This window comes from Dama dama, chromosome 1 (genome assembly GCF_033118175.1).
Source record: "Dama dama isolate Ldn47 chromosome 1, ASM3311817v1, whole genome shotgun sequence".
NCBI classification, from domain to species: domain Eukaryota; kingdom Metazoa; phylum Chordata; class Mammalia; order Artiodactyla; family Cervidae; genus Dama; species Dama dama.
In genome coordinates this window covers 55,801,634-56,955,066 of record NC_083681.1, presented here as the reverse complement: position 1 = coordinate 56,955,066, position 1,153,433 = coordinate 55,801,634, and the positions used below count along the sequence as shown (strand labels likewise).

General features: G+C 38.0%; 7 protein-coding genes and 3 pseudogenes across 8 annotated transcripts; 5 read left to right on the top strand and 5 right to left on the bottom strand.

Annotated features, from left to right (window-relative positions):
* Window positions 1-3,038: 3,038 nt before the first annotated feature.
* On the bottom strand, window positions 3,039-3,664 carry LOC133054773 (ribonuclease kappa). The gene has a single exon (XM_061140084.1). The coding sequence runs from the start codon at window positions 3,582-3,584 to the stop codon at window positions 3,288-3,290; it is 297 nt and encodes a 98-aa protein (XP_060996067.1). The 5' UTR covers window positions 3,585-3,664; the 3' UTR covers window positions 3,039-3,287.
* Window positions 3,665-65,835: 62,171 nt separating this feature from the next.
* BBOX1 (gamma-butyrobetaine hydroxylase 1) lies at window positions 65,836-125,267 on the bottom strand. The gene is made up of 7 exons (XM_061151014.1): window positions 124,930-125,267; window positions 123,372-123,486; window positions 101,923-102,121; window positions 84,277-84,382; window positions 78,181-78,377; window positions 67,958-68,124; window positions 65,836-66,229 (listed from the first exon to the last, which is right to left on the bottom strand). Exons 1-7 carry the CDS (start codon window positions 125,146-125,148, stop codon window positions 66,069-66,071), a joined length of 1,164 nt encoding a protein of 387 aa, XP_061006997.1. The 5' UTR covers window positions 125,149-125,267; the 3' UTR covers window positions 65,836-66,068.
* A 46,886-nt stretch (window positions 125,268-172,153) lies between these two features.
* On the bottom strand, window positions 172,154-174,368 carry FIBIN (fin bud initiation factor homolog). Its single transcript, XM_061150998.1, has one exon. The coding sequence runs from the start codon at window positions 173,778-173,780 to the stop codon at window positions 173,145-173,147; it is 636 nt and encodes a 211-aa protein (XP_061006981.1). The 5' UTR covers window positions 173,781-174,368; the 3' UTR covers window positions 172,154-173,144.
* A 60,684-nt stretch (window positions 174,369-235,052) lies between these two features.
* Window positions 235,053-235,193, top strand: LOC133065009 (U2 spliceosomal RNA; annotated as a pseudogene).
* A 200,608-nt stretch (window positions 235,194-435,801) lies between these two features.
* SLC5A12 (solute carrier family 5 member 12) lies at window positions 435,802-480,136 on the top strand. The gene is made up of 15 exons (XM_061140074.1): window positions 435,802-436,145; window positions 443,664-443,729; window positions 444,969-445,020; window positions 446,631-446,698; window positions 451,557-451,711; window positions 451,832-451,972; window positions 457,603-457,732; window positions 458,613-458,701; window positions 463,611-463,723; window positions 468,959-469,026; window positions 474,154-474,240; window positions 476,110-476,276; window positions 477,339-477,442; window positions 477,639-477,766; window positions 479,984-480,136. Exons 1-15 carry the CDS (start codon window positions 435,807-435,809, stop codon window positions 480,134-480,136), a joined length of 1,860 nt encoding a protein of 619 aa, XP_060996057.1. The 5' UTR covers window positions 435,802-435,806.
* Window positions 480,137-493,228: 13,092 nt separating this feature from the next.
* ANO3 (anoctamin 3) lies at window positions 493,229-929,012 on the bottom strand. Its single transcript, XM_061140060.1, is given in 30 exon segments — window positions 493,229-493,411; window positions 498,441-498,546; window positions 498,721-498,801; window positions 503,867-504,014; window positions 505,114-505,266; window positions 506,129-506,262; window positions 509,429-509,526; window positions 522,836-522,893; window positions 523,757-523,868; window positions 528,253-528,289; window positions 542,759-542,923; window positions 543,456-543,596; window positions 544,014-544,096; window positions 570,785-570,845; window positions 578,716-578,812; window positions 587,017-587,151; window positions 591,260-591,381; window positions 594,978-595,033; window positions 597,194-597,300; window positions 597,860-597,991; window positions 606,451-606,495; window positions 615,313-615,413; window positions 621,171-621,329; window positions 682,774-682,892; window positions 703,759-703,830; window positions 704,777-704,971; window positions 798,503-798,529; window positions 798,532-798,565; window positions 825,425-825,435; window positions 928,859-929,012. Coding segments are annotated over 30 exon segments (3,126 nt in total).
* Window positions 564,345-569,533, top strand: MUC15 (mucin 15, cell surface associated). 2 transcript variants are annotated; one of them, XM_061140043.1, is made up of 3 exons: window positions 564,345-565,038; window positions 566,955-567,104; window positions 569,373-569,533. In XM_061140043.1, the coding sequence occupies exons 1-3, from the start codon at window positions 564,357-564,359 to the stop codon at window positions 569,531-569,533; spliced, it is 993 nt and encodes a 330-aa protein (XP_060996026.1). In that variant the 5' UTR covers window positions 564,345-564,356. The 2 variants fall into 2 exon arrangements, with proteins under 2 accessions (XP_060996026.1, XP_060996035.1); XM_061140052.1 differs by lacking the exon at window positions 566,955-567,104.
* A 67,009-nt stretch (window positions 929,013-996,021) lies between the features above and the next one.
* Window positions 996,022-1,152,479, top strand: GDPD4 (glycerophosphodiester phosphodiesterase domain containing 4). Its single transcript, XM_061149099.1, has 16 exons — window positions 996,022-996,100; window positions 1,021,899-1,022,036; window positions 1,052,323-1,052,494; window positions 1,059,648-1,059,745; window positions 1,062,567-1,062,622; window positions 1,066,844-1,066,942; window positions 1,067,013-1,067,106; window positions 1,067,873-1,067,947; window positions 1,068,742-1,068,887; window positions 1,069,284-1,069,366; window positions 1,089,463-1,089,619; window positions 1,127,385-1,127,606; window positions 1,130,327-1,130,481; window positions 1,146,703-1,146,850; window positions 1,151,488-1,151,570; window positions 1,152,332-1,152,479. Exons 1-16 carry the CDS (start codon window positions 996,022-996,024, stop codon window positions 1,152,477-1,152,479), a joined length of 1,953 nt encoding a protein of 650 aa, XP_061005082.1.
* Window positions 1,097,050-1,097,496, top strand: LOC133054747 (large ribosomal subunit protein uL15-like; annotated as a pseudogene).
* On the bottom strand, window positions 1,113,177-1,114,136 carry LOC133054744 (PC4 and SFRS1-interacting protein-like; annotated as a pseudogene).
* Window positions 1,152,480-1,153,433: the final 954 nt, after the last annotated feature.

Here is a 1,153,433-nt window from a genome sequence, read left to right as displayed (position 1 = left end):
TGTTTAGTATACATCTGTAAACTTATATCCTGTTACTGAACCAAATGTCTAAAGTAGAGTATAAATTAATATATGACATAAATCCTACTATTAACCTTTGAATAGCATAATTATGGGCTTCCCTGATGGCTCAGATGGTAAAGAACCTGCCTGCAATGCAGGAAACCTGGGTTTGATCCCTGAAAAGATCCCCTGGAGAAGGAAATGGCAACTCACTTCAGTATTCTTGCCATGGAGAGAGGAGCCCACTGGGCTACAGTCCATTGGGTTGCAGAGTCTTAAACGACTGAATGTCTAACACACACACAAAACATAGTTATAGTGCACTGTATTTTTGTATGTTAGAAGTGTAACTTTGTTACTATAAACATAATTTTAAAAACTATTTCAACATTATTTTTTAATTTCTATAAGCATCAAGAAATGGAAATGGCTTGGATAAACTGAATCATCTAGATTGGAGTTTGAATGTACCCCAAAGCATCATTACATATTTGCTGCAGTTTCTTGGATGATTCTTCTCACTTAGGGCTAGTTTGCTTGCAATGAATTTTACTAGTTTACTACTCAGAAGAAGTCCTTATATCTGTGGTTATGCAAAATCCTCTTTGTTGGAGAGAGCTGAACATCTGAACAATATTACCAGCCTACTGGAAAGAGAACATTGGGTGTCCTCGGTATTCTCTTGAAACACTTTCTACTTGGTAAGAATAGTTCTAGGTAATAAAGACATGGAATTAATTAAAACTGTTTTAAAGTGTATGAAATGAGAAGACTAGGGTAAAGGGTGTAAAACTATTGCATGCCAAGAGAAGCCCTGACCTTTTTCTAAAACTCAACGCCAGGTTTATTCTGATGCCTTCTGTAAAGACTTCCAAATGGACTTTTGCTGGCTTCCCCATCCTTACTGCCAGTCAGTTAAAATCCTACCCATTTGTCAAGGTCCATCTAAATGCTCCATTTTCTCTGAAGCTCTGTTGAAGGCCCAGATGGAGTAATCACTCCTTTCTCGATGTTCTCATGATGCCTGTAATTCATTCTTTCAATATCTCTCTCAACTCTGGTGGGCACTAGTATTTGTACCATGCTTTGTAATTCACAAAGTGCTTTCCTGTGCATTTTTTCTCATTTAATCCTCAGCAACTCTGTGACACTAAGCGTAGGGAGAGAGAGGCCCAGAGAGTTGAGATTGCTAGATTGGCTTTGTAAACTATGATTACAAGTCAGGCAAAATCATCTGATATATCTAAATTCAGTAGCCAAAGAATACAGGCTTCTGTAAAGAGTTAAATAGACAGGACATTTACATTGCTTTAGATTCTATTACGTTAAAGTGTCTATAACATTAGATGGAAGAGGCCTGCAGAGATCTTAAGAGCCAGAGAAACTTGTAATCTAATCAAGAGATCAGGTTGAATTGGGGTTTCAGACATTTGTTGAGTAGCCATTTGTGAGGCAGGATCAGGGGCTGTGTATAACTTGAGTCCTACAGTGTGACTGTGTCCCTTTTGAAGTTATAGATTCATTGACATAACCTCTAAGAATTGAGTTCAGGATGTCACATCAAGGTTACCAAAATCTCTGATCACAAGCAATCCCAAGAATGCTGAGATGGCAACTCCCATACTTCCTTGGGATGATTTAATACTTTTAATAGTTTTCTTAGTTTTTACAAAAAGCACCACCCAAAGAGCCCAATCTCTTGTCCAGCCAAATAGCTCTGTGCAAGACAATTTCAGTTAACAGGAGTATGGTTGTGTTTCTTATTGGGCAAGCATCTTTCATTCCTTGGAAGTTTTAGATTAAATATATACATGTTTAAAGTAATTAGGACTCAAGTATAAATACTTTTATATTAAGAAAGAGGCAATTTCTGGTATCCTTATATACTTGGAATGTTTAAGAAAATTTGACCTATTAAAATCATATTTTTGTAATTCTAATTTAAAATGTATAATCGACAAATTATTGAGATATATCTTTAAGTGGAAATTCATGTCAATCACATTTATAAGCATAGTTTATCAGGTTAACTATTTGGGAGTATTTGTTGGGCAGACAGTTGATCTTAAAATGAAAAATTGAATTATAAATGAAGTTTGAACTATCTGGAGGAATCCCATTACCTAAGTTTTTAAATGTAACCAAGTATTGGTGAAAGGCTCTTTAAAAGTAACTAAGGAAAGTGATACTTAAAATTTGCTCCACTTACAAACTGGAAAACAATGTTTGTTGCTTTTTTATGTGGAACATAAAATCTAAGGAGAAAACATATGTTTAAATGTGTAACTTTAGTAAATTGATCATTAACTTAAAAATCCAAGGAAGATGTCTCAATGGTCTTTTTGGTACACAGAATGCAATCTTAGGGCTTCAGGATAACTTAAATTCATAGAATTGACCTGTCCAGGATCACGTGGCATAGTCACCACTTAAAGTCAGGGTCTACATCCTGTATCTTTTGGTTGAGCTCTGCTATCCTTTTTTGGTTGCCTTTTCAATACCTCTTTTATAGCCCTTGCAACATTTTGCCTTGGTTTGGAATTATTTATCCATGTCTTATTTTGATTATTTGCCTCTCCTCAGCTTTACGAGGAGAGGCTTGGAGTAGAAGTAGGGGAGAAGTCAATAAATGTATTGGATTCAAATTATTGTTGATTATAGATAACCTCTGAGAAAGGGTGGCTGGGAAGGGGGAGCTGTATAGACTATTACCTTTCTGTGACACTGTTTAGCATTAAGGAGGCTGAATCTTTAGGCCTGGACTCCAGCTGCCCAAGCTCTGATGAAGTGGCTATAAACTAACTCCATTCTGTCTGCCTTCTTTTAAGATTAATTCTATGGATGTCCTTCAGTGTCTTCCCACTGCTCAGGAAAAAGACAAAAGCCTTTCTAAACTTAATGAGATCAGGATGGTCCAGCCCAAGCCCACTTCTCTAGACTTTTGCTCCACTTGCTCTAAGGACACAACCTTCCTTTAGTTCTCTGGACAAATCAAGGTCTTCCCCAGATGAAGTCAGGTTTCTTTTTTTTTTTTTTTTTGAGAGAGCAGTTTCTCTTTATTGTGGAACGGGACGAGGCGAGGGGGCCGGAGGGACAGGGAACGGCCAACCCCAACCTCCCTCCGCAGGAGCCGGGCGCCAGAGGTTGGAGAACAAGGGATTGGGTCTCTCGCCAAGAAAACCTAGTCCGCAGAGGGCACGAGAATGGGGGTCGGGGGGCTGTGACCTGGTGGGGAGAGTCTTTAAATAGAGGAGGGGGCTGGAGAGGGGGAGCGCGACCGTGCTCTAGCGCACCATGTATTCCTTGCGCTTATTGAGCCGAACTTGACAGAAAGAGAAGCCTCCGAGGAGGAGGTAAAGGCCCGCCGCGATGAAACAGTTGTAGCTGACTTGCTCGTAAAGGTTGTATATGTTCTGGGGGCCATTCTCAAAATCTTTCTCCGTGAAGGGAACGTCCTCAATTAGCACAGCAGAATGGACATTGAAAAAGATTCCGAGCATTATCAACATGATCACTCCCCAGGCGCTGAGGACGATGCCGCAGGCGGCCAGCTTGGGCCCACAGCACAGAAGCGACGCCATGGAGAAAGGAGTCGGGGATCGCCTAGATATGGGCCAGGTAGGAAATCGGTGAGAGGAAGCCCCTAGGAGCTGGGAAGAGAGCTGAAGTCAGGTTTCTAATTGAACACTTACAGCTTTCTGAACTCCTTCATAGCACTGCTTAGAGGCTGTAATGCTATATTTTTGTTTGTAGCTATTTATTTAATATCTAGAAAAGACCTTTAGCTCTGGGCACCTTGGCTCTTTTCCCCACCATTATACTTGGTGCTTATGGGTGCGTGCTCAGTCACTTCAGTTGTGTTCGACTCTTTGTGACCCTATGAACTGTAACCCACCAGACTCTTCTATCCATGAGATTCTCCAGGCAAGAATACTGGAGTGGGTTGCCATGTCCTCCTCTAGGGGATCTTCCCAACCCAAGGGTCAGACTCACATCTCCTGCATCTCCAGCATTGCAGGCAGATTCTCTACTGCTGATCCACCTTGGCAGTGCATACTTAGTGCATAGTAGGGGCTTAGCAAATGTAGGCTTTTATTATTGTTATTAGCATTTAATAGATGTTTGTTGTTGGGATGAATGAATGAAGTGGTAAAAAAGGAAGGATCGACTTTGTGGCAGTCATTTAGACTGGCCTGATCTCCATTCAGCTGGGAAGGATTTTAGATGAAATCGTATCAGACAGATAGGGGACACAATGTCTGAGATTTCTTCCAGGCCAGTGAGCCTTTTGCTCCAGAAACGCCGTTTGTCACTTCGCTTTAGCCATTGCTTTCATCATCCTCCTGGGGAACTCTGTGTGTGTGTGTCTCTAACAGAGAGAGACATAAGATAGAGACAGAGAGACAAAGAGACTCACACAGAAAGAGACACAGAGACAGAGAGGGAAAACCAGATTGCACTGGCATGTAAGGTGATGGGAAATGACCCAGTAAGGCCCCTGGAAACGACAGTGGTCTCTTTTCTAGCCTCATTCAAGCAAGTGGGATCTCATTTGGCAGGCAGTAGGCTGGCTGAAAAATGCCAGGTCCCTGAACATCAATGAATTTTGCATTTCCAAATAATGGGTTTATGATTAAACTCCAATAACTCAAGTGAACCTTCCATGAAGAATGCCAGACTCAGCTGGTAACTCTTATTCTCTCAAATCCCTTCCCCCCTTTATTTTTTAGATCTGTGCCTCCAGTCCATCAGTCACAACCATGAGTGAGGAGTGGATGAAATTCTCTGATGACGAGATGCTTCCTCACGATGGTGAATTCATCCTGAATATTGTAGGAAAAGACACTGAAGGGCAGGCATGAGGCTGGAAAGGCAGAAGGAGTCTCTAGAAATAGGATCCCTACTTTCTTCCTCTGGGAGACTGGTGTAACATTGACCTCTAGCTGGATGGAGAGAGTGAATTCAGCTGGTGCCTCTACTCTGGCTGGATGTTGTCGGACGTTGGCTGGTGTGAAATGAAAAGAGAACGTTTGGAAATCTCTTCCTTAAGGGTGTTTCCGGTATCCCACTTGGCTTCTCTTTTCCTCCTCAAATAACAGTGTCACCATTTGTTTAGTATTTATGATGCGCTAGGCCTTATGAGTTCCCATTTTAGCTCTAATTATTCCCAACGACCCTGTGAGGTAGATGTAATTGCATCCATTTTCCTGGCAGGAAGACTGAGATTCAGAGAGTTTTGCAATTTGCCTGGCACATACTCTTAGGAGCTGGCTGGACCAGTATTCTAAATCAGGTTTGTCCACTCCAAAGCCTGTCCTCCTTCTCCACACTCTTGAGTCTGGTTGAAACCCCAGGGAGGGTTTGGGTGTGTGTTCCACTCCCCGGGTCCCGCTCTTTGGGAAAGATCTCTCAATCAGCGTGCTTATTTGTTCTGCTTCTACCTGACTAATTCCTGTTTACATTCAGAAGCCGGGCTGAATCTCCTTCCAGATATGTCAGTTTCTGTAAAAGAAGCCAGCTGTCTCCCAGGCCCCTGACTTTGGTGATAACATCTCCATTAAAACTGCAAGCTCTGTTTTAAGCCATCGGGTGACTGGTTAGTGGTGAATCAATGAAGCTACCCAATCATGACCTAGCATGGAATTTGAAAAATCTACTGGGGGATGAAATGTCCAAGAAAGTGCAATTCAGCTTTCGGTTTACCTTTTCTGTGTGTTTTTAAGATGTGTTAGTTGAAATTTTTCTGGTTGATGGATGGATTTCAAACTGTTAAAATGGGATTGGAGGTAAAATGTAGGAAATGAGTTTCATTCTCACCTTGATGAAGTGATTCAGCTGAGCATGTGGGTGGTGAGATGGGTGCAATAAGAGGAGTTCTGAAAAAAACAAAAACTAATAAAAGTTCTGTTTTTTAAAAACACGTATTAGCTGATGTAAAGACGACTGTGGCTTATGTAATGGGGTGTTTCAGCTTTCCATGGTGGGGGGGGGGGGCCTAGCACATCCTTGGGTTAACCCACAGACATAGATTAGACTTTTCCAAGGCTTGCAACCTAATGGGTTTTGTCTGGGTTGGTTTGTTCCTGGAAAGCCTTGCCTTTGGCCATCCAATATGTTCCTTTTGGAGTACAGTGTTTACCTGACTTCACAGTATCTTATTTAAACATTTTAAACAGTTACCCAACTAATGAAAAATAACCACGTACTCTTTTAGACATTTTCTATAAATAAAATACATTACTTCTGTTTAAAAAGTGATTATAGTATGCAGACTACATTTTTAAAAAATTTATTGACATCCTGCCTTCTTTCTTCTGCAAGGCTGCAAATACTTTTATTTCATTTAGCTTTCATTGTCCCACATGGATTGAGTATACATGCTTCCTAGTGCAGTGCTAGATCCCATTCCATTCCATGGTATGAATGAGCCATCATTTAGTTCATGAATCTCTCACTGTTGGGAATTTTTATTTTTTAAAATAACATTTTGATAGTAGAAGCATTGCGATGATAAACTTGCTTGTGTCTATACAGGATTATTCACTAGAATAAATTTTCAGAAGTGGAGTTGCTGGGCCAGGGTGACAACTCCACTTCTGAAAATACCTGGTCAAATTTTTATTCTGTGTCAGACAAATATCATATGATATCACTTATGTGTGGAAGCTGAAAGAATGATACAAATGAATTTTTTTTAAAGGTATGAAGAAAGAGAGATACACACTCTGCAGGAAGAATGTGGGTCATTGTGGAAAGTGAGAGGCCCAAATGAACTTATCTACAAAACAGAGACAGACTCACAGCACACGAACTTATGGTTACCAAAAGGGAAAATGGAGGGCAGGGGGGATAAATTAGGAGGTTGGGATTAACATGGCACATTATTGTATATAAAACAGATAATCAACAAGGGCCTACTCTATAGCAAAGAGAGCGCTGCTCAATATTCTGTAATAACCTATATGGGAAAAGAATCTCTAAAGAAATAGATATATGTATAACTGAATCACTTTACTGTATGCCTGAAACTAATACAATATTGTAGATCTACTGTATGCCAATATAAATTTAAATGTAAAACTTCCTCCTTTGAAAAGTTACACTATTTACATTTTATCCATGCACATGACTTCCTAGCCTACAAATAAGCAGTGTAAGAACACTGACAAAGTTGGAGACTTTAAATACTGTTCAATAATCTCAACTTGAGGACTTCCTAGGTGGTGCTAGTGGCAAATACTTGCCAATGCAGGAGATTCAAGAGACACAGGTTTGATCCCTGGGTCGGGAAGATCCCCTGGAGGAGGAAATGGCAACCCACTCCAGTAGTCTTGCCTGGAAAATTCCATGGACAGAGGAGCCTGGCAGGCTACAGTTCATGGGGCCTCAAAGATTTGAACATGACTGAGTTCCTGAGCTGGAGAAGGCAATGGCAACCCACTCCAGTTCTCTTGCTTGGAAAACCCAATGGATGGAGGACCCAGGTAGGCTGCAGTCCATGGGGTGGCAAAGAGTCGGACACGACTGAGCGACTTTACTTTCACTTTTCGCTTTCATGCATTGGAGAAGGAAATGGCAACCCACTCCAGTGTTCTTGCCTGGAGAATCCCAGGGATGGTGGAGCCTCGCGGGCTGCCGTCTATGGGGTCGCACAGAGTCGGACACGACTGAAGCGACTTAGCAGCAGCAGCAGCAGCAGAGTGCCTGAGCATACACACGTAAACTCAACTTAGAAAACACATGAAAACAATAAGTAGGAGTGAGCATTCTTCCAGCTGGCGAGAAGACAAATGCGATGAAGACCAGTCATGGTTTGTAAAACACCTGTGATGAGTCGGGGAGCTGGACAGGAAAGAACAGAATGTGTCTGGAGAAGCACCAGCAGACGGTGTAGCTGGAGCAAATTGGATGACAAGAGGAGAGATAGAGAAAGGCTGGGTGTACAGCGCCTGATTGTACGGAGATTGATTTTGGAAAAAAAATTACTAGTTTAGCTTTTAAGAAAAGACAGTTTTCAGTCAGTTTGAATTTCTCTCTCTGGGGTTGTGCTGGTCCTTTGGTTGTGAGTCGACATGAAGGCTTTTGAGAAGGGGGATGTTAGTAGATTTGACTTTTTGAAAATCATCCTGGTTCCATCTCATCTTTGTCCTTCTTGATTTTATCATCCTCCTGCTTTCTTTGGGAAGTAAGAAGAGAGGGTTGAGAAAGTTCATGGTTGTTTGTGTCTGCCTAAGTATTTACTCCTTAAAATTCAAAGTGTGGGGTAGGCACACACTTTGTTGTGTTGGCATTTGTGTGGAAACCTAGGAGAGCTTAAGAATAAATCAGAGGACCAGCCAGAAGTGCTGATGACATTGTAATGCAAAATTAACTGTTATTACCTTTTTGGGGGGCCTGGGATTAAAAATATGAAGATTGATTTTTGAAAAAAAATTACTAATTTAGCTTTAAAAGAAGACAGTTTCAATTTGTATTTCAAATCATCAGTCTGAAAAATGTTGAATGAATAATAATAGTCTGACCTTATGTTTCAGGAGAATAAATATTATGCATTGCCTTCTGATTAAAAATAAATGAATACTACACTTTGGTTCTGCAAAAGATGTTGCGTTTGAAAATCTAAAAAGTTAGAAATATATTAACAAAGAAAAGGCAAATCAAAGAAAGGAGAGATGGGTAAGAAGTGAAAAAAGAAAGAAGAAAAATCGAAAGCTTGAGTGTGATTTTTCAAGTCCTTTTTTTGTGTGATTTTTCAAGTCCTTTTTTTCTGAAGCAAATTCTCTTTTGAACAGTTTTTTTCATCTCTCTGTAAATCTGTTAGAGACAAAATGATAACTCATAATTACATGAAATTCTTATGTCTGTTTCTTTGTGTTCCCTTCTTTAGGATCATGTAGAAGGAAATTCAAGAGCCATAATATTCTGGCTTCCAGCGTGACACGTGACCAGAGTAGGTGTCCATCCCAAACCAGGAGCCTTCCTCTTCATCTCTCAGTTCATAGGCAGGCCTCCTTCTGGACCCAGGAGAGGAAATGACAGAAGATAACAGGTATGGAAGTGAGCTGGAAGGTTAAAATATAATTCCTCACAGACACAAAACTTTAGAAAAATTCCTGTTCTCTTTTAGATTAATTTAACATAACAAATCGAGACACATTTGAGACTCTGTCATCAGGACAGAAATCTCCTGGTGATGTTAATGTATCACATCTCTTTCACATTGTCACCAATACAGAAAGAACCCCAAAGTTGTACGTGTTGTACCAATATTGCCGGGCAGTCAACAACTGGTTTCCCTTAAACATCGCTGTTTCCAATTCTTCTAAAATTACAGATCGTACTTGTGTTGTTTCACATGTATGTGTTTTCCCCTTTTGGTAACTGAAACCAGGTTTATCTGTGACTCTTTTGGCGTAGATAATTTTTGCTAATTGGTCTTTTAATGTCTTACACATTGACTAGGAGTTTACTGACTCTTGTTTATAAATGAATACTAATATAGACAGGTGACATAATCATTGTATTTAAGGATTTCTGGTATGGTTAGCATTTGAACGATGACCTATAATTTGCTAGCATCAATGTTTCATTTGTAGAAATGGAAGAGTCATTCTCACATTCTGTTTCATAACATTTGTTTATGCAGACTTGCAGCATAAGTTAATTATGGAAACCTAAAGGAATAGTCACATGATTGTCTTCTCTAGATAGGCTTTTGCTTTCGACATCTGAATCCCTGTACTATCACTCCTTAAAATGATTCAATAAATTTTCCTAAAGAGACCAACCTCTCCCCTTCACTTTTATCTCCCATACGGTAAAGACGTTGTTTTCTGTATACAGCTGGTCTCTAACTTCCTTTAAATCTTGCTGGCTTTAGATGGGCCCATGATGTTCTATTTGAGGATAACCTAGTAAAGGGAAGAATGTTAAATTATCTGAGGCCATTGGCTTAGCTTCTAACAGAGTGATCCCAGGTCTTGCTCAAGATGAAGGGAATTGATGATCCTGTCCAGGCTGGAATTATTGATGGAGGACTCGAGTTGCCCAAGCTGACCCTTTGGCCTTCAAATCTGGTGTAACATGGAAAATCTCTCCCAGAGTCATCTTTCTTCATGGCAATGTCAGGAACCTTCTGTTTGAATATCTGACTTGTTTGGAGCCCTACAAGAGAGACAGGGTGCATTTTGAGAGAGATGATGTTTACTATGAGCAAGAAGACTGATGGAAAGTCCCAGCTTATCTAAAACCCAGGGGCCAGACCTTGAGATAACAGCACTCTGTTTTAAAAGTATTTACGTTCAGAAAAAGGAATTTCACAAGGCCCCAAAGCACAGCATTGTAGCATGAATCGTGTCTCCTTAACCACTGTCCAATCCTAGAATGTCTATTTTGGAGAGGACAAAGATGTCATTGGGAAAAGGAAATTATATAGTACCTTTATAGAATTTTAACAGTTAGTAATAGTAAAATGAAGTGATCTTGGTTTGGGAGAAAGTAAGACAAAATATTAAGGGAGATTTATTTATGAATCTTCCCTCCCCACTTGCTAACAATAACTATTAACTTCAGGGCTTACTGTTCTAAATGCTTCATATAGACTCGGGACAACCTTGATTTTTATCATCCCTTTTTGTGTATGAGAAAACTGAGGGTCAGAAAATTTAAATAACTTTCCCATGACACAGAGCCGCATACACAAATACACATACATCCACAGATGAAAGCTGTCTAGGCTAAGCGGGATTAATGAGCCATGTGTGTGAACTATTAAGAATCTCTCCCCATATTCCTCTGTTAAGAGCAATGAGGCCAATTAGCAGACAGCTAAAAAAAAAAAATAGCTTAGTTTCCTCAAAAATACAAATACAATCATAGAAAAGCCAGCCCAGTGAATTTTGTGAAAACAGTAAAATTCATTCCTATGCCTTTTCCCCCTTTACCCACTGCCCTGATCAGTAACTCATGCACTTATTACTGGTGAAAAATGGTGCCAAAGCCCTGTCATATTTTCAGTTTATGATGAACATTACTGTTATTTTTTGCTGACTTTGACATTCAGAGTAGCACAGAGGGTTCCCACTTTCGGGAAAGACGTTCAACCCCAAAGAGTGGAAACACAAAACTTGCTTTGCTTATTCCTCAGTGACCCGGAGCATTCCAGCTCATTAAGGTTTCTGTATATTGATTTGGTGCATGGTGGCTGAGCAGAGTGGGTGCCAGGAGAGCGGTAGATGAGGCTGGAGAGGTGGATGACAAGATCAGAGCATGCTGTGTGGGCCCTGGAAAGGATCTGTGGTGTCATAACAGGGCAGAGAAGCCATTTAAGTGATTGGTGCCAGAGGGTGATATGATCTGATGTATAATTTTAAAGGATCATCCAGGCTGCTTTGTGTATTTAATGTTTGTGTACTTACGCATTAGAAGAAGACAGAAGAGGTCATGGCATCTTAGACTTGGGGAATAGCAATGATGGGAAAGAGGGGATGGATTTGAGATATATATGGAAGTAGGAATTAGAGGATTTGGTGATGGACTGAATATGAGAAGATGGGTGTGGGGGAGAAGGAAGAATTAAGGATGACTCGAGTTTGCCTGAGCAAATGGGTAGATAAAGGTGACATCTGTTGAGATGGAGAAGGCTACCAGAATAAAAGGCTTAACAGAGGTAATCAAGAGCTTGGTTATAGAAATGTGAAGCAGATATCCCAGCACAAGCATGCAATAAGCAGTTGCAAGTTTTGGCTGGGAGGTCAAAGAGTTATCTGGAATAGAAAGATAAATATGGCAGTCCTCTGCATATGGATGGTCTTTGATGTCTGGTGAATGGGTAAGAACCCTTGTGGTAAAAATGTCAAGTGAAAAGGAAAAGGAGTCAGCACTGTGCTTTGAGGACTTTAAATTTTAGCAGAGGAGATGGAGCCAATAAAGGAAACTGAGAGAATGGAAACCAAAGGAAGAATATTTCAAAAAGGAGGGGATTTTATCAGTGGGGATCAAGTAAAATAAGATTGCACAGCAAAGTTAAATAAACATGTACCAGGGAAAATTAGATGCCATGAGTGTTCTCAAAATTGGAGATTTGGGAAGATCTCAGGACATATGTTAGGCAAATAATAGAAGTTTACTGTTAGCTTGTAGAGCATAAAAGTTATGTTAAATCACTTTTCAACCTAGCTGGGTAATTACTGTCATGGGGGTAGGACTTGGGGCAAAGTCAGGACTCTTTATCTATTTAAAATCTTCTAATGGAAAACTCACACAGAACAAGTTCTTAGCAATGTACATCGTAATTAGGGAAGGGAGAGAATTCAGGGAGCATTCTTTGCAAAACCAAGAACTGTGTAGGCAGGGTAGGGTACACTATCTTTATGAACACAGCAGAGCTATTAGGCATTTATTTTCATCTTCATTTAATAGACTTAAAAAAAACCCTCTTAATTTTTATTTTGGAGTATAGTTGATTAACAATGTTGTTTCAGGTGGACAGCAAAGTGAGTCAGTTATACACATACATGTATCTATTCTTTTTCAAATTCTTTTCCCATTTAGGTTGTTACACAGTGTTGAGCAGAGTTCTCTGTGCTATATGGTAGGTTTTTGTTGATTGTCCATTTTTATTTTTTAAATTAATTTTATGGAAGTATAGTTTCTTTACAGTTTGTATTATACAGACTCTTTGGAGAGCAGATCCAACGGGGCGGCGGGGGCTGGGGGGTGTTCTTGAAAAAGCTAAAGATTGTATTAGGCTTTAAAAAGGCTAGATCTTGCTTTTGGGGGGGTGGTCTAGATCAGGCCCTGAGGTTCTCTTTAATAGAAAGAGAAGAAAGGTGTCCTCTTCTTAATGTGATTACTTTCAGGATTTCCCTTCAGGTGAATTTGAAAATAAACTGACCAAATCACCTTTGCCCAATTTAGGCTTCTTTTGAGATTGAAAAAAAGAAAGTGTGAAGACTAAAATAGAACAGGAGATTATATCCAAAGGAGATTAAGAGATTTCTGGCAACCACTGCAGAGAACGAGAGACACGCATGCACCGCTGGAGACAGGGAGAGAGTGGGACGCAGATCACACAGAGAGAAGCTCACGGCCCTGGAGTGGGAGGCTACACTATTGTTGGGAAGAGACGAAGTGTCGAAACTTTCCTTGTAGAGGGACTGTGTCATGGAGGAACTGTTTATCTGATTAGGTCCCAGACCTTCCCCCGGTATCTTTCAAATCAGAAAAATATGCACAAGGGAAGGAAAAGAATTAAGGACATAGGTGGTTTTATTGTACTGCAGAGCCTTTGAGTCTCTTTGGACTTCTGAAGTCAATTCAGGGTGAACTGAACATCCCCTTTAGAGGATGCAAGTAAAAAGAACCGAGCAGAACCCTCCTGCTGGAGGATGAGAAGGACAAGAAATCCACACTTTAACTTTGGGGACTGTAAGTCCTGGGATGAATCTTCAGTTTCTTGTCTTTTGGGAATCATTTTCCTGTATCAGGTTGCTTTGTAGCTTTATATCAGGCAAGTTTACTCACTTGACTAGTTTGTTTCTCTTTCTAAGAATTTATTGATTCATGAAATCATCAAGTATTGCTACTGGATGCATCTCTTTCAAAGCTGGCAGCAACTGTTGTCTGGCCCTAACAGAAGCCTACTAACTCTATTGTTATTAGAGTTATATTGTGTTATTTTATCAATTTAATTTAATTTAATCAATTTAATTAATTTTAATTTAATCTTTGTTCTGCCCCCCATTATTGGAGATGATTTCACGGAGAGCCACTCACTTTTACCTCTGCTCTTAGAGCCCCTGGGGTGTAAATCTTGAGGTTAATCTGACCTTCAGCCCAGACCTCATAGTAAGCCTACTCCTTGGTTTGAAATAGCTTCTATTTGTTAAATAAAGGGATGGATTACAGGGTGGGTATTTATTACATTTTATGCTTTGTTATTTAAATGTGTGACATGCATTCTTTAATAAGTAGTGACAATTGCATAAGAAAAAAAATGAAAAAGAAAGAAGAAATCATGGAATATTTTCAAAAGAAGGAACAAATCAGTCCAAGTGTGCCAGGAAAACTAGGTGAGGTGGAAGAACCAGTCAGGGCTTTCAGAATAGAAAAAATACCCTCCTCTAACTCTAGACTGATTTGCCTAAGGTTATAATGCTTTGAAAACTTATTCTTTGACGCTTAATTGAATGACCTTGACTAGATTCCTTTCCTCTTTTAGGCCTCAGTTTCCCCAACTGAAAAAAAAGAAAAAAGTGGGGCCTGGAATGGAAAATCAGGGTTGGTAAATGCATGCGTATCAGCTCCAGTCCATGCCCATGGCAGACATGAGTAATTGATCACAGCACTCATTCTAAGTTGGGAAAAGACCTCCCAATTGTTTTCAACATAGAACTTCAGTTGTTCACATATAAAAAGAAGTCTAAAGTTCCTTCAAGATTTATCATTCTGTATCCCATCCCTGCCATTCTCTGTTTAGTCCTCCTAATTAGTCTAGGAGCTCCTTAAAGGGTGGGACCCATTCCTTGTACCCAGTGGACACTAGAGTTTCAATAAAAACCAGCTTCCTGGAAAGTGCCATTTCTTCCACCTTTTGCACTATTCGTATCCTAGATCAAGAATGGAGCAAATCTTCTAGAGACCAGTAAGTGGAGTCTGGTTGTTGGTGAACTAAATCCATTCCACCTGCTAGGTGGAATGGCCATATTCAAGAGGACCAGGATCTAGTCTCTGCTGGAGACTTGTGAAAAATGCAAGGGGACTTGGAAAAGCCACATGAAGGAGAGAGCAGCAGAAATGCACTCAGAACTGAGGGAAGAGGGGACGTGGTGTGAAGGTCTGCATGGGGCTACTATTAAGGGGAGATGAGGGTAGTTGAAATGGCACCAGGCAGATTAAGGAGATTTTTCTCTGTTGGATAGCTCACACACTCTGCGAGGCCTACCCCTCATCTGTTAACTCTGCCAAATGAGGGAGGTGGTTTCTCTGATGCTCTATTCCAACGCAGTGGACTGAAAATGAAGTTGTGAGCAAGAGAGCGAAGCCCAGAGGGACAGTTTACAACCAAGCACCGCACGCCCTCCAGTGGCAGAAAACCAGTAACTCGGGTGAAAATAAGCCCTCAATTATTACCTAGACTAGACTTTGGAAGTACTATAATTTTTTTTCTTTTGCTGTCACCTGGATACTTGGAATAACTATACAGATTTTTTTTTAATGCTTGAATGAAACCCATGAGTGTTATGTAATGTTATCAATATATAGACTGTCAGAACTGAAATTAATCATAAAAATAACTTATCCCATTTTTTTATTAATCCTAATAAATGAAAGTTCAGAGAGGTAGAGGGACAGAACTGATGCTTCACCACCATCTTTGGCTCTAAATTCAATGCTTGCTTTACTCTTCATTTTGGCTTCTCTATAGCAGTATTTTTTCTTCTTTTGTAATTGTTCTTAGCCCTTATTTATGTTGTTACACATGTTATATGTTGTCACACATATACTATTGTGCCTTTTAAAGCTGAAAATACATTAAATAATAGTCATGAATTTTTTGACATTACATACATAAAGAAGGCTTCCCAGGTGGTGTATTGGTATAAAGAATCTGCCTACCAAAACGCAGGAGATGCAAGAGACGAGGATTTGATCTCTGGGTAGGGAAGATCCTCTGTAGAAGGAAATGGCAACTGACTCCAGTATTCTTACCTGGAAAATTCCATGAACAGAAAAAAAAAATTCCATGGACAGAGGAGCCTGGCAGGGTATGGTCCATGGGGTCGCAAAGAATTGGACTCGACTGAATGAGTGCACACACGTAAAACCAGGAAAATGTGTAACAGAAGCTATCATGACAGACCAGAGAAGGGCATTCAGTAGATGGCATATAATCTCAAATATTGAGTTTTTACATATTCTATTTCTCTATCTCCAAAAAACTAATTCTTAAGATTTTGTCTCAAACCAATGCCATAAATTAGTATATTGTATATTGAATTTTAATTTTTCCTTTTAGAAAAACCTCACATTAAAAAATATATCATCAACTAGCCTCTTGTAATACACAGGAAATGCATAACAAAATAGGTCCATGGTCTTGGAAAATTCACAGTATTTTGTGGTTTGGAAAATTAGCAAAGAAATTTCCAACTGATGAAGTTGATGAAAAGTTAAATGATAAAAGTTTAACTGCTGAAAAGATAATTTACTAAGCCTACAAATGACTATTCATTGGAAGGACTGATGCTGAAACTGAAGCTCCAATACTTGGACCACCTGAGAGGACTCATTGGAAAAGACTCTGATGCTGGGAGAGATTGAAGGCAGGAGGAGAAGGGGGTGATAGAGGATGAGATGGTTGGATGGTATCACCGACTCAATGGACATGAGTTTGAGCAAACTCAGGGAGATGGTGAAGGAAAGGGAAGCCTGGTGTGCTGCAATCCATGGGGTTGCAAAGAGTTGGACTGAATAACAACAATGAGAATGACCAAGTTCTGGATCTTAGCAGATCCAGAGCTCATTCAATAAATCTAATTTACACAATGATCAACAGGAAGAAGAAATAGTATTTTTCTTTAACATTTGCCATGGACATGGCACTGTGCTAGGCTTCCTTGAGGAATTATGATAACAGTTACCCATTACTGAGTCTTACTCTGGGCAGAGAGCTGTTCTAAGCAAGCAAGTCACATTAATTTCTTGTTAATTCTCACAACAACCTTAGAGATAGCAGTATAATTCTTATTTTGTAGATGAAGAAACTGAGGCACAATGTGATATTAAGGGAGTTAATAAAAGAAGTAGATGATATATCCCCACTTTTGTTGGAAAGATAGGTTTTCTTACCTCTGCTGAAAGAAAAGATACATCTGTAATTAACTGTGGCTAATTTGTCTAGGACACAGAGTTTTGGAACCAGAAATTTAAGGCCTGAAGAAAGAAAGGAGGTATTCCAAGTGGATTCTTTGCACTGTTGATGGATGGGACTTATATCAGTACTGCAGGACAAGGTGACCAGCAGTAGGTTTCAACTCACATAATCTTCCTTATTGAGCATCACCTGCCCTCAACTGCATTCTACCTGGTGATCCTATCTAGGCTCAGGAGGAAAGTGTGTTTGACTGACTAGTGATCTCTATTACAAGTAAAGGGATGTGGGCAGTTGGCACGAGAGCACATATTTGCCACAGTTGCTCCACAGGAACTAAATTCTACAAAACCTACACTTTCTGAAGTGTTATATGCAGGTGCAGAGGCATTGACAACACTTGGGAACGTTATAGAAATGCAAAAACTCAGATGTCATTCCAGACCCATTTTATGAGCATCTTCATTGTAAATAAAGCCTGAAGTGACTTCTGTGCCCACTGATGTTGAAAAGTGCTGGGGTAAAGCTTGTTTACAAACACAGCCATGACATTTCAGAAATCAAGGACTGTGTTCTCCTGCATATGATTCAGTGATGTGACTATTTTTTCTCTTTCCTCCTTTCATTAATTTTATTATTAAACAGTCATACAATAAAATTGACTCATTTTCGGTCTATAGTTCTATGAGTTTTAATACAGATACAGATTTGTAGAGCTTCCCAGTCAGCGCTGATAGTAAAGAATCCACCTGTCAATGCAGGAGACAGATGCAGGTTCGATCCCTGGGTTGGGAAGATTCCCCTGGAGAAGAGCATACAACCCATTCCAGTATTCTTGCCTGGAGAATCCATGGACAGATGAGCCTGGCGGGCTGCAGTCCATAGGGTTGCAGAGTTAGATAAGACTGAAGTGACTTAGCACATAGGCTTGTAAGCCACCATCTGAATCAGGCCATATAGTTCATTCATCCCCCAAAATTCTCTTGCTATCCCTCTCTAGGCTCACCTGCCACCATCCTGAACCCCCGGTGACCACTCATTGAGTTTCTGCCACTATAGTTTTGTCTTTTTGAGAATGTCACATGAATGGAACCATAACGTGTAACTTTTTGATTTTGCTTCTTTCACTCAGCATAGTGCCTTTCATAACTGGATTTTGATAACACCTTTCTTTGTCTCGCAGCTGTAAAGAAAATACTGTATTGTAGAATTCTGTGACTCCATAGAAAAATGGTGATTTCTCACATCAATGTTGACAGTCTAAATTGTTCTAGGAATATATCAATGTATTTGACTCCATGTTCTTTCAAGTGTGAAACCATACACCAAGTTTACTTCCCAGATACATCCATCTGATGTCTTGAGTTAAACTGTCACTCAGTGTTTGCTCTATTTTATAAATGCTTCTTCATACTCACTTTATTAGGCTAACATTTCATTTTTTCCCCTTTTCCAAATAATATTTTTAAAAGGCAGTATTCCTTAACCATCTTTGTAGATTATCTTTTGAATGGAACCCATAAGTACATCCCCGCCCCATGCCACCAAACATTCCCAAATGGAACAGACTTTTAAAAATGTTTTGAAACGCAGAGTTCTAAAGGTTCCTTGGTAGGAGGACTACAGCAACAGAAAACAGGAAAGACGTCTACTCTAGAATATAATTGTCATCATCCTATTCCTCCTTCATGTTTGCAAATCCATTTCCCATCCCTTCCCTGTTAGAGATCAACTGTCCTGGAAAATGCAGGAACCGAGCCAGCTGCTGTTACTACCACTCTGCAGACGAGGAAAGTGAAGACTAGATGGGGAGGCGAGAAGTCAAAGGTCACACAGCTGGCTGTGATAGAGCCAGAAATAGGATGGAAAATTCTGAGTTCTACTAGGCACCTGGTATTAATATTAGAGGGTTTTTTTTTCCTATTAGATAATCACAAAAACTATTCGATCCATTGCATTCTAAAAGACAGGGATAATTTCTTTACACATGAAAACCCAAGTTTTTCTAATCACGGTAATCTTCTAAAACTTCATGAATATTTTGATAGCAAGTCTGTTCTGTCATGCTATTTTTGTTTGACTCTAGTCACACAGAGCAACCTTGTTTGAGGATATAATTCACTTGTCATTGCAATCCCACATATAGACATTTTTCTTTCTAGAGAGTAAAATTCTGAAGACTGAGGCCATTTTCTAGTTCAATTTCCCCTGCTTCCATTTTAAAGCTTTCCAAGGTTGGAGTCTATGATGAGGTAGGTCCTTTTAGGACATGAGACAGACCCCTTTCCTCCCTTGGAATTATCTGGTAGCTGCTTCTTTACAACCTCTGCTAAGATTTATTGATACATCTTATGATCCAGGGAATAACTGATCATTTCAGTGAAAGTGGTCATAATTTTTAGTTCACATCTTTGGGGACACTTTTTAAGGCATGTAATCTGAAATGTGCAGTGCATTTGTAAAGCAGGAGTCAGAGTCTTCAAAGTTGTGGAAACTAAATCTGAAAGCATCTGTGAATTGTATTAGGTTGGTTAACCTTCATGCACAAGGCTTGTGTTCTATTGTCTCAGCCACTTTTTACTCACCCCCATGCATGGCCTGCAACGCCCCTGATTAACACCAGTGCCCAGGTGTTGTGTGGCTCTCCTGCAAGGATGACTTGCCACCATCCCATGCTGCAGACGTCTATTCAGGGTGAGCACCAGGCCCAGAATTCATTAATTAACAAGGGTGATGGGAAGTTGTAAACACAGCTGTCAGCTGCAGGCTCCAGGACTTGCCTGCATTCAACAAGTGAAAAAAGTCGGTGGTAACATAGTCTCATTGTCTGGGGCCTCCTCAACCAAACTTGAAAGCAGGTCTCTAGCAGAGGAACCAACAGCATGCCCTAGTCTCTCCAGAGCTTCCCAGAGACAGGGCTCCTTTTTGTCTGGAGTGTCTATCCTTAGAGCCAACCCATCATCAGATGTCAGAGTCTTAACAAAAGCAGAAGCAGGGAGAAAGTAGCAACCTTGTTACAAAAGGGCACATTTTCAGAAATTCAGCACTTTTGTTTTTGGTGAGTTCTTGGAGGAGACTTTGGCTTCCCAGGTGGCGCTAGTGGTAAAGGATCTGCCTGCTAATGTAGGAGACACAGGAGACACCAGTTTGATCCCTGGGTTGGGAGTATCCCCTGGAGAAGGGAATGGCAGAATTCCATGGACAGAGGAGCCTGGTGGACTGTAGTCCATGGGGTCACAAAGAATAGGACATGACTGAGCATGCATGCAAGCAAGCAATAAGTGTAAATATAAAATATAAGTATCTTTTAGTATTTTTCTATTTATAATGGGGCTTCCTTCATGGCTCAGCTGGTAAAGAGTCCTCCTGCAATGCAGGAAACCCCAGTTCGATTCCTGGGTGGGACGATCTGCTGGAGAAGGGCAAGGCTACCGACTCCAGTATTCTTGGGCTTCCTTGTGCCTCAGCTGGTAAAGAATCTGCCTTCAATGTGGGGGACCTGGCTTCTATCCCTGGGTTGGGAACATCCCCTGGAGAAGGGAAAGGCTACCCATTCCAGTATTCTGGCCTGGAGAATTCCATGGACTCTATAGTCCATGGAGTCACAAAGAGTCGGACATGACTGAACAACTTTCACGTTCTTTCACTTTATTTATAATTGTTCTTTGCAAGCTACAAAGGTATTCTATATATTATTATGTTAATTATATACTATTGTATATATAATTCTTCTGATCAGTTTTATTGGGGCATTATTTGGCTCCAAGTCACAATATACTATTGTGCATCTGTAGTTTGTAAAGCCCAATAGTAGAAGTTGAGGGGGTATCAGAAATGATTAACCAGCCTCCCTGCTTTTGTGTTGCTTCCAATCTCAAGGGAAAGACTGACCTGTTATAAGTAACTTTTAGAACAAGTGCTATAACTGAATGAAAAGCTAAGTGCTATGTAAGCAGAGGAGGGAGACCTCGTTCTGATTGAGCTAATGGAAGACTTCAGGGAGAGGATGGATTTGTGGTGGGAAAGACACTCCGGACTCAGGGCCTGAGGAGCACAAACTGGGGTGTCTGCAATGTTCTATTTCACCAGGGGAATGACTGTAGGGTGAGGAACCTGTGAAGAGTTGGGAGCAGAGAAAGGGGGCCAGGCTTAAGGAAGAAAGGTCGCACAGGTGCTCAGATTTGAGGTGGGATTATTAAAGGTTTTTTGTCCAAGGGCATGGGAAGGCTTAGATCTTCCCCACCAGTCACTTTTTCTCCCAGTTGATTTCCCAGTAGGAAATACAGTCAGGAGTAGCAGTTAACTGGGATTCCAATTGACCTGCATGCAGGCGTATCCAATAACCCTCACTGTTACACTCTGGGCTGAATGCTGACTTTAGCTTAAAGACTAAGTTGGGCTTCATGTCTCAAAAACTTGAATCTGGATCCTTCTAACCTGCTGAATTATGTAGAGGCAAAGGCCAGCGAGCCTAGGCATGCAAATGGAGACAGTGGCCTGCCTGGATGTCTACTTGCGGTCACCTGGAGAAGGTAAAGGGTTAGATGGGTCTGTACCTTCAGCACACAGGAATCTGACCCCAAAGAAAACGTGATGTGAAAAATGATCTAGAATTTTGATCAATCAGATGAATAACTCTTCCTCTTTTGAAAAGTTAGGGAGCGAACTAGGAAGAGATGGCAAAAGCTTGCATGATGGAAAGAGAGGGGTGGAAGTGTTCCCTCTCCTACAGGCAGTGACAGGTGGGTGGTGGATACAAAGTGGATGAGAGTCCATGAACCAGGAGAGCAGATTTTAGTTGACAGCACAAAACAGGAAGGCTCAAGTCCTTGCTAACACTGAGGAAGTGGTCAAGTTGACAGAGCCCATGAATCAGAAAAGGACCAAGAGGTTGACAGCAAATGAGGAGCAAAGCAAGATAAGTAGGAGAAGAAGCAAATGGCCCTGACAAGGAAAATGGAAGCACTGCTGTCTACCTGCCCATTTAGCCCATTGAGACCAAGTCCCTGGTGACGCTCAGGCCATGGTGACCGCAGGTAGCTGACCTGGTGGTTAATGCAGCGTCACGTGTGAAGAGAAATCTGTCTGTGTGGTGGGAAGTAGGGGTGGGCAGGAGCCCCTTCAGCTTCCCTCCTCCAACTCTAACAACCTCTGCTGTGTTATATACACATGAGCGATATACGATACTGTTTTCTTAAAGAGGTAATGTTTGACGTGTTTGGAAGTAATCGGTATGGCAGAAAAGACCGGAATGGAATTTAGCAAGCAAGAGTTTTAGTCCTAATTCTGCTAGTTTGGCTCCTTGAGCAATAATAACAACTATAATAAAGACCACGATGATACCGATAGTGTGCTAAGCTATATGTTACACAGTGGTGCGTGTAATTATACCGTCTATGTACTATTTTATCTGGTCCCCACAATAACTCTACAAAATAGGCATATTATTCCCATTTCACAGATAAGGGGCAGAAAGGGAACTTGCTCAGAGGGATACAGAACTGGTATCAGAGCCAATTCTCAAACTGAGGATTATCTGATATTAAAGACTATGATCTTCTAGCACTCACTAGACTGCTATAACTTCACTCTTACCTCTAATAGGTGAGTAAGTGTCTTTACCTTTGAAAAATGCTATGGGTGTTTTGATGGGGATTGCATTGAATGGTAGATTGCCTTGGGTAGTGTTTAACAATATTAATTCTTCTAATCTAAAAATATGGTGTATCTTTCCACATAAGTCAGACAGAGAGAGATAAATATGGTATGATTTCATTTATATGTGAAACCTATAAAATACAACAAATAGTGAATATAACAAAAAATAGCCACAGATATAGAGAATAAACTAATGGTTACCAGTGGGGAGAGGAAAGGAGGAGGGGCCATATGTAGAGGTAGGGGATTAAAAGGGACAAACCATTATGTATAAAATAAGCTACAAAGATATATCATACTACATAGAGAAGATAGCCAATATTTTATAATAATTATAGATGGAATATAAACTTTAACAATTGTGAATCATATAACCATTAATAATTGTGAATCACTATATTGTATACCTGTAATTTATATAATACTGTACATCAACTATACTCAATAAAAAAAATCCTGTCTATTCTCACATAGTATGATGGAATTTCAAATGAATAAATGCTTGTGACAAATCATTGTAAGCTAAAAGTTCTTTAAAAAGGAAGCAATTATTATCCTACTCCAAATCTGGTGCTTTTAAATGTTTGTTGAATGAATACAAATTGGAAATGCAATTTATCTATCTCTCTATACATTTATCTCAACTTTTTCTTTTTCAGTTCTAGTTATGTGAAGAAGAATTGTTGTAAGCTACCAGAAAAGATCTTATAGAAAATCTCTAAGTGGAAGGGCTGCTTTCTCAAGTTTGCTTGCTTTTAGAGGATTTAAAAAATGACTGATGACTTCCCTGGTGGTCCAATAGTTAGGAATCCCCCTGCCAGTGCAGGGGACGTGGGTTTGCTCTCTGGATCGGGAAGGTTCCACAGGCTGCGGGGCAACTAAGCCCATGTGCTGCAACTACTGAAGCCTGTGCACCTTGGAACCTGTGCTCCACAACCAGGAAAACCACTGCAGTGAGAAGCCTGTGCCCCGCAACGAAGTGTAGCCCCCACTGGCTGCAACTAGAGAAAGTCTGTCCATACACGGCATCAGACCCAGTGCAGACAATAAATGAAAAAAAAATTTTTTTTCTTGGGATTATTTTTTTTGATCTTGGGATACCCTTTATGAAGGGTTTCCAAGGTGGCTCAGTGATAAAGAATCTACCTGCCAATTCAGGAGACACAGGAGACACGGGTTCAGTGCTTGAGTTGGGAAGATCCCCTGGAGGAGGAAATGGGAACCCACTCCAGTATTCTCGCTGGGATAATCCCATGGGCAGGGGAGCCTGGGGGGCTACAGTCCAGGCGGTGGCAAAGAGTCAGACATGACTGAGTGAGCACATGCACACCCTTCTTGAAAGGAATCACAGAAGAGCTCCTTCTATTAAGCACACTGTATGTTAGGGATACTTTCTAATCCCATTTAATCTTCAAGTTGTGGGCATTATTATTTTCATTTTCTAGGTAAGGAAACTAAACTTCTGAGAAGTTGAGAAATCCACCCATATTTATCTTGCTCAAAGTACAATCATGAAGCCTGAAAATACTGGATGCTTTGACATAAGAATCTAGCTTTGAAGGCAAAGCTTGTGAATAACTTATTATGACCTTTAACTTCTTACCAAGTCAAGAAAAGAAAAAGGATTCCAGGGCCTATTGGAAAAGCTTTTCCCAAAGGTTTGGATAAACAAATAGCTTCAGCAGTCCTGTGACACTGAAGAGTGAGGGTCTGTTTCTCCCTGGAGCCCTGGGAAGTATCTCCAGCTCTTCACAGTAGCCTTGGCTCCCACACTCATCTGGCTAGAATCTTGTTTTCCTCTGCAGCAGAGCTGGGCTGCAGTTTTTGATAGTGTTTGACTTCAACAAGTTTCCACATGAACCTCTGATCTAGTGCTGGAACAAAGCAATGGCAGAGAGAGGCCCAGCTTGGAATGAGTCAGGTGGAGACTGATGCCTTGTTTCTTGTTAAACACTGTTCTCCCTCCAGGTATGTACTTTTCCCCAACAGTTGAACTCTGTCAACACAAGTCTGGGCTTCCCTCTCCCCACTAATGCAAACATTGTTAATAGCAGGAAAGGAAAAGAAATCCATGGCTGAAATGTGAAAACCTATGCTTTCAGGTAGAGGATCAAGAGCCCTTCACCTTGCCAAACATTATTTGAATTTTGTAGAACAAACACTGGAGTTTAAGTTACATCCTCGAATTCAATATTTGGCATAGGATGATAACCACTGCTGATCTCTCCCACTTGATGTACCTGTTAATTGTTTTGAGATAAAGTGACGAACCCCATCAGAGGATAGTGGGTTCAGTTGCCTTACCCCACCTTTTTTTTTTAACTAGAGAAGAAACTGAGTTTCAGAGAAGTTAAGTGATTCACCCAGGATTATATAGCCACTTGAAGAGTTGGCTGTGTAGAAAGAATTGAGGGCTCCTAACTTGTATTAAAGTGACTTTTTAACCTTATTAAAATTAATTCTGTTTTTGTTAGTATCAATATCCACTGAGATAAAGCAATTTGTGCCGGATCAGCTTGAAACCATGTTCTTAAGAAGTCGTCTGCTAGTAACTAATAGTATTTACTATTGCTAAATATTTTGATGCAGTTTACCTGGCTTTCTAATGCTGTGATAGAGAGTAGAACTTCTGGGAGTCTGCCTTAGTTTGTATGTCAACTGCAGCAGTTATTAGCTCTCTTGTGTGTGTTAGCTACCACGTCATGTCTGACTCACTTGTGAGTCCATGGACTGTAGCCTGCCAGGCTCCACTGTCCATAGGATTCTCCAGGCAAGAATACTTGAGTGGGTTGCCATTTCCTTCTCCAGGGAATCTTCCCAACCCAGGGATTGAACCTGGGTCTCCCACATTGTAAGCAGATTCTTTACCATCTGAGCTACCAGGGAAGCCACCATTATCTTAGGAAATGTTTACCTCTTTGCACTCCCATTTCCCTTTTCATAATGTGGGAATACTAACAACATCCACCTAACCCCGAGTGACTATGAGAATTAAGTGAAATTATACATACACAGAGGTCAGAACTGTGCCAGGCACACCGTAAATACCCAATAAATGTCAGAGATCCCTGTTACTGTGTGGAACCTTAAGACATTTTAACTTTGCTTCTCTCATTAACTAGCCTCATACTCCCTGTGCCTCAGTTTCCTCATCTGTGAGATAAAATTCTTATTGCTTCACCATTCAAAATAGATTGAGCTTATTTATATGCTTGCAGTGGAGACACTTATTCATCTGATAATTTATTCTTTGTTGAATGAATTTTTACTGAGTGCTAGCTGTGCTGGGCACCCTGTGAGCAAGACAGAGGAGTCCCCTGTTTGCAAGGAGTTTAGAGCCTGTGAGGGAGATAGAAACCCATACAAGCAGTTAAAGGATGAGAAAGTTATGCGAGTGGGGTATGGGAGACACATAGCAAGGGTACTCACATAGACTTCTTGGAAGTGATAACTAAGCCAAAACTCAGAGGATGGGTAAGACTAATTAGGCAAAGAAACAAAAAAGTGTTCTAGGAAGAAAAATCCAGCGACTGGAGAAAGCAAGAGAATCAAGTGGTTCTACCATATTTCATCTACTTTGAGACATCATTCATTTTTAAGATGTGCTCTTATTTTACATCTGAAAAATTAATTGTGTCTCAAACAGTAGACCTTAAGAAGGGAAAAACACTGCCAGTCGAACTTCGACATAACGTTTTAGCACTTATGGTTTTAATGCTGTTTGAAAGAACATATAAAAATATTATTATGCAGTGCTCTATCAAATATAACCAAATAAAAATATATGTGAAATAATTTGCTTTCAGTATTCTTGAAACTTACTGTTAGAGTTAGATTTTTCTGAAAGGTGTTTTGATTCAGAGGCATGGATGTCAAACTTTTCCAGTATGATCAAGAGCCATGGGCTTCCCTTGTGGCTCAGCTGGTAAAGAATCCACCTGCAAAACAGGAGACATGGGTTTGATCCCTGGGTTGGGAAGATCCCCTGGAGAAGGGAAAGGCTACCCACTCCGGTATTCTGGCCTGGAGAATTCCATGGACTGTATAGTCCATGGGGTCGCAAAGAGTCAGACATGACTGAGCAACTTTCACTTCACTTTCACTTTCAAGAGCCTTGGTGATACAGTGTTTCATAAAAGAATTCATGGCTGAGCTGAAAGCCATCTGAACTGGGCTCTTTAGCAGGATTTGTGTCTGTGGGCTTAGCCGTCTTTTGCTTCCCACTTGGGAAATGCTGCTGAGCGCCTCTGATTCACCCCCTCCCACAGCATTTGGTGACTAGAGGTTAGAAGGGTGGCCTACAGTTGTTTCTGGGATTTTCTTCCAAACTAACACCCATTCTGACAGTGTTGAAACTGCGGCTTTTCATGTTTGTGCATGCAAGGCCAAAGCAATTAGTTAACAACTGTTGCCTGTTCTAGAATGATTTTCAGATGCAATCCAATCTCAGAGGGCGGGTGTTATGATGTGGAAAAAAAAAAATGCATCTGTGAGCTGCGGAGGATCTCCTTAGAGAAATCCTGTGACAAGCAGAAATGGCCTGGCTCTAGTTCACTGCCACACTCATTCACTGGCTAAAAGCTGCCTGGGGAGGGTGTGGCCTTGGCATGGATGCTATCACAAATGCCCAAAGTGCAGCTGCTGGAAGCTATTGGCTAACTGTACTACTCCGTGAAGTTTTTCTTTTTTAAGGATGATCTTAACAATCCTCCATGGCTACCACACCCTGTAAAGTATACGGAGCAGTTACTACTAGCCCTATTTTAAACAGGTTTCATATAATTAAAGATGTTCAGTGTGACAGTGAAAAATTCCCAGCTTTCATGTGTCTTGTTAAGCGGATTTTTAAAATGTTTTTCAAAATCCTGTTGTGATAGATGGTCTTCAAAGACAGCCACCATCTATTTCTTTCATGGCTGTGGGTCAGTTGGCGCCTCGTGTCCAGACCCTCCCCTTGCATCTGGGTGGGACTTATGCCTCGCTTTGACCAATATAATGCAGTGATGTAATGCTTGGCAGGATTTAAGAGGACAGGTAATTTCTCTCTTTCCTTTTAGAAGCCAGGTATCAGGTGAGCAGTTTGACCCTAATCTCTTTCCAATTATGAGAAAACTGGTCTACAAAATAGCTAACTAGTACTTGTCAGAAGTGTGCCAAGACCATGAAAGACAAAGCTGATAAACTGTCACACACCGGAAGAGACTAAGGAAAAATTACAGCTAAATATAGTGTGGGATCTTGGCTAGGATCTTTGGGTAGAAAAAAATTATTAGTAGATCACCTGGTGAAGTTTAATAGTGTCTGCAGTTTAGTCGATAAGCATTATACCAAATTAGTTAACTGTGATTATGTATTAAGGTTGTGTAGGAAGTTAACATTAGGGAACCTTGGGTGATGGTGTGTAGGAACTCTCTCTACTATTTTTGTAACACTAAGTGTCAGGATGATCTGTAATGTATCAGTAGATAACCTGGAACACCAGAAGAGAGGCAGCAGCTCAGATCACACAGCAGGGTTCCTCTTGAGTTGGGGCTCTTGGAAAAAAATGTACTGATCTCAAGATTGGGAAGTTGGTGGCTTTTCTGTAATGTTATCTTAGGGGGTCAAATGATGTTTGGTTTCCAAACAACCTCTTCACTCATCTATTTTGAAGTTGAAATTCCTATTCTTCTGGTGATCCACTAATTTAAGGCAAGTATTATGAAAGTCATCTCGTGTGACAGAAATTCTTGGAGATTCATCACAAAAGAAAAATGTTTCACCAAACATTGGGAAAATAATTGCATAGCTTACTACTTCTTGAAGATTACTTATGAATATTGGTATATGAAAAGTTCTGAGAAATTCTGTAATAAGCTATGTAACTGTTTAGCTTAGCATTTATTCTCCAAATGTATCTAACCACATAATCCTAAATGTGTACATACAAATGCTTTCCTACAGAAGACATTTTAGGGCATGCCAGATGAGAGCATTATGGACTGCAAAGGATTTCAAGCAGCCAAAGTGAATCCCCCTTTCCTAGAAGGGATAAAAAGAAGGCTGAATGTCAAGATTATTCTAAAAAGTTCTCTTACAGTAGGAGATAGTTCAAATTCATTAACCTCTAAATATCCTTTCCCATTTCAAAAGTCTATCAGTCAGTGGAGTGTTGCATATTAATGAAGATTCTCAGTAATAAATAAATAACAGAATTCACTTCAGGAATGGATTTTGTTACAGGACATTAACAAGTTTATTTCATGTAAATAAAGGCCAGGAAATTTGTTTTGATGTTACACAACTGGAAGAACACAGCAAGCAGAAACTTCCAGCTGCAATATGAAGTCATCTAGAAGAAATTCCATTGCTAATAAAGACTGGTTCCAAATAGGAAAAGGAGTACGTCAGGCGGTATATTGTCGCCCTTCTTATTTAACTTATATGCAGAGTACATCATGAGAAACGCTGGGCTGGAGGAAGCACAAACTGGAATCAAGATTGCCACGAGAAATATCAATAACCTCAGATATGCAGATGACATCACCTTATGGCAGAAAGTGAAGACGAACTAAAGAGCCTCTTGATGAAAGTGAAAGAGGAGAGTGAAAAAGTTGGCTTAAAGCTCAACATTCAGAAAACTAAGATCATGGCATCAGGTTCCATCACTTCATGGCAGATAGATGGGGAAACAGTGGAAACAGTGGCTGATTTTATATTTCTGGGCTCCAAAATCACTGCAGATGGTGATTGCAGCAATGAATGTAAAAAACGCTTGCTCCTTGGAAGGAAAGTTATGACCAACCTAGACAGCATATTAAAAATCAGACATGACTTCGCCAACAAAGGTCCGTCTAGTCAAGGCTATGGTTTTTCCAGTGGTCATGTATGGATGTGAGAGTTGGACTATAAGAAAGCTGAGCGCTGAAGAATTGATGCTTTAGAACTGTGGTGTTGGAGAAGACTCTTGAAAGTCCCTTGGACTGCAAGGAGATCCAACCAGTCTATCGTAAAGGAGATCAGTCCTGGGTGTTCATTGGAAGGACTGATGTTGAAGCTGAAACTCCAATACTTTGGCCACCTGATGTGAAGAGCTGACTCATTTGAAAAGACTCTGATGCTGGGAAAGATTGAGGGCAGGAGGAGAAGGGGATGACAGAGGATGAGATGGTTAGATGGCATCATCGACTTGATGGACATAGGTTTGGGTGGACTCCGGGAATTGGTGATGGATCGGGAGGCCTGGTGTGCTGCGGTTCATGGGGTTTCAAAGAGTCGGACATGACTGAGTGGCTGAACTGAACTGAATGATGTCTGGTTCTTATCACTGGAGGCGCCAGAACTTTAGTTATAGCTACCCATAAGGATCGAGTGCTTTAGATCTGATCTCATGGAGTGTGACCACTATATCATATTCGTTTATCTTGTGTCACTTTTGCTTTCCAAGGATTGAGTGGATGTTTTGGGTTGGCAAAAAAGTTCTGGTTTTCCCATAAGATCTTAGGAAAAAACCTGAATGAAGTTTTTGGCCAACCCAATATTTCTTCATTGACTCTAAGTCATATGAGTACCCGAGCTGCAAAGAGTTCTGGGAAATGTAGTATTTTCCACTTTTGCAATTATTGTTTAGGAAGACACTTGGGAAAGGCTTTTGAACAAATGTTGGGTAAACCAAATTGGAGCATTGATGCTGGTGTGAGATTTATTCATTCTCCATTTGATACAAACAAACGTGAGATGGATTTCATACCATTATTGTCATTATTTTCCATTTCTATGCAGGGCATAAAACTGTTATTAAATTCACAGATATAGAGAACACTCGTGGCTGTCAAGGAAGAAGCAGGCAGGAGAGGGAAGGAGTAGGAGTTTGGGCTTAGCAGATTCAAACTATTATGTACAGGATGGGTAAACAACAAGGCCCTACTGTATAGCATAGGGAACTGTACAGGATATTATTCAATATCCTGTGATAAACCATAATGGAAAACAATATGAAAAAGAGTATATAAATATATATGTATAACTGAATCACTTTGCTATACAGCAGAAATTAACACACTATTTTAAATCAATAAAATTTAAAAAAACTATTGCTAAAACACTAAACATGGAAACAATAATAAAATCTAGAGCTGCAAAGAAGATAATTATTGCCATCAAACTAAAATAACCGTACTGAAATAATACATATAATACAGTATTAATAACAAGCCAAGCATTATAGTTGTACTAAAATTCAAACTATGGTAATAAAACTCAATACTAATACAATTTATTACTAGAGTAAAATAAAATTCAGTATTGTAATGGCAATAAAACAACATTTTTAATAGACTAAATAGTATGGGTTAAATCTCAGTATTTGAACTTTGTTTTTTCCTCCTGGTGATTAAGAACTTGGATTCTGGAAACAGGGTATCTGGGGCGACCCTGACTCTCTGACATTAGGTTAGTTAGGTGAGCAATTTAGGTCTCAGTTTCTTATGAATTGGACATAACGAGAATGCAATGAGAAAAAGGAGGAAAGTATCCTGCCCATAGTAAGCACTCACTGTTAGGTTATAGTCAGGGGACATGCAAATAAACTTCATTCTCTTCTCCAGGTTCAGGAAAACTACCTCTCTAATCTGGCTTTCTATGACAGATTCCCTGGGGTCTCCCAGTTAGCTATTTCGTGCTCATACCCACCACAACCTAGGCATGTAATAGGGAAAAACCTTTTGTATTCTTTTACAAGTTAATCACTAAAAGGATGTTGCCTACAAGCTTAATTTATGCATAATGGCCCATCTCTGGGAACCTTGCTTCCCAGGTAATGAGTATTAATTAAGCTAAAGTACATTTGTTTAGCTCACAGCAAACATCCTGACCAGCCCCACCTGTGAATGACTACCAGGAGGAAGAAATTAACACATCCCCTCTAGGGGGCTGATGGGAACTAGGAGATGTCTGACTACTCCCTCCTCTTTTAGTATAAAAGAAACTTAAATTCTAACTAAGGCAAGCTGGTTCTTTGTGGGGATGAGCCCATCATCTTGACTTGAGACTTTGCCAAATAAAGTCGCTATTCCTTGCCCCAAACTTGTCTCTTGATTACTGGCCTGTCCTCTGGTGACCCAGTAAGAGGAGGATGTATCATCCACTGCCCAGTTGTGGATTGACCTCTTCTTACAAACATGGAGTTTGGGGTCTGCATTTTGCTATAGAAGCACAAGGTCCTTTCTGGGCTCTATCTTTAGAACTAGCTTTCCCTCAAGCTCAGGGGTCTGCTGATATCTTTCACTACCCTTTCTTGGTTGTGGTTTTACAAAGAGAAAGTCTTTGGAGCTAGTCTTGGTTGGATTCAAATAGTATCCTCATCTCTTATTAGCTGTGTGATCTTCAGCCAGTTCAGTTCAGTTGCTCAGTCGTGTCCGACTCTTTGCGACAGGAGGCAGCACGCCAGGCCTCCCTGTCCATCACCAACTCCTGGAGATTACTTAAACTCATGTCCATTGAGTCGGTGATGCCATCCAGTCATCTCATCCTCTGTCGTCCCCTTCTCCTCCTGCCCCCAATCCCTCCCGGCATCAGGGTCTTTTCCAATGAGTGTGATCTTAGGCAAGTTATTTTACCTCTCTGAACTTGGATTCACACATGAAATGGTGTTAATAAAACTTTTCTAAAAAGAAAAGTTTTTCTATTGTTATGAGAAACAATCAAGGATGCTGGATGATATCTGGCTCAGTTCTAAGCACAAAACAGGTACTTTGTAGCCAGTATTCCACCCCTTTCCACTGCCTGCTCTCTGCTCTGCCCCAGAGCCAGTATTCTTTGTTCTAATACAGTAACATGCTGTGATGGTAGGGGCTGGAGGCTGGACCTTGACTTTGCTCTGACCCAGAAGACCTCGGATGCTGTGGTTGTTGTTTTAGCTCAAGAGAAATGAAAATTCAGCTTGTTCCCTTGCATTTCCCCTCTTAAAAGCAGAACTCAGCTAAAATTCCGGGAATGGAGCGTTCAGGTTAACCAGGTTCTGCTTGAGAAGTTTTCCTACGTCTCTCCATTGAGTGAGTTTTCCGGTTATCTTGCTTCGGCAGATATTTTACTGTCTCTTTACTTAATAGGTTAATAACAACATTTTCCTCAGAGACTTAAGAGACTTCATACAACTTCTGAGTCTCTACTTTGCATTTTAGTAAAACTGTATCATTTTCATGTAATATCAGTATGATTATTATCAGAGTGTTGGTATTTTGGTCGTATGGCAGAGATCTTGAGAGATTGAATTCTGGTGTTAGGTTTAAGTCATAGGCTGACGTTGAGAAAATTATTATCAGAGCCTTTTAGTGAGACTTGAAAGGGTACCCTAACGCCCCTGGCTCTTCAGTGGCTGGGCAGGCCTAAGGTGTCAGCGCCCCACTGGGATCTTAGGGCTGCCAGTACCTACAATCTGCTGTAATCATTGTATCCTTTTTGGTTTGTGCATTGATGTGGCAAACCTTGGGTTCCTCATCTGTTAAATGGTAACAATAATATCTATCCCAATAGGGTGCTCTAAGGATTAAGGTGATCAATATTTGCACAGTATTTAAGGACAGGACCTGCCACATAGTAATATATGTAAGCAATTACTGTTATTAACATTTTTTATGTAACTGTAATCTATATGATTACATACAGTTAGACATAAAGATGTATACACATAGATACACAGAGCGGTGGCTTCCCAAGTGGCACAGTTATTAAAGAATCTGCCTGCTCAATTCAGGAAACACAAGAGACACCAGTTTGTTCCCTGTGCTAGTTAAGATCCCCTGAAGGAGGAAATGGCAACCCATTCTAGTTTTCTTGCCAAGAAAATCCCAAGGACAGAGGAGCCTAGCTGGCTACAGTCCATGGGGTCACAGAGTCAGACATGACTGAATATGCATGCATGAGAAACACGAATTTATGTGAGGGGGATTCATGAATATGTTTTGTACTTTGGGTCATAATCTAATACTATGTTATTCTGATGAAATTGTTCTAGCTTTGGCCATTAGAAGCTCTTTCAGTTTGACTCCTATTTTTTAAAAAAGATTTTAAATTGAAGTATTTTAATTTATAATATTGTGTTAGTTTCAGGTGTAGAGTAGAGTGATTCAGTTACAGACACACACACATATACACACACTCTTTTTCAGATTCTTTTCCCTTATAGGTTATTATAGTATATTGAGTATAGTTTCCTGTGCTATACAGTAGATCTTTGCTGAATATATCTGATAGTAGCATGTATGGTAGTGTGTATCTGATAATCCCAAACTTCTAAATTTTGACATGCCTCCTCCCCCCACCACACTTTTTGTTTCTGTTTTATTTTTATTTTGAGCACTTGTTTACTATCTGGCTCTGCAAGTCCCTCCAGACTCACTTTATATTTCCCCTGCCCCAGCTCTGGAATTGGCTATTCCACCAGGAAGCCCTGCTTTTTTAATTGAATAGTGGTATTAGAAACCAAGGCGGGGCTAGGAGAGCCACTAGATGTTGATCTAAATACTTCTGCTGTTGATGTTAATGACTGTTAAAAGAAACACTAATTTAGTTGGTCAGGGAGGCCCTGTAGGGAAGGGTATAGGATAATAATATGAAGCCAGTGTCCAAGAAAGAGTCTTCACTGGAGCTTGAGCATCTCCAAAAGGGAATGTGCTGAGGGGAGTCTGTGGAATACACTGAGCATGTTTCTGTAGCCAGCGTGAGCCAGGTTGGCTGTGTAGTAGGGACTGCACTCTAGTGCTTCCTGATTTGTTCAGTACTAAGTCTTCCCTTCTGTTCCAAGTCCTGCTTCTGTGTGGTAAATTACTACAGAGCTTAGTGGCTTAGCATGGTGATCTCTTTATTACGTCTCGGTTTCTGTAGGCGAATGACTCGGTAGAAAGGCTGCGCTGGATATTTCTGGATGGTTCTGAAGTCTTTTCTTTGGTTTCAGTCACGTGGCAACTGTAGCTGAAATTCTAGGGGTCTGAAGAGGCTGGGGTCTGAAAGCTGGGGTCTGAACCTCTCAGGTGGCTCCCTGCCTTATATCTCTCCTTCTCTGTAAGTCCCGGGGCTTTTCCAGTGCTCTCTTCACAAGAACTAGTTTGACTTCCTCATGAAATGGTGGCCTCAGAATAGTTGGGCTGCTTACACAATGATGAAGGCCCCTGTCGCAGGCATTTCAGTGGATGAGGCAGAGGGATGCTCACCTTTTCTGAACTAGCTTTGGATTTACCATCATGGCATCCAATTAGCTCTGAGTCACATGCCATTCAAATTCAAGGGCAGGGAATGCAGAACCACCTTTCTTTGGGTGGAGTGCCAAAATCACATTTTAAGGGTCTGTGGAGTAACATTGTTTTGGTCATACTTTTGAAAAAAAAAAATTATGTCACATATTCACCTCAGTTAAGCTGCCAAAATTTCTAACATTTAAAAATGTGCAATAAACTCACAAAAGTTAAAAGTCACTGCCCTAAAGCTGATGGGTTTTTAAAATCTTGTATCTTCCCATCTCTCTCTCTGTCTATTTTTACACTTTCATGGCTTCTTCCTACCCACTATCATTCATCTACTTTCCCATGTTGTGTTTCCTGATTCTCCCTTGATGAGCATGCTGCTGCTAAGTCACTGCAGTCCTGTCTGACTCTGTGCGACCCCACAGACGGCAGCCCACCAGCTTCCCCCGTCCCTGGGATTCTCCAGGCAAGAACACTGGAGTGGGTGCCATTTCCTTCTCCAATGCATGAAAGTGAAAAGTGAAAGGGAAGTTGCTCAGTCGTGTCACACTCTTAGCATGCAGATTTCCTTTAAGAACACTGTTTGCTCTTAGTGTGGCTGAAAGGAGGAATGTCAGATAAAGGAAGCACATATATAGAGAGAAAAAACACAAATGAATAATGGAAAACACAGGTAGATTCAATGATGGAGAAAACAGAATCAGTGGTCTTGAGTGTTATGTGAGGATACATGAAGAAGATGCTGAAAAACATTGAAGGGTGAAAGAAAGTAAGGAAATACTGAAGAACAGGGAAAACTACCCCAGTGCTAAGAACTGTCACAGGCCTATTATTTACAGAATAGTGAACCTAGAGATCTGGGGTGTTTTTTGGGGGGCATCCTTAAACCATCAAATTGTGTACAAATTATATACACATGGGAGAAGAAGATCCATAGCACTTAGAACTGCAAGAGGTAAGTGGCCAAAAAATCTTCAAAACATACTGATAGAGAATGTCAGCAGCTCAGCTGAGGACATGATCACAGACACACACAGGTAGGAGCAGGTGTGTAAGGACCATTGTACAGTGTGTATAGTGTGTTAGTCGTTTAGGCGTGTCCAACTCTTTGTGACCCATGGATTGTAGCTCACCAGGCTCCTCTCCATGGAATTCTACTGGAGTGGGTTGCCATACCCTTCTCCAGGGGATCTTCCCAACCCAGGGATCAAACCCAGGTCTCCCACATTGCAGGTAGATTCTTTATCGTCTGAGCCACCAGAGGGAAATCCCAAAAAGATAACAGTGTTGGTGGTTTAGTTGCTATGTCGTGTCCAACTCTTGCGACCCCATGGACTGTAGCCTGCCAGGCTCCTCTGTCCATAGGATTCTCCAGGCAAGAATACTGGTAGGAGCAGGGAGTTCTGGCAATTCGAGGTCACTTGCTCAGGACTATGAGCCACCTATGTCTCAGCTGATTTTGGTCTCATTTCGGCCACACTCTGCTTCCCCATCCTGTGAGGCACCATGCTGTCCCACCTCTGCACATTTGTGCATCTGCTTGTATTTCATTATCCATTCATTCATTCTTTAGTTGTTCTTACTGATCTGTATCCTACATCTCCACCTTTATCAATTACCATGGGCCACTCTGTTCCATAACCAAGCTCTTCCTCAGAACACCCCAACCCAATGCAAACACATACAGTACAGACTACAAACACAATACACACTCACACAGCTTTGTTCCTCTTGGTCATTAAAAATCAGTTCTCTTGTGTGTGCCCAGAGGTAAACTGGATGAAATTGCCACAAACGGATAGTGTATGACAAAATCCAGAGGTTAAGAAAAGTTCAGTCCTTGGAGACTGAGGGACAGTGTTTGGTGGGTTCATGGGGAACCCTGCCAGGCAATAAGAGGAAAATCTATTTTTCTATTTTCAAAGTTTGTACAAGGGAATTATATGAGTGTGTGTGTGTGTGTGTGTGTGTGTGTGTGATTAAGGCTGAGGGATAATTTTCAGGTCAAACCACTAGATGGAGGTCCTGCCTAAAGAACACACTCTAAGGCCCAGGCACTGCATTCTGCAAGCTTCCTTTAGATGAAAACGTGAGTTGAGGGCATCTGGTGAAGCCCCAGTCTACCCAAAGGGCCCTGTGATCTTGTTTTGTTGTGGAACACATTTCCTCTCAATCTGTTTCAGTACATCTCTCTTTTCTTACTCAGAAATTGCTCCCAATATGGGTAGCTTGGTGCCACATGGTTCACTACTCTCAGACAACCATAGAAATGTTTCCTTTTTTTGGTGTTTCTTTCCTTTGAATGTCAAAATGTCCAGTTTTGTCTTTTATTCTCCATTTTATTAGCTCTAAGTGCTGCCTGTGAAGCGTTTTTGTTCTTTGAAAGGAAACCTCGCAAACACAGGTAATTCTCTCAGTATGGGATTTTTGAGTACAAGCAAGGCAGTAAATAAACTCAGATAAATCTGAAGGTAGCTAGTTGAGTTTTTCTGACTGATACCAATTACGCCATAGCTAAGGAACTCAGGAAGGACTTAATTTTTACTGCAAGGTTACTAGAAGCAAGTGTGCATTTACTCTGCAAATAAAACTCCATGAATTTAAACATACTACAGATCGATTTAATGAACTATAAATTCACAAATATTTGACTTTTTTTTGCCATCAAAAAGCTTCACACTTGAGATTTATGAGTGAACTGACAGTTCACAGGGTCTGTCTGTTTCCCTTTTGTGTGTTAGAAAGTGACAACTTTGCACTTGACAAAGAATGATTTGTTTTCTCGATTAGCCTGATGGAGAATTTGGTTACACTAATGTTAGTCTTAGGAAATATACTGAGAGGCTTCTGAATCCCTCCTTGCTGGGCTGCCCACTGTCACAATGGCTGAAAGACTCTTGAGGGCTGAAGATATTTCTTTACACTGTCCTCAATACTCAGGTAAGGTCCATGCCACTGTTTAGTCTCCCCCATCTTTTTTTTTTTTTTTTTTTTAATTATTTATTTGCCTATTTGGCTGGGTCTTAGTTTCAGCATGTGCGATCTAGTTCCCTGACCAGGGATCCAGCTCAGGCCTGCTACATTGGGAGTATGGAGCCTTAGCCACTGCACCACTAGGGAGGACCCAAGTTTCCCTTTATCTCATCACTTCCTGCAAGTCAGCAGCAGGGGACAAGGTTGTCAGGTGTATGCTTGCCTCACCCACTGTCCAAGACCAGAAAGAGGGTAACAGTGTCCTACCATCCCAGCCAACTAGATGAGAGATAATTCCAGCAGGATCTACCAGAATAACTTTAGCCACTCTGAGTATTTAAAACATAGGGAACTCAACACAGGTAACTGGTTATATGGGCTTTCCTTGTGGCTCAGAGGTGTAAGAATCTGCCTGCAATGCAGGAGACACAGGTGTGATCTCTGGGTCTGGAAGATCCTCTGGAGAAGGAAATAGCAACCCACTCCAGTATTCTTGCCTGGAGAATCCCATGGAGAGAGGATCCTGGAGGGTTATAGTTCATGGGATCACAAAAGAGCCAGATAGGACTCATTGGTTACACAAGAGATAAAAGAGCTATGAAGCCTAAGAGGACAGTAAGGCAACCCAGAGATGAGCAATAGCATGAAGTCATTACTGTCCCCAGGCTAGAAGGGACAAAGAGAGAAGGTGATACCTGAGCCCAGGGGCTAGAATCACCAGTCAGAATCTGGAACCAGAGAAGGCTGACAAGAGGAATTGGAGCCATGGGGAAGATGCATACCCTACACAAGCTGCCACCCAAGGCTTTTGTAAAGATCTGATAGTAAACATTTTTGGCTCTGTAGGTCCTATATCTCTGTACAGAGGTCTATCTCTGTAAACTCTTAGGGTTAATTTGCTATTTTTTTTTCTTCTTTAGATACTTTCCCTCCTCCCCTACCCCCACCGTATGATAAGGAAATAAATGATTGCTCTGCTATGTAGTTGCGAACTCCTGGAGGACAAAGAACCTGTGACAGGCTTCGTTTTCTGGCTTTTCCATCTGTCTGCTGAGTCTGCCTCTGAATTTAGTCCCACTGAGGACTTGATGTTCTAGAAATGCTTGTGGCTCCCTGCATGCCCCGACATGTTGGAGTTTCCTGGAGTTCTGTACCAGATCACCTTCTTTTTCTCTTCCCCAACCCCTGACCCATGGTTGGTATTCAGTAACACTTGTAGGATAAAGAGGGCACAGTCAGACCTTCTTGTTTTTAGAACATGAGATTCTTGTTGCCTTCCTAAAGATGAGCAGTTATGAGGTCATGGAGAGAGTGTTAGACCTCACTCCCATTATACTGCTTCCTAGCTGTGTGATCTAGGCAAGTGTTTTTATCATTTTGGATTTCAAGTTTCTCATTGTGTGGGAGAATGATAACAGGAGTGGCTGTGAGAACTAGTTGAGGGACTGCTCCTAGCAAAGTGTTGGCTGACATTGAAGAGATTCTTCTCTTTTTCAAGAGTCCTGCTTTTCTGTTTAAAAAAGTCTCACTGTTTCTTGGACAAGCCTTGTGCTGTCCTGGGGCTCTAGATGTCTTAGTGCTCAGACCCATATACCTAAGCAGGAGTAGAACCTCCTTTCCTCTAGCCATAAGACTGAGTACCATGTACTTTCCTGTCTCCACATCTGTGTTTCAGCACTTCCCTTATCTTCAATCTCTGTTGATCAAAAATGCATGCTTTGGGAACTTCCCTGGTGGTCCAATGGTTAAGATTCCAATGCAGGGAGTGCAGGTTTGATCCCTGGTCAGGGAACTGAGGTGCCTATATGGCGTGGCCATAAATAAATACATAAAATTGTCTTTAAAAAGCTAGAAACCATCAAAATAAAAATTCCAATTTGAAAAAAAAATGCACTATAAAAAAATGCATGTGTTCATCCCAGGTCTAGGTACGTTTCTCCTAGACTATGTTGGGTTCACTTACAACAGACCAAACTTCCTACAAAAAAAATATTAGAAAGCGTGGAAAATGTTTTAAACTCTGTTGTAAGGGATCAGATTGTTACTAAGGCAGTCAGGACTCAAGAGTCAAGATGACAGAGAGCAGGGAATCCCATGTTAAGGATTCCCCTAATTTAGCATTCTAAATTGTCTTGCTCCTGGAGGTCTTCCCTGAGTTCTAAGTGGCCAGATAGAGAGGTAGAGAAGGTGAGAGAAATGTGCACCTAAGGGGGTGGGTGTGAGGGAAGAGGGTCTTCCCAGGTGGCGCTAGTGGTAAAGAACCCACTTGCCAACACAGGAGACATTAAGAGACGTGGGTTCAATCCCTGGGTGGGGAAGATCTCTTGGAGGAGGGCATGGCAACCCACTCCAATATTCTTGTCTGGAGAATCCCATGGATAGAGCAGCCTGACAGGCTACAGTCCACAGGGTTGCAAAGAGTTGGACATGACTGAAGAGACTTAGCGTGCATGGACATGAGGGAAGAAGCACAGATCCTGGCAATCTTACTGTGCTGGTGCTGGGAAGACAGAAATGAGAAATCAGTCTGTCAAGGACTAACTGTCTAAATAAAAGCCCAAATCACAGGAGAAACTGCATGGTGCTTGGGGATAGCTTGACTTGGGATGAATCTTTGAAGGAGCTTCTGAATTTTAGTTGGGTATGTTTATATTCTGTTCCAGAATGGACTAAAAACAAGAAGACCTATAATTCTGTAGAATCTAAGTTTGACGATACATTGAAAGAATCAGAGACAAGTGTTTTGATAACTGTTGCCAAATGGCAACCCACTCCAGTGTTCTTGCCTGGAGAATCCCAGGGATGGGGGAGTCTGGTGGGCTGCCGTCTATGGGGTCTCACAGAGTCAGACACGACTGAAGCAACTTAGCAGCAGCAGAAGCAGCCTTATAATAAAATATTTATCAAATACAGAAGCAAAAATAAAGTGTCCTTGGGCACACTTGGGATGAATTTTTATAAATTTAATAAAAAACAAAATGCTAATGTCCTCTATTTGGCAGATTTTGCTCTGAGTTTTCAAGGAACCTCAGAACTTGTAGAAAAATATTTTAAAATTAAATATATAATGACCAACTGGAAGAGTCAGTTAAAGCCATTATCAATTTATTAACCTTAAAATGCTACTTTGAAGTTTTCAGACAATTTTCTGAAAAAATTCAAAGTAAAATCATGCAAAACAAAGTGTTCAGTAGCATATTTCATGTCACAGGATTAGGCCCCTGTGCATATTCCAAGAACATCTTGTTCATTTTATTAAGGTTCATATTATCAGTTTAAAGAAGCAAACAATTGTTTAATGTACACAGGTGAATGTTGTTTTTAAAATGAACTTAAATATAGTTTAAAAATTAATCTGTTTTATAGATCCAGTAATGTGATGAGACCAATTTGTTGAACAATCAATAGGTATTAAAAAATAATCAGACTCATCTTCCTCAAGAAGTCCTCTGTGGTCATCAGGCTCAGAAGTGCCCTTTGCTGACTCTGAGCTCCATAACAGCATCCACAGGGGAAGGCCGTAGCCTCTCATCTCATAGTCCCCTTAATTCTAACCATTTGTGGACATTGAATCTCCATGGGAAGGGGATTTAAGTTCCTAGTTCTTAGAGAGACTCTGTATTGTACTTTATTAATTTTTCACCTTGAGAGCAGGAAGCTAGTAATTCTTACTGATATCTCAGAAATCACCCACCAAACAGATTGGTTGGTCCCTGGAGGAGAAAAGATATTCCACTTTTCTTGCCTGGACTCTGGGCTATTACTGCAGATGTGCTAATAGCCTTACGCTTTCCAAGTATATCACTTTTGCGTGTACCCTTCGTCGCTAAGTTGTGTTCGACTCTTTGAGACCCCATAGGCTATAGCAAGCCAGGCTCCTCTGTCTGTGGGATTTTCCAGGCATGAATACTGGAGTGGGTTCCTTACCACCTGAGCCACCAGGGAAGTCTCAGTTATATCACTTAAATAACCAGAAAGGGCAAAACACAAAATAAATTGATTAGAAAATAAAAAAGAATGAAAAATTTACAATGAAAACAGATAGGATAAAACAAAACTGAATCATGATAAGAACCTAAAAAGCTAAGATAAAGCAGTAATAAGTAATGATTTAAAAAAATAGATTAAGGACAATGAAAATACAGTAAAGAGTTAAAATGAAAGGAATAAAAGATTCAAAGAATAAATCAAGCTAAGCAGAGATGGAAGCAAGGACAAGTTTAGGTGAAACCGATTTAAGATTGGATGTGGGCTTGGCAGCACAGAGTTCTTTGTCTAACCCTGCCATGTGAAAACAATCTTAGCCTTACTGGCTAAGTCAGACCAGTAAATTCTAGAGGCCTCGAGAGCTAAGTGGAAAGAACTCTTGGGCAGAGGGTCCCCAGGGCTGCAAGCTGAATGCTGGAATGCAGCTTAAATCTATGAAGCGAACCCTTTCCTTAGACCTAATTAACCATATAGGTCACAGATTAGGGTGTGGATGGTAGATGTTTCCTACAGTTCATGGGGTTGCAGAGTCGGACTTGATTGAGTGACTGAGCACACAGGCATGCAGATAGTTCCTAAGAAAAACCATCTAGTCCAATCACCTTTCTACAAATGTGTGAACTAAGGCCTACGGCGAAGAAAGAGGCGTAATTCCAATGATGAGGGTGGAGAGATGGAGGCATAGGGAACCTTTCCCAGACACATCATTTGGTTACAAGGCCTATCCGATTAAAGATCCTACTCTCAGCACCTTCCTAAATGACCTTCTTTCTTGTACATGAAAAATAGAAATTGACGCAAGCAGGCTCGCTGAGCTGCACAGCTGAGGGGGGTCCCAGAACAGGGGTTTCCCATTAAGGACACAGAAAGCCCTGCTGGCTTGGGATGCGTCAAGGCTGATGCAGAGGCGAGGTCAGTCCTGCAGAGGGCTGGGCCAGGTTTGTTGGAGCAGATGGAGACGCTTCCAGCGGGGTAAGAAAGATGTAGAGCCAAGCAAGACCGAGGGCAGGCCCCAGCTCCACTCAGCCTCTCTGCGGTGCCTGGGTGGCTGCACGGCTGCCTGTGTAGCAGAGGCCACAAGCATGGAGCTGGAGGGCTGGGTCTGGCATCTACGGTAAGACCCAAAGGGCCTGCAGGCTTCTTCAGAGTTGCACCAGCTCTGGAGTAAGGGACCGAATTCCTCCCTATTACTGCTGTAACACATTACCATAAGCTTAGTGACTTAAAGCAAAACAAATCTGTTACTTTATGGGGCTTCCCTGGTAGCTCAGCTGGTAAAGAATCTGCCTGCAATGCAGGAGATCCCAGTTTGATTCCTGGGTAGGGAAGATCCACTGGAGAAGGGATAGGCTACCCACCCCAGTATCCTAGCCTGGAGAATTCTGTGGACTTTTGTAGGTCTAGAGGTCAGAAGTCTGAAATGATTCCTTATGGGCTAAAAAGTCAAGGTATTGGGGGAGTGGGGGTGGTGAGTTTCTTCTGGAGGTTCTGGGGGAGAATAACTTCCTTGCTTTTTATAGCTTCTAGGGACTTCCTGTATTTCTCGGTGCCTGGCTCCATTCTCCATCTTCAAGGCCAACAACAAAGCATCTTCAAACCTCTCTCCTGACCTTTCGCCCCCTCCCCTTTCTCTCCTATCTCTACTCTCTACTTTAACCCTCTGGCCTTCCTCTTACAAGGACCTTTAATGATTAGATTGGACCCACTTGGATCATCCAGGATAATCTTCCCATCTCAAAATCTTTCATTTAATCACATCTGCAAAGTCCTCTTTGCCAAGTAAGGTAACACATTCACAGACTCAGGGGATTAGCACATGGCACCTTTGAGGGGCTGTTATTTACCTTTCCATCAGAGCGTTCATCCCATGTCATTTCAGCAGGTGGCACAGTGTCCTGGAGAACCACCCATACTGAAGATGTGTGTTTTCCAGCTTCTGGTCCTCACCACTATTTTGGTGGGAGCTGAAGGCAGACACTGCCTGATATCTTCATTAAATGATGAGTGATGGAGCGAGCTGCTTTAGAGCCAGCTTGTGGCTCCACTTCCTGTGAATTCTCAGAAGCCTCTGAGGATTAGCCTCTACGGCGAAAAAAGAGGCGTAATTCCAATGAGGGTGAAGAGGTGGAGGCATAGGGAACCTTTCCCAGCCACATCATTTGGTTACAAGGCCTATCTAATTAAAGATCCTACTCTCAGCACCTTCCTAAATGACCCTCTTCCTTGTACCTGAAATTTAGAAATTAACACAAGCAGGTTCACTGAGCTGCACAGCTGAGATGGGTCCAAGAACAGGGGTTTCCCATTAAGGACACAGAAAGCCCTGATTGCTTGGGATGCGTCAAGACTGATGTAGAGGTGAGGTCAGTCCTGCAGGGCTAGGGCTGGGCCGGGTTTGCTGGAGCAGAAGCCTCTGAGAATTCTCAGAGCCTCCTAGGCCTCTGGCTGTTTAGTAAGAAGGGCACTGAGGGGTGGATGTAAACTTCTTAGTATCAAACGAATTTATTGAAAATAAAAGCATCCTCAGTCCTTAGGGGTACTTGATGCTAGGCTGGGCAGCTGAACTTCATTGGTCAAACCTCCTGCCTTCAATCTTTCCCAGCATCAGGGGCTTTTCCAATGAGTCAGTTCTTCACATCACGTGGCCAAAGTATTGGAGTTTCAGCTTCAGCATCAGTCCTTCCAATGACTATTCAGGACTGATTTCCTTTAGGATGGACTGGTTGGATCTCCTTGCACTCCATGGGTACATAACTGTTGACTACATCCCTTTTTGCTAGCCTGCCAGCACTTCTCACTTTTTTGGTAGATTTTATTAAATTTGGAGCCCTCTAATCTCTTTCTCCTCTGTATTAAGTCCAGATAGTTCTTGGGTAGCATTTAAGATCACATAAAAAAGAAAAAAACACCTTTCCGTTCTGATTCTGTTAAGAGTTATGTTTTCTTTATTTTTTTCCTTCAAAATAAGTTTTATAAGCCCTATTAAATATAACACATGCCGGTTTCATTTGCTGTGATTCTACAGAGATTTCCTGACAAGACAACACAGATAAGGCACTGGAAAAATTGAGATTTGGCCTATATTTTTTCTAAACCCCAATATCACGAAAAAGTCCTCTCCCATAAAGTCAGGATGTGACAATAGTAAAATGATTATTTTTAGGCTATCTAATTATAACCAGTCATAGAAGCAGGAGGTAAACTTACAAAAAGAATACTTAAAACTACCTTTTCCTCCTTTTTCTCCTGCCCTTCCTTCCCCATTCTGTTCTTCTCTTCATCTCCGTCTTCATTCTTCCCTGATGAGCACTGATGACCATACAGTAGCCTACACACCCTTCTCTGCTTAGAATTTCCAAAACAGAAAATCAGGGAGTACTTAAGGGATGCATTTATAAAGAATCTAATGATGGAAACTGTTCGAAACTTTTCCAAATAAAATTTAGTTTCTGATTCAGTCCAGATTCTTTTTCATTTAAGTGGTTGGATCAAACTTAGGACCTCTTTAAATGAAATATTAAAAAGCAAAATCCTGAGAATTTAACAATACTAGAACCTGCTGTTTTTTGTCTTTCCATTAGTTCCACAGCCAAAAGAAGACAGCTGTATTGAACATGTAAATGTGCTTTGACAGAGAGAGTTTATGCCTATTTATTGTTTTTTAAATTAGTAGACATTTTAAAGAGCTCTAAGCTCACAGCATAAGGGAGTGGAAAAGACAGTTCATTCCTGTACACTCCATGTGTTTACACATGAACAGCCAAAGTGTGCATTTGTGATCACTGATGAACCGACATAGACTCATCATCGTCACTTTGGGTTGTATCTGCACATTATGGATTCACACGTCAGGACTCAGCACACCATTTTAGTCCTCCAAAGAGTGTTGATAATTTTTGTTCTAGTATGCAACTGATTTAGTTAAACTCAGACTGGAAAGTCTGTGTAACTGGTGGAAGTTAAAATCTCCAATCAATTCTGTTAGTTTCAGATGAGTTGTTTGAGTGTATCCAGCATATATGATTTGGAGTTCTTACCCATAATTTATGGGTAAAGAATCAACCTGCAATGCAGGAGACACAGGAGACACATGACATGTGGGTTTGATCCCTGGGTCAGGAAGATCCCCTGAAGGAGGAAAATGGCAACCTACTTCAATATTCCTGTCTGAAAAATTCCACGGACAGAGGAACCTGGCAGGCTACAGTCCAAAGGGTCACAAAGAGTTGGGTAATATGAAGCTCACACTCTCTTCTTTAGATTTCTCCCATGCTCCTCACTTTCTGATGACCGTGACTTGTCTAGGAAGATTCCCTGGAGGAGGAAAATGGTAATCTACTCGAATATTCTTGCCTGAAAAATCCCATGGATAGAGGAACCTGGAAGGCTACAGTTCAAAGGGTCACAAAGAGTTGGGCAGGACGAAACTCACATACTCTTCAGATTTCTCCCATCTGAAGTTGCTCCTTACTTTCTCAGGTCCTCACATGAGCAGGAGGGAGGGCTTCCTATCAGGGGGTTACATTCTGCATCATGTCATGGCTGTAACTTGTGACAGCCCAAAGGAGTAAAAATGGAAAAACTCATCCTACTCCAATCCCTTATCCCAAATTTTGATATCCCTTCCCAATTTTTCTGTTTTGTTTATGCTGCAGACACCTCAGGTAGCTTTTCTCTTTTCCTCCTATCTTTTCCCCAGTGGTTATGGTCATCTGTTGGAGAATTATTTTGTTAGGGACTTATTCCATCACATAGAAATGGCTCTTCCCTCCATTTTGACTACATTAAATTTTTTTTTCCCCTCAAGTATTTACTAAATCACATAGCAGGTTCTGGGAACACCAAGAGGTACAAAGTTTAGGCATTGAAATATGGACTTTAGAGTAGAAAGACTGAGTTTCTATAGTGGTTCTCCACCTTAGTCATCCAGCTTGGGCAAGATATTTAGCATTTATTTCTTTGCCTGTCAAGGAATAATCAAAAAACATAATATGGAATGCTAAGTGGTGCCTTTCACATTAGAGGGACACGGGTTATGTTAGTTTCTCTCACTTTGTGAAGCCCCACCAAGTAAGGAAGATTACATATATGAGATAAATACAATGCAAAGAAACAGATTTCAACACAAGGTTATACAAAAGAGCAATGGAGAAGGACTATCCCCCACAATAGGAAAAGAATTGGGAGAATTTACTGGAGAAGATATGTCCAAGCTGAGCCTCAGAGGGTAAGTAGGAAGGACAGACTCAAAAGCATATATTTGGGAGATGAAATTGTTACAGGGAGAGTATAGGAGTCATAAGTGGTAGGCTAAGAAGTAGAAAATGTGGCTTGGTTGTTCATTCAAGATTTGGGACTTCATTTAGATGTAATAAAGAATCATCAGAGAATTTAAACATAGGGAGTTGGGACTTAACTGTTATTTTGAGAAGGTGATTTTGTCACAATGGAACTAGTAGGTGATAAGGTTAGAGAAAAGGATATTAGTTAGGAATTTCATACAGTATCAATAGCTATCATATACTGAGCATTAAGTATGTATATTACTATAAGTATTTTGTATTTGTACTATCATAAGTAATCAGTTTTTTAAATAGTTGTATCAATCATGAAGATTGAAATGCTGGGCTAGTTTTCAAACATAATTTCACTTGTTTTTTGCATAATATCTAATCTTCACAATAATCTCTAGAGTTAAATGTTACAATCTTAACCTTGTTTCATAAGTGAGGAAATTTAGGTTCAGAAAACCTGAGTAACTTGCCCAAGATCACACAGCCAATAATAAACCAGGGTAGAGAACTGAGTCAAGTTCTGACTGAAACCAGTAGTTCAGGTGAGAAATGACAAGGGCATGAATTAGGACTGACTGGAGAGAATCTTTTTTGTTTTCTGAATAAGGTTTGGTTTTGTTAGTCTCAGAATCATTCTTCCATCCTTCCTTCAATTCATAATGCCACAGAATTAAGCTACTGCTATTTAGGAATAATTGCCTAAGAACCACCATTGAAACAGATGTGCCATTTATGAGAATTCTCACCTTTCCACTTCCTTCTCCAGAGGAAACCTCTGGCAACAATTTAGATCTTTTAAGTCTGTGTTTATAGTCACACACATATACATATGTAATACATATATTGTTTATATATATGCACACAATTGTTGCTAAGCAGAGCTCATAGATATGATCATAGAAAAATGTTATTTTATTCCCAGTGGCTCCTCTGAGCCTTATCTGAGGAGTTAGTTCTTCCCCTGCCCTGGAGGAGAACACATTTAGGTCTTGTCCCTTCTCTAGTCACTTCAAATCACAAAATATAATACTGCACTAATTACCATGCTAAATTGCAAGTGAAGTGAAGTGAAGTCGCTCAGTCGTGTCTGACTCTTTGAGTCCCTGTGGACTGTAGCCCACCAGGCTCCTTGGTCCGTGGGATTTTGTAGGCGTGAATACTGGGGTGGGTTGCCATTTCCTTCTCCAGGGGATCTTCCCAACCCAGGGAACGAACCCAGGTCTCCCGCATTGTTGGCAGATGCTTTACCTTCTGAGCTACCAATAATATACAAATCTGGCTTTGATTTAGAGTTGAGGCTTCCTCCCTATTTCATTTTGGCCTTGCTTCAGGAAAGGAGGCGTGGTGGTTTTTATCCATCTTGCCTCATCTAGAACTTCTGCTTGTCCTCTCCCATCTCAATAGCCTTGTTTTTCTGACACCTCTGGGTAAGAGTATCCATTTCCTCACTTCTGACTCATAATTTGATGTCATTGTTCACAAAAGAATTCTGCCAGTCTGACAGACACAATATCTCATTGTTGTTCTAATTTCCAGTTTCCCAACTACTAGTGAGATAGAGTATCTTTATATGCATATATTTATGTATATATATATACCAATCATTTTTTCTTCTCTGAGCTGCTTGTTTGTGTCTTTTTTTTACCATTTATTTATTAATTGTTTTTAAAAAATGATTGGTACTTTGTTACACTTTCCCTATATCATTTGTTAAATATTTTGCAAATATTTTCTCTCAGTCTGCCATGTCTTTGTGTATGACAATGTTCTTATATAGCATTTTTAAATTTTGGGGAGGTCCAATAACTATATAAAAAAGATCTTCATGACTCAGATAATCATGATGGTGTGATCACTCACCTAGAGTTAGACATCCTGGAATGTGAAGTCAAGTGGGCCTTAGGAAGCATCACTATGAACAAAGCTAGTGGAGGTGATGGAATTCCAGTTGAGCCATTTCAAATTCTAAAAGATGATGCTGTGAAAGTGCTGTACTCAATATGCCAGCAAATCTGAAAAACTCAGCAGTGGCCACAGGACTGGAAAAGGTCAGTTTTCATTCCAGTCCCAAAGAAAGGCAATGCCAAAGAATGTTCAAACTACTGCACAATTGCACTCATCTCACATGCTAGCAAAATAATGCTCAAAATTCTCCAACCAGGCTTCAACAGTACAATGAACCATGAAGTTCCAGGTGTTCAAGTGGAGTTAGAAAAGGCAGAGGAACCAGAGATCAAATTGCCAACATCTGTTGGATCATCGAAAAAGCAAGAGAATTCCAGAAAAGCATTACTTCTGTTCTTTTGACTATGCCAAAGCCTCTGACTGTGTGGATCACAACCAACTGTGGAAAATTCTGAAAGAGATGAGAATACCAGACCACCTGACCTGCCTCCTGAGAAATCTGTATGCAGGTCAAGAAAGAACAGTTAGAACAGGACATGGAACAACAGACTGGTTCCAAATCGGGAAAGGAGTACGTCAAGGCTGAATATTGTCACCCTGGTTATTTAACTAATATGCAAAGTACATTATGTGAGATGCCAGGCTGGATGAAGCACAAACTGAAATTCAGATTGCCTGCAGAAATATCAATAACCTCAGATACACAGATGATATCACCCTTATGGCAGAAAGTGAAGAGGAACTAAAGAGCCTCTTGATGAAAGTGAAAGAAGAGAGTGAAAAAGTTGGCTTAAAATTCAACATTCAGAAAACTAAGATCATGACATTTGGTCCCATCACTTCATGGCAGATAGATGGGGAAACAGTGGAAACAGTGAGAGGCTTTATTTTGGGGGCTCCAAAATCACTGCAGATGGTGACTGCAGCCATGAAATTAAAAGATGCTTGCTCTTTGGAAGAAAACCTATGACCAACCTAGACATCATATTAAAAAGCAGAGACATTACTTTGCCAACAAAATTCATCTAGTCAAAGCTATTGTTTTTCCACTAGTCATGTGTGGATGTGAGAGTTGAACTATAAAGAAAGCTGAGCACCAAAGATTTGATGCTTTTGAACTGTGGTGTTGGAGAAGACTCTTGAGAGTCCCTTGGACTGCAATGAGATCCAACCAGTCCATCCTAAAGGAAGTCAGTCCTGAATATTTGCTGGAAGGACTGATGCTAAAGCTGAAACTCCAATACTTTGGCCACCTGATGTGAAGAATTGACTCATTGGAAAAGACTCTGAAGCTGGGAAAGATTGAAGGTGGGAGGAGAAGGGGCTGACAGAGGATGAAATGGATGGCATCATCGACTCGAAGGACATGAGTTTGATTAAGCTCCGGGAGTTGGTGATAGACAGGGAAGCTGGGCATGCTGAGGTCCGTGGGGTCACAAGAGTTGGACACGACTGAGTGGCTGAACTGAATCTTCCTTTATCTTTCAAGTTTTTATGTCTTGTCCAGGAAGGTCTTTACCCCTCCATGGTTATGAAATGTTCTCCTGTAGTTCTTATTATATGTTCATATTTTGTACATTTATCTTAACTCTATAATCTATCTGGAATTGATTTTGTATACAAAATGAGATTGAGAGGGTGAGGGTATCTAAATTTAATTCTTTCACAATGGATAGCCTGTAGTTTTTAAATGCTGTTTACTGGAAGTCCATCTTTTCCCCATTGGTATGAAATGCCACTTTTATCAAAAGTAAAATTATGGATATGTTTCTGGACTCTATCTTATACCATGAAATTGCCTTCTATTCTTGTGCCAGTACTGTGGTTTTTGTTACTGTGACACAGTTTACTTTGACATCTGGCATGGAAGAAGCCCCCTTTCCTTCCCTTACTCTGTTTTCAGAGTTCTTGGCAATTCTTTAACATTTTATCTGTACATGAACTTTAGAATTAACTTGTCACAGTGTATCTATGATCCAGGTGGAATTATGGCTCTGATTTCATTTTATTATGAATTTATTGATTGGAACAGAACTGACATTTTTATATTAAACTTTTATATCTAGCACCATGGTGTGTCTACAGTGTTCAGGTCTTTTAAAGCTATCTAAATCTTTCATGTTTATTTCTAGATTTATTTACACCTATATATTCTAGTTTCCTTTTAAACAGTCTTCTCTAGTTAGTACTGCCAGTCTTGTTTTGGCAGTATTTTACTCATCTGAGAGGAACTAATTTGTTTGAGTTACATAAGATTCTGTCATTCTGAGCAATGTGCTAACGTTGATTCTAAGTATTGGGTTGGCCAGTGAATTCGTTCAGGTTTTTCCTTAAGATGTTATGGAAAAACACAAACAAATGCTTTGGCCAACATGATAGAAGAAAACTTGCTAAAGTCATGAAACACAGGATTGCTCCCACAATTTATTATATATAATCACTTAAGGTTTTTTTGGTTCCTATTGGTAGATCCTATATGTAAAATGGGAGCATTAATTTTGGCTACACATCTTTTCATTAAAACACTCGGGGGAAAGGTGAGTACACATTTTTATGGTCTTAAGAAACTCTGGAACTCAAATATACTTGCATGTTACAATCTCCTTGTAAGTTAAAGAGAAGTGAAAATATGTCAGAAACTTTTTCAAAAGTTCATTAGAACCACTGCATAGGTACATTATGACAGCTTCAGGCTGTATAACAGCAATGAGCATCTTCTAGATTCTAGTCAAACCTCTAAGCACTTTACATGAAAGTGAAAGTCGCTTAGTCGTGTCTGACTTTTTGAGAGCCCATGGGCTATATATACAGTCCATGAAATTCTCCAGGCCAGAATACTGGAGTGGGTAGCCTTTCCCTTCTCCATGGGATCTTCCTGAACCAGGGATTGAACCCAGGTCTTCCACATTGCTGGTGGATTCTTTACTCCCAGAGCCACAAGGGAATCCCAAGGATACTGGAGTGGGCAGCCTATTCCTTCTCTAGCTGATCTTTCTGTCCCAGGAATTGAACCGGGGTCTCCTGCATTGCAGGTGGATTCTTTACCAACCGAGCTCTCAGGAAAGCCCAGCATTATACATATGTTGTTTAAATCTGCAAGGCAGGTATTATTTACATTTCAAAGATTCCTTCCTTCTTTCCTTTAGCTACATGTAGAGTTCCAGAGTATCCAGTGAGATACTATTTGGGAATATGAATTATATGAATGTAAAGGATTATCAGTAGATAGTCTTCATTTCAAAAGATTCCTTCCTTCTTTCTTTCAAACTTACCGAATAGTTGCGAGAGTATCTATGTCATATTAATTCAGATACTCCAAAAGTTAACATTATACTATATTTACCTCTTCATTTTCCTGTATGTATTTAATTTTTAATATTGTACTATTATTTCTCAAACAATGGAGGATAATTTGAAGATAAAATGCCTTCTTACTCTTAAATGCTTCAAGGACCCTCTCCCGCAGAACTATGAGGCATTTATTAGAATCAAATAACATTGATCTAATATTACTATTGAAACCCAGGCCCCATTTAACTTTTGCCTGTGGCTCTGTTATTGTTGCAGATTTTGGTGCTGAAGGGACAGGCCATGATTTTCTCAAAGTAACAAGCCTGAGAACAAGAAGAGAACTTGAAAGATTTTCCCCAGTTTTTCTTCTCACTGCTTTTCAGACCATCTTTGGCCTCAGGCTTCACTGATCTCCATCTTCTACAACCCAGCCAAGACAGACATCATGCTCTCCAGGGCTTCTTACATTTTCTTGATGAGTCTGGGAATCCATATTTCCTTTTTATGTCTATGGTTTTATCCGGTTTAACACTTGGCAGGGAGCCACCACCAACCCTTGCTGGTTTTCTATTCAGACAAAAAACTTTCAAAAACTTTTCAACATAGTCAAATGGCTATCATTTTTGCTTTATATCATCTGGGTTTTTAATGCAGATTGTACATGCCATTTCCTAGGTTTATTTTCAATATTTTATTCTTTTTAAAAAATGAAGGTTGTGTATCCATCTGTCCACCTGTAATTTATGATTGTGGATGGTGCAAGATTAGCATATGGAGGTCTCTATTCTTATTTTTCCAGAAAAATAGTCAGTTGTTTTAATCATCACTTAAGATATTCATCCTTTTATTTCAGAATTGAGCTGTCATTTTATCATACAATAAATTCTTTCACATAGTAGGTTTTATTTTTGGATTTTCTACTCCATTACACAGGTCTGTTTGACTATTTCAGTACCAATGACATAATAAATAAAGTGGCTTTATTATTAAGCTCTTGACTCATTTGTGACTTAGCTGAATTTATTCTCTGGACAGTCTTATCATCAAAGATGAGTCTCATATGTCTCATGAGTCACTAATGTTGACTGTGGTTTCCTATTTTAATTTAGAAATATTTGCTGAATCATACTTTTATATGCCAAAATATTGAAAATAAAATTCACCAATAATAATTAGCTTTTGATGATCCGGGTCATCTGGTTTGGTTGACTCATTGATAGGCAAATTGTACCTTTTTCTGTCTTTCTTTTTAAATACTGCATTGTTTTTCAAAGTTAATCTAAAAGGCTACATTATTAATGGTTGCTGCTAAGGAAAAGCAGGTGATATCTTAGATTGTCTTATTTAAGAGGTCTGCTAGTTGGATTCTGGTTCCGTTTCTTCAACAGATAATCCCAGTGGGGAACATAGGAAGGCTTCTTCAAACTTGAGATCAGTTATTCCTTTGATTTCTGTTAAAGAGGATACATTATTTATCATCACCAATGCTTCAGTTGTATCCAAGAAAGAGTGCAGAACTTTCCAGGAATCATTAAATGCCAACTTTCACAAGGGTTTCATTTTAATGCTGATTGAACTCCACATTTCAAAGACACTGACTAAAATTTGAAAGCAAATTGTATGGGGGATAAACAGAAACCACTAAATAAGGTTTCTTTGCATGTGCATTTTTATATTCATTGCATCCTGTTTCCCATCTGGCCTTGACCCATCGCTGGTCCAAGAATTAAGTCTCTATGTATGTCTTAACTCTATAAACAACTAGGACTGCAATTTTGCCCAAGCGTATTATAAAGGAAATGCTTGATTTCTGTCTTAAAATAAAACCACATATCTATATGAATTGCATCTTCTGTACCCTACTTCCTCACACCTCATTCCTTATCAAGAAATACGTTTCTCTGTATTGACTTAACCTAGAAAAACTCAGGTGGTAAGATCTGTAATTTTGCATAAATGTATTAAAAGAGAAATCTTGTGATTTATATTTTTAAAATATACAATGAACACTAAGCAGCTGGGTCAGCACATTAATATTTCTTGGAGAAAAACCATAGCAATATTTGAGCTCATCAAGCATCATTGACATATTTTCTGTATGCTTTCCAGGAAATGCAAAGCTTAGCTCAGTGCCACTACTTACATCATATATAAATAAGCCAAAAACACCCCCTTTGCACTCATTGTAAATGTCTTCTCATTATATTGATTTCAGCAGTTTGACATTTATAGCCAGTATCCTTCCGCCACATCACAGGATGACTTTTGGAAATGCCACTTTCTCCAAAAAATAAAAGGAAAGGAAAATTTTCCTCTCTTCTACCTACTGAGTGTGAAATTTGGATCATTTTCAAAAGAAAAAAGTTTGTATCCCAAAGTGATACTTACCTTGTGTCACCTGAGTCCCCTGTATACTGTGTTTTAGGAGTGTAACAGTGTCCAGGGAAAAAACCTGAATAATTAGTTATGCCGAAACCCTTGTATTACAGCTGTGGTAAATGTTTCCAAGGAAATGTTCAGCTTATAAGGACAATGTATGGTAGACAAGAGGCTGAGGAAGAAAGACGGCTTCTTGGGACTGACAGACAGGAGGAGTTGCTGACCTCTGCTAATGTAGACGAGGCTAAGGAGACCCTCTCTGTGATACTCTTTTGCTACCGGTGTTCCAGAGGAAAATAAAGGAAATCATTGAGCGAGGAGAGTGAAACAAGTACAGATGCTGTCTGACTATCAAAAGTCCCAGAGGCCTCTTCAGTAAGGGCTGCAATTCTTCTTCTGGACCATGTGATCCAACACTGTTGCTTCAAGTAGGATCCATGGACCACCTACCACCAGTTCCCTGGGATGCTTGTCAAATATCCATACTCCAAGACCTGGGCCTACTGAATCCAAATGGGTGTGTGTTGGGAGTCAGCATTCTAAACAAGCTTCGCAGTGATTTTTACATGCTCCATGATTTGAGAACTTTAGCACTCCTGTCTATTAGGCCCTCAAATGACCTTTGCATCCTTTTTGGTCTCTGAATCAATTCTGGGATAACTTCACAGAAAAAGGAGAGTAAAGCCATTGGTAGGATATTTGGAAGCAGCAAGGAGCCAACCTAATTCTATATGAAATTAAAATCTTCACAGTATGTAAAAATAGAAAGAGACCTGAATGGGAAACCAAAATTCATGTTTGAACTCTGGCTCTGTCACTCACTTTGTATGATCATGGAAAGTAATTTCTCCTCTTGCACTCTGTTTCCTTGTTAATAAGATGATCAGAATTTTCCCGACTTCAGTCAATGAAGTATCACCTTGTAAAGAGTGTCACTTATGCTATTAGGAATAGCTTTCTTCTAATGGTTATTAAGCTTAATTAGAAAAAGGAACTTTACATCATTATCATAAACAGAAGCCCAATTATACTATACTTAGAAAGTAATAAGTATAAAATATATAACAATTAAAAAGTCTATCCCAGAAGCTCTAAAATAATCAAATCTACTTTTAATATTATTATTACCATACTTGGGGAAGCAGTTAATTAAATGTTATTTAAGAGCATTTTCTGTTTTATAAATCTAAGTACTTATTGGAGTACCAGGCAAATGGTTATTTCATTATTTCTGAGGCAAAAAAAATGTTTACACTTGAGAAGACAGTTCTGAAAAATCATCCTTGAGTGATTATAAGACAAAATATGACATTTAATGCTACTCAACTACTTAATTAAATGTTTATATTAAGTATACAGCATGTAAGCAAGAAATATTTTCCTTAATAGCATTTGCTAGCTCCATCTGTTTCTTTTTTCAAATCATTAAAACTAGACTGGAATTAAAAAATATAGTAGTTCTAGCAGGTATAAAATTCCAAATATATTCACAGAATGCTTTGTGCATCATTTTTTCAACTTTATTAAGATATAAGTGACATATAACATTGTGTAAGTTTAAGTTGTACAACCTAACAGAAGCAGAAGATATTAAGAAGAGGTGGCAAGAATACACAGAAGAACTATACAAAAAAGATCTTCATGACCCAGATAATCATGATGGTGTGATCACTCACCTAGAGTTAGACATCCTGGAATGTGATATCAAGTGGGCCTTAGGAAGCATCACTATGAACAAAGCTAGTGGAGGTGATGGAATTCCAGTTGAGCTATTTCAAATCCTGAAAGATGATGCTGTGAAAGTGCTGTACTCAATATGCCAGCAAATCTAGAAAACTCGGCAGTGGCCACAGGACTGGAAAAGGTCAGTTTTCATTCCAGTCCCAAAGAAAGGCAACGCCAAAGAATGCTCTAACTACTGCACAATTGCACTCATCTCACACGCTAGCAAAATAATGCTCAAAATTCTCCAAGCCCAGCTTCAACAGTACGTGAACCATGAAGTTCCAGATGTTCAAGCTGGAGTTAGAAAAGGCAGAGGATCCAGAGATCAAATTGCCAACATCTGTTGGATCATCAAAAAAAAAAGAGAGTTCCAGAAAAACATCTGCTTTATTGACTGTGTCAAAGCCTTTGACTGTGTGGATCACAACCAACTGTGGAAAATTCTTCAAGAGATGGGAATACCAGATCACCTGACCTGCCTCTTGAGAATTCTGTATGTAGGTCAAGAAGGAACAGTTAGAACAGGACATGGAACAACAGACTGGTTCCAAATTGGGAAAGGAGTACATCAAGGCTGAATATTGTCACCCTAGTTATTTAACTAATATGCAGAGTACATCATGAGAGCTGCCAGGATGGATGAAGCACAAACTGGAATCAAGATTGCCGGGAGAAATATCAATAACCTCAGAGATGCAGATGATACCACCTTTATGGCAGAAAGTGAAGAGGAACTAAAGAGCTTCTTGATGAAAGTGAAAGAGGAGAGTAAAAAAGTTGGTTTAAAGCTTAACATTCAGAAAATGAAGATCATGACATTTGGTCCCATCACTTCATGGCAGATAGATGGGGAAACAATGGAAACAGTGAGAGACTTTATTTGGGGGCTCCAAAATCACTGCAGATGGTGACTGCAGCCATGGAATTGAAAGACACTTGCTCTTTGGAAGAAAACCTAAACCAATCTAGACAGCTTATTAGAAAGCAGAGACGTTACTTTGCCAACAAAGGTCCATCTAGTCAAAGCTATGGTTTTTCCAGTAGTCATGTATGGATGTGAGAGTTGGACTATAAAGAAAGCTGAGCACCAAAGAATTGATGCTTTTGAACTGTGGTGTTGGAGAAGACTCTTGAGAGTCCCTTGGACTGCAATGAGATCCAACCAGTCCATCCTAAAGGAAATCAGTCCTGAATATTCATTGGAAGGACTGATGCTGAAGCTGAAACTCCAATACTTTGGCCACCTGATGTGAAGAACTGACTCATTGGAAAAGCCCCTGATGCTGAGAAAGATTGAAGATGGGAGAAGGGGACAACAGAAGATGAGATGGTTGGATAGCATCACCGACTTGATGGACATCATTTTGAGTAAGCTCTGGGAGTTGGTGATGGATAGGGAAGTCTGGTGTGCTGCAGTCCATGGTTTGCAAAGAGTCGGACATGCCTGAACTCAACTGAACTGAAGGTGTACAACATGTGGACTTGATACACTTCTATGTTGCCATATGATTACCACCATAGTGTTACCTAACACATCCATCACATCGCATAATTACCATTTATTTTTGTAGTGAGAACATTTATGATCTAATCTAACAACTTGCAAGTATATCATAATAATACGGTACTGTTATCTATACTCAGGCTTCCCTGGTAGATCAGTGGGTAAAGAATCTGCCTGCAATGCAGGAGACCCCAATTTGATTCCTGGGTTGGGAAGATCCCCTGAAGAAGGGATAGGCTACCCACTCCAGTATTCTTGGGCTTCCCTGGTGGTTCAAATTGTAAAGAATTGGTTGCAATGTGGGAGACCTGGGTTCGATCCCAGGGTTGGGAAGATCCCCTGGAGGACTGCATGGCAACCCACTCCAGTATTCTTGCCTGGAGAATCCCCATGGACAGAGGAGCCTGGTGGACTACAGTCCATGAGGTCACAAAGAGTCGGGCATAACTGGACGACTAAGCACACGCATCTATACTCACAACACTGTGCATTAGATCTTCAAAATTTATTCATCTTCTAATTGGAAGCTTATACTCTTTGATCCACATTTCCTCATTTCTTCATCCTCCCAGTCCTTGGTAATGCCCTACTCTCTCAGCATTATTTACTACAGCCAAAATATGGAAATAATGAGTGTTCATCAAAAGATGCATGCATAAAGACATACACACAAAGGACTGTTATTCAGTAATGAGAAAGAAGAAATCCTGCCATTGACAACAGTGTGAATGGCTCTTGAGTGTATTATGTTAAGTGAAATAAGTCAGATAGAGAAAGCCAAATACTGTATGATATAATTTATATGTAGAATCTAAAATAGCCAAATGTTTAGAAATGTAGAGTAGAAGGAGAGAGTACCATATTATCATTATATATAGAGAGTAATTTCTCCTGAGGGCAGACCTTGTTAAGAGAAACAGAAATTTTTGGCATATTTTAAATGGTTCCTTTTCCCTCCCACTGCAGGAAGAGCAGGGGATATTTCTCTGATATTCACTAATGAGAATGTGTATAGTTCCTGAAGGTAAAACTCATAAAAATGTGAAGGCCCCCCTGTGATTGGAGCTCCCTAGAGCTTTGCCCTTTTAGACTTGTCCAAATTGAGTCTCCAGCAATTTGTCAATTCAGTTCAGTTCAGTCCCTCAATCAGGTCCAACTCTTTGCGACCCTGTGGACTAGAGCACGCCAGGCTTCCCTGTCCATCATCAGCTTTCAAAGCTTGCTCAAACTCATGCCCATCAAGTTGGTGATGCCATCAAACCATCTCATCCTCTCTTGTCCCTTTCTCCTCCCGCCTTCAATCTTTCCCAGCATCAGGGTCTTTTCCAATGAGTCAGTTCTTCGCATCAAGTGGCCAAAGTATTGGAGTTTCAGCTTCAGCATCAGTCCTTCCAATGAATATTCAGGACTGATTTCCTGGTTGGATCTCCTTGCAGTCCAAGGGACTCTCAAGAGTCTTCTCCAACACCACAGTTCAAAAGCATCAAATCTTTGGTGCTCAGCTTTCTTTATAGTCCAACTCTCACATCCATACATAACTACTGGAAAAACCATAGCTTTGACTAGATGGACCTTTGTTGGCAAAGTAATGTCTCTGCTTTCTAATAAGCTGTCTATGTTGGTCATAGCTTTTATTCCAAGGAGCAAGCATCTTTCAATTCCATGGCTGCAGTCACCATCTGCAGTGATTTTGGAGCCCCCAAATAAAGTCTCTCACTGTTTCCATTGTTTCCCCATCTATTTGCCATGAAGTGATGGGACTGGATGCCATGATCTTAATTTTCTGAATGTCTAAAAACCAGTGTACTTGTCAATTATAAATTAGGTTTTCCTACCCAGGCACTGTGGAAGTTTCTGCCCTGATAAGTTGTGATTCTCTGTATTTGCTTGTTTGTCTCTAGAGTTTTGGGGCAGTAATTTGCCCTGTGGCCTCACTTGTTTGACAGATCTAGGAAGTGCTATTGGTTTTTCAGTTTGTTCAGCTTTTACTTGTTAGGATGGAGCAAGGACTTTGAAGTTCCTTGCATGCTGATCTGGAAACTGGAAGTTCTCTGCTGGGATGTTTTAAATTGGTGAATGGACTGATCCTGGAAGGAAATGAAAAAGCTTTTGAAGCTAAAATTGGATATATGCATAGATAACATGTGTTATACAAGTCCAAGACAGAAAGTACATGAGGTCTCGCCTGGCATGAAAAACTGAGGTTTTTCTAGATGACTGAAATTCTGGGGAAGTGACATAGGTTCACCAAAGATGTGAAGTGGAGAGTACTCGTATGCCCTAACTTCACTCATTTATTCCACAGATACTGATATACTGGGGATACACAGATGAAAATATCTCTGTCTATAGAATTTGTAATTTATTGGACACTGTTGGTTGGTTACTCAGCTTCTAGACTCATGGCCTTCATCTCTTTTTTCAAAGGTACCACCTTACTTTCCATGTCAGAGCCCTTACTCTTTTTGCTCTGCCTCTATGCTATCCTTGCCTGCTTTTCCCCTTCACCTAGGTAAGTCTCTCTAGAGAGAGACCAGAGATGACGCTGATGGTTGCCAACATGTCAACTAATATTCATCTTCATTGTGACGTTTTAGTTATTTGCTCTTCTCCACACAACGTGTGCACTAGTGATGGAGACTACTTCCCAGCCAGAGGGCAGATCCTGACTCATTGAAGTTAAACATGGAAATTCCATTTTCTTTTGTCAAAAATTAGTTTAAGAGAGTTTATGTGACAGAGTTGTGATTGAGAAGACATGAGAGAAAGCTTGGAGGACAGGTTCTAGGAATGGTTTCTTTCTCTCCAAGAAACAGATATGGGAAATGTCAGAATTTTTGCTCCCTTCCACATAGTCATGTCTGAATATGATGCCTGGAACTCTTGCAGCCATTTTAGCAGCTTGAGGCCGATGCACACACATGAAGTAAGGCAGAAGCAAGAGACCTACAGAGGAGTGGGACTGAGGAAATGTTATGTGGGGAGACTGCCTCATTCTGGGACTTCAAGTTTTGTGAGATAAAAAATGTCTTTATTGTTAGATTAGGAGTTTCTGTTGATTGAAGTCAAAACTATTATTGTATATCATTCTTCATCAAACCGCTCAAAAGTCGATTCCTCAGGGAAGGCTGAACAGCACTCCCTTCATATTAGTTCTGTTCTCTCATTTCATGCTTTTGTAGTTTCCTAGACTTTTCATATAGAACATTTATCACAATTTGTAATCATTTACTTCTGTGATTACTTGATCAATGCCTGGTATTACCATTAGAGAATTAGCTCTACAAGGACCCTTGTGTCTGTCTTGTTCACCACTGTATTACCAGTGCCCTGAATAGTGTCTGGCATGCAGTAGGTACTCGTGAATATTACTAGAATAAATAGATGAATATGCAAACATCTATACTGTTCATGGGGTTCTCAAGGCAAGAATACTGAAATGGTTTGCCATTCCCTTCTCCAGTGGACATGTTTTGTCTTTTTGCCTTTTTGAGAGTGGCAAAACTGGTTTATAGCTCAACATTCAAAAAACTAATTTCATGGCATCCAATCCCATCATTTCATGGCAAATAGATGGGGAAACAATAGAAACAGTGACAAACTTTATTTTCTTGGGCTCCAAAATCACTGTGGACAATGACTACAGCCATGAAATTAAAAGACGCTTGCTCCTTGGAAGATAAGCTATGACCAACCTAGATAGCTTAATTAAAAAGCAGAGACATCACTTTGCTGACAAGGTCTGTATAGTCAGAGCTGTGGTTTTTCCAGTAGTCATGTATGGATGTGAGAGTTGAACTATAAAGAAGGCTGAGTGCCAAAGAATTGATGCTTTTCAACTGTGATGTTGAAGAAGACTCTTGAGAATCTCTTGGACTGCAAGGAGATCAAACCAGTCCATTCTAAAGGAAATCAGTCCTGAATATTCATTGTAAGGACTGATGTTGAAGCTCCAATACTTTGGTCATCTGATGGGAAGAGCTGACTCATTGGAAAGATTGAAGGCAGGAGGAGAAGGGGATGACAGAGGATGAGATGGTTGGATGGCATCACCAACTCAATGGACACGAGTTTGAGCAAACTCTGGGAAACAGTGAAGGACAGGGAAGCCTGGCATGCTGCAGTCTATGGAGTTGCAAAGAGTTGGACATGACTTAGTGACTGAGGAACAATAAAACAAACATTTACGTAAAGCTCAGTGGGAGCCAGGGGAAAGTTTTTAAGCCTGACTGGGAGAATCAGGGAAGGAGTCACAAGAGAGGTAAAAATACTAAATTTTGAAGGAGGAAGGTGAATTTTACAAGCCTAGAAGTTGGTAGGGAAGAGTGGTCCAGATAGTGGGGAAGTATGTGCAGAGACACAGAGGTATGTTATAAGCCACTACATCCAAATGAATCAAACTTTCATCGCAAGAACTTTTGGTTCAGATCTATTCTCAAAATGATATTTAACAACACAAAAGTATATTGTTATTCATAAAGTCTTTCCTCCTTCTTAATTTAAATTCCTGGACAGAGAAATTACCCCCAGTGTCCATCAGCTTTTCCACAGATTTCCTCTTTTTGCATAAATTCTCACTAACAAAACTCATTTATTCACCTTTTAATGGTCTGTTGGGGGAGAAATAAAGACCAACGAAGATATCTTGTGACATGTCATTCTGGTGACCTGTGGAGTTATTCCAATTAACCAGCCAAGACACTAATATTCTACAAGTCAAATCAGAGAAATAGAACAGACCGTAAGAGTCCACACTGCCAAATGGGGGTAAATTCTAATCCAAGTTACATCAGATCTATTATGAGTTTGGAGGAAAGTCAAATCTTTAGACTATTATATCCAGGAAACCTAGTCATCTTCCGTCGGCACCAGCTGCTGTAGCCCATAATATGTCATGTCCTATATAACACTTAGGAAATTGTTGCAACAGCATCCAATCCTCTGCCCCTTCTTTCCAGGGCAGAAATAATTTTTCAACAGAGAAGGAAACAGCCAGTCTGTAGGATGCTGGTTTGGAATGCTGTCTTCTAGTGACAAAATACAACATGTAATTGGTCTAGCTGATTTTGAATATAAGCCACCACTGATTCCTTATGTTCAGGGTGTAACTAATTCCACAAACTAGGCCAATATCATTTGTTTATCATCATACCATGAAGCTTGTAATTTTGGTCACAATCACTAAAAGTCTCCAGGAAAGCAAGTAATGATTTCATCCACTTTCAGATACTTTCCAAATGCAGATCTCCAATCCAGGTCTTTGTCCTGAGCTGTATGTATATATAGAGCCAATGGCCAAGTAGATCAGCTCAAGGGCAATCCAAGTTCAGTCTGTTCAAAACTGTATTCATTGTCATGCCTACAAACTTGCTTCTGGTCTTGTGGCTTCTCTCCTTAAGCATGGAATCACAATTAACTCATTTTTCTTAACTAGAAACCCGGCAGGCATTTTGAACATTTCCTTCATTCTTTACATGCAAAGAGGCATCAAGTTCTCTAGATTTAGCCTCCTAAGTATCTCTTCATCCCCTCTCCCAGCATTCTAATTCAGTTCTTCTTAATCTCTCATCCAGCTTCCTACAGTAAGCAGATTTATAACCTCATAAGTAGATTTATAGCTTCTAGCCTTGCTCATTTACAATTTCCTCTACACTGTTGCCAGATGGATCTTTAAAAAATGAATATCTGACCAAGGCACTCTATCGTAAAAAAAAAAAAAAAAAAAAAAAACAAAAAAACCCTCTAAGTGGCTCCTCATTGCTTTCAAGATAAAATGTCAACTCTTTAGTGCAACATTCATTTTGATGTTTCATGACCTGGTCCTTATCTCTGTCTCTGGCATCATATATCTTGTCTCATCCTTGTCTATTCCCTCCCTCTACAACCTCTGTTATTATAACTAACAATAGTTACCATTTACTGAGTACTTACCCTCACTTAGGAACCATGTAAATGCTTTACATTTATATATTTTCTAAACTTCTCTGATGATGTCTATCACCTGGGATCTTTGCTAAAGATACAGTTCTTGGTTCTTAGCCCAGACCCATCGAATCGTAGCCTTCACAGAATGAGACTGGGAAGTAGTATTAAAGGCACACACACAAACATGACTCTAACCATCTGAGAATTTTGAGAAAATTCTGCTCTCTGTGAACTTTTACTTAATCCACATATAATTTAATAAGATAACTATTCTTAGTCTCATTTATATATAGAAATCTGAGGTTTAAGGGAAGAAGTTGTTTTTTCAAAGACACCTAGTTAACTGATTATTATTATTACTCTTTGAACCTAGGCATCCAAGCCCAGGATTTACTCCATTCCTACGCTCTGCTCTTTTTTGACTTGTAAATCAGCATATGCACTGTGATCACTCTCAATTCTCTGTGCCTCTTCTATCTTTTGAGCTGGCAAGTAATTTTCCTGTCTTTGCCAGGAAAAACTACTGCTAACCCTCATTCAACTTGGATGCCTTCCTATGAACCATTCTGTTAATGTAACACGTCATCATCTACATCCTTATCTGTTTCCCTACCAGACCACAAGTAGGCACCTCGCAAGTCCTCCTATGTCTTTAGGCTAGCAGTGTGCCTGCCATATACCTGCTATGTGATTAAATGTCTGTCAAATGAATAAAAGCATGACCACTCACCTTAGTGTTGCAAGTGCCTGGAGTTTAGGTTTTGTAAGTGGATGGACCTAGGGTTACTCAAGAAATGTATTTGTTTTTAGGTACTGATTAGCTATTTGTTTTTAGGTATTATTAGCTACCCCTTCAGTTTGAGCCATGCCCCTACTGAACTTACCTATTTTTGTTCTAGGAGCCTCTTAGAAAAGATGGCGTTGAGAACCCGACCCACTCCATTTGGAGTTTGGAAAAATCAAACATATGTGGGGTACCATAGTAGCCCCATCAAGACCAGATGATTGGGAAAGGGCAATGAACACCCCAGAAAGGGCCAGCATTACAAGGTGAAAGAGGAGACTGGGCTGGTGATGTGGACTTAATACCAGAGTTCGGAAAACAGAGGGGTGTGCTGACATGGGCCTCGGGCACTTCTCATCCAGATTCTCAGTGCCGTTGGCACAGTGTGAGTGTGAAACTCACGGGTGGAAGTAATATTTTCATTTAGTTATAAACCAACAGGTAGAGCTCCACAGCAGTGGCAGTGATGAAGACTTTCAGAATAGGAGGCTTGATTAGGGCCCCAAGTGTGTAGACTAAAAATCTATATACTACCAGGATTTCAGCAAATGGAAATGCCAAGACTCCTTTTTTCAGGAGACACAGATAAGGACTGGGCACAGTAGGCATACTCAACAGGTACAACAGACTTCATGGCTGGTGGTGACTCCTGTGTTCCACCACTGGGGACAAGGCAGTGGCCATAGAGAAAGCCAAGACCAGTAGGTGAAGCTGTCCACAGGTGAGCAGACATCATGTTCATTTATGGGTTTTGTGTGCATCTTGGTTCTACCTTGACTAGTTCTTAGTTGAAGGCAAGAAGTGAAGGGAACAGATCAACAGACAGGAGTATGCTATCCTGGCAGTCCTTAGGAGTATTTATTTGGGGCAAGAGGAACTTTGTAAGGGCAGGGGACTATATTTTCTTTTAATTTGACATATTCTTGGGTCTGATGTCATAATTTAGGTATTACAAGAAAAGCTTAGCTCACCAGGTTGATGAGGGCTGGAAATTTGGGTCACAGAATTTGGTAATAAAAGTAAACGAAGAGGTCTTTGAAAATATGATCCCAATATGCTATGCTTGGGAAAATAGCATTCCCAAGCATGCTAAAGACAGTTATATGAAGTTATGAAAAACGAGACCCTACAGGTAACAGAGCAGAAACATGTCTTATTTGAGAAAAGTTTTATTTGAAACACAAACTTTATTTGAAACAAAGCTTTATTCAAAAGAAGCCTTATTTGAAGAGAGAATTTGGTTTAGTACAAAAAGATTTGAAGGCATTCTGGAGACTCTCACAGATGGGCAAAAGAAGTTAGATCATACATGCATCTGAACAGAAGAGATGTTTTATTTGGAAAAGAGGGAACATGACTACAACATCTAAAAAATCGGCGTTGTATATGATTACAAAGAAAAGAGAACTCTTGTGAGAAAGATGACATGTTCAGTGTTAAAGAGATTAATACGTAACTGACACGGCTCATGGTCTGTGTAGACAAATAACCTTGTCATATCTTATAAAATACACTCATTGGAATCTTACCAAAGTTAGAAACAGGAGAGTCAGTTTCTATTCTGGACACTCTGCCTTAAGATACGTAGCCTTGACATGACCACATCCCAGTCAGCATAAGCCCCTTCTAGATGGCGGGATATCTCAGTTCCGGCTTCGTAGCTTCGTCGGCCATGAAGTAAGCGCCAATTATCAAAGGTAATCACATCACCTAGACAAAAGATTTTTTACAGTGTGAATATAATCTTCCGTGTAAATGATTCGCTGAGCTAGAAAATGTGAAATGCAAAAACAGCGCTGCCACGTGGTTCACACCCAGAGACAATATGTTTACTTCTTTACATGAAATTACATATTTGCTTTTTCATACAAATAAGACTAGATGCTGATTGCTTTAGGCCTTTTGACTTCTGAACTACATAGACTGTCAGGCCCCTGTAGACACTTTTATAATCTTACTTAAACTATTATCTCTATGCAAAACTTCTGAATTGTTCTTCCTGTTACTTATCTCCTGCTCAGAAGTATTTTCTTTAAATTGAAATATAGTTGATTTACAATGTTATGTTAATTTCTGTTCTACAACAAAGTGATTCAGTTATACATATACATACATTCATTTTTATATTTTTTCCATTATGGTTTATCACAGGATATAGAAAAATTTCCTGTGCTATAGAGTGGGACCTTTTTGTTTATATATTCTATATATAATAGTTTGCATCTGCTAACCCCCAAATCCCACCCCATCTTGCCACCACCTTGGCAACCACAAGTCTATTCTCTATGTAAGAGAGTCTCTTTCTGTTTCATAGACAGGTTCATTTGTGCCATATTTTGGATTCTGCATACAAGTGATATCATATGACATTTGTCTTTCTCTTTCTGACTTAAGAAATGCTTATTTCTAGTTTAACAGCTTCAGATAATTATAAGGATAGTGACATTCTTGGTTTGTCTTTTATGTTCTTAGTATTTATGTATATTATTTCTAAGCCTCATAAAAATCTTGAAATAAGAGTATTATCTCATCTTTTCATACATAGAAAACTGAAGCTCTGAGAAGTTGAAGCACTTTCAGAAGGTTTCTGCCATTAAATGGTGAGGCTTAAATTCTAACTCCTGTTTTTTGGGTATTTTTCTCCCATTGCATTTCCATTTTACATGTTACTGCTCTTAAAAATCAACGTGGTGTTGACTGCATAACAGTGAATTTATGAAGATTCTAGTAGTACTTTACTAGATCCAAAGATCAATTAAAAAAAAAAGGCACAAGAGAAAAGTATCTTCTACTTGGCCCAGTCAACAGGAGGGAGAAATTAGGCCTTTTATTTTAGATATCAAAAACCTTGAGTTTCATGTCACTTTATTAAGTAGAGATGGTGCAGAGAACCCACAATGCTTTCTGCTCCTTTATCCAAGTGGCTGGAATACTTCAGTATGACTTTGTTTCAGGTAGCAATATGCCTGCCAGATCAGATAAGTGCAGTGAGTAAACATGACTCATGAACTTTAGAATGAGAGTCATGGGGATAATTTTATCTGTTTACCAAGTTAGAAGAATTAAGTATAAGCTTCAGTTTGTATTGATTGGCTATCAGAATAGAAAATATGTCATCAGTCTTCATATCAGATATGAGATTTTATTTGGCTTGTAGCTTGTCTTTCAATATTTATTCTTTAGGTTAGAGGTTATTAAATTTTGATGTGTTTAAAGATTACCTAGGAGCTTATTTAATGATGAGTATTTTAAAGTCAATTTAGAGCCAGGGTAGGAGCCAGAAGTCTGCTATTCAAGCAAGCTGGCTATACACCAAGACTCTGTTGTAAGTTGTTCCACTTGCCATGTCTGAGAAAAACTGCTCTAGATACTGTGCTCAATGCTTAAGATTGAAGAAAACCCATTCTTTCAGTTGTTTGAGGAAGTGTGTTCACTGACCTGGATTCATCTTGAAAGTAAACTTGAAATCTTTACAGTTCATGAGGTCAACAAACTCCTTCAGAGCAGCATAGAAAGGCTGAACTCTCTCGATAGGTACATCAAATATCGTGTCTCTAGTTGCATTATTGAAGTTGATACGAACCACTTGATCTTTATCGTCTAATCTATTTTTCAAAGAGAAGAAGTTAAAATATAGAAGTCATGAAGTATTTATTTGCATTTGTAAGGGTCATTTCATCTTGGAAGATGTTTCTGAAATACAGTGTTAAAGAATCCAAACATATGTACAGAAAATATTAAGGTTATCTGTGATACAAAGTATTCATTGGTTTTTCATTTATTCATTTGGCAAGTGTTTTTGGAAATCTTACCACCAAAGTGCCAGAATGATTCAAATTACTTCAAAATAAATATTTCTGAGAAATTTAAGTTAAAATTTTTATTTGTTAGGAAAATGAATTCACTCTTCATTCTTTGAAAAAGAGTAGCTTTTACATATTAAAATATGTCTATGTTATAACTCATAGATTAATCAGCTTATATGTTTTATCTATTGGGGTTTTAAGTATGATTTTATTGGATCATTATTGGGAAGAAAGACTTGTGGGTTTTTTTTGCTTTTTAAATTTTTTTTTGAATTTTATTATTATTTTTTTATATTGTAGTGGTTTTTGCCATACATTGACATGAATCAGCCATGGATTTACATGTGTTCCCCTTCCCAATCCCCCCTCCTGCCTCCCTCTCCATCCCATCCCTGTGGGTCTTCCCAGTGTACCAGCCCTGAGCACTTGTCTCATGCATCCAACCTGGGCTGGTGATCTGTTTCTCCCTTGATAGTATACTTGTTTCAATGCTATTCTCTCAGAACATCCCACCCTTGCCTTCTCCCACAGAGTCCAAAAGTCTGTTCTGTACATCTGTGTCTCTTTTTCTGTTTTGCATATAGGGTTATTGTTACCATCTTTTTAAATTCCATATATATGCGTTAGTATACTGTATTGGTCTTTATCTTTCTGGCTTACTTCACTCTGTATAATGGGCTCCAGTTTCATCCACCTCATTAGAACTGATTCAAATGAATTCTTTTTAATGGCTGAGTAATATTCCATAGTGTATATGTACCACAGCTTCCTTATCCTACCCCAGTGTTCATCGCAGCACTGTTTATAATAGCCAGGACATGGAAGCAACCTAGATGCCCATGAGCAGACTTTATTTTTTAAAAGCTTGAAATAATCTGTTCTAATTCAATCCCTAATTTATAGATGGAGAAACAAAGTCACAGAGAAAGTAGAGTCTAGCTGGAAGTACATTCTTTGGATCCTTTCATCTATATTAACTATCTTAGTGTATAGGCTTCAAGAAGACTGACACTGTATTTCATTTAATGTTGTATTCTCAGCACTTACATAGAGCCTGGGCATAATAGGCAGTTAAAAAATATTTGTTACATATGTAACTTTGTATATTTTTTAGTGCATTTGGAGAGTACCAAGGTCTTTTGATTATCTTGAGAGATTCTAATATTGTGATCTCTATAGTATTTCTTAGAATGTAAATCATGATCATGATAATATAACATAATACTATTTTAATGTAAGAAATAATAGTCCTAAGTTTAAGTTTGTTGGTTATAATCAGCAAGGTATGAGCATTGTTTAGTCACAGAGACAAAAGGAAGAAAAACTTTTTTAGCTTATTAGAAAGATGGACTTTTAGCCAGTTCTAAAATAGCAACCAACTTTATCTTTTCTTTAGGTAGAAAGAGGACAGATAGAGAAAACCTGAAGGTGGGCAAGGATGGTGATGAAGTGCCAAGAATTACTCCTGGGTCAGCTTAGGAGGTGGTAATGTGAGCTAATAGCTGACTGATGGGTCAAATAGAACAGACTCTGGTACATGTTCCAGGGCGTGGTGACACTGATTTGGGGTCTAGATTACACTTGGCTGGCTCCTCACACAGAGAGAACCAGTGGTATACGAAGTATGGCTACCTGGTCCCCACACTTTGTATCTCAGATTAACAGTCAATCCTGTGAGCCAATGGCAAGTGTAATGATAAAAGCTCTGTCTAGTCAAATCTATGTAGTCTTTTTCCAGTAGTCATGTATGGATGTGAGAGTTGGACTATAAAGGAAGCTGAGTGCCGAAGAATTGATGCTTTTGAACTGTGGTGTTGGAGAAGACTCTGGAGAGTCCCTTGGACTGCAAGGAGATCCAAACAGTCAATCCTAAAGGAAATCAGTCCTGAATATTCATTGGAAGGATTGATGCTGAAGCTGAAGCTCCAATTCTTTGGCCACCTGATGCAAAGAGCTGACTCATTGGAAAAGCCCCTCATGCTGGGAAAGATTGAAGGTGGGAGGAGAAGGGGACGACAGAGGATGAGATGGTTGGATGGCATCACTGACTTAATGAACATGAGTATGCACAAGCTCCAGGAGTTGGTGATGGACAGGGAGGCCTGGTGTGCTGCAGTCCATCGGGTCACAAAGAATCAAACATGACTGAGCAACTGAACTGAACTGAACTGAATGATAAACTCTTAGAAATAGTCATTAACAGCAACTCTTTGCTAATTGAGTAGTGACTGAAAATACCTATTGAACCCATATAAGGAAAGAAAGTGTAAGAAAGAAACAGGTTTTCAAAAAAGGCTCTTAGAACTTGAATTTATATATACTGATAAAAATACAAATATGACTGAATAGGCAATGAAGTGCTCTCCCCTGCTGCCCCATCTTTTCCACATAGATAAAGGATGCTCTATAGCCTGCAGTTTGCAGCTTCATGAACAAAGAATGAAGGAAGAGGTCAGTCAGCAGAAGAGACTGTGGATCTTCAGGTTTGAGTAATACAAAGCATAGAGCTTGAGACCTTTTGATTGATGTGTTCATACTGCTGGTTTCAGACCACTTTCACAATTTCTGAGGACATTTTGCCTTTTCACCTTATCTTTAAAATTCTAGCCTAACTCCTCCTGACACACATCCTTTCCTCTTCCCTTGCGTTATTTTCTGTGCATATAACAATGACGGACTTCCTGGTGGCTCGGATGGCAAAGAATCTGCCTGCAATATGGGAGACCCAGGTTCGATCCCTGGGTTGGGAAGATCCCCTGGAGGAGGGCATGGCAACCCACTCCAGTATTCTTGCCTGGAGAATCCCCATGAACAGAGGAGCCTGGCAGGCTACAGTCCATGGGGTCGCAAAGAATCGGACACAACTGAGCGACTAAGCACACAGATCAATGACAGCCTTTGTGTCATCCTTCATGTCACTGACAAGGAGGTGACACCTTTGAAACTTCCCTTGGGACTCTTGCATCCCAGCCACTCTGCTGATTTGTTTCTTTTTCCTCTAACACAATGTACCATGGGATACTCCATGAAATCAGAATTTCATATTTCATGGTACACTGTATTAAGCTTTCATTTCTAAGAGTTCATCTTTTGCTCAGATGCTCAGTTGTGTCTGACTCTTTGCGACCCCATGCATTAGAGCCTGCCAGGCTCCTCTGTCCTTGGGATTCTTCCACCAAGAATCCTGGAGTGAGTCACCATTTCCTCCTTCAGGGGATCTTGGAGACACAGGGATCGAACTCAAATCTCCTGTGTTGCCTGCATTGGCAGGTGGATTCTTTACCACTAGCACCACCTGAGAAGCCCCTAAGAGTTCATACATGTGGGCAAAAATAATCAATGCCTCTCTCTCTCTCAGTCTCTGTTTCTTTTAACCTGGTGTTTACTTTCTGTGTGAGAAAATAAGACACAAATTTGTTTTTTAGCATTCTAAAAAATGACCTAAGGGGAAGTAGTAAGTAAATTTAGTTGTGAGGTGCAGAGAAGATGTTATTCTGAGGATGGAAGAATGTTAGAGGAGATGTGTGCTTGGCATCATGAGGATCAACTTAAAATGCAAAATTGGACCTTAGTAAGCAGGATATGCTATATGTAAAAAGAGGATGAAAGGAAAGTTTTGATGCAGGATTATATGCTGTTCAGTTCAGTTCAGTCACTCATTCGTGTTCAATTCTTTGTGACCCCATGAACTGCAGCACACCAGGCTTCCCTGTCCATCACCAGCTCCTGGAGTCTACCCAAACTCATGTCCATTGCATCAGTGATGTCATCCAACCATCTCATCCTCTGTTGTCCCCTTCACCTCCTGCCTTCAGTCTTTCCCAGCCCTTTCCCAGGGCTTTTCCAATGAGTTGGTTCTTTGCATCAAGTGGCCAAAAATTGGAGTTTCAGCTTCAGCATCAGTCCTTCCAATGAATATTCAGGACTGATTTCCTTTAGGATGGACTGGTTTGATCTCCTTTCTGTCCAAAGGGACTCTCAAGAGTCTTCTCCAACACCACAGTTCAAAAGCATCAATTCTTTGGTGCTCAGCTTTCTTTATAGTCCAATTCTCACATCCATACGTGACTACTGGAAAAGCCAGAGCTTTGACTAGATGGACCGTTGCTGGTAAAGTAATGTCTCTGCTTTTTAATATGCTGTCTATGTTGGTCATAGCTTTTCTTCCAAGGAGCAAGCATCTTTTAATTTCATGGCTGCAGTCACCATCTGCAGTGATTTTGGAGGCCAAAAAATAAAGTTTCTCAGTGTTTCCATTGTTTCCCCACCTATTTGCCATGAAGTGATGAGACTGGATGCCATGATCTTAGTTTTCTGAATGTTGAGTTTTAAGCCAACTTTTTCACTCTCCTCTATCACTTTCATCGAGAGGCCCTTTAGTTCTTCTTTGCATTCTTCAATAAGTGTGATGTCATCTGCATACCTGAGGTTATTGATACTTCTTCTGGCAATCTTGATTCCAGTTTGTGCTTCATTCAGCCTGGTATTTCACGTGATGTACCTTGCATATTATAAACAAATAATATGGGTGACAATATACAGCCTTGATACACTTCTTTCCCGATTGGAACCAGTCTGCTGTTCCATGTCCAGTTCTAATTGTTGCTTCTTGACCTGCATACAGATTTCTCAGGAGGCAGGTCAGATGATCTGGTATTCCCATCTCCTGAAGAATTTTCCACAGTTGGTTGTGATCCACACAGTCAAAGGCTTTGGCATAGTCAATAAAGCAAAAGTAGATGTGTTTTTGAACTCTTGATTTTTTGATGATCCAGTGGATGTTGGCAATTTGATCTCTGGTTCCTCTGCCTTTTCTAAATCCAGCTTGAACATCTGGAAGTTCGTGGCTCACATACTGTTGAAGCCTGACTTGGAGAATTTTGAGCATTACTTTGCAAGTGTGTGAGATGAGTGCAATTGTGCAGTAGTTTGAACATTCTTTGGCATTGCCTTTCTTTGGGACTGGAATGAAAACTGACCTTTTCCAGTCCTGTGGCCACAGCTGAGTTTTCCAAATTTGCAGGCATATTGAGTGTAGCACTTGCACAGCATCATCTTTTAGGATTTGATATAGCTCAGCTGGAATTCTATCACCTCTACTAGCTTTGTTCATAGTGATGCTTCCTAAGGCCCACTTGCCTTTTGTTCCAGGATGTCTGGCTCTAGGTGAGTGATCACACCTTTGTGGTTATCTGGGTCATGAAGATCTTTTTTGTATGGTTATTCTGTGTATTCTTGCCACCTCTTCTTAATATTTTCTGCTTCTGTTAGGTCCATACCATTTTTGTCCTTTATTGTGCCCTTCTTTGCATGAAATGTTTCCTTGGTATCTCTAATTTTCTTGAAGAGATCTCAGTCTTTCCCATTCTATTTTTTCCCTCTATTTCTTTGCACAGATCATGGAGGAAGGCTTTCTTTTCTCTCCTTGCTATTCTTTGGAACTCTGCATTCAAATGGGTATATCTTTCCTTTCCTCCTTTGCCTTTAGCTTCTCTTCTTATCTCAGCTATTTGTAAGGCCTCCTCAGACAGCCATTTTGCCTTTTTGCATTTCTTTTTCCTGGGAACGTCTTGATCCCTGCCTCCTGTACAATTTCTCCATCCATAGTTCTTCAGGCACTCTGTCTTTCAGATCTAATTCCTTGAATCTATTTGTCACTTCCACTGTATAATTGTAAGGGATTTGATTTAGGTCATACCTGAATGGCCTAGTGGTTTTCCCTACTTTCTTCAATTTAAGTGTGAATTTGACAATAAGGAGTTCATGATCTGAGCCACAGTCAGCTCCTGGTCTTGTTTTTGCTGACTGTATAGAGGTTCTCCATCTTTGACTGCAAAGAATATAATCAATCTGATTTCAATATTTACCATCTGGTGATGTCCATGTGTAGAGTCTTCTCTTGTGTTGTTGGAAGAGGGTGTTTGCTATGACCAGAGCGTTCTCTTGGCAAAACTCTGTTAACCTTTGACCTAGTTCATTTTGTACTCCAAGACCAAATTTGCCCGTTAGTCCAGGTAGCTCTTGACTTTCTACTTTTGCATTCCAGTCCCTTTTAATGAACAGGACATCTTTTTATATGCTGAGGAAGGGTGAAAAGCCCAAAGTTGGGGAATAACCAGCTATATACTAGCTATGTATGCAGGACAAGCATTTAAACATAAATCAGCAACATCATGACTGCAAACTAGTAAATGCAAAACCTCTTCAGTGATGTCCATAAAAGAGCCCAGTGAAGACTGGGGAATCATCTATAATTCAAGTGGGGTGCTGTAGATTCTCTTCACTAGTTAAAATATAAATTCTCTTCACTAAAAATAAAATTCTCTTCACTAGTTTCTCTTTGAGAGCAATATGATGTGAATGTGTTGTGAGAATATTACTATGGTCTTGCCTACCATATCATGTTTTATGCAAGAAAATTTTATATCTTAAGGGCATCTTGCAAATTCATTATGTTCCTGTCTTGCTTTGGTCATTAGAAACTCAGAGCTGAAATTAAAATCTATCACCAGTAAATAGGTTGGATTATGAAAATGATAGCTAGCTAAAATTTATTCTGCTCTTTCTGAGTCAGGCATTGTGACAAGTCTGTCTGTATATTTTCTCTATAATTCCCACTGCAGTTGTTATGTGGTAGGTATTAACACTGGCTTCCTAGGTAGCTTAGCTGGAAAAGAATCTGCCTGCAGTGCAGGAGACCCCAGTTCAATTCCTGGGTCAGGAAGTTTCCCTGGAGAAGGGATAGACTAGCCACTCCAGTATTCTTGGGCTTCCCTGGTGGCTCAGATGGTAAAGAATCCACCAGCAGTGTGGGACACCTGGGTTCGATCCCTGGGTTTGGAAGATCCCCTGGAGGAGGGCATGGCAACCCACTCCAGTATTCTTGCCTGGAGAATCCCCATGAACAGAGGAGCCTGGCGGGCTACAGTTCATGGGGTCACAAAGAGTCAGACACAACTGAGTGGCCAAGCACAGTACAGCACAGGTATTCATATTACTCCTTTTTTTTCTTTTTACTGACAATTATTCCTTTCTGTGGCTTAGCAAGCATAAGTCAATTGACCAACAGCATACAGATAACAAAAGAAGGACTTGTGTTCATGTGACTGGATTTGTAACCACTAGGTTGCACTGCTATAGCTTAATCGACCAATATTATTTTTTTTAATCACCATTATTATTTTTATCCTGGTTTATTTATTTATTATTGATTGTACTGCATGATACTTAATTTTCTCAGCAGCCTCCAAGATCTTTTTGTATTAAATAGGAAATAAGCATCTCAAAAGAGTGAAAAGATTTAACCACTAGGAAAATTAACCCGAACAATCAGAATACTGAAACCCTTGATTAACCGAAAACTCTGTTTCATCTTCTGTTGCTAAAAACACATTTTAAGTGAATTAATTTGTTAAACACTTGACATTCTCTCGGGATATCTCTGAGACCTTGATAATGACCAAATTCTGGAATTTCATTACCAAAAAAAATAACAAAGCCAAATTATGATTCAGATGATGGCTATTTGGTTAACCTCACTCAATAGCTAAGTGTTTTTTTTTTTGCCTCTGTTCACTAGCCTTGTGGAATCTGTAATCATATTGTGTCATAAAATAAATGATAATTTGTAATGGTCTTTTAAATATTTAAAACTATCATGTTAAACCTAAGAATCCTGAGAGTTTATTCCTTCTCTTTTCCATTCTCGATGACTGACCTCTTGGATGATGTTACTTTGGACCAGGATTTATTTTTTTAAGTCTGTCTTCCTCTCAGACCTTTCATCCAATATTTCATGGAAATATGCTGATTAAATATGCAAAAATATTTCCCAAAGAGGACTCTTCTCCACCCTGCTGCTGTCACCACCAGGACCACTTCTGTCCGAGGTACACTCGGCTCTGACCTGCAGTCCCATAGGAGCTCCTTCGCTGGACTTCTTATTCCTGCCCTTGTTCTCCTACACTGTATTGAGCACGGCAGCCAGGGGTGATCCACTAAAAATGTAAATAACTTTATATGAATATAGATGTCTCTCTTTTGGTCAAAATCTTTCACTAAGAGTGAAAACCAGTGTTCTTATGATGGTTAACACAGCTTTATATGAACTGACAACCGTCTGTCCTCCTCTCTTAACACTCTGCCCCACAGAGTGGCTTCTTGTGGTTCCTTGACCACACCAAGCATCTTCTTAGGATCATCCTAGGATCTTTGCTCTAGCTGTTTCTGGAAACTGCTCATTTTTTGGACAAATTCCTTAACTCTTAAGTTTTGCTCAAATATCACCTACTCAGTAAAGCTTGTCCTTGAAACGCTATTTCAGTTCAGTTCAGTTCAGTTCAGTTGCTCAGTCGTGTCTGACTCTTTGCCCCATGAATCGCAGCTTGCCAGGCCTCCCTGTCCATCACCAACTCCTGGAGTTTACCTAAACTCATGTCCATTGAGTCGGTGATGCCATCCAACCATCTCATCCTCTGTCATCCCCTTCTCCACCTGCCCTCAATCTTTCTCAATCTTTCAGGGTCTTTTCCAATGAGTCAGCCCTTCGCATCAGGTGGTCAAAGTATTGAAGTTCAACTGAAACACTATTTAATGATATAAATTTTATCCTCCCTAAGTCTTTGTCTCTACAGGCTCCCCTAAACTGCCTTACTTTTCCTTGTTTCTTAAACACTTAAAATATCTTAACATTCATTTCAATTTCCTCTTTATTTTAAAAATTTCTAATTCTCCCCTCCCCCATTAGTAAGTAAGCTTCATGAGGACAGGAAACTGTTTTGTATACCAATGTATCCTGTGCACCAACAAGAGTGAATGGCCTCAGTAAATATTTGTTGAATGAATAAATGGCAATCACGTGTATATTTAAGAAAGATGAGTTAGTATATTGGGGATTTGATTATTTATTAGATGAGTTTATTTCATATTATTTGGTTATTTCTCCTAAAAGAAGAATACAAATTCAATTGTAAAATTGAAACACCTCAAAATTCATTAAGGTCACATTAAATCAAATATGTCCTAGAAAAAACAATGTAGGTTAATTCTCAAATAAAAGGATACTTGGGTGGCCTTTGTAGACACTCTCTTATGAAATAATGCTAAACAAAAAAAGAACACAAAAAGTTCTGTGTAGGGAACATATGATTTTTTGTCATCAATCTGGGGAGATGTTATTGTTTCTTTCTCTGCCCTTGTGGTACAGGTGAGGCTGACCTTTCTTTGGAGATGAACATGTGATCCAGGGACAGCCAATCAGAATTCTCTGACTTCCTAGTCATGGCAATTCTTCCAGGATAGGCTTAAACACATTCTGGGCAGCGAGTCTACATCTTTGCTGTAGCTATTGGAAAATAAGTATTTTTTGTGTCCTGTCATTACCAGCTCTAAGGACAATGAAAACTTGGAGCTTCTACTGATTATCTTTAAAAGTGAAGCCAACACAGAGGATGTGTTGGCTGAGACGTGAAGGAAAAAATAAAATTTCTATATCAGATGATACTTTTCAACTCATAGACTATCCAGCTTGAGTTATATTCTTTCACTTCTGAAAGGGTCCTGATTAGTACAATCACACTGAGTATAACTATGCAGAATTTATAGTTTAAAAATGGAGAATACATGAAGTCTTAGTTACTTATATTGATTAAGAACAGAGATTTCATGGAGTTTGATTTTTTTAAATTTTTATGGTGAAAAGGTTCTTTCTTTTCTCCTTCATTAGAGAACTGGGCTAAACAGTTAATATAAAGTAAAGTTCAGAAATGAGTTGGATTTTTATGTTTAAGCTTTAGGTTAATGAAGCTTTTGCTGTCACTGTTTTATTGAGATGAGAAACTTAGAAACAGTACTTACTCTATAATTTTGTGTTTGGATTGTACAGAGAAATCACAGTAATCCACTCCAATGTCTGTAAAGTCCACGAAGGTGGAGGACAGAATCTGGAATGCTCGAGGATTTTTTTCCTTGAGCTTTTGGCATACGTTGAATCCATCTACAATTTCTGACTCACCCCCAGTGACGGTTTGCTTTATGCAGTGCAGAAGCTGAACCTAGAAATAGAAACAGAGAACCATGTTTTAAAATGGTGTGCACCTACATTTTTGACAGCTTTAAAGAAAGATTCATAAAGGTAATATACTTTTATATCTATCACTTGTGTCAACAGAGAAAGAGGTTAGGGGAAAAAGTTGCTTCAAATCAAAAGTTTGTTGTTCAAATAGTGTTATAGTTTAAGACAAGGATGCAATCAAACAATGTTTGTTTGTAAACAAAAGGCACAGATCATAAGAGCAGTAGGGAGTGAGCACTTCCTGTTGGCTTTACAGAAGAAGTGGAATTTAATTTGGGCAAAGTAGAAGGGATAAGATTTTGTATACATAGACTAGAACAGCGAGAGCAAATCACTTGGCAGTGTTGATGGGTGTGCAAAAACACACACTTCACGGGGTCTCAAAATATCTGGCTTCAGTAGAGGGTTACAACTGGAAATAGTAATCCACTTGGAAAGGTAATTTGGGATCTAGTCAGGGAAAGTGTTGAATGTCAAATGAAAGATTGGACTTTCTTGTGCACAGAGAGGAATTGGTAAAGGCTTTTGAATATGGAAATAGTGTAGTCAAGACTGAGTTGAAAATTATTAGTCCAGTGGTGTTAACAAGGGGTACAATTTTTTTAAGGGAATAACTTGTAAGAGAGTAACTACTTGAGAATCTAATGCAATGAAAGTGAAAGTCACTTAGTCGTGTCTGACTCTGCGACTCCATGGACTATGCAGTCCATGGAATTCTCCAGGCCAGAATACTGGAGTGGGTAGCCTTTCCCTTCTCCAGGGGATCTTCCCAACCCAGGGATCAAACCCATGTCTCCTGTTTTGCAGGTGGATTCTTTACCAGCTGAGCCACAAGGGAAGCCCAAGTCACAGGAGAGGTAGTTCAAGTATAATGATAAAGGAATGAGGTACGATGAGGCTATGAGGATGAATAAGCCCAAGAAGTAATGAGAATGAGAAACCAAAAGGATGGTAAGTGTTAATTACTTTTACTAAGATTTAGAGAAAAATGCGTAATATGATTTCATTTTGGAAAGCTAAATGTGGTAATATTTTAAATAATAATATTTTGAATGGAGTTATTCTCCTTGGTTATGTGATTCCTTTTAGTAAGTCAGCATGGGTAGGTGATTTTGAATATCTAAATTTAGACTGTGATTTTCTGCATAAAGAAACTAACACTCTTCAGCTGTGAAAACTTCCTTCTTCATGAAATAAAAATAAAAACCAATGTCTGACAATTTTTAAAAAAAGGAAGAGGCAAATACGATCAAACACACAGACTAGGGGGATACCAGCATAAGTGGGAAAAATATCCATTTAGCTTGGCTAACTCTTAACTTGGCTAACTCTGAGGATTGCTAGGGCAAGTGTTGCCCATTACAACTTTCTATGATGATGGAAATGTTCTTCCATGGGCCCAATGTAGTCATCCCTAGTCCTGTATGTGTATTGTGCACATGAAATGTGGTTAGTTTGTCTGAGAAACTTAACTTTAAACTTTATTTAATCTTAATTAGTTTAAATTACAGCTTAATCCTGGATGACTAGTGTCTACTGTATTAGATAGTGCAGATCTAAAATATAAATCCTTTTTAAAAATTTAATTTTTTAAATTTAATTTTTATTTTATATTGGAGTATATTTGATTTTACAATGTTGTGTTAGTTTCAGGTGTACAGCTAAGTGACTCAATTACACATATACATATATCCATTCTTTTTCAGATTCTTTTCCCATGTAGATTATTATAGAACATGATGAATGTTTACAGGTTTTTTCCCCCCCAAAAGAATATTCTATCTTTTTTACTCTCCCTCTGCCAGCAAGCCACTCCCTCTGTCTGGAATGCCTGCCTCTAATCTGTGCCTGACTGATCTCAGAACTTCAGAAACTAGTTCACTTCTTCCCTGAACAGCCCCCATTCTGCATGACCCAGGCAGCATTTGGTATCTGTGTTTATTCAGGAAGCTCTTGCCCTGGTGCTGATTCTGCTTTTTTGGGACAGAATCTCCTCTGGTCCATTCCTTTGGAAACTGTGAGCTCCTGGAGGGCAGAAACAATATTCCCTACTCCCTTTGACTCTTACAGAGTGCCTCATCCGTAACAGATATACAATGAATGTGTGTTAAAAACCAAATGTGTCAGTCCGAAGAGGCCACATGTGACTTCTCCCAACGTGTGGCTGTGGGAAATCCTGCCTCCTTCCCAAACCAAACAGAAGTTCTATTTAAAATCTAATATATACTTAGTCTTAAACTATGGTGTTGGGCTGGGGGAGAAGGAGGAGACAGAGGATGAGATGGTTGGATGGCAACATCGACTCGATGGATATGAGTTTGAGCAAACTCCAGAAGATGGTGAAGGCCAGGGAAGCCTGGTGTGGGGCAGTCCCAGGGGTCCCAAAGAGTCGAACAGGATGGAGTGATTGAACAACAAATGCATATTTATTCGTTCCCTACAACAGTCCTTAGAATTTGATAATTTCATCACCATTCTGTAGAGGAAGAAACTGGGACTCAGGTGTAAAAACTGGCCAGCTGGTAAGAACTCTGCTAATATATGGCAAAACTAGTGTTTAAACCTTGGCCTTTGTGCTTCAAATCCTCAGACAGCAAGTTCCTTTCCTGTGAAGGCAGAAGTCCCTTTATAGTACAGTTAGTAATTCAGTATTGTGTGGTGTGTGCGTTGTGTTTTGTAAACTGAAACTTATATTTTTAGATTGATGACACCTCATTTTCTGCTATTATGAGAGAACTGACCTAAATGAATAATCGATCATCCTTAAATTGATGTCTTCTTTTTGAGCTTGAAAATATGTGCATAAACTGACCAAGTCATTATAGAAAATCATCTCATTGCCAAAGCAATGAGGGGTGAAGCAGCATGATTAAAAAGAAGATGAAATGGAAATATCAACCTCAAGTCTCTCAAACTCCAAGAAGGCAAAGCAATAGCATAACTTGGTCTGTGGTAGAATCTGTTTTCTTCAAATCCTTTTTAGACTCTGCCATAAAGAAGTCACAGAATATTTCAAATATAAATCTTTAAAACAAAGGTCAACTGATGTCTTTCACATATGGCAAGGCCAACTAATAATCTTCTTTTGTTAATGTACATTTTAATGCAATCCTATGAAAGAAAAAAGATGATGGACCCAGACAACACTTTCATTGCACATTCAAAAGGTAAATATATGCCTGGTGTGTAGAAAGCCCAATTTGATGTCATGTAAGTCATTCAGAACCAAAAATATTTTCTTTTTAAATGTTACTTTATGGCAGCATGTGACTTTTGGCCCAGAGACAGTGAATGAAACAACATCTGTGTTTCATTAAAGATATGTCTCCTTATCCTGCCCCATACGATTGAAATTGATCAAACTGAACTCTCAACAGGTAACTCATTATCCAGATCATTTCATCTGTACTGAAAAGAATATTGATTTATTTATTCTATTTGTTATAAAAGAACTCAAACTTTGGTTCAAAAACCTTTGACTAATTCCAAGTGGAAACTTAATAGCACAAGCAGGTACCTGAATTTCAATCATTATTTTACTAGAATCTAGACATTTCAGGAATCATTTTTTATTTAAAAAATCTATCAGTTTATTTATATTTGGACCTTTCACTTGCTGGTAAGGATTGGTACAAGTTTGTGGCATTTTAAACTTCTTTTTAGCATATTTATTAAGTCTTTATTACATCTAAGGTACAGGGCCAAGTTTTGAAATAACATGGAAGTAAAAGATTCAATTCCTGTATTTTGTGTATTTGTAATGTATGACAGTGTCTATAAATAGTCAGCATGTTACAGGAATTATGTTAATTAGAAAGCCCAACTCATGATCCCTATGATGTGGTAAACAATTTTGATGGAGGCCTTGTTTCAAGTTCTAGTTCCCTATTACTCACCCTTGAAAGAATTTAACCATGCTGGGTACCTTCGTTTAACATAAAAAGACATGATTGCTTCTGTTTACCTTGAAGGAATGCTAAAGGCATCAAATAAAGCAATATAAGTAAAAATGCTTTGAAAGAATATAAAATACAGAAAGTGTAATATAAAGTACTATGAAAATGTCAAACTTTATACTTCAGGAATGTTTATGAAGTCATTTGATCACTTTTCTGTAGGCTTTCAATTTTAACCCTGAAATAAAACATAAATTCATAAAAAATCAGGTAATTTAAAAATTCAAATAGAATCTAGTTTTCTAGTCTAATTTTAAGAACTTTATTCCCTTTGACTTCTCCAACTTGTCTTTGGCAAATGAACTGAGATGATTAGTTTGGCTTTCAACCCCCAGGGTTTTAGAAAATTTCTGGGCCACATTTAAAACAAATTATATTGTGTGTCTTCCCCTCAACCCGTTTCTGAAAAGGTGACTATTGAGGGTCATTTCACTGTCGCATTTAGTTCCAAGAAATCATGTGGTATTTTACAATCAACAAAGTAATTTAAAACAGGTGAAGTAAAATACTAGACTAGCTTAGTTAATACTGATGACGACAATGGGTAACAAAGGCATGAAGACAATGTGTCCAGTTAATATGATGAAAAACACAGATGAATTTTGATTTTCCCCCATTTCACCTTCGTTAGCTAGAGAATTATCCCAAATTTCCACTTTCCTTATCTTTGAAGATACAAATTTCTGTGGGGCTATTTCCTTTAGTTGCATTTAGCTCTAAAAATAGGAACAAAATCTCTTTTCAAAGATAGGTTTCTGACCATTAATTTCTTGGTTTAGCAAAATGATGCTTTTGTAAAAATGCAGCTGTTTAGTAAAATGGTAATGTTGTAACAAGGTAATAGACGGGGAGGCTTCCAGAAAATCTGGAGGATCTGTGCTCCATGGTGAACATCTCCCTCCTTGATGAAGAATCGGACAGATGGGAGAGTAGATGGTTTCCCAAAACAACCAAAGTTATTCTGCTTCTTGCATTCACACCCCTTTGTGGTATGTATTTGCAGCTTCTCCCACCAAAGGCGGCCTCTACTTCCTCACCCCTTGCTGCTGCTGCTAAGTCACATCAGTCGTGTCTGACTCTGTGCGACCCCATTCCTGGGATTCTCCACCCTTTGAGTCTGGGCTAAAACCTTCGACCAAAAAAGCATGAAAACGTGGCAGAGATGGACACTCTGCTGATTGCTAGCCTAGGTCTCAAGAGGCCTTGTATGTTCCAGCATGCTCTCTGAAGACCCTGCTACCTGCTATGTGCATAAACGTGGGCCAGCTGGGGCGGGGGCGGGGGTGGGAGGGGTTGGTGTGTGGGGAGATGATAGATCAGATGGGGCAGGGACAAGTCATCTCAGCCACCTAGGTCAACCAGTCCCTTGCAGACTCAACAGCAGCAGAATTACTCAGCTGAATATAGCGGAAATTATAAGTCAATGGCTGCACTTTTAAGCTGGTAAGTTATGGAGTGGTTTTGTTTGTTCATTTGTTGTTGTTATTGTTTTTTACTGCAATAGTTAACTGATAGGAATGGTGGCCATGTGACTTTGTGGGAAAAACTCTACATTGTGTCCCCTGGTTTTATTTTCTCTTTCAACTCTCCAGGGAATGTTAAATGTTCAAAAAGACCTCAAGATATACTGCTGTGGTAAAATGTCTTGGCAAAGCAGTAAGTGCCAGTAGTTATTTCCAGGGAGAAATGAAGAAATGTAAAAAAAAAAAAAAGAAAAAAAAAATGCACGGAAATCTCCTATCCCTTGTGAATGTGAGGCTGTTCAAGATTTAGGTACAGAGATTCTGTAAGCTTGGATTGTGTTTGGAGAAAGATCTACATTAAGACAAATTAGCTAGTGAAACACAATTTTCTAGGCTCAAAATACAGGAGAGTATTGGTCCTTGGCCTGCCTTGTGGAAAACATGTTGAGGCTCACCTTACCCCAGGTGGGTGATGGAGGGCTGGATAATCAGTATGAAAGCTTAGCTTCCCAGTTGTGTAAGCTACATTGTTTGCATCGATTTTGTCTTGCACTTGCCAAGTATGTCTGTAAAATACAAGAAACATATGTTTAAACAGTCTGTCACTAAGCCAGAGGAAACGTGTTAGAATGAACTTGAGACACGGGAGAAATGGAAACTTCATCTTATGAAATAATTACCATAATGACTATGAGCCAGGAAAAGAGTCTGACCTTTCTTTGTCCAAAGTAGCCTTCTCAGAATCAGCTTCTCCTCATTTCACTTCTCCTCTCCAAACAAAGGGTGCAGAGTTTATAAAGAGGTGTATATGAGATGGTGGGCTTCCCAGGTGGCCCAGTGGTAAAGAATCCTCCTGCCAAATGCAGGAGGCATAGGAGACAAGGGTTTGATCCTTGGGTCAGGAAGAGCCTCTGGAGGAGGAAATGACAAACCTCTCCAGTATTCTTGCCTGGAAAATTCCAAGGACAGAGGGGCCTGGCGGGCTACAGTCCATGGGGTCACAAAGAGTTGGACATGACTGAATGACTGAGCATGCATGCATGCATATCGGATTGTAGGTTATGTTTTTAACAACAATGCATTTTAAAAATGAATTATTGAGGCAAAATTTACAGAATATGAAATGGCCATTTTAAAATGAAAACTTCATTGGCATTCAGTGGCATTCAGAACATTTACAATGCTGGTAACAAATGCCTCTGTTTATATAGTTTCGAAACGTTTCCATCACTCCAAACTAAAACCTGCTACCCATTATGCAGTTTCTTTCCACTTTGTCCTCTTCTCAGTCTCTGGCAAATGCCCATCTGCTTTCTATCTCTATGGATTTAAGTACTTTTGTATATTTAATATAAATAGAATCATACATGTGACTCATGTGCCTGGATTCTTTCACTTAACATAATACTTTTGATATTCATCTGTGTTGTAGCAGGTATCAGCACTTCATTCTTTTTTATGCTTGAATAATGCTCTATTGTATGGATATATTCATTATTTGATGGACATTTGTGCTGCTGCTACTTTTTGGTTATTGTGAATAGTCCTGGTATGAATATGTGGATTTTCATGTACATGCATTTATTTGAATAACTATTCTCAATTTGTGGAGGGGTGATATGAAGGAGTAGAATTATGGGGTTATATCATAATTCTATCTTTAAGTTTTTGAGTAACCACCAAATTGTTTTCCACAGCAGCTGAACCATTTTACATTGTTACCGGCAACGTGTGAGGGTTCCAGTTTCTCCACATCCTCACTGTACTTGTTTTCTGTTTTTTTTTTTAAATTATTATAACTATCTTAGGGTGTGAAGTGGTAGTGCATTGTTTTGCTTTGTAATATCCTTATGGCTAACGATGTTGAGCAACTTTTCCTTGGAAGATGGTAACACTGGGTAAATGGAAGGAAGCTGTGTCTCAAAATAAACCAAAGTTGGTCACTATATACACATGCCATTTTATTGTTGTTACAATGTCCACTTATTGTATTATGTTCATGAGTGAGTGAGTGAAAGTTGATCAGTCATGTTTGACTCTTTGAGACCCCATGGACTATAGTGTCCATGGAATTCTCCAGACCAGATTACTGGAGTGGGTAATTGTTCCCTTTTCCAGGGGATCTTCCCAACCCAGGGATTGAACCCAGGTCTCCTGCATTGCAGGTGGATTCTTTACCAGCTGAGCCACCAGGGAAGCCCTTATGTTTATAGTCACCAAATCATTTTCAATAACTATATATTGAGCAAATCTATTCGATTCCAGGTATTGTTTTAGCATTAGAAATATAGTTGGGAACAAAAAGGACAAATAAGTAAGTACCAAATCTGATATCAGATAGAGATAAGTGCTATAAAGAAAATAAAGCAAGCTAAGGAGACAAAGATTGGGGCCAGAAGAATGTCATGGTAGAAATGATGCTTTGGGAAGTACTCTAGAAAGAGCTGAAATTTTTCATTGAGGCCTGAATTAAATAAGGGAAGGAGAATGTGAATTTCTGAGAGAGGTATTTGAGGCAAGGAAATGTGAAATGAAAAGGTTGGGCTTCTTCCCCATTCTCTGAGATTGAGGATGAAATTAGCTATTTTGGTCTGTTTTTTTTTTTTTTTTTTTTTTCTCTCATTTAAATCTAGGGTGGAAAGCCTGGTGTATCTTTCATTAAAGATTAAAGAGCCATCTACATGTGGCCATGAACTGGAAAGAGACCTAGTGAAAGGAGAAGAGGGTATATATAGCCTGCTGTAGCTCATTTCAAGTATGAGTCAGGCAATCCATTATATCGTCATGACTATAGCCAAGAAATACATGTTCTCTATGAAGTTCATGTCATTCCATGGCCCATATATAATACAGATTCAGACTATTGTCAACATCAGCATTCCAAGAATAACCAACATGTAGGAAGGGATTTAAGGATACAAAAAAAATATTGTATCAAGTTGTAAAAGACATAAGGTCGTCTTAGAAGATGATGTTATTGACCCAGTCAGGAGGAAATGACTTTATTTAGATTTTCTCCCCTAGAGTGATGATGGTTTTGCATTGATCCATCTACATTCTCTTTCCTGATTGCTCCTATGATCAAGGGTAGAGGAACCGAGTTTTTCTGTGGCCAGAGCTGGCTGAGATTCAAGGTGTGAACTTCAGCCAGGGAACAGATCTTTTCTTTGACACTAACTGGCTTCCACAGAGATGAGGCTTGTGACTTGGCCTCTTCAGAGCACTTCTCCAGCCCTCTGAGCTAACTGGCAGGGGATAATAAACATTTTTTAGCCCTTAAGTGTCTTAAGCACGGTATGGGATGTATAGTCTAAAAGTCTACACTCACACATAATGATAAATCCCAGGAAAGGAGTTTGCCAGTCCCAAGCATAAAATATTCTCTTAATAGTTATAGCATAAGTCTGGAAAAATCTTAGAAATGTCATTTGATCTACCTTTCCACCTCCTTATAGAAATGAATCATGCCAGGAAGGCTGCTGCTGACTGTCTATGACTCTAAGCTTTCACTTATCCTTTTCAAATCCAAATCTCCAATAAAACACAGTAGAAATAAATGCAAACATGATCCATTGGCCTATGTAGAAAGCATTTTTTAAAAGCCCACTTGTGGGCCTTAATGAGATTAGGGTGTACCTACAAAAGCACCTCTCATTAGTGACATATTCTTCGAATTCTAAGTAAGGAAACAACTAAAGCAGATTATCAGGAGTTATGATGCAATAGAAGTGGAGGACCAGATTGTTCTAAAGCTGGGGAAGCAGGCTCAGTGTAGCATCTACATCCAGTGGTATAGACTTGGTTGGCATTGCCCTGGGGCAGGTAATTGTCACTGAACAAATAATACTGTTTTTGCCAAAGGCTGCATTAAATAAACCTGTGTATTTTCACTGAGCTGTTCATGTCATTCTAAACATTTATTAATACTTAGAACTTTCCCTTATATTTTTTCATCTATTCAAGAGTTTGTTAAAAGCTTCTGTACATTAAAGTCATGATTTTAAGACAGTATTTCATGAAATTGGTTTGAGTGCTAATTTACTAGATTTACCCTAATTTAAATGACCATTCATAGATACCATGGTATTTCATAATATTAATAGTGTTTTGTGATGAATTTGAATCCTTCAATATGTATGGAATACTGAAATTTTGCTTTTGGTAGATTTTTTTTCTTTATACCCTTGGTGATGAATTTATACTCTTTTGGTTAGTGGCTCATACTTGGAAAATCAAGCTGAATTCATTTGTAATCTTTTTCTTTTTTGAAGTAGTACTTATATGAAGGGATGTTCTAAACCTGCCACCTAAATTTCTTGTCCCTAGCAGCTATAGCCTCTAATACAGCAAGTTCTTCTGGTTGGATTAAGAAAGAATGTCCTCTTTGGAACATCATTATATATCCCACTGGGTCAAAAATACAATGGTCATGTATTTTTTTTTGTTTTTAAATTTTAACATGGAAAATGCTCTTCTAGTTAAAATAAACTAAAAAGTTGTATAGTTAACCATCCAAAGAATATTCTATTGCTTATTGTTTCTAACTATATTTGTGACATTTCCACATGTGACTTCCTGGATGTAGTCACTCATTAGATCTCCAGTTACTTATATTTCCAGTACTATTTATTAGGCACTTACTAGTGGCCAGGAACTGAGGATACAGAATTGAATAGACTTGGTATTTGCACCTCATGAAATTGATAGTCTGTGGGGAAGACAAATTAGTGTGATTTATCTTCCAAAGTTAACTTACAGGATGTTATGAGAGTAAAGAAATGACCATCAAGTAGAGACATGAAGATTGGGTAGGATTTACCTAGAAGCATAAGGGTCATCTATGAACAAAGCTAGTGGAGGTGATGGAATTCCAGTTGAGCTATTTAAAATCCTAAAAGATGATGCTGTGCAAGTGCTGCACTCAATATGCCAGCAAATTTGGAAAACTCAGCAGTGGCCACAGGACTGGAAAAGCTCAGTTTTCATTCCAATCCCAAAGAAAGGCAATCCCAAAGAATGCTCAAACTACTGCATAATTGCATTCATCTCACACACTAGCAAAGTAATGCTCAAAATTCTCCAAGCCAGGCTTCAACAATATGTTAACCATGAACTTCCAGATATCCAAGCTGGGTTTTAGAAAAGGCAGAGGAACCAGAGATCAAATTGCCAACATTCGCTGGATCATCAGGAAAGCAAGAGAGTTCCATAAAAACATCTATTTCTGCTTTATTGACTATGCCAAAGCCTTTGACTGTGTGGATCACAATAAAATGTGGAGAATTCTGAAAGAGATGGGAATACCAGACCACCTGACCTGCCTCTTGAGAAATCTGTATGCAGGTCAGGAAGCAACAGAACTGGTCATGGAACAACAGACTGGTTCCAAATAGGAAAAGGAGTACATCAAAGCTGTATATTGTCACTGTGCTTATTTAATTTATATGCAGAGTACATCATGAGAAATGCTGGATTGGATGAAGCACAAATTGGAATCAAGATTGCTAGGAGAAATATCAATAACCTCAGATATGCAGATGACACCACCCTTATGGCAGAAAGTGAAGAAGAACTAAAGGGCCTCTTGATGAAAGTGAAGGAGAAGAGACAAAATGTTGGCTTAAAGCTCAACATTCAGAAAACTAAGATCATGGCATCTGGTCCCATCACTTCATGGCAAATAGATGGAGAAACAGTGGCTGACTTTATATTTTTGGGCTCCAAAATCACTGCAGATGGTGGCTGCAGCCATGAAATAAAAAGATGCTTACTCCTTGGAAGGAAAGTTATGACCAACCTAGACAGCATATTAAAAAGCAGAGACATTACTTTGCCAACAAAGGCCCATCTTGTCAAGGCTATGGTTTTTCCAGTGGTCATGTATGGATGTGAGAGTTGGACTCTAAAGAAAGCTGAGCACCGAAGAATTTATACTTTTGAACTGTGGTGTTGGCGAAGACTCTTGAGAGTCCCTTGGACTGCAAGGAGATCCAACCAGTCCATCCTAAAGGAAATCAGTCTTGAATGTTCATTGGAAGGACTGATGTTGAAGCTGAAACTCCAATACTTTGGCCACCTGATGCGAAGAGTGGACTCATTTGAAAAGCCCCTGATGCTGGGAAAGATTGAAGATAAGAGGAGAAGGGGATGAGAGAGGATGAGATGGTTAGATGGCATCACCGACTTAATGGAGATGAGTTTGGGTAGGCTCTGGGAGTTGATGATGGACAGGGAGGCGTGGAGTGCTGCAGTCTATGGGGTTGCAAAGAGTCGAACATGACTGAGTGACTGAACTGAACTGAACTGATAAGGGTCATCACAGCTAGAAAAAATAGCTTATGAGAAGGCCCAGTGGAGGGAGAGAATATGGTCTATCAGAGGATGAGAAAGAGGATGTCAACTGGGCTAGACCAAGAGGATTTGCTCCTTGGCTTCCCTTCACATTTCTGATTCCCTTATAGCCCTGCAAAGTCTTACAAAAAAATCTCATTCTATTAGGGTATAGAGATGGACCCTCCAAAGCCATAATACACGGTATCACCAATTATGTAGGAGGAAGCAGAGAGAAGGAACTAGATATCTGATGGCTCTGGAAAATTTCCAAATCACAAACAAAGTCAGTGGAAAGTGCAGTAGGGCAATTTGAGAACGACAATTAAGTCTGAGAGAGAATTTTCACATTCCAGCATGGCTGAATACAAGAAGTCTATGGTAAGGAGTTGGAATAGTCTGGGCCCCATAAACTCTAAAAACTTACCAAACTCCCTTCTATGATAAAGCTCCCTTCTGAGAAAAAGACCCTAAATGAATATTACAGGGACAAAGGAAAAAGATCTGGATGAAAGGAAAGGAGAAGGACTGGGAGAAGGAGAAGAAGAATATTATCAGCCATCATTGTGAAATCTACATAAAACAATAAATTACAAAAGTTTTCTGAATCATATCCCCTTTTAACCATTAAGAAAACAAATTTTTTATAAAAATGAGCAACATAGAGATGATTAAGGTTTAGTTTCATATTTGTTTTTTAAAGGGAAAGAATAAATCAAAATAGCATACCCGCAGACAATATGTACCAGAAGGATATGACCCCAAAAGATGAGCATAAAATATAATTATCCCTATTTCTAGTTTGTTTTCTACATATAGTTACTTCTAATGAATCCAGAAAACTTTGGTACACTACATGGAAGAATAGCTTACATAAGAATTAGAAACTAAAAATGGGGTGATATACTCAGAAAAGGAAAAAATTAAAAAATTTTTTTAAAATGAAGGCTAAATTAGAAGAAATGCAAGATCAAATAAGCACAACAAATAATGCCTTTAGATAGCTAAAGGATGAAAAGGAGAAGAATTTAAATGTCAAAAAAGGGAAGAGATAAGAAGTATTGGAGAGAAAGTAACAAATTAAGAGGATAGGCAAAGAAGATTAATATGTACATAATAGATGTCCTCAAAAGAAGAAACCCAAATTAAAAGACAGCAAGTTCTAAAAACAACAATTTAAAAAATTCTTAAAATTAAAAAAATTATATTTGACACTTTACGTTGAAAGATCAGTCCAAACACTCTTTGAAAAAGTTGTCTCAGAGTAACCAACACCAAGACATAGTCTGTAAAATCAATACTCTTGAAAGAAAAAATCTGAGGGGATCTAGGTAGAAATACCAAATTACTTATAAGGAAAAGAAATTACTAATAAAATCATATGGACATGTTAGAGATGCTATAAGCCAAGAATTTGATATTTAGCCAAGCTGATTTTCAAGTATAAAGTTCTTAAGCTGCTTTCAACATGCAAGAATTCAGAGAATATTGTTCCCATGAGTTCTTCCAGAGAAATTTACAAGAGAATGGGCTTCAGGCAACTAAAGTGAATAGAAATACATTGACATAGCACTGGTGCTGATCAACAAATTTATATTTACAAATAGAATCAATTGTTAGGTAAGGAAAAAAGACATCAAAACTGAAAAGTTGGGAAACCAAACTTTAGTGATAAGGGAGTCACACTGGGGTGATCATACTTTAAACCAGAAAAATATGTAAGTGAATATGGTAGTGAATACCTTAAAATTCAAGGGAGCTATTACATGGGGGAGAAAAGGAAGGTTTGTGATTGGTTAGGACTTGTGGGTGGGTTGTAGAGTGGCTGCCAGTGTTCTATTTCTTGACCTGGATGGTATTTAAGAGTGTTTGCCTTAGTAATTCCTTAAAATATACATTTGTTTTATGTGATTTTTCTCTATCCATATTATATTCTACCATGAGAAGTATTTTTTTTTATAATCTATTTTTAAAGGTTAATAATACTCTCAGCAATCAAGTTGAAGATGGGCTTCCTAGGTGGCTTAGCGGTAAAGAATCTGCCTGCCAATGAATGAGGTGAGGGTTTGATCTCTGGGTCGGGAAGATCTGTGAGGGAGGAAATGGCAACCCACTCCCATATTCTTGCTTGAAAAAAAGCCCATGGACAGAGGAGCCTGGCAGGCTGCAGTCAATGGGGTCATGAAGAATCGGACATGACTGAGGACTGAACACACATAAATGATAGGAAGATGACAACTACCTTTAAAAACATAAACAGTTATAGCAATTTGCTCCAAAGTTCAAAAGGCCTTCATTATGAAAAACTTAATTGCAGTCCATTGCAAAAAAATCTATCAGAATTCCATATTAAGCATATTTAATGGTTTTTTGGGGGCTTGGGGGGAGGAAAACTGCTTAATTTATTTCACCAGAGCAAGAACTGGATGATAGTTTAATAAATAATGTGAAAGATTAAAATATAAACTTAATCTTTTCTTGTAACAAGTTATCTGATTCTTTGTCAATTGTCATTTTCCCTTTGCATAAACAGTTGGCTATAATTTGAGCTTAATAGAGGAGAAGGGAATGAATATTGATGCTGTCATTATGGTTTAGTTTGAGGACTTTCCACATAAGCCTGTCAAATTACTTCCCTGCCTCTGGGCTTGCAATATGAGTAGAAGCCACATTTGATAGTCAACGATTATTATGGCACTAGAAACTATGAGAAAATGTTAATAACAACAAACCACCATAGTAGCATGGTGTACAGGCAAGACTGCAGACTGCTGAGTCAAGCAAACCTGAGTTAGCAACTGATCTGCTTCAGTTTCCTGACCTTTAAAATGGGGATAACGATTCTTATCAGAAGTGTCAAGATTCAAGATCATGACGTAAAGCATGGAGTTCAATACTTAGCACATAAAAGGTGCTTAATGGAAAATTATTTTCTCGCATCCCAGTAACAGCAGCTGCCGGTCTTGACATCATAGAGTATTAGCAAGGAGGTAACGGGGATCGGAGGGCTTGTGGAGAAGCAACCGCTTTATTAGGGTAGCTTATAAATTTCCTCAAGTGATTTCTAGAGGAGCATGAGACACAGAAATTATTTTTCCTTTCATTCATGAGATGACCTCACACTCAAGTGGTTTTGTTGGCATTAACTGCAAAACCTAATATTACAGAAGGAACTCCAGGGACTCAGGCTTGGCTGATAACACAAACCGGGATTCACAATGGCTGGAAGAACATAGCCTGCTCTCCTGCTTAGGAAACCCTAATACTCAGAAGAGAACACATTTTAAATACCCTCCCTCCCATCCTTAAATACTGTGCTAAATTTAAAACAACTCACTAAGAAATCTCAGTGCAAATTTTTCACAAACTAGGATGAAATCACAACTCAATTCAGAACTCAGACAAGTTTTCTTTGTTTTCTTCTCACGTCTGAATTGCTTCTAGATTGGTCTTTTCTAACTCAGAAGCCATTTTTATTCAAGAAGGGTTGTGTGGTTTCCTGAAGCAACTGCTTGGCTAGAAACTTCAGCAAAATGGGTAAACTTGTTTTTCCTTTCCCTGTTCAGTCCCCACACTTTAGAAATGTTTTCTAGTAACATGTACATCAAGCAAGTAGTTGTTTCAAAGTCAGATTTGGAGGGAGTACTAATGGTAGGAGTTATTTCTAAGGGGCCAGATGCCAAAGAATATCATATTTTCACTCATACATCCTCAATCTCTAAAACAAATTAATGTGTGAAATGCTGCTGGGCTGGCTTACAGAAATGCTAGCAGAAATCCAGTGAATGCTGGATGGGAGATATACTTGTTTTCCCCAGAGGCCATTTCAATATTGCTAATTCTTAACTGGCCTGGCTGGTGTATTTGACAAACAGCCCAATAGAAACATTTGCTGTTTGATATTTTTTGATTCATCTGATGAAGACTGCATGCAAGGCACTCATGCAGATGCAGATGTCAGCAGTAAGAGTAGCGTTTTACATTTTTTCCGGCAACTTTTCATCCAAAGGCCTCGAAGAGCCTAATAGGTATTAAAACACTCCCTTAGAAAAGAGAAACAAGTTCTTGCTAGAAGAGAATGATAGAACTGTGGGAAATTACATAAGTTTAGACCAGCTTCTCACCTGCAAATAGGCGGTGGTGAAGCCATGATTAAGCTCTGTTTCCTTATTGGTCCTGTGGGCAGCTCTCTGGGCACTTAGGCAATACAGATGGTCTGGGGTATTCAGTCCTTAATTCTTTCCTAAACTTTTTGAAATGAAGTGTTTCAAAATATTTATATTTTTCCACTACAATTTGTAATCTTATAAGTTTTATTCAATATTTATATCACTTTCATGCTTGTCTCCACAAGATAAAATTTGGCTACCACCAAAATCCAGAAATTTCTTTTCTCTTATCTCTTTCTTACCATCTTTATCTTACTCCTGATGTTACTGTTCCAGAAAAATGTATTATTATTCTTATTAGTCTAATCCTTGTTGCATGTGTTACTGCATCTTGCTTGTGCTAGAAAATAAGATTAGGAAGAAGAAAGAACTGAACTTCTGGGCTCTGATCTGGAAAGAAATCTTGCTAGCTAAGGTTGAAATTTGTGTTCTCTTCTGCCTGACCTTCTGGTGAGTTGTTCATGAGGTTAATTTCCTAACAGAGGACTGATAAATGTTGATAATGCTAAAAAAGAATTTTTGATGTCTTGATCCAATGGAATTCCTTAACATCATAGTTTACATTCCCTTTCATTAACATTTCCTGAGAGATAAATGTGTGTGAGGCACCAAGCTAGTTCTAGAGAAAAATGGTGGTCTGATCAGGCCACCATTCCTACCTGCAAGAAGTTCAAAGCGACAGTAGCAATGGCAATGAGATAAACTTATTGTCAAAGGTTGTCCTGGCTAGTAGTAACAACAAGATAACTAGTTAACACACGATGCTCACGGTAAACACTTTAAAAGATACGATGTTTAATCCTCCTCCCCTATCCCATCTCTGTCACACACACACACACATTAGTTGTCCAACTAATTAGAGAAGGAACTCTCAGGTTATGGTTTTGCCTTTTTAGGGAAGACCATCTGAATTTCTCAGTGTTGTCATATATTTTACAGTTTCAAAGACAATGACCAGCAAACATTACTACAGTCCAACAAGCAGTAGTGATATCTTACAACAGAATAATTCACTTTTTTCTACACTATATGCATTATCCATAAAAATGGAATCTCTTACAGGAAACAGAAAAGTGCCTAACTAGATGCTATGAACATATGGGAGAGAGGAGACTTTTCAACTCTCTTTTCTGGATAAGCCATTCAGAATGCAAAACTGGCTCCTAGGAAGTGTAATAAAATACTTATTAATATTTTGTTTTCTTATAATGCCCAGGATTGAGCATGAGGTGCTGGTAGAGCTGAGGCTGGGAAAAGGGTTCTCTTCCCTAGAGTCGTAGAGGCTGCTAGGGCAAGGGGAGATGTAGTGTGAGTGGTGGTTAGAAGAGAGGAAGAGAAAGATGAGTAGGCCAAGCAAGAAGGGCATGAAAGACCAAAAAGGAGCCAAAGACAGAGGAGGACTTGGAACAGGTTGTTTGTAGACAGGATTAAGGCAGGGAGATGGAAAAGTGAGAGAGGTGCACGCCAGAAAGAAGGTGAAGTAGGAAGGGGGGAAAGTAATCCTAGCAAAGTGAGGAAAGAACTATGCTGTGGTTGTTCCCTTGCATGGTTTGCATATATGTTGAGTTGGCTTGTGGTGGGGAGAAGGAGCTGTACGGAATTATACAGTTGTAATTAAATATGTATGTATCAATATCACACCTATTTATACACTGGTAGCCTGTGTAAGTTTGAGGAGCCCTGGCTTCCTTCTCTCCAGTTGCCATATTAATAGCTGAATATCACCCCATCATCACCGTGCTTTCAGCAGACCAGGAGAGCACCACCCTTTAGCTCTGTGCTACCTTTTAACTACTGTTGGCATATATTGCCTGTCTTGTTCCCTCATTTGTAATGCCAAAAGTCAAGGACTCCTTGATAGTTTATTCCTTGGTCTTATGAGATATGTATTGCTCTATGTGCTTCCCTTGTGGCTCAGCTAATAAAGAATTCACCTGCAATGTGGGAGACCTGGGTTCAATCCCTGGGTTGGGAAGATCCCCTGGAGAAGGGAAAGGCTACTCACTCCAGTACTCAGGCCTGGAGAATTCCATGGACTTGTATAGTCCATGGGATCACAAAGAGTTGGACACAACTGAGCGACTTTCGCTTACTGTTCTACATTATCTAGATGAAGTCAACTCAACTATTTACATTAATCCACATACAAGAATTGGAGAAGGAAATGGTAACCCACTCCAGTATTCTTGCCTGGAGGATCCCATGGACAGAGGAGGCTGGCAAGGATTTAGTCAGTCCATGGGGTCACAAGAGTTGGGCACAACTGAGAGACTAAACCACCACCACCACACACAAGAATCGCCAAAGATAATTTTGCATAAGTAGTAACCCAAATCTGGCTCAGAACAAAATGCTGGTGTGATGTTTTGCACATGGCAAAGTATTCAATTGTTGCATGGATGTGTAGGACAATACCACCAACCAAGACATTCTCTTTGATTGATTATACTTATTTTCAGATTTACTCTGTGGGATGCTTCCTTGAATGCTTTATTCTAACTTGACAGTGGCAGTGGAGTGTAATTTACAATGACTATTTCCCATTGGGTTAAATTATGTCATAAATTCAGATAATTTCTTCAATAAAGAAAAGATCCAGACAGCTATTTTTGTTCCTTTGGGGTGGGCGTCAGGGACATGGAATGAGGTTTTTGGCCTTACTTGTAAAAACTATGTTGCTCCAAGTCAAATGTTTAAATCCTCCTGAAAATGTTATCTTTTTACATACTGCTCCACATATATATATATATTTGACAAAACTGATAATGGGAGTTTCTTTACCAAATCTTATTCTTTTCTCCCAGGAAAGATTTCATCATTAAGGCAATAAGGTTACTGAGCATTTCACATGGCTACCTGAAAAAATATCACCTAGATGATGCACAGTTAAAAAAATGACAAGTATCTGAGAAATACACATCTGGAACATGATGTAAACTTTACCCTCAAAGCTATTGCCATTTTGATTTAGGTGTATATAATTTTATAATTATGAAATCCTCTAATAATTATTGCATTCATCTACTGCTTTACAGTCCTTTTAAACCTAGGTGAGAATTTATTCAATAAATATTTATTCCTTGCCTACTACATACTAAGACTACACAAAGTTCTGGAATCTATTATTTTTATTTATCCAGCCAATCATATAAGAATGGAGATGACAGTCAGAACCCAAAATCAGATACTATAATTCTCAGTTTAGACCCATGCAATTCAAATTTTCTGAACTAGTAACCCTATTTGAAAGGAAAAGTACTAGGTGGGTATTACTTTCCCAAGGCAAGCAAGTGTGAAGTAGCAAGCTATTATTGTTTTTGGCATGTTAGTAAGAGTAGAAACCAGGCTCCTTGAAAAATCTACCCGGAAAGCAAAGTTTACCTTTAACATTCCCCATTTTCCTTTCTCTGTCCCAATCGTACTTTTGGCAGTCCCTCGTCTCCATTATTTATTGCCTTCATTTATTCTTTCTGTTCACTCACTAACCAGTTATTTTTCAAACAAGAGTAAGGCCAGTAGAGAAATAAAGATATGAAAGGGAGAGACTCTGTATAAGGCAGCTACTGATTATGTTATAAAGTTAAGTCATGTCCAGGCATTACCACAGTACCAAGAAGAACATGACAACTGCTGTTTAGTTACGTAATTGTGAGAATGCAGAGGTTGTAAAGAACCCAAGCTCTAACCGAGACCTGCCTTCTCTTGAACTACCCTTCCTCTTAACCAGAGGCTTTAGACCTTTGATGCAAATGAGTATCACCTGCTGAGTTTTAAAATTCCTGCTACCCAGGCCAAATCCAAGTCTTGTTTAAAAAAAAAAAATCTCTGGAGATGGGACTCAGATTTTTTTTTTTAATTGGCTATTTCACTGTGCAGCCTAGGTTGAGAAACATTGTCCTAAATATCTCTCCTTTTGAAAAATCTCATGTTACCCTAACTTCAATATAGAAGAGGCAAATAACTTTAGGGAAAACATTCAGTTTTCTCATTCTGTTGACAACCCCCTTCCCAAAGCAAATAAGCAAACAAAATCTAAGCTAAAACAACAAGAGCAGCAACAGCAAAACTGTTTTCTGTAAGTTCTTGAAGTTGAGGATTAGAAATTACCAAAAATAAAAAACAAATAAAAGAGATTTTGGTTATTATTAGTGGAAGAAGAAGTAAAATAGAAAGAAAGTCATGTCCTGGAGTGTGGTATAGTTGGAGAGATATAGGGAAGAAAGCTGCTGTAGGGGAGATTTAGTAGGCAACCTATTTGGTCAGCGGCTTCCCAGGTGGCGGTAGTGATAAAAAAAAACCTGCCTGACAATGCAGGGGATATAATAGATGCAGGTTCGATCCCTAGGTTGGGAAAATGCCCTGGAGGAGGGCACAGCAACCCACTCCACTATTCCTGCCTGGAGAATTCCATGGACAGAGAAGCCTGGAGGGCTACAGTCCATAGGGGACTTGCATGGAGTCGGAGATGACTTTGCACACACACAATTTGGTCAGATGCAACGATCTTGGACAAAGGAGGTGGAATAGTAGTAGGAAGTCTATTTGTTGACAACAAACCTTTAGCATTTATTCCAGTAAATTGCTTAATATGAGATCAGTGGCTGAGTTATTAAGACTTTGACAAACAAAACAAAACACAAGTCATAAATCAGGACTAAGAATCTGACCCTTAGTGTGATGGATGGGGGTGGAAGTTAGGCAAGCATAACAGAGCCCCCAAATTTGGCCACTGTAATGAAATTATGAAATGTGTTGGCCTCAATGCAAAAGTCTGGTGTCAGCAAGTAAAAATGAAGTAAAACAACATTGGTTTTGAAGTGGTCCGTTTACCTCCAGTGCCTGAAAGCATCTTTTCCATGTTCTTCCTTCATATTTTATTGCTAGTGAGGTAGATTAGGAAGCCCAGGGCTTGAACAGACCCAGATTCTAGCTTTGGTTCCTTATTTACTATCTGTAGGACCTTGGGGGTATAGTTTAATTTTCTGGGCCCCAGCTTCCTCTTCAGTGAACTCAGAGATAACATCTATTTCAAAAAGCTGTGAAAAATAAAGAACAAATAATACAGTTGAAGCTCTTTATAAATTCAAGACTCTTTCTCCTTTGTCTCTTTTAACTGCTGTTATCTCTAAAGTGAAGTCACTCTGTTGTGTCTGACTCGTTGCGACCCAATGGACTGTAGCCTGCCAGGCTCTGCCATCCACGGGATTTTCCAGGCAAGAATATTGGAGTGCAATTCCAGGAAAGAATATTTCCTTCTCTAGGGTATCTTCCCAACCCAGGGATAGAACCTTCCACACTGAAGGCAAACTCTTTATCATCTGAATGCGCCCGATCTCATCTGATCTCGGAAGCAAAGCAGGGTCAGACCTGGTTAGTTATCTCTAAAGGCACCTTCAATTCTTGCAGATGTAGAACAGATAAAAATTTTGTACAACAAACTTGCTGATAGTAAAAGTAACTTCCTGGGGTAGGAATGGAGACTAGGAAATTCAAGCTTAAACATGATAGTCTTCTGCCATGAATAAATTTGTTCAAATCACTGGGAACTGAATATTTTAAAAACTTTTTAGTTTGTTTTATTTTTGGCTGCTCTGGGTTTTCACTGCTGTTCATGGGTTTTTCTTTAGTTACAGTGAATGGGGGCCACTCTTTGTTGTGATGCATGAGTTTCTCACAGCAGTTTCTTCTCTTGTTGTGGAGAACAGGCACTAGGGCACTCGGGCTTCAGTAGATGAAGCATGTGGCTCCATGGTTTCAGTTCTAGAGTGCAGGCTCAGTAGTTGTGGCACACAGGCTTTGTTACTCCATGGCATGTGGGATCTTCCCGGGCCAGGGATCAAACCCGCGTCCCCTGCATTGGCAGGCAGATTCTCATCCCCGTACCACCAGAGAAGTCTGATTGAAGATTTTTGACCTTCTGATTACCTGCAGATGAGGTCTTGCCCTCGATTAGCTGACCTAGGGGCAAAGTCAAAGACTGGCAGGGACTTGCAGGTCTGAGGCAGGAGTGGGGACAGAATGTGTGAAATTGGAGTGTGAGAATGTGTTCACTTCAGGATTCAGCCTTTTTTTTTTTTTTTAATATCCTGCAGGTTATTGGCAAGCAGGGGGTTAAGCTCAGTTGTTGCTATATTTGATTTTTCAAGAAAAGTCAGACCCATATTTAATGTAAACTCTCCCAGTTTTTGATGGGAGATGACTAATTTCATTTTCTTTCAACATTATGTGGGCCAAACAAAACACATCTGAATACTGCCTGTGTGCTACCGGCCTGCGACCTTTGCCTTTTGAAAGTCCTTTTTGCTTTTAGTGCCCTCTACTCTGAGCCCAGGAATAAGTATATTCATCTCAAATGACAGGCTTACCCTAATGAATACCCCCACTTCCAGATAAGTGTTTCCCGTTGTTAGTGTTTTATTATCCATAATTAATGTTACCTTCCAGGCAATTCTTTTGCAAATGGCCTCTTGTTCCAAAGTTAAAATCGATTATAATATTTCCTGTTACTTGCTAAAGTGTGTAGACTTAATTTTCTGCTCGTTAGTTTTACCTAACACATCTACTGGCTGGTTTCACTTCCTCAGGGCCCAACTTCATTTTGCACCAACCCTTGGGAGGTAAAACTTAATAAACTTTCACTTTTGTAAAGCTGAATATTTTTAAAACATATTGCAGAAATAGTCTTCTACTTCACCTGTTATGGACTGAATAGTGTCCTCCCCAGATTCATATGATGAAGTGCTGACCTTCAATGTGACTATATTTGGAGTAAGAGCCTTTAAGAAGGGATTAAGTTTAAATGAAATATTATTTTTTTGGACCAGGGATTGAATCCCGGCCCTCTAAAGTAAGAGTGTGGAGTCCTAATCACTGGACTGACAGGGAACTCCAGGTTAAATGAAATCTCAAGGATGGAGCCCTAATCCAAAAGGACTGATGTCTTTATAAAAGGAAGAGATACCAAGAGTGCAGATACCCAGAGGAAAGGCCATATGAAGATACAGTGAGAAAGTGGCCAACTGCAAGTCAGGAGGAGAGCGTTCGCCAAGAACCACACCTGCCAATGTACATGTGTGCTCAGTCACTCAGTTGTGTCTGACTCTTTGTGACCCTGTGGAGTGTTAGCCCACCAGGCTCCTCTGTCCATGGGATTTCCCAGGCAAGAATACTAGAGTAGGTTGCCATTTCCTCCTCCAGGGGATCTTCCCAACCCAGAGATCAAACCCAAATCTGCTGCATCTCCTACACTGGAGGTAGATTTTTTACCATTGCATCACCTGGGAAGCCCATAGCTGCGAAGACCTTGATCTTGGACTTTGGCCTTCAGAACTGGGAGGAAATAAACTTCAGCTGTTTAAGCCACCCAGTCTGTGACATTCTGTTTTGGTGCCCTCAGTAAATGAATCTTCCACCTTTAACTACCGTATCTTTGGTGTCTGATGTCATTCCAGTCATGCTTAGAGAAATCCCACTTTTTAGACTCTCATCTTGCTTCCCGTTCAAAACAGTGTAGACATTTTTATATCATCAATCAAAAGAGTCCCCTGCCTGAAAAATATATCCAACTCTCTCTGTCATGGCAGAATACCAACTATTTGGTGACTCACCCATAAAATGTGAGATAAAGGAAACCAATCCTTTTCCCGAGTTTTAAAACTTCTCCTCGTTTGTCAGCTGCTCCTGTGAGTCGCACGATGCCAACCTTCTTGAGGCTGGAGAGCCACCTGTATGCGTGCTCATCATCTTTTAAAACATCTTCGAAATCCAGAGTAGGCAGCTGGAACTCTGAGCCCCAGTACTGACACTCTGTGAGTTATGAAAAAGGAGAAACCAGTGTTAAAAACACGGTTTTAACATACAATGAGAACTTCAGAGAAGGAACTAGTTCATTGAAGCTGACCTTTGATCTATCACGGAACAGACTAAAGTTCAATCATATTAGAAATGCCCAAATTACCAGCTCTTCTTCCCTGGATCCAGGCCAGTGTACTCAGGCTTTCTGCCTGCCAGTGTGCAAGACCCATGACTGGTGTTCACTATAGCACTTTGTCAAGAGAATGTTTATCTTGTGGATGGTTCTTGATACTTATGTCCTTAGGGCTTCTCTGCCTGGACATTGCTTAGAAATAACCTTGAAATACTGTGCATTTTTAACAGCCAAGTTAAATTACTCAATTCCAAATAGAGAGAAAATGAGAATGATGTGTTAGAATAGCCTATGCCTATCCCTGGGGGTTGGGCGGGTGGGCGGTGTTTGCCATGGTAGGAACTGCCCCTCCTTTCTCTTATTTCAACTGATAAGAAGCTTTCTCTGGGGTCAACTTGTTCATGGGAGTCAGCAAAAGCTGTCCATTGAGAGGAAAAGATGGGCCATGTTGTTTTGCCAGAGCAGGCTGATTAAAGTGGTAACAATGAGATTAGAACAATTTGGAATATACTCATAATTTTTTTGGGAGGGTGGAGGGTGTAAAACACATTATTGGTCTTTCTTGATTCTATTAGCTACCCAATAATTTTTTGTTGGTTTATTTTTTCAATAAGCCTGATGGTGGTGTTTGGTGGTAGTGGTTTAGTTGCTAAGTTGTATCTGACTCTGCGACCCCATGGACTGTAGCCCACCAAGCTCTTCTGTCCATGGGATTTTTCAGGCAAGAATACTAGAGTAGGTTGCCATTTCCTTCTCAAGGGGATCTTCCCAACCCAGGGATCGAACCTGGGTCTCCTGCATTGCGGGCGGATTCTTTACCGACTTAGCCACCAGGCAGTAAATCTTCAGGAACTCGTTATCTATGGAAGACTTGGACATGGAAGGTGACCATTAAAACACAATCTGTCGTAAAGTAACTATAATAAAAATTGATAAAAATAAATAAATAAAAGCAGTAAGATAGTGAAGATAAGCCACCTACAACAGTATGGATTAGACAGACTCAAAGGTGACAAACCAAACAAAAGTACACAATTTGTTGGATGCTATGGTTGAAGTACATTGAAGATACTGTGGAAATATCAGATCTTCTGATCCCTCATTAATGCTCCTTCTATGATGCCAGTTATTCTTTTAAACACATGAAGTTCCCCATGTCTGTCCCTCATGCCTCAGCTATTTCTTCTAAAATCAAACAGAGCTGGTTTTTATGGGCCCAGCATGCTTGTGCTGTACCACTCTGCTCTCTAACAAGAGTTGGATTTATATGAAAGAACTTCTGTTCAAGAGGAGATCTGCTTGACTTTTGAATATTGGATTTTATGGTTTTTTGCTTTGCCACTCCTATTTGCCCTTCGCATTTACAGTCTCCAGATTGTAATATTTGATACCCATCATAAAGGCCTGTGAAAAGAAGGTGATAAATGTCATAAATACTGCTTATTGGCTACATGGATAGAAAAGTCATTTGGCTTCCCATAAAGAGAAAAGTTTCCTGGGCAAAGTATCAGTGTTAAAGAGAAAAATGATAAATCACTATCTCCTCTTTCCAAACCTTACACCTAAGTGGAATATACCTAGAATCTTAAAAAATACTGAAAACAACTTTATTTAGCCCCAAATGAAAACTGTAAGTCCATAGAGCATTAGAGGTAGATGAGATTTTCACATTGACTTTAGGATATCCCATCACTATAGGTTCTTATTATTGGATAGAAAGATCATCTAAACTATGGCTGAGAAGTTCTCATATCTTGGGCACTGTAATAATCTGGCTAAGGGCAAATTTTTCTTTCCTGTATAGACTGCTAGATGGATTAGCTGTGGTCTACATGGTCATGTACTACAATGTGTGATGTCTTTATTACAAAGGGTTAAGTAATTTATTGATGAGCCTTGTTATAATACTTAAAAGAAAAATTTCATGTCTTATTGAGAGAAAATCAGCCTGGAGAGATAGTATGGTCCAGACTGCAGTGTTGTCAAGTAGAACTTTCTGAGATGCTGGAACTATTTTCTTTCTGTACCATCCAGTACTGTAGCTGCTAACAATATGTGGGTATTGAGACCTGGCATATCGATAGTGGAACTGAGGGACTGAGTTTTTTCCTTCATTTAATTTAAACTGACTTAAACTTTGATTTGGGCTTCCTAGGTGGCACAGTGGTAAAGTATCCGCCTGCCAATGCAGGAGACACAAGAGACACGCGTTTGATGCCTGGGTTGGGAAGATCTCCTAGAGTAGGAAATCTCAACCCACTCCAGTATTCTTGCCTGGAAGATTCTATGGACAGAGGATACTGGTGGGCTACAGTCCATGGACTAGCAAAGAGATGCAACTGAGCAAACACACACAAATTTTAATTTAAATAGCCACATGTAATTGATACTATATGAACTAGGACATGAATAGAATAAAAAACTTGGAGCTAAAGAGACTTGGACTTGAGTCATCATATTGCCCCTTACCAGCTTGTTTCTTTGTCTTTTATCTGATCTTCCATCCCTAATAAAATAACCATACTAATATTTGCCTTGAAGGTCATATGTTAACCATGCAATGAGTTTATGCAAGGAGTCTAGTATAGTGCATAGCACATAGTAGACTAAGAAAATACATAATATAACAATTGGTATTTGCTGAATACTTTCTAGAGTCAGCTTCAATCCAAGGTGCTCTCCATACATTATTTTTGAAAATCCATAATAAATATACATAGGAATACTGTGATTGTTTCAGTATTCCCACGCTACAGAGAAGGGAACAGAGAGCTGAGTCTAGCAGCTAATGATTTGCAGAGCTAGTTAAGCAATTTCAGGTGACTAATTCCAAAGTCTGTAATTTTAGCAACTACGCAGAAAATAAACATTTGATGCCTTGAAATACTGTTGTCACATGTATTTTTAAATCCTGTGTCTGAATGTTCACAGCTTACTCTATCCCTTACACAGAAAATCTCCTTTCTGGATGAAAAGTAAAGCAGGGCAAGTTACAATTAGGAACACTTCGTCTGGACATGTTCAAGCATGAGTGTTTAAAGATAAACCTTGGCTCCCAGTCAGGACTTTCAATGCAGAAAAAACTTTACAGCTAGGTTTCACGGCACAACTCTACAACAACATTGCTATTCACTGCTTTTGTGAAATGAACCAAGGCTTAAAAATCAGCTAGCTTCTTTTCAAAAAATTTATGCCAATACAAGTCAGTGATCCATGCCAGTAGTTTTACTTAAGGCCATTATCACTTTCCAGAGAGTTTTGGTGACTGCATAGCAGGGAAATGTAATAAATAGAGATGGAAAAAAACACTTTCACAAGATGTAAATGTTTTAAAAACTTTTGTATTCTGAACACTTTGTGGATTCAAGAAGGACTGCTTAGGGTACACACTATATACATCGAAATATATTTATAGCATATTTTAATGAATTTTTGTTTCTACATGAGTCGTTTTCCTGTTATAGAGTAACACACACATGCTGTCAAACACATACAAACACAATATCCAATATTCTCATCTAACTCATAGAGAATGAATTATATTCTTTCAATAAATATGTTATTCTTTACATGTGGAATGTTAACCATATTCACATAAAGACTAAAGATAAAGCAAGGCTGTTAATATAAACATCAATCTGTACTATAAATAATTTCACATTCATAGGATTTTACTATCAGGGATTGGTCACAGTACCTTTCAAGTTCTACAAAGTTTATAGTGTTCCAACTATAGCTCATATTTTGGTGGGCCTAGACAGCCGCTTTGCAAAAATCAGTGACCGAGGGCCACAGTCCATCATAGAATCTGTGTCCTAATATGAGCCACTGATAGACTCAGTAATGCCAAGTGTAATTTTCAAGGAAAACATTGTGACTAACCAGTTTCCAAATTCATCATAACATCCTCAATATAAAATATTCTAGTTTTCCAAGAGAAATAAACTTCATCTTAATAAATCCAACCAGTAGGATCATTCTATGATCTATGTGTAGATCCTATGATATCTGAACAGAAACTCTGATGCTGAAAAGGTAATTTGGAAGCATTTTCCCAATCTCCCCCAACCACGAAACCTCACCACCAAAGACCATATGAAAACACACTGGCCTAGAAGAAATCATTTGTCAGGTGAATACATTGAAAGTAAACTTAAATTTCACACTTGGGTCTGGATACATAAACAGTATGGAAAATGACGGAATATTTAAGGCATGAACCACCCTTTCTAATTTAACTTATGGCCTTACTAATAAATACTTCCTTGAACATGTGCTTCACACATCATAAAATTTATGCACAGGCTACATGCTGGCTTTCAAGGAACCATTTGTACAAGGCTTGCTTTTCAGGGTTAAACCTCACATTCCTGAATCCTGACTTGTATTTCAAAAAAGGAAAAGACACAAAGAAGCTCTTCAGTTGAAGATTCATGAATGCGGTATGCAGGGTTACAGTGTGTTATTTCATGAATCTAGGACCTTCTGTTCACCTGTACGGAACTGTGCCTGAAACAACTGTCTGAAACAGCTCATCTCATGTGCTGAGGATCAACTGATGGCTTACTATCTTTTCCTGTAGATATCTTGCAGGGGCCCAGCCATAAACCAAATCTGACCCCCAGGAGAGGAAAGGCACCTGAGTGGAAATAGGGCTTTGATTCTCTTTTCTGTACTAAGGACTTGCTGCCCTCTTTGGAAAGGGCATCCTTGTCTCTTGTCTAGTGAACTCAATCTGCCTTTCAAGATCTTGGTCATTTGTCCTCTTTTAGATTGAAATCTTCCAGAAGCTGACCCTAAGATGAGGATTTGAATGCAAGCAACTTACTAAGGTGAGAGTTGGACCATGAAGTGCCAAAGAACTGATGCTTTTGAACTGTGGTGCTGGAGAAGATTCTTGAAAGTCCCTTGGACAGCAAGGAGATCAAACCAGTCAATCCTAAAGGAAATCAGTCCTGAATATTCATTGGAAGGACTGATGCTGAAGCTCTAATACTTTGGCCACCTGATGCAAAGAGCTGACTCATTAGAAAAGACCCTGATGCTGGGAAAAATTGAGGGCTAGAGGAAAAGGGGGCAACAGAGGATGAGATGGTTGGATGGCATCATGAACTCAATGGACATGAGTTTGAGCAACCTCTGGGAGATGGTGAAGGATAGAGAAGCCTGGCGTTCTTCAGTCCATGGGGTTGCAAACAGTCAGACACGACTGAGCAAATAAACAACAATTTACTAAGGAGGTCTCCCTGGAGGCACCAATAGGAGATGGGGAAGTAAAACAGGGAAGCAGGCCTCTGGATGGGTTTTTTGTTTTTTTTTTTACTTTTTATTTTATATTGGAGTATAGCCAAATAACAGTGTTGTGACAGTTTCAGGTGAACAGGTGAGGGTTTTGCAGCCGGGACTCAGCACTGCTGGACCTCATGGCAATGCTGTAGACTATACTTCAGATTCAGAGTTATCCTACCCAGAGGCAAGGAAGCGGAGATGCACAGGCTACCCATACCCACCGCTTATTGGTTGAGAGCTGTTTCTGGGGATTCATTCCTGGGTCTCTTGGCCTTCCCTGTGTGTTGGTCAAGCAGGCTCCCTTAGGCAGAGAGGACCCTCCAGGAGCATGGCAGGCTTGTGATAGGAAGCTGTTGGCATGTACGAGAAGAGCGCTGAGGAGCACTGATGCGGCCGTGACAGCTTCTGCAAGGCCCTCCTTTGGGGTCTGCAAGACTGGGCTAGGATGGCTGTTTTCTGTGGTGCCCAGCACCATACACAGCTCAGTCCCAGTGCTCACCACAGTGTGCTGAAAGGATCTTTCACTTACTCTGTACGTGTTTGTTGAAAGCCTTGGCTATGTGAAAGAGAATGTGTTAGTGCATAAAAATAGATGTGATCGCTGCCCTTGGGAGGGAAAAGGTGAATAAATAAGGAAGCAAAGACATAAATACATAAAACTAAACACTGTAGCGAGTGCTATGAGCATAACAAATGGGGTATATTGACAAAAAAATCACTGGAAGTGGGATGGAGACCCTACTTAGACATGGCAGATAAGAAAGGTCTAACTGAAAAGATGCTGTTTAAGCTGCATCCTGAGGGGTGAGAGAAGTCAGTCATGCAAAGGGCAGAGAAAGTGTCCAAATAGGAAAGACAATAGGAAGAGGGGTGATCTCTTAGCTTATCAGAGGAACTCAAAGTCACCGAGGCTAGGACACCCTAGACAGACGTGGGTGTCGCAGATGAAGTATAAAAGTAAGCAAGGGTGGGCTAGGTGGGTCCTCATCTCTCTCTCTCTCTCTCACTAGACTGCAAGCTCCTTGCAAACTACAGGGATCCTGTCATTTATCTTTATTTCCTCCTGGCTGTTGCCCCTAACTCTTTCTCCTGCTGGTGTAAAGCGCAGGGCTGACACTCAATAGATTTTCAAAAGACTACTATGTTCTGTATCCTAAATAAAATATTTGCTTATTTCCTAATGATGAAGCAACCCAAAAGAAGACAGTATCTGAGCACCCTTTAGCGTTTTAAAAGATAGATAAATCCATAAAACCTTTCCTGTAGGTGATGATCTCGCCAAACTTGAAAAGTCTCCTTGAGAATGTATAAACAAGTTTATAAGTTGCTTGAAAGAAGAGAAACACATTTTTGTTCTGGACTATTAGGTACCTGGTATATTATATATGTTCAGCCCTATGAAAAGAGTGACCACACAGTTGGAAAAAAAGAAAACACAGGAAATTATGAAAGAGCACTAAAGGACAGTGTGATAAACATTTACAAAAACAGAAGCTAACACACTAGGCACTTTCTAAGCACTTTACATGGAGTGACGCATGTAATCCTCACAACAACCCCATAATAGAGGTTCTAGTACTGTTCCCATTTTATAGATGAGACAGGCATCAGTATCTTAGGTAAGTGATGCAATATTACACAGCTGATGTTAAGTTAGAGCTGGGTTACTACACGAAGAACTGGACTCCGGATATTCAGAAAAAAATTTGTTGAAGGATAACAAGCACTGAAGGATGTCAGGAAGGAAGATTAATATCTCAGACTTCCTTCGAGTTGGCAGTGCAAACTGAAAATTCAATTTTACCCTCTGTCATTATTTTAGCTAACCCCTTTGACATCCTTGAAAAAGTTGTAGAACACCCTCTTGATGGCTTTTAATTGCACAGCACATGTCTCCCGATGGAGCAATCCACTCTGGTTCTAGTCAGCTCCAAATGACACAATCTTTTTCTTTATACAGCGTCACATCTATCTCTGTCACCTTCTTTGAGGTGCTAATTCAGTGCTCCAGAATCACACAGAATATGGCAGTCTTGGAGAAGGTATAAAGACAGTTACTGAACTGAGTTTTTCTTTCTAAGGCTAAATAAATATCCCCTTCCTCACCCATATTTTTTATGTTTTATGGCTCCCAAGCCCCATACCATCCTCTCTGCTCTCCTCTGGTTGATGCTTTCAGGTTTGCTGATGCCCTATAACAGCCTGGGTGTCTCAAATCAGGCATAATACTATAGGTGTGCTCTGGCCATACCTACACAGTGGGCTCGCTACTACATTTTTATTCATGCAGCCTAAATCTGATTAACCTTGTTTGGGCAGTCTCAAGTCTGTTGACTCAGTTTAACTTTTCAGTTAGCCAAAACATGTAAGAATTGCCCCTCAGCCAAGTCCTCATTTCCAAAGCTAGTTCACTGAGAATGTACTAAGTACTTATGTAGAAATGAGATGCAGGTCCAATTGGATAGGGACTTAGTGTCAAAAGTTTGAGGGTGACAGATCTGGATTCAAGTCAGAATTTTGACACTTTCTGTCTGCATAACCTTCAGAAAGTGATATCTTCTCTCAGTTCAATTTCTTTACCTGGAAAATACAGGGTGGAAATAACCTGCAGGATTGCAGGGAAATTTAAATGAGATGGTATCTTGAAAGAACTTGACATAGCACACCTAACTGCACTTGAACCAGAGCAGCTGAATGTGGCTGGATGAAAACATACCATGATGACCAATTTTATTGCATACTCCTTAATCTATAGTTAACTCTATCCCATACTCCCTTAGCTGACTGTTTATCATGTTCTCTATCCTCAGTCTTCCCACACTTCCTCCTTCTACTCATGCTTTGCTTACAGCTTTGCTTCCTGTTTCAGTAAAAATTAGAAGGACTCAGAAGAGACTTCCATTCACCCCCATCACCACATCGAACAACCTGCCTGTATCTGTGTTCTTATCGTCTCTTGATGTGGTATAAATAAGTTCATAAATTTTGTGATCTCATTCTCTACCAAAAGCAAATTCCTTAAGGACAGAATCTTTTTCTGTTTTGTTCATCACTGTATCCCCAGCACGGAGAACAGCGCGTGGTACAATTCTATAATGCATGGAAGATATTCGAAAAATGATACCTGTTATTAATATTAGTTTTTTCTCTTGATTCCAATTTTCTAGTGGGGCAGACAGTCAAATACACAGACATTGGCCTTTGAGTGCAATAATGGCAATGGCACAGAGAAAGCATGTGTGCGAGCTTAGTTGCTTTAGTCGTGTCTGACTCTTTGTGACCTTATGGACTGTAGCCCATCAGGCTCCTCTGTCCGCGGGATTCTCCAGCCAAGAATACTGGAGTGGGTTGCCATGCTCTCCTCCAGGGGATCTTTCTCACCTAGGGATTGAACTCGCGTCTCCTGCATTGTGGGTGGACTCTTTACCACTGAGCCACCAGGGAAGCCCAGCGTGGAAAGAGAAGCTGGCACAAATTGCTACAAGCACACAGAAGAGGAGAAGGATGACAAAGGAATCTAATAAAGCAGATGCTTTTCAGTAAGATCTTGGCTCCATTACTTCTTCATCTCTTTTGTTTTGGACTAATTAATTTTATCAACGTCATTTTCCTCATGTGTAGAAGGTTGTAAAAATGTTGCCTTTGTAAAGTTGTTGGTAGGATTAAATACAGCAATACATATTAAGCACTGAGCTCAGTGCCTAGCAATGCTTAAATATATGAAGAAGGAAGATTAGCAAAGGAGTAGGGCAAAAGAAGGGAGAAAGAGGGTATATGTTGCTAATTCAGACAGAGGGTTGGTGTAGGAGATAGTGAGATGCTAATAGATTCTGTATTGTTTTAGCAATAGGGCTAGAAGATTTTCTTGGCATGTTGGGTGTGTGGTATAAGAGATAATGAAGAGTTTAGATTTGTATTAATTTAATTGGAGGCTAATTACTTTACAATATTGTGGTGTTTTTGTCATACATCAACATGAATCAGCCATGGGTGTACATGTGTCCTCCCATCCTGAGCCCTGCTCCCACTTCCCTCCCCACCCCATCCCTTTGGGCTGCCCCAGAGAAGAGCACCGACTTTGAGTGCCTTGCTTTGTGCATTGAACTTGCACTGGGCATCTGTTTTACATATGGTAATATACATATTTCAATGCTATTCTCTCAAGTCATCCCACCCTCACCTTCTCCCATATAGTCCAAAAGTCTGTTCTTTATATCTGTGTCTCTTTTGCTCTCTTGCATATAGGGTCGTCATTACCATCTTTCTAAATTCCGTATATATGCATTAATATACTGTATTGGTGTTTCTCTTTCTGACTTACTTCACTCTGCATAATAGGCTCCAGTTTTATCCACCTCATTAGAACTGACTCAAATGCGTTCTTTTTTACAGCTGAGTAATACTGCATTGTATATATGTATCACAACGTTCTTATCCATTCATCAGCCGATGAACGATGGTTGCTTCCATGTCCTAGCTATTGTAAACAGTGCTGCAATGAACACTGGGGTACGTGTGACTCTTTTAATTCTGGTTTCCTCAGTGTATATGCCCAGCAGTGGGATTGCTAGGTCATACAGCAGTTCTATTTACAGTTTTTAAGGAATCTCCACATTTATCCACAGAGCAGTGTACTAGTTTACATTCCCACCAACAGCATAAGAGGGCTTCCTTTTCTCTACACCCTCTCCAGCATTTATTGCTTGTAGACTTTTTGATGGCTGCCATCCTGACTGGTGTAAGATGGTACCTCATTGTGGTTTTGATTTGCATTTCTCTGATAATGAGTGATGTTGAGCATCTTTTCATGTGTTTGTTAGCCATTTGTATCTCTTCTTTGGAGAAATGTCTGTTTAGTTCTTTGACCCACTTTTTCACTGGGTCATTTATTTTTCTGGTATTAAGCTGCATGAGCTGCTTGTATATTTTGGAGATTAATTATTTGTCAGTTGTTTCATTTGCTATTATTTTCTCACATTCTGAAGGCTGCCTTTTCATCTGGCTTATAGTTTTCTTCCTTGTGCAAAAGCTTTTAAGTTTAATTAGGTCCCATTTGTTTCTTTTTGTTTTTATTTCCATTACCCTGGGAGGTGGGTCATAGAGGATCTTGCTGTGATTTATGTCAGAGAGTGTTCTGCCTATGTTTTCCTCTAAGAGTTTTATAGTTTCTGGTCTTACATTTAGACCTTTAATCCATTTTGCATTTGTTTTTGTGTATGGTGTTATAAAGTGTTTTTGTTTCATTCTTTTACAGGTGGCCGACCAGTTTTCCCAGCACCACTTGTTAAAGAGACTGTGTTTTCTCCATTGTATATTTTTGCATCATTTGTCAAAGATAAGATGTCCATAGGTGTGTGGATTTATCTCTGGGCTTCCTATTTTGTTTCATTGATCTATATTTCTGTCTTTGTGCCTGTACCATACTGTCTTGATGATTGCAGCTTTGTAGTATATTCTGAAGTCAGGCAGGTTGATTCCTCTAGTTCCATTCTTCTTTCTGAAGATTGCTTTGGCTATTTATTTGAGCTTCCTTTTTTTGTGCTTCCATACAAATTATGAAATTATTTGTTCTAGTTCTGTGAAAAATACCATTGGTAGCTTGATAGGAATTACGTTGAATTATAGATTGCTTTGGGTAGTATACTCATTTTCACTGTATTGATTCTTCCAATACACAAACATGGTATATTTCTCCATCTATTTGTGTCATCTTTGATTTCTTTCATAGGCATTTTATAGTTTTATATATATATAGGTCTTTTGTTTCTTTAGGTAAATTTATTCCTGAGTATTTTATTCTTTTCATTGCAATGGTGAATGGGATTTTTCCTTAATTCATCTTTCTGTTTTCTGTTAGCACATAGGAATGCAAGAGCTTTCTGTGTATTAATTTTATATTCTACAACTTTACTATATTCATTGATTAGCTCTAGTAAATTTCTGGTGGTGTCTTTAGGGTTTTCTATGTAAAGGATCATGTCATCTGCAAACAGAATTTTACTTCTTCTTTTCCAATCTGTATTTCTTTTCTTTCTTTTTCTTCTCTGATACTGTGGCTAGGACTTACAACACTATGTTGAATAGTAGTGGTTGACCCTGCTGCCTGACAGATGGAGTTGCCATCAACCAAGACAGGAAAGACTGTCTGTGAAGCAGGATTAGCTAAGACCATTTACTCCCATCAGAGGATTCATCTTCCCTCTGATCTTCCTCCTTTTTTCTTATCGCTCCAAGTAAATCACTTTATAACCTCCCCTGTTTTGTCCATAATGATTATGATTAATCAATCTATTTTGGGCTAGACACTTCTGTTCCTGTGTGCATGCATGCTTAATCATGTCCAACTCTTTGCGACCCCATGGACTGTAACCCACCAGGCTTCTCTGTCCATGGAATTTTCCAGGCATGAATTCTGGAGTAGGTTCCCATTTTCTGTTCCAGGACATCTTCCTGACCCAGGGATTGAACCCACATCTTCTGTGTCTCCTGCATTGGCAGGCAGGTTCTTTACTACTGGTACCACTGGGGAAGCCCAGACTCTTCCATCATGCCTGTTTGAAGTCAGAGCTTAGACACTCTGCTTCCTCATTTATGAGCACATGGTTCTCTTCAGATACCTTCCCCCATGTTCCTTATTAATATTATCTGTTTTCATATGGTCATGAGACTGTATCTAATTTGGGTCTGGAATTTTTTTTTTTTCATCCAAGTATTGAGGTTTATACATGAAAAATATCTGCTGAGTGTTGGTGTCTTCATTGGTAATGATCCTTAACTAACCAGTAGATAACCCATCACTTTTCCCCAAGTTTGCTGATCATCCTAGCTTCAGCAAACATTTTTACAGGCCTGATTGAAATTAGGGTCAAAGTTGACCAGTCTTTACATGCCTTCCTTAGTTTTATTTAAAGAAAACTATCTGTTAGGTAGAAAAAATTTAGCCCAGACTTCAAATCAATGTCTGAGTGAGTAAAATCCTTTTCATGGCAATAATTCCTTCTGAGTCACTCTCAAGTGTTTAATTGGGATTATAATATGATTATTCTTCAAGTAAGGGGAACTCATGAATAAGATGTGATCATGACACTGTTTCTCTCTCTCCTTTGTCCTTACTCAGATGTTCTTTATTATGCCTCTGCTATGTCCTTGGCTCTTTATGTAGGAGAAGAAGGGGAGGGAAAGGACCTAACAGGATTTGAGTAGCCACAGTATGCTAGGCACTGAGCTAAGCACAGCACTTAGTTTTTTCCACTTATTCTTCACATCCCACAGCTGAGAGGCATCGCCTCTTTTACATATGGAAAAAGTGAGAGTCAGATCACTTATGACACAAGTCAGGTTCACAGAGCAGAAAGTCAAAGCCCCTCTGCTGATTCCAAAGCTGTTCTCCTTTTGTAACACTGTGCTGTTTTACAGGGGAAGCATGTTCTTGGCATATCACCCTCTTTCACTTCCTCTCCTAACAAATTCTAACAAAATTCTTTTGGAAAAATGTATATGCTTCCATTGTTATATCACAGCCTTGCATTTTAGTGTTACCAGTGAAATTATGTCCATTTTCTGGACTTGCTTGCTTTCTGATCTGTATTTTGTAGTTTGTCTTTGTTGTTGTTGTTTAGTGGCTAAGTCTTATCTGACTCTTCTGTGACCCCATGGATGGTAGCCCATCAGGCTCCTCTGTCCATTGGATTCTCCAGGCAAGAATACTGGAGTAGGTTGCCATTTCCATCTTCAGGGGATCTTCCAGACCCAAGGACTGAACCCATATCTCCTGCATTGGCAGGTGGGTTCTTTACCACTGAGCCAGTTTGTCTCAGGGATAAATATAAATGAGTAAATGATTGGGGAAACAAGCAGAATTTGGACAAAAGTAAGAATCCACATGCTTGTGGAGGGGGCTCTAGACTGCGGGATGATTAGAAAGTCCCAGGGAAGACTTTGGACTGTATTGTGCTGCAGAGAATCACCAGGGCTGGGGGAGGGAAGATAATGATGGGCATCCAGAGGATAACCCAGCAGGGTTGTGCAAGCTGGGGGTGAACACAGAGGCCATGTTATTTCAGTAACTCAAGTATGAGATAACAAAAGACTTTGACTAAGTGGTTAGCAAGAAGGACAACTTATACAATATTTTCCACCTATAGCTTTTTGAATGTCAGTCTTCTCTGGGCAAACAGGCAATGAACATGGAAGCTTGATAGCTGATGGGAAAAAAAAATAGGATTGTACTCTTTTTTTTCTTTTTCTGTAAACTGATATACTATTTAAGAAGGTCAAGAAGCCTCTCAAGGCTGTTCTCTATAGTTATCAATATTTACAGCTGCTTTCAAGGGAACCTTCTGAAGATGAAGTGAGGTCGTAAGTAAAGTGAGGCGTCATTTTTCACTTAGTGTGGTGCTATTCAAGGCTGTAAGCAGGTCCCATCTCCATTGTGCAGATAAAGATTTGGGAACAAGAAAGGTTAAGAAAATTGCTCAGGGTCACAGATCTAGCAAGACTTAGGTTCTAGAGTACTTTTAATTCAGTGCTATACTGTTCTTTTGATTCAAAGCAAAGTTACAGATTGGGAAAAATACAGAATTTTGAGCAAAAGGTTAAAATTAGAGAAATTGTTGAATGGAATGGAGACTAAAAATTATTTAACTAATTTGCTCAGCTAGAAAGTAAGGAAATCAATAGAATGGGTGAACAGCAACATCAAAATTCTTTTCAAAATCTTTTTTTTTTTCTTATGGGGATAGAAAAATTTAAGAAGAAATTAAAACTAATTTTTTTCCATGGACATATTGAACATTTGGAACTGGAATCTTAAAGGAATTTAAGTACGATGAAGATATCTACTACTCCAAACTATGTTTGTTCCACTGTGTTCTGCCATCTTGAAGAACAAAGTAGAACCAGAAGTGAGAAGTAATAGTTTTTTAATCAGAATCAGTTGTCCCCCGCCTCCTTTTTTCTCCTGGTTGGTGAATCTCCTAATGTGTAGGCACCAGCAGAAATGACATTAAATTTATAACTTATGTGCCTATATGTAGGTTTGGTAAAAGTGAAGTCAGCATACAAAGCAATTCAACTTTACTTCTTGAAATTGCCACACTTTGGAATTTTCTTAATTTATAAATTCTAAATTTGCAGTCCAATTGCCAATGTTACAAAACTTATTCCCATGCTGCAAGAAAAAGTAAGTCTTGTTTGTGAGAAATGGAAGTTTTTCACTCATTGGAGAAAGCCCACTCTACTTTTTCCCTGTTTGAAAAAAAAAAGGAAATGAAAGAAATAAATTTACTTTAGTGTAACTCTAGATAATTACTTTTCTAAGAATAAAGAAGTTAATATATTTTCCTTAACTTTCAATGTGGTAGGTATACTGAAAAATTATGAAAAGGGAATAGACTATAATAATTCTTCCTTAAAATAGATTTACTTTAGGTTCTCAAAAATAGCCTCAAACTTTTTTAAGGCTTTTAAAGATATCAACTTTTTGAAGACACGAGCTTTTCGAAGTCCTATTTTGCACTAACATTGGATGATGATATGATAGTTTTATCTCATAAAGTTGTTAAATAATAAAAATGATTTTAAAAATATAATTAATGTTTCTTACCTAAAAATTTTTTAAAAAGTAATAGATGTAGTACATAGGACTTTTCCCCCTGTATTTCTGTAATGTGTCCAGCTACAAAACAGACTTTATCTTTAATACTTTAATACATATCTCTGAGTATATGATTATGAGTTTTCTAGCTGGAAGTGTGGTTGGAGATGAGAAAATGCAAAAGAAAAAGGATCTGACCTAGAGTTTACAAGTAGAACCACAAACTAGGCAGATGGCTGTGGGAACAACCTCCGGCCTGGGGGCTTCTGTTGGGTACACAACACTGCAGGATGCTTCTCAGGCTATCAGTCTCCCATCTTGGACTCACTGACTTATAGTCCACAAGGGATGTTAGACCCTTCAGATATTATGCCCTCCTTTATCAAGTGCAATGCAGATACTGAGTTTGATAACAGATGATACGTGATTCAGAAAAGAACAGGACATATTGAAAGTCATCACTATGGCACAGAGAAAAAGGCAGCAAAGTATGCGTTTGTAAACTTACAAGCATTTAAGATACCTGTATTCATTTCATCAAAGCCCCAAACATATTTCTCTGAAACTTGATAGGTTCATTTCATATATGGCAGGCAAAATAGAGACTTTCTTCTTAAACATACAAAGACTTTGGACCATTCTCCCACCTGTGCATCACTGTGGGCCTGAGTGATCTCAGGAAGGGACTTTTACTAGGTCTTTCTTGGGAAGGCGATATAAATGGCAATGTGACATGGTGGCTTGATTGCTCTGATGCAGCTGTTTTAACAGAGCTCTTCTGAAGCCATTCTGACTGGTAGCTCCTATACAGTTGGAACATTCTAAGATAGCTTGGAAAAAAAACCTCCCAGTCCTTTTTATAATTACCAAGTAATAAGTGAAGCAGATATCTTCACTCCATCCCTGACTTGCACTGCTAATTCCCACCTCTGGGGGTTTAAGAATGGATGAAGGATGGGGCAACACTTAGGGACATGGGTAAACTATTATGTGGGAATAGGGCATATTTATTGTGTACATTACTTGTTCATTTTTTAAAAAGATAATAATTTTTGCTTTGGGGGCAAATTTCTATAAAAATAAGCTGTGTACCAAACCAACTCTATTCTTTGCACTATAATAAAAATCTTCATCTTCAAGAACACATATGGCCCTCTATTAGAAAGAGGGAGTTCTGTTTTTTGGTTTTTTTTTTCACCACATGCAAGATCACCACAGAGATCTTAGAGAGCCCTTAGAGCTACTTGAGAGTTTTCAGTTCCTCTTGTGGCATATTCCTTTTGAAACAAAGAAGGGAGTCATAGCTATGGACCAAAGGGTTGTAATCTGATAAAGTACATAGGTGAAGGCTTGCTCTGATAGAAGAGGGACATATGGAAATGAAGGGAAATATTCTTTTCTGACTGTACAATGTACTTAGTTTCTGGATTGCTGACAAAACTGAGCAGATTGCTTCTATGGAACAAAGATTTTCTTCAAATTAGCACCTTTTAAATCTCAATTTGTGGTAACAAATAATACTGATGTTAGAGACTAATACACAAACATTTCAGTACTAATTCAAGGAGATAGCTAGGAAAACAAGCATTCATTCTGCCACCACGTGTTAATAAAAAGAACAGATATTTAGGTTTGTATACAAAAGATCACATTATGCATTGATTCTTTTCTATTTTATTCCTATCAGTTTTATTATGGGAATTTTGCATCTTAAAGTTAGTCACCAAAAATGAGTGTGTAATTATGCCAATTTCTCATGAAAGCTAAAAAGCAATTTCATAAAAATTGTTCGTATTTCCAATGTTTTATTAAAATCTTCAATTCTGTCCATCTATTTGGAAGCATTCACATGCTAGGCTTGGTTTTAAATGGGTAAAGATTAGAGGGCAAGAACCTCCTGTCCTCCAGGTTAATATCTGTTTCTCTTGAGTACAAATACTATCCCTGTGCTCTCTGCTACTTCCCTAATTTAAGTTCTTAATGTTTCTTACAGGATGATTTCTAGATCATGCTATGGTTACCCTGCTCCTGAGCATTCCCCACACCAATCCATCCAGTCCAGATGACCATGACCAAGAGTTTTCTACATCACAGATCTGATCTCTTCACCCTCTTTAATAAGATAAATACAAACCAAGAACCAAAGGGGTACACTGGAGGAGGGAAGGGTAGAATGCATTAAGAACAAAAGGAAGCTAAGGAGACATTCACAACCTCATAGGCACTTGAGAAATTATATTCATTTCGTAAAAATCATCCTAAATGTAAATGCATCCTAAAAAATGAAAATGTAAAATGCATCCTAAAAAAATAGATAAAACAATCTTCTTCTTAAATTTATAAATAATCATTTCTCTGGCCTTATAAGAAGAGAATCAGCCTGAAAAACTAACAGAAGGAAAAATACTTGACCTTGGTGCTAAGCAAACTTCCTTGCCTTCGGGTTTAGGACTGAGCCTCTTAGTAGGGCACTTAAGCCACTTCTTTGTTGCCTAGCAATTGTAACTTCATCTATATTAAACTAATTGCAGTTTCCTAAACCTACCCTGCTGTATTATACTTCTTTGCTCTTTTCTCTGTTGAGAACTTCCTTACTTTCTATCTTTGTCTAACAAATGGGTTCTTCAAAACCCAGTTCAAATATTAGGTCTTATTTGAGTCGCATTTTCTTGTCTCTTCAGAGTCCTTGTGCATTCTAATAAACCTTCTATGCATGTCTTCATGAACTTAAAATAATGTACTATACTTGTTTGTCTCCATGGCTGGTGTCCCCTCCTAGGTGGGATAAATCCTCTAGGGCAGAATCCATGTTTTTCTAAAAAAAATTTTAATTGGAATATAATTGCTTTATAATATTGTACTAGTTTCTCCTGTAAAACAATGTGAATCAGCTCTAAGTATGTATGTATGTATGTATGTATATATATATATATATATATATATATATATGTATATGTATATATATCTTCTCTCCCTCTTGGGCCTCCCTCCCAACCCTCTAAGTCATCACAGGGCATCTAGTTGAGCTCTCTTTGCTATACAACAGCTTCCCACTAGCTATCTATTTTACACATGGTAGTGTATATATGTCAATGCTACTCTTGCAATTCATCCCACTCTCCACTTCCCCACTGAGTCCACAAGTCCATTCTCTATGTCTGTGTCTCTATTGTTGCTCAGTTGTGTTTGACTCTTTTGTGACCCCATGGACTGCAGCACCCCAGGCTTCCCTGTCCTTCACCATCTCCTGGAGATTACTCAAACTCATGTCCATTGAGTTGGTGGCGCCTTCCAAAATCTCACCCTCTGTCATCACCTTGTCTTCCTGCCTTCAATGTTTCCCGGCATCAGGGTCTTTTCTAATCAGTCAGCTCTTCACATCAGGTGGCCAAAGTCTCTATTGCTGTCCTGCAATATGTCTTTCTAAAACTTGGTATTTCCTTACAGTTTTCAGCACAAGATAGGTGCAATTGAATAGAAATGTATGAGAGAATGATTGTTATCCATGTTTTCCAGCTGTGACTGTCCCATGACAAGAGCTTTTTCTGGCGGATGGTCTTTGCATTTCTAAGTGCAACATCTAATGCCAAGGGAAGATTAAGGAAAAGTAATCTGCATCTTGATACCAGATTTTAAAAGTCTTTTTTCACTCTAAGGAAAGAGCAGCAGAGAAAACACTGCCACTGAGGACTAAAAACAAACCTCTTTCACAAGTGTAACTGAGTTTGTTTACTTGTTCTGAGTATGAATGTTTGAAAATACACAATGGCAGGGAAATAAGGTGTCAAATTCTACAGGCAAAAAGCCACAGAAGCAATACTTCAAAAATGGTCCATTAATTTCTTCTTTTACCTACCAACCACACAGCTTGAGAATATATTTTAAAAATCTGATCTTGTTTTAAACTATTAAAATAGTTTCCATTGTCTAAATAACAGCCAATTCTCCTTATATTATTCCTGTTTGCAGCCTGTCCATGTGACCTGTTTTTTCCACTGTTGAACTGAAAGTAGTATCATTTTCATCCTGCTACTGCCTGATAGTACTGAGAAATGCAAGCTATAAAACTGCGCTTGTCAAGAAATATTAATGGAGGGGGTGGCCGTATACTTTTACAATGCTTAAGCTCTAATAATAAAAAGTTGGCTTTTATTCCCTGAGATCATCAAAAGAACTTGAAGGAAATGAAAGTAAAATCCAACGGGATTACAAAATTAAGGCAGAGTTAAGGAAAAATATTTTCAGTACCAGAAGAAATCTAAAATAAATAAAAAAAATAATATACTTGTGATATTGCTATTTGACCCAGACAGTTTCCATTCAGTTATGTAATTGGAGACTCTTTGAAGAATCTAGCCATGAACTCACTGGGGGAAGGCAGGAAAAACATCTTTCCTTGGATATCCATCTGGATTCCACCAGCTAGCTTGACTAGATAAAGAGGAAAATGGGTTTCTGATGGTTTAGACAGAAAGCACTAGAGCAAAACTTTGTCAAATGTCAGAATGGTAAGATCAAGGGATGGAGGCCTATCCTTGAACAGGAAGGGAACCACATCATACCCTATCGATAACCATGGGACAAGGTGAAGCTGTAGGGTTCAAGTGGGCAGATTAGTAATCTCTCCATACCTAGGACACTGTTGTAAGTCTAGCACTGAAAACCATGCAGAGTCACTATAACATGTTTGAGAACTTCAGATTTGAAAGCAATAAGGTAAAAATATGTATCTTGGTATATGACCCAGAATCCCCAGAAGAGATGTGTTACAAAATCCAATAAGGCTGATCAGTTGCCCAAAGGGACAGTGGTCCAATATATCTGGCTAACAGTGGAAAAGGATGTTCAATGAAACTTACCTTGTTAGTGTATTTGTGCAAGTCAAGATTCTAGTAAATACATAAGAATCAGCATGTTCTCAAAAGTTGCCTTTGACCACATCATCTTATGACACAAATCTTCAAAATACATAGAGAATAAAGTTGTAATGGCTTCCCAGGTGACTCAGTGGTAAAGAACCCACCCGCCAGGGCAGGAGCCTCAGGAGATGCGGGTTCAATCCCTGGCTCAAGAGGATCCCCTGGAGCAAGAAATGGTAACCCACTCCAGTATTCTTGCTGGGATAATCTCAGGGACAGAGGAGACTGGTGGGCTACAGCCCGTGGGATTGCAAAGAGATGGGCATGACTGAGCATGCACAAAGTGTTACTACTTCCCACTTCTCCCCAGCCCTTCTGATTGAGCTGTATTATTATATATCTCTGAAAAGTCATATTTAAAAAATAACTTTCTATCTTATCCAGTACTTATTTTGTATCTCAGATCAAGATTAAAATCTTCTTTATAGAGAACAGATTCATAGTTGCTAAAAGGGAGAGGGGATCGGAGGAAGGATAGAGTAGGAGTTTGTGGTTAGCAAATACAAACTATTATATGTAGAAGAGATAAACAAAAAGGCCTACTGTATAGCACAGGGAACTATATCAACATCCTGTGATAAACCATAATTGGAAAGAATATAATAAAATGTATTTATATGTATAACTGAATCACTTTGCTGTAGAGCAGAAATTAACACATGTTGTAAATCAACTATACTTCAATAAAAAAGAAAAAAGGCTGAAAGGAAGGTTTTTTTTTTTGAAGGAATGAAGCCTTCCTTTTTGACTGTATCTGTCTAGTGGAGATTTTCTGAATATTTCTGTGGTCACAGATTCCCTTGAGACTCATATGAACTCTCCCCAAGCAATTTGCTCTGCACAAGCCTGACACACACACTCACATGCACATTCAATGCTGTGTATACTATTTCATGAGGTTCATGGATCACATAATTTTATCTGTGAATGCCAGTTTAGAAATTTCTGCCTTGTTGATCCTGTGTTTTTCTGGCCTCAGATAAAACTTTTAAGGACAAGTGTGCCGTTGATTCATCCTGCTTCTTTGCAGGAACACTTATGGAGTGTCTGTGGAGTGAAAGTTTTTGTGTTAGATAGTAAGGATACAAATTTGCTAAATTTCTTTTCTTTTGAGGTGGAAAATTCCAAGTTCTAGAATGTCTAGAACTGCTCTATGTTTCTTTCCATTTCTACTTTAATGATCTGTGTGGTAAATCATTAAACATTCCACATAAATTACAATAATATTTTAACCAGGGTACAAGGGTTTTAATTTGTTTCTGAGCAATTTTTTTTTTTACCATATGAGGTTTAAAGGTTAAAATCTGAAAACCATAGCAAGGTTACCTGGCAAAAACAATTCTTTCTGGAGTCTTTCTCTGGCCTGCTGTGAAAAGCATCTTTTCTTCAGCCAATCAGCTTTATATTCACTGTAGTGGTCATTTGGCCACATGATATGAACCTTATAACACAGAAAGCAAATATCACATAAACATATATTATGCTTCTATGTACTTTGGTTCTCTACTATTGCTGTTTCTGAAAGTTATTTAAGGTTATCAGAGAATCAAATTAGCTCTTGCTTTTTTACCTTCTGTTTTTTAACTTATAGACTCAAAAGCATAGAATAAACTTTTGACAAAAAAAAGAAACTGAAAGCCAAGGAGATACAACTGAGGTCTGAAGCCCCTTAAATATCACCCAAGAAACAAAACCTGGCTAGATCTGAAGTTCTTGTTTTATATTCTTAAAACTTGTGGTCCCTGAACTTCCTGTGATGATTTGAGGTCAGAGATCAATTAAGATTCCTGCCAAGAATATCAGAAATAGTAACGATGATGATGAGGTAGATAACAATAGTAGGAATAACACAATTTTGAGTGCATACTACACAATGAGCACTATAAATATAACTCACTTAGTCCTCATACAACTTGTGGGAGAAGCTATAACTAATATTCACATTTTCAGGTGAGGCAAGTAAGAGGAAATAACATGGTTAAAATCCCACAGCTAGCAAGCAGTGAACCCTGGCAGTAAAGTCCTTGATTTGAGACAAAGACAGAAGTGGGGGTGGATGACCTTGCTGGTCATACTTCCTCTTCTGATAGCCATCCTAGCAAATTTGGAAAGGAGAAACAGGCTGGGGCCATGTCTGCTTTGTGGTTTTGAGAGCTGAGCTGTCAGGAATCCTATATGAAGTCTTATACGTCTACTCACGAATTTGACTAAAAATATTAATCAATACAAGCTTTTGAGTGTTCACTGTATGCCAGCCACATGCTAAGTAACATTTTACCCATATTATCTCACTCAATCTTCACATCATCTCTAGGAACAAATCTTGTTAGTATCCTTCATTTCTAGATGACAGTAAACTGAGGTAGGGAGCATTCCTTGTATTAGAGAAATAGTTTGATTGTACCTTCAAGGCTGCCACTCACTGAAGGAATAATGAGCAACTTTGTATATTTTATTAAAGATAATAGCAGTAGGAATAAAAATAGTAATAATAATAGCAGAAGCTTTCATTTGGTGAGCATGCTGACTTGGCACCAGGCATTATGCAATCACGTTTTCTATACATGACTCAGTGTTAAAGAATCTGCCTGCCAATGCAGGAGACACAAGAGATGTGGATTTGATCCCTTGGTCGGAAAGATACCCTGGAGTAGGAAATGGCAACCTACTCCAGTATTCTTGCCTAGAAAATTCCATGGACAGAGGAGCCTTGTGGGCTATAGTTCATGGGATTGCCAAGACATGACTAATTGAACACATTCCTGACTCTGATATATAATATATACATACATTAAATAAAATATAATTCATTATTTGAATTATTTGAGTCTAGACCTTTTATTTAAGTTGAGAAGTCAGGGAGAGATAATTTGGAGATAGTTACCTTTTTCCTGTCAAACATCAAGTCTTTGATCCCAATGTACACATCAAGAGCTTCAATAAGAAGTTTCCGAGCTTTTGCTGAATCAAGATAGCAGTCAGGACACTGACAGTTGTCCCGGAGCCACACAGCTGGGTAGATAGAGTCTGTACCATCCTGCCAGATGATTCGCATCAAGTGAGCTCCATCCAGCACTTCTGCCTTTTGGATGACGCAGTCCATGTTTCTGGTCCTTGGGGGTAAACCTTGTCAGCTACCTGCTATGACAAATCAGTGTTAAAAGGACTCTCAGGAGGATTGGGGCCGAACTTGACTTCTAACAATTCAAATGGACTCTGGCTTCTGCTATTTGCTTGGGTTTGCGGTTTCACTTATCAGTGCTGGGACCTTTGTTCTGATGAGAGTATTTCATGAGCTGTAAACAGAAACACAGTGACTAAAAGTAAACAAGATAAATGCTCTGTCATGATCCAGACAGAAAGAATTCCTTGTTTTCTCATAGCACTTTTAAATAATAATTTCAGAACCAATGACACAGGCACTTTTAAGCTTGCATAAAAGCTCTGGATTTTTTTAAGGGAGGAAAATACCCCACAAATTGAAAGTGTAACTGTCACACCTGTGCTATTTTAACTGATGCCCAAATTCACTGGATCCAGCCAAACCAGGAACCTTCAAATCTCAGTTCCTAGACTCATTCTGCCCCCATTGCTAGGGATGACCTTTCACAAACTTATCTTTTCATGAGCCAGGCTATCTGTATCCTGGTGATCTGGCAAATAGAAGCTTAAATAAGTAAAGAGTTTGTTTTTCTTGTATAAAAAGAAGTCCCAACGTGACTGTCCATTACTGGTAATGTGATTTCACAGAACCATGGGGAGCCCAGGCTACTCAGAGATTTTATCCTTCTGCTTGTTGCCCCATGTTTGCAAAATGATTGCTCCATCACCAATACCACCTCTACATTCCAGGGAGGAAAAAGGAAAAACATCATGTGGCACTTAAGTCTACCTTATTTTCAACTCTTCCCCATCTAGCAACTTCCAGTTATATTTCGTTGGCCAGAATTATATCACAATCTAACTTTAGCTATAAGGGAAGCTGGGAAACATAACTGTTTACTAGTTACATGCTTGCTCTTCAGAAATCAATGTTTAATTAGTGAAGATGGAAAATAAGATGGGCTCAACATGTATTCAGCAGCGTTGATCACATCCTTTAAGACTTGCTCATATAGATATCTTCTTTAAACAGGCCATCCTGTGGCTTCTCAGACAACTACCAATGTCACTTATGCCCAGCCTTCCTTATCATTATTATTTTTTACTTTCATAATTATTTCCTTTATTTTCAAGTCTGGAACTTCCAAGTGATCTTTGTATCCTCTAGTGCAGCAGGCACATAGAAAACATTTAATATTGGAATGAAAGCTTTAGCTTGACACATGAGGAGGAAAAAGAAGACTCTTTTCTGTATTTAAGTAAGATTGTACCTACTGTAGTAAAAGCATAACTTACATAACTTGATCAAGGACAGGAAACTGCCTGTGGGTCAGATGTTTTTATACAGTCCATGAGGAAAGAATAGTTTTTATATTCTCAAAAAGTATGAAAAAATAAAACAAGAACATGCAACAGGGAAAGTATATAGCCTGTAAAGCTGAAAATATACTATCTTTCCTTTAAAAAAAAAAGAAAGTTTGCCAACCTCTGAGATAGAGAAAAATTGACTACATTTACTCTTTTTCTCCTTACACGTCTAGTATGATTTAAGGATCTGGTTATATTATCCCGGATTAACTGGAATCATCACTGTCCAGTGAAATATCTACGGCAATTACCCAGGTAAGCAGCAGGGGAAAGAGGCTGGGAAATACCAGAATACAGGTGATACCATCTTAAGATCTCCTAAGAAGTAAGACAATTAAGTGGAAAAATCCATCTTATTTCTTTTTTCAAACTTTCATGTGTAGTGGTATATATTTGAAGTTTAACTCATTGTCAATGAAGTGCTGATTAATAAGCTTGAAGGGCTTCCCTGTAGTTCAGTTGGTAAAGAATCTGCCGGTAATGCAGGAGACCTGGGTTCGATTCCTGAGTTGGGAAGATCCCCTGGGGGAGGAAATGGCAACCCACTCCAGTATTCTTGCCTGGAGAATCCCATGGACAGAAGAGCCTGGCAGGCTGTAATCCATGGGGCTGTGAAGAGTTGGACACAACTGAGCAAGTAAACCACCACCAATGTTGAAAATGTTTTGTTTGAAAGGATTTTCATAAAACTTGAAATTTCACACATTAATTCTTAATAGATACATTGTTTGAAGGGTGCATCTTCTACCATAGTAAACACTGTTCTGTACTCACCCATGGCTCTGTGCCAAGTCCCACTAACTGTTGAAGTGATCACACCTACAGATATAGCAACACCAACAAACACTTATTCCATTCTAACCTGACATTTTTGCTTTCGCTCCCTCTTTTTTCCTTTATCTGTTTTTTTTTTTTTTTCTTTATCTGTTTTTTTCCTTTTTCTACCTAGCAAGTTTGAATTGGAGAGGGAAAGTGCATTTCCAAGTATTAGGGGCACAGGGCTTGCCAGGTGGCAGTAGTGGTAAATAATCTGCCTGCCAATGCAGGAGACACAAGAGACGGGTTTGACCCCTGGGTTGGAAAGATCTCCTGGAGGAGAAAACGACAACCCACTCCAGTATTCTTGCCTGTAAAATTCCATGGACAGAGGAGCCTGGCGGCCTACAGTCCAGTGCGTTGCAGAGAGTAGGACACGACTGAGCGACTGAACACACATGTGTACACAGACTCTTCCCCACCCCACTCCTCTTGGTCAAAGGAATGTTCTGGGAAGGGTATCCTGAGAGAGGCCACTCAGGAGGGTGGCTGATGGAGGCTGCCTGAGGCAACTGCAAGAGAGTGGCAGAACTGGAAAGACCTGGGTGTTGCTAAAGTTAAATTGTTTGGGTATCTATGAAGGAACTTGGCAGGTTATTTCTGTGCTTCACGATCCCTTTCCGAACTTTATGACAAATGTGAATGGTAATCCAAACAAAAGGAGGGAAAGGATGGGAAAAGAGTTTCCCTCTTTAACTTTTCTTGATTTATTTAAAGCTTTGTTGGGATAAGTGGGATGAAAATGGAAAACGGAAAAAAAAAAAATCAACGGACATTGTACTTGAAAACAAATTCTCTCCTGTAATGTACAGGCTTGTACGTGTGTGTGGCTTGTTAAAATCTATTTTTCAATTTGACTTGTTAAAATTGAGCTGTGTTCCTGTGGCTGATTCATGTTAATGTTTGGCAGAAACCAACACAATTCTGTAAAGCAATTATCCTTCAATAAATAAATAAGTAAATATTAAAAAAAAAAACTGAGCTGTATTGAAGCATAATGACCATTTAGTTATTTAATAAGTTGTTGTGTTTCTCTGAAGCAAAAAGAAAAACCAAAACATTTGATGCTCATAGCTATATATATATATTATAGACAGAGAGAGAGAGAGGCTTCTCTGGAGGCTCAGATGGTAAAGAATCTGCCTACAATGAGGGAGACCCAGGTTGAACCCCTGGGTCAGGAAGATAACCTAGAGAAGGAAATGGCAACCCATTTTAGTATTCTTGCCTGGAAAATTCCATGGACAGAGGAGACTGGCAGACTACAGTCCCTGAGGTCGCAAAGAGTCAGACACAACTGAAAGACTAAGAACTCACGCTCTCCTCCTGGGGACCTCAGAGCTGAGTGCTGTGGCAAGCTGTCCTCTCTCTCTCTCTCTACATATATATATATATATTTCTCAGTGAGACATTTTTGCTGAGTTAAAATGGTCCTATAAAATGAAAATATTTATTTTATACCTATTTTCCCTCTTATTATTCACAATTATAATTTAGTTCATGAAATATCACTTGAGTTTGGTGGGAGGAAGTCGTGTTAACGTCCTGAGAAAGACTTTGGATTGATGTCAGGGGGCTTACTATCTAATGGGATAGATTTCTTTTCATTTCATCCCATCACTTGATGTGTGTGTATGTGTTGTCATCTTCCTTGCTAATTCACCATATTTTCCGCCTTCAGAGTTATAGACCTTTGTTTGGGATTCCTGTTTTGCTCAATAAATTGTTTTAGAGATTATCTTACTTCAGTCATGGGTGTGGTTGTTGTCTTCTTTAAAGTTTAAAAACTCAAAATTTCCCAGCTGGCTTGGAAAATCAAGAAAGTAGCACTGAAAGTTATTTTATGTGTTGGTCTTGGGAATAACATAAACTTAGAACTGGAGTCCGAAAGAAAAATCTATGCTATCATTGGGTTGAGTGATTTCATCTGATAGCAAGGAAAATGGAAGCTCAGAAATGCCAGGTATGATTTGTCCAAGCACATAGTGCTGCCTGGTGGGAGAGGTTGCCCCAAACCTGGATTGGCCAATCTACAGTACACATATAAAAGTGAACACCTGCTAGTTCTAATCCAAGGGAGTGCAAAAATTCCTCAAATGCTAATTGCAACTAATTTGAATTATAGGTTTTGGGTAGGATTCTCAAGAAATTGACACAGAAACTGCATAGTTACTATATATATAATTAAAATTGATGGAGGTTAATAATATACACCAGAGAAGGCTGATTCATCTACTAGATTACTCACCGTTCAAAATAAAAACTGTCATTTTCCAACTGTTTTTCTGTAATGGAAAACTAGATAGAGAAGACTCATGTTATCAAATATCAGAATCTGTTAATGTCTTTTTCCTCTTCCTCAGGTTAAGTCATCAGCCCTGCTGTGTTAGAACAGGATTTTCTGTGTTTGACCTTCTGTCTTTAGGTTTTAGGATTAAAAAAAAAAATGATCAAAATGCAAGAAACAGGCAAATTGCATGGGTAAGTATATGAGATGTATGTACTAAATCATGTATTCAGCACTTTTTATGTGGTAGCTGCTCTACTGATGCTTTCAGTTGAATAAACCTTATGTAATCCTCTGGAAAACATTGTGAGATCCCTGCCATCATTCCCTTTTACAGATGATTGGAGATTTAAGAGGTAAAGAAACTGACTTGAAGGCAGAGGAAACAGAAATCATGGCCACTACACTTGACTACCTCATGGAGAATCTATGGTCAAATAATTTTCCAGGCAATAACTTCAATTTAGCAAAAACGTACTTTGAAAATAGCAGCTAACTCTCAAGATTGTTGGTTGTTGGTTGACCTCACCATCCGACATTTCATCACTGAAAGGAGAGGACAGGAAGAAGTTTTCCAGACATTACACCATAAAGGCTTAAAATATTATTATTCTTTTATATATCAACCCTTAAGTCATAAAACTCAATTCATTTCCACTTGGTGAGGTAGAGGTTGACCAGACCACATTTGTAGTATGTGAACCTTAATATGGTTTGAGTATATACATACTCTACTCATTACTTTTGCTACCTAAGTCATTTGAAATTTTAGAAGTTGTTGCCTTTTTTTGCTAACTTGATTTAATAAGTGACTGAGTTACTTAATAATTCATGAGTGTACTCCCAGGGGAATAATTAATTCTATGAAACCCTTCGTAAAACCGGTCCATTCTCTTGAGTAGGTTTACCCTTCTGCCTGCTCACTTGTTTAAAGTATCACATTTTATGCAAATATTTCCTTCCTAAACTATAAAAAGGAAAAATTTAGCTTCAATCTGGTGACATTATTACATTCAGATTGAAACAAATTATCAATGCATTTGTTTATCAAGGTAAAGCAGAGTACTGGTCTATACAGTACTGGGCCTAGATTTTAAGAAGGTCTCTAAATCTTTGAATCAGAATATATATTCATTATGAGAAATCCCATGTTTTCAAAGAAAAGCAATTCAAAATTTCTGTCATACTTCCTCTTGAGCTATATTCAGGAAGCAAAATAATTGAAGAGGGATACAATAGCCTTAATTGACCAGTATTCTAAAAAAGCACATTATATTCAGTTTGGGAGCTTAGCAAAGGGCCACCATATAATATGCAGTCATTTCTTCTGGGCTGGACTGTGGATTGGTCAGTGAACATTTTCAGATTCCAGCCAGAACCCTTCCTCCCCCCATCACCCAGTCTACTTTTTTAGACAGTATCCCCTCTGTCCTCTCTGAATGCTTTCTGGATCTGCTTAGGGACTGCAAAGCAATTTGACTACTAGACTAAGCCAAACATAATTGGGAAGGGAAGCTGCCAAGAAGCAATCAGATCCACTGCATTCCAAAATCAAGCCTATTGCAAATGCCTGATGGACCATCCTCATCTCAGCCCACAGGGCTGAGAGACTCATGTGACTGGATTTCCAATTGGATGCCCCCCCCCCCACCCCTAATCCATAGACCTGGATCCACAAACTCCTCCAAATGAGAAAAAGTTGAACTCAACCATACCTGTTCTCAGATGTGCGTTAGGCCCCAAACCATGCAAAACTTACCAAGGCAGGAAAACATAGGCTTTACTGTTCAATGTCCCTTGGACAGGGAGCCTTCGGTGCCTGTCACCACCCAGCTGAATCTGCCTCCAGTGTCCCTGTAGTGCTCTGACTTGTAAGCTTTTCTTTCTGCTCCTGGCAGCTCCACTGCAGCCCTGCCCCCAGACACAGCTGAGGCTTGCAAATGAGGAAGGATGTCTCAATCTGAAGGTGTAGCAACTCCTGAGGGGAGCTTGAAGGTGAAAAAAAAAAAAAAAAGCAAAGAGGTTTTATGGCCTAGGGGAGAAGCAGTTAGAAAGAGAAAATCCTTTAACTCCTACTAGTTCCTGAAGGTGCAAAACCCCAGGACTCAGTGCAACTTACATTGCCTTTGTTAGACTCTTTCTGATACACAGAGGACAGTTCTCAGGTTCTCACCCATCTTATCTCCGGCCCCTGAGCTGGCAGCAGCAAGTGCAGGAGCTCCCTCACTCCTCCCACCTGTTCATGCAACAGCTTTATTGTTGCAACACTCTCTTGGAGAAAAAAATTATTGAGATGTATGTTTAACAGGGAGGGGCTACCAGCTCCCCACCTGAGCAGAGAGGAGATGGTATCTCCGTGTCCATAGAATCTTCCTTTTGAGTCTCTTTGGAGGGAGCCTGACTAGTTTTCGGGAGCTGGTAGGAAGGTTGGGATGGGTCTCCCTGAGCCTGATGCCCTTCTTTCTCTGCAGCTTTGGCTGAACTGACCCGCAGTGGCCAGAGAGCATGGGGCTTTTCTGAAGGCACCTGGCTGTCCAGTGACTTGACTCTCAACACACAGCACTTAGGGCAACAAAAGGGAACGGCCAGGATGGGCAGCCTGCTAGGGACTCAGAGCCCAGCTGCCAGGTATTCAGATGGGTCTGAACAGTGCAATGGGAGGGCCATTGGGTGAGTCTTAGTCATTAACAGGGCCCAGATTCCATTAAAAGCAAGTCTGCAGGTGGCAAGTAAAGTCCAGGAAAGAGACACATGCCCTCTGCCCTCCTCCCAGCAAACACCACCCTTCCCAGGAAGGCACCCAAACAGCCTCAGCCCACAACTTGTTGATTCTTGCCTGAAGGACATCCAACCTGAGAGACTCAGAGAGGCAGGAACTACAGAGCTAACTAGACAGAGAGAGAGAGAGAGAGAGAGAGAGAGAGAGAATGCAGATCCACTCTCTGTGGTCTCCTCTTTGGTTTCTTGCTCAGGCAACTCTTCCTTCTGTTGTAGCCACGCGTTCTGGGAAACAAATTCACTCAGAAGGACAATGCAGATAGTGGAGTGCAGTTTATTACATCAGCGGGCCCAAGGCAGAGTCTCCTCTTAGCCAAGGACCCTGGCCAGTTTTTCTGAAAACCCTATATACCCTAAGTGTACGTGCCCAAACCCACCTCCCCAAATTCACTGAAACTAGTCTGAACAAAGGAAAAGAAAGATACAATCAAAGTTAAGCCTAGGAAGTTAACAGTGGCCAATTATCAATAGGCCTGTGGTCATACCCCAATAAGCATAATAGAATTTATGATTCTATTTGGTTACACAGATAATTAGGGTATTCTTTTAGGCAATGGATAGATACTGGGCATATAGCTCAAAGTCCACAGTCCGGCCCAAGATGGAGTCCTGCTTTCAAGATGGAGCCTGTTCTGTCTGTTTCCTCCTTCACTCCAGAACTACAGTGTCCCTTCCATTAATGATGCCCTGTGGACTCTTTCACAGTAAAATTTAAACCATGTCATTTGTGGTCCCTTCCTTCCCTCTCCCAGGTCTCCAGATCAAATGACTGACACCCAGCGTCCAGTGAAAATAAGGCAGGTTTTGTTTCCCACGTTTGGGAGGAGGGTGTGTGGACGTGAGGGGCACTCATCAATGTTGCCAGCATTTTAAACCCATGGTGACTGAGGTGATGGGGATGCCAGAAGCAATTAGTTAATTATACTTTAAACATTTAGAGGACATAATAGAAATACACTCCACTAACTTTTAGTTCACACTTTGTGCTTTAGTTAACAATTGTCGGAATAAATTACGTGAATTCCATTTTAGCTCTCAGAACATAGTTTAAAAAAATACGTTGCATGAACATGGGTTCTATTAGAAGAGTAAAAGAAAACAATAATAAACAAACATGTTAATGCTTAAAGTTTGAAAACCTACACATAAAGAATTAATTTCCACATTGAAAACAAAGAACACAGTAACAAATTCTACTCCTGACTGTGAGAAGCCTCTTTAAGAGTGAAATAAATACCAGTGGTTTCCTGAGGGCTCTCTCCTGTCAGTCTTAAACCTTCATAGCCTTAATTGGCTTTTGTATTTGGTCTCTCAGTGTACTATCCAGGAAGTAGCAAACAATACTAATATTCTGGGTTTCAGATGGAAAAAATGAGGCTGAAAAGGTTCATGAACTACAGAAGGTCACAAAATTTGCAAGAGGTGACGTCAGTATCAGAGCCAGAAATGCTGACATTTTGCCCATGTGTTTCTTAAGCTTTAGACTAAAGAAAAGTTTATTTTAAAAGTTAATTCCCTGTTAAGTACAGATAATTGAACTTAAGTCAAACCGAGTTAGACATTAAAAACACATTGAAACTCAGTTTTTATTCTAAACAGAAATATAATGAATGATGCTTTCCTTTCAGTTAACATGCACGAATGGAAGATGATCTGGGTTACATGAAAGACTTCTATGATGTTGTAGGATTTGATGAGATTGAGCAAGATGTAACTCAAAGATTTGAAGATGGGTGGTATTTCCAAAGGAGGAAGCCTTTGGAGCCTGGAGACTTTACTGGCAACATGCTCGTCTCATTTTTAGCATCTGGTGATGCTGGAGGTGGGGGCGTGACTTGGGTTTAAGAAAATAGTGTAAGTGGCAGGACCGTTTAGCTTCAGTGAAATCTAGTACCTGTGGGAAGATTCCCCTGCTTATATCATTTCCAATTTTAAGGAAAAAAATAGCAGGATTTGTATGGATACTTCCCACACAGTTGATTCTTTCTATTTAAATTTTAGTCATTTCATAAAGGTTAAAAAAAAAAACCAAAATATAATGATATTAAAAAGGCTATATATGTACTTCCCTATAAAGAAGAAAACCAAAGTGGCTCATAATTCCATTGCCCTCATATTACTCAGAAAAATATGGAAATATAATAAAAAGCCTTCCTTCTCCTTCTTTTGAATTCCTTTCCCCAAAAGTAATTGCTGTTAATAACATTTTATTTTTAGTCCACACTGATTTACTACACATATATGTAACCCAGTGGTATGCTGGTAAACATTGAACAAGCAGCTCTATGTGCCCACAAGTTTCTAATTCTCAGGTAAATAACAAAAGTGCTTTCATTATCTAGGGTCAAAGGACCCATGACCAAGGAGCAAGCCCAGCCAGAATCTGCAAGAGGACTCAGCTGGGTAAGTAGAAGGAGCACTCTTATTGAGTAGGAAGCTGTCCTGAGTCCATCCTCAGCCGTCATAACAAATACTGTGATGAAAAATAAATATTGGTAATCATTTTGCAAACTGAAATCAGTAACTCAACTCTGAATTTTTAGTCATTTATTCTCCAAGAACTAAGTAATTTTCAAATAAATAAGTTGTCCATGAACAGTCATTCTTAATCTTATGATGATTAATAGTCACTATTAATCTTAGAGAGTGGTGATAATATAACCAATTTGATCTTGAACATAATTTGTTTTAAATATTTGATATTTAAATTATTATATGTTCTCTTGTGAAACATGAGTTCCACCAGGGCTTTGGGAATTCTGTATTTAGTATCATTCTTAGAGAGTAAAGGCTTCTATACTGTGCCCTTTCCCATGTAAGCAAGGTAATGCCCCAAATCCTCTAAGCTAGGCTTCAACAGTACATGAACAAAGAACTTCCAGATAGATGTCCAAGCTGGATTTAGAAAAGGCAGAGGAACCAGAGCTTAAATTGCCAACATCCACTGGATCATAGAAAAAGCAAGAGAATTCCAGAAAAGCATCTACTTCTGCTTCATTGACTATGCTAAAGCCTTTGACTATGTGGCTCACAACAAACTGTGGAAAATTCTTCAAGAGATGGGAATACCAGACCACCTTACCTGCCTCCTGAGAAATCTGTATTCAAGTCAAGAAACAACAGTTAGAACTGGACGTGGAACAAAGGACTGGTTCCAAATTGGGAAAGGAGTACATCAAGGCCATATATTGTCACCCTGTTTATTTAACTTATATGCAGAATGCATCATGAGAAATGCCAGGCTGAATGAAGCACAAGCTTGAATTGAGATTGCCAGGAGAAATACCAATAACCTCAGATATGCAGATGACACCACCCTTATGGCAGAAAGTGAAGAGGAACTAAAAAGCCTCTTGATAAAAGTGAAAGAGCAGAGTGAAAAAGTTGGCTTAAAACTCAACATTCAAAAAAAAAAAAAAGATCATGGTGTCCAGTTTCATCACTTCATGGCAAATAGATGGGGAAAAATGGAAGCAGTAACGGACTTTATTTTCTTGGGCTCCAAAATCACTGTGGACAGTGACTATAGCCATGAAATTAAAAGATGCTTGCTCCTTGGAATAGAAGCTATGACAAACCTAGGTAGCATATTAAAAAGCAGAGGCATTACTTTGCCAACAAAGGTTTGTCTAGTCAAAGCTATGGTTTGTCCAGTAGTCATGTATGAATGTGAGAGTTAGACCATGAGGAAGGCTGAGCACCAAAGAATTGACGCTTTTAAACTATGATGTTGGAGAAGACTCTTGAGAGTCCCTTGCACAGCAAGGAAATCAAATAAGTCAATCCTGAGGGAAATCACCCCTGAATATTCATTGGAAGGACTGATGCTGAAGTTGAAGTTTTAATATTTTGGCCACCTGATGCAAAGAACCAACTCATTGGAAAAGATCCTGTTGCTGAGAAAGATAGAAGGCAGGAGGAGACAGGGACGGCAGAGCATGAAATAGCTAGATGGCATCACCAACTCAATGGACATGAATTTGAGCAAGCTCCGGGAGATGGCGAAGGACGGGGAAGTCTGGCACACTGCAGTCCATGCTGTCGCAGGGTCAGACATGACTGATTGACTGAGCAACAATTCTGGCCCCATTCCATTTGTACCACTCCCCATGGGTGATTTAGTATGGGACTAGGAGATCCACCCAGAGCCCGCACCATCCCTCCATTCTAAATGATCCCATGTGATCCCAGAACCTGACATTTCAGATCTGCAAAGACTTGTGTCTGTTTCTAGGATCTATAAACTGTTCTCTTCTCTACTCCAGGGCCACTGAGGTTGTACAGTTCCTTGGTATGAAACCCTAGGCCTGAGTGTTGGTCCTAGGCAGCTATACGTGTGTGTGTGGTGTATAGAGAAGCCTACATATGTTTTCTGGAGTGTGTCTGCATGATCTTTCTCCTAGAGAAGGATTAAACTTGAGATGATTGAGAAGTGGATGGAGCCATGGGCTCAGGCTACAGACTGGAGGCTAAAGTACAAGACTGGCTCTCCCTTCCCAGCCAACCTATGGTGCAGAAGAACAGGAATCTGGGAATTTTAAATTCAAACTTGGCCTCCTAGCTTATTTTAAAGGTTATTTTTCAAGGTTGGGGATTAGAACATACTTTATTCAACTGTTAGGTTGTCATAAGCAGTGGTGAGCTGGAGAATATTTGACAAGAGGCTCTCTGAAAACAACAACAATGACAATGACCCCATCTGTAGTGTTTTCTATTTGCCATGGTATAGATGCTCCCACCATGGCCAAATTCAAACTGCCAATGCAACATTACTGAATATGAATTTGGGAAGAGTTGCATACAGTTGGCTCTCCTGAACTGTTAATAGCTGAATCTAACACAACATTATTTATGTAATAGGGAGGAAGAAATCTGATTTCATATTAGATGTGTTCCTTTGACTTTAACCCTTGTGTTTTGTGGCCTGTGCTTAGTCATGCTGGTTCTGCGCCTTTTGTAAACGAATGTTGCTTATAGCCTGAAATATATAGAAAAGCCTACTCTTGGGGTTATGATAATCAAGAGTGCATTCATATAGAGAAAAAAGTTGCAGAACAGAAAACAGCATTTTTTTCTGTTGGAGTTTTATAGGAACATCAGACCTGACCTACATGAATAGCTCCAAGAACAAAGGATTCTGACACCAACAAGTTTGCAACAACAAATTGTGCCTCCATTCTCACCTTCCCTTTAAAAGCACTTTGCTGGAACCCTTTGAGGAGTTCAGGATTTTTTAAGGCACGAACCACCTGGTCTTCTTGCATGGTCCTACAACAAAACTCTCTGCTCCAGACTCTGACTTTGGGCTTTTTTTTTTTTTTTTTGCCTCATTATGCGTCAGGCATACAAACTTGTGTTAGGTAACATTTATATTTTAAATATTTAGCCATGTGGTGTAGGACCCTCAGTTTGTACTCCCATTCTTGGACCCTCCCTCCCAAACGTTAATGATGCACCCTAGTGTGTAAAATAGTGCTGACATGCAGAAAACCTTAATAAACCTCTCCTGGATAAGAGGCTTTATAGTTACATGACTTTAGATAAGCCATTTATCTATAAATTCATCTGTACTTTATAGAATTCTTGACCAAATGATACAATTCATGTGAAAACATCCCACATGGTTCTTGGCACCTTAGATACAATCAATAAATTGTGTTGAAAGAATGAGTAATAGACTTTCAATAAATTTTCATATTTTTTTATTACCATATTTGGAAAAATTCAAGTTTTTTAGTTTAAGCTGTTCTTAGGTGTTTGTAATTTTCTGCAGTTGTCTCTAGGTCAAGACAATTGCCTGTTTCTTTGAGGATTTTTCTTGGAGAATCCTTTGTGATAAGACATCTCATTTTCATACAGTTCCCAAGGGAACAGTGCTCACACAATGTTACTCATTTTAGAAAGTTTGGTAAAATTCCATTTGGCTACAAGTCTGTTATCTGAGCCTCTGGGAGGAAAGGCTGTATTTTATGCTCTTACTTTGCTCTCAGCTGTATTTTGTAACCTGGGGTTACAAAAGGACTTTGAAATAATAGCTAAGATCTAGTCATTGCATATGTTATCCTCAGTGAGGAATTCAAGATGAACACAAAAAATAAGAAAGTGTAAAAGATTCAGCAGTGGCATTCTCCCTCTCATTTGCTTGGCTAATTGAATAAAGCTTAATGATGAGTAATCATTTCTGCTGAGAAAGTTGTTACCTGTGAACATAGTCCATTGACTGGTTATTGATACATTTAGAACATTTCTTTTTCTCAATCATTCCAATTGACAGATATTTTACTTTTCATGAGGGTGTTTTCTTCCTCCCAAAGTATTTCAGTATTGCTCTCATGTGCTCAATGAGCTATTTGTTCTCCCTTCAATATTTTTTTCATCATTAACTGTGTTTTCTTTTTTTTTTTAGGTGTAATTTTTCTTTATTTTCTTTTTTTTAGCCATGTTTTCTTTTCACAGGGCCACAAATAACTCATTGTTTTACTTCCCAATTTCTCTGAAAAAGTTGAAACCGCTCTGTTTCTATAAATTCAAAACTCTGAGAAAGAAATCACTTGTAAACAGCAAAATTCTTGTCCAAGAATCTTCCTTTATACTATCAAAAACCCACAGTTCTTTCTCCAAAAGATCTCCAAAAAGGGATAACCTAGCATCAGATCACAAAGTATTGAAAACTTATCTGAACAGATGGCTGAACGGAAACCCAGATTGACCCATATGCCCATGAACCTAAAGGCAGGGCTCAGGAAAATCATCAGTAAATGTACAAATATAATTGCAATTGAGGAGAACCTTAGACATCTTCTGATTTAAAATCTTATTTTATAGATGGTGAATCTGGAATATTTTTAAAGGAAGGAAAAACCAGATATCATTAAGGTGATATCATCTACATGTCCACTTTAGAGATTTTCATTTCAATGTTAGTGAGGATGGGTTGAATTATGGTGCATAAATAAATAACTGCAAAAGCTTAGTGGCTTAAAGCAACTGAGAGGCATTTCTTACACATATAACATGTTCATTTTATTTGGGCAGTGGGATCTGCTCAATGAACTTGAGAATCAAAACTAAACTTGGGGATTTAGACTGATGAAGTCTCTATTACCTGGCACATCACCAGATGCTGTGACAGAGTAAGCATTGATAATGATGCCTGGAAGTTAAAGACTCCCATCTGTAAGTGTCGCAAATCACCCCCACTCATTTCATTAATTAAGCAAGTCAATCATCACACATCCTTTCAAGGAGGCAGAGAACTGCAGTCCAATCATATTACTGGGAAGATGAAACTAGAGGTATTTTTGAACTGTCCAAATGTCTGGAAGTCCTTATTCCTCCTACAGTCACTGAAAATTTTCAAAAGAGTGAACTCATAGACACAGACAGTAAACATAAAGGCATAATAAGTCCTTAACAATAAAATGTTTTGAGAATGTAATTATAGGAAATGCATTCTAGGAAACTGGCATGGAACTGAGTGGCTGAAACAGTTCTTCCAACTCTCACCTGTCTGAATTAGTAAGACCCGAGGAGTTGTAGGATGTGTGTGTGTGTGTGTGTGTTAGTCACTCAGTCGTGTCTGACTCTTTGCAGCCACCGTAGACGGTAACCCGCCAGGCTCCTCTATCCATGGAATTCTCCAGGCAAGAATATTGGAGTGGGTTGCCATTCCCTTCTCCAGGAGTTGTTTCTGACCCAGGGATCAAACCTGGGTCTCCTACACTGTAGGCAGATTCTTTACCATCTGAGCTACCAGGGAAGCCCCTAGTTGCGGAATAAATGATATCAAGATATCTAAGGAAAGGGTCAGGTGGAAGGTGAGGAAATATTGAAACATAGGAATTAGAAGAAGAATGCTGCCAACACCCCTCTGGCACCACACAAGGATTTGGCAGTGAAGATGGATGCCTTAATGTCTGACAGCATATATCCCAAAACATTTGAGACCCACAAGTAGTTCTCCTTGCCCACCAAGCCATTTTTATATCAAAATCTGTCTTTCACAAATTTCTTTTCATAGAAAGAGAAAATGGACAGCTTAGGCTAATAGGAATAGCTGCCATTTCATAGTTAAGAGTTCTTGTTCTAATTCAACAAACTGGCCTCTAGTTTACATGCATCAGTGTGGACATTGCAAGGCAGTATCTCTTGGTGTTATCAACTCTGAGAGACTGACATTTTCTGGGTCTCCAGGGCCAATACCTAAGATAAAGCCACCCAGGAGATGCTGCTGAGTAAGGCTTTCTCCTCACCAATATCTAAGCTCCTTTCTGTCTCATCCTTTAAAAGAGTTCTTGCCTTCTCCACTGGAAATGTTGTCTTCAAACTATGATGTGCAAGGTGCTAGTTAACTTTATTTTTTAATATGATCTCTTTTTGGCCAAAAGAAACTACACCAGTAACAGGCGTCCCATTGATTGCTAGGCAAGCATCTCCTCATTAAGATTTAGCCTCTTCCTGAGACCTTTTCAAATGCAAATATCCTTTGAGAGAAGCACTGCTTTGTCATTAATGTTTACTGAGAGTTTCTTATGGAACAGACACTTTAATCATTGTTTTCTGTTCTATTTTGTTCTATGTTCACTAAACCCAATGAGGTAGATACTATTATTCTTATTTATAGGTGAGGAAATTGGAGCTCAGAGAAGGTTGGTAACTTGCCCAAGTTTATTCAGCAGGTAATTAGCAAGGCTGGAATTGAAATGCAGTTCTGATTTCGAAACCAGAGCTCCCTTCCCATCACTTTGTAGCAATGAAGAGACTAAAAGCAACTGCAATAATCATTTACTCCCTTATTCAACAAGCATGTTTATGAGCCTGCTATAAACACTTTGAGATGCTCCTCAGGGAGCTATTATTGAGGAACACAGACAAGAAGGAAATAAATTAATGAGATAATTTCAGTTAGTGGTAAGTGCTGCAAACAATTTACTAAAAAGGGAAGTAGGGTGTAGAGAAATTTGTGTGAAAACTTATTAGTTGTGCTGGTCAGGGAAAGCTTTAAAAAAAAAAAATTATGCAGAAAATGCTCAAGCTGAAACAAGAATGATGAGACAGCCAGCCTTTGCGGGAGGATGAAAACATCACAGGCAGAGAGAACAGAAGAATGGGAGAGAGTATAAAAAATATTTCAGGCAGGGAGAAGGGCAAAGCAAAATGGTTTGAGAGAGGGGTCAGTATGGTGCCCTTGAGGAAAAGACAGGCCACTGCAGATGCACTTGATCAGGCAGAGAATGCAAGGAGCGAGGTTAAGCAGATGGGCAGGAATCATTTAGGGCAGAAGATGAGAGGCAAGGAGCAGCATCTGCTCTCGGATGAGAGTAAAAGAAACAAGAGGGAAAAACTGAGGAGTCTTGGGAGACAGAGTTTTACAGAAATATTTCTTTCCAAGGACAACCCTACTTCCTGGGATTCTTAATTTGTATCCCGCCCCCAAGATACAGTGACATGTATTACAGATTTGGTTTTAGCTATACAAACCATTGCATTCCCACAAGCACCTGTTGAATATAAACTTGGGTGCAATTAGGTCAAACAGGCATATTACAAATGGCTGTTTGTAGTTAAATTTTTTGCATTTAGAAAGATGTGTAACACACTGATGGTGGTTCAGGTGAACACACAGCTGAAAATGGGACTAAGTAAATGGTACCTGTGGATCTGAGGACATAAACTGATAAATATACCTTTCTAAGATTTTCCAATGGTTCCTAGATTAACTCTGGAATGTGGATCTGAATCCTACATGTCTACCTTGAAACTAGGGGGTTTCTTTAAATCTCCAGGCAAAGGGTCAAGTGATCTCAAAGATGCAACATGTTTCTTATCCTTTGCCTAAATTCTAGGAGACCCAGGGGGATCCAAGGGAACTTGCCTTGCTGTTTTCTTGTGAGTGCATGCTGCATAAACCTTTTCCTGCAAGCCAGGATACTCCGACAAAGTAACAGATAGTTCTGTTTTCTGATTTGTTGTTTAACAAATGAAGTACTCTCCAGACTGTTTGGATACCTTAACAAAAGACTTAAACATATGTGTGGGAAAACAGATTTAGAATTTGAAAATATACTGTGGAAGATGAATTTAGAGTGTGACTGGAAGAAAATATATACTACACTGAGCTATCTTAAAGACCCTGGTCCAATGTGTCCAATTTGCACTTGAGAAGTATATTAAGTGTCTTTTGCTCCCTTGAAACTAAATCCTAAAATCTCACATTCCTTTCTTATCCAGATGTATTTACAATACTTTTTATTTGTTCTCAGCTTTATAGGGTTCTATAACATTCTTTGTTTTTCTTTCGTGATCATTTTTCCAATTAGCTCACAAGACTCTGATGGCATTTTTGGCAGAAAGAGGGTGGCTTCTCACTCACTGCATGATTTGAGCAGTGGGAAAAGAGAGTTAACACACCATGTATATAAAACATTGGGGAAATAATGATTTGTGGGTTCATTATTTGTCTAGCCAAATTTCAATTTCTCAAAATGCTCTATTTTTTCCTACTTCTGAGAAAGTCATTTTGAGTATCAAAAGCCACTAAAAATGCTTCATCCAGACATGTGTACTTGATTTGCAAATGTAGGAGTGAATTTTAGTTTTGAGATACATTTAGACAGATAAACTAGCGATATAAAAACATCTCAATGGAAATGTTTTACTCTTTAACAGATTACTTAAAAGGGTTGGGTTGGCCCATTAATGGCTTTAAAAAAATTGATAAACACAGAGCTCTGAGACAGAAATACAAATGGAAAGCTGGAATTCATTTGTTTTATAGTGTATTAGTGTTACTTGGTTATTTCATGAGACCAGTCATGAATATATATAGAATGAGATTTTAAAAATATTTCATACTTTCTTACTTAATATAAGGATTATTGTTATTAATTCCTATACAGTCCATGGAATTCTCCAGGCCAGAATACTGAAGTGGGTTGTCTTTCCCTTCTCCAGGGGATCTTCCCAACCCAGGGATTGAACCCAGGTCTCCCACATTGATCCAGGTCTCCCACATTGCAGGTGGATTCTTTACCAGCTGAGCCATTAGGGAAGCCTGCCTTATCAATAAATGATGTTTAAATATTTTTTATTATAACTTACCATATTTTATATACCACTAAATTAAATAACATTAATGATAAATACCAGGCACAGAATAATTGTGACATATCACATGAATATACCAATTTATGGATTTCTCAGTGAGTTTGGAAATAAAAGAAATCATTAATTGAGATTATGGCTATATAATTCTGATAATGAAGATCTTTGTTTCATATTTAAGGAAATGCTTTTATTTGTATCACTTTCTTTTTTTATAAAATGTTACATGATCATAAAATTTTAAATAATATGAAACTACATAACTAAAGCACATGACTAAAGGTCTCTCTTTACTCTCTTGTCCCCAAAGAAATGTGCCAGAGAGAATCATGGTAACAGTTTGGAGAATATATTTCCAGGTTTTTAATGTTTATATAGACTTACATAAAGGTATGCCTACACACACAGTTAATATACATGTACACATTTGTACATGAGGCATGTATAAGTTCATATGTGTACACAAGAAATGAGATTATATTACCTTCACAATTCTACAACTTGCTTTTTCACTTGGATTGTAGTAAACATTCCCTATGAGAACATGTAGTAATGCTTTACTATTTTCAACCACTGATACTGAAATATGAGATTCTGTTTTTTACTTCTGAACTTGGTAAAACTGGACAAGATTAAGTCCTGTTTTTAGGAAGAAATGGAGAAACAGGTCTAGTGGGTGGGAATGTAAATAGTGATGATATGAACAGTTCTAACAGTTTTTCTGGGAATTTAGGCAGTATATAACAAAGTTTTAATGTGCCATGCCTTTGGTTCAGAAATTTTCCTTTCATTTTCTAGCATGCAGAAATAATTTTCTTATTCACAATGATATACACAAAGAGATATTGACTGCAGCATTCTCTGAATTTAAAATTTTAAGGAGGTAAACAATGCAATAGCTATCAACATGGTGGAATGGCTACATTAACTCATATCTATCCTTTTATTTCTCACATTTTGCCAGTTGGTTGGGCTCCAGCTGTTCTAGACAGGGCTTGGCTGTAGTTCATAAGTTGGGTTCATGTTTTCTTCATGGGTCTCCTATTCTGTTTGGACCAGTGACTTGTTCTTCATCCTCTTTGGACCTGACACTTGTTCTTCTCATGGTAAAAAGCAGACGTGCAAGAGAGCCAGGCAATCCACCTAAATGCTATTTGTGTTCTTGCCAACATTCCATATGCCAAAGCAAGTTCCATAGCTGAGCCCAACATGAATGCAGGGTTCATGCCATTTTCTTCCAGTCTATGGAGGCAGACAAGGGGAAGGGAGTGACCATTTGCAAATAATTTAATGAAATATAAAAATCTAATCTATTTTAAATGAATTGTACAGGCTTCCAGTAAATTTTAGGTACAAAGAAGTCCAGTCTAGTCTAGTTGAATTTAAAGCTTCAATGTCATATTCAACTTACTGCTTCTGTCCTAGTCTTCTGCATCTGACTTCAGCTTGATTTAGAGCAGGAGCACATGTTGTATCTCTTCATTCTCTATTTTCCCTTTCTTATTCTCTCTATTATGGAAAAAGATGGAATAGTACAAGCATCTGTACCTTAGCAGGTCACAGCAATTCTCCGTATCTCTGGGCAGTCAATGAGTCACTGGCTCAGATTGACTGGCTGCTGATACCCCTGTAAGGCAAGCATGCATATGCTGACTCTTTTGTGGGATGCAAGAGGGCCCTTTGAGGTTTCCTTGTTGCCAACTTTTATTATGAGATTCTTTCTAGCTTAACTGTTTGGAACCCGTTCAGCCTGTGCTCCTGATAGTTTATCTCATAGTTTCTTGATGCTCTTGATATCTCACTGCATGCCCAACCCTTTTGGGTGTGTTACCAGCAAGATATTTCCTGTTCAATTACCATTTGACATGTTCACGTAACCTTGAAAATTTCACACACCTTTACCAAATCTCACCACTGATGCCTCTTTCTCCTGGTTGCCATCTCTCCTCAGTCCTTTTGCCTTGCTTAAATGGGCAGTTTAGTATGTGCATTGCGTAAGCAAAGGTCCAACCAGGGAATGAGACGATAATTTCCTATTGCTGTGGAGCCCTCAGGCTCTCAGATTGTTCTCTATATGCCCTCCTCATTTGCTGTGGGGTAAAGTTAGGAGGCATCATTCCCTTCTTTACAAGAAGCTGAAGTTGGGGAGTCAGTGACTCCCTAATCCCATATGTCTGTAGCTCTTTGTCTATTCAGGATGGAGGTGGCAGGGAATAGAGGAAGATGACTCAGGTAGCCAAGACATGGTGTGGATCTGGCAGAGCCAGATCTACTGCTTCTAAATAAGCCTTGGAGAGAATTTGGCTCACCTTTGTTTTTTGTTCTTTTTAAAGAAGATGTGGTACACATATACAATTTTATACATATATACAATTCAGCCATAAAAAAGAATGAATACCAGTCAGTTCTAGTGAGGTGGATGAATCTAAAGCCTGTTATACAGAGATGAAGTAAGTCAGTTGTGGTCGAGTGGTTAAGGCGATGGACTAGAAAGAGAAAAATAAATACCATATATTAACGCGTAACAGAGGAGCTTGGCAGGCTACAGTTCAGGGGGCCTCAAAGCATCGGACATGACTGAGCGACTAAGCACAGCACAGCATATAGAATCCAGAAAAGTGGAACTGATGAACCTATTTGCAGGGAAGAAGTAGAGACACAGATGTAGAGAACAGACCTGTAGACAGTGGGGGATCGTGAGAGCGGGAAGAATGGAGAGAGAAGCATTGGCATATATGCACTATCATGTGTAAAATAGATAGCTGGTGAGAAGTTGTTCATATGACATGATAAAGCAATTTTCCTATAATTAAAAAATAAATTAAAAAAATAAAATGTGGGGTGCTTGTCATGTTGCCATCTGCATAGGCTCTTAAGAGTCAGTTCTAAGGAAATGGTGGAAAAGTCCATTCCATTTCGTATTATTTAGTATGTGTGAAACTGACATTTCCAGTCAAGAGCAGAAATGCTACTAGGGAAACTGTTCCACCTGCAGGGTATAATTTGAGTGCCCTGGAAAGATCATGTCTTGGATAAAAATGCACAGGCTTAAAATTCTAAGTTGGTGATATCCTAGGGATAAGCATTGTTTACAAAAGGACTAAACCAAGAGAATATTTTAATCCCTTCTATTCTCAGTTCAGTTGTCTGGCACCCTGTCCAGGTGGTTCAGAATTGGGTGGCTAGTTGGAACCTTTCTGAGAGGCAAGATAAAAGGATATCATTTAAACTTACCAAGTATAGAACCAGCTATAGCCTTCCCAGAAGACATGCTCTAATCAAAACAAGGGAATCATGATTCTTTTTGACATCTTGTAAATAACATTATTGACTCTGAGCTGGACTTCTACCTGCTTATCATGACGCGGAAGAAGAAGGGTATTGGAAATCAGAGAGATCTACATTCTAAGCCAAGTTCAGAGTCTTCATCTGAAAATTGGGAATCATAGTAATGTCAGGTGAGTGTATGCTCATCGGTTCTTTGTCTCATCACAACAAAAATTTGGAGTGACGGACATTAAAGCCCCCCTCAGCGGGTCACAGCTCTCGGGTCTTGGACAGACCGTGTTATAGCTCTCAGGTCTTGAACGGCCCATGTTATAGCTCTTAAATAAATCTGTGTTACAGCTCAGTGTTACACCTCATTTTTATTTAGATAATAACAGGAAAATCCATCTTCGAGGCGTGAGGGCACGTCGATCTGAAGACGCGAAGAGAAGATCGCCCCATCGCGCGGGGGAGAGAGAGAAAGAGAGAGAGGAGGGCTTTGGCGCCTCTTTTTATATGTTTCTCTGTCCCTGGGCCGGTCTTATGTAAATTGGGCCAGCCAGGAGTGTTGTTTGTTTTACCTGAGGTTCTCACTCCAGTCCTCGGACCTTCCTTTGTTCTATTTTCGCGGGCTTTTCCCTTCCAGGTCTTTTGGCCACCGCCATTCTGGACTCCTTTCCCTATTCTAACTACCTAACAGTAACGACCTGATAGCATCATTGTAGTTAAATGATAGAACATATATAAAGGTCTTAGTACACAGTATGTGCTTACTAAATGGCTACTATTATTTATAAAAGCATGACAGCAGATAACTAATTGAGTTGGTACTACATATAGATGCAGCTTAGAGAATATCCTCTACGGTCTTCTAATATCTGCTATTAGTCATACCCTGCAGAAACTTTTAATTTTGTTTGAAAAACTCTTTCTTTTTACAAGTCCCAATTTTGAAGGACCTATAAATAATATTGATTATTCTTTAATATATTAGACTCTAATGCTCTAGCTAGCCAAAATTAAAAATAATATGTTATATTTTATGAAGCAAAGCCCAGGAAAGATGGTCTTGGATGACAACCAACATATACTGGTCTACAACATGATGATTGTTTTCATATTTCATTATTTCCTTCTGTTCATGCCAATGCACACATACCCAGTGCCATACAATAGTCAGCGCCATTTCTTCCCCGTAGTTACCAACTGAAGAATGGCCAGATCTATGTGTAATGCAGTTGTTTAATATGCATTCACAGATTCAAGCATGAAGAGGAAGAACCTCACAGAGCTTTGCTTGGGACATGTTTCTTTTATACTCCAGGAAAATGAAGAGCCGATTTGTTGGAAAAGATCTTGCTGCTGGGAAGGATTAAAGGAAAAAGGAGAAGGAAGCAGCAGAGATAGTTATATAGCATCACTGACTCAGTGGACATGAATTTGATCAAACTCTAAGAGGTAGTGGAGGAGAGAGGAGCCTGGTGTGCTGCAGCCCATGGAGCTGCAAAGAGTAGGAAACAACTTAGTGACTGAACAACAAGAATGAATACACTAGTTCAGGGAGCACATGCGCGCCAGCGTCACAGAACTTCTGGCTCATGGCCTCCTATCATGTGATTTTCCAAAATAATTTTTGACCTTTGGCATTCGTCTTCAAGGGAAGCGACACACTACTTTGGAAAGATTGGAAAGAGCATGAGATATGGAGCCTGTGGTGGAAGTCACCAGCTGTCAACCCAAATTAACTCTTCGCATATTTTCTAGCATCCCCTCACAGTTGAGTGTGCCCATGTGACTTCATTTTTGCTAATGCAGTTTGATTAGGAATAATGACTATCCTCCTAAAGCTGGCTTACATGACTTCTCCAGTGTGTTCTTCAGTGTTCTTTCTGGTACATGATGATGAAGATTTAAAAGGCTATAATAGATCCACAAAACAGAAGAAATTTAGACCACTGATGACCACATAAAGGAGAGTTGCCCCACTGACTCAAATGATGCTCCTGGGACACCTATGTGAATGGGAGGCTTCTATTGTGTTAAGCCACTGAAAGTTCAGGGGTTAGTATCATTGCAGCTTAATCAAACTAATATATAATCAGGTAGACTTAAGCCCTAAATCTGATACTTACCTTTTATTAGATATTTAGTGTTGGACTCTTCACTTATCCTATCTTATCCTTTTACTTTGTGTGAAATATAGATACAAATAGGTCTACTACAAATTCTTACTAGGATTTCAGAAAAGGTAGGTAAATGTATAAAACCACATTTCCTATCTATTTTGGAACTGGGAGCACAGGATGAGATTAATCACAGTCTTTAGCTATGAAGCACTCTCATCACTGGCTCATGAATGGTTTCATTTGTTTTGCTGTTTATTTGTTTATAATTATTCATTTATTTCCAATAATACAAGAAACACTTGAAGACTCACTATTTAATATAAGAACTAGAATATAGCTTAAAACTACCTTTTGCTCACCCATTATGGATAGATTACAGTTATTTGGCATAACCAAATATCAGACCAGAGGAGAAGACCCTGGTTCTTAGGTTGTGGGGCTTTTAATCTGTATGTTTAAGGATGTTCCAGCTCCTCTGTCAATGTGATCAGATTCTAGAATAAAATGGCAAAGTAATTTAGCAAAACTTTTAGTCCAGCCCTATCTTGCTAGTTAGTAGAGGATACCATTAGCCTTTCCCTTGTAGGGTTCAGGAGGTAAGGGTCCCAATCTATCAGTTGCAGCTGTATGATGGGTGGTAGAATTTGCCTCTTGGAATGAGTATTCATGTTTATAGAAGCACCAGTCTATCACAGGGCATTTCAGGGTGCTGGGCTCTAAGCCTTTAGATTAAATGTATTGACTAAGTATTTGACTGGGCTTCCCTTGTGGCTCAGCTGGTAAAGAATCTGCCTGAAATGTGGGAGACCTGGGTTCGATCCTTGGGTTGGGAGGATCCCCTGGAGAAAGGAAAGGTTACCCACTCCAGTATTCCAGCCTGGAGAATTCCATGGACTGTATAGTCCACACGGTTGCAAAGAGTCAGACATGACTGAGTGACTTTCACTTCCACTTTCACTTTAAGTATTTGACGAATGCTTGTTTCTGTGAAGCTTTGCAGGAAGCCAGCTCTTTTTTGGGGAGATAAGCCTACAGTGAATTGGTCTTGAATAGTTAATATGTACTTCTCAAACCTATTATCTAAAATAGTCTCAACATTTGGCACTAGTCAAAAATCATTACTCTTATTATTATTTTGTCAATTAAATGGATCTAAATGGCATCTTTATATTATAATTTGTATTTTCCAGGTATCTGATGATACTGAATCTTTCTCTGTATGTATACGTCAACATGCATCTCCTTAGCCTCAAAACACACGCTCATGCCTTTAACTACTTATTAGTGTCATTTGCCCTTTCCTTATGATTTCCCACGGTTCTTTATATGTTTTTATTACCTTTTTATTGGTTATACATGTTGAAAATATCTTCTTCCAGTTCATAACATATATTTTCACTTTCTTTGATGTCTTCTGATTAACAAGTGGTCATAATTTTAATATAGTAAAATTCATTCATTTTTTTTTTCAGTTACAACAATACATTTTATGTTTTAAGAAATTCTCTCTACCTTGAGGTCAGAAAGAAATTCACTTGCATTTCCCACTAAAATCTTTACTTTTGACATTTAGTTCTCTAATCCATCTGGAATTGATTTTTGTGGGGCAGGCAGAAATCCAATTTTGTTTTTGGCCATATGGATAACCAATTTGCGATGGTCTTTCTATTACATCATTTGTGCTTTAGGGATTTGAGTTTGACATTCTACCTGGGTTAACATCTTACATGATATAGAAGGGACCTCATTATTTCTTCCCTTAGACAAAGTCTCCCCATCACAACTAAGCAGAAAAAGGTTCTGTCTTCACCATGGCTAATTTTTATTTTATTTTTAGTGAGACTGATTAAACTTTTTGTTTCTTAAATTTTTCTGAGTGTCGATATTATTTTATTTGCTTTGCTTTAAATCATAGCTCTTTAAGTTCTTTTAGGTTGATTTTTCAGAACTGGGCCATATATTATTGCCACCAAATCCTTTCTTCTGGATCCCAATCAGTGAAGAAAGATGAATCATGTGTTTGTTGAGGGTCTCATCTCCCTCCATTGAGATTTCATCCAGGATATTCAAGGGTCACTTTGAAGAAAGAATATGTTTGAGTGTTCTGCAAAGTTGGGGAAGAACACACTGGTTTGAGAGTAAAAAGCTGCTGAGATGGTATGGTCTGCATGGTGTATGTGTATCCAGTACATGTGTGAGGTGGTGTTTAGTGAGTTCTGTGGACTCACTGATGAAATTCAGATCTCTGTGGTCAGCAAGATCTGGTGGTTTCCGATGATAGTTCTCTCTCTCTCTCTCTCTCTCTCTTTCTCTCTCAGTTCATTCTCAGGAAAAAGTAAAAATACTACTTGACTAAGTTAGCATATAGTCTCATTTTGGTAAACTTTTGAGCCACATAAATATGGACTGCCTTTAAAAAAAAAATCAAAGCTTATCCTTATTATTTGAAAAAGTATCTTATTGAATAAGTGGCTTACAAAGAAGTGTTTTCCACAAGCATAACTTCAATCTCTCATTTTTATTTAACAGACTTTTGCACAACTGCTGAGTAGCATTGAACTAATGCTAGGATAAGGGAGGTACTATAGAAACTCAGTAACAGAGAGAAAAAAATCTTTTTTTTTTTTTTTTCCTCCTGAGCTTCAGGACAACAAAAACCAATTTGTGCTATTATCTGCAATTCAGCATACGTTTAGCATACTGACATACTTTCCTCCATCTTATTCTGCAAATCAGTGTTGCCATTGAGTCAGAGTCTGTGGTGAAACCAGAGCCCTGAACTGCACTGCCGGCTGTTACAGCCACTTCATGATGACACACGACCTACAAACACAGGCCGTTTCTTTGGCATAACATTTCACTTGGAAATCCTCGCCAGAAACCCTAGTAATGTAGCGCAGCACGTCATTTATCTAAGAAGCGTTTAAATAAAGAGTTGCTGAAATCTTATCTGTCAAGATTCCAGAATATAATCTTGTGAGCACAGTTTTCTGAATGGTGGTCAAATAGTCCAGTTTTATAGTTGCTGTGGGTCAGGGAAAAAGCCTATTCAATTCATTTCAACTTGATTTGACTCGATTCAATTCAATGTAGTTCAATTCAACTGTAGTTGAACATACAATAGTTCCATTATGTGAACTTTATGAAGAACCTAATATGTACAACTCACTGTGCTGGGGAATATGAAGAGAAACTGTTTTGCTGTATTCATTTTACACGAGGAGACTGAAAGCTCCGTGGTAGCAGCAATAAAAATCCTTCTGTTTACTTTAAGCAAAAGGATTTAGAGGAAGGGTTCAGAGGGTCATAGAACATAGAGTATTATCTTGCCATTTACAACACCCATATAAGCAAATATAGAGAAGGAAATGGCAACCCACTCCAGTATTCTTGCCTAGGAAATCCCATGGACAGAAGAGCCTGGCAGGCGACGGTCCATGGGGTTGCAAAGAGTCAGACATGATTTAGCGACTAAACAACAACATAAGCAAATAGCCATATAAACAAAATTCATACAACCATGAGTAACTTAAAAGTACACTTATCACTGAACATTTGCCCTTATTTCCAGATATTCATTTTTGTATTATATACAGCAAAATAAACAAGAAAAAGTTCATAAAAGCAGCTCTGACTATATGGATCCTTGTTTATGCTTTTTAGAATCTAGATTAAAATTTTTGAGAAAATGTAGGTAAAGGGTTAGTCTTTTATTATTTTCTTCTGTGAAGAATCTGTTGATTTGTTCTATGTATTAAGCATTAAATTGGTTTATCTCATAGCTAAAGAAAGAAAGTGGAATCGCTCAGTCATGTCTGACTCTTTGTGACCCCATGGACTGTCACCTCCCAGTCTGTTCCGTCCATGGGATTTTCCAGGCAAGACTACTGGAGTGGGCTGCCATTTCCTTCTCCAGGGGATCTTCCTAACCCAGGGATCGAACCCAGGTCTCCTGCATTGCAGACAGGCACTTTACCATCTGAGCCACCAGGGAAGTCTCGTAGCTAATGAGGTAGTTAAATATGAACAATTGAGTGCAATGTTGAAATAATTGATGTGCTTGAGTTCGTGGTTTTGATAAATCTCATAGCTGGCCATGGAGTCATGTCAGAGAAACTTGACTACTAGTGCTAAAGATTACCTAGCCAAGATCTCAAACTCAAGAATTTTATTGAAAATATCCTCAAATGCAATAAAAAGGTAGCAAGGAGACCAGGCTCAGGAATGATGTAATGTAATATGTAATATAATATAGTATAATATAATACAATGTTAAACATTATATACTGTGTATATATATAGTATAAAATGCATATATAATATATGTATCAATCCAGAGGTCTAAAAACGCAGGAGGGTTGAACCATTTAGCAAATTGCCCCAGCCGGAAATAGCATGCTGTATGCTGGTGATATAGTAGTTACTGTCACTCTATCTTCCCCTTTGATAAGAATGATTGCTCCTTAAAGTCCCCAAAGCATCTGATTTGTTGAGATTTGGTCACAGAGCAATACTAGCTGAGCCAGAGTCTGGGCTAGAATTAGAGGTGGGCACTTGCAAGCGAGGAATTACCCTTCCACCAACTTCAAAAACAATGGAGGAAGGTGATTTCCCTGAAAGAAATTGTGTGCTAATTAAAAAAGGGATGACTAGGAACTTCCTAGTGCAAGCAAGGTGGGCATCGTCATGTTGCGTAGAGAATGAGGAGCAGGAAGGGACCATCGAATTTGGAGATGAATTAGATCATTATTGTTGCTGATAGATGGGGCAACAAGGAAGTGCCCTCAGAAAGCACACAGAAGATGAGATAATATGGCCACATGAGGATTACTCTATAACATGAACACTTGAGGTTCGATCCGTCAGGGATAGACAAAGCTACGTAAAGGAGAAAGAGTGCCTTTCAGGCTGGTAAGACAGAACTGAAACCTGATTGAAGGCATTACCTTATCTAAGAAAAGAGTGTGTCATTCAGAAGAGATGTTGCCAAGCAGAGAGACACAAGCCAGAGGAGGGAGTGCTCTGATTAGAAGGTATAAACATCCATTTCTCACAGGCAGATGCGTTCTTATCCTGGAAGCAGACACACTGGTGTCATTATTCATTCTAATCACCAAAGCTGACCATAACACATCCAATTCTTTGCTGATCAATGATACTTCCTGATAAATTCTGCAGGGAAAGAATGTGCAGTAGGAAGAGATTGTCCAAAAGTTCTATTCCTTTTTTTTTCTTTCTTTTTAAAGAAAGAAAAAAGAAAGAAATAGAGTATTTGGTTGCATTGGGTCTTAGTTGCAGCTTGGGCTTCTCTCTAGTTGTGGCACGTGAGCTACAGAGCATGTGCGGGCTCAGCAGTCACGGTGCATGGGCTTTAGTTGCCCTGTGGTTTGTGGGAACCTAATTTTCCAACCAGGGATGGAACCTGCATCTCCTGCGTTGCAAGGTGGATTCTTAATCACTGGGTTACCAGGGGATATCCTCCCAAACCACGCTTTAAACAAAGATCAGAACAGTGATTTAAATAAAAATTTAAAACTAGAAACTCAAGATGCATACATATAAATGTAGATATAGGTAGAGATATGTATGTGGGCTTCCCTGGTAAATCAGCTGCAATGCCGGAGACCCTGGTTCGATTCCAGGGTTGGGAAGATCCCCTGGCAAAGGGATAGGCTACCCACTCCAGTATTCATGGGCTTCCCAGTAGACCAGATGGTAAAGAATCTGCTTGCAAAGAGGAAGACCTGGGTTTGATCCCTGGGTTGGGAAGATCCCCTGGAGGAGGACATGGCACCCTCTATCCAGTATTATTGCCTGGAGAATCCCCATGGATAGAGGAGCTTGGCGGGCTAGAGTCCATGGGTTCGCAAAGAGTCGGACACAACTGAGTGACTAAGCACATATATGCGTGTGTATAAAATTAACATTTATAAAATGTGCATAAGGAAGAAAGTAGAATTATTTAATTCTGTCACACATTCTATATATATTTTACAAGCATAGTAAAATCGACACCAACTCCATTATTTCCTGCTTTTATTTTCTCTTTTTCTCTTTCTGATTTTCCTTATCTTCATGTTTTGGCTTTGAAGGAAAGTTCAGCTGTTTACGTTCACCACCTCACTCACAGCCCTGAAACTATGTCTACTGCACTCTCACTTTTGGTTCATGCAGCTCCAGAGCTCTTCTGATTTCTTCTTTCCCAGCAAGGGAACATTTTTTTCAAGAAGAAGGAGAAAAAGGATCTTTTCATGTTTATCCCCTACTGAATCTATTCCTTAAGAACTCTTATCTCTTTATTTTTTCCCATAAAGATTCCCAAATGGACTGTGATTAGGAAACAAAAAATACTCCTCAAAGTCTCCTCACTTTTAGAAAGAACTATTTCCTCAAATTGAGTAAGCAGAATTTTTCTTTTAATTTAGATTTCTAGCATAGTAGTAGAGCAAATTCCACATCTCTTTTTGAAGCAGTTTTGTAAAATTATTTTTTTTTTATAATTCAGGAGATTACTTATTTATTTAATAGCTGGATCCTCAGAAGGTTGCTCTACAAATATTTTGAAAAATTTTTATGCCCTGCCACCATGGGAAGTTTAAAGTGATAATGTCACTTATAAGATAATGATTAATTGAACAGTAACTAGAAAGAAAATAGCCCCTCCCTCTACCCTCCTCTGGACAAACCATGTTAAGATTTTATCAAAACAAGTCTTCTCATTCCTGACGTCCCTCTCCAGGTCTTATTACAAACTGTTATAGCAACTTCTCTGTTATCTATCATAGTTGCAACTGTCTATTTATTGACTTAATCTACAGTGTTTACTGAACATTCTGCTCTGTCAGGCATTGTTTTAGGCACAGAGTCTACCACAGGAAACAGCGTAGACAATGTCCCTGCTTTCACAGTTTTCTCCTGTTGGGGGAGACAGACAACAAAAAAGATAAATGGAATAATTTTAGTGATAAGAGCTATGAAGAAAATAAAAAGAAAATACAACAGGGAAACATGATAGAAAAAAAATGTGGCAGAGTCTTATTTTAGATATAATGTGTTTAAGTTAGCTATTGCTGTGTAACGAGTGACCTCCATGCTTACTGGCTTAAAAATAATGACAGTTTAAATTTTTCACAATTCTTCGGGTTGACTGGGTTAAGCTGAATGATTTTTCTGTTCCACACTCTGTGATGAGGCCATTCACACAACTGCATTCAGTTGGGAGCTTAGTTGGCCCTGTCATGTTTGCTATGGCTTCTCACCTTCCCTGGTCTCTCTCCATGTGGGCTCCTTCATGCAACTGTCTAACCCAACCTTAGTTGCTGGCTTCCAGGGTGCAAGGATGGAAGCTGCTCTTGGCCTTTTAAACTGTGGGCCCCAAACTAGCACATTGTCACTTGCACCACATTCTATTGATCAAAGCAAGTCCCCCAGCCATCCAGATTCAAAGGGAGGAATGTAAAATGCCGCCTTCTGATGAAGGAAGCAGTCAAGTGTGCATGATCAGTTGCCCTTCATGTCTAACTCTTTGTGATCCCATGGACTGTAGCCCACCAGGCTATTCTGTACATGGGATTCTCCAGGCAAGAACACTGAAGTGGATTGCCGTGAGTGGATGCATTCACTTGAGTTTGTGAGCAGACAGTACTTGTGTATGAAGAAAAAGGAGCCCCATTCTCCAGACAGATATCTAATGTTTAATCTAGTGATTTGATGAATTATACAAATTTCCCAGTGGTATAAGGTAACTTTGAGAGGATATTTGAATATGAGCAATCACAGGCAACATAAATGAAGATTCTGCATCAGTTCTTCATTTTCAACTCTAGAGTTCCTCTTTCTTATAAGCAAAGGTCTTTCAGGTTGAAGATTCATACGTATAATTCTTTATTTTAGGACCAGTTGATTCTACCCTGCCATCAGTTAGGTTTACAATGATGACTAGTAAACATCCAACAGTGATAATGTTTCCTCCATGTCAAAACCACCAAGTGAAAAATGAAAGTGTCAATCAACCAGATGTTTGGTCTACACCATACCAAACTATTACTTAGAAAAATCAACATCCCTCATTCCCTTTAATTGTCTTGCCAGAGTATAGGGGAAGCCCTCATCAATGTAAAGGCCTTAAGCCCAGCCTTTTTGTCTTTTGAAGCCAAGGAGATAAAATTAGCCTGTTGATAGAAGCTTTCAGTCTTCAGCCAGATGCTGGGGCATTGTAACCATGATACTATTTAAAATATGTGAATTCACATCAGGCATCCTGAAACTCTCTAAGTATCACTGTACTCTAATACATTAGACAAACCTTCCTAATACATATCTTCCAAAATTTGTATTTTCTTCTTGCTTTGAATTCTATAATACAGCAATTAATTCTGGGAAGAATTTTAATCTGATATTCAAGATCCTCAGTCTAACTACTATATCTCTCTTGTCCTCCTGCCTCCTTATGTCTTATATATAGAGACCAGGGTTTCTCAACCTTGGCACTACTGACACTGCAGGCGGAAGACTCTTTGTAGCGGAAGACTCTTTGCACTATAGGATGCTGATCAGCATCCCTGGCCTCTATGCTTTTCCTTTCATGTCAGGCTCTATCCCCCAATGCATGCGGTTCTTTCTCCTTCATAACCTTTTTGTTGGGAAGTGGAGTGGATCATGTGTCAGTGCAGTTTTTTCCTTTTTACCAGGAGTCAGGAGGGAGAGAGGAGGAAAGAAGAAGCTAAACAGGAAGGGGATAGGAGAATGAGTATGGACTGTGGGTGTTAATCATTCTGATTCCATTGTATTAACGGGGCAAAGACTGCTTGCTCTTCGTTCTTTTGTGCATACATGCTAAGTCACTTCACTTGTGTCTGACTCTTTGAGACCCTATGGACTGCAGACTGCCATGTTCCTCTGTCCGTGGAATTCTCCAGGCAAGGATACTGGAGTGGGTTGCCACTTCCTACTCCAAGGGATCTTTCTAACCCAGGGATCAAATCCGTGTCTCCTGCATTAGCAGGCGGATTCTCCAGGCAAGAATACTGGTGTGGGTTACCATGCTCTCCTCCAGGGATCTTTCCAACACAGGAATGGAACCTGCGTCTCCTACACTGGCAGGTGGATTCTTTACCAGTAGCACCACCTAGGAAGCCCGTTTGTGCTTTTACACCTCATGCAATAGTGTAACATACATGCCACACCATATACCAACCCTGAGGTGCATTCATACTCAGTCGTGTCTGACTCTTTGTGACCCCATGGACAGTAACCTGCCAGTCTCCTCTGTCCATGGAATTTTCCAGGCAGGAATACTGGAGTGGGTTGCCACTTCATACTCCAAGGGAATTTTCCTGACCCAGAGATCCAACCCGTGTCTCCTGCATTAGCAGGCAGATTCTTTACCACTAAGCCACTTGGAAATCCCATATACCAAACTGGAGTCTCTTATTTGATCCTCATCAATATCCTAGGAGATAAGGACCATAGTATCCATTTATAGAGAAGAAAACAGGCCCAGGAGTTTAGTCATTTGCCACAGACAGCCCTGGTGATAAAAGAAGAGCCATGACTTAACACCGCAAAGCAGTCTGCGCCTAAAGAGCCTCTCCTTAACACTCTGCTGAAATTCGTGTGATTTAAAAGGTATTATCTTTGAGAAGGTTGGCTTTGGTTTCATCTTCCTGTTATTAAGAGATGGATCACATGGGAGAAAAAGCCAATTGAATTCCCATCTTCCCTGTGTATTTCAATTCCAGGGCTTTCATTTGCCTTTAATGGCTTTCTCAGGTCCTTCTTTTGAGAGTGAGACCTTCCAGGGCTGAGCTCAGCCCAAACATAAAACTTTGGGAAAAGAGTTAGGAAAGTCTGGTCAGCTGTTTTTGTAGGTGGAGAGGGGCTGGGAAGGGATAAGATAGAAAGTACCCTTTCTTCCATCTCCCAAATATCTTAGTGTTAGAATTTTCAAATTAGCATGTGGTCACGTTTTTATGGGAAAGTCCAAAATTAGTTAAAAGAGACGAACTCTCGTTCCCTTCTTGAGCAAAGCCAAAAGCATGAGCCATGAGTACCCTGCTCATCACATAGTTGGTGAACTAGTGACAGATAAGCTGAAGATGCTTTGTACGGAAAGCTCATTAGCCATGGTCACTTTGGGGTAATCACTGGGCTTCTCCTCTTCATTCTTCCTTTGACCTTCTCCCCAACAGGGTCTTCTCCAAATTTGCAATTCTTTTCTATACAGCTCCCTTATTCATGCTGAATTTATGCAAAGATCCAACCCAGGGTTTGTTCATTCATTCATTCAGATATATTTGTTGAATTGCTATGAAGTGCTAGATTTAGTACTTGTAATTTTATGTGTGTTATTTTATTTTGTGTTATTTTATGCTTGTTATTCATGAATAAATGAAATATCATCATCACTGATGCATGTAAAAGGAACCCAACCTACGGTCAGGGTAAGCAATCTGTCCTTAGACATTTGTGTTGTGAGTGCAGAACTGAGATTCAAGCCAGAGGTTTGTCGGTTTGCAAAGCCCATGATTTTAACCACTGTGAATAGCTGCTTCCTGGTAATAAGGTAGAATGAGAAGACCCTGGTTCTCATGTTACAGAAGGAGGGGTTGGAGGAATTGGGTCTATGGAGCCTGACCAAAGAAGCTGCCAGGTCTTTGATTAACTTGAAGTAGAGAAGGGATAAATGGGGCTGTGAGTCTCTGAGTGGTAGAAACCCCACGGGGAGAGATTTCAGTTCAAAATATGGTAGGAATTTCTAAGAGTTGGAACTCTCTGACAATTGAATGCATTCCTCCAGAGACAAGGGAGCACCCTATAATTCAAGCAGTGCAAGCATGTGGGCTGTATAATCACTTGGCAGGGCTATCAGATTAAGGCACCTGATGACTGACCAGGTGAACGTGATGAACTCGGCCTCCCTGGGCCATGATTCTGTGATGTCCTGGCCTTAATACCTTGAGCTTATATGACCCAGAATAAATTTCTTCACTTGTTTATACTTCAGATTCTCCATTTGTGAAGATTATTTCTATCTCTGATATTCTCAGATTATGTAGCTCTCAGACCAAAACTATGTATAGGGATGCAATTACAAGTACAGTTTTATTACTATTTTAGCCTGACAGAGGTTAACATAATGTTGAAATCTTGGGTTTCATTATCAGGTTGGCTGGCTCAGTCCTGAAAGCTTGAGCCTGAAGTCAAGGTCTTCTCCTGCCAATCTTCTCTAACATTTCTTTTTCACTTAAATCTAAAGTTTGTTTTATGTAGCTCCCTGTGTCACTGAGGAACTGTCTCCAAATACTCCTGAACTCTTGATTTAAAGACTACCTGATCCCTTCAAAATTAGCACTCCTTTAGAGGGTAGGATGGGCCAGATCAGGAGAGGCTGGTAGCCAGAGAGAGAACTCTGGCAAGAGTGGGGATCAGGGAAGAGGAAAGAAGAAGGGTTTGCATAGGCATCTGGTGATACTCTAGAAAGTCATTGAACAGTTTACAGGCAAGACTTGTGAAGGACTGTTGCAAAGTTTACCTGTGTTAAATAAATGTGATACACTCAAAATAGTGTGCTAGGTATATAATAAGTATAAAAATATTGTCTATTGTTTTATTTCTATTATTATCATTATTATTACAACTATTATGCTCTAAATCTAGTAAATTGTACATAGTAGGTATTCAACAAATGTTTGTTGAATGAACACAAAAATGAGTGAATAACCCCTTTGAAAAATAGTGAATGGTAAGCAAAGTGGTGGCTTCATGTTTTGGTAATGGTCATATTTTTACAGAGGAAATGGGAGAACCCTGCAAAGCCAAACATCCTGTTAATATTATGTCATTATTGTGAACTGTCAGTCCAGATTTTTCACTGTGATTCTTTTTAAAGCAAAACTCTTGGAAATTAGAGAGGCTATGGAAAATGTGATTGTGGAATAAGTATTTATCATTAATGTGGCCTTTGCCAATTTCTAAGCCTGAATGAGTTTTTGTTTGAGCCAAACAGTTAAAAATTGTTCTATTTCCGAAGTTTCCCAAGTGAACACAATGCCTCTAATTAGAAACGAAGTGCTGCTTATTTATTTCTTGTATTTATTGCTAAGTATATGCACAGATTAGTGTTCACTGGGCCAAACTATCTGCTTTTTTGCTGAACAGGGTGAAGATCCAAGTCTTCTCTGAGCGTGTGCTGCAAGGATCACCATGCCCTCTCCTGAGTTCTTGTGCATCTGCGCCAGCGTCTCTTCCTTTGCAGTCCAGGTAGAGACTGCATAGGGGAGAAGCAGGTAAGCTAGAGAATTACTCACTGCAGAAATTTACACTTCAGGAGGTCTGTCAAACTACAAGCAAATGTCCCCAAGTTCTCTTAGTGAAGCCCGCATACGTCTGAGCTGACACAAGGCTTGGATCCAATCTTCCAGCCCTGGCAAACTCATGACTTGGAGACTATAGCGTACTGCCAGGCAGTCAAGTTCCGGAAATCACAATCAGAGCATGGGGTTACATAAAGAAGAGCATGCTGTCACCCTAATCCTTTCCATAGTGAGATCACCACAAATGAGTTCTGGCCTTAGTCTTATATGTCTGAAAACTGGACTTTTCAGGGTACCCAGGACCAAATATGTAGGTAGTGCTCAATAAATGGGCTTCTCAGGTAGTTCAGTGGTAAAGAATCTACCTGCCGCTGCAGGAGACAAAAGAGATGTGGGTTCAACTCTTCCGTTGGGAAGATCCCCTGGAGGAGAAAATGGCAAACTGCTCCAGTATTTTTGCCTGGAAATTGCCACAGACATAGGAATCTGGTGGGCTACAGTCCATGGGGTTGCAAAGAGCTGGACACAACAGAATGACTGAGCATGCACACTCGATAGATATTAGGAATTAATATTCTTATTCTCTCTCACCTCGTAGCCCTGTTGCCAAGCTTTGAGAGTTCTCTTACTGTAGCTGCCCATGTATTGCAATCCCTGGGTTTCTTTCATGTGCATCACCCCCACTCTCAAGTCACAAAGCAAAAGCACTGTTAACATTTGGAAAGGAAGGGTAAGCAAGTTTACTGTTATCTCCTGCTGTAGCTTTCATTCTCTTGGCCCAAATAGGAGTGTTTGTGAAATAAACACATATGTGCATAGGAGTTTCTCTTACATGAATGGAAACAAACATGGCTATGGCTTCTGAGATGGCTAGAATGGGGAAGTCAGTATATATGACACATACATACAACATCTAAGGCTTATTTGAAATACATCTTTTTCATTTTAACCTAAGAATACACAAGGTGTCTCTTTTTTTATTGGAGTATAGTTGCTCTACAATGTTGTTAGTTTCTGTTGTATAGCAAAGTAAATCAGCTATCCGTTCAGTTCAATAGCTCAGTCATGTCCAGCTCTCTGTGACCAATGGACTGCAGCACGCCAGGCTTCCCTCTCCATCACCAAATCCCGGAGCTTACTCAAACTCCTGTCCATCGCATAGATGATGCCATCCAATATCTCATCCTCTGTCATCCCCTTCTCCTCCCACCTTCAATCTTTCCCAGCATCAGGGTCTTTTCCAATGAGTCGGTTCTTCAAATCAGATGGCCGAAGTATTGGAGTTTCAGCTTTAGCATCAGTCCTTCCAATGAATATTCAGGACTGATTTCCTTTAGGATGGACTGGTTGGATCTCCTTTAAGTCCAAAGGACTCTCAAGAGTCTTCTCCAACATCACAGTTCAAAAGCATCAATTCCTAGGCACTCAGCTTTCTTTATAGTCCAACTCTCACATCCATACATGACTACTAGAAAAACCATAGCTTTGACTAGATGGACCTTTGCTGGCAAAGTAATGTCTCTGCTTTTTAATATGCTGTCTAGGTTGGTCATAGTATTTCTTCCAAGGAGCAAGTGTCTTTTAATTTGATGGCTGCAGTCACCATCTGCAGTGGTTTTGGAGCCCCCCAAAATAAAGCCTCTCACTGTTTCCATTGTTTCCCCATCTATTTGCCATGACGTGATGGGACCAGATGCCATGATCTTAGTTTTCTGAATGTTGAGTTTTAAGCCAACTTTTTCACTCTCTTCTTTCACTTTCATCAAGAGGCTTTTTAGCTCATCTTCACTTTCCGCCATAAGGGTGGTGTCATCTGCGTATCTGAGGTTATTGATATTTCTCCTAGCAATCTTGATCCCAGCTGTGCTTCAGCTAACCCAGCATTTCTCATGATGTACTCTGCATATAAGTTTCATAAGCAGGGTGACAATATACAGCCTTGCCATACTCCTTTCCTGATTTAGATCCAGTCTGTATTTCCATGTCCAGTTCTAGCTGCTGCTTCTTGACCTGCATACAGATTTCTCAGGAGACTGGTCAGGTGGTCTGGTATTCCCATCTCTTATAGAATTTTCCACAGTTTGTTGCGATCCACACAGTCAAAGGCTTTGGCATAGTCAATGAAACAGATGATTTTCTGGAACTCTCTTGCTTTTTCAATGATCCAGCAGATGTTGGCAATTTGATCTCTGGTTCCTCTGCCTTTTCTAAATCCAGCTTGAACATCCTAAAATAAGATGCTGTGAAAGTGCTGCACTCAATATGCCAGCAAATCTGGAAAACTCAGCAGTGGCCACAGGACTGGAAAAGGTCAGTTTTCATTCCAGTCTCAAAGAAAGGCAATGCCAAAGAATGTTCAAACTACTGCACCACTGCACTCATCTCACACACTAGCAAAGTAACGCTCAAAATTCTCCAAGCCAGGTTTCAACAGTACTTTAATCAGCCGTATGTATACAGATATTCCCTCTCTTTTGTATTGCCTTCCCATTTAGGTCGCCACAGAGCATTGAGTTCCGCCACACCACAGAGTAGAGTTCACTGTACTATAGCCAGTTCTCATTAGTTATCTATTTTACATGTAATAGTGTATATATGCCAATCCCTATATCTCAATTCATTCATCAACAGAGGAATGGATAAAGGAAATGTGGGATTTCCTGATAGCTCTGTTGGTAAAGAAACCACCTGCAATGCAGGAGACCCTCGTTCAAAAGATCCACTGGACAAGGGATAGGCTACCCACTCCAATATTCTTGGGCTTCCCTGGTGGCTCAGCTGATAAAGAATCCTCCTGAAATATGGGAGACCTGGGTTCAATCCCTGGATTGGAAAGATCCCCTGGAGAAGGGAACAGCTACCCACTCCAGTATTCAGGCTTGGAGAATTCCATGGACTATACAGCCGAGGGGATTGCAAAAAGTCATACACGACTGAGTGACTTTCACTCAGACTCAGACTCAGGGCATATATACAATGGAATATTACTCAGCCATAAAAAGGAATGAAATTGTACCATTTGCAGGGATGTGGATGGACCTAGAGACTGTCATACAGAGTGAAGTCAGAAAGAGAAAAGTAAATATTGCATATTAATGCATATATGTGGAATCTAGAAAAATGCTATACATGAACTTATTTGTAAAGGTATCCCTTCTTAAAGGGGGATCTTTCATGAGCTTCTCATGGCCAGACTGAAAGGGAATAGTAGTACTTACTTTTGCTCAGTATTACAGTAAGTCTGCTCCATACATTGGTTTATCAAATCCAAGAACCCTGCAAACTACGTGCCACAATTCCCACTGTACAGCAGAGGAAATTGAGGCTCCTAGAAGTTAAATGTTTTGCTTATGCTCTACAGCTACTAAATTGCAGAGTCATGATGTTAATCAGAATTCTGCCTCTGCTTTCCATGTTCCTAATAACAAAAGGAGAGAGAGAGATGGAGAGCAAAGGAAGCAATAGGAACGAGCTTGGCTAAGCCAGGGGGAGGGGAAACCAGGGTAGCAGATAACTGACACTTGAAGGGTAAGCAAAAATATACCTCAGAGCAGAGCGAACCCACTAGGTTTTCTGCCCTTTATAATTTTATCTGCAGCAGAATCATGTGAAAAATGTCAGTGGTTGACTCAGTGGGACTGCCAGCAAAGCATAGGCTTTGAAGGTTGTGCAGAGCACCCTCATTTAGAGCTGGGCAAAGATCAAAGCAAAAAAAAAAAAAAAAAAAGATGTTCAGGAAACACATTTCCTTAACTTCTGCAGGAGGAAACTTTTCACAACTGGAAAATGCAAGCCATCACTGCCAGCCCCAAAGCATGGAGGCTTCACCTCATTAATCATAGCTGTCAGGTTCCACTCTGTAAACAGCAAGCTATTGATATGTCAATAAAACAAATGTCTTGTTTTTTGTGGAAAAGAAAACAAAGGAGATGGTGTAATGTACAAGCCATTCAAGTAAATGCTGTTAAAATCAAAATAGGATGCTCTGTGTCCTTATCAAATACAAAGCAATGCAAAATTCTGAAGTCATCCAAAAGCCTCAAGAGAAAAGAATCAGAGGAAGGCAGTGCTAAAATCAAGTCCAAAGTGGGAGGGAGAGAAGAAATGGAGCCAAGAGCCGGGAAATAGGATCAATGCAGAAGAAGTTCACGAATAATGACACACACTTTTGTGGGACAAAAACAATAACGAGACATATTGGGAGAATCAAGGTCGGTTCCTGCCATTTTTACCAAAACCACCTTGGACCAAGCTTTCGTCATCTCCCATCAGCATGACCTCGTGGCAACCAAGCGGCTTTCCTGCTTCCTTTCTTACTGCCCTGTATATAATCTCCTCCCAACGTGGTCTTTTTTGTGTAAATCAGATCATATCATTCTTCACCTTAGACTTCCAAGTTCCAACTCTTTGCAATCCCATGGACTATACAGGCCAGGATTCTCTAGGGGATCTTCCCAACCCAGGGTTCAAACCCAGTTCTCAGGCATTGCAGGCAGATTCTTTACCAGCTGAGCCACAAGAGAAGCACAATTGAAATTTGAATACTATCCAAATGGAAATTTGATAATTGAATTATACTCAAATATTATTAATATTTGAATAGTATATATCCTATATTAATTAATACCTAAATATACCCTCTCCTTAGACTTCCAGTGGATTAAAATTATAATAGTACTCAAATTTCCTATGATAACCATCTTATATTACCTAGCCTCCGTTCTCATCTCTGACCCAAAGTTTTTTAATTTCCTCTGATTTACTCTGCTATAATCCCACTGGCTTCCTCCCTCCCCCTCCATCTTCTCAAACTTATAAAATTATCTCTGCTTGAATGCTTTTGTAGGAATACTTTCCTGTAATATTTACATTCTTGGCCTTCTACTCAAAATCTAAGACTCAGTTCAAATAACCTCTACTTACTCAGGTCTTCCTTAGTTATCTTAACTAAAATACTACAGTTCACTGCTTAATATTTATATGTACATATTGTATATACAGGTATTTACTTTATTTATATACATATATATGCATTTAGTTTATTTACCTCTTCCCTCAACAAAGAGGTCCTAATGAATTCATTTTATTTGCATATTTAAATATAAGATCAAGAAGGGCACAGATTTTATCTGATCGCTGTATCCTCAATAGCACCAAATACATTGTAGGCATCCAATAAATGTATTTTGAGTGAATGAATAGATGAGTGAAAGGCAGTCCTGTAGGCTAAGTGGTTCCTGGATCAGAAATTTTTATATTTGGATTCATCCTGACTGAATAACATTTCTGGCTATGAATACTGGGCTACCATTTCCAAATGGTGGACCACCATAACTTGCCTGGGGCAATTCAGCCTCTATAACTTGGGTTAAGAGAGAATGTGATAATACTTGTGAAAGTGCTTGGAAAACATCCTATTTAGCAAGAAGCTAGTTGTTCTTAGGTAGAGAACCACAGAGTGACACAAGTGTAAGGAGATACTTTGTTGTTGTTTAGTCACTAAATCGTGTCTGACTCTTTTGTGACCCCCATGGGCTACAGCCTGCCAGGCTCCTCTGTCCAAGGGACTTCCCAGGCAAGAATAATGGAGAGGGTTGCCATTTCCTTCTCCAGGCGTTCTTCCCCTTCTCTGATCTCTTCCCTGGGATTGAACCCACATCTCCTGCAATAGCAGGCAGATTCTTTACCAATGAGCCACCTGGGAAGCCCTAGGGAGATACTTGGTCCAATGTAAAATCAAGCAGAGAAAAAAGGTCTTTGAGAAAATTGGGTCTGCCTTTTTCAATTAAGGGAATCATATAGGGAAAATGTTCATTTCACAGACCACATGTCATAGATCCTGGAAGAGGCTGAGAGTTAAGAAGTTATGTGTCCAGTCTCCTGCCTCCAGAAAGGAAAAGCCTCATTAGCGGTTATGACGGCAGCAGAGGAGTCAGATTGCCTGCGTTTGAATCTTGACTCCACTCCTGTCTAGCTGTAAGACCTTAACCTCTTGGTGCCTCAGTGTCGTTATCCAGAAAGTTCAGAAACTATAACATCCACCAGAAATGTTATATAAAATAACGTATGGAAAACACTTTGAGCTGTGTCTGTTCAATTATCTTCATTTTGCAAACAAAGTGACTGAATTTCAGAACATTTAAGGGACTTCTCCAAAGGTGCACAACTAACAAATGATGGGGCTAGATGTGAGTCCAAAACGTCTACCTCCCAAGTACTGTGGACAGATTGAAACATTTTAAAAACATTTATTCAATTGAGCATATTTAACACCTGAACTAAAGGAGATCAGTCCTGGGTGTTCATTGGAAGGGCTGATGCTGAAGCTGACACTCCAGTACTTCGGCCACCTCATGCGAAGAGCTGACCTATTGGAAAAGACCCTGATGCTGGGAGGGATGGGGGCAGGAGGAGAAGGGGACGACAGAGGATGAGATGGCTGGATGACATCACCAACTCGGTGGGCATGAGTTTGAGTAAACTCCGGGAGCTGGTGATGGACAGGGAGGCCTGGCGTGCTGCGATTCATGGGGTCGCAAAGAGTCGGACACAACTGAGTGACTGAACTGAACTGAACTGAACTGAACACCTGAACTAGACATTGGCCACAAAGTATTGTATTATTATGATATTTTTTCTAGTAATATACATAGATATATGTGAAAAATACTAAAAGAATGCAAACAAAAATGCAACTATTGGGTGTATGGAAGGGGGAGTTTGAGAATTATAAACAATTCTGTTTTCTTTGTGTTTGCTGTTTGCCCTGCTATTAAAATGCAGCAGGTATGGTCCATATAACTAGAAAAAAAGTTATTTAAAAAGCAAAACAACAATAAAAACATCAGTTATTAAATAAAATTAACAAATTAAATTAAATAAAATTAAATAAAAGTAACATATCTCTTGAATGTGTGATTATACAAAATTCTTATCTTATTTGCACTGTTTTACATTTTCCAGACGATTCTAGTTTAGACTCTCATTGAGCTTTCATAGAACCTTGTACATATGCCAATGCCCTGTCTGCCACACTCAAATTCTCTTTTAGGTGTTAGTTTCCTTACATGTCTGTACACAAGTTGTCCGTCTCTATCTGCAGTTGATTGGTTTTCAGGGCCCTTGTGGTTCCCCAAATCCAGGGATATTCAAGTCCAATATATATAATGTCTTAGTATTTGCATATAGCCTATGCATATTTTCCCATATACTTTAAATCATCTCTAAATTATTTATAATGTCTATATGTGTGCTCAGTCATGTCTGACTCTTTGGGGCCCTGTGGACTGTAGCCTACCAGGCTCCTCTGTCCATGGAATTTTCCTGGCAAGAATGCTGGAGTGGCCTGGGGATCTTCCTGACCCAGGAATTGAACTCACGTCTCTGGCATCTCCTGCATGGGCAGGTGGATTCTTTACCAGTAGTGTCACCAGCAGGAGATGTAAAACTTGTGTGTTCCATCCCTGGGTCAGGAAGATCCCCTGGAGTAGGAAGTGGCAACCCGTTTCAGTATTCTTTCCTGGAAAACTCCATGGACAGAGGAGCCTGGCGGGCTACAGTCTATGGGGTTGCAAAGAGTCGGGCATGACTGAGCATACACTCACCTGCTAGATTACTTATAATCTCTAATACAATATAAATGCTATGGAAATAGTTGCCAGTGTATTACTTTTGCTTTTTCCTTCTTGGAACTTTTTGGAATTTATTTTTTCCTTTTAAATATTTTCAATCTGAGGTTGGTTGAATCCATGGATGTAGAACCCACAGACTCAGAAGGCTGAGTATACTATTTCTATCCTAGTTACCTCATATGGTTGCATTTTGACAATGTCTGATGAATAACATATCCTTGAGGATTCTGACTCTGGAAATAGCACTCCTAAGGACCACCCTGATTCCAAAATTACTAAGATGATTTGCAAAATCTCCGTCTCTGTACTGATGAATGATTGTTCCATATTTCTGTATTCTATTTCTAACCAAGACATTTTATGTCTTCAGTTATTTTTCCTTTTATATTAAAACATTTATGAAGCACATTCAGCATTCATATTTCACACTCAAATATTCTTCTTTATCAAGAAAATTTTAATAACCATGCCCTGAAAAACATCCCAAGGAAATTCTACTATACCTTCCGGGGACATTTCATATCTTTAGTAGTTTTCATGGACACTTTTATTACTTGTTAAAATAGTTTATAACTGAAGTTTCAAGGCTTCTCTCAGAAACTTTTGAGTCTGTTTCCTTAGCAAAATTGTAAATGGAGAGTTTAAAAGGTAATGAAATTACATAAACTATAGGACAGCCTCTTCCTCTGCCATGCATAGCACACCCACACCTGCCAACTTCTCTGAGTGTGGTTTTGGTTATTGCAGAGGCTAACACGACCTAGAGTCCTTTATCACAGACTCTATCTATGGAGTACCTCAAAGTAGGATATGCTAGTGTCCACAAGATCAAATTGGAAGTGTGAAGTTGAGTGGTATTGAACAACGCCTCAGAGAAGATATCAGTGAGAAATTCTGTTACCAGAGTCAGCTTCTGACTGAGAACTCGGCATCTGAACTGCCTTAGGCTCTAGGCTGACTGGCTTAGAGAGGACACCAAATGGAATAGACAAATGGTGGCCCCGGTGGACTCTTACCTTCCATAGTCTTCTTTTATTTGATCATATATTCCGCTAGATAATCATCAGCTTAAAAAGTGAGAACATAGTGAAGTAAATAAGACATCACAGTTTTAATTTTGGGAAAATTACCTAGGCTTTCTGGGCCTCAGTTATAATAATAATAAACAGCGTAATAGCAGCAACTAACATTTACTGAGGATTCACTCTGTGTCAGGTAGTATTCTAAGCTCTTGGCATATATTAATTCCTTTCATATAATATTTTCCTCACACAGTTTGTTGTCAGAATTAAGGGAGTACCCAAGCAAAGTTCTTAGCATAGGCCCTAACCAATAATGCTAAAATGAGTTCTCCAAAAAAGCTGGCTATTTTGTTTAATAATAATAATAACTTTTTCCTACTCCAAATAAAACTCTAAGAGGCTTTTTAAACTTTCAGTTAGATGGTGTCTCAACTCTTTGTAATATCTCAGCATTACCTACAATCTAACTAGTGCCTGACACATATTGAGTGATCAACAAATATTTATTAAAGAAAGACTATCCTACATTGTATGAATGTTCTTATAAGTACATTCCTCAGGAGAGAAAGTACATAGTTTTCTTCAGATTCTTAAGATATTTCATGATCTAAATAATAAGGCACCACTACTTTAAAAAAAAAGAAAAAGAATTTTGTCACTGTGTAATAAAGTCTTAATAAGAATAACAAGGAAGCAGAGAGGGAAGATTTGTGCGGGGCTGGCTCCCTATCCTCATTTGGAAATTCTCTGTAATGCCAGCCTCTGTGTTGGTAGCCCAGGATGGTTCACTCTCCCCACCTGCAAATTCCTATTTGACCTCTGCGGTCATTTACAAAAGACTGTGAGATTAGTGGCTATATGTTTAGCCTTGAATGGATGATTCAATGTTAAACAATTTCATTCTGGTTTTGTAGGAATCACAGAATGTCAGCACTGGAAAGAACTTCAGACATCATCTATTTTGAGGTTTTCAAATTTGTAGCAGATGGGTTACTACTCGCCTACTTGCATGCATGCAAGACATCTCTAATTGGGGACAGCAATCTTTGCATCTGTGTTATTTAAATCCTTTTTAATATACTATTATTCTATGTAGCCATTAACAATTGACTGAAATTAGCACCACGAGAAAACCAGTTTTCCATCCATATCATGAGTCTAACATCTTCCTATCACAGCTGGGAAAATTGAGAAGATAACATTTAATACATCTGTGGGTTAGAGATGATCACCTTGAAGTGAGTGATATGAGGTTTTGAGATAGCAAGGGTTGTGACCGCAAACTACAATCATTTGAGTACCAAATATCATCTTTGCCTCTGCTGTTATCTCCTTTCCTCATCTTTCATAGAATAAAGACTGAAACTCTCTTAAAAGATCATTTACCTATTTCCCACATATTCTTGGTGGTTAAAAGCAGAGTCTTGGATGATGAAAAGAAATAAAAAATGATTGTATGAAGTATTGTTCCATATTTTGTTCATTTTTATTTTAAACAATGAAATAGTTATGCAAAGCCACAGGCCTCAAGTTACTCTATCTCAGCATCCTTGAAAAAGGCCCTGTGGGAAAATCCCATATTTAAATCTAGGAGACTTGGAGCTGTTGGCACTAACGGAGGATTGGTCACTTTCTGAACCTCAGTTTCCCCTATTGTCATAGGAGGATATTAGACACTTCAGAGGAATAGAAAACTGGATTCCTCATGCATGGGAGAGAAAGAATGACTCCCTGTTGAAAAGGAGATTATGAATACTTATTTCTAGTGTGTGTGTGTGTCCACATGTGTGTGTTTGTGTGTGTACATGTGTGCAGATATGCACATATTTAAGGTGAGGATGAAGACTTGGCTGGGGAACTATATGAAATAAAGTGCATTTCCACCTTTAAAATTATTAATGAAATAATGTAGAACTGTCTTCAAAATTATCAAACATTACTGTAGTTCCTACAACTTAGAATGGAGCTCTCCCTCTGCATTCCAAGGGTGGATAAGCTCTGAGCCTCACCATAAACTTTTTTTCAGTTAATTCTATGCAAAAGCGCTAGTGAAAATTGGAGTTTCAGGCAGACCAGCAGAGATCAAGTTTTGACACAGTCTAGATTTTTTGTTTCCTTTCGAGGATGGTAAAGGTGGCCAGGGAAGGGAGGATTGCTAAATATGCAGCGATCCTCTGCCTTCTTTATCATATACTCTAAGTAAACTGGCTTAAATCCCAGCCTTTCTTTCCTTTTGCATTGGCTCCTTTTTGCAGTATGAAAGTTATGAATATAAATTAGGAAATAAGCAAGTATTATATAAGAACATATTTATTGGCTGAATAATAAAACTTAGTTAGGGATTATGAGAATTAGAATTCCCTCTACTCAAAGTACAAGTTTTCAATAAGCAAACAGGAGCTAAACCCCCAAATGAGAAAGAATACACTGGTAACCTAAATCACAGGCTTTTGGAGGTGTGTCAAGACAATCTACCTACTTCTTTGTAATGGACTGCAGCGCTGATAACACACTCACACAACCAGAGACATGGCAAATCGGCATATCACAGGAGTTCATGACCACCACAAAGGTTAGGCTTCTTAAATGTGGCTCCTTTAACTTAAACACATCCCCACAGAGGCACCGCAGACATCTTCCTGCAAAAGATGATTTGCATATAGTTTCTAGCCAATACTCTTTAAAAAAACACCCCCAAAATCCAAAAGAAAAAAGAAGACAAAGAAAAACAAAACCTTGAAGACCATGGTTAATAAATAAGAAGTAAAAGGAGAAGAAACAAGCAACTTCCATCCTCTGGCAGGCATGCTGAGTAGCACCTCTGACCTCATCTGAAAAACAGGCGATGTTGACAGCTTTCAGAGCCCAGGAGAGAAGGCTGAAAGGAGCTGTGCAGAAGAAGCTCCCTGGGCATCTTCACTTAATCTCCAGGATGGGGGGAATTTTAATCAGTCCTCACTGCATAAACTGTGTCCTTTTAGATGTGGCTGAAACAGGTGTCTCTGCAGAGTTTATAAAGCCCTTCTAGGAAAGGCAGGAGGCATGGCTTTAAATTGTCCTTTCCAGGTGACAAATCAGTAACAATCACATAAATAGTGTACAAAACTAAAACCACTCAACTCTTACTTTTTTTTCTTTTTCAGGATCACTTCTGATCATTCTCCAAGTGCAAATCAGGTTATAAAAACTAATAATTATAAGGGGAAAGTTAGCCCTGTGTCTGTCCCCCATCCTCCACCAGGAGGGCTGACTTGATGCCCTCTCCCGGGCAGTTGGCCCCTTTACCTACACTTTAAGATAATCGTTCTTCAGCCGACCTAGTCGGGTCCCATGGCTCCTGATGGTGAGGGCCAGCAGCTCATATTTGTCCCTGAGCCCCACGGAGATGTCCAGCGTTTCCTTCAGCAGGGACCTGGTGTGGACCAGCATCCCCAAGAAGTCCTCGTTGAGCCTGCTCTCTTGCCGGCTGTCCTGCTCCTGGCCCTGCTTGAACTTGCTTTCCAGCTCAGTGAGGGACTTGTCCGAATTGGAGTAGGCATCCCCGATCTGGTGGGACTCCCGCCGCAGATACTTGCCATAGCTCTCCTCCCCGTCAAGGTCGTAGGAGATGCTCTTACTGATGCCCTCCAGCACGCGCCCCGCGTCCTCCACCTGGCGGCCCAGCACGGTGAATTCCTCCCGCAGGGTGAGGCTTAGCAGAGTGCTGGCCGGGCTCCCCTCCCCCTGGGAGCAACGCCGGTGGTCACTCACCCTGAAGAGAAGCTGGCATTTCTCGGGGTCGTCGTTCTCCTCGTAGTCCCCGTCCGGCACAAAGTAGTGATGCAGGGTCCCATTGGACATCTCTGGGTAGAGAGGACCGTCGAAATAGCCCTGACACAGGTGGCACAGAAAACCCATCCAGAGAAGCTTCAGGAACACCATCCTGGATATTCAGGATGACCGGGGACCCCTGGAGAAGACTTTTCGCCCAGGCGCAAGGAAGAGGAGGGGGGTCCCCTTAGGAGTCACTGCCTCCCTGCGACGGCGTCAGCCTCAGTCCCAGTCGCCTTGCTGCACCCTGACCCCCCCTCCCCAGCTGGCTTCATGTGGCTGCGGCGCAGAGCCTGGGTAGCGAACCCCGCAGCCAGCAGCCCAGGATGCGCCCTCGCTCTGAGCTCCTGCGCTCGCTCGGTGGCTGGAACTCAGCCGGCTGTTTCCTGGCGGGATGCCGGCACGATGGGGAACCCCTCCTCCAGGGTTCTGGCTGGATGCTGGCTGGCTCCGTTGCCCCAGTCTGGCTCTCCGAGGTCCCTCTTGCTCCTTGGGAAATGAAGCCTGTAGCTGGAGAGAAAGGCTCTTGCCCTCTGATACGATTTCGACTCCTGGACTGGGTGGGAATGCGGAGATTTTCCTTTGGCTAATGATATCCTGAGGATCTTTCTGCTCTCAAATTACAGCTGGTTTCGTCACTTGGAAGCCAGGGAACAAGTTTGGAAAGAAACCTCTCACCAGGTCTCTGCTATTAAAGGTACAGGGTCTCTTTTTGAGGATTGGTAGGGAGACCCTGGAAAACAGAATTTAAACTGAAGGAACAAATGGGAAGAGGATAAATTGAATTCCCATAACAGAAAGGCTGTTTAACTATTAACTATTGGGAGGAAGGGTAATTACCCTGGAGAAATGCCACTTCACAATTTTAAGTAAGTGTCTGTTAGATTGGATTCTGTGAGTATATCTATTTTTATCACCAACAAGTTTATGACTTTGAAGACAGATTTGCAGTGTATGAAATGGCAGTTTTGTTTAGAAATGGTTAGTTAATTAAAATGTGCAATAACAATTCTTTGGAAGAAACAAGAATACAGAAAACTGACTAATGTATGGTTGCTAGTATGTATAGGAACAAAAGCTGAGAAATGGACTTTTGCCAGTTTAGCAAGTCAGTGGACAACTGAGATAATTATTTAATTTCATGAAAGCCCATCCTTGCTAAGTTCCTTCATTGCATCTTTAACCTAACACCTTTACAGCTATTGCCTCTTTTGGGACACTTAAAAAGTTTTTGAAGACTAGGGGACTGGTACTGTTATCCTCATTTTCTGTATGGAGAACCCAAGGGATAGAAGGTTAAACAAATTATTTATTGTCACAAAGATTACTGTTGAACCAGGAAGCACTCAGTATGTCACTGGGTCTTTTAATTTAATTTAATTTAAGGGGGAAAAAAGTGTTTGTTTCACCCAGCCATTTTAGTTTTTGATGTATGAATTGCCTAGCAAATTGCCATCCTTAAGGACATCTCATTTGTTCATCACACATTTATTGAACATTTATCATATGCCAGAATCTATTTTAGGTACTATAGAAAGAGCAGTGAGCAAAAATAAAGAGAAATCCTTGCCTTCCTGGTGCCCTAGATTCTGGAACACAGAAAGAAGATTAACATAAATAGAGAGATTATATGTTGAACAGGGTTGTGAAGGAAAAGACAGGGAAAGAGTAGGAAGACAGGCAGCATTCTGTTTCTATGGTTATGTCCTCTTTCTGCCTTGAAATGTAACTGAAACACTCATGTGATTTGCCTGTGTTTATACTTATCTTCCTCTCAAAGTCATAACGCACGGGTATCACTACCACAAAGCCCTTCTTCTGCCATCACGTTCAGTGACCTAAACCACCCTGGCTACACAATGAGAAGTCTGGTTAAGTAACTGGATATTTATCCATGTGATGTCATATGCATAGATTATGAGGAGCATGTTGACCACACATTTTAATTTTTATCCAGATATCTGGCATCATGAAAACAGAGACCAAATGAGTTTCCTCAGTGTTTATGCTAACTAAAGACTATGACTTATTTTCAGTATGTTTCAGCAGAGAACGCCAACCATCTCCAGTTGAGAGACTGGACTCTTGGACTCAAGAGCCATATTGCTTAATTCCGTTTCCCTTGGCACATGGACAAATGACAGCAGATGGATTCAAATGGATTCTTGGCTTGGCCAAGAAAAGGAAGAGGAATTTACTCTGATTCACTCCACTTCTTGCACAATCTCTTCCCTGACTTACTAACCTGTTCAACTAAACAAACCTATTTTAAGCACTTACTATACTTGTCCCCTACTATGTGCACAGACACACAGGGTCTGCAATAAAAAGTTCACATGTATACACACAGTGTTTGCTTTTTCCTGCAGTTTCCTCATTTAAAAGACAAACCCCATGTCACAAAGTTGGAAGGAATCTTTTCGGTGCAAGTAGCTGAAAGTCCAATTTAATCAGACTAAAGGCAAAAAGAATTCCTTGACTTGAAACTCTAAGCTTCGGTTCAGTTCAGTTCAGTCGCTCAGTCGTGTCTGACTCTTGCGACCCTATGGACCGCAGCACACCAGGCCTTCTGTGCATCACCAATTCCCTGACTTTACGCAAACTCATGTCCATTCAGTTGGTGATGCCATCCAACCATCTCGTCCTCTGTCATCCCCTTCCCCTCCTGCCTTCAGTATTTCCCAGAATCAGGGTGTTTTCAAATGAGTCAGCTCTTCACATCAGGTGGCCAAAGTATTGGAGTTTCAGCTTCAGCATCAGTCCTTCCAATGAACACCCAGGACTGATCTCCTTTAGGACGGACTGGTTGGATCTCCTTGCAGTCCAAGGGACTCTCAAGAGTCTTCTCCAACACCACAGTTCAAAAGCATCATTTCTTCAGCACTCAGCTCTCTTTATAGCCCAACTCTTGTATCCATATATGACTGCTGGAAAAACCATAGCCTTGACTAGACAGACCTTTGCTGGCAAGGTAATGTCTCTGCTTTTTAATATGCTGTCTAGGTTGGTCATAACTTTCCTTCCAAGGAGTAAGCATCTTTTAATTTGATGGCTGTGGTCACCAACTGCAGTGATTGTGGAGCCCCCCCAAAATAAAGTCAGCCACTGTTTCTACTGTTTCCCCATCTATTTGCCATGAAGTGATGGGACCAGATGCCATGATCTTAGTTTTCTGAATGTTGAGTTTTAAGCCAACTTTTTCACTCTCCTCTTTCATTTTCCTCAAGAGGCACTTTAGTTCTTCACTTTCTGCCATCAGGGTGGTGTCATCTGCATATCTGAGATTGTTGATTTTTCTCCCAGCAATCTTGATTCCAGCTGTGCTTCAGCTAACCCAGCGTTTCTCATGATGTACTCTGCATATAAGTTAAATAAGCAGGGTGACAATATACAGCCTTGACGTGCTCCTTTTCCTATTTGGAACCAGTCTGTTGTTCCATGTCCAGTTCTAACTGTTGCTTCCTGACCTGCACACAGGTTTCTCAAAAGGCAGGTGAGGCAATCTGCTATTCCCATCTCTTTCAGAATTTTCCACAGTTTATTGCGATCCACACAGTCAAAGGCTTTGGCATAGTCAATAAAGCAGAAATAGATGCTTTTCTGGAACTCTCTTGCTTTTTTGATGATCCAGCGGATGTTGACAATTTGATCTCTGGTTCCTCTGCCTTTTCTAAATCCAGCTTGAACATCTGGAATTTAATGGTTCATGTATTGCTGAAGCCTGGCTTGGAGAATTTTGAGCATTACTTTACTAGTGTATGAGATAAGCACAATTGTGCAGTAGTTTGAGCATTCTTTGCCATTGCCTTTCTTTGGGACTGGAATGAAAACTGACCTTTTTCAGTCCTGTGGCCACTGATGAGTTTTCCAAATTTGCTGATATATTGAGTGTGGCACTTTTACAGCATCAGCTTTTAGGATTTGAAATAGATCATCTGGAATTCTATTGCCTCCACTAGTTTTGTTCACAGTGATGCTTCCTAAGGCCCACTTGACTTCACATTCCAGGATGTCTGGCTCTAGGTGAGTGATCACACCACCATGATTGTCTGGGTTGTAAAGATCTTTTTTGTACAGTTCTTCTGTGTATTCTTGCCACCTCTTCTTAATATTTTCTGTTTCTGTTACATACATACCATTTCTGTCCTTTATTGAGCCTATCTTTGCATGAAATGTTCCCTTGGTATCTCTAATTTTCTTGAAGATATCTCTAGTCTTTCCCCTTCTATTGTTTTCCTCTATTTCTTGGCATTGATCACTGAGAAAGGCTTTCTTATCTCTCCTGACTATTCTTTGAAACTCTGCATTCAAATGGAAATATCTTTCCTTTTCTCCTTTGCTTTTCACTTCTCTTCTTTTCACAGCTATTTGTAAGGCCTCCTCAGACAGCCATTTTGCTTTTTTGCATTTCTTTTCCATGGGGATGGTCTTGATCCCTGTCTCTTGTACAGTGTCATGAATCTCCGTCCATAGTTCTTCAGGCACTCTGTCTATCAGATCTAGCCCCTTAAATCTATTTCTCACTTCCACTGTATAGTCATAAGGGATTTGATTTAGGTCATACCTGAATGGCCTAGTGGTTTTCCCTACTTTCTTCAGTTTAAGTCTGAATTTGGCAATAAGGAGTCCATGATCTGAACCACAGTCAGCTCCCGGTCTTGTTTTTTGCTGACTGTATAGAGCTTCTCCATCTTTGGTTGCAAAGAATACAATCAATCTGATTTCAGTGTTGGCCATTTGGTGATGTCCATGTGTAGAGTCTTCTCTTGTGTTGTTGGAAGAGGGTGCTTGTTATGACCAGTGCCTTCTCTTGGTAAAACTCTATTAGCCTTTGCCCTGCTTCATTCCATACTCCAAGGCCAAATTTGCCTGTTACTCCAGGTGTTTCTTGACTTCCTACTTTTGCATTCCAGTCCCCTATAATGAAAAGGACATCTTTTTTGGGTGTTAGTTCTAAAAGGTCTTGTAGGTCTTCATAGAACCGTTCAACTTCAGCTTCTTTAGCATTACTGGTTGGGGCATAGACTTGGATTACTGTGATATTGAATGGTTTGCCTTGGAAATGAACTGAGATCATTCTGTCATTTTTGAGATTGCATCCAAGTACTGCATTTTGGACTCTTTTGTTGACTATGATGGCTACTCCATTTCTTCTAAGGGATTCTTGCCCACAGTAGTAGATATAATGGTCATCTGAATTAAATTCACCCATTCCAGTCCATTTTAGTTCACTGATTCCTAAAACGTCGACGTTCCCTCTTGCCATCTCCTGTTTGACCACTTCCAATTTGCCTTGATTCACGGACCTAACATTCCAGGTTCCTCTGCAACATTGTTCTTTATAGCATCAGACCTTGCTTCTATCACCGGTGACATTCTTTTTAACGTAGGTCTGTCCAGAATCTAGTTTTTCTCTCACCGTGTTTTAGTTCTACTTCCTTGGTTTATATTCATTCTTGGGCAGTCTCTTTAATTTGTGGTTCCAACATGGCTACCAGCGTCTTCTGGGGTTACAGACTTCTTTGTTCATATCTAGTAGGAATGGCAGATTAGATTTCCTGGTAGCTCAAATGCAGGTCCTTCAGATCAACCTCAGATTCTATTGTTGACCTGATATAGATCTTTAATCCATTCTTGAATGAGGCTGATCATAGTCAGAGGTTTGGGATAAGCCACTGGGCTTAAGACAATAAGGAGCCAATTCTATGGCTGAAGGTAAGGTAGCAGGCAAAGGATATGGCTGGGAAATAGGCACTTGCTTAGGAAGGGGGCAGCAAGAGAATAGATTCTGGTCAAGTATCTGCAAATATTCCCCCTTCCTCTGCTTTTGTCTTCAGTACCCACTTCTGAAAGACACTGGCACCCCATTGCAGTGATGTGCTGGTAAGTGCTTAACAACTGGCTTGAGGGGAGAAAGGAGACCCCTTTCTACCATTTGCTGATTTCAGTGGGGCAAATACTCTCACCATATCCAGTGCCACCGAATGCAGATTTAGGAAGATCTACAATGAAACATCATTGTATAGTATTCTTATCGTCCACATACATTAGACACAGATAACCACAAAGGCACAGAATGTAGTCAAATAATCAAGAAATGATGAGTCCTACTTATGCATTCCCTTTATTTTAGTAGAATTCATTTAGTTGTAAGTTTAAATAATAAATTTTAATAAAGACAATCGATGTTTAACAACTGACTTGCAAAATTCCTGAAAACCTAACAATTAGCTCTCATGAGCCAGTGCTAGCCAGCGACAGCCCACTGCAACTTTTTGCATTAAACTCTTTTTTTTTTTTAAGCATTTGTTCACACAATTTTTGTTTATGCACAGTTCCATCCTGGACTGCTCTTCTAGGTTCAGAGCTAAGGTGGGCTTCTGAGAATAGGTCTAAAATAAATGGAGCCAGAGGAAACATCTAAACACAGACATGCCATGCAGAGGATTTTGGAGAGTAAAATCAGGAAGCACTATCTGCTGAAAGGGACAGTGATTGAGTTTAAGACTGAAAATTAGAGACAAAGTTGAAGGACAGGAACTGTGTAAATTCAAGAATAAAGGAGGACCTCTGTGACCCAGAGGATATGATAACTCAGACGGTAAAGAATCTGCCTGCAATGCGGGAGACCTGGGTCCTATCCCTGGGTCAATTTTTGGGGGAAAATTCCCCCAAAGAAGGAAATGGCTACCCACTCTAGTATTCTTGTCTGGAGAAGGCCATGGACAGAGGAGCCTGGCAGGCTACAGTCCATAGGGTCACAGCAACTAACACTTTCACTTTCTGGGACAGGGACCAGAGTCATGTAGATGTCATGTAGACAAGCACTGCTTTCCAATACCAGCTACTTATAAGCAATTCTTGTTATGCAGTGCCAGCTAAGTAGGCTAACTTAAAATTTGCTTATCCTTTATTCTTTTCAGTGCATTTTAAAATCTTGTTCCTTTGGTATAGTCCCCACTCCAGAGAGAGTTACTGAGACCAGGAATTCAGGTTGTCACCATAAGCCTAAACATTTGTAAGATTTCCTAAGCTCGTGATTTCCCTTTGACAGTTTTTTTTTTTTTTTTTTTTTTGGTGTGATCCTCTGACTGTTTCTAATTATGATAGAGGTAGAACTTTTATAGAAAACAGGCTTCTGTGCACTAAATATAAGAAAGGTTTGGGAGATTAGGTTCCACTATATAGTCTTTTAGACTATATTTGGATTGCAACCCACAAGGAGCCTCTGGGGAGTGGAGGCTCCAACGCCCTCCCAAAACTGTCAAGAAAAGAAAGAGAAAGTGAGTCACTCAGTCTTGTCCAACTCTTTGCAACTCCATGGACTGTAACCCACCAGGCTATTCTGTCCATGGAGTCCTCCAGGCAAGAATACTGGAGTGGATTGTCATTCCCTTCTTCAGGGGATCCAAAACTGTCAGGCTAAAGACAAATGAATAAATAAAGACAAAGGAAAGACAAATGAATAAAGGGAATTAGTCTGGACCAGAATGGGGGTCTTGGAGTGGTAGAAGAGGAAAAAATGTTGGGGAAGATGAGTAGGACACAGTATTTAACACTTTGGGGATTATGTGATCAATTAACATGTCAGTAGCATTTATTGAGCAGCTATTGTTTACAAAGGGTGGGAAGGAGACAGGAATAGAAATGGATGGGGAAAAAAGAAGAGAGAGAAGAAGGGAAAGAAGGTAGCCAGGAAGGAAGGAAGAAAAGACCCAAAGAGGAAAAGAGGGAAGATAGTGGAATATATTTTGATTTTCTAGTTTACTTTTGTCACATTAACTCAATAGAGTGGTTATTATTATTTACTATAAGAACATTGGTTAGGGGAAGAGGAGAGTTAATTAGCAATCACAAAAACACAAAGTTCCCACCAAATATATGCAATAAACTAACCTATGCAAACATAAATAGAATGGCTATAAGGAATTGAGTATAGTGTGTAAAGAGAGCGATCAGCTCTCCAATTCTTCTCTACTAGTCAGAATAGTCATGATATGCTGTGGTAACAAACATCACTAAATGCTAATACAGAATTCAAGTCTGCTGCAGGTCAAAGTAACTCAGTAATTCTCCTTTATGTGGCAACTCTGCCTCACTATTTACAACATAAGACCTCCTTGGTTAATGTGGCAGGAAAAGAGGGCTCCAGAGAGACTCATGCTGCACTTAAATGCAGTCTTAGAAGTGACACGTGTCACTCTGTACCTGGCCTATGGCCAGTGGCATGGCCCTGCCTTGGTGCAAAGAGAAGGGGAGTCTAATTCTTTCATGTGCCCAGAGGGAAAGGAAAAGCAGATGAAGATGAACACTAGGTATCTCTACCACACTTTCCAGAAAAAAAGGCTGTTAGAAACATTCTAGAATTGCTAAACAGGAAATGAGGATGTAGGTTGTGAAACAGGTTCCACAATATTACAACTGTTTCTTCTTTTCAGCTAGGATAGAAAATACACAAGAAAAGGCTATAAGCACTTATTTCATTGTCACTACCAGATACAAGGAGTCGGTATTGTTTTCCACTCATTTCATCCACAAACACAGTCCACACCAATTATAGAGGAAAGAGCTAGGGAGAGTCATAGAGGTGGAGGTAGGAGGGTCTGAAGGGAGGGAGGAAGGTCAAGAGTATGAGGAAGGTTTCCAGGAAGGTATGTGGGGGAAGCATGCTATCAGGTATGTGTGTGTGTGTGTGTGTGTGTGTGTGTGTGTGTGTATGTGTGTGTTAATCACTCAGTCATGTCCAACTTTTTGTGGCCACATGGACTGTAGCCTTCCAGGCTCTACTGTCCACAGAATTCTCCAGGCCAGAATACTGGAGTGGTTTGCTATTCCCTTCGCCAGGGGATCTTCCCAACCCGGGGATTGAACCCGAGTCTACTGCGTTGCAAGTGGATTCTTTACCACTGAGCCACCAGGAAAGCCCATAATATCAAGTAGGAGACCACAGATCAGCTTAGCTGAAGGGGATTCTGGGGAGATAGGCACTCAAAACAATGTACATGTGGAGGGCGGGGGGAGAGGTGTGGGAGGAGGACAGTTAAATCATCAAGGAGGAGATGCAGCATTGAAAATGAGAGCTAGGGGTTCCAGAGGAGAGCAGAATGCTACGAAAGGCTGCGTCTTGAGCCAGAGGATCAAATAGTGTGATCAATCACCACGCCATGTCAGCTAAGCATGTTATAAGGACTCAGAGTCATTTGGGAGGGATTGTATCCTCCATTGCAGATACCTCGATGGCTTCTCATTGCACTTTGACTAAAATTTGGTTCCCTTAGTTGCATTATCTGATTCTAGCTTCTCAATGTCCATCTCCTGCAACTCCCCACTTTGTTCACTGTGTCCAAGCCATAGGGGCTTCTTACTCAAATTTGCTCTCATCTCAAAGTCTTCACTCATTCTGGTCTCCCCGCCCAGCATCCTCTTACCTAACTGTTTTCCTGGCTCATACCTACTCATCTCTCATGTCTTGACTGTAATGTCATTTCCTCTTAAGTCCCTCCTTGGTTTCCAGATTTTAATTAGTTCCCTTAGCATTCCCTTTGATACCACCCTGTTCTTTTTCCCTCATGGCACTTTCCATTATTTAAAATTGTACTTTATATATTTATTTATTATAGGTTTGTCACTCCAGCTCAACTTACAGCATATAAAGATAGGAGCTATGTTCACTTCTATCTTCCCCGACCCTGGCACGGTGCCTGAATCATAGGAGGTGCTTAGTGAATATTTTTCAGCAAATTCTAGGCTAAGTTGGTCACTTCCTATTTAGTGTTTGACATATGTTTCTGTATGTTTCAGAGGTACTTTTTCTTTGTTCTTTTATAATATGTATTGCATTGTGTTGGGTTATCTGTTAAACTGGTCTGTCTCCCCTAATTAACTGTGAGTTCTCAAGGGTAAAGATATGTTTTATTTACCTTTATTGTCTCTGTGATTAGCACAGAGCCAAGTATATAGCAAGGGCCAATATTTGTTAGTTTTATGATAGCTAAACTGTAGAATTTAAGGAATTCTATTATTTAATGATACTCAGATAATAGTCTTATTTGTGCACATGTTTTATCCATCCAACAGTCAGCCAGTGATGTCTCACACTTAATCTGGATGATCCTGGCAGGAGAGAAGAGAAAGAACCTCATGAATTCCGATGTTCAGAACATTCAGAAGGGAGTATCACTCAGAAGGGTAACTTTTGACCTACTTTTAAGTAAACTATGCAGCAGTCTGTACATGTGATTCTAGAGTGTTCTGGTCTGTAAGCTTCAGAAGCATCAGACCACCCTGCAGGGTAGCTTGTTATTTGCCTAGTAAAGATTTCCACTTTTCTGCTGTTGAAAGCACACGCCTGGATTGTGATCAAGCCAGATTGGGGAAGAATCTGGCCTTGTTTATTTCTCTTCTTAAAGCAGTGCTTTATTTTTTCTTACTTTAATTCCGATGTCTGATAGAATTGCAGATGAGAAAAGGTGAATATGAAAGAGTGACTATATTGGTCTCACTTCAATTCTGCAAGCAATTTATTTAGCAGCCACATGGAAAACAGGGAGGATTAGATGCAGTTCCACACTCTGTGGAGATGGTGGGGAACATGGGGTATAAGAGTCCACAAATTGTAGTGTACAATGAGGATCGTAAGAGGAGGTTCCACAAAGACGGTGATGATTTGAGGGAGGTGAAGCTCACATCTGATTGGGAACAGAACAAGTGTCATGGAATTTTTAAGCCAAGAGCTGAGGTTACCGAGGAACAAAGGGGCTGAGTCAGGCCCCTTATTTAAGGCATTCTGCTGTTTCTGGTCTTAATAAAATTTACAAAGGAGCCCACAAAATGGCCAAACAGATGCCCATCAGAAATAAGACTGAGCAGGAAATGGAGGATTGTGGCAGGGTTAATATTTGCATTTTTCTGTCTTTTCTGTGTTAGACAAGAGGAATATCTTCCACATTTGGGTTTCTTGATTCTTGGCTGCCTTTTCTTTTTCAAGATCTTGGAGACTTTTAAATTGTCCTGCAGTGAACAAGTCCTTGATTACGCTTTGTCACCAAGTCCAAGTCCAATTTTTAATTCTAAAAAAATGCAGTTGGAAGAGGATAATAGAGGCTATTTTGAAGATGAGTCAAAAATGGGCTTGTCACTATTGCTTTGGGGAGAAGTCTGAAGAGACTTCACAAAGCTGATTTCCAGACCTTAGTTCCAAGCTGGACTTGATTCACTCCACTTCTTATTTTGCAGCTTTGTTTATGCCACCTAGTGAATACCCACCAGAGAAGGCAATGGCACCCCACTCCAGTACTCTTGCCTGGAAGATCCCGTGGGCGGAGAAGCCTGGTAGGCTGAGGTCCATGGGGTCGCTAAGAGTCGGGCACAACTGAGCGACTTCACTTTCACTTTTCACTTTCATGCATTGGAGAAGGAAATGGCAACCCACTCCAGTGTTCTTGCCTAGAGAATCCCAGGGACAGGGGAACCTGGTGGGCTGCCGTCTATGGGGTCGCACAGAGTCGGACACGACTGAAGTGACTTCACTTTCAGCATCACATTACCTCTCGCTTTTCCACCTACTCCTCATTGCGTCCTTATCACTGATAAACCCCCGTGATCCCAAGTGTCAAACAGATGGAGGGAGAAGAGTTGACTCATCCAGACATTGGTCATATAACAATTCACTTCAATATGCTTATTAGGTATTGAATTAAAAATTTGTATTTCATTTTTTAGGATTTTTTTAAAGTGGGCCATCTTTAAAGTCTTTATTGAATTTGTTGCAAAATTATTTCTGCTTTAGTTTTAGTTTTTTGGCCCCGAGGCATGTGGAACCTTAGCTTCCTGACTAGGAATAGAATCCACACCCCTTGCATTGGAAGGTCAAGTATTAACCACTGGGCCATTAGAGAAGTCCCAGTATTAAATCTTAATTTAAGCATGTGTTTGTTTGAAACTGGGATGCTCTTCAATCTGATCATGTTCAGAGTAGGTCTTACCAATTTAATACCGACCATACGTTTTGACTTAGTGGTAAGAGGACTTAGTGGTATAGATTTGACATGATTCATTAGTGTGATTAAGACTCTTCAACAGAGTTTGCATATCATGTAGCTAACAACTGTTTAGACTGGGCAAACATTCTCATTTACTGATAAACATGTTCTGCAATTTTTTTTTTTTTTTTTTTTTTTACAAATAACTCTTGATTTGTTGGAAATGAGTCTGAGTCACAGTCTATCTTATCTTTAGAATGCTATTGCAGCTCTGAAATGATCAGCAAATAAGAGTAGAAGGGGCTATAAAGGGAAAGTATGATATATTTGGTTACATTAAAAAGTGTATGTAAAAATCATTATAGTAATAAGGGGCTAATATCTAAAACATACAAAGAACTCATACAACTCAATAGCAAAAAAAGTAAACAATCTGATTAATAAATGGGGAGATCTGAATATACACTTGCTAAAGACATACAGATGGTCAACAGGTACACAAAAAGGTACTCTGTATCCTTAGTCATCATAGAAATGCAAATCAAAACAACAATGAGGTGTCTCACACCTTTTCAAGTGGCTATTATCAAAAAGACTAGAAATAACAAATGTTGGGTGAGGGTGCGGAGAAAGGAGAAACTTTTGTGCTGCTGGTGGGAATGTAAATTAATGTAGCCACTGAAGAAAACAGTATAGAGATTCCGCAAAAAGTTAAAAATAGGAATTCCATATAATCCATGCTGGGTATTTATTCAAAGAAAACAAAAACATTAATTTGAAAAGCTGTATGCACCCATGTGTTCAGTTCAGCATTATTTACAGTAGCCAAGATATGGAGACAAACTAAGAGTCCGTCAATGGATAAATGAATAAACAAATTGTAATATACAATGGAATATTATTCAGCTGCAAAAAGGATGAAATTTTGCCACTTACAACAAGGATGGAGTTCAAGGGCATTATACTAATTGAAATAAGCCAGCAGAGAAAAATATGATCTCTCTTATATATGGAATCTAAAAAAAATTTTTAAAATAAAAAACCCTAAGTTCATAGACACAGAAAATAGATTGGAGGTTGCCAGAGACAGAGGGTGATGGGTGAGAAAAATGAATGAACTGTTGTTGTTGCTTTTGTTTTACATAAAGTGAGTTAAAAATTATTATAGTCATAAATAAATTGGGAAACATTTATTTATGACTATAACAATTTTGAAAGTGGGATATTAATGGGTCTGACCTTTCTGCAAAGCAATATGCAGAGATTTAAATTTTTTCATATCCTTAGACCTAGCAATTTTGTTCTTAGAATATATATCAGAAACATAAACAGAAATGCATAGAAAGATTTATTAGCAAAAATGTTCATTGCTACATTGTCCAAGAACAGACACCTAGAAACAAGAAAGATGTCTCAAATAGGAAAAGAATGATATACACGGTACACCTGTATGTTGGAGGTTTTTTGCATCTTTCTTTTTAAAGTCTTTATTGAATCTATTTCAATGTCGCTTCTGTTTTATGCTTTGTTTTTTTCTAAGAGGCATGTGGGGTCTTAGCAGGGAAGTCCCAGTTTGTATCTTTTGAAAATTAAATTTAAAGATTTTTTAATAAAATGGGAAATAATCATAATACAATACTATTAATGTATATATGTATTTACATATAATATTGTATCATGATTGCTTCCCATTTTATTAAAATGGTTAATATAGAAAACAGCCACGAAAGTAACAACATAAAGCCAAGCTGGTGATATGACAAAAGGTTTAGTTCTATGGATAGATTGTAGGTAATGCTATGTTCTTCTTTAATTTGATGTGCTTTCTTCACATTTTCCACAATAGGAGACAGTATGAATTTGGGGAAGAGAAAGAGAAACAAAGAAAGGTCTGTAGTATACAGAGATATGAAAGTGTGAAGAGTGTTAGTTGCTCAGTCGTGTCTGACTCTTTGCAACCCCCTGAATCATAGCCCACAAGGCTCCTCTGTCTATGGAATTCTCCAGGCAAGAATACTGGAGTGGGTTGCCATTCCCTTCTCCAGGGGATTTTCCCGACTCAAGGATCTAACCCATGTCTTCTGCTTTGCAGGTAGATTCTTTACTGTCTGAGGCATCAGGGAAGCCCCAGTATAGAGGTATACAGAGGTAGAAAAACATTCTGAAAGCTCTCGCCTCCTGGAGTGCCTCCTGAATTCACATTTTTTAGGCAGAAGTCTTCCCTGATATCCTGATTCTGGGTCTGCAGGCTCTCCCGTGCATTGTCTCCTGAACTGTCTGCAGTCTGGAGCCAGATAGCCAAGTCCTGGGGATTCAGGAGACTCTGGCAGATTCATTCTACTGCCAAAATACAACACAGCATGTTCCATTACAGTGTAGGTTTGAAGTTAAATTCCTACATTCTCATGGATCGGAATTTCTGTCTCCAGTATTAGTGGTTGGACTGGAAAGCAATGTGAGAGGAAATGCAATTCCTATGTGTTGCAGAGTAATGTTTTGTGATGAAAATTCCTCTACACTAGGCTAGATGAAGAGTTTCTAACCAGAAATCTTAAAGTCCAGGAATTAGAGGCAAGCTAAATAATCCAAGACAATTGGATTTTAATTTTTTTCTTTCTCACTTTCAGGTCCCTTAATATTTATTAAGACTGCTACTTTCCAGATTTTGCTTCACACCATCACCTAAATGGAAAAGGTTTCTACTAATACCACGAAGGCAACTTCATAGTCTAATTTGTGTCCTATTATACACAGAAGAAAAATTTAAAGTCCATAACATATATTTTTTCTCTTTCATTTCTTTTAACATAAACAAAGGTTTCCTTCATCAATGTTTAAACCAAGTTTCAAGATGTGTAGAAAATGTGGTTTTTGTAGAGAAAATGATGGAAAAGTTATAATTTCCTATTTTTAAAGATGAAAAAATAAAAAGCAAGTTTTAATGAAATTTAACAGCAAAATATGTCTTGGTCTTAACACTGATCATGGAAAATACCCTGTAAGTATTTTTTCAATGCTGTGAAGTGAAAATACAAAGTTTGGATTTTAAGAAAGTTTAAAAATAGAGTGTGTACTACTAGGGAGGTCTGTCAAGTAACCAAGTAACTGATGATGTTCAGAAAGACTATTAACAGTATAAAAATATAGAGAATCCTTTCTCTTTTTTCCTTTCCTGTAAGTAGACTAGTGTCTAATACAAATGGACAGCAAATTATAATTTATGAATAGTGGCAAGACTTGTGACTTATAATAACCCTGTTGTGACAACACAGTATTATAATAGTGTTGACACCGTTTAATATAGAGGGAACACAAAATAAAAATGTTCTCAGTCTTAGAGATTTTAGTTAGTATTAAGGATACTGAGCCACTTTACTGTGGGATGTGTCACTGGGGTCCATGTATGTTTGGATAAGATGAGAAAGAGGCTTTCTGCTTAGGATAAGCCATCTTCCTCTTTTCTCCTCCCAAGCTGTTTATTGATAATGGCTTTATCTCAGAAGCAGGGGCCAAGTGGAAAAAGGACAAAATGATCCCAAGAGAAGAAAAATGTTCTGTCAGGAATTACATAAACAAGTTTTAAAAATAACTAAAAGTGATTTGTCATTAAAGGTTTGCTTTCCACTTGTAGAATGATTTTTATAATCTTCAGTTAGAGGAAAACATTTCTTATTTTTAAACCTCTCTGGTCCTCCTTGGCTCAGGTATGGCTGAATTCCAAAGCTGCTTGAAGAGAAGGAAAGGATTAGCTTTGGAATGGTGAATTCACTGTAGTTTATATTTGTGAATGTGGAGATCCAACAGCTGACAGGAAAGAGAAAAAGCAAGCATTCAAATGTTAGGCCTATATGAAACCAAACATCAAGCTATTTGGATACATTTAGACTTTGGATGCTTGGCAATGTATAGGCAAAATGTTCCTATGTTTTCTTCTTACTCTAGATATTTTAATATACCAGGAACCTGGGCTTAAAATCCTAAACATTAAGAGGTTTGTGGGTATTTTAATTTGAAGAAGAAAAACTTTTGATTGAAAAATGCCATCCCAAATAACAAAAACTAGAATATTATCACAGTATGTAAACTCAAATATTACAGGGAAAAATAAGACATTAAGAAATCATCACATTGATTTGTGCTTCTGCCTAAAATGGCATAACACAATTTGAATGTATCTTTCGACCCGAAAGTAACTACAACACCAGACATAATGCATTAAAAAACAGTTTCAAGACATCACAGCCTTGGGCAGTGGAGGACTGTGTCCCCTGAGAGAGAGGAAACCAAACATGAGTAGGGAGGGGGACCCAGGTGGGGCTTGAAGTCCAGGGACGTTAGGTTGGCTAGAGTTCATAGAGCTGAGTCATGGAGAGGATAGAATTGTACAGAGTAAGAGCACAAGAAATATGCAGAGGATCTCCTTGAAGTCTTCAGCTGAGTATTAGTAAGCACAGGCATGTGAGGAAACTACCAGAAGTGGAGAAAGAACTGCCCAAAGGAATTAGAGGAAACAATCTCCAGAGTTCACACTGGGATGGAAAGAAGTCTAATTTCATCCAGGCAGAGTAGAAAGCTTCATGTTGAATAGATTACTCAAGAGAATTTTGCCTCAGTAGTGAGGAAATGTTAATCATGTTCTAAATGCCACTCTGTAGGCTAAAGAGCTCACAAACAAAACCTGTAAAAATAAAAATTATTTCCAGGTAACACACCCAATCCCATAACTAAACTCCAGAGTGTTTATAAGACCATAAAAATATACAACACCCAACAATGTAAAACTCCTCATTAGTTAAAAATGAGCAGGTATACACATTTACCAGGCACTTTTCATCTAGAGAAACAGACCCCATGACGAGGAGGAAAGTCAATCAATCATAACTGACCCAGAAATGACACTAATAATTGAACTAGTAGACAAGGACATGAAAACAGTTATATAACTGCTTTCCATTTATTCAGAAAGCTGGAGGAAAGACTGATGATGTTAAGGAGAGACATGGAAAATATAAATAAGAACCAAACCACCCACAGATATGAAAACTAAAACATTTAAGGTGTAAAATAAATCAGAGTGGATTAAAGGTAGCTAACACATGCAGGGGGAAAAAAAAAAAGATTAGCAAGCTTGAAGACATAAAAAATGTAAATCTATTTATATATAAATATATAAATATTCAACAGAAATATAAAAGATAAAAAATATATGAAGACAGCATCTCTGAGCTGCAGGATGTCTTGAAGCAGACTGATGAAGATAAAACTACTGTTCCTAGAGGAGAAGAGGTGGGATCAATGAAAACATATTTGAAGATATAATGGTCAATATTTTTCCAAATTTGATTAAAACTACAAACCTATACATCCCCAAACTCAAGAAACCCAATCATGAATCAAAGTACTTAAAGCTAGTGAGAAAAACGAAATCTGAAAATCAGCTAGAGGAAAAATGACAAATTGTGAACAGAGGAACAAAGATGTGGGTAGCAACAGATTTCTCCTGGGGTAGATAATGTAAACTAGAAGACAGTAGAGCAACATCTTTAAAGTATGCAAAACAAAACAACAAAGCAAAAAACAAGCAAAACCAAACCTGTCAACCAACAATTCATACCAGCACAAATATCTTTCAAAATAAAGCCATGGAAGAGGCAGCCTGGACAAGGGATCACTCTTACTAGGATGGTATAAGGCTGTGCCTTACAAATGTACCTCATGGTAAATCCTGCTAGATATGCTAGATGTTGCTAGAATGAGAGACCAGACATGGTAAGGACACTAAAAGTTGTAGTTAACATAAAATTGACCATTTACCTAGGCATCCTTACTCTCCTTTCATGTGAAAAGTTCTGAGGTTCTTTCTGTCTTCCCGTCTCCAGATGCAACTAGCATACCTACCACCATATCTACTACAGTTCTTTGCAAGTGTGGAATATTTCTTTAAGATGCTCATCATTTTTCTGGCTCCACCCAAGAAAAATACTCAGAAATTTTCTACTTTTGGGTTTAAGTTCATATTAGTGTTTCTATTATTTTCCCCTTTCCCACCCAGGGCTCTATTCTTAGAGTGGAAAAGGTACAGGTTTAGCACGTTCTGCCTAACTCTTTTATTTTCTTTGAGAATTTCCTGCTTGTCTCCTCTAGTCCATAGAAGTTCTATATATTGTCTCTGTAGTAGGAAATTATGGCTAGCTAAGTATTCCAGCAAATCCTTTTTTTTTTTTTTTAAATGCAGGAACTGAATTGCCAGGAGCCAAATGAAGTTAGCTTGTTTTTATTAGCATCTCTCCCATTGCATCCCTTCACAGATAGCATGTAGGGAACATATACTGCACGTACTCAAATTATCATCCCATTAGTATTGCAAATATTTCTTCTGTCACATTGCTTACGTTTAACTTTCTGTTATTAGCCAGCTGAGAGTCTGAATAGTAGTGTGTGTGTTGTGCATGTGTGCACAGCCACAATGAGTAACTGAAGGGAAGAAGGGTAACACTCAAGACAAATTTAGATGATTTGTCATTTAAACATTTCTCAAGGGCTGTCTCTGATTATGACATTCAGAACCCTCTCTACTGCTTCCCGTGGTCTAGAGACTATTATTCATGTTGGGTGATTATAGTCCTGGCAGGAAGTTCGCTGGGGAAAAATCTACTGAATCACTTTTTGGACTAAACAGACAAATCAGTCAAAAAAGTTAACCTAAGTGTTAACAGCATGCATTTGAGCCTTACAGAAGTGTTACCAAAAGCGCCCCAGGAGAAAAGTCACAGGGGTTTACCAAACTGTATTTAAGATGAAAAAAATAAGTAAATCACTGAATTTTTAATTTCATCTAATTGCTTCATCATCATACATATTGTAAATTGGGTCCTAATAGTTATAGTACAATTTTGAAAGTGGCTCTTTTTCTATCAATAAGTATTTTGAGAGAAATCTTGCTAATATTATAGAGATACAGCCGTATTCTATTAATAGCAGCTAACCCTTTCCGTATTTCATCCATTTCAAGGTGTTATCACCTTTAAGATGGACTATTAGTTTGTGTACTAAAAGAAAAAATGCTGTCAATTGAACTATAACATAATGCTATCATAGAAGTTTTAAAAAGTTTGATTGAAAGAACCCTTTTAGACTTATATAAACATAGACTTTTATAATTTATCACTTTAGGGAATACATTAAAATGAAAATGTAAGAGAAATTAACTATGTCCTTCCTTTCTCCCTCCCAACCTCCTCCTTTTCTCCATTCTTCCTTTTTGTCTTCATTGATGATATAGCTCTGGAATTTAAATTCAAAAGTAGAAGGAAAATTTTCACAAATTCTTGTTCAATACTGTGTAAAATAAGAATTGGTCTTGTTAGTGTCTCATTTCTTTAAGATTCCTTTACCTCTTCCAGGTATCAATTTCTCCTCTCTTTGATTCTGTTGCTTGGTGTGTGATAGATGATCTCTTTGTAGATATGCAGGCAAGAAAATGTTAACGGCTTCATTTACTTGTGGGTATCTTACTTTCTTAGGTCCTGTTAAACACATGATTGTTGCTTTGCAAGAAAATACGGAATTTTAGTAATTTCACAACAGTGATATTTGTGTCTGTAATATCAAATGTCTCAATACTCTTTTCCTGTGATCTCAGGCATACATAGTAATTTTTGTTTCAATATGAAATCATATAATCTTTTAAAAAACATCTAAAATACCAATCACACTGAGCACATATGGAAACAGCTGTGCAAATACATCAGTTGAAGTGACAAGGATGTGTGCATCTACTGTTGAAATCATGCAAGCACAGAGAATGACACTCACCTCAAAACGCTGCCTGCTCAATGGCGATTATCAGCTCTCTTGTTTGGGGTTGGTCTCCATCTATCCATAGTCATACTATTGTTACTGGAACGGGGCCCCTTTCAGACCCTGAGAATCTGCTCTTGTCTACCCCTCAGACAGGAATTGTCTGAGGAGACACATATGCTGACAAAGCAAAAGATTTTATTGGGAAGGAGAGCCCAGGCGGAGAGCAGTAGGGTCGGGGAACCCAGGAGAACGGCTCTGCCATGTGGCTTGCAGTAACAAGTTTTAAGTTTATGGTGTCCCAGCCAGTCATCGTGCTTGTGCTGGTATTTGGTCTGACTCAGGTCCTTCATGGTGGTGCTCACAAGTCTCAACCCACATTCTAGCGCAAGAGGTTCTGAGAAGTTGGCCGTTACTATGGGCTGATATCTCTTTCTTCCTTTTGACCCGACCTGAATCCTCCCAGTTAGTTTGCTGGTGGCAACACCATGTCTCTTATTGGAATCTCCTGTTGTGAGATAATTCATGCAAGTGATTGTTATGTTCCTGGCCAAAGTGGTCAGTTTCAGTCAACGGTTCCCTAACACTATCAGCTAGCAATGCCTGGAGGCACTCACCTAACTTACCAGACTATTGTACTTGTGGTGAGGCCCTACAGACATTTCACCAACCAGACCCCATGTATGACAGAGAAAGAAAGAGAAAAATAGATTGAACCTGGGGCTCTGCCTTTATTGGGATCGAGGGTGGTGTGCCTAGGTTTTTGAGGTTTTATTCTTTATTGGTTGAATTTAAAACATAAGAGTGGGACTTAAAGCACAAGAAGGGAAAGCTAGATCAGTCCATCAATTATCTAGGTCGACCAGTTCAGTTCAATTCAGTCGCTCAGTCGTGTCTGACTCTTTGCAACCCAATGAATCGCAGCACACCAGGCCTCCCTGTCCATCACCAACTCCCGGAGTTTACTCAAACTCATGCCCATTGAGTCGGTGATGCCATCCAGCCATCTCATCCTCTGTCGTCCCCTTCTCCTCCTGCCCCCAATCCCTCCCAGCATCAGGGTCTTTTCCAATGAGTCAACTCTTCACATGAGGTGGCCAAAGTATTGGAGTTTCAGCTTCAGCATCAGTCCGTTCAACAAACATCCAGGACTTTAGGATGGACTGGTTGGGTCTCCTTGCAGTCCAAGGGACTCTCAAGAGTCTTCTCCAACACCACAGTTCAAAACCATCAATTTTTCAGCGCTCAGCTTTCTTCACAGTCCAACTCTCACATCCATACATGAAATGAAAAACCATAGCCTTAACCAGACGGACCTTTGTTGGTCTGTCTCTGCTTTTTAATGTCTCTGCTTTTTAATATGCCAGAAAACTAGGTCAACCAGGACTTTCTAAAAGGGAAACTTCACGGGTGGAGCTGCCTTGGCTGTTTATATAGTTGTGTAGCTGGCAGTGTGTTTATTCCAGGTGGATGTCTTTGAAATGATTATCTTGGTGATCAGAAGCTTAATGTCAGGCACTCATGTTATAATACACAAAAGCTAACTGTCAGACACATTGACATTTATTATAAAACATTTCCTAATTTCAAAGATGTTAAAGTGCTACAAAAAAAGTGCATCTTAGAACGAAAATAGTGCAGCATCAATAGCATTTATCATTGGCTAAGTGTTTTATATACTTTATTTAATCCTTATAGCAGTCATAGAAAATAAATATGATTATTTTTCATCTCTACCTTGCAGATGAGGAAATTGAGTCTCATAAAGGTAAACATGAGGGCTTCCCCGATGACTCAGCAGGTAAAGAATCCGCCTGCAACACAGGCGACGCAGGAGACATGGGTTCGATTCCTGGGTCAGGAAGATCCCCTGGAGGAGGAAATGGCATCCCACTCCAGTATTCTTCCCTGAAAAAAAAATCCCTGGCAGGCTACAATCCAAAGAGTCGCAAAGAGTCGGACCCAACTGAGCATGCACACAAAAACAAAAAAATTGCTGAAGGTCATATGGGTAGTAAATTGAGGAGCTGAGATTTTAACACAAATCTCTGTTACAAGTACCCTTCTTACCATGTGCTCACTTTCCTTTGGGGGCTGAAATGAGTGAGTCCCAGGCAGCCTGAAAAATAGTGTGGCTCTCCAAAACCACTTTGACGTGATGTTTTAAATTATCTGTTTGCTCTCAGAGTAAGCTTGCTTGTATAGTTTAGAATAGGTGTTCACTGTATGTTTAGAGAAAGAATGAGAACTCTTTAAATATGTTCTGAGTATAAAATGCCCATGATATGCCAACATTATGCTATAGGAAAATATAACTTTTCGAGAAAAGTCTAGTAATAGAAGTTTACTTTTGTAAGGATGCACACAAAAATCCAGGTAGCTCTGACACCCCAGATGTCCAACAGTGTTATCCATTATCAGTATATTAAAATACAGCAAATATCACTCAAAAGCTACTACTTTCAACAAATATAATTGTTTTTGTAATCAAGCTTGTCTTGAATGTACTTGTTTCTGTTTGTCTGTTAGATTAAAGGCAAGGAACATCGATTCCCTTGCTCGGAACAGAATGAATCAAGCAAAGGAGAAGGGCTGAGTGAAAAGAAAAGACATATTTGGACCTCTGGTTCCTTATTGTGAAGATACTAATACAATATTAGGTACTTAAGTACCTATGAGAGGATGTAAAGCAGTTAGCATTGCAATTAGCACAGGCTACCCCGATGGCTCGGTGGTAAAGAATCTGCCTGCAGTGCAGGAGATGCGAAGATGAGGGTTTGATCCCTGGATTGGGAAGATCCCCTGGAGGAGAGAGCTTGGCAACCCACTCCAGTATTCTTGCCTGGAGAATCCCGTGGACAGAGAAGACTGGCAGGCTACAGCCCATAGAGTCGCAGAGCTAGATGCGACTGAAGTGACTTAGCACACACACAAGCTCTCAACAGCATTGACTGTTATTATTATGTAAAAATCTAATAATAGCATTTTTTGGTGAAATTCAGTAAATCTACTAGAATTTTGAAGGAAAAAAGTGACCTATCAACATTTTAATTTTAAAAAAATTATCCCTTGTGCAAAACTTTTGCTCATTAATGATCAAGCATTGGCATCACCTAGTGACTGATATGGAATTTCAGGACCCTTCCTAGACTTACTGAATTAGAATCTGCATTTGATCAAGGTCCTTGGTAACTGGGATGTACATCAATCAGCCTTGGAGAAGCTTGAAATTGGTGAGGGGGGCATGATAGGTGCTCGTGGCTCAACAGATTTATTTTTATTCCTATTCACGCTTCAGGTTCTGACATATTATTGAATTGCTATCCTATTCAGCTTCTCAGTTTTCCATAATTAATTTTCGGAAAAAAAGAGAACAAACCAAAATAGCAGAATCTAGAATGAAGTAAATTGTCATCCATTTCATTCAGTGTCAAGTTCCAACCATGTATCACACAGATGTGTGCTTTGTCTCATTAAATCTATCAAGTCCATGTAACAAGTATCCAAGGTGGGCATTAGTTTGTTCGTATTATAGGAATTGAAACTGAGTCTCAGTGAGATTACAACTGTTTTAAAAGGCTACGGAGCCAATAGGTAGAAGAGGTAGATTCAAACCCAGGCTTTCTGTTTTTTCTCCAAATTATATGATTTTCCCCCGATGCATCAGTGCGTCATTACCTCAGTTGCATTACATTTCTGTTCTGTAGGTATCATAATTAACGAAAGAGGTGGCTTTTCCTCCTTTCCAGTAGATTGGAAACGCAGTATTTCTATCTGTCCAAGAGTATCTATCCTGATACATTAGTCCCCTCCCCCTCTTCTTTTTATTGGGTCTTAAAATGGTGCACATTTTGCAATTGAGAATTACTGAGCCAACATATGGTTTCAATTGGACAATTCCAATATATCATTGTGAAAAAAAAGAAGGAAAAAGAAAACACAGACTAACCTTTGTACTTTTGCAAATGTGTTTTAATAAAAATCTATGAAGTGAAAGTTCTTGAGTTAAGTAGAGTTTCATTTATATTTGTTTATTTTTGCCTTCGGTGTTGATCACACCTAAAGGCCAGTGAGCTTTAGGACACAGCTCTCATTCAGCTGCTTTTATGATTTCCCTGAAGTTTGGGGCACTATTTACCAGAATTTCAGACTATAGCTTACTGTGTCTGCCTATGGCCAGTGGTGGCTCAGGAGCTGCCCACTTGAGTTGGAGCTTTGTTCCAGAAAGATCTTAAGGATTTCACACACTAGTCTCATTTTACTGAAAGAAAGAGTCACGTCCCTGGGTAATTCTTGCCTCTGAAATGCTTCTAGTTGGGAATCACTGAATTTCAATTAGACTGTGGTTATCCGCACCCAAACCAGTTTGGTAAAATCTGCTGTGATAATTTGGAGGCAGTGGTTGGGGTGGGTTGTGGGAGAATTCTAACTCTTCAGAAAAATTTGGCACGAAGTAGAGGAGTTACTGCATGTGACTACAATGAAAACAATTACTGTCGTAATTTGTATAGGGATTGCAGTGCTTTTGTGTACACTATTGCATTTCCTCTTCATAATGAATCTTTTGAGGTTGTTGTTCAGTCACTAAGTTATGTCCAACTCTTTGTGACCCCATGGACTACAGCACACCACCAGGCTTCCCTGCCCTTCACTGTCTCCCAGATTTTGGTCAAACTCATGTCCATTGAGTTAGTGATGCCATCCAACCATCTCATCCTCAGTTGCCCCCTTCTCCTCCTGCCTTCAATCTTTCCCAGTATCAGGGTCTTTTTCAATGAGTCAGCTCTTCACATCAGGAAGCAAAAGTATTGGAGCTTCAGCTTCAGCATCAGTCCTTCTGATGAATATTCAGGGTAAATATTTATTGTAATTATTCTCAATATACTAATATACAGGTGTGGGCAGCTCAGTTCAGAGCATTTGTGACTTGCCTGAGTCACAATTGGAAACATGTTATAGACCATACATAACAGTCTTTTCGAGGCTTTGCTTAGCTTTTGTGACATTAAATTTTCCTATTATTTCTTCTTTTTTAGCTGTCACTCTCACTGACCTTCTCATGTTCATTTTCCTCTTGCTGACTGGGCCTCCATAAATTGAAGTGCTTTGGGGTATGTTCCTTGAGTGATTTTTCTCTATTTCCTTTGTAGAAGAGCTCATTTATTTGCATGTCATTAAATATCCATATGCCAATGACTCTCAAATTTGAGCAGAAGGAATTTGTCACTTCCATTCCATGGTAGATGAAACTATTGTGAATTCTTAATATTCTTTCTCATACACAGGTTTGAAAATAAAGAAATCCAAAGTGATAGTGTTGCATGACAGAAGAAGCCTGGATTCCTGAATCACCATGGAGGAGATCACAAGAAACCTGTGGGACCCATGTTAGACTGAGCCATGAAAAGTAAAGCCTAGTGTGAGCCTATTGTGTTAAGTCCTTGATATTTCAGGGTTCATTGCTACTACCACATAGTTTGTCTTGAGTAGGGATTGGCAAGCTTTTTCTGTAAGGGGTCAGATAGCAAATACTTTAGACTTTGTTAGCAAGAGATTAAAGATATTATAGGCCCTTAAATCAAGAGGAGACAAATTTCCCTAAATTTCTATTGAGAAATTAAAAAATGCAATAATAATATTATTATATCATATTAGAACCAATATGTTACCTTTTGTAATATAGATCCACTAATGAGAGCGATGGAATTCAAGTTTGAGGGAGGACAATATTTTGCCTAAATTGTCAAAGGTAGCCTTTCCTATTAACAAAATCAATTGCAAATTTTCTTCTGTTAATATTGAGCTGTAGTATTATATATAAAAGTATATCTCATCTTTGAAAATGTCTTTTCACAAAAATAGATACTACCAAATACTGATATCAATCTATTTATATATAAATTTCAGTTAAGTTCAGTCACTCAGTCATGTCTGACTCTTTGTGACCCCATGGACTGCAGCATGTCAGGCTTACCTGTCCATCACCAACTCCCAGACTTACTCAAACTCATGTCCATCGAGTTGGTGATGCCATCCAACCATCTCATCCTCTGTTGTCCCCATCTCCTCCTGCCTTCAATCTTTCCCAGCATCAGGGGAAGATATTTATAGAATTCCATTAAATTCTTCTCTTTGTTAGTTGCTTTTCAGCATGTCAATACACTCTAGGTCAGGGCCTTCCCAGAAGGCTCAGTGGTTAAGAATCCCCCTGCCAGTGCTGAAGACTTGGGTTCGACCCCTGGGTTCAGAAGATCCCCTGGAAAAGGAAATGGCAACTCACTCCAGTATTCTTGTTTGGGAAATCCCATGGACAGAGGAGCCTGGAGGGCTACAGTCCATGGGATCACAAAAAGAGCTGGATACGACTTAGCAACTAAACAGCAGTGTTGCAGATTAATCTCTTTAAATTGAAGCTTAGGTGGACTTTCTTTGATAGCACAGTTAAATGGATTTTGAAATTTGAACATCTCTTTTGCACTTGCATTGAAAGGCTGATAAAACTCTGTTGTGAACTCTGAAAACGTAGCTACTTTTATTTTAACTTTCAACAGCACAGAAGTATGTAAAGTAGATTGACATTACTATAATTCAAACATTATTTGTAATTTAAATAACTACTTGTATATTGAATAAACCTTGTTTTGTCTTATAATTTTGGGTTGAATTCATAAATATTCTCAAGTCCACAGCAAAAAGTAATTTTCAAAGTTGTTCACCATTTGATAATAGTGATTGGGGTTCATTTTGTTGAGAAAAATTCAAATCTTGTTTGTGAGATTCAAAAAACAGCAATAAAATTTTAATAGTGCTAAATCACTGAACTGCTGTGTGATAGAGTAAGTCATAACATTCGGCTGCAATTCACAACTTCAGTTCATAAGTTTTCAGCATCGGTGATGATTAAGTCCATGAGAGCAAGCAAAGCTCACCACTGACTACTGGTATAATATCACAGGATAACTAAAAAATTTCCAGAAATGTCCATTGATGAATAATACAGCAAATAATACAGCAAAGGCTATAAAAACTACACTTCTTACAAACTTTATGTTTGTTCAACTATGAATTTTTCTGTTCCATCCACATTTTCATCACTATTAGTTGTTATGCATCTTAGAAGTTTCCATGACATGTTATATTGAAACATGTTTTCTCAATTTTGAAAGTATTCTTGCCTATAGTTATTTCACACAGATCACTCAGGATTATTCTTCAGTCACTTCAAACTCAGTATTAACTCCTTGAATAAACAGCTGAGCAGTATTGGTAACATCTGTTGACTCATTAAGTGCTATGGAAAGACTCATATCATTTGTTTTAAAGTGATTATTGATGTTGATCCCAATGTTCTCAACTTTTTGAGCAACTGTTTTAGCTGAAAGGCTAATAGTCTTAAGCAAGTTTAGTCTAAACATATTTTTTTGGCTGCTAAAATCATGCATTTTTTCATTAACTCACCAACTACTGTTTGACTGGCTAACAAATGAGCCACTTAGAAATTTACTTTGGTTGTAACCTTATTTTTATTTGTATGGAGAAATCTTGCTGTGATGAGATACTCAGTTTTAAACTTTCTAGTAATTTTTCAGACTGTTGCTTTCCTGTGTATTGGGAATATTGTGATAAAAGTTTAATCTGGTAATGTCATCACATATTGTGTTCTATAGCTATAGTCTCATTGCATGAAGAACACAATACTTTGCTATCTAATTCAGTAAGTACATTTCATCATGCCTTAAAAACATACTATTCAAATCCACTTTTTTCTTTACTTTTATTGACACAATGGGATGCATTAGCAATAAAAATCACATAAAATATAATTGTAAGACAATGGTTGTGACAATGACATGCTGTTGAGTAGTAACTATGCACTATGATTTATAATGCACCAAGCATCAGTGTGAAGAGATTAGTGCCACATATGGTTCCTTTCACAATTGCTCAACCTCATCATTGTAGTGCAAAAGCAACCACAATGTGTAAGTGAATGAATGCAGCTGTGCTCCAAGGCGATTTATCTATGCACCCTGAAATTTAAATTTTATGTTTGCATTTCACAAAATATTCCCTCTATTATTGTCAGCCATTTATAAGTATAGAAACTATTTTTAGCTCACAGGCCATACAAAAATAGGAAGCCAGCTAGTATCATAGATTAATAACTTCTGACTTTGACTAACACAGTATCTATAACTAAATTATTGTTTGTACTTCCCAAACCTATTATTTGTCTAACCTCTCCACCTTTATGTATAACATCACTACTCAACTTTCTCAAGGCAAAACTTTATTTCAATTCTTAATTTCTCCCTTTTTTCAAATCTTGACTGTATTTTGTCTTTTACTTTTAATCTGTTTATATTTTTATATTTAAAGTTGATTTCTTGGAAATAGCAGTTATTTTTTTCTTTTTAATCTTATAAACTCTGTCTTCTATTAATAACTGAAGTGATTAGACCATTTATTTTATGAAATTAGTCATGTGGTTGATCATAAATCTATTATATTTGCTTTTTATTTCCTTTCTTTTTTCCCCTTCTGATAAAATTGAGTATTTTATGATTTAATTTTATTTCCGTATTTTTTCATTATGTCTCTTTTTAAGTGTTTGCTGTAAGGTTCTCTCTCTCTCTCTCTATATATATATATATCTTTATAATGATCTACCTTAAAGTAAGGGCTTCCCTGGTGGCTCAGAAGTTAAAGCATCTGCCTCCAATGCAGGAGACCCAGGTTTGATCCCTGGGTCGGGAAGATCCTCTGGAGAAGGAAATGGCAACCCACTCCAGTATTCTTGCCTGGAGAATCCCATGGATGGAGGAGCCTGGTAGGCTACAATCCACGGGGTCACAAAGAGTCGGACACAACTGAACGACTTTACTTCACTTCTTTTTAACTTTAAGTAATGTTATACCACTACATATTTAGAATAGGAACTTTAGCATATGCCATCTAATTCTTTCTTTTTATCCTTTGTCTTATTATTAGCCTACATTTTACTTCTATATATTTCATCTAACCCCAAATATGTTACTACTATTTTTCATTTGGCCATCAATTATTTTTTAAAGTAATTACAAGTTAAAAAATAATATTTTAATATTTTCTCTCTTTTTGACATTTCTGGCACTCATTTGTTTGTAAATCCAAATATTCATCTGGTATCTTAATTCTGCTATTTGATGAACCTTCTTTAATATTTCTTGCAGTGCAGGTATGTTGGCAGCAAATGCTCTCAACTTTTGTTCGTCTGAAAGACATTTTTTTTTAATATAAAATCCTGGCTTGTTATTTCAGTACTGGAAAGATAGTATTCATTTTCTTCTGGCATGCATGTCTGCTATAATTTTTTTTTTCCTATAGGCAAGTAATATTTCTTTTTTTATAACCACCCACAAAATTTCCTCTCTCTCTTTTTTATCTCTTTAATTCCGATGTAAACAGATGTGTTTGCAAGTATGTGGTATGTGTGTGTGTAATTATCCTGTTATCTGAGTTTCTTGGATCTGCACATTGCTGACTTCCATTAATTTTTGGAAATTTTCAGCAATGTCTCTATGGAGAGACATGTTTTTAACATTCATTTTTTTCTGGGACTCCAATTACACTTATACTAATCGATATAATCCTACAGTTTGGGTGCTCTGTTGTCATTCTTTGTTCACCTGTTCTTTTCTTTTCCCTTCTCTTCCTTACTTCTCTACCATCTCCCTTATTCTTCCTCTTCTGCTCCTTCCTCTCTCTCCTCTTTGTTTCAACTTCAGTAATTTATAATAAAGTTCAAATCTACTGATTCTTTTCTCAACTCTGCCCTATCTTTAGATAAACCTGTCAAAATAATTTTGATGTCTATTATTATGATTTTTATTTCTCTCATTTTATTTTACTCTCTTTTAAAATTTCTTCTGAAATTCCTCATCTATTTGTACATTTTGTATACTTTCTTCACTGTATCTTAAAAATTGCTCATCGTTATTTCGATATTTCTGTTTGATGGTTTCCACACAATAGATGTAATAGTTTGCTAGGGTTGCCATAACAAAATCCCACAGACTTGGTGACTTGGCTTAAACAACATATATATATATTTTCACAGTTCTGAAGGCTGGAAATTCAAGACCAAGTCTTCGGTAAGTTTGGTTTCTCTGAGGCCTCTCTTTTCGACTTACAAATAACCGCCTTCTCCTTGAATCCTCACATGGTATTTTCTCTGTGCATGCACTTCCCTGGTGCCTTTTCATATTCGTACAAGGATATCAGTCCTACTGGAATAGAGAGCCATGCTTATGACTGCATTTCACCCCAATTCCCTCTTTAATGGTCCTATATCCAAATATAGTCACATTAGTGTTTAAGACTTCAACATATGAATGTAGTGACACACAATTCAGCCCATAAGCATGATCAACTCTGAGTCTGGTTCTGTCGATTGCTTTATCTTTGACAATGAATTCTCTTTCTTAAAAACCTGTTTTGTGTGTCATTATTTCTGCATATAATGTCCAACATTTGATTAAATGTTAGGAAACACTACAGCCTGATGAAAATAATATTTACAGCTGAAAATGGACTTACCTCTTCTTCTGTTAGGCTATTAAGGTGGAGAATTGAGTCAATTTGGTCACAGGTTGAGCTCAGTTTAGATTTTGTTGTTGCTAGAGTCACTTTCAGTGAAGAAGATACTTCAATTTACTTCAAAGGTAGAATATTGTTATTTGTGCTTATTGTGTGTGTGTCTTACAAGTCTGTTGTAGAAAAAACAATGGAATAACAAACACAAGATTTAGGATGGTGATTACCTTATTTAGGGTTTCCCAGGTGGCGCTAGTAAAGAACCTGCGTGGGTTTGACCCCTGGGTCGGGAAGACATCCTTGAGGAAGAAATAGAAACGCACTCCAGTATTCTTCTTGCCTGGAGAATTCCAAGGACAGAGGAGCCTGGTGGGCTACAGTCCATAGGGTTGCAAAGAGTTGGACATAACTGAAGCAAGTTAGCACACATGTACACATAAACTGTTGATGAGGATTTCAAATTCAGGGATTGCTTGAGATATCATATGATAATGTATGTAACTAATTAAACATGATACTTTGTGAAATCACAGAATAAGTGCACATTATTATTTCTCCACTCTGTGTTTATAAATGTTGTTCATTTTCACTTGACAGTCTGTTCATCCCATCCTCGTTAGCAACCTGCCCCAAATCCGGGTGGCTTTTTTTTTCTGTGCCAGATACAGAAATAAAGATACAGATAAAAGATACAGATCTTTTATCTCTAATGAAAATAAAGTTTCAGGTCATCAAAATTAACCAAAGGGTTTCCTACACTTTTAATTTCCTTATTAAATACAATATTCAAACCTTATTAGATATAGCCCTTATTGATTTTAGCCTTTGTTAGGTGTGAGATTGCATACTTTCCCAGCAGAGTAAGTATTCACTAACAGTGAATGAACACAGAGTAGTTTCTGGACTTTATACTAGAGACTCTGTAGGCTTCTGGCCTTCTCTCCATGACCTGTCTCTTCCTAACCCTTTGGAAAGGGTGAAATTTGTGGCCTCTCAAGGCTAACTCACAATGCACATCCTATAGGCAGTTACCTTACCCCTTAACAAAGAAACAAGCCTGTTCCCAAATACATTTGATAAAATGAGCAAACAAATCTAGCATGTAGAGTTATGCACTTTGTAAATGTTAGGGTTTTTTTTTTTTTTTTTTTTTTTTTTGGTGAAAATATGACGACATTCTACACGAAACTCTATAGCTCACTTTGGAGCAACTAGTTTAATAAATATGGTCAATGGCATTAGTTTTTTATATCACACACAACAAATCATACACATGATTTATGCCAGAAGAATTTCATGGGGCTGTTTGTCCTGTGACTACACACATAGTTTTCTACTGTTTTCTTATACAACTGATAGGTCAAAATTCATCGTTACCTCTTGTGTTATATAATTTTAATATATTTTGGAAGATTGAATCACTCTTCTATTTGTTCCTTAAATGTTCTAGATGTTTGTAGTATAGATACGTGTTTCATCTTTGTGATTCTAGCACACAGAATAGACAATGGCACATTGTTGACAAATCCCCATCTGTCCAGAGAATGAAACAATGCTGGAAATCTGAGGCTTGCAAGTATTTCACTTTAGAAATTGCTCTGTCCCCTATGTGTACAGTTGATTTTAGATCTTGGGCCTTGATCTGGTGTTTTGGGGTCTGCATGTATTTGAACTGAATCCCCAGGGTTACCTCATCCATGTAGTCTCACTAGCCATTGAAACATTCCCAGGAAGAACAGGAAATCTGGCACTGCTTTTGATGACACATTAATGATGTGATGTCTGGTTTCTATTAAAAATCTAAAAGCAAAAGTTTTGAGGCTAGAAACAAAAGTATGGACAATGTCATACATAAGCTTTTATATATTGCTTAATATACTAGATGACCAGACTGGTGGACTCCATTGGACAATGACATAAGAGGCCTAGTCAAGGATGGAATATATGAATACCACAGGAAAACACAGCCTTCTTTCATTATTGTCTTTTTGGATTTTCTGTGATATAGTCCCAGTGGAGTTAGCTAGAATGGTGGTAACTATCCATTTCAACACAAAGTAGTTTCCTAGTAGAGTGCCACATATCTCGAGTTAAGAGTTTTAGAGTAAAATAGACCCATTTACTTAAATTGTGCTCACATGTGTGATGCATCCAAATTTGCCACATGTAAGAGGTGTGGCTTGGCCCCCAAATAGACTCAGGACTTAGTTGTATTTGTGCTAGGTCCCAAGTATTCCTATATTTTAAAAATGTAAATAAGTATATTACCTAACAAACAGTAAGTACCTACTCTGTGCCAGATTCTGTATAAGGTTTTGGAAAAAGAAATAAAGAAGATTAGTGTTTTGCTCTCAAGGAGAGACAAACAAATAACTTGCAAAAGCAATTCAGTGTAAGAAGAGCTGTGATGGGGGAGGTAGAGTAACATGCAAGTGTGCATGCTCAGTCACTCATTTGCCTCTGACTCTTTGTGACCCCATGGACTGTCCACAGGATTTTTCAGGCAAGAATACTGGAATGGGCTGTCAAGCCCTCCTCTAGGGGATCTTCTTGATAAGGAGGTTGAAACTGTATCTCCTGCACTGACAAGCAGATCCTTTACCACTGAGCCACCTGGGAAGCCCATGCAATAATAGGACAGCTAACCAACTGGGGAAAGAGTAGCAGGTGCCTTCAGGGAGAGGGGATGGTGGTCAGAATCCAGGTGTTCACCACTGGTTTATTCATTATTTCATGGCTCAAGAAGTAGAGATGTTTAACATGAAATATACCGCAAGGACAATTGTTATTAACTGAAGGTTTGTGTCCTCCCTCAAAAGTACATATGTTGAAATCATATCACCAAAGTGATGTACAAGAGTGGGCTCTTTGGGAGGTAATTAAGTGATGGGGGTGGAGTCCTCATGAGCGGGATTCAGTTCAGTTCAGTTCAGTAGCTCAGTCGTGTCCGACTCTTTGCAACCCCATGAACCGCAGTACTCCAGGCCTCCCTGTTCATCACCAACTCCCGGAGTCTACCCAAACTCATGTCCATTGAGTCAGTGATGCCATCCAACCATCTCATCCTCTGTCGTCCCCTTCTCCTCCTGCTCTCAATCTTTTGCAGCATCAGGGTCTTTTCAAATGAGTCAGCTCTTCGCATCAGGTGGCCAAAGTATTGGAGTTTCAGCTTCAACATCAGTCCTTCAAATGAACACCCACGACTGATCTCCTTTAAGATGGACTGGTTGGATCTCCTCGCAGTCCAAGGGACTCTCAAGAGTCTTCTCCAACACCATAGTTCAAAAGCATCCGTTCTTTGGCACTCAGTTTTCTTTATAGTCCAACTCTCACATCCATACGTGACCACTGGAAAAACCATAGCCTTGACTAGACAGACCTTTGTTGACAAAGTGATGTCTCTGCTTTTTAATATGCTGTCTAGATTGGTCATAACTTTCCTTCCAAGGAGTAAGCGTCTTTTAGTTTCATGGCTGCAATCACCATCTGCAGTGATTTTGGAGCCCAGAAAAATAAAGTCAGCCACTGTTTCCACTGTTTCCCCATCTATTTGCCATGAAGTGAGTGGGATAGTGCCTTTATAAAAAAGACCCCACAGCACTCTGTAGCCCTCTTTCAGCCATGTAAGGACACAGTGAGGAGATGGCCATCTATGAACCAGGAAGAGTGCCCTCATCAGACACTGAAGCTTCCAGTGCTTGATCTTAGACTTCTCCACCTCCAGAACTGTGAAAAATAAATGCTTTTAGTTTAAGCCACCAAGTCTGTAGTATTAGTTTATAGCAACCCAAACTAAGACAGCAGGGTGACCTACTGATGTCACAAGAGAGAGAACAGAGGTGTCATGAGGTCACACATGTAGGAGTATTATTTTTGTCAAGAGGAAAGGAGAAATATTAATATCTATACAATAATATTTAACACTTAGTCCTACCACGTCCCAGGAAGAGTTCTAAGAACTTTACATGAACCATCTCATTTAATCCTATAATAAACCTAAAGAAAAAGTCACTCAGTTGTGTCCGACTCTTTGTGACCTCGTGGGCTATACAGTCCATGGAATTCTCCAGGCCAGAGTACTGAAGTGGTGGGTAGCCTTTCTCTTCTCCAGGGGATCTTCCCAACCCAGGGGTCGAACCCAGTTCTCCCGCATTACAGGTGGACTTTTTACCAGCTGAGCCACAAGGGAAGCCAATTAACCCAGAAGATAAGTATTATCTTGAGAATGAAAAACTTCTGGAGAAATAGAGGAAAAAGTTGCAGACCAAGTGCTCTATTGTGGAAGACAGAGCAAGGGGTAAAAATTGGAAGAGCTCCAGAGGAATCATCTAAGAAAGTGTCACACCCAGAGCACGTATTTCTTGGACTAGAACCCAAGGTGGCATAAAGATATAAAGATGCTGATGTCTTAGAAGAACTAGTTGGAAGGGATGATGCACACAGAAGGGCCAGGTGTGTAGTTAACTTTTTATGAAAGTCTGTTTCAAAATCTGGCACTCAACAGTCTAAGCGGTTTATTCTCAGATTTTTACTTCCTAAGGAAAACAACTTTTTCTTTCTTATGGATAGAAATAGATAAAAAATAATCATAACTGCTAATTTTTTAGAGCATTTACTGGGTGCCGGGAACTGTTTCAAGCACTTATCACATGTGATTTCACTTAAGTCAAGTAAAAACTATATGAAGGATGAGCTATAGTTGATCCCATTTTACAGATGAGAAAACAGATTTAGGGAGGTTAAGGAACTTATCCAAGGTTCACATCTCTTAGTAAGTGATTGAGCTGACAGTACAACTCCAGCAGGCTGATTCCAGAGCCTACACTCTTCATTCCAAACCTAGGAAAGTGTTAGATTATTACTCAAGACAAAACATTTCAGCTATGGTGGAAAAATCACAAAAGTAAATTGTAGCAAGATGTGTCCTTTCAAAATTAAAATATGGTTTAAGTATCTAGAGTTTTTTCTGCTATGAGGCATCACAGACGTCTGATAAATGTGCACCCTTTCAGGCAGAGATTGGAATCTATACAACAGAAGCTTTGAATCCTCCACTGCGGTTTCCTGCAGCTGTGATTTTTCCATGGATGCAGTTTTGGGTTATCTTGTCACTAGATTCTTGGTGCTAGAGCCTTCAGAATGCTAATATTCCTCTCCATTTTTCTTCATTTCCTGAAGACTTGATGACCTCTGAATCTTCTAAAGTTTTGACCAGTGGTGTGCCCTTTGTTGTGCTAAAATCTTGCTCCTGAGGCTATGTTTCCCTTGTTTCAATTGCCTCCTTCATTTTTCAAAGTCATTTTCAGCCTGAGAGGAAAAAAAAGAACATCTAGTTTTCGGTAATTTTGTTAATTTTTTCATTGGAAGAAATCTGCAAAAATGCTTTTCAAAACTTTTGCAGTGGCAGCAAACAGGCTGGGAGGTGTTTAAATCCAATGGAAAAATAAGACATTCATGAGGAAGGGGTTTTCAGGGAATTTGCACAAAAAAAAAAAAGGTTCAAACTGTTGAAAAGGTAGCTTTGTCTGCCAAAGTGACCATTTGGGTCTATTTACACTGACTCTTCTTTTCCGGGAGCTCAGGCTCCAAAGGTTTTGAGGTGCTGACAGCAGGTAAATGCAGAATAATTAAGGCAGCAGTGTAGAACAAGCAGGGACCAGGGACGTGGGCAAGCCGACCTGGGGTAAGTTTTTGATCTTTACCTCTGCCAGTCCCAGTTTTCTCATCTGTAAATTGACGTTAATGATGGTAATTACCTCGTAGTTGCAGAGAAGATTAAATGAAATGTGTAAAGTTGTTTGGGCTTTCCTGGTAGCTCAGCTGGTAAAGAATTTGCCTGCAATGCCGAAGACCCCAGTTTGATTCCTGGGTCAGGAAGATCCCCTGGAGAAGGGATAGACTACCCACTCCAGTATTCTTGGGTTCCCTGGTGGCCTAGCTGGTAAAGAATCTGCCTGCAATGTGGGAGACCTGGGTTCGATCCCTGGTTTGGGAAGAGCCCGTGGAGGAGACCATGACAATCCACTCCAGTATTCTTGCCTGGAGAAATCCCCATGGACAGAGGAGCCTGGTGGGCTTCAGTCCATGGGGTCACAAAGAGCTGGACACAACTGAGCGCACAAACATAAAGCTCTTTGCAAAGTGCTTGCTGCCGATTAAGAGCTGAATACCAGTAGATATTATACTATTATTATTTATTTTTTAAAGATTTTAAAATAAAATATTATTTTAATATTTAATTATTATTATTAATTTTAGCTTTTTGGCTGTGCTGCATGGAAGGTGGGATGTTAGTTCCCCAACCAGGAACCAAACCCATGCCCCCTGAAGTTGAAGTGTGGAGTCTTAACCACTGGACCACCAAGGAAGTCCTATATTATTATTATTGTTATATCTTTTTTTATACTGCGTTGACATTAAAATGACAACAGTTAAAATTTCTGTGTGTTGGGATTGACTCTTTCATCATTCAAATGAACTCTCAAAGACTTCAACCTTCATCTTCAGCCCCTACAGGACCTAAGGACCCTGTCTCCTTCTCCCAGAAGCTGCCACAACATGATCATTCCTGCATTATCCATCACTGATGGACACCTCAGTTCTTTGCATGGTAGCTCGCTGTATTGTTGGAAAACACTCTCAGAAAGTCACTGTTCTAAGTACTACTTTCCAGTGATTTCTACCTGTTCACTTGTGTGGCTCCCTAGGGCCACCTTGGGATGGGTCTAGTCCCCTTTCCACATGCGTTCATGTGTGCTAAGTAACTTCAGTCGTGTCCAACTCTTGGCAACCCCATGGACTATAGCCTACCAGGCTCCTCTGTCCATGGGTTTCTCCAGGCAAGAATATTGGAGTGGGTTGCCATGTTCCTCTCCAGGTGATCTTCCTGACTCAGGAAAGATCGAAACTGAGTCTCTTACATTTCCTGCATTGGCAGGCGGGTTCTTTACTGGTCACGCCACCTGGGAAGCCCCCCTTTCCATATGACAGCTCCCCAAATACACAAGGATATGTGGGCAAGATACTTAACTCCTCTGGATCTCGGTTTATGCCTATGTAAAATGGAAATCATTGTTTCACCCTCAAGGGAATTTCCTGAGGATTAAACATATATGTGTTTGAAAAGAGCTCAGCATACGGTAGGTGCTTAATAAGCCATGGTGCGCCAAACCCAAGCAAAATGCCTCCTCGATGCCATGCATTTCTGGGCCACGTGACTAATGACTTGCGGAAGATTGCCTGCCATCAGCGGCTTTCCTTCAGGTTGTAGAGGAGGAGGTTTGGTCTTCACTGAGCTACACGGCGGCCCTCCGTGGTGGGTACCACGTCTTCCCGGCTCTCCCTCCCGTGGTCAGCCGGGCCTGCCGTGATGACTTTTCCTGGCCCCTCGTGTCACTGGTAGTCATGCCGCAGCCGTGCCCCGCCTCACCTCTTCCCTCTGTTCCAGGGCCTCCCTGTTGCCCTGGGCTCAGCAGAGCTCGAGGCTCCTGCGTGTGCTTCGGTCCACTCAGCCAGGCTGGCGAGGCTGCTGGTTCCAGACTGCAGAGATGAGCACACAGCCTCTGACAGGCCGGCCCCTCATGCCATGGCTTATGCTGCCAATGTCACTTCTGCCGTTTGGGGTTCTGGCTGCCTCAAGCCAGAGGGACAGTCCTGAAGTGTGGTGGAATCAATATCCCACAGGGCCACTTGAATAGGAACCGGGAGCCATCCCTCCTTCTCACTCTCTGACAGCCCGTCTTGGAAAGCAATGTTTTCAAGAAGCTCTCTGGAGAGGCCCCGGGAGACTGAGCTCTTGATGTGCTTGTTACTAACACACTATTAAAATTATTCTCCTTCCGTCCCTGCCCCAGTCCTCTCTCGCTTTCACTCCCATTTTCTGGAATTATGATCTCAGTACTCTTTTGGGACTTAGCATGTAAACGTTTGCCTCTGCCTCTGTATTCTTGGGAACCCTGGCAAAGACAGACAAAGTTATTATTATTACTACTTCTACCCCTCCTCTTGTTCACTCAGTTTGATGATAGCTGATTACCAGCTCTCCTACTCACAAAAAGAAGCTTCCTTCTCTGCTTTATGAGTCAGCACCTTCAGGCCAGATTCTCCTCTCTCTCTTTCTTTTTTTATCCCTGCTAGAGAGTTATTCCCTCAGTTCTCATTTCCTGCTTTCAAACCTCATGGATTGGATCTAAGACAATGTTGTAACAGTGCAAATGGCCTGGTATGTCACCTATTGAAGGTTATGTTGGAATTTTCACAGGGGGTTTTCTGAAGAAAAAGAGCTGAGCCTTAACCTGAAATTAGGAATTAATGACTTTTTCTGTAAAGAATCAGAGGGTCAGTATGTTAGACTTTCCTGGTATGACTGTATAGTCTCTATAGCAACTATTAAACCCTACAGGTGTAATGAGAAAGAAGTTTTAGCACATATGTAAATGAACTTATGATAAAACTTTATAAAAAATGTGCTCCAATAAACTTTATTTATAAAAAACAGTTTGGGGGTCAGATTTGGCCCAAGGGCTATAGTGCAGACCCTTTCTAAGAATGATGAAATTACAAGAAAACAAGTAAAGCGGAACTGGGGGGAAATAAGGGCTGTTTTAACATCTCTAAATTTCTATTTCTTTAATTTTGATTTAATTCTGAAAAAGCATATTGAGAGGAGGAAAGATGACAAATTCTTATTGAACGCCTCCAGTGAACCAGAGTCTTGGCTGGGGGTTTCCATATGATATAACTCTTATTGTTTTTAGCAATTATTATTATTATTTCAATTTTTGGATAAGATGGGTAAGCTGAGACTTAGAGATAAATGAATCATCTCTTCATAAAAAGCAGTGTCAAAGTTCAATATATATACTCTGTTATACTTAAAAATGATAACCAGCAAGGACCTATTGTACAGCATAAGGAATTCTGTTCAATGTTATGTGGCAGCCTGGATGGGAGAGAGTTTGAGGGAGAATGGATACATGCATATGTATGGCTGAGTCCCTTTGCTATCCACCCGAGACTATCACAACAGTGTTAATTGACTATACTCCAATATAAAATAAAAAGTTAAAAAAATAAAAGACTGAGGGAGAAAAGGAAAAGTGCAGTGTCAAGGTTCAAAAACAGGCTCCCTCTAACCCAAGGCCCTGTGTAAAAGTGTTCTAATTAAGTGCCTACTTTGTGCAAAGTTCTGCACTTCTAGTGCATAAAATATAGAGGGGAATAAGATGGTTCCGTTTGAGTCAGAAGCACAGTAAAACAACAGCAAAATAAAATAAGATAGTCTACTGTCCCAAGAGAAGCAGAGAGCACTAAAGAAGTTAAAGGAGCATACCAGGCAAGTGGGAAGCAGGGAAGCCCCCCCAAGAGGGTGGCAATGAAGTTGAGATTTGAAGAACAAATACGATTTTGAAAGGTAGAGAGAAGAAAGAGAAAGAGGGCTGGTCCAAGCACAGGAAGAATGTGAATAAGACCAGGGTGTCTAGAACAGGAAAAATTAGTGAATGTGGAGGAGATGTAGACCATCAAAGACAAGTCTTGTCTACTTTTTAATTTGGCCGAATGATTTGCTCAGCCCTAGGCTTAAAGGTCCCCTCTGAGTATAGCTAGCTCTGGGCTGGGTCTGGCAATTACTGAAATGAAGTCAGTTTTGTCTGATCTTTTCTTGGATAGATGTCTCATTGAGTACTCAGGATGGAGAAATAAAATTTTGATCAATAGGAATAAAGGGGCATAGAGTGAGAACCGATGAATCAGAGGCTGAGTAGATACAGCAAGAGAGGAATACAGAAAATAAGAGCAACACTGGAGAGTTGCTGATAAAACATCTGATAAAAGAACAGGAAGTCCAAGGCTCACTATTTTCATATCATTTACCCTCTCTATGTGATGAGTTCTGTAAAGGCAGGGACCTACCTGTCACTTTCAACATGTTATCCTCCTCATTTAGCACATTGCCTTGCACACAGTATGTGCTCAGTTATACTTGGCAGTAGATGGAATAAATGATTGAACTCAGCCAGGCTCTTTTCCCAGTTAGAGAGCTAGAGCCCAAATCTTGTAGTAACTTGCCCCAGGCTTTCTCAGTGGGAACCACCTCTTCCATAGGATTCCTATAATCCTCTGGTGTTTCCCATGTGCTCCTCCCAGTCTGTGAAGGCAGAGCCAGGCGGAAGTGCTCAGACCACCTCCTGCAACCAAGAGTCTTGCATCATTCACACAGAGGGAGATTTTCCAAGTTCTTGTTGCTGTAGAGAGATGAGGTCAAACTGTTAAGAGGCCAGTGGTACTCTTAACACTGACTTTGTGTTGTTTTCATATAAATATTTTTACTGGGACATTTTTTTGGCAACCAAGTCTAGCTCCCAGGACTGTGCAGAGAAGGAAAGGTTTGCTCACCACATGCCAACGGTATGCACTTGAGTCAACTGAGGGCCAGGGTGATTTGATATCAAATCCTCCGCTTTTGTCTTGATGCTTTCCCACTGACTCAGTGTCTATCCTTTATCCTCTCTTCAAATGGGAAACAGCTGGGCTAAAGTCAAGTCTATTTCCAAATTCTCTACCCACTTCCCTTTCAACATTCCTACCCCCTCCTCTGGCCAAGAAAGCAGAAGCTATTTCTGAGACACTAATCCTGTTACAGATGTTTTGCTAATTACCAAAAAAGCTCAATTTGGCAGCTTGTTGGTGGAATAGCTAAATCAGATTCCTACATTTCAACATTTTCTGCTACCCACCTAGTGAAGTCCTATTCAAGGGTTGTTCTATAATTTGGAGTAGCTCTGAGAGTGCCTTTCTACCAATATAGGTGAGTTTCTCTAGGAAAATTCAAACAATGACCTCTTGATCCATGTACCAAAAGTGTGATTGATTCCTCTCTGTGTCCCTCCTGCTCTGATCCATATGGATAAATGCTTGATCCATAATGGTGTTCATGATGGTTGGAGTAAATGAATGAGTTTAGAATTAGATGTTGCATCCTTCTCTTTGTCATGGTTCTACTTTGTCCACAAGGAATTGGACCCATTTCCTTGAGCTAAGATGTAAATTGAAATAGTATTTGGCAATAAGATCTTGTGATAATAAAAACATCTTGCATTTTTAAGGTATTTTTTAATCCATAAACTTAGTTCACTTTTACTACACTATAGAGTTAAAAAAAAAAAGTGCATTATTTTTATTTCTTAGTTGTTTCTCTCCCTATTCTCTATATCCAATACAATCCAGGTTACTGACTTTACATATGCAGTGATTCCTTATACTATACTATAGTGTTACCAGCTTAACCTAGACTGCCATTTTTCTCCATATAGCTTCTTGTGGTTGTGTCCTAGCTGGTCTTCTTAACTCCTGAACTTTTGATTTAACTCTCCCAATATTGTCAGGATCTATGTATATTTAATATGCTTTATTATTTTAAAACAAAGATTAAAATGAAATAAAAGCCACAGCAATAGAAAAGGAATTATTGATCCTAGTATTGGTCCTGTTACATCAGCTGTGTGACCTTGGATGAAGACTGGCTCCTCTGGTCCCAGTTGTCCATTAGCATAATGAGGACATTGACCTAGACTGCAAATATGTGGCACTCCTTATACCACTTACTACTGCTGTGCTTAAGGCAAACATTGCTAATCGATTTCTAAACTCATTTTCATTGAATCTACATGCAAGATCAAAATTCATTTTCTATATAACACTACAAGAAGTCACTTCTATTCTATTGGGGTTTTAAATGTTTATTTATTTATTTATTTTTAGCCTCACTGGATCTTCGTGGCTCTGCACGGGCTTTATCTAGTTGTGAAGCACAGGATCTAGGTGCTCTGGCTTCAGTCGTGGCAACTCAAGAGCTCAATATTTGCAGCTCTCAAGCTCTAGAACACAGGCTCAGTAGTTGTGGTACATGGGCTTAGCTGCTGCATGGAATGTGGGTTCTTCCTGGTGCAGATATCAAACCTCTGTCCCCTGCATTGCAGGCAGATTCTTATCCATTGCATTACCAGGGAAGTCCCTACTGGAGTTTTTTTAAATGACAAGATTGTACATGAGATTCAGAACTAAAGAAATCCTTCACTGTTCTTGGCAGTAGATATTTTCTGAAATCCCCCTCAGTTCTGTTATTTTCCAGTAGATCTATGTGGGCCTTTGGATATGTTTAGATTTAGATTTCTGAGAATTGCATCAAAGAGAAGATCATGCCCAGATCCCAGGGATGCCTGGGCTTTCTGATAATGAATCCAAACATAATCGCCATCCTGTGGGTAATCAGCAGTCTGTTACTCCAAGCCTAAAGCCATTGACTTGGTGTCATAAGCCAATAAGGGTTCCACACTGAAAGCATCTGAGCAGAGAGAAATACTGACATAATGAGGACAGATGCAGCTATACAGTTCTCGTGTATCTTTTGTATTCTTAGTGCACTAGTGCAAGGGAAGTGTTAATTGGTTTTGGCATTCTCATCCACTATCCAGAGGCCTGTTTAACATAGAAGTTGAGCACTCTCAGAATCCTTGATGTTTTTGGAAAGTGGGTTACATCAAAACATTCTCTGAGTCCTGATTAAATTAATTTCCCTTTTTGTTCCTGGCACAAACAAAGTGTAAAAATAAATATTTGTAGAATGAATGAATTCTTAGACTTTTCACTAGCTAGCAATTCCACTGCCAAGTGCCATGTTCTCTCTAAAATGATCACCAACTCACTCCAGGATCATCTAGCGTCTTCCTCCTGTGAGCTGTCTTAGCATCCTCGACTTTGGAAACAACTGACTGTGGGTTGTAATGTGATACATTTAAACACACGTGTCTCCAACTAGCCTCTAAGTCCTTCAGGCAGGACAACATCTTATTTCTTTTTGTTTCTATTACAAGGACTATTGCATAGTCAATATTTAGTAACTGCTTAGCAATAAACTATAATTCATAGCCATAGCAAGATAGTCTCTAAAATAAGAGTACCAAGGCAAATGAGGTGGGTTTATTATAGTAGAGGGTAATGTGATCTTAAGCCATGTAAACAGAACCATAATCTCAAGACTACAGGGTGAGGCAGCCACCTAGATTGGTGAGATAATGTGTTACATTTAGTTCTAGCCACTACAATCTTCAAAGAAATAGGAAAAACTCGGAGCACTTTCAGAAGAAAGGGACAAGGTTGGGGATTGGCTGGAAAGCATATGATGCGAAGATTGGTTCCATGCTCTGAAACCATTTACTCAGGAAAGAAATGAATAAGAGCTGGCATGAGAGTTTTCCAAAAATATCTGAAAAGCTGCTGTGTAGCAGCAAGAGTAAGCTTATCGTATGCATCCTCACGGGGCAGAACTGAGACTGATGGGTAGAAAACATAGGCAGATGTGGAAATGGGAAGCCCTTCAATATCCTTCATGGAGTAGCTCACACTCTTAGGGTGTGCATGCATGCTCAGTCATGTCTGACTCTGCGACCCTATGGACTGTAGCTCACCAGGCTCCTCTGTCCTTGCCATTTTCCAGGCAAGAATACTATAATCCACAGGACTGGCTTGCCATTTCCTCCTCCAGGGGATCTTCTCGACCCAGGGATCAAATCCATGTCTCATGTGTCTCCTGCATTGCAGGTGGATTCATTACCTGCCGAGCAATGGGGAGGTCATACTCTTAGGGGTTATGTCTCAAGTCAGGAAGTTCCCAAACTGGTATGTTTTCAGGTTCAAGGGTGTATATTTATCACACAGGACTCAGCATTCCTTCTTGGATGAAATTCAGAATGAAGTATCACTGAATGGAGACAAATCCTGGCGCTTATCTCCCACTTGGAAATCTTCTGCTAGAAAATGAATCTGAGAGAAGAAGCATGTCCCTTAGCAAACAAGCCTAAATAATTCAACAAACTCTGAACAACAGGACATAGGTCCTCAAATCCAGCAGATCCATGGTACCACTCATGAAGCCTCTGAAGTATTTTAGCAATCAGATAAATATATTCAAAGTTTGAAAGTTACTTGATTTCTATCATCTTCACTTACTTCTAACAGAGGTAGTGGCAGTGAGCTCTTGAGGTCAGGGAGTCTGAGCCTCCCTGATGTGCCATGGAATTGGTCTTGTTATAATCTCCTCTTGGGAGGTAGACTTCTGTTTAGTAAAAGAAATGTCCTTCTGGATGCTGGAGTTGCCAGGTAAAATCTACTCCCTTGGTACATGATAAGCTTTCCAGAGGACAATAAGCATGGACTAAAGAAACAGCCTTCTGGCATACTGCAGATAGTATAATAGTTAAGTGTATGGAATTTCCAGGGTTTCTTTTCTGCCTATGCCACTTGTGAGCCCCAAACACCACTGTAGGTGTACTCCTGCCATCTTCTATTTTTGCTCTCATCTGCTCTTCTTAAACCATTCCTTGTGCTTGCTTTCATCTGACTTCTGTCTTTACAGCAACTAATGTTATTGTAATCCTCCTAAAGTCATCCCTTTCTCACCCCTAAGACTGGATGTTTTGTTCCATGACCCTGATCCTCACTTTGCCTCTCTCTCACCCAGCTACGCTGCCTCTGGTTGCCTAGGGTAAGCGCAGCTCTTGGTTTCCTCGACCTGGGATCTGTCTATCCTGAGATCTCTTTCTATCCTGAGATCTCTTCCCCTGATTTCCCTTCATCTCCCATGAACTCAAAGAGCAGCAACCTGAAGATTCCTCAATTCTCTGAATCCTTTCTTGATGCAGAGTCAACTTATTCTCTAGGTTGTAGGTACATACACCCATGAAGGAAGGAGTCATCTTCTCTTTTTTACCCAGCCACTTGGAAGTCTGAGTTCTTTCAGTTGGCCTAATTCTATGGTTTTCAAGTGCAGAACAGAGCTGTTGCTAAAGAAGCAATAAAACAGGGGTGTGTCTCTCCCTCAACATCTGTGTTTCCCTCACTAAACCATGCTTTGTACCACACAGTCTAATTAAAACACAGCAACATTCTAGATTTACTGTCTTCTCAAGGAAGAAGAAAAGCTGAGCAATAAAGGAAAATGAGCTGTGGCAACAAAAGCATCTGAGTTATTTTGCTTTTTTTGTTTTTTTAATTTGGGTTCACTTGCTGGTAAAGCAGTGTAGTCTTAAATTTTCTTCACTAATTTGCCTGACAAGTCCATGCTAATGATGACTGTCTGGATATAATTTTTTTTTTCTTTTAGCTTTCCATCTGCCCCTTTCACATGACATTTTGAATTTTTCATGCCCATCCTCCTCTCCAGAAAGCTGGTCTTAGATGTGTCAATGCAATTAACAGTGATGTTCCCATTCGGAAATGCTTTTGAGTATATTTCTTCATAATTTAATTTGAACTAGCAGAGCATTTAGAATGTATTTCTCTTTGGACAATAACCAGAGCAACCACAAACGAATCATCTGGAGCCTGGAGCATGACAGTGAAGCTGACTTATAAATATGAAGTGGAGAACAGTGCCATGAACCCACAATGAGGCCAAAGGGTATGTCTCTACATACTCACCTGAGCCAGCCCTTTGGGAAAGAAGAGAATGAGCAGTTCACACAACCCTCTGATTTCTTTCATTCAACTGACACTGCTTAGACCAGTGGCTTTTAACCTTTTTGGGGTCACAGACTTCTTTGGGAATTTGATGAAAGCTTAGGAAAAGTCCTTAGACATTTTTCTTTAGAAGAAGTCTCATTCTTACATGGGTAATTTTAGTCATACGGGGATCAAACAAGAGCTTCAGGCAAAGAGGTTAAGAGGTTAGAGACTCAAAATAAATTTCAGGTCTAGTTTGCAGCTCAAGTAGCACTATTTTTCACATAAATGAATCTGGTTCCAGAATTTTAAACCCACATTTTACCAATCTGCTAAACATCTGACTGAAAATTCATCCATACATGCCATTTGCAACTCAAGTTCAATCTACTTCAAATTTAATACCTAGGCTAAAAATCTAAGTCATTTTGATTTCTTCTTCTGTATTCCTCTTGACAGTCAGTCAATGTGTTCATCCATTGTCTGGTAGCTGCCTCCCAGGATCTTTTACATTTGTTCCCTCTTTGTGGCTTCCTCTGCTAGTCAGGTTCTTATTAACTCTAAGGTGTTTCGGAAGTAGATTTCTAACTGGTCTTCATGTCTGCATTAACAAAGCACAGCTTCAATTTTCTTTTTTTTTTTAACCTTTAGCATAAAAGCATTTAATTTTTTTTCACTATCTCATAGATTATGTTCAAAATCTGTAGCATGATATTCAGTCTCATTACTCCAAACTTTGATTCCTGCTTTGATTAAAATGCTTCCATTCACCTGATGACTTCATATTACTCTGACCCTTTCTTAAGAATATCTTGACACCTCTCACACCTGCCTTTACTTGCCCTGAACTTCTCCCTTTTGCAGAATATATTTTTTAAAAAAATTTATTTATTTGGCTGTGTCGGGTCTTAGTTGCGGCACACAGGATCTTCATTGCATCATATGGATCTTTCATTGCAGTGCATGGCCTCTCTAGTTGTGGTGAACAGGCTTAGTTACTCCTAGACATGTGGAATCTTAGTTCCCCAACCAGGGATTGAACGCAGGTCCGCTGCATTTCAAGGCAGATTCTTGACCACTGGAACACAAGGGAAGTCCCTGAAAATATATTTTTAATTCTGAACTTCATGTCAGTATATCTACAGTTCTTTTCAAGTCTGAATATATATATTCAAGCCCATATATAAATATATGGCTTTAAGTTCAGTTCAGTCACTCAGTCATGTCTGACTCTCTGCAATCCCATGGACGGCAGAACACCAGGCTTCCCTGTCCATCACCAAATCCTGGAGCTTACTCAAACTCATGTCCATCAAGTCGGTGATGCCATCCAACCATCTCATCCTCTGTCATCCCTTTCTCCTCTTGCCTTCAATCTTTCTCAGTATCAGGGTCTTTTCCAATGAGTCAGTTCTTCACATCAGGTGGCCAAAGTATTGGAGTTTCAGTTTCAGCATCAGTCCTTCCAATGAATATTCAGGGATGATTTCCTTTAGGATTGACTGGTTGGATCTGGTTGCACTCCAAGGGACTCTCAAGAGTCTTCTCTGACACCACAGTTCAAAAGCATCAGTTCTTCGGTGCTCAGTTTTCTTTATAGTCCAACTCTCACATCCATACATGACTACTGGAAAAACCATCACTTTGACTAGATGGACCCTTGCTGGCAAAGTAATGTCTCTGCTTTTTAATAAGTTGTCTAGTTTGGTCATAGCTTTTCTTCCAAGGAGCAAGTGTCTTTTAATTTCATGTCTGCAGTCACTATCTGCAGTGATTTTGGAGCCTCCAAAATAAAGTCACTATTTCCATTGTTTCCCCATCTATTTGCCATGAAGTGATGGGACTGTATGCCAGGATCTTAGTTTTCTGAATGTTGAGTTTTAAACCAACTTTTTCACTCTCCACTTTCACTTTCATCCAAAGGCTCTTTAGTTCTTCTTTGCTTTCTGTCATAAGGGTGGTGTCATCTGCTTATCTGAGGTTATTGGTATTTCTCCCAGTAATCTTGATTCCAGCTTGTGCTTCCTCCAGTCCAGCATTTTGCATGATGTACTCTTCATATAAGTTAAATAAGCAGGGTGACAATATACAGCCTTGACTTACTCATTTCGCAGTTTTGAACCAGTCCATTGTTCCATGTCCAGGTCTAACTGTTGCTTCTTGACCTGCATACAGATTTCTCAGGAGGCAGATCAGGTGGTCTGGTATTCCCATCTCTTGAAGAATTTTCCACAGTTTGTTGTGATCCACACAGTCAAAGGCTTTGGCATAGTCAATAAAGCAGAAATAGATGTTTTTATGGAACTCTCTCACTTTATCAATGATCCAACAGATGTTGGCAATTTGATCTCTGGTTCCTCTGCCTTTTCTAAATCCAGCTTGAACATCTAGAAGTTCATGGTTCACGTACTGTTGAAGCCTTGCTTGGAGAATTTTAAGCATTACTTTACCAGTGTGTGAGATTATTGCAATTGTGTGGTAGTTTGAGCATTCTTTGGCATTGCCTTTCTTTGGCATTGGAATGAAAACTGCCCTTTTCCAGTCCTGTGGCCACTCCTGAGTTTTCTAAATTTGCTGGAATATTGAGTGCAGGACTTTCACAGCATCATCTTTTAAGATTTGAAATAGCTCAACTGGGATTCCATCACCTCCACTAACTTTGTTAGTAGTGATGTTTCCTAAGGCCCACTTGACCACATTCCAGGATGTCTGGCTCTAGGTTAGTCATCACACCATCGTGGCTATCTGGGTCATGAAGGTCTTTTTTGTACTGTTCTTCTGTGTATTCTTGCCACCTCTTCTTAATATTTTCTGCTTCTGTTAGGTCCATACCATTTCCATCCTTTATTGTGCCCATCTTTGCATGAAATGTTCCCTTGGCATCTCCAATTTTCTTGAAGAGATCTGTAGTCTTTCCCAGTCTATTGTTTTCCTCTATTTCTTTGCATTGATCACTCAGGAAGGCTTTCTTATCTCTCCTTGCTATTCTTTGGAACTCTGCATTCAAATGGGTATATCTTTCCTTTTCTCCTTTGCCTTTAGCTTCTCTTCTTTTCTCAGCTATTTGTAAAGCCTCCTCAGGCAACCATTTTGCCTTTTTGCATTTCTTTTTTTTTGCATTTCTTTTTCCTGGGTATATATGGCTTTATTGAGGTATAATTTACATGCTAGAAAATTCACCCATTTTAAAGGTGCAATTCAATGATTTTTAGTAACTCTACAGGGTTGTGCAACCATCCAAACATTGTAATTCTGTATTTTAATTTAATTATAATATCTACAGGGCAGGCATCATGATCAGCATATTAACTTTCATAATGACAACTATTCTGAAGGTAGTAATTATCTCTAGTTTATAAATTATTTTTTGAAGCTTAGAGATAACTAATTGTCTGAAGTCACACAACCGTTAGGAGATGACATCAGGATTGGAGTCCAGACCTGCCTGACTGCAAATACCCTATTTTTAGGCAATATGACATAATGTGTCTCAAATAGGAAAAACAAGTCCTACTTTAAGACTGTAATTTACTAAATAAAAAGTGAATTGGTTTTAATTCATGGTTGTATCCAGATGCTAGCACATGTTTAAGTGAGCAGTAAACATCTGTTAAATGACTCAAGAATCCAAACCTGTGTTATATGATGGGGTTATTTTAGAACTACTCCACTGTTATTTTTGTTAAAATGATAGGCCATTGGTGGCCTTAGCCTTTGGTATAATTTGTGTAACTATAACTAGGAGTGGGTGAAGGGAGGGCTTGTTAATCCTGCTGCCATGTGAGGAGGGGTGAGTGGGGTCACTAATTATGCCATCTTTGACTTAAATAATCAATCAGGGTTTTTGTTTTCTTTTTTTAGAATTACTATTTTGTTATTATTTTATTTAAAATTTTTAGTCATTTTTATTGTGCATATTTTATTATTTTTTACATTTTTATTGGAGTATAGTTGATTTAAAATGTGTTTCTGCTATACAGCAAAGTGAATCAGTTATACATCAATAACAATATTCTATATATTGACTGTAGTATGTACTCATCTTTAAGAATGATTACAGTGACAAAAATGTGAGAATAAAGGTGGGAAAAAATAAATAGCTAACTACATTTAGGGGAAGGTGCACAACTTTTTTCTCTGTTGCTCATATCTCAGTGACATACAACCTCTCTTTTCTTCCTTGGAAAAAGTAAAGAATAAATACTCTCATAATTCTCTTTTGATTGTCCTGAAATTCTGTATTTTTTCTGGTTAATATGGATCTAGAATCGTCACAGTCAAATAAAACATTGTCTGCAGCTGACTTTCCCTTCACTTTACAAACAAACTTTGGCAAATATGAGGAAAGGAAAGAAGAAAAAAAGTAAATAAACAAAAGGAAAATAAATTAAGAGAAGCAACTGATGACAAGGAGAAAAGAAAGGAATGAAGGGTCCAGAAGAGAAAATTAACTGAAGGAGGAAAGGAAAAGGGGGATTAAAGGGCAAGAAGGCAGAGAGACAAAGAGGAGAGAGACGAGAGAAGAAAATACAAAAGAGAGTGGGACAAGACCCAGGTAGAAAAGTTAGAAAGGCAGAGAAGAAAGCAGCTCAGTGATTTCAGGTCTATGCATTTTGAAACAATGCTTTCTGAATCCATGCTTTAACCACAGTCTCGAGATGCAGTTTGAACTGAAAACAGTCTCCACCGTGACATTTCTCCAAATATTTTTCTGCTGAAAAGACTGCCTAATGCATGGATCCTTTTGCGTCCCAGTCCCTGTTTGAAAGCAGACCTGGACGCCTCAGCGTTCTGTTTCCACAAGGCGTGAAGGGCTCTGGCCTTGAGTTAGCCAGACATGGAAGGGCTCAATTCACAAAGGTAAGCTGGCCAAGGGAATGGAGCGTGAGTTGTTCACTGCCGCAGGAGGGCTGGCTGGCTTGAGTCGTTCTTGGTTCTGCTCCAGTGTGATCTCACACATCATGACAGGGCTTGTATCTCACTCTGGTGAAAGTGGTCCTCATTAAATAAAACCTAGAAGGCTTGAAGAGGCAGAGTAAAGACAGTCTTGGCCTGTCCTAGGGACTCAGCAAAAAGATAGGATGCTAAACTTTACGTTGGAATGTTTAGGTTCAGTTCTCAAGACAGTCCACAAGCCATGCCAACCTCTGAGTCCTCTCCTCAAATGGACTGTGCATTCTGTTTATCTGGAAAAATGAACACAGCCGCTTTGCCCATCTGCTTTGCTTTTCAAGAGAATGATTTGCTGTCTGTTTTATATGGAGGCAAAATGATAGAATGCATCTGTAGTTCCCAGAGAAGGGTGTTTATAGTGTCGGCATTTCTGCCATATCCTTCATCAGTGTACTGGAGACATTGATTGAGTCATTCACATTTATTAAAGCTTAACGTTTTGCTAAATGAAGTTCATCGCTCAGTAGTGTCCGACTCTTTGAGATCACATGGTCTATAGCCCACCAGGCTTCTCTGTCTGTGGAATTCTCCAGGCAAGAATACTGGAGTGAGTAACTATTCCCCCTTCCAGTGGCTCTTCTGGAAGAGAAGGGAAGACCCAGGGAAGCCCCAGTGATGCTAAAGCAGACCACAGAAAATGTTTTATTTAATTGTGATTATACTAGGTTCATACTAGAAATTTCTAGTACTTCAGAGCACTCTATAGGGAATTATAGCAGTTGCATATATGTTATGGACTGAACGTTTTGGGTCCCCATAAACCTTATATCTTTAAGCCTTAACCCTCAATGTGATGATATTTGGAGATGAGGCCCCCTAAAAAAGTGATTAAATGAGGTCATAAGCATTGGGCCCTGATCTGAGAGAATCAGTGTCCTTATAAAAAGAGATACCAGACAGCAAGCTTGTTCCTCTCTCCCTCCCTCCCTTCCTCTCTCTATCCCTCCACACATATTGAGGACATCACATGCATTACATGCACGGATGTATTTAATAGCAAGAAGGTGGCCCATCTGCAAACTAGGAAGAAACCCTTCATTAGCAACTGAATCCACCGGCACCTTGATTTTGGACTTCCCAAACTTCATAACTACGAGAAAGAAATTTATGTTGTTTTAGCCATCCAGCCAGTGTCATTTTGTTAAGACAGCCTGAGCAGACAATACAGTATGCTCTCCTTTTTGCAAGGAGGAGGGGGAGGGATGTGCAATCAAGAGATGATCAAGAAAAAGGTTGATCATGTACCCTTAACTGGAGTCTGTGATTTTTCCTTCTTTTTGAACCTGACACTTTTATTCTCTTAAACTATCTTGTGTTGAGTAAACATTCCCAGGACATTTTGACACTGATTTACTGATTCCATAGTCATATATAAATGTGTAAAATCAACTAGTCGATATATCATGTTTTTTCCCTCAGAGACAACAGTAGCCTTTCACTGAATGACTGTCTCTTTTAAAAGAATTATTTGTTTGTCTGTGTTGAATCTTTGCTGTGGCACATGGAGTCTTTGCTGTGTCTAGCGGACCCTTCATTGCAGAGCACAACTATAGGTGTGGCACAAAGGCTTAGCTGCCCCACGCTTGGGATCTTAGTCCCCCCACCAGGGATTGAAGTCACGTCCCCTACATTGCAAGGCGGATTCTTAACCACTGGACTACCAGGGAAGTCCCTGAATGACTGCCTTTAGAATAGAAAATTCTATGGGAAGGGAAGGTTCTCATTCTTTTTAGCCTATAGATTCAATTTACCCATTCACAGAAATTCCAATAGTCAGACTACCATGCTATTTACTAAGTAGTCCAGACACAGTTCCAATTTGTTAGTCCAGGCAGTTCAATTTGTTAATATTTTCAGAAGAACTTTTAGACATTAAACCCTAGGACCTTTAAATAGACTCTCTCTTTAAAGGAATTTATGATCTAAACCTGGTAGGCCTGCATCTGGTTCCAGGTTGTGGCTTTCATCAAGGGCCTTCCTCCTAATCAACTGCCTCTCCTCTGGCCCCTCTTCCATTTGCACTCTTCTCTGCATTGTTAGGAAAATAATGAGTACTGAAGGCTTCAGACTCCCTTCTACCTCTAGTTTTTTACTTACTGTCTGGAGAGTACGCTCTACCAGGATAATCTTATTTATTCATTGTATCTACTTATTTATCCATTGCCAGATACTGTCCCAGGAACTAGGGATATATGGCATCTATGAACAAAACAAATATTCCTGTTCTCAAGAACTTTATATTCTTGTTGCAAGCCACAGGTTAAATTGTCTGGGAAGCACACTCTGATAAGGAGTTTAGGAGCCATGATGTTTATTATGAGGTACTCCTGATGTCAAGATCTGTTAAAGGAAATAAAAAGAAGCAGGATTAGATACAGGGAAAGCTGAGCTGCAATACAGGCTCAATAGAGAGAGGGACAAGAAGGCCTGGCGTGCTACAGTCCATGGGATTGCAGAGTCGGACACGACTTGATGACTGAACAACAAAACAGTCTTAGCTACCCCATGGGGCGATTTAAAGCAAAACTGGCCATTTGAGTGGTCCCCACTGAAATGACTGGGATTTTATTCCCTGCCCTGACTAACAATATTAATAGTATCTGAGCTCTCCCAGGAAGGAAATGACTTTGGGCAAAGTGGCTTTCCGCGACTGAGATAATATCTGAAGGGGCAGGTAGCTGAAGACTCTCTGATGACCAGGAAGGATGTCGTCATGTCTACAGCATCATACATTATATGCTACACATCAGGTAGTTCTAGCATAGGCTTACTAAAACTGTGTGAGCCTAAATCCCAAAGCCATATTTTTTTTGGCTTGTTTTTAGCAACAGACTATTTTTTAAAAAATTGAAGCAGTTTTGGGAAATAAGAGAACATTATAATATTTATTATATAGTGAAAGTCCCTCAGTCATGTCCAACTATGACCCAATGGACTAACAGGCTTCTCTGTCCATGGAATTCTCCAAGCAAGAATACTGGAGTGGGCTGCTATGCCCTTCTCCAGAGGATCTTCCCAACCCAGGGATTGAACCCAGGTCTTTCTCATTGCAGGCAAATTCTTTACTGTCTTAGCCACCAGGGAAGCCCTTTATTATATAAGAGACTGCAAATAGTATGGAAATGTCATGATTCTAATTCCACATAATTTTCTTATTTTCAGTAAATGCAATTTTAAAAAATAAATAGTTGTTAAGTCAGTTCAGTTTAGCCGCTCAGTTATGTCCGACTCTTTGTGACCCCATGGACTGTAGCATGCCAGGCCTCCCTGTCCATCACCAACTCCCGGAGTTTACCCAAACTCATGTCCATTGAGTTGGTGATGCCATCCAACCATCTCATCCTCTGTCGTCCCCTTCTGCTCCTGCCCTCAATCTTTCCCATCATCAGGTCTTTTCAAATGAGTCAGTTCTTCACATCAGGTGGCCAAAGTATTGGAGTTTCAGCTTCAACATCAGTCCTTCCAATGAACACCCAGGACTGATCTCTTCTAGGAGGGACTGGTTGGATCTCCTTGCAGTTGTTGAAGCATCTCTTAAAAAGAATTTAAAGATTCCTTTTATACAAGTGGCATGGAAAAAAGATATACATACTTATATACATACATAAAGGAGAATGTTTAATGTGATTCAATGTTTAGAACCTTACAGACTTCAAAAAATTAATACACCAAAAAGAGCAAAAATTGTCAAAATTCCTATACCAAACATAAGTTTAGAAAATACCGTCACTGTACCATTTGGGTTCACTCCAGTGTTTGGGGATGAACAAGCTGATGACGATGGTATGATCCATCAAAGAAAGACCTGTTCTTACTGGATCTCCAATCTCTGATTGTGCATATCTTGTCCCTGATGTGCTGACAAGCAGTGGTTTTCTACCCTGGTCTATGGCAAATAGATCTTCTCACAACTAGACTGGGATGGCCATCCCATTGAATGAAATGGCCCTCTCAGCACAAAGAAAGGTCAGGGAGACAAAGCTCCTTATGCTTAGAACTCAAGGTTGAGTAATAAGTACACAGGCTACAGCAGGACCTAAGGTACCTCGAGCCCCATCCTGGACAATGCTCTCCAGAAACAGCAAGGTACTCAGTCAAGTTAGCACACTTCATGCAGTAAGTGAAGAAATAAAAATACAGAAACACATGCATGTGCACACACACACACAGATTCTGTCTGTGTTTTCCAGTTAACTCCAGAATTTCCTGGACAGATAATGGTCTCTTACTCTAGAACCAATGATTTCTTCTCCCTATCTGGTAGAAGTTAGTCTCTTATGAATGAGATTAGCAAATCTAGATTGAGAACTCAGTTGTCCCTCAGTGAGTTGTTAAAAATCTAGTTTCTGAACCTGCAAAATGAAGTCCATAAGCTGTATCCATGAGTGAATGGGATAGAACAGAAATGTAGTGCCCTTGATATTAGAAGACCAGGGTTTAGGTCTTAGTTTTACTATTGAGTGACTATCTTTGGCAAGTCCTTTGTTAAACCCTCTGCTTTTCATTTCCCCCCCTTTTAACTAATGGGATAATAATGAAAATTTCACACCCTGTAGTTGAAGACTGTTGTGTAGATACAGGGTATCGTCATGATATAGAAACCCTGAAATCAAGATTCCCATAGCTGGGAGGCATTTGAGAGATTGTTTCTTTGAGATCCTACCTTTAGAAAAATGAATGTCTGAATCACCACTGAGAGATCCCCTGGTTGACTTAATTCTCAACTCAAAGTAAAAAGAACTTTGCATGTGGGGAAAATATGGCTTTTCAGTTGTCACAGCAAGCTTTCCACTAACACTTGTCCAGTTGAATTAAGCTGGAAACATTTGATGCATAGCTGATGCTAAAACTTCAAGTGTACAAAATCCATCTTTATTTTTATTATAATTGATCTTTCTCTCATTGCCCTCTGTTCTACTTGCTGCAGATTGTTTGAGCTAGTCACTTCTGGGTGACTTCAGTCAATTCAGATGGAAAGCTCAGGCCCATTTAGAGTTTTCTTCTTGTTCTCTAGTGGTCTCCAGTTCCTGCCAGTAGGTTTTATACAAGGTCATCTGTACTATATTTTCTGGGAGGTCCAGTTGTTCAGTCCAATCTTTAATAATCTGCTGAAGAGACAAAACCTTCCCCATATTTACATCTTTTGAGAGGTGCATGCCCTACTTGGCTGCCATGGTCCATGGTCTACTCTGCCTTCTTCATCCCTTTGCTTCTTTCCTCCTCCACTTTCTCATTTCCCTCTTACCTTCTCCTTTTTCTCTTTTCCTTCATGAGTTTCTTTGTTTTTCTTTCTCATGCACTGACTACCCAAACCCCTGACACACACTCACCATTTATTGAGCACATAGTGTTAGCCCTACAAAAGTTACTAAGATGTGATCCTTGGTTGTAAGGGGCCTTCAGATAAAGGAACCTGCATCATCTAGGTGAGGTCAAAAATTTCAGCCTTAAAGAGCCTAAAATCTCTCAAAAGAACTTTTTCATTAAGGAAGCCCAATCCTCAAGCATCACAAAGACACTGTATCCTAAAACTGATTGTCTTTGAATTATTTAGGAGCAACTCCTACCCAATGCCTGGCTCAGTGCCAGAAATAAGAGTGTTGCAGGGAGACCACAGGCTTCCTTTGTTTGAGGATAAGAAGCAAGAAGCTCATCTCCATCATCTCTTACTAATCACCAGTACTTTGACTGTGGTTTCTGATGAGGCAAATTCCCTCAGCAGGCTGAGGCAACATTTTCCAAAGGAAAGCAAGTTTTGTTTTGCATTTACTCCTCCTGCTCATCACAAGCCATGCCGAGGTTCCCAGCCTGGATCTGCCCACAAGCGGCCATCTGGCTAGCAGCTGCTCTGTCCAAGTGGAAACACTCTGGCCTGAGTAGTCCAAGGGTTTCGTTTACTTCTTGTAAATGACAATGTCTGTATTGTAGGTTACCCCTATCCTTTCCACTGGAAAGGCAACAACTGTCATTTTCTTTCCTTCTTCTTTTCATATGTGATTGTTTACCATGAGAGCACATATGTCTGGCATATGGCAGGGGACTAGTTGGCTTAAACTGGTAAGCATAGCCAGTTGCCTTTCATCAAGTCTGTGAGTGCAGCTCTCAGGGAGAAGCTTAGAGAACCCGAAGTTGTCAGGTTCGAATTATGGAATCCAGCCAGATGCATGTTCATTTGGTCAGGAGAGCCTGATGGTTGAGTGGTAACAATGGTCTCAGCACCAGAAAATAACCTACCCTTCTCCTCTGCTTGCCCTGATCAAGCTCAGTGACGTGGTTAGGAACGCCAATAGTTAGTATTTATAACGTGCTTATTATGTGCCTGTCACAGTGCTGAGTGTTTTACATGCATTATTCTATCAAATACTCTCAACTACCTCATGAAGTGGTTCTAAATATTAATCCACGTCAACATTTTGAAATCCACGGGTGAGTCATTTGTCCAAGGTCACATAGCTCATCTGCCTACTTCCCTTGCTTTCTCAATGGCAGGATTCTTATCAGCTCCTTACAGGCAGGAATCCTGAATTGCTCAGCACTGAGTCCTCAATACTTAGCAAAGGGCCTCACTCACAGAAGATGCTAAAAACTAAAACAAATAAATAACCTCAAGTTCCCCCGCCACCACTCACCCAAACCCAACACTTGTGGAATGAATAGATGTTCAATGAATGGAGAACAAGTTTGTGCCTTTACAATAGAAGGCTGCTTGTTTTTTCCTCCAAAAACCATGACCCTCTTAAAAAAAGCCAAAAAAAAAAAAAAAAAAAAAGGACTAAAAACCAAAGGAATGATGTCTCTAACCAACTTAATCAGAAGTCATCTATACTCACATGGTAGATGTAAAAATCTAAAAAAAAATTTTCTCATGATAGAGAAAAAATGCCACTGGTACTCTGACTTCTCCAGAGACTGGTCTCACCCACATAGACTGGCAGCTAGCTGCTCTTACCTGAAAATAGATTATAATTAATGTCTCATTTATTTCGGCCTGCAGCTTTCCCTTTAGTCATGCTGTTTGCTTTCTTAACATCCTTTTTGTTTGACTTGTTCAATCCTGTCCATCTTGGAGTTTTAGCTCAGACTCTCTCTCCTGTTGAATGACTCCCCCTCTGTTTGCTCCTACAGTGATTACATCACTTAAACACCAGTTAGAGAGTATGTTTGCCAGGAACCCCAGGAGATTGTCTTTAGAGGCTGAGGGTTTAATTCCCTTGGGTAAAGAGGGCTTCAGGCAGATATAGTCCGGTGTTCTGCACCGTTGCTGAGATGGCGGTTAATAATGGCTTCGTGATCCAGCTTTTGTGGCCAAACTTTGGGTCTCATACCTTTACGGCTCACACGTCCTTCTTTCCTCAGCTTCTTTACATTGCCAGGGTCCAAATTGTACCTAGAGATAGATACAACTTTATAATGCGAGTATTTCTTCATATTGAGATTTTAGACAATATTTGAATTGATATTGAAGCATCTACTCAGTGTAGGCAGTTGACCTACATCAGCATGAATCAGCAGTCAAAGAGCAGGGCTGATGTAAATGGAAACAAAAGGCAGGCTTCCAGGACTGGGATGTCAGGAGGGTCACGGAGGTCTTGTATATTCCTTCTTCCTGAATCTTCTTTCTCACTCTTCTTACTTCCCCAAGTTCCAGTTTTGGAATTTTATTTTCTTGGTTGGTCTTTTCAAGAGGCGACCATTTGGGTTTTGCTGACCACAATGTTATGCCTTGTAGAGCTTTTCTTGGGAAGACTGACCATCCAGAGCTTCCAGCTGTTCTCAGGCTTTGTGAGGTTTGTCTTGTTTTCTCACATGATACTTCTGTGTGTTAGAACTAGGGTCAGAAGAACCTCATAACTGATATTGAATCTGAGTATCATCGTTTGCAAAGTGCTTTCAGAAGACCTCTCCTGAGCCTTAAATTTTCTGATAAAGGTTAAGAAGATTCCTATCTTTCATTTTGCAAATGAAGAAACCAAAACTTAAAGACGCTGAGATTCTGATCCAAAGTCACACAGCCAGTAAATGAAGGATTGATGTGTTCCATGTCCAAGCTTTTTTCACCATATCACACTTCTCATTCTTAACATCCCCTCAGATAGTGCTAAGCACATTAGAACAACCTGACATTCTTATTGAAAAATGCTAATGCCAAAGCCCTATTCCAATGATTGGCATAATTGGATCCCAGATATCAGTATTTTTTTCATGTCCCCTGTTTATTTGTTTTTAATAATTTTGTTTATTTATTTTTGGCTTCTTCATTGGTTCTTCATTGGTTCTTCACTGCTTCTCAGACTTTTCTCTCTAGTTGCAGAAAGTGGGGGCTATTTTCTAGCTGTGATGTGTGGGCTCCTCACTGCAGTGGCCCCTCTTGCTGTGGCGCTCAGGCTCTAGTGCACGTGGGCTTGGTAGTTGCAGCATCCGAGCTCGGGGCACAGGGTCCATAGTTGTGGCACACAGGCGTAGTTGCTCCACAGCATGGGGGATCTTCCTGGATCAGGGATTGAACCCGTGCCTCTTGCACTGGCAGGCGGATTCTTCCACACTGAGTCACCAGCCAAGTCCTCACGTCCCCTATTCCTAATGTGAGTGCCATTGATCCATAGTCTTTACTTCTATGGCCCTTGGTGAATTGCAAAGAATTGTACAAACTGAGAACAGTGTACTTTTTTTAGTGTCTTCATCTTTGCATTGGTTATCAAAAGCCAGGCTCTGTTAAACTATTGAATCCCCAGACAAGTATGTTTTTTGTTGATACATGAGCTTCAAAATCCAACCCTTCTGTTATTCTAGAAGACAATTTCCAGCTCCGGACTGTGTGCTGCTCCAAACAAAAGGAAAAAAAAAAAAAAAAAAAGGCGGAGGTTATCTCCTTCAACTGGCCAGCTGTTGGTATTTATAAAGCTGTTCGTGCTCCTAGAATTGCTCTACCACGGAAATCATATTTGCTTATAAAAGCTATCACCAGCTGACTTTTATATCTGACCAGCTGTCCAGAAGAAAAATGTTAACTAGTTTACAGCTTATATTTTCTCAGAAGTTTTATGGTAAAAACACATTTTTCCAATAAGTACATTCCTCTCTCTCTGGGTTTCAAGCATAACACTTCAGACGTGATCAGTGGCTTGGACCTGGAATCACACTTGGTTGCTCCTGGCCAATGAGGCCAGTTTGCTAAGCAGCAGCAGTCCTTGAAGCTCAGACGGAACAGACACCAACTGCATTCTCAGATGTCCTCATTTTGAGTAAAAGGGCGGAGTCAGTTTTTCTGTGTGTTTCCCGTAGAAGGTGGGTCTGCTGTGCTGAGAAGGGACAGAGAGGCACTTCCCAGGGTTCCAGTGATTAAGATTTCATCCTTCCACTGCAGGGGGCAAGAAGGGTTCGATCCCTTGTCGGGGAACTAAGATTCCACATGCAATGTGGTATGGCCAAAAAACCTAAAACCAAAAACAAACCCCCACCCAAAACAAAACAAAGCAAAAAGTTACAGGGAAAAGGGAAGACAGGCAAAGTGAAGAGAGACTTCTGTCTTTGAGTCATTAAAACTCAGCTAACCAGAATCTTCAATTAATCAGAACTCCTTTCCATTTCAGTAGGCAAAGATAAACCCTAACCAGACACATTTATTGTAAAAGCAATGAAAAGGAAAAAAAGAAAAAACAACTTTGTGACTATGCTGTAGGTTCTGTTTAGAGTACAGGAATTTGAAATCAGACATGGTCTTTATTCATCTTTGTATGCTTCTCACCTAGTACAGTGCCTAAAGTATATGTGTACTTATATTTGTTTTCAAATTAGTTTATTTTCATTAAATAAGCATACATTCATAGTTTTTTTTAAAGAAAAGCTAAAATGCCTTCAAGTCTTATAATGTAAAACAGAAGACACTTAATTTTTCCCCTTATACCCTAGTTCCAGCCTCTAGAAACTTTGAAATATTTGACTATTGTTTGATATTTTCCTTCTTGTTTCTAAATAATACATCAATGCTGACTTCTTGATTTAAACATTTTAAAAATTATTTATTAACCTGCTCTCAACTTTAGAAATTATCTGTTGACCCACTATGGTAGATGAAGATTTAGTAGTGTGTACCCTCCATATTCTTTAATTGTTTCTTCCTACCCTCCCTTTGAGCATAGTTATGTCACAATTTTGATGAGTCCTCATTTACATTACTTTGTCCATGTAAATATTATTTGCTGCTGAACCAAGGTGGCTCAGTTGGAAAAGAACCCGCCGTCAATGCAGGATACCCAGGTTCAATCCCTCGCTTGAGCAGATCCCCTAGAAGAGTAAATGGTAACCCACTCCAGTATTCTTGCCTTTAGATATCAATGGACAGAGGAGCCTGGTGGGCTACAGTCCATGGGGTCACAAACAGTTGGACACTACTGAGCAACTAACACTTTCACATACTTTACCAAGAAGTATGCTATGACTCTATTTTTTTCTTAAATGTTTTGTTTTCTTTTATAAGTTAATTGCCTGATTGTATGTTATTTATTTTCCTTTGTGCAATTATCTGTACATTTTCAGCAATTTCTTCTTAGTGTAACACAATTCCAATATGCCTCTCATCGCTTCTCGGCCTTTTGGCTAAGATCAAGTGTAGTATCCAATATGCCTCTCAATACTATTTTTCACCTCTATTAATATATTGTGACATGTATCAAATAATCTCTAGTTCCATTTTGATATTTTCCCTTGGAGATCTCTTTCCCTTTTGTTGCTCAATTTTGATGGGCTTTTCTATAGAACTGCCAAATAGCTTTCATCCTTTCTGTAGTTAGAAGCCTCTGAGATGGCCTCTGGAGGGCCTGTCTCCTGGTCTTCATGTTCTTATGTAATATTCTCCCCTTGAGTAGGGGTGGAACTTACTTATTCATGTCTAACAAACAGAGTATGACAGATGATAGGATGTCACATTTTGAAAAAAAAAATGGCCATGCCTTCCACGTTGGAAACTCTTTCTTAGGCACAAGGACTCTCTCTCTTCTTCTTGACACCTTGCTTCTATTTCACGGCTACAATATCCTCTCTTTCCCTCCGAGTTTACTCCAGTTGGTCATTCCAGGTATGGCTGAAGAGCAGAAGTTGTAAGTAAACACTAAGCTCAGACCGTGAACACATTATAAAGCTAAGGGGGAGTTCTGCAGACAGTAGGGAGATAAAATAACTTGAGTCATGTGTTGTCCTTAGCAATCTAAGAGTCATGTATACATAACATGTATAATATGTGCAGTTCTTATGTGCTAAGTTTAGCACGTAAGAGCAGACTTAGCACATAAGTGTTCAAAAGATATTGGAAGAAGAGTAGGAGGAGAGGGAGGAAATCTTTTTAACAGTTCTAATGAGATAATCTTGACTTGAACTAAAGAGTGACATTGGATATAATAGTACAAAGTATCAGAGACCTCTTAGAATCGAGGGAAAACCGTGCTGCTTGATTAGTCTGGCTACTGTTCTCTGATTATCTGTTAACAGAGCCTACTTAATTAGATTGTTAGTTTGTTAAAGGCAGAGTGAAAGTGATGTTGCTCAGTTGTGTCCGACTCTTTGTGACCCTATGGACTATAGCTTACCAGGCTTCTCTGTCCATGGGATTTTCCAGGCAAGAATAGTGTATCGGGCTGCCATTTCCTCTCCCAGGGCATCTTCCTCACCCAGGGATGAAACCTGCATCTCTTGCATCTCCTGCATTGACAGGCAGATTCTTTACCACTGTACCACCTGGGAAGCTCTAATACCATGTATGGTACTATATGTAAAAGCAATCCCTCTCACATTCTAAAGTAGGGTTCTGCCTGGGGTCCTGCAAGCAGGTGACCTCCACATTCGGACAGTTGGGGTCTTTATTCCTGCCCCTGTGTTGTTATATCTTGTTTGTTTTATAGCATTCCACCTCCTTCAACTCTAATTGACTGTGAACTCTTCATAGGGCAGGAGACTGATATTCATTTTAATCTTTCTTCCATGAATTCTGTTCCTCAAGTCCTCATTCCTGTCTCTGATAACCAGAAATGTTATTCTTCACATTGCAGGGGCTCTGTAAAGGTTGTTAAAGTAGATATTCTGAACAAGCAAAACATCCCACCAGAGAGGGCCAGAGAAATTGCTACAGGGGTTTGAAGAGGAAATGTCAAAAGCAATGTAACAGAACAAAGTCAAGAGGTGAATAGGGAGAACCCTAGAATGGATGAGCTGGGAACGTGATTGTAAAGTTTGTCTCTTTGGGGATTCTGAGGCCATTACCTAGCCTCTTTGAGCACAGCACCCTGCTCTTTGTAAAATAAGCATAATAATATCTCTCTTTTTCTAGCTCCTCAGACTACAAGAGTCCGGAATAACATATGTAAAAGCAATCTGAACTCCGTGGAAGTCAGGAGTGACAGATCCAATGCATGGTATTATGATTTTCTTCCTAAAATTTGGCATTTAAAACAATGACTTAAATAACATTATTTGAAGTTAAAAGAAGTAATAGATTTCATTTATGATGGTCTTTTAATTGCCATAACCTAAAGACATATAAAACGTTGGTTCAGATGGTTTTTTATTTCAAGTCGTTGCCTTACTTTATTAGTCAGGAGAGGTTAGGCTTATGCTGTGGTAACAAACAAACCTGAAATCTCAGTGGTTAACACCTCAGTTTATTTCTCACTAAGGCAAGATCTGCAGGAATCCAGGCAACTGTCCAAGGCAGCTGCCAGGGCAGGGATGCAGCATTCCATGCTGATTTGGTCTGGGGCTCCCCAATATCAATGTGAGAACTTCTCTGTGATTACTAGGGCAGGGGGAAGGAGACTAGATCATCACGTGGAGATTTTCACTGACTTGGCCTGGAAATGCCACATCCCACTCTCACCCCTATTTTATTACTAAGAACTAGAATGAAACAGAAACGAAAACCACAATCACAGAAAACTAATTAAATTGATCATATGGACCACAGCCTTGTCTAACCCAGTGAAACTATGAGCCATGCCTTGTAGGGCCACTCAAGATGGATGGGTCATGGTGGAGAGTTCTGACAAAACGTGGTCCACCACAGCCTTGTCTAACTTTACGAAACTATGAGCCATGCCATGTAGGACCATCCAAGATGGACATGTCATGGTGGAGAGGTCTGACAGATTGGGGTCCACTGGAGAAGGAAATGGAGGACTACTTCAGTATTCTTGTCTTAAGAACCCCATGAACAGTACGAAAAGGCAAAAAGATACGACACTGAAAGATGAACTCCCTGGTCGGTAGGTGCCCAATATGCTACTGGAGATCAGTGGAGAAATAACTCCAGAAAGAATGAAGGGATGGAGCCAAAGAAATATCAATACCTAGTTGTGGATGTGATTGATAATGGAAGTAAAGTCTGATACTGTAAAGAACAATATTGCAGAGGAACCTGGAATGTTAGGTCCATGAATCAAGGCAAACTGGAAGTGGTCAAACAGGAGATGGCAAGAGTGAACATCGACGTTTTAGGAATCAGTAAACTAAAATGGACTGGAATGGGTGAATTCAATTCAGATTACCATTATATCTACTACTGTGGGCAAGAATCCCTTAGAAGAAATGGAGTAGCCCTCTTAGTCAACAAAAGAGTCCAAAATGCAGTACTTGGATGCAATCTCAAAAATGACAGAATGATCTTTATTCATTTCCAAGGCAAACCATTCAATAATATCACATTAATCCAAGTCTATGCCTCAACCAGTAATGCTGAAGAAGCTGAAGTTGAATGGTTCTATGAAGATATACAAGACCTTCTAGAACTAACACTCAAAAAAGATGTCCTTTTCATTACAGGGGACTGGAATGCAAAAGTAGGAAGTCAAGAAACACCTAGAGTAACAGGCAAATTTGGCCTTGGAGTACAAAATTAAGCAGGTCAAAGGCTAACAGTTTTGCCAAGAGAACTCACTGGTCATGGCAAACACCCCTTTCCGACAACACAAGAGAAGACCCTACACGTGGACATCACCAGATGGTCAATACTGAAATCAGATTGATTATATTCTTTGCAGCCAAAGATGGAGAAGCTATATATAGTCAGCAAAAACAAGACCAGGAGCTGACCGTGGCTCAGATCATGAACTCCTTATTGCCAAATTCACACTTAAATTGAAGAAAGTAGGGAAAACCACTAGACCATTCAGGTATGACCTAAATCAAATCCCTTATGATTATACAGTGGAAGTGACAAATAGATTCAAGGGATTAGATCTGATAGACAGAGAGCCTGATGAACTGTGGATGGAGGTTCAAAACATTGCACAGGAGGCAGGGATCAAGACCATCCCCAAAGAAGAGAAATGCAAAAAGGCAAAATGGTTGTCTGATGAAGGCTTACAAATAGCTGAGGAAAGAAGAGAAGCTAAAGGCAAAGGAGAAAAGGAAAGATATACCCATTTGAATGCAGAGTTCCAAAGAATAGCAAGGAGAGACAAAAAAGCCTTCTTCAGTGATCTGTGCAAAGAAATAGAGGTAAACAATGGAATGGGAAAGACTAGAGATCTCTTCAAGAAAATCTGAGATACCAAGGGAACATTTCATGCAAAGATGGGCACAATAAAGGATGGAAATGGTATGGACTTGACAGAAGCAGACGATATTAAGAAGAGGTGGCAAGAATATATAGAAGAACTGCACAAAAAAGATTTTAATGTCTCAGATAACCATGATGGTGTGATTGCTCACCTAGACCCAGACATCCTGGTATGTGAAGTCAGGTGGGCCTTAGGAAGCATCACTACGAAAGAAGCTAGTGGATGTGATGGAATTCCAGTTGAGCTATTTCAAATCCAAAAAGATGATGCTGTGAAAGTGCTGCACTCAATATGCCGGCAAATTTAGAAACTCAGCAGTGACCACAGGACTGGAAAAGGTCAGTTTTCATTCCAATCCCAAAGAAAGGCAACGGCAAAGAATGTTCAAACTACTGCACAATAGCACTCATATCACACACTTGCAAAGTAATGCTCAAAATTCTCCAAGCCAACCTTCAACAGTACTTGAACGGTGAACTTCCAGATATTCAAGTTGGATTTAGAAAAGGCAGAGGAACCAGAAAACAAATCACCAACATCCCCTGGATCATCAAAAAAACAAGACAGTTCCAGAAAAACATCTATTTCTGCTTTATTGACAATACAAAGTCTTTGACTGTGTGAATCACAACCCACTGTGGACAATTCTTCAAGAGATGGGACTCCCAGACCACCTTACCTTCAGACCACCTTACAGATTTCCTGAGAAATCTGTCTTTATACAGGTCAAGAAGCATCAGTTAGAACTGGACATGGAACAACAGACTGGTTCCAAATAGCAAAAGGAGTACATCAAAGCTGTATATTGTCACCCTACTTATTTAACTTATATGCAGAGTACATCATGAGAAACACTGGACTGGAAGAAGCATAAGCTGGAATCAAGATTGCCAGGAGAAATAACAATAACCTCAGATACGCAAATGACACTACCCTTATGGCTGAAAGTGAAGAAGAACTAAAGGGCTACTTGATGAAAGTGAAAGAGGAGATTGAAAAAATTGGCTTATAACTCAACATTCAGAAAACTAAGAACATGGCATCGAGTCCCATCCCTTCATGGCATATAGATGGGGAAACAATGAAAACAGTGAGAGACTTTATTTTGGGAGGCTCCAAAATCACTGCAGATGGTGACTGCAGCTATGACATTAAAAGACCCTTCCTCCTTGGAAGAAAAGTTATGACCAACCTAGACAGCATATTGAGGAGGAGAGACATTACTTTGCCAACAAAGGTCCATCTAGTCAAAGCTATGGTTTTTCCAGTCGTCGTGCATGGATGTGAGAGTTGGACTATAAAGAAAGCTGAGCCCTGAAGAATGACGCTTTCAAACTGTGGTATTGGAGAAGACTCTTGAGAGTCCCTTGGAGTGTAAGGGGATCAAATCAGTACATCCTAAAGGAAATCAGTCCTGAATATTCATTGGAAGGACTGATGCTGAAGCTGAAACTCCAATACTTTGGCCACCTGATGAGAAGAGCTGACTCATTGGAAAAGAACCGGATGCTGGGAAAGATTGAGGGCAGGAGGAGAAGGAGGCAACAGAGGAGATGGTTGGATGGCATCACTGACTCGATGGACATAAGTTTGAGTAAGGTCCGGGAGTTGGTGATGGACAGGGAGGCCTGGTGTGCTACAGTCCATGGGTTCGCAAAGAGTAGGCCATGACTGAGCAACTGAACTGAACTGAGACACATGTTACCCTCTCTCCATGAAATGCTAGGAAGTACAGTCTCTTCTATACTGAACTCCAGCTCTAATTCCATACATAATAAGATATAACATTGGCAAAGGTGATGAAGGCGATCCAGCACTGACAAGGCACAGACACTAAGAATTTGTGCCCTGGGCCAGTATTGATGAGTCGGGAGTAGAACCCAGGGCCCCTGACTCCCAGTACTGCATTGGGAATGCACTCCTCCTCCTCCAACAGGCTTCCCCAGGTGCTTTTTTTGGGGGATTAGTATGATATCCCTCTCTCATCACAAAAGTAACTCTGTGATTAAACTAATTCACAAAGACAGGACTAAACAATAGGATAGATAAAGCTAAAACGTTTATTTGCAGAAGAAACTCTCAAAGCCTTTAACATAATATAATATATTGTGGGACTTCCCTGGTGGTCCAGTGTTTAAGATTCTGCACTGCCAATACATGAGGCCAGGGTTTAACCCCTGGTCAGGCAACTATATCCCACTTGCACAACGAGAAGATCCAGTATGCTGGTACTATGACCCGGTGTAGCCAAATAAATAAATAGATAAATAAAAATAAATAGTAAAATAATAAATACATTGTGAATCTTACATTAGCTGAGTATTCAGAAATGACTGACCATTTTTGAACAAGGAATCATCCCCTCTCCCCAGTATTTATTTTCTTCAAAGTACCTTGTAAGTGAAGATCACACTTTAGAAAACACTACATTATCATGTAATGTTAATCTTTGGAAATTAGCATCATCCATATAGGTTAATTGATTTTTTTTCTCTCCAGCCCTCCTTAGGCCTCCATTTCTACCATATCTTGATTTCTACTACATCCTAGCCTACTGATATACATTGCTATTCTTGCATTCATATATATCTCCATTTATATAATGAATATTGAGTGAGCATACATTCTATGCTGGGTCTGATATTGATGTTGGATCTTTAAAGGTGAACAAGATGTAATCTCTGTTTTTATATTATTCATGGACTAAAATGAGAGACAGATTCCAATTGAATCATAAAAGAAAATATTCTAAATGCTATCATAGACATAAGAATGATATTCTGTGAGTACAAAAATAGATGTGACCAAATTCTGCTCTTTCTAGTGAACAAAACTAAGAGATTTTCACAGGACTATTAAGTCTCTCCCATCCTTTATTTGAATAAGTGATATCCTGGATTTCAGTGCTGGGCTTTATACTCTAATACAAGTTATCCCGTATCTTGCCCACTCTGGCCTACTGGGATAACTGGACCATATCTTTTGGGAGCTTGAGTTAGTAACACGTGTGGTAGCTTTCCTTTCCTGCTCCTGCCATTGCAGATCTGATAGACGTCCTTGTGCATTTTCATGCAAGTCCCTAATAACAACTTCTCTCAAAGCAGGGCCAATGGCCCATATCAAGAACTTCTCCCAGTATTAGAAAATTTCATGCTACTAGAGAATTTTCTTTCAACCTTAAACCAACTTGAGTCTGAGTGAAAGTTCTAGGGGGAAAAAAAAACAGGACCCATTTAAACTGTTCTAAATGGGCCACAGCTTTCCAAATAATCTTCTTAGAGAAATTTGCATCAAGAAGAGAGAACTTTGAAAGTTGTTACTGATCCTTATTTTCTTCTCTACATCTTCATTTCTAAATGTTAACTGAGGTCCTAGTAGGGTGTCAGATGTGATGATAAGCATCATAGGGACCCTGGACTCAGTCCTCATACAGTGACCTTCTAAATCCAGTACTCTTACCCTTATGTTACACATAAAGAAATTGAGAAAATGAGAATTTACATGTCTTGCCCAGAGACTCACATGCCAGTAGGTCGATGCGTTGATACTAAATTTGAGTTTTTCAAATTCCCAGATCCAAAAAGTTTTTATTTATAGTATACCATGCCTTATGCTGCGGTTTCACAAGTCTCTGAATGCACGTAGGCCAACTGTTTTATTGACACATGAATCCTCTTGCCTTATTACATGCCAGGTCACTTTCAATTATCTCTGGGAGACCACAGGGATATGTTACATATACTCTGCTCCAGTGGTTCCTAAACCTATCATCATGATCTGGGAAGATTTAAAAAATCAGAATTCTAAATGTGTGCCCCATGTTTAGAAAATTTTTATTCTACAGGTCTAGAGTTAAGGACTAAGAAACTATATTTTTAAGAAAGTATCCAAATGATCTAATGACCAGTCAGGTTTTGTAACATTGTTTGTTTATTTTTCTTTTCACATGTCATCATATATTGGGATTGCAGATTGAGACCCAAGTGGAGAAAAAATGATAAGCAAAGCTTCCTGTGATAATAAAGTTTAGAAAATTAAATGAAACTTTTAACCCATTCTCAGTGGTCCCTTTTCCATCTTCTCTCCTGGGAAGTACTGTCCAGGAATCAAAGAACTAGACTTGGGCCCTTTCTCCTTGCTTATCTACTCATGCTCAGTCGTTCAGTCATGTCTGACTCTTTGCAACCCTAGCCCAACAGGCTCCTCTGTCCATGAGATTTTACAGGCAAGAATACTAGAGTGGGTTGCCATTTCCTCCTTATCTACTAAAGAAGACTAAAAAGGATAAATCATGATGACTATACCACCACAGTACTTTTGTATTATGCACACACCACCCCACTTCTCCCAGTCTAGTCTAAGCCACCAACCATCTCACCATGGGGCTTCAGTAATAACCTTCTAACTTGGTCTCTCTGCTTCTACTTTCATCCTTCGTACCAGCCACACTGACCTTCTTGCTCTCTTTTGAACAAGCCAAATTTATTTAGGCCTCATCATTTCTACACTTGAAATCTCTGGGTGAAATAATTTTAGGATAATTCATTTGTGCTTATTTTCTTCATATTTTTGAAACTTCTCCCTCTCCACCTTGCTTCTCTCACTTCAGGTGGATAATCTGTCTTCAAATGCCTTGCTTCAGGTATTTTCAGAGAGTAGAAAAGACAGTTTTAAGGTTATATAGCTTTTCTAATTTTGTAGAAAGCTAAAGTCCATTGAAGAAATTATGCTAGGTATTTTGGAGGCAGAGGAAAAAGCACAGTCATCTCTCATGGGCATCATATCTAAGAAGACATACTGCTCCATGGGAAGTTCAGAAATGTTGGTGAGACTCAAGAGCCAAGAGTGAGACAAGCCTCTGAGTACATGATTGAGAAGTGGTAGCAGAAATGTCATATTTAAAAAAAAAAACCACAAGCTATGTCAATGTCTTTGTATGTTGTGACCATGGTAGTTTGGAGATTAAAATATTTCATCTCTCATTTTGGGGATATTTACCCTATAAATATCCAAGATCCTACATACCTTGGTATGGGGAGTGTTTCCCAAAATGATAGATAAAGTAGTACACAGCCTGTGTAATATAAATGGAGCAAATTGGCAATGGATATCGATAATTGAGGAATAGTTGGATGTAGAATTAATTTAATTTTTAGAACATAAAGTCACTCTTTTTACACACTTTGAGTTTGTCACCAGTGGTATGTGTCATAGGAGCGAGACAGGAATATTGATGAATGGCATCCAACTTAGCAGCCAGAGTCAGGTTGGTTGTTACCAAAGATATTCTGGGGAAATGATCCAGAGAGATTCATATGCAATACTATTCTGTCTGTTAATATGGCTGTTAAACAGTCCATAAGTTTAGGCAAATTGGAGTAAATTCTTGATTATGTACTACTTCTAGCTTTAAATATTGTTGGAAAGGCTTTATCTGTTGTTTTATTTGAGTGATATAACCACAGTCAAATGTAATAAACTGTTCTACTGTAATCAGTGGAAACACATTTCACGTTTTCTCATCTTCAGCAGGAGGTTGTGATCCCCTTGAGTGCAAGTCTCCAGAGTTTTACATTTTAATTTATTTTTGCACTGCAAAGTACAGTGCCTGACACCAGTGGGTGATTGGCAAGACTGCAAAAGGAGAGAAGTAATCAATATTAATAGGGGAGGAGGGGAGAGAGATAGAAGAAAGAGCTGCAGGTGATGTAAGAGGATGATAGTAGAAAAAGAAAGGGAGGGAAAAGTACAGATAGAGGCAAAAAGAAAGAGAAGAGGAAGAAACATGTGCATTTGCCAAGGAGAAGGAAACAGGGAACAGACTAAAGTGGTTAATCCATTTCTTCCCATTTCCCCATCAGATCAGAACATATTGTGGTACCCAGGAACCGTCAACTTACACATAACCTTCAACTTACACCTTTCTTGGATAGAGTGACCGTACTTAGCAGTTTCACAAAACTTGGCGATCCACCAGTTGTTCTTCATTGATAAATTTGGAGCTTTCAGGAGTAAAAAGTCCAAGTGTTTTTCTTCCTTCTCTTCTGACTGTTTTAATATTGGACAAGGTCGTGTTATGTTCAGGAAGATAGAACTTAAGCTTTCATGCTTCTCACAGAGAGCTGAGCTGCAGGTGTTTCAACTGGAAGCATCTTCCATTGATGTTATTACCATCATTGAAGTGGATTAAAAATATGGCAGATTTTCTCCTCCTGTAAATGTGAAAGTAAGCTGTTCTTGTTGCTTTCTAGGAAGAGTGCCTTTATTCTAAACACATCATTGATTTTTATTTCTCCAGCATAAGTCCAACAAATAGTACCTTGTTTACTTTTATCTTTTCATTGTCATCACCCGTGACAGCAAGAAATCTCAAGAAATTGTGCTGCTCAAGCTGCTGCTGGCGTGCTAAGGGACATGACCATTGCCAATCACTGGCAAACTCACTATGGAAACAAGAGGAGAAAAGATAGGTATTTACTGGAAAAATGAAGAATAGCCAGAAACTGCCATTGGCCAGATGTGCTCAGTAGTGTCTTGGAAATGAAATATGTACCACTTATATAGCTCGTGCATGTTAGCGCATTAAGTTTCCTTAGAAATGAACAGCAGTGCTTTTTAGGTTAGGCTCCCTTACAAAAGCTTCTCCTCTGTATAAAGGATTTTTCTGAGTTAACATTGTTCATTTCAGGCCCAAGACTGAAAATTGTTAAATTTTGCTATCCAAAAATTATTCTCTACTCCTTTGCCTTGTGACACAGGGAATACTGAACTTGTAATCATTTTTCTGATAAGTAAGGATCAGTCCTTGGGCCTCCATTTCTGTGTTTGACGGTGATAAAACCTCGTGCTGCACTGCACTTTTCTGTCTTTTTCTTCTATGTTAAACAATAAACAGTCATTTTCAAATGTCTCTCTCTCTGAATCTCTCTCTCCCTCAGACTTTTCTATTCTATTCTATAAACCTTTCAAGGCATATGGTTTTGGTGCTTGAGTTTTGCAATGGCTATTTCATGAGATAAGTGAGGAGCCTATTTTGCTTAAAAGCATATTTGGAGGATTAAATTTGCTAGAAATATGGCCTGAGGAAAATGGAACATTACTTTATCAAAATTCACATATTACTTCTTCACCACTGCAAAAAACTCTCCAAATAGCCATTTCTTGCTTTTAATCACATGGGTTTTTTGTAGTATAAACTACTCATTGAGCTACTTTTGTAACTTTCTGCCAAATTACTGTTTTTTGCTGATACAAACTATTCATCCCAGAAAAAAAACGGTGGTCAGGTCCTGAGTGACTCTGTGTGTGTGTAAGGGGAGTTTGTTTCTCAATCTATTCTACTTTATTTTTTTTTTCTAAAGCAAGCTTTGGACAAATAAATTGAAGTATGGGATATTTTTGACTTCTTTTTTAAGGCCACCATTCAGAAATAACATGCAATAGAACCAGCATTGCTTTTGTGTTAAGTATGGCATAAATGCCTTCTATACACCAATTACAGACATTCTGGCAACCAAGGCTGATGTTTAGCAGGAAGAGACTGAAATTACATCCATTGCAAGCTGAATTTGTCATTCATCATCAGTTATCAGTGACTTTATCCTGAGACTCAGTTGATTCTGTACCACAAACACAAATAATTATAGTTATAGAATTCATAGGATTACCATGTTTGCAGTCTCTTAGCATCAGCTTTTAAATATTAATATGTTGGCTATGTCTAAACAGTAGTTTAAAAAATATCTTCTTGTGTTTCAAGTGTCTCACATGACATTCCCTGCTCAGCTGTGCTGCAGCAGAACAAGATACTCAGCTGCCATGAGTGTTTTCAGTGTAAGGCTGATATACCTTGGCTCCAATTTGACCAAATTCAGCTCCTTCCAGAACACACTATGACAAATTGAAGAGAGTCTATAATCAGTAGAGGATTTTTGTGGCTTGCAAATGCACCCCAAGTTGCCAATAATGAATATTCCATAAGCAAGAAGCCTTTTTTTACTTCCAAATGCTATTAGGGAAGCAAAGATTTCTGTCAAAAATACTTATTTTGCTAAATATTTTTGAACTTAGCAAATGGCTTTAGAGATTCAGCAGAAAGACTCCAAGCATGAGTGCTATTTACATCCAAAGTGGGATTTTCATGTACAAGTTGACTTCAAACGAAACCTCTAAAAACCATATACTCATCTTCCAAAGAGGATGAGAAATTCAATCATATTTTCCAAAGGCTCAATCTCTAGGTCCAATCAATTTTGTTTGTATTACTGGAAGATTTCTATTTATAAAAGATTGGAAGTGTTCCACCAACAGTTAGGAAATAAATTGTTCACTGTTTGGAAGATGATTGACTTTTTCAGGTGGCTCGATGATTTTGTATGCTTTGGGGTTTTGCTGAAAAAAAAAAAAAAATGGAACTGCATTAAGCAATTTGATTCCAAACAGATATGTTTGGAACATTTTAGAGCTGAAGGGGCCTTTGAGAATATCTAGTTAAGAGGCATGCTTTTAAAGATGAGAAAACCAAAGCCCAGACATGAAAAAACGTATCTGTAAAAGATTTATGCTATAAATTAGGTTGATCTAACTCTTCTGAATTTTAGTCCCTGAAGTATTCCATCACACTGATGTATCATCATTTTTTTCCACATTTTTAACCAGTTAGTTATTTAGGACATGCTATATATGAGGCACTATGGAATGTTCTGAAGATACAAAGATGTAGAAAAGAATTTCTGTATTCAGGAAGCTAAATAAAGCAGTAAAGGCAAACGACACCTGCAAAAACAAGAACATACTTTAAACAAAAGTTGTTGCAATCAATGTACTATAAGAATACAGAGTAAACGGTGAATATCTTGATAGGGGAGGAAAGAGGGGCTGATAAAGAGCCAGAAAGAGGGTTCAAAAAAACAAGCCTTGAAGCCTCATTAGGGTGAAGGCGAGAGGAAAGCAGGTGCCAAGAATATGATACATTTGAAGGACACCAAGTAGTTTAGTATACAATGGAATCAAAAGGAGATGAAGCTGATGTGACAGACAGAGGTCAGATCATGAAAGGCTATCTATATTATGTAATGATTTGAACATCACCACTAAATTGGAGGAAGATATGGAAAGTTTAAGCCAGGGCATGATCTGATATTAATATTATTTGCAATTTAGAATTATAGAAATATCAAGGTAGAGATTATATCAGAATAAAAAGACCAGAGGCAAGGAGAACACATTGGAAGCAATAGCAGCAGGGGGTCAAGAAGCAATGATGGTTTGAACATCATGATGATGACGATGAAGAGAAGAGAAGTGGAGGGATGGGTTAGACAAGTCTTCATAACTAATTGGAGGTGTGCAGTCAAGGAAGAAGAACTGAAGATAATTCTCAGATTTCTGTCTCAGGCCCCTGGTGGATTAGTATCTTTTATCATGATGGGAAAGTTCAAAGAGAGAAATTGGTTTGTGATGGGAATTTAGGGCATGCTGAGTTTGAGATGACACAGTGTACCTTGATGGAATCATCCAGTGTATCTATGGTTCTAAAGGTCTGCACTAGAGTCAAAGACTGAGGAGTGAGTAAGTCTCCTAACTGTAATAGCTACACAAGAAGTTCTGCCATAATAGAATTTGACAGAACTAGCAAGTTATGATTTCACCTAAGTTATGAAGAAACTTTTTTTGCACTTCCTTGTTCTTTATTCATTCCTTTTCTTCTTCCATTTATTTTGTCTTTAAACAATTACTTTGACTCTGGAGCTATCAGCTTGAATTTTGAGTAATAGTTCTTACAATGTCCCAACTTTGAAAATTTTTTCAAGTTCTGTATGGTGTGTGAAAGTTAGGTTTCTCTTATGTAAAAAGGCAATGATCTTTCACAGGGTTGATAAACTCTAAAATAAAGAAATGAATGTGAAGGGGTTTTAAATAGGAGACATAAGCCTTGTTAGACTCACAATAGTACAAAATCATCAGAACTAACAGAAACCATTAAGATCATCTTTTCCAACCTTCTTGTTCACAGTAACGGCCCAACTGATATGTCTTCATGGCCTTGGCCAGGGCTGGGATTAGAATCATTGGCCTGACTCCCAATTTAAATCTCCTTTGAGGTTGGTAAGCTTTACAAATGATATCCTTTCATCGCTATCCAGTAGGCAAAGTAACTCAGAATTTGACATTTCATTTCTGGATATCTGATAGAGAGATCTGAAATATGTTATATTGAACTGAAGAATCACTAGGACTAGTAATATGCAAAAAAGATTTATAGCTTGTGAAAGGTAGATACGGAAGCCTTTGTATTATTCTGGTGATAAAAAAGCCATGGCTACAAAGAGATTTCATAACCAGAGGCTACAACAGTGCATGTATGCAGACTTGTGCGTATACGCAAACAAACGCACAGAGTATGTACTGCTGTCTTCACTGTGTTGGCCACTATCCTTGGTAAGGTCTTTAATATCTTCCTTTTGGATTACTGCCATTTCCCATTATTTTTTCTTCCTATTTGTGATTCTCTCCTAGTGTCCAATGTGCTACATTAATTTCAAGACAGTTTTTCTTTTAGTAATTTCAGTTTACCACTCAGTAACTTGCTAGATCTTAGTCAAGTCATTTTAACTCTTGAAACCACAGTTTATTCTTCTTTAAAATGTGACTAATAACACTTAACCTCACAGAGTTGTAAGAAGTGAAGATCAAGTACATGAAAGACCATCACAGGTATAAGTCACTATATAAACATCTAGACATTTTATTCTTAAATATTCTATCATGTCATTTCCATAAAATTAAAATTTTTTTTTCTACAGCATTAAGATTCAAGTCATCCTATTAGTTTTTGAAAGCCAACTTTTCCAATTCCAGAAGAGCTTCCTGATGCTCTGTTCATGATCCTTTCTGATTCAATGCAGCTGCTCATTATGCTCTGGTAGTTGACCCTATGAAGGCTGTGCCCCTATTGCTATGATAACTTATATTTTAAAAAATATTCTCCTTTTATCTTTAACTACCTGCCCCTTCCATTGTGTCCACTGATAGTGCAATTCCTCAAATGTCGCTATTAACTCTCTAAACTTTTTCCACTTCTACCCTTTCCATAGCGTTTGACATGGTTACTCACTTGTTCCTTCCTGAGGGACCTTTCTTATTTGAAATCTAGGACACTGCTGTCTCTTGGTTCTTATGATTCAGTCACTGCTGCTTCTTAATCTCTGTTGTGAGGTCCTGCTAATCTTCTTGTGTAAACAATGGAGCATCTCAGAGCTCAACATCTTCCTTATCTCATGCCCTCCTGAGGTGAACTCATTCTGTTCCATAACATTAATTATCTTTTATAATTAACTTATAAGGGCTTCCCTGGTGGCTCACTGGTAAAGAATTCCCCTTGCAATGCGGGATAGCTGGGTTTGATCCCTGGGTTGTGAAGACACTTATAAATCCTATATTTACCTTCAGCCCCAACTTGTCCTTTAAATTCAAGACTCACCTATTCACTTTCCTTCTGAACATCCACATTTAGATGTCTGACAGTGATCTCAAACTTAACATGTCTAAAACCTAAATTTTAATTCTTTTATTTTGACCCTGGCACACAACATGTGGGATATTACTTTCTCAAGCAAGGATTGAACCCATGCCCCCTGCACTGGCAGCACAGAGTGCCAATGACTGGACCACCAGGGGAGTCCCCTTAACTTTTAATTTTTGTTTCCTCCAAACCTGTTCCTTTTTCAGACATCCTCATCTCAATAATTGAAACGCCATCCCTTCACTTCATCTAGTCAAAATTGCTTGAAACCATCTTAGACTTCTCTCATCTTTTATATACCATATGAAGTCTGTATTAGTTTCACGAGGCTGCTGTTAAAAAATTACCTCAAACTTAGTATCTGAAGACAACAGAAATTTATTCTTTCATAGTCCTGGAGACCAGATGTCCAAAACTGTTTCAGTTCAGTTCAGTCACTCAGTCATGTCCAACTCTTTGTGACCCCATGGACTGGACTGGAGCACTCCAGGCTTCCTGCCTATCACCAACTCCCAGAGCTTACTCAAACTCCAGTCCATCGAGTTGGTGATGGCATCCAACCATTTCATCCTCTATTGTTCTCTTCTCCTCCCACCCTCAATCTTTCCCAGCATCAGGGTCTTTTCCAATGAGTCAGTTCTTCATATCAGGTGGCCAAAGTATTGGAGTTTCAGCTTCGGCATCAGTCCTTCCAATGAATATTCAGGAATGATTTCCTTTAAGATTGACTGGTTTGATCTCCTTGCACTCCAAGGGACTCTCAAGAGTCTGCTCCAACACCATAGTTCAAAAACATCAATTCTTCAGGGCTCAGCTTTCTTTATAGTCCATCCAACTCTCACATCCATGCATGACTACTGGAAAAACCATAGCTTTGACTAGATGGACATGTGTTGGCAAAGTAATGTCTCTGCTTTTCAGTATGCTGTCTAGGTTGGTGGTCATAGGTTTTCTTCCAAGGTGCAAGTGTCTTTTAATTTCATGGCTGCAGTCACCATATGCAGTGATTTTGGAGTTCAAGAAAATAAAGTCTCTCACTGTTTCCATTGTTTTCCCATTGATTTACCATGAAGTGATGGGACAAGATGCCATGATCTTACTTTTCTGAATGTTGAGTTTTAAGCCAGCTTTTTCACTCTCCTTTTTCACTTTCAGCAAGAGGCTCTTTAGTTCTTCTTCACTTTCTTCCATAAGGGTGGTGTCATCTGCATATCTGAGGTTACTGATATTTCTCCCGGCAATCTTGATTCCAGCTTGTGCTTCTTCCAGCCCAGTATTACTCATGATGTACTCTGCATATAACTTAAATAAGCAGAGTGACAATATACAGCCTTGATATACTCCTTTTCCTATTTGGATCCAGACTGTTAGTCCATGTCCAGTTCTAACTATTGCTTCCTGACCTGCATATAGGTTTCTCAAGGGGTGGATCAGGCGGTCTGGTATTCCCATCTCTTTTAGAACTTTCCAGAGGTTATTGTGATCCACATAGTCAAAGGCTTTGGCATAGTCAATAAAACAGAAATAGATGTTTTTCTGGAACTCTCTTGCTTTTTCAATGATCCAGCAGATTTTGGCAATTTGATCTCTGGTCCCTCTGCCTTTTCTAAAACAAGCTGGAACATCTGGAAGTTCACAGTTCACATATTGCTGAAGCCTGGCTTGGAGAATTTTGAGCATTACTTTACTACTGTGTGAGATGAGTGCAGTCATGTAGTAGTTTGAGCATTCTTTGGGATTGCCTTTCTTAGGGATTGGAATGAAAACTGACCTTTTCTAGTTCTGTGGCCACTGCTAAGTTTTCTAAATTTGCTGGCATATTGAGTGCAGCACTCTCACAGCATCATCTTTCAGGATGTGAAATAGTTCAACTGGAATTCCATCACCTCCACTAGCTTTGTTTGTAGTGATGCTTTCTAAGGCCCACCTGACTTCACATTAAAGGATGTCTGGCTCTAGGTGAGTGATCACACCATCGTGATTATCTGGGTCATGAAGACCTTTTTTGTACAGTTCTTCTGTGTATTCTTGCCACCTCTTCTTCTGCTTCTGTTAGGTTCACACCATTTCTGTCCTTAATGGAACCCATCTTTGCATGAAATGTTCCCTTGGTATCTCTAATTTTCTTGAAGAGATCTCTAGTCTTTCCCATTCTGTTGTTTTCCTCTGTTTCTTTGCATTGATCGCTGAGGAAGGCTTTCTTATCTCTCCTGGCTATTCTTTGGAACTCTGCATTCAAATGGGAATATCTTTCCTTTTCTCGTTTGCTTTTCACTTCTCTTCTTTTCACAGCTATTTGTAAGGCCTCCTCAGACAGCTATTTTGCTTTTTTGCATTTCTTTTCCATGGGAATGGTCTTGATCCCTGTCTCCTGTACAATGTCATGAACCTCCACCCATAGTTCATCAGGCACTCTGTCTATCAGATCTAGTCCCTTAAATCTATTTCTCACTTCCACTGTATAGTCATAAGGGATTTGGTTTAGGTCATACTTGAATGGTCTAGTGGTTTTCCCTACTTTCTTCAATTTAAGTCTGAATTTGGCAATAAGGAGTTCAGGATCTGAGCCACAGTCAGCTCCCAGTCTTGTTTTTGTTGACTGTATAGAGCTTCTCCATCTTTGGCTGCAAAGAATGTAATCAATCTGATTTCAGTGTGGATCATCTGGTGATATCCATGTGTAGAGTCTTCTCCTGTTTTGTTGGAAGAGGGTGTGTGCTATGACCAGCGTGTTCTCTCGGCAAAACTCTATTAGCCTTTGCCCTGCTTCATCCGTACTCCAAGGTCAAATTTGCCTGTTACTCTAGGTGTTTCTTGACTTCCTACTTTTACATTGCAGTCCCCTATAATGGAAAGGACATCTTTTTTGGGTGTTAGTTCTAAAAGGTCTTGTACGTCTTTATAGAACCATTCAACTTCAGCTTCTTCAGCGTTACTGGTTGGGGCATAGGCTTGGATTACCGTGATACTGAATGGTTTGCCATGGAAACGAAGAGAGATCATTCTGTTATTTTTGAGATTGCATCCAAGTACTGCATTTCAGACTCTTGTGTTGACCGTGTTGGCTACTCCATTTCTTCTAAGGGATTCTTGCCCACTGTAGTAGATATAATGGTCATCTGAGTTAAATTCACCCATTTTAGCCCATTTTAGTTCACTGATTCCTAGAATGTGGACATTCACTCTTGCCGTCTCCTGTTTGACCACTTCCAATTTGCCTTGATTCATGGACCTAACTTTCCATGTTCCTATGCAATATTGCTCTTTACAGCATCGGATCTTGCTTCTATCACCAGTCACATCCACAACTGGGTATTGTTTTTGTTTTGGCTCCATCCCTTCATTCTTTCTGGAGCTATTTCTCCACTGATCTCCAGTAGCATATTGGGCACCTACCGACCTGGGGAGTTCCTCTTTCAGTATCCTATCATTTTGCCTTTTAACTGAGCCCAAGTCAAGAATTCGGCAATTCTAGGCTAGATCAAATTTGTTCCTTGCCTCTTCCAGTGTCTGGTAGCTCCTGGCGCCCCCTGACTTGTGGCCACAGCCCTCAGAGTCCCAGAGTCTCTGCCTCATGGTTACATCGCTACCTCTTCTTTTTTATGCTTATGGAAACTCCCTCAACCTCTTATCACATTTATGATTGCACTTCAGGCCCACCTGGGTAATTCAGGATTATCACCTTATCTCAAAGTCTTTAACTTAATTATACCTGTGTTACTTGCTCATTCCGACTCTTGGTGACCCCAAGGACTGTAACCCGCCAGGCTCCTCTGTCCATAGAATTCTCCAGGCAAGAATACTGGAGTGTGTTGCCATTTCCTTCTCCAGGGGATCTTCCTGACCCAGAGATCGAACCTAGGTCTCCTGCATTGCAGGCAGATTCTTTATCATCTGAGCCACCAGAAAAGCCCGTATGAATCAGATATCACAATACAAAACTCACTAGTTGTAAACAACAGTTGGAATTAGATTTTAAAAGGCTTTGTTCCCTTTTATTTTTTTTTCTTTTGGTTTCAGGAATTAGTGATAAGATATTCTAGATAGGTAATCCAGAGAGCTCTTTTAAAGGTATAGGAGGAGTTATTTCCTCAGGGCAAGAGTTCTTAAAGAGATAATTTTTTTCTTGACACTTTCTCTGGAGTTTAAAGAATATTGTGACCACATGGTCAAAAATCGTGTTTTTTGGTGGTCATAGTTTTGCAGCCAAAATTTAGACGAAATAGTGCTCAAATTGGCCCGGAGAACACGGGCAGATTGTCCCTCTGGGGAAGTGGGGGTCTTAGTTTGACCAGCCCCAGGCTCTTGATTACAGGAGGAAGTTCTAGACATAAGGGTACTTTAATTCATTTTCTTATCCTATGTCAATAAACATCTAATATTTTAGGCCATTTTTCTTGTCATTGGATCATAGCTATAGACTGACCAGTCAAAAAAATAGGTTTTTTCCCCCTAGGGTTTCCCAGGTGAGGTGTGGAGCCTTAGAGTGAGCAATTCCCATGTTAGCTCAAGCAGTTTGTACCAGATATCTGTGTGCTCAAACCAAACCAACAAAACCAAACTGAACTAAAACTTCACCAGCCAGGAGTCACACTCCAAATGAAACAAAAGGCCTAGAGAGATGCCCAGAAATCAAAGCTGAGTGGCAAGAGTGCTCCAAAAAGATGGTAAAACGATACCCAGAAATCAAAAGCCAAATGTCACTGTGGACTAAAAAAGATGTACAACTTGAGAGTTGAAAATTAAGTTTTATTTGGGGCAAATGAAGACTGAAACCCGGGAGGCAGTATCTCAGATACCAATATATAAGGTTTTGGTGAAGGGGGAGTTCAATACCATGAAGCACTCATTTTACAAAAGGTTTTTTATTATCCATGAGGATCTGATGTCACCATGAAGTGGTTTAATGCTTCTGTAGCTATGTGGAGATGTAAGGAATGAGATCATAAAATCTGTTCCTGAAAACATCCAACTATCTAAAGACCTGTCCCACCAGATTCCCTGGGGCACAGAGTGCCTTACTCCACCCTGAACTCCCTCAGGGGTTGTTGAAGGTCAATAGCTATAGCAGCGTGGGGTTCAATCTCCATACTGGCAGATGGCAAATGCCTTTGTTCAGTCGTTGGCAATGTTCTTGGTAAGTGCCAATTTGTAGTTGACAGCATAAATGCCAAATGTGGCTTCCCAGTTCCATTAGACCTGTGACCTGGCAGAGTCAGTGCTAGCAGCCTTTTTAGTTCTGATGTAGTTTCAAGCAGTTTCTTGTTGATGTCCTGTGAAGAAGACACTCTATCATTTCCTCTCTTAGAAGCATCTAGATAACAGTCAAATTAAGCATGGCCAGGGTTTTCTGATTGTATGCACAAAAGTATCAATTTTAGAATATCAAAAGAACCCTGATTTGGCCATTTTAGGTTGAGATCTCTTTTAGTATGATTTCTCCAATTAACTAGGTACTTGCAAGTATGAACTCCGTACGTATTGTACATGAATCTGGCTGCAGTGTTAGTCAGAGGCTGGCTTTCTGACACCCTTTTGTTTCTGTTTTTGAGAGATTTTGTTTCCCATTTTAAGCTCAATTTGTTAGGGATAAAAATCACTAGTGAACTTGTGTAGTGGGTCCATGTGCTGCTTTTGAGCTTAACTCCTCCAGGAGTCACCCCAGAGCTGTTTCAGCATGTCTTAAGTGTCTCAGATTTTGCCTCCAGCAATCTAAGACCACTGTGGCTGTTCAGGTCACTGAATGGCCAGTTCTAATGTGTGACCCCCAGATAAACAAGTATTTTAATTAATGAGTGGGTTTCCCTATGGGACCACCGCACAGTATGAGGACTAGGCCTCCACCACTCCCATAAGTTTCTCAGTCACTTGAGAAAAGCGAGACTGGCCAGGAGGCGTTTTTCCCTTTTCTTCAGAGCAAAGTTCTCATATAATCTCAAACTTTTCTACTGACAAATTTTATAATGGCAGTCAAATTGAGGAAAGTGTCAGATCAGCCTCTTATTTAACCACTCAGCCAAGACCATTTAGTCCCCTACAACAGAGTGACCTTGGCATCTTTCAGCTGAGCCCCAGGTATTTCTCAACTTTTTCCCAATCGAGCCCCCTTACCCATAACTTTTCACTGGGTAGGCAGTTTCCCTGGCATCTTTCAGCCAGCCTCCCCACCCAGCATCTTTTGACTGGGTTGGAATTTTTATCTTTCAACCAAGCCCTACACAGGGTCTAGACCATGAGGAGTATGCCCCAGATGTTTCACCCGCCCTCTCTCCCCCCAGTACCTTTCCTACTGGGAGGAGGCAGGTAACCTGTTCCATCACCAAATAAAACTCAGAATCTCAACCAATAATTATACAGACCCTTTTTCCAAAAAAGGTAACACATCTGGGAACCAGAGACTAGGATCTGATATTTTGGGGTGGTTATTATTCAGCCTACTACAATATCCATCAACAAATTCTGACAGCTCTATCTTCAAAATATGTCCAGAATCTAATCATTTTTCACCATTTCCACGGTCATTACCCAAGTGCACTACCTCTCAGGTGGATGATCATTTAACCGGTCTTCCTGCTAGAGTTTACCCTCTTCAGTTAATTGTCAAAGCAGCAGCCAGGAGAATCCTTTAAAAAGTTCAATCAGTTATGTTTGAAGTTATGTTTCTGTTCATAACATTCTAAGAATTTCCACTTTCCTCAGAATAAGATTCAAAGTTTTAACCAGGCTTTACCAGGTTCTGTTTAATCTGGTTTCCGATCACCTTGTTGACACATCTTTTATTATTAATTCTTTTCTAGGTTACTCAGTGAAAGACATGCTGGTCTTCTTGAACTCTTCAGACATCGTCCCACTTCAGGCATTTTGTCTTGAGGGGAAGGTTCCTCCTCAAGTCATCTTCATGATTTCCTCCTTCAGTTTATTCAAGTTCTTGCTCAAGTAGTTAGTGTATTTTCATGGCAATTTTGCCTAACCACTCAGTATGAAAAGCAACTCTTTTCCCTCCATCACTTTCAATCCCTAAATGTGCTTAATTTTTTTCTCTTTAAATTGCTTGTCACTTGTAGTACACATATGTTTATTTATTAAGATTTTTTCCATAAGATGGTACAGAAAAACCCAAATGAGTTTTTGGCCAACACAATATTTCCTGCCATCCTTACACAATACTATGTAAGATGTATGTCAGTTCTTGTTGCTCAATTGGCATATGGTCAGCACTCATATTTTTTAAAAGGTCCTAGAAGACACTATGGATGCAACTGCAATATATAAAATAAGATAGTAAGTATACCGTGATGAAAATGATGAACAGAATTTATTTCCTTTTTAAATGTATACAAAGCCATAAGCTCTGCATATTTAACAGAATGCTGACCTGATGTTCTTTTGTGTTAGTGTTGACTGATAACCAAAGTCTGAGAACAAGAAATTCTAAGTGTCCTCACATTCCTGAGTGAGGTGTTGATTACTTATGCAGATCTGCAAAGGTAATAGTTGCGAATCAGCTTTGTGATTCTCAGTTCAACAAATTTCTCAGTAATATTTCAAAATTGGAAGTTGGGAGAGGCATTTTATAGAGATCATCTCTATGGAGACAGTTATTGGACTTGAGTAAAGTTCTACTTCACCCAACCCAATCCCATGCCTTCCAAATGAAGTTGAAGTGATGTGAGAATGGCTTCAAACGAACCATGCATGGGGTGTGACTGCAAATCCTTCAGTCTCATTGCATCATGTATATTTCTCATATTTGTCATTGTACATTATCTGTGAAATTTCTGTAAACTACCTCGGGGAAGTTAATATGTGTTTCCCAGCTCTTTGTTGCATCTTTAGAGCCCAATGCTCAGGATCTAGGACACTTACACATAGTAGATATTTAATAAATGTCTCTTGAATGAATGAATGAATGAATTAGGTATTCAGTTATGTAGAAGATAAATATGGATAATGATTTTTCACTCTTTAAAACAAAATATGAAGTGATAGCTACATATTGATTAATCCAATATGTCCTCCCAAATCTAGTTCTAGCAGTTAATATCCATATTTAATTTTTTTCTATTCTCCTTATACAGGAGGAAAAACATGAACTGTTTCTGAAGTAATCTTTATGAATCAAAGTTGAATGCATTGCAGAATATGTAATAGAGGTGATTTGCTGTGACAACCAAAATAAATACTTCCACAATGACTTTGAGATGTTCCAGATGTTTTGGTGTGGCATTTTAATAAAAATGTTTTCTAAATTACCAATGTCAAAGAAATTTGCTTTATATAGAGCTCTAGTATATATTGTACCTGAAGCATTTGAAAGAAAACTGCATGGTTTACAATGGCAAATTTTCTAAGTAAAACATAATATATGGTTTGAGTAACTGAATTAAAGGGTTTTTATTTCAAAACCTGAACATATTGCTAAGAACCAAGCCATCTTCTCTTAATAAGGGAAAATGCCATCACTTAGTGATAATTTTTATTATTTTGTGGAATTTAAATATATAACTCTTTCAGCTCCATAATGGTTATAGTTCCAACAATATAACATCCCCTATTTGTAGTCTCTTCTCCAGATCTATAAAGGGTCCATAAAGTGGAAATAGAACAGACTGAGGCAGAATGAGACTCTGTTATATGATTCTTTAATTTATTCATGTAGCCAACAAACAAAATTCCTTTAATCAGATTACAGTCTAACAAGTAAACAATTGAGATTCAGCCTTCCAATTAACTGACATTGCCTCTTCCTGTTTCCAATGTAGTCTGGAGCAGGGCCTGTTTAAACGTATTTTGCATACTAATCACCGTGGAATCTTGTTAAAATGCAGATTCTGATTCAGTTAGTCTGCAGAGAAGCCAAGATATTGCATTTCTAACAAGCTTCAAACGGCTTATATACTGCTAGTCCTGAGACCATATTTTGAGTAGTGAAGAGCTAGAGTCCTAAGACCATAAGGTCACTGAAGACTGGACTGCTGGCTTTTTCCTGGAGCTCTGAGTTCTGCTGGATGGCACCAAGTATTTGTGTTGGAAAGGTGAGATGTACCATGTCTCCATAGTTGTTTTCTGTTCCCTTTCAAATTTCAATTTACCACTGGCTGGTAGCCATGATTTTACAAGTAGTACCATTGTTCTCCCAGTTACAAATGCTTTAGAGTTGTAAGCTGTCTCTGACTGCTCCTTCAGACTTTTCCTCTATCTCCTACATTCAATTATATGGAAAAGAAGATCCCTAACCCAGCTCCGTGCCTGCCTCTCTGGTCACCTGTCCCCATTGTTCATCATCGTCACCAGCATATACCAAGAACTTGCAATATGGGCGTTATATGCATTTGCTGTTGTTATTGTTGTTCAGTCTCTACATCGTGTCCAACTTTTTGTGACCCTGTGGACTGTAGCCCACCAGGCTCCTCTGTCCATGGGGATTCTTCAGGCAAGAATACTGCAGTGGGTTGCCATGCCCTCCTCCAGGGGATCTTCCTGACCCAGGGATCAAAACTGCATCTGTTGCATCTCCTGCGTTGGCAGGCAGATTCTTTACCACTGAGCCACCTGGGAAGCCCACTTGTATTCAAATGCCGCTTTCCTACCCAATCCTTCATAACAAGTCTTTTGCCCTTTCCTCTGGTTTAAAAAAGTTTGGTCTTGCTACATCGGTGGTTTTTTTTTCTTTTTCTTAAGGTATTATAAATTCTTTTTTGAAATTAGATAAGACAGAAGGAAAAGAAGAGGAAAGGCAGGCAGGAAGCAATAATGATTGAAAAAATATTGTTGTCTGTGTTTAATTTCTACTGTAGACTTCCCACGCAAAAGGTATTGGAGGGCACCACCCTATGGCACTTGGGCACTAAGCTTTAGGAGCTTTGGGCAGTTTCTCATGTTTCTCCTCATGGAGTAATGGGCGTGCTGCAGAGCTCCACACTTTCATATGGGTACTGGGACTTAGAATTGTTAATAGAATTGTTAATAGAGGTGATCTCAATGGACTGAGAACTAGAATTAGCTCATTTCTTCTTTTTCTGGGATTCAATGCTGAATATTGTTATACCACACCGGGCATGGGGAAGAATGATTCTTAGCAATAATGATTTTTTTTTTTTGCCAATCTTGTTGATGGGTCTCAATGTGGATTTAATTTAAAAATAAAAAATTGGGACTTCCTGACCTAAAACAAACTGACTGCCAGATATTTCTGCAGCAAAGACAGATTTATTCAGGATCAGCAGAGAATTGTAAATTCAAGATCTGCAATTATGATGAGCCACATACAAATACCACAGAGCAAGGGAAGGAGGATTCTTTTATAGAGGGGAAAAAGAAGTTGGGATAAACAACTAGTCTGACTTTTTATTGGCTGAGTTTATTGGCCAGGACAGGAGTCTTTCCTTTTGTTGTGCTTTGCCATTGTCTCAGGGCATGAGGGCTCTCCCTTCCAATCTCCTGACTCTATTTAATTGATATTTCTGTTTATTAATTTTAATTCCATCTATTTTAGAATAATTTATATATATTTTGCAGATAAAAAGGAAGGGGGTAAGCAAAGGAGGCTGAATTGCATTTATATCTCTTATAATGCCTCAAATTGGTTGCAAAACAAATAACATAAATTAATTGATTCACCATTTTAGAAGCCCCTACAGATCTCTTATTTTAGGTTTACTCCCTTCTTTTGGACAAAAAAAGCCAAAGACAACACTAGTAATCTGACTCATTGTCCAGAAATGCTGTAATTTCTCATGTAGCTGCACACAGAAAAGGCCCCACTTTAGAAAACCAGCAGTGCTTAGTTCTCCTCTCTGTTTCCTCTGAATCCAATCTTTCTTGCTCACCTCTTGGCTAGCCCTTCTCTCCATCACTGCCTCCAGTTTTGTTCCCTTCTGATTTCAAGATTTTCAAAACCCATTCAAAATTCACTCTCAAGTGCAAGTTCCTAATTAGGAGGGATATCTGCATTCCTCCTAACCCTGATATTTCCTGCATCCTTGTAAGTTTTGGGTAAAAGATTTCACCATCCTTTGCTCCTTAGGACTCACCCCACAACAAGATGAGTCTATGGTTAGGGAGAGGGTATTTATTTAATGGCTATAGTGTTTTTTATTTTCCTCCCGATTGTTTTCCTTGGTGCAGATACTCTTCCCAATGTTAAAGTATCTATATGTTTAAAAAATAAGCAGTATATAGAAGAAACATTTGGGTAGTCAACTGAAAGTTTGCTCAACCAGAAAGCTTAGGAATCATCTATCATAAATTATACTTTTAAGGAAAAGATCTCCCTCCCCCCCCTTTTTTTTCATTAACTCTAATATTAAAATGTCTTATGCCTGAATTTCCTTTGCCTCCCTGGTAGTTCAGATGGTAAAGAATCTGCCTGCAGTGCAGGGGACCCAGATTCGACCCCTGAGTTGGGAAGATCCCCTGGAGAAGGAAATGGCAATCCACTCAGGTATTCTTGCCTGGAGAATTCCATGGACAGAGGAGCCTGGTGGGCTATACAGTCCATGGGTTTGCAAAGAGTTGGACAGGACTGAACGACTAACACTTTCACATAATTCTCTGAGAACCTAGCAATAATCTCTAGCTGAAACCATTTGCTAATATCACTATTTGTCATGATAGTCGATCATTCTTTGTTGATAATCCAAATTGCCATAAAAAATCACCTTCACTCAGAATCTGAGCTTCTGTCACTTTTGCTCACTGATTCTAGGTCTGCATCCTAAAATAATTTCTTCTTTCGTGTTTGGCTTTTCCAATGGGTGAAGAAAATGGTTATAATTCTTCCCAATATTTTAAGCAAAATACAATGTTTTAATCATTTCTACTGTTCCTCATATAACTGCTTTTTTAAATTTGATACTAAAATTATTGTTTTCCAATTACAGGCTCTAGCAGAGGTCTGCTTGGGTTGCTCTCAGCCAAACTGTCTAATGTTCTAATGTCTGTTCCCTCATCTACAAAATGGGAATAGAAATAATACTACCTAGGGGAATATTGGGAATATATGTAAAATGTTGTGTGTGCTAAGTCACTTCAGTCATGTCCAACTCTTTGCTACCCTATGGACTGCAGCCTACCAGACTTCTCTATCCATGGGATTCTCCAGGCAAGAATACTGGAGTGGGTTACCATGCCCTCCTCCAGGGAATCTTCATGACCCAAGAATTGAACTCATGTCTCTTATGTTTCCTGCATTGACAGGCATGTTCTTTACCACTAGAGCCTATTTTAAATATATATATATATATACATATATATATATATATCTCGTTGCAATGTATGAGGTAGAGTTTAGAGAAGTTCAAGAATAAAAATGGAAATAACTGCTTCTTCTCTTGTAGAAATTTTACTTCTATCCAAGAAATAAAGACTCCACTGGCTAAGACTCCTTTAAGCTGTAGTTAAACAATGAACGTTTAGAGCCAAACTGCATGACTTTACATCAATTCTTACTACAGTTGACATTTTTTTGGTCCATTGTTTTGGAGTTTTGAATTCTCCCTGAAACCTAAAATATTTACTGTCTTTCTTATGACTAGCCAATTAACTGATATTAGCTCATGGTTTTATTTATTGTGCTCCTTTAATTTTCCTTAACTACAAACTGAGACACCAGAAACCTTTGAAAGGAGGGTGCCCACCCCACCCCTACCCCCTAGAGTCCCAGAGAAGGTTTATGACTTTAGAATTCATGCATAACATATGATATTTATAGGCCACTGAATCTCTCCTCTTGCAAGCCATTTTTTAAATAGTGCTTTCTAATTAACAAGAAGTAGCATTTTTCCAAATGGTGATGCTATTTGAAGTCATCAGTCATTTTCAACTAGTCAAAATGTCTGCATTCTATGACTGCTGCAGTCAATTTGACTGGTGTCCCACAGCTTTACATTAGAGTCTACTGCGGTTATTGCTCTTAGCAGTTTTTTAAATAGGGAGTTATAAAGGCGATCACCTGATTTCTGATGTCTAGGCGTCAGTCCTTTCCCACATGACTCCATCAAGGAAGGCTGAGACTCAGGCTGTCCCAATCTGCATAATTTATTGAGTTGAGGCCTATTTTCACTGTTGAGAAGCCAAATCCCTTAGGTAACCTTGCCAGAGAACTCTTCCACTCATTCTTTCTCATCCCCAAGGACTTCATTGGCTTCCCTTATTAACAAAAAGCAGGAAACAAGCTCTTATTTGTGAGGTAATGTCTGTTACGTGAACAGAAGTTGAATTCTCAAAGAGCATTGTCCCTTTTCAAGTTGTTTGCTTTCTGTTTATATCTCCAATGTGCATGAACTTGATGGTTGAGGTAAGCCTTCAAAGTATCTGTTGAGTTCAAGTGACTAAACTGATTGTGCTCCTGAGAAAAGACATCTTTCTTCTGGGTCAAATCTTTCTAAATGTCAATAAATATTGAAGATCAGGAGGGCACTTTTCTCTCTAATTACTTCTATAATAGACTTTTGGGGAGTGGAAGAGGGAGCCTGGGAGTGAGATCCCTAAATCCTACTTTTAAAAAATTATAAGATTATAATTACAAATTATTTTTGCATGATAGAGCATATGTTAACTCATGTTTTTTGCATTATGACAATGCATGAGGATGGTAGAAAAGGAAATTGGGTGAAAGTTAGAAGATTCAGGAAGTAGTGCTGGCTAAAGTATGGTCTTGTGAAATGAAATTTCCTCTCTGGACTACAAATTTCTCATAGTAAGAAGAAGAATCTGGACTCAAATATATTCTATAGGTTTTCCCAGCTTCAGTACTTTAGAAAATACAGACTGAAGTCTCAACTTGAATAAATGCAGCATAGGGAGTGTAGAGACTGAGAAAAGTAGAAACAGGAAATAAATTTGGGGGCAAGGAAATGTTTCTAGACCCTGAAGATTAGTAATAGAGGAGCAGAAGAGAGACGTATGCTGTGTAGTGTGGTACGGCTTTGCCTGAAGCATCTATTTCCATATAACAAAAGAGATATGCTTAGAGATGTGGAGAGAGGTTATGTCGCCAAACTTGCCTTCCTATCTTTCTATTTTTTCTTATTTTCCACCCGTGGAAGCTATGATATCTGTACCTAAAGAGTAAGGTACATATCCAGAGAATCAGGGACTAAAATATGGTGTGATGCTTCATGTGCACTGAATGTTCGTGTACACTTGATTTTGAGTGCTGCAAAGACCATGGAATGTTCTGGTACTGATTGTCCCATGGTTTAAGGGATCATATGGAGAATGCAAAAGCATCATGTTTTACTGCCAAGAGGAGCTCTGCTAAATGTCTTTCTTAGGTCACATGGTATGAAGGAAATGATGGACCAGGGTGGCTTGAGAAACATTAGGAAATGTTTACATACCAGTTTCATGGGAGAAGGCAGAAAAATGTAGCACATTTAGTTTGAATTATTTTTAATTAACTTATTTTTATTTAGTTGCTGTTTATGTTCAAATTGCTTATAATTGTCCCTTTGCCATCACCAAAACAATTCAAATCCCATGAAAAATAATGATTGGGGCATTATCAAGAGAGATAGGCAGAGTGAAGACTAAAAATCTTCTTTTAGGCTTTATCTGGTATTTTATCATCCTTGTGTGGGCTCTTATAATCCTGGGACATTTTGCACTTGTCTATGAAAACTACAAAAGGCTCCAATTCTAGCAGACCCCACATCCTATTACCAAATACATTACATACATTTGCTGCTGTTGTTGTTCAATTACTAAGTCATGTCCAACTCTTTGAGACCCCCTGGACTGCAGGTTCCCCTGTCCTCCACCATCTCCTGGAGATTGCTCAAATTCATTTCCATTGAGTCAGTGATGCTATTGAATCATCTCTTCCTCAGTTTCCCCCTTCTCCTTTCGCCTTCAATGTTTCCCAGCATCAGGGTCTTTCCCAGTGAGTTGGCTCTTTGCATCAAGTGGCCAAACTATTGGAGCTTCAGCTTCAGTATCAGTCCTTTCAATGAATATTCAGCATTGATTTCCTTTAGGGTTGGCAGGTGGGATCTCCTTGCAGTCCAAATGACTCTCAAAAGTCTTCTCCAGCACCACAGTTTGAAGCATTAATTCTTCAGTGCTCAGCCTTCTTTGTGATCCAACTCTCACATCTGTACATGACTACTGTACATCATTGAATGACAGATATTAGATTACTTAACATTGACATAGAAAAAAGGACCCAAGTTTGACTTTTTAAAATATCTTAAAACAAAATGAATTAACGTGTATCATTAAATGACCCTTACTGTGGAGAAGAAAAAGCAGAACAATGGGGAGGTTTATAATATCTAACTAGAAGATTGAAGGAAGGAAGAACTTTGTGAATACATTTTGGAAAGTTCCATCAATTTTTAGAACTTTGACCTTTTATTTTTGTGTCTTTTAGCTTAATTTCAATTCCATAAGATGCTTTAAGCCTATTAAATTTCTAGTTCTTTTAATATTTGAAGACAATCATTGATGAAAATTTAGTTAGGTTCTTGAGTTAAAGTGCATTTCAGAAATAATGACTAAGCTTTATAAGCTGGTTTCCCAAGAATCTCTTCATTACAAAAAACTATAAGATACTATAAATCCCATAATCCTACAAACATTGGAAAGTATTACTGCAATTCTGAATCTCGAATTATATGTGAAGCATGATGATTTTATAATCCTGGGGTTCCTTGAATACATTGTTGCCTTCATTATTGTTGTTTAGTTGCTAAATCATGTCTGACTCTTTTGCAACTCCGTGAACTATAGCCCACCAGGATCCTCTGTCCATGGGATTTCCCAGGCAGGAATACTGGAGTGGGTTGCCATTTCCTTCTCCAGGGAGTGAACCTGCATCTCCTGCATTGGCAAGCAGTTATGCTAATTGTATGCTATATTATTAGTCATCACTGTAGGCGGGTTGAATTCAATGAGAAATAATGCACTCTGACAAGTCTATATATGTGTGCTGGGGCATAACACAAAACTCGAAGATGACTGTGTTCAATCTGATTGGTGGGAGTAATTGTCAAACATGTTGGGCATCACTGAGCTTCACTAACCAGCTCCTGGTCTAACATTTTTTATTTTCAATTTGCTATTGCTAGCCCAAGGACCATGTTTTGAGTATTCAGAGCTTTGGCAAAGTCCCACAAGTGAATGATCTCCCCTTCCCCTGAAGCCGGGCACACGCCAGCTTTTCCCAGCCTGGTAGTTTGGGAGATGGTAAAGCAGAGGGGGTTTCTTCTGTGCCATTTGTGTGGCCCAGGGCACATGTGTAGAGACCTCTGTGCTTCTTGCCAGCGAAAGGGCTGATGCCACTTACAGCACCTGAACCGTTGGACCTTAGATCCACTGATCAGGCAAACAGAGTCAGCAGACAGAATGAACAAACAAGACATAGAACAGATGGCTCCCAGAGGAACAACACTGAAGAGAAGCTAGACAATATTTTTATTTTAATGTAAAAATCACCTGTGTGTATACCAAGTTGCTTCAGTCATGTCTGACTCTTTGTGGCCATTTGGACGCCTATGAGGCTTCTCTGTCCATAGGCATTCCCCAAGCAAGAATATTGGAGTGAGTTGTCATGCCCTGCTCCAGGGGATCTTTCCAACCCAGGGATTGAACTCATGTCTCTTGCATCTCCTGCATTTGCAGGACGGTTCTTTACAACTAGTGCCACCTGGGAAGCCCAAAAGATCACCAAAAAAGAGTCAAATACCAAAAAAAAAAAAAAAAAAAAAGCCAGTCTCAATCTGTCTATATTTGTAAACATGACTGGGGAACTAAAAAAGCAACTAGTCTGAAGAAAAAAAGGGAGGGGTCATAGCTGAGACCTTAGATAGGACTTGGTATAAATAGTGGTATTGCTCTTCTTTCTGAGAGTCTCTGTTTCTATCACTTTACTTTCAAGAAAGATCTATGTTAGTATCTATTTTCTCCAATCAAAAGAAATTCAAAGAATTTTCACTTTTATGAAAAAAGCTGTTACTATACAAATGTAGGTCTTTCATAAAAACAATATGGCATAAAGGAACATTTAGAAAGTGGGGGGATTATCTTCATTTCATGTCATGTCTGCCTATGAAAGTTTTCATAGGAACTCTCTACTTTCTGGTAGTTGGTGAAACCTGTATCTCAAAACACCCACACAAAAAGCAAGAGGTGGACATTATTAAGAAAAGGAGTCTTGGTGAATGAAGCCAGGATATCCAGTATGTTAAACAATGTTTTCCAAAGAAGAAAACAAAATAATTGAAGAAAAGCAATAAATAAATTAACAATTTATTATGAAAATGGAAAATACCCACTGAATTTTAGATAATGGTGGTACAAGAAAGTAGAAATAAAATCAATCCAGCATCTGATTCTCATATGAAACACCGGAAGCTAGAAAGGGGTAGCAGGTACAGAATAGTTAGTTAGCAAAAAGGATGGCAACCCAATTATAACATTTAATTGTATGGATAAGAAAAAAAAAAATGTCAAGATAATCAAGATACCAAAGAATATCCTCTATTTATCTATCCCACTGAAAGAATATTTATGTAAGAACTCCAAGGAAAAAGCAAATAGATCAGAATGAAGACTTCAAGAGGGCTCCCCTGGTAAACAATCCAGCTGCCAATGCAGGAGACATGAGTTTGATCTTTGATCTGGGAAGATCCCATGTGCCTCAGGACAGCTAAGTCTGTGTGCCCCCAACTACTGCACCTGTGTCCTAGAGCCCAGGAGCCACAGCTACTGAAGTCCGTGCACCCTGAAGCCCGCGCTCCACAGCAAGAGAAGCCGCTCATCGCAATTAGAAAGTAGCCTCCGCTCTCCACAACTAGAGAAGAGCCTGTGCAGTAACTAAGACCCAGCACTGCCAAAAATAAAATAAATAAATAAACATTAAAAAAGACATGAGGATAGTGGATTATAAGTTGAAAAGAGAACAAAGGTGATGGATTTTGCAGTCATTCTTGTCAAAATCCAAGTGGATAATCACAGTGACCGGGAATGTAGAATTTCAGCATAGAGTAAAAATTATTGAACTAGAAGAGACAGACTGCAGAGGAAATCCTAATTATTGTCTCAAACTAAAAGTACTAGGAGAACAGCAAACTCGGGAGTTTGAAAAAGCAAATGGAGGGAGATAAGGAAATGTCTTTTCAGATTTCACAATGTGGGGATGGAAATATCTTAAAGGGTCCAGCTGTGCTGGAAAGAGTGAAATCACTGATGAAATAGAATATCCTTTTGTAAGCTTTTATTTTTTAAATTAATTTTTATTGGAGTATAGTTGCTTTACAATGTTGTGTTAGTTTCTGCTGTATAGCAAAATGAATCAGCTCTAAGTTTACACATGTTCCCTCTGTTTTCGGTTTTCCTTCTCATTTAGGTCACCAAAGAACAAAGAGTAGAGTTCCCTGTCTTTTGCTCCCTCCCAGAGTTTGCTCAAATTCATCTCTATTCAGTTGGTAATGCTATCTAACTATCTCACCCTTGACACCCTCTTCTCTTTTTGCCTTCAATCTTTCCCAGCATCAGGGTGTTTTCCCAGTATCAGGTGGCCAGAGTATTGGAACTTCAGCTTTAGCATCAACCTTCACCACTAGCGTCACCTAAACATCATCTGAGAAATTGCTATTAAAAAAAAAAAAATGTGTTGGAACAGCAATTCTGGATCCCCAAACTGGGTGGAGGCAACACTTCATTTTTTTTTTGCATTCTGATGCTGGTGTTCCATTGCCCCAAATTTTCTAAATGGGTCCAAGAGATAAAGGCCTTGGAGTTGAGTAGATTAGAATTCAAATTAGAGCAGGGATTCTTTTCTAGTTGGGTGGTCTGGAGCAAGTCAGTTAATATCTCTGGGCCTCAATTTGATCTTAATAATTATGACAGTGATGAAGTCAGTGATGTTAATACTTTTAAAAAAGTCTATCAGTTTTTGGTCACGTTGTGAAAAGCCTTGTGTCAAACACTCCCAGTTCTTGCTTCCTTATATAGCCTGACATCTTCCATCTGTGTTTCCTCCTAATACATATCAGTTATCAGGTATCCACCATGCCTGGCATCTTCTCCAGTCAAGGGCCACTTCTGAATCACTCTAATCCACCTACTTCTGCCCTTTCTCAACTTAATGGACAATTTTTTTTTTTTTTTTGCTTTTTCCCTCTATTTTCCAGTGTTGTTTGCATAGGATTTGTTTCTCTTCTATTCCTGGCTGTAATATTCTATTAATTTTAAATTTAAAAATAAAAAGTTAAAGCTTTTTTTCAGGGAAACAAAAATGAAGGTTAAGATATTCTTAATATCAGAATTTTTACATATCAAAATAGTATTAATATTTTATATCCTTAATTTTCACTCTGCAATATCACTTTTAATGCTTATCTAATTTCCCATTTAGGAATCAGTCATGATCTATCTGATTAGTATTATATTAGAAGGTATTTAGAAGCTATATACTTAGCAACTAAACCATCACCACCACCACATCCTACTAAGACTGGATATTTACTTATTTAGACTGGATATTTAGATTTTAAAATGTCTGCCAATTTTATGGATGAAATGATATTTAATAATGGCATTTACTTGAGATGAAATATTTTAATATGTGTGTGTGTGCTTTTTCACTCAGTCATGTCTGACTTTTGGGACCCCATGAACTGTAGCCCACCAGGCTCCTCTGTCCATAGGATTCTCCAGGCAATACTGGAATGGGTAGCCATTCCCTTCTCCAGGGGATCTTCCTGACCCAGGAATTGAACCTGCATCTCCTGCATCGCAGGTAGATTCTTTACCATCTGAGCCACCAGATACCTGCACCTCCTGCATCGCAGGCAGATTCTTTACTCAGATGGTAAAGAATCTGCCTGCGATGCAGGAGACCTGAGTTTGATCCTTGGGTCGAGAAGATCCCCTGGAGAAGGGAATGGCTACCCACTCTAATATTCTTGCCTGGAGAATTCCATGGACAGAGGAACCTGGTGGGCTGTAGTGTAGGAGTTCCCAAAGAGTCAGACATGACTGAGAAACTAACACTTTCACATTTTAATATGTTCATTATTTATTTATATTTTTTATGTGATTTATTTGTTGGTTTCATTGAATCATTTCTCTATTATGGTATTCCTTTTGAATACAGACTTACTGGAGTTTATCTGAAGTATAGTTGATACAGTGATATTATGTAAGTTTCAAGTATATAATATTGTGATTCACAACTTTTAAAGGTTAAACTCCATTTATAGTTAAATAAAATATTGACTATATTCCCCGTGTTGTGAAATAAATCCTGAGCTTGTCTTACAGCTTACATCCAGTAGTTTGTACCTTCTATTCCTCTGTCCCTAAGTTGCCCCTCTCCCCTTCACCACTAGTAACCACTAGCTTGCTCTCTATGAGTCTGCTTCTTTTTTATTGTTTTCATGTTTGTTGTATCTTTTAGATTCCATACATAAGTGAGATCTTACAGTATGAGACTTTCTCTAACTTATTTAATTTAGCATAATGCCCTCCAAGTCCATCCATGTTGCTACAAATGGCAAAATTTCTTTCATTTTTATGGTTGAATAGTATTCTTTTGTGTATATATACCACATCTTCTTCATCTATTTATCTGTTGATGGACATTTAGGTTGTAAAGGAAATCTTTTTTACATTAATGATACTAGTCTTTCATAACTCATTTAAAATTATCAATAATTTTCACACTTTGTCCTTTGCTTTCAGTGTTTTTCTCCCAACCTTTTCTGTTTAGATTTACAGAATAGTTGTGAAAATAATAGAGAATTCCCATATAGCCTAAGTCAGCTTTCCCTTTGTTGTCTTAAAACCACAGAACAGTTATCAAAACCAAGATCATTGGTACAATTCTATTAAAGTACAGATTTCATTTGGATTTTTCCATTTTCTATTAATGTCATTGCACTGAGTTGTTGTATCTCTTTGGTTCCTTTCCATTTGTAGCAACCCCTCAGCCATTCCTTGTCTTTCATGATCTTGACAATTTTGAAGATTATACCTTTAACTTTCAAATGCTATTTTTAGATATTTTTAAGTTTTTATAAATGTTTCTGTTAAAATATTAATATTCCCCTTTATGATTTTTACCTTTGTTGCTAGATATAAAATACTGAGAAAGTCATGTCCTTCCCCAAGAAACAAATATTTAATAACATCTTGTAGCACTTTTATTGCTTCATTAAAAATACATTTAATTTTATCCTTCCTGGAATTTGTTTTAGTATAAACCATGAGGTAGCAATATAATCTGCTCATTTATCCCCAAATATCTAGATATTTGTCCCAACACTATTTGCTGAAAAATCATCTTTTATATAAAATCTTAATGTGCCTTAATGATTGGTCTATTTTTCTTTCCTACCATTTCCAGACTGTTTTAATTTGTACACTTAAGACAATATTTTAATACTGCTATATTCCATTTGTAAAATGTACTGTACTGTCTGTTTTGCTCATTTTCCCTTCTAGATCAATTTTAGATCTTATCAAGTTCTAAATATTTCCTTTTGATGATTTCCTTATTACTTTCTAAAATGTATAGCTTTAGAGGAGACTTTACATTTTTTCCAAATCTTGAAGTTAGTTTTCAGTTATGTATAAATCTGTTTAAATCTGAATATTTTTTCTCTCATTTTTAATCATTTTCACTTTAGTGATAGACATCTCAGGTGGCCCAGGTGGTAAAGAATGCTCCCACCAATGCAGGAGATGTGGATTCGATCCCTTGGTTGGGAAGATTCCAACAAATTTCAAAAGATATGTTGAAATTGTTAGCAAAGAAACACCATAGAACGTCACCTGTTTTGTGATACACATAAAATTTGTTAAAACTTTTCTGTACTCTTACCATAGAAATTTATACAGAAATTTAGCATGACAATTATGTTTCAAAAGTTTATAGACATGAAAACAACATTTATGATATAACATTGTAAGTTTCAGTAGTTGAGAAAAAGAAAAAAATACAATTCCAGTGAGATAATTGAGAAATGGCCTTTGAATTTAGCTGAACAGGACCCTCTCAGAAGCAGCAGTTGTGAAAAAGGCTTATATCTAATGTATAATATAAAAAAACTGAGAAGAATTATTTTAAGATAGACATTTACCAGGCTATATTATAAAATAATGATTATAACAAAACTTGTGCACCTCCCCTGCCCACACAGACTAAAAACTGTAGGATTGATTACAGTTGAAAATTCTAATACTGCATAATGTATGAGATCTATAAACAGGATCAGCTTAGCCAGCTAATAAATGTAGAATCTTCTTGGAAGATACACCCAAGACTTGGTCCCCAGTCCTAAATCTTCACTAATCATCTTCTGCCCAAAATCAAACTCTCTCTTTAGGCACACAAAGTAATACTATAGCTCTTGGAAGAATAAGAAATCAGAGTCAGAATAAGAAAAAATGATAGTAGAAAAAGAAATTGAAATTCACTATATTTAGCACTTTTAAATGGTTTCAATGTAAGTGTCTTTTGGCTTTATGATTATAATAATGTGAGGATTTTCTCTGTGAGAAAAGTTGATTAAAATATTTAGAATAATCTAGGACATTTAATTTGCATATTTTGTGACTAGCAGAGTTAGCTGAATTTTTAGTCAAGGGCTAAATGTTAGAAAAACTAAATGTGTTAAATGAATACTATTTGTTCTGCAAGTGGTATGCATATATCTATTGAAATTTTTATTTTTATTAATACATTAGATGTTAGCAAAGGTCATATAACACTGGATTGCTTTCTATTCATATAAACTATTCAGGTACCAAAGGATTCATTAATGCACTATAAAATGCTTTCCACTAATTTTTTAAATGTAGAGGAAAAAAATTTGTTGTATAAGAGAATGATTGAAAGAAAGTACAGTGAAATGTTTATATCAGATCTTTATAATAAAATAAAAGTAATTGTTATTTTTAGATATTGTTTTGCAATTTCTAAGAGTTCTACAACAAATGTTTTTTCAGTCCGTTTGAGCTGAATTACAGTACAGTAGAAACATAAGACATGACTGAAGTGACTTAGCAGCAGCAGCAGCAGCAGAAGCAGCAGAAGCAACTATATAGTTCATTTTACATGTTAACTTGGCTAGGTTATGGTGCCAAGTTTTTTTATCAAACACTACTCCAGATGTTGCTTTGAAGGTGTTTTGTAGATGTAAGTAGTATTAGCAACAGCTGACTCTAAGCAGATTATCCTCCATCCAATGGCAGATCTCAATCAATCAATTGAAGGCCTTAAGAGCAAAAACTGAGGGTTCTTGGGGAAGTTGGAATTCTACTTCACCACTTGAATTGAAATCCTGCCTGAGTTTCCACCCTGCTAGCCTACCCTGTGGATTTAGACCCAAGAATCTAATATCAACTCTTACCTGGATCTCCAACCTGCCAGCCTGCCCTTCAGATTTTTGTACTTGCCAGATCCCACAACTGCATGAGCCTGTTCCTTAAAATAAGTCTCTTCATATACATCCTATTGGCTTTGTTTCTTTGAAGAATCGTGACTTATATAACAACCGCAAAATTCAAGCGGTGTGAAACTACAAGTTTATTTTTTCATTCTGATCACTGTGGACTTTCTAAGAACGCTGTTTGCATGTTTTTATCATACTTCTCTGGTAGGTTAGGCGGACAAAGTATCTAATATCTATAATTTTGCCAGGCTCTGTGACAGAGGGAAATCATGATGTGGCCAAGATTTGCTAGCCCCTTAGAGCTTCTTGGAGGAGAAGGCAATGGCACCCCACTCCAGTACTCTTGCCTGGAAAATCCCATGGATGGAGGAGCCTGGTAGACTGTGGTCCATGGGGTCACTAAAAGTCGGACACACCTGAGTGACTTCACTTTCACTTTTCACTTTCACACATTGGAGAAGGAAATGGCAACCCACTCCAGTGTTCTTGCCTGAAGAATCCCAGGGATGGGGGAGCCTGGTGGGCTGCCGTCTATGGGATCACACAGAGTCGGACACGACTGAAGTGACTTAGCAGCAGCAGCAGCAGAGCTTCTTGGGGCCCCTTTTCTGGGGGAGTGGGGTGGGTGAGAATACCGGAGTGGGTTGCCATTCCCTTCTCCAGATCTTCCCGACCCAGGGATCGAACCCAGGTCTCCAGCACTGTAGACAGATGCTTCACCATCTGAGCCACCAGGGAAGTCTGGGCTTCCCTGGTGGCTCAGTGGTAAAGAACCCGCCTGCAAAGCCAGAGACACAGAAGGCACAGGTTTGATCCCTGAGTTGGGAAGATCTGGAGGATCTGGAAGATCTGGGAAGATCTGGAGGAGAGCATGGCAACCCGCTCCAGCATCCTTACCTGGAGAATTCCATAGGGTTGCAAAGAGTCAGACACGACAAAAGCGACTGAGCAAGTGACCAGGGAGGGTAGACAGAAAATAAACTAAAACATTTCAGGGTATGATAAATCCTGTGGAGAATGGGGCCTCCCTTGTGGCTCAGCTAGTAAAGAATCCACCTGCAATGTGGGAAACCTGGGTTCGATCCTGGGTTGGAAAGATCCCCTGGAGAAGGAAAAGGCTACCCACTCCAGTATTCTGGCCCGGAGAATTCCACGAACTGCATAGTCCATGGAGTTGCAAAGAGTCAGACATGACTGAGCGAATTTCACTAGAGCTTCTGCCTTGGTGGATATCACTTTCACTCGTATTTCATTGGTAAAAGCAAGCCATGTGGCCACATTGGAGGCTGATAGTAGGAAAGTGCATGCCAGCCATTGCCCCAGATTGTGAACAGTCCTAATGCCTACCACAGTGTGTTAATAAAATCAGAAAACATCTTATACAAGTACACTTAACATGGCCATGTTTGGTTGAACCAGTGATTTTGTGGAATATGAAGATATTTGATACTGTATCCCTTAACTTCCATTGTGTCTAGTTTGACATCAAAATCCTTTGGAAGATTCTCCTTCCCAATACTTCCTTTTCTCTTCTAGGGTTCACTCAGCAACAGATAGCTAAATAGAAAGGAGGCTTCTATGGCCTTCCAGTCTTCTGGAACAAAAAGATTAAGATATGTCCAAGTCCTCTCTCCTACCATAAGGAAATCAGAAGATATAAGAAGAAATAATAAAAGTGTTGAGACACTCCCCATGCTGCAAAGTTAGAATAAGGCCAGAAGGAATGCTAGATTGTGCTTCAGAGTTGTGTTTTGATTTTCTCCTCCAGGTATCCTAGAATGAAAAGAGGATAAACTCACATTCCCAGAAAGAATTGAGTCTCCTGTGGATAAATAAAACCCATTCAATAATTTAAAGAGGAAAATGAATAGATTCAAATATTAAAAATAAAGTTAGAGACTGAGAGGGAGTATGATGACCTTCAAACAAGAGCATGAAAGACTTGAAGGGGATGGGTTTGATTTGAGCTAACTAGTGCAATAAAGCTTCCCTGGTGGCTCAGAGGGTAAAACGTCTGACGGCAATGCAGGAGACTCAAGTTTGATCCCTGGGTAGGGAAGATCCCCTGGAGAAGGCAATGGCACCTCACTCCAGTACTCTTGCCTGGAAAATCCCATGGACGGAGGAGCCTGGTGGGCTACAGTCCATGGGGTCGCAGAGAGTTGGACTCGACTGGGCGACTTCGCTTTCACTTTCTCTCAGTGCAATAAAAACTCAGTGTCTGTGGCTTATTTTTCTCATTCCTAGTTATAGGATATAATGGTGGACTTAAACTTTTGAGTCTAGTGTGGCTTCTTTGCCAACTAATTTCTAAAATATTTCTAAGATGCTTCCTTTCAAGGTGCTTCTATTGTTAGACACAGAATTAAAGCCAAATTTCTTGTTTGCAAACTGAAAATATACCTACCTCAAACTGGGACTTGATTGCTTCACATAACCAAAAGCTCCAGGGCTATGCCAGCTTCTAGTGTGTCTGGAGATAAGGCTTGATTGGGGGCTTCACTGGATTCTTTCCCCCTCTTTTATTTAGGCTTGATTGGGGGCTTCACTGGATTCTTTCCCCCTCTTTTATTTTCTTCTATGCTGACTTAATTTTCAGCTAGTCTGTTTCCTTATATCATGAATGTGGCTCACAGCAGTTCCAGACTTGTATCCTAAAATCACAGGGACTCAGTGGATGACAGCACACCTCTTTCCTAACAATTCTAGAAAAATTACCTAGAATGGGGTCTCAGCTAAATATCAACAGGGATGGGTCACATGCCACTTTAGAATGTAAGCCCTGTGAAAGTAGGGAACTTCCCTGGACCTCCCACAGGTATTCAATAAAGATTGTTGAATTAGTTTAATAGGTACCAATCCTGGGGACTAAGGGTGGGATTGTTGTTGTCGAATAGGTCATGTCCAACTCTATAAGACCCCAGTGATTATAGCCCCCAGGCTCCTCTATGGGATTTCCCAGGCAAGAATACTGGAGTGGGTTGTCATTTCATTCTCCAGGGGATCTTCCTGACCCAACGGTCAAACCCAGGTCTTCTATATTGGCAGGCGGATTCTTTACCATTGAGTCACAGGGGAAGCCCAAGGGTGGGATTAGCCCAATTCAAACCCCATGAACCAAAAGGAGGGAACTAATGGACTACTTGGGTATCCCCATCAATGACACTCTTCTGGGCTTTATCACTGCAGAAGAGTTTCCCTTGTTTTTGAAATTCATATGAGTGAAAATCATTCAGTCTATATATTCTTTCAATCTGATTTCGTCCTTTCAATACTGAGATTCATCTGTGCATATATATCAATATATACTATATGATAAAACAAATGTAAAGTTATAGGATATGATATAATATTAATGTGTATATGTATGTGTGATTTTATTGCTGTGTACTATTTTATTATGGGAATATCATACCATAATCTTTTATTCATTTTACTGTTGATATGTTTGAGATGTTTTCAATTTCTGGTGATTATGATTAAAGATGCAGTGAATATTCTTGTTTGTGTCTTTTGGTGGATATAAAACTACAGTTTTTTAGGTGTATTCAGAAGAATTGTAGAATCATACGGCTTCCCAGGTGGCGCTAGTGGAAAGAATCTGCTTGCCAGTGCAGGAAATTCAAGAGACACGTGTTCGATACTTTAGTCAGAAAGATCCCCTGGAGGAGGGCATGGCAACCCACTCCAGTATTTTAGCCTGAAGAATCCTGTGGACAGAGGAGGCTGGTGGGCTACAGTCCATAGGGTCGCACAGAGTCAGACACAACTGAAGCAGCTTAACACGCACACAGAGCACGTGGAGGTTTATTTTATTTTATTTTATTTTTTAATTTTTTTTCCATTTATTTTTATTGGTTGGAGGATAATTACTTTACAAGCGACTGACAAATGTTGTATCTACTTGGTTGCACCACTTTATATTCTTGCCTTGAGTGTGTCTGTCTAGTTGGTCCACATCCTTTCCCAGTGCTGGTATTGTCAGACTTTTAAATTGTAGCCATTCTGGCAGGTATGTAGTGATATCTTTTCATGATTTTAACTCACATTTCCTGATGCCTAATTATTGAGCATCTTTTCATATGTTTACTAGCCAGTTGGATATCCTCTTTTATAAAAGTGGCCTGTTTAAATTGTATTCATATTTTTAAACTTGGGTTTATCTGTCTTTTTCTTACTAATTTGTAGAAATTTGTTGTATATCTTAAGATATGCTTGTTTTATATCTTGGTTTTTTTTTTTTTTTTTTTTGCTATCTGAAAAACTATCCTAAATCTCAGTGACTTAAAACAAAGATTTGTTCTGCTCACAGTTCAATGACTGAAGAATTTTATAAGCACTCGTCTGGCAAGTTTGTTCCTGATCCCCAGCTGTGGTGTCTGGGGATGGAGGATTTACTCTCAAGACAGCTTCTTTACTCATTCATCTGAAGGCTCAGACCTCTGACTTTTCCCAGTTATGGTGATCTGAGGGTGGTGCACTTCTTAAACGGTTGCTGTCTTCTTAGAGACAGAAAGCAGAGCGGTAAGTGTATTAAGGGATTTTGTGGAAATGAGTACAGCATCAATTCTGTTGCACAGAATCATTATTCTGTTGCCTAAAGTAGTTATGCATGGCACTGGGACAGATTCAGGGGGGCTTGAGAAATAGATTCTGAGTCTTCACGGAGCAGCGAATCACATGGCAGATGAGCAGGTATGATGGGACATGTTGTCGACATCTTTGGAAAATACAGGTCTTTTCAAAGAAGGCTTTTGAAATAGAGATTAAAATATATCTTGTTGTATGTTGACCAAATCAGCAAATTGTTTGACCATATATCCTTATAACACTTGAAAGTTACATATATGGAAGCTCATCACTCTTACCTGGTCCTCACTGGTTCTTTTCATTCTTCTTCCATTCCATTCTTCCATCCTTCCTTCCTTCCTTCTCCTGTTCTGGCTGCTGAAACAGAATACCACAGACTGACTAGCTTATAAATACTAAAAATTTATTTCTCACAGTTCAGAGGCTGGAAAATCCAAGATCAGGATGCTGGCAGATTCAGTGTCTGGTGAGGGTCTTCTTGGTTTATAGACAGTTATCTTTTTGCTGTGTCCTCACAGGGCATAAAGGGTGAGGGAATTCTCTTGGGTCTTTTTGCTAAGGGCTCTAACCCCATTTACGGCGGCTCTGCTCCTCACCTTGATGACTCCATCACCTCTCCTCACTTCCTAATAACATCACATTAAGAGCTAAGATTTTGACATATGAATCTTGACAGGACGTAAAAATTCACTACACTGCTTTTTCTTTTCTTTTGCTGCTTGTTTTCACTGTCCAACTCCTAAAACTCTTAAGTGCATTATTTTTATTTTCTTGGGAAAGTCCAGTAGCCTAGAGCTAACTGAAAATAAGCATCGCCTCATCTTCATTCCCAATCTCAAGCAATACATCTTTTTCTTAACAGAACAAACTAAGAAAGGCTCATACCCTACATCTGCTTTTTAAAAGAATTTTAATCTTTCTTAGTCATCTGAGTCATTGCACTACTCCCTTGTTAATTTTGAAATTTCCATGGTTCACTTGAAGGGTAGAAAGTACAAATGACTGCATAGTCATGGCCTAATTCCTAACTTAAAACTTTTTGGTTGTTATTTACTTTTGAAACTAGTACTCAATGTCACCATACTTATTAGAACAATGATTTAAATTTCAATATCAAGAATCATAATTTAGAGTAATGGATTGAAGGGAGAAATGTTGAGATGTGTATTAATTTTTAAAGTTTTTTGCCTATATTTTATCTTATTAAATGCTATAAAACCCCATAAGGTTGGCATTATTATTACACTCTTTAAGGAAACAGAATGAATGAGGGCCAGTAACTGGATTCAAAGCATATAGCTTGTAGATGGCTATTTAGGAAAACAGAACTTCTGGTCCATTGCAATTATCATTACACTAAGCATTCTGCACTAAAATGCAATACAAAGCAGTCACTAAAATATGTGAAGAAAATGCACATTTCAGGATAATAATGATAATAAAATATTGGGTTCTGTATCATATTCAGTAAGAATTATAATTCAAAGTGTTAATTCTGCAGCCTTGAATATTTCTCAGTCATCAAAGAAATCCTTAACTGAGAGTTACAACATGTCAGGTCCTCTGCTTAACTCTATGAGAACTCAGAAGAAATCACCTACTTTGACCCTGACATCAAAACACATCAAAGACACATCAGAATAACTGGGGAGACAAGAATGTCTGTTTGAAATGATTAAATAATATTTATGTGGCTTAGGTTCAGTGGGAATGTGAAGTCAATCAGTTTTCAGATCATCAATGTGTAGACAATAATGAGATGTAGGGTTCAATTCAGTTCAGTCGCTCAGTCGTGTCTGACTCTTTGTGACCCCATGAACTGCAGCACGCCAGGCCTCCCTGTCCATCACCAACTCCCGGAGTTTACTCAAACTCATGTCCATTGAGTTGGTGATGCCACCCAACCATCTCTTCCTCTGGCATCCCCTTCTTCTCCTGCCTTCAATCCTTCCGAGCATCAGGGTCTTTTCAACTGAGTCAGCTCTTCGCATAAGGTGGCCAAAGTACTGGAGTTTCAGCTTCAACATTAGTCCTTTCAGTGAACACCCAGGACTAATCTCCTTTAGGATGGACTGGTTGGATCTCCTTGCAGTCCAAGGGACTCTTAAGAGTCTTTCCAACACCACAGTTCAAAAGCATCAATTCTTCGGCACTCAGCTTTCTTTATAGTCCAACTCTCACATCCATACATGACCACTGGAAAAACCATAGCCTTGACTAGATGGACCTTTGTTGGCAAAGTAATGTCTCTGCTTTTTAATAAGCTATCTAGGTTGGCCATAACTTTCCTCCCAAGGAGTAAACGTCTTAATTTCTTGGCTGCAATCACCATCTGCAGTGATTTTGAAGTCCCCAAAAATAAAGTCAGCCACTGTTTCCCCATCTATTTGCCATGAAGTGACAGGACCAGATGCCATGATCTTAGTTTTCTGAATGTTGAGCTTTAAGCCAACATTTTCACTATCCTCTTTCACTTTCATCAAGAGGCTCTTTAATTCTTCTTCACTTTCTTCCATAAGGGTGTTGTCAGCTGCATATCTGAGGTTATTGATATTTCTCCTGGCAATCTTGATTCCAGCGTGTGCTTCATCCAGCCCAACATTTCTCATGATGTACTCCGCACATAAGTTAAATAAGCAGGGTGACAACATACAGCCTTGGCATACTCATTTTCGTATTTGGAACCAGTCTGTTGTTCCATGTCCAGTTCTAAACTGTTGCTTCCTGACCTGCATACAGGTTTCTCAAGAGACGTAGGGTAAAATATGTCATATCAGTATTATGTGTAAATGTTCAAATGTGTCTATGGAAACAATTAACAGTACTGACAATCTTCCAAGACTGAGCCAAGTGCCCACTGGGCCACCAAATAATGATAACCAATTTGATGCCTAGGAGAAGACACAAACTGGAAAGGCCAGTCCTTCCTTTCTAGAGACTGCAAAGTGGAGACATTCTTTATGAAACGGTAGTGATAAGCATGTTCCCAGGGTTGAGGGGAAAACCTGGATTTGATTGCAATGGGTGAAAATTTCATTTACAGTAAAAGAGAGTATTTTCTCCTTCTCCATGGTTCTGAGTGGTGGTTTCACGTGATGTGCATCTCAAATCCCCAAGTGAATGAAATGCTGCTGGAGATCTTTTAAAGAAAAATTCAGATTTAGTAGATTTGGTATGGGACCTGAGATATTGAACTTTCAAAAATCTCCGTTGTTTGTCCATTCACCACAGTCTGAGGAGCAAAACCCTAGGGCCCAAAAAAGAAACACATGAAGAGAAGATTTAGCAATTCTAGGTGAGGAAGCAGGAGTTGGTTGTTTTGGGAACTGGGCACAGAGAGACACACGGCCATGAGAGTTTCATGTGGAATGAAGCATCAACAAGGGGGGTAGGATAGACAGTATAAGGAAGAGCAGAGCTGGATTGGCTGTGAATCTAGTGATGCTTAGCTTTGGCAACTCTTGCTTGGTAAGAAACTGGAATCAAGACTGCTGGGAGAAATATCAACAACCTTAGACATGCAGATAATACCACCATTATGGCGGGAATTAAGAGGAACTAAAGGGCCTCTTGATGAAAGCAAAAGAGGAGAGTGAAAAAGCTGGCTTAAAACTCAACATTCAAAATACAAAGATTATGGCATCTGGTCCTGTGGCATCCGCTTCATGACAAAGAGATGGGGAAACAGTGGAAACAGTGACAGATTTCATTTTCTTGGGCTCCCGAATCAGTGTGGATGATGACTGTAGCCACTAAATTAAAAGACGCTTGCTCCTTGGAAGAAAAGCTATGATCAACCTAGACAGTGCTTTAAAAACCAGAGACATCACTTTGCCAACAAAAGTTCATCTAGTCAAAGCTATGGTTTTCCCAGTGGTCATGTATGGATGTGAGAGTTGGACCATAAAGAAGGCTGAGTGCCAAAGAATTGATGCTTTTGAACTATGGTGCTAGAGAAGACTTTTGAGAGTCCCCTGGACAGCAAAGAGATCAAATCAGTCAGTCCTAAAGGACATCAACCCTGAATATTCATTGGAAGGACTGATGCTGAAACCGAAGCTCAAATACTTTGGCCACCTGATGCGAAGAGCCGACTCATTGAAAAACCTTGATGCTGAGAAAAATTTACGGCAAGAGGAGAAGGGATGACAGAGGATGAGATGGTTGGATGGTATCACTGACTCAAAAGACATGAGTTTAAGCAAACTCAGGGAGACAGTGGTGGACAGAGAAGCCTGGCATGCTGCAGTTCATGGGGTCTCAAAGAATTGGACATGACTTACTGACTGAACAACAGCAAAAACAAAGTTTAAAGCTGACATAGAAAGACATTTTAAGCATTATCACTTAAGGCTGCTGTCTCTTTCCATTCTCACTTCTACTCTCTTATCTTTTGGTGCCAGAGTGACTCTGGATAGTTTGGAAATCTATACTCAAGGTTCAGTTGCTCAGTTGTGTCCAACTATTTGTGACGCTATGGACCATAGCCCACCAGCCTTCTCTGTCCATAGGATTTTCCAGGCAAGAATACTGGAGTGGGTTACCATTTCCTCTTCCAGGGGACCTTCCCAACCCAGGGATCGAACCTTCATTGACAGGCAGATTCTTTACTGTCTGAGCCATCCAGGTGGCTGCATATTCAGTATTTAACTGATGTGACGCTCTCTCCTATTGGTAATGTTCTCAATGATGCAGCATATAAAATTATTAATGCCTCATACAATGAAATTATTTTTCAGAGTGTACTGTATGCAATCAACAGAAATTATTCTGATACTGAAAATATATTTTGACAATAATATATTTTGACAATTATTTCTCATATTTAAAGCAGTAATTTATTAAGAAGAGATGCGTTTGAAGGCAAGTACTGAATAGGCTATTATTTTGATTGATAATTAAATTAACAAAGTGGATTGAATCATATGAATACATTAGAAAAACAAGTGGATATCCATTAATTTGAACTGAAACACTAACACGGACAAAAACAACATAAAACTGACACTACAACAGTACAATGTAAATATCTAGAACAAACTGGTTAAAGATTATCATTAACTTACAAGTTTTAAAGCCATGTACTGAATAAGAAAATTTGAATTGCTGCAAAACTCAGTAGTTCATGTAGGAAAAAATATCTGATATGTTTTTTCCCAAATTTGATAGTCATCTTAAACATTTACATGAAATTAGCAATAATTGCTTAGAAGTAGAAATTTCTCTAAAATGTCAATAATGATTAAAAAACAGTCAAATTTTGAAAAAATAACTCAAAATAATGTAAAATTTGGGAACCCTAGCACTAATTATAAATCAACCATGAATTTACTAGGTAGAATGTGAAAAATCAATTATTATGATATGATATTTTTTGTCTTTTGAACATATATCTATCTACATAGATAGTTTGGACTTGACGTAAGGTAGGGTTGACTGTGAATTTTAGCACTGCTACTCCCTAGGTTTCTGTGGTTGACAGGTGATTCACAGCTGTGCTTCCCACCTTCTAGAAGAGGGCAGTGGTACCAATAACACTAACTGAACACTTACTGCCACAGGCACTGCGTTAAGGGCTTGTGATGTTATCTCATTTAATCTTTCTAATAATGGTATTTGGTTGATTCTGTTATTATCACTATTTTATAGATAAGGCTTTTAAGGCATAGATAGGCCAGGAACTCAGCCAGGGTTAAAAAATAAATAAATAAATAAATAACAGATGAAAGGATGTGACTGCAGAAATTCTGATTCCAGGGCACAAGCTCTAAATCATCTAAATCGGGCACCATTTTAGACTTGGAGGGAAAGAAAGATTATGAAGAAAACAATGTAAAATAAGAAGGCATATTACGAAGCACCATGTTATGGCCACATCCTTAAAACTCTTCGTTTTCTGCAAAGGCAGAAAAGACCATGGGACCCTGTTCTGAACTGGAGGTGGCTTCATGAAGGAAATGACTCAAACTGCTGGCTGCAGGAAGGACCAGCATTTAGATAAGCAAGCAAAACAACCAAATAACATGATGTGAGTGGAAAGACTTGCAACAATTTATTCACTGTTACCACTTGTGGAGCCAGACCTCAGCCATGAAAGGAAACAAAACTTTGCCCTAGCAAATATTTTGACCCAAAGTTAGAGAAAGCCAGTAGAAGTAAGCCCAAACAAGCCATCGAAGTTGCCTTATGCCTTAAATGGAATGTCTTGATTCAAATAATAAATCTTGCTGGTTAAGCTCTCAAGGGTACTAGCAATAGATTATTGCATGAGTGTATTTAAGGGACAAACGACAATTTCTCTCACCAATGGGATAACAATCATACAGTAAGGCAATAGAGGAATCTGAGTCAGTTTGTGCCAAATCAAACTTCAAGGAATGTTTCTGTATCAAAGTTTACCTGGACTTTCCCTGGCAGAAACTCTGTTATTGAGATATATGAGCTTGGTTGTACAAGAAGGAGTTCTACCAGTTCTGGGGAAATCATGACTCACAGTAATTCAGTCCTCATGCGATCTTGGCAGAGATCAAGCGTTACTTTACAACAGCTGCGAAATCTGCATTGGATACCTCTGTGAATGGTCCATGATGAATGGCTAATGGGAACACGGGACTTTGATTTAGTTGAGAGGGTTCTAACTGACATAGTACACCTGTGAGTACTGTTCTGTATTTTTGAGAATAGCAGCAAATGTTTTTCATTCTTTGGTCCCAGAACATCTTGCTTTATTTATTGAGTGGATAACTGAAACAAGATGACCCTGGCTTCTCAAAATTTTTGAAGATTTTGTTTTTCAAATCTCAGGGTCAAACCATCACTTCATTTTGAACTCCGAATGTGGTGCAGTGCATGCATGCTCAGTTGTGCTCAATCTTTCCAACCCCATGGACTGTAGCCCACCAGGCTTCTCCGACCATGGGATTCTCCAGGCAAATATACTGGAGTGGGTTGCCATTTCCTCCCTGGGAAGCCCCTGAGCTCCAAATGAGCTGAAGGCAATATTTAGCCTGACATTGATCTTCTAAGTAGAAAAGCATAAATTACCTGAGTTGAAAGAGATGGAAATACCAGAAAACCTGACCTGCCTCTTGAGAAACCTGTATGCAGGTCAGGAAGTAACAGTTAGAACTGGACATAGAACAACAGACTGGTTCCAAACAGGTAAAGGAGTACGTCAAGACTGTATATTGTCACCCTGCTTATTCAACATGTGCAGAGTACATCATGAGAAATGCTGGGCTGGAGGAAGCACAAGCTGGAATCAAGATTGCCAGGAGAAATATCAGTAACCTCAGATATGCAGATGACACCACCCTTATGGAAGAAAGTGAAGAAGAACTAAAGAGCCTCTTGATGAAAGTGAAAGAAGATAGTGAAAAAGTTGGCTTAAAGCTCAACACTCAGAAAACTAAGATCATGGCATCTGGTTCCATCATGTCATGGCAAATAGATGGGGAAACAGTGGACACAGTAGCTAACTTTATTCTTCTGGGTTCCAAAATCACTGCAAATGGTGATTACAGCCATGAAATTAAAAGACGCTTACTCCTTGTAAGGAAAGTTATGGCCAACCTAGACAGCATATTAAAAGGCAGAGACATTACTTTGCCTACAAAGGTCCATCTAGTCAAGGCTATGGTTTTTCCAGTGGTCATGCATGGATGTGAGAGTTGGACTATAAAGAAGGCTGATCACCAAAGAATTGATGCTTTTGAACTATGGTGTTGGAGAAGACTCTTGAGAGTCCCTTGGAATGCAAGGAGATCCAACCAGTCCATCCTAAAGGAGACCAGTCCGGGGTGTTCATTGGAAAGACTGATGCTGAAGCTGAAAGTCCAATACTTTGGCCACCTGATGCAAAGAGCTGACTGATTTGAATGGATTAAAGATCTAAATGTAAGACCAGAAACTATAAAACTCCTAGAGGAGAACATAGGCAAAACACTTTCCGACATAAATCACAGCAGGATCCTCTATGACCCACCTCCCAGAATATTGGAAATAAAAGCAAAAATAAGCAAACGGGACCTAATGAAACTTAAAAGCTTTTGTACAACAAAGGAAACTATAAGCAAGGTGAAAAGACAGCCTTCAGAATGGGAGAAAATAATAGCAAACGACGCAACAAAAGATTAATCTCAAAAATATACAAGCAACTCCTGCAGCTCAATTCCAGAAAAACCAATGACCTAATCAAAAAATGGGCCAAAGATCTAAACAGACATTTCTCCAAAGAAGACATACAGATGACTAACAAACACATGAAAAGATGCTCAACATCACTCATTATCAGAGAAATGCAAATCAAAACCTCAATGAGGTACCATTACACGCCAGTCAGGATGGCTGCTATCCAAAAGTCTACAAGCAATAAATGCTGGAGAGGGTGTGGAGAAAAGGGAACCCTCTTACACTGTTGGTGGGAATGCAAACTAGTACAGCCGCTATGGAGAACAGTGTGGAGATTCCTTAAAAAACTGGAAATAGAACTGCCATATGACCCAGCAATCCCACTTCTGGGCATACACACTGAGGAAGCCAGAACTGAAAGAGACACGTGTACCCCAATGTTCATCGCAGCACTGTTTATAATAGCCAGGACATGGAAGCAACCTAGATGCCCATCAGCAGACAAATGGATAAAGAAGCTGTGGTACATATACACTATGGAATATTACTCAGCCATTAAAAAGAATACATTTGAATCAGTCCTAATGAGATAGATAAACTGGAGCCCATTATACAGAGTGAAGTAAGCCAGAAAGATAAATACCAATACAGTATACTAACGCATATATATGGAATTTAGAAAGATGGTAACGATAACCCTATATGCAAGACAGAAAAAGAGACACAGATGTACAGAACAGACTTTTGGACTCTGTGGGAGAAGGCGAGGGTGGGATGATCTGAGAGCATAGCATTGAAACATATATATTATCAAGTGTGAAACAGATCGCCAGTCCAGGTTGGATGCATGAGACAAGTGCTCAGGGCTGGTGCACTGGGATGACCCAGAGGGATGGGATGGGGAGGGGGGTAGGAGGGGTGTTCAGGATGGGGAACACATGTAAATCCATGGCTGATTCATGTCAATGTATGGCAAAAACCACTACAATATTGTACAGTAATTAGCCTCCAGTTAATAAAAATAAATGAAAAAAAAGAAAAGAAAAGACCCTGATGCCAGGAAAGATTGAGTGCAGGAGGAGAAGTGGACGACAGAGGAAGAGATGGTTGGATGGCATCACCGACTCGATGGACATGGGTTTGGGTGGATTCCAGGAGTTGGTGATGGACCGGGAGGCCTGAAGTGCTGTGGTTCATGGGGTCTCAAAGAATCGGACACGACTGAGCTACTGAAATGAACTGATGTTAACACTGCAGTCATGCTGGCAACCCACTCCAGTATTCTTGCCTGGAGAATCCCATGGACAGAGGATCCTGCCGGGCTCTAGTCCTTGGAGTTGCAAAGAGTCAGGCAAGACTGAAGTGACTTGGTATGCACACTTAGAGTTGCCACCTTCTTGAGATACCTGAAGCTCCAATGAGGAATAATTTCTGTGTCATAGTGGCACTAGCGATGAACAGTTTTGTTTCTTAAACACACGATTGGGTTCCTAAGGCTAGAATTTAGAGTATAGTATTTAGAATACAAAACTGTGATTCGTATATGTCTGGCTAGTGATAGTTTGATAAAAGTGTGCAAGTCCTTGGTCCTTGACTCACACAATTTTGGGACCTTAGAATTTCAAGTCTAATTTCTTTCAATGAGATTTCGCTCTACCTATGTTGATAGTTGAAATATTTAACAACTATGATGGCTTGTCATTGAACAATGAGAAACAAAAAGAAAAACATTTTATTTGTTGAATGACAATACTATCTATCTTGTAAAGGTCAGGGCAGATTAAATGAAGAAGTATTTGTAGTATCTAGAAGATAGTAGGTACTCAATATATATTCAATACATATTATTAATTTATTTCATTACATCATTGAATTTTTTCTCAATGTGTATTCCTACCTGTTGCTGAATTTTCAATAGATTCTCTCTCTGGTTCTTTCTCTTTGGGGGGATTTCAGTAAGCTGATTTATGGTTATAATAAATTGACATCCATACATTTAAGCTTCTACCTGTAAATAACTACATCATAGATTTTATCACTTAGTTAACTAATGTTAAATCCTTACTCTTAGTGCTAGCATTTTCTAGACTTTGTGAAAAATAAAGTATATTAGGCATCAGTTCAGTTCAGTTCAGTTCAGTCGCTCAGTCGTGTCCGACTCTGTGACCCCATGAATCGCAGCACACCAGGCCTCCCTGTCCATCACCAACTCCCGGAGCTTACTCAAATTCATTCCATCGGATCAGTGATGCCATCCAGCCATCTCATCCTCTGTCGCCCCTTCTCCTCCTGCCCCCAATCCCTCCCAGCATCAGGGTCTTTTTCAATGAGTCAACTCTTCGCATGAGGTGGCCAAAGTACTGGAGTTTCAGCTTCAGCATCAGTCCTTCCAGTGAACACCCAGGACTAATCTCCTTTAGGATGGACTGGTTAGAGCTCCTCGCAGTCCAAGGGACTCTCAAGAGTCTTCTCCAATACCACAGTTCAAAAGCATCAATTTTTCAGTGCTCAGCTTTCTTTATAGTCCAACTCTCACATTCATATATGACCACTGGAAAAACCATAGCCTTGACTAGACAGACCTTTGTTGGCAAAGTAAAGTCTCTGCTTTTTAATATTAGCATAGTGATGTCCAAATTAAAACTCACATGTATAGCTGGTATAATGCTTTCTAATCTGTGTACTACAGAATATTAGTGGGTTTGAAAAATGTTCATGAGCTAATAAGTTGGAGATATTCTGGTTAAACATTTTTTTAATTATAGGACTTCACTGATCTTTTAAAATCTCATGACTGCAGTGAAAATTTTAAGGCAACTACAAAATTATATCATGCAATGTTTCTCAAATTTATTTGATCTTCAGACACTAATTTTTACTAGAATACCTATTCACATTTATTAGGACAGTAGTATTCCACAGACCTGAGTCTAAGAAATAATTTAATAAGGGCTAAGAATAAAAAAACACCTGGGCACTTATCATTTGCCTGCCACTAAACAACTATCTATCTGAATTTAGGCAAGTTGCTTAAACTTTTCTGTACCTTTATTTTCCCAACTCTTAAATGGGAATAATGAGACCCACCACCATCCTCTAATTATCAAATAGAAAAGGAAGTAGGTAGAACAAATATGAGAGTAATTTTTAAAAGTCTCATTGGTCAACCTCACTCATTATTAGAGAAATGCAAATCAAAACCACAATGAGGTACCATTACACACCAGTCAGAATGGCTGCTATCCAAAAGTCTACAAGCAATAAATGCTGGAGAGGGTGTGGAGAAAAGGGAACCCTCTTACACTGTTGGTGGGAATGCAAACTAGTACAGCCGCTATGGAAAACAGTGTGGAGATTTCTTAAAAAACTGGAAATAGAACTGCCATATGACCCAGCAATCCCACTTCTGGGCATACACACTGAGGAAACCAGATCTGAAAGAGACACGTGCACCCCAATGTTCATCGCAGCACTGTTTATAATAGCCAGGACATGGAAGCAACCTAGATGCCCATCAGCAGATGAATGGATAAGGAAGCTGTGGTACATATACACCATGGAATATTACTCAGCCATTAAAAAGAATACATTTGAACCAGTCCTAATGAGATGGATGAAGCTGGAGCCCCTTATACAGAGTGAAGTAAGCCAGAAAGATAAAGAACATTACAGCATACTGACACATGTATATGGAATTTAGAAAGGTGATAACGATAACCCTATATGCAAAACAGAAAAAGAGACACAGAAATACAGAACAGACTTTTGAACTTTGTGAGACAATGTGAGGGTGGGATATTTCAAAAGAACAGCATGTATGCTATCTATGGTGAAACAGATCACCAGCCCAGGTGGGATGCACAAGACAAGTGCTCCGGCCTGGTGCACTGGGAAGACCCAGAGGAATCGGGTGGAGAGGGAGGTGGGAGGGGGGATCGGGATTGGGAATACATGTAAATCCATGGCTGATTCATATCAATGTATGACAAAACCCACTGGGGAAAAAAAAAAAAAAAGTCTCATTGGTATAAAATTGCATACCTTTGTAAGTCAACTTGTTGTTCAGTTGCTAAGTCACGTCCAACTCTTTGCAACCCCATGAACTGAAGCATGACAGGCTTCCATATCCTTCACTATCTCTTGGAGTTTGTTCAGACTCGTGTCCACTGAGTCAGTGATCCTATCCAATCGTCTCATCCCCTGCTGCCCCATTCTCTTTTTGCCCTCAATCTTTCCCAGCATCAGGGTCTTTTCCAATGAGTCAGGTCTTTGTATAAGGTGGCCAAAGCGTTGGAGCTTCAGCATCAGTCCTTCCAATGAGCATTCAGGGTTGATTTCCCCTAGGATTGGCTGGTTTGATCTCCTTGCAGTCCAAGGTACTCTCAGAAGTCTTCTCTAGCACCATGATTTGAAAGCATCAATTCCTCAGAGCTTTGCCGTCTTTATAGTCAAACTCTCACATCCATATATGACTACTGGAAAAGCCATAGCTTTGACTATATGGACTTTTGTCAGCAAAGTGATTGTCTCTACTTTTTAATATGCTGCTTAGGTTTGACATAGCTTTCCTTCTAAGGAGCAAGTATCTTTCAGTTTCATGGCTGCAGTCATCATCTGCAGTATAAGTCAACTAGAAGAAAATAATGAAAGATAATTTATAGAATCATATGAGAAACTACTTAATCATGTGCTTCTGTTGGAGCATTTCCTATGATGATTATGAAAATCTTAAAAACTTTACTTTTCATTAAAATTTGAAAAGAATAGCTATAAATTGTCAAGCAAGGATTATAAAGCTAATAAATTTATCAAAATCTGAATATAAATTACTCTGATTTCTGCACTATTAACCTAGCAGTTTGATAGAGAGCTTTCAGAAGCAAATGGCTCATAGTTTCCAAATATTTTCAAGCAAAATTGTATTCATATGTAGAAACAAACAGCATGATGTAATCTTTGGATTGTCTTCATAAAACAATGTTAGTATGTTTCGCTTAATTCCCAATGCATATTCAATTATAGGATTTTTTTCTATCAAAAGACATGCAATAGTTTAAAAACTTTAGAGAATCATCAAATAAGACCAAAATAATTATGCATCATTTCTTTAAAATGCGTGTGTAACATGGCTGATTCATGTCAATGTATGGCAAAAACCACTTAAGTAATTAGCCTCCAACTAATAAAAATAAATGAAAAAAAAATGCGTGTGTAAATGTGTTAGATGAATAGTTTCATGAGAATAGAAATTTCTTTTAGTAATATCACAAGGAAAGTGGTTATCTTTGTTGTTATCATGGGTTGAAAGATTCCCAAAGACATTACTTGTGTTTTGGGGCTTTTAATTGAATTTGTGGTTTTCCTGGTGTGCTGTTACAGTCAACAAGGAAAACCAGTTTAAAGATGGTGTCGTTGTTTTTGCTTTATAGTCACTAAGTAGTGTTCCACTCTTTCATGACCCTATGGACTGCAACCCACCAGGCTCCTCTGTCCATGCAATTTTCCAGGCAAGAATACTGGAGTGGTATTACCATTTCCTCCTCCAGGGGATCTTTCAAACCCAAGGATCCATACTGCGTCTCCTGCTTACTGTTTCTCAAAAAGTGAAAGAAAAGAAAGGACACGAAGAGGGCTAACGGGAAGGGTCAGGGATGTTCAGTGCTAAAATGAGTATGAGGAGAGTTGACAATTCAGCCTTGTCCTTCTCTTATACTGCAAAAGGCAAAGCTAGTCTGTGAGAGGAAGTCAGAATGCTGCCACCAGGTTCAGGATGTGTTAGATAAGAATCTTGGCATTCTCCCTCTCCAGCTATATGATTGGAGGGCAAGTTACATGGTGTTTAAACCCTGGTTTTCTCTCCAGGATTATGAGGATACTATTATTCACCTCAGAGGTTGAAAGAAGTGTTCAATAAAAAAAAAAAAAAAAAAGCAAATCGATGATAGTGACAGGTATATATTAGGCACTCAGGGTGCATTTCAGAACATGAGTTCTGATGAGAAACCCGTCTATCAATTGATGCTAGTGATATTCCCATTATTTCTAACAGTCACTGTATGTGTACCATTTTAATGAGAAACCAGCCCTTTTGAAATTCCTGGAAGCAATGGAAAAAGAAGACAGGAGCGCAGTGCTTACTGTGGATATGCCAAACGCTTCCTTCCCTTGCACACGTGGGACCTTCAGATTGGATCTGGAAACTCTCTGTTTGATTCTACCTTTGTGGACCACCCAGAAGCTCCAGCTGGAGCAGAAAGTGTGGCTCATTTCCCCTGGACTGGGAGCCAAGAGGAACCTATTACCCATCTGTTCTGCTTTCTGTTCTGAACATCCAGTCTCTATAATATAGCTCTAAGAAATGGACCCAAAGTCTGAGCCACATGCCTTGAGGATTATCTTTGTGAGCTTTCTCCTCCTGACTCTAGCCAACAATTCTTGGCCCTCTTAAAAGTATCTGAATCACTTTCTTAAATTCTGTTTACAAGCAACGTCTCAAATATTTTTCATTAAAATGACCAACTCAGAAATTAAGTAATATGTGTTTTTATGGTGCTAAAAAAATTCCCCAAATCTTTGCTATTTGACATATTAGATTCTACACTTTGACACAGGTTTATATTCAGTAAAATGCTATTACCCTGGTTTATTGAAGACAATAAACTTCCCTGATAGCTCAGTTGGTAAAGAACCTACCTGTAATGCAGGAGACCCCGGTTCAATTCCTGGGTTGAGAAGATCCCCTGGAGAAGGGAACGGCTCCCTACTCCAGAATTCTGGCCTGGAGAATTCCATGGACTGTGTAGTCCATGGGGTTGTAAAGAGTCAAACATGACTGAGCAACTTTCATTGAAGACTATAACCCGTCACAGGTAACAGTTTGATGGCAGTCTCATGCAATAATTCAGATTCAGACAACTACAAAGTGCTACAGATCTAAGTTCAAATTCAGATCCACTAGTTAATATTTTTATGATACTGAACAAGACACTTGACTTCTCTCAATGTCATTTTCCTAATCAATAACATGCATGTAATAGTGTCTGTCATAGGACTGTTGTGAAATTTAAATGAGAAAATACATAGAGAATGTAAAGCATAATACCTTAGTCATAGTAAGTCTTCAGTCTCTATTACCTATTCTAATAACCATAATTATTATTATATTTTTATTAAAAATAAAAATTAGGCATGGGGGATAGTCAAATGTAAAGCTGCTTTTTGATAAGTTGAATTAGGGAAAGAAGAAGGTGTTGTCTAAATTAGAAGTCAACCAATGAAGAATTTATTTTGTGAAAATATATTCAGTTTTGAAAAAGGATTCAGAAGATGCAAATTAGTATATAATAGGAAGTAGCTGAATATTTCCTCAAAGAGTTTTCTACCTTTCTTTTGTATCTCCAATATATTTTAAAAAATAAATATTTCTAAGTAGGGGATAGTTCTCTATCTCAGCTACTAGACATATTTTGCTAACTGAATTATATCAAAGATAATTTAGATTTGCATTTTGTTGTATTTTTTAGGTTAAGAATGACTTCAATGACTTTAGAATCTCTTTTCCTGCATTTGTGTACAAGACATTTTTTCGAATTATTTGTTATTTCTCATAACTACAGAAACATACTTTCTACTGTTGAAATTTGGGGAGTTAAATGAGGTGGTTATTTTACTTTTTCTAGGTTTATTGAATTTGCTAACATAATTTGAAAATCTTTAACTCAGTTTCTTATTTAGTAGATTTCTTTCAAAATATACTTAGTCTGAAGTTCAGTTTTGGTCTAGTGCTAAATTGAAAGTAACTGTTAGTGCCTCTGAAATGTCACTTTTATAAACTTTTTGTTCTCTTCGGCAACTAAAAATTGCACATTCAATAAAACATGCTAGATATTCTCACAGCTTCTTTCTTCAAACCCCACTATTATTTAATTAGATCTAAAAGTTCATAAATAACAATATAATATTTTCAAGTTTTCCATGGTTAAGCTACATTGTAGATACATCATCCCATAATCACGATTCTTGAATCTCTAATTATATGAAGGCTATGGTTAGTGAAATGGAGACTGAGACAATTTTTTACAATACAGTTTAGAAATAGAATGATTTCATAGACATTTAGGGTTACAATATATTCATGGGTAAAGAAAGCTATTTGGATTTTATGTACTGAAAATGAGACTTTACCTAATATATTCAGATGACTGGAGTGAATTTTTCTGTACCTTTTATCTTCCAGTTTGCTGTGTTTAGATAGAGCTACAATTACGTTTCTAATTTTGCTCAAACTGTTCTTGTGTGACAGTAACAGGCACTTCAGACCAACTTAGACCATGTTAAATCTATAAGCTTTAATGTTAATTCAGTATTTTGTGAAAAATATAATGCCTAATCTAGATGTACATGGGCTTCCCAGGTGACGTTAATGGTAAAGAACCCACCTGCCTATACAGGAGACATAAGAGCTGCAGGTTCGATCCCTGGGTTGGGAAGATCACCCAGAGAAGGAAACGACAACACATTCCAGCATTCTTGCCTGAAAAATCCCATGGACAGAAGAGCCTGGCAGGCAGGCTATGGTCCACAGGCTCACATAGAGTCGGACATGACAGAAGCAACTTAGCACTAGCATCAGCTCTAATCTGGATGTACAGTAAAGATGTCCTTCCTTTTTTGAACCTACTTTCTTCACCATACTCATATCCAATGTGAAGAGCACTTTGGGAATTCTAAGATTTAAAAGATAAGACCTATTTTATTTCTAATTTCACAAGTTGTTTATCTGTGGAAAAGAAGAAAATAATCAGTGGGTCATGCAGTCCTAAATATAATGCCATCCCTATAATAGAAAGTGCTAAAAATGATCATCGATGTCACTTTTAAAGATTTTTAAGAGTAGTTTACCTTATTGTCAGTTGACACAACCTCTTTTAAAAGTAATTTGATTTATGAATTAAGAGTCACAAAGCTGTATCTTATGGGCCAGCAGTTTTTTTCAGTCTTCTAGAAACGTATACTCTTATAAAAGCACATGATACTTGCTCCAATATAATTATTATGACATTATTTATAGATAAGGAAGCTGTGGTACATATACACCATGGAATATTACTCAGCCATTAAAAAGAATACATTTGAACCAGTTCTAATGAGATGGATGAAACTGGAGCCCATTATACAGAGTGAAGTAAGTCAGAAAGATAAAGAACATTACAGCATACTAACACATATATATGGAATTTAGAAAGATGGTAATGATAACCCTATATGCAAAACAGAAAAAGAGACACAGATGTACAGAACAGACTTTTGGACTCTGTGGGAGAAGGCAAGGGTGGGATGTTTCGAGAGATCAGCATGTATATTATCTAAAGTGAAACAGATCACCAGCCCAGGTGGGATGCATGAGACAAGTGCTTGGGCCTGGTGCACTGGGAAGACCCAGAGGAATCGGGTGGAGAGGGAGGTGGGAGGGGGGATCGGGATGGGGAATACATGTAACTCCATGGCTGATTCATGTCAATATATGACAAAACCCACTGCAATGTTGTGAAGTAATTAGCCTCCAACTAATAAAAATAAATGAAAAAAAAAAGAAAAAGAAAAACTTGAAAAACAAGGAAATTCCAAACAGTGGAGTGGTTTAGGTCAATCCTCAACTTTTTGGCACCAGGAATCAGTTTTGCAGAAGAAAAGTTTTCCATGGACCAGGGAGAGGGATGGGTTTTGGGATTATTCAAGTGCATTACATTTATTGCACATTTTATTTCTATTGTTACATCAGCTCCGCCTCAGATCATTAGGTATCAGATCCCAAAGCTTGGGGACCCCTGGTTAGGTGACCCATGTTCTTCAATTTGAAGAATGATAAAGTCACTAAACATAATCACAGGAATTCTTACACCACCTGTATCTATGACAAAATGTTTACTATTTGATACAGAATAAAAATGGTATTTATTCACACTCACACTACGAAATTGTGCATACAGAGAGTACAATAAGAAAACTGAAGACAGTTATTGTTCAAAGTATGAATTATAGGTGGTTTTTCTTCCTTCCTCCCTTCTTTCCTTTCTTCATTGTTTTCTTTAGTACTATTAAATGTTATCTGTAAAATACATACTAATTAGAGGAAAAAAGAATATATTGTATTATCTCTCCTCAAAATACCTATATTAGCAAAAACCATTAAATCTACAATGGTTCATTGATTCACTTTATAGTATCAAACAGTAGTAACCTTTCACCTAAAATATTGAATATTGATCTAAATATACAACAGTATTTATTTAAATTATTCATATAGTTGGCTTCATTTTCATGTCAGTATCTCTGGATAAAACAAGAATGCAGGTAGGCAGTTGTATATTATCCTGACCAAAAAATTGACCAAACATTCTAAATTAACTGTTTCAAAGTCTACATAAAACCCAGTTAAACTGAATAATACAGTAAATCTAACTAACAAAGTAGTCTCAGAGAAGATAATCATATTTAAGATCAATACATATTTCCCAGACCAACGAGAATGTTTTCCATCTAAAGACCATTGAAAAATATTGTGAAGGTTTAGATTCCAAACAGCTGTAATGTGTTTTTGTTAAAATATCCTAATTCTCTATGGCTAGTCTCTGTATTTTGTAATCTCATTAGAAATCCCTAATTTAGCAGCAGGATATTACTGGAGGTCTGTTTGTTAGGGGAGCTAGAGACTTGCATTTTAAACCCAGCCTGGCACACGCTCTCTCATTGACCCTGGGCAACATGAAAACTCTCTCTGTAATTGGGTTCTTCAGCCGTGAAATTAGAGACAGTTTATAATTTCCCTGAAGATTTTAGGATACCAATGTTCATTAGTAGGACTCCAAAAATAAAGGCTTCATTTGGATCTGTTTTTCCCCATGGATGAAACAGATGTTCACGGAAAGAACTCCGGGACAAACAGTATTTCTTCTTATAGTCTTAGGTACTAAAAGTTCCTTAAGGACATCAGCTGATTGAAGCATATCATTTTTTGACAGGATTCATTAATTAATCAGAATTTTAGTCAGTATGGATTTTCTGGTTAAACCATTTCCTCTCTTTGTCCCTTGGGACGAATTTGGGACCCTAAAGCCCCCAATATATTTTGATGGTAAATAGAGACCCAGAATATGAAGCATTGGTAGGCTGGTGGCAGACCTCGTGATGTTTGGGGAAATGGAATTTAATATGAAATGTTATTGGAAAGAAGTGGAAATGGCAAGATAATCCAGTTCTTTCAAATTTTTGCATTCTCCCAGCTCTTTTCCAGGCCAAGAGGAAAGTCAGCAAGGATGCCTGGTACTTTTGAGGTAAATCTTCTGAGCAGATGAGATTAAGAAAAGTGAATTAAGAGTTTTTGAAGAACTAAGATCATCTCAGTGACCTTCAAAGTAAGAAAGATACATTAAAATAGGCAAATTAATGTCCCCCAAATAAAGTCACATCTTTCTGACCCTGTCCCTAGTAATTTTCTTTACTTTTCTAAGCCTGAACTAATATATCTCTTTGAACGCTCTTAAATACATTTCATTTTCAAATTGCATGAAATTGTGTTGAAGAAACTTCCCACAATGTGCTTTCTTCCAACTTGGCTTCCATGTAAAGCAAACAGCCCATTTTACCTTAAATGACTGTAATAGAAAATGCTTGGTTGGCTTTGAAGACCAGTTGGGTTGTATGAGAAGGCAGCAATTATCCTCCAACTGCAAAGGGGTCTTATTGTTTTCTCTTCTTAACCCTCCATGGATAACATATTTAAGAACCATTCATAGAAATCACAGATCATTTGCAATCTTTCATACTTTGCCAAGTATATTCCCATTATCATATTAACCAGGCATTCTGAAACCAGGGAACTCATTAAGCTTTTAGGATTTAATTCTCTCCATTTATGTTTTCATTTCCTATTTATCATCTACCTCTAATTTTTAAATTCACCTAAAAACCAGACTGGAAAGCAAACTGAAAACTGGAGTTCCTGTTCACTGGGAAAGTTTTCACAAGAAAATATGACCTGCCTTTAATTATTCCAGAATTGTTATTACTTAACTTTTATTGGGGAAAAAAATTTCCTTAAGGTTAAATACTATCATCACCCAAAATCTGTTTTGCTTAAATAGAAGCATCGCGGTTAAATTGGTCTATTAGAGTTTATTAGCTTTCCTTATGGTTGATTTGGGTAACTCAGCAAGAATTTCCCCCTAAATTACACTATATATAAAGTTTCTAAAATTTACCAGGTAGTTACATTCCAAGTTTCTTTATACACATACAACCAACTCAACTAATAACTTCCCCAGAAGAAAATAAACAGTAATAAACTGTAAAAGTTAAGAATCACATCCAACTGTTTAAAAGACACAATTTTATAGAAAGCAATTTATATTAAGCTTACAAAAGGCAATTTCAAAACTACTATGAAATAGTTCCATTTTTGTAAAAGCACATACATAGAAAATATTTGAATAATAAATAAGACTTGAATGATTTTAACTCTGGTTTTGTATTCTAAAATGTCTGCATTATGAATATATCAGCTTTCTAAAAATATTTTTTAAATTTTCTTTTAAAAACAAAGTCAAGTCATTAAAATGTGAGTTTTTTCAGTTATTTTGTGTTTCATTATATATAACAGGTGTTCCCAGCCCCCAGGCCAGGGACTGCTGCTGCATATTTATAGCCACTCACCATCACTCATAATACCACGTGAGATCTGCCTCCTGTCAGATCAGCAGCAGCATTAGATTCTCATAGGAATATGAACTCTACTATGAACTGTACTTGTGAAGGTCTAAGTTTGCATGCTGCTTATGAGAATCTCATGTCTGATGGTCTGATTCTGCATTATGGTGAGTTGTATAATTATTTCATTATATACCACAATGTAATAATAATTGAGATAAAGTGCATAATAAGTATAATATGTTTGAATCATCCCAAAAGCATCCCCCCACCACTGGTCCATGGAAAAAATTGTCTTAAATGAAACTGATCCCAGGTACAAAAAAAAGGTTGGGGACCAATGATATATATTTCAGTTCAGTCACTCAGTCACGTCCAACTCTTTGTGACCCCATGACTGTAGCATGCCAGGCTTCCCTGATCATCACCAATTCCCGGAGCTTGCTCAAACTCATGTTCATCAAGTTGGTGATGACATCCAACTATCTCATTCTCTGGCATCCCCTTCTCCTCCTGCCTTCAATCTTTCCCAACATCAGAATCTTTTTCACATCAGGTGGCCAAAGTATTGGAGTTTCAACTTCAACATCAGTCCTTCCAATGAATATTCAGGACTGACTTCCTTCAGGATGGACTGGTTGGATCTCCTTGCAGTCCAAGGGACTCTCAAGAGTCTTTACCAACACTACAGTTGAAAGGCATCAATTTGTCAGTGCTCAGCTTTATGGTGAAACTCTCACATTCATAACATGACTACTGGAAAAACCATAGCTTTGACTAGACGGACCTTTGTCAGTAAAGTAATGTCTCTGCTTTCCAATACATTGTCTAGATTTGTCATAGTTTTTTTCCAAGGAGCAAGTGTCTTTTAATTTCATGGCTACAGTCACCATCTGCAGTGATTTTGGAGTCCAAGAAAATAAAGTCTGCCACTGTTTCCATTGTTTCCTCATCTATTTGCCATGAAGTGATGGGACCTGATACCATGATCTCAGTTTCAAGAATGTTGAGTTTTGAGCCAAGTTTTTCACTCTCCTCTTTCACTTTCATCAAGAGGCTCTTTAGTTCCTCTTTGCTTCCTGCCATACAGGTGGTGTCAACTGCATATCTGAGGTTATTGATATTTCTCCTGGCAATCTTGATTCCAGCTTGTGTTTCATCCAGCTCAGCATTTTGCATGATGTAATCTGCATATAAGTTAAATAAGCAGGGTGACAATATAAAGCCTTGATGTACTCCTTACCCAGTTTGGAACCAGTCCATTGTTCCATGTCTGATTCTAACTGTTGTTTCTTGACCTGCATACAGGTTTCTCAGGAGGCAGTTTGTTGTGATCCACACAATCAAAGACTTTAGCAGAGTCAGTGAAACAGAAGTAGATGTTTTTCTGGTATTCTCTTGCTTTTTCGATGATCCAATGCATGTTGGCAATTTGATCTCTGGTTCCTCTGCCTTTTCTAAATCCAGCTTGAATGTCTGGAAGCTCTTGGCTCACAAACTGTTGAAGCCTTGCTTGGAGAATGTTGAGCATTACTTGGCTAGTGTGTGAGATGCATGCAATTGTATGGTAGTTTGAACATTTTTTTGGCCTTGCCTTTCTTTGGGATTGGAATGAAAACTGACCTTTTCCAGTCCTATGACCACTGCTGAGTTTTCCAAATTTGCTGGCGTATTGATTGCAGCACTTTCACAGCATCATCTTTTAGGATTTGAAATAACTCAGCTGGAATTCCATCATCTCCACTAGCTTTGCTCATAGTGATACTTCCTAAGGCCCACTTGATCTCACACTCTAGGATGTCTGGCTCTAGGTGAGTGATCACAGCATCATGGTTATCTGGGTCATTAAGATCTTTTTGTATATATAGTTTTGAATAAATTAAGCAAGCAATCAAGGGGCAAAAAAGAAGTAGTACCCACAGAATAGTTATCAACTTCAGTAAATTTGATTTTGATATAGTACTTTTAATCTATAGTATGAATTTCCATTTTGTTAATTAGTTAAAAAAATGCTCTTCATTCACATTGATTTGTGGCATTTCAGTGTTAGGACACTGACTTTCATTAATTGAGGAAAATTATTATAAATACAATCAGATGAAACTTTGCATAATATCTACAATGATCATGTTGTCCACTATATTCTAAGGTGTTGCCTTTGTGAGGTTTCACAACAGAAACTTGAGTTGAGTCTTACCACCACCAATAGCTGTGTGCCTCTGGAATACCCATGGTCATTGAGCATACTTTCTCAGCTATTAATAAATCTAAAGCCAGAATTAGGTGGCAAGTCTCCAAGAATGAATGGTGGCTAGTTTTTGTTTGCGCTATCTCTAGATTTATTGTTTTCTCTTATTATTTTAGTCATCTCAGGCTGTTATAACAAGTTACCAGAAACTAGGTGTCTTATAAAAAAGAGAAATCTATTGCCCATATTTCTGGAGGCGTAAAGTCCCAGATTCAGTGTCAATATAGTTGGGTTTGGGTGAAAACCCTCTTTCAGGATGCAGATTGCCAATTTTTCCTTGTATTCTCACAAGGTAGAAAGAGAATAAGCTAGTTTAGTGCGAGGTTAGTGTTTTCATAAAGGTACTAATCCCACTCATGAAGATTTTATTCTTATGACCTAATTATTTTGTAAGAGTACCACCTCCAAACACCATCACCGTGGGGATTAGATTTCAGTGTATGAATTTTGGAGGGAATGAACATTCAGTCCATAAAACTTCCCTTCTGTTTCAATTTCCTCATCTGTTTATTTGCCCTTAATATTAGCTTTAAGGCTGCCTTAATTTCTTCCAGAATAAAGGCCAGGTATAAACAAATAAGTGGAATATATTTATTCCATATATATATATATACATATACATACACATATACATACATACATTCATAGATATGTATAGAGGGAGAAAAGGTGGAAGTAATGACAAATTTCCTCTTCTTGGGCTCTAAAATCACTGTGGATGGTGACTGCAGACATGAAATCAGAAGATGTTTGCTTCTTGGCAGGAAAGCTATGACAAACCTAGACAGAGTGTTGGAAAGCAGAGATATTACTCTTCTAACAAAGTAGTCAAGGTTATGGTCTTCTCAGTGGTCACATAAGATTATGAGATCTGGACTGTAAAGAAGTCAGAGGGCTGAAGAATTGATGCCTTTGAAGTGTGGTGCTGGAGAAGACTCCTGAGAGACCCTTGGACAGCAAGGAGATCAAACCAGTGAATCTTAAGGGAAATCAACCCTTAACATTTGTCGGAAGTACTGATGCTTAAGCTGAAACTCCAGTATTTTGGTCTTCTGATGTGAACAGCTGACTCATTGGAAAAGTCCCTGATGCTGGGAAAGATTGAGGGCAGAGGGAGAAGAGGATGTCAGAGGATGAGATGGCTGGATGGCATCACTAATGCAATGGACACGAACTTGGGCAAACTTCAGGAGTTGGTGAAGGACAGAGAGGTCTGGCATGCTGCAGTCTCTGGGACTGTAAAGAATTGCACACGACTGTACAACAATAAATACATTCATATGTACATCCTTAATGGACAAACAAAATGCTATGTATATGTATACAGAATACATATAGGTATAAATATAGGTATATAATGTCATAATTAGACTTAAGACAAATAAAGAACCTCTAACCAGATGTCCATGGGTAGCATCTGTTCACATACCCCTTTTTCTCAACTAGCTTCTTACATTTTGCGCAGAGAATCAGGCACAGAAATCACATCCTCTCAGAAGACTATACCTGTGATTCTCTTTCCAATATCAGAACTCCCAGAAAACTACACAGAATATAATCATGTGTAGGTCTGTACAGTGAATGTACAAAGAATGTACAGGTGACACTTAGAGGTAAAGACATATCAAATCCCCTGGCTTGCTTGATAGTAAAAAAGATTTCATAGCATTCATGTTGCTAGATTTAATTCATTTTCACATTTCACGCCCCTTTTGGTGCCTGCCCTCATTCATACCTGAAGCTGCTCAATGAAAGCTGGCTTATAAAACAATAGCTTTTGTTCTTTTTTATTTTGAAAACCATTTTGGTCAAAACCCTAAAAGCAGCTGATTCAATTCAGAACATTTTTGCAGTAAGACTGCTGGGTCAGATACTAAAAATGTGATAGTTAGAGAGCATTTTCTTGAGATTGCTCTTCTTAAAAACTCATTTTGCAATAGGTCAGGGTGTGAGTTTCATGTGTGGGAAGCCCCATGCCAACCTATATAGAGCTGTCACTGTGGGCAGCATAGGGATTTTAAATGGTTTCATTGATCTCTCATTTGGGAATATATTTGATAATTTAGAAAACAGACACACTCATGACCTTGCCTGATTTTCACAGCAACCCAGTGAGATAAACACAACATGAATCATGATGTTTATTTTATAGATGAGGAAATTGTGGCCCAGTGAGTTTCAAGCTGTCCAAGATCAGGAAAAATCTGCCTGCATTTGTTCTATTGCAAACACCAAACCAAACTTGCCACTTACCCATTTCACTGGTGGAATCTCCATGCTTTTAGGCTTCCAGGGTAAATAGCCTAGATTAATCTTTAACTTTTCCTTCTCTGGAACTTTCTACACTTCGTGAAGAATCCAAGCTCTGTTGTCTTTGGTCTGAAATGTCCCTGCCATCTGTTCCTTCCTTCTGTCACTTCATCACCCTCTGACAGCTATTGCTATGTTATGTGGACCTGAATTCTAGCAACCATTTTCCAACTGGTCAGCCTGGTACCAGCTTCTCTCTGGTTCCAATACAAATCTGTCACCAGAGTGCCTCTCTAACATATATAAGTAATCATGGGCCTTTCTGCTTTAGAATCTATAGTAGATTTATACCACAAGTGAAAAGTTCACTTGGATCAAGCTGTGAAGCAGAGCCCTCAACTCTATATCTAACTGCATTTATAGTTTTATTTTCTACTATGGCATGCACTTCCAACTTGTAACTTGTATTAAAGCTGTCAACTGGAAAACACAGCACAATCTGAAACTTGAGAATTACATTTTATTCAGTGGACATACTGAAGACTTAAACCCAGGAGACGGCCTCTCAGTTCTGAAGGACTGTTCCAATGAGGTAACAGAAGGGTCAAGGATATGCAGTTTTTTGCAAAAACAACAACAACAACAAACCAAACAAAAATTCCAGTAGTTGGAGCTTCAAGCAATTACTGTTAATTAAAGAAAACCAGACATCTGGAGTTAATGAACTTGGCACTTTTCTCTTTATGGAAAGATGTAAGAGTCTGGACTTAAATCATTTCTTTGATATGCACCTTGGCTAACTAGGGCCAGTATCCTGGTTTTCTCTTTCCTGAATTCCAAGCACGTACACATCTGGGGTTGGCTGCAGTGAATGATTAGTTGATGGCCACAACATCCTTTGTTCAACGATATGGTAGACAGCTTTCTGCATCCACACAGTCACCATATTTTCCTCACTATTTTGCAAAAGCACTTTTCATCTTTAGCTGCTGGGTCTTTACACAAGCTACTCCATGATTTAGCTCAAACATGCCTCCTGTGTGAACAGCTCTTCAATTTCTCTGGCTGGACTTCATCTCCTTCTACATACTCTAGTGACTTTTGGTTCACCTTCTCTTTTAACACATTGGAATACAATCTTTTAAAACTTATTCCTGGTGTGTCTTCCACACCAGACAACAAATTGTGCAAGAGAAAGGGCCAAGTCTTTTCTCTGTGTCATTCCAAACAGGTATTTCATCTGTTACATTACCAAGAATTCAATCAATGTTTGCCAAGTTAAATTATTTAATGGCCTCAGGATTTTGAGTTAAGATGTTGTCTCCCTTTTTATTAAAATGAGGCTGTCACCTGAAAGTAGCAACACAGTGCTACTGTGGATGGACCAAGTGCATCCATTTTTCTCTATGGTTAGGTTATCAGAACAACAAAAGGCAGAGAAATGTGCTTTTTTTATTGAGGTATAATTAATTTAATATTTTATTAGGTATACACCAAAGTAATTTGATATTTTTATAGACTATACTCCATATAAAGTTATTGTAAAACATTGGCTATATTCCTTGTGCTATATATTACATCCTTGTAACTTATTTATTTTATACCTAGTAGTTTGCACCTCTTAATCCCCCTTACCGATCTGCTTCTCTCCTCACCAGTAACCACTCATTTGTTCTCAATGTTCTGAGACTGGGAAAGGAAACAAGTAAATAAGGAACAGAAGGTGTGGTACCCACAGTATCTTTGCATAGGTCAGATGTAGGAAGATGGTCATTAAAAAGATACATAAGTTTACAGAGAAAACCTGATGGGCAGTGAAAGGGGAAAGGGGAAGGAAAGAAGGAAGCTAGAATTTTTGTACATGCCAATCCTGCACCCACAGACTTCAGCATTGGTTTTTCTTTAAGCCCCCTCACACTAGCCACAAAACATGCTCTTATGCCAACTATTAACATTTAAAAATAGGCATACTGGGACTCAAAGAGATTTAGTGAATCTGAACCCATGTATATCTGATTCCAAAGTCTATTGTGTTCTCTGCCTTGCTGACTTCAATAAGATGGATGTTTGGGGTACAGAGGGGATTAATAGAGGTGTTAAAAAGGTACATATGTGGGATAAATGATCAGACATTATTGGGAAATTTCTGTTTTATTTATGATTTTGCCTCTGGTTTACTTTTGCTTTGAAGAACAAAGAGAAATATATTCTGACAGGAAAAATAGACTTCAAGTCAGATTTCAAGTTCTTGTCTTATTTAGCCACTGTCCTTCTCATATCCAATCTGCAACTTGTCCTGGATCAGGGGAAAAGGAGGGGGAGATGGACATGGGTAGAGAGCTGGCTTTTAATATAATCACTTTCTTTTATGGAATGAAGTATGGTGTGAAAGTTAGTCTTGCATCTTCTAGACCATAAATCTGAATGGGCCATGCTATCCTGGCAAAAACCAGTAGCAATGTGCTAAGTGTTTATTGCCAAAAGCAATAGCATTATGACAGCAGATATAATTATGAACAGTGCTAGTGAGCAGGACTAGGAAGAGACAGTTCAAGAAGAAGAGAGTGGGGTTCTCTGGCTGAAACCAATCTGATTTTCAAATCATTGCCTCTGATACACCTTTAAGCTCAATACACCTTTTCCCTTTAACAGCAAGTGGTTTGTTTGGAGTGGAAAAAAGGAAAACCCCAGAGAACCATCTGGAACCAGGAATGAAATGATGTTCAAGGGTAAGCGGGAGGGTCTTTCATTTTAATGTTAAACTCAAAGCATCTTCATGCCCCTAAACCTGCGAAAAGTGTTGGGATTCTGGTACGGGTTCCTGAGTACCCTTGTTATTTAGGATCTTTCATCCAATATTAGCTCGTGATTTTCAGTGGACACATTTTACGAGGTGTGATAGCTGGATCTTGCTGTCTCTTTCTCTTGGTCTGGAGTCAGCTTATGAATGAAGGCAATTCAACCTCCACAGCATGGTCTAGAGGAAAAAAAATAAATCTAATGAATTCAGGCTGTGAGGGAAAAATGTGCTCTGAGTCTCTCTTTCATGGGGAAGGAAGAAGAAAGAAGGCAGTCAAGCTGCTACCTAGCAGCGTCTGAAGCAAGATTCATCTGGACGTAGGGTTTCCTGCTGGAGTTAAAGAGGCCCTCTGTTACATAAGCCCTGGCTGGCCTTGCTCTGTAGGCAAAGCCACTGTCTGAAGGCCACTCCCCAGTCCTGCTTTGAGGAGCCTTTGCCTTGGTACTTTGAGACTTTGCTTATCTCAACAGAACACTCCCATTTACAAGGCTTCATTTTATCTGAACCTGTGCCCTTCCTTTGAGCTAATTTCTCCAAGAGTTAATGAGGCAAAGCTACTCTAAGAATAGTTCATTGGCCTAGACTCATTAGGATTTCAGTCTTCTAGCAAGTGAATTGTCTGCATGAATCCATGACTAACCACTTGATCTTCAGAAAAACAGACATTATTCAAAGTGGATCAAGATCTTCCTTTAAAAGCAATATATACTTCCTTCTTATTACACTTTTGATTGTAACTCTACACTTTTCTTGATGACCTGAGGTCATAAATAAATGCACTGATTTATTGCACGGTATGATATGATGGTTTCTTTAGGCAGAGGTGAGAGGCAAAATATTTAGCAGTGGTACATAGTGGAACTAACCAGTTAGAAGATGCTGGCCATGAATAGTCTATGTGGCCTAATCAGTGAGCACTTGGAAATTGTCATCCTTGTCTTTACAGGTCAGTGCCCTCAAACTAAATACCTGCTATCCAACTGGCTTTTATCAAGTCTTTACTTTACATTTTTTATCTGATTGAATCCTCAGATGATATAGGTGAAATTATTTACATTTTACATATGAAAAAGGGTTCAGAAAGACCAAGTGACTTGCTTCATGTCACGCCACAAATAAGAGGCAAAGCCAGCATCTAAACCCTTCTTATCTGTCTGACACCAATGCCATCTGCAAACACCTGTCCCATTCACTCCTTTGTCCCCAGTTGTCTTCCTCACTCCTCTTGTCTCCTATTGAGATATGATATAGTGGAGCATATTAAATTGCCAGTCTGAACTGAACACCACAAAGTCCTCTTTCCTCTATTATTCCAGCAAACAAGCCTTTATTGAGTGCCTATGATGTGCCAAGCACAGAAAACTCAAATGGTCCATACCATGAACAAGCCCCAAATATTGATTTTATCAGTATTGTGTCCTATCTCCAACCCACTATGTAAACCTTACCACTTTGACCAAAAGTGAGTGCAACAGTCTTTCCTACAAAGCAAAAATTTTTGTCCTTTGGCATTTAGTTTTATTTCTAATTTTGTGTTTAGTGGATGAGAGGGTTGAAAGACTAAGTCTTAATAAGCAGATTATTCATCCCTGCCCAGCTGCCTGATTCCCTTCAACTTATCAAATAAGTCAGAAAGAGAAAAACAAACATCATCTATTAATACATATACAATATATGGAATATAGGAATATGGTACTGATGAAGCTATTTGCATGGCAGCAATGGAGATACAAACATAAACAGACTTATGGACACAGTGGGGGAAGCAGAGGCTGGGATGAATACAGAGAGTAGCATTGAAACACATATATTACCATATATAATATAGATAGCTAGTGGAAATTTGCTCTATGACACAGGGAGCTCAAAGCTGGTACTCTGTGACTACCTAGATGGGTGGGATGGGATGGGAGGTAGGAGGGAAGTTCAAGAAGGGGGGACATATGTGTACCTATGGCTGATTCAAGTTGATATATGGCAGAAACCACAAATATTGTAAAGCAATTATCCTCCAATTAAAAATAAGTAATTTTTTTAATAAAGAAGAATGTGCTGAGCAATCCATATTCATTGATACAAAACAAATGAGGGGAAAATATCTCTCTTGTTCTTAATTCATTTCATGTATATTTAGTGAGGGAGTGTCTCTTTTGCAGCAGACAAACTTAGCATTTGTTTCAGGTCTACCCATGCTACTCAATTACTGTTCTATTTGAAGCAGTATTTGTACTTTCGTATTTCATATGCCTGCTTCAAGTCTCTTCCCCAGTTACAGCCAAGAGCAACATGAAGTCTTTGAAGCAGAGTTTACAACCTTGTTTTTCTATTACTAATATAGCATGCTGTTCTCATCATAGGTCTTATTTGAATATTGACATGGTGACATTTTGGAACGTTTTCTCAGAGAGCCAGAAGTGAAAAGGAAGCAACAACAATGAAAAAAGCACAAACAGTTCAGAACGAGTAGGTTTCTTCCAGAAAAGTCTACAAAAAGGAATTCACTTTCTTCAGTGCTTTAAAAACCAAGTATTTGGCATTGTAGGACAGGTCTGGGTATTTTCTGGAAAAAAAAAAAAAAAGTATTGGGGAAAGCTGGGAAGAATGTCACTCTGTCGCCTCTCCTTTTAACTCTTTAATGGCTCCTCACCATGTTTTGGGTAGATAAAACCTCTTTAGCATGACATAGGAAGCATTTGCAATTTGATAACACTTCCTCCTTTCATACTCAGCTCAAGAATCTGAGAAAGCTTTCTGGGTATCACTGCCCTAGTAAAATTGTCTAGTCCTTCTTTACCATTTACTTTACTATTCAGTAACATGTGTCATGCTGTATTTCAGTATTGATTCAGTATTTAGGCTGAATCAAATCAAATTGTCTGGGATTGAAACTCAATTTCTGCACTTAATTGCCTAACAATCAGAAAATTTCTTGACATCTTTGAATGTTTAACTCAAAGAACTTAAGAAATTTCTCTATTCTTATGCCATTTCTTTATCAGTAGAATGAATTAATAATAGTATCTTTCTAACAGGTTTATTACAAGGATTAAATGAAATAGTAAGGATAAAGTGGTCAGCACAGTACTTGACGTATAGATCTCAACAAATCTGATGCCTTATTATGACTAGACAGTAAACTCAAGTACTCTTATATATACATTTAGTGCCTGATAATGTTCTTATTTAATTCATTGATAAAAGCTTCAGAGTATAGGGTATGATTCATTATATGCTATATGTTAGGAAAACATTCAGCTCAGTTCAGTTCAGTCGCTCAGTCGTGTCCGACTCTTTGCAACCCCATGAATCGCAGCACTCCAGGCCTCCCTGTCCATCACAAACTCCCGGAGTTTACTCAAACTCATGTCCATCGAGTTGGTGATGACATCCAGCCATCTCATCCTCTGTTGTTCCCTTCTCCTCCTGCCCCCAATCCCTCCCAGCATCAGGGTCTTTTCCAATGAGTCAACTCTTCACATGAAGTGGCCAAAGTATTGGAGTTTTAGCTTCAGCATCGGTCCTTCCAATGGACACCCAGGACTGGTCTCCTTTAGGATGGACTGGTTGGATCTCCTTGCAGTCCAAGGGACTCTCAAGAGTCTTCTCCAACACCACAGTTCAACAGCATCAATTCTTTGGCCCTCAGCTTTCTTCACAGTCCAACTCTCACATTCATACATGACCACTGGAAAAACCGTAGCCTTGACTAGACGGACCTTTGTTGACAAAGTCATGTCTTTGCTTTTTAATATGCTATCTAGGTTGGTCATAACTTTCCTTCCAAGGAGTAAGCGTCTTTTAATTTCATGGCTGCGATCACCATCTGCAGTGATTTTGGAGCCCCCAAAAATGAAGTCTGACACTGTTTCCACTGTTTCCCCATCCATTTCCCATGAGGTGATGGGACCAGATGCCATGATCTTAGTTTTCTGAATGTTGAGCTTTAAGCCAACTTTTTCATTCTCCTCTTTCACCTTCATCAAGAGGCTTTTTGGTTCCTCTTCACTTTCTGCCATAAAGGTGGTGTCGTCTGCATTTCTGATGTTATTGATATTTCTCCTGGCAATCTTGATTCCAACTAGTGCGTCCTCCAGCCCATCATTTCTCATGATGTACTCTGCGTATAAGTTAAATAAGCAGGGTGACAATATACAGCCTTGGTGTACTCCTTTTCCTTTTTGGAACCAGTCTGTTGTTCCATGTCCAGTTCTAACTGTTGCCTCCTGACCTGCATATAGGTTTCTCAAGAGGCAGGTCAGGTAGTCTGGTATTCCCATCTCTTTCAGAATTTTCCACAGTTTATTGTGATCCACAAAGTTGAAGGCTTTGGCATAGTCAATAAGGCAGAAATAGATGTTTTTCTGGAACTCTCTTGCTTTTTCGATGATCCAGCAGATGTTTGCAATTTGATCTCTGGTTCCTATGCCTTTTCTAAAACCAATTTGAACATTTGGAAGTTCACGGTTCACATATTGCTGAAGCCTGGCTTGGAGAATTTTGAGCATTATTTTACTAGCATGTGAGATGAGTGCAATTGTGCAGTAGTTCGAGCATTCTTTGCCATTGCCTTTCTTTGGGATTGGAATGAAAACTGACCTTTTCCAGTACTGTGGCCACCGCTGAGTTTTCCAAACTTGCTGGCATATTGAGTGCAGCACTTTCACAGCATCATCTTTCAGGATTTGAAATAGCTCAGTTGGAATTCCATCACCTCCACTAGCTTTGTTAGTAGTGATGCTTTCTAAGGCCCACTTGACCTCACATTCCAGGATGTCTGGCTCTACGTGAGTGATCACACCATTGTGATTATCTGGGTCATGAAGACCTTTTTTGTACAGTTCTGTGTATTCTTGCCACCTCTTCTTAATACCTTCTGCTTCTGTTAAGTCCATACCATTTCTATCCTTTATCGAACCCATCTTTGCATGAAATTTTCCCTTGGCATCTCTAATTTTCTTGAAGAGATTTCTAGTCTTTCCCATTCTGTTGTTTTCCTCTATTTCTTTGCATTGATTGCTGAGAAAGGCTTTCTTATCTCTCCTGGCTATTCTTTGGAACTTTGCATTCAAATGTGAATATCTTTCCTTTTCTCCTTTGCTTTTCACTTCTATTCTTTGCACAGCTATTTGTAAGGTCTCCTGAGACAATCATTTTGCTTTTTTGCATTTCTCTTCCATAGGGATGGTCTTGATCCCTGTCACCTGTACAATGTCACGAACCTCCGTCCATAGTTCATCAGGCACTCTGTCTATCAGATCTAGTCCCTTAAATCTATTTCTCACTTCCACTGTATAATCATAAGGGATTTGATTTAGGTCTTACCTGAATGGTCTAGTGGTAACATTAAACAATAACAAAATAAAAGAAAACATTATAAGTTCATATCTGGTTTCTGTAAAATTTCAGATACACTTGTCTGATCATCAGGTATCTCTCCTCAAAAGTATAATACACAAACCCAGTATGCTTCTATCTTGTGATTACTTTTTCCACAACAAATGTCCTCCCATATCTTTATGCCCATCTATACTAAAGTAGCAAAAGGAGAAAGAAGAGGGGAAGAAAACACACTTTCTTCTTGATCACCTTGGCCCAGAAATAAGATATCTCACTTCTGATGACATTCTACTGTAAAAAATCATTCTTGGTCCAACAACTTTATGTCAACTTTTAGGGGGCAATTAGCCATTTCTAAATAGGGCTTCAGTTCAGTTCAGCACTCAGTCATGTCTGACTCTTTGCGATGGCATGGATTGCAACATGCCAGGCTTCCGTGTCCATCACCAACTCTCGGAGGTTGCTCAAATTCATGTCCATCAAGTCAGTGATGCCATCAAACCATCTCATCCCCTGTTGTCCCCTTCTCCTCCTGCCTTCAATCTTTCCCAGCATCAGAGTCCTTTCCAATGAGTCAGTTCTTCACATCAGATGGCCAAAGTATTGGAGCTTCAGCTTTAGCATCAGTCCTTCCAGTGAATATTCAGGACTTATTTCCTATAGGATTTACTGGCTGGATCTCCTTGCAGTCCAAGGGACTCTCATGAGTCTTCTCCAACACTACATTATTTAAGAATTTAATGGGTAAAATATGACAGAGAAGGGTATCCTAGGGTAAAGAAAAGATGAGTAATAAATCAAGGAAAGTTTAGGATTAGAGAAAAAACATTTCACATTTCAACAAAAATATAGGATATGTACTAGGAAGTATAGGAGATGGGAGGTTGATCTCGTTCAGTACATATACTTCATTATGAATGTTTCCTTGGTATCAGACTCAGGCTGGTGGGGCTTCCCTAGTGGCTTTTCAGTAAAGAACCAGCCTGAATGCAGGAGACGTGGGTTCAGTCCCTGGGCTGGGAAGATCCCCTGGAGGAGGAAATAGCTACCCACTCCAACATTCTTATCTGGAGAATCCCATGGACAGAAGAGCCTGAGGCTACAGTCCATGGGGTTGCAAAGGGTTGGGCATGACTGAGTGAATAAGTATGCAGATACACTCAGTCTGGGACCCCATATTCCAAAGTCTGGCTTCATGTCCTGCCTCCAACTTCAGTGTGAAATTAGAAAGTGTGAAAATGCCTGAGCCAATTAGATAATAACCGATTGTGGTCATTCTAAGCAGGGCTGCCAGATCTTGTGAATAAAAATATAGGACATCCAATGAAATTTGAATTTCAGATTTTAAAAAAACTTGTTTAAAAGTATAAGTAAGTATCATAAAATATTTGGGACATTTTTATGCTAAAATATTTGTTGCTTATCTCAAGTTAAAATTTAACCAGGCATGCTGTATATTATCTCATAACTGTCAAGAAAGGATGAGAGTTTTTCTTTTCTTGTCTTCTTCTTAGACAAGAAAAGATATCTAAATTATTTTCTTTTTGGTTGGAATTATAATTATCTGTGCTTTAGATAAACATTTTAAGAATTTTTCCCTTTCCCAGTCATATTTTATCTTTCTTGTTCTATACCAAAAATCATCTTCTGCTAACAATCACTCTTTCATGTTGCCTTGAACAGTAAGAAAGAGAGATGCACTATGAGAAATCATAGTTGGCCCTAAGGGGAATCAGTTCTTTCAATGGTAAGACTGAAAATAGGGACTACAAATTCCATTGGCAGCTATTTTCTGTAGTATCTTCCCTTTTAAGACCTAGGGCTGAAGACTAGTTACACAGCTACAGTTCACTGGCTAGATCATCAACACAGCTGTAGTCCATCAAGTACATCAATTTGTTAATGATGCCAAAAATATTTTCTGGGAAGCTTCTGATTTTCTCAGACCAAGATGTACATCTAGCACAAGACAGTTATCTTATAAAGTAATAGCAAACCAATGTTAGTATAGTAAAAGTAACAATAGTAGCATGTTGACTAATCACTTAGTATAAGACAGTCACTTATACAATTATGAATTGTTTCATTCAATCTGAATAAGATAAACTTTGTCAAAGAGAGGTTAACTAATTTACCACAGTCTAAATAGCTAGAGAAAAGGAAAGATATATCCATTCAAATGTAGAGTTCCAAAGAATAGCAAGGAGAGACAAGAAAGCCTTCTTGAGGGATCAAGGCAAAGAAATAGAGGAAAACAATAGAATGGGAAGGACTAGAGATCTCTTCAAGAAAATTAGAGATAACAAGGAAACATTTCATGCAAGGATGGGCACAATAAAGGACATAAATGGTATGGACCTAACAGAAGCAGAAGACATTAAGAAGAGGTGGCAAGAATACACAGAAGAACTGTACAAAAAAGATCTTAATGACCCAGATAATCACAGTGGTGTGATCACTCCCCTAGAGCCAGACATCTCAGAAGGTGAAGTCAAATGGGACTTAGGAAGCATCACTACAAACAAAGCTAGTGGAGGTGATGGAATTCCAATTGAGCTATTTCAAATCCTGAAAGATGATGCTGTGAAAGTGCTGCACTCAATATGCCAGCAAGTTTGGAAAACTCAGCAGTGGCCACAGGACTGGAAAAGGTCAGTTTTCATTCCAATCCCAAAGAAAGGCAATGCCAAAGAATGTTCAAACTACCACACAGTTGAACTCATCTCACAGGTTAGCAAAATAACGCTCAAAATTCTCCAAGCAAGGCTTCAACAGCTGGTGAACTGAGAAATTCCAGATGTTCAAGCTGGATTTAGAAAAGGAAGAGAAAACAGAGGTCAAATTGCCAACATCCTTTGGATCATCGAAAAAGCAAGAGAATCCCAGAAAAACATCTACTTCTGTTTCATTGACTATGCTAAAGCCTTTGACTGTGTGAATCACAACAAACTGTGGAAAATTCCTCAAGAGATGGGAATACCAGACCACCATACTTGGCTCCTGAGAAACCTGTTTGCAGGTCAAGAAGCAACAGTTAGAACTGGACATGGAACAACAGACCGGTTCCAAATTGGAAAAGGAGTACATCAAGGCTGTATATTGTCACCCTGCTTATTTAACTTATATGAAGGGTAGTATATCATATGAAATGGTGGGCTGGAGGAAGCACAAGCTGGAATCAAGATTGCCAGAAGAAATATCAATAACCTCAGATATGTGGATGACACCACCCTTATGGCAGAAAGCAAAGAGGAACAAAAAGGCCTCTTGATGAAAGTGAAAGAGAAGAGTGAAAAAGCTGGTTCAAAGCTCAACATTCAGAAAACTAAGATCATGGCATCCAGTCCCATCACTTCATGGCAAATTGATGGGAAAACAATGGAAACAGTGACAGACTTTATTTTCTTGGACTCCAAAATCACTGCAGATGGTGACAGCAGCCACAAAATTAAAAGACCCTTGCTCCTTGGGAGAAAACCTATGACAACATAGGTTGTCATGACAGCAGATTAAAAAGCAGAGACATTACTTTGCTGACAAAGATCTGTATAGTCAAGTCTCTGATTTTTCCAGTAGTCATGTGTGGATGTGAGAGTTGGACCATAAAGAAAGTTGAGTGCTGATGAATTGATGCTTTTGAGCTGTGGCATTGGAGAAGACTCTTGAGAGTCCCTTGGACTGCAAGGAGATCAAATCAGTCATCCTATGGGAAATTAGTCCTGAATATTCATTGGAAGGACTGATGCTGAAGCTGAAGCTCCAATATTTTGGCCACCTGATGTGAAGAACTGACTCATTGGAAAAGAACCTGATGCTGAAAAAGATCAAAGGCAGGAGGAGAAGTGGGTGACAGAGGATGAGATAGCTGGACGGCATCACCAACTCAATGGACATAAGTTTGAGCAAGCTCCAGGAGTTGGTGATGAACAGGGAAGCCTAGCATGCTGCAGTCCATGGAGTCACAAAGAGTTGGACACGACTGAGTAACTGAACTGAACTGAAACAGCTAGCAAATGAAAAAGCCAAGGCCAGGGGTTAAGGATTGATGTTAGATAGCAGATAGCAGTTGGCTGCATCAGTGACTACTACCTGCCGCTGGGACAATGACTAAACACCAACTCTTCCATACTGAAGCACAATCTTGGAGACAGCCGATTGACTCAGTTTTAAATATTGCCTTGTCACTTCTTAATTGGTACTTAGCATAGTGTGTTAAGCCTTTCTATATTTTCTATCCTTAGTTTTATCTATAAAAGGAAATTATGATAGCTACTTTATAAAGTTACAGTTTGAAAGAATTATTTTTATGCAAAGAAGCTGATATAACATGGGCTCTCAGTAAGTGGTAATTGATATTGTGATTATGTTATATTCACTTTCATCCAAACTGGTCTGCACAGATTTTACTAACCTTATAGAAAGGTCCTTATGTTAACATATAGACGAAATAGAAAAAACAACTATGTACAATTTCTCTCTTACTTTTCTATTAGTGTAATAGACTGTATGTGTGTTTTAAACAAATGATCTATTTAGAGCAACAGACATCACTGTGAAAATTAAGAAGCAAGGGAAACAGAAAGCTAAGTACTTTCAAAGCTTGTTTGTTCAAAAGCACCGTCATATCCTGTCATTTTGTTATCTAATGGAATAGCTATATTTATTTCCTGTCATAATGTTTTAGGTACTTTTTTTACTACCAAATAAAACAACAATGACATTTTTTAATGAAAAATATGTGAATGTTGCTTTGAAAAGAAAATAGTGAATGGTGATTACTTGGTATCTCCTCGTTGTTCTGGGAACACACCATGTACACACTCATCTGTGTTCCTTTGGCTTTGCTGTTCTTCTTGGCTCTCCCTTTTCCTGCATATCTACACTTTATTCTAGTTCCTCCTTTGGTTCCAGGTCTAAAGAGGTCTAAAGAAAAAAGTGCTGGCTATCTCTGAATGCTCCAACTTTTCTCATCATTCCCATTTCAAACTCATGTAAGACTTAGAATCTTTCCAATAATTCATATTAGCCTCACAGTATTTTGTAAAATTAATAAATATAAAGATGATTGGTGGAAAAAGCATGGGGTTTTGAGTTTGATTCCATTTTTCTACTTTTAGGGAGTTAAACACAGTCCTGTTTATCTTCCCCACAATAATTTCAGTGTTACTACCTGAGAAATTTAATGAATGTTTGTTCAGTTAATGATTATTGTAATTAGATAACTAATATATGGAATTTACTTCCCATTTTTATCATAACCATGATATACACATGCCCATGCAAGCTCGTGTATCCCTCTTTGGGAGTTGAATCGGATCCTGCATAAGCTCCTGATTCAATGGGCCCAGCATTCCAAAAACTGAACATCTGAAACTCTACTTCTGACTCATTCAACAAATTTTAGTCAGCTGGCTCTGCTGCTGGATATTAAAAGCAGCCATCATGAATATATATTGCTGATATTTTTTAGGGATAGAACTCCTGGAGCACATAGCAGATTGTATTTTCAAAGATGACCATCCCATACATCTGTTTTACAATGTGACATTGATAGACCTCCAAGAAGGGGCTGGTTTATGCCCTCCTCTGACTGTTTGAAGCTGAATGAACCATTGTAATGCCTCAGCCAATACTGCATACCAAAAGTGACCTTGTATCTTCCTCACCCATCTCTCTCTTTGGATGTGCACCTCCAGAACATTAGATCAACATGTAAAAGTCCAGCTACCGTCAGCTCCTACTAGAGAGAATGTGTGAAGAGCACATAGACAGATGCCCAAGGAGCCCCAGCTGTTGTTGGTGTTCAGCCGCTCAGTCGTGTCCAACTCTGTGCTAGTCTCCAATCCTTCCCAGTGAGCATGGGTGTTTAATCGTGTCTGACTCTTTGTGACCCCATGGACTGTAGCCTGCCAGGCTCCTCTGTCCATGGGCTTTCCCAAGCAAGAATGCTAGAGCAGATTGCCATTTCCTTCTCCAAGGGATCTTCTCAACCCAGAGATCGAACTCACACCTCCAGCCTCTGATGCATTGCAGGCATATTCTTTACCTGTTGAGCCATCTGGGAAGCCAATCCTTCCCAGATAAGGTAACAAAATATGTGAGTGAAGAAACCCTCAGTCTGATACCAGCTCTGGCCACTGTTTCACTGCACACTCATTACAGACCCCAAGTCCAAATACCAATATGAGTTGCTTCTGGATTCCAGACCCACAAAACTGTGAGAGATAATAAACAATTAGTATTGTTTTAAACCGCTAAGTTTTAGGACAATCTGTTGTGGAGTCATGGTAACAGCAGCAGGACAATTGGGAAAAAGCTTTCTTCAGCTGGTTTGGTCCAAACTGTCCGACAGATGAGCCATGTCTTAGAACATTCCATCCCTCAGCTGAAGTGACCACTGTGAGGTTTCCGTTGCTTCCTGGGTTTGTGGCAACTGAAGAGATCTAAGACCATTCTGTCCCGAAAAACTCATGGTTCTGGAAGAATAAAATACACTTTCTTCTTAAGAGCTTTTCCAGTAATTAAAGTTTTATTTCCACATCCTTTTTAGTAAGCATAAAAATACATTCCAAATCACTCTTTCCCTCAAAGTGGGAAAAAGGAGGGGGAAGGCAGAGGCCATATACCTCCAAATAAATGTAATTACTGGCTCTGCATTCACCAAGTTCACACACCTACACTGTGGTGGGCACAGGATGGCGCAGGGAAATTTTCACATCTGGATTGCATCAAATCATATTGACTGCAGCTTGCAGACTGCAATTCCTCGCCAGTTTTCTTGTTACTAATCCCTTGGTACCATAAAAGAAAAAAAATATGGTTCTAAACTCTTTATAAACTGGAATTGGCCGAGAGACATAGTGCACGATAGGCAACCCAGACATGCTGCGTGTTAACAGAGCTCCCCCTTCGCTACCATAAGGTGAAAAAAAAATACAAGGTCTACACAAATGAAGAGGGAAGTTGGATGGTTTTGCTTCTGGCCAGGAGTGAAGTGAATGTAAACAAAATGTGCAAATCCTAAAGGGACTGAGAGCAAGAAGCCCCACACAGACCACCTGTGGAAAAGGTGTTGAATGGTCACTCGGTGCATTTGTAACTGTCTCAGAGGGAATGGTTTCTCAAGGCTTTGGTCTGGCAGAGCGGACCCAGTCATGTTGATAGGTGATTGTCAGACCTAGAAGCAAGGGAAAGAATAGAGGATGGTTCATAGGGGCAAATTCGTTTTCCATGTGTATTACCCGGCTGGTGAACAGAGTCAGAAAAAGGCAGGGGGGTGGGATTCGTGATTCTCAAACGCAATTTGGGGTTTTACACGAGGAGTTGGCAGGCGGATTCTTTACCATTAGTGCCGCCTGGGAAGCCCAGAGTTGGCATGAACTCTTACAAAAGATGGAATTACAAGGATGGGATTGAAAACTAAGTTCTTTCTGACTCTTGGCTCCAGTGAATAAGCACCTTTGATTTATGGTTAATGTTTATAAGCCTTTAAAATACCTTTCACTCTAAACTATTTTTGAACTATATGACCAAGTTGTTTTTTTTTTTTTTTTAAGTTGAGATGTCTGTTTAATTAACAGTAATCTTTTGATGTTCCAGATCACCTGTATTTTTTAACATTTTATTTTTGGTTGAAGGATAATTGGTTTACAACAGTGTGTTGGTTTCTGCCATACATCAACATGAATCAGCCATAGGCATATATATGTCCTCTCCCTCTTAAATCTCTCTCCCACTTCCCACCCCATCCCACCCCTCTAGGTTGTCACAGAACCCCGGTTTGAGCTGTCAGTCATACAACAAATTCCCACTGGCTATTTGTTTGACACATGGTAGTGTCTATGCTTCCACGCTACTCTCTCCATTCGTCCCACCTTCTCCTTCCCCTGCTGTGTCCACCAGTCTGTTCTCTACATCTGCATCTCCACTGCTGCCCTGCTAATAGGTTCATCAGTACCATATTTCTAGATTCCATACATATGCTTTAGTACATGATATTTGGTTTTCTCTTTCTGACTTAGTTCACTCTTTATAACAGGCTCTAAGTTCATCCACCTTAGCACTGACTCAAATATGTTCCTTTTTACGGCTGAGTAATACTCCATTGTGTATGTATACCACAGCCTCTTTATCCATTCACCTGTCAGTGGACTTCTAGGCTGCTTCAGTGCCCTAGCTATTGCAAAAAGTGCAGCAATGAACTCCAAGCTACATATGTCTCTTTCAATTATGGTTTTCTCAGGATATATGCCCAGTAGTGGGGTTGTTGGGTCATGTTTGTATTCCTAGTTTTTTTTATGAAATCTCCATACTCTCCTCCATAGTGACTGTATCAGTTTACATTCCCACCAACAGTGAAAGCAGATTCCCTTTTCTCCACACCTTCTCCAGCATTTATTGTTTGTAAATTTTTTAATGGTGGCCATTCTGACTGATGACCAAGTATTTTTGAACAAGTTAGTACCTGATGCTCTGTATTAGGTTATTCAGTATTATTCTTTATTCTTCTTAATTTAGAGACACAGTCAAGAGGATCAATCCTGGGCTTGAACTCAGATCCATCACTCCTTGACTGCTTGGACAGGCTTCTGAATTTCTCTGTGCCTCCATTTCCCTACATTATTTAAACCTGGGGTGATGTGTGCCTGCCCCAGAGTATTTTGTGAAGAATAAGTATAGTGAAACATGTAAAGGTCTTAGAGCATTAGCCTAGAATGCTTTCTTTTTTTAAACAGTGTCCTGAATGCAAGCTTCCACCTATTTTATTTTGCTTTATAATTTATATTCAGAACAGAGAGAGAGTTGATCTTCTGATAAGTTAGGAAAGCTTCCTATATATCTCAACTCAAGTTTAAAGAGTACAACTTTCAAAATACTATCAGTGTTGAACAAATCTTATTTTTTTTAATTTCATTTTTATTTTACATTGTAGTGTAGTTTATTTACAATGTTATGTTAGTTTCACGTGTACAGAAAAGTGATTCAGCTACACATATGCATATATCCACTCCTTTTTGTATTTTTTCCCACATACTTTATTATAGAATATTGAGTAGAGTTCCCTGTGCCACACAGTAGATCCTTGAACAGTAGATCCCTCCCACAACAAAGTTTTCTTGAGGATCCCCATATGCCTATCACTCTCTTTTCTTATTTGGGGAGATACAAATATTAATAGAATATTTATCCTCTGTTTTAGGACATTAAATTTTGCAACCTAGGTGAATAGCGAAGAACAAAAAATATTTTTTTCTAGAAACATTAACTTATTTCTAACCTGAGAATATCTTTTTTTTTTTTTTAAAGCCTGCTAAGGAATAAAATTAGACCTAGGTCAGAGATGGAATCATAAGCTGTACCAGACCTAGCTGGATGTCCATATTAAAATAGGACATTTCTTCAAAGAAAGAATGTTAATGCCATGCCATATAAGCCTATGGGTGTGCCTGTTGCTCTCATTTATGAACAAATATCTAAACATGATGGAAATTCTTTTGTTGAATCTCAGGTATAACACACTCTATCTAATTTAAAATGTCCAATATTGTGACAAAACAACCCAGTTTGCCCAGATCTGTTCCAGGTTTAGCTGGAAAATTTTAATCGCAGGAAATCCCTCAATTTCAGGCAAACTGGGAAGGTCAGTCACTCTGTGACAGAGACCAGCAGCACTCTGATCCTGGCCTCACCTCAAACCTACTGAATCAGAAACTGTATTTAATAAGATCTGCAGGTGTTTCATATGCACCTTCAAAGTGGAAATCTAGAAACAAGAGTTGCGAATCTACATAACCGAAATCTAAAATACCTGAGGCATTTTAGAAAATGTATTCAAATATCTCTATTTCCCATTCTCTTTACTCAAACATCAGCATGAATCAATTTATGGGAAGATCTTCATATGTGACGCTTTGTTCATTATACTTATTCTTTGGAAACACAAAATACCAATTGGATATCAGCTGTTTTATCTCCATTAACTCTCTGCATATGTATGTGTTTTCTAATTAAATTCACTTTCTGTCAATTTATTTTAATTCAGATATACTTAGGTCTCTGTAGTTATAATCCAACTCTCTAACATATATAAGCCAATTACTATATTAAAGAACTAGCTAATAAAACTTCAGTTATTTTCTTCTTATCTGATAACTTGAGGCTTAAAAACTGTATCATTGAACTTATTCACAAATAGATGAAGTAATTTTTCTAGCTTGCTTCTTCTTACTTCTTTGGACATGGTAACATCTTTTATTTATTTATTTAGTTTTATGCACATGATTATCTTTAATTTTGGTAAATCATAAAACAAGTAGTCAAAATGACAAATTACATCATTTCATTACAATAAAATGTCTGTGCAGGTCCTCCCAGCTCTATATGTCTTTCCTCTTTTAGAAGACAATATCTATTACATAGAATAGTAGAAAACTATTTTTTCATATTTTGGTTTTTGTCCTCTGTAAAATTCCTTTTTCCAAAAAATTCTTTTCAGTATTGTGGGCTTTTCACTTCTGCTCTAAGATCCATGGAATACTCTTCTGAATCTCCAGAGTTTGTTTAAGTTGGCATAAAATACTAGAAAAATTCCATCAAGACTCCTCGTGGCCACCATCCAGAAACAAAGCCCAGATTCACTACTGGCCCATTACCTGAAACCTTGACTGTTAAATGGAACTGCAGGGTTGACTTCAGCTCAGGAATGCATGTATGACTTTGTGAAGCAATTAGGTTTCCCTTCATTCTCATTCCAGTTTAACTAAGGTTTTCTACAAGATAAATTTGTTAGACAGAATACTTGTATTTCTTTTCAAGGAAAATGGTATTGTCAACATAATATAAGATTTGGATCCAGACAGAACTGAGTCTGTCTTTACTCTGTCAGTAAGAGTTGAATAACTTATAGAAAAATTACAGAAGTTCTATGAGCCTCAATATTCCCATTTATAAAATGAATAATAATAAATATCTTACAGAGTTATTATGCAAGTTAAGTGAATATATATATATATATAATACATATATACATACATATATAATACATATGTATAATATATATACATATATATATAAAGGGGCTTCCCTGGTGGCTCAGTGGTAAAGAATCTGCCTGCCAATGCAGGAGATGCAAGAGATGTGGGTTCGATTCCTGGGCCAGGAAGATCCCCTGGAGTGGGAAGTGGAAACCCACTCCAATATTCTTGCCTGGGAAATCCCATGGACAGAAGAGCCTGACAGGCTACAGTCCATGGAGTCATGAATCGGACATGACTGAGTGACCAAACAATAATACGAAAAGCACAGAACCCAATGCTTCAGCTTATGTTACTTTCCTGCTCCTAAATGTCACCATGGTGGATCTCCATGGTATTTGTAAAATGATAGTACTTGCAGTCCTGAAAATAAAAATAAAATACATCTGTAATGCTCCACATATGGCTAGACATATGTATTTAAACATGTTCATGTGTTTTCCACCACTATAATTTATTTGCTCAATCTTTTCCTAGTCTTCTGCCCAAAGTATTAAATGTCTTTGGGGAAGGGAAATAAAACAACACATGCTATGACTTGTCTCAGGCCAACTCCTTATTTTTTACACAAACTATATAAAAATGGCATTGTTTTCATGAAATGTTTATAAGTGTACATGAAAGCTCACACCAGAGCCTGATCTACATTCTTTAAGCATAGCGTGTGATGAGTTTCCCCTTGATACCATTTAAGACAAAGATTCCAACTTTTACAAACATTTAAATATGTATTCTATCCTCCTTATATAGAGAACAGCAAAATAAAAGGATTTGGAGCCAGAATACCTGCCCTTTATAACTGTTTAATCCATAGATGTAATTTAATCTTTATCAACTTTAGTTTTCTCCTATGTACAACAATGATAATGATCAATTATCATTACCATAATTAGCAATAATGATAATTGCCATGAATGTTTATTAAAAGCTTACTATGCCCTAACCCACATATATTTATAGTCTGATTTAATATACACAGTGATGAGGTTGGCATTAGTAGTAGACCTACTTTGCAGATGATAAACTGAAGCTCAGAGAGAGATCACCTGGCATGGCTTAGGTGGCATCAGAGGTTGTGTTCATAGTCTATGCTTCTAGACACTGCAACCTACTGCTCTCCACCAAATAAGTGCAATAATTTCATATGCTTCTCAGGACTGTCTTCAGGAGCCAGTGAGTTAATGCAGAAAAAATAATACTTTCTTTACTATAAAGCTAACTAAGGGTTGGTTATTATTAAGGACTCTGACCTCTGAAGCTGGGCTTCCCTGGTGGCGCAGTGGTAAAGAATCCTCCTGCTAATGCAGGAGAAGTAGGCTCAGTCCCTGAATTGAGAAGATACCTTGGAGAAGGAAATGGCAACCCACTCCACTATTGCTGCCTGGAAAATCCCATGGACAGAGAGTCTGGTAGGCTACGGTCCATGGGATCAGAGTCAGACACGACTTAGTGACTGAACAACAACAATGACCTCCGAAGCTAGAGGAAAAGCTACACTAGTATCAGGGAAAATCCAAGTACTTAGTACCAAGAGAAAACCCTGCAAATCCATCTTTCCAGCTTTTTAAATAATTGGGTATTCCAGACATGTTCGTTCTCTAGCCAAGGATGATTTCCCCAAATTTTCTTCATTGTAGGTTTACCTCATTTCCTTTATTAAGATAAAAATGGTAAATACAGATTTCTGTCTTTCATTTGCAAATACAGACAGTTGTGTTAGTTTCTTAGGGCTGCTGCAACAATCTAACACAAATTTGGTAGCTTAATACAAGCAGAAAATTTTCTTACAAAACTAAGAATACTTTTACTATTGCATCCAGTAATACCATCCCTTGGTATTTACCCACATGAATTAAAAACATATGTCCACCCCAAAATCTTCAAGCAAATGTTTATAGTTGCTATATTCAAAATTGCTAAAAACTTGAAAGTGAGAGTCATTTCCTAGGCAGGTTGATAAGAAGTCCAGGGGTCCCCAAGGAGAGAGGTCTGGGATACTCAAGGAGGAAGAAAGGACAAACTTTTTACTTTTTTTCCCTCTACATTCCTTAGGATTATATAACAATAATGTATCCTGCCTGAGGACCTCTCTGGATTAAACCTTCTGGCTAATTCTGTTATCTTAAAACATAAATTATGGGTTTAGGTCTGGTCTTTACAAGGATGTATCCTGCCTGAGGACCATCTCTGGATTAAACCTTCTGGCTAATTCTGTTATCTTAAAATGTAAATTATGGGAGTAGGTCTGGTGAGGTCTTTATAACCTCCAAACATTCTTTGGATTCATTGGAGCGTATATAACTCCTTTGCTGAAACTAGCAAGGGGGTACTCTTTCTACCCCCTTCTGATGTCTATGTCAGGAGCTTTCTCTATCCCCTTTATACTTTAATAAGACTTTATTATGCAAAAGCTCTGAGTGATCCAGCCTCGTCTCTGGCCCCGGATTGAATTCTTCTCCTCCGGAGGCCAAGAACTCCGACATCTTTGCATGATTCAGCAACAACCTTTCAAAAGCAACCAAGATGTTCTTCAATAGGTGAATGGATAAATAAACTGTGGTATATTCAGGCAATGGAATATAGTTCAGCACTGAAAAAAAAATAGGCCACCAACCCATGAAAAGACATGGAGGAAATGTAAATGCATATTGTTATTGTTGTTACTCAGACGCTAGGTCATGTCAGACTTTTTTGTGACCCCATGAACGGTAGCTTGCCAGAGTCCTCTGTCCATGGTATTTCTCAGGCAAGAATACTGGAGTGGGTTGCCATTTCCTTCTCCAGGAGATCTTTCTGACCCAGAAATCAAACCCATGTCTCCTTCTTTGGCAGGTGGATTCTTTACCACTGAGCCACCTGGGAAGCCAGAAAATGCATATTACTAAGTGAAAAAAGCCAATCTGAAAAGGCTACATTCTTGTAACCATTGATTTTATGTGTCAACTTGTTTGAGCCAAAAAGAACCCAGACATTCACTCAAACCATATTTTGGTGTCTCTGTGAGGATATTTTTGGATGAAATTAACATTTAGTGGATAGACTGAGAAAAGGAGATTCTCCTCCAGAGTGTGGGTGGGCCTTATCTAAGCAGTTGAAGATTTGACTAGAACACAAAGGCTGACTCTCCCTTGACTAAGAAAGAACTCTTTCTGTCTGATGGCTTTTGAACTGGGACTTTGGCCATTTCCCTACCTTGAGACTCAAAGTGATAACATTAGCTCTTACTGGATCTTGAGCCTGCCAGCCTTTGGACTAGAACTGACCCATTATATCTCCTGGGTCTTTAGCTTACCAGCTCACCTTACAGCTTTTGGGATTTTTCAGCTTCTATAATCATGTGAGCCAGTTCTTATCATAAATCTCTGTCTCTTATGCACATGTGCACACACACACACACACACACGCTATTGATTCTGTTTCTCTGGAGAACCCTGGTGAAACAATATATATTCTAATTATGTGACACTTTAGGAAAGGCATAACTATGGAGACAGTTAAAAGACTAGTGGGGACTTCCCTAGAGGTTCAGGGGTTAAGACTTTGCACTCCCAATGCAGGGGGCCCAGGTTCAATCCCTGGTCAGGGGACTAGATCCTACATGCCACAACTAACAGTTCACATGCTAAGGATCTAAGGATCCCACGTGCTTCAACTAAGACCTGGTACAGCCAAATAAATAAAAATAAATAAGTATTAAAAGAAAAGATTGGTAGTTTCCAGGGGTCATAAGGGAAGAAGGAATGGAAGAGGGAGTGCAGAGAATCTTTAGAGCAGACAAACTACTCTATATACTGCTACTACATGGGCAGATATTAATATATATTATTAAACATTATCAAAACCCATAGAAAGTACAGCACCGAGACTGAACCTTAATGTAAACTATGGTAATGGATGATAATGATGTGTCACTGTAGGTTCACTGACTGTAACAAATAATCTATCACTCTGGGTAAGATGTAGGTAGTAGGGAAGGTATATGAGTGTGTGGGGCAAGAAACATATGCGAACTCTACTTTCTGCTCATTTTGCTGTGAACCTAAAACTTCTTTAAAAAAGTAAAGTCTATTAAAACAAAGGAAAAAACAGGTAGAAATTTATTCTCTTACAGTTCTGGAGGCCAGAAGTCTGAAATCAAGTTTGTCAGTAAGACTGCATTCCAGTTGGTGCTTCTAGGGGAGAATCTGTTCTCTGCCTCTTCCGACTTCTATAGCTATGGACATCACTTGCCTAACAACCACATCACTCCAATTTAAATGACTTCCAGGGCTCCTCTGCCTCCTCCTCCTTTTCCTCAGTATGTTTCTTATAAGGATATTTGCCATTTATTTAGAGCCCACCTGGACACACCAGGATGATCCCTTAAACTCAAAATACTTGATTTGGTTACACCTGCAAAGATCACTTTTTTAAAATATGTAAGGTACAATTCATAGGTTCCAGGGGTTAGGGCATGGAAATACCTTTTGGAGACCACTATTCAGATGTCTACCATGGTCAGTTACTCAATTCTAGAAAATAGACCTCAAGGAAAATCTACTCAGTGACTTTTAGGAAAGGTTTTCTCCTTTATTTCTCTCCTATTTATTAAAAAGGATGCAGAAAAAGAAATAACTTCCTTTTACACTATTCTGTGCAGTTGTAAGAGGAAAAGTTGACAGAAGCAGCAGCAGCCATCTGGGGTCCAAGAGGTGACAAGGCTGAACACTTGGCTGAGTTGCTGAAATGAACTTAAAACAACCCATCTCCTGAATCTTATTCCATCTGAGGTTATAAATGTCTCTATGGTTTAAGTGGATGATAACTGTAAATTTTGTTACTTGAACCTCCATGCATCCTAACCATTAAAATAGTGAAGTAGATATAAGGAAAAAGAGAACACATGTCAAATTCAAAAGATTATGGGCTTAGAATGGAGGCAAGTAAGCAACTACTTCAACTGTCAAGTTGGCTGAAGAGAGAGTACTTTGGAGAGTAGTAATTTATCCTGTTTCTAGGGATTAATATGATTCTATCTGTGTTCTTGGGGGTTATTCAAAGAACACAGTTAGACAAAATCATATTTATCCTTAGGAATAAGATGTGAAGAGAAATAGCCTAGCTTAGTTGGGAGTAAGAAACACTGGAACCAACTTCTAGACTGTAAATTTCATGAAGTCAATTAAGACTGAATTGAGATGAATGTGCAAATAAATTATATAAAAAATACAGTATCTACTTGTCTTGCTTCTAAACCTCACAGCTCACACGGGCGGCCTTGAGATCTTGCTGGGTATTACAGTAAAGATATATATTCAGCACATTGAAAAGCTCAGGCTTTTATTTGTAGCAACATGTGAAAACAATTGTGAAGTGGACATAGCCTGATATAGTACTGCATAACTGGAGCTGGATTTGACACAAATCTTATGTAACAAAATGCCAGTCAACCTTCAGTTTATACTCCAACAACCACTGGCTCCCTTAGCAGTAATGAAAGGGTGACCCAGACAAGTTCTCTTATGCACACACAGCCTGATATGCAGCCAGAGGAAGCTTGTGAAAATTATGAAATAACCCTCCATTATGAAGTTCATGGACTCACTCCCTCAATGTGATTAAGTGAGCTTTAATTTCAATTGCTGTCAGATTTTACAGCTTTCAACACCTGCAGTTCCCTGGTAGATTTGAGGTGGGTCTTTTTCAAAACTCCTTTTCTACATCTACAAAACAGAACTTCATTTCACTGGAGTTATGACAGATCTTCTCTTTTGCAGTCAGCAGTTCTTTGACTTAGCAGAAGAATTAGCTCCCCAACCTGAGAGTCAAGTTGTCCTTTTTCTTGCTTCACTATTCTTCTTGATCTCTGCCTCCCAAAGTTGTCTTCGCTCCAGACATCTCAAAGAAAGAAAGCAATAATCCTGCCCCATGTTAGAATCAGGAGGGATTCTCAGAGGTTGTCACAGTATTGTGAACCTCTGCCTTTTTGTGGGGGGCTACCATACCGAATGACCTTAGTAAACTCCCCACCAATGACCAAAACAGACCCTGGAATTTTGTTAGCACCTAAAGAACAGTCCCTGAGCAGTTTCAAATTTTAGGGCAGAGGATAGGAAAAAAAAAAAAAAACAAATTTTAGGGCAGAGGACAAGCACCCCCTATTTTAGAAGGATACTATAATATTTAACTGAGACCAATGTCTTAATAACAGCTAGCATTTACTAAGCAATATTCACATCTCCTTTAATCCTCAGTCTGGTCTTTGTTGCTAAATCAAGTCCCCAGGGACCATAGCCCACCAGGCTCCTCTGTCCATGGAGTTTTCCAGGCAAGAAAACTGGAGTGGATTGCCATTTCCTTCTCCAGGGGATCTTCCCAACCCAGGGATCGAACCGAGGTCTTTCTGCAATGCAGGCTGTCTCTTTACTGACTGAGCCACCACAAACACCCTATTTCGTAAGGCCCGCAATTATTCACTTTCTAGCTGAGAAAATCCTGCTTCCAGGTCAAATCACCTAAACTAGCATCACATAACTAGTAAGTGATGGAGATGTGGTTCAAATTCAGGCCTTCCTCTGCTTTTAACCTCTACATCTCCTCACATTAGTTAGATGTTTACTAGAGCTACATGTGCTCCACAGATCTGTCATCCTATGCTCTCATAGAGATTGCTCCTAGAGAGACCCATACCTGGCCAAACGTTCATAAAGGTGGAAAATACTCTTCATGAGAGTTAGTTATGGTCTAGCCCCTTTGTTTTAATCAAATGACTGCATTTATGAGAGCTAATGATTGCACTGTGCTAAGCAGACTATTTGTCTTATTTTGCTCTCTTGATACTCTCCCAAAGAATACAGTGTTACATCTTTTATTTTTAGAGAAGCTGTAGCTTGAAGTAATTAAATTTATTAGCTTCCTTTTGGTGCTTATATCTGGATTTTCATTCTTTAAAGATGACAGAAAGTACCACACTTGAATGATATGTGTTCATAACTAAATTCATGTTCAACTACCATATACAACATCTACACAATGATAAAGGATTGGGGTCCAACAGGTATTCCCAGATGTTTGGTCCACAGATGAAGACAGTTTGTACCAGACATACCCAGATTTCTGATTTTTTAAGAATAGCTTCAAAAATCTTAGCTCTCCACGATTCTGGAAAAGTGGCCTTCTGTGCATTTTCTAAGTATAGCTTTGGGTAGGAAAAAGATGGCTTGAGAGTAGCCCATGAAAAATTTTTTACAACCCCAAGAATTTAAATAACTGTTAAATGAGTCTGTGATGTGAATAATAGCAAAATGAACTAATTAAACTTAGGCTTCCTAAATAATGGAACCATATTACAATTTTCTTCTACCTAGAATATGCTTTTAAAGGAAAAGTATTCTTAGTATTTTTTCAAACCTAGGCTTAACTTCAAATGAATACTTCTTGTAATCAAACCTTTTCTTTGAATCCCAGACACTGAACTATATCTGACTTAAGAGTCACAGAACCCTCTATAAAAGCCAGACATTTCTTGTGATGCTGTATTTGCTAAGCATTGAAAGAACATTTCTGGAACCTTTCTTTGCCTCAGGAGCAAGCTCTAGTTTACCTCGAGTATAGAGACCCATTTTATTCACTGAGGCTTTTTATACAAAGGCCATCCCTCTGTGTAGTCACGAACATTCCTCTAATGTCTGGAGCTCTTGGGACCCTCTCAGAATGTCAGGAGTACAGAGAACTCTGCTCAATACTCTGTAATAGCCTAAATGAGGCAAGAACTTGAAAAAAAGAATAGATAAATGTGTATCTATAACGGAATCACTTTGCTGTCCACCTGAAATGAACACAACACTGTTAATCAACTATACTCAATATAAATTTTTTTTAAATGCGTGTAACCCTATGGCTGATTCATATCAATGTATGACAAAACCCACTGAAATGTTGTGAAGATTAGCCTCCAACTAATAAAAAAAAAAAAAAAAAAAAAAAGAAGCAGCTCCTTGAATGAAGGCAAGGCAACAGCCCCTTGAAAGCAGGAGCTGTGATTTCCAATTGTTATTGCCTTTGGATTGTGGCTCAGAAGGTAAAGAATCCACCTGAAATGTGCAAGACCTGAGTTCGATCCCAGGGTTGGGAAGATCCCCTGAAGAAGGGAACAACTACCCACTCCAGCAGAATTGCCTGGAGAATTCCACGGACAGAGACGCCTGGCAGGCTACAGTCCATGGGGGTCACAAAAAGAGACACGACTGAACAACTCTCACACACTGCATGAATCTCAGTGTCTGGGAACTGTTGGATTCTATGGGTATTTGTATTTGTGTATGTGTATTTGTATTATATGGGTATTTGTGTCAGATTCAGGGAAAGGCATTGTTTCAGCATGACATTTAGCACCAATAACTGGTTTACAAAATAAAATCCATTCTACTGAAATCTTTCATTAGAAAACATCTCTCACACTTAGTCCAATTCATTCCAGGACTTTTAGCAAGTGAAGTGTTTATAGTTTTAACTTGAGTAAAATAGAATCATTCAGGGATATGTCAGTGTTTCCATTACGCCCCTTCTTTTTTTACCCTAAAGTAGCCCAAGTTTATTAGTATGTCCATAAAAATTAATATTCCACTGGAACCTGGCACCCAACCATAAAGTAAATGTTTACATATCCCTTCAAATATTAACTCAGTTGTTTCTACAAGATGATAGGTGTGCCAGGCATGAACACTCTCAATTCATAGCTTTTCTCAGCTAATTCAGTTGAGTTATTCTTTCAATGACTAAACTTAGCTAAAAAGCAGCACCTGAAATGGACAGGATGCCAAAAAAGGGCTGAGAGAACCTTTATTAATTATCCAGAAGCTTCCAACATGAGGTCATCCTGGAAAGTGGAAACTATCAAACTAAGCAAGCATAGCCAAGCAAGCAGGGGGGATATGCACACCAAAACATACACCCCTGGTCTCCATCAACTGCATGTCAGCTTCAGGAAATGGCCTGAGGACGAACCCCCACGAGGCTGCAGCAGGGGAGGTGCTTGGGACAGTGGCGCGGGGAGTGTTGACTGAGCGTCCAGCTCTTCTGGCTGACCCAGTGGCAGGGAGGTCAGGTCTCCCCCAGCCCTTTAGACTTTAGGTCCATTGTAGAAAGGCTGACAAAACAATTCTCTGGATGAGTGGCCAGTGAGGACAGGAGAATGGAAAGTGTGATGAGCTCGGGTGCAGACACAGAGAACTAAGGAGCCAGAGTTTCTCCTTTTGTCAGCCCCTATCCTGGTTCTGCTTAAAATGAAGCCTTGTTCTGAGTCCTTTGTCTCCTTGATGCCTCCCCTGGCTTTTTCTGAATACCTGTTGTAGCAAAAAGGTGTCAGAATTAGAAGACTGACTTGATTTGAGGCTCGTGTTCACCATTTACTACCCATGTGGTTTTGAGCAAGATACTTAATTACCTGAATAATCCTTTCCTTATCCATAAAGTTAACGTCCAATAAAGGTTCTCAGTAGAAACCTGATGATACTAAGTGCTGTTCTTTTTATCTTACATGGTTAGAATCAGAAGAACATGAGCTAACATATAGAAAACTATTTGGGTAATAATATTAATAGTCATAATGATAATCATTTACTATGTGCCTGGCAAGGTTCAGAATTTGGCATAAAATCTTTTGCCTACACTATATAATGCACATGTAAGCCATTCTTCCTTTTCAATTTTTCAGATAAAGAATCAGAGGCTCTGAAATTTTTAATATTTTTTCCAGGATGCTCTTTCTCTCTAAATTGATGTATAGATTTAGCAGCCAAACTCCAAGATGGCTTGCCCTTCTTTGTAGATGTTGACAAACTGATTTTAAAATCAATTTGGAAATGCAGAGGACCTAGAGTAACCGAAAAAATTTTGAAAATAGTAAGAAAAACAAAATAATTTAGGTGAGATGCACTACCTGGTTTCAAACTTTACTATAAGAGCAAAAGTCATGAGGACAGGGTGGTGTTGGCATAAAGGCAGACATACAAATCAATGAAACAGAAAAGAAAGTATAGAAATAGATCTACATATATATGGCCATTCAATTTTCAACAAAGGCAACAGGATAATTCATTGGGGGAAAAGCAGTTTTTGTATTTTTTTAATGACACAGCAATAACTATCTACATGAAGAAAATGTACCTGATCCCTACTTCACATCATACAAAAATAATTTAAATAATAAAATAATTAAAAATAATTGTAGATCTAAATATAGAAATTAAAATGCTAAAACTTCTAGGAAAGAATCTTTGTGTCCTTATTATAAGCAAAGAGTTTTAAATATAGGATGCAAGCACACTAACTATACACAGGGCTTAGAGCTGCCAACCCTTCACGTAGTAAAAAAAAAAAAAAATCCATGTAAAACTTTTTAACATCTAACCCTCTGCATACAGGCTTCTGCATCCATGGATTCAATCACCTGCAGATTGTGTAAAACTGCAGAATGTATTTAGTAGAAGAAAACTGCTTTTTACTTCTAGGAAAAGAAACGTGCCTTTGAGTGGACCCATGCAACTCAGATACATGTTGTTCAGTTATTCAAGGATCAACTGTTTATATATAAACTTGAAAAAGTACTTTAAAAAATAAAGATAGAACTATCATATAGCAATCATACTCCTGGGCATATATCTGGAGTAAATCATAATTTGAAAAGATACATGCATCCTAATGTTCATTGAAGCACTGTTTACAATAGGCAAGACATGGAAGCAACCTAAATGTCCATCGACAGAAAACTGGATAAAGAAGACATGGTACATATATACAGTGAAATATTACTCATTTATATATTTAAAAAAAGAACAAAATAATGCTATTTGCAGCAACATGGATGGATCTAGAGATTATTATACTAAATGAAAGAAAAACATGATATCACTTGTACAGAATCTAATTTTTTTTAAATGATATAAATGAACTTATTTACAAAACAGACTCACAGATTTCAAAAACAAACTTATGGTTACTAAAGGGGAAATGTGGGGGGGAGGGATAAATTATGAGCTTGGGAATAACATTCACACACTGAAATAAATATGAAATGAAGTCGCTCAGTCATGTCCGACTCTTTGCGACCCCATGGACTGGGATTCTCCAGGCAAGAATACTGGAGTGGGTTGCCATTTCCTTCTCCAGGGACTCTTCCTGACCCAGGGATCGAACCCCAATCTCCCACATTGCAGGCAGACCCTTTAACCTCTGAGCCACCGGGGAAGCCCTGAATAAATGGGAATAACATTCACACATGACTACATGTAAAATAGACAACCAACAAGGACCTGTTGTATAGCACAGAGAACTCTACTCAATACTTTATAATGACCTACATAATGACCTTTTTGGGCTTCCAGGTGGTACTATTGCTAAAGAACCCACCTGCCAATGCAGGAAACACAAGAGACTCAGGTACGATCCCTGAGTTGCAAAGATCCCCTAGAGTAGGAAATGGCAGCCCACGGCAGTATTCTTGCTAGAAAATTCCATGATCAGAGGAACCTGGTGAGCTACAATCCATGGGGTCACAAAGAGTCAGACATGACTCAGCACACAGTCATAGTCATGGGAAAAGAATCCAAAAAAGAGTGGAGATATATATATACAAATAGCTGATTCATTGTGCTGTATAGTAGAACCTAACATTGTAAATAAACTATACCCCAATAAAAATTAATTAAAAAAATAAAATAATGAAAATGCAAAAATACAGTTAAGGAGAAATTTTTACAATACATATATGGGGGAAAAGATTTGTATTAAAAATATACAGAGAACTGATTCAACTAAGTAAGGCACGCACATTTTATAAGTATTTACATGAGGTTCCAGAACAAATAAAACTAAATGATTAGAAACTAAACCAATGTTCACCTAGGATTGGAGGGGAGAGGATTAACTTACAAGGAGAAAGAACCTTCTGTGATAATGGAGATTTACTACTTCATGAAGGATATATTGGTTATATGAATGTATACATTTGCTATAATTCAACCAAATGTTCACTTGAAATGGGTGAATTTTACTGTATTCAAATTATATCTCAATAAAGTTGATTTGAAAATTGATACAAACAGTCAAACATTTGGATGAACAATATTTTGAGATTAATTTAGTCTTTGTTTTCATGTGTCTGTTACATGGGAAATTGTTCACAAAAGAGGGACTCAAAAATAACTTCTAGTTTAGGATTTTTTTTATAGTACAGTGATGTCATTAATGGTGATTCATTCACAGAAATAGCATAGCCAGAAGAAGAAGAAAGCTTTGAAAATTGAGCTAAGTTTTTACAATGGTGAGTGTTATATGTCTATGAGATATCTAAGTAAAAATGTCTGGTAAATAGTTAAGTGTGTGAGTCTGGAGGTCAGCAGAAATCTTGGAAGAATATGGACATTTGCGAGTCAGAAGTACAGATGTTAAGAAAGTCATAGAAAGGATGGGATCTGCTTTGGAGAATTTGTAGTATTAAAATAAGAGGCTTAGGACAGAACTACAAAGAACATGTGACTTAGTGGATAAAGAGAGACAGAGATGCCTGCTAAACAGAGTAAGTTTGTGCAGATAGAGAGCTCGGACAAAAGCAGGAAAGTAAAGTGTCAACAGATAGTAAAAGAGGTGACATGTATTTCAGCTAACATTTAATTAACAAAGCATGTCATAAACGGCCTATCTGACTTTAAAGAGGTGGGCAGTACCATCCTAACTCATGGCAGGAAGGAACAAGCAGAAATATGAGTGAATGGTACTGATGCCTATCACAGTTTGCAGTAAATTTCCTCCGTTTATTTTCAGCTTCACATTTCATTCCTGTTCTCCAATGCTATGTCTGTTTTTGCTGGATTCCATGACTTTTTGGTCTTTGTGGCAAATCTCTTTTCTTCTCTATATTCTTTTTTGCTAACACTCTAACCTTTGGCTTGCTCTAACAATACCACTGCTTTTGTCAGAGTTTTATTGAATTGCTCATCCACTGATGATGTTTTCTGTTATCTTCATTATTTAGAACTTTAAGAGTTCTGATATACTAATTTTAGTAAGGTATCCAGGGGCAGAGGATAGGAATACAAAGATTTAATTTATTATCTTTAAATGGACATTAAATAATTACACTTAAATTATAATTTTCTTGTACACTATTGCTTTATGTCCTATGAATTCATTGCCTGCTCCCAAGATGCAAAGATAGTTTCCTAGAAGTTTTATAATTTCACTTTATAAGCCTGTGTATGTTGTTGTTGTTAGTCACTAAATCAAATCTGACTCTTTTGCTACTCCACGGGCTGTAACCCCCCAGGCTCCTCTGTCCTGGCATTTTCCAGGGAAGAACACTGGAGTGGGTAGCCATTTCCTTCTCCAGGGGATCTTCCTGATCCAGGGATCAAACCCTCATCTCTTGCACCTCCTACATTGGCAGGCAGGTTCTTTACCATTGAGCCACTGGGGAAGCCCAGATAATTTATATAAAATTATGTATGGTTGGAGGTGGAAATAAGTCTTCAATATTTTTCTATATGAAATTATAAACTATTTGTTGAAAAACCTCTCCTTTCCCCAGTGGATATCTTTGTCACTTTTTCAAAACTTTTGACTATGTGAGTGGTATATTTCTGAGCTTCTTATGATCCATTTGTATATTTTTAGGGTGGTACTACATGCTTTATGTAATCCTTAAGGTCAGGTGATGTAAGTCCCCCCAGAACCTTGTTCTGATGGTGAAAGATGCTGAGATCCCTAGTAGCAAGGAAAACAATAGAATTCTGGTACAGCAGAGACCAGGTGCCAAGACTTAACCTCAGAAAAATGAAAGGGAAAGTGGCTCTATCATGTCCTACTCTTTGTGATTCCATGGACTGTGGAATTCTCCCGGCCAGAATACTGGAGTGGGTAGCTGTTCCCTTCTCCAGGGGATCTTCCCAATCCAGGGATCAAACCCCGGTCTCCCACACTGCAGCCAGATTCTTTACTGTCTGAGCCACCAGCGAAGCCCAAGAATATTGGAGTAGGTAGCCTATCCCTTCTCCAGCGGATCTTCCCGATCCAGGAATCGAACGGGTGTCTCCTGCATTGTAGGCGGACTCTTTACCAGCTGAGCTACCAGGGAAGCACTAGCCATCAGAGTAAGACATAATTCTCAATGGAGAGCATGGTCATGATGGCCTCCAGAAGGTCCTAATCCGTAAGGATCCATGTATATGCTTCATAGAACATAATATTCTATGAAAAATAGATAGGTAGACAATGAGTTAGCTCCTTAATAACAGACCATGATCCATTGCCCAATTTCAAATCTTGAACAGGTTCTAATCCTTAGTGCCCATCAGTTGAAATAGTTTCCATCTCCTTAGTGGTGATTTCCCCAGGCCTTCCCCAGAAAAACTTAGAACCATTTATAATGGGGAAAGGGAGAAGTTCATATTTTCAAGGTCCGGGTATAAGGTTGTATACAAGGTCTGCACTGAAATGAATACCCAGGGAACCAAAGTACCAGAGTGTCACTCCTGTTAAAACAGAGGTATGTGAAAATCAGATAGTAAATACAGTTCTAGTATTGGCCTATCTCATAGTGAATCCACTGCGACTGGCGAGTACACCAGTTGTCATTTCTCTGGTTTCTGAACATATATTTATAGTCATATATGGACCTACATGTAGCTTGAAGAAGCCTCACATTGATTTCCTGGTGCATGGAGTAAATGCAATTAGAGCAAGAACATAACCATATTAGATTAGAGCCATATGTAGTCAGCTACTCAGAATTAGTCATACAGAGTTCAGAATAGAAACTTCAAGTCTGGCTTCCCAATATAGATGTTTATTTTGAGGTCTACTAACTCAAACCCAGAGACATTATTAAGTTCTTCACTTTTTTATTTTTAAAGAGCTTTTCGAATAAAACTCTGTTTATATATGAATACCAAGAAATAGTTTATCACATGGGTATTTTGAGGTCTAACTAGAAATTACTTCAAGAACTGTGAAAGGTCTAAGATTTCACACTACTTGTAAACTAACCACTTCACCAAACACAGGTTCAAGGATGCTGGGGGAAGATGTGATATTTTTAGGTCAAAAATTGCATTTTTCAAAGCACAGGTCATAGCAGGAGCTCTTCATTTTGCATTGGTTCGCCTTGCCCTCCAAGTTCAACGGGAGTGCGATGGAGTCACGTGGTGCATCCCGCACACATCGCGGGTGTGCATCTATGTGTTGAGGGACCTGAAGCTCAGAAAATCCGCTTTAATGGAGCCCAAGCAAAGCTGCCTGACATCTGCTCCAGAGGGAGATGTTATCTTCACTACACTTGACAGTGAACAAACTTGCCCTCTGCTCTAGAGGGAGACATTATCCTTATATATATATATAAACCGTATCCAACTCTTTGTGACCCCATGGACTGTAGTCCTCCAGGCTCCTCTGTCCATGGGATTCTCCAGGTAAGAATACTGGATTGGGTTGCCATGCCCTCCTCCGGAGGATCTTCCCAACCCAGGCATCAAAGCCAGGTCTCCTGCAATGCAGTGGGATTCTTTACTATCTGAGCCACCAGGGAAACTCACACAGATGTATATATATATATACATATACAATATATATATTTTCTATATAATATTTATATGTTATTATATTATATTATATTTGTTATATATAATATATTATAACATTATTATAAATAATTTTTATAATTTTATATATAATATTTTAATATAATATTATATTATATATTATATAATAATTTTACATATAACATAAAATTTATATATAAATATAATATATATAATAATAATTTTATAATTTTAGAATAACATTATAAATGAATTATTATAATATAATAATATATTATATTATTATATTATTATAAATATATATAAATATATAATAAATATATGTTATATATTTATTATATTATATTTTATTATTATTATATATTTATATATAAATATATTATTTATTTATTTATTTATAAAATATATATACACATATATACACCAATTATATATATAATTGGTATATTCACTATGTGATAGCCTTGAAAAAAGAATCTCAGAGAAAGGTGAGATAGGCAGAAACATGGAGAACTCCAAATATTAGTGTATATTTCTTTTTCAAATTTTGATAGAAAATTTGATAAAAAAATTAAGATTTCAGATGAGATACAAGAGCCATTGATAGTCTCTGGAATATTGATACACTATTCACTAGAGTGAAACCCTACCCTTAATATCTCAACCCCCACCATCGATAAAAAAGGCAGATAGGTTTTTTACATTAATTCTAGCATTTAAAAATAAGGTTATTTTAAGTATCTATCTATCTAATAAACACTCTTTGTATTCTTACATTTTCAATAACTTCTTACTAAATTTATGCTCTAAATCAAGGTGGAGATTAATTGTGCAGCTGAAACTATTGTTTTAGGTCCCAAGAGAGTTCCCATTGGTTTAATGTTGATGGATTTATTTGTCTCATCATTCCATTCGAAAGCTTGGCCATGAGATGACAGAGAGAATTTCCTAAGGGGCCTTCAACTGAACTTCACATTTTTTCCCCCAATTCATTTCAGCCAAGGGATAAATTGGCACCCTTTCTGACATGAACACATAGTGGAAAGAACATCAGACTGAGATCCAGGAGACTCATGTTCTAATCCTATTTCTTCCATTAGCTTGCTGTGTAGCCTTGGACAAGAATGTAGGGCTTTAAGTAGCACAGAGTAAGAATCACTCATAAACAAACACGGCCAAAAAAGAAATGAAAGAAGTTTTGCCAATTTCAAATTACATATCTGGCTTCTAAATTTCAAGATGAATTTTTTCTTTAATAAGCAGAACAATGTTCTTCCATGTTAAAAGCAGACCATTTTACTGTAGTTCTTTTTTTAAACAAAGAGAGAGAGAAATCAAATAAAAATGTAGATATTCCAAAAAGTTTTCTAAATCTGTAAATATATAATGATTCAATATTTTATACTACAGATGTTGGGATATCATAGACATTTTAAATCAGAAAAATTTTATATAAAGTGTTTGAAAACTTTTTCCTTCATTTTGAAAATATCCTATTTCTTATTTCAAAATAAGGTTATTTTAAGTATCTATCTTTCTTTCTTATTTTCTCATTCACTACTCTAGATTGGCCTAGAAGATTAATCATTAATCCCTTAGTTGATTTCCAAGTTTCTGGCTTGTCTCCACTTTCAATCTGTCCATTCAATTTAATCTTCTTAAAATTTAAACCACCTCTGCCTATTGGATTAAATTCAAACTATCTGTCCTGATATTTCTAATCTCAGGTTATCTTATCTAGTTAACATTCATCTTCTTCTTTACCAAAAGAGAACTCTTACCCCAGTCAGATCAATACATTTATATGCATCTAGAATACCTCATTTTCATATTAACTTCCTGCCTTTTTCTCCCATCATGTCCACTTGTCTAATTTCAACCTTTCCCTTAAGGGTCGGTTCTATATCTGCTTCCTCTCTGAGGCATTCCTTGATTTTTCTCAGGTCTTAGCAAAGCTTTTAGACATTTTATAAATGTTTGTAGGACTAGAACTCTAATTTGAACCACACACATTTTTGAATTTTGTCTTGGTATTTTTCCTTAGGTTGGGTGTTTTTTTGAAAGCAGAAAATTAACTGATTTCTTTTTTTTTAAATCCCTCCTCAAAACCTTTGACTTTCCAATTTCTCTTGATTTGATTGATTGGATTGTGACTTGGCATGATTACTTGCATGATTTAGTCTAAGCAAGTTGGAATATTCCTTCGTTATTTTGCATCATGGACATGACGCAGAGTGGTTTGGTTTTAGTGGGCTGAACCAGAAGCTGTATCCTAAGTTTACACTGATGTTTTTCACTTATAGTACCAATAAGCTAGATGAGTGGACGTTTTATTCCGTGATTCAAGAATTTTTGATTGGGACTTCCTTAGTGGCACAGTGGTTAAAACTTCGTCTTCCAGTGCATAGGGCTGCAGGTTCCATCCCTGGCCAGGGAGCTAAGATACTGTATGCTTGGCAGCCAATAAATAAATAAATAAATAAAACATAAAACAGAAAGAGTGTTGTAACAAATTAAATAAAGACCTTAAAAATGGTCCAAATAGACTTTAAAAAGACCTTTCTTTAAAAAAATGAATTATTAAATTGATTTTAAAGTTATAATTTTAACAGGGTGGGAGTGAATAAATCCATATTAAAGTAAGCTAGTGTACCTAGTGATGGAGTACTGATGGAGTACTAATTTATTCATACAATTATTCCATTCAAATAGTATTCAATTGAACTATTATTGTGGTCACTAATATATTGCCAGGATCTTTGTATATTACTTTATCTTCAAGTTTCTCTTATGATTCCTCACTAGCTATCCCTCTCTCTGAGACTCTTAGGCCAAGTCGAGTCTTATTGCCTTGCCAACATTTAATTAATGTCCTACTATATATTATGAGTTAATTTGTATTCCCTATATATGGACTTCCCTGGTGGCTCAGACGGTAAAGCGTCTGCCTACAATGCGGGAGACCCGGGTTCAATCCCTGGGTCAGGAAGATCTCCTGGAGAAGGAAATGGCAACCCACTCCAGTATTCTTGTCTGGAAAATCCCACGGAGGAGAAGCCTGGTAGGCCCCAGTCCATGAGGTTGCAAAGAGTCGGACACGACTGAGCGACTTCACTTTCACTTTCTGTATATATATGTTGAACTCCTAGCTCCCATTATCTCAGCTGTTGCTATTGTTGTTGTCGGGTTGCTCAGTCATGTCTGACTCTTTGCCACCCCATGGACGGCGGGCATGCCAGGCTTCCCTGTCCTTCACCATCTCTCGGAGCTTGCTCAAACTCATGTGCATTGAGTTGTTGATGCCATCCAACCATCTCATCCTCTGTTGTCCCCTTCCCCTACCTGCCTTCAATCATGAGTCAGTTCTTTGCATCAGGTAGTCGAAGGATTGGAGTTTCAGCTTTAGCATCAGTCCTTTCAGTGTATATTCAGGACTGATTTCCTTTAGGATGGACTGGTTGGATCTCCTTGCAGTCCAAGGGACTCTCAAGAGTTTTCAACAACACAGTTCAAAAGCATCAATTCTCAGCGCTCAGCTTTCTTTATAGTCCAGCTCTCACATTCATACATGACCACTGGAAAAACCATAGCTTTGACTAGATGGACCTTTGTCAGCAACATCAGTAGAGTAACATCAGTGGAGATCTGGTAACTAATGATTTGTGGAGTTCCCTCTGGGAAAAGCCATTCTATCTATTATCAGTACAGATCAGTTCAGTTCAGTCGCTCAGTCATGTCCGACTCTTTGTGACCCCATGAACCACAGCACACCAGGCCTCCCTGTCCATTACCAACTGCCACAGTTTACCCAAACCCATGTCCATTGTGTCGGTGATGCCATCCAACCATCTCATCCTCTGTTGTCCCATTCTCCTCCTGCTCTCAATCTTTCCCAGCATCAGGATCTTTTCAAAAGTCTATCTATTATGTTGCTATCTTAATGGCCATCAGCTACTGGGTTGGTCACAAAGTTCATTCAGGATGTTACAGAAAACTGGAATGTACTTTCTGGCCAACTCAATAGTTCTGTTATTGTTGTTCAGTTGCTAAGTCATGTCTGTTTGTAACCCCACGGACTGCAGCATTCCAGGCTTCCCATGCATACCACAATCTCTAGACATGTTCTTTTTCTCAATTTAAGAAAGTGCTTTCTTTGTTTCTTTTGTGGGAGTGGGTGGTGATCTTTCTTTCGTAGTATAAAAATAAGTACATTCTAGATTTCAAAATAGTCCTGTTCTTCACATCAGGTGGCCAAATTACTGGAGTTTCAGCTGCAGCATCAGTCCTTTCAGTGAATATTCAGGACTGATTTCCATTAGTATTGACTGTTTTTATCTTCTTGCTGTCCAAGGAACCCTCAAGTCTTCTCCAGCACCACAGTTCAGAAGCATCAATTCTTCGGTGCTCAGCTTTCTTTATAATCCAACTCTCACATCCATACATGACTACTGGAAACAAATCTTAGCATTACCTCAGACAGTGACCTAATTTGGAAACAGGGTTGCTGGCGGTGCAATTAGTTAAGTGCACACTGGAATATTGTGGGCCCCTTGTCCAAAACAACCTTTTTTAATAAAAAAGGAGAAACTTGGACATAGAGATATGCACACAGAGAGGATGGTATATGAAGATTGGAATTATGCTACCATAAGCCAAGAAACTACCTCAAGTGAGGAGAGAGACCTGGAGGAGATCCTTCCCAGCACCTTCAGAGGAAAAATGGTCCTGTTGACATCTCACTCTCAGAACTTGTGAAATAATAAATGTCTATTGTATAAACCACTCAGTTTCTGACACTTTGTTATGGCAACATTAGCAAACTTGTACACTGCCCTCACAGCTCCTGCATGGAATTTTTCCCTGTACCATTATGCATTTCTACCTCTTTCTAGAACAGTGCTGTCTAAAGGATTTTTGTCTGTGATGCAAATATTCTATGTCTTCTGTCCAAATGTTTTCCATTAGCTAAAGGTGACTATTAAGCACTTGAAATGTAGACTCTGCACCTGAAGAACTAAATTTTTATTTTACTTAATTTCAATTAATTTACATTTACATTAAATAATTGCTTTTGGCTAGAAATTACCATATAAAAAACTGCAGCTCTAGAACTTGTTATAGTGTAGTAGGAGTGTTTACCTCAGAGTTAGAGTCTTATCAAGTTTGCTTTTTTTAGAGACTTTTTGATGTGAACCATTTTTAAAGTGTTTGTTGAATTTGTTACAATGTTGCTTCTATCTCATGTTTTGGTTTTTTGGGGCCTGAGGCATGTGGGATCTTAGTTCTCTGACCAGGGATTGAACCCTCACCCCCTGCACTGGAAGGTGAAGTCTTAACCACTGGACCACCAGAAAAGTACCCATCCAGTTCAAATTTTACTTTCTGTGACCCATAATATCATAGGATAGAATAAAGCATGAATCCCAAAATTTGTCACAAAATTTGTCTGCCGAATTTTGTTTTTAAGCCTTCTCTCAGTAGATGGAGTTCAATCAGGCTGAAAGGAATAATAGAGAAGAAGGATGCTAGATTCTAGTTCATTTGCTAGTCACTTTGATTTTGTTGAGCCTGCTATCAAATGTTCCCATTGTGTTAGTGGATTTTAATATGAATCATGACTATGAATTAAGCACTAGGTAGTAATTTCTGATTAATTTCAGCTAAGTCATTTGACCAGCCACTGAGGTTGCTTACTAGCTTAAGTGACCTTGGTTAACACTGAATTGGTGCCCAGAAAATACAAGGTTATAACTCATATTTCCAATTGTGTATGACTTTCATGACTCAATCAAGCCACAGGAAGACATATTTCCTTCATATTTTTATTTTTCTGTTTTTTGCACTAGGAAAGTTAGTTGCTCTTGTTTTCTTATTGCTTCTTTATTTGGATTAAAACTTTTCTGCTAGAGTATCTTATCTTTTTGGTTCCTGATCCTCAGTTTCCACCATAGAAAATGAATCTTGATGTTTCATAGATACATTTCTTGCTTTGGACCTTATTAGCAACCAAGACTTGGGCCTCAGAAAAGGGATTGAACATGTTTTTGGATTGCCTAGATTGACTCCTCATAAACTCTGGATTCGTCTCCATTTTCTAATTCTATTCTCAATGATAAAGGTAAAAATTTTAGTCTCAAAATTCTAGAATATAAGACTAAGGAACATCCCTCAAAACTTAGGAGATGTCAATTTAGGACAAGCTAAAGACATTGGGTCAGCTAATTTTACATAAGCACTATCAGGAAATAGTTACAGGAATTACTTTGAAGACTCACTAAGGCACTAAGTGACTCCATGTAGTCACTACCTAAATAGCTCTAGGTATACAACTACAAGGAATAAAAGTAAAAGAAAGAAACTATAATGAACAGTTCTGGAACAGTTGCTATGTGCTAGTCACTTTGCAAATTACTTTCATATATAAGGTCTAATTTAGTGTGGGCAAGTATATAAAAATTTTATTATGCTACTTAATTTACTGATGAGGGAATTGAAGATCAAAGGTTAAGTGATTACTCCGAGATCTACAGCAAGCATCTCCTAAATGGTGAAGGAAACAGAGGATTTGGAAAGATCCAGAACAGAATAGAGATGGGATGAACCATGTGAAAAGAAAGCCAACAAATATGTCAACTACAATAAATGATGTCAACTACAAATTGGCACTTACCAAGAGCATTGCAAATGACTGAACAGCAAAGGCATTTGCCATCTGCCTCTATGGAGGTTGAACCCCATGCTGCTATAGCTGTCGACCTTCAACAATCCCTGAGGGAGTTCAGGGTGGAGGGAGGCACTCTGTGCTCCAGGGAATTTGGTGGGATATGTCTTTAGATAGCTGAATGTTTTTAGGAACAGATTTTATGATCTCAATCCTTGCATTTCCAAATATCTCTCTAGATATGAAGCACTATAAATCTCTTCAAGGTGACATCAAGATCCTCATGACTAACAAAAAGTTTTTGTAAAATGAGTGCTTCATGGCATTGAACTCCCACTTCACCAAAACCTTATATACTGACTTTCCCCCACTGCTGCTTTGGAGCAGTCTCTCAGAGCTATCTGAGATGCTGCCTCCCAGGCTGCAGTCCTCATTTTGCCCCAAATAAAGCTTAACTCACCCCTCTCAAGTTGTACTTTTTTTGTTTGTTTTTTTAGTTGACAATGATGATATGAGTGTATACAGACACTAGTGCTCCGATGTTCTTTTTCTTTGCTGATGTCAGAAAGGGAAAATTAAGCCTTAATATAAAACACTGATGCCCAACAGAAAACTGGTTTTCTCAACAGATAGGCCTGCATGCAGTATTCTGGAATTGATAACTAAAAGATGGTTTGAGCTCTTTAATACTTCCAAAGGAATACTGTATTAATTCATTAAATATTCATTAAACAATAATATGCCAGATGCTATACTTAGTAGCTCTGGTGACACACTGTGGAGGATGACAGATTGGACCCCAGGTCTCCTATCAGATAATTAAACAAGAGATAATAGCAGAGGATTCTGGGAAACAAGTAGGGTTTTGTTGTTGTTTAGTTACTAAGTCATGTCCGACTCTTTGCGACCCCACAGACTGTAGCCCACCAGGCTCCTCTTTCCATGGGATTTCCCATGCAAGAATACTAGAGTGGGTTGCCATTTCCTTCTCCAGGGGGTCTTGCCAACCCAGGAATTGAACCCATGTCTTTTGTGTCTCCTGTATTGGCAGGCAGATTCTTTACCACTGAGCCATCAGGGAAGCCCAAGCTTTTGGGGGATTATCTAATCTAGTCTAGTATACTTGGGCTGAACCTTCCAAAGAAAATGCTATCTAAACTAGTACCTATAGGATAAATAGACATTATCCAGGTGGAGAGGAGAAGGAAAATATTTTAGGCAGAATAAAAAGAAAGTGCAAAGTGGGGATTGTGTGGATTCTGAAAAATCCCTCCAGTGGAATCTCATATATCAATCCATTTCTTGGGTTGCTTGTGCTATCTTAATGTTTCTGGTATCATTGTCCTCTTTATAGTTTGAGGGAAAGCCATGAAACCCACTCTGCACCTAGATTTTTTCAGGTGACAAGTAAGGATTCAGGGAGTATCTTTCCATTATCTTCATTATTTCCACCATAGATTGCCTCAGGTCAAAAAACAGGGAGAGAACACAGCCCTGTCCAACAGCAGAAAATTGGATTAAAGATTTACTGAGCATGGCCCCGCCTAGCAGAACAAGACCCAGTTTCCCCCTCAGTCAGTCTCTCTCATCAGGAAGCTTCCATAAGCCTCTTATCCTGCTCCATCAGAGGGAAGACAGACTGAAAACCACAATCACAGAAAACTAAACACACCGCTCACATGGACCACAGCCTTGTCAATGAAACTCAATGAAACTATGATCCATGCCATGTAGGGCCACCCAAGATAGATGGGCATGGTGGAGAGTTCTGACAAAACATAGTCCACTAGAGAAGGGAATGGCAAACACTTCGATATTCTTGCCTTGAGAATCCCATGAAGAGCATGAAAAAGCAAAAAGACAGGACACTGAAAGATGAACTTCCCAGGTCAATAGGTGCCCAATATGTTATGGGAAATCAGTGGAGAAATAACTCCAGGAAGAATTAATAGACAGAGCCAAAGCAAAAACAACACCCAGTTGTGAATGTGACTGGGGATGGAAGTAAAGTCCAGTGCTGTAAAGAGCAATACTGCATAGGAACCTGGAATGTTAGGTCCATGAATCAAGGCAAATTGGAAATGGTCAAACAAGAGATGGCAAGAGGGAACATCGACATTTTAGGAATCAGTGAACTAAAATGGACTGGAATGGGTGAATTTAACTCAGATGACCATTATATCTATTACTGTGGGCAAGAATCCCTTAGAACAAATGGAGTAGCCCTCTTAGTAAACAAAAGAGTCTGAAATCCAATACTTGGATGCAATCTCAAAAATGACAAAATGATCTCTGTTCATTTCCAAGGCAAACCATTCAATATCATGGTAATCCAAGGCTATGCCCCAACCAGTAATGCTGAAGAAGCTGCATTTGAATGGTTCTATGAAGACCTACAAGACCTTCTAGAACTAACAACCTTAAAAGATGTTCTTTCCACTGTTAGGGACTGGAATGCAAAAGTAGGAAGTCAAGAGATACCTGGGGTAACAGGCAAATTTGGCCTTGGAGTGCAAAAGGAAGCAGGGCAAAGGCTAACAGAGTTTTGTCAAGAGAATACACTGGTCATAGCAAACACCCTTTTCCAACAACACAAGAGAATACTCTACACATGGACAACACTAGATGATCAATACTGAAATCAGATTGATTATATTCTTTGCAGTCAAAGATGGAGAAGCTTTATACAGTCAGCAAAAGCAAGACCCAGAGCTGACTGTGGCTCAGATTATGAACTCCTTATAGCTAATTCACACTTACATTGAAGAAAGTAGGGAAAACCACTAGATCATTCAGGTATGACCTAAATCAAATCCCTTATGATTATACAGTGGAAGTGACAAATAGATTCAAGGGACTAGATCTGATAGAGTGCCTATGGATGGAGATTCACAACATTGTACAAGAGGCAGTGATCAAGACCATCTCTAAGAAAAAGAAATACAAAAAGGCAAAATGGTTGTCTGAGGAGGCCTTACAAATATCTGAGAAAAGAAGAGACGCTAAAGGCAAAGAAGAAAAGGAAAGATATACCCATTTGAATGCAAAGCTCCAAAGAAGAGCAAGGAGAGATAAGAAAGCCTTCCTCAGTGATCAGTGCAAAGAAATAGAGGAAAACAATAGTTGGGAAAGACTAGAGATCTCTTCAAGAAAATTAGAGATACCAAGGGAACATTTCATGCAAAGATGGGCACAATAAAGGACAGAAATGGTATGCATCTAACAGAAGCAGAAGATATTAAGAAGAGGTGGCAAGAATACACAGAACTATACATAAAAGATCTTCATGACCCAGGTAACCACGATGGTGTGATCACTCACCTAGAGCCAGACATCCTGGAATGTGAAGTCAAGTGGGCTTTAGGAAGCATCACTACAAACAAAGCAAGTGGAGGTGATGGAATTCCAGTTGAGCTATTTCAAATCCTAAAAGATGATGCTGTGAAAGTGCTGCACTCACTATGCTAGCAAATTTGTAAAACTCAGCAGTGGCCACAGGACTGGAAAAGGTCAGTTTTCGTTTCAATCCCAAAGAAAGACAATGCCAAAGAGTGTTCAAACTACTGCACAATTGCACTCATCTCACACACTAGTAAAGTAATGCTCAAAACTCTCCAAGCCTAGTTTCAAATGTAGGTGAACTGAGAACTTCCAGATGTTCAAGCTGGAACATCTTGAAAAGGAACATCTGAAAAAGTCAGAGCAACCGGAGATCAAATTGCTAACATCTGTTGGTTCATCAAAAAAGCCATAGAGTTCCAGAAAAACATCTACTTCTGCTTTATTGACTACACCAAAGCCTTTGACTGTGTGAATCACAACAAACCATGGAAAATTCTTAAAGAGATGGGAATACCAGACCCCCTGACCTGCCTCCTGAGAAATCTGTATGCAGGTCAAGAAGCAACAGTTAGAACTGGACATGGAACGACAGACTGGTTCCAAATTGGGAAAGGAGTACGTCAATGCTGTATATTGTTACCTGGCTTATTTAACTTATATGCAGAGAACATCTTGCAAAATGCCAGGTGGATGAAGCACAAGCTGGAATCAAGATTGCTTGGGGGAAATATCAATAACCTCAGATACACAGATGACACCACCATTATGGCAGGAAGTGAAGAGGAACTAAAAAGCCTCTTGCTGAAAGTGAAAGAGGAGAGTGAAAAAACTGGTTTAAAACTCAACATTCAAAAAACTAAGATCATGGCATCTTGTCCCATCATTTCATGGTAAATAGATGGGGAAACAATGAAAACAGTGTGATACTTTATTTTCCTGGACTCCAAAATCACTGCAGATGGTGACTGCAGACATGAAATTAAAAGACGCTTGCTCCCTAGAAGAAAAGCAATGACCAACCTAGACAGCATATTAAAAAGCAGAGACATTACTTTGCCAACAAAGGTCTGTCTAGTCAAAGCTATTTTTTTTTTTTTCCAGTAGTCATGTATGGATGTGAGAGTTGAAATATAAAGAAAGCTGAGTGCCAAAGAATTGATGCTTTTGAACTGTGGCATTGGAGAAGACTCTTGAGAGTCCCTTGGAATGCAAGGAGATCCAACCAGTCCATCCTAAAGAAAATTAGTCCTAAATATTCATTGGAAGGACTGACGCTGAAGCTGAAACTCCAATACTTTGGCCACATGATGCGAAGAACTGACTCACTGGAAAAGCCCTTGATGATGGGAAAGATTGAAGACAGGAGGAGAAGGGGACGCCAGAGGATGAGTTGGTTGAATGGTATCACTGACTCAATGGACATGAGTATGAGTAAGCTCTGGGAGTTGGTGATGGACAGGGAAGCCTGGCATGCTGCAGCCCACAGGGTTGCACAGAGTCAGACACGACTGAGTGACTGAACTGAACTGAACTGAGTATCTTTCCAAGGCACACTGTGGAACTGATATAAAGCCTGGGGGTGAGTGATGAGCAAGAAATCAGAGAGCAATGGGCCTGAACTCAGATGTGCTGGGTACAAGGCCAGGCTGTGCCAGATATGACTTGACAATCTTAGAAGAAAATCCCAAACTCAACAGCCAAGAACAGAAACATGAAGCTGAACAGAAATGGAATGCTATTTCCTGGCAACAAAGAAAAAAATTTTTTCAGCTAAGAGGAAAATGTCTTCCTCCAGGTTGTTTTCAAACTTTATTGGCATTCCAATTACCTGAGCTTGTTAAAAACACAGGTTCCTGGGCCCCACCTCCAGAGGTGCATTTTCAAAGGTTTAGATCAAGATCTGACAATTAGCATATCTACAAGTTCCCAGGTGATGCTAATGCTTCTAGTTTAGGTTATCACACTTGGAGAGAATCTCTGTTTTAGAATATGTCATCTACTAGCTAATTTTCAAGCTGTTGCTTTCAACTATTTTTTCAGTTCTCTTGATTCTTCCTTTCAGATAACCTCAACTACCACCAGAAAATGCTGCAATATGAACATATAAACATGCAGATTTTCAACCATCTTAATATGACAGCCTCTACTCCAAGTTCCTAGGCTGAGAGCTTTCATCTGGTCATTTTTAAAGTAAAGGAAGCAATTGGCCAGGTCATCAGAAGCTCCAAAGGATTCAAAACCACTAAGTATAAGTGTTTATTTTTCTTAAGAACCAGCAAACCACTTATGATTATTTTCTTGAAAATTTAAATGGCAACAAAATGAGCAGTATTCCAATGGGAATTTTATCTCCTCTTGGTCTCCTTTTTTTGTCATCTGACAATTCCCACTTCCACAAGGTGAGAATTCACAGGCTTATGTTTTTTCACTAAATCACTTCTTCTTTGCATAGCTGTTTTCTTTCATCCTATAAGAATGACTTCCAAAAAGAGTCACTTTTAAGATTACGCCACCAAAAACTCCTGGCATAAAAAATTAAAGCACTAAGCATAAATGGGCTTCTCTCTTAGCTCAGTTGGTAAAGAATCTGCCTGCAATGCAGGAGACCCCGGTTTGATCCTGGCTTGGGAAGATCCTCTGGAGAAGGAAATGGCAACCCACTCCAGTATTCTTGCCTGGAGAAACCCATGGGCAGAAGAGCCTGGCAGGTTACAGTACATGGGCTCACAAAGAGTTGGACACAACTTAGCTACTAAACCACCAAACATAAATAGCCAATTGCTAATTCTCTGTTTGAAACATCTATATTTTTAGTATCAGTGAAATTTATGTTTATACAACATCATCTTAAGATGACATCAATTAACACAGGAAAGAATTGGGTTTGAATCATATTATCTTCATCTCTGCCTCTCCTGGGAACTGCAAGTTTATCTGCATCCCCCTAAAATTTGGGAGATATGACCAGTGGCTACAGGTCAGTGAGAAGACAGGTGGGAGATATAGAAGTGGCTTCACACGTACTGTGCAGAAGAAGACGACCATCTATATTGTACCCCAAAGGCCTTGAAGTATTTTTACAGCTAATTTGGAGTCCAGTTCCAACTCTGGATTCCAGGCTCCTAATCATGCTGCCTTCTGAGTTTTCTGGATGTTTCTGGTTACTTCTTTCACTGTCTCACACCCTGCTTCACACCGTGTTGCATGGTTCCACTTATTTTCCTCTCTTACTCTGCCCACTAATGTGATTACCTTTAATAGCAACTTCAAAGCTCCAAGAGTTTCAAGCCCTTTTTATAGTGACCTCACAAAATTTAACAGTTTTCAAGAACTAATAAAATTAATCTTTATTGGTCTATAAGCCTAAAGTGGATCTCCCTGAATAGAGATTTCCTAAACTGTGCCTGACACTGAATCACCCTCTTCCAATCAAATCTGATCTGGAATCTGTAACTATATACCTTCCCATCCTTCTACTCAAGATCTCAACAACCACCTGGATTCTGGACTTCTATTATAATAAATGGTGTGTGCCTTCTCTTGCCCCCCACCAGGAGGGAAGACTGCAAATTGGTCCAATAAATTTTAACTGAAGTTCAAAGTGACTATAGTTCTGAGAAATTCTCCATCATGGGTAAAGGGGATGATGAAGAAAACAGCCCAAGGACTAAAGAAGATTTTAGTCTTGAGTAGGAGGACCAGCTAATGTCATAGCAGAGTAAAGACTGTTTTCAGTGTCCATGGAAGAGAGCAACATGTGTGGAGAGAAGCATGTCAATTCATTGTATTTCATTTAATTTGAAGCCTCTAACAAGTGCTCATGGTCATGGTGGATCAGTTATCCCTTTAAAAGAAATTATTTTTTCACTTATGCTGCTTCTTCTTCTGTGTTTTCACAGTGGGGTACCCAACATGGAGATATTCCTCTGATGGAATACTATATTTAATGGCCACTTAAGTCCTCCTTATGCACTCACATGAAGTAGTAATATAATAAATAAATCCTGGTAATGTAATTTATACTCACATGATTAGATATCTTAGTAACATTAGGTATCTTAATAATAACTAGATTCAATAGGAATCAGTAGCAAATCAGTTACAAATAAAAACTTCTGGCCTTATTTTTGGTAAAATCTTACATATATAAAATGATTAATAGTTTACAAAGTGTGTCTTGCATGGGTTATCTCAACTAATGTCCATCACGATCTAAGGTGGGAGAAGAGATTATTACTCCCATTTATGCAGAAGAAAGTTTTAATGACTTCCCAAAGTCAAACATTTGGTTCATCATGGGTAAATGTCTCGAAAACACGAATTTCTGTGCTTTCAATATGTACAGAAATATTGGAAACAGGAAGCTAAAATGGCTGTATTCTCCTGATTTCCTTAACAATATTATATATATATATATATATATATTTTTTTTTTTTTTTTTTCCTTTCTAATTCGGTATTGTCTCTTCTGTATCTTTGCCAGTTCATCATCCCATGCCTGGCTACTAACTGCTGGAATTTCTCAGAGTTCAGTTAAGGCCTGTCTTCTCTCGTCACCTCACACTCTGCTTAAATGACTTCATCCATTCACATGAAATTAAAACTCTACCTATCTGCCAACAATTCATAAATATTTTAATTCAACAACATTCTTCCGAATTCAGATACAACTTCCATTCTCACATGCCAGTGCAAGCTTAAGGGGCCACACGTTGATTTCTGAACTCTTTGTTGTTGTTCAGTTGCTAAGTCACGTCCAACTCTTTTCGACCCCATGGACCACAGCACACCCGGCTTCCCTGTTTTTCCAACTCCTGGAGTTTACTCAAACTCCTGGCCATTGAGTTGGTGATATTTCCTATCTATCTTCCACCTCTTCACAGACACCTGTTACTATCCAGTCTCCCCCAGATCAATACTGACACCATCATGACCCTCACCTCCTTCATTTTCTTCATCAAATCGATAAGCAAGTCCTCTTGATTGTATATCAACCAAACAGGTCTCAACTCTGCTGACTGCCCATCTTTCCCACCTTTCTAAATCTGTGATGTCAGTTCTTTTCCACTTGTTCCCTTGTGTCAACAATGTAAGATAGTGATCTTATAAAAATGGAAATGAGGCCATGGTATCATTCTCTGCTTACAAACCTTCAGTGGCTTCCTTTTGGTTTTTGGAAGACAAATTATTGGCATAATTTATAGAGATCTTCTCTTACCAGCCCTCATCTCAACCTCATCTCTCCTCTTTTCCTTCCCTCCTTCTCTGCAATCCTACACACTGGTCTCTCTCAGTCGCCCTACGGTGTGAACCTCAGAGCCTTTTTACATGCTGGTTCTGATGTTCACCTGACTCACATCTCCTCGATTCATTAAATTGCCATTTAAATTCATTTACTCAGATCTTTCTGGGTTATATTCTCTTGATCTATGTTAAGTCCTTCTTCTATACATTTTTAGGCATTATATTCTTTTATTTTGTAGCACTTATCACAGTTTTAAATTACTTCTTTGCATGGCTATCATTTTTGCTGAAATTCTCAGTATATTATAAAATTAGTGAGAATAGGAGTTAAATCTTTGCTCTTCTTTGAACTGAAAGTTAACATAGTTTCTGGTGGTAGGGCTTCCCTGCTGGCTCAGCAGTAAAGAATCTGGCTGCTAATGCAGGAGATGCAAGGTCAGTTCCTGGGTTGAGAAGATACCTTGGAGAAGAAAGTGACAATCCACTCCTGTATTCTCGCCTGGGAAATCCTATGGACAGAGGAGCCTGGAGGGCTGTGGTCCATGGAGTGGCAAAGAATTAGACTTAGGGACTAAATAACAACAACAACTGGTGATATACATATTGATATTATGTAATGTTTGAATTAATAAATATACATGTTTGTAGGGGTTATTGCATATTAATCTGAAAGTCAAAACTCCTGGTATCTAGTCCATATTCTGAAACCAACACACCATATAACCTAGATCATGTCTTCCCCTTTGGGTGTTGTGGTTTTCTCCTTTGCTGAAAGAGGATATAAGTATCTGTTTTCTAATTTTCCTTTTATGTCCAAAATGCCCTTAATCTATTACACTAGTAAAAAAAAACATATCCAGTAACTATAACTGGAGCCTTAGAATGCATTAAGCAGGTTTCCAAGTGAAGAAGCAATGTGCTTATATGTACCATCTTGACATTTAGACAAATTTTGCTGCTATTTTTACATGGCTAAAATAAAATTTAAGGTTTTATCTCCTGACTCTGTTTCTCTTTTCTGCAAGAAGCTTTAAGTTAAAGTTCATACTCATTCATCCTAAACTCTATTATGTGTATGTGTGTGTCTGTTTTCATTTAGGTTTCCATCTTAAAGGGCATCTTAGCCCAATAGGCTAAGTTTTATTCTGAGATACAAGGGCATTATCTCTGTGTTCTCCGTTCTTTGTATATAAAGTCAGAGGCTATTGAGTTAACTGGGATCATAGAAATTATAAAATAATCCAAATACTTATTTTATAGTCCATTAGTGATCCCAGCAAGGAAGAATCTGTCATGCTGATTTTTTTACTAGAGTCTGTCTGAAACACAATATAAGAAAACAGACACCATAGTCTTTACAAATAAATACTCAAACAAGTCAACCCCACTCAGAAAACAAAACACTCTCTCCAAATTACCGTTGTTTATCTTCCACTGTGTTTCCATTCCTAAATATGCTATCTTCTGTCTTACCCACGTCTCACTCTCCTATTATAGATCACAGATGTTGGGTTAATAGTTTTGTAAACTAGTCCTACTTCTTGCTTTGAAATTGGTTCCACATTTACAGGACGTTTTTGGAAACTTGTACCAATTCAAATATTTATGATTGTTGCTAACCTCAGAATTAAATACGGCCTTCCCCTTAAAGCATGAGGAGGTATTTTTTTTTATTGTATTCTGGAAACTTACTGGCTGTACTCCCCAAGAAGTTTGGATCATTTATCCCAAAATTATCTGGTAGTTGAGAAAACTAAAGTAGATCTTGGAGAAGCCAACCCTCCCACAGAAAGAAAGGGACATGAGCAATGAATGGCATGTCTCTGATTCTGCAACTGAAACTCTTAGTCTCCTGTCCATGAGTTCAAATTCAACACACAATATTTTTCCTCTCTTGTGCCTAGGACTTGGGTAGGGGAGTAGATATGTGTTTGCTTATGTTAGAGTTTCCCAGAATATGACATTCATTTTGAGTTTTTATGGAAATATTGAGGAGAGTGGGCTTCTCTGGTGGCTCAGACAGGAAAGAATCCACCTGCAATGTGGGAAACCTGGGTTTGATCCCTGGCTTGGGAAGATCCCCTGGAGGAGGGTATGGCAACCCACTCCAGTATTCTTGCCTGGAGAATCCCCATGGCCAGAGAAGCCTGGCAGGCTACAGTCTGTGGGGTCAAAAAGAGATGGACACAGTTGAGCCACCTTCACTTTTCCACTTTCATTGAGGAGAGTGCTAAACAACTCACCACAATGGTATAAGATTTAAAATAAAAGGTATTCTGAATGTAGTGCCTTGGGATATAACAAAGTTTTTCTGGGGTGTTGTTAACATTATACTTATTATTTTATATGATCTCTAACTTCCTACAGAAAATCATGGTGAAATAATGTGCTTGTAGAGTGAGCAGAAATGGGGGGGTATGTTTTACCAACTGCTGGGTCATTATCTCTCCATTCTTTGATGATAATAACATAGTACTTTCATAAATGCTATGCCATTATTTCTTTCAACTCCTTATGGAATATAGTTAAAATAAACAATGTGTTTGCAGTTACACAGTGAGTAAAATAATAGAGGAAGGAATTCGCCAAGACTTCTTGAGTTATGGTTTTATGCCTCCTCCACTGTCACAATAGCTTTTTATCCTGCTAACTTAAAGGAACGATGACAGCCTCTAAATCAATGCTTCATAGCGTGAACTGAACAAATATGTGTTGGATGAATTAATGAGATTTTTGTACCATAACCACCATGGGCTTGGAGTTTAGTTAAAGTACTGAAAGTGTCTGTTCCAACCATATCTGGCAGGAGGACAAAAGAAAAGGGTTGATGTGGAGTATCTCCCACTCATCGAAGAGACAGTTAAGGCCAGCGCATCTACTTCACAGCCATGGAGATTCCAAGCTCCATACATAGTAAAGTAACGTGATAAACTTTTTCCCTGGTAGGCTGAGGAGTTAGCTACAGCCAATGGATAGGGAATATGAGAAACAGAGATGAGTCTAGAGTGACAACAGATTTCTGGTTTACGCAGACCCAGAGGACAATGAAGGCATTAATTGAGAAAAGGGAAGAGTTAAGAGGAGCAAGTTTAGGAAGGCTGATAACAAGTTTCATGTTGGAAATCAATATGAGGTTCTCTGAACCATATGCATGGAGATGTCTATGGTTTCCAATATGAAATAAAAAAGTCAGCTCAGAGAACAGGGTTTTAGATCCAAATTTGGCAGTTGTTGAGGCCACACCATTGAAACAAAAATAAAGGTATCAGTACTATATAGATTCTAAGTGCACATGCAAACACAAATGTATTCATTAATAATACATTTGTGTTTGCATGTGCACTTAAAACATTGAAAGTCATCTTTTTCAAATATCAAGTGCTTTATATTTTAATGTATATTTTGCTTTCTAAAATTATTTTCTCATACAAATTTAGTGATGCTTGGTTATAGTTGCCTATATATTCATTTTGTTATTTGTTATTTGTCTATATATTTATATTTGTTTTGTTGTTTAGTTGCTAAGTCATATCCGACTCTTTTGTGACCCCGTGGACTGCATCCCACCAGGCTCCTCTGTCCATTGCATTTCCCACGTAAGAATACTGGAAGGGATTGCCATTTCCTTCTCCAGGGATCTTTCTGAGTTAGGGACTGAAGTCCCATCTCCTGCATCACAGATAAATTCTTTACCACTGAGCCACCAGGGAAGCCCCCTGTATATTTAGACCATCACAGTAGGTCTTTCTTGTGTACCTTTTTCAATGCTTAGCTATTAAATTATTCAGGCCAAATTTGGATGAAAACAATATTAATTTTTTTTGTTTTGTTTACCTAGAAGTTGCATTGAATTTTCACTTTGTATTAATAGCAAGACATTACTGCAGTCATTACAATCATGAATACTGCTATGAGACAAATTGGGTTGGAATTGCAGCTCTATAGCTAATTATTTGTACTACTTGGGAATTTGCATAATCTTTTCATGCTTCAACAACTCATTGATAAACTACACATAACAATCTTGCTTACATCATATGATTATAAAGAGTATTAAATAACTTAGTAAATAAGTAAAATTGCCTTTAAAAAGTCCTAGCATGTAGTAAGTTTTGTACATTGTTAGCTATTATTATTTTCTAATTATTTATATACAAATTTATATTTATAAACATTAAAAAGTTATACAATTTCCATTCATTATCAAAATTTAAAATATGTTTGTGATGATTATAGCTAAAATTATTGGAATAGTTTCATGCAAAGAGTATTATTCTTCCAAATTTAGATTGATTGCTACAGAAATTGTAAAAGGAAATTGCTTTGATCAGTCTCTTAATGAAATTGTATTATGCAAAACATCCAATCCAATCACATTTAGGTGGCAATACTGACTTTTCAGTGACCATGAACTCAACTTCTCTTTCACCTCTGTAGTTGCTTTAAAAGCTGGCCTTTAAAAATATATGTTCAAATGGTCTCTGAGGGAGTTGGGCTCTTGTACTTATCAGGATAAGTAAAGGTTTACTCTAGGGGCTGTGGTAGGGGGTTTACAGAGTTCTTTGTCCTACCTGGGGGGCAAAATTTCTTAGGTGCAGGGACTGAATGTGAATAACAAACAATGCACTATGGCATGGTTTCAAGCAATTCACAGGCTCAGCAGCAGGCAAGAGTTTTATGACTGCTAAGGTTTGCACAGACAATAAATAATGGACATAAAGTTACTTATAATTTTTGTGGAAAAATATATTACTCTACTTCTCAGTTAGAATTTGAAGCCAAACAGCTTAAGTGAACATGCTGTTGTCCACTTACCAGCTTTACTCATCTATATAGTAGACCTAATAATAGTACCTATCTAACAGGTGTTTGGAAGCATTAAACTACTGTATCTTTGTAAATTATTTAAGAAAGTTCTGGCATATCATACAATCTTGATAAATGTTAACTGTGATTGTAATAGAGATATGAGCAGAAACCCAGTTGCATTTTTTTCTTCCTAGGAAGGTCAAGAAATGCTTTCCTCTTCCTGGACTGCTCTTCCTAATAATTTTCTCTGCCCCCCAACTCCAATTTGTCCCTCGAAGTTTTCTCAGATGTATTCTTTTTCTGTGAAGACCTGTGGTCTCCCTGCACCTTTCTTTTTTTTTTTTAAATCAGAATGAATCACTCTACTCTTTACACTACTTCTAGACTCTGTGTTTTACCACAATCTGTTGAATTATTCTTATTTGCTTTACCTTTCATTCTCAACTTGGATGAATGCTGGTGAATTTACTTTGCATTGAATATTGAAGATTATCCCTTGAATATATTAGGAACCCTTGTACATGCTAGAAATATATAGTACAATAAACATAAAGAAATAATAATATAACAGAAAAAGTAGGAAAAAATTACCTGATGACTTGCTCTACCAACTAATAAAATGTGTTTTACTGCAAACAATTAAACCAGAATGGTACCAAAATAAATAGATAGGTCAAAAAAAGAAGATAAAATATCCAAAGAAAGAAAGGATTTTTTTTTTCAATAAATGGATTCAGACAACCGGATAAAAACTTTGGAAAAAAAATATAGGACTAGGATCACACAACACATCTTAAAGTAAAATAAATCTCAGATGAATTCAAGATTGTAATGTTATTATTAAAAAAGAAAATATATGTAAATACATTATTTTTAGGGTTTTGAAACAAATTTTTCTCAGTTTATAATAAAGGCAGAAACTATAACTGATAAAATAAAGCATACTTTTCAGATGGCAGAAATATAGTAAGCAAAGATAAAAGCCAACTTAAGGTTTTAGATATAAAGTTTGAAAAATATATGCAGAAAATATAACAAACAGAAGAGTAACAACTTTCACTCTCAAGAAACTCTTTAAAATTAATAAGAAAAAGACAGACTCAAACAAAATAAACAAATGACATAACCAGACAGTTCTCAAAAAAAGAAATATTATTCGCTAATAAAGATATTTAACCAAGCAAGTAATCAAAAATCAAATTAACGCATACTGAGATATAAATTTAAAGCTATCAGATCAAGTATCTTGTTTGTTTGTTTGTTTTGGGTAAAATCTATTGTTGGAATGGATATGGCCAAATAGATATTACATAAATTATAAACAGACTTGCAAATTGATATACTTTTCTGGAGAGTAATTTGACAAAAATTTACAAAAATGCCCATTCACCTTGAGGTATCAGCTCTACTTCTAGAACTTTAGACTAATGAAATTATCAGATTTGTGAGAAAACATGAATGTAAAAAGACTACAGCATAGCAGCCTTTATCTATAATGCTGCTATTCATAAGCATTTTTAGAATAAATTCTGGTGTACCTGTATATTGGTGAGTTATCAGCCATGTAAATCTTTAAGTTCTGTATTTATTGACGTGAAGATGAACACAATGCATTGTAAAGTGTAAAAGCTATTTTAAAAGGATCACATTTATTATGATCTCATATTAGTAAGAAATGTACGTATACACTGGGGAGAAGTAGGGAGTTCATATAAAGTATGAAAATGTACACAAAGATTGTGCCTCGAGCAGTACTTAGGTAACTATTACATTCTTCTCTTTATATGCTCATAAGACCACGTTGTCTAGAGTAAATTCATAGTGTATTTTATCTATAATGGGAACATGTTATTATTACGAAAAAGAAAGATATTGCCCAATAACCAAATGGATTTTTAAAAAATGCACTTCTGTAGTTTCAATGACACTAGCTAAATACTTGGAAATGGTCATTTAAAGGCCTCCCCCTGTGTAATTAGAAACACAGCTGTGGAAACTTGAACAGAAATAATTCTAGACTCTGGATTATGCTTTCCTACTTTTCCTTCTCTTCTTAATTTTCCAGAGTCTAAGAAAACAAAGCACCATGAATTATTAGTCCATGGAAAAATTACCAGGGGGAAAAAGACCATTTTTAAAACCTTCATTTTTTTTTTTTTTATAAATAATTTACTTCATTCTAGACCTAAACGTTCAAAACACCCATGATTTACAGTTCAGAATGCCAGATCTATTTCCCAGGGAATGCCAGATACATTTTCCAGATGTGTTGTTTATGAGACTAGATTATTTATCACAGGTGTCAGGGTTTTGTGTTTTTGTTTTTTTTTTTCCTCTTTCAAATTCTTTAATTAGCCTTAGAGGAAAGAGGAAACCTGCTTAATTCATTTTCAGAACAGGATACAGAGGCCCCTTCCACAGCTCAGTCACAAAACAGATGTGTTAGAAGCTGATGAAAGTTGACATGTAACATTAACACAGATTATTTGGGGTAGATTTTGTGGGGATGGCTTTTCCTAACCAAAATATATATATATATATATATGTATATATATACACTGCTAAGTTAAGTATAAAATAGCATTCTAGAAATAACATGAGTTTTATTCTTTATTTTGTAATTCATGTACAGTGTGAATACCCAATAAATAAATAATGACAGTGATCTAGCTGATATTGAGAGAACACTCTTACATTTGAAAAATATATAGAAAATATTAACTTCACTTTATGTATTTCCATCATGTCTCATCTCTATTTCTTTCTTGAAAGATAACTTTCTGTGCCTTACTTTTTAGAAAATTTCCTTTGGCTAATGTGGTTGAATTTGCTACTGCTGCTAATAATAATGATAGCAATCACTACAATATAAGTAGGCTTATTTACTAAATACTTTAGGAAACACAGCTATTCTATTATGACTATTTCCATTTTATAGATGAGGAGACTTACCAGTGAGAAATATCTAGGAAATAACTGATAAAGATGGAAATCAAGGCCCAGTTTGTCTGATTCTGACTTAACTGTGGCTTGATGTTGTTGTCTTTTCCAATGTATTCCAGAAGATGAAGATATATTTCTTTTAAGCAAAAATAGAATTTAAATGTAAAATACCTTTTTGTACTACCCAATGTATTCTTGCTTCTACAGTCCCACTTTATTTAAGGCGTTTTATAGCTGATACATATCGGGAGTAGAGAAAAATAGTTCAAAAAGATAATAGCTGCATTTAAACTAAAATACCAAGGTAGGAATAAATGAAAATGATGCCTAGCTACTACAGCGTTTCTGTCTACAAGCCTAGTGCTTTATACTTTAGGTTTTCTTTCATGCTTTTCTGGAGATTGTTTGATATATCATTTTCAATCTTGCTTGATTTTACTCTGCCTCACAGTATATTACATGTCACCTATGCACTCTGGCGGCTCAGAGAGTAAAGAATCCGCCTGCAGTGCAGGAGGCCTGGTTTGATCCTTGAGTCGGGAAGATCCCCTGGAGAAGGGTATGGATCCCAACTCTAGTGTTCTTGCCTGGAGAATCCCATGGACAGAGGGGCCGGGTGGACTAGAGTCCCTGGGGTTGCAAAGAGTCGGACACATCGGAGCACACACACACGCACACACGCACAACTATTCATTGTGTCCTGCGTTTATTCTTGTTGTTTAATTAAAACCTAGAGTCTATCATACAGAATGAATAAAGTCAAAGAGGAAAATAAGCATCATATATTAACGTATATATGTGGAATCTAGAAAAATAGTACAGATGAACCTATTTGAAGGGCAGGAATAGAAACACAGACATAGAGAACAGACGTGTGGACATGGACGCCAGGGAAGGTGAGATTTGAGAGGTTAGGTTTGACATAAATACACTGCATGTGTAAAATAGACAGCCGGTGGAAAGCGGCTGTGTAACACAGGGAGCTCAGCGATGACCCAGACGGCTGGGATGTGGAGCAGGAGGTCCAAGAGTGAGGGCGCATATCTATACACGCAGCCGATTCACCTCATTGTTCACCAGAAGGTTACACAACATTGTGATTACACTCGTCTGTTGCTGCATTTGCTGCTTAGTCTCTAAGTTTTATCCAACTCTACGACCCCACGGACTACAACCTGCCAGACTCCTCCGTCCATGGGATTTTCTGGGAAAGAAAACGACCGGGTTGCCATTTCCTTCTCCAGGGGATCTTCTCAACCTAGGGATCGAACCCGCATTTCCTGCATTGGCAGGCAGATCCTTTACCACTAAGCCACCAGGAAAACTTAATTATGCTCATATATATACATATATATATATAAAAACATATATATATGTTTCATGTATCTATATTATATATGTATTACATATTTGTTGTTATTCAGTTGCTAAGTCATGTCTTTCTCTTTGCAATCCCCTGGACTGCAGCACGCCAGGCTTCCCTATCCTTCACCGTTGCAATCCAAAGGACTCTCAAGAGTCTTCTCCAGCACCACAGTTCTATAAAAGATAGCTATAAGAAATGAGACAGATTTTATGCACGCATTCTGGAACAGTATTGGTACTGGAATATAATGTCAGAATTTGTGTTTGATTCTTAAATCACGTTGAAATAACGGCATTTTTCTTTTATATGCCAAAGTATTGTCTGTGTCTTGGGGACTGTGGTAGACAGAGCCCAGGGTGACCCCCATGTTCACATCCTGTATATCTGGGACTTTTGTCTTGCTTCTAATAAATGCAGTGCAGCAAATATGTTGCAATGTGATGACATGATGTCCCTCCTGTGATCTTGGATAGTTACTATGGTTGTGTGTGTGTGTATATGTATATCCATCTTACTATCACACATGAGAGAGACTTCCTCACTTACCTCCCTTCTTGGTTTAAAGAAACACACTGCCGTGTTGTCAAGTGCCCACAGAGAGGGCCAGGTAGGGAAAAATTACAACTGTAAGAATTGAGAGCAGCCTCTAACAAACAGGCAGAGGGAAAAAAGGGGGGGAGCCTTAGTCCTACAACTCCAGAGAGATGGATTCTGCAACAACCTGAGAGAGCTTGGAAGTGGAAGTATATATTTTCTCATATATACACCTGAGGCCATGGCCTGACTGACACCTTGATTACATCCCTATGAAAATTGGAGCAATGGACCAGCTGAGTCATGCTCAGACTCCTGAGTCATGAAAGTGTGGGATAATTAATATGCTTTCTTTTACATTAATAAGTTTATGGTGCCTTGTTATGCAGCATTAGAAAACTAATTCAGTCCCTGAGCATCAACTTGCATTTTCCTTACTCACATGGACAAATGGTGATTCACATAATTCCAGTGGATTGCCTGTTGAATGAAAGAGAATTTATTTTACCAGAGTATTTTTATTCATCCTTTGACTGAATTTGCAATGAATTTCTTTAAGCTAAGGAAAACTGGCTTGAATGTTTTAAACAGGAAAAAAGACACTGTTAAAAATGATTTGACGTACGAATGTAATAATTGCATATGTTCATTTAATCAATACGGTTTCTAAAAAATTTATCTCTCTCAAAAGTACTTTAAAAGCTATACAATGTGAAAAATCTACTATTTGTGGGCTTTGGGAAAAACAGGAATACCTCATTCTTGTTTTAAAAATGCTAATTTTCTCCAAGTACATTCCATATGAAATTAGGTAGGGAATGAATATATTTTGATATTCTATAACTAAGATATGAAAAATTTCTACAATTTGTGAATCAATTCATGGGGGTAGAGGATTCCTAATACCTTTAATTTTAAAAATTATGGGGAAGAAGTTGTTGCCTTGGGAATGCTATTGGCACAGCTATAAAGATACCACGCTTCTCGTAGGGACCCACATTGAGGATCTCACAGAGATCCAAAAAGTGTTTGGGGTGGGATTTGTACAGAATGAAATAAGTCAGAAAGAGACAAACAAATATCATATATTAACCCATGTATGTGGCATCTGGAAAAATGGTACAGATGAACCTATTTCCAAGGCAGGAATAGAGACAAAGACAGAGAGAACTGAGATTTGGACACAGGGTAGAGAAGAAGGTAGAATGAATTGGGAGATTAGGATTGACATATATACACTACCATGCATGAAATAGATAGCTAGTTGAAACCTGGTATGCAATACCATGCATGAAATAGATAGCTAGTTGAAACCATGCATGAAATAGACAGCAGGAAGCTCAGCTCAGTGCTCTGTGAGGACCCAGACGGGTGGGAGAGGGGCTGGAGTGGGCAGGAGGTCCAAGAAGGAGGAGAGGAGGGGGTATACGTATACATATGGCTGATTCATTTCATCATACAGCAGAAACTAACACAACATTGTAAGGCAATTAGATTCCGATAAAATAAACTAAGATGGACAGCCAACATGGACCTACTTTATAGCCCAGGGAACTCTGCCTAATATTATGCAACAACTTACATGGGAAAAGAATCTGAAAAAGAATAGATACAAGTTTCTGTACAACTGAATCACTTCACGGTACACCTGAAATTAACACAAGACTGTTAATCAACTATATCCCAATATAAAAATAAAAAGTTAAAACAAAGCCTTCCATAAATCCTTTTCCAGCTATTATCCTATCTGCATCTAGTTTCAGTCAAAGTTTCCTATATTTTCTATTTGAATCGTTCTTTGAAATCTCTTGCTGGTCTCTCCACTTTCCAATCCACACCCCTCTGTGCTAAAAGAGGGAGCTAACACATAATATGCACCATGGGAAGGTTAAAGACTCCCCTTCACCTTCAAGCTAAAAACAATTCCTGCAGGTATTCCATATTTTCTGTCTATTCCACAGCCTTCTTTTCAGAGTTTGTATTCTAGGCGTCTGTGTTCTTTCCTCATCATGCCTACTGAACTGTATATTCCTTGAAAATAGGACCTGAGCCTGGTGATAAATGCTTATGAAAAGAATGACTCAAATTTTGAATCTCACATTCACCTGGCAACAAAAGGTCAATATGATTTATATAGCCAGTGAATCATGACAGTAAGATCATGATACAGATGTGGAATTTATTTGCGAAATAACTAGTCCAAGACTTCAGCAAAGTAATATCCATACTTGCTCTATAGAATCTACCTCTCACAACAAGTCTCCTCCCTTGGCCTCTGGGAGCATGGCCATCTAAAAGAGAAGTGTTTCTTTTTTTATATTTTCATGTTTTCCTTAGGGTCTAAGTAACTTCTCTTCTAATTAGAGAGGACATAGATCAATAATATTTGCATGCAGAGAAAGAGACTGTCTTGAGCCTTCACTAAATAACCCAGGAGGTAGACCAGATGTGCCTGAAAAGCTGAGTACCAGGACCTAAGAAACTTAGTGCATATGTGGGCTCCACCGTTAGTCTAAACAGACTGTCATGTGGCAGCTGCTTTTCATTATCTACTAAAATCTCTGAACCTTATTTTTTGTCTTGTTCCCTCCAGACCATAATCTTCTCTGCTGGCCTTGAATGTACAGAATTTCATAGTCTGGAAGGGTTAGACATTGACCACAGGCGCTGTAATTAGTTTTGGAACACTAGAACCACTTGTGCTTAGAAGCTTCTGGAGATATGATGCTTGATTTTGGAGTGTTTTGGAATGATCCAGCTGGAAGATTCCCTAGAGGTGAGGTAAACATAGAGCTTGTATTTTCCGGGGTAGTTTTCAAAGTGCTAGCTCCGTTGTCAGTATAAACCAATTAGTACTTGTTAGAAAATAAGATTCTTGTTCTTAGAGATCTGGTTATCATTATAATAGTAGTAGCTATCCTAGAGAATATTTTGCATTATTTGGGGGCAGTATATAAGGGCATGAGCTCAATAATCAGACTCAGTTCAGTTCAGTTCAGTCGCTCAGTTGTGTCCGACTCTTTGCGACCTGGTGAATTGCAGACGCCAGGCCTCCCTGTCCATCACAAACTCCCAGAGCTTACTCAAACTCATGTCCACTGAGTCAGTGATGCCATCCAGTCTTCTCATCACTGTTCTCCCCTTCTCCTCCTGCCCCCAGTCCCTCCCAGCATCAGAGTCTTTTCCAATGAGTCAACTCTTCGCGTGAGGTGGCCAAAGTATTGGAGTTTCAGCTTCAACATCAGTCCTTCCAATGAACACCCAGGACTGATTTTTAGGACGGAATGGTTGGATCTCCTTGCAGTCCACGGGACTTTGAAGAGTCTTCTCCAACAACACAGTTCAAAAGCATCAATTCTTCAGCACTCAGCTTTCTTCACAGTCCAACTCTCACATCCATACATGACCACTGGATAAACCATAGCCTTGACCAGACGGACCTTTGTTGGCAAAGTAATGTCTCTGCTTTTTAATATGCTGTCTAGCTTGGTCATAACTTTCCTTCCAAGGAGTAAGCATCTTTTAATTTCATGCCTGCAATCACCATCTGCAGAGATTTTGGGGCCCCCCAAAATAAAGTCTGACACTGTTGCCACTGTTTCCCCATCTATTTCCCATGGAGTGATGGGACCAGATGTTATGTTTTGCTGAATACTTAGTTTTCTGAATGTTGAGACTAACTAGGTCCAAATTTGTGTTCTCTCACTCACAGCTGTGTGATCTAGAACAAGGATAAGTGACTGACGCTCTTTGAACTTTGCTTCCCTGATTGTAAAGTGGGAATGGAAGAGTTCCTACAACACAAGTTTATTATGAAGATTAAATAAGATAATTTACATAAATCATTTAGCATTCAGTAATTACTGAATATGTTAGCTATTTTTATTATTATTAAAAATTTTATAGATGAAGGAACAGAAGCATAGGAAGTTTAAATAAGTTGACTGAGCTAGACAACTGGCAAAGAAGTTAGAATTAGAGTTTGGATTCAGATCATCATAGCACCAAGCCCTTTTCATATTCACTTCACCATGCAGCTGAACACAGAAACATCCAATGAATTATTTAACCATACATTTTGCAATTCACTTGTCATGGGAAACCTAGATTCAGATTCATTATACCTGCTTTTCTTCCCTATGAGAAACTGGGGGAAGGATAGAGAGGGTTGCAAGCGAGTGACCCAGAGAAGGCAAACTCATCACTCTTTCCTTGATTTCTTGTGGCTGAGCCTGAGTTGGTTAGTGATAGAACCAGAGGATACTCTATTCTCTGAAGTAGAAACAGGGATACTAACAAAAATATTTAGTAATTAGATTGACAGGAAGAGTGAGCCATCAGAATGAATACAGTGGCTAGCCCCAGATCAAGAGGATTCTGGAGGTTCCTTGCTATACCAAGTTTGTGTCTTTTTAAAAAATTATTTTAAATTGGAGGATAACTGCTTTACAATGTTGTGTTGGCCTCTGCCACACCACAATCAGCCATAAACATACCTATGCCCCCTCCCTCTTGAACCGTCCTTCCTCCCAACCCCCACCCCACCCTTCCAGGTCATCACAGAGCACCAGGCTGAGCTCCCCATGTCATATAGACAATTTGTGTCCTTTAGTTGCTGGATTATGGGGAGAACTGTGGGCTGGGTTGGGGCAGACACTCTTCTAGCCCAAGGGAAGTATTTCCATATTTTAACTGTGTTGCAAACATGCAGTAGCAGGCCAACTGAAGGTCAGTCCTGGAGGTGCATATTTTTCATCCTGGTTACTGGTTTGTTTTCCAATCCTGCATACTGTAGTGCCTGAATTCAACGATGAATTTTAAGGTGAGTTATACTGCTTCTCAGCAAGTGAAAACTTCTAAATCCAGAGTCAAGTCTGATTCCATAACCTGAGTTCTATGTTAAACTACCTCAACTTCACACTGTGTTCTCAGTCACTACAGTCGTGTCCAATTCTTCACGACTCTGGGAAGCCCAGGATAATAAAATTCAACAGCATAATGTAGAGAAAACTGAGATATACAGTGGATGGTGGTGACAGAGCCAGAACTTGAGCTCAGAACTTCTCAGTCTTCATCCAGAACCTTCTCATCACATGGCATTAGCCTTTCTGAAAAAAGGTGAAAGTGTTGGTCGTTCAGTCATGTCCAGCTCTTTGTGACCCCGTGGACTGTAGCCCACCAGGTTCCTCTGTCCATGGAATTCTCCAGGCAAGAATACTGGAGTAGGTAGCCATTCCTTTCTTTAGGGGATCTTGTCGACCCAGGGGTCAAAGCCAGGTCTTCTGCATTGCAGGCAGATTGTCTGAGCCAGCAGGGAAGCCTATCAACATCAAAAACACTAGTCTTCTCTGTCAAACTTTTGCCTTTGTCAGTATTTCTGCTCCCTGGTTGGGAAAACTCTGATAAGGGAGTGCCTGCACTTTAAATCCTGTCAAGCATATGCAATGATCAAACATCAACTTGCTCAAAGAATCAGGAGTTTCTAAAGCTCTTTATACACAGCTAGATGATTATTCTTGTGGCTTGCTAAATTTGATCCAGGATTATTTTTAACACAAAAAGGGACTCCTGTTCAATCCAACCGCTCAAGCTAACTACATTTGCTCAAACCAGATAAAAGTTTGCTTTATTTTTCATTTCTGTATGATATTAATAACATTTTTAAAGCTCAGTATTAATCATAACTTCTTCCATATCAAGATGACCAACTAGCATGCTTGTGAAACATATTGGCTTAGCTATACACCCTGCCATACTTAATGAAACAGTATTCTCTGAGTCCCTTTATTCCCAAGGAAAGGGGAAAAATTAAAGGATCAGCAAATGGGGCAGAAAAATATCTACAAAAAAAAAAAAAAAAGATATGATTTTGTTTGTTTATTCTTTCCTGTCTTGTTCAAGGAGATTTTAATTTATTTAATTTTTAGTTTATCCAGTTTTATGACTACTGATTGCCTCCATAGGTTTCTGAGAAATGAAAATGACTTGTGACAGTCACACCACTAGAAGTGACATCGAAATGATCTGTAAGTCCCTTTAAAACCAAATTTAAGTTTAAGACTCTAAACAACTCTACAGAGTTTCTATAAATAAGACAGTTTTTTAATGTTTTCACTTATTTACTTTGTATATTTCCTGAAGCATATCATATCCAACAGTTCCAATTTCACTACACTTCTCCTCCCACTCAGGTATAAGATGAATTCATATTTTCCTAATAGTTCATGTGTCATAATAACTAAAATGTAGATTTTTCACTTATTTCTTTATGTGTTTATTAGCATCTAGTTTCTTGTTGAGTTGTACTTGTGTCAATTTCGTAAATTCGCTGTGAGTTTAGGTAAATTGCTTAGAAAATTAACTAGCATTTATTAGTTATTAACAAAGTTTACTTTTTAAAATAAATATTAAGTCTAGTCTTAAGAGTACCCTCAGGTCTCCCCTCAGCCCATGGCTGGGACAGACCTGTGCACTTATCTTAGGGGCATCCTTACATCTCTGATTCTAGCATTAATACTGAGTTGCTACTTCTGGTTATGCAAATTTTGCAATGCACTATCTAGGAAGCACAATTCACATACACCTCAGGCTTAATGCAGCTTCTCCTTAGAAGGCACTGCATTCCTACAGTTCTTCTATTTGATGAGCAAGTTTTGAAAATGCCATAGAGTTCTTGGTTTCTTCACTTCAGTTCTCTTCTTTTCCTTCCTCTCAGGTTATGTTCTCCATCTTGCTGTTTCTCTTGCAGTTCCATTGCCTCCTATTTGGATTTTACCACTCTGGATTTTTGCACTGATGCTAGCTTGGCCTACGTGCTGGTTTTGCACTGGACTCTTATCTTTTAAAATCCAAGTGGAAAAATATTTCTTAAACAACACACAAAAAAGCACAAACTGAGAAAGAAAATGGACTGATTTGATAAAATCACACTTTAGACTTCTCTTTAACAGAGGACCCTACAAAGTTACCAGATGACTGGTATAATGGTAAGAACATAATATCTGAAGATAGTAGGGAATCACTAGAAAAAAATAAAAATCACAGAAGAGAGTATATGAATAAACAAATCAAAAAAGGGAAAACAACATAAGTTTATGATGAGATACTCAAATTTATACTAATCTGAGAAATACAAATTAAAAGATAATTTTATACCAATCAGTTTAACAAAAATGTAAATGCAAAATTTAATTATTCTAGGTGTCCCTGAGATTGTGAGGAATGTATATGCACTGCTAATGAATATTTAATCAGTTGCAGGCTTTTTGGATAGTAATTTGGCATGGCTGAGTGAAATGAGCTACAAATATTCCTACAGCTATATATACATACTAGAGAAACTCTCCCAAATTTCCATAAAAAGACAGGTGAAGTTCGTCAAAGCATTGTTTAGGGAATTAGGGAATTTGGATGACCTGAATGTCCATTACTGCATATATGGTTAAATTAAATGCAATGGATATATTTCCAGTGATGCAGTACGATGCAGCAGTGAAAAGGAATGAACTAGATTGATAACAACACCATGGACAGATTAAGGGGAAAGTACTGAGTTTTAAAAAAAGAGAGACCATTGAAACAAGAGCTAGTAGTTTTATGTAAATTAAAACTTAAGTCTACTTAATGTTATATTGATATTTCTTTCAAGGATATGCATACTCCAAACCACATTAAACACTTTATAATAGGTTCACTATAAAGGAAGGGTTTGTAAGGAAATTATGTTGGGATGGGGATGGAGAGTATAATAAAAAATAAATACAATTAAATGAAATATGGGATTGGCCAAATTATTCATTTGGGTTATTCCATAATATGTTACAGAAAAGTGTGAATAAAATTTTTGGCCAACTCAATAAGAAAGGGGCTTTACTGGGATCACTGAGAGTCACATGCATTGAAGCAAGGATTCATTTCTCCATACCTTCTGTCCAAGAAATAAAATTGTCTGAGAAACCTACCAGGACATTCTGCCCAGAGTTATTTACTTGTGAGACAATGCTTCACTTTTAGCATTTCCATCAGAATATCTTGAAGAGTTCAGCCTTGAGGTTTATGTTTCTCTATATGAATGAAGAGTTGGACACGACTGAGCGACTGAACTGACTGATATGAATGAATATACTTTTTTCTCCTAAAATACATGAAACATCCATTAATATTAATAAGAGTTGAGGATGTACTTGAGATAAACCAATTGCTACCTAGTAAAATACTGACAAAGTCCATCACCACATGCTATATACTGCTGCTGCTGCTAAGTTGCTTCAGTCATGTCCAACTCTGTATGACCCCATAGACTGAAGCCCACCAGGCTCCACCATCCCTGGGATTCTCCAGGCAAAAATACTGGAGTGGGTTGCCATTGCCTTCTACAGTGCATGAAAGTGAAAAGTGAAAGTGAAGTCGCTCAGTCGTGCCCGACTCTTAGCGACCCCATGGACTTCAGGCTCCTCCATCCATGGGATTTTCCAGACAAGAGTACTGGACTATTTCTTCCCAAATAAAGATATTTCAAGATGCTTATTTACCAGATGGCTCAAAAAATCTGTTTGATGTAAACTACATGATGTTTATATAAGTCTACTTGATAGATACCAATAAAGAAACATACTCCGAATGTACTAGTTCTTTACATATATCATACATAAAGAAGTCACATTATTTCCTGCATCTTTTGAATGTATTTGGAACAGAGACAAAGCATTTGTATTAGTCTAAATATAGATATGAATATACTAAGTGATTTAAAAAACAATTGAAATTTAGAATCGAAAAATAAATTGTGGGGTCTTCACTGAGCCCTTACAGGGCCTGCTGTTCCAGAGGAATAAGTGTGTTTTACAAGATGACACATGTACTAAATTTACAGATGTTTCCTCACCAAACTGTGGAGATGATGGAAACTGTGGGGAGATTTTCAAGACAACCTTATACTGTGGAAAGAAATCCAGACTAAAATTGCGAGGATTTGCTGTTGATTCCCTATGCCACTTCTTCCTAACAACTTGAGAAATCACATTATATCCCTGAACCTAATTTGTTCATCTGTAAGATAGTGGAGAAATAGTTGCAAGATGCTCACAACATTCTAATGACAACAAATGTGAAAGAGCTTAGTGAACCTCAGTTGCTGGGATATAGGGAAAACTAGTAGCAATCATGATTGTTTTCCCTCCCTGACCTTGTCACTTCACCTGCTTTGAAAATGAAAAACAAAAGGGAAGAATGGAAGAAAATTACATTGAAAGTAAGACAAAAACAGATAAGATTCTGAAGGACTTTGCATCTACTGAGTTGAGGAGAGAAATTATAACAGCACAAGAATTTAGCATCAAATCTGTGTCAATTTCTTTCCAGTATTCTTCTCCGCTTTGGTCAGACAAACCCCTCAAACCGAAGCTCACTTCCATACCAGGGGCTCCTCTGGTGGCTAAGATGGTAAAAAATCTGCCTGCAATGCAGGAGATCCAGGTTTGATCCCTGGGTCAAGAAGATCCCCTGGAGAAAGGAATGGCTACCTACTCCAGTATTCTTGCCTGGAGAATTCCATGGACAGAGGAAGCTGGTGGGCTACAGTTCATGGGGTCACAAAGAGACATGACTGAATGACTAACACTTTCTTCTTTCTTTCTTCCAGAGCCTGTAAGTTTGAGGTCTTCAGCCAGACCAGAGTTGACATCTTTCTTCTCAAGTGGTGAATATTATGGTATGCAGGGAAAAACTGGGTGAAATACTATTATGTTTCCTCCAGACTGGGACACTTGTATGAGTTATGAGAGGTGCACATACTCTAAGACTACTCCTGGCAACTGACACAGGTAGTCACCCTACATAAAGTCCACATGTCCTTGTTTCCTGTGCCTTGTTGAGTTACAGGTTAAATCATTTCACAAACCCAGTAGCAATGCTGAGTTTTTCTAATTCCATTTGCACTAACACGATTATGAGAATCCTGGGAATTCTATGCTCTATGAAGTTTGCTCCTTCCCAACTATTTTATGGGGTCCCTAGAGAGTAACTCTGATGTTTGTGAATTCATTCTTTCTAGCTAGCATTAGAACATTTGCTGTCTTTTCACCATCTCCTCAGGCATTTGGGAGCATTTTCCATGCCCTGGGTACCAGCATTTTCCATGCAGGGTACCAGCCATTTTCACTTCACAAACGCATGTGATCAGAGTCACCGTGTCCCTGCTTGTCATATCTGTTGTTTCTTGGCATCTCCTCCTTTTCAGATGTGAGCCTGTCAGCTTCCTGCTCCTCACTGTGTGCCTTCACCATATTCCTGTCACATTTTTGAGGTTTTTTCTTTATTCTCCCTTGTTCTTTGTTAGAGACTCTAAAGCAGCATGTTCAAGATCTCCATTGAAATGCTAGCAGAATCACTTTTATTTTTAACCACTGCTTCTGCCCAAGACTCTGGCACTGGTTTCTGGAGAAAAACACTAACTCTGTACATAATATGAGTAGCTCACTACTAAAACAAATCTCTCTACTCTGTAACTGGGTGTTCACCTTTATAGCACATTAGTTATTTTATCTCTCCCCTCCATAAACAGATGATCCTTGGCATTTCATAAAAATAGAATGAGGTGAGAGAAAATCCAAAGAAGTGAGGAGATAAGTGAGGAAGATATTCTCTACAGGAGGAAAAGTTTGATTAGAGAGCAGCAGGAATAATTATGTCCATGCTATAAGATTCCTAGACTGCTCTCATTGAAAGATGCATGTTGGGAAATATTTAAAACCAGAGTTGCCTCAACTAACAGTTGCTCAGTTCACACAGGAGGAGTTGAGGCAGTAAATGAAGGGATATTTTGTAGATTTCTGAACAAGAGACAGCCATGGACAGTTAAGTTTACAGGAAGGCTTGCAATGGGTAAAGATTGTAAGCAGAGAGAACGGCTAGGACTATATGAATAAAACATGTGTGAGACATAAATTTAGACTCTCCTGGTGGTAGGAACTGCAGGGAGGGGTGGAAAGGAGAATGAAAGGCATTTTAAAAGAATAACTGACATAGCTGACTTCTCAGGGGAGAAAAAGTTCAAGTCCATTTCAGACAGCTTAACAAATTAAAATTCATGAATCTCCCCTGTAGAGTGTTTCTTTTAAGGTGATTTTCAATCTGAGACTTGCTCATCTCAGACTTGCTCTCTTAGTGTCCTAGAACAGAAAATCAAGCCCAGCTGTGTTGAAGATAACTTTGCCTAGATTGAAGTTCACAAGCTTTCAGCCCTCCTGGCTCAAAGCGTAAATGTCCATCCCACCAGTTATTTATGGTATGGTATTGGCAGGTTGAATGTGAACAAAATGTATACTATCCATCAATAGCTTCTAGATTTTGACTCCCTAAAACTGGAAAATAAAAGCCACCATAGAAATGGGAAGATTGAAGATGATATCCACACTGAGGACAGGCTGCTGGCATTGACTTTGGATCTGTGGTGATGTATTGAAACGTCTAGGTGACAAACAGCAAGGATGGTAACTTTCAGAGGGTCATGATTGGAGATAGATACTTGAGTCACTGGGATTGGGGTAAAAACTGAAACTCTGAGAATAAATATCCTTTTATAAAGGACAAGATAACAGAGACGACTAGAAGGGAAGCCAAGATCAATTGTCTCATCATCTGTCATAGGGAGAAAGTACCCGTGGTTCCCCCTACACAGCAAGCAGCCCTGAACACAGGCTCCTGACTGTCAGGCTATATCAGAGATACGATTGGCCCGAATTGTCCTCGCCACCCAGCTGTTTCTGCGCCATGATGACCAGCCTGTGCTTTCTCTTTCACACCCTCCTCCTGTGTATCTAGGGCTTAGACAAGGATGTCTGCACTGTGATCCTGACTCATGTGTTCCTTTCCTGTTTGCTCAAATCTGGCTTTATAAAGGCTTACTGCAGAAGGAGAGGTAATGTATTACTTTCTGACGCTTGGAAATATAAGGAAATCCCATCATTTAGTGAAATTATGCTTATAGTTTCCCTTACTTACTGCACAGATGTCATTTCACTTTTTGCTTCTGATCCCTCCATAAGCATCTTGGGGAGGGTGGAATGAGAGAATACTTTTCCTGGGAACCACCACTGTCTGCAGAAGGTTACAGCAGTTTTTCAAAATGCCAGGTCAGCAAGACATACGCTTCAGAGACCACAGCGCACGATGTAATATTTGCAACCACAGTGAACTTGGCTCAAACCATTTATTTTGAAAAATTCCAGACTGGGGCCAAGGTATAGAGAAATAGCTCCATAATTTATAGGTCTCATTTAAGTCTTCTCCCTGTAAAATTAAATTCCACCCTTTTCCTACTTCTTCTTGCAACAGCAGTTTCCTGGCATGGCTGACAAGCTTTACTCTTGAGAGCGCTACTCCTTAGAGCCATGAAAGGCTGTTTGCAGGCTCCTGATTAACCTGCCAACTAACTGAATATGAAGCCATCGTTTAGGAAGAATCAAAACAACCTCCGCTCCGTTTTCCAGATGCATGGTTCCAAGGGCCAGAGCATAGCTGGCCTAAGAGAAGTCAATTGTGGTTTATGAGAAGGAAAGAGAAGCATAGGGTTTGGAATGATACAATTCTGGAGTCTAGTCCAAATTTTTTACGGCCTCGGGGTCTTTGCATTGCTATTCCCGATGCCCAGATGCTCAGTTTGTTGCGTTACTGACAACTTCTCATCTTCACATCTCAGCTTAACTGTCACTTTTCCAAAGAGGCCTTCCCTGGCCAGTCCACTGAAAGCTATACCCTTCCTGTTCTCCCTGTAGTTATTATCATCACAATCCTCAGTTTCATCCAAAGCATTTTCCTCCAAATATAAGCGCTGTTTACTTATGTGTTTATTTGTGTTTTAGTTTTCCCTATACTCTTGAGAGTCCCTTGAACTACTAGGAGATCAAACCAGTCCATCCTAAAGGAAATCAGTCCTAAACATTCATTGGAAGGACTGATGCTGAAGCTGAAACTCCTATACTTTGGCCACCTGATACGAATAACTGTCTCATTGGAAAAGACCCTGATACTGGGAAAGATTGAAGGCACGAGGAGAAGGGGACGACAGAGGATGAGATGGTTGGATGGCATCACTGACTCTATGGACATGAGTTTGAGCAAGCTCTGGGAGTTGGTGATGGAAAGGGAAGCCTGGCGTGTTGCAGTCCATTGGATCGCAAAGAGTTGGACACAAGTGAGTGACTGAATTGATAACTCTAAGAGGGAAGTTACCTGAGGGCGGAACTGTAAACACAACTGTTTTTCATTTTATTTTTTGAGAAGTAAAATAGACAGTGTCATGGTTCTCAAACCTTTCAGTTTCTAATCTCTGGATCTTTTTACATCCTTAAATGGTATTAAGGATCCTGAGAGCTTTTATTTCTGTAAGTTATACCTATCTATATTTTCTGTATTAAAAAGTAAAACTGGGTAAATTTTAATAATATATCTCTTAAGTCATTTAAAAATAACAGTAGTAAAATCCACTGCATGTTAACATAAATAATACTTTTTATTAAAAAGAAATACTGTCTTCCAAAACATACAAAGACAGTGTAATGAGTAGCATTATTTTATATTTTTGCAAATCTCTTTAATATCTATCTTACTACCAGAGAGCTCCACTATCTCATAGACTTCTGCATTCAGTTTGTTGTGATACACTATTTTGGTTGAATAACTTTAAAAAATACTGCATATACTCTTCTTTGATGTTATACCCAAAATTTACAACTGGTAGTTCCTTAAAGTTGGTTGCAAAATGAAATCTGAAACCCTATCAATGGACTTCTAATAATATGTTACATTATAATTCATTGGCCTAGTACTTTGAAATAATTTTTAACCTATGAATGCTTTTTTAATATCATGCATTGATCATCTAAATAAATTTGGTTAATTGGTCTATGCCTATCTGTCAAATGCTAACATAGGTTATGATAGGATATCAAGTAGTTTAATTTGCTAATATCATCACTAATCTAATGAGAAAAATTTTCATTAGGAAGTTTATTAAACCAACAGCGACATATACAAGCTTTTCAAAATCCTAGTTTTTTGTTTAAAAGCTTATGTTTTATAAATAGCAACAAATACTGTCAGTTGTTTGTCTTGCAATGACAGGGTTAAAAATTTTGTTAAGATGATTTTTAACAAAAATAATTCAGTATTTTTTCCTGGAGAATTCCATGGACAGAGGAGTCTGGTGGACACAGTACACCGTGTGGCAAAGAGTCAGACATGACTGAACTACTAACACTTTCACTTTCTTTTCAAAATTAAGGAGAAGGTACAGAGATTTCCCATATACTTTCCACCCGCACATACACCCTTCCATTATCAACATCCCCCTCCAGAGTGGTGCACCTGTTGCAACTAATGAGCCTACATTGACCGTGTAATCACCCAAAGTCCATAGCTTATGTTATGGTTCACTTTTGGTGTTGAACATTCTATGGGTTTGGATAAATGCATAATGACAGGTATCCATCATATTGGTATCAAGCAGAGCATTTTACTCTCCTAGAAATCCTCTGTGCTCTCCCTCTTCATCCCTTCTCCTGGCAAAGAGTGATCTAATATTTTGTTGTAAACTTTTTAATCCATGTTCATGAGAGATACTGGTCTGTATTCTTTCTTGTGATGTCTTTGTTTGGTATTATTAAGGTAATGCTGAGCCCAGGGAATGAAGTAGGCAATATTTCCTTTGCCTTTATCCTCTGAATGAAATTGTAGAGATCTGGTATAATTTTCTCTTTAAATGTTTGGCAGAAATTGCCAGGGATCTGGGCCTGATTTTTTTGTATGTTTGTTTGTTTTGGAAGTTTATTTAATTATTGATTCAATCTCTTTAATAAATATAGGCCTACTCAGATTATTTACTTCTTGTTAAGTGAGTTCCAGCAAATTGTGACTTTGGAAAAAAATGGTTCATTTTATCCAGGTTATCAAATTTATGGTCATAGAGTTTTTTATAATTTGTATTATCCAGTTAATGTCCATGGGATCTATAGTAATGTTCCCTCTTTCATTTCTGATTTTTGGTAATTTGTGTTCTCTTCCTTTTTGTTTTATTTAGTCTGGCTAGCCGCTTATTGGTTCTATTGATCTTTTAAGAGAACTGGCTCTTGGTTTCATTTATTTTCTCTTTTTGTTTCCTGTTTTCAATTTTATTGATTTCTGATCTAATTCTTATTCTTTTATTCTGCTTTCTCTGGATTTAATTTTATTATCTTTTTCTAATTTCCTAAAGTAGACAGATTACTGATTTAGATTTTTTCCTTTCTATTACAATAACGCATAGCTTTATTTCTTCTAAGCACTGTTTTCACTTATCCTGCCAGTTTTGATAAATTTACTTCATTCATTTTTGAGAAATTGTCTACAAGATATCTTAGTGCTAGTAACTTTATTTTGATTTTTATTCATTTAAACAAAAATGGTATTCCATGAAAAAACTGGCTAGCTTATTTCCCAATTCAAACATCATATAAATGCTTTTCCTCAAGACAATTGTTACACTTTGTAAGCATAATTAGGGCTTTATGTGCACTTTTTATTCCATGACATAGACTATTTAAAAAATGTATACTCAAGGGTTGACACTTAATATAACTAGTAATTTTACTCCTTCATCAAGTACATTCTTTTTTTTTTTTTCCATTTATTTCTATTAGTTGGAGGCTAATTACTTTACAATATTGTAGTGGTTTTTGTCATACATTGACATGAATCAGCCATGGAGTTACACGTATTCCCCATCCTGATCCCCCCTTCCACCTCCCTCTCCACCCGATCCCTCTGGGTCTTCCCAGTGCACCAGGCCTGAGCACTTGTCTCGTGCATCCAGCCTGGGCTGGTGATCTGTTTCACCCTAGATAATATACATGTTTCAATGCTGTTCTCTCGAAACATCCCACCCTTTCCTTCTCCCACAGAGTCCAAAATTCTGTTCTGTACATCTGTGTCTCTTTTTCTGTTTTGCATATAGGGTTATCATTACCATCTTTCTAAATTCCATCAATTACATTCTTAACATCTTTAAGATTATTTTTTCCTGTGTGTAAACACAATGATTATTAGGTCAGTTTGGTGACAGTGCATTGATTCATGGGATGACACTAGCTGTTTACCAACCACTATTTTGCACCATAAGTGTAAATGTCAACATGATGAAAAGCAAATATGAAAATTGCACTGACCTCATGAAAAGGTCTCAAAGACCTTTGGGTACTTTGAGGACCACTGGAGCAGTGGTTAGAGGGATAGATGTAGGGCTCTAGAATGCTTTGGGCTCTCCTCCTTGCAGCCTATTCACAAGGAGGTTGTTTTCATCTTCCTTCAATTTCCTCATCCCTAGAAAAGTATGCTAAGAATGAATAAATTTCATTATAGCTGTACAACACCAAAACTGAACCCTAATGGAAACTATGAACTTTGGGTGATTATGATGTATCAATATTGGCTCATCAGTTGTTACAAATGTACACCTGCCATACAGGCCACTGATAATGGGGGAAGCTATGCACATGTGAGATCAGGGAGGTGTATGGGAAAACTCTGTGCTCTCTCTTAATGTTTCTGTGAGCCTAAAATTGCTCTAAAAATAAGTCTTTTTTTTTTTTTTAAGTGGAGAGGCTAATAATAATATCTAATGCATAGTGTTGTGAAGTTAAGTAGGAGAAGGAAATGGCAACCCACTTCAGTATTCTTGTCCAGAGAATCCCAATGGACAGGGAGCGTGGAGGGCTACAGTCCATAGGGTTGCAAAAAGTCAGACATGACTGAAGCAACGTAGCGTGCATGGGGAAAGTTTAGAACATTGTCAGGCACAAGGTAAGGCAACAGAATGTCAACTCTCTCTATTGTCTTTCATTGTTGTTTAAGCCCTTGGAAAGCATCTGGCACAGGATTGGTACTCCATAAATGTTTATTGAAAAAAATATGATTGGACCAAGCCTCACCACGTATTAGTTCTGGGTTCTTAGGTAAATGACTATCTTTGAGCCTAAACTTTTTAAAATAAGATGGGAAATTTTTACTTTACAGGTGTATTATGAAGATTAAACAGAAGGCTATATGTGGAAATGCTCAAGGTTCAGGCACTCTAGAAATATTTTTTTGCCAATAATGAAAATTTTCCCTTATGGACTTATACCCATTTTTCTGTTACCTTCTGACTTTCCCCCAGTTTCTACCCAGTTTTGTAGAATTCTCCATGTCTCATCCTCAGCAGCTTGGCTCTGACTAGCTCATCAGAAATGCCAATGGGGGATTAAGAGCAAAAGTATCAGAGTTCCATTAAGTGGTCTACACCTAAAATCAAGTTTGTAGGAGAGAAATTATACATGTTCCGAACTAGAGCAAAACTTTTGTAATAGAAAATGGGAATCAAAATTTGAATCAGCTTCCAAGCATAATGATCAGTGACAATCTGGAATTAACTTATATGAACAATAGGTGAATTAGTTAGAATTCTCTTGGTTACAAGTGATCGAAACCCAACTAAACTGTGTAAGGAGAAAACAGCCTGTCAAATAGACAAAAGTTAGTTCACATTCCTTAAAGCGCAGCTTCAGGCACAACAGAATCCAAATATTCACATTTTGTCATCCTTCATCTGTCTTTCTCCTTTTCTCCACTGTATTCTCCTTGGCATTGCCTCATTTCTCAGATTAGGTCTCAAGACATAGTGACGGAATGAATCCCTGACAGCTTTTAAGCTTCCATCAGTTTAAAAACTGTGGTAGAACAATCATTTACTAGTTGACTTAGAAGAGTCCTGGGTAGACTCTCACTGACCCAGTGTGGTCATGTACCCATTCCTTCACCACTTAGAGGGTTAAGTTCTCAAATAATTACCAGTTTGTAATTGACAAGTTTGATCAAACACATAACTCTAGAAACAGAAAGTGATTCAGTCCTATTTTAACTATATAGATTGAAAATAGAAGAGAGAAAATTTCCCCCCCAAAATTTGGCATGATATTACCCAAAGAAGGAAAGGATTAGAGCTGACAAAATAACAGGTATTTGCTAAGAATGGTAGAAGAGAAATGTTGCCTTGTTACTCTTATAGACTAATTACATATGCTGTAAGTCCTGTATTTTAACAGGAGTCTTTCTTGTCCAAGGAGTAACTCTGATAGAGGAATGTACTGGGGATCAGGTGGGCAAGTTGACAGACTACATCACAAGATAGTGTGTTTCGGTGAAGAGGCTTTAAATGTTTATGTTATCCTTAAACCTTTTGTTTAAAATAAATATCTTGGAGAAACCCAAAATATATAAGCAATAAAATCATAATTTCTCTGGTTAAATTATAACTTCTCTGGTTAACTTGTGCTCTCTCTCTTTTTCTGAAATTTCTCTTTGGACAGATTTGTGGAACTTTAGGGCTACCAAGCACAACTTGCAAACCATCATTGTAATAGAAAGAGCCTAGGATTTCATGTCATAAATTCTGAGTTGCAACTGTAAGCCTACTACTTATCAAGATCACGTCCTTGAGCGAAGCTTTTAACTTTAGGATTTTCATTTTTGATAACTCTGTAATAAGTGGCTCAGTAACCCTTCATTCACAGATTTCTGGGCAGATCAGCTGAGGTAATAAATGTGAGAGTAGTTTTCAGTCTGTAAAGTGATATTACAAGAGGATATAATGTTTTGATTGCTTTTCTGGCCAGACTTCCACTCGGTAGCTAGAGCCAGCTACCGGCTAACAGATTGTCTCCTCAACAAAACTGACAGTGTACAGCTACTTCTAGGATCTTCCAGACCATGTGGACTTATCGTAACAAATGGAAGTTTAATAACCATAAAATTGAATTTAATGACTCTTGCTTTGACCTGCTCACACAGAACTTCCAGAATCCCTCAAATTGTCTCCCAGTTACTTCAAGGGGTTTGTGAGGTCTTTCTCATATATATGAGAAAGTATGCCTTTTTTAGTTAGTAAGTGATTTCTTCTGTTTCTTCATCTCTTGTAATGAATCCCCTTATTCACATTCTTGTCCACGTAGGTCCTTGAAGGAGCTGAGTTTCCTGTAGCTGCATCTTCTATTTCTGCCCACTTCCATAAAATCACTGCTATCTATATGGTTTCCCAGCTCTCCTGAAATTGCTATCCATCACAGCGCTAAAAAACACCATGCCCCCTTATCTGCCTCACCCTGCCCACAGTTCCGTATGTTTCACCCAGAAGAGAGGGAAGGTGTACATTTTCCTCTCTGAAAGCAGTGTGATTTTACTGGGGGCACAAAAGTCAGTAGTGCTTGGCCTCCATATCTCACGGGGTCCACAATACAAACAGTTGTTTTCTTTTTTGTCCAGGAACTCCTGTCTCTAAAGGGCTCATATAGGGGTCCTTGAGGATGTGTGGCTAGATGAAAGGAGAGAGATAAATTGACCTCTAGCCCGGGATGAGGCCAAGGTTGTAGTCAAGGAAACAATACCAAAGTGCCATATTGAGGTTGTGTGAGGTTGGAAACAGCTTTTGGTGGGTTGTACGGAGTGAGTCAAGGTAAGCAGCTCAGGTCTGACTCTGAGAGAAGTGAGAGGGCAAAGGGCTTACTTTTAGGAAGGTTAAATTTTTCTACACTGATGTGAGTGATACTGTCACTTATATCTTTTAACTAATGGTGTTTCTGTAGGGCATCTTAGAGCATATATTAACAGAATCTTGGCAAAGGAAAAGGCATGCTGCATAGTTTGAAGATATTCTTCAGTACAATGCATGTGCTTGCCTTCCACATAGAGTGACACTCTATCTCACTGTGTCGCCTACATGGACTGTTGGCTGGCTAGGTCACTAAAGGAACTGCTCTAATGAGATTCACACTGACTATGGTGGTCAGTCTCCAAAATGGCCCTCATGATCTTTGCCTCCTAGCATTTATTTCCCTGTGAAGTCTTCTCCCACAATGAATCAGAGCTGGTCTGTGTGACCAATAAAGTAAAGTGGAGGTGACATTGTGTGACTTACAAGACAAGGTCATACAAAATACTGAAGCTTCCTCTTTGATTCCTTGGATCAGTTGCTCTGGGGGAAGCTGGCTGCCATGTCATGAAGTCACTCTAGTATAGAAGCCAATGTGGAGAGGAGTTGAGGCCCTCCAACAAGCAACCAATACTAGCTTGCAAACCACATGAGTGAGTCACCTAAAGAGGATTTTCCTGCCTTAGTTAAGCTGATAGGTAACTGTAGCCTTGGTCAAAGGTGGCTGTAACTTCATTTGAGATCTTGAGCCAGACTGCTCAGCCAAGCCTACTTCCAAATTCCTGATTCCTGATTCAGTTCAGTTCAGTCGCTCAGTCGTGTCCGACTCTTTGCGACCCCATGAATTGCAGCACGCCAGGCCCCCCTGTCCATCACCAACTCCTGGAGTTTACTCAAACTCATGCCCATTGAGTTGGTGATGCCGTCCAGCCATCTCATCCTCTGTCATCCCCTTCTCCTCGTGCCTTCAATCTTTCCCAGTATCAGGGTCTTTTCCAATGAGTCAAATCTTTGCATGAGGTGGCCAAAGTACTGGAGTTTCAGCTTCAGCATCAGTCCTTCCAATGAATACCCAGGACTTATCTCATTTAGGATGGACTGGTTGGATCTCCTTGCAGTCCAAGGGACTCTCAAGAGTCTTCTCCAACAACACAGTTCAGATCGATTCTTTGGCGCTCAGCTTTCTTCACAACCAACTCTCACATCCATACATGACCACTGGAAAAACCATAGCCTTGACCAGACGGACCTTTGTTGGCAAAGTAATGTCTCTGCTTTTTAATATGCTATCTAGATTGGTCATAACTTTCCTTCCAAGGAGTAAGTGTCTTTTAATTTCATGGCTGCAATCACCATATGCAGTGATTTTGGAGCCCCCAAAAATAAAGTCTGACACTGTTTCCACTGTCTCCCCATCTATTTCCCATGAGGTGATGGGACCGGATGCCATGATCTTAGTTTTCTGAATGTTGAGCTTTAAGCCAACTTTTTCACTCTCCTCTTTCACTTTCATCAAGAGGCTTTTTAGTTCTTCTTCACTCTCTGCCATAAGAGTGGTGTCATCTGCATATCTGAGGTTATTGATATTTCTCCCGGCAATCTTGATTCCAGCTTGTGCTTCTTCCAGCCCAGCATTTCTCATGATGTACTCTGCATATAAGTTAAATAAGCAGGGCGACAATATACAGCCTTGATGTACTCCTTTTGCTATTTGGAACCAGTCTGTTGTTCCATGTCCAGTTCTAACTGTTGCTTCTTGACCTGCATATAGGTTTCTCAAGAGGTCAGGTGGTCTGGTATTCCCATCGATTCCTGATTATGTGATAACAAATATTTATCATTGCCTTAAGTCACAAAGTTTTTAGATAATTTATTACAAATAGATAACAAAGAGTAACTTACTCTAATTTCATTACTGACACCTTGGGTTAATTATACCTGTTCTTTTCCATATTGCACCAAGTAGACATTTTAAAGTTTTAGAGATTCACTAAGGACAGTGAAGAAAAAAAAAGACAAAAGGGATGAATAAGTGTATATGATTTATTTTTTTAAAAATTCGCATGTTTGCTCATATGAGGTCACAAACATGTCTTAAAAATTATGAGAGAGGAAAAAGATGTTCCCTACAGATAGCAATATATTTATCAAATATTTGATGACAATATTAAAGACACATTTTTCATTTCTGCAGATCTAACAGAATAAATGAAACAGAATGGATTAGGGAATAAGTTATTTGACAGAACAAGGTACCAAAAATGTCCACTTTGTGTCAGTCAATGGGCCACAAATTAAAAACAATAGTTACAATGAGAAAAGGATATGTGTCCTACTGTGGCCAAAATGTATATCATTTGTGTATTCTTAGATCACACACAACACAGTACAATATTGGATATTCTTGATAAGAAAAAATATTTGAAAGATATCAGATAATACCTAGAAATTAGGAAACCTGGGAGCCTACTGCAAAAAAGAGGAACAAGTCCAGTCTAATTATCTAGATAATAAGAACATCTTTAACCCTCAGGAAGGGACACTTCTGGAATGAAAATGTGGAACCATTTTTATTCCCAATCTGACTTTTTTTATATAAAACTAAGTATCCTGGGCAAACATTCTGAATGCTCAGCTATATGCTCATGTCTACACTAAGGAAGAAAATAGCATTTTAATTATAATATTATAATCTCTCCCTTTATCTGTGTTCATCCCAAATTTAAGTTATTGTTACTACTAATATGAGGGAAGAAAAGATGCTGGAGGCTATAAAAGAGCAAGTGTGAACCACCAAGAAGAATTTTCAAGAACAAAATAGCAGAGATGTAAGGGGATTCAGGATTTTAGACTCCATTAGGTTCAAATATCATAATGTAGCCTCTAAATGCTCATTCAGTCTTAGGCTACACTGAGAGTCAAGGTAGGAAAAATGAGAGAGTAATAGATGCATACTAATATGTATGTTTAGATCATGCTGGGAAAAGCAGCCTTAATATATTGTTGCGATAAGAATAAATTATTCCAGCATGTTTGTAAACACACATACACAACACACACACTCACATACACACACATTTATAAAGGATAAGGTCTACTTTACCAGCTTAGGTCATATATAAAGTATATATGTACATATATATATAAAGTATATAAAGTCATGAAGCGTAGTATTTGCTCAAGGTAGCATCTATCTAACAGGCAGGATGCTTCATTTCTTTTTCCTTCTAACTTCTGGTTTCTGAGACCCCCAGAGGCTGTTCAGTTCAAAGAGACTGATTGCATCTGGGTTCCAAACCTTTAACTTTTTGTTCATGACTAAAGGACGTAAGATTAGGACATAAGGGGTAGCCCACAGGGAGACTAATTTTTGCTTATTATAAGAAAACACTTTCTGAAAGTCAAAGCAGGCTGATACATGTTTTTGTTACGGAAAGCACTAAGAAATACACTGATAGATATTTAGCAGGAAGTTATACAAGATATTTGATCAAAGATTATAGAACCAGATAGGAGTCTTTCTGCCTTTCTTGTAAGAGCACACATACTTTGTGTATTTGAAAACACTGCTGATATCCTACATTTATCTACTCAGGCCACATATAGTCTGCACATAAACACGATGCTCAGTTACTGCAAATACTTTTCTAAACACTAATTTATAGCATCTGGTAGTGCTAGTGGTGAAGAATCCGCCTGCCAATGCAGGAGATGCAAGAAATGTGGGTTCAGTTCCTGGGTTGGAGAGAACCCCTGGAGTAGAAAACATCAACCTGCTCCAGTATTCTTGCCTGGAAATTCCATGGACAGAGGAACCTGGTGGGATACAGGCCATGGGGTCACAGAGTCAGACATGGCTGAGCGACTGAGTGCTAGAATCAAAGTCATAGGTGAAGAAGCGAACATTCTGATTGTGTCCTTCTGCACTGACAGGAGTCCTCCAATAGAAACCTGATACTTGCAATGCACCAGGGTCTATCCGCACAGAATTAAGGAAAAGAGAGCAGGGATAAAGAAGCAAAAAAAGGAGGAGAATATCAGAGAAGAGGGATGTAACACAGCCAGGCTTCTTTTCCTAGAACTAAGATGAAGTTACCATGCAACTATGTTTTCCCTCTAGGAAAATCACCCTTGTCTTGCTTCTTTCCATTGTTTCTGGTTTTTGGTTTTTTTTGTTTTTTTTTTTTTTTTCTTTTGTCTTTCTATTTTTTTTTTTTCCCACTTAAAAATTTTTCCTTGTCATGGTTATTTAAAAGTGATCCAAAGAGAGCAGTAATGTGTCCAGATGGCAGTGTTAAGCAACCTGAGGAAATTAGCTAAGCACATTGTGGAATCAAAGACAGCTGCTGCTTTTTGCATATAATTAAACACTTTTGGGGAAAAACCTCCTGACAAGAACATGGCTCTATGGGCAGTCATTGGCCTTCTACTTGTAAGTTAGAAGCCAGACAGCATGTAAACCAGTCTCCTAATCTAGGGATGCAAAGAACCACTGAAACATATTATAAGATGGCCCTTTTTTTGTTGGCCTGAAAAGTTTCTTAAGATTAAATTATAAGGTGTTGAGGGCCCTTTTATGTCCCTGGAAATCATTTCCCTTCTCTGTATCTCATTTTCATCAGAAATAAGGTTACAATTATGGTTTCTTACCCAAAGTTCCTAGAATCCTTAAGGATTTAGGAATGTAACATAGTAATGAGAATCATTAAATTGCTTTTAGTGTCTGAAAGTTTAATGGAAATTATAAAGGCTTCCCAGCTTTCTCAGTGGGTAAAGAATTTACCTGCAATGCAAGAGACACATGAGACACTGGTTCAAGCCCTGGGTTGGGAAGATCTGCTGGAGGAGGACATGGTGAACTATTCCATTCTCAGCTGAAAGATCCCATGGACAGAGGAGCCTGGTGGGCTACAGTTCATGAGGTTGCAAAGAGTTAGAGACAACTGAAGCTCCTGAGCATGCACACATGCACATAGGGCTATAAAAATAATTACTATTGAGTTTGAGTTTTTTTTAAATCTATTCATGGATTGAGACCATATTGGTTATTTAAGGGTAATTAAAAAAATGTTACCTGGTGTTGGCCCTTTAATGGACCGGAAACTGGTGGTCCGGAGTTGACAATAAGAAAGTAAGAGAGAGAAAGAGGCTGATATCCCCTGGTTTAGGCGGAAAGCCAATAGAGTCCTATTCTTACGGCTCGCGCTGCTGCACGTAGGCACCGGGCGCCCTCTCGAGTGGGTGAAGGCAAGAAAGTGAGCTCAGTGGGCCTCCGCGCTCCAAGGAATTAGCCAGAAATAGAAAGAGAAAGAAAGAATAGAAAGAAAGAAAGACTGGGGGACCCAAGCTCTGATGGAGCAAAGGTGTTTTAATCAACATGGTGTGGGCATATATACTGTCTTACAAGGTGGTTATTCTCAGCAAAGGTGAAAATTCCAGACTTACAAAACATAAGACGATCCCTATCAAAGAGAGAGTTGCAAACAATCACCTTCTCATAAGAAGGAAGAGGATACTTATCACTGTAATGAGAAATGCCTGGATTCCTCAGCCCCGGAAAGGCGTGCTTCTCCTCTTAATTCCTGAATATTCAGGAATTAATAAGGGCCAGAGGGTTCCTGACAGATCCAAAACAGCACACGGGAAGCCTCTTGTTAAGTGCTTCCTGACAACCTGGCTATAGAAAACTTCAAGAATTTCTGGGACATGATTGATGGACTAGACTCTGGTAATAAAATAGGGTCACACTGGTCATGACAAAAGAGTGAAGCTCTTTGTTAAGCATTAAAAAAAATAAACAACATGGAAACATTAGGAAAATCCAGGACAGGTACATTATATTTGTACCTGAAGTTCTCATGGGGGCTTCCGAGTGGCTCAATGGTAAAGAAACCACCTGCCAATGCAGGAGACGCAGGTTCAATCCCTGGGTTGGGAAGATGCCCTGGAGAAGGAAATGGCAACCCACTCCAGCATTCTTGCCTGGAAAATCCCATGGACAGAGAACACTGGTGGGCTACAGTTCATGGGGTCACAAGGAGTTCTACAAGACTTAGTGACTAAGCCCGCATGCTCAAGTCCTAACGTTCTTTAATTCAAAATTACTAATTTCTTTGGCCTAAATTTGTCATGATCATATCTTAAGTTGTTTATCCAAAACAAATTTCCCAGGATAAACTTGTGAAATTCAACCTCTTGTGAAGAGGCAATGGAAGCCATGTTTCTCTATAGAAGCAGTAAATTTTATAATTCTCCTGCTTTGACTGCATTGCAGGTATCATTTAAAGGGTAAAGTAGCATTTGGAAATGTGACCATCAGGTTTTAACTTTGCTAGAGCTTTTCCTCTTTTCAGGGCACTATTGATGCCCATAACCCCCACAAGAAATGTTTTATATCTGTCTTTGTAGAGCTTCTTTTCAAGTAAAAATATTTACTTTAGATCTTCCTGGGGACAGACAGCGATTGAGTTGACAGCCATAGGCTAAAGCTCAGTGCCCACCTTCTCAAACGACAGATGTTTTTGTGGCCAAAACTCAGTCTTTTTCTTTTCATAATGTACTATTTTAGGTCTTCAACATCTGCCATTGATATTATTTTAATAATTGGTTTCCTGGCCTCCAATCTTACTATCTTACTGTTTCTGCCAGATAAATCTTTCTAAGGCATAGCCCTGAAAATAATTCTTGCTTAAAATCCTTCAATGGCTTTTTATTGAATATAGAACAGAATAAAATCCTCCAAGCCTGGGATTCAGGACACAGTATATTCAGGCCCTGAAACTCTTTGCAGAATTTCTTCCCACTACAGGCCCCTCTAGTTTAAACTCCAGCAATGATACCATGCTTATCATCCTTCCTTTTATCATTCATTCCTCATGCCTCCAAGTTTTCGCTCATGTTGTACCTTACGGCTAGAATTCTTTCTTTCCATTCTTTAAAAAAAGAGAAAAAAAAATGTATTATTCCCTGGGGACCAGTGCAAATGTTTCTCTAGGAAACAGAAAGACCTTTCTGCTCCTCTTTATCTTCACTTCCACAGACTTCGGCACACAGTTTAGTCAACCTGTTGTGTTCTGCAGACTGGCTATAGTCCATGGGGTCCCGAAAGAGTTGAACATGGTTAAGCGACTAAAACAACATCAAACCTGCTTGTCACACTTGCAAACTCCTGCTGCTGCTGCTAAGTCACTTCAGTCATGTCCAACTCTGTGCGACCCCATAGACTACAGCCCACCAGGCTCCCTCATCCCTGGGATTCTCCAGGCAAGAACACTGGAGTGGGTTGCCATTTCCTTCTCCAATGCATGAAAGTGAAAAGTGAAAGTGAAGTCGTTCAGTCATGTCTGACTCGTAGCGACCCCATGGACTGCAGCCCACTAGGCTCCTTCGTCCGTGGGATTTTCCAGGCAAGAGTACTGGAGTGGGGTGTTGTAAATTCCTAAGGATCAAGAATTATGTTATTTCCTCTTGTAGGGTATAGTTCTGGTGATGCAGAAAAGGAAAGACTACCTCAACAGAAGTAGGTTACCTTTATTCAGGCAAGGAGGGGCGACAGTCGGCCTAACGACCAGGCTGAGCGCCGAGAGGGATCAGGGAGGCTTCATACTTATAGGGATGTTTGTGGAAGCGATAAGGTCAACATTAATCAGGCAGGATATTTTGAGTATTCTTTTGTTGAGATGACATTTGTAGTTGGGCAGGGGGTGATAAGTCTTCTGGGCAGGTGTAGGGGGTAGAAGGTTTCTGGACAGAGGTTGATAAGTCCCAGATAGATGCAATCAGCCTGGAGCATCAGGGTGGAACTAAAATTCCGTTTTGTTTTCTCCAAAGTTAGATGATTCAGCAAGGGGCCTTTAAGACTGTTGTTCTCTTTTCTAGGCCCAAAAGACTCCTTCACCTCTTGTATCTTAGGAAGACCTTAAGGAAGTCTCTAAAATTATTTAGTTCCCCTACAGTGGTCAGTTGCTACATTATCTTCTGAAAGTTCTCCTAGGGAGAGAAAATGAGGATGCAAGGAAGAATCTCTTCTGCTACTTTAGAACTAAAGGATGAAACTTCACTCAAAAATGTCTGTGCTTGAAAAAAGCCCCTACAGTCTTTGTTAAAAGCTTTCATCAGTCATCTTGGCTTTACCCAATTCCCAAATAGCATAACCGATAATCTGGGTTTTTTTAATTTTATTTTACTGCTTTCAGATCAGGAGCTTGGGTCTCTGGTGGCTCTCTTGGGAGAATCACTCCTCCACTAGATACTTGCCTAGAGTCCTAAGTAGAGATTCTGCCTGACTCTTGGAAAAAACATGTTTCCAAGCTAAAAACAAGCAGATTCCACTGCACTTCTGCAGAAACCAAGGAAGAGAAGCCTGGAATTCTGGGTAGGTCTTACCAGAGCTTCTCAGAGATATCAGGCAGAGAAGAGTGTCCTGAGGAGACACTAATATTAATCACAAGATGGGATACAGGAAGGGAAACAAGCTGAAAGGTTAAAGAGAGTAGAGTTCAAGAAACAGATGAGACTCAGTGTCATAAATAAGGTAATGTTTCCATTTCTTAAGCAATTGTTAATTTTTCCTACATTTTTACTAAAAACAAAATTTTCTAAGTTGGCATGGTATATCAAAGTGAGTTGAGATGGTTTTAGACAAGGGAAGACCCTTGATATTTCGTTTATTTACACAGCCTTCTCGTGCAGCAGCAGCATTGTATGAAACATATGATTACCATTACATTTTAAGAAATATGGAAGCTGATTTGCAGACCCCTGTTATAATCTTTACAGATTCCTAGGAGGCCACCATGTAAGATTTGGGAGAGTCATTAGAGTGAATCAATTCCAATTCTTTCACCTTTATTTTTAGAACATGAAGAACTTAATATTTCCCTGAGTTTTACTTTCTCATCCTATTGCTTTACTCCCAGAAAATGTCTTCATTTTTAGATCCTTTATACCCTCTGAAGGGACTTCTATGTTAATGACTCAGGTCTGCCAATCCACAGTATTTCTTCATGAAATCTAATATCACTGTCTACAACTCTTTGAAGATAAAGAGGTCCAGATTTAAATCTCACAAAGGATTTTCTTCAAGGGAGGCTTTAAAGCACAATATGGCATGAATCACATGTCACCAGCTGAGAACAAGATCTTTGGGGCTGTTGGAGAAAGTACTCAATGAAGGGAGACTAGAAGGGCTGTTCTGTAAACCATGAGTTAGGCTTTTTGCAGAATTATCCTCCTTCCTTTCTATCCATGAGAGACCTGTGCTCAGTAAACTGATATTTTCTCTTGACATTCATTTATCTTTATTTATAAAAACAATATGTGGCTCACTATAAAAATTCTAAAACAATAAAAATATCAAGTAAAATCTCAAATGTTTCTTTCACTGTCCCCTTAGACCTCTAGTTTTACAGCCAGTCCCAGCCCAGTCTGTATCCTTCCATTCATTCCCTGGGTTGGGAAGATCCCCTGGAGAAGAAAATGGAAACCCACTCCAGTATTCTTGTCTGGGAAATCCCATGGACAGAGTAGTCTGGAGGGCTATAGTGCATGAAGTCTTAAGAGTCACACATGACTTAGTGACTAAACTACCACCACCAATACATTTTTGACATAGAAAAATGTATATAATACATTGTTAAAATTTTTTTTAACCTACAAAAGATCATCTTTATATCGTAAAATTCCATTTTTGGAAAATACCCTATTTATATAGATATGGGATCTTATAAAACAGTTAACAAGGTTTCTCTTTGGGTGGAAATAAGATATATTGTTTTATGTTTTTCTTTTTCATTTTTTGTATTTAAAATTTTGTCCTTGTTTAGTAACATGACACTTCAAAAAGAATGGTTTTATGAAGGATTATCAAACACATTTACTGTCTTTATTGAATGAAACTATGTTGCTTTTTCTCAAAAAAGATAAGTTATAAGATAAATTATTACAGTTTAAAGTGTTCAGTAAAACGAGAAAATTAAATTAAAATTAGAATTTAAAGTAAATAAAAGAGAAAGTGTATTTTTGACAGAAAAAACAAAGTACAAGAAAGTGCCCGTCCCTGCTGGTACAAGCGGAACCTTGCCTTAAGGTGGTCACCACAACCAGGAAGAGTCCCAACTCGGTCTGTCTTTAAGATTCAAATAGGCCCCAGGTGGCCTCAGGTGCCCCAGCCCAGTAGAGTCAGACCAGATGGAATTTTGGGGCAGAGCCCTCCCTGTAAATACACTTGTGCTTTCAGTATCTTCTGAGAACAACCCAAGGTCAAATAAAAATTTAAATTTATGATATAAAGTAAATCTTAGAAAGAAAATAAGCAACTTTTTATTTATTTGTGGCCCTTGATCGAATCCCTGCTCCCAGTCCTCCGTCTACCCCAGGGTTCTTGTCTCAGAAGACCCAGAGGGATCGGGTGGAGAGGGAGGTGGGAGCGGGGATCGGGATGGGGAATACATGTAACTCCATGGCTGGTTCATGTCAATGTATGACAAAACCCACTACAATACTGTAAAGTAATTAGCCTCCAACTAATAAAAATAAATGAAAAAAACAAAAAACAAAAAAACCCCAGCAGAAGCAGGGAGACCACAGAAGAGTTAACCATGAAGAGGCTGCCATCTTGTGGCCACTGAGAACACGCTTGTTCTGTCGGTAGTTTTCCTCTTAGAAACACAGCTGGTTCACATTAGACCTGTTTCAGACTGTAGTCTATAGACCATAAATAGAAATCCTAGTCATGTGTTAGAGTAGGACTGGGGTCTTATACAGTCATTTTTTATGACTTTCTGAGAAGCAAGGGTCATTTGAGTTAGGGCGTTGTGGCCCATTTCCGGCAGTTTTGCCATTAACATTATTCTGAATGACCTACTGTCTTCACTCATTGCAGGCCTTTAGAAACTCACAGTGCACCTTACTGTGTGTGTTTGCTGCATTCTGAGGACTTTCCCCAGACAACTAGGGGAAGGACAGCCACACAGAAGGCTCTCTGTAGTAGCCTAACAGAGAAAATATTATAAAGATTTCTAAGAATTTCAGTGTGCAAAAAATTTTATATGGAGGCTCTGTTCAAACATACACACACCACACATTCAATTTACCTATTCATTTGCTTTTTCTAATGTTTGAGGAAATGGTATGGTGGGTTTCAAATTGTTTATGTCGTTTTGTCATATACAGATGGCTCCTTAGTGAAATAAATAACATTGAAATCACAAAAAAAAAAAAAAAAAAAAAACCTTCAAATCTATTCCCGTGCAGGCTCCTTAGACATAAGAAGCACTATACATACCATCAGCCAATGCCTGAGAGTTGTAGCTACTGGGACCAAAAAAAATTTAAAGAAGTGAGTTTATCACTCAACGCATCTTCGCAGCTAATTTATCCTGTTAGCCGTTAAGTTTTGTCTGACTCTTTTGCAACCTCATGAACTAGCCCAATAGGGTCCCCTGTCCATGGGATTTCTAGTCAAGAATAGTGGAGTGGGTTGCCACTTCCTTCTCCAGGCGATCTCTCCCACCCAGAAATTAAACCTGGGTCTCCTGCATTGCAAGCAGTTCTTTACTGACTGAGCCAGCAGGGAAACCCCATCCTAATAGAATTCTAATTCAATTCTGGGGAATCTGCATTCTCATCATACACATATTTTCCCTTCAAATCTCCCTTGATCCTGTGTTTCTTAAGTTTCCTCTGATGTTTTACTTTTTCAGTCATCTTTCTCTTTTTTTTAGCTTTATTATTTCTTTTAGCAATTTCCCACTAGTGTATAAATTAACTAAAACTTCCTCATCTCTAAAAATACACAATGAAACAAAACCAAATAAAAATAGTAGTGTTGTTCAATCACCTATTTCTCTTAAGCCACCATTCCTAGTCTTATTTCTCCTAACAAATTTACCTTTCTGCCTTTCTGTGACTTTCCCAGTGCTGTGACTCAGATGTGAGAATTCAGTTAGATATATAGATTAAGATATCATCAATAGTGAGGTAATATTTTAAGTCATCAAAGTGAAAAGTCCATCCAGGGAATGAATATAGTTTGAGAACAAAAGAGGATTGAGGGTTAAAGATTAAAGAAATGACTGAATATAAAAGTTGACCAAAGAGAAGAGAAGAAGAAATTAACTGATATAGAGGGACTGAAAAGGAAAGAAAAAAAAAAGTTCAAAGTCACTGAGTTCCAACGACAGTAGTATAAACAGCAACAAAATAATAATTAAAAAAAATATATATATTGACTGTTCTCTATATTGATCTCCTACTTTATACTAATCCTGCCTGTAAATATTTGGATTTTTTCATTTAATTTTCATAACAGTCTTCAAGATAGATATGATTTTTCTCTTGTACAGCTGAGGGATTGAGGCTTGGAGGATTTATATTATTTTCTAGTTTTATAAAATGGGCTTCCCTCATAGCTCAGTCGATAAAGAGTCTGCCTGCAATGTAAGAGACCCGAGTTCGATTCCTAGGTGGGGAAGATCCCCTGGAGAAGGAAACGGCAACCCACTCCAGTATTTTTGCCTGGAGAATCCCATGGACAGAGGAGCCTGGCAGGCTATAGTCTATGGGGTCACAAGAGTCAGACACAACTAAGTGACTAAGCACAGCACACAGAGTTTTATAAAACAGGTTGGAATTCAATCCCCTTCATAATGCTTCACATGTTCCAAATGACATTTCACAAATACATAAATACGTATTTTTCTATCTTTATGTCTGTTTTCTAACAGAGTTTTTTTTTTTTTTTTTTCCTTTCTAATTTCTCCCCGATAAAGGGAAACCATGAGAGAGCACTTTGTTAGGAAAAAAAAAAAAAAACAGCGTTACGGAAATGTGATAGTTAAGGGCGCATTAAGTAAAAAAGAAGTAGAAATCTTTTTTCATTTTCAGAAGTGTGTTTATATACCCCTGCTCATATCTATTACTAGCTGAGTTACAGCAAGGATTTCAGTCACCCACGCAAGTTGGTAGTAACTCGGATTTGTACAAACTCAGAGCAGAAGGTCAGGTTTCCTATGGAGAAGATAATTCAGCTGTTTTGCCCTTATATGTTTATAAAGATACATACATTCTCATTAAAAAATAGGCCCTTGCATCCATCTGTCAAATGCAACACTAACGTTTGTATTAAAACACCATGGATGCGTAAGTAAAGCTCTCTCCTTCCCGTTGTTCCTCTCGTGATAAATGCCCAAGAGCTCTCAGAATGAACACTTTGCCCTCTCTTCCTGCCTTACCTCCTCTTGGTTCCATTATACTTCTTGTCATTTCTTGACTCCCACGTGCACTATCCTGGTCTGACATTGTCGTTTCTGCTATAGATCAAGCTTCCTAAAGGTTGCAAACCCTACAGACATTATTTGACCTCCCCAATGGAGCTCTGTCTCTGAGATGATGTTCCTAAAAATCACTTTGATGGTCACCTCCTCTTTTTAATCATTGTTTTGGAAAAAAAAAAATGTAGTTGTTCTCTTTTGCAGCTGTAATATCTTCCACAGACTTGGTGGTTTATACACTACAAATCTCTTATCCTATGGTTCTGGAGAGCAGAAATCTGAAACAGGTCTCAGGTAAAATCAACATGGCAGCAAGCAGTGCTCTACTCCTGGAGCACAGGGAAAAATCTCTTTCCTTGCCTTTTGCACCTTCTAGATGCCATAAGAATTCTTTGGCTAGAGGGCCTTTCCTGCATCTTCAAAGTCACCAACAATAGGCTGAGTCCTTCGCATGCTGCCATTTCTCTGTTTCTCTTTTTTTTCCTCCCTCCTCTTCCATTTATAAGGATTCGAGCATGACCCTGGGTCTGCTGGGATAATCTCGGACAATCTCCCCATCTCAGTTCAGTTCAGTCACTCAGTCGTGTCTGACTCTTTGCAACCTCATGGACTGCAGCACGCCAGGCCTCCCTGTCCATCACCAACTCCCAGAGCTTACTCAAACTCATGGCCATCGAGTCTGGGTGATGCCAACCAACCATCTCATCCTCTGTCATCCCCTTCTCCTCCTGCCTTCAATCTTTCCCAGCATCAGGGTCTTTTCCAGTGAGTCAGTTCTTCCCATCAGGTGGCTGAAGTATTGGAGTTTCAGCTTCAACATCAGTCCTTCCAATGAATATTCAGAACTGATTTCCTTTAGGGTTGACTGGTTGCATCTCCTTGCAGTCCAAGGGACTCTCAGGAGACTTCTCCAACAACACAGTTCAAAAGCATCAACTCTTCAGCACTCAGCTTTCTTTATAGTCCAACTGTCACATCCATACATGACCACTGGAAAAACCATAGGTTTGACTAGATGGATCTTTGTTGGCAAAGTAATGTCTCTGCTTTTTAATATGTTGTCTAGGTTGGTCATAGCTTTTCTTCCACGGAGCAACTGCCTTTTAATTACATGGCTGCAGTCACCATCTGCAGTGATTTTGGAGTCCCCAAAAATAAAGTCTGTCATTGTTTCCATTGTTTCTCCAACTATTTTCCATGGAGTGAAGGAATCAAATGCCATGATCTTCATTTTTGAATGTTGAGTTTTAAGCCAGCTTTTTCACTCTCCTCTTTCATCAAGAGTTTCTTTAGGTCTTCTTTGATTTCTGCCATAAGGGTGGTGTCATCTGCATATCTGAGGTTATTGATATTTCTCCCAGCAATCTTGATTACAGCTTGTGCTTCATCCAGCCTGGCATTCTGCATGATGTACTCTGCATGTAAGTTAAATAAGCAGGGTGACAATAGTCAGCCTTGACGTACTCCTTTTCCTATTTGGAACCAGCTCAGTAAACCTTTAATCCAGTTTTCTGTCTGCCTGCAATGCAGGAGACCCGTGTTCGATCCCTAGGTTGGGAAGATCACCTGGAGAGGGAAATGGCAACCCACTCCAGTATTCTTGCCTGGAAAATTCCATGGACTGAGGAGCCCGGTAGGCTACAGTCCACGGGGTCAGAAAGAGTCGGACACGACTGAGCGACTTCACTCACTCAATGACGATAATGGCAACCTCCATCAAAAGGTCCAGTGCACTCACTCCTGCACTCAGTGCCCCTGACCCTGCAGCAGGCCACTTTACTCTTTGCCGTGTAAACTAACATATTCACAGATTCTGGGGATTAGAATGTGCACATTTGTAGGGATCACTATTCTGTCTACCACAGAAGTTAGAGAATCCTCACAAGAAAAGAACAATTTCAATTTTCCCTTTATTCTCATGACTTTTATCTCCATCTGGATATTTATACTTATGTGTGTGTATGTGCTCCCTCAGTTGTGTCTGATTCTTTCCAACCCTATGGACTGCAGTCCACCAGTCTCTTCTGTCCATGGGATTTTCTAAGCAAGAATACCGGAGTGGCTTGTCATTTCCTTCTCCAGGGAATCTTCCTGACTCAGGGATTGAACTCATGTCTCCCAAGTCTCCTGCATCGCAAGCAGTTTCTTTACTCCTAAACCACAAGGGAAGCCCAACTTATACATATATGCATATTATAGTAATTATTTGTGATAAGTTTGAAAGTAACTGGCAGGCATTATAACCCTTCATACTTCAGAATGTAGTTCTTAAGAACAAGCACATTCACTTATAACCACAGTGCAATTAGCAAAATGTATAGGGAATTAATGATGATAATACTATTATCTAATATTCATATTTCAACAGTTATTTTTAAAACGTCTTTAAAAAATTCAACTCAAGATCACACATTGTTGACATTTTTGAAGAGTACAGGATGGTTATTTTACAAAATGTCTCTTAGTCTTGCTGTTTCAGAATTTTTTAACCTCAGGATTAGACTCTGTTATAGCCATGCTTTCTGGGAAACAAACTCACTCAGAAGGACAATGCAGATAGTGGAGTGCAGTTTATTACACCAGTGGGCCCAAGGCAGAGTCTCCTCTTAGGCAAGGACCCCAACCAGCATTTGTGAAAATCTTTTATACCCCATGTGTACGTGTCCAAACCCACCACCCCAAATCCCTTGAGGCTTACAAAGGAAGGGTAAATACAATCACAATAACCCCATCATTCACATGTTATGTGTTTAAACAGTTAATAATCAATAAGCTTGAGGTTACATTCCAACCAGTTAATAACCGATGAGCCTGTGGTTACATTCCGATAGATACTGTCCGGAAGCAGGGGTGATTAGTGTCTGTTTTCTCTTAGGTGATGAGTAACCTGGATACGATCTTCAAGGTTCCCCTGTCTGGAGGGGATCTTATCCTTCCATTGTCGTTCCCACAGGCACTAAGCAGAGAGTTCAGAGTCCACTGGAGAGGTGGCCGAGCACGATCAGCATGGACAGGCATGAGATGGAGTCCAGGCCCTGTGAATTCCTTCTTCAACTCAAGCGATGGTTTGGCGGCAGCAATACCACAAAAGTGATGCTGTGTCATCTCAATGTAATATAGAAGGAGGCTCATACTATCAGATTATTCTGTTATTGGTGATGCTAATTTTGATTACTTGACTAGCAGTGTTTGCCATGGTTTTTCACTATGCAGTTCCTATTTTCCCTTTCATAAGTAATTAATAATCTGTGAGAGAACTTTGAGACTACGGATGTTAATCCTTATTCCACTAGACATTCACACAATATTTTAGCAACCTTTGCTGATTCTTGTGTGAATCAATTATTAAGAAAAATGATTATAAAAATGTTATCATTTATGGTTGTTGAAAACTTTATCATTCTTATTATATTTATTAACTGGCATTTTATTATAAGGATCATACCAACCATCAATTCATAAACCTCCAGTGGCTACTCACGGCCTACAGAATAAACTCTTAAAGTCACAAGCCAGAGGTGGGACCAAAGGTCAGAGGATGTAAATTTTCTGTTTGATGCAAATCATCACCTGCAGAGACTCTAGCTGACTTGTCAATTGTTCTGTGTTTGTTCTGATTGCCTCTTAGGTCTATGTGATAGGAAGAGGAGTCTTCAAAGAGGAAAGGATGAACATGACCTATTACTATTAATAAATTGGGTTAAAGAAGATGTAGACACGTATCACTGATTCTGTAAGCTGGAATAAAGAAGAGGAAAACCTCATAAATACCAAGGAGGAAATAAATACCTCATAAATACCATTTGGGGGCTGCCTGTGCAGCCCATGGCCTTCTGCAGGATGGGGGCTGTGAGATAGTAGTAAACCAGGAAAGAGCAAAGAATTTTATAGGATAGCCATATAATGCCTTCATTGCATACTAGGTATTATTTTAAACAATGACACATATTAACTCATTTAACACTCATTTAACTTAATGTGAGGAAGTTTGTTGTCGCTGTTGTGAAGTCACTCAGTCGTGTCCAACTCTGTGTGACCCCATGACAGTGCTCCAGACACCTCTGTCCTCCACCATCTCCCAGAGTTTGCGTGAACTCAAGCCCATTGAATCAGTGACGCTATCTAACCATCTCATTCAATCTTTCCCAGCATCAGGGTCTTTTCCAATGAGTTGGCTCTTCACATCAGGTGGCCAAAGCTTCAGCTTTAGCATCAGTCCTTCCACTGAATATTCAAGGTTTATTTCCTTTAGGATTGACTGGTGTGAGGAAGGTACCCCTTATTATATCCATTTAACAGAAGAGGAAGTGATGCACAGAGAGTTTAAATAATCGCCCAAGTCCACATAGTGGCAAGTGACAGAGCAAGAACTGTAACCTCCAAAAGGGAAATGATTCACTACTGACTGTCCTACGAATGTTCAGAACACAGCTTGCTATTGGTTCAATAAAAATATATGGTAAGTAGATATATGAATGAATGAATGAGTCTTTTTAATGTAATAATACAGAAGCCTCTTTATTGGTCTCTCTATCTCCATGCTCTTCTCATGCCAAGTTATTACCATACTATTGCTGAATCAATCTAAAATTGCTTTTGCACATGGTGCACATTCAAAAAATATTTAAAAGAATAACTAAAAATTCAAATATGATTGCATACTTCTCTTGACAATGAGTCAATGTTGTTTAAAAATATATACTTGAAAATCCAGTCTTCTTTTCATGGCATGATCATTTCAGGCTTAGCTGATATAGCCACATCTACTTCCAGTTTTCAGGTTCTAAGCTTCAATATTACTAACACATTACCCACAAAAGCTGTGTTTTCTGTCACCTTCCTGCTTTTGAATGTGTTTATTCCTCTATCTAGAACTTCTTGCCATCTATACTCCACTTTTATCCACTTAGCACTGTGTTCTTCTTCCTCAAGCTTCCTCTTGAGTGTTACAATTTTCAGGAGCCTGATCTGATTCCGTCAGTTAGAATTCACCTTTTCTATATCTTTGATCCCATTGGGCCTTGGTGTGAGTGTGTGCGTGCGTGCCCAGTTGCACAGTCATGTCTGTGTCCAACTCTTTCTGACCCTATGCACTGTAGCCTGCCAGACTCCTCTGTCCATGGGATTCTCCAAGCAAGAATACTGGAGTGGGTTGCCATGCCCTCCTCCAGGGTGTCTTCCCAACTCAGGGACTGAACCAGCGTCTAATGCGTCTCCTGCACTGCAGGCAAATTCTTTACCACTGAGCCACTGGGGAAACTCTGGAAGTTGATAGATATTTCTTATTGAATATCCTCTGGTAGATCTCTTTGATTTATATCATATCACAATTATTTCTTGCCTGCTCTTCGACTAGAGCTTCTCTAGAGCCAGACTAAGTCTAATCATTTTTATATTCTTGCATCCATCACATGGGTCTTTCCCAATGGCTTGTGGTAAAGAACTCACCTGCCAATGAGGGAGATGTCAGTTCGATCTCTGGGTCAGCAAGATCCCCTGGAGTAGGAATGGCAACCCACTCCAGTATTGTTGCCTGGAAAATCGCATGGACAGAGGAGCCTGGCGGGCTACAGTCCATGGGGGTCACAAAAGAGTAGGACACAACTTAGCAACTAAACAACAATAATATATCATATAGCCTGGCACACGGGAGATGCTGAGGTTTGTACAACTCATTATAAAGAATGTAGATTCTGAAATCAAACTGCCTCATCTTAAGTCCTGATTCCAGAAAGTAAGAACTTTCTGATCATGCATGAATTGCTATCTTCTCTGTATCTTGATTTTTTCCTTCTGTTAAAGGGAAATAATAATACTTAGCTTTTAGGTTTGTTGTGAGAATTAAATGAGCAAAATGTGCACATGCTTTACATAGTTTAATATAATTAATCTTCAAGATAATGCATATAGATAGGCCCTATTGTTGCCTATATTTTACATCATCCAGTATATTGAATTGTGGAGAGTTAGAGTAACTTGCCAAATATCAGTTATTGTTACTATATTAGTTAATTTAGATCCGTTGGGTAAACCAGCTTGACTAGAACAAAGGTTGATCTAAGAGTAGATTCATAGAGAAGATTCTAAAGGTAAGTAGGAAGAGAATTCAAAATTTTCAAATGCTGGATTAGAGTTGGACTTTATCCTAAAGATAGGAGTGGCAAATAAATTTCAGTTCTTGCGCTAACTTAGACTAATTGCTGTTGGCTGTTTGGAGTGTTGAGTTGAGAAAGGTTGTTGGCTTGCACACAGCATTAGGGAAAGCAAGCAGCATGCGTGAGCTCATATACCTATGCTAAATGTAGGCAGGGGGAAATGGTAGCACACGTCCCATTTAGTTGACTTCCCTGGAAACAAAGCATTAAGGACATATGGATCTTGGGAAACTCAGACTAACTTCTCAGACTCTTGGAAAGGAACATGAGTCTCTTGTATATGAAAATAAAATCCAAATTTATTCTTTTTGTCAGTTCTTTAAATGGAGATATTTCCCCATGACCAAATTCAATCATAGCTTATAGTAACCAAACAAAAGTCTTAGATATTTTCTTCTAGATCAGATCTGATTCAGTATTATCATCATGATATCTTTGCTTAGACAAATCAAGCCATTAAAAGAGTTCCTGGAATTTCAAAGCCTTTCTTTCACTGGTTCTAAAATATATCATATGACATCCCTTATATGAGGAATCTAAAAGAAATGATACAAGTGAACTTATTTGCAGAACAGAAGCAGACTTAAAGTATAAATTTATGTTTACCAGGGGAAACAATCAGGAGGAGAGACAGTTACGGAGTTTGGGATCAACATGTACCCACTGTTATGTTTAAAATGGATAACCAACAAGATCCTACTGTATAGCACAGGGAACTCTGCTCAATGTATGTGGCAGCCTGGATGGGAGGAAGTTTTGGGGGGAAATGGACACACGCATATGTATGGCTGAGTCCCTTTGCTGTCCATTTGAAATTATCACAATATTGTTAATTGGCTATACTCCAATATAAAATTAAAAGTTTTAAAGAAATATATGGCCCTGGCTGAGTACTTGCTTGTGTATGTGAAGAGCGCAAGCCTCAGTAAGTCTCTACTAATTTTATACTAATTCTCAATCCCATGCTTGTGACATGCCCCAAGAGAAGGACACAAAAGTATGCCTACCAGTAACACATACTTTAGTCAGAGAAAACAAACAAACAAAAAAGAAATGTCTAGCACATTTGATTGGTAACAATCTCTGAGATTTAGGACTTCTGTGAAAGAAACTTGGCTTAATTGAGTCGAAAAATTGGATTGGATTTGAATGGGAGGACAGAAACAGAGCATTCTAGGTAATGAAAACTGGATGAACATGGGGGAAGCAGGAATGAAGCTGGTACTGCAAGGAAAAAGTAGAAGAACAAGGATAGAAGAAGAAGGCTTATGTGGAGAGCAAAGAAGTGATTTATAGAAGAAGGAAGGGGCTGGCTAATGAGAGTTGTTGGAGGCAAGGCAAAGAAGTGTCACCATATAGTGACAAAAAGTGGTTTTTGAGCAAGATAAAATTATTATTTCAAGAAAACTACATTGTACAGATTTGCAGGATGAATTAGAATGGATGAAGACATGAGGCAGAGACCTTGCTTAAGAGTTGCCTGCCAGGTTCCTCTGTCCATGGGATTTTACAGGCAAGAATACTGGAGTGGGTTGCCATCTCCTCATCCAAGTAATCTTTTCAACCCAGGGATCAAACCTGAGTCTCCTGTGTCTCGTGCATCGGTAGGCAGATTCTTTATCACTGGGCCACCTGGGAAGCCCAAACACCTTGCTTAATAGGCATTGCAAAATGCTTTGTAAACTAGGATGCTTGATACAAAGGCTTATAAATGTAAAAGAGAACAAGAAACAGAATAAAATTGCTTGGACTGCAGAAGACAGAGTGAATTTAAGAAATTTCAGAGGAAGACTCAAAGTATGATAGAGGGACCCCTTGGATTAACAGCCAAGCTCCACATTCACTCTACTCCCAGCTTCTGGCAAACAGGGAACACTTGGTATGTCCACAAAAGAAAAAAAAAAAGAGAGAGAGAGAGAGAAAGAAGAAGGATGAAATTGGTATATGAGATAATTATTCATTAAATTCACAATTTAAGGACTTCATATTCACTTTCTATTTATTATATCCCATCTTGTTCTGGAAAGAATTTCAGAAGGCCTACAAATTATGTGTAGAGCATAATAAAATATGACAAGTTAGTTCAGGTTAAATGTAGGCAAAAAGTTGTGAAAGCGTAGATACAAAATGGAGCCATAAATAAGACTAATCATTCAAGCTATAATGAACTACACATTTAACGTAGATTTGAGCAACTGATGCCAAAGGTAAAAACTTGGCAATTAAACAAACCAGTGTCATCAGATAAGACCATATTGATTACTAGATGGAATTTTAAGTAATCTCGGTTCTAAACTTAGCAAGATAACCTCCCATGATATGTATTTCAGGTGAAAGTTAAATTTTCTTGCAACAATACTCTCTATCTCAGCTTTCTCTCTGTTTCTTTCTGTCCCTCCTTTTTTCTCTACACTTGACTCCCACCTAACAGACACACACACACATGTTCACACACTCTACACGCAGAGAAGAATATTATCACTAATTGTAATTAAAGAATAGCTAATATCTAACTTTGGCCATATTTTTGAGTTTTAATGGATAAATCAATGCTCCTTCTCCAACTCCTCACCAAAAACAATCCAGAAAATACTCCCTTGAGGTACAAATATAGAATTGCTTGTTTTAATCTTATGTCTTATGATGGACTAGATAAAATAAAGAATTTACAAGAGGACAAAGTAGGTATCAGAAGAGAAGTGAGAGAGAAGGAAAATGGAATTTTCTTTCAGATTTCTCCTATGGTCTGAAAACTTATGAGCTAATGTTTGACCTTGATTGTAATGGAACTGCACCATGAAGTTTAACTGAATCTGTTCCAAGAATTATCTAAATTTGGCAAGCAGATAATGCTACATACCTAAGAAAGATTAGAATACTCACATAAATCAAAGGTGAAGGAGATCAAGTACCAGTCAAAATAACATTTAGAAATAATAATGCAGTGTTATATGTAGTAAAGTACAATGACTACTTAATTAGATACTGTGGTCTTAGAAGCATTTATGTGCAAATGTTGGCCAGTGTGAGCTCCCCAAATGAAAAAGAGTTCATTAAAGTATCACATTCCTGCTCCATAACTCTGTTATAATGATAACCAGGTATTCACAGTAGGCCTCGGTGGATTCCTGCTTTTATAGCCTAAGCCAATACAAAGTCTTGCAATGTTTTCATTTTTGTTACATTCTAGCCACCAGTCAGAGAAAGTGGAATTATAGCCTAAAAATAGAAAGATGGCTTTATTTTAGCAAGGGAAAGGGTTATGGAGGTTATTCAATAATAACCTTTTAAGCAAAAAGGGGGCAGGAAAATGACCTTGATTAGGGTTTGAAATTAAATGGAGAAGCAAACATATATACTGGATAACATCGAAATACATTCATTATATGAGAACTGAAGGAAAGCTCATGTCCAAGAAAACAGTAAATATTTGTAGAAAGACAGCTTTAGAATTATATAGATCTGGGATTGGTGTTCTGGCTCTGGCACTTATTAACTCTGTGTCCTTGGAAAAGTCAAACAGCTTTTTCAATCTCAATTTCCTTATCTGTAAAATGGGAATCAGTTCAGTTCAGTTCAGTTGCTCAGTAGTGTCTGATTCTTTGTGACCCCATGAATCTCAGCACTCCAGGCCTCCCTATCCATCACCAACTCCCGGAGTTTACTCAAACTCATGTCCATTGAGTCGGTGATGCCTTCCAGCCATCTCATCCTCTGTCATCCCCTTCTCTTCCTGCCCCCAATCCCTCCCAGCATCAGGGTCTTTTCCAATGAGTCCACTCTTCGCATGAGGTGGCCAAAGTATTGGAGTTTCAGCTTCAACATCAGTCCTTCCAATGAACACCCAGGACTGATCTCCTCAGGATGGACTGGTTGGATCTCCTTGCAGTCCAAGGGACTCTCAACAGTCTTTTCCAACAACACAGTTCAAAAGCATCAATTTTTCAGCACTCAGTTTTCTTCACAGTCCAACTCTCACATCCATACATGACCACTGGAAAAACCATAGCCTTGACCAGATGGACCTTTGTTGGCAAAGTAATGTCTCTGCTTTTTAATATGCTATCTAGATTGGTCATAACTTTCCTTCCAAAGAGTAAGCGTCTTTTAATTTCATGGCTGCAATCACCATCTGCAGTGATTTTGGAGCCCCCCACAATAAAGTCTGACACTGCTTCCACTGTTTCCCCATCTATTTCCCATGAAGTGATGGGACCAGATGCCATGATCTTAGTTTTCTAAATGTTGAGCTTTAAGCCAACTTTTTCATTCTCCTCTTTCACTTTCATCAAGAGGCTTTTCAGTTCCTCTTCACTTTCTGCCATAAAGGTGGTGTCATCTGCATATCTGAGATTATTGATATTTCTCCCAGCAATCTTGATTCTAGCTTGTGCTTCTTCCAGCCCAGCGTTTCTCATGATGTACTCTGCATATAAGTTAAATAAGCAGGGTGACAATATACAGCCTTGACATACTCTTTGTCCTATTTGGAACCAGTCTGTTGTTCCATGTCCATTTTAACTGTTGCTTCCTTACCTGCATATAGGTTTCTCAAGAGGTGGGTCAGGTGGTCTGGTATTCCCATCTCTTTCAGAATTTTCCACAGTTTATTGTGATCCACACAGTCAAAGGCTTTGGCATAGTCAATAAAGCAGAAATAGATGTTTTTCTGAAACTCTTTGCTTTTTCAATGATCCAGTGGATGTTGGCAATTTGATCTCTAGTTCCTCTGCCTTTTCTAAAACCAGCTTGTAAATGGGAATAGTGATACCTATTTCTTAGGGTTGACAAGACACACTTTTTAACATATCTTATTCAAAGTCAGGCACATGGGAAGTAATCAATACATGACAACTTTACGTGTTTCAAAATTTGTTTCTTGTTATTTTATTTCATTTTTTTAGATTCCAGATATAAAGACATAGTTCTTATCCTCAAGAATGCAGAGTTAAACAGATGGTGCAGATAGATAAATAAAGAGTTAAGAAATAATGTGATTAATATTATAGTAGCAACATGTATGATGTTCCAAGGGGGTAAAGGCTGATCAGTTATTAATTCTGTTCTGGGTAGTTGGAAAAGGCCTGGAGGCAATGACATTTGGGTCTGTCTTAAAGATGAGTAGCACTTTTTTCATCTAAGGACCGACCTGATAAAAGATAAGGGTCCATGAAAATCCTGGAGTAAAGGGTAATCTGGGACAAGGCACAAAACTGAGGACCGGGATTCTGGTTGAAGCTACATTTTGAAAGGCAAGATGTGTTTTGCTAAGGATTCAGAATTTGTCTTTAGGCAGAAAGACTGTGGATGGTTTACATGACTTTTAAGCAAATGAATTACTGGTTTAATGTGTTTAGGAAGGAACCAGCAACTCTATAGAATAAGAACTAAAGAATTTGGGGAATGGAAACAGAAAATAAATTGGCCATTGCCACAGTCCATGGCTGCTCAGTTGGTAAAGAGTCTGCCTGCAATGTGAGAGATTCAGGTTGGATCCCTGGGTCGGGAAGATCCCCTAGAGAATGAAATGGCAACCCACACCAGTATTCTTGCCTAGAGAATTTTATGAACAGAGGAGACTTATGGGCTAGTCCATGGGGGTCACAAAAAGTCGGCCATGACTGTGACTAACACTTTCACTTTCACAGTCCATGTGAAAAATAAGGGTTTGGACCAAGGTCCTAGTAATAAAATTAAAAGGGGTAAGGCTGCAATTTCAGAGGCTTTTCAGAGGTAGATGAATAGAAGTTGGCAATGGCTAGATATTAGAGATTAAAGAGTTAGGAGTTTTGATGGCAGCTAGAGGTGCCAGGCGGGCTACAGTCCATAGGGTCACAAAGAGTCTGACTTGAGTGAAGTGATTTAGCATGCACACACGCGCAGTAGTGTTAGGATAGAATCATCAACCTGATAGAAGAGGAAGAGCGGTTTTGAAGACTCAACACTGAAGTTAATTGTGAATGGGTTGGTTTGAAGTGCTGAGGAGTCATCTGAGCAGAAATGTGCAGTGAATAGTTGTACCTTGTGTTCTAGAGCTTGTGATTCCGAGATGAAGATAAAAGTGAAGGAATATAAATAATTATAACATCTGTAACAACAACAGCAATAGTTACCATTAACTGAGTACTGATAATGTGCCAGTCATGGCGCTAAAAGCTTTAATACATTATTTTATTTAACTCTGACGATATTTTCTTGTTGAACACAGGGAACCTCAGAAAGCTAAATGATTATATACAGAGTAGATTTCATTCCTTGGAGGGAAGGTATACAGAATCAAATGGGAAGCTGTTGACTGCAACTAACAGGAAACTAAACTCAAACTCTAATCTATTGATTTTTAGTAATTGAAATGTCCCCAAATAGGGTGGGTCCAGTTGAAATTTGACCCTAAAACTCAACAGTGTCTTACCAGAACCAGATTCCATTCAATTCTTGATTCCTGCTCTGCCTTCCACAGATTTGCTCTCATTGACCAACTTAAATCATGGTTTCCTGGCTTCCCAATTAATTTGGCTAGAGGAACAGAATGTGCTGACTTGCTCACACCTGACTTTATGTGCATCTTCATGAAACAGCTACTATAGCTGGGAAGGAGGCCTGGAGTTTGCTTACTGGAAAGACCCAGAAAGGCCTATTCTCTTGGGATGTGGGCATCAATCCTATTCAAACTTTAGACTGGAAAACATTACATTCTTTAAGGAAGTGAAATGGGATGCTGGGGAGACAAATAGTAATATTGACTACACAGAGTAAACATGAGAGGATTGAAGATGGAATTCTGGAAAGGCACTCTATTTAAAGGACAGGTTAAGAAAGCAATATTACTGCAAGAAAATGAAAAAGAAAAAAAGTGATTAAAAAAGTAAGAGGAAAACCAAGGAAGAGTAATATCTCAGATACCAAAGAAAGAGTTTCACGTGTGCCCTTGAGACTGATTGTGTTAAATTTCCTGAATCAGAAAAGCCAATATGATCTTGTTTTTAGGAATCTATTAAGTTATTATTAAATCTTTCCAAAACTTTTGTAAATGAATGGAAATGAGGATATTACTCCAATGTTAGCATGGTATGATCATCTAATATGATTGCTTGAAATTTTACAATAATTTTCTCAGGCACTTGAGATATTCTTTTTCCCTTGAGGGAGAAAATATGGAGAGTATAGTTCCAGACCTATGTGTGGTCTTTGTTGTGAGGGGTAAGGGGTGGTCCCTTGACCTTCTAACCCACAGAAGAGATCTCTCTGATGCTTTTGAACTGAGCATCGTCTCCTACTCAACTCCCAGGCCTTAGAAGGCATTCTACCTGTAGCTACATATTTCTAATGCGCAAAGCACTCTTTCCAAGATTAAAGAGGTGGGATAAATTCAAACTATTATCTACTGGAAAGACTTATTCACTGCAACAAAGGTTCAGCACTACTTTAGGAAAGAACTGAGGTCTGGGGAGAAGAGAGATCCAACACACCTGAGTTTGAATCTGACTTCTGATGCCAGCTGTAGGATCCTAACCAAATTACTACATTCTTTTGAGGCTCAGTCTCCTGACAATAAGATGAGGAATTTGATAATATCTTGAAAAATGTTTATAATGTTGAGCAAGCAATACATACCTATTAACTACATTGTAGCTGTTCAATAAATTGCTGTTATAAAGTCCCATGTATATTGTCTTTATAGTTGTCATTATTATCTGTTACGAAAAGGAGGCAGTCTGAATAGTGGCTGATCACAGAATAATGAAAATCAAGCTGCCTAGGTTTCAATTCCACACCAATTTTTAAATAATCGTATGTACTTGGATAACCACACCTCAGTTTCTTCATCTGCAGGCTAATGATAATATTAATACTTTTTCAAGAGATTGTAAAGAGAATTAAAAGACATGATAGATATATAACTCCTAGAGTTGCTACTGATGCTCAGTGAGTGAGCAGTAAACATTAGTTTTAATTACTGTTGTGTAAGGTGATGATCGGAGGATTTTTCGTTTTAATAGACTGTCTCAGAGTGCTCTACTTTCCAAGCTATTTCTTATTTGACTTCATCTCATGAAAGGGTAGATGAGGTTCTCTTTGATTATCTTTAGATACAGTCTCATTAAGAACATGCGATCTTCCGATGGATCCACACTCACTTGATGTACAATGTGATCAGGATAACAGTAACCTCACTGGACTGTTGTAAAAACTTAGCGATCTAACATTATGCAAACCTCCAGACCTAATAAAGTTTAACTGGAGCTCCATTATACACTCCCTGGAATTTCAAATACTTCCTCAGATTGGACTGAGTTTTGCATTCTCCTGATCAACCTTGATGCTGTGTTTTTTGTCTTTTTCTGAATTTGTGTAAGAATATGAACACTCTCACCATCTCTCTCATGCTCCTGTAAGTTTTGCAATGGTTTTCTCAGCAAAGAGAAAGGCAGAGAAGAAAGGATGAGAGGAGATTGAGAGAGAGAGAGATTAAATAAACACAGGGCACTTAAATGTGTAGTAAAAATCACTGACAATTTGGGAGAACAAAATTTCTGATTAAAAATTAGATATTGTTTTTGTTTAAAGTCCTCATCATAAGGGAGTTTTTCACTCATCATTTTACCTTTCAGTATATCCTAGCCTCAAATCATTTAGTTGATTTCTCTCTTTCCTTTCTTTATCTTGTCATTTTAGTCTTTTGCCACTCCATTCACCATTCTCTAAAGTAATTTATTTCTTTTGTTTCTTTGACTTCTGTTGACATATATCCTGGCTTACTTATCAAAGGAGATTCCTGAACAAATGTTTTATCCTGTTACCTACAAGCAACATTTAGTAAAGTTACAGCACATAAAATGTGCTCAGTGATATAGCATTTAATAATAATGGAGATAGTAATTATTATTATTGTGATTTTGCCATGGGAAAGACCACTGGTCATGGGAGTGATACATGGTTTCAGATCATCACTCTATGGCTAACTTGGGTGGAAACTTAGGACAAGTTACTTTACCTCCTTATTCTCATATTCCTCAAATGTAAAATGAGGTGTAAAATTAATATCTACCTCATAGGGATTGTATGGATTGCATTAGAGAGTATGTAATTTGCTTAACACTAGGCCTAGAAATACTTAATATTCAATATTTGTTAATCATTATTACTCATGAACTTCCAAACAAGCTCTCAAGGTCCATAATGCACAAAGTACATGCTATTTCAGTAAACACACTTTCAAACACTCACCATCTAGCTCACAATCAGGTGTACCCATGGTTTTCTCTCCCAATCTACTTCTTTTTTTAAAGATTTTTTTTAATTGAAGGATAATTGCTTTACAGAATTTTGTTGTTTTCTGTCAAACCTCAACAAGAATCAGCCATAGGTATACATATATCCCCTCCTTTTTGACCTCCCTCCCACCTCCCTCCCCATCCCACCCCTCTATATTGATACAGAGCCTCTGCTTGAGTTTCATGAGCCATACGGCAAATTCCCGTTGGCGCTCTATTTTACACATGGTAATATAAGTTGCCATGTTACTCTCTCCATACATCTCGCCCTCCCCTCACCTCTCCCCATGTCCATAAGTTTATTCTCTATACCTGTTTCTCCATTCCTGCCCTGTAAATAAATTCTTCAGTACCGTTTTTCTAGATTCCATATATATGTGTTAGAATATATTTATCTTTCTCTTTCTGACTCACTTCAATCTGTATAATAGGTTCTAGGTTCATCCACCTCATCAGAACTGACTCAAATGCACTCCTTTTTATGGCTGAGTAATAGTCCATTGTGTATATGTACCACAACTTCTTTATCCATTCATCTGCCAATGGACATCTAGGTTGCTTCCTTGTTCTAGGTATTGTAAGTAGTGCTGCAGTGAACAATGTGATACATGTTTCTTTTTCAATTTTGGTTTCCTCGGGGTATATGCCTAGGAGTGGGATTGTTGGGTCATATGGTGATTTTATTCCTAGTTTTTTAAGGAATCTCCATACCATCTTCCCAGAGAAAGCAATGGCAACTCACTCCAGTACTCTTGCCTGGACAATCCCATGGGCAGAGGAGCCTGGTAGGCTGCAGTCCATGGGGTCGCGAAGAGTCGGATACGACTGAGCGACTTCACTTTCTCTTTTCACTTTCATGCATTGGAGAAGGAAATGGCAACCCACTCCAGTGTTCTTGCCTGGAGAATCCCAGGGACGGCGGAGCCTGGTGGGCTGCCGTCTATGGGGTCGCACAGAGTCGGACACAACTGAAGCGACTTAGCAGCAGCAGCAGCATACCGTCTTCCATAGGGGCTGTATCAATTTACTTTCCCACCAGCAATGTAAGAGGGTTGTCTTTCCTCCACACCCTCTCCAGCATTTATTGTTTGCTGACTTTTTGATGATGGCCATTATGACCAGTGTGAGGTGATATCTCACTGTAGTTTTGATTTGCATTTCTCTAATAATGAACGATGTTGAGCATCTTTTCATGTGTTTGTTAGCCATCTGTACGTCTTATTTGGAGAAATGTCTGTTTAAGTCTTTTTCCCACTTTTTGATTTGATTGGGTTGCTTGTTTTTCTGGCAGTGAGTTGTATGAGTTGCTTGTATATTTTGGAAATTAATCCTTTGTCAGTTGTTTCATTTGCTATTATTTTCTCCCATTCTGAGATTGTCTTTTCACTTCACTTATAGTTTCCTTTGCTGTGAAAAATTTTTAAGTTCAATCAGGTCCCTGAATCTACTTCTAAATGGTATGAAAAGGTGAGTTTTTTCACTCATGGATCTGTTGGGATATATTGGATCTGTTCATATATATGCCTATATGTTTTATATAGTATATATTATGTAATATATCAAATATCTATAGATCTTGTCCTAATATATTTAACATAGTGTATATTTTTTATCTTCTTTTAGTGTCTGTATTTAAATATACTTTAAGATGTGCGTGATATATTAGTACCTATAAATAATCTTTAAGCAGATAAGATATACCTATATTAGAAATGTGATGGAAATTTTTTAATAATGAGGTGCAAAATTTAAAAAAAAAGGAGCTTAAAAGCCAATTTACAACATTCTTGGCACAATAATATTTAATTTGATACAAGGTACCAGTTTGCCAGGCTCTAGGCAAACTCTTGCACTCACCTCACATGCTAGTAAAGTAATACTTAAAATTCTCCAAGCCAGTCTTCAGCAGTACGTGAACCATGAACTTCCAGATGTTCAAGCTGATTTTAGAAAAGGCAGAGGAACCAGAGATCAAATTGCCAACAACTGCTGGATCACAGAAAAAACAACAGAGTTCCAGAAAAACATCTATTTCTGCTTTATTGACTATGCCAAAGCCTTTGACTGTGTGTGACTTATTTTCCACAATAAACTGTGGGAAATTCTGAAAGAGATGGGAATACCAGACCACCTGACCTGCCTCTTGAGAAACCTGTATGCAGGTCAGGAGGCAACAGTTAGAACTGGACATGGACCAACAGACTGGTTCCAAATAGGAAAAGGAGTACATCAAGGCTGCATATTGTCACCCTGCTTGCTTAACTTATATGCAGAGTACATCTTGAGAAATGCTGGGCTGGAGGAAGCACAAGCTGGAATCAAGATTGCTGGGCGAAATATCAATAATCTCAGATATGCAGATGACATCACCCTCATGGCAGAAAGTGAAGAGGAACTGAAAAGCTTCTTGGTGAAAGTGAGAGAGGAGAATGAAAAAGTTGGCTTAAAGCTCAACATCCAGGAAACTAAGATCATGGCATCTGGTCCCATCACCTCATGGCAGATAGATGGGGAAACAGTGGAAACAGTGGCTGACTTTATTTTTCTGGGCTCCAAAATCACTGCAGATGGTGCTTGCAGCCATGAAATTAAAAGATGCTTACTCCTTGGAAGGAAAGTTATGACCAACCTAGATAGCATATTAAAAAGCAGAGACATTACTTTGCCAACAAAGGTCTGTCTAGTCAAGGCTATGGTTTTTCCAGTGGTCATGTACGGATGTGAGAGTTGGACTATAAAGAAAGCTGAGCACTGAAAAACTGATGCTTTTGAACTGTGGTATTGTAGAAGACTCTTGAGAATCCCTTGGACTGCAAGGAGATCCAACCAGTCCATCCTAAAGGAGATCAGTCCTGGGTGTTCATTGGTAGGACTGATGTTGAAGCTGAAACTCCAATACTTTGGCCACCTGATGTGAAGAGCTGACTCATTTGAAAAGACCCTGATGCTGGAAAACACTGAGGTCAGGAAGAGAAGGGGATGACAGAGAATGAGATGGTTGGATAGCATCACCGACTCAATGGACATGGGTTTGGGTGGACTATGGGAGTTGGTGATGGACAGGGAGGCCTGGCGTGCTGCGGATCATGGCGTCGCAAAGAGATGGACACGACTGAGCAACTGAACTAAACTGAGCTGAGGCGAACTCTTAGGAACCATAAGCTACTGCTTAAGAATAATAGACATCTAAGAAAGAGGGTATGTATAATACAATAATATAATAATGGCTTATATGATACAACAATGTAAGAATAGTTGTATTTATTAAGTGCTAGTAATTATGTTTTATACTTATCATTCATCAGATATCAGGGTATGCACTTTGCATATCTTTCCTCATTTAAACTGTCCAAACATCTGTGGTTACCAATAAAATGTGTATTTTACAGATGAGGAGACAAAGTCTCAAAGAAGCTGAGTAACTTGCACAAAGTCATAGAACAGGCAAATAGTAAAGTCAGAGTTTATACTCATGCAGTCTGACCATGTCATACCTCAGAGCCCATGACAGTCTGGTTCTAGTAATTTTGTGTCACACTTGACTAACCCAGTTTTTAAAATCTGTTCCTGGGTCCAGTCTTATTTGAGCCGCAGAGCAAATCTTTGAGTCATAATTAGCTCTTGAATTTGATATGCGAGAGCAGGAGTCCATTTCATTACTAGTCTGCAGACTCTTTTTGTTCTCTTTAAGCCTTTGCTCTTATGGAAAAACAGAGTTGAAAGCTGTCAGAGCCGAGATTTGATATACTTGTCTGATGTTTCTTCTTTAATTCTCAATGTCAGTGTGAATGTGTCTGTCTTACCTTTTGCTTCTGACTTCATCTAATGAAGTCAATAATCAATGAATTGTTGTTGTTTAGTCACTAAGTCATGTCTGATTCTTTTGCAACCCCATGGACTGTAGCCCACCAGACTCCTTTGTCCATGGGATTTCCCAGGCAAGAATGCTGGAGTGGTTGCCATTTCCTTCTCCAGGGGATCTTCCTGACCCAGGGATTGAACCCGGGTCTCCTGCATTGGCATGCATGTTCTATACCACTGAGCCACCAAGGAAGCTCAATCAATGAATTACACAACTTCAAATTACTTGTGAAATGTAAAATTTCTTTCTTCTATAATGCCACTGAAGTCCTTTCAAGTTATAACCTATTGGATAAAGAAACAGCTAGCACTAACTGCTTTTGGTAAAGCATTAACAGGGGATGAATTTACTATACTTCTTTGCTGACTAATGCCCTCATTCATTTTTGAGCTCTAGCAAAAACACAAGCTTGTTCTTACACCTTCATTAATAGACACATTCACTGCAAAAAGAGGCAGTCATAAATGTGTGATGGTGGGATAGACATACATATTTATCTTGCATGATTTCCCAGCAAATATTTGCTGTTAAGTAGAAACCAGAACGGGGAAGAATGATTCCTTGTACTTTCTGTAATTTCTGAGAGAGATCTGGAAAGAGACTTATAAAAATATTTGAAAGTTACCTAGTCCAATGTATTATGAGCAACAGAAGTAAATTGGAGAGATGAGCAATTGTCTGGCACATTCAGGCCTTGAAACTCTTTCATCCAAAACGATGACATGATGAAAAGAACTTGGTTTTGGCTTGAGTGGTCGGGAAGATAGCCGGAGTACTCCACTTCACAGTGCAAATTAGATCACAGCGTGTAATTTTTTTTTTTTTTCCTAGTACCTAGAGCAGGGGTGGGCAAACTTTTTATGTAAATGGACAAGCAGTAAATAGTTTAGATTTGTGGCCTGTAAAGTCTTTGTTGCACTAATGAACTCTGTCATTGTAGCAGTAAAGCAATCACAGACAGTAGTACATGAGTGGGCAGGACTGAATTTCAGTAACATTTTATTTATAAGGACAAGCAAGTGAAACAAGGGTTGAATTCGGGCTGAGGGACATAGTTCGCCAATCTGTTGTCTACAACTTCTGGCTCCAAAACACCATTACTATCAACAATTAAAATTTTTTTTTTCTATTTCTTATTTTAATTTTTTGACCGTACCACGCAAGTAATGCTTAAGATTCCCCAAGCCAGGCTTCAATAGTACATGAACCGTGAACTTCCAGATGTTCAAGCCAGATTTAGAAATGGCAGAGGAACCTGAGATCAAATTGCGAACATCTGTTGGATCATCAAAAAAGCAAGAGAGCTCCAGAAAAACATCTATTTCTGCTTTATTGACTACACCAAAGCCTTTGACTGTGTGGATCACAACAAACTGGAAAATTCTTCAAGAGACAGGAATACCAGACCACCTGACCTGCCTCCTGAGAAATCTGTATGCATGTCAAGAAGCAGCAATTAGAAGTGGACATGGAACAATGACTGGTTCCAAATTGGGAAAGGAGTATGACAAGGATGTATATTGTCATCCTGCTTCTAACTTATATGAAGAATACATCTTGAGAAATGTTGGATGAAGCACAAGCTGGAATCAAGATTGCTGGGAGAAATATCAATAACCTCAGATATGCAGATGACACCACCCTTATGGCAGAAAGCAAAGAACTAAAGAGCCTCTTGAGGAAAGTGAAAGAGGAGAGTGAAAAATTTGGCTTAAAACCCAACATTCAGGAAACTAAGATCATGGCATCTGGTCCCATCACTTCATGGCAAAGAATGGTGAAACAATGGAAACAGCAAGAGACTTTATTTTTCTGGGCTCCAAAATCGCTGCAGATGGTGACTGCAACCATGAAATTAAATTTCCTTGGAAGGAAAGCTATGACCAACCTAGAGAGCATATTAAAAAGCAGAGACATTACTTTGTCAGCAAAGGCCCATCTAGTCAAGGCTATGGTTTTTCCAGTAGTCATGTATGTATGTGAGAGTTGGACTATAAAGAAAGCTGAGCATTGAAGAATTGATGCTTTTTTTTTTTTTTCATTTATTTTTATTAGTTGGAGGCTAATTATTTATGATATTGTAGTGGTTTTTGTCATACATTGACATGAATCAGCCATGGGTTTACATGTATTCCCCATCCCAATCCCCCCTCCCACCTTCCTCTCCACCCGATCCCTCTGGGTCTTCCCAGTGCACCAGCCCCGAGCACTTGTCTCATGCATCCAACCTGTGCTGGTGATCTGTTTCACCCTAAATAATATACATGTTTCGATGCTGTTCTCTTGAAACATCCCACCCTCGCCTTCTCCCACAGAGTCCAAAAGTCTGTTCTATACATCTGTGTCTCTTTTTCTGTCTTGCATATAGGGTTATTGTTACCATCTTTCTAAATTCCATATATATGTGTTAGTATACTGTAATGGTCTTTATCTTTCTGGCTTACTTCACTCTGTATAATGGGCTCAAGTTTCATCCATCTCATTAGAACTGATTCAAATGAATTCTTTTTAATGGCTGAGTAATATTCCATGGTGTATATGTACCACAGCTTCCTTATCCATTCGTCTGCTAGAATTGATGCTTTTGAACTGTGGTGTTGGAGAAGACTTCTGCGAGTATCTTGGACTGCAAGAAGATCTAACCAGTCAATCCTAAAGGAAAACAACCGTGGCTATTCATTGGAAGGGCTGATCCTAAAGCTAAAACTCCAATACTTTGGCCACCTGACGTGAAGAACTGATTAATTGGAGAAGACACTGATGCTGGGAAAGGTTGAAGGCAGGAGGAGAAAGGGACAAGAGAGGATGAGATGGTTGAATGGCATCACTGACTCGATGGACATGAGTCTGAGCAAGCTCCGGGAGTTGGCGATGGACAGGGAGGGCTGGCGTGCTGTAATCCATAGGGTCACAAAGAGTCAGACATGACTGAGTGACTGAACTGACTGATTGACTGACGCATGTAGGATCCTAGTCCTGTCCAGGGATCAAACCCATGCCCTCTGCAATGGAAGCATGAAGTCTCAACTATTGAACTGCCAGTGAAGTCCCCAATAATTTTGAATATGTTGTTGTTCAGTCGCTAAATCATGCCTGATTTTTTGTGACCCCATGAATTGCAGCATACCAGGCTTCCCTGTCCTTCACTATCCCATGGAATTTGTTCAAATTCATGTCCTTTGAGTTGGTGATACCATCCAACCATCTCATCCTCTGTCATCCCCTTCACCTCCTGCCTTCAATCTTTGCCAGCATCAGGGTCTTTGCCAATGAGTTAGCCTTTCACATTAGGTGGCCAAAGTATTGGACAGAGTCTACACATAGACATTAGATATTCATATGCATGTGTGTATGTATAAATAATGTCTCTGATGATGAAAGTCTTTTCAAATCTAATTTAGTAGATTCAAATTATCCTATACTGTTTCTCATTTTCAAATTACTTTTCTCACCTAGGTGTCATACCTATGTCTTGAGGCAGAAAAGGCAGGCACTATTACATGTGCTTTCATTTTATAGAACATGAAACTATGAGCTAATTAGTGGAACTTGAACCAAGTCTTCCAAAACCCAGCCATAGGTTATCTTCTCTGAGTGATTTAAAACATGTCAATTTTAGTAGCTTTTGTCTTCCCTAAAATTCATTCACGCCCAAATTTTACAATGTTATCTTTTGGGAAAAATAGATACCACCTGTACCTAAATCTGGAATGAGAGTGGCATATAACTAAATTTTATATTAGCTTATATTTCCTGAGATAGAGTTCAAAGGTTTTGTTTACAACATCATCAACATGAACTTTATTGTATCTCTGTCTGGAAGATCAAACATTCTGCTCCACACCAGACAAGGACTGGGCTCTGATAGTATTTATTCAAAGATTTCTTTACATTTTTTACTGGTCAAAGGGAGGCTCAGAATTGACTTAGCGAATGGGAACTATACAGAGCTGAATGACTTGAAGACGAAAATGGCAGAATTTTTATTTGATTAGTTGGTTGACTAATTTTGCTCCTCAAGGAAAAAAGAGAGAGGAGGAAAGAAAAGATGAGAGAGGGGATGACTAGTAAAATGTAAAGAGGCAAAAAGCAAAAACAAAAATGCTTTTTTAAAAAAGAATCATACATTTTTTATGGAAGGATAATTGTTTTACAGAATTTTGCTGTTTTCTGAGACTGAATCACTGGGCTTTCCAAGTTGGAAGGGGCCCCAAATAATCAACTTGCCACCAAGTGGCTAAAAGATCTACTTGAGCAACAGTGGTATCTCCAAGGCCAAGCTTTTTGTCTCTACTAGGGTCCAGAACCCAGGAGTCTACTCACTGATTGTCTCACTGGGATCTGACACAAATTCTTAAGTACAGCTTTTTCCTCCAAAGACATCTCCAGAATCATAGATTCTGCTAGATCACGTGACCCAATTGGCAGGCCCACATACACTGTAGTTTAGGTCTGCTGCAGAACCCTTTCTTTCTCCAGTTCCCAATCAGTGTTGACATTCTTTCATGGTATGTGATGCATGATCCAGAGCAATTTTTCTAGTTGTGAAATGGAGTGTGTGTCTGTGTGTGCATGTGTGTGTTATCATTCAGTCATGTCCAACTCTTTGCGACCCCATGGATGTAGCTTGCCAGGCTCCATGTCCTTGGGATTTCCCAGGCAATAATATTGGAATGGATTGTCATTCCCTTCTCTGGGGGATCTTCCCAACCCAGGGATCGACAGGTCTCTTGCATTGCAGGCAGATTCTTTACCGTGGAGCCACCGGGGAAGTCCATGAAATGGGTTACCTCCAGATAAAAGGAGACTCTCAGGAATTAGATTTCTTTGTGGAAGAGGATACAAGATTCACAGTCTTTAAGGGAATGTCCTGACACATCTCTGAAATATTTCATTACAGTAGCACATCTCTAAATAGTCGTAAGTTTGATCTGAGTGCCTCTGTAGCACTTCTGTCTCAAAGGCTTTTGTATATAAGTCACTTTCTGCTTATTCTAACCTATCTGATATGATATCAATGATACATTAGATCAATGTCATGGTCTGCAGGATGTCACAACAGCTCAGATCTCTTTACTATATTATCACAAAGGAAAGGAGAGTTGATATTACTCTGGGGTAAAATTGCAAATATATTACCATTTATTTATTGTACATATCAACTGTTTCTAGTTCTCAATTGTCGTGGGACTGAAAGGAATACATTCACCAAATTAATGGTGACATGCCATGCACACAGAGTCATGTTATAATCAATATACTGCTGCAAAAATATCTTGTTTTCCGTGATAACTCTGGCTCTAGCTACTCCTTGGTTAAGTTTGCAATAGTTTATGACATTCTCCAGGATCCATTTGGTTTTTATATGAGCTCAGACTTGCAAATGAAATAGAACTATGAGAATGACCCTCACTTTTGCTTTCCTTAAACTTGTACTGTTTTAATCTGTCATCTCTGAGATGTGATATTGCTGTAAATTTACTATTCTGGCCAGTTTTGGGATGCAGTTTCAGGGGCTTCCATTTGGTTCCTTTACTCTGCTGGTACTTATCTGGGAGGTCAAGGACTTAGTATGGGAGATCCTGCCAAGGATGTCACTCACAAGTAGTACACTTTCATGGACCAAATAAGTGACCAACCAGCTGAGTTGATGAATGAGGGGACCCACAGTCATTCAGACTTTGGGGAACATTCCTTAGATCTCCAGGTATCATTACCCTTAGAGACACTATGCTCTATTTACATGTCTATAATTCTCACTGATTTAAGTTCCCTGGAATGCCACTCTGGCCTTGCCATTTGTTGTAACATTTGCAACATCTTAGTTTCTAGACATCAAAGCTGCCATCTAGCTTTTTGCTTCAGGGCTCCATCATTCCCAAGGCTATCAGTGAGCCACATTCTCTGACAGCCTCTCCAACCACCTGATCTCAGAGATATTGGCATTGCTGTCCCATCCCATTCCCACCAGTTTTTATGAATAGTATGTCTGCTAGGCCTTTGGGGGAAGCCTAATCCTCCGCTGGTTCTTCTGGCCTCCTACACCTGTCCATCTTGCTCACTCATTTAAGTCTATTTTTATTCTTAATAGTCTTTTAATTTTAGAACAGTTTTAGGTATACAGAAAAGGTACAAAGGTATTACAGAGTTCTCATATATCCCTCAATCAGTTTCCCTCATTATTAACTTCTCACATTACCATGCTATAATTTTCAGAACTAATAAACCAACATTAATACATTATTATTACCTAAAATCCATACTTCTTTGGATTTTCTTGATTTTTACCTAATGCCCTTTTTCTGTTGTAGGATTTCATCCAGAATATCACATAACATTATGCCATCTTTGTATTTAGTCTCCTCTGGAGGGCTTCCCTGGTGGCTCAGATGGTAATGAATTGGCCTGCACTGCAGGTGAGCTGGGTTCAATCCCTGGGTAGGGAAGATCCCCTGGAGGAGGGCATGACAACCCACTCCAGTATTCTTGCCTGTAGAACCCCCATGGACAGAGGAGCCTAGCGGGCTACAGCCCACAGGGTCACAAAGAGCTGGACACAACTGAGTGACTAAGCACACACACTTAGATGGCAGCAGTTTCTCAGACTTTCCTTGTTTCTGATAGCCTTGACATAATTGAGTAGTACTTGTTTTTTAGAGTATTTCTCAATTTACATGAGACTGATATTTTTATTGGGCTTCCCTGGTGGCTCAGAGGTTAAAGGTTTGCCCGCAATGCGGGAGACCCGGATTCGATCCCTGGGTCGGGAAGATCCCCTGGAGAAGGAAATGGCAACCCACTCCAGTATTCTTGCCTGGAGAATCCCATGGACTGAGGAGCCTGGTAGGCTACAGTCCACAGGGTCGCAGAGAGTCGGACACGACTGAACAACTTCACTTGTCCCTTGATATTTTTATTATAATTATATTGGTGTCCTAAGCCATGATCTCCTTTGTCTACCATCTGCCATGGTGATGCAGGCTTAAATTTCATTCATCATGGGCCATTACCTTTTTCAATCTTCTAGGAGCCACCTGAGTGGTAAGTTTATACCATTTCTGGGGGTCCTTGCCAAGGTGTTAAAAATAGTATCCTAAGAGAGGTTCCCCAGGTGAGGAAGCTCTTCTTTATCTAGGCTTATGTTTTTCACTGGAGGTACAGCTGGCCATAGAAAAGATAGTTTCCTGAGACTTAACAAAATTGTAGATATGTCTCCTGATATATGGTTAGATAGGATCACCAATTGAATGGACATGAATTTAAGCAAGTGAAGCACAGGGAAGCCTAGTGTGCTGCAGTCCATGGGGTGGCAAAGAGTTGGACATGACTTAACAACTGAACAACAACAACTCCTGGTAACTAGAGGTAGTTTAAATTAGTGGGGCTCTGAGAAAATTAAGATTCCTTTTCAAGAAACAAGGGAAACTCAGATGATATTTGGGTCTGTCACACAGTGTGTAGCCCTCTGATCCACACACAGTAAATAAGTGGTCTTACAAAGGTACTTTCTTTTTTTTTCTTTTTTCTCCCTTGTAGGCTCTTTCCCATAGGTTGGACTTGGGAACAAAATTGCATAGTATGCCTGCTCAATGAGCCTTTGATTCCCTGGAAAGATGGGATGTGAAATCAATTCATGAAAAAATTTCATCTGAGATGATTCAGATTCTAAAAATTGTTGAGAATGTCTTTTCTACTCTAACAAGTAATACAGTCTTTTCCTTCATACTTAGTGACTATTCCCTGCAATGAAACTAGAACTTCAATGAAACTAGAAGTCCTAGAACTTCAGCTAAATTTATGCGACCTGTGACCTTTGGTACAGTTAAACAGCAACATCTTATTACCAGGTAAAACAATTATTAACAAAAGCCAAAGTTCAAAAACAAATCTCTAACTGAAGGAAAATATCCTTCAGAGTGTGCAAAGTGCTAAGTAAGTTTTAAAACTTTTAGTGAAGTAAGATTTTCTTATAAGCTGTATATTTATAAACTTTATATCCTCAGCAGCAAGACCATTTATTGAGTTATCCCATCTATAGTGTACTGTACTAATCATCTTAATTACTTGGTAATAGTTCAGACCTGATACTGTATTAGTCATCTTAACTACTTTATAAGCATTATTTTATTTAATCCAAATGATCATCTTTCATATAATAATTCCCACTTAACAGCCAAGGACACTAAATCTCACAGTTTTCAGAACTTTCCTCTAACCTGTAGTGTGGAGCCGAGCTTGGGAAAGAATCTGGATTTGACCATGGTCATGATCTGTCCATGATACTCTGTCTTCTCAAAAATATTTACTTCTGCCTGACAAGGTCACTCACTGGTGGTTTTTAAAATCCTCCCCATCCCCCCTTTTCTGTATTTAATTTTAGATCTGGAAGAGCAGGTGGTTACTCAAAACTGGAACCCTTCAATCAAGTATAAGGGCTCTCGGAGGGAAAGAGAATTAGAGCCAAGTTAGAGCCACCCTCCCTAAAATTAGCATTGTTCCTCTTGCTTAGGACGAGTGTCAGTGGCTTCTTTTTTCCTTTGGTTGTTTTTCTTTGTTTGTTTTTTCAGTTGATTCTTATAAGTAAACTATATAGAAGTGCCTTGATTTAACACAAAGACAAAATCAAACACAGAAGTACTGCTTTTTATTAGCAGTTCTATGAGTTCTACTCGCTCTCTGCTTTTCCCCTTTGACAGCGAGGTTAACTTTAATCCCAAAGTCATTAGGGGTATTTTCATTCTTTGGTGCCTAAAAATAGACACATTAAGGAGTGGCTTAGTGACAGAAACCAGGGCATCAAAGATCTCAGCTGCGGTGTGTAGGTTTTCCTCCACTGGGGTGGGAATCCTGTTTTGGAGGGTGTTTTTTTTTTTCATAAGATACTGGAGCATGGGGCTGTTTTTGATCTCAGGCATTTACCCAGTGGAGATGTTGCCAGAGTGTGGGTGCTAGAAGCCAGAATGTTCTGGCTCCTCCTGTGATCAGAAACAAAGTACCAACCTTAAAAGTTGACCTGAGGCAATTGGAGAAAGTCAGCAGATATATGCCCTGCAGAAGGGGTGACCATATGCTTTGGTTTGCTTGGAACAACAGTCTCTTTCTCAGTATCATAACACCCTTTTCACTGTCAGCACTCCCAATTCAGTTGATGTATCATAAGTTATATCATGTCTTTAGTTATAGATCTCATCTTTCCATCGTCACACCCATACTAGATGATAGCTAGCTTGACAGTACAAACCAGACCTCATTTGCCCTTGCATAGTTCCTCAGCATTAAGCTTTGACCCTTTTACACAGTTAGCACTTAATACATGCTTATATTACTAAATTGATTCCTGTATTCATACTCTCCCCATTGAAAAAAAAATAAAACAACTAATATGTACAGAAAAATTAACGTGTGGTATGCACTGATTTGGGCTTCCCTGGTGGCTCAGCGGTAAGGAATCTGCCTGCAATGCAGGAAACCCAGGTTCGATCCTTGGGTCAGGAAGATCCCCTGGAGGAGGGCATGGCAACCCACTCTAGTACTCTTGCCTAGAGAATCCCATCGACAGAGGAGCCTGGAGAGCTGCAGTCCATAGGGTTGCACAGAGTCAGACATGACTGAAGCAACTAAGCCAGCAGCAGTAGGCACTGATTTAGATGATATCTTCTATTGCTCATAAATACCTTGCAAGGTATTCTTATTTTACCAAAGAAGAAAGTCAGAGAGGTTCAATGATCAGAATAAGTTATATAGTTAGTAAACAATATAGCAAAAATGCCCTTCAGTTTTGTGTTTAAGCTCAAGACTGTTATTTTCCCTGTCTCCCCCTGACTGCCTATGTGAGCATCCTCATATAATGCTTTTACAGTTTATAATGCATAAAAGCATGGAAACCCCAAAGCAGTTATTTGAGGTAAGTAGTATCATTTTCATTTTAACACAAATGTCTTTTAAAATTTGTTTGTTTTGATCAAGATCACACAGTTGATTAGCGGAAAGCTGGGCTCAAACTCAATTCCTTTCACTTCAAATCACAAATTGCTTTGGTTCAATCCTTTTAAATGTGGTGTCTCAGTGGTAAAGAAACTGCCTGCCAATGCAGGAGACATGGGTTCGATCCCTGGGTCAGGAAGATCCCCAGGAGGAGGAAATGGCCACCCATTCCAGTATTCTTGCTGGGATAATCCCAGGGACAGAGGAACCTGGACGGCTACAGCCTATGGGGTCACAGAGTTGGACACAACTGAGTGACTGAGCTCACATTCACGATATTTTTAAAAATAATGAAAATGGTGAAATAGCTCACCTATTGATAACTTCAGTGTTCTAGGATGAATTAATTGTGCCCTCCCCACTTCACCCCAACCTTCCTTCCTCATGGATATGATACACAGCCTTTTAATTTATGCTCATGATGAATTCTTAAAAATTTTGTAGTTATTTGGCTTGCAATATGTTTTCCTAAAATTGTTATCAAAAGTACTTATGATTTAAAATGTAGCAGTATGTCTTTCCCAGTTGATAATTTTTGTTACTTACCTATGCTTTCCCATCAGAAAACCCTCAGCAATTTCAGACAGACCTCACAGACCTCAAACAAAGTTTAATAATTTTCCTTGGCAGGGATAAGAAGTGAGATTTTGAACTTGAAATGTATCAGGTAAATACATATTAAAACCTCATCCCTATAGGCATTCCCATACATAGATATGTTTTAAAAGAAATGGAAATTAGCTTCTTCAAACCTGTTTGTCCCATGAAGTCATTGATACTGTAAAAGTTTTTCCGTAAGTTTTTCTTTCTAATCCTCTACAATTTTAAAATACAGCACACAGCCAGATCATGTGCAAATGCGCTTTCTTACATTGTCTTCCCTAAGTTCTAGTTGGTATGATATTCCATAACATGTTTGCTTCATAGGGAGGGGGGCTGAAATAACGTTGATTTGGAAAAGCTTGAAATGTTTGCAAAATGGGTCATACAGTTGCTTTTCTAGAGTATAGAAATGACAAGAAATTACATAGAAGCATAATAACTGCACATATCTATAACATCACAAAGTCAGCTACAGGCTTGCTGGACAGATATCAGCTGAACCAGAACTTTTAGCACATTCATAAGAAGATTCCCATCCCAAGATGCAAACAGCTAATTTGAAAAAAGAAAAAAAAATTTATAAAAGGCACAAAATGATGAATATCATCAGTTCAATGAAACTGAGAAGGTTTCCCTAATCTATACATTAAAGGCAAAGAATAGAGCAAAAACCAAGGGAAACCCAAATCAGAAATTTAAATTCTATCCCTCTGGTTTGTGAAGTAAATATTTATGAATGATAGTATGGTAGCTCCTGTGTTATTTTCCTAGGCTTTGTTCTTTCCAGCATAGTACTAAAAGTTCCTAATGAAAATGCTGAAATATGACAGCTGCCAATCATATCGATAATTTGCTGTTCAGTAGCTCAGTCGTGTCTGACTGCAACCCCACGGTTTGCAGCATGTCAGGCTTCCCTGTCCTTCACTATATCTCAGAGTTTGGTCAAACTCATGTTTGTTGAGGCACTGAAATGGATAAGCATTATTACTGAAGTTCCTACAATGTGCCCAACTCTGCATAAGGTAGCTGACAGACACCTTTAAAATTAACAACAATCCGATGAAAAGGGTATCATTTTTATGTTAAAGATGAGCAATTGAATGTCAAAGAAATGACATAACTTTTAAAGGTGATCAAATTAAATACTTGAGCAAAAATCTGAGCCTAGCTATGACTCAAATTCTCCAGTCTTCATTATTAATAAGAGCTTTCACTTAGACATTTTCACTTGATACACTTAAGTATGAGCCAATTACCTGAGTGTTAAACTAATCCCCAAATCATAAGTAGGGCCACCAAAAGCAAGCTTCTAGAAAAAAAAAAAAAGAGAGAGAGAGAGATACAAATAAAATAAATTCAAGGTCTCCAGCAAGGGAGGAGAGATAAAAATCTTTACCTGGTATTTGTATGGATATGCTCATTAACTTCCTACAGAAAACTATGCTCACAAATTCTCCAAATTATTCCGCTCTGTGAGCTTTAGCATTAACCTGCATTTCATAATGAAGAATAAAAGACATAAAGCAACTTTCTGAAGGTCATAAGGTTGGTTGACTGAGATGAGATTTGAATTCAGTCCTTTCTGATTTAATGTAAGAAGCAGTTTTTCTAATTAAACAATTTCTAAAAATGGAACATTTCAGAAAGCTGAAAACTAAATTCTAAGGGGAATTTTTTAATGACATATTTTCCATGTATCATGAACCAAAATAAAATATCATCAAGACCTGGCAACCTACCAAGCAAGGAAATCAAGTCTTAGAATAAATTGGAAGGTATAGAATTAGAATAAAATTTCTGGAAATTCTTTCTTAGAAATAAAATTCCAAAAGACATACATGATCACTGAGAAATTCAACACTTGAAGAAGCTTGAATAACTGTGATCAGTGTGGATGAACCTGTTATTACCATTTTTTATTAAAGAGGACAATAGCATCTTATATGTGTCTCCAAACACTTGAGAACACAATCCCCTCAGTCAGGGTTTTAAACAGGTCATCTTAGAATAACTATATGTTGTAGTTACCATTGCACCATACTGTTTGTGAAATCTTTCTTTCGTTGCCTTTGAGGCTGGGAGATATTCATTTGTGTATTCTTAGTGATGAAAAATATCCAGTTAATTTCAGTTTAAGAAATATACAAAAGTCATTTATTCATAGTGGTGCCTGGTTATGTCAGAGATAGCATGAGGAATGCTGGAATTGATAGGAAATGAGAAACTAAAAAGAGTCTCCATGGTAACTGATAAACACTGCATCTGAGCTTGCCAGCTATACTGAATGTTCGAGTACATTTCCAAAGGATCTGAAAAATAAAAATCACTCAACATTAAATTTTGCCTGAATTTAATGGAAATGTCATTTGCTTATTTATAAGATATTTGAGGATGTGACAATATCACAAGATTGACACAAGGAACCTTGAGTATCACTGTTCTGTTTTATTTCAGATGTGTTGATAATCATTGTTGAGGTTGACAGGAGAGATAAACCCAGATTTTTCTCTACTACTTTTAAGAAGTGCCCCCATCAAAGCTTGAAAAGTCAGAACTGTGTTTGTAAGAAATACTCAGTACAAAGAACATGGATTTTCGAGTCACCCTGGATTAGACTTGTGTTAAAAACCACCACTTAGTGATTGTGTGAACTGGATCTTCATGTCGCACAAAGCATTTCCTTGTGTATATTTTTCATTTGGAAGATGGGATTATTGACACTAATTTTAACAGATTTTTTATAACTGAATGACACATCAAAGTGTCATACACATGGTAGATTCTGTCCCCTTTTGAAACTTATTCAAAAATTCTATTTTAATGCCTAGAAGCCTAAAACAAACAAGAAGTCCCTTCTGTTTATGCTTATTTAACAAAAGGAAGCTCATAATAGATCTTGCTGGTGGTTCTCCCATTTGTCACTCTACAGTGAGAAGTTATTTGGTACCTAAGGACATTTAGCTAAGGAACTTGATGCTCACGCTCAATGACCCTTCTAACTACATAGTCACTTTTAAAAGTTCTACTTGTTTACTGCAAGTGTGTGGTGCCATTAGGCTGTTTTAATATTAAATGATGATCTCTGCTGGACTCTGAAATTTGCCTCTTAAAGTTGCAAGTCACCATTTTTCAAAATTGTGAAGTGTATGTAGGATGAATGAATAAAATTTTAACTACGGTCAAATTTAGCTGTAAAGAATTTTGAGAATCTGATAGAATGAAATATAAATTTCAGTTTTTATTTAGAGGGAAAATGTGTTTTGGAGATAGATAAATATTTCAACTTTTTAAAAAATAGTCTTGGAAATTTTTCTTTTAGTTTCCCTTTTTATCAGTAAAACAAGATTTAAACTTAATCTATAAATAGATTATAAAAGTGAAAGAAACCCCTAGAATTCATATAATTTAATTTGTTGAGTGTATACTATGGGACAGAAACGTATAGGTACTAAGAGTAACACAGAGAACAAAATAGACAAAGTTCTTTATGGAGCTTATATTCTAGTAGGGGGATGCTGACATTTAAAATATTATATGATATATTAGTAGGAGATACATTTTATGGAGAATAAAGAAAGTAGAGATTTAACATGTAGCTGTTTACAGTGTAAGAAGGTTGTCTGGTCCAGGAAGGTAACATTTGAGCAGGCTTGGAAAGGTAATTTAGATACTTAAATTAGACTAATTATCTAATTATTATTAATTATGATATAGCATTTTCAAATAGGTAGCTAAGAACAGAGACATTAGTAATGTGTCCAGTATTACAAGATGGCTGAATGAGAGGGTGGAGAAAGAGACTCGGTCCTTGTTGCAGATAAAGGAAGTTTTCTGCTCTAGCACAATATCAAAATGACCAAGTCTTGTTCATGTCTGTTTTCCTCCTTTCTCTCCTAGGCCAACATAAACATAGTGTGCATAGCCTGCTGCTAAGAATATTGCAACAGTAGTGTCTTTTCCCTGGATGCCCTGAGCTTCCAGTTCTTTATTCTTCTCCCCATTCCCCACCTTGGTTAACATTCAACGTCCTCCAACTCTTTTCCATTATAAATGCTCTATGCCAGGTGCAGAACAATTTCACAGCACAGAACTATTAATGATCACAACTTCAAAAATAACCTACGAGGCAAAGGGGTAATTGAATAGCTGGGCCTCATTAAGGGAGTGTGTGTGTGTGTGTGTGTGTGTGTGTGTGTGTGTGTGTGCCTGTGTATATGTGTGAAGGGTGGCAGTATTTGGTATTTACATTCTAACAAGGGTCTCAATTTTACACTAAAGAGATAAAACAGAGATGGTGCCCTTGGAGGGCCCTGTAAGAGGGTGCAGGAAATACCGGGTTTCATTCGGTCAAAGCAGCACATTTTCCTTTGTTCTCCCCCCATGTTAATATTTCTGACATAGGGATGGACTTTCTAACTGATATAATCACTGAATGTGTTGGCTTTTTGTTTTCCCCAAAAAGTTATGAATAAACAAGTGTTCTATATTATAATCAATGTGAACCTTGCATAGAGTGTTTTTTAATGGGGTAGAGAGAGGGGGTTTGAAGACTGTCAAAGGGAGACAGTGTAAAGAATTAGAAAATAACTGAGAATTAAATCAATATAGTAATGCTGTGCCTTATAATCAGCAAAAGTTGAAGTGAGGAATGCCAGTACCGTTTCGTGACAAAGGTTAACTGAAATCACAACTACTCATCAACTCTTTATCTACAAGCTTCTGGTATTTAACCTTGGAAACTTATTGATACAATAATAGTGTTTTGAATTAATATTCACAAGACTTGTACAAATTGTCCTCTGTCTTATGGATTGAACATTAACACTTAGATGTTAATATTAAAGCATAGAATAGCCAAAACTCTGAAAGCTGGAGCTTCAATTTTCTGCTGAGACAGCTACCAACAAAAACCTGTTATATAATCAGAATATCTAAGGATAAAAATTAGTAAAAGTCAAAGCAAAAAAAAATTTTTAAACTATTTTTTTTTCATTAATGCTGATATCAACTCTGTAAATTTAGAGGAGGGAATAAAGCAACAGGACATGGACAACCCTGGCAGTTTTTTCAGATATATTCTCAACTAAAAGCATATTTTAGTTATCAAAGCTTCGTGTGGTTGACTTCAAGCCATGGATCAAAGTAGGGACTGAAGACAGTTCCAAACTAAGCAACTAATCAAGGAGTCAGTCAGCTACTCAGATGTCAAAGGCAAAATTAGAGGTTCCTCTGTTTAATAGGAAATATTTCTGGCCTTGGACATAATTTTTGTTTTCTTCTTCTGCTTTTTGGATGAGTTCCTTACTGTCTACAATTGCTGTTATTCAGTCTCTAAGCTGAGTCTAGCACTCTGAGACCCCATGGACTGCAACACGCCAGGCTTCCTTGTTTTTCACTATCTTGGGGAGTTTGCTCAAATTCATGTCTGCTGAGTAGTTATGCTACCCAACCAACTCATCCTCTGTCTCCACCTTTTTCTCCTGCCCTCAATCTTTCCCAGCATGAGGGTATTTTCCAATGAGTTGGCTCTTCATATCAAGTGGCCAGAGTATTGGAGCTTCAGCTTCAGCATCAGTTCTTTCTACATATGGATTGGGCACCCTGGACCAGGTCTTGTGCCTCTGCCTTCAATGAGTTGGTCATCTACAACCACTGAGTGGCTCCTACAGATACATACATATGGAGTCTTTAAAACAGGTGAAGATATTTGCAGAGGACAAAATGAGTACCAAGGGACTCTGCTTCCTACAGGAGCTGGGGGAGAGGGCAGTAGGAAGTGTGAGTCTGAGAAGGTTCCACAGAGTAAGGTAAATATGAACTAGATCTTGTGGAACAGATTGGTTTTGTAGGGGTGGGGTGGGGGAAAACCACTGAGAAGGCAGGAGAAGCATGAATAATGTGGAGAAATTGTCCCACAGAGGCTTGCTGGGGGCACTTCAGATCAATCAGCAGAGTCTAAGAGCAGAATCAAGAATCTCTAACTGTTTCATAGATAAGTTCATTTGTATCATTTTTCCATATAAAAGTGTTATCATATGATATTTGTCTCTCTGTCTGATTTACTTCACTTAGTATGATAATATCCAGATCCATCCAAGTTGCTTCAAATGGCATTATTTCACTTTTTAATGAGTCAGTAATATTCCATTGTACATATTAATATATACCACATCTTCTTTATCCATTCATCCGTGGATGGATATTTAGATTGCTTCCATGTCCAGACTATTACGAATAGTGCTGCAATGAACATTGGGGTGCATGTATCTTTTGGAATTATGGTTTTCTCCAGATATATGCCCAGGAGTAGTATTACAGGGTCACATGGTAACTCTACTTTAATCTTTTAAGGAAAGTCTATACCGTTCTCCATAGTGGTTATACCAATTTACATTTCCACTAACAGTGAAGGAGGGTTCCCTTTTCTCCACACCCTTTCCAGCATTTATTGTTTACAGACTTTTTGATGATGGCCATCTGACTGGTGTGAGGTAACATCTCATTGTAGGTTTGATTGGCATTTCTCTAATAGTTAGCAATGTTGAGCATATTCTCATGTGCTTTTTGGCTGGATGTCTTCTTTGTAGAAATGTCTAGTTAGGTCTTCTGCCTGTTTTTTGATAGTTGTTGTTTTTCGATATTGAGTAGCATGTGTTGTTTGCAATTTTGGAGACTAATCCCTTGTTTGTTGCATCATTTACAAGTATTTTCTCCAATTCTGTGGGTTCTTATTGTTTTGTTTGTGTTTTTTTTTAAATTTTTTTATTGTAGTGGTTTTTGCCATATATTGACATGAATCAGCCATGGATTTACATGTGTTCCCCATCCCGATCCCCCCTCCCACCTCCCTCTCCATCCCATCCCTCTGGGTCTTCCCAGTGCACCAGCCCTGAGCACTTGTCTCATGCATCCAGCCTGAGCTGGTGATCTGTTTCACCCTTGATAGTATACTTGTTTCAATGCTGTTCTCTCAGAACATCCCACCCTTGCCTTCTCCCACAGAGTCTAAAAGTCTGTTCTGTGTCTCTTTCTGTTTTGCATATAGGGTTATCATTACCATCTTTTTAAATTCCATATATATGCATTAGTATACTGTATTGGTCTTTATCTTTTTGGCTTACTTCACTCTGTATAATGGGCTCCAGTTTCATCCATCTCATTACAACTGATTCAAATGAATACTTTTTAATGGCTGAGTAATATTCCATGGTGTATATGTACCACAGCTTCCTTATCCATTCGTCTACTGATGGGCATCTAGGATGCTTCCATGTCCTGGCTATTATAAACAGTGCTGCGATGAACACTGGGGTACACGTGTCTCTTTCAGATCTGGTTTCCTCGGTGTGTATGCCCAGGAGTGGGATTGCTGGGTCATATGGCAATCTTGAGAAAGAAGAATGGAACTGGAGGAATCAACCTGCCTGACTCTACTACAAAGCCACAGTCATCAAGACAGTATGGTACTGGCACAAAGACAGAAATATAGATCAATGGAACAAAATAGAAAGCCCAGAGATAAATCCACATACTTACGGACACCTTATCTTCAACAAAGGAGGCAAGAATATACAAAGGAAAAAAGACAACCTCTTTAACAAGTGGTGCTGGGAAAACTGGTCAACCACTTGCAAAAAATGAAACTAGAACACTTTCTAACACCATACACAAAAATAAACTCAAAATGGATTAAAGATCTAAATGTAAGACCAGAAACTATAAAACTCCTAGAGGAGAACATAGGCAAAACACTCTCCGACATAAATCACAGCAAGATCCTCTATGACCCACCTCCCAGAATATTGGAAATAAAAGCAAAACTAAACAAATGGGACCTAATGAAACTTAAAAGCTTTTGCACAACAAAGGAAACTATAAGCAAGGTGAAAAGACAGCTTTCAGAATGGGAGAAAATAATAGCAAATGAAGAAACAGACAAAGGATTAATCTAAAAAATATACAAGCAACTCCTGCAGCTCAATTCCAGAAAAACAAATGACCCAATCAAAAAATGGGTCAAAGATCTAAACAGACATCTCTCCAAAGAAGACATACAGATGGCTAACAAACACATGAAAAGATGCTCAACATCACTCATTATCAGAGAAATGCAAATCAAAACCACAATGAGGTACCATTACACGCCAGTCAGAATGGCTGCTATCCAAAAGTCTACAAGCAATAAATGCTGGAGAGGGTGTGGAGAAAAGGGAACCCTCTTACACTGTTGGTGGGAATGCAAACTAGTACAGCCGCTATGGAGAACAGTGTGGAGATTCCTTTTTGTTTTATTTATTTTTTCCTTTGCTGTGCAGAGCAGAAACATACTTACAGACTTAGAAAATGAACTTGTGGGTACCAGGGGGAAGGCAGAAGGAGCAATAGATTGGGAGTTCGGGATGGACATGTACACACTGATATATTTAAAACGGACAACAAACAAGGACCTAGTCTATAGCACAGGGAACTCTGCCCAATTCTCTGTAATAACCTAAATGGAAAAATAATTTGAAAAAGAATAGATGCATGCATATATATAACTGAATCACTTTGATGTACACCTGAAACTAACACAACATTGTTCATCAACAAAACTTCCAATATAAAATTTAAAAAATAAAAAAGTAAAAAAAGGAGTAATAAAAATAATTTTAATGCACACAGAAAAAAGAATCTATAACTGAATTCTTCTTTCTCTTATTTGTCCTGGTCTTAACTTAAACTTAACCTCTGTGCACAAGTGTTGTGAGCTGGAAAAATGGTGGAGAGACAAAGAAGAAAAAGTTGAGAACTACAGGCAATGTTTTAATTATTGGTAAGTTTATTTTCTGAAGCCTAGAGTCAAGAGAGAGTCAACTATTATGTTCCTAGTTGCTTGGCTATAAGCACATGTAATTGTTATTTACAGATCAGAAAACGGGGGTCAGAAAGTCTGAGCACTTAAAGATTCACCATAACTCTATAAGGTGTTATCATTCCATGTTCCAGCTGAAGCTCTAAGAGTTTAAATAATTCATCAACAATATCACAGCTCACTTAAGTTTGCACCAACTTGAGCAAAGGTCTCCTGACTCCTTGTTCTTTGCTCCTTTTTCTCCACACCCACTGCCTCAGGAAGTCACAAGTACACACCTTTACTCTCCCTTACTCGGAAGAAAGACACCAAGTGATGGTTGTGTTGGCATTTTACAGATTTGTTTAACTCATTAAAAATGCTGAGGTGGTGAACTTGAATCACTCCTATGTTTCCCAGCAATATTTAACCTTAAGTTAAAAGAAAACCTCTGAGATTAAAGAACATGTTATCTGGCAAGTGCATCTAACCCCCGGTGGTTATTAATTTCAGAATACATCTGAATCCCTTCTCTGCAGCAAATGCTTTAGCAAAGGAACAGAGAGCTCCAGGCCAGGGTCAGATTTCAAGTTCTTCTCTGTTGATGCCCATACCACTACCAGAATCCTCTTTGCTGTCAACTTCTGAGATCCTTCCCAGGTACAACTTGGTGTCTGAAGTTGCTACCTAAGTGCCTCTGGTCATCATTCTCTTAACACAACCTCAGCCCCCTCTCACAGCAAAGCATATACTGTACTGAGCTTTGCTTTTGGAAAAACAGGTTGAGAGCAACCCTCTGGTGCCTATACTTCTCAGCATGGAGGTGAAGAACTTTGCAGTTTGGGATTATGTTGTCTTTGCAGCCCTCTTTATCATTTCCTCTGGAATTGGGGTGTTCTATGCAATTAAGGAGAGAAAAAAAACAACTTCGAGGGAGTTTCTGGTCGGTGGACGGCAAATGAGCTTTGGCCCAGTGGCACTATCCCTGACAGCCAGCTTCATGTCTGCCGTCACTGTCCTGGGGACCCCGGCTGACGTCTACCGCTTTGGAGCATCCTATGTCCTCTTCTTCATCACGTATGCATTGGTCATTATCCTAACATCAGAGCTCTTTCTCCCTGTGTTCTACAGATCTGGCATCACCAGCACGTACGAGGTAAAACAACTACTTGCTTCTTTTTTACTTTGGGAAGAAGAGTTTCTGTTTCCTCTCCACTTGAACAGAATTTTTTATGCTTGCTTTTTCCCTCTAGTACACATCTTATGTGTATTATGTCTTAATGATAACATATGGCGGTTGAAAAACACTTATTTGCAGGATAATTACACATCACAGCAAGAAATTATTACAGTGTTATTGGGGAAAGTTTAAGCTTTGGACACGGACATACCTGTATGCAGAGACAGCCACAGACATCTACACCTTCCATCTGTAGAGTGAAAGTAACAAAGTCAAGCTCTGAGGCTATTTCAATGATTAAATGAGAATTTGTTGGTAAACATCTAAAGCACTGCCTAACTCATAGGAGATTCTCAGTGAAAGAGAACTGACCTTGTTACGTGTTTTATTTTATTCCGAAAAGTACAAAGAACATTGTGTATTGTCACTTTTTGGCTGAGAAAACTGAGATAGAGATAGATGAATTAAGATTGTACAGTAGATTGTGCACTTTTGGTAAAGTGGTTCAGTTACTTAAACCAGTTGCAAATATGTAACTGAGGAGATTTGAGACCGTACAGATAGAGGACACACAGGGATTTAGTTGAATTTAATTTACCCTTTTTACCAAAATTTACCCTATTTACCAAAATACATTTGCCCTTTATATATTTTTTAAATTGTAGTACCCTGATACAAAGAAACTCAGATTGTGTAAAGTATATATTTTGGAATTGCCTCTTTATTTGTAAGAATTAGCAGTGTCAGGGGTGGGGAACGGGGCAGGAGGGATAATTAGAGAGTTTGGGATCAACATGTACACACTGCTATATTTTAAATGGATAACCATCTGTTCAGCAGAGGGAACCCTGCTCAACGTTACGTGGCAGCCTGGAGGGGAGGGGAGTTTGGGGGAGAATGGATACGTGTATGTGTATGGCTGAGTCCCTTTGCTGTCCACCTCAAACTATCACAACATCGTTAGTTGGTTATACTCCGATATAAAATAAAAGTTTAAAAGAGAGAGAGGAAAGCATTGGCAGTGTGGCATATGGGTTAAAGGCATAAGCTCTAGACTCAAAACAGTCTAGAGTTACTTGGTTTTTGACTACTAGCTCTGCCACTTAACTAGCTGCATAGCTTTGGGGAAATGACTCATCTTCTCTGTATCTGATTTTAACACACATAAAATAAGAATAATAAAAGGGTCTATCTTAAAGAATGTCTGTGAGGAGTAAATGAGTTATTATATGCAATACTCTTAACAGAGCCTGGCAAATGGTAAGTATAGAGGAAAAATTTGTATTATTATAATTATTGTTCTTGTTGCTATTGTCCCCAAATTTATAGTCTCACTGTAGAGGCTTTAATTTATGTTTACTTGTTCATCCTCCATTTCTTGCTACCTATCCATGGATACTCTTACCAGGTCTTTTAAAGTAGAAAGGACTGAGAGGGGAGAGTTTATTTCCCCATCTCGTGAATCTGGGATGGCCTTGTGACTTGCTTTGGCCAATAGAATGTAGCAGAAGTGATGTGTGAATTTGGAGCCGAAGTCTCGTGAGCTTATAGCTTCTGCCTTTGCCTTCTTGGAAGGCTGTCCTGATACAGCTATGTCAGGAATCGGATCTAGCTGATCTCACTTCTGGAGGATGAATGGACACATAGAGGAGAACAGAGGCAGGCTGGTTAGCAGCCAACACCAATCACCAGGCTTGTGAGTGGGGCCATTTTGGACTTTCTCCCTCAGCTTATCTTCCCATTGACTGCAGCCCCATAAGAGCCTTGGGCAAACAAGTAGAGCAATCACTCACCCAGTCCTAAAAACTGTGAGAAATATTAAGTCCTTAGTTTTTAAGTCAATGACTTTTGGGGCTGGCAATAACCAACTGATTTAAATGCTTTAATATGCAGAGAGATTTCAAGACTAATCTATGAATCTGGGCTACTTTGTCACTATTCTCTCCCATGTCAAAGCATAAGGAATTGTTCTCACCCTCAAGTTGTAAATCAGGCTCAGCTCATTTGCAATAGCATGCATTTTCATTATCTCCACTTGGACAGTTTATAATTAGTCTCACCATGTTGTCTCCACTGCAGTTAGAGTTATTTTCTTCTTTCTGTTATCAAACATTAATAGATCCAGTCTGTTATAATTTACCCTCAGCTCTAGCTTGTGGGCTACCTACTTTCTCATTTTTCTTAGTCTTCTTCTTCTTTTTTTAATTTAAAGCACAAACTTGTTATTCCTATTCTATTTATTTATTTTTTTGGCTGCACTAGGTCTGCATTGTGACACATGGGCTGGCAAACAGGTTTAGTTGCTCTGCAGCGTGTGGGATTAAACTCGTGTTCCCTGCATTAGAAAGTGGATTCCCAACCACTGGACCACCTGGGAAGTCCTTTCTTGCACTTCTTAAACTAAATAGTTTCTGAACTACTTACTTATCTCTAATCCAGATTTTTCATTATAATGCCAAGACTTCTCTATGTCTTCTTCCATGGTGTTTTCTAAGTATTATAGATTATATACTCTTTATTTCTAAATTGCTTTCCTTTTACTTCTTTAAATTACATTTGTGGCATTTTAGTAATTATAGTTAAAAGTTGAGAAATTAGATGTGTAGGTATAAAATATCATTATTGAGTATTATTTCAGTATAGTAAATATTGTGACAAAATATTTGTTGTAAAATGGATGTTTAGTGTGTGATAGGGTCTGAACCACTGTCATCAGACTTTTTTAGACCATTTTAAGGATTGGTTTTTACTCTCAGTGAGATAGGTCATTACAATGTTTGAGCAGGAGAGTGACTTGTATTTCAAGAGTATTCCTCTAGCAGGATATTATTGCTGAAGCAGGGGGTCTAGTTAGGAGGCTACTGCCATAATCTAGGCAAGAGATGACAGAATCAGTGTGGAGACAGAGGGGATGACACAAGTGGAATTCTGAAAGTGGGGGGAGGAGATGCCAGGATTCTTCTATGAATTGCATGTGGGGAGTGAGACAAAAAGAGGAGTCAAGGATGGCTTCATGTTACTTGGGCTTGAACCCACATGAAAAGTGGACTTGTTATTTCCTGAGATGGAAAAGAGTGTGGCTAGATCAGGTTTGGGGTTTTGAAAATAATCCATCATGACAATAAATGTTACCTGTGCTATTTTTAGAAACAAGCATGATGTGTGCAACTTTTCTGCTGAACTTCCATTTTTACTTTTGACTGTACCCAGTATTCTTGCCCGGAAAATTCCATGGACAAAGGAGCCTGGTGAGCCTCAGTCCATGGGGTTGCAAAGAGTCAGACACAACTGAGCAACTGAACATGCTTGCTTGCAAAACTATACATCTAGCAAAGATGACCACTGGATGAGTGAGTGAGTGAATACAATCTTTCAGATGGAAAATTATGCAGTTTGAATAGTCTCTTATTATGCAGTGAGATAGTGGCAAAGCTCAAATTAGAATTCAAGGAGCCTTACTTCATATATATATATTTTTTTTTTCTTTTTTTTTATTAATACTGTCTCTCTAGTTTGACCAAATTGAATGAATTTAGAGGAACTAAACTGAGGTGGATGTTAAAACCAATGACTTTTTCTAGATTCCTATAGCAGCTTCCTTACCCTGTCTCCATTTTTCAGTAACAATTTCCTGTTTGCTTTCCTAGACTTCATATGCTATCCAGACAATATCATATATTTTGGGTTTTGTTACATTTCTCAACTTCTGACATTGCTTTTTATGTCAGTTATCTATTGCTGTGTAACACATCACCCCAAAATAAATTTCTTAATACAATTATATCTGTTCACAATTCAGTGAATCAGTAATCTGATCTGAGCTCAAGAAGGTCTAATAAGACAGTCAGGTTCTTCTTCTGGTCTAACTTGGGGCTATCTATGTGACTGCATCAGCTAGTGCTTTGGCTCATTGGTCTAGGCAAACTCAGATGGGACAACTTGTATAATAGCATACCAGACTTGGTCTCATCTTACAGTAGGCTATCCTTGACTCTTAATGTTATGGGAGAAGAATCTCTGTCAACAAGAAGGTATAGCTTATCACACAAGCAATTCTGCAGTCTCCACTTGAATCATATTTGTTATTAATAGAAATATCACTGTCCTAAATTGCATTTGCCCAGAAGCAAATCCTGAGACAAGGAGTTGTATGCAAGTCATTTTTTGGGGAAATGATGTTATTAAACTATCAGTAGGCCAGTGGCAAGTAAGACATGGAAAAAAAAGCCAATGTTTTTGAGCAGGTTGTTAATCATGAGCAACTAAGGTTCCATCTCATTGGGGAGCTCAGGGAAACAGGATAGGTCACATATCAGGGTTGGCCTCCCTGAAATGAAATTACCGGGATTTTTCGGGTCCAACTTTCTTCTATCATTGGATTTCGGCAGTTCTAGTCCGTCCTGGGCAAGGGCTGAGATAAAGCCCTCAAGCAGATAATCACAGAACAGTTAGATGCCATCAAGGTGTACTGGGACAGAGAGTGGCAATAAACTACAGGATCACGCCCACAACAACCACTACGGTCACTAAGATCCCATAGATTCCTGTCCCTGCACTTGGTGATCCACCATGTCGGTAGATCATACAAGTGTCAATTTTAGAAAGAAGGAGCCATGGTTCAGTGCAATAATCTAATAATCTAATCTTCCCAAGGACGTGTAATCTGAACCTAAGTTGTCCTCAACGTAAAAGTTTTGTTCTTTTTTTTTTTTTTATCCTGTGATAGCTGAGACTCTCGGATCCTTCCTCAGTGACTTCTTTATTTCTTTAAAAATATTTTCCTTGTACATGGTGCCCTCATTCACACATCCACCTGATTCACAGTGTACTGAATGCATAATCTGAAGAAAGATGGGCTGAAAATAAGGCAGTTCTTTCCTTGGGGGAAGGGTTGAGCAGGTAAATTGGGAGATGTGGATTAGTGTGAAATCCAGTGACAATTTTGCCAAGAGGAGTCTATTCTAGGGTTTTAAAGAAAGTCCCGTCTTAAGGCATCAAACAACTCTTACTTATGTATCATTTCTAGGAAAAAGGAGTAGCTAATTCTTGGTTTAATCAAAATGATTTTTCTTAAATTAGATAACTATTACCAATTAAAAATTACTACCAAGAATTACTACTCAGATATTAAATGCTCAAACCATTTGCTACTTTTAACATTTATTTTGTTCATTCAACGCATGTTTATTATGCACTGGAATAAAAATATTAGTGCTTTCTAGAATAGGAATTGTAGGAATTCAGGAATACTTTTGTTGACCCCCAACAGTAAATCAGATACATCTAGTTAGTATGTTCATAGCTCCCTGTAGCTTTTCTTCTAGTACATACCATCACTGTAACTTTACTGTTATAAATTTAGTAGTCTCCTCCTCTCATCTGTAAAGTCCTTTGGGTCATGAACTATATAATATTGTATCATTATTGTAGTTCAATATCATTGTAGGTCAGAATACAATATGGAAGACAATGGATAAATATTTGTTAAATGAATACATGAAAGATGAAGATAAAATGAAAAAATTGGACACTGTTTACACGCAGCATGGAAAATAAATGGCAGACTGGAAGATGCATTCACCTCCTTCCAAAAGTGGTCTTCCCAGTGCTCAGTGATAAAGAAGCCACCTGCTAAGCAGAAGATACAGATTCTATCCCTGGGTCTGGAATATTCCCTGGAGGAACAAATAGCAACCCACTGCAGTATTCTTGCCTGGGAAATCCCATGAACCAAGGAGCCTGGCAGGCTACAGTCCATGGTGTCACAAAGAATCAGACACAATTTAGCAACTAAACTACTACCACCACTCTCCAAAAGGGATAATAAATGTCCTAATGTTAGGAATCCAACTCTAAAATACAAGGTAGCTGGTGATCAAGTGCTAAAGAAGTTTAGTATAATTCCCTTAAAAGCTCGGAGGGGAAAGTATGAGTAGGAACAAGAATGGTGACCAGGCTCTTGTTTTTGAAAGATGACTAATAATTGGTGAATTTTGAGGGTTGGGGGAGGCTCTCTTACACTGAAAAATCTTTCTATACAGAAGAGAAATCTGCAGGGTACAAAGCATGCTGGCTGAACAATTCACAGTGATTTTATGTACACAGTAAATCAGGTGAGGGCTAGTGATGTTGAGAGGGGAAGAGTGTGGATCAGATAGTAGAGGGTTTAGAATGGAAAGCCTGGATGTGCATTTGTTTTGTTAGTGATAGAGAATCACTGAAACCTTTGAGTAAACGTGTGATATGACCAGTGTTCTTCTTTAGGAGAATCGATGTGGCAGGTGTGTGGTTGGTGGAATGGGTGGGCATGATTTGGAGAGAGCTTAGAGAGCTCAGATGGGGGGGTTATTGCATTGATCTGGGCAAGAGGTAAGAAAGGCCTGAGCTGAATCTGGGGGCAGTGTGGCTAGAAAAGGAAATAATGGCTTTAGTACTTCTAGTAGGAAGAGCCCTGGGGAGAGAGCCAGAAGACCTTTTAACTGAAAGAATAATAATTAAAAAAAAATTTTAGGTATTTATTTTCTCTGACCATCATGTGAAGTTTGAGCAAAAATTGATCTTTAATACTTCTTTTCGTTGAGTTAGACAAGGCTGTGGTCCATGTGATCAGATTGGCTAGTTGTCTGTGATTGTGGTTTCATTCTGTCTGCCCTCTCTCAGCGACTACTGTCTTACTTGGGTTTCTCTTTTTTTTTTTTTTGCTCCAACCCTAACCCCGCCTCCTTACTTGGGTTTCTCTTATGTTGGACATGAGGTATTTCTTCACAGCTGCTCCAGCAAAGCGCAGCCACTGCTCCTCACCTTGGACGTGGGGTAGGTCCTCTCCGCCATGCTCATGTGCCGTCCATCTAGTCAAGGCTGTGGTTTTTCCAGTGGTCATGTATGGATGTGAGAGTTGGACTATAAAGAAGGCTGAGCACAGAAGAATTGATGCTTTTGAACTGTGGCGTTGGAGAAGACTCCTGAGAGTCCCTTGGACTGCAAGGAGATCCAACCAGTCCATCCTAAAGGAGATCAGTCCTGGATGTTCATTGGAAGGACTGATGTTGAAGCTGAAACTCCAATACTTTGGCCACCTGATGCGAAGAGCTGACTCATTTGAAAAAACCCTGATGCTGGGAAAGATTGAGGACAGGAGGAGAATGGGACGACAGAGGATGAATGGTTGGATGGCATCACCGACTGGATGGACATGGGGTTGAGTAAACTCCAGGAGTTGGTGATGGACAGGGAGGCCTGGCGTGCTGCGGTTCATGGGGTCGCAAAGAGTCGGACACGACTGAGCGACTGAACTGAACTGAACTGAACTGAATACATTTTTGACCTTAAACCATCCGAATTTGCTTCCCTTTCTTTCAAGTTCAAATAGGGTAAAATCGTGTTATAAAGCTAAGCATTAAACTCAGAGAAATACCAAGAAAAAGCAAACCTTCTTAGCAGCCCTTAAATAAAACTTGCTGATTCTTTGCATGTCCTTCTCTTTGTTCTTTCTAGTACTTACAACTACGATTCAACAAACCAGTTCGCTATGCAGCCACAGTCATCTACATCGTGCAAACGGTAAGGGGGAAGGACTGCTGCAGAGGTGGGTCGGGTGGCAAGAATGGGTTTGTTTATTTCAAGAAGCAATTAACACAGTTAAAGGAAAGATTCAACACTAAGAAGAATCTACTGTCTTCCAAGGATAGCACTTTCAAAATATGTGATTTTAAAGAGCGATTTCCACATTTCATAGACTTCATATATCTGTATAAATAATAACAAATACATATCATAAACCACCAGGGGGGCAAAAAAGCATTTTCTTAAATTTATTGTGAACTCTTATTTAAAAACTGGTACAAGTTGCTTTTGATATGAAATGGTCTGGTAATTGGTTTTTTTTTGTGTGTGTGTGTGCTAGTTTAGCTGTGTTGAACCAGAAATACTTGTTTCTGGTTCAATACAGAAATGAGTTAGTTTCTGAAAATTAGTTTGAAATTATACTCTCAAACCAATACTCCCACATCCCCTTTTGGATTCTTCTCCTACCTCCTTGGTTCTAGGGTATCCTCTTGCTGCCCACAGCTGCCTGTGGGATAGCTTCGATGCATTTCAATGACTCACCAAGAATTTTCTGCTAGAAGATAACCTTCTTCCGTTTTCTAAATTAAAACTTCCATCAGTGACTGAAGGATTTAAGAGCAAGAAAACAGGGCAAACAATGCTCCTTAACCTGTTCATGGTTATTTGCCTTTTAAAATTCTCACATGGATCTCTAAATGGTGAAATTTCATTTCTACTACATGGGACCAGACCCACTTCTGTCAGTGTAGTGGCCTCCAGTTCTGGGAGTTTGAAGATATGCCCATAACGGAAGCCGCCCATGTTGCTAGTTTTCCCTGCAAGGTGCTCTCCTCACAGATTATTCCAGCTCCACTCTAAAGTCCATGTTTCAGCACACTGCTAAGATGTGTTTGTGTCATGGTGAAATGTGTATGACGGGGCTGTAGAAGGGTGAGTCAACAACCGAACCCTGTTTTCAAGTCCGTCAGAAATACAACAGCCGTAGCCATAGAATCTCAAAATTTACAGCCATTTTAAAAGTCCAAGAACCTTCCTCTGTCTCATGCTTATTATCCCTTTTGCAAATTAGTTACAGTTGTCAAGGACTTCAAAACAAGAGTGTGAGGGAATGAAACGTTTGGAACAAGTGGAAGGAAGTGGAGTGCTATGGCCATAAGGAAATTTTTAGGAAGGCTTCCTTTCCATGTCACTCTTCTCACCTCACCATTCACCTGAGTCTTGTCTCTCCACCAGATTCTCTACACGGGAGTGGTGGTGTACGCTCCTGCTCTGGCCCTCAATCAAGGTGAGTTAGCCACTCTGTCTTGTGCTTTCCACCATTTTTATACCCGCATTGTTACCTTGAGAAATATATGCACAAAATCTTGTTGGGAAGACATTCCTGTGGTCAGAATACTATGAATTACTGTAGTTGTCACAACATAAAGCTCTAAAAATTAAACATTGAAAATAATGTGAATAACTAGTTACTTGACTTTGTCCACATGGTTTCAAACATCCAATTTGATTGTCGTTCGTTTTCTAATCACTGAAGTAATGACAAATTTTTTTGAGGTTTGGTTGATTTACAATATTGTATTAGATCCAGGTGTAACATTAAAGTGATTCAGTTATATGTATATTTTTCAAGTTATTTTCCATTATAGGTCATTACAAGATATAGGATATGGTTCCCTGTGCTAAATCTTTGTTGTTTATCTTTTTCATGCGTAATAATTTAGAAGTAGCATTAGAAATCCTGTGTGTGTGTGTTAGTCCCTCAGTCATGTCCTACTCTTTGTGACGCCATGGACTCTAGCTCACCAGGCTCCTCTATCCATGGGATTCTTCGGTCAAGAATACTGGAATGGATTGCCATTCCCTTCTCCAGGGGATCTTCCCAATCCAAGGATCAAACCTGGGTCTCCTGCATTGCAGGAAGATTCTTTACCATCTGAGCTACCGTTTATCCCTACTCCCTCGCTTTCCCTTTTGGTAACCATAAATTGACAGTTTTGTATTGTATACCAACCTAAATAAGGTCATCTATAACATATGGCTCTTTCTCAGTAATCTCATGAAGAGGATACTCTGAATACATGAGTAAAAGGTGTTTGTAGTAATTATTTTAAGATTTACACTTGACCTTGTTGAAAGAATAGAATCCCAGGGGGGACAAAGGAAAGAAAAACCAAAAGCAAAAGAAATTTCATAATGATATCTATAATATTAGAAGTCCTCAATATTCAATTTAATTGTGCTATGTGCTTATACTGAAAAATATTTATTCACAGTCATTGTTGAGGTGGTTTCAAAGTATGCAGCCTTTGTTAAGAAAAGCAAACAAATAATGAAATGTTTGGTGCAGAGATTGGACTAACTTTTTTAAGAAAAACAAACAAACAAACAAACAATTGGTACAGAGATTGGGAACTCCAGAATCTTAACAGAAAAAATTTTGGCTTATAACATTACATGAAAATTATGGACTGGGTTGCTGCTTCTCAGTTGTTTTAGTCGTGTCTAACTCTGCAACCCTATGGACTGTAGCCCACCAGGCTCCTCTGTCCTTGGGATTCTCCAGGCAAGAATACTGGAGTGGGTTGCCATGGCCTCCTCCAGGGCATCTCCCCAGCCCAGGGATGGAATCCATGTCTCCTGTGTCTCCTCCACTGTAGGTGGACTCTTTACTGCTGAACCACTGGGGGAGTCCCATGGACTGGGTTCAATTATAATAATATAATAAAATAATCTCTATCAGACGTGATAAAATTTAATTTCATTTTATCACTTCTAATTTGATTTCCATTTGCCCAAAAAGAATACAGACAAGAATATTGTGACTTTTTCCTCATAAAGTTTGTTCTTTTACTGTCCTTAAAGGAACTTCTTTCAATATTTTTTCTTCTTTCATAGTGACTGGGTTTGATCTCTGGGGCTCTGTGATTGCGACAGGAACTGTTTGCACATTCTACTGTACCCTGGTATGTATCTAGCTGTGAAAAAGTATTTAGTGCTACCTCCTAGTATGGGATAAGGGAAAATTTCCAACAACAAGGCATCTAAGTATAGCAGAAATTGCTATTTCTCAATTAAATAGAAATATTCTTCTTTATCTGTAACAGTTTTCTGAGGAAGGTGCTGTTGTTTTATTTAAAATCCTTTTTCATATCAACCATTAGTAGAATTTGAGCTCTGGGCTCGTTTGAGAGAGCCATGAGTAAAAGAAGATATAATGACAGAAATATCTCCTTGCTTGAAGGTTAGGTGGCCATATGCAACTACTGAGGGAAAAAAAATGTGCTCATTAACAGTGATTATAACCCTTAAGTAACATTTATATTGGGTTGGCCAAAAAGGTCATTTGGATTTTTCTGTAACATCTTATGGAAAAGCTGAACAAACTTTTTGACCAGCCAGTACTTCATTGACTACTGGTTAAGGAATAAAAAATGTACCAATGAACAAGGATGTCTGGTATTTTGTAAACTTGAGGATTCCACACCTTGATTTTCTCTCTTATTGATGGATAAGCTTGGATTACATTTAACATTTGGCTTTACACATGCTTAGCTTTAACCAAAGAACCTGGGTGGTGTTGGAAATTATATTTATGAAATTGTTACAATTAGTTTAGTTCAAAAAATATTCATTGAACACCTATTATCTGTCATGCCCTATAATAGGAATCTTTATTCTTCTGAGTCTTTGATACCATGCTTGCTAAGTCACTACAGTTGTGTCCGACTCTTTGTGACCCCATGAACTGTAGCCTGCCAGGCTCCACTGTCCATGGGATTCTCTAGGCAAGACTACTAGAGTGGGTTGCCACGCCCTCCTCCAGGGGATCATCCCGACCCAGGGATGGAACCCGAGTCTGCGTTGCAGGCAGATTCTTTATCATCTGAGCCACCAGGGAAGCCCTATTGGTACTATCATTCAGTTCAGTCACTCAGTCGTGACCGACTGTTTGCCACCCCATGGACTCCAGCATACCAGGCCTCCCTGTCCATCAACAACCCCCGGAGTTTACTCAAACTCATGTCCATTGAGTCAATGATGCCATCCAACCATCTCATCCTCTGTCATCCCCTTCTCCTCCTGCCTTCAATCTTTCCCAGCATCAGGGTTTTTTCTGATGAGTCAGTTCTTTGCATCAGGTGGCCAAAGTATTGGAGTTTCAGCTTCAACATCAGTCCTCCCAATGCATATTCAGGACTGATTTCCTTAGGATGTACTGGTTGGATCTCCTTGTATTGGTCCTATATATGAACCTATAAGTAACTAGTTAAGATTATGGCAGTGGTTCCCAGATAGTCGGATCTTTCTTTCCGACTGTCTGTCTTTCCCCCTTTATAGAGAAAAATAAAGTAATTGATATATTATCATATAGTATTTTGATATAGCATACTGTCCATGCATTTTGTCCTTGTGTGCATATCACCTACTCTTTTTAACATATGTTATGGTAATATACAATTTAAAAATGCTCTTGTCTCTTTTTTCATACTTGTAAATCCCATCTTTTCTTTGCACTACAAAGTTTCATCTTATTTTTTTTTCCATTCCTTTCTTACTACCATATTTCTGTTCCAGACACACATCTCCTTTTGTTGTTGTTCATTCCCTAAGTCAAGTCTAACTCTGTGCCAATCTATACAGTACAGCACAGCAGGCTCCCTTTTCCGTCACTATTTCCTGGAGTTTACTCAAATTCATGTCCATTGAAATGGTGATGCTATCTAACTCTCTCATCCTGGACTTCCCAGGTGATGCAGTGGTGAAGTGTCCACCTACCAAGCAGGAGACTCAGGTTCCATCCCTGGGTTGAGAAGATCCCCTGGAGAAGGAAATGGCAACCCATTCCAATATTCTCGCCCAGAAAATTCCAGGACAGAGGAGCCTGGAGGGCTACACTCCATGAGGCTGCAAAAAGTTAGACACGACTGACCATACACACATCTCCTACCTAAATTAAAAATGGGCTTCTACTTCGTACATGTCTGGCCATATGTAACAGATTAGTGACTTCGAAGTATTTGCCTGTAGGAAGATAACTAGATGCGTTGCCACAACGCAGGGACACAAAAGGCAGACTTCTTAGCAACAGTAATGGAAGCCAGAGCAGTGAAACAGTATCTTCAAAGCATTGAAAGAAACAATTGTCAATTATAAATGTGTATTCAGCAAAACTATCTTTCAGCAAAACTATCAACTGTCAAGAACTAAGAGAAATTACCATTAGCATATTTTCCCCAGAGAATAACCTAAAGGAAGTATTGTGGGAAGAAGTAAAATTCTCTAGATTTTGATGGAAAAAATGACAAAAATATAATAATGAACATTTAGTAAGTCTAGTCAAACAATTTTTAGTGCTTAATGATAATAATTTTATATAATTTATTTATATATATTATATATATTTATAGTATATAATATATAATAAATATAATAATTTCATAGTGTGGTATAATTTATGTACTGTTAAATAATATAATTTACAATATTAAAATGTAATAACAATAGTGAAAAAGTTAAAGTGAAGTTGCTCAGTCATGTCTGACTCTTTGCGAGCCCGTGGACTGTAGCCTGCCAGGTTCCTCTGTCCATGGGATTCTGCAGGCAAGAATACTGGAGTGGTTGCCATTATATGTAATTTAAGGATTAAGAAAAAGAATAATTTCATTTAGACATCAATAGCATGTAAATCAGGGAGAGAGTACTTAGATTTAAAGATGTTTTAATCTTTGAATTGTTGGAGAGTAAGACATTTTAAAAATTTAGACTTTAAATGAAAAATTCATGGCACAATTTCGAGGGGACCCATTTAAACAAAACAGTCAAAGTAGAAAAAGGGAATTAAAGTGGAAAAAAATAGCCTTCAACTGATTTAAGCAAAAGGAAAAAAATATATAGAAAAAGTAGAACAAATAGCAAAAAGATGTCAGAAACAAGTCTGGATATTTTAAAAATCACAATAAACAAAAATGAGCTAAATGTACTACCTCTTAATTGATTTCAGTGCTTCCCTCCAGCCTGCATACCTCTGTCAGCCTAATCTTCTTCAAACATGCATCTCTTCATGCCACTTGACTGGCCTAATGCTCTCTTTGCTTCCCATTGTTCACAGGATAAAGTGTAAGCTTCTTAGACTAGCGTTGAAAATCTTTCAGTCTGTGAGTCAGTCCGCCCAATTTGATCTCTCCTCACCACACCTCTGTTCCATCCTCTCTGGCCAGGCTGCAGTTTTCAATGTCTCACCAAAATAATGGCTCATCCACCTAACACTTGCTCATATTGCAGTCTCTTTACTCTGATAATCTCATGGATGTATAGCATAGCTAAGATAATCAGTGGACAGTGAAAGAGATTTTAAAAATAAGAAGAAATAATTCCTGCAATCCAGGAGTTTGCAATCTAGTGAGGTAAACAGTCAGCAACACAAAACAACACAGACTGATTAAATACCTAAGTGACACTCAAGATACAATCAGGATTATATACAAGTGGTGTGTGGGTGGGTATGTTTCTTGCTATATGAAGGAGTCATAAAAATCAGAGAAGTTTTCATGCTAGCTATAGTCTGCCTTTTGATGCACATTTGATAAAGTGGTTTGTTCTCTTGCCCCAGGTCTAGCTCACATTCAGGTTTATACATACTTTTGCATAACCCATGCCAAATAGCCTCTGAAAGGATGTCTTTGGCATTGGTCTTTGTATCACCAACATCTGATGTTTTGATTTGGATTTGGAAGGGTTTTATCGTCTTTCAAGAAAATAAAAATACCACTACTTGGGAGGAGTAAGTAAGAGATTGAATATCCCTCCAATCAGAAATTGAACAGAATATGCAAATACAATGCATCTGGAAGGGACTTTTATGTCTATTTTTTAAACTCATTTTAATTTTAATTACACAAGAATGATGTAATCCAATGTCTTCTTTCTTCTCAAGATAAAGATGAAGCCTGTCATCTTTTCTTAGAAGTTCTTGACACTCTGGAGGAGTAACTGAGGATAATAATTCTATTTTTCAGCGTTAAAAATATCACATTCTTTCATTCTCATAGTGCTTATTCATTTTCAAAGAACTTTAAAAATATATCACTTCATTTAATCTTTCCTATTTTGTGCATTCCACCTTCGCCATGGTCCTAAAAGATTCTTCAGGAGCTTCTTTCTTTCCTCCTTTCTTCTTGCCCACATAGTTCCAACTAGAATTGTACATTGGAGTCACCTGGGGGGCTTTCAGAACCACTTAGAACTGTCCCAATCCAGACCTCAACTTATTCTGAACTCCTGGGAATGGGGCTCAGACATTGCTTTTTTGTTTCTGTGCTTTCAAATTCCCCAAGTGACTCTAAAGAGGATCCAGATTTGATAACAACTGCTCTAACCACTTGCTTAATCACCCTTTCCTGAAATAGACTGTTAGATTCACCCTCCTGACAATTTGGTTTGCTCATCTCACCATTTGATCTTCCTCCAGCTCTTAAAACTCTTTTCTCCATGAATGTATGGAATCTATCATTCCTTCCTAGTTCTTTTCTTTTTTTTTCAGTAGCCTACCATCTCAATTTCCCCAAATTTATTCAGTATCACTAAATTTACAAAAATAAATCTCAAGTTGTACAAACCAGACCCAGGTGATTATCCTAAATAAACTTGGCACATAAAAGGTGTTCATTGACCATGAAAGGAAGGAAGAAGGAAAGAATGAAAGGAAGGGAGAAAGGGAGGGAAAAGACAGAAAGATGTCTAGAAGATAGCAAAGAGGTTGTGCAGAAATGGAAAAGTTTGAGTCTTCACTTTAAGAACTCACATCCATTCTCTTCATTTCAGGGAGGATTAAAAGCAGTAGTGTGGACCGATGCATTTCAGATGGTTGTCATGATTGTGGGCTTCTTAACGGTTCTCATTCAAGGATCAAACCATGCTGGTGGATTACACAGTGTATTAGAACAAGCAGAAAATGGATCTCGACTATATATATTTGAGTATGTCCAATGCTACTTTTTCTCATTTTATAAAGATTTAGCTGTATGACCTCATCACCTAAAATAATATTTGAGTATCAAAGGAATGTGTTTGTTCACTCATTTCTCTCTGCTTCATAGCTTTGATGTAGATCCTCTCAGGAGGCACACTTTTTGGACAATCTCAGTGGGAGGAACCTTTACATGGCTTGGGATCTATGGAGTTAATCAGTCGACCATCCAGCGATGCATCTCTTGCAAAACAGAAAAGCATGCCAAGCTGTAAGTTATTAATAAACAATTTTATGTTTTCTTCTCTGCCCTTCTTGGGTATTTATATGCTTTGAGTGTGTATACATGTGTGTAAAAGAGAGGAAGAAGTGAAGTGAAGATTCGTTTAACCCTTTCAATAATTTTTGAGGCAGGCATGACTAGTCCCTTCTCCATGAGGAAGTGGCAGGGCTGGGATTTGAACTTTTTTTGTTTACCTTTGATCACTATCACTTGTTGCTTTCATTTTTTTTTTTAGAAATTACTAGGTTAAATTAGGTGCTGTGGGAGACAATGCAAAGATAAGGAGCACCTATGTCTTACCTACAGTTTTGGTGATGGGTTGGTTCTCATCACCATTTCCATTCACCATGTGGTCTCTTCAACTAGCATCTTTATTTTGATGGATTTACCATAAAAGTTTCCAAGGAGGTTAAAAGAATAAAACACAAGATAATGAGGCAGTCATAACAGGACTTTAGTGGCTCCAGCTCCTGCCAGGATAATCAGTCACCAGCCTTATCAGGTCGCTTACTCTGAAGAACCACAGAGTCACAACTTGTTAAGCCTTTTTTAAACCATACAAGTCATCCCACTCTCGAGAGTGGAGACCAAATGAAGTTATACACTGTTGTTGTTTTTTTGCAAAGCTGAATAAATAAGCTAGAATTGCATTGAAAATAGGCATTTCATCCTCCTTGCAGCTATCCAAAGTTCCAGCCTCTGCAGCCTTAACTTCTTTTGGAGTGAGAAACAGTCTCTATAAATATTTCCACAGCTGATCATAAAGACTTTAAGTGCATAGTTTCTTATTTAGATGGAATAAAAGATACAAGTAAATGGACATGGTTCAACATTTTGTGACTTGAATTACAAAAGGGAATATATTCCCTTACTTATATAGTTCACATACCCTCAGAAGGAAGAAGTGAATGTGTTGTTTACTACTCTATCATTTCATATCTTATTACAATAAATAATATCAAACTCTCTACACATGTAATCATCACTTTATCAGATAGTTGAATTGCTTAAAATATATTCAAGATCAAATGTAATTTTGATCTTAAGATTCATATAAAATTAGAGTTTATTTAAAATTCTGTATTAAAATAAACTAGAGGATATCTGATAGGGGAAGAATCCATAGGTGAAATAAACAATAATTCTCTGTTAGAGCAAGGGTTTTTTTGGTCTTATGTGCTTGTGTTATACTGTTTATTCTTGTGAACATGACCAATTTCTTCCTTTTACTATAATAATACCTAAAACTTAGGAAATGTACTTTTTTCATCATATTCCCCACAAGCCCAAGAATGATGCTTTGTGCTTATTCACTATTTCTTACTTATTTAACAAAGCAATGCTTCAAAAAGGTTATGCTTATATATGTGAGTGTCTAAGCATATAAACTGATACATATATACATAGGAATTTGTGTGTGTGTGTGTGTGTGCAAGTGTGTAGGAGTGTATGTGTGTGTAGCAGTGTGTGTGTGTGTGTAGGAGTGTGTGTGTGTGTGTGTGTGTGTAGGAGTGTGTGTGTGTCTGTGTGTGTGTGTAGGAGTGTGTGTGTGTCTGTGTGTGTGTAGGAGTGTGTGTGTGTAGGAGTGTGTGTGTGCACACATGTGTGTAGGAGTGTGTGTGCAGGAGTGTGTGTGTGTGTGTGTGTGTAGGAGTGTGTGTGTGTGTGTGTGTAGGAGTGTGTGTGTGCGGGTGTGTGTAGGAGTGTGTGTGTGCATGTGTATGTGTGTGTGGGGAGTGTATGTGTGTAGGAGTGTGTGTGTGTGTGTGTGTGTGTGTATGGGTGTGTGTAGGAGTGTGTGTGTGTATGTGTATGTGTGTGTGTATGTAGGAGTGTATGTGTGTGTGTGTAGGAGTATATGTGTGTAGGAGTGTGTGTGTGTGTGTGTGTGTGTGCAGGAGTGTGTGTGTGTAGGGGTGTCTGTGTGCAGGAGTGTGTGTATGTAGGAGTATGTGTGTGTGCAGGAGTGTGTGTGTGCACAAGAGTGTGTGTGTGCACACATGTGTGTGTTTAGGAGTGCGTGTGTGCAGGAGTGAATGTGTATCTGTGTGTGTGTGTGTGCACGTGCATGTGTGTGCGCGCGGGAGTGTGTGTGCACGCGTGTGTGTGCAGGAGTGTGCACGTGTGCAGGATTGTGTGTGCACATGTGTGCAGGAGTGTGTGTGTGCAGGGTGTGTGTATGTGTGCAGGAGTGTGTGCACACGTGTGTGTGTGCAGGAGTGTGTGTGTGTGTGCAGGAGTGTGTGTGTGTGCAGGAGTGTCTGTCTATACTCCTGCAAGTGTACTTATGTTCATATATCTTTCAGTCTCATTTAGTGGACTGGTTTAAATTAAGCAATCTATTCATAATAGTTTCTTGGAAGTTGTTACATTAGTATTTGATGCCTATGAAAACTGTCAGAAAAGGAGAGATACTCATAAAGGAAGAAATGTGTATAATTTCCTAAGCATTTAAGATTGCCATTCTTGGTTTGACCCATCCCCACTCCCATGGAGGGACCAGAACTATGACAGGAATTTTGTTAGAATAAGGAAAGATGAAAAAATAAAAACTGTCTTTAGAAAATATTTACCTGTAAGAATCTAAGTTGATTTAATTGATACCATCCAGGAGTCAGAAATCAGCCCAAGTGGTCAGTACAGTTAAAGTGCACACAGCTGGAGGGGAGATTGCTAGAGTAGGGATCTACTGGGACCCTCATTTATCACACAACTGGAACATCAAGGCCACCACTGGGGCACCTGAATACCACTCAGAGCCAGCTGCCAGCAGACTCTGACCTAGAAGGCTGTACAGAATGTTGATCACAAATACCAATTCAATTATCTAAGAGCCTGATGTGATTAAAACAATTCATCAAGGCTAAACCTATGCATCATTGGTAGGCGAAAATACATCCAGAAAGTTCATAGTGAATGACCATGCATTTAATTGCATGGTCAGAATTCTGATTACTTACTAAGGACATCTTCATCTTAAGCTAGATCTTCTTCACACCTAGGAATAGTATCACTTACTGAGTCATCTTAGATGTGCTCCCTGGAAACTTCCTTGGACTCTTGTTTCTAGACTTCCATTTACATTTCAGGACTGCTGGTGGGAGATAGTGCTGTGAGGGCAGGAGAAGCTGGTGCAGGTTATCAGGTCCCTTCCCACCACCACTCATCTCCCAGCTAAGGTGAGCACGTCCACATGCAGTCGCTTATGTTCCATTCTCATTGCCTTTGTTTATTTTCTTTATATCTCTTATCATATATAAAAACACTTTATTTTGCTTTGGTGATTATTACCTGCCTCCAGTGGCTTCTGGGTTTCCCATTGCTACGTCCTCAGTACCTAGAAGAACCTGGTACATAGTGATGCCTAATAAGTATTTTCTGAATGAATCAATTAAATGGCTTAGGTTGCAAATAGGAGAATTAGCCTTGCAGGGAGTTCAAGAATATCTCTAATGAAGAAAATGGGCTTCCCAGGTGGTGCAGAGGTAAGGAATTCGCCCACCCATTGCTAAAGATGCAGGAGACACAGGGGTTCAATCCCTGGGTTAGCAAGATCCCCTGGAAAAGAGCATGACAACTGACTCCAGTATTCTTGCCTGGAGAATCCCATGAACAGAAGAGCCTGGCTACAGTCCATGGGACCACAAAGAGTCAGACATGACTGAGCACGCACACACATCTAGATCCAGTATGAGACTAGCCAAGTTTCAAGTCTTCTCTGATGTCATAGTCTTGGGCAAATTGGAAAAGAACTTCCAGACATGAAGCAGAATGAGAGGAGAATAGTTTCTTAGAGCAGAAGACACTGTTGGAACAGTGGGATGGCTCAAGGGAGAGTTGAGGTTTTTGTGGCTAGTAGCCAATTTTTAGAGCTTCAAGTCAAAGAAAACTCCTGCTGGAAGGGTGGCATTAGATTATTGGTTAGGGTGCTATAGGTTGGGTAATAGAGTGGGTACTTTTACCAAATATGGGGTCAGGGAGTGGCTGATTTAGATTAGGAGGGCTCATGGCAATGGCTGCTGTGGCGCCTAGTCAGTTCCAGAGTTGACCTTGGTGCAGGCTCCACGTCTGTGGCCTTGGCACACGGCCTTACACCTATGTCCTGGGTATATGGCTCCACACCTGAGATTTAGAAAATGTGTAATATTTTGACTTTCAAAGGACAGTATGAATACCAAATAGCCATAGGATACTACAAATGCACTCAAACTGAAGTTAAGCAGAATTTTGTAGAATTTAAAAGAATAAAAAAGAATTGCTCCAAAGAAATAGGGAAAATGACTTTAGGTTTTTCATACTTTATATTGCCTTTTAAAAAAACTGAACTTTAAATTTCATCTGATTTAATCCCTAAAGTGAATATTGCCAAAATGTGTCTACTTCTACATTTATCTCATCATCCCTCTGGGGGGAAAAAGATGTTAAAACATAAGTTGGCTTTTTGACAGTTTCATGAATTGAGAGAGGGGAAATTATTTGAAGTTATATAATATGAGTGATTGATACATGAAATTTCACCCAAGGAATTAGACCTGACCCCATATTTGAGGCTTCGCAGAAAACCTCTCAATTTCAGAAGCTTTACAGAAAAACTCTCGAATTCAAAAACCCATATAAAATCTACCTCGTTCAAACTTCATAATCAGTCTAAAAATGTAACGTTCCCAAATAAAAAAGAAAAAATACAAAATGTAATGATTTTTTTTAATTGCAATATAATCAACATAATATGGGGCTTCCCCGGTGGATCAGTGGGAAAAAATCTGCCTGTAATGCAGGAGCCACAGGAGATGCAAATTCAATCCCTGGGTTGGGAAGATCATCTGGAAGAGGACATGGCAACCCACTCCAGTGTTCTTGCCTGGAGAATCCCATGGACGGAGGAGCCTGGTGGGCTACAGTCCATAGGGTTTCAAAGAGTCGGACACGACTGAAGTGACTTAGGATGGGCATAATATTATATTCATTTCAGGTGTGTAACATAGTGACTTGATATCAGAATATATAGATTTCTGAAGGCTATAGAATTTTATTTTATAGCAAAAAGGCCCTCCAAATTTTGTCTTGATTCTTTGGTAATGACTTTGTTGACTTAGAAAAATGCACAATGTGACAGATGCAAGTTAAATTTTATCTGGGGCAAAAAATGAGAACTGAAGCCCAGAAGATAGCACTTCAGATAGCTCTGAGAAACTGCTCCAAAGAGGCAGAGGGAAGGGTCAGTACATTTGTGATTTTGGTGAAGAAAGAATACATGCAGTCAAGCACATGTTTTTCCAGAAGGTTTCTAACTAGTCTTGTGAAGGCTTTGCTAGTCACTAGGAACAGTCATCACCATGAAGAATTTTAATGCTTTTCTAGATACAAGGAGATATAAAAATTGAGCTCATAAAATTAGCTCCTTAAAGTATCTAACTATCTGAAGACCTGTCCTGCCAGTTTTTTCCTGAACACAGAGCGCCTCATTTCTGCTCTCCAACCTAAACTCCTTTCAGGGAGTGTTGAAAATCAGCAGCTGCAACAGCTCATGATTTAATGCCATGGCAAGTGCCAAATTGTCGTTGACAACCTCATCACATTATAGCATGACATAGAGTCTACCATGTGTTCTTTTCTAGAGCCTTGTACTTCAACTTGCTGGGTCTCTGGATCATTCTGCTATGTGCAGTCTTTTCTGGTTTAACCATGTACTCTCACTTCAAAGACTGTGATCCTTGGACTTCGGGCATCATCTCAGCACCAGACCAGGTATGTGCTCCCTCGGGGCCAGCTGAAATGAGCATGTTTCTAGCCATCACTAGATAATGTTGAGCCTTTCTCTTTTTCCACCTGCACCTTTAGCTATTTCCCAAATCCCACGATTTGATTTCTATCCTCCCCTCTTGGATGATATTGTCACAGACCAGGATCTATAGTCTTCACTGTCTCCTCCTACATGTTAAACTGTCCCACTGTGTCTTGTGGGAGCTCCTCTCCCACAAATCTGGTTCCAGAGTAGAACCATAATACCTAGATTCCCTGAAGACCTGTTTTAAGCACTTGTTTTTACAGCTTGGTTTCTATCATTAAGGTAAACAGGCAAGAAAATGGCACACATTGAAAACATTAAAAAATATTAAACATTTCTGAACATTCTAAAGTTCATACAATAGGTTTTCCTAGTATGACTGTCCCCTTCCTACCCCTTCTCCTACCCTACAGCTGGACCTCAGATCGATGGAAATTGGATGGATCATAACTTCATTAGCTGGCATTTAAAACCAAAGTCAATGAAAACTCCTTTATTATTACTTTCTTTTTTCCCCCACCTCCTTTTGCTATAAAGCTACAATACATGCTCAGATGCTGTCTTGCCCAACTATTTATGACCCCATGGACTGTCACCCACCAGTCTCCTCTGTCCATGGGATTCTCGCAGCAAAAATCGTACATGACTGGAGTGATGTACTATTTTCTCCTCCAGAGGACCTTCCCACCCCAGGGATGGAACTTGTGTCTCTTACATCTCCTGCATTGGCAGGCAGATTCTTTACCACCAGCGCCACACAGGAAGCCCCCGAAATCCCACATTTCAAACATTGCTGATGAGACCACTCACCTGTCCCGTCTCGTCTTGCCTCTTCTTCAGCTGATGCCATACTTCGTCATGGAGTTATTTTCCACGATGCCTGGACTTCCAGGACTTTTTGTGGCTTGTGCCTTCAGCGGAACTTTGAGGTTAGTGCATTGATAACACGTGACAATAGTGTTCTGATAATGAGGATGGTAATAACAAAGCAACAAGGATGACAAGAGTATTAGTGGTACTCACCACCAGCATTACTGAGTCCTCACTGTGTATCAGCTGCCTGCTGAATGCTTTATATGTATCTGCTCATTAGTTGTCATACATTATATGAGACGGAAAATACTCATTATCTTCAGCTGACAGATAAGGAAGCTGAGATTCAGCAAGGTAGATAACTTACCCATGGTAAGAGAGTAAACTGCAGATGTGGTATATAAACCTAGGCCTGCCCTTGCACTAGATCTCTCTGTTTATTTTCTCAGCTTCTTCTGGAGCTCACTGCCCCCATGGGTTCAATCACTTGCCCACAAGGCAGCTCTGTTTGCTGGCATTTCTCATTCAACTGCAGTATATTCTTCCAGATCTCTCCTTTGCAATCCATTCTCTACACCTTCAATAACACACTCAGATAGCTAAGAACATCCATTTCCAAAATGTAGACATTATTCTAAATTCAAAATTATTCACACGTTTACTCTGACAGATATGTTAAAAGGCTCATACTATGCCAGGCACAGCTGGTGACCGTGGGGATGCTGCAGACAAGATTGACGTAAATGTTGCCCTTAAATAGAGTTTGCATTCTAGTAAACATGGGAGATGGACAATATATAACTAAACAACAGTAACAAAAAACAAGATATTGTTTGATGATGACAAATAGTATAAAGGAAATGACAGAGTGATAGCTAGAGAGAGGTTAGGTTTGGGAGCTCTGTTTCTGAGAGGGTCTTTAGTGAACTTCTATTTAAGTGTATGACATTTGCGTTGAGATCTAAAGGGTGTGAAGATCACAAACAGGAATTTTTGCAGGCAGTGAGGAGGGCAAATACCAAAGACCCAGGGACATAATCTGCATGAAACAGTTCAGGATCAATGAGAAGAGTTGAAGCTTAAGGAATGAAGAGGAGAGCAAATGAGGAGAAATTGGAAGAGGCGAGCAAGCATCAGATCAGGGAAGTTTTTATGAAAGACTAAAGAGCTTTCACTGCATATTAAATAGGAAGGCATTGGAAGATTTGAAGCAGAAAGTTTAAGTGAGTGATGTCATACAACTGAAGACTCAGTCTTCTTTTTGAAGGGAAGGGGCTGTCACCAAAGAAGGAGTGGTGAGAGCAAGTGACTATAAAGGAGACTTTTGCTTTAATCCAGGTGAGACGTGACAGTCATATGGAGAATGATGGGGGCAAGAGTGTTGAGAGCAATAGACTAAAACAATAAGACAGTATCACTGTTTTAGATTCCACATATAAGTGATACCATATGGTATTTGTCTTTGTCTGACTTAATTCATTTAGTATAATAGAAATTGCCTTGAGCAGAAGTGGGGTTGTCTATCTTTCCATCCTTCACTGGCCATTTGGATTTCTTTTTCTGCAAAATGCCAGTTCATGTTCCCTGTTATTTGTTTTTTCTTTTGAGTTTATATACATATATATATATATATATATGGGAAAAACTTATTAATATATATCTCATTTTCTCCAATTTCTCCTATGTATATTTGCTTTATTAATATTTTTGAGTATATGGAGCTGCTATATCATATTAATTTTTTACATTATGATTTCTAGGTTTATATCATTCTTATGAAGGCTTCTCCATTCCATGCTTACAAATAATCATCCAGACATCATTCTAGTATACTTATTGTCTTATTAAATGCTAAAATTATTAAATCATCTAGACTATACATGGGGTATATAAAGAAAAGAAGTGGAGTTCCTGACTTATTTATCTGCTAAGATAGTAGCAAGTTGTCCCCTTATTTTTAGTGAAAAGTCATCTTTTCATCACTGACTTGAATGCTACTTTTATTACATCCTACCTTCTTTAATATTTTTGGAACTTTTCCTGGATTTTCTGTTACAGTCCTCTGATCTATTTGTGTACAGCTATGATGATACTAATAATTCTAATGACTAAGCTTTAAAGAGTGGTTTTAAATATGTTAGCTTAGTATATAGTATTTGTTCATTACTTTTACAGAATTCCCCTCATATCAGTTTTTTTTCTAATTATTTTCAGTCCATTCTATAGAACTTAAATGTACTCAAATCATAATATTTGCAAATACTTTTGAGTTCTTCTTTCCTAATAGCTACACTTCTATGTTCACTCTCATATAATTATGCTTTGAGAACAATGATAAGAAAATTGAGGGATTACAGAAATCTTTGTTTTGTTATACACTTTAAAGGGAACGGTTCCTGGATATTACCAGTAAATATGATACCAGGTTTTGGTTTGAATGATATTATTTATTTACATTTAATATATTTATATAAAACTAATAAAATCATAAATAATAACAATAATACATATATTTATTCTACTTTTAGGAAATATTTTTATCAGGGAGATATATGGGATTGTGATTATTATTGGCATTTTTGAGATGACTATTGTTTTCTTTTCTAGCTTTTGACATATCAATATTAGAATGCTGATGTATTTCCAAAATAACAATATCTCTGAATTCACATGATTTTAGCTTGCTTATGGTGTAATTTTAATTTAGTGTTTTGCTGGATTATTTTTGCTACTATACTTCATAGGATTTTGCATCAGTAGTACAAATGATATTGTTCTGTGGTGTTAGTATCGGTATCTTAGGGAAACTAACGAAGAAACAATGAACAGTAGAGGATCAAACACAAATAGGGATGACACATTAACTTTCATTTGGTCCCTCGCTACAGAACTTGATTTATTTATTCAATTTTCCTAAAGCTGACTCCATAATGGATGAATATAGCTGTCAACAGATTGATTCTCTCTTAAAAGAATGGTTGATTCTTTCGATCTCAAATCCAAAAATTCCAAGAAAGAGATACACTGGACAGTACATATTATAGAGAGATTTCTTTTGCTATAAGGTTAAGGAGGATGTTGGGTTAGAGAATGGGGAAGACAAGGGTAGGGGTAGAATAAAGAGATGGTGGTTTAGTGATAGGAAAGAAAAAAAGATTTTCCGATCTTGTACCAGTTTTAGAATCTGAGAAACTGACATATGGATAACATATCTGACTGCAAAAGCAGTCCAGCAGAGGTTCTGCAAATCTGATCCTTCTGGGGAAAATCGGCTTTTTGTTGCCTCCCTCCCAGTGGATTCAAGGGTAGAAAATAAACCCTAAAGCTTAAAGCTTTCAAATGATGGATTTTGAGCCATACATGTAGGGAGCATGGAGGCTTATTTTATTTGATCCTCTCCTTTCTTTATTTGACTTGCATGGAGATACAGATAGAAGAGTCTTCCAGGGGACATACACAGTGCCTTGATTCTCAGGAAAAGGAGAAAGCTACCCTGACGTACTGGGAATTTCAATTTCTAGAAACGGGTCACAGAAAGTTTCTACTAACTGTATCTGTCATTAGGGAAAGAACTTCTAAATTTTGCACTAGATGGACCTGGGACCATTCCAACTGGAGTAAACTACAGCTAATAAATTAATAATAATACTATTATCTTGCATTACAGAAAAAAGGCAAAGTTTGAATTTTCTTCCATGCTGTTGCCATAGCTATAGCTTGTCTTCAAATGAGCATTGGAGGATAACAAAACAATTAGCTATGAATAGCAATGGAAAACTTACAAACTTACAAACAGCTGGCCAAGCTTTGCTCATTTGCTTGTTTCTTTTCCAGAACTTTTGTTTGTGCTTGTGATTTTGCATAACATGAATTTAATAAATACATCCATCCTACTAGCTAAAATATTCCTGGCCTGGATAAGAAATTTAATAAGTTTTCATGCTGTTCTACAAAGGAAACTCCAATTTTTTGGTTTTTCTGTCCATTAAGCAAATTTGGGGCTGTAAGACTGAACTCTGGAAAGTCAGAGAGAGAATACCAGAGCTTTTATGTGCGTTTGATCTTTGCCTACTTCCTAGTATTTTCTTTGTCTCTTTCTTCCTTATTAATTACATGCTAGTCACACTGGTGCTTCCTGCTGTTGGATGAAACAAGTTTTCCATCTGCAGGCATTTATTTAAAATTTTTTCTTTGTTCTAAAATAAAGAAATTTCTGAATTTGTCCTATTCTGAACTTGCAAGGGTCCTTTCAGTACCTATCTTAACCACCACTGTCATGGAATCCTCCGGGCAAGAGTACTGGGGTGGGTTGCCATTCCCTTCTTCAGGGGATCTTCCCAACCTAGGGATCAAACCTTGGTCTCCCGCATTGCAGGCAGACACTTCACCATCTGAGCCACCGGGGAAGCCCTTCCTTAGAGAAGAATCTTAACTTCATTTCGGTTTAGGTCTCGGCAAGATATGCTTTCTTAACTCTTTGTTATTTTTCTTCATAACAGTGTAGTCAGTTGAATAATTGGTTGTTAAATATCTATGTCACAACTAAAGTGTGAGCTCTATGTCTTTCTGGTTCACCACTGTATGCCTAGTACTCAGAATGAACAGATGTATAAATGGTATGAATGAAAGAATGAATAAATGAATGGTATATTGTAGTGATTCCTAAATTAGGATAGTCACTACTTCCTGCCTCAAGTTTAGCCTACACACACACACACACACACACACACACACACAACCTCTCTGCTACTGCATGCTAGCTCATTTAAGGTCTAGGGAAATCAGTGGGAGTTAGAGCAAGAAAGCTTAGCTTCTCCACTGGAATTAGAGGAAGGAAGCAAAGAGCATTAAACACAGAAGCAGCTTTGGAGAGTGAGGCCCTGTAGTTCCCCTGGAGACCCAGAATAAGGACACACGTCTATCTAGTTTGTCTAGAGTCTTGCCTTGTCTATTTACCCTGGATGCCAGGGCAGGCTGGTCAGCTTTATTTAGTTTGGGCTATGTTCTGCTTTTGTCTCCCTGTAGCACCGTGGCTGCCAGCATCAATGCCTTAGCAACAGTGACCTTTGAGGATTTTGTCAAGAGCTGTTTTCCTCGTCTCTCTGACAAGCTGAGCACCTGGATCAGTAAAGGCTTATGTAGGTACAGCCGGTGGATCTTCTATTCCATATCATGAAATGTATATGTGGTACGTGTCAAAATCCTGCACGCTCTATTCAGCGCATGCTGACAGGCACAAGTGCACGTGGAGATACAAGAGTAATCTCACATATAAATTCTTTTTTAAATTGGGGTATAGTTGCTTTACAATATTGTGTTAGTTTCTGTTGCACAACAAAGTGAATCACTATATATGTACATATATCCTGTCCCTCTTGGACTTCCCATCCACCCCCAGCCCATCATCCCACCCATTTAGGTCACCATGGAGCGCTGAGCTGAGCTCCCTGTGCTATCCAGGAGGTTCCCACTAGCTCTCTATTTCACACATAGTAGTGTATATATGGGCTTCCCAGCTGGAGCAGTGGTGAGGTATCTGCCTGCCAATGCAGGGAAAAAAGAGATGCAGTTTGATCCCTCGGTCAAGAAGATCCCCTAGAATAGGAAATGGCAACCCACTCCAGTGTTCTTGCCTGGAACATTCCATGGACAGAGGATCCTGATGGGCTACAGTCCATGGGGTTGCAAAGAGTCAGACAAGACTAAGTGACCAAACAGCATATATATGTCAATCCCAATCTCCCAATTCATCCAACCCTTCCGTTCCCGTTCCACCCACCACCCACCAACCGTCTAAGACTGAACTAGGAGGAAATAGAAAATATAAACAGATCAATCACAAGCAATAAAATTGAAACTATGATTAAAAATCTTACAACTTACAAAAGTCCAGGACCAGATGACTTCACAGGTGAGTTCTATCAAACATTTAGAGAAGAGATAACACCCATCCTTCTCAAACTGTTCCAAACAATCACAGAGAAAGGAGCACTCCCAAGTTCTTTTTATGAGGCCAAGATCACCCTAATACCAAAACCAGACAATGATATCACAAAAAAGAAACTTGCAGACCAATAAAACTGATGAACATAGATGCAAAAATTCTCAATAAACGCTAGCAAACAGAATCACATGTAAATTCTTACACTTCCAAAGATCCCAGGAAATCAGGAGGGTACCAAGAAAGAAAGACTGGCTAGCTTAGCTTTCACCAATCTTATATTTGCCATTCTCCTGTGTTCATCCTACACCCTAGATTCATCATATCAACACCTCTTGATTATGCCATGTATTGACCCTATTTGTTCCTCCAAAGACAAAGACGTTTAGCTCAGTGTGGCCAGTCAGCTTGTCTAATAAAGTCAAATTGTTTTCTAAAGAATCCTTTATTACCAAACTCCTAGTAACCTTACCTCAAAAGATAATCGCTCTTTGCTTAATCGTATAATTACATTTTATATTTATAATCACTGTAGCACTTATATTGAATTATAGTTTTACAAAATTTACTTCTTTTTAAGTATAAACAAATTATACACCTACTTACTATAGGAAATGTAGGTAATTTGGGAAAGTATATGTGCTTTTAGAATAAAGTTATGTATAATTTTGTTCCTGGTTATTTTTTTCCTAGTATGCTATACTGAGCATCTTCCTGTGCCATTCTTTGAGAACATGATTTTGAGTAATTGCTTAATGTTTTACAAAATGACTCATTTTTATGCTGTTAGTTTGAAGTTGTTGTTTTTTTTTTTCATTTTTTGGTAACACTGTGATGAAATCCATATGCATAATTTTTTATTGTATCTTTAATTTTTTTCCTTAGTCAGGAACTCCAAAAGAAAATTACCAGGTTGAATAAAATGCTATAGCTTTTTGTTTTCATTTGTTTTATAAAGCACATATCTGGCTGTTGGCACAACCCTTGTTTATTCTGAAAATTTTAATTGATTTTCTAGTAAGTATGGTTATTACCTTCAAATATTGATGATTTTATGGTATCCTCATTATTAAATGTTTCTCTAATCTGTGGTTTGTGTTCTCCATATTCTTCACTATTTCTCTTATTTTCATAATTTTTTCCTCTCCTTCTGTGTACTTGAAGGGCTCAGATTTTTTCTCAATGTTATTGTAAGTCTTCCACAAAATAAATTTTTTAATAATAGTGATTTGAATTCTGCTATAGTATTTTGTTCCTCACATTTTACTATTAAAAATGCAATCACACAGAAAAGTTTAAAGACATTTATCATGGTCTCCTGTATATACACCACCAAGATTCTCCATTAATGTTTTATTGAACTTGATTTTTCACACATCCATCTAACTCTCTATCCATCTATTAATCCATCATATATTTGATATATTTAAAAGTAAATCCAGACATCAGTACACTTACCTCTAATTATGTAAGCATATTATTAACTAGAATTCAGTAACTGTTTAAAGTTTAAGTGTAAAATTTACCCACAATGACGTGGAGAAATGTTAAGTAAGCATTTGCTGAGTTTTGAAAAATGTGTACACTTGTGTGACTCAGCCACTAAAGATATAAATCATTACCATCACCCTCGAAAGTTCTCTCTTGGTTATTCTGGTCAATTCCTACTCCCACTTCCTTCCAGAGGCAGCCACTACTCTGATATTTTTCATCATAGATTAGTTTTAACTCTTCTAGCATTTTAGGTAAATAAAATCACACAGTACACATTTGTTTTTGTAAGACTCATTTCACTCAGCATAATATGTTTGAGATACATTCATATTGTTTTGTGTATCAGTATTTCATCCCTTTTTATGGCTGAGTAGTATGACATTGTATAGATACACTACTGTTTTTTTGTTTGTTTGTTTTAACTTGTATTGATCGACCTGGATTATTTCAGCCTGAAGTTCTTATGATATAGCTGCTATGGATATTCTTGTACAAGTCTTTTGTGAACATGTTTTCATTTCTTTTAGTAAACACCAAGGAGTAGAAGTGCTTGGTCAACTGCCATAGTTTTCAATTTCCTTGTAGTCCTTGCTTATCACACCTGGATTCATCCTCACCTAAACTATAGGTGTTTACTCTATCTTGCTGTTTTTTTCTTGCCATTTGTTTTCTCTTGACCTGAACTTTTCACTTCATTGAGTCCACATGTTTTTGCATAGTATTGAAATTACTGAACAGTTTCTAAATACTTTTTATGGTTCTTAAGGTAAATTATTTCCAGAAAACATACTCTGTATTTGAGCTTTTAATTTAATATATTCATTTTTTTCTTTGGTGACATTTGGCATGGATCCTATCTTTCTTTTTTCTTTTTGTTTATGCTTGAACAAGAGATTGGTGCTGACCAATGTTTGTTAACTGGGTAACTGAATTGCCTTTTTTTTTTTTTACTATCTTGCATAATGTGTTACATACAGCTAATAGCAGGTGGATGAGCATCACTTCTTATGCAATTCCCAATTTCTAGCAGATATTCAGGAACATGCTGGGTAGAAGTTTCTGTTATGCCCAAGGTTTATTGTCTGATCCTCCAAGCTGTTGTAACACTGGGGAAATCCATAGGATTTGCTGAAACTGTGGTGCTTTCTCTCTCTCGCACATTTGCTGCTTTGTCTGTGGATCCATACACTCTAGGTCCCCATGGGACACCACCAATTTTCCCTAAGCCCCTTGCCTTGAAAGTTGCTCTTGATTGTGATTTGGTGGATGTATAAAGATTTTGGGGAGAGGGAGACTGAATCACTTCTCTAGTGAGCACAAAAAAGTAGAAACTTTGGATTGAGGGGTGGTTTCCTAGAATCCCATTTGAAACAGATAACTCAAGATATCTTCTTGGCTCAGCAAGAAGATAATTAATAGTTGAGAAAATATGTCATTTTAAATTTTCTTCAGGCAGGTGGAGTTCTCCTTATTCATGAAGTTATTCAGAATTAGGGCAAACATTTATTTCTGATGTCTAATCTATCACCTTTAAAAATAATGGGAGCAATTTTATAATTCTGAAAGGTGTTCATTGGTCAAACTTGGTTTTATTGTTATTGTGTGAAAGTGAAAGTGAAGTCGCTCAGTCGTGTCTGACTCTTTGTGACCCCATGGACTATAGACTACCAGGCTTCTCCATCCATGGGATTGTCCAGGCAAGAATACTGGAGTGGGTTGCCATTTTCATTGTTATTGTATAGGCCTCCTTATTTTTCCATGATTTATTGAGAAATTGGAAAATACAGCTTTAAAGTTGCTACTCTGATTTCATCTTAAAAGTGAATTCGTGATAATAAACATTATGGATATCACACACTAAATCTGATATAATAATAATAATAACAAGCATATAGTAATTGCTATATAACAGGTACTCTTGGATAAATTAATTTAGGTGTGGTCCCTTCCTAGAATGTGATTCCTTTGGGGGAAGTGGCATTTATACCATTGGCATTTAGTAAGTGTTTGACATACTCAGTGAAATTAATGGTAAAATTGGGAACTGAGCCAAATATTTACCTGAGAGAGAATTTCAAATAGAATGAGAAAAATCATTTTCTCTATTTATGTCACTGTGTCTCTTGTCTATATTTATCTCCAACTCCTTGTCTCTCACCCTTTCTCATTTAATCTATGGGTTTTAATGGGAATTGAATAGTTTTAAGGTAGTTTTTAAACAAAGATGTATGAAAACAATTGTTTTTTAAAATATGTCTTAGAAGAAGATATCATCTTTAAAAGATAGCCAAGATATGCTGATTCATCCAGCAAGACCCTGTGATGCTAGAGGTACACTGTGTAAGATGCTTCAGAGTGTGGTACCCTGATGGCCCTTATGGTGCTCCAACATAGCCATGTAAACAAAGCAATCCTTATGCAATATCCTGAGAGCCATGAGGAGGTTATGAGTAAAGCATGAAAAGACCAGAAAAAAATTTCCAGATTTGCAAAATTTGTGAGGTAAAGGGTATAGATATTTAGCCATTTTAGAGATGAAAAACTACACATATCCCAGAGAGGTTAGTAATTTCTTCAGCTGATTATAGGTAAGTGGTTGAAATGGACTTAGTTCTCACAAATTTAGTCTGGATTAGTCTGTAGACCAGTGATCTTTCTGCATCTTCATGTTGCTTCAACATGACAGTATTCTTCTTAAATCCTGGAGAGAAGACTCCGCAAGGCTGGATTCCAGCTCATTCTGCCTGACTGAGGAAAGCATGTGTTGGGAGAGAAAGTCTCTTCAGTGCCCTTCTTGGGGCTTGTGATAGCTACGTGGAGTAGACAGTCCTTCCTGAGACCCCTTCCAACAGGGCCTGCATGAGAGATGACCCTGAGTAGGAGCTCAAGGAGTCCCTCAAAGCAGGTTGGATGATAGTCATGCATTTTCTTTCTTCAGGTCTCTTATTTGGCGTGATATGTACATCCACAGCTGTGGCTGCATCCCTCATGGGTAGTGTCATACAGGTAATGACAGATCTGAGAATTTATTATCCTTGAATAAAACTAGGATAATCATACTAGTAAAATCAATGATTAAAATGGACATTTATAGAATGCTTATTATGGTCTAGCTGCAGTCTCAAATGTATTACCTCATTTGATTCTCATCACTTCCCTAAGATGTAGTATGAGTAATGTACTAATATCACAGGTGGAGAAACTAAGAAATAGAGAGGTGAAGAACTATCCCAAATTCATATAACTACAGCATGATAGATCTTGGAAATGAGCCCACCTCTACCTATTAACAATGCTGAACTACCTCCCAAACGTTCAACTCCCAGTTCAGCTTATGGCAGCACTAGAAAGTGCTAATAATCTGTTTCAACATTTATTTTATACATGATACAGAAAAAAATGAAAACATCCTTCTCAAGTTCTCCCAGCTAGTTAGTGGTTAAACCATGTTTATGAAACAAGTCTTCTGAGCTCCCCTTTTTCCTTCCTCAAGTTGCCCAACTCACAAAACATCATCAGATAAGCAATGTTCATATTCTACATCAACCGTCTTAATCCTGTCACATCTTTGTATAACTTGAACATCCTGTATATTTTCTTGGCATGGTTTAGGTTTTCAATACATGCTGCTTAAAAGTAGAAATGAGTGAGAGTGAGTGAATAGTTGTCATTGACTTTTATAGGATGTGTTTTAGTTTCCAGAGCAGTGGATCTTGCTTGATCCTTCCAATGACTCTTTACATAGGTTCCATTATTTCCTTTTTGAAGTACAGGAAACTGAGTTGGGTAGTTTAGTACCATAACAATCCAGTTGTCTTTATAAGAGAAGTTTTGGGACTGGAAACGTCCTGTCCTCTGTGCTAAGTATGAGCTTTATTTAATGACAGTTACTTGCTGATCTCTTTATAATTTTTGAGGACTTTGATATCTCCCCCTCCACACAGCAGAGCTGATGTGTTCATGAAGTTGTCTTTAGTGACCTCAACAGCATTTTTTAAGGTTTGCGTGCTTAGTTGCTAAGTCATGTCTGACTCTTTGGGACCGTATGACTATAGCCTTCCAGGCTCCTCTGTCCATAGGGATTCTCCAGGCAAGAATACTGGAGTGGGCTGCCATTTCCTTCTCCAGAGGATCTTCTTGACCCAGGGATCGAACCCAGCGTCTCCTTTGTCTCCTGCAATGCAGGCAGATTCTTTACCCAGCGAACCATCAGGGAAGCCCCTTTTTAAGGTTGATTTCCCCCCATTTCCAAGTTACCTCTGCTGCTTTGTGGCTCTTTGTTTTATCCCCTTTATCCAATCATTATTTACTCTTTTTTTTTCTATTTTTTATTGGAGTATAGTTGATTAACAATGTTGTTTTAAGGATGCATCACCATGTTCAATTTGGTGAGAATTTGAAACAATAGATTGTTTTCTTCCAGAGATATTTGCATGTTAAGCTTATTTGCCATTGAGGCATGAAAGGCTCCAGAATAGATAAGGGCTCCTGCAACACTGGTGTAACACGTCAAGCTTACCATGAAGAGGGAGCTGTGAGGGATGCTTATGCTTATTCAGATAAGTGTGCTAGGCTTGCTTCCTTTCTCGATTGGTTAAAATGTGTGTCACAAAGTTCACACAGTTTAGGGGATGCCAGTGGGCAAGAAATGAACACACTGATGTGTTGTTTCCTAGGAGAGAGATTTGTGTCTAAAATGCTCTCTTTGCTTCTCTGAAGACATCTGATTTGACAGGTGCAGAAAGACAACTATAATATACCATTTAATTTTCCAATGCATTACCCTTTCAGAAAACTACAGCACACAGTACCATAGCAAAGGCTCTGGGAAAACCTAGTAAGCTGTTTCACTTAAAATACGTGACCATAGCACCATGTACAGGGAGAGAAGATAGGAGGAGGGGTAGGTAGCATTAGTCAGTTTAGTCGCTCAGTCATGTCCAAATCTGCAATCCCATGGACTACAGCACACCAGGCTTCCCTGTCCATCACCAACTCCTGGAGCTTACTCAAACTCATGTCCTTTGAGTCGGTGATGCCATCCAACCATTTCATCCTCTGTCGTCCCCTTCTCCTCCCACTATCAATCTTTCCCAGCATCAGGGTCTTTTCCAATGAGTCAGCTCTTTGCAATAGGTGGCCAAAGAATTGGAGTTTCAGCTTCAGCATCAGTCCTTTCTGTGTATATTCAGGACTGATTTCCTTTAGGATGGATCTCCTTGGAATCCAAGGGACTCTCAAGAGTCTTCTCCAACAACACAGTTCAAAAGCATCAATCCTTAAGCGCTCAGCTTTCTTTATAGCCCAACTCTCACATCCATATATGACTACTGGAAAAACCATAGCTTTAACTAGCCACATCAGTAGAGTAACATCAATGGAGATCTGGTAACTAATGCTCTGTGGAGTTCCCTCTGGGAAAAGCCAGTCTGTCTGTCTATTATGCTGCTGTCTTAATGGCCATCAGCTACTGGGTTGGTCAAAAAGTTCATTCAGGATCTTACAGAAAGCTAGAATGTACTCTCTGGCCAACTCAATAGTTCTGCTAAGGGCTGCGATGACCTCTGTTATTGTTGTTCAGTTGCTATGTCATATCTGACTGTTTGCAACCCTACGGACTGCAGCACTCCAGGCTTCCCATGCATACCACGATCTCTAGACTCTAGATCTATTTTTCCTAATTTAAGAAAATGCTTTCTTTGTTTTTTGAGGGAGTGGGTGGTGATCTTTCTTTCTTTTGAAGTATAAACCATCAAATGACACACCTCAGGGATCAGAGAGTTCGCTAACAGGAGAGGTAAGCAGATAACAGTAAGATGATAAGAATGGTGGATAATATTTTGGGGGTGATTATCATGTGCTCCAGAGTGCCCAGGTTCTATTTAGGAGTTTTCTTTTGGATTCCACATTGAATACTCTCAAACAGGCACACACACAAAAATCCCAGGAAGCAGGTATTAGAAGCAGGTATTTTGATCCCCACTTGTCATCTGAGAAGGCTAGGACACTGTGAGGCAACCCCAGTCCTGAAACACGTTTCTTGAGCTGTGATCCTCTCTTTGCAGCAGGGACTTAAATGGGATTTGGCCATTAGGGTAGGGGCTATTAAATGAGCTCTGTCTTCCTTCAATTAAACATGCTTAATGATAAAAAGAAAGACAAGAAATTGAAGTTGGTTTTGTATATTACAGAAATACGTATTTTTAAAATCCAGAAACTCTTTGATTTACTTCTCTTTTATCACATGAAAACTTCCCCCTTACCCAGAGCATATTGGCTAAGGACTTCATAAGAGATTGTTCATTATTTTTCTCCTATGGGGGAAATAAACATTTATCCTAATTTATTGATTCTCCCATATAATAGCTAGTAAGTTAGCTTCCAAATTCAGCAACCACAGCAACTAGAAATTAATACTATCAATCAGCAGAGAAAATGTGAAAACTATTAAATATTGACTTTGGGGAAGAGTATTTACTGTAATCTTACCTGTCTCCATCTTGTCAAAGATCTATCTGTGGCATTGATTTCTCTAAAAATTATCCTGGAAAAGCAATCATAACAGTGCATTGTAGCTCATTTTTCTGGACAAGAGAATATATATTATAGCTGGAGTGGACTTGAAGTCCCCTTGGTCCCATTTCTATTTTATTTTTTAAAGAAAGAAGACTATCTGAAGTAAAATAAATCTTAATTAATAACTGAAGTTTCACCAGATCATATTTACATGTGGCAGAGTCAAAATGAGAATCTAAATATTCTTTTAGTGATGGACTCTTTCAAAGAACTTTTCCCCCTTAAATAGAAAAAGGAGACTATGATGTTGTCCATGCTCTTATCTTTTTTTTAGGTGGGACCTGCTTTTAGGAGAGAAAATGTGGGTTTTAGAGCCAAACAAAACTGACTTCAGACTCTTAAATCTCACCTCTGCAACATTTTAACTGAAAGTATACCTTGAATATATTTTATTTCAGTCCAAATTTCTCATCTGTGAAATCCAGTTAGTGCTACCAACTAAGCAGGGTAATTGTGGGGATGAAATGAGATCATTTGTTTAGAGTGCCAAGGTAGTTCATCTTTATTGTCTGACACATAAGACATGGAGCTGGTGCCTGACAAACAGAAAAGATGGATAAAATGTTTAGAGCATTCTTATCACAGCCCCTTGATCTAAGAGTCCTGCAGTTGTATGGACAGAACTAAGGTTGCATTGTGTGTGTGTGTGTGTGTGTGTGTGTGCGCGCGTGTGCGTGCACATACTTAAGTACATGCTCCCTTCCAGGCTTATCAGTGCCTGTGTATGTTCAATACTTTCACAAAGCTATGGCACAAGACTATTTAGGTTGATAGCAAACTAGTTTAATTAAAACCCTTTGCCAATTCACTGGGTTCAATAACTTAAAGGCTAAGAGAGATGGAAATGCATTTGCCAAACTCCCTGTATATCCAAAGGAGACAGACCCATAACAATGGGATATAGGATATTGAGTATCCAATGGCCTCCCCACCAAGTTCCAAATTAATGCTGCAACATCCGTGAGGTATTCTGGTGAGATAGCAAGAGTGGGTTAATAATTATGGTCAAAATAATAGAGTTGTTCAAACTAAATTAAAACAACTGGATCAACTACATAAGATAGGCAACCAAGTTATAGATGTATTTATTAAATATATTATTAAAAAAGCTTTACTTTTTAAAACTTGTGTTATAATTCCCTTACCATGTTGTGTTAGCTTCTGCTGTACAATGAAGCAAATCAGTCACATGTACACATATATCCCTTCCCACTTGGACCTCTCTCCCACCCCCCTACAAAAGCGTTTTGACAAGACAGAAAATATAAACAAGTCAGTAATTTCCAGCTTGTGGGAATACTTATCCTACTAAATCCAAATTGTCTGTGTTTACACACACACACGAGTATGTTTATAGATATTTTTGGTTTTTTACATAATGCTTATCAATGAGCCCAGAAGGGAGAAATGATTTTGAGAAAGTACATGATTAATAAGTGACATGGTCAAGACTAGGACTGCAATTCATCTCATGTCCAAGAAAGGGAGTTGGTCTTGGGTGGGCCACAGATTCGGGGGAATATAGTGTTTGTTGATCTGATCTGCTTTGCTCCACAGGCTGCCCTCAGCATCCACGGCATGTGTGGGGGGCCGATGCTGGGCTTGTTCTCTCTGGGAATCTTGTTCCCTTTTGTGAACTGGAAGGTAAGTCTCCCACACCCCTCTGCACACTTCTAGCTGAGACTGGGCCAGGCCACTCTCTCCTCTCTCAGTCCTCCTTAGAAAGGTCATTTGTCTTTGCCAGAACAAATGAGGGCTTCTTTCCACAGTAGATCTAAATAGAGCCCCAGCCCTCCAATCTCTGACTTCAGTGAATCTGTATTAAGAGCAGAAAACAAAGTAACAGCCAGTCATGAAATACCATATGTTACGGCATCAGTGTTAACTCTTCAGGGTTTAAGTTGTCTTCTCTAAACTAAGAGCCCACAAAGCAAAATATAAAACAGATACTAAGATCAGAAATAGTTTAGTTAAAACCCAACTTTGAAAACTTTAAAAGTGTAAATTTTCTTTTCTATATTTAGTTACCCAAAATTATAAGTAACTTAATTAAGCTGATTAATTGAAGAAGGAGAGAGGAGACCAGCGTGCATATTTTAATAGCTGGACATTCTTGGTTTTGACGAGCTAATGTATACGCGTGAGTGCTAAGTCACTACAGTGGTGTCCGACTCTTTGTGACATTATGGACTCTAGCCTGCCAGGCTCCCATGTCCATGGGATTCTCCAGGAAAGAATACCAGAGTGGGTTTCCATGCCCTCTTCCAGGGAATATTCCCAACCCAGGGATAAAACCCACATCTCTTATGCCTCCTGCATTGCCGGGTAGTTTCTTCTTTACCACTTAGCACCACTGAGGAAGCCCCGATACAAGCTAATGGTATGTCCTTAAGTAAATATTGGTTGAATGACTGTGTAGTAAAAATAAATCAAAAGGAACACCTATTTGGAAATATAATACTATGCTCAGTTATTGCAAATACTTTTCTGATCATTAATTTATAGCATCTGGTGGCACTAGTGGTAAAGAATCCGCCTGCCGATGCAAGAGATGCAAGAGATGTGTGTTCGATCTATGGATCTGGAAGATCACTGGAGGAGGAAATGGCAACCCACCCCAGTATTCTTGCCAGGAAGATACTACAGACAGAGGAGCCTGTTAGGCTACAGTCCACAGTGTTGCAAAGAGTCAGACATGACTGAGCAAACATGTGCAGCGTAGCCCAAGGGCCCTAGCAGTCAAGTCATACTCATTGCTTTAATTTCCCCAAACAATAACAAAGAGAACATTCTGGTGCTGTAACTGAGGAGCCGTTTTTATGAATAAATAAGAGAAACTAACAAGTTGTTTTCTATCACAGAGAAAGCTCAGCTATCTGGCAGAGACCAGCAAGATTCAGTTTTAGTTTTCTGTGGTCCTGATCTCTGCTGGGTTATTCTGTTTCCTTGGAAGGAGTGAGCGACTCACTGACTTTTAACTTTGTATCAAGAAGTATGACCCTTAAGTGACACAACTAACATTTAGACTCAAATCAAAAACTCTAAACTTGGGAGTCCAAGGATGTGACCAGCATCACCTGGGAAGAGATATGAATAAAAATTTCTATAACACAACCTACAATGGCTGTCAGTGAAAAATGACCCCAATGTCTTCATTATCTGAGGTTTTCCTGAATTTCTGAAACTCTTCTTCTGGGAACTGAGGTTCAACAAGTATTTTTTAGTGATAAGAGGGAGAAGCCAAAAGGAGAAAAACAATCCTGCCAAAATTTACATACAATGACCACAATAAAATCCTCCAATGTCTTCATTTAAGGAACAATGTATTCCTAAATAAAGCTCATTGTGGGAGTTTGAAGGAAGGCAGTGTGCTGTTTTGAGCACAAGTGGCCAGGATTGGGGATAGAAAGCCAGAATCTCTGAGACAGAAGGCTTTTCATCTTGTTATCCTTTCAATGGCTTTGATCTTTTAATGGTCAGATCTCTCATTAACTTTTGCTTTTCTTTATCAAGGGTGCCCTAGCAGGCCTTCTGACTGGAATCCTCTTGTCATTTTGGGTGGCCATCGGGGCCTTCATTTACCCTGCACCAGCCTCTAAGACATGGCCTTTGCCTTTATCGACTGACCGGTGTGACCTATCAAATGTGACGGAATCAGTGCCTCCAGCGCTATCCAGCAGGTAGTCTCACCTTAAGGATGGCGTCAGGTCCCAGAGAGAGGGTCCCCAAGTTAGAGAAAGGCGCATACTTTATGCTAAGTCTGAGGAGACCATCTTGCTCTCCTAAGAGAGAGTTGTTCTGGATGGCACCCAGCAACAAAGAGTGCCCCAGGGTTCCAGCTTTACGTAAACACACATTCCTCTGCATCCCAGTGCCCAAGAATATGCATTCCTCTGCATCCCGGTGCCCAAGGATGAACTTGGCAAGAGCGTTAATTGGAAGTCTGAGTTCTCAGGTCCACTAGGCTGTTTCTTCCTTCCTGCCTGTGCTTATTCTATATTTTTTTCTTGGAATGCTGAATCCTGGCTCTAACAACCTTTTTTTTTTTTTTGCTTGAATAACAGCTAAGTATTTTTTAAAAACAAGCTGAGGCATCATCTCACATATCAGCCTGGGTTTAACACTCTTTCTGAATATTTTCCAAATCCTTTGTTGCTCTTCTACGAAGGTGTGCTGGTCTATTTTATGATTGTTAACTCTTACATGTAGACTTTGTGACTTACTCATCTTTAATCTCCAGTGTCTGTCACAATTTTTGGCACTAAATCTGGGCTTAGTAAATGTCTGAAATGGAAGGCATGGTCCTTATTGCAATAGTGGTGTAGTAGTAGGACTTGTAATTCAGGGATGGATTGAGTTGAGTGGAATATAAAACACAACCACTCTACAGTCAATTATTTTAAAAAATGATCAAATGGCAAAAAGGTAAGCTTTGGGGTTTTCAGAGATTGTTGTTTAGTTGCTCAGTCATGTCTGACTGTTTGTGACCCCATAGACTGTAGCCTGCCAGACTCCTCTGTCCTTGGGATTTCCCAGGCAAGGATACTGGAGTGGGTTGCCATTTCCCCCTCCAGGGGATGATCCCAACAAGGGATCATACCTGGGTCCCCTGCATTGGCTCTTCACCACTGAGCCACCAGGGAAGACCATTTTAGGAAATGCCAAGCCCTCAGCCATCCTCTTAGTCACTGTGAATCATGACTTCACACTCAGCACTGAGGATGTGCTGCTGCTCTTCACAGACCTGCCATCGCTGAGGCCTGGTATGCAATCTCCTACCTGCACTACAGCACCGTGGGCTGCCTGGGATGCATAGCTGCTGGAGTAATCATCAGCTTCCTAACAGGTCGGTTACATCCTTTCCTCTTCTTGGGGCCAAGGAAGACAAGGGCTAGTCTTGTGCATTGCCAAATGAGGTACCCATCTTACAGGCATGATTTGGGGTTCACCACAGAAAGAGTGACCTAGTTCTCAAATGGACAGTCCTTAAAGGAACTCTTGGAAGTGTGCAACACCTAATCCATTTTTCCTTTTATTAATAGGTCGCCAAAAGGGCAAGGATATTCCACCACTGCTAATTAGACCAGTCTGCAATTTATTTTGCTTTTGGTCTAAGAAATACAAAACACTGTGCTGGTGTGGAGTTCAGCATGAGAGCGGAACAGAGCAGGTAAGCTGATGTTCGAGCTTCTGAACAATGTGAATTGGCTCAAAAGGATTCCGTTTCTGTCCATTTAAACCATCTGCAAGGCTGGGAGTCAGGAGGGTAGCTGGTGGATATGAGAATCTGAAAGAATCTGGGTTTTCACTTCAGTTACCTCAGCTAAATTCTCTGGTAGCTCAACTGGTAAATAATCCACCTGCAACGCAGAAGAGGAGACCCCGGATTGATTCCTGGGTCAGGAAGATCCTGGGGGAATCCTTGGAGAAGGGATAGGCTATCCACTCCAGTATTCTTAGGCTTCCCTGGCGGCTCAACTGGTAAAGAATCTGCCTGCAATGCGAGAGACATGTGTTCAATCCCTGGGTTGGGAAGATGCCCTGGAGAAGGGAACAGCTACCCACTCCAGTATTCTGGCCTGGAGAATTCCATGGACTGTATGGTCCATGCGGTTGCAAAGAATAGGACATGACTGAGCAACTTTCACACTTTTGGAACTTCAGCTCTTATCTGGGAACAAATGGGAGACCATGCAGTGTGACCTGGACATGAACATGTCTGGTATGTCACAGAGTATAAATATAAAGTTGTTATTTATATATAAATATAAAGTAAGATTTATTGATGGAACTCCTCAGACAGAGAAGCAGCAGGATACATACTATCTCCCAGCTCTCCTTTTATCCTTCCAAGAATCATGTTCAGGCCACACAGGGGGAGGGAAATTGTCCCAGTGCTATTAAGGTCTAGAGACACTGCCTGAGTATGATTAGGGTCACTTCAGCCCACAATCACCGTAACAGCCTGAAGTCAGACCAGATTGGACTTACTGACTTGATGTAGAAAGGGGTCTGGGACACCCCTAGGGTGCCATCCTCAACAAAAGGGTAAGGTTGGTGTTTCTGCTGGAGGATTCTAAGAGGGGTCTACGTAAGGGAAGAGGGAATGGAGACAAAGCCATCTGGGGCAGCTTTGGTGGAAGAGCAGTAATCACTCCAAGTTACTATGGCATCTGATAATGCCAGGACCTTGACAGAAACAGTGTTTCCTGCTGGGTTTGCAACTGGTTTTATCCATGTCTTTCCTCTCAGTCTGATTACAGGCAGGAATTTTTTTCCCTTAAAGTGAGGGCTTATTATCTTTATTTCAAGCCCAGACATTTCACTCTGTCAGTACTCTAGGAGAGGGGCTCTTTGCCCTTATCACAGCTCTTAAGTTGTCATTTGATTGCCCCCCTACCCAAAGCCCATAATAACTTGTATGTGAAGTAAACCTGAGTTTCACAGTTTTTGCTAAGGAGAGCACCTTCTTGACAGGGGCTCAGAATGGGAAGGCAGTCTATTTGCTGACAAGGCAGCTGGCTAAGCAGTGTATTGTTTGGATAAATGGAGTTTGAGGAAGTTCTAGAAAAAAAAAAGAATCATGTTATTTACTGCTTTACAGCCGTCTCTTCCTGGGCACAAATCTCCTGGGATAAATGGGGAATCTTGCTGATGCACACAGCCTCTGTTCTCAAGGCTGAGTTTAGACTGGGAGGGGACACTTAGCTGTCACTGCTGGGCTCCTTTGTCAAGGAACAACACTGAGCAGCCTTCTGGAGAGTTCGCATAACAGGGCTCCTGTTATGACCAGAGGACTTGCTGTTCATGGAAAGGAAGAGGGTCACCACCTTGCAAGACACAAGTTTGTCTCTCCTCAGGAAGTAATACTACTGCCTCACAGGACTGTCATACTAGAGACATAGAGGTTTTCACTCCATGCATTGATACATTGTGCAATGCAATTACTGGCTCAGCTGTGTCTGACTCTTTGTGACCCCATGGACTGTAGCCCATTAGGATCCTCTGTCCATGGGATTTTCTAGGCAAGAATACTGGAGTGGGTAGCCGTTCCCTTTTCCAAGGGATCTTCCCAATCCAAGCATCGAACCTGGGCCTCCTGCATGGCAGGCAGATTCTTTACTGTTTGGGCCAAAAGCTCACTAAACTGCTCTGTTTTTATTATTATTATTATTATCATCATCATTAGAAATGGCACCTACATGGATTGAGGCATCAGATCTACCAGTTAGGAAGTGCCCTGGGTCAGGGTTATTTGTGCTGTTTTTATATTTATCTATCTTTTTTTTTTTTTTTTCAAAGGGGGAGGTGTAAGCAAGATTCCCTGAGTTTGATTTGGGATACATTAAGACTGTCCCACTAATATGTGTCTTTCTATTTTCCTCAGGAAAACCTTGAGAATGGCAGTACCTGGAAACAAGGGGCTGAATCTGTCTTACAAAACGGCCTCAAGCAAGAAAGCCTGGCGCATGTTCCAGGCTATGATCCCAAGGACAAAAGCTATGACAACATGGCTTTAGAGAAGATTACCCATTTCTAAGGCAACACACGCACACACACAAATACACACAGTCCACATAATTCCTTCCTAATGTTTAGTGGGCTTTCCTGGTAGCTCAGACAGTAAAGAATCTGCCTGCAATGCGGGAGACCTGGGTTCAATCCCTGGGTTGGGAAGATTCCCTGGAGGAGGGCATGGAAACCCACTCCAGTATTCTTGCCTAGAGAATCCTCAGTCCACATAATTCCTTCCTAATGTTTAGTGGGCTTTCCTGGTAGCTCAGACAGTAAAGAATCTGCCTGCAATGCGGGAGACCTGGGTTCAATCCCTGGGTTGGGAAGATTCCCTGGAGGAGGGCATGGAAACCCACTCCGGTATTCTTGCCTAGAGAATCCTCATGGACAGAGGAGCCTGGCGGGCTATAGTCCATGGGGTCAGACACGACTGAGCGACTAAGCACATTGGTTAGTAGACTTTGTAGTTGCCACTGCTAGAAGACAGGGTTGTCTAATGTGTATTTATATTATTTATGACCACAAATAAAATGAATGTTTCCCAGAATATTCTGAAGACTATTTTTTGGAAGATCCCACTTTCAGGTGAGAAAAAATAGACAAGCCTTAAGTGCCCCAGCAACTTTCTTTTTTAGTAAATTAGGGCTTGACTTCATCAGAGTGTAAGAATCAGTCTCTTTGTTTTGTGTTATATAAAACTCCAGGGACTATGTGTGTTTGTTGGTTGGCTGGGTATTTTATTTTATTTTTTTTTTTGTAGTTTTTTTTTTTTTAGCCATCAAATATCTTGGAGTTTGAGCTTCCCTGGTAGCTCAGCCAGTAAAGAATCTGCCTGCGATGAAGGAGACCCCGGTCTGACTCCTGGGTCAGGAAGATGCCCTGGAGAACGGCTAGGCTACCCACTCCAGTATTCTTGGGCTTCCCTGGTGGCTAAGCTGGTAAAGAATCTGCCTGCAATGCGGGAGACCTGGGTTCAACCCCTGGGTTGGAAAGATCTCCTGGAGAAGGAAACAGCTACCCACAGCAGTCTTCTTGCCTGGAGAATCCCCACGGACAGAGGAGCCTGGGGGGCTGCAGTCCATGGGGTCTCAAAGAGTTGGACAGGACTGAGCAGCTAAGCACACACAGCACATACATGTTGGAGTTTGCAGGAGGAGAGCTGCGTATTAAATGCTTCCTTGACACTGCTCATAAAACAAGGGAATAACGTCCACCCCAACCCCCAGACCTTACATATATGCAGGCATGTCACATCCCTTCATCCTGCAGGTGCAATGGGAACACGACTGATCTTAATCCCTTCCCTCAACCCACCCACACACCTTTAAGTCCTCTTCCAGTCATTCTTGCTATTACAGCTGTCCTGACCAAGCCTTCAAATTAATTTTGCTCAGCATAAGAGGAGAGACTGGTATGTCTGGTAAATGGGAACAACTATAACTAAATACTCTGCTCCCTTTATATTCTTAGTGTAGTATTTCTTCTTCTCTTCTATCACCTTACAGTGAAAAATTCACTCTGTGCTCAATAAGAAGTCTAGAGTCTTTTTCTGTGTATGCATGAGTGCTCAGTCGCTCAGTCATGTCTGACTCTTTGTGACCCTATGGACCATAGCCTGCCAGGCTTCTCTGTCTATGGAAGTTTTCAGGCAAGAATACTGGAGTGGGTTGCCATTTCCTACTGCAGGGGATCTTTCTGACCCAGAGATCGAACCTATGTCTCTGTTGTCTCCTGCATTCCAGCATCTTCTGCACTGGCAGGTGGATTCTTTACTACTGAGCTGGGTAAAGAGCAAAGGCCCCAGTAGGCAGCTGTTAGGACAGTATTGTGCAAAAGAAACTTACAGCTAGCTTACCAGCCCACAAGGGATTCCAGAAGCCCCAGAGTCTTCTCTGGTGCTAAATGCCTTGTCCACAGGATTCCTACTTTGTTCCTTCAGCTCATATCTACAAGCTCACTGTGATCCATCAGGTTAAGGAGATGGAAGTAAAGACCATAGTAGTTGAATTCTAGAAAATGATCGTTAAAGTTCTGGAGTGAGAGGAGATTATAGATCAAAAAGTGAGTTAACAAATGGAGAGTCAATCAAAGCTTTTTGGAAGAAGCAAAGAAATCAAATCCTTAAAGGGTTAAAAAGAACCAGTGCCATAGGTGCTAGATCAGAGGAAAGATAGTAAGAAACAAACTGATGTCTGTCAGGTACATTAGGTCAGGGGCCACATATTTATTTTGGTGGCCAGGTAAGATGAAGAGGCCTAGAACGAGTATGTCAGCAAAGTAAGAAGAAATGATCCAAATAAGTACGGATAAGGAGTCGCGAGGCTGTGTTGTATCAATGTTACCCAAGAGGCGAAAACTTTAAAAGAAGCAGGAGATGGGGGAAAATTATGTAAACAGTGTTTATTAATAGGGAGATAAACTAGAAAGAAGGGAAAACAATCAATAGAGGAGTTTAAAATATAGCTGGAGTTTATAAGTCATAGTCCATTGCTTGCCTTCTCTTTTCCAATTTCAAACAGGAGGTGAAATAATGGGAGAGGAAGAGAAAATTGGGCTATGATATGCAAGAGAGATGAGAAAAATACATTTTGAAAAGAGGAGGAAAGAAGGGAAAGGAAATACATTGGAGAAAATAATATGAAAATGAGAAGGAAATGAATTACTAAAAACATTTTTGAGGTCCAGCATGCTAATGAAGGTATTGATCTAAGGATTTGTAAATTGAGAATTGCAACTATTTTCCAAATGATTTAGTAGTTAAGACATTCTTATCAATTAGAACTTGAAAAATACATTAGGTGAATGTTGAAATCTGGGCCAAACCTCATTGGCTCAGTTAATGGGATAAAGAAGAAAAAAAAAAATCTGAGGATAAGAATTAGATTAACAGTAGCGCTATCTATAAAGAGATATCCCTGGTGGCTCATGGTAAAGAATCCAGCTGCCAATGGAGGAGCCACAGGAGATGTGAGTTCTATCCCTGGGTGGGAAGATCCCCTGGAGGAGGAAATGGCAACCCAATCCAGTATTCTTGCCTGGAAAATTCCATGGACAAAGGGGTTTGGCAGGCTACAGTCCATGGGGTCCCAAAAAGTTGGACACAACTGAGCATGCACACTATAAATATATAGATGTATGTGTATATATATACACACACATATATATAGTAGCTATATATATATAAAATTCAGAATTTCACTTGGAATTCTGCAAAACTAAAAGGTACCCTATATTTTTCCATTTTACTCTCAAATTCTCTTACAAAGTTGACTCACAAATTCTCCTACAGATATTTCACTAGCTTGCTACTTTCCCAGAAAGTTTTTGGATCCTTTTTCTTTTTTAGTCACTAATTCTTTCACCTGGAGTATTTTCAATATATAAAATGACTTACTTGCACTTTGAAAATAACATTTATTATACAAATGTGTCTGTCTTCTCTCATGTGATTGAACCTATGGCATTCTGAGGTCACATTTCAAGAAATTTTAGAGGTCAATATAGGGATCACACATAATTATCTGCAAAAGAACAGGTGAAAAATCTAAGAGCAGATGGGGATCCACAGGAAAGCCATCTCCACAGTGCACAGAAACCACATGTGCTGTGTAGAGAAGCAGACAGACACTACAAGGGCCAGGTCTGCCTAGTTAGTCATAGCACGCTTCTGCTGCCTCACTCCGTAAGGAATGTCAGCTCAGAGTTGTTTCAAGGCCATTGGTGCAGTATAAAGTCTCTCCAGGGCTAAGTTCAAAGCCATAAAAATGGGTTACACTTGTGGTTGATTTTGCCACAGAATGAACAGGGATATTTTCAACAAGGGGACAATGAATGATGAGCTCTAGGACAACCTAAAATGTGCCAAACTTGATGTCAGTCTCTTATCTTTTAAACATACTCACAGATATTGGTAAAAATGGAGCAGAATGTACTCAATGCCTTTTTCACTCATTTCGGATGAATTTGATTTGATGACTGACATTTTCTTTGTCACCATTTGGAGCAAGCTTCTTGATTGAGGTGAGGGATTGGAGTCAAAGGGCTTCAGGTTTAAATGTAAGTTCTAACAAAAATTATCTTGGTAATTTTGGGCAAGACTTTTTACACTTTATTCACAAATTAAAAGGAGCAAAACTGTCTCTACTTAATAGAATTGTTGCGAAGATTTACAGAGGTAAATCATCTGAAGTAGTTAGCACAGTGACTGACCTGCATGTAACATTCAATGTCTGTTAGTCTGCAGTATATGAATAAAATGGTATTCATTCCATTTTAAATTGAATTGGTTTACTGTTTCCCTTTAGGATTTTCAAGAAACATAATGCTGAGTTCAATTAAAATATGACCTTCCAAAGAGTAACTTTTCTAAAGGTCCTAAATTCATAAAAACAGAAAAAAATACTTTTCTAAAGATAGACAAGTTTTATTATTGAAAACTGTAATATTCATCTCTATGATTTAAGTAATACATTCATAAGTGTAAACTTTGATAAGTAAACAGCATTTCAACTTAAGTTTGCCACTCAATGCACAGTTAATAGCAAATGTGGTTCTCTAATTGAAGCAACAGTTAGAACTGGACATGGAATAGACTGGTTTCAAATAGGAAAAGGAGTATGTCAAGGCTGTATATTGTCACCCTGCTTATTTAACTTATATGCAGAGTACATCATGAGAAACACGGGGCTGGATGAAGCACAAGCTGGAAAAAGATTTCCAGAAGAAATATCAGTAACCTCAGATATGCAGATGACATCACCCTTATGGCAGAAAATGAAGAAGAACTAAAGAGCCTCTTGAGGAAAGTGAAAGAGGAGAGTGAAAAAGTTGATTTAAAGCTCAACATTCAGAAAACTAACATCATGGCATCTGGTCCCATCACTTCATGGCAAATAGATGGGGAAACAGTGGAAACAGTGGCTGGCTTTATTTTGGGGGGCTCCAAAATCACTGCAGATGGTGATTGTAGCCATGAAATTAAAAGACGCTTGCTCCTTGGAAAGAAAGTTATGACCAACCTAGACAGCGTATTAAGAAGCAAAGACATTACTTCATCCAAAAACATCCGTCTAGTCAAGGCTATGGTTTTTCCAGTGGTCATGTATGGATGTGAGAGTTGGACTGCAAAGAAAGCTGAGTGCCGAAGAATTGATGCTTTTGAACTGTGGTGTTGGAGAAGACTCTTGAGAGTCCCTTGGACTGCAAGGAGATCCAACCAGTTCATCCTAAAGAGATCAGTCCTGTGTGTTCATTGGAAGGACTGATGTTGAAGCTGAAACTCCAATACTTTGGCCACCTAATGCGAAGAGCTGACTCACTGGAAAAGACCCTGATGCTGGGAAAGATTGAGGGCAGGAGGAGAAGGAGATGATAGAGGATGAGATGGCTGGATGGCATCACCGAGTCAATGGACATGGGTTTGGGTAGGCTCTGGCAGCTGGTGATGGGCAGGGAAGCCTGGCGTGCTGCCGTTCATGGGGTTGCAAAGAGTCAGACACGACTGAGCAACTGAACTAAACTGAGCTGAAACAACAGTGGAAAGGGGGAGGACTTTTCCCTTTGTTTAATTCAAATAAATTTTTCTGTAGTATAAGTTTCATTATTTTGTAATTTTATGATGTTATTCCATTTCTTTCTAAATATAAAAAGAAATAAACCACAGTCCAGGGGGCTTGCAACCAGTATTTCGAAGAGAGTATTATTGAAATATTTTTATGGTAATTTCAATCTTAATCAAGCATTGTTACAAAGATCAGATCAATAAATAAAACAAGAGGAGTCTCTCTTTAATTGTTCTTTTAGAAATAAATTGCTTTAAAACTAGTAATAGACATTTTATCTCTTTCTATGTACATTTGAATATTAAAAAATCTAATGTGCTCAGTCTCAGTTTTGTAGCAACTAGATTTCCTGTACAGTTAACCTCTTTTATCCAGTATTCATAGTGTTGAAGTAAAATCTATTTTCAAACAAAATTTGATTGATATTACAAATGATGTATATTAAAATGATATAAAACTTTAAGCAACAGTAACTAGTAATCAATTGTAATCACCTAATGGTTATTTTTACTTGTAATTCTTGGAAAGAGTTATTACCATTATTTTCTCCTCCATTCCAATCTTTTGACCCATCTAATCTAGATTTGCAAAGACTTATATGAGTAACAAACACTCATAAGCCCACTTTTCTTTTACTGTACCTTTGATATTTGAAATATCAAGTTATCTTCACAAGACAGACATAAGGTTATAAATATTTGGCTACTTAATACAAAATGGCCCTCACATGGGATGTCAGGATATCAGTGACCTTTCTTATTGGACTCTAATGACAAATTAGAAGAATAATCCTACTCTATAATGGAAACTGTTGGTTAATAATAATGCTTCTGTACATCAACAGGAAATTTAAGATGATATTTTTGTATTTCCAAAATTGTAAGTAGATTTTTCATAGAGCCCTGAAATACCAGTCAATTTAATGCTATATTTGTATAACTAGTTAATTTTAGGGGAAAAACTTCCTATAGAATAAGAAAAGACATACATAATGAAAATACATAATTATTTATATCTTCTAAAAATAAGTGCAAATTGAAGTGCATTCAAGTGGTCAATTGAATATTCTCTAGGGTCAGGGGTGGGATGAAAATAGTTATCTTCTCTAAAATCTTCTATTTAAACAACGTAGTAAGGCAGGTCAACCAAGTGAGCAAGGAAATATATGTCAAATAAGATCTGACATATTGTTATATAACACGACTTCTTCTTCAGTGTTTTGGATAATGCCTGTAACATCTGGGCTACCCAGGGCTACATATACACATACACACACATATACAGACAGAGAAATAAACATTAAGGGGATTTTATGACAATAAAATTGGTTATGATAAAAAAAGAAAAGCAAATATAATGGTGGTAGCAATTATGGACATGACTTATTTGTCCTCAGGAATTTCTATAAACAACAATTCATCTCTTTTTTAAAAATCTTAAAGCAAGTGTATACTCAGGTATTCTCAACACACAGTTCCCAATTATAGAGTCTGCTTTAACACATTTGAAAAGCTAAGAATAAATTTCATGTAGTGAAAAAAAAAATTTCATGTAGTGTATTGATTTCATGCCAATGTAACTGCCATGTAAGAAAATAAATAAGCGATCCCCAAGTTGCTTATTTGTAGCAGTGAAATATAGTCAGGCAGATTTTGTAGAGAACTGAGCATTTAGACCATGCTGTTGACCAATTCAGAATCTACATTATAAAGGCTTATGAATCTTTATTGTTCACTTTCTTCAATAATGTCGACCTTCTTTCAATAATACTGTCTTTGAGAAGATACCATCTAAAAAACTTATTCAGTCTATCTCAACAGAGCAAAGAATTCCTTAACTGGCTTTAAAATTTCTTATGAGAGTTTGGAATGGTTAAAGATTAATAATCACTATTGTTAAGATTCATATTTTAAGATTTTTAGCATTTTCAGAGCAAAAGTTGAAAGTAAAAAGAAAAAAAATTGATATTTATAATCATTAGGCTAAATATATGGCTGCAATGTAATTCTCATATTGAAAACAAAAATGTTTGGAGAAATCGTCTTTCTCTTCTGGCCTTCCCCAAATTCTCCCAATTATAGGATGCTAATAGCTCTTTCCTACTTGAAAATTACACTATGGAGGCCAACTACTATTCCAGGAAGAAAAAATTTTGCACTTAAGTGCAAGTTCATCTTCAACATCGAAAACTGACATGATTGTTCTTTAACTAGAGTTGTCACTGAAATCTAAGCTTACTAGATCTAGCTTCATGTCTTAAAGTAGAAAAGAAAAAAAAAAAAAGGAAAACAAGACCATAAAGCCTCCATTTCTTCTTCATATTAAAAGATGAACTAAACTGAAATTGTTTTTCAGTCAGAAAGAAGGCAGGGTGTATAGACAGCAGATACTGAATCAGGATCTGCAAAATAGCCATTTTTGCTTTGGTGGGAAGGTCCGATCGTGCCCATGCCTGCCATTCTCAGAACACTGCTTCCATGATTATCTTTGCTATCCAAGTTTTCTGATCATTCAATTCTCCCTTTTCTCACTTACAGAACAGCACCCAAAAAAAGTATAATGTGTCGAAATCAGTGAGAAAATCTGCTCATATTTTTGTTAGAAAAGATATTAAATTTGGTCTGAAGTGTTTACCTGGCAGCATTGAGGGGCATTGACAAAATAATTATAAAGATTTGCAGGCAGCTTAAATACCACAGGGAGAAGGAAATGGTGACCCACTTCAGTATTCTTGCCTGGAAAATCCCATGGACTGAGGATCCTGGTTGGCTGCAGTCCATGGGGTCGCAAAGAGTCGGACATGACTGAGCGACTTCACTCACTCACTCACTCTAAATACCACAGGGGGTTAGCTATCCACATGACAATCATTTTTGTGGGGAATTACCGAAATGGATCTCATTAGGTTTTGTTTTCAACTAATAACTTTAGGAAATTTGCTTTCTGAAAAACAGAGCAAAGATACTGCTTTTCCCACAGAGAGAGAACTGAGAGCAAGCAAATATCCTGAATAAGTCAGCGCCACCATATGTATGAAAGTATCATCCCCTTCCTTCTTAGGGAAAGATGTAAAGCTGAACCCACCTAGCTGACTGTCCTGTCTGGTGTACAAGGCTCCCACTTTGGGGATAGTTATACATGGAACAGTTGCTTCCCGCCCCCCGCCCGCCCAGGGAGAATGTGCCGGAGCACACATTGATACCATCATAAAGTAGTAAGGTAGGAGGTATAGATGTCTCTTCCTTAATGTGATGGTCTAAGAAATTGGATCTGGTCTCAGATACGAGTCTCTTCTCCCAATCTGTCTGCTTTCATCTTACTTTCCTGAAAACATGTCCTGTGGATGTGGCTAGGATGCAGTGGCTCTAATATCTGTGTTCTCTAGAAAGAAAACCATTAAATGTGGTCATGGGTGTCGTTTCTGAGATGAACACAGCTGGCAAGCACTCTTGAAGGTACCTTAACACCACTACAAGTATATGAATCCTAGGTAGCGAGAACCTATACTGATTAGTGATTCAAGCTCAAGCCCAGTCAATCTCAGACTATGCTTTGTTGACACATTTCATTTTGAATAGAAATGTCTATACAGGAATGCCCACCTTTCCATTAGAAGCTGGGTTTTCCAAGCCATTCCTAAAATGTTTTCTTTTGAGCTACTGAGGATAACAGGAAGGATATAAGAGGTTCACTGATGCTTTGGATAAAACTTACAACTGTTTCTGGAGCTTGTTATAATACTGAGATTTGGGGGAAAGTAAAAATATGAGATTAACGTAACAGGACTGAGTCAGGCATATCTCACAGACAGTAAGTGCTCACTGGTTTTTACAGAAAAAAGTGAATTCCTAGTCCTGTGTATGGATGCACCCACTCACACAAATATACACACACATATACACACGCATATACACACGCATATACACAAACACATCTTGGCTTATGCTTCCCTGTTACCAATTGATAAATCAATTCAGCCTTATCATTTAAGCAATTCTTTTCACAACCTGGATTTTCAATTTGCACCATCAAATTGAGAAAAAATGGGCAATTTGGTGGCTTCTTGTTGACAGCAGGCTCAATTTGTCCTTCTTCGTTGGCATGAATTATAATCTCTGCTAAACTTCCTGTTCTATGGAGATTTTATTATTATTTTTTTCAATGGAGATTTTAATGGTGACTGATAGAGCCAGTCCAAGTGTAAGATCAAGCTTCCTCTCCCATCTTTGCTAACAAAAGCACTATTAGGATCAATGTGGTGCTCCGTCTGCACTATCATAGGAAATGCTTCGATGATGACAGTGAGTTTATTGGAAGACAAAGAGTCAAAACTTTTCTAGAGTGGAGAAGGGCCCAAAGAAAAGGAAACTATTGCCTTGGAGAACTAAAGAATATGTAATCCCCTCTTCCCATACACACTCAACAAATCCCAGCTTCAAATTTAGAAAACAAGCAGGATTAAATTAACATGCATATTATAGAAAAAATACCATCTCACATGAAAATTTATTGAGTGAAAAAGATTCCTTTTTATCGCATTCTACAACAGATTGTGCTAAGAGTCATTTCGGAAGAATATGCAGCATTCAGAAGTTGTATCTCCTCATGCAGTCACTCAGGCACATTTTATCTCAAAGTGCGTGCACGGACTCAGACAACTGCAAACAATTTCAGCTATAACCTAGAGCAATTTTCCACACACTGTACAATGAAAATGCTACAGCCTGGCGCAACTTGTCAAGGCTGAGAGCATGCACATATATGTGTATATTAGTTATCTGCTTGAAAAGACAACAATTTAGAATAAGAAAATATATAAGCAGCATTCATGTAATACAGAATTCCTGAGAATAGTGTGTTATATAAATCTTTGAGAAATAATTTGTATTCATATGAAAACCATGATATAAAATATTTCTCTCAACTAAAGCTGAGTTGTCTAAAACTGATATACCGTGGGGGGCTGTCAATATTTTGCTGTCAACAACGATGAAGATATAACTAGATTCTACTGCATTGTTTCACAAAAGGAGAATTTCAGATAATTTTTTTCATTGTTTCTCTATTTTTCCATCGATTTCAAAAATATCAGAGAAGGCATTTCCTAAATCAATGTATCATAATTTGTATTAAAAATACCTTTCTCTGTTCATATTATTCCCACTAGGTAATCAATATGATTTTCTATGGTTATATAAAAATAACTCAGAAAGAGACAAATTCTCAAGGGCATAGCTATTGGTATTCTTTACTATAAGGCAAATGTCTTTGCCTTGTGTCCCTAATTGTAAATGGACATAAATGTTAGGTTCATTTATGTCTTCAATAGGCATAGAGAGTATTTATCCTCAGGCATATGTATACATTTAACCAACAAAGAAAAGGAAATGCAGATGCTACAAAATGGAAGTATTTAAAGTTTCTTTGTGCAGTTAGTACAATTAGTTACTGTGAATAGGCAGGTGGCAGAAACAAAACCTCTCTGGAATCTGAATGGAAGAATTCCTTGAGGCAAGGGAATGGGAGGGACATTTAGAGTGTGAAGTTCTTCCTCTTGCTCAGAATCAGAGGGCAGGTAAGGAAGTAAGTATTTTTGACAAATATCAACCAACCACTGTGATTTATTTATCTCTGGAGAGAAAGAAAGGAAAACGAAAATAAAACAAAACAAAAAACACTTTCATTGTTAAAATTTTTAAAATAGTGAAGAGAAACTTTATGACTTTTCTTGCTAGAGAAACCCTTGCATATATACAAAATAGTTTTATTTCCATTGGGTTTAATCTGGTCTTTATAAATTTTGGAAATAACTGTACCTTTAAAGGGCACACAAAAAAATCACATATGTGTATGAATGCATGATTACATATGGGCTTCTCTGGTGGCTCAGTGGTAAAGAGTCTGCCTGTCAATGGATGAGATTTGGGTCAGGAAGATCCCATGGATAAGGAAATGGCAAACCCCTCCAATATTCTTGCCTGGAGAATCCCACGGACAGAGGAGCCTGGCGGGCTACAGTCCATGAGGTCTCAAAAAGATGGGCATGACTTGGCAACTGAACCACCACCACCATGATTATGCATGCCTCATCCCATTCCCAGAAGAAGAAAATTGAGATTAGCTTTGTTTTGCAAGAAAAAGTGTCTTGATTTCTACTATATATTTTCTTAATTCAACTCTTCTCTTTCTTCCCATCCTGCCCCCATAGTTTATGCCTCCACCAGACTTTTTTTATTTGAATGCTTCCTCCAACATCAGTCTGTAAACATTCATGCTCACAGAGTTCAGAGAAACAGCAACTCCACAACAAGCAAAAATGATGTCTTTCACAATTAATTTGACTTTGTTTCTAGTGAGTTTTCAGAAATAAACCAAATCAATCTACCAAAGAAATAACAGAAAACTCCCTTCAGTGATAAAAAGAAAGTAAAACTCAAAAAATAAATTTATATTCATGCATTGTTTTCATCAGCTCACGAGCAAGAGTGCACGTTGTTGGAAAAGCTTACATGTTGCAAAGCATCTGGCTTCTGCTTTCCTGAATAAACAAGCTATGATGGAATACTGTGTAACTGGTCTCAGAGGTGCATGAATTGTATTAATAACTTGTGTTCCGTATTGCAAGGTGCAAAGGTACAAGGAAAATCAATATATTTACAGCATTTCAAGTTATTCTGTGAGAACTGTAATAAATCAGGGAGGTGGAAATTAAGTATACTATAAAACAGTTTCCACAGTAAAATACGGATTCATCATCTTCTAAATGACAGGAGAATGAGCATCCATATTTTATAACAATATGACTCCATTGGCATTTAGTAAAGGAGAAAAAAAGGCAGTGAAAGTTAATCTGCTAGTGATAAAACAGATTTGAATGCAGCCAATGCAATAGAGTATTATTTCAATAAATGGTATTCTTTTTGGAGTCTTAGATTTTTGGTTTGACTACTGAAGTTGTGCAATTTTTCAACTGCATAGTCAGTGAGAAAAAAAAAAACACATGAATTTCCTGTGACACAGATCCAAATATCTCAGCAAGAAACAAAGGAAATTCCTATAAAACAGTAAGTTAAAGGGACATGTTCTGGCAGCAAAGGCAATAACTGATTTGTCATTTCTTGGTAAGTATCTCAACTCAACCTAAGATTCCAAAGTCAGATTAGTGTGTGCATGAGGACCACATGATACTTTAAGTCATGCCTGACTTGTGTACATTTACATGGAAATCTGTCATTAGAAACCTCATCATCACCCTCCCTAGTATACTGTGTTGATGGAAGGTGGAGGCTTCCAAACACACAATTCCCTGAGGCTGGTTCTGAGAATTAGACCCTGGCTTCCTGCAATGTCAATCTAACCATTTTTTAAGGTCATGAGTCATTTTTCTTCTTCCCTAGACGACTGGATATTTCAGATCCAGAGATGGCTCTGATGTATTTCCAAGTATCATATTGTACATGTGGTTAGGCACATATGCCTTCCTCTGATTCCACCTAGAATTATAATTTGCCATCATGTCTACTAAGGTATTGCCCCCAGTGGGCAACAGGCATCCACTAAGGCCATTCATGGTGAACAGGGTGACCACTTTTTCTCCGCTGCTGTTGCAAGTGTTCTAGTTCAGCCTCGTACATCATTTCTTGGACTAAGTACTTCTCCCGTCGTATTCGGTCATACAGGTTCTTTGGTACATCTGGAATCAGGTATGCGATGAAAGACTTGATCCCAAAAACAAGGTGCTGAAAGTTTCAGAGCAGAAAGTACATTTTCAACGATTCTGAAATGCTAATTACGAAACAGAATAGTCATGAACAATGCTGTGCTTGCCTTACAATCAAGCATCAGAACTCAGTGTACACCATCTAGAATATTTGGGGGATATTTTGGGGATATCCCAAAACTATATTGGGGATACACTTACTGCCTTCCATCTAATAAGTGTTACAACAAAAACGTGTTGATGTCACCTTACAAACACTGAATGAATCTGACATGCACCCATAAAACCCTTATATACTATGCAATACAGTTGTGGTATGCATTGTCATACATGGATAAGAAAGACCACACGCAGGGAAAATTCCTGCATTATAGGAGGTTATAAGACACAGTGTATGAACCATACAGAATACAGTGAAGCTGTGAAGCTGAATTTGGACTCAACCTCCAGCATACACATTTTTCAGAATTTCTACTCTATTAAAATCATATATTATTATAACTGCTCTAACATATCTTATCTTTATCAACATTTATTCTATGATAAAATATATTATACTAAAAAAGCAGGAACAAAAATCGAAAGGTAATATGCCTGTGATTAAAAGTACAGATGCTGAATGAAATTGCATGTGTTTGAATCTTACTCCAACACTCTTATCTGTGTAACCTTATGCAAATCACTTATGTTCTCTATGTCTCAGCTCTAAAATGATGCTAATATTGGTATCTTTCAAAGGTTGGTATAAGAATTAAAAGAGCAAATATATGTGAAAAGTTCAAAGGAGTGCTTGGTACAGTATAAGCACTGCTTAAATAGCACCACCATCTATTATAAATGCATCTTTTTTCTTTTCCCATGAATAATAGGTCTTTTAATTTCTCATTAAAAAAAGTCTGATTGATAGAGTTAGGATGATCTGTAGAAAAGAATCCATTCACTTAAAGGACTTAGTGACAATAGTCTCTATGTGGAAAGGAAAAAGGCACTTTTAACTGGCTTTGCTGTACATGTCCAGGGAAATAGCACTGAATAGTAAATCGCAGAAATGCAAGTCATACTTTCCCATAGATAAGCGGATGAAGAGTTTCTTTCCCGACCAAATACTTGATATTCACAGAATACCCAGCAATGTGACTCAAGAGCACAGAAGTAAAAATTAGAAACATTTGTTACAATTTAAATTAGAAAGCAGGAATATGCTCCAAGTCCTATGTGGTTCAGTCACTCAGTCATGTCCGACTCTTTGTGACTCTAAGGACTGCAGCGTGCTAGGCTTCCCTGTCCTTCACCATTTCCTGGAGCTTGCTCAAACTCATGTCCGTTGAGTTTGTGATGCCGTCCAACCATCTCAGCCTCCATCTCCCCCTTCTTCTGTTGCCCTCAGTCTTTCCCATCATCGGGGTCTTTTCCAGTGAGTCAGCTCTTCGCTTCTCAAAAAGCCAAAGTATTGGAGCTTCAGCTTCAGCATCAGTCCTTCCAATGAATGTTCAGGGTTAATTCCCTTTAGGACTGACTGGTTGGATCTCCTTGCAATCCAAGGGACTCTCAAGAGTCTTATTCAGCACCACAGTTCGAAAGCATCAATTCTTTGGCACTCAGGCTTCTTTATGGCCCAAATCTCATATCTGTGCATGACTACTGGAAAAACCATAGCTTTGACTATACGGACCTTTGCTTGCAAAGTGATGTCTCTGCTTTTTAATACGCTGTCTAGGTTTGTCATGCATTGGAGAGGGAAATGGTAACCCACTCCAGTGTTCTTGCCTGGAGAATCCCAGGGACAGGGGAGCCCGGTGGGCTGCCGTCTGTGGGGTCGCACAGAGTCGGACACGACTGAAGTGACTTAGCAGCAGCAGGTTTGTCATAGCTTTTCTTCCAAAAAGGAAGCGTCTTTTCATTTCATGGCTGCAGTCACCATCCCCAGTGATTTTGGAGCCCAAGAAAATACAATCTGTCACTGTTTCCACATGAAGTGATAGGATCAGACGCCATGATCTCCAAGTCCTATACAATGGTAATAAATGAACCTACAAGCTGATCCTCAGAAATTGATATGCAAGGATGGCTTAATACTAAAAAGGAAATCTTTTTAAAGTTAGATTTTAATACCCATTTATCAAGGCACTCTCACAACCAGTAACAGATGACAATTTTCTTAAAGTGATAGAGTTTATCTTAAAAAACCTACAGCAGATAATATACTTAAAAAAATCAGAAGTATGTTCATTGAAGATGGAAACAAGACATGGTTGTTCACACTGCTGCTATTCAACATCCTATTGGTTCCCAGGTATACAGTAAGGCAAACAAAAGCAATGAAACTTTGGAATTCAAGATGCAAAGCTGTTGTTATTTGCAACTGGTATTATCGAAAGACAATTCACCAGATTTACCAGACAGAATACTAGAACTTAAACAAGGAGGTATGATCTTAAAAAGACTATTAGCATTCCAGCAAAAATCAAGCAAATCATGTAAGGAAGGTTAAGACAGTATTCATAACAGCAATAAAAAATACCTATAAATTTTCCAGAAATTAAAAGGGAAAAATAAGCAAGAGAGTATTTAAAAATCTATTAAAGGAATAGAATGATTTGAATAAATTCCACTTTCATTAATGAAACAACAGATTTTGTAAATAAGTCAAAATTTGATTTCTACAAATGTAATTCTAATCAAAGTCTTTGCTCAATATATGAAGGAACCCGAAAAACAGTTTATATGAATGACTAATAATTCCAAATAGCTATGATAATTTTTAAATTAAGAGCAAATGTGGCAGGAATGGAAAGTCACTTGTTTTATCAGATATGAAATATTTAAATATTGCATTTATATAGTGCAATAGTGATCCAGTTATAGTGATCCAGTTACAGACAGAGTGATAACTCAAAATACTGAGGTCAGAGATATACCCATGACAATATAGGAACTTGAAATATAACAGAGATGGATTTACAAGTCAGTGGATAGATAATAGATTATTCAGTAAATAGCAGTACAAAAATTATTTTACTATATGGAGAATAAAAAATAACTTTTTCTCTCAGACTCTATAAGAACTCCAGGTATCTTAAAGACATGTGATATGTAAGACTATAGAGTTAATAGTAAAAATGTAGTAGAATACCTTTATGAATTAGAGATAAGGAAAATGTCCTAAATAAGCTATACAGAATAAGCACACACCATGAAAGGTAAAAAAAATCATGGGCTTGACTAAAACAAAATTGGACATTATCTGTTTACAGGTAAGACTAATAGGTTGTGGACAAAAAATGATATCTGCTATGTATGTAACTGGTGAAGATTAGTATGTAAAATAGATAAGGAAATCATAAAATTTGGTAACAAATACACTGGAAACACAATCCAAAGTGGATCAAAGTTATAATACACTTATAATGAAAGGAAGCCTAAATGGCTTTCTAGTACTAAAAGTGATGGTCAGTGTCATTAGTAAACAGGTTATAACAAAAAAAATTAAAGCAAAATATTACGTTACTCTTTTACAACTGCAAAATATTAGAAGTCGGATACTATGAAAATCCAGTGAAAATCCAGGAGAATTCTGAAGAGCACTCTGTCGGTATTATCATACAGGAAACCAAGTACGCATATAAACGAACAATCCCACCTGAGTAAAGCACTCCTTAAAAACCCCTAAATGCGTTTACAAGAGAACCTGTCCAATAGTCTTAATAACAGACACACTGAGGTAAGAATTATTGTAGGTCTAAGTACCTATCCTAAGGAGCACATGGAATTTAATTTTGATGAAATATCCTAAGTAAACAAAATAAATTACAGATCTCATGGATAGATGTCTCTCTAGATTTGAAAAAGTACCATGGCAAGAGATAAAATGAATGATTACATAATACCATTGAAGTAATTTTGAAAAATAGTACTTAAAGTAATACTATACACACACACACACATATATTTATAAACAAACATATATTCAAATAAAGATGTGGAGCATCTTCCACAGAAGAAGACAGAGTGGGTGCTTATGGAGAGAGTGGGTAGCAGGGAATGAAAAGAGAGAAAAAAAAAGAAGGCATCATTGGTGTCATGGATCCATGATGGTAGGCTGCTGGTAACTGAGGCATTTAATTAAGTTCTTCACAGTATCAGGCTGGCTATATTTTAAGCAAGGCAATAATACTGTAGCTTCTTTAAATTTCTTCACAGTACTACAATCTAGTATTATTGCATCACTATGATTATCAAAATCTGTGCAATTTTTATAAAAGTGTTCTCAGGCATAAATTACTGAATTATGCAAGTTTGCTTATACAAATACATATGATCATCTATAATTAGAGTTGATTGTTCAGAAGATAATCTCTCCATCCAATGAACAAATATGGGTTCTTTGGTTAGATTATGAAAATCATTCCTTGCTTTTTACATTTGGTTACTATGGTGCTCATAACTAAGTTGAAGTCCAGGTGATTTATAATGCTCCGTTAGCTTCAGGTATAAAGCAAAGTGATTGAGTTATATACAATACATATACATCTATTTTTTTCAGATTCTTTTACCTTATAGTTTATTATAAAATATTGAATATAGTTTTCTGTGTTATATAGTAGGTCATTTTTGGTCATCTATTTGATATGTAATAATATGTATATGTTAATCCCAAACTCCTAATTTATCCCCCTCTTTAACCATATATTTGTCTTCTATGTCTGTGAGTTTGTTTCTGTTTTATAAATTTATTTGTGTCACTTTTTTAGATTTCACAAATAGGTGAAATATATTTGTCTTTCTCTGTCTGGCTTACTTCACTTAGTGTGATAATATGTAGGTCCACTGTGGACCTACAGATTATCCTAGTTTTCTGATATAAATACTCTTTAACTTACATTATTCAGCCCTTGCTTTTCTGTACTTGTCACCGTGGTTTCGTTGTATTTAAATCTTTTACAGGGACACAGTCAGCTCCAGTTTTGTAAGTCAGTGAGAAACTGAGTTCAAAAAGACAATTAATGTTTCAGTTGGAAAAGCGTTTATCTACAGTAACTGTGACTAACCTCAAACACAATAATGAAGGCCAATCTAGCAGCGAGGATATGCCAGTATTGTAGGGTGAATTCATAGGGTTTGGAACTCCAAGGGGGACCTCTGTAGTCTCGGTACCTAAAATCCACAAAAACAAAGAGCTGGAAGAACAGAGATCAAGATGTGAAGGTCCCGAACGCTCTTTATTTGCCAAAACTTCAAAATGACAACTTCAGTGTGTCCATTAACATGTTGAGTGGAGGAGATGGAATGGTGAAACAAAAAGAAAAGACAGCTATAATTTTTAAGTACCTGCAATACCCAGATTTTCCCAAGCCAAGTTCACTCAGGTCAAAGAAGGATAGGCTATTGTTCACATATCCTGTTAAACAACTGAAAAGAAAAGAAAGCATCACATGACTCAGATGCATAAATTTCTAATCCAACTCCTTCATTACAAATGATGGGATTTAATAAGTGCTGTTACACCATTCATTCTAACTATAAACTCCGAGCAACTCAGCTCTCTGATTCTATTCCCTGACTCACTATACCTGTGATTATACCTTAATGAGACCGACTCTTGCCTGCGATTTCCCTGCAATAGTTTCTGTCTTGCCCTATCATCTGGCTTATATTTTATTAAGTGTTCACTATGCAGTGGGCATTGTGTTTGTTTCATATGCATTGAAACTGCATAAATATACTTTTATAAATATACATATATATACATGTTACAGTATTTGGATAATTATAATCAAGCAGCCAGTTGATAAAAATGCTTATTTGTGATTTATTAACTTATTCAATTTCTATATTGAGGACCTAAAATTTGTTAGAAAATCCTAGATACTTGGTATTCAACAGTAAACAAAATAGGCAAAATTCCCTACCCTGATGGTTCAGTATTAAAATGTAAACAGGGTTACCTTTTATAATAAATTTAGAAGCTTATTATTTCCACCATGTGGATTAAAAAAACTAATATTTACAGAAGCTAAATGACTTTTTTTTAGTACTATAATTCTCAAAATTTCTGGTTTCAGATACACTCTACATTTAAAATAGGCATTGAGGATCTCAAGGAGCTATCTGCATAAGGGCAACCAAGTAGCATTAGTGTTAAAGAACCCGTCTGCCAATGCAGAAAATGATAAGAGACACCGGTTCGATCCCTGGTTTGGGAAGATCCCCTAGAGGAGGGCATAGCAACCAATTCCAATGTTCTTGCCTGGAGAATCCCATGGACAGCAGAACCTGGCAGGCTACAGTCCATGGGGTTGCAGAGCTGGACATGACTGAAGCGACTTAGCATGCAAGCATGCATATCAATTCATATTTACCACATTAGAAATTGAGAGAGAAATTTAGAAAATATTTATGTTAACTCATTATAAATAACTATCAAATCCATTCAAATAATATAAAAACACATTTGAAAAATATATATGCCAAAAGAAAAAATTGGAGTGAGAGATGACACAGATTTACATGTTTGCAAAATACCTTAATATCTGCCTTAATAGAAGACAGCTAAGATTGAAAGCAGGAAGAGAAGGGGACAACAGAAGATGAGATGGTTGGATGCCATCACTGACTCAATGGACATGAGTTTGAGCAAGCTCCAGGAGATGGTGAAGGACAGGAAAGCTTGGCGTGCTGAAGTCCATGGGGTCGTAAAGAGTTGGACACAACTGAGCGACTGAACAGCAACAAGATACTCCTGTGTGCTCCATCATGTCCAACTCTTTTGACCCCGTGGACTGTAGTCCTCTAGGCTCCTCCGTCCATGGGATTTCCCAGGCAAGAATACTGCAGTGGGCTGCCACTTTCTCCTCCAGTGGATCTTCCTGACTAAGGGATCGTACCCAGGTCTCTTGGGTCTTCTGCATTGGCAGGTGGATTCTTTACCACTTGAGTCACCTTGGGATACATGCATTAAATCTGTTGCAATGTGTTGTGTTTGTTGAAGGTTAAGTAGAAAATCTGGCCTCATACAGATTAACTAGTTAGAAAAAGGAAGATTATTTTAATATTTCAGGTAAATGTCAGTATTTTTCTTTGGTATTCCACCAAAGCCCTACCTATGGTAATTTCTCAAATTTTTGTTGCAAAGTGGAATCTTAAGGTGTCAATGAACTTTCACATAGATTGTTTCATAACAGGTCTATCTTGTACTCTGAATTCATCATTTATCCAAGCATGATTCTATGATATCAAATAGGGGCCATTTGGAGAATATCTTTTCCCTAAATCAGGGGTCACCAACCTCTGGGCCACAGGTGGTCAGATCAGCAGTAGCATTCGACTGGAAATAAAGTGCACAATAAATGCAATGCACTTGAATCATCCCAAACCATCCCTCCCCTTCCAGGTCTTGAAAAACTGTCTTCCACAAAACTGGTCCCTGGTGCCAAAAAGGTTGGGGACCACTGCTTATGCAGATATCCCATATGTTGATCTATTTTTTACTGAAGACCATGAAAAAGCACAATTGTTAACATCACCACTGATTTTTATCATTAAAAAAAAAATACTGGGAAACTCTTAAGCCCAACAAACAGTCTTGATTATTTTCCTTAAAATGACAAGCTGCTTTTGTGCATTTTATAAAAAGAGTGTTTGCTAAATACCCAAGTCTGAATACGCATAGTTTGTTTAGTAATTGTTCTTTGTCTGGCAATTGTTGAAAAAAATGTTGGTTTGGTATGCAGCTCCAACAGTCACCCAGGTGCTCTTCTTTGACACTCCCATCAAAAGTGCTTCATGCACACTTAGTGTTTTGTCAAATAGAATATTGAGAAGACATTTATTCAAGGGAAGAGACTTGATACAATTAATAATTATTACTGCTTCATCAAAGATATTTTGAAATGTCTTTGTTGTTGTTCAGTTGCTGAGTCGTGTCCAACTCTTTGTGACCCCATGGACTGCAGCACGCCAGGCATCCCTGTCCTTCACTACCTCCTGGAGTTTGCTCAAACTCATGTCCATTGAGTCGGTAATGGTATTCAACCATCTGAAATTTCATACTGGCAACTTAAAAATGTTGACTGTAGTGAGAAATACAATTATTACTAGTATTTTTTGGTGCCACTGCTTTGAGTGATACAAAGCCACCAAAAAATTTTATCCACCAGTACTTTTTTACCATCTGTGCAGACTTCAATGTGGTTAAAAAACAAACAAACAAAGAAACAAATAGTATCTTAGTATTATTATGAAAATAGTATTGACCTCATGAACACTGAAGAAGACATGCAGGCCACAGGTTGACAACCTGGCTGGAACATAGTGTTAGAGCTTGGCTTTGAGTGCCCATTTATCTTATTCTAAGCCTCCAAATGTTAATTATAGGGTCCCACTGACTTCCCTCTGCTCCCTGTCCATCCTAGACCTCATAATTTATCATTTCAGCTGATCTCTTGCCAATAGTCTCCTCTCCACTGCCACCTTGTCCTTTTGCCCTCTTGCTCTGGAAAATTTCCAATCTGAATGAAGGTCCTCCAATTTAGCTCCTAAGCATATCCAGAGAAAATTAAATACAGGTAGCCCTTGCAAATGTGTGGTTTCAACCTCGCATAAGTCCACCACATCTCCCCTTGAAATGATTCTGCATCCCTAGTCACTGCTTGTGGATAAGGGGTCACATGCTGACTTAAGTGAAAAGTCAGGACTGGAATGTAAAACAGCTGATGCCCCGCCACGCTCATTCTCACCTGCCACTAGGTGGCAGTAAAGACACTAACAAATAATGCTGTGAGGAAGAGGGCTGCCAATGGCGCCTACCTGTTTCAAATCTTTAAGGTCTGCTTCTAGAACATTTTGAGTTAAGAAAAAAGGGACTTTGTGGTTTTCCACTACTAATATTAAAGCCATTTTTTTTAGTGTTTTGTGTTTTACAGTTCATAAAATTTTACCTCAGACATCATTTCTGAAACAAAGGTCCAGATTGATGATGTGCCTTTTAGTAAGAAGCAAAGTCAGAGTTTGACTTCAAGTGAAAAATCTGTTGACAAGACTCTAAAATATAAAATAAAACCTCATGTCTTTATTACCTCTCTTTGAAAAATTGAGATGTTTGTTTGTATTCAGAAAGGCACTGCAATGTAATGTTCTGAGACAAATTAGTTAATTCATCAGCAGGACTAAGAGCTGATGTCTTCCTAACCAGGACTCGGCCTGTTGGGGCACGAGTCCTGTATCTAGATAAGATGCAAGCCCAGAGCTGATCCTGAAGGGAGGAGAGGCAGCTTCTCCTATGACTACTAATCACCTATCACTACTTTCACACCTACCCTCTAGCTAGAAACCCGTTTCTCTCTGTCGCCAAGTACAGTGCTCCCTTTCATTCTTCCCTAACACACATTTTCAAGAAGGAAAAATCTGGAAACTCCATGTCCCCTAAAGCAGTGGTTCCATTACTAAAATGAGAAATTTTGTTCCCCAGTGACCATTTTGTGATGTTTGGAGACATCTGTGGTTGTCACAACTCGGGGAGCAGGGAGGTTGTTTTTGGTATCCACTGGGTAGAGGCCATGGGTGCTGCTAAACATCTTAAGATGCACAGGATGTCCCCTCCTCCTCAAAAACAAAATTATCTGCTCTGCAGTGTCAATAGTGCAGAGGTTGAGAAACCCTGGAAGTGTTGATTTAAATTTTAACGAAAAAGAAAAAGGAGGCAGGTCTAGGGTATCCTTTACTGCATCCTTAAAATCTCTAGCAGTAAATTCCTTTAGAAAAATCTCTAGTTATATAGCTGACAGTTTCTTTACATTCTGCATCTCCTCACAAACTAGTTTAATTCCCTTCAGTAATCCGATTAACTATTATGGGCCTCAATTTCCTGATAGCTCAGTTGGTAAAGAATCCACCTGCAATGCTGGAGACCCTGATTCAATTCCCGGGTTGGGAAGATCCACTGGAGAAGGGATAGGCTACCCAGGCCAGTAATCTTGGGCTTCCCTTGTGGTTCAGAGGGTAAAGAATCTGCCTGCAATGTGGGAGACCTGGGTTTGATCCCTGGGCTGGGGAGATCCCCTGGAGAAGGAAACAGCTACCCACTCCAGTATTCTGGCCTGGAAAATTCCATGGACTATACAGGCCATGGGGTTGCAAAGAGTCGGACAGACTGAACGACTTTCATCTCACTTCACTTCATAGACAGAAAATTGCACTGGATGATTTTTAAGGTCTCTCCTGGTTTTAAATCTGACTTCTAAATACATTATAATGTTTTTACCATTTTAATGCCGGTGATAAATTTACACAGAAAGTCATAGAGAGACTCTAAAGTTATCTGCTGTTAAACACTGTTGTGCTTTTTATCCCACTTGATTTCATCTAATAAACATAGGAACACAATTATCAGAAACATTACCCTTAATGGTCACAGAACAAAACTGCCCAGTAAGTTCTGTTTAATGACAAACATAAAATGTGTAAAGTTCAACCTTACCTTTCACTATATTCAAAATGAGTTGCACAGGGGCCATATTTGTATTCATAGACAAAACGTGGGATGTAATCAGATGTTATAGCAATTACAAACGCATTAGTGATCACAGCCAATATACCAATTCCTTCAAGAATTCCATACCAGATACCTAGCAGAGAAAGATAAAAGACAATGAATAAAAAGAAAAAAAAAGAAAACCCTTTAGTTTTCCAACCTTTAACTTGGAAAAGATGTTTTAGCTATGGTAGAACCAAGTATTGTGAAAGTGTTAGTTGCTCAGTTGTCTCTGACTCTTTGGGGCCCCGTAGACTATAGCCCACTAGGTTCCTCTGTCCATGGAATTCTCCAGGCAAGAATACTGGAGTGGGTAGCCATTCTCTTCTCCAGAGGATCTTCCTGACCCAAGGATCAAACCCAGGTCTTCCACACTGCAAACAGATCTTTACTGAGTCACCAGAGAAGCCCATGTTAGAACCAATCTCTGTCCATTATTTACTTTCTAAGGATGGTATATATCTCACTACAGCTACTGAATACTTTCTATACAGAGGAGGAAGACCCCATCTACAGAGATTTGAAAATTAGAAGATTGTTGGAATTGGTTTTTATTTTTAACAATGAGGTATGGCATAGCTGCTTAAGATTCTTCAAAACCTATATATAGAACTTGATTAGTACTAAAACCAATAAAAATATAGTACTACTTCATTGTGTGAACCCCAAAATATCTGCATTCACTATGAGTTTTGCCTTTATCTTTGTCAAAAACTTTTTTGATATAAAAATATGAAAAAGTAAAACTAGTTTAGTGTCAAGATCTGGAAATCGCTGGTTTCTTAAGAAGTAGAAAATGTCAACCAATCTGGCATCACATAGATACACAAAGCAGGCTTTGAAATTATATATTGTTATCAACAGACTATTGATTTTGGTCAAAATTGATGTTTCAGATAGGATTAAAATTAACTTTAAAAAACAATGATATGAAAAAAATAAGTCCTAGAAAGGTATATATAACATCCTTTACAGTTACAAACAAGTTTATGAACTAGGAATGCTCAGTAAGAACTTATTCTCAGCCAAGAGTTATAAATAAAATTACTCTCATTTCATTCTTTTGTTAATGAAAACAGTTTTGTTATGGTTGGAAGGGAGCCCCAGCAATAGAAACACATTTGGTGCTAAGTTAGATCAAGCCACCACTTGGCCTTAGCAATGCGAAAAACCATCTAGTTTCTGAATCTTACCTATGTCAGTTGCTCGGGCTGGCAAAGGCCTCCGCCACTGGGTGACAAATTTGTATGCATCCAGCCTGATTTCAATGATATTGTTTAACAAAGCCAAAAGAGGGGCCAGAGGAAAGGCCGCAACGAAGATGGTAGTAAAGCCAAACTGCAAAACTGTAAAGGCAGAGAGTTAGAAAATTAGTAATATAAACAGTCTCATTTATTGAGTGTCTTCTTTGTGTCATATTAGGCATCTTTACATAGATTGCCTTTAATCCTTTCAACACCCTATAAAGTAAGTATGCGTATCCTATTTTACAGTTGAGAAAACTTGAAGCTCATAGATGTTGGTTAATCCGGCTAAAGGGTAGATAGCTAAAAAAAAGGTTAAAATCTGACTTCAAACTCAGGTCTCAATAGACTGAAAGTCTATGAGCCTTTCACCTCTATGCCATACATTGGGAAGGAAGAAAAGTGTCAGAGGACTTGAATAAAAATGCTCAGTCCTAGAAGAGACGCAAGATACCTAATCTTGTCCTCTGTTTTTCTGGATGAGAAAACAGGCATAGAGAACAAAATCAAACATTAAAACAACACAACAACATGCAGCGATCTTAACAGTCAATCCTTAAATCCTTATTTTCATAATATAAATAAGTTTCTTGAAGAAGCCCAGATTCAGATGGATCTGTGCAAAGATTTACTGTGAGAAAGAATTACTGCTTTATTTGGGTGGGATGATACATTTCTTAACATAGGAATGAGTTTTGCTTTATTTTGTTCCTTTAAAATATTTGTTCAAAAGGTAGATACTTTCATTTTGCTCAAATGTTACGGTTGACAGAGCAAAATGCATAAGCCTTCCAAGGGCACTGCCTTAATATCTTCTCCAGCTCTGCTGAGATAAAGGTGTAGACATGTTTTAGAAAGCTTGGGGTGGGAAAGGAGAGAGATGGCTTTCTCTTTGGAATCAGAGTCTGCGTGAAGTAGGAAAAAGTATCAAGAAGGTCAAATAGCTTTGCAGAAGGTTCCCTACCCATTTCTAAGTACTCATCCATCAGTCCGTGAATATTCATGGGCTGCAGATTCCAATCATTTTCCCACTGAGGGATGGAAGCATCTTGAATTCCCCGCTTGATTTTATGTCGTGACCACCAGTTCTGGATCAACCTACATTATGAGCAGACAAAGGGCTTTTGAGCTCTTATTTAAGTAATGGGTAAACAATTTACAGTGTATTAAGAAAAGAGAAACATTCACTACCTTGAAACTGTACTGGGAATTGAGGGTCTTTGCATGGTCTGAACTTTGTTTTTACAAAGTTATTTATTCATTTATTTTTGGTTGTGCTGCATCTTCGTTGCTGCACGTGGGCTTTCTCTAGCTGTGGCGGGCGGGGCTATCTCTTGTTGCAGTGGGGGGCCTCTCATCGCTGTGGCTTCTCTCTCAGCAGCACAGGCTCTAGGGCATGCGGGCGTCACAAGTTGTCACACAGGCTCAGGAGTTGCAGTACTTGGGCTTAGTTGCCCCACAGCACGAGGAATCTTCCCGGAGCGGGGATCAAACCCATGTACCCTGCTTGGCAGCAGGATTCTTAACCACTGGACCGAAGAGGCCCTAGACTTCCTAGCCCCTATAAACATCTACATATTTGTCAGAGTTGATCCTCCCATGCACTAGGTGCTTCCTGATATTGTTTAGACAGAGTCTCATGCCTATGATTCTTTCCCCTATCCCATCTATATAAATATTTAAACTCCTATGCTGCCTGCTATAATTGTATCTGAGCCCTTCCTTCCAAATCGTCTGGGCTGTGCTCTCTGAACACAAGGAAAATCATTTAATTGAGCCCTACCTAGAATTTCAAGAGATGCAATTTCTAGTCTCCACCCTACAATGCATTAGCTGTGTGGCTTTTACTAGAAAAAGTCACTTCTTTTATCAAAGAAGTCACTTCACTTCTCTGAGTCTATAAACATGAAGCATTCAAGCGATTACACTCTGCTCCTATAGAGAACAATAATTTACAGGCAATGAGTCCGTGTTTCAGTCCATTTATCAGACTTGGGAAGGAAGTAACAATACTCTTTTCCTAGTCCAGGGGCAGTCTTGAAATTATATGACTCAGATATATCCTGGTATGCAAATATTATAGACTTCTGGGTAACTGGTTATTTTAAGAATGAGATGAAAATTATCTCTAGGATAAAGTGAATTTCACAGGACTCGGTGAACACTTTCCAACTCTCAGTAGTAATTAACCATGGACTTAGAGCTTTATTGGGGTTAAAACAGCCACCATAGCTAGATAAAAACGTCAGGCAGAGTGCTTCAATGTGTGCTCCATGGAGGTTGCCTCTGGAGCCTCATGAAGATGAAAAAGAGGGTCGGAGTTGGAAGGCCAGCTTGCCTCTATGTTATTTATTTCAATCTGCTTAAGATTCTACTTGAAGAAAGAGAATTGTGATTTAAAGTTTAAAAATTATTGCTTTAGGGACTGGTTCATTCCTGTTAACATTTTCTGCAGCAAGGTCTTTATCCAATTGTTTGAAAAACCCCACCAAGATATCCTTTGCCATGGTACCCTTGGGATTTGAAATACAAAATCCAGGCTGACCTCTTGGGCAAGGACATGGTGGAAAGTGCTCTCCAAAGTGACAGTATGTATAGAAGAACATGGATAATGATAACAAGAAGAATCAATGTTAATACCACAATGGCTGCCACACCATCTTGACTGTGCTTGTGAAGTACCCACACTGTGTCAGATGCTGCGGTAGGCACTTGATACCTAATTTATTCTGATATTTTCAAATTACATTTTTCAAAATTTATGTTTCAAAGAGATGAGCCAAGGATAGGAAGGGATACGAAAAATGGACTGGGCTTCCCCAACCTCTGTTGCTATTCTCTCTTTATTCAGAGGAAATTCGCTTTAATCTGTTTTGACTACTGAGGATTTGTATAAATATCTCTTCACAAAAAGCTTCTGTCATTTATTGGTGAAGATTTAAAGACCACTGGGTCATCTAATATAATCTTCATAAGTCCCTTATTTTACAAATTAAAAAATAATGGCTTGGAGAGGTTAATTAAATTATAAGTATCTTTAGCAAGAGGCATAGAACGAATCTGAACCAGGTCTCAGTAATTTCACAGTCCAGTGCTCCAAGACTGCCTGTAATTTAAGACAATCCTTTATTGCCGATTTCAGGGTTAATATCACCTCTCCAACCCCGCTGGCTCAGGCATGTCCTGATATAGTTATGGGTCAGTGAAGAGAAAAAAATATGGTATAATTTGATGACGGAGCCTAAACTATTTATAGCATCAATTAACTAACCAGTTCTTCCACCATAGCAGGGAAATCTTTCAATACTCTATTGTTTTTAGCTTGATTAGACCTCAAAGCTTCCATATCACATTGTTTTAAGTACACTCTATTTCACTATATTCTAAAGGATAATATATTTTAATAGATGTAAAAGTGAGCATTCAAGGTCCTTTTATGTCAGCATTTCACAGAATTTATCTATTTGGACAAAAATAGAATGCTGTTGGTTTGATATTGTCACAACCAACACTGGTGTAATGATTTTTGTTATTATTGTTATTGTAACAAAGAGCCCAAAATATCCCCATCTACAATTTTAACTTTATTTTACTTTTTTTTTGGGCAGGTGGGCAAAATGGAGGTTTTCTGTATTAAACAAAAACAACAACAACCTTAGTCTTTTGGTAACCAAAAGAAACCAGAAAGGTATTTTTGTCCTCAAGAACCCACACTATCAATAATGCTTTAAGAATACCAACAAGTGTCTTAGGATACTGAACAGAATACACGTATTGTACATCCATTATCTCCATCAATCCCTTAAGCTGTTCTTGAGAAGATACAGCTATTGAGGCCTTCTTAGAGATGTGAAAACTAAGGCACAGAAAGACTGACTTACACACGGTCACACATTTTAGAGAGGAGCAGAATGGAAACTGAACTGTTATGACTCTGATTACCAAGCTCACTTCTTAACAACTAGGCATACTACCTGTATCTTTCTTCTTTGTCACTCTATATGTATATGTGTGCACACTTAGTTGTGTCTGACTTTTTGAGGTCCCACAGACTATAACCTGCCAGGCTCCTCTGTCTGTTGAATTCTCCAGGCAAGAATACTGGAGTGGGTTGCCATTTCCTACTTCAGGGGATCTTCCCAACCCAGAGATTGAACGTGAGTCTCTTCTGTCTCCTGCGTTGGTAGGAAGGTTCTTTACCACTAGTGCCACCTGGGAAGACCCGTCACGAAATACATGGCCAGTTTAAAAATTAAGTACTCACGGGTATCCCAGTTCCATGAAATTGTTCCATATTTGCTTCAAAAACATGATAACTCCCATCTGGAGGCAAAGGTCTATCAAACAGCCGCTAGGATGACACTGAAACAAACACAGGGGCAATAAGGATCTCGCTCTTCTCAGATAGCTTACACAGCCCCATCTTCCAACTGCATAGCAAGTTCTAAAGCCATGTTAACTCATGTCAATGCATAAAGAGAATAAAAACAAGGAAGGAATAGCATGTATGAGGATACTTGATAGGGAAGTTTTCAGTAAATATACTGGAATATTGATCAAAATTATGACAGCAATAACAACAAACCTTTTTTTTTATGGCCACTCCATGAGGCATGTCCTCTGCATTGGAAGCACAAAATCTTAACCACTGGACCACCAGGGAAGTCTAACAAATCTATCTTTTAATGAGCACTTACTACTGCCAGGGTCCATGTTAGGCATGATCGCATTTAATGAATACTCTGGAATACTTTATGAAAAAAGTGTAAGTATTAGTCACTCAGTCATGTCTGATTCTGCGATCCCATGGACTGTAGTCCACCAAGCTCCTCTGTCCATGGGATTCCCCAGCAAGAACATTGGAATGGGTAGCCACTTCCTTCTTCAAGGGATCTTCCCAGGGATCAAACCTGGGTCTCCTGCATTGCAGGCAGATTCTTTACCATCTGAACCATCAAGGAATCAATTTAATAACCAAGTGATAGAAAAATATTTAACTCTATGATAAAATGTTTATATTTTTAAAAATAAGCTTCTTACCTCAGGCTAATTTTAAATTTGCAGAAAATTTGCAAAGCTAAAAGTAGTACAGAGAATGCCAATACACGCCTCTCCCAATTCCCTTCACTGTCCCTTACAGTACCAAGGTAGATTGTCAAAGCTAAGAAATTCACAGTAATACATTTCTATTAGGTAGTGTATTAAAAAACAGAGACATCATTTTGCTGACAAAAGTCTGTATAGTCAAAGCTATAGTTTTTCTAGTAGTCATGTATGGGTGTGAGATTTGGACCATAAAGAAGGCTGAGTGCCGATGAATTGATGCTTTCGAACTGCGGTGCTGAAGAAGAACTCTTGATAACCCTTGGACTGCACGGAGATCAAATCAGGCCATCCTAAAGAATCAACCTTGAATATTCATTGGAAGGACTGATGCTGAAGCTGAAGCTCTAATACTTTGGCCACCTGATAAGAAGAGCCGACTCATTGGAAAAGACCCTGATACTGGGAAAGACTGGAGGAGAAGGGGATGACAGAGAATGAGATAGTTGGATGGCATCACCAATTCAACCAACATGAGTTTGAGCAAGCTCTGGGAGATAGTGAAGGACAGGGAGGCCTGGAGAGCTACAGTCCATGGGGTCACAAAGTCAGACATGACTTACAGACTGAACAATAATGAACTAAACTTTACTTAGACTTCCAGACTTTACTTAGATTTCACCTGCTCCAGGATCTAATCTGGGATACCTCATAGAATTTGTTTGTCATGTCTCTCCCAGTCTCCTCTGGTCTAGGCAGTTTCTCAGGTTTTCATAGTCTTAACAATTTTGAGTACCACTGACAAGCATCCTGTGGACAATCCCCCAAGCTGGGTTAATCTCATGTTTTCACACATTTAGACTGGGGTTTTATGTTTTGGGAATGGAGGTAGGGTACAGTGGTGAAGTGCCATTTTCACCATCAGGGTTACATGATATCCACATGTCATTACTAGTGATATTAACCTTCAACATTTGGTTAGTATAGTATCTGCCAAGTGTTTCCATTGAAAAGTTACTCATTTTTCCTTTCTCTCAGAAGTGAGTCATATGTCTAGCCCACTCTCAAGATGAGGGGGAGGTCTACCGCCCAGGGAGGAATTATCTATGCATATTATAATGCATTTAAGTGATAAAAGTACGCCACAAAACAGTTTGCCAGTATGATCCCAATGATGCCCTGTCTGTGCTCCACTGCTTTTTTAGATCTTTAGTAACAGCATCAGAGGGCTTCTCAGGTGGCTCAGTGGTAAAGAATCCACTTGCCAATGCAGTTCGATCCCTGGATCTGGAAGATCCTCTGGAGGAGGAAATGGCAACCTGCTCCAGTATTCTTGCCTGGGAAATCCCATGGACAGAGGAGCCTGGTGGGCTACAGTCCATAGGGCTGCAAAGTCAGACATGGCTGAGTGACTGACCACGCATGAATGCAACAACATTAGAAACCCATACACACAAAAATGTGATTACAGTGAAAAGTATAATCAATGTGTTTCGCTTGAAAACTGCACACTATTTGAGTAGGAAAGTGTAGGTCGTTTTCTTTGGAAATGGGTTCATGTCCTGCTCATAAGTCTGATGGTCTCTGTAGCTTTGATCTACAGTTTCTATTTCTATCAAGTCAGTACCAGTGGGACTTCAAAGGGAACAAATACTTAGGACACAAAGAGCCTGCTTTTCTGTTTCCAGCCCAGTAACTTAAAACTCTCCAATCTGAGCCAGGGAGAGGGTTTGCCAGTGGTAATTTTTATCGTGTGGAGAAGTTTCAGTTCTCCTATACAAGCATACTCCTTTTCAGGATGAATTTATGACCCCCTGAACTCGCCACATATATACCATGAACAGGTTCAGTAGAATGTCTGAGACAGAATAATTACTAAGCTACAGAGGCAGATCACAGATCACAGTTGCAAGCTGAAACTGTTCATTTTTTGTAGAGAGACTCAAAAAGGCAAATTAACTTGTCCAAGATCATGCAATGCTAACTGGTGATGTGGAAATGAAAGCTGTGGTCTCCTCTACCCTAATGCACTGCTCCTTCACATAATGCTAAGGATGACTTCTGTTTATCAAATGTGTTTGCTGCCTTGTAGGGCTGCTTTAGCAAAGCCTATTATTTTGTGGAAAGGGAAAAAAAAGACCATCATAGAACTATGTGACTGGATCACTCTCCACAATGGTAGGGCAAAGTGGGGAGGCCAGAGGACAGGGCATTTATAATTTTGTTGGAATTGAGCATAAGGACTTTGTGATTCATAGGATAGAGTCTGTTAGTCACTCAGTCATGTCCAACTCTTTGTGACCCCATGAGCAGTAGCCCGCCAGGCCTCTGCCCATGGAATTCTTCAGGCAAGAATACTGGAGTGGATTGCCATTTCCTTCTCCAATATGGGAGAGAAAGCAGTCTAACAGTTTCAGTGAATCTACCTCCTCACATAATGATTCCTTTGAGCTAAATCCAATACTTCAATACTATAAAATTCATTTAGTAAAAAGTCTATACTTAGAAAGAGTAAAGTGAAAGTCACTCAGTTGTGTCTGACTCTTTGTGATCCCATGGACTATACAGCCCATGGAATTCTCCAGGCCAGAACACTGGAGTGGGTAGCCATTCCCTTCTCCAGGGGATCTTCTCAACCCAGGGATCCAAACCAGGACTCCCACATTTACCAGCTGAGCCACCAGGGAAGCCCAGAATGAGTAAAGAGCATGGATAAATGTACAGGAGACACAGACTTTCATTCCCACTGCACCACTCAAAATCATATGACCATCAGCAGTTCAGTTGCTCAGTCATATCTGACTCTTTGCCACCCCACGGACTGTAGCACGCCAGGCTTCCCTGTCCATCACCAACTCCCGGAGCTTACTCAAACTCATGCCCATCAAGTCGGTGATGCCATCCAACAATCTCATCCTCTGTCGTCCCATCCCCTCCCACCTTCAATCTTTCCCAGCATCAGGGTTTTTTTTTTTTTTCCCCAATGTGTCAGTATTTTGCATCAGGTGGCCAAAGTATTGGAGTTTCAGCGATAGCATCAGTCCTTCCAATGAATATTTAGGACTGATTTCCTTTAGGACGGACTGGTTGGATCTCCTTGCAGTCCAAGGGACTCTCAAGAGTCTTCTCCAACACCACAGCTCAAAAGCATCAGTTCTTCAGCTTTCTTTTAGTCCAACTCTCACATCCATACATGACTACTGGAAAAACAATAGCTTTGACTAGACAGACCCTTGTTGGCAAAGTAATGTCTCTGCTTTTTAATATGCTGTCTAGGTTGGTCACTAGCTTTTCTTCCAAGGAGCAAGCATATTTTAATTTCATGGCTGCAGTCACCATCTGCAGTGATTTTGGAGCCCCCCAAAATAAAGTCTGTTACTGTTTCCATTGTTTTCCCATCGATTTGCCATGAAGTGATGGGACCAGATGCCATTATCTTAGTTTTCTGAATGTTGAGTTTTAAGCCAAATTTTTCACTCTCCTCTTTCACTTTCACCCAAAGGCTGTTTAGTTCATCACTTTCTGCCATAAGCATGGTATCATCTGCATATCTGAGGTTATTGATATTTCTCTTGGCAATCTTGATTCCAACTTGTGCTTCATCCAGTCCAGCATTTCGCATGACATACTCTGCATATAAGTTAAATAAGCAGGGTGACAATATACAGCCTTGACACACTCCTTTCCTGATTTGGAACCAGTCTGTTGTTCCATGTCCAGTTCTAACTGTTGCTTCTTGACCTGCATACAGATTTCTCAGGAGGCAGGTTAGGTTGTCTGGTACTCCCATTTCTTTAAGAATTTTCCACAGTTTGTTATGATCCACACAGTCAAAGGCTTTGTTGTAGTCAATAAAGCAGAAGTAGATGTTTTCCTGGAACTCTCTTGCTTTTTCAATGATTCAATGGATGTTGGCAATTTGATCTTGGGTTCCTCTGCCTTTTCTAAATCCAGCTTGAATAACTGGAAGTTCATGGTTCACGTACTGTTGAAGCTTGGCGTAGAGAATTTTAAGCATTACTTTGCAGGCATGTTAGATGAGTGAAATTGTACAGTAGTTTGAGCATTCCTTGGCTTTGCCTTTCTTTGGGATTGGAATAAAAACTGACCTTTTCCTGTCCTGTGGCCACTGCTGAGTTTTCCAAATCTGTTTGTTGGCATACTGAGTGCAGCACTTTAACAGCATTATCTTTTGGATTTGAAATAGCTCAACTGGAATTCCATCACATCCACTAGCTTTGCTCGTAGTGATGCTTCCTAAGACCCACTTGACTTTGCATTCCAGGATGTCTGGCTCTAGGTGAGTGATCACACCATCATGGTTACCTGGGTCATTAAGATATTTTATGTATAGTTCTTCTGTGTATTCTTGCCACCTCTTCTTAATATCTTCTGCGTCTCCTAGGTCCATACCATTTCTGTCCTTTACTGAGACCTTCTTTAAATGAAATGTTCCCTTGGTATCTCTAATTTTCTTGAAGAGATCTCTAGTCTTTCCCATTCTATTGTTTTCCTCTATTTCTTTGCATTGATCACTGAGGAAGGCTTTCTTATCTCTACTTGCTATTCTTTGGAACTCTGTTTTCAAATAGGTATATCTTTCCTTTTCTCCTTTGACTTTTGCTTCTCTTCTTTTCACAGCTATTTGTAAGGCCTCCTCAGACAACCATTTTGCCTTTTTGCATTTATTTTTCTTGGGGATAGTCATGATCACTGCCTCTGGTACAATGTCACGAACCTCTGTCCATAGTTCTTCAGGCACTTTGTACATCAGATGTAATCCCTTGAATCTATTTGTCACTTCCACTGTATAATCGTAAGGGATTTGATTTAGGTCATGCCTGAATAGTCTAGTGGTTCTCCCTACTTCCTTCAACTTAAGTCTGAATTAGCAATAAGGAGTTCATGATCTGAGCCACAGTCAGCTCTCGGTCTTATTTTTGCTAACTGTATAGAGCTTCTACATCTTTGGATGCAAAGAATATAACCAATCTGATTTTGGTATTGACCATCTGGTGATGTTCATGTATAGAGTCTTCCCTTGTGTTGTTGGAAGAGGGTGTTTGCTATGACCAATGCATTCTCCTGGCAAAACTCTGTTAGCCTTTGCCTTGCTTTATTTTGTACTCCAGGACCAAATTTGCCTGTTAGTCCAGGATCTCTTGACTTCCTACTTCCAGTCCCCTATAATGAAAAGGATATCTTTTTTGGGTGTTGGTTCTAAAAGGTCTTATCCATATGACCATGGACAATCCAAAGCTGGGTACTTTCACGTATTTTTCTCATTTTTTCCTCATAAAGCCTCGTGAGATGGGTGTTCATATCTCCATTTTGTAAATAATGAATCTACGTGGCAGACAGAACTGTGAGATTCCAATACCCTCATTCCTCTCACTTGATCCACTTTAGTATGTTTACTCTAAGTCCATTTTGTATGTAAGAGCCAGAAATCATTCAGCAATCTCATATCAAAATCAATCTCTATTAGGTTCTCCATTGTGGCAATATGCTATCCCAGTGGTGGCTAGAAAGCACAGTGATCAGAGCATAAACTCTAGACTGCCTGAATCAAACTAATATCAAAGTGATGACTTCATCAATTTGTAAGTATTTTAATGGGTGGGCAAATTATATAACTTCTCTAAGCTGCTATTTTCTCATCAGTAACATGAGTGTGATAATAGAAATGCTGTGAGGAATCGACACATTAATATATGTAGAACTTTTAGAACCAATTCCTTGAATGTGCTGGTATATCGTAAACACTCATTCAATATTAACTACTATTAACACTTTATATAGATACACAAATAAGGTGCTCAGTTACTCATTTGCCTCTGACTCTTTGTGACCCCATGGACTGTAGCCCACCAGGCTCCTCTGTCCATGGGATTTCCCAGGTGAGAATACTGGAGTGGGTTGCCATTCCCTTCTCCAGGGGTTCTTCCTGACCCAGGGAGACTGAACCCGTGTCTCTTGTGTCTCCTGTATTGGTAGGGGGATTCTTTACCACTAGCACAATCTGAGAAGCCATGAGATATTATACAGCACAGTATGAGAGAAGTCCATAATAGTCAGTTGATAAATTTTCTAAATAAATTGCAGTACTATTTTTCTTTCTTTATAAATAGCTGTCATTATTTATGCCAGGGATTTTACATGCAAGATCCAACTTAATCCACCTATGGCCAGTATTATTGAGAATGACTATTCTTACTACAATTTGAAAAAAAAAATTGAGACATAGAAATATTAAGATCATGTATCCACAGGGGAAAAATTAGAATGTAGATTGTCAGATTGCAAAGACAAAATACTTGTTGCATATCATGGTTATGTTGTTTTCTTCAAGACTGTTAACATTATTAAAGAAAGGAAAGAGATATCTTCACTTGTATACCACATATTACCCAGCAGAGGTCTAAGATACAGTATGTATTAATAAATGCTTATTGTATGACTAAATTCAGAGATCTAACTCTTATTTTCCATCATACATATCTTTTCTATCTACACTTCCAGGATTCCCAGGCTCTATTCCTAACCCATATTTTTAATTCACTGATTTTTTTTTTCCAAAATAAATCTTCTGTTGGAAAATATGACTACTATCTATGTCATATGCATTGTGGAAAATAGGATGGTTATGAAATATTTTTCCTGATACTAGTATTACAGTTATTTCCCTGGGACTTTCAAAGAGGAATCACAAATTCTAATAATTTCACGATTAACAGTAGAAGTGTGAAAGTAGTTCAGTTGCATCTGACTCTTTGTGACCCCATGGACTTTACAGTCCATGGAATTCTCCAAGCCAGAATACTAGAGTGGGTAGCTGTTCCCTTCTCTAGGGGATCTTCCCAACCCAGGGATTGAACCCAGGTCTCCCACATTGCAGGTGGAGTCTTCACCAGCTGAGTCACCAGGCAAGCCCAAGAATACTGGAGTGGATAGCCTCCCCCTTCTCCAGAGGATCTTTCTGGCCCAGGAATCGAACTGGGGTATCCTGAATTGCAGGAAGATTCTTTACCAACTGAGCTATCAGGGAAGCCCCAATTAAGAATAAGAGTACCCAATTAAACAAAATTACTGGTGCTAGCAGGCACTAAAATGGCATCAATATGCAGACCTACCCGCCTGTGACCACTTTGTTCCCCACACTACCCTTGCTAACTCCACTGAATACCCTTGGAAAAAAGTAAGCCTTGTTTCTCCCTCCCCCTTCACCACCACCACACACACACACACACACACACACACACACACACACACACACGCACGCACACACCAAAGGAGAGCTGAAAGCCTTTTAGTGGATATGGTCATACGTCTGGGCTATGAAAGAAAACTGCAAGTTTGATCTGGGGACTTCCAGGAAGCCTGGGATTATGAAAGGCCCTAGTTTATCTCTTTCCAATAGAATAATACCCAGGTAGCTATAGAGACAGAGCACTGATAAATATCAGCTACAATTTACAGAGTTCCTACCATAGTGCAGGGATTGGGCTACTTGTGTGATGCAAATTATCTCTTATCTAGTAACAGCTTTGCAACCTAAGTATTACTATTGCCAGTGTACAGATGAGAAGACAGATATTCAGGGAGGTTAAATGAAGGACAAAGAATAATCAGAAAGATTAACATTTGGGCCCAGTTTTCTTTGATAAAAAGCATATATTCTTTGGGCTTTCTCAAAGTATTCCAATCAACTTTTAGAACACCCAAAGGAGACAACATTAATGAGACAGCCCCTTGTGTTTGGGGGGACTATTTAACAGACAGAAATCAGAAATGCCTCTACCCTCCAATTTCTCAGGTGATCTTTTTCTTAACCTTTCTCTAAATTTTGACCTCCTAATAATCCTGCCTCCCCTTCATGCATCACAGCCTTGTCGTGGCAAAGGGGTTTGTATAACTCAATGAAGCTATGAACCATGCCATGCAGGGCCACCCAAGGCAGGTTGATGATAGCGGAGATTCCTGACAAAATGTAGTCCATTGGAGGAGGGAATGGCAAACCACTCCAGTATTCTTGCCACAAAAATCCCATGAACAGTATGAAAAGGTAAAAATACATGACACCAGAAGATGAGCCCCCAGGGTCAGAAGGTATCCAATATGCTACTGGGGAAGATCAGAGGGCAATTACTAATAGCTTCAGAAAGAATGAAGAACCTGGGACAAAGTGGAAATGTTACTCAGTTGTGGATGTGTCTGGGGTGAAAGTAATGTCTGAAGTTATAAAGAACAATATTGCATAAGAACCTGGAATGTTAGATCCATGAAACAAGGTAAATTGGATGTGGTCTGGCAGGAGATGGCAAGAATGAACATCGACATTTTAGGAATTCAGATGACCATTATACTGACTACTGTGGGCAAGAATCCCTTAGAAGAAATGGAGTAGCCCTCATAGTCAACAAAAGAATCTGAAATACAGTTGTTGCAGTTTAGTCGCTAAGTCGTGTCTGACTCTTTGTGATCCTATGGGCTGCAGCATTCCAGGCTTCCCTGTCCTTCACTATCTTCTGGAGTTTGCTCAAACTCATCCAAAATACAGTACTTGGGTGCAATCTTAAAAACGACAGAATGATTTCATTTTTTTCCAATGCAAGGTAATCGACATCACAGTAACCCAAGTCTATGCCCCAACCACTAATGCCAAAGAAGTTGAAGATGAATAGCTCTGTGAAGGCCTACCTATAACACCTAGAACACCAAGAAAAAGATGTACTTTTCATCAGAGGGGATTGAAATGCAAAAGTAGGAAGTCAAGAGATACTTGGAATAACAGGCAAGTTTGGCCTTGGAGTACAAAATGAAGCAGGGCAAAGGCTAACAGAGTTTTGTCCAGAACACACTGGTCATAGCAAACACCCTTTTCCAACAATGTAAGTGATGACTCTACACATGGACATCAGGAGATAGTCAATACTGAAATTTGATTGATTATTATCTTTGTAACTGAAGATAGAGAAGTTTTATACAGTCAGCAAAAACAAGACCTGGAGCTGACTGTGGCTCAGATCATGAACTCCTTATTATAAACTTCAGGCTTAAATTGAAGAAAGTAGGAAAACATTCATACCATTTAGATAGGACCTAAATCAAACCCTTATGATTATACAGTGGAGGTGATGAATAGATTCAAGGGATTAGATCTAGTAGACACAGTGCCTGAAGAACTATGGACAGAGGTTCATAACAATGTATAGGAGGTGTGAACCAAAACCATCCCAAAGAAAAGGAAATACAAGAAGGCAAACTGGTCATCTGAAGAGGCTTTAAAAATGGCTGGGCAAAGGAGAAGAAAAAGGCAAGGGAAAAAGGGAAAGATATATCCTACTGAATGCAGAGCTCCAGAGAACAGCAAGGAGAGATAAGAAAGCCTTAAGTGAACAATGCAAAGAAATAGAGGAAAACAGTAGAATGGGAAAGACTAGAAATCTCTTCAAGAAAATTGGAGGTATTAAGGGAATGTTTCATGCAAGAATGGGCATGATAAAGAACAGAAATGGTAAGGACCTAACAAAAAGCAGATGAGATTAAGAAAAGGTGGCAAGAATACATAGAAGAACTATATTTTTAAAAGTCTTAATGACCTGGATAACCATGATGGTGTGGTCACTAACCTAGAGCCAGACATCCTGGAGTGTGATGTCAAGTGGGCCTTAGGAAGAATTACTAAGAGCAAAGCTAATGGAGGTGATGGAATTCTAGACAAACTATTCAAAATTCTAAAAGATGATGTTGTTAAAGTGCTGCACTCAATATGTCAGCAAATTTGGAAAACTCAGTAGTGACCACAGGAATGGAAAAGGTCAGTATTCATTCCAATCCCAAAGAAGAGCAAAGACAAAGAATGCTCAAACTACTGTACAATTGCATTCATTTCTCATACTAGCAAGGTAACACTCAAAATCCTTCAAGCTAGGCTTCAGTAGTACATGAACTGAGAACTTCCAGATGTACAAGCTGGATCTAGAAAATGCATAGGAAGATCACCTGGAGAAGGAAATGGCAATTCACTCCAGTATTCTTGCCTGGAGAATTCCATGGACAGAGGAGCCTGGCGGGCTACAGTTCATGGGATTGCAAAGAATCAGACATAACTGTGCAACTAACTTTCACTTTTCACTTTTTTCATAGGAACCAGAGTTCAAATTGCCAAGATTTCATTGAATCACAGAGAAAGGAACCCAATTCCATAAAAGCATCTACTTCTGCTTCATTGACTACACTAAAGCCTGTAATTCACTATATGGATCACAACAAACTGTGGAAAATTCTTCAAGAGCTGGGAATACCAGACCACCTTACCTGTCTCCTGAGAAACCTGTGTGCAGGTCAAGAAGAACAGTTAGAACTGGACATGGGACAATGGACTGGCTCAAAATTGGGAAAGGAATATGACAAAGCTGTACACTGTCACCCTGTTTATGTCACTTCTATGAAGAGCCATCATGAGAAATTCTGGGCTGCATGACTCAAAAGCTGGAATCAAGATTGTCGAGAGAAATACCAACAACCTCAGATATGCAGATGGTAACATTCTTATGGCAGAAAGTGAAGAGGAACTAAATAGCCTTTTGATAAGGCTGAAAGAGGAGAGTGAAAAAAGTTGGCTGAAAGCTCAGATTCAAAAACGAAGATCATGGCATCTGGTCCCATCACTTCATGGCAAATATTATATAAGGGGGAAAAGTGGAAACAGTGACAGATTTTATTTTCTTGGGCTCCAAAATCACCATGGATGGTGATTACAGCTGTGAAATGAAAAGACACTTGCTCCTTGGAAGGAACACTATGACAAACCTAGAGAGTGTACTAAAAAGCAGAGAATCACTTTGCTGACAGAGGTCCAAAGAGTCAAAGCTATGGTTTTTCCAGTAGTCATGTACAGATGTAAGAACTGGACCGTAAAGAAGGCTGAGGGCTGAAGAATTGATGCTTTTGAACTGTGATGCTAGAGAAGACTCTTGAGAGTCCGTTGGACTACAAGGAGATCCAACCAGTCAATCCTAAAGAAAATCAACCATGACTATTCATTGGAATGACTGATCCTAAAGCTAAAACTCCAATACTCTGGCCACCTGATGCAAAGAGCTCACTCACTGAAAAAGACCCAGATGCTAGGAAAGACTGAGGGCAGGAGGAGCAGGGGAAAGCAGAAGATGAGAAGGTTAGATGGCATCACCAACTTAATGGACATGAATTTGAGCAAACTGTGGGAGATAGTGGAGGAAAGGGAAGCCTGGTATGTTGCAGTTCATAATGTTGCAAAGAGTCAGACACCACTTAGTGACCGAACAAAAACAACTAATGCTGCCATATGTTAAACTGTATTTTATATTAGAATAATTTTAAAAATTTTCAATTAAATAAGTAAAAAATTTGACAATTAGTCTAAATAGATCCAGAAATTTTAAGATGTAGAATATTGATATAATAAACCTTACAATCTCATTTTGCTGAGTGAAAAACTGCATTATTTATTAAATTTGTGGCTGCTAATTTTGGGGGATCTTAATTACACTTTACATGAAAATAAACTTCCAATCGGTCAAAGATAATATTTTTAAAAAATAACAGTAGTTAAAAATATGCATGAATTTTTAAAATTTCCCAATTTGACAACACATTTTTGCGATGAAACAAATTCCCCAAAACATTAACGACAATATTTTGATTAGAAAATGCTATATAGTTTTGTAAAAAATATATCAAAACAAAATTAAAAGATATACAAGAAAATGGGAAACATATCCCTAACAAATTTGAAAGAACCTAATTTTACTTGTTTAGAAATTATTAAAACAGAAAAAACAGTTTAATCAAAATGAACAGGAATAACATACATGCAGAAATACAAAATATCAACAAACATGAAAAACATTCTCTGTGTCACTTGTAAGTAAAGGAATTGAATTCAAGAGATATTCTGATATCCTTTGGATTATGGGTAAACTGATTAAATGAAACTGTTTCACTTGGAAAATTCAGAAGTAAATTCATATACTATAGGTAGGAGCTGGCATTTGGGAGGACAGTCTGTCAGTCTCAATGAAAATATACAATATTCTCACCCTGGAATATAGAAATATTATTCCTAGACATTTTGTTTCCATACATACATATTAAAAATCAATAAAGAAATATAAGACTTTGAAGATATACCTATACATTTATAAATTGATATTTGATGTAAGATTTCTTTTAGACTAAATTTTCCTTGCTTAGAAGGAAATCCAATATATTTAAAAGTTTGGAAACCAGTGCATAGATAATAATAATTCTCCAAAAGATAAAAATCTACTGGAGCTGAATTCCTGGGCTTTGTGAATGGAAGAAATGGTTTTGATAGTATATTAAAGAGCACTGAGATCAGGATCTTGGGGGTTAATATACACCCTCTTTTTTGGAAGACTTAGTTTCTTAGGAACCCCTAGATCACCTGCTTTATCAAAAACATGCCTTCAGTTCAGATGAAATTCCCTGTTTCACCTCCCCTTGCTCTCTCTTTCCCCACAGTCATTGGCCCCTTTCCCCACAGTCATTGGCCCCTTTCCCCACAGTCATTAACCCATATCCCTGCCCATCCCACCCCCACCCTTACAAGGTTACTTACTTCCTCCAGTCTCCACCGGTTGAAAAGTTTATTGTACTTTCCTGGATGGCCAACAAATCTGTAAAAAGCCATTTTAATTCATTAGTGTTTAGGCTGGGTTGACTGAAGAACAGTTACTAATAATGCATTACAACCAGTGCAAGTGTGGGTAGACGTAAGTGTTCTCTGGAGCAATTTGTACCCAAACAGTGACTTAGGCCATGCTTACACATCAAAGGACCTGACTTAAAAAGGAAAAATGATGTGTGAAGTCATTATCAACAGGTTGAGAAAGTACAGAAAAACCAACCAAATGAAATTTTCCACACTGACTTGTAGAGTTTTAATGTCTTTTTGACCTAGTTAATGACTATTAATAAAATGTGCTGAGTTATTTAGTTTAAAATTTTCTAGCTTCAGTATGTTTCCATGGCACTGGCTGGAGTGTTGAGCATATGGCAAACCAGAACAGGTAGCTTAATATGCTTCTTTTTTATATTCTGCATGCAGCAAATTCAGGAAAAAAATATTACCATGATAGGTATAACTTTCCACACTAGGTAAGTGTACTCTAGGCTTATCCGAAAATTTTCTTATTTAACAAAATCATCACTAATGATTGGAGAATCATAATTCAACCCCAGCATGGCATATAGGTCTTATTTATTTTATTGACGTATAGCTGATTTACAATGTTGTACTAAGTTCAGTTGTACAGAAAAGTGATTCAATTATGTGGCTTTACTTTTTTATTTCAACTTAAATTGGGAGTGGCAGCCAGAAGCACTGTACTAAGTCTTGATTTGAAAAAGCATATGAAGATTCATTGGGACAGTTTTTCAAGGCAGAGGACAAGAATTTGCCACCTCTGTTAACAAACTGGCAATAAAACTGTTGACAGTCTGTCACTCTGCAAAGACAGTGTGTATGAAGTTGACTTACCTCCCCAAAAAGAAAGCAATATAGAAGATAGAACTGTTCAAATTGACAAATTGGAAGAGGAACATCTTCAAAGCAAAGCTGTTTTCCCATTCAGATTCTGTTCGAGGATATTCTAAAAGAAACATAGAGTGTGCTTACACAGATGAAGTAAATGACAAGAAATACGGATACAGAATCAGAAGTCTTATGTTCAAAGTCTGGTTCAGTCATTTACTGAGTCTATAAGCCACTCAATGCCTTTGAGTTCTAGTATCTGCATTTGTAAAAATCGGAATGATAATATCTGTTCCACAGAATTGATGAAAAGATCCAATGAGATAATCTTTAGACATTTTCCACAACTACAAAAGTATGATATCTGTTATTAAGACATAAGGATTTTCATGATTCTCTCTGCTCCTGTCATTTAGAGGTAATCATAAATATTAGATCAGTCTTTCACTCCAAATGTCTATACTTAATTCAGAGACCTTAACTGTCCACGGAGTTCTTTAAAAAAGAATATTTTGTATGCAGACTGAAGTGGATTAGTAAAGAAAAAAGAGGGCTACATCAGTCAGAAAAGTTTAGTTCTTATCTCAACCTTATACCTAGTTTACTGGTAATCTCAGGCAGGTGTCTTCATGTATTTTGCAATCAGTTTTATAACCTGTGAAATGAGGAATTTAGATAAGATGATTTTAAGAACTCTGTCAACTTAGGGTTCTGACTTCTCAAACAAAATAAAGCAAACAAAAGGTAACAAATAAAGCAAAATCTTCATAAAACTGGATGAAGATGGCAGAATGTACCTCAGCCTCAGCTCCCACTGGATATCCAAATAAGGGATAGAAAACATTTATGCACATCTAAAGTACATATTCTAATATAACTGAAATTTTAAGAAAGATAGAAAATAGATGTGTTCTGACTTAAAGGAGAAGATAGGCCAAAATGTATGCCTGAGTAAAGTGCAGAATAAAGAGGAAACTTTATTCTGGGGAACTCCAGAGTAGGTCTTGGGGAACACCAAGCCCAAAGCAGACAAGTGTCAGAAACAGGCAGGATCTGTGGGGCATCCACAAGAGTGACTGGTTGATAGGCACAAGGGAGAGCTGTCAGGAGAGCCAACATTTTTGCTTGGGTTGTGTTTTCACTGTCGTTGCCTTCTAAAGAGTTTGTAAATTAAGCAGAAAAGTTATTTAGAAATGAGAATGTGGGTTTTTAAGAAATCCCCCGTGTAAAGTTGTTTTGGGTCTCCATTTTAAATTTTATTGCATCATGATCACAAATGTGTCCTGTGTGATTTCTGCCTTGGGACAAAAAAGTTGCAATTTCATTGTGGCCAAATTACATGGATAAGTTTTATCAGTGTATCAAGTGTCTCAAAAGAATATTCACTTTTCTGCTGAGCATACAGCTTATATATGTTTAAAGGAAGGCTGCTAGTTATGATATTCAAATACTCTATATTGTGGCTTATATTTTGAGTGTTTATTTGTCAATTTATTTGTGTATTTGTATTATTTTTTGCTTTCTTAGCTTTGAAGGTTGGTGGAAAAGTATATAGAAATTGACTATTATACTGACCTGGTAGGTTGTTTACCAGTATGAAGTCTCTCTCTTTCTCCCTCAAATATATATTAAATTCTAGTTTGCCTAATATGAGTATGATGACATCAGATTTTATTGTTATTGTTTTCTTGACATAGATGCTTTTATTCCTGGAATGAGCTCTGACAGAATAAAAATTCTTTTCACCAGTTGACCTACTTTGCTTCTTGGAATCCAAGTTTATCTTTACAGATAATCAATACTACAGATAAATCACCATTCATTACTATAGATACTTAATTATTTGAAATAACTGACAACCACTCTGATCTAATTCTCAACAACCAAAAAGCTAGGCTGAAAAAAGTATCACATTGGATCAAATATTATATATTATCTTTAAAAAACCTTAATGTGACAGAGTTGAAGCTTTATTCTTGTTTATGTGTGATATTTGAAAATAAAACATTTGGGCAAAAAAGAAATCAAGAAACAAAGTCTTAAAAGTATTTTATATAACTAGAAAGTTAAACCTAATTTCTAATTTGAAGCACAAATTTGCAAGCCAAAATTGATATAGAATATAATATCATATATGTTGCATAAATATTATTTTATATATACGTGCAATGAAATTAAATTACTTTAAATAAAATATCAGTATTTTATTAATTTAAAGTAATAAAGCTCATTATTAATTGACAGGTATGAGTCCACAGGCATTATGCTATGAGTTACACATGGAAAAATCGAATATCAAGTGAATACTGATGTTCCTGGCAATTAGCATATTCTGCTTCTATAATTAATATTATGGTTCCCCCTAAATTACTTGCTTAGGTTTGCTTTCATCTTGGGCATAAAATACTTTACAAACAAATAAATATAAGGAATTAGAGCTAGAAGAAAGCCTTGAGATATCTAGATCAAGTGTTTTATTACCCAACTCAGAAACTATAGCTCAGAGTGTTTAAAGAACAATGAAAAAGATCATTCCCGTTTATGGGGCACTTGTCACATGTCAGGCAGCTAACCTACAGACAGTGAAACAGGAACTATTCTCACTCTCATTTTACCAATGAAGAAACTCACACTCAGAACAAGAAAGAAAGAAAGAAAAGGAGATGGAGCAGAGGGAAGAAGAGGAGATGAAAGAATGGAAAGAAGAAAAAACTTGCTCATAGTCATGTAATCTCCAAGTGACCACATCGTCCAGACCATGAACTAGGGGCTAGTTCTTCCCGCTATACATTGTTTTGTCTCATATTACTCGCATTTGTATATACATTGTAAGGCAAGCAACACATCCTACATGCAGTTACTCCACCACAGTCAGTGGAGTCTGTTGCATCTGAGTTTCAATTCTACTCATTAACTTAATTGGGCATCCTTGGTGGCTCAGCGGTAAAGAATCCACCTGCAAGGCAGGAGACACGGGTTTGATCCCTGGGTTGGGAAGATCGACAAGGGATTTAACCAAGATCCTGGGGGAGGGCATGGCAACCCACTCCAGAATTCTCATCTGGAGAACCCCATGGACAGAGGAGCCTGGCCGGCTACAGTCCATGGGGTTGCAGCGTGGGACACGACTGAAGAAACTTTGCACGCATGCAACTTAATCGCCTTGATTTTCTTATCGATAAACTTGGGATACCACCATCACAGAACTGTGATGGCAATAAAACAAAATAGTAAAGGAGGAGAGTCTAGCTGAGCTCGGTGCCTTGGCTCTGTTGAGTTTTCAAATAATAAAAGATCACTGCTCAAACAACTCAAACTGTAATAAAAATTTTGTACCCAAACTGGGGGACCAAAACTTAAGTTTGAGGACAGAAATAAAGATATTTTCTGACATGCAGGGTTTTGAGAAGTTTACTTTCCAGGTAGCAAAATAAGAAATTAAGACAGACGAAACCAAGGATCCAAAAAGTATTGTCCAACTGAAAAAAATAAAAAGTGAAGGGAATTACCACAGTGCTGGTCAAAGCAGTGTATGCAGTTGAACACAAGCCCAGAGGGTAACCTGTTGAGACTGGAGTAGACAGTGGTTCAGGGAGGATACCTCTCAGAAGAAAGTGAGTACAATACTTGATGTTTTTGAATGTATTTAGAGAGAATTTAGAGAATTTAGAGTTACAGCAGGAAGTTCGGGATAAATCAAGGCAAGTATGCGTAGACAATTAAGCAAAAAAAAAAAATTATTATTAGCTTCACAAAAATATAAAGGTAGAAAGGAAGCAACCACAGTACACATCATGCCTTAGATATGAACATAGTTCTGTAGATACATGATGTGAGCACCAATTATTCATTAGGCTAAAACTGCCAATACAACTGCTTTGGAAGGAGAACTAATAGTCTGCTTTTACCTAGAGATTGATGGGGAAGTGTGAGGACTCAGGACACTGCGGAAATAAAGTACAAAGTTCCTGTCTTTTATTACGGGAAGGCAATCACTTCCCAAAGCTGGAAAACCCAAGAACGGCAGTAGTAGCACGCAACTTAGAAATAGAGTAGAAAAGAACAGAAAACAATCATTAAACTGCTAAAAAGCACTACCTCAGGGTTATGGAAAACAAGAATGGGCAATGTGGCAAGGAGCTGGTATTTATTATAAATCTCTTAATACTCTTTGCCTTTTAAGTTATGTACCTGTAATATGACACTGTGATAAAATAAATGTTTCAGGGAAAATTCCAAAGAACTGAAAAGGTAGGGGGGAAAGCAATCCCAAGTAGGCAGAACTAGGTTTGTTAATTTCTACTAGAATTTTGTAACTATATACATTGCTTCTCTATAGTTATATGATGAATTCCAACTTCCTAGGTCCCTTCTTTCATTTTTATTGACAATTACCTAACTGAAGTTGATATAAAAAAATGCTAACGTATGTAAAGAAACCACAGACTTACATGCCCATGTTATTTTCTTACTAAGGAGTGAAGTAACAAAAGTGGACTTACCTAAATTAGTGAGAAGGTAAGCAATTTTTTCATAAGCCTGTAATAACAGAAAGCAGCTAATGTTATTTTCTTTTAGAAAAGACTGTTATTTAGACTATTCAATGAAACATCTAAAATTATTCTACAACGTGGCTACATTTTTAATTAAGAAGAAGCACATTTTAAATCTTACTATGTGATGCTTTGTATATACATGAGCACACAAAATGTAATAAAAACATGTTGTAAATGTGGCTATATACAGACACGATTTCTGCAATAACTTTTCTGCTAGCTGTCTTTATTTTCACTTTATAAGTCAAACAAAAGAGACTTGAAGATACCCCAAAGACTTTCAACTAGTTAATGGCTGACCTGGGATTTGATAACCAAATTATATTTGCTTTTTTCCTACACTGGAAGGTTTAGTGGAGCTATGTCTTCTTTACTATCGATAAACAATTCTCCTAGCTATGACAACAACAGTGAACAATGTTGCATTCCTAAACAACAAAGTTGGTTTGGTGGTTATTTAAAACAAGATTCACTAGTCAAATCTGTTGAATCTGTAGTTATGTGAACATTTTTTATAACATTTTTTATATTCTGTCACCTTCTCCTTGTCCCACCTTACTCTGTCCGCCACCCATACAGACTCAAGGAAAGAAAATGGATTTTACAATATTACAAGTAAACACAGCTGGAAGCATATATTTACTGCAGATAGAAGGGTGATATATGTGCACATGTAAATATAATTACATGACTCCAAAATTAAACAAATTATTCTTTAGACTATAAATTCCAATAACCCTGCCTATCGGCATGCAAAATCAAAAAGGTATATGCACACATTAAAAGTTGTTCACCTTCCCTGACTGTTCGTTGAATAGAACTAATGTGATTATTCATCTTAACCATGATTCAATCCATCTCTTCCTAAGATCTGAAGCGGTGTCTTCAAACAGAAAGATTATATTGAGTACAATAGTTTCATTCTACTCCTGGTGCAGTTTTTAAAAAAATTATACACACAAGTTATCATTTTCAAATTTTAGAGTTAGATAAGTTTGAATTTGTGAGCACAAAAGTTTTCCTGACTTTACTGTTTTCCATTCCCCATCTATCAACTAAGATGATTAGAGAAGTGTCTCCAAAGAGTATGATAAAACAGCCTTATCAGTCAGCAAATAGTCCATGAGTAGCTACTGTGCTTCAAGCACTGAATTAAGTGCCCTCATGGGAACTGAGAGAAAATTTTACTTAAGTAACTGCCATTTAGAGTATCTGGCTGGCGCCAAATAGTGTTTTCCATTGGGCTGCACAAAAAGTTCATTCAGGTTTCTCTGTAAGATGTTACAGAAACCAGAACGAAATTTTTGGCCAACCCAATGTATACTATTTATGTTTGTCCTTACAAAAATATTATCAAATACATATTATGATTTTATGGAACAGGGAACTGAGGTTTAGAATGTTAAGTACCTAGCCTGAGATAATACTTCTAAGCAAGAAGCAAAGTCAGTATTCGGTATAAAGGCTCTCTTGTCTCATGTACGCTATGCCTTGTCTCATAAACAATTTCAGATTTTGTCTTAATACTTAGCACATAGACCTGCCCATAATCCCAGGATGGCAATATCTACAGCTGATGTCCCAAGGGACTATAATAATCTAATAACCTTTGAAGGAATTTTACCAGTCAAAAAAGATGCTGTGCCACCCCTGGGAATACCACTTTTGGAAAGGTATCTAGAGTAGTGGAGAGCCTATACCATCCAACGCCCAAATGCTACAGCCTATTGGCACCGTCATGATGATAAACTACAAAATAGTCCTTGCAGTGTGAGTCATTAACTCACCCACAAAGTGTATGAAGAAACCATAATTTAAATATAACCAACTAGATGATATATGACAGAAACCTTGACAGGGGAAGTTGTGAGTTGGGGTGTGTGTGTGTGTGGTGGAATGGAGATATAATTGAGGGAGGAGAAAATAAAGGAATTCAGGGTCAATTGTTCTGCTTACTACATTATATACAGGTAGTGAATGTATGGGGGCTTCCCAGGTGTTGTGGTAGTAAAGAATCCATCTGCTAATGCAGGAGAAGCAAGAGACACCTCCCGGGTTCAATCTCTAGGTCGGGAAGATACCCTGGAGTAGGAAATAGCAACCCACTCCAGTGTTCTTGCCTGGAGAATCCCAGGGACGGTGGAGCCTGGTGGGCTGCCATCTATGGGGTCGCAGAGAGTCAAACACGACTAAGTCTAAAGCGACGACTAAGTCTAAAGCGACTCAGCAGCAGCAGCAGCAGCCAGTATTCTTGCCAGGGAAATCCCATGGACAGAGGAGCCTGGTGGGCTACAATCCGTGGCGTCACAGAGTTGGACAGGAAGAAGAATTCATGAAAGAGTGTATGTATACTTTATATGAATCTGCATCATTATACATATATATATGTAATATATGTGTCTTTAAAATACATATATAAATAAAATAAATTTTAAAAATATATAAAATACCATACAGTGAACCTAAGCTTTTAAAAATCATCCACAAGTGCATTCAGTAAGCCAATATTCTCTTAGTCATGCATACTGGGTTAAAAGTGTTTATTAGAAATTTCTAATGAGTCAGGTACTATCCAGGGAACCAAATGACAGTGAATCAAATATAGTCTCTACCATTATGGAATTTAAATTCTGGTGCTCAGAGACATATGACAAAGAAATATGTACTTTGCCAGGAGATGCAAAGTACCAAGAGGAGAGATGAAGCAGGCTGATGGGTAGAGAGTGGCGGTGGCACAGAGTGCTATGGAGAGGCTGATCAGGGAAGCCTCTAAGAGAGGGAGACATCTGAGCAGAGAGCTACCTGGAGTGAGGGAGCCAAAAAGAGAAGGGGCTAAGTATGTGGGAGACATGGAGACAGTGAGTGCAAATGCCTGAGCCTGCCATGCACTTGGTGTGTTTCCTGAAGGTGGAGGAATAAGAGCAATGGGGTGGAGCTGCAAAGGAAGTAACAGATGAATCAGAGAGATCTCAGAGGGAAATACTTTTATGGTGTCTCACAGGCTGTGGTGAGGACTTCAGAATGCATTCTGAGCTAAAAGTCATCATCTCCCCAATTAATGCTTTGTTTTGGGGTGTCATGAGAAATCAATTGGGAAAAAAGTGGCAAAGACATTTGCTGTGAAGGGGCAAAATTCAGGAGTTCTACACTTGCTTTAATGTTCTTCATCTCCAAGTCAGATGCTCACAATCTAACTTTCATTGTAAAAGGAGCTCCAAATGGACAGATGCAGAATCAAAAAGAGTTTTCAGTTTTCTAGGAATTCTCCTTTTTTAGTTTCTAGAAATTGTTGACATACACATGAACAAACTAAACAAATACATTTAAAAAAGCTAATCTTCTTATTAAATGAGTCATTTGTCATTGCTTCCTTTAGAGGTCAAGATGTGTGGTCCAACACTTTGATCCACCCTATTTCATAATAACCTTTTTGCATTGTAATTATCAGTTAAGGAAACTTGAGTACATTTTGAGGTCTTTGGGGATCAGGCCCATGGAAGAAACACAGAAATGCATGCTCTGGACTCTAGAGACAGAAGGGGATTAATATGTGGAAGAGTCTGATACTACAAAGCTACAGTCATCAAGACAATATGGTACTGCCACAAAAACAGAAATATAGACCAATGGAACAAGATAGAGAGCCCAGAGATAAAATCCACACCCTACGGGTAACTTATTTTTGACAAAGGAGGCAAAAATATACAATGGGGCAAAGATAAGCCTCTTCAATAAGTGGTGCTGGAAAAACTGGACAGCTATGTGCAAAAGAATGAAATTAGAACACTTACTAATGCCATACACAAGGATAAAGTCAAAATGAATTAAAGACCCACATTTAAAACCAGAAACTATAAAACTCTTAGAAGAAAACATAGGCAGAATACTCGATGACATAAATCAAAGCAAGATATTCTATGACCCACCTCCTAGAGTAATGGAAATAAAAACAAAAATAAATAAATGGGACCTAATTAAACTTAAAGCTTTTGCACAGCAAAGGAAACTACAAACAAGGTGAAAAGACAACCCTCAGAATGGGAGAAAATAATAGCAAAGGAAGCAGCTGACAAAGAATTAATTTCCAAAATATATAAGCAGCTCATACAACTCAACATCAGAAAAACAAACAATCCAATCAAAAAGTGGGAAAAAGACCTAAACAGACATTTCTCCAAAGAAAAAATACAGATGACTAACAAACACATGAAAAGATGCTCAACATCTTTCATTATCAGAGAACTGCAAATCAAAACTACAAGAAGATACCACCTCACACTGGTCAGAATGGCCCTCATCAAAAAGTCTACAAACAATAAATGCTGGAGAGGGTGTAGAGAAAAGAGAACCCTCTTGCACTGTTGGTGGGAATGTAAATTGATACAGACACTATGGAAGATGGTATGGAGAGTCCTTAAAAAACTAGGAATAAAACCACCATGTGACCCAGCAATCCCACTCCTGGGCATATACCCCCCAGGAAACCAAAAATGAAAAAGACACATGTACCCCAATGTTCAATGCAGCACTATTTACAATAGCTAGATCATGGAAGCAACCTAGATGTCCATTGACAGATGAATGGCTAAATAGGCAGTGGTACATATATATAATGGAATATTACTCAGCCATAAAAAGGAATGGATTTTAGTCAGTTCTAATGTGATGGATGAGCCTAGAGCCTATTAGAGACAGTGAAGTAAGTCAGAAAGAGAAATATGAATATCATATACTGATGCATATATACAGAATCTAGAAAGATACTACTGATGAATTTATTTTCAGGGCAGCAATGGAGAAACAGACACAGAGAACAGACCTAAGGACGTGGGGGGAGATGGAAGGGAGGTTCGGGAGGGAGTGGACATTTGGTGTACCTATGGCTAATTCTTGATGTGTGACAGAAAACCACAAAATTCTGTAAAACAAATATCCTTCAATTAAAAAAATTAACAGGCAAAATATAAATAAGTATTGTGGATGAGTCCAGAACCAGCATGGAATACTTACAACAGCCCAGTATATTCAAGGTTTTTATTTTTATTTTTTTGGTTACAGCATGCTCTATGCATGGCACATGGATTCTAAAATGAGAGGAAGAATATCAAAAGGAATTTATCCTTTTATTGGCAATGCTGAAATAGTTTAATTGGCTTAATTCCAGCTATTTCAAACTATAAGAGTACTTCTGCTGTGATGTTTCTATTTTTTTCTTCAAAATTATGCATTAATCATGAGACCAGACAGCTGTCATGCTATTGCAATCTATTCTTAAATTAATTAAGAATTAATTAATTAAGAATTAAGATAAATTAAGAATTAAGAATCTTGTTGTCAAGCAACGAGAACATACATTTTTAAAATAACTGCATTTTAATTTTTCATTAAAAACTTTTTGGAAATATTTCCTGATGATGGCTAAGCACGCTATTTATGGTATCTTCAATAGCATATTTTCAGGGTCAGTAAAATAATGAAGAAAAAGGATGATGGGATTTATAAAAAGAAAGTCCTGGTTTTAAATTCTGGCTTTGAAGTTTTTTAGCTGTCCTCCTGGTAAAAGATGTTAAAGATAATAACTTGAAATTTTAGCTACTGTTAAATTATTTGTAATCTGTATTTGGAAGATGTGATGTCTGATCTTGGCTGTGTATTAAAATTACCTTATATCCCTTAAATCACTGATTTTGTAATGCTATTTTGGGGACTGACTGGATCAGAATCACTTGGAGAACATTATGGGTTGTTTTTTGTTTTAAATACAGACTTCATAGTCCTACAAAGAAGATTCTGAATGAGACTCAGGGATCTGTAGTTTTTCAAAAGTGTTTCAGGTGATTTTATGAGTGAAAAACAGGAAACAACCCTTTAAGTTACTTTCATGATCTGTAAAATGGGCCTGTCATCAAATTTTTATTATCTTGACCCATATCTCTCTCCCAAATTGAACATTTCTTTAGGAGTGGCTCGATCCACCTATTTTAAAAGCTTAGAGAATGTGTATTCTTTGATTATTAATTTGAATGAAAATAACAAGGGCAGAAAACCTGAAAGACAGTGAAAATATAATTCCAGTAACAAAAATAATTTTGAGCACATATGATATTCAAAATGCTAGGATATTTGAAGAATAAAATATTTAAAATGTCTTCAAAAATAAATTCTACATGTCTTTTAGTCATTCGGCAAGACCTGGAGATACAAACATGAGGAAGCTACAGTCCCAGTTCTTGAGGAGTTGATACCCTGATAGTGGGAGAAAAGGCATGTCCCAAGCACTGTAACAGAAGAATATTCACAAAAGGGATTGTTTAATTCTACCAGGAGAATCTGATAAAAATGGAGAATAGACCTGCCCAAGTACCTATGAGAAGAGACACAAAGAAGAGATTATTTCATTTCACATATGGAACTAAGAAAAATTTTAAGAAGGAAGTGATCCTTAACTGGAATTTCCAAAGATGAAGAGATATTCTCCAAGGAGATAAAAGGAAATAAAGGCCAATAGAGGAAGCACTGTGAACCAGGAAATGGGTATGAAATAGTAGAATGCCAGGGAGCAAGCACAAGTGAGTCAGTAGGCTGCAATGCAGGGTGCAATAGACAGGGAGGGGACAGGACACACCACCAAATGAGGAGAGAAGGGAAAGCCGGTTTTAATAATGGAGGCCCTCCTTGCCATTGATATAGAGGCAGTGGGAACCTGTTAGACAGATTCGAGTACAAAATTACAATGTAATTTAGAAAGGCCATTGCAGCAGTGGAGTGAAAGGGAGATGGGAAGAGGTGAAAATACAGACAGGAAGACTAATCAGTTAAAGCCTGTGGCAACAGTTCAAGTTAACAATGATAAGCAGCTGGCTGAACGAAGGAAGCAGAAGCGAGCCTGAGGAGCAGGGTGTGAATAGGAGAGATGTTATGGAAGCACAATTCACATTAGTCACTGATATGATGAAGGAGAGAGAAGTAATGCATGAATAATGACTTAAGGTTTCAGTCTGTGTACATTAAATATGAAAAATTCCAATTAAACATATTTGGCTGATTTAAACTATTTTCCATGCAGTTATTTTGTAATTCCATGTATATGACTTATAGCCAAAAAACATATTAAGTTAATAGAGTATTTTGACCGAGTCCAAATCCCTCATTTGGGGAATATAGTTTCATGAAGTCAAGTTACTAAGGAACAAAAAGTACATTTCTATGAGTTGTATATTTAGTGTTGGTCTGAAAATAGCAAAAAGTAGCATTTGGTATTCCAGGTGAATCCTTTTGGTGGCATGTTTTTTAAAGGATCTGATATTTTGATATCAATTGATATTCATCTATCCTTATTTTAAATTAATCTTGTGTGTTCAGGTGTTTGATTGATAGGACTGTTTGATAATCTGTGAAGTGTCTTAACATCCTGAGAAGGAAGGAAATGCATAAATTTGGAAGGAATTTTTTATATGGATTGAATCTGAGAAAGGTAACATTCCCTTCACATTTGTTGAGTAGACTGCATAGTTCTTCAGTTCAGTCACTCAGTAGTCTAACACTTTGTGACCCCATGGACTGCAGCATGCCAGGCTTCCCTGTCCATCACCAACTCCCGGAGCTTGCTCAGACTCATGTCCATAGAGTCGGTAATGCCATTCGACTATCTCATCCTCTGTCGCATAGTTCTTGCCTGAGGCTAAATCCATTTTAAAATTTTCTCCTGAGTTAGTTGCAAGGGCAAAGGACAGGTTGTATGGCCTGTTTCACTTTCAAGAATCCCTGTCTTTATGCAAATATTCAACAAGTAGAAATAAATGTTTAAAAGAGAAAAGTCAGCTGTTTTCTCCTGGGAACTATGGATGCTTGTTTCTTAGCTCTAGGCATTTACATGGGCTTTTGTATTTAATGAAGCAGAGCTAGTGGGAGCCTGGTGGCTACAGCCCATTGGACACAGCTGAACACATGCATGCATGCACACACACACTCATACACGCAGTGGGATTTTAAGGATCTCAAAGGATGGTTTTTATAACAAAAATAGTACTATCTTCACCTGTCTCTAGAGGTCTTTTTTATCTGTAAAATGCAAGTACTTTGGAAGAAAGAATACATTAAACCTCATCAAAAATATAAACTTAGTGAGAAGAAGCTGTGTCTGAACCTATGAGAGGAGTGCATGTTGGAGGGTTAATTGTGATTCTCAGAAAGGAGTGGTCACTGAGCAGAGGGACTAGAGGGGGAGTAGAATCAGAGGGCAAGGGACTGGGGATTGAGAAGCACTTGGAATAATACAAAACTGGAGTGTGGTACATCAGTGGGAACTTTCGTCAAATTTCCATTTTTTGCAATATCACTGATAATAGGAAGAACTTTTGTAGGGAAAATGTTTGAGGATAAAATTTCCTAATTAATTCAATGCAGTTCTGATTGTAACAAGTCCTTCAGTCTAACTGAAAGGATCAGTAATCTTCTGGGCAGGGACTAAAGACTGAACACTGAATCTGGAAGCTCTGTTACCAGAGCGGTCATGCTTGTCTTCTCAAGCAAAAATTAATCACATTTGGCTTCTTCATTGTCTGTGTCTGTGAAATATCGTCCATCTTCAAAAATATGAGCTCATTTCAGTACTTAAGATGTATTTGAAGATCAGTAGGTCTCTGGAACAAATTGCCAAATAAACACAGGAACAAAGGGTACGTTTTTGAAGGCAATAATAATTGATGGGGGGAGTTGAGATTAACAGACATGAAACCATTAACATTGATTATCTCCAATGGGTACAATTAGTTTATGGTAGGAAGGGAGGAGACTGGCATTTTAGATTGAGAAAAGTGATTTTCATCTAATATTTTAAATATCCTTATACTGTCATTAGTTTTATAAGAACAATGTGGCTATTTTATAGTTCAATGCTAATAAATAACAGATTTAAAAAAGGAGAAAATAAAATTAAGACATATAAAAGAACAAGACTACTGAAATTAGCATAGTGTCATGTTATGATTTCCATATGAAATAAGTACACATTTCAATTTTCTTATATTTAGATGTATATTTGATGAAAAGACATAATACAACAACCTGTATGTGATTCTTTTTCTCTCTAGCAGCACTGAGTATTTACATATTTATAGGTAGCAGATAACATTTAAAGAAAAAAGAGTAAAAAATTATGAAAAAATGCAGATATGGCCTGAAGAATTTAGAAGGATCAAGGAAAAGATCATTAGCATTTCTGTATCTTGAACTGAAGGGCAATAATCAAACTCTGTTATTTAAAGATGAGAAAAATAGGAAAAAATAAAGAAAATTTGGTATTTTGCAGGAAAAGAAATGAGAGTATAAATAGACTTATAAAGAGAAATAAAAATTCAAAGCATTGAACAAATAGGAAAAAAATGAACATTTATTGAACACTTGTATTCACTAGAAGCAGATTTTATTTCATCTTTCAATCCCCCTAGGCATTTGTCTTATTACCCTCATTTGAAAGATCAAGAAATTAAAGTTCAAAGATGTTATGCAGGGTAGTCAGGATCACACAGGTCAAGGAGCAAATCTCTGTTTTGCCTGTGTTTAAAGTCTATTACTTTTTATCTGGACAGTCTGCTGAGGAACTGACAATACAAACTGATGAAAGCCTGGACTGTGTTCAGAGGGGCAGGAGAGAGGGGAGAGCATAAATGAGAACAGAAGGAACAGAGACAGAGAGAGAGAGTGTGTGCGTGTGTGCATGCCTGCGTGTGAGTGTCCTGGGATGCTATGCACCATCAGTAAACCTATTCTTTACTTGGTGAAAGACAAAATTTTAAAAATGACCTGAAATTGCTACCTAAAGCTACCTAAGTGGCTGTGGTTTTATGAGTGACTCATATACAAAGTAAAAATAAAGTACATTCCAATTCTGATTTGTTCCAGATTTTATATCATGGTAGAATGTATTAAAAGTAAAGACTATTTTTTCTGATTATAAATCAAAACCTAAATATAGAAATAAACATTTAAATGAACGGAAAAAAATATTAAATAAAATATTATCCCACTCCTGAAATATAACCACTATTAACATTTTATTGTCATTCTTCAAAATGTAGGTGTGTTCCACAGCAATCAGAGCAGAAAAAGAAGTAAAAGGAATCCAGATAGGAAAAGAAGAAGTGAAACTCTCGCTGTTTGCAGATGACATGATCCTCTACATAGAAAACCCTAAAGACTCTTCCAGAAAATTACTAGAGCTAATCAATGAATATAGTAAAGTTGCAGGATATAAAATTAACACACAAAAATCCCTTGCATTCCTATATACTAACAATGAAAAAACAGAAAGAGAAATTAAGGAAACAATACCATTCACCATTGCAACAAAAAGAATAAAATACTTAGGAGTATATCTACCTAAAGAAACAAAAGACCTATACATAGAAAACTATAAAACACTGATGAAAGAAATCAAAGAGGACACAAACAGATGGAGAAACATACCATGCTCATGGATTGGAAGAATCAATATTGTCAAAATGGCTATTCTACCCAAAGCAGTCTATAGATTCAATGCACTCCCTATCAAGCTACCAACGGTATTTTTCACAGAACTAGAACAAATAATTTCACAATTTGTATGGAAATACAAAAAAACCTCAAATAGCGAAAGTAATCTTGAGAAAGAAGAATGGAAATGGAGGAATCAACCTGCCTGACTTCAGACTATACTACAAAGCCACAGTCATCAAGACAGTATGGTACTGGCACAAAGACAGAAATATAGATCAATGGAACAGAATAGAAAGCCCAGAGATAAATCCACGAACCTATGGACACCTTATCTTTGACAAAGGAGGCAAGGATATACAATGGAAAAAAGACAACCTCTTTAACAAGTGGTGCTGGGAAAGCTGGTCAACCACTTGTAAAAGAATGAAACTAGAACACTTCCTAACACCATACACAAAAATAAACTCAAAATGGATTAAAGATCTAAATGTAAGACCAGAAAGTATAAAACTCCTAGAGGAGAACATAGGCAAAACACTCTCCGACATAAATCACAGCAAGATCCTCTATGACCCACCTCCCAGAATATTGGAAATAAAAGCAAAACTAAACAAATGGGACCTAATGAAACTTAAAAGCTTTTGCACTACAAAGGAAACTATAAGTAAGGTGAAAAGACAGCCCTCAGATTGGGAGAAAATAATAGCAAATGAAGAAACAGACAAAGGATTAATCTCAAAAATATACAAGCAACTCCTGAAGCTCAATTCCAGAAAAATAAATGACCCAATCAAAAAATGGGCCAAAGAACTAAACAGACATTTCTCCAAAGAAGACATACAGATGGCTAACAAACACATGAAAAGATGCTCAACATCACTCAGTATCAGAGAAATGCAAATCAAAACCATAATGAGGTACCATTACACGCCAGTCAGGATGGCTGCTATCCAAAAGTCTACAAGCAATAAATGCTGGAGAGGGTGTGGAGAAAAGGGAACCCTCTTACACTGTTGGTGGGAATGCAAACTAGTACAGCCGCTATGGAGAACAGTGTAGAGATTTCTTAAAAAACTGGAAATAGAACTGCCATATGACCCAGCAATCCCACTTCTGGGCATACACACTGAGGAAACCAGATCTGAAAGAGACACATGCACCCCAATGTTCATCGCAGCACTGTTTATAATAGCCAGGACATGGAAGCAACCTAGATGCCCATCAGCAGACGAATGGATAAGGAAGCTGTGGTACATATACACCATGGAATATTACTCAGCCATTAAAAAGAATTCATTTGAACCAGTTCTAATGAGATGGATGAAACTGGAGCCCATTATACAGAGTGAAGTAAGCCAGAAAGATAAAGAACATTACAGCATACTAACACATATATATGGAATTTAGAAAGATGGTAACGACAACCCTTTATGCAAAACAGAAAAAGAGACACAGAAGTACAGAACAGACTTTTGAACTCTGTGGGAGAAGGTGAGGGTGGGATGTTTCGAAAGAACAGCATGTATATTATCTATGGTGAAACAGATCACCAGCCCAGGTGGGATGCATGAGACAAGTGCTCGGGCCTGGTGCACTGCGAAGACCCAGAGGATTCGGGTGGAGAGGGAGGTGGGAGGGGGGATCGGGATGCGGAATACGTGTAAATCTATTGCTGATTCATGTCAATGTATGACAAAACCCACTGAAAAAATAAAAAATAAAAAAATAAAAATAAATAAATAAATAAATAAAAATAAATAAATAAATAAAAACAGGAAAAAAAAAAATGTAGGCATGTTCCAAGGGAAATCAAGTGAAACTGTATATCCTTCTTATGTAACTGTATGTCATGTACTTAAATAATATTAAAATGTAATATTCAACCAACCTACCATGATTAGGAAAATTAATCAATTTAAAATCATACCAGGTTACTGCTAGTGTTACCTAGAAATAAATACATTAACCACTAAAGCCTTCTTTTCCTTAGATAAACAATTTCTTTCACTATCTGCTAGAACAGTTAACATAAGAATGAAAAATATAAAAATCTGTTGTATAAAATCTATGTTGTGAATGGCTCCTCCTTCACTATGGTGATTTTGTGCAACATAAAACCTATACTACCCACCTTTCATAGATTACCACACAGGCCTCTCAATCCTAGGTCTGTAGTTTTTCAATGTTTATTGTTCATTTCAATCCATGTGTCAAAGTATAAATTAAAATACTGTATGGCTTACTTGGAGATACAGTAAAAAAAAATATTCTCCTTCTACAAATAAACTGAACCTGAAGAAAGCAAACTCCAGCAGAAAATATTAAGTATTGCCCTTGCATTGAAATTTACCCATTTCTTGCAGTGACTATTCAGTTTTCGCTTAAGAACTTCCCTGGTTATTTTAAAGTTAAATAGAAAATGGTTCCAGTCCCTTCCCAACTAATCATGTAACAGCACTGTCAATCTAGTTTGGAACCAGATGCATATTACCTGTTTATGTTATCGACATCATTATGCATGTATTGGTCAGCTGTCTACATGAATTATCATGTAAATAAATATGCAAGCACTAATACTTACTAAATGCACAATCTGGGACAAGTTATTTAAGCTCTCTGAACTGTAGTTTCCTTATTCACATAATGGAAAGAATATTGACCTTGTGGTGGTATTGGAAGAATTAAAGGAAATAAATTGTTCTAAATAAGCGCATCAATGCCTCCTGTCTTGAGAGAAAATGGGACCCCAACCACAGACCTCGCTAAAGGGGCAGACCTAAGCATAATGCTGTCCTCTCAGCCACAGACATTTGGTTCACAAGTTAATTGGTATGTGTCATGTTGAACCAATTACATGCACTCTCTGAGAAATTAGCACATTAAAACACTGGATGATCTAAGTTAAATAAACTACAGAAACTGACCACCATGGTCATGAAGTTAGAGTCAGTGAAGATAAGAAAAGCGTATCAATGCACCAGCACACCAGACACTGACACGGAGGCCACTGTTAGGCAATATAGTCTTATGCTTATAAAAACAGTCTCTTCCTGTGAAAACAAATGCAAATAGAATCATTGCTTAGGGAAAAAAAAAAAAAAAAAAAAAGATGGGAATGGAAGAGAGGAAGAGAGAGAGAGAAAGGAGAAACAGGGAGAGAAAGACAGAAAGATGGAGAGGAAGGGAGGAAAAAATACTTAGTCTCAGAGAAATGCAAATGGAGAAGCTGTCTGTTTTCCATTTCACATGAGGTCTTGGAGGTAACAAGGCTACACTTTCAAACAGAATTTCCTATATCTTTCCAATAAATTCTCGGAGTTTGAATTTGTTGGACTGGTTTTCTAATCCTAACGATTCCTATCTGAATGAAAAGAGCATAGCTTCATGCATAAAAAGAGCAGAGCACCCTTTCCAGCACACACGAGATACTTGATGAGTGGAAGCTATCACTAAACGAAGTGATAAACCCAAGACTTCCCTGCTGGTGCAGTGGATAGGAATCCACTGCCAATGCAGGGGACACTGGTTTGATCCCTGTTTTGGGAAGATTCCACACGCACCTGTGTGTCAAAGCTACTGAAGTCCATGTGCCTAGAGCCTGTGCTCCACAACAAGAGAAGCTACCGCAATGAGAAGCCAGGGTGCTACAAAGAAAAGTAGCCCTCGCTTGTTGCAACTAGACAAAGCCTGTGCAAAGCAACAAAGACCCAGCACAACCAAAAATAAAAATAAATAAATAAATAAACTACAAATTCGAAGAGCAAGGAAGACAATACAACTATCATGGATTTTAATTTTCAAAAATATCATGTAAACCACATAAATGAAATACTTCCTGTTAAGCCCAACTGTCTTTGCCAGAAATGATACTTGGCCTTATTTTGGCTTCTTATAAATCCAATCCAAGTATAAAGGAAACACAGACCTCTCCTCTACCCACCCCCTTTACACCTACTGAAAAATTGTAAACACTTACAACATTCAGTGCCATAATGATTACAAAATTGATACAGACTGCAGCAGCGGAAGTTGCAAACTGCCAGTGTTGTTTGATGAAATTCCACTTGAATGATGCAAACTGTTCCATGACAACCAGGCGATACACCACAACGGCAAACACTGCCGTGATCACCAGAGAAATCTACAAAATGGGAGACCAGAGAGACATCAACGTTTTGCATTATTAAAAAAATAAAAGCAACTTAGATCCAAAATATTGAACCCAAAAGCTAAAGAAATTTACTTTTCCAAGAAAGCGTACATAAATTTAAAATTTCCTTTAAAGAACTGACTTACATTAGAGTCAAAATAAACAGTGTAAGACTCTGTTGTTATAGTATGATATGTTGTTCAAATCTCAACTGTCACATAAATGCTTGGTTTTAAAACAGAGTATCTAATTTTAGGATGACTTACATAATTTCCATTTTATCTTAGGTGATCTTTGTTTCTCCCAGACAGTATTTTATTTAAAAATATGCACAAACTCCCTCTGCTATTACTGCATGACCTGCTGTGATTTTTATTTTGTTTAATAGTATGTATGTACCACCAACATACTGAACAGGATACAGTTTCTTACCCCCTCAGGGTCACAAAATGAGTTGGTATTCTAGAACTTCTTTCTAAACCTGGAATCCCACAATATTCTGAGATTGATGGTTCTACTTTACCATGAAGAATATTCCTGAGATAGAAACAAGAAGACGAGTGACTTTGTCTGAGGAAGGCTGATGTGGCTCAGGTTTTCCACTGATAGGATTCACTCGCTCCATCTTGTAATACTTTGCTTCAAACTGGGGACGAAGGGTTTCCTATGAGAAAAACTAAAGTTAACTAAATATCTAAGAAATAAATTAAAAAAATCATCCAATATTGACTAAATTCCTGGAATTTGGCCTACTTCTATGTCAAGTCTTGGCAAAGATGCAACTTGCAAAAAATTAGATGCAAGATATTTTCCAAATAAACCCTAAACCATATTTTAATTAGCATGATTTTCCACTAATGGAATTTAAGGAAACATTATAGAAGTGCTCTGAGAAAAGTACATATTTCATCATTGGTGTCTATTATATTCATAAAATAACAATGTTGTTAGTAAAACAAAAAAAATCAAGGGAAAACTGAATGGTGTTTAGCTGCTTCCTGCTTAGAAGTTAAGGCAGTGAGTGATTTCCTGCACCATATGTTATTCCAGTTTCTTATCTCCTAGTCTCTTAACATCTTACCTCCTCTTCTTCCCATTCAATAAGGTCCCAAGTATAGGTTAGTGTACTTCTTCTCCTTTTCCAAAACTCCAGGAAGACTGTGGCTATTAATAAGAATAATAATATTACTATTATAATTCTTACCTGACAACATCACATTCTGTAATCATTGCCTTTCTTCTTTGAATTGATGCATTTACACCATATTATTAAATAATTAAAATTAACTACATTTGTATTAAATTCATACAGTTGCAAGTTTTCTTCTCTTACCTTCTTCCATGTAAATTATCAACATGCACTCTCAATGGAGAGTGATTCTTTTATTGGAAAAAATAAGCAGAGACTTTTGTTAGCATGACCTTGATCTTGTGAGGCTGAATTGGAGATGAAGCTGGAGAATAAGAGGGCTTCAGTGGAAAAGGGAGCTTAGTTATCAGGGAAAAGCTGGGTTTCCTGTGCATCATGGAGGTAGAAGAGCATTTCGGAAAAGCTGAAGATTACGCCCAGTAATTCTGCTCCTTAGCAACTATGCATTTATTTTTTCACTCCTATCTTGCTATCATGCATACTTTTCTCAACATTACAAAAATTTCACAGATGCACATGCTGCATCCAGTTCCTGTGCCTTCATGTCTCATGTCCATTTCCAGTGGCTTTCCTTTGTGATCCAAATTCAGTGGCACAGAGTAACAGAACCACAGGGTCAAGCATGTAAGAGGAGTAAGGTTCTATGTGTAGTTTGAAGTTATTTATTTTAAATTTACAAAAAACAAGGTCCAGAGTGATCAATACATATCACTGACCTTGCCAAAGCATCTAGAACTTTTTCCTGTACCTGTTTTTTTCCCACACTTGAAGGTTAAGTCTCTTGAGGGCCTTTTTCCCTTAGCATTTTACTGCTTTGCACACCAAAAATGTTTAATAAATTAACTGAATTACTGAACAATTCAGGGATTGCAACTCTAACTCCTGGGCAAGTGTTCTTTGCATTATTCCAGAGGTTTTCATGGAATGCTCCATGGAATTTCACTGAAGACATTGGAAGAGAGTCCCTTGACAGAGAATCACTTTCTTTATATAAATATATATTGAGCAGTCATGTTCAAATTTTATTTGGAAATATAATCATTGTTGAAAAAGTTTTAAAAACTATTTCACTATACTTTGAAGAAGGGGAGTGGCTAGTGAGAGGGGGATCAGGGGCAAGAGGTCAGTTCCAAACAAAAATGAAGTAATGTCTGAATATATTGAGCCCTCAAAAGAATTCCAAGTATTGTTTTCACCAGAAGAGATAAGGATTTGAAGCCTTCTTAAAAGGAAACCCAGCTGAAATGAGAGTGTGTCAGAGCAAATGCTTGGCCACATCAATGTGGACAACACCTGACAACAACTGAAGAGCCTTCCATTCCCCAGATATTTTTTCAGCAACATCTGCAAGCATAATGTGCTTCCCCACACAGCATTGCAACATCACTATAAATGAGGTAGAAACAGAAACCTCACTAAACAGGTTCTACAATTAACAGAAGGGCCACGCATATGGGACATTTTAAATTTCCCTGCTTAGGATAAGTTACGGATTTTCTGGTTAATGCCTTACAGAAATGCATTTAGTAGAGTTTTTTTTTTTTTTTTTTTTTTTTTTTCTGCATGTGTATGTAGTAGACTAACCAATGGAAAGAGCCCATAAATATGTATGAAATAGTGATTTTGAATATTTGGGCTGGATTGTACTTGACTCAGTCACCACTGGTTAGTTGTAGAACTGGCTAGTCAAGACCTGCTTGCCTGGTTAAATTTCCTCTTTGTCCAAAGACACGGAATCTTTTTCTAACTTTACTTCCAGTTTTCCTCTCCTCCCTCTCTCTCAAAGTACTAAGTAAGAAATAAAACAACACATATCTATGTTCTAAAAACACGAGAAAGCCAGTATTTGATATAAGCACTGAAAATCCTTACCAATTTCTAAAATCAGACATTCTTCCCCATAGGAAACTTCATTAAGAAATAAGAAGCTACACATAAATATCATTGGGCTATATTAAAATATGAGAACTCTCATCACAGTCTTGACCAGAGCAGATTCTTAAATTAGATGAATGTGTCTAAGTTAACTCTTCCTGTCACTCAATATGGTATTGGCATTTGTACATTAAATAGGCATTCAGTAGCACCTGTTCACATTAAAATGGATACTAAATGAACTGCTAAAAAATTAGGTGTCTACATAAATAACTTGTTAGATTTTTGCCATGTATTTTTAATTAATACAATTTAATCTTTTTAAAGTTCTGGATTTATTTTTCTCGGGACCTTCTTCTTCTTACCATTCAACTATTTGATATAATTTCTTTAATTAACTCGGTGGAATATTTTCCGATTATATATATAACACCAATGAAAGTAACAGAAACAGCCCCTGTCTTACTTCTGAAATCTAGGAATGCCTGCTATTTACAAGGCTTTCAGTAAATGTATGCTGAATGAGTAAATTAAACTGTAAAGAATAGATGTCACCTACAATTCCACATTCATTAACAGTCACTACTGCAATTTTGGCAATCCCATCCAAAGTATTTTACTTAAGAAGTGTATTTAGGGCTGATATGTTGCTAATGCTCAGAGATACAACCATTTGTTGTTCAGTTGCTAAGTCATGTTCACCTTTTTGCAACCCCATGGACTGCAGCTTGCCAGGCTCCCCTATCCTTCACTATCTTCCACAGTTGCTCAGATTCATGTTCATTGAGTTGGTGATGTTATCTAACCATCTCATCCTTGGCTGCTTCCTTCTTTTGTCTGCAATCTTTCCCAGCATCAGGGTCTTTTCAAACGAGTTAGCTTTTCACATCAAGTGGCCAAAGTACTGGAAATTCAGCTTCAGCATCAGTCCTTCCAAAGAATACTCTTAGGATTGACTGGTTTGATCTTCTTGCTGTCCAAGGGACTCTCAAGAGTCTTCTCCAGAGTCTTCTCCACAATTCAAAAGCATCCATTCTTTGTTTTGTTTTGTTTTTTCTCTTTTTCTGTCATAAATGAACAACCAGTATGGCATATCTTATTGTTCATTTATGACAGAAAAAAAGAAAGAAAAAACAAATTCATAACTGAACTCTCTAAAGGCATCATGCCCTTCACAGGTTGGCCCTTCCTCTGCAGGAAACCTTCACCTGGATGAGGTACATGTAGAGTTAACCCCTGGAACAGCTCTGGCCGCCAGGGAAGTGCTTCAGAACTAAAATCAATATCCATTCTGATTGGCCAGTAAAGAGTCCTAGTTCTAAGCATTGTTAAATATTTGTCTTTTCACCTTATAAACATCCCCCTGGAATTGAATCCTTAGAAATGTACTTGACATCATAGGTGGATGCCAACAACTATCAAAGAAATTACTAACTTCACTTTTACAATAAGTGCAATTTATCTTTTTATCAAGTTACAGTGACCCCCAAAAGACCATCTAGGAATAGCTACGTGGTGCTGGAGAAAGAGCATGGCTTGGGGTATGGATGTTCTGGGTTTGAGAGCTACTTATATTCTTTTCTAATTATGTGACCTTGGAAAAATGCCTGAAAAATGATAAGCCTTTGTTTTCACAATTTAAAAACAAGAATAGCAAAATCATCTTCTTAGAGGTGTTGCACAAATTAACTAAGGTATAATTTATAAGTGATCTAACTATCATTCATTCATTTGAAGAATATAATAGATCATGTTGTTGCTTATTAGCTAAGTCAAGTTCAACTCTTTATGACCCGTGGACTGTAGCCCACCAGGTTCTTCTAGCCACGGGATTCTCCAGGCAAGAATACTGGAGTGTGCCATTTCCTTCTCCAGGGACTCTCCTGACCCTGGGATCAAACCCACATCTCCTGCACTGGCAGGCAAATTCTTTCCCACTGAGCCAGCAAGGAAGCCCCATAATAGATTATAATAATCTTTTTTTCAACATTCTGTTAGTTGTTATACATAGGGAACTTGGTAGACAGAGTTCTTGGTTTCATTGAATAAAGTTACAATATATTTTTCTGTAGGCAACAGGAAGCTTTTTCAATTATTTATATTTTGACTTTTATAAAAATTCAGTCATATGTGTCATAACACTGTCCATCTTTTTATGGTGACCCAGAAAACCATTTATATTGTTCTTTTTCTTCTTTTGTATTTAAGACAGTAAAGCTGCCTCTGGAGCAGAGGTTCCCAACCTTTGGGCCACAGACCAGTACCTTCTGTCAGATCAGTGGTGGTGTCAGATTAGAAATCAAGTGCACAATAAATGCAATGTGCTTGAATCATCCTGACTCCATTCCCCTGCCCCTGGTCCAGTGAAAAACTGTCTTCCATAAAACTGGTGAAGTGCAGTGAAGTCAAAGCTGCTCAGTCATTTCCGACTCTTTGCAACCCCCTGGACTATACAGTCTATGGAATTTTCCAGGCCAGAATACTGGAGTGGGTAGCTGTTCCTTCTCCAGGGGATCTTCCCAACCCAGGAATCAAACCTACGTCTCCCACATTGCAGGCACATTCTTTACCAGCTGAGCCACCAGGGAAGCCAAGAATACTGGAGTGGGTAGCCTATCCCTTCTCCAGTGGATCCTCCCAACCCCGGAATGGAACCAGGGTCTCCTGCTCGCAGGCGGATTCTTTACCAACTGAGACATCAGAGGAGCCCATAAAACTGGTCCCTGGTGCCAAAAAGGTTGGGGACCACTGCTAGAATAAATAATTCAATTCAGAATTATTTTTGAGAGCACAATGTCTATTATTAGAGTGCACAAAGAAAAAAAGAAAATGAGTTGCATCATAGTCTCAAAGAGGAAGAAGAAAACTACCATTATAGAGCACTTTCAAATTACCAGACTTTGTGTTAGATATATTTTTAATTAGCTCCTATCATTTCCACAACAACTCAGGTGAAATAAAGCTTATTATCTCCTTCAGTAGAGAAGCAAATCGAAGCTCTTGGAGATTAAGTTACCTGAGAAAATCACTTGGCTGAAATTCAAATCTAATCCAAACACTGACCTTTTTCTATACTAAAGGAAAAACTATTGTTAAACATGGTCTGATACAGAACTTTTTGAGCTACATAATCTGCAACATCCTTCTGGGAAGAAATTAGCATCACAGACAAAATGTTTGAGCAGATTTCTAATAGACCTAAATATTAATCAGAAGTCTAGAGTCTGACACCCTTTTTTGTTTTGCTTGGAGTCTAAAAATGATTACTAACAATTTTCTTTTCTTATAAATGTCTCTACCAAGACAGAAATCTTTGCATTGGTCTTTGAGAAGACTTTTCCTTTGCAGTCAAACTTGAATAAAAATTTGACACGTTATAACTTAATTGTCTGAAAAGACTATTATTTTTCCTTTATTAGACCACTGTAACTGAATTTGTGAAGATGGACATGCAGAAGTAAGCATAATGCTTCTTGGTTCACAATTCAAGCAAACACTCAGTTAGTCCCAGAATAATTAAACTGCTTATATTTACAATTTTGATGTGTCTAATAGCTCCCTGTAGACATAGCCAGAATCTCTGATTTTTCCAAATATGGTTGAGGGAGTGGCCAAGTGTTTTTGATAGCTAAGTATTGCAAGGTTTCAATAATTAGGGATACATTTAGTTTGCATTTAGTGAGATATGTTTATGTGATTTGCAGGCACTTCCAAGTGTTATTCAATTATTGCCAGTTATCCTAATGTAGCAATGGGTTCTGAGGCGACTCCTCCAGTTCACATGCTGACTCTTTCAGGTGCCAGGCTAGGGGATGTATGATGAGATGCACATGTTCTATGGTATCTAGCACTGATAATGGAAGAGAAATAAGATCTAAAATATATGGAGCCAGAAACTACTCCATGGGAATTATTTCACAAACTTTAAGTCATATATGAAACACACTAGAGATTTTCTCAGAGTTCCAACAATATTAAAAGTGCACATGGCATTATCAATTATGCAGTTGAAATAAGCCTTTCAAAACTGCCAATACTGGGGACTTGCCTGGTGGCCCAGCAGTTGAGAATCTGCCTTGCATTATAGGGAACAAAGGTTTAACCCCTGGTCAGGGAACTAAGATCCCATATGCTGTGGAGCAACAAAGCCCCCGCATCTCAACTGGAGAGTCTGTGCACCATCCTCAACAACTGGAGAGTCTATGCACCATCCTCAAAGATCCCACATGATGCAATGGAGATCCCATATGCCACAGCCAAGACTTGAGGTAGCAAAACAAAAACAAATCTTTTAAAAAACAGTCAAAAATAATAAAATAATTTTCAACTAACTTTGCTAGAGGAAGAGGAAAAACTAAATGACTTCTCCATTCCTTCCACGAAATACCTTTTTAAACATCATACACAGAGATTGGGATTCCCTAATGGCTCAGACGGTAAAGAATCTGCCTGCAATGAAGGAGACACAGGTTTGATCCCTGGGTGGGGAAGATGCCCTGGAGAAGGAAATGGTAATGGGCTCCGGTATTCTTGGCCTGGAGAACTCCATGGACAGAGGAGCCTGGCAGGCTACAGTACGTGGTGTCGCAGAGTCAGACATGACTAAACGACTACAACATGCAGAGATAATATAAAATTGCAGATTAAAAAGACAAAAAGCATTTATGGAGATGTGTTAGGCAACTAATTAATTAAAATATTATTACTTTTATGGATTTTTATTTTACACAGCATTTGAAGTTTTTAAAATTTGTACACTTTTGATATTTTTGTTTTGCATTCTTTTCCTAAAGAGAGCTTCCAAAATTGTCTATCTCCTTCCAATGAATAGCTATTGTGCATCAGACACAAATGTTCCAGATAGCCTGTTCAAATGTTTTACACATACTAACTCACAAAATCCTCAACAGCTCCATGTTCAAGAAATGAAGTTATTGTTACTTTACTGGTAATGCTGCAAAAGTTCAGAAAGTATAGTAGACTTGTCCCCAAAGGCACTGGACCCTAGAAGACCAGCTCACTGTGACACCTACAGCAGGGTTATTGGTTTAAAGTATTCATTCAGAGAAGAGGATTTACAACAATGCTGCTGCTGCAGCTGCTGCTGCGAAGTCGCTTCAGTTGTGTCCGACTCTGTGCAACCCCAAAGACGGCAGCCCACCAGGCTCCGCCGTCCCCGGGATTCTCCAGGCAAGAACACTGGAGTGGGATGCCATTTCCTTCTCCAACGCATGAAAGTGAAGTGAAAGTGAAGTCGCTGCAGCCTACTAGGCTCCTCCATCCATGGGATTTTCCAGGCAAGAGTACTGGAGTGGGTTGCTATTGCCTTCTCTGTACAACGCTAGGTGTTTTTAATAAGAATTCTCTCCTGATGCAACACAAAACTGCCTTCCTTTTACTGTAGCTAAGAGCTTATAGAACTGTCAGCTTAGTTAAACCTAACATGTTTTCATTGTTCTCTGCAAAATGTTTATATTGCTTCTAATCCTCTAAACAGATGAGAAAAACACTTGTCATTGTTATTTTTTGCCCATGAACTTATGTTAAAAACCCCTTTAGGTCATGAATAACTTCTTTTTCTTCTGTCCCTGCTTTTGAGCCAAGGAACAAATCTGGATTCTTAAAGTATATAGACCTAGTGTAGGTATCTCACTCTCTCCTCACTCTGCTCCTCTCCAGGTCATGGCTCAGTGCTGAGAACATTCAGCAAATAAACTCTTAAAAACTCTTTTGTTACGAGGTTCAGTTTGGTTCAGTTCAGTCGCTCAGTTGTGTCCGACTCTTTGTGACCCCATGAACCGCAGCACGCCAGACCTCCCTCTCCATCACCAACTCCCAGAGTCCACCCAAACCCATGTCCATTGTGTCGGTGATGCCATCCAACCATCTCATCCTCTGTCGTCCCCTTCTCCTCCTGCCTTCAATCTTTCCCAGCATCAGGGACTTTTCAAATGAGTCACTTCTTCGCATCAGGTGGCCAAAATATTGGAGTTTCAGCTTCAACATCAGTCCTTCCAATGCACACTCAGGACTCCATCCTCCTTTAGGATGGACTGGTTGGATCTCCTTGCAGTACAAGGGACTCTCAAGAGTCTTCTCCAACACCACAGTTCAAAAGCATCAATTCTTCGGCTCTCAGCTTTCTTTATAGTCCAACTCTCACATCCATACATGACTACTGGAAAAACCATAGCCCTGACTAGATGGACCTTTGTTGACAAAGTTGGGAGGTTATTACTTAGTTATTCTAACTTTTCAAACCAGAAAGAAACAAATTAGAAATGATAGGATTTTTTAATTATCCATCTTGATTTTTTTAAAGGCAAGATTAATAAATAACTTGGATCTCTTCCTAAAGGTAGAAAAATAAGCTACAATATTATCAATCTGCCAGTTTTGACACTTTATTATATTTAAAACCAATTGTAATTTGATTTAATTAAGTTCATATCAAAATACATCACATAGTTGATATATTAGGCAATGGCCGTCTAAAGATTCTATAATGAAATTAGGACTCTAAAAGATGCAGACTTGTATAATAGAATCCTCCATCATGTGGGAATGAATCAGTTGTGCAGTACTTCCACACAGTGGAATATCATGTACTTGTTAAAGGGAGTAATATCATTTCCCAGCAGACTGCTACTGCTCAGTTGGAAAGAAAAGTTGTTTTAGGTGCTAGCAGTAACAGGATTCCCTTCAGAACTCTTCCATCAGCAGGAGTCCAGAGGGAGCGCAGAATTCTCCATCCTGGCAAGATATTCCTTCACCTCCTTGCTCAACTGAGACAAGTAAGGGACACTTAGTGGGCACTCCTGAAACTTCACTTTCTATGTGACATTTTCAGGTGATGGCTACTTGTCCCCCATACCGATAGGTGCCAAAGATGAGGCATTGAATTTCCTGCTCCTCATAGCTGCTTCAAGACTAGTTTTTTTTCTCCCTCTTCCTTAAATATTCACAGATTTGAGTCTCATATTATCAATTCATACTTTCTACTATCTTTCTCTGTGGAAGTCATTTACTACTCCCTTGGGATACTTCCCCAAGTTTTCTAAAAAAAACTTTTTAAGTAAGCTAAGTGTAACTGTTATCAATGTGACTCCCAAAATAAATTTTTGAAAGTACAACGTCCACCGATAATATTTCTAGTCTCTTGGCTTCTCAGTTCTTTGCTTTCTCCTACTCTATCTTATGCCTGTCCTCCCAAGGTGTACTTTTGATTAGTCACTCCAAACCCTCCATAACCTCCCAGTTATCACCTCCACCCTTGTAGCTTACTTCCTATAAACTTCACTTCCAACAATCCCTTCACCCAGACTTTTTTGATCCATTAAGTTTTCATCCAGATTTTCAATCCATTCTCCCCATCACATTTTTGCTGTCGTTTCCTCCCCTTGTGCCCTCAGTTTCTTCTCTCTGCCTCCTCTTGATCAATCATTATACTCACTCACAAATGCCCTCAACTTTTTAGTTCTTCTTTCAGTCTGGAACACAAAACCCATAGTTTAAACATAACCTTAATTAAAAACAACATTCCATCTACTATCAATCTGTTCCCAAGCACATTCCATTGCTCGAGCAAAAATACAGTTTGACTCGATGACTTGTTTTATTTTAAATCAATGATTTGAGTAAACCCTCAGGGCTGCCATACTATCATACTTTCTCTTCTCTATTTTAACATCCAGCAGCTACACCTCTGTCATCAGTCAACAGTTTACTGTCTATCTCATCTTTCAAAGTTAAATATTCAGAATAAATTATTCATCAAAACCCTATCTATCTATGGTTCTACACTTGTGCCCATAACCTCCATATTTTCACCTGTTACAACACAAATTTTATGCATCCCTAGCTAAAATCAACTCTTCTTGTGAACTACCTCCCATTTCTTATCACCTGCTAAAGCGAACTGCTCAAGGACCTATGTGTACAAATATACAAAGATGTCCAAAGAATATCTTTAAGTGAAAAAAAAGATTATTTCAGATCTGATGAGCTTATAATTGGAAGACTATTCTAGGTAGAAGAAAAATGAACTTGCAGTTATTTTATGCTTAGTGTACTAACTTTTTAATTTATTGTTAAAAAATATTTATTTATTTGTTCACTCTCATTCATTTGCTCATTCCTTTATACATTAATTGAGAATTTAGCCTTCACCAGGAATTATTCTAGCTATGTAGATAAAACCATGAAGAAAAGACAAAAATGCTTGCTTTCATGAGATTTCTAGTATGGCAACAGACAATAAACAACAACAAAAATAAGATATAGGGTATGTTAGATGGCAGTAAGTGCTGAGGGAGAAAATAATGCAGGGAATGGAAATGAAACAGATCAAGAAAGAAGAGTTATAGTTTTTAAAAGGGTGACCAGGGAAAGATTTTATGTTAAAAAAACAATTAAAATTGGGTCATTTCATGATCAAGAAAAATCATTTTTCATTCAATTAATATTTCTCAAACAACTACTATGTACTAAAGTATAGACCCAAGCTCAAAATAATCCAATGTTTTTCTATACTTCATTGGATTCATATCAACTTTTATTCACAATGCTGAAGCTTCAGTTTTTACCATCTTTAAAATTATTATAGTTATCATTGATAAGCCCCTATTTAGTGTCAAGCAACACATAATACTTTACCTACTTTATCTCATTGATTCCCCATTGTCACCTAGGAGGTAGATATCCCATTCTGTATTTTTACAAATGAGAAAGTAGTCTTCGGATATGATAGTGATCAGGCTACAGAACCAGTAAGTAGCAGGACCAGGATTCAACAGAGAACACAGCCAGAGAAGGAGCCCCAGAGTTCTCACACTGAACAAAGATTCAGGAGGGCCACCTGATGCTAACAGACCTACTCTAGTGACATAGAGAGTAGAGTGTGAGGACACTGGCGATGGTAACACTCTGAAACAGGTAATGTTTACTTCTGAAATGTTTCCATCACATTCTGGCAAAAGTTCTGAAACCCTCTCTGGCTTTTTTTTCCTTTAATGGAACTAGAAGAGATTAAAACTGTTACTGTGTCAGGCCCTAATTATTATAGAAAAATGCCCAATAAAATATTCTGAATCCTTAGAAATTAGTGAAAAAGTAATGTATTAAATCAGTGGTCCTCAAAATTTTTGTAACCTCAAAAAAGTTTATAGAACTATGTATTGTATTATATATGTTCATGACATACAAAATTTATTTTCATCACATATGTTAATTGTGGCAAAGGTTGCAATTTACAGTGCATTATAAAAACTGACATTTTAAAATACAACTTTTATGTTGGTCTTTTATATCTAACTCATAGCCCTTTAAATATATATACTTTCAGAAAGTTCTTATCTACTGAAACATCTTAATGGTTCCATTTTATCTTTAAATCCATTTCTATTCTATTTCTACCTCAGAATATTATCCTTTATAAATGCCTGGAAACATTTATTGATTACCTTGTCATACTTCTTTGAAACAAAAAAATAGACAGAAATTAAAATAATTAAAACAATTTTAAACATCAGAATGGATATAAGGCTCTTTAAAACACCTGGATTATCACTTCAATTAATAAAACAAGAGAATTCATCCAAAAATTTAATAAATATTAAGCTTAAAATATAAGATTTTATTATAACTGCTTCTCTTAAGTTGTTAAGTCAATGGTCTTTTTGCTTTTCAATTGGTCCAGGTATCCACGGACACCTACTACTTCTTTTATAGTCAGATAGGTTTCAGCATCAACTTTATTTAATTTTTTGTTTTTATAAGGATGTTTACTGAGAAAACATGTTCCTTTAAATATGTAGGTAGGAATACAACAGGTTTTGTTATGGCTATGTAGTTCACTTCTTTGAACTATACCTGAATTAAAGTTTGTATCTCACATGTCCCATTTATAACCTTCATCAGACCCCCATTTATGCATGTATGTATGCTATGTATATGCTATTTCAAAACTTCTGCTTAACAAAAGGCATTGTCCTTAGCACCAAAATAGTGTGTTTAACCTTTCCAAGAAGTTATAGTTAAATGAAGATCATACTATAACACCATATGACTTAGGAAAAAAAAAACCTCGTATGCTAAACAAGTGTTAGTACTCACAAGAATGATCCCTCTACTTCTCTCCTAACAGAATACTAAAACAGCTGTTAACATCCTAAAGAAATTTTCTAGTCGCCAATTTCCATTGTACTTGTAAAGAAAATCATTGACATATCCTCAGATAATACAATTATAATGTTACCTTATTTTTACTCAAAATTTTTTTTTATTGCTTAAAAAATCTATGGTCCTCTGGGGAGACAAAATGTAAATTCAACATAGACCCTGTTTTAAGCTCATAACCTGCTAATAATGAATTTGACCTATGGAAACAAATTCCTTATGTGTGATATCAGTATCACACATGTGATGCAATAGGGTTTGTAAAATAAGATACCATCCTGGATCTAGAACAATATTTTGGTTTTATCTGAGACATGGTCCCAGGCTACCATCTGGTTCTGTTTTCAGATCCATCAGTGACAATAATGTGACTTCATGTTCTGGAAACTCCACTGGTGAGTGGTTCCACCATTTCAGACAAAGAGGCAGTAGTTCTTCCATTATGTATTGTGAGGTTTAATTAATGGGTGTAAAGCAATTGGAGAGTGCTAGATGAAAGCCTCCATAGAAGGTAAGTAAGTACAACACAAATTATGTAAGCATTGCATAGTATGTCATCTCAGCTGGTTGGGCTGATGAAATTGTTGGGTAATTGTCCCTTATTGTTGAGTTCTTCGGGTCCAAAATGGGATAGGTCTTACCTAGAATGTAGTATCATGCACAGGTACACCTGGAAATGCATCTCAGCAAGACTTGTTTGTTTGGCAAGAAATTACTTTTTAACTCCAACTCAGGTCCTTCCATAAAGGCGTCTGATCACAACTACGTGAGCTAAGTAATAACTGAGGCATTAAATTTATGCATAGTTTTCATTTTATAACTTTGCTTTCAGATGTGCTCATGACAGGGAAGGTAAACAAGGTTTATCTCTAGGGTCAGGTCTACTCAGTTGGTTAAGGTTGTCAGGAGGGCAGTAGTGAAAGGATTCTGAGGCCACAGCTAGAGTCTTCAGAAAAGATGGTCACTGGAGATTAACTCTGACGCTGTGGCAGTGAAAGCAGAGTTGTAGCATAAGTACCTTGTAATTTCCTTGCCTGGTATAGGCCATGATTACTATGCTAAGTAGAACGTGGTAATGTATTCATGCACATATCTAGGAAAATCCCTAAGGGTATGTACGGTACACCCAATCCTGCCAAGTCATGTTCAGTTCTCTAAGCACAGATATAAAAATATTTATTCAGTTGAATTTTTTTTCCTAGTAACTAGGTAATCTGAAAATAACCAATTGAATTTGATTAAGCCATTTCTCAGTAATTAGTTATTTGATTAAACTGAACTTGCTTTTCTTCCTAAAAGTGAAGATGTAGCTTAAATATCTTTTGAGTGAATATATTTTAGGGTTTGGCTTAATTTCTAATCAAACTCTGAAGGACTTTGGGCTTCAGAAAATTTGAAACTATAGAATTACCTTGTTCTTTCTTGAAGCCAATTAACTGGGCAGATTCTTTGCATTCAGTTTAAAGCCCCTGAACCTTAGCTAAAGTTTCATTTTCTCTCTCAGCAGCTGGAAACCTATCTCCTTGTGCAACAGGAACTAAGCATGGACCTCAGGCTTACTGAACTGAGCAGACCCTGGCGCCCGTCCCCAAACACTGATGCGCAGAATCTCCCAGAAAGTGCAGTTTCACTCTTCTCCCTTTCATAAGCCGTGAAAGGAAGTATGCCAGGTTGTTATTCAACTCTAGTATTTAACCAAGCATTACTTAGGCTCTTCTGAAACTCTCTGGCTTTTAAATTGAGAGGAAAAGCAAAGAGAACACAGGATGGAAACTAATTGAGCAGGCTGCCAGGATTACTCGGGATCACATGGCCGTTCTCAGTCAGGCCCCAGTTACCACCTCCCCCAGACTTCTGAGAGTCAGCAAGAAACCCCACCTCAGTCCTCGTGCTGACTTCTAACTTAATATATTACAGCTTTCTCAAGGGTCTGATGCACGGTAATCCACAGTCTGAAGTGTGACTTTCTATAGATCCAGTTTCAGCGCACGGCAGACAACACTTTCTCCATTCAGGTTGTGAGTACACAAATCGGGCATCCCCACAATGGGAAAGAAAGATTTGTTTATGTGTTTGGAGAACAGCAAGCGGCTGGCACAGGTCATTTGAGCAACAGGTGCAGGGCTGACTGACTCTGGTTTCCTCACCTGCAATGGGGGAACCCCGCATGTGTCAGAAATCCCTGATACAGCAGTGACCAGGACCAAACTCCCTGTCCCGCCTTTTTTCATTGAGGGCAAGAAATGTACGTCCTTTGTTTTCCAACACCCAAAAGAGAACTAGCCTGTCCAAAGTCAAAGCAACTAACCTATGAAAGCTGGAGGGTTGGGCTTTCTTTTTCTCTTTTTTTTTAAAGGCCTGAATGAGCTGTCATGCTGACAGCTGAGAAGCAGGTCAGTCAGGTTCTTGGGTGCTCTATTACACAAGCAAGATACAGCCAGCCCTACCTAACTTCGTTTCTCTGGCACCCTCCTGCTTAGTGGGACATCTGTACACTTAACCCATCTGCTTTCTCTAATGCATGGCAGACTCACTGCGGTCAGGACAGCTGTGATACTTCAGTTCCTGTTTGTAAACACCTCCTAGACCTGAAGGTAAGTGCATGCTGGATTATATCAGAATCTTTGGTCTCATCTCTCTCTCTCTTTCTCTTATTTACCAAAGAGAATCAAAGCCAGTTGAACTTTTGGCAGAACAGTCTGGCAAGTACCTACAGAGACCCTTTGTGAAGACAGGTAGCTGTTTCATCAAGTAATTACCTTCCAAATGAGCATTCATGCTAAGTGAGTTAACTTTAAGAATTATTGCCAAATTCTCTAGATGATGAAACCAGCTGAAGAGTTAAAGAAAAAACTTGCTTCAAATGTACATGATTGCAAGGACAAATTTCCTTAAATCAGATCTTAGTAAAAAGTTTCTAAATGTTTCAAGCAGAAGTGGCTGCGAGAATATAAACTGAGTGTTTAGATTTAAATTATGCATTTGGTTCAATGGTTCTTGCTGAAGTATTAGAACGCAACAGCTTTTTGAAAACAATCTACTAATGCAAGGAATTATTAAGTTTTATATCTTTACCAAAGATCTTCTTAATCAAAAATTGGCGAAATGATGTGTATATATTTTACTTAACATGGTATGTGAACATGTAGAGCATTCAATGGAAAACTAAAAGGCTAAGCCTGTTGCTGCAGAAGACCTCCCATGGATCAAAGACAGGCATTAAGTTTCTTATAATTATTTTCAGTTTGTGGCTGTGTAAGGATTCTTTTATTAAAGAGAGGCCGATATACTGCTTACCACTGTCTTCTAACGAATCCATAGACACTGTTTCTACAAACAGTGAAACAATAGAAGGCTGAAAACCCAGGAATTTGGGTCCAGAATATTTCTTTTGGAGACACAGTCTTTCTAAACTTAACACTCTTCCACCTAATTATTTCAGTATTGAAGTTTATGACTGAAAATGCCCGAGTTAGCAGGGAGTATGACATTCTATATATTTTTCTGGGCTTATGCATTCCTCCATCTTATAACGGTGTTCTCAAACTCTTGAAATGTATTATTTCCTGAAGGAAAGTCATGTTTTCCTGTTTGTTTCTTTCTTTTAAAATCAAATAAAGTGAATGATATAGGTTCTCAATAGAATCCCACCTTCTGGCTAGTCAAGTCTTCTCTCCCTTAAAACCCTCTCATAAGAGAGGCATCTCTAGAAGCATAATTCCTTATGTCTTCATTTACTGTGGCTTTTTCACTGAGGGACAGCAAAATACAATTCAAGACTGGAAGGTCCACTCAGAGAAAAATGTGAGTTCTGCCTGGGATACCAGCTACATGTCAGGCTGTTTCTTATGACTAAGACAAGCAAAACTCATCTGTCTTAACTGGTAGCCTGAGCTCTACAATAAGAATGATCTCAAACAACTGACAGAGAAGCAGCACAGAATAAACTCTTTGTTTCACTACAGAAACATGCTTTTATACATCTTCTCAGTGCAGCTTAAAGTGATGGTTTTCTTTAAAACTTCTGATTTTGGTTTAGTTTACAATAACTAGCATTCCTCTTCCCTTGCATGGCTTGACTACTTGACACAAACCAGGGTACCTCCTTGTTTTTAAAGCTCAGTGCAAAATAGGTATGACTCAGTTACAACAGGAGGGCTGGGCAGAATAATATCTTTACAAAATTAAGGGGCAACAATTTTATGAACAGTGAATGTGGAGTTGCTTCCCTTAATGGCCACAAGTTTTCTTTTTTTCTTCCCTTATCACCACCTTCTGAAACCCTCTATACAAAAGCAGTAATGTGAAACCACTTTTTAGTGCCAACACCAAAGACAAGAGAAAATAGTGTTCATTTTCTTTGGGTAGAGGAATTATTAAAAAAAAAAAAAGTGAAACTCACACTATCCAAAAGTATATTTTAAAAGTTATTAAGACAGAAACAATACAAACATTTCAATATATTCAGAAAGATTTAGAATCTTTGTTTAATGTATCACAAATTGGATGGAAATCCTCCTCTCTCTCTCTGTCTCTATTCCCTTCATAATAATTCTAATCTTGGAAGTTTTTCAGGTTCATAATGAGTTTATCTCTGTTTCTAGGCTACATCCTGAAAATTCCTCTTAGGAATTTCTACCTCAGGGCAAGATGGGGCAAACAGCAGGAGAAATGATGCTATCTAGTTCTCCAGTTTTGTTTATGTTTTTTTCTCTCTCTCTCCAAATTCACTTTCTTTTATCCCCACATTCTCTCTGCCTCCACTGTGCACTTGGTTGACTGATGAACTTGGAACACCGGAGCACGCAATCCATTATGTATCATAACTTTACACAGCAAGTATACAACAGAGTTTAAATATATTAACTAGAGAAGGAAGGAGGCTGAAAGAAAATTGTAGAGAATATAGATTTCTTTTATTGTCCTCTGGAGTTTCAATACCACTAGCATTAATCTTCCCTGTTTGTAATAGGCATTGTTCCATTCAGAAATGGGGTCTGTGCTCAGTCATGTCTGACTCTTTGCGACCTCGTGGATTATAGACCACCAGGCTCCTCTTTCCATGGAATTTTTCAGGAAAGAATATTGGAGTAGATTGCCGTTTCCTACTCCAGGGAAAAACGGGGTCACACTTAACCAAAATTGCTTAGTCCTTGCCCCAGCAAAAATCCAGTGCCAGTGTTCCGAAAAGCTGATGGCTTCAATTCCTGGCTGCTTCTGTCCCTTTAAGATGCATGGACCTGAGTAGGAAGTGCAACCTGGTTCTCTCAGAAGCCAGAGGGCAGAAGCAAAGTTGTCCCCAGTTACTATTCTGGGACAACAGAACAAATCAATACTCACAAAAGCCTTACCCACGAGTGTATTAAGTTTTGAATAAATTGCAAATAGCATTCACAATGTACTGTCTTATCCCACTCTTTACTTTTTCCTGTTTCCCTGGAAATAAATTATAGGCATAACAGACTGCTTGGCTCATTAGGGGTGTTGATACCTTAGGTTTTCAAGTTATAATCAAAAGCTGGGTAAAAGGTAGAGCGATCCCCTTGGTGGTTCCATGTTACAGGCAAAGTGAAACAGGAACAACAAAACTCACTTTGTTGACTCTTGATATGTGGATTCTCATTACGGGAAGGGAGTAAAAGCACTTTGCAACAACCCTTATGAGAAAATTAGATGAATGGCCATGGTTTGTTTTTTGGTCCCTTCTGGTGACCACTTCTTTGGGAAGACAAAATAATCAGATAGCCTAGGTTTAGGGAAGGCAAATCAAACTGCCTAACCACACAGGTGACCAAATACAATGCAAAATAAATCAGATCCGTGGCAGGAGACAGTGAAAGAGGCTATAAAGTTTACTGTGAACTTGACAGAGTTCACAGGAAAGAGATGTTCCTGAAAAGGTCCTAAATTGAATTGCATTTTAAATGTGCTAGGTGAAGCAATATTTTAATTAAATGTTGGTGAACTTCAGGTCCTGGGGATAATCATTCTTATTTTGTTAATCTGTAAATTACAAGGTAAAAGTGTTTATTTAGAAACCATGGAGACTACTGTTGGGAATTTCTTAAATTAAGATAAAGGTGTACTTTAGTATGTTTAAGAGGTACTTAAGGAAGAAGGTGGCTTAGACAGTAATGAATCTACCTGCAATGCGGGAGACCTCGGTTCGATCCCTGGGTTGGGAAGACCCCTGGAAGAGGGCAGGGCAACCACTCCAGTATTCTTGCCTGGAGAATTCCGTGGACAGAGGAGCCTGGCGGGCTACAGTCCATGGGGTTGTAAAGAGCTGAACATGACTGAGTGACTCAGCACAGAGTTAGGTAGAAGCTACTACTTTACCAGTGATTAAAAATATGAGGTTAACAACATCTCTGGTTAAAATAAAATTTGGATTATTTTATTATTCTTTATTATAATCTGTGCTAAGAAAACACTTGTAGGAAAAGTTCTAAAAACCAGTTGATACCCAATCTATATTCCTTTGTAGCTTCTATTATATTAGGTGAGTGATTACAAGATTTTGATGCCAAGGTCTGAATCCTAACCCTATCTTTCAACTACTAGCTATGTGTTTTGAGTACATTATTTACATTTTTTATTCCCATTTAACTATCTGTAAAATAGGATTAATAACCTCTTCCTTATCGTTTGATTGTTTTTGTTAAGAATTAAGTGAGAAAACATGCAAACCATCTCATGTAATAAGTGCATACTAATATGTTTTCCAATTATGTTAAAACCTTTGAGGATCTAAGTGAATTTTTTTGATTATTACAGAAAGTGAAATATAAATAAACAAAATAATCACAAATACAAATATAGTCTAACTTCTAAGAATTTTTTTTCAATTAGAAATACTTAAAATTTTAACACCTAATTAGGTTGGAGTCAGCAAACTTGGCTCTCAGGGCTGCTTTTTTCATTTACTAGCTTTCATTACTGGGCACTCTGACCCTCAGTTTCTTCATCTGCAAAATGAGGATAATGTGAGCTACTCTTTTTGTCTCAAGGGATCATTGTGAGGATCTAATGAGTTGCTATTACAAATTGTAAGACACTTATGGAAATAATGTTATATTTTAATAATAATAAATAAATTAACTAACTGCTTACTTTGGACCAGATATGGTTTAAAGTACTTCTACTTAAATCATTTCATTTAGTCTGCAGAACACTTTGAAGGTAGTATGATTATTATGATTTGATAAAACAACTGCTTCATATGATGATTCTTTTTCATATGTTTTTCATATAGAAGCCAAATTTGCAATATAAGTGTAAATTCAAAACCTCTCCCCATATCCTCCTATCTATGAATTGTGGTGCTTCCACATTTAAGAGGCAATGTGAAGTGCCCGGATTGGAGGTCAGAGCCATGGTTTCCAACTCCAACTCTGCCATGATCTAGTTAGGTACCTTTTTCCACACATACTCCCAATCAGATTCTTCACTTATACAATGAGAGAATACAATGAAAGAATCTCCAATTCTAAGAGTTTTTCTGACTTTCTGTAACTTGGCATTAATAGGAAAAGGGGCAACACGAAGTAAACATAATGTAAAAAAAAAGGGATGTTAACCTCAAATTCAAGTAACTCAAATTAGGAACTAATAAAATGCTTTCAAGTGGAGTTCCTGACTGACTCACTTTAAAGTGGTATGTTTAGTGTATAATCGATAAAACATAATTTTTATAATAAACACTCCAAATTACATCTTTATAAAAAAAATTTTTCCTTAAATAGGTTAAAGAAATCAGCAAGCTCTACATGCCCTATATTTACAGTATTAAAAAAAAAATTACTTAGCCATTCATATACACTGTGTGTGTGTGTGTGTGTGTGTGTGTGTGTGTGTGTGTGTGTATACTTCAACTTGTCCCAAGCTAAATGATCTTTGAAATAATAAAATGGCAATGTCTAGCTTGAAAAAATTTCTGCATGGCATTTCCCTAGAGGAAGAAAGAAAGAAATATTATTTAGAAAATAGAACTCAGTCAAACAGAACTTAGTGACTCTTGTTTTAATAAAATCCAAAGAAAATAAACTTTTGGAATAAAGGGTATGATACTATCATCTCAGTATTATGTCTCTATATTTTTTAAAATCATTTTAGAAATGTAGATCCATTAAAGAAAAACCTCAATACTTCATTCAATAAATCAAATTGTTATTATTTTCTTTCAGATTCTCCATATTAACACTAATACCAAAGAAGATTACAATGTTGACTTCAGCCAAAATTCTGTTGATTTCAATTTTGTCTAGTTCACTACTGTTTGGAAGCCATGGGGAAGAAGGTCAAAAAACAAACACAACAGAAATCAGTGCAGAAGACTTAAAAACAAGGGGAAATCAATCTGTTCCTTTAGAAAGTAAAGCAAATTTAACCTCAGATAAAGAAAATAGAGAAACCTCCAATCCCAAGGCAAGTAATTTCTCTTTTGAGGATCCATCAAATAAAACACATGAAGCAAGTTTCTACAGTAATCTGTCAACAGACAACTCTTCCAGGAGTCCAGGACTCTTGCCTACACCTTCCCCAAGATCTCCCTCAATCCACAGCTTTGTTTCCAAATTGCCTTGGAACTCATCCATAGCAGATAACAGTCTTCTGCCAGTTTCAGCCCCTCCCAATACTACAGTTACTGTATCTTCAGAAAATTTTACCCAGTCTTCCATCAATGATACCATGAGAGCTCCTGACAACAGTTCCATTACAGTTAGCAACCTCCCTTCAGGACCAAACACCATATCTGTGACCCCCATGGTAACAGATGGATGGTCTACCACAACCAGAGACAGCGTGGAGGGGTTTACCGTCTATCAAGAAACAACTTTACATCCCACCCTGAAATTCACCAATAATTCAAAAATCTTTCCAAATACGTCAGACCCCCAAGAAGGTAAATATAAATGGATTTAATTTTCCTTTTGTGTGAAATTGAATATCCAATAAGTTATTACACCTAAGGAATGCACCACTCTAGAAGAAAAAGAAGGCTGCAATAGTGCAAGTGGTTCTCATTTTGCAACAGCAGCGATGATATTCATAGTGAATAGTGAAGGGATTTTTGGACTTAAGTCAATAGACACTAGTCATCATTGTATGGGAATGTGATGAAACAGTGGGGCAAAATAAGAAATAGGTTAAGTTGAAAAGAAACTGAAACTGATGTAATGGTACAGTTTTAAGATACTGTAACAATTGTACTGCATCTCAGAAAGACTACATGAAATTTCCCAGGCTTTTAGGAATACAATGCAACTGAAGTTTAAAAATACATGTATGTGGGTTTTGAAAGAGAATGAGATGAATAAATTTGGAAATTATCTGAAACCATACAGCAATCACAGGAGACTAGAACACTGATATTTTAAAAATGTAAATTCAACAGGGTACCCTTCTTAATTTTCAGTTAGGTACCTACTGAACACCATAAAAATAAAATTTAGCTGTGAGTATCACAAGAAAATTGTGTTATGGGGACATTTCTGTTTCATTTGGGGATTAGTCAAGTTTTCAAACATAAAGCAGAAAAGATTTCTCATATATAATGAAGATTCATTATATAACCATGGTTTTGTTTCCTGAATTAAAAAAAAAAAAACTCTCTTTTTTCCCTCCGTGAACTAATTGATTTCCATACAACCTATCTACGGGTGTTAGTGATATAAACAACGAATTATATATGCAAATTCCTACTTGAAAGCTGTTGTCAGTGTACAAGAAAAGTTTTAAAATTTGAAATCCAAGATTAGTATAGCACTGCAACCAATATATTATGTGTACACATATTTTCATAATTTTAAGACATCCTTCCATTCATACATATAAAACTATGCTCTGTTTTGCCTTTCTAACACTATATATATATACATAGAGAGAGAGAGAGAGAGAGAGAATATTGAGTACTTAATCCTACTATTGTTCTTTAATCCAAAGAAAATTTACTTAACTTTGCTTCACTTTCAGCTTAGTAAAAAAAAAAAATGTGCTGCTGTTGTCAAAGAATTTCAACATGTTTCTTGGTGTATAAATGGAGTCTGATATAGAATTAGAGACCCTATAAGAACCTTTGCCTACCTAATCAATAAGCTTCTTGAGAAATTATTTTTTAAAGCTGAAAATAAATTGCACTAAGCATGACTTCAGGGAGTATTATGTAATTTATAGATGACAGCCTTCAAATAAGGTGCTTGTTAAAGGGGATGATAGAATGAAATTCTGGATTCCTTGAAACTCAGACCTACACATTTGTTTGAAATGTACAAAGCACAGCAAACATCCTGTTTTGTTTGGTATATTTCCTGTATTTGAAAATATTCTATATCATAATATATTTATTTTTATCATAATGCCTTTTCATTTGGGTTGAATTCATTTCTATCACCTACTTACTCCCATTTGCTTTTTGCTTCTGAATAGAAACAAACTCAAATCCTATCTCATCATTAAAGTTCATCAGTGATTCAGAGTTGATTAAAAACAATATAGAATTCAACATAGAAGTTAGATCTTAATGCAGAATGCACATGGCATTTCAGTACTATTGGTGTTAATACATAATGAGTTACAAAACTAAGGCTTAGGAATGTTTCAAGATAATTCAAATTTTGAAGTACAGTTTTATCAGGAAGTATATATTTCTGATATATCCCCAAAACTCAGTATTTTATAAAACACACACACACACTTCATACCCATTATCTTAAAAAAAAAGTGTTAAACTTTGCTTACACAAAGTCCACATGTATTTCTATTCTTTGAATAATTGTTTTCTACTTCTAATGTGTAAATCATTTTTTCTTTGTCCTCTAGAGAACAGAAACACAGGAGTAGTGTTTGGGGCCATTTTAGGTGCTATTCTGGGTGCTTCATTGCTTAGTCTTGTTGGCTACCTTTTATGTGGAAAAAGGAAAACAGATTCATTTTCCCATCGGCGACTTTATGATGACAGAAATGAACCAGGTAAAAACAACTTTCAGAACTTCACCTGTACACACTGGTTTTAATTAAGTGAAGATGCTAATGTTCACTGCATTAGCTAGATGGGATTTAGAGAGTCACATGACAGAAACGAACTAAATATTTATTCTGATCTACTCTCTTTTTCAAAGAACATAACCAAAATAACTATAGGCCTGTTAGTGAAGTTTTAAAACGATTTGGAACTGTTGCTCATCACATCACAGTTGGTTTTAAGTAATAATCCCAGAACCTAAAACATAGCATTGTCAATAGTGTTAGTCACTCAGTCGTGTCTGACTCTTTGCAATCTTATAGACTGTATGTAGCCCACCCCACACTCCTCTGTCCAGGAGTGTGGCAAGAATACTGGAAGAGGCTGCCATTTCCTCCTCCAGGGTATCTTCCCAACCCCCTGGAAGGATCGAATCCAGGTCTCCTGCATAGCAGACAGTTTCTTTACCATCTGAACCATCAGAGAAGCCAATGAAAAGACAACGGTATGATATTAAGAACAAAACTGCCAATCTGTAAGCAAAAAACTGTGGAGCCATTCTCCATCATTGTTGGATCGCTTAGTAGCAGGATTTTGAACAATGATTTATTCTAATTGGATGCTCTTCCAAAGTTTACACATATATAACAAAATTTACACATATACAATAGCTCTCTATTAATTATCTTGATGAGGTTCTAAAAGAGAATTTCTGAAGAGTTGTATATTTGGGTACATAAAGTCAGATATACCTTATTTCATAAATTTCCCAATCATGTGATGGAAAAAAAAGCACCACATCTATGAATGAGAAATGTGTCTGCTAAGAATAAAGTACTGAGTTTGATCAGTATTAACTAGAACAGAAATGAAATCACTTCAAAAGCTTGACTCATCTCTTTTTAAAAAAATATTTCAGGACAAAAAAAAATCTGATTTTGGCTTACCTAATAGACTCTTGCTACCATCAAAATATAATTAAATGCTCCTGTTGAGTCCTATTGATAAAATCTTGTTGATTTTTTATAAGTTTGGATCATTACTGATATATTGCTGATTTTCAAAAGCGAACCCATTAGTTGTAAATTTAGCTGAACTCTGTTCATCTACATCCTGGCCTTTTCAAATCTGTTTAAGGATTTCTAGCAATTCATAGAAAATAAAAAGTAGCACTTTTCCAAACTGAAGGATAGGATTTCAAGCTTTAGGGGCTTCCAAACTTTTTTTTTAACTTCATAATATTTTCTTTAAATGTTATCAGATGTAAAAGGTCAGTCTGTCAACTTTATACAATCCAAGATGTTGTGATTGAGGCATAATGGAATAATTCAATCACAGCAGTTTTACTTTTTCAGGGTGACTTTGTGTCACCCATTCCAAATCCCTAAGGCTCCTGGGAGCCCAGTTTGTAAACAGAAGGCTTAAGGACTAGGTAGGATCTGACACTACCTAGCTGAATAATTAGATGACTAATCTAGCTAGTAAATAGTCACTGTTTTAGTATTCAGAAGCCTAGAACATTCCAAGATTTTTATAAAAATAAATTCAAGATCATTAAGGAAATAATAATTAGTTGTTTGTGGAAAGAAAAAAAAAAAACTAACCATGTTATTAGTTAGAAAACCTTAAGTGTATGATAACCTGGATCTATCAGAAGCAAACAGAAGATTTTACAATTTTTTTTCATCTTCGTTGCTCACCCGTAAAGATATTAAGACACTTGCTAAAATAATGACACTGATTTTAAAAGTAAAGCTCTTCACTTTTTAAAAATCACTTTTACACCAGAAGTAAAAATTCTGAACATGTTGGGAATTCCCTGGTGGTTAGGAATCTATACTTTCATTGCTGTGGGCCCAAGTTCTAGCTCTGGTCAGGAACTAGAATCCCACAAATGCACAGCATGACTGAATTAAAAAAAAAAAATTCTGAACTTGTTGACATGGTTCTGAATTCACAAGATTCAAAAATCAATGAGACATGTTAATACTTCCTTATACCAAATATTGCTAGACTTCTGTTGTGATCTCTCCCATAGTTCCTTTATGTTTGGACCACCAGCAGTGAAATTTTGGAAGTTAAACTGTTCTTAGTTTTAGAAAGAAAAATGTGGCTTGATAAATAACTACTTATTTAAATTCAAAGCCAGTATCTGAAAATATCACATAAAAAATGTAATTATTTGCTCATCCAGAACAATTCCTATGGTCTAGCAGATGCGGGAGTGTGTATTCCAGACTGTCACTATAAAACAATTTTTTTTGTTGCTTTTTTAGTTCTACGATTAGATAATGCACCGGAACCTTATGATGTGAGTTTTGGGAATTCTAGTTATTACAACCCAACTGCAAATGATTCATCTACTTCAGCAGGTGGAGAAAACGCACATGACGGCATTCCTATGGATGACATACCTCCACTTCGTACCTCAGTGTAAAACAGGGGGAAAGGGCTGCAGATGCAAGTGTTCATCTACATCCTGGCTTTTTCAAATCCATCTTCCAAACACTGAAGCAAGGCCACTGTCATGTGGCCTGTGTCAAGGAGAACTGTAAAAGCATGAGGCTACTAGCAAAAACATAAACAGAGGATAAATCATCCAAAAGATTTCCTTTCTTGCCAGTTTTGGCTATGCTGATTCATCCATTGAGAAACCTTCATTAGTATTTTGGCCTAGTTTTTTCTTAGTAGGAAATATGTATGGAATCAGGTAAAACTAAAAGACTTCACCATGATTGCCCTGCCTGATTAATTAAAAAATCCTTCAATGAAAATAGGAACCGCAAATTACATTTTTACTTTTTGGGTGAGGGGGTAGAAAGAAATCAATGGATTAACTCTTCATCACTTCCTTTGTAGTCTTAATGCATTTTCCTGAAGGAAAATTGTAAGGATGAATTTTTTTTTTTTTACTTAAAACTAGAAAGAGTATGGCACAGAGTTTGTGTTCCTGGGAAATTAAGGCAATGGGAGTGAAAGATTTGTATTCTAGTACATTTTATTTTTTTGTATCAGCAGGTACATAGTAAAGTCCTTGAGCTGCCAAGTTGATGATAACTTTGCATTCAACAGACCATCATCGGAAAGTTGACCCTACCCAGGAAAGTAATCACTTCTTTTCAAATCATGGGAAATTCCAATCTGTACTTTACTTTAGGTCTCAATTAATTGGGTTCTTTAAAAATTCAATGAGAAACTTCCTGAAAAAGTCAGCCAATACATAAACCTAAGCATAATTTTTACAGTTTTAAGATGTTAGATAGGAACAGGATTTATTTAGTATTAGACATTATTGTTCAATCATATACGGGATAGATCTGTATCTCTAAGTGCATAAAATGTAAGGTTAAAAAATAGATGACTGGACGCCTTAAGCAAAGAAAACATTTTCTAATCATCACTTTCACAAGTATGCTTCAGTTTGTTTTTAATTACTGGCTTCTTTTGGTGGGAAAAATAAGCTCGACAGTATAGGAAGGTTGAGGCTTTAGGGATTAGAAGATTAAATCAAGAGTTAAATTCCCAAAGAAGCTATGAATGTGTGAAGAAGGCATAGGAAAAAAAGAGATTTTATTGTTGAATTGACACATGGTATGTGTGTTTGTGTGTGAGTGTGGGTGTGCAGAAACACAGCAACAGTTTCAGAAGACAAGCGCTAATAAGTTAAGTAATGGAAGAACATACTTACCCCATATTGCCATAAAAATAGCAAAGAAGACTGTCCCTCCATTATCAAATAGATATGTCACCTTAATGGAAAACAAACAAAAATATTAGCAACAATTTTGGTTATAATAATCCAGTGATTACTTTTTTTACATTGAGGCACTATTGATTTTTTTTTCTCAATGGAATCACATTATTTTATCATTTGTAAATATAAGATATACAATCCTTTCATGGGTTCTGCAACTGTTTCATGTGATTTTCTCATGGAGAAAGTTGGGGAATCAGCATTTTCCCCCTTACTTTCTCTTTTCCTTTTGGACTCTACCTTTATTTCTGCTTTGAAGTGGTTGTAGCACTCTGAGGAAGTATTTGTGGACCACAAATGGAAGCTACGCAATGAGCTTTAAGAAGTTAGCTTTCCAGTGAAAGCACATACAGGTGCACTTCCTGTTAGCAAAACTTCCAGGGCTAGGGAAGTTGCAGAATGCAGAATTCCATCAGTGATCCAGCATTTCCAAGAGAGAGGTATCAGAGTGCTAGCCCTGCTCTCTGATGTCTTTCAGAATGTGCCATGGGTCATTAAGAAATTTCATCAATAACTGGATATATTTAGGATATAGTCCAAGTGTTTTTTAATCAGACATGACCTGAAGTTTTATAAAGAACAATGTACAGTTACACAATGTTATTGAATATACATTTCAGGGTTGTAAGAATTGCTTGATTTTAATAAAGTATAAATTCAATTTGCCTTTTTCTCTTTTCATTTGCATAATATCTTTACTATGGTTATAATTTAGTGAGGGAGAGTAAACCAATACAGTCAAGGCATCATATGTTTGTCAGTCATTTAAATACCATAGAAATCATACAGAAAATAGGTGCATTATTCTCACAGGAGTAGAGGGCAAATAGGTTAGGATTTAAAGAACATTATTCTAAGGACAGTGGGAGTAGAATGGTGCCTTCTATGCATAGTCTACAGTCTAGAGGCTGCTCAATGGGGGCATTAAAACGACACTGATGTGCATTTTAACTGTAACTTCTGGAACACACTGTGAAACAATATGTAAAACAGAGAAAGGTGGGATGTATTTTCCTATAATATCACATTATTGAAAATTTCATTATACAAAAGACAATGAAAAGTATTACTTTTGAAAGTTGTAGATAGGTGCAAGATATTCTAGATGGTTCTAAACATCTAAGACTGTTGATGTTAAGGCTTGGGCTTTTGAAAAAATGCAATAAGAATAGTTTTTCACAACAATCATCAGTATATATTATGTACAGTAGAGAAAAGGACCACAAAGAAATTCTCCCACAGAGCTCATAAAATTCCACCCAGTGGGGGAATTTAGCTTTTTTTTATGTCCAAAGATATCCCACAGAGATACTTGCGGCTGCCAAGCAGCTGAACAGCTGTCTGCTGTCCTTTATAAACAAGTTTAGTGCAGGAAACAGCCTCTTAAGAGTGTTAGAACAGAGGCTTCACACATGGAAGCATAAAGGTGACCAAGAAATAATGGCTCCCCTTGCTCCAGAAACGGCCCTGTTTTTAGAAAAGTGACATGTAAAAAGCCATATTTAATAACAGTTGTGTTGAATAGAAATGATTTTTTGTGGAACATTTTCCTTAAAAAAGCTTTTCATTTTTTTATTGCTACTTTTGTTTATAAACCTTTCAGGCATTTTTTAACTAAGTAAATTTAAATATCAACTTTTAGAAACACATCCATGAGATGTGGTAAGGTATACATGTCATACTGATGTAATGTGAGATTATAAACTTGTAGTGAGAGATAAAGCTAGAATGGAAGTTAGGGAAGTCTTCAGAACTTGTCCTGAGGAGGTGGGTAAAAGTGTAAGGTCATCATGTTACATCCACTAACTATTACATGTGGTGTGTATTATGAGAAGACTTTGGAGATAAGAAGAGCACTTAGAAGCCTGTGCTTATATAATAGCCTCCCATGACAAAGCTTTTTTAGGGTCTAATATGGGCTTCCCTTGTGGTTCAGGAGACAATGCAGGAGACTCGAGTTTGATCCCTGAGTTGGGATGATCCCCTGGAGGAGGAAATGGCAACCCACTCCAGTATTCTTGCCTGGAAAATCCATGGACAGAGGAGCCTGAAGGGCTACGGTCCATGGGGTCGCAAAGAGTCAGACATGACTTACCAACTGAACAACAACAAGGGTCCTAATATAAAAGCTGCTAAATGAAAACGGAGGAGACAAAAAATGAAGAGTCAAGCACAGTGTGAATGGCTCAAGCTTAGAAAGTGAGCAATTGGCAGGAGAATAAAGGTGCAAAAGGCCTTCTGCCTAATAGTAAAGGAACACTTGCTCTATAAAAGAAAACTCCAGTTGAAATCTCAAGAAAAATCCCAAAGCAGCATAACAGAGCCAAAAAAAAAAAAGCAAAAATGCTAAAAGTAAAAAATCTTGTCCAATCTACAAATGTATATTTGCAGTGAATTATTTTATTGGAAAAATAGTGTGCCTTTATGCATAGAGTACCTCTGGACAAGCATTTTATTTAACATTATGAATGGGAGCAGGCATAATTTAAGAAGACAGAAGCAAACTTCTTTAAGAAAACAAAGCTGTGTATTAGCACAAATTCTCCATTTTCTTTGACATGTGATTTCTCTTGGAGAACTGAGTGTGGCTGAAAATCCATAAATGTGAGGATTGCTTATGGAAATAAATTTCTTATTAGGTTGGAAGTGTAAAGTCCATTTCTTCTCCTCTACTGTAGTTGATAGATAGCTCTCTCTAAAATTGTTTCTTGGTGAGAAACAGACTATTTCCTGCCATATCAGTACATAAGGATGTCACAGTCATCAACGATTCCAGCCCCCCAGGGCACTCAGAAAGAATACCTGCACCATCTGGCAGCCATTAGACTGCAGCCACTCCCTACAATAAGAACTGAAAATGTCAGGATGTGAAATATTGCAAGATACTGGCCCCAGACAGCTGAGATGCATAGGAAAGGAATGATTTCAGTGAGCCCAGACTCTAGCATCTTTCCATACATAGAAAATTGCTAAATTTCTTAACTTGAGATATCTGGTTTTCTTTAATTCACAAAAATACTTTTGATGTTCAGACTACCTGCCCTTTGTTGAAAACTTCTATATAACCTGACTCCTCTCTGCCAACTTGGAGCAGTTCTCTTAGGATTACTTGAGATGTCTCCTGGGCTTAAAGTCCTAAAAATTCCCACCAAGTACAACATAACTGTCAACTTTTAGGTTGTGACTACTTTTTAAGTCAACAATGGGTTCAGAATAACTTAAAGCTCTGTAAACTGCCATATATACCCCATTCAAGATTCTGTGAGCTAAGGAGAACAAGACTCTTCTTGAACAGATCCAACACTGCAGGCCAGGTGATTACAGGGGAGAGAGGCAGAGAGCTGGAATTTAGACTGAACTTTAGCTTTCTCTCAGTTCCTTAGTTCCTAATTCTTCAATAGAGCAAAATCTGTACACCTATCCATGCCCACTGGACCTGGGCACAGGCTACACCAAACACGGCAGCTTCATGTATTCACCCCCACCCCCAACTCAATACTTGTTTAGTACAATAACTTTATAAATGTGGGCCTACGAAAAAGAATCACCTGAGGAATTTGTTATGCAGACTTCTAAGCCTTTCCCTTGACCAGCTGATTCTGAATCTCAGAACATGGGGCCCAGGAATCTGTTTTTAATGACAGATCAACCTAGACAGCATATTAAAAAGAAGAGATATTACTTTGCCACCAAATGTCTGTCTAGTCAAGGCTATGGTTTTTCCAGTGGTCATGCATGGATGTGAGAGTTGGACTATAAAGAAAGCTGAGCACCAAAGAATTGAAGCTTTTGACTGTGGTGTTGGAGAAGACTCTTGAGAGTCCCTTGGACTGCAAGGAGATCCAACCAGTCCATCCTAAAGGAGATCAGTCCTGGGTGTTCATTGGAAGAGCTGATGCTGAAGCTGAAACTCCAATACTTTGGCCACCTCATGCGAAGAGCTGACTCATTTGAAAAAAACCCTGATGCTGGGAAAGATGGAGGGCAGGAGGAGAAGGGGACAACAGAGGATGAGACAGTTGGATGGCATCATCGACTCAAGGGACATGGGTTTGGGTGAACTCCGGGAGTTGGTGATGGACAGGGAGGCCTGGAATGCTGCAGTTCATGGGGTCACAAAGAGTCAGACACGACTGAGCAACTGAACTGAACTGAACTAGATGATTCTAAGTAGAGTCTTCTGAGAATTCTTCCATGAAATTTCTTAAAGAAAAAACATGTGTATGCATGCGTGTTAAGTCACTTTAGTCATGCCCGACTCCTTGCAACTTTATGGACTATAGCCTGCCAGGCCCCTTTGTCCATGGGGTTCTTCAGGCAAGAATACTGGAGTGGGTTGCTGAAAGAAGAAACATGATCTGTCCTGATTCTGTTCTAATCTCAATATTAGTATACAATCTGAGGCTCAATACATTAGGGATTGAATAAATGTTTTCTGAACCAGTAAAAAAAAAAATCACCAAATATTAATAACTATTATAAACAAGAGTAACTTCAAATAAGAGTTGAGTAATTTTTAGAACTATATGACAAAACAATGCAGGACTCTTGTACCTAATGATTTCACCCTAAATGAGAAATCCTAACATAATGGGAACTGACACCTGTGGTCACCTGTGCTTTGAAGAATATGCAGATATCACTAGAATGACTTAATTGCAAATATTTCTCAATCCCCATACTTTTACATGTCAAAAATGAAAATAATCACCAAAGAAAATGTTGATGTACTTAGATATAATTTTTATTATATAATGGGACCACATTTTTCCTGAAATACACCCTTGACATTATTAAGGGAATAATTACATGTGCACATGTATTTATTTATTTATGCACAATAATTACATGTAAAATCTGGCAGATTTAATGTCCTGCTACTTTTCACAAGTGGTGATTGATTCCATAAGGAATTTACCAGTTCCTAGATGAGGTGGCTAGGTGATCAGGTGACTAGATGATTTTAGATTGGTGGGCTTTTTTCTTTGCTAAAAATTTCTTCCCTTATTTCTGACACTGCCCATCTAGTAGCCTCTAGGTGTTTAAATATATAAACTGATTTTAAAAGAAAATGTTTATTTCCATTCAATGAATGAAGAGTAGTTCTGATTTTTAAAATGTAAATCAAATACATTTTACCTTAACCAGAGGATCAAATACAAGACATAATGAAGATTTCACCCTGGTGGGTTTTATTTCTTGCATTGTTCCTTAAAGCAATATTCTCTCTGTGAGCTAACATTTCCACCTACCTGATAATATTTACTAAGTGAGATCTTCCTGTGTCATACCTACCTCTACATATACTCTTTTCTCTAGAGTAACAGAGGAATGTAGATACCACATAATGACAATGGCTCCCTAGATTTAGCATTTCCTTGGACAGCTTCTTCACTTTATCACTCTGCCACATATGATTCTTATCTTTAGTGTTTGGATTTGTTGGTGTCCCTAAGGCTGTCATATATCTTTGAAATGCATGGGCAAAGGGAAAGACATGTGTCCATACGTCTAATGACTCTAATATACTTGGCTTTTATAAAAAGTGTCGAGAAAATGCTTCTCAAAACAAGACATCTTTGGGGAACATTTGAGAGAATTCAACATTAAGCACATTTCAGAAATCAAATTACAAACAAAACGGATTTTTCCCATACCACGCATTCAAGAAAAATAATTCAGAAGCTAATTTTAGTAAGTTTTGGTTTCCTAGGAGGATCCTAAGTGGCTTTTGTTTTTTATGTCCACCCTTGTCAAAAGTGATTATACACAAGCCTCTACTTCTGAACAGGGCTTCCCAGGTGGCCCTAGTGGTAAATAACATGTCTGCCAATGCAGGAGACATAAGAGATGTGGTTTTGATCCCTGGGTCAGAAAGATCCCCTGGAGGAGGGTGTAGCAATCCACTCAAGTATTCTTGTTAAATGTCTGTTAAATTCCATGGACAGAAGAGCCTGGTAGGCTACAGTCCATAGAGTTGGACACAACTGAAATGACCTAGCACAACATTTCTGAACAAGATGAAGTAACAGAGATTGACTTTACCCACATTCTGGAAATAACCAAATAATTCCCAAAATACATAATGCAACAGATTTCAAGACTGGATGTGAGACGATGAAGGGCAGTGATCCCTAAGAGGTGGGAAACAATGGAGGTGAGCATTATGGTTGCCTGAAAGAGTCACAAGAGTACAAAGAGGGGCAATCCAGACAGTGAGCATTCATGTGAGGAAACTAGCTGAGGACATAACCACCTGAAAGTATTAGAGGAAACAGTTTCAGGAGCTCACAGAGTCAGGCAGGAATAGGGCCTGTTCCCACCAGCCGGACTGGAAATCCTCATTATTCACAGTTTACTGCGTAGAGTACACAGAAAGATTTGGTTTTTATTGTGGGGAAAAATTAGTGCTAGAAAGAGCACTGATGTGAGGCTAACTCTCAAATCCTGAAAGCAAGACCCAAAAGAATTAAATAATTTTCAAGTAACTAAACCACAATGAGCTCTCTCTAAAGATCTATTAGAACAGTTAGAATTAAAAAGACTGATTATCATGAAGACTAGTGAGTATATGGAAAACTCAACTCTCATACATTGCTGGTGGAAATGTAAAATGTGTAGAAATTCTGGAAAAAAGTTCTGCAATGTCTTAGAAGGATAAAAATCCACCTATCATAAAATCTAGTCATTTTTATTCTAGGCATTTACCCAAGAGCAATAACAATACTTGTCCAAACAAACATTTGTAGATGAATATTTATAGCATCTGTATTTAAAATGGCAACAACTTAACCTCCCCCCAAATTATTAATATGAATGGATAATTATTAAGATTCATCTTAATTATGAAGATGAAGGGATAATTGAATTCATGATACAGCCAGATTATGCAATACTATTAATACTCAGCAATAAAGAGGGAGGATTTGTCGATAAATGTTATGACATGGATGAAACTCAAAATAATTGTGTTGGGTGAAAGAAACTAGAAAAAATTCACACACTATATGACTATTTACATAACAATCTGGAAAATACAAATTTATCTATAATGACAGAAAATGTTTGCCTGAGCCCAGGGGTGGGATTTGGGAGGCAAGGATTATAAGAAATCACGAGAAAACCTTTGGAAGTAATAGATATGTTCATTATCTTGACTGTGGCCGTGGTTTCACAAAAGCATATGTATGTATTTAAGTGCATTCATTTATATACTTCAAATATGTACATTTTATTACACATTAACTATACTTCAATAAAACAATTTTACAAATGAATACTCACAATTATAAAATTGAAGTACACATTTCTCAAACTTGTATGCACCCTGAAATCACCTGGGAGTTTTTAAATTATGCTGATGCCTAGGTTCCAAAACTAAAGATTCTAATTTAATCGTTCTGGGATGTGGCTTGGGTTTCAGGAATTTAAAAAACTCTTCAGGTGATTCTAATAGGAAGAAATTTGAGAACTTCAGGTATGTTACTTCATTTTCTCTGTCAAATTAGAAGTATTTAGATCTCATGAGTCTTCATGGGAAGATACAAACTTTACCACTGAAGAAGAAATAATCTTCTTCTCCAAAAAAAATAATCTGGATATCATTCCAAGTGGATGTTTTATGTCTGTAATGGCAATAACCACTTATAAAAACAGAGGAAGACAAATATATTCTAATAAAATACATCCTTTTTATAACTGCCACAGAGTAATGTTTTATTCAGTTGACAATGATCCTGTGTTGTCAATGAAACGCTTGGGAACATTTAACTTTGGTAGAAAGCAGTTTGCTGGAGGACTTTTTACTGCCTAGGTTCCTAGAAAAAGTAGAGGGCAGGGAGGGGAATGTGAGGGTCCACACTGACCTTGGCGTAGATACAGCTTTCGTTGAGTCTCTGCAGTGAGCAGTTCTTATCACAGAGAGGGCACATGAAGACTTCAGTGGCCTTGCAAATTTCTTGGCTTAAGAAATCAAAGAGGAAAAAGAAAGATGAACCTCCACGCTCAGGAAGCTGCTTAGCCCCTATGGCCACTCCTAAGGGGAGTAGTAAGGTGGGGAGGAAAAGAAGAAATGGAAATACTGGAGGAGTGGTGGACAGGGGAGTAAGAACTTGAATGACTCCAACCCAAATTTTTAGAATTTTTGTGATATTGAGTTTCTTTGCTTCTTTAAGAAATCTCTGATCCAATATATTTAATGATAATAGGCCAATTTTATTCTCAGGAGACACTTGTGGGGCTTTGTTACATGGACACTTTTCTACCTGATTTAATGGCATGTAGGACAATCTTAGGAGGAACACCTAGGAGTGTTTTAACCCAGCTCACAGGCTTGGATGTGGCTGAGCTGGAATAACACCTGACTATGCTGATTTTTCGGAGAAGGCAATGGCAACCCACTCCAGTTCTCTTGCCTGGAAAATCCCATGGATGGAGGAGCCTGGTAGGCTGCAGTCCATGGGGTCACTAAGAGTTGGACACGACTGAACGACTTCACTTTCACTTTTCATTTTCATGCACTGGAGAAGGAAATGGCAACCCACTCCAGTATTCTCGCCGGGAGAATCCCAGGGGTGGGGGAGCCTGGTGGGCTGCCGCCTATGGGGTTGCACAGAGTCGGACACGGCTGAGGTGACTTAGCAGCAGCAGCAGCATGCTGATTTTTTCAGGTCTATAGATCTTTCCCCTGGTTCTCACTGCTTTACAGTCACCAAAATGAGTAGCAGCCATAATTCATATAATTTCACGACCCCTACTGCAGTCAATCAATGCATTATGGATTACTGAAATATATAATATCCTCTAATAGAATGTAACCTTGTAACATTTGCTTCTTGAGTTTATTGCTATCCTTTAAAAATCTCAGCATACTTTATAGATGACATCATGACATGAGCAGGGTATCAATAACAATTTCTCAAAAGACTCGCAGTCTGAGAGTTCACAGCAAACTGTTATTAGATGTTTTACGCCTTTATCTGTCATACCTGGCCCCTTCCCATTTGGTATCCCCTTAATAAATTGTCTTTAAGTAAATCTGCTCCAGACATGTTGAAGGTAATATCAAGGCTTTTAAAGCTATGCCTGGAAATACAACTGTTAATAAAAGTTTTACTGTTTTCAAAATATATAAACTCAAAGTAAAAAAAAAATAATAATACATATCTATTTCAAATGCTGGATGTGTACAATCTCAAGCCAAAGTGGAAATGACTAGTAAATAATAATACTAAACTGTAATGCAACACCTTACAATAACCAAAGATGGATTCACGTCTGTTAAGTTTAGTCTTCAATACAATCTCCTGCAAAGGTAATTTTCTCCACAACTGAGCAGAAGCTGATGTTTAAGTGATTTGTTCAAGGTCATAAGCTTACAAGAGATACTTGAAGGAACTGAGTTTAGGTTTTCTTGATTCTAGGTCCAGTTCTCCATCAACTACAACTCATCTAAAATAGGGATAAGTTTATTTCATATTAAAAGGGACTTTCCTACCAAAAACTAATTTACTAATGATGATGATGGTATAACAAGTCTTATATATACTATAATTCTCCCACTTTCACATACATCTTCTTGCTGGTAATCATGATGTCTATGTGAAGTAGGGGGAAGCAGGTAAAATATGCATTTTTAAAGCTCAGAAAAAAAGAGAGACAATTATACCTCCTCTTACTAATACTACTAATTTGTAGAAATAAGAAAAAAAAAAAAGAATTAACCCACCTCTTGAAGAAAATTCCTATTGAAATAGGCTTGCTATCATAATTCATTGTTTAAAAAACATAAAATGTGCCCTGTATTGAAATCTCACACTAGAATGGTATTAAATTTGGTTTATACTACATCATCTTTCCCCCCTTCCAAATAATCAAACAAAAGCACAGATGTATCAAAGAATCCAGTCTAGGATCCTAGTCATCAGACTGAGCCTTATTTTTATGTCCAGAATTATCAAATTCATTTTCTGTAAGCTGCTCAAAGTTCCACTGGACAGATAACACAAAAAACACTAAACAAGTTTTGCAACATTTTTTAGCCTAAAACATGGAATTTGAGATGATTACAGCGTTCTTTGACTTAACCACTAGATGGAGAGAGAGTGCCCAAAGTGTTTCTTAGTTTCTTCATAATATACACCTGGCTTTTCAGGTAGCTCAGCAGGTAAAGAATCCACCTGCAATGCAGGAGACCCCAGTTAGATTCTTGGGCCAGAAGATCCCCTGGAGAAGAGATAGGCTACCCACTCCAGTATTCTTGGGCTTCCCTGGGGACTCAGATGTTAAAGAATCCACCTGCAATGTGGGAGACATGGGTTCGATTCTTGGATTGGGAAGATCCCCTGGAGGAGGGCATGGCAATCCACTCCAGTACTCTTGCCTGGAGAATTCCCATGGACAGAGGAGTCTGGCGGGCTATCATCCATGGGGTCACAAAGCGTCAGACACGACTGAGCGACTAAGCACAACATGATACAAACCACCGCTTGAAATGTGGCTTTCTTTTGTCTTCTGTCTGCTAGAAATACACATCAAGGGCTAATTCAAAGGAGATAATAACTATCACCAATTCATCAGAATTACCACCTCCATCCATAATGGAGGCAGGAGCAATTTGTCCATTTGGGGGTGAATGCCTGGACCTGCTCCAGGGTCTTGATGCTTCCTGTGATTCTGTTAACATGCAAAGTACAGGATAAGATGTGTGGTGATGCCCATTTTGGGGAAATCTGATAATATGAAAGTTGGTTTAAAGGAAGGAAGTTTGGAAACATGAGTAAAACATGGATTTTAGAATAAGATATAACTGCAAAGGAATAAGTAAATGATAAGATGTTAAGCCACACCTGTTAGGATTGTTATTATCAAACAAAACAAACAAAGCAAAGACAACACATGTTGGCAAGGATGTAGAAAATTTAGAACACTTGAATATTGGTGGGACTGTAAACTGGTGCTGCCACTATGAAAAACAATACGAAGGCTCCTCAAAAAATTAAAAATAGAACTTCCATTTAATCCAGCAATTCCACTTCTGGGTATATATCTAAAAGAACTGAAATCAAGGTCTCAAAGAGGTATCTGCACCTTGTGGTTCACTTCACTGTTATTCACATTAGCCAAGATATGGAAATAACCCAAATATCCATCCACGGATGAATGGATAAAAAGGTGGAATAGACCAATAACAGAATATTAGCCTTAAAAAAAGAAGGATAGTCTACCATATGCAACAACATGGATGAACTTGAAGGACATTATGTTAGGTGAAATAAACTAGTCACAGAATAATGAACACTGTGCAGTTTCACTTATACTAGGTATTTTAAAAAACACACTCATAGGCACAGAGTAGAATTGTGGTTGCCAGGGAGTTATGGAGCAGAAATGGAAAGCAGCTGTTCAACGGGTATAAAGTGCCAGCTATGGGGATGGGTAAACTCCAGAGATGTGCTGTCCAACATCGTGCCCACAGTTAACAATACTGCAGCGTGCCCTTGTGTGTGCGTGAGTCACTCAGTTGTGTCCAACTCTTTGCGACCCCATGGATCATAGCCCACCAGGATCCTCTGTCCACGGGATTCTCCAGGCAAGAATACTGGAGTGGGTTGCCATTTCCTTCTCCAGGGGATCTTCCCGATCCAGAATCAAACCCACATCTCCTGCATTGCAAGCAGACTCTTTACTGTCTGAGCCGCCAGGGAAGCCTGTGCACTTGAGCATTCTTTTAAAAATATATTTATTTATTTATTTGTTTATTTCTGGCTGTGCTGGGTCTTCTTTGCTGCATGGGCTTTTCTCTAGGTGTAATGAGCAGGGGCTACTTTAGTTGCGGTGCGCAGGCTTCTCATTGCAGTGGTTTCTCTTATGCAGAGCATGGGCTCTAGGGTGTGTGGGCTTCAGTGGTTGTGGCACGTGGGGTCAGTAGTTGTGGCTCTTGGGATCTGAGCATAGGTTCAAAGGCTGTGATGCATGGGCTGAGTTGCTCCACTGCATGTGAGATCCTCCTGGACCAGGAATTGAACCCCTGTCTTCTGCACTGGCAGGCAGATTCTTCACCAGAGCCACCAGGGAAGCCCCACTTAAGTGTTTTTATTGCAATTTTTAAAAATTAGATACAGGTTTAGCTTGCTAGCTATTTCCCCCTAAGCCATCTACCACTCTGAGGATCAATTCTTCATCTTTAGTTGGAGATAATAACCCACTCCAGTGTTCTTGCCTGGAGAATCCCAGGGACGGGGGAGCCTGGTGGGCTGCCGTCTGTGGGGTCGCACAGAGTTGGACATGACTGAAGCGACTTAGCAGCAGCGGCAGCAGCAGTAGCAGTTGGAGATAATAGCCAAGTGGGATACTACGTCAGGAATACTGATAATGTGCCTGGCACATCATAGGCACTTGATAAACCGATGAAGCCCTTATTGCTAAGGAGGTTGTCAGGAGAGGATTTGAGAGGTCCTTTAAGACCCAACAGCTTTTGAAAAGCTGGCCAGTACTGATATTTCTTGGTGAGTTCTAATGCCAAAGAGGCAAGAAAGTTGTTTCTGCTCTGCCTTGGACCTGAAACCCAAAGCCTGAGAAGAAGGGACCATGTGTTGCTGCCTGTTCATTTTCATATTCCTATAATATGTGCTCTACCTGACACAAATCTGATCACCTTTGATTGTGTAAGACCAATATACATGTAAATATATGATTGTACATGCATATACAAGAAATAATCTGTAACATGATTTTCACACAAGCAATTAACTGCAGAGATGTGACTTTAATTTACATAAACACAACTGGTAAGAACATAATAAATACAACCTGATCTTTAGCTCTTCAACATTTTGTTACTTTGCAATAAACAAGAAAGATCTTACTAAAATAAAACTGAAACAAAGCAACTCAAAAGTCCTATGTCTTCCACCCACACGCCATGATAACACCTACAACCTAACCACGTCTGACACCTTGAATGGAAAAATTCAGTCCCATGAAATTTTGAAAGTCAAGATATTCAGTGATGCTTACCTTGATTTCGAATAGCAAGTCTGACAGGGTCTTAATTATAGTGTGACAGAAGTAGCAGTGATATAATACCATAAAGCACAGAAGAAAAGAGTTCACGAGTCTTTTAAAACACTCCTTGTGCTAAAGGTTAAAGAATACTTGTCTCATACAAAAGGAGTCTAATTTTCTTCACTGGCACGTGAATCAATAGGAACAGAAAATCTATTCCTTTCATTGCCTTTTGTTCATTTTCAGCTTCGAAAGTGTGGAGGAGGAAGTCTACACCACGTGGGAAAACTGGATCAATTTGAACAGTAGCTAACTGCCTAAAAATCATTTTCTGCTCTTGTCAATTCATTTTAAAAGACCATTTCTTCAAAACCCTAAGTGAAAAGAAGTGATAGTCCCTCAGTCATGTCTGACTCTCTGTGACTCCATGGACTATACTGTCCATGGAATTCTCCAGGCCAGAATACTGGATTGGGTTGCCATTTCCTTCTCCAGGGGATCTTCCCAACGCAGGGATCAAATGCAGGTCTCCTGCATTGCAGGTGGATTCTTTACCAGCTAAGCCATCAGAGAAGCCCATTCTATCAAAAAACTATAACTAAAACATGAATTCAATAAATTTGCAGGATATAAAATCAGTACACAAATATCAATTGTGTTTATATATACTAATAAAAAACTATCAATAAGAGAAATTTAAAAAAAATCCCACTTACAATTATATCAAAAAGAATAAAACATTTAGGAATAAATTTAACCAAGGAGGTAAAAGGTCTATACACTGAAAATTATAAGACATTGGAAAAGGAAATTAAAGAAGATACAAATAAACGGAAAGATATTCTGTACTCCTGGATTAGAAAATTTCACACTGTTTAATGTCCATACTACCTGAAGAGATCTACAGATTAAATGCAATCTCTATCAGAAATTCAATGGTAATTTTGCAAAAACAGAAAAACCTATCCTAACATTTTTATGAAATCACAAAAATCCTGAACAGTCAAAGCAATCTTGAGGAAGAACAAAGCTGGAGGCATCACACCTTTGATAACAATATTATAAAGGTATGATAATCATAACAGTACGTTACTGGCATAAAGGCAGATACATAGATCAATGGAACACAATAGAGAAACCATAAATAAACCCATGTGTATGTGGCCAATTTTTGACAAAAAGCCAAGTATACTCAATGAGGAAAGGACAGTATCTTCAACAAATGGTGTTGGAAAAGAAGGATCCAGACGCAAAAGAATGAAACTACAGCTCTATCTTCCATCATATACAGAAACTAACCCAAAATAGATTAAAGATTTAACTTAAGAGCTGAAGTTGTAAAACAACTAATAGAAAACTTAGGGGGTAAGTTCCTTGAAATCAGTTTGGCAGTGATTTATAGGGTTTGACACTGAAAGTAAAGGCAATAAATGCAAAAATAGCATAGAAATGCCCAAAGGGGGACGAATGTTTTCAGTGGGTGCATGTTTATCCAGGAGGATGCTGCCTTCTAGACTGGTGGTGAGTTTGCAAAGCTCTGAAATAAGACTGTTACTAGAAGAAATGCTTTTGAACATTAGGTGTTTGTTTTCATGCTAATTACCATTTGGCCTTCCTGAAGAACAAGGGGATTCTGAGATACCAAATCAAGGAATTTGGTTATGGATTCAACTCTGGAACAATGAAAATATTTTGTTTTTAGGCAAAATTGTTACACAAATATATCTGCATTATATGTAATGCAGTGTGTACATGTGTGTATGTGTGCATGTACACAAATATACAAAGAAAATTCAAGGAAGTCAATTTTATGGTCCCATTAACTGTCATGATTGCTACCCAATAGCACGGCCATGATTAAAAGATGAACCAAAAGAGAAAAAAATCACTGAGCTTTTAAGGAGAGGAAAAATGCTTTATCATATTTTGGATTGTATCATACAAGGTTGAACTTGATGAAATCCCTTTGGAACAGTAAATAGAACATGCTATTAACAGGATTTTTTAATGCCAAGATGACTCTTACTTCTGCTGAATAATATCATTGTGTGTGCTATGTACTCAATTGTGTCTGACTCTTTGTGACCCTCTGGACTGTATCCTGCCAGTCTCCTCTGTCCGTAGAATTTTCCAGGCAAGAATACTGGAACAGGTTGCCATTTCCTTGGGATCTTCCTGATCCAGGAATTGAACCCACATCTCTTGCATCTCCTGCATTGGCAGGGAGACTCTTTACCATTGCACCACCTGGGAAGCCTGAATAATTTTATATTGTTTCTATATCCAAATGCTGAGCCATTTAAACTTTAACAGAAAAACCATCATTCTGATAAACATTTGTTATTTCTCAAAATCTTATTTACTACCATTTTGATACTTTAAGTTGATGCTAAAATCTTTTATAAATTCTATTCCCATAAAGAATAAAAAAGTAGAAAGTGATTTTATGTTCTCATGACAGGAGACCACTTAGGACAGGATTTTATGTGGTACAAATTCACCTGCAATACAGGAGACTGGGAGACTCAGGTTCGATCCCTGGGTAAGGAAGAGACCCTGAAGCAGGAAATGGCAACCCACTCCAATATTCTTGCCTGAGAAATCCCATGGAGAGAGGAGCCTGGTGGGCTACAGTCCATGGGATCACAAAAGAGTTGGACATGGCTAAGCAACTAAACAACAACATTTTGTTCAGATATCTTGAGCTATGTAAGATTCTCTCAAATGCTGAAAGGAAAACTCATCTCCAAGGGTGGTAGTAAAAGTTGTATAAAATGAAACAGTGTGTTTGGAAGGTCTTTGTATATCTTAAGTGTTTAAAGAATTGTATCTATTACAATTATTTGAATTACTATATTGAGAGAGTATTTCAGACTACCAAAGACTATATGCAAATTTAAATTACATTGAATGGTCTATGGCCTTGTTGAATTATTATTAGTTATATACTAGAAAGAGAAATTTGGCATAAAGAGAAACAGTCTTAGAACTTATGTAAGATAATCTGCATATAAAAAATAGGAATGGTCTTTTTATGGTCCTCTCCCCTGCAAAAATAAAAACAAATTATAGTACCATCATTTATTTTTTAATCAGCATTATTGTAAAGCTTTGATCCAATCAGAAAGCCAAGCTTTTTAGTAAGTCTGTTAATAGCTTACCTTACTTGACTTGCATTCATTGTTAATATTCCATAGAAGAATACACACAAACCAACAATGGCTGCAGGAATCAGCATTCCAGTATACCACCCCAGCCAAGCAAAGTATAATCCAATCTTCTCACCAAAGTACAGCCTGTATGAAAAAGCAAATTCTTAGCTTATGACAACCTAAGGAATACTACAGATACTAATGCTGCACCTAATATGACTTTCAGATAGACAGTTGAGGTTCCGGCTCAGTTCCTTCTCAGCTCCATCTGGGATATTGTAATAGTCTTGCTTAATAAATCCAGTGATGGTAATAGTTTGTTTTGAATATTGCCTTTATAGGAATAATTTTGCAAAATCTATTTATTTCTGTGTCAAACTTCTTAACATGGCTCATAAAGCTTTTCATAAGCCAGTTCTTGATTTTCTTCATCCTCTTAGTGGAAATCCTTCTTGTTTCCCCCACACAGAGCTGTGCTAAACCATACTGCTTTGGCATAAATTAGAAGAGTGTCTCCCTCTGGGTAGTTGCTGAAAGCAGACTTGAATTCAGCCTCCGTCTGCACTCTTGGCCAGATTCCCTCATGCCAGACACAATCTGCGCAATTTTGTCACACATCTTCCTCAACAAAGTTCAACTCTGCCGTTCCTGCAGCACATGACTCTTCTTGGTTAAGGCTGTTTCCTCACTTTGGAAGATTACATTTCACCCTCTTCTCCTGTCTGGCTTATACTTATCCTGTCCTTTATATCACTTCTTCCAGGAAGCCTGCCCTGACTTCACTTCAAACCTGGGTTAGATGACCCTGGTCTTGCTCCCACACTCCCTTCACCCACGTTTCAGTATCCTAAACTCATAAAACTTCATGACAATTACCTGTCACTCCCCTATTCCTCACCCTCCCCATATGACTACAAGCTACTTGAAAATGGACCTGTATCTTGTTTCACTAGCACCCACCACAGGAAGTATTTTGTTGAATGAAACAAAGGGAATGAATGTATTTTATTTCCCTTCACTTGATTAACATTTCATATGGACACAGCAGATGAACAAGATGGTTCCAACAACTTCTCAGTTGCTCTTCACCATGTCACTACCAATATGAACCATCACAATTTACAAGGTGCCAGTAAGAAATGACAATTTCTTGAATTCCGCACTGGTGTTTGCTCTCCATCTTCTAAAAATGATTACTTAACACAGTTTTGTCCCAGTACTAGTTTTAGAGATTAGTGTTTTATAGTTCATTCAGGAATACCTCTCTGGGTAAAAATTCTTATAGGAAAGAAAATTCTCTTGTTATTTTTTTCCCTCCTTAGTAGGACTTCCCTCTCAAAAATCATTCTCTTTCTACTCCATTCTCTGTATTGTGCCAACTAAAATGTGTGTGTATTCTATCTAGCGTAGACATGAAATCATCCTCTACTGAGCATCATTTATCTAATTTTTTGCTTTTTTCATTGATTTCTTGTAGAAGACATAGATCAAAAGTCTATTTATTTCTTTTATAGTGGAAGTGTCCTACTCTGAAATGAAGCTTATATTAGCAGGTATTCTAACAAAGCTACTTGTTCCTTCAACCAAGTGTTGTGCGGGGTGGAGTACAGTTCTGGCACATATTACTAACATTTTTATGATGATGATTATAGAGGACTGCACAGATAGAAACCCTTACATACACAGAGTATTACCAAGATTTTTAATTATATGTTATTGAAGGTTAAGAGGAGCAACGATGTTATTTGACAAGAGCACAATTACCTAAGTTATAGCAAATTTCAGATCTGTTTCACGAGAAGAAACTAGCTTCAAGCAAAGAAGGCTAATGAAAATATCCTTAACCTAGAACATGGGTAGTCAAAATCTCTTAGGAGAGCTATTCAATTTTTTTAAAACCACAACAGGGCAAGGAGGAACAGGGGGCTGCTACCGGTGTCACCCCATCGCGCTTGAACTGGAGTCACTCTCTTTTTATGTTGCATATACTGGTATCCTGTATTATGGGGCTACCCATGTGGCGTTAACCCACCTGCCAGTGCAGGAGACCTAAGAGATGCAAGTTTGATCCCTGGGTTGGGAAGATCCCCTGGAGAAGGGAATGGAAACCCCCTCCAGTGTTTTTGCCTGGGGAATCCCATGGACAGAGGAACCTGGCAGGCTAAAGTCCATGGGGTCACAAAGAGTCGGACATGACGGAAGCAATTTTGCACAGCACACTCTATGTTATGTTTCATTTGACGATAGGATTCTGCTGTTGGAATAACTTCTATCATAAAAGCGAATGTTAAATTTAACTCTTTTAGAGTGAATTATTTCATTTAGTTTTTACACTTAAATCCTTCCAGTGTCTATTGAAAGACATTAGGAAAAAAATCACACAGCTATCTTAAGCAGGTTTTGTAGCAGACCATTTATTTAAATGTATTTTTTTCCCCAGATTTCAATATTTTCTTTGGAAAAATAGGCTGAGAAGCCTTTAGCTACTAAAATGTTAGAGTTCATTCTTAAAATGAAAACAAAACACAAACGCATGCTTAGAAATGGTTGTTTATAAAAAAAGAAAATGAATTGGTACTCCCTCACTTTTCACCTGGGCTTCTCTGGTGGCTCAGTGGTAAAGAATATGCCTCAGTGCAAGAAGACACAGGAAACACAGGTTCAATCCCTGGGTCAGGAAGATCTCCTTGGAGATGGAAATCACAACCTACTTCAGTATTCTTGCCAGGATAATCCCATTGACAGAGGAACTGGTGGGCTACATTCCATGGAGTCGCAGAGTCAGACACGATTGAGCCACGGAGCACACATGCACACCAGTACACAAACGCTTCATCATCATCTCACGCTCTCTTGATCCTATTTACACTCCTGTATATTAAATTCTTTTATTAAATTATCTTCAAACACTCCCTTTATTCTGTCCATTCTATCCATTTCCTATTAGGACAATGACTGATACAGTTTTGAGTTATTCTTTATATTTATAATTCATGAACATCTCATCAACACATATAATCTTATAATATGAATGCCATTTAAACATTTTTATCCTATAAATATTTCTAGTTAGCTGGATATGTAAGTCTCTTTAATATATATTTCCTGATTTTTAAAAATAAGAACAAATCATCCTCCATCAAAATAAAATAAATCATGAATATAATACTATTTCAAGACTAATTCAAATTGTGAGTAGTTACTCACTAGGCTATGCCTCCTGGAATAAAATAGACACTCATTAAATCTTCAGTGAAAGATAAATATATGCAGAGATGCTATGCTGGCCACCTTTCTATTTGTTATCAGATCTATTTTCTGCCTTTCCTTCTTTCACTGGGAAGTAGATCATACAGATTCCCTTGTAAATTGCTGCTAAGTCACACTAGGAGGTACTGAAAGTCTCAAAGGTGGAAGGATGGGAGGAGCCTGTATCTTTTCTCCTCTCCTGGCCATCCTCAGGGCTGTCCCCAGAGCAGGCATAATTTGTTGTGAATTGTGTGTGTGCTCAGTCATGTCTGACCCTTTATGAGTTGGTGGACTACAGACCATCGGGTTCCTCTGTCCATAGGATTTTCCTGCAAGAATACTGGAGTGGGTTGCCAGGCCCTCCTCCAGGGGATCTTCCTGACCTAGGGAGGGTACCTTGTCTCCAGCGTCTCCTGCATTGGCAGGCAGATTCTTCACTGCTGAGCCACATATAATTCTCTGTGGCTTGACTCTCAACACTTCACATCTCTGCAGACAGTCCTAATCATCAATAGCAAGCTCCTACCAAAGGGCTCAGGTATTAAGCTCTGAAGTACACTTCATCCCATTTTCCCTCCAGCATTAAGGGTTGTTAGCAATTGTCTGCTGTTGTTAATTTTTGGTTTAACATGCCTCACATTCCTGTTTGAGCTTTTAGTTTTCCCATCCCTTGAGAAACTAATTCCCTAAATCAGGTGGAGAGGGAGGTGGGAGGGGGGATCGGGCTGGGGAATACATGTAAATCCATGGCTGATTCATGTCAATGTATGACAAAAACCACTACAATACTGTAAAGTAATTAGCCTCCAACTAATAAAAATAAATGGAAAATAAAATTAAAAAAAAAAAAAAGATGCATAGTGGCTTTTTTTTTCTTTTTTTCTTGTTCAACCCTGACTGATACAGATGATTTGGTGGGTAAAGAAAATAATTCCAAATCTAAGACAATGCTGAGAAAACAGCATAATATGTATTCCATTATTGATCTATCCCCAAGACCTACCTGATTAAATCCAGGGGCTGATGCTTGTACCACATTCCCCAGCGTGCCCAGCGCTCATATAATAGATGTCTGTTATTCTGAGGTCCGTGGGTTTTGATGGGTTGGTTACTCTTGTAGGCTCCCTGAAACAAATAAAATGAGTTGATACACATTCTTTTAGTGAAATGTGAATTATTAGGAATTGCTTTTGCTTTTTTCTCCTTACAGAATGATTTAAAAACTTATTGGAAGCTTCAGGATTGTAAACATAAGCCCATCACTGGAGTGATGCAGTAAATGCATTTATATATCTATCTTTTATTGAAAATATTCTGATAGTTCTTTAAAATTTTTCTTAAACTCCTTTTTTAAACCAATGAAATCCCTTTTACTTAACTTAGACTTTAGGTTTGTTTGAAACCTAAGGTCTTTTAATAAACACAATGTCTTCATTATCATTGAGAGAAATTGCTATAATTTTGAGTTCAGAAATTGAGTCTTATTCTGCTTTGATAAGTTACCCAGTCCCAGAAAATATTTACTTAATTAATAGAAGCTAACGAAAAGAGTAAATGTTCATTGAATAAGTGCCCCCCATCTAAAAGAAGCACTACACTGTACACGTGAAATTAATATAATATGGTAAATCAACTGTATTTTAATTAAAACTGTTTAAAGTATAAGAGATCTAAGTCACCAGTTTTAGCCATGTTTTTAAATTCTAAAATATTTAAAATTTACTTCAGATAAGATATTCCAAAAATGTAATTGTGTTTTAAAATTCTTTATATTGCCTCTCAAAAATCTGTCATAAGCAGTTTCAGAAACATAGGATATATCTGTCTTTTAGAGGAAAGTGTTCCCTGAAGGCTGAACTGCTCTGTTTCTATAGTAAAAAAGGACAATAGATATAATAATTTTATTTTCTGAATCAAAACTTAGACACAGAACTTAACAAAGTTCCTCTGCTCACTTTGATGTGTGATTCTACTTTTATGACATGTTTGATGAAAATTTAAAGCAGGTAAAGTTATGTTTCAGTTATCTCACTTAGATGATGGGGATAAGAATAAATATAGATGATATACCAATATAGAAGAGGTTTTGTGAGGACCCACTTGGCGTACAGCTATAAAATGTCAGGCACATAAGAAGTACAAAATCACTGTTAGTTAATTTTATAGGTGTTTGCTATAATGTGGCCATTGAACAGTGCCAAACTAATATCTCCTTCCAGACAAGCAGGGATGTGAGATCCTATGAAGAAAAAATGGCACCTGATTCATGGTCTACAGGTGCCTCAAGGCTGAAATGAGAGGTTCATACGGATTTTGCTTCTGTTTTTCTCACTTCTGGGTTTCCCTGATAGCTCAGTTGGTAAAGAATCTGCCTGCAATGCTGGAGACCTGGGTTTGATCCCCGGGTTAGGAAGATTCCCCTGGAGAAGGCAACGGCTACTCACTCCAGTGTTCTGGCCTAGAGAATTCCCTGCACTGTATAATCCATGGGGTCACAAAGAGTCAGACACGACTGAACTACTTTCACTTTTCACTTTCACTTCTAATGAAAAAAATTAATCAGGTAAAAGTAGATATACAGTTAGTGTGCAGTCTCAGAGTTTTCTTTCCTAAGGGAACCCAAGGTGCTTAAAGATTGGAAGCTAAGGAGATGGGAGGAAAGATGATCAACTCTACCTATATTTTAGGCAGTCTTTCTCATATATATACTCCTTTCCTTCCCTTCCTTCATTGTCGTACCAAATTTCCCTGAAAATGTCTCTTTCTCCCCTCTTGCTGTTGTCTTTTTTGTAAGCAAAAAATAAACTGCAGTAAAAAGTATGAGACTGATATTAATAACACTCTTGCATGAAGGAAAAAGGAGGTCTGAAAGTGTGAGTGACGTTATTCAAGTTACAGAGTCCATTGACTCCAATGTTCCTCTAAATAAGCTTTGTTTTTCTTTCTTCAAGTAGTAGCCTTCAAAATCAATAGGAAATTCCTGAGTCCATTTTATTGACTTGCCGCTTTATTTTCATTTCCTGTATTTCATCAATATTGTTTTCTGCCATTTTGTGTATGTGTACCCGTAATTTTGCATATGTGTACAATATTTTAGTTTTTCTACAAAGTTACAAGAATAAATGGGAAAATGACTATTATTTACAACCTATTTCTGCTGCTGCTGCTGCTGCTAAGTCGCTTCAGTTGTGTCCGACCCTGTGACCGCATAGACGGCAGCCCACCAGGTTCCTCTGTCCCTGGGTTTCTCCAGGCAAGAATACTGGAGTGGGTTGCCATTTCCTTCTCCAATGCATGCATGCATGCTAAGTCACTTCAGTTATGTCCAATTCTGTGAGACCCCATGGACAGCAGCCCACCAGGCTCCTCTGTCCACGGGATTCTCTAGGCAAGAATACTGGAGTGGGTTGCCATTTCCTTCTCCAACCTATCCCTAATAGGTTCCAAATTTCACATAAGAAACTATCAAAAAAAACTGTCAGAACACAGACTAGTTAGGTAGACTAAGTATTTAAAATAATAAAATAAACTATGTGCTATAGAAGCTCTTGTGGGGACTCACACTCCAAACACTTTATCACTCACTGACTAGGTCGTATTGGACACGGTGTTTAATTTCTGAGCCATGTTTCTGTCTCTCTGCAAGGGCAAAATAATGATATCTCCTCTCCAGGATTACTGTCAGATGAATGGGAATATTCACGCACAGGACCTGTTGTATGAAACTCTCTAACACATTATCTGCTATTGTTATTTCTATTCCTAATATCAGTAGGTATATCATAATGAATAGAAGCACTGAAGTCTGGATTCTTAGGTTCAAAACTGTGTCATTGATACTTAACCTTTCTCAAACTCAATGATCTATCTATAAAACAGGGTCAATATTATTGCCCATCTCAAAGGGTTGTTTGCAAGAGTTAAATGAGATAGTCCGTATAAATAACAGCTCAGTACCAAACAGGAAGTGCTCAATATACATTTTCCTTTTATGAGTCATACTACACTGTGAACTCCCTCTGGTATAGTGATTAGGTTCTGAGTGCTCAGCCTTTAAAAACAGAAGGCTGCTGGGCTTTGAAAGCACACACATTAAACCCATAAATACTTTGTTCTTATTTTAAAATGCAAAACTGCCTTAAAAAAGAATATAGTGTGTGTGTGTGTGTGTGTGTGTGTGTGCACACGCACGTGCATGTGTGTGTTTTGGGGGAGGGAGTTTAAAACTGATTCATGTGTCGTTTATGACTCAACAGGCAGAGTCTACCACAACATGACCTACTGAAAACTGGAAGAGGTAACAATCTGGCAGAAAATCACGTAAATACTGGGGTGTAGGGTTGGGGTTGGGGTTTGCCTTGGGCTTTCAGGTATCCCAAGGCAGTAGGCACAGGCCAGAGTCTGCCCTGTTTCACAGCTGTGTGAATTCCAAGCTGCGTCAAGCCTGGAGCTCTACGCTGGAGCAGTCTGGTCAGGGTGGCTGAGCCATGTTCACGAGTTCGCTCCGAGGCTGGGATTCCTGGTACAAGGCAAACTTCAGAAGGAATCTAGGGCCAGCGCACAGGCACAGTTTATGGGGGTCTCAGAAAGGTCCAGGGCCACTCACTTAATTGAACCTTCCTGGAATAAGGCAGCTAGACTTAACTGAAAAAAAAAAAAAATGAGATCAAGCATTGAACAGGAGAAAACTTTTTTTAATGGAAATTGTTCTTTAAAATTACCTCATGTGGGGGGAAAGCTGCTATATATGAGCCATTGTTTATAAGTTTACAGATACCTGGAAAGAGAAAAATAGAATAGTACCTGAGTTAGGTTAATTGAAGAATTCCCTCTGAAGCAACGTACATAATACTTGGATCAATAAATTAATTTTAAAACAAAATATCCCAAATTACTTCCATAGCCGTACCACCTACAAGGACAGTGATACTGTGAAAGAGACTGAGTCTGAGTCTAATTGTGTCCTTATAACAATAATAAATGGAGCTCTGCCAGGTGCTAACGGATGGCACTTTGCCATATCATGAAATGTGGGCATTTTAATATCAACTTATTTGAAGGCAGATGAACTTGGAACAACTTGTTTTTCCTCAAAACAAAATTTGGTCAAGGAAGCAGAGGAATGCCCCACTCCCAAAAATATCTCAAAGGGAGATTGTGTATCAAGAAATGTTTAATTCTTTAATGCTGATCCAAAGAGAATAAATAGCAATATGTGACTCTATTTAAAATCTCTTTTGACCCAATGAGAGTGTAGTGAAATGGACTCTCTCATATCGTTCTGGGAAGACTAGATATTGATAAAACTGAGGAGAATTTTTTTCCGAAGAGAAATTTTTATTGCAATATCATTTACATTAGTAAAGAATTAGAAATAATTATACATCCAAAATTGGGGAATTGCTTCATTATTATGGTTCAAACAATTATATTAGTGCTTGATAAATGACTGCAGTTTGATGAATGCTTATAACAGAGTATTTATAGCTATTTACAATAATGTTTTCAGGCATACTAAGGGCTTGAGAAAATATACCTAATGGTAATTTTGAAAAGGACAGAAAATTGTAAACATTGGATGATTCTAATTATGAGATATATATGTATGTATGTAAATTTAGCACTATTTTGTAACAGTGCCAATTTTTAAATTTTATTTTTATACCCTTCTGTGTTTATTGCATGTTTGACAAAGCACATGAGTCATTTAAATGTCAATTTTATCTTTAAAGACTACATAAGCACATAGTGCTATCATTTAGACACATTTGTAGTTTATATTCTGGATTTCTCTATATTTCTTATTTAGAAAACTTCTGATTAAGTGTCAAATTTTTAATAAGGATTTAGTGCTTAAATTAATTATTTTGACTGCTTTATAATAAATTAATTATTAATCAAAAGAGAACCAAAGTCTGACTATTCCTCTTTGGATGACGTGAAACATAGTTCATTTTACTAATGTGGCATTCTATTTGAATGCAAATTAGTAGATATTGGTATAAGTTTCCATTAGCTATCAACTCTTTAAAAAGTTTTAGAATGTGACTAACACTCTATTTCTTCAGCCATCTTTTTCACCCTAACAAATGGCCAGCTCATCTGTTACCTGCTATTTTCTGCTTTGCTCTGTGTAAACTTTGCAATTTTACTTAATTTTCCCTGGTGAGACTTTCTCAATTTTCTGTTGCATCAGACATGCTGTAGCACAGTGCTAAACATCCAAACACCACAGATATTTAGAAAGCTAAAGTTAGGTATAATCTCACCTTTCAGAGATAATCTCTAAACTATTTCATATATGTCTAGATTTTTCTTTTCATCTGTGTTTAGGAAATGGAATTATAATAGACTTATAGTTTGTAATAATTTTTTCAATTTAATAATTGCTTTCAGATATCTTTCAAAGTCAACAAATGGAGAACTAGTACTAATTCTCAATCTCCATCAGTAAAGGGTCTATGTCATATACTTTTTATAATATGTAGAGTATAATAGATGCTGAATACATTTGAATTGAGTGAATAAAATCACATCATTTTTAATGGATACATTATGTGATATAACCTAGTGGGCAAAGTATCTCCAATATTATTCTACTCTATTTTCTGTTTACAAAGCCACAGTGGACAAATATCTACATATATCATTATTCAAGAATCAGATTTTTTTCTTTGGAATAAATTTCAAGAAATAATGTCTATGTTCCAAAGTTTTTGCACATTTCACATTTCAATACATGTTGCCATATGCCCTTAAAAAAGCTTTATTTTGTTTTCTTTCATTAAAGGCTGAAAAATAGAAGGTTGAGAATTTGTTCACTGCATTATATCCTCATATCTAATGCAAGAAGGCAAAGCTTCAGTAGTCAAAAAATGCTTCTGAGTGTAATTAGTAAAAGTAAATACCATATTGTGTTTTGAATTGGTGTTCTTACCCACTTTTGATATTCCATTTTCATATTTGGTGTGCTGCAGCATGTGATAGACTATTCTGCTTCGAGTAGCGTTGCTGAAGAAGGTGTCCTTATTGTTAATTATGAAGCTGGGAAGATTAAGGGGATTGGTTTTAATATTCAAAGCAGATCATAGAATCTAGCAACAGTTATAAGGTCCTGGGTAGTCATTCATGCATTTTCCCCTTAAAATGAATGCATGGAAAGTATAGTAAATCAGAAGAGAAATCCTCCTCTTAAAAGAAAATCATTTGGCTACAGTTATAAATAATACAGGGCATTATCAAATATTCATTTTAATATCTTTCAGTTTATAAGGAAGCCTAGATACCCTCATATTTCTTGTTGAGCATGAAACAAGAAGAGATTGTCTTTTGCCTCCCATAAATTTTGTACTACCTTAAGCAATGTGGTTCCAAATAGAACACATTAACTATTGATGTCATTCCCCCATACTGCACTTTCTGAGTGAGGAGTTAGCTTATTTTGTTTTCAGTACATTAGCGATAAGCAGTGTTTCTCCCTTTCCCTTCATGTCCTACTCTCCCAATACAGAAAGAGTGGCATGAAATAAATGTGAGAGCCAATTATGTAAAGAGAAAAAGGGTGATTTCAAGAGATGCTGGGAGAAAAGATATGGGAACTCACTGGTGAATCCGTGCACGGCTGAAAGGGCCAGTATAGCAGTCTGAATCCTCCAGGTCTGGGAAAGCTGACTTGTCGAGAACCATTGGGTTTTGGGACATCCATTTTTTGATTCTCCTAAAATATTTTTGCACCCTGGAACAAGGTCACATTTTTTAACTGAGTTAGGTTGCATTCCAGAGTCATGAATGTCTACCTTTCACTATCATTCTGAAAAAGAGTTTCCCAAAGACATACATACATCTACACTCATACCCACACACATATATTATTTCTGTGCTCACTCAAAGGAAATAAATTCCAAAACAAACCAAATCTTGCATTTAAATTCTTTCAGGGCAACTAGGTTATCCTCATAAGAAAAGTCTTGTGGGAAAATATTAGAAACTCATCATGCATAAAGATGGGGTAGGAAAAAGCATAAAGAATAAAACCAGTGAGATTATTTATTAAAGTTGTGTGTATACATGTATATATATCTATATATGTGTGGCTACAGATCATTTTAGAAAATGTACAGCAATGTGGCTCCACAAATGTGGAGACTGAAAAGAAAGAAAAGGCTCCAACATACCCAACACACTCAGTTTTAGGAGCCACAGGTCCTATGGGACCAGAAAGGGTTTTGGAATCAAGAAAAATTGGGTTCAAAGGCAGCTCTGCATTATGGTAGCTGTGGGGACAAGTTATTTAACTTCTTGCCTTGGTTTCCTTACCCATAAAAGTAATCGTACTGCCATTGTTAGACAGTTGTGAGTTGGTGTTTTACTTTAAACTTGATTATTAACAACAAGTAAAGTTGAGCCAAGGAGCCTTTGTGGTACTTTCAGGACTTTAATGGACAGTTAAATCACCTGAATATCTTGTTAAAATGCAGATGCTAATTCAACAGGTTTGAGTTCTGAGACCCTGCATTTCTAACTAGCTTCTGTGGTGCTCATCCTGCTATCCATAGACTCAGCTATGTTATACTTATAAAAATGTGCCATATTTACACACTATGAGGTCTATCTTTGGAAATTTTTGGCTTCTTCTGTAATAATAAGTCATAGTGGCAGGAAAGAATATTTTCCTAGAGAAGTACAATGTCTCTTAATATTTGTTTGGCCAACTCTGCTTGAACTTTAAAAAATTTAGTATAACAATCTGCAGGTAATGATTGTATCTTAGAAATTATTTCACTAAAGTCTATTATGGTAAAAATACCATGTATAATTTGAAACAACTGTCAACTCCTGATGTTAAAGTTTAGCATGTAAAGAGTTTGGACCTTTTATTTGCCAAATAAGGTTATCATTTAGATGCCAAAACTTTTTTGGTTTTGCAGGGACCAGAGTGTTTCTTTCTAGCCTAAAATAACACATTAACATTATCTGAAGAGTCTTTTTTGTTTCTTCTTATTACAAAGAAAGTCTCTGAAATCACAAAATATCACTGCATTCTAGCCACTTGTGTAGACATGTAAAAACACTGAGTGTGTTATAAAGCAATTATTCTAACTTTTGAAATTCAGCCTAGTGAAGAAAACAATGGTATAGAAGCTGGAGGATGAATTTGCCAGTCATGGAAACTGAGCCAAACATTTCCAGTCTTTGAGCTTTAGGTCCCCCATCTGTAAAAACAGGAAGTAATTCCATCTGTCCTACTTCATTAGGTGGCTAGGAGGATCAAATAAAAGAGGCATCTGATGACAATTAGAAAATGCTGATAAGCTACAGGATTCAAGGGCCTATTATTTCTGACAAAATTAGACAAATGAAATAAAGTGACTTTTAGATCATCATTGACCTTTTAAAGAAAAATAAATCATATTATCAGCTTAGGCCTTTCACACACTTCCTGTGAAGGAAAAAAATGATGGTCGATAATGAAATGCAGTCAGATCAGTTCAGTTCAGGTCATTCGCTCAGTCGTGTCTGACTCTTTGTGACACCATGAACTGCAGCACGCCAGGCCTCCCTGTCCATCTCCAACTCCCAGAGTCTATCCAAACCCATGTCCATTGAGTCGGTGATGCCATCCAACCATCTCATTCTCTGTTGTGCCCTTCTCCTCCTGCCCTCAATCTTTCCTAGCATCAGGGTCTTTTAAAATGAGTCAATTCTTCACATCAGGTGGTCAAAGTATTGGAGTTTCAGCTTCAACATCAATCCTTCCAATGAACACCCGGGACTGATCTCCTTTAGGATAGACTGGTTGGATCTCCTTGCAGTCCAAGGGACTCTCAAGAGTCTTCTCCAACACCACAGTTCAAAAGCATCAATTCTTCTGTAGCCTTCTTTATAGTCCAACTCTCACATCCATACACGACCACTGGAAAAATCATAGCCTTGACTAGACGGACCTTTGTTGGCAAAGTAATGCCTCTGCTTTTTAATATGCTGCCTAGGTTGGTCATAACTTTCCTTTTAAGGAGTAAGCATCTTTTAATTTCAAGGCTGCAATCACCATCTGCAGTGATTTTAGAGCCCCCCAAATCAAGTTTCTCACTGTCTCCACTGTTTCCCCATCTATTTGCCATGAAGTGATGGGACCAAATGCCATGATCTTAGTTTTCTGAATGTTGAGCTTTAAGCCAAATTTTCACTCTCCTCTTTCAGTTTCATCAAGAGACTCTTTAGTTCTTCTTCACTTTCTGCCATAAGGGTGGTGTCATCTGCATATCTGAGGTTATTGCTATTTCTCCTGGTAATCTTGATTCCAGCTGGTGCTTCCTCCAGCCCAGCATTTCTCATGATGTATTCTGCATTAAATAAGCAGGGTGACACTATACAACCTTGACATACTCCTTTTCCTATTTGGAACCAGTCTGTTGTTCCATGTCCAGTTCTATCTATTGCCTCCTGACCTGCATACAGGTTTCTCAAGAGGCAGGTCAGGTGGTCTGGTATTCCCATCTCTTTCAGAATTTTCCACAGTTTATTGTGATCCACACAGTCAAAGGATTTGGCATAGTCAGTAAAGCAGAAATAGATGTTTTTCTGGAAGTTTCTTGCTTTTTTGATAATCTAGTGAATGCTGGCAATTTGATCTCTGGTTGCTCTGCCTTTTCTAAAACCATCTTGAACATCTGGAAGTTCACAGTTCACGTATTGCTGAAGCCTGGCTTGGAGAATTTTGAGCATTACTTTACTAGTGTGTGAGATGAGTGTAATTGTGCGGTAGTTTGAGCATTCTTTGGCATTGCCTTTCTTTGGGATTGGAATGAAAACTGACCTTTTCCAGTCCTGTGGCCACTGCTGAGTTTTCCAAATTTGCTGGCATATTGAGTGCAGCACTATCATAGCATCATCTTTTAGGATTTGAAATAGCTCTCCTGGAATTCCATCACCTCCACTAGCTTTGTTCATGGTGATACTTCCTAAGGCCCACTTGACTTCACATTCCAGGATGTCTGGCTCTAGGTGAGTGATCATACCATCGTGATTATTTGGGTGATGAAGTTCTTTTTTCTATAGTTCTTCCATGCATTTTTGCCACCTCTTCTTAATATCTTCTGCTTCTGTTAGGTCCATTCCATTTCTTTCATTTATTGAGCCCATCTTTGCATGAAATGTTCTCTTGGTACCTCTAATTTTCTTGAAGAGATCTTTAGTCTTTCCTATTCTATTGTTTTCCTCTATTTCTTTGCATTGATAGCTGAGGAAAGCTTTCTTATCTCTCCTTGCTATTCTTTAGAACTCTGCATTCAAATATCTTTCCTTTTCTCCTTTGCTTTTCACTTACCTTCTTTTCACAGCTATTTGTAAGGCCTCCTCACACAGCCATTTTGCCCTTCTGCATTTTTTTTTCTTGGCGATGATCTTGATCCCTGTCTCCTGTACAATGTCATGAACCTCTGTCCATAGTTCATCAGTCACTCTATCAGATCTAGTCCCTTAAATCTATTTCTCACTCCCACTGTATAATCATAAGGATGTGATTTACGTCATACCTGAATAATCTAGTGGTTTTCCCCACTTTATTCAATTTAAGTCTGAATTAGCAATAAGAAGTTCATGATCTGAGCCACAGTCAGCTCCTGGTCTTGTTTTTGCTGACTGTATAGAGCTTCTCCATCTTTGGCTGCAAAGAATATAACCAGTCTGATTTTGGTGTTGACCATCTGGTGATGTCCATGTGTCAGGACATGTCCAATGCAGTCATGATTGGATCTTGGATCTGAATCACAGGATGAGAAGATCTAGCTTATTACTTAATTTCTTTGATTCTCATTCAGTTTTCTGATCCTTTAAATGAAGGGATATCCTGATAACTAAATAGGTAAAGCCTGACCCTACAGTGCAAAGTGAAGACTCAATAAAATTTATGAGATTAATAAGGAAAAGGAATATCACTACTACTTCTACAACCACCACAACAACCCCGAGGCCATCAATGCAATCAAATGTATTAGTGACACCCTACCAAACCAGATAATCATCATGGTGTGATCACTCACCTAGAGCCAGATATCCTAAAAAGTGAAGTCAAGTGGGCTTTAGGAAGTATCACTATGAACAAAGCTAGTGAAGGTGATAGAATTCCAGTTGAGCTACATCAAATCCTAAAAGATGATGCTGTGATAGTGCTGCATTCAATATGCCAGCAAATTTGGAAAACTCAGCAGTGGCCATAGGACAGGAAAAGGTCAGTTTTCATTCTAATCCCAAAGAAAAACAATGCCAAAAAATGTTCAAACTACCACACAATTGCACTCATCTCACACACCCACTAACAAATAATGCTCAAAATTCTCCAAGCCAGGCTTCAGTGGTACATGAACCATGAACTTGCAGATATTCAAACTGGATTTAGAAAAGGCAGAGGAACCAGAGATCAAATTGCCAGCATCCATTGGATTATTGAAAAAGCAAGAGAGTTCCAGAAAAACATCCACTTCTGCTTTATTGACTACACCAAAGCCTTTGACTGTGTGGATCACAACAAACTGTGGAAAATTCTTAAAGAGATGGGAATACTAAACCAGCCAATCTGCCTCCTGAGGAATCTGTATGCTGGTCAAGAAGCAACAGTTAGAACTGGACATGGAACAACATACTGGTTCCAAATTGGGAAAGGCGTATGTCAAGGCTGTATATTGTCACCTTGCTTATTTAACTTATATGCGGAGTACATCATGCGAAATGCCAGGCTTGATGAAGCACAAGCTGGAATCAAGACTGCCATGAGAAATATCAGTAACCTCAGATACTCAGATGAAACCATCCTTATGGCAGAAAGAGAAGAACTAAAAAGCCTCTTAATGAAAGTGAAAGAGGAGAGTGAAAAATTTGGCTTAAAACTCAACATTCAGAAAACTAAGATCATGGCATCTGATCCCATCACTTCATGGCAAATAGATGGGGAAACAGTGGAAACACTGAGAGACTTTATTTTGGAGGACTCCAAAATCACTGCAGATGGTGACTGCAGCCAGGAAAATAAAAGACGCTTGCTCCTTGGAAGAAAAGTTATGACCAACCTACACAGCATATTAAAAAGCAGAGGCATTACTTTGCCAACAAAGGTCCATTTAGTCAAAATTTTGCTTTTTCCAGTAGTCATGTATGGATGTGAGAGTTGGACTGTATAGAAAGCTGAGCACTGAAGAATTGATGCTTTTGAACTGTGGTGTTGGAGAAGACTCCTGAGAGTCCCTTGGACTGCAAGGAGATCCAACCAGTCCATCCTAAAGGAGATCAGTCCTGAGTGTTCAGTTTCCAATGAACTGATGTTGAAGCTGAAATTCCAATACTTTGGCCACCTGATGTAATGAACTGACTCATTTGAAAAGACCCTGATGGGTGGGAAAGATTGAAGGTGGGCGGAGAAGGGAACAACGGAGGATGAGATGGTTGAATGGCATCATTGACTCAGTGGAGATGCGTTTGAGTAAACTCTGAGAGTTGGTGATGGACAGGGAAGCCTGGCGTTCTGCAGTCCATGGTGTTGCAAAGAGTCACACACAACTGAGCAACTGAACTGAACTGAACTGAACCAAACCTTTATCACATTAGCCATTTTGCAAAATCAAGATTTTATGGCAAAATGTGAAGATGACTTCTAACAGAGCTTTAAGTTTCTTTGCTAAAATCAGTGGAAAGCAGAGAATTCAAGGGAACTTGAAAAGAAATCTGGATTAAAGGGTCAGAAGAACTTGGTCAGAGCCCACCAGCTATAAAAGCTAGGGCCTGAGATGTGGCGTTGGTAAAAAGCGGTGATAATGAAATCATTTATTTTCCCTGATCTGCAAAACTGGTTATGCTTTGTTCTGCCTCCCTAAAGGGTTGTTTTGAAACTGCTTTGATAACTGAGTATTAAAGTGCTTTGTTAACTAATTATAGATAGCAGCAATGCTTGAACTGTATTTTTATATATATTTCCTATGGATCTGCCTGGAGAAACAATGATCTTCAATGCCTGGATAATTGCCTGTACCTATTTATCCCCTAATGCTTATTGGCCAAATTACCCATGCACAAAACACTTCTCCCATATCAGAAAAGGGAAAGCACAAGTGTCATCCAAGTGCACATATCTGACTTTTGCTTCCCTCTTTCCAAATGTCTACAAATTGGGTTTTATAATTCTATAACAATGATGACCCCTGCACATACACACACACACACAAACATTTTACTTTACTTTTCCAAAGGTCAAGTTTTAAGAAAAATCAAAATCAGTCATTTCCTTAATTGAAAGTGTAAAGTCAAGCAAATACCAAGGCAATCATTTTTTTTAGTTTAATATCAGGTACTTTATAAATTTTTCTTTTCCTATTTATTTGTTACCCTCCTCATATGCATCCACTAACTCAAGAACAAAGAAAACTATTTGTAATATGTAAATTGTAGGTCAGTAAGCTAGAGTACTACTTAAGATAAATTAACAATCATTTGGAATAACTGATAATCTTATTTTCATTTCATAAAATGAAAGAAAATATAATAAAAGAAAATAAAATATATTATGACACATAATATAATGTTCATTGTTCTAGTTTACTTCTGTTTGACCAAAATAGAAAAGAAAAGCATTTTTCCACTATTAAAAATGTTAAAGAAACAGAATTTAGAATACACATTTATCAGGAATTCTAAACACAAGTTTATTCTAAAACTAAATTATGATGGCATTATATAGATATTTGTTGCCAATTTAATATACAGGGTTTTATCCTTCTGTGTCTCTGAAAGGAATATACCTGTATAACAGAAAACCCGCCACTTCCATAGTGGCAAAAATCCCACTAATTCTATATAGCACCCAGAAGTAAACCCAAACATGTTTTCTCAACACAATCCAGTATTAATCAGGCATGTGTAGAGAAAAACTTGCAGTTGTATAATTATATAATATCCCATTGAATTTGACCTTGTTATGCAAAAATAACTTTGGAAATTTGCTGTATAGACCAGGAACAAATGAACACAAGGGAAATCGTGAAAGCTCACAGTAACTCTGAATATGTCAACCTGACAAACAGAAAAATCTGACTGGCTAAGAAACATCATTAATTTTATTAAAAGCCATTTAAGTACTAATTCCTTTTAACATTCATTCAAATTTCAAGTTTTCCCCCCACGATTTACTTTTCTTGTCACCTATTCCAACCACACTTAGATTTAGTGTTTAAAGGAGTATACTCTTATTCTCTTGAATACAAAAATTTCCTATTTTAAAATTCCAAATTATGTTTAGACATTTCTTTGGTAAAAGAACTAGATTTACTAAATTCTTTCTTTAAATGGTCAGATATTTACACCGTATTTTTCTAGTTTTTGTGTCATTCTAATTTGCAACATCCTGCAGTATCATTCACTAGAGCCTACTACATGACATTCACATTCTGCTTTGGTTAATTGATTTCTTTGCAAGGAGCAGAACAGTCAAATATCATAAGCCTTTTGTTTGTAGAATTCATTAAATGAAAGCTCATTTCCTCTGGTGAAAAGGGGCCAAGGCAATTCAGGTGGGAGGGTTTCTTGTGTCTCAGGGTTATGTTTTAATTAATTCCTTTGCCATAGCTACTGTTACCACAATACGTAAGGAGATGTTGCTTTGAGATAAAGCTTTTAAAAAGAAGTTCGCTTTCAATACCAGGACTGAAAGAGAGTCAGCTTCAGCTAGTGGAATAAAAGTAGGTACGTGATACAAAAGATGCTGTATGACCTTGGGAAACCACTTCATCACTCCGGATGCTAATCTTTCTTTTACCATCTTATCAATAAGAGGCTTGGATTAAACGATCCAGAATGCCTCTACTATGTCTATTACTATAGTGGGTCATCATTTACCTATCAATCCTGGTTTTATAACTGTTTTTAAAATTAAAATCTCCTAAAACACTAACTAGCAATTAAAATCCTTGTTCTATAATATTATATAAAGGGAAGATTGTAGGAATGGCAATGGTAAACAGAAAAAAAATAGATCATGATTTTAAGCATTATTAAATTTGGCATAATCACTTTGGAAATCTCTTAAATAAATAATAAAGTTCCCCTTTCTAAAATTTACAACTGCTGTTACAGATAATCAAATGCATTTTTACTTTTTTTTTTTCCCGAATGACAAATTGGTTGTAAACAAATTACATATCACCCACCAACCTGCCCATTGATTTGCTCCTCCGGTCAGTGTAATAGGATTTTTTCCTAGAAAAAGAAAGAAAGAAAGAAATCAGCTGAGGAAAGTCACATGAAAATCGTGAAATCAGGGAGTGACAACATTCAATTATACTGAGCATTTCAATACTCTCATTTTCACATGCTAACGACACGAAATAAAGCAGTATAACAGGAAGAATATTTCCCAGGTGTCTCAGTGGGTAAAGAATCAGCCTGCAATGCAGGAGATGCAGAAGACATGTTGTTCGATCCCTGGATTAGAAAGATTCCCTGGAGGAGGACATGGCAAGTCACTCCAGTATTCCTGTCTGGATAATCTTATGGACATAGGAGCCTGGTGGGCTACAGACTATGGGGTCGCAAAGAGTCAGACATGACTAAAGTGACTGAGAACACACACAAATAGGAATTTCAGAATCGAAGTTACTAATAACAGAGACACTTCATAAATCAATAGATCATTTTTGAATATTTGATTTTTAGTTTTTATAAAGTTTTAAAAAATATTTATTTGGCTGTTCTGGGTCTTAGTTGCAGCATCCGGGATCTTGTTCCCCAACCAGGGATCAAATTCAGGTGCTCTGCAATGGGAGTAAAGAGTCTTAGCCACTAGGCCATCAGGGAAGTCCCTTAATTCTCTTTTGAAAGTCTGTCTTCTGCTACACAATGCATATTAATCAGAGCATATGCTTACATGTTACATGAAGTCATCTATCCATCTAAACACATGTGTACTGAATATTTCTGATATTGCAAAGAATTATAACCTTAATATTATAATTAGAATTATATTATAATTAAATTATAACCATTAAAAATTTAGAGAAAAAAGAGGGTCTTTACCCTCAAAAAGCTACTTTACAGTTGAGGAGACAAGTGATAGTTATAATAAAGTATGATAACACAGTAAACTAGAGAGGGCTATAGAAGTACCTAGGAAGGGATCTCACTTAACTTTTGTAGATGTAGGAGAAAGACAGGGACAGCTTCTTCCCTGTGTGTTATCTGTATTGAGTCTTAAATTCAACCTTGTAGAATGACAGGAGTCTTCTAAAGGGAGTACTTAGGACACAGCATTTTAGCCTGAGGTAGCAGCATATGAAATGGTTATGGGAGCAAGTGAACCATTGTAAAATTCAGGGAATTTTTACTAATTTGATAATTGCCAGCATATAAATTGCAAGTTGAGGGTCATAAAGAGGTGAGGGGATAATGAACAAGGCATATATAATGAAGGATATTAACCACTGATGCTAAGGTTTTGGGCTGAAAGATATTGAGTATATTAAGTAAGTGTGTACCATTCTGATTTTTGAGAAACTAAATATTTTAATCACAGAGGTTAATCCACCCTCTAGAAGATTCTCACTAAATCCACATCTTGGAACTCAAGAATCTCATTCAGGACCTTCTAAAATGCCTCTTTACCCCCACCCACGAAAACCCATTCCAGAGAGTCAGAAGACTCCTCTGCAACGTGTGTGGTTTCTAGAAGGCAGAACTGAGAGTCAGTACAATTGATATTTAGTCCTGTATTATTAACTGCTTAGAAAACCTAAAAACATTCTGAGCTGCTGTATTTCACAGCAATCACCAGTCACAATCCTAGAAAAGAATTTTAACTTGTCCCTGACATACTCTAACACCAATTTTAAGTATGGAGTTTGAACGCTTGCTCTGCTTATCCTAAACTCACATTTTAAATACCACTTCTTTCATTTTTTCCAAACATACACAGGTTTGTGTGCATATGTCATTCACTCCCTATTGGGCTATAAACCCATCTTCACTCTAAAACTCTCATTATTATATAACTGTTCACTGACTATCTTCTATAGGAGATTGGGCTTAAAGATGGCAGTTTCAGTTCATCTGACTTTGTGTATATGGTATATTCTTTGGTAAATAGTAATGATTCCCATGACTGATGAATAAATGAATGAACTTTTAACTCACAGCTGCATTTATTTCCTTCAGTGCCTGAGGGTACTTTGAATTTAATAAACATTTACTAAATAAGGTATATCTTTTAAAAACTACAAATGTAGAAATTGGTTTAAAATAATTGTCAGCATCAAAAAAATCTATGAATGTGATTAAGAGAAGATAAGGATTATGATTATAATTATCAGTTGTGGATATGGTAAGGAATAACATAAAAGGACAAGGAAACACTTAGACTAAATGTTATTCTCTTTTTATTGTTACTATTTTGAAGTATTCTTTTAAGCATTTTTAAAAATTTTGAAGTGCTTTGGGAGAAATAAAAAACAAGTGAAGGAAGAAAATCATACAAGATGAATACACATGGTTTTTAGACCGTAAGAACAAATAAAATTAAGGCACTCACTTTTCCCAATTAACTAACATTCTAATTACCAGTAAAATCTAGGATGAACTATGTGTGACAATTAATGCTGTCAAGTCCTCTTACTTGAGGATTGAGATTACTGTTTATCTTGAGGACATGCCCATAATGACTTGTATCTGCGTGGCTGTATAAAAGGGTGAGCTTTCTTTCTGTCTTTGCAATCTCAGTGAATTTCCTGTGACGCAAGCCGCATTTTGGTTTAATGCTTATTCATGATAAAAAGTGTGATCTTTCTCTTGTATCTTTGTGGAGAAGTTTCTTTGCTTGGGGAAGATTTAGTTTTTAATTACATTCCCTTAACATATACAAGTGAATGTTTAACCCACTCAGTCAATAATAACCTGCAATTTTCCTTAGTCTTTCTGCATAAATGAACCTGCAGGACCAAATTATTTCCACATGCAATCTTCATTACATAATTTATTAACTGCATATTGTTCATTGACAGAGCTTTCTTTATTTTCCCTTATTTTTTCATTTAAAAGATCCTTTTATTTTACACCTTGAAACAAGACAGCATTTATCTACTTACCTACCCACCCACTTACAACAAGTCACTCAAAATTATAAGTAAATCATTATCTCAATCACTGTTTCCAACCAGTGTTTCACATAGCTAGTAGCCACATGTGAAGATGTTTGCAGGTCAAAATGAGGACTGTTATATGAGAGGGACCCTGGTCCCTGCTCCTTGTTAAGCAAAGCTCCTGCACTTTTATCTATTTTATACATTGGGCTCTCTGTATCTTATTACATCATTTTATTTTTGAGTGAGTTATTCTTTGCATACAAAGGTGATATAAGTTTATTCCCAACTATAATAAAAGGTTGTTCTTAGTTGTTTTAAAAAAATTCTCCCAAATTTGCTATGATTAAAATATTTGTGGGAGGAAAAGCTTGAGGAAAGATGGAAGGTTGACCCCATATTGAACTCAGTCTGCGAAACTACAGGATGACTGAATCATCTTAAATAGGCTTGACCATTTTAATGTGAGAAGGGTTAAAATGAATATGAATCACCTTGAATAAAAAGAAAAATGATGAAAGTGGGAATTGATATTTATGGAATATAGAAGACATGAAAGTCATTCCTGATAGAATAAAAGGTAGAAAATGTGGGATATTTTAATTCTCAGGTTTTTTGGTTTTTTTTTTTTTTTTTGGTTATGAAACATCAAGTCCAGTACGCAGGCCATTTTAATCAAGAAAAGAAATAGCTAGAAAATTTAGATATATAAAATTCTATATATGCCAAATATTCAAGCATAGGCTCTAGATAAAATGTTGAAGTTTTGTGTTCAAACAGTAAGTTAGCAGAAAACTTTTGTAGGAAGGGTTATAACTCTAATACTTTTTTCTGAATAAATTTGCAGCTTTTCTTTATGGAATGCAATATAGATTTCAATACTGAATAAATATATGGAATAGTCAAGCATGGGTATATCCCTCTTGCATAAATCTTTTAAAAAATCTTGTCTTGAAAAGAGATATGCATTTTTCTTATTTAAGTTCTTTTGACGTCCACGCATTTCTTAATTTTAAGACAATATATATATATATATGTCCCTAAATATGATAACAATTGACATTTGGAAATTGAGCTGACAACCATGAAAATACTTTGCCACTTATTCTATATCTGAATAATATTTCCTCTTCATGAGCTGACTGCTATCCCAAATTTTAGGCATACCTTATAAATAAATCAGAAGTTAGTTACTAAGGAGTTGGTTAATGCTACATCTATTATTAAAGTAATATGGAAAGATGCTGCAAAAGAACTCCTCATTCTAGAATTCCTCAGAATGTTTTCTCAAGAACATCATCATATTGTGATTAAAAAAATCCATCATCAGATGAAAATTGGAAAGGCTGCTCTGTGTAACTGTCTGTTGAAATTTATAAACATTATAAGAATTATAAAAATATTAAAATCTTCAAGACAATATTTCTCTACCAACTATAACAAAATCTCTTGGGGTGCTTGTTAAAAATGTTTATACCCACTCTTATCCTACACCCAGAAATTCTTTACTTTTGTTGAGTTTCCCAGGTAATTATGATGTATTCTGAAGACTGAGAACCACTTCTCTAAAAATTCCTACAGCAAATAAACTTATTGTTTAACTTTGAATTTCAAGAACGTATTTGGTCACAGGATATTTTTCTTTTACTTTCTCTTGAACCAGTGTTCTTCTGGTATACTTTGGAAAAGCTATATATTTTCTAATATTTATATTATTAAATCAAAAGAATCACAATTGCATTTTCCAAAGTTTCAATAATGTAGAGATTGTAAACATTATCTTGAAAAACATAAAGAAGAAACTTCAGCCACAACATTAATGAACAGAGACAGTAACTATATATATTTCATATTTCTTTCTTTTGATGTATCATAACTCTTCTTTCAAATGCAATCTTATCAGAAAATAAAAATGAATATTATTTATAACAGCAAAACCATTCAACTAAAAAAAGCCTCTTATTTAAAACATCTCCTGGAATAGAAGGACACTATGGCACACAGATTGAAAACTTAATTATTTAATTCATACAAACTGAAGATGCAACCTGGCAAAGTAACAGTTTTAAAGAACTTCTAAGGAAAAGACACAAAGAATTAATTTTGACACAGATTTTTTAAAACATTATGAGAATATTGATTATTCTTTTAATTAGAGTTCCTCAATAGTTATCTGAAAAGTCAAGAGTAAGGGAAATGAGAGGAAAAAGACCAATATGCTCTAACAGATTTTCAATTTTTAAAATTAATACAATCTAACTAAGATGGTGGAATGAGTTATATGAAATTTGTGACACTAGATTCTTGTGCCATTGTCTTTATAAGACTTTTTCCTGATTCACTATAGCAGAGTGGACATACTTGGATAGTATCATTAGGGGAAGCACACTGATTGAAACCGCCTATCCTGGCCAGGCACCATAGTAACCATCTGCATGAGTTGTTTTACAACAGGAGGTCCTGGTAAGGAACACGGAACTAATAAGCCTCCACCAACAGGAAGAGTTCGGGAAAGGTCAAAAGGAGACACCACATGTCTGACCACCTCCCAGAATCCTTCTCTCTGGCATCCATGTTGGCTGAACAAGGCGTGCACCACCAGGAAGGACTCTGAGTCAGATGATTGGATAAAGACAACCTGGAAACTAATCCCATCACCATAAAACCCAAGACTGCAGCCACTTGGCAGAGCTGTTCCCCTGGGTTCCCTCACCCTCCTGCTCTCCACCCAGGTGCCCTTTCCCAATAAAATCTCTTGCTTTGTCAGCACATGTGTCTCCTTGGATAATTCATTTCTGAGTGTTAGACAAGAGCCCAGTTTCAGGCCCTGGAAGGGGTCCCCCTTCCTGCAACAGTACTGATAAAGAAAGAAAAACCATCTCTGAAATTATGAATGTCAAATATTTGCTGCAAAGTGAACATGCTAACCAATGTTTATTTTTCATTGAAGGAAAGTATGATTTCAAATTAATAATAAGTGTCTTGGCCAGGAACTAAAAATCAGATGATGCCAAATTACCCCTTGGATACCAAAAAAAGAATTCAATCTTTTGGACCTCTGGCAGACATGTGTTTTGTATAAAGTTCAGAGGAGGTAATGGAAGCTATGATCCTTTTTGGGTGAGATATTTAAACATAATATTCAGTTAACGTGAACAGAACCCGAATACTAAAATCTACTGAAATGGCATGCTTTGTGACAGTCTCTAAGGGTTTCCTCCTTTTGGATCTACAAGGCAATTAGTTTGTGCATAAACTCAACTATAACTCCTCTTAGAAACAATGGTGAGATCACAGGAATAGGGGCAGTATGAAGGCATATGAAAATTAATTTGGAATTTTTTTTAGCAATTTCACCCTGATATCAGAAAGTAGGTTATTGTCTTGGGTGTTACACTTCTTTTGCATCTTTGTTTATATCCTGCAAGCAAATTATAACTTGCTAAAAATAATTTTGTAAGAAAGTAAAATAAATAATGACCTACAAAATAATAAGGACTTCACTCCCACCCATCAGAAGCAATCATATTTTAGCATATTATATTCTCTTCCAATTTTTTTCTATTCATTTTACATTGTTGAAATCTCATTGTATAAATATATGCATATCCTATATATTTTATTTATATAAAATATATATTTTATTTATATATAAATTTTATTTAAATTTTACTACTTACTATTTAACCACAGTCATTAAGAAATCCTTGTACTCATTCACTTTATAAATGAATTATTTTGCATTGCAAGGGTATATCTAATTTATATGAATCTTCTACCATTGAACATATTTACATTTTTCACAATTATAAAAAATATTTCAGGGAATGTTTTTACATATTTTTCAGTTTTCTTCTTAAGATAAAATAATGAAGCTTATGAAAAGTTTTAAGTCTCACAGAAAATAATTCTGAATTGTTTCAGAATATGTTATGAAGCTTGAGTCTCACCACAAATCAACAGATGTGATTATTCACCATATCTGTGCTAGGTATGAAGAGTACTACCTCTGAAAGTGTTTGATAATTTTGTAAGTTAAAATGAATCATATTGCTTTAATTCTGCATGATTCTGTGTAGCATGCATACATACAGACCAAACAAGAAGAAACCAGATAGAGCAAAAGGCAAATATTCTCCCATTGTCAGCCTGAAATAAGTCATAGGCATGTATTTCAAAAGACTTTTTTAAGAAGGAGATGTAGTGTCAGGGGGAAAAAATTCCTCAGAAGTTAAAAGATGTAGAGTAGAACAGTGTTTACTTACCTACTTGTGCTCTCAAGATAGGTTCAGTAGAATGACCTGAATTGAAAGAAGTCCTCTGGAGACTTCAAACTATCTAATCACAACACAAATAATATTTCATAGGTCCTTACTTGCTTCTTTCAGGGAACAAGTTTCATAAAAATGTACAAACTTCAGGTTCTTATAGATATCATAGTAATAATTTATATAAGGTGCTAAAGAATTCTAGAGAATTTTCTTTCCTGCGTTCATCTTCTTTTGTTCTTTATTTTGTTACTATTATTATTTTTGTCAAGCTCTTCAAGATATTATTTACCTATCTTATAAATATCTGTATAGAGGATTTTGAAACTTTTTCTCAAACAGGTTGTTCAGTTGCCCAGTCATGTCTGACTGTTTGCAACTACATGGACTGCAGCACCCCAGGCCTCTCTGTCCCTCATCATCTCCCAAAGTTTGCCCAAATTCACATCCATTGCATCAGTGATGCCATCTTGACACCTCATCCTCTGATAGCCTCTTCTCCTTCTACCCTCAATTTTTCCCAGCACCAGTGACTTTTCTAATGAGTCAATATTCCCATCAGATGACCAAAATACTGGAGCTTCAGCTTCAGCATCAGTCCTTTCGATGAGTTATTCAGGGTTGATTTCCCTTAAGACTGACTGGATTGATTTCCCTTGAGATTGACCCAAACAGGAATGGGAGTCAATTTAGGTATCTAATTCTAATATTGTCACTGTAAGATTCCTCAGTAGTTGCCAGTGCTTAATTAATTTCTGCTTTGTGGGCAATGACTTGTGGTTGCAACTTCCAAAGCCTGAGGAGTTTCAGATGACTAAAAAGACAAGACTCTCGAGGCTTGTCATGTGACCCGAGGCTGGCAGCCCTCTCACAGATCTAGTCTCTACCATGCTACCAGGTCTGATAAATTTCTTCACAGTTTTGAATTGCCCTCTTAATGTTCATGCAAATTCATTATCTAGAGGTTCTTTTCCTTGGCATCTTGTTACCCTGAACCGTTTAAAACCTTTTTTAGCAGTTGATGAAGCATACTGAGCTTCAGTGCCAGTTCACACATAGTAGAAACACTTGAATTTCACTGTGAGAGATCAGGAAGGAAAGTGATACATTCTGCATATAACACAAAACACATAATATGGGGAAATAGGTCTATTGAATTTTTGACTTTCCTATAGTCTTGCCTAAAGGAAAGACGGAAACATCTTTGAACTGAGAAGGTCTTTCATTACCATTTATCCTTTGGCACTGAGGACAGAGCTAAGAAACTATCTGGTTGATTTGCACCTGAGGAAAGATTCCTGATAACTGCTATACAGAGAAGAATGCTGAATCTGTATACATAAGAATGCTACACACTTACTTCTGTCACAAAAATAAGAGTTCCATCTAGCTGTATTAAATAAGTGAGACTGATTTCGGGAATAGTAAGCAAAATTAGAAAACAACTATCTTTCCCTCCTTCCAGTCTAGTCCAGCTAGAAATGATATAAAGCATCAGGGGACCAGGAAGCTTACATTAGGTGAGGAAATTGGAAGGAAAGATAAAGGTCAAATTAACTAAACTTGGCAAAAAAAGCATTTCTTCTGCGAAAGAATTACACTTATTACTCTCAGGTTTTGCAAAAAACAGGCTCATCTTAATATACTCTGAGATAGAATGAAATAAAACCTGAAAATACCTGAAGGGCATCCTAATATTCAGTCTCTCTGCATACTTGCACAGTGTGTCCCATGGAATGTGAATTTTAATAAACATGATATCCGGGTTTGCAACAGCTGGCTGTAAAGGGCAACAGAACAGGTGCCAATTAGAATCAGAGCTGATAATATCATGTCACAATTTGACCTGACAGGGAAGAACACTGTCCCCTTATATATACAGGAATCATTATTGCTGATTTAAAAGGAATTTATATGAATAAAATTTCATAACACAGAATTATCTTAATAAAAATGTAATAATGTCATTGTATGCAAGAAATAATCATCCTTGTGAGTTAGCACGCTTTCTTCCTTGACCATTATTAAGATCCAGAGCCACCAACCAGAATAATCATGAGCCAATTAGGACCCTGCAGTTATTCTGGTTGTACACTTTCTCATGATCCTTTCTTTCCTGCTCAAGGTGGGTAGACAACACTGACAGTTATACCAGTTATTCATTCATTTATTCTTCTAGCATATTTTATTGAGCAATTGCTATTATACTTGTGAGAGCCTATGAAAATTCTGGGGATAAACAGAGTATAAGACCTACAAGTCCATGCCCTTGCAGAGCTGTCAAATTTTCATGCTTACTTGAATCTTAAAAGGCTAGTATAATGTTTCCTGCTAAGAGGTCATAATAATTTGTGTCTTTGATCTAGACAAAAGGATTTTAAGCAAAATAAAGTGGGCATTGGGATTATCTAAGGAACTTTTAACAAAGATGAGTATTCTGGTCAATTTCTTTAATCCTAAATGCTTACTTGGAAAAAATGACATGGTATGGAAGAAAAAACACAGTGTTCAGAATCACAAAGAGGTAAGTACAAATTCCATTTCTATCATTTATTAACTCTAGGATCTTGGGGAAATTATCTCATTTCTCTGATCCTTGGTTTTCTCGCTTGGGAAATGGAGAGAATGGTCTTACCTCATAGAGTTGTCATGAGTCTTATGAGAGACTAGACTATAAGGAGCTCAAGTACAAGAGGTTTACCCAGAACGTTCATTCCCAGTGAGAGCATGCTTCTAGAATCAGACCACGGCCAGAGTAATGGCTATTTTTAAAGCTTCACTAGAATCGTTCTCTCTCTCTTTTTTTTTTTTTTTTTTCTTTTTCTCAGTAAATAGCTACTTGATTCACCTTTGGTGGAGCAGTGCCTTGGTTTTTAGGCCTTCTATAATAGGCTTTGAATTATACAAGTAAAAAGCCAGTAACAACCTATGATTGGGGAAAACTCTGAAGTTGAGGACTTGAATCAAGTGATTGAAAAGTTAAATTTTCTTTGAAGTAAAACTCAATATAAATTGTAATAAAACTGTATTTCTACAGACTATAGTTTCTTTGGAAAATTTATCTTTCCTCTTTATGTATTCAAAGTGCCTTATGTTTTTATGTCATTGTTCAGTTCCTGGGGAGGTGTGGATTCCTTTTCAGCAGTTATTCAAAGACAGAGAAAATGGGACCCTCAGGATTAAAGAAAACATATTTAGTGCTCATTTCATCCCAGAATCTGGAAATGAGACTTCTATGAAAACAAATCTAGATTCAGACACAATCAGTCTCTACCAGAATGACAAATTCTACAGGATGATGTAAGGTAACAACCAATCCCTTGAGAAGCGCACTGATGTGAGATCATTACATTCTCTCCAATGGTTTGAGAGTGAGGATCTCTTTTGAGGAATAAGCAGATGTTAGGACAAAAAAAAAAATCATTTCTCAGGAGCTAAGCCTTATTCTGGTATGAATGGAGATCACACTCTCCCACAGAGCATCACGGTTCTTAAAACCTAGGCATATTGGCTGCCAGAATATATTAGCAGCATGAAGAAGGAATGACTATTATATGCATGGGTGTTGGGAGAGACCTGGGAAGGCTTAACCTCCACCACAGGAGAGCTTGGGTTTCATACTATCAGCTGGTTCCTAGCTTGTTTTTCTTCACAACATGTACAGCTAGAAATGGCTGCTCCCCACTTCTTCCACAGCTACTGCCCTGGTCTATCACCACCATCTCTGATCTAGAGTCTTACAGTGTTTTCTAATAGAGCCTTTGCTCACATTCTTGCCCCCAATGGTCTACTCATAGCACAATGGCCAGAGTTATTCTTTAAAATATAACTCAGATCGTATAATTTCTCAAAACCTCATCTGAATCAGAGTGAAAACCAAAGTTTTTCCAATGACCTACACAGCCTTTTACAACCTAACCCTCGATATCTTGTTAAACCTCTCTCCTACTAATCTCCCTCTTATTCACTCTACTTCCATCATTTGGTCACTTGCTATTACTTTCCTGCTTCACCCCATCATTCTTACCTCACTCCATTTTTTAATAGTATTTATTATCTTCTAGTGAATGAGTCTATTTTTGTAAGTGCCATGAGAGGAGGGATATTTGCTTTGTTCATTTATGTCTACTGAGCACCTAGTTCTACGCCAGGCACACAGTAGTCATTCACTAAGCATTCATTGAATGGATGAATGAATGAATGAATGAGTTCACTTACTTTGAGTACACATTCTTTGTAACTTGTACCTAAGCGAGAGACAATGAAGATAAGAAAGCAAATAAGCCAGAATTATTTTGGAAGAGGTACTATGTCAGGTTCAAATTAGCATCACGAATAGCTGGCTTAGCACTGATTATTAATTCAGTCTGGTCAACTCTTAAGATGTGAAAAAAATCTAATACACCCAAATAAAGTAGATGTTTTAGAAGGATGTTACTGCATTAATTCTACCATCAGTGAAACATCAAGCTAAGGGCACATACAGCTAGAATATTTCTAATTTTGTATGTCTAAAATATATTAATATATATATACACATATATATGTATATATTTTTTCCAAGCAGCATGAATTGTCTTATCTTATAACTTCTTCAACTTAATTTATCTTTTGTTATACCTCTACTTAAAAAAATAGTTTTATTTCCTTGCAGCAGGGGGTTGGTGAAGGGATGGTGTTGGCAGAAAGCAAGATTACTTTCTCCCTTGGAATCAGAAGCTCCCAATCTGGCACTATTCTGTTTAGCTGGGATGCAGGCAGGCTTTTCCAGGGGAACAAAACACCCACGGCCTTCACACTTCACATTACTATTTAATTATTCCATCCAAAATTTTCAAGAGGTAGAAGATTCATTCTTGAGAAAAAAAGGAAATTTTAAAAATGTGTTTTTACAATGTCACTCTGCAAGTTGGTGGCAGAGAGCTGAAAAAAAATACAGAATATGGTGGCTTGCTATACTAAGTATAAGATAAAGGTAAAATGCTGATATAATTTGGAAATACACTTGGATAACAAAGAACATATCTTGACAGAGATCATCTACCTATTCACCTGTACAGTCTTCAAACATGAATCATTATCTGTTGCTAATGTAATCATCTAGAAACTATCCACATCAACATGAAATTTAATGAGGATTTGAGATATACTCTGTGCCAGGCTCAGAGCTTAACTGTTGAATATAAATTTTAAAACTGGGAACTTGTTTCCTAGGGAATACTCCCATTTTTTTCTGCTAAAAATCCAATACTTGCTGACATTTTCACAATTTCATTTTCCTTTTCCACCTGTGACAAGACCTAAATATTTTCAATTTAATACTTATTAAAATTAAGTTGCATATAAAGCACACATCCTATAATACTAGAAATTTTAAGAAGAAATAAAAGTTCATGATAATGCAAAACACTGGATTTGATAGTTCAGATAGCTATAACTATTTAGATGCCATTTAGTCATCAGTTAACATAAGGTTTAAACCAAAAATATATCTATGTTCTATATTATAATCATAGAGTTAAGTTTCTTTCTACGCCTACTTGCTTAAAAAGGCAATACATAGGATATTGAATTTTATAATAATGTGGTTGGCAGAATTCTAAGAAATCCTCTTAGATCTTCATGCCTTGTCTTCATCTTGAGCAATCTACAGGACCTGTGAATATGATGGCATATTCAGTCTCATGATTAAGTTCTTTATATGGTACACTTGTTTTTAAAAAAGAGAGGTTATTCTCCATGGAAGATGATTCCCTGAAAGGAAATCTTCTTGGTAAAAGAGATTCAAAACAGCAGAGGTACACAAAGGAGAGTCTCTGTTGCTGGTTTTCAACATGGGTGGGGAGCATGCAGCAAGGAACGAAAATGGCCTTTAGGAACTGAGAGAGGTACCTGGCTCATAGCTATCAAGGAGATGTGGATTTCAGTCCTACAACCACAAGGCACTGAATTCTATCACAACCACATAAGCTTGAAAGAATACCTTAAGTTCCAGTTGTGAATGCAAGCCTATTCAACACACGGATTTAAGTCTTGCAAGAAACAGAGCCAAGAGCTCACCATACCCAGACTTCTGATCTGCAGAACTGTGGGCTAACAAATGGGTTTTATTCTAAGCTGCTGAGTGTGTGGTGATGTGTCAAGCAGCAATAGAAAATTAATAAAAATAGCACGGAACAATTTCTTGATTAGAAATTTTAAGACTATTTTTTCATATATAAAAGTAACATGCTTATTTCATATATAAAGTTAGCATGCTTATTACATAAATATGTTTTGTTCACTTAAACTGTTTTTTGTTGATTTTACACATGAACATTGTGATAATTAATCTAGTCCTAATTAACTCAACTGTTTAAAAAATCAATGTTAATACTCTTAGAATTAAGAATATAAGTAAACATACCTTTGACAACCAAAACAAATAATTGCAGAAATTTAACTTTAAAATACAATTAAGGAATCTTAATTTTCCCTGATATTACACTTGATATTCTAACTGTATACTGGATCTCAACCTTAATTTTCACCTAAAGGCCTTTCAATTTTTTTTACTCATCTATCTTCTGTTTCCTCAATCTTTCTCTTCTATTTCTTTCTCTCCTTGCCTCTCTCTATTCACCCTTCCTTCCTCCTCATTATTTAAACATCACATACAAGAAAAAAAGAAAACAGAAAGAAAGAAGTGAAACCTCATGAGACCTCATTTCCATCTCGGGCTATCACTCTTCACCCTTCATTCACAAATGAGCAAACAGATGACATTTGCTACAGCCTCTATTTTTCCACTATCCAGTCACTCTTCAATGTGCCCCAGTCTAGCTTCCAAGTCTATCTTCTCAGAGAAAAGATTCTCACTGATTTTACCAAAGATCTTCATATTCTCCAAGTAACTGGGCCTCTTTCTTGTCTCACTTGACTTCTGAGCAGTATTTAACTCTGGTAACCACTCTTCTCTGTGACTCCTCATCTCTTCTACTTCCACCTACATCCAACACCTTCAATCATTTATTTTCCCCTCCTGCTTTTTATAGGCTCACTTTTAGGCTCTTTTTTTTTTATCATTCTCTCCAGTAATTTCATACTAAAACACAGCTTATATTACCACCTATGTTCTAAAGATTAAAGCATTTACTTTCAGTTTAGATTCCTCATTTGAGCTCTAGACACAAATTTCAAACATGCTTACTGAAATATTAAAATCTAGATATTAACGGTTTGGCAGACTCGTTTCTTTGAACATTTTGTTTTTCTTTTCATAGAGTTTTGTACTTTATACAGGATCATTCCTTCTTTAATTAAAAAAAATGTAAAAACAACTATGCCCTTTGCAAAATATTTAAATTTCCAGAAATGTATAGAGTAAAAAAGGAAAATATTTTAAAATATGACTATATATGTGCATTTCTTTTACATGTGGGAGAAAATTGCTATATATTTTAAAAAGCCATATGTTATACCTTTTAGACTAAAATGTAAAATATCATATCTCTTCCAGCATATTGTATCACATAGCTAATATTATTAAAGCACCTACCTCCTTTTCTAACATTAAGCCTTCCGCTCTGAGGTTCTTTTCAAATGTGTTTCTTTTGTCATATTGTATATTTGACTTTCTATAAACCAGGATGTAATCAATCCGCTTTTTGCCATCTTTGAATAGAAGTCCACTGGATGCTATGTAATTCATGTCATTCTGCAAATAAAGCAATGGTTGTTAATAGTGTGGGTTGGATAAGCACACACATTCAGTTTTCAGACACTTCTGTTCAAATATTGGCAACCCAATGTAAAAATGTATTTTTTACATTTCAATTATGAGACATTAAAAGATCATTTTAAAAGCTTTCACCTTACAGTAGAAAACAAGCTACGAAGTGATGTTCTAGGATTTGAAATTAGTCTGACACCAGAACATGGATTCTCTGATGTCAGCATCTAAAGGTCTATGTTTTATTCAATAAAACACTATAAAAACAATAACAGCCAATATACATTGAACATTTGCTCAAAACTAGGCCTAGACATAGATGTGTTACATGTTTTATCTTACTCAAAACTCAAACTTGCCTTTCAAAAATAAAGACAACAAGGCTTAAACAACATAAGTACTGAGAACTGAAATTAACATAATTTCCTCCATGAAATAATAATCAGATGAGGCATTATTTTCCTGAACCTATGTTCAACAACACCAAACAATAATTTATGAACTGCTTGTTCCAAGAAATACTTCCCCCCAGAGTATAAGACTATGATCTGATGACAACCGCCTACTTACTAAGACTAACCATGTGCTTATTAAGACTTCTTTAAGGTACTCACCTTGCTCTGGCCACCTACCCCAGATGTTTTTCATAGATGCTGCCCAATTTTCAACCAACTGTCTGCCTTGCAGGCAGTAATATCTACCAGCCCAGGTCCTAGAACCCTCTGAAAACTCCTTCCCAACTTCATCTTTGTAAAACACTACTAAGACTCCCCAGATGATATCCTTACTTGCTGTAACTTTAATAAAATTAACTTCAGCAATCACTTGATTTTTATAATGGCCTTTTTTTTGGGGGGAGCTGGCACTTTGCCAGTAAATGGCTCAATATTACTTTAATTCAATTTTTATTCCTGGTCCATGTTTTTAGCTATTAGATACATAATCCTTCTTTTTCCATGTTTCCTATCAAGCTATTTGATTATCTATACCAAGTCTCTGTCCCATTTTTCCCATACAGGCATTCTTGAGCTTAAAACATGTCCTAACATTTTGAGAGTTAACTGATAATTTCAAAAAAAGGCATCTCAAACTTCTTTGGAGGAGCCTGCTTAGCACACATATGCAGCTTAAGGTTTAAAAAAGTGAGGACCAGAGTAACCTAGTGGCCAAGTCATCCAAGTGAAGCAACAAAAACTGATATTTGAGTGATTGTAATCCTACAGGAACAGGTCAGGTGGCTCAGGAGTTGTCTTCTTAGAGAAAATAGGTTCAAGTGTGTTAATTCAGGGGTACTAGAGACTCCAGTATTCTTGCCTGAAGAATCCCAAGGATGGAGGAGCCCGGTGGGCTGCCGTCTGTGGGGTCACACAGAGTCAGACACAACTGAAGCGACTTAGCAACAGCAGCAGCAGCAGCAGAGACTTCCAGGTTCAAGGACAAGAAGACTTTACACATTCTTTTCTCCAGTGAATAAAAAGGTCTTGAGATTCCCAGGATTATTTTACTGGATACTATAAAGTGGCTAAGTAACAACTCTAGCAGAATCACCACCGCCTTGTAGTTGCATAATGTGTGCTGTGTTTAGTCGCTCAGCTGTGTCCGAATCTTTGCAACCCCATGGATTGTAGCCCACCAGGATCCTCTGTCCATGGAGATTCTCCAAACAAGAATACTGGAGTGGGTCGCCATGCTCTCCTCCAGGGCATCTTCCCACACAGTGATCAAACCCAGGTCTCCTGCATTGCAGGTGGATTGTTTACCATCTGAGCCACCAGGGAAGCTCATAATAATGAAGATAATAATAGCTATCACTAACTGGCAACTTACTATGGTGCCAGGCAATGTACCAAGTGATTTCTTCTCATAATTCTTTAAGGTAGATATTGACATGAGTACATAGAAGCCAAAAAGATTAAGTAACATCCCAGAGGTCATGGAAAAGGAAATAGTGAAACTAGAACTCTCACCTATTTGATGGTGGTCTTGACAACTATACTGAAAAAGACAAGCATATGTAGGTACACATTACTAGGTCTGGGGCTTGGCAGTAATAGAAGGCTAACCTCTCAAAAGGCCTATGATTTATAGTTCCTATAGGGTAGAGATACTGAGGATTAATGGCTGGAGAAGACATAATTAACTTTAGACTTCAGAATGCTTTTATCTCCACCACTCCAGAGATTTCACTTGGATATCTAATGGACACCTCAAAGCTGACTGTCCAAAATGGAATTCCTTATTTTAACTAAGCAAATGTTTCCCCAAACCCTTGTTATTTTGATTGGTTGCAAACCTATTCTTTAAATTGCTCAGATCAAAAATCTTGAGTCATCTTTGTTTCCTCTATATTCACCATTCTAACATGCAAATCATTGGAACATTCTTCAAAATATATTTAGAATCTGATCACTTTCTAACATCTTCATCACTACTCTGTTCTAAGATACGTCATCTACTGACATTATCACAATAGTCTGACTCATCTCCCAGCTTCTACTTTTGCTTCTCTAAAATCTATTCTCATCATGACAGTTAAGACACTTGAGTGATCCTCCACATTATAAATTACATTATGTAACTCCTCTCTTCAAGACCCATCAGCTGTTTCCCATGATACTCCACTCTTGATCCTACTTTCCTTAACCTATTTTTCTTAGCGATTGTTAAATTCCAGCATGTTCACTTCAGTTCAGTCACTCAGTTGTGTCCGACTCTTTGCAACCCCATGAACTGCAGCACGTCAGGCTTCCCTGTCCATCACCAACACACAGAGCTTGCTCAAACTAATGTCCATCGAGTTGGTGATACCATCCAACCATCTCATCCTCTGTCATCCCCTTTTCCTCCTGCCTTCAATCTTTCCCAGCATCAGGGCCCTTTCCAATGAGTCAGTTCTTCGTATCAGGTGGCCAAAGTATGGGAGCTTCAGCTTCATCATCAGTCCTTCCAATGAATAATCAGGGTTGATTTCCTTTAGGACTGACTGAATTGATCCCCTTGCAGTCCAAGGGACTCTCAAGAGTCTTCTCCAACACCACAGTTCAAAAGCATCAATTCTTCAGCACTCAGCTTTCTTTATAGTCCAACTCTCACATCCAAACACGACTACTGGAAAAACCATAACTTCGACTACATGGACCTTTGTTTGCAAAGTATTGCCTCTCTCTGCTTTTTAATATGCTCTCTAGGTTGGTCATAGGTTTGCTTCCAAAATGTTATATAACACTAAATTATTTATTTGTTATCTTTTATTGTCTACCTTATTTTATTAGGATATAAATTTTACAAAGGTAAATAATTTCTTACTGTTTTGTTCACAGAGTATTTCAAACATCTAACTCAGAGCCAGACACACAGTAGGCATCAATAGATATTTATGGGAAGAAGGAAGGAAGGATAGAAGAAAAGAAGGGAATGGAAAGAATGGAATAATCCATAGTAATGTGTATCCAGACAGGAATTACCTCAAAAATATAATGCTATTAAAAGATCATGTAGTCATTTCTCATCCTCTTTCCTCCAACATTAACACAAATAAAATTAGAATAAGATGATTGATCACAAAATCACAGCAGAACTGAAAAAGCCCTGACTTGCCCTTTGTTTTACACATATGACCCACTGTCTCCAGGCATCCCCATGGTAATACAAACAAAGACAGAGCTAAAATAAAGTTATATAAAATTTTTCCTCTGCATATTATTTTGCCTAAAGTATGCCATCCTCTTAATACTAGTCTAGTATTAAGTATCACCTAATCTTAAATTAATAATGACATATTTAGTCCAGGTGAAGGTAAAATCTTTCAATGAGATGATCTAGAAAGCAAATGATTGGTTGGTAGGACAATTATGAGACAGTAAGATAGCTTTTAAAATATTTTATGTGCTTTTCCAGTTTTAAGAAAGAGGAACTCTGATAGTTATTATTCATTACTCTAAGATTAAGCAAAATAAATGTTAAACTACTCCAGAGAATCAACTGCCTTACAATTTGAAAATAGAAAAAACTACATTTTTTATCTTTCTATAATAAGTGACCTTAGGTAATATTAACAGTTCTTGTATGATTGTAAACATGTTCACAATCAAACTCTACTAACTAGGATTCTAGCTTAGTATCTAATTATTCTATGATTCTAAATTATGAACAAAGACTTTGACCAATTGATCAGGCAAAAAGAAAAGTAGTTTTCAAAGTGATGATAAAGAAATATGGCAAGCAAACTCAATCTATGAGGCCACCATCACCCTAATACCAAAACCAGACAAAGATGCCACACAAAAAGAAAACTACAGGCCAATATCACTGATGAACATAAATGCAAAAATCCTTAACAAAATTCTAGCAAACAGAATCCAAGAACATATTAAAAAGATCATACATCATGACCAAGTGGGCTTTATCCCAGGGATGCAAGGATTCTTCAATATTTGCAAATCAGTCAGTGTGACACACCACATTAATAAATTGAAAGATTAAAACCATATGATTATCTCAATAGATGCAGTGAAAGCCTTTGAAAAATTCAGCATCCATTTATGATACAAACCTTCCAGAAAGCAGGCATAGAAGGAACATACCTCAACAGAATAAAAGCCATATATGATAAACCCACATCAAACATTACCCTCAATGGTGAAAAATTGAAAGCATTTCCCCTAAAGTCAGGAACAAGACAAGGGTGTCCACTCTTACCACTACTATTCAACATAGTTTTGCAAGTTTTAGCCACAGCAATCAGAGAAGAAAAAGAAATAAAAGGAATCCAGATTGGAAAAGAAGAAGTAAAACTCTCACTGTCTGCAGATGACATGATCCTCTACATAGAAAACCCTGAAGACACCACCAGATAATTACTAGAGTTAATCAGTGAATATAGTAAAGTTGCAGGATATAAAATTAACACACAGAAATCCCTTGCATTCCTACACACTAACGATGAGAAGACAGAAAGAAATTAAGGAAACAGTTCCATTCACCATTGCAATGAAAAGAATAAAATACTTAGGAATAAATCTACCCAAAGAAACAAAAGACCTACATATAGAAAACTATAAAACACTGATGAAAGAAATCAAAGAGGACACAAATAGATGGAGAAACATACCATGTTCATGTATTGGACGAATCAATATAGTGAAAATGAGTATACTATGCAAAGCAATCTATAGATTCATTGCAATCCCTATCAAGCTACCAATGGTATTTTTCAAAGAACTAGAACAAATAATTTCATAATTTGTATGGAAATACAAAAAAACCTCGAATACCCAAAGCAATCTTGAGAAAGAAGAATGGAAATGGAGGAATCAACCTGCCTGACTTCAGGCTATACTACAAAGCTACACTCATCAAGACAGTATGGTATTGGCACAAAGACAGAAATATAGATCAATGGAACAAAATAGAAAGCCCAGAGATAAATCCATGCACCTATGGACACCTTATCTTTGATAAAGGAGCAAGAATATACAATGGAGAAAAGACAATCTCTTTAACAAGTGGTGCTGGGAAAACTGGTCAACCACTTGTAAAAGAATGAAACTAGAACACTTTCTAACACCATACACAAAAATAAACTCAAAATGGATTAAAGTTCTAAATGTAAGACCAGAAACTATAAAACTCCTAGAGGAAACATAGGCAAAACACTATCTGACATAAATCACAGCAGGATCCTCTATGACTCACCTCCCAGAGTAATGCAAATAAAAGCAAAAATAAACAAATGGGACCTGATTAAACTTAAAAGCTTTTGCACAACGAAGGAAACTATAAGCAAGGTGAAAAGACATCCTTCAGATTGGGAGAAATAATAGCAAATGAAGCAACTGACAAAGAATTAATCTCAAAAATATACAAGCAACTTCTGCAGCTCAATTCCAGAAAAATAACTGATCCAATAAAAAAATGGGCCAAAGAACTAAACAGACATTTCTCCAAAGAAGACATACAGATGGCTAACAAACACATGAAAAGATGCTCAACATCACTCATTATCAGAGAAATGCAAATCAAAACCACAATGAGGTACCATCTCATGCCAGTCAGAATGGCTGCTATCCAAAAGTCTATAAACAATAAATGCTGGAGAGGGTGTGGAAAAAAGGGAACCCTCTTACACTGTTGGTGGGAATGCAGACTAGTATAGCCACTATGGAGAACAGCGTGGAGATTTCTTAAAAAACTGGAAACAGAACTGCCATATGACCCAGCAATCCCACTGCTGGGCATATACACTGATAAAACCAGAATTGAAAGAGACACATGTACCCCAATATTCATCACAGCACTGTTTACAATAGCCAGGACATGGAAGCAACCTAGATGCCCATCGGCAGACAAATGGATAAAAAGCTGTGGTACATATGCACAATAGAATATTACTCAACTATTATAAAGAATGCATTTGAATCAGTTCTAATGAGGTGAATGAAACTGGAGACTATTATACAGTGTGAAGTAAGTCAGAAAGAAAAACACCAATACAATATATTAACGCATATATATGGAATTTAGAACGATGGTAACAATGACCCTATATGCGAGATAGCAAAAGAGACACAGAGGTAAAGAACAGACTTTTGGACTCTGTGGGAGAAGGTGAGGGTGGGATGACTTGAGAGAAAAGCACTGAAACATGTATATTATCACATGTGAACTAGATCGCCAGTCCAGATTCGATGAGTGAGGAAGGTGCTCAGAGCTGGTGTACTGGATTGACCCTGAGGGATGGGATGGGGAGGGAGGTGAGAGAGGGGTTCATAATGGGGAACACATGTACACCCATGGCTGATTCATGTCAATGTATGACAAAAACCACTACAATATTGTAAAAAAAAAAAAAAAAAAAAAAAAAAAAACCACTACAATATTGTAAACTAATTAGCTTCCAAGTAAAATAAATAAATTTTTAAAAAATAAAGAAAAAAAGATATGGCAAGATTTGGAAACCTCTTCTGAATTATGTATAGAGAACACAACATAGGTTCTACAAAATTAAAACTTAGAGTATTATATTTTGTGCTTCCTGGTGGCTCAGTGGTAAAGAATCCACTTGCCAGTGCAGAGATGGAAGACGTAAGTTTGATCCCTGGGTTGGGAAGATCCCCTGGAGAAGGAAATGGCAATCTACTCCACTATTTTTGCCTGAAAAATTCCATGGATAGAAATGCATGGTAGACTACAGTCCACAGGATCACAAAGAGTCAGACACAACTGAGCAACTGAGTATGCACACATGTATTGCATTTTTATACATGCATGTCAACCATTAACCAAGATGTTTATTAACCCATGTTCAAATATGTTGCCTAAAAGCAGAATTGACAGGAAATTTTTTTAGATATATCATTGTATTTAGACACCAAAAGTACTTCTTTGTTTGATATAATAATTGTTGTTCATACATAAAATCAATACTCATTTAGAACAGTGAAATGCTTTCCAATCACAACATGGAATGCATTCAATTTAACACTAAATCTTTCATGTTTATTTTTCCCAGAAGACAGAATAAAATCAGCTTCTCTCAGAGAAGCTGGGATGCAGATCATCTATCAGCTACTAATCTTTCAACAGTTTTGAAAACCACTTAATTATTTAAGGCATTGCAAACCATGAAGCACAGGGACTTTCAAAAAAGCTCAACTTCCTAAAGAAGATCTTAAGAATATGCAAGTTATGGCTCAGGTGTGCAAAGATTTTAGCCCATTTGCCAAACATCAATAAAGCCTGCTTATTTGCATAAGAACGCATTTTAGGGTATCCTTCAAATAAAATTATGGCAGCAACTGCTTATGAAATGTATATTTTTCCTAACATTAATTCTTCTTGATTCAACAAGCATTTATTGAACACCTAATGTGTACTGGTGCTGTGCTAAACTCCAGGGGTAAAAATAAGAAGACACTGAATATTTTCCGATTTTAGCATACATATTGGCTTCTCCAATGGCTCAGTGGATGTAGAAGACGGAAGATGTAGAATCTTCCGTGTAGAAGACGGAAGAGACACGGGTTCAATCCCTGGGTTGGGAAGATCCCCTGGAGAAGGAAATGGCAATCTACTCCAATATTCTTGCCTAGGAATCCCATAGACAGAGAAGCCTGGCAGGCTACAGCCCATGGGGTCACAAAGAATCAGACACAACTGAGAGGCTAACACTTTCACATTTTTACATGGAGTGGTAGGCAAGGAGATGTTTAGTTACAATGCTAACAGATGCAGTAGGAGAGATCTGAGCTACAAAGTTGAAAAATATCAAGGTGTAGCCAGAGGAAACCAGATTAATGGGTATCAGAAGCCATTAAGGGTCACATTATCTCGGTGGATTTACTACAGTCCTTTCTCAGGCCATTGCAAAATTAGATCTTGTCACCAATCTGTAAGTGATGGCTGATTATCTGTTAACCATACAGTTGAATTAGTAAAATGCAGTATGACACATTGCTTAATGTATTGAGATCCAGATCAGACAGAGATGGGTTTTAATTTACTGTGTTCTTAGACATGTAATTTAATTTCATTGCTTAGGCTCAATTCCTATAGCTTTGAAGTTAAGATAAAAATATCAACCTTGTAAGACTGTTGTTATGACTAAATGAGACACTGCATACAGAGTACTCTCAACATAATCTGACTCACTTTACAAATTTTCAAAAAATGTTAGCGATTATCACAAGAAAACAAGATAAAAATGCAGGCAATATATTAATTCCTGTTAGAATTTTTCTTGTTTTCTAATGAGTCAAATGAGCCCTTTCACATTTTGGAATGTTATCTTTCTCAGGACATAGACAGACAGAAATAGATATGCCAAAGGATGTTATTGTGAATATGGAACTAGAACAAAGGAAAGCAGATATCCTTTACAAGTACTTATGAAACATGATTTACTATAAAATAAAGAGTGCAATATAAAAGCATAATAATTATTATAAGACAAACATCTTTATAACTACTCCAAGAAACAATAAATATCCCCGTTAATCTTTTCTCTCAATCAGTATGCCCTCCACATCCTCCTCCCCTAAAATGTTCATAATCCTGTTATTTATGGTATTATTTTCTCACTTTTCCTTAGCTTTATCTTCAAAGGATACATCGTTTAAGTTTTTTTAAACTTTACATAAATGTATAATGAGCAATCTATTGTGTCTGGCTTCTTTCATGTATTATGGGTGTGAAATTTATCCCTGATTTTCATATACATTAGTAGTTATCTTTTAACTGTCATAGTACCACATGAACACAACAAAAATTAATTATTTATGCTCTCTTCTAATGATGGATACTTGGGCTGTTTCCAGTATTGCCTATTACAAATAAAGCTATAATAGACATTCACATGTATATCTTAAAATACACCTGTGCATGCATTTCTATATGTACCTAGGAGAAAAACTGGTGAGTCACAAAGAATGCTCGTTTTCAACTTTAGCAGATAATGCCAAACTACCTTCTAAATCAGTTTCAATCCCTACCAATAGTAAAGTTACCCCTACTTTATAAGGGTTTTTTCCAATCTTTTAAGAAATAATAATTACTACTATTGTTTTTTAAAGACATACTGGTCTATGGAAAATAAACTCTCTCCAGTACACAAGGATCTCAGGTGCTACTAGTTTCTGTCCTCCCTGCCCCCAACACTTCTTTTTATCAAAATTTTGGTGTTTGGAATTCAACCAATTACTGCCATGCCCGTTTCCTGCGTGTTTCTGTTTTCTATGAAATTAGAGAGTGGGGCACAGATGGAGAAGGGCAGAGGAGGGAGAGCATGACTCTGGCCCACTCAGAAGACTGTGCCTGTTGAGATGGGGAGCCAATGTTTAGTTTCTTAGACTCTGTGATCCCTGAAGCCCAAAACTAAGGCTACGTCACGGACCAAGCTAGCTCAACTGCCTTCTGCAATTTCAGGGCCATTAGGCAGGTTAGTTAATAAGGCCAAGTGTCTGTTCCAGGCTTAATCATATCCCACAAATCTCCAAATAATGAAAATCTTTCCTATTAGGTTCCAATGGTGGTGTTTGTTTTTGTGTTTCTGTATTCTTTTTTGGCTGTCTTTAATGCAAAACTAGAAGACAGCAGTCCAGATGCTATCTGATCCCATGTTTTCCTCAGAAGTTCTAGCTTTATACTCTTTAATTAGAGAAACAGCCAAGGAGCCTTGGTATGTAACTATAATTTATTTCAGAGTAAAACCATTTCTCATAATAGCTCTTGTTATTGGTCATACTTCTTATAGAGGAAAAAATGATTTTTAATATTTTTTTCCATTTCAGACAAATAAGTAGTTTTGTCAAGAAAACCACAAATTTAAAAGAATAAAACAATCCCTATTAAGAAAAACAAATCAACAGAACACACATCATACACTATGCTTCACAAGAAATTCCACACATAGGTGGAATTTTAGTAAATGGTACTGGACTAATTAAAATTCAGGTTTTTCTATCACAGAAACTTTACTTTCCAAAATTGTACTTAGAGAATAAAAATGTTTTAATTTTCTCTACATACATATTTTAATCATTTCAGTCACTCAGTTGTATCTAACTCTTTGTGACCCCATGGACTACAGAACGTCAGGCTTCCCTGTCCATCACCAACTCCCGGAGCATGCTCAAACTCATGTCCATCAATTCAGTGATACCATCCAACCATCTCATCCTCTGTCATTCCCTTCTCTTCTTGCCTTCAAGCTTTCCCAGCATCAGGGTCTTTTCCAATGAGTCAGTTCTTCGCATCAGGTGGCCAAGGTATTGGAGCTTTAGCTACAGCATCAGTCCTTCCAATGATTATTCAGGGTTGATTTCCTTTAGGATTGACTGAATTGATATCCTTGCAGTCCAAGGGACTCTCAAGAGTCTCCTCCAACACCACAGTTCAATAGCATCAATTCTTTGGCGCTCAGCCTTCTTTACTGTTCAACTCTTACATCCATACACGACTACTGGAAAAACCATAGCTTTGACTAAATGGACCTTTGTTGACAAAGTAATGTCTCTGCTCTTTAATATGCTGTTTAGATTGGTCATAGCTTTTCTTCCAAGGAGCAAGCGTCTTTTAATTTCATGGCTGCAGTCACCATCTTCAGTGAGTTTGGAACCCAAGAAAAGAAAGCCTTTCACTGTTTCCATTGTTTCCCAATCTGTTTGCGATGAAGTGATGGGACCGGATGCCATGATCTTAGTTTTCTGAATGTTGAGTTTTAAGCCAACTTTTTCACTCTCCTCTTTCACTTTCATCAAGAGACTCTTTAGTTCCTCTTCACTTTCTGCCATAAGGGTGGTGTCATCTGCATCTGAGATTATTGATTCCAGCAGTCTTGATTCCAGCAATCTTGATTCCAGTTTGTGCTTCATTCAGCCCGGCATTTCACATGATGGGCTCTGCATATAAGTTAAATAAGCAAGATGACAATATACAGCCTTGACATATTCCTTTCCCAACTTGGAACCAGTTTGTTGTTCGACATCCAGTTCTAACTGCTGCTTCTTGACCTGCATACAGGTTACTCAGGAGGCAGGTAAGGTGGTCTGGTCTTCCCATCTTTTGAAGAATTTTCCACTGTTGGTTGTGATCCATACAAAGGCTTTAGCATAGTCAGTGGAACAGAAGTAGATGTATTTTTATGGAATTCTCTTGCTTTTTCTATAATCCAGTGGATGTTGGCAATTTGATCTCTGGTTCCTCTGCCTTTTCTACATCCAGCTTGAACATCTAGAAGTTCACAGTTCACATACTGTTGAAGCCTGGCTTGGAGAATTTTGAGCCTTACTTTGCTAGCATGTGAGATGAGTGCAATTGTGTGGTAGTTTGAACATTTTTTTGGCATTGCCTTTCTTTGGGAATGGAATGAAAACTGACTTTTCCAGTCCCGTGGCCACTGCTGAGTTTTCCAAATTTGTTGGCATATTGAGCGCAGCACTTTCACAGCATCATCTTTGAAGATTTGAAATAGCTCAACTGGAATTTCATCACATCCACTAGCTTTGTTCATAGTGATGCTTCATAAGGCCCATTTAACTTTGCATTCCAGGATGTCTGGCCCTAGGTGAGTGATCATACCATCATGGTTACCTGGGTCATTAAGATCTTTTTAGTATAGTTCTATGTATTCTTGTCACCTCTTCTTAATATCTTCTGCTTCTGTTAGGTTCAAACATTTCTGTCCTTTATTTTTCCCATCTTTGCATGAAACTTTCCCTTGGTATCTCTAATTTTCTTGAAGAGATCTCTAGTCTTTTGTTTTCCTCTATTTCTTTGCACTGATCACTTAAGAAGGCTTTCTTATCTCTCCTTGCTATTCTTTGGAACTCTCCATTCAGATGGCTATATCTTTCGTTTTCTCCTTTGCCTTTTGCTTTTCTTCTTTTTCAGTTATTTTTAAGACCTCCTCAGACAACAGTTTTGCCTTTTTGCATTTATTCTTCTTGGGGATGGTTTTGATCACTGTCTCCTGTACAGTGTTCTGGACCTCCTTCATAGTTCTTCAGGCACTCTATCTATCAGATCTAATCCCTTGAATTCATTTGTCACTTCCACTGTATTAATGTAAGGGATTTGATTTAGGTCATAAATGAATGGTCTGACAGAATTTAATGCACCTACCTTAAAACGTGCAAGAGATGTTATTGCTATTCAAATTTCTCTATGCAAACCATCTCTAAATATACTTCTTAGGAATCTCAAAAAAATCTGACACAGCCTGACTTCACTGCTGATCAAGGCTAGTCTTATCACCTCCTTACAGAAAGTCAACTCCACCTCCAGCATGTAATCATCAGAAATAAAAATCTTCCCTAAACTAGTAATTCTAAAGTACTATTTATTAGATGGCAGAATCTCTAACTGATTGTATTCCAGCTCCTATTACAATCTAGCAGGGATACCTGCTATAAGAAAATAATAACCAATATTTAAAGAAATACTAACACTAATATAAGCTAGGCAGAAAACAAGTACTCCTCTACATAGTCTGCATATATTAACACATTTCACAGTCACGAAAACTGAGAGGTAAGTGCTATTTTTCCCATATCACAGATGTTGATATTGAGGCAGACTTTAAAAAACAAATGGAAAGGTCTTTGTATTCTCTATATTCTCAACTATTGCTAAGCTAGGAAGCCAAGGGCACTGCAAAGCACAATATATTTTAATCCCTGTTTTAATTACCACTGATGGCATTGCATACAGAAATAGAGAATTTTTAATAATTTTAATCAAAGAAGTATAAGAATAAATCATGTGCTGAATTAGCTTTCTAACTTTCTACTACTGGGCATTGATATCTGTATCTGATGATAGATTGATTCAATAGTCATAACTACAGCTAACATTTATTAAAGCTTTTCTATATGCCAAGCATTTAGTTAAGCTCTTATATATACATATATAGATATAGATATACACTACTAATTTAAGCTGTATAGGAACCCAATATAGCAGTTTTGTCATTAGCTCAGTTACATGTATCAGGCAACAGTGTCGAAGGTCAGCCAATCTGTCAGCCATAGTGTGAATTAGAATTCAGGCAGGCTGAGACGAAGCACCAGCTCTTAAGCACTGCATTTTATAAACCCTCTCAGTTCAGTGAGGTATTATTCCTATTTTCCTTTTGCTCTCTTCACCCAGACTTGTGCATGCGTATATCACGTAATTATGGCTTCCTATATATTAAAAATCACTACTAACCATGGAGTTCAATCAATTTACAACTAATAAGTACTGATTTCATTAATGCCCAGAGATAGCTTACGACATTGGAAAAGGCAATGGCAACCCACTCCAGTGTTCTTGCCTGGAGAATCCCCGGGACGGGGGAGCCTGGTGGGCTGCCGTCTATGGGGTCGCACAGAGTTGGACACGACTGAAGCGACTTAGCAGCAGCAGCAGCTTATGACATCTTGGCAGCAGGCAATGCCACATGGACTTTGAAAAAAAAAATGTTTTAAGATTCATGAAATAGTACATCAGTCACAGAACCCAGAGGTTGTCTTGTTACCCAACCACAGAATGCTACCTCTGAGGCCTGACAGATAATGATATACAGAGTTTAGGGCAAAGAAGAGAGGGACTCCACTGATTCACTCTCCTTTCAACTGGTGCCACTAGGGAAGCTGAAAGCAGAATCCAGAAATGAATCATAAGCTTCTTCCCCAGGGGCAGTCTAAGAGCTCCTTGTCCCACCTGGGGTTTCCAAGAAGAGATTCTCTTCACCTCCCTTTAACCAGAGACATAGTGGATGCAGACACATTGTGTGGCTCTGTGTAAACCCCAGATTAAGGAATAAGGTTTGGGAGAAGGACTTACTGCCTCTTCCTTTTCACTGCTTATGCTTCTAGGGAATGTTCTGAAGGAAGCAAGCCACTGCGCCTCCTATCCTGACCTAGAGGCAGGTACAGACGGACTCATCAGCCCTGTCTGCCTACAGGCTATGCAATTGGTTGGACAACGCTGTTTGCTCTAAATGGTAGCTCTAACATATTATATGATACCACAAAAGCACCCTAGACATTCTGGACCTTATTCTAATCTTGACCGAGATAAAATTCTTGAGTTTCTTTCTATCCGGGAGAGGACTTTTAGAGGAAGAGAGTCATTTGGGAAAAGGGTAGGACTAAAAAATGGCTTTTCGTCCTGTTGCTTGGTATCTTCAGAAGGTTCAGAATTTCAGGATTTGTTTTTAAATCATACTAATTTTTTTCAGCTTTAGAAATGACTGAGTTGTCAAGTGAAAGAAGCCAATTCAAAAGGCTACATATTATTCCAATTATACAATATTCTGGAAAAGGGAAAACTATGGGGACAATAAAAAGATCAGAGGTTTCCAGGGGCTAGCAGGATTTTAGGGCAGTGAAACTATACTGAATGATATTATAATGATGGATATATTCCATCATAAACTTGTCTTAACCTAGAGATTGTACAACATCAAGAGTGAACACTAACATCAACTATAGACTTTGGGTGATGTTAATGTTGCTATATCAGTTGTAACAAACACACACTCTCATGGGGGGATTGATCTTGGGAGAGGCAGTGCATGTGTTGGGGCAGAGAGTATACAGGAAATCTCTGACTTTCTGCTCAATTTTTCTGTGAACCCCAAACTGCTTTGAAAAAGAAAGTCTTTTTTAAAGTTTCTTTAAAAGACTAAATGAAATGTCATATACCTTACAAGCTATTTTGTGTCTGTTATTGCCACTTTTCTAGCAATACTAAATTTACGTCTTGGGGAAAAAAAGGAGACATCTTCAAGTAAAAGGGTGACAAATGACTTTTCATCTTGCTGCACAACCCTTTTTCTCTAACAAGGCAATGTATATGTTCAAGAAATATTTATTTTATATATATAATTTGTATATATATTTATTAATATACTGTTTTTGGAATGTTTGTAGACTGAGAAATCAGCATTGAACAAAGCAAAACAAGGTATATCCACCTGTAAGGCATATATAGCAAAGAAATAATTACATGGTATAATCCAGATAGTGACAAGCACTACACAAAAATAAGTTTGGTACTTTGGATGATTGTCAGTAAGGACCATTTTAATGGATAGAAATAAAGATGTGGGGTTTGCAGCTGGGACAATAAGATTCATGTTACAGATAGCAATCACATTTCTTTTTTTTTTTTTTTTTGCTTTTTCTGTAAGAGGAATAGTTCATTTCATATAATTACTGTGAAAGGAGAATTAAGGCAACAGGTATAAGTAAGATGGTCTCTTATTTTAATATCCTATCCTTATACATGTGCATGGAAGCTTAGTCGTGTCCAACTCTTTACAACCTCAAGGACTGTAGCCCATCAGGCTCTTTTGTCCACGGGATTTCCCAGGGAAGAACACTGGAATGGGTTGCAATTTCTTCCTCCAAGAGATGTTCCTGACCCTGGGATCAAACCCAAATCCCTTGTGTCTCCTGAATTGGCAGGTGGATTCTTTACCACTGAGTCACCTGGGAAGCATCCTTATACATATATGCTAAATGAGATAATGCTTGAATGACAGGAGTAAAAACTATGTAAAATATTATAAATGTGCTTCTTATTATTACCATTAGTATTACAACTGTGTGATGCTATTAAATAGGAATCTAGAGAATAGGGCGAACGTTCTGAAAATGGGGTCCTTTGTGTAGCCAGGAAATAAATAAGTACAAAAGAAAAGTGTGTTTTTGTTTAAATTGCTTCTTAAAGAGATTCATGAAATTAGGCCATCATATTTTTCTCAGATTGAATACTCATAATTGTGCTGATAGAGCATCTTGTTGACTTAATTTTATTGAATTAATTCAGTGAATGTTTAGAAGTTATACAAAATTAATTTACTCAAAATTTCAAATCTGTGTCAGTGAGTCAGACAAAGCACATTGTATTGTTGATATGTTGATTGTATTCCCTGGCCTGCTGACAAGCTGGTATATTTCAGTTAGATTAAGAATTTTCAGTTTGGTTCATTAATGGTATACCGAAAATTCATTAGTAAGGTTTCATTTAATGTATCAGGATAGCATATTTTATGGTAAGTGTATGAGTTATCTATTCTTGGATAAAAAACTTCACACAAACCTAAGAACTAAAGTCATGTAGATACAGTACCTTGCGTTTCTGTGGGTCAGGAGTTCAGGCATAGCTTAGTGGGTCAGGGCTACGTAAGCTGCAATTAATTTGTCTGCGGGGCTGTATTCTCATTTATAGACCTGACTAGGGAGACTCCACTTCTAAGATAATTCCGGTTCTTGGTAGAATTTATTTCCTTGTGGCTAAGGAATGAGTATTTGACTTCTTTTTGGCTGTTAGCTGGAGGTCATTCTCAGCTTCTAGAAGCATTTTACTGTTTCTTGACATGTAGACATCTCCAATATGGCAGCTTACTTCATCAAACCAACAGGAAGAATCTCCAGAGTGAGACAGATAGCAAAGTAGACTCACGTAATGGAACAAAGTCACAGAAGGGACATCACATCTCTTTGGCCTTATTCTAGTGTTTAGAAGCAAGTCTACAGGGGAAGGGATTATATGAGAATGTGAACACCCAGAGGGAAAGATGATTCAGGTCCAAGAGTCTGTCTGTCACCATATAGTTTATGAATTAGTTAAAAGTTAAAGATCTGGTTTAAGAGATGAAAAGGTTGATTCTTAAGAGTGATCTTAGGAAATACTATACAAGGGAAGGAAATCTTGCCATCTCATCCACCAAATTCCTCCATGGATAAACTGGGGGATAATATATCATTTTAGGAAATGTCAGGAAAAAATTTAAAAAGGTAAAAATAAAGAAACAAAAGCATTCATATTTTACTCATGGTTCTATGACTGCTAATGCATTCAGACAACTCTGTTTTCCTATCTGTTGCTTAATTCCCCTTTGTTTCTTTTCAGTCACTAAATCGTGTCTGACTCTTTGCGATCCCATGGACTGCAACACGCCAGGCTTCCTTGTCCTTCACTATCTCCTAGAGCTTGCCCAGATTCATGTCCATTGAGTCAGTGATGCTATCTAACCATCTCATCCTCTACCACCCTTCTCTTTTTGCCTTCAATCTTTCCTAGCATCAGTGTCTTTTCCAATGAGTTATCTCTGAGCATCAGGTGGGCAAATACTGGAGCTTCAGCTTCAGCATCAGTCCTTCCAAGGAATATTCAGGGTTGATTTCCTTTAGGATTGACTGGTTTAATCTCCTTGCAATCCAACTGCCCTACCATGAATCATAGAGTTGGTGCAAAACAAGGAAGGGCATGTACAGCTCTGACATTCATGATGCTCTTCCTTCTCCCAAACATTTCTCCAAGTGGCTGTTTTTTTAAGGTCTTTTAGGTTTTTCAACTGACTTTGGCTAGGGCTTTCGTTTCTCTTCGAATTGATGCTTACATAAATAGCTGGCAGTTGAGTTCACTCCCTAGGTGAGCCAAAGGTCTTTTCAGGGAAAATCGTAAATGACAATTGAGATCTGTTGTATTTCTGCCTCAGTGAGCACCTTTAACATCATGAAGGAGAAAACAGGAGAAAAAGGCAGTGCTTTTATTCCAAAATAAAATGTGTTACCTTATCAATGTTATAAAATTTCACAAATCAGCTGGAATACAAAGCACATATGTTGAAATGAAGCACTCTTTTTTGACCACTGAAATAAAGTCTGAAGGGGAAAATGCAGTGATGTAAAATTCTCCCAGGAAAAACCAGCACCAGTTTTCAGAAACAGGAATAAGAATAGAAAAGCATGGCTGGGATCCCAGCAACATGGCACACAATATAATTTCAAAACTCTCATGCAATAAAATCCTGGAAATGATAGATAAAATAAAACATACATCTTTTGAAATTCATAGAGGAATTAAAAGGAAAGTATGAAAACCTCTAGCTCCCAAGTAGCAAAATAATGGTAGGTTTTCTAAACACATGTTGGCAAATCTATAGTGTGGCTACTCTGGGTAGGATCTAAAGTTAGTAACAATAGTGGAAACAAACATTTATAAATTAAAAATAAAACATCCAAATAATCAATAAGCAAAAGAAATAAAATACAATGAAAGCTAGGAGACATTGAAAATGTAAACACAGTCTATTTAATAAGTGATGCTGATTCAGATGAACTGGATATTCACATAAAAAAGATTAATTAGACCTCTACTTTATACTTAACAGGCTTTTAGAATTTATATTCAAACATCAATTCTAGTCCAGAGATAACCCATAAATTTATGGTCAATTGACTTTAAACAACAGTGCCAAGACAATTCAATGAGGAACAAAAGTGGTCTTTTCAAACAATGGTGCTAGGGCAACTGTATATCCATGGGCAAAGAAGTTGAACACCTATCTTAAAACAAACACAAAAAATAACTCAAAATGGAGCACAGACCTAAATGTAATAGAGAAAACTATGAAATTATGACACTAAAAACATGTGAGTAAATATTTGGGACCTTGAATTTATAGATTATATACAATACCAATAGCACAAGTGACAAAAAATAAATAGAACTGTATCAAAATTAAATATTTTTGTGCTGCAAAAATCCCATCACGAAAGTAGAAGGCAAACCACAGAATAAAAAAAAACCCTGTATATGTGATAAGTGGACCTCTTTTCACAAAATATAAATAACAATAATTCAAACCACAAATAATCTAATTAAAATGGGTAAAGGATTTGAATAGAGATTTCTCCAAAAGATATACAAATGACCATATAAACACTGAGGGATTTTCAACATAAAGAAAGTTATAGAGAAATGCAAGTCAAAACCACAGTGAGATACCATTTTTCACCCATTATTATGACTATAATCAGAAAGACAAAATTAAACCAGCATTGGCAAGGATATGGAGAAACTGAAACCCTTTTATGTTGCTGGTGGGGATGTAAAATAGTAGAGAAGCTCTGGGAAACAGTTTGATGATTACTTCTCATGTGAAACATAGAGTTACGAAATCATCAATTTCATTCTTAGCGATGTTAAAATTGTTCAGTCATGTCCATCTCTATGCAACCATTGATCATACAGTTCATGAAATTCTCCAGGCCAGAATACTGGAGTGGGTAACCTTTCCCTTCTCCAGGGGATCTACCCAACCCAGGGGTCGAACCCAGGTCTCCCATATTGCAGGCGGATTCTTTACCAGCTGAGCCACCAGGAAAGCCCAAGAATACTGGAGTGGGTAGCCTATCCCTTCTGCAGGGAATCTTCCTGACCCAGGAATTGAACCGGGGTCTCCTGCATTGCAGGCAGATTCTCTACCAACTAAGCCATGTTCCTAGGTATATACCCTGAGAAATGAAACACACATCCACACAAGTACTTGTATAAAACATTCATAGCAGCATTACTCATAATAGAAAAAAAAGAAGAAATAATGCAGTGTCTACTGGATGAATACACAAATCAAATGTGGTATTATCCACATAATTAAACATTGCGTGTGCATGCTTAGTTGCTTCAGTTGTATCTGACTCTTTGCGACCCCACAGTCTGTAGCTCACCAGGCTCCACTGTCCATAGGATTCTCCAGGCAAGAATACTGGAGTAGGTTGCCGTTTCCTTCTCCAGGAGATCTTGCCAACCCAGGGATCAAACATGCATCTCTTAGGTCTCCTGCATTGGCAGGCAGATTCTTTACTATTAGCACCACCAACATTACTCAACACTAAAATGGAATTGAAAATTGACTCATGCTACAACATAGATGAACCTGAAAATATTATACAAAGTGAAAGAAGTTAGTACAGAAGTCCATATATTATATGTTCCTATTTATGAAATTCAATAGTAGGCAATATACGTAGTTAATCATTTTCTAGGATCAGAAGAGTGGGGGAATGGAGAGTAACCACCAATGGGTACAGGGGAGATAAAATATTTTAAAATTATACTGTGATGATTACACAATCCTATGAATATACTAAAAACATTAAAATGTATACTTTAAATGGGCCATGAATTATATAGTATATGAATTTTATCTCAATAAAATTCTAAAAATCAATTCCAGACGGATTACTGACTGTGAACAACATTAGAATATATAGTTTCTAACTAACATAGGAACTTAGAGTAGGCGAATATTTCTAAAACAGGACAGAAATAGAAAAAGATGGATATATTTGCCAACACTACATGTAAAAAGCATCTGTTCATCACAGGAAGATTCATTATTGTAAAAATACCCATTATCTCACACTCATCTATAAAGCTGCTATCATTTAAATGAAGATCTCAACAGAGTTTTGTGTGTAAGTATATAACTTAATGGGCTTCCTTAGTGGTTCTGTGGTAAAGAATCTGCCTGCAATGTAGGAGACCAGGTTTTGCTTCCTGAGTCAGGAAGATCCCCTAGAGGAGGGTATGGCAACCCACTCTGGTATTCTTGCCTAGAGAATCCCATCAACAGAAGAGCCTGGTGGGCTGCAGTCCATAGGGTCACACAGAAATGGACATGACTGAAGTGACTAATCCAGCAGCAGCAGCATATAACTTAACAAGCTTATCCTCCTATTTACTTGAAAGATCAAAGTGTCTTTGATAGGAAAAGTTAGGGTTGCTAAGTTCAGGGCACGGGAGAAATTAAAATTGGAGAGGTAAACTGCATACCTGAACACTTACTCTGCTTTTCCCCTCAAGGACTTGTGCAGATCCGACAAATATGGGCTTTCATATTAGCACTGTTCTGTGTGCTGAGTAACAGGGTTACAATGGTGAATGAGCCAGACAGCCCAATCTGCCAAGATATTTTTAGGCTACCTCAATACTTAAAATATTAATATACTCCCTTGGCTCTGAATTCATAGCAGATGAAGGACAGGCAGATTCCTAAAAAGAATGGGAAGCTCAACACAAAGAGGTTAAATTACACAGGGGCAGATGGAATTCATTTGCAGTTTTGCAAATGCAAAATAAAAATGTCAGGTCAAAATACAGGAAAAGATTATCTCTGAAAGAGAGGCATAACCCAGAACACTACCCTGGTCAAAGGCTACTGTTTCACTTGAATATTTAACTAAAATGGCAGACCTTCAGGTCAGGGTATCATAGTTTCTGGCACTGAATAACTGTTTAGTATCATCACCATTGTCCTTGACCATGTGTGGAAATTAGGGCAATTAACATAATACTCCAAGACAAACTGTTTGAAACTACTAGGTGTTTGTTTATCATCAGTCATATACTTTAAGAAGTCAGAAAATAAAATCCTCCATAACCTTCATGGCAAGATGGATTTGATCTGATGAGAAATGTATTGACTCTTGCAGAAAAGAGGAGCCATAGGCTGTGTTCTTTATACTTGCATAAAATTATTTTTCATGATCCAGCATTCCTAGGTTTCTCTTTGTTTGTCCCTAAAAGCTCTACCTCAACAAGGCAAGAGTCTCTTGAGACACAGCAAGAGGAAGAAGAATTATCAAGCAAATATTTTTGCTAATGTCATAAAGCAGATGACCTTTTCACATTATCTACAAATAATCTACTCAGAGTAAAAGTGAATCAGGTCATGTTGGAAACTTTGGAAAGTTAGCAATGAAAATACACGATAGAATATAAATGCTTATTTTTACCATGAGCTTAGTTCCTTCCAGTATCAGAGTTACTCTTGCTGTTAAAATTTACATATTTATAAAGCAATAAACCCCTTCATAGATCATAGCTTTGTTGTGGTGAAGGGGCTTGCATAACTCAATGAAGCTATGAGCCATGCGATGCAGGGCCACCCAAGATGGACAGATCATGGTAGAGAGTTTTGACAAAACATAGTCAACTGGAGGAGGGAATGGCAAACCATTTCAGTCTTCTTGCCATGAGAACCCCATGAACAGTATGAAAAGGAAAACAAAAAGATATGACACCAGAAGATGAGTCCCCCAGGTCAGAAGGTGTCCAATATGCTACTGGGGAAGAGCAGAGGGCAAGAAGGGTACTAGTAGCTCCAGAAAGAATGAAGAGACTTAGCCAAAGCAGAAACAATGTCCAGTTGTGGATGTGTCTGGTTGTGGAAGTCTAATGCTGTAAAGAACAATATTGCATAGGAATCTGGAATGTTAGGTCCACGAATCAAGGCAAATTGGACTGACCAGGCAGGAGATGGCAAGAGTGAACATCAACATTATAGGAATCAATAAGCTAAAATGGATGGGAATGGGTTGGGTGAATTTAATTCAGATGACCATTATATCTACTACTGTGGGCAAAAATCCCACAGAAGAAATGCAGTGGCCCTTATAGTCAACAAAAGAGTCTGAAATGCAGTACTTGGGTGCAATCTCAAAAATGACAGAATGATCTCGGTTCATTTCCAAGGCAAACAATTCAACATCACAGTAATCCAAGTCTATGCCTCAACCACTGAGGCCGAAGAAACTGAATTTGATCAGTTCTGTGAAGATCTATAAGACCTTCCAGAGTTAACACCAAAAAAGATGTCCTTTTCATCATAAGGGGATTGGAATGTAAAGGTAGGAAATCAAGATATCTGGAGTAATAGGCAAGTTTGTCCTTTGGAGTACAAAATGAAGCAGGGCAAAGGCTAACAGAGTTTCGTCAAGAGAACATATTGGTCATAGCAAACGCCCTCTTCCAACAACACAAGGGACAACTCTACACATGGACCATCACCAAATGGCCAATAATGAAATCAGACTGATTATATTCTTTGCAGCAGAAGATGAACTGTGGTGTTGGAGAAGGCTCTTGAGAGTCCCTTGGACTACAAGGAGATCCAACCAGTCCATCCTAAAGGAGATCAGTCCTGGGTGTTCATTGGATAGACTGATGCTGAAGCTGAAACTCCAGTACTTTGGTCACCTGATGTGAAGAGCTGACTCATTTGAAAAGACACTGATGTTGGGAAAGATTGAGGGCAGGAGGAGAAGGGGACAACAGAGGAAGAGATGGTTGGATGGCATCACTGACTCAATGGACATGGGTTTGGGTGGACTCTGGGAGTTGGTGATGGACAGGGAGGCCTGGCGTGCTGCAGTTCATGGGGTTGAAGAGTTGGACATGACTGAGCGACTGAACTGAACTGACTGATACCAGACCAACTTACTTGTCTCCTGAGAAACCTGTATGTTGGTCAAGTAGTAACAGTTACAAACTTAAATGGAACAACAGACTGGTTCAAAATTGGGAAAGGAGTATAACAAGACTGTATATTGTCACAGTATATCATGTGAAAGGACAAGCTGGATGAATCACAAATTGGAATCAAGAAATATCAACAATTTCAGATATGCAGATGATACCACTCTTAATGGCAGAAAGTGAAGAGGAACTAAGGTGCCTCTAGATGAGGGTTAATGAGAGTAAAAAAACTGGCTTAAAACTCAACATTCAAGAAACTAAGATCATGGCATCCGGTCCCATCTCTCATGGGAAATAGAAGGGAAAAAAGCAGAAGCTGTGACAGATTTTATTTTCTTGGGCTCCAAAATCACTGCAGATGGTGACTGCAGCCATGAAACTGAAAGACGCTTGCTCCTTGAAAGGAAAGCTATGACAAACCTAGATAGCATATTAAAAAGCTAAAACATCACTTTGCTGACAAAAGTCCATATAGTCAAAGCTATGTTTTTTCTAGTAGTCATGTACAGTTGTGAGAGTTGGACCATAAAGAAGGCTGAGTGCCAAAGAATTGATGCTTTGGGATTGTGATGCTGGAGAAGACTCTTTTTTTTTATTTTTTATTTTTTATTTATTTATTTATTTTTTTATTAGTTGGAGGCTAGTTACTTCACATCATTTCAGTGGGTTTTGTCATACATTGATATGAATCAGCCATGGATTTACACGTATTCCCCATCCCGATCCCCCCTCCCACCTCCCTCTCCACCCGATTCCTCTGGGTCTTCCCAGTGCACCAGGCTGGAGCACTTGTCTCATGCATCCCACCTGGGCTGGTGATCTGTTTCACCATAGATAGTATATACGCTGTTCTTTTGAAATATCCCTCCCTCACATTCTCCCACAGAGTTCAAAAGTCTGTTCTGTATTTCTGTGTCTCTTTTTCTGTTTTGCATATAGGGTTATCGTTACCATCTTTCTAAATTCCATATATATGTGTTAGTATGCTGTAATGTTCTTTTTCTTTCTGGCTTACTTCACTCTGTATAAGGGGCTCCAGCTTCATCCATCTCATTAGGACTGGTTCAAATGAATTCTTTTTAATGGCTGAGTAATATTCCATGGTGTATATGTACCACAGCTTCCTTATCCATTCGTCTGCTGATGGGCATCTAGGTTGCTTCCATGTCCTGGCTATTATAAACAGTGCTGTGATGAACATTGGGGTGCACGTGTCTCTTTCAGATCTGGTTTCCTCAGTGTGTATGCCCAGAAGTGGGATTGCTGGGTCATATGGCAGTTCTATTTCCAGTTTTTTAAGAAATCTCCACACTGTTTTCCATAGCGGCTGTACTAGTTTGCATTCCCACCAACAGTGTAAGAGGGTTCCCTTTACTCCACACCCTCTCCAGCATTTATTGCTTGTAGACTTTTGGATAGCAGCCATCCTGACTGGCATGTAATGGTACCTCATTGTGGTTTTGATTTGCATTTCTCTAATAATGGGTGATGTTGAGCATCTTTTCATGTGTTTGTTAGCCATCTGTATGTCTTCTTTGGAGAAATGTCTGTTTAGTTCTTTGGCCCATTTTTTGATTGGGTCATTTATTTTTCTGGAATTGAGCTGCAGGAGTTGCTTGTATATTTTTGAGATTAATCCTTTGTCTGTTTCTTCATTTGCTATTATTTTCTCCCAATCTGAGGGCTGTCATTTCACCTTACTTATAGTTTCCTTTGTAGTGCAAAAGCTTTTAAGTTTCATTAGGTCCCATTTGTTTAGTTTTGCTTTTATTTCCAATATTCTGGGAGAAAGCCTTTGACAAAATTCAACACTCATTTATGATTAAAACTCTCCAGAAAGCAGGAATAGAAGGAACATACCTCAACATAATAAAAGCTATATATGACAAACCCACAGCAAGCATCACCCTCAATGGTGAAAAATTGAAAGCATTTCCCCTGAAATCAGGAACAAGACAAGGGTGCCCACTCTCACCACTACTATTCAACATAGTGTTGGAAGTTCTGGCCACAGCAATCAGAGCAGAAAAAGAAGTACAAGGAATCCAGATAGGAAAAGAAGAAGTGAAACTCTCACTGTTTGCAGATGACATGATCCTCTACATAGAAAACCCTAAAGACTCTACCAGAAAATTACTAGAGCTAATCAATGAATATAGTAAAGTTGCAGGATATAAAATTAACACACAGAAATCCCTTGCATTCCTATATACTAACAATGAAAAACCAGAAAGAGAAATTAAGGAAACAATACCATTCACCATTGCAACAAACAGAATAAAATACTTAGGAGTATATCTACCTAAAGAAACAAAAGACCTATACATAGAAAACTATAAAACACTGATGAAAGAAATCAAAGAGGACACAAACAGATGGAGAAACATAGCATGCTCATGGATTGGAAGAATCAATATTGTCAAAATGGCTATTCTACCCAAAGCAGTCTATAGATTCAATGCATTCCCTATCAAGCTACCAACGGTATTTTTCACAGAACTAGACCAAAGAATTTCACAATTTGTATGGAACTACAAAAAAACCTTGAATAGCCAAAGTAATCTTGAGAAAGAAGAATGGAAATGGAGGAATCAACCTGCCTGACTTCAGACTCTACTACAAAGCCACAGTCATCAAGACAGTATGGTACTGGCACAAAGACAGAAATATAGATCAATGGAACAGAATAGAAAGCCCAGAGATAAATCCACGAACCTATGGACACCTTATCTTTGACAAAGGAGGCAAGGATATACAATGGAAAAAAGACAACCTCTTTAACAAGTGGTGCTGGGAAAACTGGTCAACCACTTGTAAAAGACTGAAACTAGAACACTTCCTAACACCATACACAAAAATAAACTCAAAATGGATTAAAGATCTAAATGTAAGACCAGAAACTATAAAACTCCTAGAGGAGAACATAGGCAAAACACTCTCCGACATAAATCACAGCAAGATCCTCTATGACCCACCTCCCAGAATATTGGAAATAAAAGCAAAACTAAACAAATGGAGAAGACTCTTGAGAGTCCCACAGAATGCAAGGAGATCAAACCAGTCAATCCTAAAAGAAATCAACCCTAAATGTTCACTGGGAGGACTGATGCTGAAACTGAAGCTTCAATACTTTGGCCACCTGATGGGAAGAGCCAACTCACTGGAAAAGACCCTGATGCTGGGGCATATTGATAGCAAAAGAAGAGGGTGGCAGAGGATGAGGTGGTTAGATAGCATCACGGACTCAATGGACATGAATTTGAGCAAATTCCAGGAGACGGTGAAGGACAGCAAAGCTTGGTGTGCTGCAATCCATGGGGTCACAAAGAGTTGGACACGACAGCGACTGAACAACAGCAACAAAGAAATAAAAAGATTAGCTCTTTGAGGCACCCATGTATGTCATTTAAGATTAGAGGTTTGACTTTTTTTACTTGTATACATTCCTCCATCATTAGTTCCCTAACCAGGAGAATGATAGGTCAAGACAAGACTAGTGGTTTTTAACTCTTCTTTGGTAATAGGCAATATAGAGAGGGGAAAAAATACACATACTTACATACTCATATAATTATACATGCAATGTCAGAGAGTTCGTGGGTCCCCTGGAACTCATGCGGAAGCCCCCATAAAGCTCCTTGGTGTTATGTCCGATGTCCGAATCCCCGAGCGGGAAGAGAGAAGGCTTCCAAGACAATGCAACTCACAGGAAGGGAAGTTTATTACTGACTCGAGCCAGGACTCTCTGCCCGCAACCAACGCAGTGGTGCGGGTCAGAGAGCCCCGAGCCCAAGCTGTTCAATACTTTCGCGCGCGCGGGACTTTCCTGGGGGTTTCCGCCCCATTCCTAATTTCCTAATTGGCAAACATCGGTGAAAGCTAATTGGTCCTAATTGGCAAACAGTGGTCATTGTTAAGCGAAAGCTACCTGATAGTAGGAAGGCCTACTCCTAATCTAAGTTGTGTTACTTCTGCTCGCCTCACACTTGGACAGGCTGAAAATTTTTGGATCAGTCAGTCTCAGAATCCTCCCAGTTCTAGGAACACCTGCTTCTGTAAACTAAACTCCCCTTGACAAGCCTTGACAGAAAGATGTTGCATCTTTTACAGCAAATTCTCCAAGCTCTTTGGAAGCCTCACAGCTAAACTAATGGTATAGTCATTTGAGTTTATAAAAGAAATGTGAATTAGTGAAGGTACCCAACATTTCTTCTCCTCCTACTTATCTTTCCTTTTTGGAGACTATGAAAAACCAACACACCATGATGCCTTCTGTTTGAAACCAAGATAAGTGGAAGAATTCATATTCCTTTAATTTTGTGACAACATAACTTGCAGTTGAGATAACAGAAATGAAGACCCATTTCCTACTTCCTATCTTCAGTTACTGTGCACAAATCCTTAATTAAATTTTCCACAGTCTTGTTTTAAAATGGTAATAATAAGGCCTGTTTATTTCTCTGAAAAATTGTGAAGATGGTGGCTGATGAGTATAAAACAACTAGCGTGAGTGCCAGACTTCTTAGGTGCTAGATAAATTACAACTGTCATCTGGGAAGTAATTAAACAAGATACAATACAGCATTGCTTCTCAAATTTTACTCATCTATCCATATTTTTTTTTTCTTACAGCTAAGACCACCTATTTAATATATTTTTCTTTAGATTGCACTCTTTCTTAAAAAAATAGACTTTGCGAAAATAATAACATCTAAAAAAAAACAAGTTTGGCATGCCAGTTATGTTTTTTTTCTTCTAACAAATATTAAAATAAAGTCATATTTATTAAATTTTTAAAAGTTGTTTCTGTGAAGCTAACACATTATTTTGAAAACTATGATTTGGAAAGTGCAGGTATAGCAAGCCACTAAACCTTAGCTTAAATTAAACTCAATCTGGGTTTATTATTTCTCTTGGCAAAAACCAAGTCAGGAAACAAGGTGGTTGGAGTTTTGAGGGTGGGAAGAGAAGAAGGAAATGCCTCGAGGAGGCCAGGTGGCAGTGCCGTGGGCATCTGACGTTCAGCCAGTGAGTGACAGCCCCTGCGGGATGCAAAGGAGAAGAAGGAAAGGAGGTCAGAACAGAAGATGTCTGAATTTTAAAGACTGGTGTTACTGATCTCAGGTCCAGAGATGGACAAGCTCATCATTTTTAATAGGGAAAAACTACATCTCTTTTTCATGGCAGCAGTAACCTAAAGTTAGCAAAAACTTACAGATAACTTATCACTTAAAAAAGTAAAAATTAAAACAAAAGGCAGGAGTGGTCAGGACATTAGCTCGGTACGCAGAAAAAAATGGCTCTTAATTGCTGATTTACTGATGTGAATCTTTCCTAATGCACTCCTTTTTAGAAGCTAGATACAAAGTTGGAATTCTGTAAAGCATTTGGAAAGCCATTAAAGCACTGCTTATCTTTTTTAAAATTTAATTTAATTTTTAATTGGGGGATAATTACTTTACAGTATTGTGTCAGTTTCTGCCATACATCAACATGAATCAGTCATATGTATAATATGTCCCCTCCTTCTTGAACTTCCCTCACACCTCCCTCCCCAACCCACTCCTGTAGGTTGTCCAGAGTACTCTCTTTGGCTTCCCTGCATCATGCAGCAAATTCCCACTGGCTATCTCTTTTACACATGGTAATGTACATGTTTCAAAGCTACTCTCTCAAATCATCCCACCCTCTCCTTTCCCCACTGTGTTCAAAACAGCACTGCATAACTTTTAGCCAATATTTACTGGAACTGCCCATGGCAGTCCTTTTCAGCATGCTCCTATATGGACAATAAGAAATATGTCCTAAAAAAAAGATGGAAACAAATCACATCTCATGAAAGTTGCATTATTAGAACTCAGAGGTGCAGCTTTCACTAACCTAAAACACACACATGCACACATGCACACACACACATATCTAATATACTCAGCAAATACTTTGAGCTACATGCTGAAGAAACAAAGGAGCATGTATTATTCAACAAATCTTTTTTTAGCGCCTGCTGCTGCTGCTGCTACTAAGTCACTTCAGTCGTGTCTGACTCTGTGCGACCCCACAGACAGCAGCCCACCGGGCTCCCCCATCCATGGGATTCTCCAGGCAAGAACACTGGAGTGGGTTGCCATTTCCTTCTCCAATGCATGAAAGTGAAAAGTGAAACTGAAGTTGCTCAGTCGTGTCTGACTCTGTGCGACCCCACAGACAGCAGCCTACCAGGCTCCTCTGTCCATGGGATTTTCCAGGCAAGAGGACTGGAGTGGGTTGCCATTGCCTTCTCCGTTTTTGGTGCCTACTCAGATCCAAATACTCGCTTCAGTCATTGGGAATAGAGTAGTGAACAGCAAACAGGAGAATAAAAGGAGTACAAAAGTGGTCTCATATATTTCAGTTTGCTTAAGAAAATGATTAATAAGCACCCATTACATGCTGACAAGCGTGTCTTTTTCTTAACTGTAGCTTTTTTCACACTATAGGAATTAGTGCAGCCTAGAATTAAAGGCTCAATCTTTGGAAGTAGACAGGCCTGGATTTGAATTCTGGTTCTACCTCTCAGCTAGCTACGTGGACTTGCACATACCAATCTCTACACTCACTGGTTTCCTCATTCATAAAGTAGGAGACAAACATCCCCTACAATGTAGAGTTAAGTACTCACCAACAAGTATTGATTCAGTGTTCTTCTGTCGTGGTTACTATTTTAGGCATAGGTGGAAAACAGTGAACAAAACAGACATGGTCTTATGCTCCAGCCATCAGGATAAGTGGGTAGCTTTATCTTAAAGTGATTAGTGGGAAGTTGATGCAGTGGACTTACTGGTATAATTATTAAATACTGGCATTTTGAATGGAGGACAGGATGACAAATACATGCACATAAAAGAAAAGTATTTTAATAAAATAAGTGGCAGGTATTAAATGATAAATGACTGTCTGGAAAATAATAAGCATTTTAAATTATATGCTGCCCTAGAAGTTAAATATGGGAAGCTACCATGGCAGATGGTGCTGACCAAGGCAGCTTTATGGAGAAGATAGGTTTTCCTAACCAGACAATAAGTAAAAAAGATCAGATAATCACATAACCATTTAGGCAAAGGCACCTATGAATATTCTTGAAGTGTAACAGCAGCATTGAGATAGAGCAAAAGATAATACACATCTCAGCTCCCTAATTCATTAATAAGACACTAATGGTTAATCTCATCCTAATGCTTTAAGAGAATTTCCATTTTATTAAATACAATTTTAATTCTAGATAACTAAGTTTTTCCTATGATATGGTGCAAGGTCCATGGTCCAGACCCACATTCAATACATTTCTCCTTATCTACGTTGGCACAGGAAACTCTAAACAACAGAGGAACTTTTGTCTTTGTAAAGAAAAGAAAGAAAGAAAGCGTACTTGCTCAGCTGTGTCCAACTCATTGCAACCCCATGGGCTGTAGCCCACCAGGCTCCTCTGTTCATGGAATCCTCTAGGCAAGAATACTGGAGTGATCCTTCTTCAGGTGATCTTCCCCACCCAGGGATCGAACCTGGGTCTCCCGCATTGCGGGCAGATTCCTTACCATCTGAGCCACAAGGGAAGCAGACAATGTCTTTGTAATGACTGATTCAAACATGACATTCTTTGATTTTGGCTTTAAATAATATTTAGAGGAGATATTAAATTGTACTTATGAACACATTAAATATCCTTAGTACAAAGTATTGTTCTGTTGTTCAGTCACCCACTTGTGTATGACTCTTTGTGACCCCATGGATTGTAGCACACCAGGCTTCCCTGTCCCTCACCATCTCCCAAAATTTGCCCAAGTTCATGTCCATTCCATCAGTGATGCCATCCAGTCACCTTATTTTCTGATACCCTCTTCTCCTTCTGCCCTCAATCTCTCCTAGTGTCAGGAACTTTTCCAATGAGTCAGCTATTCGCATCAGATGACAAAATACTGGAGTTCAAATTTCAGGATCACTCCTTTCAATGAGTATTCAGGGTTGACTCCCCTTAAGATTGACTGGTTTGATTTCTTTTATGTCCAAGGGACTCTCAGTCTTCTCCAGCACCATAGTTCAAAGGCATCAATTCTTTGGCGTTCTGTCTTCTATATGGTCCAGCTCTCACAACTGAGCGTGACCACTGGGAATAACACAGCCTTGAATATACAGACCTTTGTCAGCAAAGTAATGTCTCTACTTTTCAGCACACTGTCTAGGTTTGTCACAGCTTTCTTGCCAAGAAGCAAACACCTTCTGATTTCATGGCTGCAGTCACCATCTGCAGAGATTTTAGAGCCCAAGAAGAGGAAATCTGTCACTACTTCCACCTTTTTCCCCTCTATTTGCCATTAAGTAACGGGTCAGATGTCATGATCTTAGCTTTTTAATATTTAGTTTTAAGTCGGTTCTTTCACTCTCCTTCTTCATGAGTGGTACAAGTTACCACTTGATAAATAATGTACAGGTAATTAAATGTTTTGATTTTGAGTTTTTTATCATTTTGGTTTATTTTTAACTTCAGAAAACTGTAAATCATAGGATTTCTCTAAATCTGATGATGTTTGGTAGAAGACAGATGTGACAACAGAGGTGGGGGCTATGCGGGAAGAGTTGGTTAAAATTCATCTGTTTCCCCTCAGAGTGTAGGGAAGGTATAGATGAATTGTGTCAAAATTTTCTTATGGTTATCTTTTCATAGTCAAAAGGAAAAACAAACCGGTGAGGGAGAATAAAGAACCGTTACTTCTGTTCTGAGACATCTTATGGTCTCCTGGTAATGAAGTCCTTTGACACACTACCTCCATTTTTTGTGCACCCTTCCCTACACTGAGATATTTCCCTCGCTTCTCACCCACTAGTACCAACTGAAGTGACTTAGCGTGCATGCATGCATTGGAGAAGGAAATGGCAACCCACTCCATCTTGCCTGGAGAATCCCAGGGACAGAGGAGACTGGTGGGCTGCCGTCTGTGGGGTCACACAGAGTCGGATGCAACTGAGGTAGCAACAGCAGCAGTACCCACTCACAAGAGCCAACTTTAAAATTTGGGGAAATTTTAGGAACTAGTTGATCTCACCGATAGTCTGAAATAGGCCGCTGGGAGCTTGCTGCTTTTTCACCATGGAAATCAGCAAAAATAATTATTTTGAGCTCTTTACCACCACTGCTTATACATGTCGACTGCAGGAAGACAGAGACCACATCTTTGTTCTTTACAACGTCTCTATGGTATTTAGTCTAGTGTCTCCTATATTGTGGGTATAAATGAACTAGACAGATCAGATGGAAGACTTAGCAAGTCCATTCATTCATTCATTCTCAACACTTATATATGACCTTTAAAGTCATAACAGTGTTACAAAAATCCCCAGCTGTGTATTAACTCTGTTCTACCATTTCCATAATTCCCTTACAATAGAGAGGAGATGCTCAGGAACAAATTATATGTATGGAGGAAGACAACCATTGTGAGCCCCTTGGACAGCAAGGAGATCAAACCAATCAATCCTAAAGTAAATCAACTCAGAATATTAATTGAAAGGACTGATGTTGAAGCTGAAGCTCCAATACTTTGGCCACCTGATGCGAAGAGCCAACTCATTGGAAAAGACCCTGATGCTGGGAAAGATTAAGGGCAGGAGGAAAAGGGGAAGACAGAGGATGATATGGTTGGATGGCATCACCAACTCAGTGAACATGAGTTTGAGCAAATTCCAGATGGTGAAAGACAGGGAAACCTGGCATGCTGCAGTCTATAGGGTCACAAAGAAAAGGTCAGTACTTACCGACTGAACAACAGCAACTACAGGAAGGCAGAATAAATCATAAATTTTATAAAGTTTCTGTCACTTTAAGGCAGAATATCTCCTGACTCACAACAAATAAGTTTAAATAGCCTAAATAATCTGAGTTTCACACAGGCAGGGTTTTGAAGAGCTACAGTTTTGATGTTTTTTAACCTTCTGCTCTTAAGAACCACCATGATTTAGGAATAAAGAACAAAATGGTGTGTGGGATAAAGGATTGTTGTGAATGACTTTTTGGAGGCTTTAAAAGCCAAACAATTATGAGTCATGAAAGAGTCCCTGCGAATCAGGTCGGCATCTGCAGGGCAGTGGCAACTGCATTAAGTAATGATAACAAAAAGTACACAGCATCGGAGATGATTCTTAATAACCGTATTTAACAAATGGCTAGATGATGCTATTTTTTCCACTAAAAGCTTCCCCTCTTGTCTACCAGTTTTGACCCAGTACCACTTTAAGACCCTGTCAAACAAAGATGACAGATCCCAAGTTCCAGGTTATATAAGAGTAGTAGTTTCTTTAATCTTTGTCCCTGCCCCAGGATCCCTTTCTTTTTACAGATGGCTGTTTTTTATTCACTAATGAAAAAACATTTTATTTCAGTGTCAAAAATGCCAGTAGCATCTGCTAAACTCTATGATCTCAAGTCAGGAGGAGAAATCCTTTGAAGGCAGGATCTTGAATGTCTCCTTGTTACCAAAGGAAGAATAGCTTATCTAAGAAGGACTAAAGAAAATCTGTATCTATAAACACATAAGCATTTTGAGCACCCTGGAAAGTTTGTACAGGTTTTTAAAACACTGCTTTCCAAAGCAGTGATATCACTAAGAAAAGCAGGTATAGATAATGTGAGTCCAGAAACCTCTACCTAAGAACTCTAAAAATATTCACTTCTAACCATTTAATCCCGCTCATGATTTTGTAACAAAATATGTTTCCTAAACTACATTTGCTTTGTTGATGTAAGTGTTTATTTTTTTAAAGGCAGTTAAATGTTTGAGACAATAAATGAAATAACCACAAAATGGAACTCAGGTATATGCATATGTGAATTTTACTTATATACATATACAGTCCTGAATATTCATTGGAAGGATTGATGCTGAAGCTGAAACTCCAGTACTTTGGCCACCTGATGCGAAGAACTGACTCATTTGAAAAGACCCTGATACTGGGAAAGGTTGAAGGTGGGAGGAGAAGGGGATGACAGAGGATGACTTGGTTGGATGGCATCACTGACTCAATGGACATGAGTTTGAGTAAGCTCCAGGAGTTGGTAATGGACAGAGAAGCCTGGCATTTTGCAGTCCATGGGATTGCAGAGTTGGACATGACTGAGCGACTGAACCGAACTGAACTGAACATATATGAATATATCTGAAATCAGATAATTTCTAAGTAGGAAAGTTTACACATATATATGTGTATATGTATATACATATATATATATACACACATACACACACATAGGCTACTCTGGTAGCTAAATCAGTAAAAAATCTGCCTGGAGTGCAGGAGACCTGGATTCGATCCCTGGGTTGGGAAGATCTCCTAGAGAAGGAAATGACAACCCACTCTAGTATTCTTGCCTGGAGAATTCCATGGACAGGAGCCTGGTGAGCTATAGTCCATGCAGTCGCAAAGAGTTGGACATGACTGAGCGACTAACATGCATATAACCCATCTCTTGTTAAGAGGGAAAATAAAAGGTAAAAAACAGACTGGTAAATATTCTATAAAATTGATCCCAAGTCACAAGCATAATCCCCATAAAGTTCCCATGATTCATTACCACTTGTTCAGTGGTGTAGAGAGAGACTAGTTTTCCAGATTCAACATTCAAGGTCTACTTTTTTCCTTAGGTTATAAACATGTAACAAAACATTTAAGAACTTCTCATCTTGTTCTTTACTTCTCTCCCTTCCCCACAAAATCCCATTTGTGGAGACAATTAGTAAACAAGGTAGAAATTTGTCACATAACTGTAGAAGAAAATGAGAGATTGCATATCACACTGTGCATTAGACAAAGCTCTTCTTCTGGAGCATTTTTTCTTAGTTTATTTTATTTCTCCTCTAAGTACCTGCTCCCCCTCTTGGATTTTTTTTTCCTTAATCTCAATCTACCTCCCTTTCTCCGCACAGAATAAGACCACGAAAGGGATAAAGTCAACATTGTCACCCACTGTGGCTGTGAATCCTTGAAACAGTGATTTGATCTCACACATCTTCAATTTTCCCATCAATAATAATATGAATACTCTGTCTGATTGATAAATCACTATGCACCAGCATAATTCTAAATTTCATATGAATATCCATTCATTGATTCCTTATAAATATCCTATGAAGTAGGTATCATTGACTGTTACTGCTCTCCCACCTTATTTTACAGAGAGGAAATTTGAGTCAAAGAAAATTTAAACAGCTTTTCCACCACAGCATGCAAAAGGCAGCACCAAATCCAAATTCATGTGTCTTAAATTCAGGAGCTAAGTTCTAAACTATTATATAGTCAAGATGCATATCTATAAAGTGATAAGAATCATACCGATTTCACATACACTTATTATGTAGAGTCCCATGTACTCTTTAGCACATATTATTTGTTACTTTTACAATTACTGTTACTATTTTCAATTTTTATTTTTAGTAATACTATCAAGTATATACGGGGCTTCCCTGGTAGCTCAGATGGTAAGAGCATCTGCCTACAATGCGGGATACCCGGGTCCAGTCCCCGGGTCGGGAAGATCCCCTGGAGAAGGAAATGGCAACCCACTCCAGTACTCTTGGCTGGAAAATCCCATGGACTGAGGAGCCTGTAGGCTCCATGGGTTCACAAAGAGTCGGACACGACTGAGCGACTTCACTTCATTTCACCTCACTTCATCAAGTATATAAAAGACCAACATCCCTACACAAGAGATCCTCCGATGCCATACCTGCCCTTCAGAATCAAACTGAGGAGCTTATTACATAGATTGAAATGTCCATACTGTCATTTATGTAAGGAGTTACATGTGTTATCCAGTTAAGTGACAATATAAAGTCCATTTGTTTGAATGCTCAGTTAATCAATTTATCCACTCTGTGTGTGGATGTGTTTTATAAATCTATATGACATCACAAACGCTTGCATTTATGGGTATGAGGCAACAAAGGCTCTTGAATAAGACTTGTTATATAAATCCATATTGCCTCCTTAACTGTAGTCTTTGCACAGGCCCTTTCTCCCACACTCTGTGCTATAGTTATGTGTGTCTCTTATCTTGGCCACTGCACATACATGACCTACTCCAGACCCTGCTTTTGTTCATGCCTCAGCCTTCGTCTGCTCCAATGGCGCTTTTAACTTTTTCCAAGTCTGCTTTCATTTTCCCAATAATCTGCATGCTTGCTATACAATGAAGACAAAGTTAAGTGCTGCTCAGAGGTGACTGCTGTTTCAAATTCAGTTATCTTTCATTCTCTCCTCTCTTGACCCACAGATATGGATGCAACTGTATGTGTGATGCACATACACTTCTATGATATATAATATGCAAGGTGGCCATGTCCTATTGCACTGTTAAATACCCAAACAGTATTCAGTTTTACAGTTCTTTCGTTTATTTACCTTCCAGTGAAGAATAGGCCTATTCTTCTAGCCTATTCTAGTGAAGAATAGGCTTTCCTGATGACTCAGATGATAAAGAATCTGCCTGCAGTGCAGGAGATCCAAGTTCAATCCCTGGGTCAGGAAGATCACCTGGAGAAGGGAATGGCAACCCATTGCAATATTCTTGCCTGGAGAATTCCATAGACAGAGAAGCCAGGACACAACTGAGCAACTAACACTTATTGTGAATGGTAATGATTCATTGAAGAATATTTTGGCTATATTTGCTAAATCATTCTTTGGTATGATTCATCATGATTCAGTGAATATCCCTGTTCATACATCCCTATTAACCTCTCTAATTGTTTTATTCATATAAATCCTAGAAGTAAAATTACTCAAAACTTTTATCCAATTTCAAAGATAGGCTTGATTTTCTCCTTTTTCATAAACTTTATCTTAACTCTTACAGCCACAATCATAACTCTATTCCACTTAAAGTTGTAATGTTTTCCCAATATTCTTCTTCATGCTCACTTATTTAACAAGTTTATTGTGTGTTCCTGTTATAAGGCAGGCTTTGTGCAAGGTGTTGATGTAATTATAAAGAAAAATAGACCATGATCCCCATCCTTGAGAGAGTAATTTAGTCAAGCAGACAGATAGGACAAGTTAATTACAATTTGGTGTGATTTGGGCTATATGAGGGGTGAGTGCAAGAGCTGAGAAGAAAGATAAAGTGACTGTCTGGAGAAGGAAGGAAAAGTCTTCTCTTTAAAAAATGATGCTAGAACAAGTAGACAGTCAAATGCAAAACAGGACAAAAGAACTAATCTAGATGGACTACACTCTTCATGAAAATAATTCAAAATGGATCACAGACTTAAATGTAAAATATAAAACTATAAAATTGCTAGAAGATAACCTGAAGGAAACCTAGATGATCTCTGATATAGTGATGGTGTTTTAGATACAACACCAAAGTCATGATCTCTGAAAGAAATAATGTATGGCTAGACTTGATTAAAATTCTGCTCTGGAAACAGACAATATCAAGAGAATTAGAAGACAAGGCATAGACTAACAGAAAATATTTTCAAAAGACATATCTGATAAAGAACTGTTATCCTAAGTAAACAAAGAAATCCTAAAACTCAATATAAAAAAATCAGTTACAAATGGCGTGTGATTACTGAAAATACAACTCTTCAAAGAAGATGGTAAATAAGTATATGAAATGATGCTCCACACTGTATGCTATCAGGGAAATGCAAATGAAAACAATAGTGAGATACCATTACAAATATATTAAAATGGCCAAAATCTAGTACACTAATAACCATAAATGCTGGTGAGGATGTGGAGCAACAGGAATTCTCACTCATTGCTGGTGAAAATGCAAAATGATATAGCTACTTTGGAAGACAATTTGGGGGTTCATTATAAAACTAAACATTCTCTTAGTATATGATTCAGAAATTGCATTCCTAGGTATTTACCCAAAAGAGTTGAAAATCTATGTACACACAAAAATCTGAATGTGCATGTTCACAGCAGCTTTATGAATAATTGCTCAAGCTTAGAAGCAACCGAGCTGTCCTTCAGCAGGTCAATGGATACACTGTGGCACAGTCAGACAATGGAATAATATTCAGCACCAAAAGTAAGTAGATTATAAAGCTATGAAAAGACATCAGTTCAGTTTAGCCGCTCAGTCGTGTCTGACTCTTTGCAACCCCATGGACCTCTAGAGGAATCTTAAATGGATATTGCTCAGTAAAACAAAACAATCTGGAAAGGCTATATGCTGTATGATTCCCAACTATGTGACATTCTGGAGAAGACAAAACTATGGAAACAACAGAAATACTAATAAAAAGAAAAGTGGTTGCTGGCAAGGGGCCAGAGTAAGGTAGAGAGAAACAGTCAGAGCACAGAGGAATTTTTGAATAGTGAAAATGCTCTGTATGGTATTATAATGATATATATACATCATCATACATTTATATACATCATCATACATTTATTCAACCCATAGAATGTACAATACTAAGAGTTAACCCTAAGGTAAACTGTGCACTTTGGATGATTACGAAGTGTCAATGTAGGTTTATCATTAGTGAAAAATGTACCATTCTGATGAGTGATGCTGGTAATGAGGAAGACTATACATGTGTGAGGGTAGGGAGATATAGGAAATTTCTGTCCCTTCCTTTTAATTTTGTTGTAAATCTAAAATTGCTCTAAATATAGTCTTTAAAAAGTGGTATGTGATTTGATTCCTGAAAAATGAACAGAAGAAAGGAGAAAACTCTGCATGTAAAGGCACAGGTCACGGAAGTGGGGGGAGTTATTAAAGACCCATTAGGGTGTTGGTTCTGATTGTGTTGAGAGAAACTGGTATCTGAAAAGGCTGTCAAGGAACAGAAAGGACGATACTCATGCACCGTAACATTTCCATCAGAGTTGCACTTATGTCCCTATTTTTGTCTTTCCCAACTAACTACAAGCCTTTTGATGACTGGAACTATACTTTATTCATTTTGTAGCCACTGTATTTTGTATAATGCTTGGAGTGTATATGTATGTGCACACATACACACACACCCATGACTCAGTCATTCAACCTGTGGTTGTCTTCTCAAAGTCACAGAGTTTTCTTTTCAATGACACATGTGAATTTAGAAATTCTATAATAGTATGCATTTTTATTGTATAAAAAATAAAGGGACTAAAAAATCACCTATAATCCCAGTATGATACTTGAGGACTCTTTTTACACACATGCAAGTATAATTTTGCTTTCAAACTGTCTTTCTTCTTTCCCTCTTTGACATGTTCCCATGTCACTAGAACCAACATCACTGTGATTTTTTTAATAACTATCATCTCTATGGTTATACATATACATACATTCTGATGTTGGAAACTCATGTATCTACCCCAACTGCCAGCACTCCTGGCTACACCACCATCGTATTTAAACTGAACTGCTCTAACACCACCTTACTCTCATCACTGTATGCACATTCTCACATAGAGTGATCTTAGGAAAACAGAAATCTGTTGGAAAGTCTTTGAACTTAGAATGAAATCCAGACTCCCCGGCCCAAGGGCCCCTGTAATGGTGTGCTTGCTTACCTCTCTCTCTCCTCTCATTTCAGCCATCCTGGCGTTCAGTCTCTGTATTCTTGCCACACAGGCTATATATCAGTTTCTCAAACACATTAAGCTCTTTCCCATTCCAGGGCCCTCATAAGAGGCACCTCTCTGCCTGGAATGCCTCCTTCTCACACTCTTCCTTCGGCTGACTTCTCATCTTTCAGTTCTTGGCATTAATACCTTCTGAGAGGTTAATACCTCCCTGATTGCCCTGTGTAGCTCCTCTTCCACTATTTAATGACCCACTTAATGACAACTTGTAAGTAGTTATTTAACTTGTTAGTTTATTACCTATTTTCTGACTCCTCCATTAGACATCTACAGGCTTTGCAAGGGTAGGGGTTCTACCTGTTTTATTCATCAAGAAATATCCAGACTTATAAGGTCTGGCATATGGCAGGCTCTCAAAATATAGAGTACGCTGGAGATATTAAGGGAAGATGTCAGGGAATGGTTCTCAAATGTGGGACCAGTACCAGCAACATCAACATCATCTGAGAATTTCTTAGGAAAACAAATTCTCTGGCCTCAACTAGAATTACTGTTATCAGAAGCTCTGGTGTAGAGCTTTGTCACCTGTTTTTTTAACAAGCCCTACAGGTGATTTTCACGTTTCCAACCTGACAACCACTGTTGCAAGGTATCTGTTTAGAAAAAGAAACATTTTGTTTGAAAGTTGCCACAGCTAAAATTTCTTAGAATGTGAAATCTGAACCTCTGTGTGTGTGTATGTGCTCAAGCGTGTCTGACTCTTTGCAACCCTGTGAACTATAGCCCGCCAGGCTCCTCTGTCCATGGGATTTCCCAGGCAAGAATACTGGAGTGGGTTGCCGTTTCCTTCTGCAATTTGAAACTTCAATATCACCAAATGTAATCTCTCATTTATTGACCAAAAAAAATGCTGGAAAAAAAAATACTGAAAGATAATTTTTAAAAAATATTTTAACCTGACAATTAGTGAAGTTTTGCTTATAATTTTGCTTTTAAGGTTATAAAATACACATAATTCTTATAAAATCAAGTAAAATTATGCAGCACATACTCTTCTCTGAGAAAAGTCCTCAAATGTAAAGCTACTTTCCTACTGATGACTGAGTACTAATTCAGTTAAAATCAGGTATAATTATGGAAGAACATACTTCCTGCTTTTCTCAAGATGGTTCATACACTGAATTGTTCGGAATAATGTATCAAACACTTGGTCTTTGAGGTGAATTTTTCCATTAGTGACTTTAGTTATTTTATTTAAGGGGAATCAGTTTTTTACATTTGGAGTGTCCTATGAAATGGAGCTGGTTCACTGAGTAACACAGTATCAGTGGAATTGCAAAGAAGATAGAAAATAAATCACTGAAGGTGGAACTTCAGATTGGATTTAAAACACTTGAATTACCTGACCTGCTATCACTGGATTAAGTGTGACTCTGAATACCATAGAATAAGACATATATCCATAGAAAGAATAAAGATAATGAAGCAACTGTAAGTATTCTTTGTAAAAGTCAAAAAGGAACCAAAAGGAAGAGAGAAACAAAATACTGATTGAACTTCTGTAATGTAATAGGCACTATATTATACTAAGTGCTGTTTTTAAAGACTATCATATTATTCTCTTTCCACCCATTTTTATTTGCCAAAATCAAAGGTTTTCTGGTTTTTATAATGAAAACCAAAAGTCAAACCTTTCTAAGCAGATTATGATGGGGTAGACTATGGTTTTTCTACTGAGTTCTCAATGAAATAAACATTTGTTTTTTAACATATGAGCTTTAAATATAATCTTAGTGGGAATAATTGACAGAGAATACATTTTAGCATACTTTTCCTGCCCACTTATTTTTATATTTCATATACTATAAAATGAATCTTTTAAGTATTTATTTTTTGAAAAGAACACTTTTTTACATATCAGTGATGATCTATTTTAGATGATCTAACCTTGAATGCAGATTTAGAAGTTGAACCTCTGATCTCCAAAGGGAAGTAGCTGACAATTTTAAACAAAGAAATGAAAGCCTTCAGAATGGGACAAAATTAATTTTATCACCTTTAAATGCATGAGAAAATACAGTAGGTTGAAAAACATTTTGTTCCCTTGTTTAAAACAAAATTAATTTCATAGTTGTGTCACTTGTTTAACATTTAATGTTACAAGACATGCTTCTTTAAATTCAGATTTTTTTCTCATTCGACTTTGACATATTATTAACTAAAATATCTTGTATAAAAATAATTTGAGAACATCTTAAAAAGACATACTTTTGTAAGTGATTATACTTTATAAATATTTTGAATCAAGAACAAATTTTAGAGTAGAACTTGTGAATACCTATTTCATTGAAACCAAAAATCAAATGCATTTAAAAATAGTCAAAACTTCAGAGAGGCAGCATCTGTTATGTGAGATAAACACTGATAGTTAAAATATATCCATTTAGATCATATATTTCTTATTTTTAAAAATACATTTCTAGTATTTGAAAGAACAGATATACTCATCTTCAATTCTGAAGTCAATATCTATAATTCTTAGTTGACATCTTACATATTTTTAAGGAAACAGAAAAGTAAAATAGAATTCCTAGATTGATATACTTATTTAAACATACCACAGTCAGAGTTCTGGGTTCAGCTGCATTTGGAATCCTTCATTGCTGACAACAGAGTTTCAAATGACAGTCTTCTTTGAAGCACTCTTCAGCTTGACAACAGAAAGTTCTCCCTTCCACCTCCTGCTTTTTCCATTAGCTAGAGTGTTACATATTGAACGCTGCACAAAGCATTTGACTGGAGGGTTTTTAGACAACTCTTTAAATGCCTGAGTCTGAATAATGATTAAAAGGGGAAAAAAGATAACACATCATCTCTTTATAAGAACTTCTGTATTTTTTTATTACTTTATTTTAAGGGGGAGTGGTTATGGGGTGGAGTAGGGGGCTGCCTTCGTGTGTCATTGTTTAATAGTGTCTACGTATGATTCATCTAAATGGCATTTAGTTATATAATGTCAGTGACATTTTGATGATTTTACTGTCAATTTTTAATGATCTACTGCATATTCTTAGGTTATTTGAATTAGTTGGGCAGATTAACATAAAAGGTGGGAGGTATGTTTCAGCCTGAATAATAGTGGTCTGACAAACAAAAAGTTTTTTTATTGGTGAACTTTTTTTTAATAGGTAATTTTTTTTGATAGCTGATTGAGGTTGTCTATATACCTTTTTCCAGTTCATGTAAATGGCCACATTTTCTTTTTCACTAGAGAAAGTTACAACAGAACTATTTGTAGTTTTTGAAAAATTCTGTTATCTGTTACTTGATATTGTATTATATTGGCTCTGGGATGAAAATGATGAAGTGTGATTGTAAACTGAAAACAACAGAAGTAATTGTTACCTAAAAAAAAATAATAAATGAATAAATAGAATTGAACAATTTTGTCCTTCTGTGATTAACATTGACAGGATAAAATGCAACAGAAGGTTATATTTATTTCTGTCAAGAAAACCTCCACAGGATAGCTTGTAATTGAGACTGACAAGACACTGCACTAAGAATCAGCCACTTAATGGATATGGCCCTGAATTAATCAGCATGCTAAAAGTGGATTTTCTAGTTAATCCCACATAATAGAACATTTTAATGTCACACGAGTTTGAAACCTTTAAACAACAAATGGAAGATTACTGTAATTCCTATGTCTACACTGTCTGTGTCATCAAGGGGTTAATAAAATCATGCAAGTCTCCATGCCTAGGATCCTCACCTGGAATCTTGAATTGCAGCTTGCAAAGAAGTCAACAGTCACAAGACAATTTTTTAAAATTCTACAAGTTTCAGAAGTTGTTTAATAAACACAAGAATACTTAATTTGTTGATATTTTCTTCCCTTTTAAAATAGTGATAGTGGCTCAGAATGGTCATATTTTGATGGATGCATTTGCTGGCAGGAAGGAGTCTGTAGGCCAGTGTGAATGGAGGCAAAGGGCATGGGGCAGTGAAGGGCAGAAAAGAGCTGAGTATTTCACAGTTTATTAGGATTTGAGCATAGGAACCTCAATTTTATAGTTTCTTCTTAAGCAGAAAACATTGACAAAAGCATAATATCCATGGTCCCTAGTGAACATGAGGATTCCTGAGTGAGGTGAACATGTTCCCTACCTGATGGACTTGTCTCGTGGGTTCTTCAGGCCCTTGTGCACACCTCCAATACGTTGTTCAGCACAGCACAGAGCCTGGTAGTGAGGTGGCCTCTATGGACTTCCTGCCGACTGCTTATCTAGCTGTATGATAACAAGATACTTAGCCATTCCCAACTTCCATTTCCTCACCCCTGAAAAAGGGGTAAAAAGATACCCAACTTTTTAAGAGTTGCAAATATAAATGGATGCAGGTCATCAACAAAATCTCTGAAGGATCCTTAATAGATGTTAGCTGTTGTAATTATTTAATGTTATTTTTATTAATGTTCCAATTCCCAGTCCAGTGTTCCTTCCGCTACACACACAACCTGGAGAGCCTCAAGTTAGGAGATTAATGAAGTAGACTTGACTTCAGCTGTGTCCAAATAGCATTAGTTTTGATTTGATTTCACTGACTGCCCTCGCATCTCAGCAGGTAGAGAAAGAGTTTGATGTGAGCCTATCATTGACTGACTATATAAATATCAAGCAGAAGAATTATCCGCACCATTTAACTGGTGTGCCCACACATTAATTTATTAAATTTGCTTTCACGTCCCATAAATGTACATAAGATTCTGCAGACAAGTTATTGCAGCTTTCATTTTAGAGCTAAAGTCCCCCAGGGAGGCTTAGGAGATCTCCCAAGATGAGCTAAATACTCGTGGGGACAACCAGTAAGCTGGTGATTGAGGAAGCCTGTTCTGTGTCTAATTACCAAGACATTCGTTCCAGGAGAGAGAAAACATCTATGGCATTTTGTTTGTTTTCTTGTATCGCTTATGAAATAAGACGACTTCCTAAATAGGCACATTTTCCCCATATAGTCTTTAAGGGAACAAAAAGACAACAATCCCAACAAAGCCATCCCTCACCTAAATCTACTCTCATAATTAAATGTCTCTTGATCTAGCATCCTGCTCTGGACATAGCTGTAGGGGATTTTGTGGAGGAGTAGAGTTTTGTGGAGTTTATTTTTCCCTGATTTACAAGGGTAGTTCCTATACTGTGTGGCAGATGCATTTGAAAACATTTAGATTGCTGATTATTATGTAACCCCAAGGAGTATACACTTCCTCCTTTGTGGCTATTTTGCTAGAAATATTAAGTCTATAACAAACTCCCTGTAAATTTTTATTTTGTTGATACATGAGTAAATTACAAATAGGTCAGTCCACTCCTGGGATGTAGAGGGTTAGTCACACAATATTAAAATACAGAACTACCTACTTCAGAGCAACATTTTTGGATTTTTGAAATATATGATTAATATATGAGTATGTTTATTATAGTTAACTATTAAGCTGAAGTCAGAAAAGCATAGAGTACTGAGGATAAAGAAACATGCGACAATCCAATTCTGTTCCTGCTGAGTTTAGAGGCTGGGCAAAAGCTTACCTCTTTAAATCTGATTTTCTTCACTAGTAAAACTACTACTACTTACTTTCCTTATTATGAGAATTAAATTAGATTATATATATATATATATATATATATAGAGAGAGAGAGAGAGAGAGAGAGAGAGAGAGAGAGAGCACTTCTGATGTATAAGTGATGAGTACATCCTAGGGGAAAATCTAAATGCTATTTAATGATAGTTAACATACTAAAAAGCTGAAGTCCTGAATTGCTCTTATCTCACCAGTATAGCAAAGTGGAAAAGCAGTTGTAGAAAACAGAACCATCCTATTTTAAATTCTGCATATGCCCATTTACTAGCTGTGTGAGATTTTTTAAAATAGGAATTATAGTAGTGTAATACTTAACAGCTTACATATAAGAATATGTAAAATAAACTTTAAGTCATGTGAATTTGACCAATCAGTTTAAGTTTTTGTACACAATGCTAATAATTTTATTTATGAAAAAGAGCTATATTATTTTTATATAGATGGGATCAAACTGCATTTTAAAACCATTTTCTTATTACATAGTTATACACTGTGATCATTTCACGTCATCCTTAAATAATTGGGGACTTATTTTTCAATAGAATATCACCTTATTTAAAGGCATTACTACTTTTAATTTCATTTTTTACTCTTGAACATTTAAGTGCTTTATATTCCCTCCCCCACAATTCCCTTACAAATTACAGTGTGAGAAACATCTTTAAACAATTATTTGGGCTAACATCTAATTATGTTCTCCGAATAAGTTCCTAGAAGTGGGTCAAAGGAAAGATTATTTTAAAGTTTTTAATCCTTATTGTCAAATTACTTTCCAGAAAATTTGGATCAATACACATATCTACCAATAAAAAGTAAAAGTGACAGTTTATAGTATCAATTTTGAGTTTTATTTTTAAAATTATAATTATACATAATTGTATATATATAATTATAATTATTTGGTTTAAAAATTGTTTACTTTTGTATTTCTGCAATTACTAGTTCTGTTAATCACTTTACATGTTAAAGCTATTGTTTTTTTAGTTTTTTTACTTGTGCATTTATCAATTATATTACTATGATGTCTTTGTAGATTAAGAATATTAACCAACCTTTGGTATATTCTAGTATACTCTATATGTAGAATCTTAAGTTTATCTCTTTCGTCTTAACGCCATTGTAATTTTGATACTAGTAAGTATCTAGCCAACTCCATCAAGATTTCCATGATTAATTTTGTTGCTTGTGTAGAAAATCCCTTTAGAGAAACCATTTTTCCAGTCTGTGATTAGAAAAAAAAAAATGCTTGTTTTATTTTTACACATACAATTTTGAATTGATTAACTATTTAGCTCTTCAATTCATTTCGGTGTAAGATGTGAGGTAGGCATCTGAAAACATTTTGCGTGAGTACTAAGTCATGTCTGATTTTATACCACCCTACGGACTGTGACTTTCCTGGTGGAGCAGGTGGTAAAGCATCTGCCTACAATGTGGGAGACCTGGGTTCGATCCCTGGGTGGAGAAGATCTCCTGGAGAAGGGAATGGCAACTCACTCTAGTATTCTTAGGCGCCCGGCTAGCTCAGTCGGTAGAGCATGGGGCGCTTAATCCCAGGTTCTCGGGTTCGAGCCCCACGTTGGGCGCATGCAGTGTTTGGGCTTACCTGGTGGCTCAGAGGTTAAAGCATCTGCCTGCAATTAGGGAGACCTGGGTTCGATCCCTGGGTCGGGAAGATCCCCTGGAGAAGGAAATGGCAATCCACTCCAGTATTCTTGCCTGGAGAATCCCTTGGACGAAGAAGCCTGGTGGGCTACAGTCCACGGGGTCGCAAAGAGTCGGATACGAGTGAGCGACTTCACTTTCACTTTCACTATGGACTGTAGCCATCCTCTGCCCATGGGATTCTCCAGGCAAGAATACTGGATTGGTTGCCATGCCGTTCTCCAGGGGATCTTTCCCGACCGAGGAATCAAACCCACATCTCTTAAGTCTCCTGTGTTGGCAGAAGGGGTCTTTACCACTAGCGCCACCTGAAAACATTTTAGAGTGAGTGAGTGAAGTCACTCAGTCATCTCCGACTCTTTGTGACCCCATAGACTGTAGACTACCAGGCTTCTCTGTCCATGGGATTCTCCAGGCAAGAACACTGGAGTGGGTTGCCATAACCTCTTCCAAATTACTGATCAGTTACTGTGAGAACATTTGCACATTTTTTAAAAGATTGATGTCTTTACAATTTGAAATGCTACTTTTATCACAATACATACACGAACACATGAACACATTTGGGTTTAAACAACTCATAGATAATGTGGAGGGGTTCTAGAAAATCTTATGCGAAATCTTAGGGAAATTATACACTAGCAATTAGCAAGTATAGAACACACCCTCATCATTTTCTGATGAGGGCTTCTGAGGGTCAAGGTAAGTGATTAAACAGCACAATTGAGGGACATGCCTTCTATGGCCATAGGGAAGATAATGCTCTCCTCAGTATCAAAGAGTCTGCAGACAAGATCAGGTATTTGTTAGACTGCTTAAAAAGGAGTCTTTTTAAAACTAGGGAAGAAGATAAATTTAAAATACTGGAAAAAACATTAAGAAACCAAAATGATTTCCTGCATGTCCCATGGTTTACATAAAAATTAAATATTTAGGGTACAGTTTCCCACAATGAAATTATTAAATATAAACAAGTATTATCTCAGATCCTAAGTTAGGGAAATATTAGCATTTTCTTTAGAAACTATCTCAATAAATGCAAATAATTAGTATTTAATTTCACGTATACTTGTCAGCTGAAGCAGCCATACTGGGTCAAGTTTAGTCATTTACCTTGTATTTTAAATTAATATTATCTTATAATTACTGGGGCAAAGTATGCAAATTCAGAATATTAACACCTATACATTATTTGAAGACGAAGAACCATTGAATTGAATTAAACAACTGCCAATGTCCACAGGAAAGGTACACTGTAGAAGACAATAGAGACCATCTGCCTGCATCATCACCATTATATGATCTGTGCTTCTCCAGCCTTAGAAAATTATTTCTGTTACCAATTTAGTTAAAGATGAACATCATCTGCCAATGAAAGTAGACAGTCAAATTGAATGGCCTTGTGATTCAAATTTAATGAACTGCTAAAATATTCATATCAGGATTTTCCTGGTCTATAACCCCTTTCCTGTCTGATATGATACCCAAAGTCCCTTAAGGGGGGGAGTTACTATAATTTGAAATATAGATTTATATTCTCAGATATTATTAGCAACATCTATAGTTATTTTTGGCATCCTGAGGGACAGTAGCAGCAGTAAACTCTTCATTAATGTCTAGTACACAAGCCACTGATTCTGCTTCACAGCTTCATTCCTTGTAATCTAGATTAATCACAGACATTCTCAGTGAACTGTCTACATCTAGAAGCCTCAGCTGGTATGAAGTATATGATTCCTTGATGGAGAAGGATTTTGTTTCTCAGAACCATCCAGTTGGTTATCGGACTTTATTGTCATGTGTTATTCATAGTTCTCTCTATACTAATGAGACAGAGATAGGAAATATTTACCGAAATCATCTTAAAAAGAATCCCTCTCTCTTCTAAAACTTTGCTTGCAGTCTGCCCAGGTGCTCCAGTCTATAAATCCATAGAATTGCTCCTTTTCTCACATTACATTATTAATTTTCTCCCTCAATTTTCTTGTCTACACATGTGTGACAGAGTCTTTTTGTCAAAATGTTAGAAAGGAAATAAACTTGCCTTTAAAAAAGCTAGTTCTTCACCAATTTTAATGGGTGTTTGGAACATTGCTAACAATACACATATGGTTTAATGGAAGGTAATCTTGGAATTCTGCACTGATTCAAAGGTATAAAAAAACTACTTTTGTAAATAGAGTTTTATTAAAAAAGATAATTTAAGAAAATGTTAGATCCCTAGATTTCTCGTGATTTAGGTTATGACATTAAGATATACTTGGGCTCTATAGAATTATAACATGGGTATGTGTGGAAAACTCGGGGACAATTTTGCAAATGTTCCCTTTCCAGTGAGAAAGAATTCATTTTACATTTACAATCACTGGTGTCAGCAAATATGCTACCCTCTAACATTTATGGCTCCAATATGTATTGTGGAGAAATAAACCATCCCCAAATAAGTTTTATTTAGCTCAGGAATCTGTGAGCAGGCTGGGCCCAGTTGTGTAGTTCTCCTGGTCTCAGCTAGACCTTCTGTGGGTTCTAGCTGGATTCTTTCACATCTCTGTGTCAGCTGGGACAACTGGACTCACTAGGCTTCAGTCCTTATTATCCTCTTACAGGATGGCTCTCACATTCCTATGATGGAGGCAGAGTCCCAAGAGGAATAATGGGAGTGCAAGATCTTTCAAGTTCAAGGCTCAGCACTGGGACATTGTCACTTCTGCAGGCAATCTATTGATCAAAGCCCAAGGCCAGTCCAGTAAGAGTGTACTTGTTGGAAGGGAGAACCTGCAAAGTTTCACTGAAAATATTGTAGGTATAGGGGAGAGGGAAGGGCTGTGGCCATTTTTCTATCTACTGCAATGCCCCAGAGATATTTAAATACAGCTTTTATTATAAAGCTTGAGGCTAGATAAATCTAGACTTATCTCATATCCAGTATAATCTCTAATTTCTAAAGCCTCTTAGCTTTCTCCATTTATATGCATGCCCACCTCCTGAACTGCATCTCACTACATGGACAGCAAGACCTGTCCATGTTTGCCATCTTTCTCTGTCCTCTGTCCTGTGGTGTCAAACTCTGCTCATAGTGGGTTAAAAATAAATAAAAAATATGTCCTATTAACTTATCAATATCATTTTATTGTATTAGATATCAGTATCATGAGTTTAATCTCTGAAATATTAAGGAATTTTAGTGTAAATGATATGTGCCTAAAGTTAATAACTTGAAGAAAATATTCTAAAGAAATAATTCATTTTACTGAAGATAATTTTAGAGCAAACTGTAGTATCTTACAAATATATTTGACTCACAAAATTATCAGAAGCAGTGGATTTATGGTCAAAGCAAAATTCACCACACTGACTCAAGATCATTCAGGAAATGTTTGCACAATGGCTGACAAAACAAATTCTCAAGCAGATGTATAGTCTACCTATACAATAACCAGTAAACTAATCAAGTGGATTTCTATATTTATTTATTTGTTTTTACTATTGATAAACTCAACAGGACTTCCTCATAAATTCAATGTAAGACACCACTTTGACACATTTGGAGTTATTTCCTAGAACCTAGTTTTTATAGCTGATGGCAGTCTTGTTAGAAATTTCTATTTGTTTTCTATAATCTAACACTTGTCATGATTTACAATGTAGTTTACATTGGGAGTCATTTTCCTCTGTGAATCTTTGTTCCCTTTCTGCTGACTTTTTATAAACTTGTTTTTTCATCTCTAAAACATAATTGAATAACTTTTATGAAGAAATAAAATATCAGTTACACTGTATAAAATGCATAGGACAGGTTGCAACCAGTACAGTTATCCCAAGCAAATAACATAATGCACAGATCTTCAGCCATACATCTAGATACATAGAGATTAATATGTGCTAATTTGAACCATATGAAAGTTGCTATTTTGTAGGTCACAAGTGAATGGATGTTGTCAATTTCCTAAAAGCCAGCTTAAAATATATGTACATACACGTACACACATATATATGCATATCATTTAATGATGGGATGAAACATCAATAACCTCAGATATGCAAACGACACCACCCTTATGGCAGAAAGTGAAGAAGACTTAAAGAGCCTCTTATTGAAGGTTAAAGAGGAGGTTAAAAAATGTTTGCTCCTTGGAATAAAAGCAATGAAACCTAGACAGTGTATTAAAAAGCAGAGACATCACTTTGCCTACAAAGGTCTGTATAGTCAAAGCTATTGTTTTTCCAGTAGTCATGTATGGATGTGAGAGCTGAAAAATAAAAAAGACTGAGTGCCAAAGAATTGATGTCTTCAAACTGTAGTGCTGGAGTCTTGAGAGTCCAGACTGCAAGGAGATCCAACCAGTCAGTCCTAAAGGAAATCAGTCCTGAATATTCATTGGAAGGACTGATGCTGAAGCTGAAGCTCCAATACTTTGGCCACCTGATGCAAAGTGCTGACTCATTGGAAAAGACCCTGATGCTGGGAAAGACTGAAGGCAAAAGAAGAAGGGGATGGCAGAGGATGAGATGGTTGGGTGGTACTATCAACTCAATGAACATGAGTTGGACCAAACTCCTGGTAACTACTGAAGGACAGTGAAGCCTGGCATGCTGCAGTCCTTGGGGTCACAAAGAGCTGGACATGACTGAGCAAACAGCAGAACTGAACAACAACAGCATAGTTATAAACTAAGGTTATTCAGATACTTGTTCAAACAATAGATATATAGGTCATTGCTTTTTTGAGGTTCTCTCTGATAAATGTACATAAAGAATACACCTAAGAAGATTATTTTACCTTTCATTTATAGATAAGCTTTTCAAGCAAGTAGCCTAGCTAAATGTATTTTAAACATCTTTTTTTCTTCTTTTGGAATAGAACTACTTATTCAAGTTGGATTTGTGCTGCACCTTAACCTATAAAATGGATGAAAGTGGACATATTTTCATAGAAGATAGAAGAGTGAATCCAAAAACCTCCAGATGATGCACTACATTTTCAAATTTGAATAGAAGTGTAATAGAACTAACAGGACTTTAGGTTAGGATTACTGGACTGGACGACTGTGGTATATTACCATCATCACACACCACTCTCTTATTTTGCTGTCAAAAAAACAAAAGATGTATGCAGGTGTAATTATTTCTTCTTAACTTGAATATTCTAAAGTTCAAGTCTAGTCTAGAGATTTGGGAATTGGTGACTGTTGAGCAGCAATGGAATGGAAGGTGTCATTGGCAGTGGTGGTTTAGTTGCTAAGTCATGTCCAACTCTTGGCAATCCCATGGACTATATCCCACCAGGCTCCTCTGTCCTTGGGATTTTCCAGGCAAGAATACTGGAGTGATTTGCCTTTTCCTTCTCCAGTGGATCTTCCCAATCCAGGGATCGAACCTGGGTTTCCTGCACTGTAGGCAGATTCTTTACTGACTGAGCTACCAGGGAAGCCCAAAGAGAGGGAAGGAAAGCATAGAATGAAAAGAGACTGAAATCATAAAGGGAAGAAAACACGTGGCATGTGCTAATTTTTAAAGACACAGATAACACAAATTTTATTTAATCTTAATTCATTTTTTAATTATTTGAAGCATATCATATTTGTGTTCCTACTCATTGGTGCTAAAAGTATCTTAAGGTAAAATATCTGCTTTTCCTCAATTTTTCTTATGGCTTCTCTCAGGCTCAGGTCTCTTGGAACAATGCTTTAGATATAATTTTTGTTTGTTATTGTTCAGTTGCTAAATCATGTCCAACTCTTTGTGACCCCATGGACTGTAGCCCACCAAACTCCCCTGTCCAGGGGATTTCCCAGGCAAGAATAGTAGAGTGGGTTGCCATTTCCTTCTCCAGGGAATCCTCCCAACCCAGAGGTTGAAACTGTGTCTCCTGCATTGGCAAGTGGATTCTTTACCACTGAGCCACTCAACTCTCAAAACATCCACAGGGCGCCAATCAGATAGTACATAGAGAGTCAAATGAAGTAAACATCGGGAGATAAACTACAGATTTGTGAAGACAATCTAAGAAATATCAGCACAAAATAGTATCCTTACTTAACAAAATCAAACCAAAGATGAATGAATAAACCTGGCACAAATATTTATTTCTATGTCTACTTATTACAGTTCAGAATCATTATAACAGTAAGATTTAAATTGTGCCATATTTCGTCACTAACACACTGATGGTAATAAATGAAGGGATTTGTAAAATTAATCCAGGTCAAACCAAATCAAATATCACAGAAAAAGATATTTTCAAGGAAATGATTATTTGTTATTTTCCATGCAGTTGACAACTAAAAGCTAAGTCATTCCTTATGTTAACTTCCAAATTTCTTTTACTAAGTTATTCCCACTTTAATCAGTAAGCAATTTAAGAAAACATGAAGTGAACTTGGACTGAGTCAATATTTGTCTTGGAAAGCATCAAAAGGGGATGATGGTATTTGGTGCTGGATGACTTTATTGAGATACTTTGAAGAACCCACAAAAGAATTTTGAGGGATGGTGGGATTGCTGGAACCAGAGATTTTTAAAACTGAAGCCCAACCCAGTGATTTGTTGATGAATTATAGTTTCAACACAGTATTCTCAACATCCAAGTTGTTATAGAAACCTTTCATAATGTTTCAAAATCTGCAAATCAGTGTGATACACCACATTAACAAACTGAAAAATAAGGGTTATATAATCAGCTCCATAGATGAAGAAAAGGTTATTTGACAAAATTCAACATCCATTTATGATAAAAACTCCCATAAAAATGAGTATAGAGGGAACATATTTCAACATATATGACAAACCTACAGTTAACATCATACTCAACAGTGGAAAGCTGAAAGCGTTTGTTCAGGGACAAGAGAAGGCTGATCATTCTCACCACTTTCATTTAACACAGTCTTGGAAGTTCTAGCCACAACAATCAGACAATAAAAATAAGCACAAAGAATCCCAAATGGAAAGGAAGAAATAAAACTGTCAATATTTGCAGATGATATGAAACTTTGTAAAGCTAGAGGCTACAAGTTAATGTACAGAAATATGTTGTATTTCTATATACTAACAACAAACAAACTACTAGAAACAGAAATTTTTAAAAAGTCATATTTGCGGTTGCATCAAAAAAAATAAAACATCTAGGAATAAGACTATCTAAGGAGGTAAAAGATATACTTGCAAAACTGATACTGATGAAAGTAACTAAAGACCAGATAAACAGATGAAAATATATATTAATACCATACTTATGGACTGAAAGAATTAATAACGTTAAAATGATCATACTACCCAAGGCTTTCCACAGATTCAACACAATCGCTATCGAAATACCAATGGCAGTTTTCACAGAACTAAAACAAATAATTCTAAAACTTCTATGGAACCACAAAAGACCCCCAAGTTGCCAGAAACAATCTTGAGAAAGAAGAACAAACCTAGAGGAATCGTGCTTTGTGATTTCAAACTATACTACAAGTTAAAGTAATCAAAACCACATGCTACTGGCACAAAAACAAACACAGATATCAATGGAACAGAACAATGAATCTGTGACAAAGGAGGCAACAACATACAATGGGAAAGACAGTCTCTTCAATAAATGATGTTGGAAAAACCAAACAGCTACATACAAATAGGTCAAACTGGACTACTTTCTCCCACCATTCACAAAAGTAAATTAGAAATGGATTAAAGATATAAACGCAAACCCAAAACCATGAAACTTCTAGGAGATAATATGGGCAGCATGCTTTTTGACATTAATCTCAACAATATTTTCTATATATGTCTCCTTAGACAAGGGAAACAAAAGCAAAAATAAACAAATGGGACTACATTACATTAAAAATCTTTTGCACAGTGAAGGAAACTGTCAACAAACTAAAAAGGTTCTCCAGGGGATCTTCTCAACCGAGGGACTGAACCCACATCTCTTGCCCTGGCAGGCAGATTCTTTACTTCTGGGCCACCAGGGAAGCCCATATGGAATATTACTCAGCCATAAAAAATAAAATATTCCCATTTGTGACAACGCGGAAGGACCTAGAGACCTAGATTATTATCAGTAACCATTATGCTTACTGAAGTAAATCAGGCAGAGAAAGAAAGTAAAACACTGTATGATTTCACTTACATGTCAAATCTAAAAAACAAAATAAAAGGATAAATATAAAACAGAATTATAGACAGGGAGGACAAGTGATTGCCGGGGGCAGGGGAGGGAGGAGGGGAGGAAAGAAGTAAGGGAGATTAAAAGGTACAAACTTCATGCATCCCACCTGGGCTGGTGATCTGTTTCACCATAGATAGTATACATGCTGTTCTTTTGAAACATCCCACCCTCACATTCTCCCACAGAGTTCAAAAGTCTGTTCTGTATTTCTGTGTCTCTTTTTCTATTTTGCATATAGGGTTATCGTTACCATCTTTCTAAATTTCATATATATGTGTTAGTATGCTGTAATGTTCTTTATCTTTCTGGCTTACTTCACTCTGTATAAGGGGCTCCAGCTTCATCCATCTCATTAGGACTGGTTCAAATGAATTCTTTTTAATGGCTGAGTAATATTCCATGGTGTATATGTACCACAGCTTCCTTATCCATTCGTCTGCTGATGGGCGTCTAGGTTGCTTCCATGTCCTGGCTATTATAAACAGTGCTGCGATGAACATTGGGGTGCACGTGTCTCTTTCAGATCTGGTTTCCTCAGTGTGTATGCCCAGAAGTGGGATTGCTGGGTCATATGGCAGTTCTATTTCCAGTTTTTTAAGAAATCTCCACACTGTTTTCCATAGCGGCTGTACTAGTTTGCATTCCCACCAACAGTGTAAGAGGGTTCCCTTTTCTCCACACCCTCTCCAGCATTTATTGCTTGTAGACTTTTGGATAGCAGCCATCCTGACTGGCATGTAATGGTACCTCATTGTGGTTTTGATTTGCATTTCTCTAATAATGGGTGATGTTGAGCATCTTTTCATGTGTTTGTTAGCCATCTGTATGTCTTCTTTGGAGAAATGTCTGTTTAGTTCTTTGGCCCATTTTTTGATTGGGTCATTTATTTTTCTGGAATTGAGCTGCAGGAGTTGCTTGTATATTTTTGAGATTAATCCTTTGTCTGTTTCTTCATTTGCTATTATTTTCTCCCAATCTGAGGGCTGTCTTTTCACCTTACTTATAGTTTCCTTTGTAGTGCAAAAGCTTTTAAGTTTCATTAGGTCCCATTTGTTTATTTTTGCTTTTATTTCCAATATTCTGGGAGGTGGGTCATAGAGGATCTTGCTGTGATTTATGTCGGAGAGTGTTTTGCCTATGTTCTCCTCTAGGAGTTTTATAGTTTCTGGTCTAACATTTAGATCTTTAATCCATTTTGAGTTTATTTTTGTGTATGGTGTTAGGAAGTGTTCTAGTTTCAGTCTTTTACAAGTGGTTGACCAGTTTTCCCAGCACCACTTGTTAAAGAGGTTGTCTTTTTTCCATTGTATATCCTTGCCTCCTTTGTCAAAGATAAGGTGTCCATAGGTTCGTGGATTTATCTCTGGGCTTTCTATTCTGTTCCATTGATCTATATTTCTGTCTTTGTGCCAGTACCATACTGTCTTGATGACTGTGGCTTTGTAGTAGAGTCTGAAGTCAGGCAGGTTGATTCCTCCATTTCCATTCTTCTTTCTCAAGATTACTTTGGCTATTCAAGGTTTTTCGTAGTTCCATACAAATTGTGAAATTCTTTGGTCTAGTTCTGTGAAAAATACCGTTGGTAGCTTGATAGGGATTGCATTGAATCTATAGACTGCTTTGGGTAGAATAGCCATTTTGACAATATTGATTCTTCCAATCCATGAGCATGGTATGTTTCTCCATCTGTTTGTGTCCTCTTTGATTTCTTTCATCAGTGTTTTATAGTTTTCTATGTATAGGTCTTTTGTTTCTTTAGGTAGATATACTCCTAAGTATTTTATTCTTTTTGTTGCAATGGTGAATGGTATTGTTTCCTTAATTTCTCTTTCTGTTTTTTCATTGTTAGTATATAGGAATGCAAGGGATTTTTGTGTGTTAATTTTATATCCTGCAACTTTACTATATTCATTGATTAGCTCTAGTAATTTTCTGGTAGAGTCTTTAGGGTTTTCTATGTAGAGGATCATGTCATCTGCAAACAGTGAGAGTTTCACTTCTTCTTTTCCTATCTGGATTCCTTGTACTTCTTTTTCTGCTCTGATTGCTGTGGCCAGAACTTCCAACACTATGTTGAATAGTAGTGGTGAGAGTGGGCACCCTTGTCTTGTTCCTGATTTCAGGGGAAATGCTTTCAATTTTTCACCATTGAGGGTGATGCTTGCTGTGGGTTTGTCATATATAGCTTTTATTATGTTGAGGTATGTTCCTTCTATTCCTGCTTTCTGGAGAGTTTTAATCATAAATGAGTGTTGAATTTTGTCAAAGGCTTTCTCTGCATCTATTGAGATAATCATATGGTTTTTATCTTTCAATTTGTTAATGTGGTGTATTACATTGATTGATTTGCGGATATTAAAGAATCCTTGCATTCCTGGGATAAAGCCCACTTGGTCATGGTGTATGATTTTTTTAATATGTTGTTGGATTCTGTTTGCTAGAATTTTGTTAAGGATTTTTGCATCTGTGTTCATCAGTGATATTGGCCTGTAGTTTTCTTTTTTTGCGGCATCTTTGTCTGGTTTTGGAATTAGGGTGATGGTGGCCTCATAGAATGAGTTTGGAAGCTTACCTTCTTCTGCAATTTTCTGGAAGAGTTTGAGTAAGATAGGTGTTAGCTCTTCTCTAAATTTTTGGTAGAATTCAGACAACAAATAACACACAAAGGGATTCCCATAAGGATAACAGCTGATCTATCAATAGAAACCCTCCAGGCCAGAAGGGAATGGCAGGACGTACTGAAAGTAATGAAAGAGAATAACCTACAACCTAGATTACTGTATCCAGCAAGGATCTCATTCAGATATGAAGGAGAATTCAAAAGCTTTACAGATAAGCAAAAGCTGAGAGAATTCAGTACCACCAAACCAGCTCTTCAACAAATGCTAAAGGATCTTCTCTAGACAGGAAATGCAGAAAGGTTGTATAAACGTGAACCCAAAACAACAAAGTAAATGGCAACGGGACCACACCTATCAATAATTACCCTAAATGTAAATGGGTTGAATGCCCCAACCAAAAGACAAAGATTGGCTGAATGGATACAAAAACAAGACCCCTATATATGCTGTCTACAAGAGACCCACCTCAAAACAAGAGACACATACAGACTAAAAGTGAAGGGCTGGAAAAAAATATTTCATGCAAACGGAGACCAAAAGAAAGCAGGAGTCGCAATACTCATATCAGATAAAATAGACTTTCAAATAAAGGAAGTGAAAAGAGACAAAGAAGGACACTACATAATGATCAAAGGATCAATCAAAAAAGAAGATATAACAATTATAAATATATATGCACCCAACATAGGAGCACCGCAATATGTACGGCAAATGCTAACGAGTATGAAAGAGGAAATTAATAGTAACACAATAATAGTGGGAGACTTTAATACCCCACTCACAACTATGGATAGATCAACTAAACAGAAAATTAACAAGGAAACACAAACCTTAAAAGACACAATGGACCAGCTAGACCTAATTGATATCTATAGGACATTTCACCCCAAAACAATCAACTTCACCTTTTTCTCAAGTGCACACGGAACATTCTCCAGAATAGATCACATCCTGGGCCATAAATCTGGTCTTGGAAAATTCAAAAAAATTGAAATCATTCCAGTCATCTTTTCTGACCACAGTGCAGTAAGATTAGATCTCAATTACAGGAAAAAAATTGTTAAAACTTCAAACATATGGAGGCTAAATAACACGCTTCTGAATAACCAACAAATCCTAGAAGAAATCAAAAAAGAAATCAAAATATGTATAGAAATGAATGAAAATGAAAACACAACAACCCAAAACCTATGGGACACTGTAAAAGCAGTGCTAAGGGGAAGGTTCATAGCATTACAGGCTTACATCAAGAAACAGGAAAAAAACCAATTAAATAACCTAACTCTACACCTAAAGCAATTAGAGAAGGAAGAAATGAAGAACCCCAGAGTTAGCAGAAGGAAAGAAATCTTAAAAATCAGGGCAGAAATAAATGCAAAAGAAACTAAAGAGACCATAGCAAAAATCAACAAAGCTAAAACCTGGTTTTTTGAAAAAATAAACAAAATTGACAAACCATTAGCAAGACTCATTAAGAAACAAAGAGAGAAAAACCAAATTGACAAAATTAGAAATGAAAATGGAGAGATCACAACAGACAACACTGAAATACAAAGGATCATAAGAGACTACTACCAGCAGCTCTATGCCAATAAAATGGACAACTTGGATGAAATGGACAAATTCTTAGAAAAGTATAACTTTCCAAAACTGAACCAGGAAGAAATAGAAGATCTTAACAGACCCATCACAAGCAAGGAAATCGAAACTGTCATCAAAAATCTTCCAGCAAACAAAAGCCCTGGTTCAGTTTTGGAAAGTTATACTTTTCTAAGAATTTGTCCATTTCATCCAAGTTGTTCATTTTATTGGCATAGAGCTGCTGGTAGTAGTCTCTTATGATCCTTTGTATTTCAGTGTTGTCTGTTGTCATCTCTCCATTTTCATTTCTAATTTTGTTAATTTGGTTCTTCTCTCTTTGTTTCTTAATGAGTCTTGCTAATGGTTTGTCAATTTTGTTTATTTTTTCAAAAAACCAGGTTTTAGCTTTGTTGATTTTTGCTATGGTCTCTTTAGTTTCTTTTGCATTTATTTCTGCCTTGATTTTTAAGATTTCTTTCCTTCTGCTAACTCTGGGGTTCTTCATTTCTTCCTTCTCTAATTGCTTTAGGTGTAGAGTTAGGTTATTTAATTGGTTTTTTTCTTGTTTCTTGATGTAAGCCTGTAATGCTATGAACCTTCCCCTTAGCACTGCTTTCACAGTGTCCCATAGGTTTTGGGTTGTTGTGTTTTCATTTTCATTCATTTCTATACATATTTTGATTTCTTTTTTGATTTCTTCTATGATTTGTTGGTTATTCAGAAGCGTGTTATTTAGCCTCCATATGTTTGAAGTGTTAACAATTTTTTTCCTGTAATTGAGATCTAATCTTACTGCACTGTGGTCAAGTTGCAAAGTAACTGAGTCATGGGTATGAAATACACAGTGTGGGGAATAGAGTCAGTAACTACATTATACCTTTATATGGTGAAAAATGAAAGTGAAAGTCACTCAGTCGTGTCCAACTCTTTGCGACCCCATGGACTATACACATGATAAATATAATGAACACTGCTGTATGCTGTATATGAAAGTTGTTAAGAGTAAATTCTAAGAGTTCTATTATAAGAAATATATATATATATTTCTGTCTCTTTGATTTCGCATCTATATGAGATGATGAATGTTTACTCAACTTATTCTGGTAACCCTTTCATGATGTATGTAAGTCAAATAATTATACTGTATACCTTAAACTTATAAAGTGCTGTGTCAATTATATCTCAACAAAACTTGAAGAAAACCAAAAAATTTCTCAAGCTGACAGCGATTCTAATTTTATAAATGATACAAACAAGGCTAAGTGAGTTTGATTGACTTGCTCAAGTTACCACAACTATAAGTATTGGAACTGCAATATTGGCCCACTTGATAATAAAATTCATACTCTCATTAAACCATGGTGTCTTTCAAAAAACAGGAAAGAAGACGGAATAAACCTCTAAAACAATTACTGAATAATTTTATCCTTTAGAATGTTTATAAAATTTTGTTGATAATATAAATGGATATGATGTCTACACATAACTTTTCAGTTTTGAGTCCTGTGCAGCCTCATTCTCTCCAGGAAATATCAACTGAAATTAAAAAGAACTGTATGGATTTAGATGTTAGAGACCTCAATGACTTATAGATTGTTTAGTTTGCATTACCTTAGGCAATCTGGGCTTGGGTTCAGAATTATTTTTAGGAACAAAGTCTTTAATGAGGCGAGATCGGTCATAATTAGCATGCTCTGATTCATCCGTGAAATCCTTATCTTTTTCTAGGGCTAGAAAAGAGAAAGAGAAAATTACATCCATTTTTATCCTTCTTTCTTTTCTTTCTCCTTAAATATAATCATCTCTTTTTTTCCCATGTTTTCTCAAGGTTTAACCAAGAATAATTTTCATATGACCCATATATCCAATAAATAAGCAAAAAAAGGTAATAATACGGAGTCTTGTCAGTAACTTTCAGAAAAAATGAAATGCATCTCTGTCATTTAGTGTACTTAAACATTTTGAAAACAAAGTTAAAGTCATGCAAATGCAACTGAATGTTATCTCTTTCGAACTTGAAAATAGAGATATTTGTTAAGAATTCAATACTATTTTGCTTTTTAAGGCAAATTTTACACATTTATTTGCTTTATTAAAAAGACTACATATTTTGGTCATTTTTTTAAAATTGCTGTTTTATAAATATGAACTTGAGTTAAGAGAGTAAGAAGTCTAAGAAATCATCTAAGAAATGCTAACAAACTTTACAAGAAAGATTAAAAAACATTAGGAGATTGAAATGAAACCACAACAGCAAAAAAGGAGCAAGAACATTGAATATGGTAATTACCACTGGAAAAATCAAAAAGGGTAACCCATATAAGAACTTATATGAACAATGAGCAAGATATAATCAATGTAAAAGAGTATAAAATAGAAAATATCCATGGTGGTTGCAAGTATCACCAAGAACTAGTGACACATTTCACAAAATTTGTGTTCTAGGTGATACAAATATCTCTCCAAATAAAAAACAGATTCCTAAATATTTAGTCTTTTCAAATAAATCAAAATGGAATTATTGTAACTATTTTATTCAATCTGTTGTTAACCTGTCAACAAGAAATTTTGACACAGAAAACTATACATAGTTCTTTCAAGAGTTCAGTCATGTGTCTCAGTATTGTAGCAAAATAAAAAATTTTGTTTATACTACATGCATTACTTTCATTAGTAATGCTTAAAATCTACTATAACATATGGCATGTGATGCATAGCTAGCAGTATCAAGTTATTAGCAGCGGTATGAACTAAGAATGAACAGATCATTATACATCTGAGGATATAATTAACTACCAATTACATTAACATGCTCTAGGCATTTGACTTATACCTATATACCTATTAATAACAGCTATCACTCATGGATGACTAATATTTGCTGACCGTATACTAATAGCCAGAAACTTAACATATATAATTTTCTTTAATCCTTATAACAACTCTAGTAGTGTGTATGATTTTTATCTATGCAATGATAAATAAACTAAGGCATATGCAAATTAAGTAGCAGGGCAAAGTTGCTGTACTATCAAACACATCCAAATTGTTGCCAAAGCTGATGTTTGTGAACATACTATAATGTTTCCCAAGACTTAGGCAAGGGTTTCTCAGGTGGTGCAGTGGTAAAGAATTTGTCTGCAGTGCAGGAGATGCAGGAGACATGGGTTCGATCTCATGTGCCAACATAATAAGTTAGTAAACTTTTGGAACAAAGTGTGTCAATATGTTTTAACAGAAAGATTGGAGGGTAACCCTAAACTTATAATGTGAAAGAAAGAAATCTATTTTCACAAGCATGTTCAACAAGCCTATGGACACTAAAGTACAGAAACCGCTGCCACCTTGATAAACAGCAACTCAGTTCTTCCGTCAACACAGGCCAGAATCCTGACTCCTCATTTCCTCTTATCACCATGTCTTCTTAGGCAAACTGTGTTGATTTAGCACAAAGCATAATTTTTCCACTTTGCCTTACTCTTTAGCACATATCACTACCTGACATGCTGTACAATTTCACTTATTTATCTTCATTTATGATCTGTTTCCCTCAGTAAGGTATTTGTGCACTGAGGTTTTACTTTTTCACCTTTGTTGTCTTTTTGTTCACTGCTTCATCCCTAATGTCTAGAACAACTAAGGACATTTAGCTGTCATTGAATATTTATTTGCTGAATAAATGGATTTAAATGTTCAACAAATCTTATCTGAAGCATCTTCAAATTAGATCTAGAAACTGATCATCTGTCAATATCTGATAATAGTTTCTTAATCTAAGCTATCACTCTATCTTGAGTAGAAGTCTGTAAGAGTCTCCCTTACTGATCTTCCTATTTCTATGTTTTCTGTCTATTACATGGCAGTCAGAGTAGCTCTTTTACAACCTAGGTTAAATCACATTAATGTTTACTCAAAGCCCCCCAATAATTTTGTAGCTCTAAGTAATAGTCATGGTCCAGATTAGGACATGTATGAAATATCAGTCTTCTTCCCACCATATCTCATCCTTGTCCCAAACCCTACCCTCCCTCCCTCCAATCCAGCCACCCCATTCCCTGATGAAAAATATACTCTCACCACAGGGCCTTTGCACTTGCTCCTCTCTCTGCAAGAATGCTCAATCCCTTTTTCATCCAGACTTCTGCTCACATCATCACATGAGAGAATCTCTCCTTGAGAGATTTTTAAAAGATCTCCTTTAGAGATCTTTCTAAAGTAGAACTTTCCATAGTTCTCTGTCTTCTCATAAAGTTTTATTACTTTTATTAGCACCTGACATAACAAGATAACATACACATATACAAAACATATATACTACATATGTACATATATCAGCAACTGACATTGCTATAACATAGATACATAATGTGGTATACATTTATCCTATATATATGTCTCTATATATATCATGTGCATATGCATATATGTGTATATACATAAAATGAATATGTACATGTTCTACATGCATATATTTGTACTGGTGCCTATATAAAGGACAAAGAACAAAGTATATATGTAGAGAGAGAGTACTGATAGATGGTCATTTGTCTCTTCTCACTATAAGTGCTATTGGTGAGGTGATTGTTTTGTTCACTGCTTCACACCCATTATTTAGCTTACTGTTTAGCATCTCATAAGTACTTAGCATCTGTTGAATAAATTGATGAATAGATGGTACACTTATATGTGGGAATATTTTCCATCTGTTAAATTGCTAATTTTACAGACTGAAAACTCATAGAAATGTTTAAAATAAGTAAGTTAAAAATTTGTTTTTCTTAATTTTGATATATTTTATTTCAAATATGTTTTCTCTTATGAATGAAACTTTTGTGACACTATGCAAACTTAAGGACAAAGAGTGACAACTACAGTATGTTAAGAATGTGAAACATTTTCTTACTTTGGCAGAAGAATGGTAGTTTTCCCCTCACCCCAGACCTTTTTCTACTATGTGTATCATAAATAGCAGAATTTTTAAAAAAAAACTGCAGTTGGTATTAACACCAACAAACATCTGTGACAATGAAGAGGACCACATTGCATTTGATTAATAAAGTGAATCCCTCTTCCATTAGAAGAATTATCTGAAATATAAACAAAACCTACTGATGTGTTTTGGTTCTTATCGAGGACACAGACCCTTGTTAGTGTGAAATATGCCCCACGTGGTAAAGATCTATTAAATTTCAAACAAACTGAATAATTTCAACAACACTAAATTACAATACCAAATGCATATTTCATTGTCTTAGGATGCTTTTCCCCCGCATTTTAGCATTTCTGAAATCAGGACGGGGTCAACAGTCCATGTTGGACCGTAAAGAGGACTGAAAACCAAGGAATTGATGCTTTCAAATTGTGGTGCTGAAGACCCTTGAGAGTCCCTTGGACAGTAAGGCGATCAAACCAGTCAAGCCTAAAGAAACTCCACCCTGAATATTCATTGGGAGGACTGATGATAAAGCTGAAGCTCCAGTACTCTGGCCACCTGATGCAAAGAGCCAAGTCACTGGAAAGACCCTGTTGCTGGGAAAAATTGAGTGTCGGAAGAGAAGGGGAAAAAAGAGGATGAGACAGTTGGATGGCATCATTGGCTCAATGGACATGAGTTTGAAAAAACTCCGGGAGACAGTGAAGGACCGGGAAGCATGGCATGCTACAGTCTATGGGGTCACAGAGTAAGATATGACTGAACAACTGAACAAGAGTAACAATCCATATCTCCTAAAAGTGATTATTAATTTGATGATGCTTTTCACAATTGCTAGTGTCTTAAAATCCAGTAAATTTGATAATTAAGAAAAACAGACTTTCGAAAAACAAAAACATTTAACCTCTGTCTGGTATAGTAGAAAACAGGTAATTTTGATTATGACAAATTTGATTATGACAACTACTGTTACTCTCCAGTAGCTGACTGGTAGAAAGACATACACTCTTAAAAAATAGACAATTGGATTTTATCAAAATAAAAAATCTGTACTTTAAAGAATACCATCAAGAAAAAGAGACAACCTTTAGAATATGAGAAAATGTTTGCATATTATATATTGAATAAGGGACTTGTATATATGTATATACAACTCTTACAAATGAATAATAGACAAACAACCCAGTTTGAAAATGGGCAAAAAATCTGAACAGACATTTCTTTGAAAATATATATAAGAGGTTCAAAGGAAAAAATAACATGAAAAGGTGTTCAACATGATTAGTGCTCAAGGAAATGCAAATCTAACCCACAATGAGAGCACTTCATATCCACTAGGATGTATATAATAAAAAAGAGTGTTGATGAGAATGTTGAGAAACTGAATCTTTATATACTGTTGATGAGAATGAAAAATGGTGAAGCTGTTGTGGAAAACAGTCTGGCAGTCTTCAAAATGTTTAACACAGAGTCACCAAATGATCTTGCATTCTACTTCTAGGTATAATATTCAAGAGAAGTGAAAACATAAGTTCATGAAAAATTTGTGCATGAATGCTCCTAGAAGCATTGTCCATAATAGCCAAAAAGTCAAAAAAATACAAATGTCCATAATCTCATGAATGGATAAATAAAATATGGTTTAATCAATATAATAGAATATTATTCAGCAATAAAAAGGGCTGAATTACTGAATTACAGTAAAACATGACTGCTAGTAGGTATGGAATTTCTTTTTGAGGTGACGGGAATGATCTAAAATTGACTGTGGTGATGGGTATACATATCTTTGAGAATATGCTAAAAACCACTGAGTTTTCACCCACTACTTAAAGTAGGTGAATTGTATGGTCAAGATGAATGGTATCTCAATAAATCCATTATAATAAAATACAAACAAACAAAAATCAAGATTCTCCAAGCTCAAGAAAATCAATTACTATGTTAATACAGAGAGCCTAATGTAATGGAAAGATTACTAATATTGGCTTGATAAAAGCCAAGTTTAAATCTTGGTTATGCTATTTATTAGCTGAGTGGCAGTGAGTCAGTTTCTTAAGATGAAAATTTGGGGTAATAAAATCTGTTCATTCCAAGGATTAAGCAGAATAATCCAAAGTGAAGAGGTACAAAAGAGCCTCTTGATGAAGGTAAAAGAGGAGAATGAAAAAGTTGGCTTAAAACTCAACATTAAAAAATTAAGATCATGGCATGCAGTCCCATCATTTCATGGCAAATAGATGGGGAAACAATAGAAACAGTGACAGACTTTATTTCCTTAGGCTTCAAAATCTATGCAGATGGTAACTGCAGCTATAAAATGAAAAGATGCTTGCTTCTTGGAAGAAAATCTACTACAAACCTAGACAGTGTAATAAAAAGCAGAGACAGCACTTTACCAACTAAGGTCCATCTAGTCAAAGCTATGGTTTTTCCAGTAGTCATGTATGGATGTGAGAGTTGGACCATAAAGAGGGCAGAGCGCCGAAGAATTGATGCTTTTAAAACATGGTGCTGGAGAAGACTCTTGAGACTCCCTTGGACTGCAAGGAGATCAAACCAGTCAATCCTAAAGGAAATCAACCCTGAATATTCATTGTAAGGACTGATGCTGAAGCTGAAAGTCCACCCCTTGGCTACCTGATGTGAAGTGCTGAATCACTGGAAAAGACCCTGATGCTGGTAAAGATTAAGAGCAGGAGAAGAAGGGGGCGACAGAGATTGAGATGCTTGTACAGCATCATCGACTCGATGGACAAGAGTTTGAGCAAACTCTGGGAGATAGTGAAGGACAGGGAAGCCTGGTGTGCTGCAGTCCATGGGGTTGCAAAGAATTGTACATGACTGAGCGACTGAAGAACAATAACAAAATGTGACTTGTACACATAAATATTGAAGAATTATATATTTCCTTCCTTTGGTTTTTCTTAAATTCACAACTCAAATATTTAGAATCAACAAAACAAATTACGTAATTTGGAGCAAACAAAAAAACCTTATCTTCCCTTTTAAATCCTAAGTGAGGAAGAAACAATGTAATTACCTTAAGTATGCCAATGTACAATTTAAAATTTAATCTAAATATCTCTTTTCCAGTCACCAATAATATGATTTATGATAAAAAACCTTTGTTGAGTCAAGTGGGAATCCAGTAAATCTTCTAACTTTTGCTTGTAAACCAGCACCAGCTCAAAACAAAAGGGACTGATCAATATAGGAGGCTACTAAGACTACAACATAAACTTTAGTGCCATCTCTAGGAGTGTAATTTTAATAACCAAGTTACTCCATCTCAGCCATTTTTCTTTATTATAATACTATTTTATTTCATTATGTTGTTACATTGTATTATAATTGCTTAAGCATCTGGAAATGGATGGTGAAACTTTTGAACAATTTTCAGTAGGTGTGAGTGATCATATTAGTGATCACTTACTTTCAGCTGCGTAACCTTCCCATTCATTACTAATGTCAGCATGTTTTAGGACTGCCAGAGTAGCTGAGGCTGAAGATTAAAACAATAGTTATTAGGTTCAAGATGGCAGCATAGAAAGATGCTGGACCCACCTCTTTCTGGGGTAGTTACATATGCATCAGTTTCTTCTGAGAAAGATCTGTAAACCAGATGAACTGCTGCTCCATGACAAAAGATAAAAGGACCACATCAAGGAAGGTAGGAGAGACCATATTTGACAGTCCTTCCAAAACCCCACTCTCAGCATAGTGACACACAGCAGGGAGGGATCTCCTCAGTTCAGCATTTTTCTCAGAGGAGCAAGGGATTTGTGCCTCACACGAGGCACCCCAGCCCTTGGGATCTGCACCAGAAAGAAAAGGCCCCAAAACACCTGACAAGAAAATAAATAGGAAATCATTCAAAGGGCCCAAAGGAACATATGGAACTGAGATTCACCTTTTAAAGGGCTTGCACGTGCTCTCATTCATATCAGCAGCAGTTTAAAAAGTGCCTAACCTTTATGTGAAGGAGATTCACTTGCTAATTTTAAAGCATCTGCAGAAAGGGCAGGAGACAGTTGAAATTCTCCAGAGACAGAGGCGTTAGTGGACACCATTTTTGCACTCTCTACCCCCTGATAGCACAAGTGAAAGTGCAAGTGTTAGTCGCTCAGTTGTGTCTGACTCTTTGCGACCCTATGGACTATCTACGGAATTCTCCAGGCAAGAATCCTGGAGTGGGTTGCCATTCCCTTCTCCAGGGGATTTTCCCAACCCAGAGATCAAACTCATGTCTCTTGTGTCTCCTGCATTGCAGGCAGATTCTTTACCATCTGAGCTACCAGAGAAGTCAGCACAAGCAGGCAAGTTAGACCCTCTTGCTGCCTTATTAGGACAGGTGGGGAAAGCAGTCTCTGCACTGTCTCACTGCCTTGCTGAAACAAAAAAGCTCAGGCGGTGTGACACTTCCTTGCTTGCTGTCTGGGTCCAGGGAACAAGAGCATTCTCCCCTTGTGGCTCAACAATGGTCTTTAGTGTTATGCTTAGATTCTTTTCTCCTTTCCTTTTGTGTATCTACTATACATTTTTGCTTTGTGGTTACCAAGAGGCTCAAATATAACATCCCATGATAGCAACTTAAATGTGAACATGTTCCATAGCTCTTCAAGGAACTCTCTCATTGCATCACTGAGACCTGCAGGCAAGCACAGTCAAGGCATTTTCCTACAAGACTGCCCAGCTTGCAGCTGACTCAGGAAAGCCAACAGGAACACTGGTGGTATTTATTGATCAGGTTACCCTGGCAGCCAAAGAGGCTGGTTTCTGGTCTCCACAAGACTGTAACAATCAGAGACAATTCTTGGTAGGCTACCACCCTCAGAGCAATGCACAGACCGCAGACTGAAACACATCCCCACCTTCCTGTAAAAAGCCTATTTATTTATGTTGGAGCTTCAGCCTGAGGGATAGGCTTAAGGTTTCTCACACATCTAGAGTCTATGGAGGTACTTCCAGGGTCACTTCAACTTGATAATAGCTTACACACTGATCTGGAGCTCTGATTTTTGTTAACAGTCTCCCAAGGCCACCCTCAGATCCCTTGTCTGAAGACTGTAGGGTTTGGGATTGCAGCCCCACAGAAACTGTATGTATTTGCATACTTTAACAGAGGTTGTCTGAGGCCGTGGTCTCCAATCAACCTGAAATTAGGTGCTAAATGAGATTTCTTCCCTTGGAGACAACAGGTAAGTAAGAATCTCACTGACAAAGGTAAATACAGAGAAAAGGTAGTGAATTAATCACTTATAAATCTAGTAAGGAAGTTAAAAGACAAAAGTAGTAAAATTAACTAAAACGACAAAAATCTGTTTAGAAACACACAAAATGAAAAGACACAAAATTTGACATAAAAAACACAAAATGGAGTAAAAATGTAGAGGTTTGGTGCTGGTAAAGATCCAGACCCAGTCTTTTTTACATTTTTTAATTTTGTATTGGGGTATAGCTGATTAACTTCCCAGGTGGCTCAGATGGTGAGACCCTGGTTCTATCCCTGGGTCGGGAAGTTCCCCTAGAGAAGGGCATGGCGATCCACTCCAGTATACTTGTTTGGAGAATTCCATGGACAGATGAGCCTGGCAGGCTACAGTCCATAGGCTTGCAAAGAGTCAGACACGACTGAGTTACTAAAACACACACACATAGCCGTTTTACAATGCTGTGATAGTTTCAGGGGAACAGTGAAGGGACATACACACACGTAGAAGACCCGGACTTACTGATTCTTTGCTGTTCCTTGGTTGTCTGCTTCTCCCTAACAGTATCAGTGTTCTAAAGTCCTGACACTAACCAGTCACAGCACAGGTACTGCTGGAGCTATCCTGAGTCAACCCCCCAACTGAGGAAATTCTGTGGATAAACTACTTTCCATAATGTCAATGTGTTGGCGTTTATTCTACCCACATCTATCTTTCCATATATTCACACAATCAATCATCATTTATCTACCTATCTGTCATTGAGAACATGGTACATGCCAGGCAACATGAATAAGACAGATATAAATAGCAATTGTTATCATCTAGCAAACTGACTATGCATAGAAAGTAGAAAGAAAGTGAAGTGGCTCAGTCATGTCCAACTCTTTGCGACCCCATGGACTGTAGCCTACCAGGCTCCTCCATTCCTGGGATTTTCCAGGCAAGAATACTGGAGCAGGTTGCCATTTCCTTTTCCGGGGGATCTTCTCAACCCAGGGATCGAACCAAGGTCTCCCGCATTGTAGGCAGACTCTACTGTCTGAGCTACCAGGGAATCCAAAACTGAAAGTTGCTTAGTTGTGTCCAGTTCTTTGTAACCCCATGGACTGTAGCCTGCCAGGCTCCTCTGTCCATGGAATTCTCTAGGCCAGAATACTGGAGAGGGTAGCCATTCCCTTCTCTAGGGGATCTTCCCAGTTCAGGGACTGAACCCAGGTCTTCCACACTGCAGGCAGATTCTTTACCTTCTGAGCTACCAGGGAAGCCGAAGTATGCATAAAGCCATATTCAAAGTGCTACAATAATAGAAAAAAGGCCTCATCTCAATGACTGAATGTTAGGGAGGACTTCACAGAAGAGTAATGTTAGAAAGTCATACTCTTCCTACTTAAGAAGAATGATGACTATCAGTTCTTTAAATGCTCTCCCAGAAGGTCCCAAATGAAAAAGAGGAATACAATCAGATTAGGTCTTCAGTGAGAAAAATAACACAGTAATGATTTCTAACAGGTGAGGAAAATCACACTGAGGGATCACATCATGGTGAGAAAAGTAATGGACAAATCCTACAGCAAACTCTCCAAAGATATGCATGTCAATAGCCTCTGTGACATTTATCCATTTTTCAGATTCTAAATATATTATTGGAGCACCTACTATGTGCCAAATAATGTCCTTGATTCTGGGCTATGGGAATCAAGAAAGTTAACAAAGCCTCTGTATTCTGGAAACAGAGAGAGAAAAAACACCCACAGAATTTCAGGTAATACTTTCTATGTATTAAAAAGAAAAATAAATCAAGATTAGAGCACATAAAATGAAGTTTGTGTGAATCTGGTTTCTTTCAATGGAAGGCCCTGGGATCAGAGCAACGGGGAAAAGAAGGTTGAATTGGCTACAGCACTGTCTTCCAGGCAGCTCAGTGGTAAAGAATCTGCCTGTCAATGTAAGAGATGCAGGAGACACGGGTTCAATCCCTGGGTCCAGAAGATCCCCTGGAAGAAGAAATGGCAACTCACTCCAGGATTCTTGCTTGGGAAACCCCATGGACAGAGGAAGCTGGTGGCTACTCTGTGGGGCCACAAAAAAACCAGACATGACTGAGCAACTGAAAAACAACAAGGGGGAAGAGGTAATAGGAAATGGCCTAAAGAGGCCATGCCCAGATATCTCATAAGGCCTCTGAAGGTCAAGTAGGAGGTTTACCTTTTAAATGTAATGGGAAAGCTGGAGGGATATGAGGAGAAAAATGATAAGATTTAATTTCCTTTTATTAAAGCTTCCTATAATTGCTGTGTAGAAAATAGATTATAAGGAAGCATGAGGTGGAGTAGAGAGACCAATTAGGAGGTTATTACACTATCTCCCAAGAAATGGTGGCAGACTGGATTAGGCTGTAGCAACAAATAGAGTACTTGTAGCAGCAAATGGTGAGCAGTGTTACATTCTGAATATAATTTTAAAAGTGAGACAAGATGACTTATGTAATGTACTTAATAAAAAGCTGAAAAGATTTACAGTGACTGTGAGGCTTTCAAAACTAGAGAACAATGTCTTTCCCTGTAATTCCATTTTTTTTTTCTGTAATCATAAGTATATTGGTAACATCAGTGGAAAAGTTATTTTATACTATTTTAACATGAAATTATTGGAGAAGATTATGAAAATTAGTGGAGATTAATATTACAGAAAGACAGCAAAATCATTACATACATACATCATTACATTTGAACATAACTGTTTTGAGAAATAAGATCAACAAACAAGCCATTAAGCTGCACTATGAAGCTTGTAGAAAGTGAATGCCTTGATTATCTAACACAAACCACTTCCTGAGGGAGTAGTTTCATAACACTGGCAAAATGTTGATTTCACAAAATTAGGTAGATGAATATTTTGATGTGTTGGACCCAAAGTATACTGGTCTTAATTAGCCCTGCTTATTTCACTTCAAAGTTACCTGATTTTACTGCAGCGTGGGCAAGGGTAGAATTAGGCATTAGTTACTTGTTAACTGGATTGCTCTCTCTTTGCCATTTTCCAGTACACTAACAGGAAAAAAAGGGTGAGCAATAGTAGCAGGACTTCTGGGATTGATGAACAAGATTACTGACACACTATGATTTCAAGTTCATCGTTACATGGATCAGTACTTCCCAGAACGATTTTGTGTGTGTCTATGTCTATGTATCTATGTGGCTGGGGGAGAATGGTTTATGCAATGGAATGGTGTCCTGGCTGCTCTATGAAAAGTAGAATTAAAAGTCCAGAGACAACAATTAAAAGATTAAATGAAGAAAACCAAGCAACAAAATCCTAACCTCCCAACCTGATTAGTTTTCTTTAATCAATCACCTCCCAAATATATTTTACCATGCAATGTTACTCCTCCATCTTTTGCTGCTCCCAGCCTGATACTTATTAACATCTTGCAGAGCTGCTGTTCCCTGGGTTTCACACTTTCATCTTAAATGCCTCTGTTGCCACTGTGCTGATTAAGAGAGAAGGTAAGAGATGAAGGTTTCCTGGGTTGAAACCTCTGTTCTCCGTTGGCTAGTTAGATGGTGTTTAGTAAGTTAACTTGCCTCTTGGTGAATCAGGTTCCTCATCTGTAAAAATAAGATTATTATAACACCAGCCCAAAGGACTATTAAGAAAATTAAATAAGATAATATAGGCAGGGAGGTGTGCATGTGAGTTCAGTAAATTATTGTTATTCCAGTATGCCATCAGGGTCACATTTTGGTGATAACAGAAAGAGATGGTTAGTGAAGATATTTAAGAGCCCAGAAAAATTCAGTGTGAAAGGTAAGTTGAGTGAGTGACTAAATAAAAATATTCATTGAACTTCTATGATGATGTCTTAGAGACTGATGGAGCTATGCCTCTTCATTTAATTCAACAATATTGCAAACCAGGGATCTTAAATCCCAATTTACAAATAAGATCATTGATACTCAAGGAAATTAATAATATGCCACAGTTGTACAGCTAGTAGATACAAGAATAAATGTCTGACCAATGTCTGGCTGGGAAAATAGTATTTCACTGATAATCTACTACAAACTCTGTCAGGCAATGCTAGAGAAAATCTGCAGCTCTGAATCAATAGAATCATGAATATTCCATTTGGCCTTGGGGTACAGAAGGAAGCAGGGCAAAGGCTAATAGAGTTTTGCCAAGAGAACACACCGGTCATAGCAAACACTATCTTCCAACAACACAAGAGAAGACTCGACACATGGACATCACCAGATGGTCAACACTGAAATCAGACTGATTATATTCTTCACAGCCAAAGATGGAGAAGCTCTATACAGTCAGCAAAAACAAGATGGGGAGCTGACTGTGGCTCAGATCATGAACTCCTTATTGCCAAATTCAGACTGAAATTGAAGAAAGTAGGGAAAACTACTAGACCATTCAAGTATGACCTAAATCAAATCCCTTATGATTATACAGTTAAAGTCAGAAATAGATTCAAGGGATTAAATATGACAGAGTGCCTGAAGAACTACGGATGGAGATTCATGACATTGTATAGGAGACAGGGATCAAGACCATCCCCATGAAAAAGAAATGCAAAAAGGCAAAACGATTGTCTGACGAGGCCTTACAAATAGCTATGAAAAGAAGAGAAGCAAAAGGCAAAGAAGAAAAGGAAAGATAGACCCACTTGAATGCAGAAGTCCAAAGAATAGCAAGGAGAGATAAGAAAGCCTTCCTCAGCGGTGGTCAATGCAAAGAAATAGAGGAAAACAATAGAATGGGAAAGACTAGAGATCTCTTCAAGAAAATTAGAGACACCAAGGGAGCATTTCATGCAAAGATGGGCTCAATAAAGGACAGAAATGGTATGGACCTAAGAGAAGCAGAAGATATTAAGAAGAGGTGGCAAGAATACACAGAAGAACTATACAAAAAAGATCTTCATGACCCAGATAACCATGATGGTGTGATCACTCACCTAGAGCTAGACATTCTGGAATGCGAAGTCAAGTGGGCCTTAGGAAGCATCACTATGAACAAAGCTAGTGGAGGTGATATAATTCCAGTTGAGCTATTTCAAATCCTAAAAGATGATGCTGTGAAAGTGCTGCACTCAGTATACCAGCAAATTTGGAAAACTCAGCAGTGGCCACAGGACAGGAAAAGGTCAGTTTTCATTCCAATCCCAAAGGAAGGCAATGCCAAAGAATGCTCAAACTGCCACACGATTGCACTCATCTCACACACTAGTAAAGTAAAGCTCAAAATTCTCCAAGTCAAGCTTCAATAGTACATGAACCATGAACTTCCAGATATTCAAGCTGGATGTAGACAAGGCAGAGGAACCAGAGATCAAATTGCCAACATCCGCTGGATTATTGAAAAAGCAAGAGAGTTCTGGAAAAACATCTACTTCTGCTTTATTGACTATGTCAAAGTCTTTTACTGTGTGGATCACAATAAACTGTGGAAAATTATGAAAGAGATGGGAATACCAGACCACCCTACCCTCCGCCTGAGAAATCTTTATGCAGGTCAGGAAGCAACAGTTAAAACTGGACATGGAACAACATACTGGTTCCAAATCAGGAAAGGAATATGTCAAGGCTGTATATTGTCACCCTGCTTATTTAACTTATATGCAGAGAACATCATGTGAAATGCTGGGCTGGATGAAGCACAATCTGGAATCAAGATTGCTGGGAGAAATATCAATAACCTCAGAGATACAGAAGACACCACCCTTATGGCAGAAAGTGAAGAACTAAAGAGCCTTTTGATGAAAGTGAAAGAGGAGAGTGAAAAAATTGACTTAAAACTCAATATTCAGAAAACTAAGATCATGGCATCTGGTCCCATCACTTCATGGGAAATAGATATGGAAACAATGGAAACAGTGACAGACTTTTTTTGGGGGGGGCTCCAAAATTAAAAAAAAAAAAACCTTTTATGGGGGTGACTGCAGCCATGAAATTAAGATGCTTGCTCCTTGGAAGAAAAGTTATGACCAACCTAGACAGCATATTAAAAAGCAGAGGCATTACTCTCAACATTATTAGACAACAAAGGTCTCTCTAGTCAAAAGTTTTGGTTGTTCCAGTAGTCATGTATGGATGCGAGAGTTGGACTGTATAGAAATCTGAGCACCGAAGAATTGATGCTTTTGAACTGTGGTGTTGAAGACTCTTGAGAGTCCCTTGGACTGCAAGGAGATCCAACCAGTCCATCCTAAAGAAATTAGTCCTGAATATTCTTTGGAAGGACTGATACTGAAGCTGAAACTCCAATACTTTGGCCACCTGATGGGAAGAACTGACTCATTGGAAAAGACCCTGATGCTGGGAAAGATTGAAGGCAGAAGAAGAAGGGAACGACAGAGGATGAGATGGTTGGATGGCATCACCAGCTCAATGGACATGAGTTTGAGTAAACTCCAAGAGTTGGTGATAGATAAGGAGGCCTGGCGTGCCACAGTCCATGGGGTCACAAGGAGTCAGACATGACTGAGTGACTGAACAGAACTGAACTGAATCGCTCATTTTGAACAGGGAGAAATATGTCTTCAGTGAAACACTGGCCACAACCAGGTAACTCTGCCATAGCCTCAACAATTTTATGGGGCAATTCAAAGTAGTTCACTCTAAAAAATGAAAAGCCATTAGTTAGAAACATCAGTCGGGTTCCAAAAATTGTATTAGAGCCTATTAGTACTTGGAAACTCCGATGCATTAACCAACTCAATGTTAGAAGCTGGTAATCTGCATTCTAAAAGCAAAATTAGAGAATGTAACTTCACTGAATTTAAAACACAGCATGTATTATTAAATACTCATGATTCATGAAGTTACAGTTTTTCCATATTTGACATTGTTTTACTTGACCTCTTCTTAACGTGATAAAGGCATACCAGCTACAGATATTCAGCCAACTTTAAAAGAGCATTTCGCAGCCAGGTTTTATATCTAGATAGGCCACTGGAATGCCTGGTGATACCACAGTCAGCTGGAGCTTCATTCTTGGCTTCATGATAGAGGCGAACACATACTTCCTGTGTGCTGTCTTAGACCCTTCAGAAGCTCTGATGTTTCTCTAAACTGAATGAGTGATAGGCTGATGCTGGGAGATGCAAAAAAAAATGGGTATGAGTTACAAATTCCTGGAGAGATATAAACACAAGTCAAATGTGTCAAATGACTAAGATACTTGAATGATGAGGGGGGGAAAGAAAGGAGTCTGGGCATCTAATCAAAATATGCATTAGAGGAAATGTTAATATTTGGATTGGCAAACTGTCAAAAATAAGATGCCTGGAATTGAATAGAAAGGTTTACATGACTGGAGTCATTGTTAGGCTACTAGTACTAACTTGGGAGAATTATTAATGAAGAGTTCTGTGCAAACTGTAACACCTGCATGGATATTTTGAACAAGAATTTTGTTCTGTTTGTTTTCTTATCAGAAAACAACTAACAAAGTAACCTCTTTCAAGATTAATTACTTTTTATGGGAAAGACCTTTGCACTCTGATTGAGCATATCTGTTCTGATGAAATGCTCTTCTCGATGTTGTATGTGAAATGAACCTGCTGGTGGCTGTCTTCCTTTAATTAGGAAACTTAATAAGCCAACATTGTGTTTAAGCCACACACACACAAAGAGGTATTATTTTAAAAAACACAACTAATTCACAGTCATTCAGAGTGCTATTATAAATAACACAGCTCATCCTTTAAACAAATTATGAAAAAGTGTCTCGGCGAAGTCTTCAGAGAGAGACCAATATACATGTTTTAGGCTAGACATTCTTAATTCTGGCTATACTTTATATTTATCTGGGAAATAGTTAAACGTATGGATCCTGATCTCTATCCTTAGATCAATTAAAACTGACTTTCTGGAGGTGGGCTCCAGGAAGTTTTAGAAGCTCTAGGTGACTTGAGAATGCCTGATGTAGGCAATGCAGCCAGGCCACCAATGTGTGCACTACTGAAAATTCAGGGCTCAACTTCCATGGATTACAAATAAATTCAGTCTGAGGTTATAAAATACTTGTTGGGGCAGACACAAGTGTTGGGGTATCATCTTTGATAAAACTCCAACTCCATTTTATTTCTATTCAGTTTACGAAAAGGAAAGGCCCTTGTTTCAAGGCATTGCTCGTAGGCAAGTTCAACATGAATCCGAATATAAATCTCATTCAAATGAAGCAAACTTGCATTGTAAAAGGCAAAAGAGTATATCGAGTATAATTGTCTCTGTTATAGAAAAAATAAATAAAAATTATACTGTCTACTAATGGAGGATCAGGATACAATCTTTCAGTACCACCGCTATTCCAAATGTTATCAACCAGTTCCAAATTTCAGTTTTGGAAACTATGCATAGAATTGTGTGCTATTTTGACTGAAATATGAGAATTTTTCTCAACTTATAAAAAGTTTTGATGTCAATATTTTTCTTTACATATTCTTATTATATAACACTTGTATGTATCTTGCTTAGAGAAAAAAGAAAATACAGACAGCAAGAAGATATATAGCAACCCCAAATAACCTCATGTGGAGATGATATTCAGTATCAGCTAGCATAATGGTATACTTCTTTCTAGCTCTTTTGCAATACATTTTTAACTAAAATAAGAGGCACTCTGCATTTACATTTGGAGAAGGAAATGGCAACCCACTCCAGTACTCTTGCCTGAAAAATCCCCTGGACGGAGGAGCCTGGTAGGCTACAGTCCATGGGGTCACAGAGAATCGGATACAACTTCACTTTCAAGCATTGGAGAAGGAAATGGCAACCCACTCCAGTATTCTTGCCTGGAGAATCCCAGGGACAGAGGAGCCTGGTGGGCTGCCGTCTATGGGGTCGCACAGAGTCGGACACGACTGAAGCGACTTAGCAGCAGTAGCAGCATTTACATTAAGTTGTCTTACCCTCTTAGCAACATACCTCTAAATGTTCCATAATATAGTATATTAATGAGCCTGTGATATTCTAGCATGTAGATATTTCACAATTTATCTACTCCTCCATTACTAAAATATTCAATTTGCTTCCATTTTTGTGAATTTTTGTGTTTTATTGCTTAATTTTTAAACTAAATTTTTAAGTTTTGGGGGCTTTTTTACTGAAGTATAGTTGATTTTAAATGTTGTATTAATTTCTGCTTTACAACGAAGGACTCAGTTATACACACACATTCCTTTTATATGCTTCCCCATCATGGTTTATCCCGAGATCTTGAATATGGTTCCCTGTATTGGCTCAGACAGTAAAGTGTCTGCCCACAATGCGGAAGACCCAGGTTTGATCCCTGGGCCGGGAAGATCCCCTGGAGAAGGAAATGGCAACCCACTCCAGTATTCTTGCCTGGAAAATCCCATGGATGGAGGAGCCTGGTAGGCTATAGTCCATGGGGTCGCAAAGAGTGGGACACGACTGAGCAACTTCACTTTCACTTTCACTTCTGTGCTATACAATGGGACCTTGTTGCTTATCTATCCTATATGTCATAGTTTGCATCTACTAATCACAAACTCCCAGCCCATTCCTACCCATTCCCCTCCCCTTTGGTAAACACAAGTCTGTTCTCTAGGTCTGTGAGTCTGTTTCTATGTCACAGATAGGTTCATCTGTGCCTTATATTTGATTCCACAGATAAGTGATATCATATGGTATCTCTTCTCTTTCTGACTTGACTTCACTTAATATCATAATTCTAGTAGCATCTGTGTTGCTGCAAATGACATTAATTTGTTCTTTTTTATGGCTGAGTTGTGTTTCATTGTATATATGTACCATATCCTCTCTATCTATTCATCTGTCAATGGACATTTAAGTTGTTTCCATGTCTTGGCTATTATGAACAGTGCTGCTATGAACATAGAGGTGCATGTATCTTTTTGAATTACAGTTAATGGCTACCCACTCCACTATTCTTGCCTGCAGAATTTCATGCACAGAGGAGCCTGGTGGGTTACAGTCCATGGGATCACAGAGTCAGACATGACTGAGAGACTAACACTTTCTCTTTGTCCTGATACATGCCCAGGAGTGGGATTGCTGGATCAGATGGTAATTCTATTTTTAGTTTTCAGAGGAGCCTCCATACTGTTTTACATAGTGACTGTACCAACTTACATTCCTGCCAACAGTGTAGGAGGCTTCCCTTTTTTTCCATACCATCTCCAATATTTGTAGAGTTTTGCATGATGGCCATTATGACTGGTGTGAAGGTAGTATAATTTGCTTATGTTTTTAAATTAGATAATGACTATAAAGAAAAGCTGTGAGAAAAAAATGTTCTTAATTTCAAATATTATTTTTCTTGGGATGAATTTTCAGATGTAAAATTGGCTACTGAGTCTCTACAGTAAGTATTCCACAGATTTCCCTCTCTGTTCTATATGACAAAATATCTCATCAAAGAGTCATTTATCATTAACTTGTTAATAGTGTAAAGAAGAGGAGTTCTAGGTGGCTGAATGAGCTTTCAGGTATCTTTGTTGCCCCTTCTTCTGGAGACTTCAGATAACTATTAAAAAGTAAAAATCTACCAGAGTGTTCTAGAAGGCAAAATTCTGATGGAAGTGTTAACTAATGGAGCAGCTTAGCCTAGAATATGTTCATAGGTAAGAAGAGAGAGTGACTCTCCTTAGACAAATCCTGGAGACGTCTGGACTCAAAGATGGCAGATAAACAGAGGGAAAGAATGCAAACTGAGGGTGAAAACATGATGAGAACCAAAACAGGCAATAGAAAACAAAACAATAGAACAGGCAAACAGAAACCATTTCTCTACAGAAATTCACAGCATAGGAGAGTAATGTGAGCATTGGTACTTTAGAGTACAGTCCTCAATCTGACATGGGTGGATCATCTAAGTAACAGTTCCTTAACCACTCACTGTAACATAGATGCTTTGTGTTTCTAAGACTTGTCCTTGTATCCAGCTTTAAGTCAGTCTTTCCTAAACGTAAACAGAGGACCAAAAATCACTAGAAATTTGAGAAAATTCTACAGCTAAAAATGATCCCTGGGAAAACAGACTAAAATTTACAACACAAAGGAAAACTTAGGACAATAGCCAAGTGTTGTTACAGAGAGCAGAGATGCTGTATTCATGAAATATAATAGGATACTCTGAAAAAGTTACATTCTGAAAACAAAAAACAGTCTAGTATACATATACTATTGCATCCCCTGTCCTGCCCCCCACACATAAATGAAATGAGATTTTGAGGAAAAGTTCCAGGAATCCTCCTGAACTGAGGCAGAAATCAAAACCATGAGATGAGAGAAAATGTCAGGCTTTTAACTGGATTTCCGGAAAGAGAAAAAGAAGGAAAACCAAAGTGCGTAAATTGTAGAAAAAGTGTCACAGACATGGAAAGGAGGCATAAGACAAATATAAAGGACAAATGATCTCTAGAGTGGGATGAACTAAAACACATACACAAATATATAAACATAATATTGTATAATTTTATAACAAAAAAAGTAAATATAATAGAAAGGTACACAGAGAAGAAAAATCAACTACAAAGGAATTTCTAACAGTAATAACAGATGTTAGATGACATTGAATTAATCACCAAATTTCATAGGAAATTATTTTTAATGCAGAATTTTATAAACAAGGAAATATCAATCAAATGTATGAACCAACAGAAGTCATCTCAGATGACACCACTTAAGAATTTCTTAAGGAAGAATGAGATAAAGGATATAAAAACAAGAAGCTGAAATATAATGGAAGTATTTAGAAAAAGGAATATTTTTCTTTTCCTGAGAAAAAATTTAGATTATCTAGGAAAATAAAACTAACAAAAGTTTGTGATATGATATAAGCAACAAAATAAACATAATGTGACATGACTTTGAGTATTTGATAGAGGGTGGGAAAGGAGAGTTTATTTGACCTTGACTCTAAGAGTATTCAAGAGTAGCATAGAGGCCATAACTTGGAATTATAGGAAAAGAAGTGATATTGCAATTTTTTTAATTAAAAAAAAATACTATTTAAAGTTACAAATTTAATCTGAAGAGATTTAAAATTTTAAATGGCAACGTAACTGAAAAGAATGAAAGGCTACACAAAAGGACTAAACCTTCATCTAGCACAAGATATCAACAGATAATATTGAAATATGATAAATCTATACATAGTAGTATAAATATATTTATTCACAGAGAAATGAAGGAAATTTCCAGAAGACTAACAGCAGAATTTTTTCCTTTTTCAGTTATAGGATTGTTGTTCATTTAAAATTTTCTTTGTTTGATTTTCAAGCTGTACATGATACACCTTAACAATACTTTAACCTTTTATTCTCATCCATCGAATGTTAAAGACTAAACATGAAATTGTTTCTTTAAAAAATAATGTTTTAAATTTGAAGACAGTTTACTTTTGGAGCGGCGGAAAGGAGGAAGAAAATATCAAAAATCAACTCACCCAAGCAAAAATCACTGAGGTCGGTGAAAGAACATTTGAGCACAGAATCTTTTCCCTCTTCCTCAGTGTTAACTGGAACAACAGCAAAAAGACTTTGTAGTTTGGGGGACTAAACACATAACAATGATCAGAAAAATGACCATGGTGACTAATCCAAAAATGACCGTGGTGACAAATGACTGCCAAACATGAAGAAATGTTTTTAAGTTAATGAGTTGAAATAAGAAAGACATCTATCTTACATTTTAGCACTTTGATTCTCTTGAACAATTAGCCACTTTCCTTGTTGGCTATGGATGTAAGCTGACTATTTAAAATAGGCAGTACTTTCCCAATACTATTGAAAAGAGAATATCAGAATTTTCCATTTACCTAGAGGAGGAAGCATACTTCAGGAATCATAAGGAAATGAGTTTTCATAACATAAAAACTTTTAGAGATGGATGGGGAAAAAAAAGCCCATCCATCCACTGATGGGCCTGGTTGTATTTTGACTCCTAACTCTTTTGAAAAGGAGTTGTCTAAAGACAAGACGGCATCTCAAACAGGCAGTTGTGTGTAGTTTTGGCTGCCAACACTTGTCCAGTCACATCTTCATGCAATCAAATCTTTACTGTCTTACAGTCAGTATTATTTAAAGTTTTGGGTCTTTTGTTTTAAGGAAACCAAGTTTATTATTGCTGGCATATTTAATTACTGGTAACAAATTCACACTTAGTAATGCTAATGAGCCAGTGATTTGGGTGGCTGGTCTGCCTCCCATCAACAGAAAGTAGGTCCATATCTGCATGGCATTGACTACTTTTAGGGACGTAAAGGGATGAACACACAATCTGGCCAAGGAATGGCCTTTTGTCTGATTGGCAGGGGCAACTGTTCTCCTTCCTATGCCAGTCTCCTTTCTAAAGACTATAAATACTAAGTGGAAGAAAGGAAGAGAGGGCAAGAGGGAGGGAGAGAGAGAGAGAGGGTTGGAAAACACTACTCTTTGTAAGTTAAATAAGAAAGTAGAGCTCACCTTGCTCTGCTTTGTCAGCAGAGATTGAGGTTACAGAAGTGGGGTCCTGAGATTCACTCTCAATTGACTGGAAGAGCGAGGTAGACTGGCTCAGGCTCTTTGAGTAAGCATAGCTCTGGGCCAGGCAAGGCAAGGATCTCCGAGACGGTTTTAATGAAGTTTCTTTTGCTATCTCACTCTTGCTTATATTCATACCTACAAATTCAAAATGGCAAGTTTTAATAATAAGAAATTATCAGCAGAAATCAACAAATAATTTTAATTCTCATGATGGCTGTTTCAGGAAAATACTATTGAAAAGTACCACTTGGGGATTAGAACTAAGTGAATTAGTTTTGTTTCTATAATTTCAGGGGAAGTGTTTTGAGATTTTTGTCAAACAGTTATGAGAAATAAAAAGCTCCTCTTCCAGTTTTGAGCTTTCACTATTTGTTAAAGGGCCTGCAAAAAAGGAACTGAGGTTTAAGTTCATTTGGGGAGTTATGAGGACAACAATTTGGATTGTCTTTGGATAAATCTGTTTCGGTTTTAAAGCAGGGAAATAAAACCTAATGAACTGACATTCAAATTAGTATTATTAACTGGAGCCCTTCTTTTTATACCTTATCCTCCTTTCAACACATGCATAGCCCACTAATGGGTGATCAAGAGGTTGGAAAGAGGTAGCATACATTGTTTAGTACAAAAATTGGTCAATAGGCAGGGATCAAGGGACAATATTCCTGCGCTCCATGTAACAGCCCCTCCCCTCACAGAGGACTGATATGCCAGAAGAAACAATGTCCCTAGATAGGACTCTGCCTCCATAATTGGATGTCCCTGTAACTGTATGCTCCCTGCAGTGAATGACCCCATGCCCCTGCACACCCCTGTCCCCATCATTCCTCACTTCCTCCCGTTAATCCCAGGGCATTCCTCAGCCCTGGGATACTGCTGTGAGTATCCTGGCATATGCCTTCTTTTGCACATATTGAGTATTTCTCTAAGAGGAAACACTTAGATGTACAATTGCTGGTTTGAAGAACATGAATATTTACCATTTGGATAAATAATGCCAAACTGATCTCCCTGAAAGCTTTATGTTTTCACACTTCCACAAATAGTACAAGATGGAATCCATTTCCTTATGAAATTTCCTGGCCAATTCTAGACAGTATCCATTGTTTTAATTCTGAATAAAATAAAAAGCCAACAAATAGAAAACTAAAAAATTGTTTTATTCTTTGTGTAACAGATTCAACATGTTTTCATATATTTCACAGCCAATTATAACTCTTCAATGACAAAGCTATTTTAAGGTTTTTCTAGTGTGCTGTTAGGCTTTTTCTTGTTATTTTATAGGTACTTAGTGTATGTGTGTATACATATATATATAGATAGATACATAGATAAATTTTTCAGTCGCTAAGTCATGTCTGACTCTTTGCAACCCCATGAAATGCTGCACACCAGGCTTCTCCATCCTTCACTATCTCCCTGAGTTTGCTCAAACTCATGTCCATTGAGTCAGTGATGCCTTTCAACCATCTTATCCTCTGTTGCCCCCTTCTCCTCTTGCCCTCAATTTTCCCCAGCATCAGGGTCTTTTCCAATGAGTCAGCTCTTTGCATCAGGTAGCCAAAATATTGGCGCTTCAGCCTCAGCATCAGTCCTTCCAATGAATATTCAGGGTTGATTTCCTTTGGGATTGACTGGTTTGATCTCCTTGCTGTCCAAGGGACTCTCAAGAGTCTTCTCCCGCATGACAGTAATTATCACATTTATTGTAAGACAAACAAGTTAACTAAACTCCACCTACCTTGTTTTGGTCAATACTTTTTAGCTATTTTATAATCAGCTCATGAATTAACTCCAGATTTCTAAGAACTTTTTAAATGCATGAATTCAAATAAAGACAAGCAGAGGCACCAATGTGCACTGCCCTTTGAGAAAAATGAGAATCTTTGGGGAAAAATGACAATTTTTGAAAGCAGTTCTACAGAAATAAGACATGATTGAATAGATGAAATGCAGATAAACCTAGTAGTAAGGATTTTATCTTCCTGTTTTATAAAAAAAATGTATTTATTCATTTCAAATAATTATCAGGGTGCAAATAAAACATGAACTAGAAAGGGATGCAAGAAAGAATTATAAATTGACCCAGTCTCTGGCAACTAACACTTTCACTTTCTTTCACTTAGCTTTCTGGGACTCCATAACGGTAAGAAAAGAAAATACCCTTTTGAAGAGGGATTCCCGAAGGCCTACAAAACTCATATTGAAATCCTACTCAAATATCATACAGTCTCCCTTAGTTAAGGACCGACTAGAGTTTTCAATACTACATCCAAGAAACTGCACAGGAAAAATCTGTCCTAGTAAGGTTTTATGCCTGTGAATCTTTTGTAATGTGGTCTAATATTTTATTTCATTTAGAAAATACTGACATTTAATATTAAATGATCTGTTTTTATTACTGGGCTCTGGCTGAAAACTGTCTTTTACCATAGAAGATCATATAAGTAAATGAATAAATATTCTTTGCGGGGGGTGGGGGTTAGCACACAGGTGGAAGATGGTGATAGTTGCTAGTAAAGATATTAGAAACAGAGAGAAATGCCTTGGTCCTCTGAGAATGGCCTTGATGGGGACTCTACAGTAATATTAGTCACCTTAATCTACTGAACCCAGAATGTATGTTTGTTCAAAAACTGTTGAGCTAAAGATGACAATAACACTGGTGCCTACGTGTACGTGCATGCTAAGTCACTTCAGTCTGTCCGCCTCTTTGCAACCCTATGGACTGTAGCCTGTCAGGCTCCTCTATCCATGGGGATTATCCAGGCAAGAATACTGGAGTGGGTTGCCACTTCCTCCTCCAGGGAAATCATCCTGATCCAGGGATTGAACCAGCATCTCTTAAGTCTCCTGCATTTGCAGCCAGGTTCTTTATCACTAGCACCACCTGGGAAGGCCACCACATGTAGATATTGTTATTTTATAAACCAGTATAGGGTGAGACTACGCTTTATGCTCATCAATGCTATCAGTATTTTCCATCATTTAAATCATCTCTGTATTCACCTAGTCACGGAAAAGACATTACTTGGGTTTTTGCTCTCTGCAGGCTCCATGTTGATATTAGGCATACAGTGGTGAAATAAGGTTGCCATATAATTTCTGCCATCATGGGACTTTCACTCAAGTAGAGTGTCAGACACTGATCAAGCAATATGTATCAGTTCAGTTCACTCACTCAGTCATGGCTGACTCTTTGCGACCCCATGAATCGCAGCACGCCAGGCCTCCCTGTCCATCACCAACTCCCGGAGTTTACTCAAATTCATGTCCATCGAGTCGGTGATGCCATCCAGCCATCTCATCCTCTGTCGTCCCCTTCTCCTCCTGCCCCCAATCCCTGCCAGCACCAGGGTCTTTTCCAATGAGTCAACTCTTTGCATGAGGTAGCCAAAGTATTGGAGCTTCAGCTCCAACATCAGTCCTTCCAATGAACACCCAGGACTGATCTCCTTTAGGATAGACTGGTTGGATCTCCTTGCAGTCCAAGGGACTCTCAAAAGTCTTCTCCAACACCACAGTTCAAATGCATCAATTCTTCGGTGCTCAGCTTTTTTCACAGTTCAACTCTCACATCCATATGTGACCACTGGAAAAACTATAGCCTCGACTAGACGGACCTTTGTTGTCAAAGTAATGTCTCTGCTCTTTAATATGCTATCTAGGTTGGTCATAACTTTCCTTCCAAGGAGTAAGCATCTTTTAATTTCATGGCTAAAATCACCATCTGCAGTGATTTTGGAGCCCAAAAAAATAAAGTCTGACACTGCTTCCACTGTTTCCCCATCTATTTCCCATGAAGTGATGGGACCAGATGCCATGCTCTTAGTTTTCTGAATGTTGAGCTTTAAGCCAGCTTCTTCACTCTCCTCTTTCACTTTCATCAAGAGGCTTTTTAGTTCCTCTTTACTTTCTGCCATGAGGGTGGTGTCATCTGTGTATCTGAGGTTATTGGTATTTCTCCCAGCAATCTTGATTCCAGCGTGTGCTTCTTCCAGCCCAGCATTTCTCATGATGTACTCTGCATGTAAGTTAAATAAGCAGGGTGACAATATACAGCCTTGATGTACTCCTTTCCCTATTTGGAACCAGTCTGTTGTTCGACGTCCAGTTCTAACTGTTGCTTCCTGACCTGCAAGGTTTCTCAAGAGGCAGGTCAGGTGGTCTGGTATTCCCATCTCTTTCAGAATTTTCCACAGTTTATTGTGATCCACACAGTCAAAGGCTTTGGCATAGTCAATAAAGCAGAAATAGATGTTTTTCTGGAACTCTCTTGCTTTTTCGTGTTATACATATATAAATTGTCTGAAATGCTATGAAAATACAGGCATAGTTATATAATGAAGAATTATAAAAAGGTCTTTCTTCATGAAGTGATCAGGGATATTTTCTCTGAAGAAGTGACAATGTTAGGCAAAAAAATCACGAAAAGGAGCCTAACATAGAAAGGTGTCTATGTATGTTTGTGTTGATGTTTATATGTATGTGTCTGTGGGGAGTGCTTTTAGGTAAAGATAATAACATGTGTAAAAGCACTGAGGTAGAAAGATTGTAACATATTTATAGAACTGAAGAAAACAACCACGACAACTGCAGTATAGTAATGAAAGAGGTATAAATGAGTTACAGATGCAGTCCGGGTAGGGGATAAAAATTCCCTATGGTTCTTTGGGAAATTCTGCATATGCTTATGTTCCCATTATTTTTCACAGATTTATCTGCCTTATGTCCTTTTTTTTGAATAACTGCATTTGCCAAAATTTATAAAATAGTTTTAAATGTACTTCAAATGGGAAATGAAAATGTGAGAAGCAATGAAATTTACTAAGTCTAGGTCATAAATCAAGCAATTGGCAGAAAACTGAATGTGAAAGTGACAGTCATTTGATTCCCGAACCTATGATCTATACAGAATGCTCCCCACATGGCTCTTCACAAACCCCAATCCTAGATGAGTGGTTACCATGGTTTCACTTAGTAAAAATATCACACAAATTTTAAGCAGAGGGCTCTGAATGTAGAAACCACAGAGCCAGAGCAAACTTCAGAACGTGTAATTCTATATCCACAACCTCAGCCAACTCTGAAATGTGCTGATGAAAAACGAATGTGTGCTGTTTGGTACACAGTAACTGGGAAGTCTACCCATCCTCTGACAAGTTGCTGTTCTTGTGCTGATCTATAAAATAATTGTTGTTTTTTAGTCATTAAGTCGTGTCTGGTCTTTTGTGACCCTATGGCCTGTAGCCCACCAGGCTTCTCTGTCCATGGGATTTCCCAGCCAAGAATACTGAAGTGGGTTGCCATTTCTTTTTCCAGGGAATGTTCCTGACCCAGGGATCAAACCCACATCTCCTACACTTCAGGTAGATTCTTTACCACTGGGCCACCTGGGAAGCCCTAAAATAATGGATAGGAATAATACACAATCTGCTATGATGTATGTAATTGAGTGGCACAAAATAAGTAACAGCTATTATTTATAAACCTAATTGTTATTTTTCCATTTCCATCATTAACAACGTGTGTAACTGAGTTATATAACATAAATATTATTATGCTTAAACCTAATTTTTATTCATTCAGTTTTCTAATATTTAATCATTCCAAACAATTATTGATTTCTTTTTCTGGACTAGGACTTAACTCAGTTTAACAGTTTGGTAAAAATGCTGCTCACCATCAGGAGAGGTTAATATGCATAAAAGTAGTTCTTTATATTAAAAACATATACAAATATGGATAAGTCATCATAAAACCACCAAAACGGAACTCCTAATCCAAGAGGTAGTAACAGTGAAGTCCTGACTGTGAAGGTAATCTGAGCTGATTCTTTCTGAACTATTCCTTCTCCTACAATTTTATTTATATTCTTGGATTTAGTACATTTCCTACAAAGGATTATGCATATAAGGTAAGAAATTCTGTGTAAGGCTCTCCATAAACACGTAACTGTGGAAAACATTTGTTAAAAGCAACATTAAAAAGAAAGTTGAGAAAACAATGTTGATGATACATATATCCTTCCTAAAGCTCTGCATTTTTGTTCCCCATTGACCTTTAAAGCAGAACTTTCTCATTTCCTAAACAATTGTTTCCAAAACTATCATACAGATCGGCTTTGCTAGACACCAATAAAATCTAAGCTGAAATTGTGATATCCTAATGTTCTAAAAAGTACAGTTTCTTTTCAAATTCCCACAGCAAACACCATCACATTCTGCTTGGCATAACCAGCAATATCTGTTCTTTCCTTGGCATGATTAACACTAACTACTCCCACAGCACATTCAGGCCTTTTTTCTTCTATATTCTAAAGTTCCATTTCTTTTCTTGTATGACTTTTCCTGGTACCCTTGAATATTTGACAGTTACCTATTTAAAGCTGATAACTAGAGAAGAGACCACAGTAACATGTCGGTTTTGGTAAGCATATGCAGCTCTTCAGTTCAAGGTTAAACCTGTAGAAGCATAGAAATGTGTCATTTCCTATATTTAGCACAGCTTTTTCTAAAGCAACAATTAGTACTATTTCCAGCTGTTCTAAGAGGACTTAATAAATGCTCACATATTTAAAAGGATCTCATGAAAAGACTATTTCACTTGGGTATACACAAAGGTCCAATTGCAAATAAGGTATTTTCTAGAAATACATTCACATAAGACATCTGACATCAAAGGAGGTAAAGTTCTGATTGAGACACTACTTAACTCAATGAGCTTCCAGATGATAAAAAGTTTTAATTGGAAAAATAGTTTCTTTGAAAACTTCAAAGAGAAAACTGAAGAGTAAAAAAATCTTTGTTGTTTTTGGTGCAAAATACACATTTTTCAAAAGACCCACAACTCTTTTCTAAAATTTCAAAAAAACGAACTCATCCTAAGGACTCATGTGAAAAAATATATATATTTTTACATATATAAAATAAATCCATAAATATTTATGAATATATAAAATAAATATATATATAACATATGCATATTTTATAGATCAAACTTTGACATTTCTGCCAAGTAAACTGTTAGAAGAATTTTGGGATATTTGTAGCAAACGAACACAATATTGTTATCTAAAGAAGTTCATATTATGTCCATAAGAGGAAATTATTTTTTTATTTACTCTTTCCATACATCTCACCCTCTCCACCCCTCTCACCGTGTCTGTAAGTCTATTCTCTATGTCTGTTTCTCCATTGCTGCCCTGTAAATAAATTCTTCAGAACCATTTTTCTAGATTCCGTATATGTGCATTAGAATACGATATTTATCTTTCCTTTCTGACTCACTTCACTCTGTATAATAGGTTCTAGGTTCATCTAGAGGTTTGTTTTTCTAGAGGAAATTTTTTAAATAAATTTAAAAATAAATATATGTGTCTCTTTTTATAGTCTCAAGATGAATTAAGCTATTTAGTAAGGTTTTATACCTTTATCAGAAGTACTTTAGAACTGATAGCCTGAGGAGAGATGGTGTCTTATGATGCTATTTAATTTTATAAACTCTAAACACATTTTTCTATATTAGTGGATACAATCAAAGCATATTTACCTAAATAATAAGCTTTATGGGGAAAAAAAAAAAGCAAAAATGGGCACATAATTTTCTTATTTTTCTGACTTGTGAAATCATAATAGCTTTCTCTCCCTCAGAAGAACATGTGGCTTGAGTGTGTCCTTTTCGGCAGAAGTTGTTTCTATGTGATAAAAGCTCTATTTATTGAGTGCCTACAAAATGCTAGGTGTACCCTGTGTTATCAATACTTCTCACAACAGTCCTGTTAGGACTTGTCATCCCCACTTTACATGTGAGAATCCTGAGACACAAAAGACATTAAGTAACTTGTCTCAGGTCCCACAGGCAGGAAGTGTTGGAGCCTGAAACAAACCAGGTCTGCCTGATTTCAAGGTCTCTGTTCTTTGGACTATAACAAGCAACTTCTCTGTTTACTTAAAAATTCATTTTATAATAATTTGCTCTTCACTCACTTTTCAGTTTTTGTCTCTCTTGAAGAAGAAAAAGTATGTCTACTCATACTGTCCTAGCAGGGTAGAGACAGTCATTGTTTTTTAGTCACTAAGTCTTGTCCAACTCTTTTATGACCCTAGGGACTGTAGCCCACCAGGCTCCTCTGTCCATGGGATTTCTGGGGCAAGAATACTGGAATGGGTTGCTATGTCCTTTTCCAGGTTATCTTCCCAACCCAGGGATCGAACCTGCATCTCCTGCACTGGCGAGGGGATTCTTTCCCACTGAGCCACTAGGGAAGCCAGAGATGGTTAACTCAGAATAACTGATGAGTTTATTAAAAGGACTACTTAAAGGCTTAGTGATCAGGATTAAGAGAAAAAGATAACAGTCAGGGAAGCTCGCTACAACTAATAGTACCCGGAAATCTTTATCACCCTTGGGCCTACAGAGCAAGGAGAGGAAGTAGATAAATGAACCTGGAGACAATTAAAGGTGGGGAAGAGGAAATCTGTGAGATCCCATGTGCTTAGACACAGGAACACAGCCACTGCCAACCACAGACAGGCACGAATGGAGGCAAGGAAATAATATACCCCAGCCTCTCTTTTGTCAGCTTCTAATCTGCTGCTGAAGCCTCCTACTGGTCAAATCTAAAGGGTAGTTAGGGATCATGAGAACCGGCAGTTGCTGTCAGTCATAGATATCTGCTTGCTGGGACACAGTGCAGGGTAGAAAAAAGTGCAGGATGAATGTAGGGGGATCTACAGACATAATCTACTACATGTGTACAGATGTGTAACTTCAGAGGAGCACCGAGCATAAATCTTTGGGGGGAGAAAACAACATATGCCTTTTTAACACTAGAGAATAAAATTTAAAGTTTTCTTGTTTGTTTGTTTGTTTTAAATAAGGGTAAGTACATGAAGGTGCTGTTGTTGTTCAGTCACTAAGTTATGTCTGGCATGAATATATGAGTGGGTTGCCATTTCCTTCTGCAGGCAACCTTCCTGACAGAGGGATCGAATCCGCATCTTCTGCCTTAGCAGGTGGGTTCTCTAACACTGTGCCACCAGGAAAGCCCTTATCTTTCTGTACTGCTCTGATTTCCAAGTCACACAGTCCACCCAAAATAGGTTCTTTTCCTTGCTATATGTCCTATTATAAACATATACTTTGCTTTAGTAGAACTTACCATGTTTGCATGCATTTATTTATTAGGATATTATTTAAAATATAGTCTCTTTAGCTATAAGGGAAGTTCCATGAGGGCAAGGGCCACGTTCGTCTTGTTCACAATCATAGCTGTAGCGCGTGGTATTGGGTTTGCACAAATGATATGCAAATGAATACTTACAAATGAAAGATCAAGATTAAGTTCTATTAGGTATTTTACTAATTAATATATTCATTTTATGTGTTTATTGTTATAGATGCTACATATTTTTTCCAGACAATGGGGATATCAGTTCAGGTCAGTCGCTCAGTCGTGTCCGACTCTTTGCAACCCCATGAAAGGCAGCACGCCAGGCCTCCCTGTCCATCACTAACTCCCGGAGTCCACCCAAATCCATGTCCATTGAGTCGGTGATGCCATCCAATCATCTCATCCTCTGTCATCCCCTTCTCCTCCTGCCTTCAATCTTTCCCAACATCTGGGTCCTTTAAAATGAGTCAGCTCTTCATATCAGGTGGCCAAAATATTGGAGTTTCAGCTTCAGCATCAGTCCTTCCAATGAACATCCAGGACTGATCTCCTTTAGGATGGACTGGCTGGATCTCCTTGCAGTCCTAGGGACCCTCAAGAGTCTTCTCCAACACCACAGTTCAAAAGCATCAGCTTCTGCCTCAGCTTGCTTTATAGTCCAACTCTCACAACCATACATGACCACTGGAAAAACCATAGCCTTGACTAGATGGACCTTTGTTGACGAGGCAATGTCTCTGCTTTTTAATGTGCTGTCTAGGTTGGTCATAACTTTCCTTCCAAGGAGTAAGCGTCTTTTAACTTCATGGCTGCAATCATCATCTGCAGTGATTTTGGAGCCCAAAAAAATAAAAGTCAGCCACTATTTCCACTGTTTCCCATCTATTTGCCATGAAGTGACAGGACCAGATGCCATGGGGATATGGCAGTGAATAAATAAGTAAAAGACCCTACACGCATAAAGACTGAAATCACGAGGGAGGGGAATACGTATACCTATGTCAGATTGATGTTGATGTATGGCAGAAACCAACACAATATTGTAAAGCAATTTTCCCCCAATTAAAAATAAATAAATAAATAAATCTCAAGGGGACTTCAAAAGGGATTTACTCTTCATTCATGGTACAGTGTTCTGAAACTTGAAGGTTCAGACAACCTATCAACTTAGTGTTGCTGTTGTTGTTGCTGTTTTGAAGTACAAATGAGATTTTTCTTTAAATGTTAATTTGGTAATGCCAAAAATAAGATATGAATATTTATCATTACGAAAACAGTGACCCATACAGTGATTTGCAAATCCCCTCTCCCTCAAATACCATTAACGTTCTTGCTTCCTTTTTAAGACTCAAATCGATCTTGGCAGAAATGAAACCGGAGAGTCACAGAGATGCCTCCTATTTATGAAAAGTGCTATTTGCAAAGTGCTTTCTTTAGAATACACTGGAAAAAAACAGAAATTAGTAAAAGATAAATCTGTAACAGCTCTTCCTATAATTTCCCACTGTAGTTAAGTTCATAATCTCACAGTCAACGTCTCCTTATTCCTTCAATAACCTGGTCAATCAGCCACATTCTCTTCATGTTACTTCTTTTGTCCTGAAAACTTCTACCTTTCAGAGTGAGGCTCAGATGCTATCAAATTGGAAAAGCTTTCATAACGCCTTTATGCAGTATATGCTACCATGTTCCCTAAGCATCTGTAGCACTCCCAAGGCACTTCTAGTATAGGTGCATATTTTTCTGTGACACCATGAGCTACCTCAAGGAAGAAACCAAGTCTCATTCAGATTTGAGATCTTAGCACTTTGCACACATTTGGTTTATAGAGAAAGAAAAAGTAAGAGTGGATGGATAAGAGGGATGGTTTTGCTCATGCACAAGAATGAGCAAATATGAATTATTGGCAAAATATGAATTATTGATCTTCAATAAACCTTTCAATCTCTCTGCTTCTGTTTACTCAACTTCAAAATTAGAAAGTGTGTGTCTGTTTTAGTTGCTCAGTCATGTCCAACTCTTTGCAAATCCACATAATGTAGCCCACCAGGCTCCTCTGTCCATGGAAATTCTCCAGGCAAGAATACTAGAGTGGGTTGCCACTTTCTTCTCCAGGTGATCTTCCCAACCCAGGGATTGAAACCGGGTCTCCTGCATTGCAGGAAGAATCTTTACCATCTCAGCCACCAAGAAAGAAACTGAAAACCCATGGAAATTCTCCAGGCAAGAATACTAGAGTGGGTTGCCATTTCCTTCTCCAACGCATGCAAGTGAAAAGTGCAAGTGAAGTCGCTCAGTCGTGTCCGATTCCGTGTGACCCCATGGACTGCAGCCCACCAGGCTCCTCCGGCAAGAGTACTGGAGTGGGTTGCCATTACCTTCTCCAAGTAGATTCCCTACACACTCTCAAAGATTAAAATCCAATAGCAGAAGCAAATCTTCTACCAACATATTAAGAAATTAGGGAATTTCATGCAAACTAACAATGGTTCTAATGAAGAACCCCAAATGGGCCCACAGCTTCCTCCTGAACTGCCTAATTACAATGTCTAACAAGGCTCATAAATATTCCTTTTTTCCATTTTCTATCTAATCCTTTTGTGTTTGAAAATCTTGGCTGCACTAAGAGGAGATAATTTAGGACAGGACATGTATCAAAAATAACCTTGAATAGTTGCAGATATCCTTTTGAAATAGCCTCCAGGTAACCTTTGAAACCTTGAATTTTACTGTTCAATTAATGTACCACAAGCGTGTTTCATGCAGGTGGGGGCAGTGGACTTCTTAGGGAAAAGACTGGTAATGATCTTGGTGGAACCACCACGTAGGGATCATTGCAGGAACTGGAACAGTTGATAGTTCATCTCACTGTGTGTGCCCAAAATCCATGCCCCTTCACACATCCTATAAGACCACCTGTGACCCAAAACACCTGTTTGAACTCTTCAATGGAAAGGGAAAAGATATTTTCAGGATTTTGTCTTCTGAGCTGTTTTTTGACAGAGGTTAGCTAAAAACCAGCAGATTTCTGTATCATTCATTCATCATCAAGTTCATATTCTAATGGAAATGCAGCCCAGGGCTATCAGGTTTGACAAAAATGTTTATTGTTTTTTTTTCCAGCACTACCATGATGACTGATAGATTTCAAATGCCTAATCAAACTCACTGGATTCTCAATGCTGTGAGAAAGGGATGAAAATGAAACCTTTAAATACCTTGGAGTTATTATTATGAAAACCACAGGGGTGCTCCTTGCATTATACTTAATGTAGTTGTGTGTGTGTACGTGTCTGTGCATGTGTATGTAGAAGGGTAAAATGAAATTCCTGATCAACCCTTACCTGCCCCATGGAAGGTAGCACCAAATGAAACTAAATCTTGGGTTTGGATAAGGAAAAAACACTTAAAGACTTAGAGTACCTCTGACAAGCTGCAAAGTTATACTATTTATATGAATGCCAAGACCAGCACAGGCTGTTTCACTCCAAAGAGCTTAAAAAAGTCATTTGACCAAAGTATTTGGACACTGCAAGGACACTTGGATTACACTCTGTCCTGAAGTAGGGGGGTTCTGAAGACTCCCACTGTATCACACAGGTCTATGACAACATTTTGAAAATCTAAAAATCTAACCTCTTCCAACCACACATTGTTACTGGTAAAACCAATAACTAGAAGAAATTTGTTGATGTGTAGAATATGAACCCAAACACAAGCATGATTAGTCTAACCAGTACTGCACTGGGACACAAGCTGTTCTATATTTTTATCCTACCATGAACATTTGTAACCACAGATCTTCCCACTTCTTGCCACCTGCTGCCGTTGTTCTTACTTATGGTTCTGTTCATACTGTGCCAAAGGTTGGCAATTTATGCATCTGATTTTGAATATAGTTTGATATTTTATCATTGAAAGCTTATTTCAAAAGCTTAATTAAGAATGGGAAAAATTAGTTTACTAATGCTAGGAAAACAAAAGAAAAAGTAATATTTACTTCGGTATTTTTTCAACCAGTTCAGGATGAGAAATTTTAGCTATTCCTGTGGTATTTAAAAATAAAGTCTATTTTTAAAAACAAATAACAAATAATAAGGATTTCACATATTATTGCTATTATTAATATTGCTGTTTAATTATGTTTGTATTACTACTAATTACCACCTATTATTTATCAACTACTCTTCTAGGGGATATTTATTTTATAGAAGGTCAGAATTTGAGTTTTAGTTTAGTTTAATAGCATTTTAGCTTTGATTTTTGAAATTATATTTTTAAAACCATGGTTTACCTGCATGAGGAAGGCTATATTATTTTTTCAAAGTTTTGAGTTCAATAAAACCTAAGATTATTTTTGCCAAGCACCGTTATTCTCGTTATAAAAAACCATATGTGTTTTGAGAGATAACACATATGCTAGGATTTTTCCCCTTTTTTAATTTACATAAAAGAAAATTAACTTTTTTGTTGTACAGTTATTTGATTTTGACACAAACATATAGTCTTATAACCACTCCAAAAGCACAATTGGAAAAATTACAACACCTCAAAAAATTTCCAAGTCTTCCCATTTGTGTTCAGGCTCTTCCTTCACCCTTAATTCCTGACAATTAGTGATTTGTTCTTTTCACCTACTTTTTTGCCTTTTCCAGAGTACCACATAAACAGGACTGTACATTGTACACTGTATAAATTTTAAGATTAGGTTCTTTCATTTGGCAAAATGCACTTGAGAACCATCTGTGTGTTTGTTAAGTATCAATAACCTATTCATTTGAATTCATTTCTATTACCAAGTCATAACTCCATTGTATGGAGGTAACACATTATTTTTTGGCCATGCTACATAACATGCAGGATCTTAGTTCCCTGAACAAATATCAAATCCACACTCCCTGCATTGGAAGCGTGGAATCTTAACCACTGAACCACCAGGGGATTCCTTAAGGTAACAGAATTAGATTATCCACTCACTCATTTAAGTACATTTGGGTTGTGTCTAGTTGTTGTGCTTATGAATAATGCTACTATAAACATTTACATAGATGCCTTAAATTCTCATAAATGCATGGGAGTAGGCTTGCTGAGGAGAAGGCAATGGCAACCCACTCCAGTACTCTCGCCTGGAAAACCCCATGGATGGAGGAGTCTGGTAGGCTGCAGTCCATGTGGTCGCTAAGAGTCGGACATGACTGAACAACTTCACTTTCACTTTTCACTTTCATGCATTGCAGAAGGGAATGGCAACCTATTCCAGTGTTCTTGCCTGGAGAATCCCAGGGACGGGGGAGCCTGGTGGGCTGCCACCTATGGGGTCGCACAGAGTCGGACACGACTGAAGTGACAACAGCAGCAGGCTTGCTGAGTCATACGGTAAGCGCACATTTAACTTTTACAGGAACTGTCAACTTTTCTCAAAAGTGGCTGTTCTACCACCAGTGTATGAGTTCCTGATGCACCATACACTTATCAACAGGATTGTTGTTGCTGCTGTTAGATCTTCTAACAATAATGAGAGACTACATTTCCTTAATGACTAGAGAGACTGAGCTTCCTTACGTGTTTCTAGAGTTTCTAGAACTTCCAATCAAACACTGAGAAGCAGAAGTAAAAGTGGAAAATCTTGCCTAGTTCCTGATCTTAGGAGAAAAGTGATCTGAGGGGAAAATCTCATGATTAAGTATGGTGTTAGATATGAATTTTTATAAATGCATTTATCACATGGAGGACACTTCTTTCTAATCCTAGGTCACTGATATTTTTATCATGATAGATATTGAATGTCTTTTCTGCATTTATTGATATATCATGTAGTTTTCCTCTCAAGTCTGTTAGTGTGGCAAATTATAACTGGTTTTTAGTGCTGGACCAACCTTGCATTCCTAGGTGATATTTGATATATTTAATTCTCATAATAATCCTAAAGTTTTGATTATGCATATTTGAGACTGAGAAAATTAAACTTAACTAACTAAAGGACATTCATCCCTGTGCTGTGCTAAGCTTAGTTACTTAGTTGTGTCCAACTCTACCCCATAGACTGTAGCCGCCAGGCTCCTCTGTCTATGGGGATTCTCTAGGCAAGAATACTGGAGTGTGTTGCCATGTCCTCCTCCAGGGGATCTTCCCAACCCAGGGATCAAACCCAGGTCTTCAGCATTGCAGGCGGATTCTTCACTGTCTGAGCCACCAGGAAAGCCCAGTAACAGCCAAACCTATGAACTGAACTCAAGTCCATGAGATCCCTGAGCTATGTTCCTCTTACCATAGCACGCTGCCTTTCAGACATGCAAGAAGAAACTACTGATGGCCTCCAGGACAGCAATAAAAACTCTCCCTCCCTATACTCCACTCCCAAGGTGAAGAGTCCCTGGTAATGTTCTAGCAAATGCACACGTTTGCTCCAGGGTTCTTAAGAGTGAAGCCAACGAGTACATTGACAAAAGGGATCATAAACTCTGGCAAGTACAGTGTCTGTTGGCCTTGCCTTTTCACTTAATTTGTCTTCCATGTGTCAGGATTTGTGAAGGTGAAGCAAAAACAGTACAGGGCTTATGCAGGTAACCTTTTGGAGGATAGTTTAAGACTTACAACTTAGGGACATATTTTCATTTCTTTCTGATTTCCTGGTGTTTAATAAGGTCTTGAGAGGTTGTGATTTTAGGGTTCAAAATTAGATATAGGCCAAGAAGAAAGAAGCCTAAAAGGCCATTTGGTTTACTGTTATTTTATATCTTAAAGCATAGATGAGCTCAGCAAAGCCAATAATTTCACCTAGAATTTTGAGGCCAAGGCCCTAGTTAGAAAAAATAAAATTAACAAAAAACACTGCCGTGTGTCTTCTCTGCATATCATTCTCATGAACCTACTTTAATATTTGAAAGTAAGTTTCCTGGGTTTCAGCTAAATCTTTATCTTAATTCAAGAAATGCTTGCAAAACCTTAGGATTCTATCTCACATTCTCTAATTCCACAGCACTATTGTAATTTACTTACTGAATAGAAATACCAACATTCAAATAATGTCTAAAAGACAACAAAAAAGTGCTTTAAAATAAATGTACATATATTTTTTATTTATGGTAGAGAACGAGTAGAATTTGGATGATCCTAGGAAGAATATGACAAATATCTACAGCAAGATCACTTGTTCTATGAAATGGAAGTTATTAACAACTGCCAACCTATACAACATCAATGCTGAGCACTTTAATTATACCAAAGCTGAAAATAGTTAAGAAATTTAAGAATAATTCATTTAATTCAGTATAAGTCTAATGTGAAAAACCTCAAAGGAGTTTCATTGCCTTCTAATTTTCTTTTAAAAGCTGTCTGAATATAAATGTTCTAATCTTGTCACTATAGAATGAAGAATATATTTTAAATTGACAGACTGACATTATTAAAAAGAATGATTTCAAATCACTCATGATATATATAAATGTCATGCCCAGTACAAATACAGAGAAAAAGGGAATATGTCCCTTGCACTATTTCCCTGTTTTCAAGCCATCACTGGTCCTTGATAGGTGTGTGTCCATTTCTTCCAGAATGGCACACACAAAAACAAAGAGGTGTTCTGGAATTTTCTTTTCTACTCCTTAAAAAGGAAAATGGACTGAGGGATGAATAGGTACTGCTTTTTGCAATGGGAGAAATGAACATCAAAGAAATGCAAACAAATTCAAAATACAAGAGCCGAGTGACTGCTTTGTCTCTTCCAGTGGAAACTATAGCCACATATATATTTTTAAATTCAAACACACATTGTCAGTGAAGGTTACTTTATCTAACTGATTAGATTGCAGGCCTTTTGCAGTTAGAGGTGGCAGTGGTCAAAGAGGTGGCCCTGGAATTGGTATAGGTCACAAACACAGTTCAGGGTATGCCACTGAACCTCTGAATATAGTATCTTTAGGCTTGGCAGGTATTTCTGGGGACATACTCTTATGTGAATGAGCAGGTTTAGATGGGACTGTCATTACAAAAGGGAATGTCATCTTCTGAAAACCCTAACAGGTCTAGCATATGGTGTGTATTCATATGCCAGTTGGTACAGGGGTCTTAGGGCAATTCTAAGAATATTCAGGAGCTCCTAAAGAGATTCTAGATAGATCTGGGTATTTAAAGGCCTTAAGCAGCTTGTGTGTACCTCTAAACAGACATTCACATACATACACATCTTCACACCTATCCCAAATAATATTTGGTCAGTCTGGCTCTACCTTGTACCCATGGCTACTTCACAGCCACAAGTGTGCATTCTGGGGGTTAGGAGTGTGGTTTCACTTCTCTAAACTATAAGAAATCTCCCCAAAATTAAAACAGATAAGTTGGACTAATCATAATGGTCATGGATAGTACTAAGGAAGAGTATGGCATATTATTTTTAAAAGATCCCAAAGCAGGTGATAACTCCAACACTGGATCTGGATTAACTTCCAGACTCTGGGCAATTTCAATTCCAAGATTGTAATATACTATGATTTTCATAGTTAAATTTGGTCATTCTGTTCCTAAGAGAAGTCTCAAAGGCCTTTATTTCAAATTTTTCTAGTTTTTCTCAGCCTTACTTTACTTAACCTCCTTTAAGTTTCTGCCGTTGTGAAGCTGCCAATAAATGCAAGGAGGTTGTAAACTCAGGCAGCGTCATTTTTATATACATGGGCAGGAGACATTGTGTATAAATTCTCTTCAATAACCCAACCCCTTTGTCCTGTTTTTGAAAGAAATAACAAGGAAATTCAAAGATTAAACTGATGAAAGGGATACATAAACAGTTTATGATGTAAGTTCTTTGGGGTAAGTTCTAAAGTAACTCCTAATGTAAGGAGTTAGTTTTATATTAAATTCATTTTCAACAAAACTTAAACTAGTTCTCCAATATATTAAAATAGGCTGAAATTTATGGTAGTTCTATACACAGGTTATAATAATAATATTTCTCTACAAAAGAGAAACAGTAATTATACTAAGATTTAAAAATCAGACAATTCCAAGGAAATGAATTTAAGTCGCTTTCAGATAACAGCTTTCTTCCAAATGCATGATATCTCAGTCTTCATATTTAAGGATTCTCATTTAAGGATTAGAAATACACTATGAAGACAGCCTATTATCTCTAGTTAAACAATATATAAAGTACTTTCTTCAGCGAAGTACTTATGGGAAAGGCATTCAGGGATGATAGAATGACAACTTGCAAATATATGTGACTGAAGCAGGCTTAATTCTCCTCACTTCCTCCTTCTGCTTTTAAGAGCACCATGGGCAACATACGATTAAGACAGAACACAGCACTGTTGAATAAACATAGCTCATGGCTGCTAGGGAATTGTAGGATGAGGTAAGAGTGTTTAAGCCATTCCCAACTGTAAGGCACATATGTAAAATAATCTATGTCTTGTGAATCACTTTTAAAAAGGACCCTTGATTTCGGGAACAATGGTGAGCCCATTTAACATTCATTGCCAGAAATACATAGAGATTTTTCTGACTCCATTTATGACTTTAGAGGATAATGAGGAGTTTAACCTACCTCATAAGCCATTCAAAGGCATCCACACACTCACACAATCTCCCTTTATTCTTCCCTTAAAAGTGTTACCTCTTTATTTTGAATTTTAACAGCACCTAGGCGCCTTAACTAAAAATGATAATTTTTATTTGCAGTATGATTTTTGCAAGCAAGCTATATCTCTACCATTAAATTCAGCCCCTTGAGGTCAAGGACAGATGCTTCCTTATTTCTGCCATAGAAGCTTGGTCAGCACTTTACATTCACTGAACAACTTGAAGCACTGTGTCTATTTCAGTACACCAAAGGCCAGCCATGCTTCTTAAAATATACCAATATACAGTTACAGACTAAAAATCCTAAAACAACTATCAGAGTATTATATCAACAGCAATAATGTTTCACTACCCACTACAGCTATTAGACTGTTTAAAGTATACAACCTATTAAAATGTATGCACACAGATTATTACTGTGTGCTAGTGCTAAGTTGCTTCAGTTGCGTCCGACTTTTTGCAACCCTATGGACTGTAGCCCACCAGGCTCCTTTGTCATGGGATTTTCCAGGCAAGAATACTGGAGTGGGTTGCCATTTCCTTATCCAGGGAAATCTTCCTGATGTGGGGATTGAACCCAGGTCGCCTGCATTGCAAGCAGATTCTTTACCATCTGAGCTGTGAGGGAAGCCCTTCTAACTCTAGGAAATTATTATAATTCAAGCCAAGAGACTTCTCCTAAACCCAGACAAATCTTCCAGAGATTTAGGAATCTGACGGGACAGAAAGACAAAATTACTTCTGACAGTCAGTGGCATGGTTAGTGCACAGGATGCCCATCCTACAAACAATGGAAATATCTACTAGTGCTGCTCTAACATTATACTCTGCAGCTCTGCTTACATTATGTCATTCTCTGCTTTAAAACTGTCGATGACTCTCCCATGGCAGCCTGTTTCACACTCAGGCAGTTCCGGCTATTAAGAACTTTTTGCAGAGCAAAAATGTGCCTTCCTATGGTTCCCAATGTTGATCTGGTTCTGCCTTTCAGAAGACACAAAATTAAATGCAGTCTACCTTTCATATGACAACTTTTCAATTATCTGAAGATAGCTATCATTTCCCCTTCAAATCCTGTATTCTGTAAAGATTTTGTTTCTACAACTGTTTTGGGGGATGTTGCCAAACCACACCATTTCCCTCCAATTCCTATAAAGGTGATGATTTGGGATTCAGTTCAGAATCAGCTCTGAACCAGTGCTCGATTTCATTGTGTTATATTTTGACAATTTCAGCAGCTCTTGATATTACAAATAAAGAGGACTATCTCCAGTGACTTGGAACATATATGATCCCACCTCAGTTAAATGAGGTTTCCCTGCTGATACTTTCATCACATATAGGCATGTATCTCCATTGTCATTAAAGAATCCTCCCTGAAATCATCTGATTCTTGTCTGCATAACTTCTGTGCATAGTAAGGTCTTGGAGGGCAGGAAATATGGTGTGTTCACAGCTACAGTGTGAGACTGACACAGAGGCCACCACAGTGCCTGGCACATAATCGGCACTCAATATACTCAACAACTACTAAATACCAAGGTATTTAGTGACTACTGAGGGATACCTGAATACTGAAGTCCATCCCTTTACTCTTTATTTACATTTATGTGTCAAAAAGCATATTTTCTTTATAATCTATCCTCAGAATTCATGAAAATATTGAATGTGGTGGGGTCTAGAAAAAGAACTCTGATCAAGAGGAAATCATGTAGAAAATGGCTGACACTGATCACGACCTCTGACATACAGTCATTTAATTACTCGACATTAACGCTCAACCTTGTTTGTGCCCTGTCTGTAAGGGAATCATATCATCTTTCCCATTACTACATCATTGTGCTAGAAGCAAAAGGAGGAAAACACAGCACTTAAACTGCCATCCTGCTCACACACACTTTAAAATTCCTGTCAAGGCACAAACAGAGATGATTAGAGGAAAATAATCTGCTGTGGGAAAAAAAAATAAATGACATTCATATTTTTCATGGTAGTTTTTACCTTGATGAAAATAAGAGAGATTATGTTATTTCATTACATATATTCTGGTACTCAATTCACAACATACATACACAGCACATTTAATTGACTGGCACGATTCATATAACTGTTGTTCCTCCAGTGTCAGGTTACTACAATTTATAAAGTAGATATGGAGGGAAAGTCCAGTGTTACACACTGGAGGTGGGTAAAAAATTTCATGTGCATTCTTCAAGGCTTTGTCAACTGACTCCCGCCCCAAAGTATCTCTTTTCTCTTGTTTCCCAAGAAAAACAAGTACCTAGTACATTCCCTTTCACCAATTCCATGTTTGTTAAACTGTGTGCCATATATAATGTCAGCTCCAGGGATAAATGACAAGTTAGGGGAAAGTTAGCCCGTAAATATGTAGCCCTAACTAGAGTGTGAAAAGGGTCATGGGAAGAACTTGCCCAACAGCCCTGAGGGCATATCAGAGGGGTTTCTTACCCATACTTGGAGAGGGAGTGGAGAGTAGGGAAGGCCTTCCTGAGGAAGTGATTTCTAAGCTATATTTGAATAAGTAGGATTACCCAGAAATAATGTGAGTGAAGCTTTCCAGGGAGAAGCAACATCATGTATAATAAATATCTGGAGGGTAGAGAAAGTTTGTTATTACTGGAAAATAGAGCAGAAACTGATGGAGAGTGAGGGAGTAATTTTCCAAAGTGATTAGGTGAAACAGCACTAACGGGGCCTCATGAGGTGTGTAAACCCAGAATTCCTGCTATAGATTCCAGCAAAACAGAGGCTCAAATTCATCACACAGTGTCACCTGGACAAGTTCTGATGAAGACTAGGAGTTAGTCAATGTAGTTTCTTGTTCCAATTCATTCATTCATCCTGTTATTCAAATATTTGCATCACTAAGCAGGTACTACGAGACAGACACTATTTTAGTCCTATCATATTAACAGGACGAACAACACAAAAGTCCTCCCTTCGTGTAATCCACATACAAGTGGGGAAGACAGTCCATCAGAGCATGCAACATCAGGTATTTAGAAGTCAGCTCAGAACTAAAACAAAAAAAGGGGTATAAGAACAAAGGATGACGGACACTTCAACTTTAGGTGGGAAGGTCACAAAAACTCATTCTGTGAAGGTGAAGGATGAGTAAAAATCTCAGTGAATTGGAAAATGAAGCATGCAAACATCTGAGATGAGAGCATTTGGTGTAAATGCAAAGTGAGTGCAGGCCCTGAGTTAGAAAGTGTTTGAAATGTTCAAAGAAGAGCAAAGGGGCACCTGGTTACAGAACAGTGAAGAGAAGAGGGCAGAAATAAATGCCAAAGCCAGGAGCCATTAATGCAGGAGCCTGTAAACCTCAAGGAATTTGCCTTTTATTCTATGTGAAATGGGAAGTCACTAGAAGGTTAAAAGCAGTGACTTGGTCTGTTGTTTTGAAGGCTTGGCTCAGCTACTATGTGGAACACAGGCCGGAGGAAGTAAGGATTGAAACTGGGTAATTAAGAAACTACAGGAGTAGTTTGGATAACAGAAAACAGTGAACTGATGTGGTAAGGTAAGTGAGGGAAGAGGTATAAAAAGTCCTTTTCAAGCTATATTTTGAAGTTAGAGCCAAAAGGAATTATTAATGAATTTTGCCATAGTTCCTCTGTGACTATGTAAAAGTAACTGAACCTAATTGAACCTCAATTTCAATATCTTTAGGATAAAATGATGTCCTAGTGAAATAATAAGTCTCGATAATGATCACCAGTGACTGCTATTATTGCAGAGAGAAAACCACTCATTAGGTGTCTCCTGATGGAAATATGTAATACCAATTATGAGATATTCTTTGACGAGCATTGAATCTGAATCTGATCATGTTTTGAAATCTTTCAAGTTACGGGAAACACGGGATCAAGAGACACATTAAACAACACAAAGGGAACGTAACAAGCAAAATCTAGGTTGTGGGTAAATTTACAAGATTAAAGGTTAAGTTGTCCATCAAACAAATTGCAAGAGACAAAATGATAGTAGGAGGACCCTGTGCACTAAATGAGCGCTGAGAAATATCAACCAGCTGCAGGGCATAGATCCTTTCAGGTTCCGGTTTGAACAACTTCCAGACTCAATTTAAGAAACAATTGGTGAAACATAGGCAAGGACTGGCTTTTAGTACCATGATATCAAGGATGACACTTTTTTAAGTATGGAAATTATATTCTGGTTTTAATTTTTAAACATTATTTAAACTTTAGAGATGTGCACTAAAATATTTACTAAATGAAACATGGACATAAATTGTGTCTGATGAAATCTAATCCAGTGGATGACAGAAGTGAATAGGAGTATAAATAAAACATATTGAGCCAATAGTTGATAATGTTTAAGCTGATTGCATGTACATAGGTATTTCTTATATGATTCCCTCTACTTTTTATACATTTGGGATTTCCCATAATAAGATTATAAAACTGAGAAAGATAACTGAGTGGAAATATTGGAAGGATTGCTGTATAACTAACCTAGCCTTACTCTTCAAGTGCATTCTTTTAACCTTTTGGGGTTAAATGCATGAATGCTAAGAATATGCTTACTGTTTGATGAATTAGTTACTCTTTTAAGATATTGCCCAAAGAAAATATCAATAGTTCACAAGAAACCTTAAGTATGTTTTTTACACTTACTGGTTTTCTAACCCAAACTCCAGCCCCCACATTACTGTAATCGGGACCCAAATTTTATTCAGGCATTCACAATATAGGGTGACTCTATCCTCAGTTCTGAGGTATAAATTCTGAGAAGTCCAAGCCAATGGTGGTAATAGTATTTCTTGTAACTGTAATCTGCTTACAATTGAGCATGCGGCCTAGTTTATGTCAATGGAAAAGTGAAGGGAAATATGTTAATGGGGGCACACGGGCAAGTTTTCTGACTCTTTCTTTTTTTTACAGTGTGATATTGTGTTTCTACATAACTAGAGAAGAAGACTCTAAAGATGGTAGGACACACAGATGTACAGCCTGGTCTTTGTAGACAGCCTTGAGCTAGTAAATTGGTGCGTTAAACAATCCTGAAAGTGAAAGTGAGGTCGCTCAGTCGTGTCCGACTCTTTGCGACCCCATGGACTGTAGCCTACCAGGCTCCTCCATCCATGGGGTTCTCCAGGCAAGAATACTGGAGTGGGTTGCCATTTCCTTCTCCAGGAGATCTTCCCAGTCCAGGGATCAAACTTGGGTCCCCCACATTGCAGGCAGACACTTTACGATCTGATCCACCAGGGAAGCTCAAACCCAAACCCTGAAGGAGCCCTAATTTTGGAACTGCTGGTTATGTGAGAAAATGCGTTCCTCATTGTTTAAACTATTTTGAATTAGATTTTCTGTTATTGCCAAATCAGAATTTATTTAAGGACAGCACAGTTTGGAAGTAACAGACTTTAACACATGGAACTGGATGAATGATGAAGTTAGAGTACCATTCAGTAAACTAGACTCTGCAGGTCAAAACTGACTTGCCAATTATTTTTGAAAGCAAACTTCATTGATACACAGCCTGTCTAGTTGTTTACATATTGACAACAGCTCTTTCATGCTATTATGTCAAAATTTAGTGGTTGCATCCGAGACTATGTGGCCTGCAAACGCTGAAATATCTACTACCTGCTCTGTTACAGAAAAAATGTGTGCCAAATGCCACAGTGCAGCACAGGGAACCAATGATTCAATTATTTCAGGCCTGGGTGATGACAGTTCCTATTATAAGCTTGTAAAACAGGTACATACTTTTCAACTGTTACTCAGTTACTCATCTTAGGGAATTCAATAAAAAAAAAATCAGCATGCTTCCATAGAAAGGCTTATTCTCACTTCTTTTAAGTAAAGTTCCTTAGGAAAAGATAAAATTTATATAAAGCTGGCTTACAAGAAAAAGCAGGGAAGGAGTAAAATACAGCTTCTCTAAGAACACATTTGGCAATATACAGTAAAAAATGAATTATTTGCAATGCAAGCCATAATGGGAAAATGATTAACCTAACAATATAAAATAATTACATGCAATTTGGAGGGTAAAGCAGAACCATGTGGTATATGTGCACATGTTATGGATACCAAGGAATTCATTTTTTCTATATTTCAAGAAAATATATATATTAAGAAAAAAATGAATTCTTTGAAGTCTCATAAGGCTGGAGAACTTTATTTTGCATTTCACACTGGAGTTGGTAACAGAAAAGCTAGAGAAACAAAAAAATTAGCAAGGAAGTTGGAAAAATACAGAAAAATGTGATGAAGAGCATGAAGTCTTGTGTTACACAAGATCACAAAATACCTGGCTGGTGCTCTTCAGTTCAATTTAGTCGCTCAGTCATGTCCAACTCTTTGTGACCCCATGGACTGCAGCACCCCAGGCCTCCCTGTCCATCACCAACTCCCTGAATTTACCCAAACTCATGTCCATTGAGTCGGTGATGCCATCAAACCATCCCATCCTCTGTCGTCCCCTTCTCCTCCTGCCTTCAATCTTTCCTAGCATCAGGGTCCTCTCAAGAGAGTCAGTTCTTCGCATCAGGTGGCCAAAGTATTGGAGTTTCAGCTTCAGCATCAGTCATTCCAATGAATATTCAGGACTGATTTCCTTTAGGATGGACTGGTTGGATCTCCTTGCAGTCCAAGGGACTCCCAAGAGTCTTCTCCAGCACCACAGTTCAAAAGCGTCAATTCTTCGGCACTTCTCAAAAGTTACACGAAACACGCTGGCATTCTTTCCAGAATGTGTTCTTTTTGTATAAGAGAACTTCAGCTCCGTTTTTATGAAATAAATACATTCTTGAGTGACATTAAAGTCCTTTGCTATTCTTGTGTTTTGATATTTTCTTTAATTTATGTCAGTTTTTTTTTTTTTTTGTACAAAAGGGCAAACAGGCTAAAAAAGGGCATTTTGTTATGCCAGGTACAAACTTCTAAAGCCTATGCTGTGATACTAAACTTTATTCCTCATAACTCTTAGAAAAATAAAAATTTATGAGGAAATTGTGGCTCAGTGTAAGTACACTGACTTTTCTAGTGTGCCATATGTTCAAGACTGGGGCTGGGGTCTGTCTGACAAATGCCCGTATCACTCTAACTTTGGTCTTCGATATTTTTATCTGGGCTAACTAATTGAACAAAGTGAATGTTTTCTTATTGGAAACTTTCTTAGTCCTTGTGATGATCTTGAGGCTAATGTACATTGCTTCACTGTAACATGATGAAAATAGCTACACCTAAATATCCTTCAAACTGAGGAGAACAGGTCAAACTATATACTACTTCTAGCCTCAAAACTGGTCCAATCACTGTCCAAAATAATTAAGCAAGGGTATGGTGATGTTTATTCTTGTGAATGATTTTAGTCCCAGGAATTAATCTAAGGAAATAACTGAATAGAGAAAGTACTCAGTTGGCCAAAACGTTTGTTTGTGTTCTTCTGTACGATGTTATAGAAAAATCCAAAGAAACATTTTAGTATACCCAACAGTAAAGAAAACAAATTTTACATACTTTCTGTGTAGTTCTCAGGCAAATTTTCATGATTCATAAAAGACACAAATGAATACCAGATTCCTTCATTTTACCTATTTAGTTTTAGAATTTACAAAGTATTTTTGCATACTTTTAAATTGCAAAGAGATATATTTGACTGAGTTTCATTATTTCTATTTAAGAATGAAGAAGAGTCATTATCCAAGGTTATTTAGCTAATAAGTAATAGAGCTCGGGCTTGAGCCCAAGACAAAATGATCAAATCATTTTATTTATTTATTTATTTATTTTATTAGTTGGAGGCCAATCACTTCACAACATTTCAGTGGGTTTTGTCATACATTGATATGAATCAGCAATGGATTTACACGTATTCCCCATCCCGATCCCCGCTCCCACCACCCTCTCCACCCGATTCCTCTGGGTCTTCCCAGTGCACCAGGCCCGAGCACTTGTCTCATGCATCCCACCTGGGCTGGTGATCTGTTTCACCATAGATGGTATACATGCTGTTCTTTTGAAATATCCCTCCCTCACATTCTCCCACAGAGTTCAAAAGTCTGTTCTGTATTTCTGTGTCTCTTTTTCTGTTTTGCATAAAGGGTTATCGTTACCATCTTTCTAAATTCCATATATATGTGTTAGTATGCTGTAATGTTCTTTATCTTTCTGGCTTACTTCACTCTGTATAAGGGGCTCCAGCTTCATCCATCTCATTAGGACTGGTTCAAATGAATTCTTTTTAATGGCTGAGTAATATTCCATGGTGTATATGTACCACAGCTTCCTTATCCATTCGTCTGCTGATGGGCATCTAGGTTGCTTCCATGTCCTGGCTATTATAAACAGTGCTGTGATGAACATTGGGGTGCACGTGTCTCTTTCAGATCTGGTTTCCTCAGTGTGTATGCCCAGAAGTGGGATTGCTGGGTCATATGGCAGTTCTATTTCCAGTTTTTTAAGAAATCTCCACACTGTTTTCCATAGTGGCTGTACTAGTTTGCATTCCCACCAACAGTGTAAGAGGGTTCCCTTTTCTACACACCCTCTCCAGCATTTATTGCTTGTAGACTTTTGGATAGCAGCCATCCTGACTGGCGTGTAATGGTACCTCATTGTGGTTTTGATTTGCATTTCTCTAATAATGAGTGATGTTGAGCATCTTTTCATGTGTTTGCTAGCCATCTGTATGCCTTCTTTGGAGAAATGTCTCTTTAGTTCTTTGGCCCATTTTTTGATTGGGTCATTTATTTTTCTGGAATTGAGCTGCAGGAGTTGCTTGTATATTTTTGAGATTAATCCTTTGTCTGTTTCTTCATTTGCTATTATTTTCTCCCAATCTGAGGGCTGTCTTTTCACCTTACTTATAGTTTCCTTTGTAGTGCAAAAGCTTTTAAGTTTCATTAGGTCCCATTTGTTTAGTTTTGCTTTTATTTCCAATATTCTGGGAGGTGGGTCATAGAGGATCTTGCTGTGGTTTATGTCGGAGAGTGTTTTGCCTATGTTCTCCTCTAGGAGTTTTATAGTTTCTGGTCTTACATTTAGATCTTTAATCCATTTTGAGTTTATTTTTGTGTATGGTGTTAGGAAGTGTTCTAGTTTCAGTCTTTTACAAGTGGTTGACCAGCTTTCCCAGCACCACTTGTTAAAGAGGTTGTCTTTTTTCCATTGTATATCCTTGCCTCCTTTGTCAAAGATAAGGTGTCCATAGGTTCGTGGATTTATCTCTGGGCTTTCTATTCTGTTCCATTGATCTATATTTCTGTCTTTGTGCCAGTACCATACTGTCTTGATGACTGTGGCTTTGTAGTAGAGTCTGAAGTCAGGCAGATTGATTCTTCCAGTTCCATTCTTAAAGTTTAAAGTTTAAATAATGATTCAATTCAATTCAGTCACTCAGTCATGTCCGACTCTTTGTGACCCCATGGACTGCAGCATGCCAGGCTTCCCTCTCCTTCACCAACTCCCAGAGCTTGCTCAAACTCATGTCCATCGAGCTGGTGATGCCAACCAATCATCTCATCCTCTACAAATCACATAACTTTTTTTTGATTAATTCAATTTCTCTCTCTCTAAACATGTCAGTTTCTACAAACTTCAAGATAAAGGTAGTTTTTCAGAAGAACTTGGGATCTCTCTTTTCTTATTAGCACCTTTATTACCTCACTGTAATAACTTATAAGATGTGTCTCTCACCACTGTCTTTCTCTTCCACCTATAATTCACATTATAGAAGGGAAAAAGTGGAAGCAGTGATAGATTTTTATCTTCCTGGCTTCAAAATCACTGAAGACAGTAACTTCAGTCATGAAATTAAAAGATGCTTTTTCCTTGGAAGGACAGCTATGACATATCTAGACATGGTATTAAAAAGCAGAGACAACAATGGATAAAGAAGTTGTGTTACATATATACAATGTAATATTAGTCATTACAAAGAATGAAATAATGTCATTTGCAGCAACATAGATGGACCTGGAGAACATCATATTGAGTGAAATACATGAGACAGAGAAAGAGAAACTTCATATGACATCCCTTATATGTGGAATCTATAAATAAATGAACTTGCTTACAAAACAGAAACACACAAACTTATAAAAGGAACTTATGATTGCCAGGTAGAAGGGATAGTTAGGGACTTTAAAAAGGTCATGTACACACTGTTATATTTAAAATGGATAACCAACAAGGACCTATTGTATAGCACATGGAACTCTGCTCAATGTTATGTGCCAGCCTGGATGGGAGTAAGCTTTGGGGGAGAATGGATACATGTATATGTATGGCTGAGTCCCTTCCCCGTCCAGCTGAAATTACCACAACATTGTTAATAGGTTATATTCCAATACAAAATAAAAAGCTTTCAAGTTAACTTTCAAGTTAAAAAAAAAAAAACAGAGACATCACTTTGATGACAAACATCCATACAGTCAAAGCTATGATTTTTCCAGTAGTAGTGTATAGATATGAAAGCTGGACCATAAAGAAAACTGAGCACCAAATAATTGATGCTTATAAATTTTGCTGGAGAAGACTATTGAGAGTCCCTTTGATGGCAAGGAGATCAAATCAGTCAATCCTAAAGGAAATCAACCCTGAATATTCATTGGAAGTACTGATGCTAAAGCTGAAGCTCCAATACTTTGGCTACCTGATGCAAAGAGCTGGAAAAAGACCTTGATGTTGGGAAAGAACGAAGGCAAAAGGAGAAGGAGACAGCAAAGGATGAGATGGTTAGACAGCATCACCAACTCAGTGGACATGAATTTGAGCAAACTCTGGGAGATAGTGGAGGGCGGGGGAGTCTGGTGTGCTATAGTCCATGGGGTTGCAGAGAGTAGGACGCGACTTAGAGGCAACAACAACAAATAATTCACACTGGATATAAATATGAAAAAATTCCCTTTTTAAGTACCAAGAGAGACATTGACATCCATATTATACAAAAGAAACACCTGAGGTCCAATTTGAGTGCATATTCCTATACAGCTTCTCTAACAGGAGTTTGAAACACCCTCTTCCGGTGATATTCTAAGAGTCTGGCATACTATTCTCTTTCCAATGACAAAATTACACCCTACAAATTCTTACAGTTTCAAGAAACTTAATAAAAGACAAAACCATTGCAAGGCAGGATGCTGAGTGGTTTACTGATTACTGATTACCTTCTTATTTATATATATGCTCTCAATTCAGACCACTAGGCACACACTGGACTTCCTAAGACAGCACAGTACATCCTTCTTGAGTTAGGCAGCAGAGGTGAACAGAGACTTTTAATTATAATATTTCGACTATAATATTGTAAAGTAATTAGCCTCCAACTAATAAAAAATAAATGGGGGAAAAAGAAAAGGAACTGAGCTTTTGTTCAGCATTGCAATTATGATCATTAACATACATAAACATAACATTAACATAAAAAAACTGAGCCATGTAAAAATATTATGTTAATATTAAAAATTAAATTATGGAAATATGTTTAATTAAATTATGTTTAAAACAAAAAAATTATATTTCAAAAATACATCAAGTTTACCATAAACTTTTGAATTCTAAAATTTTGCAAAATACATACAGAATTAGAATTTCAATATTCCTCAATCTTTTATTTAAGATGAAAAATAATACCTTTTCAGTATGCATAATGAAAAGATAAACCACTATAAAATGTAACTTGAGATATTCAACTTTTAGACAAAATTAGCAAACATGTGGTACTTAATACATATTCATGATTATAAAGCAAGACTTTTCATAGGAATTAAAATTCTTTTCAAATGTTAATCAAAGTGACTAAGATTATAAAGAATGCTATCATACCTATCCATTTTCACAGTGCCTGTCTGCACATGACTGGCCAGCCTGACTAAGGTTGGAAAAATACAATTAAAAACACATACATTGTGCATTCTGTGTCAGATCCTGGAATCATTCACTAATGGGCTCAGTTAGCTTTATTCACTCACCAGTATCACAAAGTCCTTTTGAGATAGAAACTTTTAGTATCCACATTATATTCAAGAGGTAATTGAGGCACTAAGTTATTAGCCCAACATCACAGGGCGAGTGGTAGAGGTGGGATCTGAATCCAGGCAGTCTCAGCATATGTTATTACTCATTGTACTATTTTGTTTCTATACTTTTTTCCTAATAAAGAAGGAAAAAATCATATTTAGAGTAGTTGCTAATACACTGGCTTGGTCTTATTACAATGGAGTAGGAAAAAATCAAAATATGTGAATTTATAAATTAATTTAGCATATCAAGCAAAGTTGGCCTAAGGATTCATGGCTTAGGAAGAAATTCTGCAGGTCTCACCTTTGATCACTGAATTTTGTGTTCTGAGCACATGAACACCTCTAGGCTTGCCTTGAACGTTAGTTTTTCTCAAGTACAAAATACTCCCCATATTTTTTGCAAGTGTTAATATGGTACAGAATGCCCAACATTACTCTATTTGGGTAAAGCTTGTTGACTCATTGATAGGATGATTGGTACGTGCTTAACTGCTCCCCCAACCTGGTAGATGCTGGCATTCTCTCAATGTGGGTCATTAGCAGTGATTTTAAGTGGTTCAATGACTAGTATTTCCCAAAAATTGGTCATAATGGGATGACTTGTAAGGTGTGATTTTAAACAATTCATTTAGCTATCTGTCTGCTTTCTAATCTGTAAAATGTATGTTAGTGGCTCAGCTGTGTCAATTCTTTGCAACCCCATGGATTGTAGCCCTCCAGGCTCCTCTGTCCATGGAATTCTCCAGACAAGAATATTGGAGTGGGTAGCCATTCTCTTCTCCAGGGGATCTTCCTGACACACGGATCGAATCTTTCTCCTGCATTGCAGGCAGACTCTTTATAGTCTGAGCCACCAGGAAATTCCTTTGTACCTAGTCAGGTATGTATTATGGAGGCTTAAATGAGATATAATATGCAATGTACTTAGAACATAATTTGTCATATTTAAAATGCTAGGTAAATTTTAGTTATTATTACATAGTAAAGACTATTGTTAAGAAAAGAGATTTCAAATAGACTTTTATTAATTCATTCGTTGTTCACTTTACAATCAACATTGTTGTATGAAATTCTGTGCTAAAGCCAAGACAATAAGCATATGCAACACTGGGGTTATCTGTAAAAGATTTATAGTTACTTCAAGAAAAACAGTAAAATATTATATATAAAATATTCCTCTTTTTTTCACAATGAAAGACGACATTTTAAGGATTCTTTTGTTAAAGTACTACCTGATTCTGGTTAAAATATATTTTGATGTGTTTCCTGGACTGTAGGAAGTAATGAAACTCTCAAAAAAAGACTGCATAACAAAACAAACAAAAATTAAACAGAAAAAGAATCATGATCTGAAACCAGAACAGAGGCAGTTGGTGGCGAGCTTGTAAAAGCCTATGTTACCCAGGAGACTAGAGCTTTGGCCTCTCCAAAGTGAGGAGCTGAAATTGCAATTTTCACATTAGATTGAGCAGTTAAATCAGGAAAAAGTGATTCCAGACACACTGTCCTCTGGCTCCCAGCAAAAGAAAACACAAATTCTCTGTGAAAAAAAGCACCCTTGGTTTAAGCCCTAGTACTCCCACCAATTAAAATGATTTAAGAGTTGGCAAATACAACATATACAGATCACTCAAACAAACAAGAAAATGAACCCCTACTAATGAAAATCAGGAAAAATAAAGACATAGGTTTAGGTCCTTCAGGATTTCAGATACTTAAATATCAACATACAGAACATAAAGTAACTAGAGATAAAGTGTTTAAAAATAAAATACAGAATTGAAAAGATGAACAAAGGGGTATTCATAAAACTTCTGATTTGAGAAATGCAAAACACTAATGAAAATATTAAAATACAAAACAGTGAAAGTATACAGTAGATTAAATACAGCTGTAAGGAGAACTGGGGCACTGGATTTAACCAAATTACAGAGAGTGCAGGATAGAAAGGAAAAGAGAAATAAAGATCCATCATGTGTTAGGGATAGAGTTGAGGAACTAAGTGATAAATTGATTTCAGAAGAAAGGGAAAAGAAGAAGGAAAACTGGGAGCTGTGCTTTGAGCATTTGGATGCATTGTAGGGTTCTCTCTACTTTTTAAAGGATTTTCAGTTAATTCTATTTAGCTCTACTTCAGGTAGCCCCTTTGGAAGTTCTTGATACTTATAATGTCTGAGTTGTTCTGGGGTCTGATAGGCATGGATCTTGCTGTCTTCTCCATGTACCCTCAGCTTTTCACCTATCCTGTCTACAGTTAGCTACTTATTTGCTTATCTGCTTTTTTCCAGATTCCAAAACTGTGAGGGCATCTATTGTCAATTGCTATTACATGTAAAGCACAGAGACCAATGCCTGACACCAAATATATGCTATAAGAGGGTTAGCTATTGTTGTTCTTATTACTTCTTCCACATTCTTGCCAGTTTTGATAGTATTAGACATAAGCAAATATTAGTTAATGTACATATTTAATAAGGAATTTGAATGTTGTATTTTCTCTCTCCTAGTTCAGGCTGAATCTCAGTACTTGTTTTAGGATGCTTCTGTTTCCAATGTAGTTATTCTCTAAAGGGAGCCTGAAAATAATTGTGAAAACATATTGTTTGACATGCTAGATGTCACAATTTAGTAGTCTAAACTCATTTAGGATGCGGCAACCCTTTATATAAATTGCTATCATTTCCTAAAACAGCAAATCCATTACCCTAACTTAATTATCAGGAGCACTCTAAGACGTGATTGTGAAATGTACATAAGGCAACTGTATCACCAAAGGTAGGAATAAGTCAAAATTCTTACAACTACTAATAAATTCTCAATTAAATGTGACTAGAATATGTAGCTTTAATGGCCCACTCTTTGGTTAAAAGTTCTCACAGTATGTCTTGTGGAATTTTTTATAGTGTGTTAGCATATACTGGTTGAAAATAAGTTTGTTTAAAACATATTTGGCCAAAGCTTGGTAAAACTAACTTGCATGTGTCTTCGTCATACTAATTTTCACTATTAATATCCATCTCAGAGGTAACTAGGGATAAGATAAATATTATTAAGAAACAAATTCCTATCTCATTTGATTTCTAATTCCTTTTTTTTTTTTTTTTTTTGGATATTTGATAGAATTTCTAGGTCCACATTTTGGAAAATGTGGATATAGACTAAACCTCATCTAAAAGTGCTGCAATCTATCTGTTAGGGAATATTTCTTTTCTATTTAGTACTGAATATCACAGCAACAATGATATTTACAAATACCTCACATCAGGCATATGCTTACTCAGTGTCCATGATATCACAGATTAGGATAAATCTAACTTCTTTATGAGGATTCACCATTGCAGGAAAACTACTGTGACTCAATAACAGGCTCAGGTGCTGCTGCAACTCTCTGGCTTCTTTTCAAATAATGCCAGTGTTTTCACAACTAAAGAGGGCAATCTCCCAGCTTGGGTAACACATACTTTTAATTATATAAGCAGTGCAATTATTGCATTACCTTGGAGAATCATCAAGGAGGCAGAAACTGGGGTTTACAAGGCTAGGTTCATAAATTCTAGAAGCTTGCTACCAGAAAGAAGTGGGATTTGAGAGAATATTTATGTAATTTCTGAGACGTGATGACTAACTCCACAGCAGAGGAGCATGTGGGGAAAACCAGCTTGCTTCTATAACTGTTTCTTCTTTAAAAAATAACATCCATTTTTATTGAATTTTATAAGGTAGGAGTTCATACTTCTTTTATCTGAGAGACTAGCAGAGTGGGTGGTTGAGGGAGGAGAGAGGAAAAAGAGTAGAGGAGCCAAGTCTAGCATGTTAGAGTTTGTTCCTACCAATTACATTCTAATCTCAGGAAATCCCAGCAAACTGGATTTTGAGGATGTCAGTTTGGCTACCAATTATGAAGAGACCACTACTTTGAAAACTATAAGGCCGTATATTCACTGTATAGATACTATTGTTATTATTATATCAGTAGTGTCCAAATTACTTTCTTGGAACTTCTAACTGGGAAATATTTTATGACATATTTTAAGATTTTAACATTCTTTGAACAACTTATTGATGGACTTCTAATAAAACTGCTAAGCTCAGAACTCTCTGTGCAAATTGAATATCGTATACAGACTGAATACCAGACCACCTGACCTGCCTCTTGAGAAATCTGTATGCAGGTCAGGAAGCAACAGTTAGAACGGGACATAGAACTGAACTGAACTGAATACAGACTGAATATGTATGCATGTATATATGTGTATGTGGGCTAAATTATTACCCAAATTGGCTAGAATGTAAACATTATGATAGTAAAAGGAGTTCCAAATAGGAAAAGGAGTACATCAAGGCTGTATATTATTACCCTGCTTATTTAACTTATATGCAGAGTACATCATGAGAAACACTGGGCTGGAAGAAGCACAAGCTGGAGTCAAGATTGCTGGGAAATATATCAATAATCTCAGATATGCAGATGACACCACCCTTATGGCAGAAAGTGAAGAACTTAAGAGCCTCTTGGGAGCCTCTTGATGAAAGTGAAAGAGGAGAGTGAAAAAGTTGGCTTAAAGCTCAACATTCAGAAAACTAAGATCATGGCATCTGGTCCCATCACTTCATGGGAAATAGAACAGTGGAAATAGTGGCTGACTTTATTTTTTGGGGCTCCAAAATCACTGCAGATGGTGACTGCAGCCATGAAATTAAAAGACACTTACTCCTTGGAAGGAAAGTTATGACCAACCTAGACAGCATATTGAAAAGCAGAGACATTACTTTGCCAAAAAAGGTCCATCTAGTCAAGGCTATGGTTTTTCCAGTAGACATGTATAGATGTGAGAATTGGACTATAAAGCAAGCTGAGCACTGAAGAATTGATGCTTTTGAACTGTGGTGTTGGAGAAGACTCTTGAGAGTCCCTTGGACAGCAAGAAGATCCAACCAGTCCATCCTAAAGGGAGTCAGTCCTGAATATGCATTGGAAGGACTAATGTTGAAGCTGAAATTCCAATACTCTAGTCACCTGATGGGAAGAACTGACTCATTTGAAAAGACCCTGATGCTGGAAAAGACTGAAAGCAGGAGGAGAAGGGGACGACAGAGAATGAGATGACTGGATGGCATCACTGACTCAATGGACATGAGTTTGGGTAAACTCTGTGATGGACAAGGAGGCCTGGCATGCTGTGGCCCATGGGGTCGCAAAGAGTCAGACATGACTGAGTGACTGAACTGAACTGAACTGAATACAGACTGAATATGTATGCATGTATATATGTGTATGTGGGCTAAATTATTACCCAAATTGGCTAGAATGTAAACATTATGATAATATAGAATGAACCTATCATTAGTAAAAGAATGCAATATCCTCAAAACCCAGTTTGAGAAACAAAAAATACAATCATGGTTTTTCTCCTGCTACCAAGAAGTTTTAAAAAAGTGTTTTATACATAGATCCATTTTATGTTTATTTCTAAAAATAAAATATCCATTCTCCATTCTACTGGAGAATTACCATTAACTTCTAAATCATAGCTGACAGTCACCTTCTATAGGAAATAGATCTGCCTTATAAGTAAATAGACCTCCCTTATAATTAAAGCTTTGGACAAGTTATTTTTTGGACACTGCTGGCAATATTCTGTATCAGACACAAGAATGGCGGGTTGAAGTGGAGCTGATTTAGGAAGGAGGATTTACCAGCTTTATATAGCAGCCAAATTATTCATTTGGTCAAAAAACATTCATTATGACCCTACTAAGTGTCAGGTCCTAGTCTGTGTGCCAATGAATAAGACAAACATGGCTCCTTAGAATTGTAGAGGGGGAAGAGACAGTTAATACAAAGTTAATAACGCATGAATAATTCCAAATGGTTAAGGACAACAAAATAGGGTGATGGGATGGATTATATCATTAATCCATTTATATTTTTTACATTTTACTAAATAGTCTATAATAAGCATGTATTGTTCATCGCAATACTGTTTATAATTGTCAGGACATGGAAGCAACCTAGATGCCCATCAGCAGACCAATGGATAAGAAAGCTGTGGTACATATACACAATGGAATATTACTCAGCAATTAAAAAGAATACATTTGAGTCAGTTCTAATGAGATGGATAAAACTGGAGCCCATTATACAGAGTGAAGTAAGCCAGAAAGATAAGCACCAATACAGTATACTAACGCATATATATGGAATTTAGAAAGATAGTAACAATAACCCTATATGCAAGACAGAAAAAGAGACACAGATGTACAGAACAGACTTTTGGACTCTACGGGAGAAGGCGAGGGTGGGATGATCTGAGAGAACAGCATCGAAACATGTATATTATCAAGAGTGGAACAGATCGCCAGTCCAGGTTGGATGCATGAGACAAGTGCTCGGGGCTGGTGCATTGGGACGACCCAGAGGGATGGGATGGGGAGGGAGGTGGGAAGTGGGATTCAGGATGGGGAACACATGTAAATACATGGTTGATTCATGTCAATGTATGACAAAAACCACTACAATATTGTAAAGTAATTAGCCTCCAACTAATAAAAATAAATGAAAAAAAAAAAACACAAGAACATTAAAAAAAACAGTATTTATTACATGAATATAAACGTTCACAGTGAACTAGCCAATCTATCTAAAATTTCAACTATTACTCTGCCAATTTATGACCCTTTTCCTGCTCTAATTTTATGTCTTTGGTACCAGTCACCATTTTTCTGATGCATGTATGCATGCTAAGTCACTTCAGTCGTGTCTGACCCTTTGTGACCCCATGGACTGTAGTTCACCAGCCTCCTCTGTCCAGTGGGATTCTCCAGGCAAGGATGTTGGAGTGGGCTGCCATGTCCTCCTCCAGGGGATCTTCCCAACCCAGGGATTGAACCAGCATCTCTTATGTTTCCTACATTGGTTTTTTTTTTTTTTTTTTTTGTAGTGGTTTTTGCCATACATTGACAGGAATCAGCCATGGATTTACATGTGTTCCCCATCCCGATCCCCCCTCCTGCCTCCCTCTCCATCCCATCCCTCTGGGTCTTCCCAGTGCACCAGCCCTAAGCACTTGTCTCACTACATTGGGTTCTTTACCACTTAATGCCAACTGGGAAGTCCCGTTTGTCTGACACATTATACATATATATTATTTCTTATATTGTCTCTCTCTACCAACAGAATATTACCTCACTAAAAATAAAAAATTTTACCTGTTTTGTTTATTGTAGGATTTAGATCAGTGTCCAGTGCACTATATAAAATCAATCAGTGTGTTTGTTTATAAAAAGTAATTTAAATAGTATAAAAAGTACTGTTACTTAAAGATTTACCCTTGAATTAAAAGCAAAATACATCCACTGATGATGTTTCATAAATGTGCAGTAATCTCTTTTATAAAAAGAATATTTATTTAATTTCATTTATCCAGGTCTGACTTTTCATCATGAGAGCACAAAAAGGCTAGCAATCCATTTTTAAGGGGGTTAATCATTTCTAGTGCATATGCTGTTCTAAATAGGTCAATTTAATTTTCATCCAAGAACAGACTGACTCTTCACATCAAAGAGTAGTCTGAGTATACAAAGGGAGAGAAAAGATGAGAAGGCATTAACCTGCTCAATTTCATCATATCTTTAGGCAATCAGCAGGGTACAAGAAGTGGCACTGATGGTGTTCAAAACCTGAACTTGATTTGAATATCCAGGGATAAGTTCCACGTGATGGTTCAATGATACACCAAACAGAGGATTTTAATTTAGAAAATAACAGTAAACCAGAAAGTAGTCAATACTGTTTGAAGAAAAAATGGAAAAAGAAGCTTTGCTTATTCAGGGATAGATTAGAGAACATGAGGATGAAGATTAGAGAGACTGTGTTAGACAAATCGTTTGGCATCATTAAAATCAGGCCACGTTGAAAATAAGCACTAAAATTGGAGGAGTATCCTAAGTTTCCAAGAGTACTATAACAAAAGTAAAAAGAAAAGAGTTGGTCATCAGCAATGTGTTGTTGCTTCCCATTTTAAAAATCATAAAGTATTCAAAAATCAGCTTTATGTTTACCTAATAGCCGCAGAGCTCTCCGATTGGAAAATAAAAAATTAAAGGAGGAGAGGGAAGTAGAAGAAGTGAAGGAGGAAATTAAGAATTTAAAAATATCAAACATAAATGTTATAGTTTATGCGACATTCAGATGTTTCCAGATAGCACAGATTTGAAAGATTCCTAGATTCCCTTCTAAAATCTAAGTATGTCAGAATTCAGCTTCTTCAGAATTCTTATTCAGAATTCAGCCACTCCTTCTTTATTCTCACTCCGTGTGCTGTGCTTCGTCACTGAGTCGTGTCTGATTCTTTGCAATGCCATGGACTGTAGCCCTCCAGGTTCCTCTGTCCAAGGGGATTGTCCAGGCAAGAATACTGGAGTGGATTGCCATGCCCTCCTCCAGGGAATCTTCACAACCCAGGGGTTGAACCCCGGTCTTCCGCATTGCAAACAGATTCTTTACTGTCTGAACCACCAGAAAAACACTCCACACATGCAACACACATACACACATTCATGTCATTTGAAAAGATACATATTACTTACCCAATTTAGAATATAAAAATAAGAGGCCTTGTTTTATTCATAATGATAAGGCAGAGAGTACTCTCAACACTTCTGTGAATGGGGACCCTGTAAATTGGTTGAGCTTTAAATTACCTATGCCATGATTATAGACTTTGTGCTTTTTTGAACCCTAAGTTATCATATTAAAGGGCATGCTCCACTATTTCAAAACCAGGTAAGAATAAAGAAAACTGAACTTTGTCAGTTACATTTCCAGAATGTGTATAGTTTTAAATTAGATTCATTTATATTGAGATTCTTGATATAAACTGACACAACGATAATTCAGAACTAATATTAAATTTAACCTTTAATTATTATAGAAAAGTCGAAGCACATAGATTCTCACTCTTTAAAACCCACAGAGCTATCTGTCATTAGTATTTGCATTCACAGTGATAAGGCAGAAAGAGTATTCTCAGCACTTCTGGGCAACAGTTCTTTGTCACCAACATATGTTGTCCACTCAGGTGGACTTTAATATTTACAGAATTCAGGATCTCAACAGGAAAGATCATCAATACAATGACTATGCTGTCTCTAAATGATGGCCTTGCAAGCATGAACAAGAAATATTAAGAGAGACGGGCCTTTTTGAACCAAAGGCAATGATGTTTTAAAATCACTTAGGAAACTGCTGAAAATATTAGCAATATTTTGTGTTGCTGAACCAGTAAGGTTATCAAACCTGAAGGGTAGATCTAACCTCTGTGCTTCTGGATGAACAGAGGTTGAATCTACAGAGGCCAGACACGCAGAGATAGGATTAAGTTTGCCAACAGACCTATTCTTTGTGGAAGAAGAAGTGAAACTAAAATTTCTTCTTTTAAGCTTGTTGGATCTGTAATAGTACCCAGAACCCTGGAGCTATGAGAGTCCACATGAGACAGCGGTATCTACTATCAGTTGAAACTACACAAATGGATATGATTAAAATGCATGAACTGAAAAGACTGTCTTCCCAGGTGGCCCAGTGGTAAAGAATCGGCCTGCCAATGCAGGAGACGCGGGTTTGATCTCTGGGTTGGGAAGATCCCCTGGAGTAGGAAATAGCAACTCACTCCAGTATTCTCACCTGGAAAATTCCATGGACAGAAGAGGCTGGTGGGCTATAGTCCACGGGGTCAGAAAGAGTCGGACAAGACTGAGCATGTGCACACACACTGCAGAGATTAATTACTGCAGTTTCCACTAGCACACCGATTCTAAGTAACATTACAAATTAATATAATTTGCAAATTATATTAAATATAAATTTGTAATTTTAAATGTACATATTTAAAATTAAAGAAAAGAAATTAAAATCTCTTCTTTTCAGCTTGTTGGATATAGAATAGCAACCAGGACCTTGGAGATACATGAGCCACTGCTTTAAAAAGGACTGTCCTGATCAGTGCAAATGTACCAAAAGTAGGCACTTGAACCTTGAAAAGACAATCTCCTTTGTTCTCGGATCAATGGTATCATCTTCTTTTGAGAGTTGGGTTAGGCCAATTGCCTTAATCTCCTTCTTTCTGTAATGTATATTAGAGAACATGAAGCAAACGTAGAAAATATAACTATCAGTAAGAATTGAAGCCAACAAGAGAATTGAAGGAAATAAATCCATAGTTGGTCTCAAGAATATGAAAACAACACAAGGACATAAACTCAGCAAGCACGGATTTGAACTCTCACATGCACTGCACTGTGTTGCCTAAGAGTCACCTAGGAAGTCCTAAGCCTCAATATGACTATCTTTGGAAATAGGGCCTTTAAATGGGCAATTAAAATTAAATTAGATCATATGCATCAGAATCTAATTCAATAAATGTCTTTATAAGAGGAACAGACCCTAAGGATGCCTAGACATGGAGAAAGGGACCATGTGACAACACAGCAAGAAGATGGTCACTCACAAGACAGACAGGGGGGCTTCAGGAGAAACCGAACCAGGGGCACATTGGTCTTGGACTTACAGCCTTCAAAAAAAAATAATAATAATAATACATCAATTTTTGTTGTTAAAGGCACCCAGTCTGTACTTTTTTTGTTATGGCAGCACTAAACAGAATGCTAACTAATATAAATTCTAAAATGCCATCAATTAATTAACATGGATTACCTGATAAGTTTGTGTTTTCCTATTAACTGAGAGGATGATTTATGGGAAGTTTTTTTAATCTCTATACATCATGTCTTCCTCACCCAGATGATGGGAGAACACTAAGATATTGACAAATATAAATTTAATGGGAACGATAACATTCTTAACTATGCCAATCCATCAAGGATTCACCCATTCTCTTGACATATGCATTTAATAAACTGCACTACTGACTGTTGAATAAATTCCAGTATCACTTGTTCTTGAATGATTTTAGTCCACCAAGCATATTTTAGTCCACCAATTGAGCTGTAAGAACTAGAGAAAAGATTCTACATTGTGCATTTTCTTTTTTTTATGGTTTCTTTTTTTAAATTATTTTCTTAAACATATCCTACATGTGAAACACCATTGATGCTGAGAATAAAATTATAAAGATGATGTATATGACACTTTCTTTTACGGAAGAGACTGACAAACAAAATTATGCAAGTAATTCAGAAACATAACCACTAACAACATATGAAATAATCTGTTAATATTTCCTTAATGAATCCTTGGAAAAAAAGTGTATATTATTCTGGAATTCAAAGGAAGGTAACTCTTTCCTCTAAAGATCAAATTAATTTAGGAGATGGACTGATAATCCACACACCAAAAGCACAATTTGCTCATGCATTTTAGGGTCAGCCTGAGCCAGCACAATTTCATAACTGCTACAAAGCCATCTGCTCAAAAATCTGTAGCTCTGCTTGCCATCAGTCATTCCTTTAAGATAAACTAGTTTGCTTACTGGAGTGAGAGGGATTTCAGGGTCAGGCAGAGCTGCTTTATTAGACTTCATAAATAACAATCTGAACTTGCTGCTTAAGCACTCAGAGCTTTAATTTCTATAACTGAGTGATGGAAAATCATAATCCACCCTGTACAGCTGTGAGAATTAGAGATAATAAACACACAACTCCAGAGAGACTATTTAACATACATTAGGAACACAACATGCTCACCATTATTTTGTTTCAAAACAAACATGTCAAAATGATTTTTAATGATCGATTGTGGCTACTTGGTACACCATCACGAAAATAGTAAGACAGTGATTTGACTCAAGTTCCATGGCCCACAGTCAATGGAGAATTTTTGTCATGGGCTTGGTGAGAGAAGCTGCCCATTTAAGTGTCATTCTCATATTAAAAACTCCTATTTGATGGAGGGAGTGGTAATTGGAGACAGTAATGTATGGCTCCAGTAATTTTCCTGAATCTGAATCAGTCACTAAATCCAAATAATTGAAAATTGTTCAACTAAATCCTAATAGAGATGTGTGGAAGGAGGGGATCAAAGGGTATTTTACCAAAATCTGGAACAGGGTTCACTACCCAGAAGCAAAGTCAGAAGGCAACTGCCTACAGCGAAGAGATGAAAATCTTAAATAAGAAGCTATTGCAAAAAGAACCAGAGTGCCAAAGGACTAAACATGAATGCTTACTAGTGGTTTTGCAAGTACTATGCATGTACTATTTGGGACATGCATAAGGTAGAAAAGTAATTTCAGAAATATTACCTTCTCATCAGGGTAGCAAGCGCCAAAATTGGCAGCCGACACCAGAAGTCTAATTACCACCCCTTTGCTTTTCCTTCAAAATAAATATGTTTATTGCAAATGTTCTCTTTTTCCATGGCATTCATAAGGAAGAAGCATAAACAAGAGTTCAACTAAATCATTACAATTACATTATCAGTTATATTACAAAAGGCAGTTAAGTCACATTTCCGTGTTAAATGCAATTATGTTTTATTACAAATATTATGAATAGATCTCTTTAAAGTGCAGTTTCTTTTTGTTCCACTGTGATGTACAGCAAAGCCTAAAACAATAAAATGTCATAGGATATTTGAAATGAAAAATAAATCTAATATTCCCCAAACTGCTGCAAATATAAAACACTTATAAAAGCACCCAGGGGCCTTTTTCCCAAGACGATGGAACTCTTAACAAAATACTTGTAAGAACCTAGACCCCTCTCATTTCTAACAACAGCTTTTCATTACCTAGGCCATAAGCACTGACCTCTGGTATGATTTAACAGCTCTCATATTATATTAAACTGGCCTATCCTGGCTTCTGGCAAACAAATATAAAATGTAATCACATATTGTGTTTGAAGTTTAATAGGATAAAAGGGGTCAAGTTGCATTTGCACACTTAAAGCAGGACCTTTTTTTTTTAAACTGAGAAGTAACTGATATATCAGTTTAGATGTGCAACGTAATGATTAAGTATTTGTATATACTGTTAAATGATCACAAACTAATACACATCTGTCACTAGACACAACTACAAAATATTTCTTGTGATGAGAACTTTTAAGAAGTATTCTCTTAGCAACTTTCAAATATATAGTACATTATTGTTAACTAGTTACTATGTCATACATTCCATCCTCATGGCTTATTTATTAAGGTAAGTAAGTAGTGAAAGTTTCTACCTCTTGATCCTCTTCACCCATTCTGCTCACCCTCCCCACCCCTCTGCCTCTGGCAACGACCCATCTGTTCTCTCCATCTATGAACTTGGGTCATTTTTTTTTTAAGATACCACATATAAGTGATCATTTGGTGTTTGTCTTTCTTTGTCTGACATTTCAATTAGCAAAGTGTCCCTGAGGGCTATCCATGTTGTCACAAATGGCAAGATTCCCTTCTTTTTTTTTTTTTTTTTTTTTTTACAGCGGATTTATTTTCTGTTTATCCACTGGTGGACATTCAACTTGTTTCTGTATCTTGGCTACTGTAAATAATGCTCCAATGAACATGGGAGTGTATATATATTTTCCATTTAGTGTTTTTATTTTCTTTAGATAAATATCCAGAAGTGAAATGGCTGGATCATGTGTAGTTCTATTTTTAATGTGTTGATCCTCCATACTGTTTCCCATAGTGTTTGCACCAATTTGCATTCCTCCAACAGTGCACAGGGTCCTTTTTCTCCATATCCTTGTGAACACTTTTTATTTCTTGTCTTTTTGATAGCCACTCTGACAATATGAGTTGATAAATTATTGTGGTTTTGATTTACATTTCCCTGATGATTACTGATGTTGAATACTTATTAAGGATCTGTTAGCCATCTGTATATCTTCTTGGGAAAATGTCTGTTTAGATCCTATGCTTATTTTTTGATTTGAGTTTTTTTCTGCTATTGAGTTGTATGAGTTCTTTATGTACTTTGAATACTAACCCCTTATCAGATAAATGATTTGCAAACATTTTCTTCCACATGGTAGGTTGCCCTTTTATTTTGATGGTTTCCTTTGCTGAACAGAAGCTCTTTAGTTTCATTAGTTTATTTTCGTTTTTGTTGCCTTTGTTTTTGGTGTTATATCCAAAAAAAAAAAAAAGAAAAGAAATCACCACCAAAACAAATGTCAGTGAAGGACCTTCTCTACATATGCAACTGGTACCACCCCAAAGAATTAGAGTTTACAATACACAGTGCTCATACATTCCAGGGATAGTGCCTGTTCCCACTAGCTAGACTGCGTGTGTGCTAAGTCGATTCAGTCATGTCTGACTCTTTCCAACCTATGGTTTCCATGCCCTCCTCCAGGGGATCTTCCTGATCCAGGGATTGAACCCACAACTCTTATGTCTCCTACACTGGCAGGTGGGTTCATTACCACTAGTGCCAACTACTAACTAGACCAGAAACTCTCAATATTCAAAAAGTCTTGCACTATAGTGAGAAATTACTTGTTTGAGCTCTGATCCCACTTCACAAAACTTAAAAACAAGATATAAAAGAGTCAAAGTAGTTCCAAGTAATTTAATTGCCTTCTAGAAAAAAGCTCAATGATATTTATAGAAATATAAAAATGTCCAGCATTCAGCAAGGTAAAATGGACAGTGTTTGGTTTCTAATTAAAAATATATATACTAGGCATTTTATTGCTTGTAGACTTTTGGATAGCAGCCATCCTGACTGGCGTGTAATGGTACCTCATTGTGGTTTTGATTTGCATTTCTCTAATAATGAGTGATGTTGAGCATCTTTTCATGTGTTTGTTAGCCATCTGTATGTCTTCTTTGGAGAAATGTCTGTTTAGTTCTTTGGCCCATTTTTTGATTGGGTCATTTATTTTTCTGGAATTGAGCTTCAGGAGTTGCTTGTATATTTTTGAGATTAATCCTTTGTCTGTTTCTTCATTTGCTATTATTTTCTCCCAATCTGAGGGCTGTCTTTTCACCTTACTTATAGTTTCCTTTGTAGTGCAAAAGCTTTTAAGTTTCATTAGGTCCCATTTGTTTAGTTTTGCTTTTATTTCCAATATTCTGGGAGGTGGGTCATAGAGGATCTTGCTGTGGTTTATGTCGGAGAGTGTTTTGCCTATGTTCTCCTCTAGGAGTTTTATAGTTTCTGGTCTTACATTTAGATCTTTAATCCATTTTGAGTTTATTTTTGTGTATGGTGTTAGAAAGTGTTCTAGTTTCATTCTTTTACAAGTGGTTGACCAGTTTTCCCAGCACCACTTGTTAAAGAGGTTGTCTTTTTTCCATTGTATATCCTTGCCTCCTTTGTCGAAGATAAGGTGTCCATAGGTTCGTGGATTTATCTCTGGGCTTTCTATTCTGTTCCATTGATCTATATTTCTGTCTTTGTGCCAGTACCATACTGTCTTGATGACTGTGGCTTTGTAGTAGAGTCTGAAGTCAGGCAGGTTGATTCCTCCAGCTCCATTCTTCTTTCTCAAGATTACTTTGGCTATTCGAGGTTTTTTGTATTTCCATACAAATTGTGAAATTATTTGTTCTAGTTCTATGAAAAATACCGTTGGTAGCTTGATAGGGATTGCATTGAATCTGTAGATTGCTTTGGGTAGAATAGCCATTTTGACAATATTGATTCTTCCAATCCATGAACACGGTATGTTTCTCCATCTGTTTGTGTCCTCTTTGATTTCTTTCATCAGTGTTTTATAGTTTTCTATGTATAGGTCTTTTGTTTCTTTAGGTAGATATACTCCTAAGTATTTTATTCTTTTTGTTGCAATGGTGAATGGTATTGTTTCCTTAATTTCTCTTTCTGTTTTTTCATTGTTAGTATATAAGAATGCAAGGGATTTCTGTGTGTTAATTTTATATAAAAGTCTACAAGCAATAAATGCTGGAGAGGGTGTGGAGAAAAGGGAACCCTCTTACACTGTTGGTGGGAATGTAAACTAGTACAGCCGCTATGGAAAACAGTGTGGCGATTTCTTAAAAAACTGGAAATAGAACTGCCATATGACCCAGCAATCCCACTTCTGGGCATACACACTGAGGAAACCAGATCTGAAAGAGACACGTGCACCCCAATGTTCATTGCAGCACTGTTTATAATAGCCAGGACATGGAAGCAACCTAGATGCCCATCAGCAGATGAATGGATAAGGAAGCTGTGGTACATATACACCATGGAATATTACTCAGCCATTAAAAAGAATTCATTTGAACCAGTCCTAATGAGATGGATGAAGCTGGAGCCCCTTATACAGAGTGAAGTAAGCCAGAAAGACAAAGAACATTACAGCATACTAACACATATATATGGAATTTAGAAAGATGGTAACGATAACCCTTTATGCAAAACAGAAAAAGAGACACAGAAATACAGAACAGACTTTTGAACTCTGTGGGAGAAGGTGAGGGTGGGATGTTTCGAGAGGAATCGGGTGGAGAGGGAGGTGGGAGCGGGGATTGGGATGGGGAAGACGTGTAAATCCATGGCTGATTCATATCAATGTATGACAAAACCCACTGAAATGTTGTGAAGTAATTAGCCTCCAACTAATAAAAAAATTTAAAAAAATTTAAAAAAAATAAAATAAAAATACAAACATACAATATATATATATATATATATATATATATATACTAGGCATTTTTAAAAAAAGTAAAATTTGAAACACAGTGACAAGAAAATTTATCAAAATTAACCCAGAACTGACACATATCACAAAGTTAGTAAACAAAGACATTAAGTGGTTATTATAATTTTATTTCACATGATCAGAGTGGAAGCACAAAATTGTAAAAAAAAACAAAAGCAAAAAAAACACAAAGCGAACTTCTAGAAATAAAGCCAAAATTGTATAACAAAAAAAAATACATTGAATAAGATTAGCAATAATTACTGAAGAAATAAAGCAGTGAATTTGAACATGGCATAATGGAAAAAATTTGAAGAAATAATTAAATGAAGAGAGCAGAACTGAATTTTGGGACAACTTCATGTAACTTAATTTATGTGTAACTGGAGACTACCAAAGAAAATGGGGTAAAACTACTGGCAAAATCTTTTTTCCTAAATTTGTAGCAACTAAGTGCATATATATATGTATAAATATATATTTATAAAACATATTCCAAACACAATAATGAATAAAAATACAAAATATTCCATCTTATAAGTCAAAAGAACATTATGATGCCATTTCTCTGCCAATTGGTCTATATTAATCAAGATCCCAACAGTCTTATAAAGTGTAAAAGAATAAACTTACTTTAAGTTTCATATGAAAATGCAAGTAATATAGTACAGATAAAACAACATTAAAAAACAACAAATGAGTAATGTTAACTGAATTTCAACATTTATTATAAAGCTACAGTAATCAAGACAGTGTGAAATTGGTATAAAGGCTGACTAGTAGAACAATGGAATGAAAATAGCTCAGTAATAGATCCACACACATATATGGAAAACTGGCTTTTGACAAATTGCAAAAGCAATTCAGAGGAAAAAGGACCCTATTTGCAACAAATGATGTTGGAACAATTGGATATGCATATGAAAAAGACACTTTGATCCATATAGAGCAGCACCATATAAAATATTTATGCAAAACAGATCATATAAACAAATGTTATGACTACTTAAAACTATAAAAACTTCTAAAAAGAAACACAAAAGGAAACATTTATGACTTTCAGTTAGGCAAGCATATTTTAGATATGATACCTAAAGTGTGACCCATAAAAGAAATAAACTGAAAAATTCTACTTCATTAAAATTAAAAACATTTCCTCAACAAAAGATTCTATTAAGAGGATGAAAAGACAAGCCATAGTCTGGAAGCAACTTTTATATCTAACAAAGTACTAGTATGTATGTAATACATAATGAATATCCCAAAAGAAAAAAACCCAAATAATCAAATTTTTTAAATGGGGAAAAGATATGGAAAGATACACTACTAAAGAAGATAAGTGGAGAGAAAATAAGTACATGAAATGAACCTGTGTCTCCTGCATTGGCAGGCGAACACTTTTCCACTGTGCCACCTGGAAAGCCCCTAATGAGTCACTGTTGTTCAGTCGCTCAGTCGTGTCCTACTCTTTGCGACCCCGTGGACTGCAGCATGTCAGGCTTCCCTTCCCTCCTTCTCCATCTCCTGGAGTTTGCTCAAACTCATGTCCCTTGTGTTAATGATACCATTCAACGATCTCATCCTCTTTCACTCCCTTCTCCTCCTGCCCTCAATCTTCCCCAGCATCAAGGTCTTTTAAAAACAACCATGGCATACCACTACTAAGCACCTGTTAGAATTGCTAAAACTGAGAAGTGCTGGGGAATTTATAAAGGAATTAGAACTCTTACATAGTGCTAAAGTGGAAATATAAGATGACAGAACCATGTTGAGAAACAGTCTGTTTCTTAAAAAGTTAAAAATATATCCATAGGGTATATTTGACCAGCCATTTGACTCCTGGATATTTAAGAGAAGTGAAAAAATATATCCACACACAAAAACATACACTCAATGTTCATAGTCCCTTCGCTGTAATAACCATCAAATCAAACTGGAAACAACTCAAATGACCATCACCAGGTGAGTGGATAAACTACTTTTGATACATCTACATGTGATAGACTGATTAATCCAAGTCCTCTTCCCATTAGCCTGTGAATGTGACCTTATATGGCAGAAAGGACTCCACAGTTGTGATTAAGATAAAGATTTTCAGGCAAGGAAATTCTCCTGGATTACTTGGGTGGGTCATAAATATAATCCCAAATGTCCTTATAAACTGGAGGAGGACCAAAATTTGACTAAAGAAGATAAGACCATGTGGTGACAGAAGCCAGGACTGTAACTGCACACCTTGAAAATGGAGGAAGGGGCAACAGTGGGGAAAACAGGCAGTCTCTAGAAGCTCAAAAGGCAAGGAAAGGGATTCTCCCTTTAGAGTCTCCAAAACAAGCCAGTTCTGCCAACAATTTGACTTTATCTTGGTGAAATTCATTTTGGACCGTGACCTCCAAAAATGAAAGAGAGTAAGTTTAAGTCAATAAATTTGCGGTAATTCATTACAGCAGCAATAGGAAATAATACTTTATAATCAATATAATCAAATGCTAATCAGCAATAAAGAAATGAGCTATTTATATACATAATACAAATGAATATAAAATAATTAAAAAACAGAGACATTATTTTGCCAACAAAGGTCTGTCTAGTCAAAGCTCTGGTTTTTCTAGTAGTCATGTATGGATGTGAGAGTTGAACTACAAAGAAAGCTGAGCACCGAAAAATCGAAGTTTGTGAACTGTGGTGTTGGAGAAGACTCTTGAGAGTCCCTTGGACTGCAACCAGTCCATCCTAAAGGAAATCAGTCCTGAATATTCACTGGAAGGACTGATGCTGAAGCTGAAACTCCAGTGCTTTGGCCACCTGATGCAAAGAAATGATTCATTGGAAAAGACCCTGATGCTGGGAAAGATTGAAGGCAAGAGGAGAAGGTGACAGTGGATGAGATGGTTGGATGGCATCACCAACTTGATGGACATGAGTTTGAGCAAGCTCTGGGAGTTGGTGATGGACAGGGAAGCCTGGAGTGCTGCAATCCATGGGGTTGCAAAGAGTCAGACATGACTGAGCGACTGGACTGAACTGATATAATAACTACATTGAGTAAACAAAAAGATAAAATATATACTATTTACATAAAATTATGTCACTTACATAAAATTCCAGAAAATGCAAAAGCAATCTATAGTGTCAGAGAATATGCTGGTTATTGTCTGGGGACAAGGGGGACAGGTAGGTGAGCAAAGGAGTGCTATGTGGAAAATTTCAATATTTTGAATTGAATTTGAATAACTGAATTTCAAACAATATTATATTGAATGTAGTTTTGGTTTCATTGGTGTGTACATAGTCAAAAATTATAAAATTGTACACTTTAATTACATGCAGTTTATAATATGCCAAATATACTTCAAGGCTTTTAAAGTTAAAAATAAATGCATGTAGCAGGTACATGCATTGTACTCAGTCACTTAGTTGTGTCCAACACTTCGCAACTCCATGGACTGTAGCCTACCAGGCTCCTCCTCCATGGAATTTGCCAGGCAAGAATACTGGAGTGAGTTGCCATTTCCTACTTCATGGGATCTTCCTGACTCAGGGATCAAACCTGTGCCTCCTGCATTGGCAGGCAGATTCTTTACCACTGAGTCACCTGGGAAGCTGTAGCTGTAGCATACATATATAGATGTGTGCATATATATATGCATATACATACACACACATAATGTATTAATATATATGTGTGCACATGTGTGTATAAACATATAGAGTAGATATCGAAGAATGGAACAAAAAGAAAAAATACAAATAGATGAAAATAGGAGAAAATGAAATTTGAGAAGTCACAATTTTCAAAATCTATCTTATAGTAACTTAAGAAAAAAATGGATAAAATTTAGAGAACTGTTATAGAGATAATAAGGAAAGATTCCCAGAATTAACAGGCTTCAATTTTATATATTAAAATAAGGAGCTTATAAGTGACCAGCATAAAGAATAATTAGAACCAATGCTTGCCATTATGAGATTTCAGAATACCAAGTTAAAGAGAAGATTCTAACCCTTTAGAAGAGTTGGTATTGTGAGGAACAAGAGACTGGGAGAGAAAAATAAATAAATAAACAAGCAAATTAAAAAGTTGTAAAAGATATTTGGATCCAGAGTGATGTTAGGCTATTTGAAAGCAAATGTCTGTTAAAGCAGCAATATAATTCTGTAAAAGTTTTGTGAAGAAATAATTTCTATCTTAGAATTCATTATCTAGCTAAACAGTTCATCAACTTTGTAGGTATGGGGATAAAAAGGCATTTTATGACATGCAAAGGCTCAAACAATTAACTCCTCAAACATCCTTTCTCAGGAGGTTACTAGAGAATGTCTTAGTAAAATAAGACAGCAAATCAAAAAAGTGAAAGACATGCAATCAAAAAGAGATCTAAAAACAAGAAAACTGAAAAGAGAAGTTCCAGTACAACAGCTCTGCATCAATCTTGAAGTCTGGAGTAGAAGGAGACAGGTAAGATGCAGTAGCATCTTCAAGAGGGAAGAAAAAAAAAAATTACAATCATCTATGTTTCAGTACAAGGAAAAATAATTGTTAAGCCTTTAATAAATTATTTTTGAACACTTAAGAAATTATGGAAGAGTTAATAAAAATAAAGCAAATGAAAAACGAGTTATTTAAGAAAAAAAAAGAACTCATAAAAAGGGAATTAATCAGTATACTATTTGACTATCACTTGACAAAGCACTAAAATATTATAATATGATAATAATATATTTATTAACTAGTGATTTAATCAAAATTGATAAACTTTACTGGGAAAGTAAAGGAAGAGGGATTGTGGTGGTGATGCAGTGGCAGTACGAAAAGTTAAGTTACAAGTAATTTGAGAGGAAATCAATAGATTGTATCTAAATTTAACAAATAATAAAGTGCATCATAAGTATATAATTTAAAAATACAGAGGAAAATACCAGAATAAAGAATACTAAGAACTAAAAGAAAGGTTGTTCTTGGGAAAGGTCCTGGGGAGTACAAAGAAGTAAAATAAGCCATTGCTCTTTTCTTAAGTCTTTTTTCACTATCCTTTCATTTTCATTTTCCCTTTCATTTTACTTTAATCTAAAAATGTTTTTTTTTTTATTTTTTTTTTATTTTTTTTTTTTTTTATTGGTTGGAGGCTAATTACTTCACAACATTTCAGTGGGTTTTGTCATACATTGATATGAATCAGCCATGGATTTACACGTATTCCCCATCCCGATCCCCCCTCCCACCTCCCTCTCCATCTGATTCCTCTGGGTCTTCCCAGTGCACCAGGCCCGAGCACTTGTCTCATGCATCCCACCTGGGCTGGTGATCTGTTTCACCATAGATAATATACATGCTGTTCTTTTGAAACATCCCACCCTCACATTCTCCCACAGAGTTCAAAAGTCTGTTCTGTATTTCTGTGTCTCTTTTTCTGTTTTGCATATAGGGTTATTGTTACCATCTTTCTAAATTCCATATATATGTGTTAGTATGCTGTAATGTTCTTTATCTTTCTGGCTTACTCCACTCTGTATAATGGGCTCCAGTTTCATCCATCTCATTAGAACTGATTCAAATGAATTCTTTTTAATGGCTGAGTAATATTCCATGGTGTATATGTACCACAGCTTCCTTATCCATTTGTCTGCTGATACTTTAATCTAAAAATGTTTAATAAGGAATCAGCAACTGTTGTCTTAGCAATACCTCCCAATTAGTGCAGCTTTGAATAAATCTCTACTTGCATTCTGAACCTTTTTTTTTCAGCAAAATATGTTTTACAGTTAAAAGGAAGAATAAATATTTTAATTGAGGTTTACATTTCCTCATTTTTGCATGCCAATTTTTCAAAAACAAAATAAAAATGAATATCTACTGTTGTTAAGTGAGGATTTCAACTTTGGTGGTAAAAATTAGTAAGAACATGTTCTTAACAGATTATAGTTTGTTGGTGGGTGCTAGTGGCAGCAAACAGAAAATTAGAATTCATTGCGATTATGCTCAGAACAGTGCGGAGGGTGGCTGGGTTTAATTATGAAGAAATTTCAAAACTAGGATAGTTTCCAAATTTATAGAAAAACTTCTTGGATGGGCAAGTGTAATCAAGACAATGAAGGGGGAAGGGTGTAAATGACATAATACGTACTATATACCAGACAGAGGTCACCAGACAATCAAGATTTAAAACAGAATATGTGCTTTCCAAATCACTGAGGAAACTGAAAACCAACAAATTAAGTTTAATATAACAAAGACAGAAAGTAAAAAAAAAAAAAAAGTAAATAAACACAATATCCAGGGAACGTTAAGATAAAATGAAAAAGGGGCACACATCCATTTTAATAATTATACTTCCTATTTTTGCAACATTCTTCAATTGTATTTCTAAGAGAATTCTGGGGAGGGTGCTTTCTTAAAATCACTCATATAACTCCCTCTGTCTGAAACTACAAACTAAATGACCTAGGAGGGAAAAGGAAGAGGATGAGGGGAGGGGAGGGGCAGAAGAAGGAGAAATAATATAAATGAATGAATCTTCATTACTACCACAATGCTACAAGCTAGTAAAAAAAAAAAAAAAGTCATGGGATAAACAAAACCAGATTAAATCAAGATGTCTAGTCAGATTTGGTGCTAAATTATTGGAAGAAAGTTTATGGAATTCTGATATGAGTTCATTAATATCTGTTGATTATAAATGCAAGGACAAGTGGACAGGGCAGAAAAATAGACCAGTCAGCATCCCTTTATGTATTAACAGGTGAGAAGAAATAGCATAGGGCAAGTTGGCCCATATCAAACAGAAAAATACTTCAAAGTGAAGTTTTTCATTGATCCTACTGGGTTTACTTTGATACAGAAGGAAACAGAAACAAGAAAGAATTACAGAAAAACACACAATTTGCCTAAAGTAGAAACCAGGCCAAAAATGTGGACAAAAATGTGTCCACCTCTCACATCCATACATGAAAACTGGAAAAACCATAGCCTTGACTAGACGGACCTTTGTTGGCAAAGTAATGTCTCTGCTTTTTAATATTCTCTCTATTGCTTTGGGTCAAATATCTGGCTTTTATAGCCCTTTCTTTCATTAAAGATGAAAATTATAAATTAATATATAGAACTAATGAAAAATGCTTATTCTTTTTTTCAATATAAGGTTGCAAGATAGTAAAACCGAACAAGACAAGCTACAATAAACAAATATAGATAGCATCTGCGATTTCCCCTAATTAAAAAAAAAAGAATTCTTAAAAATTGTTACACTACATTAAAATGAAAACAGAGCTGGATAAATTGAAGAAATAATTTAGAGTCATTAATAATTTGCTGCTAGACACTTAAAAATACTTTTTGAAAAATAAAGAACAAAATCTACCCATGAGAAAACTGGACCATTGATACAGAAGGCAATCTTAAGCAGTACTATCATAATATAGGGGGAGAAAAAAGTGGAAAACAGATGACAAAACAACAGAGAAGATAAAATTAATTTGAAAGCTGTATATCCCAGGATTTATATAATTAATTGTGATGGTTGAACAATGAAGCAAGAATAAAAGAATGAGAAATAATAAAGTGAGTTTTAGATAATTATTGAAGTTATTAGAATGACATAGCCAGTAAGTGATAAAACAAGAATTTGAAATTTTATATACAACTCTCATCTTATACTACCTCCTCATAAGAATTATATACTATAATATTTTATTAAAAATACTTCCAAAATATTAATATGGGCAGCACATTTTGAATTGCAATGCTGGATCAGCTCCCAGGAGTTTATTCCAATGACAAGGCTGACTATAGCTGTTCTTAAAGAAGTTTTGCTTGTTTTCAAATTTTTAAGTCAATCCTTGACCACAAAGCACTTTTATGATTGAAGCTGGTGTCCAAATTGATGACAGCCAGTTATTTCTTCAATAAAAATGATTGGTTAAGAGACAGCTCTATGTTGAAAACCCATGCGTATCGATGGAAAGGAACATAAATTTTGAAGAGCTTCTTCAGCAGATGTCAAATTTAATTAACTGTTGTGTTTCCAATATTTATCACAGTGTCTGGAATGTAGTAGATATTCAATGCATATTTGTAGAAACACATAATTACAGAGTTAGGGTAAGCCACATTATAATTCCTGTCCCCTTGTTATTTTTCATACCAGTATACATATTTCAGTAAACAAAAGCTTAACATTCAATATTCACATTTAGGGGAAATAAAGTAACAAACAGCAAGTCTAGATTTAAAATGGTAGCATGAAGGATATGTGACTAAAGGGAATTGGGTGTTTTGGGAGAGGGTGGTTTAGAATAGAATAGCATGAGACTGGAACAGAGTCATTCTGAGATGGTAAAACAATCTTCATAGATATCGACTATACTATAAAAAGAGATACAATCTGTGACAGAAATTTTCAAATATTCTTTGTTGATATCCCTCTTGTACCTTCTAACTGGCTGAATAACACAAGCACCCAATAATCCTTCCATCCTGCATGGTATACAAAGCTCATATCTTGGAGTATTCATCATAATTATTGATTAATAAATTATTTTTTCTAATCCAGTTTTTTCAGGATGACTTATAGTAGAAACAACTCTTCTTAAATATAATGCATTTCATGATAGTGGAAAGTCAGTGAGATTTTACTCCAGGCCTGCCACATATTATCTATGTGAAGTGAAGAAGTGAAAGTGTTAGTTGTTCAGTCATGTCCAACTCTTTGCGACCCCATGGCCTGTAGCCCGCAAGGCTCCTCTGTCCATGGAGTTCTCCAGGCAAGAATACTGGAGTGGGTTGCCATTCCCTTCTCCAGAGGATCTTCTCCACCCAGGGATCAAACCCATATCTCCTGCATTGCAGGCAGATTCTTCAACATCTGAGTGACAAGGAAAGTCTGTTAGGCTATGCGGCCACATGCAACTTTAAATTCTTCATCTGTTTCCTTATCTGGAAAACATATTTGTGTCTGAAATATATAAATTGTGTGATACTGCATGTATACAATGGTCAGCACACTGACAGACAAACAGTAGGCCTGAATATTATTAGCTCCTCTTACCCACCTTACTAAAATGCAAATACTATTTCAGAGAACAAGTTATACAGCCAAATTGCTGGTTTAAAGTTCATATCCTAAATATTCACCTTATGTTACTGGGTAAGCTTTTGTCACACTGTGCCTCAATTTCCTAATCTATGAAATGAAGCTGAGGGTACCTTCTGTGATGGGTTTTCAAGAGAATTATTTTAATTCAGTGCACATCAAGCACAGTAAGTTCAATTATAATCCCCCACATCTTTAAAACAGGAATTTTTCAAAATGTTCAATGAACACCTGATAACATCTCTTCATCTACTGAGAAGCTGAAGAAGACATTTATATCTGGCCCAAAATTATTTTGGCAGAAATAAAATTCAAATATGTTAAGTTTTATATCTGCTGGGTACTATACACATCAAGGATTATTATCTTGGTTAAACGAAGAATTATCAGATAATTTCAAAGAAAGCCTTGCTTGTGACATTTCCAGTTGGCTATGGGAGGTTTTTTTCAAGACTGGGTCTGAAGCAGGGAAAAGTTTGGAATTTCTCCATCCCTTTTTTACTTCTTACTTTCAAAACAAGCCATACTTAAAAGAAAAAAATGTAATGCATTTTTAATGGGAAGATAATTGCTTTACAATATTGTGTTGGTTAGCACCATACATCAAAGTGAATTAGCCATACGTATACACATTTCCCCTCCCTCCTAACCTCCCTCCCACCTTCCACCCTACCCCACCCCTCTAGGTTATCACAGAGCCCCAATTTGACCTCCCTGCATCATACAGCAAATTCCCACTGGCTATCTAGTTTACAAAGCATGCCATTCTTAAAGACAATGTGGTACTCAAGCACTATGCAGGTCTCAGATTATACAGGCAAATTATATTATGTCTTAAACATTATATTTAGACAGAATATCCTTATGTATACATTCTTTATTCAGTTATATCATTACATGGTGGTTTCAAATACATAAAATAGGTTTTGCAAAATGTGAATTTATATGAACTGTATACTAGAGTGACTGTTATCCATGATTTATTTTTTTTCTTTTTTAAAAAATTTATTTATTCTAATTGGAGGCTATTACTTTACAATATTGTGATGGTTTTTGCCTTACATTCACATGAATCAGCCATGGGTACACATGTGTTCCCCATCCTGAACCTCCCTCCCACCTCCCTCCCCATCCCATCCCTCAGGGTCATCCCAGTGCATGAGCCCTGAGCACCCTGTCTCATGCATCAAACCTGGACTGGTGATCTATTTCACATATGATAATATACATGTTTTAATGCTATTCTCTCAAATCATCCCACCCTTGCCTTCTCCCAGAGTCTAAAAGTCTGTTTTTACATCTGTGTCTCTTTCGCTGTCTCACATATAGAGTCATCGTTACCATCTTTCTAAATTCCATATATATGCGTTAATATACTGTATTGGTGTTTTTCTTTCTGACTTACTTCACACTGTATAATAGGCTCCAGTTTCATCCACCTCATTAGAACTGACTCAAATGCATTCTTTTTAATAGTTGAGTAATATTACATTGTGCATATGTACCACAGTTTTTTATCCATTTGTCTGCTGATGGGACATCTAGGTTGCTTCCATGTCCTGGCTATTGTAAACAGTGCTGCAATGAACATCAGGGTACATGTGTCTCTTTCAACTCTGGTTTCCTCGGTGTGTATGCCCAGCAGTTGGATTGCTGGGTCATATGGCAGTTCTATTTCCAGTTTTTTAAGGAATCTCCACACTGTTCTCCATAGTGGCTATACTAGTTTGCATTCCCACTAACAGTGTAAGAGGGTTCCTTTTACTCCACACCCTCTCCAGCATTTATTGTTTGTAGACTTTTGGATAGTAGCCATTCTGACCAGCATGAGATGGTACCTCATTGTGGTTTTGATTTGCCTTTCTCTGATAATAAGCAATGTTGAGCATCTTTTCATGTGTTTGTTAGCCATCTGTATGTTTTCTTTGGAGAAATATCTGTTTAGTTCTTTGGCCCATTTTTTGATTGGGTCACTTATCTTTCTGGAGTTGAGCTGCAAGAGTTGCTTGTATATTTTTGATATTAATTCTTTGTCAGTTGCTTCATTTGCTATTATTTCTCCCATTCTGAAGGCTGTCTTTTCACCTTGCGTATAGTTTCCTTCATTGTGCAAAAGCTGTTAAGTTTAATCAGATCCCATTTGTTTATTTTTGCTTTTATTTCCTTTACTCTGGGAGGTGGGTCATAGAGGATCCTGCTATGATTTACATCAGAGAGTGTTTTGCCTATGTTTTCCTCTAGGAGTTTTACAGTTCCTGGTCTTACATTTAGATCTTTAATCCATTTTTAGTTTATTTTTGTGTATGGTGTTAGAAAGTGTTCTAGGTTCATTCTTTTACCAGTTGACCAGTTTTCCCAGCACCACTTGTTAAAGAAATTGTCTTTTCTCCATTGTATATTCTTGCCTCCTTTGTCAAAGATAAGGTGTCAATAGGTGTGTGGATTTATCTCTGTGTTTTCTTATTTTATTCCATTGATCTATGTTTTTGTCTTTGTGCCAGTACCATACTGTCTTGATGACTGTGGCTTTGTAGTATAGTCTGAAGTCAGGCATGTTGATTCCTCCAGTTCCATTCTTCTTCCTCAAGATTGCTTTGGCTATTTGAGGTTTTTTGTATTTCCACACAACTTGTGAAATTATTTGTTCTAGTTCTCTGAAAAATACCACTGGTAGCTTGATAGGGGTTGCATTTAATCTATAGATTGCTTTGGGTAGTATACTCATTTTCACTATATTGATTTTTCTGATCCATGAACATGGTATATTTCTCCATCTATTTGTGTCCTCTTTGATTTCTTTCATCACTGTTTTATAGTTTTCTATATATATAGGTCTTTTGTTTATTTAGGTAGATTTATTCCTAAGTATTTTATTCTTTTCATTGCAATGGTGAATGAAATTGTTTCCTTAATTTCTTTCTGTCTTCTCATTGTTAGTGTATAGGAATACAAGGGATTTCTGTGTGCTAATTTTATATCCTGAAACTTTACTATATTCATTGATTAGCTCCAGTAATTTTCCGGTGCAGTCTTTAGGGCTTTCTATGTAGAGGATCATGTCATCTGCAAACAGTGAGAGTTTTACTTCTTCTTTTCCAGTCTGGATTCCTTTTATTTATTTTTCTTCTCTGATTACTGTGGCTAAAACTTCCAAAACTATGTTGAATAGTAGTGGTGAGAGTGGGAACCCTTGTCTTGTTCCTGACTTCAGGGGAAATGCTTCCAATATTTCCACCATTGAGGGTAATGTTTGCTTTCTGTTTATCATATATGGCTTTTATTATGTTGAGGTATGTTCCTTCTATGCCTGCTTTCTGGAGAGTTTTTATCATAAATGGATGTTGAATTTTGTCAAAGGCTTTTTCTGCATCTATTGAGATAATCATATGGTTTTTACCTTTCAATTTGTTAATGTGGTGTATCACATTGACTGATTTGTGAATACTGAAGAATTCCTCCTTCCCTAGGATAAAGCCCACTTGGTCATGATGTATCATCTTTTTAATATGTTGTTGGATTCTGTTTACTAGAATTTTGTTAAGGATTTTATGTTCATCAGTGATATTGGCCTGTAGTTTTCTTTTTTTGCAGCATCTTTGTCTGGTTTTGGTATTAGGGTGATGGTGGCCTCATAGAATGAGTTTGGAGGTACCCATGATTTAAATTCTAGAGTAATGTTGTCTAAATGGGCATAAGTGCCTCTGAGTAGGTGATTTGCTCACATCTGGTAAGAGTTATGACTAATTACAAGCTGTTCATTGTTGTGCAAACACCAACTCTCTCATCTGGGAGCAACATCTGAGAACTAGAGAAGCATCATTCAAAATATTAGTGGCCCAAAGTAGGCATTACACCAAAGACTATTTTCCTTAGTAAAAAACTTAGAATTTACTGTATCCCCTCAATTTTTTGGCTACTTTCAATGATGGACATTTAAATATTTTCATCTCATATTATAACAGACACAAAATATGAAAATGAGAAATGTAATTTGAACTCTAACTGAATAAAATTTGTTTTAGTTTCCATTTTCTATACACTCATCCCATGAATAATATTGCTTTATAATTCTTATAAGCATAAAAGATATCATAAATCATTATCATAAATAATTATAAATTTATAATGTTATATCAGAGGTTAACAATATATGGATTGTTTTTAGATAATTTTATTTCTAAACTGAAACTCTGGTATGTTGACATTCATATATAGGCTGATTTCTTTTGAATCATGGCATAAATGCTGAGCTGTAAGGAAAGTGCATTAAATTTGATTTTTCCTGATCTTTGTTATAGGGACATCTATAGTACAAGCTTCCCTGGTGACTCAGATGGTAAAGAATCCACCTGCAATGCAGGAGACCCAAGTTCGACCCCTGGATCAGGAATATCTTCTGGAGAAGGGAATGGCTACCCACTCCAGTATTCTTGCCTGGAAAATTCTATGGCCAGAGGAGCCTGGCAGGCTACAGTCCATGGGGTCACAAAGAGTTGGACATGACTGACTAACACTATCTTAGTACACACACTGTACTACAAGTGTAACTTGTACTGGGATATCTTAGAACTTTTAAGATTAGGAAAAGTTAAAACAATAGCAAAAACAGGGAGAGCCAAATTGGTAAATGTATTATTTTTTAGAATCCACTTCAAAAAGCTATGCTCAAAACAATCCTATCAGTTCCAATTTATATAAGAGAAAGTGGGAAATTTAGAGAAGTAAAATTATGGCTAAGATCATGCAATCATACATAGCAAATTATACAGAAGTATCATCTGAACCCAAGCTGCTTGACTCTTGCACTCAAGTTCTTGACAATTCATCTCTCTCTTACTGTAAGTCTGAGATACGCTTGTGTTGATATATTCAATCTGTATTCAAAGTAACTTTAGACAAATAGATTATAAGTGTACCGCTGCCTTCAAGTATATAACACTGTGCCTGTGAGACTCACCAATTCACAGATTAAAAACAATTTTTATGTCTTTTGAATATGTCTAAATTGAGCTAATGTTGGTAAATTAAACTCACTTAAAAAGAAAAAAAAGAAGCTGAGTATTTTCAATCAGCTCAACTTTGGGAGAATCATTTGAAAAAAAGAACTGGGAAATGTTGGTGAAATCAAGTGGGTAGAGGAAATAGCTAGGTAAAGAAGGAAATCCCTGTACTGAGTTAGGAACAATTTTTAATCTTATTGATTTGGAGTCAGAGTAGAGAGTTAATGATGCTTCATGTAAACATTATTTACAAAGTACTGAGCCTACTATAGAGCGATGTCTGTAGAAGTAACTAACGGTACACTAAGGCTAATCTTTGTAACATTTCTATCTGCCAGGTAGGTAGCTTAGCTCCACTTCTACTAGTTTTGTGACCTTGAACACTTGCTTAATTTCTCTGTCCTTGTTTCCTCACTTATGAAAATATGCTAATAGAAATGTCTGCTTAGGAATATTAAGTGGTTATTACAAGCAAAATGCTTTAAACAGTGTCTGGCAAAGAAAAACATTTAATAAAGCACTTATTATTATTCTGATTTTAGAAATGAGGAAACTGAAACTGGCTAAAAGCAGTTTGCCCATGATCCCCCACTATGTAACAGTCTTTAAAATTCAAACACAGTCTGTAGGATTCCATACCCCCATTTTTGATTGCACACATTGCCTTTCTCACAGTGACTTTAGATTATGACAGTAAATTATTTAGAAAACACAAACCTAACACATATCTTTCCTATACATCAATCAAGGAGAAACTTAAACTTTTAGTGTGCATTTTATTTTTTAAAAAGCCATGTTGAGACATGTCATAATAGCAGAATACTCATGAAAGTGTTTTCTTTTGCAAAAACTTATACAGTAAAAAATAGGAATTAAAATATCTGGGGCATAAATGAATTGACAGCATTTGCAGTATTTACAAAGGTGATGACAGGACAACTGGAGACAAAGTCTGAGAGCTCTTCCTTACAAGTATAAAAACTCCTTTACTGAAGTGTCCAGTAAAGGACACCAGACAGTAACTCTCATTTAGGCACTTCATCAAACCTTACAGAGGAGGAATTGGGGAATTATAATTATATTAGAAACACACTAAGTTACGTTTTCATAGTACTAAATGCATGTATGAAGCTTAAGTGCTAGAATCGATACAGTTTTGCCTCTATTAATAAGAAAGATCATCTATTTACAATTTAATTTAGCCCTCTCTCTTAAATCCATTATCTCTCTCAGTGCTTACACAGTTACTACTTTTTTTTTTACAAAATTGTTTCTCAAATGCACCTTGTAAGAATTCCATAGTGTATAATTGTGCATAATTGTAAAGAACAAAGATTCCCAGTGTCCCCGGAGATCAGATTCTGTAAGTCTGGAGGCAACGAAGAACTTTAATTTTAACAAGAACTCCAGGTGATTCTTTAAATCTTGCAAATGTGGGAAATGAGCTATGGCAGATAAAATGAATTGCTCAACATATCAGTGAGTGATGGAAACTGTTTAAGACAGAACTTGTGCATGTATTTACAATGTAGCCACACCTCCACCTCCAAATTGCTTTTAAAAGAGCTCCAAAGCCAAACATAAAATATATACAGTTTAAGTTATTTTGGGGAGATGCCTTTTGGTCAATCTATTAAGTTCTTAGAAACACAATGATGAGAGGTGTTCCATGACTAATACAGTGCAATTGAAAAATACTTTAAGCTATGTACTTTCACATCCACCCAATTTACCCACAAGAAAGTCCTCTCCTTCGTGGCCAACTATTTCTCATCTTTAGTGATGATGTGAGTCTGGGCCTGATGTTTTGATAAACCTGAGTCCTGCAGCTAGTACAGGCTTCCTACATGCCTGCTGAGTTGCCATGTAGGAAGTTATTGCTGCTTTCCCATGCAATTTAGGAGGAAAGGCAATAAATGAAGGGAAGGTCGGATTGGTTGTACTAATGATCTGTCAGGTTTAGAATATGATTTTATACTTCTGTAACTTCTGAGGAAGTCAGAAGGTATAATGAAGATCATTCTGTTTAAACTTTTCACTTCACTAAGGCCGCAGAAGGGAGTGAGCTGACCACGATCAAGCTCAGAGATCTTAGAACTCTGCCTGAACTCATTAAGAGTTAACTTGGCAATGCATATAACGTCTAAACCTTAATTCCCTCACATTGAAAATAGAAAAAAAAATATATGTATCTATCTGCTAAAGTTTTAGTCATTATAAAATAATGCAGTGTACTTTTAAGTTTTGGGGACAGAGGATAGTGATAGTATTCACACAATGTTAGCAGCTTTTTTTGTTTCTGTTTTTGTTACTATCCTTCACCGCATTCCTGAGAGATGAAGATTATTATCCCAAAATTTTGGATAAGGAACCTAACAACCCAGTATTTGTTAGGTAAATACCCAGAGTTATAGAGGAAAAGACAGGCTTCAATAACAGGAAAAACTGAGTCAACACTTTTCATCAAGATATGATTACTTTACATTAATCTGCAAATACTAGTATTTTCTAAACATCTGAGCAATGGTAAAATGTCAAAGTAATAAATAGAAGAAGGTCAAGCTTTGCTATGCTTATAGATTTGGGTTTCCTTTAATAGGTTAATTTATACCCAGTTGACCCTTGAACAATATGAGGGTTAGGGTGCTGACTCTCCATGCAGTCAAAAACCCACGTATAATTTACAGTTTGCCAGTAAATATCTGGTTCCTCTGTATCCACGGTTCTGTATCTGTGAATTCAACCAACTGTAGATCGTGTAATACTGTAGTATTTACTGTTGAAAGAAAACCACATGTAACTAGACCCATACAATACAAACTCATGTTGTTCAAGGGTCAGCTGTGATAATCAACCCCAATATTTTTTTCCAGTAACATTATGCTCACAGTATAATGTTAAACTCTACATTGAGATGAAAATTTCAGCTCTCTAGACCTCTCAGGAAATATGAAGCTTTGGATACTTGAATTTCTAGATAGCTTTCATAAACACATATTTACATTATAATTAATTTGGATGGAATTGCTTTTAAACTTTACCACTTGTCTTCATTCCTACTATAAGATATATATTTATTGTATAATATATACTACTGTTGCTAATTAAAAACTATCATTTTAAACATCAATGTTCTTACTTTGAAGTAATATGGCAATTCCTCTAAGCCATTTGTGATACATGGGATTTTTAAAGAGATGATCCTAGAAACATATGTTTGCTTCTTGGACTGAAGTATCTCTTTATTCTATTCACAGTTTGATTCATAGTTACTAGGAGATTATCTATAACTAAAAGTCATAAATATCTAAGAAATAGCCTGTGGAAAGGGAAAGAAAGGGAAGGGTAAAAATGAAGACAGCAGAATACCTGAGGGGCTCTTGATTAGATTAGACACTCAATCCTTTCTGATGATCCAGGGTGATACTCAGTACCAGCCTGAGTACCAGTCTGTGCCTAAGGACCAGTCAGAATAATTTTCAGACATTAAAATATCTTCCCCAACGTTTTCCCTATATAGCTGGCAAGTATTTTAACAAGAGACAATGCCTTCCCTTCTTCAGTCATAAATAAAGGAACAGACTGTCAAAATACCAGGGAGAGTTACTACGAATGTGTGAATGCATTTCTGTCATTGCATAAACGGCTTTAGATTTTTTTCTGGATTCACTAGGGTGAGAGTATAGGAAGATTCTAGATCCTAAAAATATCAGTGAAGGGAAAAGGAGGCTTAAACGGTGGATGCCAGAAATTCTGAAACCAGATATTCTCCCCAACACCCTCCCTTCTAGGTCTTGTGAAGCAGAAACTAGACACAAAGCAAGCTGGTTGCTGAGATGCTCGACAGGTGGGCCCCCGCAGTAGTGAATAATTTATTTTAAGAAAAAGAGAATGAAAGTGCCTGTGGCCTGCCAATTCCCATGTAAGTGTAAAGATTACTATTACCACATAACTTATTTGGGTAGGCAGTATTTGATTCTGTGGAGATATTATAAACACTCCTCATGTTTAACCAAATGTCCTTTACGATAATGATGCATCACTTAACCACTTCTGATGATCCCGTTAAATCCAAGCTTTTTGGGACAGGCTGTGTTTGCTGTGACCTATGGCTTCTCTGAAAGTCTTACTGGCTGCATTGGTAAATAACAGTCACCAGAAGCCAGAACTATCATTGTCTTTTTCCCGCCCACTCTTGGGTGACACACGAGTCCATTTTAAATCAAGTGAAACAAAGCAAACAGGCTGAGGAGCAGTTGGATCTGCATCAGAAATCAATGATGACTTGCCAGCTAGTAAGTTCCTCTAACATGTGCTAAGTCAAAGGCAAACACACACTCCCAGTTGTCTGTAAGCATAATATACTCATTTACCTTTGGGACTTCAGGAATAAAGTTGCAAAAATCCCATCCCAACACTCCCCCCACTCTAGCTGAGGATTCTCACATTTTTTGCTTCCTTCTTATGCCTCTTAATGAAACAATCTATTAATAAAATTTAAATAAAAATCAGCAACATATGTGGGTCTTTTCTTCAGAAAACAAAACTTAACTGACATGGCCAAGAAACAGAGTGTCAGTATCTTCTTAGAAAAATACAAAGCTCTCTATAATTTACATAAAGGTGGTGTTCGGCAAGCGTCTCAGACTTCCTACTGTACAAAGTTCTCTGAAGGAGGTTTCTGCAGCAACAGTCTTGGGAATGAAAGTGTCCTTAATATTGCTACCACTAAGCATAGTCCCTGGCACACAGCAAGAACCTGCTAAATATGAGGTAAGTCGGTAGTGAATAAATGCAATTTATTTGCAAAGGAATTTTAAAATTATGAAAAGAACTTAATTTCTAAATTTACTTTTATGGGAATTTAGGTGAAGTTTTCCTAAGGCATGGTCATATGAGTTGAATAGTTCAGGACTGTAACTCAAGACTACTGGGAGGAATCCTTAGATGCTCTGGAATCCAGTTTTCCCTAAGAAACCCTAAAGTAATAACAATGAGTGAGACTAAGGAAAGTAAAGGGCAATGAATTATAAGGAAATCACTGAAGGTCTGTGTTTTTTTTAACTCCTAAGAAGTCAAAAAAAATGAATGTGACTGGGAAGAAAAACTATTATTGCTACTGTTTTTGTTATTGTTTACTACATTTTGAACCCCAGTCACGTGCCAGACAAACTAAGGTACTTTGCAACATATATATTATTATCTTTATTTCACAGTGGTGGTGATTGAGGTTTAGAGAGATATTAACAAATGCAATTTGTTAGTAGGATACGTAGGATAAAAATCCAAGACTAAAAATGAAGAAGATAGATTAATCTAAAGATAACTATTTTAACATCCATATTGATTTATTTAAAACACTGAGTGATATCAATGTTTGGATCAATGATTGATCACTACATATTTCTCACATATATTGGAACATCTTGAAGCTTGCTGAGAGTTTCATTACTGTATGCTTGTTTATCAAGTTAGTGAACATTTTTAAAGTTTTATAATAACAGTTTTTCTGAATATCTCAGGCTATTTCTAGGTATTACAAAGTTGAAATCAAAACCACAAAAGACATTGATATCACTTAAGATAAAAATAATCCTCATAAATTGCTTTACTAATCCAAATTATTTCCCAAAAGTAAACTAAAAGCAGCGCTTTCCACTTTATCTGGCCCAGGGGGAAAAAAATTATCTCTTTTCATTGCACCTGCCCTTCCCATAGACCAGAGGAAGACCATGGTGTTCAGGTGCTCACTTTTTTCACATTTATATATAAAGAAAAGTCCAAATAAGTTAAAAACTTCACTTAAGGTTTCTAAGCTAATTATAATGGCAGGCTTAGGATCTAGGACACTAGAGTTACAGTACACAATTTTCTCCTCTTTAATGTGCAGTTTTCAGGTTAATGTTACAATGAAAAGCATCCCTAAAAGCTTTCTGTCTCACACTTCCTGGGTAAGAAAGCATCCAGAATATTGTTTTACTCCTCCCTCTTTGTAAAATTAAAACAGTTAAGACTATGTTTGGTATGTCTTTTTGAAAAGTCCATTCAGGGTTAACAATGAACTAAAACCACTTTAATGATACTTCTTTCCTATCCCTCCTGCTCTCTGCATTTATCCTTCTGCTAAAGTTGCTTTTTGTGCCAAAAAGTAAAGGAAGCTTGAAAATAGATGGCTTATAATGCATCATAATGGAACCAATGACAGTTGGTCCTAGAGTTGGCAATTATTTGCTTTTAAAAACACAATATGTATTCATACATAAGTTGTGTGAGGGCTAATTCAATAGTTCAGGTCCCAGAAATAAGTTACCCATAGCACCCATGCTTCAGGGGAGGATTATTAACCATATCAATCTGGTGCAAAGTTCCTATACTTTCTTCATTCTGAATGTTTGTATGTGTTTAAAACAATGATTAAAGGGAACGCAACTTCTGGGACAACTAAATTTTCTTTGGAACATTTAGATTTGAAATGGAATTGCATACAAGTTGAATTTTTTGTCTACCCAATCTCTCATCTCACTTCCAACTTCAACATATTTGCAAAATAACCTAGAGAACTTGGACTTGAAGAGAGTATAAAACTATGCCATTCAAAGCTCACTCAGTCCATAATTTGCCTAATACAGGGATAGCTCGTAAATTATCCCTGGTGGATTCAACAGTTTTTGCTTAGAAAAAGGCAAATATCTCCAAAGAAACAACTGTTGGCCAAAAAAACAAAAACAAACATGAATAACATCTAGGCATGGGGCAGTAGGAATATTTAATTAAATGTATATGTCACCTTTTTTTTTTTTTTTTGACCATGATGCATAGCTTATGAGACCTCGGTTTCCAGACCAGGGACTGAACCTTGGCCATGGCAGTGAAAGCCCAGGATTCTCACCACTAGGCCACCAGGGAACTCCTTATTTACTTCACTTTGCATTAACAAATCTACTATTCCAGAATTTACATATCTTAGGTACCATATGATCAACTATGACATAATTATCATCATTAATTTTTAAAAAATGGCAATTATGCTATTTAATAATTTTAGGACAAACTCCAGAAACCTGGAAACATATTTAAAATATGTGATCTATTAAAAAGCTTTTAAATAAAATAATGAACAAGGACCAAAGGGTGAGAATAGCTTGAAAAAAAATCTTGATTTGACTATGAACATATATAGACTCACCACTGTATCTAGGAAGAAATTTGAAGGAAAGGCAGAGAGAGAGAGGACAGGAGAACCTATCAGAGGAACCTACTAACAATAATAAAATCCTGAAACCCAGAATCAAGCATAACGACAAAGGAAAAATTGAATTTTCTGAGAAAGTTTCAGAGCCCCTTCAACAGGCCAACTTCTGGAACTGTCCAAAAATTAATTTATCCAAGGATTGTGTAAAATCGTCCTAAATAGGAGATCCACTTATGTGGAGCTTATTAATCATCTGAATCACAGGCTGGGGCAAACCTGGGCCAATATCTCAGTTTTCAAATCTCAGAGCGCAATTTGACTGGTAGAACAACTCCTACTAAGCTGGTTTACCGCAATGCATTGACAGAATCTTAGAAGAGATAGACATTACAGTCTCTCAAATGACGAATTCCGCTTTTCCCAGGGACCGTGAGGAGGCTCAGAGATCAGACTCATTTCGGATGCAAAGTGAAGTGGCATTAAAAAAAAAGAAGAAGAACATTTTTTTTAAAAAAACTTCACAGAGTACTCCACCTCTGCGACGCATTAGTCTGGAAAGGATGCTCCTACACAACTGCAAGGGCATGCAGACGGGACGTGACGCCCACAGAGAGGAGGGGACCAAGATTCCGACTGACCTTTCTGCTGTTTAAAGGACTGAATCGAGCCTGAATGATGGACCATTTTCACTCAGTGCGTCCCCGCCGGTTTAGGAAGCTGTCCGAGGGAAAGGTGGAGTAACAGTATGCAGACTCTGTGAGAGCCTCCGAGGCTCAATGCAATCCCGGAACAACCGCGAGCGCACTGCAATCAGACACCTGCTTTTGCCGGCACTTAGCTCCCTAGATAGCGCGCCCACTGTTGTCATGACAACAGCGAGGGCGGTCCAGCGTCCGGCTCCCCTTAGCGGCTACTGGAGGAATAGCCTCGCATACCCAAAGTGTCCAGTGCCGCAGTGTGGGTGGGCGTTATGCGGGGTATGCCGGGTGTGGGAAGGGAGTACTTCTAGAGTTTGTAAATGAATTGCAGCAAATCTCTAGAACCGCAAGTTCAGTTCGGTTCAGTTCAGTCGCTCCGTCGTGCCCGACTCTGCGACCCCATGGACTGCAGCACGCCAGGCTTCCCTGTCCATCACCGACTCCCAGAGCTTGCTTAAACTCATGTCCATCGAGTTGGTGATGCCATCCAACTATCTCATCCTCTGTAGTCCCCTTCTCCTCCTGCCTTCAGTCTTGCCCAGCATCAGGGTCTTTTCCAATGAGTCAGCTGTTCACACCAGGTAGCCAAAATATTGGAGCTTCAGCTTCAGTATCAGTCCTTCCAATGAATATTCAGGACTGACTTCCTTCAGGATTCACTGGTTTGATCTCCTTGCAGTTCCAGGGAGTCTCAAGAGGCTTCTCCAACAGCACAGTTCAAAAGAATCAATTCTTCAGGGCTCAGCCTTCTTTATGGTCCAACTCTCACATCCATACACGACTACTGGAAAAACCATAGCTTTGACTAGACAGATCTTTGTTGGCAAAGTAATGTCTCTGTTTTTTAATATGCTGTCTAGGTTTGCCATAGCTTTTCTTCCAAGGAGCAAGCGTCTTTTAATTTCATGGCTGCAGTCACTATCTGCAGTGATTTGGAGCCCAAGAATATAAAGTTTTCTTTATTGCTGTTTAACACTGTTTCCATTATTTCCCCAGTTATTTGCCATGAAGTGAAGGAACTGGATGCCATGATCTTCGTTTTTTGAAAGATGAGTTTTAAGCCAGCTTTTACACTCTCCTCTTTCACTTTCATCAAGAGGCTGTTTAGTGCTTCTTCTCTTTCTGCAATAAGAGTGGTTTCATCTGCATATCTTGAGGTTATTGATATTTCTCCCAGAAATCTTGATTACAGCTTGTGCTTCATCCAGCCCAGCATTTCACATGCTGTACTCTGCATATAAGTTAAATCAGCAGGTTGACAATATACAGCCTTGACATACTCCTTTCCCAATTGGGTATCAATCCATTGTTCCATATCCAATTCTAACTGTTGCTTCTTAACCTGCATACAGATTTCTCAGGAGGCAGGTAAGGTGGTCTGGGATTCCCATCTCTTTAAGAATTTTCCACAGTTTGTTGTGATCCAAACAGCCAAAGTCTTTGGTGTAATCAATAAAGCAGAAGTAGATGTTTTCTGGAACTCCCTTGCTTTTTCTGTGATACAACAGATATTGGCAATTTCATCTCTGATTCCTCTGCCTTTTCTATATCCAGTTTGAACATCTGGAAGTTCTCAGTTCATGTACTGTTGAAGCCTCACTTGGAGAATTTTGAGCATTACTTTGCTAGCATGTAAGATGAGTGCATTGTGCAGTAGTTTGAACATTCTTTGGTATTGTCTTTCTTGGGGATTGGAATGAAAACTGACCTTTTCCAGTCCTGTGGCCACTGCTGAGTTTTGCAAATTAGCTGGCATACTGAGAGCAGCACTTTCACAGCATCATCTTTTAGGATTTGAAATAGCTCAACTGGAATTCCATCGCCTCCACTGGGTTTATTTGTAGTGATGCTTCCTAAGACCCACTTGATTTTACACTCAGGATGTGTGGCTCTAGGTGAGTGATCACACCATCGTGGTTATCTGGGGCATTAAGAACTGGGTCATCAACAGAGGATTGGATTAAAGATTTACTGAGTATGGACGCACCCATCAGAACAAGACCCAGTTTCCCCCACAGTCAGTTTCTCCCATCAGGAAGCTTCCATAAGCCTCTTATCCTTCTCGATCAGAGGGCAGACAGAATGAAAACTACAATCACAGAAAACTAACTAAACTGATCACATGGACCACAGCCTTGTCTAACTCAATGAAACTATGAGCCATGCCTTATAGGGCCACCCAAGATGGGCGGGTCATAGTGGAGAGTTCTGACAAAATGTGGTCCACTGGAGAAGGGAATGACAAACCACTTCAGTATTGACCTGAAAACCCCATGAACAGTATGAAAAGGCAGAAAGATATTACACTGAAAGATGAATTTCCCAGGTCAGTAGGTGCCCAATATGCTACTGGAGAAGAGTGGGGAAGTAACTTCAGAAAGAAAAAAGAGATGGAGCCAAAGCAAAAACAACACCCAGCTGTTCTGACTGGTGGGTGTGACTGATGGAAGTAACGTCTGAGGTTATAAAAAACAACAGGAACCTGGAATGTTAGGTCCAGGAATCAAGGTAAATTTGTCAAACAGGAGATGGCAAGAGTGAACATCAACATTTTAGGAATCAGTGAACTAAAATGGACTGGAATGCGCAAATTTAATTCAGATGACCATTATATCTACTACTGCAGGCAAGAATCCCTTAGAAGAAATGGAGTAGCCCTCATCGTCAACAAGAGTCCAAAATGCAGTACTTGGATGCAATATCGAAAACAACAGAATGAACTTGGTCTGTTTCCAACACAAACCATTCAACATCACAGTAATCCAAGTCTATGCCCCAGTCACTAATGCTGAAGAAGATGAAATTGAATGGTTCTATGAAGACTTACAAGACCTTATAGAACTAATAGCAAAAAAAAAAAAAAATATGTCCTTTTCATCAGAGGAGACTGGAATGCAAAAGTAGGAAGTTAAGAGATACCTAGAGTAACAGCCAGGAGAAGGCAATGGCACCCGACTCCAGTACTTTTGCCTGGGAAATCCCATGGACGGAGGAGCCTGGTAGGCTACAGTCCATGGGGTTGTGAAGAGTTGGACACGACTGAGCGACTTCACTTTCACTTTCCACTTTCATGCACTGGATAAGGAAATGGCAACCCACTCTAGTATTCTTGCCTGGAGAATCCCAGGGACGGGAGCCTGGTGGGCTGCCGTCTATGGGGTCACACAGAGTCGGACACGACTGACGTGACTTAGCAGCAGCAGCAGAGTAACAGCCAAGTTTGGCCTTGGAGTACAGAATGAAGCAGGGCAAAGACTAACAGAGTTTTGCTAAGAGAACACACTGATGATAGCAAACACCCTCTTCCAACAACACAAGAGAACACTCTACACATGGATATCACCAGATGGTCAATACCAAAATCAGACTGATTATATTCTTTGCAGCTGAAGATGGAGACGCTCTATACAGTCATCAAAAACAAGACTGGGAGCAGCCTGTGGTTCATATTATAAACTCCTTATTTCCAAATTCAGGCTTAAATTGGAAAAAGTAGGGACAACCACTAGACCATTCAGGTATGACCTAAATCAAACCCCTTACGATTATACAGTGGGCATGACAAACAGACTCAATGGATTAGATTTGATAGACTGCCTGAAGAACTATGAATGGAGGTTCATGACATTGTATAGTAGGTAGTGATCAAGACCATCCCCAAGAAAAAGAAATGCAAAAAGGCAAAATTGAGGCCTTACAAATAGGTGAGAAAAGAGGAGAGGCTAAAGGCAACGGAATAAACAAAGATATACCCATCTGAATGTAGTTCCAAAGAAAAGCAAGGAGAGATAAGAAAGCCTTCCTAAGTGATCAGTGCAAAGAAATAGAGGAAAACAATAGAATGGGAAAGACTAGAAAGCTCTTCAAGAAAATCAGAGCTACCAAGGGAATATTTCATGCAAAGATGGGCACAATAAAGGACAGAAATGGTATGGACCTAACAGAAGCAGAAGATATCAAGAAGAGGTAGCAAGAATAAACAGAAAAAATATATAAAAATGATCTTAATGACTCGTAACTACAAGTAATTCACTCTTTTTCAAGTTTTGAGGCTGCTTATATCTAGGAACAGACTGATTTCCTAAAAATTGGTCTGAAACACCAGCACTTATAGAAGGGCAAAGTTGGTTTTTGCTCTAAGAGGAATGCAATGGCAGATGCAGGGACAGTTTTATTTTTCCTGCTAATGTTGAATATGGAAAATATGAATAACCTCCACTTATCCAGTAGAATGGGTTTTTAGATAAACAATATTAAAGTCTAGTACATTACACTTGAGTTCTCCTCTTGTATTTCAGTTACTGAGACTGGATCGTATATGATATGGGCTCTGAACCTTTTCAGTAGTCAGGTATGGATGTGAGAGTTGGACCATAAAGAAGCCTGAGCACCAAAGAATTGGTGCTTTCGAACTGTGGTGCTGGAGAAGACTCAAGACTCTCTTGGATGCCAGGAGATCAAACCAGTCAATCCTAAAGGAAAGCAACCCTGAATATTCATTGGAAGGACTGATTCTGAAACTGAAGCTCCAATACTTGGGCTACCTGATGCCAAGAGCCAATTCACTAGAAAAGACCCTGATGCTGGGAAAGACTGAAAGCAGGAGGAGAAGGGGATGACAGAGGATAAGATGGTTGGATGGCATCATTGAAACTTGAGTTTGAGCAAACTCCTGGAGGTAGTTAGGACAGGGAAGCCTGGTCAGCTGCAGTCCATGGGTTCACAAAGAGTCGGACACAACTAAATAACAACAACAGGTAACAGGTGCTGAAAAAATGCTATTTGAGATACTGAATTTAATCCTCATAAAAGAACTATAAAGTGGGTAGACTATCATTATCTGAATATTATCAAAGAAACTGAAGCTCAGCACAACAAAGAATTATCACGTAAAGAAACACATAAAGCAACACCTTGAGAGAGAAAGGAAGGCACATGATACCTAAAGACATGAAGTCACTTTCAGAAGGCCACAGTGGCCAGAACAGAATTAGGGGCCCGCTCAACACACTTTTTGGTACAGTCTCTTTTCCTCTTAGCAGTGCTTCCTGATTTCAAACCTCTCAAGTTCCTCCTGGAAGATGTAACATATTACAGAATAGACACACAACAAAAGAGTCTAATATTTCCTGAGTTTTAAAGTTTTATGAGATCAACTCAGAATCAGGTGAAAGATCCAAATAAAGGTAGATAAAAGAGAGAAGGATACATAGATATCAAAAATTTCAAAACCTCAGACAGGTCGAGCTACTAGCATATGCTCTTTGATTTCACCTATGGTTCATGATATAAGGACAGTATAGGGAATGCAGTTTTGCACAAGCAGATGTTCCAGTTATATATGACATCATAACAAACCACTCTGAAAGTAGAGGCTTAAGACTGAAATTTATTATTATCTCTCATGGTATTTTATGGGTTCCCTCGGGTCAGCCTGGTGGTTCTGACTCAGAGTCTCCTGAGTTTTCAGTGACTGGGCCTGAAGTCACCTGAAGCAACAAGAGTGACATTGGATTTCACTCTCAGTGGGAGCCATAGCAAAGGATATGCAGCCTTCTTGAATGAAGGAAGGTCCTACAGAGGAAAATGTTGAGCTTTCAGTAAGAGCTCAGGAGGCAGAAACCAAGAAAATGTTATTACTATTAATATTTGGCCAGAAGAATGAACTCAATGTGAGTTTATCTCCAACTGAAGATTTGGAACAAATCTCCACTCTTCAATCTCCACAAAGGGTCCTTTTAGAGATATTTCTATTGAAGAGGGCACTGAGAGCCAAAGCCAAAAATCACTTACCTGAGGATGTTTTTGTTACACTTTGCTCATTTCATTAAAATTCTAATACAACTGGTAGGTCATTTTGATACAACACAACTCACTGGAATTGAATACAACCCGATTCTCATAGGTGAATATTAGATAATGTATTTAAGGGCAGGTTTATGGCAGACAACTAACACACCTCAAACATTAGATACTATTATTATAATTATGATCCCAATGGAGTTGATCTTCCTTTTCAAATCCTTTTAAATCACTGGGTTTGAATCATAAATATTTTTGAAATGTGAGCAGTAATCCAATTCATGATCAGGAGGAACAGTTGCAAGAATTAAAAGCCTCTGGTTCTACTCTACCTATACTCCAGATATAGGTAACATTTTCAATTTTCTAGAACAGCTTCATTCTGCTGATGTCTGATTTTCTCCAACCACACATCAGCAGGAGGCAAGGATGCATGCACGGGATCTAGGGATGACTAAGAATTTGAACCTCATTAGAAAGAATTTAGCTTCATTATTTTTTTCCCAAAAAAGTAGTTTGGCATTATTCCTAGCACCCTTGTACCCAAACCTCTGCAGTGCATCTAAGATTAAATTATCTTCTCATAAAATTGACTGCTTTTAATTAGAAACATTTTAGGCTGGACTGACAGATTGACTAGCAAGGGACGCAAAGAACATCTTTGCTTGTTTTAAAATCAGTGTTTTAAGGAAGGTTGCTAGAGGAACAGCTTTGTGAGGGGCCTTGGAAATTTCTAGCACCATCTGCTTTACAGGAAAAGCAATGCAAAGAGAAGGAAAGGCTGTGGGTCTGTGTCTGTGTCTGTGTTTCTGTGGTGTAATTAAAGAAAGAGAGTTTGTGTGTTTGGGGAGTGGGGAGTGCAGAAAGAGGTGTTTAAACAAAGACTTTTCTGAAAAACAAGTCTATGATTTGTTAAAAAGAAATAGTTTATACTGACATCTCTACTGCAGACAGTTTAAGAAAGCATATTAAATAGCCTCATTAGGGAAAGCTAAACTAAATGGCTTGTTTTTCTTATTGTTTTCCATTTTGGACTTCTTCACATTTTTAAAAATTTCTTGCAATTTAATACAAAGTGGAAAATATGCAGAGTAAAATGATTCCAAAATTTTCTGAGAGAAAAATACATGTGTATCTTGAAAGTATTTGTTTATATGTCTGCCTTCCCTTTAGATACAGCTGCTCTTTGTGGATGGCTAATGTGTCTTTAAGTTTGTAAACCCAGAACCAACCACCGTGCTTAACACAGTGCTTCACATGAGTGAATGAATGAACAAAAGGAAGAAAGCAATAAAAAGAGGAAGGAAGGGAGATAATCCACTTCTAGGAATAATCATGAAAATGAGATTATTGGAATCACTGATACATGTGATGTATCATAGTGCTGTAAGTAGAATATAGAACACAGAGGTTCAGAGTCAGAGGTGGCCTGCTTGGGTTTAAACCTTGACTTCCTTACTTGCTAGATGTCTGCTCTTGAGCAAGTTACTTTCCTCAAATTTTAATAATGAAAAATATTTATTTTATGTAATTTTCAATAAGGGGGCATGGTTAATATGTTCCTGACTATAATATATGTTCTTGACTATAATTTGCAAAACAGGGGGAAAAAAAGACTAGAAACAAACATATCAAAAATGTCCAGAATAATTAATTTTGCAAGTTGGGATAAGAGTAGATTTTTTTAATTCCTCCATGTATGTTTGTCATGTTCATATTTTGTATAAATTATGCAACATTGATTTTAAATTGATTAAATACATGTATCTTTTAAAATCCCTCCATATATATCTTTCTACAACTCTGAGTTTCTTTCTTTTTCCATCTTGGAACATGGTTTTTTTTTTTTTCCTTGTTGAGCTTTCTGCTGCATGTGCCCTCCCACAGGTCACCACCTGTCTCCTGTCCTCCTTAAGTAATTAATTTATAAGGCCCCATGCTAACTGTTGCCTCCCAGAGAGGTAAAGGACTCTGATCTTTATGTAACTGAGAGGCCTCGTATTCCTTTGAATTCTGAAATATGACCGCTCAGCTCAGCCCGTTGTGAGCTTCCCCATACTGCGCTCTGTCACAGGGAAAGAGAGACTTTTCTTGTTTACCTCTTCGGCTCTGGAATCACTGACTTAATTGAAATTGCCAATTCTGCTTCTCTGCCTAAGTGCAAACAGAAATAGAGACAGAAATTCTCTTTGAGGTTACTCCCTTTCTAGAACCCAGTTATTTAAGGTATTAATGGGCAAAATAAAATAAACAAGTCACATCAGTATGGATTTATCTACAAAGAGTAACAGACAGTGAAGGCGCGATCTCCCTGGAAGACATTATGAGTGGGAGAGTCTCTTTGAGAGCAGACTGTAGAATATCTGTTTCTTCTGAGACCAGTATAGTTCCTGTCACACATGCTTAATAAATGCTTACTAATGAATAAGTAAAGAAAGCAATGAATTTTAAAATGTAAAATGACTTCAAGAAAAAAATGTTGTTTAGTTCCTTCATTTTCATATATATATATATATATATATATATGCATGTATGTATGTATGTGTGTATATATATATACATACATGCATTAATTACTTTTTTTGTTCTAGTGGCTCTCCCTATTCAAAAGCAAAAAAAAAAAAAACTCTTGAAAAAAGTGATATGCTGTGATAAATGGAAGGGTGAAGTTCAATTTGACAACTGCTTCCCCCAAAGTCAATGGTTCCTGGCCACATGTGACTATATAACAACAGAATTAGGCAGGTTAGACCTGCTAAAATCCAGACTAAATGTTCAGAGAAGCATTTAGGAATAACATTCCTGATGGATTCATGTGACTAAAAGAAAGCAATGGAGGAAAATCAGCATCTTCATCTTCTCTGAATTCCACCTGATAAGTTTTTTATCACAAGTATTTTCAAGTTCAGTTCAGTTCAGTTCAGTTGCTCAGTCATGTCCGACTCTTTGTGACCCCATGAACTGCAGCATGCCTGGCCTCTCTGTCCATCACAAACTCCCAGAGTCCACCCAAACCCATGTCCATCGAGTCAGTGATGCCATCCAACCATCTCATCCTCTGTTGTCCCCTTCTCCTCCTGCCCTCAATCTTTTCCAGCATCAGGGTCTTTTCCAATGAATCAGCTCTTTGCAATAGGTGGCCAAAGTACTGGAGTTTCAGCTTCAACATCAGAGACAATACAAAATGATTTGCTGGAGAAGACAACCTCAAGAGAAGGCAGATGTATGGGACAAAGTAGCTGGTGATGGATTAAACCACAGATTGTATGACCCTGCTGAAAAACTTAACAGTTACTTCTTCAAGCTGCTTATAGAATACAGTCCAGGTTCACTGCTCTACTGCTCAAGCAGCTCCATGATCTGCTCTCACCACTTCCCAGTCTTGTTTCCAAGGCTTTCCTTTGTAAACTGCTTTGATCCTACAATGGATTTCTTCCTCAGGCCTGGAAGATATGCTTTGCTGCTGCTGTTTCCTCCACATGGAATGTTCATTCTAAAACTCCTATCTGACTCGTAAGTATTTTCACCCCCTACCCATTCTTTAAGGCCCCAGAACAATACCATCTTCAGGATGATGGCTTCCTTTATCCATACCCATCCACTATAAAGCCAGTTAGATGTGAATTTAACCTCCTATAATCCCTAGAGGATATGACTAACATCTTTTCAAAGCATATGTTTCTACCATGCATTATATGTATAAGCTTTTTTTTTTTTTTTAATATTGTTTTTTTTGTGCTTAGTTGCTCTTAGACATGCCTGACTCTTTGCGACCCTTTGGACTGTGGTCCACTAGCCTCCTCTGTCTGCGGGGTTTTCCAGGCATGAAAACTTGAATGGGTTGCCATTTTTAATTAGAGGATAATTACTTTACAATATTGTGATGGTTTTTGCCATGCATCAACATGAATCAGCATTAAGCTTTTTAAAGTAGGCATATACTTTTCTTCTAGTTCAGAAGAAATACTTTAGGGAAGACTTTGTACTTACCCATTTTTTTTTTAATTTCTTACATTGCCTAAAAGGTAGTCTGGCATGTAAAAACGAATCAAATATACATCTGCTGAGTAGAGGGTTTTCTCTGATACCCAACTGCTTTATAGTATGTGTCAGAACAATCTAGTAACAAGATATTCAAATCTAAGTCTTTAATTACCTTTTAAGTTTTGGATGCAAGACTATGGATTTGCCGTCCTTGTAATTTTATTTATTCCAGGCAGATAATCTCATAGACTGTTTTTTTGATGAAAACCCAAGAATGCAATAATTATTGCTTTATTTTCTATGTCTGCTCATCTTTGTAAATTCTTAAACTGACCCTCTGGTTGTATCAACTACTCAACTACATTTTATTGAGTTCCTATGCTTTTGAGCACAGGTGATACTCAGCTGGTGTTCTGGATGTGGTGGAACTGATTCTGGGTGTGACTAGAATCTCTTCTGATAGTCTGATGCCCTACCTGACTGGTGTAGGCCTGTGCTGTTGTTGGTTGTTGCGTGCTTGCCAATAGGAAGGTAAAAATGGAGGAAGATTTTGTATTACTTTTCAAAGGTAATATATGCTTAACCTCTGAGAAGCTGGAGTGACTGGGTGTGAACAAATTGGGGTCTCTATTTGAACATAACCAACTCTGCTGAGCAAGGAATATGTCTGCTGGCTTGTCATTTGTCCAAAGATATTAACAATGTAATACTAAAAAATCCATTAAAAATATAGTGTGCATAAATGCTTATTTCCTGGAAAAAATGTTTGACATATGTTTTACTAATAAGAACAAACTGCAAAATAATATTTCAATGTGAGATCCTCCGTTGTAAAAAATCACATATACATAGGTATATCTATGAAAGAACTAAAATTAGAGCTAAGTCTGCATGGAGGAAATACCAGTGAACTGAATATTTTTATTATACTTTCTAATATTTTAACCTTATTCTCCATCTATTCCTAGAGTGATTTTATATTCTAGGTTGCCTTTTGTTGCAGTGTAATTATTAATAGCCTCAAACTTTAAAAAGTCCTCTGTCTTGGACAGCAAATTATATAGTCACTTTAGTTATCAAAAATGTATTGCTTATGTTATAAAAGTAAACGTAAAAAAGAAATACATAATGATAACAAGTATTTTTAAATACTCTTGATATAAAATACCATTATGCCATTTTAATCCAGTAATAATACAGATTTGAAATTGAAAAACAAACTCAGCAATTGGCCATGGAGACCCCTTTTTTAACCTAGCAGAAAAATGTGGAAGGAGGGCATTGCTTTGGGAGTCTATAGCCTATCCACTTAACCGGGCCTATAAATTGGCATACTAACCTTATGAAAATCATCTTGCCTTCTTGGCCCAAAATGTCTCATCTATAATAAGACTGATGGATTAGGTACTCCCTAAGGTCTGTTCTGTTCCTCATATTCCAGGCTTCTTGTGTGCTGGAAGAGAATTTCATGTGCTCTGACTTCAAATATATCATGCATATGGCTGGCTTTACTAGGGTCATTCCTCTTTTTCCTCTGAAGGAAAATAGTCGGAATAGCACAGAAAATCCTCACGGATATAAATCTACAAATAGAAGCTTTGTGCAACATGAACTTGAGTGGGATCTGAAATCAAACATTGTAATGTGATGAAGAGACACAGACTTTGCCAAAACAAAAGTTATAGGATGAAAAATTATTGAATTATTTAATGAGATACCATTAAATCTGCTTTAAAAATGAATATTGCTACTTGAAACCATTTACATATCAGTAATAAATCTTCCATTTATAACCTTTGTATTCATTAAATCTAAAGAATCTATTTAGCATCACAGAATAGTTGATCACATTATATTACCTTGAAAATAATCAATAAATCACATTTTATATGAAAGAAAGGTCTTTTTCCCTTCCTATAATTTCTATAGGTAAGAGGAGAAAACTATGTATTACTTTTCCTTACATTAAACAAATATATACTGGAATCTATATGCCAAATTCAGTAGGGATGTATAATTTTAATTTTTACAAGCTTTATAGGAGAAGAAACAGTACATCTTTATAATTACTTTAAGAATAAGTAGCAAATGGTTATATAAGCCTTATATGTTTGAAGTTTCAAGTCTTCCAAGTTTATGGTGTTTTATCGTAAAACAATGGTAGACCACTTAGAAAAAAAAATCATGTCACATTTTACAAAATAAAAAAAGAATGTGCATGTTTCCTTTCATGAAAGTTTGCTTGTCAATGCTAGTAACTATATTTTCCAGTCCCCAACTTAGGTTTTGTCACCTTGGAATCATTAAAATGTTGAGAAAGGAAAACAGGAAATAGACTGACATCAGACTTTCTAATCTGCAATGATGCAAGCTGGAATAGTTCCTTCAGACTGATGATGAAATGACTTCAAACCTAAATCACATACCTAGACAGGATATAATGTATTCTCAAGTATAGTAAGACATTTAAGGATTTGCAGTAAATTGAGTAATATATTTAACTTACATACTTTGATTAAACCCTTAAGGAAAGAGAAGAAAAAAGAGAGATAAATTAGAAAAGAAACTTCAAGATAAAAGAAGAGTAAAATAATACAGTAGTAGTATCATGCTTATATATTTATTGAATTACATGCAAGTTAATAATAATGCATTTTCTAGGGATACTTAATATAAGACCTATTAAAAGATATTTTAAAGAAGAGAAACACTATAAAACAAATTCCACTTAGTTATCAATTCTTTCAACAAATCCAGGTAGTTGAGAGTAGGGAAGTAAAAATGTTACAGAAGTCTAATGAGGGAAGGGAGAATGAGTCAGGAAAACTGAAAACAATCTTAATGCCTTCTTTTATTCAGAAGAGGATAAAACAAGAGGCAAACAGAGGGGCTTTCCTGATGGTCCAGTGGTTAAGAATCTGTCTAGCAATGCAAGGGACACAAGTTCAATCCCTCATCCAGGGAGATTCCCACATGCTACAGAACAACCAAGTCCATGAGCCACAACTACAAAGTAAACACAGAATGATCTAAATGACTTTTCACAATCATAAGAACATATATTATCTTTGTATTTTGTGAACAAACTGTAACAACACCTTTTGTGTCAACCTCACTAAGCCGCAGCTAAGTTTTCCAGAGTTGCCTTCCTTGTGTGGTTCCAGGTTAAAGTTAATCAAGACAGAAATTAGTGTGTGACTAGGAAAGCTGGAGGAAAGCAGCAGCTACTGCACTTGGAATGTCGTTATGTGTACAAGCAATGAAAGAATGACACAGAAGTGCACTCAGCCCTTATTGTTGTTGGCACCATGTCCAGCTCTTTTTTTATTTTCCTACAGAAAAGCAATGCCACCAGCAGGTACTAAAGCAACAGCTGTTCCATGCGCTGCTCCAGCAGTGCGCCATCATCGTCCCACTCCCTGTTCCCTGATTGTCGGCCATACCAGTGCTACAGAAGAGCTGGTTAGTGGCTTTTATAGAGTCACCCAACAGCCCCCTTTGGACCACTTTTTTCCTTAAAATCTCCTATAGTTGGGTAAATTCAAATTTCTAAAATAAATCCCTATTCCATGATACTTAAAGTATTTCTCATTCTGCTTCCCCTGTTAAACCTAGACTGACAAATAAAAGACAGGTAGAGAGAAAAAGAGAGACACAAAAAACATAAGAAAAGAAAATTGTAGAGTATTTACAGACTGCATTCTCATATCATAATCTAAAAAGTCATAAAAAATTTAAAATGGGAAATACATTTTCTCCAGCAGTCAGGGAAATATAAGTTAAAATAACTAGGTATATTTTTAAGCTCTGCACATTAACAAAAATGGAAAGGAGCCATGATACCTATTTTTAAAGGGGATGTTGAGAAAAGCTTTCTTTCATATATTGCTTTGGAATTGTGATGTATGAGAGTCTATTTTAACCAATAATCCACCTCCTCAAAGTATATCCCATACAAACACAGAAGCCATAAATAATGACCTAAATGTCAGAATGTTTATTGTATCACTGATCTTGGTAGAAAAACAGTGGAAACAAAACTCAGACTCAGCAACATGTTAAATTATAATTCATCCTATCATGAAACCTGTCTGATTGTTTGAATATGTGTGCATTATTAAAATACACACAAAACTACATACCAGGCTATTAACATGGGTGTGGGCAGGTAACACGGCTGTATATGAGAAAGGAAGAGGAGGAATCCCAAAAAGGGGAAAAGAAAAAATGACTATATATTCAAAGGCATGTATATAACCATATTTATGCATTTATGTAAAGTTATATATATGTATGGCTAAAACAAAATTAAACATTAAAAAAATTCTCAAAAGCTGGCCCAACTCAGTTTTTCCACCAGATTTCTCTTGATTCCCCAGCACAGGCTCTCAGTTTGGGTCAGAATATATTCCTTGATCTGCCTCACAAAAACAACCAAAAATACTTCTCTTTGTTTCTCTCATGGAAATGTTCTCCACCTGCTATTCACCACTCAAGTTCTCCAAAGCACAATTGATGTGCCACCTCTTTCCTGAATATACCAGCCCACATGGAGTCTCTTCTGAACTTCTTTATCCTTACAAAATAATTCAGCACTTAATTATATAGAATCATGAGTTGTTCTGATTCTTTTATGCTAGTTAGTCTTGTCTCCCCAACTATTAGTCCTATTCTATGAGTCTATTTCCCTTAACACATGCATCATCAAATTGTACCTTTAGTGTAGTAATTGTCATGTATAGTGTAATGCTTGATCTTGGGTTTCCAAATAGGGATACAGCTAGGGAAGTACGTAGCCTTGACCTCAAAAGCTCTTAGTTAAAATCTGTGCTCTCTGACTTCCTAAGGGATGTACCTGAGTACATTTTTCTCTTAGCCTTAGTTCCATTATCTGTAAAATAGGTTTCTCAAGTTCAATATAAAATTTTAAACAGCCTAGGTTATGGAAAGAACTCTGATTCTAAAGTCAGCTAACCTGGTTTTGAGTCTAGACACTACAACTGTTTTATTTCAGCTAGTGCTAAGTAGCTTTAGTCATGTCCAGCTCTTTGGAACTCCATGGACTGTAGCCCACCAGGCTCCTCTGTGTATGGGATTCTCCAGGCAAGAATACAGAAGTGGGTTGCCATTCCCTCCTCCAGAGGATCTTCTTGACCCAGGGATCGAACCTGGATCTCCTACATTGCAGGTGGATTCTTTACCACTGAATCACCAGAGAAGCCGGATCTCCTATAGTACCCAACAACTATTATTGACTTGTGTCTCTGCATTCAAGTGATTTTGGTTTGTCAATAGCTATGATATGCGTTAAGTAGCACTGATGTCACCACATAATTTATTTCCCTAACTGGCATAATTTTAAGTATGAAAAAGGAACTATTAATTTATTACACTGGGTGGGAAGGCAAGTATAAACAGGGACTGTCCCTAGAAAACTATTAGAAGCTATGGTGACCCCCGTCTAGAGCAAATATTCTAGCAATAGATACCTTATTCATGAGCAGCAGGAGATAATTTTATTCTCAATTCACCCTTCCTATTCTCAATCCTAGGCTTCCCTGGTGGCTTGGTGCTGGTGGTGATTTAGTCACTAAGTCGGGTCCAACACTTGGGACCCCATGGACTGTAGCCTGCCAGGCTCCTTTGTCCATGGGATTCTCCAGGCAAGAATATTGAAGAGGATTGCCATTTCCTTCTGCAGGGGATCTTCCTGACCCAGGAATCAATCCCGGGTCTCCTGCTTTGCAGGCAAATTCTTCACTAACTGAGTTATGAGGGAAGCCCCTCCCTGGTGGCTTAGTGGCAAAGAACTTGCCTACAGCGCAGGACACACGGTTTCGATCCCTGGGTTGGGAAGATGCCCTAGAGAAGGAAATGGCAACCCATTCCAGTATTCTTACCTGGGAAAACCCATGGATAGAGGAGCTTGGGGGGTAGGGGGGTAGGGGGGAGGGGGGCTACAGTTCACGGGGTCACAAGAGTTGGACACGTCTTAGTGACTGAAACACCACCACCACCATTGTCAACCCTGCCCCTGGTGAAAAGGAGAGGTCTTTTGTCAGAATAAAGAGACAAACTATGCTGTCATAACTCATTAGCCACTTGATAAAAGACAGTATTAACAGGCCTTCATTTTCTTTATATTGTCCTTCAAAAGTATATAAAGCAGTATATATATAAAGAAGTATATAAAGCAGGGGTTTCAAGTTGATAGATAAAGGATAAATCTGAACTTAGGATCATTTTATTAGGCTTACACATTATTTTTTTTTCAAGGATTAGAAAGTGTTGCCAATATTCTAAATTGAAATATTTAGGCAAATGCCCTCATTTGCAACTTCTCTTGAAAAATTGGGGACATGTGTTAAAACTGAAACTTCATTATCACTTGTCAAGGGTCAAGTGGAACTGAACTGTCAGTGCCTCCTCTCCCATCTCTCTTCAATTCATCACACTTCTCCTAAAGTTGAGGTTTAGTTTCATTCATCATTCCCTTTGTCATATTATGATCTGCCTGCCTAACTCACTCACAACTCCTGCAAAGACCCTGAAAGATTTTAGATGCTTTTTTGAGTTTCATGTAAACCTCTTTCAAGTAGCTTGCAGCAAAGATTTTCAGATTGGTGCTGAAAACAATGAGAGCAGAGTCTTACAAAAGCTAAGGAGATTTAAAAAGGGACGAAGGATATAGACTAAACAGTGGACTCTGCCCAACCAAAGTGGGTTTTTGTGGGCTGAGATATGAAGTAATATATAAAGAGGTAGGAAATAATATACAATTACTAAATATTTATGGACTGACAGACGACTAGATGGATTACTCACCATCTGAATATCATAGGTAAGTGTGATTATCTACAGCTTTTTTTTTTTTAATAACATACTTACAGACCTGCCTAGAATTTATAAAAAAGGACACAAAAATTACATGCAAAATAAAAGCAACAATGTTTATTTAACTTATAAAACTGTTGGGGTCAAACTCAGTAATAAGTAAATGTGACTTTAAAATATAATAACTATAAAATGTTATAAGACTTGATGATGAAGATGAGGAGGAGGAGTCATTTGTATTTATAGAGCATGCTTTTTGGTTTGGGAGGTTATCTGAATATCCAGATAAAGTCTATATTTCTTGCTTCTGTATTCATTTTATTCATTGATCACCTCTTGTTGAAAATGGACAAAAAGTCATTACTAATATGACTTGGATCAGTTTGTTACTTATTTTATTTATTCCCTGTACTCCCTGTTCCTTGCATATTGCCATTCAAAAAAGGAAAGAACCATGATTTCTGAGCACCAGATGGGTTTGAAGCAAGGGTCCTGGACAATCGAAGCTTTGAAGAGTGGAACCATCAATATACAGAAGACAAAGAAAGAAAAAAAGGAAAAAGAAAGATGGCCAACTTTCCATTCTCCTTTATCATACCAAGAGACCACTCACATTTCTTCATGGCATTCCTAAAAATCCACTTGTGGCAAAAGGAATTTTGTGTGCTGCCCCACTTACAATATTTGTAACATTAGTAAGGAACATAACAATTAATATTTAATGAGACCTTAGTATGCAAAACACTTATCTCAATCCTAATACTAGCCATATAAGACCAATAATATTATCTCAAACTTACAAATGAGGAAATTGAGGAACAAAAGGATTAAGCAAACACTGAAAGTCATGCAGCTAGGAAAATGCATAGTCAAAATCTGAACACAGATAATCTGATTCTACAGGCCATGCAGTCGGCTTCCTTGCCATGTAGTTGCGTTTCATGCTTAGTCACTCAGTTGTGTCCCACTCTTTGCAACCCTATGAACTGTAGCCTGTCAGGCTCCTCTGTCTATGGGATTTCACAGGCAAGAATACTGGAAAGAAAGAAAGTGAAGTCACTCAGTTCAGTTCAGTTCAGTCGCCCAGTCGTGTCCAACTCTTTGCGACCCCATGAACCACAGCATGCCAGGCCTCCGTGTCCATCACCAACTCCCGGAGTTCACCCAAACCCATGTCCATCGAGTCGGTGATGCCATCCAACCATCTCATCCTCTGCCATTCCCCCTCTCCTCCTGCCCTCAATCTTTCCCAGCATCAGGGTCTTTTCAAAGAGTCAACTCTTCACATGAGGTGGCCAAAGTATTGGAGTTTCAGCTTCAACATCAGTCCCTCCAATGAACACCCAGGACTGATCTCCTTTAGAATGGACTGGTTGGATCTCCTTTCAGTCCAAGGGACTCTCAAGAGTCTTCTCCAACACCACAGTTCAAAAGCATCAATTCTTCAGTGCTCAGCTTTCTTTATAGTCCAACTCTTACATCCATACATGGCCACTGGAAAAACCATAGCCTTGACTAGACAGACCTTTGTTGGCAAAGTAATGTCTCTGCTTTTTAATATGCTGTCTAGGTTGGTCATAACTTTCCTTCTAAGGAGTAAGCGTCTTTTAATTTCATGGCTTCAATCACCATCTACAGTGATTTTGGAGCCCAGAAAAATAAAGCCGGCCACTATTTTCCCATCTATTTGCCATGAAGTGATGGGACTGGATGCCATGATCTTAGTTTTCTGAATGTTGAGCTTTAAGCCAACTTTTTCACTCTCCTCTTTCACTTTCATCAAGAGGCTCTTTAGTTCTTCTTCACTGTCTGCCATAGGGTGGTATCATCTGCATATCTGAGGTTATTGATATTTCTCCTGGCAATCTTGATTCCAGCTTGTGCTTCCTCCAGCCCAGCATTTCTCATAACGCACTCTGCATGTAAGTTAAATAAGCAGGGTGACAATATACTGCCTTGACGTACTCCTTTTTCTATTTGGAACCAGTCTGTTATTCCATGTCCAGTTCTAACTGTTGCTCAGTCATGTCCAATTCTTTGCAACCCCATGGACTGTAGCCTACCAGGCTCCTCCGACCATGGGATTCTCCAGGCAAGAATACTGGAGTGGGTTGCCATTTCCTTCTCCAGAATACTGGAGTGTGTTGCCATTTCCTTCTCCAGGAGATCTTCTCAACCCAGGGATCGAATTGGTGTTTCTGCTGTCTCTTGCATTGCAGATGATTCTTTACCCTCTGAGCTATCAGGGAAGCCCAGTTGCTTTTTACTACAAACATTTATATATTTTTCTCCTGCTGACTTTTTTGTGTTTAGAAAAGAATCTTGGCAGTCATTCTCCCTTTCTCTCTTTTTCTTATATCCCCTTCTTATTACATAATGAAATTTTTATAATAATATTTAATTTAATATAAAAACATAAAATGTTTTGTTATAATGTGGTAATAAAAGAACTTACCTTTATATAGCATTTTACAAATTATTTTATAATTTAGTAATTCTTCCAGTGCTCAGAAAATCCAAGTTTGTAAAGTATATATTAACACCATCATTTTCTTAATAAAAAATAGGAAACTCAAAGAAAATTTCAGTTTCCAAAGTCACACTGCTATTATACACCCCATTCTGACTCAATCTTGGTTTTTCTTACCTTGTATATAATGTTCTTTTTGGTCTCTCTTCCTATACTTTCTCACTTAGCTCAATGCCTGTTGCAAAAAGAACCATTACAATGCTATGATAAATGAATGAGTGAACACAAGTCCTAATAAAAGATCACTCCAATACATATATTCTTGTACAGATCTGCTAGCTTTCTTATTCACAGGATAGAAATTCTGGGTGCTAAGAATGAGTTTTTCTAGGCTGTTATTCAAGGGAAAATGGTAAGTAGAAACTACAACTTTTGGTTATTGACAATTAAGATTAAATTATATTCTCCCTCAAGAATTTGGAATTAATTTAAAACAGATTTTTTTAAGAAAATGGAATAAGCTGTATTCCTTTGATATTTAAGCATCTACCATGTCCAGGAGAATAAGAATGGCATTAAAAGAAAAAGGAAATTTTGAAAATACTAAGGGGAAAATTTAGACCAACATCCCATAAGAATCATAAGAATCTCCACACAGTTAGTAATCTGGCTTTAATTAAGACAGAAAGATCTACAAGTCCTTAATGTGGCAGGCAATTAGCACTCTACCTCACATTAGGGATGTGTATACAGTATGCATGGGCTTGGCTAATTACTATTTTCAGAAGGACACACATAACAGAAGGAGAGACTGCTGTCTAAGGAGCTCAAGTTGATGCTGCAGTTCACTCCAGGGAAATATAATACTGCACAAACTTCCAGTTTTACATTTTAAAGACAGATTACTGGGTAGTTCATTTCATCAGCCATATTTTTGAGAACCTACCATTTATCAGGCACTGTTCTAGGCACTAAAGATAATGATCAAAATAGAAAAACTAAACAAAGCAAAACGTTCTTCTCCCATGCCAGGTACAATCTAATGGAAGAAAACAACTTATAAAAACAACAAAAACAACAATTATAGTATGTCAGATATACGCTGTGGAGAAAAATAAGTGCAACGGAGTGGGGGCAAGGTATGCACATGATGGCCAGGGAAGCATTACTCAGGATCCCCCTGAAAAGGTGATGTTTGATCAAAGCTCTAAAGGAGGTGAGGCAGGAAGCCATACACATATTTGGAGAAATATAGTGTTCCAGACAGAAGCCACCACAGATACAACAATTCAGAGGTAAGGAGAACTACAAGGAGGCCCTGTGCTCTGTGGGGTGAGAAATGGAATATTTCCTGCCACATCAGAGAACAAAGGATGTCACAGTCATCAGCAATTGTAGCCATCAGCCAAGGGTAAGCTGGTAAACCCTGAGAGAACTTATGAAGGAAAGAATACCTGCCATCTAGCAGCCATCAGACTGTAGCCACTCCTCATGGTGTGTCCTGAGGAAACTCAGGACATGAAAACACAGGATATTGGCCCCAGATAGGTGAGGTACATATGAAAGGAATGATTTCAGTGAGCCCAGGATCCTATATCTTCCCATACATGGAAAAGTGCTATATTCCTTGACCTGAAATATCTGGTTTCTTTAACTGACAATCTTTTGACGTTAGGATTACCTACCCTTTGTTGCAAAACGTCTGTATATCCTAGCTCCTCCCATTGCCTCCTCAGAGCAGTTTCTCAGAGCCATCTGAAAAGCTGTCTCCTGGGCTGCAGTCCTCATCTTGCCCTCAAATAAAACCTAATTTGCAACTCTCAAATGGTGTAAAATTTTTTCAACAGGGGAATTAGTAGGAGATAAAATCATAGGGCTGGTAACTGGTATTGCAGGTCATTTTAAGTAAGGTCTGTATGACACAGGAAGCCTTTAGGGGGTTTTCTGGCAGAGGAGTGACCTTATCTGATTTAAGTCGTAAAATCTGTTGTAGCTATTCTGTCAAGAAGAGAGTGTGTGAGGGGTAGCAGAAGAGAGTAAAGGCTATAGAGGACACTGGTTGGGAAGTATTTCCGTTATCTAGTGGGAAAGGTGATGGTACTTTTGACCAGAGTGGAAACAGTGAAGATGATAAGCAGCAGTTGAATTAGGCATGCATTTTGAAGATAGAGTCACAAGAGGAATTAACTAATCATATGTGGGGGGTGACAGTGAGAAAAGTATCATGAAGACTGTAAGGAGTTTGGTCCGAGTAACTGGAAAGATGGACTTATAACAAAATCTACTGATTAAACCAAACAAACGAGAGCAACATAAAATCTATCTACCTTGCTAGCAAAATTTTAGTTATATAACACAATATTATTAACTATACCATTGATTGTCAGAACTTAATCATCTTGCAGAACAGATGACTAGTACCTTTGACCAGCACCGTTGCAAGCTCCCTTTCCCCTAGCCCCTAGTAACCAACATCCCACTTACCACGAAAGAATTAATTAATTAATAAATGAAGTGAAAGTCACTCAGTCGTATCTGTCTCTTTGCAATCCCATGGACTGTAGTCCACCAGATTTCTCTGTCCGTGGAATTCTCTAGGCAAGAATACTGGAGTGGGTAGCCGTTCCCTACTCCAGGGGATCATCCTGACCCAGGGATTGAACCTGAATCTCCCACATTGCAGGCAGATTCTTTACCATCTGAGCCACTGGGGACTCCTTAATTAATAGGGTTGGAGAATATTTTTGGAGGTGGTGGATATGTTTATGGCACTGATTTCAGTGATGATTTCAAAAGTGTATACTTATCTCCAAATTCATCACATTGTTAACATTAAGCAGAACATTTTGTATGTCAATCAAACCTCAATAAAGTGACTTAAAACAAAACAAAACTGGGATTTCCTTGGTGGTCCAGTGGCTAAAACTCCACTCTCCCAATGCAGGTGGCCAGGATTCGATCCCTGGTGAGGGAAACAGATCCCACATGCCACAACTAAGAGTTCCCATGCCACAACTAAAGATCCCACATGCCACAACTAAGATCCGTGCAGTCAAATAAATAACTTAAAAACAAAGCATAAAATGTCAAATACGACAATACTTGCTTCTTATCCCCAAGAAAAAACAAACTAGTAAACGCTCTGGTTTTACACTAAGAAATATACAAAAATAGGTATAATGTATTGTTATACAGAGGATTGTTCTCTGAGGCATCAGAGAGGAGGAAAGAGGTCTTCTTTCTCTGATAAGTCTGGCTTGTGGCCATGTGGTCCTGGAGCAGGAAAACCTTGAAAGCCTAAACCTTGCCAACAAAGAGACAGGTTTAGCACCTGGATGTCAATTTCTTCATTATAAATGGAAATTCTTTGGTACAAAAACCCTACCTGAAACTTTCATAGAATAGGATAAAAAGGACATGCCATTTAATACCACGGGTGAATCTGAATGAGAAAAATGCAATTATTCACTTTTTATAAAAAGAAGAAACTCTATAGAATTGTAAAATTAAAACAAAATCAACTTAGAGTTTCCTATTAAGTTAACCTTATCTTCTTCCATGATTTATTTGTCTATCAGTCAGTCAGTCAGTTCAATCACTCAGTCGTGTCCGACTCTTTGCGACCCCATGAGCTGCAGCACGCCAGGCCTCCCTGTCCATCACCGACTCCCAAAGTTCACCCAAACTCATGTCCATTGAGTCAGTGATGCCACCAAACCATTTCATCCTCTGTCGTCCCCTTCTCCTCCTGCCCTCAATCTTTCCCAGCATCAGGGTCTTTTCCAATGAGTCAGCTCTTCGCATCAGGTGGCCAAATTTCAGCTTCAACATCATTCCTTCCAATGAATACCCAGGACTGATCTCCTTTAGAATAGACTGATTGGATCTCCTTGCAGTCCAAGGGACTCTCAAGAGTCTTCTCCAACACCACAGTTCAAAAGCATCAATTCTTCAGCACTCAGCTTTCTTTATAGTCCAACTCTCACATCCATACATGACTACTGGAAAAACCATAGCCTTGACTAGACTGGCCTTTGTTGACAAAGTAATGTCTCTGCTTTTTAATATGCTGTTTAGGTTGGTCATAACTTTCCTTCATTTGTCTATATACAGGATTTTGATGATTTATCATGTAAGATATGTCTGAAGACTAACAATACTCCTTCCCAATAATACATCTAATTTTGATTTCCACAGTTGATGAAATTTTGTTACTGATTCTTAGGATCACACCACTATCCGTGAATATTCAAGAGCTCTGTCTCTTCAAAAGACAGACCTGGTTTTGTTTCCAAGTTTATGCCTCTGTGAGGACAAAAGGAGCTAAACCACAAAATGTTACTTCACATGTCTAATCCTCATTTCGGAGAAGGCAATGGCACCCCACTCCAGTACCCTTGCCTGGAAAATCCCATGAACGGTGGAGCCTGGTAGGCTGCAGTCCATGGGGTCGCTGAGTCAGACACGGCTGAGCGACTTCACTTTCACTTTTTACTTTCATGCATTGGAGAAGGAAATGGCAACCCACTCCAGTGTTCTTGCCTGGAGAATCCCAGGGATGGGGGAGCCTGGCTGGCTTCCGTCTATGGGGTCACACAGAGTCGGACACGACTAAAGCGACTTAGCAGCAGCAAGAGCAGCAATCCTCATTTACCTAAGCTGTAATTGATAGTACTCTTGGTCTCACAGAGTTGCTGGGAGCAATCAACGATCCCACACAATGGACTTATACACAGTATATGGCACACAGAATAACTCAAATACCAATTCCTTCTAACATTATTATTGCCATTAATGTTATACAACAGCTTGTTTTAATTCATATGAGTTTTCATTGATTCACAATTTCTTCTTGTTAATTACTTCACCATCCACCCATCAGAGAATTATGCATGAGCTGACCATGTACCCTGTGACTCTGTCACTACGCCTTTAAAAATCGTTCACTGAAATCCATCAGGGAGTTGGAGTCTTTTGAACTTTAGCTGCCCATAGTCCTTGCCAAGCACCTGCAATAAATACTGCACTCTCCTTCAGCAAACCCTGGTATCAGTAGATTGGCTTTACTGGATAAAACTCAATAAGATGCATGATAATTAATCACATGAATGTGATCCTACAAATTCGTGTTAAATTTTCACAATCCACAAAGACTTTGGAGTTTCTCCTCCATATACCGAAGAAAACAGGTGGGAGCACCTGAAACCAACCTCAAAACTTACCTTCATTATATTTGCCTTTTGACAACCCACACACTTTTCAAGCCCACGATGAGAAGAGCACAACTTTTGCAAGGAGGAACAAAGAACAAAAAATTGCTTAGGAACTCAATAGACCAGAAAGAGAGTAGAAAATTATCATGAAAAAAAAAAGCTTTTCATGTTGACTACAGTTGCTGTAAAACTACTATTTGGTATAGGTCAAATTAGTTATGAAAAAGTGTGTAGGAAGATACAACTTTCAGTAAATTGCATTAAAAACTAAGCAGGTAGGTAGCTTCTATTTGCTGTTATACAAGCTGATTGAGCTGTCATCTTTGAAAAACTTAGAATGGCTAGATTTTCCAATTAAATTTGCCCCAGGTAAGTAACACATTCTTCTAATACCCTGTCCACCCAACCTCAAAAGCTTCATCTTTTCTTTTGCTAACTCCCTACTCTTCTTGTTACCATGTCTAATCACCAGAATTCCCTGAACACGACCTCTACTTCTTTGCCTCTGGGATTCTGCTCAATCTGTTCTCTGTGCTTAAAATGACTTGGCTACCCACCAAGTTAAAGGAAAGTCTATTCTTCTTATAAGACTCAATACTAAAGCTACTTTCAAAGGCAATTTTCTGACACCTCCATTTAGAAATAATTATTTCTTTTAAATAAGCACTTCTACAGAAATGTTTCCAAGCCTCAAAAGATACCTAATAAGATGTAATGAAGAGTACATTCTCATCACTCTAGCTATGTAACTTTGGAGAAATTAAGATTTCTGATCTCATTTTTTTTCTTCTGCAAAATAGAATAATAACCTTGGAATCTTGTAAAAAAATAGTTTGTTCATGTTAATTAGCATTCATATGTTAGTTCCTGGCATAAGTCCTAGTTCATATAAGTATTCAATAAGTGGTAGCAATTAACAGCTTCTTATGCTTATAATTATAGTAATCCCTTTATCTGTGTGCTCCCTCATTAGACAATTTTCTCCTGGAAGGTAGATACCAAACCTTTTAATTCGTTTCTCTATCCATATCCCCATGCCAATCTATCAATATTTGTCACAGTGCCTTGTATTTAGCAAGTTTTTTTTCCCAATAAAATCTTCCTAGCTTATTCAAATAATATATTATATAGGTGTGATGTGATTTATAATAAGAAATACATAGATGGTCTTCATCCCCATTTTTGGCATAGAGTTCCTAAAACCCTTTGGGTTTCCCAAGTTGGGGGGGGAGCCTAAAGGTGTCCTTTATTATGTTAATTAGGTGCTTTATGGGAAGGACCTATGGACAGTCAACCACGTGATTATAAAGCTGAAACTGCAGACCTGGTATCCTGACATCTGGGGAAGAAAAGTAGCTAGAGATGGAATTCAATCACCAATGGTCCAGACCTGTGTAATGAAGCCTCCACTGAAAACCCAGAAGGACAGGTTTCTGAGAGCTTCTGGCTTGGTGAACACATGGAAATTTGGTGAGAGTGGCACAGCTGGAGAAGGCATGGAAGCTCTGCGTCCCTTCCCACATACCTTGCTCTATGCATGTCTTCTATCTGGCTATTCCTGAGCTATAATCTTTTCTAATAAACCAGTGATCTAGTAAGTAAAATGTTTTCCCGACTTCTGTGAGCCTATCTAAAGAACTGACCAAACCCTAGGAAGGAGAAGCTCATGGGAAACCCTGATTTATAGCCAGTTTGTCAAAAGTGTAGGTAACAACTTTGGCTTTTTTTTTTTTTACTAATTAATTTATTTTAATAGGAGACTAATTACAATATTGTAGTGGTTTTTGCCATACATTGACATGAATCAGCCATGGGTTGTGTTCCCCATCCTGAACCTCCCTCCCACCTCCCTCCCCACCCCATCCCTCAGGGTCATCCCAGCGCACCCTGAGCGCCCTGTCTCATGCATCGAACCTGGACCACTTTGGCTTTTGACAAGCATGTGAACTGCAAGGGAGAGGGGAAGCAGTCTTGTAGGACTGAGTTTGTAACCATGAAATTTGATTATATTTCTGGATAGACAGTGTCAAAATTCAGTTGATTTGTAGGATATCTAGCTGGTGTCCCAAGAATTGCTTGCTGGAATGGGAAACCTCCCCCATCATTCACATTGGAATTAGTATCAGAACCTATTTTGTGTGTATGTGTGTGTGTGTGTGTTAGTAGCTCAGTTGTGTCTAGCCTGCCAGACTTCTCTGTCCATAGAATTCTCCAGGCAAAAATACTGGAGTGGATTACCATTCCCTTCTCCAGAGGAACTTCCCAACCCAGGGATCAAACCTTGGTCTCCTATATTACAGGCATATTCTTTACCATTTGAGTTATAGGGAAGTCCTACCTATTTAGCAGGGCGCCCCATATTTTAATGGCTCATGTGAATAAAATTGGTCTTATACAGTGACTGAAATAGAATAACTATCCTGTAATTTATCTATTATTTTGATTCTGAAGTTTGAGTACTTTTATAAGGGTCTGAGGTTGAGAAATTTAATGATCAGCAGACAAATATGTAATAAAACAGAGTCTATTTTATATTAATAGAGATTGATTTACAATAGTAAAGTATAGCTTACATATACTGTATTAAATGCCTTTAAATATCAGTTTATCAATTATAAACTGAAAGAGACTTCAGTTCAGTTCAGTTCAGTCGCTCACAGACTTAGGGTCTATCTAATCCAACCCTACTTATTTCATAAATGAGCAAATCAAGACACAGTGTATGTTTTGTAAGGGGTTTTTAAGAGACATGAAGATTGAAAGTCACAGAACAGACTTAAACCTAGGTTTCTTCATTATTCTTCCTTACCCAGCACTTACAAGTCTTTATAGAGTATTTCTATTTCCTGGTTGTTTTATCAATGTGATAAAACATTAAAAATTATTTTAGGGAGACAAAAACAAAAGTGTTTTTTTTTTTTTCTTAGGATGGTCATAATAATTTTGAACTGAGTATCTTCAGGTAATAATAGGATTTAAGCTGACCTTCAAAAATATAAATGACTTGGATAGACTAAGGAGATCATAAAGTTACTTCAAGCACAAGAAATAATGAGAGAAGTGTGGAAGCAAGACAAAGGCTTGCTGAGAGATAAGGAGAAGAATATGGGTTGCAGAAGCATATTTACAGAACCCCAGCCCCCAAAATGCAGGAAATGACATAATTATAAGGGACCTGAGAAACATGTAGTCCAATTCAATCATGTGATAGTCAAAAAAACTGAAACATCTTTTCCACCAAATTAGTAACTACATCTGAAGCAACTGAGTCTGGTTCAGTTGAAGACACATTATCTTCAGGTTGAGTGTGAGACAATTTAGTACCTGTGTTCACAAACTGAGAGGAGGGTAGGAGTAGGAGACACAGATTGAGATGCCACACACATAAAAGTGAGAGCTGAACTTATATAAGGAAAAAGCTCTTAAAAGAGAAGGGAAAAAAAAAAAACAGGAAGAAAAAATATACAAGGCCAAGACAGATTCCTAGCCAATACTCACACCTGGTTGGCAGAAAGAAAGGGAATCAATGAGAAAGTGAAGGGCCTCAAGTGGAGTATTTGAAAAAAAAAAAAAAATCACAGTATTTTTAGTTCTATCTTAGGAGAACTCCATATTTTAAAAGTCACTGGGGAGGTGGTCCACTGTGTATACACCCATCAATTTCAAAACGCTAGGCTCTGTTTTAGTATGTACGTCTGGCCAAATATTTCAAATCTTGCATGAAAAACAAATCTAGGAAGTTCAGCAAAGCATTTAGAAAGAAGAGAATTATATCAGACTAGTTCATCCTCAGAAATGCAATAGTGAATTGAAATATTTTATTAAAATTTTGATTTCTAAGTAAAAGTCTCTCCAGACTACTTGTTAAATATTAGTTATCAAATTTGCTTTAGCTCTGAAACCCCTCTTTTATCAGCATTTATGAGACACAAATGAGGCCTACTGTCTGACTCAGTGGAAAAGGCTATACTAGTCTGGTAAAATTGCTTAAAATAAATTGACAGATCTGGACAGCAATATCATTGGAGGAGCTATATATAATCTTGAAAGAGATGGCAGAAGGAAGGACAATTGGTAAAGAACTTTAAATTAAAAAGCTTGCAACCATTCACTTATTCATTGAGTGATGCTGTCTAAACCAGAATGAGTCATATATTAACACTATCAATGCTGAAAGACAACTTATGACTGTTTTTCATGATTACAAAGGTGTTTGTGTGAATTTTTTTTCAATTTTCAAAGAACTGATGAATCAATTCAGGATAAAAGTCATGAAAGTCATGACCAACTAAGCAGATAACCTTAGGAAGTTCATTTTTCCTTAATTTCTGTCTCTGTAAAATGAGGGGATAAACTGGATAAACTGAAATCCCTTCTCTCTTTAAAAATAATTATGTGGTTTTTATCAAAGCCCCTGCAACTTAACTTTTCATATAGTTGTAATATAGATATGGATGTAGGTATGGGGTACATAATATGTTATAGGTAAAACATTAGATTGAAATAAAAAAGATTTTCTTTAAAAAAGTACATTTGTGGGAGGTTTAAAGACAAATATAGATACGTGCTATGTGGAAAATTAGTACAAAACTTTATGAAACATAGGGAGGCAAAAGTTCTACTCCTTAACCTCTTCTGTATGAAGGAGGCTTTATCCTCACTTCTCCAAGTATCAGGTTAAGATCCAGTTTACAGATAAAGAATCACGTGAGACAGATACCACATGATAACTGGCAGACTGGCTGGATCTTGGCAGGTGCCTTCACGGCCTCTGCCCAGTACCTGAGCTTAGCAGGGTTGAATCACCAGTTTCTCCCCCTCCTTGCAATTAGTGGCATTAATCACTCTCTACCACTCTTAACCATGAATATTCTTATAACAGATAAAGGTTTATCTATATTATGAAGCTTAAAAATGAGATGAGAAGCCAAAAGTCTCCATCAATCTCACTCAGAGCCACCTTCTTTGCCTTTGAGACTACATCAATGAGGGGGAAAATAAAGCAGTCTATGGTCTAAGGCATGGGTCTCCAACCTCCACGATCTAATGATCCCTAATGGCCTGATGATCTGAAGTAGAGCTGATGTAATAATAGTAGAAATAAATTGCACAATAAATGTAATGTGCTTAAATCATCCCCAAACTATACCCCTCCACATGGACCATGGATAAACTGCCTTCCATGAAACCAGTCCCTGGTGCCAAAAAGGTTGGGGACCGCTGGTCTAGGGTATATATAAGGGTCTTAGCAAACTAAAGGTGCATCTCTTGCCTGAAACTTTTCATCACACACACAAACACACGTAGCATAATATCGTATGTTTATAAAATGAGAGAACCACAAGAGACATTAGGTCCTCTAACAGTTTTAAATCATGATTCTTGGAGAACCCGAGTTCTGTGCAGCTGTCTGAAGGAAACCTGGGAAGGTTGGAAGGTCTTCAGAGGGTGGTCAACTAGGCCATCATATCTCTGATTCAAATTTTTAAAAAAATCATTTTCATTTCTCACACAACCAGGACTTTAAAAATATTTTAACCACTGATCAAGCTCACTTTATTCAATTAATGTTAACAAAATTAGTGACCCAAAGTTAGATACTTAACCAACGTTGCAAATCTATGGCAGAAATAGGACAAGAATCCAGGTTTCTAGACTTCAACTTCAAATGGAAATGAGAAAGTTAATGAAAGTAGTAATCACCTGTGATTCTGGATTTTCCATGAGGTTGCTATAGCTTATGAAAGTTGCATTATGAAGAGACAATTAAGAACTTAAAGAGGTAACTAGGCAACAGTAATGCCATTTTCCTAAAAATAATATGAGGGATATTATGCAGGGATGGTTTACTTTTGCTTCAGCTGAGCTATTGCATATGTAGGAGAAGAGAGGTTGAGCATCTGCTGGGAATTAGCATAGACCTTTTTTCTACACACCTGTTCTGCAGAAGAATATTGATAATGAAAGTGCCTACTAGCTTGTTCCTATGTAACTAACAAAATCCAAGCCTGTAATATTCCCTGACCGTATCATTACAAAAGGCAGATTCTGATCTATAAGATGGCGCTAAAACGAATAAGGTAAAGTTTGATGAGGAAATTCTGTGGGTAGAGTTGTATGGAATCTTAAGCCCTCTGGGCCAGTCCCTCTCGCTGGGCTTTAGTTTCCCCATACGTAATAAGGGGAATGGAATTGATCTCTAAAACAAATTTTAATTCTTACACATCAGTTATGTTGACTGGGGTATAGTATTCTTTGTATTTTATTTTTTTGTTTTAAAATCAGATCCAATGCCTAGAGGGGAAAAGACAAAAGAAAGAAAAATATTAGCAACTGTTTTAGAAACATGGTATGAAAGCCTTTGTATTGCTATGTTTAAAAATACCATCTCAGATAGAGCTGGAATATGGACCATGAGTATTATTAAAAATATTCTTTTGACTAGAATAGAGGAGACACAATTTATTTTTAAATACGATTTGTGTGTGTATGTGTGCATGTTCACATCACACCAACTCCAGGCACAGACTGGACAGTTTAAAACACAACTGGAGTTAAAAATGTGTCAACCTGTAGGCTGATCTCCCTAAAGTTTATAACAATAGCCTCAAACGGGTCCTTAATGCTGACCAGCAGTCAAAATATATTTTCACTCTCCTGGAAGACTATTTCATATTTTATTCCCTCACTTTAAATTCTGTCTTCCAACACCTCCTCCCCAGTGCTCACTCTCAGCTGATGGTTTTGCTTCCTGTTTCCCTGAGAAGACAGAAGAAAACTTTCACAGTTCCCAGCCACCCCCTGGCATCTGTACCCATGTATTCTGACTTGCTGCCTGATACTCAAGACAAAATTACTGCATTCCCACCAAAGCCTATCTCCTTTTCTTATGCAATAGTTTCCATTACTGTCACCTACTTCAGACCAATAACTTTCCCATGCTCTCTCCTTATTGAGTCAAAGCCAGCCTCTCTCCACACCCCACCTCACCCCTAGTTGATAACTCCCATCACCACCATACAAGCATACTCTTTTAACCCCTAAAGATTGGGGGGAGGGGAAGCAACCTCTTGACTCCTGTTTTCCTGGCGGTTTTTTCCATATTTAATTGTTTCCTTTCATTTCAAAATTCCACAAAAGTAGGGTTAGTGGTTATTGTTTCTAACTTTTCTTAAATCTTCCACAATAGGTTTTGTTGTTGTTGCTTGCTGTTCCATACCTCCACTAAGACTTTCAGAGTCACCAACGGTTCGTCAATGCCAAAATCAGTAGTCAATTCCTAGTCTTCATCTTATTTGGTCTATTAGGGACTTTTGACACAATTGCTTGCAACTTCCTCCTCAATACACTTTCCTCACTTGGCCTCCAGTGCACAACACTTCCATGGATCTTCTACAACTTCACTAGACGCTCCTTTTCAGTTCTCCCATCTCTTGACCTGTCTACTTTGGAAAGCCTCCATGACTCAGTCTTTGGATTCTTCTCTTTTTTATCTTTATCCTCTTCGCTTGGTGACCTCATAATTCCTCATGGTTTTAAACCTTATCTACATCTGATACCACTAGATCAGCATATTTCCAGGCCAGATATCTCTCCCTAACTCTAGGCATTTATATTACATATCTGTCTTCTTTATATTTTCACTTGGTCTAAAAGAATCATGTTCAAACTCAACCAACATTCTCAAATGAACCTTCTGACATTTGCTAACGGATCAAATTCACTCACCATTTTCCCATATCAGTTGATGGGGAAATCTTGGAGACCAAAATCTTGACCCCGTTTTCTCATTACCCACATTCAGTCCACTTTCAAAGTATATCCAGAATCTAACTATGACTTCTCAGATCTCCACAGCTGCAAGGCTTCTAACTGGTCTCTTACTATTGTAGTGACTGAGCATCGGGGTAGGTTTGGAATTCAGAGTGAGCAGACATGAGGCAGATGAGTTTAAAGTGAAATCCATCTAATACAACTTCTTTTCTTAAAACCCTTCATTCAATGAATTCCCATTTCACTCAGAGTAAAATATCAAATTTTTATAATTAATATATGGCAACAAGTCCTGAAATAATCATGCTTGGCATTGCAGATACAAAAACACATCTGTTTCAGGAAATGCTTTTTCCATACTCCTCTGTAAATGCATCTTTAAGAATTCAAAGCACATCATTGCACACATGCTTACAGAGTTTACTCATGACTAATACAGCACTCAATAATCTTTATAATGATAAGGACATTTATAATTTAATTATGCTGTTTATTATGTCTCTCTGCTTCCAGTACCCTACACTCTTTTAAAAATGCTGCTGTCACTGTTTATAATAGTCAGGACATGGAAGCAACCTAGATGCCCATCAGCAGACGAATGGATAAGGAAGCTGTGGTACATATACACCATGAAATATTACTCAGCCATTAAAAAGAATTCATTTGAATCAGTTCTAATGAGATGGATGAAACTAGAGCCCATTATACAGAGTGAAGCAAGCCAGAAAGATAAAGACCAATACAGTATACTAACGCATATATATGGAATTTAGAAAGATGGTAATGATAACCCTATATGCAAAACAGAAAAAGAGACACAGATGTACAGAACAGAATTTTAGACTCTGTGGGAGAAGGCGAGGGTGGGATGTTTCGAGAGACAGGATCGAAACATGTATATTATCTAGGGTGAAACAGATCACCAGCCCAGGCTGGATGCATGAGACAAGTGCTCGGGCCTGGTGCACTGGGAAGACCCAGAGGAATCGGGTGGAGAGGGAGGTGGGAGGGGGGATCGGGATGGGGAATACATGTAAATCCATGGCTGATTCATGTCAATGTATGACAAAAACCACTACAATATTGTAAAGTAATTAGCCTCCAACTAATAAAAATAAATGGAAAAAAATAATAATAAAAAAAATAAAAATGCTGCTGTCATTTCAGCTTTTTTCCAATCCTAATAATTCTTTTGGTTTCCCATCCTATTACTAGTTTCTCAATTCACTTTCCTTCCTAATTTCAAATTTTGCATGTCAAATTATGCAAGTGTTTTATAAACCTATTATCTCACTCTTGGTAATAAAATACTAATAGTCTTTATTTTTATTGTTGTCAATTATAAATGTGAACTTTTTAAAGAAAAATATTCTGAATTCATGACAAGAAGGGGCTAAGTGCTCCTTTTCATTGTTTCCTGTGTTTGTTAATACTATATGAACCCTTTTCATTGTGTCCTGTATTTGTTAATACTATATGAATTAAAAAATTGCATATACAGATGTCCCATGTGAAGGGACTTCAACAAAATACGCTCCTAGTTTATCTGGCTTATACAATTTGCAAGTTTGGAAGAAAAGGAGCAAGGAATGCTTAGTTCAATAAATTTTTTATCTATTTTGGTTTGCTCCCCTATCTTCTGCCATGTAATACGGGGGTCAGACACTACGGAAGTTGTCTGAGGTCTATACTTATGTCAGTTGCTTGATGGGAAGGTCTAAAATCCAGAAGAAGAGCAAAGTGGCCTAACTCATTTGGCCACACATCAAAGTTCCATTCTCCCAGCTTTCATCAATTATACAGATGACCTTTTGATAGCCATCTGTCAGTCTCTAGTGCTCTATTTATCAACTGGTTTAAAACCCAGGTAGGGAGGAGAGAAGGGAATTTATGGAGTCCATCACAATTCCAACATATTCAAGGATCACGATACTAGTTTCTAAACTCCTCATTCTTGCATGTATAATCTGAGGGCAGGAGGCTATAGTGGAAAGAATGGACTCTGGGGTCAGTCTTTGCTTCTAATGTCAGATGTGTTACTTACTGACTATATCACCCTGAGTCAACTTATTTAAAGCCACTTGGCTTCTTTTACCTGATCTATAAAAGGCATGAGAAATTACTCCCTCACTGCATTGTTGTGGAGTAATATATGGAATGACTAGCAGGAAATTTGGTATAAATGTATGCTCAGAATTATTACTGTTCCCTTTATATTAAAAATCCATGAAATAAATGACTGAAATCAAGTCATAAATAAGATTCACCAGTAGTCATGAGAAAGTTGCTTACAGACTGAAAACAACTGAGTTGTATAGACCACATATTTTGCAAAATAACCAATCTTTTATATTGAAGGGAAAGTAAATATATTATCTTCTTGAAAAACTGAAAGAGACTAATAAAGAAGAAAAAGGTACCAGTAAATGTCCAAAATTTCCACAATAGCTGATGTGGGTGGAATAAGAGGACCCTTGATTCATTCAGCCCATGGCTTGTGTTGTATATAATTACAAGTTTTTAATGGCTTCTGCAAGGGTGCTGTTGATCATTACATGACAACAAACCCATAAATATGTGTCTGTGTTAGAACACTAATACTCACTGGTTACTTCTGATACTGACAACAATACTCACTACTATTAATAAAATACATCCCCTTATAAAGCAAACTTAAATAATCCTCATAGATGTCAGCAAGGTAAAAAAGAGGATACCCAACTCCTAAAGTATACCTATAAATATCTGGACAAACATAATTGTAAAAGTTACCCAAAATGGAATGAGATGCTTTGGTTTGTGGCTCCCTACAACTCAAGAGATGCCCAAATATATGTTAAAACAGTCATTTATTGGAGTAGCTCTAGCAAAGGTTCATGAATAATAATTAGGAATTCTAGATGATCTTTGAAAGTGTTCCAACTTCCAGTACCTAGTACTCAAGAACTCAGAGCAAACCCACACTTATCTGACTCGGAAGCTTGTAACATTTTTTATAGTAAAATCTGGTTCCTTTGCTCATATGTAAATTACATAAACCTTTTTTAAAAAATGATTAAGGCTCTACTGGTTTTGGAAATAGGAGTGCTTGTCAAATCAGTGCCCTTGCTAGCCTTTTGTCAATAATAATTACTCATTGCAGTGAAAAATAATAAAAAGTATCTATAGCTTCTTACCTATGGAATGATTTTCTGTCATTTAACACAAAAACAACAAGAATGACTGACCTCTTCTCGTCTCCTAATCCCCAACCTTAGTAAAAATCTTCAAGTCTCATAGTAAAACTAATATCAGGTTTCAGGAGAAATTCAACATGTGTCAGAGACTGCAAGGACTCTACCCTGACAGCTCATTATTTTTTTCTCCTTTTTAGACTAGTAAAAGAGAGAAATGTTTTGAATTTGTGGCTTAAACATGTTGCTTATTAGTCACCCCTCAAAGCATTAAAGGAAGGGTCAATTAATCTAGGGCCAGAAGAAGCCTTAGCATCCCATGCAGACATTTTCTCATTTCTTATTTTAGAGATGTTGACATTTAGGAACTTAGAAAGAAACTGTTAACTCGCCCGAGGCAGTACAGTTTTAATAAACCCATTCACATAATGACAAATTGCTTCCTTTAGATACTAAGAACATTCTTAAATATAAATCAGTGCAGGGCTTCCCTGGTGGCTCAGTGGTAAAGAATCCACCTGCCAATGCAGGATTCATGGGTTTGATCCCCGATAAAGGATGATCCCACATGCTGAGGAGCAACTAAGCCTACGTGTCACAACTATTGAGCCTCTGCTCTAGAGCCCAGGAGCTGCAACTACTGAAGCCTGCATGTAAGTCCACTGCAATGAGAAGCCAACACACTGCAACTAGAGAGTAGTCCCCACTCACTGCACTATTCATTAAAAAATAAATCAGTGTACATAAGATCATTTACCAATACAAGAGAAAAAATAATCTTGTTACCCACCACCACTTTATTGGGCTTCCCTGGTAGAGCTCAGTTGGTAAAGAATCCACCTGCAAAGCAGGAGACCCCAGTTCGATTCCTGGGTTGTCAAGATCCCCTGGAGAAGGGACAGGCTACCCACTTCAGTATTCATGTGCTTCCCTGGTTACCTAGATGGTAAAGAATCCACCTGCAATGCGGGAGACCAGGGTTCGATCCCTGGGTTGGGAAGATACCTTGGAGGAGGGCATGGCAACCCACTCACAGTATTCTTGCCTGGAGAATCCCCATGGACAGAGGAGTGCAGCTCTCAGTCCATGGAGTTAAAAAGAGTTGGACACAACTGACCGACCAACCATAAGCACTCTATTACAGAGAACAGTAGCCAAATTCATTTTCTTTTCCTTATTAAAAATATATTTAGGCAATGAAGAAGAGTGGAAGCACTGTGTTTAAGTGTTTTTCTACCATCCCCCTTTCCAGTTATCATTGGAGTGTGCTGACCACAAGATAATATCCAGGCTAAATAAAACACATGTATATAGACATAGTAATCTGTAGTTTGAGAGCAGGAGGAGAAACAATTTCATGAAGAACATAGAAGATGAAAGCATGAGTGAGGGTAGAAAAAGAGGAATTTGACTCAAAGTGTCCATGTGGTTCTGCTTTCTCAGACTGAATTATTTCTAAACAATAGCATCTGTAAGAACAAAACCCAGAGATGTATTCAAAGGCATTTTCAACGAGGCGGGCTCAAGATGGCAGAGTAGGAAGACCCTGAGCTCACCTCCTCCCACAGACACACCCAAACTACAGCTATATATAGATCAACTCTCCCTGAGAATGTCCTGAAGAGGAGCAGAACAGCTCTTCTACAGGAAAGGATACAGAGAAAATCACACTGAGATCGTAGGAGGGGAAAAAAAGAACCCAACCTTCAGTGGGCAACCCAAGAAAGGAAGAGTATTTCAAAACCTAGAAGACCTCCCTAAAAAGTGAGGAATTTGAACCCCAGTTTGAGTACCCCAGAGCTGGAGATTGGCACCTGGAAAATGAACCACTTAACTGGTTTTGAAAACACGTGGAGCCTATGACCAGGAAAATCAGAAAGCTATAAAAAACAAGACTCCTTTCTTAAAGGGTGCATGTATGAACTTACTTGGGCTTCCCAGGTGGCGCTAGTGGTAAAGATCCTGCCTGCCAATTGAGGAGACAGAAGAGACGTGGGTTGGATCCCTGGGTCGGGATCCCCTGGAGGAGGGCATGGCAACCCACTCCAGTATTCTTGCCTGGAGAATCCCATGGACAGAGGAGCCTGGCAGGCTACAGTCCATGGGGTTCCACAGTGCTGGACACGACTGAGGACTTAGCACTCATGTATGTATGAACTGACTTGCTTGAATGACAGCACAGAAGTGTCTGGAACATGAGCCTGCCTGCCAAGGCTGACCCAGAATACCCACCAGCTCACACCCAGCTCCAGCTTCAAGCCCTCTGCCAAGGCAGCAGCCATAGCATGCCCCAGGAGGGGTTCCAACATACACTAGACTCCAGCTCTAGCCCCTCTGGTTCCAGAATTCCCACCAAGATAAAGGTCTCAGCACGTCCCAGGAGAAACCCTGGCCCATGCTGGGCTCTGGCTGTAGCCAGTAGTTAAGGGATATACAAAAATATGTTAATGTGTCAAAAACATAAAACACGGGGGAGGAGTAAGGGTGTAGAGCATGATGACACTGTGATAATTATTTTTTTCAAACAGCTACAGGAAATATGTAACAACTCTCTACACACTGGCAAAAGAAAACATCTCAAAGGCCATGATGTTACCAAGTGTCAGAGAAAACACATCTGGGCGCAGGGCAGCAGGACAGCATCCTATTATTATTCGCTTCTGCAGATGTTTCCAAGTTGCATAAAACAGAACTTGCTTTCACAAAGCTCATCGCCATCATAATCACTGTTATTTAGATCTGCTGTATCAAGATATACTCACATAAATCTCACAAATGTTTACTATTTTAAAGAAGAGGTAACTGAGGCAGGAGGTTGAAAACTCCTTTCAAAGACATGCAATAAGTTAGTAACAGAATGGAATAAAGCCATACCTCTCATACTCTAAAACTCATGATTTAAAACAATCTATAGCTTGTCATCCTGTGTATTTATATAATTACAATGGAAGGAAAGAAGAAATAATGGCCACAAGAGAGGTACAGATAAAGCATTGTGTTGGCATTTCAGAAAAATTACATTAGTTTTTAATAGAGGCAAGGTGAGAAAATATCTTATGAAGATGTTTTGATTTGAAACCTTTAGGTAGGAAGTTCTCAATGGTGAAAACAGGTACAGTACCCTGCAAAGCAAAGAGAACTATATGAGCAAATTCTGTGGTGAGGGAAGTTGGAAAAAGCACAGAAGCCATACAATTTCACTTTGGCTGAAGTGTATGTCACATCAAAGAAAAGAGAAGGAAAATAATATTCCCGAGTGTGTTCTTCTAGTGCTAGTCACCTTGCTGTGTATTTCACATGAAATACCTAATTGTTATTGAACTATTACAAGAACTCAGTGAAGTATTATTAGAGTTTTGACAAAAATAAGTAATTGACAAGATGACAGAGCAAATGTATTCTGGTGAGATGTTGAAATCAGAGAATAAAGCCCAAATTCTCTCAAAAAAACATATTTTATAACATGATGTAAAATCCTAAAGACAAATATAGAAATGGAAACAGGGACCACATTGAGTAGAAGCTTGAAGATCAAGATAAAAAAGATTAAACTTAGCTTTGACTATAATCATAATTCATTGCTGGCATATTTATATATATACTCTAAAAAGATTTCTCTGTATGTCAAAAGCACATTTTAGTCATTAACTGACTGATCTGTCCATCATGAAAAACCAAGATCAGTAAATTCTAATGTGTTAATTGAAATTTGTTCTTTCGGCCAAACTTTAAGCTCCTGAGTCATAACTCCCATGCAACAATCAGACAAATAAAAAAATCAAAATACTTCAGTGAACATAAAATTCATGATAAAAATTATTAAATTACTCATATAAAGAGTAAAATAAAATGGATAGTAGGATGCATTCATGAAATGGAGACTTTCTGTATTACTCATATAAGTAGGACTAGAACATTTGCTTTAGTGAAGGAGGCTGCCACATATTTGCCAAAAGACAAAATTACCACTAAAATGTCACTCCTTATACATACTCTCTCCATGGATAATCATTTTTCCTAGAATTTATCCTGTGGAAGTAATTCAATACATGCAATATTTAGGCACACAAAGACATATTTCTAATCACAAAATTGTGCAGGAAAAGTACAATAGGAAGGTATAGCCTAAAATATTAACAGTGACTGTGGGGATGTCTAGCTTGTGGTTAATTTTGATTGTGTTTTCATGATATATTTTTGTATTTCAAAAAGTTTATATAATGAACACAAATTATGTTTATATTGGGGAAAATATACAATATTACAAAATGGAGAGAGTGAGAGAGGCACAGAACTGGGAATTAAGGGAGGACAGACTTCTTCTTTTCTTCCTTTCTCTCTCTGCTTCTGGCCGTCTCTGGGCACAGGAATTTGTGCATGCTGCACCTTAAGTATAGACTGGGACAGGAGATGTTTTCCAATCTTTTGGTGCAAAATGTCAAACCACAGGACCTAAGATGACTTTGAGTATTTGGAATGCAATATAACCTACCAGGAGAAGGAAATGGCAACCCACCCCAGTGTTCTTGCCTGGAGAATCCCAGGGACAGATGAGCCTGGTAGGCTGCCGTCTGTGGGGTCACACAGAGTCGGATGTGACTGAAGTGGCTTAGCAGCAGCAGAAGCAGCATAACCTACCATGTTGTAAACTTATTCTCAAACTGGAATTAGCATGGTTCACTATGTAAGACATATTTGTTTCTGCCCAGAGAAATGCAAAATTCATTAGAGTTGTCAAATGGTGATTGGAATGTGACCCTACATTCGTGATTTTTAGAGCTCATTTCTCATTCTCAAGGTCAAGGATCCATTACTCTGGCTCATGTTTTATGTCAGTAAAATGATTTTGGTTTTTAGAGTATCACTGACCATACTTCTTGAACTTTCAGACACTCTGTCTGATAATTTTTGATTTGTGTAGATGTGTGTGTAAAAAAACTCAGTTTTTGAGTTTCATATTAAAATTTAACTATATGTTTAATGTTCACTTTGATATTAAAAGTAAAATATATTGTTCTTGAGAAAATTAGATTTCTTGTTATAGATATCTAAATGCTTGTCACTCAAATATACCTGCCAAAATTAATGCACAGAGTGAATATTTCTGTAAGCAGTACGTTGATGGTTAATATTTTCTCACCATTTTTTCTTAACTATCTTATGCAGTTTCTGATTCTTGAAGCCATTTCTTCTGAAATTTTCAATTACATTATTACTAGAGTTTGTTATTCAAGTTGGCCAAGCACAAATATCTTTATCTATTTCAATTTCTTTTGATGCTTTGCTTCATGGCACAAGTAAAAAGCCCTAGGTAAATCATTTAAATGATAAACTTAATTTGAGAGAATTGTTTATCACCAGTAAATAAACCAGTTGATTTGTAATAATCGTTATTCATACACTTGGACAGAAAGTGAAATGTCATTTAATAAGGATATGGAAAAGTTTTAATAAGTTGCACATAGGCCAGCTGAATGTCTGAGAAAAACATCTTTTGGAGGGTTACCAGTGAAGAAGAAGAGGAAATTTCTGATATAGGTGGAAATTATCAGGTACAACTACTTTGGAAAGTAACATCATAAATATATATCATTAATAAACTCATAACTCATAAACATAAACTCATACACATAAACTCATCCAAAATGCACACAGTAGTATATGAAATGTTAAGGAAGATTTAAGATTCTAGCCATATATAATTGTTCCTCTGGTATCTGTGCTGCTTCATGGCATGTTTTTCTTGCTCTATTTCCAATGACTATTACAATGACTTCATGCTAGCAACAGAGCTGATGTTAGTCTATTAGTAAGAAAATGTGCCTTTATCATGTCTTGAAAGACAAGTAATTTCACTTAAGTATTAAGCATGTTTGCAAATAACGTTCTAATATTTGAATCTGACATTCTTAGAATACATAACCTCTAAAGACTGCTGTAGCGGAGCCCTGACTCAGCCATTTTAGCACACGCCTTTCTGAACGGTGCTGCAAGCATCTGTGTGTCTCTGTCGAAAGGGTTTTTCCCTCACCATCTGTATCTATTCTGCTCATGTGAAAGGCAGGCTAGGAGTTCTAGGGAATTAACATCCCTGACAACATACCCCAGACAGTGATTAATGGGTCTTAGTAGAAAAATACCCCAGGTCCTTCACCTCTCAGGTGGGATAAATCTGAGGCACATGTGCCAGACCATTTTCAAATAACCTGGGATTCCAGACAGGACTAAGCTACAGATACTCACATTGAGGACTTGATTACCTTATTAACTGCTTTCATTCCCTGTCTTACTTTTCCACTTTCCTACTCTCATTCTCCTGAAATCACTTCTCAAATGAATTATAATAATTACATGTAATTGTTTGTCTCTGATAACTACTCGTGGAACATTAGGGTCACTAGTTCTGAACTTGATTCATAATCTCCTAGTCTGCTGATATACTGATTATGTTCAAAATCACAGTCACGGATTAGACACTTGAAAGAAGCTCCTCCCGCTGACATCTCTACTTCCTGCCATTTCAGAGCTAGTCAAACCAGTTTTCCATAATCTTGTCAGTGCTATATCTGTGTCCAGCATCTGGTACCCCCTTTATTTCTTTCCTGTTATTATTAAGTTCATTCAACCCCCCAATTCCTCACACTTGGGATTATTTCCATATTAAACTACTTTAAATTATTAAAATGTACTTTATCTCTTCTGTCCAAAATTGGGTATGAATTACTTAATTGCAAAAAGTAGTTGCTTATAGTCAATAGAAGATGGCAGTATAGGACAAAGAAATAATGCAGTCATGGATGCTAAATGGAGTGAGAAGTTTACTTATTATTTTTGAAAGCTTTTTTTTCCCCTTCCTAACCAGAATGCCAGAAAGGCCATTACAATGAGAGATCCATCAACTGTTCCTCTGTATTCTGTTAATACACCCTCATTAAGATAAAAAATCGAGTCATGGCACTCATCTCCTTAGCAGTTTTTAAATTGCATTTTGCTGCCTAGAGAAGAGAGCGACATTCCTTAGAGACGTATGCAAAGTTCCATCTTACACCTCTTGAAATCTCCCCACAGAAGTTCTGTGCTCTTCACCTCCCCGTTTACATCTCCCCAGTGTTCTTCGTAACTCAAGGTATCTGCACAGCTGTTCTTGTGACCAGTAGGATTCTTGCCAACTAGTACTTCTTAGAGGCTCAATGTTAAGGTTCTTTGTTAACATTTCTGGTAAGCCCTTAAAGCAAAATTCCCACCAGTGGTAAACCACTTGCTCTTCCTCAATATCCCTGCAACTTCTCTCTCCTATATATTTTTATTCTAATGTAATTTATTATCTACGATATCCTACATGAGACTGTGAACTGTTAGAGAGGGGATTTTCTTTGAATCTCCAAAAGGTGAGTGCCATATGATTTGGTAATAGTAAGTGGTCAGGAAATAGTCAAATAAATGAATGTAGAAATGACTGATGACTGAAGACTCAAGAAAAGTGATTGTGTATTCAATAACAAAAGTCATATTTAACCTAGTATATGAAATGTTAAGGAAGATTTAAGATTCTGGAGGCTGGTGGGTAATCTTAATAACACAAAAGAAAAGTAGTATAATCAAATGGCATAACATTAAATGAGTTTCCCCAGTTACTCAACAGTAAAAAATCCAGCTGCAATGCAGGAGATGCAGGTTCAGCTCTTGGGTTGGGAGGCTATCCCCTAGAGGAGGAAATGGCAACCCTCTCCAGTATTCTTGCCCGAGAAATTCCATGGACAGAGGAAACTGGTGGGCTACAGACCATGGGGTCATAGAAGAATTGGACACGACCTAGTGACGAAACAACAACGTAACATTAAAAGACAAAGAAAGGCCAGTGTGTGAAAGTAGGCAAATGATGAAACAGAGTACATCAGAGGAAAGGGGGTATATAATAGACTCCTCAGCTCCAGCATACTGATTCACTAACTAATTAGAGAAATGAAGTGAAATACAATTTTAACCTATGTGAGGGCATTTAAAGATACTTTAGAACATAAAGTTTAAATGGGAATCCAGTGATCCTGAGCCTATATCCATAATGAGTCAATCGGTATGTTCTAACATTAAGGGAGAAAGCAATTGAGAACTTTCATTTGCGACAACAAACTTCACGGTGATAAGTAGGTGGAAATTACTGTGTACTAGCTGAGTCAGCGGTGGTTGTGAGAACTAGCAAAACTTTGTGAAGACTTTATGTTGCATCAACATCCTATAAATACCAAAGGTGGTTAATACTGTTGGAGGTATGGGCTCTTTTGAAAATAGGATGAAAGCTGCTGATGCTCTCCTAAAAAAGAGCAGAGTCACACATGCACACTAAAAGTTTCATACAATTTTAGGTAATTCATAAGTTGATCAATTCAAATAAATGAATGACCATGCTGCCTTTTCCTGGAGTATACAGACTGTAAAAGATCTTCCTCCAAAAAATCTTAGATTAACAGCAACAAATTTAGTGTCCTCTTTGTTCATGCCCTGGCCTCTCTTTTTTCTATATTTTGGCATCAAAATCTAGATTCAAAATATATATTTGTTTTCAAGGCCAAACACAAATTAGTATCTATTCTACTATCACATGATAAATTATATGGTATCATATATCTGATGTTATTCTACTTTTCTTCATCATGGGTTGGTTTCTTTTATATGTCTGTATTTGTCCTAAAGTCTTGGCAGGATTTATTTCTAAATGTGCAGTATAGAAATCAAATTCATTTCCTTTAAAACCTAACCCATTTTAACAGAATGGCTTAATAGAATAGTAAAGTAGATGAGCTACACACAATCAGAAATTTCCTTATACCACACTTCTAAAAAAAATAATAGAAACCGGACACCTAAAATACAATCTGTCTGATAATAAATCTGGGTTTAAAGACTATTAATAGAATTGTTCAGATAGAGTTCATATTTCCTTCATTTACTGCAACTAAGTGAACATGGGGCAGAAGCTACACAGCATACAGCTATTTGAAAAACTGAAAATTATAAAATCTATTGAGAGGCTATTTTCTCCCCAGAAAATGAGTGCAGACACATACATAAATGTGGTAAAATACTCATTTCAGGTGCTACTGGGACATTAAGCAAAATAATAGCACATGGGTTACTTATTTAATTATTCTCCTGACAACAGCATAGAAGCATTGCTATTTTTACACTGTGAGAGATTGAGAAGGAGGAAAAGAGGTTCTGTCTACCTTCTCTGATTTCTAAAAATAACGTTGGAGCTTTGCCTCAGTCTGACAAGGTCAACAGACATACCACGTTACCTCTTTGAACATTTTCAAGCACTTTTAAGAATACAGTTAGCTTCCATCTAGAAGCATATCAAATGTTTTGATATCAAGTATGGACACATATTTTAAAGTATTACAAGTGACATTCTAAAAGATTAATTTTCCAAGCTAGATATAAGTATTTAAGTAACTTGAAATCCTTATAGAGACAAACCATTTAGCTATAAGGCACATCCATGCATGCTTAGTCGCTTGGTCATGCCCACCTTCTTGTGACCCCGTGGACTGTAGCCCACAAGACTCCTCTGTCCATGGGGTCTTCCCTTGCAAAAATACTGGAGTGAATTGCCATTTCCTCCTCCAAGTGATCTTCCCAACCCAGGGATCAAACCAATGTCCTCTGTATTTTCTGTATTGGCAGGCAGATTCTTTACCTCTGAACTACCTGGGAAGCCCCATAATAAGGCACATACACATACACACATACACATAATATCATCACATTACACAATAAAACCATGGGGCTTATAAAAAATACAGTTAGAGATAGCATTCAAAAACTTCTTACATTACATAAAAATTGAAACTGAATAAAAGAGGAAGCATAGTTTTATAAATATTAAATGGTTAAGATGCACAAAAATTCTACAATAAACATGCTATTTTCCTTGACAGAGACCTACAGCTTGCTTGCAGAAGTGTTGTAGATTATGAAGTAGTGGAAGGGGTGTTATCTGAATCTAAGGGAACTCTGTCATGCATATGAGGACAGGAGGATTCATAACACACCACGTGGCTGAGGGGGGTCAGTAGAAGTTTGAGGGGTGTCCATGTGTGTGTATTTTGTGTATTCTACTGTGGCTGGGTTCAGTTCGGTGCAGTTTTCTGTGTTCACCTAGCAGTTTCTGTGCACGAACTCATGCGCAAGTAAAGGAAAACTTTACATTTGTCCTCTAATATAGCAATTGAATTGAAACAAATCCTTATTTTCAAATCAGGTTCTATAGTAGAACAGAATTCTGGTGAATATGAGAAATCCCATCCATTTCACTTCAACCAAAACAATATTCTTTATGCAGAGAAGAGAAATCTGACACGACTGTAAGTTGAGGGAACTTCAAATGCAAAAATGATGCCAATACGACATCTGACACTATAGTGTTGTTCTAATCATGTTTCTATTCCAATAACTCACACTACCTAGCCCATTAATCCATGGTCCTTGGCACATGATTAGGGATTTAGTGCACTTCAGAATTAAGTGCACTAATTGTTTAAGTGAGCCCGTGGGTGAAGAAAGAAACCTGGTCCTAAGAGGGCCAAACTCTGTAACAACAGCGATAAACAAACGGCATTCTGTTTGCCCTTATCTTACTCTGTGTGTGTGTCTGTCTGTCTGTCTCTCTCTGTAGGAGTCTTGCCTATAGACTGTACATTCATGAAGAGCAAGAGCCACATTTCATTCATCCTGTATTTTCAAGAACTATCTGGAACTTGAAAGGCACACAGCAGCTATTTGTGAAATGAATAAGCTGCTGTTAATTGGTGGTTGCTATATGCTGACTGTTTGTCATGCTACTTCTGGTCCTTACAGCAAATGTGTGAAAGAAGGATTTGTTCTCTATCTTTCTAATTAAAGAAACTAAGGCTCAGGGAAGTTATGTAACATGTCTAAAAACACACGGGTACAGTGGAGGAACTAGGATTTTAAATATTCTCATGTTGAACCACTTACATTGGCAGTTCACTATTCTGTCTCTCAAAAATATAAGACCTTTTTTTGAAAGCACTTCAAATCAAGGTTACACTGTAGTGGTAATATACTTGTACACTACACTGTAACTTTGAAGTATATATAACACACATCTTAAGTTAACTGGTAATCACATCTTCAAATATTTGTTACTCACCCCGGCACCCGGGCATTGTCCTGAGTGCAGAGATTTGGCCCTAATATCAGAGAATCTATGAACCAGTTTAGATGGCTTAAGAAAGCATATATTTAGAATATTCATCATAAAAGCTGATATTTTTTCATACACATCAAAAAATATATATATATATATCACTGACCTCTCACCCTGCACTACTTGTAGATTATTAATTTCACTATTTCTTTTCACACATAGCTTAGTTTCCTCTGTGCTAGCTCAGTTCTTTACTACATTATTAAAATAGTCACCTGTCACCCTTACATCCAATATAAAATCTTTTCAATCCCTGCTGCATGCAGCAAGTACTCGTGATGTTATAATTTACATTTATATCTGATCATTTCACATCTCTGTTGTTTATAGGATCGGAACCCAGACTTTTTGGCCTGCCACATCTGGTATAGAGCCTCCGATCTTTGAGTGGGGGCTGGATGGAATTCTAAATACCTCGGCTTATCTTGCCTAGAATAGTTTTTTCCAACACAAAGCTTAGGAGGAGGAAGAGTGTTGGCTCCCCTCCCTTCAGGGGAGATACAGCAGTTCTAGCCTGGAAGCCCTTTGGAGAGGCAGCCCTGTGTTCTTGGCCGCACCAGCCTAGAAAAAAGCTTCCATCATGCAGGGCTGTTTTGTTCTGAGAGAGAGGGGCAAAGAGACAATGAGTCTTGGCTCAAAAGCCACATGTACTCTCATTTCCCAAATGCCACTGCAATTTAATTTATTGATGATCTGGCTCCTAGAAATCTCATTAACAGCTGCCTACTTTATGTATTGTGTTACAGAAATCCAAGGCTGTTTGTAGTTCCCTGAGTTCATCTCACTTTTACATACTGACAATGTTTTCTGATGGAACAGATATGCAATATGAGAGAAGAGAGATGCTGAGGATGATTGAAAGAGTTTTACTCTAATCATTTGGGTAAATGGATTAACAGCTATAGGGAAAGGGAAAAGAACAAGATACAAGGTGGGGGATAGGAGTTAAATTTGATATACGTTATGTTTCAGATGACAAGACACATATGAAATTCTAAATGTTAGTGTGAGGCATTCCACAGACCCTCTCCTTTTTTCCCAGCAAAGCACCCTTAAATGATGATGTATGTATCTATCATCATTCACTTTAACTCTCCAGAAATTTCTGTAAGGATATACAGCAAACTAAGACAAGCAGAAGAAAAGAAATAACAGAGACTTGATAAAATGTGGTATATCTATACAAAGTGGAATATTATTTGGCAATGAAAATGATTGAATTACTGATACATGAAACAAAATGGATAAATCTTAAAATTTTTGTTATGTGAAAAAGCCAGTCACAAAATACTACATTTTATAGAATTCCCTGTAAATGAAATGTCTAGAGTAGAAAAATCTATAGAAGCTGAAAATAGAAGTTTTCTAGAGTTGGGGTCCAGCAGAGGCTGGGAGGGGGATTGGGAACTATGGGTATGAGGTAATTTTAGGGGCAGAAAATCTCCTAAAATGGATTGTTTTGATGGTTGCACATCTCTGTAAATACTAAATCCCATGGAGTATACTGTAAATTGGTGTATTATATGGCTATGAAATAGGGTAAAGTAATGCCCCAGTGTGTGTCTGTTGCTCAGTCATGTCTGACTCTTTGTGATCCCATGGACTGTAGCCCACCAGGTTCCTCTGTCCATGGAATTTTCCAGGCAAGAATACCGGAGTGGGTTGTCATTCCCATCTCCAGGAGATCTTCTCAACCCAGGAATCAAACCCAGGTCTCCTGCATTGCAGGCAGATTCTTTACCATCTGAGTCACTAGGGGAGTTAAAGTAATGCCCCAAGTTAGAATCTATTACCTAGAACTTCTTAATATTAACCTTTGACTAGATTGAACTCTACCAGAAAACCAAAAATGGCACCAAGTTATAATACACTTGATGGTTAGGTATTGGGCTTAACTCCTCTACTGCAACTTCCCGGGAGGTCATTTTCATGCAAATAGATGTTACATATTATATCCATGGTACCAATTAATTTCTTCAATTTAGAAACATCCATGATGACTAAGGGCGTCCCTCATAGCTCAGTTGGCAAAGAATCCCCCTGCAATGCAGGAGACCGGGTTTGATTCCTGGGCTGGGAAGATTCCATAGAGAAGGAAATGTCAACCCACTCCAGTATTCTTGTGTGGAGAATCCCGTGGACAAAGGAGCTTACCAGGCTATAGCCCATGGGTTCACAAGAGTCAGACTAGACTTAGTGACTCATCCTCCACCATGATGACTAATTTAGTGTATCCAGTTGGCAAAGCAATATTCCTCTCTTCTCCTACCTTGCTGTTTTCTAGAACATGGTACAGAAAATAGTCTGCTTTAAATGTTTTTTTCCTTTATTGTTCCAGGCACACAACAGTCAAAGAAATTGGTCTGAAATTGGAAGAAGGGGAGAGGCCAGGAGAAGTCTACACATTCATCCACTCTAGTTTGGATTCATTATTACTGAAGCTAGAATGACCAGCTTTATGGAATCTATTAGGAAATACTAATAATAAAGCTGAGAATCCCCTTATCCCTTTTCTACCCACTCATACGATGATAGTTTGAGCCAAGATTTATGTATTCTCTTGTAGGCACTTTCTTAGAACAATTTTTTTTAAGTAATAGAAAATTCCACTTTTATTGTCTACTTAGACATGGGGTCTACCTTTTTCTTTCTGAACAACCATTTTCTCAAACGTGGGCAATAATAGATACCTTTGAAGTAACCTCCCACTTCTTGATCTTAAAAGTAAGTTAGGAAAAAGGAAGCTTGCGGTTTCCCCTTGAAATTACTCTCCCTTTTGTGGGTACAGTGTTGCCAGTCTGTCTTCCTCAGGGGTCTTCTGAGCCCATCCCCTTTCCTCTTGGGTACTTAGCCTCCTGCTCAGTTATGTTCAGATTTTCATCATAAAGGTTAGGGGGCACTCTCTGCCTTCCATAATTATTTGGTTAATTTTATGATAGCATGAATCCATGCTGCCGTGTGGATAGCCCAAAACATACATGGAGAAGAAAATGGATGGCAAATTGAATCCACGTGTCATTTTTCTATTCTTTGACAAGATCCTCTCTTAGTTTCAGTAGCCACATAGAGACCAATTGGACTTTATCACTGAAAGGAAACAATCTGAGTTTTGACCTATCTGTGGCCAATGACCACTTCTCTATAATTGAGTAAGTCATTTACTTTCCAGGCTCTAATTTTCTCACCTATTAATTGGTTCCTATAACAGTGTTATTGCAAAGCTGTAAAAAGTGGTGGTTAGTTAGGAGCAAAGGCTTAGATACACCTACTGCCTGGGTTTAAAATCCCGATTTCAGCATCATTTACTGTGTGACTTTACGTAAGTTTCTTAACTGCTCTGTGTTTCTATTTCTGATGATGGAAAAGCATCTCAAATATTCACAGACCTAATTTTACCTACAATTAATATATTAGTGATACAGAAAATCGGGTGGATAATGTAAAAGCAAACTCATTGTGTTTCCACTAATTTATATATAATTTGTTGTTTAAAACGCCTTGCTGCTGAAAAATCTGAGTATCTCTTGGCCCAGCTTTCCTGAAAGAAAAAATAATCCAAGTAGAGAATCTTAGTGGGTTCTAGAATCAAGCAAGAGATTCACAGAAGATGGGCTGAAGCTTGTGTCAACAATTCAAGAGCTTCCAAACCATGGAGCAACAATGAGTGAATGAGTGAGCGACAGTCGCTCAGTCGTGTCCAACTCTTTGCAACCGAATGGAATGTAGCCTGCCAGGCTCCTCTGTCCATGGAATTCCCCAGGCAAGAATACTGGAGTAGGTTACCATTTCCTTCTCCAGGGAATCTTCCCAACCCATAGATTGAACACGGTCTCCTGCATTGCAGGCAGATTCTTTACCATCTGAACCACCAGGGAAGCCTACTGTTAAGAAACATTTCTGAGTATAAAGACAGGTCAGCTTAAAAAGTATCAGTAGATACATGCTTGACTTTTATCTTATAATCTATAGATAATACACTTCCATACCATTGAGCAACAACAAATATCACCAAATAAGCTGAAGGAGTCCTGACATTTTAGGAGCTCTGTGTTTATCCTGGAGAAGAAAGCAAACCCACATTGCCTGGTACCGTGGCTAAGCAGTGGTATATTAACAGCAACATCGCCATCTTCTGGGAATTTCAGGCTTCACTCCAAACCTACTGAATCACAATTGGTATTTTAATAAGATCCCAAGGTGAGTCCTGTAACAGAAAGGTTTGGGATACATTACGCTGCACCAGTGATTCCCAGAACTGGGTAGACATTGGAATCACCTGGGAAAACTTAAATGACTAATACCTGGATTTTAGTCCCAGCAATTTTTATTTAATTGGTATGAATTATGGCCTGAGCAGCTGAGATTTTATTAATATTTTCCCCAATGATCTCAGTGTGCAGTCAGAATTCAGAACCACTGAGCTAAATATTAGCACATCCAGGTCTTTATATCATCAAAGTATAATGATTTCTTTCATGTGCTCTGAATACAAATGTATTAAGATATATCAAATGCACATCATTTTTGGTTGAGAAAGTTTTCTTCCCCAGATTATACTGTTACATGCTGCTTTCAGAGCCTCCTGGGCTATTTCTTTCATTGTAAGTTCAATTTGTGGAGATCTGACCGTCTTATTTTCAGAAGGACAGTTAAAGGTTGATTCCCCAATAGGCTGTGATGGAACAGTGCCAATTCAAATTGTGGTATTGACCACTTTATCTGCTATCGTGCTGAGTCACTTCAGTCTTGTCCAACTCTTTGCAACCCTATGGACTGTAGCCTGCCAGGCTCCTCCGTCCATGTGATTCTCCAGGCAAGAATACTCGAGTGGTCTGTCATTTCCTCCTCCAGGGGATCTTCCCGACCCAGAGATTTGAACCCTGTTTCTAAAGTCTCCTGCATTGGCAGGCGGGTTTTTTACCACTAGCGCCAGCTGGTAGCAGGAGGTAATGTATGAAATTTGAGGCCCTTTCAGAACTCACAACATATTATATGTTAGATCCCTGGCAGGAAGGTGACCCTAAATTAGAAACACATGCTTCACTGGAAGGGCACTTATCTACCGGCACCTAAGCAGCTCCATTCTGACTGAGGCTTTGATCGCTCATACCCTTGCATGGCTGCTACTGTCCTCAAGAAGCATTTCATGACAGCACACGGCAACGGGAAGGGACAGCCCAGGGCTGGCCTGTCTTCTACTGCATCGGACACCAACATGCCTGACCTAAAGGAAATGATTAAATAAGAATCTATGTATCCCAAATGGTTGCTATTATTATTAGTGCTGGTGTTGTTCTTACGTTTGTACTTATTTTGTGTTATTTAATTGGAGGTATTTATACAATATGACTCATGTGCTCTAAAAACTTCCTTTGGTAGAAAAATTCTGTATTCAGTAACAGATGACCCTAGAGGAAGAATGAATTTGGGGACTATGTAAAAGATAGCTTTTAATTGTTCTTAAATATTTACTAGTCACTTAAAACAAGTAAAGACAGTACAGTGAATATAATTTTATACATCTTCAAGGTAAAAACGCTGATTTCTCTTAAATTTTATATAATACTGTATGCCTCACTTACTAAAATATTTTCAGATTCTTCCTCAATCACAGTTTAAATTAGATGCTTTGCTGCCAATTATTTAAACAGTGAGATACTTTTCTCCCCCTTTATTTCCTACATTTTCTCCTTCAGAAAGGTTTATGCTCAAGACTCCAGGATCTTGTATGTGGAATATGCATACAATTTTATAAAAATAATGAAGTAACCTTTATTAAGATTCAATCTATGGGTAACCAGAAGATACTAACTTTACCTTAGTTATCAAAAGCCAAAAATACAATGAAGAAAAAAATAGAAAGCATTGTAGTAGCTCCCTCTAGTGGACATTCTGAAGGTAAGGCAGCTCTAACAGAACAGCCATTCTACATTGTCAGGCTTGAATAGGGCCCTTACAGATCAACTAGCCAGTCAAAAAAGTGGGGAAAAGGAAGATCAGTATTCAAAATGTGCATTTCTGAGGACAATAAATCCAGGGAAAATCTAATTTATATTATTCCACTTTTGCACCGAATGATGGGGGCAGAGTTAAAGCTATCTCATTATCCATAAATGCAAAATACTTCACAGACTTGCTTTAAAAGGAATAAGCAAAATTTATTTCTCCCTCAGTCTTTCTCTACATCAAAACTCAGCACTCAAAAAATGAATATCATGGCATCCGGTCCCATCACTTCATGGCAAATAGATGGGGAAACAATGGAAACAGAGACAGACTTTCTTTTCTCGGGCTCCAAAATCACTGCAGATGGTGAATGCAGCCATGAAATTAAGACACTTGCTCCTTGGAAATAGACAGCATATTAAAAAGCAGAGACATTACTTTGTTGACAAAGGTCCATCTAGTCAAAGCTATGGCTTTTCCCAGTAGTTATGTATGGATGTGAGAATCGGACTATAAAGAAAGCTAAGTGCTGAAGAATTGATGCTTTTGAACTGTGGTGTTGGAGAAAAATCTTATGAATCTCTTGGACAGCAAGGAGATCAAACCAGTCAATCCTACAGGAAATCAATCCTGAATATTCACTGGAAGGACTGATGCTGAAGTTCCAATACTTTGGCCACCTGATGCAAAGAACTGATTCATTGGAAAAGACCCTGATGCTGGGAAAGACTGAAAGCAGGAAGAGAAGGGGACAACACAGGATGAGACGGTTGGATGGCATCACCAACTCAATGGACATGAGTTTGAGCAAGCTCCGGGAGTTGGTGATGGAAGCGAAGCCTGGCATGCTACAGTTCATGGGGTCGCAAAGAATTGGACACGACTGAACCGAATTGAACTGAAAGGTGTGAAGAACCAATAATCAAGTTTGAATACTCTTTCTTTCATTTTACTTCACATTCTACATGCATGCTAAGTTGCTTTAATCATGTCTGACTCTCTGCAACCCCATGAACTGTAACCCGCCATACTCCTCTGTCCATGGGATTATCCTGGCAAGAATACTGGAGTAGGTTGTCATTCCCTTCTCTGGAGGATATTCCAGACCCAGGAATTGAATCCACATCTCCTGCATTGCAGGCAGATTCTTTACCATCTGAGCCATTCATATATGATAGGAAATTAAAAGAGGATCTCTCATAGTTGATACAAATTTGCATGACAATAAGTTGTGAAACAAAAAAATTTTTTAAGATATTAATAATTTAAAGTGTTGGATCAACTATTTAGGAGGAAGGAATGAATTATCCTTCAATTCTGTTTCCTGTAGAAAATGTTATTAAAATGCACTAAAATATTCAAATAGCATGTAGCCAAAACGTAGAAAAGTAATTATGGAGTTGTGACAGGTAATTACTGAAAACATACTTTATGTTATTTTCTGAGTTTTGTGATGTTTTGGTGCATGTGACCTTTCAGAATTTTATAATTATTTTATCTTCTCATGTACTTTCTAGTTCTATGTTTGTAGTTTTCTATTTTTTCACAAGTCTTTGGTATTCTTAAAATCTGAATTTTCCCTTAATGCTTGGCTGAAATGACACATGATAATTATTGTTTCCACCTGAATAGATCAGATATGTATTCTTCTATTTTCACTTTTATTTAGTTCTCTTAATCAATTTCTCTTTTAAAACACAGTGACCTACATAGTGTTAGGAATAATAAATTAGTTTAATTTTTAAAATCTTGTCTTTTCAGAAAGGAAAAAACATACATGATAACACATTAAAGGTAAAGAAGAAATAGAACTAAAGGAAGATACTATTGGGAAAAGTTGAATTCAAAAGTGAAATTAATTTACAGAATGCAGGCTATGGGGTAATCTTATTAGAAGTTAGCAACAAATTTGTCCCTGAGTTTCCTAACAACCAACAAAAAGAGATAAACATAGACACAGTAATCAGATAATCTACTAAAGGAAAAAAGGATAAAACCCCCAAACCTTCCCAACATTATAAAATGGTCCTATTATACAAATCCAAGAATACAGTACACATATCTCACAAAAGCACACAAATACACATGCATGCACACACATACAGAATCTGAGTCTAAGTTTGGGTTCCTCCAGAAGAAGACCCTTGGACAAAATTTTAAATGCAAGTTGCTTGCTTGGAGAGGTACAGAAAACACTAATTGGGAAGTGGGAAAGTGAACCAGAGAAGACAGATAATAAAGAGTATATTAACCAGAAAGTCATGACTGTGGGTAATGAGTTTCAGGCACCTGGGGAATCTGAGACACAGGTGCAAAACTCATTATCTCAGAATTAGCACACCTGAGGTCCAAACCAACCATATCATTTTTTATGACAGCTATTGAGACCATCCACAGTGATTCTGGAGTCTAAGAAAATAAAATCTGTCACTGTTTCCACTTTTTCCCTTCTATTTGTCAGAAGGATTAGCAGTGTCTTAATGTTGGTCATCCTTGAGTCAATGACCAAGGCCAGAAGAATGTGGTACTCTCATTAGTCAGATCTAAACCACATGCTTACTAACGAAAGAATTAAATGGTGTCAGCATCACTGGATGTCCATGAGAATTCATGGATGTACAGAAAAAGAATCTGGGAGTCATTACTACAACACGTGATCGGAAGTCATTACTAAAATGACTTCCAGTGGAAGCTGGGAATGGATGCTGGACTGCAATAATGACAGATTCCACCAGCAATGTCTTAGAAGGAAAACCATAGGTAGACGTTCACAGTATATCTATTAGTTTATACTTGGAAACTCAATGAGGCTTGTTTACATATTAAAGTGAAAGTGTTAGTCACTCAGTGAAGTCCAACTCTTTGCGACTCCATGGACTGTAGCCTGCCAGGCTTCTTTGTCCATGGAATTCTCCAAGCAAGAATACTGGAGTGGGTTGCCATTCTCTTCTCCAGGGGATCTTCATGACTCAGGGATGGAACCCAGGTCTCCTGCACTGCAGGCAGATTCTTTACCATCTGAGCCACCAGGGAATCAATCTTTTATTCATAGAAATGCATTATCTGAATATGTTTTGATCACATGCACACTACCAGGCTTTAAGAAAATTCTTAAAAACTCAGTCTACTATATTAAGTGATGATCTAGTAGAATTTTCAAGGCAGGATTGGGAAAAGGAAAAATCAGAAAAGTTTTACAGAGAAGATAATATTTAAGTCAAGAAGAAGGAATTCTGTGTTTGGACAAGCCTCTGAAGAAGGATAAGGAAGAAGGGAAGAAAGACCTTTCAAGTAGAAGAATAGCATGTGGAAAAGCATAGAAATATGAATGGATACAGCTTGTCTGCATGCTATGTCACTTCAGTCATTTCTGACTCTGCAACCCTATGGACTGTGGCCTGCCAGGCTCCTCTGTCCATGGGATTTTTCCAGTCAAGAATACTAGAGTGGGTTGCCAGTTCCTCCTCCAGGGGATCTTCCTGACCCAGTGATTAAAGCCAAGTCTCTTACGTCTCCTGCACTGGCAGGCAAGTTCTTTACCACTAGCCCCACCTGAGCTTGTCCAGATACATGTACTTTGATTTGGCTAGAATCTTAGGATGCAAAATGAATGAGTAAGTAGCAAAAGATTTTTACAAGTTGTTTTGGCCCAAATTATGAAAGCCTTATTTATGTTGTTCTAAGGATTTTATATTATAATGTATTGGCAACAAGGATCCGATGAAAGGTTTTTAACAGAGTAGGGAGATGATGAGACAAGAATTCAGATATCCTAAGAATCAAACGAATTCCTTAATATAAAAGTCTAGATACAGTATGAACGATTCAAACTCCACCTTGAAAATCACCTCCTCCAGTCACCTCCTCCTCCATTTATACGATGGGAAACAGTCTTTTACTAAAGACAGCATCACTGACTCAATGGACATGAATTTGAGCAAACTCCAGGAGATAGTGAAGGACAGAGAAGCTTGGAGTGCTGCAGTCCATCAGGTCTCAAAGAGTTGGACATGACTTAGTGACTGAACAACAACAAACACACGTATATTTTCAAGGCAATTTTTAATAACTGCTTATCTTCACTGAAAATCTATTCACGTCAGCACATCCAAAATAATACTATGAGAGAAATTCTCATACAAATAAAATTATTATTTGGTAAAACTGAGAGACACCTGGGCTTCCCAGATGGCACTAGTGGCAAAGGAACTGCCTCCCAATGCAGGAGACATAAGTATCTCTGGGTCGCGAAGATCCCCTGGAGGAGGAAATGGCAATCCACTCCAGTATTCTTGCCGGAAAATCTCATGGACAGAGAAGCCTGGCAGGCTACAGTTCATGGGGTCACAAAGAGTGGAACATGACTGAAGCGACATAGCATGCCCAAGAGACATCTATTTTTGGTGCAGATTTATTTCTGACAAATTGTTCCAGTCCCATCTCTCATGCGGCTGTGCGGCACAGGAGCAACTTTGGGGAGATACCCCACATCCAAGGCCAAAGGAGAAGCCCCAGCAAGATGGTAGGAGGAGTGAAATCGCGTTTACAATCAAACCCTATACCTGCCAGAGGCGCTCAGAGGGTTCAAACAAGGCTTGTGAGCACCAGGACCCAGAGACCCCACAGAGGCTGAGACAGAACCATGTCTGAGTGTCTCCTGTGGAGGTAGAGCTTAGCAGTGGCCTGCCGCAGGGGCAGGGGCTCTTGATGCAGCGGACTTGAGAACCACATAAGCCCTCATGGAGGAGGTCGCCATTAATATAAGCTCCCAGAACTTACACAGGACTGGGGAAACAGACTCTTGGAGGGCACAAAAAGAATCTTGTGTGCACCAGGAGAAAGGAGCAGAGACACCACAAGAGCCTGACCCAGACTTGCCCATGAGTGTCCAGGAGTCTCCTGCGGAGACGTGGGTCGTCGGCAATGGCCTGTTGCAGGGTTGGGGGCAGTGAGTGTAGCAGTGTGTGCATGGGACCTTCTGAAGGAGGTCATCATTATCTTCATTACCTCCACCAGAGTTTGGTCCCATGTAAGGGAACACAGCTCCACCCTTTAACAGAAAATTGGACTAAAGATTTACTGATGGCCCTCTCATCAGAATGACACCCAGTTTCCCACTCAGTCAGTCTATCCCATGAGGAAGCTTCCATAAGCCTCTTATCTTTCTCCATCAGAGGGCAGACAGACTGAAAACCACAATCACAGAAACCTAACCAATCTGATCACATGGACCACAGCCTGTCTAACTCAATGAAACTATAAGCCATGCCACATAGGGCCACCCAAGATGGACAGGTCATGGTGGAGAGTTCTGACAAAACATGGTCCACTGGAGAAGGGAATGGCAAACCACTTCAGTATTCTTGCCTTGAGAACTCCATGAACAGTATGAAAAGGCAAAAAGATAGGACACTGAAAGATGAACTCCCCAGGATGGTAGGTGCCCAACATGTTACTGGAGATCAGTGGAGAAATAACTCCAGAAAGAATGAAGAGATGGAGCCAAAGCAAAAAAAAACAAAAACAAAAACCAAGTTGTGGATGTGACTGGTGATAGAAGTGAAGTCTGATGCTGTAAACAGCAATATTGCTCAGGAACCTGGAATGTTACGTCCATGAAATAAGGCAAATTGGAAATGGTCAAACAGGAGATGGCAAGGATGAACACTGACATTTTAGGAATCAGTGAAATAAAATGGACTAGAATGGATGAAATTAACTCATGACCATTATATCTACTACTGTGGGAAAGAATCCCTTAGAAGAAAGGGAGTAGCCATCAGAGACAACAAGAGTCCAAAATGCAGCACTTGGATGCAATCTCAAAAACGACAGAATGATCTTGCTTCGTTTCCAAGGCAAACCATTCAATATCATAGTAATCCAAGTGTATGCCCCAACCAGTAATGCTAAAGAAGCTGAAGTTGAACAGTTCACTGAAGACCTACAAAACCTTCTAGAACTCAAAAAAGATGTCCTTTTCATTATAGGGGGCTGGAATGCCAAAGTAGGAAGTCAAGAAGTACCTGGAATAACAGGCAAATTTGGCCTTGGAGTACAGAACTAAGCAGGGCAAAGGCTAATTGACTTTTGCGAAGAGAACACAGTGGTCATAGCAAACCCCCTCTTCCAACAACACAAGAGAAGACTCTACACGTGGACATCACCAGATGGTCAACACCGAAATCAGATTGATTATATTCTTTGCAGCCAAAGATGGAGAAGCTCTATACAGTCAGCAAAAGCAAGACCGGGAGCTGACTGTGGCTCAGCTCAACTCCTTATTGCTAAATTCATATAAATTGAAGAAAGTAGGGAAAAACCACCAGACCACTCAGGTATGACCTAAATCAAATCCCTTACAATTATATAGTCGAAGTGAGATATAGATTCAAGGGATCAGATCTGCTAGACAGAGTGCCTGAAGAACTATGGATGGAGGTTCGTGACATTGTACAGGAGGCAGGGATCAAGACCATCCCCATGAAAAAGAAATGCAAAAGGCAAAATGGTTGTCTGAGGAGGCCTTACAAATAGCTGTGAAGAGAAGAGACACAAAAGGCAAAGGAGAAAAGGAAAGATATACCCATTTGAATGCAGAGTTCCAAAGAATAGCAAGGAGAGATAAGAAAGCCTTCCTCAGTGATCAGTGTAAAGAAATAGAGGAAAACAATAGAATGGGAAAGACTAGAGGTCTCTTCAAGAAAATTAGAGATACCAAGGGAAAATCTCATGCAAACATGAGCACAATAAAGGACAGAAATGGTATAGACCTAACAGAAGCAGAAGATATTAAGAAGAGGTGGCAAGAATACACAGAAGAACTATACAAAAAGATCTTCATGACCTAGATAATCACTATGGTATGATCATTCACCTAGAGCCAGAAATCCTGGAAGGGAAGTCAAGTGGGACTTAGGAAGCATCACTACGAACAAACCTTGTGGAGGTGATGGAATTCCAGTTGAGCTATTTCAAATCCTGAAAGATGATGCTGTGAAAGTACTGCACTCAATATTGCCAGCAAATTTGGAAAACTGAGCAGTGGCCACAGGACTGGAAAAGGTCAGTTTTCATTCCAATCCCAAAGGAAGGCGATGCTAAAGAATGCTCAAGTTACCACACAATTGCACATGCTAGTAAAGTAATGCTCAAAATTCTCCAAGCCAGGCTTCAACAGTACGTGAACCATGAACTTCCAGATGCTCAAGCTGGATGTAAAAAAGGCAGAGGAACCAGAGATCAAATTGCCAACATACATTGGATCATCAAAAAAGCAAGAGAGTTCCAGAAAAAAACATCTATTTCTGCTTTATTGACTATGCCAAAGGCTTTGACTGTGTAGATCACAATAAACTGTGGAAAATTCTGAAAGAGATGGGAATACCAGACCACCTGACCTGCCTCCTGAGAAACCTGTATGCAGGTCAGGAAGCAAGAGTTAGAACTGGACATGGAACAACAGACTGGTTCCAAATCAGGAAAGGAGTATGTCAAGGCTATATATTGTCACCCTGCTTATTTAACTCATATGCAGAGTACATCATGAGAAATGCTGGCCTGGATGAAGCACAAGCTGGAATCAAGATTGCCAGGAGAAATATCAATAACCTCAGATGTGCAGAAGACACCACCCTTATGGCAGAAAGCAAAGAAGAACTAAAGAGGCTCTTGATGAAAGTGAAAGAGGAGAGTGAAAAAGTTGGCTTCAAACTCAACACTCAGAAAACTAAGATCATGGCACCTGGTCCCATCACTTCATGGCAAATAGATGGGGAAATAGTGGAAACACTGGCAGTCTTTATTTTCTTGGGCTCCAAAATCACCCCAGATGGTGACTGCAGCCATGAAATTAAAAGACATTTGCTCCCTGGAAGAAAAGCTACGACCAATCTAGAGAGCATATTAAAAAGCAGAGACATTACTTTGCCAACAAAGGTCTGTCTAGTCAAAGCTATGGTTTTTCCAGTAGTCATGTATGGATGTGAGAGTTGGGCTATAAAGAAAGCTTAAGCACCAAAGAATTATTGATGCTTTTGAGAGTCCCTTGGACTGCAAGGAGATCCAACCAGGCCATCCTAGAGGAGATCAGTCCTGAATATTCACTGGAAGGACTGATGCTGAAGCTGAAACTCCAATACTTTGGCCACCTGATGCAAAGAACTGACTCCTTGGAAAAAGACCCTGATGCTGGGAAAGATTGAAGGGGGGAGAAGAGGACGACAGAGGATGAGATTGTTGGATGGCATCACCGACTCAATGGACGTGAGTCTGATTAAACTCCAGGAATTGGTGATGGACAGGGAGGCCTGGCGTTCTGCAGTCCATGGGGTTGTAAAGAGTCGGACACGACCGAGCAACTGAACTGAACTGAACATCTATCATGAATGAAGGCAGAACCAAAGCCCTGCAGGCGCAATTTGAGCAGCTGCCACTAGAGGGCGAGCTTACATCGTGATGTGATCAGTTAGCAGCTAGCTAAATTAATTCAGAGCATGAAAGAACAGCAAAGGTGACCTCAGCAGAGGTTAGGAACAGTCCATTACTGTAAAAGGAGAGGTCAGTCCAAGTGACGCGGACAAAATATCACGTGAGTCACTGTGAAGCCAAGCTGACCAATTATACCCATCAAAGCCCAAAGGTAATGATACCAGAGAAGCGAACAGTATCACTTTGATGCGGAGATGACCTGCAAAGGGAGGAAGGAGGTTGCTGTCAGGTTAACCAATTCTACCTTATCAGGAGTGAGGTGGGGGCATTTTTCAAACACATTAAAACAGGCTACTGAAAATGTGTTGTAACCAGGTGTAATTCCATAGAAACAGATCAGAGTGAGAAGTGCTTGTTTAAACCTAAAAACAATGGCTAAATAGAATCCCTGAGAGGATATCCTTTCTATAGGAATTTATTCTTTGAGAAACTGACCCCTACTTGAATATAAGCACAAGGATCCTAGACTAGCCTGTATGTAGACAACCTCATCTCAGATTAAAGTCTTGGTGTTGTTTTGAAAGAATGAAAAGTTATAAAACAAAATTCACCTGTAAAAATGAAGTCAGAATTCTTTGAAGGGGGACTACCTGCCTCAAAGGAAATCAGTCCTGAATATTCACTGGAAGGACTGATGCTGAAGCTGAAACTCCAATACTGTGGCCACCTGATGCGAAGAACTGACTCCTAGGAAAAGACCCTGATGCTGGGAAAGATTGAAGGCAGGAGGAGAAGGGGATGGCAGAGAATGAGATGGTTGCATGGTATCACCAACTCTATGGACATGAGTTTGAGCAAACTCCAGGAGTTGGTGATGGACTGGGAAGCCTAGCGTGCTACAGTCCATGGGGTCTCAAAGAGTCGGACACGACTGAGCGACTAAACTGACCTGCCTCAGGCTACCTTCCTCAGACAAGAGGATAGTTGCTAAAACTTTGATGACTAGATTCCATCCTCCCTTTTGATGACAGATCCTCCCTACCAGAATTTCTGAGGTGGGATCTAGGCATCTGCATTGCTGGCAAGAGCCTTAGGCAATTCTTTTTATTTGCAATATTTGGAGACAGAGAAATGTGGCACAACCAAGATCCCTCCATGTTAGCTCTATTGGGCACTTTTGATGGGTCAAGCTCTTAAGTGCAGCTAAGGGTCATCTGTTTGCCTACATATAAATACACATTTTTATAAAGCAGGCAAAGTCTCCCCTGTGTGGGACACCAGTATTTAATCTCATACTGTGCTAAGCACTGGGTGTACATTATTGTATTTTAATGTTTCCTGAGCCAGTGAAAATATATATTGTCATTCCCTTTTATAAATCAGAGAGAACACAGCTTCAGAGAAATTAACTGATTCATCCAAGGTCCTGCAACTAGAAAGCAACCGAACCAGAATTAAAAGCAAGATCTACTTAAATCTAAAATTCTTTAGCTAAGAAGCAGAGGAAGAGGAAAATATTTAAAGGTTTATTAGACATTAATTTCCTCTTTGTTTCCTAATCCTATGATTCTGAACTGGATATTGGAAAGCTCCCCCCATTTAAAATTGAAATCTGTTATTCCACAATTCATCTAATCTCCTGAGATGTCCAGAATTATACAGTGGAAAAGCTAATCTCTGTCCTACAGTATAACTTAGAGAAAAACATTAGCTCCTGACTCTGTTTCAAAAGAAGAGGTAAAAAAGACTTCTAATACTATCTCCTTGAAGGAAATCCATTTAAAATCCATTTTAATGGATTTCTTTGGTTTAGAGATGTGTTTGTAGCATTTTATAAACTATGAGTATTAACATTTAAAGTTAAAAGAAGGTCAGGCATTTCATCTCTGCCAAAAATAAAGTGAATAAAAATCCTAGAAAAATTACTGCAGATTTTTAGATGTCTCTAAATAAGCATATTTCACTTGTCAGAGTGTAGTCATGAAATACTATAGCATAAAAATGAAATGTGACTTATTTTCTTTTCCTTTTAGTATATTTGGCCATTCCCATTAAATAAAACATTTTTTTTTTTTTGGTAAACTCTACTTCATTTCAATAGCATGCATTTAAATATGTCAAGCAAGAGATAAAATCCAGATTTTCATATATATTTTTATTATTTCTTTCATATATATATGTGTATATATACACACACACATATATATATAAAATTGGTTACCTTTACAAATTGTGAAGAAAACAAACATAAAAAATTAACCCTTAAAAAATCAAAAGCTAAAAAAATACTTCTGAAATCCATGATGATATTTATAGGAGTAAAACTAAATTATAGCATTTTCAGTTAGCCTATTTTGATTTTTAATTATATATTATGTATACATTATATATACATATTTGACATTTTCTTTCCTTAGCTTTGTAATTATTTTAGATATATAAAAAGCTATAATAATGTATACTATTTGATGACCTTGGAGATAAGCATCCATTTGTGAAATCATCACCACAATTTGTCCTACTATATTTATAAAGGATAAGTTAATTTATATTTGTATGAAGTAAGAATTATTTTCCCTCCTCCTTCTGCCCCCCGACTTCTAACAATCACTCATGGTTTTCTGTCTTTCTGTCTTTTCTGTTTCATATCTATCCATATAGGTAGATCAGTAGGTGAAGAAGGTCAGACAACTAGGAGAGTAGATAGATAAAATGTCTTCTTTTAAAATGAGAAATAGTACATCACTGGAGTGCCTTTATATACTATATCTGAATTTACACATTTTCAAACAGCAAAATGGTTCCCTGACTTAAACTGAAAGGATGTATGACAAAGTCACAAGCAGATGGCATTATGTATCATTTGTTTATAGCCATTATAGGTTTATGAATAAATGGATTTACATTGAGGATATAGAATGTTAATAAAATAAACTATGGCAAGATGATGGATTTACTCTCTCAGTGTCACCTCAAAGTTATGCTGTTGACAATAACAAATGACTCAAAAACCCTAGTGACTTCCAACAACAAAGGTTTAATCTCATTATGCGACCAAGAGCAGTGAGTGACTATTTGGTTCCATGACTCCATCACTCCCCAATGTGAAACCACAATGATGGGACAGTTACTACCTGGGACACCACATGTATCATAGCACAAGGAAGAAAAATCATGGAAAACGAATGTTTGTGTAAAAACGTGATCGTCTTCTGCTCACATTTCATTGCCCTATATAAATCCTTCAATCAAGCCTGACATCAGTGGGTCTAGGGTGTGTAAGGAGGGTGAGCAAATATTTTTACAGTATGTAAATTACAATAGGTATTTTAAATAGTAACTGCCATATCTAACCTTGTATTATTTTATATCATCATATGAATGCATCACAATTTATTTGTGGACATTTATGTTCTAATTTTTCAAAATACAAACAATGCCTGACTGAACATATTTCAATATAAACCAACATACACACACTTCTTTTGGACTATGCTTAATAAATATGAATTAAAACTCTAGAATTCTCTTTTATGCTTGCATTTTTCCTCAATTTTTCCTTCTTTTACAAAATAATACAAGTCATTCTTGCCTGATTAAACAGCCTATCCATTCACCAAAATACTGATGGAAGCTGGCTTAAAATATCTATTACTGTGACAGCAAGCTGAAATTTGTAGTTCTCTTTGCTTTTTTATCACTTATTTTAAAAAAGAAAAGGTAGTTCAGGAAGGATGATTTGCTGACACTATTTTAATTAGATTTTTTTTTCACCTTGCAGACCCATGTTACATAAATAATTACTTCTTTGTAAGCTTTCTGGCTACTTGGATATCATTAACTGAGTTTGGGTCAACTCTGGGGTAGCTTCTTTTACTCCATGTATATTTCAAACTCTAACACATATCTGACATTCAGCCATCTGAAGAAATAACGCCATTCTTTTTCTATGTCACTGAACAAACATAATCAAATAGTGGGTGATCTTTTTAAAATTAATGGGCAGTTATACCTCACTTTAAATATCATTTAAACACATAGCCTTGCTTGTAATTTTGATAGATATTATGGTATTTTATGATGTATAAATTTACTAATTATAATATTTCTAAGAAATTGAAAGATGACTGCATCCATAATTTTGTAAATGTATTCATCCAACAAACATTCTGAAAATTGAGGACCTCCTCTGTGACAGACACCATGATCAGGTGCTGGAGTCATGAAGAAACAACACGATCTTGTTACCACTCTCTCCCAGTTAGTACACAGCAACACTGCGACCTAAAACCAGATCCATCTCTAGACAAAGCCCACAATTTTAATGAGCATGTATTATGGCCTAGAGAAATATGTGCAGACTACAGTATCAATAACTGCTTTACTAAATGGAAAACAGTCTTGCTTATTCTTCTTGGTTGACAAACTAAACACATAAAATGAATGAAAATGAGATTACTTTCACTAACCACTAACATGAATAGAGGAGGACAAAGAAACAAGAAAGTTTTTGTTTTTTCCTTTATTCTTAATATATTCAGCAAATGCTCATAGAAACTCCTTATGCAGCAGGCATTTACCGTGTGCTATAAATTCAGTTGTGACCAAAAAAACCAGGAAAATATAATTAAACAACAGAAAAAGAGACATTAAAAGGAGAAAACTGTAGGAAAGACACAGGCAATGAACAAATAAAATGGAAACAAAAGAAAAATAATTCAGGGAAAATTATTCAACTAAAAGGTAAAACCATTTCAACTTCCTCAAGTGGTATTCTTGATAGAAACTAGAAAAAATATATAAAACAAAAATATTGAGAGAAAAAAAAAACAACTTCTGGGGAAAGGAAAATTTTTGAGGAGGGGGAGATAGAACAAAAACCTAAAATATGTAGTTTGAAAGGGCAATAATACAAACTTACATGAAATGAAAATCATTATATATATATATCAATTAAATGGCTGCATTTTAAGGCTGATGAAAGGCTCCTGTGAGTGACCAAAAAAAAAAACAAACCTGATAGTGTTGGGAGGCAGAGAGATTGAGTAATATCCTCTGAGCTGAGAAGGGACTTTAAGGTTTGAAAAGTGGAGTGCACTTACGAAGTTTATTTGGGTCACTTATAGGGAATCGGGTAACAATGATTCAGAGGCATTCACAGCTGCTCTCTGCAGAGCCAAAAGGGGGATCAGCTCAGTTCAGTTCAGTCGCTCGGTCGTGTCCGACTCTTTGCGACCCCATGAATCACAGCATGCCAGGCCTCCCTGTCCACCGGGATTTAAATGAGCAAAAGATAAAAATAGAATCTGACCACTAGGGAAAAGTAAATCCATACTGCTGGGAACCTGGGGTTTTTCTCCTCCCAGGGGGCTCATGACTATTAACCATCTGCATCAGCAAAAGTCACTCTTCCAGTTTTCATATCAGATGAAGGCAAAAGGAAGAGTTGACGAGAACTCATCTGGCTTGGGCACAGTCCTGGGAGCAGGCTAAAATTCAATCACATAGAAAGGGGAGAAGATAGGACTGCTGGCCTGAGATAGAGCTGACAAGATGGAGTCAGTGCAGTTCAGCCAAATAGATAACAAGACTTACAAACTTTGAAACAAACTGACCTTAGGCCTTTTCATAAAATATGAGTATAAAAGTACAAAGAAATTTTGTCACTAAAATTTTTATACTCAGATAGTATGTCATCATGGAGAAGGGAATGGCAGCCCACTCCAGTATTCTTGCCTAGAGAATCCCAGAGACAGAGGAGCCTGGTGGGTTGCTATCTATAGGGTCACACAGAGTCAGACGTGGCTGAAGCGACTTAGCAGCAGCAGCAGCATGTCATCGAGAATCAAAGAAAGATAAATAGTCCCAAGACATATATTTTACTAAAGGCTACTATGGGGGATGGAGAAGGCAATAGCAAACCACTTCAGTATTCTTGCCTTGAGAATGCCATGAACAGTATGAAAAGACAAAAAGATAGGACACTGAAAGATGAACTTCCCAAGTCCATAGGTGCCCAATATGCTACTGGAGAAGAGTGGAGAAATAACACCAGAAAGAATGAAGAGACGTCTGGAGCCAAAGCAAAATCAACACCCAGCTGTGGATGTGACTGGTGACAGGAGTAAAGTCTGATGCTGTGGGGAGTAAAGTCTGATGCTGTAAACAGCAATATTTCATAAGAACCTGAAATGTCAGGTCCATGAATCAAGGTAAACTGTAAGTGGTCAAACATGAGATGGAAAGAGTGAACATTGACACTTTAGGAATCAGTGAACTAAGATGGACTGGAATGGGACTGGAAGATCAAATTGCCAATATCCGTTGGATCATCGAAAAAGCAAGAGAGTTCCAGGAAAACATATACTTCTGCTTTATTGACTATGCCAAAGCCTTTGACTGTGTGGATCAAAATAAATTGTGGAAAATTCTTCAAGAGATGGGAATACCTGACCTGCCTCCTGAGAAATCTGTATGCAGGCCAGGAAGCAACAGTTCGAACTGGACATGGAACAACAGACTGGTTCCAAATCAGGAAAGGAGTATGTCAAGGCTATATATTGTCACCTTACTTATTTAACTTATATGCAGAGTACATCATGCGAAATGCTGGGCTGGATGAATCACAAACTGGAATCAAGATTGCCGGGAGAAATATCAATAACCTTAGATATGCAGATGACACCACTCATGGTAGAAAACGAAGAAGAATTAAAGAGCTTTTTGATGAAAATGAAAGAAGAGAGTGAAAAAGTTGGCTTAAAACTCAACATTCAGAAAACTTAAGATCATGGCATCTGGTCCCATCACTTCACGGCAAATAGATGAGGAAACAATGGAAACAGTCAGAGACTTTATTTTCTTGAGCTCCAAAATCACTGCAGATAGTGACTGCAGCCACAAAATTAAAAGAAACTTGCTCCTTGGAAGAAAAGCTACGACCAACCTAGACAGCATATTAAAAAGCAGAGACATTACTTTGCCAACAAAGGTCCATATAGTCGAAGCTACGGTTTTTCCAGTAGTTATGTATGGATGTCAGAATTGGACTATAAAGAAAGCTGAGTGCTGAAGAATTTATGTTTTTGAACTGTGGTGTTGGAAAAGACTCTTCTGAGTCCCTTGGGCTGCAAGGAGATCCAACCAGGCCATCCTAAAGGAAATCAGTCCTGAATATTCATTGGAAGGACTGATGCTGAAGCTGAAACTCCAATACTTTGGCCACCTGATGTGAAGAATTGACTCATTGGAAAAGACCCTGATGCTGGGAAAGGTTGAAGGCGGAAGGAGAAGGGGAGGACAGAGGATGAGATGGCTGGATGGCATCACCAACTCGATGGACCTGAGTTTGAGTAAGCTCCAGGAGTTGGTGATGGACAGGGAAGCCTCGCATGCTGCATTCCATGGGGTTGCAAAGAGTCAGACACAACTGAATGACTGAACTGAATTGAACTGACTATGGGGGAAGCCTGACTGATACTTTTATAGGACAGTATCAGTTTCATCTTAGGTATATTTTCTGAAAACATTTTATCAAATATAAATTCTTCTTCATGTAAAACAGATCCTTACTTAGAAATTCATGTGCCTACTTTCAGATATACTAGTCTGTGGAGGTCACTGTAATCCTTTTATATTGTGGGTTATCTATTTTTAGAATTTGTTCAAGAAAATCAGAGCCAAAATGGGAAAATACATTAAAGCTTCTCCTGGTGGAACATGAGCCACAGATACTCTGTCAAAATCACATAAATGAGATTCTTTTTGTGATACTATAGCTGGAAAAGCATGGCGTTTTGGAAAAAGAAGGGAGTTTGATATTATAAAAACTGGATTTGGTTCCCACCAATACCTTTAATAATTATCAGCCACTATGTTTACTAATTAACCTCTCATGACTATGTTTTATCATCTGTAATACAAAGAATCTTAAAAATGGTACTATCACTAGTTATTATGAAACTCATCATTATAAATTAGTAGATCGCACATAATGTATGACTTTTCTTTCCATAATGAATAATTTTACACCCTTCTCAACTTAGCCCAGCAGCATATCAAAAACATCAAGAAACCAAACACACAGAAAACCATATGCCATTATGAAGTTTATCATCCTTTGCTTCTCCTATACCACGTTTTAATTAGCCTTAGTTTAATAGAAATAACACGGAATTTGTCAGCAGAAATGCCTGAGGTAACACTGAAATTTTATAATACAACAGTATGAAGCAAAGTCAATTACTTGATATTTCTAATGGTTAGTATCTTCACCCATAAAATGCACTTAATAATCCCTACTTTTCAGTTTTATGAGGCTTAAATGAGGTAAAATTATAAATATTCAGAATAGAGTAAATGCTTAGTATTTATATTCACTTGACCTTTTTTGTATTTTCAGAGCTTTCAAAGAATATTCACATTAAAATATTTCCCAGAAATTGTCAGAGTTATAAATTACTAGATAAATAATCTTTACTTAAATAATTTTAGAAGGAAAACAACATAAAATTGTACAGCAAAGTCTCTAAATAGTATTTTAAAGTGGTCTTTTAAAGCAATCTCCTCTTCATTTAGATGATATTTTGAAGGGGAGCCTTGCGGGTTGCAAAGGGGAGTCCATGGGGTTGCAAGAGTCAGACATGATTTAGCAACTAAACAGAAACAACAAGAAGCTAATATTACATAAATACATCAAGGCTGACATCTTTGGCTGAATACTCCAGTGGATACAATTTTGTAGGTGAAAGGGGGCTTTGGCATCCTCATGGGCATCCTCTGTGCTTAAGAAGAAGCTACTACAAAGAGGTCTCTGGGGGAGAAAATACGTGGTGATTATCTGAGTTACACACTTAGCAACATCCCTGAGGGACTGAGCACATTACTTCATACAATGTTCACAACAATTACATAAGTAGGTAATAGTACTTCCAGGTTGCAGATTTTGAAACTACCAGAGACTGGGCATTGATGCTATCAATCCCATTAGAACAGAAACTGAAAAACAACCAACTCTATATTTTGGGTGGTGCTTATGGCAGTATCTGACACACAGTAAATATTCTGTAAATGTTCATTTTCTCATATTCCTTTCAGGACCACACATTCACCATACAGTGTAGGTCTGTTAGAGAACAGTGATTTGTCTCCACAATGATTTGTCTTTGGGCTATTAGTCCTGGGTGTTCATTGGAAGGACTGATGCTGAAGCTGAAACTCCAGTACTTCAGCCACATCATGCGAAGAGTTGAGTCATTGGAAAAGACCCTGATGCTGGGAGGGATTGGGGGCAGGAGGAGAAGGGGACGACAGAGGATGAGATGGCTGGATGGCATCACCGACTTGATGGGCATGAATTTGAGTAAACTCCGAGAGTTGGTGATGCACAGGGAGGCCTGGCGTGCTGCGATTCATGGGGTCGCAGAGAATCGGACACGACTGAGCAACTGAACTGAACTGAACTGATTAGTACTGTGCTTAATTTTGTTTAATTTTACTCTCAAGTTTTTTTAGAGTTGTAAAATAGTTTCTTAACTAAATTTTCATTTTAGTATATTATCCAAGGTTTTATATGCCAAGAAATTAAAAGGAAAGGACAAAGTAAGACAAAAGGAGTTATATAATTCTGTAGAGAGAAAGCATAAGTTTGTTTTTTTTTTTGTTTTGTCTTTTTTTTATGTCTGATCATTTTAGCCAGTAGACCAAGCAGATGGAAACATAAGATGTGCAATAAGATTAATTGGAGAACCATAAAGAAGGGCAAGAAAAGTGGAAAATTTAGCTGGGAATATCTGCATAATAAATATAATCTGCTACTAAATTTAAAAAGAGATTCCTGATCTTCACATTATTTGCTTATTTTTTAAACTTTTTTTAAATCTGATACTCACTTTTAAAAGAAGAGAGAAACATTATGGAGTGATTGTGATTTTATTCTTAGCTGATGATGTTTTTCAATACATTTAAATTACCTGCTGAACCAAAGATGAAATAAACTGATAAAGCCGAAAAATAATATTTTGAGCTGTATTTCCTTAGTGTTTATGCAAAAATACAGAGATTTCTGTATCTCCATAGAGAATATAAATTCTCTATGGAATGGAACAGTTGCCACATAATAGAAATTATTAGTGACAAATTTCTGGCACAATATTTTATGTAACATCAAGCACTTAGGATTCAAGGGGGTGACCTCAGCTATTCTGACACATGGTCCTCAAAAGGAAAGCTTCTGATGGCACTGAAGAGTGTTGGGAAATTCCAGGTAAATTTAGTTTGCACCACTGCAGATTTTTACATGTATTTGGGAAAGTGGTCCTTAAACATGTTCAACTTGCACTTTATGCATGGAGACGTTTTGAAAATACTGAATACTGAAAACACTGAATACTCTGTACTTAGAAATATTTACATTTGTTGTTTGAATGCATAATCAACTGCTTGGACATAAGGTCCATAAAAGCAGGAATTATATGAACTGTCTGGCATATATCAAGTGCCCATAATAGTGTTAATCAATCAATAAATAATTCTAATTAATAAACATTTGAAATCTGAACCATAGGGGAAGGGGAAATGATGAGTGAGAGCAGAGAAAGAATTCAGAGTAATTGGGGGATAGGTTTGAGGAGGTTGGAAGTATTTCTAACATTGAGCAACTTTGCAGAGATAGACTAAAAATTTCCCCTAGGTGATTCATGGAGGGATTTGATGAATCCCAGTATAAACATCTACTTATAAAATTGTATTGAATCCTGAATTTCATCCCAGAGATAAGAGACAGAGAATGTCTTTAAAATGCCTTCCTTATTCCCCAGAAGGATTTTAGTCAAAATGGGCTGACACTGACAGGATTTCTCCCTCCACTATAGAGCTTATGAGGCAGGCTACTCAATTGGAATTTCAGGTTTACTTGACATGTATTCCATTTATCATTGCTATCTTTGAATTGTAACCACTTTACCTCTAGGTTTTCATATGTATAATTTGCCATGCATATTACTCAGGATAAAGGTTGTCATATGTGAATTTCTGCTTCCCACCTGAGCTTTGAGAAGTGGTCCTACATTTCACAGTATTTGACTCACTACAAAATTCAAGTCCTGGAATGCTAATATTTCTCCTAGACCAGATAACTAAGAATGGAAAGAAATCTCTGCTCCTCATAAAAATCTACTTAACTAGAAAAGAAAGAATAAAGGATGCCTTTTCGTGATTATAGATAGTGGTGGTGGTAATGGTGGGGGTGTATCCAAGATGCATTGCTTCTGAGATGCTTTCATTAAATTGTTCTAGTAGAGCAGAGACTGTTTTCTTTTCTTTTTGTTATATCTTCTCTGTCTGCCACAGAGAGAATGCTGAACAATATGTATTGGATCAAGAAATTAAGTTTATGTAAAACCAAGCCAGGCATCGATGACATGGGAATAAAACAGCTAGTCCTAATCCTCAAGGAGCTCTCAGCTTAAAGAAGGGAATAAATGTACGTGATTACTGTGCAAGATGATAAGCCTACCAGTGCTAATAAACACTCAGGTGCAAAAGTAGCACAGAGGAAAACTGCTGCATTCAGATCAGTAAAAGTGGGAGACAGTAAAGGCTTCCTACAGGGGATGGTGCTAAAATTAATTCTTCAAGCATGTCTAGGAATTAGTCATATAAGTAATGGGGAAATAATTATTAATGACAGAAAATATGTACAAATGCAGGAAAGAAGGCCACATTGGTACTTGTCTAGGTGTAGCATAGTGAGAAGCAATTCTTTTTTTTATCTTCTTGTTCTTGATGGTCTCCTATCTTCCCCCTTTATTTCAGCCACAGTACTAACACCACCAAGTCCAATAAATACTGTCTTCAAAAGAGAAATTTAATTACTGTATTATTATAGACTGAACCATGTCCTCCAAAATTTATATGTTGAAGTATTTATCCCCCAGTAGTTCAGAATGTGACTGTATTTGGAGATAGGTCTTTAAAGAGGTAACTGTTAAAAGGGATAATTCGAGTTAGCTATAATCCAATATGACAGTTTTCCTTATGAGAAGGAAATTAGGACAGAGACACATAAAGAAGGAAGACCATGTGAAAACAGAGAGAGAAGACAACTATCAACAATGCAACAAGAGAAATGACCAAAAGAAACCAAACCTGCCAGCACATTACTCTCAGACGTGTAGCCTCCAGAACTGTGAGCAAATGCATTCTGTTGTTCCAGCTACTCAGGCTGTGGTACTTGGTCATGGTAGCCCTAGCAGATTAACACAATGAATGATACCACCAGTGCTCTTCCAACACTGATAAAAGGATTAAGACGCTCACAAAAATCATATCAAAATAAAGATCCTTCCTTCATTTTGTATTCAGTTCAGTCATTCAGTCGTGTCTGACTCTTTGTGACCCCATGGACTACAGCATGCCGGGCTTCCCTGTCCATCACCAACTCCTGGAGTTTACTCAAACTCAGGTCCATCGAGTCAGTGATACCATCCAGCCATCTTTGTTGGACTTTTGTTGGCAAAGTAATGTCTCTGCTTTTTAATATGCTGTCTAAGTTGGTCATAACTTTGGTTCCAAGGAGCAAGTGTCTTTTAATTTCATGGCTTCAGTCACCATCTGCAGTGATTTTGGTGTCCAAGAAGATGAAGTCTCTCACTGTTACCATTGTTTCCCCATCTATTTGCCGTGAAGTGATGGGACCAGATGCCAGGATCTTCAGTTTTCTGAATGTTGAGTTTTAAGCTAACCCTTTCACTCTCCTCTTTCACTTTCATCAAGAGGCTCTTTAGTTCTTCTTCACTTTCTGCCATAAGGGTGGTGTCATCTGCATATCCGAGGTTATTGATACTTCTCCCAGTGATCTTGATTCCAGCTTGTGATTCATCCAGTCCAGCATTTCCCATGATGTACTCTGCATATAAGTTAAATAAGCACGGTGACAATATACAGCCTTGACACACTCCTTTCCTGATTTGGAACCAGTCTGTTGTTCCATGGTCCAGTTCTAACTGTTGTTTCCTGACCTGCATACAGATTTCTCAGGAGGCAGGTCAGGTGGTCTGGTATTCCCATCTCTTTAATTTGTAGAATTAAAACCCAACATGGAAGACATCAGCTCCTTCATATTAGAGAAGACCACCTAAGGCCAGACTGAAGACACCAGAGCAGCTCATCAAGATTATCTGAAACAAGTTCAGAGGAATGCAGGCTGTTTACCCACTCTAATCTTATCGGCAACCCCACACTTGAACTGTTGCTATAAAACTCCTCATCAAATGTCCCAGGTTAGGACACACAATTTTGAGTGGCACAAGCCTACTGTGGCCCCTTTGCCTGGTGGAACAATAAAACTATCCTTTCCTACTTCACCCCAAACTCTGTCTCTGAGATTCTATTCTTGGCACTGGTGCAGGGAGGCCAAGATTTCAGCATCAAATCCACAAGATAGAACACAATCCAGGTGTTGGCAGTTCTTTCTAGAATGAGACTACAGTATGCAGAGGAGCACTGCATCTTACTGTTGAGTATGCCTTCTTATTATTCCAAACTACCATTCCAGACACTAAATAATCTACTCAATATCCAGTAGAGCAGACAGAACAAGCAAATGAACTATTTGTTTCAGAGGCCTTGTCCATGAAACCCAGGTAACTCAGAGTGTGACGCAGACTCAAAGCTGGCAAACACAAGGTAGACTGGCATAGTGCATTAAGCAATCAGATTACCCATCCTCATAGCTCATCTTTACCACTGACCAGTTGTTAGGCCTTGGATAAGACTGTCATTATCTCTTAATTTCAATTTCTTCATCAAAAATGGAAACACATTTGACTCATTGGTTTCTTAAGATTATTTCAAAATAAAGCATTCTCTCATTGCAGATTTCAAAGATATGCCCAATTTAAGTGTTCTCTTATTTTTATATATTTTAGTATATTCTGCTATATTCTGTAAAGCATTGGTGCAGATATATAACCATGGTCAGTGTGCAGGGAGATGTTATGGGCTACAGCAGTGGCTTCCACCAAAGACAGTGCAGTGAGAAAAAGGGTTTGTCTCCTTTGGACACGGTCTCCATCGTTACTGTGAAGTGTTAAAGAATGTCTGCTTCCTGAATCGTCACGCCAGACAGGATGACCGAGACCCCAGTATTGTTGTCCTTTGTGAATTCTGACTTTAAATTAACTAAAATCTAACAAAGGAAGTTCTCACTTTCATACTGTCCAAGTGTTTCTTTCAGGATCAGTGACATAGAGGAATCTTTCAGGTGGATTACTTAAAAAAGGTTTACTCAGGGCACTAGTACACTAATATTCTACCTTAAATATGAATTTTGTTCAGGTTTTAGAAATAACATGAAAAGATTTTTTAAAAGTTTTATCTTAAACGAAATGCAGTTCACTGGTGAGTGGTGAAGAAAGGAAAACTGGTATGAAGAGTGTGTAAACGCATATATGTATCTGTCTAATAAGTATAAGCAGGGGTTTATGTGTGAGGGAGTATTCAAATTACTGCAGAGTTGGTATGTGAAAAGCCTGGAATAAAATTAATGAGAATAAAGATTAAATAATTAGGAACACCAAGTGCTCAAAACTATTCACTAAAGTGACTCACTTTTCTTAAGAAGGTGATAAAAGTAGTACTCCATGGAAGAGTTTAAAAACTACTCTATTTAAATACCAGAAAATTAAAGAGCAATTCACAAATCTATCTTCAGGCCCTCTTGGCCTCACTCTATAAGAGACTTTGAAATTTTAGTTCAGAAACCAGAGGAAAACTATTTGGAGAGCAAAACATCTCCTATTGAGATTTTAGTAATTCATAGCTTTGCTAAGATAGCACTATCTTCAGAATATCACTTTTCATGATGCTTTCTAACTGTATTTTACACTCCAAAATAAGACTGACTCACCAACTATATCATTTAAAAATTTTGAAAATTAAAAAAAATTTGAGTATCTCAATTTTTAAAAATTGAATTAAATAATGTTATTTTCTGAGTTTCTCTTGAAGTCAAGGCTAAAGTTGAATTTAGCTTTATGAAAACAGCACACCTAGAATCGAATAGCTGTGCCTCAGACTTTGATCCAGGATAGAAGGATAAGCCTCCTGTTCCCTCCCCACACTCCCTCCCTACATACCCTTTTTAGGTAGATTTTTTTTTTTTTCATTTTTCTTGTTCATATTTAGGAAAACTAAAACAAATTTCATTTAAAAAACAGGCTGTGTGTGTGTGTGCTTATGTGTGTAAAATCAGAAGGATAAAATAGCACCTTCATTTAACAAATTAAGGATCTCATGATTAGAGAAGTTAAGTGAACTGCCCAAAGAAGAGAACAACCAGCTAGTGACAGAACTAAAAAGATGATTTAGTTCTCTTCCTTATCAATTCATTGTCTCAACCCCATCGTTCAGGTGGTAAACTGCTTCAACACTGAAGGATGGCAGTGAGGAATTCAATGGAAATTTTTGCATAAAATCAGCTCAGTAATAGTATGTAAGTTAGCAGAAAATTTGTAAAATAGTATCCCTTGAAAATTTATTTCACTGTAGTCTGTATATTGGAAATGAAAAGATTAAACATGAATACAGAAATGCTTTGACCTAGGGGTGATTAAACATGTTAGCTACTCAGGGAGTGTTATGGCATCTAGAACCATGCCCATCATGGGACTCTTCAGTTACAAATGCAATCAAATGATGACCTGGTCCTCCAGAGAGAACAGAGTCTACTCTTTTTTATTTTTATATATTCACCAACATGTGCATGCATGCTAAGTCACTTCAGTTCTGTCCAACTCTTTGCGACCCTATAAACCACAGCCCAACAGACTATTCTGTCCATGGGATTCTCCAGGCAAGAATACTGGATTGGGTTGCCATGCCCTCCTCCAGGGAATCTTCCCGACCCAGGAATTGAACCCTCATCTCTTAAGTCTCCTGCATTGGCAGGCAGGTTCTTTACCACTAGTGACCCCTGGAAAGCTCTCACCGATACCGATGAGTAGAACAAAGATGGCAGCCAACCAGAAAACATAAAGTTCTCAAAGCTGCAGGAGAAAGAAAATGTCAAGCACACACAAATACAAAAGGAATTTTTCCTAGTTTATGAGCAAGTCTTTTGCAACGCAAGTGGCAGAGAGTTATTGCTCACCAAAGAGCCCACCACAGGCCAGCAGAAGAGGCAAAGAATTACACAATTCAAGAAGAAGTAATAGAAACCAGAACACCATAAAATTCATTCCTTAACTAAAGCTGGCTAAGGCCTCTCATTTGTTCCTTTGTGTAGTGATTGATAATTAATATCAGAATATCACCATTTGTTACCTCTTATGCTAACTACATAGTGGAATGAGTTCAATTATCACGCCACTGAATAAATTCAGATTTTTTTCTTATAAGTAACCTTTTGTTGTCTTCACAAAGTACTATATAAACAAAGCCATACAAGTATCCAGTGGGACTGAAGGATGTCTGGATTAAGAGGGTCCTGTTCAAATACGGCCATCAATATTCACACACCAGAGTGGCGAAGCTAGATAATCAGTCTCCATTCAAGACTATTTCAAAGAGCTGTGCAAATACAAGTCATGGGCAACACTTTATCTTTGCTTAAGTTACAGCTCTGATATAAAAGGAATACAGAAATGTAAGGGCAAATAAAAAATGGTGCATCCCACAGAATTAAAGAATATCACAAAAAAATAAAAACTTCAGAACTTCAACAAGTTATTTCAACAGAATGGTTGTGTCTTGGTAAACAGTATCTGCATATAGAATCCAGTTAAGCTCCATTAGTTGACTTCAAGAGGATATAATTGAAAAGATTCCTTGAAAGAAAGTCTCTGTCTTTTGTCGTACCACTTGCCATAGTTTTTCTTCAGCTTCTCTGTATTTCCTGTCATTCATTCAAAATAAACATCAAAGCCAATATCACAGTCACATACAATAACCATCTCATTTGGGAAAGAAGGCTAATTTGAAAAAGAACTTGGAAGATATAAGTTTTAAATCTTCCTCTTAAAAGTGACTGGAGTTCCCAACTAAATTAACCTTCTGGTCTTTCAATAATATTCCTCTCTCTTCAAAACAGTCAGAGGACACAGACAGAAACAGAAACTGAAAAAGGCTCCATCACTACTTCAACTGAGCTGAAACAATGGTTTCTGTGAATACCGGTTCTTTCAACTCCCAATGGCCTGTCTCTTGATTTTAACAACTAACAAAAGACTAACAAAAATAAAAGTGCTTATGAGTCTAATAATTACTGAGTAACTGATAATGGGAGAACATAGTGACTTTTTGCAGTATTTTTTTTTCCTGAGTCTTCCAATTTTCATTACAGTGCTGAATATGATCTTAAGATTTAAGACTTGACTTAATGGTCATGTCTGAAGTCTGAAGAATTTTACACAGAATATTCAGGTGTAGTCAGGTACCTTTTTTCACAAGGTGGTAGTTTAAGTTTGGGTTAGTGTCTGGGTCAAGGAAATTATTAAGTTGCTATCACATATTAAGTTCAGATTAAATTTGAGTCAGTAATACTATTTACCCAGGCAGCCAAAATATTTTTCTTATGAAACCAGAAGTAAAGAAAAGAAAGTATATTTAAAGAATGCATTTTAGCAAAGCTTGATTCTAATATTTCATGTCTCTGGAGACCAGTTTCAATGAAAAACTTCCCACAAGACTAAAGAACATAGGGACAAAGTACAATGCTGGTGCTTTACATAATTTCCAGTGAACACAGCTTTCAACAGTCACACTGAGTATCTTTGAAATAGCCCAATGTTTTGTTTTCCTGTAACAACATTGGCTAAAATGGGCCTTTGAAGACAGCTATACTATCAACGGAAGCTCTGGTATGAATAAACATGGGAATAAATTTTTATGTACAGCTTTACTGGATATGAAGGGACTACCTTAGTGCTCTTTTTCTCATATGCTGAGGGGCCACCACAAGAAAGAGAATTATGGTCACTGAATGATGATAATGATGACAGCAAATACTGTCAAATATTTATTATGTACTATTTAACTTATATGCAGAGTACATCATGAAAAACGCTGGGCTGGAAGAAGCACAGGCTGGAATTAAGATTGCCAGGAGAAATATCAATAACCTCAGATATGCAGATGACACCACCCTTACGGCAAAAAGTGAAGAGGAACTAAAGAGCCTCTTGATGAAAGTGAAAGAGGAGAGTGAAAAAGTTGGCTTAAAGCTCAACATTCAGAAAACTAAGATCATGGCATCTGGTCCCATCACCTCATGGGAAATAGATGGGGAGACAGTGGAAACAGTGTCAGACTTCATTTTTGGGGGCTCCAAAATCACTGCAGATAGTGACTGCAGCCATGAAATTAAAAGACGCTTACTCCTTGGAAGGAAAGTAATGATCAACCTAGATAGCATATTAAAAAGCAGAGACATTACTTTGCCAACAAATGTCTGTCTGGTCAAGGCTATGGTTTTTCCAGTGGTCATGTATGGATGTGAGAGTTGGACTGTGAGGAAAGCTGAGCGCCGAAAAATTGATGCTTTTGAACTGTGGTGTTGGAGAAGACTCTTGAGAGTCCCTTGGACTGCAAGGAGATCCACCCAGTCCATCCTAAAGGAGATCACTCCTGGGTGTTCATTGGAAGGACTGATGCTGAAGCTGAAACTCCAATACTTTGGTCACCTCATGCAAAGAGTTGACTCATTGGAAAAGACCCTTATGGTGGGAGGGATTGGGGGCAGGAGGAGAAAGGGATGACAGAGGATGAGATGGCTGGATGGCATTACCGACTTGATGGGCATGAGTTTGAGTAAACTCCAGGAGTTTGTGATGGACAGGGAGGCCTGGCGTGCCGCGATTCATGGGGTCGCAAAGAGTCGGACACGGCTGAGTGACTGAACTGAACTGGACTGAGGCACTATCATAACCATGCAAAGAAATAAGCTCATTCAGTCTTCACTGTAACTGTAGGAGTAACTATTATTATCTTGATTTTACAGATAAAGAAGCATTGAAGGGTTAAAGTAATTTGCATAAGTAAGCAGCTGAGTCAGAATTTCAACCCTAACCATCATGGACTTATCCACAGTCCATGATGTTAACCATTTAACCAACCATGCTAAATTTACTCGGAGAAGGCAATGGCAACCCACTCCAGTACTCTTGCCTGGACAATCCCATGGACAGAGGATCCTGGTACGCGGCAGTCCATGAGGTTGGTAAGAGTTGGACATGACTAAGTGCCTTCACTTTCACTTTTCACTTTCACGCACTGGAGAAGGAAATGGCAACCCACTCCAGTATTCTTGCCTGGAGAATCCCAGGGAAGGGGAAGCCTTGGTGGGCTGCCGTCTATGGGGTCGCACAGAGTTGGACACGACTGAAGCGACTTAGCAGCAGCAGCAGCAGCCAAATTTACTATGGTATACATACTATACTATACCTTATTCTACTATACTGTATCATACCATACCAGACTATTCTACTCTATGGCAGATGCTTTTTTGCCCCCAAAAGTATCAATTTAATCTCCACCTAATCTGCTATTAAAAAGCTAACTAGAGTGAAAATGCTAAATTATGGAGAAAAAGTAATTGTCTAGAATAATTTAATCATGCAAAGTCTAGGACCCTTATCTCATTCTTTACTCAACAAATATTTCTTGAGCATTTATCATGTGCCAGATACTTAGCTTAGACCAGAGTTATAGCAGAGACCAAGGCAAATAGGAGCTGTGCATTTAAGATGCTAAGGTAAGACAATAAGATGATAATAAACAAGGAAACAAATCAACCTTAGTGCTACCAGGGAAATAAAATGGGTAATATGATAAAAGTGACCTAGGGTTGCTTTAATAGCATGGGAAGAAAGTCTCCTTTATGGGATGACATCTGAATTGAAATCACAATCGTGAGAAGGGGCCACCCTGGGCTGATCTGGGGCAACAACAGAAGCAAGTCAGTGAAGAGCTATGTAGACAAGGGACTGTTTGGCATTTACAGTAAAGAGTAGAAAACTTTGAACCACAAGTCATGACTCATTTTCAGGAGGCTGAATGTAAATGAAGATGTAAATTAGTCCTACTTCTTGCTCCAACGCCATGAAATGGAACTCTAATTAGCATAAATGGGAGGTCTCAAGCTTGTTGTAACCACATGATTATGAAGGATCTATTTTAACAATGTGTTTTCATATTATTTTTTTGTGTAAAGAAGCAATACATTACCATGTAAATAGTTTAATAATGTTTTAGTGCATCTATGAATATCACCAATTTTTAGCAGGTCTATTAAGTTACAAATTTTAAAAAAAATCTCAACAGAAAATTATAAATGTCTTTTAATCCAAATTAGGATTAATATAAGTCTTTTTAAAATGCTGCACAGAAATGGATACAGTTCCATGAAATGCTAAAAGAAGCTATCTCTAGTTAGAAGAACCTTGAATTTAGATTTTCCAAATTTGGGTTAATGATATGAAATAACTGTCCAAAATGTGCTTAGTCAGTCACTCAGTCATGTCTGACCCTTTGTGACCCCATGGACTGCAGCCCGACAGGCTCCTCTGTCCACAGAATTCTCCAGGCAAGAACACTGGAGTGGGTTGCCATTTCCTTTTCCAGACAAAAATAGATAAACAATTAAATACGTTATAAAACTTGACTATAATGAATTACCAGACAACAAATAAAAAGGATGCTTGCAATAACAGGGACTTCAATACTCTTTCTTCTGGTTTTATATAACATGCAACATTCACCACCTACTAAAGCACTATATATAATTTTCATGTTCATGGCTGTGAATTTTCTCCTATTCTGGGATAAATTAATATAAAATATTATTATAAAAATATATATATAATTATAAATGCAATAAATTATTATAGAAATATAATAATTGTCAATGCAGAATCCCTGCCTATACTGTTCAGCTGCATGAAGCCTACAACAGTTCTGACATTCAATAAATACTGAATGAATGAATAAATAGATGAATAGGTAGATATAATTGTTTTAATGGTTGAAAGTTAAAATATTTTGAGGATCTAAATTTTAAAGAATATTAATGTTAAACCAGATTACTTTCTAATCTCTTTCATCTTTAATCTATGATTGTAAATTAAGACCACTAAAGTCAATAAATTTGGATGACACTGAAAAAAGTGGTATGCACACTAAGAAAATACTAGTTAACCCCATAGGAAATGTTGCTATAGAGACTGTGCTGAAAAAAATCAATTAATGATCAAGCTTCCTTTTCTTGATCTTGACAAGCTAAATTCTCAAACCAGTCTAATTGAGTTTAATATGATGTGAATCCTAGAAGTTTAATTCTATGTTCTATGCAAGCACATGTACACATGCACAACCATTCTATATACAACGCTCAGATGATGGTAGCAGAAAGTGAGGTAGACATTTTCATGAAGAGATTTTCTAAATTGTTGAAACTTGGAAATTTTGGATTTTAAAATCATTGCACCATTTATCTAACAGTCCATGTAAACAATCCAGTTTTTGTCTTTTATACTCATACACAAGAGAAAGTTGCTTATTTTAGAATCAGTGCAGCCCTTAAATTTCACACTAACTTATGACATTCATAAACACTTTCATTCAAGTGCAGTAGAATGTTTAAGATTAAAGGCTGACACGCAATATACTAAGTTATAAACACAGGATACTTGTTAAAATTAGGGACTGGCATGTAAACTTTAATACATGCATTTGGGCATGTATAACTTTTCCATTACTAATTATTTTCAGTTTACAAAGAGAAGAAATGTCTATTATAGAACCTTTCACCTACATGGAAAGACAAAACAAATAAAGCTCTCTATATAAGAGCAAAAGTAAAAATACATTGTTGTTGTTATCCTATGGCTCATGCTTTTTTTAGAAAGAAGAAAAAATATTCAGATTTTTTAGAATCATTTTTAAAATTACTAACTTCTTAAGATTTATTATGGTTTTTGTCAGCTTTGCTTTATTTGTAAAATCCTGAAGCAAATTATGTAAAATGTGTTGCAACAGGAAACATATTTTGACAAAGGAAAGATATGACAATAATTAAAAGTATGATTTGTTGTTGATGTTGCTGTTTAGTCGCTAAATCTCCAACTCTTTGTGACCCCATGGACTTGTAGCACGCCAGGCTCCTCTGTCCTCCACTACCCCGCAGTTTGCTCGGATTCATGTCCATTGAATCAGTGATGCCATCTAACCATCTCATCCTCTGTTGCCTCCTTCTCCTTCCATCATTCCCAGCATCAGGGTCTTTTCCAATGAGTCGGTTCTTCACATCAGGTGGCCAAAGTATTGGAGCTTTAGCATCAGTCCTTCCAATAAGTATTCAGATTTGATTTCTATTAGGATTGACTGATCTGATCTCCTTGCTGTCCAAGGGATACCTGAAAGTCTTCTCCAGCACACAGTACCAAAGCATCAATTCTTTGGTACTCAATCTTCTTTATGGTCCAACTCTCACATCTGTACATGACTACTGAAAACACCACAGCTTTGACTATATGGACCTTTGTTGGCAAAGTGATGTCTCTGCTCTTTAACATGCCATTTAGGTTTGTCATAGCTTTTCTTCCAAGGAGGAAGTGTCTTTTAATTTCATGGCGGCAGACACCATCTGCAGTGATTTTGGAGCCCAAGAATAGAAAGTCTGTCAGTTTTTCCACTTTTTCCCCTTTCTGTAAGGGAAATAAGTAAGATACTCACTGATAAAAAGTAACACAGCAAACTTAAAAAAAACATATAATCACCTGCAATCAAACTGCAATCACCCAAAATGCTTTAGGGAAAGGGAAAATATAACTTAAAGCTATTCTATTTTGGATGATCTATGTAAAGTTTCACAAGTTATACTATTTAATCCAAGCAATGTACTGAAGAGAAAATATAATTACAACCAATCTTATAGAATAAAAAACCTGGATTTTAGAGATCATAAGCAAACTGTTAATATCATATGAATGAAAACTGTAAAATTCATAACCAGTTTGGGCAGACTTCAAACCTTTTATGATTCTATCAATACTTTTCTATACATGGAACTATGAGGGAGGAGGTGCCAGTACAAGAGAAAGAATCCTTGATAATTCAAATTTATGAAAAACAGAATTTCGACACCAAATATATGTTTTCCCTAAATTCAAAATCTTTCGGAACTGTATATATCCTCATTTCTGACCCAATAAGGATTACAGACTAAATGAACCTGATATTTATTTGAAAACTGGGGATTCTGAAGACACTTGAGTTAGTATTTCACATCATCAAATCTCACATGAGAAATGCACACATTTCTTTAAAAAATTGTTTTATGTTTCAAATTCTTTTGAGGCAAAACAAACAAAAACTTTTAAAAGACTGCTTGAAGTATAATACATTGTTGATGAGAAAAGAAACATGACTCATGAGAAAAAGCCTCAGAGGCTTAATTCTGATTCATAGCCCTCACTTGCCCTTAGGTTGATGAACATACCCTATCCTTCTTCTGTGCATAAGCATTAATACCACTAATTGAAGATGACTGGTTCACTACTATTGTTCCATTATGTCAGAGATAAAGTTGGACAAGTCACACCCCCAGAGATTACAGTGTGTCAATTCTATTGAATCTCCATCAAAACACATCTGAATAACATGAATGGCTACCATGATCAAAGGTCACTCTTCTGCATTTTCTTCATTTAAGTATGATTCTCACAGAGTTTGTTCTTTTTTTTTTCTGTTTTTTTTTTAATCTTTTTTTTTTTTTTTTTGATTCTCACAGAGTTTGAATACTCTTGGCAAACCCAAAGTTCTGATCAAAGGCCAAGACTCCTGAGGTTTAACCCCAGATGATCATCTTTATGAAAATCATCTATTCAGAGAAATACAAAAAGGAAACACTGAAGAAGAAACAGAAAAACTCCTATGAAAAGACACATCTTTAATAAGAACCTGCACTGTGGGTGGGGTTGTAAATTAGTGCAGGCACATGAAACAGTATGGAGGTTCCTCAAAAAATTGAAAATAGAAATACCATATGACTCAGAAAATTCCATTCCATTCCAAAGAAAATGAAAATGCAAATTCAAAAAGATATGTAGATAGCTCTATGTCCACTGCAGCCTTACTTACAATAGCCAAGATATGGAAGCAACCAAAGTTTCCATCAACAGACAAACTAATAAAGATGTGGCATACACATACAAACACATACAATGGAATTCAGCCATTAAAAAACAAAATCATGCCATCTGGGGCAACAGAGATGGATCTACAGGCTATCATGCATGCTAAGTTGCATTAAGTCAGACAGAGAAAGACCAATACCATGATAGTCTCCCTTATATGTGGAATCTAAAAAACAAAACAAATGAACAAACAAAAGAAAACAAAAACAGACTCACTCATAGATAAGAGAACATAGATAAGAGGTGGTTGTCAGAGGGGAAGTGAGTGGGGGAGGGGGGAAATAGGTGAAGGAGATTAAGAGGTATAAACTTCCAGTTTAAAGTAAGTCAGTCATAGGGATTGTGGTTTCATTCTGTCTGTCCTCTGATGGATGAGGATAAGAGGCTTGTGGAAGCTTCCTGATGGAAGGGACTGGCTGTGGGGAAAACTGGGTCTTGCTCTGGTGGACAAGGCCATGCTAGTAAATCTTCAACCAATCTTTTGCTGATGGGTGGGGCTCTGTTCCCTCCCTGTAGTAGGGGTAATGGCAATAATGGCAATCTCCTTCAAAAGGGCTTATGCAAGCATGCCAGGCCTCTCAAGACTGTTTTAGTCAGTACCCCTAATCCCGTGGCAGACTGCCGACCCATGCCGCCACCAGAGACTTCCAGACACTCATAGGCAAATCTGGCTCAGTCTCTTGAGGGAGTCACTGTTCCCTTCTCCTGGGGCCTGGTGCACATAAGGTTTTGTTTGTGTTCTTCAAGACTCTCTGTTTCCCCAGACCTGTGGAAGTTCTGTAATCAAATCCCACTGGCCTTCAAAGTCAAATTCCCTGCAGGTTCTCAGGCCCTTTGCCAGGTCCCCAGGTTGGGAAATCTGTTATGGGCCCTAGAACTTTCACCATAGTGCAAGAACTCCTTTGGCATAATTATTCTCCAGTTTGTGGGTCATCTGCTCCACGGCTCTGTAGGGGAGCTAACGGCAACCTTCTCTAAGAGGACTTACGCCACATGCTGCACCTCCCAGGATTGCTGCAGCCAAAGCCCCTGCCCCCATGGTAAGCCACTGCTGACCCATACTTCCACTGGAGACACTCAGACACTCAAAACCAAGTCAACTCAGTCAGTCTCTGGTGGAGGTCACTTCCCTGGGTCAAAAACATGTGAAAGTGCTGGCACTCAATATGCCAGCAAATTTGGAAGACTCAGCAGTGACCACAAGGACTGGAAAATGTCAGTTTTTCATTCCAAACCCAAAGAACGGTAATGCCATAGAATGTTTAACTACCACACAATTACACTCATCTCACAAGCTAGCAAAGTAATGCACAAAATCCTCCAATTTGGAACCAGTCTGTTTTCCATGTCCAGTTCTAACTGCTGCTTCCTGACCTGCATACAGGTTTCACTGGAGGCAGGTAAGGTGGTCTGATATTCCCATCTCTTGAAGAATTTTCCACAGTTTATTGTGATCCACATAGTCAAAGGCTTTAGCATAGTCAACGAAGCAGATGTTTTTCTAGAATTCTCTAGCTTTTTCTATGATCCAACCAATGTTGACAATTTGACCTCTGGTTCCTCTGCCTTTTCTAAACCCAGCTAGTACATCTGGAAGCTCTTGGCTCACATACTGTTGAAGCCTAGCTTGGAGGACTTTTCTTGGGCTCCAAAATCACTGTGACAGTGACTGCAGCCATGAACTTAAAAGATGCCTGCTCCTTGGAAGAAAAACTATGACAAAACTAGACAGTGTAATAAAAAAAGAGGTTACTTTTGCAGCAAAGGTCCATATAACTCAAAGCTATGGTTTGTCCAGTAGTCCTGTATGGATGTGAGAGTTGGACTGTAAAGAAGGCTGAGCAACAAAGAATGGATGCTTTTGAACTGTGGTGTTGGAGAAGACTCTTGAGAGTCCCTTGGACTGCAAGAAGATCAAATTAGTCAATTGTACAGGAGATCAACTCTGAATATTCATTAGAAGGACTGATGCTGAAGTTGAAACTCCAATACTTTGGCTTCCTGATGTTAAGAGCCAATTCACTGGAAAAGACCCTGATTCTGGGAAAGATTGAAGGCAGGAAGAAAAGGGGAAAACAGTGGATGAAAGGGTTGGATGACATATCCAACTCAATGGACATGAGTTTGAGCAAGCTCTGAGAGATGGTGAAGGACAGGGAAGCCTGGCGTGCTGCAGTACATGGGGTCGCAAAGAGTCCGACACGACTCAGTGAATGAACAACACCGGAAGTCATGGGGATGTAAAACACAGCACAAGAAATATGGTCAGTGTTATAACTTTCTATGGGGACAGATGGTTATTAGATTTATAGTGGTGACCATTTCATAATGTATTTAAATGTCGAATCACTATCTTCTACATGTGAAGCTAACATAATATTGTACCCCAACTGTATTTCAATTTTTAAAATATCAACAAAGAATGACACTAAAGAATCATCTTATTTCAAAATTAAGCTGATGAATTAGGAAATCAAATGAATCTCAGTCTAGATAAGAGACAGAAATTGTCTTTAGATTCCTCTACTCCTTTCTTCTTCCTTTTTGTAGTCAAAGTATTTTATGGACTTTTTTGTAGATATATTGACTTCCCCTCACTGGCAAGTGCTCTATGTTGAAGACTTTTCTTCCCCCAGTTCTCCATACTGTCCCTTATTATAACATTGTCACATCTCACTTTTTAAACTTTTCCACCTGTGTCCATTTCCTCACCTCTGCTCTCTGCTCAAAGACAATGGGTTGCAAAAAAAAATTAACCTCTTTTGTTCAACTATCCAATTCCATTATTTTATTAATTTAAACTATATGTGTCTAGAAAGAATCACGCTTCCAGGAGGCAGAAGTCTTTAGCCAACAAGCTCATCTGTGCCAGTCTGTTTTCATCTCTGGGCGGCGTACCTGTCTTTACATGGCACCAATCTCAGAAGAAAGCAAAGAGGCTCTGATCCTGAAACAGAATGAGGCAAACTAAGAATAAACAATCAGAGAAGAGAAATGAGTTTAAGATAGCAAAGTAAATAGGCAAAAAAGAACAGGAAATCTCTGACAACCGTTCTTTTATTCATGTTTTATTTCTGGCTTTATTTGTATATTAATACTTCAGATGCATAACAACTTGACTACGGAGTAGTTCTATGTATAGGTGATTTTTTAAATTAACCTCTTGTAGATGTAGTGGATCCTGAACTTAAATAATAATAAAAACATACACCATGAACTCAGCAAATGTTTGCTCATAAAGAAGCAACGGATCCTAGATTAGCACCTAGTGCAGACTGGTGAAGAAGAAAGGCTCTGTGACTGTTCAGGGTCACCCATCATTAAGAAGTAGGTTATAGAAATTTTTAGGATTGGAGAAGTAAGAACAACAAGAAAAAGGACGGGATAGTTTAGCATTTAAAACAAAACAAAATCCAAAATTCAATGCATTCTTTAAAAAAATAAATAAAAGCAACCTATGATGTGCACGTTGAAATATGAGAGGGGCCTGCATGCCCAGAACTCAGAGGTACTCATGGCATTTATGTCACACTTTATCATCAACCATGTTGACTTACCAACAAAGTTACTATAACTTCACTTGTGTAAGAAATCGGTTAAAAAAATCAAACTTCTATTTCAAAAGTTAATTGCTAAAAAAATAAATAAATAAAAAATTAAAAGTTCATTGCTGTGTACACCAATAGCAAACTATCTTCATCTCACTGGTCACACACAACTGGCAGTCTGGATTGCTATTCTGAAGAGGAGTACAAAGTATGAGAGGAAGAGAATGGTATGACTGAAGAGAGATGTTTCCCCAAAGCACATGGGGAGCACAAGCAGAATCACGCAAATGAAGAATCTTCCTTCATCAAAAACTCAGGATGAATAAAGGCAGGTTGAGAGATTCTTACAATAAAAAAGGGAAAGAAACTTCTCAATATTGCCTAGGGATGAATCACTGATTGCTTCACCCCTATTTTCTACAAATGGATTTAATTTCACAACATTCATCAACACAATCATTCCCCAAAGACCAGTGAAGATGTAAATATGTGTTCTCAAATACCACCAGTAGATGGCAGGAGGAAACAGATGATCCAGTTCATGACTTTCACATAAAGCTCAAAGGAATGTTTCTTAATGGAGGCAAGTGTCAATAAAATTCATTAAAGTCATAAAATGAAATATAGCAAACTCATCAGGCAACAGCAAAAGTTTCACTAACATAAATTTTCATGATTTTTTTTCAGAGTTTACTGTGAACTTTTATATCTCAAGATATAAGGATAATACATTTAAGTTAGATATTGCAAAATTCACTTACCTAAAATAAGATATGCATGATATTTATCTTGCTTTAAATGTAATCTTCCAGCTTTGCCTATGTGATAAAACCAAATTTTAATCTGACCAAAACATGTTTAATGTCAAAAATGGAAAGTGTAGCAAGATAACAATTTTGAATCATTTTATTAATAGACTGAATATGCATTTAAGGGGTTAACAAGGGTCTGCGAAGACAGGACTTACTAGGATGATTCAAGTAAAAACTGCTCCTTGGGTATATAAACCAAGAGGTGAGAAATAGTTACAGCAGATAAGAAGTTGGATTTGTTGTTGCTCTGCTTAAAGCCAGCCAGTGAATTCTATTAATTTATAAGTACATTGGTATTCAAACTTAAATTGAAGAAAGTGGGGAAAACCACTAGACCATTCAGGTATGACCTAAATCAAATCCCTTATGATTATACAGTGGAAGTGAGAAATAGATTTAAGGGACTAGATCTGATAGAGTGCCTGATGAACTATGGACGGAGGTTCGTGACATCGTACAGGAAAACAGGGATCAAGACCATTCTCAAGAAAAAAAAAATGCAAAAAGGCAAAATGGCTGTCTGAGGAGGCCTTACAAATAGCTGTGAAAAGAAGAGAAGCAAAAGCAAAGGAAAAAAGGAAAGATATACCCATTTGAATGCAGAGTTCCAAAGAACAGCCAGGAGAGATAAGAAAGCCTTCCTCAGCAATCAGTGCAAAGAAATAGAGGAAAACAATAGAATGGGAAAGACTACAGATCTCTTCAAGAAAATTAGAGATACCAAGGGAACATTTCATGCAAAGATGGGCTCAATAAAGGACAGAAATGGTATGGACATGACAGAAGCAGAAGATATTAAGAAGAGGTGGCAAGAATACACAGAAGAACTATACAAAAAAGATCTTCCTGACCCAGATAACCACGATGGTCTGATCACTCACCTAGAGCTGGACATCCTGGAATGTGAAGTAAACTGGGCCTTAGAAAGCATTGGTAAGAACAAAGCTAGGGGAGGTGATGGAATTCCAGTTGAGCTATTTCAAATCCTGAAAGATGATGCTGTGAAACTGCTGCACTCAATGTGCCAGCAAATTTGGAAAACTCAGCAGTGGCCACAGGACTGGAAAAGGTCAGTTTTCATTCCAATCCCTAAGAAAGGCAATGCCAAAGAATGCTCAAACGGCCGCACAATTGCACTCATCTCACATGCTAGTAAAGTAATGCTCAAAATTCTCCAAGACAGGCTTCAACAGTATGTGAACCGTGAAATTCCAGATGTTCAAGCTGGTTTTAGAAAAGGCATAGGAACCAGAGATCAAATTGCCAACATCTGCTGGATCATCGAAAAAGCAAGAGAGTTCCAGAAAAACATCTATTTCTGCTTTATTGACTATGCCAAAGCCTTTGACTGTGTGGATCACAATAAACTGTGGAAAATTCTTCAAGAGATGGGAATACCAGACCACCTGACCTGCCTCTTGAGAAACCTGTATGCAGGTCAGGAAGAAACACCTAGACCTGGACATGGAACAACAGACTGGTTCCAAATAGGAAAACTACGTCAAGGCTGTATATTGTCACCCTGCTTATTTAACTTATATGCAGAGAATATCATGAGAAATGCTGGGCTGGAAGAAGCAGAAGCTGGAATCAAGATTGCCAGGAGAAAATACCAATAACCTTAAATACGCAGATGACACCACCCTTATGGCAAAGAGTGACGAAGAACTAAAGAGCCTCTTGATGAAAGTGAAAGAGGAGAGTGAAAAAGTTGGCTTGGAACTCAACATTCAGAAAACTAAGATCATGGCAGCTGGTTCCATCACTTCATGGCAAATAGATGGGGAAACAGTGGAAACAGTGGCTGACTTTATTTTCTTGGGCTGCAAAATCACTGCAGATGGTGACTGCAGCCATGAAATTAAAAGACGCTTACTCCTTGGAAGGAAAGTTACGACCAACCTAGAGAGCATATTAAAAAGCATAGACATTACTTTGTCAACAGAGGTCCATCTAGTCAAGGCTCTGGTCTTTGCAGTAGTCATGTATGGATGTGAGAGTTGGACTATAAAGAAAACTGAGTGCCGAAGAATTGATGCTTTTGAACTGTGGTGTTGGAGAAGACTCTTGAGAGTCTCTTGGACTGCAAGGAGATCCAACCAGTCCATCCTAAAGGAGATCAGTCCTGGGTGTTCATTGGAAGGACTGATGTTTAAGCTGAAACTCCAATACTTTGGCCACCTGATGCGAAGAGCTAACTCATTTGAAAAGACCCTGGTTCTGGGAAAGATTGAGGGCAGGATGAGAAGGGGATGACAGAGGATGAGATGGTTGGATGGCATCATGGAATCAATGGATGTGAGTTTGGGTAGACTCCGGGAGTTGGTGATGGACAAGGAGGCCTGGCGTGCTGTGGTTCATGGTTGCAAAGAGTCAGACACAACTGAGCAACTGAACTGAACCAAACTGAACTTGCTATTATCAAGGTCCTTTGAGATCTGGTTCCTGCCTACCTCTTCACTTCATTGCCTGCTATCGTCCCCCGTGCATCTCACACTACAGATCTAGAACACTGTTTTCTTTTCTGTATCTCTCTACTCATTTATCATATAGTGTGCCTTCCACTGGGAATGCCTGACTCTTCTCTGTAGGTTCATCCCTATTCTTGATTCAGGGAGTGGTGGTTTAGTCGCTAAGTCGTGTCGGACTCTTGCAACCCCATGGACCATAGCCTGCCAGGCTCCTCTGTCCATGGGATTCTCCAGGCAAGAATACTGGAGTGGGTTGCCATTTCCTTCTCCAGGGGATCTTCCCGACCCAGGAATCGAACCCAGGTCTCCTGCGTTGCAGGCAGATGATTTACCGACTGAGCTATGAGGGAAGCCCCCATGCTTCAGAGGTTCCCATTAATATCTCCCCCCTTTTGAAAGTTTTTTCTGATTGTTCAACTGTCCCTCTACTGTGCTTTGGGCTGTTTTAGATATGTCCCTCTTGAGTTCTTAATTACAACCAGTTCTCAATGATTATTCACTTCTCTGGTCACTTTATTGAACTCTAATAGTAGTTATCCATTCACTATCATTCAACAAACATTTGCGCCCACTGAATGCAATCTGTGAGGTATCAGAGGTGCATTTGTGCTCAAACCATATCATATTTCATGTATCCTTTGAAAACTTTGTGTAGTGAGAAAAACCAAGTAACCCAGGATACATTATCTTCTCCAAGTAAAAGATGAAGGACTAAAACAGAAGGAAATGACATTTCCAACGTCACACAGATAGTAAATGGGCAGCCAGGATTTAAGGTCTGTCAAACCTACAACCAGTATCTCTAATCCTTATAATAGTTTTTACCAGGAAAAAAAAAATCCAGGCACAGACACAAGGCCTTGCCTATCTCTTACAATCATGGCAAGCTCATGCTTGTGCCACATGGTACAGATCATTAAGAAAAAATCAAAATGCAAAATAGTAATACAGGCAATGTCATAGTTCGCAGGTCATGATAGAAATAAACAGTGCTTCTTTTCTATTGAAGATACTCCTCATGGAGAAACAGAAAAATGTAGTCAATGGAGCCCATAATTGAGGGTGCCTCTCATGTAATATGTTCCCATGATCACTCATACATTTTTGTAAGTTTGCAAAAGTTATAATGCATTAGGACCGTTGTCTCTATCTACTCTAATTTTCCTCTGTCACATCTCACCTTTATCAAGTGGGGCTGTGGATTGGTCATGAGTACTTTTGTGACTTGACAGGGGAAGCTGAGTACGAACACATTTATTTAGGTTTTAGTGAGAAAATTATGGGCTTAGCACCTATAGCTATGTAGAATTAACTTATTTATGGCAGTACTGGTGTACAGATGGCTTCTAGGAATATCCCTACCATCTGCTTGCTATGTGAACTCACCCATGATATGGCACAAACATATAAGGATAGTAATTGTGATTGTGAATAGATGTGTTCTATGTTGCTTTACTCCAGAAATTTGTAATTAGGGCTGAAATAACATTTGGAATGTACCAAACCTGAAACATCTGAGAAATTATACCAAACCCTATAGATGACAAATGAGAAACTAGAGAGAGGTATTTCCAAATTGGATAATAATTCTAAAAATGTGCATGGTATTATCAAAAATAATCGAGTATCTGAAAATAATTTTTTTAATGAAAATAAGCTTCTTCAACCAAGGATGAGAGAGAAAACAATGTATCATTAAAAAAATTCTCGCTACAGAAACAATTACTACAAAATCAATGTCATGTGAAGAGGTTATCAATGTTTCCCTGGTGGCTCAGTAGTAATTTGCCTGCCAATGCAGGAGACATGGGTTTGATCCCTGGTCCAGAATAATCCCACATGCCACAGGGCAAATGAGACCATGCACTGCAGTTTCTGAGCTCTAGAGCCTGAGAGCTGCAACTACTGAGTCCATGCGCCACAACTCCTGAAGCGCAAATGCCCTAGAGTCCATGCTCCAAACGCAATGAGAAAGACACTGCAACGAGAAACCCGCACACCGCAACTAGAGGGCAACCCCACTCACCTCAACTAGAGAAAAGCCCACGCAGCAACGAAGACCCAGCACAGTAAAAAACAAACAAAATTATTGTTTTTTAAAAAGAGGCTATCAAAGAGTATGAATCTGAAAACTAACAGGGAAAAAACATGGCAGAGGGTATCGGGCAGTTCATCAATAAAAATAACATGTCTTTTTTTTTTTTTTTTGGCAGTTTGTGCTTTTGTGCAATTGTCAGCATTGAAACAAAGTCTAACTGTAGTAATTTACTTTTCTCAATTTTAAATGTGCCCTTTCCCACCAGCTACTGTATATAAAAACTTGCATTATTTTTTGAAAGTGAGTAAGTGAAAGTCGCTCAGTCATGTCCAACTCTTTGGGACCCCATGGACTATACAGTCCATGGAATTCTCCAGGCCAGAATACTGGATTGGGTAGCCTTTCCCTTCTCCATGGGATATTCCCAACCCAGGGATCGAACCCAGGTCTCCCACATTGCGGGCAGATTCCTTACCAGCTAAGCCACACGTGAAACCCAAGAATACTGGAGTGGGTAGCCTATCCCTTCTCTAGCGGATCTTCCCAATCCAGGAATAGAACCAGGGTCTCCTGCATTGCAGGCACATTCTTCACCAACTGAACGATCAGGGAAGTCCTTTTTTTTTTTTTTTTTTCTTTTATTATATAAGCTTCAAACTTCACAAATCCTGGATCATTTCTTACTCTCAAGCCAGAAATAATTTCTCATTTGAATTTTCTGTGGGACGTTTATGGTCTCTATCTTTTTCTTCCACTTACTTGATCTTGAATAAAGTTGAATTATTCTAGTTCAGTGCCTATGACATGCAAAATGTTATGCAGAATTAAGAAGGCTTTCTAAATTGAGAATCTTTTCTTAATATGACCTCACCAGTGAGAGTTTAACAGATATTTTAAAATTTTGCTATAACGATAACATGACTTTTTATTTATAGTGAATTCACAACCCCCAAAAGAGCAGGGAGTAGCTTTAGGCTACAAGAAGAGAATGTGGACTTTTGTACTCCACGTTTCCTCTTGGACTGCATAACTGCTTAGGTATCTTAGGTGAGATGGTATCTTTTCTGTCTTTCACTTTCCTCAGACACATAAATTGGGATAATATTTAACGCTGCTGTGCTGTTGCTAAGTCGCATCTGACCCTTTTGTGAGTGTACAGTTTGGACTATAGACCCCCAGGGACTGTAGCCTGCCAGGTTCCTCTGTCCATGGGATTTCCCAGGCAAGAATACTGGAGTGGATAGTCATTTGCTTCTCCAGCGGTCTTCCCAACCCAAGGGTTCCAACCCACGTCTCCTGCATTGGCAGAAGGATTCTTTACCACACAGTCACTTGGAAAGCCAATATTTAACCTTATCTTGTTTCAAAGACAGAGTTCATGAAAAGACTAAGAGATTCCAAGGAAAAGAGCTTTGTTTATTTTACCATAACAAAAACAAGACACGATTTCCTTTTACTCTGCTGGTTATTAAAGATTTCTACTCAAATAAAACAAACACCAAGTACAAAATGATTAAGCAGGCTCAGATAACACAGAAATTTTAATATAGCTCTTTGAAGTTCTGCCGAAATTTCTAACTTGTACTTACTTTCAAGTTCCCCATCTCACCATATCTCTTTCCCATGGGCTTAAACATCTCCTGGAAAAGCATATTTTAAATGTTTTGTGTTGTAGTTCTCAAATGGGGGCAATTCTGCTCCCCTGGGACTTTCGGCAGTGCCTAGAGATATTTTTGTTTGTCACAACTGGTTGGAGGGGTCCTGCTAGCATCTAGTGTTGTTGAGACAAGGGATGCTGCTAAATATCCTATCATGAGCAGGAAAGCCTCTCAAACCAAAGAACTTTATGGCAAAAATGTTAGTAGTGCCAAGACTGAGAAACTTCAATATGAGATTACAAACGCACAAGAGTTGTGATTTAACATGACAACTTCGAATCAAATTTTCAAATGATGACTGAAACCATCAATCTGCAGGACACCAGCTCTCCCCCACTTCACTGCATTTTATTTTCACATTAAAAAACATTTGTGCCAAGTTCTGGTGTATTTTTTTTAAACATATCTCTTTTTTTGCCTTTTTTGGGGAAAAAAACTAATAGTCTGGAGCTCTACTTACTGCTATTTCTCTCAAGAAAAATATAAGTCTTTGCACATTTACTTACCTTATATAAAAATCCTGAGTGTTAACACTGTCCTTTGGAGAAATTCGTATCAGTACAGCCGTTGGACAAATGCAAATTTGCAATGAGCTGAACAATGATATGAAGCAGCTGCCCAGAATATAAAGGGTCAGAGGGTGTCACTGAACATAAATAATATCTAGAGAAGTGAGGAGCAGAGAAGGTAGCTGGAAGGATGAGTCTAACTAATTAAAATGTTATTGTTCAAGCAAAAGTAGAAGCTAGTATGAGAAAATATGGAAGAGAAAAATTCAAGAGACATTTACAACAGAGAGTAGAGAAAAAAACAATAAGGATTCTAGATGGTTCTAGTAAAAGGTCATCTGACTGCTAATACCACTAGGCACAGCTACAATGTCTTTCCTCTGATGATTCTTCTACCCAGGGTCAAACTGGCTGCAACAGGCAGTCATGGTCCAATTGTCTGGCATAAAGTGAAACCAGGACCACTTTTCCTCAAGACAAAAATTCTGTATTTCTGCCAATGTGCACTATAAACAGTGTTACCTGACCTTTTGAAAACAAATAAATACATTTCAGAAGTGTTAAAGCTGTTAAAGAGGGAATTCCTTATACCCTAGGATAGCTACATCATACAAGCCATGGGTATTCCTGAATTCTCCTGCCTGCAGTTCAATGTCCTTAGTTATTACACTGGTCACAATGCAAATTACATCCTCCACTTAACATGCTGGTCCATGTGTGAATACAGACACCAACCTCCCAACCCCCCAATTCCAATCATTCAGAAAGGAACTAACACATTCATACATACACACACACACACATCAAATATTCCTAATGACTAGGGTTTTATTTTTTAAGTTAAAATGTTAAAAAAAAGTAACAAATATCTAGAGATAATTTGAATTTAAACTTGCATTTATATCTCAAATACTTTTCAAATATTGTTATAGCATGTACTATGTCCCAGGTTTTCCTCCAAGCACTTAACAAACATTAATTTGACCTTACATCATCTGCATGAATATAGACTAACATCACCCTTGTACAGATGGGAGTTGGTGATGGACAGGGAGGCCTGGCGTACTGCAGTCCATGGGGTCGAAAAGGGTTGGACACAACTGAGCAACTGAACTGAACTGAAGAGATGGAGAAACCAAGATACAAGAGATTGTACAGAAACATGTCCAGGGTCAACTAGCTGATAAAAGATAGACTTGGGATTCTGAACAGATTATCTGAATTCAGAGTCTATGATCTCTCACTGTGACTCCCCAATCTTTACTTTATCCACCTAACTCCCATCTGAAGGTATATGACATGGTAGAGGCCATCATTACCTCAGTCTGTTGGCAATACATGAAGACTTTCAGACTCCTTGAAATTCAGGCAAAAAGAGACAGAGAAAAGTATTTTAAATCCCCTCTCCTACAGTCAAGAAATGCTACTAAGTTTTCATCACCTGTCTGTAAACTAGACACAGGTCATATCTTTCACAAAAACTAACTCAAACTAGATTACTGACCTAAACAAAAAATAAAAAACTATAAACTTTCTGGTAGACAATAAGGGAGAATATCTGTGTGATGCAATACCAAAAGTGCCATTTGTGGAAGAAAAACTGATAACTTGGACTTTAAACTATTGCTCTGAAATGGCACTTAGTGGATGAGAAAGACATACCATGGATTTGGAGAAAATATTTGAAAAGTAAATATCTGATAAAAGATTTGTATGCAAATCATAGAAATAACTCTTAAAAACTGTATAATAAAACTAACACAATCAAAAACTTGGCAAAAGATCTGACTAAACAACTAGACTCCTTGTCAAAGAAGATGTTTGGGTGGCAAATAAACATATGAAAGATGCTCAAGATCTTGTCATTAGAGAGTTATAAATTAAAATTTAAATATCACTTCAAACATTTTAAAAATTTAAAAATTTTGTGTGTGTGGAGGGGTAGCAACATAAATTGCTGACCAGGATGCAGAACAATAAGAACTCTCACTCACTGCTGATGAGAATGCAGAATGGTACAGTCAATTTGGAAGACAGTTTGGCTATTTATTTCAAAGCTAAGTACAATTTTACCATACACTCCAGCAATCATACTCTGAGGTGCTTATCAAACTGACTCAAAATAAATTCACACAAAACTTTCACATGAAAATTATAGTAGCTTTATTCATAATCACCCAAATTAGAAGCATTCACAATAGGCTTCAATAAGTGAATGGCTAAAAAGACTGTGGCATGTACGTACGACAGAACATTATTCAGTCACAAAATGATATAAGCTAATCAAGCCACAAAACAACATAGAAAGTGAAAGCAAAGTCACTCAGCTGTGTCTGACTCTTTGCAACCCCATGGACTATAGCTGACCAGGCTTCTCCATCCATGAGATTTTTCCAGACAAGAATACTGGAGTGGGTTGCCATTTCCTTCTCCAGGGGCTCTTTGCAACCCAGGGATCAGACCTGGGTCTCTCACATTGTAGGCACACGCTTTACCTCTTGAGCCACCAGGAAGCCACAAAACAACACAGATGGACCTTAAATGCACATTGGTGAAATGCAAGAAGCCAATCCAAAAAGGTTGCATATGATATGACTCCAAATTACTCAACATTCCTTTAAATGCAAAAAATCTATAAAGATGGTAGAAAAAAAAAAAGAGAGAGAGAGAGGTCATTGCCAAGTGTTAGGTAAGGGAAAATTTAATGGGCCGAGTACAGTGACAAACTGTTAAAGTTTTATCTGTGATACTGGATGTGGAATACAGGACAGTACACATTTATCTGTGTACTAGCCTAGCCTATACTTACAACAATGTAGACAGCATAGTAAAAAGCAGAGACATTACTTTGCCAACAAAGGTCTGTCTAGTCAAAGCTATGGTTTTCCGGTGGTCAGGTATGGATGTGAGAGCTGGACTATAAAGAAAGCTGAGCATCAAAGAATTGATGCTTTTGAACTGTGGTGTTGGAGAAGACTCTTGTGAGTCCCTTGGACAGCAAGGAGATCCAACCAGTCCATCCTAAAGGAAATCAGTCCTGAATATTCATTGGAAGGACTGATGTTGAAGCTGAAACTCCAATACTTTGGCCACCTGATGTGAAGAACTGACTCACCAGAAAAGACCCTGATTCTGGGAAAGACTGAAAGCAGGAGGAGAAGGGGATGACAGAGGATGAGATGGTTAGATGGCAACACCGACTCAATGGACATGAGTTTGAGTAGGCTCCAGGAGTTGGTGATGGACAGGGAAGCCTGGGGTGCTGCAGTCCATGGGGTCGCAAAGAGTTGAACATGACTGAGCAACTGAACTGAACTGGATACATTTATTTAAACCCTTAGAACTTTGTGACACAAAGAACAAATCCTAAAACATGCAAATTTAAAAAAAAGTCTAAACAGAATTTTTTTCAGGAAAGAAGGCAGAATTTGACAAAGCCATTTACATTTATTGCAAGACATGAAACATCCCAACTAAAGAGAGTAAAGAAAAACATTGCTATCCTGAACAAGTTTGACAATGAATGAAATTTGTAAGACTAAAGGCAAGAAACTATACACAGGTACAGTACCCTAGTGGACAAAGTTCTTTCTGTTGGGGGTTTAGGCTAACAATCCCAGTAACACTGTACATGTATACTGACATTGAAAAATAAATCAGTAAATGGATGGTATCAACACATGGTTCAAGTCAAGTTTCTGATTGTTGAGAGTTGATTGTTACAGATAAACAAAGGAGGAGGCTACAGTGACTCATGGAACGGATCAGTTTAACATAGATGGATACCACTACACACTGAAATATTTACAGATAGATGCACACATACAGGCTATTATGTTTACATATAGTTCACTGTACTTTCAGCTGAGAGAGCCTAACAGCAATGATATTAGAACACTAATATGCATACTTCACACCCAGATATTGGTTTCCATTTATTCTTCAATAAATGGAATAGCAGTTTTCAGAAAAATAGCTTGCTGAAGGACTGGGGAAAGAAACATACAAGAAGAGTCTGTAGTATCTTGTATTCTCCAAAAGTGTGGAATGTTTCATAAGGGAAATAACAAAGACTCACAATAGTGGCAGCACAGCAAAGTGACACTGGGGACAGTTGAAACAGCACCAAAGGCCAAAGTGTGAACAACTGAAGTAATACTGTATTAAAACTTAAAATATAAAATAGCTATGCATGTTTCCATACTGATAAAAATAGATGAGTCTTTAAACAAATGAGGGAAAATGAACAAATCTCCCATACAGAAGACCTCCAAATAATTTATCTGAATACTACTCCTTAAAGGAGGTGAAAACAACTTACTACTCCATAAGTGTGGGCTATTTATACTTCTAGTGAGTTCCTTCTAAAGATAGTAGTATGGTAAAGAGGGGGAAAAAATGAAAACATTCTAAACTTGACAAAAAGTACTTCATCCAGGTTAATTTCAACATTGGTAAGTAATGTTGATAGTATAACCTTGACATATTGTGATGAAAATTTTACCTCTGTGGTCCTCCTCCCTCAAACACATAACCCCAGTATAAACATGAGGTAAGTATATGACAAATACATACTGAGGGACTTCCTACAAAATAGCTGACCAGTTGTCAAAACTGTAAAGATCATCAAAAACAAGGAAAGCTTGTAAAACCGTCACAGCTAACAGTAGCCTTAATGTGTGAGTCACTCAGTTGTGTCTGACTCTTTGCGACCCCAGGGACTGTAGCCCGCCAGGCTCCTCTGTCCGTGAAATTCTCCAGGCAAGAATACTGGAGTGGGTTGCCATTTCCTTCTCAAGAGGATCTTTGAAACAACAAATACAAGCATTGTGTTTTACTGGATGAGGTTCTGAAACAACAAAATGAATACAAATAAAAACTAAGAGAATCTGAATGCAGTATGGAATTTAGTTAATAATATATAACATCTGTTTATTAGTTTTACTAATGCACCAAATTGATGCAAAACGTTAATAACAGGGAAAACTAGGGGTGGTGTATATGAGAATTCCTCATACTATTCCCTGGATTTTTCTATAAATTTAAATTTTTTCTGAAAAGTTTATTTTAAAATATTATGTTGATATGGAGAAGGAAAAAATAATGAGTAGAGGATGGAGTATGAAGAGGAATCAGACTATTCCTGAGTTTGTGGCTCTGGATGTAGTTGGACATGTCCAAATATTGCTAGTTAACAGTGATATTTACTTTGTGGTTACTATTTTGATGTGGAATACTTTTGCCAGAATCCATGACTAAGTATTACATCAACAGTTATCCATTGGAAAGAAAATAATGAAGCATGACAGTTGTGAACTCATGGAAAACTAGAAGATGCCAGCCTATCTTACAAGTACCACCACTGCCCATCCTTAATCTCCCAAACAGAAAAACACAAATCAACGTTGGTACTTATTTACATTCATGAAAGTGAAAGTTGTTCAGTTGTGTCTGAATATGGGGTTTGCAACCCCATGGACTATACAGTCCATGGAATTCTCTAGGCCAGAAAACCAGGGTGGGTAGCCTTTCCCTGCTCCAGGGGATCTTCCCAACCCAGGGATCAAACCCAGGTCTCCCACATTGCAGGCAGATTCTTTACCAGCTGAGCCGCAAGGGGAGCCTATTTACGTTCATAAATACACAAATATATTTGTAAGGTTTAGACAAAGGTAATACTTGTAACTTGTTTTTTGTTTCTTTTCCAATTTAGTAAAGTGGCATAATATATTACATTGCAATTTTTAAGGGACAAACTTTTGTTTGGAAATTGGTATGCTGATATAAATAGCTCAATTGGTAAAGAATCCACCTGCACCGGAAGATACCCTGGAGAAGGGATAGGCTGCTCACTCAGGTATTCTGGTCTGGGGAATCCCATGGACTATACAGTCCATGGGGTCGCAAAGAGTCAGACACGACTGAGAGACTGTCACTTTCACTGACATGCTGATATGACATGAAAGGTCATATATGCGAAAATTATCTTTCAAAACTCTCTATTACCAAAAGCCTTTCAAAATTAAAACTGACTTTCATTTTTATTGTAGTGTTCAGAACAAACATCTAAAGCTATTTTGCTCTTAAAAGTCATATGTGGAGAAACCAAATTACTCCTGGATTCAGAAATCTAATTAAACTTGCACTAGTCCAAACAGAAATCAAACAAAGACATATTTCAGTGCAATGTACTTTGAACAGAGAGGTGCAAATTTAAATGAATAAAGACTAATTCTTTAAAACAAACCTTTTAAAAACATTTCAGGTATACAAACATTTTAATCTCACCCTTATTAAACCTGTACATCAATCAAAATATATCATTTAAAATAATTATCATTATTTTATAAAAAAGCAGAAAATTTGAACTTTTCCCAAGTTTACCTTGAGGTCAGCTTTATCACTGTATGGGAAGAGTAATCTTAAGACTACTTTTCCCACAGAGTGGCAACTGATATTTCCAGACTGATAATATCCTTAGTGCTGGTAATCTTAGAATTAGCGTCTCTTTCTTTATAGTTCCTACAAAATTGTAAGCAAGGTTCTCCCACTTTTGTCCACATGTTCAAGTGATAAAGGACAATTACTACCAAGTGACTGATGTGTTCTAACTGAATAGACCTGAAAGTGATTTACCAGGACAGTACCAGAAAGTTACCTTATCAAAATCAGTATTCTATTGTTTGAGTTACTGCAACAATTTACTTTTTATTTTATAAGAAATCTTATTTCATGGAAAGAATTTTGATTAGGTCCAAACAAGACAGATATTTGCCCCCACTTTTTCCCACTGTCTAACCTTGCTTTCCTCTACTTTTTACCACTTTTATAAATTTTTCTCCAAAATCTAACTCTTTTCACTTTCTTCCCCAAATTTCTTCAAACCACAGAATAAAAGTGAACCTTTCCTGTGAATTAGGAATACACGCTATTTATGGTATAATATATACAGATGCTCAGAAGATATTTTAAATAAAGGGACTTATTACTGAGAAAAGAAGTAACTGTTGCTCTCATCAGATGTTGAATCAAGGTGCAAAAGTTGCTCATATGACTATATTTTTATAAAGAATGTTCCTGAGAAATATCTAACTGAAAATCCCTGAAAACTTGGGTAAATATTCATAAGCTTAAAAAATCTGGTAACATAAGAGAAGACGGTGTTGCTCAGTTACTCAGCCATGTCCAACTCTTTGCAACCCCATGGACTGCGGCTTCTGTATATTTCATTGGCAAGCTTCTGTATATTTCACATACTAACCATTAAATTAATGCTGATTAGTATAAAGGTCTCATGGATGGAGGAGCCTGGTAGGCTGCGCTCCATGGGGTCGCTAAGAGTCGGACACAATTTAGCGACTTCACTTTCACTTTTCACTTTCATGCACTGGAGAAGGAAATGGCAACCCACTCCAGTGTTCTTGCCTGGAGAATCCCAGGGACGGGGGAGCCTGGTGGGCTGCCGTCTATGGGGTCGCAGAGTCGGACACAACTGAAGTGACTTAGCAGCAGCAGCAGCAGTATAAAGGCGCTTGCTATATATTTCTGATATTCTCAGAAGTTTTGGAAAATGGCTTGATGGAGGTGGATGTGAGACTAGAAAGAACAACATCAAATATTGGCTTGGGGAAATTTATGTAGTTACATATATTTGAAGGCAACAATTTGAATTAAGATAGAATTTTTTCCTATTGTGTATGAAATCACAGGAGTAGTATTTGTGTTATGTAGGAATATGTGTTTGGGCCAGTACACAAATATGAAAGATGCATACAAAGACAAAGAAAATCTATGAAAAAATAAAGAAGTGGTAATGTTCAAGTAACTAATGCTTACAATTTCTGTCAATAATTCTAAGCCAGAACATAACCTCCTAGTAACTCAAGTTCTTAGCTACTACTACTCCTAGAATACATTAGCTGCATAAATTTATATACTTTATTCCTGAGTTTTATGCTCAAGGAAGCAGCCTTTATTTCCATTTAAAAAATGTCTTATTCAAGAATTACAAACGTCTAGGTACCTATTCTTTAGCAGAGATTTTTCTTTTCAAGAGAAACATTAAGAAAGAGTGATGGGAGACTAGGAGTGCATCTGATCAGCATGTTTGACGACAGGGAGAAGAGGATTGATGCCTAACAAAAATGAGAAATATAAAAAACCAATATCAATAAATTCACTCTTTGTCGTTAGGAAGAGGATATCATTGATTGGTTGAGGCAATAGCTTATGACTTCATTTATAAAATGTATCTACTTATTAGCTGTCATCCCATTCATATAGGATAAGTTAATATCATTCACACTGAAATGTTTATAGGACTTGATCAACCCAATCAATTAAGTGGGGAGTTGCTTCACAAACAGGGTTATCAATTATCCATTGCAAAATAATTAGTAGAAAATAAATTTACTTCCCCTAAAAATCACTATTACTCAGGGCAATTCATTAACTATAAAATGCAATCTCAAGGAAATTATAATCTTAAATTTTATACGACTTTTCATACAGTAAGCCTTAAGAAAAAGGGCTCAAGTCGTAATTAAGAGATAACAGTCTAACATTCCAAAATTCAATGCAATCTTCTTAGGGAAGTCAGAATTGATTGCTCTTCATTTCAACTGTCTGACACACCAGCTCCTTTTAGTCTTTCCTTACAGATTTTTCCTCATTACATGGCAAGTGGTACCATATCTCTGCTTTCTCTGTCCGAACAGAGAAAGTTATTCATGGTAATGGTAATGTTGTCAATGAGTTAAGATTCTGCTAGAATAGTGTGTTACTATCACTAGAGGGTTCAATGGTTGGGAGGCATGAGACCAACAGATTCATTTATATAATATTTTAATCCCAGGAGATTGATCCTCTTTCTTGATAAATGTGGAAATGTGTGAAAATCACTAATAATACAGATAAGTTGGATTTTAGGTTACCTTGGTATGAGAAATTCATGAACTGGCTAGTGCAGTTGATAAATGCTTTTTACCATAAACTTCTAAAGAATATTTTTAGCCCAATCCATCCATCCCAAGACTCACTGCAAACCTGATTTATTTATATCATGGACATTTCTACTTGAACTTTAAAGTCAACTCTTGACCTTGTCAAGAATATAACAGCTGCTCTATAAAATGTGAAACAAATCCACTGATGCTGCTGAAACTGAATTTTCTCTCCCATTGTGATACAGCAAAACCAAAGGTCTTTATACAAAGTAAGGTGATGAGTGCCACTAAATTATTATTATCCATATTATCACTACCACTACTACACCATATTAGTTTACTACTTACTTTTTATTTGTATATAAACAATTATTTACAGTTTACCCAGCACTCCCATATCAGTTAGCTAATCTACTGATACCAGCCTTATGGGATCAAAGCTATTCCCACTACACAATGAAAGCTAGACTGGCTCCAACAGTCACTTACCTTGTTTGCAGTTACGGAGTTACCAAGTGACAGAGCCCATCCTGGAACCTACGTCTTCCAAGTCTAATTTCAGCATTTTTTTGTTTTCCTGTAACACAGGTTTCTCCCTAACTTAATCTCTTATGAGACTCTGAACTCTGAGGAAAATTCCAGTTGAGGATAAAAAACAAGCTAGAGAGAGAACAAGATGGCAGAGGAGTAGGTGGACATGGAGTACATCCCTTTCCACAGATACATCACAAATACACCTTCAGACAGGAAAGTGCATGCAGAACACCAGCTGAGGGCAGAGAGGAGTACCTGACCAGAGGGAAAGAACATACAGAACCAGGCAAAACTCAGTAGGATGAAGGAATTAGGGGGAAAAACAGGAGTGTTAGTAGGACTGGACCTGCCCTCGATAGGTGGGGGAACTTAAGCAGGGGTCCAATACTCATATCGGGGCAACTGTCTGAATCAGAGGAGAAACATTTAAGGCTGACAGGGAAACAGCCGATCTGTGGCAGCCTAAGTGGAATGAGAATCAGACAGGCCTTGCCACAGCCATACATACCCCGGACAAGGATGCGGTCCCCTGGAACGCAGAGCGGCTGGGAGCTGGAGTTTGGGGATTGTGGAGTGATCCCAGGGTGAGGGCTACTGTTGACTGTGAAGAGACAGATTGAGGGGACGTAAGAGAGGAGATCACGCTGGGAAATGCCAGTGGAGGAAAGCCAGGAAGCCATGGAAGCAAGGTGATACTGCTGAGTCAAGCATAAGGGGTGGAGCCATCACCATTGCCTCTGTCTCCCCACATGCCAGCAACAGCAGCTGAACAATAGACAGGCTGGCCCATCAAACGTGGTGATGCACCAAACTACAGAGTAGGACCCCACCCAGGGTGCCCCTTGAAGTGCCTGATCTACAGAGAAGGAGCTTAGGCAAGCGAGCCCTCTAAGTGCCTGAATTGGCAGAGGTACAGAGAAAGGCCAAAGAGGCCTTCTGATTGCCAGCTACAAGAGGCTCAAAAACAGACTCTGATAAGGCCATTACTCCTGCGGCGGAGGCAGTCTGTGTCCCTGCACACTTGGCACCACCAGGGTCCCCACAAGTCAAGCAGCTGCTCCACCTTCACGTTCAACTCTCACAGGGGCAGAGATGCCACAGGTATAAAAAAGTCTTGTGTCTATGTGCACAGGGTCACTTCGGTAGTATTTGACTCTTTGTGACCTGTAGACTGTGGCCTGCTAGGCTTCTTTGTCATGGAGGGGGGGTTCTCCAGGCAAGAATACTGGAGCATACTAGCCAATACTTGTTGGCATACCCTTCTAGAGAACTCTCTTTCCTGCTGGCCTAGCTGCCAAGCCCCCTGAGTACCTGGTGCTGCCAGAACCCCTGTGACCCAAGCAGCTGCACCACCTCCACACCTGGCCCTCATAGGGGCAGACCCAAGTCCTCCAGGGCAGCCTCAGGGGCAAACCCCAGTGTACGACCCACATGCAGAGGTGGCAATAACACAATTGAAACCCAGGGGCAGTGTGGCTAAGGAAGAAGACTCAAACTTTCCCACCAGCTGCACAAGCTGCAGATTAAATCCACACGATCAACTAGGCAGACTCTGTCTATGGAATATATAAAAGGTCATCGAGAGCTCCCACCCACAAAAAAAGACACACTAGTTTTGAGAGCTGTGGACATTGGAGGCAAGAACACATAGGAGTAGGATCAGATTAGAATCTGAGCTGCCCCCACAGTAGGTTCAGCGATCAGCACAGTGTTGGAGGGCATCCTAGGGAGGTGAGCTGGACTGTGACTCCCAGCGAGGGAAAGGACTCTGACAGCAGTGACTCAAGAAAAACATTGATTATTCTAATGTTTTGACTGCTCTGTAGAATTCTTTTGGATTTTTTCTTTTTCCTTTTATCCCCCTCTCTGTTGTAGTTGTCAGTTTTATTGGCACTATGAAATATAATTAAGCTTTTGAGCTTTTTTTTCCCCTCAATCACATTTTTTGTTATAAACCTCTGCCTCTTCATTGCACTTTTGCCATTCTGTGTCAGTTTCCTTTTTGCTTTTTCTCTTTTTTTGATTTCAAATTTTAATTTTTTAAACCTATTAGTATTTTTTATACATTTAGTCCTTTGTTTGCTTTTCCTACAGTTCTTTACCCCTTGCAGTTAATCTTTAATGTATATAAACCTTCTTTATCTATCTCTATTTAACTTATCTATTTTTTCTTTTTATCCTTTCCTCTCAACATATTTGTGAGTTTTATTTTCATTGCTTTATTATTCCCCAATTGGCACCTTGCTTTAGCTTAGTTTTCCAGGATGTACTTCAGTTAGTTTTGTCTTTTGTTCTGGTAGATATAATTTTTGGTTTCCTTTGTTCACTGGGTCAATCTATTGTACTTTATTTTTGTTGAACCATTTTGACCTTGCTTATGTATATGTGTATATTCAGCATATTTTTATTGTTGTTATAAACCTCTGCCTCTAGGTTGGGCTTTTGCAGTTCTGTGGAGTTTTCCTTTTATCTTTCTTCTTCATTTTTCTTTCTTCTTTTCTCTTTTTTATACTTTTAACTTTTAATTTTTTAAACATATTATATTTTTTCTACATTTATTTCTTTTATGCCTTTCCTACTGTTCTTTTCCCATTGCAGTTAATCTTTAACGTATATAAATCTTTTAAATCTACCTCTATTTAACTTTGCATATCTATTCTTTCTTTCTTTTCCTTCTTTCCTTTCCTCTCAACATATTTGTTAGCTTTCTTTTCATTGTTTTATTCCCCACTTGGCATCTTTCTTTAGTATTGATTTCCAGTTTGTGCTTTAGTTTTGTCCTTAACTGGTACATATAATTTTTTATTTCCTTTGTTCACTGGATAAATCTACTGTACTTTATTTTTTGGACTGTTTTCACATTGCTCATGGGTGTATATGTTTATGTGTATATTCCATTATTTTAATTATCATTTGCCTGATGTTTTAAGTGTCATTTGTCTGGGATTCATCTTTGGTTTCTCATTTTTGTATATTTGTTTTAATCTCAGTTAATGCCATAACAAGCCACTTGTGGAATCTTCGTTCCTGACCAGAGATCAAGCCCTGAGCCTTTGAAGTGCCTTGGGAGCACTGACTCCAAGACCCTAGACTACCAGAGAACTAACCTTAGGGAATATCATACAGTGAGAAGTCACCCAAAGGAAAACCACTTGAATACAAGATCCAGCATCATCCAACCACCAGTTGCACCCTGTGCAGGACACCTCATCTAAACAACAAACAAAACAAAAACACAAACCCAGTCATCAGCAGACAGGAGTACCACCTCACACAGCCTTGTCCATCAGAAGAAAACCAAAAAAAAACGCAGCACAAATCTCACCCTACAGCAAGCTTACAAAAACCGCTGGACAAACCTTAGAAGGACAGAAACCAAAAAAAGAAAGAATTCAGCCTTGAAGCCTGGGAAAAGGAGGCCTCAAACACAGTAAGTTAAAAAAATAATGAAAAGGCAGAGAAATACTACACAAATGAAGGAATAAACTAGAAACACAGAAGTCCAAATAAATGAAGAGGAAATAGGCAAACTACCTGAAAAAGAATTCAGAATGATACAAAAGATGATCAAAAACCTTGAAAACAAAATGGAGAAAATACAAGAATCAATTCAGAAAGACCTAGAAGAAATAAAGAATAAAAAAAAAAAAGAAATAAAGAATAAACACACGGAGACAAATGACACAATTACTGAAATTAAAAATACTCTAGAAGGAATCAATACCAGAATATCTGAAGCAGAAGAACGAACAAGTTCTTCTGATAAAGATGAAATCGTTTCAGTTGAGGTCAGTTGCTCAGTCGTGTCCGACTCTTTGCGACACCATGAAGCGCAGCACACCAGGCTTCCCTGACCATCACCAACTCCTGGAGTCCACCCAATTCATGTCCATTGAGTCGGTGATGCCATCCAACGATCTCATCCTCTGTCGTCCCCTACTCCTCCCGCCTTGAATCTTTCCCAGCATCAGGGTCTTTTCAAAAGAATTAGCTCTTCGCATCAGGTTGCCAAAGTATTGGAGTTTCAGCTTAAACATCAGTCCTTCCAATGAACATCCAGGACTGATCTCTTTTAGGATGGACTGGTTGGATCTCCTTGCAGTCCAACGGACTCTCAAGAGTCTTCTCCAAACCCACAGTTCAAAAGCATCAATTCTTCTGCATTCAGCTTTCTTTATAGTCCAACTCTCACATCCATATATGACTACTGCAAAAACCAGAGCTTTGACTAGATGGACCTTTGTTGACAAAGTAATGTCTCTGCTTTTCAATATGCTGTCTAGGTTGGTCATTACTTTCCTTCCAAGGAATAAGTGTCCTTTAATTTCATGGCTGCAATCACCATCTGTAGTGATTTTGGAACTCAAAAAAATAAAGTCAGCCACTGTTTCCACTGTTTCACCATCTATTTGCCATGAAGTGATGGGACTGGATGCCAAGATCTTAGTTTTCTGAATGTTGAGCTTTAAGCCAACTTTTTCACTCTCCTCTTTCACTTTCATCAAGAGGCTCTTTACTTCTTCTTCACGACCAGTAATACTAAAGAAGCTGAAGTTAAACGGTTCTATGAAGAACTACAAGACCTTTTAGAATGAACACCCAAAAAAGATGTCCTTTCCATTATAGGGGACTGATATCCAAAAGTAGGAAGACAAGAAACACCTGCAGTAACAGGCAAATGTGGCCTTGGAGTACAAAATGAAGCCGGGAAAAAACTAATATATCGAGTTGTGCCAAGAGAACGCACTGGTCATAGAAAATACCCTCTTCCAACAACACAAGAGAACACTCTACACATACACATCGCCAGATGGTCAACACTGAAATCAGACTGATTATATTCTTTGCAGCCAAATATGGAGAAGCTCTAAACAGTCAGCAAAACAAGACCAGGAGTTGACTGTGGCTCAGGTCATGAACTCCTTATTGCCAAATTCAGACTTAAATTAAAGAAAGTGAGGGAAACCACTGGAAAATTCATGTATGACCTAAATCAAATCCCTTATGATTATACAGTGGAACTGAAAAATAGTTTTAAGGGACTAGATCTGATAGACAGAGTGCCTGACGAACAATGGACGGAGGTTTGTGATATTGTACAGGAGACAGGGATCATGACCATCCTCAAGAAAAAGGCAAAATGGCTGTCTGAGGAGGCCTTACAAGTAGCTGTGAAAACAAGAAAAGCAAAAAGCAATGGAGAAAGGAAAGATATACCCAGCTGACTGCACAGTTCCAAAGAGTGCCAAAGAGAGATAAGAAAGCCTTCCTAAGTTTGCAAAGAAACAGAGGAAAACAATAGAATGGGAAAGACTACAGATCTCTTCAGACAATTGGATATACCAAGGGATCATGTCACGCAAAGATGGGCTCAATAAAGGACAGAAATGGCATGGACCTAACAGAAGCAGAGGATATTAAGAAGAGGTGGCAAGAATATACAGAAAAACTGTACAAAAAAGATCTTCCTGACCCAGATAACCACGATGGTCTGATCACTCACCTAGAGCCAGACATCCTGGAATGTGAAGTCAAGTGGGCCTTAGGAAGCATTGGTAAGAACAAAGCTAGGGGAGGTGATGGAATTCCAGTTGAGCTACTTCAAATCCTGAAAGATGATGCTGTGAAACTGCTGCACTCAATATGTCAGCAAATTTGGAAAACTCAGCAGTGGCCACAGGACTGGAAAAGGTCAGTTTTCATTCCAATCCCTAAGAAAGGCAATGCCAAAGAATGCTCAAACTACTGCACAATTGCACTCATCTCACATGCTAGTAAAGTAATGCTCAAAAGTCTCCAAGCCAGGCTTCAGCAATACATGAACCGAGAACTTCCAGATGTTCAAGCTGGTTTTAGAAAAGGCATAGGAACCAGAGATCAAATTGCCAACATCTGCTGGATCATCGAAAAAGCAAGAGAGTTCCAGAAAAACATCTATTTCTGCTTTATTGACTACGCCAAAGCCTTCAACTGTGTTGATCACAATAAACTGTGGAAAACTCTGAAAGAGATGGGAATACCAGACACCTGACCTGCCTCTTGAGAAACCTGTATGCAGGTCAGGAAGCAAGAGTTAGAATTGGACATGGAACAACAGACTGGTTCCAAACAGGAAAAAGAATACGTCAAGGCTATATATTGTCACCCTGCTTATTTAACTCATATGCAGAGTACATAATGAGAAACGCTGGGCCGAATGAAACACAAGCTGGAATAGACTGCTGGGAGAAATATCAATAACCTTAGATATGCAGATGACACCACCCTTATGGTAGAAAGTGAAGAAGAACTAAAGAGCCTCTTGATGAAAGTGAAAGAGGAGAGTGAAAAAGTTGGCTTAAAGCTCAACATTCAGAAAACTAAGATCATGGCATCCGGTCCCATTACTTCATGGCAAATAGATGGGGAAACAGTGGAAACAGTGGCTGACTTTATATTTCTGGGCTCCAAAATCACTGCAGATGGTGACTGCAGCCATGAAATTAAAAGACGCTTACTCCTTGGAAGGAAAGTTATGACCAACCTAGACAGCATATTAAAAAGCAGAGACATTACTTTATCAACAAAGGCCCATCTAGTCAAGGCTCTGGTTTTTGCAGTAGTCATATATGGATGTGAGAGTTGGACTATAAAGAAAGCTGAATGCAGAAGAATTGATGCTTCTGAACTGTGGGTTTGGAGAAGACTCTTGAGAGTCCGTTGGACTGCAAGGAGATCCAACCAGTCCATCCTAAAAGAGATCAGTCCTGGATGTTCATTGGAAGGACTGGTGTTTAAGCTGAAACTCCAATACTTTGGCCACCAGATGCAAAGAGCTGACTCATTGGAAAAGATCCTGATGCTAGGAAAGATTGAGGGCACGAGGAGAAGGGGATGAGAGAGCATGAGATAGTTGGATGGCATCAGTGACTCAATGGACATGAGTTTGGGTAAACTCTGGGAGTTGCTGATGGACAGGGAGGCCTGTCATGCTGCGGTTCATGGGGTCACAAAGAGTTGGACATGACTGAGCGACTGAACTGAACTCTACTGAACATACATGCAGATGACACCACGCTTATGGCAGAAAGTGAAAAAGAACTAAAGAACCTCTTGATGAAAGTGAAAGAGGAGAGTGAAAAAGTTGGCTTAAACCTCAACATTCAGAATACTAAGATCATGGCATCTGGTCCCATCACTTCATGGCAATAGATGGGGAAACAGAGGAAACAGCTGCAGTCTTTATTTTGGGGGGCTCCAAAACCACTGCAGATGTTGACTGCAACCATGAAATAAAAATATGCTTACTCCTTGGAAGCAAAGTTATGACCAACCTAGACAGCATATATAAAAACAGAGACATTTCTTTTCCAACAAAGGTTCATCTAGTCAAGGTTATGGTTTTTGCAGTAGTCTGTATGGATGTGAGAGCTGGACTATAAAGAAAGCTGAGCACCAAAGAATTGATGCTTTTCAACTGTGGTATTGGAGAAGACTCTTGAGAGCCCCTTGGACTGCAAGGAGATCTGACCAGTCCATCCTAAAGGAAATCAGTCCTGAATGTTCATTGGAAGGACTGATGTTTAAGCTGAAACTCTAATACTTTGGCAACCTGATGCGAAGAGGGACTGATTTGAAAAGACCCTGATGCTGGGAAAGATTGAAGGCAGGAGGAGAAGGGACAACAGGGATGAGATTTTTGGTTGGCATCACTGACTTAATTGACACGAGTTTGAGTGAACTCCGAGAATTGGTGATGGATAGGGAGGCCTAGGCTGCTGAAGTCCCTGGGTCACAAAGAGTTGGACATGACTGAGCAACTGAACTGACTGACTGACTAACTGACAAGCAAAAGTTAAGGGAATCAGTACCACCAAACCAGCTTTATAACAAGTGTTAAAGGACTTATATAATCAAGAAATACAAGAGAAGAAAAAAGATCTATGAAATCCACCCTAAACAATTAAGAAAATGGCAGTGGAACATATATGTCAATAATTACTTTAAATGTAAATGGAATATATGCTCCAACCAAAAGACACACAGATGGCTGAATGGATACAAAAATGAGACCCATATATATGCTGTCTACAAGAACTCCACTTCAGACCTAAATACACATACATGTAGACTGAATGTGAGAGGATGGAATAATATATTCCACACAAATGGGAAGCAAAGGAAAGCTGGAGTAGGAATCCTCATATTAGACAAAGTAGACCTTCAAATAAAGATGATTACAAGTGATAAGGAAGGACATTCCATAATGATCAAGGGATCAATCCAAGAGGAAGACATAACAATTGTAAATATCTATGTGCCCAACAGAGGAACACATCAATACATAAGAAAAACACTAACAGACATAAAAGAAGAAATTGATAGTAACACAATAATAGTAGGAGAGATTAACACCCCACTCACACCACTGGACAGATCATCAAAACAAAACTAATAAGGAAACACAAGTCTTAAGTGATACATTAGATGAGATGGATCTCACTGATATCTTCAGGACATTCCTCCCAAATGCAGAAGAATACACCTTCTTCTCAAGTGCACATGAAACATTCTCCAGGATAGACCACATCTTGGTGCACAATTCATACCTCAGTAAATTTAGGAAAACTGAAATCATATCAAGCATCTTCTCTGACCACAATGTTGTGAGACTAGATATCTATTACAAGAAAAAAACTGTAAGAAACACAAACACATGGAAATTAAACAACAGGTTTCTAAATAACCAACAAGTTATTGAAGAAATATAAAAGGAAATCAAAAAATTTCTAGAAACAAATGACAATGAAAACACGACAACTCAAAACCTATGGGATGCATCAAAAGCAGTTCTAAGAGGGGAGTGTACAGCAATACAATCCTACCTAAAAAACAAGAAAAACACCGAATAGATAACCTAACTTTATACCTAAAACAACTGGAAAAAGAAGAACACACACACACACACACACACACACACAAACACACACACACCAAAATTGGTAGAAAGAAAGAAATCATAAAGATCTGAGCAGAAAGAAATGAAAAAGAAAAGAAAGAAATAATAGTAAAGATTAATAAAAGTAAAAGCTGGTTATTTGAGAAGATAAACAAATTTGCAAGCCTTTAGACAGACTCATCAAGAAAGAAAAGAAGAATCAAATCAACAAAATTAGAAATGAAAAAGGAGAGGTTACAGCAGACAATGCAAAAATACCAATTATTATAAGAGACTATTATGAACAACTATATGGCAATAATATAGATAATCTGGGAGAAATTAACAGATAGAAAAGTTCTATCTTCCAAGACTGAACCAGGAAGAAATAGAAATTATGAACCACTCAGTTACAAGCACTGAAACTGAAGCTATGATTTAAAAAAATCTCTCAAAAAAACAAAAGCCCAGGACCAGATGGCTTCACAAGAAAATTCTATCAAACATTCAGAGAAGAGCTCATGCCTATCCTTCTAAAACTCTTTTAAGAAATTGCAGAGGAAGGAACACTTCCAAACTCATTCTATGAGGCCACCATCACCTTGATACCAAAACTGGACAAAGACAAAACAAAAAAAGAAAACTAGAGGCCAGTATTACTGATGAACATAGATGCAAAAATCCTCAAAATTTTAGCAAACAGAATTCAGCAACACATCAAAAAGCTCATACACCATGATCAAGTTGGGTTTATTCCATGAATGCAAGGATTCTTCAATATACATAAATCAATCAAAGTGATACACCATATTAATAAATTGAAGATAAAAACCATATGATGCAAAAAAAGCCTTTGACAAAATTCAGCACCTATTTATGATTAAAACTATTCAAAACATGGGCATAGAAGGCACCTACCTCAACATAGTAAAGGCCATATATGATAAGCCTACAGCAAACATATTCTCAATGGTGAAAAACTGAAAGCATTCCCCCTAAGATCAAGAACAAGACAAGGGTGTCTACTTTCACCACTATTATTCAACATAGTCCTGAAAGTCTTAGCTATAGCAATCAGTGAAGAAAAAGAAATAAAAGGAATCCAGATCAGAAAAGAAGGAAAGTTCTCACTGTTTGCAGATGACATGATAATGTACATAGAAAAGCCTAAATATATTATCAGAAAATTACTAGAGCTAATCAGTGAATTTAGCAAAACTGCAGGATACATAAGCAATACACAGAAATCACTTGCGTTTCTATAGACTAACAGTGAAAAATCGGAAAGAGAAATTAAGGAATCAATCCCATTCACCACTGCAACAAAAAGAATTAACTATCTCAGAATAAACTTACCTAAGGAGACAAAAGAACTGTACACAGAAAACCATAAGACACTAATGAAAGAAATCAACGATGGCATAAACAGATGAAGAGATATCCATATTCCTGGGTAGGAAAAATCAATATTGTGAAAATGACTATAGTGCCAAATGCAATCTACAGATTGAATGCAATCCTTATCAAATTACCAATGGCATTTTTCACAGAACTAGGACAAAAAATTTCACAATTCACATGGAAACACAAAAGACCCCAAATAGCCAAAGCAGTCTTCAGAAAGAAGAGTGGAGCTGGAGGAATCAACCTTCCTGACTTCAGATTATAGTACAAAGCTACCGTCATCAAGACAGTATGGTACTGGCACAAAAACAGAAACATATACCCATGGAACAAGATAGAAAGCCCAGAAATAAACCCATGCACCTATGGGTATCTTATTTTTCACAAAGGAGGCAAGAATATACAATGGGGCAAAGATAGCCTCTTCAATAAATGGTGCAAGGAAAACTGGAGAGCTACATGTAAAAGAATGAAATTAGAACACTTCCTAATACCATACAAAAAGAAAAACTCAAAATGGATTAAAGACCTAAATATAAGACCAGAAACTATAAAACTCGTAGAGGAAAACATAAGCAAAACACTCGATTATGTAAATCAAAAAGTAAGATCCTCTATGACCACCCCACAACATAGAGTAATGGAAATAAAAACAAAGGTCAAGGAGTGGGACCTGATTAAACTTAAAAGATTTGAACAGCAAAGGAAATGTAAGCAAGGTGAAAAGAGAACCCTCAGAGTGGGAGAAAATAATAACAAATGAAACAACTGACCAACGGTTAATTTCCAAAATATACAAACAAAAGGACTTCCCTGGTGGCTCAGATGGTAAAGCATCTGCCTACAATGCAGGAGACCTGGGTTCGATCCCTGGTTTGGGTAGATCCTCTAGAGAAGGAAATGGCAACCCACTCCAAACTACTGCCCGGAAAATCCCATGGACGAAGGAGTCTCTTGGGCTACAGTCCATAGGGTTGCAAAGAGTCGGACATGACTGAGAAACTTCACTTCATACAACTCAATACCAGAAAAACAAACAACCCAATCAAAAAGTGGGAAAAAGACCTAAACAGACATTTCTCCAAAAAAGACATACAGATGGTTAACAAACACATGAAAAGTTGCTCAACATCGCTCATTATTAGAGAAATGCAAATCAAAACTACAATGAGATATCACCTCACACCTGTCAGAATGGCCATCATCAAAAAGTCTACAAAAAATAAATGCTGGAGAGGGTGTGGAAAAAAGGGAATGCTCTTGCACTGTTGGTGGGAATATAAATTGATAGAGCTACTATGGAAGGCGGTATGGCGATTCCTTAAAAAACTAGGAATAAAACCACCATATGACCCAGCAATCCCACTCCTAGGCATATACCCTGAGAAAACCAAAATTGAAAGAGACACATGTATCCCATTGTTCACTGCAGCACTATTTACAATAGCTAGAACATGGAAGCAACCAAGATGTCCATTGACAGATGAATGGATAAAGAAGTAGTGGTACATATACACAATGGAATGTTACTCAGCCATAAAAAAGAAATGCATTTGAGTCAGTTCTGATGAGGTTGATGAACACAGAACCTATCACACAGAGTGAAGTGAGTCAGAAAGAGAAAGATAAATATAATATTCTAATGCATATATATGGAATGTAGAAAAATGGTACTGAGGAACTTGTTTACAGGGTAGCAATGGAGAAACAGACATAGAGAATAGACTTATGGACATGGGGAGAGGGGAGAAGAGGGTGAGATGTATGGAAAGAGTAACATGAAAACTTACATTATCATATGTAAAATAGATAGCCAATGGAAATCTGCTGTATGGCTCAGGAAACTCAAACAGGGGCTTTTTCAATCTAGAGGGGTAGGATGGGGTGGGAGATGGGAGGGAGATTCAAAAGGGAGGGGATATATGTATACCCATGGCTGATTCATGTTGAGGTTTGACAGAAAACAACAAAATTCTATAAAGCAAGTATCCTTCAATAAAAAAAATATTAAAAAAAAAAAAAAAGCTAGAGTCACACCAAGGACATCTGTTCCCACCATCTCCATACATTTCTTCTCCTCCACAAGAGCAACAACAGTCCAAGTTGTTCCTCAATAGTCAGAAGAAACAGGAAAAATGTGGCGATCTGCTGAAGCAAAGCCTTATAATACAAATTAAAGGTCTCGCATATTATATAATGCTATAAAATGAAATAAACTTCATGAACCAGAAAACTTTAAAAATATTAGAAAACCAAAATCACCTCAGTATCTTTTTCTTCTGACTGTTGTGTCTCATGATGGCTCTACCTAAGGCTGTTGCTTCATTCAGATCTAAGACAAGGACATGCTAACTGCTTTGATTTTATAAAATATACTTATGTGTGCAAAACAATAAATGTTTGTGTAAAACTAAAAATATTAATCAAAATAGTCTTTAAAAAGAGGCCTTGGATACCTTAGAACTTTATTTTTCCTTCAGTGAGGGCTAACAACATTTTTATATTATATGGAAATATTTTTAGTTTTGACATTTATTTTCATATTTTATAAAACATTCAATTCCCTGAAGTCAAATGATCTGCAGAAGTGTGGCTCTCTGTGGAGAGCCTCCATGATCAGTGCTTAGCAAAGTGTTAAAGCTTGGTACTATATCTTTAGCCATGTGTATCATTCACACAAAGTTTGATATCATTAGCCCATAGAGATTTCAGTGTAGACCTCTAATGGATTATATTAATCAAAGTAATATGTCACCTTTACAAGTTCTACCTTTTACTGACCTTGATGTAACCTAGTATGGGTATTAAGAGCAAATGAACCATCTTTGTAATACCCTTGCTTTGCAGTACCCCTGCTTTATATCTGCCACTTAGAAACTAGGTGTAACCTACCTTGGGCAACCTCTAAGGTCTCTGTGCATCAGCTGTTTCTTCTGTAATTATAGCAACTTCTTCATTGACCCATTATGAGGATTAAAGAAATCAAATTATGAAAAGCATGTAAAACAATGTCTGGCACCAAATACTTAATGAATTTATTCTTATTAATGTCATCATCATTATAACTATTATCATTAAAGATGAAATTTTGGAAGAGCAGAGAAGTTGAAGGTTCATGCAAGATGGCTGGTGAGAGAGAAAAAATGTGAATTTAAACCCACATCAATGTTTAATAAAGCAATTAAGCACACATACAAAAGAAAAGTACTGCTGAGGTTTTTCTTCCAAACTTCTAAAGGTTACAGAGAAAGCCCAAAACTTAGAATATTAACTCTATGCTTAAGCATCTGATTTATTTTTTTATTTTTCCCAATTATTTTTATTAGTTAGAGGCTAATTACTTTACAACATTGTAGTGGTTTTTGCCATACATTGACATGAATCAGCCATGGATTCACATGTGTTCCCCATCCTGAACCCCCCTCCCGCCTCCCTCCCCATCCCATCCCTCTGGGTCAACCCAGTGCACCAGCCCTGAGCACTTGTCTCATGCATCCAACCTGGACTGGTGATCTGTTTCACACTTGATAATATGCATGTTTCGATGCTGTTCTCTCAGATCATCCCACCCTTGCCTTCTCCCATAGAGTCCAAAAGTCTGTTCTATACATCTGTGTCTCTTTTTCTGTCTTGCATATAGGGTTATCGTTACAATAAAAAATAAAAAAGAGAGTGGGTAGTAAAGAAAGGGAGAAAAAAAATTAAAAAATAAAAATGTACCATCTCCCAGTTCTAGAGCAGAATTCCCCAAAATAAATAAATAAATAAACACACACACACACACACACAAAGAATCTGATTTATTATAAGGGATTTATACTTTTTAAAAAACTATTTTTAAATCCTTAATCCTTATAAAATGATTTCTCTGGGTACCAAATTCCCTATTAATTTGACTTTTTTTTTAGAAATCAGCTATAATTAATTGAAAGTTAAATTATTTATTAAATTAGCAAAGCTCAAAGTACAGTCACACTAAAATGCTTCTTTCTTGTATGTTCATTCATCTGCTCAATGCCTAACTTAATGTTTAAGAGCACATAATGCCCCATCATGTCAAAATCTCTGCACAGCTAATCCTTAAAGGTGAATAAATAATTCACTAACCTTGAGTTAGATAGTTTTGATTGAGAATATTCTAATTATTTTGTCCTTGAATGCATTTTTCTCTTCAGTCTTTAAAACAGCTTTGTACTAAGAAGATAAAATCATTCTCACTTGTCAAATAATAATTATGCTGATGTCCTCTCCATGTCACTTTCTCTTTTCCTTAGGGAAATCAGTTAATATTAAATTATAAACTAAACTGTTCTGATACTACCCAGAAAGGAAACAGTGTTGATATTTTTTATAAAAAGTAGTGGAAACAGAGATCATAATAACGAGTTTACCTAGAAATGCAGACCAAGTTGATTAACAAATACCAGATTTCTGACTTTTTTAAGAGGAATCCTAAATATGCAGTATTTCTAATAATGTAATACATGCATTTGGAGATGGGTGGATAGAATCATGTATCATGTTAGGAACAGGGAGAGGTGACATTTTGACTTCAAGATGAATTGTTCACACATACGCAAGATTCAAGTAATGTAAACTGGAAGTACAATAAAAACAGTATCACATCCATATAAACTTGTACTTTAAAAGCTCCAAATTACTAATTAAACCAAATTTCTAAATGTATAATCAAATTATGTTTCATAATATCTTCAGCTCAATCAGAAATAGTTTGCTATGACATATTCAGTAGAAAACTAAGTCATAAAAGTTGAATTGTAATTGGGAAAATACAGCAATATATTGTTATTGGCTATCACTATTTCTTGTTATCTCCTCCCTTTTCCTCTATGCATGTACCTCCATTTTTCTTAAAAGGTTTTTAGATCTTCCTTTCAACATGTGAAGGAACAAAAATTACTAGAAGAGGACACATAAAATTTAAGCTTGAGTTTTAGACAATACCTTTTTAGGCATGAACTGGTAACTTTGATTCAATTGCCATTTTACTTGGAAATATGACTGGACAATTTAACGTCTATGGGAATGACTGGATCCCAAGACTGATATACTCAAAACAACTTGGGAGTCAAGTTACCTGAACTCCTCAGATTTTCAGAGGTATCTTCTGGAATACATAGGCTTTCCTTGAGAAGAAAATCCACTGTTCAGAAAATGACCTTTTAGTCACAAATCAGTGTCAATTCTGTTAGCAACCTCCTTGCTCAAACATTTCAGAACTGAGTAAGGTTGTGGTATTTGGGCTTTAAAGCTAGATACAGCAGATTTCCAGCCAAGTTCTGCCACTTGGAGAGATAATGAGTTCCACATCCATTTCCACATCTGTAAAATGAGGATAATAATACCTATTCTTAGAGCCAATGTGAGTATTAAATGAGCTGTAGAATGTCTAGTAGGATGTAAAATGAGATTTTTCTTTTTTTTTTTTCCAGAAAGAGGAAACAAAGCTGAAAACAATAGATAAAATTTACCCCCAGCTCCAAAGAATGATGCTGGGAACACTTACAGATTATAAAACACATAGCTGCTTCCCTTAACATATCTTCCAGCACGTCTAAATACAAGGCAATACAGGAGATTAATAGGGAAGAAAAACTGAAGACTCGTGCACACAGGAAAACTGTTAGCCCACTGTACCCTCTGCACACCTTCCCAGTGTGCTTACCTCTACCTCAAACCAAATGTGGTGGATTCAAGAAAACTAGTCCAGAGAGTCAGGGTGCCTCAGGGAAAGACCAGCTTTGCACCACACAGGAGCTCCAGCAATGAAAAAAGATTCTCAGAGTTTCAAAAGATTAGAGTGGTTAAGTGACAAATGTCTTCCTAGGAAAAAATAACCTGCATTCTCTGGGGTTCCCATGGCACAGAAATCAATGTCTTACTATTTTCCTGGAAAATTCTGAAGGACATAGGTGCTGGAGATGTCCCTGATAACACAGCAAAGAGAAAAAACTGGAGAGTAGCTACTTAGTTGCCTGCCCTTCTGGAATGTGTTGGGTGTAATATTACTGTGTTATCCTGTGGGCTAGGCCAAGACTTGGAAGGAACACCTTGAAAGGAACTTGCCTGAGAGCAATGCCTGCCAAGGTGAAGAAATTTTTCTAAGAAAAGGCCTGTGTGAGGTGCAAGTTCTGTGTGCGGGAACTGGGGAAGCATTCTAAAGTAGCACCCTCCCAGGGACAGTGGAGCAGAAGCTCCAGAGAGGTGTGAATGTTGGGATTAGAATGACTCTCCAGAAAATCCTCAGAAACTTTCCTCTGAATGGTTTATAAACACACATTTCTCACAGTTTTGGAGGCTGAGAAGTCCAAGATCAAGGTAAGGTGCCAGCAGATTTGTGTCTGGTGATGACCTACTTCTAAATGTTCATCTTTTCACTATGTTCCCATACAGAGGAAGAGAACAAGAAGCTCTCTGGGCTCTCTTTTATAAAGGCACTTGATTCCATTCATGGAGGCTCCAACCTCAAGACCTAATTACCTCCTAAAGTCTTCACCTTCTAATTATCACCACTTTGGGGGATAGGATTTCAATATGAATTTTAGGGAAAACATACATTGAAATCTATAGCAGAAGGTAAGGTGAGTTAAACTTTGGACTGCACGAAAGGTTGAAGTGTTAAATCATATTGTTTTCTGGGCTTTTTAATTTCTTAAAACTTGATTCTCATAAACCTGAATGCAATTGGCAAAAGGAGCAGAATTTGCCTACGAAACTGTTCAAGAGCAGAGAAGACAGACTTAATGACAGACTGATGTATAGTAACTAGAAAAAGTACATACATTCTTAAAGAATATTCTATACTCTAAATTTTACCTTAATATGCCTTTGCAAAGAGTATGTGATGAGTTTGTGTGTGAGTGGGTGTGTGCATCTGAGTGGGTGTGTGTTTAAGAGATGTGTGTGTACCTGTCTCTTTGTTCTACTACTCTATACCCCAGGAGAGTGTGTGCTGCTAGAGTTAATCTACACTCCAGAAGCAGTTACTACCAGTTTTTCATTATTACTATCTGCAGTCAAAACCAATGGTTTATCAATTAAAACACTGAATGTTAGTATGATTTTTTACTGGTGAAAGGAGTGATGTTTCAAACATAGTTTACGTAGAAACAGTACAGAGGAATTTTTGCCATTACATAATAGGGTATATAAATCGGAGAACCTGTATCTTAGATTTCTTAAGAATGGTTCCCTAGATTTAAGTTTTAAATAGTCCTGTTTTACAGCTTAGGTGAATCCTGCTCTTAGAATATTATTGTGTTGCCTCAGATAAATCTTTCACTCAAGGCACTATCGGAGCACCTGAAAGGACTGGCCGTAGGACTTTGTGAACTTACAGAAGTGGAATAACTATTTCACACTAGTCTGTTAATGAGTATTTGTATGTAGCAGTATATGTTGATTTCATTGTAACTGGTAACAAGGAAGAGACATTGTCCATACCCACTTCTAATTATTCAGAAGTTACTTTAATTATTAATAAACTTAAAAGTTGTGTGTGACCAGTTGTTTTAATTATTCATAAACTTAAGAATCATATGAGGCCATACTAAAACATTTTTTACCAAGATAACCAGCCTTCATTTGGAGACCAAAGAAAATAACTTTTCTTCCTCTGGAACTATCAATAGCGCAGCTTGGGTTGTGTCACTAACCTTCTTTAATATCCTTGGAGGCTTGTCTTCTTTAAAAAAATAAAAGCTAAACTGCTTGTTTTAACATTCAAATCCCATCATAAATTGGCCCATCTTAACCTTATCTTTCAATCTGTTTCATGCAACCCACAGTCCAGTTACATTACTATCCATTTAACAACCGTCTACTGAACTGCTGCCAAGGAAACATATGCTTTGCCAAGTAAATCAGAAATGGTTCCTGCTTTGAGGAACATAGAATGATGACAAATAGCCTAAGAGACTCATAAAAAAATTATTCTACCAAATATATGAAAAAAATGTTCTAGGAATTCAGAGAAATGATTGAATAGCTCTGGTGGTTTCAGGATGGTTTTAAAGATAGATTTTGATTTCTCAACTGTAGGTTTCTTTCCCATGCTCTTCTGTGGTTGACCACATTGTTCTCTTTACCTGGACTCCTTCACCATCCTCATACTTTAACTTTATGGAAAAATTCTATTTATAAGGAGTCAAATGTCTCCACCATTGTGTACTTTTTTTGCCACTTCCTTTCCAACTCTTTCTGTTAGAACTTATCACTTCTAATGCTGTGTTTCCACAACACACTATTCATGAATTTACTATAGAACTAACCATGTTACACTTTAATAGAAGGTTTAAGTGTTTCTTTTTCCACTAAACTATTTCATTGATCAAAATCCACCACATAAGATTCTAAAAAGTACTTTTTATAACTACCAAATTAATGAATGGAATTCTGGAAATAAATATAACTTAGAAGATTATTTGAGACCAGTTAGAAATTCTGGATATGATATTCTAGGAAATTTTTGTTGCTGACTCTTCTAGACTCAACCAGTTAAAAGAGTATGTTAATTATTAAGACCCAGGAAGCTAATAGCTTGAACCTAATCTCCAGGGTAGCAGTTTGCTTAATTCTATTCCAACATCAGCTGTATGCCAAACTCGAATGACCTTTTCATAGATGAATGTAAAAATAGCAATAGACTATAAGCATCAATGAGAGTGTTCTGCCTAAAATCATTAGTACAATTTTAACAGGGTCAATTAGTGGTCAATCTTTCATTTGATAACCTATATGTTAAGACCTCAAAGGCTCTGAGGGACATTTTTAAAAGTATTGCCTCATGTACTGATTCAATAGAGAGAAATAGACCCAGATATATTGCAATGGTTTATTTACATAGTTTGAATACACAAATCATTATCCCTTCATGTAACTTGTCTCTCTGAATTAAATGTATTACTACTCAAACATAACATTCATGAACTTGACCTTCATGATTTCTATATGTTTGACCACACTGAAAATCCACAGTATGACTTCACTTATGATTTATTAACTTAACAAAACTGAACAGTATATTTATTTAGACTTCAAAAATATGTTGCATACATAATAATCTGTTATTAGACATCTTCCATGGCTTCCCTAGTTCTTCCTTTGGCTAAAATACATCATACCTTTTATGATCAATAATCTGTCATTTCAGTAGTTCACTCAGGGCACAAACTATGTTTGTCCTGATGAATTCCCCAAATTGAACACAATGTAGAACAGAAGTGCTAAATACTACAAAATTAATTACAGTGATTTATAATATGAAAGATATAGATAAGTAAACATACCATTATATGATAGAGAGTATGATGGGTTAACCACATATCAAGTTGTGTCAAAAAAAAAAAAGCCTCACAAAGAGATACTTGAGAGAAACTTTGAAGAAAAGGAAAGGGTCAGTTACACAAATTCTGACATGAGCTAGTTTTAAAAAATAACAGACTTAATTTAATTGATTTCTGGATTCAGACCAGCTTCAATGAGGGCCTGATTAACACTCAAAGATTACAGTACTCTCCATCTCTCGGTTCCACTTCTCAGTATGCTCCACACACAGGCCCTGACAGCTCCAGGCTCTCACGGCATAACTGTTTCCGGTCTCAGGTTTAGCCTCAGATCTTTCCTCAAACCCAAACAGTAAGCCCAGAAATCCTAACTAAAGTCCTAATATCCACTCTAACTGCACAAGCATATCTAAATAAGTAAGACACTCTATGGTCATGGATCAGTCAAACTCCCAGAGAAAAGGCTTTTATCTACTAATATTATGATTAGAATGTGGCAAGGGAATGTTTCTTCAAAGAAATTTGACTGAGTTTCCATTGAGGGAAGAATGTACACTGTTGCAACTGTTATACAGAACCACATGGTCTTATGTTTTTAGTCTTAAAACCATTCACTGAGAAAAAAATCAGTGTCCTCATATAAGGAAGATAAAATCCATTAAGACACTGTGAAAATATAGAAATACAGGATACCATTAATATCAATGAATTCTATAGTCATAGCTTCTTAAGAGTATAAAAGTATCTTTGTCCCAATTCCTAACCAGATGGTTAAATATGTCATTTCTCAGTGGTTATGCAAGCATAAATTTATGCCTAGATTCCATGCCTGCATGAAACAAAAAAACAGGAACATGAAGTACCCACATGGATTTCACCCTGAAATAGAACTGAATCAGGCTAGGCAAATCTGAGACCCCTGGAGGAATTCTGTAAACAGTCTAAGATTAGCCACTTCCTCCTCCTCCTACAATTAAATAAAAGTTTCTCTTTAATGGGAGGGAGAGAAAACTTCAATGTTGCCTTGGGGACACATTAGGCTTCTACATGAGGCTTAGTTTCCATCTATTTTAGATGCAAAAGGATATAAAGTCAGGAACCTAGAGAGCAGAGGTTAAGGCCAGAGTTTGTTAGACTTCCATGAGTTAAGAATGGTTGTCTGGCTATGGGCCCAGCCTACTGTTATGAGGTCTTGACTAGAAAAAAAGAGGAAAGATAAAATGGGTCTCCCTCAAATAGCAGGGTTTCTATCATCCACACCAGCTAATACTATTAATTTATCATTAAAGGCTAACTATTCTATCCATAGGCAGCAAGGAGACCAAACCAGTCAATCCTAAAGGAAATCAACCTTGAATATTCAGTGGGAGGATTGATGCTGAAGCTGAAGCTCCAAAACTTTGTCACCTGATGTGAAGAGCAGACTCATAAAAAAGCCCCTGATGCTGGGAAAGATTGGGGGGCAGAGGAGAAGAAGGTAACAAAGATGGTTGGACAGCATTACCAAATCAATGGACATGAATTTTAGAAGACTCTGGGAGATAGTGAAGGACACGGAAGCCTGGCATGTTGCAGTTGATGGAGTCACAAAGAGTCAGACACAAGTTAGTGACTGAACAACATTCATCCAATCTATCCATGTTCCACCACCTGACAACAAGGATCTTCTAATCTAGCTAAGCAGGTCATTTCTTATCATTATCCTACCCCAAACTGGAAATGTACATATCTACCTTTGAGAAATCTTCCTGTTGCACCTGATAGAAAAGTCAAATCAAATGAGTGATAACCAATAAGAAATTCATTGGCCCAATAACTGAAATACTTGGAAGGAAGGCTGACTTCGGGCACAGTTTAGAGGTATAAACCTTACTATCAAAGAGGAGGAAAGGGATTCATTTCCCAAGAGAAATCCAGAGTATTCATACTGAAAGAAAGAGGAATGTATGCAGGACTGGCAAAAAGCAAACCAGCAAACACAGGCATACACAGACACACAAGTGAATGCTTTTAAGACATCATATTCTGTGGTCAGTCTACGTCATTGCATCCCCTGAGAACAACCTTCTTCTTTCTTTTAAAAAAAGTCTGTCCCACTTTAAAATGTCTTTCATTTTCTACTCTCTTTGGGCCATATTGATATATTCTTCTGAAAGTCCAGAACACACATCCTCAATCGTTGATTTTTCCTTTACATACACTATAATCAACAGTTACCCCACGTTTCCCTTCAATAATCACTCTCAACTTAAAAGCAGCTGTGTGTGCTGCTGTTGCTGCTGCTAAGTCATGGCAGTCGTGTCCAACTCTGTGTGACCCCATAGACGGCAGCCCACCAGGCTCCCATCCCTGGGATTCACCAGGCAAGAACATTGGAGTGGGTTGCCATTTCCTTCTCCAGTGTATGAAAGTGAAACGTGAAAGTGAAGTCGCTCAGTCATGTCCGACTCTTCGCGACCCCATGGACTGCAGCCTACCAAGCTCCTCCGTCCATGGGATTTTCCAGGCAAGAGTACTGGAGTGGGGTGCCATTGCCTTCTCCGTGTGCTGCTGAGGGTTAAATTCTAAGCTACACTGCACAGAAGATAGAAATTCCTTCCACTTAAAAAGTGGTGTAATACCATGTGTCAGCTTTCCAGGACAGCTTAGCAAAATTTAATTAATTCATCATGAGACTGAGGTACAATATTAAAGTTCTAATTTGACTTTCCAAAACAATCCTAAATTCCTTCCTATTCTCTAACACCTGACCACTTATATTGGGAGAGGGAAGAACACTGCCACCACTTCTTACCTCACTGGAGCTGGGAGGTGAAAGGGTGTGCTCATTCCCATCATTTTGATGGTCCCATATTCTGTGAAAGCCCTAAGCAATACTGAGGCTGAAGTCATGCATGAGCTACCGATGTTCCAACAGGTAGGGCTGAGTAAGATGGCATGAGGTGTAGAGATGCAGGAATTTGACATCTGTGGAAGATGAATATCTAGTGTGGATGAAGATTAAAACAGTGGCCAAGTCCAGATCTGGGAAGGGTATATATCAGAAACACCAGGGGAAGACTAACACAGATAAAGAGATACTATGACATAGAAGCACAGACTGTAAGCCCAGGAAGAGATTCTTCTCTAGCTTAACTTTCAGTAAACTAAAGACTAAAATTAAACTGACATGGACACATCCACACACAGACTGTAAGCCCAGGAAGAGATTCTTCTCTAGCTTAACTTTCAGTAAACTAAAGACTAAAATTAAACTGACATGGACACATCCACACAGTGACTATACTGCAAAACTAACGCAGACTCTCCTTTTTCTTAATTTTCTTCTCCTTCTTTGTAGCCATCTATCAAGATCCTAATACTGATCACGTTCAGGGTGAAACAAGGACAAGAGCCTAAGACTGAAAGGACAGCTCTAGCTAATTCTGGACATTCACGATAAGAAGAATGAGCCAAGGGATGCAGTGATGTCTAGAATGTCAAGAAAAATAGAGTTGATACCAGCCCAGGCAGTACACACACACATATACACAGATATTACTGCTTGTGTATCAAAGAACACTTACACATGGTACACTGTATATTGCATATATTTATATATTATACAATGTATTTCCATATATATATATATATACACACACACACACACACTCACAAGGCTACTCAGTGTTAATGTAATGAATGTCTTCTCTAATAGTCAACTAAAAGAAAATACTATGTTTTAATCACCTTTTAATTAATTTCTATCCTTGTATTATACAATTTTTACATTTTAGTAGGTCACACATTATATTGTTGATCCATAAAGAAACAATTCATTCCCTGGAGCTTCCAAAAATTTCACCTATTCTTTCTCCTCATCATTTCTCTGTGAGGAAATAAATGGTCACTTTCAATTCAAATTTAAGACAGTTAGCATATTTACTTTATGGAGCTAACAAGATGCTACTTTCTAAAAATTAATTTACTTTATTTTTATTTTTCTAAAAACTTTTTTAAAGAATCCATATAATAAGGACATAAGATAAATTGAGAACAGCTTCATTTGACTTTCAAGAAAAAGCCAGAATAAAAAATGACCATGCTCTCTACAATTATTCTATAGTATTTCATTTGAAATTACGAAATACGTAGCATGTTGGATGTAGAAGTTGGATAACTTCCAAAATCCACACTCTGGTTTCCCCTACAGAACTGACCTCTTCTTTATGTCCTTCTGTTTCAAGACTTGTTTCTATTGTGGCCTTGGAAATGGAACGTGCATTCTGAAATTTGACTGGCTGGAGCCAAATATTCAGTGGAAAGGAAGAAAAATAAAGCAGTGAATCGTGCTTATCTACCAAGGAATCTGATAAGAATTTTGACGCAAACAATGGCAGAGTAGATAAAGGGGAAAGATAATTTCTTCAATGTTCATGGACAATAAACCAACAATGATAATACAAGATTCTTGTATTACTAGAAATGTTTAGATGAATATTCCCATATCTTTGTCTTTTTGAAATTAGTCATAAATCACTCTCAAGGGAATCTGATCTAAAAGGCATGTAGTTGCAAGAATTAAGAAGGGAACTCACAGTGATATAGGTATTTGTAGAATATTTTGTGGTTTTCAGATTCACTATCCTTAGTTATCATAGCAATTAATGAATGGCCCAGCAATTTTTCATTTGAGAAGCCACAGGGAATAAATAAGTAGGCAAAACACTGAAAATGGGAAATAGGGAGACATCACATATTTATTAAACACTTATCTAAGTCCCTTCTCTGCACATGGTATTTTTTCATACATTTTCTCATCCCATAGACAAGCCTGTAAAGTGGATATCCCACTGAGAACAGGAAGAAAATTATTAAGTAACTTGTACAAGTTCTGAAATTTACTGTGTCTCTGAATCATAGTCAGAGCCTCCTATGATGAAGTCCATGCCGTGCCTCTTATTCATCATGAGCCCCTGGAATTAGAAGACACTTGCAGTTTTGACAATGTAAAATATAGATCATTATAGACTGACCTCTGTATCCAATTATTTGTGTGATCTTAGACAAGCTACACATGCTGTCTTGGTCCCACTCTCATATTTTCACATAAGAGAAGATTATAGATCTTTCTCTACCCATTGACAAGTACAGTTCAGTCAAGCTAATCCAGATAATGCCTGAACATCACTAGTACCTCAGCTTCCTTATGTAACACATTATTCAACATTAAGAGAAGACATCCCATTTCGAAAACCTAGATCACCTCAATTTATTCTAAATTTACAGAAGTATAGTTGATTATCAATATTATGTTTCTGGTGTACAACATAATCATTTCACAGTTTATAAATATTACACTCCATTTATAGTTATTATAAAACACTGGCTAACATTCCGTGTACCATACAAATATGCTTATCGCTTATTTATTTTATACATAGTAGTTTGTACCTCTTAATCCCCTACTGTGTCCCTCCCTTTCTTCTCTCCCACTGGTAACCACTAGTTTGTTCTCTATCTCTGTGAGTCTGTTCCTTTTTTGTTATGTTCATTAGTTTATGGGCTTCTCTGGTGGTTCAGATGGTAAAGAATCCACCTGCAATGTGGGAGACCTGGGTTCAATCCCTGGGTTGGGAAGATCCTGGGGAGGAGGGCAAGGCAACCCACTCCAGTATTGTTGCCTGGAGAATTTCCATTGACAGAGGAGCCTGGAGGCTACAGTCCATGGGGTCGCAAAGAGTTGGACACAACTGAGTGACTAAGCATGTTAGTTTATGTTTTAGACTCCACAAACATTATTTGTCTTTCTTTGTATGACTTATGTCACTAAGCATAATATTACTCTGCTGGTCTATCCATGTTGCAAAAGCTGGATGATCTCCTGCCTGCTTTGACCTAAACTGCCTTCTGCCTACTTTGATCTAGAGTGGGAGCAAAAGGCAAGTTTAATAACTAGCACAGAAAAAAGCTCAAGTCTCCCTTTCCCAATCTCATTTTAAGTGAAGTATTATAAAATTTCCAGCTTCTCCTGATGATATCCTGAGAAGAGAACAATGTTGAATGTCAATGCAACTATGTAAATGCTAAAACTAACATGGCCTCACTGAACCCAAGACATTTGACCTCACAAAAAGCACTGACCACCATTGTCATCATGGGGCTGTGTGCGCTTATGTCCGACTCTGCAATCCCATGGACTGTGGCCCTCCAGGCTCTTCTGTCCATGGGATTCTCCAAGTAAGAATACTGAAGTGGTGCCATGCTCTCCTCCAGGGGATCTTCCCAACCCAGGGATCAAACCCAGGTCTCCCGCATTGCAGGCAGATTCTTTATCATCTGATCCACCAGGGAAGCCCATTATCATGGGCCATCAACACCCAAACAACCAGCAGAAACCAGGATTCTGATGCAGCCAATACATTTTTTTTTCTTGCTTTGTTTTCTTGCCAGTGCCTCACAAACTTTCCTCTAGAAATGTTTCTCATGTTAGAAAAGCAAATGCCCACAAACATCTCTAGGTTAACAGGAATTTTCTTTGAAATCTAACATTTTATTATACAAATTAATCTAGATATTTATTCACTTCCTACCAAATTTTCCTTTTTAATATTAAAATTTCATAAGATTACTTTTCAAATAAATGCTCCTGAAATGTGTGATGTTAATTCTCTGCACAGTCATATATCCCTGTGGAAAACTGTACCTAAATTGAGAAGCTCAGTTCTCACTACACAGATTCTACAATTTGTCTCATATGGATTACAATCCCCAGAACATGGTCAGTCATCATATTGTGGAACACCATGATAGTATATAACCTACTTTGTTACCTTGCATAATGTACTTAACAAAATTCCCTAAATTTTTACAGTGTCTGCTTAGTTGCTCGGTCATGTCAGACTCTTTGTGACCTCATGGACTGTAGCCCCACCAGGCTTCTCTGTCCATGAGGGATTCTCCATGCAAGAATAATGGAGTGGATTGCCATGCCCTCCTCCAGGGGATATTTCCAACCCCTGGATCAAACCCAGGTATCCCGAATTGTAGGCAGATTCTTTACCATCTGAGCCAGGAGGGAAGTTCAGATACTTACTAGTTATAGACTAACTACTAAGCATTGTGCTAAATGCTTTTTTGGTATTATTTCACTCGAGGTTCAAGGTCAAGAGGGGCGGCCGTGAGAAGATACCCCTCGTCCAAGGTAAGAGAAACCCAAGTAAGACAGTAGGTGTTACAAGAGGGCATCAGAGGGCAGACACACTAAAACCATAATCACAGAAAACTAGCCAATCTGATCAGAGGACCACAGTCTTGTCTAACTCAATGAAACTAAGACATGCCGTGTGGGGCAACCCAAGACAGACAGGTCATGGTGGAGAGATCTGACAGAATGTGGTCCACTGGAGAAGGGAATGGCAAACCACTTCAGTATTGTTGCTTTGAGAACATGAACAGTATGAAAAGGCAAAATGATAGGCTACTGAAAGAGGAACTCCCCAGGTCGGTAGGTGCCCAATATGCTACTGGAGATCAGTGGAGAAATAGCTCCAGAAAGAATGAAGGGATGGAGTCAAAGCAAAAACAACACCCAGTTGTGGATGTGACTGGTGATAGAAGCAAGGTCCGATGCTATAAAGAGCAATATTGCATAGGAACCTGGAATGTTAGGTCCATGAATCAAGGCAAATTGGAAGCGGTCAAACAGGAGATGGCAAGAGTGAATGTCAACATTCTAGGAAAAAGCAAACTAAAATGGACTGGAAAGGGTGAATTTAACTCAGATGACCATTATATCTACTACTGTGGGCAGGAATCCCTTAGAAGAAATGGAGTAGCCATCATGGTCAACAAAAGAGCCCGAAATGCAGCACTTTGATGTAATCTCTAAAATGACAGAATGATCTCTGTTCGTTTCCAAGGCAAACCATTCAATATCACGGTAATCCAAGCCTATGCCCCAACAAGTAACACTGAAGAAGCTGAAGTTGAATGGTTCGATGAAGACCTACAAGACCTTTTAGAACTAACACCCCAAAAAGATGTCCTTTTCATTATAGGGGGCTGGAATGTCAAAGTAGGAAGTCAAGAAACACCTGGAGTAACAGGCAAATTTGGCCTTGGAGTACGGAATGAAGCAGAGCAAAGGCTAATAGAGTTTTGCCAAGAGAACACACTGGTCACAGCAAACACCCTCTTCCAACAACACAAGAGAAGACACTATACATGGACATCACGAGATGGTCAACACTGAAATCAAATTGATTACATTCTTTGCAACCAAAGATGGAGAAGCTCTATACAGTCAGCAAAAACAAGACCAGGAGCTGACAGTAGCTCAGATCATGAACTCCTTATTGCCAAATTCAGACTTAAACTGAAGAAAGTAGGGAAAACCACTAGATTATTCCGGTATGACCTAAATCAAATCCCTTGTGACTATACAGTGGAAGTGAGAACTAGATTTAAGGGACTAGATCAGATAGACAGAGAGCCTGATGAACTATGGACGGAGGTTCATGACATTGTACAGGAGATAGGGATCAAGACCATCCCCATGGAAAAGAAATGCTAAAAAGCAAAATGGCTGTCTGAGGAGGCCTTACAAATAGCTGTAAAAAGAAGACAAGTAAAAAGCAAAGGAGAAAAGGAAAGATACTCCCATCTGAATGCAGAGTTCCAAAGAATAGCCAGAAGAGATAAGAAAGCCTTCCTCGGTGATCAATGCAAAGAAATAGAGGACAACAACAGAATGGGAAAGACTAGAGATCTCTTCAATAAAATTAGAGATATCAAGGGAACATTTCACGCAAAGATGGGTTTGGTAAAGAACAGAAATGGTATGGACCTAACAGAAGCAGAAGATATTAAGAAGAGGTGGCAAGAATACACAGAAGACCTGTACAAAAAAGGTCTTCATGACCCAGATAACCACGATGGTGTGATCACTCACCTAGAGCCAGACATCCTGGGATGCGAAGTCAAGTGGGCCTTAGAAAGCATCACTACGAACAAAGCTAGTGGAGGTGATGGAATTCCAGTTGAGCTACTTCAAATCCTGAAAGATGATGCTGTGAAACTGCTGCACTCAATATGCCAGCAAATTTGGAAAACTCAGCAGTGGCTACAGGACTGGAAAAGTCAGTTTTCATTCCAGTCCCTAAGAAAGGCAATGCCAAAGAATGCTCAAACTACTGCACAATTGCACTCATCTCACATGCTAGTAAAGTAATGCTCAAAATTCTCCAAGCCAGGCTTCAGCAATACATGAACCGTAAACTTCCACATGTTCAAGCTGGTTTTAGAAAAGGCAGAGGAACCAGAGATCAAATTGCCAACATCTGCTGGATCATCAAAAAAGCAAGAGAGTTCCAGAAAAACATCCATTTCTGTTTTATTGACTACACCAAAGCCTTCGACTGTGCTGATCACAATAAACTGTGGAAAGTTCTGAAAGAGATGGGCATACCAGACCACCTGACCAGCCTCTTGAGAAACCTGTATGCAGATCAGGAAGCAACAGTTAGAACTGGACATGGAACAACAGATTGGTTCCAAATAGGAAAAGGAGTATGCCAAGGCTGTATATTGTCACCCTGCTTATTTAACTTATATGCAGAGTACATCATGAGAAACGCTGGGCTGGAAGAAGCACAAGCTGGAATCAAGACTGCCGGGAGAAATATCAATAACCTCAGATATGCAGATGACACCACCCTTGTGGCAGAAAGTGAAGAGGAACTAAAAAGCCTCTTGATGAAAGTGAAAGAGGAGAGTGAAAAAGTTGGCTTAAAGCTCAACATTCAGAAAACTAAGATCATGGCATCTGGTCCCATCACTTCATGGGAAATAGATGGGGAGACAGTGGAAACAGTGTCAGACTTCATTTTTGGGGGCTCCAAAATCACTGCAGATGGTGATTGCAGCCATGAAATTAAAAGACACTCCTTGGAAGGAAAGTGATGATCAACCTAGATAGCATATTAGAAAGCAGACACATTACTTTGCCAACAAATGTCCGTCTGGTCAAGGCTATGGTCTTTCCAGTGGTCATGTACGGATGTGAGAGTTGGACTGTGAAGAAAGTTGAGCGCCGAAAAATTGATGCTTTTGAACTGTGGTGTTGGAGAAGACTCTTGAGAGTCCCTTGGACTGCAAGGAGATCCAACCAGTCCATCCTAAAGGAGATCAGTCCTGGGTGTTCATTGGAAGGACTGATGCTGAAGTTGAAACTCCAATACTTTGGCCACCTCATGCGAAGAACTGACTCATTGGAAAAGACCCTGATGCTGGGAGGGATTGGGGGCAGAAAGAGAAGGGGACGACAGAGGATGAGATAGTTGGATGGCATCACTGACTCGATGGACATGGGTTTGAGTAAACTCCGGGAGTTGGTGATGGACAGGGAGGCCTGGCATGCTTCGATGCATGGGGTCGCAAAGAGTCGGACACGACTGAGCGACTGAACTGAACTGATTCTTAACTAAAGCTCAGGGAAGCCCAGATACTTAATAGTTATAGGCTAACTGCTAAGCATTGTGATAAATGCTTTTTTGGTATTATTTCACTTAGTATTCTTAACTACTCTGTGAAACAGAGATGTTTTTTATGGGCTTCAGCTTCCCTGGTGGCTCAGCTGGTTAAGAATCCGCCTGCAATGCGGGAGATCTGGTTTCAACCCCTGGGTTGGGAAGATCCCCTGGAGAAGGGAACAGCTACTCACTCTAGTACCCTGGCCTGGAGAATTCCATGGACTGTACAGTCCATGGAGACACAAAGAGTTGGACACAACTGACCAACTTTCACTCTCATTCTTAACTATTCTGTGAAGTAGAGATTTTTTTTTACACCCTTATATGAGGAAACAGAAACACACAGAGATTCATTGAAATTTTCTTAAGTCACATAACTAAGAAATATCAGCGCAACCTCTGGACTCTAGCTTGATTCTAGGGTCTAAAGTGACTCCCTCTCTATTGCTTTATATGAGGAATAACAATTTTACTTTATATAGGGTACCAGATTATCTGCTAAATCCCATTTCTAGGTAGTCAACTCTCATATCAGAAGTTGTTGTTCAGTTTAGTACAGTTCAAAAAATTACAAAAATAAATGCTAGCAACTTTTGGATTCACTTACAAGAAATAGAAAATAAAACTATTAAATCTAAGATTATCATTATGATTTGTATTTTCTATTCACAAACTGAAGCAAGAACTTTCTGCACAGAATTTTCAGATAACATGAACAAGTATATTTGAGTTTTGTGAACTCAAATTACAAACCAAGAAAAAGCACAGATCAAGCAAAAGCAAAGTACAAAGCACAAAGAAAAGCAAAAAACAAGCAAAAAGTTCAAATTTCAGAATGTGTAAGATACAAATATGGGAAACAAGAGAGTAGAGTTCATTGGTCATCTAAGAACAGACAAAATGCCACTATCAATAATAGCATCCACCACAGCTGACTCAAGGGATAAGTAATGGTTTCTCCAATGCCCTTGGTTTAGATGAAAAGTACCCCTAAGTCAGGCAGCACTATGAGTTTTGAAAAGACACAAGAGTAGGGGTGAAAACATAGCCACAGGAACATGGGAGATCAGAAGCCAATGATGAGTTTCTCCAGCATGCAAATTTATATTAAGCAATAAATATTCCAAATTTATGATGACTTGCAGGACTTTATAGACCCTCAAACAAAGACCCTTATTATTTTTTAACCAAATGATTATGAAAAAAATCAAAGTATCTTTGAAAAGAGTTCCAAGTCCCTTGTTTTTCAAATGAGGAAACAAGTTCAAAGTGGCCTTCTCTTGATGAATCTGTGCATTGCCTACACTCAGGCAATGGGTCCTGTGTGGGGTTCATTCCACCCCAGTGCAAGGGGTTTGGCAGTGATTTAATCAGAAACCAATTAGGGCACAGTTTTGGGTTGGAAAGGTAGCACTGTATACTTTTCCTGTTTACTAAGTGATTTTCTGTGTAGTGCCAGAGTTGGAGGAGAAGTGAAATTTTGGGCATATCAGCAAAAGTAGCATGTGTTTGGAGTTGACAGCAGCTATGTCTCACTTTTCATGCTTAAACATCAGTACTTTCTATGATTTTTTTTCCTGAAAACTTAGCTTAGAGCCTGTTTATCAACTTGATTCAATGATTCTGTGAGATATAAAATATCTTCCTAACAAATCTCTGTGTTTCAACAGACCCTGATACATAAAAATATTCTCTCTCCCTTGTATAATTATCTTCCTGTTGATTTCCATACTTTTGCTATTGTTACAATTTTTAATACATGACCCTTTCTCTTCTCTCTTATTGTTAGCTTTTTGATGCCCACAAACATTTTGATGCCTACAGCCATCAATATTTACCCTTTCTTTCCTTTCTGCTAACTCCAACCTTTAAATAGATGGGGCACCTGTTTGTTGGGTGCCCCTTTGTCTTCCCTGAATTATCCTCTTTCTTGAAAGGTTGTAAAATGATTTCTTCTTCTGAGAAAGTAAAACATAATGAAGCTCATAAAAGTGCCAGTTGCAGTTTTACCTGGATATGGTAAACGGCCATTGATGTGTGCATACTGGCTATTTCTATATATGGAAGAGTTTTGTTGGAAATAAGGTTAGGTATTTGGAGGGCTGGGGAGAACAATGACTGCAAAAACAGTGCTAAAGATGACTATCCTCAACATCTTGAACAAGTGTCTTGAGCATCTAATGTTTTCATGTGGGCCTCTGTGCTAGGGCCCCAGCATGAAGATGCGATCGGAATAGAGGGTTGTGGAAATGCTGTGAGAGTCAAATGGAGACGAAAATTCTCAAATATTAAGAAACCTATATTTAGCCAAGGACTCTGGCACAATTTGGCTCCCTCTATGTCTATTTTCATGTAATCTCTTTCTCCTTTTTCTTAAGTATATGAAAACAATTATACTCCTGATATGCATTCATATGTAACTCCTTTTTATCACTGTGAAAGTAATACATGATTGATCAAGGAAGTTTGGAAAGCATACAACAAGAAAAGGTAAATTTTATTGGGATTCTAACCCTCAGGACTAACAGATTTTACTATTTTGGTATGTTTTCTTATATTTTTTGCTCAAATCTCATGTAATTATAAATATCTACACAAAACTTGTATAAAACATCTGCATATAATTTTATCACCTCATTTAACATTATGCCTTGAGCATTTTCCATTGCCAACAGCTTTTTCTTCATTACTTATGAGTCTCTAACATTCCTTCTTGGGAGATACGTTATAGTTTATTTGTTTAATGAATTCAACACTGTTGGACTCTTAGTTCTCATTATCTCTATTAAAAGCAACACTGCAATGAGCATTTTTGCTCCATTATTTCTGTCTATGTCCCTGATTTTATCTGAAACAAATTCTTAGAAGTTGCATTTCTGAATCAAAGCTATATGTGATTTGAAATCCATCTGAAAAATAATGTCAAATTTCTTTCCAGAATAGTTTACTCCTGGACCTCTATCCTCCTGCTTATATCTCTAAAAACAGTGATTTTCAATTTTGTTTCTACCTTTACACATGCAAATACACCCATATATGCAGACTTAATTAATTCACAGTGCACATCTGTACCCTACTACTTTGTCTCCTGCTTTTTTTGAAAAAAAAAAAAAAAAAAAAGAGCATTGGAGTTAAAGTGAGATTGATTAACTGTAAGAAAATCTTGAATCTATTATAAAGAGATAATACTTGCAAGCTGCAGTTCCTAAGTATATTTTCTGTAATTGGTCATCAATTATTAGGTAGCATGTGTGACTCTATACCTCAGATATGAACACACCCATTACTTTAGAGAGAGCTTCCTGTCAGTTGCTTTCCAGAAAGAGCTTTATGAATAAAGATTAAGGCTATGTATCATTATGTCAACCTGAGAACATTATCATAAACATTTCACTACAAGTCTTAATTTTAAAAAATAAAATAAAATGCTGGGTAAGCCAAGGAACTGAGACTTATTCCAAAAAATTGAAGCAAATTTTTTTTCATCTGGTATCAGGAAGACAAGACACCAGAAATCATTTGAGGAGAGATATCTATATATCAGCAACTATCTTTATCTCTATTCATTTTAGTGAATTCCACCAATTATTATGCACTAATAATTGCACTAATAATAAATGCACTAATAATGCATAAGCACTCCCTGTATGTTATCAGAAAGGCCACTTTTTAAAAAAAAAAAAACTTTTATTTTGTACTGGGATATAGCCAATTAACAAACGTTGTGTGAGAGTTTCAGTGAACAGCGAAAGGACTCAGCCATGCACACGCATGTATCCGTTCCCCCTCAAACCCTCTCCCATCCGGACTGCCACATAACACTGAACAGAGTTCCCTGTGCTGCATACTAGGCACTTACTGATTATCCATTTTAAATACAGCAGTGTGTACATGCCCACCCCAGGGTCCCGAAATATCCCTTCCCCCATCCTCCCCCGCCCCAACCCCTGGCAACCATAAGCTCTTTTTCACCTTCAAACTCTGTGAGCCTCCTTCTGTTTTGTAAATAAGTGAATCCTTTTGTGAATTAAGGCAGACAGAGAAGGGGAAATATCATGTCATCCCTTATATGTGGAAAAGAAAGGCCACTTTTTAAATCATTATTTTGAATTATAATAGATGTATTCAATTCCTAGTAGAATATTTCCAGCAAGCATTTAACAAAATGATGGTTGTTGGGGTTATTTCATTTTACAACATCACATTAGCATTAACTTTTCATTTTACCAGGGAAGCCAAAGTACACATATTATATGAACCTAGATTGCTCTTCTTGAGACAGAATGAGCTGAAGGTCCCTAAGCAGAGCCATTAGGAGATCAGAATTATATTAAAACATTACACAAAGGAAGTGAAGATTTCTATCAGTTGGCACATCTTTGTAAAGTCATATTAGGAATAAGTAATGCAGGTCCTTCTTTTCACAGAGCTCTTTGTTGGTCCCTCTTGAGAGAAGAGAAATACAACATGTCTCTTATCTTGTAGAAGTTTATTCTCTATTTGACAAAACTACATTGAAAGCTACACCCATCTAAATGCAAGATTAAATGCAAAAAGTAAACACTTTACATTGAAATCAGTGCCATAGAAATGGGTATAATGAACCTCCAACATAGAGAAAATGAAATATTTTATATAAAAGATGAGAAGAAGGACTTTTTAGAAGGATGTGAATCTGAATTTATCTAAGAGTGATGTGTAGGTGTAAGAAAATTAGGAAGACACTTTGGCAAGTATATAAATGGATCAACAGCCATGAAACAAAAGTTGCTGACAAAAGAGTTCTAGTTGATTGCAAATCGTTATGATCAGAAATTATCTGGGAAAAAATGCCATAACATAGTGATCACCGAAAGGGGCCTTTGCCAATAGATCTCTCTTTGCCATTGACAAAAACATTGGTTCTCAACCTTTGGCGTATAGAGTTGTAATATGAGAAGGTTCTAAAATCTAGATTTCTGTATTATAACCACAGAGTGTACATGTAATGGGTCTGGGATGGGATCCAAGAATATTCGCGTATTACGAGATTCTAATGCAAGTGCTCTGTGGGCTACACTTTGGCTTTAAGAACTACCTCTCTAAAAGCACTGTCCTCCCAGTTCATAGGTTCCTGCCCTGAATAACACTGGCAGGATGAGACAGTAACCTGTTTCAATCAAACATATGGATTTTTTCATAACCAGATTTAGAGAGCACAATTTAGAGCAGACATCGGGCCTTCCAAGTACATTTCTCACAGAGACTGGCAGAGAGTTGGACACAGAGCAGACATTTAATAAAAATGAACAGTTGGTGATGGGGGTATAACTATAATTAGTCATGTGGCAGCTGGTCATAGTTCTAAGCATCTCAAAAAAGTTAGTACCTCTAATTACTTCTAACTGAACAAAACTCTTTTTGTAGAGTGGCCTGTCTTCTACTTTTTGATCAGAGATAGTCTTCTGGGCTGACATTAGTTGTATGCTCATGCTCATACCCCAAGGTTAGAGAACAAAGAGTCTGTTCTTTGGATTCCCCTGAATATCCTTAGTAGTCATGCTCTTAATTTTTTGAGACAAAAAATAATCATTGAAAAGCCCATTTGATAAAAGCCCAAACCACCCATGATGATAAAAAGATTGTTTTTATGCTTAGCACAACTAGAATTTCAGCAGAGTGGTCAGTCATTTCTGAGTTCCAGAACATTTCTGAAAAAATAACAGCAAAATTCTCTAAAAACCACAGTGACTGAATGTGTATGTACATGTGTGCCTGTGTGTGTGATTATGTGGTTTGATGGGGATACTGTGTAATATTTATCATGGGTTTATGTTTACTCCTCTGATTACTACTGAATGGTGCAATGCTCTTGAAAATACAGCATTTGTTTGAGATCATATGAGACCTTAAAATCTGCTTTCTAAGGAAAGCACAACAATTAATTGTTTTATGACTCAGTTATACTTCAGTAGAGTGGATTTATTTTCACTTGGTATCAGGGAGACATGATACTAAGAAATCTTTGAGGGAAGATAACTACTTTAGTGTGAAATTCAATAGATGAGAAATCATGAGACCCAGCTTCTCATTTTCATCTTTGGTATTAAGTATCAATATGACTGAATAAATCACTTCAAATTAATCCTCAGCTACAAACAAAAGAAAGCAGAAAGGATGTTTGTTTGCTTCAAAATGTTACTGTAAATGCACACTACACCAGGCAGCACCTTGCTAAGATATCTGAATTTTTTAAAAATAAAAATTTAGAGAAGGAAGCAAGTCTCTTATGGAAATAACTCAAAGGCAATTTTTTAAAGTATAGCAATCATGTCAGCTTCTAGTATTTAATGATAGTTGGCCAAAAGTTAGGATTAGTTTACCAGAAATCATTAGAATTGAATAAGCTTCCTAATTTAGACAGGAAAAATGATTTAAAATGATTAATACTATTAAAAGATTCTGTGCTTCACCAAATATATAGAACACATTTGAAATGAACATACTAATTATTTAAAACCAGCATGTTAACAGTTAATTTCTGTAGGCCAAGTAGTCATTCCTAGCTTAACAAATTACTTGTCTTATTTTTTCTTGCAAAGATACCAGCTCAACCATTCTTAATTGAAAAACTATATTTGAAATATGATAGGTGTTTACAATACTATTGAATCTCTCCGTTCTTCTGAACAGTACTGGAAGAATAAAATGAGATTGGAAGTGTCTGGAAAGCAATTAACATAGTAAATACTGTTGTTTTTCATACTTTTCATTATAATCATAGCAGCAACAGTGGTACTTATACTTGTAGTAGCATAGTGGCAATAACATGTGGAATTGGAAAAAGCCTGGATTTAAGTCCTTGGTTTGCCACTTACTAAACTTTCACTGTTAGATATGCACTTTCTTTATTTGTAAAATGGTTATAATAAAATGATTTCATCTACAGAGTAGTTGTAAAATTCAAATGTAAAAGAGCTCTGAAAATTATGAAGTTCATTACATATGCTGACACTCACTGTTATAACTTACATATAAATATACACTTTATCTTTGCCTATTTTTATATTACTGGCTTTACCAGGCTTAATGATGTGTATTGGAAATGTTCTAAATCTGTTTTTATTAAGCTTTTTTATAATTATCAGTGGCCTTCAAGATCAACTAATCTATTCTAAATATTGTATAGATTAGGAAAAGCATCCAGAAGTGATGCTAAAACCTTGTCTAAGGTGGCATACTTTGAGGTGACTTAGTGGGACCCTATCCTGATTTTTTATTAGAGTTCCTATTATTTCATTAGTTACATAATGTATTCTTTAAATCTTCAAAGCAAATCTTGAAGGATGTTGGAAATGTTCTATGTAAAAGTGTTTTGGGTCTAATAAACATGCACAGTCTAGATTAAATAAAATTAACAAACTTCTTCAAAGTTGAATCACATACATTTTTGAATATATTAGACTGCATTGTATGAAACTCTAGAAAAAAGTTTTACTATCTATCATGGCCAAAATCTTTCAACCATTGAAATGTATTTTATGCTATTGGCCTTTAAGTGAATTATAGATCACATTGATCAAAATGTTACTTTATCACACTGGAAGTTACATGACTACCAGTGGGACATACCTGGTTTTGGTAAGGAATAATAGATGAACAAAATGATCTTCAACTCTTCAGAATTAGCACTGTATACTTACCACCACTGTAAGTATTTGTATCAGTACTTATGTGAATTATATAAGCATTGTTTCAATATGCAGCCCATTGGTCCAAATGGATGTTTACTGGTTTGCTTTCACATAATTGGGATAACTGACACAACTTTTTTTCAATAATATACGATTTTGGGGTACTCTTTTGCCCCCTTCTGATGCCTATGTCAGAAGCTTTCTCTATCTCTTTTATACATTAATAAAACTTTATTACACAAAAGCTCTGAGCGATCCAGCCTCGTCTCTGGCCCTGGATTGAATTCATCTCCTCCGGAGGCCAAGAATCCCGCGTCTCATCGTTCAGTAACAAACTTTCATCTTGGGGCCTCGTCCGGGATCCTTCAGGACAAGATGGGAGCTAACAATTCCAGCCTCACTCCTTTGAACTGTATCCTGAAAAACTGGGATAGATTTGATCCCCAGGGCTTAAAGAAGACACACCTGGTCTTCCTATGTGATACTGCATGGCCGCGGTTCCCACTGGAGGATGGCGAACGGTGGCCAGTTGGAGGGTCTCTTAAGTATAATACTGTTTTACAATTAGACCGGTTCTGTAAAAAGCAAGGGAAATGGGTAGAAGTAGCGTATGTGTTGCCCTTTTTCTCTCTGCGAAATATGCCAGACTTATGTCCTAAGGGTGTAGATTTGGGTGTGAAACCTTCCGCTCCCCCCTGTCCCCTTACTTTACCCCCGTATCCGGGACTCCAAGCTGAGGTTCAAACTACTCTGGTTTCAGTAGAAACTCAGACCATCGAAGTAAGAGATGAGAGGGAGGACAGGAGGCAAAGAGATAAAAGCAGGTTTCTCCAATCTATCCCTGGGATATGCGCAGAGCAGGCAGAGAGACTGAGGGACAGCCACTCATGCTGTTGCCTCTTCATGAAGTACCCACCGGGAGAAATTATCAGTCTATGAGAGTTAATAAGCCTTTTTCTTATCAAGAGATACAAAGAATCAAGGAGGATCTGGGAGACTATTTAGAGGACCCAGAAAAATATATTAGAGCTTTTAAAGGTGTTATGACCTCACTTGGAAAGATGTGATGTATATCTTGGGACAAACGTTGACTCCTGACTCAAAGGCTCGAGTTTTGGGAAAAGCGGTTGCTTATGGAGATGAATGGCTTGGTAATGAATCAGTGGGAAAGAGGGAGGACGAGATAACTGCCCTCTCCACTGGGAGTCAGGCGGTCCCAGCTACAGAACCAGACTGGGACTATAACACTGCTAAAGGAAGATGGGATCAGAGTCATTTTGTCAGATGTATTCTTGAAGGACTCAGGCAGGCGCGTTCTAAGCCTTTAAACTATGGCAAACTGGCAGACATACAACAAGAAGAGAAGGAAGCTCCTGGTAAATTCCTAGACAGACTGAGAGAAGCCCTTCGCAGATCCACTGAGATTGATCCCGAAAGTGAAGAGGGAAAAGTGATCTTAAAAGATAGATTTCTCACTCAGTTGGCTCCAGATATTCGCCATAAGTTATCAAAACGGGCGTATGGACCAAATCAGTCTTTAGATAATCTGTTACAACTGGCTCAGTCTATTATGGAAGGGAATATGAGGAAAAGAAAGAAAGGCAGAGAAAGACGAAGGAAAAGGCGGAAGCCCTTGCAATGGCTATGAAAACCGTTCTTAAACAGCCTAAGAAAAATGCCCAGAGGGACCCAGGTGAAAAGGGATGGGCTTGCTATTGCTGTGGAAAGGAGGGGCATCTCAAGCGGGATTGCCCTCAGGCATCTAAGCCGCCCCCGGCTCCATGTCCAGTCTGCAAGGGACCACACTGGAGGAGAGACTGCCCCCAGAGGCGTAGGTCTCAGGGGTCTGACTCTCAAGACCATCAGGACTGAAAGTGCCCGGGGGTCCCCACACAAGCTCCCGTCCTAATTACACCTGAGGAGCCCCGGGTATTGATAATGGTGGGAGGCCAATCCGTCAATTTCCTTTTAGATACTGGGGCAACTTATTCCATGCTTACTGAAGCCCCTGGCCCACTTTCTTCCTGATCCGCTTCCGTAATGGGACTGTCTGGACGAGCCAAAAGATGGGCCTGATAATCTATGTGAGCCTACTTCTGCTGACTCCAGAAATCCTGAGTCTGCCGTTTGATCCTCAAGACAATGCCTTCCTGTCCTGGGCTCACTCCTATGCTGCATTCCACAATTGGTCTAACTGCTGGGTCTGCGGAGCACTCCCCTCTTCATCAGCGGAAGGCTTCCTGTGGTGGACATCTCCAGTTCAAGGAAAAGACTTTCTCCAAGTCTGCAAATACCTTCAACAATCGCATGTGATGCCTCTTCTTAAACTAATGACATCTAACAACCTTAAGATGGACTGATGTAACTATGGACATAATGTGACTTTTCATTTTGATTTTAACTTGGTTTAATGACTATTTTGCCTTACATCTGTAAAAAAAAAAAAAAAAAAAAAAAAAAAAAATAATATACGATTTTATGTTAAGAGGTTATTATCTAATTGTACTGAGGTACTTAAATTCTAAAGGAATGCCGTGTCTGCATCATATAGCAACAGGTTAATTTGAAACTAGAAAAACAGTTCGTGAAAAATATAAATAGTAAGAGGCCCTGGGGAGCTGGCAAAAAAGCAAACATTCAGAAGCATCAAGGATATAGAAAACAGATGTAAAGACAGAGCAGCAAGTCAATCTAATTGAGAACTAGACATCCACACAGGCAGACACTATAGACAAGGGAAGAAGACATCCTTTAAAATTGCATCCAGGTTTGCTACAGTCTGCAGTAGTCATGTCTTCTTTCTGCTATATTACAATAACTACAACATAAACAAATGATCTGCTTCCTAAATTGCAGGTCTCTAACTATCAAGTAGAGCCAATCACCAAAAAGTCAAAATAATCAAAGACACAATTAGGTTTAAGGAAGTTTTTATAACCTATAGATGCATAACAGATTGTTACAGAAAATTAAAGATGTGTAGATTTTACAAACATCTAAAATTAGTGGAAACCACTCTTTGCACTTATGTACATAAAATTTGTTCCTTATTGTTCATGTTGGCACATATGTCAAATGTGAACCACTGTTCTCACAGCAGAAAATGATCCATTACTTCACTACACATTTCTTAAGGTGTAGGAAATATCTGTTGATTGACTAGTAGTGTGATATGGAAATAATATTACCTAACTCTCCATAGGGCTGAACATGAGAAATTAAATATGTAAATACATACATTTGTGTGTGTATAGTGGAGTAGTGCAGTGTTAGCTGCTCAGTCATGTCTGACTCTTTGCAACCCCATGGACTGTGACCCGCCAGGCTTCTCTGTCTGTGGGGATTCTCCGGGCAAGAATACTGGAGTGGATTGCCATTCCCTTCTCCAGAGTGTGTGTGTGTGTGTGTGTCTGTGTGTGTGTGTCTGTGTGTGTGTGTTACATTCAGTTCAGTTCAGTTCAGTCTCTCAGTCATGTCAGACATTAGTATGTTATATATAAACATTATATGTTTTATATATACATATAAACATTATAGGTATAAAAGGAAGCACTGCTTGAATATATAGGAAATGATATATCTGTGCTTGTCATTAACACCACAGTAAGTATGATAACCAAGATGACCATAATGATGAAATGCTCACTGGCTCACAAATCATTTAAAGTGCATTCTGGAGTCCAGACAGGAAATTTATACTCATTACTGATTACTATTTAAATCCATTTCTGGAACACAACAAAGCATGTTCCCCATGTGACTTTCTTTAAACTTAATGTCCAACTTGTGTTAAGAAGGAAAAAACACTAGAGACAGAAAACAGATTAAGAACTCTTAAACTTCCCTCTGTCTCTGCCACCTCCCCAACATACACACACACACACACACACACACACACACACAAACAAACACACTCTCTCACTATATGTATATGATTTTTGTCCAATTAAATTACTTCTCTGAAATGTGGATTCTCTTAGTGAACAGAGTTTAAGATAAACTCTACCTAATAGATGACTGGTGAGAACTATTTAAATTCTGTAGGTATGTGTTATCTTCAAGGTATTAAAAAAAAGTGAGAAGTATAAATACTGCTTTTGCAGACAGTGGAATGTATTTCTTTTTAGACAGACCAACAAAATCTTCTTCACCATTACTGGTCGGGGCATACTTGGATTACTGTGATGTTGAATGGTCTGCCTTAGAAACAAACAGAGATCATTCTGTCTTTTTTGAGATTGCATCCAATACTATATTTCAGACTCTTCTGTTGACTATGATGGCTACTCCATTTCTTCTAAAGGATTCTTGCTCACAATAGTAGATAAAATGGTCATCTGAGTTAAATTCACCCATTCCAATCCATTTTAGTTTGCTGATTCCTAAAATGTTGACATTCACTCTTGCCATCTCCTGTTTGACCACTTCTAATTTGCCTTGATTCAAGGACCTAACATCCTAGGTTCCTATGCAATATTGTTCTTTACGGCATCGGACTTTATTTCTATCACCAGTCACATCCGCAACTGGGTGGTGTTTTTGCTTTGGCTCCATCTCTTCATTCTTTCTGTAGTTATTTCTCCACTGATCTCCAGGAGCATATCGGGCACCTACCAACCTGGGGAGTTCATCTTTAAGTGTCATATCTTTTTGCCTTTTCATACTGTTCATGGGATTCTCAAGGCAAGAATACTGAAGTGGTTTGCCATTCCCTTCTCCAGTGGACCACATTTTGTCAGACGTTTACCTTTGACTGTGTGGATCACAACAAACTGTAGAAAATTCTGAAAGAGATGGGAATACCAGGCCACCTGACCTGCCTCTTGAGAAACCTGTAAGCAGGTCAGGAAGCAACAGTTAGAACTGGACATGGAACAACAGATTGGTTCCAAATAGGGAAAGGAGTATGACAAGGCTGTATATTGTCACTCTGCTTATTTACCTTATATGCAAAGTACATCATGAGAAACTCTGGGCTGGATGAAGCATAAACTGGAATCAAGATTGCCGGAAGAAATATCAATAACCTCAGATATGCAAATGACACCACCCTTATGCCAGAAAGCGAAGAAGAACTAAAGAGCCTCTAGATGAAAATGAAAAAGGAGAGTGAAGAAGTTGGCTTAAAATTCAACATTCAGAAAACTAAGATCATGGCATCTGGTCCCATCACTTCATGGCAAATAGATCGGGAAACAGTGGCAAGAGTGACAGACTTTATTTTTTGGGGCTCCAAAATCACTGCAGATGGTGACTGCAGTCATGAAATTAAAAGATGTTTGCTCCTTGGAAGAAAAGTTATGATCATCCTACACAGCATATTAAAAAGCAGAGACATAACTTTGCCAACACAGGTCAATCTAGTCAAAGCTATGGTTTTTCCAGTAGTCATGTACAGATGTGAGAGTTGGGCTATAAAGAAAGCTGAGCACTGAAGAATTGATGCTTTTGAACTGTGGTGTTGGAAAAGACTCTTGAGAGTCCTTTGGATGTGACAAGGAAATCCAACTAGTCAATCCTAACAGAAATCAGTCCTGAGTGTTCATTGGAAGGACTGATGCTGAAGCTGAAACTCCAATTCTTTGGCCACTTGACGTGAAGAACTGATTCATTTGAAAAGACCCTGATGCTGGGAAAGACTGAAGGCAGTAGGAGAAGGGGATGGCAGAGATGGCTGGATGGCAACACCGACTCAATGGACATGAGTTTGAGAAAACTCTGGGACCTGGTGATGGACAGGGAGGCCTGGTGCAGTCCATGGGGGTGCAAAGAGTCAGACACGACTGAGCGACTGAACTGTCTGAACTGACTGAACTGACTGACTGACAAAATCTTCTAGGAACTACCATTCATTTCATACTTTATTTTCCCATGCTACGAGTATGTACATATGCATACTGAAAACACACTGCTCGGCTTCCCTTCTGGCTCAATGGTAAAGTATCCACCTCCCAATGCAATAGACTCAGGTTCAATCCCTGGTCGGGGAAGATTCCACATGCTGTGGAGCAACAAAGCCCATGTGCCACAACTATTGAGCCTGTGCTTTAGAGCCCAGGAACTGCAACTCCTGAGCCCATGTTCCAGAACTATGGAAGCTCGTGTGCCTGGAGCCCATGCTCTGCAAGGAGAAAAGCCACAGTGAGAAACCTGCAACACAACTAGACAGAGTCCTCTTGCCCCAACCAGATCCACACAGCCAAATATAAATAAAGTTACCAAAAAAAAAAAAAAAAAGAAAATGCACACTGTCATACCATTGAGATTAAAAGGACACAGTTCTTCTCTACTTCTATTATCACCTTATTTTTATTTTCATATAGGCAATCTAAGCATTAACTCTCATAAATATTCAATCAATATATATTGAATGAAAGGATACAACTTGACTCCATTAGAAATAGGATAAAAAGATTTATCATACACAACAGATTCTAGAATGCTCAATGCTCCATAAAAATTTCAAATAAAAAACAAATTCCAGGTACTTGTTATTATCAGGCAACAAACTGTATAATAATTTCCACATATTTTGCCTGTTAAAATACATGTATAATTTGATTTCAGTAAATACTACCTATAACATGAAATTCATTAGAAGATAAACTATGCTGTTCTGTGCTTAGTCACATACCACTTTTTTCGAACCCATGGACCACAGCCTGCCAGGCTTCTCTGTCCATGACATTCTCCTGGCAAGAATAGTGGAGTAGGTTGCCAGGCCCTCCTCCAGGGGATCTTCCCAACCCAGGGATTGAACCCAGGTCTGAGCCACCAGGTCTGAGCCACCAGGGAAGCCCAGGAATACTGCAGTGGGTACCCTATGCCTTCTCCAGGGTATCTTCCTGACCCAGGAACCGAACAGGGGTCTCCTGCATTACAGGCAGATTGTTTACCAGCTGACCTACCAGGGAAGCCCAAACTATATGGCACTAATTGGCAATTCACTGAATTATATTTATTGTACATGTATCATTCACAGACACAAAAAACAATTGGGAAATGGCAATTACCTTTAAGAAACATAATCTAATAGGAGCGGAGTCATAAGCACATGTACTTAAAAAAATAATTAGAATGTGAAAATTTTAACACAATGAACATACATGTTGTAGAAGTTTAGCAACAGGAAAAATTCCTTTATACAGAGAGTTAATCATAGGTATTTGGGGATACAACAGTATTTTATTTCAGTGAGATCTTAATAGAGGCAGAAGGAAAGAATCATTGGAAATTATTTTGAAAGAATAATATGCACACTTTTAAAGTGAAAAACATTCTTGTTGGGTATGTGTAGGTTATATGAGGCTGTAAAAGTCTTGGAAAAAAACAGATTTAGATCACACAGCACTAGGTTTATAACTGAGGTCACAAAGAATTACGGAAATTATAAACAAAGGTGAAAATAGGTCAGACTTGTACTTATGAAGGACTATGTGACTGTCTTCTTAAGTTGAAGAAAGTAGTGAATCACTATGCCATTCAGGAATGACCTAAATCAAATCCCTTCTGATGAAACAGTGGAAGTGACAAATAGATTCAAAGGATTAGATCTGATAGAGTGCCTAAAGAACTATAGATGGAGGTTTGTAACACTGTACAGGAGGTGGTGATCAAACCCATCCCCAAGAAAAAGAAATGCAAAAAGGCAAAATGGTTATCTGAGGAGGCCTTACAATTAGCTGAGAAAAGAAGAGAAGCAAAAAGCAAAGGAGAAAAGGAAAGATATACCCATCTGACTGCACAGTTCCAAAGAGTACCAAGGAGAGATAAGAAAGCCTTCCTAAGCTTGCAAAGAAACAGAGGAAAACAACAGAATGGGAAAGACTAGAGATCTCTTCAAGAAAATCAGAGACACCAAGCTAATATTTCCTGCAAAGATGGACAGAAAAAAAAAAAGGACAGAAATGGTACGGACCTAACAGAAGCAGAAGATATTAAGAAGAGGTGGAAATACTACAGAGAAGAACTTTACAAAAAAGATCTTAATGACTCAGATAACCAGGTGGTGTGATCACTCACCTAGAGCCAGACATCCTCGAGTGTGAAGCAAAGTGGGCCTTTAGGAAGCATCATTATGAATAAAGCTAGTGGAGGTGATGGAATTCCAGCTGAGCTATTTAAAATCCTAAAAGATGATGCTGTTAAAAGTGCTGCACTCAATATGCCAGCAAATTTGGAAAATGCAGCAGTGGCCACAGGATTGGAAAAGGTCAGTTTTCATTCCAATCCCAAAGAAAAGAAATGCCAAAGAATGTTCAAACTACCACACAACTGCACTCATTTTACATGCTAGCAGAGTAATGCTCACAATTCTCCAAGCTAGGCTTCAACAGTACGTAAACCGAGAACTTCCAGATGTTCAAGCTGCATTAAGAAAAGGCAGAAGAACCAGAGATCAAACTGCCAACATCTGTTGGATCATATAAAAAAGAAAGAGAATGCCAGAAAAATATCTATTTCTGCTTCATTGACTATGCTAAAGCCTTTGACTGTGTGGATCACAAAAAAAAACATGGAAAATTCTTCAAGAGATGGGAACACCAGACCACCTTATCTGCCTCCTGCGGAACCTGTATGCCGGTCAAGATGCAACAGTTAGAACTGGACATGGAACAACAGACTGGTTCCAAATAGGAAAAGGAGTACATCAAGGCTATATATTGTCACCCTGCTTATTTAACTTATATGCAGAATATATCATAAGAATTGGGCTGGGCTGGAAGAAGCACAAACTGGAATCAAGATTGCTGGGAGAAATATCAATAACCTTAGATATGCAAATGACACCACCCTTATGGTAGAAAGTGAAGAGGAACTAAAGAGCCTCTTGATGAAAGTGAAAGAGGAGAGTGAAAAAGTTGGCTTAAAGCTCAACATTCAGAAAACTAAGATCATGGCATCTGGTCCCATCACTTCATGGCAAATAGATGGTGAACCATGGAAACACTGGCAGTCTTTCTTTTCTTGGGCTCCAAAATAAGTGCAGATGATGACTGCTTGCTCCTTGGAAGAAAAGCTATGACCAACCCAGACAACATATTAAAAAACAGAGATATTACTTTGCCGACAAAGGTCCATATAGTCAAAGCTATGGTTTTTCCAGTAGTCATGCATGAATGTGAGAGTTGGGCCTTAAAGAAGGCTGAGCATCAAAGAACTTATGCTTCTGAAATGTGGTGCTGGAGAAGACTCTTGAGAGTCCCTTGGACAGCAGTGAGAACAATCCAGTCAATCCTAAAGGAAATCAACCCTGAATATTCTTTGGAAGGGCTGATGCTGAAACTGAAGCTCCAATACTTTTGCCACCTGATGAGAAAAGCCAACCCATTAGAAAAGACCCTGATGCTGGGAAAGATCAAAGGCAAGAGGAGAAGGGGACAACAAAGGATGAGATGGTTACATGGCATCACCAGCTCAGTGGAGATGAGTTTGAGTAAGCTCTGGGAGATGGCAAAGGGCAGGGAAGCCTGGCGAGCTGCAGTCCATGTGGTGGCAAAGAGTCAGACATAACTGAGCAACCAAATAACAACAAATGTGCCTGTCAACATGCAAGAAGCTTGTTAAGAGGAAACTGGAGGTGAGATCAGTTCGAGGGGGATCAGCACTAGGGGGAATGAAGAGGGCCAATCTTTCTGTCCTTAGGTATGCAGGCAGGGAATCACATCAAGAACCTTTTATTGCCAGGTACTCTATTGAATACTAGAGCTACAATGGTTGTCAAAGAGGTAGAGAAGACAAATATTATTAATAAACTAATATGCATACAACTGAACACAAACTTTATACCACAATATATGCTAAGCAGTTATTGACTAAAAGGGAAGAAAGAATATAAGGAGGAGGAGGAGTTTTTAGGAAGTTTTGCTAAGTTGTTTCGAATTGGAGGCACTGCCAGGATATCAATGAGGAAGTGTCTTCCAGGCTCTGAGTTTACACTTAAGCTATAGATGTACAGCTCAACTGCATGAAGACAACTGTTCAATCCATTCAAACAGATGTGCTATGACAGAGATGAAATAAGATAAAATTCTTTGCAAAGGAAACGACTGAACTGGCAAATGCTTTGTTTATAAATTTTCTTTTCCTAAGTTTCCTGAATAAAGCTGCATTTACTTATAAAGAACTGATTTTTCCACTTTATGAAATTGTAGGTTCAATGCTCAAGAAGATTCTCAATTTAAGAAAAAAGCAGTAACATGGGGACCTCTTTTCTAACAACGGAAAGAAAATTTACAAAGATTGTTATATCTCCTGACTGTAGAACTGCCTACAGTATAATAAAACAAGTCACAGAAGACAAAGAATCTATGAACAAAAAAAACAGCGATTGGTTGGGAGTCACATAAAGCTTCTTTTTAAACATCTCAAAATAAATAAACGTGCCAAATTCTCTTGGAATAATCCTCTGGTTACAAAATGGAATTTATTATTTCTGCAAATATTTTTCATTGGACAAAGATTAATGTCTAGTAACAACCACAGTGATGAAGGCTTTGCTTAACTTTTACATTCATATTACACTGTCATCTTTATGAGTAAAGATAAAGAACTAAATCATAATGTTTTCCTTTAGAATAACATTTAAGTATTATTATATAGTTTTTTTCTACAAAGAACAATTTATTATTGACATCTCACAGCTGTTCATCCAAATGAAACCCTCAGAAATTTCTGATGAATGCAAACTATTAGTGTCTAGCATTATTTACTCAAAATTGCAGAGCAAGAAGGAAAACTGAGAATCCCAAAGGTATCAAAAAAGAAATTCTTCACATTAAATTCTATTAACACTGTCAGCTCACACAGAATCCAAATAAAACAACAAAACCAAATGGAATACTATCTTGTTCTTAAAGAGAGGCAAAGCATATATTGTTCTTGATATAATTATGTAAAAGGAAACAGAAATAAAAAAGAGGAATGAAAGATGGCAGGACTTTTTTTTTTTTTTTTGCAGTTTATGGATAAATCCCCTGATTTCATCAGTCATCCCAAACAAAACTAAGCCATGATAGACTTGAGTGTTCAGACAAACAAAATCTACTTCACCATTAACATTTTTTTAGTTCATTGAACTTGTTTTCTGACATTTTACTCTATTGGCAAACCCTCTATTCTTTTCTATAAAAGTATTTATATATTTCAGGAAAAAATAACTCAAGAAACTAAAACTGACATCAGTTACACCACTGCAAAGTAAATGACATCAAGATTTACTTTTTACACATCTGGCATTTAAAAAGTACAGATGTAAATTAAGATACTCAAAAATATCAATCTAAAGTTTAGCTTACCAACAGGGACAGAATTGGAGTGCTGAAGTTCCCATTGACTAGAATCACCAGAAAGTTCAGTCAAGCAGGTTAAAGTAAAATCTGATCTGGACGCATGCTCATGTCTGAATCCTTCAGGAGAAAGATTATCCAATTCAAACTTCACAGTTGACATTGCAAAATTCTTATACAGCTATATAAATCAAAGTTTAAACTACTGAATTTTTAAAAATCACAGGAGGGGGAAAATCACTGTTTTATAATCAGCAACAACCCCAGGCTTTCTAGTAATTGTTTTCACTTGGAAATCTAAAAGAGATAAAACATGCAGAGCTGACTTTCTACGAAGTTTTCTGTATTCACTCCCTTCCTAAGCAACTGACGTCAATAGGATGGATGGATTTTAGAGCTGTTTTTCTTGAAGATAATCTTGCTGCCTTTAAATGATAGAAGTGCTAACCCCATCTCAGAGAGACTGCAACATAAAGTAAAATGAGCTAAGTGAAGATACAGGCAAGGCTGCAGAGAGATGCTTTTAGTAACTTGGTATTAGGTCTCCTTCGCATATTTGTAAACAAAAGATCAGCTGGGTGGGGCTAAGTACTGTCAGAGAATGCAATTTTATTCCATTGGGCAGCACATCAGAGGAATGTCTTAATTTGGAAGGAAGTTAATTCTAAATTATATTTCCTCGGTCAGGATTGTGAGACTGTAGTCTTCATGCTTACTGAAATATGCTTGTGATAGTGGAGATTAAACAGTGAGTTAAACTAAAAAGTTCTCCACAACAAAAATACAATCAACGAAATGAAAAGGCAAACTATGGAATGGGAGAAAACATTTGTAAACCATGTAACTGAAAGTGCGTAACATCTGAAATAAACAAAGAATTCATACAATTTGGCAACAAAAGAATCCAGTTAAAGAACTGGCAAACAACCTGCATGTCTTCCCAAGAAAATATACAAATGACCAACAAGGAAGTGAAAAGGTGTTCAACATTGCTAATCATCAGGCAAGGGCAAATAAAACCACAATGAGATACCACTTCACATTCATTAGAATGGCTATTACCAAAGAAACAAAAACAAAACAAAACAAAAACACAAGAAATAACATGAAGGTAAGATTCAGAAAAAAAATAAATAAATAAAGAAGAAGAAGAACACTGTGTACTGTTGGGGGAATGTTAATTAGTACAGCTACTATGGACAACACAATGGAGGTACCTCAAAAGATTAAAAAAATAGAACTACTGTATAATTTGGTAATTCCACTTCTGGTTGTATAAAATGAAATGAAATCACTATTTTGAAGAGATATTGCACCTCCTTGTTCAAAATAGGCAAACATGAAAGCTATATAAATGTCCACTGATGGATAAATGGATAAAGGCAATATGATATATGTACAACGGAATATTACTTAACCATTTATTTCTTCATTTAAGTGAGTATGTATTGACCCTGTACTAGGTATTAACTTATATACAAAAATGCCATGGAAGCCTCACTGGAAAGAATGGGGGCTGGATCTGGTCTCAGTGGAAAAGAGAGGTATGATTCACTAGAAATCTTAATTATGACCATGGTATTAGGTATGGGCATAGATGTACTGCTATACATGAGGAATGGCAATTTTACTTTCTGTGTTCAGCACTCTGAGAAAGTAAAATATATATAACAGGCTCACAAATCCACTGCTATTATAATATAAAAAGGATTCAGGAGAAAAAGTGACAAGTCTTACTCATCATTAATTATTGTAACTGAACAAACAAGTAAATAAAACTGGCTCTCTGCTCTACATGCTTTTATAAATTACTGTTCATAGCCATGGAATCATCATCATCCCAACAGCATGGGCATCAAGAAAATATGCTATACAAACCTAAGCTACCACAGTTCCAGAACAGGAATGAACAGTCTGACTGAAATGGCTAATATGACCAAGTTTCTCTGGTAATTATATGACACTTTGCTTGGATAAAATGGTGAAAGCATAACCAAATTATCAATTTAAAAAACAAAATATACAGTTTCCATATGATCTTGATATCCCATTCCTGGGATGTATCTGGGGAAAAACTATACCTCAAAAAGATACATGTACCCCAGTGTTCACTGTAGCACTATTTACAATGACCAAGACATGGAAAAAACCTAAATATCCATTGACAGATAAATGGATAAAAAGACGTGGTACATACATAAAATGGAACATTCAGTTCAGTTCAGTCACTCAGTCGTGTCTGACTCTTTGCAACCCCATGAACCGCAGCACACCAGGCCTCCCTGTCCATCACCAACTCCCGCAGTCCACCCAAACCCATATCCATTGAGTCGGTGATGCCATCCAACCATCTCATCCTCTGTCGTCCCGTTCTCCTCCTGCCCTCAATCTTACCAGCATCAGGATCTTTTCAAATGAGTGAGCTCCTCGCATCAGGTGGCCAAAGTATTGGAGTTTCAGCTTCAACATCAGTCCCTCCAATGAACACCCAGGACTGATCTCCTTGAGGATGGACTGGTTGGATCTCCTTGCAGTCCAAGGGACTCTCAAGAGTCTTCTCCAACACCACAGTTCAAAAGCATCAATTCTTCGGTGCTCAGCTTTCTTTATGGTCCAACTCTCACATCCATACATGACCACTAGAAAAACCATAGCCTTGACTAGACGGACCTTTGTTGGCAAAGTAATGTCTCTGCTTTTTAATATGCTGTCTAGGTTGGTCATCACTTTCCTTCCAAGGAGTAAGCGTCTTTTAATTTCATGGCTGCAATCACCATTTGCAATGATTTTGGAGCCCAGAAAAATAGTTAGCCACTGTTTCCACTGTTTCCTCATCTATTCGCCATGAAGTGATGGGACCGGATGCCATGATCTTAGTTTTCTGAATGTTGAGCTTTAAGCCAACTTTTTCACTCTCCTCTTTCACTTTCATCAAGAGGCTCTTTAGTTCTTCTTCACTTTCTTCTACTCAGCCATAAAAAAGAATACAATAATGCCATTTGCAGCAACATGGATGGACCTAGAGATTATCACCACCTGAGAAGCTATAATATGCACATACTAAGTGAAGTCAAAGACAAAAATCATATCACTTATACATGACACCTAAAAAGATACAAGTGAACTTATTTGTAAAACAAAAAGAGACTCACAGACATACAAGACAAATTTATGGTTACGAAAGGAAAAAAGGGAAGACAGATAAATTAGGAGGTTGGAATTAACATATATGCACTACTATATATAAACTAGATAACCAACAAGGACTTACTTACTGTATAGCATAAGAAATTATACTCAATCTTTTGTAATTACTATACCAGAAAAGAATCTGGAAAAGAATATATATTACATATATAAATATATAGACACACACACACACATACATTGTTGTTGTTGCAGTTTAGTTGCTAAGTCTTGTCCAACTCTTTTGCAACCCCATAGACTGTAGCCCACCAGGCTCCTCCAGAATACTGGAGTGGGTTGACATTTCCTTTTCCAGGGGATCTAGAATCACTGTGTTGTACACCTGTAAGTCAATTATCCTTCAATAAAAAATTATAAATGATAAATCAGCAAAATACTATAACTGTATATAATAAAAATGAAAGTATCAGTAATATTCTGAATGCCTGATGAAGTGCTTTCACAGCAATACAAACATTTACCTGTCTCCTACCACCTATGAATTCTTAAAATTTGAGGTAAGGCTTCTACGAGAGATATAAATAGGTCAGTAGTGAGAAAATGGGTAGAGGAAAAGATAGTTGGCATAAATTTGGGGAGATGACAAGAGCAAAAAAAAAATAAAGGTACATTATACAATTTAGAAAAATAAAGTAGGTTCTAGAATCATGAAGGATGGGCTTTATAATAATCAAAATATCTGTTATGGTAGATAGTAAAGGGCAGTTTTGGAGAAGGCAATGGCACCCCACTCCAGTACTCTTGCCTGGAAAATCCCATGGAGGGAGGAGCCTGATAGGCTGCAGCCCATGGGGTCGCTAAGAGTCAGACACAACTGAGTAACCTCACTTTCACTTTTCACTTTCATGCATTGGAGAAGGAAATGGCAACCCACTCCAGTGTTCTTGCCTGGAGAATCCCAGGGACAGGGGAGCCTGGTGGGCTGCCCTCTATGGGGTCGCACATAGTTGGACACGACTGAAGTGATTTACCAGCAGCAGCAGCAGCAAAAGGCAGTTTTTTGGGTTTTTTTTTTCATTTATTTTTATTAGTTGGAGGCGAACTACTTAACAATATTGTAGTGGTTTTTGTCATACATTGACATGAATCAGCCATGGATTTACATGTATTCCCCATCCCGATCCCCCCTCCCACCTCCCTCTCCACCCGCTTCCTCTGGGTCTTCCCAGTGCACCAGGCCCGAGCACTTGTCTCATGCATCCAGCCTGGGCTGGTGATCTGTTTCACCATAGATAATATACATGTTTTGATGCTGTTCTCTCCAAACATCCCACCCTCGCCTTCTCCCACAGAGTCCAAAAGTCTGTTATGTACATCTGTGTCTCTTTTTCTGTTTTGCATACAGGGTTATCATTATCATCTTTTTAAATTCCATATATATGCGTTAGTATACTGTATTGGTGTTTATCTTTCTGGCTTACCTCACTCTGTATAATGGGCTCCAGTTTCATCCATCTCATTAGGACTGGTTCAAATGAATTCTTTTTAATGGCTGAGTAATATTCCATGGTGTATATGTACCACAGCTTCCTTATCCATTCATCTGCTGATGGGCATCTAGGTTGCTTCAATGTCCTGGCTATTATAAACAGTGCTGCGATGAACATTGGGGTGCACGTGTCTCTTTCAGATCTGGTTTCCTCAGTGTGTATGCCCAGAAGTGGGATTGCTGGGTCATATGGCAGTTCTATTTCCAGTTTTTTAAGAAATTTCCACACTGTTTTCCATAGCGGCTGTACTAGTTTGCATTCCCACCAACAGTGTAAGAGGGTTCCCTTTTCTCCACACCCTCTCCAGCATTTATTGCTTGTAGACTTTTGGATAGCAGCCATCCTGACTGGCGTGTAATGGTACCTCATTGTGGTTTTGATTTGCATTTCTCTAATAATGAGTGATGTTGAGCATCTTTTCATGTGTTTGTTAGCCATCTGTATGTCTTCTTTGGAGAAATGTCTCTTTAGTTCTTTGGCCCATTTTTTGATTGGGTCATTTATTTTTCTGGAATTGAGCTGTAGGAGTTGCTTGTATATTTTTGAGATTAATCCTTTGTGTGTTTCTTCATTTGCTATTATTTTCTCCCAATCTGAGGGCTGTCTTTTCACCTTGCTTATAGTTTCCTTTGTTGTGCAAAAGCTTTTAAGTTTCATTAGGTCCCATTTGTTTATTTTTGCTTTTATTTCCAATATTCTGGGAGGTGGGTTATAGAGGATCCTGCTGTGATTTATGTCGGAGAGTGTTTTGCCTATGTTCTCCTCTAGGAGTTTTATAGTTTCTGGTCTTACATTTAGATCTTTAATCCATTTTGAGTTTATTTTTGTGTATGGTGTTAGAGAGTGTTGTAGTTTCATTCTTTTACAAGTGGTTGGCCAGTTTTCCCAGAACCACTTGTTAAAGAGGTTGTCTTTTTTCCATTGTATATTCTTGCCTCCTTTGTTGAAGATAAGGTGTCCATAGGTGCGTGGATTTATCTCTGGGCTTTCTATTCTGTTCCACTGATCTATATTTCTGTCTTTGTGACCGTACCATACTGTCTTGATGACTGTGGCTTTGTAGTATAGTCTGAAGTCAGGCAGGTAGATTCCTCCAGTTCCATTCTTAAAAATAGAGTCTAGATGGTTTGATTTAAAGATCCCCTGCAAGAGGGCATGGCTACCCACTCCAGTATTATTGCCTAGAGAATTCCATGGACTGAGGAACCTGGCAGGCTACAGTTCATGCAGTCAGAAAGAGTCAGACACGACTGAGCTACTCTCTCTCTCTCACACACAGACACAGACACACACACACACACGGAGGTTTAACTACTCAATAATTTCTACCCTCTGTACCCCTGAAAAGTTTGCCCAAATCCTGCAGTGTTCCCTCTTTCAAGCAACCCTTGAAAGAATGTGGTTACATGGAAATGTGATTTTGCATAAGAACCACAGTTAGAATTGCCTAAGTCATTTTTTAGCAAGACACTGAAGGTATGATATCTTACATCATAAGACAGTCTCATTTTTTCTAGCATGGGTTTTAGTTTTTGAACATGAGGACACCTTGGGGCAAAAAGTATGCATGTATATACATACTATATCTCTCCAGTCATCATCCCTCTGTACTCATAATACTATTGTATTTTGATTATCAATATATGACATATTCATATAAAACTACTTGAAATTTGCTAACACTTAAATATTACATTTTATTAATCACATACTTCAAAGTCTCTTCATATAGGTGTGAAAAATATTACTAATTTGCTCTAAGACTACTGTTAATACACATGTGGATCTATAAACCATACAAAATTACTTGAAATGGTCCATATGTTCATAAACCAGCAATTACTATTCTCCAGTATATTAAAAACAAAATTTTACTGTTATGAATAATATATATGGGCAAACTTTGTCAACAAACTCACTTCAATGTCCTTTTCCACTAGAGATGTAGGTACAAACATGTCCTGAGGCCTGAAAATGTCAGTAATATAGAATCTTTCCTTAATGTGGATACTAAGGAACTGGAACCCTCAGCACATATCTCTTCTTAGGTCTTTGGTCAGAATGTTGTACCTTCTACCCAGACTCTGTAGACCGCCAGTCTTTTTTCAAGTTAAGAAACACTGCATTCTCCTCCTTTCCCCCTACCAGTGCTACTGAGGTAAAACTGACATAAAACACTAAGATGGAGATGTTTCCTAACTTAGTTCTAAACTTCAAATTCTTTCATGAAGTATTTCCCATGATATCTTAGCTAATACTTACATTCAGAATATTTTTCTGCAAATCTCTGGAAATACCAGTGCAAATGTTTTACTCACATCATCTTTCTGATAGCTGGAACACATCCTCCAATATTTTTCTCCTTAGAGTAGTAAAGTAAGAGGTAGGAAACAGCACACACAAACGCCCTTCCTTTTGACTGGTCTAACTCCGAATATTTTTCCCTCAATCTGGATCAGTTTGTCTCCACTATTATAGTAACCACTCACTTGCCAGTGGTTACAGTAAATTCAAATCTGGTCCTTTATTCATTCTAAATTATAAACTGCCTTTGCAAAACTTTGTCTACTTCAGTAAAGCCTAAATTTGTTATAATGTGTCTTGGGTTCTCTTAACAGGCCAAAGTAACTTTATTTTATTTTGAAAATAGTTAAACTTATTTTGAATCACTGCAATTTTAATGATATCATCAATACATTTTCAAACAAGTATAATAAGCTTGCTTTTCACACAGGTTTTAGGATATGTACAAATTCCCAAATGAATAATTGTTATGAATTGTAATTGTTTATAACAATTTGTAATTTATAACAATTGAATAATTGTTATGTGAAATATCACACAATATCAGTGACATGTCACAATTATCAGCGAAAATATCAGACAACATATTTTCACTGTCTCAGATGTTTTGCTCTTGGATGCACTGTGTGAAACAATTCCTCAGACATACACTTATAATTTTTCTGGTTTCAGAATGACTCTTTGAGCCCGCAGGTTTATACCCTATCTTCTCCATTGAACCAACCACTGAACTAACTAACTAAATTACCATAGACTACCCTTGAATTAGCAGAAGAGATTTTAAAAATCTAAGAGTAGCAAGACAGCAAAGTATTAGAAAATTTTAGAAAATTCTGGACTATATGGTGGAGGTGAGTGTTAAATAGACTGAATAATGGGCAATTCCATGATAACAAAAAGGAGTTGCCTCAAAAAGAGTTTGACTCAGAATGACCATGGACAAATCCTCCCCAGTTGAGAGCCAGAGATACTGAAATTAAGATGGGATATGCTCCTTTTTCTTAATTATCATTTGATTCTAACCTTCCAACAAGAAAACAATTATATCTTAAAAACTTTTTAATAATCGTGCTCTTTTTGCACTGCCTAGTAAATCGAGTACATGTTAATTGAAATGACAATCATGAATATTATTTCATTCCTATTCTGAGCAGAAAATTTTCAATAATTAACTAAATATGTAGCTTGTCATATGTTTTTTGTAGACATTTATTAGATTATTGCCATTCCTCTTTATTCATACTTCAATAAGAACATACTGCTTTTATAAACAAAGTATGTGGGTTGACTTGTGCCTAATACTTTTTCAATGTCTATTGAGATGATTTCCCTTTTAATATGATTGCTAAATTTAAAACTAATTTTTATTCCTATATTAAGTTAAACACTGACCCTGATGTAATGATTATTTTCATGTATCAATGGATTTAAATGTTAATGTTGCACCTATGTTTATGAGATAGCTCAGCATGTAATTCTCTTTCTTTAGTCCTTATAAGATGTGGCATTGAAGATGATATTGCCCTTATGTAAAATAATCAAAACTATTATTTTTCCTGTTCTTTGGAAGAATTTTTTTTTCTTTGGAAGAATTTTTTTTAGGATTAGTATTATTCTTCCTTAAATGTTTGGTAAACTAACTTGGGAAACCATCTGGGATTTGAAGTTTTCTTGCTTTGAAAATTCTTAATTATTGATCTAATCTCTTTACTAGATAGAGAACTTTTTTTTTTCCCCACTGAATCCCTGAGTCAATTGTGGGATGTTGTCTTTCCCACGGTACTTTCCCTTTCTATATACTTTCAAAAATTCTTTTGCATAATGCTACTCATCACCCAACTCAATGGACATGAGTTTGAGTAAACTCCGGGAGAAAAATGAAGGACAGGGAAGCGTGGTTTGCTGCAGATCATGGGGTGGTGAAGAATCAGACATAACTTAGAGAATAAACAACAATATAATATGGGTTTCCCTGGTGGCTCAAAGGTAAAGAATCCGCCTGCCAATGCTGGAGACACAGGTACAATCTCAGGGTCAGTAGGATGCCCAGGAGAAGGAAACTGCAAATCACTCCAGAATTCTTGCCTGGGAAATCCCATGGACAGGGGAGGCTGGACAGAGGCGGGCAATGTCCATGGGGTCACAAAGAGAGTCCCACATGACCTAGTGACTAAACAACCACCACCAAATTCATAATAGCCTCTCCATATCCTTTTGCTGTATGTAAGATATGAAGTTATTTTCAGTTTTCATTCTTACTATTGACAATTTATGCCTTCTTTGATTTGATCAATCCTGTTTAGGGTATTTTTACTTCTATTAATCTTTTTAAACATGACAGCAAACTTTATTGATTTTCTCTTTTATTTATTTCTTTTATATATCAGTTTCTATTTTTACTTTTAAAATTTCCTCTTCCTATTTTTTGGGGGAATCAATTTACTGTTGTTTATTCTAGACTCCTAAGAGGCATACACAGATTTTCAATCTTTCTTCTTTTCTAAAGTATAAATTTAATGTTATTTTCCTCTAAACATGGCTTTAACAATATCTCATGTTTTGTTGATAGTTATTAATACTTTGCTATTAATAGTTAATATTATACTTTGTGTCAAAAATATTATCATTTTTACTCAATTCAAATTATTTCCTAATTTGCATTATGATTTCTTCCTTGAATTATAGGCTACTTAGCAGTTGCTTAATTTGCAAATTTGGGCCCTTCCTTCTTTCCTTCTTTCTTTTTTTCTTTTTTTTTCCATTTGTTTTTATTAGTTGGAGGCTAATTACTTTACAATATTGTAGTGGTTTTTGCCATACACTGACATGAATCCGTCATGGATTTACATGTGTTCCCCATCCCGATCCCCCCTCCCGCCTCCCTCTCCCTCCCATCCTTCTTTTCCATTTGTTGGTTTTACTGACAAGTTGGGTTTTAACATGGACAGGAACCATGATTTCCATCTTTGGACTTTTATTGAAAATTATTTAAGACCCAGCATAAGATCATCAGTGCAATGTTCTTACAGGCCAGCAAGGTCATCTGTTAACCATACTGTCTAAGCTTCCAAACACTTGGTGATTTTTATCTGCATGTTTCACAAATAACTGGGAAATTTTTTTACAATCTTCTACTATGAATGTGTATTTATCTATTTCCTTTGTGTCATGTTTGCCATGAGTAATCTGAGAATATGGTATTAGTCCACATGCAAAGTTGTACCACTTTATAGTGGATTTAAATTTTTTCTTAAGAAATGATATACTCCTTCTTATATCTACTAAAATTTATTGACTTATAATCTGTTTATCTGATAGTTGTTTAGCGATATCAGGCTGATTTTTGCTAATATTTGTAGAATATAACATTTTTCCATCTCTTTACTTTCAAGCTTTTTGTATTCTACATTACACTTTTGACTCTTCTAAGGAGAATAAAAGAAGGTTTTTAAAAATCTCAGTGACAGCCTTTGTGCTTTAATTGTTCTTAATGTATTATATTAGATGTAGTTACTGATATATTTAAGATTAAGTCTACCATTTGTTTGTTTTTTTTTTAATTGCTTAACCTTCTGGACAAACCAATGGGTTTTTTGTTTTGTTTCCTGCTATTCTTCTTTTCCCATAATGCTATTATACATACTTTAATCTTTGCTTAGTGATCACCATAATACAGAATACTTTAATAAATTGACACTTTTGCCACTTCTTTAAAAGACCTTAGAACTTTTAGACTTCCTTAATTTGTCTCCTGCCTTTTGGGGCTGTAACTCTAATTGTGTATATATGTTTAATCACTACAAGAAAATATTATCATGGTTTCAGTTTTATTTATTCAAACATTTAACCTGTTCTTAGTTCTTGGCTTCTTTTTTGCAATTTGATATTTTTCTAAAACTTCTCTCAGATTTTTTTATCCAAATAACTGCCTTTGTAGTCTTATTATGGGTTTTTGTAAGCCAAGACACTTGTTCGCTAAAGAGGCTGGCAGAGGCAGCAACAGCCAAAAGCACTGATATTTTGCCAAACACCATTTGTGACTGTTACAGGATGGAGTATGCTGCCCTACTTAGCTGATCTGAGAAAATTTATTATATCATCAAGGACTCTCCCAAAGCAAAGAGAATCAGATTAGAGTCTTGCTCATGTAAGACTGCTGAGTACACATAATCTATCATTCTATTAGATGAAACTATAGATGGAAATGTAGTGTGAAGGTTTCTCAAACACTTCCATGTTAGATAGACATAATGAGATAATAGAAGTTGATCTGTCTTTAGTGTTTATTCTATCTGAAGATGGCAAAGGTTTCAGGTTACTCTGTTGCCTTTTTTTTGTTTCCCCAATTGTTTTTGGATTTCCCCAAGAACGCCTGATTAAATAGAGGCTACACATCACAGCTCTTTTGGTTGGAATCCAGTATTACATTACTAAAGCCCTACTGTGGTGGTCTAGGATGTGGGGAGGAGGCAGTATACTATAATTACGTGATAAATTTCAGTCTTAGATGGTCTATGTCTCACTCAATTTTAAATAAAAAATATATCCTCTCAAAAGATATCTTAAATATTTGTATATTCATCTATAATGTCAAGGTACAAATGGCAAAAAAAACCCATTTTATTCTTTGATAGATATATGTTTTTCCCTAAAATTTAGCCAAACTAATTTCTGATTAGTGAGAATATTATTCACTTAAGTTCAGTTGTCTCATAGCCATTATATATTGGATGTATCCAGGAAATATTAATATATTTTCCATGGCTACACCTCAGTCTTACAGAAGCAGAAATCACTGGACTACAGTTAGAAGCTAGATGTTTCAACAGCCACCTCCTAAATATCAGTAATGAGTCATATTTAGGAATTAGTGGATTAGATATCACTTGAGAATTCTTCAGTTTTTCAATGTTAAAATTTTAGATTCTGAAGACTTTATATTGGCTAGATCCAAAAAAAATCAGTTATAATTTAAGGGCACCTTGTTCATTGTTCAGTTGCTCAATTGTATCCAACTCTTTGTGACCCCATGAACTGCATCACAACAGGTTTCCGTGTTTTCACTATCTCCCAGAGTTTTCTCAAACCATTGACTTGGTGATGCCATCCAACTATCTCATCCTCTGTTGCCCCTTCTTCTCCTTCCCTCAATCTTTCCTGGCATCAAGGTCTTTTCCAATGAGTTGGTTCTTCGCATCAGGTAGCCAAAGTATTGGAGCTTTAGCTTCAGCATCAGTCCTTGCAATGAATATTCAGGGTTGATTTCTTTACAATTAACTGGTTTGATCTCCTTATCCAGGAGACCCTCGAGAGTCTTCGCCAACACCACAGTTCAAAATCATCAATTCTTTGGTGCTCAGTCTTCTTTATGGTTCAATTCTCACATCCATACATGACTACTGGGAAAACCATAGCTTTGACTATATGGACCTTTGTAGGCAAAGCAAGGGTTCTGCTTTTAATACACTATCTAGGTTTGTCATAGCTTTCCTTCCAAGGAGCAAGCATCTTTTAATTTCATGGCTACAGTCACTGTCCACAGTGATTTTGAAGCCCAAGAAAAGAAATTTATCACTGTTTCCATTTTTGCCCATCTATTTGCCACAAAGTGATGGGACAGGATGCCAGGATCTAAGAATCTGAATGTTGAGTTTTAAGACAGTTTTTTTCACTCTCCTATTTCACACTCATCAAGAGGCTCTTTAGTTCCTCTGTGCTTTCTGCCATCAGGAGTAGAAATGTGCATATCTGAGGCTGTTGATATTTCTCCCAGCAATCTTGATTCCAATTAGTGATTTATCCAGTCAGGCATTTCACATGATGTACTTTGCATAGAAGTTAAATAAGCAAGGTGATAACATACAGCCTTGACAAACTCCTTTGTCAATTTTGAACCAGTCCATTGTTCTATGTCCAAGTCTAATTGTGGCTTCTTGGCCTGCATACAGGTTTCTCATGAGACAGGTAAGGAAGGTGGTCTGGTATTACCATCTCTTTAAGAACTGTCCACAGTTTGTTGTGATAAATACAGTCAAAGGCTTTAGCATAGTCAGTGAAGCAGAAGTGGATGATATTCTGGAATTCCCACGTTTTTTCTATGATCCAGTGGATGCTGGCAATTTGATCTCTGGTTCCTCTGCCTTTTCTAAATTCAGCTTATCATCTGGATGTTCTCAGTTCATGTACTGTTGAAGCCTAGCTTAATGGATTTTGAGCTTGACCTTGCTAGCATGTGAAATGGATGCAACTGTGTGGTAGTTTGAATATTCTTTGGCATTGCCTTTCTTTGGAACTGGAATGAAAACTAATCTTTTCCAGTCTGATGGCCACTACTGAGTTTTCCAAATTTGTTGGAATACTGAGTGCAGCACTTTAATAGCACCACCTTTTAGGATTTTAAATAATTCAGCTGGAATTTCATCATCTTCACTAGGTTTGTTCCTAATAATGTTTCCTTAACACCCACTTGACTTCATACCAGGTTGTCTGACTCTAGGTGAGTAACCACACCATTGTGGTTATCCTGGTCATTAAGAATTAAGACTCCTGTTGTACAGTTCTATTTATTCTTGCCACCGCTTCTTAATTTCTTCTGCTTTGGTTAGGTCCCTGCTATTTCTTTCATTTACTGTGCCCATTTTTACATGAAATATTGTTTTATTCCATAAAGGAAGCCCAATATAAGTTAGCTGATTGGTCTAAAATCTCAAAATAAGCTTTGAACATGAAAACCAAGACAAAGTTCAGCTTGAATCCTGAGGCTTTTAGAGTTTTTACAGTCAAAACTGGAAAAGGTCAGTTTTCATCTCAATCCCAAAGAAGGGCAATGCCAAAGAACGTTCAAACTACCGCACAATTGTGCTCATTTTACATGCTAACAAGTTAATGCTCACAATCCATCAAGACAGGTTTCAACAATACCTGAACTGAGAATTCCAGATGTACAATCTGGATTTAGAAAAGACAGAGGATCCAGAGATCAAATTGCCAACATCCAATGGATCACAGAAAAAACAAGGGAATTCCAGAATATCATCCACTTCTGCTTCACTGACGATGCTAAAGCCTTTGACTGTGTTTATCACAACAAACTGTGGAAAACTCTTAAAGAGATGGTAATGCCAGACCACCTTCCTTACCTGTCTCCTGAGAAACCTGTATGCAGGACAGCAAGCAACAGATATGGAACAACGGACTGGTTCAAAATTGAGAAAGGAGTTCATCAAGGCTGTATGTTGCCACCTTGCTTATTAGTGTTCTACGCAAAGGACACCACATGAAATGCAAGACTGGAGGAATCACAAGTTGGAATCAAGATTGCTGGGAGAAGCATCAGCAACCTCGGATATGCACATGATTCCACTCTTAATGGCAGAAAGAAAAGAGGAACTAAAGAGCCTCTTGATGAGTGTGAAAGAGGAGAGTGAAAAAGCTGGTTTAAAATTCAACATTCAGATTCTAAGATCCTGGCATTCTGTCCCATCACTTCATGAAAATAGGTGGGGGAAAAATGGAAACAGTGACAGTTTTTCTTTTCTTGGCTCCAAAATCACTGCAGACAGTGACTGCAGCCATGAAATCAAAAGATGCTTCCTCCTGGTTTTAGAAAAAGCAGAGAAACCAGAGATCAAATTGCCAACATCCATTGGATCATTGAAAAAGCAAGAGAGTTCCAGAAAAACATCTATTTCTGCTTTATTGACTATGCCAAAGCTTTTGACTGTGTGGATCACAATAAACTGTGGAAAATTCTGAAAGAGATGGGAATACCAGAGCACCTGACCTGTCTCTTGAGAAACCTGTATGCAGGACAGAAAGCAACAGTTAGAACTGGACATGGAACAACAGACTGGTTCCAAATCGGGAAAGGAGTATGTCAAGGCTATATATTGTCACCCTGCTTATTTAACTTATATGCAGAGTACATCGTGAGAAACGCTGGGCTGGAAGAAGCACAAGCTGGAATCAAGACTGCTGGGAGAAGTATCAATAACCTCAGATATGCAGATGACACCACCCTTATGGAAGAAAGTGAAGAAGAACTAAAGAACCTCTTGATGAAAGTGTAAGAGGAGAGTGAAAAAGTTGGCTTAAAGCTCAACATTCAGAAAACTAAAATCATGGCATCTGGTCCCATCACTTCATGGCAGATAGATGGGGAGACAGTGGAAACAGTGTCAGACTTTATTTTCTTGGGCTCCAAAATCACTGCAGATGGTGACTGCAGCCATAAAATTAAAAGATGCTTACTCCTTGGAAGGAAAGTGATGACCAACCTAGACAGCATATTTAAAAGCAGAGACATTATTTTGCCAACAAAGGTCCGTCTAGTCAAAGCTATGTTTTTTCCAGTAGTCATGTATGGATGTGAGAGTTGAACCATAAAGAAGACTGAGCACCAGAGAATTGATGATTTTGAACTGTGGTGTTGGAGAAGACTTGAGAGTCCCTTGGACTGCAAGGAAGTCCACCCAGTGCATCCTAAAGGAAATCAGTCCTGAGTGTTCATTGGAAAGACTGATGATGAAGCTGAAACTCCAGTACTTTGGCCACCTGATGGGAAAAGCTGACTCATTTGAAAAGACCTTGATGCTGGTAAAGATTGAGGGCAGGAGGAGAAGGGGATGAGAGAAGATGAGATGGTTGGATGGCATCATCGACTTGATGGACATGAGTTTGGGTAAACCCAGGGAGTTGGTGATGGACAGGGATGCCTGGCGTGCTGCAGTCCATGGGGTCGCAGAGAGTCGGACACGACTGAGTGACTGAACTGAACAGCTCCTTAACCTAGATAGCATATTAAAAAACAGAACCATCACTTTGCTGACAAAGATCCATATAGTCAAAGATATGGTTTTTCCAGTAGTCATGTATGGATGTGAGAGTTGGACTATAAAGAAGGCTGAGCACCAAAGAATTGATGCTTTCAAACTCTGGTGGTGGAGAAGACTATTGAGAGTCCCTTGGACAGCAAGGAAATCAAACCAATCAATCCCAAAGGAAATCAACCCTGGATAATCATTGGAAGGACTGATGCTGAAGCTGAAGCTCCAATACTTTGGCCACCTTATGGGAAGACCCAACTCATTTGAAAGACCCTGATGCTGGGAAAGATTGAGGGCAGGAGGAGAAGGTGGCAACCAAGGATGAGATGGTTGGCTATCATGTTTGACACAAGGCACGTGAGTCTGAGCAAACTCCAGGAGATACTGCAGGACAAGAAGCCTGGTATGTTGCAGTCCCTGGGGTCACAGAGTCAGATATGACTTAGTGCTTGAACAAAAACAGTCAAAAAATTAGCAACAAAACTGAAATAAACTTCTTTTACTTGTTAGCCAGCTTTAACTCTATTGAATGTTATTTTATCTTATTGTGGCTTTTGGTCTTAAATCTATTGATTGATCATTTTAACCGACATTCTATACAACATTTCACAGTCATCAGATTCCCATACCATATTGAAGTCAGTCAAAACATTATGATCAATCAAATTGATTACACATTCAAATATATTTTCCCCAGCACTAACACTACTCTTAGAGGAAAAAGTGTTCTTATCTCATTACATTTATGATTCACATAAGTAATGCATAATCCCAAAGCCCTGGTTATTTGCTTCTCAAGTTTCTCAAGTGAGCTTCTGAAAATTTGACTTCTGAGATGCAATCTCACACACCTATGTACATTTTCCAACTCTACTTAGAGTTGGAAATATGCAACTTGTGAGCACAAGTTTTAATACAAGCAAAGGAAAGTTATTTATTTGAATGAATTAGCTGTACATTCCATCTACTACAAACTGGAGCCACAAAAATCTTTTTTGGTAGGCCGCTTCTGCACTTATCACATCATATGATTACTATCTTCCACCAAAGATCCATTATGAGTGTTCTTAAAAATATGTTTAGAGCCAAGCAATCAGGTATTTATAAGAAAGTTCTAGGGTAATAACATGATTAAATTTTTAAAGAACACAGAGGCTTCATAAAAGAAATTTGCAGGGAAAAAGGAGAAAGGAAGTATTTGCTTTTCTTAGAGGAGGGCAGAGATCATTGTGGCCACCTGTGGAGTGCACTTTCAATTCTGTGTCATAAAAAGACTTACAGTTCTGACTTGATCTAGGGCACTTGGGTTAAGGATTGATACGCCTCGTAAAGTTCCTGGATTCATAATCCTGCACATTATCATTTAATGAAGAATTTAAATTGCATATCTCTGTAGAGGAACAAAGATAAATGAAAGTATATTGGAAAAAACAGCCAGCACTTTGATTATAAAGGTATGAAGAAACGTCCTTTTAAAATTAAAGACTTGGTTTAATGGATATATTATACTAAAACATGTTACGGTGATACAAAATAATGATTTACAGCACAGGTAAAATAGTCATTTTCCTTATTTTTTTCTTTCAAAATAATTAGAAAGGCAGCACAGAATAATTGCAAAACTGGGAACTCTAAAATCATATGAACTGGATTAAATCCTGCCTTGGATATTCAGTACTTATTTACATCTGTTAAATTTATTTCACATATATGAATCTGTTTTACCATGTGTGAAAAGTGAAATAATGATAGCCTAGAAGGACTGTTTTAAGACTGAGATAATATCCTCAAAGCTATTAGCATAATATCTGGCTCATGACCACCTATTCATTCAATACACATTTATAAAAAGAGTCTGCAAGATAATATCCATTGGTTTAGGCACTGTTTATCAAAATAATAGAAAAGATAAAATAAAGCCATTAAAAGTATAAGGTGATATTAAAAACAGTAATAATTATTAAAAAGCAAAGACAAAACAAAACTCATCAAGTAAGTAGATTGCATGTGAAAGGGTGGTCAAGGAAGGGCTCTTGGGAGATGCTATCTTCAAGGAAACTAGAAGGGAAAAGGATGGTGTGCTTTGTAGATATCTGGAACAAGAAGCTTCTAGGCAAATGCAAGAGTCCATGAACAGAGTATGTACTGCATCTGTTGGACTCTGCCTGCAATGCAGGAGCCCCATGTTCGATCCCTGGGTCAGGAAAATCCCCTGGAAAACAGAATGGCTATCCACTCCAGTATTCTTGTCTGGAGAATTCCATAGGCAGATGAGCCTGGGAGGCTACAGTCCATGGGCTCACAAAGAGTTAGACACAACTAAGCAACTAACACTTTCACTTTTCACAGAATTCATACAGGTCCTAATTGTTCCCAGAAGGTAAGAGACAGGTCTCCTACCCAGAAGGTAGGAGACAGTATCACAAATAGCATACATGCAGTAAATTCTATAGCTAAGAACAAGGACAGTGGGATCAGATTATCTATATCCTATGTCATCTGGATATAACCTTCTGGATTTAGGCTTAACTCATTTGTAAAGTAAGAACAACCATCTCCTAAAATTGTTGCAAGAATTAAATGTGCTAATAAACAATAAGGTGCTAGCACACAGCAAACATCAAAGAAGTCTTATTTTTTAAATTAACAACAAACATAGAATAGAGTATCATGCTGCCTGTACTGGAAAATCAACTTTCATTTAATGAGAACATAGTCACTCCAATGAGAATTCTTGGATTACCATTTTGAAATATACTTTATCTGTGCGAATCTTATGAATGTGTTCTATTTTGAAAATATGCCTTTCCTACTCCTCTCTAGTTTTATTTTGAGGTTTCTTTTAGATAGAGTTGGTATTTCATTTATTTCCAACTTTAGAAATCATACTTAAGAGTTCTGCTATCTCATAAACATCAGTGAGCTACACAAATATTTTGAAAATTGATGACTCATACAATTCAAAGAAGAATTTTAAAATTCAAGAACAAATAGTTTTGATGCTTTCTTTTTGTAAACTTTTGACAGCAGGGTTAAACATTGTATCTAGTTTAAGCATGACCAGAATTTGTTTCTTTGTTTGTTTTTTTCATTTATTTTTATTAGTTGGAGGCTAATTACTTTACAATATTGTAGTGGTTTTTGCCATACATTGACATGAATTAGCCATGGATTTACATGTGTTCCCCATCCTGATCCCCCCTCCCACCTCCCACCCCATCCCATCCCTCTGGGTCTTCCCAGTGCACCAGCCCTGAGCACTTGTCTCATTAAGCATGACCAGAATTTGGCATTCAAATAAAATTCAGATCTCATTGCCAATTATAATGTCTTCTGCATTTAGACTATGAATTTGCTGCTTGCTCTTTCACTCATTTTCCTAGCCAAAACTGACAATAGTACAGTGAAGTGGGTATTGTTTCCCCTACTTTAAAGAGGTAAAAACTAAGAGTCAGAGAGAGTTAACAAATAACTATGATGTTAAATGTGAGAGGTAGAATTCAGTCTTGGATATCTTAAGTTAAACATGTATTCCCTATTGTGAATGGTCAGAATGTTAGTGTTCCCCCAAAATTCATGCAAAAGCAGGAAGTCAAGAGATACCTGGAGTAACAGGCAAATTTGGACTTGGGAGTACAAAACAAAGCAGAACAAAGGCTAACAGAGTTTTGCCAAGAAAACGCACTGGTCATAGAAAACACCCTCTTCCAACAACACAAGAGAAGATGCTGCACATGGACGTCACCAGATGGTCAATACCAAAAACAGATTGATTATATTCTTTGTAGCCAAAGATGGAGAAGCTTTATACAGTCAGCAAAAACAAGACTGGGAGCTGATTGTGGCTCAGATCATGAACTCCTTATTGCAATATTCAGACTTAAATTGAAGAAAGTAGTGAAAAACACTACACCATTCAGGTGTGACATAAATCAAATCCCTAACAATTATACAGTGGAAATGACAAATAGATTCAAGGGATTCGATCTGATAGACAGAGTGCCTGGAGAACTATGGACAGAGGTTTGTGACACTGTACAGGAGGCAGTGATCAAGACCATCCCCAAGAAAAAGAAATGCAAAAAGGCAAAATGGTTGTCTGAAGAGCCCTTAAAAATAGCTGAGAAAAGAAGAGAAACTAAAGGCAAGAGAAAAGGAAAGATATACCCATTTGAATGCAGAGTTTCAGAGAATAGCAGGGAAAGATAAGAAAGCCTTCCTGAGTGATCAATGCAAAGAAATAGAGGAAAACAATAGAATAGGAAAGACTAGAGATCTCTTCAAGAAAATTAGAGCTACCAAGGAACATCTCATGCAAAGATGGGCACAATAAAGGACAGAAATAGTATAGACCTAACAGAAGCAGAAGATATTAAGAAGGGTCTGAATACACAGAAGAACTATACAAAAAAGATCTTCATGACCCCGATAACCACAATGGTGTGATCACTCACCTAGAGTCAGACATCCTGGGATGCGAAGTCAAGTGGGCCTTAGGAAGCATCACTATGAACAAAGCTAGTGGAGATGCTGGAATTCCAGTTGAGCTATTTCAAACCCTAAAAGATGCTGCTGTGAAAATGCTGCACTCAATATGCCAGCAAATTTGGAAAACTCAGCAGTGGCCACAGGACTGGAAAGGTCAGTTTTCATTCCAATCCCAAAAAAGGGCAATGCCAAAGAATGTTCAAGCTACCACACGATTGCATTCATCTCACAGGCTAGCAAAGTGATGCTCAAAATTCTCCAAACCAGGCTTCAACAGTATGTGAACTGAAAACTTCCAGATGTTTAAGCTGGATTTAGAAAAGGCATAGGAACCAGAGATCACATTGCCAACATCCACTGGATCATTGAAAAAGCAAGAGAGTTCCAGAAAAACATCCACTTCTGCTTTATTGACTATGCCAAAGCTTTTGACTGTGTTGATCACAATAAACTGTGGAAAATTCTGAAAGAGATGGGAATACCAGACCACCTGACCCTGCCTCCTGAGAAATCGTTATGCAGGCAAGAAGCAAAAGTTAGAACTGGACATGGAACAACAGACTGGTTCCAAATCGGGAAAGGAGTATGTTAAGGCTGTATATTGTCACCCTGCTTATTTAACTTATATGCAGAGTACATCATGCGAAATGCTGGACTGGATGAAGCACAAGCTGGAATCAAGATAGCCAGGATAAATATCAATAACCTCAGAAATGCAGATGACATCACCCTTATGGAAGAAAGCAAAGAAGAACTAAAGAGCCTCTTGATGAAAGTGAAAGAGGAGAATAAAAAAGTTGGTTTAAAATTCAACATTCAGAAAAGTAAGATCATGGCACCTGGTCCCATCACTTCATGGCAAATAGATGGGGAAACAATGGAAACAGTGAGAGACTTTAGTTTCTCAGGCTCTAAAATCACCCCAGATAGTGACTGCAGCCATGAAATTAAAAGACACTTGCTCCTTCGAAGAAAAGCTATGACCAACCTAGACAGTGTATTAAGAAGCAGAGACATTACTTTGCCAACAGATGTCCATCTAGTCAAAGCTATGGTTTTTCCAGGAGTCACATATGGATGTGAGAGTTGGACTATAAAGAAAGCTGAGTGCTGAAGAATTGATGCTGTTGAACAGGTATTGGGGAAGACTCTTGAGAGTCCTTTGGACTGCAAGGAGATCCAACCAGTCCATCCTAAAGGAAATCAGTCCTGAGTGTTCATTGGAAGGACTGATGCTGAAGTTGAAACTCCAGTACTTTAGCCTCCTGATGCGAAGAACTGACTCATTTGAAAAGACCCTGATGCTGGGAAAGATTGAAGATGGGAGAAGAAGGGGAAGACAGACAATGAGATGGTTGGATGGCATCACCAACTCGATGGACATGAGTTTGAGCAAGCTCCAGGAGTTGGTGATGGACAGTGAAACCTGACGTGCTGCAGTCCATGGGGTCACAAAGAGTCAGACACGACTGAGCAACCGAACTGAACAAAATTCATGTGTTTAAATCTTAAGCCTCCAAAATTATGATATTAAAAGGTGGGTCATTTTGTGTATGCTTAAGTGATGAGCATAAAACCCTCTGAATAAGCTCAGTGCTCTTGAGAGATCTCCAGTTGCTGCATCATGTCAGAATACAAGAAGTCTGGACTCAGGAAGAGGGCCCTCATCTGACCATGTTGGCTTTATGATCTTGGACTTTCAGTCTCCAGTAGTGTGAAAAATAATTTTTTTAATATTTATTAGTTACCCAGTCTGTGGTATTATGCTATAGCAAGGTATCTATCCAAAAAACATCTACTACCTTCTGTTAGTTTTGCAAGCACCCAAACTACCATAAAGCTCACACTAACGACTTCAACTCTTAGTATTTTGATTTTACTAGTCATATACAATCGGGTTTGTGTTTTACAACTTTGTATTTAATATTATCTCTTCCAAATAACTATAAATTCCTTAAGGGAGGGGCTGAACATTATATACATATATTTTTGTATTTAATCTTTCATAGTCTATAAAATGTGTCTGATATAAAAGAAGTATTTTTGAAAATCTTTGATAAACAAAGTAAAATACCTGCACTTGGAAAGATTACAGAATTCAGAGCTGCTCTGATTTAAACTGAAAATCTCTTCCTTGTCATTTCCTTGATCTATGACCCTGAGCCTTATTACCTTCATCTTTAAATAAGACTAATATTTTTTTTTACCATAGTCATTATATGGATTGAATGTGTAGAAGAGCAAAAATAATTTTTCCACTTTTCCTCTGAATTTTTAGCTGATAATGCTCAGTAGAAGAGAGAATAATAAGAGAAAAGCAAACAGAAGTTTATTAAGATGTATACCTTATGTACATGGGAGATACCCAAGGAAAATGAATAACTTCTCCAGGTGGCCTAGAATTCTAGCTTAAATACCACAGGAATAAGGAAAGGAGAGGAAGGATGTACATCTTTTAAAGGAAGAGTACAAAGCTTCTCTAGGTGTGCTATCAACTTCTAATCTAGTCTCCTGTAAGAAGTGCCAATTTCTTCTACTGAAGAGACTCCTGGGGAGGAGCCTTATGACAACCGAGTTTGTTTGGGGGGATTTGTTTTAAGGCAGATAAGAAGAGTTCAGAGTAAACCTCTCCCCACATTTGCTGTTTTTCCAGGGTCTAACACTCAAAATAATCAATATATTAAAGAGACATATTAAGGGTTGACAAACCCTGAAATACTACAGTCATATTTTGGGCTGGTATATTCTGGTATATCATGAGAAACGCTGGGCTGGAGGAAGCACAAGCTGGAATCAAGATTGCAGGGAGAAATATCAATAACCTCAGATATGCAGATGACACCACTCTTATGGCAGACAGTGAAGAAGAACTAAACAGCCTCTTGATGAAAGTAAAAGGAGAGTGAAAAAGTTGGCTTAAAGCTCAACATTCAGAAAACTAAGATCATGGCATCCGGTCCCATCACTTCATGACAGACAGATGGGGAAACAGTGGAAACAGTGGCTGACTTTATTTTTCTGGACTCCAAAGTCACTGCAGATGGTAACTGCTACCATGAAATTAAAAGACACTTACTCCTTGGAAGGAAAACTATGACCAACCTAGACAGCATATTAAAAAGCAAAGACATTACTTTGTCAACAAAGGTCCGTCTGGTCAAGGTTATGGTATTCCAGGGGTCATGTATGGATGTGAGAGTTGGACTATAAAGAAAGCTGAGCACCGAGGAATTGATGCTTTTGAACTGTAGTGTTGGAGAAGACTCTTGAGAGTCCCTTGGACTGCAAGGAGATCCAACCAGTCCACCCTAAAGGAGATCAGTCCTGGGTGTTCGTTGGAAGGACTGATGTTGAAGCTGAAACTCCAATACTTTGGCCACCTGATGCGAAGAGCTGACTCACTGGAAAAGACCATGATGCTGGTAAAGATTGAGGACAGGAGGAGAAGGGGACAACAGAGGATGAGACAGTTGGATGGCATCATCGACTCGATGGACATGGGTTTGGGTGGACTCCGGGAGTTGGTGATGGATAGGGAGGCCTGGCGTGCTGCAGTTCATGGGGTCACAAAGAGTCAGACATGACTGAGCAACTGAACTGAACACTCAAAATAATCAATATATTAAAGAGACATATTTAGGGTTGACACACCCTGAACTCCTACAGTCATATTTTGGGCTGGTATATTCTGCCACCTTTCAAATGTAAATCATCTACCATGATCATAGACACATTATGGCAATTTCTAAAGTGTTGGCATTCCTAGGCCCCTCAGCCCTCTCATCTGTCGGAAAACTGAACAAATATCCCATGTTACCTCTTGCAACAAAAATAAGCTCATCTTTAATCTAGTATCCCAAAGATTCATTAATGCTCTTGGTTTATCTTTCAATGTATTTAGTTTTGAAAAGATAAATATGTTTTTCACTCTTCATAGGAGACTGTGTTCAATGTCATTTATAATTCAAATTTAGATTTTCCAGTCTTCCTTTTATTTAAATAATCTTTAAAAGGACTTTATCCATGACTCTCATTCAAGAGTATGAAAAATATGGGAGAGGCATGAGGAAGTCTTTACATATAATTCCATATTATTATCAAAACTATACACTAGCAAAGTAATGCTCAAAATCCTTCATGCCAGGCTTCAACAGTTTATGAACCAAGAACTTCCAGATGTACAAGCAGGATTTAGAAAAGGCAGAGGAACCAAAGATCGAATTGCCAACATCCACTGGATCATAGAAAAAGCAACAGAATTCCAGGAAAACATCTACTTCTGCTTTATTGACTATACCAAAGTCTTCAACTGTGTAGATCACAACAAACTGGAAAATTCTTAAAGAGATAGGAATACCAGACCACCTGACCTGCCTCCTGTGAAACCTGTACGCAGGCCAAGGAGCAACAGTTAGAACCAGGCATGGAACAGCAGATTGCTTCCAAATTGGAAAAGGAGTACATCAAGGCTGTATATTGTCACCCTGCTTATTTAACTTCTATGCAGAGAATATCATGAGAAATGCAAGGCTGGATGAGGCACAAGCTTGAATCAAGATTGGAGGGAGAAATATCAATAACCTCAGATATGCAAATGACACAAAACTTATGGCAGAAAGTGAATGGGAAATAAAGAGCCTCTTGATGAAGGTAAAAGAGGAGAATGAAAAATCTGGCTTAAAACTCAACATTCAAAAAACTAAGATCATGGCATCTGGTCCCATCACTTCATGGCAAATAGATGGGAAACAATGGAAACAGTGACAGTCTTTATTTTCTTCTGCTCCAAAATCACTGTGGACGATGACTGCAGCCATCGTCTTTTAGACACTTGCTCCTTGGAAGAAAAGCAATGACAAACTTATCATATTAAAAAGAAGAGACATTACTTTGCCTACAGTCAAAGTTATGGTTTTCCCAGTAGTCATGTACAGATGTGAGAGCTGGACAATAAAAAAGGCTGAGCACCGAAAAGTTGATGCTTTTAAACTGTGGTGCTAGAGAAGACTCTTGAGAATCCCTTGGACTGCAAGGAGATCCAACCAGTCCATCCTAAAAGCAATCAGTCCTGAATATTCATTGGAAGGACTGATACTAAAGCTGAAGCTCCAGTACTTTAGCCAACTGATGCAAAGAACTGGCTCACTGAAAAAGACCCTGATGCTGGGAAAGACTGAAGGCAGGAGGAGAAGGGGATGATAGAGGATCAGATGGTTGGAAAACAATCACCGACTCAACGGACATGAGTTTGAGCAAACTCTGGAAGATGGTGAAGGATGGAGAAGCCTGGCATGCTGCATTCCATGGGGTCACAAAGAGTTGGACACAACTGAGTGATGAACAACAAATATCCCTTAATTTATACGGTAGATAGTGTCTGGTAATTTCTAAATTTTCGTAAAGCTTTGGAAGTCATCTTTGGCAACCATGAGAATGCAGCTTGCAGATCCAAAACTATTGAAAGAGGAAACAGACAGAACAGGCTCCATCTTGAAAACAGGACTCCATGTTTGGCTGGACTGTGGACTTTGAACTCTATGCCCAGTATCTATGGAAACAACATACCAACTGGAAAACCAGGCCCCCAGAAGGAAGAGCCCCAGGGCTCGTACCTAGACTCTCTGTCGCCTAAAAGAATACCCTAATTATCTGTGTAACCGTATAATGTCATACATTCTATTATGCTTATTGGGGTATGACCACAGGCCTATTGATAATTGTCCACTGTTAACTACCTAGGCTTAAGGCATATGAATCACAGGTTAACGTTGATTGTATCTTTCTTTTCCTTTGTTCAGACTAGTTTCAGGGAATTTGGGGAGGTGGGTTTGGGCACGTACACTTAGGGTATATAGGGTTTTCAGAAAAACTGGTCGGGGTCCTTGGCCAAGAGGAAACTCTGCCTTGGGCCCACCGGTGTAATAAACTGCACTCCACTATCTGCATTGTCCTTCTGAGTGAATTTGTTTTCCAGAATGTGTGGCTACAACACTATAGATAGATTAACAGCCTACTGCAATCTGAAATTTGCTGCAATGTTTTTGCCAAGATCCCACTTCCCAGGAGCTGCTCCCCACCAATAATAGTGTGGCAGGGCTACTAAGGCAGACCCATGTGTGGAAGATTTGGAACTCTTTGAAGAATCCTGACCTTGTCCAAACTTTATTGAACTGTACTGCAGCCTTAGACAAATCTACCCAACCTTCCCTCCCTTTCTGCTTGCCACAGGCTTGAATTTACAACACAGTTTACTTACCCTCCCTGTCTTTTGTGACTGCCCTCCCCTCATTTCCTTTCAAACAGGAGCTTCCCGAATAAAATTCTTCCACATTTTATCTTGTTTTCTTAAAGAAAACAGGTTAATACACCATGCTATTGTCAAACTGAAAGGTAAACAGGAAGAACAACTAGGTGCTTTGAGGAAGCTGGAATGCATAACACATAAAAAAAATGAGACTATTTAGGCAGGAGAAAGGGTCTGTAACATACACTTTACCAGTACACTATGCCAAAAGCATCCTTCCAAAAAGCACACCTGAATATATTTTAAAAGTCCTTAAAAATGTCTTAAGGTCAACTAAAAAAATATTAGTCACAAACTGCTAATAGAGAGTTGTTATATTTGGTGGGAATGTTAAGGACTCTGAGCCCCAGGAGGCAGCATCTCAATGGCCCTAAGAATATCTGCTCCAAGGAGGCAAGAGAGGGAGTCAGGCTATTTATAAGTTTGCAACAAAGGGGGCAGGCAGCTGGAACATCAAAGACTATGGTTAAGTAGTAAGAAAAATCAGATATCAAGCTGAGGAATTTAGTTCTTCTATGCATGGGAAGATGCAAGCCTTGGGGATTCATCTTATGCACCTTAGCTGTGCATGCATGCCAAGTGCTCAGTTGTGTCCAACTTTTTGTGAGCTACAGACTGTGGCCCGCCAGGCTCCTCATGGGATTCTCCAGGCAAGAATACTGGAGTGGCATTATCAGAGAAATGCAAATCAAAACCACAATGAGGTACCATTACACGCCAGTCAGGATGGCTGCTATCCAAAAGTCTACAAGCAATAAATGCTGGAGAGGGTGTGGAGAAAAGGGAACCCTCTTACACTGTTGGTGGGAATGCAAACTAGTACAGCCACTATGGAAAACAGTGTGAAGATTTTTTAAAAAACTGAAAATAGAACTGCCATATGACCCAGCAATCCCACTTCTGGGCATACACACCAAGGAAACCAGATCTGAAAGAGACATGTGCACCCCAATGTTCATCGCAGCACTGTTTATAATAGCCAGGACATGGAAGCAACCTAGATGCCCATCAGCAGACGAATGGATAAGGAAGCTGTGGTACATATACACCATGGAATATTACTCAGCCATTAAAAAGAATTCATTTGAATCAGTTCTAATGAGATGGATGAAACTGGAGCCCATTATACAGAGTGAAGTAAGCCAGAAAGATAAAGATCATTACAGCATACTAACACATATATATGGAATTTAGAAAGATGGTAATGATAACCCTATATGCAAAACAGAAAAAGAGACACAGATGTACATAACAGACTTTTGGACTCTGTGGGAGAAGGCGAGGGTGGGATGTTTTGAGAGAACAGCATGTATATTATCTATAGTGAAACAGAGCACCAGCCCAGGTGGGATGCATGAGACGGGTGCTTGGGCCTGGTGCACTGGGAAGACCAGAGGAATCAGGTGGAGAGGGAGGTAGGAGGGGGGATCGGGATGGGGAATACATGTTACTCCATGGCTGATTCATGTTAATGTATGACAAAACCCACTGCAATGTCGTGAAGTAATTAGCCTCCAACTAATAAAAATAATTTAAAAAAATAAAATAAACATTCTCTCTGAGACAAAAAAAAAAAAAGAATACTGGAGTGGACTGCCATGCCCACCTCCAGGGAATCTTCCTGACCCAGGGATCAAACCTGGTCTCCTGTGTCTCCTGCAATGCAGGCAGATTTTTTACCAATTAGCGCCCAAGGCTAAATCCCGTTTCCTGTCAACATAAGGTGTGGCAGATGTGGTGGGTGGCTGCTTCTTGCATCCCCCTCAAGCTCCTCTGTGATAACCTTGGTGGGGGTGGCAGCATCTGCTGGATTCCAGGCACTGTTCCCTTTTGGGAGCCCTCATTCACATTAAGAGGCCAGAAATCGCTGATAGCTGTGACATTTTTAGCAGGAAATAGTTCATTTCACAGGTCAGTATGGTATAGGCAAAAAATGTGGACCGCAAAGTCAGCAAGATTTGATTTGAATAATAGCCCTGGCACTTATGGGCATATTCATGTAAAATTAGGTGAGACACTTAATCTTTTGAGTCTCACTTCCCTTTTACATAAGATAAGAACAACAGTCAGTCTTACAGATGCAGCTATCACCCAGTGAAAATGCTTTCACAGTACCTTGGTGTTGTTTATAACCTAAATCTTGAATCCAATGACTCTATCCTGATTTGTTGCTCTGTACCCTCAATATACCCATCTAGAATCCTGATCCATCTTCTCCCATCTTTATCTCTGTACTTTTGGACGCAATGCGTAATACTGCTTCTCTTATTCTTTAAACTAAGATTTAAACTTATCCAATATATTCTATCCCCTTCACAGATCACTGCCTTGTTGTTGCAAAGAAGCTGTCTAGTGTCACACTGTTTATTTAAACTATATGCTGAGCACATCATGAGAAATGCCAGGATGGATGAGTTACAAGCTGGAATCAAGATGCGGGCAGGGGAAACATCAATAACCTCAGATATGCATATGCTACCACTTTAATGGCAGAAAGCAAAGAGGAACTAAAGAACTTCTTGATGAGAGTGAAGGAGGAAAGTGGAAAAGATAGCTTAAAACTAAATACTAAAAAAAACTAAGATCATGGCATCTGGCCCCATTACTTCATGACAAAGAGAAAGGGAAAAGGTAGAAGCAGTGACAGATTTCCTCTTCTTGGGCTCTAAAATCACTGCAGATGGTGACTGCAGCCATGAAATCAGAAGACGACTGCTTCTTGGCAGGAAAGCCATGACAAACCTAGACAGTGTGTTGAAAGGCAGAAATATCACTCTTCCGACAATAGTCTATATAGTCAAGGCTATGGTGTTCCCAGTGGTCAAGTATGGTTGTGAGAGCTGGACCATAAAGAAGACAGAGCGCCAAAAAACTGATGCCTTCAAACTGTAGTGCTGGAGCGAGGAGATCAAACCAGTCAGTCTTAAAGGAAATCTACCCTGAATACTCATTGGAAGGACTGATGCTGAAGCTGAAGCTCCAGTATTCTGGTCACCTGATCTGAACAGATGACCCATTGGAAAAGTCCCTGATGCTGGGAAAGATTGAGGGCAGAAGAAGAAGAGGGCATCAGAGGATGAGATGGCTGGATGGCATTACTGATGCAATGGAACTTGGGCAAACTTTGGGAGAGGGTGAGGGACAGGGAGGCCTGGTGTGCTGCAGTCCATGGGTTCATAAAGAGTTGGACATGACTGGGGGACAACAACAACAATATAGTCTATGTGCTTCTAACTGATCTAGGTAGAAAGTTTTTAAATCTATCCTTCCATTCTGGTGCCCACTTACGGATTAATGAGCAGTCTTTCTCTGAGGTTTGCCTGAGCTCTCAAAAGAGGGAAGAGTGAAGAGAGAAGACTGGAGACAAGGAGCAGAGTCACAGCTGGGCTCCGTAACACACAAGGATGTGACGCAGCAGGTTCAGAGCGCTCTTCAAAGTCAAGAGAGACACAGGTTACGTTTCTCAAACCTTCACAGGCACTCGCATGTCTTGAATATACTGTATGCCTAGAGAATGATTTTCTAAATCTTTCTGCTTTCCAGGTCCTCACAGTCAATTAATGCCTCTCATTTTATGCTCCAAAAAGGTGACTTGATTCCTCTTAGCTCTTGGCTTTAAACCTTCTACACATTACCTGTGTTTTAAACACTTTTATTGACTATTTCAAGAATCTAGGAGTTAATTTAGAATTGTTATCTACTGCACATATTTTATATTATTGTCTTCACTTAGACACTATAAAAACTTTAATTACAAATCATATTTAGTTACAAAAATATCTCTCTACCTACATGAAGTAGTATCTCCAGCTCTCTGTAATCAACTGTAATTTCAGGATGTTTCTTCTATTTCATACAGTAGTGAGTCTATAAACTCAATCTCCTACTGTCATTCCTTTCATTCAGAAACATATTACCTTTTACTTGGAGTACAGCCTTCATCTCTTATCTGATATTTCCACCCTCATTTTTAATTGCAATATGACTTACAATATTAAGGTAATAAATCAATATTTGGAAATATAGCAAAATGACCACCACAATGAATCTAGTTAACAATATCACCCTAGTTACAATTTTCTTCTTTTGATGAGAACTTTCAAGAGCTACTCTCTCAGCAACTTTTGATATACAGTAAATTACTGTTAACTATGGCTATTGTGTTACACATTATATCCCTATGACTTATTTTGTAACTGAAAATTTATACTTTTTGACACCTTTATCTCATTTTGGCTATACCACTCCCCACTGCCCTTATTCCTAAATTAATTAGCCTGTCATTCAAACTTCTGATTAAACAGACTCTCTTTGGACGTGGTCATTTTTTTTTAAATTTTAGATGACTTCTCAAATATCAAAATAGTTCAAGGAAGAATAACTTTAGATGCTCACATTTTTACCTTCCAGAATTAACCATCTTGACTATCTTGATAAATAGCTTTCAGAGATTGTTTTCAAATTTATAATTTTGAAAAATCTGTTATTACGTACTAAAATAATTTCCACTGGAAATAACATATTGTTACAGACAAATCTGATACTCTTCTTTGATCTTCACTGGTCATATCATTCCTTCACCCCATTTACTGCAGCACTTTCTAGAGTAAAATACAGAGGAGAAAGTTATTCAAACCCATTAGCCAAAATAAAGTTATTCTCATATCCATTCAAGTTCCACAGTTTTATAAAGCAGTACATTATGATCCCCTAGCCTTAAGTCCTAAGTCTAAACACATTGCATTTTACCATTACAGATCATACTTATATATGAATAGTCCTACCTACCTTCTTTGATCATAAAAATCTGGCTCAATTCAAGGCCCTTTTGAAAACATTGTAGCATCTGGATGTCTTCCTTTATTCATTAGGCAAATATGATAATTTCTCTGTCAGATTCACCCATGATTACTCTTCTATCATAAAACTTGTCATATTTCTTTGATGTTACTAATATTTGCATAGCTTTTGATCCTAATCTGTGAAGGATTTGAGAAGCACAAGCTGTTTCATCCTCATGTTTGTAGCTCCTGAATGAAGCATACTACTGATCCTTTGTCTGGGTTCAATAAATTTTTGTTTTAAATGAAAAGTTGAGGAAAGATGATAATGGGAATGTAGGAAGAGGACCAAGAGAGAAGGAAGCTCCAACTTGGCATTAATTTACTCAAATCTGATAAAAAGGTTTCAGATGTAATAGTAGAAATAATATATTCAATGTGGAATGAAAAGTTAAAAATATACTCATAGATGGGTAATGGTTTAAAGAATTCAGTGACTTCCCTGCTATAGAATATTTGTTTAAGAAATTAAGTTTTTAGTACAAGGAAAAGTTTCTGCTTGACTGAGAAGTATTACTGCAGAAAATTTTGGAATATAAAAATACCAAATGAAGATGTATGCACAGGTCTTAAAATTTAAATCTGCCCTCAAGATGAGAAAAAATAATTAGTAAATGATGCCTTTTTGCAAAGAGCTTTCTACTTGATATCTTTGAAATGAAGCCTTAAAATCCCAATGCAAAGAGTATTTTGTGTTTTAAGTTTCATATGACTCTAGCCGGAACTTTCAACTTTGGGCTCTAAAATAAGATATACTGACAGAAAATGTGTTGATGATTGATTTATATTTATCAGTTAATCTGGCAGGTATCAAAGCAGTGGTATTTTGGACATTGTTTTTTAATCTGAAAACAGATAAGTAATTTTGCAATTACTAGCCATTATTTCCAATATTGTATTATAAAATCTAATACTGTATTATAAAATCTAGTTGGATAAATAAGATTGTATATTAATGTATCCAAATTATACTTCTGTTAGTTATTTCAAAATGATAGCTCTGAGTCATTTAATTAGCTGATGCTTTTAGATCAATTAGATCAAATGGTGAACAACAAGGATGAATGGATTTCAAAGCAATAATAATGGAGAATTTGAGCAAGGAATAAATATATAACTGTACGGATATGGTGGCTGATTATCTTTGGATTCATGAAGACCACTTCACCAAAAGTAAATTTGCCTTGCAGGATATAAACTGACCAATCATCCATGTCTTAAATCTCAATCAAGCCAGTAGGTGCTTTGCAAAGCTGCTGAGACTACTCTAACTTCCTGGGCCTACAGCAAATAAAATGACAAGAGGACTCCTATTAATTCTTAATTAGCCCCGTGAGCTCTTTCTGATAGTTTTTCCACATTTCAAAATTAATTTCAATTTTGTCTATTGTAATATTAGTGGTTATAGACTGAATATAAGGTACCAACAGAAAGAAGCAATCTAGATAGGAAACTTAGATAAAATGTGCCACATAAATGGAATTGTTCAGTGGCTTTAAGGTAGGAGAATTATTCAAACAGGATATATATTAAATTGAAAAAGGGAAAGCAATAGATTTTATTAACCAGATTTGTTGTGTATCAAACAACTGCAAAGTCCTAATGTTGATTCATTTCTCATGTGCCTGTATGTGTAATACAGAAACACAGATTAATCTTGAGAAATAAGTGGATTCTTTTGAAGTAGTTGCAATTTAAAAAATCATCTAATGTTCATGAAGATTTCACTAAACTGTCTTATATTAAAGATGTCACAAGGAGAAATCTCCAAAAACAGAAAAGAATACTTCATATCCCAGATGAAATTCTTCATCTTTGTTTCCCATGTAACTAACAATTAGTACATAACTGAAAACACATTAAGTCAAGTGGTGGGGAAAAAAAATGTTTTCCATGTTACACTGAGCATATTTTCTAAATAATTATTCAAATATCATAACAAAGAAATATACTTCAAAAGTCTGCACATGCTTTAAACATTTTAGATCTTTTTTTCTTTGAAGGCAGTCAGAAGTCCCCCAGAACTAGCACTGCAGGATTTTGTATGTAGATATTTACAGTTAGGTGGAGTTTGATAATTCTCCAAATTGCAAGACTTCTTCCTAACGGGATTCTAAAAGCCTGTCCGCTAAAATTTAGCAGCACCTATTTCACATATGAACTAATTATTAATCAAGGAATGATTAATTAATTAATTAATGAGGAATGATGGCAAGTGCTAACATTTGAGTGCTTAAATATAACATGCTTTGTGATAAACAATTCAAATAAATTATCTTTTATAATCTCACAGCTATCACAAAAGGAGTATTTTTAATGTTTATAGAAATAAAAGAAAGGTTTACAGCTAGGTTAAATAACATTGCCAATTTACTCAGGTAGTAATGAAGGTGGCAGATACTGAACTAGGTCTCTGTGACCTGAAGCTTCAACACTTAATACAACTAACATTCAGTCTATATTTACTGATTTAGATATTTTGTTGCTGTTGTTGTTCAGTTGCTAAGTCCTGTCTGACTTTGCAACCCCAAGGACTGCAGCACACCAGGCTTCCCTGTCCTTCACCATCTCCCAGAGTTTGCTCAAATTCATATCCATTGAGCTAGCGATGCTATCTAACCATCTCATCTTCTGCCACCCTCTTCTCCTTTTGCCTTCAATCCTTCCCAACATCAGGGTCTTTTCTAATGAGCCGGCTCTTCACATCAGGTGGCCAAGGTATTGGAGTTTCAGCTTCAGCATCAGTCCCTTCCAGTGAATATTCAGGGTTGATTTCCTTTAGAATTGACTGGTTTGATCTCTTTACAGTCCAAGGGACTCTCAAGAGTCTTCTCCAACATCACAATTTCAAAGCATCAGTTCTTCAGCTCTCAGCATTCTTTAAGGTCTAACTCTCACATCTATACATGACTACTGGAAAAACTATAGCTTTGACTATATGGACCTTTGTAGGCAAAGTGATGGCTCTGCTTTTTAATATGCTGTCTAGGTTTGTCATAGCTTTCCTTCCAGGGAGCAAACGTCTTTTAATTTCATGGCTGCAGTCACTGTCCACAGTAATTTTGGAGTCCAAGGAAAGAAAATATGTCACTGCTTTCACCTTTTCTCCTTTCATTTGCCACCGACGGATGGGACTGGATGTTATAATCTTAGTTTCCTAGATGATGAGAACTTTATGCCAGTTTTTTCACTCTCTTCTTTCACCCTCATGAGGAGGTTCTTTAGTTCCTTTTCACTTTCTGCCATTAGAGTGGTGTCATCTGCATATCGGAGGTTGTTGATATTTCTCCTAGCAAATTGATTTCAGCTTGTGATTCAAGCCATCCTGGCATTTTGCATGATGTATTCTGCATATAAGTTAAATAAATAGAGTGATAATATACAGTTTTGTCATATTCCTTCCCCTATTTTACTTTAGATATATAAGCCTAAAACCAACATTGTGAAGTTGATGCTTAAATCACCATCTTGCAGGTGAGGAAACTGAAGCTAAATAATTTCCACAAGGTAACGTTTTTATTTAGAACCAGGATGTGTATTAATGTCTTTTATGATTTCAATGCACAATTCAGCAACAATTCGATTTGGTACTTAGTCCTCATAGCTTCTAAAAGGATCTTGTAAAGAGCAAGAAAAAGAAATAAAATCAAGTTCTGATCAATGAAATCCCATAGGAATGCTCAGGAACATGCAAGACAAAACATGGCTATTTCTAAGATGTTAAGTGAATCTACTAAACTTGGACTGTTTCTGAACTGGCCCATCAATGACCATATTTCAGAGGTACTCATGAGCAAAAGTGAACAGAATAATTTTCCTTTATTTTATTTACTCTTTTCTTCAGTTCTCAAAATTCCAAAGGTATTGAGTGAAAATGAAACAATGTAACAGCACTGTTAACAGAAAACAAGCAAACCAAAATAAAACCACAACAAACAAAACTCACACAAACATATCAGAGTAAGAAAAGCCCATACTTCAATAGAATAGAATATATAAAAAGTAATGTAGTTGGCAGACAAACGAGTTTGAATCCTGGCTCTAGGACCAATTAACTACACGATTTATGGTATAGTTCTTTCACTTCAAATAACTATAGCTGTCTACTAAATACAGACAATTTTAACTCACAGCATTTTTTTAAAAATCAAATGGGTTCAACCTATGCAAATCACTTAAGATACTGTCAGGCATATAGCAATTATTAAATTGCTAGCTTCTTTCTCAGTTGTTCTGTGTATACACACACACATTGCTTTGTTTAAATGAGGATTAGCATTATTTTTCCTCCTATATTCTCTTTGTGTTCTATTTGGCATGATTAATCCAACTCTTGTTTTCACACAACTCTGTATCACATAAAATGAATAGATACATTGGATACACTGAGGATATATTGCACATACAGCAAAGATAAAATACTATTTCTTAAAAGATTTTTCCATTATATATAAGAAAAAAATGTACATGTGAATACTGGATTGTGATATGAAGTAAATTCTTACTGTGGGTCACCATCAAAATCATTGAAATAACTAATCATAGCTTAGTACAGTTCTGAGGGTAGAGTGAGCTCCAGGAAAACATGTAGTAGAATGTTTTCATCAGATAAACATCGTGCTTGGTTAGTAAAAAAAAAAAAAGGCCTCCTTTAAATATTCAAGAGTTTTTTTTCTCTTGTATAAAACAAGTCAAACAGCAGGCAGTTCTGGGTTTAATCTAATGCTTCCTAAAATCAACAGGAACCTCATCCATTGGTTGTTTTCATCCTTAAGGTTCCCTGCCTGTCCAAGATGAACATTGTAGCTCTAGCCACAACATCAATACCACACTTAACAATAAAGAAAAGAGTAACAGAAACATTATCTCTCCCCTCCAAAGAAAGAACCTTAAGTACCTCTGAGTGCTTTGATTCCTGTCATTCACCAGAACTTAAATGTATGGCTACAGAAGCTGAAAGGCAATGATTAACTGACATAAATTATTCAGTTGAGTTCAGCTACTAAGGAAGATGGTAAAAGTGTATTTTAGAAGGCTCTTTCCCAGAAGAGGGGTCTGTGTTTCTTTTTCCCATTTTGTTTTGCCTCATAGCAAGAAGTCTTTTAGCATTTGCATGTGTCAGAGTTAAGTATGAGAGGAAATCAATTTTAAGAGGAGAGATTTCAGTTTTCCTTAAAGATGTTCAACTCCTAGTGGTCAATGTCAGCAATAATCTAAGAAGGCCCCACACATTCACAAGGGCAATGTCCTTGTGTGTCCCAGGCTGTCCAAGGATGTCCTAAGGTGCCATAATAAATATATTAAATGCACAATCACAGAAAGTTGTTGTGAAAAATGGATTTCAAATGTTATTTAAGAAACAGAGAGACAGGGAGGAAGTAGGAGGGAGGGAGGGAGGGAGACAGACAGAGGCAGATAGAAAGTGTCTTCAACCTCCCAGAGTGGACTGGCTAAAAAAGTTTATTAAAATGCCCTAGAATGGTTCATCTATTCCCTGATCTTAAAATACATACATAAACAAATTCCAAACTGTGTTTCTTAGAACACTAACTTCTTTAGATGCTAATACTGTTCTCATATGGTAGCTCTAACTTTTAATTTTTTAAGGAACCATCATATTGTTCTCCATAGTGGCTTTAACAATTTACATTCCCACCAACAGTGAAGGGATTCCCTCTTCTCTAGCATTTAATGCTTGTAGATTTTTTAATGATGGCCATTCTGACCAGTCTGAGGTGATACTTCATTGTAGCTTTGATCTGAATTTCTCTAACAATTAGGTATGTTGAGTACCTTTTATGTGACTCTTGGCCATGTCTTCTCTGAAGAAATGTCTATGTAGTTCTTCTACCCATTTTTGCTATTGAGCTTCAAGAGCTGTTGGTACATTTTGGAGATTAATCCCTTGTTGGCTGGTATAGTCACTATGTGGAACAGTATGGCGGTTCCTTAAAAAAACAGAACTACCATAAAACCCAGCAATCCCACTCTTGGGCATATATCTGAAGGAAACCATAATTCAAAAAGAGATGTACACCCCAATGTTCACTGCAGCACTATTTAAAATAGCCAGGACATGGAAGCAACCTACATGTCCATCAACAGAGGAATGGTTAAAGAAGTTGTGGTATTTATGTATACAATGGAATATTATCCATAAAAAAGAACAAAACAACGTCATTTGTAGCAACACTGTAAAGTAACTATACCCCAATTAAAAAAAAATTTACAAAGTTGTTCTTGTAAATTTAAAAATAAGCACTTCAAGGATATATGAAAGACTGTTAAAATATTTAAATCTCTGATTTTTTCAGGAAGAATCAGATTAACATTAATTCAGTATTTCTCTAATATATGTATATATGTATTTGAAAAGAGAGTAACTCTTTTTCTTTTTGATTAACAGTTATTCCATACTGGAAAACAGTGTACCATAGAACACTGTGTAAGAAACATTAAACCGAGCTCTCACCAATATCACCAATACTACAACTAATAGCTAATAGGAGAAAATCACACAATAAAATGTCATTTCACTATAATTGTTTTCAAAGTTCAGACTGGTTAACATTAATACAAATTATCACAGTAGCACCCAACTTTCATGGAAGGATCAAAACAGAATTATTCCCTGGACCAGTCCATGAACTTTCCTTGTGGAAGAATTCAATAGGATAAATATATCTGCATCTTTCCTATACACTTGTCAAGTACAAATATAATGTCATCACCAATTCTTGTATTACATAGTCCTAAAAGGGATTTTATTCTCTCTCTCCTGCCACATATTATTCGCCTTAATATTTTATGCTTCATGTTACTTTAAATTATGTCATTTTTCCCATGAGAATAAATCTTCCTTTCTTCTTTTTTCTCTAAAATTACACAATAACTTGTTTGAACTTCAGAAAGAATTCAAGTCAAGGAGGAAGCTGATTTGGCATTTACTTCCCAGGACCATCCTTGTTATGCTTATGTTTTTTTTTAAATTCATTTATTTTTATTGAAGGATAAATGCTTTACAGAATTTTGCTGTTTTCTGTCAAACCTCAACATGAATCAGCCATACGTATATATATATCGCCACCCTTTAGGAAAACCCTCCCATCTCCCTCTCCATCCAACCCGTCTAGGTTGATACAGAGCCCCTGTTTGAGTTTCCAGAGCCATACAGCAAATTCCCGTTGGCTATCTGTTTTACATATGGTAATGTAATCCATACATCTCACCCTCTCCTCCCCTCTCCCCATGTCCATAAGTCTATTCTCTATGTCTGATTCTCCACTGTTGCCCTGTAAATAAATTGTTCAGTACCATTTTTCTGGATTCCGTATATATGTTAGAATATGGTATTTATCTTTCTCTTTCTGACTCACTTCACTCTGTTGATAGGTTCCAGCTTCATCCACTTCAGCAGAACTGACTCAAATGCATTCCTTTTTATGGCTGAGTAATATTTCATTGTGCATATATACCACTATTTCTCTATCCATTCACCTTTCGATGGACATCTAGGTTGCTTTCATGTTCTAGCTATTGTAAATAGTGCTTCAATGAACAATGGGATACATGTGTCTTTTTCCATTTTGGTTTCCTTAGGGTATATGCCTAGGAGTGGGACTGCTGGGTCATATGATCGTTTTATTCCTAGTTTTCTAAGGAATTTCCATACCATCTTCCATAGTGGCTGTATCAATTTACATTCCCACCAACAGTGCAAGAGTGTTCCTTTTTCTCCACACCTTTTCCATAATTCATTGTTTGTAGACTTTTTGATGAGGGCCATTCTGACCATGTAAGGTGATATCTCATTGTAGTTTTGATTTGCATTTCTCTAATAATGAGCGATGTTAAGCATCTTTACATGGGTTTGTTGGTCATCTATATGTCTTCTTTGGAGCAATGTCTGTTTAGATTTTTTGATTGAGTTGTTTGTTTTTCTGGTATTGAGTTGTATGAGCTGCTTGTATATTTTGGAAATTAATCCTTTGTCAGTTGTTTCATTTGCTATTATTTTACCCCATTCTCAGGCTTGTCTTTTCACCTTGCTTATAGTTTCCTTTGCTGTGCAAAAGCTTTTAAATTTAGTCAGGTCCCAAATGTTTACTTTTGTTTTTATTTCTGCTACTCTAGGAGGTGGGTCATTGAGGATATTGCTTTGGTTTATATCATCGAGTGTTCTGCCTATGTTTTCCTCTAAGAGCTTTATACTTTCTGGTCTTACATTTAGGTCTTTAATCCATTTTGAGTTTCTCTTTGTGTATGGTGTTAGGAAGTGTTCTAATTTCATTCTTTTACCTGTAGCTGTCCAGTTTTCCCAGCACCATTTACTGAAGAGGCTGTCTTTGCCCCATTGTATATTCTTGCCTCCTTTGTCAAAATAAGGTACCCACATGTGCATGGATTTATTTCTGGGCTTTCCAACTTGTTCCATTGGTCTATATTTCTGTTTTTGTGCCAGTACTATACTGTTTTGATGACTGGAGCTTTGTAGTATAACCTGAAATCGGGAAGCTTGATTCCTCCACCTCCACTCTTCTTTCTCAAGACTACTTTGGATATTCAGAGTCTTTGGTATTCCCACATGAATTATGAAAACTTCTGTTCTAGTTCTATGAAAAATGCCATTGGTAATTTGATAAGGATTGTAATCTGTACATTGCAATCGGTAGTATAGCATTTTCACAATATTTATTCTTCCTACCCAGGAACATGGAATATCTCTCCATCTGCTTATGTCATCTTTAATTCCTTTCATTAGTGTCTTATGGTTTTCTGTGTACAGTTCTTTTGTCTCCTTAGGTAAGTTTATTCTGAGATATTTAATTCTTTTTGTTGCAATGGTGAATGGGATTGATTCCTTAATTTCTTTTTCTGATTTTTCGTTGTTATTATATAAAAACGCAAGCGATTTCTGTGTATTGATTTTGTATCCTGCAACTTTGCTAAATTCACTGATTAGCTCTAGTAATTTTTTGATACTATATTTAGGCTTTTCTATGTATAGTATCAAGTCATCTGCAAACAGTGAGAGCTTTATTTCTTCCTTTCTGATCTGGATTCCTTTTATTTCTTTTTCTTCTCTGATTGCTTTAGCTAGGACTTTCAGGACTATGTTGAATAATAATGGTGAAAGTGGACACCCTTGTGTTGTTCCTGATCTTACGGGGAAAGCTTTCAGTTTTTCACCATTGAGAATAATGTTTGCTGCAGGCTTATCATATATGGCCTTTACTATGTTGAGATAGGTTCCTTCTATGCTCATTTTTTGAAGAGTTTTAATCATAAATAGGTGCTGAATTTTGTCAAAGGTTTTTTCTGCTTCTATTGAGATGATCATATGGTTCTTATTTTTCAATTTGTTGATGGGGTGCCATATTGATTGATTTGTGTATATTGAAGAATCCTTGCAACCCTGGAATAGTAACCCAACTTGATCATGATGTATAAGCTTTTTAATCTGCTGCTGAATTCTGTTTGCTAAAATTTTGTTGAGGATTTTTGCATCTATTTTCATCAGTGATATTGGCCTGTAGTTTTCTTTTTTTGTGTTGTCTTTGTCTGGTTTTTTTTTCCCCCATCTACTTGCCATGAATTTACAATAGGTGGGAAAGCAATGGAAACATCTATTTGCCATGAATTTAGAATAGATGGGGAAACAGTGGAAACAGTGGCTTACTTTATTTTTCTGGGCTCCAAAATCACTGCAGATGGTGATTGCAGCCATGAAATTAAAAGACGCTTACTCCTTGGAAGGAAAGTTATGACCAACCTAGACAGCATGTTGAAAAGCAGAGACATTACTTTGTCAACAAAGGTCCATCTAGTCAAGGCTATGGTTTTTCTAGTAGTCATGTGTGGATGTGAGAGTTGGACTATAAAGAAAACCAAGTGCCAAAGAATTGATGCTTTTGAACTGTGGTGTTGGAGAAGACTCTTGAGAGTCCCTTGGACTGCATGGAGATCCAACCAGTCCATCCTAAAGGAGATCAGTCCTGGGTGTTCATTGGTAGGACTGATGTTGAAGCTGAAACTCCAATACTTTGGCCACCTGAAGCAAAGAGATGACTACATGAAAAGACCCTGATGCTGGGAAAGGCTCAGGGCAGGAGGAGAAGGGGTTGACAGAGGATGAGATGGTTGGATGGCATCACCGACTCAATGGACATAGGTTTGGGTGAACTCTGGAAGTTGGTGATGGACAGGGAGGCCTGGCGTGCTGCAGTTCATGGGGTCGCAAAGAGAGACATGACTGAGCGACCGAACTGAACTGAACTGTCTGGTTTTGGTATCAGGGTTATGGTGACCTCATAGAATGAATTTGGAAGTGTTCCTTCCTCTGTAATTTCTTGAAACAGTTTTAGAAGGACAGGCATTCGCTCTTCTCTAAATGTTTGATAGAATTCTCCTGTGAAGCCATCTGGTCTTTGGCTTTTGTTTTTTGAGAGATTTTTGATCACAGCTTCAATTTCAGTGCTTGTAATTGGGTTGTTCATAATTTCTATTTCTTCCTGGTTCAGTCTTGGAAGACCGAACTTTTCTAAAAAATTGTCCATTTCTTCCAGGTTATCTGTTTTATTGCCATATAGTTGTCATAATAGTGTCTTATAATCCTTTGTATTTCTGCATTTTCTGCTGTAACCTCTCCTTTTTCATTTCTAATTTTGTTTATTTGATTCTTCTCTTTTTCTTGATGAGCCTGGTTAAGGGTTTGTCAATTTTGTTTATCTTCTCAAATAATCAGCTTTTAGTTTTATTAATCTTTACTACTGTTTCTTTCTTTTTCATTTCTTTCAGCTCAGATCTTTATGATTTCTTTCCTTCTACTAATTTTGGGGTTTTTTTCTTCTTTTTCCAGTTGCTTTAGGTGTAATGCTAGGTTGTCTATTCAATGTTTTTCTTGTTTCTTGAGGTAGGATTGTATTGCTATAAATTTCCCTCTTAGAACTGCTTTTGCTGCATCCCATAGGTTTTAAGTTGTGGTGTTTTCATTGTCATTTGTTTCCAGAAATTTTTTGACTTCCCTTTTGATTTCTTCAGTAACCGGTTGGTTATTTAGAAACGTGTTGTTTAATTCTTCATGTGTTTGTGTTTCTTACAGTTTTTTTTCTTGTAATTGATATCTAGTCTCATAGAGTTGTGGTCGGAGAAGATGCTTGATACAACTTCAGTTTTCTTAAATTTACTGAGGTTTGATTTGTGACCCAAATAGGGTCACAATAGGATGTGGCCTATCCTAGAGAATGTTCCATGTTCACTTGAGAAGAAGGTGTATTCTTCTGTATTTGCATGGAATGTCCTGAAGATCAATAAGATCCATCTCATCTAATGTATCATTTAAGACTCATATTTCCTTATTAATTTTCTGTTTTGATGATCTGTCCATTGGTGTGAGGTTTTTTTTGTTTTTGTTTTTGTTTTATGGTCCCTTAAGAAAAAAGAAGTTAATGGTACCTGTTAATGTACTTGTTTCACCTTCCTTATTTTTACACCATGTCCAGGTTTTGTTCCCTACTGTAGCTCATGCCACTTATTTTTTTAAAAAAATCAGATAGATTTATATTTATTTTGCAAATGCCAACCTTAATTCTCAAAAAACCATGAGATCAGGTTAGTAGGCAATGATAATAACACTTCAAAGATAATAAAACCTTTAAGAACTAGAATTCCTTGAAACAAACTAAATTGCATGCAAGCAAATAGAAAAACAGAAATACAAAAACAACTTCAGTAAAAATCCAATCAATAATATTGCCTCCCAATAAGTCCCTAAACACTTTAAAAAAACTTTAATGAAACTACAGGTTACTCATGCCTTATCACGTTTCTTAAAAATCTAGTATGCACAGGTGACAATAAAGGGAGTGTTGGTGAAGAATTATGTTTGCTAAGTAATCAGATACATGATGCAAACATGTATTAGCTAAGCTGCTTTTGATTCTACATAATAAAAATCCTAGTGGCTTTAGCACTTCAGAAGTTATACAGTAAGTCTCCTACATACAAACCTTCAAGTTGCAAACTTTCAAAGATGTGAATATGTTTGCATGTCCAACATGTAAGTTAGTCACGTGTCTGGCCTACGCTACTGCGTGCCTGCATCATCTACAACTGGCTCTGCTTTGGTATTACTTTACTGTACAGTACTGTATGCAGCAGTATGGTGTCTTTATTTCAAGACCAGGATGTCCTGAAGCTAGCATAAAAGCATTCTGAGCCAAGCACAGTATGAATTGATCTACACTCTGAAACCCTTGCTTCTACTCTTTTGGGGAAATTAAGTATAGAGGATCAAGAATAGAAGCTGAAAAATCATCTCAGGAAATACAGTGTTACAGGTTGGAGATGGTGAACTAGTTTATTGAACCACTGGTGAAAACTATGAGAATTGGTAAAAATCAACACTTACTTTTGAAGACACCATGAATCCAGGAAACAAGAATATCATAGGGTAAATATACTTCAATGGAGAGATTACCTTGAATAGTGCTATGTTATTTCACCTACTTTTTAGCTGATCAGAGAACAGACAAATGCAGTCTCTTTCTGTTGCAATGTTTTACTCTAAAGTTTCCAATTTGGGAGGTGTTCAATGAAGGTTAATTTCCAAACTGTAGAAGCATTAATGCTACACAATGCAACTGACACAAATTCAAATCTTTGCCTCATATAGCAGCTTAATAACTTTGGACACATTTCATAACTTCTGTGATTCAATTCCCTCATTTAGAGAATCAAGATGGTAACTTATGCAACTAGAAATTATCATACTAAATGAAGTAAATCAGAAAGACAAAGAAAAATACCATATAATATCACTTATATGTGGAATCTAAAATATGACACAAATGAACTTCTCTATGAAACAGAAACAAGACCAGGGACATAGAGCATAGATTGGTGGTTGCCAAAGGGGAAGGGGTAGGAGGGGGGGTAGTGGGAGTTTGGGATTAGCAGATGCAAACTAGTATATACAAAATGGATTAACAACAAGGTCCTACTGTATAGCATAAACAACTATATTTAACATTCTGTGATAAACTACAATGCAAAAAATGTGAAAAAGAATATATACATATGTATAACTTATTCACTCTGTTGAACAGCAGTAATTAACACATTGTAATTCAACTATACTTTAATAAAAAATAGATTTTAAAAAAGTAACATAACTCAATATGAAAATATAAATCACTAAGCACACTCTCTATCATGCATTAGGAACAACTCAACAGGTATTAATTTATTTTCTCCTGTAGTTTGCATAATTATTCTCAAGTTTTGGATGTCATGAGAAATTTTAATTCGTGTACACTGCCAACACTTTGATATACAACTGTCTTTAAGGGAGAAAGTGGTCTTAATGACATGTCCAGTGGATCAACAATCTTGTAGCAATTGCCAGAGACTCTTGGAATAAGACACGACTATGCCATGGAAAAGAAGAAAAAAAATCTTCATGTGCTGGGAATTTGACCACTCTCGGTACAGATAATTTTCATTTGGCAGGAGGCCTTAATGTTTACTGGCTTTTGCTTTCTCTTCTCTGAAAAAAATAATTTTTCCCAGGAAAACATGAAGTTCCCATAGCTATCTATGAAGAAGAATTTGAGAAGACAAACTTTATTATAATTTAACTAGGCATTCTGTGTCCTTCAGCTATTATTGAATAAAATCACTATCCCCATGACTGTTTCTAAAGTTGCATATTTTATGCAAATTTATGTATGATGATATATGCTTATTTGAAAAAATAAAATGGTTGCTTATTTTTATGATGGCAGACTGTTCTCAGCTTAACTCCTACAATGTGTCTTGATGTCTATTAGTTATGTCCTTGTATCTATGAGCTGCACTGTAGTTAAAACACAAAAACAAGCCAAAGAGACTTTCCAAATTCTTAACTGGTGGCTAGAAACATAAGCACAGCTTAATTCTCATAGAACATCTACAAAGAGGAAGTTCATAGGAACATGGGTGTTGACTGTTTCACTCTAGTAACTTCAGTGCTTACCTTTTCAATGAAGTACCTATTTCACTGATCCTATTCTTGTGAAAGCCATCCCAAAGCCTACTGTATCCACACTCTTCCCATACTCTCTTTTGTTATTGCTCTTGATTCATTCTCGCTCGGACTTGGACTCACTTGGAGATCTGTCTCTTCAGCAGTCCACTTCCTTCCCCCTCTCAACACTATCTCTCACTCTGGACAAAACTTCCTGATTCACAGATCTGATTAATTTCAGGTATCTGCTCAAGAGCTCTGTGGGGTTGCTTATTTCCCACCAAATAGTTGAAGGAGAGCAGAATTTGCTAGCCTAAAATATATCTCTTTGGCGTAAAGATTTAGGCTGACTACTTTTAAGAAAGAGAGGACACAAGAGAAGCTCAGAAAATCTAGTAGAAGTTTGTTAACCTTTTGTAATGTAAATAGACATTACTTTGATAAGAGAAATCACCTTACAAGAGTGTCTCCATTGGTATACCAGGAAGAAGACAACTAAATATCCAGAACCTCTCATCAATGGAGAATAACAAATTGGTCTGCATAACAATTGTTATGTCTGCATAACAAATTGTTTACTGGGCTTTGCCAGAAAACCTCCCTGCTGGTTCATCACCCCCCCAACACCTTTCGTCTTTACTTGGAAATGTATTTAAGGTAATGGTTTAGGCCATTTGGGGCAGTTACTCCATTTTCCTGGGTCTCTTCCATGCATAGAGGAGGTACTCGTTACTAAGTTTCTGCTTGTTTTTCTTCTGTAATCTGTCTTTTATTATGGGAGTTGGTGGTTCTCAGCCAAGAACTTAGTAGCATAGAGAAAAACAAAATGTTTTTTCTTTCAATACATAGTCATTTTTTAGACTGCTGTTCAAAATCTTGAGGATGTAACACCAGTATTTCTTTCCACTGTTGTCTTCCACTCACCTACAGGGCCCTGCACTTATAGCTGTAGTTCCGATTCATCACATTTCTGATTCCAGCAAGTAAGTGGATTCTCTCTTCTTTGAACTCCACTACTATTTTCAGTTCCCTCTGGGCACCTATCTTGTTGCATATTCTATCAATGATAAATAGGGTATGTTGCAACTAATGAAGCAACTACTTCACTGTTGTCCAGTCGCTCAGTCGTGTCCGACTCTTTGAAACCCCATGGACTGCAGCACGCCAGGCGTTCCTGTTCTTCACGATCTCCCAGAGCTTGCTCAAACACATGTCCATTGAGTCGGTGATGCCAACCAACCATCTCGTCCTCTGTCATCCCTTTCTTCTCCCGCCTTCAATCTTTCCCGGCATCAGGGTCTTTTCTAAAGAGTCGGCTCTTCATATCAGGTGGCCAAAGTATTGGAGCTTCAGCTTCAGCATCAATCCTTCCAATGAACATTCGGGTTGATTCCCTTTAGGATTGACTGGTTCAATCTCCTTGCAGTCCAAGGGACTGCTACTACTACCTACTACTTCTGACATTTCTAAGGCTCTTAGCTTATCTCCCATCTATCCCTTCCCCAGAATAAAGTGGCAGTAGACAGACTGCTTCTTTGTGTGTGTGATGATTAAAGGAAACACTTTTAAAGGGTCTATTTTTTTTTTCTATTCAAAATAAACTACCACCCTGCTTCAGAATGAAGACTGACTCAACATGAGAATAAAAACAATTTTATCTAACTAGCTGAATTGTGAAGCTGGAGATGGTGAAGATGCAGGAAACAGTCATGATGATGACTGTGAGGCTTAGATACCTCCAGGATATCAGGGCCTAAATTCTAAGCCTGGACATGTATTCTGGAATATTCATAGTGGGGAAAAAATTTCCCTGAAGTTTGTTAAAAGGTTGTAGGGAGCAGGAGGTACCCGGACCTTTAGAGGACTGTGACATGGATTCTAGCAGCAATCATTCTGATACTTAATATTACATTGCTTTTTTCTGCATTTTAACATGTTAACCCATGTATAATGGCCAATTTTTATTAACTTACTTTACACCATAAGAGTGCTGGGGTTATAGTCAGAGGCTGATTTACCAGAAAGCTAATGGAATAAAAGATTTAAGACCTCTTACTTACATGAGGCCTCTTCTGTGCTGTACTATGCTTAGTCGCTCAGTCGTATCCAACTCTTTGCAACCCCACAAACTGTAGCCCACCAGGTACCTCTTCCCATGGGATTTCCCAAGCAAGAACACTGGAGTGGGTTGCCATGCCCTCTTCCAGAGTATCTTCCCAACCCAGAGACTGAACTCACATCTCCTTTGGCCCCTTCATTGGCAAGCAGATTCTTTACCACTGAGCCACCTGGGAAGCCCCCTACTTTATAATAATTTCCATCTCATCAGTGGCTTTAGAGTGACAATTAACATTTTTAGAATCTGATTCAAGGAAAGTTGAGTTGAGAAGGTACATTTAGTTTGGGATCAATGGAATATATATTCCAGTTAATAATCCTTTCCATGTAGATTAAGTTATAGTAGCAACCTGGGAATAGTAGTGTCCAGTAATTCTCTGACCATTGACATTAGCAAATGAGTTTCTACTAAGATGATGCAGTTATTAATAGATCTAAGTAATCACCAATCAGAGCAGGGGAAGGGCTGGGGTAAAAGTGAGACTGCAGGAGCTGTTTGTTGACAAAGACACTGTGGCAAAGTGGAAGCAGGAATTGGGAAGAAGATTCTCCTGAGAGTGTCTGTAATTTGGAGTGGCTGAGAAAGAGATACAGTAATAAGAGGGCACAGAAAACTGGATGGGCAATAATTTGTTCCAGTGACAGGTAATTTCATACACTACAGGTCAAAGTAGTCTCATATTACGACCCAAGAGTCATTCATTTTGGCAACATGTACTTTTCTTTGATGTTAGTTTCTGGCAGGTCGTACATGCATGGCATACAGCTACAATAGATTTTACAGACATATTTTTCAGCCGTTATAAGTTCTTTGGTATGATAAATATTGTTAACTTCAGTGCCTTACTTTTTACTTTTACATTAATGTTTTCTCTGACTCTTTCATATTCTATAACTATAGATTTGGTTGTCCAATATCCAAAAGCATCTCTTGAATAGACAGAGATATCATTCATATGTGCCATCTTTTTCTCCAAGTTAACATTCAGAGCTGAACATAAGCCTGGATTTATAGATATTTCCTTTTTCAGTTCATATTCAAGTAGGGTAAACTGAAAATGACAAAGAAATGCACTTACAATAAACTGTCTGTTATAGAGCTTGCTGTGGGGTTAGAAGGCAACCTTCTCAAATATGTGACAAATTTTTAGTAATAACTATGGTATCAGAAACTGGGACTGCTTATTCCAAAGTATTCACTCCCTTGTGCTATTTTATTTAAAGGAAAATATTTCTTCTTGACAGAGACTGACAAATCTCAGTCCAATTCCATCCTGCCCTGTTTAGTTAAAGCAAATTCAATGCTTATTGGGCTAGGAGAAGGACATTAACTTCTATAATCTTTCTGCCCCAACACTCTACAACTTTACTGTAAGTGGCAATAAAATTCTGCTGATTTTTTTTGTCTATTTTTTGTTTTCTGCATTCTCTTGTTTGGAAAATTTTAATTCCACCCCTAAACATTTATAGCTAAATTCTCCTCGCTCATAACATTTCTTTCCCATATAATTTAAGAAATTTCCTCTTTGTGACAATCTTGTTTTCAAAAAATATCCAGTTGATATTCAGCACTTTCCTCTATGATGATCCTACAAACAATGGTTGATTGTATCAATCTTCAGAAGACTTCTCAAACCTAACTATAGATATATTTTAACTCATAAGACAGGGCATCAACCTCTTTTAATACTGAAAAAACAAACAGACAAAGAACTCAGTTTTCTCAAATTCATAAAAATTTCAGGGATGAAAGTCATGTGAACATAAATCATGGAGATTAGACTTAAATGTAGTCACCTCCTAGGTATTAAACTGGAGCAACAGTTATCATTTTCTGGAACTCACTGATAATTTTTAGATTTTGGTATCAAGTTCATCAAGTTAAGCATTCGCAGTATGAGAAATATCAGTCCAAATCATTAAAGTTAGCAAACATCAGGAGCACATCACCAAGGTAAAATTTAAGGAAATGTGTTGCTGATAATGAATTTCATAGCAAAAAACCACACAAAACCTTTCTGTTTATAGATGTTCTTCATCAGGTTACCAAGACCAAATCTGCATTTCTGTACTTTGAGATTTAATACTGGAAATTCTTCTGAAGGCCAATAAAAAATTTCTCTGATCATTCAACTCTCTTTTCTGGACCTTACTTCTATGAACATTGCATAAGGTTTAATTCCTAGAGTCCATCCCCTATTTGATATGTTCTCATTGGTCCTGCTTTTCTGACTGATAGACCTGCCCATACACTCCCTCTGGATGAGATCATGATCTACCTTTTCAACACAACTGGGTGAACAAGGAGCAGAAAAAAATTTAAAGAAGGAGTCCATCCACAGACAGACTCATTGAGAAAAAGATCATCTAGGCCAACTAGATAACTCTTTTGCATTTTAGATTCAGGGCACAGAGACTGTGACCATTAACCAAAAGATTTAAAACAAGTGACTTTAGTTATAAAGGAGCCAAGACCAGTTATGGTGAAACATTTTCAAGCTGCGGGATCAGATGAGAGTTCTCTAAAGAGAAAAAAAAAAAAAAAAACTAAGAAGAGAAGAAAACAATTTCTGAGCCTGAAAGATGCATAACTGCCTTGTGTTGCTGATGGCTCCTCAGGTCTCAAGTCTAACCCTATGTGACTTTCTGTGTTTGAGTTCTGGAAGACTTATCTAGGTTCTTGAAATAAATACCTCTCTCTTATGAAAGTATTATTTTTCCCATGAAACAAAAGAAAAGTTGCAGTTAAATAAAACCAAATGTTTAAATTATATAGATGGAGATTAAAGCAGAGATGTGAAAATTCAGCACCTTCAGCTAAGATACTACTTTTAACATCCTATCTCATTCAGAGTTCAAAGACCAGAATGTACTTATACTTATTCCGGTAATTATTAAGACAATGACACTTTTATGTCTACAGTGATAATATTTTATTTTGTCACAAGACAGTGATTTTGTTCTGAAAAATAAAATAACAGGATTTCCCAAAAGACTGATAGTTGACTAAGTATCAGGCTCTGCACAAGACACTTAAAGCAAACAGCCTCTCATCTTTCAGAATCTCTCAGTGCTGTTGGGAAAATAGACACATAAATGATAATCATGAACAAATGGTATGGCACTAGTGATTGAGACATATACGCAGTCAATATGGGGAGAATATGGTACTCCATCTTTTACAAAACATAAAGCTATGTTTTTCTCCAATTAGGAATAGCAGAATTTCAGAAGCACTTGAATTAACAATGCTGAGTCGGGGGAAAAGCACATTCTTCAACAATGCATATCATGTTTAAAACCTATCGCAGTTCATATTTACACAATGAATCATTATAACTCCTCTGCAAACATGCTCAACTGTCTTTTCTCCCTTTTGATTTTTTCATATTTCCCAGGAAAAACCACAATGCAAGCCAAAATCTGCACCTTTGCAGATAAACGTAACTGAAAAATTCTGATCTCACTCTGAATTTGTGATTTCTGCCTTCAAGTGGGCCCGTAACATTGTCCACGACATACTGTAACTCCCAGCCTTTTCTAATTCCAGTTCCTCCAGATGAGTATTTATATTTTTCCTTTTCTTCTCAAACTTTCAAAATATTTTGCCAATCCTCTCTCTCTTTATGACCTTGGTTCTTACTTAGCTAAGAAAACCAAAGCAACTAGAAAAGAACTATAATTGGAAAGACAATATTTAAAAACCATTTGTCTACTCGACTACAGATTTTTAAATAGACATACTTTTATTCTCATGAGCCTTTTGTTGTTTTTATTTGAAAACTCTAAAATGTATAGAAAACTTGCAAGTACAGTAAAAATAGCTTCTATTTTCATGAACTATTTGCCCATAAGCTGAGAACATGATGCACCAACCAAATAATTTAGTATTTTAGAATTCTTGCATAAAGACAAACCACAGGAATCACTAAATTAATACTAAGTCATTACCAATCTAATTCTCATACCCTCACATGTAAACTTTGTTCCCCAAATGTCCTTTAAAGCCCGGAAATAGCTTTCAGAATCATGCAATGCACTCAATTATCATGTCTCATTAGTGATTTTCAGAATGTAGCTGTTTCAGTCTTTCCTTAACTTTCATGAACTTGATACTTCTCAAATTAATGAGGTTCAAGGCAGCCCACTTCAAAATATGCTCTTTGGCATATTGATTATTTTGAATTAAAGTTACTTAAGGAGAGATCCCCTGGAGGAGAGCAGGGCAACCCACTCCAATATTCTTGCCTGGAGAACCCTATGGACAGGGGAGCCTGGCAGGCTACAGTTCATGGGGTCGCAAATAGTTGGACACAACTGAAGCAGCTTAGCATGTACCCATGCAAGAAACTGCTGAGGCAAGAATACTATGACCCTCTTTTGTCCCCCTTAAAGCAGGAAATTAACCTCTCATGTGAAAGGTACCCTCTCTGTACCAGGGGGTAGCAAGACATCCTTCCCACCATAGATGCAGAATTTAGAGCCTATATAAACAAACTGTTACTTCTTTACTAATTTATTACCTCAAGTTTCAAATTCTATTTCTTGTCAATTCTTCACAAATCTATTGCTTCTTTGTCTAAAAGGGATAGCAGGTTCCTGCTTCAGTCACTTCTTTGGTTTCCATATCTATGGGATATCTGTAGGTATGATTTTTTTTCTTCTCTTAATCTGTCTTGTGTCAATTTAATTATTAGTCCAGACAAAAGGGATGGGGAAAAATTCCCCCACCCAACAAAGGTTATAGGCCAATTGTCTTGTGGAACAGTCTTCAGTGGGGTTTATCTAATGTCTTCTTAAGAGCAGATTCAGGTTATGCATCTTTGGATAGATAGTGCAGAAGTTATACTATGCTTTTTTTTTTTTTTTCAGCCTATCAGGGGCACAAGATTTCAGTTTATCCCATTACCAATAATGTTTGATCTCTTGACAAGGGTGATAACTGTTAGGCATCTCTTCTACAATATAATATATTCTGCCCTTTATAATAGATTAGTATTCTGTGGAGAGTTGCCTTGAAATTTTATAAACACACTGTTCTTTGCAAATCTTTCAATTTATTCTCATGCTTATTTTTATTATTTCAGAGCTTCTGGTTTCCCATTTTATTCAATGCATCATAATCCATTACTGTCATGTTTATTTTTGTGCTTAAATTATCTGAGAACAAGCTGGCTACTGTGTTCTTTGAACATTCTTTGAACATTTCCTTATTTTTTGAAATCAGCAGTGTCAGGCTCATCTTCAAGTGGGGTTGCCCTATGCTTGCATTCAGTCACTTCACCATCAATCCCAGATTTCTTGGAGATGAGAATGGCATACAGAAGTCAAAATTTGTGAGGTAGATGCATACATAATCTGAGTTTCCATTAATGACTTCAAAATTAATTAACTATCATTCTTCTTTATTCCCTTTATCTCCTCATACCTGTAACTCCATTCTCTGATACTAGCATCTGTTACCTTTAATGTATTTGTTTAACTAATATCCCCATAGCCAACACACACCCTCTTTTCACCCTACTCTAGATTGGATATACTATGCCTAGCGACAACTACCACCCACCTGTGGAGAACTCTCCATCTTCTGCCCATGCTCCAACACCCATTGCCAAATCATTCCACAGCACAGAAGACTCTGTACCTGCTCTGGGCTCCAGGCCCCTGCAAGGGCCTATCTGTTCCACCCCCATTTGGATCCCAGCCTCACCTTACATAGGTTCTATATCTCATATTGCAATGTCCTCCTCTTCTGCTGGGACTTCCCTTCCTCACTCCCCTTTCTCTCCAGTGTGAAGGCCTTCTTCACACCCCACAGCACTGAACCCTGCTTTGTGGAGCCATGACTCCTTTCCATTTAGTAAAGAATACTTCCCTGCTAGGCCCTACCTAATGGCCTTAAGACTGGATTGCTGAGGAAGGGAAAGGCAGAGATAGAAATGGTTTAAAAAAGAAAGAAAAGAAGGTGTAGAAGAAGAAGAAAAGAGGTAATTCTCATGATTTTAACACATTGAGATTGGTTTACTGGATTATTTGTTTCATCGGCCCTTCTCTTTTTACCTTCGCTCAGATTGTCCTCCTTAAATGACTGTTATATAAAACTTAAGGACAATAGTAAGGATGATATTTCTTAAGCAGAATTTTCAATTAAAATATTATTATAAAATTTAATGACTGGGATATTGCCTAGAAAGTCATTCTCAACTATGCACTTCCCTGATTCCTTGATTAATATTGCACGGGGAAAAAAGGAGCGACTTAGAAAAATTCTTAAGGAATAGTTAGCAAAACAAATCTGATACTGTGATTTCTGTTTATTTCATTGTTAAAATGTGAAGCAAGTGAATCATCCCATTCCTGTAGTTTTAACGTTCCTGCTTGCAATTCCCATGTTGCCTTTAAGTTTCTCTTTTTGTTATCCCTTATCTTCTAGGCTTTTCTGAAACCATATTTATTTTACTAATGGTTAAGGTGGCCCTGCTCACACTAAATGCTATCTGCTTCTTTATTCTAGAACAGTGCTCTCCAACTGAGATATAAGGATAGTCATGTATACAATTTAAATTTTTTCTGGTAGCCACAATAAAAACATAAAAAGAAACAGGTAAAGTTGAATTAAAACTATATTTTACTTAACTCAATATACGAAGGTTATTATTATAGTATGTTAACAATACTAAACTACTGAGATATTTTGCACTCCTTTTTTCATATAAACCTTTGAGATCCACTACATATTTTAACATACACAACATCTCAATTTGGATGCTGGATTTCCATGTGAAATATCTGGGTTATATTGAGAGTTCATAAAATTATCATTTGAAAAATCAGATTCATACTTCCAAATTGGTTAAAACACACTTAAAAGTATCCCAATATATGAAGTATCCATTTATAAAATTATAACCAAGCTAATTTAAACAAAATTATAACCACTTTCTTGATTTTACAAGTGATCAACAAATACACGTGGACGGTCTCTACTATCTAAAACAGTGTAGACTTCATCACCTAGAAATAAGGAAGGACCCTGAGGGATGGGACAGGAAGGGAGGTGGGAGGTGGGTTCAGAATGTGGAACACTATGGCAAAAACCACTACAATACTGTAATTAGCCTCAAATTAAAATAAATAAATTTTTTAAAAAAGAAATAAGGAAGGTCTGAGTTTCAGCATGGTGTGGTATTGATGAGAAAGCAGATATGAGTAACTTTGAAGAAATGCAATCCATCTGATTTGGAGGCAGATTAGATCTGGGGCTATGAGAATTTAGGAGGAAAGTCAAGAATAACTGGCATTACTCAGCTAATACAGTTTTGAACTGTGTTTCTCAAACCATTTAGTGTGAAGAAATTTTCTTGGGGAGATACTTAAAAACATGTATCAATTTTCCTGTTCTTCACACCACTCCCTTAGAGAGTCTAGCTTAGAAGTTCTACAGTGGGGCTTAGAAAACTGCATTTTATTTGATTCTGCTTCAGATACTTTCACATGAAACTCTGAGAAATACTGCCCTCCAGAGTTTGACTGCATGAAAAGCAGTTTTCAAACCAGTATTAAAAATATTTTCTAGCATTGATTTGGTGATGTTGAGCCAGCACCAGCATTCTTTTATTAATTGCCTGTTTTATTAATGATGTATGTCTATGGGGTCACACAGACATGACTAAAGCAACTTAGGGCAGCAGCATGCCTGCAATCATAATGCATAGAGTTTACAATCTTTCCAACAGGTTTGTTTAAACAGAGAGTGTTATTAGATCATTACAAACACAGGAAATGATAAACTGTCCAAGGGACTAGCTCAAAACAAATAAGTCTACAGCTATCCCTCCCTCAGGTTGTCAATGTTCAAATTGTGGCTACACTTCTATATAAAAATATTTTTCTGGCCTACAATAATAGAAGATCAAGAGAAGCAGTGCTTTTAACACACCACTGAAAGATCATTGCTCTGTTAAGAAAAACACTGTTAGTGTTTTGGTCATCTATATGTGATGTTACTTTCTGCTTTATATTGTTTTCGTTCCAAAAGTTTATAAACATATATCTTGCAAAATTAGATTTAAACTTGTATGATTTTAAGTATTTATATTTTTATATAGCATTTTATATAGCATGTGATATATTTTATATCACTTTTTATCATATTAATCATATTATCATACTTATCATTTGTCATTTTATCATTTATCATTATCATACCACATATTTATCATATTATCATATTACATTTTATATAGCATATGCGATATAGCATACTTGTGATACAAGTAATCTTGTATCACAGTTTTAAAATGCAATCCTAATTATTTAGAAAAATAGCAAGGCACTAAAGAAGGAAAAAACTGCATAAAACTTTAAGTATTTCTGCATATAGTATAATTTTATTACAGTTCTGCCAATGTTTCTAGATTATAATTTAAAGGGGAGAAATTGAGTATATGAGAACAAAATAAGTAAAAAGTGTCATCTGTGTCATGACAGTCAGTAATAGTTTGAGAAATTTTCTGAGACTTTGAAGGTGTTAACAGGTAACTTAGTATCAGACAAATTTGACAGCATCAACAAAACATCTGATAACTATTAATATTCTGTCATGGGCTTCCTAGATGACTGACCCTTATCTCTCATTAAAATAAAGTGGTAGTATTTAGAATAAAGTGGTCCGTTTTGAAAGAAGTCAAATAAGATGTGACAAAAAAACCTCTGTAGACTACAGTGTAATTGGACCAGAGATTCTATGATACCCTATACAAAGCACTGTTGTAAGAGATGTGACACAGATTTGCTAGGATCAAGAGATACACCCTTGCTCAATAGCTGGGCAGGAGAGACTGGCCCCAAATAGAACCAAATCACAAGCCAAGATGGGATGTCATGGCTGTAACGTAAGCAAGTTCTTACAAAACACATTTCTAAAGGAAGCAGTAACTTTATTTTCCTCATGTCAGAAAACTCACTTCTCCAACCTGACAACACACATCAAAGACATACTTCAGACCCCTTTCACCCTTTTACTTGTCAGTTTTGTCTAGGCAACTATTAGAGTTCACCTCTTGTCTGACACCTTGAAACAAAAGCAGAGACTTCTCAGTTTTCATCGCTTTTCGTATACCTACAAGCTGATCTTCCCTGGTGGCTCAGCTGATAAAGAATCCACCTGCAATGCAGGAGACCTGGGTTCAATCCCTGGGTTGGAAAGATCCCCTGGAGAAGGGAACAGGCTTTCTACTCCAGTATTCTTGTCTGGAGAATTCCATGGACTATATAGTACATGGGGTTGCAAAGAGTCAGACAAAGCTGAGTGACTTTCACTTTCACAAGTTGATCTAGTCCTAGAAAATCATTCTGTCTAGATTAACATCAGACTACTGTTAATTTAAGAATAGAGAATGTATTTTCTTCAGAGAGCTATCACAGAGAAAGTAGGAAATGGTGAAATCAACTTATTTTTGGTGCCTAGGAATATTGAAGAATACATCCTCTAGGTATGAAAAAGGATTGATTAAATTTTTATTGAAATTCATAAAGCTGAAAATATGTATAGAGGTGAATTCAAAACTAGGTCCATTTAGAAATTATTTATTGTACCCCTTTAGGTCACTGGAGAGGAAGAGATGGAACTTGTTTCAGAATCCTTGTGTAAATAATTTTCTTAATTAACTCTATCTTTAACAATGTGTCACCAAACTTATTACATTCCTGTTCCAAAATTAATAATTACACATTAATACTAAGTTTGTTTACTATACCCAAAAATTGCAGAGTTAAGAATCCATTTAGGTATTTATATATATAAATACCAGGATAAGTCAACCCAAATTGACTTTTTCAGTCATGATACTTTAGCCCAGCCTTGACCAATCCACATAAACCGCTTTCTGTAAAAATTCATTATAAACTACTAATGTGTGTCACTTGTTACACACAAGTAAGTTTAACCTTACTTTGGCCACCTTATGCAAAGAGCCGACTCATTGGAAAAGACCCTGATGCTGAGAAAGATTGAAGGCAGGAGGAGAAGGGGACAACAGAGAATGAAATGATTGGATGGCATCATCGACTCAATGGACATGAGTTTGAGCAAACTCTTGGAGATGGTGAAGGACAGAGAAGCCTGGCATGCTGCAGTCCATGGGTCACAAAGAGTTGGACACAACTGAGTGACACAACAACAAAGTTTAGCCTTCAGGATACAAATATAGCACCCAGAGAGTCCATGCCTTTAAGAAATTCATAGTCCAGTGTATGCATGTTTGGGGAAGAGGGGGAGAGAGGAGAGGGTGGTCAAGCAACAGAAGAAATAGTAACTATATGTTGTATTCTGACACAAATGTCTATAATGAGGTATCACAGATTTGAGACTGGTTCGTAGAGGTGGTTCAAATTCTGTGGAAATTATTTCCCAGAACTGAAAAGAGATTCCAGACAAAAAAAATAACAGTTACAAACAGAAGTGCCAACTATTGCATGTTTTAGGAAATGCACACTGTTCGACTGTCAAGAGTACAGAAGGTCATGCAGGATAATAGGGATGATTAAGAACAGGAAGCTGAAAGCAGAGAGCATACTATTGAGAGCTATGAGCACCATGCTAAGTGAACTGAATTTCATCCTTTGATGGTAAGATATGATTGAAGGCTTTAAATATGGGAACACTAGCTTAAATCATATAGTTCAGCCAAATTATGTGTGGTAACTATTTAGAAAGTATGGTAACTGCTACCACAAAGAAACAGGCTTCAGTTCCACAATCTCTACCCCCACTTTTTTTTCTGTTTTTCATCTCTTAGTTCCATTTCCAAGGATAATAAAAATTCTCAGCAAATTAGAAATAGAAGAAAACTTTCTCCACCTGCAAAAAAGCATCCAAGGAAAACTCACAGATAACAGTATACCTAAATGTGAAAAAGCAAATATTTCTCATCTAAGAGCTACAATAAGGCAAGAATATCTTACCAATTCTATTCAACATTGTACTAGATGCTGTAGCAAATGCAACAAAGTAAGAAAAATAAAAGTTATACATATTAAAAAGGAAGGAATAAAAGTACTTCTGTTCTCAGATGGCATGGTCTTTTATATAAAAAATCATATGGGATAAAAAATAAATAGGAGCTTTTAAACCAGCAAGTTTACCATGTTTAGTACATTTATAAAATAGTAAAACAAATAAAATAGACAGACATAACATACCAGGAATTTAAAGATTCAATATTATCAAGATGAAAAGTTTTCTCAAGTTAATTCTAGACTTCACTCAACCTCAGTCAAAATTCTCATAGTTTTTTTAAAATAGAAACTGATAAACAAATTACAAAATTTATGTGGAAATTCAAATGGTCTAGAATAGATTAAACTATTTTGAAAAAGAAAACAGACGGGCATCTTATACTACATAATTTCTGTGCCTAGTATATAAAAGGTGCACCATACATATTTGTTAAATAAATAACAAGTTCCCCTACATGTAACAAAGTCTTGCCATAATCAAATCTCATGTTAACCTTTGGTAGGAAAAAATGAATTACGAAGATAGCAAATGATAATATCAGGTGAAGTAAAATATAAAAATAACTAACAGATCTTAAGTTCTATTGAGTTTGATGAGGACATATTCATCAAGTGTTAGATATCTTTGCCATTTTCAGATTAAACGCAAATTTTTTCATAGTTGAAAATTTCAACTCAGCACTACATCTTTTCACAGCTACTAACTATCATGTTATTTTCTCTTGTGAAGTGCTTAAAATGGCAGAACATATACGCACTTGAGCCATAACAGTAATTAAAGATATTAAGACAAAAATAAATCATTCCACACTAAAACCTCTAAGCCTAAAAAACCTGTGACAGATAAAACAATGAGTAACCTTAGGAGAAATTTATTGCTTTACATACTGAAAACTAAACCTAATTGCCTCATAAATAACTAATAAAAATATGCAAGCGATAATCTGAGGCCTAAATTAAAGTTGTTAAACTGATTATGCTGAGATAGACAGGTGTCCATATGAACTTAATTTTGAGAAACACAATTTCTCCACTTTTATTTTATTTAGCAAGATTTTCATTGTGCCTATCTGCTACAAGTCTGATAATTTCAGCCAGCAGATTATTGCATATAATTTTATTAATGATTTAGAAATTCTCCATGTAGCTAAAAAGACATACTTATTGCTGATTCCAGCCTACCAATGGTTCCCAATGAGGCAAACTGCTATGACTTCCAGGAGGGGTCAACAATAGGCTAAAAAGTATGTGTTCTTAAATTATCCAGGCGTGTAACCACCATTCCAAATAATATATAAAATGTTTCCCTCACTCCATAAAATTCAACTTTACCCTTTAAATCGTTATTCCTACTCTTCCCCAACCACTCACTGACTATCATCATAGACCGCTTTTGCTAGTTCACATATACCTTATGAAAATTCCATTTCACACTATATTGTGTGTATATATGTGTGTGTCTCCAGCTTCTTTCACTGTCTCTGCTACTAAATATATCTCGAGTGTATTTCCTTTTTTATTGCTGGGTACTATTTCATTGTTTGAATACATCACAACTGTGTTTATCCATTTTTCTACAGTTGGACACTTGGGTTGTTCTCTGTTTTATTTGATATTATATATACTGCATTTATGAAATCTTTATACAAGTGTTTTTGTGGACATAACTCTAATTTATTTCCTTGGGAAATATCTGGGAATAGAAATGATAGACTACAGAGTTGATTCATGCTTAAATTTGTAAGAAATCACTATATAATTTTGAAACTTTAATAAACTAGATGTAGTATTTTACTCTCTCACCAGCAAACTGTAAGAATTTGTATTGTTTCACATTCTTATAAAAATTTTGCATTTTTGATCTCTTTTATTTTGACTATTCTATTAGATGTAGTATCCTGTTTTGTGTGCATGTGTGCATTTTGTTCTGAATGGATATTTTTCTTTCCCAAGAGAAATGAAATCAACAACTTTTAGTATTTTGGGTACTTATACAATACGGAGAGCAGACGATACCATCACCTCAGGCAATATCCTGTCTTACCTAGAATTTTTATAGATTATGACTCAGAGATTAATCTCAAGTAGTTTTGACTAACTGGAACTTTTTTTAAAGTATTAAAAAAAATACTGCAAATCCCTAATGTTTTATGTGCTTTATAATTTAGCATACTCAACTAGAACATATTCTAAAAGTGTGAAAATGTCTTTACCTTGTGCTTTGATAAAACTCAGATAGAACAACACATGTATATAAGATGTCAGCGCATACAATTTATTTATCTTCTATAACTGCTAATTAATTTGTATTCACTGATATCTGTTATAATCCTAAATAGTTCAAAATCTTTACTAAAAAGAGTGAAGTGCTTCTTCTGAAAACTATTCTCACCACCTGGAAAGGATTTTTCCCCTATTTCAAAAAGAGTTCTAACAATTCAATGTGTCCCTTTTAGCACAAAATCGAAACCAAAATAGATGCAATTAAATATTATCTATCTTTTCCCTCTCCCTTTGCCTGATATCTGATAGAAATTTAATTTTCTGAAACAAACCAATCATAAGCAAAATAAGAGAAGCTTGGCAAATAGATAAATGACAATAACAGCACAATAGCATCAACAACAAAAGCTAATGCTATCACCATATTAAGAAGCAAGTTAAAGCTACTTCCCTTAGAAAATATACAGACTAAAGAAAGAAGAGAGGACCTGAAAACCACATGTTTACAAGAGATCATCTGATGGTTGTATGTAGATTTATACACATAGTTACTATATGTATTAAAATAATTTTACAGTAGAAGAAAGAAGGTCAAGAGTAAGAATGAGGGATAAAGTAACTCAATTTTAAAAAGCTTTATAAGAAAAAAAGTTGACTTTAAAAGGCATAAAGTACAAAACAAATACAATTTTGAGGGGAGGGAATAAAGAAATTGTACCAGACTATACTTAGTTTTACCATGGTTACCTCAGATTCAGCATATTTAATATCATACCTTTGATTCTCTAAGTTCTCATCCTAATGTACAACTGACCATACCACTACATATTTCAATCCCAGAAATAGCACCATCATCAAGATATCATCCAACCTGGAGAACACACTTATATTCTAACTCTCCTTGTCTAAGTAGCAGAATCACATCACCTTCTATATGTCTTCTGCCGTGTGATTGCCATTGTCATTGTTTTAGGCCCTCTTCATCTTCCTCTTGTAACTATGTTTCTCACCTAGTTTCCCTATATTTCATTTTGACTTTCATATTGCAATCAGAATTCATTTACAAATAAAATCTAAATAAATCAGTCTTCTGTCTAAAATAATTTGATTATACACCATCACATATAAGATAGTTGATAAGATAGTTTAAGATCACAGTTTAAAATTCAAGGATCTTTATGAATTAGCTTCTACTAACCTCTCTATACACAAACATATAAATAATCATTTATATACAATAATTGGCAGCATTATTTCCTGCTGAACCTTCATTCATACCCTAAACTCATGTTACACTGAGCCACTTTAACTTCCTTTTCTTGTACCTCATTGGCTTTCTTTTTTTTTTTTTTTCCATTTATTTTTATTAGTTGGAGGCTAATTACTTTACAATATTGTAGTGGTTTTTGTCATACATTGACATGAATCAGCCATGGATTTACATTTATTCCCCATCCCGATTGGCTGTCATATATTGTTGAATTTACTGAAACTCTCTTCAAATTACTTATGCACCTTCTTTCCCCATCTACTTCTTTATGTAGCTAGGCAGCTCATAGTCATCCTCAATACCTAGTTCAAGGGTAATCTCTGGAAAGTCTTTCTTTACAGGCTTTGCCCTCCTCTGTATTCCAATACTCTCATACTACCTTTGAGCTATCTTATGCTGGTTCCTTTGAAAGTCTAAGTCAGACACTATTTACATTCATTAAAAAAAAAAAAAAAAGCCTATTTTAGCTGTACAGTTTAGTAACTTTGAGTTATTCTGCATTCTGGCTCAGTTCAGTCGCTCCGTCACGTCCAACTCTTTGCAGCTCCATAGACTGCAGCACACCAGGCCTCCCTGTCCATCACCAACTCCCGGAGTTTAACCCAAACTCATGTCCATTTAGTCAGTGATGCCAGCAAATCATCTAATCCTCTGTCATCCCCTTCTCCTCCTGCCTTCAATCTTTCCCAGCATCAGGGTCTTTTCAAATGAGTCAGTTTTTCGCATCAGGTGGCCCAAGTATTGGAGTTTCAGCTCCAACATCAGCCCTTCCAATGAATATTCAGGACTGATTTTCTTTAGAATGGACTGGTTGGATCTCCTTGCAGTCCAAGGGACTCTCAAGAGTCTTCTCCAACACCACAGTTCAAAAGCATCAATTCTTCAGCACTCAGCTTTCTTTATAGTCCAACTCTCACATCCATATATGACCACTGGAAAAACCATAGCCTTGACCAGATGGACTTTTGTTGGCAAAATGATGTCTCTGCTTTTCAATATGCTGTCTAGGTTGGTCATAACTTTCCTTCCAAGGAGTAAGCGTCTTTTAATTTCATGGCTGCAGTCACCATCTGCAGTGATTTTGGAGCCCAAAAAAATAAAGTCTGACACTGTTTCCACTGTCTCCCCATCCAACATCATAGCTTTCTGCCATAAGGGTGGTAAAAACTGCATATCTAAGGTTACTGGTATTTCTCCTGGCAATCTTGATTCTAGCTTCTGCCTCATCCAGGCCAGCATTTCTCATGACGTACTCTGTAAATAAGTTAAATAATCAGGGTGACAATATACAGCATTGACGTACTCCTTTCCTGATTTGGAACCAGTCTGTTCTTCCATGTCCAATTCTAACTGTTGCTTCTTGACCTGCATATAGATTTCCCAGGAGGCAGGTAATGTGATCTGGTATTCCCATCTCTTGAAGAATTTCCCACAGTTTGTTGTGGTCCACATAGTCAAAAGTTTTGGCATAGTCAATAAAGCAGAGAAGTAGGGCTTCCCTGATAGCTCAGTTGGTAAAGAATCCGCCTGCACTGCAGGAGACCCTGGTTTGATTCCTGGGTCAGGAAGATCCGCTGGAGAATGGATAGGCTACCCACTCCAGTATTCTTGGGCTTCCCTTGTGGCTCAGCTATTAAAGAATCTGCATGCAATGTGGGAGACCTGGGTTTGATCCATGGGTTGGGAAGATCCCCTGGAGAAGGGAAAAGCTACCCACTCCAGTATTCTGGCCTGGAGAATTCCCTGGACTGTATAAATCCATAGGGTCACAAAGAGTTGGACACGACTGAATCACTTTCACTTTCCCTTCCACTTCACTAAAGCAGAAGTAGATGTCTTTTCTGGAACTTTTGCTTTCTTGATGATCCAACAGATGTTGGCAATTTGATCTTTGGTTCCTCTACCTTTTCTAAGTCCAGCCTGAACAGCTGGAAGTTCATGGTTCATGTACTGTTAAAGTCTGGCTTGAAGAACTTTGAGCATTACTCTGCTAGTGTGTGAGATGAGTGTAATTGTGCAGTAGTTTGAACATTCTTTGGCATCGCCCTTCTTTGGGATTGAAATGAAAACTGACCTTTTCCAGTCCTGTGGCCACTGCTGAGTTTCCAAATTTGCCATATTGAGTGCAGCACTATCACAGCATCATCTTTCAGGATTTGAAATAGCTCAACTGGAATTCCATCACCTCCACTAGCTTTGTTCGCAGTAATGCTTCCTAAGGCCCACTTGACTTCACATTCCAGGGTGTCTGGCTCTGGGTGAGTGATCACACCATCATGGTTATCTGGGGCATGAAGATCTTTTTTGTATAGATCTTCTGTGTATTCTTGCCACATCTTCTTAATATCTTCTGCTTCTGTTAGGTCTATACCGTTTCTGTCCTTTATTGTGCCGATCTTTGCATGAAATGTTCCCATGGTATCACCATTTTCTTGAAGAGATCTCTAGTCTTTCCCTTCTATTGTTTTCCTCCATTTCTTTGCATTGATCACTTAGGAAGGCTTTCTTGTCTCTCTGTGCTATTCTGTGGAACTGTACATTCAAATGGGTATATCTTTCCTTTTCTCCTTTGCCTTTGGCTTCTCTTCTTTTCTCAGCTATTTGCAAGGCCTCCTCAGACAACCTGTTTTGCCTTTTTGCTTTTGCATTCTGTCTAGCATATCTAAATTTCAGCTCTTCAAGGGAATGTATGGATATATCACATATATATGGATATATCCACATGTATATGGATATATACATTTCCCTAATGAATAATGAAGTTGACAACATTTTATGTTCTTACTTTTCAACTGCCCATCTTCTCTGTTGAAGTGTCTGTTTAAAACATTTATTGTTTTGTTAAATTGCTTTGGTTCACTTTGTATTATAGAATTATAAAATTATACAATATGAATACACACAAATATATAATCTTACAGCTCCATTATACATGCGTGTATGTGTATGCATTTTCATACATATATACATGTGTACTATGTATGTGCATGTTTATATGCATGTACAATATTCTGAACATTAGTATTTTTAATGCAATTTGTACTCCAGACTGTGGGTAGACTTCTCATTTTTAAAAAGTTCTTCTGAAAATAGAAGTTTTAAATTTTGACCAAATTCAATTTTAACAAGTGTTTTTATCATTCATACTTTTTGCTTCCTTTCTAAGAAATCTTTGTATGACTCAGGTTTCCAAATTTTATCCCCTACATTTCCATCTAGAAATTTTGTAGTTTTGTTTCTATGATACATTTCAACTTTATACATTGTGATATAAACTTCATTTTTGTTTGAAATTATTAATTGTCCCATTTGTTGAAACACTATTCTCTCTCCCATCAAACTACCCTGAATCTTTGCTGAAAGTCATTAGGCCACATACCTGTGAGTGGCATGTGAGTATATTTCTGGACTATCCCTGTTCCAGTTATATATTTGCACATTCTTCAACAAACACCTCACTCTTTTTAGTACTCTAGCATTATAGTAAATCTTGAAATGAGGTAGTATCATCCTACTCTTTCATTTTTAAAATTGTTTTGATCACTCTGTGTTCCTTGAATTTCCATATATATATAATAGTTTCAGCTTGTCCATTTGCAGAAAATACAGACTTTTGAAATTTTGGCTGGGTTAAATTTCAACCCATAGATAAATTTAGAATGAAAACAATTTCTTTCAGCATATTTTGTAGGTTTCAGTGTACAAATATTGCACTTGGATTTTTTCAAAAACATGTTTATATGTTATTGTTAATGGTATCTAATTTCAAGTGTACATTGTTTAAATATAGGAAAATAAGTTCTGTATATTACTTTGAATCTGAGACTGATAATATTCTTTTATCAGATCTAATTGTTTTTACATATATTGAGATTTCCCACACACAGAGTAATGCCATCGGAAATGAAAACTATTTCTAATATATATAAATTTTACCTACTTACCTATTTGGAACTCATATAATATTTTCTATTTTAATATACAGGATTGTATCCAACTCACCAGGCCAGGCTGATTTCTTAGTCACCATTGGACGACAAAGATCCATCTAGTCAAAGTTATGGTTTTTCCAGTAGTCATGTATGGACGTGAGAATTGGCCTATAAAGAAAGCTGAGTGCCAAAGAATTGATGTTTCTGAACTGTTGTGTTGAGGAAGACTCTTGAGAGTCCCTTGGACTTCAAGGAGATCCAACCAGTCAATCCTAAAGGAAATCGGTCCTAAATATTCAATGGAAAGACTGATGCTGAAGCTGAAACTCCAATACTTTGGCCACCTGGTGTGAAGAACTGACTCCTTGGAAAAGACCCTGATGCTGGGAAAGATTGAGGGCAGGAGGAGAGGGGGACGACAGAAGATGAGATGGTTGGATGGCATCACCGACTCCACAGACATGAGTTTGAGTAAGCTCCTGGAGTTGGTGATGGACAGGGAAGCGTGGCGTCCTGCAGTTCATGAGGTCGCAAAAAGTAGGACACGACTGAGCGACTGAACTGAACTGATTACACAGAATAAATGAACATTCCTTCCTGGAAAGTTCAGGGCAAAAGCAGTACTGAGTGATTCTGCCCTTCCCCATGTTAGATTTGGCTTTAATAATTTGCTATTTCTGATTAATATATTCCAGTTGAAAGAAGCTAAGGGTCCTCACCCTTAATAAATCACTCTACCAAGCAGGTTCCATGCCTAGATGGCCAGCCCGTTGACAGCCCGGATTTCAGAAAGGGTAGCGTGGACCACTTCAGTCCCTAGAGGCTAAAACTCACCTGACCGTGCGGAAGTACATCTGCTGCCGCATGGCATCCAGTTGCCCCTCAGCTCTTCTTGAGTCACTCTCACACCTCATGGTTCAGTTCCGCTCCAACTTCACGCGAATGAAGTGGCCCTCTCGAAGAGATGAATAAATGGTTCCTGAGCCCTCTCGGCCCCGGACCTATTAGCATAAGCGGCCGCTCAGCCTTGGCAGTCTCGCTGCTCACTCAGGGCCCGGCTCGCATGGGCGGTTCAGTCGCCGTGTCTCGAGGCATGCTGGGAAATGAAGTCCGTGTCGCGTGACCGTAGTCCAAGTGGCACGTGACATGCGGAGGGTTCCTGGGAATTACGCTCTGTCTCCTGAGATCTTCGGACGCTCAGAACCAGAGGAATTCAGAGAAAAAGGTATTTCCTGGTGTTGGGGTTATTTGATGCATGCCAATAGATCTTCTGGATTGTTTACCAACTTTTTAATTTCACAAACAGCCCATTTATTGAATATATAATCATTGTGGGCCAGATCCAGTACTTGAGGTTGAGGAATAAAGATAGTTCCTGTCCTCAGGTTTACAGACACTGGAGAACACAGGCGTGCAAACTGTTAGAGTACACCATGGGACTAAGCACTAGATGCTAAGGAAGGAAGTTCCTGAATTTAGGGGATGGGGAAAGTTTCCTGTAGGAGACATAGGGGAACAGACCGGAAGAGACCAGGAGAAAAATCCCTTTCCAGTCCGGGTTAGCCAGCCTGAAGCAGCAGCACGAGCTAAGTCTGAGGGGAGAGAGAACTTTGAAGGAGTCATTGCTTCCAGTGTGTTGGGTAGCATTTTCGTATGGTTGAACCCCAAAGAGCAGAGATGATGGTCATGGTGGGAAGCCAGGCAGTGGACAGAAGTGAGGAAGAGGAGGCAGGTGCCAAGATCACATTGGGCCTCAGACACTGTGTTAAGCCGTTTTGTCTTTATCCTAGGAAGAGTGGGAAGCTGGTGATGAGTTTAGGGAGGGATATCACAGGACTAGATGTTTCCAAGATAATACACACCTTTTTAACATATTTAAATTTTTTTATATATTCTTAAATATTTTGTAGACTTCTTCCTATACTCCTTACTATTTCTCACAACTCATTCTAAAGTGGAGTAATATGAATACCCTCTACTCTTCACTAGATTCACCATTTTTACATTTATATATATGCATATACTTATATTTTATTTAATTGCATATTAGTAGATGTTATTTTTTTAATTGGTTTTGCTGCTGCTGCTAAGTCACTTCAGTCATGTCTGACTCTGTGTGACCACATAGACGGCAGCCCACCAGGCTTCCCCGTCCCTGGGATTCTCCAGGCAAGAACACTGGAGTGGGTTGCCATTTCCTTCTCCAGTGCATGAAAGTGAGGTCGCTCAGTCGTGTCCGACTCTTCGCGACCCCATGGACTGCAGCCTACCAGGCTCTTCCGTCTATGGGATTTTCCAGGCAAGAGTACTGGAATGGGATGCCATTGCCTTCTCCTAGGTACACCCAAAAATTGAACAGAAAGTTCCCACATGGCCTTTAATTTCACACACCTACATGCTGTTACTCACATCTACATCAGTGTGATAGATTTGTTACAATTCACGTGCATTGTGTTTCCTACAGTTTTAATGAATATCATGGTATGTATCCACCATTAGGATACAGAATAGTTCTGCTCTCCTAAAAACCCCTGTGTTCCACCTATTCATCCCTGTTTCCCTCCAAACCCTTGGCACTTAGTTTCCCCCATTGGCCGTCACTTTCCTTACAGTGTTAAATAGAGCTGATGAGTGGATGTTTTGTTTTATTTCTGATCATAGGGCTAAAGCACTCACCATTAAGCATGAAATTATATGTGATTTTGATGCTTGCCCTGAACAGATTTAGAAATTTCTCTCTGGTTCTTGTTTTATGAGAATTTTTTGTTATGAATGGATACTGGATTTCATTAAATGCTTTCAACATGTATTAAGATAATGTTTATTGATATGATCATATTTTTTTCTCCTTTATTATTTTAGTGTGATCAGTTGCACTGATGCATTTTTAAATTGGCAAACTGCTGTTTTAGTTCTGCTAAAACTACAGCAGTCCTAATGTATTATTATTTTTTATATTGCTGTATTTTATTTGCTAAGTCTTTTGTTAAGTCTGTTTTTGTGTAAATTAGTGGTGGATATCAGTATTTAGTTGTTTTTTTTTTTTCCCTTGAAATATCTTTGTCTGGTTTGGGTACCATAATGCTTGCCCCATAAAATGAGTTTGGATATGTTCCTTCCTTGTTGTTTTTCTAAAAGACTTAATGAAGGATTGCTATTTTTTCTTCCTTAAATGTCTGATGGATTTGACCAATGATGCTTTCTAAAACCAGAATGTTCTTTGTGGAAAGGTTTTAAATTGCAAATATATTAAAGTGATATAGGGCTATTAAGATGTATTACGTCCTCTAGCATCAAGTTTTAAATGTGTGCTTTCAAGGAATTTTTGTAATTCACATAAGATGTCAAATTTATTTGCATATATTTATTTGATGTTATTAAGTTATGTAGCACTTGTGCTGATGACTCTTCTTTAATTCCTGTTATTTGGTAATTTTGTCTTCTCTCTTTTCTATTTACTTTAATCAGTACAACCTGAGTGTTTTCTTTTTAATTTTGTAGATCATTTTAGAAAAACTGCTTTCAGTTTTAATGATTTTTCTCTGTATTTATTTCTTATTTTAATGATCTTTCTCTTTCTTATTTTTTTCTGTTTACCTTAGTCTTACTTTTTGTTTTCCTAACTTTTTCAGAGGTAGAAGTCTCAATCATTGATTTTAGACTTTTCCTTGTATTTGATATAAGCATTTAAACATATAAATATCTGTGTAAGAACTGTATTGATTATGAATGCAAATTTTGGTTCTTTTTTTCATTTTCATTCAGTTTATAATATTTTATAATTTTTTATAATTATAATTTATAAAATTTTTTATAATTTTTCTTTGCTATCCTCCTTGACCTGCGTGTGGGTTATTGAGAAGTGTATTATTTAATGCTTGTAGTAATTATTTCACACATAGGATCCATTTTTTGTTTTTCCATAATGGAAAGTCAATCTAGCTCAAGGTATTTCATCATGCAGAAGACGTTTTTAAATGACTTTCCAATGTTTGGAGTATTTGCCACAATTCTTTTGTGTGCTATCCCTACCCTTTAGAAAGGAGCCAGAACATCAGTTTCTCAGCCTTTCTTACATCTAGAACAAAAACCTAAGTTTACTAGTCAGAGGTACCAGTGTATGACCTTGATTCAGAAGAAAGCTATCTGAAGAAGTAGATGCATGAAGAAATTAGTTTTTTCTAGTGATGTTGGTGACGTAAAGCGTTAACATAAAGCGTTTGAGGTGGAGTGGCTAGGGTTCTGATGTTCATGGTTCAGTTTCAGCGGTGTGGTTTTAGTGTTTTCTTTAGATGAATGACCTCTGAATCTTATACTTTGCTCTTCCCTGTTCCCTGAGATTTTGTAAGGTTGTTTTTGGGTAAATTGCTTTTCCATTTGAATTAATTAAGGTGGCTTCTGTTACTTTGAAAAGGAATTATGACTGACAAAGAGGTGATTATTTTTCTAAATAATTTGCAAGTAAGTAAATCAACTTTTAATCAGAAATATGTAACACTTTGCCTGCACTTCAGGACAGACAAGAACAGTGTTTGTATACAGTGTGATTATTGAGTAAATATAAATTAATTGAGATACATTCATGTTATTAAAATATACAGTTGTTCTTTAGATTGTCTTTGAGTATGATTAATTGTCCTACTAAGAAATCACAATTTGTATTACATAAAATATTTTTGCTACAAGGTGTTTTATCCTCCAGACCTCTTATGTTTTATCTTATGTTATATTGCAAATATTTATGAAAATAGGCTGGAATGATATGAAAGTCTGTAGACTGTGTTTGACAATCCATTTCAAATTGCTACCATAAAAATTTCTGTGAATAAATTCAATTTAGTGCCTAATTTGCCTATTACTAGTATTACTATAAGAAAGAAAGAACAAAAAACTTGCCCTGACAAATGATTCCAAAGTGTGTTCACCCTTTAGATCAACTCCATGATGATACATGTGAACTTGTGGGTGAGCCGAATAGTTTCCAGTTACATATTCTTAAACTTTAATTTTCAGAATGGATATATCGAGGGTTGGTTGACTTGACTATCTAAATCCGAAATTTCAGCACACTTATTCCATAGAATTGTGTTTGGGGGGACTGCTAGTTGTGTAGGGCACTTCTGGGTATACATCAGTAGGCACATGAGTGAAAACTGACTTGCACTGTATATTCTGTTTGCTCCCTTACTTCTGTTCTACAACCTACTTGATGTTGTTCTGTGCCCTAGAAGTGTGATCCTCATGAGCTCTGCAGCTTGGAATACTTTGGTTGGTAAATGGGAGGCACCAGGAGGAGATCAGTGCATGAAGGGAAGAGAGGTGGGGACAGTTATCCACCAACTTCCTCCTTCCTGGTGTGTGGTTGATGGAGGATGAGTTCGACTGTTGAAGGCTGCAACTTCTGTCTGGTGGTTCCACAAGATTTCTCTCTTTGAAAACAGCTCCCTGGCTTTGTCCCTTCAGACTTAAAAGCAGTGCTGTTTTACACTCCACTTAACTCCAGGGTGCTTACCAAGGTATCCTTGTTATTTTTCTTTAACTCTGCCCCCAAATTTTGTAAATAGTCTTGTCTTTGAATTTATTTAATCACCACTTTTGAGTGGAGGGTCTGTTTTTCTGCTGATAACAGTAATTAATTAGACCAGGAATGATCCCAGGAATCAGGGCTTCCAAATGAGAATCTGGGAGTGGGTTGCTCATTTACTTAATAACTACATGGATAGCTTACTTCTGAGGGAAAAAATAAGAAAATGGTAATCCATGCTTTTCAGTGAAAGCATAGTTGCTCAAATTATCATTGGTCATGTTAGTGAAAGATGAAATATAGTCAGTATCAACTCCATCAGCATACAACCAGTGCAATCATAATAAATCATATTGTTTAATGCTAGGTAGTCACTGTGTTGAAATTCTTAATAAATTTTATCAGTGTTTGTAAATGAAGTTCCATGGATAATATAGCACATGTCAAAGACTTGGAATTTCAGCTCACACCCAGTCCCGCCTCCTTCTGCCTCTCTCTACCATCATGTGACTGGTCTTGGCCACGTGCTCCTCCACCTGTGCCCAGTGACTGCTGCCCCAAGAGGGACCCCAGATGCTGGCACAGGAAGGGCTGAGGTTTTTGCACCACTGTGTCATGAAACAGGACCCTGGACACTTTGAAAGTCTGCATATGTACCACAACTTTCCCCATACCTGAGCAAATGTAATACTTAATAACAAATTTAAAATTCCATGACAGTTGAGAGAGAGAGACGTGGAAAAAAGAAAAACGTTTTTCCAGCTTTTTCATCAGAGGCCTGCATTTTTATCTTGTTCTGCTCCCTACCAATTCTTGGGCTTCCCAGGTGGCGCTAGTGGTAAAGAACCCACCCACCAAGGCAGGATATATAAGAGACATGGGTTTGATCCCTGGGTTGGGAAGATCCCCTGGAGAAGGAATGACAACCCACTCCAGTATTCTTGCCTGGAAAATTTCATGGACAGAGGAGCCTGGCAGCCTACAGCCCATAGGGTCGCAAAGAGTCAAACACAGTTGAAGCAATTTAGCATGCACAGCACATGAGTACATGGGATAGTGGGGAAGATAGATTTTTAAAACAGAAGAATAATTAGTTTGCCAATAAATGCAAATATTTACTTTGGGAGGGAAAGACAACAGAGGAATGTATGTCAAACATTCCAGCTCTTTGGAAGTCTGCTGGGAGAACTGTTTTCTGTGTCACAGTGTAGACTATGGGAAAATGTAGAGGTATAAAATAGGTCCATTGCCTTTAAGGCAGTGCCATTTCTCTCCTAAACTACAATAGCATCTTTTAACTCATACATATACATCCATATTGTTGTGAAGATATAGTTCCAAATCTTAGACACTGGTCTGCGAAGTCATAGTTGCTTGGCACCTGTCCACCATCCCAACACCATCAAATTGCATAAGACACTGAACATGTTCATGAAAATAATGAGATTTCTACCTGCATCTTACCTGAGCTGGAATTTTTCTTCTTTATGTCTTTCATGTTGTATAAAAGTCTCCATCAAAGTCATTTATTTTTAATCAATCAAAAAAAATAAGAGAAGGAAAAAAAATGTATATACCAAAAGGAACGAGGTGAATTTTGGGCATCATTTTCTATTTTTAACTTGTATTCTGAAATTTGGGGACTTAGCACTTTAATGCTTTAGTCTTTTCTTTTTACTTATTTTTAAATGAATATATTCTGACTGTCACATGTTAGTAGAAATTGTTGTGATTCTAAAATAAATATTCCCTTTCTGGTGAATGGTTTTGAAGTTAAGAGCAGGAAAGTTTACACAAACTGTTACTTAAAGTGTATATTAACCACATAAACCAAGGTTTCCACATTTAAACAGTTAAGAGAGTCTTGAAAAATGTTTCTCTTCCTTTATAGAAGCACCCCTTGTGTATATATTGTGGAAAAAGTTGTGTGTGTGTGGATATACATGCAAATACAAAGAGACTTTCAGCATTTATTCTACATTTAGTCAAATTAAGCATGCTTTTTGAAGACTGAACCACGTAAGCCTGGTCTCACCCCAAAGAGAAAACATGGTAATAAAAATATAAAACTTACCCATCTGACTGTTCAATCTTTATAGATTCTGGGAATGTAAAAGCATCTCTTTAATGCAAAAGTTATTAACAACATACTTACTTAGTATGGTATTTTTAATGTTCAAAGGCAAATTACAGATGAATAAGGCTGAAAATAACTTGAAAGATGAACTGGTCCAACCTAGACTATGTCCAACAACACAAGGAATGACTCTGCAGGTGGACATCACCAGATGGTCAATAACAACATCAGATTAATTATATTCTTTGCAGCTGAAGATGGAGCTGCTCTATAGTCAGCAAATACAAGACCAGGAGCTGACTATGGCTCAGATCATGAACTCCTTTTTGCAACATTCAAACTTAAATTGAAGAAAGTAGGGAAAACCACTAGACCATTCAGGTATGATCTAAATCAAATCCCTTACATTATACAGTGGAAGTGAGAAATAGATTCACGGGATTAGATCTGATAGACAGAGTGCCTGAAGAACTATGGACAGAGGTTCGTGACATTGTACAGGAGGCAGTGAACAAAAACATCCCCAAGAAAAAGAAATGCAAAAAGGCAAAATGGCTGTCTGAGGAGGCCTTACAAACAGCTGAGAAAAGAAAAGTGAAAGGCAAAAGAGAAAAGGAAAGATAAACCCATTTGAATGCAGAGTTCCAAAGGATAGGACGGAGAGATAAGAAAGCCTTCCTGAGTGATCAATGCAAAGAAAGAGAGGAAAACAATAGAATGGGAAGGACTAGAGATCTCTTCAAGAAAATTAATGATACCAAGGAAACACTGTATGCAAAGATGGGCAAAATAAAGGACAGAAACAGTATAGACCTAACAGAAGCAGAAAATATTTTAAAAAGGTGGCAATATGCAGAATATACAAAAAAGGTCTTCATAAATCAGAAAGCAGTGATGGTGTGCTCTCTCACCTACAGCCAGACATTCTAGAATGCGAAGTCAAGTGGGCCTTAGGAAGCATCACTGTGAACAAAGCTATGGAGGTGATGGAATTCCAGTTGAGCTATTTCAGATCCTAAAAGATGATGCTGTTAAAGTGCTGCATTCAGTATGCCAGAAAATTTGGCAAACTCACCGTGCCCACAGGACTGGAAAAGATCAGTTTTCATTCCAGTCCCAAAGAAGAGCAACGCCAAAGACTGTGCAAACTACTGCACAATTGCATTTATCTCACATACTACCAAAGTAATGCTCAAAGTTATGCAAGCAAGGCTCCAATGGCACGTGAACTAAGAACTTCCATATGTTCAATTTGGATTTAGAAAAGGCAGAGTAACCAGAGATCAAATTGCCAATATCCACTGAATCATAGAAAAAGAAAGAGAGTTCCAGAAAGACATCTGCTTTATAGACTACCCCAAAGCTTTGACTGTGTGGATCACAACAAACTGTGGAAAATTCTTCAAGAGATGGGAATACCAGACCACCTATCTGCCTCCTGAGAAATCTGTATGCAGGTCAAGAAGCAGTAGTTAGAACCGGACATGGGAAAATGTACTGGTTCCAAATCGGGAAAGGAGTCTATCAAGGCTGTATATTGTCACTCTGCTTATTTAACTTATATGCAGAGCACATCATGCAAAATGCCAGGCTGGATGAAGCTCAAGCTGGAATCAAGATTGCCGGGAGAAATATCAGTCACCTCAGAAATGCAGATGACACCACCATTATGGCAGAAAGCAAAGAGGAACTAAAGAACCTCTTGATGAAAGTGAAAGAGGAGAGTGAAAAAGCTGACTTAAAACTCAACATTCAAAATAGGAAGATCATAGCATCTAGTCCCATTACTTCGTGGCAGGTAGATGCGGAAACATCTATTCTCTTGGGCTCCAAAATCACTGCAGATGGTGACTGCAGCCAGAAGTTAAAAGATGGCTTTGCCTGTACATATGAATAAAAGAGCACAAGAATATAGCAGATACTGTGAGTCTGTGGCCAGAAACATAGATGATAGCATTTTCAGCCAAGCCAGTTCTTCTCTTAGTTGAATATCCGTTTGCAGAAATCCATATAGGTTGTTGAATTGCAGAAGGCAATGTGTACAAAGATGGACCATCTCAAAGTTGATGAGTATGTGACTTCTGAAATCTGTATTGTTGCAGATTGTCCATAGCCTATGTCATGCCTTCTCTTCCGATATTCCTCAGTCCTATAATGTGTCTGTGGGAATATTTTTTCATTGAAATGATTCCTCAGAGATTCATTGTCAAGCATGAGACTAAGATACATTCTGTAAGTATACTTTCTCAGCTTTATTCTAGAGTTAACAAAAATGTTTTAGCCACCTGAGTAAATAGTTTGAGTCAAATCTGAGCAACCTTAAAGTGGGATAATAACAACATAATTCTCCTGGCTTAGACATTCTCTAAAGCTTATGTTAAACTGGTACTGCTTTGTGAAAGAGATATTCTTCATCACTTCTCAGTGCCTGTGAAAGGTTTTTCTGGCTTCAGATGTCTTCATCAAATCCTCTCATAAAACTAGAGGTCAGACTCAATGGCATCATCCAAAGAGGGAAGCCAGAAATAAACTGCCTCAAAAGACCACTATTTTTCTTTAGAACTGAGAAAACAAACTATTTCATGAGGGAAGAAATGGCCTTGGGAATTGTTATTTAAGATTTTCAAATTGCAACAATATGTGTAGAAACAATCACTTCCTATATCCTGTGTTAAATTTTCTAGTCTCTAAATTTAGTGTGATAATCATTTCATGATGCGTGTAAGTCAAATCATTATGCTGTATACCTTAAACTTACAAAAAACTGGAAAAAGAGAAAATGGACTTTGGTTAATATTAAGGTATCAGTATTGGCTTACTAATTGTGAAAAACGTGCCACAGTAATATAAGATCATAACATTAGAGGAAACTGGGTGAGGGAAATATTGGAACTCATATTTTCTTTGCAACTTTTTCATAAATCTGAAACTTTTCTAAAAAGTTTGTTTAAATATAAATAAATTTTTAAAAATAAAACATGTCTCTGAAATCTACAAATTGACAAGAGCTCTAGTTTCAACAGTGAGACAATTTGTGTAGTGTAGGACTCAGAAAGAAAATACCCCCAGCCCTTATGCCTATATTCTGATACTGGTGATTTATTCTGGAATCTTAATCATTGCCATGGACTTTTTTTTGTCTAATTCTCTTCCCAAAAATAAACCTCACCAACCTTAACCACGTTATAATTAACTGCAGGTTACTTCTCTAGGTGATTTATTCATTTGTTATCAGACACATTTCTTACCTTGAAATAAACTGCTATATTTGTAGATTAGATATCTCATAAGGCTCTTGAATCCAGAATGTATAAAGAACTCTTAAAACTTAATGCTACAAAGGTAATCCAGTCACAAATGGACAAAGAATCTAAATAGATATTTCTCCAAGAAGATATACAGATAGTTCATAAGCAAATGAAAAAATGTTCAACATCATTGCTCATTATAGACATATGCATGAATACCATGAGGTAACACTTATACCACTAGGATGATTGAATTTCAAGTTTTTCAAACCTCAGTATTGCCACCTAAATAACATCTGAATTCAGTCAGTTGACCTTTAACATCTTGTGTCATATGTGCTCAATTTAAATTCTCATTCCTGTGTCGTATATCCCCAGCCTTAGGTTTATCACCCTGTACTCCCCTGAAGTACTTGCTGTTTTTCCTACTAGCCCTGCCACTCGCAGTGCTGCAACACCTTCATTTTTAACAAGCCCCCAGGCAGTGGTGTTGTAGATCATCTATGAAGAACTGTCACCTAGCTGTCCTCTTACCTGTGAAATAGCTGTGAAAATGTTATCAAGTCCAAACTCATACTGCTTGCACACAGCAGGCCAGTAAATCTAGAGACAAATCTTTGTTGGGACAGAGAATCGTGACATTATTAAGAAAGCCAGCAGGCCACAAAATGGTGCACTACTGTCCCAGAGAATCATCCTACGTGAGTTAGAATTCCAGCTTCTTTTATATTAAAAGAGAATGGTTGGTTGTAATCTTCTTGGTGTCAGAATCTTTTGTTCCTACAGAAGTCCATGTAGCTCAGGTCATGATGTTACTATAACCTCCAAGACAGATGTTATGCTCTGTTCTGCAGCTTTTTCTCTCTATATGAATGGGCAAATAGTAAACCTTTAGGGTCACAGCCTTTAATGTGGGCTATTCTGTATATTTCAGACTAGGCAACATTCTTAACTTGTAACAAAAGCAATAAGGTACAAAGGTTAAAGTAAAAGAAGCAGATCTAATAGGGAGATTTGTTCTTCCCTGTTATAAAGCTCCAGCTTCCCAGGTGGCGCAGCGGTAAAGAACCTGCCTACCAGTGCAGGAGATGCAAGAGATGCAGGTTTGATCCGTGGGTCAGGAAGATTCCCTGGAGTAGAATATGGCAACCCACTCCAGTATTCTTGCCTGGAAAATTCCATGGACAGAGGAGAACTGGTGGGCTACAATGCATGGGGTCGCAGGGTCAGACACCACTGAGCGACTAACACTTTCACTTTTTTCACATACATATGTTCTTTTCTTTTTTTCCCAACTGAGCATACATACTCACACACATTACAGAAACTCTTACTTGGAAAAATAGAATGCTTGTCTCTCCAGATGCTTCCAACCTGTAAGTTACTCTTTTGTTTCCTGTCTCAATGTTTCATTCTGCTTATAAAGAGAAGAAAAGGCACTTTTTTTTTCTTCACACAATGTCTACTCAAATTGTATATACCTTGCAAGTGTAGCTTCCTTTATGCCTATCTGTTTGATTTATAAAGAACAAGGGAATTGCAGTAGTACTACCACTAATAAAAAATCCATATGGTAGCAGTGGAGCTGAAGTTGGAGTTAGTGGTTAAAACAAAAGCTTACCTGTCTTTTGTTCTTGAAAATACAATATAGGGTGACTTCTTGGGATTTGTAACTTTACTCGAATAAACCATACCACACTTTATTTGACAGGAAACTACAAAGAAGTTCACTGAGCATATAATGTCACATATTATTGATTCTGAAATCGACTCTAATTGGGATTGAGAGATTGTTTGCTGTTACTTTGCTGTTTTGGAGTTTTAAAAACAGAAATCCTGGGTATCATTCTGCAGAGTCTCACATGGTACAGTTGACTGCAGTTTACTAATCTAGGCACTTAATAGACAACAACCATAAAACACCTCCTCAGGTTATCTATCAGCCAGTTTTGGGAAACTGTCTACAGTGTGGACCTCACATCACTAGCTTCAAAATATCCCTGAAGTATTTTCCCAAAGCTCTGTATCCTGCACTTACTATATCAGAGTCTCAAATGTGAAACCTAACAATCTGTATGTGTATGTATAGGAGAACAAAATGTCTCTTTGACACGTAGATTATTTTGAGCTGAAAACAATAAAAATCCAAAAGACTCATAAAGAAGTGTTGACCTTTCCTGTTAGCTACCCAAAGAATTTAGATGGAGGGCCTTTTACAGGAAAGGAATGATCACCATGGATAGCTCTAGTTTGAACTAGGCGTGTGGCTAACTGAGACCTAAGAAAGTGAAAGGGAAAGTTGCTAAGTCGTGTCTGACTCTGCGACCCCATGGGCATAGTCCATGGGATTGTCACTGTTATTTGGCAGTTAGGAAATATGGACAGTTAGGAAATATGTTTGTTTGTTTTAATTGTGAGTTCATAGTGACACTTGGAATTCTGATCCTAAACCACAAAGTCTTCTCCCTTTCCCATTTCATATTTGCATTTCCCCTTTTTCCCTTAAGGAAATCTGGTTCTTGAAAACTTTTAATACATTTGTACTATTTGCTTAATGTTACAATATACAGTAGTTCAAGAGTCACTTTACCAGTACTATTACTACCAAAAAGAAAAAAAAAAAACCCTGCTATTAAAATTCAAAATTTCTTTTAGTTTCCCTTAAAATATGTCTCACTGATCCATATATAGTCAGTACTATATTCAAAAGTTACCTGACTTGTTTTTCTTCTTTCCTCTGCATGCATGCCAGCATTTGTTTTCTCTTGCCTTTTTTTGATGGTCATTCTAACATGCATGTGGTAATAATATCTCATTGTGGTTTTAATTTGTATTCCTCTAATGACTAGTGATGTTGAGCATCTTCTCATGTACCTCTTGGTCATTAGTGTATCTTCTTTGGAAAAATGTTTATTCAGGTCTTTTGCCCATTTTTTTAAAATCAGGTAATTTGAGGGTTCGATATTGAGTTGTAAGAGTTCTCCATGTATTTCCAGTAGTAATCCCTTATCAGATATACAGTGTTGGAGCTCAGGGAGAACTGCCCACAAATATAACACAATGGCATATTGATTACTTGAAATTAAAGTTACTTAAAAAATGGCCAGTGCAAGAGGAATACTGTAACCCTCTTTCTGACTCCATGAAAGCAGGAAATAAATCTCTCAGGTGAAAGATGCACTCCCTGCATCTAGGGGTGAAAGGATGCCCTGATTGTCAGAGACAGAGAATTCAGGTGAGAGGCCTATTTATACAAATCTTGTCACTTCTTTAACTTACTGCGCCAAATCCAAACTCTGTTCAGATTCTTTACTAAGTGAGCCCCCCAAACCTAAGTTTTTATGTCCTGTCAATTCATCACAACTTATTGCCTCTTTCTCTAAAATAAAACTATAAAAGCTGCCTGCTTTGGCCATTTTGGGGGCCAAATTTTGCAGTTTGTTGTGATCCACACAGTCAAAGGCTTTGGCATAGTCAATAAAATAGAAGTAGATGTTTTTCTGGAACTCTCTTGCTTTTTTGATGATCCAACGGATGTTGGCAATTTGATCTCTGGTTCCTCTGCCTTTTCTAAATCCAACTTGAGCACCTGGAAGTTCACGGTTCACATACTGTTGAAACCTGGCTTGGAGAATTGTATTACTTTGCTAGCGTGTGAGATGAGGGCAATTGTGCGGTAGTTTGAGCATTCTTTGGCTTTGCCTTTCTTTGGGATTGGAATGAAAACTGACCTTTTCCAGTCCTGTGGCCACTGCTGGGTTTTCCAAATTTGCTAGCATATTGAGTGTAGCACTTTCACAGCATCATCTTTCAGGATTTGAAATAGCTCAACTGGAATTCCATCACCTCCACTAGCTTTTTTGACAGTGATGTTTCCTAAGGCTCACTTGACTTCAACATTCCAGGATTTTGACTCTAGTTGAGTGATGACACTATCATGATTATCTGGGTCGTGAAGATCTTTTTTGTATAGTTCTTCTGTGTATTCTTGCCACCTTTTCTTAATATCTTCTGCTTCTGTTAGGTCCACAGCATTTCTGTCCTTTATTGTACCCATCTTTGCATGAAAATTTCCCTTGGTATCTCTAATTTTCTTGAAGAGATCTCTAGTCTTTCCCATCCCATTGTTTTCCTCTATTTCTTTGCATTGATCACTGAGGAAGGGAGTATATCATGCAAAATGCAAGGCTGGATAAAGTTCAAGCTGGAATCAAGATTGCTGGGAGAAATATCAATAACCTCAGATAATGTAGATGACACCACCCTAATGGCAGAAAGCAAAGAGGAACTAAATAAAGAGCCTCTTGATAGAAGTGAAAGAGGAGAATGAAAAAGATGGCTTAAAACGCAACATTCAGAAAACAAAGATCATGGCATCTGGTCCCATCACTTCATGGCAAATAGATGGAGAAAAAATGGAAACGTGTGACAGACTTTGTTTTCTTGGGTTCCAGGAAAAAAAAAAAAAGCAGAGATATCACTTTGCCAACAAAGGTCCATCTAGTCAAAGCTGTGGTTTTTCCAGTAGTCATGTATGGATGTGAATGCTTTTGAACTGTGATGTTGGGGAAGACTATTGAGAGTCCCTTGGACAGCAAGGATATCAAACCAGTCAATCCTAAAGGAAGTCAGCTCTGAATATTCATTGGAAGGACTGAAGCTGAAGCTCCCATACTTTGGCCCACCTGATACGAAGAGCTGACTCATGGAAAAAGACCCTGATGCTTTGAAAGATTGACAGCAGGAGGAGAAGGGGATGCCCAAGGAGGAGAAGGTTGGATGGTATCACCTACTCAATGGACATGATTTTGAACAAGCTCCAGGAGATGGTGAAGGACAAGAAAGCCTGGTGTGCTGCAGTCCATGGGATACAAAAAGTCAGACATGACTGAGCGACTGAACAACAACAGTTCTTTGATGCTGTTACTTTTTTCTTCAATCCTTTTTCCCTCTGTGCTGCTTATATTTGGCAATATCTATGGGTCTTTCTTCAAATTTACTAATTCTTTCTCCTCCCAGGTTGAATCTTTCATTTAGCCTCACAAGTGAGATTTTCATTTACTATGCTGTGCTTCGACTCCAGTATTTTCCTTGTTGTGTTTTTTTTTAAATAATGAGAATCTATATTTGTTGATTCATTATTGTTATGCTTTAATTCTTTGAACATATATATAATACCTGATTTGAAGCCTTTTAAATTAATTTTTATTGGAGTGTAGTTGCTTGACAGTGTTGCATTATTTTCTACTGTACAGCATAATGAATCAACCATACATATTCATACAACCCCTTTCTTTTGGACTTCCTTCCCGTTCAGATCAACACAGTGCCTTAAGTAGAGTTCCCTGTTGTATAATATGTTCTCAATAGTTATCTATTTTATACATCAATAGTGTATATGTGTCAATCCCAATCTCCCAACTTCTCCCACCACTCCCTTCCCCCTTGGTATCCATATATTTGTTCTCCACATCTGTGTCTCTATTTCTGCTTTGCAAATAAGTTCATCCATGTCATTTTTCTAGATTCCACATATATTCGTTAATATACAGTATTTGTTTTTCAGTTTCTGACCTTCACGCTGTATTGACACTCTAGGTCCATCCACTTCTCTACAGATGACCCATTTTCATTACTTTTTGTGGATGAGTAATGTTCCATTATGTATGTGTATGTACCACATCTTCCATATCCATTCCTCTGTTAATGGACATTTAGATTGCTTCCATATCCATTCCTCTGTTAATGGACATTTAGATTGCTTCCATATCCTGGAAACAGCACTACCTAGAATATTTAGAATAGTACTGCTATGAATTTTGGGGTACATATCTTTTTGAATTATGCTTTTTTGGAGGTTTATGCCCTGTAGTGGGGTTGCTGGGTCACATGGTAGTTCTAGTTTTAGCTTTTTAAGGAACGTCAATACTGTTTTCCATAGTGACTGCATCAGTTTAAACTCGTACCAACAGTGCATGGGAGTTCCCTTTTCTCCACACCCTCTTCAGCATTTATTGTTTGTAGATTTTTATGATGATCATTCTGACCAGTATGAGGTGACACCTCATTGTAGTTTTGATTTGCATTTCTCTAATAATTAGTGATGCTGAGCATCTTTTAATATACTTGCTGGCTATCTGTATGTCTTCTTTGAAGAAATGTCTATTTAGGTCTTTCACCCATTTTTTGATTGGGTTGTTTATTTTCTTGATATTGAACTGCTTGAACTATTTTTTATATTTTTGACATTGATCCTTTGTCAGTCCCTTTGTTTGAAATTATTTTCTCCCATTCTGAGGGTTATCTTTCATCTTGTTTATGGTTTCCTTTGATGTGCAAATGCACTTAATTAGGCACTATATTTTTTTTTTAATATTTATTTCCATAACTCTAGAAGGTGTGTCAAAAAATACCTTGCTGTTATTTATGTCAAAGCATTTTCTGGCTGTGTTTTCCTATGTCTGGAATTATATTCAGGTCTTTAATTCATTTTGAGTTTATTGTTGTGTATGATGTTAGAGAATGTTGTCATTTCGTTATTCTACATGTGCGTGCATGTGTACCCAGTCATCTCTGACTCTTGTGACCCTTTGGACTGTAGCCTGCCTACAGTCCATGGGATTTCCCAGGCAAGAATACTGGAGTGGGTTGCCATTTCCTTCTGTAGGGTATCTTCCCGACCCAGAGATTGAACCTGTGTCTCTTGTGTCTCTTGCATTGCAGGAGGATTCTTTACCCACTGAACCATTGGGGAAATCCTACTTTTTTACATGTAACTGTCCAGTTTTCCCAGCACCACTTATTGAAGAGTCTATCTTTTCTCCATAGCACGTTCTTGTCTCCTTTGTCATACATTAGTTGACCATTGCTGTGTGAGTTTATCTCTGGACATCCTGTCCATTCTAAATGTAATAGTTTGCATCTGCCAACGCCAAATATCTTGAGGAATGCCATAGGGTTTTGCAGTCTGCCAAGAATATTAAATAGCCCTCTTTTCTGTACCATTATTTTGGCATAGCTAATGCTAATATAGGAGGGAAAACTACCACACTTTACTTTGTATGTGCATCTAGCAGCTCTTTCAGAGGCTCTTGACTCAGTGCTGTTTCCCATGCAATTTTGTGTGAAATGGTTTTCTCTACATAGCAGCTTTTGACTCCCTAAATTCCCTAGGCTGCTGTCCACATCTTGTCCTTGTGTGGAATATTGAGAGGTTTTCTAGGTTGAGAGTCATATGCTGGGTGAGAGCAGTGTCAGAAGTCAGGGAATAAACTGTAACAACTTTTAGAATAAGGCTGTAATTCAAGAAACTGGCCTCTTTTTCCATCTTGAATAAGGAGCTAAAAAATTAAGATCTTCTGATGGCCTGAATCCTTAGATCAAAGAGAAGGATCTCCAAATCTGAGACTGTGTTAATTTTGGATAGGTTTGTTGGCCTGAGATGATAGTCTGTCAGTTGTGAGAGTACCCTGTTTTTACAGTGTGTGGCCAAACCTCTGCAAATGGAAATGTTTGCCTAGTGTTGGGACTGTTAGCTCTGTCCTGCTGTCTTTGTGGTTTTTGTCCTCCCACTATGGTCCAGCTCCTTAACCAGCATTGTGTCTTGTCATGTCAGCCCCATTAGCTATCTTGTCATACTCTGAGGTGCCACTGCCTCTGCTGGATGAGTTTTATTTCCTTCAAAAAAGGAGATAAAAATATTATAATTGGAGTATGCCTTTCTTTCTTCCTTTTCTTTTCCCTTTCCTTTCTTTTCTGATTTTAAATTTTGAAATAATTTCAAACTTAAGAAAACCTAACAAAAAATATATTATGACATATGTTTATTCTTCCAGAATCATTTGAGATTAAGTTGAAGATAAGGTGTTCTTTTATCACTATGTACTTCAATGTGTATTCATTCTTCTTTTCACTTTTACTTTAAATATTAAAAGAAATGGATAGGGCCCAAATGTTTGTATATTATAAGGTGTTGACTTAAGCAGTTATGGAGGCTGAGAAGTCCCATGATCTGCATTGACTAGTTGGAGACCCATGAATCCCAGTGGTGTAGTCTGAAGGCTAGGCAGCCAAAGAGCTGGATTCTAGTTGAAGTCTGATGCCTGAGAACCAGGAGCAATGAGACCAGGAGAAGATCAAAGTCCCGGTGAATAATCAAACAGTGAGCAGTCTTCCTCTACCTTTTTGTTCTTTTTAGGCTCTCAGTTAATTGGATGATGCCCACCCACGGCAAGGAGAACCATCTACTTTATCCAGTCCATCAATTCAAATGCTGATCTCTTCTTGAAACACCCTCACAGATCTACACGGAAATAACATTTAACCAGATACTGAGCTTCCCAACTTGACTGAGGCCCCGTCAAGGTGACACAGTTATTGTGTTAACCATCACACTCTCCATCCCCACCTCCAGATGAGGAGCTAACTGTAGGAGAGCTAAGTGAGCTGCTATCTCCTATAATCTATGTGATTTTGGCTTTTACATCAAGGGATCAAGATTGATAAATAACCGATGACTCTTAATGTTGGCTTATGAGGGAAAAGAAACAATTAAAAATGAACAGTAAAATCACAGAAGATCCCCCATGTTGTTCCTGAGAGGACAAGTACAAGTGGATTTCTTATGTGTAAGATAGAAGGAATGTTAGATCATGGTTTGGCCCACTGGTAGGCAGGCTTGATATTGACCCAAAGATTGTGTTTCCTCAGTTTGAGTGTGTGGTGGTAAATGGTTAGTCTGATGAGTGCCTGACTCCTAACTGATATATGATGAAATGGTGGAATAGGCTAGAAGCCACACTTCTGCCATGTCATGCAGCCATTGGATCACAACCCTTGTCAAGCTAGCCATTCTGTGGTTTTACAGCCTCTTCCTTTGTGAAGCAATATCCTCCCTTGTTGGCAGTCATATTCATACAAGAATCAGGGCCCCTCTCATTCCTGTATGTTGACTACAAATGAAATAAGCAACAGGGGACTTCCAAACCTGCTATTGATATCCTCCAATAAATCCTATGCTAGAGGTCTGGTCTTCTGGCTTTGTTTGCTCCATGTTATTCAGTTGTTTGAATGTGCTGACATTATTTATTAATTATTCTCAATGAGTATTTGGGGGGGGGGGGGGGTTGCTGTTTGAAGCTATGACAAGGAATGCTGCTAAGAACAGTGTTGTATATTTAGTGCCCAAAAGCACATGTTTACCTAGGAGACATTCTAGTTTTGAATTATTGAATAGTAGGGCAAATACATCTTCAGATTTCTAAAGTAATTCCTAAGAGTTTTCCAAAGAAGTTGTACCAATTTAATCTGCCACCAATCTGGAAATTCATATCCATTGCTCAACCTTTCTCAAATTGCTCGGCTGCTAACATTCAGTACTGTCAGACTATTTCATCATAACCGATCTGGTGTGTGTATTGTATTGTATTGTGCTTTTTCTCTTTTGTGAAGTGTTTTCAATCTTTTCTTCATTTTATCTATTGAATATTTTTGTTGGAATTCTGCCAGGGTCCTTGCCCCAGCAGGATCCAGGGGTACCCTCAGGATGAACGGCATCGGCGAGAGAGAGACACAGTGAGACATAGCTTGGGGGCTGAGTCTGAAGTTTATTTTTGCACGGCCCCTTTATACCCTTAACAACATCTTTTTTGGGGGAAGTGCATATTGCTTACACACAGGTCAGCTCAAAACATTACAGCAACTTGACCTCCAACAGAAACAGGATGTCACCCATATACTTTTCGTTCACAAGAGTCTTATCATTTGGCCTTCAGACCTGTTAACATTTTATAGCTTGCACCTGGTGTGACTTAAGCAACTTCAGTAGCTGACCCTGTTTTTCTTGTGATTAATCTTTTTCATTCTAATAGGCGTCATCTCCATGGGAACTAGATAGGATTACATTTTTACAGAACAGAAACGCGAAGGATTGCAAAAACAGCAGATATAGCACAAAACAGGCTCTTAGTCTAAAAGTTAACTACCTGCAAGAAGTCACCAGCTAATCTCTATCTAAAGTATTTTCTAGTTTGCATTCCCACCAACAGTGTAAGAGGGTTCCCTTTTCTCCACACCCTCTCCAGCATTTATTGCTTGTAGACTTTTGGATAGCAGCCATCCTGACTGGCGTGTAATGGTACCTCATTGTGGTTTTGATTTGCATTTCTCTAATAATGAGTGATGTTGAGCATCTTTTCATGTGTTTATTAGCCATCTGTATGTCTTCTTTGGAGAAATGTCTGTTTAGTTCTTTGGCCCATTTTTTGATTTGAAACTAATACAACCGCTATGGAAAACAGTGTGGAGATTTCTTAAAAAACTGAAAATAGAACTGCCATATGACCCAGCAATCCCACTTCTGGGCATACACACTGAGGAAACCAGATCTGAAAGAGACACGTGCACCCCAATGTTCATCGCAGCACTGTTTATAATAGCCAGGACATGGAAGCAACCTAGATGCCCATCAGCAGATGAATGGATAAGGAAGCTGTGGTACATATACACCATGGAATATTACTCAGCCATTAAAAAGAATTCATTTGAACCAGTCCTAATGAGATGGATGAAGCTGGAGCCCCTTATACAGAGTGAAGTAAGCCAGAAAGATAAAGAACATTACAGCATACTGACACATGTATATGGAATTTAGAAAGGTGATAACGATAACCCTATATGCAGAACAGAAAAAGAGACACAGATGTACAGAACAGACTTTTGAACTTTGTGGGAGAATGTGAGGGTGGGATATTTCAAAAGAACAGCATGTATACTATCTATGGTGAAACAGATCACCAGCCCAGGTGGGATGCACGAGACAAGTGCTCCGGCCTGGTGCACTGGGAAGACCCAGAGGAATCGGGTGGAGAGGGAGGTGGGAGGGGGGATCGGGATTGGGAATACATGTAAATCCATGGCTGATTCATATCAATGTATGACAAAACCCACTGGAAAAAAAAAATAATAATAATAATAAAAAATAAAATAAAATAAATAATAATAAAGTATTTTCTATTAGGCACATTTTGTGGCTATTATTTGTGGAGCTTTTCTCACCTGCAGAGGGACCTATGCTTAATAGTTTCTTTTGTTAGCGTACTGTGCTTAGGATGTTTAGAACAATCATGAGCATTTTTTGCAATGGGAGCACACATTTATCAAACAAGCCAGGATGCCAGCAAAAGGGTTTGAATTGAAGCATTTCCTTCATCCCTGGCCCCTTCATAAAGTACCAGCGCCCAGGAGATACATTAATTAGGGTTTTAAGTTGGTCTTTATTCAGTGAAAGAGGAGCAGGAGAACTCTCGGCAGGCAACACAAAAATCTGCAGTAGGGCGAACAAGAACAACAGCAGAAAAGGGTGGAGGATACTGGGTGGGGTAGAGGCCGGGGCCAACCTGGAGGTTCCCTTGTATCCTGAACGGCCTTGCGTGTCAGGTCTTTTCCTCATGCTCCCGGCAGAATTCGTTGTATTCTAGATGGTTTTTTTCTTATTTTGTCTTGTAAAATCTTTTTTGTGGCTTGTCTCTTTTAAGTGTTTTGAGATAACTGTAGCTTTTTACATCATGTAATAGCTATTTAAGAATACAAAGAGATACACCACATACTCTTTACATAGTTTCCTCAAGAGGTAACAACTTACAAAATTAGAGTAACAATATCATAGCCAGAACATTGACATTGATATAGTGAAGATGCAGGACAATTCCATAACTACAAGGATTTCTCACATTGCCCTTTGATAGTCATAACCACTTGGCTCATGTCTCATCCCTCTTTATTTTACTTTCCTTTTTCCTGCTGGTCTTGGGTCTATTTTGCTCGTCTTTTTCTAGATTCTTGGTAGCTATGTTATTGTTATGAGACTTCCTCTTTACTAATTTATATATTTAGTGCCATAAATTTCCCTCTCATCACAGCCTTAGGTATGTCCCATAAATTGTATATGTTGTATTTTCACTTTCATTGAGTTCAGTGTATTTTTATGATTTTCCTTGAGACTTGCTCTTTGACCCCTAGATTATTTCAAAGTGTGTGGTTTAGTTTCCAAATATTTGAAGATTTTCATGTTATTTTTCTGTTCTGATTACTGTTTTGATTCCAGTGTATCATAGAACACATTGTGTGTGATTTAACTCCTTTTAAATTGTCAAGGTCTGTTTTAAGACTCATAATATGGTCATACTTGCTTATGTTCTGTAAGGATTTGAAATGAATGTATATACTGATGTTGTTGGGTGAAATGTTCTATAAATATCAATTAGACCTATTCGTTGATGCTATTGTTGAATTCCTATAAATATTTGCCGATTTTCAATCTAATTGTCCTATCAATTTTGGGGAGTTTAATGTTGAAGACTTAAACTATTGTGGATCCATCTATTTCACCTTTTAGTTCTAAAGTTTTCATTCACATATTTTGCAATTTTGCTGTCTGTTGCATACAAATTTAGAATAGCTATGTCTTCTTTGTGGACTGGCGCTTTATCATTATATAATGTCCTTCTGTGTTTCTAGTAGTTATCTTTGGTCTGAAATATAATTTGTACATTCCTTTGATTCATGTTTATATGATACAACCTTTCCATCCACTTACTTTCATCCTGACTATATTGTTATTTTTGAAGTGCATTTCTTTTAGACAGTATATAGTTGGCTATTCCGCAGTTTATACCAGGGAGGTCATCCAAAATCTCTTGACATGTCCTGATTTTTATTTATATTTATCTACTGGCCTTTTCCACAAATGATTTAAGAAAACCTCCAACAAGAACTATTTCAATGAAATAGTAATAAATAACAGAAAATTAGGCCCAAGGAAAAGATGACACAGACATGTTGATCACAAAAGCTAAAATATTGTTATACTTTAGCTTTTAAACTTTGGAACTGAACTTCCTGGAAGTCAAAGTAACAATGTACGTCATGTGTTTCTCATTGTCAGAAAAGAGGGACGGCATTTCAGTTACCAGTGATTCTAGACCAGCTCTGTCCAATAAACTTTCAGTACTAACTTTCTCGGCCTTCATTGTTGAGTACAATAACTGCTAAAGACACATGACTGTTAAGCACTTCAAATGTGATTTGTAGCAGAGAAACTTGACTGTTATTTTTGTTAAATTTTTATTAATTAAAATTTAGTTAGCCATGGGTGGCTCACAGGTACTTAACCTAAGAATCCAGGTCTAGGGGGAAAAAGTTGCATAATGTAACTGAAGTCAAATGGGCTGGGTCAATTTATATGAGTCATTTCAGTGGTATCCAACTCTTTGTGACCCCATGGACTGTATCCTGCCAGGCTCCACTGTCCATAGGGTTCTCCAGGCAAGAATACTGGAGCAGGTTGCCATGCCCTCCTCCAGGAGATCTTCCTGACCCAGGGATTGAACCCATGTCTCTTATGTCTCCTGCATCGGCAGGTGGGCTCTTTACCTGGGAAAGAGCCACCTGGGAAAGTGCCACCTGGGAAGCTACAATTTATGAGTCAGAGGTATATGTGACTGTGGAGAAGCTACTTAACCTTTCTGAGTCTCAGTTTCTAGACCTGTGACATAAATACAATGATAATATCTAAGACTCTGAGGAAATAAATAATATTTGCATTGTATTTAACACAAACCCTGACACACAGCAAATGCAGTCCTGTTTTAAATGCTTGGAATTACTTGGTTTATCAGATTTTATGCCACAAAACCTTTTAATGACACTAATATGGAAGTTTTATAGAAAATCAATAACTAGGAGTCAGAGTTATGCTTGAGCATCTTAGCCAATAACTGGTTTCTGTCCACAGAATCAAAGGCCAATCAGCACTGATAATAACCTAAAACCACTTCAAGCTGCTTGCAGATAATTTGTTCAAAAGCATGGTATTCTTTTTTTCTTGTCAAGTTGTTAAGAGTTTCAGCCCCAATAATACCATTGAATAGCTCTTTCAAACTTGCTGTTCATTATTTCTTCATTATGAGTCTATTAAGAGCAAAAATATTAATTTCAATGAGCTTTCATGAAGGGAATCATTACTTTTAATAAAAAGGACAGTTGTTAAAATAGGAATATCATATGTACTTAGCGAAGATAATGTCCAGACTTTGGGCTTGATACACTGCTGTACAGTTGACTAGAATCTGGCATCAAGCCCCAGCATGCAGCCAAGAAAGAAAAATCAGAGGCTGTCACTCAGCTGGTAAGGTGACATGTATCTGTAGGTCTTGAATTTATCCCTTTTTTGTATCAGTTTTATTATTTTGTAGATTTAGATAACTGGTACTTAAAACAGCTACTGACTCAGCCTTCAGTCCAAGCAGTAATCAACAAAATTGCTCTAACAGTAATTAGAATGGTACAAATAAAGTTTGGGATTGCTGTTGCCTAGACTGTAGGCTGCAGGTTAGAAATTTGAGTGTTTGTTTTAATATTACTTGCTTCTTACATTTTTCTGAGAAGCCTCTCCTGTCACACAAAGACTTACGTGACAGTAGGCCAGCCTAGATGTTTAAGTAGCAAATGACTCTGTGTGTGTGTGTGTGTGTGTGTACATATGTTTGCAAAGTATATGAAACAGGCTTTATGGACTGTAACAAACTGCAAACTCTCTTACATTGTTTTCAGTAGAATTCTCCCCAAGATGATAGTGTAACAATAATCACTAGAAAGAAAAGTTTATCTTGGGTCAGTTTGCTCCTCATGGAAGCTATTTGACTAAGACTTCCTACTCGACAGGAAGGTGGAGTTGTGAAAAACTGGCTGACATTCTTTGTATGCAGGTTTGAAAGTGTCCTTTAAAAAATAACTCAGTTCTTCTAGCACAATCTTACATGAGTTCATCATACTTTTTGTCTAAAATCATATGTGGCTTACTAGACTTTGAACAGTATTCATTACAAAGCAGCCATTTAATTAGATAAATAACAAGTCTGAAACAGTCAGTTCTTTTGGGACAATCTTGAAAGGTACATTTTGGGAAAGGTAAACTGGAAGTAGTGAGATCTTAACACTTAGCATAGTAGTACTAAGAAGTTGTTATCAGGGTGATGATTATGAGCCTGTTGTAGTTCAGTTGCTAAGTCATGTCCAACTCTTTGCAATCCCATTAAACTGCAGCATGCCAGGCTTCCGTGTTCTTCACTACCTCCCGAAGTTTCCTCAAACTCATGTCCACTGAGTCAGAGATGCCATCCAACCATCTCATCCTCTGTTGCCCCCTTCTCCTGTTGTCCTCAATCTTTCCCAGCGTCAGGGGTCTTTTCCAATGAGTCCACATTTTGCATCAGGTGGCCAAAGTTTTGGAGCTTCAGCATCAGTCCTTCCAATGAATATTCAGGACTGATATCCTTTAGGACTGACTGGTTTGATCTCCTTGCTGTCCAAGGGACTCTGAAGAGTCTTCTCCAACACCACAGTTCAAAAGCATCAATTCTTCAGGGCTCAGCCTTCTTTATGGTCCAACTTTCATATCCATACATGACTACTGGAGAAACCATAGCTTTGACTAGATGGACCTTTGTCGGCAAAATGATGTCTCTGCTTTTTAACATGCTGTCTAAGTTTGTCATACCTTTTCTTCCAAAGAGCATGTGTCTTTTAATTTCATGGCTGCAATCACTGTCTGCAGTGATTTTGGAGCCCAAGAAAATAATGGGCATTGAAATCAACAAGAGAATGTCTAGGAGAAATGAGTAGGAAGTATAATAATCAGAATTTGGTAGGTAACCATGGGAATGGAGTTGGAAAGAAAAAAGGAGGAATTACAAATGAAGTATTGGTTTCAAATCTTGTCATTTAGGGATTTGGAGACAGAGGCAATGGATTGTATTTGACAGGACAGATCCTTCAGGTTAGGGTTTATGGAGTCTGAGGTGTCTAGAGCAGTACATTCAGATGAATATGACTGGTAAACAGTTGGTTATGAGTCTAAAAGTCAGGAATAAGGTGACAGCTAGAGAAATGCCTGGAGGAATCAGAGATTAAACAAAGGTATACATTTTTGAAACAGGTTGGTTAAGAGAAAAAAGAATAAAACAGAAAGAATTAATAACTGACTAGGGTACAAAGTTAGTTAATGCCTGAACTAAATGATTGACAACTGACTTTATGTGTAAGTTATTTTCGGGAAGAGCAAGACAAAACAGTCCATACCTTAAAAAAAATTTTAAGTATGGTGCTCTGAGCTAAGGTCGGGTGTTAGCCTTGTATTTTGTCTCAGTCCCTGACGGGGTATCCGAGGCCACGCCCCTGGCCACGCCCACCCGCACCCGCACCCGCACCCGCACCCTTGGGCGCTTCATCCTGCTTGGCCGCCATCTTGAGAGACGTTGGCCTTCTCCAACCTGTATTCCTGATTTAGGTTTAGAGTTGTAGTCACCGTAAGTACAATTCTGTGCTTACCCCTTAGGCATCTCTACAAAGAGGAAGCTACATTAATACTCTTAATTTGGTAGGCACACCTTAGGCATTCTACCCTGCCAGCTCACTATATCTAGTGAAGCTGGCGCTGCCATCATCCTTCCCTGCTCAAGGGAGGGCGCTAAGAACAGAGGGCTTCCTCTTAAGCCGGTCCCAGGCGCGGCGGGGAGGGCGGGGAGGGGGTGGGAAGTGGGGGTGGGGGACACCAAGCCCCGCAGCCCCTGGGCTCTTCAGCGGCTCTCTGAAACATCCCAAAGTTAGCTTGACATTGAAAAAACTTCAGTTGGAATATGATCCTTGGAATTTTGTTGGAAATATCAAAAAGGTTTAGAAATAACTGGTCAAATAGGGTATAAGGTGACTGTAAAGCACCACTTATTCACTTAACCAAAGTGCCATTAAAAGATTTCAAAGGCAAATAAAGTTATGACAATCACTTAAAAGGTGAGGAATGTAAAATCTGTAATCACACTAACTCGATATTCCAAGAAAACTTGGTTCTCTTAACAGAGAGCACCAAAACTTCAGTCTTTCATCAGCTTACTTTTAATAACAAAGTCCCTAATTAAATCATTTACCTAATTAAAATCCAGTCTAATCCTAGTCATTTCTGACCAGGTAAAAAACTCTTTTCTCAGGGTTCCTTTCCCATAAACAACCTTCCACAATTTTCTGTGTACATATTGTTTAGTCGCTAAGTCATGTCCAACTCTATTGTGACCCCATAGACTATATGCTGCCAGACTCCTCTGTCCAGGAGGTTTTCCAGGCAAGAACACTGGAGTGGGTTACCATTGCTTGCTCCAGTGTACCCATATTAAGTTAACCTTTATTTTCTCTCCCATTTAGAAATAGCCAGGATTAGGGAAAAGTCACTTTGTTTTCCCTTAACAAAATGCATTTCCATTTTTTCATACTTTCTTGCACTGAAAACACATATCTTTCCTGTATGCTAAAATGTTTCCCTTGTTATTTCTAGTAGCTTGAATTATGTGTATTTTATTATTTTTCCTTAGTTGTTTTTTTTTTAAGGCTGAGTAACATTCCATTAGAATCCACCTGCCAATACAAAAGATAAGGGTTTCACCCCTGAGTTTGAAAGATCCCCTGGAGAAGGAAATGGCAACCTTCTCCAGTATTCTTGCTTGGGAAATCCAAGAAAAGAGGAGCCTGGCAGGCTACAGTCCATGGAGTTACAAAAGAGTCAGACACAACCCAGTGACTAAACAACAAGTATTCCGTTGTGTATGTGCATCTTATATATCACATCTTCTTTTTCCGTTCATTTGGTGATGGACATTTAGCTTGCTTACATGTTGTGGCTATTGTAAATAGTACTGCGGTGAACATTGGGGGTCATGTATCTTCTCAAATTACAGTTTTCTCCAGATACATGCCCAGAAGTAGGATTGCTGCATCATATAATAATTTTATTTGTAGTTTTTTAAGGAACCTCAATACTGTTCTCCACTGTGGCTGTACCAATTTACATTTCCACTAACAGTGTGGGAGGGTTTCCTTTTCTCCACACCCACCCCAACACTGATTGTAGATTTTTTGATGATGACCATTCTGACCCGTATGAAACAGTATGAAAAGGCAAAAAGATAGGTCACTGAAAGATAAACTCCCCAGGTCAGTAGGTGCCCAATATGCTACTGGAGATCAGTGGAGAAATAACTTCAGGAAGAATGAAGAGATGGAGCCAAAGCAAAACAACACCCAGTTGTGGATGTGACTAATGATGGAAGTAAAGTCCAACGCTGTAAAGAGCAATATTGTATAGGAACCTGGAATGTTACGTCCTTGAATCAAGACAAATTGGAAGTGGTCAAACAGGAGATGGCAAGAGTTAACACCGATATTTTAGGAATCAGTGAACTAAACTGGACTGGAATGGATGAATTTAACTCAGATGACCATTATATCTACTACTGTGGGCAATAATCCGTTAGAAAAAATGGAGTAGACATTATAGTCAACAAGAGAGTCCGAAATGCAGTACTTCGATGCAATTTCAAAATGACAGAAAGATCTCTGTTCATTTCCAAGGCAAACCATTCAACATCAAAGTAATCCAAGTCTATGCCCTGACCAGTAATGCTGAAAAAGTTGAAGTTGAATGGTTCTGTGAAGACCTACAAGACCTTTGACTGGGTGGATCACAACAAACTGTGGAAAATTCTTAGAGAGATGGGAATACCAGACGACCTGACCTGCCTCCTGAGAAATCTGTATGCAGGTCAGGAAGCAACAGTTAGAACTGGACATGGAACAACAGACTGATTCCATATTGGGAAAGGAGTACATCAAGGCTATATATTGTCACCCTGCTTATTTAACTTATATGCAGAGTACCTCATGTGAAACGCTGAACTGGATGAAGCACAAGCTGGAATCAAGATTGCCGGGAGAAATATCAATAACCTCAGATATGCAGATGACACCACCCTTATGGCAGGAAGTGAAAAAGAACTAGAGAACCTCTTGATAAAAGTAAAAGAGGAGAGTGAAAAGTTGGCTTAAAGCTCAACATTCAGAAAACTAAGATCATGGTATCATTTGATGAAAAATAGATGGGAAAACAGTGGAAACAGTGACAGACTTTATTTGGGGGGGCTCCAAAATCACTGCAGATGGTGACCACAGCCATGAAATTAAAAGACTCTTACTCCTTGGAAGAAAAGCTATGACCAACCTAGATGGCATATTAAAAAACAGAGACATTACTTTGCCAACAAAGGTCAAAGCTATGGTTTTTGCAGTAGTCATGTATGGATGTGAGAGTTGGACTATAAAGGAAGCTGAGCGCCAAAGAATTCATGCTTTTGAACTGTGGTGTTGGAGAAGACTCTTGAGAGTCCCTTGAACTGCAAAGAGACCCAACCAGTCCATCCTGAAGGAAATCAGTCTTGAATATTCATTAGAAGGACTGATGCTGAAGCTGAAGCTCCAATACTTTGGCCACCTGGTGTGAAGAACTGACTGATTTGAGAAAACCCTGATGCTGGGGAATTTTGAAGGCGGAAGGAAAAGCAGACAACAGAGGATGAGATGGTTGGATGACATCACCAACTCAATGGACATGAGCTTGAGTAAACTTCAGGAATTGGTGATGGACAGGGAGGCCTGGCATGCTGCAGTCCAAGGAGTTGGACACAATTTAGTGACTAACAACCAACTAAGATTTAGGAACAGCATTTCATGTTTTCTTTTATTTTCATTTGAATATAAAGTAGTTCCAAATTCTCAGCCTCCAAATAGCCAATGTTTAACAAAGAAGACAATCAGATATTAGACAGACAAGACAACTAAGGCCAAAACATAAAATAAACCAAAACCTCAGGACATTAGCCCAGGTTTAGAAGAACTCTGCAGGTGTAATGTTTTTATTGCCCCTGTTAGTGTAGGCTTCTAGCCCATGATCCTACCAAGTTCCCACCACCTGGGCCTCTAACCCACCATCTGGAAAGTACAGGTGCTTTTTAATCAGGTTGTTGTTGTTCAGTTGCTCAGTCATGCCCAACTCTTTGTGACCCCATGGACTGCAGCACACCAGGCTTCCCTGTCCTTCACTATCTCCCAGAGTTTGCTCAAACTCATGTCCATTGAGTAAGTGATGCAGTCCAACCATCTCATCCTCTGTTGTCCCCTTCTCTTCCTGCCCTCAATCTTTCCCAGGTTCAAGGTCTTTTCAGATGAGTCAGTTCTTCGCATCAGGTGGTCAAAGTATTGGAGCTTCAGCATCAAGTGTCTTCCAGACCCAGAAATTGTTTCTTACCTGCCATGAAAAATAATGCACCAAAGGTCAGCAGCATCATGCCAGGGGAAATCCAGGGAATGGTCCCTGGAACAAATGGACCAGGCAGTTGCTTGGACTCATCCACAGGCTCCTAATGCCTGCAAAGAACCAACAAACCGTGGATAAAAAGTCTGGCTCCACAAATTTATTACCAAATCAGTTTCATTTGCTTGACATGCAATAAACCAAGTTACAGATATGCCAGGGTTTGTAGAGGAGAACAAATCTCAGAGCCAGAAATAAAACTCAGCTCCAGGTCCCTGAAGGTGAGGGATTTGAGATATTTATGGGATAAATAATCAGGGTGGTCTTTATGCTCCAAATAAAAACAGTTGTCTAAACAGGGTGAGAAAAGGTAATTTGAGGTAGAGAAAAGGTGAGGCAATTGGTATTTTGTGCAGGTGTATCTGAGTGACGTTCTTCTTCATAGATGCATGTTCAAAAAATGGAGATGCTTAGCATGATATGAGGGTGAAGTTTGTGGCACTCTGTTATCAAAAAATCATACATCAGATACTTGAGCAAGCTCAGTTTTAGGGTTAGTATCCCAACTAGTGTATGTGGGCTTGAACTAGGCAAGAGCTGACCTCAGGTTCCTAGGCTATGTGAATCTTGGAGGGTATCCATTTTGCAACAAATAAGGCAAACTTGCTCAGTGAAGCAGAGGGTGTTTTGAATAGCTGTATGCTTATCTACTGATATGTTTGTTGGTTTAGTCACTAAATTGTGTCCGACTCTTGTGACCCCATGGACTGTAGCCTGCCAGGCTCCTCTACCCATGGGATTCTCCAGGCAAGAATACTGGAGTGGGTTGCCATTTCCTTCTCCAGCAGATCTTCCCGACCCAGGAATCGAACCTGAGTCTCCTGCACTGCAGGCAGATTCCTTACTGACTGAGCTATGAGGGAAGCCCACTCATAGCTTCCCTGGTAGTTCAGCTGGTAAAGAATCCACCTGCAATGCAGAAGACCCCAGTTTGATTCCTGGGTCGGGAAGATCTGCTGGAGAAGGCTACCCGCTCCAATGTTCTTGCACTTCCCTGGTGGCTTAGCTGGTAAAGAATCCACCTGCAATGCAGGAGACCTGGGTTCAGTCCCTGGGTTGGGAAGATCGCCTGGAGCAGAGAAAGGCTACCTAGTCCAATATTATGGCCTGGGGAATTCCATGAACTGTATAGTCCATGAGGTCGCAAAGAGTCAGACATGACTGAGCGACTGATCTGTTAGACGAGCTCAAAAATTTCTTATTCACCTGTTTCTGGTCATCCTATTTTTTATGGTTGCAGGATGGATTTTTTTTTTTAACTTTATGGGGTACAGTTTCAATTTCAATTCTTAGATATTTACTAAAACCAGTTGTGTGGCTCAATATATGATCAGTTTTGAAAACGCGTTCTATTTCCATTAGAAGACAATGTTCATTCTGTGATTATTGAAGACAGTGTTCTATATATGTTAATTTAGATTAGTTTGTTAATCAAGTTGTTAATGTTTTATCTACTTAGAGAATTTTTGTCTGCTTATTATATCTTTTATTGAGATAAGCATGCTAAATCTCCTGTCATGATTGTGGATTTGTCTGCTCTTCTAGAGGCTGTGTGATTGGATACCTATAAATGAAAATTTCTTTTCTAAAACTCATTTTTCATCATTATGAGATGTCCCTCTTTGTCTCTGCTAATGCTTTTTTCTGCAAGATTCTTTGATCTGCTGACAATATAGTGAAGTAGATTATGTCACATGGCCCCAGTTCTCATTTTTTCCTTTAATTACATTCTTTGTGTTCATAGCTGTTGCCATACGGCTTTACAGTGGCCTCCTAACATGAGTTGACACACTCTGCTTTGACTTTGACATGAAGACATCCCTTGGAGCAGAGAGTTGAAATTGAAATGGGTTTGTACCTTGGTCCTGCTCTCTTAGATAATTTCCATCACCATGAGAACATACTCAGGCCAACCTGGTTGAGTGTCACATGGAGCAGAATTATCTGGCCAGTCTAGATGAGCAGAATGAATAGTTGATTAGCTCAGATGTGTGAGCAGTAAATTATAATTATATATGATTAAAGATTTTGCCTTTGGTTGAATGTGGCATTATCCTAGTAATGAAATACTGATACATATAAAATTTTGTGATTTCCTAGTCTTTTACTTACTGTTTCAACAAACAAGGCTCTTCTAAAGGATATGTGGTTGAGTATTATTGTTTTAATCTAGTTAGACAACTGTTTTTATTTGGAGCATTTAGTTTATTTACATTAAAAGGAATCAGTGATATATTTAGATTTAAATCTGTCATTTACTATTTGCTTTGTTCTCCTGTTCCATGTTTATTTTCCCTCTTTTGATGTTAATATTTTTTTATTTCTATTTAGCTCCTTTGGCTTATTATATACTCCTTATTGAAGTTAATAGTATACACATTAACTTACCCTAGTCTACCTTCAACTAATACTACTTAACGTATAGTAGAGAACTGTGCAACAAACTGTAAACTTTCATTTCTCTACTTCTCGCATTTGAGTTATCATTGTCATACATTTTATTTTACTTCTATGATTGTGATGAGCTGTAGTATTCATGGTTATAATTTTTCCTTCAAATATTCAATTATCTTCTAAAGTGATTTTATAAATAACATTCTTTTATACCTACCCATGGTATACTACAAGGTTGTTTATTGTCACCCTGTTTATTTAACTTATACATGGAGTACATCATGCAAAATGCTAGGCTGGATGAGTTACAAGCTGGAATCAAGATTGCCAGGAGAAATACCAACAACCTCAGCTATGCAGATGATACCACTCTAATGGCAGAAAGTGAAGAGGAACTAAAGAACCTCTTGATGAGGGTGAAGGAACAGAGTGAAAAAGCCAGCTTAAAACTCCATATTAAAAAAACTAAGATTATAGCATCCTGTCCCATCACTTCATGGCAAACAGAAGGGGAAAAGGTGGAAGCAGTGACAGATTTCCTCTTCTTGGGCTCTGAAATCACTGTGGATGGTGACTGCAGGCATGAAATTAGAAGACGATTGTTTCTTGGGCAGGAAAGCTATGACAAACTAGACAGTGTGTTACAAAGCAAAGACATCACTTTGCTGACAAAGGTCCTTATAGTCAAGGCTATGATCTTTCCAGTAGTCATGTCCAGATGTGAGAGCTGGACAGTAAAGAAGGCAGAGCACTGGACAATTGATGCTTTCAAACAGTGGTGCTGAAGAAGACTCTTAGAATCCTTGGAAAGCAAGGAGATCAAAGCAGTCAATCTTAAAGGAAATCAACCCTTAATACTCTTTGGAAGGACTGATGCTGAAGCTCTAATACATTGGCCACCTGATGTGAACTGCTGACTCATTGGGAAAGATCCTGATGCTGGGGAAGATTGAAGACAGAAGGAGAAGAGGGCAACAGAGGATGAGATAGCTGGATGGCATCACCGATGGAATGGACGTGAACTTGAGCAAACTCCAGGAGATGGTGAGGGACAGGGAAGCCTTGTGTGCTGCAGTCCATGGGGTCACAAAGAGTCGGACATGACTTGGCGAGTGAACAACAACACATATTTAATATTTCCAATGTGCCTCATTCCTTTATCTAGGTGTATATTCCCCCCTGGTACTTTTTTCCTTCTTACTGACAGACCTTCTTTAGCATTTCTTATAGTAGATGTCACCTGTTGATTAATTCTCCAGTTTTTAATATCTGAAAAGATCTTTATTTCACTGTCTTTTTGTAACTTTTTTGTAATTCTAGTGCTGAATTCTAGGGTAACATAGTTGTTTCTTTATTTCTTCAGTTCTTTGAAGAGGTTGCTCCACTATTTTTTTTTTCCTTTTGGCTTTTCATTATTTTTTCACCAGAAGTCATTCTTGTTCAATGAAGATCCAAAAGTCATTCTTATCTTTATTCCTTTACGTGCAATTTGTCATTCTTCTCTGGCTAATTTTGTGATTTTCTCTTTATCATATTTTTAACTATCTTGATTATGATGTGTTTCATAGTTTTATGTCTGTGCCTTTTCCTTGGGATTTGTAATGCATTTGCCTGTGGATTTATAGTTTTCATCAAATTTGAAAATCTTTCAACCACTAACTCTTCACATATTGTTTTTGTCTCTAACTTTCTCCCTTCTCACTTTCAGTAACTCCAGTCACAATTATCTTAGAATGCTTCTAGTTGATGTGCAGCTCATAGTTTCTCTCTCCTTCTTTCTTGTTTTCTAATTTTTTTTCTACAGTGTCTAATCTCCTTTTAATCTTAGCAGTGTATTTGTCATCTCAGATATTATGTTTCATCTCTAGAAGTTCACTTTAGATATTTTAAAAATATCTTACATGTCTTCCCTTAAAATATTTGCTTTCCTCTATTGTCATGAACAAGTCGAATATAGTTGTAATGAAGCTTTAATGTCCTTGCCTACTAAACCTGTCATCTGAGACTTTTCTGAGTAGTTGTTGATTGATTGATTTCCTATTTATGGATTGTATCTGCCTGGTAATTTTTGATTCAGGCTTCCCTGGTGGCTTAGTGGTTAAGAATCTTCCTGGTGGTGCAGGAGACATGGGTTCAATCCCTGGGTCAAGAAGATCCCCTGGAGAAGGAAATGGCAACCCACTCCAGTATTCTTACCTGGGAAATCCTGCAACAGAGAAGCCTCGAAGGCTGTAGTCCATGGGGTTGCAAAGAAAGAGACATGACACAGCAACTAAACAGTAACAACAACAAAATATTTGATTAGATGCTAGGCATTGTGAATTTTGCTTTGCTACCTACTTTCCATATTTAATAATATGTATTCTAGGCCTTTGTTCCATAACCCAGTGAAGTAACTTGAAAATATTAGGTTGAGGCAAAAGTAATTGAGGTTTTATATTGTTGAACTTTGCCATTTGATAGTGGAATACATTCTTAAATAAATGTAGTTATCTAAAACATTTTAGTGCACATTTCTTTCTCTATGCTTTTTGCAAATTACTTATTGCTTGCTATTTATTTTATGTTTATTTTAGACTATAGAAATGAGGTAGACAAAAACAAATTTTGAGCAATTTTTTTATTTGAGTTCAAAATGGGTTGTAAAGCAGTGGAGATAACTCATAATATCAACAACACATTTGGCCCAGGAACTGCTAACGAATGTACTGTGCAGTGGTGGTTCAAGAAGTTTTGCAAAGGAGACGAGAGCCTTGAAGATGAGGAGTGTATTGGCTGCCTATCGAAAGTGGACAGTAACGAATTGAGAGCAATCATCAAAGCTGATCCTCTTAGAACTAGACAAGAAATTGCTGAAGAAGTCAATGTTGACCATTCTACAGTCATTTGACATTTGAAACAAATTGGAAAGGTGAAAAAGCTCTGTAAGTGCGTGCCTCATGTCCTGACTGAAAATTTTTAAAAATCACGTTTTGAAGTGTCATCTTTCTCTTATTCTATACAACAACAGTGAATCACTTCTCAGATTGTGACATGTGATGAAAAGTGGGTTTTATGCAACGACCAGCTCAGTGGTTGGACCAAGAAACTCCAAAGCACTTCCCAAAGCCAAACTTGCACCCAAAAAAAGATCATGGTCATTGTTTGGTGGTCTGCTGTCTGTCTGATCCACTACAGCTTTCTGAATCCCTGCAAAACCATTACATTTGAGAAATATGCTCAGCAAATCGATGAGATACACCAAAAACTGCAGTGCCTGCAGTCAGCAATGGTCAACAGAATGGGCGCAATTCTCCTCCACCACAACACCCAGCCACATGTCACACAGCCAACGCTTCAAAAGTTGAATGAATTAGGCTACAAAGTTCTGCCTCTTCCACCATATTCACCTGATCCTTTGCCAATTGACTACCACTTCTTCAAGCATCTCGACTACTTTTTGCAGGGAAAACACTTCCACAACCAGCAGGGTGCAGAAAATGCTTTCCTAGCATTCATCAAATCCTGAAGCATGGATTTTTACACTAAAGGAATAAACAAACTTATTTCTCATTGGCAAAACTGTATTGATTATAATGGTTCCTATTTTGATTAATAAAGGTGTGTTTGAGCCTAGTTATAATGATTTAAAACTCATGGTCTGAAACTGCAATTACTTTTGTACCAACCTAATATTTCTATTCTTCTGAGGCTCACCTTTAAGTTTGTTTCGCCAGATCACAGCGGCCTTTAATGTAGGCCTAGCTTTTTTTTTTTTTTTTTCCTGCACTGCTGAGGAAATACCCTTCTAAGTTTCCTACCTAGTGCCACATGCAACAGTTTTTCTGCTTTGGTGGAAACTATTCCCAGCCTTTTATGAGCCCTGGGGATTGACTCAGCACTTTTATTCTGTGTGGTTCTCTCCCTTCTCTCAGGTAAGTTCTTCTAAAGCAAGTATTGATTAGTATTCAGTTGGAGACATGGGAGAGAGACACAAGGGAACACTGATCTCCCTAAACTGCCGTTTCATTCTGCTCAGTCTGGGACACTGCCAGGCTCTACTGTGTGTTCATACCCAGTGCTTTACCCTGAAAAAGTATATCCAGGTTTTAAATGAGAGAGTCATAACATTCACTTCCTTTGTTTTCCTCAGTTGAGGATTACTACAGTTCACTGCTTATCGTATGCTGTCTGAAACCTGTTATTTCACATCTTGCAGTTTTTTAAATCATTTAATCTGGGCGAATTACTGTAGGTCTTGTTACTCCATTTCGGCCAGACATGAAACATTCAGACTTGGTGTTCTTTTTTTTTTTTTTGCTTCACTGGGTCTTCATTGCTGCACACAGGCTTCTCTTGCAGCGAGCAGGGGCTTTTCATTGCTGTGACTTTTCTTGTTGTGGAGCATAGTCTCTAGGGCATATAGGCTCAATTGTTGTGGTATACAGGCTTAGTTGCTCTGCAGCGTGTGGAATATTCTGGAACCAGGGATTGAGCCTGTGCCCCCTGCATTGGCAGTCAGATTCTTTTTCTTAATATATATATTAAGAAATATATAAAACTGGAAGTCAGGAAACACCTGGAATAACAGGCAGATTTGGCCTTGGAGTACAGAATGAACCAGGGCAAAGGCTAATAGAGTTCTGCCAAGAGAAGGCACTGGTCATAGCAAACACCCTCTTCCAACAACACAAGAGAGGACTGTACACATGGACATCACCAGATGGTCGACACGAAATCAGATTGATTATATTCTTTGCAGCCAAAGATGGAGAAGCTCTATACAGTCAGCAAAACCAAAACTGGGAGCTGACTGTGGCTCAAATCATGAACTCCTTATTGCCAAATTCAGACTGAAATTGAAGGAAGTGGAGAAAACCACTAGCCCATTCAGTTATGACCTAAATCAAATCATTTATGACTATACAGTGGAAGTGAGAAATAGATTTAAGGGACTAGATCTGATAGAGTACCTGATGAACTCTGGATGGAGGTTCATAACATTGTACAGGAGACAGGAATCAAGACCATCCCCAAGAAAAAAAAATGCAAAAAGCAAAATGGCTGTCTGAGGAAGCCTTACAAATAGCTGTGAAAAGAAGAGAAGCGAAAAGCAAAGGAGAAAAGGAAAGCTATACCCATTTGAATGCAGAGTTCCAAAGAATAGCAAGGAGAGATGAGAAAGCCTTCCTTAGTGATCAAGGCAAAGAAATAGAGGAAAACAACAGAATGGGAAAGACTAGTGATCTCTTCAAGAAAATTAGAGATACCAAGGGAACATTTCATGCGAAGATGGGCACAATGAAGGACAGAAATGGTAGGGACCTAACAGAAGCAGAAGATATTAAGAAGAGGTGGCAAGAATACACAGAAGAACTATATACAAAAGATCTTCATGACCCAGATAATCACAATGGTGTGATCACTCACCTAGAGTCAGACATCCTGGAGTGTGAAGTCAAGTGGGCCTTAGGAAGCATCAGTACAAACAAAGCTAGTGGAGGTAATGGAATTCCAGTTGAGCTATTTCAAATCCTGAAAGATGATGCTGTGAAACTGCTGCACTCAATGTGCCAGCAAATTTGGAAAACTGAGCAGTGGCCACAGGACTGGAAAAGGTCAGTTTTCATTCCAATCCCAAAGAAAGGCAATGCCAAAGAATGCTCAAACTACTGCACAATTGCACTGATCTCACACATTAGTAAACTAATGCTCAAAATTCTCCAAGCCAGGCTTCAGCAATATGTGAACCATGAACTTTCAGATATTCAAGCTGGTTTAGAAAAGGCAGAGGAACCAGAGATCAAATTGCCAACATCTGCTGGATGATCAAAAAAGCAGGAGAGTTCCAGAAAAAATATCTATTTCTGCTTTATTGACTATGCCAAAGCCTTCGACTGTGTGGATCACAATAAACTGTGGAAAATTCTTAAAGAGATGGGAATACCAGACACCTGACCTGCCTCTTGAGAAACCTGTATGCAGGTCAGGAAGCAACAGTTAGAACTGGACATGGAACAACAGACTGGTTCCAAATAGGAAAAGGAGTACATCAAGGCTGTATATTGCCACCCTGCTTATTTAACTTACATGCAGAGTACATCATGAGAAACTCTGGGCTGGAGGAGGCACAAGCTGGAATCAAGATTGCTGGGAGAAATAACAATAACCTCAGATATGCAGATGACACCACCCTTATGGCAGAAAGTGAAGAGGAACTAAAGAGCCTCTTGATGAAAGTGAAAGAGGAGAGTGAAAAAGTTGGCTTAAAGCTCCACATTCAGAAAACTAAGATTATGGCATCCGGTCCCATCACTTCATGGCAAATAGATGGGAAACAGTGGAAACAGTAGCTGACTTTATTTTTCTGGACTCCAAAACCACTCCAGTTGTTGACTGCAGCCATGAGATTAAAAGACACTTACTCCTTGGAAGGAAAATTATGACCAATCTAGACAGCATATTGAAAAACAGAGACATTACTTTGCCAACAAAGGTCCGTCTAGTCAAGGCTATGATTTTTCCAGTGGTCATGTATGGATGTGAGAGTTGGACTACAAAGAAAGCTGAGCGCCGAAGAATTGATGCTTTTGAACTGTGGTGTTGGAGAAGACTCTTGAGAAGACTCCAACGAGAAGACTCCTTGGACTGCAAGGAGATCCAACCAGTCCATCCTAAAGAAGATTAGTCCGGGGTGTTCATTGATAGGATTGATGCTGAAGCTGAAACTCCAATACTTTTGGCTTCTGATGCAAAGGACTGACTCATTTGAAAAGACCCTGATGCTGAGAAAGATTGAGGGCAGGAGGAGAAGGGAACAACAGAGGATGAGATGGTTGGATGGCATCACCGACTCAATGGACATGGGTTTAGGTGGACTCCGGGAGTTGGTGAAAGACAGGGAAGCCTGGCGTGCTGCAGTTCATGGGGTCACAAAGAGTCGGACACAACTGAGCGACTGAACTGAACTGACTGAATATGAAATAACAATTTCTTAATATATATATACATATATATATTATAGAAGTATAGTTGACTTACAGTGTTTCAGGTGCACAGCAAGGTGATTTAGTTATACATATACACATATATTATTTTTGAAATTATTTTCCATTAAAAGTTATTAGAAGATATAGTTCCTATGTTATATAGTAAACCTTTGTTATTTGTTGCCTATCTACTTTTTAAAATAGAAATCTAGCATTCTATTCATACTATGTCAAACAAGTGGAATCAAAATGTCATCAATTGGGGAGGACAAGATGGTGGAGGAGTAGGTGGATGTGGAGTGCATCTCTCTCCATGGATACATCAGGATACACCTTCAGACACAGAAGTGCATGCAGAACACCAGCTGAGAGTGGACAGGAGGACCTGACCAGTGGCACAGAATATATAGAACCACGCAAAACTCGGTAGGATGAAGGAACTAGGGGAAGAAACAGGAGTGTTGGTAGGACTGGACCTACCCTTAGCAGGTGGGGGAACTGAAGCAGGGGTCTGATCCTCACATCAGGGCAATTGTCTAAGTCAGAGGAGAAACATTTAAGACTGAGAGTGAAACAGTTGATCTGTGGCAGTGTAAATGGAATGGGAATCAGACAGTCCTTGCCACACATACATACCCCGGGTGGGACCACTGGTCCACTGGAAGGCACAGCAGCTGGGAGCTGGAGTTTAGGAATTGCGGAGTAATTGCAGGGCGAGGGCTGCTGTTGACTGCGGAGAGACAGATTGAGGGGATGTGAGGGAGGCGATCCTGGTGGGAAATGCCAGTGGAGGAAAGGCAGGCAGCCATGGAAGCAAGGTGATACTGCAGAGTCAGGCGTAGGGGGTTGGAAGCATCACCATAGCCTCTGTCTCCCCACACGCCAGCATCTGCAGCTGAAGAATAGAGAGGCTGGCCCATCAAACGCCTGAGGCACTGATCTACAGAGTAGGACCCCTCTACGCCAGGGGGGCCCCTCTGTGTGCCTGACGTGCCGAACATCAGAGAAGGGGCCCAGGCAAGGGAGCCCTCTAAGTGCCTGAACGGGAGGAGCTACGGAGAAAGACTGGCCGAAGAGGCCTTCTGATCGCCAGCTACAAGAGGCTCAGAAAAAGACTCTGATAGGGCCATTACTCCTGCGGCGGGGGCAACCCGTGTCCCTGCACACTAGTTACCACCAGAGTACCCGCAAGCCAAGCAGCTGTGCCACCTTCATGCTCAACTCTCACTGGGGCAGAGCGGCCACAGGCACAAAGAAGTTTTACGTCTATGTGCTCAGGGTTGCTTTTGTCACGTCCAACTCTGTGATCCTGTAGACCATGGCCTGCCAGGCTTCTCTGTCAAGGAAGGGTTTCTCTAGGCAAGCATACTGGAGCATATTGGCCAATACTGGTTGCCATTCCTTCTGGAGCACTATTATTTCCTGCTGCCCTAGCTGTTGCCTCCCCTGAGTACATGGTGCTGCCAAAACCCCTGCGACCCAAGCAGCTGCACCACCTCCACCCCTGGCCCTCACAGGGGCAAACCCAAGCTCTCCAGGACAGCCTCAAGAGCAAACCCCAGTGGATGACCCACATGCAGAGGTGGCAATAAAACCACAATTGAAACCCAGGGGCACATCAGCAGATGAATGGATAAGGAAGCTGTGGTACATATACACCATGGAATATTACTCAGCCATTAAAAAGAATTCATTTGAACCAGTCCTAATGAGATGGATGAAGCTGGAGCCCCTTATACAGAGTGAAGTAAGCCAGAAAGATAAAGAACATTACAGCATACTGACACATGTATATGGAATTTAGAAAGGTGATAACGATAACCCTATATGCAGAACAGAAAAAGAGACACAGAAATACAGAACAGACTTTTGAACTTTGTGGGAGAATGTGAGGGTGGGATATTTCAAAAGAACAGCATGTATACTATCTATGGTGAAACAGATCACCAGCCCAGGTGGGATGCACGAGACAAGTGCTCCGGCCTGGTGCACTGGGAAGACCCAGAGGAATCGGGTGGAGAGGGAGGTGGGAGGGGGGATCGGGATTGGGAATACATGTAAATCTATGGCTGATTCATATCAATGTATGACAAAACCCACTGGAAAAAAAAAAATAATAATAATAAAAAAAAAAAAAAAAAAAAGAAACCCAGGGGCAGTGTGGCTAAGGAAGAAGACTCAAACCTTCCCACCAACTGTACAAGCTGCAGATTAAATCCACACGATCAACTAGGCAGACTCTGTGTCTATGGAATATATAAAAGGTCATTGAGAGCTCCCACAAAAGAAAACTCACTAGTTCTGATAGCCGTGGACATTGGAGGCAAGAACACAGGAGTAGGACCAGATTAGAATCTGAGTTGCCCCCACAGCAGGTCCAAAGATCAGCACAGAATTAGAGGGCATCCTAGGGAGGTGAGGTGGATTGTGACACTCCCAGCTAGGGAAAGGACTCTGACAGCAGTGACTCAAGAAAAACATTTATTATTCTTATGGTTTGACATGTCCTGTAGATTCTTTTGGATTTTTTCCTTTTTTTTCCACCTCTTTTGTAGTTGTCCATTTCACTAGCACTATGAAATTCACCTAAGCTTTTGAGCTTTCTTTCTTTCTCAGTCACATTCTTTATTGTTGTTATAAACCTTTGCCTCTACATTGGGCTTTTGCAGTTCTGTGGAATTTTCCTTGGGTTTTTGTTTGTTTGTTTGTTTGTTTTCTCTTTTTTAGTTTTAATTTTTTAAACCTATCATCATTTTTCTACATTTTTTCCTTTCTATGCTTTTCCTGCTGTTCTTTTCCCCTTGCAGTTAATCTTTAAAATATATAAATGTTCTTCATCTACCTCTATTTAACTTTTCATATCTATTCTTTCTTTTCTTTCTCTTCTTTCCTCTCAATATATTTGTTAGTTTTATTTTTATTGCCTTATCCCCCAATTGGCACCTTGCCTTAGTTTTGTTTTGCACGTTGTGCTTAAGTTAATTTTGTTCTGGCAGATATAATTTTTGGTTTCCTTTTTTAGCTGTGTCAATCTATTGTACTTTATTTTTGTTGGACTGTTTTGATTTTGCTTATGGGTGTATATGTATATGTGTATATTCAGTCACACTTTTTATTGTTCTTATAAACTTCTGCCTCTCCATTGGGCTTTTGCAGTTCTGTGGAGTTTTTTTCTTCCTTTTCCCTTTTCTCTTTCTTCTTCCGTGTTTTTTTTTTTTTTCTTTTCTCTTTTTTATAATTTTAATTTTTGAAAACCTATTCTATTTTTTTCTACATTTACTCCTTTGTTTGCCTTTCCTACTCTTCTTTTCCCCTTGCAGTTAATATTTAATGTATATAAATCTTCTTCAACTCCTCTGTTTAACTTTACATATCTATCTATTCTTTCTTTTGTTTCCTCTCAACATATTTGTTAGTTTTGTTTTCATTGCTTTATTCCCAACTTGGCACCTTCCTTTAGTTTTGTTTTCCAGTTTGTGCTTTAGTTAGTTTTGTTCTTAACTCGTAAATATAATTTTTGATTTCCTTTGTTTGCTGGGACAGTATACTGTATTTTTGTTGGACTGTTTTGACTTTGCTCATGAGTGTATTTGTATCTGTGTATATTCCATTATTTTAATTATTATTTGCCTGATTTTGTAACTGCCATTTGTCTGGGGTTCATCCTTGGTCTCATTTTTGGATATTTGTTTTAATCTAACTTAATGCCATAACAAATCACTTGTCGAGTCTTCATTCCTGACTGGAGATCAAGCCCTGAGTCTTTGGAGTGGCAGCACTGACTCCAAGACCCTAGACTACCAGAGAACTAACGCTGCTGCTGCTGCTAAGTCGCTTCAGTCGTGTCCAACTCTATGCGACCCCATAGATGGCAGCCCACCAGGCTCCCCTATCCCTGGGATTCTCGAGGCAAGAACACTGGAGTAGGTTGCTATTTCCTTCTCTGGTGCATGAAAGTGAAAAGTGAAAGTGAAGTCACTCAGTCGTGTCTGACTCTTAGCGACCCCATGGATTACAGCCCACCAGGCTCCTCTGTCCATGGGATTTTCCAGGCAAGAGTACTGGAGTGGGGTGCCATTGCCTTTGAGAACTAACACTAGGGAGAATCAAATAATGATAACTCACACAAAGAAAACCACTTGAATCCAAGACCCAGCATCACCCAGCCACCAGTCACATCCTGTGCAGGACGCCACATCTAAACAACAAACAAAACAAAAATACAAACCCAATCATCAGCAGGCAGGAGTACCACCTCACTCAGCCTTGCCCATCAGAGGAAAAACAAACGAAAGTTCAGCACAAATCTCACCCTATACAAAGCTTGCAGAAACCACTGGACCAACCTTAGGAGGGCATAAACCAAAAGGAAGAAAGAATTTAACCTTCTTCAAAGAAACAATTAAACTTTACTTGAAACCTGGGAAAAGGAGACCTCAAACACAGTAAGTTAAAAAATAATAATAATGAAAGGCAGAGAAATACTTCACAAATGAAGAAACAAACTAGAAACACAAGTCCAAATAAATGAAGAGGAAATAAGCAAGCTACCTGAAAAAGAATTCAGAATAATGATAGTAAAGAAGATAAAAAACATTGAAAAAAAAAATGGAGAAAATGCAAAATCAGTCAAGAAAGACCTAGAAGAATTAAAGAATAAACATACAGAGACAAAAAACACAATTACTGAAATAAATACTCTAGAAGGAATAAATAGCAGAATATCTGAAGCAGAAGAACAAATCAGTGTGCTGGAAGATAAAATGGTGGAAATAACTTCTGCAGAGAAGAATAAAGTAAAAAGAATGAAAAGAACTGAGGATAGTTTCAGAGACCTCTGGGACAATATTAAACACACCAACATTCAAATTATAGGGGTCCCAGAAGAAGAGAAAAAGAAAGGGTATGAGAAAATTTTTAAAGAGATTATAGTTGAAAATTACCCAAACATAGAAAAGGAAATAGTCAATCAAGTCCAAGAGGCACAAAGAGTCCCATACAGGATAAACCCAAGGAGAAACACGCCAAGATACATACTGATCAAACTGACACAAGAAAGTGAAAGTGAAGTCACTCAGTCATGTCTGACTCTTTGCGACCCCATGAACTGTAGCCTACCAGGCTCCTCCATCCATGGGATTTTCCAGGCAAGAGTACTAGAGTGGGTTGCCATTTCCTTCTCCAGGAGATCTTCCTAACCCAGAGATTGAAACCGGTCTCCTGCATTGTAGGCAGAAGCTTTACTGTCTGAGCCACCAGGGAAGCCTGTTAAACTGACAAAGATTAAACACAAAGAAAGAATATTAAAAGCAGCAAGGGAGAAGCAACAAGTAATATACAAGGAAAACCCCATATGCTTAACAACTGATCTTTCAGCAGAAACTCTGCAGGCCTGAAGGGAGTGGCAGGATATATTTAAAGTACTGAAAAGGAAAAATCTACAACCAAGATTACAGTACCTGGCAAGGATCTCATTCAGAATTGATGGAGAAATAAAAAGCTTTTCAGAGAAGCAAAAGTTAAGAGAATTCAATACCACCAAACCACCTTTACAACAAATGTTAAAGAGACTTATATAGTCAAGAAATACAAGAAAAGAAAACAGATCTACAAAATCAACCCCAAATAATTAAGAAAATAGCAATAGGAACATATATATCAATAATTACTTTAAATGTAAATGGATTAAATGCTTCAACCAAAAGACACAGACTGGCTGAATGGATGCAAAAACAAGACCCATATATATGCTGTCTAAAAGAAACCCACTTCAGACCTAAAGACACATGTAGACTGAATGTGAGAGGATGAAAAAATATATTCCACACAAATGAGAAGCAAAAGAAAGCTGGAGTAGCAATTCTCATATCAGACAAAATAGACCTTAAAATAAAGATTACAAAAGATAAGGAAGGACACTACATAATGATCAAGGGATCAATCCAAGAGGAATACATAATAATTCTAAATACCTATGCACACAACATAGGAGCACCTCAATACATAAGACAAACACTAACAGATATAAAAGGAGAAATTGACAGTAACACAGTAGTAGGAGACTTTAACACCCCACTCACACCAATGGACAGATGATCAAAACAAAAAATTAATAAGGAAACACAAGTCTTAAATGATATGTTAGATGAGGTGGATCTCAATGATATCTTCAGGATATTCCATCCAAGTACAGAAGAATAAACCTTGTTCTCAAGTGCACGTGGAACATTTTCCAGGATAAACCACATTTTGGGTCACAAATCAAACCTCAGTAAATTTAAGAAAATTAAAATCATATCAAGCATCTTCTCCAACCACTATACTATGAGACTAGATATCAATCACAAGAAAAAAATTGTAAGAAACACAAAAACATGGAGATTAAACAACACATTTCTAAATAACCAATGGGTTACTGAAGAAATCAAAAGGGAAATAAAAAAACTTCTAGAAAGAAATGACAATGAAAACACAACAACTCAAAACCAATGGGATGCAGCAAAAGCAGTTCTAAGAGGGACGTTTATAGCAATACAACCCTACCTCAAAAAACAAGAAAAGCATTGAATAGACAACCTAACTTTACACCTAAAACAACTGGAAAAAGAAGAAGGAAAAAAAAAAAACAAAATTAGTAGAAGGAAAGAAATCATAAAGATCCAAGCAGAAATAACTGAAAAAGACATGAAAGAAACAATTGTAAATAATAAAACTAAAGGCTGGTTCTTTGAGAAGATAAACAAAATTGACAAACCCTTAACCAGACTCATCAAGAAAAAAGAGAGAAGAATCAAATCAACAAAATTAGAAATGAAAAAGGAGGTTACAACAGACAATGCAGAAATACAAAGGATTATAAGAGACTATTATGAACAACTATATGGCAATAAAATGGATAGCCTGAAAGAAACGGACAGATTCTTAGAAAAATTCAATCTTCCAAGACTGAACCAAGAAGAAATAAAAATTATGAACAACCCAATTATAAGAACTGAAATTGAAGCTGTGATCAAAAATCTCCCCAAAACAAAAGCCCAGGACCAGATGGCTTCACAGGAGAATTCTATAAAAAATTTGGAGAAGAGCTAATGCCTATACTTCTAAAACTCTTTGAAAAAACTGCAGAGGAAGGAACACTTCTGAACTCATTCTCCAAGGCCACCATCACCCTGAAACCAAAACCAGACAAAGACAACTCAAAAAACAAAACTACAGACCAATATCACTGATGAACATAGATGCAAAAATCCTCAACAAAATTTTAGCAAACAGAATTCAGCAACACATCAAAAAGCTAATACACCATGATCAAGTTGGGTTTATTCCAGGGATGCCAGGATTCTTCAGTATATGCAAATCAATCAATGTGATACACCATATTAATGAATTGAAAGATAAAAACCATATGATAATTTCAATAGATACAGAAAAGGCCTTTGACAAAATTCAGCACCCATTTATGATTAAAACTCTTCAAAAAATGGGCATAGAAAGAACCTACCTCAACATGGTAAAAGCCTCACCATATTATAAATCTACAGGAAACATTATTCTCAATGGTGAAAAACTGAAAGTATTCCGCTGAATATCAGGAACAAGACAAGGGTGTCCACTTTCACCACTATTATTCAACATAGTTCTGGAAGTCCTAGCTACAGCAATCAGAGAATAAAAAGAAATAAAAAGAATTCAGATCAAAAAGAAGGAAGAAAAGCTCTCACTCTTTGCAGATGACATGATACTGTACATAGAAAACCCTAAAGATAGTATCAGAAAATTACTAGAGCTAGTCAGTGAATTTAGCAAAGTTGCAGGATACAAAACCAATACACAGAATCACTTGCATTTCTATATACTAACAATGAAAAATCAGAAAGAGAAATTAAGGAATCAATCCCATTCATCGTTGCAACAAAAAGAATTAAATATCTCGGAATAAACTTACCTAAGAAGACATAAGTACTGTACACAGAAAATTATAAGACACTGGTGAAAGAAATCAAAGACGGCATAAACAGATGTTTCTGGGTAGGAAGAATAAATATTGTGAAAATGACTTTACTACCAAATGCAATCTACAGATTCAGTGTGATCCGTAGTAAACTGCCAATGGCATTTTTCACAGAACTATAACAAAAAAGCTCACAATTCATATGGAAACACAAAAGACCCTGAATAGCCAAAGTAGTCTTGAGAAAGAAGAGTGGAGCTGGAGGAATCATGCTTCCTGACTTCAGATTATACTACAAAGCTACAGTCATCAAGACAGTATGGTACTGGTGCAAAAACAGAAACATAGACCAATGGAACAAGATAGAAAGCCCAGAAATAAACCCATGCACCTATGGGTATCTTTATTTTTGACAAAGGAGGCAAGAATATACAATGGGGCAAAGACAGCCTCTTCAATAAATGGTGCTGGGAAAACTGGACAGCTATAGGCAAAAGAATGAAATTAGAACACTTCCTAACACCATACACAAAGATAAATTCAAAAATGGATTAAAGACCTAAATGTAAGACCAGAAAGTATAAAGCTCTTAGAGGAAAACATAGACAGAACACTAGATGACATAAATCAAAGCAATATCCTCAATGACCCACCTCCTAGAGTAGCGGAAATAAAAACAAAAGTAATCAAGTGGGACCTGATTAAACCAAAAGCTTTTGCACAACAAAGGAAACTGTAAGCAAGGTGAAAAGACAACTCTCAGAATGAGAGAAAACAATAGCAAATGAAACAACTGACAAAGGATTAATTTCCAAAATATACAAGCAGCTCATACAACTCAATACCAGAGAAACAAACAACCCGATCAAAAAGTGGGGAAAAGACCTAAACAGACATTTCTCCAAAGAAGACACAGATGGCTAACAAACACATGAAAAGATGCTCAACATTGCTCATTATTAGAAAGATGTAAATCAAAACTACAATGAGATATCACCTCACACCTGTCAGAATGGCCATCATCAAAAAGCCTACAAACAATAAATGCTGGAGAAGGTGTGGAGAAAAGGGAACACTCTTGTACTGTTGGTGGGAATGTATATTGATACAGCCACCATGGAAGATGGTATGGAGATTCCTTAAAAAATCTATGATTAAAACCACCATATAACCCAGCAATCCCACTCCTAGGCATATACCCTGAAGAAACCAAAACGGAAAAAGACACATGTATCCCATTGTTCATTGCAGCACTATTAACAATAGCTAGAACATGTAAGCAACCTAGATGTCCATCAACAGATGAATGGATAAAGAAGTTGTGGTACATAGACACAACGGAATATTACTCAGCCATAAAAAAGAATGCATTTGAGTCCATTCTAATGAGGTGGATGAACCTAGAACCTATTATACAGAGTGAAGGTGTGGAGTAAGTCAGAAGAGAAAGATAAATATTGTATTCTAACACATATACATGGAATGTAGAAAATTGGTACTGAGCAATTTATTTACAGGGCGGCAGTGGAGAAACAGAGAACAGACTCATGGACATGGGGAGAGGGGAGGAGAGGGTGAGATGTATGGAGAGAGTAACATGGAAACTTACATCACCATGTGTAAAATAGATAGTGAACGGGAAGTTGCTGTATGGCTCAGGAAACTCAAACACGGGTTTTCTGTCAACCTAGAGGGGTAGGATGGGGAGAGAGATGGGAGCGAGGTTCAAAATGGAGGGGACATACATATACCTATGGCTGATTCATGTTGAGGTTTGACAGAAAACTATGAAATTCTGTAAAGCAATTATCCTTCAATAAAAAATAAATTTAAAAAATCTTTTAAAAAGTCATAAATTCTTTAGCTAGACAAAAATTTGTAGGTTTTCCAAAAGACATAAGATATATGTCTGTATACAAAAGCTTTTCCACTATGCTTGATAAAGACTTGAGAAAGAACATAAAAAAAGACAAGATGGAGAAATTGGAAAACATAAACTAAGTGAAATGGGAGCACTGGATATGAAATAGAAAATCGTGAAACAAACTATATAAAAGTAAAAGGTCATCATGTAATCCAGCTGTTTTTAAACATGACTGCTCATTAGAAACATATCTGGAGCTCTGAAGGGAAAAAAAAAGCGGTCATGGGATTTTTGTTTTTCAGAAATTAAGATAACTCTGATATGCATCTGGATTTTAAAAAATGATTGCAGATTTTTCTATTAAATCCTAGTTTTAGATATATAGAGTTCTATTATTTATCTGTTGACCAATCATGATACAGTTGTATTGTTACTAAAAGTTACATAATCACAATAGTAAAAGATGTTTATCATTTTCCACAATCAATAGCCAGATAAAAAAGATAATTACAACTGCAGTCCATAATGGGAGCATGATTAACTTAACAGTATAAAATAATTACATACAATTTAGGGGGTCAAGCAGAGTGATGTGGTAAGTGGAAGTGCATATATGCATATGTTTTCATCCGTCCAGCTAGTGTATGTCTCTGGTTGGCGCATTTAATCCATTTACATTTAAGGTAATTATTGATAAGTGGCAACCCACTCCAGTATTCTTGCCTGGAAAATTTCATGGACAGAGGAGGTGGGGAGGGGGGGGGGGGGCGGCGCAGCTACAGTCCATGGAGTCACAAAGAGTTGAACATGACTGAGCAACTTCACTTTCACTTTCATGATCCTACTACCATTTTATTAATTGTTTTGGGGTTATTTTCTGTAGATCTTTTCCTTCTCTTGTGTTTCCTGCCTAGAGAAGTTCCTTTAGCATTTGTTATAAGGCTAGTTTGGTGGTGCTGAATTCTCTTAGCTTTTGCTTGTCTGGAAGGTTTTTGATTTCTCCATCAAATCTGAAAGAGAGTCTTGCTGGGTAGAATATTCTTGGTTGTAGGTTCTTCCCTTTCATCACTTTAAATATATCATGTCATTCCCTTCTGGCTTGTAGAGTTTCTGTTGAGAAATCAGCTGATAGTCTGATGGGAGTTCCCTTGTATGTTATTTGTTATTTTCCCCTTGTTGCTTTTAATATTTTATCTGTCTTTAATTTTTGTCAGAATACCATGTATCTTGATGCTACTTGGGTTTATCCTGCCTAGGACTCTCTGTGCTTCCTGAACTTGGCTGACTGTTTCCTTTCCCATGTTAGGGAAGTTTTTAGCTATTACCTCTTAAGATATTTTCTCAGGTCCTTTGTATCACTTTCTCTCTTCTCCTTCTGGGACCCCTATAATATGAATGTTTGTGCGTTTAATGTTATCCCAGAGGTCTCTTAGGCTGTCTTCATTTCTTATCATTGTTTTTTCTATATTCTGCTCTGTGGCAATGATTTCCACCATTCTTTCATCCAGGTCATTTATCCATTTTTCTGCCTCAGTTATTCTACTATTGATTCCCATTCTAGTGTATTATTCATCTCTGTTTGTTTGTTCTTTAGTTCTCATAGGTCTTTGGTAAACACATTTCTTGCATCTTCTCCGTTATCTTTCCAAGATCCTGGATTATCTTCACTATCATAATTCTGGATTCTTTTTCTGGAAGCTTGCCTATTTCCACTTAATTTAGAGGTTTTATCTTGCCCCTTCATCTGGGACATAACTTTCTGCTTTTTCATCATGATTAACTTTCTGTAATATGGTTTTTGTTTTAGCTGCTACAGGACTGTCCTTCTTGTTTCTTCTATCTACTCTCTGATGGATTAGACTAAATCACTTGTGTAAGACATGGGAGGGACTGGCAAAGGGAAAAACTGAGTCTTGCTCTGGTGGGCAGGGTCTTGCTCAGAAAAGCCTTAATCCAATTATCTGCTGATGGCTCGGGTTACACTCCCTCCCTGGTAGTTGTTTGTCGTGAGGCGACCCAGCCCTAAGGTCTATGGGCTCTATGGTAGGGTTAATAGTGAATTCCAAGAGGGTTTACACTGTGGGGGACCTTCCCATCCTGCTACTACTAGTGCCCCCATCCCTTTGGTGAGCTCTTGACAACCCACACCCCCACAGGAGGCTCTCCAACACTATTAGGTAGTTTTGGTTCAGTCTCCTGTGGAAGATTTTGTTGTGCAATCCATGATTGGAGTCTTTGTTTCCCACAGTCCTGTGGTAATCCTATAATTAAATCCCACTGACTTCAAGGCCAGATTCCCTAGGTATTCCCAGTCCCTTTGTTTGATCCCCAGGCTAGGAAGCCTGACATGGGGTTTGGAACCTTCACAACAGTGGGATAGCTCTTTGGTATTATTGTTCTCCAGTTTATGGGTCACCCACCTGGCAGGCATAGGATTTGATTTTATCATTATTGCACCCCTCCTACCACTTCACTGCATCTTCTTCTTTGTCTTTGGACATGGGGTATCTTTTTTTGCGGGAGGGTGGGTTGTTCCAGCATCCTCCTGTCGATGGTTGTTCAACAGCTAGTTGCAGTTTTGGAGCTCTCGCAAGAGGAGATGATTGCACATCTTTCTACTCAGCCATGTTGAATTGGAAGTCCAGACTTCATGTTCTTAACTACAACATTAGATTGTCTTTCACACACACACAAAAGAAGCACAACAGAAAATTTCCGGGAGCAAAGACTATTGTCTGGGATCAAGTCTTTAAGAATTTTTGTTGTTTGATTTAATTTTTTCTTTTACTCCCCTAATTCCACACATTCTCTAGAAGTTCCTTTGTCTGAGAACTTTGTTCTATCACAGAGGTATGAGGAAATGCAGGAGTGACAGTTAGATGTCTTTCAATATCTATTTTTCCTTTTTTAATAGTAAGAAAGCCCCTGTTAGTGAAATGGCTCATACAGTTTCTTTAAATGTCCTTAAAATAAGAGGGAGCACCCTTCTTTGTTCCTTCTTCCTTCCTGATAGTTGGCATTTGGAGTGATAGATATAGCTTGAACATCCATTTTGCACCCTGAGAAGGAGCCATGTGCTGTCATGGAAGAACAAATTGGAAGATGTCTGGGTTCTAATGACATTGGGGAGTAGCATGCCACATAATTTTGTTTATACCTTTTTGGGGGCAAATTTTTGTTGGCAAAAGCAAAAATGAACTTGTCTAATTTCAGCAACTGCTATTCTGAATATTCTATCATTTTTGATTGAGGCTAGCTCTTAAAAACGCCATACGAGAGGTGAGAATGGCAAGGGGAAGGCATCGTATGTCTAACTCATTAGTCAAGGATTGTATTTTTTTCATATACTTAACCCATGCCTCTAAATTCTCAAGCTACTTCACTAGCATACCACAGTTTTAAAAACACATTCATATCTATTATCTAATTTGATATTTTCAGCATCTATTAGTTGGCTAGGGCAGAGAATATGGTACCTTTTAGAGGTAAGAAAATTAAACATTGAATAGTGTAATAAATACTAAGTGTAATAGTGTAATAAATACTAAGCTAATTCATGGGAAAGAGAGGGTGAAGCTCCACTCTTCTACACCAAATCCAGTGCATCTCCCTAGATTATAAACTTTTGAAAGATCTATCCATTGTTGGGGCTTCCCTGATAGCTCAGTTGGTAAAGAATCCGCCTGCAATGCAGGAGATCCTGATTCTATTCCTGGGTAGGGAAGATCCCCTGGAGAAGGGATAGGCTACCCACTCCAGTATTCTTGGGCTTCCCTTGTGGCTCAGCTGGTAAAGAATCTACCTGCAATGTGGGAGATTTTTCTGTAGAATCGTGGGGTAGGAGACATTTGAGGGAACTTCTGGATCCTGACTATTTTATTTACCATTCCAGCAAAAGGGTGAACCATGGATGACATTAACAAGACTGAGGCTGGGAATGAGGAGACAGGAAGAAGGGAAAATAATTCATGGATTAAACGCAACTTCAACTATGAATGCTATATGACTTTCCTTAATGGCTGCTACAGCTGCAAGTGGGAAGCCCAACAGAAGAAAAAACCCAGACGTCCACTCTGCTGCTGTTCTTTGGTACAGGGCAATGGGAAGGAGATGGGCCATATTTTCTTAGATATGGGAAACATGGGCCTTGAAAGAAGTGCTTTAATTCTGTGTTTATCTGTGTGTGTGTGTATGCCTATGCAGACAGTCATGCCTCTTGTGTAATGTGTCAAAAATAACTATTTATAAGGTGAAAGGTGATCAGAATTGGATAGCTAAAGAAAAGAAGATGGCAAAAGAAGTGGTATCAGAGGAGGAGTCAAAGTGCTTAGTATAAAGTGTATTTTAGGTAGAGCAGAGGATATGGATGGAGAAGTGATGGGAAGTGAAGCTAGAGACAGAGGCGGGACAGATGTTGTGTGGTTTTAAGAATTTTATTTCTACCATGTAGGGAGTTAAGAGTCCCTACAGATTTTAAGATACCAAGGAGAATAGTAGTGTGTTCAGTGAAAAATCAACACAATAAATTGTTGAATTTATACTTATTAGGTGATAAATGGTAAGTGATCAGGTTAGAGAATGTTTTAACCAGATTGTGTAGTAACTTTATGTCAAACTAAAATGTTTGAACTTTTTCCTGGAAACAGTGTGGAGGATTTGAACATTTTCAAATGAGTGACAACAGTGAAAATCAAAATAAGGAAATGTATTTATTCATCATTTATTGAATATGTGCCATAGTGAATAAGACCACTAAGGCCTCTGGCACTCCTGCGTGTCACAGACTACTGGGATGAGTTAGGTAATAAACAGTAATGAAGAAACATGGTTTCAGCTAGAGATAAGAGCTTTGAAGACAATGCATAGGAAAATGTGTTAGGTAGATGGAAACATGGTTAGAGAAGACTACTGTGAAACAATGTCACGTGAGCAGTCTCTTAAGTGAAGACGTGGGACCACCCATGTATATGTCTGGGGGCAAAAATATTTCAGGCAGAGGAACAAGGAAATGCAAAGCTCTTGAACTGGGAACAGATTTGGTCATGTTTTAAAAACAAAGAAAAACAGCATGACTGGAGTTCAGAAATGGCATTAGTTTGTAGAGTGGGATGAGGTCAGGAGTGAGCAAGGCTTAATCATGTAGGACCTTTGGGCCACAGCAGGCAGTTTGGATGATGATTCTCATATAGTAGCAAGTTCTGGGAGAGTTGTAAGCAGGGGAGTGACTTTATCTGATACATGTTTTTATTTTATTTTATTTTTTTAAGGCTAATTACTTTACGATATTGTAGTGGTTTTTGTCATACATTGACATGAATCAGCCATGGATTTACATGTGTTCCCCATCCCGTTCCCCCCTCCCACCTCCCTCTCCACCCGATCCCTCTGGGTCTTCCCAGTGTACCAGGCCCCAGCACTTGTCTCATGCCTGATACATGTTTTTAAAAGGTCACACATATTTTATGTAGAGAGTGCATATAAACCTGAGTCAAAACCTGCTCTCTTCATCTTCCTACACTCTGGAAGCAGTGGTTAAGTGCCTTAATGCCTGTAGTGTCTTTCACCTTTTTGGGGTATTCTTTCTATGTTTCCCATTTAATTTCTTATGTCTTAGTCTTCACAATAGCCACATAATTTATAGAAGGCAGAGATGGTATACATTTTTAATAGTTTGGATGCAGTATCCCAAGGAGGCGAAATTTCTCATTCATGTGGTACAGCAATGTTCCCAGGGTTTGACAACTCTGACTTGGCTGATTTTGATACGATTTCAGTTCATGGGGTTGTCTTCAAGGATCAGTTTGTTCACCTTCTCCATAAAAATACTCTCCTCTCCATCTTGGCTTTGGGCTCACATATCTGGATAGTGCCCCTGCCACCATTTAGCTATGTGACCTTGAGTCAATTACCTTACCTCTCTGAGCTTTAGTTCTTTCTTCTGCAAAATGAGGTTAACAATACCTAACTTATACGACTATATTGAGTAATAAAACAAATGAAAATCATTTGTGAAGTCCCTAGCATTGTATTCATATAAAATGGCTACTCAAAAAAAAAAAAAAAGGAGGTTGTTTATTCCCTAAATTCCTCCCTTCCCAAAAATGTGGGTAGTTAAATGATTAAGTGAATTTGTGAATGAACATGTTACTCAACTAATGAACAAACATTTGATACTTGATGAGGTGGATAAATTCAACAGATGGTTGTTGAGACACTGTGATAGACACTGGCAATATATAGAAGGGCAACAGAAGTTCCTTTTCCTCAAAAAAGAAACAGATGACATCAGATACAAATCTGTAGAAAAATGATTCCAGTTCAGGGTAATGTTATAAATAGGCTTTTACAAAATTCCATAGGGGTGAAAGAATACAGTGTTCTCTCCAGCCTGGGGAGTGTAATGCTGCAGTATAACTACGTAGACCTCTGGGGAGTATAAACAGATGTTGCTGAGAGATGATGGATAAATGGAGCTAAATGAGACTTCTTTCTCTTCCCAGAGAGAGCAATTATTTTACCCATGGCTGATTATGTCATTTTTCTTGTCTATAATTTTGCTGTTTGCATGGGTGGAGACTTCAAATGAATACAATGGCTTTGACTGGTGAGTTTCACTTTTTATTTTTCATTTGTATAAGAGTTCTTTGGTCTGATAGCCACATGGATGCTATTTAGGCTGAAAAGATCTAGTGACATAAGAGGGAGAGTGGAAAAAAATCAGGTGTTCTGCAGCTAGTGGATGGGAAGCACAACTCTGGGGAGGGGTATGGTTGCTCAGCACCTTCAGCTACTCTACTTCCCTTTCACCTATGCTCCCTCTCAAACTTAGACCAAATCTGCTCAGTGAGAAGCTTTCTTTGTGCTTCCCGTGCCCACAGTCCTTCTATTCAGATGACTCCCTGATACCTTGTTCCTCAGCTTCTCTGTCTGGGTTACTGACACCTCCACTGGTTGGTCTTCATGATCTCTGTCCATGAACCCTGATGTCTCTGCCTCACCTCCAGCCTCTGTTTCTTCCTCTTCTCCTTACTGGGCTTCCTAAGACTCTGGAGACAGAAGCATTGTCCCGTCTCATCACCTTTTCTAGCCAGATTCCTGCTCTGAACTATTCCTAGCTCTTCCAGTTTCTCTGGCCTGACTGATATATTGTACCATTACTTGGTATTTGAGGACAAGAGAGAGTTCAAGAGGGCGTGAAACCGTTAAGAGGTAAACGGGTGGGGTCTGCGCAGTCCACCCAGAGGATTCAACCCGGCGGCGGGTCCGGCCGTGCCAGCGGCCCGGCGGATCTTTCCCACTCCCCGTTCCTCCCGGCCTATTGCCTACCCAAAAATGTAAGACTGTAATGGATGTAACGTTTATTGCCAACAAGTCTGTTGAATGGCAGGGACAGATTGGGAAAATAACCCTGGTATAAGATGGGTAGCCCCAAATAACACTCGATGGATTTGTGGATACAATCTTTGGCCCTGGCTCCCTGTAGGATGGGTGGGGAGATGTACCCTAGGGTTTGTGTTTGCCCCCGGAAGAATTCATAAGCAAAAAATTAGTCATCCTGTTAATTTACCTTATGTTAAAGCCCGATGGTCACGCTCTGTTTTTCATTGGTATGATTATTTAGCCTCAATTTTTGTGCCCTCTTTAGGAGCCACTGATATTATGCTCAGAGTAGAGGCTTTGAACAATTTTACAAAACAAGCTTTGACAGATACTAGAAGAGCTTTAGAGGCTCTTAATGAAGAACAAAAACAGATGAGAAAAGCCGTTCTACAAAATCGTATGGCTCTGGATATTCTAACAGCCTCTCAAGGGGGTACATGTGCCTTAATAAAAATGGAGTGCTGTGTATATATTCCTGATTATTCCTCAAATGTTTCTGATGCTTTAGAAGATATGAAACAACAAGTAGCCGCTACGGATTTTTCTGACTCCAGCATTTGGAGTCAGATATCTGCCTGGTTTCATGGTGGTTGGTGGAAATCTATAATTTTTATTATTATATGCATATTATTATTGCTGTGTTTTGGCCCTTGCATTTGTCAATGCCTATCTGAAATGATAAATAAAAGATTGTTGATGTTTTCCCGTTTGCAAACGCAGCCATTTCCCTTGAGGGAGATATATAAAGGCCATTAGTCAAAAGAAAAGGGGGAGATGCGGGGAGCCGGCCTGACTGCTCAGGCTCCTTCTTGGCCCTGAGAGAGATCAAGAGGTCCCTCTCTGTCCCGCCACCCCTGATTTATTAAAGTGCAGGTTGGCCTTTCTTACCTCCCTCAAGGAAATTGCTGTAGCGACCTTTTACCCATTTTCCTGATGAGATTGTCAGGCTCCTGTTTATGGTTTATGTCTAGGTAATCTTTAGGTAATCTTTAACTGATTGTAATCATACTAAGACGCTAGTCTTAAAGAGTTGAGATAAAATTCCTGAGCGAAGACTAATGCCTGTGATTCTGCACGTATACATGTCCTTGATCTAAATTTAGTGAGTCCTGTTAGCATATATATGTATGTTACCCCTCAATAAAGTTGTCGGTTGTCGGTTTCAGTCAAGAGCTGACTCCGTCCCTCTCAACCCCATCTTTCCGAGTCTCTATTTTCTTAGGTATTCCAGCGATTGCATCCGTGACCGGTTCGTTTGCCGGCAGGCTCCAGCAAATCACCAATCTGTTTTCTGTGTCTATGAGTTTGGTTGGTTTGTTTCCATTTTTCATGTATAAATGAAGTCATATGGTATTTATCTTTCTCTGTCTGACTGATTTTACTTAGCATAATGCTGTCAGGGTTCATCCATGTTGTCATAAATGGCATTTTTCATTTTTTATATAGTTGAATGATACTCCCCTGTATGTATAAACCACATTTTTATTAAGTCATCAGTGGACATTAAGGTTGTTTTCTTGTCTTGGCTATTGTAAATAATAGACTTTTTATAAGGGCCATGCTGATTGGCATGAAGTGATACCTTGTAATTTTAACTTTCATTTCTCTAATAAATAACAGTGTTGAACATCTTTTTCATGTGCTTGTTGACCATCTCTATGTTTTCTTTGGAGAAATGTCTATTTAGGTCTTCTGCCCAACTTTTTATATTTCATTGCTTGTTTGCTGTTGAGATGCATGAGTTCTTTGTATATTTTAGAGATTAATCCCTTGTCAGTCACATAATTTACAAATATTTTCTCCCTTTCCGTGTGTTGTCTTTTCATTTTGTTAATAGTTTCCTTTGTTATGTAGATGCTTTCAAGTTTAAGTAGGTCCCATTTGCTTATTTTTTCCCGTTATTCTAGGAGATGTATCAAAAAGGTAGTGCTACAATTTATGTGAAAGAGTGCTCTTCCTATGTTTTCCTCTAATAATTTTATAATATCTATTCTTACTTTTAGATTTTTAACCCATTGTTATTTTATTTTTTGTGTATGATGTTAAAGAATGTTCTAATTTAATCCTTTTAAAAGTAGCTGTCCAGTTTTCCCAGAACCATTTATCGAGGAGATTGTATTTTCTCCTTTGTATATTCTTGCCTATTTCTTCATACATCAGTTGATCATAGGTGTTTTGAGTTTTGGGTTTCCCAGGTGATACTAGTGGTAAAGAACCTACCCGTCAGTGCAGGAGACCTAAGAGATGTAGGTTCAGTCCCTGGGTTGGGAAGATCCTGTGGAGGAGGACACAGCAACCCAATCCAGTATTCTTGCCTGGAGGATCCCATGGACAGAGGAACCTGGCTGGCTACAGTCCATAGGATCACAAAAAGAGTCAGACATGACTTAGCACATGTGAGTTTACTTCTGTTTTTTCCATCCTGCTCTGTTGATCTACATTTCTATCTATGTGACAGTACAATACTTTGTGCCAGTACTACTTTGGTTAGTGTAACTTTGTAATATAGTACGAATTCAGGGAGCCTGATTCCTCCAGCTCCATTTTTCTTTCCAATGTTTGGTTTGGTTACTCAGGGTCTTTTGTATTTCCATACATGTTTTAAATTTTTTTGTTCTAGTTCTGTGAAAAATGGCATTCGTGTTTTCATATGGATTGTATTGAATCTGTAGATTGCCTTGGATGGTATACTCATTTTAACAATATTGATTCTGCCAATCCAAGAACATGGTACATCTTTCCATCTTCAGTTTCTTTCATCAGTGTCTTATGGTTTTCAGAGTTCAGGTCTTTTGCCTCCTTAGGTATATTTATTCCTACATATTTTATTCTTTTTAATATAATGGTAAATGGATTTGTTTCTTAAATTTCTCTTTCTGATTTTTTGTTGTTAATGTATAGGAATGGAATAGGGTTAATTTTGTATCCTACAACTGTACCAGATTCATTAATGAGCTCTAGTAGCTTTGTGGTAGCATCTTTAGGATATTCTACTTATAGTATCTTGTCATATGCAAACAGTGACAGTTTTACTTCTTCTTTTTCAGGTTGAATTAATTTTATTTCTTTATCTTCTCTGAATGCCATGGCTAGGACTTTCAAAATTATGTTGACTAAAACTGGTGAGAGTGGACATTCTTGTCTTGTTTCTGATCTTAGAGGAAATGCTTTCACCTTTTCACTGTTGAATATGATGTTAACTGTGGATTTGTCATATATAGCCTTTATTATAGTGAGGTATGTTCCACCTATACCCACTTCCTGGAGAGTTTTTATCATATATGGCTACTGAATTTTTGTCAAAAGCTTTTCTGCATCTATTGAGATGATCTTATGGTTTTTACTCTTTAACTTGTTGATGTGGTGTATCATAGTGATTGATTTGTATATATTGAAGAATCCTTGCATCCTTGGGATAAATACCACTTGATAATGATGCATGATCCTTTTAATCTGTTGTTGGTTTCAGTTTGCTAGAATATTGTTGAGGATTTTTGTATCTATATTCATCACAGTTATTGACCTATAATTTTCTTTTCCATGATATCCTTGTCTGGTTTTTGTACCAGGGTGTTGGTGGCCTCATAGAATAAGTTTGGGAATATTCCTGCTTCTGCAGTTTCTTTGGAATAGTTTCATGAGGATAGATGTTAACTCTTCTCTAAACCTTTGATGGAATTTGCCCATGAAACCATTAGGTCCTAGACTTTTTTTTCTTGAAAGACCTTTGATCACACTTTCCATGTCAGTACATATGACTGGTCTGTTCATATTTTCTATCTCTTCCTGTTTCAGTCTTGGAAGGTTGTACCTTTTTAAGAATTTGTCCATTTCTTCCAAGTTGTCCATTTGAGGGGGGCGTATAGTTGCTTATAATGGTCTCATATGAGCCTGTGTATTTCTGTGGTGTCTGTTGTAACCTCTTATTTTTCATTTCTAATGTGAATAATTTGAGTCCTCTCCTATTTTTCTTGATGAATCTAGCAAAATGTTTATAATTATGTTTATCTTTTCAAGGAACCAGCTTCTAGTTTCATTGATCTTTGCTGTTGTTTTCTTTGTTTCTATTTCATTTATTTCTATTCTATTCTTTATGATTTCTTTCCTTTTACTAATTTCATGTTTTCTTATTCTTTAGTTATTTTTTGTACAAGGTTAGGTTGTTTATTTGCGATTTTTCTTGTTTCCTGAGGTAAGATTATATTGATATACACTTTCCTGGTAGAATAGCTTTTGCGGCATCTCAGGTTCTGGGTCATTAGTTTTCATTGTCATTTGTCTCTAGGTTTTTTTGTTTTTATTACTTCTTTAATTTCTTCAGTGCTTCATTGGTTGTTTAGTAGTATACTATCTAGCCTCTAAGTGTTTTTGTTTTTTATACTTTTTTCATGTAGTTTACTTTACATCTCATAGATTTGTGTTTGGAAAGGATGCTTTATATGATTTCAGTTTTCTTAAGTTTACCAAGTCTTGCTTTGTGGTCCAGCATGTGGTCAGTCATGGAGAATGTTCCATGTGTATTTGAGAAGAATTTGTGTTCTGCTGCTTCTGGGTGGAATGCCTTATAAATATCAGCTTCTCAGGTGGCACAGTAGTAAAGAATCTGCCTGCCAAAGCAAGAGACACACGTTCAATCCCTGGGTGGGAAGATCCCCTGGAGTAGGAAATGGCAACTCACTCCAGTATTCTTGCCTGGAAAATTCCATGGTCAGAGGAGCCTAACAGATTACAAACCATGGGCTCACAAAGACTTGACCACAACAGCACACACTTTATAAATATCAACTAAGTGTATCTGGTCTAATGTGTTACATAAGGCTTGTGTTTGCTTATTGATCTTTTGTCTGGATGATCTGTCCATTGATATAACTGGGGTGTTAACATCCTCCACAATTATTGTGTTACTATCGATTTGTCCATTTGTAGCCATTAGTATTTGCCTTATATATTGGGGTGCTCCTGTGTTAGATGTATATATAATTACAGTTGTTATAATAGCTTCGTCTTGAATTGATCCCTTGATCACTGTGTAGTGTTCTTCTTTGTCCATTGTAGCAGTCTTTATGTTAAAGTCTATTTTGCCTAATGTGAGTATTGCTACTCCAACTTCCTTTTGATTTCCATTTGCATGGAATATTTTTTCTATCTCCTCACTTTCAATCTGAATGTGTTCCTAGACATGAAGTGGGTTTCTCATAGACAGCATGTATATGGGTCTTTTATGTATCCATTCAGCTAGTGTATGTCTTTTGATTGGAGCATTTAATACATTTATATTTAAGTTAATTATCAATATGTATGCTTCTACTGCTATTTTCTTAATTGTTTTGGATTTGTTTTTCTAGGTCTTTTTTCTTTCCTTCCTCTTTTGTTCTACTTTCTTATGGTTTGATGACTAAGTTTATAGTGTTGTGTTTGGATTCCTTGTGTGTGTATGTGTGTGTGTGTGTGTGTGTGTGTGTACACATGCACACATCTAATTAGTTTTTGGTTGTGCTGTTTCCATGAGGTTTTGATACAGTAGTCTGTATATGTATAAGGTTGTTTTAAGTTGCTGGTCTTTTTCTTGCCTAGAGAAGTTCTATTAGCATTTGCGAGTCTAGTGGTGCTGAATTCTCTTGGCTTTGGCTTGACTATAAAACTTTTGATTTCTCCGTCAATTCTGAATGAGAGCCTTGCTGTATAGAGTATTTTTGGTTGTAGGTATTCCCTTTCATCACTTTGAATTTTTTGTGCCACTCCCTTCTGGCCTGCAGAGTTTCTGCTGAGCAATCAACTAATAACATTCTGGGGATTCCCTTGTATGTAATTGGTTGCTTTTGCCTCCTTGCTTTTGATGTTTTTTCTTTGTCTTTAATTTTTGTGAATTTGATTACTATGTGTCTTGTCATGCTCATCCTTGGGTTTATCCTGCCTGGGTTTCTCCATTTCCTGGACTTTAGTGACTGTTTCCTTTCCCATGTTAGGGAAGTTTTCAACTATTATCTCTTTAAATAATTTTTCAATTCCTTTCTGTCTCTCTGCTCCTTCTGGGACCCCTATCATGTGAATGTTGGTGCATTTAATGTTGTCTCAGAGGTCTCTTAGACTGTCTTCATTTATTTTCATTTTTTTTTCTTCTGTTCTGCAACAGTGATTTCCACCACTGTGTCTCCCAGATCACTTATCCATTCTTTTGCCTCACTTATTTTGCTATTGATTCCTTCTAGTGTATTTTTCATTTCAGCTATTGTTCATCTATGTGTGTGTGTTCTTTAGTTCTTCTTGGTCTTTATTAAACAGTTCTTACATCTTTTCAATCCTTGCCTCCATTCTTTTTCTGAATCCTGGATCATCTTCACTGTCAATATTCTTAACTCTTTCTGAAAGCTTGCCTCTGTCCACTTCACTTAGTTGTTTTTCTGGAGTTTTATCTTGTTCTTCATCTGGGACATAATCCTCTGCAGTTTCAATTTTTTCTTGCTGTTTTGTGATTGTGGTTTCCATTCCAAAGGCTGCAGAATTGTAGTTCTTGTTTCTGCTGTCTGCCCCTCTGGTGGGTGATGCTATCTACAAGGTTTGTGCAATTATAACATTGTTTAAGAAATCAATTTATTAGCAGTTTTATCTCATAAACTACTTTAGACACAAAAAAGACCAGAGATGTTTTTAAAGGGTCCAAAGCTCTTACACAGAATATAGACATTAATATAGTTGCTTGCTGTTATGTAATAAAACATATATGGATAAAAACTCTGCTGAAATGGAAAATATTAACTATGTGAAAGCAGTGAACTTACGGATGACTTTTCCTCTTTTGACATTCCAGAATTTCTATATTTTTTTTACTGAGTACAAAGTTTTTGAGTATTCTAAATAGTATTCTAATTCTAATAGTATTCTAAATAGCTTTTAAAAGCCATACAACTCACACAGAACCCCATTAACGAACATTATTGTCTATAGAACAAAGTTAAAACTCCTGAAATAAATATCCCCAAACGGTATCTATTCCCAAATTGCTTTTCTTCTTAGCCCCTGTTTTCTTATACCTCATCTAGTCCAGTCTTATCCCTTATCCTTGACACAGATGCTACTAATATATGTATTTTAGGAATTGAAACATGTTTTTGCAGGGTTGTTTTCCTAGGTACAAGAATTTGGTTCTTTTGGTCCCTTGTCTTGCTGAGTGTCCTTGGGATCCTGGCTGCCTACACAACAATGCTGGTGGTGAGTAATGTTTCCCATTTCCCCCACCCCCTTTTCAAGTAGCCTCATGAGGTGCTCTTGTCCATGGTATGGTTCCCAATTGGTGCTGGGAGCCCTCAGATCACCCTTAGCAGAGTTTGGTTTTACATCAGCCCCTCGAATATTGGGGAGGAGGGATAGATTGGTGGGGGGGGAGGCGCAGATTTGTGCTGTTAGAAGGTATATCTTTCTACTTTGACCTTTTGAAAAGGAGACAGGACATCCCTTTTCTCTTCCTCTGTTTCATGGCTTATTTTCTGGTTCACTCAGTATTGTCATTTTAGATGCTCACACCTTCACATGGCAGTACTTTTACACATTTAACTATTCATTTCATAGTGCATCTCCTGAGAATCAGTCTTTCTGGGCCTTACAAACTAGTGTGCCCAGAGTCTAGTGTGTTACACCTGTTATATTGTGCAAGTGCTAGTCCCCTAGTCCAGGTGCAAAGTACGTTTATTTTAGCGAGTATCTTTACACAGTAGAGACCCTGCCTATTTCCTGACACAGTAGTATCTGTAGTGTGAGAAATTCACACCAGACATAGTAGTGTCATGTAGTATGAGAAACTGAGGCCAAGAAACAGAGGAATCTGTAGAAGTGGAATATTTATGGGAGACTAACGTTTAGGTTACTGGAGTTTTTCGGTACCCACTTACGCATAGGATGTATATATCTTTCTCTGATTTCATAATTTCTTGTCCCAACTTATTTCTTGTCTGACACTAAAAAACCCAACTCCCAAATCAGTTGGCATTTGCATTAACTTTTCTTTCAGCAAAATATATTGATTATTGTATGAGTCATAAGTACTGAGGTTACAGAGATCAAAGACATGCAGTTTCTGATTTTATTCAGGGCACTTCAAAGACAGAGGTATGAGAAATAAAGTTACAATAGTCCTTAATTCAATGAGTTTAGAATCTAGTAGGGAAGTAAGTCCTAGACAAAAATAACCAACACAGACAGAGCATTATAATTGTCATTAGAAGGCCTAAATAAAGTTCAGGAAGAGGTAACTTTCAGTCAAGAGGATTAAGTGAAACTTCTTGGAGGAGGTGGCAGAGGAGTGGGATCTTGAACCGATGTTGGATTTAGACACATGTTTATGGGAGTGCAGAAGAAAGTCCAGACTGTGGCAATATCATGACAAAGTCAGTAAAACAGAGATATATGGAGTGTGACTAGGTAAGAGGGAAGAATCAGTACTGTTAGCATGTAGGGGATAGTTAAGAAAATGGGGAATATGGTTAAAACAATAGATGTGTGATAGATTTTGTAAGGCCTGAAAAGTAGGCTAAGATACTTGGTATAAATCAGATTCTAATTAGGATTATCATTTTGAAAGTCATTGCGTGAAGGATGTCTGTAGACAGAAATTAGTTAGAAACTTCTCTATTTAATGAGAAAAATGCAGATGAATGATGTATTTGGGGCTAGAATCTGGCCACCGAATTGTACTACTCTCATACATGATCAAAATAAAACTAAGATGGACTTCCACTGTCCAATAAGCCATGTATTTTTTAATAGGCTTCTCCTCTGCCCTACATGTTTTTGGATACAGTGGCAACAAAAGAGGAGACCTAGACTCTGTTTCTGCTTTAAGTTATTTTGTAACCTTTACCAAGTCACATAACTCTTCTAAGCCTCAATTTCTTGGTTCAAATGAGAACTATAATAATATTTAATGATATTTTATAGGGCTTGGTAATGTACAAATAAATGGCCTGGTGACTCAGTCAGTAAAGAATCAGCCTGCAATGCAGGAGACCCAGATTTGATCCATGGGTTAGAAACATCCCCTGGAGAAGGAAATGGCAACCCACTTCAGTATTCTTGCTTGAAACATCTTGCTTGAAACATAGAGGAGACTGGTGGCTACAGTCCATGGGGTCACAAGAGTTGTGCACAACTTAACAACTAAACCACCACCAAAGTACAAATAAAATCATATCCATAAAATTATTTTGATAAAAAGGTGAGTGCCTTATGCATTCAAACTCTCCTTAATAACCTAAGAATCTGAAGACTCCAGTTTTCAGTCTGTGTCTTCACACTGACTTGGTGATTACATAGATTTAGATTCAAACCTAATTATGGTTTATCGACTAATACCAATGTTAACAGCTGTTGTTAACACTTGTAACAATGGCACTGGTTCCTCAAAGAAGAGCTTTTAAAAAAAAAAAAAACTATTTATTTATTTGGCTGTCTTTGGGTCTTGGTTGCATAGTTCGAGGTCTTTCATTGATGTGTATAGACTCTCTAGCTGTGGCATATGGGTTAAGTTGCTCCTCTGCATGTGGGGTTTTAGTTCCCCAACCAGAGATCAAACGCTTGCATCACAAGGTAGATTCTTAACCACTGAACCACCAAGAAAGCCCCCAAAAAGAGCTTTTAAATGACCCTTGGAAGGGCTGGCCCATGACCTCTATTCTTTCACTAGTGTCTCTACCTAATACCAGGAATAAGCTCCATCACAGGGAAAAGAAAATTGGTAGAAACTCAGGAAGGATATCAGTGTACTGATTGTTACAATATCCCAGAGAAGATAGTAAATTCTCTCTGGGTTGCTGGTGAAAGTTACAGCTAGGAAGTAACATGTGAAGTGTGTTTGATGGGTCCATAGCATGGGGAGGGATAGCTTTTTAGGCAGAGGACTAGCATGGCAAACTCTTAGATGATGAAAAGGGCAGGTGTAGCAAAGAGTGAATGTAATGCCAGACTGTGAAAGGAATTTTGAGTTCAGTTTGGGGTAGCTTCTTGGTTTTTTCTCTTTCTTTGTTTTTTTTTTTTTCAGGTAGTTGGATTTTTGTTGTGTTGGGAAAAAAATGAACTATACCTGCACTGGTATCATAAGGTAGGACATCTGAATCTTCATAGGAGACCTGAGACAAGGACTGAATGTGCCTCTTTGGCACTAAGTGTTAAATACAGAGCCTCCCTTTCTTTGTCTCCCTTAGAAACAAGAGACCTGCTTACACTGTTTCAACTGAAATCATTCAGTTTCTAACAGGTGGAACTGACTTCCTGACCAAGCTGAACCCAAACTTTATTTTTCCTCACTACTTCATGTTAAACTCATTCTGTGATTCTGTTCTTCCCATTCCCATAAAATCCTGTGCAGACTCCATTATTTTCCCAGTTCTTTATAGTCACAGAACTTTCTTATTTCAGTCATTAAGAATTTTAGTTTATTGTAGTAGACCGAGCTTTCCTGATGGCTCAGCGGTAAAGAATTCTGCAATGCAGGAGACACAGGAGATGCAGGTTCAATTTCTAGGTCAAGAAGATCCCCTGGAGGAGGGCATGGCAACCCACTCCAGTATTCTTGCCTGAAGAATCTCCATGGACAGAAGAGCTTGGTGGACTATAGTCCATGGGGTCACAAAGAGTCGGACCCTGTTGTAACCTAAATGGGAAGGAAATCCCAAAAAGTGGGGATATGTGTATACATACAGCTGATTCCCTTTGCTGTACAATAGAAACTAACACAACATTGAAAAGCAATTATATTCTAATAAAATTTTTTAAAAATAAATAAATTTAAAAATAAAATTTTACTAGCAGTAACAAAGGATCCATAGCTGGTCTAAGGAACCAGGTATCACTGACCCAACATCTGAAGACATGCAGCTCATTTCCAAAACTGCCTCCCTCATTTTGTTCTGCCATGGGCTTGAGCATCTCTAACACAGCCCCTTGCTGTTTATAGGCTTTCAGGTATGACTTTGATACCATTCCTTGTATTTCCTCAAATCCAGGAACATGTCAAACTCTGAGTGGTCTCCTTAAATTTCCTTTTACTCAAAAGAGAAGGATGAGCTGAAAATACAAATTTAACAGTTAGAATGAATAGAAATTGAAATTGCAAGATCATAGAGGGAAATAGGAAATCGAAGAGTGAACATATAGGCCTTACTGAGATCCGGTTTTGGAGTTGGGACACCATGAGCAGTTAGTCACTACCAAGAAAACCTATGGGTTAAACCATTCTAATTACTATTCCAGGCTTGTGTCTATTATAGAAACCACGCTTACGTTGCCTCTGTCAGTGAGTGCTGCTACTTGGCCTCCACCTAGCAGAATCTCATCATTGCCTTTGAACTCAGGAAGCCAGTTTCAATGGCAGCACTTCTCACCTTTATCCAGGCATAAAGGATGGCCACTACAGTGCTTTTCAAGGATGCTGACACTTTCCTCACCAATGTGTTTTTCAGTGTCCTCTGAGATCTCCCATAGAGCATGATATAGACTGGCTTAGCTCATCATAGGTGATGTTAACATCATTCCAGTAACCTTTTCTCAATAAATCATTGGATTCTTTCTTCCACATTACACCAAGAAATTGCTGGTGTCCCAATTTTATAAAGCATGGGCTACTATTGACTGAAACTCCAGTACTTTGGCCACCTGATGCGAAGAGCTGACTTATTTGAAAAGACCCTGATGCTGGGAAAGATTGAGGGCAGGAGGAGAAGGGGACGACAGAGGATGAGATGTTGGATGGCATCATCAACTCAATGGACATGAGTTTGGGTAAACTACAGAAGTTGGTGATGGACAGGGAGGCCTGGCGTGCTGCAGTTCGTGGGGTTGCAAAGAGTCGGACATGACTGAGCAACTGAACTGAACTGAACTATTGAGCCAAGGTTTCAGATACACAAACAGAACCACTCTGAGATGCATAATGCCTGGATGCTGATACATTGAATTTAGAATCTCTGGTAAGTGTACATGTATCAATAAATTCAGCCTGATTTAATATTATTTTATTTTCTCCTTGTCTAGCATACTTAATATTACATTGTTTTTTCCTTGGCAAACATCCTCAGAATCAATTCTGACACATATTCTACAGGATTTTTGTTAATAAATTTTAACAAAGCCATCGTCTCTTCAGGTATTCTGTGATCTAATTCCAGTTACAAATGCATAACCAATGAGAAGTGGTGGAGCTGGTTATTAGAGGAGTTGGGATACCCTTGGAAGATGGCTAATTTGTGTGGACCTTTAAACCCTTGGCCTTTAAGTCTCCCTGGCAACGGAGTTTCTTTAGGGCTTGAAATTTCAGTGTGAAAAGAGTAAACCTGGAAGGAAAGGATTAGCAATCAGGCCTATAGTGCATTCCCTTCTGCTTAAATGTGCTCAGAGAACAATGAATGACCTCAATTAAAACTCTTTATTTTAAAAAATCTATATATAACTAATAACCCAACCTCCTAATAAACATACTAAAGATATTTATTAGCCAAAAGATAGTGAAGAGTCCTTATCTATGGAAATTTCTAGGAGGATCTAAATTGGTATATCTAGGTTGCTTACAATAAATAAACTTATCTGGAATTTATAGATTTGTAAGGTGGGAGGCATGGCTGGCTGAAGTTGTGCAGTTAACAAAATATAGTTTTTAAAAAATGATGCACCATAACCAAAAGATAACTTCTGCGGAGAAATGTTTTCACATACTTTGCTCAAAACACACCTCACAGTTTGGGTCCCAGACCAGAATACATCGTAATGTAGGAAAGACCTTTTTATGAATAGCTACTTTTGACAGATTTCCAAGGGAAACCATTTTATCTGTACCTTATAATTGCCTTAAATCATTAGAAAAGCTTGGTGTTGAATAAAATCACAGAATTACATGAGATTCAAGTGAGTCTCATTTGTCTATTAAAGTTTGTATTGTGATGCATTTGATTTGCTAATAAGTTATTTAAGATTTAATATAGATCTATGTATAGAAGAGTTTGGACTGTCATTTTTGTTTCCTGTAATGTCCTTGTTGAGTGTGGATATCAGTGTTTTTGTTGGCTTCAAAAAACAAGTTAGAGAAAATTCCCTCTTTATTCTTTGGAAGAGTTTTTTTAAAGTTGAAATATTTCTTCCTTAAATGTTTGAAAAATTAACCCTGAGGGCAGCAAAGCCAGGAGTTTCTTTTAAGAGGTTTAATTACAGATTCAGTTACTTTCATAGATAAAGAATTATGGAGGAGTGGAAACCAAGCACTGTCTAGAGGGCTACATACATACAGAAAACTATCTATTTGAAGGGAAGCAGTTAAAGTTATGTATTCTTGGTCTCAATGTTCATTTCCTATGACTAAATATAGTTTTCTGGACAGCAGGTTTTTTTCATCTGTTCACCAAATATTTACAGAAAGTTTATTATGTGTCAGACATTCTAAAGACAATAAATATATAATCATGAACATTATCCCTGATTTCATGAAGCTTATAGTCTATTTGGGGAAAGCATACATTGAACAAAATACTGTTTCCCTGAGATTGTATTGAGTCATATTTTTAAAAAGCGAATATTTGTAATGGCTACTGTTGAAACTGAATGAGGCATGCTAAGCAATGTTGAGGGCCAAGCTGACATGGAGATAATAAAACAGTAAAGGAATCAGACCACATTGCTGTGTAGGTTTGTTTTTTTTTCCAGCCATGGTGCACAAAAAAGACTTCACAGCAAAGAAGGTCGATTATTAGACCCATGGACTATTAAAGAATGGCTAGATTTAAAAAGATGAGGAAATGAGGTCCCTGAAACTGTGAGTACATGCGTGGCAATCCACTCCAATATTCTTGGTTGGAGAATCCCGTGGACAGAGGAGACTGGCAGGCTACAATCCATAGGGTTGCAAAGAGTTGGACACAACTGAAGTGACTTATCACACACTCATGCACATTTCCCAAGGACAGTTCTGATCCAAGCTTAGTGTCTAGAAGTCAAAGTGAAAGTTGCTCAGTTGTGTCCAACTCATTGTGATCCCATGGACTATACAGTCAATGGAGTTCTCCAGGCCAGAATACAGGAATGGGTAGCCTTTTCCCTTCTCCAGAGGATCTTCCAAACCCAGGGATTGAACTGGGGTGTCCTGCATTATGGGCAGATTCTTTACCAGCTGAGCCACAAGGAAAGCCCAAGAAAGGTGGGTAGCCTGTCCCTTCTCCAGCAGATCTACCCAACCCAGGAATCGAACCAGGGTCTCCTTCATTGCATGCAGATTATTTAACAACTGAGCTATCAGGGAAGCCCCAAAGAAGTCAATGTATTCTTTTTATTTCCCTAGATCATGGTTCTGATAGTGATTATGTTATGCTCGTTATTGATGTGGATTCTATTAACTTTTTGTAGAGAGAGATGGCTCACCATTGGGCTGTCCCTGAAGGTAAGCACCATCCTTAGTTGTAGCCCTGTCTGTCCAGATGTGTTCAGCCTGACTTTTGGCTTTCTCTCAGGTCTTTGCTCCCTACATACACCTGAGCAGCATATCTGCAATGGTTTTGCTTTCCTGGCCTGTGGCCTTCTACTTGATCCATTTGGAAGGAGAAGGTATGTCCTAAGGGTGGAACCTTCCCTGATTCTTCCAGCTCTGACTTTAGCTAGTGTACTTCACTCAGCCAAACAAGGTTGGTAGATAGCCAGCACTGTAGCTTTTTGAAATTCATTTAGCTTGTTATTCAGTCATGCTTCTTCTGGTCAAAATCACAACCCTACATGGCCTGTCATAGCATTTCTCTGATCAAACAGACCCTCTTCCAAACAGGGATTCTCCTTCTAGAAAAATAAGAATTTTCTCTCTGTTGTTACACATTGACTGTCTGGGAATAGATTGAAGTAGTTGTGGGCAGGGTAGAGGGAATTTTAATTTCATTTGACCAGTGATGGTACAAGTCAAAGTTCTTTTAGTTTATATTCAAATATTACTATTTTCAACTCAAGAACCAAGTGCAGATATCCCCTGGACACATCTTAGTACTTCAAAACAGTCCCCAATGAAATACCATGGAAACAAGAGTCAAGAGCTGTATATTAAACTATTTTGAGAATGGAGTTCTCTCTCAGCACCCTTACTGAGAAACCAGGAGGACCTTCTTCTATGTCTTTTTTTTTTTTTTTACTGCTGGTTAAACAAGGAGTGCCTGCTTCCTGACTTGTGTAAGGATGCAAGAAAGAGAAAAACTCGATTGGTAGTGTTGTCATTGAGTGTACACGTGTGTATGAGTATGTGACCAGTGGGTTTTAGGAAATGTTTCTGGGGGCAAGAACTTAAAGGGGACAGTAATGACTCTCTTGTTTTTCATTTCCTGAATTTTAGCTAGAATGAGAAGATACCAGAATACAAGTGGTGAAAGAAGAAACAAGTGGTGTAATATGCTCACAAAGTTGAGAGGTTAGAGCTGGCAGATCTAGATTTGAAAGCAACATAGGTGGTAATTTTAAAATGTACAAATGGGTAAAATCCTCCAAGGTCTACAATAGTAAGTGTTGGGGAATGGCCAGTGATAACAGGTATTATGGTCAGGCTGTGTGTGTGTGTGTCCGTGTCTGTGTGTGTATTTAAGAGATGAATGAGGAGAGAGAGAGAAGTGTCTGCTATTTATTGAGAACTTGTGATGAGTCAACACTGTCATATTAATTACATGAGATAGATGTTAGTAGCAAAATAGTTCCATTTTTCAGAATGAGAAAAGTGAAGATCCGAAGAGGTTAAATAACATGTCTAAGTCACAAAATTAGAAAATAGTAGTCTCACTTTGAACTTGGATTTCTTTCAACTAGTATCCCTTTTACTATCCCTCACTGCCTTCAGCACAGGGGCATTTTAGGCTGATCCTTAAGGGCTTGAGGACTTTCTCAGAACCAACCAAACTACTCCTCCTCCTGAGAAGCTATTCCTTAACATTCCCTCTCCTTCTACCTCCTATAAAACTCATTCCCTTGTAAATCTGCATTTGCAATAATTTTGACTTAATAACACTTTTTATTTGAATAGTTCTTTACTTTCAAATCACTGAAAGAATATGGGGATATGACAGAAATTGAGAGTAAATCAGTGAGTCCACAGATTCAATGAACCCACGCACTAGGTATTTACTGACTGTTGTTTTGGGGATAGTTATTTGCTTGGGATGGTTCTCCATTCATCTTTTCTTTTTTGTCACTTTCTCCTTCCAACTTTTTCAGTTCTACAAGTGATTGTTGGATTGCCCTTCCTTCTTATCCTTTTATGTCTCTATGTGGTGCCATTTGGGACTTATTCTCCCTGTGTTCAGGAAAAGGATAAATTAGCACCCAAGCCGACTTTCTTTGGTCATAGAGGTGCAGCCATGGTAGGTCCGAGCATGATGGATGTGGGTGAGTACAGATGTGCTTGGGTGTGGATGAGACAATGTCTCATCAGATCCAGGAGCCCCTGGAGAAGTAAAGAGTTTGGCTTGAGATGACAGGAATAAGGAGTTAAATGTAGAGGTTGGACTTGAACCCAGGTCACCTAATTCTCAGTCTTTTTTCTCTTTATTGTGCCCAGTGACATTGCCTCAGATGAGCCAAGTCCCCAAATGAGGTTCGGTAGAGTAGAATGTAGGCAGATTCTTTGAAGAAAGAGCCAAGGGAACCAAACTCTGCTTCCTAAAGTCTTTTCATTACTGGGTCCCCTCCCTACCCTACAAGGGATGTTGGCAGAAAAGACTGTGAGATTAAAGGCCTGATGTCCTTTTCTTACACAGCTGGGACCTGAGAATACCATAATGTCCTTTGAGAAAGCTGTTGAACACGGGGCCGATGGACTGGAGAGTGATGTGCAAATAAGGTAGGAAAGAAGGGAGGGGCCAGGGTGGGAGGAGAAAAGACCAATGCCATGGACGACTCCAGCCTGGCCCAGGCTGTAGAGAGAGCAAGCCCCTGGGGGTTTCTCCCATGTTCACATGGGACATCTGCACATGACACACATACATGAACCACTTCTCCTTTACAAACCACATATCTGCAACCCCTACATTCTCAATCACAGGCTCATAGATCACTCTTTATAGTCTCCACACATAGCTCAAATTTGTATCCCCTACAAACATGCTTATAACTCATTCACATGCCCTCCCTTAGCAATCTATTTAATTAACATTCCCTGGGTACCTGCCACATTCCTATTATATCCTTCTTCTGAGTGCTGGGGAGAGGCAGATGAGTGAAATATAGTCCTGCCTAAGAGCTGTTCCCAACCAGTGAAGGAGATAGGGCATGTTTACAAATAAACACAGTACAGGACCGTGTGTGGTGAGGGCCTTCCAGAAAAGAGTAAGGCAAATGCAGTGGAACCTCAGTGGAGGAGGATGAGTCCCCCTCCTACTCTGTGAAAAATTATCTTTGTGCTCAGAACTATGTTTGTGTTGAGCCTTGAAGGAAAAATAGTATTTTCCCAAGCAGAGATGGGGAATCTTGGCAGAGGCAATAGCTTAGCCAAAGGCATCCCAATGAGAAATAACAAATTTGTGGATCAGTGTGCTAGTCTATATGAATGCCAAGTGTAATTCACTTCAGGGACATGAGAGGGCTATGTGAGGGAGAGGTATAGTTGCAAAACTTACTGAGACTGGATCACGGAGATCCCTAAATGTGTAATGAGCACCCATGCTAGGTTTTAAAGAAAGAACAGTTTATTGTTTTAGAAAGACTCATCTGATAATTTGTGAGAGAGAATTGTGAGGGAGATGGGCAGTAGGCTTTAGTGTTGTCCAAGGGAAAATGAAGACTTGTATCATAGGAAGACTTGGATCACAGCAGGGACGAGGAGAAAAAGACATGCTTTTTTGTAGAATGTATGTGCTTGGGCAGCCGGAAATACAGATGAACTGTTGGATGGCTGTATTAGTGAATATGGCGTTTACTACTCCCTTCCCGCTTCCCTGGTGGCTCAAGACAGTAAAAAATCTGCCTGCAGTGTGGGAAACCCGGGTTTGATCCCTGGGTCAGCAATATCCCCTGGAGAAGGGAATGGCAAGCCTCTCAAGTATTCCTTCCTGGAGAATTTCATGGACAGAGGAGCCTGGTGGGCTACAGTCCATGGGGTCACAAAGAGTCAGACACAACTGAGCTACTAACACACACACACACACACACACACACACACACACACCCTTCCCAGCCTTCAGTGAGCCAAACAGGAAAGAAATGAACATCTTATTTCACAATGGAGAACTGTGGTTTGAACCTGAATTCAAAGAAAAGAAATGTATTGCTGGGGATATAAGGCTAGAATGTACATGATAAAGCCAGGATTAGAACTAGATTTCCTGATCCCAGACTAGGGTTCTTGACATTACCTAACAGTGGTGTTACTCAGCTGTTTCTTGCAGGATATTTTAAGCAGAATTGAAACTGGATGTTCTTTCAGAGCTTCTGGGCTCGTTGTGCAAGTGCCTAGAGGTCATGGCCTAATGTGGTCATGATGCTGAGCCAATGAGCTCCTGGCACATTGTCTTTCTCTCTTATCTTACTTGTGACTTCAACTTCAGTGTAGATGACCCTTCCAGCCCTTCAGTTTCTCTGTGTCTCGATGTCTTCATTTCCCATTACCACCTCCTCCACATACCTCCACATTGGTGGCCATAATCTAGACTTCATCACTAATAAAAATTGCCTATCAGCCATAGTCTAGCCAGAACAGGAATACCACAGCAGTAACTAGAACAAGAAAATGTAATATCAAGAATTACTGAGTAGTAAAATGGGGAAACAGTGGAAATAGCAAGAGACTTTATTTTAGAAGTTAACAACTTCTAAAACTTCTGGGGAGGGGGGGCTCCAGAATCACTGCAGATGGTAATGCAGCCATGAAATTAAAAGATGCTTACTCCTTGGAAGGAAAGTTATGACCAACCTAGACAGCATATTAGAAAGCAGAGACATAACTTTGCCAACAAAGGTCTATATGGTCAAAGCTATGGTTTTTCCAGTAGTCATGTACGATTGTGAGAGTTGGACCATAAAGAAGGCTGAGTGCCAAAGAACTGATGCTTTTGAACTATGGTGCTGGAGAAGACCCTTGAGAGTCCCTTGGATAGCAGGGAGATCAAACCAGTCAATCCTAAAGGAAGCCAGTCCTGAATGTTCATTGGAAGGTCTGATGCTGAAGCTGAAGCCCCGATACCACCTGACCACCTGATGCAAAGAGCTGACTCGTTGGAAAAGACCCTGGTGCTGGGAAAGATTGAGGACATGAGGAGAAGGGGATGACAGAGGACAAGATGGCTGGATGACATCCGCAACTCCATGGACTTGAGTTTGAGCAAACTCCAGGAGATAGTGAAGGACAGGGAAACCTGACATGCTGCAGTCCATGGGGTTGCAAAGAGTCAGACACAACTTAGCAACTGAACAACAACAAATAGGTTAAACTAAAAGGATGGAAGAATGTACAAATAAAGGATGGAGTAGTTATATTAATATTAGACAAAGTAAACTTCAGAGCAGAGAAAATCACAAGAAGCAAACAACATTACAGAATGATTAAAGTAAATTCATCAAGAAGACATAACAATTCTGACCCTGTGTGAACCCAAGAATAGAGCTACAATATACATGAAGCAAAAACTGACAAAACTAAAAGGAGAAATAGACAAACCTATAACTATAGTTGAGAATGATGAAACCCTTCTCTTAGTAATTGATGTAAGACTAAACAGAAAACTATTCAATATACAGAACAACAAGATGATGCTGGACTATGCCATCAGCCTGCAGGATCTAAGTAACACTGATAGAACACTCAACGCAAGAACAGCAGAAGATATATTGTTTTCCAGTATCCACAAAACATAATATAGACCATATCCTCGGCCAAAAAAAAAAAAAAAAAAAAAACCTCAAAAAATTTAAAAGTACTGAAAACATACAGAATGAGTACTCTGACCACAAAAGAATCACACTAGAAATGAATCACAAAGTTAACAAGAAAATCTCCAAACACTTGGAAACTAAATGAATCTACTTCTAGATAATTCATGATTTAAAGAGAACATCTCTTGTATTTCACATGTGATTTGCAAAAATTTCCTTCCCTTGTACGTTCTCTCATTTTCTTGATGCCATCTGATTTTAACAAAAATGCAAGGCAATTCACTGACCACTGCCTCACACCAAATATATAAAAATTAACTCAAAATGGATCAGTGACATAAATATGAGAGGTAAAAGCTTAGAATTCCCCCATTATACAGAGTGAAGTAAGGCAGAAAGATAAAGACCAAGACAGCATACTAACGCATATATATGGAATTTAGAAAGATGGTAACGATAACCCTATGTGCAAAACAGAAAAAGAGACACAGATGTACAGAACAGAATTTTGGACTCTGTGGGAGAAGGCGAGGGTGGGATGTTTCGAGAGAACAGCATTGAAACATGTAAGAGACAAGTGCTCCGGCCTGGTGCACTGGGAAGACCCAGAGGAATCGGGTGGAGAGGGAAGTGGGAGGGGGGATCGGGATGGGGAATACATGTAAATCCATGGCTGATTCATGTCAATGTATGACAAAAATCAGTACAATATTGTAAAGTAATTAGCCTCCAACTAATAAAAATAAATGAAGAAAAAAAAAAAAGCTTAGAATTCTTAGAAGGAAACACAAGGGTAAATCATGACTCTGGATTTGGCGGTGAGTCTTTATGACACTAAAAGCATGAGCAACAAAAGGAAAACATAGCTGAACTGGACTTCCTCCAAATTAAAACCTTTTGCTCATCAAAAGGCATAAAGACAATAAAAACAAAAGACAGATTACACAATTAGAGAAAATATTTGCAAATCATGCATCTGATAAGAATTTGTATTTTTTTTTTAATTTTAAATGTTTTGGATGGTAATATTCTATTTTATCCTATGACACTATTGCCACAAAATTGGCTTTACCATCTTGGCTTCAGCAGGTATAGAAGAAAATGGATTACCATCTTCATTGCTGTAATGTGTTAAGCATTAAGAGCAATGCCAAAGAATGTTCAAACTACCACCCAGTTGCGCTCATTTCACATGCTAGCAAGGTTTCAGCAGTCCATGAATCAGGAACTTCCAGATGTACAAGCTGGGTTTCAGAGAGGCAGAGGAACCAGAGATCAAATTGTCAACATCGGGGCCCCTGAGAACAGTATCTAGTTTAATTGTTTCAAGTGGAAAGTATTCTTTTGAGTTTCCATTTTGAAAGCATTTGGATTAAACAAAGAATATAAATACTGATGCCTACAGCAAAAAAGTAAAAAAATTTGGGCAAAGGACCTGAATGTATTTCTCTAGAAAAGTTACACAGGTGACCAAAAGGCACATGGAAAGATACTCAACGAGAGTAGCACTAGAAAAGTACAAACCAAAGCCATTATGAGAAATCACTTCACACTAGTATGACTGTAATTAAAAACATAGAAAATAACAAATGCTAGTATGGAAGTGGAGAAGTTGTAAACCATGTACATTACTGGTGGAAGTGCAAAGTGACATAGTCACTATGGAAAACAACTTCAAATTCCTTAAAAATCTTAATGTGGAATTACTATATGACCTAGCAGTTATACTCCTAGATGTGAGTGTATATTTTTATATACAATGAAAAAGTAGAAACAGATACTCAGATAGATACTTAGATGCCAATGCTTATGGCAGCATTATTCATAATAGCAAAAAGTTGGAAACAACCCAAGGTTCCATCAGCAAGTGAATGAATAAATAAAACATGTGTGTGTGTGTGTGTGTGTGTAATGGAATATTATTCAGCCATAAAAATTAATAAGGTCTGCAACAACAGGGATGTTATAATACAGATGAACCTTGAAAACAACATGCTAAGGTGAAAGTAGCTAGAAATAAAAAGATAAAGTATAATTCTGTGTGTATGAAATATCCAGAATAGGCAAATTCCTAGAGACAGAAAGTAAATTAAAACTACCAGTATTAGAGAAAGGGAGGAATGGTGAGTTACTTCATGGTTACAGAGTTTCTGTTTGTGCTAATAGAAAGTTTTGGAAACAGATGGTGGTGACTTTCCTATAACACTGTGCATGCATGTAGTACCACTGAATTGAACATGAAAAATGGTTTTAATATGGCAACTTTTATGTTTTATATATTTTACCATAATGAGTATAAGTGAAAAAAAACTAAACAATGGAAGAAAAATAAATAGTACTAGAGAAATTGGACATCAGATACAATAAAAGTGACCCTCAACATAAACCTCATGGTTTAGGGGAGAAAAAAGCACAAAAACTCAAAATTGATTAGGATTTAAATGCAAAATGTAGAATTATAAAATATTTAGAAAACCAAAGAGGGGAAGATCTTTGGGATTTAGGACTGGGCAGAGTATTCTTAGACTTTATACCAAAAGCACTGTCCATGAAATGAAAAACTCATAAATGGGTTCCCAAAGTAAAACACGTCTATTCTGTGAAAGAGCTTGTGAGGTGAATAAAAAGAAAAGTATCAGATGAGAAGGCAGTGTTTGTAAAGTGCACATCTCACAGAAGACGTACGTCTAGGATATATAGGGAACTGTCCAGCTCAACAGCACAAAAAGTATTCTGAACAATCCAGTTAGAAAATAGACAAAATTAATGGTCAGTCACTTTTCCTAAGAGGATACCTAGATAGCTAACAGGCACATGAAAAGATATTCAACTTTAGTAGATATTAAGAAGATGAAAACTAAAACTAAAATCACTACTTACTGATCAGAATGGCTAAGTTTAACAAATAGTGATATCTTCTAATGATGGTAGATAAACTGGATCACTCACACATTACTGGAAGAAATGTAGAATGGTATAGCTGCTCTGATAAGTTTAGCACTTTTTTAAAATGCCTAATACATACTTACCATACAACCCAGAAATTACACTACTACTAATTTATTCCAGAGGGAGGAAAAATTTGATGTTAATACAAAGACCTTTACATTAATGTTCATAGAAGTTTTATTTATAGTGGGCAACATCTGTACAACCCCATTTTCCTTCAAGAAGTTCAAGAGGTAAATGGTCAAATGTAGTGTATCCATACCATGGAATAGTATGCAGTCCCTGGGATTCTCCAGGCCAGAATATTGAAGTGGGTAGCCATTCCCTTCTCCTAGGGATCTTCCCAACTCAGGGATCAAACCCAGGTCTCCCACATTGCAGGTGGATTCTTTACCAACCGAGCCACCAAAGAAGCCCAAGAATACTGGAGTGGGATCTTCCTGACCCAGGAATTGAATCAGGGTGTCCAGTCTTGTAGGCAGATTCTTTACCAGCTGAGCTACCAGGGAAGCCCCCGTGGAATACTGCTCAACAATAAAAAAGAATGACCTATTGATACATGCAGCAATTTGGATGAGTCTCATGGGGATTGTGCTGCATGAAAAAAGCCAGTCTCTAAAGGTCGCATACTGTATGCTTGCTTTTTTATATAACTTTCAAAATCATAAAATTAAATGATTGAAAATACATCAGTGGTTGCCTGGGATGAACAAGGGGAAAGAACATGGTGTCTGTGGCTATAAATAATAAAAGATTGCTCTCATATCTTTAGGGCTTTTTATATTGACTCTGGTGGTTGTCACTTGAATCTATGTAGTAAAATGAGCACATACACATATAAGTACATGTAAAAGTAATGAAATCTGAATAAGGTCAGTGATTTTATCAATGTCAGTTTCCTTGTGATATTGTACTATATACAAGATGTTACTGTTGGGGAAATCTCACAGTATTATTTCTTACAAACCCAAGTAAATCTACATGTATCTCAAAATAGAAACTTTTAAACAGAAAAGAATGCCATCAGTTTAAAAAAAACAACAGACAATCCGATTCTAAAATTTATGTGGAAAGACAGAGGAACTAGGATACCTGCCCCAATACTGACAAAGAATAAAGTTAGAGGAATCACACTATGTGATTTCAAGACATACTGTCTAGCTACATTAATCTGAATGGTGTAGTAATGGAGGGGAATCAGACATGCAAATTAATTGAGCAGGATAGGGAATCCAGAAATAGATTCCAGTACATAAACCCATATGTTTATTTTTCACAAAGGTTAAAGATATATGAAGTAAAGACAGTCTTTCTAATAAATGGAATTGGAACACATGAACTTCCATTATGGGGAGGGAGAGTAGTAGAGAACCTCCTCCTTTAACTCACACCTTACACAGAAATTAGCTCAAAATGAATAATAGATCTAAATGTAAAACTCCAAAACTTTGAGAAGAAACCATAGGGTGAGAAAAAATATAACTTTGTGAACTTAGGTTAGGTGAAGATATGACACTGGAAGCATGAACCATAAAGAAAAACTGTAAAATTAAGCTTTATAAAAATAAACGTGTCCTTTAAAAAACCCTGAGACGAGGATGAAGAAACAAAGTACAGACTGGGAGAAAATATTTGCTGACACATATACAACAAAGGACTTATATCCAGAATACAAGAACTCTTTCAACTGAACAGCAAAGAAACAATCCCATTAGAAAGTGGGCAAAAGACATAAACAGACGCTTCACCCAAGAAAATATACAGATGGCAGTCAAGCACGTGAAAATATGGTTAACATTATTAGCTACTCAGTTCAGTCGCTAAGTCATGTCTGAATCTTTGTGACCCCATGGACTGCAGTATTCCAGGCTTTCCTGTCCATCACCAACTCCCAGAGCTTGTTCAAATTCATGTCCATCAAGTTGGTGAGGCCATCCAACCATCTCGTCCTCTGCTATCCCTTTCTCCTCTCACCTTCAATATTTCCCAGCATCAGGGTCTTTTCCAGTGAGTCAGTCCTTCATATCAGGTGGCCAAATATTGGAGTTTCAGCTTCAGCATCAGTCCTTCCAATGAATATTCAGGACTGATATCCTTTAGGATTAACTGGTTGGATCTCCTTGTAGTCCAACGGACTCTCAAGAGTCTTCTCAAACACCCAAAAAAATAGTCTCTCACTGTTTCCATTGTTTCCCCATCTAGTTGCCATGAAGTGATGGGACTGGATGCCTTGATCTTAGTTTTTTGAATGTTGAGTTTTAAGCCAGCTTTTTCAGTCTCCTCTTTCAGTTTCATCAAGAGGCTCTTTAGCTCCTCTTCACTTTCTGCCATAAGGGTAGTGTCATCTGCATATCTGTTATGGATATTTCTCCTGGCAACCTTGATTCCAGCTTGAGCTTCATCCAGCCCAGCATTTCGCACATGTACTCTGCATATAAGTTAAATAAACAGGGTGACAGTATACAGCCTTGGCATACTCCTTTCCCAATTTGTAACTAGTCTGTTACCATGTTCAGTTTTAACTGTTGCTTCTTGACCTGCATACAGGTTTTTAAGGAGGCAAGTAAGGTGGTCTGGTTTTCTCATCTCTTCAAGAATTTTCCCATTTTGTTGTGATCCACACAGTCAAAGTCTTTGGCATAGTCAATGAATCAGATGTTTTTCTGGAACTCTCTTGCTTTTGTGATGATCCAACGGTTGTTGGCAATTTGATCTCCTGTTCCTCTGCCTTTTCTAAATCCAGTATGAACATCTGGAAGTTCATAGTTCACATACACATTCTCCAAGCCTTGCTTGGAGAATTTTGAGCATTACTTCACTAGTGTGTGAGATGAGTGCAATTGTGCAATAGTTTGAAAATTCTTTGGCTTTGCCTTTCTTTGGAATTGGAATGAAAACTGATCTTTTCCAGTCCTGTGGCCACTGCTGCATCTTCCAAATTTGCTGGCATATTGAGTGCAGCACTTTCACAGCATCATCTTTTAGGATTTGAAATAGCTTAACTGGAATTCCATCACCTCCACTAGCTTTGTTCATTGTGATGCTTCCTAAGGCCCACTTGACTTCACATTCCAGGATGTCTGGCTCCAGGTGAGTGATCACAGGATCATGGTTATCTGGGTCATGAAGATCTTTTTTGTGTAGTTCTTCTGTGTATTCTTGCCACCTCTTCTTAGTATCTTCTGCTTCTGTTAGGTCCATAAAGAAAGCAAGTGAAGTCGCTCAGTCATGTCCAAGTCTTTGCAACCCAGTGGATTGTAGCCTACCAGGCTCCTCCATCCGTGGAATTTTCCAGGCAAGATTACTGGATTGGTTTGCCATTTCCTTCTCCAGGGGATCTTCCTGACCCAGGGATGGAACCCAGGTCTCCCGCATTGCAGGCAGACACTTTACCTTCTGAGCCATCTGGGAAGCCACTTGATAGGTCCACATCATTAGAGAAAAGCAAATTAAAGCCATCATAATTATAATGGTTGGAAAAAATATTGGCCAGAAAATACTGGCAAGGATGCAGACAGCCGAATGAATTTCACATATATTGTGGAGGAATTTAAAATATTGTAGCCACTCTGAAATATAATTTGGCAATTTCTTATAAAGTTAAACATTTACTTGCCTTACTTTTTTTTACTTTATTTTTACTTTTTTTACTTTATTTTTAATGGTAAGATAATTTCTTTACAGTGTTGTGTTGGTTCCTGCCATACATCAACATGAATCAGCCATAGGTATATATATATGTCCTCTCCCTCTTGAACCACCCTCCCTTCTCCCACCCCATCCCACCTCTCTAGGTTGTCACAGAGCACTGGATTTGAGCTCCCTGCATCATATAGCAGATTCCCACTGGCTATCTATTTTACATATTGTAATGTATATTTTTCAGTGCTACTCTCTTAATTTGCCCTACCTTCTCATTCCCTCACTGTGTCCACAAGTCTGTTCTCTAGGTCGGCATCTCTATTGCTGCCTGCAAATAGGTTCATCAGTACCATTTTTCTAGATTCCATATATATGCATTAATATATGTTATTTGTTCTTCTGACTTACTTCACTCTGTATAACAGGTTCTAGATTCACCCACCTCATTAGAACAGACTCAAATGCATTCTTTTTTATGGTAGAGTAATATTGCATTGTGGATATATACCACAACTTCTTTATCCATTCATCTGTCAATTTATCTAGGTTGCTTCCTTGTCCTAGCTATTGAGTGTTTGTACATGTGTGTATGTGTACATGGCCAGTGAATTTTAGGAAATGCTTCTAGGGGCAAAAACTTAAAAGGGACAATAATTGAACTCTTTTGTTTTTCATTTCCTATATTTTAGCTAGAATGAGAAGATAACAGATTATAAGTAGTGAAAGAAAAAGAAACAAGAGGTGTAATATGCTCACAAAGTTGAGGGGTTAGAGCTGACAGATCTAGATTTGAAAGTGACATGGGTGGTAATTTTAAAATGTACAAACGAAAAAAATCCTCAGAGGTCTAAAATAGTAAGTGTTGGGGAATGGCCAGTGATAACAGCTATTATGGTGTGTGTGTGTTTAAGAGAGAGGTGGGAAGAGAGAGAGAAGTATCTACTATTTAATGAGGACTGTGATGAGTCAACACTGTCCTATCAATTACGTGGGATATGTGTGGGTTTTTTTCAGTTATGGTTTTCTCAGGGTAAATGTCCAGTAGTGGGATTGCTGGCTCTTTTATTCCTAGTTTTTTAAGGAATCTCCATACTGTTCTCCATAGTGCCTGTATCAGTTTATATTCCCACCAACAGTGCAAGAGGGTTCCCTTTTCTCCACATCCTCTCTAGCATTTATTGTTTGTAGATTTTTTGATGATGGCCATTCTGACCAGTGTGAGGTGAACCTCATTGTAGCTTTGTTTTGCATTTCTCTAATAATGAATGAAATTGAATATCTTTTCATGCGTTTATTAGCCATCTGTATGTCTTCTTTGGAGAAATGTCTTCTGCCCACTTTTTGATTGGGTTGTTTGTTTTTCTGGTATGGAGCTGCATGAGCTGCTTGTATATTTTGGAGATTAATCCTTTGTCAGTTTCACTTGCTATTTTTTTCCCCCATTCTGAGGGTTGTCTTTTCACCTTGTTTATGGTTTCTTTTACTGAACAAGAGCTTTTAAGTTTAATTAGGTCCCACTTGTTTATTTTTCTTTCCGTTACTCTAGGAGGTGGGTCATAGAGGATTTTTCTGTGATTTATATGAAAAAGTGTTCTGCTCATGTTTTCTCTATAAGTCTAACATTTTAAATATCATTTGTTAGAGCTTTTGAAAAATAGTTAATGCTCTTTTTAGTTAATTAAACACTTTAGATGTTTTAAACTGCAGTTATGAATTTAAAATATTTTCTTTTTTAGGTACTCCAGTAGTCTGATTTCAGTCTTTTCAAAATACTTAAGTAATTCATATAAGTCTAACAATTTAAATGAATTACTATATAGTCTTAAATGTTTTTATATCCTTCAAATCATTTTATAAATATAGTGAGATTTTAATTTATAATCATATTCAGGATCAGTTTATCTATTTCACATTTTAAATTGGAGTTACAAAGATATCTAGGCCAAGATATAAATTTACCTGAAATACTAGGTGCCCAACGATTTCTTAAGCACAGTACTAATAACAGATATGAAGTTTTAAATTATGTACTTTAAATCTTCATCTTTCCACTTTGAGACATATTTATTCACCTAGAAAACAAATGTCATCTGTGTTGGTTACCCAAGTGAATATATTGTGGTGGCATTTTTTATTTCAATTTTAAATTGTGGCAAAAATAAAAAACATAAAATATACCATCTTAACCATTTTTAAATGTATGGTTTAGTTGTAACATATATTATTTATCTGGAATTGAGCTGCAGAAGCTGCTTGTATATTTTTGAGATTAATTCTTTGTCAGTTGCTTCGTTTGGAATTTAGAAAGATGGTAACGATGACCCTATATGCGAGACAATAAAAGAGACACAGATGTAAAGAACAGTCTTTTGGACTCTGTGGGAGAAGGCGAGGGTGGGATGATTTGAGAGAATAACATTGAAACATGTATATTATCATATGTGAAATAGATTGCCAGTCCAGGTTCTATGCCATGGGACAGGGTGCTCAGGGCTGGTGCACTGGGATGACCCTGAGGGTTGGGATGGAGAGGGAGGTGGGAGAGGGGTTCAGGATAGGGAACACATGTACACCTATGGCTGATTTATGTCAGTGTATGGCAAAAACCACTACAATATTGTAAAGTAATTAGCCTCCAATTAAAATAATTAATTTTAAATTTTTTTTAATTTAAATAAAAATAAATAAATAAAGCATATATCATTTATAATGTTGCCTAAACTTCAACTGTTCATCTCAAAAACTCTTTTTATCTTGTAAAACTGAAAGTCTGTACCCATTAAATGATACTGCCAATGCCTCCTCCTCCTCAGCCCCAGACCCTGGCAATCCCATTCTGCTTTCTTCCTTTATGATTTTGACTACTTCATGTAAGTGGAATCATACAGTACTTTTTGTATGTTACTGGCTTATATCACTTAGCTTAAAGTCTTGAAAGTTCATTCATGTTGTAGCATATTGCAGGATTTCCATCCTAAAAAGGATGAATGATATTCCACTGTATGTATATACTACATTTGGCTTCTCCATTCATCAGTTGATGGACACTTGTTGCTTCCAATTTTAGCTATAGTGAATAATGTAGTCGTGAACATGGGTACATACATACCTCATTGAGATATTGCTTTCAGTCTTTTGAGTGTATACCTAGAAGTGAGATGGCTGGGTCATATAGTGATTCTATTTTTAAGTTTTTGAGGAATTGCCATTACTCTTTTCCAAAGTGGCTGTACCACCTTGAGTTCCCACCAACAGTGTACAAGGGTTCCAGTTTCTCCACATTCTCACCAATAACAAACAAACCTTGTTGGTTTCTGCTTTTTTGACAGGAGCCATCTTAATCTTTGTGAGGTGGCATCTCATTATAATTTTGCTTTGCATTTCCCCAGTGATTGGTAATGTTGAGCTTCTTTTCATATAATTATTAGCCAGTCAAGTCTTCTTTAGACAGATTTTTTTTTTTAATTTAAAATGTACTGAATTTTATTTGAATTAAATGTATTATTACATGCATTTTTGCTATAATGTTTTATTTTTTTTCTTTTTTTTTTAGTTAAGTCCTCTTCCCATTTTTTTTAATTTCTTTTTTTTTTTCCCCAATTATTTTTATTAGTTGGAGGCTAATTACTTTACAATATTGTAGTGGTTTTTGCCATACATTGACATGAATCAGCCATGGATTTACATGTGTTCCCCATCCTGAACCCCCCTCCCGCCTGCCTCCCCTTCCCATCCCTCTGGGTCATCTCAGTGCACCAGCCCCGAGCACTTGTCTCATGCATCCAACCTGGACTGGCGATCTGTTTCACACTTGATAATATACATGTTTCGATGCTATTCTCTCACATCATCCCACCCTCGCCTTCTCCCATAGTGTCGAAAAGTCTGTTCTATACATGTGTCTCTTTTTCTGTCTTGCATATAGGGTTATCATTGCCATCTTTCTAAATTCCATATATATGCATTAGTATACTGTGTTGGTGTTTTTCTTTCTGGCTTACTTCACTCTGTATAATGGGCTCCAGTTTCATCCACCTCGTTAGAACTGATTCAAATGAATTCTTTTTAATGGCTGAGTAATATTCCATGGTGTATATGTACCACAGCTTTCTAATCCATTCGTCTGCTGATGGGCATCTAGGTTGCTTCCATGTCCTAGCTATTATAAACAGAGCTGCGATGAACATTGGGGTACAAGTGTCTCTTTCAGTTCTGGTTTCCTTAGTGTGTATGCCCAGGAGTGGGATTGCTGGGTCATATGGCAGCTCTATTTCCAGTTTTTTAAGGAATCTCCACACTGTTCTCCATAGTGGCTGTACTAATTTGCATTCCCACCAACAGTATAAGAAGGTTCCCTTTTCTCCACACCCTCTCCAGCATTTATTGCTTGTAGACTTTTGGATAGCAGCCATCCTGACTGGTGTGTAATGGTACCTCATTGAGGTTTTGATTTGCATTTCTCTGATAATGAGTGATGTTGAGCATCTTTTCATGTGTTTGTTAGCCATCTGTATGCCTTCTTTGGAGAAATGTCTGTTTAGATCTTTGTTCTTCACAGAACTAGAACAAATAATTTCACAATTTGTATGGAAATACAAAAAATCTCGAATAGCCAAAGCAATCTTGAGAAAGAAGAATGGAACTGGAGGAATCAACCTGCCTGACTTCAGGCTCTGCTACAAACCACAGTCATCAAGACAGTATGGTAATGGCACAAAGACAGAAATATAGATCAATGGAACAAAATAGAAAGCCCAGAGATAAGTCCACATACCTATGGACACCTTATCTTCAATAAAGGAGGCAAGACTATACAATGGAAAAAAGACAACCTCTTTAACAAGTGGTTCTGGGAAAAGTGGTCAACCACTTGTAAAAGAATGAAACTAGAACACTTTCTAACACCATACACAAAAATAAACTCAAAATGGATTAAAGTTCTAAATGTAAGACCAGAAACTATAAAACTCCTAGAGGAGAACATAGGCAAAACACTCTCTGACATAAATCACATTAAGATCCTCTATGGCCCACCTCCCAGAATATTGGAAATAAAAGCAAAAATAAACAAATGGGACCTAATGAAACTTAAAAGCCTTTGCACAACAAAGGAAAGAATAAGCAAGGTGAAAAGACAGCCTTCGGAATGGGAGAAAATAATAGCAAATGAAGAAACAAAGGATTAATCTCAAAAATATACAAGCAACTCCTGCGACTCAATTCCAGAAAAATAAATGACCCAATCAAAAAATGGGCCAAAGATCTCTGCCCATTTTTGAATCAGGTTGTTTGTGTTTTTGTTGCTGAGATTTAGGAGTTCTCTTTATATTCTGGACACTAATCCCTTATCACAAATATGATTTGCAAATATTTTCTCATCGTTTATGGGTTGTCTTTTTAGGTTGTCAATAGTATATTTTGATATATAAATTTTTTATTTTCATGAAGCCAATTTATCTGATTTTTTGTTTGTTTTTGCCTCTACCTTTGTCATCATAGAAAAAAAAATCATTGCCAAATCCAGTGTCATGATTTCCCCCTATATTTTCATCTAAGTTTTTGTGTATGGTATTAAGTAAAGGCCCAGTGTCATTCTTTTCATATGAATGTCCAGTTTTCCCAGAACAGTTTGTGAAAAAGATGTCTTTTCCCTGTTGAATGGCCTTAGCACTCTGGTCAAAAATCATTTGACCAGGTATGTGAGGCTTTGTTTCCGGCCTCTTTATTAGTTTGTCTGTCTTTATGCCAGTACCATACTATTTTGATTACTGTTGCTTCATAGTAAGTTTTAAAATCAGGAAGTGGGAGTCCCCTACTTTTGTTCTTTTTTTTAAGTTTCTTCTGGCTGTTTGGGATTCCTTGTGATTCCTTATGAATTTTAGGTTGAATTTTTCTATTTATTAAAAGAAGTATTATTGAGATTTTGCCAATAGATTGCACTGAATCTGTAAGATTGCTTTGGATAGTATGACATCATAACAATGTGAAGTCTTCCAGGCTATAAATGTGGGATTATCTCCATTTATATGTGTCTTCTAACCTTCATTTCAGTAATGTTTTCTAGAATTCACTATATACATCTTTCACCTCCTTGTTTAATTCTTATGTACTTTATTCTTTTGCTAAATGGATAATAATGCAGTTGCTTTTCTAGTTTCCTTTTCTGATTGTTCAAACCTTAGCATGTAGAAATGCAACTGACATTTATGTGTGGACTTTGTATCCTGCTGCTTCACTGAATTCATTCATTGGTTTTCTTTTATGTATGTGTAATCTTAGAATTTTCTGTACATAAGATCATATCATCTAAAAACAGAAGTAATGTTATTTATTCCTTTTCAGTCTGTATGCTTTTAATTGCCTATGTTGCCTAATTGCTATGGCTAGAATTTCCAGGACTACTATGAACAGGGGTCCTCAAAGCAGACATCCTTGCCTATTCCTAATCTTAGAGGAAAAGCTTTCAGTCTTTTACCACTGAATACAGTGTTCACTCTGGATTTTTCATATATATCTTTATATTGGGGTAGTTTCTTTCTATTTTTTTTTCTTTTTAAAAATATTTATTTACTTGGCTATATCGGAAAAGGATGAGAATATCAGATCACCTGACCTGCCTCTTGAGAAACCTGTGTCCAGGTCAGGAAGCAACAGTTAGAACTGGACATGGAAAAATAGACTGGTTCCAAATAGGAAAAGGAGTATGTCAAGGTTGTATATTGTCACCCTGCTTATTTAACTTATATGCAGAGTACATCATGAGAAACGCTGGGCTGCAGGAAGCACAAGCTGGAATCAAGATTGCCAGGAGAAATATCAATAATCTCAGATATGCAAATGACACCACCCTTATGGCAGACAGTGAAGAAGAACTAAAGAGCCTCTTGATGAAAGTGAAAGAGGAGAGTGAAAAGTTGGCTTAAAGCTCAACATTCAGAAAACTAAGATCATGGCATCCGGTCCCATCACTTCATGGCAGATAGATGGGGAAACAGTGGAAACTGTGACTGACTTTATTTTTCTGGTCTCCAAAATCACTGCGAATGGTGATTGCAGCCATGAAATGAAAAGACGCTTCCTCCATGGAAGGAAAGTTATGACCAACCTAGACAGCATATTAAAAAGTAGAGGCATTACTTTGCCAACAAAGGTCTGTCAAGGCTATGCTTTTTCCAGTAATCATGTATGGATGTGAGAGTTGGACTATAAAGAAAGCTGAGCGCAGAAGAATTGATGCTTTTGAACTGTGATGTTGGAGAAGACTCTTGAGAGTCTCTTGGACTGCAAGAAGATCCAACCGGTCCATCCTAAAGGAGATCAGTTCTGGGTGTTCATTGGAGGGAGTGATGTTGAAGCTGACACTCCAATACTTTGGCCACCTGATGCGGAGAGCTGACTCATTTGAAAAGACCCTGATGCTGGGAAAGATTGAGGGCAGGAGGAGAAGGGGACGACAGAGGATGAGATAGTTGGATGGCATCACCGACACAATGGACATGGGTTTGGGTGGACTCCGGGAGTTGGTGATGGACAGGGAGGCCTGGCGTGCTGCGGTTCATGGGGTCACAAAGAGTTGGACACAACTGAGCGACTGAACTGAACTGAATCGAACCAGGTCTTAGTTGTGGCATGCAGTATCTTTGATCTTCATTGCAGCATGCAGGATCCCCAGTTACCACATCCCAGATACTTTGTTGCAGCATGTGAACTCCCAATCACAGCATGCAGGCTCTAGCTCCTGAACTGGGGATCAAAATCTAGCCACCTGCATTGGGAACACAGAGTCCCAGCCACTGGACCACCAACAAAGTCCCAGGAGTGGTTTCCTTCTATTTCTAGTCTGTTTAGTGTTTTTATCATGAAAGGTTGTAGAATTTTGTGATATGCTTTTTCTACATCAATTGGGATGGTCATTTTTTCCCCTTTATTCTATCAATGTGGTATATGATGTTGATGGATTTTGATATGTTGAACTATTCTTGCATGTCAGAATAAATTCCACTTGGTCATGGTTTATATTCCTATTATTATACTGCTAAATTCTATTTGCTTGTATTTTGTTGAGGAGTTTTGCATCACTGTTCCTTAGGGATCTTGATCTGTAATTTCCTTTTTTGTAGTGCTTGTCTAGCTTTGGTGTCTGGGTTACCTTATTAGACTCTTCACTTTTCTGCAATCTTTTTTTGTTCTCTTCCTCAGACTCAATAACCTGTATTGTCCTATTTTCAAGGTCACTGATTCTTTCTTCTGCCTGGTTTTATTTGCCTTTAAATCCCTCTAGTCAATTTTTTTATTCACTTCTTCATTTTAGCTCCAAAATTTCTTTCTGGTTTCTTTTTAGGTTGTTTTTTATCTCTTTATTAATATGTCCATTTTATTCATATATAGCTCTTTTTAACTTTATCTATGACTTCCTTTAGTTCTTTGAGTATCTTTAATATTTAATGTATTTAGCATATCTTATATCAGCTCTTTTTCAGGAACAGTTTCTGTTGATTTATTTTTTGCTTTGAATGGGCTGTACTTTCCTATTTTTGTGTCTTGTTATTTTGGAAGAATTGAAAACCTGACAGATTGTATTATAATAATTCTTAATGTGGGTATGTGTATGTGTACTTTTATATTTATCCTTCTTTGTATGCATTAATATTCTTGGATATATTGGTGCATAATTTTTATAAAGTTTTGGAGATTTTTTTAAAAACTTTCATTTCCTCAGACTTTTTTTTCTGTTCTTCCTCTCCTCTTAGGATTTCAATCACACATATATAATATACCTAATCTGATAATAATTTCATCTGATGAAATTTTCATTTCAGTTATTATTCAATAGCAAAATTCAGTTATTGAATTTTCATTTCCATGAAACTTTTTCATTTCAACTCTGGAATTTCCCTTTATTTTTTATTTCTTGCAATTATGTCTTCATTATGTTCATATTTTACTTTACATCTGTTTTATACATCACTTATGTTTATGTTTTGTATCTTTTAACATCCTTATTTATTAATTTTACCACCTCTTTCCTTTCCAAGTTTGCCATTATTGGGTAATTTCTCTTGGTTATAGGTACATTTTTCTCCTTCTTTACCTGTCATATAAATTTTGTTTACATGCTGGACTTTGTGATTTTACCATGCTGGGTAGTAAATTTCCTTCTTCTCCTTGAAGGAATTTTAGACTTTTTGTAGCATGCAGTTAAGTTGATTGAAGATTTCTTTGGACGCTTGCTTTTTTTTTTAATATAAATTTATTTATTTTAATTGGAGGCTAATTGCTTTACAATATTGTAGTGGTTTTGCCATATATTGACATGCTTTTAAGTACTTTAGTGGAAGTTCTAAAGTCATTCTAGTTTTAAATTATCCTGCTTCAGAAGAGTGTAGTCTCTAGAGAATGCCTGAGTTACTACTGAGATCTGTGCACTCTCACTGGATGGAACTTGAATCATTCACACACCCAATAGAAGCTGTCCAAACTGTCTTAGAATTTTCTGGTAATTTTTCTCAAAGTTGATCTTAGCATGCTTCAAAGAATTTTACTCCACAAGGGTATCCTTTGATATTTATTTATATATTGAAGGAAAATCTTTACATATTTCCGTAACAGTCTTCTTTTTAGCATAGCTCAATCTCCTGTAGAACTCTAGTCCACGAAGTCTAGCTGTCTTGACCTCTCCTTCATCTAGTTTTTTTCTCATTTCAGCACAATTTCTGGGTCCCTTTTAGGTTTTTCTTAGTACCACAGTTCAGTATTCACCTGCAAGAAGAAGGCCTGTAGAATGGGAGAGGCTGTTTATTTGTTTACCTTTTCTCCAAGACCATCATGCTGTGCTCACTGTTATCTATTGACTGAAACAGTTATTTCCTTATTTCATCCAGTTTTCTAATTGTTTATGGGAAGGATGCTAAGTTTCAACCCTGTTACTCTCTCATAGCCATTACAAAGTCCTTTTCTTAGGTATTTTAATGAGAAAAGAAGACAGAGTCTCATAAAAGCAGAGATTCTTCAAGGAAAACTTCAGAAAACAAAATTAGGATTTTTTCTAATGATACGAACTGATGTGAAGTGTCTAGGACAAGAAGTACTCATGGCAGGTGCCTAGCTGGAAAATGGGTCAGAGAAACAGGGAGATTGTCTGGGTGCCTACTTTCTATGACGCTGAAGACCACAGAGCATTGCCCCATCCTCACCTCATTCACTTTACTCTCAAGTCACTACTCTACCTATCTTTCTCTCCATTCTAAAAAGTTCATGGATAGAGAAGTTATTCTTTCATCATAAACATTATACACCAGAAAAGGTTGATCCCTAGGGCATTAAAATATTGACATCAACTATGAATTACTGGTACCTTTGCTGAGATTGGGTAGGAGTAAGACTTGTGACCTTGATGGACTTTCTGAGAACCCTGTCTGCCAAGAGGACTGAATTCAATCTACTGACCCTTTCTCTTTTATTTTTCCCCTTTGCATGCAGCCTGGATGAGGTGCCTTTCCTCATGCATGATTATGACCTGAGAAGAACAACCAATATCTTGGAAGTCATGCCAAATGCCTCGGACAAACACAGTAGCTTTTTTTATTGGAATTTCCTGTCGACTCTGAATGCAGGCAAATGGTTTGCAGATTCACGGGTAAGACACATTCCCCAGGTCAAAAAATCTGCATTTACTCCCTCTTGTATGGTCATATGCTGCTCCTGGAGATAAGTACACTGTGTACAGTATAATTTTGATGCAAGTGTGAATGAGTCTACTTGAGAGAGTTGGAGAACATTTCATGCAAAAGTATCATTTGAACTAAAATAAGACCATTACTAAGAGGAACCATGGGCATTGATGGATTGATGGTGGTTTGTTTCAGAGATTATAGTATTCTGGAGCAAGAGGAGATATATGTGTGTGTGTGTGTGTGTGTGTGTGTGTGTGTATGAATGTGTAAGAAAGAAGGGAAGGAGAGGTAGGGAGGAGATGGGAGAAACAGATGGAGAGAATAATCAGGAAAATATGTTATGAGGAGACTATAGCATTGCTTAAATAACAAGTTAGAGAGTTTAGAATTATCCTGAATATTTTAAATAGGTAAAACAAAAGGTCAAATTTGCATGTGATAAAAGTCAAGCCTGCCTTCTCAAGAAAGTTAAAACAAAACTTACATTTCCTAGGTTGTCATATGTCCAGAGGGAATCTACATGCATTCGGTTTTATCAATCAGATGTACTCATTTTGAGTCGTTGATTTTGACAACAAATATCTGAGCAGGGCACACAGCAAGCATTCGCATTGCTACCCGCTGTGGGAGCAGAGCTAAGATAGTTGGGGGCAGCTGAAGTAATAGCTCTCTTATCAGGTAATTGTGTAATTAGGAAAACAATTTTCAAATACTTTTGATTATGTACTAGGTGGAATGGAATTTTATTTATCTCTAATGTTAATCTAGAGGATCCATTTAATCTTTTTTCATGTTAAAATAGTGAGAAGTAAAGAGCTATGTGAGAGTAAATTTATCCACTTCAAATGTATTCTAGTATGTAACTAGTGTTAACATAAGGAATAGCTAAAGATTGATTTGTAAGGACTGTATCACCTCAGAATACTTATTATCATATGAGTACATAGCCTGTAAGCACTATTTCCATATATGAAAGTGGTGGGATCAATCTGATAGTCCAAGTGTCTATATGTAGACTCTGTACATGTCTCATCATACATGAATAAATAGACACATAGAAACTAGAGATGCTTTATTTAAGTGCATATTTTGGCTTAGTTAGTCATAGGTGATGTTTTGTCTAATGTGTGTTCCAGATGAATAGGCTGTTACTGTGTGTGTTGTGTAACATATGGCTGGTAAAAGTCTCCATGGTAAGTGGTGTGATTAGATATGTTATTGTAACAAATTTTGGTGGCTTCTTTTTGGATTAACAGTTTTTTCTTAGCGTATTTAGATGATATGCTTGCTCTGCTTTGTTTTGCTGTTGCTTTAGCTACTGAGGAATATCCTGAAACCTCAGGTTCAAATATGGTTATCTAAGCAGCTTTATTTTTAGTTTGTTTTTGTTTTCTTTACTTGCATGCTGTAGGTTCACTGGTGGTCAATATGATGATGCACATAATTTTAAAGATTTGAATGTTTGGATAATTTTCTGAAGAAAGATTGGTTTTCTTTGTGAAAAGTACTCTGGTTTCTCTTCATTTGGATAAGTATACTTATGGACTGATATGGTGGTGAGTTGATGATTATTTGTTAGTACATTTGTTTTTCTTGAGATTTTGTGTGAAAATTAAGTAGTTAATCTAATCGGTAATGAAATAGGAATAGATACAAAAATTCTGGGAGTTGTCTCTGGAAGCTTAGCTAAGTTCCTGTTTCTCCAGTAAAACCCCTTTGTGTGGAACATTTTTATATCCTTTTGTGAAAGTATAAATTTCAAAATTACAGAGATGTAATTCTCATGCGTATAGACAGTAAGCAGAGTACAAGTTTTATTTAACATATTCATGTGGGAAGAAGCAGGATGGCAAACCCCGCTCAAAAGAAAAGTGAGAAACCAACATGCAAATACTCGGTACAACAAAGAAATACTAAAATTGCATTGCTAAGTTGGATACAAATCTAGTATATTGTTTTGGTTAATATACTCTGTGACAGTAAAGTTTACTTTTAGAGTTCTCTTCTCTATCAAAACTCATTTGCATCTCTACCACACAAAAATCTTTTCCTCTTTTATCAGTTTTCTAGAAGTCAACATCTAACTTTACATAGTCTGTCCCTAATTAATAATAAATAATTCAAAGAAAGATACATTCCCTTAAGAGATGACACTTACGTGTGCCTGGTAAGAAAAAAATGTGCTACCATGGTACTGGAGGATTCAACAAGCCTTATTTCTGAGTTTTGAATAATTTAGTTCCCCTCTTGTGATCATAATCATTGTGACTTGTGTTATTTGGCTTTATTGATTTACATCAGTGCAGTTAAATGGGTTGGTTACTACACATAAGGTTCCTTGTTGTATAATCAGCAAACCTAGAGTCAGATTGTGTTGTACAACTACTAAGGCTATTAAATGAGGTTCTGTCTAAAGAGTATATAAGGAATCTAGAATTTCACTTTTAATAGTCCCTGTCATTCCAGAGCTCTTTTTCTCACTACTACTTTAAAAGTTAGTTCACTTGAACCAGGTTTCACATCTATAGCTACAAATATGTGCAAATTTCTCTTTCCTTTTCCTGCTAGTCATTGATCTACCTGTAATGTTGAAACAATGCACAACATCTTGACTCAGTGTACAAGAGTCATGCCTGACTCTTTGCACCCCGTGGACTATACAGTCCATGGAATTCTCCAGGCCAGAATACTGAAGTGGGTAGCCTTTCCCTTCTCCAGGTGATCTTCCCAACCCAGGGATCAAACTCAGGTCTCCTGCATTGCAGGCAGATTCTTTACCAGCTGAGCCACAAGGGAAGCCCCAGTGTACAACAGGGGACACCAGATAGTTTGCCTAGGAAGGCTCCTAGGCATTGGTTCCAAATACTGATTATATATGTATCCTTAGTGGGGATTGATGGCTTGTCATATTTGATTGAATGACATTTATTCTCAGATATGATCCTGCAGATATGACCTTTACAACACAATCAGTTTTTCCAGTTATATCCAGTGTAAAGGGGCACATTTTATTCAGTTTATACAATAAATAACTGCAATGCCCTGAAACATAGTGACTCAGTAAAGAGAATTTGTACCTGAATTCAGAGGAGTGGTGAGAACAAGTTATTAAATATTGGGTTGGCCAAACAGCTCCTTAAGCTGTTAAGTAAAAATGAAGGACATTTTCTCATTTTCACCAAGAAGTTTATTAAACAATGTATACACCATTTTGTTCCACTACCTTCTGCCATTTTTCTGGCAACTTCATAATTCTTTCTTCAAAATGTTTTATCTTTGTGAGCAAAGAACTGTTTCAGGTGCCTTGTACAATCTTTCAGGAAACTGAAATCTTTTCCACTAAGAGAATTTTGTAAAGAACAAAATAAACACAAGTCCAAGGATGCAATGTCTGATGAATATGGCAGTTGAATCAGAACTTCCCAACCAAACCATAACAGTTTTTGCCTGATCATCAAAGAAACATGCAGGCTTGCATTACCCTGATGGAAGATTGTTTTCTGCTGACTACTTCTGGATACTTTTCAATGAATGCTGCTTTCCGTTGGTCTGAGAGCAATACTTGTTGGAATTAGTCGTTTGGTCTTCCTGAATGAGCTTATAATAGAGGACTCCCTTCCAATCCCACCATATACACATCATCACCTTCTGTGGATGAGGACCAGGTGTGGTTGGTGGTGCTTCATTTTACTTGCCCCACAATCACTTCTGTTCCACATTATTGTACAAAATCCACTTTTCATCACCAATCACAATTTGTTTTAAAAATGGAATGTTTTCATTATGTTTAAGTAGAGAATCACATGCAGAAATACTTTCAAGGTCTTTTTCACTTACCTTATGTGGAACCAAAACATCAAAGCAGTAACATAAGCAAGCTGGTACAAACGATCTTTAACACCTGACTTGGTTATTTTGAGTATGTTGACTATCTCCCTTGCCGTATAACTTTGATTGTTCTCAATTAATGTCTCAATTTGGTCTCTATAAACTTCAACTCGTCTCCAGTCTGTTTATAAATCTCCAGCACTGAACTTCATAAACTACTTTTGACATGTTCCATCAGTCACAGCACCTTCTCCATGCACTGCACAAATCTTTTTTTGAAGTTCAGTTGTGTTTTGCCTTTCTTAAAATAATAAAGCATAATATGTGGAAAATTTTGCTTTTTTATTCCGTCTTCCATATTAAAATGGGTACACAATTGCTGCATGATTCAGGGAGCTCAGATTCGGTGCTCTGTATCAACCTAGAGGGATGGAATAGGGGGGAGTAGAAGGAAAGTTCAAGAGGGAAGGGACCTATGTATACCTATGACTGACTCATGTTGATATACAGCAGATATCAACATAATAAAAAATGTTATTATGAAGCATTAAAGATGAAATAAAATAGCTACACAAAAATTCACCAATTTTGATAAGTTTTTTAAAAGTTTTTAAATAGCCTAGCAATTTTTCTTAATTTGACTCATTTGAAAAGACCCTGATGCTGGAAAAGTTGGAAGATGGGAGGAGAAGGGGAAGACAGAGGATGAGATGGCTGGATGGTGTCACCAGCTCAATAGACATGATTTTGAGTAAGCTCTGGGAGTTGGTGATGGACAGGGAAGCCTGGCATGCTGCAGTCCATGGGATCACAAAGAGTCAGACAAAACTGAGTGACTGAACTGAACTGAACTGAACTGAACAACAGCTGTCACAATAGAATCTAACAAAATTGTTACAAATGAAGTTAGACAGCTAAATGCTTCTAGAACCATCTTATGGGAAAAAAATGAATGAACATTTTGGCCAACCCAGTATTTATGATATTGAGTATTCTTGATGTTTTAACCCTTTTATCTTTACATCGTGACTTTCTTTGTCCCTTGTTACCATTTTGCCCTAAAGTTTATTTTGTTGGGCATAAGTATAACTACACTTGCTTTCTTTTGATTATCATTTGCATGGAGTATCATCTTCAGTCCCTTCATTTTGAGTCTGCATGTATCTTTAGAACTGAAACAAGTGTCCTGAAGACACCATACAGTTCAGTCTTATTTTTTAATCCATCCCGCCACTCTGTGCCTTTTGATTGGTGAGTTCAATCCATTTACATTTCAGATGATTGTTGATATGTAAGAACTTACTACTGCAAATTTATCTTTTGCTTTCTGGTTGTTTCATATCTCCATTGTTTGTTTTTTCTTGTGTTTCTGTCTTACTTTGTAAATCAGTGATTTTCCATGATTGCTTGCTGAGTTTTTCTCTTTATGTTTACTATCTGTGTTCTAGATTTTTGTTTTTATGAGTATCATGGGGTTTGCATAGGACATCTTTCTCATAGATTAAATAGTCTTTTTCCTGTTGATAGCAATTTTTCTTAATTTGCTGTCCTCCCTTTTTATATTTTCTCTGTAGAAATTATCTCTTTTTATCCTATGAGTTTGTTGCCACATTGTAGTAGCTATAGTTATTTATGAAGCCCCTTCCTTTAACCTTTATATGATAGTTTCATGTTTAACACTCTGTTCTAAACTAGAGTTACAGTTTTCTACATTACTGAGAGCTATGTATACTTTTATCTTTTCCCTGGAACAGCTTCTGTCACCATTTCTTGTGAGGCAGATCTCATGCTGAGGAACTCCTTTATCTTTGTCTGGGAAAGCCTGAATTTCTCCTATCTAAAGAATAACTTTGTTGGATAGAGTATTCTGGACAAGCAGTTTTTATCTTTCAGTACTTTGAATATGTCATTCCACTCTTTTCTGGCCTATAGAGTTTTGCTGGTAATCTAGTGGGGATTCCTTTGGGCAATACTGAATTTTTCCCCCTAGTTTCTTTTTTTTATCATGGACCCTGACACCTTCATTATAATGTGTCTTGGAGAAGGTCATTTTGCATTGAGATAAGGTGATCTCTTAGCTTTATGGATTTGAATGTCCAGGTTTAGGAAGTTCCCAGCTATTACTTCTTTACGTAAGTGCTCTGCCACCTTTTTCCTTCTCTTATTCTAGTATACCCATTATCTGTATTTTGGCTTTCTTAATGAATCTGATACTGCACATAGTGTTTCTTAACTCTTTTAGAAATCTTATCTCTCTCTCCTCTTCCACCTGAAGCATTGGTAGATTCCTTTCTTCCAGCTCATTTATTCTCTCTTCCATTTCTGTATTTCAAATGCTGTCTCATGCATTCTTCATCGTATCTGTTGAATTGTTAAGCTTCAGAATTTGAATTTTGTTTGTCTTTTTTTTCAGAATTGAAAACTTCCCAAAAGCTAAAACAAAAAACAAAACAAACAAACAAACAAAAAAACACCTCTAAATAACCCATAGAAGAAAAGGGAGAAATCTCAGAGAAAATTGCATATGTTTTACATTGAATAAAAAAAAATAAAATAAAACATATTAAAATGGGCGGAGCTTCCCTGGTGTTCCAGTGGCCAATGCAGGGGACAAAGGTTTGATCCCTGGTCCGAGGAGATCCCACATGCCACAGAGCAACTAAGCACATGTACCACAACTACTGAGCCCATGCGCCTAGAGCATACACTCAACAGTGAGAAGTCACTACAGTGAGAAGCTCGCACACTGCAAAGAAGGGTAGCCCCCAACTGCTGCAGCAGAGAAAGCCCACACACAGCAATGAAGACTCAGCACAACCAAAAGTACATAAAATTTTTTAAAAATTGGTGGAATGCAACTATGGCAGTGACTGGAGAAAAATTCCTGGGATTTTCTGCTTATGTTAGGAAAAGAAGGGTCTAAAATCAAAAATGTAAGCTTCCTCTTTAATAAGCTAGAAAAAGAGGAGCAAGTTTAACTTGGAGTAAACAGAATAGAAAAAAAAATAAAAAGCACAAATCAGTGAAATGGAAACAGAGAAATAGAAAACATCAGTGAACCAAAAGTTTATTCTTTAGAGATCAACAAAATTGATAAACATCTAGTCAATTGACCAAGACAAAAAGAAAATACACAAATTTCAAACATTAGGAATGAAAGAATGTTCATCAATTCAGACCCTCCAGTCATTAACAAAGGTAATAATGAAAGTGAATAGTGGAGCTGGCTCATATTGGCTCATAAGAACTAAATATATATCAGAGCTTTCAGAACCAGTTGTTAATCCAGTTATAAAATTAGGCATGGTTGTAGTATTTAAGTCCATGTGCATATCTCTGCCAATTTAGACGAAATGGAACAATTCTTTGTATCATGAAAATTCAATTAACAATCAAATTTTAAAAAAGAATTTGAGCCAAACAAGATTATAACCAGGAGACAGACTATCAAAAACTCTGAGAACTGTTCCAGTAGTTGACGTTCAAGGCACAGTCATATAGGTTTTCGAGACAAAAGATCATACATCACAATGACATGCTGACCTCTCTCGTCTAGGCTGACAACATGCCATCCAGACTAAGGAAGACCCAGAAACTTAGGGGCCACATGAGCCACAACCACAGCCACATGGGCAAACACCGAAAACACCTAGGAGGCCGAGGTAATGCGGGTAGCTTGCATCACCACAGGATCAACTTCGACAGCTATCACCCAGGATACTCTGGGAAAGTTGGTATGAGGCATTACCACTAAAAGAGGAACCAGAGTTTCTGCCCAACTGTCGACCTTGATAAATTGTGGACCTTAGTCAGTGAGCAGACCCAAATAAACGCTGCCAAGAACCAGACCAGTGCTGCTCTTATCACTGATGTGGTGAGATCGATTTACTACAAAGTTCTGGGGAATAGAAAGCTCCCAACGCAGCCTGTCATTGTGAAAGCCAAATTCTTCAGCAGAAGAGCTGAGGAGAAGATTAAGCGTGTAGATGGGGCTTGTGTCCTGATGGCTTAAAGCCACAGGCTGGGAAATTAATTAAATGTTAACAAGTGCTTTAAAAAAAAAAAAAAAATGACATGCTGACATTTTACATAACATTCACCAAAGATAAATCGACCAGATAAGCAAATATAAAGTGAGCAGAAAGTCACCATGAACCCTTGCAGAGTTGAGAAAGAATGCTAATCTTTTAAGACATTACATTAGTAGCATCAGAAAAAAAGTAAAAAATGATGTTTCCAGTAAAGCAGGCATTCCCATCTTTGAGATCTTATTGATGTTCAAGGCAGAAGCACATTGCACATTGAAGGGGTGGGGTGGGGGGAAGGAGGGCCAAGGGACAGAGAAAGAGCATTTTATCCTTAAATTTTCTTGTCCTGCCTTGAAATATAAATTTTATCTTTTGAAAAACTCAATAAGAAATACATAAACTAAGTTGTAGTGTAAAAACTTTCAACAGAAAATTCCAGATGCAGGTGTGCTCACTGGTGAATTCTGCGGTTGTATTAGAAAAAAATTACACTGATTCCACAAATAATCTTCTAGAAAATCCAACAAGAGAGCATAATTCCCATTGTATTTGATCAGCCCAGTCTTTCTCTGATAACAAACAAAGGCATTTTCATAAACCTCAGGACTGATATCCCTCATGAATATAGATTGAAATATCCTCAACAAAATCCAACAATATGTAAAAAGAGCATATCTTAATCAAAGGAGTTTTATCATGAGAATGCACGGTTGGTGCTTACAGTTTAAAAAGGAATGATTTTTTATCATGATAACATACACAAAGAAAATCATATAATCTCAATACATGTAGATCATTTGATATAATTCAGATCCATTTTTCATTTTAAAAAAAACTCTTTGTTAACTAAAAAACAGAAACTTTTTAGCTTGATAGAGGTAATCTCTGGTATACTTATAGCTGTCATTATACTAATGGTGAAAGACAGAATTAATTCATTTTCCATAAGACCTGGAAAAAGAGAGGATGTCTTACCACTCAAGTCAACATTATATTGAGCCCACACCAGTACAATAGGGAGTAAACAGGTATAGATGTTGGAAAGGAAGAAATAAAACTATTTCTATTTGCAGAGGACCTGATCATATAAAATCACTAGGAATCTATAGCAACATCCAAGGACTGAGTTTAGTTTGAGCACAGAATACAAGGTAAATATTTAAAGAAAAAACAAACCTCAAATACCTTAATCTAATCAGAGGTGACAATATACAGCTTTGACGTACTCCTTTCCCAATTTTGAACCAGTGTGTGGTTCCATATTTGTTTCTAACTGTTGCTTCTTGACCTGCATACAGGTTTCTCAGGAGGCAGGTAAGGTGGTCTGGTATTCCCATCTCTTGAAGAATATTCCACACTTTGTTGTGATCCATACAACAAAGGCTTTAGTGATCAAAGGCTTTAGTGTAGTCAGTGAAGGAAAGTAGATATTTTTCTGGAATTCCCTAGCTTTTTCTGTAACCCAACGGATGTGGGATATTTGATCTCTGGTTTTCCTCTGCCTTTTCTAAACCCAGTTTGAACATCTGAAATTTTTTAGTTCATGTATTGTTGAAGCCTAGCTTGGAGGATTTTGAGCATGACCTTGCTAGCATGTGAAATGAGTGCAATTGTGCAGTAGTTTGAGCATTCTGTGGCATTGCCCTTCTTTGGGATTGGAATGAAGACTGAATTTTTCCAGTCCTGTAGCCACTGCTGAGTTTTCCAAATTTGCTGGCATATTGAGTGCAGCACTTTAGCAACATCGTCTTTTAGGATTTGAAATAGCTCATCTGGAATTCCATCACCTCCACTAGCTTTGTTCGTGGTTGTAATGCATCATGTTCAGAGAACATGAAGCAGGATAATTATTAAAAATTCTATATCTAGGCATATTGTATTCAAGTTGCAGAAAATCAAAGACAAAAAATTCTCTATAAGGAAATCAGCCAGGAGGAAAAATATCCTTACCTATTGAAGAATAAAGGTAAGAATTACATCAGACTTCCCATCAGTCTTGATAGCATGCATACAAGAAAACAGTGGACTATTTATAATTGCAAAAACCATCAAAAGAAGTTCTTCAGAGAGAAGGAAAACAATACAGGTGAGAAACTCAAATCTCCTTAGAAAAAGAAAGAGCATCAGAAAAGGAATATGTAACTCCTAAATGAAATTTTTTATTTAGTATAAAATTTCTAATAGAATATATAGTAGAAAATTGTGGTAACCTTGGATTACATAAAGAGTTCTTGGAACATCAAAAGCATCATCTTTAAAAGAAAACTGGATAAATTAGACGTCATGAAAATGAAAAGCTTTTGCTCTGTGAAAGACATTGTTGATATTTCAAGACAAGGAAAAGGGTAAAAGTGATATAGAGCATAATATATCTAATTGTATTATCCTTGCTTGTAAGGGCTACAGTCAGGTTTGCATCGTAAAAGAGACAACTTTTGATATCTTGCTAAGGAATAGCACATAATTTGGGATGTAGAAAACTTAATTTTATTTTTCTGAATTTAGGATCCTATGTTTGGAAGATAACATAAAAATGTTATGGTATATAGGTCATTTAAGTTTGGAGAGTTAGGTATCTGAGAACAGAGAATAATTCTAGTTTTATTATCAACCATACTGATAAACACTTTTAAAATAAAAATAGCAGAACATAACAATTATAATGAAATTGAATTCCTTAAAAAGTGAAAAACATTTTTTTTTATTATCTAAAAATAATAAAGGGCATGCCAAAGTTAGGGCATGCAATAACAAAACACAAGTTATTTGAGAGAAATATGGGACCTTTGCTAAGTGGACAGATGATGACCCACAATGTAAGTAAAGGTTCAGTCCATATTTTAAGAAGACCAAATAGTCAAAGATCCATTTGGCATTTTAACAAGGATAAAATTGAATTATAGTCATACAATAATGTAACATCTGTTAGCAGAAATTCAAAAGCTCTTTAATTATCTTTTTAAGTGAGTTAAACTGAACTTTGTCCAAATTTTGATACATTTAATTGCTTCTTACCACACTCATTATTTGCAGATATTACAAACCAAAGCAATTATATCAACAGTTCTCCTCCTTCAAATCTTATATAATTTATTGTACACACTCACTCATCTTTAATTATATTTTGTTTCACATTCTAGAACAACCAAATACTTTCAGCTCTTTGACTAAACACACTGTTTAGTTCAGTTGAATAGCCTTATTCTAGCATGACATGTATGTATAGTGGGAAATAATACACCCAAGGAAAGAATCCTAGCATCAGGGCTGAATTTTAATCCTGCAGTTGTTCACTGTTGAGTTGAATGATTGGATGTGTCACTTATAGTTTACCTATTAGTTGAATAATTGTACTTGTCATTTTTTAAGCTTTAGTTTTCTCATTTTTAGTATATGCTGTGGTCAAATTAAATAGTGCATTTGGTGTTGGGTTTCTTTTTTTTTTTTTTTTGCAAATTGCATCTTACTGATACCATAGTCCAACTCTGAGAGGAGCCCAAAATAATTTTCAGTGACCACTGTCATGAAACATATCATGTTTTATTTGTCTGTGTATCTTACCTCCCTTACTAAACTGAATATTTTGAAAATAGAACTTGTGTTTTAGGAGCACACAGAGTATGCTTGCTGAATGAATGATTGTCTAGTATCCAGGGCTTAGTAAGCAAATCTTACATTCCTTTTTTCTTATCAGTGTCATTGGAAATGTACAGTTAATGACATTGGTAAGTTAAATTTCCTGAAACACTGTATTCCTAGTAGCATCCACTGCCGCAAAACTGAGGCAATGCAAATCCTTTTGATTGCATTTAATAAACCTCTCCCTCATCAAGCCACAGTTCAGTTCAGTTCAGTCACTCAGTCGTGTCCAACTCTTTGCAGCCCTGTGGACCACAGCACTACAGGCCTCCCTGTCCATCACCAATTCCCAGATTCAAGCCACAGTTGGTCTTTAATCCTGTACAACATGAAGTGTTGGCAGTGATGCTGGTTGGATAAAAATAAATCCAAGGCTTCACTATTTTCCATAACTACTCAGGCTAAGGAATTTAAACAGTTATAGTGTACACCTAAGGCTTAGGTTGTGTCTTTTATCACATCAGCCAAAGTGAAAGACAAATTTTTTAAATAACTTCAATTATTCGTTCCTGGTGGTGGGATCCATATCCTTACAGGGCTATTATCCTAGGAAATACGCTGTTCTTTCATATGCTTTAAAGCAGATATTGTTTACTAAGAGTTTGGAGAGTCCTGCAGTTGGAGAGATCTAACTGGCCCACAGAACATCTAACCCTGCCATGGGTTACCATCAAAAAGCCTAATTTCTACATATTTAAAGAACACAGGAGTTATATGAGAAAAATACTGTCAACTTTGATAAACTTTTAAGTATATTTTCTTTGAGAATTGTCATGACAATCATTCAACTATTACACCACAAGTGCATTTTTATCTTCTTCTAGGTCAGGGATGTTTCTTTTCATTTAGGTACTACTTACAAAAATAGTCATTATTAATAAAATTTCAAGTTGTCTACACTAGTAAAATCTTGGAGGAACTTAGAGTGATGATTGTGTAGAAAAGCTTCAGTTCAGTTCAGTTCAGTCGCTCAATCGTTTCCGACTCCTTGTGACCCCATGAATCGCAGCACGCCAGGCCTCCCTGTCCATCACAAACTCCCGGAGTTTACTCAAACACATGTCCATCAAGTCGGTGACGCCATCCAGCCATCTCATCCTCTGTCATCCCCTTCTCCTCCTGCCCCCAGTCCCTCCCAGGATCAGGATCTTTTCCAATGAGTCAACTCTTCTCATCAGGTGGCCAAAGTATTGGAGTTTCAGCTTCAGCATCAGTCCTTCCAATGAGCACCCAACCCTGATCTCCTTTAGGATGGACTGGTTGGATCTCCTTGCAGTCCAAGGGACTCTCAAGAGTCTTCTCCAACACCACAATTCAAAAGCATCAATTCTTCGGCGCTCAGCTTTCTTCACAGTCCAACTCTCACATCCATACATGACCACTGGAAAAACCATAGCCTTGACTAGACAGACTTTTGTTGGCAAAGTAATGTCTCTGCTTTTTAATGTGCTATCTAGTTTGGTCATAACTTTCCTTCCAAGGAGTAAGCGTCTTTTAATTTCATGGCTGCAATCACCATCTGCATAGATTTTGGAGCCCCCAAAAATAAAGTCAGCCACTGTTTCCATTGTTTCCCCATCTATCTGCCATGAAGTGATGGGACCAGATGCCATGATCTTAGTTTTCTGAATGTTGAGCTTTAAGCCAACTTTTTCACTCTCCTCTTTCACTTTTATCAAGAGGTTTTTTAGTATTCTTCACTTTCTGCCATAAGGGTAGTATCATCTGCATATCTGAGATTATTGATATTTCTCCTGGCAATCTTGATTCCAGCTTGTGCTTCCTCCAGCCCAGCGTTTCTCATGATGTACTCTGCATATAAGTTAAATAAGCAGGGTGACAATATACAGCTTTGACGTACTCCTTTTCCTATTTGGAACCAGTCTGTTGTTCCATGTCCAGGTCTAACTGTTGTTTCCTGACCTGCATATAGGTTTCTCAAGAGGCAAGTCAGGTGGTCTGGTATTCCCATCTCTTTCAGAATTTTCCACCGTTTATTGTGATCCACACAGTCAAAGCCTTTGGCATAGTCAGTAAAGCAGAAATAGATGTTTTTCTGGAACTCTCTTGCTTTTTCAATGATCCAGCGAATGTTGGCAATTTGATCTCTGGTAGAGGTAGGCAAATTATTATTTTTAGTAAGAGAAACATGATCGGCTAAATCAAAAGTGTATAACCTTAGGACTTCCCTGATATTCCAGTGATTAAGAATTCACCTGCCAATGAGGGGGGGAAGGGCTCAGTCCTTGGTGTGGTAAGATTCCTCATGCTGCAGGGCAACTAAACCCATGTGCCACAACTACTGAATCCACATGCTGTAACTGCTAAAGCCAGTATGCCCTAAAGCCCATGCTCACAAATGAGGCCATCACAATGAGAAGCTTGTGCACTGCAACTGAATAGCTCACACACAGTCTAAGTAAATAAATTCTTTAAAAGTGTATAACCTTAAATCAATAAAAAGAAAATATGGCCAGAAAGATATGGAATGAAAGCATTCAAAGGAGAGTCTAGGCTTTAACAAGAGAATCTTTTCCCATTGCTCTTTGAGGAAAGCTGTTCTACTTCATGCAGCTGTTTGCTCACGCCAGGGATCTAGGGTCAACTGTTGACTTCCTGGGGTTCTCTAGGCAACCTGAGTTTATAATCTCTAATGAGTGTGACTTTCCAGTTGTTGTCAGATGGGGGTTGTGATTTTAGTTGGGAAATGTGTATCCAAGGATCAAGTTCTTCTACTTTAATAGCTCTATTGGAGTTAAGAGTATTCGATACAGTCCTCTCCAGTGATGTTCAATGGCAGTCTCTCTCTGAGCTGTTCTCTGTACATTGGACTTCACTGCTGCAATGATTGGCAAGGAAAAGCAACCTGTTCTGTTAATGATTCGACTGAGATATATTGCTATTTACCTAAAATAGTTTTGGTAAATTTTAGCTGAAAAGTTTTGAAGCTAGAGTAGAGATATTTCCAAAATGTAGGCCTGCAAGTGGCCAATTGACTGAAGATAATCTAGGGTTCTGTGAGACGGTGAAATACAGGGGAGACTGGCGTGCTTCAGTCCATGGGGTCGCAAAGGGTTGGACACAACTTACCAACTGAACAGCAGTAACGCCAAATCGGGGATTACCTGGTGGGAAAGAACACAAAGCCTAAGAGAAAAAAGGGCAGTCCTTAAGGGTATGGATCGTCAAGAGTATCTGACAGTTTGGCTGATTCCAGTTTTTACATATCATTTATTCTTCCCACTTTTCTAGAGCATCTGTGTGTTTAAGGACAGGAAATTTTTTTAGTATGGAGCTAAGCTTTACCTAATTCAAAGTAAAACTCCCAATAAAATGTTTTCACCTGTCACTGGAGAACTCAGTTGGAATGGCTTAGGTACAGAACACAAATATGTAGCAGTTTTTTAAGCCATTTTAAGTTGCAGTGAAATTATTTGGGACACTCCCAAGATAAACACACAATTACTAGTACAAATTCATAATGCACAGAGGGAAGAAATTGTACAAAATCTATTTGGACATCCTCAAAGGATCCTTTGGGCGATGTGCCTTTCATATCTGACTTTTATAGTTTTTTCTAGGATTGTGCTGGTTATAGATGAGGGAAGAACTGCTCATATCTTCTGATGTCTTGGAAAGTTACCCCATCAATGTTCTTTTAATACTGTAATCAATTTGGACTTACCTGGTGGCCCAGTGGTAGGAATTCTCCTACCAATGTCTCATCTTACTGGCTATGTGCCCAGTCACTCAGTCACGTCCGAGTCTTTGTGACCCCAAGGACTGGATGGAGCCTGCCAGGCTCCTCTGTCCATGGAATTCCCCAGGCAAGAATACTGGCCAGTTCCTCCTCCACGAGTTCTTCCCAACCCAGGGATTGAACCTGTGTCTCCTGCACTGGCAGATGGATTATTTACCAATTGAGCTACCTGGGAAGCCTCTTACAGGCTATGAGTAGATGATTAGTGTTGCCAAGACTCCACCTTTTTCCCCTGAGGCAAAGATAAAAAGCCTTCCTTCTAGATCAAGGAATAGGCATTAATAAACAATGAGTCTTTTATGTGTGTTAACTTGTTAATAGATTAGACCAAATTTAGATTTGACCTCCTGTTTTGTATACTTCTAAAGAGAAAGATTTATGGTTATCTGGAAGATCAGGAAGGTGAGCGAGTTCAGCAAAGATGAATGTTGAATAAATATTTTGAGATCACTGAAGGTCTTTTTGGTTTCTGTTTTTTAAGAATGGTTCCAGGATGTCTGATTAAGTCAAATCACATGGATACATTTCATAAATGCTTCCTTCTTTAATCTTAAAGAACCAGTTAATCCCAGAAATCATCTTTAGTGGTTTAGTGGTTGATCCTTGATAATTTTAAAAAATTCGCAGTTTCCCATTGCATTTTGTCTCTCCTTAGCCAACATATCATGGCGTAGATCAGGAGCTGGCAAATTAGTCTGTTGTCCAGTTCAATTCACTAGCTATTCTGTATGGCCTGCAAACTAAGAATGGTTTTTGTATTTTTAAATCATTGGAAACAATCAAAAGAGTAATATTTCAAGATGTGTAACTCATATAAAACTCAAGTTTTAGTTTTAGTTCAATCTATAAAGTTTTAGTGGAACACAGCCATGCTTATTCACTTATGAACTGTTTATAGCTATTTTTGCACTGTAATAGTTCAATATTTGAGACAGAGCTGTGACTCGCACAAAGTAAAAATAATATTTGTGGCTGCTCCTTCACACATAAGTTAGTTAGTTAGTTAAGTCGCTCAGTCATGTCCGACTTTTTGCAACCCCATGGACTGTAGCCCACCAGGCTCCTCCGTCCTTGGGATTCTCTAGGCAAGAATACTGGAGTGGGTTGCCATTTCCTTCTCCAAATTATTTTGTAGAATTAAGTTTATCCTCAGAAGTTCTATGAAAAAATCATAAATTCAGTCTTAAAAATTTCGAGATGAGTTATGCATAGTCTTAAGATCTTGGTTTAAGACTTAAGTAGAATGACTCTTCAGAAAAGCTGAAACATAACTTTCCAGGCAAATTGTTGATTTTGCCCTGGTCAGGGCAAGCAGTGTTGATGATCTTCATCAGATAAGACACAATGAAAGTAAATATAGAACCAAAGAGAGTACATTTGGGATCAGTTCAGTTCAGTTTCTCGGTCATGTCTGACTCTTTGCGACCCCATGAGCTGCAGCACGCCAGGCCTCCCTGTCCATCACCAACTCCCGAAGTTCACCCAAACCTATGTCCATCAAGTCGATGATGCCATCCAGCCATCTCATCCTCTGTCGTCCCCTTCTCCTCCTGCCCTCAGTCTTTCCTAGCATCAGGGTCTTTTCCAATGAGTCAGCTCTTCTCATCAGGTGGCAAAAGTATTGGAGTTTCAGCTTCAGCATCAGTCCTTCCAATGAGCACCCAACCCTGATCTCCTTTAGGATGGACTGGTTGGATCTCCTTGCAGTCCAAGGGATTCTCAAGAGTCTTCTCCAACACCACAGTTCAAACGCATCAGTTCTTCAGCACTCAGCTTTCTTTATAGTCCAACTCTCACATCCATACATGACCACTGGAAAAACCATAGCCTTGGCTAGATGGACCTTTGTTGACAAAGTAATGTCTCTGCTTTTTAATATGCTATCTAGGTTGGTCATAACTTTCCTTCCAAGGAGTAAGCGTCTTTTAATTTCATGGCTGTGGTCACCATCTGCAGTGATTTTGGAGCCCAGAAAAATAAAGTCAGCCACTGTTTCCATTGTTTCCCCATCTATCTGCCATGAAGTGATGGAACCAGATGCCATGATCATAGTTTTCTGAATGTTGAGCTTTAAGCCAACTTTTTCACTCTCCTCTTTCACTTTCATCAAGAGGCTCTTTAGTTCTTCTTCGCTGTCTGCCATAAGGGTGGTGTCATCTGCATATCTGAGATTATTGATATTTCTCCCAGCAATCTTGATTCCATCTTGTGCTTCCTCCAGCCTGGCATTTCTCATGATGTACTCTACATATAAGTTAAATAAGTAGGGTGACAATATACAGCCATGACATACTCCTTTTCCAATTTCTACTGCACATTATCAAATTGTAGCTATAGACATAGTATATTGTATATATTGTATAGTATATTGATTCAATAAATAAATAAATGGTCATGGTAGCAGAGTTCCTGATGAGAAAAGATCTAGAATAATCAGAGTAAAATCCATAAGAGTTCACACTGACTCAGTTGAAACTTTTGTCTAAAATCCTAATGCTGAATTTAAGAAAGATCTAACTCAACTATAACAGACTTAATAAAACAAGGTTTAACTGTATCTTGTATTAGTCCAAGCAATGTATCTATTTTGTGTTTTTTTTAAACCCAAAAACTGAGACAGTGGAGGATATAAATTCATTAACTATCTGGGAGTTCTTAACCAAAGAGTTATACCTCATTTTCTAGTTTGCCTAACTCAAATGCCAGGCTTCAGCAATAATGAACTGTGAACTTCCAGATGTTCAAGCTGGTTTTAGAAAAGGCAGAGGAACCAGAGATCAAATTGCCAACATCTAATGGATCATCGAAAAAGCAAGAGAGTTCCAGAAAAGCATCTATTTCTGCTTTATTGACTATGCCAAAGCCTTTGACTGTGTGGATCACAATAAACTGTGGAGAATTCTGAGAGAGATGGGAATACCAGACCACCTGACCTGCCTCTTGAGAAACCTGTATGCAGGTCAGGAAGCAACAGTTAGAACTGGACATGGAACAACAGACTGGTTCCAAATAGGAAAAGGAGTACGTCAAGGCTGTATGTTGTCACCCTGCTTATTTAACTTATACGCAGAGTACCTCATGAGAAACACCTGGCGTGCTGCAGTCCATGGGCTCTCAAAGAGTCGAACACAACTGAGCGACTGAAGTGAACTGACTGAGAGTAAGGAACGATCCAGGATTTGTGAAGTTTGAAGCTTATGTAAATTTTTTAAAAATAAAAATAAATAAATGGACTTACCTGATAGCTCAGTTGGTAAAGAGTGCACCTGCAATGCAGGAGACCCCGGTTCGATTCCTGGGTTGGAAAGATCCTCTGGAGAAGGGATAGACTACCCACCTCAGTATTCTTGTGCTTCCCTTGTGGCTCAGCTAGTAAAGAATCTGCCTGCAATGCTGGAGACCTGGGTTCAATCCCTGCCTGGAGAAGCAAGAGACTTCCTACTCCTGTATTCTGGCCTGGAAAATTCCATGAACTGTATAGTCCATGAGACCTCAAAGAGCAACTGAACTGACTGAACTGTAGAATTTTCTTCAGCTCCTGGTACTAATTTGTCTGTGGTGCCTTTATTCTAGCTGTTCTTTTTCCAAAAAAAACAATTCCTAACATAAAATTTTTAGGAAAGTGCAATAGAGAAGAAATGAGTGTTATATGACAATAGTCTCAAAATAACAGTTATAGGTTGGTAAATGGAAACAGACTTAATATTGTTAGAAATTCTCTCTGCATGAATAGTTTTAGTACTCTAAGCAATGTGGTTTTCTTCTGTAGTGGGATTAATAGTAAAGGTAGTGGCACCTGTTATCGATAAGAAAATGATATTATTGTTCATTTATGTTTACAGCTGGTTCTCAGAATTATTTGTTGAGTGGTAATCTTTCCCTCTAAGTGGCATCACTGAGAAGATTTTGCATAATTGTCCTTTTTTAAAACTGAAGAATTATTGACTTAAATATTATATTAGCTTCAAGTGGACAACACGGTGATTTGATATTTTTATACATTACATAATGATCACTACAATAAGTCTGCTTACATCTGTCACTATACAAAGTTATTATGATATTATTGACTATATTTCCTTTGCTGTACTTTATGTTTCTCTGACTTGTATATTTTATAACTGGAAGTTTGTACCTCATTGTTGTTTAGTTGCCCAGTCATATATGATACTTTGTGACCCCCTGGACTGCAGTACACCAGGCCTCCCTGTCCCTCACCATCTCCTGAAGTTTGCCCAAGTTCATATCCATTGCATCGGTGATGTCATCCAACCATCCCATCCTCTGACACCCTCTTCTCCTTCCTCCATCTTTCCCAGCATCAGGGACTTTTGTACCTCTTAATGTTACCTGTTTTATCCATCACTCCTTCCCTTAAGCATCCACTACTTCATTCTGTGTGTCTATGATGTTCCATTTTGTTATATTTGTTTGTTTTGTTTTGTTTTACTTTTTTAAAATTTACTTTTTTATTGAAGGATAATTGCTTTAAAGAATTTCGTTGTTTTCTGCCAAACCTCAAAATGAATCAGCCATGGGTATACATATATCCCCTCCCTTTTGAAACTCCCTCCCACCTCCCTCCCCATCCCACACCTCTAGGTTGATACAGAGCCCCTGTTTGAGTTTCCTGAGCCATACAGCAAATTCTCACTGGCTGTCTATTTCACATGTGGTGATGTAAGTTTCCATGTTACTCTTTCCATACATCTCACCCCCTCCTCCCCTCTCCCCATGTCCATGAGTCTGTTTTCTGTCTGTTTCTCCACTGCTGCCCTGTAAATAAATTCGTCAGTACCATTTTTCTACATTCCATATATATGTGTTAGAATACAATATTTATCTTTCTCTTTCTGACTTACTTCGCTGTATATAATAGGTTCTAGATTCATCCACCTCATTAGAAGTGACTCAAATGCATTCCTTTTTGCGGTCGAGTAATATTCTGTTGTGTATATGTACCACAACTTCTTTATCCATTCATCTGTCAATGGACATCTAGGTTGCTTCCATGTTCTAGCTATTGTAAATAGTGCTGCAATGAACAATGGGATACATGTGTCTTTTTCCATTTTTTGTTTCCTCAGGGTATATTCCTAGGAGTGGGATTGCTGAGTCATATGGTGGTTTTATTCCTAGTTTTTTAAGGAATCTCCATACCATCCTCCATAGTAGCTGTATCAATTTACATTCCCACTGGCAGTGCAAGAGTGTTCCCTTTTCTCGACACCCTCTCCAGCATTTATTGTTTGTAAATTTATTGGCCATTCTGATCAGTGTGAGATGATATCTCATTGTAAATTTGATTTACATTTCTCTAATAATGAACAATGTTGAGCATCTTTTCATGTGTTTGTTAGCCATCTGTATATCTTCTTAATGAAATGTCTGTTTAGGTCTTTTTCCCACTTTTTCATTGGGTTGTTTGTTTTTCTGGCATTGAATTGTATGAGCTTCTTGTATATTTTGAAAATGAATTCTTTGTCAGTTGTTTCATTTGCTATCATTTTCTCCCGTTCTGAGGGTTGTCTTTTCACCTTGCTTACAGTTTCCTTTGCTGTGCAAAAGCTTTTGATTTAATCAGGTCCCACTTGTTTAGTTTTGTTTTTATTTCTGTTACTCTAGGAAGTACATCATAGAGAATCTTGCTTTGACTTATGTCATCAAGTGTTCTGCCTGTTTTCCCCTACAAGTTTTATAGTTTCTGGTCTTACATTTAGGCCTTTAATCCATTTTGAGTTTATCTTTGTGTATGGTGTTAGGAAGTGTTCTAATTTCATTCTTTTACATGTAGCTGTCCAATTTTCCCAGCACCATTTATTGAAGAGGCTGTCTTTGCCCCTTTGTATTTTCTTGCCTCCTTTGTCAAAAATAAGATACCCATAGATGCATGGGTTTATTTCTGGGCTTTCATTCTTGTTCCATTGGTCTATGGTTCTGTTTTTGTGCCAGTACCATACTGTCTTGATGACAGTAGCTTTGTAGTATAATCTGAAGTCAGGAAGCTTGATTCCTCCAGCTCCACTATTCTTTCTCAAGACTACTTTGGCTTTTTGGGGTCTTTTGTGTTTCCATATGAATTGTGAAATGTTTTGTTCCAGTTCTGTGGAAAATGCCATTGGTAATTTGATAGAGATTGCACTGAATCTGTAGATTGCATTTGGTAGTATAGTCATTTTCACAATATTGATTCTTCCTACCCAGGAACATGGAATATCTCTCCATCTGTTTATGTTGTCTTTGATTTCTTTCACCAGTGTCTTATAATTTTCTGTGTGCAGTTCTTTTATCTCCTCAGGTAAGTTTATTCTGAGATATTTAATTCTTTTTGTTGCAATGGTGAATGGGATTGATTCCTTAATTTCTCTTTCTGATTTTTCATTGTTAGTATATAGAAATGCAAGTGATTTCTGTGTATTGATTTTGTATCCTGCAACTTTGCTAAATTCACTGATTAACTCTAGTAATTTTCTGATACTATCTTTAGGGTTTTCTATGTACAGTATCATGTCATCTGCAAACAGTGAGAGCTGTTCTTCTTCTTTTTCATTTGGATTCCTTTTATTTCTTTTTCTTCTCTGATTGCTGTAGCTAGGACTTCCAGAACTATGTTGAATAATAGTGATGAAAGTGGACACCCTTGTCTTGTTCCTGATCTTCGGGGGAATGCTTTCAGTTTTTTACCATTGAGAATAATGTTTGCTGTAGGCTTATAATATGTTGAGGCCTTTACTATGTTGAGGTAGGTTCCTTCTATGCCCATTTTTTGAAGAGTTTTAATCATAAATGAGTGCTGAATTTTGTCAAAGTGTTTTGGTTTTTAGATTCCACACATAAATGAAACTTGTGGAACAGCTTGAAAAGGACAGGTGTTAATTCTTCTGTAAAAGTTTGGTATAATTCACCTGTGAAACTGGCAGGGATTTTGTTGTAGGGAGTTTTTTGCTTATCAGTTTCATTACTAATAATTGTTCTGTTCATGCTTTCTGTTTCTTCCACATTCATTTGTGACAGAGTGTACATTGGTAAGATGTACAACAATTCTACGTTGTCCATTTTGTCTGCAGTAATCTGATCTTTTGTACCTCTGTGGTGTCAGTTGTAACTTCTCTTTCATTTCTAATTTTGTTTGGGCCCTCCATAAGTTTTCTTGATGAGTCTGGCAGAAGTTTTATGAATTTCGTTTTTCTTTTCAAAGAACCATCCCTTGTTGTTGTGTTAAGTTCCTCAGTCGTGTCTGACTCTTTGTGGTCGCATTGACTGCAACCCACTAGGCTCTTTTGTTCATGGGATTTCCTAGGCAAGGATACTGGAGTTGGCTGCCATTCCCTTCTCCAGGGGATCTTCCTGACCCAGCGATCAAACCTGGGTCTCCTGCATTGCAGGCAGATTCTTTACCATCTGAGCCACAATTATCTATCCTGTAGTTTTTATCTGTATTTTATTTATTTTTGCTCTAATCTTCATAATATCTTTCCTTCTACTAACATTAGATTTTGCCTTTTTTTTTTTTTTTTTTTTTTTTGCTTTCTTTTGGTTCATGATTTCAGATTTTCTCTTTTTCTGAGATAGGCTTGTATCACTATAAACATCCTTCTTAGAACTGCTTTTTTATATCCAAGAGATTTTGGATCTTTGTGCTTCATTTTCATTTGTCACCAGGTATTCTTTTTTCATGTTTGTTTTTTAAAAAAACAAAAGTTTATTTTGAAATCTTAGTTACAGTTTCATTTTTGTTTTCTTAATAGTTATGCTGTTTAATCTTTCAAGATTAAAAAACAGTTATTAATATTCTAGAGAATTAAACAGCAAAGGAATGTCAGAGAAGGGCATAACTGCCCCATTCTCTGGGGTTAAAACTACTTCAGTTTAGCACCTACCTTCAAAACAAATTGAAATTTTATATTTTCTAAATGAAATAATGTACAACCACTACCTTTATCTGAGTTTATTTATAGCTTTCAAACACAAAGCTTCATTTTAAGCTTGGTGAAGTGAAGACTGTTAACAGGAATGATGGCCAACCTTAGTATGTAGTGTGTACCTTACAGGAAGTGTTCTTTTTTAATGATTATAACACAATAGTAATGCCATTAATGAAGTCCTCAATTTAGAATCTGGAACATTCTTCCATCAAGGGAGAGAAGAAAGAAATTCAGTCCAATGAGTCTCTCTGAAGATCTTCATTTCTTGTTTGCTCTACTTGTATTCTCTTTTCAGTAACTGGATTAATGCTTGGAGCCTAAAATGAGATGTATTTTTTTATTACTGTATATTACATGTTGTTTTGATGCTCAATTTCCATTTGTTCCTCTTGCTTGCATTTTCTATGTGTTGCTTCTTTCTCATGTTGGTTGGCCTTTGAGCATATTCCTTCCATGAGCAGTCTGAAACTTTCTTTCATTTCTTTCCTCTTCAGAATCAGAGGTTGATGTAACCCCTGTTTTAGCTAAATTTTTTCTTTTAAATTCAGCTTCCTATTTTTCCTTTTTTATTTGGCTCTTTTCCTCCTTCTGACCCTTTTCATCCTTTTTAAGCTGCTTTTTAGGTTCTTTTTCCTCTTGCCCCCTTTTTTTACTTTTGTCTTCTTCAGTCACCCTGTCACTTTCTGAAGGACAGGGCTATTTTACCATTTGGGGTCTGTCTCTTGGTTTTGAAATCTTGACTTCCGTAGCTGCAGGTCGTCCTCTTTTAGAACTCACTTTTAGATCAACAGACGCTTTTGCTGTAGTCACTACTCCTTCCTGCTCAGTTTCTGCTTGTTTTTCTGGTTTTCTCTTTCTCCCTCTTCTGGTAGCTTTGGGTGTGGTTATGTCAATTGCTTTAGTCACATCTTCATTGCTGGCTTTTTCTTCATGGTCAGTATTTTCCTTTAAAACAATAGTTTCTTTTTCTTGAACTTCAACATCAGATGGCACATTTGATTGTTTAGCTGATGCTTGTTGACTTGAAAGTTTCACTTTCGAATTGTTCATCTCTCTTACGCCTTCACTAAAGGCTTTTTGTTTATTTGGTTCGCTGTACTTTTCCCTATTTTCTGAGTAAGGAAATATGTCTTTGGGGCCCAAAAAAGCAGTCCTGCGAGTTCCAAAAAAGAAAATGGGTAGTTAGTTTTTTCTGGGTGGTTTTACAGCTCTATCAGGAACCTCATTTATGAGCTGGCCAATGAGGATAACCATTCATCTCGACAAAGATGAGGTCCCCAGGTTTGAAGTCACAAGTCATGTTTCAAGGGTGAGGCCAGGGGTCCGAAATCCAGAGAGGAAGTACAGCGGTGTGGACGACAAGAGGATGTGGGAGGTGGATGGGGGCCTAGGCCCCCATGGCAGCAAGAGGGGGAAGATGCATCTTGGTGTCCCAATGCACCTGCCAGGGACTATGGGCACTGAGGCTGTGGTGGCAGGCTGGCAACCTCTACCCAAGTCCATGCAAGCCACCTGTTTCACCAGCTGCCACAGAGGTGTCTCAACAGCTCTGAATAGCAAATGCCACTGCTGCCACCGTCACTCTCAGTGAAGGTGAAGTTGCTCAGTCATGTCCGACTCTTTAAGACCCCATGCCATGTTCTGTAGCCCACCAGGCTCGTTGGTCCATGAGATTTTCTAGGCATGAATACTGGAGTGGGTTGCCATTTCCTTCTCCAGGGGATCTTCCCGACCCAGGGATCAAACCCTGGTCTCCTGCATTGTAGGCAGACGCTTAACTGTCTGAGCTACCAGGGAAGCCCTGGGTACTGTCACTCTAGGTATTTTTTAAATTTCATGTTTGTGACCCGTGGTTTACTCATTGGTTGTTCAGTTGCTTATTGTTTAGCCTCCATGTGTTTGTAGTTTTTGTAATTTTTTTTTTTGTAGTTGAATTCTAATTTCATACTTTTGTGGTTTATAAAGGTACTTGATATGATTTCATCCTCTATTTATTGAGACTTGATTTGTGGCCTGGCATATAATCTATCCTAGAAAATGTTCCATGTACCCTTCAAAAGAATCATAGTCTGTTTCTGAATGGAATGTTCTAAATATGTTTATTATTTGTTCAGATGTGTCATTTAAGTAGGCTGTTTCCTTATTGATTTTCTGTTAGGGTGATCTGTGCGTCAAAGTAAGTAAGGTCCTAAAATACCCCCACCATTATTGTGTTACCCTCAGTTTGTTTCTTAATGTTCATTAATATTGCATTATATGTTTAGGTGCTCCTACAGTGGGACTTCCCTGGGGGCTCAGGCGGTAAAAGCATCTGCCTACAATGTGGGAGACCTGGGTTCGATCCCTGGGTTGGGAAGATCCCCTAGAGAAGGAAATGGCAACCCACTCCAGTATTCTTGCCTGGAAAATCCTGTGGACTGCAGGAGGAGCCTGGCAGGCTACGGTCCATGGGGTCGCAAAGAGTCGGACACGACTGAGTGACTTCACTTCACTTCACAGTGGGTACGCATATATTTATGATGTTAGTTAGTTATTTCAGTCACTCAGTCATGTCTGACTCTTTGTGACCCCATGGACTGCAGCACACCAGGCTTCACTGTCCCTCATTAACTCCTGCAGCTTGCTCAAATTCATGTCCATCGAGTCGGTGATGCCATCCAGCCATCTCATCCTCTGTTGTCCCCTTCTGCCTTCAATTTTTCCTAGCATCAGGGTCTTTTCCAGTGAGTCAGTTCTTCTCATCAGGTGGCCAAAGTATTGGAGTTTCAGCTTCAACATCAGTCCTTCCAGTGAATTTTCAGGACTGATTTCTTTTAGGATTGATTGGCTGGATCTCCTTGCAGTCCAAGGTACTCTCAAGAGTCTTCTCCAGTACCACAGTTCAAAAGCATCAATTCTTCGGTTCTCAGCTTTCTTTATAGTCCAACTCTCACATCCATGCATAACTATTGGAAAAACCATAGCTTTGATTAGATGGACCTTTGTTGGCAAAGTAACATCTCTGCTTTTTAATATGCTGTCTAGGTTGGCCACAGCTTTTCTTCCAAGAAGCAAGTGTCTTTTAATTTCATGGCTGCAGTCACCACCTGCAGTGATTTTAGAGCCCTAGAAAATAAAGCCTGTCACTGTTTCCGTTGTTTCTCCATTTCTCCATTTACAATGTTATAGCTTCTTATTGGATTCATCCCTTTACCTTTATGTAATGTCCCTCTTTGTTTCTTGTTAAAGTTTTTGTTTCAAAGTCAATTTTGTTATGTAGTCTTGCTACCCCAGCTTTTTTTTTTTTTCCATGAAATAGCTTTTTTAATTCTCTGACTCTCAATCTGTATGTGTCTGTAGATCTGAAGTGATTCTCTTGTAGGTAACTTATATATACGTGTATGCATGCTTAGTCACTCAGTCATGTTCAACTCTTTGCAACCTTGTGGACTATAGCCCAGTAGGCTCCTCTGTCCATGGGATTCTCTAGGGAAGAATACTTGAGCGGGTAGCCATTTCCTTTTCCAGGGGATATTCCTGACCCAGGGATTGAATCCAGGTCTTCTGCATTGCAGGTGGATTCTTTACTGGCTAAGCCACCAGAGAAGCCCTAGCTTGTACATGGGTCTGGTTTTCTGTCCACTGTTCTACTCTATGACCTTTTAGTTAATTTAGATTTAAATAAATCATTGATAGTTAATACTTATTGCTATGCAAACAAGTTGTTGTAGTTATTTTTTAGTTTTTTTTCTTCTTTTTATCTCTCTAGTGATTTGATGACTATCTTAGTGTTATGTTTGAACTCATTTCTCTTTTTTGTGTATGTGTTAGAAATATTTGGTTTGTGGTTAGCATGGAGTCCATGCATGTGTGTGTGATTATTTTAAGTTATTGATCTCTTAAGTTCAAGTATATTATAGCAAACTTACATTTTTACCTCCTGCCTACTCCCCGTATTTAATGTGCTAACATATTTTACATATTTTTATTTTATGTTTCAATTAACCATTTATTGTAGATATAGATGATTTTGCAACTTTCTTCTTGTAACTTTACTACTAAGTTTGTAAAGGTCAGATCTGCTACCTTTAGATAATGTTTGCCTTTACCAATGAGATTTTTCCTTTTGTAATTTTCATATTTCTAGGTGTCATCTTTCTTTTCCACTTAGAGAAGTCCCTTTAACTTTTCTTATTTAGCTTTTGCTTATCTGGAAAATTCTTTATCTCTCCTTCAAATCTAAATAATAAACTTACTGGGTAGACTCTTTTTGGCTATAGATTTTGTCCTCCATCACTTTGACTATTTCATGCCACTTCCTTCTGGCCTGCAAATTTCTCCTGAAATGCTAGGTGATAGTCTTATGAGAGTTCCCTTGTACATAATTGGTTGTCTTTCCCTTGCTGATTTTAAGATTTTTTTCTTTATTTTTTTTACCATTTTAACTTTAATATGTCTTGGGGTGGATCTGTTTGGGTTTGTTTTATTTGGAACTACGTGCTTTCTGGATCTGCATATTTGTTTCCTTTCCCAGGTTAGGGAAATTTTTAGCTATCATGTCTTCAAATAAGTTTTCTGCCACTTTTAAAAGACCTAAACAGACAGTTCTTCTGAATAACTGTCTTCAGAAGAAGACATACAGATGGCTAATAAACACATGAAAAGATGCTCTGCATTGCCCATTATTAGAGAAATGCAAATCAAAGCTACAATGATGTATCCTCTCACACTAGTCAGGATGGCTATCGTTAAAAAGTCTACAAGCAATAAATGCTAGAGAGGGTGTGGGGAAAAGGGAACCCTCATACACTCTTGGTGGGAATGCAAACTGATAAAACTACTATGAAGAAAAATATGGAGAGTGCTTAAAAAAAACTAAGAATAAAGCTGTCATACTACTCAACAGTCCCACTGCTGGTACTGGGCATATATCCTGAGGAAACCATAATTGAAAAAGACACACGTACCCCAGCGTTCATTGCAGGATTATCTACAATAGCTAGGACGTGAAAGAGACCTAGATGTCCATCAGCAGATAAATGGATAAGAAAATTGTGATACATATACACAATGGAATATTACTCAGCTATTAAAAGGAACACATTTGAAACAATTCTAATGAGGTGGATGAACGTTGAGCCTATTATACAGAGTAAAGAAAGTCAGAAAGAGAAAAACAAATACTGTATATTAACACATATATATGGAATCTAGAAAAATAGTACTGACAGTCCTGCATGCAGGACAGTAGAGGAGACACAGTTATAAAGAACAGACTTTTAGACTCAGTGAGAGAAGGAGAGAGTGGGATGATTTGAGATGATAGCACTGAAACATATACAATACCATGTATAAATTAGATACCCAGTGGGAGTTTGATATATGCTGCAGGAAACCCAAAGCCAGTGCTCTGAGACAGCCAGGAGGGGTGGAGTCAGCATGTATGCCTGAGGAAGATTTATGTTGATGTATGCCAGTTCAGTTCACTTCAGTCACTCACTCGTGTTTGACTCTTTGCGACCCCATGAACCACCCAGGCCTCCCTTTCCATCACCAACTCCCGGAGTCCACCCAAACACATGTCCATTGACTTGGTGATGCCATCCAACATTCTCATCCTCTGTCGTCCCCTTCTCCTCCTGCCCTCAATCTTTCCCAGCATCATGGTCTTTTCAAATGAGTCAGCTGTTCGCATCAGGTGGCCAAAGTATTGGAGGTTCAGCTTCAACATCAGTCCTATCAATGAACACCCAGGACTGATCTCCTTTAGGATGGACTGGTTGGATCTCATTACAGTCCAAGGGACTCTCAAGAGTCTTCTCCAACACCACAGTTCAAAAGCATCAGTTCTTCAGCACTCAGCTTTCTTTATAGTCCAACTCTCACATCCATACATGACGACTGGAAAAACCATAGCCTTGACCAGATGGATCTTTGTTGATGAAGTAATGTCTCTGCTTTTTAATATGCTGTCTAGGTTGGTCGTAACTTTCCTTCCAAGGAGTAAGCATCTTTTCATTTCATGGCTGTGGTCACCATCTGCAGTGATTTTTGAGCCCAGAAAAATAAAGTCAGCCACTGTTTCCACTGTTTCCCCATCTATTTCCCATGAAGTGATAGGACAGGATGATATGATCTTAGTTTTCTGAATGTTGAGCTTTAAGCCAACTTTTTCACTCTCCTCTTTCACTTTCATCAAGAGGCTCTTTAGTTCTTCTTCGCTGTCTGCCATAAGGTTGGTATCATCTGCATATCTGAGATTATTGATATTTGTCCCGGCAATCTTGATTCCAGCTTGTGCTTCCTCCAGCCCAGCATTTTCTTATTTTGTAATCTGCATATAAGTTAAATAAGCAGGGTGACAATATACAGCCTTAACGTACTCCTTTTCCTATTTGGAACCAGTCTGTTGTTCCATGTCCAGTTCTAACTGTTGCTTCCTGACCTGCATACAGGTTTCTCAAGAGGCAGGTCAGGTGGTCTGGTATTCCCATCTCTCTCAGAATTCTCCACAGTTTATTGTGATCCACACAGTCAAAGGCTTTGGCATAGTCAATAAAGCAGAAATAGATGCTTTTCTGGAACTCTTTTGCTTTTTCGATGATCCATTAGATGTTGGCAATTTGATCTCTGGTTCCTCTGCCTTTTCTAAAACCATCTTGAACATCTGAAAGTTCACGGTTCACATATTGCGGAAGCCTGGCTTGGAGAATTTTGAGCATTACTTTACTAGTGTGTGAGATGAGTGCAATTACGTGGTAGTTTGAGCATTCTTTGGCATTGCCTTTCTTTGGGATTGGAATGAAAACTGACCTTTTCCAGTCCTGTGGCCACCGCTGAGTTTTCCAAATTTGCTGGCATATTGAGTGCAGCACTTTCACAGCATCGTCTTTTAGGATTTGAAATAGCTAAACTGGAATTCCATCACCTCCACTAGCTTTGTTCATAGTGATACTTCCTAAGGCCAACTTGACTTCACATTCTAGGATGTCTGGCTCTAAGTGAGTGGTCACATCATCGTGATTATCTGGGTCATGAAGATCTTTTTTGTACAGTTCTTCTGTGTATTCTTGCCACCTCTTCTTAATATCTTCTTCTTCTGTTAGGTCCCTACCATTTCTGTCCTTTATTGTGCCCATCTTTGCATGAAATGTTCCCTTGGTATCTCTAATTTTCTTGATGAGATCTCTAGTCTTTCCCATTCTATTGTTTTCCTCTATTTCTTTGCATTGATCCCTGAGGAAGGCTTTCTTGTCTCTCCTTGCTATTCTTTGGAACTCTGCATTCAAATGGGAATATCTTTCCTTTTCTCCTTTGCTTTTCGCTTCCCTTCTTTTCACAGCTATTTGTAAGGCCTCCTCAGACAGCCATTTTGCTTTTTTGCATTTCTTTTTCTTGGGGATGGTCTTGATTCCTGTCTCCTGTACAATGTCATGAACCTCCATCTATAGTTCTTCAGGCACTCTGTCTATCAGATCTAGTCCCTTAAACCTATTTCTCACTCCCACTGTATAGTCATAAGGGATTTGATTTAGGTCATACATGAATGGTCTAGTGATTTTCTCCACTTTCTTCAATTTCAGTCTGAATTTGGCAATAAGGAGTTCATGATCTGAGCCACAGCCAGCTCCCCGTCTTGTTTTTGCTGACTATATAGAGCTTCTTCATCTTTGGCTGCAAAGAATACATCAATCTGATTTCGGTGTCGACCATCTGGTGATGTATGCCAGAGGCCATCACAATATTGTAATTATTCTCCAATTAAAGTTAAAAATTTTTTTCTGTCATTTAAAAAAAATCTTTTCTCCTTCTGACACCTCCATAATGAATGTGAATGTTAGTATGCCTGATGTAATTTCAGAAGTTTCTTAAACAGTCACCAGGAAAAAAATTTTTTTCCTGTTTTCTTTTTAACTTGGGTGATTTCTACTATTCTGTCTACCTTCTAATTCACTGAGCTATTCCTCTGTATTATCTAATTTCCTATTGATTCTTCTGGTTTATTTTTATTTCATTTATTGTATTCTTCAGCTCTGTTTGGTTCTTCTTTATATTTTCTCTTTGTTCAACTTCCCACTATTTTTATCCATTCTTCTCCTCTTCTCTGTTCATTGAATATCTTTATGGACATTACCTTGAGCTCTTTATCAGGTAAATTGCTCATCTCAGGTTTTCTTAATTCATCTTTAGGGTCTTTTTCTTGTTTCTCTGTTTGGAACATTTTCCTCGGTCTTCTCATTTTACCAGGTTCTCAATGATTATTTCTAAATATTGGGTAGTTCTAAGTTACATTTCCTGATCTTGGATAAATGAATTAATGTTAGAGATGTCCTATGGTGCCCAGCAGCACAGTTCCTTCTAATCACCTTAGCTATATGCTTTAGGAGTGCCCCCCACCCAACCCCGCAATCTGGGCTGCAAGGGCCCTTCTGTTGTGATAGGTCAGCTACTATGAGCACATTTTTAGGCAAGACTGGCCCTTGCCCATTTGGCTGCCTAACCCTGCCTTGTATAGTGGCTACCATTCATCTTGTGGACAAGGTCTGGTCCTAGAGCAGCTACCTGTGTTTTCAGGGATGGTACCAGACTTCTTGTGATGGGATTGAAGGAAAGTTACACGGCTCAAAATAGCCTGGAGCTAAAACTCCCCTCCAGGTCCTCCCCACCATTCTATGCAAAACAAAGAACTCTCTCACCCGAAGAAAAACATGGACATTAAGGTTGATTATGTCCAGCTCCCAGCTGGTCCAGCTTCTGGCCAATCTCCAAAATTCCTTGCCCCAGCCATTTAAGAGGTAACTACTCCCAACAACCTTGGAGAAGAACAGGCCCCCTTAAGACAGTAACTTTCCACATACATGCCTATATTTACTTAATCTTTTCTTGGATAAGTTCAGCAGCTCGCTAATCTGACTGCTACCCCTTCTCGCCTCATTAAAGGTGATCTGTTCCTATAAAGTGCCGGTCTCGGTCTCGTTCTTTTTCTGAACCCCGCCTTCTCTAACTTTCTTACCTTACAGGGATCGTTTCCCAGCATAACTGGATATGTGGCTTAGGGGCTTCTGGGGCTGATTCTGACCTGGCAGTGGGCAGGGCTAGATCCTAGAGCAGCTGGCTGGATAGCCTGATCAGGGAGTTTCCTGGGGATGGTAATGGCTTGGAAGTCTAGTGGGCAGGCTATGCCCTGGAACCAATACGTGAGAGGGAGGCATCCAAAATGGTGCTTTCCAGCACCAGTGCTTCTGTGGTAGAAGCAGATCCCAAATGCAGCTGCTGCCGGTGTCAGTGTTCCCAGGGCGACTCCCAATTTCCTACTGCCTCTCCAGTGGCTCTGCCAAGATTGGCAAATAAGTTTGACTAGGCTCCTTTCAAATTATTGCCTTTGTGGTGGGTCTCAGAGCATGTGAGGTGTTTGTGGGCACCCTGAAAGAGCAGAGTATCTATTTACTTTAACCTCCCTGCTCTCTAGTATACAAACACTGCAGGCCTTCAAAGTCAGACATTTTGGAGGCTCTTCTTCCCAGTACAGGACCCTTGAGCTAGACAGTCTTGTGTGGGGCTCAGACTACTTGCTTCTTGGGGAGAATATTCTTCAATTATTATCCTTCCTTTTGTGAATTGCCTCCCTGATGTATGGATCTTCACACTACCATGTCTCTAGCTTCCTTTTTTATATCTGGAGTTGTTAAAATATTTTCTGTTTGTCTTCAGGTGGTTCTCATAGATACTTGCTCTTTCAGTGGTTATAATGTTGGTATGCTCTTGGGAGAAGGAGAGCTCAGGGTTTTTCTACCATGCCATTTTGGTCACAACCCTAATTGTCATGTTTCTTAACCAATTGATACATTGGATCATCCAGCAGCCCTTCTACTTGTAATTTCTCTAAGCCTAAGCATAGAGAACTGAAAACCTTTTAATACTGTTTTTCACTTGAGGAACAAGATGTTTTTGTGGAGAACTTAAGTTTGTTTTCATTCTGGCTTGTTACTTACTGGAGATTTTTTAAAATACTAAGCCACAGGTTACAGATAGTCTAAACTGGCTTTGACCCATTCCAGCTTGGGACTTCCCTGGTGGCTCAGCAGTAAAGAACCCACCTGCAATAGGAGATATGGCAAAAGCCACAGGTTCGATTGCTGGGTCAGGAAGATCCCCTGGAGAAAGAAATGGCAACCCACTCCAGTATTCTTGCCTGGAAAATCCCATGGCAGCCCATGGAGTCTCAAAAGAATCAGACAAAGCTTGTTGGCTAAACAGCAACAGCATTCCAGCTTATTTTAAATATTTTTAAAATGAGGCTTTGTTAACTTAAGCTATTACTTCTTAAAACCTACTCAGATCTAGTTTTAAGCTCTCCTGTTAATCTTGATGGTTCTTGCTACTTCATTTTTTTGTCCAAGTTATTCTTAAAAAGAAAGGCTACATGAATGTCCTTGTATAGAGCATTTCCTATGCCTTTTGCCATTTAGGGGCATTTTAGAAATTATGCACAAATGAATTATTTAAATCCTATCTTGATCTTTTCCCACCCAGTTTTTCCACAACAGTTAAGTGAATCATTTTGTCTAGAACAGGTAGAGTCTAACAAAATCTTGAATTCTGAAGCAGATTTCTCTTTTCATGACGATTAAGAAAACCCTTAATTATTAACTTCTGCTCATGTCTAAACTATGGTTTAATTCAACACTGATATTCTGCCTTGTGGATATTATGAAGTGATTCTTTCTTTCTTGAGAAAAAAGTGAGAAAGGGTAGCTTTCTTAGGGTGTATGGGAATAAGAAGAAATACAAAGGGTGGAATTAGATTGAAGATAAATTTATGTCGAGAGAAAGATTGCTAGTCTTGAAAAAATGTGAGGTAGCTACTGCTTCCTTCTCCTGAGAGAGAACCTTCTACCATTTACTTCACCAACAAGTGATCTGAAATTGGAAAATGATGGTAAAAGTAGCCATCTACTAAGTTTAATATAGGCAATATATATATGGACTGAGCTTCCCTGATGGCTCAGTAAAGAATCCGCCTGCGATGCAGGAGACCCTGGTTCGATTCCTGGGTCAGGAAGATCCACTGGAGAAGGGATAGGCTACCCACTCTAGTATTCTTTGGCTTCCCTTGTGGCTCAGCTGGTAAAAAATCCAGTTGCAATGCAGGAGACCTGGGTTCCATTCCTGGGTTGGGAAGATCCCCTGGAGAAGGGAAAGGCTACCCACTCCAGTATTCTGGCCTGGAGAATTCCACAGACTGTGTAGTTCATGGGGTCCCAAAGAGTCGGACACGAATGAGTGACTTTCACTTTCACTTCACATATATGGACTGAGGTATAAGATGTAATGTTGTGTAATACAAAAAAAAAAAAATGACTGTTCCTGCTGTGAAAAAGTTATACTCAGTAGAAGCAGTAGAGTGAGGGAATTATTTTGAATTATGCAATATTCTGTGTACCAGACATGCTCCTAGACCCAGAAAATATCTTATCATATTTAATAATCAAAATAATCATGACAAATACACAGATCATTCCTCCCCTTTCCCATTTTATACTTTGGACAATAAGGATTTTGAGAATCTAAGTGTTTTATTGAGGTTACAAAGCAACAAGCATATGAAGCCAGAATTTTAATATGACCTCAGAAGTATACAAGTAAGTATAGAGAACAGAATTAAAGGGGCATAAAAATGAAACTTCTTGGGTGTTAACCACTTACTGAAATGGCAAACCACTTCAGTATTCTTGCCTTGAGAACCCCATGGACAGTAGGAAAAGGCAAAAAGATAAGATACTGAAAGATGAACTCCCCAGGTCAGTAGATGCCCAATATGCTCCTGGAGGAAAGTGGAGAAGTAACTCCAGAAGAATGACGAGATGGAGCCAAAGAGACAACAACACCCAGTTGTGAATGTGACTGGTGATGGAAATAAAGTCCAATGCTGTAAAGAACAATATTGCATAGGAACCTGGAATGTTAGGTCCATGATCAAGGCAAATTGAAAGTGGCCAAACAGGAGATGGCAAGGGTAAACATCAACATTTTAGGAATCAATGAACTAAAATGGACCAGAATGGGCGAATTTAACTCAGATGACAATTATATGTACTACTGTGGGCAAGAATCCCTTAGAAGAAATGGAGTAGTCTTCATAGTCAACAAGTGTCCGAAATACAGTACTTGGGTGCAATCTCAAAAATGACAGAATGATTTCTATTTGTTTCCAAGGCAAACCATTCAATATCACAGTAATCCAACTCTGTGCCCCAACCAGTAATGCTGAAGAAGGTGAAGTTGAATGGTTCTATGAAGACCTACAAAACCTTTTAGAACTAACACCCAAAAAAGATGTCCTTTTCATCATAGGGGACTGGAACACAAAAATAGGAAGTCAAGAGATACCTGAAGTAACAGGCAAATTTGGCCTTTGAGTACAAAATGAAGCAGGGCAAAGGCCAACAGAGTTTTGCCAAGAGAACGCACTGGTTATAGCAAACACCCTCTTCCAACAACGCAAGAGACATGTGGACATCACCAGATGGTTAATACTAAAATCAGATCACTTATATTCTTTGCAGCCAAAGATGGAGAAGCTCTATACAGCCAGCAAAAACAAGACTGGGAGCTCTCTGTTGCTCAGATCATGAACTCCTTATTGCCAAATTCAGACTGAAATTGAAGAAAGTAGGGAAAAACCACTAGACCATTCAGGTATGGCCTGAATCAAATCCCTTACGATTATACAGTGAAACTGACAAATAGATTTAAGGGGTTGGATCTGATAGACAGAGTGCCTCAGGAACTATGGACGGAGGTTCGTGACATTGTACAGGAGACAGTGGTCAAGACCATCCCCAAGAATAAGAAATGCAAAAAGGCAAAATAGTTGTCTGAAGAAGCCTTAAAAATAGCTCAGAAAAGAAGAGAAGCTAAAGGCAAAGGAGAAAAGGACAGATATTCCCATTTGAATGCAGAGTTCAGACTAGCAAGAGATAAGAAAGCCTTCCTCGGCGATCAATGCAAAGAAATAGAGGAAAACAATAGAATGTAAAAGACTAGAGATCTCATCAAGAAAATTAGAGATACCAAGGGAACATTTCATGCAAAGATGGGCACAATAAAGGACAGAAATGGTAGGGACCTAACAGAAGAAGAAGATATTAAGAAGAGGTGGCAAGAATACACAGAAGAACTGTACAAAAAAGATCTTCACGACCCAGATAATCATGATTGTGTGATCACTCACACTCACCTAGAACCAGACATCCTAGAATGTGAAGTCAAGTTGGCCTTAGGAAGCATCACTAAGAACAAAGATAGTGAAGGTGATAGAATTCCTGCTGAGCTATTTCAAATCCTAAAAGATGATGCTGTGAAAGTGCTGCACTCAATATGCCAGCAAATTTGGAAAACTTAGCAGTGGCCACAGGACTGGAAAAGGTCAGTTTCCATTCCAATCCCAAAGAAAGGCAATGCCAAAGAATGCTCAAACTACCACACAATTGCACTCATCTCAAAAGGCTAGCAAAGTAATGCTCAAAATTGTCCAAGCCAGGTTTCAACAGTACATGAACCATGAACTTCCAGATGTTCCAGGTGGATTTAGAAAAGGCAGAGGAATCAGAGATCAAATTGCCAACATCCATTGGATCATCAAGAAAGCAAGAGAGTTCCAGAAACGCATCTATTTCTGCCTTATTGACTATGCCAAAGCTTTTGACTGTGTGGCTCACAACAAACTGTGGAAAATTCTTTAAGACATGGGAATACCAGACCACCTTACCTGCCTCCTGAGAAATCTGTATGCAGGTCAGGAAGCAACAGACGTGGGGAAATGGACTTTTTCCAAATCAGGAAAGGAGTATATCAAGGCTGTGTATTGTCACCCTGCTTATATAACTTATATGCAGAGTACATCATGCAAAATGCCAGGCTGGATGAAGCACAAGCTGAAATCAAGATTGAAGTGAAATTGCTCAGTCGTGTCTGACTCTGCAACCCTGTGGACTGTAGCCTACCAGGCTCCTCCATCCATGGAGTTCTCCAGGCAATAATACTGGAGTGGGTTGCCATTTCCTTCTCCAGGGGATCTTCCTGACACAGGGATCAAACCCAGGTCTCCCGCTTTGCAGGCACACACTCACAGCAAGGAAGGCAAGTAAGTGATAGAGCTAGGATTGAGTCCAATTCAGCTTGAAATCAAAGTCCTTTATTTTTTGCACTACACATAACTACAACAGTGAGAGAAAATGTGGGAAACCAGTGAAACTAAACTGAATTATATTACCTTGAGTTTAAAAAAAGGTTGAAAAGGAAGCTCAGGAGGAAAATAGGAAGGCCCTTCAGTTCAAATGCAGCAGATTCTATTACAGAATAAATCATTGAAAATACCGTCACTACCTATGGAGATTACATTTCGTTTCTCTTCTTGGCTACTGTTATCTCTGGACCAGTATTTCAGAAGACTTGGTTGGTTGAATAGTAGTGGACCAACATGACGGTAGGTCTTGGTGTGGGGCTAAAAGCATGAGAATTGGAAAATACTTTTCATAGGAGCTAATGTTTTCTCTGATATTTTTAGATCAAACCATTTTTCAATATGAAACCTCTATCAAAGGCTGATAGGGAAAGAGCAAGAAATCAGAAGATTCCAAAACTAAGTGAATTATTGGAAATTGCACGGAAGGCGAACAAATTGGTGATATTTGATCTTAATTCTCCTCCACGTTCACATCCTGCCAGATCATCGTATATCCGCCTTGTAGTAAGAGTGATCCTTGACTCTAAGATTGAGCAACATCTGGTACGTCTATCTCAGTATTTATGGTAGAGGTTGGGAAGTGGGTAGCATAGCATTTGAACCTGAACTACCTTGTAATCTTCCCTGGAAGGGTTCTACTCCCTATAGAAAATAGAGTTGGCTGCTTATATAGCTACTGGGTTGGCCAAAACTTCCTTCAGTTTTTAAGTAAAAATGAAAGACACATTTTATTTTTACCAAGAGGTTTATTGAATAATATATCCACTGTTTTGTTTCACTAAAAAAGAGGTACAGGTACACTCTCAGTCGTGTCTGACTCTTCGCCACTCCATGGACTATGACCTGCTGGGTTCTTCTCTCCATGGAATTTTCCAGGCAAGAGTACTAGAGTGGGTTGCCATTTCCTACTCCAAGGGATCTTCCCAACCAAGAGATCGAACCCATGTCTCTTGCATCTCCTGCATTGGCAGGCAGTTTCTTTACCACTGCACCACCTGGGAGGCCTTATCTTTTACCACTTTTCAAGCAACTTCATAATTTAATCTTCCAAAAACTTCTTATCTTTTGGGGCAGAACTGTTCCAGGTACCATTTACAGCTTTCCAGGGAATGGAAATTTTTTCCATTAAGAGAATTTTGTAAATACCAAAATAAATGGAAATCCAAAGATGCAATGTCTGGTAAATACAGCAGATGAATCAGAACTTCCCAGCTAAGCTGTAACAGTTTTTGCCTGGTCATCAAAGAAACATGCGATTTTGCATTATTCTGATGAAAGATTATTCATTTTCTTTTGACTAATTCTGGTTGCTTGTTGTCGAGTGCTGCTTTCAGTTGGTCTAGTTGGGAGCAGTACTTGTAAAATTAATCATTTGATTTTCTGGAAGGAGCTCATAATAGAGAACCCCCCTGCCCCCTCCCAATCCCGCCATACACATCATCACCTCCTTTGGATGAATATTGGCCTTTGCTGTGCTTAGTGATAATTCATTTTGCTCGCCCCATGGTATCTTCAATTCCACATTATTGTACAGTATCCAGTTTTCATCGCCTGTCACAACATGTCTTAAAAACAGAACATTAAAAAAAAAAAACATTTTCATTATGTTTCAGTAGAGAATTGCTTGCAAAAATACCTTCAAGAAGGTTTTTTTTTTTCCTTAATTTATGTGGAACCCAAACATCAAAGCAATTAACATAACCACAGTGGTGCAAACGATTTTAACACTTGATTTGGATATTTTGAGTATGTTGGCTATTCCCATGTGGTATAACATTGATTGGTCTCAATTAATACCTCAACTTGATTGCTATCAGCTTCAACTGGTCTTTATGACCATGGAGCATCATCCAGCGAGAAATCTCCAGCTTGAAACTTCACAAACCACTTTTGACATGTTCCATCAGTTACAGCACCTTCTCCATAGACTGCACAAATCTTTTTTTGCATTTCAGTTGTGTTTTTACTTTTCTTGGAAAAATAAAGCATAAAATGTCAAAAATGTGACTTTTTTCTTTCTTCTTCAATATTGAAGTGATGACACTAAAATTCTCCAATTTGGTAAGTTTTTTTAATGCACACTAATATTTTAGTGGAAGGACTGATGCTAAAGCTGAAACTCCAGTACTTTGGCCACGTCATGCGAAGAGTTGACTCATTGGAAAAGACCCTGATGCGGGGAGGGATTGGGGGCAGGAGGAGAAGGGGACAACAGAGGATGAGATGGCTGGATGGCATCACCGACTCGATGGACATGAGTTTGAGTAAACTCTGGGAGTTGGTGATGGACAGGGAGGCCTGGTGTGCTGCGATTCACGGGGTCGCAAAGAGTCGAACATGACTGAGCGACTGAACTGAACTGAACTGAATATTTCAGCTGTCACAATACAAGCTAATAAAATTGTCTCAAATGAAGTTAAAGACAACTAAGTGCTGCTCAAGCCATCTTACAGGAAATAAAAGATAAGAACAAAATTTTTGGTCAACCCAACACATGTGACAGTCTGTGAATGAGCCAGTTACATTTGTATCAGTAGGGAAAACATTGAGGCTGTTTGCTATTCCAAACCAAATGTCACCACTGTGTTGAAAGGGAATGTGTTTAATAGCTATATGATATGACCTGCACTATCATCAACATACATCTCTTAGAGAAAGGGCCTTAGAGAAAGGGAATGCAAAGACTTTCAATACCAGCTTTCATTTATGATATAGAAAGTTCTGATTTCAGCAGAAAATTTATTCATGTTTTCCAGAAAGCTCTGCATTTTGGCAGTCAGTCATTCCACATATTTTTAATTCTCAGAATATGGAAGAATGCCATGAATGAAACAAATGTCTATCATTTTGCAAATAGAACTCTTTCCACAGATGAGTCATAATAGCATTTCCTGTTGACAAGAAATTACTCTTCTCAAAGATGATTTGTAGCATCATCAGCCAGAGGAGATATTTATGATTCCAACCCCTCCTCCACACCTACCACCTACTCATCCACATTAGGTAGTGTAGTGACACAGTGAACCCTTCGCCCCACAGTGTTAACTGGGAAAACTCAGCTCCAGAACAACCCTGGTGAAAGCCCCATTACAAGAGTTCACTAGACAATATTAGGTCAGGTTGACTGTTTCATCAAGGGCTAGAATCACTGCTCCCAATAAACTGTTACTCATGCTGGAATGAGACTTCTCCCATTCTACATGAGGCTGTTTGTACCTAGACAGCTGATTATCCACTGAAAGACTTCCTGTTTCTCCTTGCAGATTATTTGGTTACCAGGTTCCGACAGGGATTACGTCAGGAGCAAAGCTCCTGGTTTTCAGCACATTGGCCGGTTGTTCACCATCGAACAACTTACGAAAGAAAAGATCACTAGAATAAACGTTGACTACAAGAACTTGTTCCTCAATGGGTTGAAGTAAGTGTTTAACCACACCTCTCTTGGTGTGTGTTGCCTTTCTTGCACAAAATCTGCGTCCCAGACAAGCTACTTAGATTTCTTCTCCCATCTCAAGAATTTCTGTGTGTGGCTATCTTTGTGAAATTCCTATTTTCCTCTTCTTACCCTTCCCTCCCTGTCTGCCAAAAAATGTTTATCAAGAGTAGGCTCTGTTCCTGGAACATAGTCTTTAGCTCCTTCTCCTGTCCTCCAATCTTTCATCATTTAACCCACTTTTGTGTATTCTTGGTGTTTTTCTTTTTAAATAATCTAAGTATTTGATAAGTCAGAACTCAAAAAGTTGTTGATGTCCTCTGCCATTACCAGATAGATTCCAGTATCTTATAAATGGCTTTGTGATCTAGACATCAAGATCTCTTATAGTATAAACAAAAATTATTAAACATCAAATTCATAAATATTATAATTAGAGATACATTTTCAGAATTAAAAATACCTGGGAATAATATAACTTTTTCAAATTTATTAATCACTGCTTACATTAATCCCTATACCCTTTTGTTAAAAGTAATTTTTTCAGATAATTCTAAATGCTTCTGAGACAAAGTTTCCTTGGAGATACAGATGTAGCTATATTTATGAATATGCCCATATACCCATATAGCGCTTAGTCGTGTCCAACTCTTTGCGACCCCATGGACTGTAGCCCACCAGGCTCCTCCATCCATGGGATTCTCCAGGCAAGAATACCGGAGTGGGTCGCCGTTTCCTCCTCCAAGGGATCTTCCCGACCCAGGGATCAAACTCAGGTCTCCCGCATTGCAGGCAGACGCTTTAACCTCTGAGCCACCAGGGAAGCCCATATTTATGAATATAGATGTAGATATAGCTATAGATATATATCCAAAATCTCCCTGGGCTAGTAAAAATCCCGTAGTAACTTTTCTGTATTTCAAGCCTCGGACTACGTTGTTGTATTCACCTGGATACCAATAAAAGGTATTGCTGATTTATTACACTCCACTTAAATTAACATTATTCCATAGTATAGAGTACAGAATACTAAGTCCTTCAGTTCAGTTCAGTCGCTCAGTCATGTCCGACTCTTTGTGACCCCATGAATCGCAGCATACCAGGCCTCCCTGTCCATCACCAATTCCCGGAGTTTACTCAAACCCATGTCCATCGAGTTGGTGATGCCATCCAACCATCTCATCCTCTGTCGTCCCCTTCTCCTCCTGCCCCCAATCCCTCCCAGCATCAGGGCTTTTTCCAGTGAGTCAACTCTTCGCATGAGGTGGCCAAAGTACTGGAGTTTTAGCTTCAGCATCAGTCCTTCCAATGAACACCCAGGACTGATTTCCTTTAGGACGGACTGGTTGGATCTCCTTGCAGTCCAGGGGACTCTCAAGAGTCTTCTCCAACACCATAGTTCAAAAGCATCAATTTTTCAGTGCTCAGCTTTCTTGATAGTCCAACTCTCACATCCATACATGACCACTGGAATAACCATAGCCTTGACCAGATGGACCTTTGTTGGCAAAGTAATGTCTCTGCTTGTTAATATGCTACCTAGGTTGGTCATCACTTTCCTTCTAAGGAGTAAGCGTCTTTTAATTTCATGGCTGCAGTCACCATCTGCAGTCCTTAGGAGAACATAATTCCATTTACTACCTTCTGCCATTTGGGCTATTGTTCTTATAAATGATATTCAGTAATACTTAATACATTTATTATATTTTTTAAAATAGTCTAGAATATTTTTCAGATTAAACTTTTTATTTTGAGATGGTTGCATGTTAACATGTAAGGAATAATAGAAAATAGCCCTGTGTACTTTTTACCCAGTTTACTCCAGTGGTAAAACTTTCAAAATTTTGGTATGATATCAAAACCAAGATATTGAAATTGATGCAATCCACCAATCTTATTCAAATTTCCCCAACTTATATTCATTTTTGTGTGGGGTTTTTTGGTATTAATATATATAGATCTATGTGCAGTTTTATCATATGTGTGTTTGTGGATCCAGCATCACAACCAAGATACAGGCTTGTTTAATCACCAGAAGTATTCCTTTTGTTGCCCTTTGATAACCACATTCCTCTTCCTTGCATATCCAACTCACCTCAAACCCTAACTTTCTCAATGAATAATCTCTTCTGCACTTCTGTAATTTTGTCATTTTAATGTCATTATCTATGGTGAAACAGATCACCAGCCCAGGTGGGATGCATGAGACAAGTGCTCGGGCCTGGTGCACTGGGAAGACCCAGAGGAATCGGGTGGAGAGGGAGGTGGGAGCGGGGATCGGGATGGGGAATACGTGTAAATCTATGGCTGATTCATATCAATGTATGACAAAACCCACTGAAATGTTGTGAAGTAATTAGCCTCCAACTAATAAAAATAAATAAATAAATAAAAATTTAAAAAAAAAAGAAAAATATGTAAAAGAATCATAGAGTGTGCAACCTGTTGTGACTGGCTTTTTTCCACTCAGTGTAATTCCTTTTGAGATTCATAAAGACTGTTTCATGTGTCAGTAGCTGGTTCTTTTTCATTGCTGAATAGTATTCCATTGTATGAATGCACTAAACTTGAATTATTCACCAACTGAAGGATATCTGATTGTTTCATCAATTTATGAGCTGTTTTTAATAAATGTGAATATTTGCATATAGGTTTTCATGTGAACACAATTTTTTAACTACGAGTTTATAGCTTACTCAGACTTTCCTCTCTTTATTTTTATTTTTGGCTGTGCTGGGTGTTTGTTGTTGCACAAGCTTTTCTCTAGTTGCAGTGAGTGGGGGCTACTCTGTAGTTGCAGTGTGCAGGCTTCTCATTGAGGTGGCTTCTCTTATTGCAGAGCATGGACTCTAGGGCTGTGGGCTTCAGTAGTTGTGGGACATGGGCTCAGTTGTTGCAACTCCCAGACTCTAGAGCACAAGCTCAATAGTTGTGGCACACAAGCTTAGTTGCTCCACAGCATGTGGGATCTTCCCAGACCAGGCATCAAACCCATGTTTTGGGTTTGCCAGGTAGATTCTTTACCTCTGAGCCACCAGGGAAGCCCTTCCCTCTCTTTAAAAACTGTTTTGATTATCTTAAAATACACTTAAAATTTACTTTTGTGATAATTTTTAAATATACAACTTTGTGACTTTAATATGCATTCATTACATTGTTCAGCAGTCACCACCATCCACCTACTTAACACTTTTCATCTTGTAAACTCAAATTCTGTTTTCATTAAACAATGAACTCCCATCATACCCTGCCTCCAGGCTCTGGAAACAACCATTTTATTTTATATCTTTGTGATTTTGATTCATATAAGTGAAATTATATAGTATTTGTCTTTTTTTGACTGGTTTATTTCTCTTAAGATGAAGTCCTCAAGGTTCATCCATGTTGAATTCATCCACTGCAGAATATATTCCTTTTTAACTGAATAATAATCCATTGTATGTATATTCCACTATTTGCTTATCCTTTTATCAACAGATGGACACTTGGGTTGCTTTCACATTTCAGTTATTGTGAATAAAGCTGCTATGAAAATGGGGGTACAAGTATCTCTTCAAGGCCCTGCTTTCATTTCTTTTGGAAATGGAATTGCTGAATTACATGGTAATTCTAATTTTAATTTTTTGAGACATCACCGTACTATTTTTCACAGCTCTAAAAACAGGAGGACACAAATGCTCCAATTTCTTCACATTAACACGTCCTATTGATTCCTGGTTTTCTAATGTCACCATAATGGGTTCATATTAGTTCTTGAAATGTTTGATAGAATTCACCAGTGAAGTCATTGGATCCAGGGCTTTTCTTTGTTGGAAGAGTTTTGGTTAATAATTCAATCTCCTTATTGATTGTAGATCTATTCACATTTTCTAATTCTTCATGATACAGTTGTGGTAGGTTGGTTGCTTCTAGGAATTTTTCCATTTCACCTGGACTACCCAATTTATTGGGATACAATTGCTCACATTGCTCATATCCTTTATAATCCTTTTAAAACTATAAATCTTGTAATAGTGTGCTCACTTTCATGTCTGACTTCAGTAATTTGGGTCTTTTCTCTTTATCTTATTAGTACCTCTAGCTAAAAATTTACTAAGTTTGTTGATATTTTCAGAGAACTAACTTTTGGTTTCTTTGTTGGTTTTCTGTTCTTTATTTTGTGTTTGCTCTAATATTTATTATTTTCTTCCTTTTACTATGTTGGGTCAATTTGTTCTTTTTCTGGTTTCCTAAGTTGTAAAGATATGTTGTTGATATGAAATCTTTCTTGGTTTTGAAAATTTTTCTTCTACTTTTATTCAAATGTACAAATATATATTTTTATATATATATGTATATATATAAAGTATAGCACTATAAGTTTAAGGTGTACAGCATAATGCTTTACTTACAAATATCATTAAATGATTATCACAAGTTCAGTGAACATCCATCATCTCATATAGATGAATAACTGGAGAAATAGAAGTTTTTTACTCAATAACTTTCACATATAACATACAGCAGCATTAATTATATTTATCATATTGCACGTTATATCCCTAGTACTCTGTTTCTTTTTTAAAATTTTTTTGATTGAAGTATGATTGGTTTAAAATGTTTTGTTAGTTTCAGGTGTACAACAAATTGATTCATATATATTTTTAATTTTTCCAATTCTTTTCCATTTTAGTTTTTTACAAGTTGTTAAATGTAGTTCCCTGTGCTATACAGAAGTTCCCTTGTTTATTTTCTATTTGATATTGTTTATATTTTAATTTATCCCTTAATTTATCCCTTGATTTAACTCTAATTTATTCCTCCCTATATTTCCCCTTAGGCAACTATAAGTTGTTTTTTATGTCTGAGAATCTATTTCTGTTTTGTAAAAAAAATTATTTGTATCATTTTCTCAGATTCCATATAAGTGATATCACAGGATATTTGTCTTTTGCTGTCTGGCTTACTTCACTTAATATGACCATCTCCTGGTTCATCCATGTGCTGCAAATGGCATTATTTCATTCTTTTTATGGCTGAGTAATATTCCATTGTGTGTGTGTATGCACGCATGCACACATGCACACCATATCTTCTTTATCCATTCATCTGTCAGCGGGCATATAGGTTGCCTCCATGTGTTGGCTATTGTAAATGGTGCTGTTCTGACCATTGGGGTACATGTATCTTTTGAATTAGACTTTTCTTTGGGTATATACCCAAATGGGATTGCTGGATCACATAGTAACTATTTTTGTTTTTTAAGGAACCTCAATACTGTTCTCCCTAGCAGTTATACCAATTTACATTCCCACTGAAAGTGCAGGAGTGTTCCCTTTTCTCCACATCTTCTCCAGCATTTATTATCTGTATATTTTTTTAATGATGGCCATTCTGACTGGTATTAAATGATGAGTCATTGTATTTTCTATTTGCATTACTCTAATTAGTGATGTTGAGCATCTTTTCATGTACTTTTTGGCCACCTATATGTCTTCTTTGGAAAAATGTCTATTTAGATGGTCTGCCCATTTTTTGATGGAGTTGTTTGTTTTTTTGGTATTGAGCTGCATGGGCTGTTTGTATATTTTGGAGTTATTTTGTATATTTTGTCAGTCACTTCATTTGCAAATATTTTCACCCATTCTGTGGATTGTCCTTTCATTTTGTTTATGGTTTCCTTTGCTGTGCAAAAGCTTTTAAGTTTTAATTAGGTCCCATTTGTTTTTATTTTCATTACTCCAGGAGATGGATCAAAGAAGATCTTATTGTGATTTATATCACAGAGTGTTCTACCTATGTATTCCTTTAAGACTTTTATAATAGCTGGTCTTACATTTAGGTCTTTAATCCGTTTTGAGTTTATTTTTGTGTATGGTGTTAGAGACTGTTCTAATTTCATTCTTTTGCATACAGCTTTCTGGTTTTTCCAGCACCACTTTTTGAAGAGACTACCTTTTCTCCCTTGTATAGTCTTACCTCCTTTGTTGTAGACTAATTGACCATAAATGTGTGGGTTTATTTTTGTTCTTTTTTTCCCAGTTCCATTTATCTACATTTCTATTTTTGTACCAGCACTATACTGTTTTGTTTGCATAGCTTTGAAGTATAGCTTGAAGTCAGGGACTATGATTCCTCGAGCCCCTTTCTTCTTTCTCAAGGTTGTTTTAGTTATTTGGGGTCTTTTGTGTTTCCATACATATTATTGACCAGGGAATTTTTGCTGAAGCCAAAACCTATGGCTGGCAATTTGTTATGTAAGTAAATATTGATACATTTCCAGTTAATAACATTTGGGTAACAAAAAAACTTATTAATACATCTCTGGTCAATAATGTGTTGACAGTATTGCTTCTTCTATTCCAAGAACACGGTTTACCTTTCCATCTATTTTGCATCATCTTTCATTTCTTTTATCAACATCTTACAGTTTCAGAGTACAGGTCTTTTGCCTCCTTGTGTGTTAGTCGCTCAGTTGTGTCCGACTCTTTGCGACCTCATGGACTGCAGCCCACCAGCCTCCTCTGTCCATGAGATTTTCCAGGCAAGGATACTGGAGTGGGTTGCCATTTCCTTCTCCAATTTGCCTCCTTAGGTAGGTTAATTCCTAGGTATTTTATTGTTTTTGATGCAATGGCAAATGGGGTTGTTTCCTTAATTTCTTTCTGATATTTTGTTCTTACCATATAGAAGTCCAATAGATTTATACACATTAATTTTGCATTTTGCAACTTCACTGAATTCATTGATGACTTCTAGTAGTTTTCTGGTAGTGTCTTTAGGATTTTCTATTTTACCATGCCATCTACAGTGACAGTTTTACTTCTTCTTTTCCAATTTGAATTCATTTTATTTCTTTTCTTCTGTGATTTCTGTGGCTAGGACTTCCAAAACTATGTTGAATAAAAGTGATGAGAGTGGGCCTTCTTGTCTTGTTCCTGATCTGATCTTAGAGGAAGTCCTTTCAGCTTTTTAACTCTGAGTATGATCTTAGCTGTGAGTTTGTCATATATGTGGCCTTTATTATACTGAATCTTCCCTGTTTGCCCACTTTCTGTAGAGTTTTTATCATAAATGGGTATTAAAATTTATCAAAAGCTTTTTCCACATCTATTGAAATGATCATGTGGGTTTTATTCTTCAGTTTGTTAATGTGGTGTTTCACATTGATCAATTTGATAATATTGAAAACTCCTTGCAGTCCTGGGATAGATCCCACTTAATCATGTTATATGAACTTTTAAATATATTGTTGGATTTGGTTTGCTCTTATTTTGTTGAGGATTTTTGCATCTATGTTCTTCTGTGACATTGATGATACTGTTTGGAAGGAACACTTCTAAATTAATTGTGTGAGGCCACCATCACTCTGATAGCAAAAGCAGAGCTATCACAAAAAAGAAAATTACAGGCTCACATTACTGATGAACATAGATGCAAAAATCGTCTTATTTTGTAAATGTAAGAATTTATAGCTATGCATGTCCCCTTAGCATCACCTTTGCTGCATCCCATGAGTTTTTGTGTTTTCATTTTCATTCATCTCCATATATTTTTTTCACTTCCCTTGTGATTTCTTTTTTTATCCCTTGTTACTTGAAAGTGTAATAATACAATCTTTTATACTTGCCCTTATATTTACTTTTATTGAGGTCTTTTTGTCTCCCTTAGACTTAAGTCCCACAAATATGTGAATTTTCCAATTTTCCTTTTGTTAGACTTCTGACTTAATTGTTTGATTGGATATAATTTGTGACCTAGCATATCTAAAGTGAGAGTTGTCACACATGCACTCGAGAAGAATCTGTATGCTCTTATTGGATTGAGTATTCTGTCTCTTAGATATAGTTTCTTGTGTTAAGTCCTGTGTTTCCCTACTTATCTTCTGTCCAATTGTTCTATTTATCATTGAGAATGGGATATTAAAATCTCCCAACTGTTATTATATAGCTTCAATTTTGTCAGTGTTTACTTTGTAAATTTTACTGGTCTATCATTAGGCACGTAAATGTTTATAATTAATATATCTTCTTGCTATGTTGAAACTTGTATTAATATCCTCCTTTGTCACATGTAAACTTTTTTGACACAGTCCCTGTTTTATCTGATATTAATATAGCCGCCCATGCTCTTTTTAGTTACTGTTTGCATGGAATAACTTTTCTGTCCTTTCGCTTGCAATCTGTCTGTGCATTTGGATCTTAAATGAGTCTCTGTAGACAGCATAATCATGGGTCATATGTTTTTATGCATTCTGACAATCTCTGGAGAGTTTAATCTATTTACATTTTAAAAATTACTGAAAAGGGGGAAGATTATTGTCATGTTGTTATGCTCTCATTTTTGTAAATATTGTTTCTGTCATTTGTTATTTTAATTTGTTATTTCTATATACCTTATCGGAGAAAGCAATGGCAACCCACTCCAGTACTCTTGCCTGGAAAATCCCATGGACGGAGGAGCCTGGTAGGCTGCAGTCCATGGGATCACGAAGAATTGGCCATGACTGAGCGACTTCACTTTCACTTTTCACTTTCATGCATTGGAGAAGGAAATGGCAACCCACTCCAGTGTTCTTGCCTGGAGAATCCCAGGGACACCAGAGCCTGGTGGGCTGCCGTCTGTGGGGTCGCACAGAGTCGGACACGACTGAGGCGACTCACCAGCAGCAGCAGCATATACCTTATAATTTTTCCCTTATTTTCTTCCTTACTGTTTTCTTTTGTGTTTAGTTGTTTTTTGTAGTGAAATACTGAAATCCTTTTCTCATTTCCTTTTTTATATTTTTTATACCTAATTTTTTTGTGTTACCATGGGAATTACACTTACCATCCTAAAGTTATGACACTGTGGTTGAATTTATACAAGCTTAAATTCAGTAACATGCAATAACTCTTCTTTATAACTCCAATCCTTCCATTTTCACTTTTTGATGTCAGAAAATTTCATTTTTATATACTGTGTGCCTCAAATATAAACTAATACTTCCTCTAAATGCAAGTTTCTCAAATTATGTAGAAGACAACATGTGGAGTTGATAAAGTTATAAAATTATCAGCTTTTAGACTAATAATTCTGGTTTTTTCCTATAGATCTTTTGCTAAATTATGTATAAAATAAAGACTATAGTTACAAACCATTGTTACAATAATACTGTCTTTTATAGTTGCCCTTATATTTGCTTTTATTGAGATCTTTTTGTCTCCCTAGACTTTGAGCTACTGTCTCTTGATTTTATTTCACCTTGGAGGACTCTCTTGAATTTTTCCTACAGGGCTGATTTAGTGCCCATGAACTCTTCAGCTTTCATTTACCTGGGAATATCTTAATTTCCTCCTGTGCCTGTGAATCTCCAATAAGACAAATGCTTCAAGATTCTTTCTTTGCTTTTGGCTTTTGGAACTTTGATTATATAGTGTGTCATAGGGTGGATCTCTTTGAGTTCACCTTACTTAGAGTTTATTGGATATTTATATTCATATCTTTCATCACATTTGGGCAGTCTTCAGCCATTATTTCTTCAGATATTCTCTCTGCCCCTTTCTCTCTCCTTTTGGGACCTAAAAGTGCATATATTGACTTGCTGAATGGTGTCCCACAGATATCTTAGGCTCTGTTCCATTTTCTTCAATCTTTTTTGCTTCTTTTCCACAGAATCATTAATATCTATTGATCCACCTTCTAGTTCACTAATTATTTCTTCTGTCTGGTCAGATCTGCCTTTGGATCTTAATATTCAGTTTTTCATTTCATTTATTGTGATTTTCAGCTCTAGAGTTGGGGGTGGTATTTTTCTAGGCTTTCTGTCTCTTTATTAATGTTTCTGTTTTCTTCATTTTAAAAAAAATTATATATCTTCCTTTAATTCTTTGAGTATCTTCAAGATGATTTGTTAAAAATCTTCATCTAGTATATCTGAAATCAGCTCTTTTCCAGGGACAGTTCTTGTTGATTTATTTTTCCTTTGAATGAAACCCTACTGTCTTGTTTCTTTATACACCTTGTGATTTTTTTTCTTAAAAACCGGACTGAATGTAATAATCTGGTAACTCTTGAAATCAGAATCTCCTCCTTCTCCAGGGTTTTCTGGGTTTCACTGTTTGTTTATTTATTCATTTATTTATTGGTTGTCTCTGTGCCAAAACTTAAGGTCTTCTAGGTCTCTAATGTGCCTTTCCCTGGGCATGTGCGATCACTTCATAATTTTCCCCATATATGTTGCTTTTGGATGTCTTAATCTTGAATGTCTGGCTCCCAAAAGGGGAAAAAGAGATAAGTTAATGATGGGGAAGAAAGAGCACTGCACCTTTAAATCCACTGGAAGTCATTTTAGTGGAAATGGGAGAAGTTTGCCTCAATGAGGGGGGAGGCATGGTGAGGAAAGCAGCAATAATTCTGTGTTCATTTTCTGTGCACATCTGTAGCCAGAAGCAGCAATCAGTGATCAGAGCACAGATCCCCAATAATTGGAAGACAGTGACCGTTTTGCCCCCCATGACTCTCATAAGCTGTGTGCAAGCTGCTCTAGGAACGTGGGCATAGTTGCCTGTCATGGAGCTGAGAGTCTGGAAATGGTAACTGCTACTGTTAATAGTTGCTGAAACTGACCAATGTTAACTATAGCTTATCATCTAAAACGTCCCTGAAAGTTGTAAGACTACAATAGATGCCATAGTACCAAAATATTAATAGTTACATTAGATTTTGCCAGTGTTATTGTCCAGAATGGGATCAGGTTCCTGGTGCTTCTTTTTCTGCCGTCTTCCCAGAATTGCCTGCTTTGAATATAAGTTGTTACTTCTGTGAGATTAATGGCTAAGAATGCAATTGCTGGGGTGTGATAGTTTTCAAAGTTTTCTAAGAAACTTTGTAAGTTTTATTTAGTTTTATAAGAAACTTCCAAACGTTTTCAGAGGGCCTGTACTGTTTTACATCCACCAGCAATGTATGATGACCCAGAGCTCTACATCCTTGCAGTTTTTGGCATTGTCATTTTTTACTGTAGCCGTTCTGATAGGTGTGTAGTGATATCCCATTGTGGTTTTAATTTTCATTCTCTGACGGGTAATGATACTGAAGATCTTATCATGTTCTTAGTTGCCTTGGCAAATAGATGGGAAAACAATGCAAAGAGTGACAGACTATTTTGTTGGGTTCCAAAGTCACTGCAGATGGTGACAGCAGTCATGAAATTAAAAGATGCTTGTTCCTTGGATGAAAAGCTATGACCAACCTAGACAGCATATTAAAAAGCAGAGACATTACTTTGCCAACTTGGCCCATATAGTGAAAGCTATGGTTTATCCTCTTCAGTAAAATGTCTTTTATTATTATTTCTAACTAAATGGCTTTATTTTTATTGTTAAATTTTTAGAGTTACTTCTATCAGTCCATTCAGTTCAGTCGTTCAGTCATGTCCAACTCTTTGCAACCCCAAGGACTGCAGCACTCCCGGCTGTCCATCACCAACTCCCGGAGCTTGCTCAAACTCGTGTCCTCTGAGTTATTGATGCTGTCCAACCATCACAGCCTTGTTGTCCTCTTCTCCTCCTGCCTTCAATCTTTCCCAGCATCAGGGTCTTTTCTAATGAGTCAGTTCTTCCCATCAGGTAGCCAAAGTATTGGAGCTCCAGCTTCAGCATCAGCCCTTCCAATGAATATTCAGCACTGATTTCCTTCAGAATTGACTGGTTTGATCTCTTTGCAGTCCAAAGGACTCTCAAGAGTCTTCTCCAGCACTGCAATTCAAAAGCATCAATTCTTCTGCACTCAGCTTTCTCTATGGTCCAACTCTAACATCCATACATAAGCTATGAAGCTTTGGAAAAACCATAGCTTTCACTATATGGGCCAAGTTGGCAAAATAATGTCTCTGCTTTTTAATATGCTGTCTAGGTTGGTCATAGCTTTTCTTCCAAGGAACAAGCGTCTTTTAATTTCATGACTGCTGTCACCATCTGCAGTGACTTTGGAACCCAAGAAAATAGTCTGTCACTGTTTGCATTGTTTTTCCATCTATTTGCCATGATGTGATGGGACAGGATGCCATGATCTTTGTTTTTTGAATGTTGAGTTTTAAGTCAGCTTTTTCACTCTCCTCTTTCACTTTCATCAAGAGGTTCTTAAGTTCCACTTCTCTTTCTGCCATAAAGATGGTGTCATCTGCATATCTGAGGTTACTGATATTTCTCCCAGCAATCTTGATTCCAGCCTGTGCTTCACACAGTCCAGCATTTTGCATGATGCACTCTGCATATGAGGTAAATAAGCAGGGTGACAATATACAGCCTTGATGTACTCCTTTCCCAACTTGGAAGCAGTGGATTGTTCCATGTCCAGTTCTTGCTGTTGCTTCTTGACCTGCATACAGATTTCTCAGGAGGCAGGTAAGGTGGTCTGATATTCCCATCTCTTGAAGAATTTTCCACAGTTTGTTGTGATCCACATAGTCAAAGGCTTTGGTGTAGTCAATAAAACAGAAATAGATGTTTTCTTGGAACTCCATTGCTTTTTCTGTGATCCAACGGATGTTGGCAATTTGATCTCTGGTTCCTCTGCCTTTTTTAAATCCAGCTTGAACATCTATAAGTTCTCAGTTCACATACTGTTGAAGCCTTGCTTGGAGAATTTTGAGCCTTACTTTGCTAGCATGTGAGATGAGTTCAATTGTGCAGTAGTTTGAAAGTCTAGATGAAGAGATGAATAAGTTCTCTTCCCAATATGCCAGTATTGGCCCAGTGGGGAGTAAGTTTCTAATGCCATGAGTTTGAGTAGAAGGATGTACGCTCATCTTCTGCAAAAACTCCAAAATTGCAACTAAGCACTGAATAACCATTGACAAGAGAATGTTGGATCCCACCAAAAAAAGATACCTCATACCCAAGGGCAAAGGAGAAACCCCCAACAAGATAGTTGGAGGGGCAAAATCATGTTTAAAATCAAACCCCATACCCACCAGTGATTCAGAGGGCTCAAGCAAAACCTCGTGTGTATCAGGACCCAGGGACCCCACAAGAGACTGAGCCAGACCTGCCTTTGAGTGTTTGAGTGTCTCCTGCAAAGGCATGGGTCAGCAGTGGCCTGCCACAGGGACAGGGGCTCTGGCTGCAGCAGACCTGGGAGGCGTGGCATTGTGGCATAAGTCCCCTTGGAGGAGGCCACCATTAGCCCCACTGCAGAGCCACCAAGCAGACGACCCATAAACTGGAGAACAATTATACCAAAGAAGTTCTCATACTGTTGCAAAAGTTCTAGAGCTCACAACAGATTTCCCAACCTGGGGATCGAACAAAGGGACTGAGAATTCCCAGGGAATTTGACTTTGAAGGCAGTGGGATTTGATTGCAGAACTCTCACAGGACTGGGGAAACAGACTCTTGGCGGGCACAAACAAAACCTTGTGCACACCAGGACCCAGGAGAAAGGAGCAGTGACCCCACAAAAGACTGAGCCAGACTTGCCTATGAGTGTCCAGGAGTCTCCAGCAGAGGCGTGGGTTGACTGTGGCCTGCCATGGGCTCAGGATCACTGAATACAACAGTCTGGAAGCCATGGCATGCTGGCATAAGCCCTTTTGAAGGAGGTTGCCATTACCCCTACCATAGTTTGACCTCAGGCCAAACTATGAGAGAGAACACAGCCCCACCCATCAATAGAAAATTGGATTAAAGATTTACTGAGCATGGCCCCGCCCATCAGAGCAAGACCCAGATTCCACCTCAGCCAGTCCCTCCCATCAGAAAGCTTCCACAAACTTCTTATCCTTATCCATCAGAGGGCAGACAGAATGAAAACCACCACAGTTACAGAAAACTAACCAAACTGATCACATGGATCACAGCCTTGTCTAACTCAATGAAACTATGAGCCATGCCATCAGTGTAGGGCCACCCAAAATGGACAGGTCATGGTGGAGAGTTCTAACAAAACATGGATAGATAAAATCCTTTGTTGGATGTTCTGTTTGCAAATATTTTGTCCCAGTCTATTTCTGGTCTGTAGCATCTCCTTAAGATTCTTCCACAGAACAAAAGTTCTAAATTTTTTATTAGGTCTAACATCAGTTTTCTCATTTATATATCATGCTTTTACTGTCAAGTCTAAGAGTTCTCTGTCTAGCCCATAGGTCTCAATTTTTCCTGAAAGTTTTGTAGTTTTACATTATGTATTTGTCTGTGATCCATTTGAGTCAATTTTTATATGAAGTATGTGGCATAAGTTGCGGTTTTCTGGGTTTTTGCCTATATATGCCTGTCCTATTGCTCTAGTACCATTTGTTGAAAAACTCTTATCCCACTGAATTGCTTTTACACCTTTGTCAAAAATCATTTTGACATATTCTTATGGTCTATTTCTGGGTTTAAAATTGTGTTCCATGGTTCCATATGTCTGTTCCTTCCCTAATACCACACTTTCTTGATTACTGTAGCTATATAGTAAGACTTAAGTAGAGTGAGTCTCTCTCACTTTATTCTTCTTTTTCAATAGAGTTTTAGTTAATTTTGGGCTGTGCCTTTTGACATACATTTTAGAGTCAGGTTAATTGTATAAAAAAAAAAAAACCTTGGTGATATTTTGGTAGAAATTGCATTAACCTATAGATCAGTTTGAGGAGAATTTTATGATGCTAAGTCTTCCAATTCATAAATACACATCTCTTCACTTCTTAAATATTCTTTGATTACCTTCATCAATAGTTTGTAGTTTATAGCTTACAGACCCTATGCTTGTTTTGTTAATACCTATGTATTTACATTTCTTTGGAGTAATTGTTAATGGTACATTATGTTTCAGTTTTTATAGGTTCATTATTAATATATAGAAATTGTAAATGGTTTTTGCATGTTGATTTCAAAAAGTTTTAAAAGGTAACCTTTTACTACTGTATCCTTATTTCTGGTTTCTGTCTTAATCTTTAGGTGATCTTTAGAATTATCTTAGAGACAACTCTAAGACATTAGAATTGTCTTAGATACCCAATATGGATAAATAATTGCAAGCACTCCTTCGAAAGTGGTATTATTATTTTTATCTTACAGTTTTTACACTGAGCCTAAGAACTTGTAAAGCTAGTACAAGGCAAAGATAGATTCAAATGCAGACTTGCACAGAGCTGTTCCAATATGCTATGCCATTTCAAGGTTACAGCAAAAAATTTTCAAGGGATTTACCTGCTGTATTTTGTGAGAGGTTTTCCAAGAAGTGACAACTTGACTAGAATTACTAGATGTTCTTCTACTTACTTTCTTTCTGTCTCTTTAGACAGTGCACAAATACCTACTGGCATTTGGGTTCCATTTCCCCTACTAAGTGCTTTAAAAAATTCTTTACATTTGAAGTGTAAATATTTACCAGATCAACATTCATTTCTTTATTTCCTCAGTTAACTACTTATGAAGCAGGTACTGGATAGGCAGAGACGAGTAACACAGTCTTTGCTTTTAATTTGCTATAGTCAGGTAAAGAAGACTGATAGAAAGCAGATAAATAGAGTAGAAGGTGGTAAGCACTCTGATGGAAGTAAGTACATTTGCTACACGATAGTGTACTGCAGCTGGCACGTAGCAGCTTATGGGAGAAAAACTGTAGGAATATTTACACCATGAATTGAAATTGACAGATTCTGACAGGGCTTTCCTTTTTCCTCCCTCTCTCCCTTCCTTCCTTCCTTTTTTGTCTTAGGACATGTAGTTTACTAAAATACTATTACTGTTGACATAGAGAATAAGCTTATGGTTACCAGAGGAAAAAGGATAAATTAGGAGTATGGGATTAAAATAAACAGACTACTATAAATAAAACAGATAACCAACAAGGACCTAGAGTGTAGCACAGGAAGCTAGTCAACATCTTACAATAATCTACAATGAAGAAGTTTCTAAAAAAGAATAGGTATAGATTTAGATAGAGGTATATACGTATAATTGAATCACTTTGCCAAAAACCTGAAACTGACACAACATTGTAAATCAACTATATTTCAATAAAAATTTTAAAAATAAAAAAAGAATAAGATACTACTGTTGTTACAGGAGTAAAGGTATTAAGACTAGAGCTTTATCTTCATTGCAACATGAGCTAATTCAGCATGTCATATCATAAGTTGTCACATGACCAGGTGTTTCCGGTGATTTAAGCAACAACCTTTCACGACACGGTGACTGTTTCCCTTTTAGATGTGAGAGTGAAATTAAATCTAAATCTCCTGTGGGTTCTTTTTCTTCCCAGAGAATATAAAGCAGCTAACATCACCATCAATGTATACCTCGTCAATGAACCTTGGCTCTTCTCACTGGTCTGGTGTTCCAGTATTCATTCAGTGACAACAGACAACCTCGAGGTCCTGAAGCAGATCAATCACCCTTACTACTTCATGGTGAGCTGGTTGTCCAGATTGTTCTTCCAAGTCTGGTACTTGGAAGAGTCTCTGTCCCCCTCCCCACCCCCACCTAGCATACTGTGTAGTCTCTAGCTGAGCTACTTAAGAGCAGAGACTTACGTGACATTGAAGATGTGGCATTCCCCCTTCTCTCACCCAGCACCTTCTGTGATTTTTCAGGGAGAAATTATTATTAATGGTATAATAATCACTGTTTATTGAATCCTCACCATGTGCCTTTCATGCATAATGTAATTCAGTGCTCTGGAGTTGAATTCAGCCCACTAGGAGTATCACCATGGGGAATCTGAAACTTGAAGTTAAGATCCTTGACATCATCACATGAATGCAATATTCAGAATGAGGTCAGATTCCAGAGTTTTGTTACTGCAGCCCCACCTTTCTGAAGGTACAGCAACAATGATAGTGATATGAGGTGTGGGAAAGAAACCAAGTGAAAACTGTGTATCCTGAGCAAAAATGCTTTTGAAAAGGAGAGTGTGTATCCAGCTACTGCTTATGGTTAAAGGCATGGGGGCCTGAACATCTGGCTTACACTTCCAGATAAATCCTATCACTTATTATCTATGAAGGGAGCCCCAGCTAGCCAGTTAACTGATACAGAGCTAATTTTTCTTATCAGTGTAGAGGTAGAATGGGATGACTGAGTCAGACACAATAGCCTACGGCAGAAAACTGCTCTGTGACCTCAGTCTTTTCTTGTCCCTGAATAAGATCTCACTCAGATTCCATAGTTTCTCTATAGTCACTCTTAGATAATTTTTAAAGTTCTTTTTAATCACCAAGAAGCCTCAATTCAACATCAAGTGTCTTGTCCAGAGTAATAACCCAAACTCTAAACTGCCTTGAACATCAGAGTTTTAGTCAGAGAAACCTAAATGAGAAGCTTACATATTTGGGTTGCTTTCTCCATGCCTCCAGCCTCACTGGTCCTTGTTTCTGACTTGATCAGGGTCAGGAGCAGGTATGAGGTGATGAGGGCCATGGGCACAATCTCATAGAGCCAATGCTGCATTGAGGCCCTATGGTGGAATTGTCAAACTACTTATTCCTTCTTCCTTGGTGCCTTGGGCAGCATTCTGCAGATTACCCTCAAGGAAACCTTGGATGACAGGTCCCTTGGCATAGGTGAAGCCTCTCTACTTGTCTGTCTCTGTAATATCCTCCATCATGTATATATTATACATTTTTCTAGCATTTTTGTTTTTAAAAATTGGTTAGAGTAAACTTGTTCAGTATATAAAATTCAATCATTCTAAAATACATATATTGGAAATCAATATACCCCTCCATAATCCTATCCCTCTAAACCAATAATGTCTGAAAGTTGTCCCTTTGGGTATATTAAATAAAACTTTATTAAGTAAAACTTTTCAATTTAATATTTGAATTTATAATAAATTCATGTGATTCAAAATTCAGAGAGTGGAAAGGATGTTAAGTCAAAAGCTTGTTTCTACACCTGGCCTGGGCTTTTTTAAAGGACTCAAGGTCGGTTTGTTCAGGAAGGTAAGGCCAATATCCATGGGCCTCCCTAAGCAACCCACACTCTGGGTTAGAATATGCTGACTCAGATCTTGGCCCAACCCCTTACAGTGTGAACTTGGAAATGTTAGTTAACTTGTCTGGGCTTCAGTTTGTTATTTGTAAACTGGGGATTAAAAGTACTGCAATTTTTATCCAATATAATCCTGTCTGCTTAGTGATCTATTAATTCAAAAATTTTAGATGAGGAATTGTGAAATAAATGATATGTGGTATGTTAGCATTTTACTATGTTGAAAAAACCTATCTAATACTTAGTGGCTTAAAACTGACAAATATTTGTCACATTCTTTATGATGGTTGAGTGCTTTCTCTGGTCCCAGCCACTTTGGCTGGGCTAGGTGATCTAGGATGGCCTCACCCATATGTCTAGGATTCTACCTGGGATGACTGAAGTCTGTCTTCATTTAGTCACTCATCCTCGATGAAGCTAACTTGCTCATGTTCTCCTGGTGGCATTCGGTTCTCAGCAACAAGAGAGGTCAAGCCCCAATGCATATGCCTTTTCAAAGATCTCCCAAGTGTGATGTTTGCTAATGTTCCACTGGCCAAAGGTGATCACATGGTTGTCCAGATTTAACGGGGGCAGAGGAGAGACACACTTCACTTCTTGATGGAGAGGAACAACAAAGTCATATTCCATACAGGCCTGCATTTGGTGAGAAATATTGTGGTCATTTTTATAAACAATCCACCACATACATACTTCATATGTTTAAAAATGCTTATTCACCTTTTGACAAAGACTCAAGGTCTTTCCTTTGAGGGCATTTTAGCTGATTGAATTCTGCATTCCCTTGCTTATATATACTCTGAAATGAACCAAGTATAATTTCTAAGTTTTGTTTCCTTTGGTTGTTATTCAGTCACTAAGTCATGTCCGATTCTTAAAGTCATTGGGAGAATGAGGAATCCACCCAGATTTTTATAATAATCCCACCACCCCTAGTCTCTTACTGTTTCACTCATACCTAATTCATTTGCAGTTTTGTTTTGTTTTGTTTTGTTTGTTTTTAGGGCTGTGCTGGGTCTTCATTGCTTTGCAAGGGCTTTCTCTAGTTGCGGCAAGCAAGAGCCACTCTTCATTGCAGTGGGAAAGAAGGCTTCTCATTTCAGTGGCTTTTCTTGTTGTGGAGCACAGCATCTAGGGCACACAAGCTCAGCATCTGCAGTTCTCGGGCCCGAGAGTGTGTAGGCTCCAGTAGTTGTGGCGTGCAGGCTCAGTAATTATGGTTTCTGGGCTCTAAAGCATGCACTCAGTAGTTGTGGTGCATGGTCTTTAGTTGTCCTTCAGTATGTGAAAGCTTCCCAGAGCAAGGATTGAATGCTTGTCCCCTGCATTGACATGCGTATGTGCTCAGTTCCCCAGTCGTGCGACCCTGTGAAACTGTAGCTGGCCAGGCTCCTCTGTCCATGGGATTCTCCAGACAAGATTACTGGAGTGGGTTGCCATTTCCTCCTCCAGGAGGTCTTCTCAACCCAGGGATTGAACCCACATTTTCTGCCTCTCCTGCATTGGCAGGCGAATTCTTACTGCACCACCAGGGAAATCTGCAGTTTATTTTTTAATAACCTTTCCTTTCATCATCAAGTAATTCTAAGCCTTAGTTTCCTTTGAAACTGGCATATTTTTTTTACTCAATTTTTACAGATCTGAGTAATATTTAATTATACTGCACAATCATAACAAGTACAGTTGTTATAAAGCCATATGGACAGTAAGAACAACTGATTCTTAGTGACTTTACAGCACACCCGATGGGCATCCTAGAACAGGCCAAGGCATTGGTCAGCTGCCCATAGGGCACTGCTGCTGCTAAGTCGCTTCAGTCATGTCCGACTCTGTGCGACCCCATAGATGGCAGCCCACCAGGCTCCTCTGTCCCTGGGATTCAGGCAAGTATTTGGGCAAGAACTCTGGAGTGGGTTGCCATTTTCTTCTCCAGTGTATGCATGCATGCTAAGTTGCTTCAGTTGTGTCCAACTCTCTGCAGCCCATTGGACAGCAGCCCACCAGGCTCCTTTGTCCACGGGATTCTCTAGGCAAGAATACTGGAGTGGGTTGCCATTTTCTTCTCCACCATAGGGCATTAGGAGCCTTAGATTAGTGGAACTTGGTTAAAAGCTTCTACTGTACCTGCCTACTAGATCTGTTCAAAGGATTGCTGTGCAAATACCCTTAACATGCTTATAGCATTTCCTTAGCTCCTATAAATGCTCATTAATGTTAGTTGTGCTCATCATTATCACAATCATTTGTGTTATTATTGTTAATATTATTATCATTACTAATCAGTCCAAGAAAAGACCTTGTGATTGGGTGGAAAATGGCTTAAGAAAGAAAAAATCATGTCAGACCCAGTACCATCAAATAGTATTGGAGGTGAAATAATGAAGGTAGAAAGGGAGGATCAAACCAGAGAATGTAAAAGCTCATGCAAATGAAGCTAGAAGATGGAGCTTTATGAAATGGGTGATTTATGCAAGGAGACTCAAGAAGTAGGCATGTTAGTCTTGGTTAAGAATTGTATTTTCAGCATGCTTCTTTGAAGCACAGTGATTTAGGGGAATGATTCCTAAATGCTGGTTCATAGACTGATTACTTGTTTCTGGAGAGCAGAAATTCTACTCCCTGAGTCTCTTAATAAGGCCCAGAAACCTGTATTACTAAAAGCTGATGCTCAGGTATATTTAGTGCACAGCCAGGTTTGGAAAGCTATGCCATGAACACACAGAGCACTGGAAGTCAAGAAACTTGGGCTTGTAGTCCTGGGTCCAGAATAGACTTGCTATGTGACATCTCTGGGACTCCCTCACACCTCAGTCGAGGGTCCAGGGAGATGAAGTGTGTGGAGTGTTTTAGCCCTTGTAGGGCCCTTGGCACATGTAAGAGGGGATTGTTAGGATAGCAGTGGGTACCCTTTGTGTTTGACACCAACTCTGGCAATCATGGTTCCTCCCCCTGCTCTGCCCCTGCTCCATCCCTGGTTCAAGCAAGGGACTTGACCCACATGAGCTACAATCCCTTCCAGCTGCAAACTCCTATAACTGTGTTTTCTGTTTTGCAGACACCAAATTTCTATATGTTCATGTGGATTTTCTTGGATATTCTTTCTGCAGTTTTCATTGTTGCCATTTTTTATTCTATTTGGTAAGCATTTATTTGTAATTTTAAATGATTTTTTTTCCAAAAGTATGAATGGTTTTGCAGAAATTTAAGAAAAAAAGTTACATTCTTCCTATAACCCCACGTGGCAAATCCTCAGGGAGACAGGGTTTTATCATCCTAACCTCCCATTTCTCCTCATGCTGCCTGCAGCTCCTCACACCCCTTCTTCCTCCTAACACGAGATCATATTCTAAGAATTAGGGCTCTCACTAAAGTTTAATCAAAGCCTGTTAATACAGATCCCGTGTGGATCAGTTGGGAGAGGAGAGGGGTTGAAGATTGTTCAGAACAAGTGCCTCCACCTTCCCCCCTTCCACAAGATGGGACATAGCAAGGTGCTGTGTAAAGGGCAAGATCACACTCCAGGAAGCCTGGGTTTTAGTCCTGGCTTTTCCTTTAGTTGCTGGGTGACCATGGAAAAATCACTGCCCCTTTCCAGACCATAGTCTTTTTATCTGTCAAAAAAAATGACATTTGAGAATTCTTGAGGGAAAATGCTACAAGATTACAAGGTTCAGGGCGGGGGAGGGGACATCTGGTAGAAGAATTTTAGCTAAAAGGGACCATGGTTCCTTAGACCTCATCATGCCCATCATTTCATCTGAGTTATCTTTTAAGGGGGGATGCTACAAACCCTCTAAGTTAGCATTTGACTGGGTAATGTACTTTTCTGTCCACTGCCTGTTATTATTGTTGCTTTGAAAGAGGTCTGTGAGGCTCTTGAACACTCTGCTTCCTTCTAGGTTGAGAGAAAGCCAGAGTGAAAAAATCCTCCAAGGTATCACCAGTTACACAGGTAAAGTCAGAGGCCTAGCACCCTCCCATCTCTTCATCCCTACCCATTGCCTCCAGGAGGCATGGCCTGCCTTTAATGCTCCTGACAAGAATTGAAGGAGTCTAAAAATCAGGGGGTGGGAACCAGTGAGCAGCTGGGAAAAATAGGCTGGGCTAAGGGGCCCTTAACATCCAGATTCATTGTGGACTTTATCCTCTTAAGCAGTGAGACTTCTTGGAAGATTTTTAATGTGGTTGTTTATGTGCTCTCTTGTTCATATATTCATTCATCACAATTATTATTGAGTACCCACTTTGTATCAGGCACTCTGAAGTACCTGAAAGCTCTCTGTGGAGAGCGGTTCAAGAGAACAGAGCTCTGGCCCACAGAGAACCAGTGAGGAAGCAGGCAAAGGTACAGCAGTTGACATCTTTGGCTCAGGCATCTAGGACCAGGACAGCCGGGGCTGAATGTGCTGTATGTGGCTCCAGTTGTGATTACGTTGGAAGTTAGAAGGAGAAAATTGCTGAGATCCTGGAATTCTGGACTAGAGTCTAGGCTCTGCATATAAACAATCAGGAAATGACAAATGAGTTTCAAACAAAGGAGCAATATGCTTAAACTTCTGGGTAAAAGGATAGAATAGCAGAATAACGTGTTATTCAGCAAAATAACTCAGGACTGAGTGAGATAGGTCCAGTAAGGGAAGGGAAGCTAGAGTTTGTTATTTAGGAGGTTGTGGAGATAATCACATAGTGAGTTACTGGTTTGGGAAGCCAATGCAATGTCAAAGAGAAAACCAGTTAGGAGGCAGTTCATAATACAGTTTCCTCCCATAGCTCTTGAAGCCTTAAGTAAAGTTGGTACAGTCACAAAATCATGAATTAATTTAACTTCTTGTGGACAGTGGTAAAGATCTTGAGTTGCTGTGTACCAGCTGGCAGTGTTCAATACATACATTACTTAGAGTTGTAGGAATGGGTCCACAGAGACCATGAAAAAACAAATTCAGAACTTTGAAGAGCAGTGGTCTTTTCTACTATAAAGTTGAATGTTTTAACCAAAATGAC

Excerpts from the sequence above, each read along its gene's own strand:
- LOC133054773 (XM_061140084.1), bottom strand. The coding sequence starts at position 3,584 with ATGGCGTCGCTTCTGTGCTGTGGGCCCAAGCTGGCCGCCTGCGGCATC.
- BBOX1 (XM_061151014.1), bottom strand. The coding sequence starts at position 125,148 with ATGGACTGCGTCATCCAAAAGGCAGAAGTGCTGGATGGAGCTCACTTG. Across the intron at positions 78,378-84,276 it reads CCCTCCATCACCCACCTGGG|GTTCAGCTTCTGCACTGCAT; the intron begins GTAAGGTGAGCC and ends TTCTATTTCTAG. Across the intron at positions 66,230-67,957 it reads TACTTTCAAGATGAATCCAG|GTGATGTGATTACCTTTGAT; the intron begins GTCAGTGAACAC and ends TCTTTTGTCTAG.
- FIBIN (XM_061150998.1), bottom strand. The coding sequence starts at position 173,780 with ATGGTGTTCCTGAAGCTTCTCTGGATGGGTTTTCTGTGCCACCTGTGT.
- SLC5A12 (XM_061140074.1), top strand. The coding sequence starts at position 435,807 with ATGGAGGTGAAGAACTTTGCAGTTTGGGATTATGTTGTCTTTGCAGCC. Across the intron at positions 446,699-451,556 it reads GCACATTCTACTGTACCCTG|GGAGGATTAAAAGCAGTAGT; the intron begins GTATGTATCTAG and ends TCTTCATTTCAG. Across the intron at positions 463,724-468,958 it reads CTGGATCAGTAAAGGCTTAT|GTCTCTTATTTGGCGTGATA; the intron begins GTAGGTACAGCC and ends TTCTTTCTTCAG.
- MUC15 (XM_061140043.1), top strand. The coding sequence starts at position 564,357 with ATGTTGACTTCAGCCAAAATTCTGTTGATTTCAATTTTGTCTAGTTCA. Across the intron at positions 565,039-566,954 it reads TACGTCAGACCCCCAAGAAG|AGAACAGAAACACAGGAGTA; the intron begins GTAAATATAAAT and ends TTTGTCCTCTAG. Across the intron at positions 567,105-569,372 it reads TGATGACAGAAATGAACCAG|TTCTACGATTAGATAATGCA; the intron begins GTAAAAACAACT and ends TTGCTTTTTTAG.
- GDPD4 (XM_061149099.1), top strand. The coding sequence starts at position 996,022 with ATGCGGAGGGTTCCTGGGAATTACGCTCTGTCTCCTGAGATCTTCGGA. Across the intron at positions 996,101-1,021,898 it reads AGAGGAATTCAGAGAAAAAG|GTCGGGTGTTAGCCTTGTAT; the intron begins GTATTTCCTGGT and ends CTCTGAGCTAAG. Across the intron at positions 1,068,888-1,069,283 it reads GTCATAGAGGTGCAGCCATG|CTGGGACCTGAGAATACCAT; the intron begins GTAGGTCCGAGC and ends TTTCTTACACAG.